This window comes from Bacillus rossius, chromosome 6, assembly GCF_032445375.1.
Source record: "Bacillus rossius redtenbacheri isolate Brsri chromosome 6, Brsri_v3, whole genome shotgun sequence".
Lineage (NCBI taxonomy): Eukaryota > Metazoa > Arthropoda > Insecta > Phasmatodea > Bacillidae > Bacillus > Bacillus rossius.
The window spans coordinates 42,685,967-43,832,656 of record NC_086334.1 but is presented as its reverse complement, the minus strand read 5'-3'; the positions used below and the strand labels follow the sequence as shown (position 1 = coordinate 43,832,656).

At 40.2% G+C, this 1,146,690-nt stretch overlaps 13 protein-coding genes and 1 non-coding gene across 27 annotated transcripts; 5 read left to right on the top strand and 9 right to left on the bottom strand.

Annotated features, from left to right (window-relative positions):
• Positions 1–22,703: 22,703 nt before the first annotated feature.
• Positions 22,704–155,354, top strand: LOC134533107 (trithorax group protein osa-like). Of its 8 annotated transcripts, none has more exons than XM_063370358.1 (15): positions 22,704–22,812; positions 39,657–39,916; positions 109,270–109,334; positions 113,443–113,543; positions 114,567–114,752; positions 117,049–117,273; positions 117,746–117,877; positions 119,199–119,390; positions 121,223–121,590; positions 130,259–130,380; positions 132,806–132,901; positions 136,386–136,499; positions 138,882–138,944; positions 140,832–140,969; positions 154,260–155,354. In XM_063370358.1, exons 2-15 carry the CDS (start codon positions 39,747–39,749, stop codon positions 154,280–154,282), a joined length of 1,995 nt encoding a protein of 664 aa, XP_063226428.1. In that variant the 5' UTR covers positions 22,704–22,812; positions 39,657–39,746; the 3' UTR covers positions 154,283–155,354. The 8 variants fall into 8 exon arrangements, with proteins under 8 accessions (XP_063226428.1, XP_063226432.1, XP_063226435.1 ...); XM_063370362.1 differs by having other exon boundaries at positions 22,705–22,812; positions 39,706–39,916; XM_063370365.1 differs by lacking the exon at positions 136,386–136,499 and adding an exon at positions 133,822–133,914 and having other exon boundaries at positions 22,705–22,812.
• LOC134533109 (uncharacterized) lies at positions 69,099–71,941 on the bottom strand. Its single transcript, XM_063370369.1, has 2 exons — positions 71,582–71,941; positions 69,099–70,091 (listed from the first exon to the last, which is right to left on the bottom strand). Exons 1-2 carry the CDS (start codon positions 71,724–71,726, stop codon positions 69,253–69,255), a joined length of 984 nt encoding a protein of 327 aa, XP_063226439.1. The 5' UTR covers positions 71,727–71,941; the 3' UTR covers positions 69,099–69,252.
• Positions 79,930–80,011, top strand: Trnas-aga (transfer RNA serine (anticodon AGA)). Its single transcript has one exon. It is a non-coding gene; the product is annotated as a tRNA-Ser (tRNA).
• LOC134533108 (tigger transposable element-derived protein 6-like) lies at positions 123,048–130,223 on the top strand. Of its 2 annotated transcripts, XM_063370368.1 has the most exons (3): positions 123,048–125,924; positions 126,476–126,620; positions 126,703–130,223. In XM_063370368.1, exon 3 carries the CDS (start codon positions 126,734–126,736, stop codon positions 128,495–128,497), a length of 1,764 nt encoding a protein of 587 aa, XP_063226438.1. In that variant the 5' UTR covers positions 123,048–125,924; positions 126,476–126,620; positions 126,703–126,733; the 3' UTR covers positions 128,498–130,223. The 2 variants fall into 2 exon arrangements, with proteins under 2 accessions (XP_063226438.1, XP_063226437.1); XM_063370367.1 differs by having other exon boundaries at positions 126,476–130,223.
• Positions 155,355–160,178: 4,824 nt separating the features above from the next.
• LOC134533111 (uncharacterized) lies at positions 160,179–162,880 on the bottom strand. The gene is made up of 2 exons (XM_063370370.1): positions 162,722–162,880; positions 160,179–162,636 (listed from the first exon to the last, which is right to left on the bottom strand). Exon 2 carries the CDS (start codon positions 162,596–162,598, stop codon positions 160,568–160,570), a length of 2,031 nt encoding a protein of 676 aa, XP_063226440.1. The 5' UTR covers positions 162,599–162,636; positions 162,722–162,880; the 3' UTR covers positions 160,179–160,567.
• Positions 162,881–172,307: 9,427 nt separating this feature from the next.
• Positions 172,308–187,290, top strand: LOC134533106 (uncharacterized). Its single transcript, XM_063370357.1, has 3 exons — positions 172,308–172,402; positions 183,284–184,932; positions 186,261–187,290. Exons 2-3 carry the CDS (start codon positions 183,284–183,286, stop codon positions 186,673–186,675), a joined length of 2,064 nt encoding a protein of 687 aa, XP_063226427.1. The 5' UTR covers positions 172,308–172,402; the 3' UTR covers positions 186,676–187,290.
• A 3,923-nt stretch (positions 187,291–191,213) lies between these two features.
• On the bottom strand, positions 191,214–394,912 carry LOC134533103 (protein 4.1 homolog). Of its 3 annotated transcripts, XM_063370350.1 has the most exons (19): positions 394,501–394,864; positions 292,923–293,097; positions 238,226–238,373; positions 236,842–236,917; positions 235,600–235,644; positions 233,075–233,248; positions 232,016–232,168; positions 229,746–229,931; positions 229,112–229,284; positions 227,280–227,434; positions 218,112–218,246; positions 215,134–215,508; positions 208,994–211,300; positions 207,652–207,762; positions 205,133–205,246; positions 202,533–202,652; positions 199,594–199,806; positions 197,681–197,874; positions 191,214–195,068 (listed from the first exon to the last, which is right to left on the bottom strand). In XM_063370350.1, exons 2-18 carry the CDS (start codon positions 293,082–293,084, stop codon positions 197,692–197,694), a joined length of 4,830 nt encoding a protein of 1,609 aa, XP_063226420.1. In that variant the 5' UTR covers positions 293,085–293,097; positions 394,501–394,864; the 3' UTR covers positions 191,214–195,068; positions 197,681–197,691. The 3 variants fall into 3 exon arrangements, with proteins under 3 accessions (XP_063226420.1, XP_063226422.1, XP_063226421.1); XM_063370352.1 differs by lacking the exon at positions 218,112–218,246 and having other exon boundaries at positions 394,501–394,912; XM_063370351.1 differs by lacking the exon at positions 218,112–218,246 and having other exon boundaries at positions 236,842–236,920; positions 394,501–394,897.
• LOC134533104 (uncharacterized) lies at positions 343,538–369,777 on the bottom strand. Of its 4 annotated transcripts, none has more exons than XM_063370354.1 (2): positions 351,864–369,777; positions 343,538–351,628 (listed from the first exon to the last, which is right to left on the bottom strand). In XM_063370354.1, the coding sequence occupies exon 2, from the start codon at positions 350,705–350,707 to the stop codon at positions 348,359–348,361; it is 2,349 nt and encodes a 782-aa protein (XP_063226424.1). In that variant the 5' UTR covers positions 350,708–351,628; positions 351,864–369,777; the 3' UTR covers positions 343,538–348,358. The 4 variants fall into 4 exon arrangements, with proteins under 4 accessions (XP_063226424.1, XP_063226426.1, XP_063226425.1 ...); XM_063370356.1 differs by having other exon boundaries at positions 343,538–350,908; XM_063370355.1 differs by having other exon boundaries at positions 343,538–352,046; positions 352,662–369,777.
• A 23,301-nt stretch (positions 394,913–418,213) lies between the features above and the next one.
• LOC134533433 (mucin-4) lies at positions 418,214–443,086 on the bottom strand. The gene is made up of 3 exons (XM_063370956.1): positions 443,045–443,086; positions 442,054–442,320; positions 418,214–422,639 (listed from the first exon to the last, which is right to left on the bottom strand). The coding sequence occupies exons 1-3, from the start codon at positions 443,084–443,086 to the stop codon at positions 419,337–419,339; spliced, it is 3,612 nt and encodes a 1,203-aa protein (XP_063227026.1). The 3' UTR covers positions 418,214–419,336.
• Positions 443,087–449,084: 5,998 nt separating this feature from the next.
• On the bottom strand, positions 449,085–457,103 carry LOC134533100 (transmembrane protein 218-like). Its single transcript, XM_063370342.1, has 2 exons — positions 456,741–457,103; positions 449,085–452,998 (listed from the first exon to the last, which is right to left on the bottom strand). Exons 1-2 carry the CDS (start codon positions 456,951–456,953, stop codon positions 452,858–452,860), a joined length of 354 nt encoding a protein of 117 aa, XP_063226412.1. The 5' UTR covers positions 456,954–457,103; the 3' UTR covers positions 449,085–452,857.
• On the bottom strand, positions 452,348–452,776 carry LOC134533432 (thioredoxin, mitochondrial). Its single transcript, XM_063370955.1, has one exon. The coding sequence runs from the start codon at positions 452,774–452,776 to the stop codon at positions 452,348–452,350; it is 429 nt and encodes a 142-aa protein (XP_063227025.1).
• A 71-nt stretch (positions 457,104–457,174) lies between the features above and the next one.
• LOC134533098 (mitochondrial import inner membrane translocase subunit TIM44) lies at positions 457,175–469,556 on the top strand. The gene is made up of 6 exons (XM_063370341.1): positions 457,175–457,272; positions 458,312–458,440; positions 459,273–459,436; positions 460,107–460,240; positions 462,092–462,365; positions 465,146–469,556. The coding sequence occupies exons 1-6, from the start codon at positions 457,270–457,272 to the stop codon at positions 465,783–465,785; spliced, it is 1,344 nt and encodes a 447-aa protein (XP_063226411.1). The 5' UTR covers positions 457,175–457,269; the 3' UTR covers positions 465,786–469,556.
• A 4,190-nt stretch (positions 469,557–473,746) lies between these two features.
• On the bottom strand, positions 473,747–1,019,201 carry LOC134533097 (uncharacterized). The gene is made up of 10 exons (XM_063370340.1): positions 1,018,533–1,019,201; positions 774,573–774,710; positions 755,370–756,296; positions 539,731–539,782; positions 489,073–489,203; positions 486,046–486,210; positions 484,854–485,060; positions 482,179–482,328; positions 479,722–480,076; positions 473,747–478,623 (listed from the first exon to the last, which is right to left on the bottom strand). The coding sequence occupies exons 1-10, from the start codon at positions 1,019,058–1,019,060 to the stop codon at positions 478,460–478,462; spliced, it is 2,817 nt and encodes a 938-aa protein (XP_063226410.1). The 5' UTR covers positions 1,019,061–1,019,201; the 3' UTR covers positions 473,747–478,459.
• On the bottom strand, positions 843,361–846,585 carry LOC134533096 (uncharacterized). Its single transcript, XM_063370339.1, has 3 exons — positions 846,348–846,585; positions 845,888–845,979; positions 843,361–844,517 (listed from the first exon to the last, which is right to left on the bottom strand). Exons 1-3 carry the CDS (start codon positions 846,583–846,585, stop codon positions 843,834–843,836), a joined length of 1,014 nt encoding a protein of 337 aa, XP_063226409.1. The 3' UTR covers positions 843,361–843,833.
• Positions 1,019,202–1,146,690: the final 127,489 nt, after the last annotated feature.

The window sequence follows — 1,146,690 nt, the reverse complement described above, 5'->3', positions numbered from 1 at the left end:
TTTTGTTCGGAAACTGCTAAATTGTTCTCTTTTGCAAGCGACTGAACAAAACTTTTCCTTCAAGAGTTTTTTTTTTTGTAGGGGCAAGTATTTTTCGGGAAAAGATTTCGAGACCAGCTTAGAGTTAAAACACTGTAGCGTCGTCCGTGTTTCGGATCGGTAAAGCTCCTTTTAGATGAACATTTACTGTTGGTACACGCATCACAACCATTCAGTGGGGAAGCAAACGCGTCCTGAATGGCCTGGTCAAATAAGGCAATTGTTTCGCTTGCAGACGATCACCAATTCCTACAAGAAAGAAACCTCTTCCACCGGCATACCTTGTTGCAGTCTAATATGCGTTAAGATTTATTTCGTGTTCAGCTTCGTGTTATAAGTAGGGACTGGAAAAATTCGCGTATTCAATGACCTCCAGGATAGACTCCACGATCTTGTGCAAACTCGGGCAAACGTCACCTGTTCATTGGCTACTGACTTGTGAGGCGTCTCAATTGGGAGACTCGTGATTCGATACTGCTTTGACTGAGGGCCTATAATTGGCCCACACTCCTCCAGGTTAACAGTGAACCAATAGCAGAAGTTGCATAAAGGTACAACTATTTGCATTTCAGCATATCGCGAAATGAATCCGCGAATTTTTCCGGTCTCTAGTTATAAGTGTATTTGCAACAAGAGAACACTTGAACTTGCTGATGGTTACCGAGGTTGAAATGTTACACATCACTGGCGAGTACTGGAAGAATCGTTCGGAGGATATTTTTTTTTGTTTTGTTTTGGGAATCGCCAAACGCGAACAGTTATCGGTAGAGACCGGAAAAATTCGCAGATTCGTTTCGCGGTAGGCTGGACCCCAAACTCGTTCACCTTTATTCTGAGTCAGTGATTGGACCACCGTTCACCTGAAGGACTCTTAAGCCAGTGAAAAAAAAAAAACGTCAACAAAAGAAGTATCAAATCACAATCATCTCCAAGTAACGCGTGTCACGAGTACATTATCCAACGAGATGGTGTAATCTTTCCCAGTACACAGAGGATCGTGGAGTCTGTCCTAGAGGTCATTGGAACCGCGAAATTTTTCCGGTCTCTAGTTATCGGGAGCTCGCAGTGTCGTCAGGTGGCAACACCTCGGGAGGAAGGGGGACTCTGGCGGTGAGCTGGCCGACCGGCGTCGAAGGAGGTCAGCGACCCCGCTCGGGAGAGACGAGTCAGCTGACCGGGGGGCTCGCCGTGTCAGCACATTCCCGGCCCGCGAGACCGCCTCGCCGGCGACGAACTCGGGGACACGCGGAGCTTCCTCGAGCTGTCAGTGCCTGACCCACGAGTTCTGGGTTGGATTTTTCAAAAAAACAGGGGTGCCCACAAGGGGGGGGTAACGACGCAGACTGCGTCGTTAAAATTTCAGGGGGGGGGGGTGGTTAAAAGACGAGAAAAATGTATATATTATTTACATAATTATAGCTTCTAATGTGAAAATACGTTTCTGGTGCTTTGATAATTGAAAGGGATCTTGTAAATCAAATTGGCAACCCCGCACTTTCCTCAACAAAAGCAATTTGGCATCTGTCGGTTCAGGATGGAAATATTACCTGATATGACCAAAATTATTATTAGAAAATCAGTTTTAATTAATGCAAAATGTGATAAAATATAATACTAAAAAAAGTATAATATTATAAAATAATTGAGTAAATCATTGAGAAAATTGCATAAAAAATTTCGGGGGGGGGGCCATCATTAGGTTAGGGGGGGGTGAGTCATAGTGTTTGGGGGGGGGGTGGGCACCTCTGAAAAAAAACAACATGTTTAGCCATGTTTAGCCAAAATTAGCGTATTACTATGGGCAGGTATTTTTCGCGAACAAATACAAACACCTGTTAGATTGCAGCAAGGCACACCCGCATCAGCGGTATATTCTCTGTGGTCGGCGGTCGTCTGCGAGAGACGTCGCTCCCTTGTTGTTGACCGAGCCGCTCAGGACGCGTTTGCTTCCTTCTCCGCTGACTTTTTTGTGATTGGTGGCGTTGTAACAATCGACATGCGCCTGAAAGCAATTTCACCCGACCACGAAACACAGACGATGCTACAGTGTTTTAACTTATATTATAACTAGTCTCGGAATCGTTTCTCGAAATATGCATGGCCCTACCTATTACCCACTTGGAAAAAAATCCGGGACAAATGACCTCTCCCCTGACCGTGGAAGGGGGGCAGTCCGACCCCGGGCATATTTGACACCATGGCCTGGCCACATGTAACAAAAATCATGGTTTTTTTTGACATAGCTCGAAAGTTATAGTTTATTGCCCATAGTCATGACATTATTGGTTTGTCATCCGGATTACATACACTTGCAAAGTTTCAAATCGATGCGACAATTAGTAGTAGGTTGAAATCGACTTCCAAAGATTTGATCACATAGTTGCAAGTGAAGCTAATAAAAGCGTGTTAAATCCCCCGGGGTTTGTTGAAAGAAAAACACCAAAAAAAAAAAATAACTGTCTTTGGCCAACCATGCTTAAGGAGAGTGGATGAAAGGTGTGTGTCCGGGGGGGGGGGGGGGTTATATTTGGGGCCGGGCACCAAAAGGGGCCAAAATTGAGTTTTTTTTTTTAAAAAAAGCGTGACTTTACCCTGATATACAACAAAATTGTCATTGACCTTCTCGAACTTTGGAAATAATTCTCAGCTGTAGTTCTTTTGAGAAAAAAAATCATGCGTATTGGAAGTTAAAAATCTTTGTCAAACAATTTTATTTATTTTTATAAATTCAAAAAATAATGCAAAAAACTGCATACCGTAGTCATTTTGTTTATTTTATAGATACTTGGGAAGTCATATTCAAAGCGTTCAGTAATCTCATTCTATACATATCTTATCTCGTTCGAGCCCCTGTTCACCTGTTTATTCAGCACACAGTAACAGGCACCTACACTTCTATATTAACACTGCAATCTTGCCATAAGTTCTGCATGTCATACGTATAGGTAGTGGATGCCCGGTTCTGGAAATCAGACCACGAGGCCCGCAACTGTCACGAAAAATACTTGCCCCTACCAAAAAAAACTCTTGAAGGAAAAGTTTTATTTGTAAAAATTACTTAATCGTTATAAACATAAATTGAGAATTGTTTGTTGTTTGTGTTAGTGTTTTTATTGTTATATTAAGCTATATCGTATATGTAGTAGACGTTGAACAGAGTACCTGAGTGTGGTCCAAAAAAAATTGTTTGAAAACAAAATTAAGCAGCAATGTATCAATAACGTTTCTCACAAAAATATTCGGCCACGACTGCTTGTTTTTTTTCGATTGAGATACAGGTTGGGTTATATGGTAAAATGCCGCCAGCTTTCTATAACGTGAAACCTAAGATTTATTGACCCCTGATCAGTACCCAAACATATAAAGCTTGTCGCTTGCTCGTGAAACTTTGCAATAAAATAAAAAAATTACCAACAATTTTGTGAGATTTTATTCATTTTCGTAATTTTATAGAGTATTTCAAACCTTTAATTTTAGTTAAGATCGTCTAGACGATTAAAAACATTCGTCCTGAGTGACCTTGATAACGGGTCGACATTGAAACCCTGATTCATTCACGAATTTAGGCTACGTTCAATAAAGTGGTTTGTAGGCTAAAACATTATTACGATTTAAGTAAAATGTGAATTATATTGAAAAAAAAAAATATATATATATTGGATACATCTGGTCTACTGACTACCGTCTCCTCCATTTTTACTTGACCACCACTATGTAGCTGTCGTGCGTACGTAAGACGTGACAACAGCAAAGATTTTAAGAACAAGAACCATGCTGAAACCTTCAGACAGCACCGTGACAGGGCATGCTGCAGACTGTACTGTCATCGTGACAGTTGCGGGCCTCGTGGTCCAATTTCCATAACCGGGTATCCACTACCTGTACGTATGATATGCAGAACTTATGGCATGATTGCAGTGTTAATAGAGAAGTGTAGGTGCCTGTTACTGTGTGCTGAATAAACAGGTGAACGGGGCTCGAACGATAGAAGATACGTATAGAATGAGATTACGGAACGTAGGTTCCGATTCCTGTGGAAGCTGTTTCTAGACGCTTTGTTTAAGTTCGCTGTGAAAATAAAACATAAATACATTCTTTGAATGATTCTTGAGATAAGGAATATTTATTTAAAATAAATACATGGACATGCTGCAATGGCGTATATTTGTGCATAAAAATTTTTAATTCAATAAATTATAATACTTTTGTTACAACCGGTCAAGTGGATAGATGCGGTTGCAGTGAACGTGGATAATGATTAAGATGATTTCGGAGCCCGGTGCGCGGGAGAAAAAGGCTCCGTCTATGTGCTGTCATAATTTAAAAACACGTAATTTATAAATACATAACTTATAAACACATACCATAGAAAAAAATAACTTAGAACCACATAACTTCTAAACACAAGATAATATTTTATATTTAATGTCAGTTCTAAGTTGTGTTTTTCTAAGTTGCATTTTAGTTCTAATTTATGGAATTACCTAGGTGTACAGATTATAAGTTACAATGTGGCTTGACGTTGTGTGTTTCTGCGTATTTACATGCCCTTAAGTTTTTTACTATTTCTAAGTAATTCTTATTTGTGATATTTAGCATAAGATGGTGCTAACTTGTTATAATTAGAACCACGATTATTTTGTGGATTAGTTTCACTCCAGGCTAGACTCCAATAGCCTAAGTACAATTAAGCTACTTTAGAGTAATTTTGGAATATAACAAGTTAATATCCTTTGGTGGGTTAAACGTGATTATGTAACCACTTCTTTTCCTGGTTTAGAACTGGTTCAGGGTTACAAAAGGTTTGTCATTATCACTATAGTCCAATCATCTAAGTGAAGCAGATTTATATCTGATTTAAGTCTACTTAGCTATCCAGAGTAAGGACACAATACATCCGATTAGACGTCGTCGAGTTAACAGCGTAGGACCATAATACCAAAAAAAAATTTTAACACGACGAACTCCTGTGGCTGTTGACATATATTCCCACGCCAAATGCGTTTATAAAATGCATTCAAGAGTGCTCTAAAAACCGTTTAGGAAGCTTTAATTTCCTGTTTACAGTTGATGTGCATAAAACATCAACTGTAGTTGATAGTCGTCTCTGGCATGAAATAATATTAAGTTTATTTTAGTTCAAGGGAGCAAGATATAGATATGTTAATAAGGGACAGAAAAATTGATTCTGCCCTTCTTCCCATTACTATTACTATTATTGTTATTATTATTATTATCATCCGTTCCTGCGTTCGGGAAACCAAACACAGCAGACAAGCCTGGAAGCACCTCCCCAAGGATTCGAACCCATGGAAGCTACCTCCTTCCCTCTTTCTCTGTGTCTCTGCGGGAGCTCGGAAGAGGAAAGGGGGGGGGGGGGAGTTTAAAGCGAATAGTTCGGGGGAGGGGAAGGTTGTTCTATCCCCCCTTCACCTCAAATCCCAACAAAATGAAATCCTCCGCTCACTGTAAATTTATATTTTTTGTAAACTCACACGTGTTTGTACATTTACACGAAAACACCTCCTGTATCACTACAGAAATAGTGTTCGCAGTAATACTGCGTTCGGATCCTTTGTGCTGTCCCAGTACCTCCAAAGGTTAAAGTCATTTGGAAATCCGTTCCGTTAATAACTTTCCAGTATTAACTGCACACGTTAATAAGCACAATAAAAACAAAATAAAAGTACACGCCCTTTAAATATTCGATCATCTTTTAAATGGTTTCAAAATAAAATAATGCTCAAATGAAGCATAAATTGAAATATTAAATCATGCATCAATTATCGTAAGAAATACTCAGAGTATTATTATTCCATGTAAATTCATAAACGATAACCGTAGCTATGCGTTGTACAGGTTGACCTTGCAGTATCACAAACGATTTCTTGGCAGCTGGCATCCGAAAGGAATCTCTCGTGGAAGAGTGCAGCACTGAATGGAGGTCGCCGCCTCGTCTGGGACAAAGCCTGACGTCACGACCCGGAGCGCGTGGAGACACCTGGACGACAGTTCGTCGGAACGGGCTCACCAGCTGTTGGGTTTCCCCCCTCCCCCCCCCCCCCTCCACCAAACACTCGCGGCACGCAGGCAGTCAGGCACGCGCGGAACGTGGTGTCTGCCAGGTTTGCGCAAAGCCAGCTCACCGTGAGCTCACCGCTCACATAAAAGCAAGCGGACGAGTTTAGAGCCTTCTGATGTTTACACACAAAAAATTTTTTTTCCTGCGAATTCAACCATTTTTTTTCCCCCTTTCCCCTTCCTTTCAGCTACCGTCAAGCGGATTCCCAGTTGCACGAATAATGAATATCTGTGTGAATGTGTGCTAATAACGCATTAGTGCTTATGTTTGTTTTCCAGCATATGACACGTTTAAACCTCAACTCTATGTTTGTCGTGTCAAATATTTTAAGTAAATATTTCAATTATTTTTTATTTTTTATTTAAAATGTGGTCAAGATTAATAAAAAGGTATATGGTCTCTAATATACCAAATTTAAAGACATTTAAATAAATAAGAAATGGGTGCGTGAACTTTTATGTACGCGTGTTAGAAGTTATATAGGCCTACTTACTTAGCGTAATAAAAAACTAACTTTAATTTTGCATGTAAATAATTAATAGAATTAAAATAATAAAAGGACTGGAAGGATATTATAAATACGATTGGTGAAGTATAAATTCAATCAATTTCACACAGTATTCAATATTAATATAAACACTCTTATAAATAAATAAATTATTATTAATTTTTAATTAATTATTATTTAATTTAGTAAAATAAAAGAGATAAAATTTAATGAATAATGAAAATCAATAAATATGCTGAATGTTTATTCTTATTAAAAAAATTATGTTATAATCTATATATATAAAAATTTAGCTTCCGTATGTATTTGGCCGCAAAACTCGGAAAGTATACGATGGTTTGGATTGAAATTTTTACAGAACATTGCATCTTAACAGAAGAGTGTTTATATGAAATAAAGGTTTGGGAAAATCCACCGGAAAAGTCGGAAAAAAAAGTTTCTATAACTAAATATCATGGTCACCCAACTTAGTTGTGACCACGCTCGACGATGCTGTACCATATTGTCGAAGTTCAAGCACAACAGGCTACTTTTTTTTTATTTTTTTTTTTTTAAAGATGGATGGCACACTGGCAAGGTTGGACAGTCACCAGTGTGCCAACAATCTCCCCCCCTTAATGTTGTAGTTTTAAGTCACCCCGAGTCATTGTGGAAAGGTAGTGTTGGTTGAAGGTTGTTATTAAGACAATACAAATTACACCCATGTCTTACCCGGGATTCGAACCCGGAGCCCCCGTACCGTAGCCCGGTGGGCCGTCGACTGCGCTACGGAGGCCGACTGCTACTCGACCATTGTGCCTTGACGACTATAATTTACACAAATATGTATATATATATATATATATATATATATATATATATATATATATATATATATATATATATATATTTCAAGAAAGAATAAAAAACTTTATTTAATTTGAAAGTATATTCTTTCGACTCTATTGATAAAAATACGTTTAAATTAAAAAATACATTTCGTACAATACATTTGAAAATTAAATAATTCTTATCTTATAGCTTATATCTTATATATTGCTATTATAATTTGTTATAATCACGTACGTTGTTATGATAATTGTTGATATATCAAACCGGTTGTCATATCAACCCTGTTGTCATAGCAAAATGTGTTTGTTGATTTTTCCAACAATAATCTTTTAACACTTTTGTTTTGTTTTCTAATAAGCCAAATATTGATTAAGCACAAAATGTGTCACTGTGACCAGTTTATGTATATGGTATCATTTATAAATGTTTAATTAAAGAATGGAATTGGTTGGATTTCATCTGTAAAGTGAGTAAACTTATGTTTTATAAAAAAATTGCTTCCACGAATGCCACTTATTCCGACAGATATGGCGTTCGAGTTCAAACGACTTCAATTTCCAATACGCCTTGCGTTCGCTATGACCATCAATAAAGCACAAAGACAATCTTTGCAAGTGTGCGGTTTGAATTTAGAAAATGAATGCTTCTCTCATGGACAGTTATATGTCGGGTGCTCCAGAGTCGGTAAACCATCTGATCTATATGTTTATGCAAAAAATGGGAAAACAAGGAATGTAGTCCTTCCATTAGCTTTACAATAAAAATATTTAAGCTAAACACATTTTTATTTCTTCTATTACATTCCACAGCCATGCACAGTAAAATATTAAATTAAACAATGAATTAATATTAAACTGTGCCACAGCAAAGCGTGGCCGGGTTTAGCTAGTTCATAATAAAAATTAATTATACATACGGGAACATAACCTCACTTATATGAATACACTTGAAAAAGTTTATAAACATAATTTGTATCACTAATATTCACAATAAATAAATTATTTCAATTATATGGACCACTAGTCTATATCAATCACCAAATTATATGATTTAAAAGTACACACATTATTTATATTATTTACGCAACCTTTTATTCATCCTGTCAATTTTTGTTGCATGCAGCACGCGCATTGTAAAAAATTATTTCTAATAACCTTTTTTTTTCATATTGCGCCCAAAGATTTATAACTTCAATAATAAATGTATCATAAACTGCAAGTTTTTCTTCGCAACCTTTATTATTTGAAATAAGTAATTACTTGTTGGTATATACCTATGTATAAAACAGTGTATTTTTTCTTTGTCCGTCGAGTTGGCTCAGCTGTTGTAGTTTCTAGCGCGTGAGCAGAAAAGTTCCTGGTTCGACTCCTCGTGGGGATGTTTTTCCACTCTTGGGATCGTTTCCTCCCTGGGTTCAGGAGGGAACACCACATAACTTAGAAAGTCACAACTTAGAACTGTCATAACTTAGAAAACTTGGAAAATCCACGTAACTTAGAAACACACAACTTAGAAACGTCATAACGTAGAAACTCATAATTTAGAACTATCACAACTTAGAAACACACAACTTAGAAACACGTAACTTAGAAACACGCAACGCAGAACCACATAACTTAGAAACGTCATAACGTAGAAAGTCATAACTTATAACTGTCATAACTTAGAAAATTATGTATAAGTTATGTGTTGCTAAGTTGTGTGTTTCTAAGTTATGACAGCACCCCGGTTCAGGACCGGGTGTTGTGTTCCCCACCGCCTCATCGGCGAGGCAGAGCAGAGTTGTCTCTCCCGGTGCGCCCAGGTACCCCGTCGCGGCTGCCGGTGGTCCGATGGCCCGAACCATCCTCTAGGCCTATCTACCTGTTGTCTCAATCATCTGCTGTGTTGCCACTACCAAATTCCGAGGGCACATTTAAAAAAAAAAGGTCCCCTTGTTATAAACAATTAATGTTCGAGACAAAAACATTTTTGAATGGCATTCGTTATGAACTGCTTCGACAACTGCTCGTAAGCCTGGACGCGACCTTGGCATGCAAAAAACAAAACAATAAAAAAACAATAAGAAATAAGCACAGTCTTAAAACAACCATCGAAAGAATGGCAACTTAAGATCTGCTAATCCACCTGCTCATAGAATTAATCACAATATTTAACAAAAAGAATATCAACCATAAAGTAAGCCACGGTTACAAGGTCATTCCGGGAAACAACATTTAAAATTACTATATTTTTAGATACAAATCTTAAAGTCTATATTTACAATCTTGTGACACCGCAGCAAAATAATTATTTAAAAACTAGTCGCGAAGTTGATATTAATACGTCTTTTTTTAAATCTTAAATACCAGTTAATGACTCAGTAATCGGTTGCTTCGGTTCTAAGCTTCAAGCTACAAATTGTCCGAACTCACCCTCCCAGTAAACACAAATTAGCTTCTCGCACTCGGAGCAGCACTCGCTCTGGGAACAACTCGCTTGGCGAGTAGGTGACGGGTCTGGTGGACGTAACCCTCTGGATCACCAAGACACGTCGGCGAAGACCAAGACACAACAGCTACATTCTCGAAAGAAAGGACTCGAACCAGTGATCCCTTGGTAGGGCGCCGCACCGCGATGCCATGTCCGCTAATACGTCTGCTGACGTCATCGTGCAATGACGTGTTCTACGATGACGTACTTCTGACGACGGCGACTGGTGATGGCGCCATTCTTCCGCAACTGATTAGCGAATAGTATTTGTCTCTTTTGTCTCGCGCAACCTCTATATATGTATATACATACCCGCGAGACGAGTAACCATACCGTTCTGGAACAAGCTTCTCCAGCCATGCGGCAAGTTGGACAGCTGGTTTCACATGGCCAGACTCAGTGGTCGTGTCTAATCGGAGGGAAGCCTATGATGTCCATTTTATATTGCACAGACCCGAGTACTCACGTTGGCAAGCCTTCTTTTCACAGACGAGAGAGCCAAACGCCCGATCGTGCATCTTCGGTTTTTTTTTTGTTCATTGTAAATAAATATACAACTCATGATAACTAATGGTCAATTAGGTTAGGTTAGCTTCATTATAAATACCTTAAAACATTGTGGACGGTTGATTTAGTTAGGATAGCTACATTAAAGATACTGTGAAGTCAAGTAAACTGTTTACTAGCCCTGGATAGCTACATATTAAAAAGTTATTTGCTAAGCAACCATAAAATGATTATACAGTATTTTTAATGCAGCTATACTTACCTAATATAACCAACCTTCCACGATGTTTTAAAGTATTTATAATGTAGCTAACCTATCCTAATCGACCGCAAAATTTAATGCTACACCGGTTTATACAATGAGATAGAACGGGGGAAAAAAAGCGAGCATGAACTTCGGGTAACTTCGGGTGTGGCTCTCTCGTCTGTGAAATGAAGGCTTCCCCTAATCGGAGCGCAGCGCGCGCGCTCAGATTCTATTCACTAACTCGAACTACGTTACTCGCTCGGCGAGTCCACGCGAGGTCGAGGGCTCAAATTTTCTCCCGCGTAACGTCTTCATAATATTTATAATCTTCAACATAATCATCAACATATTCTTCATCATCAACATCATCATCATCGTACGTCTAATTGCTTCCTTTTTTTATGGGGAAGTCTCAAATTTGACAGATCACAAAAAAAAAAATGTTCCAACGGTGTACGCATTCTTCTGCCACTGTTGAATTGTCAACGGTGTTTGTAAACAATTTCGTGGCTGGCAGTGATGTATTGCACGAGGCAGTCGTGAAACGGGTGCTGCTGGTTCTACGTCTGACAACTGTCAAATTAGGGAGAAGTTACATGGCACAGACTATAGCCGGTATTTAACGGGAAGGGGGTAAGATGGTGAGGGGGGGATGTTGTTTGGGATATGTCGGGAACTCTGTAACGGTCTAGAGGCGGGACTCGTGGGAGGGCGCCAGTCTAGAAAGCCACAAGTGGCGGCAGAGTAAAAGCTCCTCTGGTATGCGTCCCTCACTTCCCGCTGTTCCTTAACCTCCCCCCTCCCCCTCCACCCACCTTCCTCCTCCACCCAGCCAGCCATCATAACCCTCCACGCTCTGGCTATAACCAATCGGTCAAGAGGTAAGCCTCAGCTTTCCCTCTCCTCCTCCTGCCTTTTTTCATCCAGTGCTGGTTAAGGCCCAGCTCCACCACCATTATTTTTTTATGTAGGGTAATTTTTACAATGTTCCACCTAAGCAATTAATTGTGTGTATATATATATTTTTTTTAGCAAATTTCGTTAACAATTGTTCGGTTTAGAATGAAAACCTCGCATCTCAGAAGTAACAAACTATACGGCAGAAGGAAAAAAAAAGTTTCTAAACATAGTTTGTATGTATATATATATAATATTTATTAGTATTTATTCAAACGAAATAGTTTATGCAATCTCTTTTTTTTTTAATTTTACTTCTCCATTAAAAACCCTTGAATTGTGTTTTGAAAAATTAACATGGCGAGTTATTAAAAACTCTGTGAACCAGGGTGCAGCCTTTTCCTTCGTTAACGCTAACTTCTCTACGAATCATTGACTACTAACGTAAAAGCATACTAACATTTTTAAATTTTTTAGCCAACCAACTTTCAATTTTTTTCTTTGTTTTGACATATGTTTCCGCCTTATACATCCCCAAGAAGTTAAAAATATGTAGTTACATATGTGTATAGAAGGCTACGGTTTTTTTTATCACACGGATCACGTTTTTACTTACTAAACTACCTTGCAGTGAAAGCAAATGACGCTTTTAAATATAATTCTTATAATTTCATAAATTAAAGGCCGGGAGAGAGAGAGAACGAGAGAGAGAGAGAGAGAGAGAGAGAGAGAGAGAAGGGTATCAAGAAAACATTTATCACGAAAATACACGAAACCAAGAAAATATTTTCTACATATTACAGTTCAAGTTGTAAGATGGTGATGTGTTGCGACTTGCGTGTTTTATAAACTACCGTAGATTTCTAGCATTATTTGCGTGTTAAGGCCTCTAGCTCGTGCGTTCCTGACGAAAATTATAAAGCCAGCCTTAAGGGGGCCGCCTCGTCAGGGGTGAATGTGAGTTAGTGAGGCGGGATGATAAGCGCGAAGCTCGCTGGTATTTATAGCGCGGTATCGCCTCTAAGGGCAAGGCTCTCAACTGGCACGCAGACTTCTCGTCGTCACAGGACAACTGTGAAATTTGTGAGGTGACCGTAACATTGTATGGCGGAGGAAGTAAGATAAAGGAGTAATGCAAGCAGTGGCGTGCCCAGGATTTTGCACTGGGGGGGGGGGGGGTGTCAGGCAGAAGGCTACGGCCTTTCCGGGGGGCCTGGGGGGTATGGAATACCCCCCAGCTAGGCGGGGGGTCCGTTTACAGTAGTTTAGTTACGCTAAAAATGGAAAGTGAACTAAGTTTAATTAAACATTTATGCTTGTGTCATTGAATTTATTTCAGTATCATACTAAATATTTATTTATTTTTTTCATTTTATGAATTTAATATTAAAATATTTTTAGCCCTGGGAGGGGGGGGGTCCGATCCCGCTAGTCCCCCCCCCCTCCTAGGCACGCCCCTGAATGCAAGTCCCTTAAGTGCTTTCAAGAATCTGTACCGGTTGTTTTACGCCTAAATATTACTCTAAAAACACGGCTTTTAGCCATTTTAACTCTTCTAAAATTACTGTTTAAAAACTTAATCCGAAATCAAAAGTACTTTTAGGCCCTCAGAGAATTCTTTAAATGCTTTTCGTAAGCAGACCCCACTCGGATATCTTGAGCAGTTTTGAAATCGCGTTGTTTTTTTTCTGAAGCTCTGTGCACAGTGTGTGTGCCCGGGTGGGCCGGGGCCTTAAGAACTCGTAGCGACAAAAGCGCCAGCAAGAAGAAAGAGAGGGAAAGAGAGAAAAAAAAAAGATGGCGGCAGCACCTTGTTGACGTCACCGTGGTATCTCCTCAGGCGGAGCTTGTCCCAGGTCTGAGAGAAGACACTCCAAGAGGAAGGACCAAAGAAAACGTCTACAAGGAAGAAAAAAAAAAAAAGACCGCATACCGTGAAATAACTCCACGTGTTAAACTTTGATTAATGTCGTCGCAATCGATCCGATTCGGTCATTATTCAAACCTGGGTGGTTTTTTTTTTGTCCTTTGGCTCACGCCAAAGCGACGAAAGGACGAGTCACGAGTCTTTCAGGACGTGTCGGAGAGAACCGAGCGTGTCCTGATGGATGCCTGCACACTCGCGCTCCTGTCGGTGAAGGCGACAACTTTATCCGCCCGACACGGAGGGGGGGAAAAAAAAAGTCGTGCCACTCCTTTCATTAGATTCATTTCGTAAGCGATGTGACCGTGGACCATTTGAAAGTCTAGATAGATATAAGTGTAAATATGTGTTAGGGTAATATGTTTTCATTCAAGAACAAAAACCTTCCGACTGTCATTTTATGTGTTGTGTCAAATCTTAACAACAGCTAGCGATTAGTTAGTTTACAATTATAAAAAAAGTAAATTAATATGTAAGTAATATTTTTAAGTTTGAAAGTTACCTTGTACAAAAACTTCAACTATTTTAAATAAACATTATTATTAACCGATATTACCGATACCAAAAGTTGTATAGTTTAAAAAAATCCAAAATTCAAAAAATACATAATTTGGAAAGTATAAATTATGGATGTTTCTCAAGAGGGAGGGGAGGATTTTATCAGTGAAGCGTTCTTTAAATGTACTTGTGCTATGCATTAGATCCTTAGGCCCATTCAGAGTTTGGTCTCACGCACCATTGTAGCATATCATGCAATAATTTTATTTGGATAATTTCTACGGACTTTCCACTATACAGAGTAAGTCTGAATTCGACCGACAAATTTGGGCTGCAGGTTTATAATGGAAAAAAAAAAGTTGAAAACAATTATACGATTTATGGTCTAAAGTGCTTTCCAAAGCTAGTGTACGTATTTTAAGTTGGATCTGATAAACATTTTTATTTTAAGGAATAAGGAAAGTATCTGAGCGTATGGGTTATATTTAAATGAACGAAGTTCTACATCCACCGCGAATTGTGTCGCTATCGTAAAATGATTTCATTGAAATAATTAAAGATAGTAGCAAGTGACAGCTTCTTTTGCGCAATCTCCGGGCATTGCCGATATTTTACCATTGTAAGAAAAGTATGTGTTTAGTTACAAACAATTGGGGACTTATCCTCAGCACATCAGGATAATGTAACATTCGAGAATGTTCCGGAAGATCTGGACTTCCGTTCCGGATTATAAAACAATCTAGAACGTTCTGGAGTGTCCCGAAACAGGAAGTTCCCTCGATGGTCCAGAACCACCTGGAACAGTGTAAAACATTCTCCAACATTCTCGGAAATTCTAGAACATTCAGAAACTTCCTGCCAGCCTCGGCCACTTCAGCGCTCCATGCCCAGCTGCTTCACTGAGACTTCCCGTAAAATGTCCAGTTGTTCGATGCCCTTTTTTGACACCCATATATATTCGAACCCTACCCCTGCAGTTCCAACCCGAAACCTTGATCATGGATGGTTGATGGAGAGATACCACACCATATAACCCCTATGGGGCTGCGGAGTTATAGAGGCACACACGGACAAACCACGATTACATTATTATTATATATAATAACTATTTTCATTAAAAATGTCCAAATACGTATACAAACCTTTCGGAGCACTTTAGACCATAAGTCGTATACATAGATGTTTTCAACAAATTTTGTAGAGATGAACCTTGTAGCTGAAGATTTTCGGTCGAATTCGGACTCATCCCGTATATGCATTGCCTGTTGTACTTAGTAGCAAATGTATTCGCCAGATGAACGCTGTGTACATGTTATCTGTTGATTGTTTCAAGCCAGGAAGATATTTTAATTATTGCCTGACTACGTAATAACATCGATGTAACTCACTATAAGTTCATCCCCTGGGTCCCAACAGCTGGGTGACGCATGCGAAGTTTGTTTCTCCGATGGGGCGTACACAAGGGGGTGGGAAGATATCTACCCCCTCCACGGAATCGTAAGAAATCCTACTAAAAAAATTCTAAAAGTTCAACCAATGAAATTCTCCCTACGCTCCTGGCTTCTCGCAAATGGTACAATCTAGCATTTCAAAACATTTATTCATAAAAATTATGCAACCAGCGGCAGGGGCGTAGGAACCGGGGGGGAGGGGGGAAGGAGGGACGTGTCCCCCTGAACTATTTGGGTGGAGGGGACTGTCCCCCCCAACTTTCTAGACCGTGATATTTTTATTTTATAATATTATTCTACCCAACTTTATTTGTAATTTCTTCACTCATCAAATTTTATCTTAAGGAAACAATAATAATTTTAACATCGATGCATCCAATGGTTAGATACAAAAACTGCTTAAAAAGCGCTATTTGGCACTTTTAAAATCAAAATTTTCCGGTGGAGGACCCCCGGAGCCCTCGTCTTAGTAAGAAGGGAATGGGTTTACATGGCATCAAAATCATTATTTATCTCCCCCCCCCCCCTCAACATTATGAACACAGCTACGCCAATGACCAGCGGGAAACCACTGAAACGGAAGATGAAGAAGTGTTGGGCCCACACATGTCGACGAAGCGTCTCTCCAAGTCTCCGGCGGGGACCAGCACGGTTGTCAACTGGCGGCAACGACGCGAAGAAAAAAAAAACGCGTCGAGGTGGATTCTCGCGAGGCCGTTCGGGACGACATCGCCTCTGCGACGCGACGCGACGCGACGTCTCACGCCGGACCGGGCCGTCGCGTCGGTCCAAGGCGAGCGACGGGGGAACAGGTTCTGCGCGCGCCGAACACCGGCGACAGGGTTGCCAACAGCGCCAGTCAGAAAGTCGCCAAGAGCACACAAAACGAAACAAAATTCGTTAAAAAGTCGTTAGAATTCTACTTCCAACTTCAAGTTTTTTTATAGAAGATCATTTGGGCCAGTGATTTTTCGCGAAAAGCTGTCGAGATACTGTTAAAACACTGTATTCAGTGATTGGTTGAGTTTCCTTCAGGCGCCCACTGTCGGCACACGAGTCACGGTGTTTCTGTGCGTAAACAAACGCGTTTCAAATGGCTTTGTCACACAAGGCAATGGCTTCTCTTGCAAATCGCAGCCAATCACATTGAAAGAAATTACTTAAGCAGAAATCCCATATTTTAGTATATTAAGCGAACAGATTGTTTAGCGAAAAATGACTGCGTCTATGAATTATTAATCTTTAAGGCCCCCGCCAGCACACATATGTATAGTACGCAGAGCTTCAGGAAAAATAACGTGATTTGAAAACAACTAAAAATATCCGATTGGGATCTGTTCACGAAAAGCATTTAAGAATACGCTGAAGGAGTTCGAGCAGTACTGTTTTCAGGATTTGGTTTTTAAACTGTAATTTTAGAAGAGTGGATTGTGTTAAAACGTATGCATTCTAAATAATATTTTGGCATGAAACACCCGGTACAGATGCTCGAAAGCACTCAAAGGGACTTCTATTATAACTGTATCACCTTTTCTCCGCTGTATAGTGATACGGTTTACCATTCAAATCTAATAGTTGCCTTCTGCATGACGAGAAGAAAGCGCGCCAGTACACAGACTTGCTCTTAGAGGCGACACCGTGCCAGAAGCACCAGCGAGCGTCGCACTTATCGTCCCGCCACACCGACACAGGTACAGCCCTGCGCGATGTTGCTGTACCGCGTGCAATTCGAGATCGCCGGTCGAGTTACCGCGCGCCAGAAGCAGGGAGCTCTTCGAGCGCGGTGTCGTACGATCGCGTACCCACACAAGGTCCCTTGTTGCGTGCAGTCGTGTATTGACTTCAGGCTGATGGTGAAGGCATGTGTGATTCAACGTGTACACTGTTAGAACCTGCAGTAAACGTACACTTAATTTTCAACGAAGAATTCACCTCAAAATAAATGAAGAGTTCTTCGCAGTTTCAGATAACTGGGTCTTCTTAGAAACAACGCCGTATATAGATTTCCGCGTCTTTTTTTTCTTTCTTTAAAAACAGGGTAAACACACGTGGGAGCAATAGGAATATTGTTGCAGTAGACGTAACAAGTTTTTGAAGGTTTTGTTTGTATACCAATATTATTCTTGTGGATTCACGCTCCAGTAAATGAAATTAGTACCGTTAAATTTACAAATATCCAGGGCCGGATTTAGAGGTCTGGAGACCTCGGGGCAACAGAGGAGCGGAGGCCCCCTGGCCCTAATTATTATTTTCCAAATAAAATGAACAATTTTTTTCAGTCGAGTTTTCCAATAAATAATTTATTGTGAAATCAAGTAGATTCTCTTAGTATTTAAAAAAAAAACATACGTAAATATAATTGGAGACAAGAATTATATGAAATTAAATTTTAGTGTTAATGAATATTTCTGATAATATTTAACAATAATCTAATCATGTATGTACAAAGTACTGTAGGTAAAGGTACAACAGCGAAAAAATAATATCAAAGGAAAATATGTTTACTAGTGTTTACTTGTCGGAACTTGAAAGATTTTTTTTTCCGAAGTCCTCCGTTTGTGGAGGCCCCGGGGCTTTCGTCCCGGTTGCCCTCCCCTAAATCCGGCCCTGCTAATATCCTTGTATAATTTGTAAACAGCGTTCTTCGTAAATTCAAGGGAAATTTTTTTTAAAAGTGTTTGTTCTGTACTCATCCCCTCTCCACGAAAAACTTTCTTTCCGAGCTACATCGGTTACGTACCCTAACATGTTTTCACTTATCTTGTCTGCATCTCTTCTGGGTTCCATCTTATTTACGGATTGCTAGTCACAATTTTTTTTGGGTGTTTCAATAGGTATCAAAAAATGCTTGAAGCACCCACACACCGGTGTTACTTCAATGCTTGGACTACCGTCTCTTGATACGATCTGGACGACTCTGAGAAGGCTACTAAATGAGACGTGTTTACCTAATCATGTGTAACACGCCAAACGATGCGACTTTTGTATCAGCCAATGAGCACTCTATAAAGGTCTCATTACGACTACATCAATTGAGCCTAGACTAAAGGTATAGGTAAGAGTAAGGTAGAGTAAAATGCCAGATACTTTTTACCGTATCACTTTATCACGATAAATCCCATCATACAGTCTGTAAATTAGTAAATTTACATCCTTTATATGTGCATAGCATACACATAAAATTGTTACAAGCACATAGCTATGAATAAGCAATTACGACGATAATTTAAGTTTGAAATTCTTGGCGGAGGCTTGCACTTGGGTAGAACGTAAAAGGAATATAAAATACTATTATCTTTGAAAGATTTGTGCAATGGGAATGCAAGACTTGATGTAGGCTTTTGGACATACGTCATTGCTTAGCGCATGTATGTCTGCAGAAGAAAACTACAAAAAAACACAAATGACAAAAACACAAAATAAGCAAAAATTGCTGTTGTCAGGATTTAACGCCACACAATATTCCACAACAGGAATATGGTCAACAAACAAAGAAAAAACAAAGAAAAATGGACTAACAGAATGAAAAAAAACCCACAAATGATGACAGCACAAAAATTCCGTACCCGAAAAAATTCAACACAACAGTTGAAACGAGACCAAAAACACAGCAAAACGAAAAGACGAAACAAACACAATAGTTTTCGAAAAAAAAAAAAAAAAAAAGAGAAACGAAAAAAAAAACCACAAATGATGACAGCACAAAAAATATTAAACCCAAAAAATTCAGCACAACAGTCAAAACAAGACAAAAACACGACCAAACGAAAAGACGAAACAAACACAACAGTTTTCTAAAACAGAAACAAGCTTGTCGTGTCAACAAGCGTGTCAAAACAAGACAAAAACACGACCAAACGAAAAGACGAAACAAACACAACAGTTTTCTAAAACAGAAACAAGCTTGTCGTGTTTTTGTCTTGTTTTGACTGTTGTGCTGAATTTTTGGGGTTCAATATTTTTTGTGCTGTCATCATTTGTGGTTTTTTTTTTTTTTTTTTTTGGAAAATTATTGTGTTTGTTTCGTCTTTTCGTATAGCTGTGTTTTTTGTCTCGTTTCAACTGTTGTGTTGAATTTTTTTGGGTTCGGAATTTTTGTGCTGTCATCATATGTGGTTTTTTTTTCATTCTGTTAGTCCATTTTTCTTTGTTTTTTCTTTGTTTGTTGACCATATTCCTGTTGTGGAATATTGTGTGGCGTTAAATCCTGACAACAGCAATTTTTGATTATTTTGTGTTTTTGTCATTTGTGTTTTTTTGTAGTTTTCTTCTGCAGACATACATGTGCTAAGCAATGGCGTATGTACAAAATTCTACATCAAGGTAAAATACATTCTACGAATGAATGAACTTTTTCTGACAGATAACATTTCCACAGTTCGTTAATTTTACAACTCAAATTTTAAATAAAAAATTTGGTATGTAGCCTAAATGGTTGTGTAGCCTTGTTATTGGGAAAACAAAGTTCTTTATTTTATTTAATGACATGACTTGTGTGGAATGATGACAGCTAAATGACTAACTCAGAAAGGTTCACATTCGTTCATGGAATTGTACTAGGTATATAGCTAGCAATCACTTCTTTCGAAAGCTTTCATTGGATCGTGTTTTATCATCGGCTGGAGATGGTGATAAATCGGGGAAAAATTTAACTCTATCATAGGCTTACGTACACTGTGTACATTTTCAACCATTCTCTTCTTATTGGCTCTTGTTAGCAAGATAAGCTCGTTCCGCATTTATCTCAGCCAGTAGCGGAAACAGGAATTTATTTTCGAAGGGAGAAATAAAAAAAAATTGAAAAATAAGTTAAAATTTGAACACGTGTATTAATAAAAATTACATTACTATTGACAATAACACACTAACGTATGGGGCTACAGTAGTAGTCTTCACTGGTATTTTGCAAGTTTTTTTCTTAACTTCGGAGGGTGACATATATTCCTCCTATAAACCTCCCCCCTCCCTTTTCTGCGTCATCCAATGAGGAAACACACCATGCAGTACAGAACGGGAACAATGCGAAGTAAAAAAGAAAATTCATTTCAAAAAAGTAAGAGTGAGAAAATGTTACAGTTAACTACATACTACTTCACGGAGCAAAACATTTCAGCTGTGAATCATCATCTTTAGCAATGGAAGCAAAAAACCACAAATTTGGCCAGCCGGTAGCATAAAGGGCCCGAGGGAAAATAAGTTTGTCGGGCTCGCTCTATATTACCTAATGTACAAATTACCAAACTCCACGATTTAAAAAGTAGTAACTGGATGACCCAGCTTTGCTCGGTATTTTTTTTCGTAAATTTGTGTTTTTTTTTAGAAATTATATTTAAACACGAATTACATACTGATGAAATATGAATAATATTTTTCGATCTTACCGACATAATAATTAGCGGTTTTTTTTCACAATCGTTTAGGCATTTTTAAGTGAACATATGAGTTAAAAATACACATATAATATAAGTAAACAAATGATTTTCTTGGTCTAACCTCAAACCAAACACTCATTGGCTTAGTGTTGCTTAACAACGCCATCTACTGGAGTAGCTTTAGTGTTGTTGTGTCGTTAAAGCAGTTAGTTGCTCCCAATTAAAAAAAAATGGTATTATTACTCGCCAATAAATGTCAGGAAGAGTCATTTGTGTTTAAGTGGATTATCGAAAAAGTTGATTATTGAAAACACGGATAAAACGACATTTTATAAAAATGAATCCTATCTATATCGATTTATCCCCCCCGAAACCTCCTGCATACTAAATTTCATGAAAATCGTTGGAGCCGTTTCCGAGATTCAGATTATATATGTACAAGAATTGCTCGTTTAAAGATATAAGATACATGTGTGTGTGTGTGTGTGTATGAGACCTTAAACGTTACTATGGCCATGATTAAAAACTAGAGATCCGAAAATTTGCTGATTAATTTCCCGATATGCTAGATTCAAAACAAATGCACCTTCATATTGCTTCTCTCTGATTGGCTCGCAGTTTATCTGGATGACTCTGAGCCAAAGGAAAACCTTCAACCAAAAAAAAAACTACTATCGAATCTTAAGAATTCCAGTTGACAGGTCTCACGAGTCCATAGCCAATGAGCAGGTGGCATTTTCCTGAATATGTAGGGGATTGTGTAGTCCATCCTAGAGGTCACTGAAAGCCGAATTTGTTTTTCAATCTCTAGTGACAACTGTATTACGTTTCTTGTAAGGTTTCCAAATAATTATTTTAGTGGCCAACCTCTTTAAGCCTTCGACCCAGAAACTATTTTCTTTTTCGGTACCTACTCAAATTAACTTATTATTATCATTCACAAATCTTCGTAGCCATACACACATCTATACTTCACGATAATATTAGGTAATCAAAACTCATATTCCTGCTTAGATAATTCTTGAAGAAAAACAATTGCGATGCCGCACTCACAACACTAGCCCAAAAAAATTGGTTGTCTGTAAAGTCGGTTTACGGACGATAGTTTAACGTGACAACGTCATAAAAAAACATTGATGAAATGATTGCATACTTTTATGAATAAAATTGAATCATTTTTATTGAATTATCACTATTTTGAATGGATACAAAGAAGGAGTGAAATGAAATCTACAATTTAGTTGATAAATTTACTTTTATTTGCACCCATTAATTCAAATATGTTTATTACTTTAACGAACAGATTATTTTAACTATAACTTTTATACATGTTTGCTATTTAACTTCTTCCAATCTGTGTTATTCTGTTAAGGATGGGACGATGGTAGGAAAAGTAGGAAACGAATGGGAGTGTTTCAAGTTTAATGTTCCTCGAAAAAGTCAAATCGATGGTTGTTCCAATCGAGTGGAAGAGAGATAGATGCGGCGCAAGCGTACAATGAGCGTAACGGGACAATGTGCGTAACGGGACAATGTGTCATCCTTTTTCGTGCGTGCAGCCGGCGTTCATCGTTTTATTAGACGTCACGTCAAAAAAATTAAAACACTCTCTCTCTCTCTCTCTGCCCTGTGGATGGCCGCAGTCGTATCGGTTCGAAGGCGCGTGCCGCGGGCGAGAAACGAACCCGGGAGCCCGACACGGTTCGAACTCGCGGCCGGCCACGCCCCGCCGAGACCCGACCGGCCAATGGGCGCGCGCGGTCCTCCCCCTTCTCCCCGGCCCCTGCCGCGACCTTGGTGGCGGGAGGTGACGTCAGGCGGTAACCGCCGCCGCGCCGAGTGGAAGGAAGTGAAGTGTAAAAAACACGGCGGCGGCGGTGAGGTTAGGTTAGTGTCTGCGCGCGAGCAAGGCCTGTCGCGTCGCAGTGTGTGTGCGGGTGTCAGTGTGCGGTGTTCACCGGGTCTGCCGGCGGCAGTCCTCGAGGTAATTAATTCGCGGGAGAGGGGCAGCGTCTGATTTAGACTCGCCTGTTTCCGGAGCACGTCCGTTATGTTTATGTTTTCAGGTTATTTCAACCGCTTTAAAACAAATATATCCTGTTTAAAATTGTTACTTTTGACTAATATTTTCCCAGTAGAGACCCTGTCATTACGCGGAGTGTTTTGATAAGTGCGATACTTTCTGGTGTGTTTAGCTCGGTATCTCACAACTGGCGCGCAGTCTTCTGGTCGTGCATGGGGCAGCTGTGAGATTTGAGTGGTAACCATAACATTACATGGCGGAGAAATGAAGAGAATCTGCTAAGGGTGTTTTATTTCTGATAATTACTCTGAAAACACGCGTTTTAGACACTTTCGCTCTACCAATAATACAGTTTGCAAACAAAATACGTAAGCAAAACTACCCATCCGCCATCAGCGTATTTTTTAATGCTTTTCGTAAACACACCCTACTCGGATATATTGATCAGTTATCAAACCGTGTGGTTTCTTCTGAAGATGTACACACCGTGCGTTAGAAGATATCGATCCGTAGGTTTTAAATCATGCCAACGGCGTTAAGACAGATATAGCGCGTAACATAAAGTAGCAGACAATGAACAGCTTATATTACCTTGAAGAATGTGTATTATGACTATAACGTTTAGCCTGGTTGTCATTGACAGGTTCGAGTCAGAATTCGAATGAGAAAATTAGGTTCCGGGTTCATAACAAGAAAACAAGTTGAAAACATTTATGGTCTAAAGAGTTTCCCAAGGCCTTTGGAGTTTGGAGCTCATTTTCTTCTTTATTGCAAATAATAGAGAAGGTTTTAAGATGGAACATTGAGCATCTGTATAAAGTTTTATTTAACAGATTTCTACAACCGCTGCAAAACGTATCTCTATCGTAAAAATGATTTCTTTGAAATAACGAGGAGTAAAATCATTTCAGACAAATGTATGGAAAATAATGGCGTTGCCACCAATTATTTCAATTAAATAATTGAAACGACATTGACAAGTTTTGCAGGGATAGTGGTAATTTGTTTAATTAAACATCAGTTTGCTTAGGGTTACATCTGAAATAATTTCTCTGTTATTTGCAACTTAAAAGGCGTAAAGCAGTTTTAGGAAGCACTTCACGCCATAACTCATGAGTTTTTTAACTTACATTTTCGTGATTAATCTGTAGCGAATTTTTTTTCCCCCGGTTAAACTCTTACTAATCTCGTTTACTGTGAAAACAAAAGTGTCTACTTCTTGACTATCCTTAACCTTTTCATGAGCCAGCTGAGTAATTATAACAATTTTTTTTTTAAATTTTAATAATAAACAAAAACATTAATCATTGCATATTTTTTTTGCATTGTGAATATGGAATTAGGGAAAGATTATACAATGGGTAGAGAGACCCGGGAAATTCGCTGGTTCAGTGACCTCCAGGATAGACTCCAATATCCTCTACACACTCGGGCAAATGCCAACTGTTCATTGGCTGCTGACTTGTGAGTCGTCTCGACTGTGTGGCCTGTGATTCGACACTTATATGAGTGGAGGTCTCTAATTGGCCTTCAGTCCTCCAGATTAACAGTGAACCAATGTCAGAAGCAGCACTAAGGTATGATTATTTGAATTTTAGCATTACATGTAATGAACCCGCGAATTTTCCGGATCTCTAACAATGGGGTTGTTCTCGTGCAGTGGACTGAAACGTTGAAGGCCTCCCGTTCGTGTTGACGACGGGTGGCCCAGCGCCGCGCCGCAGGAGAGTTTATCTTGTTCGGAGCGCGAAGGTCGGCGTGTCGCGTCAAAGCGAAGGTCGCGTACACGCATTGTTTTTGTCCTCGCCGCGTAGGTGAGTCACACGACTGAGTACAAACTGCTCAGAGCCAGCGGACCGGTAGCTTCATCCCCCGAGTGTCCAGAGGCGCGTTGATCGTTTCATTTACATTTTCTTGACATTAGCTAGAGACCGGAAAAATTCGCGATTTCAATGACCTGTGGGATAGACTCCGTGATCCTCTATGCACGCGGGAAAATTACTTTTGCTCATTGGCTACTGACTCGCGACACGTGTTAACTGGGACGCTCGTGATTCGATGCTTCTTTTGTTGAAAGTTTTTCATTGGCCGAGTGTCATTCAGATAAACTGTGGCCCAATCACTGATGCAGTAAAAAAGGCAAACGTATTTTGATTCTAGCCTAACACGAAATGAATCCGCGAATTTTTCAGGTCTCTAGTCATTACTGTTTCGGTTGGTCCGACGACTCTTCTGTATTTGTTGTTGCAGGTAGCAAAATTTTCCATTCACAAGGTATTTACTGAACATTATTTTCGAGCCTTAAAAGGCCACGCAAATTATCATAATGAACACTGGCATTACTTTTTTTTTACCGCTATTACGTAATCTTGGTAAATTTCTGTTGGGGAAATTTGAGACGAAACACGTGGGCCTATTGTCAGGTACTTATAACAGTGTCGTATACAGGATTTTATTTTAAGGGTTTGTTTTACAACTACAGCGCTACACCCGCCTCGTCTATTGTAGGATTCCACTGGTAACGACTTGCAAAATTCGCGATAACCTTTGGAGGCAGGCTGTAATGTATACCATAACACAAATTCAAAGGCATTGTAATTGGATCGTGCGTATTTTGACATATTGACAGGCTCTGTAGGTCCATAACTAATTTTTTTTTATAAATGCATAAGTACCAACTCTATGCAACCGGGCAAAAAGGAAAATGTGGTAACAGCCAATGAACAAAAATTACTGACTCGTTTATCATTAAAAAAAACACAACTTTTTCTGGTACATAAGCATTGGTTACATTTTTATTTAGAAATGAAAAACGAAAAGGTTTTGCAAGTTCTTAAAAACATAATTAAATACAAATAAGAGGTGTGCTATTGTATAATTTATACCTACTAAATATCTTCTAAAGCCCTATATTCTTTCCATTTAGGGAGGTATCGACCCACAGGCTATGAACTGGCATTTAATATCTCATTAATTATGTTTGCTACACAAGAAATCGGACCAACTCGTGTCATGTGAAAAATTTCAGCTTACAGTGATATTTAAAAATAAATCTGCTATGTATGGGGGTGGGGGAGGGGGGGGGGGGTAGCAGGGCACCTCTTGCTTTGATTATAAACACGCCCTTTGTTCAGGTAAAGGCTTTGATGGAGAAAATTCAAATACCAATGCCAATAAAACATTCACGTGATATGAAAAACTCATCACTAGTCTATTTTCAGCACGTAAGTGTGTTTCTGATTCCCTGATTTAAGTATTGTCTATTTCTAACGACTTTTGATAATGCGCGCAACTTGCATTGCTTGTTTACATCTGCCAAGCAGACATTGCTTATATTTTCAAACGGATGCAGCGGATTTCAGGGAGGGGATTGGATTGTTCATATACAGGTACATTTTCCCCAGCCTATTATCTGTGCATTACCTGAAGTACGTATAGCCTACACATCACGTAGGTTAAAACGAGAAGTTCTGATTAAGATGGGCCCATGTTCTAATAGGCGCTTTCCCCCAAATTAAAAAAAAAATATTTTTAAGTTAAACATTTAAGAGTTATAAATTCTGCAACAAATATTATTTAGATATTTGAACACCAGTTGGAAGGACCTTATTTTATATCACTTTGAGTACTGTTATATATTTAAGAAGATTTTTAATTTTCTTTGTGTAGAAGGGGCTCCTAGCACTATCTTACCTGGAACTTCTCAATTGTGGGTGATGAGATAATAACTTCTGTCGAAGGTCGTGTCCTTAAGAAAGTGATTATGTAGCCAGGCCGGTGTGAATCGCGACTGATAGCGAGGCATTCAAGGCCCGTGAGTGCAAGTCCGGCCTTCTATTGTTCGGAAACAAGGCCGCGTGGATTCTGGCCTTGTATTGCTACGATGTGCGGAAATAATCGACAATGTTAACCGCAGTCCGAGCGATTACGTGACGCTGGAGTTCAACAAACACGAAATGAGAATATAGACGTTTTATCCCACAGCCAGTGGTAGTAAAACCCTAAAGGGATAGCAACACCAAACTAAGTCATCGTAACACACGGATCAAAAGTATGAACGGAGTAAACAAGTGACCTAATTAAAACATCTGCTATTAACAAAGACTTGAAATCTAGCCATACTGTCATCTGGTCTTGGAAATGACTATGCGCCGATGAATATCTATAATGTGTGATCGACTAAATCGATGAAATAGCATATAGGCATGGGTCATGGGCCACATATTGCGCATCCCCCTACTAATACCACAGATTTATAATCTTAACTCATTAATTATTTATCCAGGTTTATGAATTGTATGAACACTCTTATCTCTTCTTCAGGGAACTTTTTCTTTTGTTTCTATTTATTTTCTTTATGTTTAATCAAATCGACATTTTGATTTGTTCAAACATAATGGCAGTTAAAAATTCAAATCGTTGCAGTAAGACGAAAATTTGGAAACAAAATTGTACACAACATGCGCTGATTACTTTGACGCGCGAGGATTCGTTTAAGGAAGAATAATTTAATGTAGAAAATCACGAATTCATCCACGTAAGTTCGAACGCAAGGTAAAAAATCAACAATTGCTTGAGACCCGAGAGTTTGGAGTGCAATTTAGTCTCTCCTGTAAAATACTGCCACGTTTATACTGGGCTCTCAGATCTGTTGATATAACCTGAGAGACAACGACACTATGAGTATATAAATATAACGAGCTGACCACACTAATTAGCAGCTGTGTGGCAGGGTTTGTGAGATCTAGCAGTAACTTCAAAATAACTCTGAAATATCCAGAGCTATATAGTTAGTGCGGGTTCTGGAACTCAATTTTTAAATAAAACTCAAGATTAGGACAAAATAAAATTACTTTTATAACTTTCACGAAATGTATGTATTTATTGGTTTTTAAAAAAATCTGTTCGTCCATATAACCACTAAAATTAAAAACAATTAAAATGAGGAGGTCAAACTTAATCTAATTCAGGTCGCACCAAATCTTTTAAGTTGTTTATTTTTTTCGTGAAAATAAATTATTTTACTTTATTAATGCTACTGTAATTTTTAAACTTAAGCACTCTAAAAAAAAAGAGGGAAGATATAGTTTTGATAATGACTCTTCAAGACACCAGGAATGAGTTTTAATATTTGCCAATCTTTCTGACTCCCCATTCAACTGAGAGACGTCCATACCACTTAAAACCCACCGGCCTTACCCCCTCTCTCCCTTTCAGAAAATTGTAAGTTGGGTCCGCCACTGACAAAATAAGTTTTCCCTGTCAAACAGACCAGCACAGTCCAGTGAACGCGAGGGCCGTGTCTCAGTGCCTGCCGCGCCGGAGCGAGCACGGCGACGGGAAGTTGCTGTCGAAGCGGTCGCGCTTCGCCGACGGAGCTTCCCAGAAACCCAGTTCCCGCCTGACCCCTTGCCGCGACGCCGCGGGAGGATGCGTGTGGGATATTTTTACTGAGCAGGTCCGGTGGGTTGGCACGCCTGCAGCCGCGCGCGATGGCGTGTCCTCTGACGGGTACCCGGCCGAAGACGGCGATAGAACACGTTGCCTCGCCGTCTTCGCGTCGGGGCGAGCGCGTACACCGCCGGACACAGAAACATGACTGCCTCGCCCGTCTTCGCGTCGGGCGAGCGCGCCGGACACAGAAACATGACTGCCTCGATATCTTCGCGTCGGGCGAGCGCGTACACCGTCGGACACAGAAACATGACTGCCTCACCGTCTTCGCGTCGGGGCGAGCGCGTACACCGCCGGACACAGAAACATGACTGCCTCGATATCTTCGCGTCGGGCGAGCGCGTACACCGCCGGACACAGAAACACGACTGCCTCGATATCTTCGCGTCGGGCGAGCGCGTACACCGCCGGACACAGAAACATGACTGCCTCACCGTCTTCGCGTCGGGGCGAGCGCGTACACCGCCGGACACAGAAACATGACTGCCTCGCCGTCTTTGCGTCGGGGCGAGCGCGTACACCGCCGGACACAGAAACATGACTGCCTCGCTATCTTCGTGTCGGGGCGAGCGCGTACACCACCGGACACAGAAACATGACTGCCTCGCTATCCTCGCGTTGGGCGAGCGCGTACACTGCCGGACACAGAAACATGACTGCCTCGCCGTCTTCGCGTAGGCGTCGGGGCGAGCGCGTACACCGTCGGATACAGAAACTTGACGCGCTGTAGCAGTCGCCGGTGTAGTTTAAACTGTCCTGCCACATTGAACTTGCGACTGTTCGAGTTGCTGTTGTGGAATAAAATCTTTAAATTTCACGGTCCCCTATATCATTTCGTAGAAAACCGGACTCAGGAGAGTACTGAGTGAACACGTAACAATGAAATAAACAATTCATGGCTCCCTCTTTCCCTCTCCTACAGTGTTTCTTCAAAAACAATTTGCATAGGGTTTTACGTCACACAACTTTTCGCAGAAGCTAAAGACAAGAGTAGCTCCAAGCTCTGCCGAGTTTCTAGGATAGAACTCACTACACTCGCCACGTGAACGTGTCGAGTCATTAGCGGGCCGAGCACCCTCTCCGGTCACGAACGAGCGGGCTTATCACTGAAACTGCAGTCTGTGTGTAAGAGGACCTTGAAACGCAGCCTCCAGATAGCTAAGCCCGAGGAACTTGGCTGGTCCGTATTTCCGTTAAACGCTGTCTGCGTGCCGAACGCTGGTCGGCAGGTCGATCAAGTCACGTCGTCGATCCTCGGGGCTTTAAAGTGGCGCAGACACTGTCTGGTGAGAGGTTGAGAAGTGTCACTGAGAACTTTTCCCCGAGAAGATTCTCTACCGTGCTTTCTATTTGGAGTGTGGTGCCAACACCTCGCCAGCACAGACCGAAAGTTATTTGGTCGACAGGCACTAGACCGACACACACTCCGGAAGACAATTGACCAACAGGCACTAGACCGACAATCACTACATAGGTCCAAAGTAATTTTAGGGGGCAGTATTTTTTCGCGGAAAAACCTGTAGGCTCATTATACTGCAATAAGGCATGCCCGCACTAGCGATTTTTCCCTTGTGATTGGCGACCGTCTGCAAGAGAAGCCATTGCCGTATTTGGACGGACCATTCAGGACGCGTTTGCATTCGCACCGGATGGCCAAGATTCGCTATTTAACTTCTTCCAACCTGTGTTATTCTGTTAAGGATAGGACGATGATAGGAAAAGTAGGAAACGAATGGGAGTGTTTCAAGTTTAATGTGCCTCGAAAAAGTCAAATCGACGGTTGTTCCAATCGAGTGGAAGAGAGATAGATGCGGCGCAAGCACACAATGAGCGTAACGGGACACAGCGTAACGGGACAATGTTCGTAACGGGACTCTTTTTTGTGCGTGCAGCCGGCGATCATCGATTTATTAGACGTTGTCACGTCAAAAAAACCATGGCCCTGTGAATAATGCGTGGTTCCAAATGCAGAAATGTTTCACGATCTTGTCACGAGCTTCACGTGAGGGAGTGGTCCAACTAGGCGGCCAGACGAGGCGTCGAATGGGGCGTCAAATGTGAAGTCTGTGTAATGTAACTGTACTCAGATTTGAAAGTGCTCGCGAAAGTATTAAGTACAAGTGGCACTCATTTTCCAACATGGCTCTTGCAAAGCAACACGTGGTGTTGGCTAACAACTACACAACCCCGTGAAGTCGTCGAAGAGCACTGCTGACGGAACGAGAACCTAGATGTAAATGCAAAATCACAGATATTTGTAAATTTGTACACTTGCATGGAAACAACTGTATCACTACAAAATAATGCTCGCAGTAATACTGGGTTCGGATTATTAACCTGGCATTTATGCGTTGTATTGTCCCAGTACCAACATTAGTTATACTTAAATGTAAACCACTCCCTGAATAGCTTTCCAGTATTAACTGCGCACATTAATAAGGATAATTGACTAAATAAAGTCAAAATTTTTAATATTTAATTATCTTTCCTGTGGCTTAAAATATTAAGCTTGAATTAAAAATTTATTAAAATGTAAAATTATGCGTCTATTTTCATAAGAAATACTCATTATTATCTCGTAAAACGTAATTAATCTATGGAAAAATAACCACAGCCAAGTGTTGTACAAAGTTACAATATCTTTCTTGTTGAAATTTTTTTTCTCCTGTGTACTACTGTTGAGGATTTGAGAAGTGCATGGTTTGACAAATTCACAGCGCACACGCGGATTCTTGTTTCCCCTGCATGGCTTATAACTTTCTCATGGGTGGGGGGAAGGGGGTTTGGGAAGTGGTGGTTGACTCAGCGGGGCTCTGCGTGACTCAGCCTCGCGTCCCGGTCAGCCAACATTACGTACTCAGCCGCGCCACCGCAGTTCCCCTCCCCCTCATTTTCGACCCTTTCATTGTATTTGGTCTGCCAAGAGCCTGGCGACTGCCGTTCGGTCGGCGAGGGTGGAGGGAGTGAAACTACTTCTTTGGGCGCGATGAGAGTAAAATTTCAAGGCTGCATTTTCACGCCACGTTTTCGTGAAACATTTGCTGTGAAACGTTTCAGACGCGAAAATGACACAGAATATGTACTTGTCCAAAGGTATATAAAGAGAGCACTATGCTATACAAGTTGCTGGGCTCGTTTTCGTTCTCCTTTTTGTGCGATGATTCGTTCCCGCAAAAAAAAAAAAAAGAACCGGGAAAGATAGATGAACGAAAGAATAAACAGAGAGTGTGCGCATGCGCTTGCTACAGGAAAAATATATAGGTATCCTATACAGTCAGCTGTGAATGCCTTTAATTATATATTTGCTACCAGTGCGCTCGCGTTCATCCTTGTTCGACCAGCAGCGTAGAGAGCGCTGTTGAGACAGTCCCTGCATTTCCCGCATAGATAACGCTACCTGGTTTGAATTCCATAAGTCGTTCAGAGATTTGATGTGTTCCAAATGGCAAAATTGTTTGAAGAAGCAGTAACGCGCACAGTTTTTCGATTAACCGCTCGTGTGTAGCTTTTGTCTTCAAAAACTTTATTCTTGTGTATGAAATCGATAAATAGGATAAAACCAAAACCCTGAAAACCTCAGGTTTCTAAGGTCTATGGCGTCTTTCGGTTCGTAACTCTCCCACTTAATAATATTTTTGAAATAGTAATAATATTTTTGTCTTATTGGATCAGCTGGAGAGCAAGTGACAGCGGCTGTGACGAATGAATTCTGAAAATTAGCGCTATTTTCTTATTGTGTGAGAAGCGTTTAGTGTCTTGTCGATGAAAAGATCTGTCCCGTAGAGTTATCTAACATAGGCCCGTATGACGTTGACACGAAAACCGCCGCGACACGTGTTGCTAACACGAGATAATTAGTTTAGTGTCCATTGGCGAAATCGACCATTGTATTCATAATCCTGCATTCCTGACGTACTTCCCTCTAGCTAACCAAATTTACGTCAGGTTATACGAGTCACACTAGCCCCGTTGCAGTGCTACGTGGACGTTTAGCGGAAGGACACTACAGCCGGATACACAAAGCTCCTGTGACTTTTTAATTTAAACGGGAACCAATTGCGAACTGTTAGAAATTACAGAAAATTTACGCACTTTTCAAGAGATAATGCACTTCAAATAAACAAAGGAATTAATAATTGAGCTTTGTAGAAACCTCGCCGGAATTCAAATTCCGAGTTATTTGTTCACTCCAACATTATTATTGTGATTTCAATTTTTAATTTAGTTGTATCAGTGCCCATAAAATTACGGAACTCTACGTGGATCTACAAATATACCTAAATATTTTATTTTATTTTAAGAGGGAAAAAATAACAGTAGAGGAACTTACACGCATTCTCCGAGCACGTTTAAAAACTAAAAGAAGCTGATATCGTCGGTGAACTACTGTCCTGATGCCTACGAAGCATATGCAATATGCATGCTTTATTTCCGATTATCGGACTGAGATTATTATTTTATAACAAGTTAAATTGAAAAGTTTGGTTATAGGTGTCAATGGACTACATGCTCACGAATACACACTCGACTGTGCTTCTCCGCAACTTGGCGCACCTTAATCACGGAACACTGTTAAAACTGAAGCGAATAAGTGACATTTGAATGCGAAGGTTTTTGAAACTGCTTCGTTGGTTGCCTGTCATAGTGCGACAAGACCAGTAAAAAAAAATTGTTTTAAATTATTAAAAAAAAACACATTTCTGCAGAAAAAAAAACACAGTCACAACGGTATTGTAGATGTACGTTTGTCATTCACAAGGGGATTACAACACCGGCATTCATAAAATACAGTATTTACTTTTACACGTTCATTCCACGAAAATTCACGTACACTTGTGTGTTGCAAATTCACATTTCAGCAACTAGTTAACAAAAAACATTCGTGTCCAATAAAAACTTAACTGTATACTCGACATGCTTGGGTCACTAGACCAATATCATTCCGGTAAACATGTCCCAAGTAAACACTCTCTGTTTTCCTCTGGAACTGGACTTCGACCCCTATAAAAATGTCCGTGTATTTCATTTTTTCTCCGTTTTACCATTGAATATATATAATGTATAGAAGTCGCGAGCCCAGGTTAAATTTTCTGTCCGGTTTCTCAGAAGAATTGTTGTAGTTCCAAGCTCCGCCGCTGCGATCGCTTTCATCGCTGGGTATCGGCCGTATACGCCCCTGGCGGTATTTGGCAGAACTAGGTTAACCAGCCCAGTCGTGACATCATCCTTCACCCCCCCCCCCCCCCCCGCGAAAATCCCAGACCAACGATTCAAATTACCCGGCAGGTCTTATCAGCATCGTTAGGCGACCTTGAAGAGGAGCTTCCCTTACCGTCGTTTGAGAATGATGAAATCCCAAAAGAAGCTAGCCACGGAAATCACTGAATGATGGGATTCTGTACCCGAGTGAAGTGAAAATTAGCTATTAAAACTTTGTATTGGGCCAATCGTCAGTGTTACGTTCAAAATATGGTTTTATTTTAAAAGTAAACTACTTATTTAAACTATATTTCGCGTTTGTACAAATTTACTTTTAGATATTGGCAAGGAAAATCAACATACCTTAAACAACCTTCTCTTATTCAACGTTATCTATTAAGTAGTAAAAGGGGTAGATATTATTTTTAAAAATAAAAATAAAAATGTAATCCACTAAATCAGTATTGGCAAGATATATATATAAATTCAATATTAAAATACGCACATTAAAATTTTTTGTAATTAACTTTTTTCGGTAATAAAAATTCAGGATGATTTTGGTTTAATTGGTTTACGTATATTGCTATATTTTCTAAATCACATAGAAAAGGGAAAACAGTGCATCAGTGAAAATTCAAAAATTTAGTTTAAGTAATACTAGCCATACCAAAAGATCAATATGCGAGATAAGAAATTTGGTAACTGCTCTACATTTCAAATAAAAATGCATTGGTTTCATGAATACTGAAATGTATGCGTAATAAGGCATATTATGTTATTATACTAAGCATGACTCTAACTAAAAAAATTACAGTAATTTAAAACGATGGCAGTCTTAACATACAATAAGTGCGCGAGCCTTAGTTTATTTTTTAATTGGCTTCTTCGTCAGATGGAAAAGAGTTAAGTTTTCATCAAGGAAAAATATATTCTCAAAGTCACTAAACTGGGAGATAGAAAATAAGGTAGGTACTTAATTTTAAATAAAAGTTAAAATAGACTTACGCTAAACCAATTAAAAATAAGTCGTAAAAATATTTTTATTTATTAAATATGTTCTATACTTGACAGTTCTTTGTGTATAATTCTTCAAAAATCTTTTAAATTTAATGCATATTTTCTTAAAATGGTAGAATATCAGCAATACCCGGAAATTACGTGAGCAAAGCCACGGGTTATTAGATACACTTTTATTATAAAATAAAAACAATTATGCATTTGTAAATCACGAATGTGATATTTTGTTTATTGCTTCACAACATTCATTTGCCAGTCTCAAATTTCATCGTACCACTTGTCAGAAATGTCACCAAAAATGAGAGATAGTTTTTTTTGACGAATTTCAATTACGAGGAAACCTTTCGCAAGACTTTTTTCTTCGCAGTAGTCACTGGGACACCATTAATTTAAATCCACTAAGATAATAAAATTGTATGTATAATGATTTGTTTTTGTATATTTATATAACTTCCCAACCAATTTTTAATGATTTTCATGTGAATAAAAACATGTAAAGCAATTTAATTAACTGTGTCATAATACTTCTGATTAGATGGAAATACAAACTTTTCATCAGTAATATACGATGATAAAAATATTTATTATTGCAAAATAATATTCACTGTTCAAATGCAAATTTAAATAGATTATTCATACATGTTTCCTGCTAATTAATGGTTTAAAATAATTTTTTAGTATAAAATCATTTTTCTCTTGTGTTAAAATGGGTTGCTAAAATGAGGAATTATAAATTATGTCACTTACTAAGTCCGTGCACAGATTTACACAAAACAGCAATGTAAATAATCTTTTTTGGTAGTTTCTAATTTTGTGCCCTGGATAACATGAATTTGGTTTAATTCATACCAAAGTGAATTTTTTGAACAACTTAAATTGATGTCATAAATAAATATTTATTTTATATTAAAAATCCACAAACAGTTTTTAAAATATAATATTTATCACGCCAGATGGAATAATAAACAAAAAATAGCTCTTATATGTTGTCTGTGTTTAAAGAATTAATTGTATTATATTTCATGGAAATAATATTTACCTTTCGGTTATTAAAAGAAAATATATTTGTATTCAAAATACTTGCGCATCGTTTTTACGAGCATAAAGGCCGGGATACATTCGCAATAGCACGCAAACAGCACACAGATAGCACACACGCACAGAGATAGCACAGAGCTTGATGCTACATTCACGCACAACACAACACAAAATAATACCGGAAGCAATCAAAAAAGTTTTTTAAATGTAAAACTCCCGTTCACAATTTTGGTCACTGAAGTTGGCATACGTGACGTTTGTTTAGATTCGTGTGTTGTTATTGTGGTACGGTTTTCGTTAAACCCAGAAATATTTTAAATATTTCAAAGTTTACGTACAAAACACAATGAGCATTCAATAATATATATCACTGTTTATTTCAAATCCGGCTTCTTTAACACATTCAGACACAGAGTTCCAAGCATTTAATTTAGCTTCTTCATTTTTGTATCCTGCGGATCCCCTGTCATACAAAATATTTTTACTTTCTATTACAGCTATCAAAAAGCTATCAAATGTGCCTTCCATTTTTATGTTATCGCGTGTTTGAAAACAATAACAAACTACTCAAGTCAAGAGCACCAATACTTTCGTGACAATTGTTCTTTTATAAGCCCACTCGAGTAGTACTTAAACTGTTTGCTGATTGGCTACCACCATGGTCGCGCACAGAAAATAACCTAAAAGTTAAAAGTTAATGAACTTTCTGTGCGCCGATCCTGTGCTATTTTTCTGTGCGCGTGCTATTTGCCAATGTGGCAGCTCATATCTAATAGTGTATGTTGAACTTCTGTGCGTCTGTGCTGTTTGCTTGCTATTGCGAATGTAGCACGGGCTTAACTTGTGTATCTAACCTCAAAGCAAGGAATATAAAGAGTGGGAACTCAATGCTATAACAAACACTCTTATTTTCTTTGGAGATCCGGGAAATGTGCGTTATTTATAAGCAACATAACATAGTAAATCGTTAACTTTTCAGATCTATGTTGGCAAAATTGATTTTTTTTTGTGGTCATTCGCTACTGGGAATATTCACCATATAACGTTTAAGATTATTTATTTTGAATTACGAAACAACCAAAACATTATGTAAAAATGCTTCATCTTATGTTAAAAAAATTATAAACTGCATAGCAACAAAGTATGACATCATACCATTAGTTTCAGTTACTAATAACAACACGTGCACGCGTTTGAACAGTCATCGCAGCCATAGTTGTTTCATAGCTACCAAAATCATTCAACGTTGTCAAGAATTATTCCAAATTATGTTTTGCCATTTTACTCAATGCGCCACTCCGTTAACACAACATTTTATAAATTCTGAACTACGAATGTCAGTGGGAATGTACACTATACTGTACATTCCATTCTGATACGCTTTAAGAAATTTCTGTAGTTTTCTTATTATTAAAACTTAATTTTTGATGTTGGCATCTTTTAACCGCACTTTTTTTTTTTTTCGGTGGCCGTACTCCTCCAATTCAGTTGCGCCCGCCCGTATCTAAGCGCTCGGATTTCAACAAAAGGCACCGCCTCTCGATAGAGTGAAACAGAGAATTACGCGCACGACCTTGAAAAAAGCGACGCTACAGCGCTCTGGCGTGGAAGCTGGTAACTACGAGTACCCTCTTGTGGAAAGAAGAGCTGTCTAGCGGCGGAGCTAACAACTACCTCAGTTTTGGATCCGAAAATTGGAATAATAAATCCTATCCCCTCGCGACTTCTATAAGTTATATATATTCAATGGTTTTACCAAGTATCTGAGGAAATATTTTTCCTCTGTCGGTCGTTCAGTTTGGTCCCGGCCCTGCTGGCGACCCGAACGTCTTTCTACACGTCGACCCGCGCGGAGATAACGTCGTTATCAGCACGCGTCGTTTCGCTTCCTTCTTCCCCCCCCCCTCTTCTTCACGACCACAATCCCCCATCCCTTGTTTCCGTAGTGGCTTCCCGGCCGAGATCTCAGTTGCGCGCGGTTTGTTCCGGAGTTGGGTTGGGCTACGAGGAGTGCGACGTTATCTCAGTCTTTCCACGTCTGAACGAGAGCATTTTATTTGCGAACCACAGCGGGAAAATATAGACGTTAGTTTGTTTCCGCAGTATCAGCATGTTAAAAAAAAATATTTGTGTTTTTAAATATTCGGCTTTAGTCTGCGCCACGTAACTTGTCTTAACTTTGACTGTTCTCTAAAGAATTTACCAGTGGTATCCGTCATATGATGTTTGTTTACGGACAGAGAAAAAACACACTGAACTGCTTACAAACATGTCACTGAAAAAAAAGAACAGTGGCAGAAGGAAGGATTACGTAGACCAGTAGTACTGCTTTTGAGAACTGTCAAATTTGAGACAAGTTACCTAAACAAATATATTTAGAACGCGACGATACTGAGTTTTCTACAGGAGTTTCGAATTCTAGTTTGGATGCTGGGATCAGCCATTGCTAATCTTTCGCATGGAGCTATAATGTTCTTGTTCTTGCGCGTTTTCTTTTCTTTTAGCGTTTCAATGCCAGACAATTTATAATTTTAATTTATTTTTTTTCTAGTATGTTTGTGTCACATATCACATGCAGACCCACTCTTTCTCTTTTTCGTGACTGAAGCGTCCCATTAAGACATTTCCCAAGAATCAGTGCTGTGATGATAAGAATTCCACTTAGAATTCCGTGGAATAGCATATTTCTATCATTTAATTTTCATACAGTTTCTATTAGTTCGCGTTTCGTTCAATGCATTGAAATTTTAGCGCTAGGTAATTTTATTTTTAAAATCCTCTAATAACCTCGATATCTCATACTTTTTTTTTTAAATTACTGCAAAGGAACGAGTATGCATCAACAAACTAGAGGTGTAGTGCGTTCTAAATAAGTCTTACAACATAGAAAAAAACCTATATTGATAGGGGCATCATATCAGAAGGACTGGGGTGGGTTAGATACTTGGGTCTATCTTTTCGAAAGTACAGAATTTTTTTGTTGGCTCTTTTTTTTATTCAGCAAAATAATAAAACATCACACGTAAAAATTCACATATTTATACGTACAAATAACGATACAAATTTGAATTCATAATTTTTTTGAATTAAATATTTATGTTTGGCTCGTACACTCTGAATTCCAAAATTTTTAAAAGGCTTTAAATCCGCGGTTATTTTACTGTATATTTGTTAATACTTTAATCAGTGAATTTCTACAGTTAATTTGAGTAATTTAGCAGTGCTTTTTTATACTAATGTTTCAATAAATGCCACTCTTCATGCAAGGACATATTGTGAGAACTTTTCACCAGGATTTTCAGTCATTATAACTGCACTGAATCATCAGGGACGGAACCAGACTAGTTTCCACCCGGGGCAAGAACTCCTCTTGGCGGCCCCCCCTCCCCCATTTTTTTTCAAACCAACCAAACAAAAACATTTTCCGAAACCACCACATGTTAATTCAAACTAAATTATTCCCAAATATATTTGTGATTTAACTTAGATGGTAAAAAATACTTATATTTATTTACAGTCATTTCGTTTTTTTTAAAATATATATATCGCAAGTTGGATATTCCGCGAAAAAAGTTTTTTTTTTTTTTTAAATATTTCACGATGTACATGTATGTATCTTTCCATACGAATAGTTGTTTTCCATCTGCCCTCCAATATCTATTATTTTTTTGTATTCTAACACTGCGCAGTGGCGTAGCCAGGATTTGTGTATGGGGGGTGTTAAGAAGCATGGAACCCCCCCCCCCCCCCCATTAAAGCGGGTGGTCCGGGGGTCCTCCCCCGGGAAAATTTGGATTTTAAGGTGTAAAATAGTGTTATTTTAGCAGTTTTCGGTACTTAAATTTAAATATTGTAATGGTAAAAAATTATTAATTTTAAAATGAATTTTTTTGTGAGTGATGAATAAGAAATTAATTAAAGGTTTTGGTGCTAAGGTGGGGGGCATTTGAACCCCTAAACCCCCCCTTCCCTGGCTACGCCCCTGACACTGCGATATTCAAGAGTAAATATGTATAGTCTAAATTACTCTGGCAGTTTAGCGGCCGGGGCACGAGCCCCGTTAGTGTAAGGGTGGGTGGACGTGATTCCGGAAACAGGCGGGCTAGAGGGAGGAAGGGTAATCGAGCCGGAGTGACGGCGCTGCAGCAGCAGGGGCGCAGGCGAAAGAGAGAGAGAGAGAGAGAGGCATGGCGGCCAAGGTGGACCCCAGCGACCCGGGAGTGCGCCGGCTCGTGTACAACATGTACCGCGGCATGCTCAGCAACTACAACGACCAGGCCAACAGCATCGTGGGCGCCCTGCCGCGCGACCGGGTGCGCGAGGACCAGGGCGTGGCGCGCCGGCTCGAGGAGATGATGTGAGTACCCGCTCCCTCGCTCTGGGAACACCACATAACTTAGAAACACACAACTTAGAACTGTCATAACTTAGAAACACGCAACGCAGAACCACACAGCTTAGAAACGTCATGACGTAGAAAGTCACAACCTAGAAACACACAACTTTAGAACTGTCATAACTTAGAAACACGTAACTTAGAAACACGCAACGCAGAACCACACAGCTTAGAAACGTCATGACGTAGAAAGTCACAACTTAGAAACACACAACTTTAGAACTGTCATAACTTAGAAACACGTAACTTAGAAACACGCAACGCAGAACCACACAACTTAGAAATGTCATAACGTAGAAAGTCATAACTTAAAACTGTCATAACTTAGAAAATTCTTTGTTATGTGTTTCTAAGTTGTGTGTTTCTAAGTTATGACAGCACCCCTCTCGCTCTCTGCTGTCCAGGGCTCGCCTCACGTGTCATAACCATGATACGTGCATCACCTGTCAATCTAACATCCAAGATAGGTACTAAAAAAACCCTACATAAACTCATAATTACCCACTGGCCTCAAACATTATAAAATATCGTTTTAAATAGAAAAAAATATCGATCGCCCCATTCCTAGCACTGCCAAAAGTTATTGTAGCAACTTTTTTTTATGAATTCATCAAAACAAAATATTTAAAGCAAAAAAATAAATAAAAACCTAAAAATTAAATACTGGTTTGTTTTTTTAACTCAAGTAAAATCATTACTGAAATTGTTGTGTGTAAACGTCGAATTTATAAAATTAGACTATTTCCTAAAATTTCAGTGTGGAAATAAATTTTCTTATGAAATTCAAAAGTAAAGTCAACTTAATCATCAAGAATATATATAATGTTGATACATGCTGGACCCTCTCCACCACAAAACCCTAGCTACGGCCCTGTCTACGGGGGATTTCGGAACAGTTTTAATCGGTTTATATACACTACCGCAGCTTCCTTCTGTTCCAGATACATATATGTACATTTCCGCCCTACTGGTCCATCAGTCTGACTCCTTTCACGGACTTGTGACTTTGTCTTCTGCGCAGTACCCCATCTTGCGATTTGCCAATACAATCGTCAACCGCAGCTCGTGCAAACAATGTCACGTGCTCTTGTTTTCATTTCGTATTTGAACGGGGCCCGACCTTTTGTGTAAATCGAAAATTCAGTTTGACGACGCGGTTCGTATTTTGAAAATTGAACTATTCGCGCACAAAAAAAAAAACACTCGCGTCACCAAAACTCGGGCATGGAAAAGAGCTGTGGTGGATTCAAACGTAAAAGATGCGGCCACTGACGTGCATTATGGGTAATGTGTTTGGCAAGCCTGCAGCTCGGCGTAGAGCGCACAAATAAGATTACTGCGAAGCTTGTGTGTAACTTCTCTACTCCGATGTTCGCCCTGCGAGTTGTGCAGTAAGATCACGTGAGACGTGGTCGGAATTGCACTTCGACATTGCAATATGTATAACCAAGGGAATTAAGGACAGAATCAGCCGTGTCTTTTGGCAAGGACAATGACCGTCATCTGTCTGAAATGATTTCGGCTTAGCACAGCGAACCGGGATAACGCTGGCCGGAACAGAATTATGAACCGAGCCATCCAGAACGCAAGTTCGTTGATCTACGCCCTGTTCTCACTAACGTGTGCTGCCTGAAACCTTACGTGTATATTAACGCTGAACGTTAAGAGTATTGTGAATTTGTTGACAGCAATAATTCAGCTGGATTCACAGTTATGATACATAAACGAATGCATTGCATTGCGAAATTGGTTCACTGTTTATTTCTAATTCCTTTAATTTAGGTGATGATTTTAACATCTAGTTGTAGACTTAGTAGATAAGTATTATAAGTTTAACCCTTTAGAAACAGCGGACCATCAGAGATTCTTTATATATATATATTTTTAAATCATAAATTAAATTTCGATCGGTATTGGAGAATAAAAACGTATCTTAGGAACTTAAAAAAAAACATTTTTAACATATTTTCTGCTTATTAATCGCGTCTTTTATACAGATAAATGACGATATTTATTTTCAAAGCAGGAATTGACTGAGTAATGTAATGTCTCGTCAATTTCTTGCCATACTTTCCCCCAAAAAGCTATCCTACTCTGCTCTCGTCGGCTGTTTCGCCATGCACAAAAAAAAGTTGATAAATTTTGGGCAAAAAAGCACGGCATCTCTCCCATGCCCAAGACCGTATCATGCGAAGTTGTGAATCAGTAGTTTCTAAATCATGGCGGTCAAATCTAGTGCACACTTCCCAAGTTCTGTGTTACTTAGAGTTTGTTCAACTAGGTGGTAGTACCTAGCCTAAATTATTTTTCTTTCATAGTTTCATGTATTTGCTCATTGTTTTAAATAATATCATAAGATAACTATCGTTAACTGTCTATAAAGTGTTTTATGATGTTAAAAGTATTTATTTAATAGTTTTAAAAAATTATAAAAGCCAAATCTATGTCAACCCTAGCATTAACTAAGATCATGTAATCATGTGAAATTCAGTTTTAAATGAATAGTTGTGTGTAACCTTTGACATGAATTACTTAATTTTTTTACATATAATTAATAGATCAAAAAATGTGAGTTGCTGAAACCCTTTAAAAAAAACTCGGATTTGTCAGGTTTTGGGAAAATCATTTTTTAAATGATTTATGAATTATACCTAAACAAATATTAAGTAATATATGTCAAAGGCTACACACAAACGATTAATTTAAAATTGTATGCGTAAACAACTCGATTACATGCGTTAAGATCATGCTAGGGTTGACATAAAAATTGCCCTTTAAGTTTTTATAAACCATTGAATAATTAACTGTATAAACAATTAACGATGGTTGTATTATGAATTTAAAAAATAGAAACTATGGAAGAAAATGTGAGCGAGTTTTTCATTATTTGCTAGTGATGTGTAACACATAACATTGGTAACAAGCAAATTCATGTGTTCTCTCGTTGTAAATAAACTTATAATACGAAACTCGGACACGAAATTTAACGTAGAATTCTTTCAAATAATACCGAGCGTGAAAAATACACGCAAATTGTGTTTTCAACTACAATTCTTGACATGAATGACACGTAGTTTCCGCTCCCACCGCTATAATTCGCTGCCGGAGCAGCTACGTTGACTTTAGAATCACTCCATTTGCAGTCCACAATTTTTAACTATGCAATGAAACGGCTCCGATAAAACCGGAGTAGGCTTGGAAAAAAAATACTAAACCCCGGCTTTGTTCCTGATTTTCGACAGTGAATTTTTATTAGAATACTGCCCATATTGTTAAAATTCATTAAACAGTTCATACTATAAAAATTCCCTTCGGCTTTGTGAACTTTGGTTCGCGCCATCCTCCACAGATGGCAGCACCGTGGTTACGCATTTCCGTTCCACGCGACTTCCGTTCCATTCACGAAATTACACCTACCAAATGCCGTACACCGAGAGCTAAGATGTTTTGCACATAAAAAAAGGTTGGTTGTTTTACGGACGATAGTTTAACGTGACAACGTCATAACAAAACATTGATTAAATGATTGCATACTTTTATGAATAAAATTGAATCATATTTATTGAATTATCACTATTTTGTATGGATACAAAGAAGGAGTGAAATGAAATCTACAATTTAATTGATAAATTTACTTTTATTTGCACTCATTAATTAAAATATGTTTATTACTTTAACGAACAGATTATTTTAACTATAACTTTTATACATGTTTGCTATTTAACTTCTTCCAATCTGTGTTATTCTGTTAAGGATAGGACGATGACAGGAAAAGTAGGAAACGAATGGGAGTGTTTCAAGTTTAATGTGCCTCGAAAAAGTCAAATAATCGATGGTTGTTCCAATCGAGTGGAAGAGAGATAGATGCGGCGCAAGCGTACAATGAGCGTAACGGGACACAGCGTATCGGGACAATGTGCGTTACGGGACACTTTTTCGTGCGTGCAGCCGGCGTTCATCGATTTATTAGACGTCACGTCAAAAATAAATAATTTAGGGTACTTCCCCGGTAAGTGTCGGGAGGCGATATCCCGAAGCGATGCGCTAGAGAGCCGCGCGCGTTTCGGAAAGCAGCCGCGCGCGATGTCGTAACTGTGCTACCGGGTCAGCGGCGGCTGCATGATGAAGGGGTGTAGCGGGGAGGCAGCAGGGGACGCCGGCGGAAACTATACGAGGACTTCCACCTCTTCGCCCCGCCCTCCCCGGTGGAACCACTTCACACGCGCCGCATTCCTTGCGTCCTTTCCCTCCGCGACAAGCTTCTTCAACTCTCCCACTCTCCCCCCCCCCTTCCCCCCTCCTTCCAGTAACCACCACCGCTCTAACACCTTTCCCTCCTCTTCCCGTGCAGCAATAAATCGCCTTTCAAGGCCGCCTCGTTGAATCCTCGATTCATCTTCGGGAGACCAGGCCTCTACATACCACACTATCCCTCTATTTTATGATCTTAGCTCTCGGTGTATCGCATTTGGTACGAGTGATTTCGTGAATGAAACGGAAGTTGCATGCAACGGAAATGTTTAACAACGGTGCTGCCATCCGTGGCGGAATACGCGGACCGAAGTTCACAAAGCCAAAGGAATACTTTATAGTATTAACAGCTTAATGAATTATAGCAAGATGGGTAGTATTTTTTTTAAATATAAAATTCCTCATCAAAAATCAGATCCAAGGCCGGGGTTTATTATTTGTTCAAGTCTTCTTCGCTTTTATCGGAGAAGTTACATTAAATATTTTAAACTTTCGCTCTCCACATCTAATGATTCGATAGTCGACGTAGCTGCTCTGGCAGCGAATTCTAGCGGATGGTGCGGATACTACGTGTAATTCGCGTCCAGAAATTTAGTTTAAAACACAATATGCGTGTATTGATCACGCTTGGCATTATTTAAATGATTCTACGTTAAATTTTGTGTCCAAGGCCTGAATTTCGTATAACACGTGTATTTTTGACATGAGTACACATTAATTTTCTCATTACCGAGGGATTAAGCTGTAATATCACACAAAACTTTCCATTTAATAAAATAAAGAATTTTTCTTCTGAAGAACAAGGCTAGTTTTCCAGTGGTTGTGTTTGTAAGAAATTATGTAAGTATAGGCCTATTCATCTGTCACACTGAAAACTTAGCTGTGAAAAAAATGCACTCGTTCGTGAGATGTACTGTAATTGAAAAATGTATGTTGGCAGGGACTTCTCCTCCTTTAAGCTAAAATAAATGCATCTAAGTCTATTGAAATGCTAGGGATTCTAGTGTGTGGGAAGGGGCGACATTCGCTCAGTAACGCGGCAAAACTTCGCACGTATAGTCTGTGTCACGCAAGTTGTATCAAATTTGACAGTTCTCAAAAGAAGTTGCAACGGTACGCATTTCCAAACCCTTTCAAAGCAGCAAATAATGTTTTTTACGAACACTCAAAATCACTTGAAATTACTTTTCAACGAGCAACAGAGGCAGATTTTTTTACGTAGACGTTTGGTAGACACTGGATAAATTCGTGGGTTCAGTGACCTCCAGGATAGACTCCACGATCCTCTGCATATTTAGGCGAACGTCGCCTGTTCATTGGCTACTGACCTGGGTAACATGTGATTCGATACTTTTATGATAGAGTATCTCTAAATTGATAAGCTTCCTCCAGACTATCAGTGAAACAATAGCGGAAGAAGAACAAAGGTGTAATAATTTGAATTTTATCATATCACGAGATTAATCCGCGAATTATTTCTGTCTCTAATAGTTGGAAGGGACCGGAGAAATTTGCGGAATAATTTTTGTGATAGAATAAAAATTTAAAAAATAAGTTTACCTCTAAGCTGCTCCCGATATTGGCCCACAGTTTATGGGGATCAATGAGAAACCATCAACGGAAGAAATAGAGAATCACGGGCTACCAAGTTGGTACGACTCACCAGTCTGCAGCCAATGAACAGGTGACATTCGCCCGAGTTGCAGAGGACTAGGAGTCTATCCTAGAGGTCACTGAAAAAAAGAGAAAATTTTCTGGTCCCTAGCCATTGGCACTACTTCTGAGAATCGTCAGACAAGTTACACGATACAGACTGTATACCCTTGGTCACAGCGGGGGTAAAGACCTCGCAGACATGGGCATGGAAAGGTCGTGTCGCGCTCGGCTCCGACCCTCTGCCGGCGAGAAGTGAAGGGGGAGGCTTCTCGCGGCCTGGAGGTCACGTGACCCCGGGGATGGGCAGGGAGAATCTGTGCCTTGGAAAGTCTCTCCCCGCGACCGGCGCATGGGAAGTGGTCCAACCCGCGCTTGCTTGCTCCTTTCCACGGAGGTAAGAAGCAGGGGGAGGGGGATGGTGTGTACAGTCTTCGCCAAGTTAGTTCTTGAAGTCAAAATAAGAACGACCCCTTACCACCTCCCCTTTGCTATCTGCATAGCAAGACAATTTTTTGGTTTAAATGAAGTTTAACGCTAGTTATCTTCAGATGTGCTGGTATTGTCACTACATGCTGGTATTTTTACGATACTTCCTAGCGAGTTCTTTTCAATTATTAAACAAATTTATAGCATACTAGCAGTGCGCCCGATGGGATTTCCCAAACTTTCATCCCCTATTTAACCCCCTTATGGGATGAAATTTTCGAAAATCCTTTCTTGCTGCTCAACTACGTTAAATAAGAAAATCCTTTGCAAAATGTCATGCTTCTAGATCCACCGATTTAAGCTGTGCGTTGACTGTCATTCAGTGTTAGAGTTTTTATTAAGTAGATTAGCCTTTATACAGCTACCTTGCGTTTTCTATTCAATCCCTAGCCAGTTCACTTCGACTTCAGAACAGACACCCACTCTACCATAAACCAGTACCTCCGTGCTCGTCTTACCCGAGTCGGGGAGATCCTGTTCCTCTGTTGTTGTGCAGACCTTTACTAAACTGCCTGCTCTATCGCCTGCGGAAACCAACTATCCACCGACCCCGAGTCAGACACCCGGATAATCCGCGTTCGTGCATCTTCGGATATTTCGTTTTTCTGTTGTAAAAGTAAAAGGTTGGTAAGGCTATGTCCGTTACATAAACACAATTCTCTCCAATATTTTCATTTTTTTCCCCCCCAGGACGTTATGTTTTTACTCGTCTAGGTGTTCGGAAATAAAATGAGAAGTTTGGTTGAATTCGGTCAGTTGCATAAATTATGCGTAAAATCGTTTAAGTACAAAATCCTCGAAAAATTTAGTTATTTTTTATGGTTAGGTTTTCGCATTCACGGGTGATCGTCAGTTTCATAAATGTTACGAGAATCGTTTTAAATGTATTTGATTCGAGACGAAAATTTGTACTTTTTCTTTATCCCCAAGAGGGTAGATTTTCGTACTTACAGATTTTCGTAACTAAATTTGAACGTTGATTGGGTTACGTGAGTAGCATTTAAAATACTTTAAAAATCTTTATAAAATGTTTATTTTCGAAAATTTGCGATTATTTTTAACCCAACTGTGGATTTTCCCAAGCGAGCGACGACGAACTTCGATTATGTTCGGGACCGACCGGGTGTCAATGAATCTTAGGCTTTTGTTGTTTTGTTTTTATTCCTTTTCTTATTTTTCTTTGTTTAATTGCTGATGACATTCAATTATTTTCTGAAAATCATTCAGTTTCTTTTCCTGTGGTTGCGCTAAGATGTAGTTCCATTTCGCACTAATGAACATCATCTTCTAAACGGTATAACACCAGAAGGGAGGATGCTACGCCATGCTGATTCACATTCCCTACCCCTACTTCCCCATACCTCATGCTTGTCTCTCCGCTCTTCACCCCCGCACTAATAGCGATAACCCTCAAGACTTCTGACTACTGGCATGAGGCTCTGTTTGAATTAAACATTGATAAAACCGCCCCAAAAATTAAAATAACGGAAACATTTCGACTTTCAAAGTAATCCCAGAAAACGGCTCCAATAAAACCAACAATCGCAAAAGACCTGCATAATTGGTGTTTTATTCCGTTGGCACAAGGAAAACCTCCGAAAGAAAGTATTCGTGGATTCAAATTAAGTTATTCGCTCATTCGCTGTTATAATTGCACATGATTCGGTCATGTGTGTTTAACAGAGTAAATGTATGGGCATTTAGAGTAAGTATTAGTTAATATTCTAGCGTGTCTCTAAAATATTAACGGTAGTATGGCAGGGTCATTTTAATAGTTAATCGAATGTTTGGCGTGATCTTTTTTTGTTTTTTACTGTGTCAAGGTGGACTACACAGCTCCAAAAACTAGTCTTTGAGCGCAGTGTGTCCCATATTCTGTAACGATAGCAGCTTCTCAGGGGCATTATAAATGGGCCTGCTCTCTCTCTATCTCTCTCTATCTCTCTCTCTCTCTCTGAATGAAAATTGAAATATGGTTTCACTGTAGCACGCACTCACACAAACCTCGTCCTCCACTCGTTACCGGTTTATAACCGGGGCACTCGTGCTGTTAGGGGAAAATGAGAGAAGACACACAAAAAAAAAACGAGAAATTATCTCATTAACCCACTTTCTCTGACACGAATATACTAAAACATATTATTTTCAGAGATGCTTGATTATATATATATATATATATATATATATATATATATATATACATATATATATATATATTAGTTCCATAGCCGCAAGCTGCTATTAATTTGCAGGCAAGGTGTTATTTACATATGACAAAACAGACACACCCAGAAATATCGCGGACTAATCTAGTATCAGAATAAAGATTACATATTTTTGTATGACATCAAGGCGACAGCACAGAGGGCTCCATGCCTCACGGACACCAGAGCTACGCTCACGGACGTGTGCGACCCTGAGGAGTTAGACTGGAGCCGTGACGCCGATGATGGTATCCGCCGGCGAACCCGGGGCTCGGGAAAACGTGCGGTACTTAACGAGAGGTCATCCGTCATCTCTGCGACCTGCAGGTCGACGACCCGATACCACTATCTTGACCTGCTTTCTTCGTTGCCGGTTCCTAACTTGTCTTAAAATTTATAAAGTTCTTTAAATACCGAGTGACTAGAGACCTGAAAAATTCGCGGGTTCATTTCGTGTTATGCTAAAATTCAAATAATTATACCTCAGTGCTGCTTCTGTCATTTGTTCACTGTTAATCTGGAGGACTGAGGGCCAATTAGAGACCCTCACTCGTAGAAGTGTCGAATCACAGGCCACCCAGTCGAGACGACTCACAAGTCAACAGCCAATGAACAGTTGGCATTTTCCCGAGTGTGTGGAGGATATTGGAGTCTATCCTGGTGGTCATTGAACACGCGAATTTTTCCGGTCTCCATGAGTGACCTTCGTCGGTTATTACTAGGGACGGGGAAAACTCGCGCGGTTTCAATGACCTCTAGGATAGACTCCACTATTCCTTTCATACTCGGGGCAAATGCCACATGCTCATTGTCTACTGACTCGTGACACCTGTCAACTGGGTTGCTTCCGATTCGACACACCTTTGGTTGGAGGTTTTTCATTGGCTCCAACCTCTTCAGATAAACTGTGAGTCAATCACAGAAACAACATGAAGGTACATATTATTTAAAATTCTAACATAAAGCGAAATGAATCCGCGCATTTTTTCGGTCTCGAGTTATTACTCTCTGGACAGTATTGATGGCATCAATATACACATGCTACAAGTGTATATTACATTTATTCTTTTACAATTTTTTTCAGTTTTCGTAACTACAGCCTACTATTTGAACTATACCTTTATTAAAGTTTGACGATGTATAACTGGACCGTATATGTTTTAATTTTGGCAGAAAGTAAATTTATTTTTCATAAACCGCCATGTGTGCGTTTGTTTCCATACTGAACAATTATTATTGTTTTAGTGCACTTTTTCAAAAACTCGAATATTTTATGCCAGGTGAGAGTATAAACTATACCTGTAATGCTACACAGTAAACAAAAACCCACAAACATCCACTTCTTACCCGTAATTCGAGCCCAGAACTCTTTGCATTGGTTGGCTCTCTGACAAATCGCACCACGGAGTTTGATCTGAATAAGTTTGTGGTCTTATTTTTAGATAAAATTAGATTTATCCAACATTTAAGTTTTATGTAGGTTCCAGTGTTCTTTTTTTTTACGTAAACAATATTGACCACTCACCACTGTAGTTAATAATAAAATACAACGAAACATCTTGAGAATTTATAGGCTAAAAGGTTTTTTTTTATGTGTACAGTAAATGTAATTTAAGCTTACCTTGTGTCTGAAATAAATGGGAGGAAAGATCAGGATTGCACGTGATAGTGACAGTTTATTGTGAGGAGTTTATTATTTGTTTGGATACCTTAAAGCAAACTATCGGTGGTATGATCTAAAAATTAACATCAAATAAATAGAGACCTGTAAAATTCGCGATTTCAATTCCCTAAAGGATAGACTCCATGATCCTCTATGCACTCGTGCACATTACATCTGCTGATTGGTTACCGACTCGTAACACCTGTTGACTGGAATGATCGTGATTCGCTAATTCTTCTGTTAAAGATTTTTCATTGGCCCAGAGTCGTTCAGATAAACTGTGGCCCAATCACTGAAGCAAAATAAAGTCAAAAGTATTTGTACTCTATCATATCGCGAAATGAATCCGCGAATTTTACAGGTCTCTACAAATAAGGTATCTTCATGTAATATAGCCCACCTAAGGTTTGAAAATTAATTAGCTCAGGTGACTAACACATTCATGGATGTATATTTCCACACCTGCTACTAGTCTATGGATGTCTCACGCATATGCAGGTGTTTCTAACAAAATTTTGCCTTGTGGTCCTTATTGGTGTAAATGTTTAAGTAATTTAAACTGCATATGTCAGCAAAGAAAATATAACCATTATTTTTTTTTCCAGTTCCTGAAAATTATTTAACACCTAAATTACTTCGGGGGAAAACGTTACGTTACTTAAATTAACTCAGAAATCATGTACCTAGGTTTTATTCAATTCAATTAAGTTAAATGCCTCATCAGATATCAACTTAATCGTAACTTGACGAAATCGCGAAATTCCTACGTTTCGCCTAGTACTTCTGCGCGCGATCGTTGCCTCATGCTTAGCTTCATGCAAAATTCGCTTTATTATATAGCAGCAAACTGGACTGCAAACTTGTGTGAGTTTTACTCTCCTCCATGAGTGGTTCAAGGATGATTTGTAGGGACCCGAAACAATTCGCGGATTAATTTCGTGATGTGATAACATTCAAATAATGATAACTTTGTGCTTCTTCTTCCATTGGTTGACTGTTAATCTGCAGGAATCTTGGCCAGTTAGAGTCCCTCGATCAAATAAGCATCGAATCGCGAGTTACCCAGTTGAGTCGCCTCACAGGTCAGCAGCCAAATGAACAGGCGACGTTTGCCCGAGTGTGCACAGAATCGCGGAGTCTTATCATAGAGGTCACTGAACCCGCGAATTTTTCTAGTCCTTTACTCATACTGGAGTGTAGCTGACTCAGGGTTGTCAAGGACATGATGAGGAGTCCTATCTTGGTGGTCCAGTCCCTAATTACTGTATTTGACACGCCCTGAAACAACAGGGAATGGCAGTCAGCTCGTGTGCTGTGCAATAGTGTGAAACCCTGCCCTGGAGAGCGAGACAGCTGCAGGTCTCTTCTCGTGTGGGAACGACGCAAGGTCCGCACGTGATCGGCACCGCGCGCACCCTCTCTCGCGCACTTCCGCCGGGACGCCACGCGGCCGCGTGACGTCATCGCCCGACTGGCCCCAGAACCACTTCCGGAGCGGCGGTCGAGGCTGTTATTTGTAACTTTTTTTTTTGACGCACGCGTGAGCCAGTCGCCAGTTGTTGTTCAGTGCGCGAATACTTGGAATCGTGATGCAAAGCATTATTATTATTATTATTATTATTATTATTATTATTATTTGTACGGAAGAAAAGACACCCGAAGGGCGAGACCAGCGAACTCACCAAATGCACAGTCGCATCAACACGCAAGACAGTGGGAAGCCTTCTTTTCACAGACGAGAGAGCCAAAACCCGAAGTTCCCCGAAGTTCATGCTTTTTTTTTTTTCGTATCTTTAATGTAGCTATCCTAACCAAATAAATCGTCCGCAATGTTTTAAAGTATTTATAATGTAGCTAACCTAACCTAATTGACCGTTAGTATCCTTATATCAACACCGCCATATTTATTTACAATGAACAAAAAAAACCGAAGATGCGCGATCGGGCGTTTGGCTCTCTCGTCTGTGAAAAGAAGGCTTCTCCCTAGACAGTAATCGGGAGGTTTTTTTTTGTCGTGCATAATGTAACTGTGGGACGTGAAGCGATGACCCAACAATATGATCGTTAGAATGTTGATGATGGTGTTGATAGGCGCGGAGGTTGGCTGGCGTGAGCCCCCAGAAGGAAGAAGACAGCGGCGCTGGTATAGGCAGAACCAGGCGGGGTAATGCTGCCGAGGTGTGATGGTCAAGGGAGGAGGGGAAGTTTCCTCGCCCGACATAGAATCCTCGGCCTCGCCAGCTAGAATGTATAACCACTGAACCACCAAGTCGGACACAGTCGCTTAAAAATATGTCACGAAATTCAACACAGTTGGTGGTTATTAAGATTTGGCGTATTAAATATGTATGATCATCTTGACTTAGTTCCAGGACTCCAAAGTATCGTTTACGAGCCAAAAAATGTGTTGAAAGTAGGCATCTGTCGTAGCATGAAGCTGTTATTTTGTGTAGAAACTGAACGAAAATAGCTACGTATAGTAATTTCTTGTAATAATGTGGTTCATTCTTCCATCGCGTCTAGACGTTTGTTTGAAGTTTTTTTAATAACTAATAAAATTCAAATAAAAATTTAATCTAATTAGAACAGTTATTTTATTCTTTCATTTCTTGAGTTCAGGGATAGGATCCGAAATACAATATAACTAATGGTTAGAGACCCGGAAATTTCGCAGATTCTTCTGGCCTTAGGGTAGAATTCATAGTCATAAGTATGCTCAATCCATTTTTACTTCTCTCCTAGCTGGGCATCGTTGACTCACCGTCGTATAGGGGCGTGTCCAAATAACTGCGGTCCAATCTTTAACACAGTTGGAAAGTGTGAAAGTTTGCATTTCTAACTTGTCGCTGAATGAATGCGCGTTATTTCTGTCTCTCTGATAATGGTTTTAATAGTTTTAATTCCATGACAATTTTTTTTTTTAACTTTAAATATCGCAGATTTTCTTTCGTTGAAGCAAAGATTTCACATTACGAGATTTCCAAAGACGTCCCGAAAGTGAATCCGCGGATTTTTCCGGTCTCTGCCGATCGACGCTTTAGGAGTGGTGAGGGTGGCGGGTGATTGAGAAGGGTGAGAGAGGGAGATAGAGAGATGGGCGCGAGTCATCTGCCGAACAGAGGTGACGTGACTGGCCGCAGCGGCACGGCCGACGCCAGCCGCGACGTCAGACAGCTGGCCGCTGTGGGCGGGCGGAGTCACGCCCCGAGGACAGCTTTGGCCCGACGAGGTCACAGCCTCCTCGTGCTCGCATGAACACCGACACCATCATCCGCCCACTCGATTCCTTTCGCACGGCGAGTGACGACTGAGAGACCGCACGTCTCTCTCTTTCTCTCTCTTACAAATTGATGGCATTGGAGTGTTTAGAAGTAATTTTTGACTTGACAACGTCTAATGAATCGATGAACGCCGGCTGCACGCACAAAAAAGTGTCCCGTAACGCACATTGTCCCGTTACGCTGTGTCCCGTTACGCTCATTGTACGCTTGCGCCGCATCTATCTCTCTTCCACTCGATTGGAACAACCATCGATTTGACTTTTTCGAGGCACATTAAACTTGAAACACTCCCATTCGTTTCCTACTTTTCCTATCATCGTCCTATCCTTAACAGAATAACACAGATTGGAAGACGTTAAATAGCAAACATGTATAAAAGTTATAGTTAAAATAATCTCTTCTTTAAAGTAATAAACATATTTGAATTAATGAGTGCAACTAAAATTAAATTTATCAATTAAATTGTAGATTTCATGTCACTCCTTCTTTGTATCCATACAAAATAGTGATAATTCAATAAAAATGATTCATTTTTATTCATAAAAGTATGCAATCATTTCATGAATGTTTTGTTATGACGTTGTCGCGTTAAACTATCGTCCGTAAACCGACTTTGCAGACAACCAATTTTTTTATGAGGACTTAATCAATCTAGTAGACATGAAACGCCCGGCAGAGAATCTTGAAAGCACTCAAAGGTCTTGCATTACACCTTAATCTTTATTTCTCCGCTATATAATGTTATTATGACCGCTCAGTAGATGTATATAGTTCATCCTGGGACAGGGGAGGGAGGAGGGGGATCCGGGGATCCGATCCAGCTACCTTAAGGCTTCGCTTCATCACCCATGTTGGATTACGTCACTTCCGCCAGCCATACACGCACGAAAAAGTGTCCCGTTACATTCATCAACCATGTACGCAAGAAAAAATGTCCCGTTACGTTCATCAGCCATGTACGCACGAAAAAATGTCCCGTTACGACGGACAGACCAGCTCGCCAGGACGTCTCGCTATGAAAAGTATTAGGCGGTAATAAACAGCCAGGAGGTAACGAATATAAGCCTACTTCTACACGTGTTATGAACGCCGGATACATACGGCCAGGCAACCGTGTGTTTTGGCGCGCTCTACTTCCACGACGCGCAACGGCACCGGCAAGTTTTTATTACTACCTCCTCTCAAGTTCTGATCTCCTAATACTTCACAGCAGAGAAGCGCTGTTGGTCGGAGCCCGTAGGTACTTCCTTCGCACGCCTAACCTAACCTAACCTAAACTAACCTAACCTAACCTAACCTAATCCATATGCTAATCTATGCTAACCTAACCTAACCTAACCTAACCTAACCTAACCTAAACTAACCTAACCTAACCTAAACTAACCTAACCTAACCTAACCTAATCCATATGCTAATCTTTGCTAACCTAACCTAACCTAACCTAACCTAAACTAAACTAAACTAAACTAAACTAAACTAAACTAAACTAAACTAAACTAAACTTAACCTAACCTAACCTAACCTAACCTAACCTAATCCATATGCTAATCTATGCTAACCTAACCTAACCTAACCTAAACTAAACTAACCTAACCTAATCCATATGCTAATCTAAGCAAAAACCTAACCTAACCTAAACTAAACTAACCTAACCTAACCTAACCTAATCCATATGCTAATCTATGCAAACCTAACATAACCTAAACTAAACTAAACTAAACTAAACTAACCTAACCTAATCCATATGTTAATCTATGCTAACCTAACCTAACCTAAACTAAACTAAACCAAACCTAACCTAACCTAACCTAACCTAACCTAAACTAAACTAAACTATACTAAACTAAACTAAACTAACCTAACCTAATCCATATGCTAATCTATGCTAACCTAACCTAACCTAACCTAACCTAAACTAAACTAAACTAAACTAAACCTAACCTAACCTAACCTAACCTACCCAAACCTAACCTAACCTAACCTAACCTAACCTAATCCATATGCTAATCTATGCTAACCTAACCTAACCTAACCTAATCCATATGCTAATCTATGCTAACCTAACCTAATCCATATGCTAATCTATGCTAACCTAACCTAATCCATGCCAATCTATGCTAATCCATGTCAATCTATGCCAATCCGTATGCCAATCTATGCTAATTCGTATACCAATCTATGCTAACCTGTATGCCAATCTATGCTAATCCGTATGTCAATCTATGCTTATCCATATGTTAATCCATGCTAATCCATTTGCCATTTTGTATTTCTAGTAATTTCCACCAACTTCGAATCATGTCGTCACCATTGCAATTTTCGTTACGGTCGCCATCTTGAAAATCCGCAATTTTTATGTTAGAAAATCGGGAAAAATTTTAAAAATCATTAAAAAAATTAAATAATCGAATTAAATAAAAATCTTAAAAACCACTGTTGCAGTTATTGTTACGGTCGACATCTTGGATTATATAAATGTTGCATATTTCGTTACACCCGCCATCTTGGTTGAGTACCATATCATTCTTACACTTTTCGTTAAGACCGCCATATTGGGTCCTATTAATGTTACAATTATCGTTATGGTCGCCATCTTTAAATTTAGACACCATCTTGAAAATCTTTATTTATTATACGATTTTAATGAAAAAAAAAGTTCAAAATTCATCAAAAAATTAACTTAATAGAATTCTGTTTATATCGATTCCCGTCCTTGATTCGAAACCGGCGAGGGCAAAAAATATAAAATCAACAGATCCTTCCTCCACAGAAGCCACCTTCAGACTGACCTACCTCCACCAATAACAAGGTATTTACCATCAGCTGGTATGACGTCACCACACCTTTGACCTTGACCTTGACCTTGACCTTGACCTTTGACCTTGACCTTGAAATTTAACCTTAACCTTGAAATTTGACCTCGACATTGATCTTTGACTTTGACCTTGATGTCCATCACGGATCCGTCATTTTATGTTCAGTACATGCTAGCGGTCATTGCCACCATCATGTTTTCGTCTGCTGGAGGTCACCATATTGTGTGTACTTGTCTTACCATCATGCAAATTCTATTCTAACATGCTACAGTGCAGTAATAATTTATTATTGCTGAGGTGCCCACCATCTTGAAATTTGACCGCCATGTTGAAATCATGTAATTATTTAGTTAGAAATGCGGGAAAAATTCCAATAGTCTCCGAAAAAATCAATTATTAATTTACAAATTGAATCGATGGATCCATGTCCACGGTTAGATTCTTGACCAGTGACAGTTGTAACTAATTATTAAATAAATTTTAAATTCTTTTTTCCGTTACCTTTCGCGGAGTTTATTAATCATAAGTCAATATACCTAACCAAAGAATTAATACAGTGACGATAAGCCTATCATGAAAGTCTAATTTTTGAATAATCTGAATAACCTATAAGCCGTTCATGTACAAAACCGCACATAAAGAACAATTGTCTTCAGTCCATGAGACCGAGTCATGTCATTATCAGACGTATAGGCTAGTCATTTCAGGACCACATGACCTTCGTCGTTAGCTAATTATATTCAATTAATCCATCGTGACATTTTTATACATTCTAAAGGAGCAAGTAACCTTGAAAAATATTTTAGTAACACCAAGAGGTGATAAACTAGTAAATATTCAATCACTACATTTTGTACTACGCGCAATCAACAAAAAGGAAGCACCATCAACGAAAAGACAGCACCACCAACGAAAAGGCAGCACCGACTACGAAAAGGCAGCACATTTGGAAGCACCGACTACGAAAAGGCAGCACATTTGGCAGCACCGACAACGAAAAGGCAGCACATTTGGAAGCACCGACAACGAAAAGGCAGCACATTTGGAAGCACCATCATCGAAAAGGCAGCACATTTGGAAGCTCCATCAACAAAAAAAGGCAAAAAGGAAGCACAAGTTACGAGATCTAAGTCTTAGTTAGAAATCAGAATACAAGAAATAAAAACATTAAATTCTTATAATTTAAATTATTTATTTTATTGCTTTACATTATACAAATGCAAGTAAAACAAGCCATTATTGTATGTAGCCAGCATTCCTCAGTTCCTTGAGTATGAAGGATATTTCTTTGATGCACGAATAGTTTCCTGCACAAAGCGAACCATGTAAAAGTCTTAGCCGGTCAACCAATATGTTTGGATCTTTCCATGATGTGTAATCAATCTCTTCTACCACCATCTTCCTTGCACCTTTATAAATATTACGATCTCTGGTGTCTTCCGTTTTACCACCAACCTCAGGGTAACTTTCATGTTTGAGACGGTGATCATCACAAGCTTGATCAGATTTATTTAATATATCACGTCGTTTCCACCGTTTCGGTCTCAGGACACCGCCACATTCTTCGATCTTGGCAGCTTTAGGTGTTTCATCATAGTCTATGTCTTTGTCAACAGCCTCAGAGTCACTGTAACATCACACGGAAAAGTTCAGAACTCCAATTCGCTGTGAAACCTTTCTCAAAGACACCTTTCTGCTTGGAGATTCTCACAATGTCACCAACATTAGCTTTATGCTTGCGTGTATCTTTCTTATTCGTGTTGGTGAATACAGTCCCAAGCAGACGATCATCCTTTACATCTGTCGATGGTACATCCTCCATCGAGTACGACGTTAAAGTCGGTAAAGATGCCATCGAAGTCTCAAGAACAGGCAGTTACGCGACTTATGCACCAGAAGAAACAAACTAGGTGATCCGTACACCGTCGACGGCAGTAACAAATTGGGCGTCCTGCTGTCTAGGACTCGTTTTTATACATTAACCGGTTTGAATAATACGCTAGTCAAATCAAGAACAATTTACTAAAATACTAGAGTCAAAACAACATTAAAAAAATAGAAGTACCATCAACAAAAAAGGCAGCAAATTTGGAAGCACCGACTACGAAAAGGCAGCACATTTGGAAGCACCGACAACGAAAAGGCAGCACATTTGGCAGCACCGACAACGAAAAGGCAGCACATTTGGAAGCACCGACTACGAAAAGGCAGCACATTTGGAAGCACAGACTACGAAAAGGCAGCACATTTGGAAGCACCGACTACGAAAAGGCAGCACATTTGGAAGCACAGACTACGAAAAGGCAGCACATTTGGAAGCACCGACTAAGAAAAGGCAGCACATTCGGCAGCACCGACAACGAAAAGGCAGCACATTTGGCAGCACCGACAACGAAAAGGCAGCACATTTGGAAGCACCGACTACGAAAAGGCAGCACATTTGGAAGCACCGAATACGAAAAGGTAGCACATTTGACAGCACCGACAACGAAAAGGCAGCACATTTGGAAGCACCGACTACGAAAAGGCAGCACATTTGTAAACACCATCAACAAAAAGGAAGCACAATCGGAAGCACATTCATAGAAAAGGAAGCACAATCGGAAGCACAATCACAAAAAGGAAGCACATTTGGAAGCACAATCACAAAAAGGAAGCACATTTGGAAGCACAATCCACAAAAAGGAAGCACATTTGGAAGCACATTCAACGAAAAAGGAAGCACAATCATATAAACAACGCACAATCGGAAGCACAATCAACAAAAAGGAAGCACAATCGGAAGCACATTCATAGAAAAGGAAGCACAATCGGAAGCACAATCACAAAAAGGAAGCACATTTGGAAGCACAATCACAAAAAGGAAGCACATTTGGAAGCACAATCCACAAAAAGGAAGCACATTTGGAAGCACATTCAACGAAAAAGGAAGCACAATCATAGAAACAACGCACAATCGGAAGCACAATCAACAAAAAGGAAGCACATTTTGGAAGCACCATCAACAAAAAGGAAGCACATTTTGGAAGCACCATCAAAAAGGCAGCACATTTTGGAAGCACAATCAAAAAAGGCAGCACATTTGGAAGCACCATCAACAAAAGAAGGAAGCACATTTTGGAAGCACAATCAAAAAAGGCAGCACATTTGGTAACACAAGTTACGAGAACTAAGTCTTAGTTAGAAATCAGAATGCAAGAAATAAAAACATTAAATTTTTACTTTTAATATTTAATTTATTTCTTAAGATTATACAAATAGAAGTAAAATAAGCCATTATTGTATGTAGCCAGCTTTCCTCAGTTCTTCGAGTATGAAGGATATTTCTTTTATGCACGAATAGTTTCCTGCACAAAGCGAGCCATGTAGAAGTCTTAGCCGGTCAACCAATATGTTTGGATCTTTCCACGATGTGTAATCAATCTCTTCTACCACCATCTCACTTGCTTGTTTATTATAAATACTTTTAATATCACAATCGTCCCAGTGATCATAATAAGCGTTATCAGATTTATTTATTATAACACATCGTTTCCATCGTTTCGGTCTCAGGACACCGTTACATTCTTCGATCTTGTCAGCTTTAGGTGCTTCATCACAGTCTATGCTTTTGTCAACGGCCTCAGAGTCACTGTTACAATCACTGTAGAAGACATCCTCTTCACCCAGATTACCATATGAATTCGATATCGATGATGTCGAAGTGCCATTATCGTCTTCATGCTTACTTTTTAGGAGTCCATCATTTTTACAAAGTAAGAAAGATCTACTTGAATTCGACTGGAATGTATTCTCACTTTTCACGTTAAGGATTCTTCCATTGTCTCCATTCTTCCATAAATCATCATCGTCCTTCAATTTAAGTTCTTCGTCGAGATCGGAAGAGCCACGAACATAATCTCTCTCAAGACAAGGAAAATTATTGTCGTAATGCAGATCACTATTCCTTAGTCTAGTAGATCCATCGTTGTACTCTGGCTTGTACGCAGGCTTAACGTTACAAGTTCTGTCATGTCTTTTTAAGCTCTCTCTCCGCGTAAACGACTTGTTACATCGAACGCAACTTATCATATTGCGTAGTGGATTTTTAACACAGTCATTCTTCTGGTGTTGTCTTCCATTCTTTCTCAAGATAAATTCTTTGCTGCAAAACTTACACCTGTGTCCTTTCGATACAGCGACAGACACCGAATCAGGATTCATATTAGTTACTGTGACTAATGTTAGATACAAACAGACAGTTTTCCAATTGGAACCATTACTTAAATATAATTTTTTAAATATTTCTTAAGCGAGAGTTATCTCATGCAAAGGTACTTGTTGTAAGTAGTTCTGCTTTTCAACAACAGATGACACCACGTATTGCTTGCAGGTAAATATTATTTCTTTCTTTCATGCGGGATGCAGGATTCTCACTAACGATCGCAATACGGGGATGGCATCGCTAGACTCCAAGGAGAAGGTAGTTTGTTCATCCAGTTAGTGTTTCTCAGATTTCTCAGGGTATATATTATTATTATATGACTGAATAATGATTTTTTTTAAAATTCCACCTAATAAAAATAAAATAGAAGCACTCAGAGAAAACCATCAGGGATGATGTCGTTTATAAACATCATCCCTGATGGTTTTCTCTGAGTGCTTCTATTTTATTTTTTTTAGGTGGAATTTTAAAAAAAATCATTATTCAGTCATATAATAATAATATATACCCTGAGAAATCTGAGAAACACTAACTGGATGAACAAACTACCTTCTCCTTGGAGTCTAGCGATGCCATCCCTGTATTGCGATCGTTAGTGAGAATCCTGCATCCCGCATGAAAGAAAGAAATAATATTTACCTGCAAGCAATACGTGGTGTCATCTGTTGTTGAAAAGCAGAACTACTTACAACAAGTACCTTTGCATGAGATAACTCTCGCTTAAGAAATATTTAAAAAATTATATTTAAGTAATGGTTCCAATTGGAAAACTGTCTGTTTGTATCTAACATTAGTCACAGTAACTAATATGAATCCTGATTCGGTGTCTGTCGCTGTATCGAAAGGACACAGGTGTAAGTTTTGCAGCAAAGAATTTATCTTGAGAAAGAATGGAAGACAACACCAGAAGAATGACTGTGTTAAAAATCCACTACGCAATATGATAAGTTGCGTTCGATGTAACAAGTCGTTTACGCGGAGAGAGAGCTTAAAAAGACATGACAGAACTTGTAACGTTAAGCCTGCGTACAAGCCAGAGTACAACGATGGATCTACTAGACTAAGGAATAGTGATCTGCATTACGACAATAATTTTCCTTGTCTTGAGAGAGATTATGTTCGTGGCTCTTCCGATCTCGACGAAGAACTTAAATTGAAGGACGATGATGATTTATGGAAGAATGGAGACAATGGAAGAATCCTTAACGTGAAAAGTGAGAATACATTCCAGTCGAATTCAAGTAGATCTTTCTTACTTTGTAAAAATGATGGACTCCTAAAAAGGAAGCATGAAGACGATAATGGCACTTCGACATCATCGATATCGAATTCATATGGTAATCTGGGTGAAGAGGATGTCTTCTACAGTGATTGTAACAGTGACTCTGAGGCCGTTGACAAAAGCATAGACTGTGATGAAGCACCTAAAGCTGACAAGATCGAAGAATGTAACGGTGTCCTGAGACCGAAACGATGGAAACGATGTGTTATAATAAATAAATCTGATAACGCTTATTATGATCACTGGGACGATTGTGATATTAAAAGTATTTATAATAAACAAGCAAGTGAGATGGTGGTAGAAGAGATTGATTACACATCGTGGAAAGATCCAAACATATTGGTTGACCGGCTAAGACTTCTACATGGCTCGCTTTGTGCAGGAAACTATTCGTGCATAAAAGAAATATCCTTCATACTCGAAGAACTGAGGAAAGCTGGCTACATACAATAATGGCTTATTTTACTTCTATTTGTATAATCTTAAGAAATAAATTAAATATTAAAAGTAAAAATTTAATGTTTTTATTTCTTGCATTCTGATTTCTAACTAAGACTTAGTTCTCGTAACTTGTGTTACCAAATGTGCTGCCTTTTTTGATTGTGCTTCCAAAATGTGCTTCCTTCTTTTGTTGATGGTGCTTCCAAATGTGCTGCCTTTTTTGATTGTGCTTCCAAAATGTGCTGCCTTTTTGATGGTGCTTCCAAAATGTGCTTCCTTTTTGTTGATGGTGCTTCCAAAATGTGCTTCCTTTTTGTTGATTGTGCTTCCGATTGTGCGTTGTTTCTATGATTGTGCTTCCTTTTTCGTTGAATGTGCTTCCAAATGTGCTTCCTTTTTGTGGATTGTGCTTCCAAATGTGCTTCCTTTTTGTGATTGTGCTTCCAAATGTGCTTCCTTTTTGTGATTGTGCTTCCGATTGTGCTTCCTTTTCTATGAATGTGCTTCCGATTGTGCTTCCTTTTTGTTGATTGTGCTTCCGATTGTGCGTTGTTTATATGATTGTGCTTCCTTTTTCGTTGAATGTGCTTCCAAATGTGCTTCCTTTTTGTGGATTGTGCTTCCAAATGTGCTTCCTTTTTGTGATTGTGCTTCCAAATGTGCTTCCTTTTTGTGATTGTGCTTCCGATTGTGCTTCCTTTTCTATGAATGTGCTTCCGATTGTGCTTCCTTTTTGTTGATGGTGTTTACAAATGTGCTGCCTTTTCGTAGTCGGTGCTTCCAAATGTGCTGCCTTTTCGTTGTCGGTGCTGTCAAATGTGCTACCTTTTCGTATTCGGTGCTTCCAAATGTGCTGCCTTTTCGTAGTCGGTGCTTCCAAATGTGCTGCCTTTTCGTTGTCGGTGCTGCCAAATGTGCTGCCTTTTCGTTGTCGGTGCTGCCGAATGTGCTGCCTTTTCTTAGTCGGTGCTTCCAAATGTGCTGCCTTTTCGTAGTCTGTGCTTCCAAATGTGCTGCCTTTTCGTAGTCGGTGCTTCCAAATGTGCTGCCTTTTCGTAGTCTGTGCTTCCAAATGTGCTGCCTTTTCGTAGTCGGTGCTTCCAAATGTGCTGCCTTTTTGTTGTCGGTGCTGCCAAATGTGCTGCCTTTTCGTTGTCGGTGCTTCCAAATGTGCTGCCTTTTCGTAGTCGGTGCTTCCAAATTTGCTGCCTTTTTTGTTGATGGTACTTCTATTTTTTTAATGTTGTTTTGACTCTAGTATTTTAGTAAATTGTTCTTGATTTGACTAGCGTATTATTCAAACCGGTTAATGTATAAAAACGAGTCCTAGACAGCAGGACGCCCAATTTGTTACTGCCGTCGACGGTGTACGGATCACCTAGTTTGTTTCTTCTGGTGCATAAGTCGCGTAACTGCCTGTTCTTGAGACTTCGATGGCATCTTTACCGACTTTAACGTCGTACTCGATGGAGGATGTACCATCGACAGATGTAAAGGATGATCGTCTGCTTGGGACTGTATTCACCAACACGAATAAGAAAGATACACGCAAGCATAAAGCTAATGTTGGTGACATTGTGAGAATCTCCAAGCAGAAAGGTGTCTTTGAGAAAGGTTTCACAGCGAATTGGAGTTCTGAACTTTTCCGTGTGATGTTACAGTGACTCTGAGGCTGTTGACAAAGACATAGACTATGATGAAACACCTAAAGCTGCCAAGATCGAAGAATGTGGCGGTGTCCTGAGACCGAAACGGTGGAAACGACGTGATATATTAAATAAATCTGATCAAGCTTGTGATGATCACCGTCTCAAACATGAAAGTTACCCTGAGGTTGGTGGTAAAACGGAAGACACCAGAGATCGTAATATTTATAAAGGTGCAAGGAAGATGGTGGTAGAAGAGATTGATTACACATCATGGAAAGATCCAAACATATTGGTTGACCGGCTAAGACTTTTACATGGTTCGCTTTGTGCAGGAAACTATTCGTGCATCAAAGAAATATCCTTCATACTCAAGGAACTGAGGAATGCTGGCTACATACAATAATGGCTTGTTTTACTTGCATTTGTATAATGTAAAGCAATAAAATAAATAATTTAAATTATAAGAATTTAATGTTTTTATTTCTTGTATTCTGATTTCTAACTAAGACTTAGATCTCGTAACTTGTGCTTCCTTTTTGCCTTTTTTTGTTGATGGAGCTTCCAAATGTGCTGCCTTTTCGATGATGGTGCTTCCAAATGTGCTGCCTTTTCGTTGTCGGTGCTTCCAAATGTGCTGCCTTTTCGTTGTCGGTGCTGCCAAATGTGCTGCCTTTTCGTAGTCGGTGCTTCCAAATGTGCTGCCTTTTCGTAGTCGGTGCTGCCTTTTCGTTGGTGGTGCTGTCTTTTCGTTGATGGTGCTTCCTTTTTGTTGATTGCGCGTAGTACAAAATGTAGTGATTGAATATTTACTAGTTTATCACCTCTTGGTGTTACTAAAATATTTTTCAAGGTTACTTGCTCCTTTAGAATGTATAAAAATGTCACGATGGATTAATTGAATATAATTAGCTAACGACGAAGGTCATGTGGTCCTGAAATGACTAGCCTATACGTCTGATAATGACATGACTCGGTCTCATGGACTGAAGACAATTGTTCTTTATGTGCGGTTTTGTACATGAACGGCTTATAGGTTATTCAGATTATTCAAAAATTAGACTTTCATGATAGGCTTATCGTCACTGTATTAATTCTTTGGTTAGGTATATTGACTTATGATTAATAAACTCCGCGAAAGGTAACGGAAAAAAGAATTTAAAATTTATTTAATAATTAGTTACAACTGTCACTGGTCAAGAATCTAACCGTGGACATGGATCCATCGATTCAATTTGTAAATTAATAATTGATTTTTTCGGAGACTATTGGAATTTTTCCCGCATTTCTAACTAAATAATTACATGATTTCAACATGGCGGTCAAATTTCAAGATGGTGGGCACCTCAGCAATAATAAATTATTACTGCACTGTAGCATGTTAGAATAGAATTTGCATGATGGTAAGACAAGTACACACAATATGGTGACCTCCAGCAGACGAAAACATGATGGTGGCAATGACCGCTAGCATGTACTGAACATAAAATGACGGATCCGTGATGGACATCAAGGTCAAAGTCAAAGATCAATGTCGAGGTCAAATTTCAAGGTTAAGGTTAAATTTCAAGGTCAAGGTCAAAGGTCAAGGTCAAGGTCAAGGTCAAGGTCAAAGGTGTGGTGACGTCATACCAGCTGATGGTAAATACCTTGTTATTGGTGGAGGTAGGTCAGTCTGAAGGTGGCTTCTGTGGAGGAAGGATCTGTTGATTTTATATTTTTTGCCCTCGCCGGTTTCGAATCAAGGACGGGAATCGATATAAACAGAATTCTATTAAGTTAATTTTTTGATGAATTTTGAACTTTTTTTTTCATTAAAATCGTATAATAAATAAAGATTTTCAAGATGGTGTCTAAATTTAAAGATGGCGACCATAACGATAATTGTAACATTAATAGGACCCAATATGGCGGTCTTAACGAAAAGTGTAAGAATGATATGGTACTCAACCAAGATGGCGGGTGTAACGAAATATGCAACATTTATATAATCCAAGATGTCGACCGTAACAATAACTGCAACAGTGGTTTTTAAGATTTTTATTTAATTCGATTATTTAATTTTTTTAATGATTTTTAAAATTTTTCCCGATTTTCTAACATAAAAATTGCGGATTTTCAAGATGGCGACCGTAACGAAAATTGCAATGGTGACGACATGATTCGAAGTTGGTGGAAATTACTAGAAATACAAAATGGCAAATGGATTAGCATGGATTAACATATGGATAAGCATAGATTGACATACGGATTAGCATAGATTGGCATACAGGTTAGCATAGATTGGTATACGAATTAGCATAGATTGGCATACGGATTGGCATAGATTGACATGGATTAGCATAGATTGGCATGGATTAGGTTAGGTTAGCATAGATTAGCATATGGATTAGGTTAGGTTAGCATAGATTAGCATATGGATTAGGTTAGGTTAGGTTAGGTTAGCATAGATTAGCATATGGATTAGGTTAGGTTAGGTTAGGTTAGGTTAGGTTTGGGTAGGTTAGGTTAGGTTAGGTTAGGTTTAGTTTAGTTTAGGTTAGGTTAGGTTAGGTTAGCATAGATTAGCATATGGATTAGGTTAGGTTAGTTTAGTTTATTTTAGTATAGTTTAGTTTAGGTTAGGTTAGGTTAGGTTAGGTTAGGTTAGGTTTGGTTTAGTTTAGTTTAGTTTAGGTTAGGTTAGGTTAGCATAGATTAGCATATGGATTAGGTTAGGTTAGTTTAGTTTAGTTTAGTTTAGTTTAGGTTAGGTTAGGTTTGCATAGATTAGCATATGGATTAGGTTAGGTTAGGTTAGGTTAGTTTAGTTTAGGTTAGGTTAGGTTTGCATAGATTAGCATATGGATTAGGTTAGGTTAGTTTAGTTTAGGTTAGGTTAGGTTAGGTTAGCATAGATTAGCATATGGATTAGGTTAGGTTAGGTTAGGTTAGGTTAGGTTAAGTTTAGTTTAGTTTAGTTTAGTTTAGTTTAGTTTAGTTTAGTTTAGTTTAGGTTAGGTTAGGTTAGGTTAGTTTAGGTTAGGTTAGGTTAGCATAGATTAGCATATGGATTAGGTTAGGTTAGTTTAGTTTAGTTTAGTTTAGTTTAGGTTAGGTTAGGTTTGCATAGATTAGCATATGGATTAGGTTAGGTTAGGTTAGGTTAGTTTAGTTTAGGTTAGGTTAGGTTTGCATAGATTAGCATATGGATTAGGTTAGGTTAGTTTAGTTTAGGTTAGGTTAGGTTAGGTTAGCATAGATTAGCATATGGATTAGGTTAGGTTAGGTTAGGTTAGGTTAGGTTAAGTTTAGTTTAGTTTAGTTTAGTTTAGTTTAGTTTAGTTTAGTTTAGTTTAGTTTAGTTTAGGTTAGGTTAGGTTAGGTTAGCAAAGATTAGCATATGGATTAGGTTAGGTTAGGTTAGGTTAGTTTAGGTTAGGTTAGGTTAGTTTAGGTTAGGTTAGGTTAGGTTAGGTTAGGTTAGGTTAGCATAGATTAGCATATGGATTAGGTTAGGTTAGGTTAGGTAAGTTTAGGTTAGGTTAGGTTAGGCGTGCGAAGGAAGTACCTACGGGCTCCGACCAACAGCGCTTCTCTGCTGTGAAGTATTAGGAGATCAGAACTTGAGAGGAGGTAGTAATAAAAACTTGCCGGTGCCGTTGCGCGTCGTGGAAGTAGAGCGCGCCAAAACACACGGTTGCCTGGCCGTATGTATCCGGCGTTCATAACACGTGTAGAAGTAGGCTTATATTCGTTACCTCCTGGCTGTTTATTACCGCCTAATACTTTTCATAGCGAGACGTCCTGGCGAGCTGGTCTGTCCCTCGTAACGGGACATTTTTTCGTGCGTACATGGCTGATGAACGTAACGGGACATTTTTTCTTGCGTACATGGTTGATGAATGTAACGGGACACTTTTTCGTGCGTGTATGGCTGGCGGAAGTGACGTAATCCAACATGGGTGATGAAGCGAAGCCTTAAGGTAGCTGGATCGGATCCCCGGATCCCCCTCCCCCCTCCCCTGTCCCAGGATGAACTATATACATCTACTCCGCTCAAAATCTTAAAGCTCCCCTATGCACGACGAGAAAACTGCTAGCCAGTTCAACAGAGGCGACACCGCGCTAGAAGCACCAGCGATCGCCGCACTTATCACCCCGCCTCGCCGACACCGCCTTCGCTGCGCGTCTACCCTCGCGGCTTGCCAGGATTCCTCCCGCAGTGCAAACATCCCCGTGCTTATCCGTACCTGTGACGTCACCCAGCCCTGGCTTCCCGGCGGAATGCTCGCAGACACCAACCAGCCTTGTTATGTGCGAACAACGAAAACATGCGTGCGAGTCTTCTAGTTCTCTCCAGAGACGTGTTAGGCCCTCCTCACACGGGGATACTGAAGTTGCCTACAAAACGATCGCTGGTAGCCTGGAGACTAGGCAACTGTGTGACTGGGTGACTCTAGTCGCCCGTTATCTTCACATGACGCTACTAAAATATCAGAGACTGGGAGGAAAAAATGCATCGTGAGTACAGCCCGAGTATCTTGTGGAACCGTGAAGTGCCTATATATTGTATGTAATGTCCAGTGATAACAGCAGTGACGATAGTGATATTGTTATCCAATATTATCAACATTATAGAAAACGAAGTAGGAAAAGATTGTGGGTTCATCCATATATAGAAAGGAACATTAATTGTAGATTATTTGTCGCGGCCAAAGAATTGCAAGAGACAGACTCAAAATTCATCGCTTTCTACAGAATGACGAAGGAGACTTACCAAATGTTAACGGAAATTGTTACACCTGCGATGTATTATAGGGATACCACTATGAGGGAATGCGTGAGCCCCGGTGAACGATTGCTGATAACTTTGAGGTAAGTAAGTTAAGAAATACAAATTATTACGAATTTTTGTTAAGGCACTTCTAAATGTTTCCCTTCAACACAAATCTATTTCTTTCCAAGTATTTTAACGTATATACTGATGCTTGGCGAATAAAAACAATGTATGCATTTTAACTTGAGGCCGCAATTACTTATTTTATCTGTGGAAAATGGCTGTTGTATGGATCTTAAGAATGTGCACTTTAACGTTAACAGGTTAAATAATCTAAAGTTATTTATACCCAAGTATTCCAGTCAACTGAAAGGTGAAAGTATAAACATATCTTATGCATAAATTCATTCCAATGTTTAATTCAAATATACCTAAGAAATACACATTCAAATAATGTACTGCAAAAGAAAAAATGTATATATATAAACTATTTAAAGAATACCCATTACACAAACATTCAAATCATGACTGTAAACACAAAAATAAACAACATAATAGAGATAAAAACACGTACACCAAAGTTATATGTTTACACACCCAACAAAACATCACATCACATTATGTTCCTGCTCATATTGTAAAGTCTCTTGGATGACTTCAAAATACTGTTGCGTTTCAGTATCTTGTACTTTCTGTGGAATAGTTTGATTTCCAGGCGACGAACAAATTGAAGCATTATCTGTAGCCAACGATGAATGCGTGGAAACACTGTAGGAGTAAGTTGGGGTCTGTTGGTAAGCTGGTACGTGTTGGTGCATGTCTTTTGGATTCGTGATGTCATCAATAAGCTGCAGAACCCTACGTCGGAATGATTTCATTTGTGCATCTGTCAAAGGTTCGATTTCTGGTAAAAGGCTTAGAAGAAACGACTTTTTTACTTGCCTATCATCGTTTGAATTCGATTCAAGTTTCCTTTTCTTTGCATTCATGTATTCCATAAAGGACTTGTCCACTTCCGTCACTGTTTGCTTTTTACGCTTTGATAAATTATCTTTTGGGTTGGAAAAGGGATCATGAGTCATTTGTTGGGAATGATGAGCATGTTCTTGCGAGAAGTCAGTATTTGGCAGCATAGGTGAAGGAAGGGAAAGTTGTGGTGTTGTAGTTAGTATTGCGTTATCTGAGATATATTCCTCCTCTTCAGCCGCAACGTCTTCCGTATTTTGTGTTGGGTCAGATGAACTGTGTTCCAGGTTTTGTTCATTGATGACTTCTGGCAAATTCCCCGATGGTGTACCAAGCGTTTTTATGAATGGTAGGGTAAATTTCATTGCCTCCGATAGATAATATGGTTTCTTATTTTTGGAACTTGAACCACTTGGAGGTGGCTTTATGTGACGGACAAAAACTGAACGGAGATTTTTCCATTTTTCTTTGCATTCGTTAACTGAAAACAAACAACATTGTTCACATAAATATAAATCGTTGCAATGGATGAATTCCTAACTAATTTACAGTAAACAAAAAACAAATACAAAAGTGAAGTAGTATTAAGTATAATCCAGATATATACAACATATGTTTATTATTTGAAGAAAAAATATATAAATGGTACATGGGGAATGTATTATGAAGTAAAATTTAATTTAACTTTGTTGCAGGTATTTGGCAACAGGAGGTACATTTGTATCGCTGTCGATGTACTTTGCTAGAGGAGAAAGCACAGTTATCAACATCATACGAGAAACTACCAAATTAATTTGGGAATCGTTGAAAGAGTCCTACATGCCTGTCCCAGGAGAAGAAAAGTGGAGAATGATAGCACAGCGTTTCTATTCACTGTGGAATTTACCCAATTGCTTGGGTTCATTGGACGGTAAGCATATTCGAATAGAAAAATTACCTGGAACTGGCTCAAGTAACTTTAATTACAAAATGTATCACTCAATAGTGCTGCTGGCTAGCAGTGATGCAGATGGTTTCTTCACTCTTATTGAAACTGGCTATGCAGGTAGAAACAGCGATGGAGGAGTGTTTCGCGCATCAGCTGTCAAACACTGGATTGCAAATGGAGGACTAGACATACCACCGCCTTCACGATTACCAGATGACGACAATGAGATTGACTTTCCTTTTTACTTTGTTGGAGATGAGGCCTTTCCATTGTCACAATATTTGCTGCGTCCTTACCCTCAGAGAACACTTGATGATGTTAAAAGAATATTCAATTACAGATTGAGCAGAGGACGGAAAACAGTGGAGTGCGCTTTCGGAATGATGGCAGAAAAGTTCCAAGTGTTGAACACTGCTATTCGCTGCCGAACTACGGAAAGAGTGGTTGATGTAATAAAATCTGTCTGCATTCTTCACAACTTCATTCGGAAAAGTGAAGGTATTAAATATTTTGCTGGTGAACCATTTGGCAACTCAGAAACGCCCAACATCAATCCACAGCCACTAGAAGACCTAACGTTACATGATCGGTCTACTGCTCATGAAGTGCGGAATTACTTGGCAAACTATTTTCTAACACCCCGGGCTTCTGTTCCATGGCAGTGGAAGTACTGTTACAATAACTAATTAGGTATTAAAGTATTTCATGTGTTTTTGTAGGTTACTGTGAGTATGACAACAACTTTGAACATGTGGTAAGTTTTATCGAAGTTCGTAAAAACCATGCGTAATTCCCTTGGGAACCAAGAAAAGATATCAATAGAAAGTAATTTTTATACGTTACAAACGTTTTAGAATAAGGTATTTCTTCGAAGGACGAATAACCATTGTATAAAAACTATATTTCTTTTACTAATAATGTATTTGTGAGATACTAAATATAAAACATGCTGTTTACATATACATTTTGGTTTTTCACAAGTTAGTTTATTATGATAGATATTTTATATCTAATTATTGTTGTTTAAGATATTGTCAACTTACCTGTGAGTTGCACTTCTTTTGCGACATCATTCCATGCTTTGTCAGTCACATCCTTTTTTGAATACCCTTTCAACTTGTAGTTATAGAGTTCTGGGTGTTTCTCAACTTCGTTTACAAATTTGATATTAAACGCCTGCTCGCCCATTGTTCGCTACAATACAGTATCGCGCCGCGTAGGCTACTGGAGTAGCGTGGAGACCAGCATGCTGAGTCGCCGGGATTTACGTTGCTTACGACTTCCAGTCTCCGCCACTCCAGTATCGCCGTCTGAGTGACGCCATGCCTATCTACATGACGAGTCGCTCGGTCGCCGAGTCTCGCGGTATCTAAGCAACTTCAGTATCCCCGTGTGAGGAGGGCCTAACATCTAATATCGGTAACGAGCAAATTCACGTGTTTTCACGGGGTCGTTACCACAACGCCGAAATACCATGTCAAAATTGACCACAACGCCGACAGCTAAAAAACTGCTGTGTACCACAATGCCGAAATTAAAACTGAATGAATTTGTGTGTGTTTCTTAAATGTACCTTAACGCCGAAATACCACAATCAAACCTAACCTTACCTATCCTAACCTAACCTAGCGTAATATAACCTAACCTAACTTAACCTAGCCTATCCTAGCCTAGCCTAACCTAACCTAGCCTAACCTAACCTAGCCTAACCTAGTCTAACCTAACCTAGTCTAACCTAACCTAGTCTAACCTAACCTAGTCTAACCTAACCTAACCTTTGTGGCAGTCCTGCAATGACATTTTTCGGCGTTAGTGTATTTCGGCGTTGTGGTAATTCGGCTTTGTGGTACACAGCAGTTTTCTAGCTGTCGGCGTTGGGGTCAATTTGGCATTTCGGCGTTGTGGTATTTCGGCGTTGTGGTGCTTCCCCATTTTCACGTCGCAAATACACTTATAATACGAAACTCGGACCCGGAATTTAACGTAGAATTCTTTAAAATAATGCCGAGCTTGATAAATATACTCTAATTGAGTTTTAAACTAAGTTTATTGGCACGAATTACTTTTAGTTTATACTGAACTTTAGTTTCTTTGTGAACTTTGGTTCACGCCATCCGCCACAGATGGCAGCACCGTTCAATGCAACTTCCGTTCCATTTACGAAATTACTCCTAACAAATGCCGTATACCGAGAGCTAATATATTACACATTAAAAAATAATAAACTAATTTTCCTTCTACTGTTTTACAGTTTTGCACTTCAGAAGCAAATACGTAAGAAATTTCATCCAGTTTATGCAATGTGCTAAGAATACAGTTCATCAATTTCTACTCCATATGAATTAATGCTACAAGGGTCAAAATGCCAAAATCCGAATGTTCAGAAAATTATCCTATGTGCCGTGCCTTTGTTGCTATTTTACTTAACATCAAAATATAATCATTTTCATATCTAGTGTTATTCAAGAGGGAACTTCTTCAGAATCAATTTTTTTTTGGCGCTTAGTCCCTTTTAAATATCAACATTAGAAATCAGATCCCTAAGCACTATGCCTACAAATTGCAGAAAAATATTAAAGAATGTTAACTGAGTTAGACTTTCAAGAAATCGCTGGGCTTTCAGTGATTCCTAAATCCATGTTATTACAAATTTAACATGTCTCAGGCATTTTGGGGTTCCATTACACGGCCGAGAAATATAATGTTAGTTTGAAGTTACAAGGCAACTATCGGATTGGTTGCATTCATCACCACAGCACGAGGAGAAAACATTTTTCAGAGTACCTCGTTATAACAAAACTTTTTCCTAACATTCATTTACCTGTCGTGGATTTAAATTTTGTAACCACATCAAGGGAAAGCTCAAAAAAACATTTGACACTGCTAGTTAATTAGAAATGCAAGTTTCCTTTATCAAAAAATACCATAAATATATGAGTAAAATATACACCATCGCGGTTTTTTTTGTGTAGTTATAATTTTATGTATGATTTAATTTAGGTGTTTTAGTATGTAGTATTTTGAGTAGTTAAATATTTGTAAAACATTAGTTATACAATTATACGACAAAATGGTGCGTGCAAATTGCTAAACAACTATAGGATGTATTTGTTAGTGTGTGGGAAAACACGAACAAACCTTATAAACTACAACGTAAACCACAATCCTTCCTTACTATACTATCCCTTGAAGTGATGAAGGCGGTTTCACGCGGCTGTAAAAAGGTGAGTATACGTCTCAGGCGCAGCTCATGCGCACTTTGTTTTCATCCGATGAGGAATGCAGATATTTTATACGACGTCTCTGGTTTTCCCATGAGAATTATGACTTGTGAACTTGACCAATTTAAACAAATAAAAGTTATTCTACAGAGTCAAATTACTGATACAAAACAAAGGTTGATGAAAAAAAATTGCGTGCAAATATAATGAATGTTTCAAACCAAAAATAACAGAATCAATAATATTTGGACAGGGTAACTGTTCCTTATTGCGTATCCAGTGGTACTATTAACATAAAATATTGAAATAAAGAATGAAATTGGATGTTTTTTTTTGTTGCAAAGCTGTATAATTACGAAAACATAATTGATCTAGAAAATATGTGTAAAATTTTGAGAAACAGTGTTACCGGGAGCATCTGTTCTGTGTAACATATCCAATGTATTATAACGTTTAAAAAAAATGTAAATAAAGCAAGCAGTTAAATGTGTTTGTGATTTTAAACTGAATTGTTACCAACATAATTTTGATCTTTAAGATATGCATTTTAAAGCTTTGATATAAACTCGATACCTACGCGATACGGAACATTGTCCCCGGAGAGAAATCAATCCGTGTAAAGTATCCAAATGCTTTATAGTGTAAAATATTGAAATAAGATAATAAATTGAGGTGTTTGTGATACAAAATTGTAATACAACCAAAATATTTTTGATTTTGAAAATTATAAAATAAAAAAATTATATAAATTGAATACTAAAAATGGAACAGCGACTTTGTACAGCATACATTTTTTTTAACCCTACCATCGTTGATATCGTCCATCCTGTTGACCTTTCATCAACATATGTCGACCATCAACATCAAGTTCCGCTCGCCGCTCACGCTGTTTCGCTCGTGCCTGAAGGGTCACGGGTTATCTTCCAACATCTTCGCTACAACTGTACTTTTTTTTTTGTAAATTAAACACACATACTCATTAAAAATAACAAGTTTTTGAAAGTTTGTACATTTACATGGAAAAAAAAATCGTGTTCGCAGTAATACTGTGTTCGGATTCGTACCCGGATATGTATGCTTTGTATTGCCACAGTACCTCCAATAGTTAAAGTTATTTGAAACCGTTCCCTGAATAGGTTTTCAGTATTAACTGCGCACATTATTAAGCACAATGAAACAAAATAACTTCCAATTATTGAATTTTCTATTTTTATAATGTTTAAAAACCGATTGAAATATAAATTATGCTCCAATTTTCGTAAGAAATACTCATTGTTACCTCGAAAAAACGGATTTAATACATGCAAAAATAACCATAGATATGAGTTGTAAAATGTTATTACAATGTGTTTATTTTGGTATTACAATCTATTCCTTGGCAAATGGTTTCCAAAGGAATCTTTTGTCAAAGTACGGGATTTTTTTTTCTGTGTAGGGATAGAACATGTGAGCGCTGATTGCCAAGTGGTTCGGAGCCCAGTATGACGTCGTCTTCAAGAGTCCGCCTGGCGTGCAGAGTTCTGGGTGTCACTGCTCCATTTGCAACCACTTTTAAATTAGCATTTAAGGGGCCCGCCTTGTGTTAGTGAGACGGAATGATAATAGCGACGCTCGCTGGTGCTTCTATAGCGCGGTGTCTCTACACTGGCGCGCAGTCTTCTCGTCGAGCGTAGGACTACTATGAGATTTTGAGCGGCAACCATAACATTATATGACGGAGAAATGAAGATAAAGATGTAATGCAAAGTGCCTTGAGTAATTTCAGATATAAAACCGATGTTTCATGCCTCAATGAGATTCTGAAGAAACGCGTTTTAGCCATATTCACTCTTCACAGTTTTAAAAATGAGATACGGAAACATAACTATACATCCGCCCTCAGTTTTTTAATAATGATTTTGTAAACAGGCAACACCCGGATATCTTGAGAAGTTTCCAAATCTTGGTTTTTTTTTTTTTTCTGAAGCGCTGTACGCCGTATTTGTGCTCTGGTAGGCGGTGCCCGTAACAAGTATTTCTTGGCTACAAAAAAAGGCTAAAAAAGGCTGATTTCAAGGCAGTTTTGTTTTGGCATGAAAAATTTTAAGCAGGAAAATTCTATGGAGCAATTGCAAGGTCACCGCTTTAAAGTTCCATAGATACGCGTTACCGACAAAGAGACTGCCCGCCAGTTAGGTGCCTTGTACGTAGAGGCGAAGGGGCATGATATTCACTAGCCAGAGTCACCCTTAAGACCTCGAGCGCCCAGCCAAGCGGTCCCCTCAAGTCCCTGTGCGACGTAAAAACCACCACCGAATCAAAATATAACGTTTCCTTTGTTACACTTCCGGTCGTGCGCAGTCTGCAGCAGTGACGCTATCTCGTGAAATAAAAAAAAAATGAAACAAGAAAAAAATCTCGGCGCGTCAATTGGCTACGTACAGACGTTTCCCTTCGTGACGTATGGCTGGCGGCTTCCAGGGAACTTTCGTGACGTCAAGTGGCTATTTTTAGCAACCACTGCGAATGCATTACAACGTCATTGATAACGAACAGGCGTGTCACACGGGCAGTGTGTCACGCACTAATATTAAATCTCAGTTTGTTCGAACCTCAATGACACTCGCTCTAAGGAGGATTTTTTTTTTATCGTCTTCAATTCTTGGCAAGATGAGAAAAAGGTGAAGGTAGAATTTTGTGTCAACGTTTGTGTGGAGGGGCTTAAGGCAGCGTGTGTATTTGAAATACTGGATGATATTTTACAAACGGAATAATGCCCAGTGACCTCTGAGGTCTCATATTTGTGTAGGCCCTGTGCTTGTGAAAATTTCGTAATTAATTTAATTTTGTAAATTTACAAAGATTTGTTTTGAAACTAGTTGATTATTTTCTTGTTGTACAGGAATAACTATGTAAATATGTATGAAAATGTAAGAAAATATGTATAGGTAATCACAAAAATGAAGACTGTCTGTCTGTTGGACAATAAAAAACGTTAACAAAAATATTCTGATGCTATCACGACAGCTATAGGATGATGCGACTTAATGCCTTATAATATTATGGTCAGAGATTAGGAAACCATTCATGCTTTTCCTATAAGTGCTTACTATCGCTTTCCCATTGTTGATGTTGTTTTGGTTGTTGTTGTGTCGTCAGAGCATGGTGCAAAGATGCTGGTAATTTACCAAGAACATACTTTTCACCAAGGTTGTCTGCAATCCACTGTAACTTCTTACTCTTGTGGTTTGAAGAATTATTTTTTATTTTTACTTGACCTAGTTAATTTATGATTAGTATGGACGAAGTGTAGCCAAGCCTATTAAACAAATTAATTTAACCATGATAAGCTGTAACACGTTATTGTAATGCATTCAGAAATCAGTTGTGTCTGAAAAAAAATATATAGGCTATATAAATAACAAAAGAAGAACGTCAAGCTTTTTTCAGTGGAAGCACAATTCCGATTCGCCATAATGTCGTGGACACCTACCTGTGTGCGCGACAGTTGCCTGAATTTATTTTTGTAAATGGAACAGAAATTATCATGTAAAATTACAGATATCTGCAAATTTGTACATTTAAATTTAAAAAAAAAAAATGTAGTGCTACAAAATTAATAGTGTTCGCAGTAATTCGTGTTCGGATACTTACCCGGGCATTTATGCTTTGTGTTTTCCCAGTACCTCCAATAGTTAAAATTATTTGTAAACCGTTCCCTGAATAGCTTTTCAGTATTAACTATTCACTTTAACAAGCACAATAAAACAAAATAAAGTCCAATTATTTATTATTCTATTAGTATTTCCGTGGTTTAAAAAAAAAAAGCCAGAATGAAACATCAACTAAAATACTCAGTATTACCTCGAAAAAAAAAGTTGTTAATGTATAGCAAAAATGACCATAGCCATGTTTTGTACAAAGTTACAATATATTTCTTGTAGTATTACTTACAAACAATATGTTTTGTTAAGAGTACATATTTTGTGTGTGTGTGTGTGTGTGTGTGTGTGTGTGGCCTCATTTGCACTCGAGCAACTCTAATTGTAGCCGGGCCCCTACTATGCTGAAAGTGTTCCTCGCGTGACCTCATTCCTCCTGCAAAACCCTCTTCCCCCCTGTTCCCTCCTCATCCACCATCTAGAGCCTTCCGGGATACCTGCGCCACGCAACAAGAGAAGTGTTTCGGCCTTCTCCGCGTGTCCGTTCGAAAAAAAAACGCGGAAGTCTGTCAACCCTCGACAGTTAACTGTTCGTCGGGAATGTTATAAAAATAGCGCCCTTCCCACCCCTCTTCCCCCTCCCCTTTTCGACGCCTGTCGCCGGCACCTTTTTCCTAGAGGTCCTTGCAGTATCTCTGAAGCCTTTCACAGCGCGCTCACTTGAAATGCCTTTAAATAAAAATTAAAAAAAAAAAAAAACATGGCGTCACCGGCAACATTCTATCCACACGACGTCCTTCCATAGACTGTCAAGAAGCGAGCCACGGGGTCTTCAACAGTTGCTTCGCTGTTTGTTTCACTAGCACGTGGGATTATTTATAACAGTTGAGAACTAAATTTAGACAGTTTTCTCAGCAAGAGAATTACGCGCAGTTCTAAGACGTACTAGGTTGTCTTAAAAACTAACAAAAGTTCATTCCACTCAGATACGTGTTAAATTTTTTTTCCCCACGTAAAAAAAATGTTTGTTTTTAGTTCAACACATTTAATTCGACAGTATGTTAGGTAATCCTTAGAGAGGAAGGGAGAGAGAGAGAAAGACCTGAAAAAACAAACAATTTTGTTGTCAACGCAAACACTTTTTGTAAATAATGACTCATATTTATAGGTTACATAAAATTAATGCTGTATTGTCATTGATGACATAAAAATTTTACCATCAGTAATAAATACCTAGTATTTTTTTTAAATAAAAAATAAACACAATGCATATTAGTTTATTGACTTGGATTTGCCCGCGGCGAGGGCTGAGGTTTCACCGACGCTTTGTTGAAATTGCAGTCAGCCATCATAAGGGCAGCATCTGCATCCTACTGATGATGGCGACTGCAATGTTGAATGAAACGTCGGTGAAACCTTCAAACTCGACGCTGCTAAATAAATTTCACAAGTCTGTAAACTCCAGACAATGGCCGCGAGAGTCTGTGATCTTTATTATATATTATTTTACACCACAAAATATATTTATAGGGTCAGTATTGACAATAGTTTTGCGATAGTCATTAAACTTTTTTTTAGTGCTCTCACAATTTTATACGACTTCTCTCAGGTTCTATTCCTAACTCATAGTTATCAAATAGAGATGGGAAGCGTACGTACGTTTCACTGATCCGCGATCATTTCCGTAACGTAATCTGACGTTCGCAGCTATCGCTCGTGCATGTTCGCGGTGGGAATAAAAAAAACACACATTTTAACTAGAATACATACATTTTCGCAGTTTTAGAGTATTTGAAATGCCGCTGATCCAACTAAACTTTCGTTTTACTTTAGATCAACGAAAGGAATTTATTTGCGTGCCAACTTTCAACACACAGATAAAATGATATTCCCCCTTCCCTTTTTGCTGCTGAGAATTATTTCCTATTTTGAAAAATCAAGTAAATTTCTGTTTTAAATGTACCGAATGTTATATTTATCTGTAAAAAAATTAATGTTTTATAATAATAAAAATCTGAAAATAAATAACGAATTTGGGCGAGAATTTAAATACTTCAACAAAAATATTGCGTTTTATTTATCTTATACGCCTATCCTAACCAAACTTTGCTTTTCCAACAGAAAATAAATAAATATAGAGAAAATATACGAACGCGGATTGTTCTACCGTTTGACTCTGGGTCAGTGAATAATAGATTTCCTTAAAGATAAAAAAAAATGTTCATCGGACTGTTGGTATAGCTGTAAAGCGTATAACACAGCTAACAATTCATTATAAAAATATATATTTTTTTTTGCCTAAAAGCTTTGTACGTACTTATTGACAATCTAAACTTTATAAGATTTTATTATTTTTTTAATTATGTTGCTCTGGTGCATTTTTGTGTTCACATAAACCGTTCGTAATATGACATTACTCTGCATCTTGCACGTGTCATTTGTGTTCATCGTCGTAAGTTTACGTTCGCGTTGTAGAACGTGAGCGGCACTTGGCTGGATAACCAGTTCTGCGTCACGTACAGTACATAAGCAGTCGTGGCCGAGCGGTTAAGGCGTCTGACTAGAAATCAGATTCCCTCAGGGAGCGTAGGTTCGAATCCTACCGACTGCGGTATAATTTTTAATATTCTAAATGGTTTTGTGAGAAAGTCATTTCAGCTTACTGCTCAGATTACGTTTTAGCGATTATTTGAAACATTTGGTTACTTAGAAGTGCATAATACTCCTTGCCGATAATGTATGTATAAATTCTACAAATACCTTTTTGACCTCGCTAATGTGATGTCATCGCTAATGTTGTATGTTCGATATATAGTGTTTATAACATAAAGATAAAATTTAAAACACTATCTCAAAATAACTAACTGTACACGTTTTTGTATATGATGATTAGTAGGTTTTTTTTTGTAAATAAATATCAAAAATGTATTCAACCATTTGGAAAAACTACAACAGTGGAAGAAAATAAAACTCTTTACCTTTTTTTTTATTATGACTCATTGACAATTTTATCCACTCCAACAACAACAAAATTCAGGTTTTGCTTTAAAAATGGTGTTACAAGTTTACTGCAGAGGAATTTAATTGTCTGTCAAATTTTCAGTACACAGATTAGATGAATAATAATTGGTTTCCCTTTCGCTCCTAAGAGTTATTTTCTAATTCGAAAATGCTTGTGGAAATTCCGTTGTCAATGTACTGAATACTATGTTTATCTGTTCAAATAAAGCTGATCCGTGCCTCAGAAGCTACGCAACAATAACATTTAACTACCATGTAAGTTTTTATAACGATGTGGTTGGAAAAGTTTTCCAGTAAATATTATATATACCTATATTTAAATGTTTCTGGGAAACATCTTAATTACTCAGTATTAATACTCTGTAGAGTGTTTGGAGACACAAAATAATAATTATTCTATAATTTTTAATTAAGCACCTGGTTTATATGATGTTATTTCAATGATCTTATAACGTGACTGTCAGACATCATTTGATGTAACTATACATATTGTTCAATAAACAAAATTTTATGAGCAAAAAGCAGACTTTTATACTATTATCAAAATTTATAACTGAAGCGATTGAAGATTAAAGATTTTTTTTGGGCAAGCCAAATTTACGTACAAAAATATTATTTATTTAGTGGTAGTATTGCAAGTAATATATAATTTGGTTGAAAAAAATTATAGACAAATGTTTCCAAACTAAGGTTTTCATGCCTAGATTTCGCCCTACAGGGATTCAAAATTCAAACATCAATCACGTCAACTACAATATTTGTTTTTACATTTTTACTGGATTTCTTTACGGATCGACATTATATTCACAATATATTTATTTACTCGTCCCATATGACTGCAATGGTCAAAGAAACATTTCTGTGTTAAGGGAAAAGGAATCCTCACTTGACACCTCATAAAGAACATATAACTGTTTCAACAAAACGGCGTTTGTCTGATGGGAAAGCCACTATCCAGTCCGACCTTTTTGTGTATCTTGCGACGTTTGAAATATATTTTTCTTTTTTACCACTTGTGGGCCGAATCCACTTGTTTTCAAATCCAAATATTGAATTTGATTCTTCAAAGAGTACCTCGTATCCGAATATAAATGTCAAAAGTCGGGAATAACAAATTCAACCTTTGGAAAAAAAAAGTAAACATATCATTAATTTTTATATTTTCAATATTTAAAAAAAGTATAGTTAGTATAAAGAATACAAACAATGCATGTTTGTCACAAAGGTTCATGAAGTGCCAAACTAACATTATGATATCACTGTAGCTGGTGGCAAAACAAACATTTCTTTGAAAGTGTCTCTAGAGTAAAATAATGTAGTCCTTGACGACTAAACTGGTGCTAGTATTTTAATTTCTGAATATTTCATTTCCTCAAATATATATATATATATATATATATATATATACATATATATGTATATATATGTGTGTGTATATATGTATATATATATATATACACATATATATGTATATATATATGTGTGTGTATATATGTATATATATATATCTATATATCCTTGAATTTTTTTCTTCCCGGATATCAATGCTATCGAAAACTAAATATTTGATGGTATTTGAGGATCTGAGGATTTGCTTGGCACATTCGTAGTTTATTTTAACTCATCTATGCCTGTGGCGAATACTTAAGCTGGTTTGATTGTTCCTGCATTGTCCTGGGGAGGAAAAAAAGCGTTCGGTGCTGAAGAAAGCTTCCTGGCGTATCTCTTAAGCTCCGACGGGAAAATGCTCGCCAGGATGTGTGTGTGTGTGTGTTGACCTCACAAATACGCGGCATTCTCGGACGTCGTACACATTCCCCAGCAGCTGTTAATACCGAGTGGAGAGCAGTAAAAAACCATGAGCGAGCGATAAAAAGCGGGTCCGCTATTACCTGTCGCGTGGGGGAGGGGTTTTTTCACCACTCCTGGGACAACGGGGGAGGAGGGATAAAGCTCTTTGGTTCGAGGAGAGAAAGGGGGGAGGTGACTAGTCACGCGTTCAAAAAGGTGAAAGTTTAACAAGCTGTTGTACCTTTGATCCTGCTCACCCGCGTCCAGCGTCGTCCTTTCTTCCGCCTTCGTCCGTTGCGTGGACGATGTCCGGCTGCGACAGTGTGGCGAGGGGGGGGGGGGGGGGGCGGAGACGCGTCACGGTGAAAGTCGCCGCCGGGTCGATCACCTCCACCCGGTGCTGGCCGTGACTAATCCCGGTTGCAAATACCGCCACGGTAGCGATCCACGGTGTAAAGATCTGCAGGGGAAAAAAAAACCTTGAGTTTTGTTGGGGACGCACCACAACGCCGAAATACCACAACGCCGAACGTACAATAACGCCGAATGCCAAATTGACTACAACGCCGACAGCTAGAAAACTGCTGTGTACCACAACGCTGAATTACCACAACGCCGAAATACACTAACCCCGAGAAAATGTCATTGCAGGACTGCCACAAAGGTTAGGTTAGGTAAGGTTAGCACACAAATTCATTCAGTTGTTTTACATTTTGCTCCTGTGCCCTCCCCGCAGCAACATTTTTCGGCGTTACTGTATTTCGCCGTTGTGGTACACAGCAGTTTTCTAGCTGTCGGCGTTGCGGTCAATTTGGCATTCGGCGTTATTGTACGTTCGGCGTTGTGGTAACGACCCAGTTTTGTTCTAGCTTTGAATATATATACTGTATAGAAGTCGCCAGCCCAGGTTAACATTTCTAATACGGTTTTGAGGTAGTTGGTTAATTCACCGCCGCAATCGCCACCATCTCTAGGGCATCGACTTGTGGTGGTCCCTAGCGGACAAGTCCCGAACTCTTCAAACACCCCTTCCCCCTCCTGTTGAACGACGTTGAGCTGCAGTGAATGATGGATGAGGGGAGCGGGGAATGACAGCGGGCGACAGCGCTGCGCTCTAACGTGTAAATAACAACTAAGACGATACAGGGCGTTACGGCAGCGCACTGCAGCGGTGAAGTTCCCAAGCTGCTCATCATAAGCTTCTGAAAAACGTAGAGTAAATCCTATCCACTCGCGACTTCTATACAGTATATATATTCAAAGGTTCTAGTCTCAGGATAGACGTCACACACACACACGTGTAAGTAAATAATTCGGTGTCAATTGCCACCGTTTTATCTTCTGATTTTATGAGCAATTGCCGCTGGATGTCTTGTCTTTCTTCACGCGCGGAAATTGGCATTGAAGTGGTCCGCGTTTCGAGGTCCTTGGGTCACTTGTTAGGAGTCTCTCTAATGCTCCGCGTTGTTTAGTTGGACAGCAATCACCAGTAGTAATAGTTATTAATGGTTATATAGAGGTATTTGAGAAGCCCTCAATAGAAAGGAATTTTATGTTTATTATTTTACTTCTTACCTCTATGACTTTGTCTTAGCCCTGTTATGAATTATATTTACAAGTATTGTTTCTCTATGGTCAGGTCAATTTTGTTTTACTCCGTAATTTTTTTATGTTTTATCTTGTTTTATCTAAGTACTAATTTTATGAAATGTCTTTGCAAACATTTGTTAAACGGCGACGAATAGGAAATGAGCTTGCACATTTTAATATTGTTTTTGGGTCATGACTGAGTAAAGAGGATATGTGATTGGACACTTGACTGCGCATGTATTTTATTTAAACAATTTAGTAATTGCCAGTGAGATTTCGGAGTGTGTTCAATACAGTAAACTTTAACTGTTTAAAAAAAATTGGAACTTTAGTTTCTATTCTACTATCATGGGAGAATGATTAGAGAGAGAGAGCTCCGTGATTTAGTCATAAATGAATATAAGAATATCACGTAAAACATTGGAACGACGACTGAATAGCTATAATATACGTGAAAATGATGATTTTGTAAGAAATGCCCGGAACTACGCAATGAAGAAGAGATAGTTACCGATGTTCGGAGCTCTACTAAAGAATCGACGACGACGATAGGTTTTTGACTAATAGCCTAAATAGAACTAGATCAACGACTAATTAAGAAGAAAAAGGAAACGACTATCAATCTTCGAGATGGAAGGAGTTCGACGGCTGTAGACGGCATCGTAGACGGTGTACCGGAGGACATCAGCCTTCTAGACGACTCCAGGTGACCGACGCCAGTCCTGCGGGAGTACCAGCAGCACGAGAGGAGGTGCATCGAGACGGAGACCCAACCAGCGACATCGGAGGAGAGACTGAGATCTAACCAGCAACATCGGAGGAGAGACAGGGGTTCGGAGAGGTTTTCCACAGCCTCTTGGTCTTGTAACGACGCGACGAGGTTTGTCTGCCCCATCCCGAATTAACAAGAACAGCGAGAAGTTACCTGTCCTATTCTAATGGCAAGATATCTTAAACCATAATGTTTACGATCAAGACCTAATTTGAAACTCGCAAAACCAACTTAATACGACTTAACTACTTAAAGACTTGTAGCTTGTACATACTGGACCTGGTGAACTTACATTGATCAGTAATATGTACGAGATCGAAGTTAAAGTCTGTTAAAGTCATTAATTGTCTTGAATGTTTAAAGAACAGCCCCAGGTCCAGAAGTCTTGAGATATATTGATCTACCGAAAGAAACTGAGCTAGTAGCAACAAAAAAAGACTAATTTGCCAGGTAAAATGTGTTCAATAAGATTTAAAATATTGACTGATAACCAAACCACTATTCAGTGATTCAATTACGTAAAACGTAATTAATTCTGAAAGACATTTAAGTATAACTGATATTGAAATTTTGTTTAGTGAAAAACCTATTTAAATATGAAGAATTGTCCCAAAGGTGTTTGGATGTTGCTCGCTAATCATTGACTCTGTCACTTTTCATGTTACATTTGAATATGTTGCAAAAGAGTATTGTCACCCATACAACCATACTTTTGACCCTAGTAAAAAGCTAAATTTTCATTATATCTTTTATTTTTCCGATTGATAACCATACTTGCATATCATGTGTATGTTAAACCAGAGAGAAAGAATTATTTAGCTTTGGCTGTCTTGAAAAAAATAATTAATTTTTATTACACTGAGATCAGCAGTCATTGAGAAGTTAATGCTTTTAAACTCACTACAAGTTAAGTAATATTGTTTTAGTCATTATATTTGTTGATTTTAAGGTCAGAATATTTACACCAAAGAGAAGGAGACATACTGCTAAGAAAATATACGACATTTTATTTTCTGATATTCACACAGAGTCAAACTACACCAGTACATACAACCTGAGAATAATTTATTTTCACTACCAACGTAACAAGACATATTTTATTTAATATTCTGTAGAGGTTAGTAGTTATGCTACATACACAATCGCAACACTAGTACTTTATAGAGTTTTATAGGCGCCCAACTATAACACATTTTACATCAGAGATTTTGGCATTTTAGAAAATATACTCCATAGAGTAATTCTGGTCACCCAACTGTGGCGCACCCTTTTAGAAATTTTGGTCACTCATCCTTGGTGCTGTCTGAAAAATAAAAAGAAAAAAAAAGGGAAAATTCTGAGAACACTTCAGTTATTTTGGATTTAAACTTACATCATGTTATGCATTTTTTGTGTGCTTTTTAAGTATCAAACTTTATATTAAAAGAGTACCACTAAGAATGATGTATACAGAAAAACTGGATGTTTTAGAATTTATTGCGACTCTTATTTACTATATACGCTTCAATGTACAATAATGCCTTTTGGGATAACAATTTCTTGATCAACAATTTTCTTTTCAGGCCTGTAATGAAATATATAAGTGACTCTAAATTAAATATGTCACGTTAAAGTCATTCACACATATTTCTTATACGATAGTTCGTCGTAGTAGCTCCATATTGACAATGATCCATTTTTAAATTCTTAATTTCTACACGCCGTGCCCTGATAAGTCCGAAGTGTCATAGCACCGCATAAACTAGTAACGTTATACATGAAATACATACTTCACGTTACCGAACATGAATCCATAGAGTAAGGTTCCAATAGCAAACAATTTAAATAGTCTATGGCCAACACGGGCAATTTTTTTATATGAAAATGTATAATGATTTTTATGCTCTAAGAGAAATAAAATATAAATTATTATTATATAATCATAGAGTCACTATATGGTGGAACTGTCCAATGTTAATCTAACATTAAATTAAAATTAAAATCATATACAATAATGCAAGTACAGTTAATGCTTCTGTGACCATGTTTTGGCATGCTATATTCAGTAAAAGGTTCGTGATCCCATCAAGATGCTGAATATTTGAGCAATTCTCTCGTGGTTGACTTAGCGTTAGAAATTCTAATTTTTAATTTACAAACATTATTTACTTAGCATGTTAGCATATTTACGGATACCATCGTAAATTTGCGAGTACTTAATTTTTCTTAATTTTAACATTTGCTCACAGGAATCACTATGGAGAATTAACAAAATTTTAAAGTAAACAGTAGATACTCTCTTCTTCCTTCCTATTCTAATTTTAAATCCGAGCACAGAGCCACATAAGTTGAAATCTGGCATATTTTAAACAAGAATTCAGTTGTCTGGAACCACGAAGAACTATTCATTTATTTGAGGCACATTATTAGTTGAAAATGCAAAAAATTTTCTGTAATTCCCAACAGTATGGTTACCTAACTTGTCAGCCTTAAAAGCGAAGCAGCTTTCGTGCTTTATGCCGCTAATTATTCGTGGACGTGACCAAATTTTAAACTTTCAGACACCTAACCTTACGATTGGCTTTCACTCCAGTCTTTCTTGTTATGGGAAAAGGCGTCCCTTATGTGGGTTGCTCTCCCGTACTGCGACTGTTTGAATATGTAAGGTATTTTTTTTCTTCTTCTATTTTGGAAGGGTGCCAGGGAATATGTTGTCGATCGGTGGACCGAATCACCGGTGCCGACATTTCGCGGCTTATATTGTCACTGAACAAAGTTGCGGAAATTTCCCGTGACGTCCAGCGAAACTCCTGCGACACTCTCTTAGCTTACGAGTGACGGAGGTTGGCCGCCCAACACAACAGAGAAACCTTGAAACCATATTTAGACGCAGGTAATTTTTTTTACGAAATAAAGATCTAAACTCTTACTACACTGTAAGGTACGCCCGCCAAAGCAGTTTCTTCCACGTGATTGGCGGCCGTCTGCGAGAGAAGACATCGCCTTATTCGGCCGGACCATTCAGGAAAAGTTCGCTTCCGCACAGGATGGCTGTGATTCGTGTGTATCCAGGGTCATCGAGCGAAACTAATACCCCGGGGGCAAACAATTATGCCTCCCTATGATCTAATGTACGACTTTTCAAACCCCATGGTTTAAGAAACAGAAGTTAAAAACTGTAAATGTTCTTGTGGTCATAACTGTAAAGATGATAGGCAGTGGCTTCTCTTACAGACGGCCGCCAATCGCGGAGAATTAATTACTGACGCAAAACTACAATATTGCAGTCTAGTAATCCAAGGATTGTTTCGTGACTGCTTTTCTATTAATAGTGCTAGCGATATACTTGGGTGCTCCATCCTATCAGGGTAGATCCAAGCATTAAAAACGAAATCTATAAAAATCAATCGGGCTTCAGAAATTTTCCTCCCCCCCCCCCTTCCCCCCCCCAACAAATTCAACGACATTCTCGTTTCTCTGCATACCTATATCTGAAAAAAAAAACTCAACCAATCACGAAAACATCGAATATGCTTCAGTTTTTTTCTTACCCGCAGCTAGTCTATGCATTTTTTCCGCGTAAAATACACGCCACTTACATATATTCCTTCCCCTTTAAAAATTATTTGGTGATCGATGGTGTGAATAATTGAAGGCATATGTTTTGTAAAACGCTAACTTAGGTTTGCTTTCATTAGGTCCTACATGACCAAGCGAGGCTGCGCAAGGTCAAACGTTTGTATATATAGCATTCGTGTGTGCCCGGGTTTGAATCATGGTCCACCTGTCCTGAGTTTGGTTTTCCGTGGTTTCTCGAAATCGTTCCAAGCAAAATGAAGGGATTGTTCCAGTGAAGGAAATGAGAGAGAGAGAGGGGGGGGGGGGGGGAGGTTGTAAAAAAATAGAAGAAAAACTAAAATTTAAACTCGTGCATTAAAAAAAGTGCATTTCTTTTGACTCTAACACACTTGACAAATAGAACTACATAAATAACCTTAGATGACGTGACTTTCACACAGTAACATACTATCTTCACTGATAGAAGCTATACAGGCAAGCTGAGTCTAGCGTGGATTGAAATTAAATCGTGAAAATAATCACGGCTAGTTCGAACTGATGAGTACTGTTATGCCAGTAGGACTATTTATATATCAAGTTTCACGCCCCAAACAGAAATAAATAATTAGAGACCTGTAAAATTCGCGATAGCAAATCCCTAAAGGATAGACTCCATGATCCTCTATGCACTCGTGCGCAAATTACACCTGCAGATTAGTTACCGACTCGTAACACCTGTTGACTGGAATGATCGTGATTCGCTAATTCTTCTGTTAAAAGATTTTTCACTGGCCCAGGGTCCTTCAGATAAACTGTGGCCCAATCACTGAAGCAAAATAATGTCAAAAAGTATTTGGACTCTGTCCTATCGCGGAATGAATCCGCGAATTTTACAGGTCTCTATAAATAAGTAGAGTCTGGAAAAATTCGCGGTTTCAATGACCTCTAGGATAGACTCCACGATCCTCTATGTACTGGGATAAATTGCACCTGCTCATTGGATACTGACTCGTGACACGCGTCAACTGGGATGCTTGTGATTTGGTACGTCTTTTGTTGAAGGTTTTTCATTGGTTATAGTCCTTCAGATAAACGGTGGTCCAATCGCTGACTCAGCATAAAGGTGTACGAGTTTGGAGTCTAGCCTATCGCGAAATGAATCCGCGAATTTTACAGGTCTCTCTATAAATAAGTATTTTGATGGTGTTGGCACGCGCGACCCGCGAAGGCTGTTCGGGCACCCCTGGCTAGAGGCCGACACGTATACGGTCAGCTAGCGCGTTGTTCCGTACAAGGCGGCGAATTATTGGGTCATCGGTTACGTGCGCGCGCGCTCGGTTGGGAAAGCGAGACCAGAGAGAGAGAAAAAAAAAATTCGACTCCGGCCGGAGGCAGCGGTCCAGATCTTCCTCGTGTCTCTTCACGTTCACGCACAGTTGTGCCGACATTCATCTTCTTACTGTCACAAATCTCTAACTAATCAATTCATGCGTTGGTTAACACTCGCGCTCTTGTGACAGTTCTTTCGTTTTATGAATTAATAATGAATGAATTATAGTTTGATAATTTGTCGAAATGTACGTCTTCAGCTGAAATTTTTATGAAATATTTTTTTTTAAGAAAAAATATATACTTTTAGTAGAAATGATCTAAGATAATGAATGGCTTGATGATCGATTCACAAAGCACGTGAGTTAGATAAATGCGTTGGGGAAAGAGTCGTACATTTTTTTAAAGGCTACTGCTATAATTTTAACCCTAGCTTTTGGTACCTCCTTGGAAATTGTTTTTCTGCCACATATATTTTCAACAAATATTCACTAAGTATATCATCAAGGGTGTAAAAAAAAGGCGCGCAAGTAATGATAATTACGAAAACTTGCGCGTCTTTTTTTTTCACCCGTGATATTACACACCAATAATTAGAGGCCGGGAATCAATCGCGGATTATTTTTGCGATATGATAAAATTCAAGTACACATAATTTTGAAGCTGATTTTTTTATTGGTTCACCGATAATCTGGACGACTCTGGGCCAATGAGAAACCCTCAACCAAAGAAGTATCAAATAACAGACCAACCAGTTGAGACGACTCACAAATTAGCAGCCAATGAAATGGCGTTATTTTCCCGAGTATACTGTGAAGTCAATTCTGAAGATCATTTAAACCGTGAATATTTTTCAGTCCCTAGTAATTATCTAACTAAAATATTTGTGGAATAACAACTAATACAAGGAAACAATGGAGTTAAAATTTTATAGAAATAGTCCTTAAATAAAGGTAGTCAGGAGAAAAAGAAAACCAAATCAACATGGCGTGTGAGATGTTGTCTTGAAAGAAGTTACGCATTGACTTGGAACGCGGCAGAGCGCTCTGTCGGCGCAGCTGTGAACCAAGGCTCGGGTAAACAAGAGTCGCCGCGGCGGAGAGCCGGGCTTCTGGTTCGACGAACTGTGTTTCCAAACAACGCGCGTCGACCCACGCGCGCTAGCGGCGTCCGCGGCCCTAGTTCTCGTCGACAGCCTCCTGACGGGCGAGTCAGGGGTGGATCTGTGTCAGCGAGGACGCTCCCCGGTGCTTCTAGCGCGCAGACTTCTCGCAGGCCACAACACTATATGGCGGAGAAATGAAGATAAGGGTGTAATACAAGTCTCTTGAGTGCTTCCAAGAATTTGTACAAGGATTTTCATGCTTAAATATCATTCTAAAAAAACACGCGCTTTCAGCAATTTTTACTCTTCTAGAAATATATTGTAAAAATAATTACGGAAACAGAACTACGCATCTCCCCTCGGTGTATTTTTAAATAATGTTTTTTTCGTAAACAGACACCACTTGAGCAGTTTTAAAGTCGTGATTTTTTTTTTCCTTCCCCAAAGCTCTGCACATCGTCTGTGTTCCCGGAGAGGCGGGGCCTTTTCAAGTCACGTCAGTCCTCGTGTTCCGTATTGTCAGAGACAGTACTCTAAATAAGTAGAGCAACTACTATCTCGCAGATTCATTTCACTCCAGGCTAGACTCAAGCTGCTCATACATAATCAAGTATTTATAGTAAAGGGACTGGAAAAATTTGTGAGTTCAATGACCTTCAGGATGGACTCCACGATCCTCTGCATACTCGGGTTGACGTCACCTGTTCATTGGTTGCTGGCCTTTGAGGCGTCTCAACTGTTTAACGTGTTATTCGGTGCTTCTTTGATTGATGGTCTGTAATTGGCCAATATTCCTCCAGATTAACAGTGAAGGACCACAAGATCTTATTATTTAAATTTTATTTTACCATGGAATGAATCCGCGAATTCTTTCCTGTCTCTATTTATAGCGTGTTCGTTTGTTGATAACAAGGTCATACCTTCGGCGAATTACACGTGATTTGTTACCAATGCTGCTCCCTGTTTATAATTGACTCAGGGTCACCAAGAACATGTCAAGGGCACTGCAGTCCAATCATCAACGTGAAGCAGATAAATGTGTCCTTCAAATACTTCTCTGCTACCCGAGGAATTGAGGAAATAATCATGCTTCTATAAATGAGGGATTGGTACGGGCATGCAAAATCAGCATTATTATTCAGCAGCAAACTATCCTGCCAAATTAAAAGCACATTTTGATCACTGCCTTTAGTGGTTCTCGAGCTATGTGACACGCACTGAAAGACTTGGAACCTGCAACAAACTTGCAAACAATAGGCCAAAGGGTATAACTTTGCAGCTGCCAATCAAAAACAGAAACCACCAGGATATTGTAGGTACAGGAACGCGCACCCTACTCTGGTGCAAGAAAATGACGCAAGCTTGCAGGTATCTACGGCTTGAAAATTTTTCACGGGTTCATATACTTGCCGGTTTAGTTTCATAGTTGTAACGAGAGACGATGAATTTAAGCGAATACAAATTTTGCTCATAAATATTTTACAAACCACTGTAATTAATTATCTTTTGGTTTAAACTTGTAAGGAAAGAAAAATTACGGGATTTCAATGACCTTTAGTCTAGACAGCACAGTCCTGTGAATACAAATCTTGATTTTCCTCTGGCGTGCATAGAGTACATTTCTTGAAATACTCTAAAAAGTATTCAACACTTATATTCAGTGTCGGGAATAAATAATATACAATATATATTCTGGAAACAAAAATTGTGTGTGTGGAGTCTTCTTGCTTATTATATTATTAGGTATTGGGAATGTAATTAATTTGGTTGAGGTCTCTGAACAAAAAAATATATATGTAATATGCGAGTGCTAAATTATGCTATCGCGCAAGTATGCAAATGGGAAAGTATGCAAGTATGCAAGTGTGCAAGAATGCTGCTTCATTCTCCCTTTACCCTGCCGGGTCCTCTACCAGTAACCCATCACGTACCTAAGTATTCTCCTCCTCTCCCGGTTACCCCACCACGTACCAAAGTATTTCTCTCATGCGATCGGAAATTTCTTAACGCTGGAAAATTGTAGCCCCCTCACCAAATAAGTTTCACTTAAAAAAATATATGTTTATATAATCTCGCTAAAAATCTAAAACTGTAAGACGTAGTTATCGTGAAAATAGGGCACCTTTTTGAGGGGCACGCAACGCTTAGCATAGCTGCATTTCTATTAAACAGTATCAAAGGCAAACAAACGCATGTTCTTTTGTTTTCATCAAATCATTTATACAGTTCTTTTGGCGTATCGCAAGAAACGATGACCACGTGCGCAGTAGCCGAAAACCAGCCTGCCTCGTCTTCAGTTCATGGTTTGTCCGTGCGAATGTACTGTAATTTCGCAGCGCGGCGCCACCGTCGCGTCGAAACGTGATCCGCGTGACGACCGAAAAGGAGAACAATAAGAAAGAGCGGGCGAATGTTTGATGCGGGAGGGGAGGGGAGCCGCGAGGCAGGATGCAGCGCAGGTGCAACATGCAGCGGCTGCGCGCGCATCCTGCCGGTCTGGAGGCGGCGTTGCCGGTGTTGCCACGTCTGCCACGTCCCCGCATAGCAGTGACTAAAGGTGGCGTTACCGTGTTTCCATGGGACGTTTGAAAATTTTCTGACAAATAACAACGCTCGAACTCACCTGCCATGTTGGGTTATTACTAAGAGGCAGATATTCAGCAATGCTGCAATTGTTAGGGACACCTGTATTTCGCGATTTCATTTCATGTCAAGGTATTTCACAAAACACTGTAGCTTTTTCTAAGAGTCATGGCAAATTGTGAGGGTGCAGTAGTACGGTGACCACATTCTCATTGGCCCCGTCAAGAGCGGGACGACACCTCTCACCGACCTCAGCCAATAACCACAGGAGAAAAGCTACAGTATTTTGTGAAATACCTTGACACGAAATGTATTCGCGAAATACAGGTGTCCCTAGCAATTGTTGTTTATGTTTATGTCCTGTTCCCTGTCATTTATTTATATTTACGTCAACGTTCAAAGATGCCTCAGTACGGTTGGGGCTCCGGCGGCTGGTTCCAGTTTAAGGTGGAGGTGGCAAATTCTGCTGCCTTGGAACCTAAATATCCGATGACGTCACGGTGGCCATCTGGGATAACCTAGACATTCAAAATTACTCAAAAATTACTCAAAATTCCTAAAAAAAATTCCCTATTTCGAGGGAACAATTCCATTTATTCGTGAAAATTACTCGTTTTATTCCTCAAAATTCAAAAATTCGAAATTCGGAATGCCTCAAAAGACTTTTGCCTTTGAAAGAACCAAAATTCATTAAAGTGGCTCAAGACTCCTAAAATCCAGCCGCCCTAAGGCACCGAGGTCACGACCTTGATCTTGACCATAAACACGAAATATTTAATTTTTGACCAAAAAATTCCGAAAAAATTCAAAAATATAAAAAAATGCTTATATCAAATGTTTAGTTACCCAATCCATCCCGATTTTCGGTTCGATTGATTCCCAACGAGAGTACACATGTAATTTATCTATAAAAATTAAAATGCCTTAATTACAATTGAATAAAATTTAATTTAAAATTGTTCACGTCACACCGAACATCTTATATTCTAGAAACTTTGCATTTTTCATTACGCCCACCATCTTGAAAATCCGTAATTTAAACTAACATGTCGGTAGCGCACTCTAGCAGACGAAAACAATATGTCAGATCCAAGATGTCATCCTCCAGCAGGCGAAAACAAGATGGCTGGCATGACGTCATACTGACTGACGTAATATCTGGCTTGACATTAGTGGCGGGAGGTCAGCATGCCGGCGGATTCCCTGGAGGAATGATCCATCGCCATTTTTAATCGATCGCCCTCGTCGGATTCGAACCGAGGACTCCATGATGCAAGTTTTATACTCTTCATTGCTGCTAATGCAAATCGTTGACGTTTAGTTGCATAGCAACAACATTGTCTCTAGTTTTATCAAGCGCGGGATAATCTCTTCCCACTAACCACATACAATCACAAAAGGTACCGTTTAGGTTTCAAGTCATTATTTTATATTTATGTTAAGACTTGTTAAGATTGTAGACTTTTTGAATGCCTAGCTTTATATATATATATGTGTATATTTATGTATATATATGTATATATACATATATACACATACATACATACATAATACTTTTTGATGATTAGCAGTGTTACACTTTAACGATTATTTTACATACTGATAGGATAATTAAATGGAATACAACAAAAGGAAACTTTTTTAAGTTAAAAAGGTAATGTCACTGGCTAATTCTTAATATAGTTATATTTTATTTTATTTCACCTAGCCTTTTTAAATTTTCTCAAAACAGAAGTCCACAAACCTGTCAATTTTTTTTTTCGCGAAATAAAGGCGTATATAGTAACTATAAAAAGAAAAAAAATATATTAACATAGTGAAACCTGCAGCTTTTTGACTTTGTAACCGAAATTTCTTAAGCCGACGATTTTTTGGCTTCCAAATAAAATTTATTGCTACATGGGTTTAAATGCTTGGGCCGATCCCTCGTAATTAATTGCTGAAAACCATTTTTTTTTTTACAAAAGCAAAAAGATAATCCCCATCGCTTTCAAGTTTATTCTCGGAAAGACGGATGACGGGGCCCATCTGGTACGCAAACAAGGCATTAATCGGTCGGGATGCGTCTGACGTCCTTCCCGCTTCCAGCCTTTAGGGGCGACTTCCGCACGCGACGCCCTTGACAGTTCGACCCTAACGGCCGGCGGCGGTGTCCCGGCGGGACGGTTTGAAATACGGGCGAGAGGCCATTACCGCGACGTTTGATTCAGGATTCGCCCGCCGCGAGCAATAAACCCTCGCAGGCGCGATGCCCTCCTTCGACCCCTCGCCCGCCCCAACAGTCCGGAACGCTTTGCCAAAAAGTCTTCCGATAAAATAGGAGCGGCGGGGGAAGAAAAAAAAAAAGACAGCTAAGAGGTCCTGCTGGCAAGTCAGCTCCCGGCCGCACACAAAGAATTATTTAAGCAGCTGAGGGTATAAATAGTCCGTCTCTTGGTGGAGGGGGGAGGGTCGCTCCCTAGGTCCGGGGAGGGGCGGGAGGTAGTGTGTTTACACGAAGTTACCCGCGGGAGAACGATGTTGGAAGGGGGAGAGAGAGAGAAATGATAAGAATGGGGGAGGGGGTGGACACACACTAAATCGTCGCGCGCACCTGTCGCCCTCGCGACGCGACGCGACGCGACTAAATCTCTCCTCTCCGTGCCACGGACAGATCGCCACTCGTAATGCGGGGAGGAGGAGACGGAGAAATCGCGGCTTTCAGCCGCCCAGTAAGATACATTATCTCTAGAGACCGGAAAAATTCGTGTATTCATTTCGCGATAGGCTAGAATACAAATAGTTATACCTAAGTGCTGCCTCTGCTATTGGCTCGCAACTCACCTAGATGACTCTGGGCCAATTAGAAACACCAAACCAAAGCTTTATCGAATCACAGGCTGCTACGTTGGGACGTCTCACAAGACAGCAGCCAATGAGTGGGTGACATTTGACCGAGTGTACGTATAACTATGGAGTTCATCCTACAGGGCAGTGAACCCGCGAAATTTTCCGGTCCCTAATTATCTCTAGAGCCACGACTGTTCCGTGAGTTCATTTGGTAGAGCCTGGGAAAAATTCGCGTATTCAGTTACCTTCAGGATAGACTCTACAGTCCTCTGCATATTCCGGAACATGTGACCTGTTCATTGGCTACCGACTTCTGAGAGACGTCTTCACCGGTTAGTCTCTGATCGGACATTTCTCTGGTCGAGGTGATTCTCACTGGCCCACAGTACTCCGCATGAACTGTGAGCCAATAGCAGACCCAGCACGAAGGTATAATTATTTAAATTTTAGCAAGCACACAGCCTATACATCTCTTTCACCTCGACGATTGGCTTGCAGTTCTCTTGTCATGTCCTTGACAACCCTAAGTCAGCTACACACAAGTATGAGTAGGGACTGGAAAAATTCGCGGGTTCAGTGACCTCCAGGATAGACTCAGCGATTCTGTGCACACTTGGGCAGACGTCGCCTGTTTATGGGCTGCTGACCTGTGAGGCTTATCAACGGGGAAAAATTCTGATTTGGTACTTTTTTGATAGGGGTCTGTAATTGGCCAATATTGGTCCAGATTAACTGTTAACCAGTATCGGAAGAAGCTCAAGGGTAATATTGTTTTTGTTTTAGTATATCACGAAATGAATCCGCGAATTTTTCCGATCTCAAGGTATGAGAAGTGGTGAAAATTTTGAGGAAGTTTATTCAGATACCCTGCTACTGATGTACTTTGTAAAGATGAAAACCACGTAGATACATCTTTCAATATTTATTTTTTCCAAATTATTGCTTAAACTATTTAAAGCATAGAGGGAAAACAGTATTATTTAAAAATATAAATCAGTATAACCTTTCTGTTATCTTGAAAAGAAAATGCGGGCTTACCACAGATAGGTTACATTTGAAGACTTTTTATACAAAACATAATGTTACGTAAATTTTTTAATGATTATTGTTAATGAATTAACCACAGATGTTTAACCTATAAAGATTTATTTGCGACGCAATTCATTTAGTTTGCCTTAAGGATAGACTCCGGAATGTTACAAATAAATAGAGCTGCGATTCATTGGGTAAAAAAGTGGACAAAGAACACATACATCCATTTGACGTTGATGATTGGACCAAAGTTCGTTTGACACGCCTTTGAAGACCGCGGGGGCTAACCAGTTATAACGAGGAGAAGTGCTTATCCAATCACGTGCAACCCGCCATAGTATGTGATCAGTTATCACTAGGGGTAGGCATTTTTCGCGAATAAATCGGAATGCCTATTAGGCTGCAAAAAGGTGTACGCGCACCAGCGGTTTCTTTCTTGTGATTGGCGGCCGTCTGCGAGAGAAGTCGTTGCCTTATTTGGCTGAGCCACTAAGGACGCATTTGCTTCCGCAATGAATTACTGTGATTGGTTTTTTAACAATCGTCATTTACCTGAAAGAAACTAACCCAATCACGAAACACAGACGATGCTATACATTTTTAACTTTCAGCTAGTCTCGCAATATTTTCGCGAAATATGCATGGCCCTAGTTATCACCTAGAGAGCATTCTATAAAGGCTTTAATACACACACACATAGGTGAATTGAGGATATCCTATAGTGAAAACATTCCGCGAAATAATCGTGGCTCTACAAACAGAACCTAGAGGTGGTGGGAATAGCTTCCAACTGTTTGGACGAGTTGGGAAAATTTACAGCTGACTTTGTTGAGACAGGCGGCTTAAGCGAGGCCACTGACCGCTTTGTTGCCGGGAAGAGCTACAAAGGGATTCGGAGGAGGGGAGAAATTTCGGTAGTGGGCCCACTTCTCCTACCCTGGGGACCAACTGCGAGCCAGTTAAAACTGTTCTTCCCCTCCCTTCCTACCGCATTCCTTCAGTCCTAAGTTTGCACTCGTCTCGTTGCAGCATTGCCGCAGCGCCGGTGTGTTGATTCCTTGGAAGAGGCTTCAGGACAAAGAATCTTTGTGTTCTTGGAACACATCGCAGTATCGCAGTATCCACGTGACGGGATGTAAAATCTGAGTCATGTAACTTGTCTCAAATTTGATGGTGGTGCCAATTTTCCAACTGCCACTTGCGGATCATCACATGGTGTTCGTTTAGGAACTCTGTTGACAGAACAACAATGGCAGCAGGAAGCGTAGACCTTTCGTTTTTCTTTTTTTCTTTTTGAACTGTGTTATTCGAGACGAGTTACATGACGTAGACTCATAAGTTTGTGATAGCCTCGAGTTGATTAATCGTTATTCGCTTCTTATTTAGTGCTAGGTTATTTACTGTTGCAGAACTCTCCGTACGAATTGTGTCGCCAATCGGAAATACAGGAACATTTTTTTTTTGTAATTTTACCCTGTCAAGAAATGAATCCGAAAATTCGTCCTCAAATTGCAAAATTCACGCAATTGTTCGTAAATACACTAGCCAGCCAACCTATTCACATTGAATGAGCTCTACGATTGGATGGATCTTTGTTTTTACATAGGTACTGTTACGAACGTGGGAGGCAAGGGCACAATTCGCACCAGTTACCTGAGCAGTCTGGCGGCTCTGCGCGGCCACTGACGTCACACGCATACCGTCGGGGATTATAGAGGCCCGGCCTCGCCACCCCCTCCCTTCCCCCGTGCGTGGAGTGTCGTGAATAAGCTCCGCTTTTCTGGATGTTTCGAGACACGGGTCAGCCCGAGATGACGCGTCACGTCACAACCTCTCCAGTCAGTTCCAGAAAGACGGCAAACGGGTATAAAAGCGGCGAGGCCGGTCTTAGCGGGAGTTCCAGCAGGCGAGTTGAGTGAGTGCGTGTTCGGCGAGTGGCGCAGGCGTGGTGTGACGGGACCGTGAGAGTGCGACTGAGTGGCGCGGGACTGTGTGTGTGCGGGCAGGTGCGTGGTAAGGGGCGAACCACTGTTGAGCCTAACTCCAGTGAGGAGTGTGACCTGTGGACTGGACTGATACTTAGTGATTAGTGTACATGCATTAAGTGTGGTGATTTAATTAGTAACATAATTATTAGTAGTACATAAAACTGTATAAAATTAATTGGGCTTTTCTTACTTACCCTTTTTCCCTACTCGTAACAATACTGTAATTTTCGGAAGCCAAAACTATTTTAAAGTAAGCATATGAAAGGGACACATATATTTCGCGAAAATATTTCGAGACTAGCTGTGCGTTAAAACACTGTAGCATCGCCTGTGGTTCGCGATTAGTTAAGTTTCTTTCAGGTGCATGTCTACTGTCAGCACACCAATCACAGCCATTCAGTGCGGAAGCAAACGCGTCCTGAATGGCCCGGCTATATAAGGCAATGCCTTATTACAGTGACAACCAATGGCAAGTAAGAAACCGCTGGTGCGAACAGACCCTATTGCATTATAATGAGCTTTAAAATATTATTTTTGCAAAAAAAAACCCTACCTATGCCCGAATCATGGGTACTGCCAAACAAAATAGTCCGGTTACAAATACCAAGGTGTTCTTTTATTTAGTATACCTATGGAGAATTTCACTTTTTTCCCCAGTTCTCTGTTTATTTTGTTCAACTCTCCAGTTCCGAAGTCATGGGTTCGATCCCAGCGATTTCTCAGATGGGGACGCGCAAGTGGGAAGGTTTTACGGACATACCGTCTTGATTGCTTGGCTCTGAAATCGTCCCATTCCCATGAGATCTCTAGGAAGTCTGCAACCAATGAACAGGTGGTGTTTGCCCGAGTATGTAGAGGATTGTCAAGTCCGCCGCAGAGGTCACTGAACCCACGAATTTTCCGGTACCTAAATTAGTAGATCGCTTGCTGCGCGGGATTGTGATTCCGTCTGTGCTCGGTCGTTTGCGAGGCGTGTGGGACTGCTAAAGGGACTGCATCGGCCCCTCTGGCGCAAGGGTCGACCTGCCCGCCACCCGTGGCACTGACTGACGAACCGTGTTCGCAATGTCGCTGGCTACTTGGGGCCACACCCGGGCGTGGAGCTGTCCGGCTTGGGTTCGAGATGTGCCACAGAGTAGTTTCCACCTCTGCATGCTTCGGTATTCTGTGCTGCGCGTAGCCATGGCTAGAGTTATTGTAATATTACTCGCACCCAGATGCCAATACCTTGCTTCATTTTACGTTAAAAAAATTATTTTTTTTCGTTTTGTTTTTCCCCGCTAGGAAACTTTGATGATGATTAGTCAACGACTGTGTCACGTGTTTGTAGGCACGGCACATTTTGGCCACGAAAATTCTGTGCTGAGTATTCTCGCTTCCGCTCTACTTTTGTATTCTCTCTACTGGATTTGCAGAAGCGGAGAACATTGTACTCCTATTCCTAACATATCCGGAAATTTCGCTCATTCATTTGGCTTCAGCCTAAAATTCACAGATCTATGTATACTCTACCTACATTGGTTCTCTTATCGGTTGAATTATTACAGTTGAAGCTCCCCTTCTTTCAGTAGCAGGTACAGGAATTAATTTAAGTAAGGTATTCGAAGATAATAAATAAATACCTATTATAAGAAATTTTGTGTTCAAAAATGTATGTAAACACCAAGAGGTTTTAGGTAGTTAATTATCATTCTCAACATGCATCACTGCCTTTGTTGTTTGTTATTCCAGGTGTTGTTACAACTCACCTTGCATCACCCTGAATAACATACTGCCTTCATCGAGATCTTGCATAATTTCATATCTCAGAGAGGAAAGCTAAAGACAGGATAAATTAGCGGATTCATTTCGCGATATGCTACAATCCAAACAAATACATCTTTATATTGCCTCTCAGATTTTCTTACATTTTATCTGAAGGACTTTGAATCAAAGGAGAACATTCAACCAAAAAAAAAAGTATCATATCACAAGCATTCCAGTTGACAGGTCTCACAAGTCAGTAGCCAATGAACAGGTGGTATTTTCCTAAGTATGTGTGGTATTGTGGAGTCTATCCTAGAGGTCACCGAAAGCGCGAAATTTTCCAGCCCCTCTGCTCATAGCTAGACACTTGAAAAATTCGCGGTTTCAATGACCTCTAGGATAGACTCCACGATCCTCTATGAGTCTATGTACTAGGACAAATTGCACCTGCTCATTGGATAATGACTCGTGACATGTGTTACCTAGGATGCTTGTGATGTGATAATTCTTTTGTTGAAGGTTTTTCATTAGCTTAGAGTCCTTCAGGTAAAGGGTGGTCCAATCACTGACTCAGCATGAAGTTGTACAAGTTTGGAGTCTAGCCTATCGCGAAATAAATCCACGAATTTTTCCTGTCATTGCTCATAGCTAGAGACCTGCAAAATTCGCGGAGTCATTCGGTGATAGGTTAGAATTCAAACACATATACATCTTAGATAATTTTGCTATTGGCTTACTGTTCATCTGGACGAATCTCAACCAGTTATAAACCCTCAACCAAATAAGGATCGAATCACAGACAAACCAGCTGAGGCGACTTACAAGTCGGCAGCCAATGAACTTTCGTTATTTGCCCGAGTGTACAGGGGTATGTGCAGTCTATCCTGAAGGCCATCGAAACCGCGAATTTTGCAGGTCTCTACTCATAGCTGGTTGTTGACTGGCCCACACAGTCCGATCAGCAGAGTGGTGCAAAGGCATGCATGTTTGCAGTCTACCTTGCGATATTTGCGGGTCTGTAGCAGAATGGGCTTCCAGCCTCGCCCGGCGGGGAGGTCAAGATCTCCGCGGTCTCCGACGAGACACGGGACGAGGACCCGAGCACCAGGTGTCCGACGGCCTTGGCCCGCTTCCAGAGAGGGGCGCTCTGGTCTGGCGGGGAAGGGGTTTGTCCGCTGTGTGAGCCGGGGGTGGGAGGGGAGGAGGAGGAGGAGGAGGGAGCAGAGACGCGCTCGGCTCCAGCTGCGAGAAGCGAGGCAGTCTCTGGAGAGCGTCGGCCGTCGGCGCGCGCGCAATTGCATTTGTTGTTTTTTTTGTTTTTTGTTTGTTTTTTTTCGACGACGTCGTGGATCTCGCTCGAGCCCCCGGGGGATACCCGCTTCGCAGCATCAGGGGTGAGGATTGCTCTTAGTTTTGGTCTCGCGAGTTCGAATGTGCGTGCCGCGAGGAGAGTGATCCGCGTTGGTCCGTCGGAACAACGGAAATACGTGTGGGGCGGGGGTCGTTTTGAACACGGTGAAAGTAAAAGTAGGGCATATGATTTACAAAATAATTCTTCTTATTGCTCCTGACACCAGAACTAAAATGCCTACTTTTTCATTTTCCAACTAGCTATTGTGGAACATACATAACCTATGACTAGGGCCATGCATTTTTTCCGAGACAAGCTGAGAGTTAAAACACTTGTAGCATCGCAATGTGTTTCGTGACTGCTTGAGTTTCTTTCAGGTACATTTTTTTTGCAGTTGGTACAAAAATCACAGCCATTCAGTGTGAAAGCAAACGCAACCTGAATAGCATGATCAAACAAGGCCATCGCTCCTTGCAGACATTAGCCAATTACAACCATAAACTGCTGGCGCGGGGCGGGCATACCTTATTGCAGTCTTAATGAGCGTTCAGGTTTTTTTCGCGGAAATTGCATTACATGTGACATATCTTCGAGTTTTATCATGCATGCACTTGAAGACGAAGGTACTCAGTAGTTCAGATAAAGCATTGTCTGTATAGGCCTACATCATTACATTACAAAAAAAAACATATTGTAGAATCTGTACAGTTCTTCGTGTAGTGTTAATTTCTTTTGTTAGGTAGGCTACTAGTTTACGAATAGTTTATTTCTAATTGTGGATAAAAAAAATTACTGTGAAACGATTCTCTTAAAATTTGATAAAATAACCATGGACGTATGCTGGCAGTTGAATATATAGACTACGTAAAATACACGGGAAACAAGCTTATGCCAAACGATATAATGAAGTAAACAAATAATAGAGTACAAGCAATCATTAGGACGTGTGCCCGACGACGGCAATAGAACGCAGTTCCCGTAACGTCGCAAATGTTTGGTTGAAAGTACGTTATCCTGTGTTGTCGTTGTGTGGTCCGGAACTGTTTACCTGTACTTTTTCAACGTGGATTGTGATTGTTATTATCACTCATGCGGCTGTTTTTCGTGTTTGTTGCATGTTAATTTACATCCTTATTGCACAAATTATGATTAATAATTAATAAATATATTTTTAATCAGTTTTTACTTTATTTTTGCGTTAAAAATTATAGAATGATGTTTGCCGTGGGATATTGAGATGTCGTATTTTTGTGATACTAATTAAGCCTACGAACTAAAAATTAAAACACACTCGTGTGTGTGTGTGTGTGAGTGTGTGTTTGAAACAAGCCAATGATTGCCAAATTTTGATGAAATATGTGTCAGTAACTTTCCATACAACCTTCGGAAATTGTGTCGAACACCATAACAGCAACCGACTTTCCGTTTAACACGCGGTTTTGCGCGCGAAGCCTGCTCTGTGCGCGCAGGGGCGAAGGGACACTTGGAGCTCGTGCTATAGTCGCCCTTGGTGCTTCCTTACGTGACGATCACGACAGGGTCACGTGACGGCCGAGGCGCGACGGACAAGAGGTTTGCGCAAGCAGGATCGGGTTCGACGAGTGCGTTTCAACAACGCCGATCACGTTCTTCCAGCGCTAAGTAGACGAGACGAAAGTTGCACTGATGACAAAGAATAGCTAAGTTAACAGAAGGAAAACCTGCCACTTCTTTACTGTACACCACACGATTTTCGTTTGATTTTACGTTCCTCGATTCAGCGGTATTGCATCATCAGTCACTTATTTTAGATATTGTCACGGCCCCTTCTTCCTCATATTGTGACAAACTTTAGTTACAGGCTCCGAGATATACAAGGCTTGTCAACTAAGTATGATACTATTTAAAAAAAAGTGAATCATATAAGAGTTTGAAATATACAGGTTTTTACAAAGTGGCACTTTACTATTATTATGCCTACGTCATGTAAATATGGTGATGTATCGCGAAACAATTTTTGCCGTGTTAGTCTGCAGCAATTCCACTTTCATCCCTTTTTCTCTCTCTCTCGCTTACGCTCTCTCTCTCTCTTTCTTATGATTGAAAGTAAAATGACACCGTCTTCTAAAAGCGAATTACGGACGTTATGCATCACAAATGCTCCATTCTCAATTACCCATTAAAGTGCGTAACTAGTTAATTTTGCCGATCAAAGTCAGTGAGAAAAGAAATGCTGTAAACGTAAACAAAATGTACTTAAGAACCACAAAGTCAAATTTCTCCATGTTAAGTCACCATCTTAATAAAGAGAAAATGTACAAACAACAAAAATTGCAAAATATATAGGTACATATATAGCCCTTATTTAATCACACAAGAAGTTACTACGTGGCAGCAACCAATGAACAAAAGATACCATTGTTTGTATCATATGTTTCGAGTGTAGCAGGGTACCAGAAAACAACTCGAAATTCGCAGGTGCAAAAATTCGTGGTTTCAGTTACTTCTAGGATACACCTCACAGTACCTACTCTACATACTCTCTGTTGAGAGATTTATTGACTTGGCAGTCTACGATTCTACTGCTAAGGAGTTGGCTCAGAGTTTTCCATGTAAACCGTGGGCCAAATTGCAGACGCCAAATGTATAATGTTTAATAATTTAGCCTATCGCGAGTTGAAACTGAAAATTTTTGCGGTCTCTCTCAATGTAAAAAGTAGGGATCGAGTACTTCAGAACCATCAAAAAATATTTAGGGACATTTAATTTTGGGGAAAATATTTCGAGATTAGCTAAGTGTTAAAACACTGCAGCATTGTCATTTTTTTCCGTTATTGGTCGAGTTTTCTTTCAGGCATACGTCCACTGTTGAAACACGTCCAGTGAGGAAGCAAATGCGTCTTGATTGTGGCCCGGCCAAATAGAGCAACGGCTAAAGTCATGCATGCATGCATTTTTTGCGAAATAATAAAATCGCGCATTAGACTGCAATAAGGCATGCACGCGCTAGCGATTGTTCCCTTGTAATTGGCGGCCGTCTGCAGGAGAAGCCATTGCCCTATTCGGCCGGGTCATTCAGGACGTGTTTGCTTCCGCACTGGACGGCTGTGATTGGTGTGCTGACAATAGACATGCGCCTGAAATAAAACTGAGCCAACCGAAAACCACAGACAATGCTACAAAGTTTTAAAGACAGCTGGCCTGAATATCTTTTCGGGAAAAATACATGGCTTCTCTTACAGACAGCCGCCAAATGCAAGGAAGATTACACTGGCGTGGGCATAACATATCGCAGTATAATGAGCGTTAATGTGTGCTAAATTTAGTCTACTAAGTGTAGACTACAAGTCATCGACTGCCTTCATCGACGGAGGTTAAGTGGCCTTTCCTAGTCAGGGGTGTTAGTGAGTCGGAGTGATAAGTGCGACGCTCGCTTGTGCTTCTAGCGCGGTATCGCCTCTAAGCGCAAAGGATGTGGACTAACGCACAGAATTCTGGTCGTGCATGGAGCAACTATGAGATTTGAGTGGTAAACATGACATTATACGGCGGAGAAATGAAGATAAAGGTGTAATGCAAGTGCCCAGAGTGCTTTCATGAATCTCTACCGGGTGTTTCATGCCTAAACATTATTATGAAACACGCGTTTTCACACTTTCCATTCTTCTAAAAAAAAATACAGCTTAGAAATGAAATCCGGAAACAGAACTACTCATCCGCCCTCAGAGTAAACTCTGGTGGCGTGAGCAGTTATTAAATGGCGTGGTTTCTCCTGGAGCTCTGCACACAGTGTGCGCGCTATCCAGAACCCTGGAACGCCGCGCCAGGCGATGATGCCCTAATACGGCGGGCGAAACCCCTGCGGCATTGTGTCAGGGCCGGCGCTACCAGCAGGCGGGAGGCCATCTGGCGCCGACACGGCATCGCGCTTCTCTGCTTGTCGGTGGATACCAACGGTTTCTCCAGCTCAAAACGGCAGGGGGGAATTTTTTTTTAATTTCGGATTTCAACCTCTTCCCGTAAGGAAGGGAGGGGGGAGAAAATTTTGTGACGTCTCACAGATGAAGCATTGTTTCTATTTCGTAATACGTTTATTTTTCAAAGTGATTTAATACCAACACCCTACCTGTCAGTGGAGACCGGGATTAATTTCGATATAGGCAACTCTCCATAACACGTTTACCTTTCTTGGTGCTTCAGTCATTGGACCTCAGTTAATGAGCAGACCTGTGTGACGACGGAAAAAAAAAACCTTCAACAGAAAAATAAGTGTTGGATCAGAAACCACCCAGGTGATGACATCACACAAGTCAGTTAGCCAACGAGCTGGTGGCATTTGCCCGGGTATACGTAGAGGATCGTGGGCATATCTTAGAGGTCATTGGAACTGCGAATTTTTCCGGTGCCTTTCTGTCAGTAATCTAAACCTGGAGTCAGGCTAAAATTCGCATTCCTGTGTGTTATCCACTCACACAAACATATGCTATTCTATTGGCCGAATTTCTTACTGATTTATTACCTCTTCTCCTTTCGTGTGAGTCGAAGTGGCTCGTTCTCTATAATGCTAGCTGGTAGTTTTCTGGTTCACAGTTGTAGAGGGTAGTGTTGAAAGAAAATCTGACCAGTTATTAAAACAATGCAAATGTATTAGTTTATTACATCCTACCTTGTACCATAAGAAAAAACCGCGAATTTCCTGGGCGTCAACACATATAATTTCTGTTTGCGGTAAGCTTGAAGAGTGACTTCAATTAGATTTGATTTACAAGCTTCTGTATAGAACGTCATTCAAGCTCATTTCAAGCTTTTCTTTGATAATATGGCTTGGACGAGGCTAGTCAAGTTAAATTTTCACAGAAACTTTAATTCACGTTTAAAGCAAGCTTGTTGTAAGCTTTCATCAAGCTTGCGCCAGATTTATTCAAGATTTACGGAGCAAGATGGACGCGTGGAGACCGTAAAATGTTTGATTCAAGCTTGCAGGTTTAATATTTTATATATAAAAAAATAAAAGTCCTAACGCTCAGCAGGCTGCTATAAGGCCCGCTGCAAAAGAAGACGTTGCCTTATTTGCCAAGAACAAGAATGAAGAAATCGCCCACGCGGACGTTCCTTATTGCCGTCTAATGAGCGATCAATAATATATTATTTTCGCAACAAAAAAAAAACGCTTGCCTTTAGTTATGCGGCAACTCTCACTGGTAGTGAGAAGGCCAATGGAAATGTGGTCGCCGTGCTTACGAACCTCCAAGATTCGCCAGACAACCGTAAACAATGTTTTAAATAATATCTTGACCTGTAACAGATTTTTGCATAAACTGTCTCTAAGTATTGGTAGACAATCGATTTTCGAGGTGAAGATTTGGCACAGTATAGATCAAATTACACGCAAATGTAGCTTTGAAAAATTAAATGCATAGTCTTACGTTTCACAGTTATTCATAATCATCATCAACTGCTTCCAGTCTGTGGCCGGGCCAGCAAAGTAAAATGCCTCCTCCATCTTCCTCCGTCCCTCAAACATTCCTCATCCTTCACTTTATTCCTATCTTCTCCTCTCTCCTGCACTCCTATAAACTACCTACTCTTCACACCACCTCCTTGGTCTTCCTTGGAGTCTTCTTCCTCTGTGTACTTCAACTTCCATCATTTTCCTAGTCTGCCACCTACGATCTCAACCAATGATCTCAGCCACTTGAGTGTGACACATTATCGCTGACGGCCATCGAGTACCCCAAAATTTAGCTTGTATTTTACCACATAATACTAAGTAATTGTGCGTTTTCAATATGGTGGATGTGACGTAAATATTAAAAAAATGGCGGAATCAAAAAAGACTGAATGTTCTAGAGAACAAAACGGCGTTGTGACTTCATAATCCTAGATGGCAGAATACAAAATTGCGGCAGGTGTCAAAGTCATTCAAAGTGGCAGCCTAAGTCAAGGTCAAGTTCACGTTCAAGGTCATTGCCTTAAAATTGCCTTAAAATCCAGCTATTGCGACATCATAAATTACGGGACTGGTTATCAATACAGCAGCGACTTCGCCAGGTACCATAGTTGAATATGGTACGTGATCTTCCAAGGCTTTGGAGTGGTCAGTTCGAGTATGTTGAAAATTTATGTTTTAGAGACCCGGAAATTTCGCGAATTATGCGTTGATCGTGATGTAGAATGGGAAAAAAATTATCCTTTTGCGTAGCTTTGAAGGCTGGCTCGCCATTCTTTCGACTCTTCCCTATACGGCCGCGGGCCAGTTAACTACCAGCTGGCAGTAGAGCGACATAATCACGTCAATTCACTCGAAAGGAGAAGATTCGCAGTCATAAATCATCCGACGGAAAAGTACGTTATTTGTAGAGATCACACAGGATTGTGAATTTTAACCTGTCACCTAATGGATCCGCGAAATTTACTGGTCTGTAGCTATATGTTTGATTTGCATGGCTGCTGATGTGCCGTAAAGTCACATTGAATGTTTATAGGTTTTTAGCGTTAAATTTTGGTAGAATAAAAAAATTAATTTATGCGTACCATTCAAAGTATTTAATGGCTCAACAGCAAAAAAGACAACGTAACTTCATCACTCTCCTAATATGAAACTTTTAGGAGAAAGATAGTTCATAAAAAAAGGTCCCTTATCCATAATGCGAGGTTAATTTAATTTCTCCCCCCCCCCCTTTTTTTCTCTTTTGCCACATACATTTCATATCTGTTATCATTGTTATTGTAAATTTTATAACTTTTGTGTCCCGTTCCATAGTTCGTGCTAGAAAACGTTCGTGTGTTGTGAGATGGAACAACTTCGTCTAGGTGTTTGTAGGCTGTGGAACAAGCACAAGTAGTTACCTTGTATAAATATATACGTTTTTGTTTTGTTTTTACGATTTTCAATACATTATCACTGATTTATTGCTATTATAATTTAATAAATAGTCACATATAATAATTTTAGTAATCTTAAAAGTAATTTTTTTTGTTGAGCTTCTTGCAAGTTGTTATTGGAAATTTTGTGTTACTATCTAAACATAATTCATATCAACACTTGTGATAACCTGGTGTTCATTGGTACACGTCAGACCACAGTGATTGTGTATTTCTTTTCAGTGATAAGCGATACGTCGTAATCACCCTAGCGTGTAAAAGTTTTAGTTTATCAAGTTGAGTTACACTTGCTGGAATCAATTTGAAACAACCGCTGTTTATTTTGTTACAGACGGCAGTCCAGCCAACTGTCCGGAGGTGGAACTCCCAGCCCAGGAGTGCCAACAGGCTCGCCAGGTAAGCATTCAAATGTAACTTTAAAATTAAAACGTTTTGTTTTATATCGTTTCTAGCTTTAAATTTGGAAAACAATTCTTCGTTGAATATGCAATGAAAATATGTATGTAGACACTAGGCAATTGAGTGTGTGTTTCTTCTAAGTTTGAAGCCACTCTGATTAGTGATTGGTGAGCAAATAAAACTGAATCTTTAAAAAGGCAAATGATAAAAGGTTCTTAAATAGCTTCTAAGAAACACTCTGGGAAAATTCGTAAAAATGTCACCACAAAGTGAGTATGGATTTAAAACAAATTCACGGACATATGCCATTGCTAGAAACCAAAAAAATTTGCGGATTCAATTCGTAATTTGCTGAAACTAAAATAATTATACCTTGGTGCTTCTTCGCTAGCTAGGCACGCTGACAGTTCTCGGGAGACAACTGTAGTGTTAGATGCAGCTTGCATTGTGCGGGCACTGCTGGATGAAAACTTGTTTAAATAAATTGTATTTGGCAGGCAGGCTTAATAACATATCTTACCATAGGTGTCAGATTACAGAATATTTACCTACGTTTTATGGCGGCAAGTCTGCTGGCCAGGCCTACGGAACAGACTAACTACTTATGTACTTTCCTCACTTTGAATCCATGTGTTACCAACGTGAGATAATACTTACAGCTGGGCTTTGCCGGTCATGATAGGTTATTAGTAGAGACCTGCAAAATTCGCGGATTCATTGACCTCTAGGATAGACTCCACAGTCCTTTAAATACTCGCGGAAATGACACCTGTTCATTGGCTACTGACGCGTGAGACGTCTCAACTAGGCTGTCCGTAATTCGGCACTTTCTTGGTTTAGTGTTTCCCATTGGCTCACAGTTCCCCGGATAAAATGTGGGCCAATCGCAGAAGCGGTACGAAGGTATAGTTGTTTTGATGCTAGCCTATCGCGAAATGAATCCGCGAATTTTGCATGTCTCTAGTTATTAGTAGGGGCAGGCATTTTTCGCGAAAAAAAACCTGAACGTCTACTAGACTGCAGCAAGGTATACCCACACCAGCGGTTTCTTCCTTGTGATTGGCTGCCGTCTGCGAGAGAAGTCGTCGCCTTGTTTCACCGAGCCACTCAGGACGCATTTGATTCCGCACTGACTTCATGTGATTGGTGTTGTAACAATCGACATGTACCTGAGAGAAACTCGCCCAATCACGGAACACAGACGGTGCTAATTGTTTTCACTTTCAGCTAGTCACGGAATCTTTTCGCGAAATATGCATGCCCCTAGTTATTAGTAGAGACCTGAAAAATTCGCGGATTCAATGACCTCTAGGATAGCCTCTATTATCCTCTACATTTCTCAAGCAAACACGCGTGTTCATTGGGTGCTAACTTTTGAGGCGTCTCCACTGGGTAGATTGTGATTCGAGGCTTCTTTGGTCAATAGTCTGTCATTTTCCCAGAGAGATCCAGTTAAACTTCTAGCCAATAGCAGAACCAGCAGAATTGTTCTCATGTTTGAATTTTAGCCTATCACGAAATGAATCCGCGAATTTTTCCGGTCTCTAGTTATTAGTTATTATAAATCCATGTCACGATTTTTGAAGTGATTTTTTTTTTTACAACCGGTATGGTAATACCAGAATCACAGGGTAACGGAAGTGAGTAGATAACGGAGTTATGGTGTGTAACGTATGCAGCGTATGTAACGAATATCGCTCAATGGCGCGTGGTTTTAAAACAGGTTTTGAATTTAAACAATTTTACAACCAATTACGGATGGAAGCATCAGCGCATGATTTCGTGTACTTTCCAATTTTTTTTTTGTAAACGTTAACATACTTTGTCTTGCAGAAACATGATGCCAACCCGTTAATTTAAAAAGAGTGACACTTAACGTAATTCCATAAGTGTAACGGCAAACGTAAACTGTTTATAGTTGAAACAACTAAAAATAAAAATAAATATTACTACTTTATCATCAAAAACGACTCTAAATTTAAGATTTCTAATCGCTAACTCAGTGGTCTTGAGTGAACGATTTTCGTGTTTGTCACTGAACTGTCTAGTCGGCCCACATTTTAAAACTATTACAGTGTTGTGAAAGCTAAACTAAATTCGTAATACAAACTTTTGTGTAAATAGTTGCCCACCGTATCACAGGCACATTAACAAGATGCAAACTGACACACAGGATTTAATGAGTTGACCTGAAACATTTAATGTTTATTTATTGAGTTTTATTATCTGAGCTAGCCAAATTTTCTATCAGTCACAGCAATCAGTGAAAGTGTGTGTATGACTATTGCATATGTTACAGTACTAATTGTACTATATTTTGTTTTATATTTTTGTTATACATACATAAAGAATTTTTTTTATTTTAACGATGAGTTCAAATGTGCCTGTAAAATTTAAATGAAATTGATAAGTAATATATTAAATATAATTTTGACCTTTGAACTTTCTTGCTTATGTTAATTTTTGAAATAATGTTTAAAATAAATATGAAGTCTTTATTCGTAGTAATTAAATATGTTAAAGATGAACGAGAAATTCAAATCATAAAGATGCCCATCCAATTTGTATTAATCTTTGTGGAATAAGTAGAGAGGGACCTTGGGTCGTTGGTTTATATTGGTTCCGATTTTTTCCAACCAATGAAAAGGAAATAAATAACTTTTATCATAACCAAAAACTAAAGTATTTAATTAAAAATTAGAATATGAACATATTTATTTTAGAACTGTCACATAAAATTATATTTGAAAATATTTATTCATAAAAATAATACATGCGACATTTTTTTGATGGAAAATCAAGTAGAAGTTCACTGTCCTTTAGCGCATTCTTTATTTAGTTGAAAACACGCATTTAAATTATTATCATCACCATCATATTTTACTATTTTTTATTGCTTAAAAATTGGAGGTATTTGTGCGTCTTGTTTTCGTCTTCCAAGTATCAGCTGACACATTTGTGCAGCCATTTTGACGTGTGCTAAACTACTGTTAAGAAGTTAAACAGCCGAAATCGGCCTTTTAAAGTTAAGCGATGGTTGTGTATCTTAAACGAAATTAAATATTTGGTGATAAGCAATTCGTTATTACACGACGAATAGGAGGTGTTAAGCTCCGCTTGAAATCTTTAAAATGATGGTGGTGAAATTGGCCCGTACAGTTGTTTTTTTTTATTGTGTTATCGTTAGATATAGCCTAGTGATAAACTGTGTGAGGGTGTAAAGGCTTAAAGCACAGTGGATTCGGCAAGCATCTCCTCCCCGCACAGAGACTTAGGCCGGCTTGCACAGTCGTGACTTGAGACGAAGTGGAGTATTCTTCCATTTGATTAACCTGCCAAGTTTTTTTTTCTCGGACTTCACTCACCTGACTCTGCAAGCGGCCCTTAAGGGCGCCACACACGATCAGTCCAAACTGACAGTTTAGACTTTACAGTCGGAAATGAACAGCTGGAACTGCCGTGTGTGTGCAAGGACGTTGGACTGAACAGTTTGAACTGATGGACTGACGGACTGATAACTTTCCATCAAATCGGACTGTGTGCTCAAAAGCCCACAGTTAGAACTGCCGTGTGGGGGTATAGACTTTCCGTCAGTCCAAACTGTCAGTCCATTTAATCAACAGCTGAGCTTCGTAGCAGACGTCTTTGTTTATATAATCTTTATTTGCTTTAATTCTAGGTTTGTGTCATAGAAAAGGGAGAGATATAGTTTGTGTTTATTGTGAAATAGATTTATTCCTCTGAAATGGCTTCCTGGTCGAAAGATTTTCTTGCTAATTTTATAGAGTTATGGCAAGAACATGAATGTTTGTGGAACATCAAAAGTAAAGATTACCACAACAACATTAAAAAGAATACCTAACCACAAGACTGATCGTGTGTGGGGAAAGCTTCAGTTTTGTCCAAACTGTCAGTTCGGACTGTTCAGTCCGAACTGAGCGCATGGACTTATCGTGTGTGCAGAGAGCCTCAGTTCATTCCAAACTGTAAGTTCCGACTGAACAGTCAGAACTGATGATTTGGACTGACGTGTGTGGGGGCCTTTAGAGTGAAGTGAGGCGGTAGAGCGCGTGAGGGCGGACTGCTGGAGGCGGCGTGGTTGCAGGTGATGGCGCGGCAGTGAGCGCCGCCCCCGCCTTCCCCCCGCCACCGCCGCCGCCGCCGCCGGGCCCCAGCTGCCTGCCCACGGTCCGGCTCAGCTCTGAGGTGAGTCTTCGTTTCGATACAACGCCTCGGTACTTATTTTTACGTTTATTTAGCATCAAATTTGGATCAACGTCCCGTCGACAACGAGGCCATTACCTAAAAGTACTTACGTAGGATGGAGGAGGGAGGATTTTGGGGGAATATATATCACCCCCCTCCCCAAATCCAAAATATTTCCACCAACCAAAGAAAATATTTTTGTAACAATAGATTATTTTCTTAATATTTTTTTTATATTTTATTTATACAATAACACTTTTTTTTGACGTGATAACGTCTTATAAATCGATGAACGCCGGCTGCACGCACGAAAAATTGTCACGTTCCGCCTGAACAGAGCGTGCAAGAACCGGCCAACCACCGTGCGAGAAAATCTTCTATAATATCAAACAGGTTAAGGCGGGCTTTTTAACTAAAGTATTGCAATTGTTCGTGATTATACTAAAACAAATTATTTAAATTAAATTTACAAAAACGGTATATAATATTTGAAAATTAAAAAGTATGCAATTTTTCATCATGTTTTCTTATGACGTTATCACGCAAAATTATAGTCCGTAAACCGACTTTACAGACATATTTTATTTTAAATATTAGCACTATACTGTCTTGTGTTTATTGTTCCGTCACAAATATTTTCAATATATTAACTAATTGTTATATATATATATATATATATATATATATATATATATATATATATATATATATGTGTGTGTGTGTGTGTGTATGTATGTGTGTGTGTGTGAAATAAGTGTAAATTTAAGCAAGTGTTCGTCTCTATTATCACTTGCACGACTTTGAACAACCATTACGTATATTACACTAAGTGAATAACAACAAATGCAATGGAGGTATGTATTGTTTTCAAATATCATAAAAATACCAAATAATAATAATAATATTAATAACGAGAAAATGAAAAGAAAAAAAAAGAAGTGAGGACGAGCCTTGATGTAAGTGTGTTAAAAGTGGTACCAGTGCACACGTGGTTGACGGTGCTGTGGTAAACGGGCTCCACAGATCCCGGACTCCAGGGGCCAGCCGCGCGAGCCGCCGGCCGCCATCCAGAACGCCATGATGACCAAGGACAAGAAGCCGTTCACGTACACGCCCGGGGGACTCGACCTGTCGCAGATCCGCAGCCCGGGCATGCAGCGCCGCCTCACGCGCAACGCCAACAGCGAGGGAGTCGGCGACCAGCCGCAGGTGAGGGCTCCCCTCTCCCCTCTCCAACCCCCTGCACGTCATGGGCGCGCTCTGCCGCTGTGCCGCCAGGCCTCCTCGAAAACGTGCGAGGAGAATATGCATCATAAGTAGAGACCCGGAAAAATTCGCGAATTCATTTCGCGATAGGCTAAAATACAAATCGTTATACCTCAGTGCTGCCTCTGCTATTGGTTAACAACTCACCTGGATGGATGACTCTGGGCCAATGAGAAACACCCGACCAAAGCTTTATCGAATCACGCTGGAACGTCTCACAAGACAGCAGCCAATGAGTGGGTGGCATTTGACGGAGTGTTCGTAGAACTATGGAGGTCATTTAAACCCCGCGAATTTTTCCGGTCCCTAACTATAAGTAGAGACCGGAAAAATTCGCGGGTTCAATAACCTACAGGATGGACTCCGATATCCTCTACACACTCTGGCGAATGCCATCTGTACATTGGCTGCTGACTTGTGAGTCGTCTCGACTGGGTGGCCTGTGATTCGACACTTCTACGAGTAAGGGTCTCTAATCGGCCCTCAGTCCTCCAGATTAACAGTGAACCAATGGCAGAAGCAGCACTAAGGTATAGGCCTAATTGTTTGAATTTTAGCATAACACGAAACGAACCCGCGAATTTTCCGGGTCTCTAATCATAAGTAGAGACCCGGAAATTTCCCGGATTCTTCTGGCCTCAGGATAGAATTCAAAGTTATAGGTGTGCTCGACCCATGTTTACTTTCCCATTGGTTGATTTCTTAGCGAGAACATTTTTATCATTGTTATTTGGCACTACCTGGTTCGCTTACTTCTCTCCTAGCTGGGCATCATTGGCTCACGGTCGTAGACGGGCGTGCCCAAACAACTGCGTGCCAATCATGAACACAGCGCGAGAGTGTGAAGGTTTGCATTCCAGCTTGCGACTAAATTAATCCGCGAAATTTCCGGGTCTCTAATCATAAGTATAGACCGGAAAAATTCGCGGGTTCAATAACCTACAGGATAGACTCCAATATCCTCTACACACTCGGGCGAATGCCATCTGTACATTGGCTGCTGACTTGTGAGTCGTCTCGACTGGGTGGCCTGTGATTCGACACTTATATCAGTAAGGGTCTCTAATTGGCCCTCAGTCCTCCAGATTAACAGTGAACCAATGGCAGAAGCAGCACTAAGGTATAATTATTATTTGAATTTTAGCATAACACGAAATGAATACGCGAATTTTTCAGGTCTCTAATTATAAGTATTGCAATGCCAGTTTTCTTAGGTATTTTAAAATGTGTGATTACTTTTTACCATGACTATTTTTGTTTACAAAATATTTTCCTGGGTATTTTTACCTATCAAAAAGTTTCATTTGGCACACCGATAAGTTTGGTATGTCCTCTAATGTTTACGAAAGTAACTGCATACTGGTTTATATTGCTACACGATGAATGGGTGTTTTTAAATTGTGTTTTTTTTTTCTTTCTATATCACCACTCACCGATACTTCAAACTTTTTGGCCAGCTCTTCAATAACCAATTTCTTCTTGGTCCGATTATTATATTCGGGACGCAAAGAGAATGTCCGGAGGCCCTGTCTGCCAAAAGGTATACACTACGAAATGTGGCGCAACATTGTCTAAGAATTGTCACATGTTTCCCATTTTAAACGGAAGTCTAAGAATCTGTGATTTTGTTTCAAAAGCGTGTCTGTAGAGATGAATTTGTTTCTCGATTGTCTATACAATCGCTCGATTTTCTATAGACATTGTCTAGATAGGGAAATCTCTCAATTTTGTGTGCAAGTGTTCAAAAGGCTTTACGCTTAGAGATGACACCGCTCTAGCAGCACCAGCGAGCTTTGCCCTTAAAACACTGTGAATGTGATTGGAAAAAAAATGGAGGACGAAACGGTGGGTGGACCCCGATAAAACCATTCGACCTATCGCAACGTCGACCACGTCTCCCACTTGCAAACTTTCAACTTGGACCTCGCACGGAGTTAAGCCCGAATCACCACGGCTGTGTTAAATGTACAAACACGGTAATTTTTACGAAATATAATTAAGAGGTTTTTTTATGCCAGGCTGAAGTGCCTAGGGTGCAGGTCCGGCATCTTAGATTTGTTATGTAACGGCAACCAATTTTTAATGATGACGATCTTTGATCCTGGTCACCACCGTAGACATGTCATATTGAACACCGCTAATTTTAAATCGAATATTTTTGATATCCAGCCCTTATAATCCCGCCATCTCGATCTGTCGTGGCCGGGGTTGCTTGCACGAGGCGTGTGGTCGTGCGCAGGGCGGACCGCGGCCCGCGTCGCTGGCCCCCGGCTCGCTGCCGCCATCTGCGGTGGCGGCCATGCAGCCGCAGCTGCCGGTGGCGGTGTTCCCCACGGGGCCGCCCCCGCCGCCGCCCGCCCCCACCATGGCCGTGCCCAAGAAGAGCGTCTCAAGGACCCCGTCCAGCGCCGGCCCCGCCCCCGTGCAGTCGGCCCCGCAGCCGCCGCCTCCGCCGCCGCCATCGGTACGTCTCCACGGCCCGTGGTCTGTCACAGTTTCAACTAACACAACATTCGCAATGAAACCTTCTTGAAGACTGTTTCCAGAGCATTTTCGATATTTGTTCATCCAAGTTAATCATTTGACGGATGAAAGCGTGTAGGCATAAATTGGCTGGCTAAGCAACAAATAATATTTAAATTTTCTTAGTAAAATGTAGCAGCGCCACAAACTTCTGAAAAGCCACACACGTCATTGCAAAAAAATGCTGCAGCGGCGATTATGTAAGGATGATTGCAATAATTCGGAAGTCGACCAAAATATGGCTGTCGTTTTTTCAAGATGCACTTAATGGAGGTTATTCGGAAACAGCAATTATCATAATAGTTATGTTTTAGAATATGTGTATCCCCCCCCCTCCTTCCCGAAACTAAATCCCGGTGTTGCCCTCCGGGGTTGGTCGACGAGTCGCTGCGACGAGGCCTCGTGACTCGCAGGTGGGCGGCGAGCCTGGCAGCCTGTACGTGCCGCCCGTCGCGAACCGAGCCCAGGTGGGCGCCCTATACATCCCGCCGCTGAGCGACAGCGCCGGTCCGCGGACGCAGCCGCCACAGCCGCCACAGCCGCAGGTACGGCTCCACCAGTAGCGGATCCAGAGAGGGGGGGGGGGGGCTAAGGGGCTCAAGCCCCCTCCAAAAGCATCTGGGTCCACTATTGTTTTAGTGGTTTGCCTTGATAAAGCCTAGCCTCAGCTGGGTCAAGCCCCTCCCAAACCAAAATCATGGATCCGCCACTGGGCTACGCGAAGACATCACGTCAAATAAAGTCAGCGTTGGGCTTAGAATGTTTTCAAGTTCATGGTCTCAAATACTGAACCTTAACAGTTTCCTACAAATTTAGATCAAAGAAAAGTTGTAGAACACGAATTTAAGTACTTACGTTATCATAAACAAAATAAATAAATTAAAATTCCCTCTCGGGAGAGGCTTTTCCCTCAAATCTCCTCCTTCTGGAACCACGCCTGACCCACCAGAGTTGAGACTAGTCAGGAGATGGCATGCCATGCCGTGACGAAGTTCAAGTTGCGCTCTGCCCACACCAACGTCATACTGCAACACCCAAAACACTGAGGAGATGGTGCTTGACCACGTCTGGCTATGACTGAGAATTTCCGTCCTCAAAGACAGTCACTGCCATAAAATACAGTAATTTAAAACTGTTTCCACAATCCAAACACTACACTTATTACTACCCATATTTTGATTGCCCTACAAACATGGCTGGACAGAAGACGGCTTCACGCCCCTGAATCTTCCAATACCATCAACTCTTTCATCTATGCATCGAGATCAAGAAACAAAATATCGAAACATTGTTTCCGATTCTCAATTTACGTACCACAGCCACTCACTTGCCTTTAAAATTACTTGTGATTTTATTTGCCGGTTTCAGTTATCAAATGACCTGATGTTTAACACGAAATTAAATACAGAATAATCTCGAATGTGAGACGATCTCGAATTTAGAAGACCTCGCCTTCTAAGTAAGATGACAACAAAAAAACTTTTTTAAAATTGGTTTTAGTGACAATATTTATACTATTCATACGAACCATTTTAAAATTAGTTTTTTGTTATGGTTAATAAGCTCATAATTTTTTGAGAACAAATAATTATTGGTAAGTAATGTAACTAAGTAAAAATATAATATTTTATTCCAGCTTTTTAGGTTGATAGTTCCAATCTAAATATTACCCTTCTCCTCAAACACTTTTGCATGTGCCACTAACTTCTGAGCACAGTCAACGGTCAATCGTGAATAGGTGCAAATGCTCGTGACCAGAAAAAAAAATTTTCTCGTGGGGGAAGGGGGAGGAGGTAGCTGTCGGCCCCTCAAGTGACCGACTCCTTTCCTCTCGCATAGTTCAGGCAGTGTATTTGCGGTGTCCAGTCGGCCAGTCCCGGGTCGCCGCTGCCCTACGTGAACCTGCAAAAGGCTCCGACACCGTGGCTCGGCCAGAAGCAACAGCAGCAAGCGCCGGTCCCTGCGTGGGTCAACCGGCCCGTAGAACCGCCGCAGCCACCCCAGCCCCAGCAGCCGCAGCAGCCGCAGCAGCAGGGGACCAGGATAATACCAATTCAGGTTGTTAGCCTTGGCGGCCGAAAAGTACACGTTCGCAGTGCATTCATCAGAAATTAACACTTTAGAGATCAGTCTTATACGCAGTGCCGCAGTCGTAGCTGCACAATAATCTTGCATGAAAAATGCCTTGGTACAGTGGTGAGCCAAAACAAGGCACGCAAGCCATTTTTTACCCATCTTGAATTGGGCAGTGGCCCACCAAAATGATAGTATAATAAACTTCTCGACTGCAAAACAGATTCAAATCAATCAAGCTAAATCTTGCAAAAATTTAACTCGTAAATTGTATTTTTCATTTTCTATGGATGAGACCTTTGATTTTACAATAAAAAAAAAGCCTTAAATCAGGAAAAACATGAATTACTAGTGTTTTTTTTATATATAATTTAAAGATCATGATACTTGGGAGTTTTTGACTCTTAGATGCAAGTTTGACTGCCGTCATTACATTGCATTTGTCGACACAGTAAACCTATAACTCAACGAACCGAAAGGTCATGTATGGCGGACCAACATGAATCTATAGTTAAGCTTGAATTACTGCAGTCCATCGCGTCCGTCAGTAGGTCATCTTTCTATCAATCAAGTGACCAGCAGCCAATCAGATAGCTCGAATTATTCAGTTCGTCCACCTGTCAATAGTCTGGCAACCCCATACTTTCGATGGTCAGTTGGATGCAATTATATCAGTTGTTGGTTATACCAGTCAACTTTAATCAGTAATATGTTAGTTCAACTATTTTGCATAATAATATTGCAGTTTTAAAACTCACATCCAAACAATTATATCATGACTGAATTTTTTACGAGGATTTACTATTGCAATACACACAGGAACTCAACGTAAAAAATTGAACAAAGAGAGATAAATCTCTGCGAGGGAGAAAAATGAGTTGTGGTTGACTGAACTCATTTGGGGAGAATGTTTTGACAGACTAATAAAAACCCATTGTAATTCGCTAGAATATCTTCATGGAGATGATGGATGAAGGTGCGCCGTATAGATGGATGTTGGATGGATGCGACAGATGATTGTAATACTGGCTTGAAAAAAATCATACAAGATATAAATTGACCGTTAAATTTTTAGTATTTTGTACTGGTTTTCGTCCTATTTATTTAAACTTAGCAATAATTGTTATTCTTATGTAAGTATTTTTCGGTAAGATTTGGCAATACTGTCACTTTAGGTACATCTACAACAATTTAAAATCTTCATGTGATCAACATTTATATTTAAACTTTTGAAAAAAATTATTATTTTTTGTTATCTAGTATATAATGAGTTAACTGAATTTTTGATTTGTAAGGAAAAATTATGGCTAAAATACTTCTTGCAGCATCTACACACACAAAAAAATATCAATTTAGGACCAAATTAATTAATATGAAGCAGGGCCGGTGCAAGGTAAATTGGCGCCCTAGGCGAAAAACCTTAATGCCCCCCCCCCCCCCCGCAGGCTTGTGTTTTTTTTTACTTTTTTACTTATTACAAATCATAAAAAGGTCACCGTGGACTTTAAATAATTACTTATATCATTATAAACATTCCAAACTGTTACAAAAATCCATTTTCATTTAGTTTCAATAATCTTTAAAACATATTATATCAGCTGTTATGTGTCGTGCTGCGCCGCCCCCAGCTACTTGGCGCCCTAGGCGGTTGCCTAGTTCGCCTATATGGACGCGCTGGCCCTGATATGAAGTCTAATTAAGCAACATTAGCATCGCCGAAAAATACAATAACATAGCTTTTTTATCCTCAGTAAGGTGAGGGAACATGTGATTGCTAACAGCACATATGTTGATGGTTGCTGGGGTGGATGCTGCAGGTGGAGGGTCGTGAGCCACCGAAGCAAACGAGCCAGCAACAACAAAAGCAGCAGCAGCCAGCAAACACAAGGGTGATCCCCATCGCGGTGGAAGGCAGCACACAACAGCAGTACCAGAACCAACAGCAGCAGTACCAGAACCAACAGCAGCAGTACCAGAACCAGCAGCAGTACCAGAATCAGCAGCAGTACCAGAACCAGCAGCAGTACCAGCAGTATCAGCCTCCACACCAATACCAACCCCAGCAGTACCAGCCACCGCAGCAGCAACAACAGCAGCACGCACCCCAACAGCGTAGACCTGTGTACGTCCACAACAAGTTCAACCCCCCGGCTTCACCCCAGTCGCCCACAGGCATTCAGCAGAGGTAAGTGCCAACCCGAAAGCCAACTACGTCAGTATCGATAGTGTTGCACCACATTGTTTTACCACTAGTTCCAGTACTTACATAAGTAGGTAGGTACTATTATGAGTGGTATGATGTGTGACATGGTGAACAGTGTCTCTTAATTCCCCCTGTGAGTAGGAAATATTTGTTTATGGATCATCCTTTAAAACCAACCATGATCCTATATTGGCATATTTGTATACTAAATTTCCCATTGTCTCGTTTGGCCTACTTCAAACACATTGTGCAGCTGCCGAGATAGAAGACTCTGACGCGAACCCCGCTACCTCTATGAAAATTTACGTAACTTAAGTATTGTTCGGAATCTCAGGGTAGGTTCGGCCTTGTGACTAGAGGCAGTGGTTTGACACAGTAGGGCCCCCCGAGCTGTTTAGGCCACTCGGGACGCCTGAAAATAACAAGAAAACACCGGCTGATTTCTGATTAATTTATTCCGGCACAGCTCTATACATAGTGCTGCTCGTCCTGGCCGTAACGGTTGTCCCGAATCGAATCGTCACACGCGCGACCACTCACTCAGTGGCGGCTCACAATTTTACTACCCGGTAAGGTCATTTACTTTGGACACAATGCGGTGATTACAAACAAACCCTAACATAACACACTATAATCCTGAACAAGATTACACTTCACAACCATAATTACGTAGTACACTGGGCTAAGAACACGTAGGCCCGTAACTCCGGCGACGCTAAATGAATCTTAGGACTGTCGCGTTAGTAAGATTGAATGTTACGTGTTGCCTACTGGCTGCCCCGTGCGGGCTGAAACTAATTAGCCGCTTGGCTAGGATATCGCGTGAAGCGCCGACGTACCATCTCGTTGTTCGCACATAATACTTACGTATCACATCGAACACTCGTCTTGGAGCACCGAATAATTAGGTAACATACCACTCGGTAAGTCGAGGCCGACCATGGAACTGAAAGAAAAGGTTTAAGGAATAACATAACTATTGAAAACTACATATCGGTGGAAAATAAGAAATGCTGGCCCAGTGTCACGCGGAGGCTGCATGCCTCTGTGAGCTCCCGAAGGACACTGCCGCTCTCACCACGCGCGACCCCCCTCCTCGCCAGCCCTCCCGCGGAAAACGTGTGATTTTCGCGGGAAACTAAACCGGCCAGGTTTGGGACAAGGCGCACGGTAAAACATAATTTTGAAAAGAAATAAAATATTAAAAAATGAAAATAAAGTCTAATATAATATTTTCCTGTGGAAATACAGTTGTAGTTCGGCGGAGGGATATGCCACACCCGGCTGGATCCTTCCGCCGACGTAGCACTTGTTACCTGGCGTTCGCCCCGTTGCACTTTCTACACTCCGGTGCGCGCACGAGCGTGTTTGGTGCACACGCCTTTGTGAGACGTTGATGAGGCATAGCTGTCTATGCGACATAGAGGAGCATTGGCGGTCGACTTTGACATCGTCCGACCGAAGGCCACTCTAAAGCCCGACCTGCAACCGCCAGTATTAAACCCCGCTAACGGAACGCGCCCCTAGCCATGGCCCACCCGAGTCAGGCGAGCCACCAGAAACCAAGGTAGAATCCGGCCCCCCTAAAAAACAGACCGACATGACAGCCGACCACGGTGTAAAAACAGACACAGAATATTAAACAATATTATGTATACATTCAAAGTTGATTAACGAAAGTGCGACGTAGGAGTGCCCGGGCACTCACGTGTGTAAATACGTCGATACGTGTGTGAGTGTCCCCCTGGCGGCCTTCTGCCTAAATTAGTCAATTAACCCATGTGACATAATTATCAAACCCTTGTGTTGCGTTTTTACCCCCACCAGAGCAGTCCGGCAAGAGACGAACAGTCGCTGGTGTGACGTAAAATTTAAATGAAATAATTCTTAAACATACTAACTTCAATTGGTAGAAGGGACGAGTGACCTTAATCCAGCCTTAATAATTAATGTAAGAATTTAACGCCCTTAAATTCTCTTATTAACACGTCACATTAGAAACTAACGTAATGAGGTCAAACCTGGCGCGAGGGCCACCGAGCCTTGGCCGGCCACCATGACATGACGCCAGTACAGCGCGACTCGTGGACCGGGGCGGACGCACGTCCCACGGAGAGACATCATCCATTGTCTGCATTGAAATCACTTGTGGTAATTATAGTCACTTCTTCGAAACCCCTTTTTAATTATCTCTCCGTGCGTACCCGGTCCAATTTTCGGTCCAGGACTTAATCCGGCCGCATAACTTTTAAAACCCCCTGCACCACACTTGGTCTGCGGGGTAGTTTCAGCATACGGCACGGGCCGCCTCCCGAAGAACAGAACTTTAATTAAAACCAGTCGCTCTGGCGCTGACCCCAACCCGTAAGGGAACTTTGAGCGAATTTAGCTGCGGTCCGCGCTCCACTACAGTGGACGCGAACACCGCCTCGCGATGTTGTTATACGGGATTGGCCGCCTCCAATCGCCTTCACCCCTCTTTTGAGCAACCAGGCTCAGAAACGCCTAGTGCCACGCTAATACGTAATAATTAGTAACTTTGTGCGATGCCTTGATTCTAAAACGTTTTCTTTTGTGAACTTGTGCGACGTGTCTCCGCGTAACATTTTTTATGAACTTGTGCCACGTCTTATTACGTAACTTTCAAACTATCCTTGTGTAATTGTGTAATTTCTGTATTGTGTGACGTCACCTATTGTACGACGTGGCGTGTAACCAACGGCGTTACACCTAAACCACAGTCGCATGAATAAATGACACACGTCATTTGTTGCATCACTTCAGCGTATGATTACTCAACCCGTCGACTCCCAACCACCGCCAAGTAGGGAATTCCTCAGACCCACGCAACATCGCCGACGGTCCCAGTGGGCCACGCAGGGCAATCGACCCCACGACCCACCTATCGACTAGAATCAGAGCTAGTCTGGCGCCCACCCGGACACATTACATTCACAACAGCCACTCCCGCTAGGAGCCGCACCGGGACTCGAGCCCGAGACCCCGGACGACGGCAACTTCAACTCTAACACTCTATGCATCTCCTTTAGCTATTTGTATCATTCCATCTAATAATTGGCACAATTTCGGGATATCTTTGGGAGCCTTAAAGTTAAAGTGGCCCACTGTAGTATCATGTGGTAACATACTGTGAACCTTGTTTCCAATCTGGCAGCCTCCATTCATTCTACACTATAGTTACCACCATGAAGTTAAAAAATACAAAAAAATTGTGTTTAGCCATCTGTTTTCCATGTGCCCAGGTTTTGTGTGCATATAAAAAAAAGTATGGTTCCTGTCATTTTATTTTTGGTGTTTATCCCTGACACTGATTGGTGAAGTCACTATGCCATGTATTTGTAAGTATAATAGACGATAGCCACAAAAATTAACTACTGGGCAGCCCGTCCATGGTTGATATCGTATATTTATTCTAAGGTTAGAACCATAGGTTAAATATGTATGTATACCATATATGCATTGAAAATGTTTAAGCCCAAGATTGAATTGGTTTTTTTGGCTATAAAACTGTAAAGACATGTGTCATGGCGGATACAGCTGGTCTGCTGTTGATGTTCTAAAATCTCGTATCACGTATATAAGATACAAATTTTTATGTACGAGTTCCAATGCTGTAAGTTTTAAGTATTTCATGACAAATGCATATTAATATGTTTGGTGTTAAAATACTTACTTTTTCTATAATTTTAACAAGAAAATGTGTTTGTTGGTTTATCATTTACAAACGATCGAACGTGTCAATGTTTACAACAGCTTTTTTTAAAATTGTTCGACAACCGATTTCAAATCGTAAGCTAATTTGTATCCTCATGGGTAGGAATAGGTCTATATAGTATTGTTAGTCTATGGCACACTCTCACCCACTTCTTTGGATTTGCCATTACATCTTTGATCCAGTTTTTGACAGCCATCTTAGTTTTTTAAAATGTAAACAATTTTCAGGTTATGAGATGAGACTGAGAACGCTTTCTTTGAGGAAAATTAAGCAATCTTCATGTAGTGAGACCCTCAGATTATCCATTCATTAAGTATCACTCTGTAAATTAGACTCTAGGCCACATGGGGTGACAAGAGTTTGAATAGCACATGTTCAGGAAATGACCACGTGTAGGGGAGAGTGGGCCAGAGTGAGACATGGGGTACAGTGAGACATGTCTTTTAACTCCAACTATTATTAAATGGAAATTTCTTTCAATATTTCCCATGTTGGTACCCTTCATGACCTCCATTTTTATTATGTTTTAATGTTGATGACACCTGATATTAACCAGATATTTTAAAGTGTTGGTTTTCAGGTAAGAAAAGAAATATTTTCTTTCCTTAGTTTATTATTTTTCATACTTATATTTGTTGTTATATGTTACTTATTAAGACATTAACTTAATGTGCACATATTGAGGAATAATTAATAGAGTCACAGACATGCTGGTTATTATAGGTTAGGATTTTTAATTCATAGATATGTGTGTAGTAGTGTGGGGCACAATGAGACACAACAGAATGGGGCACAGTGAGACATGTCGCACTGTACCCCATGCTTGTAAATTTAATAGCTAGCTTCCGTTTCGGGAACATCCAGCCCCACATTAGATTTTGCTAATTTTTAGATGACTATATGAAAAAAAGTTCTTGGTTACGTTATGCAATTTTAACTGTTAAATATTTATTGTCACACAAAAATGTTCTTTTTTTTGTTAGATAGGCATATATATTCTATAAAATAACAAAGCAAAATTAACATCCAATATTACTTGATACTTAATTTCAAGTTACATTAATTATCAAACTTACATATCCATTTAACCCATTTTATTTTTAAAAAGGTTAAAAAAAAATTGTTTTTCAGTCATGACACGCAACAGGAAGAGAAAAACAACTATTGGAACATTTAAAGAAGATGACATGAGAGCAGCTGTAAAACTTGTGGAGGAAGGCTTGTCAGTGCGAAAAGCTGCAAAAACTAAAGGTTTAGCTTTTCAGACACTTCACAGGTGAGGCTTAGTGCTATGAGATTCAGGCCTACTTATGGTTTATAAAATATGTCTTTCTCAACAAAATTGTTTCGTGTTTTAGGTATGTGAGAAAAAAGATGAATAATCCCTAAATGGCTAACATGAGAATGTGTCCCAAGTACAACAGTCGCCAAGTGTTTAACACTGAACAAGAAAGCGAGTTGAAAGATTATCTGTTAACTTGTTCAGCTATGTGTTATGGCCTGAGTTTGATGAACTGCAGAGAATTAGCATTTGAAATTGCATCAAGAAATGGTATTGATTGTCCCGAAACATGGAAAATCCAAAAGAAAGCTGGAATAGAGTGGGTCCGGGGTTTTTTGAAGAGGCATCCAGACTTATCCCTAAGGCAGCCAGAAGCTTGCAGTTTGTCACGTGCTACATCATTTAATAAACACAATGTGGGGCTGTTTTTCGATAAACTTGAGACTGTGCTTAAACGATCTGACCACTTCTCCAATGGATTGCGTATTTTCAATTTTGATGAAACTGGTTGCAGCACTGGTCAAAAACCAACCAAAATCATTGCAGGAAAAGGAGTGAAGCAAGTTGCAAAAGTAACAAGTGGCGAGAAAGGCAGCCTCGTCACATCATGTTATATTGTCAACGCAGCAGGGAATACTCTTCCTCCAGTCATCATCTTCCCAAGAATGCATTTTAAGGAACATATGCTTCATGTTGCCCCCACTGGAAGTCTTGGCCTCGCAACACAGTCAGGTTGGATGAATGGTGAACTCTTTGTTGAAGTTTTGCACCATTTTGTGAAGCACTCATTTTCCTCGCTAGAAAATCCCGCTGTTTTGATACTGGACATTCACGAGAGCCACTTGAGTATAGAGGCTATCGAGTTAGCCAAGGAAAATGGGGTAACCATTTTAACAATTCCTCCTCACTGCAGTAATCGCCTTCAACCACTTGATGTATCAGTGTTTGCGGCCTTCAAGTCTTTCTATAATGCTTCGGTTGACTCGTGGATGATGAGAAACCCTGGAAAAACAGTTTCGATATATGATGTGGCAAGTTTAATTTGTGAAGCACACGAAAAAGCAATGACACCCGCAAACATCACACCTGGATTCCGCAAAACAGGAATTTTTCCTTTTAACAGGAATGTGTTTTCAGAGCAAGATTTTTTGGCAAGTGCTGTGACTGACAGGGAAATTAGTCCTACACCAGAAGCTACGAGACCGTGCAGTAGTAAAGACATTCCAATCCACAATTCAATGGTGACGACTGGAGATGGACATTCTGAAGAAAATAGCTTGACACCTAGTTACATAAGCCCAGTAAACATACATAACTATCCCAAAGCAGGAAAGAGATTGGAGTCTGCTAATAAAAGGAAAAAGGGAAGATCTTTCATTCCAACTGACACACCAGAAAAAAACCAACTTGCTCTTCAATACCAACATAAAATGAACAGCAAGAGAGGTCTATTCAAGAAGTGTGACCCTATAAAAATAAAATTCACTGAGATTTCAAATGAAGATGAAGAGTTTTCTGAATCTGATGTTTCTTCAGACAATGAAGTAATACAACTTCAATCATACGACCAACTTGCGAGGAAGCCTAAAGAAGTTGACTTTGTCCTGGTAGAGTTTTCAGGAAAAAACACAAAATTTTACATTGGGGAGGTGCTACGAGAAATAGACATTGAGGATTATGAAGTCAAGTTCCTGAGAAAAAGTGAAAAAATGTGGAGGAAGTTTTTTTACCCATATGTTCCAGATATTGCATCAGTTGCTACAAAAGATATTAGAGCATTATTGCCTGTTCCTTCTGAACATGGAAAAACCAAAAGACAAAAGTCGTACCTCAAATTTTGTGTAGATTTTGGACGGCTGAATGTTCTATAAATTTTTCCTGGCATTTATGTTGAAGTGCAGTGATTGTTGTTAGGTAAATCTGATTGTTGTATAGCGTATTCAGTTTGTCTCACTGTGGACCACTGTCTGTCTCACTGTGGAACATCTGTGGGGTACAGTGAGACGTTTGATATGTAATGAAGAATTGCATTTTCTAAGAAAAGGTCTCATATATTACGGAATTTATAGTTTGCAATAATAAAGAGCATTAATCAGGCTATTTTTTGGCATAAGAGGATGTCTTTAAATGTAGAAAAGTAAACAGTGATTTCAAATAAAAAATTTTGTGTCTCACTCTGGCCCACCCTCCCCTAGTACTCAAAATGTTTACCCAATAACAGACTTTCTTATGTTGCGGTACTGAGAGTGGCAAAGGGGTTGGATAGGATTTGTAAATTTACAGTGTATAAGTTAGTGTGCTACAGGAACAATACATGGCCCGTTTTTGTGAATTGTGAGGATTGAAGTGGACCACAAGAACATAGATAAAGAGGTGTTGCGTAGCATGTGTCAGATTTATGAAGGAAATGTGAGGTGGGGAGACTTAAAAGAGGGAATACAGCAGGACGTGACGGTATTGCTCTTGGTGGGTTGAGGGTAACAGGGCAGGTGGATGTTTGCAGGGCATTGGTTAGGTATCTGAGCAATCATTAGAGAAGCAAGATGAACTGTACGAGGAGGCTGATAAATTAGTAGTAGCGTGGGTTTTGTAGGGCATTATCGTAGAATACACAAGTGGCTGGGTTACTGAGCATTTGGTGGAGGCCGTAAATGTTTGGTAGGTGGATTTGGAGAAGACCTTCGTTAAGTTGTTGAATAATGGGTTCATGAGGAAGGTGGACAGTCTTGTGGAGAATATAAAGGTGGAATGGGGGAGGGGGATAGAGTTTTTGAAGGGAAAGAAGCAAAGAGTTAGAATTTATAATGAAACATCGTAAGAGGACAGGAAGAAGTCTGAGGTGTCCTGTGTGTGCTGTTATATTTTTATAATGACATGGGTGTAGGGTTTGAGTGCAGGTTGTGGCCCTTGCAAATGACTATGTGCTATATAAGATGGTAGGAGAAGGATAATACCACTGGGTCTGCTAGGGAGAGTGCTAAAAAGGGAGCAGACAGGGCACTGAAAGGAAAGGCATATTCGACAGTGATAAATCTGATCCGGGAATATGCGACTGGGACCTCTTACTTGAAACAGAGGTAAAGGAGTTCGAGAAAGTGCAGCAGAGGGTAACAAGATGGGTGACTGTGATCTGGAAGAAGGATTATGAGAGGAAAGGAGAGACACATACACCATCAGTAATGGTTAGTGAATCTGGAATGGAGCACTCTTCAGGGGAGAAGATGAACGGAGAAGCTGTTACGGCTTTTACAAATATTTATAGGGGGATCCCTACAGAGTAGGCTTTAGAAAGAAGGAAGGACGGGAGCATGAGGGAAAAATGTAGAACAGAAAAGTAAAAAAAAAACATTAATTGCTAGTTAGGACAGAGAGGTATTGGAATTATTTGTTTGGGCAGATAGAGGTTATGGATGCGAGGGCATTTAGGAGGACTTTGCGAGAGAAAACAAAGGTAGTTTGGTGTGAGCGAGGGTGTTGGGAAGCTCCTAGCCCCCTGACAGATCGCCCAATTGCAGAATAAATAAAATATAATTAAAATTAAACTGTGCCATGTGTCCATACCGGTGGAAATGCTGTTCTGTTACGCGTCAGTGGGAAAGCACGTAGCTCTAGTAGCTGTTGCCGTGTCGCAGCTCGCCTGACTGCACCAGCCCGCTCCAGGGGCAGCAGCCGGCCTGGGGCCCGGGGGGCGGCGCCCCCATCCAGTCGCGCTCCTTCCGGGTGCTGCAGAAGATCACAGACACTGACAACGAGGGTGAGTCACCATTCCAGACACTCAGTGTGTTCAGGTCCTCTGTCCCTTGTGCACTGCTTGCAATGATCACAGACATCACGCAAGGCGTCTACTGGGTCAAGAAAGTCACCGAATCTGCAAGAAGTCACAAATTGAAGAAAATATCAGGAATTTCACTTCCAAGTTAAGAATTGGTTATAGTTGTGGTATTAAGTCCCTAAAATATGCTGTATGTTATTGAAATTTCTCAATCATCATAAGTTAATGAATGTTTTAAGCATTTATTTGATATTTAATAAGAATGTTTTTAATTTTATTTTTATTGTTTTGTTTTTAATGTGTGTTTATTAATAATATTATATTTTCATGCAAACTAGGCAAAAATTATGTGTATTCTACATTTATGAATTATACCAGTTTATTTTTTATTACAAAAAAACTAGATGGATTGGTCAAGACAAAGTTCAATACCTATTGTTTTTTATCTCTGCAACATAAGTGGACACCCAGTGCCACTGTTCTTCACACCGACGAAAAAGCTATCTGAATAGAATTGACTGTTAGCAGAAGTTGCTATTATTTTTAAATTTGAACCACAGGGTTCTGGGTTGATGATGGATTAACTATGTCTGTATTTGCTTTGTGTAGCAGTGAGTTTATGTTTAGTGTGTAAGCTTACTGGCAAACAATATACCTACATATACCTATCTGTTAAATACATAGTTTGTTTCAAAACCATTTTCTTCATTTCATGTGACTTCCATGTGAAAAATTTTGATGAAAATGGACAGAAGTGTATGCAGAATTTCATTTTTAAAAAAAAAGGGGGAGAGGGGTTTATAGAACCACTTTGCTGACTGTCCGCTTTCAAGTTCTTTCCTTTTGTTGGTAGCAATGATTGATTTTTATATATTTCTAAGGATATATCCCCCCATATCCCCTCCCTTTACAAAATCCCTGCTTATACCTTGAACATGGATTGTAAAGCATCAGTTCTGTGGATTACAAAACCAAAGTTTTCATCTCTAAAAGACATTATGGTACATTTTCTGCAAAGAAGTAAGCTTATCTGGCACAGGCCGCTCTCTCAATTTGAGGTGGATGGAAATTTGTATTTTATTAGTTACTTATAACCGCTAACCGGCTTTGCACTAGTACGTTAAGTAATGTGTAACTGTGTATTGTCATAAACTCATAAGGTACTTTTCATCTGTTATGAAAACATAGTTACTTAGGCAATAGACATTAAATTTCCATTTACAAAGATAACTCACTGCGACATGGGTAAAGTAGCAATAGAATTAGGTAGTAGCCTACTGCCTATGTTTAAAGCTTCAATAAACTTTTCATTTGCATTATTTTGTAGTTTATAATTTATAGCCACTGCACATCTATCCATACAATTTTACTCAGCATAAGCTTGCAAATAGAAGTCTTCAATGTGGTAGTTTTTTTGTGGTTTTAGTTTAAAAATATTGCTTTATTGTATCGAGCCATAATTATTAAAAGTAAATAAAATAAACATAGCTTAGGAATATCTAGAATTATGTAGCTTTATAGGAATATAATAATTTTCGAAATAGGCTCAGTGGTGTTCTATTTTACTTTTTACAAACAAACTCACACTTTCTCTTTAGGTATAATAATAGAATAGAGTCCCTGATTTTTGTGTATGCTTTTTAAGTGCTTAAATTCTTTAACTATAAGTATGACCTTAGACACAATAAATGTTATTTGTAACATATATGTAAGGTATGTAAGTTACATACATAAACAACATGTACATATCTGCCCTTCTCTTTAAAACATGGATGCCATAGTTCTGCAGATTTTGTTATTTTTTAGTCCAGTAAAATTTCGAATTGAATATCAAATTATTTATAAATATTGAATATTTTTCTAATCAAATTTTATTATGCAATGATTTTTTTTTTCAAACTGCTCAGGTGTTCAATAAAAATTGATCCAAAATACAATGAATGAAAAAAGAGAATTACTTGAAAGAAAATAAAAGCCTGGCAATGCAAGTTTTTTATATTAGAAAAAAATTTAAGTTTGAAATTTGTTTTGTTGATCCAAATGATAATATATGTACTTAAAAATTGAGTATTATTAATAGTTTTAAATCATAATCACATATTATTAATTACATATAAAAATTTGAATCTCAATAAATCATCTTAATTTCATATGTGTGTTACATTACTACTACTACTACTACTACTACTACTACTACTACTACTACTACTACTACTACTACTACTATTATTATTATTATTATATTATTATTATTTTCAGTTAAATTTTGTGTGAATGAGAACCACTTTGTGTATCAATTGGTATTGAATAATTTAACAAAATTATTTAATTTAAAATTTCAATTGAATTTCAAATCGTTCATGAATAGTAAGTAGTTAAAGCTGATGAGCTTGGCCTTGTGCTGCAGGAGCAGTGGAGGGGGAGGGTGCCCCCACTCAGCAGATGCGGAAGCTGCAGTTGACGGAGGAGGACCGCGACCTCATGAACAAGTTCAAGGCACAAGGTACGTCTCAAGCGCCCTCACTTGATCTTCCAGGGTGGGATGCTGTCAGGGGAATCTTTATTCACAAAAATCTTGCGTCAAATAAAATAGGAATAATTTATTCAAACTACTTCAACATTTAAAATATAAAGTTGAACATGCATAAAAATTGTTGGAATGAAAATTTTTCTATTGATTTATCCACATTCTATTTTTTTTTTTTTTCAAGGGCATAGCAGCCATTTTAATTTTGCTTATGAACACAAACTTATAGAGTGATGACCTAGTTAGGTGGGGTGCTACATTCAGCGGTGGCAGATCAAGAAGGTAGTGAATAAGGATAGATTATGTTTGGAAACTAATTTTTTTTTACCCTCCCCTCCCTCCTCCAGAAAACTTGAAATTGTCCAATGTAAGTTGTACTCCAAAGGGAGGATTGAAACGTTCAAACCCTCAAACATTAACTACTTATACATATCTGTGTTTTTTGATATTCCGTGTTTCATCACCTGGTTTGGACCCTTCCTTTCAGGCACCAATTTTCTTCCCTCAGTATTTTTGCAGCTTTTTTTTAATGCAGCTTTTTAAACATTTCTTGCCGACAGGATTTTCATTCTTAAAACTTGCCTTATGTGGTCTTAGTGCTGTACATCCCTTTTTAGAAGTTTTCCTGCTTAGTGAGTTCATGTAATTTTGCTATTTAACAATTTAAGAAGTTTCCCTTGGTCGATATGTAAAGTTTAAATTTTTAAATACACTGGGGATCTTTTTAACACAGGAGTTGGATAGCATTCGGTCCGTGGTGGGTGAAAGAAGGTTTGTAAATGACTGGAGAATTGCCGGTGCTCGCCATGCGAGAGGGAGGGGGAGGGGAAAGGCACCTCGGAAGCCGCACGTCGCAGCTGGTCGTGGCGGGGGCAGTGACGACTGTGACCGCTCAGTTTCAGCGGAGGTTCCAGGCAGCGAGGAGGAGAACCCGCGCTACCGGGGCGGCCACATCCCCTCCAGGGTGTTCCGCATGCTGGACGAGAGCGGTCAGTTGGCCCTCTGTCGGGCCCCGCGACCGGGGGCTGCCACCCACGCACGAAGCCCCTCGCAGAGTGTCTCAGCCCTCTGTCGCCTTTATCTGCCGTTGTTTCCTAAAAACTGAAAATAGCACAGCCCTGATATCTAAATAAATTATGATAGTAAAATGTACAACTAAACAAATTTAACTCAAAACCAAAACTCATGCAGGTGCGTACTCTTTTTTCTAGTATATTCCCAGAAAAGTTTTAACAGAATGCAAAAGGTTCTTTATAATTATTTAACTTTCTGCAAAATTATTTTGAAAATTAGATAGTATTACTGAAATAATGATCATGTATTAATATCATTCGTGGGGCTAGATCCAAATTATTTTACTGTTATCCTTGAAATTTAATTCAAATAAATGTGAGTGAAAAATATTTTGAATAACATTTCATATCACCTAAATTATTGTAAAATTGACTGCAAAATACATAAAAATTAAGTATGATACACTAATTTGTTCAGTTCTAGCCCGTCATAAAATACAGGTTGTGGTTTATCTGCAAAGCTGCAAGCATTCATGCCAAAATAAAATTTTGTGAAATATATTATTTTTATTTCCACTAAAAAAAATTTAAAATAAGAATTTCATGCAATTATGATGCAGTAGCCAAAATTTTCAGCTTCTTGCGTGGTGGTAGCTCTCGTAGCAACACATCTTATTGGTTCTTCGGTTGTTCGACATTGCTCTCTTTATTTTTTTTTCTCAAGGTGGTGGAAAGGTGATCATCTGGTGCTACTACTAATCCAGTCTTCATTACTGCTTCTTTTCTTTAACATGGTGCATCTTTGGGGTGCAGACGGACTTGAAGTACCTAGACGGTTTACAAGCTGACAATAAGCATTGATTGGGCTTACTTTCTTTTGCAAATTATACCCTGCAATCAGCAGTCACAGATTTAAAGGTGCCTGAACTGGTTGTGGCAGATTATAGCACACAGAACCGGTGAGATGTTTTTATATTGTGTTACATTTTCATCCCCTTTAAATAATATTGTATTACTCCTTCTGCCATGGTTGATTCAATATGGGAATGTAATGACTGATGAGAACCAGTAAAAAATTCTAATAACAAAGTGAAAACCTGTATGTCCAAAATTTCAAAACATCTTAAAGTCCAGTGGGTGAAAAATTGATTTAGTGACATATTTTTTGCAGCGTAAATTGTGGCTTTGTGATAGATGTAAATGAAATGGAACAAGAAACTGCATGAAAACAGTTTTGGTACTTGAAATCCATTTTTGTCAACAACTGTAGTATTTTCTCAAGCTATGGATGTTCATGAATAACATAGATTTAATTATGAGTGCCTATGTTTATTATAGAAATGTGGCTACACTGTAATAACCACTGTCAATGGGAACTGTAAAAATTCACAAGGTTTTCTACCACATAATTTCCAAAAAATGTATCTAAACTGGAAAGTTATGTTCTGGAAAACTAAATAAAGGAATGAAGATAGGGGCAGGCTTGTATCTGTATTTTCCATTGCACGTCTCTTGGTTTTGTCCTGACCAGTCACCAGGAATCCTTATTCATGCAGCTTGCTTGTTATAAATCATGATAGCTTGCGAGCTCGGTATCAGTTGCAGCAAGATGGGTTGACATATCCACCTGTCTTTCTAAGGCCTTTCCGCGTGTCGCTGGTGGAGTTATTTATTCTGCGTCACCTAATGGCTCCAACCACTACAGGGAAACAAGGATTACCATGGTATTGTGATGGAGAGAGAAATATTGAGATAGATTGGTAGGATAGGCAGAGAGGAATTTGAAGTTTAAGTGAATTGAGCAGTGGACGTTTTAGGTTTGAACTTGGCAGTCTATTCTAAACAGATTTTCGGCTTGAATCGTTACTGATACGTCTTCCTTGCCATGTGAGCATTGTGTATTAGCGCACCCAACAACTGAGGAGCTGGGAAAAGAGTAGTTTGGAGTAGGCAGAAGCAATCAAGACAGAAGACACGTATAGATTCTCATATTGAAATGTAGGTACATTCATATATTTAGTTCAACTATCTAAGAATGAAATAAATTAGGCTTTATTAAAATACCTTCTGGACAACCAAGAATTACAGAAATATTTGAAATAACAAACTGGATGTAGCAAAAAAAATTGAGAAAAAATTTTGTTACATATTATTTTATAGATTAATGATGTATGTGTGTTTCATTTACAAGATTTTCTTATTGCAACATTTAGGGGCAATTCATGTGCATTTAACGTAACTACATACGTATATGCATTTTGGTGAGCATTTTTAGTTGACATCATTGTCCCTTTATAGCAGTTCTCTATATTTGTTCAGTTTCAATGAATGAGTTTGACAGGTTTGACCCGTTTCACACATTCCTCTCTGAACCTTGACGACTGTCAGGAGCGTCTACGTGTGGACCTAAGAGAAAAATAAATGTGGTCTCTGTCCGCTTGCAACAGTGGACGACGAGCATTACCTGCACAACGAGAGTGACCCTCGCTACCGCGGGGCCTCCATCCCGTCGCGGGCTTTTCGCATGCTGCAGACCATGACAGACACCGCCGACGACCATGGTACTCTAGCACTTGGGCGTCGTGGCTGCCGCGTGTTGTCTCGCCGGGACTTGCAGTTTGTTCTGTCTGTGTGTGTGCGTGCCTGCTAGTGGCCAGCGAGACTGAGGTCCGCGACAGGAACGAAACACTAACGAACGTGAACACTCTGTGAGTTGGTGATTTTCAACCTGGTTCTCAGCCCCTGATGCATCCCACGAATGTACGGAAACGTTTGCTTTGGAAAATGAGAAATGCTTTTAATACAAGTGGTTTAGCCGTGAACAATTTTTTTAATACAGAATTTTAACAGGGTCAATAGGAGTAAAAGGTTGGAAAACACTGATTTTTAAAAAAAAAATTGTTTGGTGCTCATTGAAGCATGTAGCTCTACTAAGTCATAACCAGAAAAATTCACACCTGGTGGAGTCCATTAATTATTATTTTGTGTGATGCGACACTAATTAAAAACTTAACAATTTTATTAACTCGAGTGTGTGCGCCTGCAATTTAAGTTTCAGTATTTTCATTTTTCAAGAATTAAACTCATAGAATATAACCATAAATTTTTTTTATCATAATCTCATTTTAGGAATGTGGCATAACTTTATTTTGAGCAGGTATCTTTAGACTCTAAAATACCTATATATTTTTTGGAATGGGATTTTGCACATTTCTATTCTCTGCTTTAGAATAAAGAAGAAACAAGTGCTATTGTAAATGCTATAAAAAAAAATTCTTCCTCCCCCCCCCCCCCCCCCCACCTCAAAAATAAATTGCCTGCTAAAATTTTTTGAGCTCCATAAATCAATTTGATTCAGATTTTTTGTGGTTTCAAACAGAAACTGAAAATCTTAGCTACTCATTTCATATAGTTATTTAGTTAAATCAGTAGAAGTGATCAATCCATACATAAAAAGCTTGCTTGATTTTAAAAATAAAAACAAGGAAAAATATTTCAACCACACTTAACTCATTAGATACAAAATGTTGTTATTTTAGGTGAATTTGGGCATGGATGTTCCTTTTTTTTTTAATGGTTTTTCACACGTGGTTGTTGTTTCTGCTTAGTTATTTTTGTTTACTCGTGGTTTGTTTTGCGTTCTGAAAATAACAGGAGTAACCTAAGATGCACACATTATCAGTGAAGCACCCAAATGTGGCCATATCAGAATGTGTTCCTCCCCACTGCAGTTCTGGGTGATAACAACCAAAGTTAAGGTTAAGTTGAGTTCGGTCAGCCACATTTCTCCTGTAAAATAATTTTTTATCCTCCCCAGGAGTAAGTTCCTGAAGTTGCATATGCCAATTGTTTGGGTGTATAACTGAGTATGTAGCAACTTTGGCTTTCCCAGTAACAGTTACAAATTTGTGGAGTGGATGTGGGTGGGCAGTAACTGGCAGCTCTGAGTGAAGAACTAACCCTGCTTCTATAACATGTTTGTGCATTCACTAATATGTTGTGTGTGCGTTTTTTTTTTTTTTTGTATGTAAAGTGCTTCCAGTTTCACCTGTCTTGTGTCGAGTGTGTGCTGTGTATTTTGTTCAGTGATGCCATGTCATTATTTTCAAAACAAGCACTTTTCCAAAAGAGACTGTATTAACTGAACCCACTTACCATTCTCTCTTTTTGAGTGATGTGTCATTGTAGAGAAATTATTTAGTATATTTCAAATAAGGTGCAAAAAAAGTCCACCAGAAATTAAATATTTATAAGGCTCTCTTAAAACTAGGTTTTTTTTTTTTTTTTTTTTTTAGTACCAGTGTTAACATTGTTTACAAAACTAATTAAGTGATAGGAAACTGGTTCATAGTTCTGTTGGATTTTTATTTAAAAACCAAACTACTTAAACCCATTCATTTTTTAAATTATTCTACATAGTAATTTCACATAACTTAATACTGCAATATTTTATTTTTCATGTTAGCAATTGGGTTTTATTTAATATTAGCCATATATGTCTTGTTTGTATATGTGTGTGTATGTATGTATGTACGTACACACACACACAACATTACACATTTCTTAAAGAGCCCTGTAATCCAGCTCTTCAGTCATATCAGTGTGGAGTTGTGCATGCCTCTTTTTATCTGTGCTTGTTATCAGATTCTAATTAATTGTACCAAGACTTTAATGTACAGATAATAATTTATTTTTCATTATATATATAAAAAAATATTTTGTTGAAATGATATTTCAAATCAAAGGACTTTAATGATTACTTTTACCGAAGTTCCATCCTACCAGGAACAACATGTTCCAAAGCTTTTGTTTGAGTAGATACTTGTAAGTATCAACACACAAACTGCACATTGTGTAGCAACCAGTGGCACAGCTGTGAGGCAGCTGTGTCGTCATTTGGAGTGTGCTACGTGACTGACAGCACTCGCTTGTTGTATTTGCAGTTCCGCGTGCTGCCGGGACCCAGGGCAACCAGCCGCGACCCTTGTCATCCCAGTTCTCGCCAGGTGGGTCGAGCTGCCAGATAGCAGCCACTTAATTATTTTGTTTTAAAGACACATTTTTTTAAAGCTGTCTCCATGGGCTTTGTGGACAAGCTGAGGCTCAGTGTTTACTACGTCTGGAAAGTTATTAAAAATGTTCACTGTATTTTTGTTTAAGTCACTAAAATGTGTTGTCCTTGATTGAAACTTCTTTTAATATCTTAAGTACCTAACAGATAGTTACATAAGAATGTTAAAGAGATATTATTTCAATATGAATGGCTCGATTGCTGCCGGATTACAATATCTGCCAAGCCATAGACTGCTGGATTAAAGATTTTTTGCTGTATTTTGCCAAGGGGCCAAACATAAAACCAATAACTGAAATTGCTGTGTTTGCATCAGTTGATGTTAATGGTAAATTGACATGGAAAGGCACAGAAAGAGTCGATTTTTATTTCTATAACCCAGTACACATCTTGGAAGGTTATCTGTGTCTGTTCCCACTGAATTTGCTAAGTAAAATAAATATTGTGTGAAGAGTTCACTTTTAGAGCAGGACTGTTACCTTCCTAAGTGAAAGGCCTGTGTGGCTTGGAGGAGCCCTTCATCCACAGTCAAGAAATTATGTACCTTAAAGCTTCGGCCACACAGAGCCCTATGTTAGCAATGTTCCGATGTTCACTACGCAAGTAAAATATAGCCAGCTGCATCTCAGGTGTCAATGGTCACACCAAGCTGTGTTCGTTATGTTTGCTATGTTGGTGATCCTGGTGACGTCGCTGGGTGCTTGGTTCTCTGCTGCTTTTCTAAATTTCACTGACTTTATGCATGCGCAGATAATAAAACCATCTGTTTTCACGTGAAATTGGGATTTACTTCTGCGTTCACTTTTTATGAAGTGTTGTTTCGTCACTCAAATCCCATACATGCTTCCCTCCAATACATTGCGAACTAGAACAGATCTGTCTGGCCACCTGGTGCAGCGAACATAGATTAAAGTGAACATCGCGAACATAGCCTAGCTGTCTGTGTGGCTTCACCTTAAGACAGAGCAGAGACAGAATGAAACAGCATGGGAGAAAGCAGAGATATGTCAGAAAACCTATTGATAGAGACAAAATTTTATGGTTTTATTTTTAGTCCAATTTTGTTTTCAAACCTGAACATTTCGGTGTTATTGTTTTAAATTTATGTATTCAGTTTTTCAATTGTATTTGTTCCACCAAAATAGTGTAATCTTGACATGTAGAAGTTTTACAATATGATAATTTTTAATAAGTTTGTCTACAAAATATACATATAGAATAATAAAAATTAATTGGCAAGAATTTGTAGTTTAAAAGTTATTCAATAATAAATGCACAGTCAAACAAATAAAATTATATGTTCTAATCTATGCACTTTGATATGGTACAAACTTTGTATGGAAATCACAACATTTATTGAATTTCAAACTTTAAAGTATTGCTTTTTTTTTGTGATTTGAATTAAATTGTGGTTAAATGCTGCTTAGTTTCATGATTTAACTCCTATTTTGGTGCCAGGTGGTTTGTTAGATTGCATTTTAGTGCTATATGGTGCATTGACATGATTTTCTGTGTTATTTCATCTTGTCCTTACCTATGGGCATGCTAAAACATTTGGGATGTATGCCACTTGCTTGGTATTCAGTGTTCATATCTGCCTGGGATTTGAATCCAGAACAACTCTGAGATGGTTAAGTGGGTCTCCTCTGCCAATTACTTGCTGTGTGCCGATATCAAGTTTGATGGTTGTGGTGCTTTATTTCGCTGATACAGATTTTTTTACCAACAGAGCTACATTGGCTAAGTGGATCGAGCACATATTGAAATCAGTCCACTCATGTAAGTGATAGCGCGGATGAATGATTGAGCTACAACGCCGCAGGTGCAGAGGAGGCGCCACAGCCGTATGTGCCTCCGTCGCAGCAGCAGGTGACGGAGCCCAGGAAGTACACAGGGGGAGCCATCCCGTCTCGCTCCTTCAGGATCCTGCAGGCCATGACGGCCTCCCCGGATGACCCTGGTGAGTGGCGACCACCGCACGCCTCGCGCCCGTGTTCCGTCTGCCTGTTCACACCAACAAGTGTCCAGAATCTGTGTCAGTGGTTTTGTACACCACTCTCCACTTAGCACAACATTTTATTCTCCAAGAAACGCTACATTTTTATATTGCTTCTCTGACTTTTGCAGAAAATTTTTGATGCAAGTTATTATTAGTGTAATTAGCAAAAAATATATTATATAAGTTGGGACTTTAAACAAGCTCATTTTTTTTTTTTAGTTTTTAATTCAATTGTCTTTCAAGATGGAAGTCCAAATACTATTTATAAGCCCCTTATTCACTCAAAGATGAGATATTAATGTCTGGGAAAGTTACTTCAACATAATCTTGATGACTTGTTGGCCACCAGTTTTTTCAGTTTACATGATCATCACAGTGACAGTATGTTTCCAAAACATTTAGGTCTGTGTTATTGGCATAACCCCAGTCCTCAACATCTTGAACAACTCTGCTGGCAGTTCCGTGTCATTTATTTGGTCTCTTATCTAAATGCACCTTAAAAATAACTCTTTGATGTGTTGATGTTATGAACACAAGCATACCACTTCAGTTGCAGCTGGCTTAGTGTTTCTAGAGTTCCCATCCTGTTGTAAGCCTTCAGTGACTGAAAATTTGGTTTCCCCTTGAGTTTTCAGAGGTAGCACGTATTTCCTGCTGCAGAATCTACCACGACAAATTAAGGAATACTCATCATCCGAGCAACAAGTTTAAAGCTTCAATGCCCCCTTCCCAATAAATTAAAAACATATGGTGTTTACCTCTAGGAAGTTAACAGAAAAAAATGAATAAATGTCTGCAAAAGATATTGTTGAGTACCTAATTAAAGTTCCATGAGTTAAGATTTTGTTATTGTATCCAAGTAGGCACTGACAACAAACTCTTAGTCCCTCTTATGTACAGAGTTAAAACAGATGAGACAGAATGCTAACCTGCATTGTTACAAGTGGGGTCTAAAGATTATTCTTGGCTAACTGCACATTGAGATTGGCAATATCTCCATATGAAGATAACTTCTGGTCGACCTTTATCTGAACGAAAGTTTAAAACAGCACAGAAAACTGTTTGTATGGCAGTAGTTCACATTACAATCCAGAATTATAAACTACAAGAATCTGACAAGGTGCATGACATGACAAACACGGCCAAGTTAAAAATTTAGGACATTTTTGTTAAGGGGTTTTTCTTTGTTTTGGATCCGCAGCTGTACTGTATAATTAGGGTACTTGTCTGTGATTGAGTGCATCTTTTACACTTGCTCCTTAAATATACAATGCAACCGTTACAATCCAAAGAAAATAGTTGTGGGATATTAGGAAACACCTGGATAGACTAAACGTTTGGTCAATGTGGTTCTCAGCCATACAAAACTAACCCAAGTAGCAGGCTGGTCATAATGAGCAACGTTCTTCTGGAACAGCACAAGTTTTGTGTATGCAAAGAGGTGCCATTTAATCAAACCACAGTAGACCAACAAAAATGACTGAAAGAGAGAAACAAATGTGATTGCAAGTAACCACAAAAGCTTTTGAAAACTAGTCTTACTCAACAATAAACATCTGACTTGCAATGAATCATCACAGAATGTATGCCAGCAATAATAAAATAAGTGCATTCATTTTTGCTGTCCTAGATGCTCACTACCTCAAGAATTTGCCTGGGTTAAATAATAATTGGATATGGCGAAATTCTGGTTTTTACGCGTTTTGGTATTGTTTTCTAACAATAAAACTTTCCATGCATGTTTGTTGCACTTATATCTGAAATCAAGTTTCTGCAGAATGAAACAGTTAATAAAAAAAAAATTAAAAAAAACTGGTGCCTTCGCAATTGGACCCCATATTTTGTGTCATTTCGGAAGAGTCTGAATAAAAAATAAACCAGTAGTAAACAGAACGAGTCATGAGTAGCCAAGTCAAGAGAAACAATCACTTCACATGAGAATAATAAACCAACGAATATAAGTCTTGAGTATCTAAAGGATTGTACAAATTTACCGATTGTTCATTTAACTTTCATTATTTCCTCTCTCGAATCACCATACACTAGCTAATTTCTCTTGCCTGCAGTAAGCTCCATTATCTTTTCAATATCCATATTTCTCCTGTTTACAATGTATCGATGACAATACGATTTTAAAAAAAGAGTATTTTTGAATAGTTGTAGGTATCGTATAAATTTTTACAGTTCCACTTGTAATAGTGAAAGGTGTTTAATCCGGCATCCAGTGGTTCGACACGTTCAATAATCCGACATCAATCAAGCTTCTTGCGTTCAGCTGGTTTTACCACCAGGTTGCATTACTGCGGTGCCAATGTTTAGAGTGTGCTCCAAGTTTATTGTTACCGTCTTCTTTTCTTTTTATTTGAGTACTGTGTTTCCTGTTTTTTTAACTAGTTACATTTCACATTTCACCATTCAAAGGATTTCCGTAATGATATTTTGAAGAAGATGTCTGAATCGTTTATGCAATGTGGTATCGGAGACTTTTTAAAAAAGTATCAGTCATCTGTATTTCTGTCTTTCTATAGTACAGCGTATTAAAAATTTTTTGAAACACCATTGTACTGTATATTGAGTTTTCTTTGGTATTTCCATTAAAACTTTATTGACATTCAATAATTAGGCATGTCTGTAGTCCTGAACGTGCCTGATCAAATACCATTCACTGTACCTACGGCCAAGTTTCTATTTCTCTAGTTAACTGACTCAATTATTACACCTATCATATAAATTTTTGGTGCGTGTCAATTATATATATTTTTTTTTGTATGTTTCAAGTTTTTAATAGCACACTATGTGTTTGTGATGGTGGTACTGAACATGACTGTGCTAAACATTAAAATAAATTTATTTTATAAAGTTTTTGAACTTTTTAACTGTAATCAGTTATTAGTTATTAATCATCAGAATATGTTAGAAAAAACATAGATGATTTAATGTAATTTTTTTGAGCTAGTTTTGAACAATAAGCGCAAATATCACATTGAACATAGTTAAGGGGGAGGGGGGAGGGGTGGTATGATTAGATATTTGTGATTTTTGGTCTTCTCTTGAAAGGTTAGAACTACGTACAATATTTTTTTCTAAACAAAGTTTTTTTTTTTTTATGTATCATATGATACAGCACTATGCTTCCTTTCTTTGAGCAATGTTGAACAGCAAGTACATTGTGGGCGTGTTGATCTGTTGTAGCGAGCGACGCTGCCCCTAACTCTCACGTGGACTACGACGAGGCTGGGTCTCAGTCTTGGGGACAGTACCCTTCCCAATATCCCCCTCCCCCATACTGGGGTCCCCAAGAGGGCTGGTGGGGCTACTACCCTCCCCCCGACATGGAGGGCCAACCTCCGCCTCCGTACTGGGATCCATACTCCTACTCTGCCATGTGCGCATACATGGCAGAGATGAATGCAGCTTACGGTTACCCTCCCATGCGCTACCCCCCCGTGTACTCCCCGCACCACTTTGTCCCTCCCGCGAGGCGGAAACACCGCCCCAACGGTAGTAGTGACTCGGACGAGTACTCGGGTTACTCATCCACAGACGAGATGGCTTACTATGGAGCAAACTTTGCAAGGAATGCTGCAATGGCAGACAGGTCGGCTGCTACGCCTAGCATTGTTGTGACGCCTTCGATTCCAAATGAAGTAATGGTAGCCAGACAAAATATGGATGAAACGCCTACTCCGGAGAAAAAAGAGGAGGAAGAGACGAGTGGATCGGACACTGAAGTTGAAGAAAGTAACAGTGACAGGCGTCTGAAAGCCATTCGCTCTGTTTCTGATATCTCCATTTACAAATCTGGGTCAGATGTACTTTCCCCCAGTTCTGATGCAAATGATGAGGAAACTGAGCGTGAAGAGGATACAGAAGAAGAAGATGAAGAAGAAGATGAAGAGAACTTTGAAGAAGTACAAAATATATGTGAAGAGCAGTTGCCACACCAACTGAGTGTGATATTTGAAGAGAGCGAGTTTAGTGATGCCTGCACTAAGCATGACGAAGATAGCTCGACAGCCACTCTTGATGAGAGTGACATTGATGCAGATGTTACAGATGCTCCTTCTTCTACTGTTACCGTTCGTCTGCCGCTGAAGCTTAAATTTAGTCGTTCAGAAAATAATGAAGAGGTAACAACTGTCATAGTTGGAGATAGCCAGGTAAAGCACGCTGAGCACGAGGAATCAAACCTCAAGGCCCTCCCTGGTGAAGTTGAGGGTCAGCCCAAGAATCAGCAGGATGTTTCAGTCACTATTGCATTCCCATCAAGGAACAACTCGGATAGTAAAGTGAACAACCCGGAAGCTGAGACTAAAAATGCAGAACCACCCAGTGATGACTCCTTCCACGCAGCACATGACATCAGCGCTAGCGACATGGACTGCTACGAGACAGCAGAGTCCGACTCAGACGTTTCTGTCTGCTTGTCTTTACAGTTGCGTAGACGCAGCCGATCATCGGCATCCCCCGTTTGCGTCCAGGCAAACAACCGGGCCACCCCCACCAGTAGCAGAGGCACACCCACGAGCAATAGAGATACACCTGTTAGTAATAGTGACGCATCTACCCGTAATACAGACACGCCCACTAACACCATCTTGGAGGAGGATGATAAAGTCAAGACGGAGGGAAGTGACTCTCCCATCAGTCACGGAGAGGATGATTCCAGCAGCGCAACAAGCGTGCAGACGGTCAAATTAGTGTCGGGAACTGAGGGCGAGGCTAAGGGTGATGCAAGCACCGTCTCTTCTCCTGACGTGCGGGCAGAAAATGACGAAGACAGTAGTGGCAGTGGCAGCAGCAGCAGTGAGGAGGAAGAAGAGGAAGAGAGCGAAGACGAGAGTTCGAGCAGTTCCAGCACACGCAGCTTCGTGGGTAACGAGCAGGCCATGCAGAAAGAGAGCGAGATGCAACCTGCAGATGCCACAGAGATTTTTGTTCAGAAAATCTATGACATGTGCACCGGGGAGGGCACGGAGATCAAAGCCACGGGTGAGGAAAGCGAAGAGGATGACTCGGGCGTCACATCAGACATGAGTCGTCAGATCTCCGACGCAGATACGGAACCTGACGACGCCTCCAAGCTGACCCGCTACCAGCGGGCGTCTACGCACTCCCGGTTGTTCAAGCTCCTGCAGGACGAGTGCGAGAAGAGCGACGACGAAGAAGAGGAGGATGGAGGTGCAAGGGACAAGCCGGGGCGGAGGGAACAACTGAGCCTGCCCCTGCAGAACCTCAGCGACCCGGACAGCCTGTCATCCTCGTCGGGAGTGACATCACCGGCCTCCCCGACCATAACTGATCGGCTGGTGAAAGAGCTAGTCCACAGCCTACTCCAGCGCAAGAAGGGCAAACGACTCAAGAAGCTACCGTTCGCGAAGCTCCACGCAGCAGCGCTCAGAGTCCTGCAGGAGGATATGGACCCTTACGACACGGGCAGTTCCGTCACCTCGGAGGACTGCTCCCCGGTGCGTCATCCCACGGAGATCAGCCAGGCCAATGCCGCTGCGTACGGAGCGAACTACAATGACTACTGTGATTACTATGACAGCTGGGCGAACGCAGCCTCTTACTATGGCGGGGACCCGGTCTATGAGTACGACATCGTCCCCTCGCGTGCGTTCAAGCTGCTGCAAGGGGGGCTGGTCTCCGGTGGGGTTAGCGGGTCCTGGGCCAAGTGCCCTAGAATCTCAGGCCCTAAGGGCCAGCAGGGGGAGAGGGAATGCCGTGTGACGGCAGAGACTGAGTCCCAAGACCACGCGTGCACCACGTGAGAGTGTGAGCGGGGTGGCCACAACAGCTAGTCTACTACGACTTTTTGGTAGACATTTCCCTATAAGCAAGTTTGGCTGGCTGGGTTTCGCCCAGAAGGTACAAAAACTTAGATACTTTCTCAGCATCATTTGTGAGTTGAGCTAATCCCAATTTTTGTACTGCATTTTATTGGTAGCTTAATTGTTTGTTTATTTTGAATGTAGATGTACTGTACTATGTTTTTTGTTTACTTTATTCTTTTGAGAATGTACTGTGATTGGTTTTTGTACAAATTGTACTTGTAGGCTTTCGAAGCACCTCATATTTGTCTCTATGGAGTAAACTCCACCACCGACTATATCACTGAAAACTTGAACACTACATATTTTTTACATTGAATGAAGCAGTCAATATTTCCTTGGGATGTGGACTTATCTTTGATGCAACCTTTTATGCTATCAGATAACAATAACTCTTATACATGAATTTTCTCACTGTAGATACAATTAATGGAAGGAAACATTTTAAAAGATAAATTAAATAAGAAAGTTTATCCATTTGGAAACTAAATTTAACAAATACATTGATTACATTCCAAACACCTCTGCACTGTGTTTCCTGTTTTATTTTAATATGTTAACTTGTGGTTCTGATGATGTGACTCACATAGGTAGTTGCACGGGGTGCAGTTTGCTTCACGGAGATGTGTTGCTGTGCCTAACACTAGAGACGCAGCCTGGGAACACTTGTTCGCTCTGCGCACACTAGACAATGAGTGTGCTCACGTGTCAACTCTGCCGTGCCCTTGGGCTTCTGCGGAACGTACTGTGCGATCGATGCAATTCACTATTCATGTAAAAGAAAAGTTTTGTAAAATTTTATGTGATTTGTTTTAATGGCCCATGCTATATTTTTAGTGCAATGTTCAGTAGTCACTTCCTTTATGAGAATGTTGTTGAGAGTAAATTATTGCTATAAATAAAGAAACCTCAAATAAAATTAGGACTAATAATGCAAAACAATTCAAAGGAATGTAAATGTATCCATATGTAAGTTTTTTTTTTAATTTTTGCTTACAAATCTCAAAAGAACTTACTGTCTTGTGGTAAATTAATGAAATAAAAAATTGAACTTATCTCCAAACAGACAAAGAAAATGAGATGTATACATCTTTTTTACAGTCCCTCCAAATATAAATTTTCAGATTCAGTATTTCCCAGGCTGCAAATGCTAAGGTTGTGCTAGAACACGTTAAGTTCTCAAATACAGAAACACCAATGACAATGCCATTTGACTCCGATATATTTCTTCAATTCTGTGGTACTGTATTTTGGATTTCATCACTTTCAAGTCAGCACCAAACTCCTGACTTATTTTAAATGGACCTGAAAGTTAATTTTAATTTAACTCTTACTGTAGTTTTACATATTTAAATACCTATATACCTATATCATCTAGGCCTATAGCATAATTCAGTGGAGACATTTTAAAAGCATTTAGGATCTAGGCTAGTCAGCTGAAGTTAATATCATGCATTTCCCTTAAGATAAGTCATCCAAATTTGAGATATGTTCATAGTTATTTAGGCATACGTTATGTTTTTACATGCATATGTATTTCATTGTGGTACTTTTCGAAAACTCTGAAACCACTCATTAAATGTCTTATTACTGTCAGTCGTCTGTCAAGTACCTTTCTATTCCTCTTAAATAAAGTCGCATTTCTTAAAGCAAAAATCCACAAAACACTTCTAAAAAAAAAGCTTTTGAAATAAAATGTTGCCTAACTCATAATAGAAGCTTTCTTTCAAAATTTTTTGTATATTTGCCATCAAAACCAATATGTAAAAACTCTGAGTACCTTAGTAGCAAGAATGCTAGCACAACTTTGTTATCTAACCTTGGCTTTTATGTGTCTGAACTGAAACTAAATAACACCAAACCACATTAATGTAAAAATTAATTGATTCTAGTTAGTGCTAAAATATTTTTAAAACGTCTATATTATTGAGAAAACTTGATAATACGCCGAAATTAATCACATGATATGTGAGATAAGCCCCTAATTTTCTCGATTTTTATGTTATTTTGTTTTTATAGTTCTTGATTTCCAAGGAATCTTCATTGACTTAGATAGCTAAGCATCCATGTGTCATATACCATCAAAGAAGCACTGTTTCATATGTTAAGGCTCAGTCTAACACACCTTGATTATTTTTTTTAATTTTCTGTTCATTACTATTAATTTAGGGCTACTTCTGTTGATTTAAAATGATACCGCTGTTGCATTTTTTGTTTTGTCACAAATATTTTCAACTGATAGTTACTAAGTATAATATGGTGTAAAAAGTCACACGTGATGATAATTACAGACACTTGCGCAACATTTTACATCCATTACACTTAGTAAATAGCTATTTTAACAGAACAACCGATGCAAGGGAAGTATTGTGTTAAAATTTACAGACACAGCAAAGTAATGCTCATAAGTGACAAAAAGATGAAATTATCAATTTTTTGTGTGAGATACAGTGTGGCTCATAGTTTATCATGGTGGCCACTCGCAGTCACCAAAAATATTCCCTGATTTTTCCCTGATTTCCCTGATTAAAAATTCAAAATTTCCCTGATATTTACAATTACAAAAAAAAAAAACATACTTTTGATGAAAAAATATATTATAGAAAGAGATTACTCATATTTTAGTACCCTGCTGTATTTTCTTCATTATATACATACGGAAGTTCGTTAAATAACAAATACATTTTAAATATGTCACTTTACATTATAGCATCTCGTTCAATGACATGCAGTCTGTGTTTTGTTTTATGTAATGGGGTATTTCAGTGGCGAGTGCTCAAACATTTTTTTCACACAACTTTTGATAACTGTTCTTTAATTCATTTTTGAAGTGTAACATTTCTAGTTGTGAAACAACTAATTGATAAATCTTCACTGCATTACAATCAGTACTCCCATCTGTAGCTAAAGCAAATGGTCCACTTACTAAAGATTCAACAGTTTCAATTTAGTTTCACCAGCCATATACTCCACTAAAGCAGATGTTTTTGCTCTCGCACAGCTGTATTTCTGTGCAATTTTTGAGTCCGGAAACATAGCTCTATACAAATTATCCGAATGATCGGCTACTGCTATTGGTAAATTGTGTTCTACCAAAAAACTTGTAAACAATAACTCTGGGTTTGTTACTTTCGTTTCTTCAGATGTAGCGAAAAACGACGATATAGATTTATTGCTCGTCACGGCTTTAAAATGTTCTGCATGTTTCTTTGATTCAATATGCCGTCCTCAGTCATCCCTTCCACCATGCGCAATCGAAAAGTCACACGTGCATACATTACAAAAAGCGTGGCGTTCCAAAACATTTGAAGATGACAAGCATGGCCATTCTTTTATATAGTTTGGTCGAAAGTTCTGAAGAATAACGTTCTTTTTTTTTTTTGACCCAGATACACATTGTTCTGTCACACGCTTCATTTCTACAACCGGCACTGAAGAACACAACACTATCGAACAACATAAAAAGGTTTCATGTCTGTACACACGACAAAAACACTTTGATGGAAAAAATGGCTTTCAAGAAAGTAAACAACACAAGACAGGTTAGCCAAAGTACCGTACAAAAATTATCGTGATATAAGTAGCTAACAGACGAAAAGTCCGAGAATATGTACTAGTTGTATCGTACAACGGACGTAATACCGTACCATTTCTATTACAAAACACAACAATTAATCTACTTATTTCGACAGTACATGCACACATTTATCAGTTCCGTTATCTGCGCAACCATGTGATGTATTCGAACTGCGTTCACGAAACACGCACACCAGAAACGGAATTTTTTTTCCGTTACCCAGCAGCACAAAGCCTCGTTTCCGTAATAAACCAGCGATGTTCCGTAATTCCGTAATATTGTGTTAAATCCGTAATAATAACGGAAAATCCGTAATGGTTGGCAGGGAAATATAAATGACACAAAAAATTCCCGGTTATTAAAAAAATTCCCTGACATTTCCCTGATAATTCCCGATCAACGTGATTTCCCTGATAAATCCCGGTTTTCCCGGTTTTCCCGGTGAGTGGCCACCCTGTTTATGAGCACCAGTTTAATAACAAAGTGGTTTGGAACCCACTGTATTTGGACCATCCAGTTAACTTAAAATCTGGTCCACAAAACGAAGGCTGGCAAAAACCAGTGCAATATAATCATCCTTTCACTTTTGGTCTCCATTCTTCATAGCAGAGTAAACTGCCTATAGTTGATATACCTTTATTGAAAATTTTTACAAGATCTGCTTGTAATTTACTTACTATATTCATCCACCGTATTTAAAGTGGCCAGCCATTTTTAAACGTAGCACTTATAATAACATATTAAGAGAGTTTGTCCCGTACCAGGTTATTAATTTATATTTGCATTCAACTTGAATACTTTTTGAGTAGCTTAAATTTCACAAAACAAAATGTATATTGCCCAATTTTTGCATAAGTTATGTAGTTAGTTGCCAAAGTCACATTTTTAGCATTTTTGTGCATTACCGATAAGGAGATTTAAATAGATCACAGAATTTAAACTTTTTAGGTTTAAAGACAATGGAAATGGCTATTTTATGAAATGGTTTAGTTTCAATTCAGAAAAATGTAAGTTTTACTGAAAGAAATTAAATTTGCATTATAAAATATACAGTATCAATGCCTTTGAACCTAAGATGTTTCAGCTTGGTAATCTATGTATTAATTATTATCAGTACTACACAAAAATGCTAAAAATGTGACTTTGGCAACTAAATACGAAAAAAATTATACAAAATACTTTTTTGAGTGTGTTAAGCCACTCAAGTTTACCAGTTTAACAGTGTTCAACGTAAATATTAAATAATTAGCCGAAATGGAACAAACTCTCTCAAGTTGTTGAGTTACTTCTCTCGAATTTCTATAACTTGACGGAGCGTACCGATGCAAACCTGATTGCGTTGAACCATAAGCAGTTACTTTTTTCAAAGGTAGATTCCAAAAGAGATCAAATAAACATGAATGGACTGTGTTTACATGAGGAATCTATTAGATACATTTATTAACTAACATCACTAATGTCTTAACAAACACACTGAATCATTGAAATAATTTTTTTTTTGTTTGAATGTTCTTTACTCCATTATAAAAGGCCAGGTTTCATTGTCTCTTGTCAACTTCTTTCACCGCAGCTCAGAGATCTGCTATCTTCACGTTTTTCGCCAGTCAGCCAAGATGGGGACAACAGTTCCAGGTTTTCGCTTCCCAAATAAACTTGTGTCAACTTGGAATCAGTTTGTTGTTAAAGTGAAGTTTTGATGTGATGTGATCTTAACACTTTATTTCTGTGTCAGTAGTCCAGATTAGCTTCACAGTAAATGGAGGTATAATGTGCAGAGGAAAGTAAAAGCCCATAGTGCAAGTCTAGGCGGTGTGGATTATACCGGACGAGGGCTATGAAGGTTGAGGAAAGAGGAGCAGTGCACGCAGATGGAAAGAAAGGAAGAGATGGGCGGTAACTGAAGCATTCCGTACTGCGTGACTGCCAGTTAGTGTTCGCTTTCTACATCTTAGAATACTAAACAAGGTTCAACTGGAGACACATCATCATATGGAACATTTAGTGCCTAAATTAATACCAAATTCATAGTTTTTTTTTTCTGCACATATATTGTCAGTACTGAAAATCTTTTGAAATTATTTTTAAAGTTGTTTTTCTGTCTAATTTTTTGTGACTTTGTATATATAATTTTTTATGGTAGATCTAGTATGAGTATCACATCATTGGAGCACAATTCCCTGATGTTTTCAGGATTTACACAGATGACCTCAAATGCTTGCAAGTTCAATTTATACATACTTTACGTAGTGTTCAAGGATGTACTTAGGACATGTAAGATATGTTTGCAAAAATAAATAAATATAAATAAGTTTAGTGCGGGAACTATAGGTGCAAGATCTTCCATGGCTGGAGAAATGGAAAGTAGTTTCATTTCGCGGGCAACGCAGCGCTGTGGAGACATGTGAGGTGTTGAACGATTTGATTGGCTTCCTGCATGTTGTCCGCCACTAACTGAAAAATGGCTGGAACTATCACGCCGTGCAACAGTTTGCTTGTTTTATTTCCTCTCTTGCCTGGCAACAGCGATGTGTTTTACGCTGCTTGAATGCTGGTGTTATTTGTTTTTGTGTTTATCATGTTTTCCTGTACATTAACCATTCAAATTGTTGTGTCTGGAAAGTCAGTGCATTTGTTGTTTGGAACAAATACATATTACATTTTTATTTGCCAGTGGACTTCTTTGACATTATTTGTTTGAATTTATTGGTTTCTGCTAACCCAAAATTCTAAGACAAATTTTATGTTGAAAATCACACATTTTCAACCAAGTTAATATTTTGTATTGTTTGGTATTTTTGAATGCTAAATCTAGAGACCTGACCTTTTTGACAGGTTACCCTAGACTTTAAAAAACAGCATCAAATTTATGTCTTCACTGCCATCAAGGTTTATGAGAATTGAAATTGTTTTCTGTTCTGTAAGTATAAAAAAAACCTTCAGATTTGCTCATAACATTGATAAACATTAATTTTTAATAGTTTCAATTTAATAATACCATGTTGGCACAAACATAAGTCTGCTTGCATGTAAATCAAAGTTTTCTGGAAGAGTGAACTTCAGAAAAAAATGTCCTTTGGACAGTTAAATTCACTTTTCAGCAAAATGTTTTTAATTATATACTGCAACACTAAAAATAATAAAACGCCATCAACTCACTCAGCATATTGATATTTCTTTACAAGAAGAACTGAACATGCTTGTATCAGCCGTATTTAACTACAACACCTTAGCTTTGTTTATGTCTTACGTAAGCACCTCAATTCTGAGGAAAATAATATACAAAATTTGAATTTATTATTCAGTTTTAATTTTATAAAAGTTCAATAACGTGATTATGTTTTCATGAACTCTATTACACATTCTCCAAGTTTTGGGCAGCAGTTATTTTTTCTTCCAAAGTTACATCTATTGGTTGGATGATAGTTTTTGACTCTAAATTTTAGTAATAATTACAGAATTCTATTCAGTCCAATACAGTAAAATTCTTAATCATTATACTGTATTGTGTTATAAACTACATCACAATAGTTTTAGCTACCATAATTGAAGAATAATTTTATAAGAAACAAAGAGAATACAAAAAAAAATGAATAGGAACATTAAAATGTTTGAGTATATATTGATCTTCGTGATGAGTTGAAAGTGTTTTAATTCATTTGGTGGTGTAATGTGTTTTACCCATGCTCCGTTCCTCTTATTGTCAATCTTCGCCGTGTTAGGATTTCAATTTCTTGTGAAACGAACATGCTGCAGTCAGAGGTGCTTGAAGCGTGTCCAGAGCGAGGTAGCAGCGTAGCAGAGCGAGGTAGCGGAGGGCTGACGCTGTTCTCTGTGTGACAGGTGCAGGGCAGTCTGACATGTGAGGCTCCGCGTCCCACGCCCGCTGCCCGAGGCAGGAACTGCTGGCATGAAACTCGGCAGTTTGTAGACGACTCTCAAGCTTTTTCGCCCCCTTAACTGTAAAAAAAAAAAAAATTGCTGTGCTTCTACATAGATATTTATTCTTAAAATATTATTTTCTTTGGGCTTTCCTCACTGATTTATCAGTTTTGTTTATTGTATTGAAAAGCTTCCTTTTCCTCTCTTTCCCAGACTGTAATTCTGTACATAAAGTGTGTTAGTTCAATTTTTTAATAGTGGACACCTCTCTGTTTTCCGCTGTCTGCATTTTTTATTTTGTGTAGTTTCATATAAGTTTATATTATTTTTACTGTCAAGATACATAAAGCTATGAAGAAAGATATTTGATAGCTCAAACATTACGTATTGTACATTAATTATAGGTTGCGCAAACTTTAATTTTGAATATTTTTATAGCAGCCTTATTGTGTAACTTTTACATGAATATTGTAATTCTGTTATCCACCCAAAAATTATACGTATTATGTCAAAATCTGTTCATTTTAGTTTAAATTGAAATTTGCCAGCAATTTGTAAATCGTAATCATCTGGGGGGATAGTAATTTTTTTATTAGTTTTTACTGCAGCTTATTAGGTGTATTTACGAGATTGTGATACAATAACCCAGCCAAATGCCAGAGCAGACATGCTAATTAGGTGAATGAGAATTTTTTTGCACGGAAACTCAGAATGTGGCGAAATGTGTACCTGTACAAATTAATGTTATATAGTTCCTTGTGAAATGGCAAGGCGTTAAAGGTGTGCTGTGGTTGTTATGGGAATTTGACTGAGTGCAGAAAAGCTGGATGAGTTTTTCTTGAACTTGCTACTGTGATAAAGGTTATAAAATAAGGCTGCAAAAAGTATGGTGTCTAAAATAGCTTAGTTGACTTTAGATTTGGGTTTACTGACTTTGTAAGAACTTATGAGCAATGTGTGAAGAGTTGATTGATGACTTTTTTTTCTTTTATGCTTGTGATATGATTAAAACCTTTTGTGTTTTCACAAGAACTCAATAAAATTTCTTTGAAAGAACTGGAGAGACACTATTTATTTTAATCTCGTACTCTACTCATTTGTACATCATCTCATTTGAGCCAGAAACATATCTGTGAAAAAGCAAAATGGTTCTGTGATAATGTTGTTAGTTATTTGTTTCCCTCTCCAAAAGCAAATTTTAACATTTAATTGTAAAATTTTGATAAAAGTTTATCAGCTAACCCAGAGGTGCCCCCCCCCCCCTCCCCCCCGAATTTTTTTGTGCCATTTTCTCAATGATTTTATAATATTATACTTTTTTAGTATTATATTTTGTCACATTTTGCATTAATTAAAACTAATTTTCTAATAGTAATAATTTTGGTCATATGCGTGTGTGCGCTTATTGTCGAAGCGGGGATAGGGACTATCCTGAACCAACAGATGCCAAACTGCTTTTGTTGAGGAAAGTTTGGGGTTGCCAATTTGATATACAAGATCCCTTTCAATTATCAAAGCACTAGAAACGTATTTTCACATTATAAGCTATAAGTATGTAAATGATATATATATTTTCTCGTCTTTTGACAACTCCTCCCCCCTTGACATTTTAATGACGCAGTCTGCGTCGTTACCCCCCCCTTGTGGGCACCCCTGGCTAACCACAAACAGCTTCGCTTGCGCAAATTTCAGGATGCTAATATTGTCACATTGTAAGAACAGTTTGCGATAAATTAAAAACACAAACCTTAAATAATAAAAATAAAATTTCAAAAATATAGTTTATAGCAGATTAACAATGGTGGAAAGTAATTTTGTACTATAGCTTAGAAATTTACTGAGGTTAGGTATATTTTGTAATTGTTTAGAAAAATGCTTTCACATCAAAAGCTTTTACCATTGGCAACAAAAGTGCACAGCAGGCATATTTACACCCAAAACGAAGGAATGACGGAGTCATTTATCTCAAAATTTGTCCCGCAGTATAAGAAACTTTGTCCTTATTAATATTTTTGATGATTAGACATCTTAGCTCTCTGTATACAGCATATGGTAGGAGTAATTTTGTGGAAATGGAACAAAGTCGTTTAACAGAAATTTGTCACAAAGATGGCGGATCCAAGTATAGTAAAATAAACCCCTATATAGTCACTTTCGTAAACATTAGGGGACATACAAAATGTATTTGTGTGCCAAAAACTTTGTGATAGTGAAACTACCCTAGAATATAAATATATTTGATAAACAAAAATAGTTATAGTAAAAAGTAATCACAGTTTTCAAAATACCTAAGAAAATTGACATTTCAATGAATATAATACATATTCTCCTTCTAAATTCCCAAGAGGCTTACTAACACAGCGGTAGAGCATGAACTTGGAAACCTCAAGAGGTGAGGTTCAATCTCATCACTGGAATTTTTTTTAACTTTTTTAATAACATTCTAATATAATAATAACAATAATAAAAGTTGAATGAGCTCAATAAGTTAAGGTTTGTTTGCAGGAAGTATTTACAGACTGATTTCAGTAATTCAAGCTAAAACAAAAATTACTTGAGATTAAAAACTATATGTTCCTTTGAAGCATACATACTTTACATACACACACTTGCACAAGATTTTTCTTGCTCATTAGTAACTAGAAAACTTACCTAGTGTAATTAATCTGTAAGCTACTGTTAACATATGATTGTTAGATTTGCCTAAATCAATGGGAACACAAATCACAAGACACTGTGAAAAGTAAAAAAATTAACAAGGTTTATGTTAAACTCATTTTCATAAAAAATCTTTGGAGGTATGATGTGCTATGATGTGATATGCCAAATAAGTATTGACCCCAACCCTCAGTGATTCCCTTGGGTCCACTGAAGCAGTCACTCGAATGTCAAACTGGGTGACTCTTCAATCCCAACACACAAAAAAAAATAATTCTTTACCAGATGCAATAAACATGCACGAAAATAACCATTTGCTGTACGAGTACTATCTTGAAGCAAAATAAAAACGTTCCTTGCAGAGGTTGGTTTTAGATAAATTTTTATCATCCTCTTGAAAATGTAACAATTTCCCCATACATTTGCATTTTTAATGACGTATTAAATAAAGTAACAATTTTTTGTTGATAAGTGGTATTTTAATTTAGCATGTTTCTATAAATGTATTAAATACATCAAAAATAACACTCCTTAAATTGCAGCAGTATGACTAAACAATTCACATATTTATTTTCATGAATTTTTTCAAAATAAAAGCTGATCTCTCTTGGCTGAGTTCACTAAGGGATCACCAGACGTAATAGCTTTGAGGTATTCAAGGAGAAACCTCATCCTCCAGGGGCTGTGTGTATGCAATCATCATAAAATCACCTACAGTACCACTTCAGATAATTAGAACATGTCTTACTGTCACAACAAATTGACCAAAATTAAAACCTTCTGTCAATTCCTCCAGCATTTCCCTAAGATTTAGCAGTGATGATTCAGTGTGCAAGGTATATTAACTTGGTCAATATTCTTATAGTATTATGACCTCATGTAGGAATATTTATGTGATGGTCTTTACATTTAGTAGTACTGGCTGTTAAAGTCTTGCCTTATAGAAATAATCTCTAGGATGGTAATAAGTTTCATAAGGCAAAAAAAAAATAAAGTTTTTTGTTACAAGCCAAATTTTTTTTGAAACAGCAAATAAGTATCAAATTTTAAGTGCTTGACTCTTGAATAAAATATTTATTCTCTTCAGTTAAGTAAGACCTTAGATTGAACAAAAGTAATGGAAATAAAGTTGTGCTAAAGTGTCAGGCATATTCCATAAAGAAAAAGCCTTCACAACTTAATTGCTAACAACTTAATTCTTGATGAGATGTCTTCAGTTAACAACATAAGCAATTTTTATTTTATTTGGGCTTTATACCTCATTGACAGCGAGATCAAAGACATATGCAATATCAAAGGCCCAAATCTAAAACAAAAGATTACTTCTGATATCACGTCTAATAACAGTACAAAATTATTATTTTGAATGAAAATAGCAGCACTTCACTTAGTGTGTGTGCAGTCCATTATTAATAAAAAGAAAAGGTGATTTACTTTTTACTATCCAGCCCCCCAACTTAAACGAAATCCTCACTCACATTCTTCCTTTGCTTTTGCTACTATGGTAACATACAAAAATTTTATACATTTTGTCCTTTCCTTTCTTCTCCCATACTCTGCTTCTAACCAAAGAAAAAAAAACTATTGTACACATTTACAGATACTAACTCAGTTAAGATCATCTGCTTTAACATGTTTTGATAAGACCAGTTGTTTCATCATTTTTAAAACATTACATAATCAGAGGCGAATATTCCATGACACCATGGAAACTATCGGTTCCCCTACAGTTGGGAGAAATAAAACTGCATTACAGCCTGAACTGAATATTCATATTATTTGAATAACTTTACTAATTTTCAGACAGACACCCTACCTACATTTTTGAGGCAAAAATGGTTATAAAAACATAACTTAACTGCACTCTTAAATGCTGTGATATATCATCTCTTGTCCACTTCTTACATCGAAACATAGGGATTGGCTATCCTTGCACTTTTAGCTTGTGCCCAAAACCAGAGCGCGATCAGATTGGGGAAAAATACCAGTGAACTGCCTCCCTTGTGCCAACAATAAACGAGTGTGTACCACGAATTGATCTGTTGTGCAAATGGAGTGATCTTAACTTATTTCAGAAAACAAATTTAAGATTCTCAAAATGAAAAATGAATTTTTGGAACATAGTGGGAAAATATAAATGCATCTCTTGGTTCATCTAGGCTTCGTGGATTATAATGTGCATGAGAACTGACAGTTTAGTTTGCTTCCTCCAGTCATCCAAGCCAGGGGCCTAGGCAGAGGGGAGGGGATTAGGGAAGGTTCTTTTCCTCACCCCTCAAATCCTAAAAAAATCTATCATTCTCAACCATCAAAAAGCAGCGGGAAAATTAATTTTATTCCCCCCCCCCCCCCCCTTTTTTTATGAAATGAAATTCTGAGTACGTTCCTGAGCCAAGCTGTGGAGGGTAAGTCAGGGAGTAAACATTGAATGGTAGTGGAAGGGAGCGGTGTGTGCAGGCAGGAGGGAGACAGAGAGAAATTTCTAGACGAACACAACTAAGCCAATTAACATTTCAGGCAGTGTAATTGTTTTGGAAACTTTTTGTTTTACATTGCGTGGTAGTGAGACATTTAAAGAAAAAAAAAATAACAATATTTTTAAGTGTAGTAGGTACCAATAATTGTAATTATTACTTACATCCACTGCTAAGTCTAAAGGCATGGAATGCAAAGGACTGTTAAAAGTAAAGTTTTACATCTTTTTCAAATAGTTTACTTGGTGGGGATAACAAAAACTATTTGCTTGGCATGTTTGATATTCAGTTATAAGAAGAAGGGGATGCAAGATATGTAAGAGTTTGGGTTTAGTTTTCTATTATTAGATTTATGTATTGTGGCATTGTATAGTTTTATCATCACAAAATAAAATAAGAAGTTCTATGCTTGATGGTAAAAAGTAGACTTCAGTAAATCTTTGTTTATTTTAATGTTAGATTCATGAGAGGATTTTTGTTCAAGAAACATGAAAGTCAAGTTTTTAACATCAAAAAATGTTTGATATTTAAAATGTTGGTTTCCCTACTTTGATATTCAGCACTGGAACACAAGAATACATCTACTAACTCTATACAACTAAGTTTGCTATCAAGGAATATTACTGTATCTATTATATTTTTGTCATATTAAATTATTACATAAACTAGGTAATTAGCATAACACCCCCAAGTTTAATGGTTTATCAATAGTGTTCCTATGTGAATAAGACAAGACTTAAAGCTTTACTTCTGGAGAAGAAAACCATTCATCAAAAATTTTATTCAAATCTTGAATTTACATGTTTATCAAATGCAACAACTGATTATGAAACAAATTGGGTAGCAATAAGAGAAAATGTGTGCTTAAATTTTGTTACTTGACCTTCTTGATGCATCAGATTTCAAGATCCTCCAGCAAGGAAACTACGAACAGTAACATATTGTCCGTACTGTAACATTACATACATTCTAGCAACAACAACAATAACAACAAAATAATAAATAATACACAATACAGTACCTTGGTACATAAGTACATCATAACACAAAGAACCTAAACAGTTCCTGACAGAGAAATATTTTCTAGCCAATAAACAGTTTCTCCCAGAGCTGAGCAGGAAGATGTCATCAGTGGCACTACTTTGAGTCCTCCGGTGCAGGCTGCAGGTTGAAGTTGTCCAGTTCCTCCGCCCCGAAGCTGCGAGGCGGCTGCGCAGGGCCCAGCTGGCGTAGCTGCTCTTGCAGCAGGCGGGCTGCGTGGTTCTTTTGCATGATCCTTGCTGGGAGTGGCATAATGGGGCGGGGCCCCATCAGCAGCTGGGAGGCAGGGTACACCACGCCCGACCGGGGGCTCTGCAACAGCTGGCAGTACGCGGGGCCCAGCTGCTCCGACGGCACCTTCGTCAAGACCCAGGCCATCGCTGGCTTTACGGCGGTGCCCTCTTTCTTCGGAGTGCCTGAGGTGGGGCTAGGATCGCATCTGCCATGGCCCATCAGGAGCGGGTCCTGTATGCACATCTTGAGAATGCATGCGAGCAGTTCCTTGTGTCGCTGCTGGAGGGCAGAGTTCTGCAGCTGTCGAGCCAAGTGGTCCAGCGTCATTTGGCCATTCTTTAAGCCGCTAAGAGTTGCCATGGCCTCCGTTCGACTCAGCATCTCGCTGGTCGGTTTGGCATTTTTTACCAGCAACTGTATGTCGAATGGCAGCTGCATTAAAAGAGCCCTTGGGTTGGTAATTTTGGGAGTGCTTTTTGTGTTAGCCTCCATTTTCTGTTCTGGCTGCAGCTGCGTTAAGTCCGGAAAGATTTCACGAGGACTCTTCTTCTGTTTGGTCTCTGCTGAAGTCACTGATTCTGGAGAAGATTCAGCATTTGCTTCAGGGATGTGGATGCTGGAGTAGTTAGTGGACAGTTTTGAATCACAATACTCAGGCATGGCTTTTGGTGACGAATGTTGATTAAGGCCTTCACTGGGCTCGGGTCGAGGAAGGTAGCACATGTTATTTTCAACCATGAAACATGTTGAAGGTGAATCTCCTTGGCCGCTGTGTTGCTTGGTCTGGATTTTTAGATTGCTCATGATGTTGGTGATGTCACTGGGTGCATTGCTATTGGATACTACTGATGAATTGTTCACTTTGTATTCGGGCACTAGATAGTCTTTTGTTGGTGAGATTTGCATTTTTGAAGAAGTAATGAAATACTCTTTCTTGGTGGTAACATTTAAATCTGTTGTCATAAACATGTCATTAGAACCTCCTTCGTTTTGATTAACACCATCTCCTTTTCCATTCTTTCCAAAGCTAGGTGAACTGAAAGAAGGAAAAATTTTAGCTGTACTAGCATTCTTAACTTCAGTCTGAAAGTCTTTGCTCGATACTTGAAATAAAGTATCACCAACCAATTGACAATTAGTTTGATTTTTTTCCAAATGATCTTTTACGTTACCATGATCATACTTTGAAAACCATTGTTTTTCCAACATTTTGGGAGCTATATTTTCATTTGAGCTAAATTCAATACTATTTTCAAATTCTTTATCATAGTTGACATTTTCCTTATTTTCATCTACAGGTTTAATATATTCTAGATCTTTTGCTGCAGGCTCAGTGCTTGTACTTTTTTCCTTACCAAAATGATCAACAGAAACTGTTTCATTCATTAGTATTTCATTTTTACTTTTGTTTTTGGTTCCGCTCTTATTCATGGACTCAGCATAGTTACTTTCTAAATGCTTATTTTGGTAGTGTTGATTCGGGAAACGATTTGGCCAAAAACTGTTAGGTTTGTTTCGTTTACTTTTAGGTGGAACTAAGTCTGGAGTTCCACAAATATTTACAAAATTTGGCCTTTGTGGAAAAAAATCACCTTCTTGATGTATCTGACTTCGAGATCCTCCAGCATGGAAAGTACGCATGTTCAATCTATGTTCATTTAATGGTTGTTGATACATTGTTACTATATCATAAGGTGGGTTACTTACGCAATCCTGGGGTTGTGAATATTTATGTTTATCAACAGAACTGGATGAGTGTTCTGCAAGATTCTTACATGATGCTGAAAAGCAATCTGGCATTTTTTTACATATTGGTTTTTCACCAATTTCCAACAATTTTTTCCTTGTGTACCTTATTTTAAATGCATTTCTATTTGCAGTTTCCTCATTCATTATTTGTAAACTCAATCTGACTTTCGTTTAGCTGAAACCTAAGTCAAATGACAAAATTAAATAGTTTTTGTGTCAGAAACAGAGTGCACATACCTCAAATGCCAATGAACTGTGAAGTCTTACGTTTTCTTTTGCATCTCATGTATGATGCAGGTAAAAATAACACTAATCGCTATAAAAACTTTTAGAATAGTTTTCCATTCTTCATTTTAGAACAATATTTCCAGAAAAAAATCGTGTTCTATGCAATTTGAATTCAAACAATGTAACAAAACTAATTGCATGTAGACAACATTATAACAATAATATTTCAAATGGGTAAATTATTTTATTTTTAAATATTTAAATTACGGAAAGATGTTGTTCGCTGTAATAAAAAAAATATAATATGAGTTTTTTTTAAATTAAGGTGTGGTATAAAAACAAATTTACGACCCTACTGCATCCTAACCTTTTCATTTAATTACATGTGTGTATAATTTTTTTAAACATCATAAAACACATTAAATGGCATTGTTCGTGTGGCCTTTTGCAATTTTGTACTCAAAAAGAAACCAAACAGTAACTAGACGATCTTGTTACCGGATGTAGCGCACAAAGCCAGAGGATGGCCACTTGTACTTAGGTGTCAGGGGCCATCTAAATCATTGAATTATGTGCTTGAATTGTGAACAGTTTTAAAGGACTATATTTTATGGAAGTAAATATTTTAGATGTAAGAAATTCCAAGTCGTTCTTACTAACCATCCCCAAATGGATTCAATAACTTATATTTTGGGCGTCACAATATGGCAAAGGTGGTGACGCCGACCGCCAATGCTCCTCTGTCGCATAGACCGCTATGCCTCATCAACGTCTCGCAAAAGCGTGTGCACCGAACGCGCCCGTGCGCGCAGCAAAGTGCAGTTCGTGCGACGAGGCGAACGCCATACAACAAGTGCTACACCGGCGCAAGGATCCGGCCGGGTGTGGCATATCCTTCCGCCGCACTACAACAAATTGTTATAATTATGTTTTTCCACAGGATTTTATTAAACATAATTTTTTATTAATTAATAATTCAGTCTTTGCAAAACCATGTTTCACTGTGCGATTTGTCCCGAACCTGGCCGGTTCAGTTTCCCGCGAAATTCACACGTTTCCGCGGGAGGGCTGGCGGGGGAGGGGGGTCGCGCGCGGCGACACCGTCAGTGTCCTTCGAGAGCTCACCCAGGCCGGCAGCCTGCGCGCAACGCGGAACCTTCAACCTTTGCATTCACCGACATGTAGTATTCAATAGTGTAATTTCTTTTCAACCTTTTACGTACAGTTCCGCGGTCGGCCTAAATTTACCATGAGGTACTTAACTTAATTCAATCAGTGCTCAAGATGAGTGTTCTACGTCATACGTAAGTACTGTGGGGAGATTATGTGGTTTTACGTCGGCGCTTCACGCCCAACCTAGCCTACCGGCTACTTAGTTTTGGCCCGCACGGGGCAGCCAGCAGGCGACACGTGCTATCAGACTTAATAACGATTCAGTCCCTGGGACACACCTAGACACCACGTAGAGTCGCCGGAGACACGGGCCTACGTGCTGCTAGCCCAGTTTATCAAGTGTAATGTATTAGCGAAATAGTCGTTCGCTCAAGTGTTATCTATAGTGTCAGGGTTTATGTATCACCGTCGTACGGCATTGCGCCGCCAAACTTAAGAACGATTCAGTCCCTGGGACACACCTAGACACCACGCAGAGTCGCCGGAGACACGGGCCTACGTGTTGCTAGCCCAGTTTATCCAGAGCTAGGTATTAATGTAGTGTATTGTGCATCAAGAAATCATGTGCCATATCAGAGTGTATTTTGTAATAATCGCATCACGTATACGAGTTCGCCCCTCACGTGCATAAAAGTCGTGAGCCGCCACTGAGGAAGTGAGCTGCGCGTGTGACTAGTCGCGTCGGGCAAACCGTTACGGCCAGAACGGGCAGCACCATGTATTGGGCTGTGCTGTATTAAATTCACCAACTATCTTCAGAAGCTTTGTGTTATTATTCAGGCGTCCCGAGTGGCCATAACAGCTCGGGGGGCCCTACTGCGTTGACCCCTACCTCTAGCCACAAGGCCGAACCTTCCCTGAGAACACGAACCGAACAAAAATCACGTCTAAATACTCAGAGGTAGCGGGGACGGCGTCAAATTGGCGCCCCACGTTGGGCGTAGTTCCTAGCGGGAAGGCTGGTTTATTACGTGAAATGTGTCCGGGAGGGCGCCAGGCTAACTCGGTGGTTAACCACGAGATGGGTCGGTGGGTACGAACAGCCCCTGCGTGGCCCACTAGGAACGGCGGCGGTGGTCATGGTGTTAGGGATCCCTAATTACTGATGCACTACTGGCCCTACACAGCATAGCACGCTGATCCCTAACTGGATTGGGGAGGTTCACAAATAACGTACACGGGTTTGCACTGTCGTCTACACGTCGTGCACGGAGTGTGCGGAGTGGACGTTTAATTAACGTTGGCAATTACAGTTACACTATTTACCTACACAAAGTACACTATGATTACCCTGGGCGCTCTTACGCGCCGTCACTAAAGTTAAGTCCTCATGCCAGTCAAGGTTGAGGGGGGTAGTTCGATTGGAGTCGGCCAATCCCGTAAATTGCGAACGGCGCCGCGCAGGCCCACTTGTGTGGACTGCAGCCCGCTATGAAATTAGTTAAAGCCTTCAATTTGATGTAGCCAGTGCCTGTGCACTTCGGCAGTTAACTGAATGTCTGTTATTGCGGGAGTCGGCCCGTGCCATATATTGCACTGCCCCGCGTAATGCGTTGTGCGGAGAGTGTTACGTTTACGCGGCTGGGATAGGCCCTACACCATAAATGGACTGGGCGCACACGGGGAGTAATTAAAAAAGGTTTTGAAGCGTGACTATATTTACCAGAATGAAATCAGTGTAGACAGTGGTTGAAGTCTCCCCATAGGACGTGCGTCCGTCCGTCCGTCCGTCCTGGTCCGCGAGTCGCTCTGTACTGGCGTCTGACCCTGGTGCGAGGGGAGGAGTGAGCATCCTGTCGCGCCAGAGTTTTTAAAGTTCCGTTATTCGTAAAATTTTATATTAATAACAGAATGTAAGTTGCTCTTAATTCACACATTAATAATTAACAATTAACCGAATACATATATACGTTTTGGAAATTAGATTTAACAAGTTTACATGAAAAAAGTTTGAATAATCTAAGTCACACTGGAGACTGTTCGTTGCTTGATGACTGCTCCAGTGGCGAATGATACATGAAAATTGTGGCGGTTTAAATTACGTTACACACTACTTTATTTAAAATAGGTTGAAGGATGCAAGGGGAGCACTCACAAATGTATTATTAAAAAACCACACGTGAGTGACCCGGGCACTCCTACGTCGCACTTCCTTTGCACGGGGTTGTTAATTAAAAGTGATGTGATCGTTAATGTGTGTTGAATTTACAATGTACTGGAATCGTGTTGTCTGGTCGGGTAGGGCATGGGCTTTGATTCTACCTTTGTTCCGCGGCGCTCACCTGACTCGGGTGGGCCATGGCTAAGGGCGCGTTCCGTTAGCGGGTTCGGATACTGGTGGTTGCAGGTCGGGATTTAGGGTGGCCTTCGGCCGGACGACGTCAAATTTTATTGTTGGGAAAAAAGTATGTACCATCGATGTACTGCCACTACCTTTACTGTGATTCTCTGGCTGTTAATATGTTATAATTTTTTTTTTAAATTATGAAGTTGTAAAAAAATTACTATTTTCCATTGAAGTGTGTAAAAATTATAAAGCTAAATAATAAAAAAACACAAACCTGCTTACATTTGATTGTTAACAAAATCTTAGGCTTACGTGATGTATTTTGAGGCAAGGAAAATTTTTTTTGGGCGGTCGGCGCTGGTGAAAAAAAAAAGGGGGGGGGGCAATTAAGGTTTTTCGCCTAGGGCGCCAATTTACCTTGCACCGGCCCTGTTTTCTAGCCAATACTCATTTGACAAGACTGTGACGTCAGTGCGACACAATTCGCGGGCGAGACAGACTTTCCGATTACAAATATTTTCTAATTTCGTGTCAGAATTGTTTTCGAGTTGGTTGGACTGGTGCACTGGTAATATCATTCGTATATTTATAAAGATTTAGCTTTCTAAATTCGTTCGTAATGGCCAAAACTAATTTACGTATAATTGTTTATTTTTGTTTGTCGTGCACTTAAAAACCACATGTTTACGATAACGTGATACTGTTCTGAAACATCGCGTCCGTTCGCGCTGTTGTGATTCCAACATCGTTGTCTGTGACATTTCCTTGTCAGTCTTCACGCGGTTACTATACTACTTTCCAAGATACGACTGAAAATAGCTACGCCGTGCCTTGTTAAACTTAATTCTTCCAGTTCCAACAATAACTGTTAGAAAATGCAAGTGTGTTGAGAAATATATTGTCATGAAACATGTTCGCAACGCAAAATACAGCTGTCTCATAATTTTCTGTCGGGGAATTTTTCATACAAACATGTATTGATACAAGAAAAAAATTTGCGGATTCACTCCACGATAATTCTAATACGTACCTATACCTTTATGTTGCTTTTTCTGCTATTGGCTCGCAGTTTATCTGGAGGACTCTGGGCCAATGAGAAATCCTCAATATAAGATCCATGCCCTGGCTACTCAGGGGGTACATTAAACATTAATAGCTAATGACAGTATACACACACACACACACGCACACACACACACACACATACACACACATACACTCAGTGGTGCGCGCGCAGCCAGTACACATAACACAGGTCGACAAGTAATGCACACGACGTTTACCAATACATATCTTATTAATACGCGTCTTCAGTCCATGTACATCAGTGCTGCGCATATGTGAATCGAATGTGTGTTTGCAGTAAAAAGTGAGTATAAAATATATTAACATTCTAACATAGATATATAGTTTGAATAACGAAGAAAGTGGAGTCTTTGTAGCAATGTAACAAAAAAATTAAGAACATCATTATTTATTTTTTCGATACCTACAATTACTATGCGATGCGTATTTTATAATATATTAATTTAGGCGTTATTTTACTAACGTGATAAAACAAATTTGTTGTGTGATAATATTTTTTCATAAAAATTGTGAAAAAGTCTCCGATTTTTATCAAAAATTAATTTGGATATCCAAAAATAACAACTGTTTGTTTATAGTTTTAAGTTTTCACTTCTGTCGTCAGTTCTCATGGCTGCTTTAATTTTTTTTTCTTCTTGCCAGAGAAATTATATATTACTCTATGAATTACATAACTGAATACCTACTATCATAATTCATTTGTACTTCAGCAATAAACATCTTTGCACATTTTTGTCATACCTCAAAGAAATAATAAGAAATTATTTTTTGCAAACAACTGCGATGTAAGAACATCAGTAAGTTTGTTCTTTAGAAACTTTTAAAAAAGAATGTATTTTGAGATTTCGATGAGAGCTGTGTGTAATATCAGGCTTATGAAAATGTCATTTAGAGCATTGGCTAGTAACATTTATATGGAAATATTTAATTTATTTTCAGCCAAATGCGACATTTAACTTTTTTTAACGAAGACTTAATAATTTTATTCTGCGAATAGATAGTTGGTGAAGTTTTAGTTGGATCATCGTGTTGTATAACCCTGGATTGTTCAGCTACCAGAATCGACATTTCCAGCAATAGAACCAGACATCGGTGTTAATGAGACTTTGAAGATATATTTCGTCAGTGACCATCAATTTGTGACAGTGTTCACAACACAAAATTTATTCAATACACACTATTATTCAAGAAACGTCAGTGTTAGTTGTATTTCAACTCTGACGTAATGTCAAGAAACAAGAAAATGAAATAACCAAGACGGCGTTTGGCCGCCTGCAGGCCCTTGATTGGGGGGGGGGGGGGGGAGAGACCGTGGGGTCCGTACCCTCCCTCCCAGCATTTAAATGAGGGGGGGGGGTCAAAATAAGACAGAATAACACAATTGTACCAACCTAGCTACATAATGTTAATGACTGAGATATTATTTTGGAAGGATTATTTTAATCCTTAGTGTGATACAATAATGCATATTCCTCTCATTATAGCCCGACATGCCTCACTCACACACACACACACAAACACACACACACACAAAATTGTTTTTCCAAGTAGTCTAAATTTAAATCAGATTCGCACACGTGTTTTTGTAAGCATTTCTTTCATACATACTCGACACGAGTGTTTCATTTATTAAATAACATTATTATGTATATGTATTTATGACTCGCTGTAACGAATGCTTCAAATAATTGACTTAAGAACAAAGTATTGCAACAATGAAATAAAAACCAGAATATAAAATGTCCAGTTTTATTTTCTTAAATTTCTGTGTGCAAACGTTGGAGTTCTAAAAGTCCACTACATTTTAGTCTTATCAATTTTATTTTAAAATTAAATTTTAAAGTAAATGTACTCATAAAAAAACGAAATAATGGTTAAACCGGGCTCCCTCCTTCATAAAATACTGGCTACGACCTTGCCGCCTGGCTGGGGCGCCGGACGGCGTATCAATGACGTGCCATTTACAAACAGCTCAACATTTATTCAAAGTGTCTTATTTCAAATAGCATTTAAGAGCCATTGCGAGTGTCCGTATCAGTTTCGTTTCACGATTTCGTCTATAAAATGTGGTTTTTGGACAGTTAAAAGGTACGTTTTTAGGTATGATAAATTCTACACGCAGCATTGTAAATGGTATAGGGAAGTACGATATTCCAGCATACGACTACACGCCAGTTGGTTGCCTAGCGCGTAGAGGCTGTGAGGCGTGTGACGCGTGAGCGAATGTCGCCCTTAGAGCTTCCGCGCTCTTTTGGAGCTCGTACGTGTAGGTACCGATTCGGGCGGCCCCCTTGCAGAAATTCGCGAAACGCCGTCGTCTGCGAATACCCGCGCCCTGGTTGTTTTGCGCGGACCGGGAATGCGGTTGACGAAGGAAGGGGGGGGGGGTGCTCCCCCCTCTGAGGCAACTTGCCCGTCGCGTGCCCCAGTTGCGTGCGGCGCGCGGCGTCAGCACCCGTGTGCCGCAGTCAGCAAGCCGTCCCTCGTCCAGCGCGCTTGTGGGGCAACACTCTCGGAACTACGGTACACGGCCACGAAACACTGGCGCGTTACTGGTACATATGTAGCTCGCCGCCCGAGGTAGACGAGAAGCCTAAGATGCCCATCAAGTTCTGTCCCTTTCCCGAACACGCCCGATTATTCACCTTCGGCCAACCTCGGGATATGTTTTATTTTTGCGCAGGAAAAAATGAATTCAAATATTAAAAGTGGTCGGTTAGGTTAGCTACATTAAAACACTTTAAAACACCATGGACGGTTAGTTAGGTTAGTATAACTACATTAAAATAAACAGAGAAATATAAATATATACAAATAAACCCGAGGTTGGTCGAAGGTGAATATTCGGGCGTGTTCGGGCAGGGACAGAACTTGATGTACATCTTAGGCTTTCCGAGGTAGACACTCGCGGGAGCCATTACCTGTCGTTCCGGCCAGTCTGAAGAGTGCGTGGGGTGAGATGAGATGGGGCGTGGTGCAGCGGGGGAATGAATTGGCGGGGGGAAAACGGGAGTACCCCGAGAAAACCCACGGGCCACGGCAACGTCCGCCACGTTTCCCACTTGCCACGGGAATCGAACCCGGGTGGCCTTGGTGGGAGGCGAGTGGCCTAAACATTTAACAACCGCGCCTCCTGAACAAATATTAACTTTATGTTACTTAATTTACACACTTTCTCAAAACAATACATAGTCAAAACGTTATGCTGCTTGTATAAAATACAAATAAAATGAAGAAATAACTATTCCATAGTTTATGCACGTGAAAATTTTTTAAAACATTTTTTTGCATGCGCATTACAGTCATGATTTTATTTCGTGGTTGGATGTATTTTTGTCATGTCTGCCAACAGCATTAAGTTTTTTTATTTATTTTTACTTGGCAGTTTAAAAAAATATATGCAGTGTTAAAATCTTGAGTAGTGGTCGCCAACCATTTTTTAAAATCAATATTGGTCGCCAACCATTTTTTTAATCAATATTTTTTTCTTCTTCACATCTAGCTGTTTGGCATTATTTGACAAGAAGATAAAAGCAATTAAAAAAAAGAAGTATTTTTGAAAGAATTATGTTTAATATAAACATTTTCTTTGTATTTGCCAACATTTTTTTTTGAAGTTTATAAATTATGTAAATTATTTACGATACTAACATCGTAGCACAGAAATACATTAAAATTTGATAAAAAAAAGCAGCATTCAATTTTAACTGACATTATAATTCATGTTTAAGAAGGGATACCCATTTTACTAGAAAAATGTGCTTAATTATATATATATATATATATATATATATACACACACACACAAATCAATTTACACCGATCTTTTGACGAAAGAAATGAATTTGGGCGAGGTTTCTGGCGTCAGTTATGAAATCCATCCAATATAAAGTGAGCCGTTACAAGCCAGACGCTGTTCTTATACGTAATTAGCCTCGTAATTGTTAAGGTTGTAAGTATTAAAAATAACTCTCTATTGTCCGCGGGCTGCGATTTCAAGCCTATTGGTCGATAACAAAATAATGCGAATCACGAAATATAATAAGCGTGACTACAAAAGCAAAGACCATCTTAATTTCCAGAATTACTCAGGAGGATCTATCAAGATATCCTTCCCCCAGTGTACGCCCTTGTGCAAACATAGGTTGAACACACTTGAATACTGATGTCATTTAAAATTCTATTTCATTAAAAAAAAAAAATCCCTTTCGACACAGCCTACAGGCGTAGGTAGATTTCAAAGTAGGTACATACCTATTTCTTCTAGAAATGTTTCGGAAACGTCTATAAACTCCTCGAATATTTTAAGAACTCGTTCATCAAACAGTTTCTCATATTTCATGCAGCGAAAATATTATGTTTTTAACATAACGCATCCAGCATTGAAAGTCGTAAAGAATTTCATATTATGCCTATAAAATTGCGGCCTTCGTCGTGTCCATAAAAGTTTTATATATAAACTTTTGAGTTGACGGTTTTGAAACGAAAAACTATATAAAAATTTTCCGGAAGACGTACCATGGATAAGGCTAAAATAAACACACGTAAACGTATATTTTTTACCGTTAACTTCTACTGCAGTCCAACAATGGTCCTTTTGCGTAGTGGCGGTCTTATGGGAGTGGTAATTTTTTTTTTGGTGAGGGAGGAGGGGAATTTATTTTCTCTTCACCCTCTCATAATACCCCGGAATATAAAAATAAATAATAAGTATAATTAATAGGCCTATAATGCGAAAAAAATATTTGCTCCATGTTTACTTTTAGTGCTATTGATTAGTTTAACGTTTGAAGACATGGCATCAGAAATACATTGAAATTTCTATTCAAGAGTCTAGTATTTTTTTAAAAAAAAATTTCGAACTCCCCATTTATTTGCCATGTATTCCACATCACCAAAAAAACCTCCGTTCGTCCGTTACCTCAGCCGCCCCTCCGCTCATCCCATGAAAATAATTGTAAGCTGGGTCCGCCACAGTTATTGCACGAGGCGCGCGAGGCTCGATGCCGGTACGTGTACCGCGACAGCGGCACGGGTACCGGGGTAGTGGCACGCCCGACAACCCCGTGGCCTGCCCGGTGGGCGGCCGGCACTCTTGGCCCACTCGGCACACCACGAGGACCGACGGCCGGCCTCATCCTCCCTCCCGGGCGAGCTGCTGAGGAGCTGTCGAGGTAGGTGGTGCCTGGCGCGCTCTTGCGAGTTACAGTGCGTCTGCGGACGTTGCAACCAGTGGCGTAGCCAGGATTTGTGTATGGGGGGTGTTAAGAAGCATGCCCCCCCCCCCCCGTATTACAGAGGGGGGTCCGGGGGTCCTCCCCCGGGAAAATTTAGATTTTAAGGTGTAAAATAGTGCTATTTTATCAGTTTTCGGTACTTAAATTTAAATATTGTAATGGTAAAAATGTTATTAATTTTAATATGAAATTTGTTTGAGTGATGAATAAGAAATTAATTAATGATTTGGTGCTAAGGGGGGGGGGGGTTGAACCCCTAACCCCCCCCTCCCCCTCCTGGCTACGCCCCTGGTTGCAACCAACATTGCACATCGGATAAACTAAGGGTTCTTCGTAAGTTCAGATAGTTGTACCTTCGTAGTAATTACACCGAATCCAACTTCCGTGTTGGGTGTTTCGTTGTACACAAGTAACATACACATAGAAGTTAATTAAAAAAAAAGTGTTGTTGCTATAGACCTGACCGGTTTAATTTTTTTTAATTATTGTACCGATTATTTAAGTGCGACGCTCGCTGGTATCTCCTCTAAGCGCAAGGCTTGTGTACTAGCGCGCAGTCTTCTCGTCGTGCGTAGGACAACTGTGAGATTTTAGCGGTAACCATTACATTACACGGCGGAGAAATTAAGATAAAGGTGTATGTAATGCAAGTCCCCTGAGTCTTTGATATGAATATTTACCTAAAAATTATCCTGAAAAACGCGATTTAGCCATTTTCAATATTATAAAAGTCATTTTAAAAATGAAATCTGGAAATAGAAATACTCTTCACTCTCAGCGGATTCTTAAATGGTTCTTTTTTTTTTTTTTTTTTTTGCAACCAGACACCACTCTGTTAGCGGGAGTAGTTTTCAAATGGCGTAGTATCTTCTGAAGCTCTGCGCACCGTGTGTGTACGTGGGTAGACGGGGCCTTAACAGTGTACAAATGTCGACTGCGCAATGCCGCCAAGTTCGCCCAGAGGTCACTCTAGGTACGGGCAACAATGAGGTGGTGTCCGACCACACATTTTAACATGAAAATTCAAAATTTGTATAAAACAGTATCTGTAAAGTAACTACTTCTCGGCTTCATTTGTCACGTCTACCAAAAAATTGTAGGGCTTCATTTGTCACGTCTACCAAAAAATTGTAGAGTACTCAAACGTTTCGGCACGCCTTGTCATAGCCATCTTCAGTTGTTGATCCTCCTTGTAGATGGCTGCAACAAGTCATGCTGAAACGTTTCAGCACACCCGTCATTTACATAAGCGTGGCCTCAACACTTAAAAGCTGAGAATTAGTTAGTGCTCTTCTCACGGAAGCTTACGATCTACATAGATTTATTTGCAAAATAAATTTGGAAAGTATCTACTGTCTACATTCATCGCATATCTTCACGTTTCTTTCGATAACAAGACAGATCGCGTTAGTTTATGCATTCAGAACGTGACCCTGTATGACCATGCTTCAAATAAAACCCAAGTAGTTTGTAAAACACTCCAAGTAAATGCATACTTTTTGTTAAAATTTTCAAAAATATAACGTTCACCTCGTGGAGCCCCCAACTGACTGGTGTCTGGGGAAGAGTTTTACTTGAAGAATGGGTAGATTGAGGGGGGGGGGGATACTCGCAGTTCCATTTCGCGATAGGAAGATATGTGTAGTATCGCAAAAAGTGTTATGCGTCAATATAACCAGCAATAATCTGTAATTACTTCTTGCTCTTAAGGTTGGAATAAATAGTACGCGGTGACGTGTGTTGCAGTACGCGTTCCCTTATTGGCTGAGATAAATTCGCGACTATTCTCTTTCACTGGTGAACCCAAATTGTTACAAACACAGGTTCTATCGAGAGCGAGAGGCTAAAATTAAAATAAAAAAAGTTAAACTTTGGCCTGATTTTTAGGGGTAGATTTCGAAGAAATACTGCTTATTTTTACTGTCCCACAAAATCATGAGGAACAATCTATTAATACATCTCTCGAGTGAGCAACCAATATGCAAAGGAAAATTGTCTCTGAGACTGTATGGATGACTGAACCTTGAGATACGTTTGCAAGTCACGATTTACGATCATTCATTTGAGGTTTTATAAGAAAGTTATTTATCGTGGGAAAATCAAACAGCTTGGTAGGCTTCGAAGCACTTATCATATTTGCTACATTAATTTTATTATTACTTGTTCTAATTTATATACTATATATATTTATAAATTAATTCATCTTTTTATTGGTGAAAGAAGTTCGTTTCGCAATTCAGCCAACGAGGAAACATACTAAACGCAATTAGCCTTAAAATAACTATGCCATTTAAACAAATATTTTTTCCTACCTTAAGCGTAACTAGGTGTTACTGTGAATTTGCAGATTACCTTTTTTAGTTTAAAATACTTTTGCGCAAATATTCATTATTGTTTATTATTAGAGGCACGCTCGTGAGAAATATTAACTGTTTGTTAGACTTCGACACATTGTGTTCATGTTTTGCACAATAGTAAATTAAACAATTAACAGTTGAAATCGTTAAAAAAATGATTGTAAAGTCGGTTTACGGACGATAGTTTAACGTGACGTCATAACAAAACATTGATGAAATGATAGTTTTGTTAAATTACTAAATTTAAAAGCTACTTTTGAAAAGCCCGCCTTAACCTATTTAATATAATAGTACATAGATTCATAGGCCAATCGAGTGGAAGAGAGATAGATGCGGCGCAAGCGTACAATGAGCGTAACGGGACACAGCGTAACGGGACAATGTGCGTAACGGAAAACTTTTTCGTGCGTGCAGCCGGCATTCATCAATTTATTAGCCGTTGTCACGTCAAAAACTAAACAATATTTAAAAGATAGATAGAATACAAGGTGATACAAGTATAAAAACTTAATCATGCGGCGACCTCACCACAAGTTGTTTTTGTCGACGATTAGCTGGCAAATCGTCCACTGTAACTGACGCTTTAGTCGTGTTGTGACACGGCCTCGTACATCCTTTTGCAACTATAATTTTGTACTTTTTCCTGTGATTTAAATTGAATGTAAATGTAGTTGGTAGTTTATAAATGGTTTCATAACTTTAATGAGCGATATTTAATGGTTTATAGAAACCTAAAATGTGATTTATATCTCAATTCCTGCATGAATTGGGAGCATTAAACTACGTGTTATACAATTTTGAATTTACCGTTTTTGTGTAGCCCATGTAATAAAAATATTTTTATAATATCATTAATAAATAAATTTAATAATCGTCACACTCAAAAAAACTGGAAACACGCAGATTTCCAGGCTTTTTATAAAACATAATAGGCCTATTTATTTAATTATGAATGGTTTTCCATAACTAAAGCCTTTTATATGACAAATGTCACATATTATGAAAGTTTAATTCAAAATTTTAAACCACACGATTACATGTTCTATGTTTATGTTAGAATGTAAATGTAAATTGCCGTTTACGTTTATCAAAACCATAAAATAAACAGTTATTAAATAATTTATAATCAATTGCCGATAGTTATATTATCAATTTGTATAAAATCATGAGCAAAAATAAAAAAAAATGATAGAAACAAATAATTTAAAACCTTGCCCCCTTAATATCTGGTGGAAGTCCCGCGTGACCTTGCACCAGGGAAGATGAATTTAAGGTCGAACTACACACAATTCGGACTTCATCGTCTCTGTGGCGCAGAAGTTGCGCTCTCGCGTGGCAACAGCGGAGTTTAAAAAGCGCATTTGAAACAGAACTAAGAAGGATCCTGTCGTTTCAGATTTCTTAGCTGGTCCCTACGTTTTCCCGCAAGACACTTCGAAATCTACAAGAAAACACTTTCTCACTAAAGTTTTCATTCAAATTATTCTTTAGGGGGTATAGCACCACGTAATAGGGTTGCCGACACCCTTTCTCCGCCCATTTAACAACACTAGTCAAAATATAAAATTTCAGGGGCCTACCACATTCACGCAGTCGCGTCTGGCTGATGCATCGAAGCTGATGGTGCAGATGCGTTTATGGTATTTGATTGGTTCACGTAACCTAGGACCTAGCTAATGGTACAGTCGCGTGGAGCGGATCCGTCTGATCCAAGGGGTGGCTACTTCTGTTGCGATTACATGATATGTGAAGCAATTTTTTTCATTCAGTTAATTTTTACGCCATATTGGTTGGACGCCCAAAACATTGGTGAAGTTTAGCGTTTAAATTGTTGAAACAGTTTAAAATTACTTTTTTTTTTTTTTTTTTTTTTTAAATTGAGGCTTCAAACCAACGCCACAGGGTGGGCCTCAACTTATATTGAGTGTAGACCAGCTGTAATCTCACAAAAAATCGACCAATCAAACGCGCTGTCTACACCCACGCAAACCAGCAGAGTGAAACAAACATTTGCGGAGAATATTGGAGAATAATTCGCGCAACGTTAGGCCCTACAGGGTGTACAAACAACTTAAAATGACTTCTTGGATTCCGACTGCGATACATTTATTTTCAAACAAAAAGCTTGACTTCATAAAAAGCAGCGGTTTTACACGCCTGATATTACACGTCTGAATACAAAATGATTTACAACAGTAACAAAAAAAAAAGATATTACAGTACGTTCAAGGATAGAGTCCAAATCCGTGGGTTGCACTCGTACCAAGATGATTTACTGAAAAGCAAAGTCTGAAAGGCCTTTGATTGTCTATTGCAAGTTTACTTGTTGGGTGACATAGCGTAGGGATTTCTCCACAGAGTTTCGCAGTTGGAAAGGTGCGCAGGTTACACGTAGTGACGTCACGAAGCGTGCTCAGCAACAGATGTTAAATGGGTTGAGCTCGTTATTAGCGAAAAAAGCTGAAGTGGAGAAATTAAATGATTCAAACAAGACTTCCAGTCTTTAGCATTATGAGTTCTCTTAATTTCGTTGTTCGTGAAAGCTAATCTTGCAGCTAATCAACTCCGCAAACGTGAAAGTCAATGTAGAAATATCACTTAATCATTTAAACGATCAAAGTTCGGGGACCGAATCTTTCAGAGGCGGCGCTCAATCAGCACAGACGAGTATAAAAAAAAAGTATTTAAAAAATCTCGGCGACTCGTGATATTGCACGAGAGTGCGTTAAAGACGAGTCGAGGGGTGGACAAATGGCGACGACCTTACTTGAATGTCTCGTAGTTCGCAGTTGTCGAAAGGCCCCAGCTCAGGCCCCCTTGGGTGCGCCTCGCACACGACTCCTTCCTCTTCGTCCTCAGCGACCACACGCGCTGTCCGGTAACTCGCTGCCGTGCTGCCGGGCATTCACTCCCGTTGCGGATCGCGCCCCAGTCTTACCTGCCGCGCGTCGGCCCACACACTCGTCCCGATGTCAGTCATTGACGTCACAGTCGCCAGCAGCGTACTCGCGCTACGCGTCACACGACCAGGGGCGTAGCCAGGGGGGGGGGGGGGTTAGGGGTTCAACCCCCTTCCAGCACTAAATCTTAAATGAATTTCTTATTCATCACTCAAACAAATTTCATATTAAAATTAATAAAAAAATTTACCATTACAATATTTAAATTTAAGTACCGAAAACTGCTAAAATAGCACCTTAAAATCTAAATTTTCCCGGGGGAGGACCCCCGGACCTCCCCCGCTTTAATTCGGGGGGAGGGGGGGGGGCCGGCGGAATGCTTCTCAACACCCCCCATACACAAATCCTGGCTACGCCACTGCAAACGACACATGCTACCAACTCTTCCAAAATAGTACTGACCATTGCCAACTGTCACTTGTGCTCACTCAGGTACTGCAACCCAGCCAAAAGTCTCTAATGCGTGGTACGAGTGTAATAAATATCTGCCCCCCTCGTCTCTGTGCAAAGTAATTCAAATCATAGGCGTGCGCACGGTAGGTGCCACAGGTGCCTTGGCACCACCATTAGGGTTAACGTTATTTTGTTTTTTACAAGCACAAATAATATATACTTACAAAAATCCGTTTTATTTAAAAAAAAAATGTTTTCCAATCGTGTCGAGTTACAGATATGTGCTCATAACACTATCAGTATAGCAATTATGAATCGAACCAACTATACACACGGAAACAAGCCAGGTTCAATTACTTGTGTTGTGCGCCGACAAAACATTTTTGTTGTATTCCAAAAGTTAAAACTTTTGCCCACTCTTATTTGTGTATTTTTATTATTTTAATATTTTACATATTAAAGGTATGTTACAAAACCCCCCTTTATTTGTGGATTTTAAAACTTAACATTTGAGAATGTTTTTTCTAGCATTTATTTGGCGTCTTCAGAAAACATGTAAGTACGGTTTTCCAAAGCCACCAGCATGAATTCCGTGCAAACAATTTGTGCAATTTACTTTATGGCTCAACAAAGCTTAAAACTGTAAATAGTTTAGTAGTTTTCCTGGCGATTATAACGTACAAAGCCATAATTTGTCATAAAAAATGTTAAAATTTTTACATCTGTGTATTTAATGTTTTTGTTCGGAAACACCTTAAATAGCACCATTTTGCGCTTTCAAAACCAAATTTTTCCGGGGGAGGACCCCCGGACCCCCCGCTTTAGGCTCGGGGTCCGTGAATGATAGGGCTGTTGTGTAATCTGGCACCACCAATACTGTAGTCCTGCGCACGCCTATGATTCAAATGAAATATGAACACAGTATAATAAAAAACAGACTAAACACAAACTACTGCTCAGTAGGCAATACAACTAAAGGGCAACTAGAGCTAAAGAAAGAAATACGTCCTAAATGACAGTAGCAAAACAAAGTTAAACTCACTTGAGGCGGGGCACACGCCTCAACCACCCACCCACCCCAAAAAAAATATATAGCCAAACAAGGATAAAGTGCAGGACTAGAAAAAAAAATGCACATTAGGAGTCCGCTGGAGAGCCCTACCTAAGACTACAAACACGTCAAGGATTATACCAAGCAAAAATCACAAATAACACAAATAATTCTTACAAACTAAGCTTCACTTCTAGAGTGTCCAACATTTTCTTACAAACTGAATTGTCACTAGATCAGTCCAGTGTCTTTACAGTTTACCTCACTTCACATTTGAAGGCGAATGACCCAGTCGACTTACAATAAATAGTATTTCACATCATAGGTGACCCTGAAAATGTGCAAAATTACTAATATTAAGAACTAAACCTACGAATCTTACAATCTAAAGGGTCAACGGCGTATCCCAAGTGTCAATTCGAAGCCAAAATTAAAACAGACAAAAAAACTAAAATAAAAACTAACAAACTAGGTGGGGGTATTTCTGCAAAATTGAGCAATATGCCCTACTTTGTTACACAGATCACATTTAAAATTCTTAGAGTCTTGTCTGACACAATTCCTGGCAAAATGCCCTACTTTGCCACATTTAAAACAAACGACTTATTTTCTGTCGTACTGTCTAGCTTGACTCGACTTGCCTGCTGAGTCACGCACGCTAACTTCGGCGGCAGTGTGGATCCGTTTCTCAAATTGACCACTCACAAAAACTAAATTGTCAATTTCAACGGCCCACTTATTTATTCCCACCTGGGATTGGGGTCTGCCCACAAATGCGCACTGACTACGCACGCTTGGCCTTAAATTTTCCAAAATGAGGGCGATTCAATCACCCTCCTCATAACACATGGCCTAGTGCGGTGGCATGATGTGTCTCACATCGTGCACAAAAGCTAAGACACTTTCATCCTCTCTCTGAAACCTACGGACGTAAACGTCGATCAACTCCTCCTTAACACGCCGCGGGCACAGGTTGTCCCACAAGGTCCCACACGACTCCCAATCCATGAGCTGAACTATGCCATTTATTAACACGTCTTGTGCTAACCCAGTGCACCTAGTGACGAGAGCATTTAACAACTGTAACTCGGTGGGCAAAATTGTTGCATAAATGATTTTTTCTATTGCCAAAATAAACATTAAGACCTGCTGCGGTTCGGTGCCGTTCAAAATAGGCACGCTGTCTAGCATTCTCAAAACCATTTTATTTTGCAAGGGGAATGATGTTCCTGGCGCGAGCTGCTCGCCGCCGCTAGCCTCACCTACACCGTCCCCGTCTAACTGCTGTTCGCTCCCTCTAACGTGCGTCACCGATTTCTTACGCAAGATATCTATATGTTCAGTTTCTTCAAAACTGATTTTAGCAGCTATCAGATTTTGCATGAGTTGTTCCTTATTTAAACTGTAAATCCAAGAAGAAGCCAAGAGACTTCTTAACGACGGAGATTCTAATTCATACTTACTATCATATAATGTTATCAAGCACCAAATTCGCGATGATTTGGGCGAAACAATATTGCGACGGCAAGGTTAAAAAAATAATTTCAGTTAACTCACAGCATATCGCCTCCTGACAGTTCCTAACTCCGTGGTGTGACCAGAGCTGGCGAACTTGAACTTCCGAGGTCAGACAGACCAGTGAGAGTGAGCACCATCTGCATTTGACGTCATAAACGATATTCACCTATGAGAATCATCCTTTTACATCATAATAAGTGAGCGGTGTGAGCAAAATGCTGTGGGAATGACATTACAATAACCTGAAATGTACCAAGTGTTAGAAATTTATCAGAAAATAATTCTCGGACAGTTATGCACAGACTTGTTGAATAAATAGAGTATGAAAATAAATAATACTGATGAATTTTTATCATGTCAGATGAAACAACAACCACCACCATCACCACCACCACCACCACCACCACCACAACACCAACAACAACAACAACCACAGCAACACCAAAAACAACAATAGATTGTACTTTGATACATAATATAATTTTTCCAGATGTATCATTTACAATTTGTTTCCATAGCCCAACTTTAGTTGAGGACATTAAACATTTTTTATAGGACTGATTATTATTGTATCATGTAGGTAGGTACTGCTCACAGATAAAAAAAAAAGTGAATAATCGTATAACTAAATACCATTTCTAGGGGGGGAAAACACACACACACAATTCATGTAAATATCAATAATACAGCTGTAATCCCAATTTGTGCTGTCTGTCTTATTAGTTGCATTAATATCTCTGCATAATTACAATCGACATACTCTGAAAAATTAGGAAACTTTCATTACAATCTAGAAACATTAAATTTGTGACTAATTAGTAACTATGTATTGTAAATTTTCACTTTGAATTTGAATCACTGAATTCAGGGGTGGATCCAGGAGTGGGGAGGGGGGAGCCTTGAGGGGCTGAAGTCCCTCCCTTGTCCCCCATTTAATATCAATAAAATAATGTTTTCTGACAAAAATAAAATGTTCCTGAACACAAGTTGTTTACGTATCTGCCACAAACTGAATTCAGTGAGTAGGTAACATTGGATGCAGTTATGCAATCATGAACCAATTACAATTTCTATAAAAATAATGATCAATACTTGTAAGTTACCTACTTTTGAAATTAATTTCTAATGAAAATAATGATGTCCAATTATGCAGCTGTGATGTACGTGTAAAATGTGCATGGAGGGGGGGGGGGGAGGAAGGAGAAGCCTTCTCATTTTCCTCTATGCCATAGTTCCACTTCTCACTCACCGCATTCCATCTCTCCTAGGTAGAGCTGTCAGTAGAAATTGTTTGCACTCACCTATGATATTTGGTCATTTGCTAAGTTTCATCTTATTATTTTATTTTTCTAACAATCCATTAAGTATGAGCAAAAATTTTGTACTCTCACTGGCACTGTTCTATTAGGGTAGGTATTCAAAAAAATATTTGATATCTCTAAATCAAGTGATATTCAATTTAAATTTTCATATCAAATAATTTTATGATTATTTGTTATCAGTAGATACAAGTCAGACTCATTCACAAAAAATTTAAATGTAAAGAGTGTAAAATGCATGAAACTAAAAAGATTTATTTATAAATTTGTAGTTCGTGGGTATACCTACTGATCAAAGTGACTAAGTCAAAAAGTAGCAAAAATGATTTTAAATTACCATCTGCCTAATAAAGGGCAGAAGTATAACTAATAAAAAAAAATCATTTCAGTATCTTTGTCAGTAGATAAGGAATAAAAATTTTGCTATTCTGACTAAATCTCAATAACTAAAATTATGTTCATAAATAAATGATACCTAAAGTTAACTTATTCATTTTTGCCACTTTTTGACTTGGTCACTTTTGGTTATGTACCAACGATTTGTACAAAATGGTACAAGCATGGTTTTTATACTGAACAAAATACTATCTGTGATAGTGATAAAAACTTATTAAAAAATAATCAATTTTTTAGTAACCACAATATAACCAGTTAGATAAAAAAAAAACATTTTAAAAATTGAAATTTTACCATTTTAAAATTTTACATGTTTTTTTTTATTTTCTTGCATTTTATACCACTCTAATATGGTTTAGTATGTATTACTCTCTTTTTCATTTTATTGTATTCTGCATAAATTCTTCTTGGACTCTTGTAAATGTAAAAAAAAATCTTTACAAATTTAAATTTGATTTGAAAAATATTCTATATTCGTAAATATTTTGATATTCAATTTGAATAAAAAAACAGGATGGTTTTTAATTATGAAATTAATTTGCAAATACATACAACAAATTTGTATTATCAAATTGAGAACCTTTGCTGCCTATCTTGTTATCGCTATGCACATAAATAATTGCGTTTTGAAGCATAGTACTTGGCGTCAGAAGTAGCACAATGCACTTTATCTAAGTAAACTTCTTCCCACTACTCCATCTTCCCATGCAGCAACATGTTTTAGACAAGGAGGTATTTTTTAGGTGACTGCATGCTGAACACAATGACAGCTGTAGTGCTTATAAAAAAGGGTGCTGCTATGTATGACATTATATCTATTACAGATGCTGCTGCTGTTCCTAATCCTCACAAGGCTGGTTTGTGAGACCACGCCCCTAAATGCCACATCAGATGCTCCCAAGGTCGACAGAGAGGTCTCGACGCAACCTGAGAATCCACCCCCCTCAATACTCAGTGCTCGTACAGACCAAGTAGAACCAGGGGCACCAGGAAAACCCAACACCTTAGACGAAGAAGCTATAAACAGCTTTCTAAAAGACTTTTTGAAATATAGTGGTCCACTTAACCCACCACTAACCCAGATTAACAAGGACAATGCTACGGACAATGGTTTACCATGCTACGGCTGTGATCGTAGAGAGAACGTGTTGGATGTACCTTACCATAGTGTCTTCTACCTGCCGTATGCCGACCTCATCTACTACTGGCTCCCGCAACAAGGCCCAGAGCATGCTCTCACGGCAAGGCGAGCATTGATTGGCCACGGCAACATAGTGGCTGGTGGGCTCAACGGCCCGCGTCTCCGCAAGGTGGGCGTGGCTGGCCATGGAGGTGTGGCGGTCCTCAAATCTCAAAAATCGCCTCTTGTCTACACCAGGAACCATGGTCTCCGCTCTGGATTCCTCGGCCATGCCGGCGGCGTTGGCTATATCGGGAGACACCGGACTAGGAATGCCGACGAGAAGGTGCCATCTGGAGAAGCATCTGCAGGGGGCAGTCCAAATATTGCAGCGGAAAGTCCGAATGAAAGGCAAGCCCTCTTCTTGCCTGGAGCCGGTCTAGGGCCGTACTATTTCGGTCTCGGACTTCCGACCGTACTTGGAGGTCTGGCAAGCCCTAACAACAATTGGCCACTGAACCAGGGAGGCTATGTCAGTCAGCAGGGAACTATTTCCACCTACCAACATCCCCTCTTCCGGCAACAAGATGGTGGAAACATCGACAAAATTGATACTGTTGGCTCAAAAGGCAATGGAAACTGTTATGACCAATTTAAAAACATGGCTCCAACTCAAGACTTTAGAAGTGTTGGTGTAGAATCACAGGGTAGCCAAAACAGTTTCGGCAGTGAAAACTACCAACTCACGTCAGATGATGCTCCAGGAAGTGTGCTTAGGTACTCCCCTGATGGTAGTTCTTACTATGAAGGTGCTATCTTGGGGAACGAAGATAATATTGGCTACTTCTCTGGTGCTGACAGTAACTTACATTCTGGAATCAATGGGATGTATGGATCAGCAGGTCCTGGTGTGAACAGTCCTGTGTTCTCTTCAATGACCAGTGGTCTTCAGCCTGGTCTCGCTCAAAGTCCTTTTGCAAGCAGTCTGCACTTCCCTCTGGAAGGCTTACAAGGTGGTTTGTCAGGCCATGAGCTTGGCTCGACCATTGCAGCAAATGGTCTTCATTCTCATCTCGGAAGTAGCCATTCACCCCACTTCTATCCCATGGGTGGGCTTCACTCTGGCTTCCCGAGTCCAAGTCTCGCAACGCACAATGCCGGGAGTCTCCAGAGCTCATGGCCAGGCTATGGTCTCCAGGCACACAGCCTCCACCCGACCCTCGGGAGTCTGTTCGGCAACTCACAGAGACCGGGGGCAGGTTACGCCCAAGCCATCGGAGGGCTGCAAGCTATGCCTTGGGGTCACAATGCAGCAATCGGACAGCCTGGCTTTGGCTTGTCACATCCATACAAGTAAGTTACGTTAGTCTCAACTATTGAATGCACAGTTTAAAATAAATTATTTTAACTACAACTACACATTATTTAACTTGATTAAGAAAAAAAAAATATTTTAAGGCCACTATTATGGAAAAATGCAACAGTTTTAAAGTTTGAAATAAATTACACTGCCACATTGTGTCTTTACTATTAAATGACATACATTGAATTTTTTAAGTTTGAACCAAAAATTGAAAAATAAAAAAGACAAACAACCCATTTCACTAATAACTTTACAATTTATATACTCATGCCACTAAAACTTAAACCTCAAAAGAAGGAAAACCTAACTATCTTCAAAAAATCTATGTTTTGATTAGTGCTCAAATCCTTAAATGAAACATATTTGTTTTCTAATTGTTTACACACAATCACAACACAAATGCTTACGTACCATAATATGTATTTAGTTACTATACCTTGAAAATAATACACACAGAAAAGCAATGTTTTAGTCTGTTCACAGTAGCTGTAATTATAAATAGATCAATAACATTACATCAAGTAATTTCCTTTTGGAAACAATGTTATGAAGGCGTGCATATGGGTCTAAGATGTTGTGCCCATGACACATTTTTTACAGTGCTGGAGAAGTTCAAGACATCAATGTAGATTGATGAGGTCGTTCTGTTTCGGAGTGCAAATAGGTTTTGCCAGTGCTGCTGTATGTTTCAGAATTATCTAGTACTATTACATCGGCAGATGTCTCGTCTAAGTTAAAAACCTTTATAGTCACCATGAACAAGCCATGTCAACCTTTTAGTCAGTGTTATGGTAGGTACTTTATTTAGGTGTGTGAATGATTACAAAATTAGGTGTAAGTACAATCATTAATTAATTTTTTTTTTTTATAAATTTATATTTATAAACATTGCTCCTATTGTTTACAACCTAAATTTGCACCTAATTGCATAGAAATGAAACAATTTAAAATTACACATCCAAGGTTTCAAGACACACATCTGAGTGAACTGAGAAAGAAATGAGTATGATACAATTTAATTACTTCTGAATGGCAAAAAAAAAGAGGCATGAAATATATTCAGATACAGACAAAACTTAAATGTAAACTATTGCCAATAGAGACATTCTCTGACCAACCTTTTTTTTTACAATTTTGACATAATTTATTTACAGCAACATGATTACTTTGGTGGATCATAAATATTTTTGTTAAATAAAATTTAATCTGTAATTGCTATTGCTCTGTTTTTCTTAATTGGCATAAAACCGACTGTGCGCTGGTCTTAGCGTAATGTAAAGTTCACTTTCTTGTTCCATCACATACCTGTCTCTTGCAGCTTACGCGAGGCTGGTGACAACCCGCCGGGCGAGACCGGAGTGCCGCTTCCAGGGCTACCAACTGGCCAGAGCACGTTCCCGGCTGGTCCCGGGGTGGATGCGCCGCTGGACTTGCCGCCTCCCTCCCTCGTCCCGTACAATACCACCGACTGCAACGGCAGCGCGTCGGGCTACAGCTTCCGGAAGTACTCGCACAGCGACGTGGACTACGGCTACGGGGAGCTGCCTGGCCAGAGCGCCTACCTGCGCCTCCTCATGGTGCACTCTGGGAGCAGCGACGGCCTCCCGCCCCAGCGGCAGTCCTACCAACCCTCGCCCCCCGTGGCCCCCTACCAGCGCGTGCACACCAAGCAGGGCTACGACATCCTCAAGTTCTCGCACGACGACTCTGCAGAGCAGCCCTCTCAGAACTGAAGACCACCGTCCCTGTGTCGAGGGTCAGGTACGGGAAGTGCTTGTGAAGCTATACACAACTCCGCGTGGTCCATCCAGCTAATACACACCACAGGACAAGGAACCCCAGTAGTCCCCCCCCCCCCCCCGACACAGCAACAACATTTCATTTGTTTCATCCCATCTCTGCACGTGACCAATGAAACATCATCATACACCAAACGTGGACAATCTAGTATAAATAGGATTTACCGTGCAATGTACCCACCCTCTAAATGCAATGTACCCACCCTCTAAATTACTGGTAGAGACAGTAACAAACAGCAAAGCAAGTTACTGCTCTGGCGTGCGTTCAAGTGCACGCTAAGTGTGCAGTGTGCTTCAAACTGGGGAAATACACGCGAGAGTCTTGGCCATTAAGAGGAAAACCTTACCGGAGACGTTTGCGTTCATTGCTGGCCGTCATGTGACAATGTTCACTGCAAACAGATATGTTGACAAGGCTCAAGTCTCCCTTATCCCCCTAACAAGTTGGCAGGAAGGACAATGTTAGTGTAGAATCTTAGATAAGGGTATTTATTACTGTTGTACATAATGTCTTGTTTTTATACATAAATAAAACACTTTGAAATGGAACCTGATTTTTTCTTTGGTAAGAGGTTTTTTAATGGTTGTTTGATTATAAAAACATAACTTCTTGCGAGTGTTGTCAATGAGAGGATTCTTTGGTACTCTAGTCCAGCATTGAATGAAATCACAAAACAATTTTTTACAATTTAGAGTACCTACAGTGCCATTGTTAGAATCAAGATTATGTGGACAGTAGGGATAAAACAGGAATAAGCCTAAAATGCAAGTCAATATCCCAATTAGTACCAAAATCTATCTTAGGGAAAGAACACTGTAATTATTAGATCATTGGTTTCCTTTGAAATACGTACTTACTATGTAAGGAAGAAAGGGGGTAATTTTTTTTTCAGTTTAATGAAGTCAACATTAAAGTCTGATCTCTGTTCACAAACTAAGTCTCATGCCGATCAATCAAACATCAACACTGCCCACTGGAGCTCGGCTCGACAGTGGCTCGCTCCTATGCCAGACTCTGTTCGCTTACCACAGTCCTCGACAACTACCTCGGACCACTTAGGCACGCCGCACCCCAACACCGTCCTGAACTGTCGCCCATCGCACCAAAGAAACTCCTGAGACTCTCTCTCAAGGGTCACCCTCGCTGGTATCGCTACCAGAGACTCTTCTTTGGTCGCCAGGCCTTTAGTCACAGACAATGTCTGGAAAATCAGTCTCTTAGTCGTAGGACAAACTACATATATACTCTGAGACACAGAACTAGCATATGAAGGATTGCAGGATGTCATATTCAGATAGCCAAGGTGCATCCAGAACTATAGTAGTCGCACAATTCGCAAGATTGAAGGTTTAGAAAGAAGAATGTGTCGAGGGAAATCATAATGAAAGTCAAAGGGAGAGTAAAAAATAATCTCTGTTTAAGCTAGTTTTATTTCAATATCCAGACTACTTTTCAAAAAACTAGGTGTCCTCATGCACTTGTGCTTTTTATACCAATCATTATTGCTAACAGTTTGATTTTCTGAGTAGTTTTTACAGTAAAAGCTCTTCAATGCTTTAATCTGGCACGTTCGGCACTACGGCCAAAGTTTTTAACAGGAATAGGAACCAAAGAAAAATTAAGTTAATGTGCATGAGACAAATGAGCCTAATCAAGCATAAAACAGGCTGTTGAAATATTTATTACGACAGAAAGGTGGGTTGTTATGGAAAAGTTGGTTAATTTGTTACTGAAACATTAAATTATTTCAATACAATTGTACTTCCAAATAAATCAATATTTTAAAAGAGCATATACAATACCTTATTGCCAATGGAAGCAAAAACCTTGAGTCAGGCTGGACTTTTAGCAAGTAGACCATGTAAAATTCATTTTCAGTAACCCATTGCAAGAAAATAAGTGGTTTTTGTTAAAACTATAATTAAGTTAGAAGCCACATAGCTTCAAAACCAAATGATACCATACAAAAGGGAATATTTGATGTATTTTTTGCCATATATAAACTAAGCAAATGTACTGAATTGTGATTAAGTTGCTAAATGTATGACCAAAATCCATTTTCATAAGATTCTAATGAAAATTGAAATCAAAATATTATTTGGATATAAAAATTTTAAGAAAGTAGATATATCTCTAGTAAAAACAATATAACAAGAGGAAATATGACCTTTTTATTTTGACTAAAAGTAAAAATTAGCAAGGAATTGCATTTAACCTTTAGTTTAAGCTATGATCAGCACAGAATCCTGTTTCAGTAGGTGACTGCTAGAAAATTAGAAGTATTACTATTAAAACATAAAAATAATTGTGTTAGTGGCATGTATTCCAAACCAAATTTTATTTTTCATGGCTTTATACAACAATGTTGAAGAAAATTTTATGGAGGTAAAAATTTGTTTCAGCAGATAGAAGTCTTTGGAATTAAATCATATGTAAAAAAAAAAAAAAAAAGATGACCTTATCTGTAAAAAAAAAAAAAAAAATAGGAAAGCATACACTGAGCTGTACCCAACTTAGGGCGCGGTTACACGGGAGTCTGAACTACTTCAGGTGAACATGTTCAGCTGTTGAGTGCGGTTACACACAGTCTGAACATGTTTCGTTCGAGGCCATTTCTCATTTAACTTAAACAGGTTGGCAAAGTAGTTCAAATCGACATATCTTCTACATTAGCCTCTGATTGGCTGGTTAGAATATAAACAGTCTTTTGCAGAAATTCTAGATGGAAAGTGTTTCTGGCACAAGTTCGAGTAATATTTTACCGAATGCAACAAAAAAAACCAACAGATAATTATATATATTTTTTAATTTATCCTGACCTTAATTTTCTTAAAACTGAGATAGGTACTCTCGCTCAAAAAATAATAAAAAATAAGTTTAAAAATTTGACTGTGCATGTTTGAATTCCCGATTTGTAAAAAAATATTGAGCAATATGTAAACACATTTCATTTCTGCTGATAATGCTGTATAAACAAGTGAGAAAATCCCGCGTTTTCTGGATGCAATTAAAAAATAGAGATCAACAACACAGTCATTCGTTGACAGTAGACAATCGGTTTTAGAGCTAAACACACTTTTCAGCAACTACCGTGTAACCGCACACTTTCGCGTTTGTAAACGTGTTTACTTAAACATGTTCACCTGAAGTAGTTCAGGGTCCCGTGTAACCGCACCCTTAGTTTGTGCAGCAATGCATTCTGAACATCCCTCACATGGTTATATATAATTCGAGATAGGCTTTTCCTGTGAAAATAGTGAGGCAAGTTAGCAAGAGACAGTCACAGTCAGGTCATGTTTACTAGCAAGGGGAAGAGGGGCAGGTGTAGAACAAAGAAGCCAGATGTTGCAATGTAGTGTTACTGGAGTTGTTCCAAACCACTGAGATTGCAAGTTTTTGATAAATTTTTTAATCAATTTTTTTACTCTTACTGGGAGAGGGTGAAGAAGGCGGGTTTAAATCAATGCTAGCAACAATATATTCACTCCATTTCCATGTAATTTCCACCATTTTTGATGGGATTTCAAACATGTGATTTTCCCCTAAAACCTGGATGCAAGGGCTATCAGCAACGGATTACAGAAAGTGCTGAATCAGAAGAATGTCGTATTAAAAAATCCCACTGTATTTTCCAAAATAATAATAAAAAGTTTATTTCCATTATAACGCTCTTACAGTAGAGCATAGATTCTCCGAAACAACTCAGGATCGGAGATGTTCAAATAGTTGATTTTTCAGATAACAGATCATTGACGAAATCCACAACTACAGCACAATATGTCACAAGCGAAGGCCCACATGCCAATGACGGCGTGATGTTGCTCACATTGGCCGAGTGGCAAGGAGGGAAAAGGAACGCCACAGAACTAACGCCTGGTAGTGGAATTACATGTCGCGCAAATTTGAATTTGCCAACTGAAATGCTTTCGGTTAACCAGTGTTTCAAGTGATTAGTATTCGGATATCAACGCTCTACTTACTGAGAAAAAAAAGCTGTGTATGTAATTCATTATTTTGTATTTCAATTCCTGAAATTTTATTTTTTATACTGTCTTGAAATCCTTTTGAAATGAAGTGCTTCTCATTTATATGTTTAGTACCTTACAAATGAGTGTATAAATTCATTACAAAATGCTTTTGGTAAATAAACAACAGTATCTGATTCTCTGAACAGAGTAAGATGTTTCTTAGAGATTCCATTATGTAATTTTTCATTCCATTTAAAAAAAAAATTACTAGCATATACCTTAAAAATATGGTATATAAATTATTTCTTACTATGTGTTGTACAATACAGCATAGCAAATTTTTTACATCTTCAAAGCTGTAAAAATTCAAACACAGTCTTTTTATGCATTTCATTAAATTTTACACCAACTGATGCACGTAAAGGAGAATATCATTCACACCATTTTTAAATTTTGAACCTAGAAAGAAAAATTTACCTAATTGCCAAAAAAACAAAAACAATAAAAAAAAAGATTTTATTTTGTTGCTTTAAGCATTTACATGATACTACCATTCTGCTTATAACATGCAATACATTGCTGTACACGCGTGGGGTTTTATAGTAACATTTCTCTTCTAAACGAACATAAAGAAAATAGCTATATCTTTATTTAAATTAATAAAATATGCAGAGAAACATCCAATAAAAATTTTTTTACTTTATACAGTACAGCCTTAAACATCTGCTCTTAAGACTCAAAAATACCAAGATCAGTTGTCAAAAAGCTACCAAGTTTTTTTGTATGTTAGGTGAAAAAAGCATTTCTCTTAAAACAATTTTATAAAATGAACCAAAAATATTCTACTTCTCTCAACCAAAGCATGGATCTGTTTGTTTTCAAAAGAGACTGTAACAGTACGAGATAAGACACGCCTACGTCAGGTGTTAATACAAGTACGTATACACAAAGCAAGAACTTGCAAAATATAACAGTTGTAAATATCTGACATTAAGATCCAACATTTATTATATATATTTATCTTTATGCCTCTTTCACCTGCGCATATGTTTTGCCAATTTGCATAGCAGCCATATTATAATCAAAAAATATTTCTACGTAATTTATTACAGATGATGAACTACCTATGAACTTTACAAACTATGTACTATAATAACACAACTTAAAAAAATCACATGTATTCTTAAATAACACAATAATTGAAAAGAAAAAAAATCTTTGATTTTTTTTACATACAAAAATATTTATCTTCTAATATTAGTGTCTACTATTTTAAAGTTATTTTAACACTAAAAAGACCAACAAATGCTGTGCAGAAAAAAAAATTGCAACACAATGCCACAAATCCTTGACAAAAACGAAGGAAAAAGCTGCCGTTACATGGAAATCAGTGGAAGTACAGAAGAAATATCTGACTCAACACAGCACGTTCATCACAGACACACAATCAAAGGGCAAGTCAAGAAATCGTCCCCCCAGTACTCGCAAAGCATCTGCCATCTTTGTGCTACTAGCAAAACACAAACTGTGGTGAACGACAGGTTTTTTTTAATAAAAAAAAAAAAAAAAAACAGGTGATAAAATGGAAATAAGTGACCAGTGCAGTTCTGTGTAATTACAATCTCTTTGGTCCACAAGTCCAAAATGTTTGATGTTTGGGATGAGTTGAAAACAAGTTTGTTGTTTTTTCTAATGAAAAACATGGTCCCAAACTTTTTATTTTGAAGATATTTTTTTAATGATATGGGTAGTTCTCATGTACACTGTACACATATCTGCATCTGAACGAACATGACTCCTTTTTCCCAGTAACCTGGTCAACCCAAAAGCAGTAAGGGGGGGAGGGGAACTGGCCACAGCAGGAAATGTCTTGAACACTTAAAATTTTTTAAATAAATATACACAAAAAAAATTCATTGTCAAAAACATTTTTCCTTCATCACATTCTAGTTTTCTTAATAATTGTATATTTTTATTAACTGAAGTGTGAGCACCTACAAGCAATGGCAAAGTGTCAACTTGTAGTCAGTAAAATAATAATAAAAAAAATAGTAACAAAAGCACAATTTATAAAAAAGTACTTTTCCAATTGTCATGCCACATAACCAACTATTGTAAGCGAAGTTAATTACAAATGAGCATTTATATTTTAAATAAAATAAGGAAAGGATAAAACGTAAAACTAATTCAGGATGGACAACAGCACCGTTCACATTTGGCTCTCTCTTGTTACATTTTATTTAGAAATCAGACTATGTAACCACTGACACCAAGTGAAGACTGGAATGTTAAAACACACCACAGTTAACTGAAACAGCTGATGAACGGAATAAAATACCACACACAAAGGAAGTAGGCATCGACAACCTTCCAAAGCCATGCTGTACCAATAGCCAGATGAATCATAGTTTCAAAATTGAGCAAAATTAAACTTGGCCGAATTCAGTCATAAGCTTCATAATCAGAGTCATCACTTAACACTTCACATTTTAATTAATACTTCTGTGAGTACAGAAAACATGTCACTGATTACAACTTTAAAAAAAAAAAATTCTTTGAATCCAAAAAAATATTAACTTATGAAACTAAAAAATCAAAGATGGTGTTTGAGTTTCATTGTTTAGGCTACCTTAGGTATAAGTTTACGTAACTGGCAGTTTAATTACCATGCTGGCTGAATACCTGACAGGAATAAAGATAAAAAGAAAATATCTTAAATTATTTAAATATTTAAAAACTTTAATAGTAATATAATTTTTTTAAGCTTCATCCATTGCTACTAGCTGACATAAAATACCAAAACTGCATGATAATAATCTAACATCTTTTTATATTTTACATACTACTCAAATTTTTTTTTAAAAATATTTACTAATGAATAAAAGAGATACTTTTCACAGTAGAAATACTTTGCCGTTCAAGCAGGCAGCATTCACAAATTTATCTTAAAAATTGTAACGAACTTGGCATTCAGCAATTACTTCATAAAAAGTCTCCCTTATCCTATGTAGAAACAAAAAAAGAGAGAAAAGTAATATAGCAAAGATTTGTTAATGGCATGACAAAGTTATACCAACAAAAAAAAAAATCCAGCTCTTCACATATGTGTTTAGATTCATTTTCATTTGTGCACATTAGCTTTGCCAGTCTACAAACACATGCAGAATGCCACACCATAACCTATTTCATTAACCCCAGTTACTTCCCAATGAAAAACTTAAATTCACAACCACTGTCAAAAAATCAATTGCTGTCATTACAGATAGAAAAGAAAAGAAAAAAAAAAACTAACCATTTCTTTGCAGATTGCAGAAAGTATAGTATTCTCACACATGAAGATAGCAACAGAGATTTTGAAACACAGTTTGATGGTAAACAATACCTAATTAATTATAGATAAATGAGTAAATGAAAACTCAAACTGTGAAATCGAGAAGTATTGTGTAAAAAAAAATAAAAAATAAAAAATAAAAAAAAAAAAATTCTAAACACAACATTAATATTGCATTGGAGATTAAAAACCTGTTTCTGCTATTAACTTTAAGAATGGTTGGGAGATTACATCACCAATTTTATAAATCTTTTAACACCAAATATAAATTTTCAATCCAGACAGCTTTTGAAAGAAGCTGAAAAACATGCATTCTCACCCATACATAATATAGAAGTTGTGAACCATTGGATATTATCAAATCCCTCACTACAGAACAACCTCTGCATTAATGCATCCAGTTTGGCAAACTATACGTTATGAAATCCCACCCTCATCTTCATAAATGGCAAAATTAATACAGCGAATATAACATTGTACAGCAATATTGTCATATACTAGCTCTGTGCTCCCCAAGTGAGCCCACCAATCAGAACCTCATCGCTATATCACACAGAGATTGCATTATAGAATCTTTAACATTATCTTTACAGGCACGCCAAGCGTGTGGGAATGAGGCGGTGGTGCCAAAGACAGGAGGACACCGGTGAAGCATCAGCGACACGAGAAAAAGTGTCAAAGAAAAGCGCCCAACTGCAAACAGTGACCCGATTCAGTGGAGGTCTAGCGGCATTTGCTGGCAATCATAAAGAAAGGCATACACACACTTATTGTGAACGGGTGTTTCATAATACATGATATATGGCAATTCATTATGTTTCATTTCTGTTTAAAAACTTTTTTTTAAAAAGGAAGTTTTTTTTATTTTGCTTTACAACTGTTCAGGCGGTAAGTTCTCTGAAACATCACCATCTTAGTAACATGATGGTGTATGAGTATTATACACATGCTACTCGTACTCGCACATTTATTTACGCCAGGAAAAAATTTTAATTCTTGAATTATGCAGAGAAGCATGCGAAGCAGCCTGAAACATAAAACAAAACAACATGAAATATTTTAACCACTTTCACAAACTCTGTCGACAAACATGCAACATATTATTTTATCGAAATTAAAAAACTGTGCATTTAAGGTATTTTTGTAGTCAAAATTAAACAATATAAACACGCTGTATTATGATATATGATATATGTATATATGAAGAACGGAAGAAAGAAAAACAATTGGAAAAAATCTGTCAAGAACACAAAAAAAAGTTTTAAATAAGCACAGTAATGCTACTAACAACACATGGTAAGATAGGTTAAGGTGCAACATACATTGTGCTGCTGTTTCTTTCTCCACACTCTACACCCTCCCTCCCTTTTCCCCCCAATCAGTGGCATTTGTAGTTTATCAAAGTCTGGTCCTTTCCTTTTACGTATGTGTATGAGTAAGTGGTGTGGTGTTACGGACTTCTGAGTGAAATTTTCCAGCCTGAAATTCATTGCACATCTAATGTAATAGTTGTCTGTTGCTGGATGTAAGAACTGCATTGAACTTTCAAGATTGAAGGTGGTTTCAGTAGCGAAGTAAAAGCATTTACAACCCTCTTTTTTAATCAGTGAATTGGAATACTGTTATTATATCATGCAAAGTAACACAAAAATTGCAAGGTGTGAAAAAGAAGGGTTTTTTTTTTTGAATGTATGAATATAGAAAATCTTGCAATTATAACTACGCCTGTTTATTTTTCATATTTGATTCCTATAAAATACCTGACCTGAAACTAAATTTCCAAATCTTTGGTTTTGGTTACAGGTATTTTTTGTACACTTCTCTTTTGCTTTACAATCTGTAATGTTAAACTAAATGTTTATTCTGTGGGAAAGATAAACAAACACATTCTTTCAATGTCACCAATGTTATGAGATGTAATAACGCACAAAAAAATGAATGTCATAAAGTATAGTTTATTTGTCACAATGAATTTGGGGAGAGAGATGCCAAAAGATGCCATCTTAGTTCCAATAATTTTTAGGCCATCATTTTCTTAGGTCAATTTTTGTGTTTGTAAAAAGCAAAATATAATTAAATATATTTTCTGAAGTTTATAGTGACTGGCTGCTATAAAAAAATAATGGGTGCGTGTTCTTATGTATGCGCATTTGAAGTAATACTTGGTGTGATAAAAAACTAACTTTAATTTGCACACAAATATTAATAGCAATAAAATAAAATAATAAAAGGACTGTAATGATGTGATAAATATGGTTGGTGAAGAACAAATTCAATCAAATTAAAAAAAAATTAAATAAACACTCAGTATTGAAAGTAATAGACATATGTATAATATTAATTAATTTAGTAAAATAATCAGGATAAATTGTAATTAATAATGAAAATCAATACAGAAGCTGAATGTTTATTCCAAAAAAATTAATTTTAATTATTTATTAAATAATAATGTAATAATTTATAATGCAAATACATCATACATACATACAAATAAACTTGAAAAAGTTAATAAACACAATTTCTATCACTAATACTCACAATAAATAAATGTTTGTAATGATATGGACCAATATTCAATATCAATCACTAAAGTACAAGATTAAAAAAGCACATATATAATAATTTTATGTATACTTTTTTTTATCCTGTGAAAATTTTGTTGCATGGTGTGCACTATCGAAAATAATTTATTATTTTTTGGGGCATTGTACATTCAGCTTTAGTATTTGAAAATATATATTTAATTTCATTTGTTTGGTGCTATCCTGTTTTAAACTTGTATACATGTGTATACAGATTGTTTTATTTCTATACTTATATACAAACACGCACAAATAGAAAGGCAAGCTGAGAGAAGTGACACTTGTTCAGTAATTGGTCTCTTGTGAAATGCCGGCCACCTTTCTTCCATCTCCTGTGCTATTTTTTCGTGTTATTTACCATCAAATCCATCACCCCTATATGCATTTATGCATAGAAATAATAATTGCAAAATTACATTACATTCTTTTGCACAAATTATGTTTAGCAAATCAGCATGAATACTTCGCAGACACAGGTAGGCAATGAAAGTTACACAGCGTTCATTTGTGCTCTGCCATCCTACAGATTAGCTTGATGAGAGTGCTAATGATAATGAGACGTATCTTGTATGATAACTACGATGGCAAAGTCTTAGCAGCCATCCCAACTCCCTCCCTTCTTGTAGCACGGTGTGAGGGGAAGCAACCGGCAGACCATTACAGAGAGCGCCACGAGACATTTACGTCTACTATTGCCAATGAGAATTTTCAGCAGTGACATGCCTGGTTTTTTTTTTTTAAAAAAAAAAAAGGGGGGGGGGGGTCGAAAAAGGCCATTTTCCTAATATTGGTTAAGTCAGAAAAGTGTGAATGCGGGCACAAGGCAACTTACACCAGACTGATGTCGAATGTATGTACCTTTTTATTAAATATCTCAAGTACTATTAAAATTAAAGTAGTATTAAATTAAATATCTCAAGTACTTTTGAAATTAAAGAGTTATAGAGGTGCTTTTCTTCCAGCGTCCAGACAGCACCCTTTAAACCTCAATTAAAATAAATAAATAAATAATTGTTTGAAAGGATGAGTTGGAGAGCACAGCAGTTGGTCCACGTACCAGGGGAAGCCTCACTGGGGCGCAGTCTGCTGCTGGATCTCTATCTTCTCGACGGTCATGTCAGGGTTCATGGCAGTCGCCTCCTGGATGGCCTCGGCCAGGGCGCGGTCGTGGTCGATGGGGTCCCCGTCCGACTGGATGGTGATCTTCTGCTCCACCCGCGTCTCCACCACCCCGTCCTTTTCCGTCTTGTACTGCAACGACAGTTCCTCCGTCAGCCGAGGCTGCAAGATACCCTGGCCTAGTGGTTCCCAACCTAAAGAGCCCCGTGGCCCACCTGGCTCACATCACACTTCCCCGAGACCCACTAACGTAGGTAAATCAACAAAACACGATTTATTAAAATACTACCTGAACATAAAGAAACTATCATCACTAAGGCCAGAATTTAAATAGCCTGTGGCGTCCAACCATCACCCGATCGTACGTCAGCCGCAGAGCGATTAACAAACTTTGCGCGTCATCTTATTATTTCTCCATTTCAACGCTGCCAACAGTTTGAGAGTAGTTGAGGGTTACAATTTCATCCATTTTTGGGCCATCTTATTGGTTGCAGGTCATGTGATTTAACGAACGGATCACGGATGGACGGAGCAACAGACTACTGTAATTCTGGTTCAAGTCTTCAAGCCCAGAACCAAACCAGCTTTAAAATACAAGTCCAAAAAATTAGATTGTATTTTTATTGCAATATTTTTAAGTCCTAAGTATGGTTCAAGATCTGGTTGAAATGTTCCACCGCCTGGAAGCTAGGGTACATCTGACTCACACTCACCCCAACTGCCAAGAGGATGTTGTAAGACAGACCTCTGAATTAACAGGTGAACCTCTGTTAATATTGCAAGTATTCACTCAGGAAGTCTGAGGTATTACAGATTATTACAACAACTTATTCTGCTGAAGTTGAACAAGGCAACTGTGTACCTCTTTGAGTCCAACTCTAAACATTTTCTTAATGCCAGTTTCCACTACAAAGAAAAATTGGTAATATAATGAGAAAAAAAAAAATACTACATGGAGGAGAGGAGGGTTCATCTACAGGTTTTCAAAATATTTTCAGTTGATCATCTGTGTTCACTTTTTCAGGGCAAAGGAAAAATATTTGCTGGCCAGTGTTAGTTCTACAGTTCTACTGCAGCACAGAGCTATGTGGGCCTTGATAACTATCTCTTTTGCACAGCCAAAACATTGCCTATCAGATGGCATCTAAAAGTAGCTTTCACATTATCAAAAGTTGCATGTTCTAACTTCACACTTTCATACCAAAGATGAAACATCTCTCCAATTATCAATACAGGAACAGTGGGCTTGGCATTTACACATTTTCTGGTTAACATCTACATTTTTCCCCTAATTATTTCAGGCTAGTAACTTTCCCACCCTACCACAACCCTGCATTGCAGGGGTATCTTGAGGGGTTTCCAACTCTGTCCCTCAGATTGTAACTTGTACTGGGGGAAAAAAAAAAGTTTCCGAACACAAGTGCACTGAGTCATTGCACTGCTAACAGCCTCACACATCCGGTGGACAAACAGAAGCTGTTGAACTGACAGAGATGTTGCCAGGGCCGTCGAGAGGGAGGGGCAGAGGGGGCAAAATCCCAGGGGGCCCGCACACCAGAGGGGCCCGCACACCAGAGGGGCCCCCAGTTGAGTTTTAAAATTTTTTTTAATGGATGAGTTTACCCTGACAGCAGGACGAAATTATAAGTACGTACATTGCTAGTATAATTCATCGAAAACTTACACGGTATGCAATAAGGTCACATTTACAGTTATGGCCACTGTAACAATTACAATCTTAAAAATTTTTTCAATTGTGGGGTTTGAAAAATTTTACACTAAGAAATGGGGAGGGGCCAGAGCCCTTAGTTTCTCTTAACGGCCCAGGAACCCCAGCGAGGCGGTAGTTACAGTGATGGTCTCGACGGTGCGCGTCTTGCTGCTGATGGTCTGGGAGCTGACGATCTCGCCGGAGGCAGAGTAGTTCCCGTCGTCCGACTCCAGGGCCACCTTGCGGCTCTCCGTGGCCACGACCGGCACCTGCGTGGTGCTGTGCAAGGACACCGCCGACGGGTCCCCGTACACCATGCTCTCCGTGGCCACGATGGGCTGCGCGCCGCCCCCCTGCGACACACACGCGCCGCTCGCGTCACCCACTCCCCCGGGCCCCACTCGGAACAGGAGCATCAACAGAGACCGGAAAAATTGGCGGATTCCTTTTCGCGACGGGCTGGAATCCAAAAAACAGTTTGCCTTTTTTACCGCACATCAGTGATTGGGCGAAAGTTTATCTGAACGACACTCGACCAACGGACGAACCTTTAACAAAAGAAGCATCGAATCACTAGCGTCCCGGTTAACAGGTGTCACGAGTCAGTAGCCGATGAGCAGGTGTCATTTTCCCCGCATGCATAGAGGATCACGGAGTCTATCCTACAGGTCATTGAAATCGTGAATTTTTCCGGTCTCTACAACCATTAAACCATTAAAGGACCCGCCTATAGCACATATCAGCCTTAGTTTTTGCAGTGTGCAGTTTAACGTGAATTTACTCTCTCTTTCCAATTCACATGTTCTGCTATTAGCACTGTCCTCGTTTCGGTGTGCTCTGCTGTCAGTAATAGAGCACAAAAATTTTTAACACAACTTTGTAATGCGATGAAATTTTTTTTCAACGTATCTGAAACATTGTATTTTGTAAAGTAAAATTTAGAATGAGAATTTTGGAAATACTTTTTTTGATTGTAGTTCATCAAGAGCATCATCTGATAATATTCAATTTTTATTTTTAAGGAGTCATAATTAAAAGATGGCCTTTTTGTTTCAAATTTCAAGTTGTATTTTTTGGACAAAACGTGTTTGAATATTGTGTAGCATCAAAATCTGCACTGGGCGATATATATTTTGCATCCTTAATGGCATTTTAAGGGACTGAAAAAATTTAAAAATGTAACTTTCTCACTGAAAACCATTTGAAGTATTCCAAAATGTATCACATAAAAAAATATATATATAATCAATCTACAGGTGTATTTAATTCAGATTTTCTCATGTTACTAAATTCATGTTTTAGGATGGCACAGAATAAATCTCAAGACAAAAATGCTCCATGGTTCAGTTATATATATATTTTAATCCTAAAATGAATTTCCTCAGAAACTGACACATAAAATAGTTGATCAGCGGCAAAGTTTTTACTATTAAAGTTAGATAAGGATCAAAAGCATAAAAATGTTCACAATTAATGGAATTTGTTTTTAAAAGTAACATCTCAATTACTCCTATAGTTTTTGTGTCCATAGCTGTGAAGACTTGTCTTATCTGCGCAACAGCACACTGTAATAGAGGCTCACGCCAAAACTGCTTCATAGGAGGAAAAATGTTTTTGGAGAAATCAGGTTCTGTCTTGCACCCAAGTTCAAAGATAAAGGCTTCCTTAGTTCAGCTATTTCCCTCAACATGCGTTTCTGAATATCAACCTGACAGTGGTGTGTATTGCGACCAAACGATGCGTTGTTTGGTGACTCGTTACAGTTACAATTTAGATGGATTATTTGTTCACATGTGATTTTATTTTCTGCCTTTATGTGGATTACATAAATGTAAACTATGAAAGTTGGATCACTGAAAAGAAATTACATTGGTAGGCTACGAGGGAGGAAGAGTAAAATTGTGTTATAAGTATTTGATTATTTTTCAAAGTAAACTTATAGCTTAAAAATAAAAAAAAATAAACCTTTTATCATTGAATTAACTAAAAATTAAATTTTAGTTTAAGATTTTTGTCCAACAGCCAAGAAATGCATCACAACTCTGTACAACAAAAAGCATGATGCTCTCTTATTTCATTTTTGTAATGAATATATCCTAAAATATGTGACAGAAAGTTTATGCAAATGATATCCATTACCCCATTACTAATTTTAAGTAAATTATTGTTATAAAGTTCACATATTATCTGCTTCGAAGCATCCGGACTGCAGCTCTGAATGGCAAATGACCGGGTCTGGGCATCGATATCTGGACTGAAGTTCTGCGATGTCAATACACGATGCACGATCACATGAGGACTGAAGACATTTGAATGTTTTTTGTAGTACTAATATTGAACGACTGGTTCAAGTTAATGTCCTCAACACTGATTCACTCAAAGAAACTTATTTCTGTATCAATATTTCTTGTTTCAATAAATAATTTTATCTTTTGTAACTTTACCACGTTGGTCAAATATTATTTCACTATTTCTCTATGACAATTATTCTTAACGATGACTTAACTACAATACATATTACCTACTTATTTAAAACAAAATTTTCATACACTGCTCCTAGCACTCACTGTCACAGAAGTTTATGCAACCCTAGTCATGTGACTGTTGTGCCACTAAATTATTATGATTTAATGATAATTTTATACAAATAAATAAAAATTGTATTCTATAAGTAATTAACGTTATAGTATAATGGATGAATTTGTATCTATATTCTTGTCCATATACCCAATGTTTTGAGGTGTTTACTTTGATGTACATCTGAAATAATTTTCTTTGTGTTGTCCGGTTGTTTTGGCTTAAATTTGGAACCGCAATTAATATGTAATTGCACACTTCAAACACCAGACAACCATAATAGAATTCTTTATGTTATAGTAACAGAATTATTTTATATACTTTTCAAAGTTTCACATGGCTGATACATGGATACAAGGAACAATGACAACGTTAACAGCGAAATGGTGGGAAGTCGATACCGAGCTTCTGTCGAACTACTGAGCAAACTTGTAACAAATGAACTAGAGGCAGAGAGAGAATGAGTACATGCTTCAAGCGCATGCGAAGCCATACACCATACCTTGTATGCAGTGGCTCCATTGGCATAGAAGAGGTTGTCTGCAGCTGGATCTTCAAAGTCGATGGGCGTCCCAGAGTCATTGGAACTGGTGCTAGAGGTACTAGAATGCCGAGAGTGTACCTAGCACGGCCATGCCAGCCAACCGCATTAGCACATTTCTGCATGCCACAGCTCCAAGGCAAGACGTGCCGTGCGCTTTTCATATCAGCGGCAAACTCACGCAAGAGACGGTTCATAAAGATATCTTGTAAACTATACATTTCTGCCATTGTCAGTAATTCGAATTGTCAATCAACAAGGTACTATACACTTCACCTAGTGTTCTGATTATAACATACTTTTATAAGAAGCTGATTTTTATTGTAATGAGTTGAGTTAGCATTAGCGATCACTCTTCTCAAGAACAGTCATTGAGGTCCAGACAACTACAATCCACAACTGCTCCCTCTCAGTGACATGAACTAATCACAAATCAAATTTGAAAATGGTGTAAAGACAATACTTTTAATGACTTGACTTCTGGTCAAATAGCATTAAGAACTTTTGGAACCTTAGTTTCAAAGGAAAAAAACAGTTACGGAAAGGGCTTTCCGCCTTTCCCGAAATGCTGATAAATACCTACATCTTTATAGGTATTTCAACTATTTTTTTTCCCTATCCAATACCTGCATTAAATTCTCAGCTCAAACCACCCCCCTACCTCTGCCACGAAAGTAGTACCACATAAGTAACATCACAGTTGAACAGGCTGCATAAAATGATTGAACACCGTGATTACCTACTAGTCATAGCTGGAGCTGAGCTGACACCCTCACTACTCTAAGCCATTGCTGAACACCTCACGTGCAGAGGAACCAAGGGGCCTGGGGGACCCTTGAAGATCCTGACGAAATCACAAATCCACGCATCATTGGCATGAAACACGAGTATTCCTGATTCCCCACTGTTTGCTGTGTTACGAACAGCATTCACTACGCACTTCAGCTCATACCGTATAGAAAACCTTAATATGTTCATACTTACAACGTTTGAAGGAAACATTTGCACTAAAGACCAACAAATTGTAAAAAAAAAAAATTGCAGGGAGAGAATAAGAGAAAAAGAGGGGACAAAACATGGAAAAGTATTCATGCTGAAAAATGAAAGGGAAGACCTATCTACACGAGAAACATTGTAACTTTGTAACCTATTAGAAATTCTGAACACATGAACACACTTAAGACGAACAGCATGTCTTGCCTTGGAGGCTGCTACAGGCTCTGCCATGCATACAAAAACAAATTTCTACAATCTAGGGGAAAACTCCTAGAGAAATGAGTAGAACATAGATAAATAACGTAAATGCAAGACATTTTTTTGATAATTTTGAACATAACCAATTTTTTGCAAAAAAAAAAAAATTATTTTCAACATACATATTGCATAAATTGTTTTCTGTGTTACATTAACATTAGTCAGCATGCTTAGAAGATAATAATAATAAAAATGAAAAATCATTACATAGATATGGGTCGGTAACATCATTTTACAACATTTGAAGATTGAAAACAACGGCTGAAAATTATATTCTTAAATTATTTTTTTTCCTAATGGAGGAATCTAAATATTTCTTAGTGGCCAAAACAAATGAACACATTTATACCATAAAAAAAAAACATGCAAAAAAATCCAATGCAAAGCACAAAATACAAAATATATAACACTGTCAACTGTTAAATGCATTTGCACTTGTTGAATACAAAAAGTGAAATGGAACTCAACCAGTACCTCGCAGTTACTCTTGCTGTGAATGCCAATAATTATTGTCACACCACATGCTTAGTCATGCTAGGACAACTGAATCAAATAGACAAGCAGTGGCACTATAAAACACAAGTGTGTTTAATTTTATTCGGAATATGATGAAAGATGCCAAAGTTTCCATTCAAAACATTTATACATTCAACCTGCACTCCCATTTCTTTTTTGTAATCTTTGATTAGTGTTATCATCAAACCAAGGTATTTTATGTTAATTTCATTATTTATATAAATTTACTTCCAAAAATAATTTAAAATATAATTAAATTGTTTTAAATATTTATTGAGTCCTGAATCTGTCTTCCAGATGGATTTAACTGAAAACATATTTAGCATGCTTAAAAACTCCATGTCCACTGTCTTATCCATGGAACTTTGCCAAAACATTCCAAACTTCATACTTACGAAAAGGGTAGGCCTCACCTTCTCGCAATTACAAATATTTTGATACTGCTTGCAGTAAAGCTACGTGCTAGTTTTTTTTTTTTTGGGTTTGACATAGCACAACTTAGCTTTGGCTACTTGTTGAAGTCAACACTTGTGAACTCGTGTGGTTATCACGATTGTCGTGACTCACCTGAAATAATAAGTTATTTCCTCGTGGCACTTAGGGACTTAATAAATAGTTTAAAATTAGAATTATAGTAAAAAGATGGAAAAATCCAAGACGGAGAGGCCTAATCCTCCTTAAAAGTGTCCTAGCAAATCAGCGCGGTACATCACATCTTGCTTCATGCTAACCTATAACTTACTACACGAGAGCTGAGCAGTTTCTGTGGGCTGAACCTAGACGTGCAGTACCTGAGCATCGTTGCTGAGAACTGTGGATGTGGCTCGGACCTCCTGAGTCACCACTCGCTTCTCCTGCCGAGTGGCGCTAGTTGTCATCGTGTGCGCCACCGTTTTCTCCTCCACCTACGTATTGGTGTCAACACGACCAATTAACATCCATCCTTCAACACTGGACACAGCACATGGCGTCGCAGTCACAGTGTGGCACTCCTACACCGTTCATATTCACTTTACACATAACTTAACATAATAGAACACAAGGGTTGATAATTAATTTCAAAGTACCAAATACAAATCAATACACATTTATTTTGTAGACAAGTTCCATTAAATGAGGGCTGACATAAATTGTTACTTATGGCAAAAACAGCAAAATAAACATGTTTTTTAATTTGTTTTTGTCCCAATATTAGTATCAGCTAAAAACTTGAAAATAAGAGACAAGTACACTATTAAAAATAACTCTGTTTGTGAAATAATTCAGTTCCTATCAAGGCAGCAATTGTTACAAATACAACCTGCAAAAATAACATATCGAATGTTGCTGACAAAAGTAAAAGCGTGAGCAGTACCATTCCGATGAAGATGACACTAATTGTACAGTATAATGCTAATTGATAGAGGCTCTTTAAGTAAAAAAAAAATTTGTATTTTCAATTGGAATATATTATACATAATAGTGGTGTGCAGTTGTAGAGTGGATGATTAACATAGCAGAGTCTAGATGCAATAAATATTTGTTAAATTGAAGAATTTCTCATAGAAAACCATGTGCAAACATGATTATCATTAAAACAAACTCAAATATGTCACCTACAACAGAAAATTTTAATAATACATACACCACATGACCATTGAAAATAATACATTTACGTAACAGTAAAAATATTAACATATATTAGTGAATATTGCTTCAACACAAAACCAAAGAACATCGTAGTCATGCCATGAGCTTCTATTGGTCCACACAGCATAAAAGAATGAATGAAATGAATCCAGCCCTACGTAACGGACCCATCTGCAGACACCATATGACACTAGTTCTCTAGTTAGTCACCTAAGTTTCTATTTATGCTGGTAACGTTTATCCCACCTACGTTTATTAAAAAAAAGTACGCATGCTGGCACACTACATACATGCAGTGCCTACCACTATAACAATACCCACACTTCTCCGCCAATAAGTTCACTGGCCTAAGTGTTCAGTTCTGGAAGAACAGGGGAAAAGAAGTTACCATTAGTGAGTACATATAGTCCTCTACTCTTGTACCTAATGGAATTTTTAAAAGATGAATGAGAGTAAAATCAGACTTTTGCATGTTCGAAAAAAAAATAGTATGCTTGTAGATGGCTTGAAAAAAAAAATCATGACTCACTATCTTACAGTCTTCAAAAGGCAATTTCTGTACTATAGTCATTTAGTTGTGCCTATATAAAATACATGGAAGTCAAAACTACATAGGATTAATAAATGATACTAGTGGACATACTGCAAAATTTCTATTTCTATGTAACTTTCTACATATGCAGTATCTTGTTACTTATGATTCAGTAATCTTTTATTGATCTTAATGTCCTCACACCTGAGTTATTTGTTTTTGCCAAATAAAAAAAAAAAAAACTACTGCAGAAAAACATATTCATCCCTCACTCTCACACACACATTATTTATTTTCTTCTTAAGTATGCACGACTCACGAGACTCCTCTTTACAGTATATCTTTTTGAAATGAGACAAATCAAAAAATAATAAAATAACCACTCATCATTACATGTACATAACTGAATCTTTTTAAGTGAAATCAAATGACCAACGGATGGTCAGGCGACTGACGTATGCTCTTGATCATTAGGACTCCAGCCTTACGGGTGGACAACCATTTGATAACATTACGCTTTAACTGTTCACATCGAATTTAGACAATGTTTCACAAAAAAATAAACCATGCAAGTAATCAGTCTCATAAAGAAATCAGATCTCACAGCCACTTAAAAGAGGTCAGTTATATTCAGTAATTTGAATGATTCGTGCAATGGGGAAGATTGATTTAAACCATTATTTTTGCCTTATGTCCACAATAATGACTTAAATTATGTACCAATACATAAAGATAGAGCAAGAAATTGTATAATTAACTAATTCACCATACGGGCCATACTGCTTCCTCATTATACAGAATCCTCCAATGAAAATATTTTGGAATAAAATTTTAGTTTACAAGCACTCGATTCAAAACACAGGTATATGAATTTTTACAATGTTCACCTAAATAAAATTTTCAAGGTATGCATACATGCACCAAATTATATTTCATGGAACATATTCCCTAACAGTTAAAAATTCACTTCCATAATATTTATTTCAAGTAATTATTTTCAGATACAACTATTTATTTTAATACTATAAAATAATTACATAATAAACAATTTAGCTCTTTAATGTGGAGTTTTTTGATAGCAAAATAATAAATTATTTTGGGACTAAACAATTAAAGGATGACAAGAAATGGACGGATTGTCGCAAATACCTGACTCGTCTTGGCGTTTTTCTCCTTATCCTCTGTTGTGGTGGCAGTCCTGGTCGTCACTGCAGTTGCTGTGATGAAAGGTGAGCGGCCTCCATCATCCAAGCCTTCCGCCTGCATACACACATCATTTGTCAACAACCACTTCAGAGTAAGTTTATCATAGACCGGACATAATTTCTGCAACAAAAACTCTTTTGAAATTTTTTTTCCATACAAAACAAGTTAAAGCGAGAGATGTTAGATCAGTGTTATATACAAAAAAAAAGCATGCTTGCTTAAAGCACCACACCCAGCTGAGAATGAGTGGTTCTAGTTAATGTCCAGTCACATAATGGTTCACAATGATGCCAAACCTAATCATTTTTTCTTGGGTTAGTGTCTCTTACAAGGTGAGGTTATTAGGGACTAGAGACAGATACGCTCAACATCATAGTTTAAGGGAACTGTAAAAACAGTTGGCCATAGCCTATGGCAAGGAACTACTCCAGCATTTTCCTGAGGTGATTTCAGAGAAACCATGAAAAGCTGAAATAAGAATAGTCAGACCAGGATTCGAACCCGAGTCCTCTGGAATACGAGTCCAGCATCCCACCATTATGCAATTTTACTCACGCAAACCTATTCATGAATTTGTACTATTTCATACAGAAAATATGCTTGATTTATAAGATTTCAAATAATAAATAATATGTGAAATCCTGTAGTCTCTTTATTCAGTAATATAATTCTATAAATTTGTAGGCACAACCTCAATACTATTAAGAATAATTCATTTTCATTCTAATGTGTGACAGTCTCGGTAAAATAATTTTGTACAAATAAAAACAAATTACACCCAGAAACAACTACTTGTCACACCAATAATAATTATTTTTTCAGTCCCAAAAAAACTACATAATTAAAATAATTACTAATCATGTAAATTAGTACATAAAAATACCTACAGTTTCTATTTCTTTGAGAACAAATCTGCAAAAATATTCTAAAGTCTAAAACTCATGCAGGTTCACAGCCCTAGTATACATTAATTATTATTGTATCAATTATTACCTAAACAACGTAAAAGAATGTAACAACAGCTAACACTAGTAATATTTACTTTAACACAAATTATTCAACATGCTAATACATGCAAATGCAACAAAACGAAATGAAAAAATGAAATTTTCTAAAGCATATCCAAATGAGAACCACTAACATTGAGCAATTGAACATACAAGGATAGGAGCAGGAGTTTAGAGGGAATTACGTTGTTAGTTACGATTGGGAATGTCGATTGTTAGAGCACGGGGCAGTAAAACATTAATAAGTCAATAATTAGTTTAGTGGTATTATACTTCACCTTGTTCACTTGAGTGGACAGCGTAAAGGCCCCGGTCCCACCTGGCGTCAGATCTTCCACCTTTTCTTCTATGTTCTGTGTCAACCCCTCCTTGTCCTTGACAACCACTTGCTTCGTCGTCGTCTTTACGATCTTTGGCGTTGAGCCGGCATCCTCCGTACCCTCTTTCTTTGACTTCTTGGAGGACTTGGGGATCTTGAGTTTGGCAGCACCCGCCAGATCCCGCGAGACGTCGCCCTTGCCCTCCCCGTAGTCCGACAGGTCGTCACTACTCGAACCCACTTCCCCGTCGCTCCCTGAGATCGAGCCTTTACCCTTCTTCTTCTTGTCTGCACTGTCCTTCTTGGTCTTGGAGATCATGAACACACCGCCAAGAGTGGACGGGTTCACCGGCTTACCCGTGTGCTTGTCTATGACCATGTACGAATTATCCCCCAACGGAAGCTCTCGCGCATCCTTCGGAGAGGCTGGAAGGAATCGCAAGCCAACCACCGGCGACTTGTTGCTTCCCAACGATGCAGCTTTACCATCGCCGGAAGAAGCACGATTACTTGCTGGTGATTTGCTGCTTTCCGAAGGTAAGCCTTTTCTATCCCCACTTTGTGTTCCAGTGAGTATGTACGTACCTGCAGGTATCTGGCCACTTCCTTGAGGCTGCCCCTTGCCATCTCCTGATGCAGGTACCGTGTATGCAAAAGTACCAGTAGGTGATTGGTTTATTCCTACTGGCTGCCCTTTTTCGTACGCCGATGGTACTGAATATGCTGACGTACCGTAAGGTGGCTGGCCACTTCCTACTATCTGCACTTTACCATCTCCCGCTGCAGGTACTGTGTATGCAAATGTACCTGCAGGCAGCTGGGTACTGCCTTGGACTTCCACTTTACCGTCTGCTGGTAGAGACCCAGCAAAAACGTACGCACCTGTAGGTAGTTGGCCCAGGTTACTTCCCTCCAACTGCCCCCTGCCATCTCCAGGTGACACTGAAGATGTGAAAGTGCCTTCGGGCAACTGGCCACTTCTTGGCATCTGCCCTTTGACATCGCCAGAGGAGACAGTGTACGTAAAGGTACCAGAAGGTGCGCTTCCTTCCAATAACTGCTTTCCTCGCCCATCTGCAGGCACACCAAATGTGCTTGTGCCTGTCGGTAGTTGGCTACCTCGCTGTCCTTTGCCATCTGCTGATGGTACTGTGTATGCAAAAGTACCTGCAGGCAAGTTTTTCATGTCTCCTGTGAGAGTACCATCCCCTGCTGCACCAACCACAAACACTTGTTTGCCATCAGGCCCAATCACGTAACCTCCTGCTCCTTCCACGTGCCTCCCGTACGCATCCACAGGGTAACGAGTCGACTCGTTGGCAATGAGTGCAGCACTAGCGTCTTGCAACACTCTCGACTTCTGGTCGCCAGCTCCGGCGTAGACCGCTCCATAGGGGAATCCCGTTGCTGTGGACGACTGGTCGAGTATCCTACCCACGTCTGGAGATGCCCCGGCAGCTCTCGCCTGCTCTCTCCTCGCTGCACTCTCCACGTAGTCGACTCCTGGAGTGCGAATGGAAATGAGAACTGGCTCGCCATCCTTGCCTTCCAGAGCCGTCTTGCGCTTCTCTGCCGTCTCCGCGACCTTCTTGTCCTCCCCCGGTGCGTAGTTGAAGGCCAGGCCAGTTACTCGCTTGCCCCCCGAAGGGGAACGGTTGTCGTCGGCCGCTGCCTGAAGCTCCTCTTGGCGCTGGCGCTCTTCGTAGGAGAAGCCATGGCCCTGTGGCAAGAATTTTCGTGTCGGGGTCTCGCTGTCTTTCTGTACGTAGTCGTACTCGCGGGTGTATCCGGGCAGCTGCGGCGAGCCCTGGGGAGGTCCACCCCCAGCCACTGGTGACTTCTTGCCTGCTTCGCTCCCTTCCTTCTCCGGGCTTGTCTGTGCCGATGATGGCTCAGACTCTGTCACCACTTCCGTGCTTCCCTTTCCATCTTTCTTCTTACCTTTCTCTTTCTTTTCCTTTTTCTCCTTCTCTTTCTTCTCCTTCTTCTCTTTTTCTTTCCTTTCCTTCTCCTGCTTTTCCTTCTCTTTTTTCTCCTTTTCCAATCTCTCCTTCTCCTTCTTATCTTTCTCTTTTTTCTCTTTCTTCTCTCTCTCTTTTTTTGCTTTCTCATTTTCTGAATCTTTACCTTCAAGAACAACAACGCCATCTTTGCCTTTTGGAGAGTCCTTGTCTTTGCCTTTTGGAGATTTATTTTTATCTTTTTCTTTGGGTGATGTTTTGGACTTATCTTTTGGTGAACCCTTGCCAAAAAGAAATGCAGGTGTCTAAAATTGGAAAGAAAAAAAGAGAATAAAAAGTAACATGCAAAATAAACACACACACATGCTCAACTAAATATACTTTTTGAAACAATTTATTGCAACACAAAACATACACCTATAAACAGCCATGAAAAAAACATACTTTTACTAAAAATCTATTACTTTTGAAAGGATAATCCATTTAAAAAAAATTAAAAACTGAAACCAACAAACAAATAATAATAGTGCTACTACCCATAATTTATTAACAAAATGTTTTACTCCCATTTTTATTAGGAAAGGTGGACAATCAATTTGTTAGCCACAGCTATCAAAAATTTGTAAACACTAAATAAAGGGCAATGATTTTTTTTAGGACAATAAAAGAAAAAAATTATTTCTAGCAAGGCTTCAATTGATACTGTTTACTTGTAAACACCTATTCCAGGAATTACTATTTTTGGTTTATTGCAATGATTATCAATCTGTGTGACACATATCCCTGGGAGTCATGAAACGTGTCTGCAGATCATCAGTAACTTTCCTATCCAAAAGAAACAATATATTCAAAATTAGAAATTCATCACTACAACTGTTCTAATTTTTTTTAAGGCTTTCAAGCTGTGTAATAGAAAGACTATTACAATCTGTACTAGAGCTGGCATCTTTTGGAACTTCAACAGTTTCAATATTCGGGGTTATTCAGTTTAAGTGTTCTGAAAATTTTCTATAACAATAAATTACTTATTTTTTGCAATGCAACATTTCTCTCTCAGATAAATAGAGAGTTAAATTTGTTCCCAAATTGTATCTCTGTTTGGTTAATTAAAATTATTTTTGAGTAAACTGAAACATAAATCTTTTTGCTTTATCTTATTAAGTGAAATTTTAAACAGAACAAGAATTTGAGATTTCAAAGACTTGAATGCAGTCTTTTTTATCATATAATAAATTAGATGGATGTTCTTGTATTATTTACATTTAATATATTATTTCCTGGGTATTTTAAACTAATATAATTATTATAATAAGTATGAACCAGTTACGTTTTATCTGCTAAGATTTAATGAAAGGGACCTCACTATTATACATACAAAACTAGATGACAATTCTTGCTTTAGCATATATATTTAAAGAGCTAATATTACCATCAAAATATGTATATACTAACAATAGCTATATGAATTTAAGCAACACAACCATGTAATTATATTGAGCAAATGTTTGCATCAAGTTTGAACTCATGATCCTGAGAGGTTATTAATTATACTTAGATTATAAAAAGCTGGTAAAAAAAAAAATTCTATCTTTTAAAAAAATCTCCAAAAGTACATATATTGCAACAGAACTGACATTTTATGGCCTTGTGTGTGTTTCAAGTGTTCCAACATAGCAGCCTCGCCACTCCAGACCACTCCAGACTGTCACTAGCCTAGCACGCCGACTTAGCGACTTAGTCGACTCATCACACTAACTGAATACATCAGGAACTTGTACACATGAGTGCACGTGCTTTGTGTGAGAAGGTGTTGGGGCACTTGAAGCCTGCGTTTACTATTACCCAGCATGCATCTCTTGCTACTCTACTAAAAAAATTCTGACCTGTCAACTGAACTTTCAAAATGCTTGCGTATCCTCAACATGAGTTAAATTATATCTCAGCACTAATTAGACACAATGCATCCGATCATTCACAGAGCATCCAACTGACTAATACCGCACACTACATTAATGGTAATTACTGGAAATTAAACTAATCATGCATTCACAAACCTATATATAAAGGCAGATTGATACAGGATAATTGAGAATTCTATCTAGGTCCAGCATGTTTTAATCCTTAACTGTTACTAAAATCATGTGACTTATTACTGAATAATAAATGCACTAAATTAACTAGTATTACATTAAAAAAAACTAACAGTTATTAAGTAAAACATTTTATATCAAACTATTTTAAAAATAAACATAAATAAAGAAAAATACCTTAAATCAACTTGCCTTTGTGTTTTCTGCTAATATAAATACTTAATACTGAATTTACTTGAATCTCAGGGGCCATCAATTCTAAGCTATGTGATGGTCCCTGTTTCTTGTGCCCCATCCTGGATTATTGTCTAACTAAATAACATTTAACTACCAATTTCATGTCATAAATAATAAAAAAACACTCCATTTTCTGAGCTCAAAAATAAGTATCTAAGACTAGAGCATAGTATGCATGAAGAATGTGATAAAGCCTATGGATGTACATGTAGATAATCAATTTGACCAAAAAAGCATCTTGAAAAAGTTACTATACTGTACAGTGGTGATAGGTGTTTTAACAAATAAAAAACTAGGCCTACACTCTAAAACCAAACCCAACTCTTTTAGTAGATATTAAAAAACCATTAATCCCCACCATTTGTCTGAAGGCTTATTGGGAAATGGCTTACAAAAATTAAAAATTAAAAAAAAAAAAAAAAAACCTGTATAAAATTGTATGTGAACCAAAGACCACATGGTTAGAAGTCGTGAGGACTCAAGTCAGTGAAAAGTTTAATCTAACTGATATGCTTTGCTAAAAACTTGTAATTAAGTTTCATTTTTGTTTGAAGCACCATGTAGAAGACTCCAAATCAAGGAGAAAAAAAACTTAGGTATTATATTTTAAACTTTAAATATACAACATTGTAGTTTATTATAAGGTAAAATTTGATGAAACTTAAATGAGATGACTTTGAAGAACTTTAAAAAAATTAAATTTGATACAACAAAGAGAGTGACATGGGAATTATAAGAATTAAAGATTCGCGACCAGACTTTTTACATCACTTACCTCAACATTAACATTATTATCTATATAGTACTTCCATATCCTCTTGTATTTAGACAAAATTTTCAGCTTCATTCAGGGCTATTAGATTCAATGCTAAATCATTATTCTTTTCTATATAAATATGCTTACGATTTATTACGTTATACTTTAAAATTTATCTTCGACATACAGTTACGCCAATGGACGGAAATTCCAATAATCATCTTCCAATTAGCGAGAACCACCCTTCGTAGTTATTTATTTATTTATTTTAGTTTGGGAAATCCATGTAGCTTTATGTGGCTGAAGTTGATTAAAACTGTCGTATGTACTGGTAATTAGAATTTTATCTCATCTAATACCAATCACTTCGATATCCAGTGAAGTATAGAGATATTGGAACTACATTAATTTAAGTTTTTTATTATGATGGTACATAGTAGGAAATCACATAGTGTAGAAATAGAGCATTTTGTACTAAAAACTGTGTAAGTAAGCTTTCTTATTACATATTTATTTTATTTGAAAAATATATTTGACAATAACCTGGCTTCCTTAACTATCACACAAAACATAAAATATTTTGTAACTAATCTTTAACTCACAAATTTTGTGCCAATGATCCAAAACCAAAATTGAGCCGGGAATCTAGATATTAATCATCAACATTGGAATCAATGAAATGTCTGTGTTTTAATTTTGACATCTTCGAATTACAATCATCAAAAGTGTGTTTAGATCGTAAGTAGCTAATATGGTGTGTGATTTACATCAAATATGAGACACGAATTAAAAAAATTTAAATCAAAATTAAGAAAAAAATAACTACGGTCATAGGTTCCAATATGTTTCACATACATTACATGTAGATACATCCTACATCACTTTGTTCAAACTCCCTAAAAACTGAAAATTATTTGAAAAAAAAAATCATGACTGAAAAATGTTTCAAAGCCAAGCAATAAAACATTCCAAACAATCTCTGAAAAAAAAAAAACAATAAGAGGCACGAATAAGCAAGTCATAGTATGTGAGACATGCACCCACACCTACTTACCTTCAGTTTGATCCGTTCCCCATCTTTATCTTTGTCTGTTTCAGTGTCCGAATCACCTTTCTCTTTTTCAAAGTCTTTCTCTTTATCTTCCTTCTCCTTGCCTTTGTCTTTCTTCTCCTTATCTTTCTTCTCCTTGTCCTTCTTTTCCTTCTCCTTATCTTTCTTGTCCTTCTTGCCTGCGGGAGACTTGTCCCCGGCTGACAGGGTTACAGACACAGCATCATTGCCCCGGCGGTTCTCCTTCTCTTCATCTCTGTCTCTGTTGTCTGCCTCGTTCGCAACATTCTCCTTGTCCTTATTGTCCTTGTCCTTCTTCTTTGACTTGCCAAAACTGAGCGCCCCGGTTGGCAGCACTGCCACCCCGCCCACTGGCTTCTGCAAAGCAACGGGAATAGCACTGTGCCAGCAAACCAACGAAAACCAAACGGAACATAAAAAAAGCCCAGAGGTGGTTTTGTGTGTGTGTGTGTGTGTGTGTGTGTGTGTGTGTGTGCATGTGTGCATGTGTATATGTGTGTGTTGTTGTGTGTGAGTGTGTGGGGTTATGTGTGTGACTATGTATGTGTGTCTGTGTGTGTGTGCATGTGTATATGTTAGTGTTTGTGTGTGTGTGTGTCCCACACAGATGCACTTGTACGCACACGTGCTAGTGCGCACACACCTGAGGTGATGAAAATGCAAATACTACAAAAGCTAAAATAAGGGGGAAAAGACACTGTAGCTAGAAATACAGCAAAATAATGAGCAATAAATAAAATACTTAAGACATTCATTTTTTATATCAGTGCAATTTCATTCCAATGATACTGGTACGTAATTGTGAGAAAAACCACATAGCTATCACAAAAATAAAAAAAGCCTGGAATCAAAAGAAACATAGAAGTAAAAGCAAGGTGTTAATGACAAATTAGGTATCATATGTATGACTTATGTATTTTATAAATGTGTAACACTGTTTGGAAATCAACTATTCAAACCAGAGCACTTAAGCTGTGGTTAAACGGAGCATTCGATAACATAAACAGAATGTGTATACCTAAATCTGTGTACACAGTAACACACATTCCAAACATGTTAGATTTAAGATTTTTTCTCATTTATCTACACTAGGTCTAAGACATAATTGACAGAAATTACATCTGTAATGTTTCTTTATAGAATGGATGGTTCTTTGTAACTACTAAATTATCTTTAAATTAAAAAAAAAAAAAAACACTGTTTATAGCAATGTGACAAAAACAACATGAATTGTTAAATTTAAAATGGTGGTATACATAGAGTGTCAATTTCAGCATTAAATAATTAATCAACCACACATAAGTTTGCAAAAGTACATACATACTGCATATTGACTATAATGAACAAGCACACTTACCAAATAGATAAGTAACTAGTACACAAACAGAACAAAAATTTGAAACTACTTACATGGTAATAATAAAATATATTTGTACCTAATTTTGTTTAAGAATACAACATGCCAATATAATTAAATAATATTTATGGCTGGAAAATAATAGAAGCAAATTACAAAACATAACAAACAGAAACATTAACTTTTATTTTTAAACAGAAGCATGCCCAAAAAAAACCTCTCTTTGTTTACACTGCAAATTCCAGTTTAAAAGATCAAGATCATTGTGAACAAAACACATATGAAAAGTACATGTAAAAATAAGGCTGCTTTGAAACAATATATACTACCAGATAAACAATTTCATTTTCTATACATTATAATAAAAAGAAATACATTTTTACAAAAAATATTAAAATTTTTAATTTCCGTGCTCTTGAGATTGTTTCTACTACAGGCATTTAAGTTGAAGACATGCAAATTGACAAAAATAAATTACGAAAACAATAATAAAATATTCACAAAAGCAATTCAAAAATAGTGAAAAAGAATAATACATAATAATGAAGAAAAAAAAAAACATTCCAAAGCTTCCAAATTAACATTGCGTTGGCTGCAGTGAAGACATCCAATGTTTCACAACCCAAACTGGTTCACAGCTAGTACATAGACCCTTATAAAACCAAGAACATTTTGTTAAGTTGGCATTAAAGAAATGCTTAGGGATTTACTAAACCAGAGGTTAACAGGGGTGAAGAAATTTATATCCATACCTTAATCCTGTCTCCATTGAATTTGAAATTCTGCACTTATTTTTATTAAGTATTTCACGTACCTGTCTAAATAAACTTTTTCAGGGTGTGCTTTCATTAATCTAGAAAAAAATAATACTAATTAAATATATATGTTAACAATGCAAAATTTTTTTTTGATTGTAATAATGTTATTTTTCTTTTCCCCTTTAAATTTGCTGAAAGCAGCACGAAGTCAAACTAAATCTTCACGATACCTTTTTATGTCCACTTTCATTAAAAAATTGCTAAAGAAAAGGTTAATGCACTCTGGCACAAACACACATTGGATAAAATTAGATTATCTTGTGTTTTAATTCAACGTTGTATTAGTTATATGTTTCCCTGTTAATATAGTTATACCATTATTTACCACGTACTGCTGCCTATGAATTAAAAGGTCTTTGAGTAATGTGTCCATGTGTCTGCGTGTGCAACATAAAGACCAGCGTATATGGTTTTCATTTATACTAAACATCAGTTTTACTCTGGAATTTTGCACACTTGACCTTCGAAACAAGAGGAAGGTTAGCTGTCCGCGTGAGATTTCGAAAAACCACTCCCATCCCCCTTACCCAATCCTTCAAACTTAAAAAAAAAAAAAAATAACTACCTCCGTTCTCCTTGCATCGCTCCCCTGAATAAAGCATCTTCACTCTGTGTAAAGGTCTGGCAATGCCAGGTACTTCAGCTAGTTACGGAATAAGAGTAAAAAATGTTTGCATGACTGGCAGCAGAACTATAAATACCGAAGGGATGCAGGGGAAACTCGAAGCGACGGAAGTGAACCAGCCTGGGCCGTGGGCCACCGGGGAGGGAAGCGGGGGGGCTACCTTGGGCTTGCTCTCGCCCTCGTCGGTATCGGTGCCGGACTTGCGGCCGTCCTCCTCCCGGCCTGCCTCGTACTCCCCCTCCATGGAGCTGGACGAGCTGGCAGACGTGGTTCCAGTGCTGGACTTCCTTTCCAGCTGCGCCCAGCGGCGGCACGCACACACACCACACCACATTGCACGTCACGCACGCTTCCCCCCCGGGGACTGTCACCACACCCCTGCGTGCGTTCCTCCGCAAGTGTGAGCTCCCGTCAGTGCCCAGGTATCCACCGAGTCCCCCGTGTGCCCACACCTACCCTTGTGCTGCTGCTCGCCCCACCAGACTTGGATCAAGGGTAGACACCTTTGTAAGGATGAGATTTGAGAAAGGTGATAAAATGTAGAGTTGTTCCGATACTTAACCTTTTTTCAATGTACTTGTATCGGGCATGGTATCGGGCAGATACATTAGTATCATGTTACAAAAAATAAAAACGGCTTTTTTTTCAGCAATATTTTTCAACCAGTTGGTCCGATAAGAAATAAAACGGGAGCTATGTTTGCTTACATAATAGACCATTACCGGTAGTGAAGGCAAAGAACTATTCCGTGAACATTTCTGCATGCCAACAAAAACGTGGGGTGCGATTGATATATTTCATTACACTGAAATCTTTGCAATGCTTGAAAAAAAAATACTGTTTTGTTTACGTTATTATGGTTTCACGAGTGTTTAGTGTTTTCGGCTAGTACTGTTTTTAGGATTGCAATCACGTGTCTTGCGTTTTTTTTATTTAGCAGCTATGAGTTATTATTAACTGGTAAAAAAAAAATGTCTAGTGTGTGGAAATACTTCTCTAAAGACTTGACAGACATAAGTAAAGCGAAATGCAACAACTGTGGTAAAATCGTGTCTCGGGGTGGTAAAGATAAAAGTAGTTTCACGAAATCAAATCTTATCAAGCATTTGAAACATTGTGATACACATCAAAATGTGTTGAAACTGAAAGCTGAAAGCTTGGAGTCAACTTGAAAGTGTTTCGTTTGCATCTACCAGTCAGAGTATTTCTGAACAAAGTAGCAATAGTAAACCTACTTATTTTGGAGAAAGTAAACAACTTACCTTAATAGATACTTACAATAAAAATTGCAAGTATGAGAAAAATGACAAATGGGCGAAAGAAATAAGCAGAGCAGAGTATCGGGGTATCGGAATGGTATCAGCAATGGTATCGGAAAATATGGTATCTGAACAACTCTAATAAAATGAGAATCAAGTGCAAGAGTTTGACAAGGAACATGGCTGAAAGGGATGAAGGAGTGGGTAAAGAGGTGATGGTAGGTCTAGAGCAGAGTGAAATTTGAAAGATGGTGGGGGAGACAGGAGAATACAGAAATACTTAGCTTCAAAGCAAATCCAGTCAGAGGCTGGGAGCTTTGCAGGATCACATTGATGATAAATGAACCCTGAAATCTCTGATTTCCAACATTTACAGCATCACAATAATATGTATTACTTATACAATAACAATACATGTATATTTTCTAAAACTCAAACACTAATGGGAATGAAAAACATAAATGAATTTCCAAACTAACCCATTTTTGTTTAACTGAAAGTATGTATAATATGTGAACCTAATTTTCTAAAATGATGAAGCAAGGACTTCCAATATTTTACCACACTGAAGGTTTGCTCTTACACAAAGATAATGCACACAACTATGGCGCGGCTAGATGGAGTGGCATCCCACATAAATTTGGGCGATTCATTTGATCCAGTTGCAAATATCCACTACAACACTGCTAAGTAACCTCTCTGAGTGTCTACACTTGCGCAGACACTGCAAGTTAGAGCACTGCATGCAGATTCCTCAAACAACTGGTGACAGCCGTGCACTACCATGCAGTGATGCCTAGCTACACTCTGATCGATTATAGACACGGGATAACCAATGGATCACGACTTTGAACACACGGTTTTTTTTTAAATTGCAAGGAAGAAAAAAAATATATATATAAAAAATAATTATACAGTTATGTATATTCAGAGTTACTCAGCATTTGTGAGAATATCCACAGAACAGTCTCACATATAACATACACACACCAGCTTTACAACTACTAAGTACACATTATAATATTTTTTGTAAAAAAAATATATCTTAATAGCTGAATATAGGCACATAATAGGAGAAAAAATAATAATGTAAAATGAAACTTACAGTTAGCATAAAAGCATACTTAAAACCAACAAAATGGTAACATTTTGGTCAAAAGATAGCCTGTTACTCAAGAATTGATACAATGAAAAAGTTCAGTAACAACAAACATTTCTTAATCTTGTTTGTTACACATTATTAGAGGAGGAAAAAAAAACTAAATCGTAACTATCAATAAATTTAAAAATCATTTCAACTACTATGTTCACATTTTGTCTATAGCACAACAGTTCTTGTGTTTTTATTGATGTAGTCCATGGTCTAAGCCAATTCTCTTTATTTTTTTGATACTGGTACATGATACAAAACAAAGAAATAACGGTTTATTATGGATTTAATAACTAATAAGTCATAAATTCATATTTTCGATCTTGGACGAGATATGTTCTGCTACTGTTTTACAACAGTAGTGAAATAATTTTGATTATTTGGTATATGCTTCAAATGCTGAATAAAGTGCTTGTTAACTATCATGCCTGTGAATGTATTTTAAGCCACCATTAATAGTTTGAGCTTGAACTGCTAAAATTTGTGTGTTTTCAATGTTTGCATGTATTGAATCAGGTTAAAAATAGATTTTTGAACAAGTTTGGCATGAATAATATCAAAATAAAATGGGAATAACAAATTTCCCACCTGCTGTTTTAGGAAAGATTTTTTTTTTGAAAATCCAAAATCCCATCCAGCTCTAGTAAAAACTGATCTAAAAATTACTGGTCAGCTTGGAACTGAATGAAACTTCTAACAAAAAAAAATTCACTAGTACAGCTTTATAACTTTCAAAATTATTGTTTTTTTTACTACTGTTCACTTTCATTGAAAGCTATTTTAAAAAATTTGACGTATGGACCACAAAAAATACTTTGGAGGGTTTTTAATATGAAAAAAAAAAAGCCAAAGTGATAAAACATTAGTGGAAAAAATTATTATTAATTTTAAGATTCGTTAGTTGAATGTCTTAGAAAATATACAAGCAAAACATACATTGACATGGAATACCTTGAAAGAAAACAGGTGTCATAGCTTACTGTTACTAACCAAAATTAATTACTAACTCTGAGATAACAGACTAAATTCATTGAAATATTTAAAACACTAAAAAAACATTTACTGAGTTGTAAAATAATTACACTGCACCTACTTTTAATTTAGCTGGTGTATCTGGTGTATCTGGTATATGCTGAATTACACAATGTGAATGCTGTTATGTAAAAATTCCCCACTTATGCTCATGCCATGAACTGCTGAAGTACCATTTTAAATTTAGTCCACGGGGCAGTTGCAGTTTACTATAGTACTTACAACCAGTGATAACAAACTAGATGTAGAGATAATTTTTGAAAACAAAACAATCTTAACTGTAGTTGTGTTCAAAAAAAAATTCACAAAACACAGGATTTATGGTATGTAACTAAATAAAATAAATACATATGGAGCCAGCGCCGCAACTAGAGTCTCTGGCACCAGGGGCATGAATGGATTCATGCGCCCCCCCCCCCCCCTCTTTTTTTTGCACATACCACACCAATAAAGCGGGGGGTCCAAGGGCCCTCCCCTCGCAAAAATGGTGCTATTTAAGCATTTTCCATACCTACATGTAACAGTTTCTGTGCTACTGTAACTTCCATGCATGAACCCACTATGTCCATAAAGTAGTCCGTATAATCACTAGACTTGTTCATTAAATTGTCGTCATAAATGTTTTTTAAAGATTCAAATTCAACTTGCGAGACCTTTTTGCAGCAAAGATTTTGATGATATCATCATAGCAAATAGATGATGCTCTTCCTCACTGCCAGTGGTACCATCTTCTCTGACAACATTGTACTGTATTCGTATAGAGAACGCATTAAAACTTTCTAACTTCTCCCTTTACAATTTTTTATGTTAATGATGAACTCAACATTTTTCTCAGAGTATTTTAAAATAAATATGTTGAGACGTTATATTGTAAATCAGATTAGACATTACTGGCATGCAAGTTAAAAAACTTTTTACCAGTTACCAGTTGTTGTAGGAATTACAATGCAAGCGATTTCGGCGCCCCCACAGCTTTGCGCCCGGGGCGTATGCCCCGCTTGCTCCCCCCTAGTTGCGGCCCTGTATGGAGCTAAATGAAATTGTGGCTAAATGAAATTGCAACTAATTCCAAATTATTCAAACAGTGCTTCTTGAAATAAATTTAAATTAATTAGCATTTTTTAATACTACATATCTACATTATTTTTAGTACTACATAATAAACAAGCTAAGATTTTTTGAAGTTTGAACATTTAAAACATCTGCTTGTTTGTAAACATGTGTATCAATAAAAGTAAATGAACAGCAAGTAAAACTTACAAGAAACCACAGTGGACCCAAATAAATGACAGAAAACTAAAAATCTCCACCATTTAGTTGTCGTCATGTCCCACCGAGAACAAAAGTTTCATCACGTTATTTAAACAATTAATGTACCCTAACTATAAACTAATTCTGAGAAAAATTGAGCACAATATTTTTACTGGAAGGTTACATGAACACAAAACTGATTTACTAGAGATGATAGAAAATAAAATTTATAAATGTACTTGTTAGCATTTATTTTAAGTTCTACAGCATTTTTACAGTTTTCAAAAATTTCAAGATGTGTCATTGTTTTGATGTATTTCTCAAACTCTTTTTTCCCAATTAATATGTTGAAACAATTTTACAGTATTTTAAATGTAGCTTACATACTTATAAAAAAATGATGCGTCTTAAATTGAAGTGCTGTGGAAGGGGACCAACTGATTTTATTCAACCCATTATGTAATATGAAGATGTTAAAGCATTAACCTGATACATGTTTATTCTACTAAAGGTAAGGAAGAAAATGAATTTTTACATGGGCAAGCTTGGCATAGGAGTCACTTCAGTCTTTAGATATGAAGGTGAGACATAAAAAATGCTAATTTTACACGAAATATTAACTAAGTATCTATTATTGAATGGAGGTAAATTTTCAGCAATATTTGTTTTTACACATAAGGATTTAGATGTGAAATATATTAACTGCTATGGCCTTCATCCTTAAAAAGCTAAATAACATGCTTAGAATAGCTATTTTAGTGTCTAGACACACCGATCAGTAATAACATTTATTCGGACAATAACACGCAATATAGTTTATGACAAATACTAGACTCTAGAAAAATAATTAAAACACTTATACAGCAATGAGCTAATCCATCCAGAAAATAGTTAAAAAATTAAAATGTTCTAAAAAACTTTATAAAAAACTAACAGGATTAATATTCATTTTAAGTAGTTTATGTCCATCTTGATAAGATGAACTGAATTCAACCAAATGCACAAAATGTAGAGCTCGCATCTATGTATTCCAACCTCATCACTCCGCAGCAATCAATCACATGAATATTGCAATGGCTTCCAAATAAACGAACATCGGCCAGATCGTGAAAAACGGAGTGAAAAAGACAGTGTATGAGAAATTTGCTGGTTAGTGAAATCATAATGTTTTGCTGCCCGTAAATTTACTTATGGCATTCATTCGTGGGGCTATATTAAAAAAACCATTTTCCATCATCTCTATGTATTACATATGTTTACAACTTATAATGTAGTCTAAATAGTGTAGTACAAATGTAAGCTGAACACCATACATACACATACATACTAATGAACTAAGTTTAAATTTAAATGTTGAATCCACAAACAATAAATATTCCTTTTTAAATTTACTAAACACTTCCAAAACTTACACAGTTTTAAAGTTATAATATTAAGGGTATTAAATAAAGACTGTGGTTACCACGGCCAATTAGCATCTACCACTAACACAGTATGACATTTCATCTTTTAGGATGATTAAAAATAAGTTACTCAAATTTTAGATCCAATAAAATTACTTTCTGCCGCATGACCAGGGAAGTTTGCAGTGGATATTATATGATAAATAAAGTATTTATATGGTTTACTTGACCACATATGCTTATGAAAATTAAAAAGTGATCTCTGCATTTACAGAATTAATTTTTAAGATCAACCTGTTCTGGCTGAAACAAATTTTACTCAAGATTAAAGAACATGTATTAATAACATTTAAATAAAATAAATCAGTTGGTATTTATGAAGAGTGGTCTTTTAACTTTCTTGAGGGAAACTGTAGCTCGTAGCAAACTCACTTGGCTTAAACTAGCAAAAGGTATTAGACTTATAAATCATCTTAACTTAATAAAAACTTTTCATTCTAGGATCTCAACAGATAAGTTTCTGCATCCCATACGGGATTTTTGGAGAGAGATTATACCAGGCCTGCCGTTTTTACGGATTTTATCCGTTTTCACGGATATTTGAAGCTTAAAACGGACTAACGGATAAACGGCGACATTCACGGATATTTACGACGCTTCGCCGATATTTTCATATTTTAATTTCGTTCGTGTAAATATTTACATTCAACTACCAATTTGAAGTTGTCAAACCATACATACAAGCATTCCACAGTAAAGCAAACACACACATTACGTGTAGCGCCATGGAACTTCCAATCGTTTAACCACAAACCAAAAACATTTACTCCCAAATAGCATTTCATGAAGTACAATATCTATGGTTTCGGGGGAAATGGTTTTTGTTTGTTGAGTTAAACGCTAAGAAGTGTCATGGCGTCAGTAAACATTGGTCTTTTTTGCCATTACATTGTTTTAGGTGCAGCATTTGTTTACAAACTTCTTACGTGATTTAAGTAGTAGTTTTGGTCTTAGCTGATTGTGATGGAGAAAAAGCGAAAGGCTTCGCCGGACAGGTCACTTTATAAACAGCGTTATCGTAAAGAATGGGAGCTAGAATTGAAATGGCTGAGGCGTGGCAAAACGGAATTTTCCGCCGTTTGTTCGACTTGCAACTCGGAACTGAACGTGACAAAGGGCGGCTTGAAGACGCAAGTTCATGCGAAAAACCAACGAGCTGCTGATCAGAGTTGTTCTTTGACGAGTTTTGTAACCAAACCAAACAAAATAATTGATGCGGAACTGTTATGGGCGAACTTTGTTTGTGAAAACAATTTATCTGTGAAACTCAGTGATAATTTCACGAAACTTGTCCCGCAAATTTTTCCAGATAGTGAAATCGCAAGAAACTTTCCTTGTTCTCGCACTAAAACTAGCCAGATATAATTATTCAATCTTTGGGTACATCAGCTGCAGATTATGTTATCTATGCAATGAAAACACAATTTTTCACACTGGTGATTGATGAATCAACTGATGTTACAGTCACTAGGCAGGTTGTAGTGTTAGCAAGGTTCTTTCCTTCTGAGATTGTTGAAACTCATTTGTACAAAGTAATGGCTTTGAGTGGTGCTGCAACTGGAGAAAATCTGCTGTGGAAAGGATTTTTGCAGCAATCTCAAGATGGTTAAAACTGTTCACAGATCGTCAATGGAATCACCAATATTAAATGCGCTGTTGCACTGCAGAATGAGAACATCTGCAGGTCTGGCTTTCAAGTCCACTGACGAGAAGCGGAAAATAGCACAGAACATGAAAAAGTAGCTAGTTAATGATGTGAAATACATTTGTTTGTTTTTTTAACTTGTAAATAAGAAAAGCACCAAAGCCTATACTGAAGAGAAATTTTTAAATTACTTTTAATTTTATTGTGCTACCAACTATTAGTTTTGTAATGTAAGTGGCAAATCTTAAATTTTTTTTACATTCATTTGATTTTTTTTTAAATTATGTTTTGGAATGCAATGTATATTAAAAATTACCACGAAAAATAAATTATATCAATTACGGTTATAAATTTTACAGGATTTTTAAATGCTGTAAAGAGGATTTAGGAACCTAATTTGGTGACAGGCCTGGCATAAAATGTCACAGTATGAAATTAATGGGAATAATGTTTTCCACTTCTTTGTAAACTTGCAAAGGCAATGCTTATTCTTCCACACAACAATGCAGGGGTGGAAAGGATATTTAGTAAGCTCAACCTTATCAAGTCAGCGCACAGGTCATGTCTTGAATCGCCAATGCTAAATGCTTTGTTGCATATCTCTTCTAGGAAGAATATGGCAGAATTCCAGCCAACAGAAGAAATGAGGAATAGGGCAAAAAATCTGAAATGTGATATTTAAATACTGCCAGTGGTGAAGTGTAGGCTACGTGTGTGTGTAAATACTTGTATAAACAAAGTGTTAAAAATTTAATTGTTTTGATTGAAGTATAGTTACGTACATTATTATCAAGTAATTTTCATAAAAATTGCATATTTTTTTGTATTTTTTAATGTACAGGATTTTTCAGGATATTTTATATTCAAAACAAGGATATTACAGGATATTTCACATTTCAATCAAGGATATTGTTTTCAAAGTGGTGGCAGCCCTGGATTATACCAATGGAGATACTTATCAATGGATGTAAAACCTAGTCATTTTGACCCTAGAATGAAAAGTTTTTCTTTTAGTTAAGTTGAACTATAAGGCTAACACCTCTTGCTAGGTTAAGCCAAGCGTGTTTAGCTAGAGTTACAGTTTCTCCCAACAAAGTTTAAAGACTACTCTTTATAAATTCCAACTTAATTATTTTATTTAAAGTATTAATTTATTATTTTATTATACTTTATTATTATTGACTTTACTACTATATTATTAAATTTTATTATTTAATTTTTTTTTGGATGTCAGATACAGCACTGTAAGTAGACTTAACTAACAAATCACAAAAACACAACCCCTGAAAAAACAACATTTCGGCAAGAAAGACCATGTGTCGTGCTGTTGCCTGGTAGCAACCAAAACTACCGAGGAACAGAGAATTCAGACGGTTAGGCATAACCCTTCCAGATAACTTGAAATTATATAGTTTTAGTAACTCCCAAACTGACCTACTGCCAGTCCATCTCTGCTCACCGCGTGAACAGATTGCCTTGGCCAGCAAGGCCACAGTTTAACAGATCTCCATTTAGAGCAACTACGAACCTTCTCTTTCAGCTTCTCCTCCTTCCTCTTGAGATCCCGGACAGCCTTGGGCTTGTCGTCGATGTGCTCCATGTCCGGGATGTGCTCCGGGGGATGGGACATGGTGTGGCGCTTGTTGAAGTCATCCTCGTACTGCTGCTTCGGCCCGGCCAGGGCTGCCGACCGTCACCACGGGGTTCCTCATTTCTCAGTGCCTCCCCACGCCCACATGTACACTCCACCACCACCACACCACTAGACCCATTCACAAAAATTTTGCCGATATGTAGATGCAACTGTGTTCGCAATCCACAGATTCCGAACCAATATAGGAGAAAACACATTTCGGTTCAAATTTTTTTTAATAAATTTATTAAATTACCCCAAAATAACATGTTCTAAGAAAAGCATGCATGCAAATGCACATGTATTTCAGTTTATAAACCGAAACATAACCTCTCCTTTTTTTTTAACTCATATTTTTTTTAGCTTTTCTTTTTTGTTTGTTGACGACTAGTTAGTTGCTTATTGAAACATGAATTTACTAATGGAGGCTGGGAAATTTAATTATTTAATATATATGTGATTATATAAAAACAGATTATTTGATAATAGGTAACTATGAAATATACTGAGTCACCAAATCCGAAGTTAAAAAAGAAATTAATGTTGCAAAATTGTGACACTTTGTTCATGTTTACAATTCAAGAACAGGAATTCCAATACCATCTTAACACATGAGTGGGGAAACATTTACGGTACCCAACATTTATACGGAAATTCATTTCATGTATGTAGTCGCTTTGCACGGGAAACAATAAAAGTAATTTATGTAATGTGTCCTATATTATTGGTTATTATTTTTTTATTCAATTTTAAAAACTTTACGTAAGTTAATTAAAAAAATATCTTGTTCATGATATTACGAACACTTCTTTGCATTTCAAGCAGTTGGTATTTTCCGTTGTTTGTAGTGGTAGAAAGGCTACTTAGTGGTAGCTAAGAAATGATGCAAGTTCAAAGTATGTAGTAGTACAAAAAGTGAAAAGTGTACTGGTGGATTTTTAGGTTATGACAGGCACTTTCATTTTTCAATAATATTGGCCAAAAATTAACAAGAGTATTGTGAATTGGCAGAAATTCAGATTCAACTAAATATCGGCAAAATCTGCTTCTGCTGATTCGTATCGGCACAGCTCTACTCACCACACACAACATAACACAAAGCGCGCGCACACACACACACACACACATACACCACACATAATAAAACACAAAACATATAACACATACCAAACTCACAATGATCATACAATAATTCACTTGCTGCTTATTCAAAAAGGTTTACAGTTTACACACAAAAAAATAAAATTTATGTGTGCCTAAGCCATCTATTATACAATACTGCAAGACAACACTCTCACTGCCAAATGATACATACATATATACTGAATGCAGAAGCCCTCAAATTCTGTAATCATCCACATGAATGGCCCAGGCTCTCAAACTCTCTCCCTAAATCTTAGAAACAAGTCCTGAGAACTGCACTGAGAACCAAAGTTTGTCCACCCATATGACTAAATCATCTTTAATTTGTTACCGCCTGGACGTTGAACAAGTGTATACTTCCAAAAGATACCAAGATGGAAGAATATCAACACACATACGTGAATAAAATATATGCACCACAAGCTAAATATCTTAGTCCGTGCTCTGAGAACGTATAAAAATGAGCATACAAGGCATTTTAAGCTATAAAAAATATTCAATGAAATAAAAATTCTCAAACCGAGCACTTTGTATTAGTTTGTAAAACCTACAAGTAATGTAAGAGCAAAATAAAATCCACTCACCATCCATGCTGCGTGAGGTAAGACCACGTCCACTTAAACTTCTCTCAAAGCGGGGAGCCGGTCGTTCGATGACGGATTTCTTTGTTTCGTAGTGCGTCCGGCCAGAGTAGCGGAACTTTGAGCCAAAGCGTGGGAACAACCCACCCTTCTGGGCAGGCTCAGGAGTCATCAACCTGCATAGAACATTGTTTTCAACAAATGGAGAAAAAAAAACCACAACCTGCAAAAACAAACTTATTCAATAACTATGTTCACCAATCTGTTTTCATATAGTTTTTTGGTCAAAAAAACTGGATATCTATGGAAAAAAAAATTCTACATGTATAAAAATTTACTGTGGTCTCATGTTTTATCGACAGCATGATCTAAGAAGCAGATACATAAAATGAACATGATGCAGGAAAATTGAGGGAGGAATGGGCCATAGCCTATGGTAAGAAACCATTCCACCTATCTCTGACTGTAAAAAAATGTAGATAGTAAAGGAAGAATAATAGAATAACAGGAAAATGGAGGCAACAGCATGACAAAGCAGGTCCAAACCTCCAACAGCTTAAGAAGATTTATGAAACAGTAACACGTCACAAAGCTTGGTTACACCTCAGGGGTCAGGAGGTAGAGGTGGCGTGCCAACCTGAAGAAAGTGTGGTGCTCGACGGAGACCTTCCACAGTTTCTTGGCCGCCCTGTGGTTGGCCAGCTTGAAGCCGATGGTGGACTCGTACTGTTCGAACTCCCCCGGCCGTATCTTGATGTAGAAGTTGTGTCGCTTGTAGGATATCTTCAGGATCTTGGGCCACGCGAACCTGTTGATGCGCAGCCTGCAAGCACAACACCACACAGTCCTGACTACACGTCACCCGTGTGGTTTAGAAGAGTAGCACGTTGGCCTTTAACTGCCACGATCTGTCAGAACCACAACCACAGGGCCGGCGCGTCCCTACAGGCGAACTAGACAATTGCCTAGGGCGCCAAGTAGCTGGGGGCGGCGCAGCACGACACATAACAGCTCATATAAGTAATATGTTTAACGATTATTGAAAGTAGATGAAAAATGGATTTTTGTAACAGTTTTGAATGTTTATATTGGATATAAGTAATTATTTAAAGTCCACTGTGACCTGTTTATGATTTGTAATAATTAAAAAAGTAAAAAAAAAAAACACAATCCTGCTTACATTTGATTGTTGACAAAATCTTAGACTTGCGTGATGTATTTTGAGGCAAGGAAATTTTTTTTTTGGGTGTCCGGTCGGGGGGGGGGGGGGGGGGGGGGGAGCATTAAGGTTTTTCGCCTAGGGCGCCAATTTACCTTGCACCGGCCCTGCACAACCACACAGGTTCCAGTTATCATTTTTGCAAGGCAATAGCAAGCAAGTTTTCTTCTCGCGTTTTTTTCCAGTATTATACTGGTTTTCTCCTCATAACCATTTGTCATCTGGCATCAACCCTCCGGTTCTTCCCTTCAGGTCCACCACTACTTGAGTAAACAACTCCCCACAGTAAGACATTTACTTTTTTTTTATAATGAAGTTATGACATAGTTACTGCAGCTGTATTTCTGTTGCTTTAGCCAGATATACATACTTTATTGACCATTATATAACATTATAGAGTTTTTGCTTTTAATAGAGACAGTTTCACGCAATACAGTAGAAAGTTTTGTGAAACTGATTTAAAAATAATAATTTTTATTTCATGAACAGAAAACATTGTTTGAATATCTTGAATAACAGCTTTGTCATTCTGTGATTTTGAACTGAAATTAACATTCAACATTCTATAAAATTTGTTTTCAACATTTTGCGCAAGAGATGATATTATTATGACTTGCACACCTTTTTACATCCACGATATTATACTAAGTGAATATCTATTGAAAATATTTGTAGGAGAACAAAAAATGCAAGAGAAGTATAAGTTAAAATTTTATAAATAGCCCTTAAAATAAAAGCAATGATGAAAAAATTGGAAAAATTAATGTGGCGTGTGAGATGGAACCTTAAATTACACATTATCACTCTACACAAGAATATGTTTGTAAAGGAAATATCTACTTCACTGATCATGCTGAGTTGTAAATGACCCAACATGAACCATTTCATCATTGCCTGAGCGGCCAGCACACACAAATTGTCTTTTGCTTCACAATTTGTGAGTTAGTGTTCACATTCCTTCACGTTTGGAGCGGGCTTCTTACTCTTGGCTGTTAAATATACTCCAAACTCTAGCTTTTACAAAATCCTTTGCTGGAGCCAAGAAACTACATATAATTGCTGTACAGCGAATTGGTACAGAGGCAACTGCATCTAATGAGGAGCCAGCCTCCCTTCCAGGCATTTTGCCTCACTGAATTACTCTTTGAAAGAACTTTTAGTATAGTAGTCTTGATTAAGTGAGTCAATGTGGACCGAGGCAACTTCGAGTAAGGAAAAAACTTGGATAACAAGGATATAGTTTGAAAATATTCCGGTTTTCAGTTGGGCCAGAGGTATCTATTTTCAGGGTGATAATTTTTTCCAGTGTTTCTTCAGTGAAAAAAATCTTTCACATTACTCACGAATTTCACAACCAGTAAATAAATAGGATCTTCGAGGTTAATTTTATTTAGGCTTTCGACAACAGTCAGATCATTTTCTAGGTCTTAAAAGCAAGTGTATCAACAGTCTTTGCCAGTAATGTTGCTTTAGTTCATCTCTGAAAATGCAGAACCTCGCTTAATCTAGGCTCTAATGTACTAGTAATCTGCAACTGGATACTCAGATATAGCAAGGGGGTGACGACTGATGGAACGGGAAACGGAAGCGCACTGGCTCGCTGCGACAAGTGTCCCGCCTGCAAAGACTGGCAGGTTAGACCCCGCCAAGAGTGAAACACCCAACGGGAGGGGCAGGCTACACGTCACCTGTCCCTGTAGACGAGCAGCCCTGACGCGCACACCCCCAGCAGGATGTCGACGTTTTCAGAGTCCTTGGCAGGGTGCAGGTCCACCCCGTACATAGCCAGCTTCTTGGCGTTCTCCAGGTAGTGCAGCTCTGCCTCCGCCGGCGTCTGGCCCCTGCGAAACACCAGCCATGCTCACTCCCAGCGCTCCTCTCACCGGCAAGAATAACGCTATCTCCCACAGTTAGAGACCGGAAAAATTCACGGGTTCAATGACCTCCGGGTTAGACTCCAATATCCTCTACACACTCGGGCGAATGCCAACTGTTCAATGGCTGCTGACTTGTGAGTCGTCTCGACTGGGTGGCCTGTGATTCGACACTTCTATGAGTGAGGGTCTCCAATTGGCCCTCAGTCCTCCAGATTAGCAGTGGACCAATGGCAGAAGCAGCACCTAATGTATAATTATTTGAATTTTAGCATAACACGAAATGAACCCGCAAATTTTTCGGGTCTCTACCCATAGCATGTAAATGGGTGAGTTTTTGTATTTAAAAATCCTGATTTGATCACACATTACAAGCACCTAGAGCACCTTTTAAAAATAAAATTGCAAAGTACGCACATACAACAGGTGTATAAGTGTTGTATTAGCAATAGCACACATGCTTTAACTATCACATCCTTATTTGGTTAAGTTTTTTTTTTTAAATTGGAGATTTGATAATATTGGCTAGTTGCAACTGTAATAACGCTATAAAATACACTGTTTTTTTAGTCTCACAAAAACCTCTAAACGTATGCTCTGCCTTCACAAAGCTAATTTTTTTTTTTTTTAAATAATAAGCAATAAAAAATTGTTATAAGAAGGCAAAGCCAATTTTTTTTTGTTTCCACTTTAGTTCCCTTGCATTTTATATTGCTATTAGATAACATTGAGATGAAAATTTTGGACGAAACACAAAACGCAGGACCGCTATTGCAATTAAATCAACAGGGAAATTCCTGAAATAATGGCAATGAGAAGGGAACAAAACGACCGAAAAGCTCGGTGAGTAAGCCGGTCACGAACATCGCTCACTTGTGCTGCTTGTGGAGGTCCATGACCTTCTCCTCCAGCTCCGGCGTCTGGTCGGGCGCGAAGCGGAAGTCCTTGAGGTAGGTGCGGCCGTGCTCCTCCGGGTCGTAGTCGCCTATCTCCGACTGCACCAGGTACGAGCCCAGCAGCGCGTGGGTCACGAAGGAGCAGGGCAGCCTGGCGACCAACCACACAAGCCAGCAATGAGCCTTCTCGCGAGTTCCACCGCACGGGGTCGTACACCCAGCCCTCACCAGTCAAAACGGTGATCAAATTTTCGTGATTATTTTTTAGCACTGTTGGCTGATTTAAATCACAATGGTTTAAACCATGGTTCAAACAATGGTTTAAATCAAGTTTTTTTCCCTTCAAAACCGAATGTTTTTTTATTTAAAGTATTTTTAAATAGAATATCTTAATAAATTTTAATGAAAGGTCTAATTCCACTCTAATAACAATAGTTTGCTCATTAACGTTTCTTGTGATTTACAGGAACGAATAATTCTATACTAATCAAGATCTTATCATTTAAACTATCTGAATAAGTTGTAAATGATACCCAGCTAAATAAACTCTAAAATTAAATTAATCAGTAAATTGCAGTCAAATGTGTAAAAAAAAGAGAGAAAATAAATAAATTTATTATTTTAAAAAAAATTCCTATTTCGTGGGAAATCCTTGACTGTACTGTAAATCCCCATTCTTTGAGGAACAGTAGAATCCTCCTCCTTTGGGGAAATACCCTTTCTGTGGTTAGGTCCCAATCAGATGTGCAGATTTGCTGGACTTCAGTTCATAGATTTTATAGCTTTTCTGGTTCAACATGAGTGGCAGAGAGGGGGATGTTGTATGGCTTTCATTTGAACATGCTGAGAACCGAAGTAACTAATGTAATAAAAAAAAGGCTGGTTTAAACCAAAAAACTAGGTTTAGTTGTTTTTTAAAAAACTTTTTTTTTCCAACCCTGATTACTAGGAACAAGATTATATGGTAAATAAATCATGATAAAACCTAAATAACACAAAAAAGCATGACAATACACCATATATCAACCAAATTCAAGTAAATACACCAAAAAGTACAGAAATGCAATTAAAAACATGAAAATAATCAGCATTTTCAATCAAAATTTAACTAACAACAGATACCTAATCTTTTAAATATTAAAGTCAGTGAAAGTAATGTAGTTACCTAATGTTTGAACCACAATTTAATAAAAAAAAATTGAAAAATTTACTTTTTTTAAATTTTTAAACTGTTACTAATTACTCATTTTTACACTACAACCTTAAAACAAATCATTGTATTGAAAAAGTGCATCATTTATCAGTCAAAATGACACTGTTTTGAAAAAATTAGTATCATAGAACATTTAACTATCATAATTGTTCAGTAATATGATCTCCTTTTTTAATAAAACAAATTACATAAAAAATAAAAACAATAACACCAAAATCTCCTGTTTTAAAAACTAAATTGGCCTGAAAATAAAACCATATAATCTTATCTCTAATCATTATTGAAGTGAAGCTTCTTTACTGCCAATAATTATAAGCATGCAAGAAAAAATGTCTGATCTAAAATTTATGCCCGGGTGAAAGTTAGTTGGTCAGCAGACCTACAGTTTTTATACCGCTCACTTAATTTTCAAAATGCACTGAGTTAACTACACCTACCTTTTTCTCAGAACAGACAGCATCTTGTAACATCAATTAATTCACCGGTACCAAACAAACACTAGCGACTGAAAACTATACACCGCACGCAAGGCAAAAGCACTGGCATGAGGTGGAACTGCACCTAGGTGCGAACATCCCTCACACCACTGCTAGTCCGCAGCGTTTCTCAGCACGACTGCATCTGCTGACTCTTTGAGAGTCCCTCCTTTCCACGACACGCGTGATAACGTTCCACATCCCACGCTCTCGTTCATTGCTCGGAGGTGTGAACACCCTCGGAAGCAGGTGTAGGGCACAGCAGCCACTGTTAGCTATGGGAACTTTCACATGACACTGCTTTCTCCTTCCTTTATCATCTATGTGTATTTCATGGTGTGCCCCATGCCTAATTAAAAACAGTGGGCACATGTAAGCTTTTTAAGTTGAAGAAACCCATTTGCATTCCCTAGTAAATGCATACTTAGCCCAGCATACATATCCCCTGCATCATATATCTCATAAACAAATAAAGAAACTGTTATGTTTACAAACACCATAAATAAAATTATATTCATTGGAACATTCTGACAACAGTTGTCTTTGTCTAAAGCAATTTTCAAAAAGCCTTTCGAATAAAATTACACTTACAGCATAGCTGCATAGTTTGGTATAATTTTTTTACATATTGAATTCTTTTCAAAGTAAACGAAAAGTATTAATCACTAAAATTTTAAGCAAGATTTCAAATTTAAGAAACAGCAGTTTGTTCTTGATTGATTAACTACTATTTCTAATAATTTCAGACCAGTCAACATGCAATAGTTTTGAATGACACATGTAAAGAAACTGATTTCAGAGAGAAATACTCACTTCCCCATGAGAATGTCATTTCTTATCTGCAAGCAGAGATGGTATCTGTAAACAGAAATACACGGGCTTACAATACAGTCTTAAATTGAGCAAAATTACTAATACTGACACAACTAATATATATATATATTTTTTAAATCAATGGCAAAATGGTATTGTACATTTCACCATTACAATAATTGTTTAAAAAGTTGTGGAAATGACAGAATAACATATTTTCAAATGTCATTTATTATTCAGATAAAGTTCAAACACATTATGAGATTAAAATGTAACTATGCTTTGAAGCATTAGACTTTCCATCAACAAAATAATAGGGTCATCACTTGAAGTGAGGTACAATAGCATGTAGTGCAACAAAAATCTTATCATTATGAAAATAATGATGAATACTTAGTTTACTGGATTGAATATATACAAAATCAGAGACTCCTTGACCTTTCTTATTATTGTTTAGAAATCACACATAAATTGATGCAAATGTAGTTCATCTCTGTCACTTATTTTTAATTTGTCACTTAAGTAAAATTAATTTTTTTCCCAAGCTTAATTTTAAATGTACTAACTGCACTCATAATAAAATATTTAATCTAATTGTTATTTTAAGATCAACAGGTTTCGATCAAGAGCATGACATATTTGTGACTGAAACAAAACAATGTTAAAAATTCTTGACTTTAATGTGACTTTCGAGACAATTAAAATTTTTTTTAGGACTTAGGTTTATTTTTATTACTAAGCTGACACCCTGTCCCAAGCAGGTGTGATGATAATGCAGTGTGTCTACAAATACCTGGTGAAACGATTTCTGGAATGTTTGATAACACTTTCTTACAACTTTGTTACATCACCGGGTCAATATATATATATTTTTTATCTTTTTACATATTATAAATTTTTTTTTACATATCTGATATAGAACTACTATTCATAGGAACATGCCAATTTTTATGTTAGAAATCTAAAAACTTTTTGCTGATAACTTCAACATGATTTTAGTCGCCAACTATTTGTATTAAATGTGCAACTATAAACTAAAGCGAGGCATCTAAATACAAAATGCAATAAAGCCAAAGACCGCTGGGGATTTAATGTCGAACTCCCAACACCATCACTTTTATTTCAGGAATAGTTTGAGACTTTCACGAAAAATCCTCCAGTTAGATCACTTACTTTTTTGTGACTTTCATGATTTTCGTGACCTGTGAACAACATGTGCTGTTACGATGGAGCGCCTCTTACCTGGTAATGTCCTCCTGAAGCTGGGCAGGGTCCGGTGGGTAGAACTTCACTTGGAAGTTGAACTTCCATGGCTCATCTGCTAACAAAGTGTCAGGCAATCCAGCAATGTGACAATGTGAACTACAATCTACAACAAACTATATTTGACCAAAAATACCAACCAACATAGGTAGCCTACATCACAAAACAAAATGACAGGCAGGATGTCCCAGACAATCACAGCAATTTGTGTAGTTTTGCAAAATGATGTTTGTTTTTTACAAGTAAAACTTTTTAAAAAAAAAACTTGATTAAAAGAAAATAATCCAAAATTTTAAAGGTATTACAAATACTCATGTTTTATATGAGTGGAAGTTAACTTTAAATTAACATACTACATTCCTACATTAAATTAACTAATATTTAAATATTATCTTCAAGGCAAATAAAGGGGGAAAAATATATAAAAAGTTGATAATAACTTAAAAACTGATAGGATGAGCAGCATTTTAAATTAAATCATAGACATAATCATGAACCAACTTTGATAAACTACTGTAATCCCAATTTATTTACAACAGAATTACACAAATATATGATTCAGTTTTGTCCAAAGATGAGATTCCCTATTCAACAAAACAGTTTGATTACAAAATGAAAATAAGTTTTTCTACATTACACAAAATCTGGTAGAATCATTCAATTTAGTTAGCAAATGTCATAGCAAATTATATAAATACTGAAAAACTTAAGGCTAGTTTCTATTTTATGAGAAAAAAATTATACTTTCCACATTTTTCAATTAAGCTTTAGTTGATGAAAGATTAAAATTGTTCTGTGACTTGCGGGAAAAACTATTTTGGCATTTATATTTTTTAGGAAATATAACTTTCCAGGATAAGATGTACTACTTACCATATACATATTATCTACAAAAAAATGTAATTCAAATTTACTGCTTTAATCTACCTGAGTCAAGTTAAAATTTTTATAAAATACACTTTAATTTTGTTTCTATTCCACCTTTAAACGTTTCTTAGACAAAAATATAAACTTTGCAACATTACTCAACAAAACTATCTCTGGCTTTTAAAATAGTGAGATTCACTCTCATTAAAGCCTCCAGTTTCACTGCTGAAGGTATCCCCATATGAACCGGTTTCCTTAATACCTACCAAGGAAGACAACAATCATGCATTCAAAGAATACCATTTTTTTTTGTTAATTAAATTTAAGGCCACAGCTGTAAACTGTGTAGAGGTGTGCTTTTATATTCCCACAGAATCCAGAAAAGATAACATTTTATCTTTCTTAAGGTTTACTAGTTTGGTTTCCCAGCAGGCAGAAAGCTGGCAGCAAGGAAGGAGCTAGCATGACTGTAATGGTGGTGCGGAGGTCCACTCACTCTTTATGAACTTGCCAATGCGCTTGTCCAACTCGAGCCAGTTCTGTGGGTCATGGCGGTCCTCGTAGGTCAGCGCAAAGTAGTCCTTCTCCAGTAGGTTGAGGTGCTCGCACACTCGATCCAGCAGGTCCTGTCCCCGTGCCTTACGCTGCAACAAGCCATTCACGCCACCATCAGCCTCACATACAAAACCAATTCAGTGATTTTTCGCAAGACAATCTGTATGCTTACTAGACTGCAATACGGTATGGCAGCGCCAGCAATCTGCTTTGTGATTGGCGGCAGTCTCTGAAACCACTTTCTTATTTGGCCAGGCCATTCAGAACGTGTTTGCTTCCACACATAATTGCTGTGATTCGGTTACCGACAGTAGTTGTATACCTCAAAGAAACACAAGACGATGCTACAGTGTTTTAAATACACAACTAATCCGAAAATGTTTTCATAAAAAATCACCGGCCCTACTCCTGGGCCATTCATAAATCTGCAGGGAGTCATTATAGAGTAACATTTTTTCTTCTCGGTTGAGCTACAGTGGACTTCGGCAACTCGGGGTGCCTACGGCCTACGCCAGACGCGGGTCTGCCATCTGGACGAAATCAACGAAAAAGTGAGCTCTGCGCATGCACGTAATTTGAGCAACAGAACGGCAACGGATAATACACCAAAATGCGTTACCTAAAAATAAGGGACTGGCCGTAACCTATCATGCACTAGGAATAGGTACGGTTAGGGTACATGTGTAGCATATTCAACACCTAAACCTAAACCCTTATATTTGTGTCTTGGAATACCGGCCTAAATTAATTATCATTACTTTCCCTCCCACCAGATCATAACATGACCAGCTACATAGGGTCCCGCGACCAGGGCGTTTCTAAGAAGTGGCGTCGACGAAGCTACGCCCAACAGTAATAACACTAATAACAGTGTCGACACTCAATGTTACTGAATCTTCAAATTTTTTCCCTTCTGTGGTCGCTATATAAAATTGCTAACGTGACAAACGGGTTTGCCATGATTTTAATATAGATACGACAAACGCATCGTAGATAATGTCTTAATGCTAGCCTTCTATGTAAGTATGCAACAAATAGTTTTAATGTAAATCAAATCTGTGTAGGATATTTAGTGATTTTTTTCTTTAACATATGGAGTATTAGCCCTGATCTTAGTTTGGCTTTGTAACATTATATTTTGCTAACATGACGATTAGAGATTGGAAAAAAAAAATCACGTCAATGTTGTCTTGTCTTCTGTCCCTAAGGAATTACACGCAGTCATTCGCACCTACAGTCAGAATGCACAAGTGTAACACGTGATAGAATATTTAAAAGAATTTTTTTTTTTTAAAGTAAAAACGGATTCAAAGTTTCGTAAGGTTTAAAATAAATAAAAATACTAGAAGTCAAAATATCAGTAGCATAAGAGTGGCTTGTAAAGTCTTATTGATTTTTTCCGGGGGTTCGATTTAGCGTGAAGTAACGTGGAAAACTGGCTCGCTGTTCCCGTATAGAAGGGACTTGGAAATAATTTAAAATAAAATAAGAATTTTTGTATTCAAAAAACGTAGGACGACAAAAGGGTTTGGAGCGTTACATCATCATTGTCTTTGACTCCAAAGTGTTGTATCAAGCTCAACGGCATCACCCGCTGCCCCAATCTGGCGGCTACTGAGTGCAGTCTGCTGGCGGTCCAACGAGCGGGGGCGAGCCAGCACCGGCGCGAGAGGGCTTGATCGACCCGCGCCGCCCGGGCTGGCACAGTTACACTAGCCTGGTTCCCCACGCGCTGCTGCCCCTTCAAGGACCGCGGCCTTCCCCAGCCACCGCTCAAGTGCGTGTGGTGTGACGGGAAACACGCATGCGCGTTTTTAAAAGTATCGCGTGCAAAATTGATAATATTTGAGAATTTTTTTTCAAACAAAGTTTTATTTTAACATAAGTTATAATTAGAGACCCGGAAAATTCGCGGGTTCAATGACCTCCAGGATAGACTCCAATATCCTCTACACACTCGGGCAAATGCCAACTGTTCATTGGTTGCTGACTTGTGAGTCGTCTCGACTGGGTGGCCTGTGATTCGACACTTCTATGAGTCAGGGTCTCTAATTGGCCCTCAGTCCTCCAGATTAACAGTGAACCAATGACAGAAGCAGCACTAAGGTATAATTATTTGAATTTTAGCATAACACCTAATGAACCCGCGAATTTTCCGGGTCTCTAAACATAGTTATGATTACAATTTTTCCTTACTTGACATTTTACCTACTGTACATGAAAAATATGGAAATTTTTGCAGTGTAGAAATTTGATACGTATTTGTTTTGTTTTATGATAAGCACTATTACATAGTTTCCGTATAACGTAATTCTTTTTTTCACTCTGTATATTGCAAAAAATGTGTCATGTTTTCATCGGATCAGAACTGGAGTGGTGGACTTACATAGGTTATGCATATTTATTCGAAAAAAAAAAGTACATCAATCCCGGGACTAAAATGCACTCGAAATCAAAAAGCTCCTCTCTGAGGGTGTCCGCTTGCGCTTGCAAAATCATAACTGTGAAATGGGAACGATAAACCCCCAGTCCACGTGTAATAACGACGCGTACGAACGCTGCTGGCACAGTTACAAAAAAAAATAATCAGTCCCTGCGGTCGCCGCTACGAACACTGTATTTGCATGAAGCTATTTTTTGCTGGATGTCCTTTTTTTTTGTATAAACACGAGTGTAAAACTAACACTGTCAACCTTTTTCAGTAAACAGTTTACGAAAGACGGACTTTCTAGCGGGGCATACCCTTCCCCTCTCCCAGCCAACGCCTAAAACACTTCCTGCCGGTCGCGTAACCCGCAAGCAGTTCGTAAATAACGACCGCAGGCACGCGCCGGGTTCATCGAGGCGGTTCTGTTAGTTTTTTTTTTCCCCCTTCGAAAGAAAGAAAACATTGCGCTCAGCGCCGTGACTGACGCGTGGATAAACTGTGCTCGACTCGTCGCCTCGTCTGTCGGGGAAGAGGCACTCGGCTGCCGCGACGTCGCACCAGTGACGGGCGATGCCAGTTAGACGGCGTTCCTATTTGTCAGTTCACAATTCTGTGATTTTCGGATCCCGTGGCTTTCGAATAGGATGTCTCAGTCTTCACTTGTTCTGCACTCTTAAAATTGCCTCGATGTGGTTGATACGCAACTAGTAACAGAGAATTTTTTTTAAAAGTTACAAAGGTGAAATCACGTGTTTTTTTTTAATAATTTAGAAACTACACGGAGAAGTTATCTAAACCAAATTTCGCGGTTAGTTTTGATTTACCAAAATTAATTGATCACTACAAGTTTACGAAATTAATTTTGTCCCCCAAGAATTTATTTACGAGTTTGCAGAAGTAATACTTACTTGTTAATAATAAAAAACTTAAATTTTGCACGGAAATAAATAAATTCAATAAAAAAATTAAATAAACACACTATACTCAATATTAATATCAACAAGTGTATAAAATTAATTATTTAATTGAATAATTTTAATTATTTATTAAATAATAAAGCAATCATTTATAATACAAATAAATGATACATACGGGAGCAAAGCCTCACTTATTAGAATACACTGGAAAATATACTTGAAAAAGTTTATTAACACAATTTCTATCACTAATATTCGCCAATAAAATTTTTTTTAATTAAATGGGCCAGTATTCGATATCAGTCACTAAAGTATATGATTTAAAAGCACAGATATATATTTTTATTTGCATGTAGCCTTTTTTCATCCTGTCAATTTTTGTTGCATGTTGCTTGCAGACACCAAAAATTCCTTATAATTTTTTTTTTCATAATGCACCTAAAGAAGTATAACTTCAATAATAATGATAATGATAACAATAAAAATTTCGAAACAATTATTACCTTCGTATGCCAAATCGGGTGTACGAGACCTTTTTGGTCACAAACTTTGCCAATTCGAACACACCCTAGAGTGCTACAGTCACGGGAGTAGCAAAAAAAAAAACAGGTTTACAGCCGCGGGGGATACAGCTGTTGCACCATATTGAAAAGGCCCTTCTTTTATTGTCTATATAAGAAAGCAAGGAGTGGAGCTTATGACCGCAATATACTGGGAAGAGAAAACGTCCGGTCGTTGCCGGACATCAGTCCGGTATGTTTGGCCTTACTTTGGCCAGCACACGCTCATTCTGGACTCTAACAATAGAGTGCTGATCGTCCATGTAGCAAAGACGACTGCCGACAGACTAGCCCCCACCGCGTTCGGTTACGCCAGGTCAAACCACATAATAATTGGTACGCGTCAAGGGAACTTTCCCTTGCGTACGAGTGACCTAAGCAACGAACAACATCGTCCATCACTCACTCATCTTCTATAATTACGTGTCTCGTATCGATATTGTTAGGAACGCGAGAGGCGAGGGCGCGACGCGCGCCAGGTGACTGCGGCCCCGCACGGCCACTGACGTCACGCGATTTTTTTTCCTAACCTAACTAAAACTAAGTGTATTTTTGTTTGGGAGGGTCTGGGTTAGGGAAGACTCTAGGTGCGTCCCAGGCCGAAGCCTTTACGCCTATTCATGCTGGGTTTAAGCCATGCAGACAAGGGAGCATGCATCGTGTGCTTGTTCGGGGATTGGCCAGCCATGGCTGCGATTGGCGCCATGACTAACTCCCCTTCTTAATTCTAGACTATAACTAGATAAGTTGGGCCCAGGTAAAACCTTCATAGACAGAGGGAAAACCCTGGGCACTTTCATGCGGGATGCAAAATTTCATGCATTAATTACGAGCAGGTTGGTTACAGTAGCAGGTTGGTTACAGCGACGTCACGCGTGCATTCCTGTGGGGATTATAGCGGCCCGGCCTCACCCCCCCCCCCCCAATCATCACCACGATCTATTTCCTCGGCGCTGTTATCCATCCCCTGGCGGCCTGGGAATTGGAATGGCGCGAGTAAGCGCCGTCATTCTGGATGCTTCGAGCATTGGGTCAGCCCAGGATGACGCGACACGTCACAACCACTCCAGTCGGTTCCAGAAATACTGCCAAGGATGTGACAGATATTTAGCTATTAATGAACATACTTTTTTTTTAATTCGGGTGCTTTGTGAACAGACATTAAGTGTGGTGATTTAATTAGTAATGTAAATATTAGTAGTAAATACAATTGTAAAAAAATTTAGTTATCCTTACGAACCCGTTTTCCTCACTCGTAACAATATAAACCGTGATCCTTGGCAAGAGTGTGAACGTTTTATCATTTCGCATTGGACCTATACCCTTTTGACAGATAAAGTCTGAATATGCTTGTGATTTAAACTACAGCACTTTGTATTGGACAAGAGCACTGGTTTTCATAAATAACTTACATCAGAGAGAAAGGTATTAAATGTTGTTCTATAAAGCTACGAAGTAAATAAACTTATGAATAAATGCAATTGCTTAGTCCCACAAGAAACTCAATACTTAAAAAAAATTGAAACTCGATTGCAAATTTGTTAAAACAGCTCTATATTTGTATCTGTAAAAAATATACAGTACATTTCAGTGACAGAAGTTATGTGATTGATTTGTGAATTTCGATTATTTTGCACTTACTAGCACAGATGAGTGGATCCTGCTGATTAACAGTCAACAACAGCTCGTTAACATAATTTTAATTTGAAGTAATTTCAATGGTTAAAACCACCGGTTCATCAGATTTAAAGTATAGCAGGCCGGTAATGTACGACTATCCTATGGCTATTAGTTACAACACTTGGATTGCAGTCACACGAAAACACAAAGTAGGTTACATCCCTGTTTCATTTGCCATCCGTGTTTTTAAAATTTTGTATTTTTCAGTATGCGCGAAGGGACGCGTGGGAATCAATACATTTCACTACGGAAGACCGAAGAATAAATCGCGAGTTTCCGCAGCCAACTTAATCCAGTATCCGCCCTGTCAGCTCGCACGACGGACTGATGATCAGTGAGAAGTGCAATCGGCCACGCCAGAGTCGGACACCCCGGCCACGCCAGAGTCGGACACCCTCCCTCCTGAACAAACGCGCTTCGTGCAGAGAAGGGCGGCCTGCCGTCGCACTGTCGGGCGAATCTGTCAGGTTGGTACGCTCGGCGGTGCCGGCCGATGAGGCGTGACGGAGACAATGGCTGAGAATGGCGGGTCTCATTCGCACGAGGCACGGCCCATCTCCGGCGACGCCCGGGCCCGTCAGCATAGAACAAGGAGGGAGATACAGAAATGCGACTCTTACAGTGGGAAATGAGACCTTGTTTTGCACGACATGTGACGCTATCAGTTGGGTGGGCCCATAACCAAGGGCGTCGCCAGCCGAAGGCCTGGGAGGGGGGGGGGGGGGTTGCAAGTTGTGGGAAAAGTACGTATTTGTTTGCATTTAGCTACATTTTTTTTGAATCTCTAGGGCTCTAGGGGGGGGGGGGCAACTGCCCCCCTACCCCCTTGGCGAAGCCCTTGCGGCCATAACTACTAGCAAAAAAAAAAAAAAACTGGGACAGATGTTGGTATCCCAAGTTTTAGGTTTATAATGTTATTTTAACTACTTGACGACTAATGCTTAGTAAAAGAGATTTAAACTGCGCGGGAAAAAAAAAACAATTATTGGTGTTTCGTAATAAAAATAAAAGCATGTTCTATATGAGCAGGGAATGCAAAATTTCTGGTATGCTCCACCACAAAATGTGTGGCAACAACAATAAAGAGAATTAATTTTCACTGGTTTGTGTTCCTGATAAGCCTGCATTAATTCTCACAGTCAATATAGCCATGTTATAAATATATTATGAATGCTACTATCTAGCGGGTGTGCCCAAAACTACTTCAATAAACTAGGTCTCAGTCTCGGCAATTATAATTTCTCCCCCCATGTCCGTCAGCGCGGCACGCACGACAGTCGCGCGCACAGAAGCGTAGCCGGCGAAGCTATTCTCGACAAGGTACTGGGCGACGAGGTCGACGTCGACATGTCGAGGCAGACCCGTCGCAATGAATTACAGTCAATTTACGGACTTTTTCAACGAAGAATCCAACTGAAATAAACGAAGAGTTCTTCGAAATTCCGAATAACTGAATCTTCGTAGAAACCACGACGTATTTCAACTTCCGAGTTGTATGTTTCGTTCTATACAAAAAGTGGCCAATAGAGGTGTGTTCTTTCTGCACACCTAATCAATTTTTTTTTCTAATGTTGTGTTAATACACCAAGAATATTCTTTTGGATTAATGTTCAAAGTAGTGAACTCAGTTTACATAACTTTTCGAGGATCCCTGGATAAAATCTTAACCAGGTTCTTCGTAAATTGAAGGTGAAAATTTAAAAAAATGTCTTGATTAAAAAAATAGAATACTTTCTATTTCCTTTAGGTAGGGTCGGTCATAATACAAGCAACATTAATTTTTTTTCTGTTCATTACCATTAGTTAAGGGATATTTCTATAAATTCAACACTATACCTAGTTTGCATTTGAAGTTCTGTTACAGATATTTTCCATAGATATTTCCTAAGTGTTATAGAATGAGTGTAAAGAAAGCACGTAAGTTTTTTTTTTTTTTGTAATTGCACAACTTGTGCATCCGAATGGTGAGTGCAACAACTTTCACACCCGTTCAGGAGATAGCGTAAAATGTGTGGAATGTGTAGAAATGTGATACCGGGTTTCGCAATGCAGCATTTTGACTAACGTTATTCATAATGCAATACCTAATGTGATTCGCAAATAATTTATGGTTTACAATATCTAGGGGAAAACACACAACAAATTTAAATGAAAAAAAAAAGCGAGGAACCAATACTAATAAATCTAAAATAAAACGTATAAAATGGAAAATGAAGTTTAAATATTATTGTTCTATGACACATTTACACAAAAAAATGATTCGTTTTACTGGCCCTCGTGCGTTTTTACTTTCCACACCCAAGACTTTCTTTCATCTGCACCCAATAAGCCTTTGGTTGCAGGAGTTGCAAAAAAAAAAAAAAAAGATACAATCCATGAGAACAATGCCATCGTCACTCAGCCAGCAGCCAACGAACAAACGTTAACGGTCAACCGAAGATGATAATATCCATTAGAGCCAACGATTTTTGAAGAAACGATGTCGCTGAAGTTGCAAGAGAGGCTCGGAGAGTGTCGTCGCGCTGCTGCAGCAGTTCTGTTCCGACGAGGGTGCGTGCTCCCCTCCGACCCGGGGGTCGCGTTCCCACGAGACGCACCCATTGTGCCGGCTCCCTCGCCCGAGGGTACGGACAGCCCCCTGATTGTCGAGCAGGCAGCCCCCCCCCCCCCCCTAGAGGTCGCCGCACCCTCGTCAGCACCCTCGCGACACGCCGTGTCCTTGAAGCACGCCGCGGAGCGCCGGCAGTCCGAGACTGAACACGGGAGTCCGTCATCGCGGCTTGTTTGCCGATACGACAACTGTCGTGGGGGCGTTGCTGGTAGCGCTTTGTTTGACAATGCAAATGAATGCATTTTTGTTTTCGCGGAAAATTCTGATCGCCCAATAGACTGCAAAAATGTATGCACGCGCTACCGATTGTCCCCTTGTAATGGGTAGGGGCAGGTATTTTTCGCGGATAAAGCTGAACGCCTACTAGACTGCAACAAGGTATTCGCGCACCAGCGGTTTCTTCCTTGTGATTGGCGGCCGTCTGCGAGATAGGTAGTTACTAGAGTCCCGGAAATTTCGCGGATTCCTCTGGCCTCAGGATAGAATTCAAAGTTATAGGTGTGCTCGACCCATGTTTACTTTCCCATTGGTTGATTTCTTAGCGAGAACATTTTTATCCTTGTTATTTGGCACTACCTGATTCGCTTACTTCTCTCCTAGCTGGACATCGTTGGCTCACGGTCGTAGAGGGGCGTGTCCAGATAACTGCGGTACAATCATGAACACAGTGCGACAGTGTGGAGGTTTGCATTCTAGCTTGCGACTAAATGAATCCGCGAAATTTCCGTGGCTCTAGTAGTTACCTTATTTGGCTGAGCCACTCAGGACGCATTTGCTTCCGCAACGAATTACTGTGATTGGTGTTTTAACAATCGTCATGCACCTGAAAGAAACTCGTCCAATCACGAAACATAGACGATGCTACAGTGTCTTAACTTTCAGCTAGTCTCGACATTTTTTCGCGAAATATGCATGGCCCTAGTAATGGGCTGCCGTCCGCAAGAGAAGCCATGGCCCTATTAGGCCGGGCCATTCAGGACGCGTTTGCTGCCGCACTGAATGGTTGTGATTGGTGTGCTGACAGTAGACCTGTACCTGAAATAAACCCAGCCAACAACGAAATTCAATACTAAAAAGTTTTAATCGCAGTTACACGGCTCTAACAATAAGCTCTTAACATGAAATATAAAAAAAATGTTATTGGTTTACCATCAATAGCCGGAGTTGAACAGCTTAGAATTCCACGTCCATAATTCATTGGTTCGGTATATATACCTTAAATATCTAAACTATTTCTATGAATATTAAGTACTCTGTAAAACAAAAAAAACTTTTGTTAAGGACAATTTAGTGTATTTAATTTTAATTAAATTAGTAACTAATTTATTTAGTTAAGGACAATATAAGCCTAATATAAATATGCACTTCAAGAATCAAATTTCCTGCTTTGTCTGCCTTATAACTAAGGAACTAAAGTAGTATTTTCAATATAACTTTATATAATAACTCTAATAAATAGACTATAGCATGCATCACTGCTGTAAAAAAAATACGGAAGCTTTGACGATATTAATTTACAGTGATCACTGCTGGTCCTATCTATTAACTAAATACTTTTTTTTCCTTCTCCGCAGCAGATCAATCAATCAATCACTACTATGCTCACCAAAAATTTAGTTACGCCGCACGTGGTACCACATATTTCTAATGAAGTAATAAATTGTAAATTTTGAAAATTATCACTTTACGCGGCTAGTAACGTTATAATATAAATCTCAGTTGCAATCTAAAGGAAACTTATCATCTAGTACATTAAAATCAGCAAAAGTATGGAAGCTAGGAAAAATGTATAGTTAGTAAAAGAAAAACCTAGTGTATGCTCGTGGACAGAGCTTGGCTTGCGACGGCAACAGTTCCTGCGCTCACGGCTCCTGGGCTCGGTCCAACGACCGACTGGCAGCGCCTAACCAGTCGAGCCTCGTCGCCTTTTGTCCGCTGATAGTCCACTTGCTTACTCGAGCCAGCCTCCCCTTGTGTGTGTGTGTGTGTGTGTGTGTGTCCTTTTGAGCGGACACAAATCCCAGCGTTCATTTCTGGCTCGGAGCCCTTGTATCGGCGGAGTTTGTGTGTCGGATGCCCAAACGTCACATCAAAGTGCAAGAGTGAAAATTCTGTCTTGTGACAACACTTTACTTATATATATATATATATATATATATATATATATATATATATATATATATATATATATATAAAGAGCATCCAGGGGCTCGAATACGCATCTCGAACAAAACCATCCTCGGAACTGGTAAGATACTGCCTCCCTAGTAGCATCAGAAGTTAGCGGAACACTATGTTTTTAAAATAATGATGGGACTTTATTAATCGACACTACGAATCTGAAAATTTTTCACCCACGAGAAGATAATACACGAATTGTCTGTATACTTTTACATTTTTGTTTTTTTCTATCAAAATATGAAATAAAAAATCACCAACTTGTCCAACTTTGGGGCCATTTTATACTGCTTAGGAGAATGACAGAAAGAAAGTACAAGTCTAGAAAAAAATATAATTTTTTTCTGAAGAAATTCATGTATTTAAAACATATAGTCATCGCTTTGAATTCCGAGATATCTTTTCCACAATTTCTGCAAATCCTGAAAGTTTTCCACCGTCTCGTGCTGCCGCTCGGCGAAGCCAGCTCGCCGCCCACGGCTCAGGTAGCGTGGTGGAGGAACCCGTTCCCGGAGGGGAGGCAGGCTACCTGTGTGTGCGTGCGTGCGTGAGAGGGAGACAACCCACAACCGGCACCGGTAAAAGATAATCCGTGACAGAAAGAAATTCTCAGAATTGCTTTTAGTGTGCCTCGCCTCAGTACCATGTGCTCGACTTAATCTGTGACTATATTCGTGTATCTCTAAAACATTGCTTTTGTTTAAACTACAAATATCCTAAAGCTTACCATACTAGATCATGTATTACGAAATAAAGTATTGAAACTAATCAATCAACACATTGAAAGTTGTCCTACAAACTATTTATTGGTGGCTTTACAGTCTCGCTAGCTAATTCGACAAAATTTATATTTAATTTTTAACATGAAAATACACTTCATTGTTTTTCCTTTTATTTTTAATAAAAATTCAAGAAACAATTATTATTCTACCCAATATTTTTTAAAATTTTTTTAGTTTTCCAAAATGATTTTACACATCTTACAACGCCGGGGAAAAATTTTATACTGGTATTAACCAAATGGTTAACTATTTACAAAAGTTTTGATACTTAAAAATGTAGGTTTTATATAAAATGTATCTTAAATTAAAAGAAAAATCGTATTTTGAAAACTAAATGTCATTTTGCTATGCTTTTTGATTAGATAGATATCTGATTGTCTGCACTGTTTTAAAAATGTTCATTGAATGATAAATAAAAAATAAAAACTAGGGAAGTTCTATATTAAATAAGCTAGTCAGAATTATGTAAATGTTCCTCCTGGCGCAGGAATCACGAGGAGGATTGAAGATGAGGTCAGTGACCGATCGCTCACATATGTAGTTATGGATGGTACGTTATTAATTACAAAATTCAAAAACCATTTTGAAGTTAAAAAGTATAATTAGTGGCAATGTTTAATAAAGATGACGTAAATTTTCAGATAAACTTATTTCTACAGCTCAATTAATTAATAAGGGCAGGAAATAAATTTTTTACAGCAATTATACAAAATTATTAAAAAAATTTAAACCACAATTAATTTATCCAAAAACCAAAATTAAGTAAATATTGCCCACACATTACAACATCCACGAAAGAACCTTAAAAAATTATTTTTGATAGATGCATTATTTTGCATTCAAGTTCTTTATTTTTTAATACTTCACCTACTTATAATTGTTACATATTTGGCACATGGTCCGTCACGCCCAATTAAAGGGCCTGAATAAGTATCAACTTAAATATTTATGAGTTAAAACAAAACATAACTACCTATATGTAACGGATGATCAAAGAAATTGTGAAATTTTGAAAGCTTGTTCTGTTTTTATATAGTACACAAAGCAGTTAAACCATAAATTATTTGTTGCTGAAAAAAAATAATCCTTAACCTTTCATGCTTTTTTCATTTATTTTTATTACCACATATTTCCGTTGAAGTAATACTTATATATATATAACAATACAGCAATCTAGAAAAAAAATTAAGGTAGCCTTATTTCAAATATGTTATGATAGACGTTAGTTAACTAAGAATATAAATTCGCTTTACAACCACAGCTTGTACACAAGTCGTAAAAAAAACATGGTTCTACTTACAGGCCGTATTGAACGTAGGGTAGGTTTATGACAAATACAACAGCAATAAACATATGGCTGAGTCTGCTTTCATGTACACTTTTTTTTAAGTTATCACTTTTAAAGCGGGTAAAGGGTACCTATCAAGTAGCTTAGCATTACCCAAAGTGAATGTCGTGCTCCAGAAAATGTTCGAACTATGTAATATTTGTATCACTGTTGCGTTACAGACCTGCAACTTTTTTCAGTGCGCGATGTCACTCTCATGTAAAAATATGTCGTGTTTAGCGCAAACGTGTTCGAATGAATCCACATCGAGCTGCCAAAGAATACCTATCGATGTCGGCAACATACATAAGTATACAAACCAACGTTTACAAGTGTATTCATACGTAAGTATAAAACTGGCGGTGGGCCATGATGCAGTTGGTTCTTCGCGTACAGTCCACTGACGGGATAAGAAGCGTCAAAGATCTTATATGGCTATTCTGTAAACTTGTATGTCATTTCACTGCCTGCTTTAGACAAACAACATCCATTACTTTTAGCTTTGGCTTGAAAAGAATTACTCCGGCCGGCTTTCTTATATGACTTATTTCAGCTCCTCGTGCGACCAGTGTGTATAATTTGTCCGCGGCCTTATCTTTGGGTGAAAGTTATTTGTAAGATAATTTGTATCGGTAATGTTCATCATGTATTACATAACAATTCGACTTAGATACGCACATGTGTTTTTAAAATATATGTTTAATAACTTGCAATACAAAGTATGTGTTGAATTTCATGTATTGAATTTTTTTTACATTATGTACGAACATAATAATCACAATATTTCATGAGAAATTTTTAAAACATTTTACAAAGCAATCTCTAATTTATTCCACACCTCATGGTTAACCTTACTATTTTATTTCATGTTTCAGTTGATTTAAACTGTTTGGAATCATAATATGACGGACATGAAGAATATTAGTTTTAGTAAATTTTATGAGAGGATTTACTTATTACATTAAATATACCTCAATTTTTACCTCAAAGGAAAATAGTTGCATATCATTAAATGATAAGTATTTGTTTCCCATTAATATAGTTTATGAACACAACTTATTGTTATAATACCTACATTAGTTAAATTGTGTTTTTGTAATGCTCTCCTATTTCAGTAAAATTTTTGGGCAAATTGAATAGCATATAGTCGATCTTTAACATAAGCTTTTGGAATACATAAATATAATAAATTATGTTCTCGTGATTTTAACAATTAAATATTTCTTCGCATGAAAAAATTAACTAACTAAAAAATATTTCAGTAATTTATACTTAAGGACTAAAAAATTTTATTTTTATAATATAATAATATTGTATGTATGTATACTTTTCTGAAAAAAGTAGATTCAAGAAAACAAATTTTCTTTTTTTAATTTTGTTCTTGAACTTACTTGACAAGCGATATTGAACTTCAACTTTATACTTTCGGTATAGCACTTTTCGATTTATTTTCTCCAAACGGGAATTAAAAGTAAAGAATAAATAACATTTTCCTCTATAATTATTGCAGCCGTATACTGAAAAGTTTAACTTTCCTTTATTTGCATGATGCGGAGCTCCTAACTACACAAAATTTTTGTTATTTATTTTGAACGTTGTATTTATGTTTCCTTACAAACTTAAATGAACCTCTTAACATTTAATTTCATCAAAAGTTATACAATATAAGTATCAAGTTAAAATATTTTTAAGTGTAGTTGTGGCTATTTTGTTGTTGAAAATGACAATCTTAAGTTTGAATGAAAGTGAGATATGATAAAATTATATTTGTAGTTAAAAACATATAATTCATTTCAAATTCAATCTTTTGTTACATGCATATTTCCAAATAAATTTGACAATATATTAAATTCTATGCATTTGAATCTATTCGTATATTCTGCAGCATTAATTCCTATAAGCAAATACTTATTACGTACAATGTACTTTTAGTCCTGTCGTATAGTTATGCAAAACATTGTATCAAAAGTATTGTTTCTTCTATGCGGTTATGGTTGAAAAAGAAAAAAAAGTAATTTAATTTATTTTTAAATTGGGTTGTCAGTAAGAACACGTATTTAGTGTAATATGACATATATTATTCTGTTCATTGAAACATTACTATCGATAACTCTATTTTAGATTTATCTGTCTATGTTATATTTCAAATTGATTCTTTTTCTTCGGCTTATGACAGCAGCAAATTTTGTTTTATCGCATATGTAATGTTTTTATGTTTTGCATATTATAATTAATGAGTTAGTATTGTTGGCGGGTGAGGCTTTTTCACAAATGGACGCGTTCTTGGCGGCTAGCAGGTAGGACGCGTGTATTACGCAGGCTGGATAGGGAAGTACGACTGCGGGCGAGCTCCATGATAGAAGCAACGGGAGTAGTATCACTCGGCTACTTGTATATGTTGGGATAGCTGTGCGAATGGTAGAACAGACCACGGGACTATGGTGAGGAAAAAGGTCCCAAGCTCGACATCCCGACGATGAGACCGTTTACGAACTGTCGATGGATCATCAGGAAAGTTAACAACTTTTTCAGAAACTTGAGTCCCTCTTTCAAAATTCAGTTTAATACCTGGAGATGACTATATTCGGTGTTCTACCAAGCGAAGCATACTCTTAATTCATTACTAGTTGATGTTTAATATTTTGACGCAAAATAAAATTGTGAATCAGCTTACTTTGCTCATGCCAGCTTTTACAAGTTTTGTCAAAGTTAATTAAATGAATAAAAATTGTGTCCCTTTGTTGCTGGCTACCCGCAAGAAATTATCATGGTGAATAATAATAATTTTAAGTCGACATGTAATATTATGATTTTTATGGGATTGTGTTTTGGAAATGGTATGTGTAACTGTCTTGTGTATTTTATTACATTCATTTCACGTAACGAATTGTCTGAACGTAATATTATTGTTTGTTTGTTTTAATATTTCGTTTTATTGAACAACGATACATAGTTTGCCGCTTCGAGCGACTACAGAAATGACAATACAATTAGTTTACAGTGTTACAAACATTTTAGTTTCCTCTACTGTACATGGGGCGAAATTTTTTTATGTTATGTTTACTGAAACCATTTTACGCGCTAAGTGAGATGTTGCGATTGAGTAGAAGGGAAAATATGTCTTAAAACCCTGCGTAATGTTATGAATTCCATTCATTCGTTTACTCTGTGATCCGGAGGGTCTAATGTTAAGACTGAATACATGTGCACTTCCTCTATGTAGAGTGGCTTCATTGAGATGAAAGCAAAGCTCACGTTGATGAAATACTTATTAATTAAAAAATAAAAATGTTGTTTTATGCTTCAATTTCTGTTAGTGTCGTACACAGATTAAAAATGTAATGCAGAGTTCCTCAGTTTTATGTATATTGAAATTTGCTCATGTGTAGAGTAGTTATTAAAAGCATAAAAAACATATATGACGAATTGTTGTGTATTATTTCCATTAGGCGTGAGGTGACCATGAAAATAGATAAGATTTTATCATTATGTGAAATCTACATTTTAAATGTTGGCGTTTAAATATTTATGAAAGCGTGTGATCTTAAAGCACTATTTATCTATTTAGGAAGTAGGTAGTTTCTTTGATTTTAGAAGGTTTTTTTTAAATAAACAACTAAATTAATTCAAAAATTTGAACTACTGCAAGCAAAAAATACTTTATTCCATTTTTATTTTAAAATTAGCCATTGTATTCTACCTTGCTTACACTCTATTATCGAAAAAGATTTTTTTTTGACAGAGATGAATACCGTAAATTAATACACAAAACATACATGTTTTCGTATGATACAATAACAGCTAGTGACAGTGACGAAACCAAAATTATTTTGATAGTTTGTATAGAAAATCCCCAACAGTAGTGGTGGTATATTTAGGGATTTCTTTGTAGATGGGTACTATTCCACAATAAAAAGGAGTTATCGTCAATTATCAAAGCAGCCATATTTCGTATCTTCTTTGACAGCCTAAATACAGCACCAAATGACGTACTTGGCTAAAAATTAATTCCAGCTGCATGCGTAGATTCCGGGAGGAGGGGAGAATCTCAGGGTGGCCCGAACCTCCCTGAAATAAAAAAGTCCGTCTGAGGGGGCCCGCTTGCATTTGCAAAATCTTCACGTTATCCCGTGGGCCTCATGGGAATCCTACAAATTTTCGCCCGTGATTCCAGCTATACATTTCACTGACACCTTGAGCACAACAGTCAGTGCACACTGAGTTCTTCCATACCACCCGCACTTGTCTTCGATAAAATCTGAACTCAGGTGGATTCAGCGTGACTGACTAAGCCTGCAGTCTGAATCCACCTGTAGGCCGCTGTTGCAACAGCTAAGAAATTTACACTGCTCGTAGTGAACAGTCTGTATGTAACTCGAAACGGGATTCCAGTTCATTCGTATATACTTATTCATCTTATTATGCAACGTTAAAGTCATTAAAAAATATGCAAAAATAAAATAAAATGCTAAACATGTAATAAGAGCCAGAAAATAATAATATGCAGTAATATTTAGTGTAACTAAATACGACGTGAACCCTAGAATACAAAGTTGACGATGTGTCGTTGGTGGGAACACTTGTTTGTTCCTGACATTTTTTTTCTTTACAGAATTTAAAAGTGAGTTTGACATGCACTTTTTCTTCAGGAAGTAAGTTAAAAATTTATTTGTCGTTATTGTGATTTAAAAAGTTGATTTGTGTCTAAGAGTAAAAATAAATAATATTATTTTCATCATTTTATTCCCAGTTTTATTACTCAATTATTAGTAGGACGTGATTTCTCGTCGCGGTGCGGAATACTTTTATGAATGAAAGCACATCTGTTCGTGCAAAACCATTCGTCACACAAATGTCAGTTCGAAAGTATAATGTTGGAAATTTTTTAAATGATATAATTTTTGCATTTTCCCCCCCCTGAAAACACAAGCTAACACATCGATTGTTGGTGACAGCATTTTTTGTAGTGTATGTAAATCTCTTAATTATGTAGAACGTTAATTAAAAAATAAAAATACATGTTTTAAACAGAATTGACGATTGTTTGCATTTCATGGATATGGACTGGATCGCAACACTAATATAATGTTTCGAGTTAATAAACACTGTCAGGAAGCAAGCAAGGCAATGCGAGAACATTATCCTTTTGGTTGAATGTAGCGAAAGGGAAAAGTCACCTTTCTTGCCACGATCTTGTTCGCAGATAACGCAGGTATAAGTAGTAAATGGACTCCACACAATGACAACCCTCCCATTATTCCGCCCCCCTCGCTAAAACGCCCTCTCCCCCCTCCACCACGGCGCAGGCGACAAGCTCAGGTATATCGCCCCGCCCAACCACTGGCAGTAGCACGTGGCCAGTGGCCCACCGCGCTAAACATTTTTACTAGGGAGGCCCCTTAAACCCCGATGAGGGATTGAGGGAGGAGGGTGGTATGTAACTATGGAACGAGAATCATAAACGTGATTCCGCAGGCCTCCCTTTGGAAATTCTACATATCTTCGCCCCTGCTTGTGTAAATACCCTACATTATGAAAATGAGGATAAATCCTGACCTTCTACTCAGATACACAGAAAAAAATTTCTGTACTTTCACAAAAGATTCCTTTTAGAAACCAGTTGTCAAGAAATAGTTTGTAGTTTTGTACAACACATGGCTGTAGTTATTTTTGCGCATATGAACTAAGGTTTTCGAGATAATACTGAATATTTCATACAAAAATTGGCGCATGATTTAAAATTTTAATTGATGTTTCATTCAAACATTTATTTTTAAACCGTGGAAAAGATAATCGAATATTCAATAATTTGAATTATTTTTGTTTCATTACGCTTAGTCATGTACGCAGTTAATACTGGAAAGTTATTTTCGGAATGGTTTTCAAATTACTTAAATTATTGAAGGTACTGGGACAACACACAACACACAGCATAAATTCCCGAGTAAGAATCGTGTTTTCATGTAAACAAGGACGTCGCCAGGGGGGGGGGGTTAGGGGGGGGGGGGCAGTTGCTCCCCCTAGAGCCCTAGAGATTCAAAAAAAATGTAGCCAAATGCAAAATAAAAAATACATACATATCCCACAACTCCCCCCCCCCCCCCACCACCCAGGCCATCGGCTGGCGACACCCTTGCATGTAAATATGCAAATTTACAAATATGTGTAATTTTACACGAATACAGAGTGAATGTAACAGGTTCGCGATGAAGGACGAGTGCACATGCTAACACGATCCTGTAGCCGGCAGGGCCTCGGGTTCCATGGGTGGCGACGGTGCCACACACGGTGGCCAAGTGGTCCACCAAAGTGGCCAAGAGAACGAAGACTCCCGGGAGGTACGCTTTTCAAACAACGTATCACACAAGAGCGTCGTCTTTTACTTAAATTTGGTTTGAGCAGTCACATAACTGATCTCTTAAAAATCTGTAGTATTAGGTAAATTGTTTTTTTCTCGCAAAGTTACAAATAAGTTTTAGTAATACCAAAAATCAATCCTGTTAGGACCGGAATGTTCCAATATTAACATCATGAAGTTGCTGATTATGTAGTGAACACGAAATGTGAATCACGATAAACATGACAAGTTAAACGCGCCTTCAGATGCGGTAGTTCAGTTGCTATCCGCCTATCCCCACACTAGAAGCAAGTGATATTTCCAACGACCCTTTCTTCGCGAGGGATAACGTTGCTAAAAGGATCTACAAAGCGCTCGCGAAACGATAAGAAGGGGGGTGGGGGACAGTAATTAAAAATCGAACAAAGGCCTGCGCGACTGCCGGAGGAGAAAGGAAAAAAAAAGGGGGGGGGCAGCTATTTTTAGGCACTGTGGCGCGGAGAAAGTCTTTGTTATTCATCACTCCCCTCTTTCGACACCCATCTGCCGTTATTCTGCTCTAGTTCATCACTTTCTTTTGTGTGGTCTTCCCCTCTGCAGCGCCCCCACCCCCCGGTGGTCGTGACTGGAAGGAGGGTGGCTCCGGACCAATCAGGCGTGTCACTTCACGCGAGCGAAAGAGAGGGTGGTGATCGTCAATGGCCGGAAGCAACGAACCATGGAAAAATAGAAAAAGCGCAAAATAATTTGGTTTAAGAGAAATTGCTGTTTGGCAGCGAGTAAGACTTCAGAGGCCACAGTTTTAAATATCGGTGGAGGATGAAACGATTAGACAAATTTATTCTCACAGAAATATTAAGTACAAAATTCGGAATCATTTAGGGCTAACAATTTATCCTTGAAAATAATAAAATAAAATAACCGTATAACGCAGGTTGTGAAACGCACACCAACTCGTATAAATCTTTGACTCGTGGTAACGACAAATCATTATAACTCTTTAAATTAATGACTTTGAACTGCATCCATCTTTGACCATCGTAACTATTATGATAAGGATATTAATAGCGCCGTCTTTTCTTGCCATGCTGAGATGCTTTTCTAACTTAGTACCTACGCTCGGAATAATTAGCTTATTTGGCCCAAAAAAAATTGATGAAATATTAAATCATGTTTTTAGAAAACATGCAATGTTCTGAAAACTTTAATAAAACAGTTTAAAATTCATGCTATTTAATACTTTACATATTTAACAAAATTCAGGAACGAAAAGCTTCGGTAATTCTCTGTTGGCTGAAAACTGCGATTATTTACTCCCACTGCCAAGTATAACACGCCTCTCTTGTAACTTAGCGTCACTCTAATAGCATTTTGCACGGACTTGTGTGAGTCACCTCGAATGATCCGCTTGGATTTCTTTGCTCTTAATTTTCTTTCAGCTGTCATATTACTATTCCCGATAAAAAAAAACATCATCGCTGTGTGGTAAAATAAAACAACAGTTTTTGTCTGGTTGTCACTGCCTGAAAGTCCCTGAATTTATTTCCATAATGTCCCATCCGTCCAACACACTGCTCGATCAGACTTTGACTAACAATGACTTCGCCACGTGTGACACGTTACGCAATAATGCCGCAATCTCGTAACATCGCCCTCTGTTTAATGAAATCGTTCGCATTACGGATACTTTCAAATGTATTGCATTGCATTTATATACGGTGTTATTATAAAATGTAAATACTGTTCTGTTTTCCAAAATAAATGTGTATAATATCTGGTACAATTTCCTCTTTAACGACTACTGCACAGGTTCGACTGTTAGTTTGAAGTTTGTTGGAACTTTTTTTTATTTAATAAACTATAAAATTAAAACATTAAAAACCACACCAAATTTGGCTATAATTCAGTGAGAAATATTTCACAGTAATAACTTAGGGCGGAGTCTCACACGCCATGTTGTTTTTTTTCTAGTCATTACTATTAGTTAAGGGATATTTAAGTAAATTTTACACTATACCTCATCGCCACATATCATACATTTGTTGTGTAAAAAATATTTTTTCAGTCACACAAGTGAAAACTATCACAAACACTTTTTATACCCATTATATACAACTTAGTAAATATCTTTAGATATATGAAAGAATAGCTACTGGAAGGGAGGAATCGTGTCATAATTTCAGAAAGAGCCCTCAAATAATAGTATTGTTACGATTTATGTGGGGAGAAAACGGAGTTCGTAGGGGATAGCCCGATTAAGCTTTATTACAGTTTTATTGATTACTAATATTTACATCGCTAATAAATAAATTTCCAACATTTCTTCGACACTGCTGCTAACTGTTGTCGCATATTGTACATGCATGAACCATAGTTCACGCGAACGAAGATCGTGTAATCCCGGTATGTGTTGGCGCAACGTTTAGGTGAATGGTCCTTGTATTATTCTTGGGCTAAGATCATTGGATCGCGGTTCGAAGAGCAGACCAGTGTGCAGCCTCCCTTACGAAGCGTCGTCTGTATCACGTACTGGAGTCGGGTTCGCAGCTGCGAGTCCTGAAGTTGAGAGCTGCCCCTTCCCCCCGATCATACCGGGCATGAAAGTTTAACGAACCACTCCCCAGCCCCTCACAAAGCACCAAGAGCGAAACAAGCTCCCAGAAATTGCTAACTAAAATATGCAACAAGAAACGAGGAACTCCCATTCAACAGCTCCCCGCTGAGCTCAATCAGAACAGCTCTTGCCAGAAACTCTTGCATAGCTGCAGATAGGGAGGGGGAAAATTCAAAACTTCACTAGGGACAAGTTATAATCCGTACAATTGCATTTTCGAGTCACTTAGACAAACAGATCTTAAGTTATTTATTATATACTGATAAATAAATAAATATATATATACATAAAAGAGTTTTTTTTTAATATAAATCTCCAGTTTCACTCAGAGTTTCACTCAGAGTATACACGATATTTTGAAGGAAAAAAATATATATGCCTCCATCCCCCTTTCCTATCCTTAAAAGAAGATATTTGCTACTTCTTGATGAAATTTTGCACACTTTACATTCAAAACAAAATGAAAATTGCTTCCCACATCTCCGGACGCTCCGAAAGGACAAACGAAAAGAAAAAAAAGGTGTACCCTCAAACTTAGCAATAAAAGTGTGTGTGTGTGTGTGTGTGTATGTGTATATATATATATATACATACACACACATACATACATAGTTTGTTGGATTTTTAGTTTTCTAACTAAATAATATCTAAAGTTTTACTCGAAGTTGGTAAAATTTTGCACTTTTGACATAAGACCAATATAAGAGGTCAATCAAAGTTTACCTGAGATTTCTAAAAAAAAATAATAATACACTACCCCCGTCCTCCCAAATGAAGCATAAAGCCCGGGCGACGTAGGGTACTTCAGCTAGTTCATAAACACAAAATATACGAACGAAACAGAGAGAACCCCCGTGAAGAGTAAAATCGTATTTTCACAATACAGCAACCGAATGACGCTACTCAAGGATAGGACTACGAAACAAGGACTAGAGGATAGCAATTATGCATTGTACCTTTTTTTTTTTTTTTCAAACTCTCGTGGTACAAAAATGACATTCAATACAGAATGGACAAGTGTGTATCTGACAACTCTAACATTATCACTAGTATGCCATACGTTAGGCAAGCTTGAATTTTTTTTAATAAACTGAGAAGCTGACTGAAAATTAAAATAACAACAAATTTTACATTACATTTCCAACATTTGGACGTAGATTCATGTAGACTGAGCTTAGGCAAAAAATTGTTCATGCGCCATTGCAACACAAAAAAAAATGGTGGGAAGAAAAACTACAATTTGATATACAATAAAACTAAATAACAGATATTCAGTTCCATGGTTCTAGAATTAGAATCTGGAATTAACAAGCAAATACAGAATCACAACCGGTTGCAATAGGGGCAAAACACTTATTCAAAACGAAGTGTTTTCATAAACTTTCAGCTTGTACGCTTGTTCTCAAGAACAGAAACTACATAGTAACATAAAATATATTGCTGTAATGCTAAAAATCAATATAGATCAGTACGAGTTGCTTGTATTAAAATCAAGACAAAGTCGATTTTGACATTTTTAGAAATAAATTGTAAGCCTGAGTAAAACCTTCCTAACGATATTTTTGTGAAAGTTTATGCTTAAGTTTTGGAACTGTTCTGATTAGTACTGCCAAAGTACTAAAATATACGACTGTAAAGACTCCATACACAAAAATTTATTTCACGTCAGTTAAAATAAAACTGTAATTTGTCTATTGTAGCAGCATATTTTTTTGGAAAAAAAAAATTACATCACACTCCAGCATACTGCGTGGGAATTGTAACATTAGGAGTATGATCTTTAAATGACGCACGAGCAAACGAAACAAAGTGAAGTGACCCCGGGTGATCCCCGGGTGTGTGTTATCGGCGATAAGGAGATTAACATCTCACATCCTCGCGCTTATCGACCACGTCCGTGGGAAAGGTCACTTCCTCGCATCTAGGTCCGCTGCTCCCCGATAAGCAGATATCTCTGGCAAACCCACCAATGCACTCGGTGGCGAGTGAAATCTCCAAATGCGCATGGCATGCGTTACTAAAGTTGGACTCTCAATGGTCCATCGCGTCCGTCCGTCCAACAAACCGTGCTATTCACAATGATCCGCACGTCCGTCAATATATATATTTTTTCCACCTGGATGCTGCCAAGCTTAAATTTTTTAGAAAAAAAAATCCTGTAAAGGTTTATTAGTAGAGACCTGCAAAATTCGCTGTTTCGATGGCCTTCAGGATAGACTGCACATACCCCTGTACACTCGGGCAAGTAAAGCAAGTTCATTGGCTGCCGACTTGTAAGTCGTCTCAGCTGGTTTGTCTGTGATTCGATCCTTCTTTGGTTGAGGGTTTATAACTGGTTGAGATTCGTTTAGATGAACAGTAAGCCAATAGCAAAATTATCTAGTAAGTATATGTGTTTGAATTCTAGCTTATCACCGAATGAATCCGCGAATTTTGCAGGTCTCTATTTATTGGTTTGATGTAGGGGCAGCCATTTATCGCGAATAAATCTGAACGCCTATTAGACTGCAACAAGGTATACGCGCACCAGCAGTTTCTTCCTTGTGATTGGCGGCCGTCTGCGAGAGAAGTAGTTGCCTTATTTGGCTGAGCCACTAAGGACGCATTTGCTTCCGCAATGAATTACTGTGATTGGTGTTTTAACAATCGGCATGTACCTGAAACTCACCCAATCACGAAGCACAGACGATGCTACAGTGTTTTAACTTTCAGCTAATCTCGGAATCTTTTCGCGAAATATGCATGGCCCTAAATAATAGCAATGCACCTTTAAATCATTACTATTCCAGTTTTCTTTAGCTATAGTATTTATTTAAATATACTTTCGAGTTACTGTCATTATTACACTTTTGTGTATTGGTCAATTTTTGTTTCAGATATCCAACTTTAAAACGTGTTCACAATTAATCTGCTAAACAAATAAACAAAATTTTTTGTTGACATTTTTTAAGGTTATTTTTACATCCGACCGTCCCACAGTGGGAGATTTGCCCGAAAACGTGGTCAAAAATACAAAAACCAATGTTATGTCATACAAACTTCATTATAGGGGTTTTCGAGGTCGCTGATTACGAATTTAATGTTAAAATCAATTAGTTAATGGCCGTTCATCTTATAGAGGCTAAAATAACAAAAAAAATACATATAATTTGTAGTCTATAATATGCATATTAAATGTTTGTAATTTTATTGAAAATTGCTTATCATGGTAAATAACATTTTGTATGTAACATATATTTCATTCCCATTTATTGTTACAGTCAGTGGAACAAGTGATTTAATTTGCTGCTTGATATAGTTTTTTTCTCTTACAATGCATTCAGTGTTTTCATGGAGAAACTGCAGTCTGATTGGCCTACAAAACCTGGGAGATGAAGGCCTCGGATTCTTGTAACAATTTCGTCCCGAGATTTCAGTTCCGAAGAAACAAGTTGCAATGGTACAAAAGACGTTAAGAACACATTTGCATCCGAATCAGAATCGTTGTTGAATCTTTGCTTGTACTCACTGTGTCCCGAGCTCCCATCACATTCCCATTTACAAATTAAACTTAATGCACGCACATCGTTGGGATGTAAACTTTGTATCACTTCTTCTTGGACTAGTAAAATACGTTGACAGGTGTGATCTAACAGACTTTGAAACTTCACTTCTGCACTTTTCTCAGTAACTATGATACTCGTACGCGGTGCACAACACCTCGATTTCGCTTCCGTTACTGCTTCATAACTGGGATACAATTTGCAGTTGTGTTTTCGCGCTGTTGATCTAATTACACTGTATTGATGCCTACTCAATTTAGCTTCAACCATTGTAGACAAAGCCTCATCTGCAGATATTGTCTTCTCGACTTGCATACTATATAACGCTTCCGATATTTCGAAACTCTTGTTGGTGTAGTTGTGGTTATGTCTTTTACTATGTTGGCAGCATCTATATTACCAGACGAACGAAGGCTCATCTGAGTGGCATAAGACAACATCGACATGTCTACATTTTTACGTAGTTGCTCTGTTCTCTTTCGTTTCGTTCGTTCACTACTTGAACAAAATTCCACGGAAGGGCATCCACGTTTCTTTGCCGACTCTCCAGAACAGGGATTACCGGAATACAAATGTTCTTGCTGAGCCATGCTTGATTTTTATTCAGAAAATAGTCAATGTTTCTTGAAGATTCTTTCAATTTAGTGTTTAGCTTAGAAAAAAAGTGGACAAAGCAGGCCTTTGCACTCGCAGGTATTGTTATAATGCAACCCGGACAACACTTTCTCGGACAACACTTTCTGTAGGTGTTCCAGACAAGTTCTTATATCTGAAGTTAAGAAGCCCTTCAGCATCAAGAATAGCTCCCTCCTAGTATATGCCAGTTATTCTTCTCCTGATCCTAAAATGAAAATTTTACATGATTGCAATGCAATGGCACTTATTAAAATCATTGGGCGGGTAAAAAAGGTTCAAATCGGGGAAAGAGGGAAATTTGTTTGCAGTAATGGAGTCATTTATTGGACTATTTACTGTATGAATAGAGTAACATAGATTAAAAACAATTTGGAATATTAAAAAACATAATATTCACAAATTATTAATACCATTTTGTTTGTATATAATTACAATAGTGTAATAAAAAGCACTGATATTTTTATGCCATTCTGTTTTAGTGAAAAAAGAAAATACCAAAGAAATAGTCAACAAAATTCTACCATAATTAAGATGTCTAAATTGTTCATTACATTGTGTTGTTTTTGGTTAATTCGTTTACAAGTTCTTTGTTCAGTGCTCATTTGCGTTCGCAACAGTAGACCCTTAGGAATAATGTCTTATTCGCGGGATTCATTCTTGGTTATGGTCGATCCGGAATTTCTTAAGGGGAGAAATGTAACTGACTTGGCCCTAGAAGAGCTAGTTTTCTCTGAGTGCTTCCCATTTCACTGTTGTATTCCATTCATGCTTCGATTCTACCCCAAATCACATTCACTGGCACTGAAGACCTAGGCTGTTTAATTTCGCTCAAATTTCTCAATTGTTGCCATTTATTCCATCCCATCATTCCAAACAGTCTCATGAACTAATTTAGGAAGTTTCTTCATCTCATTAGATAGCAATCATTGAATTGTAAAACAACACAAGACATAAACTTAATAAATTCCTTATGGGTTTGTGTGTACCCACCCATCATTATATGGTTATTTTACAGCTGGAAAATCCAAAACCATTGTCCTTCTTAGTGAACAACTTTGAAGGACTTTAGATTTGTTTCTTACCAGAAGTAAAAAATTCCGTATCAATAAAAAATCGCACTATACCAACACTACATGTGGTTTTCATCAAATATTTCTGAAAGGCTAGACCACCACTAGTAAACTTCTCCAGACTTTAACAGACATCGATGACGATGTCGAGAATAAACTGACAATTAGTGAAGCTTATGAATGAATAAGAAAAAAGGCATCTGGTATTAGACGGGCTATGCACATTGTCGACAATGATGGGTCGGCGTAGACCCGCCATAGCCTCAGGGAGTCGCCACCAGTGCAGCAATGAAGGAAAAAATATCGTACACAAAGGGTAGCACATATTAGCAGCTAGTTATTGTAAATTCGTATTACTAAAACAATAAACTAAACGCTCTATTTCGAATGAAAGGTGCATAATGTGGCATACCCAACTAAAAGCCTCGATGTAATATGATAAAACTAAATTTTCATTATTTTCACAAAGTAGCTTTAGAAAATAAAACAAAAAAACATTACAGCTTTATATATAACAACATAAGGCAGCGATATAGACGCCATAACTCCAGGAATTGCATCCATTTTTCAGAACTCAAAAATATCAATTTTTACGGCCGCGACATTCACTTCAGTACAGCATGGAATTATCTTCAACATAGTTAGGTCCGCCCAACGCACTCGACCCTCACTTGTCAACTGCCGTGAAACCTCAGGATATGGGAATTTCTCATAGCCATATCCGGTTTCCCATGCAGGGATGATCTAACATTACTACCACATCACCAGTTTGGTCGAGATTTTAAGTTCGTTATTTGCATTTTGACCACGTTTTCGGGCAAATCTCCCACTGTGCGTCCGTCGAAAGTTAAGATTTGGTATGGTTTTGACGAACGGACGGATGCAATTTTTCGGACCATCTGATTGGCTACAGGTCACGTGATTGACGGACGGATGTGATGGATCATCGTGAGTCCAGCTTTAGGCGCATATGGACAGAACAATTTTGCGAGTTGCCTCGAAGGACGCGCAAAAACTTAAATAATTTCCTTAATCCCATAATCTACGTGCAATCTAAATACGAAACTGTGAAGGGAAAAAAAAGGCCAAATTCGCCTGAAAAACTTTTGAAACTGTTTCTTTCTGAATCAGAAACAGATTTATAGTGTTAATTTAACTGATAACAGAAGTTTTAATTAAGCGGACATATATTTTTCTGAAATGGGTCTAATATATCCTTAATAACACGTAACATCAACCAACCAATGAACAAATAGTTATGATGGCACGAGTACGCATCAGATGACTGTTAAATTTAGCCCATACGCCTTTGACCCAGATAATGTCCAGTCTCTAACCCATAGTTTGAAAAAAAAATAATAATAACGTGAGGATGACACATAGCACACTCTTATATGAAGAATACGACTTCCCTAGTCACAACCATGTATGCGGGATACAGAATCTCTTCTCCAAACCCGATCAGCATCAGTAAGTTTTCTGACAAATTACAAGTCATATGACTTTCAGTTACCACAATGAAAACGCCACAAAATATGTTATCAAAAAGTAACTACTAAATATTTACGTTGACAAAGCGATAATTTCGTAGTCTCAACAAAGTCATTCATTAGTGGCAAGTAAACAAATAAAAAATATTTATTTGCAGCACTAAAGATACTGAACTGTGGTACAGCAAGATTATTTGCCTACATCGCATACGGATATTCAATTCAATTGAAGTACGTCTTTACTGACTAGCTCACACAGATTGGTGAGCTAAACTATATTAGTTTAGACTAATTAGAGGTAATAAAAGTTATTTAATTTGCCATTCATTTTTTCCTAAGCGTTTATTAAAAAAAATACATCTTCAAGTTTAGCTGTTAAAATTCATACGGCTCATGTTTCGTATTTTAGCGGGTTTTATTTTCTGAGGTATAAACATGGAAATTGTCCCGATGTGCATTTGTAGAGAATTTTGGATTTTAGCAAAAAGTATTTTTTTTTTGCTTTCAGCTATTTCTTAGTATTATCTTCTATTAAAGAACCAATAGGTACGGAACTACCTTCATTACATGAACCTATAATAATATTATGTTTGTCTAACCTTTCTGATCAACAAAAAAAATCGAGTTGATCTCCACCCATTTATTGAATAAACAACATTAGCCGTAACACTATCTCAATAGACCACTTTACTGTACCTACGTTTATTTATTCTTTTGGAAAACACATAGCTAATTCGTAGGGCCATGTAATTTTCGCGAAAAGATTTTCCGATCAGCTGTGTGTTAAAACTATGTAGCATGTTCTGTGTCTCGTGGTTGGCTGGGTTTATTCCAGGTGCATCTCTACTGTCGGCGCACCAATCACAACAATCCAGTGCGGAAGAAAACTCGTCCTGAATGGCCCAGCCGAACAGGGCGATGTCTTCCCTCGCAGACGGCCGCCAATCACAAAGGAACAATGGCATACCTTGTTGCAGTCTAACGAGCGAGCAGATTATTTCGCGAAAAATGCATGGCCCTACTAATTCGCAACTACTGTCAGATGTTTTATTACAAGTTCCTCTATAAATAGACACCGGAAAAATTCGCGGGTTCAATTACCTCCAGGATAGACTCCAACATCCTCTACACACTCTGGCAAATGCCAACTGTTCATTGGCTGATGACTTGTGAGTCGTCTCGACTGGGTGGCCTGTGATTCGACACTTCTATGAGTGAGGGTCTCTAATTGTCCCTCAGTCCTCCAGATTAACAGTGAACCAATGGCAGAAGCAGCACTAAGGTATAATTATTTGAATTTTAGCATAACACGAAATGAACCCGCGAATTTTTCAGGCCTCTATCTATAAAGTCTTAAACCGTAGATAAACAGGAATTATCCCAAACAGTACTGCCCCCTCCCCCTCCTAAAAACTCATTTTCCACTTCTCGGCCACAAGAAGAAAAGAGAAGTATTCGGAGCGGAACGCGTCACACACGAATGAGCGAGGTTCTGTTTCTATCATCATCTCAACTGTGTTCGGCGACAAGAATTTTGAAGCCTCAGCGGAAACCCGCAAGTCGCATAAAGTGCATTCATGTTAATTCGAACAATATTATCAAATCAGCCTTTTAAAATTATCTCTGCCCGTAACCACACACACTTCAACTTAATTTTGCAAACAAAGCTTATCAACGCACTTTTTGTTGTTGTAACAGATTGATTTAACTTCACTATTTCGGAATAAGTACATTTTCTTATCTACAAGAATCATGATGCAAATTAACGCAAAAAAAAAAAAGCTTCAAACATATACTAGTGTGTTGTCAATGGAAACTGAGAATGGCAAAATAACGCCTGATTTTATAACCACAGGATAGGGTTAGTGGATATGATGCTGTGGGTAAGGTCAGTTTTCGGACGTTTATAAGTGTTCAGGAAAGATTAAATGCTATTCTTTGTTGCTTGAGCACTAGACAACCCTGAATTAATACCGCACAGGAAAGTTTCAGGGCAATGGACAAAGTCTAAAATAAAAATTAAAAATCAGAAATACGCATCAGACCGTCTCAGCGGTCAATAAACACACTACTACTGGCGAAAATTGACTATCGGGTGGAAATTAGTAAAAATAGTTCTAGCCGTATTGCAGAGAACATTCGACGCTACCTTCAGTCAATATATTCGTGACAGTCTGCAAACAGCCGAAAAGGTCATAAATATCAACTACCATGATCCTTGCTGCTCGACTTATTTGCTTAGTGGTTAAGATTTCTGTTTGGATGTGTCAAGGGTAGCAGGTTCGATTCCCGGTCGTTTTGGAAGATTTTCACTCGTGGAAAAATTTCCTCCCCGCGTCCAGGACCGGGTGTTGTCCTGTCCTTTCACCATCACACTGCGGAAGGCACTGACAGACCATTGCAGAATCATCTCGCCTAGTCTGCCCCAGTTACACCATGCTTATCTCCCTGTGGGCGATGGCTGGGTATTCACACCAGCGTCCGGGCAGATGTCCTCATCTCCTCTTCCTCCTCTCTATCCTCGACATCAGCATCATCATCATTCGTGCCAATACGAGATCCAATCTGGAGGCAACTTGCGGTGCTAGGTGCTAGTCGCCAAGACGTTCGGCTCGGACAGCACGGTTGTGCGAAAATATTTTACAATAAAGTTGGATAATTCGCGTTGCAATCATAAACGTAGAAGTTCAAGTAAGTACCAGCCAGTATCCAGGGTACATCAACATTCGGAAAAACCACAGGACAAGGGACGTGTATATTTCGCGAAATTATCTGATCGCTAGTTAGACTGCAACAAAAAGAGATATGCTCGTGTTAGAGATTGTTTCCTTGTAATCGGCGGCCGTCTGCAAGAGAAGCCATTACACTACTTGATGGACTGTCCCACTGGATGGCTGTGATTGGTGTGCTGACAATATACATGCACCTGAAACAAACCCAGCCCAACCACGGAAGACAGACAAAGTTTTGACACACAGCGATGGCCCTACACATGACTCTAGGAATGGTCCGAGAACAGATATGTTCATTTTGAAATAGTTTTTGGACGATTGTTACCTGGCAATTGTGAAGGCGTGTCGGATACTTGCCAGGGAGGATCTCGGACGCGAACCTACGTGAACGAGGGTCGGCGTGCCCGCGGCGGGACTCGAGCCGCGCGCCGCGCAGGGGCGGGGATCGATGGCGGCGGCTGGAGAGGTCAGGGGTCAGCGAACCCATCCCACGCCGAGGAGAGACGCACGCACGGCCGTTGCGCGGCTTGGGAATCGATACCCCGGCCCGCCGGCGACACCCCACCCGTTTTCTTTCCGTGGCAAAGTATTTTTTTTTTTTTTTCAAAAATACGTTTGTCGTATGAAAGAGATTACATATGACGGTGAAGCCAAGAAATATACAACAATATATACATATCAAAACCAATTACACACACTTAATGCAATTCCAGACTGTCATTGTCTCATCCTGCAGTCCATGACACGAATAAAAACAAAGGGATAATATAGCATGCATGACAAACAATACACGACAAAAATATACATAGTAGCATGGGGGGAAAATAGTCCAAAAAACCCCACAATTCATCTGCTTTACATTGATCATTCGTAGGGACAGGGGCATATTTCATGAAAACTGACACTAAGCATAGTTCCAGTACTTTCACTAAACCAGGGATTACTTTGGACAAGAACAAGCCCCATTGATGAGTTAGCTGCCGGACTATTAACATTTGAAATTCTCTTGCAGATAATACTAAAATTTAAACCCCGATACATGAACTTAAGGACTGTTGTTATCGATGTGTCCAACATTAATACAGGATATTAACCATATAGTTGATGTAATCTGGATGATTTATGTCTAAATGCAATAGTTTTTTTTTTATTTACACCTAATTATATTCTGTGTAATACATCAAAATTATAATTTATTTCATGTCATATAGAATACGAGTATAAAATTCGTTATAATTGTGTATGAATGTATACATGTATATATATACATGTGTGTGTGTATATATAATAGAATTTTATACAACTTGATGTGCTGTTATCTAGAGAAGAGTGTTGCAGTACAACAGGCTACGCGGTTAAGACGTCTCACAAGTCAGCAACTAATCAACAGGTGACATTTGCCCAAATGTGTAAAGGACTATGAAGTCTATCCCAGAGGTCATTGAAACAGCGAAATTTTCCAGTCCTTAGTCATTGGCAATTAAGGCAAGTAAAATAGGTGTATGTTAAAACACTGCAACGAAGTCTGCGTTTCGTGATCGGGTGAGCTTACTTCATGTATACGTTTACCTTCGGCACACGAATCACAGCAATTCAGTGCGGAAGTCAACGCGTAATGAATGTGTTGGCCAGAGTGTTAGACGGCCGCCAATCACACGGAAGAAATAGCTGCGTTATTTTAACAAAAATTGTGTGACACAAAATGTTTTCGCGAAATACAGGTGTCTCTACCCACTGGCCGCTAACGTGGTGAGTGGCCTTCCATTCTTGCATTAAAAAGGGGTAGGTATTTTTTTAGACTGCAACAAGGCATGCACTGGATGGCTCTGAAACAGTAAAAGTAAAGAAGATAACGTGTTAACGCGCCAAAGGTAGCTTACCAAAGTGCACTCTAAAAACATTTCATTATGAATAGAGACCCGGAAATTTCGCGGATTCATTTAGTCGCAAGCTAGAATGCAAACCTTCACACTCTCGCACTGTGTTCATGATTGGCACGCAGTTGTTTGGACACGCCCGTCTACGACCGTGAGCCAATGATGCCCAGCTAGGAGAGAAGTAAGCGAATCAGGTAGTGCCAAATAACAATGATAAAAATGTTCTCGCTAAGAAATCAACCAATGGGAAAGTAAATATGGGTCGAGAACACCTATAACTTTGAATTCTATCCTGAGGCCAGAAGAATCCGCGAAATTTCTGGGTCTCTAATTATGAATATATATTGAGTCTAGCCTGAAGCGAAACGAATCCGCATAATAGTGGATCTAGTAATAAATTTACTTAGCACAATGGCCCATGGTAATAGTGAGCAAGTACACTGCTAGAATTTCTAAATATTTACGTTCGCACCAGTGTTTATTTAAATTATTGCCTAGGCCCGTCCCCACGGCAGGAGATAAGATAACATCCAGAGCTCCGTACTTGCTCGATAACAGGTTAACTGTTCACCGGCTGTCCCTACTCGGTCACGCGGAAGTCGAACACTTGAGTGTCCAGTGTTTAACATTACTTGAGAGACTTCAAGGGAGACTAGGTAAAGAGGTGGTCCAATAAAAAAGAGAGAAAAGACATTTACCGAACTTTTAACCAACATTATAGGCTTTTTTTTCTTTGACTACCCTGCAATTGTTATGAATGAATATCACGAACATTGTCTTAATAATTTAGTTACATGCATTACGAAACTTTGTAGGACGAGGGAAATCAAATTCAAAAGGTTAATAAAATATGAAATCGAACTTTCCACCGTACGACTATGATTCAATAAGTTAATGATTTATCCAATCATTCCTCGTGCCTCCATACTGCCTCGAGTGAAACATTAGTTAGGAAATGTACTAAAACAAAAAAAAAAACCGAGAATTCTTTATTTTCATTGCCCTTCCTCCAGAGAACTGAGCAGATAAAAAACTTTTAAATAGGAGGAACAAAAAATTACAAAATGTGAAATTTTATAAGAGAATAATCGCCTAGGATTTTTTTTATATATTCCCTACATTTTGTGACTTGACTGATGGAATATGAAGGGTAAGACTTAGCACTGAATACTCGTTGAAGCCAAGGATTCTTGCTTCATACCTTCCTACCGTACGCTATTATGATACTCATTGTAGTTCGCGTAGAAAAAAAAAACCTATCTATTAAAGTATGGAAGTACATCAACGCAAAAAACATTTAGCTTTTATAAATCAGAAAATTCGGGGATCAAGCGCGATGAAAAAAAGTGCTAAGCTAAGTAACTAAGCCTTTGAAAGGATGCGTCATCACTGCGACATAAAATACACTAGACTAATACCGCACAGCTCTATACAAAAACAAAATTGCTAGCGTGTGAAAAATAACACAGCGGAAAGAGGTGTCTACAAAAAGATTTCATAAATTTAGATATATTATATGTGTCAAACATGAATAACATCTTTTTAATAAATTTGGAGCACTGGAGGTTTATTCCCCCCCCCCCCCAATAAAAATTATGATTATGAAAAAAAAAAATTCTTCTAAGAGAAAAGAAAGTTGTGTTCGTTGTCATGAATGTTTTAAACAGATGAATTGTTGATATCGTCCGCCGTCTATCGGACTGACGTGAGTGGAGTCTAGTGTATCTGGCGACATCACTGCCCCCCAGGGGCTAACCGGACGCCAATTACAGCGATCGCAGCTCCGAGCAGCGACTGTAGTGGCCCCCGGGGTGCGTGTCGGCGGAGAAGGAGGGGGGGGGGGGGTGTGTGTGGCGTGACCCGGCGCGCTGAAGCCCCGCTGATTGGCTCTCGCCCCCGCTCGAACACGATTACTGCCGCCCGAGGCCCGCCGGCCAGACTGTCTCCAATCCAGTCAGCGGCCAGCCCACGCGGGCGCCGCCTCGTCCCGAAGCAAAAATCCACACGCAAACTTGCGTTTCTGCTGCTTTTCAGAGTACACACTTTTAAGAACAAATATTTCGAAAGTGGGACTACAAAAACCGACGTTGTTTCCATTACCAATTGTGGAATATGTTTATGGATACTTCAATCAATAACAACCAAAATACGTTTTAAATATTTTTTTTTTTGCGTTTTAAAATAACCTTATTTCAACAAGAGATGTCGTTATTATGTAATATATAAATTGTTAACAAATGATATAATTATTCCTATTAACAGTTTACAGTAAAGTGCAACGAAGGAGGTAAAATGACGCAAGAATCCCATTATTTAGCTACATATTAAATACATTTTAATAAATTTGAATTAAAAATAGTGTAAAATAAAAAAAATATTTTATTGTAAAAAAAGCGTGGGGTGCATGGTGTCAATAGTTATAATTATTTTATTGACAGATATGAGTAGAAGGATTATCATTTTGATAATATCTTAAAAAACACCCCACGCTTTTTTTTAAATAAAATACTTTTTTTTATTTTACACTATTTTTAATTTAAATTTTTTAAAAATAATTTTCTATTTTTAGTTGGATTTTCTATAAAAGCGTGTGTTTTGTTTTTTAAACTATTATTTATTTTCTACTTTTTAGTTTGGTTTATTTATAAAAGCGTTTTTTTAATTTTTTAAACTGTTATTTGTTCTAATCTACTATTAATTCCGTGACAACTATAAGCAACTGTAATTTTTTTCCAAATTATTAATGTGTACAGCTGTAATGATAGTCAATTCTCGACTTTAGAAGCCATTCAAAGATTTTAACGTTATCAATATATACAGTGAGACTTAATGGTATAAGGTTATTGACGAACAAGTGACATCGACCAGTCTTACATACTGTACGAAATTAATGCTGTGAAGCAGGAAAGGATGGGAGTTACGGATTAATTATTACGTGAAGCGTTCCACATTTACGTAACAGGAATTTTGGGAAGGATAAGGAATGAGAAAGGATGAGGAAAGGACCTTCTCAACGAGAGTGTATAGAATATGTGAGAAAAATTCGGATAGCCCGGACTGGTTTTCGAACCCAGAGCCTTCCGATGACATGTCGGCTGCTCTGCCATCGGGCGCTCGATGTACGATAAATATGGAACAAAGCGCCCGACACTTTTTTCACAATAATACTAGTATTTTTCATTCATTATTGTTTTAAGGTTATTTTAAAAATTATTTTTAACTTTTTAGTTCGATGTGCTTCAAAAGCGTGTTTATTAGTTTTTTTTTAACTATATTTATTTTTCACTTATTAGTTTGAATAGAAGGATTGGCGAAAACCCAGACGAATTACAGTTGGATTTACGGCACCAATCCTAAAATTTGTTTAAAAAAATTTTTTTCCAGCCGTGGACAGGATTAGAACCCACGACCGGTGAATTCATGGGTTGACGTCATCCAAGACAATTCAATTCAATTAAATTCAATAGGTTTTTATTGACACACTTTTTTTACACTTTACAGATCTTGTTATTGCAATATGGCATTCCAGCACTCAGGCTCTTTTACCTAATTTAGTTTATATATATATATATATATATATATATATACATTTCTGATATGGTTATAGTAAAACAATATTTAAATTGTAATATTGTTTTACTATAACCATATCAGAAATGTATATATATATATAAACTAAATTAGGTAAAAGAGCACTGAGTGCTGGAATGCCATGTTGCAATAACAAGATCTGTAAAGTGTAAAAAAAGTGTGTCAATAAAAACCTATTGAATTGAATTGTCTTCAATAACGTCAACCCATGAATTCACCGGGCGAAGACCCGCGCCTTAATCCGCTCGGCCAACAAACCAACTGTCGAGGATGTATTGTAATAATACTAATACCCCGAGTGCTCGAGCTGGAAAGTAGGTAGACGGTACGCATGCGCCGACTGCACGGTTGTCTCACTTGCTCTCACACAGAGGCTGGGTGAGGAAATTATTTAATCCTGTCGACCCTAATCAGGATAATGAGATAAACTTATTAAATTAGTGTATTGGCACCGGTACTCGATAAGTGTGCGATATTTAAATTAAATCTGTCCATTTAAAGTGGGTCAAAATCGAGTGCAAAGGAGTCGGTTACAAATATACAAACAAACATACAGGTGAAGCTAATATAAAGCGTGTAAAAATATCAATCGCACAGAGAAACTTAATGTGCCGTTGGAATATGCATAACAAAATTTATTTGGGGTATTTTTGTCTAATGTTAATTATAGACCAGTCAGGGCTAACTGTTTTGCTATACTCAAGAAAACTTTAAAGTTTTTGTATATTTTAATGTAATAACGATGATGCGATATTATTATTCACATGAAATTCATACGCTTGTTTATCTTCTCCATTTGAAACTCATCTGGACTCAGTATGACTACTGACTATATTTCGCGTTACAGCATGAAAGAGTGAAACAGTGTAAATCATCGGTCTTAAACATTTCAAAGGCATAATAACTCAGTTCCCAAACACGAATGCCCGTGTAATTTGATACTGTAACACTAAAATAACAGTGGAAAATTTAGCTTTACGTTTGTTACGGAATTTTTACGGGTTCAATCATTTTACATTCAATTTGGCTAACTTTTCTTATACACGCGGATGATTCATAGCTATTTATCTCGTGTGAAACAAAATATTCAAAATCTATGGCTGAAAAAATTAATAAATTTCGTCAGAGATTTTGGTGCAGCGAAAACAACATAGAAATAAATCCCATCAAATGCTCGTTTATTAAAAGCATTAAAATATCCTATAATTACAATTAATGATGAGAAAGTTCTAGACGTCAATACAGCCAAAAGGTTAGATATTTTTCTATACAAAAAATCTAGGACTGTCGAAGCATGTTTCAGAGTTCTTTAAATGATACGTGCAATCGGAATTTTTTTTTAATATAATTTCTTATGCATACACCATTACATCTTTGTGCGGTTTTTCGTGGGAACAATTCATAAATGCAAAAGAAGAAATGAAAAATTAAAACAAAGAAAACAAGCCCGTGGGTTTATGTTTTCATTTTTATTTCTTATTTTGCATTTATTAATTTTTCCCATTAAAAAAGTGCAAAACTGCAATGGCGTATGTCCAAGAAATTGTATTATATCATATTTCAGGGACTGTGCAAACGGCACACCATTTGTTTTTAAAGCACCTACAAAAATTTCAACATATTTTGCCAACCAATCTTAAACTTAAAATCTGTTACATGCTGGTTCTTTCGCCGTTTAGCTATTGCGCAGGAATATTTATAGGAATTTAAAAATCCCTTCAGCATAGAATTCATAAACTTCAGAACGCATGCCCACGATATGCATAGAACTTGAATAGAAGACAGCATTATCACAGAATATTTGCAACGTTCTAAATGGCTAAACATGGACAATAGGCGATCGCTCCAACTAACTAGGCGGGTAGCAAAAATTTAAATTCATAAGAAAACTAAATAACTATTAAATAAGCTAATGCAACTGACACCTCATCCCTGTCATCTCATCAGTCACAAAAAAAATAAGAGCTCCAGCACACAAAGTACAGTTTATAGAAAAATCATTTGCGCACATAGTAAGCCAATTTTGGAATGTCTCACCAAAAATTAAGTCCAAGCAAAACTTCCATTGAGAGTATTGTTATATAAGTGTAATGTAAATTAAATCTAGGCTAACCATTTTAATTAACAATAGTTATTTTAGACATTTAATTTTTTTTATATACAAATTACTTATAAGATCAATTATTACTATAAAAAAATGTTAAATGTACGTGTATGAAAGTAAAGTATTTTTCTTGAAAACCGGCTCTGGGCTGAACTGTACGTGGGTAAATAAATAAATATAAAGCTCTCATCCTGCTTTGCTTCAAGTTGCATAGGAGTGTAACTGTTTTGCGAAGATTGCATAGAAATCAATACGATTTAGATCCACAGCTAGTCAGTTTTTTTTTTCAGCCATTACCTATTCCCCTGTATCTCATACAAGACTCGCGGATCGTATGTAAAGTTTTGGTAGGTGCTATCAGAGGAGAGAAATGTTTTCGGGCCGGAGCGTAGGACACGCGAGGTGCTTTACGGAACGGTTCGACCCACTTGTCGGAGTGACGTCACCGCCACAACAGGTGTAGCTAGCCAATGACCCTGAGGGATACTGCAGGTAGCCCGCCCTCTGCTATTGTCAGCGATGAGCTGATGACCAGCTGTGAGAAGGCACCACAATAAAGCTGGGTTTACGATTGAAGATTAAGAATTATGAATCAAGAATTAGTCTTGTATTAACCTATGATACTATGTATACTGGTGGAATGGTTTGTGCTGTGTAGCAATTTTGACGGGTCGTGTGCGAACCATATGATGACTTACGACTTAAAAGATGGTTATATTTTATTTTTTTCCTTAAGAATTAATAGAAGTGCCAATCAGAACACAGTAAATGTGTTGGCGCGAAATAATGTTTCGATGGAAAGCAGGTTATGATGTAGTACGAAATGAGTAGGAAATAAAGAATTACTAGCATCATCTTTAGAAATGATAAAATACCAAGAAGAACGTAGCACGTAAATTAAAAAAAAATAAGCTTTGATTGGAATATTTATTTCGTTCTATGATTTCGTAATTAACTATTCTGATTTTTTATGTTTTTTGCTATTATACGAGTATATTAGTATATTAACATGTACTTACAATTCATTAATATATTTTCTTACTCTAAAACCATTTTATGGTGTCTTGGAATGGAAGATATTACCATTACATGACCAAGTATTTATATATTAAAGTTAAATATCCTCGATTATGAATTGTGTATGGATTCTAGGTTACGAACTGAAATGTTGCAATTTTTAGGTTCAATCGTAACCAGGTGTCTGGTTTTTCAAGTACAAAGGTGCATAACCAATTTCCCCATGAATAAAAATGTTACGCTAATCAAGTTATTAATCAACAGCGATTATAAACAGAAAACCATTTCAAAATGCAGACGATACCTACGAATACCAAATATTCAACTTAAATAACATGGCTGCTTTCTCGCCTGTTTATATTGGCTGGAATTTACGACCACTAAGTCAATCATAAACTGGATATAACTTAACCATATGCTCGTCGGTGTATAGGTTAAGTTTATAATTCTTAAGTTTTTCAATTGTTAACCCTTCTTTAAGAGTTAACACAGAACCTTTTTTTTCAACACGCCTTTAAGTTGGGATCCCACGCCATGTTGACTTTTATTTCATTTTCTCTCCATTACAATTAGTTAAGGGTTATTTATGAAAAATTTAACACTATAGCTCTCTTTCATTTGTTGTTCTGTTCACAAATATTTTCAAGATATACTGACCACGTGTCCTTCGCCTGCGCCCCTTCGCAGGTAGCGGTGCTAACAACTGCCATCACCGAGTACGACACCAATCCTGTCCAGGGCTTACATGCAAAAACCTCAGCATGGACCTCTTCCATGGCACTTCCAGATTTCAATGGCAAATCACGCTTTCCCGGACCAACGGGAAGAAATCGGAACGAATCTTGCAGAAAAAACTCATTGGTATGGGGCCACGTAAACTTTTCGCGAAAAAATTTCCAGACCAGCTTTATGTTAAAACTTTGTAACACTGTCTGTTTTTTTTTTTGTTTTTTTTTTTTTTGCTGGGTTTAATTCAAGTACACGTCTACTGACGGCAAACCAATCTTAGCCGTCCAGTGCGGAAGCAATGCGTCCTGAACGGCCTCGCAAACGGCCGCCAATCACAAAAGGAAGAAACCACTTGCGCGCGCACGTCTTGTTGCAGTCCGACGAGAGGTGAGACTATTTCGCGAACAACGCGCGCCATTGGTCACTGGGCTGGTGCTGGCGCGGGGACGCACCACAACGCCGAAATACCACAACGCCGAAATGCCAAATTGACCACAACGCCGACAGCTAGAAAACTGCTGTGTAACACAACGCCGAAATACACTAACGCCGAAAAATGTCATTGCAGGACTGCCACAAAGGTTAGGTTAGGTTAGACTAGGTTAGGTTAGACTAGGTTAGGTTAGGCTAGGTTAGGTTAGGCTAGGCTAGTATAGGCTAAGTTAAGTTAGGTTAGGTTATATTACGCTAGGTTAGGTTAGATTAGGTAAGGTTAGGTTTGATTGTGGTATTTCGGCGTTAAGGTACATTTAAGAAACACACACAAATTCATTCAGTTGTTATTTCCGCGTTGTGGTACACAGCAGTTTTCTAGTTGTCGGCGTTGTGGTCAATTTTGACATTCGGCGTTATGGTATTTCTGCGTTGTGGCAACGACTCGTGCCGCGCTACCTGGAGGAACCGGCCCCTGGCAGGTCGCCTCTCACCTCGCGGCGGGCGTGCGGTCCCGGTGGCGTCACCGCGCCCATCGGCGTTGCCTCACGGGCAAATATAGAACCACGCCAGCACCGGCAAGCGGGGCAGCATTTCAACCCTCCCCCGTCGATACCCGCCCTCACCCGGAGTGGTCCACCACTCCAGACAGCCAACAGCACTCAACAAGTACGACAACTCTTTACACCGCAAACAAAACAGACTGGCGGTGAGTAGACTCACCTGCATTACGCGGGCAAATTTCACTGTTTGCTCAACTTCGACACACGATTGTAATGACAACTAGTTTTACTACTAGCTAAGGTCGGTAAAAAAAAAATGTGCTTCCCGGAACTCGAGTGGGCCAGTGGCAACGAGGTTAACTTTTCACCACAACAAGAAGCGATAATTTTTTGAGAAGAATTTTTACACTAAGGATTTTAGGGAAAATCACGTGTCTTTCGTTATTGCCTAATGTTATAATCTGAAACTTTTCCCCCCGATTCAACTTGGTCGAACCGAATTCTAATACTATTACACTGGGCATTTTGGCTCCCGTGCAAACAACGGCCAAGCAACAATCGTGTCTTAAACTTTAAAAAAAAAAATACATTTTTCATTGGCTTCACATATTAAGACAACAATCTGCACATTATTTTAAGAAACTATGATGGATAAAATTTAAAAACAAAATTGTTCCATCATGTTGGAAAAACAATTCCATACTGATGATAAATGTTTCTCTGCAGCTTAAAATAATAAAAGAGTCCGGCCGACTGACCCTAGGGTCAGTCTTTTTTTTAAACTCTAATCTATCACTGTACACTGATCGATTGAAAGGGTTTTACGTCGTGCGGTTATGCACGGACGGGACCTTAAAGATAAAGGGCTGCACGCTGTCGCCAGCAACACAACAGAAAAAGAGAGAAAGGCTTGATGCATGTCTGAAGGAACGATGGATAAATGAAGGTGATGGATATGGAAGGAAAGATGACGGACCTCTAGGAGAGTACTGGGGAAAGGAGATCATCTGACGAAGAATGATGACGTTCGAGGAAATAAAGCTTAGAAGAAGGAAGTTGAATTCAAAACTTCTAAGTTCGAAGAGAACAGACGTAGAGAAGATAGAAAATGAAGTTAAGAACGACGCGAGTGTAGTGAGAAGCAAATGTAGCCGAGGGAACACAAGCATTACACTGAAAATAGTAATTTAATACGTACATGTAGAATTAGAGGATATTATTGCATAAACCAGAGTTATGAAAGCCATGACGAAAACCAGATAGGAGTTCAAATTGAATCATGAAGAATGCATGGAAAATTTCATAAATGTACACCTACAACCGCTAGCATACCCATTAGGGTTCAGATCTAGGTGGTGATAGAATAACTAAGCCAATATTTGGAATCATGTGTCGCCAATAATACAAGAACGGCAATGCTAAAAAACAATCAGACATCGACAAATCACGTTATGTCGGGGTGCGGTGGCTTATACGTGCGTTTCCAATACATTGCGGCGCATGGAACACGGAGACATCTCCGCCTGGCATTTATGATGGGGGTGTATCTTTGTTGAGAGGGGGAGAGAGAGGAGGACATTTAGCTGGTACGGGGAAGGGGCCATTCTTATTGCCAGGGAAACCAGTGGCGTGCGTGACGCATCGCTGCGAACAAGAAGGTATAGAAGGGTGGGGGGGATCTGTGTGGGGAGAAAGTCGATGAAAGAGCACGACTGCGGAGAGAGACGGGAACAAAATTACCGTTATTATGGCGCCGTCAGTACGAAGGGCTCACAGATTACGGGCCGATATCACTGCCGCCAGTGAGGTCCAACTCGACAGTTAAACAGGACTGTGGTCGAATTGGACGGTTAATCGTGGTTAGAGTACACGAAATTTCGTGGGTATCTTTCACGGTACTGCTGTACAGAGTTCCCGAATCCCTGTACTACACTCAGATCACTGTAATTTTTTGTTTGGATGTTTCTATATCAATGCGAATACATTCCGATTGACCACATAGGTTCATCGCTCTTTTTTTTCAGAGTAAATCACTGACTTGAAATCCCATACTCCGTCTCCATAAAATCTGCAGATCAATCAACAGGCAACAAGAAGTAACAAATGTCTGCCTGGTATCGTGCATACATTGGAATAATGTCGATAGTCACACCTCATCACCTATCTCAACTTGACAAGGTCTTAGAGCAAAAAAAACACCAGTTAGTAGTACAAACAAATCGAAACTGAAAGACTGTGTGGTTTCCTACTTCAGGACATGCATAGAAGACTGAGGGAGGAGAGGGGAAATCAGGATCAATCACATTTAGGTTGAACCCCAAAATACTTTTCTATATCTGAGCAATTATTATCAGTTCATTAGCTGTATGCTTGTGTCATATCTTAACGGGATGTCTGTGATTCGATACATTTTTGACTGAGGGCTTCTCATTGGCTCACAGCCGTCTAGATAAACTGTGGTCCAATCACATAAGCAGCACAATGTAAACGTTTTGAATTTTAGACTACGAATTTTTCCTGTCTCTACACATGCAGCGTTGTTGGTAAGTACAGTTATTGCTAACTAAAGACCGGAAAAATTCGCGTTTTCATTACCTCTCGGATTGACTTCAAAGTCCTCTGCATACTCGGGTAAATGCCATTTGTTAATTGGCTACCAACTGGTGAGACTTTCAACTTGGTAACCTGTGATTCGATACTTCTTTACTTGAGGGTTCCTCGTTGGCCAAGAGTAGGTATTCACTACAAACTGTGTGCCAATGGCAGAAGCAGACTAGAGGTATACATATTTGCATTATATCCTACTAGGAAATGAATCCGCGAATTTTTCCGGTCCGTATTGCTAACGCTGATATGAAAAGACGAGGTAAATTTCGCGGCTTCTTTTCACGAACGGTTAAAATTACAATAATACGTATAACCTTTTGTATTCTTCCGTGGTTGACACAAAGTTTATACGTGGAAGACTTTGAAACAAAGAAAATCCAGTCAAGACACCTCTCAGGCGAGTAGCCCGAGTATGCAGAGAACTATGCCAGGCTAACTAACTATACAATCTTGTTTGTTGATCAAGTTAGTGTCGTTTGTTCACAGGATGTTTACTTTATAGCCTATAGTTGAAAATGATTTAAACATGCGTTTGTTAAGCGCTCGTTAATTAATAGCTTCGAGTCATTCAGGACGTGCCGAAAAACCTTAGATCCAATGATACTATTCATTAAAATACATGAGCTATTTGCAGTCCGGCTTATAATAGCGCGATTTGTGCAAATTTCCAGTCATCTTCCTAGCGAATTTTTCAAGTCCCTCATTGATAGGCGTGTTCGTAACCAATTTACAATTCAACAGCATCAGCACTTCAAACTGTCCATATGGGAATTTAGAGTGTGGAAATTCAGGGGGCGTAAGGTCGAAATATCTACGTTGTGATGTTATATGAATAAAAATAAAAGTTTTTCATTGCCTAGCATGAGTAAACAAAAACCACCAACTATTGGACTAATTGATTTTAAAAAAATACCTACGATAACGAGGTATTCAACCATCACAAAAACATCGGAGAATATTGCAGTGACCAACACAAATCCACAAACATAAGTTAAGTACACGATAAATATAGATTAGTATATCAAATCCTTGACAAATACCGACCCAAACAAACAGTGATCGTTGTAAAGGTTAAAAAAAAAGATTGAACAAACATGTTAGATAATAGTAAAATTCAATCCAACTAAAAAGTAGGGGGGGGGGGTATTTTTTCACGAAAAAATTTCGAGTGTAAAAAAAAATAATTTCGGGTACATGTCTACTGTCGGCGCACGATCGTAGCCATTCAATGTAGAAGCAAAAGCATCCCGAATGACACGGTCAAATAAGGCAATTGTTTCTCTTGCAGACGGCAGTCGATTACAAAGAAGAAACCGTTGGCGCGGGAATATCTTATTGCTAGGGACTGGAAAATGTTGTGGTCAATTGCCTCTAGGATAGACTCCACAGTCCTCTACACACTCGGGCAAATGTCACCTGTGCATTGGCGCTGACTTGTGCGACGTTTGAACCGGGTAGCCTGTGACTCGACACTACTTCTGTTGAGCGTTTCTCATTGGCCCAGAATAAGAATACTCTCACAAATTGTGAGCCAATAGCAGAAGCAGCACAAAGGTAAATGTATTCGAATTGTAGCCCATAGCGAAATTGTCCGGTCCATACTTATTGCAGACTAAAGCGTAGAGACCTGCAAAATTCGCGGATTCATTCGGTGATAGGCTAGAATTCAAACACATATATCTCTTAGATAATTTTGCTTTTGGCTTACTGTTCATCTGGACGAATCTCAACCAGTTATAAACCCTCAACCAAAGAAGGATCGAATCACAGACAAACCAGCTGAGACGACTTACAAGTCGGCAGCCAATGAACTTGCGTTATTTGCCCGAGTGTACAGGGGTATGTGCAGTCTATCCTGAAGGCCATCGTAACCGCGAATTTTGCAGGTCTCTACTAATGAGAGGTCAGATCTTTTCGCGAAAAAAATAATAATTCTGGCCCTACTTAAAATATATTGCCGTTGCCATCACAGTTGAAAGTTGAAATACACGACGTAAACTCGTCAGCCACTGGCTTCCGCGGGCACCGCGCCGGCGGACGGACACGGGACACGAAGCCGCGGCAAAGCGCGTATCCTTCCGCCGCAGCCGACGCGTGTCGCCGCACGCAAGCCGCCCGTCGGAACTAGCTTTGTTCGAGCCGGACGCACAACAAACTACAGCTGCGACGGTCCTCCGGTGTCTAAGCTGCGCGGGAAGCAAAGCTCCTCGGACGCATTCCAGGACAAAGAACTTCGAATGTGTGCACACACGAAAATCTGTTCAACTTCTGCGATTGGCGAAAGACCCTGTACCAGTTATAAATTGAGGTAGACATTCATCGCAAAAAATTCTTAACACCCATTACACTGCAGTAAGGTATGCCCGCGCCGCGTTTTCTTCCTTGTAATGGATACCGTCTGCAACGTTATTCGGACGGGCCATTCAGGATGTTTTTGCTTCCGCACAAAATTTTCTGTTTTTCGTGTGCCGTAAAGTAGACATGTACCTGAAAGAAACTCAACCAATCAAGGAGAACACAGACAATGATACAATGTTTTTTAACAAGCAAATGGTCTCGAATATTTCCGCGAAAAATGCATGCCCCTTGTAAGAAAAAAAAGACAGCGAAAATTCTATGTTTAATTCCACGAAGTGTTAAAATTCAAACGATTCTACTTTTAGACAGCTTCTGCAATTGGCTCACGGTTCATGTGGAGAACTTTCGAGCTAAAGAGAAACCGTCAACTACAGACGTATCCAATCACGGACAGCCAAGTTACGACACGTATCTCAAAGAGCGACTAACAAGCAGGTAATATTTTACCGAGTTATGTAGAGGACTGAGGAGTCTATCCTAGAGGTCAACGAACCTGCAATCTTCTGCAGTCCCAAGAGATACACAGAGAAGCAACTCGGCACAATCATGTGCAACTCGCGTCCAAATGATCATAAAACTCTAACACTGGTCAGGCCCCCCCACATCATTCTGTGGGCCCCGTTCCTAGAAGTCGTGATGCCCCCCCCCCCCACTTAACAAAGATTTTTTAAAAAAAATTGGCTTTTATGTATATTGTTTTAGTTATATTAATTTTTAACCTTATCACAATTATTTTTCAAACACACATTAAAACTAGTTTTAAGTCAGTGTTTGGATTCTCAACGTAAATTTATTTTGAATAATGGCAAATAAGTGTTCTGCACTGTCAAAATGGTGACACGTCAGTTGGTGGTGGTGTTGTTACTCAAAGTTGCAGATTCAGACATGTTCTGTACGCACAGCATATTCCGAATCATATTACTCTGGTGTAAATTTCATCGGTACCTAAAATTAGACCTGTTTAATTGTATTCTATGATTTATTTAAAATTGTCTACTTTTTTGTATTTTTTTTTCCTTTGTGGGCCCCCTATACCCACGGGCCCCGTTGCCGTAGCAACGGTATCACCGGTCATGTGGGGGGCCCTGACACTGGTAGCAGCTGATGAAACGCTACAGTGATTTGAGTTCGCAGGACAGCGGAGTATAAAACGGAGCAAAACGAATACGCGATCGTGTTTATTTAATCACCGCGTTTTTTTTTTACGTCTCGTAAACAGCGAAGTCATCACAAAACGGAAACGCGGAGCAACAAAAAATCAAGGGAACTGAAGGAATCGGCAATAGCATTTGCGTGGAGTGATTTCGAGAAACTATTGAAAACCAAAATCAGAAGGGCAGGAACAAGATTCCGACCCGGGTTACCTGAACTCGGATCCACTGCTTTACCTACGCGCCACCACGCTCGGGGATGACGATGTGGACGGAGTTGTGTTTGTTGGACGGGCGCCAACTCGGAAGGCGTTTGGCATGGCCATCATAATTAGAGCCAGGGAATTTTCGCGCATTCATTTAGTCGCAAGCTAGAATGCAAACCTCCACACTGTCGCACTGTGTTCATGATTGGACCGCAGTTATCTGGACACGCCCCTCTACGACCGTGAGCCAACGATGTTCAGCTAGGAGAGAAGTAGAGATGGGGCAAAGATCCGCGTGGGGCAAAGGTCCTATCTTCGAATATTTCGTATAAATGAAAACTGTTGGCCACATTGACACAGTCAAGAAAAGTGTCGCCATTGTGGTCGTTTATTGCCATGTGTGTCGTGCCAGTGTATAACACCTAGCGAACATAATGAGGTAAGAACTAATTTACTATAATCTGATGTAATTTTGCAGCAATACAAAACAATGTATGTCGCCGGGAACAACGCTCGGGAAGGATTTATGAAACCACAGTAAGAAAGTGTGCTTCTTTGTGGTTACTGTGCATTGGCATTAGTAGAGATTGTCCAATACAGGTAGCAGCAGGAGTCGCGCACAGGCCAGACTGCGCTCTGGGGCAAGCATCCGCAACTAATGACGGGGTAAAGATCCGCACTACATGTTTCATGCGGATCTTTGCTCCTCGCCCGTGTATGCTTAACATAGGCCTACATAAATTAAATTGTTTAAAATAATGTTTTAATTTGAAGTCTCAGTCTCTCTAATGCTCAATATTTTGCTATGGGTTTAGGCTCTTATATGAAAATGTTTTGGCAATGTAAATGGTCATTGCATTCCTTTCTTTTTCATTGCAATATCCACATATTTAACTTTACTAACTATTGCAATGCGTTCTGACTCGGGTTATGTAAATTGTAGCCTTTTTATGCAATGGCTTCGTCACTTTCAGGAAAAGGTGCGATCTGACATTGATCATTCTGTATTGCTTCTGCTGGATAATCATTCGTGACGTCGCTAGAAGCAATTAACTTCTGCCGTGACCATAGCATACATTTGCTGACACTTCCACCCCACAGTAGCCAAAAAATGCAACCAATTTACAGAAGCTTTTTCGGACCACTGAAAGCTTTCTATGCTGATGAATGCAACAAATGGTTAGTGACACATCCTGGAAGAAACATAACTCCCTACCAGTTTTGTGAATTGTTCGGTAAAGCTTATGAAATGTGTGCAACATTAGAGAAAGCAGGAAATGCTTTTAAAGCATGTGGGATCTGGCCTATCAATTCTGATGTATTCACGGACAAAGACTTTCTTCCTTCTAGTGTCACTGATTTCGCACAAAATAGTGAACGTTGTAGTGAAGAACGTGGAGATAACAGAGCAGAATCTTCTCAAGTGGACAAAGAAGTTGACTCAGAACAGTCAACGTGTCAAACTCAAGATATTCGTAGGTCAGTTCCTAATGTGGACGATCCTAGTCCTGTGACTCCTCCCTACACGTGTGAACCATCAATAGTCTTAGACATAAACAAGCCAGGTTACTCAGGCGCTAAAGCTAGAACTCCAGTTTCACCAAAAGAAATCCTTCCAATGCCAAAGAGGTCTGAGCAAACAAAACGGAATAAAAGAAGCAAACATTCTGAAATAATATCCAGTTCATCATACAAGAATAATATGCTTGAACATCTAAAAGAAAATGAGAAAAAAATGGCTGATAAAGACGAGCGAAGGAAAAAAAAACGTTTTGGAGTGAAGAAAGGAGGTGTTAAACAAGTAAAATCAGCCATTCAGTCAGACAAAATACAGTGCCCAGGCTGTGAGGCATTGTATGAAGACACACCTAACGAGGGCTGGATCCAGTGTACTTCATGTGAGGCATGGTGGCACGAAAACTGTAGTGCATATGAGGACACACTAAACTTGGTGTGTGATTTGTGTCAATGAAGCTCCAGAATTGAATCTGTTTGTAAACTACTAGATAAATGTTGTATGTGTCCCTTCACTATGCCAATGCTGTAACTGCATCTGTTCAATTTTTTATTTTATTTTATGCCAAGACATAAATGGGAAAAAATGATATTTTGCATACATTGTGTAAGTTTAAGTTATCTAATTTCTACTATGTCTACTATCGTTAGCTGTATATTGGATTTCTTTAACTTTTCATTGGTTTATTTAATTTCAAATTTGTAGAGCTAGAAAATTTTTAATTATCTATTTAAATATATATTTTAAGAAAGTTAGAATTTAATTTTTAAATTTGACATTGGTTTATATATATTTAAGCAATATTTTCAAATTTATGAATTATTTTGTCTATTTAGATTTTTGGACTCTTTGTGTGATTTTGTAATTTCCTGTTTACAACTTCCAATGTGGTGATATTTTACAATAAGCATATTATAATAAATGTAATGTTTTCCTGTAGATAATAAGTGTTGATCGCTGTGGGTTTAGATGTTGAAAGGTGCGGGTATTTGCCCCAATCAATTCGGATCTTTGCCCCACTAGTGGGGCAAAGATCCGGATTTGCACATCTATCGATACTTGTAACTTATGAAATAATGCACTTGTTTTCCTACAGTTGTGAATATAACTGAATAACATTAATGTGTGTGTATTCCGGAAATGAAGAGAAAAACATCCTCCTGCTATTTGGACAGTCAGAATATCAATTTAAACCTTAAGTGCGGAGCTTTGCCCCATCTTACTCTAAGCGAATCAGGTAGTGCCAAATAACAAGGATAAAAATGTTCTCGCTAATAAATCAACCAATGGGAAAGTAAACATGGGTCAAGCACACCTATAACTTTGAATTATATCCTGAGGCCAGAGGAATCCGCGAAATTTCCGGGACTCTAATCATAATTGTCATTTTTAAATTCTTAAAATTTCTACGAAAAATATGAAAAAAAAATATATATTTAAAATTTGTCAAACCAGCAATTTTCACAAACTTCCCATGCATCGGACATTGATATTCGTTGCAAGGCATAAAATTTAATGTATGGCAAAGAATGCAAAACCAAGCAATTTTATTTAAGGTACCTATGTCCGGAAACACAACCAACCGTACAAAGTTACAGGCGCCAATTATCCTGAATATCCGTGCATTTCCATATCAGAAGACCTCGCTATCGACGAAACGTTTAGACCACATAAGAAAGAACCCTGCCCATAATACGGGCAATCATAAAGCACTCGCATGTCTGTACTACTGTTGCTACTGGAGCGTTGTTTGTTTGAACGGAGCCGGTTGATAGACCTGTTACCAAACAGCTGGGAGACAGAAAATTCGCCGATTCAACGACCTCCCGGATAACACTCCACACACCTCTGCACTCTTGGTCACCTACGAATTTATCCGCTCTCCATTAATTGCACTTGATTTTATTTATTTATTTATTCAATTTTTGTTCTGTAGATTCCATATGGAGGTAAGGACTCCGGGATATAGAACAAGTCAATAATTACAAATATATACATATATACAAACAAACTGTACAACCACAAAAACTAAATATTACAGAGTACTTTTACATTTCAAAAGTAACAAAGAGAGATAAAAAAAAAAAATGGGTACATAAGAAATTGTATAAACTGAAGTCTAAAGCTCAGAGTGAAGAGTTAGTTATTTTTCTCCTCGTTTTGTGATGTATTTAAATAAAATTTACCAGAGTTTAGTTTTCTTATCTGCTATTAGGTCAAAGAATTCTATCAGAGAGTAGGCAGTTGATTCTGTTATCCTTCTGCAACTGATTCGCCAAAGGCTCAAAAACCACCAAGGTGTGTCCGAGCACTACTGATCTAGTGACAGATGTAGCACGAGTCAATCTTGCAGATTTTAGATGTTGAATTTAAGCGTCACAATAAACACGATAAATATTTATAATTTTATGTTCTTTTTTTCACAGCGCCTGGCGTGACGTCGACGGGGCCCGGCGCGCGCCACGAGACACAACCAGTCATGTGACGCCCGGCGGCCCGGCTCTCGAGGTCGACGGGAGGAGCGCGAGCCGCCAGGCAGCAGTGTTGCCAATTGAGCCACGTTTTCGCTAGAAATGACGACTTTTGCTTAAGTCTTAGCGACAAAAAAAAGTTTTCTAAACAAAAATTATTTAGCGACTCATCTGACGACTTTCGGAGTACAAATCAAAGCAGTTTTAGACAATGCCTACTTTTTTTGTCGACTTGAAAAAAAAAATAATTTAACTTGAAATTTTCACGTAAGTATTTAAATACAGAGTAGGTAATACACTGACTCTAGAGTAACAATACACTGACCATAGATAGAGACCCGGACAATTCGCGGGTTCAATGACCTCCAGGCTAGACGCCAATATCCTCTACACACTCGGGCAAATGCCAACTGTTCATTGGCTGCTGACTTGTGAGTCGTCTCGACTGGGTGGCCTGTGATTCGACACTTCTATGAGTGAGGGTCTCTAATTGGCCCTCAGTCCTCCAGATTAACAATGAACCAATGCCAGAAGCAGCACTAAGGTACAATTATTTGAATTTTAGCATAACACGAAATGAACCCGCGAATTTTCCGGGTCTCTAACCATAGAACAACGCACTACCTACTAGTGTTATCGTCGATACGTATTATCGATCTACACATTTGATAATTTAAATTTTTTAATTTAAAATTTCTTCGAGTTGAGAAAAAAAACGTACGTAATATTAACTAATAATACAATATATTTCTGTCCAACAACACCTCGTTTTTCAAAATGTTAACTCATAATCAAATTATTTTTACCAGTGGTAACACAAGAACAATGCGGTCGGGGAATCCCCGGATTTTATTATGTTTTGTATTGGCTGAACAATCGGAATTGATATCGACTTAGTTGATTGTTTTATATTCTCTAGCTCGCTCGCTTTTTAATTCATTTTAAGTAATTATAAAGTGCTTAAACTTGTTGTTTTGGTTTTTGGATCAGGGTCTTAATTTAAGCAGCTGGGTGTACACGCTAACTCCCAATTTGCACCCTGATGTCGCCTGCTGACTGTTACTTATGTTCCATAACGTTAGTGGGGAACAGAAATAATATAAGATTGTAATATTTAACCTGTTGTCAGAGCGAAAAAAAAGTATCGAAATAGGTAAACTTATGATAACACTTAAGCTGGTAGCAGTTTAGTGAAAGTAATAATAACATGATTCCTTTAATTCTTTATCTGAATACTTTATTACCGCACACATACTGTCACACTACCATTTCTCTACCTTGTTCGTTAAAACCAAAAAAAAAAAAACAAAACACACATATCAAAAAACATGAGACAAAAACCAAACATAACAGAACCAAATTATATATACCAACTACAAAACAAAATAGTAGATAAATTGTCATTTCAACAACTTAAATTCCCAACTTAATTACACGTAACGCTGACACTAGAATTGCTGAATCTCACACTCCAGAACATCAGAGTTTTGAGGAGTTCGATTACAAAATTTCAAGGCAGCAGGAATCGATATTATAATCTGAGGTGCGAAAAGCGCTCACGCTTATTTGTGTCTACGAGGCAACGTGCGGCATGTATCTGCCGAGCTTCACTGATCCGGCCAAAGAGCGCGCGGACCGCGCCACGCTCCACCTGGTGGACGGCCAGGAAGACGTCGCGGCGTCGTCGGCGCGCAACTAGACCGCGACCGAACTGCAGGAAGACGCGACTCGGACCCCAATTGCAACTTCTCCGCACGACCGACTCTCGGCTACCGTCTAACGGCTTTCGTCTACGACGGAGACGCAGATATGAACTGTGTGCGACAGCAAACGCTATGGACTAACAAAAAGAACCAATTTAAACAGCATTAATCCGCAATCGTGAAGAACGTACCGTGCCCACTTGAAACGTAAGATTTCGTGGAGTTCCAAGCGACGACGAAGCTCAATGTGACTGAGTACCGGTCGACAGTGTTCTTGTTATTTAAATTTTTAGTCATATGTATACATTTATAAAAAAAAAGTATCGTAGGTTATTAATACACAGTTGAGTTGAGACCCATAAATGGAGTACTTTGGGTTGAATTCTTGACCATAAACTAAGCAAGTGTGTATGTTCAACTGGTCGTAAACGTTGTTTTATAATGTTACGGCCTCCACACACAAGCCTCTCGTTAAAGACAGCAACTGACGATACACCTGAAGGATGACAGAGAAACCCCTCCCCTCTGACCTACCCAGACTTTCCAGTGTTATTCCTGTTGCGTGCCAAAGGAGATTAGGAGATATGGGGTCGAATATATCTAGGCTAACAATTTATAGTCCCTCCATAGTATGATAAACGTTGCGCTATCTCTACTTTACAATGTTAACTAAGTATTGTAAAAAATTTAATTGCGACACAGCGAGGCTTCCATTGCAAAAAAGAAAGGCCAGTAGAAAATGTGAAGCAAGGCTGATATTTTTTTGTCATTCCTAAGACTAACGAATCCTCTGGAAGGTCTTAGGCAAATAAAGACTGTTATGACAAAAATTGACTTTCAGATAACTTTTTTCGACAGGTTACAAGTGATGCACCGCCGACTGTTTCAGATATTTCTGAGGTATTTTTAGTAGTCATGTAAATTTGATTTCAGATATGTTCAGTTATTTATAGAGACCTGCAAAATTCGCGGTTTCGATGGCCTTCAGGATAGACTGCACATACCCCTGTACACTCGGGCAAATATACGCAAGTTCATTGGCTGCCGACTTGTAAGTCGTCTCAGCTGGTTTGTCTGTGATTCGATCCTTCTTTGGTTGAGGGTTTATAACTGGTTGAGATTCGTCCAGATGAACATTAAGCCAATAGCAAAATTATTTAAGAGGTATATGTGTTTGAATTCTAGCCTATCACCGAATGAATCCGCGAATTTGGCAGGTCTCTAGTGATTTATCGTAATTTATTCAGTAATACTGAATTCAGCCATAATGACAGATTAATTTTAATAGCCTTACTAATGAAACCTAACTTCAAAACATTCAAAACAATATTTTTGTAACTGTGTGTTCCGTGACCCTGCCGACGAGAGAAGAGGGGGGGGGAGAGAGAGAGAGAGAGAGAGAGAGAGAAAGAGAGAGAGTGAGAGAGAGAGAGAGAGAGAGAGAGAGAGAGAGAGAGAGAGGTACTCACGTCGATGTTGATGTCGAGCAGCGTGCCGTCGAGCAGGGTGACCCTCGCCAGCACAGTCTTGCCCTTGCTGGCCGCCTCCTTCTTGGACGGCGACGGCGACGCGGGCCCGTTGTGGGCCTCCGCGGCCGCCTCCACCTCGGGGACCTTGCTCTCCTCTGGCATGGCGCCTGCTCACCTGCAACACGCCAACCGGCCTCGCGTTACTGCACTGCACTGCTGGGCTGTACCCTTACAACCACCCCATGTTGCGCTAACCTCGCGACCCCGGCGCGGCGTCAAGATGGGTTTACGATTGATTTCCTTAAGAATTGTAACTTAACATCGAGCACACGATTAAGTCAAAACTACATTTTCCAGTTTATGATTGACATATAAGTCGTTAATTGCAACCAATCACAGCACAAAACACATGGTCGGCCATTGTTCGAAATGGAGAAGCAGGTTTGAAATAGGTTATTGACAAATGGGATATCTATTTTTCGAAATGGATGATGATTACAAATTACATATATACTGCCTCGCTCGGTACAATACCAAGACATAAACTTCCGGCTGAAAGGTTCCGGTTTGTTGTGATTGGTCGCTTCCCTTAAGTCTTAACGAAAAATATAAAATATAACCATTTCTGTTAAGTCTTAAGTCATCATATGGTTAACACGCGACCCGTCAAAAATCACACACGACAATCATAAACCATTCCACTAGTTTACATAGAGTCATATGGTAAGTACACGACTATGTCTTAATGCTTAATTTTCAATCGTAAACCCACCTTTAAGCCAGCCCCACACGATACCCATTTCCTTAACGGTTTTCATGCCTTTTTTTCTGTTCGCGCGTCTGCTCTCGTGTAGGTAACATTTCAAGCCCCCTTCCAAGGGTTCTGGCTCTGGGTAAGTTTTCATACCCGAAGTCTTAGCCAAAATCGTAATATATACGTGTTACAACATAAACCCGTATATAGTCACGTTTGCAAACATTAGGAAACATACCAAGCGTATTGGTGCGCCAAGTGAAACTTTATGATAGTGAAACTATTTGGTAAATTAAAATAGTCATAGAAAGAAGTGATTACATATTTAAAAATACGTAAAAAACTGGCATTACAATATTAATAATATTTAGAGTATCCTTCCACAGTCATAACTGTCTTGGTAGCGCAGTGGTAGAGCGCGTGGTTGAAGAGTTCGGATCAGATCTTTTGACGTGGTTCAAACCTCGTTACTGAAAAATATTTTATTTTTATAACATATTACTGGATTATAAAAATTGTGCTTGAAGAAAATATATATTAACATATTTTATTTACTTAGTTAAATGCAATAATGTTATTATTTCATAATAGGTAAGCCTTTATCCTTTATTTTTACTTAAGCCAAGTGAAAGTCAACACTGCATACGGCAGAGGTAACGAGGAACAACACAACCGTGTCTTTAAGGTGCACTGAAATTATAGTTTGGCGTTCACGCTAATGCCATAGGCCCTACCACTGGTCTATCACTATCACTTCACAAAAAATAAAACAAATGTACACAAACAGATCAGAGTTGGATGGTAGGAAAATGCATTCAGTTTTTTCCCAGCCACCAGAACATTCAACATTTATTATAACACTCCTTGGAAATTTTTGTGGATGTTGCGCCATTAAATGTGCTGTTTTTAGTTTACAATTCTAGAATAACTTAACAATTCTAATCCTAATCCCCATCAACAAGTGTTCCAGGAATGGCCATGGGGGTTTCGTCTAGAACCGAGAATGAGCGGTGCAATACAAGAGAACATGATGGCCAATGATTTATACAGACCTGGAAAATTCGCGGATTCGTTGACCTCTAGGATAGACTCCACAGTCCTTCAAATACTCGCGGAAATGACACCTGTCCATTGGCTACTGACGCGTGAGACGTCTCAACTAGGCTGTCCGTAATTCGGCAATTTCTTGGTTTAGTGTTCCCCATTGGCTCACAGTTCCCCGGATAAAATGTGGGCCAATCGCAGAAGCGGTACGAAGGTATAGTTGTTTTGATGCTAGCCTATCGCGAAATGAATCCGCGAATTTTGCATGTCTCTACGCAATGAATTATGATATAAACACACAGCTCTTCCCTAGTTGGGTGTGCGTGGATTTTCAAGCGAGCGAACATCCATCTCACTGCGATCCAGCCAACACCTGTGCACATCACATGTGGTCCAAACGCGTCCACGTCAGTCACTTGCTCCGATGTGGCTCATGCGACCACACATTCTAAATATGAAACTGTTAAAAACTTCTGTGAACCAGTGTAATTTCACTGAAAAACTGTTTGAAACTGCTTCAGTTTGAATGCGCACGGAGTAGTTTTTTTAGCTTTTCAGCGAGATCCCACTGGCTTTGCAGTCGTCTTAACAGCTTCATATTTAGAAGATGAAGCTCGTGACTATCCGCCGGCCGCCAACGCCTGGCTCGCTGCCAGAGGTGTAAACCACGTACAGTCCTGGGCAGACGGGGACAGTCTGGACGGCGGAGAACAGCGGCTGCGTGCGGCCAGCGGTTGGCAACACTGGCGCACCACAGACCCGCAACTCGCCTCCTTGGCGTGTCGCACCAAGGCCGTGGCTCGTCCCGTCACGACCCGCAAATATCGCTGACGACGCGCTCCGTGTTCCTCCACCAAACAGGAAAACACTAGTTGTACGGGACTTCGGGCTATCTCGGGCCTTGAGGAGTTCAGGGTTTGAAGTGCGTTGGGCAAAATACACGTCATCGCAAGGACCTTTTTGAAATAACTACTTTGCCAACGTTCTAATAGTACCACGTCTAAGATAGAAAACAGAAGAAAAAAATCACCGCCTATGTGATAACTAGAGACCCGGAAATTTCGCGGATTCGTTTAGTCGCAAGCTAGAATGCAAACCTTCACAATCTCGCACTGTGTTCATGATTGGACCGCAGTTATCTGGACACGCCCCTCTACGACGGTGAGCCAATGATGCCCAGCTGGGAGAGAAGTAAGAGAATCAGGTAGTGCCAAATAACAAGAATAAAAATGTTCTCGCTAAGAAATCAACCAATGGAAAGTAAACATGGGTAGAGCACACATATAACTTTGAATTATATCCTGAGGCCAGAAGAATCCGCGAAATTTCCGGATCTCTAGCGATAACCACCACTCCAGCAGCATGGTTCGCCATTCACCGAACAGTGCCGGGATACGAACTTGCCACAGCAACGACTGGAAATTTGTCTTCGTATGTCGCCACCAGAAGTTTTGTGGTTACCAGACAGCCAATAGAGGACTGAATACAACTGCATCAAAAGAAGGGCAGAATCTTGCATGTTAGCCTGCTCGGTCGTTTATTGGCTATGCGGAATTGCAAGGGGTGGCCAATGCGTCTATTGACCAACGCCGCTGTGAAAGACGTCGTACTGATCATCTTATGGTTGCATAAAGTATGTAATCGACTACGAGGTTAGTAGAGACGGACGGACACTATACAAGTCACCCAAAAAGGGGAACGAGTCGGTCATGGCCTACAGTAAAGAACCATTTCAGCGTCTGCCTGGAGTTATTTCGGGGCAAACGTGGAAAGTTGAGATCCTGAAGGATGAACCGAGGATATAACTAGAGACCCGGAAAATTCGCGGGTTCAATGACCTCCAGGATAGACTCCAATATCATCTACACACTCGGGCAAATGCCAACTGTTCATTGGTTGCTGACTTGTGAGTCGTTTCGACTGGGTGGCCTGTGATTCGACACTTCTATGAGTCAGGGTCTCTAATTGGCCCTCAGTCCTCCATATTAACAGTGAACCAATGACAGAAGCAGCACTAAGGTATAATTATTTGAATTTTAGCATAACACCTAATGAACCCGCGAATTTTCCGGGTCTCTAGATATAACCCAGGACCTCTGGAAAGCACGTCCAACGTTTTAACGTTGCAACACCTTGCTCGGTTTTATGGTTGGGTCTGACACTAGCGAGGTCATCTGCGGCCGCTACTTGGCCATATCTTCAGTAATTTGGGCTGCGTGTGCGGGCAACGTATGTGATAGATGACTCAATTTAACTAATACAGCTAGTGTACACCGTGGCCTTAATTAGTCTGGCACTCGCCATTTGCTCTCACTATGCGTGGTAGATAAATCGGCGCTTCATTCTTCGTCAAATTCGAAGTCGTCTTTCGACGGTTATCCACTCACCGAAAGGCTTTTTTAATAGAAACTGCACGGCAGACACTTCTTTCGGCGGCTGATTTGACTGCTGGATGAGGAGAGCCAAGACCACTTGAAAGCGAATGAGGTCAGCGGCTCATTCGAATGCTTGTTCGGTTGAAAGTCGACGAGACGGTTGGTGTTTTTAATACTAAGTTTTCACTAAAACTTTTTCGTATGTGCTTATGAATTCTACAAAACATATTTGCAGCATGGCAGAATCGCAATTTGATTTTCTGAAAAATATATTTTGAAATAAAACTGGTACCCATAAGGATTGCATAGGCAACTTGTGTAACGATTGAAGTAGATTTGCAGTAATTAATAAATCATATGAAAAAGCTTTGTGAATTCTTCGAAAGTCTGAAAATCCATGTATTATATTTTGATACGTGGGCAACCACAGTTCAATAAATGCACTGGCCAGTCAATCACGAGAGAAAAACCTTGAAGATCTAAGAAAAATGTATCAGCTATTTAAATTTAACTCTAGCCAACTGAGCAGAGGCCTAGATGATAATGTATTTAATTGCTGCCCAGACTCTCGGGTTTCGATTCTCGCTGATGGTGAATATCTATAAATATATAATTTTTTTTAATGATCTACTGTTTACAAATAATTATTATTTAAATATAATATAACATAATATTTAATGGTAGGTATAAAAATAATAGTTATTAGTAATATTATAATGACTATTCAGTAAAATGTAACTAAAAATATTCCATCTAAATTGTTACAAAATATTATGTTGAATCCGGTTTTGAACTGACTTTAGCAATTGCATTTCTATAAGTTTATATGGTTTATATTGAAAAGAATGTTTTAGTAGAATGATTTAGTTTACACCACTTTTGTAAAAAAAAATGTTCTACAGTTTGATAATTCTTGTTTCTCTGCAAACTCTGAACAAAAGTGCCAGTTTATTCTTGAATGAATGAAGTTTGTTTTTTAAAAAGATCTACTTCAACAACCTTGTTCGTGCAAACAATCATATTTTATTAATTGTGCAGGATGATAAACAAATTTTTGTTTGCGATGTTTTTTTTATAATAAAACCATGTTATTGTTTACAAACCAAATAATTAATACAATTTATTTAAAAGAATTCGACTTTTTAATTAAATATAAAAACTATTATCATACCCGTGATTATTTTATATTTTAAATATTGAACTTTAACTGTAATTTTAAAATAAAATATTATCTAATACATAAAAATTGATTTATACTTAAATTATTAATATTTGTACACTGACGAATTAATTTAAGAGAATAATAATTACTAAAAATAATTTTCTTTCAGACAAGTATCGAAACCCGAAGATCTGGGTAGCAAACCAGTACGTTACCACCTAGCCACCGCGCCGTTCACAAAAGTTAAAATTAACTTGTTTATAAATTGTTCCTAAATTTTCAAAGGCTTTTTTTCTCGAAATTAACTGGTCAGCTTGCTTTATTACATTTTAAAAGTATACTTTTAATACACAGAGTCTCATCCCAAAATAAATTTCCGAAATAGTTATAAAAAACACACACAAATGGGTACGTGACGACGATCGTTAGAAGTGAAACTTCGCAGTTAGAGAGGTATAATAATGTGTAACAATGTGTACTATAATGCAAACCACTCCACTCCTCTCCCCCATTGAGCGCCCCACTCGTTACGCTGATGACGCCATCGCCTCGACTCACCCCGCCCCCCAGCTGGCGCTGTGCCGAGGACAGCACTCGCCCGGGCGGGGCGGGGCGGCGGGCCACTGATGTCAGCTGGGGCGCGGGACAACGAGGGGCGATTACGTAACCCCGGCCGCGGAAACCGCGAATCACTGGCCGGCCGGCGCAGTTAGTCACGATCCGGCGGTCGGAGAGGCACTGCGCCACGGGCGGCAGTCCAGGCGATGCGGCTGGCGGGACCGCTTCCCGGGGAGATGACGCGAACCCCGCAGACACACTCGTTACTGAGGTGACAAGGAGGGAGGGGCAGGGGCGGACCCAACTTTGAAAGGGGCGGGGTAAGGGGTTTCGAAAAATTTGGAAAAATTATACTCCCTTAACCCCTTAACTTTTTAACGCGATTTTTACGCCTTAAAAAAGTGTTTTTACTATGTATCCAATTATTTTTAGTAATATGGATCATCGGGAAGGGGGGGGGAGGGCGATCGCCCCTATCGCGCCATTAACGACTGAGGTGCTTATAAATTTATTCGGAGACCACTGCAAAAATTACTATTACCGGTAAAGTATTGGCCTGGTGCCTCTCACACATGCAGCACAACTAACAAGACCATACATGAGTTTTACTGTCAAACCGCTCACTCTTCGCCAGTTTACGATTGCAGGTGTTGCAAGCAAATACGTAATGTTTGATCGAAACTTGGTTATTGCTGTTATTGATAATTGAACATTAATGAACATCAGAACTGCAGCAACGTAAACAAATACGGCAACACCACAGTGATGGTATTCACTGCACTAGGCTTTGATCTTCGCGTAAAAAGGTCACAAATACTGAAACATTATACTATCTGAGTATAAAAATTGTCTTGAGTAGAATTCATATAAACAATTCCAACTTTTTTGTTTTAGTTGTCAACGTATTATAGAGGTTAGTCACACTGTAAAAAATGTAGAAACAATCGTTGGCCGCAGACGCACCCTGGTGTGTACGGTAAACATGCACCTGTACTCTCTAGCAGCCAATCCGCCACGTTTTCTCCGAATTTAGCACTAATAAGATACATATTCAAAACTACTCGCTTTGATTTACACCAAAAAATCAACCGTAAAAAATGTAGTTGAGTCATCAGAATGTGTGATTTAACTTGTTTGCGCGCACAGTTTTATAGTATGTGTTGTGCTACTTCTCTTAAATTTAGAGTTTCTCAAAAGTGGTACCGATAGCCCAAATATAATTTGCAAAGCATCACATGATGTTTGTTTTAGAATACTGCCAAATACATGAAGATTTTTTTCCAAACACTTTTTTTTGACAGAACAACGTTGGCAGAAGACACGTAGACCATTGCAACGACTTTGATAACTGTCAAATTTGAGACAAGTGACGTGATACAGAATAGGTACAACTGGTTCAGAGCAGGGTTTCTTGGTTAAAAATTAACGCAGAATTGTCGCCAGCTCGACCCAGCTGTCACCGATGGTGGATTCCAAGAACATTAGCGCGACGCCGACCGCAGCGCATTCTCGCGAGTGACTTCATACCAGACGACCTGCGCCCACTGCAACACGTGTGCCTTCTATACCTAGACGAATGCTCACCATGCATCGCCTCTATTTTCCTTATGTCATGACGATGACGCACTCATGCCGGGCTACAGTTGGGTTGATGAGCTCATGATCGCTTGGGTAGCAGGCCCTTTCCTTTAATCTGAGTCACCGCACTCGATCACGACATCGCGACCGTCGAATACACTATTCACGTCAACAGAACGAAAATGTGTGCATTGATTTAACTTACCAAAATACTGCCGCGGCATCATCATCTTGCTTTTCCAACTCTTTGACTAAGGCTAGGCTGTCTACCAATACACCTATCCCAATCATTAAGAGACCAACAAAATTCGTGTTACTGTTAGACGACAATGTATAATGCAACTGTTTCTATACTTTAATTTTTCTTGTCATTGGATCACGGGTTATTTTACACGTCCCAGCGAATCACTGGCGACCGGGAGAGAAGCTGAAATGTGACAGTAGCCAATGAAGACATTTCTGCAGTAAAATTTGCCACCTTAAATAAACAGCTAATTTCTCAGGGTACCCAATTCGCAGACGTCAAGTAGTATAATTTTATTTTAGAGCATATAAACGTCCCTGCTTTACGCTGGAAGGTTTAGTGAAGGGAAGGAGGAGGATTGCAAATAGAAGTAATTCTAAAAAACACTCATGCCCTCAAGGTGTTACTTAAGCCCACAATCAAAGTGAAATCAGAAACGCCGATCCTTGCAGACACCTACTGCGTCAGGCCGTGACGAAATAAAGATGGCAATGAGTACACAGCATACAACAAAAGGGATTTATAAGTGATCATAAATAACCGCGAGAAAAAGCTGTACAAAGTCTTGGATGACGATGGCAGCGACCAGAAACTGATGAAGCCGTTTGAAAAGGAATTTGGGGGAGGGGGGCAATTTATATATAATATTATCATATATGTATGTATTATACATGTGTGTATAGGTTATATGCAACTGTCACCAAAAGTATCTGAAGCGTGTGTACTGTCCTAATTGTACACGTTACTGAGGAAATTAAATGACCTCAATTATGACGGAACGTTTACAGGAATACTTACTTCATCAGTGCTCCAAAGGAGGAGAAATGATCAAGTTTCCCTCCCCCCTCTACAACCCAGGATCCAACTCTGACACAAGAGCCACATTAGGAAAGCGCGGAGTCAGCTATCTGTGCGCTGGCGACCCGAGTCGCCGGGAACTGTCGTCGTGACATCACCAGCTTCATTCGCGGGCATGACGACATCCCGCTGTTATTTCGCTGTTACGTTGACCGCTGCAGTTTCATCGGGCGGCGACCTCGGTTGTCAACGGCCGGGGCGGCATGTTACCTACGCGCCGCAAGGTTCAACGATAGAAACCCGGGGTGAATCCTGGATGTGGAGGCCACGAACATATTTTATTCGCGCACTCGCTCGGATCTTGTTTCATTTACAACACGACCGCAAATTGGAGATATGATCCCAGGCTTCCTTCCGTGAACGTTGTCATGACCGTCCTGGCTTTCCGGTTGAAGCCACATCACGGTGCTTCAGTCATCTACGTTTTGGTGCACCTTACAGTCAGCATCAACAGCATTATCGTCACCTTGGTGATGATGGATATAAGGTGCAACGAAACGTCGGTAACAACTTCACTAGAACGTGGCTTCAACCCGTAAGCCAAGACTGTCGCTCTTAGTATAGTTATCAGTCAATACTATTCCCGCGACGGGAGGAACATAAATGAAGAAGAGGTCTGTATTTTTTAAAAACAGCATCAGCCAAAAATTAGTAACCCCAGGAAATAAGTTTAAAAAACTGCTATTTTCATATTAATTATATAATATCCCTTAAAAATAAAGAATAAATCAATATGAAAGCAGAGCTTAAGGAATAAAAACTTATTCGTATAACTTCGTATACATCGAAACTGTCACGTCTCACAGACACACAAAGGAACACGCTAACAAAACAGGCGCAAGAAGTTTTGGATTACTATACCACTGGTGTCTCGGATACCAGCAACTGGTCCCCTGGTACACCTGGGAGACTGCCAGTTCAATGCCACGCTGTTCACATTCCCGTCTGCTGGAGGTGAAGTCGTGGGAGTTCAACCTTAGTGTAGGGTGTAGAACCCTCTCAGCTTCCCGTAGCTCAGAACAGAGTTGCGTCCATGTGTGACACCAAGGGACCTTCGCTGTTCGAGGCCCTCCACAGCCTACCTCCAGTAACACCGTTGAAACTACAACGATCGGCGATGGCGAGCCATGAAATTCTTGTCGGTCTCGAGGTTCTTGCGACTAAACCGACCCAAAGATTTTTCACCCTAGATTAACTCTACCGCTCCACCCAGTGTGTCCACACAAATCTGTAATAAAAATGCCCTCACATTTTCCTGACCAAAAATTCTAACTCCCCTGACTATTTTTTGTTTTAATAATTTACCCATTTTGCAAATTTTTGAAAGAAATAAAGAAAATCTGTGCTACCATTCCCAGAGATGGCGTATTTCTCTTGCTCTACTTTCTTAATTATTTTGTATATTTTACAGAACATTGCATTCGCCGTTTAATAGGTTGTATGACCCATTAAAAAAAAATGCTCTTTTGGGTGGTGGCAGACTGGAGCGTGAAATTTCCCCGTAAAATCACTATCACTGTGGAATTTCTATGAATTTACTCGATTTCAAGTTAATTCCCTGAAAAATTTCATCTTTCCTGAAATTTATCTGACTTTCCAGAATGTGGACACCCTGACACCTTACAGACTCAACCTCTTTAGTATTTGACGTCAGATATTTAGCAACCCCAGCAGATGTGTAACCACAGTGCTGCCACCTGCGGCGGATGGCGAGAAATAAAATTAACAAAGTCAAAAGTTGACAGTATAGTATCAACTTTTTAGTTATTTTTTAACTAGGCAGTATTTTAATAAAAATTCATTGTCGAAAATCAGATACAAAGCCGGGGTTGCGTATTTTTTCGGGCTTTTTTTTTTCACTTTTATCGGACATACTTTAAATTTCGGTCCACTAATCAAATGATTCGATAGCTGCTCCAGCAGCAAATTCTAGCGGTGGGTGCGGAAACTACGTCTTACTCGCGTCCAGAAATTAAGTTAAAAACACAAATTTCGTATATTTATTCGTGTCCGAGTTTCGTATTATAAGTGTATTGCAACATGAGTACACATGAATATGCTTGTAACCAGGGGCGCAACAACAGGGGGGGGGGAGGACAAGGGTATCCCCCCCCCCCTCTCTGAAACCTTGAAGTGGGGGCAAACGGGGGCAAAGAAAGTGCTGTGTAATCAATTTTTAGATAATAAAACTGCTTAAATAGCACCATTTTCCACCTTGAAATACAAATTTTCCCGGGGGAGGACCCCTGGACCCCCCGCTTCAATAGGGAGGATTGATGATTCTTTATAAATAGGTATATTGCCCCCCCCCCCCCCTTTTGGAAATTTAGTTGTTGCGCCCCTGCTTGTAACCGAGGTTAAATGTCACACATCTCTGGAGAGTACTGAAAGGTTGGCAGACATATTTGTTTTAATTGTGGATATTGAAAAGTTGAGCCCACATTAAACAATGTGAATGAGACGGCCATAAGTCCGGCGTGTCGTCGGGCGAGAACGAGCGAGTTTCCCGCGCAGGGCAGTGTCAGGAGACGCGGGAGCAAAAACACCGAAAATAGCGGCGCCGCCGGCCGCGCAAATAAACAAGGGCGGGCCACTGCGCATGCGCAGCGCGCTTGAAGAGCGGAGCCGCCTCACGCCACGTGTCGAGTCCACGCCCCGCGTCGCATTCCAGAGATAATTGAGCACAAGGGCGTACGCAGGGAAGGGAGATGAGCCAGAGCCTAAAAAAATATCTAGTAATCCCAAATGAAAATAATTTTTAAAACAAAAAGCTGTAAAAATAGTTTTTTCATTCCCGTACCCTCGATAAAAAAAAACATTTTCTGCGTACGCTTCCGATTTGGCACTTTTTGTTGGCAGTTAATGACGATGCCTTGCCATCCAACTAAATTCGCGATACTTCCTCGACTTTTTTCTATCGACTATCTCTGAAGAAAGCTTTTAAATTTCCGAACAAACATAACTATTTACAGCATTTAAAATTTTAAAACACCAGTATACACTTTAATTTACAGGTAAAATATGAAGAAATCAAGGATCTTCGTGGAACATAGGATTTTCTAACAGATTTCCTGGCATCGTACAAATTGAGTGGCATCGGTTATTCCTCTTTTCTCTTGTGTGAAATAAACAATTTTTTACTATGGTTACAAATGGGGGGGGGGGGGGGACCAACTGAATTAGAGAAAAAAAATTAAGTTAGTCTGTGTTGAGAAACTTATCTCAAATTTGACAGTTTTCAAAAGCAATACTAATAATTGCAGCCGTTTCCCAACTGTCACTTGAAAAGCATCGCGTCATGTTTGTTCACAGGTTCACAGGTTGCTGGCAGAGAAGTAAGGTTGCGACAGTGGGGTCGACGGAAGACTACCATAATGGCAATATTCCGCCTGGCCTCTTCGAAAAAGGCGGAAAAGTACCATAACGGAAATCTGCCATAAGTCCAAAGAACGAGACGGAATTCTGCCATATTTTCTTACACCCTCCATGGAATGAGTACAGCAGCATTGTCCTCGAAGTAGTGTATAGAATACTCGGTAGCTCTAGCTGTTTCTCAGGTTAACTTTAAAGCTTACAGATAGTGCTTCAGACGGTGATAGTTGCAATAACAAATCATATCCATATTTTTATTACGACGATTTAAAAAAATACATGTGGTACCTAGTATTCCATTCTGCCAAAATTTCTTATACATTCTACGGAATGAGGAGAACTGCCTTATTCGTAAAATTGTAATGTAACTAGCTTCACTGAATTTACATATTTGCGCACTGGAATAATTGAAGTAATTGTAGATCATTATTTAATGAGTGCAAATCAAACGCAAATATTCAAGGATTTTCTAATGTAATGTTTTCAATATTAGGGTGAATGAACACAAGTCTACAAAATGTGTTTTTAAGATGCTGAAATGCGAGGGAAATATTTTTGTGTAGTGTAGTATGTTGGCACAGGGCAAGCAGCACAGGCGCTCAAGGGGAGACATAGGCCCGTACATCGAATGTTGATGGGCTTTTGACAGTATTTGAGTCTTTCAAAAATAAACTCTGCTGAAATTTAAGTATTTTTATTTTATTTTATAATTATATAAAAATATTACTATGCGTAGCATATTATCCTGCTTCATTAAAACTGTCAGATCAAATTGAAATTCAGTTTTGTGTGCCTTACAGCACCTATAAACGAATTATGACATAAAATAACAACAAAAACACAAGACATACACTGATAGACATCAATACGCGAAACACGAAACAACACACAAAAGTTCAGTTAACCATTTGGTTACTTTGGTTTTCAGAAAAATCTTAAATCGAAACTAAAATGGTGTATACAAAATAAATATGCAGATTACAAAAGTTTTACCAATGAATATTTGCAGATTATGCAAAAGGAGTTATATTTTTTTCTACACTTTTTATAGTTACTAATGGTTTTAAAAGTGTCACTAATTCTGTAATTGCAAGTTGGAATTCTTAATCCAAACCGAGTCATTATGTCTGAACCAACAAAAATGGTAATAAAATGTTTATAATAAACAGTGCATCACTGATCGAACGTCTAATAAATAGAAAATGCAAATAGGTTATATAGGAATGTATATAAATATTTAAATGCCTGAAATTTTTTAATATTAATTTAAGAACTTTTTCTGCAGAGAAAATTTTAAATTTAATAAGACCTAAAGATCTTCATGTGTTGCTAGTCCTAGTAGTATTATCTACATGTTGGTGAAAAAAACCTTGGCATCCAATATAACTCGAAGGTCTTAAAGTAGGACACCAAGTTTAATGTCATTACTAGAGACCTGCAAAATTCGCGGATTCAATGACCTGATTCAATGACCTCCAGGATAGACTCTACTACACTCTACACACTCGGGCAAATGCCACCTGTAAATTGGCTGCTGACTTGTGAGTCGTCTCGACCGAGTGTCTGTGATTCGACACTTCTTTGAGCGAGGGTCTCTAATTGGCCCTCATTACTCCAGAATAACAGTGAACCAATTGCAGAAGCAGTGCTAAGGTATAATTATTTGAATTGTAGCATATCACGAAATGAATCCGCGAATTTTGCAGGTCTCTAGTCATTACTTACTATGTGATAATTCTGATTAATTAAATTAGTTTTTTGACTAAAGGTTGTACAATAAATGCTATCGTAATTCAGAGACTTTTGTTAACCTAAGAAACAGCTAGGGGGTTAACAGTGCTACCGAACGACGTATTCTATACACTACTTCGAGAGCAAAGCAGCTGTACTCATTCCATGGAGTGTATAAGGAAATATTGTAGAATTCCGTCTCGTCCTTTGAACTTATGGCAGATTTCCGTTATGGTACTAATCCACCTTTTTCGAAGAGGCCAGGAGGAATACGGTCATTATGGTATATTTCCGATGTGGCAGTGTTCCGCGCCCCCACGCCAGTGACGGGGAAGGGTCCCAGGTATACGCGGACCCCGAGTCCGGCAGGTGTCGCCGGAGTGCAGGGTCTGGGGTATCGGGTGGACGAGAACGGCGGGCGAAGGCGTCGCCGTGTTTGCCGAGTCCAAATACGCCCGGGCGAGGCCTTGTTGACGCTTCGCCATCGACCCTGCGACGCGATACCCCGGCCGGCCTCACGCACACCACAAACCACGCACTTTATATAGGGAGGTTGAGCAATTACACGGCTTTTATGTCGTTAAGCGGGTAGAATTCTAAATTAATGTTTCTATAAAATCGTGTTTTTTTTTATTATTTTAAATATATAACGTACCTACGGGTATAATTTGTATAAGTGGTTACACCAATTTCATATGCATTTATTGGTTTTGAGAAACTTAAAGTTCAATTAATATTACAATACTAGCATCAGCATAGAGCATGCAACCGTATGGTATATAGTTTTGAATAAAGCCTAGAAATCTAAGAATTTAATGTTTTAGGAAAAAATAATTCTTTATTTATGAATGTTATCCTAAATAAAATTTTAAAACATATTTGGAACAAAGGCCACATATAAAAATGGTTAGTTCAAAATGTATAACACACGATAGTATTCTCTGAATTCGTGCCAATATTGAAATATAAATTGGCTCTTAAGATTCTCAAAACCGTTAAATAAAACTTATTGAAGTACCCGATTGTGCTACAAACTATGCAAAATATAAAAAATTACAGATGAAAAATTAGTTTAGAAAACTAACCCCTTGGACTAACTTATGACGGCTTATAAAATTATACTTACCATAAATTGAATGAAACCAAAAGTTGGTTCTTTATTAAACTACGGTGGGTTATACTACAACAACAATATAAAATACAAAAGTTAAAATAAAGCTCCAAACCACGGTCCCTGAGTCATAAATAAGTTTGAAATGCTAAAAGACGAAATCGAGAGTTTGTAATTGAACTAGTTCTCGTTGATTCCAGCTAATGAAAAATGCGAAGAAAAAAATGCATGGTCCCTTCGCGACGCCCAGCGACGCGCCGCTTGCAAGAGGGAAAAAAGGGGGGGAGGGGAGAAATGAAAAAAAGTACGAAGTGGAAGTTTATATCACATGGATATATATGTAACTTATATACGTAGGCTATGTCGTCCATGATAATCATGCGATGTCAGTTGTCATAGTTACATTATTTATTAGCTTTTACAGATCAACTGACAAACATTAATAAACTCTCATCAAAGTTTTAAAAAAAATCTGTCTGACGGCACACAAACCCATGCTTGAAAGAGAGAATCGAACCTACGACGACCCACGCTGATCCCAAGACCACCCACGCCGGCAAGAAGATAATAAAATTGGCTTCGTGGCTTCACGTGACACCGGGTAGAGTGTACGAGGCCAATGAAAACTCGAACTGTTTGTAACTCTAACTACGGCGACTCGACCGGCTGAACTCCAGCGCCTGAGAGCGCCGGAAGAACAGAGAGAGCTGTGGTTCGCCCCCAGAACGCACGAACTAGGGCCCGGATGCAGACAGACAATACCGTGTGTTCACGCTTCTCGTCTCGCGACGAGCCGCCCGTTACCTTCACTTCCCCTTCTCGGAGCAGACGGCTCGCTGCAGGGGTCAGAGGTCAAAGCTGCTTCCCCTTCCCTTCCCCCCGGCCCAGACACGACCGCCGAAGTCGGGGTCACGACTCACGATGCGCGCGGGTGACGTCACGTCACTGCCTGCCCTCCCCACCCCGGGCCGCGTGGGTAGGTCCAATACACACCTCACAATGCACTACCAAACATAGCCATGATTCACCCTGAAAATAAATACGCCCGATTTAACACGTTAACAACCAACTCTAGAAGTAAAAAGAAACAGTTTCTGACAGAAAATACAAGTTTATGCATACAAATACACATACGCCCTCAGAATCCTCCAGCTGATATTTTTTTTTGTAGACTACTGCTGTTCTCTGACTTAAACCTACACGTTATTCGCGCCTGCTCTTGAAGGGTACGTTGTCATTGCGTCATTGTACTCCAGAGTTAACCAAACGATTAAATAGTCCGTGGAACGAAAGTAAAAGTGGTGGGGACGTGCAGTGTTGTAAGTTAAGCTTGTAGGCGAAATATCTGACTTCCCATACCAACATCAAATTAATCTGCTGGGTATGTACAAAATAAAATTATGAAAAAAAATCCTAAAATAAAATAATTATAAAAAATCCCTTGCGTGATAGCATCAAATTGGACTTGAATATTGCCACGTGAACTCTCAGTAGAAATTGCATCAAATTGTCCTCAATTGACGCAAGAGTATATAAGCAATTTGAACCACTGCAATATTACTAAGGCAGAATGATAAAAGTCTGTTGAAAGCATATTTTAAGTTAGGGCTTGTCAAAAGTGTTTAACTAACCGCGAACCAGAAATTAATGTTTCCATAACAGGATAGTCTTAGAGACTTAAGTAAATTATATTTTTTAGTATTGGCCAAACTGGGGTAGAGTAAGGTTACAGTGAGTGCATGTTCTGAAAAAAATGAATTGCAAATTTTCTCTAAAGTCCGATATTTAAGTATTTATTAATAAGTATTGAAAAAACCGAATATGGTAACGGAATGTTGACTGCACGAGACGATGAAGGATAGTATAAAATGCTATTTCAAGATCTTGTAAGTCAACCAAGTTTTCTTGCATATACTTGTTTTTCAAATACATGACTAATTATTTTTTCTACATCCATTGTTACGTCCTATTGATAAACTACAACAATCACGTGGACGTTACAACTAAATGGGAAAAAATCAAACTGGTTTGAACGACCAACTAGTTCTGACGTGTTCGTGCGTGTTCTGCAGAGGCGGTTGCAGACAGTGTAACCACTTCCATTTCATTCGCATTGTTAGATTGTTCTGGCGAACAATTACTCATCAGTGTCTCTTTTCGTTAAAACGCGCATCCATTGTAACCGTAGCCTAAAACAGCGCTTGGATAGTATATACTTTTTAATTTATTTGAAATAATCAGCATCGTTCGATAGATAAAACACCTTCCCTGGAAAACTATACGCACAATTTTGTTTTAATCCGTTATGACTGCCCACTAGAGATATGTTTAAAGTAGCTAACGCAAATTCAAAGAAACTGTAAAAAATTGACCATGAACTAAAAGTTTATTTTAATGTTGCCTCAAAAACGTAAGACATTTATTTTATAAGTAGATGCTTTATAACTAGGAAACCTTTGAAAGAAGCAAAAATCCGCGTTACGACTAGTTGCCACCTCCTACCTAGATTGGTGGGTCTTCCTTCGCTCGGACTGCGCAGATGTTAGTGCATTGCACTGGCGATAGAGCTCCTGGTGATCCGTCGCCCGTGGGATTGCTTCCGCACTTGAAACCCCGCAGCATGGCCTCCGGCGACAAGCCCTGACGGTGACGAACTGCGAGGCGAACCAGCCACGCTGTGAGTCATCGCGCGCCACCGCGCGGACACTGGCGGTACCGTTCTGGGCGACTGTGCGGAACTCTGCAGCCGCTGGAGAGTGGCTGGGGTGTCCCTCCTCCCAAGGCCGGTAGCACGCTTACGGCGTCCACACAGTAATAACTTTACGTATCGGTAAACCCACCGAGGTGGCCGGTGGTGATGACACTTGACTCGCATCCCTCAAAAGGACTCGGCTTCGAATCCCGTTCCAGCCGAAAGCTGGGGTACTTTTTTACATAAGACCTCGTCCTGTTCCTTCCACAATATCATTACGTAATGTGTCCGTCTCTACTGCTGTCGATGAGACCAAACAAAATGAATAACGAATCGGTAACATGCAAAAAAATCAAGATATTAACACGAGCCGGTTCGAGCTTGTCTCTTGTGTATCAATCAACGAAAATCACGCAAAGCTGAAAGAATGGGTGTAGATCCCGGGGGAAGAACCCCCCCCCCCTTTCCCCGGAATAAGCAGCCCCTTATTGTGGGGAGCCCTCCTGCGCTTGCAAAAGCGAGACTGAAACGGGATTGATAAACGTAAACATCAAAACTATGTTTAATGGAAAGCATTCTGTATATATTATAGTTTTTTTGCTTATTGCAAACATTTCGACTAAAATATGAAAATTATATAACATACTAGCACCCTATCCAGAGATAACTTGTCAGTTGAGCCCACGAGTAAAACTCTCGGGCCGGCCCGAATTTTCGTGGGCCCCTTACGAGTCATGTAAATTTACGCCCCTGGTGTCAAGTTGCTCCAATTTGACGGTTCTCGAAAGTAGTACCAGTGGCTTACGTATCCTACTGCCACTTTCAATATGTAAACAGTGTTCGTAAACAAAGTGAAAGTTGGAAACTGTGTACCACTGGTACGACATTTAAAAACCGTCGAATTTGAGAATAGTTACATGGCACAGACCATATTATCGAGCGAGTTACCAGCGATCGGACCAAGCTCGACGGACGGCCTCAACAGGTCCGGCTGGTATCCTCTGCATGTTTGATGATGGCGGATAAGGGGAAGGGGAGGCAGGAAGCAGCAGGCCCGCGTGTCGAGAATGACTGCCACGCTATGGAACAGGACAGCGAACATCGTCTCAGCACGAAGCGTACACGCTACTCGAAACTAAACTCTCACCACGTCACTTTCGCTTCATGTTCAACGCGGTGGCGGTGCGTCCGAAATCTCCATTGTCCTAGTGCTTCTACGAAATTGAAACTACACTCTACATAATAATAAATATTTTAAACTGCTTCAAATCAACGACGTTTGATTGAAAATTTGTAAAACTGACTGACTTTAACTAGTGGATTTCTACAGTTTAACTCAGTTGCTGAAGTTTACTGAATTATTCGCGTTTTTTTTTTTGTTACTAATTTTCCAATAAAGTCTACAACCTTAATTAAGTAAAATTTCAAAATTTACAAACCACTATCAACCAGTCAGCATAGAATTCAGTTACTATGATTTCAGTGATTTAAAAACACCAATTCAGTTTTAGAGTGTACCGTAAATTCTGTGTGTTTAATTAAGAGACTAATAATGTACTAAGTCCTCCTCGCCTCATGGCAGGGGGCTTAGTCGCGGAGTGCTTGCCAGCTAGCTAGCCCTGAATAGTACTCCAACCCACGACCCCAGAATCAAAACCAGAAGTCAGGTATACTAACCTTTAACATTTCCAAGCCGGCAATTAACCCCAATGTTCCGCTCCACAACCTCGAAGTTACTGGGAAAGCAATTGTTGTTGAGGACAAGTTTCGGAGAAGCAACGCGACCATATTACATTGTCTTGCGCTCCGGAGAACCTAGCAAACAGGAAACCGGGTTGCGAGAAAGCTACGCGACTCACGACACGAACTGGTAGAACAACCTATGCCGCACACTGGCGTGTACCGAAGTCGATTCCCTGACAAGCGCAGACACTGACAACAAACGGTCAATCAGAACCCACTAACTAAAACTAGTCATCGACAAATGTTTTGTGGCATTATGGGGTTATGAATCTATAAAAAGCTCCAATTTATGAAAATGCACAAATTCGTTTAAAAAAAATCAAACACCAGTTTAAATCAGTTACGCAAATCTGTAGGATTCGCAAGTGGGGTCCAAAGATATCGGTTGACGGTGGGGGGAGGGGATATGTGGTTTTTAACAAACACAAGTCATATGGATAGGGTGTTTGTACGTTATATACTGCCCATTTGTTGGTCTATATGCATGCAATAAGCAGAAAACTTTAAAATATACAGAAAGTTTTCTATAAAAAATATTTTTGACGTTTACGTTTATAAACCCGTTTCTAAGTTTTGATTTTGGAAGCGCGGCCGGGAACCCTACGCAAGGGGCTTCTTAATTCCAGGAGAGGGCAGGTCCCTTGGTTTAAACATTACACAAAAATACCCCAACATAAAAGTTTAAATAAAACATCAACGGGAAAACATACGCATGTTGAAGACACTGCACTAAAGGAATGATCCTAAATATTAGTGTTTACCGCACGTTCACTTGGCTTGCATCACACGGACACGGTGTATCATCACCAACTGATAACGTGTGTTATCTAGAGGTCGTATCACGAAGTGACTGGAGCTGTCCGGGTGGAGAGCCAATCGGGAAACTGGTAACGGTCCATGACGAGTGGCGGAGATGAAACCCACTCGAGGGCGATTAGTCTTCATAATGCGACCGGACGTCGATGCCCCTCCATCAAATCAGCGCGGGGCCGCGCCCTTGGGCTTATGCCCTCCGACAGTCCGCCAGCGGAAGCACTCTGTACAGCCGTCCGAGAAACCACCCTGTCCACACCACCGGACGATTTAGACGACGCGAGCCGACACAGTCCCGTGTGTTGCAGGAACAGTCGCCCCGCACCGACAATCCACCAGATAAATTTCCCTGTATTGACAGTCTACACAGGTAGTGGATACCGAATTTCCTACAATCACGTTTATTTTCGTTAATAATTTTCGCAGGCTTTTTTTTATTACATCTCTCTGTTGACCCTATACATGTATATCATACAATTGGCGTTTAGAGAACGTCAATAATTGCACATATAAATTATAACAGAGATTACAAATATATAAAAACAAATACGACATATTAACAAATCATAATCACGATACAAAGGTATATGTATGTAAAACTAATATGTATGTGTATTTAAAACTGTATGAATATATAACTGTAAATATGTAAATGACATGTTCCATAGCCTTATGGTATTTTACCAAAAGAAGGCTCAATGCAACACAAATAAATAAATAAAAAAAATTTAAAAAACACAATACAAAAAAAATTGGTTGTCTGTAAAGTCGGTTTACGGACGATAGTTTAACGTGACAACGTCATAACAAAACATTGATGAAATGATTGATCCAGAAGAAAAGGAAATATCATATTCGGCCTGAGACTGAGCCGTAATAGATTTTTGCAACCAAACCATTTAGGCATTAAAAATATTATATTCTTTGGGGAAGAATTTTTTTAAATTTTTCTATCTTTTGTGTGATAAAATCTACCTCTGCATACTTTTATGAATAAATTTGAATCATTTTTATTGAATTATCACTATTTTGTATGGATACAAAGGAGTGAAATGAAATGCACAATTTAATTAATAAATTTACTTGTATTTGCATTCATTATTCAAATATATTTATTACTTTTGATACGTGCGCCGTATTTATATTTACAAGTTCAAAAAAATTTTCGCATCTGCCGGGATTCGAACAGACAACCTTACGATTAGAAAATAGCGCCGCTGACCGCTCAGCAACGAGGCAATTATGATAATTAATAGTTTCAGATGTTATATCTATCTTTATAAAAAAAAATTTCACGGTAGGGGAATAATATTATTTCGTTTTAATAACTCTATTTTATAACAAATACGCATCCCAAATACACCAAACTTATTTATAAGGTGTTACAATATTTTTTAAAACATTGTACATAAGATCCCGGTTGTAATTTGAATTATTATGTAACTGTAAAACACCATTGTTGGTTCAAAACGTATTTGAATATTCAACATTACTTTTAAATAACCGTACCGATTGTGCTGAAAATCGGTGGACGATCGTTAAATTACATAATATTAATAATTCAAACGACGAAAATATGATTGAAAAGTCAAATCGATGGTTGTTCCAATCGAGTGGAAGAGAGATGCCACGCATGCGTACAATGAGCAAACAGGAACATCCGTAGTGGGACATCCGTAGTGGGACACTTTTTCGTGCGTGCAGCCGGCGTTCATCGATTTATTAGACGTCACGTCAAAAAAATTACCACACCATATTGAATAACAACTACCTATATAAATTATAAACAAGTTTTAAAATAACTACATGAGTTAAAATATTCATTAATATTATAAAAACAATTATTATGCAATAATTTCTTTACATTAACCTTTCAAGGCCATTGTCTGCAGTAGCTTGGCTTCTGGGTTGTAGCCGCGTCCTTGGCGAATAATTCACCGACGTTTCGGTCGACATTGCAGTCGCCATCATCAGGGAGCAGTTACCTACAGTTACCTACTGTAGGTAGCTGTAGGTAACGGCTCCCTGAGCGAGCTACTTCACATTTATTTTCAGTGTAGCCACAGTGACGGGACCTCGCAAGATTACAGCTTACTTCCACAGCTCGGTGCTCATTCATTTAAGTCATCCTGGTGCTGAAGATGGACATCGAAAACCTTCTCGAAACGGCGTGACTTCTTGTAACTTTATTGCTGCAGCACATCGTTCCTACCTTTATACATAAACAAAAATTTCCGATTTTAGGGAACCCTTTAAGAAATTTAATGAGTTCAGATTTTTTTGCCTCGGAATTCACAATAAGTTATTAGACAATATAAATAATATTAGCATCCGAAAATTAATCACCATTGACGAATGAAACACAGAAAAAAATATTTTTTACATTTACGAAACACTGCTTTTACTGCAACCAGTCCAGAATCCAAACCAAAATAATAAATAATCCACGCGGCACAGAGTGTTATTATTATGCGACTTTTACAGGACCCATGGTAAAATATAAGAATATTTAAGATTCATGACAAATAAAATTAAAATTAAGAACTTTTTAAGTATATTAAGGATGTGTACGAACACTGCAGGATGTATTTCCCCCACTTTGAAAATGATTCATACACAGACCACATATATATTTTTTTTTGGATGTGTAAACATCTTAGCTCTCTGTATACGGTATTTTGTTGTAATTTCGTAAAAATAGAACGGAAGTCAATGAACGGAAATATGACACAAAGATGGCGGACCACGTGTAGCAACATAAACCTGTGTATAGTCACTTTTGAAAACATTAGGGTACAAACCAAATGTATTGGTGTGCCAAATTAAACCTTATGATAGTTTAACTACCCCGGAACATTTTAAGTAAACTAAAATCATCATTGTAATAAGAAAACTTAAGTTTTAAAATACCTTGGAAAATAATATTACACCATTATCATGAAAATTCTCTTCACAATTCTTTAACGGGCGTTGTAGTACAGCGGTAAACCGCGCTCTTAGTTACCTCAACGGAAGTGGTTCGAATCTCGTCACTGGCTTTTTTTTTTTAACTATTTTAATAAAAAAAATTATATAGGTAATAATAATATTGAATCAGCTCAATAAGGTTAAGGTTTGTTTGTAGTAATTATTTGCAGTATGATTTCAGCCGTTTCAGCAAAAACAAATATACAAACATATACTTAGTGTTGAAATAAGTATTATGAAAGATTCTGGTTAATATTATAGTAATGCCATATAAGTATAATGTCTAACGTGAGCGGAAACTTTAAAATATTAAGTTTTTATTGAATTTTAAGATAGCATTTTAATGAAATTCCTTGTCGAAATTCATTTGCGACACGAACAGCATAAGGACACGTGAATTTGCTCGTTACAGGGGTTGGATGTTCACACATCACCGACGAGTACTTTAAGAGATGCTCACATTTTTCTTTTTTCACGCGACAGTCTGGCTCGGTGTGATTTGGCAAGCGGACAAACGGTCGGCGGCCGAGTGTGGAAACGTTTCTGTGAGCTGGCGCCGAAACGGTACCAAGTTGATTTCGTTGGTGCAACGGTCGCCTGGGGAACCGTCGCTGACTAGTGACCGAGCGCCAAGGCGTTCGGCATCCTCTCAGCTCCAAGGCTGTAGGCCTACCTGCCGGGTTCACAGCGACGTGTTACACGCTCATTCACGAGAGGGACGCCAAATTTAACATGCCTACTACTACTACTCATCTCTTACCTTAAAGAAACGTGGCGCACACGCGGTGTGCAGAGCTTCAGAAAAAAAAACCTACACGATTTAAAATCCGCTCAAGATATCAAAGTTATGTATGCTTCACGAAAAGCATTAGGATTAGGGATTCGACCCCATCATCTTGAATTTTTTCATCTTTTCCCTTTAACTGTAATTTTTGAAATATTAATTCCAATTTTTGTCATATAAATGCTTAATACATATCTCCAAGAACTTATTTGCCTTGTTCTAGCCACATATAGTCTGTAAGCGCCACTAGGAAATAACTATTATTTCACGCAGGCAACTACAACTATCATAATAATAACACCAGTACACAGGTGTTGACTTATAAAAAAGTAGCCAAAGCTATGACCTTTTCCGTGTTAAACAAAACAAAATTTAGCAAGAAAACTTTATTGCAAGCGGTATCAACGATATAAAATTGCAAGATGAAAGGTCTAATCCCTCTTAAGAATACGAGCGTGTATTTCGTTTTTAGACAGTGTTTTTAGGAGAAAGAAAATGGCTTCAACGTGTCTTTTCAGAAAAAATTTTTTGGCATCTAGCACCCCGTACAGATTCTTGAAAAAAAAACTCAACGGACTTGCATTACATCTTTATTTTCATTTCTCCGCCATGTAATGTTATGATTACCGCTCAAATATCGCGAGTGTTCTGTTGTTGTACTATGCTACACACGTTCTATGCTCCAACAGATTGGGACCAAAAAGTTCAAGTTGACCAATGTATTCGGACCAACGCCCACGCCACGCATGTTGTCAAGAGGGTCACGTGGACTCGTCGGACACAGTTTGGGACATTGCAATATTGTAGGCGGGCCTTCATCGCCGAGAGCACGGAGCGAGGGGTGGTCGTGAGGGGGGACGCAGCGCTCGCGTGAGGGGGCGTGTCGCGGCCACGGCGTCGCCGCTGGAGGACTGGGGGGGGAGGGGGGGGGCTAGCGAGACGCCGGGACGGCGCGGCGCCCTCCTCCATAACTCATGCGGCGAGCGTCGCCCAAGTGCGGACTGCCTCCAGTCACGCATAGAAACAATCCTGCCCCTTCCTCCCTTCCCTTTTCCAAACTACCGTTTCCCCAATGTACTGTTGCGTTTTCGGAACAAAAAAAAATAACTACCACAGGCGTAGCTAGACGTTTGTGTTACTTCGATTAAAGACAAAATAGAAAAGATAAAAGGGAGAAGTGAGGCAAATTATGCATAATCTACAGCTAATATGAATTCTTTAAAATCAGCATATTTTTTCTGTACAGTCTAGCAAAATTTCACCAAGCATAGCCTAGCATACTCTCATTTCAACTGTATAAATACGTACATGACTGAGGGGAAATTATTTGAAAGGGTCTATAACACCTATAATGCACAAAATTTAGGTGTGTTTTCCTTTGAAACTACTCTCATGCAACATTCACTAAAAATTTGTATTACTTTTTTTTAAATTGTCATTACAATACTAAATGAACAGTAATGTGACTTATTAATTAAAAATAACTTTTTTCTTCTCAAATTCTGAAGTCGGGGAAGAGTAATTTATGTGAGATACTTCGGGAATGAACCGATAAACCCATGCTGTGTCCTAAAAGTACGGATGTGTTCTTTACCAAAGCTGCCTTAACCAAATGACTTTTTAATTTCCAAGTCTGCATTTAACTAGCTGTTAGAGGAAAAGTGAATTCCCTCGACGTTAACGAATTTTTTCGACGTTAACACAACATGGTGTACCTACATAAAAAATATTTTTCGGGGGTCATTTGCATATTTACAAAATTGCCATGCTCTATTTTCAAGCAATGTTCAACTTCTGAACGTTTAATTGAATCTTTCGACGGAAATAAATAAACACAAAAGAGAGTTCAGCAACAGTTGGCAGGCCAAGCAACAGACTATTGCAAAATTAATAGCGCCACAACACCCCCCCCCCCCCCCTCCCCCTTTACTAAAAAATACGGATTGCCGAAAGGCTGTATCAGCGATTTTTTTTTAAAGTGCCTTGCAACTATTCAGAAGGTATTCAAAAATGGTTAGCATCCTAAATTATGCACTTTTCAAGGAACCTGTAAGCTAAAGGATGTGGATGCAGGTTATAAAATGGTTATTTTTGAGTTTGTCCCGAGAGTTTTATAGGTAACCTAACCACTAGTTCAAACATTTAAAAAAAAAAAAATTGAATTTAAACTCACGATTTATGGTTTAAAGTGTTTCCCAAGGCTGGTGCACATCTTTTAAGTTGGAGCTGAGTAACTGATTTATCACAAATGATATAAAATAATTTAATGTGGAATACTAAGGGTCTGTGGTAAAATGATTCCACTGAAGCACGTAATTTGGGGGGGGGGGGGGGGGGGGAAAGGCGCGGTCTTATTGGTCACGACACGCGAGCCCCTGCCTCAGCACGCGCCCCCCCCCCCCCCTCGACACACTCGTGCCCGCAGGCACTTGCACGGCCCACGCCTGCGTGCCAGTCACGTGCCCTGGGACACGCCGACCTCGTGCACTGGCGCCCAGCACTTGCGCTCTGGTCCGCGGACTCGGACATATCGGACATACACTTGCGCTCGACTAAAAACGTTTCCTCAATGCCACCTGGATTTCTGTGCCAGAATGTGATCAACAGTTCATTGCGGGTCGTTACCACAACGCCGAAATACCACAACGCCGAATACCATAACGCCGAATGCCAAATTGACCGCAACGCCGACAGCTAGAAAACTGCTGTGTACCACAACGCCGAAATACAGTAACGCCGAAAAATGTTGCTGCAGGATGGAAAGGGGGGGGGGGGGGTCCACAGGAGCAAAATGAAAAACAACTAAATGAATTTGTGTGCTAACCTTACATAACCTAACCTTTGTGGCAGTCCTGCAATGACATTTTCCGGCGTTAATGTATTTCGGCGTTGTGGTAATTCGGCGTTTTGGTACACAGCAGTTTTCTAGCTGTCGGCGTTGTAGTAAATTTGGCATTCGGCGTTATGGTTTTCGGCGTTATTGTACGTTCGGCGTTGTGGTGCGTCCCCGTTCATTGCGAACAGTGAGTGGAAAAAAAAAAAACACATTTCATGACACACACACAATAACCGAACAAATCTGACCAACAATAAGGCAGAAATATGTAAACCGTACATTTCACGCTTGTAAGATAACTAAGTGGTGAAAAACTTTTTATGAGTAGTATAAATAAAAAGAGATTCACAACAATCTTCTAACACACTAAAAGTGATTTGTTTTACTGAATATGACTAAGCATTTTCTTAAATACAAGTAGGCTAAGTCTCGTTTATGACTGCCGCGGATTGGCCTACGTTCTCAAATTATTTACCAACTTGGTGGCGTTGGTTTTACATAAATCGAATTAATTCAATTCGGCGAATAACTAACGCCTTGATTCGCAAACCTTTTCACATTGCACTAAACGCGTCTAAAATTTAAATATTACACTAAAACAAAATCGCTGATCTGAATAGACAGCGATGGGTGGGCGGTGCGCTGAGTGAAGGAAAAAAACAGTTGTACGAGTAGATACGCCGATTTCAAGAGTTTCACAAAATAATGAGGCTATAAATTGCAGTTGTTTCACTAACTTTAAGAGTTATGAATACAACTACCGGCACACTCTCCCGTTAAGTTTTTTCTCCTGTGCACAATGTTGGGTTTGATAATTTTATAAGCGCACATTGATGCTACTGGCTCAATATATTTACAGAGTAATCAAGAATATAGTTTAATGATCTAATTTTCGTGGCCGCCACAAAATATTTGTGACAGTATAAACCCTATATAATATTTTGTGGTCACATCAAAATAAATGTGTTTCCTTGAAAAAAAAAAACATTTTATTGGTGACTATAAAATCATACTTCACTAATAATAACATTACAGGGATTTTTTTTTTGCTATCACTCCAATATTTGGCGGGGTTTAAATTCATAAAACATATTTTGTGACAAACACACACTAAAGAACAAGAAACCCAAGTCTTTGAAACCCATAGTTAGGGCCAGCGAATTTTCGCGAATTCAAGACAAACTGTGTGTTACAACACTGTATTCAGTGATTGGTTGAGTTTCTTTCAGGCGCATGCCCGCTGTCGGCACACGAGTCACAGCGTTTCTGCGCGGAAGCAAACGAGGTCTAAAATGGCTTAGCCAAACAAGGCAATGTATCCTCTTGCAAACGGCAGCCAATCACGCATCAGAACTTAACTTACGCAAAAACAATGTATTGCAGAATCACCTGCCTCTATCTGTGGTAAATTGTGATGGTTAGAGACCTGCAAAATTCGCGGTTTCGATGGCCTTCAGGATAGACTGCACATACCCCTGAACACTCGGGCAAATAACGCAAGTTCATTGGCTGCCGACTTGTAAGTCGTCTCAGCTGGTTTGTCTGTGATTCGATCCTTCTTTGGTTGAGAGTTTATAACTGGTTGAGATTCGTCCAGATGAACAGTAAGCCAATAGCAAAATTATCTAAGAGGTATATGTGTTTGAATTCTAGCCTATCACCGAATGAATCCGCCAATTTTGCAGGTCTCTGGTGGTGGTTCACGAGACTGTGATTCACGTGAAAACCGGCGCAATTTCCAGCGCACGTGTGCGCACACGGCCGTGCGTTCCGGATCAGACGACATGCTCGCTCTTCCGAGTCGACCTGACTGTAACTGTGAGGCGGCAGTGACGTCACGACCGGACTAATTACCACGCGTGAGCCAACGAGTGTCAACCACGTAGCGGAACAAACAGGTAACTGAACCTCTCACAACACCCGCGCTCTTACTTAAGGGGCCTCCCTAGTAAAAATGTTTAGCGCGGTGGGCCACTGGCCACGTGCTACGGCCAGTGGTTGGGCGTGGCGATATACCTGAGACTGTCGCCTGCGCCGGGGTGGAGGGGGGAGAGGGCGTTTCAGCGAGGGGGGGCGGAATAATGGGAGGGTTGTCATTGTGTGGAGTCCATTTGCTACTTATACCTGCGTTATCTGCGAACAAGATCGTGGCAAGAAAGGTGACTGTTTTTCCCTTTCGCTACATTCAACCAAAAGATAATGTTCTCATATTGCCTTGCTTGCTTCCTGACAGTGTTTATTAACTTGAAACATTAAATTAGTGTTGCGATCCAGTCCATATCCATGAAATGCAAACAATCGTCAATTCTGTTTAAAACATGTATTTTTATTTTAATTAACGTTCTACATAATTAAGAGATTTACATACATTACAAAAAATGCTGTCACCAACAATCGATGTGTTAGCTTGTGTTTTCAGGGGGGGAAAAATGCAAAAATTATATCATTAAAAAAATTTCCAACATTATACTTTCGAACTGACATTTGTGTGATGAATGGTTTTGCACGAACAGTTATGCTTTCATTCATAAAAGTATTCCGCACCGCGACGAGAAATCACGTCCTACTAATAATTGAGTAATAAAACTGGGAATAAAATGATGAAAATAATATTAATTATTTTTAATCTTAGACACAAATCAACTTTTTAAATCGCAATAACGACAAATAAATTTTTAACTTACTTCCTGAATAAAAAGTGCATGTCAAACTTACTTTTAAATTCTGTAAAGAAAAAAAATGTCAGGAACAAACAAGTGTTCCCACCAACGACACATCGTCAACTTTGTATTCTAGGGTTCACGTCGTATTTAGTTACACTAAATATTACTGCATATTATTATTTTCTGGCTCTTATTACACGTTTAGCATTTTATTTTATTTTTGCATATTTTTTTAATGACTTTAACGTTGCATAATATGATGAATAAGTATACACGAATGAACTGGAATCACGTTTCGAGTTACATACAGACTGTTCACTATGAGCAGTGTAAATTTCTTAGCTGTTGTAACAGCGGCCTACAGGTGGATTCAGACTGCAGGCTTAGTCAGTCACGCTGAATCCACCTGAGTTCAGATTTTATCGAAGACAAGTGCGGGTGGTATGGAAGAACTCAGTGTGCACTGACTGTTGTGCTCAAGGTGTCAGTGAAATGTATAGCTGGAATCACGGGCGAAAATTTGTAGGATTCCCATGAGGCCCACGGGATAACGTGAAGATTTTGCAAATGCAAGCGGGGCCCCCTCAGACGGACTTTTTTATTTCAGGGAGGTTCGGGCCACCCTGAGATTCTCCCCTCCTCCCGGAATCTACGCATGCAGCTGGAATTAATTTTTAGCCAAGTACGTCATTTGGTGCTGTATTTAGGCTGTCAAAGAAGATACGAAATATGGCTGCTTTGATAATTGACGATAACTCCTTTTTATTGTGGAATAGTACTTACCCATCTACAAATAAATCCCTAAATATACCACCACTACTGTTGGGGATTTTCTATACAAACTATCAAAATAATTTTGGTTTCGTCACTGTCACTAGCTATTATTGTATCATACGAAAACATGTATGTTTTGTGTATTAATTTACGGTATTCATCTCTGTCAAAAAAATATATTTTTCGATAATAGAGTGTAAGCAAGGTAGAATACAATGGCTAATTTTAAAATAAAAATGGAATAAAGTATTTTTTGCTTGCAGTAGTTCAAATTTTTGAATTAATTTAGTTGTTTGTTTAAAAAACCCTTCTAAAATCAAAGAAACTACCTACTTCCTTAATAGATAAATAGTGCTTTAAGATCACACGCTTTCATAAATATTTAAACGCCAACATTTAAAATGTAGATTTCACATAATGATAAAATCTTATCTATTTTCATGGTCACGCCTAATGGAAATAATACACAACAATTCGTCATATATGTTTTTTATGCTTTTAATAACTACTCTACACATGAGCAAATTTCAATATACATAAAACTGAGGAACTCTGCATTACATTTTTAATCTGTGTACGACACTAACAGAAATTGAAGCATAAAACAACATTTTAATTTTTTAATCAATAAGTATTTCATCAACGTGAGCTTTGCTTTCATCTCAATGAAGCCACTCTACATAGAGAAAGTGCACATGTATTCAGTCTTAACATTAGACCCTCCGGATCACAGAGTAAACGAATGAATGGAATTCATAACATTACGCAGGGTTTTATGACATATTTTCCCTTCTACTCAATCGCAACATCTCACTTAGCGCGTAAAATGGTTTCAGTAAACATAACATAAAAAATATTCCCCCCATGTACAGTAGAGGAAACTAAAATGTTTGGAACACTGTAAACTAATTGTATTGTCATTTCTGTAGTCGCTCGAAGTGGCAAACTATGTATCTTTGTTCAATAAAACGAAATATTAAAACAAACAAACAATAACATTACGTTCAGACAATTCGTTACGTGAAGTGAATGTAATAAAATACACAAGACAGTTACACACACCATTACCAAAACACAATCCCATAAAAATCAAAATATTACATGTCGACTTAAAATTATTATTATTCACCATGATAATTTCTTGCGGGTAGCCAGTAACAAAGGGACACCATTTGTATTCATTTAATTAACTTTGACAAAACTTGTAAAACCTGGCATGAGCAAAGTAAGCTGATTCACAATTTTATTTTGCGTCAAAATATTAAACATCAACTAGTAATGAATTAAGAGTATGCTTCGCTTGGTAGAACACCGAATATAGTCATCTCCAGGTATTAAACTGAATTTTGAAAGAGGGACTCAAGTTTCTGAAGAAGTTGTTAACTTTCCTGATGATCCATCGACAGTTCGTAAACGGTCTCATCGTCGGGATGTCGAGCTTGGGACCTTTTTCCTCACCATAGTCCCGTGATCTGTTCTACCATTCGCACAGCTATCCCAACCTATACAAATAGCCGAGTGATACTACTCCCGTTGCTTCTATCATGGAGCTCGCCCGCAGTCGTACTTCCCTATCCAGACTGCGTAATACACGCGTCCTACCTGCTAGCCGCCAAGAACGCGTCCATTTGTGAAAAAGCCTCACCCGCCAACAATACTAACTCATTAATTATAATATGCAAAACATAAAAACATTACATATGCGATAAAACAAAATTTGCTGCTGTCATAAGCCGAAGAAAAAGAATCAATTTGAAATATAACATAGACAGATAAATCTAAAATGGAGTTATCGATAGTAATGTTTTAATAAACTGAATAATATATGTCGTATTACACTAAATACGTGTTCTTACTGACAACCGAATTTAAAAATAAATTAAATTACTTTTTTTTCTTTTTAAACCATAACCGCATAGAAGAAACAATACTTTTGATACAATTTTTTGCATAACTATACGACAGGACTAAAAGTACATTGTACGTAATAAGTATTTGCTTATAGGAATTAATGCTGCAGAATATACGAATAGATTCAAATGCATAGAATTTAATATATTGTCAAATTTATTTGGAAATATGCATGTAACAAAAGATTGAATTTGAAATGAATTATCTGTTTTTAACTACAAATATAATTTTATCATATCTCACTTTCATTCAAACTTAAGAGTGTCATTTTCAACAACAAAATAGCCACAACTACACTTAAAAATATTTTAACTTGATACTTATATTGTATAACTTTTGATGAAATTAAATGTTAAGGGGTTCATTTAAGTTTGTAAGGAAACATAAATACAACGTTCAAAATAAATAACAAAAATTTTGTGTAGTTAGGAGCTCCGCGTCATGCAAATAAAGGAAAGTTAAACTTTTCAGTATACGGCTGCAATAATTATAGAGGAAAATGTTATGTATTCTTTACTTTTAATTCCCGTTTGGAGAAAATAAATCGAAAAGTACTATACCGAAAGTATAAAGTTGAAGTTCAATATCGCTTGTCAAGTAAGTTCAAGAACAAAATTAAAAAAAAGAAAATTTGTTTTCTTGAATCTACTTTTTTCAGAAAAGTATACATACATACAATATTATTATATTATAAAAATAAAAATTTTTAGTCCTTAAGTATAAATTACTGAAATATTTTTAAGTTAATTAATTTTTTCATGCGAAGAAATATTTAATTGTTAAAATCACGAGAACATAATTTATTATATTTATGTATTCCAAAATCTTATGTTAAAGATCGACTATATGCTATTCAATTTGCCCAAAAATTTTACTGAAATAGGAGAGCATTACAAAAACACAATTTAACTAATGTAGGTATTATAACAATAAGTTATGTTCATAAACTATATTAATGGGAAACAAATATTTATCATTTAATTATATGCAACTATTTTCCTTTGAGGTAAAAATTGAGGTATATTTAATGTAATAAGTAAATCCTCTCATAAAATTTACTGAAACTAATATTCTTCATTGTCCGTCATATTATGATTCCAAACAGTTTAAATCAACTGAAACATGAAATAAAATAGTAAGGTTAACCATGAGGTGTGGAAGAAATTAGAGATTACTTTGTAAAATGTTTTAAAAATTTCTCATGAAATATTGTGATTATTATGTTCGTACATAATGTAAAAAAAAATTCATTACATGAAATTCAACACATACTTTGTATTGCAAGTTATTAAACATATATTTTAAAAACACATGTGCGTATCTAAGTCGAATTGTTATGTAATACATGATGAACATTACCGATACAACTTCCCTTACAAATAACTTTCACCCAAAGATAAGGCCGCGGACAAATTAGGTATACACACTGGTCGCACGAGGAGCTGAAATAAGTAATATAAGAAAGCCGGCCGGAGTAATTCTTTTCAAGCCAAAGCTAAAAGTAATGGATGTTGTTTGTCTAAAGCAGGCAGTGAAATGACATACAAGTTTACAGAATAGCCATATAAGATATTTGACGCTTCTTATCCCGTCAGTGGACTGTACGCGAAGAACCAACTGCATCATGGCCCGCCGCCAGTTTTATACTTACGTATGAATACACTTGTAAACGTTGGTTTGTATACTTATGTATGTTGCCGACATCGATAGGTATTCTTTGGCAGCTCGATGTGGATTCATTCGAACACGTTTGCGCTAAACAAGACATATTTTTACATGAGAGTGACATCACGCACTGAAAAATGTTGCAGGTCTGTAACGCAACAGTGATACAAATATTACATAGTTCGAACATTTTCTGGAGCACGACATTCACTTTGGGTAATGTTAAGCTACTTGATAGGTACCCTTTACCCGCTTTAAAAGTGATAACTTAAAAAAAAAGTGTACATGAAAGCAGACTCAGCCATATGTTTATTGCTGTTGTATTTGTCATAAACCTACCCTACGTTCAATACGGCCTGTAAGTAGAACCATGTTTGTTTTTACTTGTGTACAAGCTGTGGTTATAAAGCGAATTTATATTCTTAGTTAACTAACGTCTATCATAACATATTTGGAATAAGGCTACCTTAATTTTTTTTCTAGATTGCTATATTGTTATATATATAAGTATTACTTAAACGGAAATATCTGGTAATAAAAATGAATGAAAAAAAGCATGAAAGGTTAAGGATTATTTTTTTTCAACAACAAATAATTTATGGTTTAACTGCTTTGTGTACTATATAAAAACAGAACAAGCTTTCAAAATTTCAAAATTTCTTTGATTATCCGTTATAGTTATGTTTGGTTTTAACTCATAAATATTTAAGTTGATTGCCAACGTCACGAATGTACAATAATTTATTTCACACCGCTCCGGGTTGCAGGTAAAGTAACAGGCGTGCAATTTGATCAGAAACGCGTTCTACTTATTCAGGCCCTTTAATTGGGCGTGACGGACCATGTGCCAAATATGTAACAATTATAAGTAGGTGAAGTATAAAAAAATAAAGAACTTGAATGCAAAATAATGCATATAACAAAAATAATTTGCAAGGTTCTTTCGTGGATGTTGTAATGTGTGGGCAATATTTACTTAATTTGGTTTTTGGATAAATTAATTGTGGTTTAAATTTTTTTAATAATTTTGTATAATTGCTATAAAAAATTTATTTCCTGCCCTTATTAATTAATTGAGCTGTAGAAATAAGTTTATCTGAAAATTTACGTTATCTTTATTAAACATTGCCACTAATTATACTTTTTAACTTCAAAATGGTTTTTGAATTTTGTAATTAATAACGTACCATCCATAACTACATATGTGAACGATCGGTCACTGACCTCATCTTCAATCCTCCTCGTGATTCCTGCGCCAGGAGGAACATTTACATAATTCTGACTAGCTTATTTAATATAGAACATCCCTAGTTTTTATTTTTTTATATATCATCCCATGAACATTTTTAAAACAGTGCAGGCAATCAGATATCTATCTAACCATAAAGCATAGCAAAATGACATTTAGTTTTCAAAATACGATTTTTCTTTTAATTTAAAATACATTTTATATAAAACCTACATTTTTAAGTATCAAAACTCTTGTAAATAGTTAACCATTTGGTTAATACCAGTATAAAATTTTTCCCCGGCATTGTAAGATGTGTAAAATTATTTTGGAAAACTAAAATAATTTTAAAAAATATTGGGTGGTATAATAATTGTTTCTTGAATTTTTATTAAAAATAAAAGGAAAAACAATGAAGTGTATTTTCATGTTAAAAATTAAATATAAATTTTGTCGAATTAGCTAGCGAGACTGTAAAGCCACCAATAAATAGTTTGTAGGACAACTTTCAATGTGTTGATTGATAAGTTTCAATACTTTATTTCGTAATACATGATCTAGTATGGTAAGCTTTAGGATATTTGTAGTTTAAACAAAAGCAATGTTTTAGAGATACACGAATATAGTCACATAGTAAGTCGAGCACATGGTACTGTGGCGAGGCACACTAAAAGCAATTCTGAGAATTTCTTTCGGTCACGGGATTATCTTTTACCGGTGCCGGTTGTGGGTTGTCTCCCTCTCACGCACGCACGCACACACAGGTAGCCGGCCTCCCCTCCGGCCACGTGTTCCTCCACCCGGCTACCTGAGCTGTGTGGCCTGCGAGCTGGCTTCGCCGAGCGGCAGCACGAGCCGGTGGAAAACTTTCAGGATTTGCGGAAATTGTGGAAAAGATATCTCGGAATTCAAAGCGATGACTATATGTTTTAAATACATGAATTTCTTCAGAAAAAAATTATCTTTTTTTCTAGACTTGTACTTTTTTTCTGTCATTCTCCTAAGCAGTATAAAATGGCCCCAAAGTTGGACAAGTTGGTGATTTTTTATTTCATATTTTGATAGAAAAAAACAAAAATGTAAAAGTATACAGACAATTCGTGTATTATCTTCTCGTGGGTGAAAAATTTTCAGATTCGTAGTGTCGATTAATAAAGTCCCATCATTATTTTAAAAACATAGTGTTCCGCTAACTTCTGATGCTACTAGGGAGGCCCCTTAACCTGGGGCGCAAGGCGGGGTTACTGACAAGGAAAAGTGTGAAAAAAAAGAGGGAGGGGGGGGGGGAATAAAAAGATGAAAGAAGAGAGAAGCTCTATACGTAGAATATACGGACGGGAAAAGAGCAAGGACATCGTAATGATGACTTGCATATACGGTTATGTAATAATCTGGAACATGACAATCAAGACGTTTTAACGATCGGCAGACTTCGACCACTGCTAGAGACACGAATATTTCGCGTATTTCTTTGGGTAGCAAAATACATTAGAATCAAATGTACATCTGATCACGTTTATGAGTGAACTAAAATGCTCTTGATACGCCCTTTACAACCCTGAACCAGTTACAAACATGGAGAAAATGTGGTTACTGAAAACAGTTGATAGGCCAATGAATCACAGTTCTGAATCAAAAAATCAAAATTCATTAAGTGTCGTAATTTTCGTGTTATAGGTATTTTTTCAAAAGTTTTTAAATACTTACCTTGCACCCAATTATTAGATACTGTGACAAAAAAAATGTGCTAAGCATTCATAAATAACTCTACAATTGATAACAATTAAAAATTAAATCAAACATGCATTGTTTGGGAAGGGAGGGGGGAATTATAAAATCAAACATAATTTGTCGGTGGGAAGCCGGGGGTGGGGATCTTTGCACGACTTAAGAGGCAACAATTTTTAATCGGATAGCTCTGACTATTCATACTTAAAAAAAATAACTTTGCTAACCTAACAAATCATATATTTCAGTTAGCCATCTTTTTAAATAACTTGCTGAGTTAGCAAAGATTATTTTTTTTACATCATCAGTAATACTCAATGAAACTTATGTTTCTAGGCAGCTGGCCAATTAGCGTGATCCCTCTTAAGTTTAGACTTTTTTCTCCTCACAGCGCACACAAGTAAGGATTCTATAGTTCGTCCCATGTATAACTTGTTTTAAACTTGACAGCTCTCAAAAGCAGCATGAATGGCCTACGTCGTCTGCTTCTGTGTTCTCCGTCAATCGAGTTCATGTGGTTGTGAGTGTTCGTAAACAAATATCACGATAAGCTATGGAAGTTACATGTTGGAAATTGGTACCGCAGGTGTTACTTTTGAGAACTGTCTTGTCTAATTTGAGACAAGTTACGTGAGACATGCTTTATCAGGTACTCGACAGCGCACGAGCGGCGACTCCACAGCGAAGTCAACCGTACAGACGCCTGCCACTCCTTGCACCGAAAGCAATGAGCATAAACGAGCGTTCATTCGATACCAAGGGCGTACACAGTAGAGAGGATATGGGGATATACACCCTCCCCCAAGAAATCCTAACATAAATCCAAATAAAAGGCAAGAATTTGAAACCAAACAGCGGGAAAAGTGGTTTATAAACCCCTTCCCCTCTAAACCACCACAAAATGAAATTCTGAATATTCTCATGTTCGATACCCTCTTTGTAGAAAACCAAATTTACTCTCGACTTAGTCTTTCTTTTAAGTTGTTAGGAATTTATTAATCTTGGGTTCACCACGATGAGTCAAAAAGTCGCACAAACGTAAGACTTATTTAATAGCATACACGCAGGCACTAAATGCGATTGCGAAATTGTCCAGTTCTAACGGATCAACACTGTGTGTTAGGTGTTGATGACGTAACACTCGGTGATATAGGTAGAAGCAGGCGGCGAGGGTGTTGTGGCAACACTGGCTCTGCTCGCTACTCGAAGCACGTACTGCCAACCCACGCCGGCTACCGGCCGCGTGCTTCAACTGTCAACCAACGCCGCCGCGGACGTGACCGAACAAAGCTTAATGCGTTGTTTCCACTTGATTCAGGTGCTGATTATGTCGAACGCAGCGCGGCGACTGACGGTGCGTCAAGCTACTGATTCAGAGGTCTCTGAGCCAAGGAGTTATGAATTTCCAGATGGAAAGCTGTGACGTAGTTGAAGTTATTTTTTAAAGTGAAACTTCTATGCTGAGGTGGCCAAAATTGTCGAGCGTTACGAAAATTCCGATCTCATGAGGGCCATAGTTAGGTACATGGTGGGGGAACCGGTAGAGCAGGAGAGTGCGTCAGCGACGTCACTTCAAACCCATGCGCTAGCGGTCGAATGGGAAGAAGACAATGGGGGAGGGAATAGGTACGTAGTGTGGCATGCTATATGCTAGTTTAACGGCCGGCAGGGAAGAGGTATAAATGACGCAGCAGTGATGCTACGGGACTCTTGTAACGCTGCTTGTGTTTGTCTACTCCTTAGATCACGCTGACACCGATGAAGGTTTTTTTTTTTTTTTTGCGAGAGCATGCCGCTGTTTTGCCAGGCAACAGTGATTAATGAATGGACAGGGGTTGAAGTCTCGTCGACTAAGAGGTCATTAAGAGACGGATTAAAGACGAAACAGTGAGAGGGAGAAGTAACAGGCTGGACTTTGTGTACAGGGGAGAGATAGAGAGAACACGCACCGGTTCACGGTAACGTCCACCACGTTTCCCGCCTTGGCCTGGAAGACGAACGATCGGACCATCCAACCAACGGCCGTGGCAACTCTTGGAGCGACAGCGATGAAGACCAGACGTGACACAGGACGGAGTCACAAGCACGCAGCTCAGGGTCAAGTGGGGTCAAAGTCGGTGCGCAGTCTGCCCGCGCGACCCTCGGTCATCTACAGCTCCGTGGTTGCTGATACCGCGACGTGCAGACTCCAATCAGTCGCACCTCGCATGTGTCACCGGTAGTGATAGCTTTATTTGACTACATCGTCAGCCTTACACAGCTAATATTTAACTATCCACTGGATCCCGCGTGTGTAAGCTGTCACCTTCCTCTCATTTTATCGCACCGAATCCGTCTATGCGAGATCGAAACTGTTGTCATCGGCTAGATGCAGTCTAAATCTAGCACGTGTCAGTCTGACGAACGTCTGAACATACAAGAAGAGGAAACGCACTTATATATATATATTTTTTTTTTTTGCGGACTGGTGATAAAACATACCGCTAAATTGTTTAAATCTCTAGTCAAGAGAGACCCTACGATTCGAGGGATATACGAGGTACACTGCCTTACCAGCATCTGTGATTCTCTGCACTAGAATAACTCGAGCCAACAACAAAATAACTTACGTCAGGGCGAGACAGGTAACCATTTTGAAAATATGTAACTTTCGCAATGACGTTTTTTAATCGGTAACTTATGATTTTTATTCCAGCGAAAGCGAGGTCAATAGAGACGTATAAATGGCCATTCCTATGTCACTATCTTAATATCATACGAGGGTGTGTCAAGTTTGTGATCAGTGATAAGCCGATAAGATGATTTATGGCGAAAATGTTAGGGTCAAGATAATTCACAAAAAATTGCATCTACCTTTGATTTATTTTTACATGACGTAGTTATTTCTAGACGAATGACGGACATTCAGTAACACAGCAGCTGCGGCATTCCCATTGACCAGTTCAATATACATGCGAGAATCTGACGCCGGACGGAGTCAGAAAAGTAATTAATTTTACAATCATAAACAAGTCGTACTGAATCCTTAAAAGTGATCAAATTTACCCACGATAAACGTCCCTAGATAGAAGATTATTTTGAGAATTTATTTCTCAAGAGGCTATAAACAACTTGCATGCAGAGCCATTTTATAAAACTAATTGGTCGATATCAAAGTCACATCCTTTGTCGGGTTGAACATAATTGGGTAACCACTTATTAACCTTGTTTATAACTGGCTCAGTGTCGTCAAAGGCGGGTCAATAAAACTGCAGTCCAATCATACACGTGAATTAAAGAAAAATCTAATCGCTCATTAGACTGCAAGATATACCCGCGCAACTGTAATTGGCGGTCGTCTGCAAAAGAAGCTGTAGTAGTATTTGGCCGGGCCATTTATGACGCGTTTGCTTCCGCGCTGGATAGCTAAGATTGGTGTACTGACTCAGTCAGTCACGAAACACAGACAATTCTACAGTGTTTTGAATTTCAGCCAGTCTCGGAATCTCTCCGCGAAATATGCACGCCCCTAGTGACAAAAACATATATTTGATATGAAAACAGTACAAAAGTTTTTAAATAGAAACTGTTGTCGAAATTGCGCTAACATCCCGTGGCCTCGAAGCAAGGACAAGCATTGCTGCGACTTCCACAAATCAGATGAAAACTACAGGACATAAAGTTCCCACAGGATAACCCGAGCCAACTGGGGGAAAACGGAGCATTCAAAGTGGACAAATGCCCTTCGGAGGAAGTGGCAGTCAATGGACAATCGACCGACGCCAGAGCGAACGGAGCTGACTTCCACAAGTCTTGCCCACCGCCATGCCACGACGGCAGAGGCGGTGAACTCTCGAGACCATCATCCTGGGACGTGCTCGATCAAGTTCTCCCTTCTTTTACACGCTGATACTCTTACACTATCGATGCATGCTGCTGCTCGAGTCGCAACCAAGTGCAGAAAACAAATCTAAATAAAACGAATGTAAAGTGTACATACACTGTATTTTTTTTGTAAATGGGACCGAAAAATTCATGTAAAATTACAGATATTGTAAATTTATAAATTTACATGAAAACAACTGTGTCATCAGAAAATAGTGATTAACCGTAATACTGGGTTCAGATTCTTAACCGAGCATGCATGCTTTGTGTTGTCCCAGTACCATCAATAGTTAAATGTTATTTGTAAACCGTTTCCTGAATATATTTTCAGTAGTATTAACAAAATTAAGTCCAATTATTGAATATTCGATTATCTTTTCCGAAAGTTAAATAAATTATGTTTTAATTAAACATCAATTAAAATATAAAATTACGCGCCAATTTTCGTAAGAAATACTCAGTATTATCTCGAAAGACGTATTTCAAATATGCAAAAAAATTAACATAGCCATGTGTTGTGCAAAGTTACAACATCTTTCTTGTAGTATTAGTATTCCAAACTATTTCTTTTCAACTGGTTTCCAAAAGAATCTTTAGTAAAAGTACAAAGCTTTTGTTTTGTGTACACTAAAAAAACTTCAATATATATACCTAGGTTTAATATAAATAGGAAAATATAATTATTACACTTAATCTGTAAAAATAATTATTATGCCCTAAACATGGTTGAAAACAAGATGTCGTCAAGTGGTTGCTATACCACCTCATCGCATTGGTAACCGGGTCGAGTAGCGATCGTATGAGTATGTTTTTACGATCGGCGCGCGTGCTGCTGCGTGCGGACATTGAAGTTTACCGCCTGAACGTGGGAGCGAGCCGGAAATAGGATGGCCGTGGCTAATTAACAATTCCCCGATGAGACCGACGAATAACGGACTTTCCCGGGCAGGGCGCATACGAAATACAATTTCCCGAATTCATGTAATCGCGCATTACACGCGCGAATTACTACTAGCATTAACAATGATTAGCAAAAGCGTTTGTTACGTACAGCGGCGATTTGATTTCGCGGTAATAATTGTCCACATTACTTAAACCAGAATAATTATAACCTTCTGTTTATTGGCCACTGAAATAGCATTACGCTTTTTTGCTTTTGATGCTTTGTTCTGTGTACCTACTTGAATAGGTAGTTACAATGTCGCACGTCTAATGATGAGTACGCTGTTAGAAATTGATTTTTCAACGAAGAATGCACTTCAACTAGACGAAGAGTACTTCGTAATTTCAAATAACTGGATGTTCGTAGAAAACACGTCATATTCTGATTTTCAAGTTTCGTGTACAATTATATTCAGGGTATAAACTGGCACATAGAAGGATAAGTGTGTTAATCGCTGTAAACGTAACAAGTTTTTGAATATTTGGTTAATTTACCAAGATTAATCTTGTTGATTCCTGTTCAAAGTAAGTAAACTTATTACTCGTAAATCTACGAAGCTTCCTGGATAATCTGTAACCAGCATTCTTCGCAAAGATACGATGAAAAATTTTAACAGTGCCATTGTTTGCGAAAACATTTCAAGACCCGCTGCGTGCTGAACTTTGTGGCATCGTATGTGTTTCGTGATTGCACAGATACATAACTACTGACGGCACACAGCCTTTCAGTGCGGAAGCAAACGCGTCCTAAATGACCCGGGTTATTTTGTTCCCTTGCAAACAGCCGCTAATTACAAGGAAGAGACCGCTGGCTTATAACAGTCTAATGAGCGTTTCGATAAAAATGAACAGCCCGGAGATTGGCTTTGATCCCCAGCTATCGTCGCGGTGAGCTGTCCTCGGCATGGCCAGCGAAGACCAAGATGATTCGCCATTACTAGGGGCAGGCATTTTTCGCGAATAAAGTTGAACGCCTATTAGACTGCAACAAGGTATACCGCACCAGCGGTTTCTTCCTTGTGATTGGAGGCCGTCTGCGAGAGAAGTAGTTGCCTTATTTGGCTGGCCACTCAGGACACATTTGCTTCCGCAATGAATCACTGTGATTGGTGTTTTAATAATCGTCATGTACCTGTAAGAAACTCGCTTAATCACTAAACACAGACGATGCTACAGTGTTTAAACTATCAGCTAGTCTCGGAATCATTTCGCGAAATATGCATGGACCTAGCCATTACCTTTCGCAGTATGGACGTGAAGGAACAACACAACACCCAGTCCAGCAACATGGACGGAATGTTTCCACAAGTGAAAAACGCCGACCATAACAAGAATCTAACCCTTGCCCCTCAGCTATGGCCTACCAGCAAGACGCTCTTACTACTGAACCAACAGATCGGACCACATGTTTCTTAACTATCAGGATTTCACATGAAGGCAAGTTAAAATGACATTCTTCCTAAAAACATCGTTTTCGTAATGTATTTTTCAATATCAGTTTTATTTCACATCTAATATTTGTATTTTGGACAAGTCTTTTTCAAAACTCGTCAGTGATGTGTAAACACCTAACCTCGGTAACGAGCAAATTCATGTGTTCCGAAAAAATTTGTATTTTCATTTATCTCTATAGTATGGACTCCATAATCGTGAGCACACTTGGGAAAATGCCATATGTTTATTGGCTGCCGACTTGATAGCCTGCGATTCAACATTTCTTTAGTTGAGGGTTTCATTGTCCAAGAGTATTCCCTACAAACCGCGTGTCAATAGCGTAAGCAGCTTACAGGTATACATGATCTAATTATACTCTATGACGAAATTAATCCGCAAATTGTTTCCTGTCCCTAGGTATTATATTTGTTTATTATTACGTGTAAACTAATGAAGCATTATTTGAAATGGTACTGTGTGAGTAGTTGCGAGAGCTTGCGCAGCGCGGAGTGGCCAATCAGACGCGACCGCCGTTCCCGCCGGTCGCGCGAGAGGCCAATAAGCAACCGAGCCAAGAAAGAGTCCGCCGGACATCAAAGGACCCGCGGCGCCATCCCGCTTCTGCGAGGTTGTTTACTCTGCGGCCGCGCGGGAAGTTGCGTGGCGTGCGAGCAGCGCCGATCCCGAAATAACACCGCAGGCGTCGCCGGCGACGGGGCGGGCGCCGGGAATAGACGCCGCCAGCACCGGGCCAATCGCTGATCGACCACAGCACGCTGCGCCGCCCCCTCCCCCTCACTCTTCCCTCTCGGGGCCCGGGCGGCCGCGAAGAAACACCCGTCGAGTCAGGCGTTTCTTAGCCGCGCGCGCCGGAACTACTCGCTCCAGGCCATGCTCAACCCTTATGTTCACAACTAAGCCTTGATTCGTACATGAATAACTACGTCACGAAAAAAAAACGAAGCAAAAGTTGCAAAGTTTTGTAAAATACCTTGCCCCTAAAACATTTTCGCGATCATCAATCTCTGCTCATCACTGATCATTAAAGACTGAAGAAATCCGCGGGTTCAATGACCTCCAGGATAGACTCACCGATCCTCTGCAGACTTCGGCAAACATCGCCTGTTCATTGGCTGCCGACCTGTGTGGCGTCTTAACTGGGTGACTCGTGATTCGATACGTCTTTTATTGAGGGTCTCTAAAGGGCCAGATTCCTCCACATTAACAGTGGACCAATAGCAAAAGAAGCAAAAAAAAAGTACAATCATTTGAATTTTATCATATCACTAACTGAATCCGCGAATTTTTCCGGCCTCTACTGATCATAAATGTAGACACTGCAAAATTCGCGGTTTCGATGGCCTTCAGGATAGACTGCACATACCCCTGTACACTCGGGCAAATAACGCAAGTTCATTGGCTGCCGACTTCTAAGTCGTCTCAGCTGGTTTGTCTGTGATTTGATCCTTCTTTGGTTGAGGGTTTATAACTGGTTGAGATTCGTCCAGATGAACAGTAAGCCAATAGCAAAATTATCTAAGAGGTATATGTGTTTGAATTCTAGCCTATCACCGAATGAATCCGCGAATTTTGCAGGTCTCTATAAATGACACGCCCTCGTATGATATTGAGATATTGACATAGGATTATTAATGAAATAACTATCTTTAAAAAAAAAGTTATTGCATAAGATGTATATTTTCAAAATTAGGACTTGTCTCTAGCTCGGATGTATGTTTTTTTTGTTTTTTTTCCTCGTCGAATGTGCCTATGCGAAACGAACTTATTTAGACGGTTAGAAAAGAAATGTAAATGGACAAAGCACACCGAAGCCCGCGCCACGCCGGGCCGAAGACGCGAGGCGCGCGCGGCAGGAAGCACGGGGCAGCCCGCGGCGGAGGTGACGAGGCAGCGCGGCGTCATGGGTGCGCGGTCGGGCACAATGCGCGCCCGACGCCTGTTTCCCGGGACGCCGGGGGCCGGTCGTTTCCCCCCCTCCCCCTGCCCGCCTTCCCGAGTCGCAGCCCGGGTTCACCACGAGGACACCACTGCAGCTCTCGCGAAACTATTACTGTTCCCATTATCTGTTTTGTCATTATTAGAGACCGGAAAAATTCGCGGGTTCATTTCGCGATAGGCTAGACTCCAAACTCGTACACCTTTTTGCTGAGTCAGCTATTGGACCACCGTTTATCTGAATGACTCTAAGCCAATGAAAAACCTTCAACAAAAGACGTATCAAATCGCAAGCATCCCAGTTGACGCGTGTCACGAGTCAGTATCAGTATCCAATCAGCAGGTGCAATTTGTCCCAGTACATAGAGTATCATGGAGTCTATCCTAGAGGTCACTGAAACCGCGAATTTTTCCGGTCTCTAGTCATTATTAACAGAACTGGAAAAATTCGAGGTTCCAATGACCTCCAGGATAGACTCTACAGTCTTCTGCATACTCGATAAGTAGAGACTGGAAAAATTCGCGCTTTCGATGACCTCTAGGATATACTCCACAACCCTCTACATACTCAGGCAAATGCCACTTGCTCATTGGCTATCGACTCGGGACACTTGTCAACTGGGACGCTTGCGATTCGATCCTTTTTTTGTTGAAGGTTTCCCATTGGCTAAAAGTCCTTCAGATAAACTGTAAGCCAGTCACAGAAGCAATATAAATGTACATTTGTTTGGATTCTAGCATATCGTGAAATGAATCCGCGAATTTTTCCGGTCTCTATCGATAAGATGTCACCTGTTTATTGGCTACTAACTTCAGAAACATCTTCACGTTTCTCTGATGAAGGGTTTCTTACTCGTCCACAGAACTCAACATGAACTGTGAGCCAATTAGAACCCTTCAATCAAAGAAGTATAAAAATAAAACAAGTTACCTAGTTCAGACGCTTCACAGGTCAACAGCCAATGGACAGGCTACGTTTTCTAGAGTATACAGAGGATCTTGCAGTCTATCCTAGAGATCACTGAAACACAGAATTTTTTACAGTCCCTACCACTAGGTAAACAGTGGGCGTTTTCCCAAGGAATGTAGTTTAACTTAGAGGTCAATGAACCAGCGAATTTTTTTACGTCTCTTTTTGTTGCTAATTGGTAGAGACCTGAAAAATTCGCGGGTTCATTTCGTGTTCTGCTAAAATTCAAATAATTATACCTTGGTGCTGCTTCTGCCATTGGTTCACTGTTAATCTGGAGGACTGAGGGCCAATTAGAGACCCTCACTCATAGAAGTCTCGAATCACAGGCCAACCAGTTGAGACGACTCACAAGTCAGCAGCCAATGAACTTACGTCAATTGCCCGAGCATACAAATTAATTTGTAGTCTATCCTGGAAGTAATCGAAATGGCGAGTTTTCCCTGTCCCAACTATAGGACATCCAATGCACGTCTGTTTGCCCCAACTCAGTGTATAAAAACTATGCGCAATGGAAAAAGAAAACTTTTTTTTTAATTAAAAGGAAAATTTGACCGCTTGTTAAGACTTCGACATACTACATTTTGCTATCCATTTGTAGACACCGTTAAAACTGGCTGGTTCAATGACCTGCAGGATGGACTCCACAATCCTCAGCACACTCGGCCGAATGTAACCTGCTCATTGGATGCTGACCTCTTGCAAGTCTCGACTGGGTTGTCTTTGATTCAGTACTTCTTTTGTTCCTTTTTTGTTACTGCCGCAGAGAAATCCGCATTAACTGAGGGTCAACGGCACACAAGAGCTCAAAAGTAAACGAGTTGGAATTTTAGCTTGTCCCGAGTTGAATCCGATAATTATACTTGTATTTAATAATTTGCTTTTAATTTTAAAAAAATAGGAAACAGTTTCGGTTTCATCGCAGCATATTAGACCAAAAGGCTATAATATACAGTCCTCATGTAGAGGAGTGGTGGTAAGCTGTTTGTTGGATGTAGCTTATGTTTGACATCGTCTTCATCTCACACTGATTCACATGGGATTTGTAGAAGCAGGTTTTTTTTTTTTTACGAAATAAAAAATCTGAACACTCATTAGATTATAAAAAATGTATGCCTGCGCAAGCGGTTTCTTCCTTGTAACTGACGGCCGTCTGCAAGAGAAGCCATTGCTAGATTTGGATTGGCCATTCGGAGACGTGTTTGCTTCCGAACAAAATTGCTGTCATTCGTGTGTCGACATAAGACATGTACCTGGAAGGAATCCAACCAGTCACGAAACAAAAACTATGCTACAAGTGCTTTTGACACACAGCTGATCTTGAAATATTCTCGCGAAAAAACGCACGCCCCTAGGAATTTGCATGACCGACAGAACTAATGTTTACCATTGGCTCGAGGTCTATTCATCCGGTGTCAGAAGACGTAATCGAACAAGACGTAGACGTAGAATCACACGCAGGTGTTTGTATGGCAGCGAGACGGTCAAATACACCTCGAAGTGGTCGGGTTCATAATCACCAGTGAAGATACACGTGCCCGCCCGGGAAACGTTGACAGCAGAGCGACTTGCTGGGACAGGATGGAGATAGATAGCGCAGCTGCTAGCGCGTGTCTGCACCTGCCCCAGCTCGCTCGTGACGTCATCGGGTCACCTGCACAACTTCTAGGCCTGCGTACCATTATCATGGTACTTCTACCTACCATACCATGGAACTCGCGAATATACCACAATCTCTTGACAGCACTGTAACCAAACAGTGAAGCATTTATATAATATATACCACGAACTAATGAACTTTTGTGACAGATAAATTATTTAACAATTATTTCAATAAATTCAACAAAGTGTTTTGTATTCCGAAGAACTAGGCTAGAAAGCCATTAACCCGTTGTTTTTTTCTCTCTCAGATGAAAGAATATTCTTATATACGACTAAATACTTTGATTAAATTACTTGTCAGAAAAAATGGACTCTTTCGTGATATCTATTTATACGTTTATAAATTGTATGGAATATATTACGTTAATGATAAAATTTTAGGTTTTTTTTTTTTGCATGTTCCTACGTACAAAATATAATTCTATTTTTTTTTTATTATTTTAAGCGATTCCGGGCATTCTGCATGTCTTCTGTAAACTGAGTGCTGTTTGACAAAAGTCTTGAGAAAATTTCGTGGTATTTAGGATTCCTTTAGTTTTTTTTTTATTATTCGTTTAAAAACCTCCCATAGTACACTAAAGTACAGCTGCAAACGTCACTGTACCACACAAGATTTCGTACATCCATCACTTAATACTTGTGATTCGTACGAGAACAATTGCATAGTTACGGAAAACAAAAATTAATGGCAACACAATTTTGTGACAAGACACTAACCCTAAAACAAAACTTATAAATACCAACGCTCTGTAATGTTCTGAACCTGACGTCAAACAGTGATGTAAAACTTAGCATTACACCTTTAACCTTCACTTCTTGGCCATATAATGTTGTGATAGCCGTTCATTCTCATAGATTTTCTAGACACAAGGAGAAGACTGCGCGCCAGCTCAGGGGAGATTCCGCGCTAGAAGCACCAGCGAGCGTCTCACTTATCATCCCGCCTCACTAACACACGCTCAACGCCCTAGACTAGGCGGGCCCATTAAACAATGAAATCACTTGTCCAGATATATTGCCAGTTGGCACGTGTGTAAGATCGGCCATGTTCAAACTGAATCTGTGCAGTCGCTGGCAGAAGCCGGTTCCAGATTTTGCTCAGTCCAGATGGAACGCAGAGCTGCGGCGGAGAGGATGTTCCGATGGATGACCTAGATACGACCTCTGCTCTTCCACACGACTGGGAGCCGTCTATAGTCTGTTTCACGCTTATATTGCAGTAAAGCGTAAACGGCGAACACTGTTGCCACATTCATACTACCCGGGTCGTTAATATTAAAAGCCATAATAAGCTTTAATATATTTTTAATCATACTAGTTCCCAATTTTTCTAAGATCACAAAATATTGTCTATTGACAGTATTATTACAGTTGTAGTCATTCTGACAAAAAAATTATTAAATGCTAAACACGAATTATATTTTCACAAGCGAAACTGTTTGTAACAGACAGTCACTATCAATAACAAGGAATTTCATGAAAGTATGTGCAATTCTGAAATGAGCCAAACTTCTTCAAATATATAAACAAATATATAAACAAAATGTTAACAAAAACGGCTGAAACCGTGGCGTGTTTAAATTACGTTTCCTTAAAATTAAAAAAAAATGTATAATATCAAATGATGATGCTCTTGATGAAATACACCAGGAAAGTGTATTTCCACAATTCGCATTCCAAATTTTACCTTACAAAATACAATTTTTCCGAAACATTAAACAAATTTTCTTACATTACGAAGTTGTGTCTGAAACGTTTGCGCTCTATGGAGTGCGTCTGGCAACAGAGCACACAGAAACAAGGACAGCGCAAATGGCAGAAATCGTGCATCGGAAAGAGAAAGTAAATGTCCATTCGACCGCGCACTGCAATCTAAGGACGACATGCGCTGTAACAGGGGGTGCTCGCGCTGTCATAACGGGCCCGAACAGTTCGTGGAATCACATCGATGCAGGCTCTCAGGCGGGTTTGGACATGACGCAACCAGCCGACCTCTGAAATAGCCAGATTGTAACTCAAACAACAGCCGTATCTTCTTTGTTAGGTTTTACGTGTGGTCGACAGACAACTAACCCATCATAAAACGCTACGAAACCAGGGACATTGGGGAAGGAATCACCAATGGCCTAGAGCAGTGACGAACAACAGGTGCCCCCCGAGTCGGATCTGACCCACGACGTAGTTTCGTACGGCCCCTTAAATCATTTAACACATAAATACTACCAGGTAAACTGTCGCGTGTCAGCCGTCTTTGTTTACACACATGTAGAATAAGTTGTAAGCAGACATTGCTGGAAAAAAAATATTCTCACAGAAATACTGAAAAATATTTAATATATTTTTGTAATTTATTTATTGCTTCATGGTAATTATTCTTATTTCAGGGTTTTGTGAATAAAATAATTTTTAAAAGCATTATTTTTCGTTTTCTTTTTCACCAGTGTCACATATTGTACTTATTGGTTGTACTGAATAACACAACGCTAAAAAATTTTGTCATCTTAATATTTATTTATACCTATGTGCCAGCCCCACGGATTAGACTCAAAATTATAATCTGGCCCTCGAAAAAAGTGCAGTCGGCCATCGCTGGCCTGGAAAGTAAGAATCCAATCCTGTATGCTCGAGATATGGTTCCGGAAAATCATGGAAAACCGAAGTCTGGAGGGTCGTATCGAAATTCGCACCCAGGTAATCTGGAATGCAGTCAAATGATTGTGTCAAGATGTTATTTTGGACATGTGCCATTGATGGTTACTCTGTATGTCATAGGAAACCTCAATAACGGCAAAAAAAAATTGAAATTACATTAAAGAGGAACTTGCAAGCATACATAGGAAATCAGCTAAAAATCTGCAGATGTCAAAAAATAAAAAAAAATAAAAACATAAGCAGCACAGAAAATTCTGTCAGTGGAATTATTAAAAAAAAATTATTACAGTGAGTTAAAACGAGGTGACAGTGGCAACACGGACATACAAGAATAACAAAAACAAAAAGACCTTGGACGCGTTGTCGTAGTGTTGCCCACATTATCTGTTTAGTATCATCGCTAGTTCGTCTGTTTGTCTCTGTGTAGTCCAAGAGTCGTCTTTTGTCTTATATAGTATCCTTTTAGCTACTGTATCATCGTTACTAACCCGCTGTGTCCACCTGTGCTGTAATAATGTTTTGACTTGATGTAAGTTTTTGGACATACGCCATTGCTAAGCATAGCAATGGCGTATGTCCAAAAACTTACATCAAGTCATGCACTCCCATTGCACAAATCTTTTAAAGATAACAATAATGTTTTGACTAATTCCTTCCACGGAATTTTCTATGCTACTTGTGTTTTTAATTTTTTGACATAAGCTGATTTTAACCGTTTTCTGTTGTGTTTGCATGTTCATCTTTTTTGTCCCATTATTGTGATTTCTTATGACACACATTATCACTAGCAATGACGTAACCTATGTCCAAAATAACACATTGAATCAATCTCCCCCAATGCTAGAATCATTCAAAGAACTTATCAAATGTTTGTCGCTGCGCCATCTCGGCCTCGCCCCGTAAGGCCTATGCCGGATTCTTGCCGCGTGGCTCTCTCGCTACCAGAAGTTCCCGCTTACAAACTACGGGCTTGCGGTGAGGAGCCATAATTATGTAGGGAGGTCCGCCATGTGGTGCTCAGAGCTGAACCTCAAGAGCGACACGTTACTTAATGAACACCGAGCTGGCGACCAGGCGGTTCGTTGCCCGTCCATGATCTTGGGAACAACCGACGAACCCGCGTCAAGTAACATTCACGTTCCTCCATTCCACATCCTCGACACTAACTAGTTGCCGCAGCTCACACGCAGAGTAGATGTATACAGAATGAGTCACGATTCTGCCGACTAAACCTCGGTTGCAAGATCATAAAGAATAACGGAATTTGAAAACATGCATACGACTTATGGTCTGCAAGTGCTTCCCAAGGCTTGGGATACGCCCTTGAAGTAGGAGTTGTGCAGATGTTTAATAGAAAGTATTGAAGATGTAACACTAAGCGTTTAGTAAATGTTGAATTAAACCATATTCTACAACCATCGAAAAACTTATCACTGTCATAAAAACCAATTACACTTAAATAATTCGGGTTAACAACTTTATTTTGCATGATTTTTTTTCTGAGGTTTTGTTATTCCCAAATTATTTCAATAACTCATCCAACGACAGCGATAAGTTTTGCAGTGAATGTACAAATAAGTTCAATTAAATATTAACCATACTGTAAATGTTCCATCCTAAATACATTCTCAATTATTTGCAATAAACCAATTGTTCAACTCCAGCTTCAAAGGCACTTTAGACCATACGTAGTACTACGATGTTTTCAACCCATACCTGCAGCCAAAATTTGTCGGTCGAATTCTGACTCATTCTTTGCATAGAGAGCGTTTGTGCTGCCAAGATATTGTGTAGGCAAAAAAATTTTTTTTCAGTGGCGAATTCGAGCCAAAGAATAAAGAATTAAGATTTCCTAGGTTTTCGATACTAATTTATTTAATTAATTTTTGGTGTTTTAGATTTGTTTTCTGGTGAATAAATGTGAAAGTAAGAGGTGAAATAATATGGGGGTATTGGTGTCTGTTCTGAAACTGCAGTAACTCTGGTTAGCATAACAAACAGTAGCTACGTAAGGGCTAACACTAGACATTTGTTTGATATCTCCGAAGCAAGTCGCTAAAAGAATAGTAAAAGCGCCACAGTGAAGTGAATCTTGTTATAAATAAAGATGTAAACAACAAATTATTCAGGGATCAACACCGCGCTCAATTATAACCACGAATGTTTTGCTATAAATTTTGACTTAAATAATTAGCATGTGGAAATATTGCGACCCGCCCCGGCTTCGCACGGGTGCAATGCTGATACTAAATATACTATTCATAAATATAAATATAGACTAAAAACAAAAGATAATCAACAAATATCTACAACAAAAGATACCTATTCTATTCAGTTATTTTTTGAACTTAAATACCTACCTTAAACTACGATTTTCAATAATTAAATAAAAAATATTTGACTTACTATTCTTTCGACTAAAAACAAAAAGATAATCAACAATAACAACAACATGATCTATCAGCCAGCGTTTGCAATGTAAGCGCAATAAAATTTGTTTATTTACGACATCACATTAGAAACCTCTAAAATTGTCAGTGTTTCTCTACTATATTATGCATGCATTATACATATAAACCTTCTTCTTGAATCACTCTATCTATTAAAAAAAAACCGCATCAAAATCCGTTGCTTAGTTTTAAAGATCTAAGCATACATAGGGACAGACAGCGGGAAGCGACTTTTGTTTTATACTATGTAGCAGTGGCGGATCCAGGATTTTGGTTTGGGAGAGGCTTGACCCAGCTGAGGCTAGGCCTTATCGAGGCAAACACTAAAACAATAGTGGACCCAGATGCTTTTGGAGGGGGCTTGAGCCCCTTAGCCCCCCCTCTGGATCCGCTACTGCTATGTAGTGATAACCCACTCCTCACTTCTTAACTGTGTGTTAAGTTATATTGCTATGATTGTGATCACATGGAAAAATGAATGTCCGTTTCTTCCAGCTCTGACTCGCTCGGCACGTGTCCTTGACGGAGATGCCTCGCCGCGGGAAGTTGGCGGACGCACAAAGGCGGTGGGTGCGTGGCGTACCGACGCGGCGATGCCAGCTATGGCGCGCGAGGACCCGGGGAGAGGGGGGGGGGAAGGGAGGGTTCACCGACCCCGGCACGGCATGGCGCACGCCGCGCCGGCGGGAGAGGCCTCCTCGTCGACCCACATGGCCGGGGCGCGGCCGCCACACACTCCCGGTAGCCTACTACTCACGTAGTTTCGGCTCCCTACCACGTTCGTGAAACTTCGTATTTCTCTCAAATATTGAAATTAAAAAAATCCAAGGGTTAGGTTAGGTTAGGTCAGTCACAACATGCTTGAACTTCCGATTTAGCGGCTGAAGTGGCGTTAAGAGGCCTATACAGACAGGGCGCAACTCCGCCAGCGGGTTCTTAGCTAACGATATCGTGCAGGGTGGGCGGGACAAAGCTGGGAGGAGGAGACGTGGATTGGTTATCTTGGCGGCGCGTCACTTCGACTGGGAGGCGGAGTGGGGGAAACACTTTCCACCCCGCCGTCATTCCAACTTGCAGTGTCTTTTGGGAAAGATCGCGGTGTTCCGTACCCGCTATCGCTCTGTCCTCGAGTCTCGTGTTGTCGCGGTGTCGCGTTACCTTCGAGGCACAGTTATTTACTATACGTCAGTGGATAAAGGCCACACTTGGCGTTGTGTTGAGCGCATTGCCCACCAACTTCCCAATTCTCTCTCCCGGCCAGGTTATTTACACCAGACAAGACTATTTGCTGGAGTATTTCTTCTCAGAGATCTCTCATTTTCCTTGCTTTCGGAGCTGCGCCGATCTTTCATTGCAAGTTCTATGGAGCTGTCAAAACTACGCAACTCATATCCATATAACGAATCAAATGCATTTTCCGTTATATTTAACCAAAAATGTTACATATGTTAATATCATAGTCGGAAATATGTAGGCCTACATGTTACCTAGTCAAAAATAATGCATACATAGCATAGCAAGTGCGCTTACCTATGCATAAACAACAGAGGTACGCATACGCGGACACATGCACACTTCCTTGCTGGGAAATTTTTCGTTTGTAGTTTTAAACCTTGCTGACTAAGAAATTAAAATTGATTTGTGCCAATTATTGGCAAGCAATGATTTACTTAAATGATTAAGTTGTGACTTATTGAGTTATGTAATAATTCAGTTATACACTTGGGTCTGGTTATCCTTCAAGTTGTGTGCTATTACGTGTCCACCAGCAACAAAGTAATATGATTACCATCAAATAAAGAATAATATTTTCCAAATTTTCAATTTTATACTATGTACGAACGTAGTTATATTATTAATGGGTTTCAGAAATAACTCATCAATAGTTTACATGATTTTTCACTCTTCCAGTATTTTTTTTAATGTATGTACTAAACTACAATTTATCATACGACTACAAACGAATCGAAGCGTGCACTGATGCAACAATCAGTCAACAAACATTCGTACATAAAAATATGTTAGTTTCAACAACAGGTTGAAATGCATCTCTTAGCTCAACGAAGTCATATAACATAGTCACAGGTACTATTTGTTGCTGCAAATTGTATTTAAAGTTTGCAAAATTACGGAACTAGTCGTCTAAGTCATCCGAAACGTGGTGACGTTATGAGGCAAAAATCGTAATTTTGTTCACCCGGACTTTCCCCATTCTATAACATGAAGTGAGTATACAGGAAGATGTGTGGCGTTTACGGTGAGTGACTAGTGTTCACAATTTTTATTCCAAACGTACACAAACCGGTTGTTTGTGAATAGTTTTTTTTTTTGTAATAATGACGCGATAACTCAGCATGTCAAATAATTTATTTGTAACTCCTTATTCCTTTAGAAATAGAATCTTTGCAATATTGTCAATATCAATTATTAGCGATTTTAAAAAAAAGTATGGTAAAGATAATATGTGCCAAAATGCATTTTCAATACGACACAGAATCATGTTATTTTTTCTACATTTTGTACATGTTTAGATTGTTTACAATTTGCTATTTAAAATATTTGTATGCATCTCCACCCAATAACTGTTCAGAAAATAACAATCATCGATTTATCTGTACAAATTATTTTTGGCTTTTATGAAGAAAAACAAAGTTAATGTATGATGTTGTACAAATACATCTTCTTTAATCAAATATAATTGAATTTGAACACAATTACACACCACAAAGATAAAAACATGCGTTTATGGATACAGTTGGGTACATTTAGATGGTCTGCTTTTACAAGCATAATTTAACAGCACACTGACTTTATATTTTCTTATATAATAAAGTTACATCGCAATAAATAATTTGAGAAAAAATACATAGGTATTATATTCCCCCATTTTTTAAGAAGCTAAGCTACAGAAGTAATTAATGAGCAGCTGAACAAGTCTTGACAGCAGCAAATTTTTTTCTTGCTCTTTTTTCAATAGCGTCAATAATGTATGGAGGGTCTCGAATTTCCATGCTCCTCGTATGCCTAGGGTCCACCAGTTCTGGCAAAATGCAGTTATAATAGAATTTTGTAAGATGTGGTTCCATCTCTTGTTTCCAAAAATTGTCATCCCTTTCAATTCGAAATATTGCCATCTCTTTTTCAACTGATGTCCAAACACCAAAAATGCAATATTCCCTCTCTGAAATGTGCAGCTGTCCCTGAACTTGATAAAAATATGAATGTGTTTTTTTCAGTTTCAGTTCATCTCCTTCGAAACTCAGATATCGGATGTTCCCTTGTTTAACTGCTGCAGTAACATCTTTTCCAATTGCAGATGATGGACACTTAACTTCTGCAAGACCCTTTTCTCCAATAACACCATCCGGAGTGGCACCCAAGAAAGGCAATTCCTTGTCAATGAAGAGTCCACTTTTTCCAACCTTAATTCCTTCTTGTTTTTCTAGTTGTTCTATAGCCATTACCTCAAACTTTTTACCATGATAAATTGCAGGCACGTTCAAAATATCGGAGGTATAAACAATACTGCGAACTAAGTTCGCGCAGCTTGTTGATGCACGTCTACGACAGACTTTCCCGAAATTCGAAGCCGTTAGAATTTTTCTACGTGTTTCAAGCCATTTTCCGCTTCCTGCCTGGAGAATTGTGTCTCTCTCTAACTGTTGACGGTCCTCTTGTGTTAGTTGTAACCTACTGAGGAAAGCTTGTTTCTGTTCCTCAAATGTTTCTGGATCCATGTCAGGCTGTTGACATTGAGGACCATAGTCCTTTTCTCCATAGGTTTTGGTGAGAGATTTTTTGGCTGTTTTCGTTGATTTAATTTGTTTGTTTTTTTCTTTTATTTCTAATTCCCGTCTTCGAAGTTCACGCCGTCTGAATTCTAACCTTTTTGAAATTTTATTCGGACTTATACCGTTGAACATGCTTTTGTGCAACACATATTGTGGTGTTTTTGTATTGTGTGCTATTACAGCACCAGCACATCTCCCTTGATAAGATCGTTTCGTTGCAAAGTTCACTCTTTTTCCTCCGGAAAATTTCGCAATTATTGAATTGAATTGTTCGACTTTGTTGCTATCTACATCATGTATGAGGCTTCGAGAATGAGCAGCTAAATACTGACATGCTTTATAAATATGAGACCACAAAGAATTTTTTTCCAACTCTGGGACAAGGTTTGATTCACCGTCTTTTCGACCATCGCAGAAGTAACCTAAAGTACTGCAATTTTTGTGCTCACCAAAAACGTGGCTCGGACCATTTTCAATATCGCATTTCAACTGTGAAACTTTAACTTGAAAATCAGTGTCCTGTGACTTTCTGTAAGCGATTGCTTTTTGCACTCCAATGGATAGTTTACTCATTTTACTATAAACTATTTTCCTCAGAATGGTAGTCCCAAGATTAGTATTTTCACTTGCAGAAATAATTTTTTTCCTGTAATTGCGGAGCAGATGATTCCTGCATTCTATCTTCTCAACAGTAAGATTGTCATATGGCCTAGCTTCCAGAATTTTCTTGTATACACTGCTGTCACCATCGGCTATAATTTTGGCATACTTTATGTTGTACATAGTTACACTCTTTTTGAATCCTTCTACTATTATTTTTGCTTCCATGCTACTTGAGCTACCTTCATGATTTTTATAGCAATCATGTGAAGGGATAGATTCGTTATTTTTCGCTCGAGCGCAAACATAGCAGTATTTGTTTGCAACTGCCATGAACAAAACTTTCTTAGTGCGATACCCCACTATCGCAGCTACCCCAGAAAGTGCATCGTATTTACATTTGTAGGAGCGTTTGCACCAACTGCCATCGACAACAACAGTAATGAGGGGAATGTTATTCTCATCAACTTCATCATTGGCTCTCGCTAATTCAGCTTCTTCGCGTGCAGCCTCTTCCATTTTTTCTGAAGCTGCTTTTTCCCAGCCATTACAGATAACATCGTGATGTTTGGAATAAGTTGCTGGCGCCATGCAAGGCACGCCTACTGCTGCACATAATTCTTGTAATTGAGAATACCCTGCCCCAATGCCCATAACTCCAGCAACAGCCCTTGAATTCATATCCATAACTGAATTATCTTCCATATTATGCGTAGGAACACCGACAGTCATGTTGCACATATTACAAAAAAATACTATAATAGATGAAAATCCTTTTCGAATTTCTTTTTTTACACACATATTTGCAAGAGTACACCCAAACGATTTATTATGCTGACTTGCTTCCGTGAGTTTTCGTAAGAAGTACGACATATCTACAAATCTGACACCGTACAACACTTCTTCAGTTTTCTCTTCGTCATTTGAAAACACTCTTTCACCCTGAGAACAGCTACTTGGTGAGGATGTGGATGTTTGCTGCTTTTGGAGTATCAAACCGTTGTCTTCCTTTACATGTTCAATATATTCATCCAAATGTTGATATTTTCTTGGAGTAATGAATAAACTGTTCGGCTGAAATCATCCATAAATACATTATTTTTGAATAACTTATATCTATTAATGTAACTAAAAATCATGTTATATTTCTATGTGCATAAAATATGTATATATTATTGTTTCCCAAGTTACGAATAAAAAAGGAGTATTGATAGCAGTAAAAGCAGTAAATAGTAGCTGTAGTATTTTTAATAGTTTTTTGTCCAATGTATGATGCATACTTTGAAAAGTCTTGCTACAATATAAACATTTTTAGTGCTTAAGTCAGTGTTCTTAAGAATGCTGTTTGTGTTTTAACTGGGTATGGTGTATCACTATTAAGTAAGGTAAAAAAAATATACTGTCTATTGTCACTAAATGGGGATAAGATTTTTTACTGTCTTCATTTATTAGCCCTGTTTTTAGTGAAATTTCAGATAAAAAAATATTTATGTAGTTTGAGTAGTGTAATTTTTCAATTTAAGTATAGCCTATTTGTAAAGTTAAATTATAACTTAACTGTAAATTTTTTAACAGGTCAATATAATTAAAAGCAATATCATTGTCATTCAGCTAACCTGATTGCTTGTCTCTGAATTGTTGATACATCTACTGTCTACAGTTGGCTCATTCCTGTCTACCAGCTCGTATGGAATGTCAATGGCTCCTTCGGTGGTTGACCAGAAAGAACATCCTGCTTCCATCTCAAATAGTTTCAGAGGCGGTTGCATTTCTGTGTAAGACACGGCTGTAGAGCTGAAAGAGCCACATTACAGTCGCAATAACATTTAACTATTTATATTGATTTATTTAGATAGAAACATAGTTTCGAAAGAATGTCTAGTTTTGTGTAATAGTATAACTACCGGACCGTGTGCAAATGATACGAAGGAAAAAAAGTAAACAATTTTTCAGGAAATAGTTGAAGAAAGAAAAATAGCATGTATTAATTTGTAATTAACTTATTTTTAAAGTGGCCTAAGGGACTTACATACACTGTCCATCTTCATTGTGCAGGACATTGGCTACAGAGTAGTTATTCTCTTCATCTGAAGTGTCATTTTCTCTTGAAGAAATTTCTTGTGCCTTATTTACTCCCTGGCTGCCAAGGTGACTTCGTGAGTCTCTGCCTTCCGGAACTTGATAAATGCAGCTATCAAGTTTAATTTTTTTCCTGCAATACATAAAATTTATCCTTTTTTTAATACCTAGACTTCTTTATTTTTTGTGCCATAAATGACCTTACACTGAACAGACCAAAAATCATATGTATATTTTGGCCAAAGCATATTTGTTAAATTAATAGAACTGGTTGTGTTGCCAATCTTACTTTCTCTAAAACAGTGGTTCCCAAACTTTTCGAGCTGGCGCCCCACCTTTCCTTATAGGAATACCTCCACGGTCTATCGGTCCATGGTGGAGTAAAAAACCTTATTTGTATCGTATCCCTTCCTTATGTATACATAATTTACCAACAAATATTGCAAATATATACATGTATATGTTTTTTTAAAGATACAGATTGATTATTTATAAACAATTTGTGTTCTGATTTTAAAATTGTTGACAAATAATAAGCACTTTGTAGCAAAACAGTTATTTATTTAACAATAGATACGTGTTTGCACACAATTCGATTTGTTTCGATTTTTCTTATTTTTTCTGGTTGTTTATTCGATGGTTTCTGATAGTTATAGGATTGAGTCGCGACCCACCTGTAACCCTTCCGCGACCCACCGTTTGGGAATAACTTAGATTTGTTTTAAATAAAATGTAAACAGTTACTCACTTTGCCGGATAGCTTTCTTCATGCACTCCGGAAGTTATTTCGTTTTCAATCAGTGCTTGATGGCTGCAGTGAATTCTTGATAGGCTCTGGTTTTCCAATTCTTCATTGACATTGTTTTGTTTAGGTATAGTTTTTTTCCTGTGAATAAATTGATAATTCAGTGCCAAATTAAAAAAATGTACACATACACATTTTAAAGGTTAATACTACAATGTTAATACAAACACATATTATATGCTTCGACTGTGAGGAGCCAGATTTTGTTTCCCCCCTCCCCCTTCTCAACAGGGAGCTCAGCCTGTCAAAACTGATAACTTATGGATGCATTACATATCATAAACATACATATTTAACCTATATATTTTAAATAAACTTTTCAATATGCTACTGTTCATCTAAGATAATTCAACATTATGGTGGGGAAGGTGTTGTAGGTGAGAGATCACAAGGTAAGTTTCGACTACGCAGGCTAATGAACGCCATCTGTATTTTGTATGACATATTACAAAACAAACTGACCTTTGACTCCAGTATGCTTTGAGATGAGTAGCTTTATTTTTCTTTCTTGTTGCAGAAATATAAAGATGATTCTTCTTTCCTTTTCTCCAGTTTCTCTTCTCATCCATTCTTGAAAAAGAAATCGTGCATATAATAGTATTTCTCGATGCTGTTACAAAGTCAAATATCGATTCAACAAGGGGTAAAAATAACAGTCGCTCAACTTTTTTCGCTTACAGATAACCTCCACTTGGCTCCGAATATGCCTTACTGAGTCTTCTCGCCGCGCGATGTGGTGGGCGTAGAATGGTTGAGGTTTGCTCTGGGAATAACTTCCTGAATCCTAGAATTTATTACTTCCCGACCAGGCGGCCTCAGCTGTAGACACATATGCTTATCGCGATATCCGATACCCCGACGCGCTGATAAGGCGACCGAGCAGCCGTCAGACGAACTTCCCCTCCGCTGCCTTCACAGCAGCCGCTAGCCCCACTCCTCGGCTCCAGTCGCCGGCTGAAGAATACGCCGCGCGAGGGAGACACTTCCCGGCAGAATAAATGTGCGGAAAACCATTTTGTCGTAGAAGAATTCTGGGAGTTTTTCAGCGGTGACCTATGTATTTTTTTACACCATTTTAATCAACGATTAATACTCTATCGTTGTGTGTATCTACTTTTTTTGTATGCATTACACACGATACATAAAACAGCTGCGTAAAACCACATATTCGGTAATATTTTTACCTATGTTACGAATTTTAAAAAGCATTATAAAAATTATAGATCGACCCATTCATCCTTTCCTTCTACACACAAAAAAACATGACAGTTTAGCTGTAATGGGAAGCTGCAAATTCTTCTTAACAAAAGGCCCTACAATCACGCCCTGAAGACTGTCTGTATAGGCCTCTTAATACCAAAACGCAAAACTTCGGGAAATCTTCGGAAATTCTCGCAGGGAACCGGAACTGAAACTACGTGAGTTGTAGGCTTCCCCACACACTCCACAACCGGCGACCAGGGGCATGTTCGCCGGGAGAAAACCACCTGCTCCACTCGCCGGCCGCGTTTCCAGGTCGCTGCCCATCACGTCAAAACCAAGCTTCCTCGCCACTGCTTGCATTTCAATTGCCCAGCACGAGTCAAAAACAAAGTTAATAAACAACGACGGTGAGATATTCTAAATGAGTAAAAAAAATAATAATAACAATCACAGGACAGAACTAAAAAAAAAATTACATCTAGGTTACTTAACTTGCAAATTTTTCTACTGAATTTCAAATTTTCTTGTCTTTAGATTTTTTTTTTATTAATTTGTGTTGTCCTGTCATGTGTTATTATTAATTTGTTTTGCTGATTCCAGTTAGGAAATGGAAAAAAAAAACATCTATTTATAGTAATATAGCAGTGATACATCACAATATAAACTGAACTTTAAAGATAAAATAGATCTTATGGCTTTTTTTTTACTTTATAATATTTGCTCACTTGCCTGAGCCGACAAGAAAATTTTAATTTTTAAGGGAAAAAAATTAATCAAAGCTACAGTCACTAAAATCATATATTCCAGATAAAATTATGCATTAATATTATGAAACTTAAACATATTCAGAAATTCAACGACTGGTTGATAGTGTGCCCCAAAAGTTATCTTAATCAAATACTAAAAATTTCTTTGCGGGAACTATCATCGTAAAATTGACACGAAAAATCAAGTCACCTCTTGAAGATCTTTACACCGTTTGATAGTTTAGAGAAACGGGTTGTTGCTATTTTGATTCCTGAAAAAGTCCACATTACGTAAAATAAGCGACCCAGTCCACCACTGGGTTTGGAAGGTATTTTTTTTAAGGTACTATCAAAACTAATTCACGAACAGTGAGCGAAATGAACGCTGAAAGTACTAAAGAACAGAAGGTAGCAAAAACGAAGATTCAGTACCAGCTACAGAATTATCTGTTTACAGAACAATCTAAAACATTGTTAACAACACTTAAATGTGTGTGTAAAAAAAATCGTTATGAAGTAACACCAACACCCAGCTAATTAGCTAATTGCTTGTGTCCAGAGGCGCAAGTATGTAGGAAACGCGTTTTTCACAAAAGGGGGGGGGGGGGGGGGACCGACACATGTCATCTCACTAGGCGGTCTAGGCACAAGTGCGTGCAATAAGCTGCAAACTTGAAAAATATTCAAAACTTTTTTTTCCCCTTGAAACATTAGATAGTTTTGGTGTGCATATGTTATTATTACGTAAAACATCCAAGTTTCGCGGTTACGAATTTCGCAAGCAGGGAACAGGCCACCGCAATGCGGGACTATAATTCAAGGGGGGGGGGGGGGCGGTTCCCGCCATACGTTTTGCCAGGTGTGTAGGCCTAGTCAGTGGTGGCCGCTACGCAATCGAGGGCGCCGACACACGAGGGACATTCCCCACAAAGCAACGGAGGCGCCCGCGGGTGGACTGTCTCCTCGTGATTACCGCCCAAACTCGCTCCGCACTCACTGGTCGACGGCCTCGGGGCACGCGGGCTGGGTTGCAGGCTCGGGGGAAGCCTACAACTCAACGTAGTTTCGGTTCCCTGCAAGAATTTCCGAAGATTTCCGAAGTTTTAGCGTTTTGGTACTAACGCCACTTCAGCCGCTAAATCAGAAGTTTCCAATGAAAACAAGCATGTTGTGACTGACCTAACCTAACCTAACCCCCTTCGATTTTATTAATTTCAATTTTTTAGAGAAATCCGAAGTTGCACGAACGTGGTAGGGAACCGAAACCACGTGAGTTGTAGGCTTCCCGCAGGCTCGGACCCCCGAGCAGGGGGTCCCTGCGCCTGCGGTGACGTCGGCGGTCTGGAGAAGTCTCCCCTCCCTCCGGCAGCGCGCCGGTCCCGGTGCGCGGGCACCAGACAGGTGACCAAGTGGTTCCACTCGGAGATCCCGTCCTTTCAGGAGTCGACGGCTAAAAACTTTATAGACGTGCACTTCACGTTTTGGTCAGTCACTTTTTACCCCAATTACGTGTCATATAAGTCAGATTTCGAAGAAATACTACCGAGTACCTACCCGTTACCATGGTGCGACTTCCGAAAAAATTTTATATAGTGTTTTTTGTTTCATGGTCCATAGACCCAAAACCACAGTCAAACTCAAAAGTTTATATATATATCACAATTTTGTGGACACGATAACTGCCGCAATCTCTTCCAAACTGATACATAAACTCGACTTGTGGAAAATCTCGGTCGAGTTCGTCAATGGGCACTATCCGACCAAAGGGGTAAATTTGGCAATTTTGTAACTAACGCTCTTTTTACCTAACAGCCTAGAATTTAGACCCGTATTTCCACCAATTAAAGAAAAAAAATATATATTTTTTTTAATCCAGGTGTATAGTAATAAAGATGTAGCCTGCGACTTTCTCACGTAGATAAGCACTGCTTCTTACAACCAGTAACTTTAACATGAATTATACATATTCTAAATAAAATGAAAAGTTTTCACACAGTACTGCTTTTTTTTTACTGTGCCTCTTCACAATTATCGCTACTATACCAGACAGGATATTATGTTAAGTATTCTAAGGCAACAATGTGATACGCATACTGTCAAATGTGTTTGGTTACATTTATCAATTGTAAATTATATTAAGACTTAAAAAGTTAAAAGGCTCATTTCAATGATAGTTTTATTTAGTGAAATAAATAAAATACTGAGTTAAAAAAAAAACAGTAATTGGAGCGCATGTGTTGCTTTCTAGTCAGTGTTTTATTTGTAGTAAGGAACAATAAGCCAGCTATTGCAAAGAGTGAAAAAATCAAAATTGCCGGAATGGGATACGATACACATATCGCTGTGACACCTTGTTTTACTATTGTCAATGATTTAGGGCTATATTTGGCATTTTACAATTAAAGAAAGTTTTCTTCCAAATTTCCCTAATTTCAAAACTCTCATCTTGCTAATCAAGCCCTAAAGCAAAATATAAGATTTACTTTAAAAATTAACTAATTAATTTTGTAACAGATACAATTTCAATTGAATGACAACATTGCTGGACCAGAAGAAACGAAATATAAGAAAAATGGAATCACAACAGCCAAGAGTGCGACGGCGGCAATGCGAATATTTCTAACAAATCATATTCGACACATATATGACGTCAACGCGACAAAAATTGGCAGACGTAATAGGCACATTTCCATCGCGTCGCTGAAGCGGCGTTACTTAAATGCACATTAGAATTTTGTTTTCGAAAGAGGGTTATAACTGGTGCACTGATAATTCTATTTATTGCTGTTGTAATTTTAAGGTTTAGTTTACTACATTTTTTAGCGAAATCTCTAAAATGTGTTTACGCACATTGATTTCTATAATTTAATGTTACATTTTAATTTTAAAAATACTCTCGAACACAATATCGCGATATTTTGCTGACGCGTCGACATTTCGCATCGCGCCGTCGCGCCGTCGCCGTTGTGATAGCAGCGTCAGAGCGGAGAGTGTGCGAACAGAAACCTGAGAATCTTAGCCTCACATGTTCCATAATTAACCTATGAATGTTTACAGCCTTCACCTGCTACTCAACTTTAACCGTCAGTTTTCAGCACGACAATATAAGAAATTTCAAACCAAACCACGCAAGGGCGTATCCATCTTAAAACGGAAGCAAGGGGGTTAAGAGGGCGTTTTTCATTGAGGAGCATGCCGCAGTGTCTCTATTTTGTAATTATTTTCTTTGAGGAGATTTAAATGCCTGCAACTAAACTGTTAATTTTTTTTCTCGGAAATTTGACGCTTATATTTTATTTGTTCTCTTCCCACCCCACCCCGTGACACCGAAAAGGGTGCCAGCTGCCTCCACTCCCATACCACCCCCTGGATGTACGCCATCGATGGAACCTGATGTTATCTTCAATTCCAGCTAAGGAACCAAGCGGGTCATCGACGGGACCCCCGTATCGGCGAGTCACAGAGGCGCGCCAGCTCCTTCCCTCGTGCTCTCATTGGCCCAAGCAAGTCCCGCCCCCTCCCCCCTCCTCCTACCAGTGCTAGTACTTGCTCGCCACGCAGGGGCGTGCTAGTGCTCGACAGGCGCAGCACACGGCACAAACACTTTCTTCACAGCAAATAAAAACAGTTTATTAATACTTAACATTAAATCAACCATAATAGTTCATACAAATTGATTTATTTCTATTTTTTTTCATATACGTACTTCTTTTTAATCCTTACCATGGTGAGACTTTCCGATAATTTTGACCTTTTTTTCTCGTTTCATGGTCGCTGGTCCCCAAAACCATCGTAAACTTAAAAGGTTTTATATATATTTATAAAAGTTTCACTTTCTATGGACAATTCCAGACAGATGGGGAGTTTCTTTTTTGGTAAACAATAAAAAAATTACGAACACTTTTTTTAGTATAAAAAATATTTCATCCGTTTACAGTTATGAAACCTACTTATAGCAGAAGATACCAAAAACTTTTGTTTGATAATTTTTTTTTTTTTTGGTAAATTCAACCATTAGTTCAAATAGCAGTTGAAGGACAAAAAACATATTAATGACTCCCTTGGTACGCACAGTATTAAATCCGTTCAAATTGTTAGCCTTCTACATATGGCCCAAAACTTTTCTGAAAAAGCCAACCCTGACCGTAATGGATGAAATTTGTTTTAAATGTTCCAACTTGCAAACCGAACCCAGAGTTTTTTTTTATTTAATTTAATTCAACTACGGACGTCTATAGCAGTCCCCAACTGCGACGAGACGAGACCAGTAGCTGCTCAGTCGGCAACGATGGAGCGTGGGGAAGCGACGACCCGCGCGGTGCATTGTGGTTCGTCAGGCGTTTGCAGGTCACTGGGTCACACGTCGCCGGCGGCAACCGCCTAAAAGCCAGGAGGCCACGACTACCGGCCTCCAAACGCTGTCACCCAACCTCGTGCCATCAACAGTCCGACAGTCTCTGATTCAGAACATTCTGCGATCCAGCACACACTGAGCATGTTGCGTTCAGATTTTTTTTTTTTTTCGGGTGGGTTTCGGGGAGTTTACACAGGAGATCCGGATCACGGAACAGAGCAAATGTACACTGATCCGAGTCCGGAGAAACCCATACAAGTGGCACGGTGTTGCTGTGCTGTGGTGCGATACGACAGCTTTAATCCAATAACAAAACAATAAAGCTAGTGTGTCGTGCAATGACGGTGCTTTCTCACGAATTCAGTGAAAATACACACCGATCGAGTCCCGTAGGTACCGACGAGTGGCGTGCTGCTTGCAGGGCAGTGCCGTAATATGGGACTATAGCGATAACCGGGTTATAAAATAACTAATACAAATACGAATGCTTGCATCTTCATTCACCAGAAAATTCCATACGCCGACAGTTCTACTGTACTAAGTATAATTCTAGTAAATTAAGGCACGCCGTACGATAGTAATCTTAAATTATATTAGGTCCTTATTATTTAGTAATAGTACTAATACAACAAAAAACCCAAAAAACTAAAACCAAACTATAAAAATAATTAGCTTATCCTAGATTCAGCCTAAGCAATGTGCGCCCATGCAAAAATAAACTGCAGGGCGCACTGCGCACCATAGAATCTTTTAATCAAATGTCTAGTTTATAAGTTTGTTGTTTTTACTTCCTTTCTGTAGCTTTTTTGTGCTGCTGGAAGCCCGTTGGGTAGGGAGTGTAGCCTACCACCACCAGGGGCGCTTGCGTCTCTGTTTATCCAAATCCAGATGTGACTAAAATATAAAAGTTTGCCTCTTCCGAGTGCCCCCAAACCCGCATGGTAAACTCTGTTATACCCTGTCCAACTCTTCATCCATACCATCTTATGCATCCACACCGCTATTAATGCATACCCTATTGCACCACGCATGTCTGAGCCCAGGTTTTTCTTTTTCTTCCTGTGTATGCAGGTTTTACCTGAGCCCAACGTAGCGTAGTTTTAATCAAGATTTAAGATAAGGGAGTTAGTCATGGCTTCAATCGCTGCCATGTCTGGTTAATCCCTGAACAAAGCACCTTCTCCCTGCATGGCTGGTCCCCAGAATGACTAGACGTATTTGCTTCGGTCCCTCACTAACACGGACCATTCCTACAAAATACATAGTTATAGTTAGGTTAGGGGAAGGTGGAGGGGTAAATAGAATCACGGACGCTACTTGATAGATACCATTTTTTTATACAGTAGTGCCCATGTGTATTATTTTCATTACATAGGGAAACTTTTTTAAAATATCGTAGTACTGTAATTGCATTTATCCTTGGTATTCCCGATGTACTGAAATTCAATAATCCGGCAAATTCGTAAATCCGGCACGGCCGTGGTCCCGAAACTGCCGGATTACAGAGCTTTTACTGTACAATTTTTGGAGTAAAATTTCGGACTGGAGTGACCTCAAATTAGAATCAACACGAATCGATAACGCAGCGAAAGCAGACGTTCTCCGAGCGTTGACACATAATGTCCAGCAATGTGCATACAAACAGAATTACCCGGCTTATACAAATCTTTTTGTTAACTTTTCAATACCAAAAACCTGCAATATGTCCATGAAAAGAACCAAAATTAATTGTTATGCGTTTATTGCTAACACGGTCGTCGTTACAAAATTTTTATGGATTCTTTAATGTGTTTACAATTTTTTTTTCCATAATAACAAAAAGAAGTATGATTATGTATGCACAAGGTGGAGTTTGTTACATCGCACACGGAAAAACCATTACAGATAAAATTCAGCCTCACGTGCAAAAAAAAAAATACACATCTTCTAAAAAAATACTTGCCACGCCAGCATTCCAACAAAGACAAAACCAAAATGAAATATGCATGAAACAGTTAATGATTAGCTGCATACAGAATATGGGCTTTTGTCTAATCATTTATATTTAATTCCCTGACTTAAACGTGAATTTCCTAGACTCTGCCTTGATTTTTCTAGAAGCTTAGAATTTCCTGAAAATTCTGAACAGACTATTAAGAAAATAATGTTCAAGAATAAACAAAGTCGAAATGCAGTGACTAGTGATCCCCGGGTCTCCTGAAAAACGTAATAAAAAATTAATCCACAAGAATTATACTTTCTTATCGGGTAAGTTATTCCTCTGCTGCAATTTTCTTCAACATTACTCAACCACGAGCTAAGCGATTGTGAATAACAAACAAAATGGCGACATTTGTTTTGGTTTTGATCCCAATGCTAGGCAGCGTCTACGTTAAAAAACGATGATTGATGCAATGAGATAGGGAAAAAAAATATACGGCATTACCAAATATCACGTCACTGAAAATAAATGTAAATAAACTGATTAACATAATTCACCCTACCAGGCTCAAAGAAATACTGTAAAAAAAAATGCGTCAAGTTTGGTAAACAACGCGATAATACTAAATTACCATTAATTATTTTTTGTAATTACTTCATTATAATAATGGTTATTATAGCTGTTTCGCAATCAAAACAAACGCTTACAGTAGAACTTCTTTAGATTTCCTTTCTTCTAATTGAGTGTGTTTCCAACGCTTGTCTACAGGAAATCTGGCGTGGGCCCTTATTACTAAAATATTCATATGTAGAAAATACGATTACATATTTTAATTGTTAGGTCACAACTGGAAAAAAAGAATAACGCGCTTGGGTGGCTTTTTCTTCGAAAGGCTTTGCGACAAGGAACGAACTTCTCTTCGCAAGTAATTACCAAATTAACATTCTAGGCCAGCTGTGTATGTAAGCCGGTGGCCCGAGTGGCATTTCATTCCCACCGAGGCTGCGACATTGGCTCGCCGGCTAACAGGATGTCACTTTCTAGAACGCTAAATAAATTTAAACATCAAACAAGATTTCGATCAGATCTATGGATATTAATTACTTAGTTGCTTGAACTTTGTTTCCTTCAAAAATCCAAAATGTTATATCAGGGAAAGGAAGGTAGTTTGTTGATGCAATGAACCACGTGTATCAATGATGTATTTTTGGGGCCTTGACAAACTGCCCCTCTGCCCCGTCCCCCGTGGAGGAGGAATGAGCGGCAAGAGCTCCCGACTAGGAGGTGACGTCATCGCCCGTCGCACGAGAGGCGTTGCGAAAGGCCGCAAGCAGCCGCCGCCGTTAAGGGTCTGCTGACCTGGTTCCCCGAAGTGGCGGGACTGCACCAAGCAAGTCCGCGACGTGGAGGGGAGTGTAATCGTGCTCGCCTCATTACAGCTGCGAGGCGTGCCAGAACTGCGGTGCGCGCACCACCACTATTTGGCTTGAGGCACGAGAATGTTATCATCCTCGAGCGCAAAAAAAAAAAATTCCAAAATTTAGTAACAGCAAAAAAAAAAATCACGTGATACATAACTCAATGTGAAATGGTTAACTGTTTGCATGTAATTCTATTTGAAAACAAATTCATTTAATTTTAAATTACAAGGCACCATCATCGCTTACATTATAGTACCGCTAATTATTACTGATTAATTACCACTGATAATTATATTTATTGCTGTTGTATTTTTAAGGGTTAGTTTACTAAATTTTTGAGCGAAATCTCTGAAATACACAATACCGTGAATTATTCTAAAATGAAAACTATAAATTTATTATCGCAGTTGTCAGGATTGGGGTGCGAAATACCACCAACTGAAAAGCTATATTTGGTTTCGGAATCGTAAGCTATCCGCCTGGGGAGTTTATTCACAGTCACTCGGACAATAGTTCCCGATCGTAAAATAACGATTTTCGGACGATTTCACGCGTTTGGTATTCCAAGTCGAAGTGTGGCGTCTCGAGTATCGCCGGCCGCCGATCAGGACAGACACACCGCCGTTTAGGAACCTGACTTCACGATCGGCCACTAGCTTTCAAACATGGCGGCTAGGAGGCGTGGTGGCAACAGTTACGCATAAGCTGGATATTCACGCATCCACTGTTTTTAGACACTACTTACATTATTCTTAAAGTAAAGTTAAATTCATTTAGATAATTTATTTTTAACTACTTGTTATTTTAATGTATGCGACTCATTATAATAGTGTTAACACGATTCATCCATGCAAGTTGGAAGTGGAGTTGTGTGTTAGGTCAAGCCTTAGAGGGAACAATATTGTGTGTTCAAATTTCTCCCAAAATATATATTTTTGTTTTATAAATTAAGTAGAATTTATTGTTGTCCAACAAATAACAACTTATTTTTTAAGGTGCTTAAATAAACAATTAAGCGTTGAGCTTGTCTTGCCTAACTTTATCAGCATACTCAGATACTGTTTAGTGATATTATTTTTGTATTTACTATTATGATTAATACTTTCTAGTCTATTAGTTTTTAATTTTTTTCTAATTTAAACCATGCTCGATTGCCGGAGATTGAACTGGAAAAGACATAACAAAACAAATTACCGTCTTTCTTTTTGTGAACGAAAATGAATACTAAATAACTTTGAAGAATTTAGAAATTAAATTTAATGTTTTGGAGAACTGGACCCAAAAGTATCTCACGCGTGGTATGCCATAATAGACAGTCACCCTAACCACTAAGCTAAGTAAACATATTGATAAAAATATCTCTCTACTGTTATAACTACATTGAAAAATGCAGAGTAGGCTTGAGAATAAGCCAATATTTATTTTTTTGTTAACTTGTATTCTATTTTAAACTTTTAAAAGATTATACTTTAAATGTTTCAATGTTTTATGTAGGAAAATTCCTAGTAGCCGTAAAAAAAACACTGAGTTGAATTAACTTTAATGCCAATCGGACATATAAAAATAATAATTAACAGTTTGTGTTACATTTAGTTTAGCAAGATTTTACTAGTGTAAACTGCACAGCAATTTTCGTAAAACGAATACCATATTACTCTAACCCAAATACACACGTGTTGATACACAGAACATTTTATCGGCGTAAAGCGGAAAACTTCTCTTGCGGGAAATTTCACTTGTTTCTCTGCGATATCTAGGTTATACGCCAGATTACGAAGCAAACAAATATTACAAAATTTGCGCAAAATATTTCGTGACTATATATATTTTAGAACACAAGTGTATTCTTATTTTTATTCAGTTACAGAGCACTGAAAAAACGTTTTGTCAGTACACAACTTATAAATATTTTGTGTTTACAACATAGTATTATTTTTCTATGTACACTAAGTGGCATATTAGTGACAACATTTTTCTATCATTAATTGATGATATTGTTGGGTCTACAAAAATAGTTTACCGTCACTATATATATAGATTTTTTCAGTGTAACTGGATTGTCATGTGTGTGCACACTTATGACAGAGTTCGGCGATTAGATAACCAGTGCCGAGTTTCCCAACGAAATAAGGAAATGGCGTCACACACAGATAGAAGCCAATTAACAAAACAGAAGCATTAGGAGTTCAGATAAGCTAACGGAACCACGCCCAGTAAGTTCTATTTTTTCCATTCATGAAGTCCATAAATAGTAAGGTTTATCAATGTTAGCATGCAAGCCGCAGCCGCTCTGCAATCCTTACATAAGAAAAAAAACCGAATGCTAGTTCAAAGAACGAGTGAATGAATGGAACTTTGATTACAAAAATTAATGTGTAAAAAATTAAACAAGAAGTAAATGAATAAATCACAATCAATGTAGCACACAAAAAATTGTCGTCGTCGTCGTCGTCGTCCCCGAAAAAATAATTATGTACTACTTGTGAAATTCCTGAAATGTAACTAGCATTATTCGGGTTCCTTCTGGCCGAAACTAAATATATATATATATAAAATTATATATTAAATTATTATTAAAAAAATTTTTGGAACTGTCACTCTTAAACCTTCATTTAACTTAAGAGTATAATGTAAATTATACTTTTTTTGGAAACATATGTTATCTCACGCCCAAATTTTTTTTGTAATTACTTTTATTTAAGGTCTATTTTTTTTTAAATTTCAACTCGATACCTCCCTTGCATTTGTTGTTCTGCAACAAATAGTTTTAACGTATGTTCACTTAGTGTAATAAAGTGGACGTCAGAAGTCATGTAAGTCTTCGTAATAATTATCAATTGAGCAACTTTTTACATCCATTAAATTACACTGAGTGAATATATGTTATATGAATTTATGAAAGAACGACAAATGCAAGGGCAGTATCGAGTTAAAATTTTTATAAAGTAATGTAAAGTAAAACAAAAAAAACTAAACCAAATCAACATGGCGCGTGAGACAGACCCATAAGTAGAGACCAGCAAAATTCGCGGATTCATTCGGTGATAGACTAGAATTCAAACACATATACCTCTTAGATAATTTTACTATTGGCTTACTGTTAATCTTGGCGAATCTCAACCAATTATAAACCCTCAAGCAAAGAAGGATCGAATCACAGGCAAACCAGCTGAGACGACCAATGAACTTGCGTTATTTGCCCAGTGTACAGGAGAATGTGCAGTCTATCCTGAAGGCCATCGAAACCGCGAATTTTGCAGGTCTCTAGCCATGAGTTTGTTTCCCGGCATATTGCCTACTTCATCGTCAACTATATCTTTGTTATGTTGAATTGGTTATTTTGGATAGCTAATGGATTCGTAGCTTATGTTCAAATGCGGTTAAAGGTAAGGGAAGGCGAGGCGGGGATGCGAAGGAATGCGGCAGTAGGAGCGACTTGCACGGTTGTTGCGCCGTGAAGGGTTGGTTGTGGCCAGCGCTCCAACAAAGACCGGAAACGGATCACCGCAACCTTGAGGACCTGCCTTCGAGCGGGCAACAGCTGACAACGCGCTGGTTCCAGGACGTTCAACCGTCCGCATCCAGCGTGACGTGTCCCCGTGGTCGGCTGTAAGGACGACTTTTACACGCGCGGCGAGTGCGGTCTCCCCACTACAGCGCTCCAACAGCGAAATTTCAGCGAATGACGAAAAAAAAATCACGTACTTTTGATAATCTAGATCAGTGGTTCCCAAACTTTTCAGCTGGCGGCCCACCTGTCCTTATAGGAATATCTCCACGGTCTATCGGTCCATGGTGGAGTAAACAAACCTTATTTGTATCGTATCCCTTCCTTATGTATATATAATTTAGCATCAAATATTGCAAATATATACATACATATGCTTTTCTTAAGATACCGTTGATTATTGATAAACAATTTGTGTTCTGATTTGAAAATGGTTGACAAAATATAAGCACTTTGTAGCAAAAACACTTATTAACAATACATATGTGTGCTTGCACACAATTCAATTTGTTTCGCTTTTTCTTATATTTTCTGATGGTTTATTGGATGGTTTCTGATAGTTTTAGGATCGAGTCGCGACCCACCCTTTGGGAACCGCTGAATTCTAGACTGTTTAAGTTATAAAACTTCCGTGGTGTAAAATTTGACAGGCCTTTTTAGACCGATAATACACGCGCCAATCAGAGGAGGGACGGCTGTATTGTTGAATATTTGAATATTTAATTTTGAATGATGCTATCGTCGTTGCCTGAGCCGTGAACACACAGACGGCAGGATCAGCAGTGACGTACGCTGACTCAGTCCGGCCCACGAGTACACGCCTCGAGACAGGGCGAGTGCACTCAAGACAACCACCCTTTAAGTGCGTTAAGTGCGCTTGCCCATGCTTGTCAGCGTCACGCCTCACCGAGTGTCGCTTACCCGAACTAACGCCCAAAACGCGAGGGGACAGATATGTCCCACCAACGAGGGCACTTTTTTCGGACAGGTAACTAACTTTATCAATGGTTTTAGTTTGACAGCTGAATATTATTAGGTTACATCACTTTTTAAGGGGGGGGGGGAACTAGAAAATGGTTGCCTAAACTTTAGTTCTGCAGAAATAAAGTACTTGTTTCAATTTAACGTAATAATTAGTGTGGAATGACGGCTTAAGGCTCGGTCTCCCACGTAATTTAGATTTTTTTTAAACTAGTTTTTAAGGACTGTTTCTAAAATTTGTCACTATTTTTTTTTTAATTTCCAATATAATGGGTGTGAAAAGTCTCACAAGTGATGATAATTACAAATACTTGCGTGCCTTTTTACACCCAAGTGAATATCTGTTGAAAATAGTAGTGGTAGAATCACAAATGCAAGGTAAATGTCGAGTTAAAATTTAAAAATTATCCTTAAAAACATTAATGACGTAAAACTAAAAAAAAAAAAATCGACATGGCGTGTTAGACCAGGCCTTGATGCCTAATATAAATCCGTCAAAAAAGTCCACTAGTATTTTTTTTCCTCCTGACGTCACGCGAACGTGTACGCCTGTACAGAAGGAGAATGAATAGTCCGCACCTCGAGGTGCAAAGCGGAATGCGCATGAGGCGGCTGGCGTCCCTAGCAACGGACGGCGAAGCCCGGACGCGGCGCTAACGCGACGGCACACAGGAATCGACGGCATAACGGTAGCACGAACGGCGCCCGACTCCGAAAGCAACGGTATAGCGTGCGCTCCCGTGAAAGTGGCCACTATCTGTGGAACTGGGCACATCCAGTCGCACATTCTCACCGACTCACGCTTCGAAAGACATGTTCGGGTCGGTTGTTTTTGCTGGGAAAGGCGACTCGGCGAACGATCGCTCAAGGTATTAAGGCCCGGTCACACACGCCATTTTTTTTTTTTTTTTTTTTTTTTTTAGTTTTTCCGTTATTTATTACTTTTATTTAAGGGCTATTTATATATAACATTTTAACTCTATACCTCCCTTGTATTTGTTGTTCTGCCACAAATATTTTCGACAGATATTTACTTAAAATAATATAGTGGGTGTAAACAGTCGCACAAGTGATTATAATTCGAATCAATTTTTATACCCACGGTAATACACTAAACGAATATTGGAAATATTTGCAGCAGAACTCCAAATGAAAGGGAGGCAAAGAGTTAAAATTTTATAAATAGCTCTTAAGCTTCGGCTTCACCCTCCATATTACATTTTTAATTTTTCGATCATTGCATATTTCCATAAAGAAACTGATCGAAAATTATATTACAGAACCAATTTAATATGTGTTACCTAGCTATTAAAATTTATAAAAATAACATCTTGTGAATGACCTCAAAATAACTGCTGAACAAAAATTAGAATTATAAATATTCGTGTGACCTTTTACAAATGACAGATAGCAATAAGCATATACCTGACGATAACATCCAATACAGAAAACAAAATGCAATGTTTATGTAATGGAACATCTGAGAAAAATAAAAATATGGAATGGAAATGAGATAACACAACGTGGGGCTGAAACAGAGCCTTAAATAAAAGTAATGACAAAAAATGGGTGCGTGTACTTCTATAAGCGTTTTAGAAGTTATACTTATCGTAGTCAAAAATTAACTTTAATTTTGAATGCAAATAAATAATAGAAATAAAATAATAAAAGGCCTAAAGTCATGTTATAAATACGATTGGTAAAGTACAAATTCAATCAAATAAAAAAAAATACTCTATCATTATTCAACATTAATATTAACACGTGTATAAAATTTATTATTTAATTTAGTAAAATAATCTAGATAAATTTTAGTCAATAATGAAACTCAATAAATATGCGGTATGTGTATCTAATTTTATTAATTGGAATTATTTATTAAATAATAATGAAATAATTTATCATGCAAATACATTACACAACGGGATCATAAACTCACATAAATACACATGAAAAAGTTTATAAGCACAATTTATATCACTAATATTTATAATAAATAAATGTTTTTAATGATATGGACCAGAAATCAATATCAACCACTAAAGTATAAGATTAGAAATCACATACATAATATTTAATTGTAAGTAATACTTTATTTTTATCCTGTGAAATTTTCGTTGTAGGTGCGCGCGCATCGTAAAAATTCACTCTCATTTTTTTCATAACGCGCCTAAAGACGTATGTATAACTAGGGGCAGGCATTTTTTGCGAAAAGATCTGAACACTTATTAGACTACAACAAGGTATACCCGCACCTGTGGTTTCTTCCTTGTGTTTGGCGGCCGTCTGCTAGAGAAGTCGTTGCCTTATTTGACCGAGCCATTCAGAACATATTTGCTTTGCACTGAATTACTGTGATTGGTGTTGTTACAATCGATATGTATCTGGGAGAAATTCACCCAATCACGAAACACGGACGATGCTACAGCGTTTTAACTTACAGCTAGTCTCAAAATCTTTTCACGAAGTCTGCATGCCCCTACATATAGCTTCAAAAATTCAAAATGGCGTGAGACGGAGCCTTAACTCTTATGGCATTTAAAGACGCCCGGGTGAAATCATTTACACTGTACATTTGTACGACTGCTTCGTCACTGTGCACGGTAGACAGCGCGCGCCAGATTATCTGCGAGCCCGGGTGTCACAAGACAATGGCGTGCTGCTATTTCTGGACGGCACGTGATCGAGGGTGTAACTAAGCCGATCTAGTAACTCTATACCACGTAACGAATAACATGAAAACTGACAACAGTAACAAAGTATCCTATTGTATGCAGGAGAGTACGCAGAATTTCGTTTCGATGAAAAGGGGGGAAAGAAAAGTAAGGGGCAGGAAAATAGAACCACTTTGTCCGCTGCTTTCAAATTCTTTCCATTTGTTGGTGGCAAGCGTAATTTTTTAAAATATAATTTATAGGGAAGAGGCTTATTAAACTACCCCCCCCCCCCCCCCCCAATCGTGAACGTCAATGATATGTATATGTCTCGCTCTCAGTTGCACTTCCGAGTAAATGGCATCCACTGTTGCCAGATTGACACCACTATGTTTGTTAACATTCCAAATCTTATTTTATATACCTACCATCGTTAGTTATAATAAGTATTGATTTTTTTTTTTAATTTCCTATTTGTTGATTATTTTTAAGACCATAAAGTTGCTGCGACAGCGTTATTACAGCCGTAGTCATTCTGACGGGAAAAAAATAATAACAATAATTAAATGCTGAAATACAAATTATTATTTCACAGGAGAAACAAATTGCAGCAGTCAGTTAGTATAAATAGCAGAGCCAAAAATATTTAATATTAAAATATATTAAAATATTGTAGACAAACATGGTTAAAACTAAGATGTTATTTTTCAGTTAGGGCCTACGTTTCCTCAGAAGTAAACATGGCAAATTATATCAAATGGTGCTCTTGATGAAATACAAGAAAATGCATTTCCAAATTTTTCATCCCAAATTTTCGTTTACAAAATAATATGTTTAAAATTATATTTTAATTTTTTTTTCATTATATAAAAAAGTGTGTAAAACGGTTGTGCTCTATGACGAATATTTGGCAACAGAACACATCGAAACAAGGACAGTGTAAATGGCGGAAAGCGTGTCTTGGAAAGAACTTTACTACAGGCACGACAAGCTACATCTAAGTGGCGGTCCCGTTGGAAGGGCAATGGAAGCGAAAGCCCCTCCCCCCCCCCCCTCAATCCATGCATAATACCGAGAACTAAAACGAAATCTCGAGTGACAACAACTAGGGCATTGTACTTTTTGCGAAAATAATTTTCAGACCAGCTGCGTGTTAAAAAACTATGTAGCAGTGTCTGTGTTTCGTTGTTGGCTGGGTTTATTTCAGGCGCATGTCTGCTGACAGCACACTAATCACTGCCACGCAGTGCGGAAGCAAACGCATCCCGAATGGCCAAGCCAAATAATGCGAATGGCTTCTCTTGCAGACGGCCGCCAATCACAAGGAAACAATCGCTATCACGGGCAAACCATATTGCTGTCTAATTAGCACTCAGAATTTTTTTTTCGCGAAAAATACATGCCTCTAATAACAAACAAAAAATCCACTCAAGTCCACAGCTGACCTTTAAAATTCAGTTCATTTTTTTTATGTACTGTTTTACATTTTTCTTTTAGAACTACTGGGTTATTATTTTGAAATGTTAGAGGTACGTTGAAACAACATTTTAAGGAACTATTATTTTTATTTATAATTTCTGACTCGCAATTCCATACCATGAAACCCCCTTCCCAAACACCCAGCCCGGTCAGACTGTCGGCGTAAGCCACGGCACCCTGGGAGCAGGCGTGCCTTGCCCGCTGACATGGCGGCGGCCCGCGTAACCGCCCGGGAATAATACCGCCGAGTCACCCGGCGCCGCATGCGCGGGTTGGCTGCAGTGGGCAGCACCGAGGTCACGGAATGGAGGGTTACGGAAGATAGGAATGCGCCCCGTCAAGGCCCGTCCACAATTGCGAACTGTGTCCTGTCTACGTGAAACAGCCCTTAAAAACCAGTTTAAAAAAATCTAAATCACGTGGGATACCGAGCCTTAAGCCGTAATTCCACGCAAATTATTACGTTAAATTGAAATAAGTACTCTTTTTTATTTTTTTATCGTGTCAGAAGACAAACGTACGATACTTATTTTATTCCATTATTTCCCTGTCTATTACTATTTTATCTCACTACTACTCGCTACAAGGCCATTCCTTACCTTCCACAGCCGATACTAACTGGAATAACAACAAGCAAACATCATTAACCGTATCTTCCTGGTCCGAATACATTGGTCAACTTGGTACTTTTTGCCCGAATATGTGTCATTTAGTAGCACAGAAGAATTAACACTCGTGATTATTTGCTGTTTTCTGTTCCCGTATCAAAAGGCGAACACAAAATAACGGGAATTTATTAGCGCTTTTACCATACAGAATATAAATAAATATTACCTCACACAAATTTCACAAGTCAACTAAATATTCAAAACTTAGCTGTGTACACACTTACAAAAGCATGAAAATAGTAAGGAAAAAACAATCTAAAAGCAATTATTTTGGCGCCCTATATTTACCGCGCTCTGGTGACTACTTTATAAATCAGTAGGTTCGGACATCGGACAGCGCAATGTAGACTGGGCTGTTTTCCGTGCGACAATGTGACGTCATTCACATTAGGATAATGGCACGGACCGCCTACAGGTTCGGTCTGTTGTAAACGGGCCTTAAAAAACGCCAACCCCATCTATCTCTTGGAGTGCGGTTGGAACACCGCCAGAGCAAGCAAATGGCCCACGGAATGTGAGACCGTGAAACATTACCTATGGCTAGGGGCAGCCATTTTTCGCGAATAAATCTGAACGCCTATTAGACTGCAACAAGGTATACCGCACCAGCGTTTTCTTCCTTGTGATTGGCTGCCGTCTGCGAGAGAAGTAGTTGCCTTATTTGCCTGAGCCACTAAGGACGCATTTGCTTCCGCAAAGAATTACTGTGATTGGTGTTTTAACAATCGGCATGTACCTGAAAGAAACTCACCCAATCACGAAACACAGACGATGCTACAGTGTTTTAACTTTCAGCTAGTCTCGGAATCTTTTCGCGAAATATGCATGGCCCTACCTATGGCTATTGCCACGTATTTTTCGCGAAAAGAGTTTACCAGACCAGCTGTGCGTTAAAACTTTGTAGCATTGTCTGATTTTCACGATTGGCTGAGTTTCTTTCAGGTGAATTTCCACTGTCAGTACGCCAATCCCAGCCATCCAGTACGAAAGCAAACGCGTCCTGGTTTGCCCGGCCGCCAATCACAAGGAAACAATCGCTTGCGCGGGCATATCAGTAGGTATATATAGTATGTCCTGGTGCAGGGGGGTTGGGGGTCGGGAGCCGGGGAGCCACGGCCACCATCTCGGATTACGTCACTTCCGGCGGCCATCTTGGATTCGACCTTGACCTTTGACCCCGGCGGCCATCTTGGATTACATCACTTCCGGCGGCCATTTTGTTTTTATCTGCCATTTTGTTTACTAGAACATTCCGCCAATTTGAGTTTCGTCCGCCATTTTGAAAATCTTTATTTATTATACGATTTTAATGAAATCAATTTTAAAATTTATAAAAAAATTAAATAAAATTTAAAAATATATTACTTAATAAAATTTTAATTAAAAACCTGCGCATCGAACACCCCACTCCTCTACATTACGAGTACACAAACTAGCCCCCCCCCTCCTCCTCTGTTACAATGACATCGTCATCGAACACCCCACTAACCCCTGTTACATTTTTTCGTTACACCACATTCTTTAAAATAAATTTATTATCAAAATAAAAATATATATACCATCGTTGTCTGCTGGAGGCAGCCATCTTATTTAGTGGAGACCGCCATCTTGATTTCATCTGATGGATGTCGTCATCGGTTTTAGGTTTCTAAAGTATGTTAGTGTATATAAGGTCGAGTTTCAATTCTCTACCAACATTATTATGAACCTTATAGACCGAAATTTACAAAATCCACAGTCATTTTGTTGTTGTAACCATAATTTTTTCTTAAAGTCTTATCATTTATAGGTTTTAACTAAAATATATATCATCAATACTATCGTTGTGGATGCGTTAGTTAAAGTAATGATAATTAAAAAAAAAATTATCACTCCATCTTAGCGGACCAGAAATTTTTCAGTCTCCTAACTTACAAGTAATATTCTCTTCTCATGTTTGCGTACACATGTTTAAAAGCTGCATGGAAGCAGATATTTTTTAATGTTTGCGTATAATATCATTTCACTTTTCCGAAACCAATTTTAAATAAAATAATAGGAGAATTCATGTTTTATATTAAAATAGTAAAACAATATATGGGTAAAATTGTATTTATTAAAAATAAAATCTCATGAAGAGAAAAACGTACAAGAAAAACAGAACTATACAGCAAAGGGAAACCATGCAACAAATGGAAAATTTACAACAAAATAGATATAACAGCAAAAACAGAAAACTATACTGCTAAACTGTAACTATACACCAAAATGGAAAATATATACAAAAAATAAAACGACAAAACAGAAAATAAATACAGCAGAAAAACTATACAACAGATTATTTTACAGGTCATTGCCAACATATCCGTGGGGGACCGTGCGGATACCATCTTCGCAGATCAGCCGTTTGTCGTCCTCCCACGTGATGGCCAGCTTATTGCTATATTCGCTGTATAGTATGTGCTGCCGGGAGCGAATGGCTCTTACACCCGCCCTCCTTGTGCGGTGTTCTTGCAGGGCAACCAGGTAGTCGCTGAATGTGATGCGGTTTTTGACCACGCACCGCTGGATGCCCTTGGCCTTTTTCTCGCTCTTACCACCACACCTGTAGGCGTAGAGTTTGGCTCGTAAGCTTACAAACTCCTCCATCACTTCTCCCCCACATTCATCTTTGAATTTGCCAACAACTTTCTTGTTGGTGGGGGAGAAGCAAGGGTGGCCGGAAGGGTAGCAGCTGGTGTCGAACTTCTCCATCAGTATAGGGTCGGCTTGGAGGTCATGGTAGAAGTCCTGTGTCTGGATCTCATACACGAAACTGTCTGTATCCATGTACGCCAGATGAATATTTTCAGAGTATTTAGGCTTCATGGTATTGTAGTGGAAGTCATACATTAGAATCTTTGATAGCTCAAGTACGGCCAGTCCGGCATAGATCGGCTTGTCAAATATTATCGTTTCATGGTTCAGGTGGACTAGAGACAAATTCGGCTCGTACATTGTGCGATCCTTGAAGGATGGGCGGCACACCAACTTCTTGAACCTCTTCTCAGAACACACCAACTCCATTTTGAGCCTTCGTCTCTTGTTCTCCATCAATTTTCCGAAGGTGGAGTTCACAGCCAACTTGAAGAACTCCTTCTCGAATTCGTTTGCTGCTGCTTTACGCTTGTTGGTGTTCAGTCGAATATAGGGCTCCAACCATGCCGACTGCTCAAACTGAAGAACTTTATGTATTCTTATGATTTTTAGTCCATGCGATACGGCTTGCTGGAGGTTTTTATAGTGGACGATGTAGTGCTCTTTATTTTCCAGCGTTGTCATCAGCTTTGATTGTTTTGAGCCGGGAGGACATTGATTCACGGGGAGAAATGGCAGGTCTTTGTGACTTTCGTGGAGCTCGGGAGGGTACTCCACGTCACACTCAATTATGTATCCAGTAGGTGAATTTTCCGGAATAGACATAACATCAACGGATGTATCCGACCATTTGAAATGACGAATTGGAAGCGGTAGAGACATCGACCACCCGTACAAATTATTTGCATCAATATACTCTAGGAATATGGATGGCTTGGAAGCATCATATGTCTCAGGCACATATGAATTATTCGCAACACAATGACGTTTGATGCTTTGCGCTACACCACCACGAATACCAGCCTCCACAAACATATACATGTCATAATCTGTGAGTAGCTCTAGCTGTACACCTGTGGTTCGAAGCATCGCGTCGAAAGCGAACCCAGGACAAGAAATGTAGTGAGATGGATCTAAACTATATGTCTCCAAACATATGGAACGGAAATTCTCGAATACATCTGCTAGGATCAGAACATCCGTCTTCAGGTACAAGTCAGCATACTCCCCCAAAGTAGCACACTGAAACTTGTCCCAGACTTTCACTGCATGAGCATACTCCGTCTCTGAAATCCCAGAATCAGTCAGAATATTAAAGAAATCATCGATAGGTGGAAGACTCGTATCGTCTAGTCGAGCAAAAGAATCAACGAAGTCGTAGGGGAAGACTCCCTTGCGAGTAACCAACTCCAAGTCATCAGGAGCGAAAAACTCAGCAGTACTGACAAACTTGTCTGCAGGCAAGAACTCAGCGAGCGAAGCAAGACCCCGACTCATGAAACGGAACGTATCAACAAACTGAATGCTGAACTTATCATGTAACTTTTTGGAAAAAGTTATCAGCTTCTCTTCCGAATTAGGAATGATGAAGATGTCTTTAGTGTCGTACCCCAACTTCCTGATAATGAAGTTCTGATCGTACGCCAGGTTGTGGAAGAACACAATCATCTTTTTCGGTCTGCGCCTGAGAAGGTTGCAGTCATTACATGCAGGTCCAATAAATTCACCGGTGAAGTGATTATGATCACGAACTTTCTTTGCGACCCCTCCGAACTTTCCTTTACAGTAGCAACAACACCTTGCTTGCAGAAAAGCAGTGTTCTGCGAATGTGTGAGCGGAGTCATAGGAACAGACGTAGAAAATATTTTCTGTACGTCATGTCCAACCTCCACAATGCGGGATATGAATTTGTCTTCTGCGTCACAACCACGATACACTTCAGGCTGTGAAGAAGTGAGGTGTGCTGGAATGACGGAGTTATCTGCTTTCACATAAATGCAGTAGCTGTATGCTTTATGCTTTTGGTACTGCAGCGTGTATGGCTCATCAGGATTCGGGTGACATGTATGGATTTTCTCCAGAATAGCTTCAAAGTCGCAATATACCACGATGGGCATCTTATCACTGTGATGGAAGTTTTTGAACTTCAGAACAGGTGGCTGGCCATTTTCATCAAGCTGTGGCATCTCAATCCTAACAGCAGCATGCTGTTTGCAGAGCACACTGTGTTTTTCCAAACACTGAAGACCAGTGAGCCCACTAACCCTATCCTGATCATCATAATGCTTGAAGCATCTTTTGCAAACATGAATAGCCTCAGTGTGTGTAGTGAGTTGGGACCGAACCAGGGCAGAAAATTTTTTAATGTATGTGAAATGGGACGAATCGTCATTGACCAAGAGCAGTAGATCGAAATGATGTTCTTTCTCTTCAGGAGCGACTCGTGCAGGAACAACATTCAGATTTTCGTCGATACTGTAGATGTTGATAGAGACTCCGGGGTTCTGTTTTTCAAACAGCGGTATTTGCTTGATTGGAGTAGGAAACTCGATGTTCGTGAAGTTGAATTTCTCTTCCAAGTCATGGTACCGCTGGTTGACACGTTCAGGATTCCGCCCTTCCACATACTTTACCAGGATCGCCCACTTGAAGCACATGTGATCATCCAGGTTTTGTGGATTGATCACTGCATGTTTTGTTTCGATGGAAGTAGGTAGGTCGATGTAGGAGCTGGCACGGAGTGGATCAAGCTTGTTGATTCTCAACTGTAGTCTCTTAACGGCCGATAAAGTCCATCCGGAACCCTTACCCATGTAATCTTCCTCCTCCTTGCAGATCTTGGAGATGGACTCGGCAACTGCTTCCTCCACCTCGTGAACTGCGTAGAGGGGGGCATTCATGGTTTTGAAGGCCCTCTTGTCTTCGCTGGCATCCACAGGTTTCTCGTAGTCACACTCCAGCATTATGTTAAATTTCAGCGGTCCATTCTCTTCAATCTCCTCCATGAGCTGGCTTATTATTTTTGCCTTGATGGAGTTGAGATATGCGCATATGTCCTTGGCAGTACTTGTTGTGTTTTCTGCCACGTATGTTTTCAAGTTGCCCTTGAAACCTACTTCGGCGGTGATGAAGCCGTGGGTATTGGCCAGACCCATGCCGGTCACCACCTTTGTACGACCTGGCTTGGACATAACTGCAGGCTTAACTACTGCCATCCTCTGCTTTTTGGTCGGAGGTGGAGCAGGCCTCTTGCATACCTTAATGTGGGCTTTCAATTTGTCAGCCCTGGCGAACTCCTTAGCACAGTTCTCGCAGGAATGCACTATGCGGTTTGGGTTTAGTCCACAAGCAGACTTCTCATGTCGTCTGGCATGGCTGGAGTTCTTGAAGGCCTTATAGCAGAAACTGCACCGCATGCTTGATGTCGTGGTGATAGCACCGGTACATGATGCAAGGTGCAGCTGCATCTTGTCACTGCGAGCGACAGTCTTGCCACATAGGTGGCACTGCTGGTAGTCACGATGCAGGTTCTCGGCACACTGTCGCTCGTGTCGGTAGCAATTCTTAGATGCCGTGAAGGAGGCAGAGCAGAAACGACATTTCTGAACGGTAGATGTCATCTCGACAATCGGTAGTCCGGTCTCAACGTACGGAACACGCGAAGGAAGCTCGACGTACGGAGAACTGCAACAAAAGAATTAAGAATACAATGTAGCTAGATGTTACATGAAAACAAACATAACCTCAAAACTCTAGCCCTCAAGCTTACTAACCTAAACTGCTAGCAATGTTACTAAATAAAAAAAGTTGCAAACATATCCTCAAAACTCTAGCCCTCAAGCTTACTAACCTAAACTGCTAGCAATGTTACTAAATAAAAAGGTTGCAAACATAACCTCAAAGCTACTCCTTCATGTACAATCCTAAAAATGGTAGAATATTTAAAGTACTGATAAAAGTTAAAGCTGAAAAAGTATTCAATGTTAACTCAAAATGATTGATTACATAACCTCAAAACTACACTAATGCACAACTCAAAAATGCTAGAATATTTAAAGTACTTACTGTTAAAAGTTTAAGCTAAACAATTACTGGTTACCCACACATAAGTGTACAGAGAAAAAACTAGCTAGCAGATAACCTACGAAAAAGCTGAGAAACATAAAAATATTAACGAAACATGTAGCATACCTCAGAAAACGATGAAGTGGAGCTGCAGAAGATGATGTATCGTTGGCGGTAGGAATCATGGTAGCAGCGAAACTCACACACGAACTAGCTCACTCAAACTCCAATAACACAATGAAGCTCCGACAGCTAATCCTGGCCTTTTATAGCCTCGGACCTGCCTGTTCTTGGAAAACCCATTAGGAACAGAGTATTTCTGTTGTATCCGCCAATAGGAATGTAGTACATGGAAGTACCATTGTCTTCGGAAAAACCCAGCATGACTTATGTGCATGTCGTAGCAGGTCTGTGAGGGGTGGGGGTAGAAATGTAACCTGACAGCCAAACAGAGGAAACCTCTCTCGGGTAAAACCACTAATTACCTAGGTGATTAGAGATTAGGGCGCGAGGCACTGCCTGCATCGTGACTCATCACTCAGGAATGTCGTCTCGCAGTGCCGAGGGGACCCAAACAATAGACTTGACCGTGCATGTCACAACAGGTACATTAGTCCGCGACTTTGTGGCGCCATGAGGCGCTCATGAATGTCTGAGCCTGCCACAAACAGCTCGTCAAAGAATCATCACGAAGCACTCGAGCTGCAGTCATGACGCGCATGCTACAACAGGCCCGTTAGTCACCGACTTCGTGGCGCCAAGCTGACACTCGGGTAGACAGGTAGCTAAATGATAATACTAGTAATGCAAGGAAATAAAAAAAATCGGGTATGTTTAATACATTTTTTAAAAGTAAGAACACATTACAAAACTAAAACATTAAAAATTTATTCTACATTTATTATGACCAACATTCGTTTAAAAATTTTTAGCATTTCATTGCGAACAATCAGTTGAACATCCACAGAATGACACATTTTGCTGATGTTCCAGGAACAAACCCTTTTCACAACCATTTAAGGAGACTTTCCTTAAGCTCTCTTTTCATTGGTCAAATAAAACATCTCCCTCTCTTCCCCTTTTACAATGATGCTGCTTCACCATCACGCTAAAATTCTGTAAGACCAAAAAAATATATACTTCCCTTAAACCTTACGGTAGAAATTTCATCCTAGGATGCTGTTACTGCATCTAGAAATTAAAAATTATATTATCTCATACAGGTTTTATTTACATGTTAGACTTAACCATCCTACCACACACACACACACACACATGCACACACTTACACACACATGCGTGCGCATGCGTGCACTGAGATGAAATACATACTTGCCCACATAATGTACTTTTATTTACAAAGGCAACATATTAAAACACATAATATTTAAATTTTGTGTAGATTGGATGGTACCAGAAACCATACTGCAAAATGAGCGGACAACACTTGAATGTTAAGTATTTTGTTTGTAAATGATTTTTAGTCGTTTTTTTGTTAATATATTTACTTTGTCTCTCCCTAGATCATCTAAGCTTGTCAAGGTGATATTGGTACAGCTTCATCGCTGGAAATGAAATACATACTATTTTATGTGTTAAATCTTTTATCTCTGTCAAGGAGGCGGCACGAGTCTAAGAACGAAGTGTGTGCCTTTTTTGTTTCTCTTCATGTGATGTATCACTTTGTTCCACAATGAAGGAATGAATGATCCTTTCTTTCTAAATCTAGCATTCTGTGATAGCATTCGCAGAATTGTGACTGAAAGGGCTGTCAGTTGCGTGGTGATTTTCGTGAAATATGCAGTGTTTTATATTATTGAAATGTATTGAAATGTATTATTTTAATGTGTTTCGCTGTCCTATGTTTACTGTTTCAGGAGGTCCACCTAGTCAGAGGTGAATCTGCATTAGTGAAGCTAGATAATTGCAATGCTTGCTAACGCTTCTAGTGCAGTTTCGTCTCTAAGCGCATGGGCTTGGACTGGCGTGCAGTCATCTCGTAGTGCATATCTTAAGTATGTGATTTGTGTGGTATCCAGACATCAGACCTATGGTTTGGGAAAAATGAAGATAATTACGTAATAAAATGTTCTCGCATGCAAGGACTTGCACATGATATTTCATCTCTAAAATTAACTTTGAAAATGTTTTAATATTTAGCTCCTTTTCATAAACAGATGTAAGTCTTGAGTGGTTTTTAAAATATCGTACTTCCTTCTGAAGCCATGCAGGGTGTAAGTATGTATGTATGTACGTGTGTGTAAATAACTAAGTGTCTGTATTTCATGTGCAATTTTTTCATAAACAAATTAGCATCTTTAGCAGTTATTTTAATCAATATTTCTAACCTGAAGCTGCGCACTTCGTGTGTGCGGTCTCCTGCCATGTAAATAATGCCTTGTGTAATAACAATTTTTTTAGGGGTGTAGGGTGTATGTTTGCTTAGTTAAACAGTTGTTGTTTTTTGATGGATAAAAGTTTTAATTCTGAGTCGTTGAAGGTAACAAGGGCGTTCCAGAGGCAATCCGTCAGCCCAATCATAGTAAAAGACTCAAGTGTTGTCCGCTCGTTTTGCAGTATGGTTTCTGGTACCATCCAATCTACACAAAATTTAAATATTATGTGTTTTAATATGTTGCCTTTGTAAATAAAAGTACATTATGTGGGCAAGTATGTATTTCATCTCAGTGCACGCATGCGCACGCATGTGTGTGTAAGTGTGTGCATGTGTGTGTGTGTGTGGTAGGATGGTTAAGTCTAACATGTAAATAAAACCTGTATGAGATAATATAATTTTTAATTTCTAGATGCAGTAACAGCATCCTAGGATGAAATTTCTACCGTAAGGTTTAAGGGAAGTATATATTTTTTTGGTCTTACAGAATTTTAGCGTGATGGTGAAGCAGCATCATTGTAAAAGGGGAAGAGAGGGAGATGTTTTATTTGACCAATGAAAAGAGAGCTTAAGGAAAGTCTCCTTAAATGGTTGTGAAAAGGGTTTGTTCCTGGAACATCAGCAAAATGTGTCATTCTGTGGATGTTCAACTGATTGTTCGCAATGAAATGCTAAAAATTTTTAAACGAATGTTGGTCATAATAAATGTAGAATAAATTTTTAATGTTTTAGTTTTGTAATGTGTTCTTACTTTTAAAAAATGTATTAAACATACCCGATTTTTTTTATTTCCTTGCATTACTAGTATTATCATTTAGCTACCTGTCTACCCGAGTGTCAGCTTGGCGCCACGAAGTCGGTGACTAACGGGCCTGTTGTAGCATGCGCGTCATGACTGCAGCTCGAGTGCTTCGTGATGATTCTTTGACGAGCTGTTTGTGGCAGGCTCAGACATTCATGAGCGCCTCATGGCGCCACAAAGTCGCGGACTAATGTACCTGTTGTGACATGCACGGTCAAGTCTATTGTTTGGGTCCCCTCGGCACTGCGAGACGACATTCCTGAGTGATGAGTCACGATGCAGGCAGTGCCTCGCGCCCTAATCTCTAATCACCTAGGTAATTAGTGGTTTTACCCGAGAGAGGTTTCCTCTGTTTGGCTGTCAGGTTACATTTCTACCCCCACCCCTCACAGACCTGCTACGACATGCACATAAGTCTTGCTGGGTTTTTCCGAAGACAATAGTACTTCCATGTACTACATTCCTATTGGCGGATACAACAGAAATACTCTGTTCCTAATGGGTTTTCCAAGAACAGGCAGGTCCGAGGCTATAAAAGGCCAGGATTAGCTGTCGGAGCTTCATTGTGTTATTGGAGTTTGAGTGAGCTAGTTCGTGTGTGAGTTTCGCTGCTACCATGATTCCTACCGCCAACGATACATCATCTTCTGCAGCTCCACTTCATCGTTTTCTGAGGTATGCTACATGTTTCGTTAATATTTTTATGTTTCTCAGCTTTTTCGTAGGTTATCTGCTAGCTAGTTTTTTCTCTGTACACTTATGTGTGGGTAACCAGTAATTGTTTAGCTTAAACTTTTAACAGTAAGTACTTTAAATATTCTAGCATTTTTGAGTTGTGCATTAGTGTAGTTTTGAGGTTATGTAATCAATCATTTTGAGTTAACATTGAATACTTTTTCAGCTTTAACTTTTATCAGTACTTTAAATATTCTACCATTTTTAGGATTGTACATGAAGGAGTAGCTTTGATGTTATGTTTGCAACCTTTTTATTTAGTAACATTGCTAGCAGTTTAGGTTAGTAAGCTTGAGGGCTAGAGTTTTGAGGATATGTTTGCAACTTTTTTTATTTAGTCACATTGCTAGCAGTTTAGGTTAGTAAGCTTGAAGACTAGAGTTTTGAGGGTATGTTTGCAATTTTTTTTATTTAGTAACATTGCTAGCAGTTTAGGTTAGTAAGCTTGAGGGCTAGAGTTTTGAGGTTATGTTTGTTTTCATGTAACATCTAGCTACATTGTATTCTTAATTCTTTTGTTGCAGTTCTCCGTACGTCGAGCTTCCTTCGCGTGTTCCGTACGTTGAGACCGGACTACCGATTGTCGAGATGACATCTACCGTTCAGAAATGTCGTTTCTGCTCTGCCTCCTTCACGGCATCTAAGAATTGCTACCGACACGAGCGACAGTGTGCCGAGAACCTGCATCGTGGCTACCAGCAGTGCCACCTATGTGGCAAGACTGTCGCTCGCAGTGACAAGATGCAGCTGCACCTTGCATCATGTACCGGTGCTATCACCACGACATCAAGCATGCGGTGCAGTTTCTGCTATAAGGCCTTCAAGAACTCCAGCCATGCCAGACGACATGAGAAGTCTGCTTGTGGACTAAACCCAAACCGCATAGTGCATTCCTGCGAGAACTGTGCTAAGGAGTTCGCCAGGGCTGACAAATTGAAAGCCCACATTAAGGTATGCAAGAGGCCTGCTCCACCTCCGACCAAAAAGCAGAGGATGGCAGTAGTTAAGCCTGCAGTTATGTCCAAGCCAGGTCGTACAAAGGTGGTGACCGGCATGGGTCTGGCCAATACCCACGGCTTCATCACCGCCGAAGTAGGTTTCAAGGGCAACTTGAAAACATACGTGGCAGAAAACACAACAAGTACTGCCAAGGACATATGCGCATATCTCAACTCCATCAAGGCAAAAATAATAAGCCAGCTCATGGAGGAGATTGAAGAGAATGGACCGCTGAAATTTAACATAATGCTGGAGTGTGACTACGAGAAACCTGTGGATGCCAGCGAAGACAAGAGGGCCTTCAAAACCATGAATGCCCCCCTCTACGCAGTTCACGAGGTGGAGGAAGCAGTTGCCGAGTCCATCTCCAAGATCTGCAAGGAGGAGGAAGATTATATGGGTAAGGGGTCCGGATGGACTTTATCGGCCGTTAAGAGACTACAGTTGAGAATCAAAAAGCTTGATCCACTCCGTGCCAGCTCCTACATCGACCTACCTACTTCCATCGAAACAAAACATGCAGTGATCAATCCACAAAACCTGGATGATCACATGTGCTTCAAGTGGGCGATCCTGGTAAAGTATGTGGAAGGGCGGAATCCTGAACGTGTCAACCAGCGGTACCATGACTTGGAAGAGAAATTCAACTTCACGAACATCGAGTTTCCTACTCCAATCAAGCAAATACCGCTGTTTGAAAAACAGAACCCCGGAGTCTCTATCAACATCTACAGTATCGACGAAAATCTGAATGTTGTTCCTGCACGAGTCGCTCCTGAAGAGAAAGAACATCATTTCGATCTACTGCTCTTGGTCAATGACGATTCGTCCCATTTCACATACATTAAAAAATTTTCTGCCCTGGTTCGGTCCCAACTCACTACACACACTGAGGCTATTCATGTTTGCAAAAGATGCTTCAAGCATTATGATGATCAGGATAGGGTTAGTGGGCTCACTGGTCTTCAGTGTTTGGAAAAACACAGTGTGCTCTGCAAACAGCATGCTGCTGTTAGGATTGAGATGCCACAGCTTGATGAAAATGGCCAGCCACCTGTTCTGAAGTTCAAAAACTTCCATCACAGTGATAAGATGCCCATCGTGGTATATTGCGACTTTGAAGCTATTCTGGAGAAAATCCATACATGTCACCCGAATCCTGATGAGCCATACACGCTGCAGTACCAAAAGCATAAAGCATACAGCTACTGCATTTATGTGAAAGCAGATAACTCCGTCATTCCAGCACACCTCACTTCTTCACAGCCTGAAGTGTATCGTGGTTGTGACGCAGAAGACAAATTCATATCCCGCATTGTGGAGATTGGACATGACGTACAGAAAATATTTTCTACGTCTGTTCCTATGACTCCGCTCACACATTCGCAGAACACTGCTTTTCTGCAAGCAAGGTGTTGTTGCTACTGTAAAGGAAAGTTCGGAGGGGTCGCAAAGAAAGTTCGTGATCATAATCACTTCACCGGTGAATTTATTGGACCTGCATGTAATGACTGCAACCTTCTCAGGCGCAGACCGAAAAAGATGATTGTGTTCTTCCACAACCTGGCGTACGATCAGAACTTCATTATCAGGAAGTTGGGGTACGACACTAAAGACATCTTCATCATTCCTAATTCGGAAGAGAAGCTGATAACTTTTTCCAAAAAGTTACATGATAAGTTCAGCATTCAGTTTGTTGATACGTTCCGTTTCATGAGTCAGGGTCTTGCTTCGCTCGCTGAGTTCTTGCCTGCAGACAAGTTTGTCAGTACTGCTGAGTTTTTCGCTCCTGATGACTTGGAGTTGGTTACTCGCAAGGGAGTCTTCCCCTACGACTTCGTTGATTCTTTTGCTCGACTAGACGATACGAGTCTTCCACCTATCGATGATTTCTTTAATATTCTGACTGATTCTGGGATTTCAGAGACGGAGTATGCTCATGCAGTGAAAGTCTGGGACAAGTTTCAGTGTGCTACTTTGGGGGAGTATGCTGACTTGTACCTGAAGACGGATGTTCTGATCCTAGCAGATGTATTCGAGAATTTCCGTTCCATATGTTTGGAGACATATAGTTTAGATCCATCTCACTACATTTCTTGTCCTGGGTTCGCTTTCGACGCGATGCTTCGAACCACAGGTGTACAGCTAGAGCTACTCACAGATTATGACATGTATATGTTTGTGGAGGCTGGTATTCGTGGTGGTGTAGCGCAAAGCATCAAACGTCATTGTGTTGCGAATAATTCATATGTGCCTGAGACATATGATGCTTCCAAGCCATCCATATTCCTAGAGTATATTGATGCAAATAATTTGTACGGGTGGGCGATGTCTCTACCGCTTCCAATTCGTCATTTCAAATGGTCGGATACATCCGTTGATGTTATGTCTATTCCGGAAAATTCACCTACTGGATACATAATTGAGTGTGACGTGGAGTACCCTCCCGAGCTCCACGAAAGTCACAAAGACCTGCCATTTCTCCCCGTGAATCAATGTCCTCCCGGCTCAAAACAATCAAAGCTGATGACAACGCTGGAAAATAAAGAGCACTACATCGTCCACTATAAAAACCTCCAGCAAGCCGTATCGCATGGACTAAAAATCATAAGAATACATAAAGTTCTTCAGTTTGAGCAGTCGGCATGGTTGGAGCCCTATATTCGACTGAACACCAACAAGCGTAAAGCAGCAGCAAACGAATTCGAGAAGGAGTTCTTCAAGTTGGCTGTGAACTCCACCTTCGGAAAATTGATGGAGAACAAGAGACGAAGGCTCAAAATGGAGTTGGTGTGTTCTGAGAAGAGGTTCAAGAAGTTGGTGTGCCGCCCATCCTTCAAGGATCGCACAATGTACGAGCCGAATTTGTCTCTAGTCCACCTGAACCATGAAACGATAATATTTGACAAGCCGATCTATGCCGGACTGGCCGTACTTGAGCTATCAAAGATTCTAATGTATGACTTCCACTACAATACCATGAAGCCTAAATACTCTGAAAATATTCATCTGGCGTACATGGATACAGACAGTTTCGTGTATGAGATCCAGACACAGGACTTCTACCATGACCTCCAAGCCGACCCTATACTGATGGAGAAGTTCGACACCAGCTGCTACCCTTCCGGCCACCCTTGCTTCTCCCCCACCAACAAGAAAGTTGTTGGCAAATTCAAAGATGAATGTGGGGGAGAAGTGATGGAGGAGTTTGTAAGCTTACGAGCCAAACTCTACGCCTACAGGTGTGGTGGTAAGAGCGAGAAAAAGGCCAAGGGCATCCAGCGGTGCGTGGTCAAAAACCGCATCACATTCAGCGACTACCTGGTTGCCCTGCAAGAACACCGCACAAGGAGGGCGGGTGTAAGAGCCATTCGCTCCCGGCAGCACATACTATACAGCGAATATAGCAATAAGCTGGCCATCACGTGGGAGGACGACAAACGGCTGATCTGCGAAGATGGTATCCGCACGGTCCCCCACGGATATGTTGGCAATGACCTGTAAAATAATCTGTTGTATAGTTTTTCTGCTGTATTTATTTTCTGTTTTGTCGTTTTATTTTTTTGTATATATTTTCCATTTTGGTGTATAGTTACAGTTTAGCAGTATAGTTTTCTGTTTTTGCTGTTATATCTATTTTGTTGTAAATTTTCCATTTGTTGCATGGTTTCCCTTTGCTGTATAGTTCTGTTTTTCTTGTACGTTTTTCTCTTCATGAGATTTTATTTTTAATAAATACAATTTTACCCATATATTGTTTTACTATTTTAATATAAAACATGAATTCTCCTATTATTTTATTTAAAATTGGTTTCGGAAAAGTGAAATGATATTATACGCAAACATTAAAAAATATCTGCTTCCATGCAGCTTTTAAACATGTGTACGCAAACATGAGAAGAGAATATTACTTTTAAGTTAGGAGACTGAAAAATTTCTGGTCCGCTAAGATGGAGTGATAATTTTTTTTTTAATTATCATTACTTTAACTAACGCATCCACAACGATAGTATTGATGATATATATTTTAGTTAAAACCTATAAATGATAAGACTTTAAGAAAAAATTATGGTTACAACAACATAATGACTGTGGATTTTGTAAATTTCGGTCTATAAGGTTCATAATAATGTTGGTAGAGAATTGAAACTCGACCTTATATACACTAACATACTTTAGAAACCTAAACCCGATGACGACATCCATCAGATGAAATCAAGATGGCGGTCTCCACTAAATAAGATGGCTGCCTCCAGCAGACAACGATGGTATATATATTTTTATTTTGATAATAAATTTATTTTAAAGAATGTGGTGTAACGAAAAAATGTAACAGGGGTTAGTGGGGTGTTCGATGACGATGTCATTGTAACAGAGGAGGAGGGGGGGGGGGCTAGTTGGTGTACTCGTAATGTAGAGGAGTGGGGTGTTCGATGCGCAGGTTTTTAATTAAAATTTTATTAAGTAATATATTTTTAAATTTTATTTAATTTTTTTATAAATTTTAAAATTGATTTCATTAAAATCGTATAATAAATAAAGATTTTCAATAATGGCGGACGAAACTCAAATTGGCGGAATGTTCTAGTAAACAAAATGGCAGATAAAAACAAAATGGCCGCCGGAAGTGATGTAATCCAAGATGGCCGCCGGGGTCAAAGGTCAAGGTCGAATCCAAGATGGCCGCCGGAAGTGACGTAATCCAAGATGGTGGCCGTGGCTCCCCGGCTCCCGACCCCCAACCCCCCTGCACCAGGACATACTATATATACCTACTCATATCTTATTGCAGTCTAATGAGATCGGATTTTTTTTTTTTCGCAAAAAAAATTACATGTGATTGAAAATTTAAAAACACACACACTCGGTCAAACGGTAAGTTTACTCGTTTATAGTGTTTTGCGTCACACCTTGAACGAGTTCACTCGTAGGCGAAACAAACCGCGAGCGTGTGAACACGATTTCAATAGCCGAGCGAGTTCGGTTACGCAAGAGTGAGTGACACACGCTGACTAGCTTACAAGAGGTTATATTTTTAGTCTTGAGTCACGTTGTTTTCTAGCTGTTTTCATTAGTTTATTTTAAACTTACTGTTGCTAGTGCGTGTGGTCTCGGTCGTCGAGTCGCCTGCTTCCGCGGGGAGTCTGAACGCCAATGCGCTGCGATCGCCCGTCCTCTCAGCCAATGGGAGTGTGCTCAGATGCGCGCGAAATACGAACTTGCGCGCCACTGTTTTGCAGGGTTGCGTTTCCGGACATATGTCCCTCAACAAAAACAAAAAAAAAAACTGGAATGCCTGATAAGCGAGACTTCTTGTTGATGCTTCCGAGAGGGCATCAGCAGAGGCGCAACAACCATAGCTGGTTCACTTCACACACTCAGTCCACGATGAATTTATGGCAAACTAAATACACTTGTACCCGAGAGTATACTGTATTTTTTTTTTGTAAAAGGCAAAAGAAATATTCATGTAAAATTACAGAATTTTGTAAATTTGTACATTTACATGAAAACAACTGTATCACTACAAGTCGAGGCGATTACGTCACCAGAGCGTAACGCTAAGATGGCAACGAAAAGTACAATGAATAGTGGAGCCCTCGGTGGCATGTTTGTGATTGCATATTTGTGTTAAAGCTAACTTGCATATTTGCGCACTTGCATGTTTGCTACTCGCATATTTGCACATAGAGGTTAGTTTTCCGGAAAAGTAGTTTTGGGAAAATTTTCCGGTTGCCAACAGGAAAACTATGTGCAAAACCGGCAATTTTTCCAACGAGTTATATTTTTACAGAAAAACTCTTAACATGTTTTGGCTTTATTTTTCTACAAACAGAACAAAAAAAAAACATACATTTTGTCATCTTTTAAAACTCAATGACCCACTTAACATTTGCGTGTTGGGTAGGACCCGTGAAAGGAACAAAAAAAAATTACTCTTTTAAAAAGTACTTAACCAATCTGCAGAAAAATTTATTTTGTCCAGCGTGTATCATCCTTTCATAATTTTGGAAGTCATTGTTGGCAATGGAAAAAAAGGAAAATTTCCCGGAAAAATTGTGGGCGTATATTGATTCCCAGATCAATTCGGGTGTGTATTTTCCCACTTACAAGCTCTGTCTGCGAGGCTTCACTTCCACCGCGCGTGGCAGTCACGCATCCGTCCACTACTGAAGCGAGCCGGGCGCGGAGGAATGCGGGGGAACATGGCGGAGCAGCGGTGCCAACTCCTGTAGAGTGTTCCCCCTGGGACCAACTTCAAATCCCCCTGGATTTCGATTAAAAACCCCTAAAGTTTTCATTGTACATCCTGATTGAGAGCTAATAATAATAATACCCATAATAAATTATATTCTCTTGAACCTTACATTTCCTTATTTTTCTACCCAATATTTCTAAAATAATGTCCTTGCTAAAAAAAAAATCCCCCGAAAGAATCCCCATAAATAAATGTACCCCCTAAAAAAAATCCCATTACGTCTTGGTTCCCCCTAAATTTGGGGGGGGGGAAACCCCCAAGTTGGCATCCCTGGGGCGGAGGTGGTCGGCGAGTCACGTGGCCACGCGGTCGGAGGAGGCGGCCCTCATCATCGGCGGCAAAGGGGCATGAATGACGGCGGATTGAGGGCGACCGGCGCGGGCAGATAGCGCGTGACGTCTGCTAACCATTGTGGCCCCATTCCCAGCCCATCGCAGCCCCGGCTGCATTCTCACTCACTCCCGCGGCGAGGGATCGGACAATGCGCGGGCCGGCGTGAGGCAATAGAGCCGGCATTCACACCACCTCCCCCCTTACAGTCTAAAGATAACAGCGCGCTCGCAAGCAGTGTGGCGACGAGGTTGCGAAGCAGGGAAACAGTACATCCCGCGCAACGAGTGCACTTTTCTGATCTTACTTTTATCAACGTTTTTAAAAGGACAGCTGGATATTCTACATCATTTATAAAAAAAATTCTGGTATATGATTAACTAGTCCATCCCTTTCAAAAAAATTAATATAGTTTATTTAATGAAGTAAATTGTTTCGAATTCCTGGCAGTGAAAATAAACTGATTATGCGACACAAAACATTGCTACTCGAATTTATCTTAAGCTCTAGCTAAATGATAGCCAGTATACAAGCCTTTTTTTTTTTACAAATTTAAGATGGTTGCGCGATCGAAGACTAAATGATGCGCATGATTAGTGAACACCAGGTGAAAACGTTTTGATCACAATTAAAAATAAAATGTGTTTGACGTCTTACTAACCGAAATAAGTACACTAAAAATAGGGTTTCAAAATTTATAATTTAAAACATGAAACCACAACATGTATTCGCGGCAATAACGACGCTACCTCACACCGACATACCGTCCTGTCAACACTCAACGTAGCCAGGAGAAGCAGTATTAGTATAGAATTACGTGCTGGAACACAGTGGTTGGTATGCGATACAGAATGCAGCTGTAGACCACTGCTATCGTTATAAGTCAATAATTACTTTGGAATGGTGAGCAAAAGGCCATTTCCGAAGTCCATTCTTATTATTTAAACACGTCATTAAAATAAACCGTATAAACTTGTTTTACATTTCACCGGAGGCTATTAACTTCAGACAAACCTTAAAAAAAAACACAAATTACATCATTTTATGTTGTAAAAAAATACTGTCAAAACATATTTTTTTCAGAACAAAAACGTTTAAGTAGGCTAAATGATACAATTTAAGAAACACTGTCAAAATCATTATTTTACTGACCAGAAATTATTCCGAAAAGAGAATGAGATCGCTCAGTTGGTTCACTGAAAGTATTACAACCCCGTCATCAGAACTCAATACAGCCGTAAACGTGCGCTGTTTGGAATCAAAAGACACGCCTTGCAAAGCTCGAAGTATAAGTTTTTGTGCACCCACAAAAAAGGACACTTCTTTCGAGAGTTAAACGACGGAAAACGAATTCAGGAATCGGTAATAAAATTTTTTTAAATGAAATAACCGACTTATTGAAAGTAATTGTCAGTTGAAACACAACACAAGATCGAAAGAAAATATGTAGGCTATATAAATCATGCTAGTAAAAAAGTACAATAAAACTTAAGTGGTACAATATTCTACAATAATATACCGTCTCAACTTAAACCAATTAGTAACTACTTAAAATTTCGTCGGGAACATCTTAATTTCCTCGTGCACCATTGCGCAGTTACAGGGTCGAAGAATTATTTTTCTCAGCAGTGACAATGTAAATACATTTTTATAAAGTAATTATTAAGTTAAATATGAAAGACAGAAAAATGATTTTTGCTTGTGGAAGGGCATTTCCCCACAGGTAGAGTATTCTCCAGAGAATGTGTGTTTCCCACATAATAGGGATTTACAGTACAGTCGAAGTTTTCCCACAGAATATAATTTTTTTTACATAATACATTTATTTATTTTCTTATTTTTTACACTCTGTACAATTCACTAGTTAATTTAATTTTACAGATGTTTTAAATTATAAGATCTTGATTAGTATATAATTTTTTGATCATGAAAATCACAAGAAACATTAATGAGCTAACTTTTGTTGCTATTAGAGTGGAATGAGACCTTTCATTAAAAAAATATTATTTATAAAACTATTTGGTTTTTCATAAAACCAGCCAATCCTGTTTAGCATAACATACTTTTTTATAAATTATATTAGCGTACGGAATATATTTCGGAGTTGTGTTCTATACTAGAATATGTAGTAACATACTTTTACAATACCTAGGACATTAAAATCATATCAGGAAATTAATTTAGTTAAAAAAAGTAGTATCGCAAAATATACTAAACCGGGCGGGATTGTAGTACATAATACATACAATGTCGTAGAAAATATATCTTCGGTATCGTGTTTAATAATATAAATAATGTAGTATATAATCTGGTATCCGACAGTTAGTTTAATATAAATAACGTATGTGCAAGATACCCGCCCAAAACCCCCATAATCCCCGCACTTGTTCCATACGAATGTAGAGGTGTTAATGACATCTAAATCTAATAAGAATATTGTTTTTTGGTACAACTTTGTATATTTGTTCGTCTGCATATCTGCAGTACCTAGGCTATATTTTAACTTATCAGTTATCACTAGATAACAGGAAAATTCGCGCTGTAAATATTGTCTACTGACTAAATGCAAACTTAATTAAATTTTATCACCTGTATGATTGGTTTATGAGTTAAATGCCTGCCACTCACTCCCTGCAGGACTAGGCTTCAGTAACAATTTTGCAAGAAATGAGACCGTCACGTACAACCAGGGCAGAAGGTGCAATGTAACAGCAGCCAATAAACCATTGTTACTATCCTGAAAATGTACAAGAATGTGGCGTCTACTCTGGTGTCGGAAAATAACACGGAGTCAACACGTCTCTACTAAAGACTCAATAATGACTAGGGACTAGAAAAATTCGCGTATTCAATGACCTCCAGGATAGACTCCACGATCCTGTGCACACCCGGGCAAACGTCACCTGTTCATTGGCTGCTGACTTGTGAGGCGTCTCAATTGGGAGACTCGTGATTCGATACTGCTTTGACTGAGCGCCTATAATTGGCCCACACTCCTCCAGGTTAACAGTGAACCAATAGCAGAAGTTGCATAAAGGTACAATTATTTGCATTTCAGCATATCGCGAAATGAATCCGCGAATTTTTACGGTCTCGAATAATGACAACTATTCAGACAAAACTGTTTTAATTATTATTTTTATTTCCACTAAATCTAAGTTATGGTTCATGTCATGACTGAAACTCTAACGAAGCATTTGTATTTGCGAACAGTCCAGTTGTATTCAGATAACATATACTTCACATATGTGGTCAAAATACAATTAAGTTTTGAGATTGCACAAATTCATTCTATAAAAAAAAAATATTTGCGTTCGGTAGCCATGACTACTTTTAAATTTTCCTTTTCACTGAAATTTGATGTAAACAAGACTGGGTGTGTCACTTGGCGTACATGGTATATATAGGTATTCGAGCCGCCAGTGAATGAACACAAGTGAAAGATGCACAATAACAAAACACAACAGTAAAAAAAGTAATCAGTACACGGTCCATTCATGATAAGATATCCCAGAATTTCGCGTTATATTTGACCTTAACAGGAGGCTCGACTGAAAACAATTCTACATCTATTTCATTAGTATGATTGGTTAAATGATAATTTGAAACAACCACATGAATCTTAACTAATAGAAAACTCTTAGTGACGCATTCTGTGTGACCATCTGTGAACGAGTAAACCACTTAAAGTAAATACATATAGGAATAGCATAGTGGTAAAAAAAACTCATCAGATGTTATAATGCGGTGTCGATTTCTTCTTTGCAACATATACGACGTGATTTCAAGCTGTAGATATAGTTTTCATTACTTGGTGAACCGCATTAAAAGGCAAATTAGTTACAGAACCATGTAAACAAGGCTTAGAATGTAGCTTAACAGCCAGAGCTAAGCGTTAAAAAAAACTTTGCAAAATGTTAACAGATAAAAAAGGTATTATATTAGGGTGCACCAGCGAAAGCAACACCCTCGTATACTGAAGGCGACATTTCACGACAAAATAAAAGCGGCCACCACCTGTTTAGATCAATACACGGATGTTTCTATAACTCAATAAAAACAATGAACTGTTACTAATGCGTTTTTTTGTCCTCCTTTATACTGATCGATCATATGTTCTAACGCCGGAAAATGATATGTTTTACATGAAACTTACTTTAATAACAAAACATTTTCTCCTGGATTTTCTTTTTCAAAATCAATGCTAAACAGACGGCGGGCTCAAAGTACATAAACTTAGTTTGGTAACTGTTAGGACCACAATATTAAAAAAAAATTAAACTGTATATTACAAAACTTATTTTAATAAAATATTATAAAAATTAATAAACTCTGTAAAATGGTAGAAACTTAAACAAGTCGGATAGACAAATGTAGACTACCCTTTCCTATAAAATGAACTATGCTCGATACCTTAAAAATATTACACTATCATATTTTACAAAATAAAACCCAATATAGATAATATTCGCCCGAATACTTTCCGCGAAAGCCCAAAAACCCGTGGTTTTTTTTTTCTTTCTAAAGTTACGCTAACATAACGGTTATTCAACATCGTGGATAGCTCATTTTCCAAGTTCTTACAAGCTGATTCGTAGAACCTGTACGTTACACAAAATACAAACCATAACCTACCAATACTTACTTTAGAAACGTATCACTATATCCATGTATAGCAGAACACGACACTTTCAACCACCGCACCGACTTTCCCTGCAATGGGTTGGGCACTACCATAAACTCGATATACCTAGCTTGCGGTTCGCACACCAACAGACGCACTGACGCAGTCTGTCAAAAATAGTCCTTTACATCTAAACACTAGCGACTAACTCAAGAAATAGGGTTACTTATGCCAGAACTATATCAATACCTCGTCTTGGTACAAAACGTCAATACAAACGTCTAGAGCGTGATAATGTTTGATGCGACACAAGTATTATCTCAACAAACAACCGACGGCACTATTTCCAGTCATAAAAGATTCATCCGCTATTACTTACAAATTCCGCCTACAGAGGGCAGACAACCAGTCCCGGTTGGAATCTTGAAATGGTAAAATTATTCCGTTACACAGTTTGGTAGAAAACCGCTAGATAGCAAGCCAATCGTGCGCAAAGATCTAAGAAATTATATTCAAAAATTAAAAATAATATAGTTAATAAATGGAATAAATGAACACAGATTAACTGGCGCACGACATCGTGTACACAAAAAAATTTTATCGTTTAATTCTTATAAAAATCAGTCATAGTTTAATAAAAAAAATTCAATTTAGTAAAGTTAAAACTTAAAAAAAAGGGTAGTAACAAACCACTCCTTTTGGGTTTCAAACGATTTTAGCCATAATATTTATTATTCGAATAATTTGTACATTATGTTTCTTTAAAGAACAGTTTATGACAATAGTAATCTATGAAATTAAAAGTGTTACAATTAATATAGTTTATAAAATAACACTTATTTTCCTCCGTGGATTTCATTGGCATTTAGTTTTAAATTAATTTCAAGATTGACTAAACCTCTAATGATAATAATTAAAATAAAAATATGAAATGAGAACATTAATTAATAAGAAAAAATCTTTTTATGTATCATTTATGTCTAAACAAAGGAAAAATTATTTTATTATACAATAAAACTATGTTTAGACGAAATTCTCTTGAAACAAAGATGGCGTTTCATATTCCAATTTCTTACACTTAAACGGACAAAAATTTTTTTAACCAGTATACTGTAACAAACACAAATATTTTATTAGTTTTATAATCTTCCTACCCTACGGACCTGAATGCGAGAGACATTTTATAAACCATGTTTTAATAACATACTAAGCCTTTCTGGTTTATGTTTGTGCGCACATAAAGTATGTCAATTAATAAAAATTATATCTTTCCTTTTAATTATTTTTAATATATGAGTCACATATTACAGCAGACATGTAATACTCATGATATCAAGAAAAAGGGAGGAGTCATGCTAACGTTGGATACGTGAAGCATTTGCCACGACCTCAAAGACACCCAAAACATTAAAAATTTCGCTTATTTGTGTGGTAAATAATATAAATGCAGGTCTGTTTATGTTATTCACATACGTAAATCAGCCAAGTTATGTGGTTTGATTTAACTTAAATTTTTTTAATATTGAATATAATATAATTTAATTCAAAACTCACATAATTGCTAATGTTTGTAACGAATCTAAAGCAAAAAATCGACCTCACACATAACTCTCTACTTTGAAAATTATGGAGTATAGGGACACCTTCGAAATAAAAAATATAAAAATCTGAGAAAAATTTATTTCCTTATATTATTTCTAAATATTCTGAAAATGGCATTGTGATTTTTCCTGTTGTTTGTGTATTAATATCTTTTTAACGAGTCTATAGTTTAAGTTTCAGTTAGCTGGTAAATCGAGTGCAAATTTGTTTGGGTTAGGTTAGCTACATTAATACTGACGCCGACCGCCAATGCTCCTCTATGTCGCATAGACCGCTATGCCTCATCAACGTCTCGCACAGGTGTGTGCACCGAACGCGCTCGTGCGCGCAGCAAAGTGTAGTTCGTGCGACGAGGCGAACGCCAGGCAACAAGTGCTACGCCGGCGGAAGGATCCGGTCGGGTGTGACATATCCCTCCGCCGCACTACAACAAATTAATTTATGTATATTTTTCCACAGGTTTTTACTAAACATTATTTTTCATCAATTAATATTTCAGTCGGTTCAAAATCATGTTTCACTGTGTGTTTTGTCCCGAACCTGGCCGGTTCAGTTTCCCACGAAATTCACACCTTTCCGCAGGAGGGCAGGCGGGGGAGGGGGGTCGCGCGCGGCGACACAGGCAGTGTCCTTCAGGAGCTCCGAGAGACTGGCAGCCTGCGCAAACACGGGACCATCAACCTTTGCTTTCACCGACATGTAGTTTCAATAGTATAATATCTTCTTAATCTTTTACGTACAGTTCCGCGGTCGGCCTCAATCTACCATGAGGTATTTTACTTAATTAAATCAGTGCTCCAAGATGAGTGTTCTACATAATACGTGAGTACTGTGGGGAGTCTACGAGACTTTACGTCGGCGCTTCACGCCCCAATTAGCTTACTGGCTACTTAGTTTTGGCCCGCACGGGGCAGCCAGAAGGCGACACGTGCCACCGAACGTACTAACGAATCAGTCCCTGGGACACATCTAGGTATCACGTAGAGTCGCTGGAGACACGGGCCTACGTGCCACTAGCCCAGTATAAGAAGTGTTATGTAATAGTGAAATATTTGCTCGTCAAAGTATAATTTGTCATGTTAGAGTTTAGGTATCACCGCTGCACGGTATCGTGCCACCAAATGTACTAACGAATCAGTCCCTGGGACACATCTAGGTATCACGTAGAGTCGCTGGAGACACAGGCCTACGTGCCACTAGCCCAGTATATTAAGTGTTAGGTAATAGTGAAGTGTGTTGTTCGTCAAGATTTAATTCGTCATGTTAGAGTGTTTTTTGTAACCGCCGCACCATGTGTAAAAGTCCGCCCCTCTTGTGCATTAAAATCGTGAGCCGCCACTGAGGAAGTGAGCTGCGCGTGTGACTAGTCGCGTCGGAAAAACCGTTACGGCCAGAACGGGCTGTGCCATAATAAATTCATCAAATATCCTCCGGAAACTTTGTGTTATTCTTCAGGTGTCCCGAGTGGCCATAACAGCTCGGGGGGCCCTACTGCATTAACCCCTACCTCTAGCCACAAGGCCGAACTCTCCCTGAGATCTCGAACCCAAGCAAAAATCACGTAAAAATCATAGGAGGTAGCGGGGACGGCGTCAATGCGACATCAAACAATGGCTCCCTCCACTCGCGCAGACCATTATGCCACCTCGGCGCCTCCCTGGGGTGCGTGTGTGACAAAAATGATCATGCGCCGAACAAGCCCCAACACAATGCAGGGCAGGTTGTTGCAGTGCTTCTAACGCCCACCGCTGCCGCAGGCAAAGTTGATTGTCGCCCAAGCAGTAATCATCCAGTGACATCACACAGATTTCCATTAGGATAGCTGTTAATAGGTAATAACGGAGCAATTATTAAACAATGTTTTTTGCGCGACCACTCGGAAACATGACTTGCATTACATTTTTGCGCACGACACGTTTTGCGGGAAGCAGGTCCATAATGGCACACGAATGCCATTTTTTTGTGTTAGTTCTTCTCAGTAGGTTAAGTTGCGTTTGGCTTTGTGGTGCCCACAGCCTTTTTTTCATCGACAATGTAGTTAAAATAGTGTTAAATTAACTACATTTCTTTCTTAAGGCCCCATGACACCTTTTGGGCAGTATGAACTGACAGCCAACACAGAATCTAATAATGGTACCCTCGCCAGGGGTTTTTAATGTAATTTGCAATCATGGAATTTTACTTGTATGCGCATCATGTTCCAAACGTTACGTATAAACTAAGTCCCCTGTGTGGTCTCAGTTTCGCCCGCACCGGAACATTGTGTTAGTTGATAGGTGCACCAGTATCGGCCTATTAATCAAGTCGACCCGAGATCTTTCAGGACCCGCAATTTTCATTCGCCCACGTGACCAACTTTAGTCTAAGGCTTTGTGCTGAGCTGGCTGTGCCTATTGCGTGATTAATTCCCCCCCACATCGTGATCCTTTTATTTTGATAGGGTAAAATGTTAGGGTCTTGTTTTGTATGCATGTGTAGCCACCGGGGGATGGCCTCGGGGCTGTAGGGTAATTTGTATGTGTGTCCAGTGCCGCATTCTTTTATATAGGGTAATTTTATGTACATGTAGAACCGTGTAGTTCATGTAGGGTAATTTGTATGTATGTATAGTAACATATGTTGACGTGTCCCGGCAACAGCGTCTGGTGCTGGAGTGGCTTGAGGTAGGGTGAGCATACTTGGAGTGCTGTTAACTACGCGTGACTGAATATAATTACAATAACACTCATTACGAATAGCATGCTCTGTTCACTATGTTGGACTAAATACAATTACAATTACACAGTAAATAATAGTGGTGCCTGGACTTAAGCTATATATGAGCTTTGTGGGTTGACCAACCGAAAATAACCCATGGGTGTGCATATCGCCTAACCTGTGGCCCTGCGTGGGCGAAACTGAAAAAGTCTCGATGACTAAGCAATGTAAGGTGAGGTCTAGGATACGACCCCAGCCCAGACTAAGATATTAAATAAATTTGAGTGCAAAAGTTTCCAAGTGTGGGCACATATATTTACGTTACGCGGCCAGTGTATTCGAATCGGCCATGCTAACAAACTGCGAGCCCTGAGGCACAATATTCAGTAACTTACACTATTGCAATGAAGGTATCAGTAGATAAAGGTTGATGGGCCCCTGTGGGGCTATACAGCCCTGGTTCGCATTTTGGGTGGTGATGAACTGGCCGAGACAGTGGCTTCCGCGCGCCACTATGGCTTTGGTTTCCCACAAAAACGTGACGTGTGCAAACGAGTACTTTGAGCCATGCCTCCAGCCTAGTTGCGCTAAAAAAATAATTGGTTATTTATTAGTTTAGTGTCCTTTCCTATAAAAATTTTGTCTAACAATTACTTAATAATAACAATATTATGAGGAACAACAGCACTGCTCGATTGCCACTCGGGTGACAATCTACACATCAGTGGCGGCTGGCGTTCGTAATGTTGCACTAGCTTGCCCCTTTGCTGAGCTGCGGGCGCGTTCGGATCGCACATGCTCTGGCGAGGCAGTGATGCACCATATCAGTCTGTGCGGATTAGAGGAACGCCTACCGATGTCATGAAAATCAATATCTACATTCTATTTCATGCATTATGTAGATTTTATTCAAACAAAATTTTGAAAACATAACTGTAATTTCAGTAATGATTTGTTTTCATTATTTAATAAGTCTAGATTAGTATTCAAATTAAGTTGTTAGGCATATACTCGCCAACATAACATTAAGTTGCCAATGCTAATTCTGTACCTTTTGTAAACTGTTAAAATTTATTTTAGAGAGAATGGAGGGTGTATACATACCAATAGTTTCAGTAGTTAATTTGGGTTTTATGTAAACCTTTCTTGTGACATTATTCACCTTTGTTTCCCAAGAGCCGCTACTTTCAATATTTACCGAGTACCCACCTACCTTAAGAAATATCAACTGCAATTAACATCCTTTTCCATTCTTGACTTATTTCATTGAAAATTCAACAGTAAAATGGGAAGTACTGAAAAAACAGCAGTTATTTATTTAAGAATACTAACATTTTATGTTAATTTCCCTCAACTGTAAGTACGAAAAGTAATTTAATGTACTAGTGACGTCGTCCGACCGAAGGCCACCCTAAAGCCCGACCTGCAACCGCCAGTATTCAACCCCGCTAACGGAACGCGCCCCTAGCCATGGCCCACCTGAGTCAGGCAAGCCACCAACAGACAAGGTAGAATCCGGCCCCACAATAAACAGACCGACATTACAGTCGATCACTTTGATAAAACGCACACAGAATATAAACAACATTACGTATAAGTTAGACGTTCGCTTAATGAAAGTGCGACGTAGGAGTGCCCGGGCACTCACGTGTGAAAATGTGTCGACACGTGTGTGAGTGTTCCCCTGGCGGCCTTCTGCATAGATTAGTTAAGTATTTCATGTGACATAATTATTAACCCCTTGTGTTTCGTTATTACCCCCCACCGGAGCAGTCCGGCAAGATACGAACAGTCTCTGGTGTGACGTATAGTTTAAAACATATAATTCGTAAACATACTAACTCTAAATTGTAGAAGGGATGAGTAATGTTAATTTAGCCTTAATAATTAATGTAGGAATTTTGCGCCCTTAAAATCTCTTATTAACGTGTTAAATTAGAAAATAACATAATGAGTTCAAGCCTGGCGCGAGGGACACCGAACCTCGGCCGGACGCCATGACACAACGGCAGTACAGCGCGACTCGTGGACCAGGGCGGACGCACGTCCCACGGAGAGACATCATCCATTGTCTGCATTGAAATCACTTCTGGTAATTATAGTCACTTCCTCGAAACCTCTTTTTATTATCTCTCTGTGCGTACCCGGTCCAAATTTTCGGTCCAGGACTTAATCCGGCCGCGTAAATTTTAAAACCCCCTGCACCACACTTGGTCTGCGGGGTAGTTTTCAGTATACGGCACGGGCCGCCTCCCGAACCACAGAACTTGAATTAAAACCAGTCGCCCCGGCGCTGACAACAACCCGTAAGGGAACTTGGACGAATTTAGCTGCGGTCCGCGCTCCACTACAGTGGACACGAACACCGCCTCGAGACATAGATATACGGGATTGGCCGCCTCCAATCGTCCTCAACCCCCTTTGGTGTAACCAGGCTCAGAACCGCCTAGGGCCACGCTAATACGTAACATTTCAGTAATTTTGTGCAACGCCTTGAACCTGGGACATCCTTGAATATACTTGTGCAACGCGCCACCACGTAACATTTTTGTAAACTTGTGCCACGCCTTCATTACGTAACTTTTCAGAATAACTTTGTGTAATTGTGTAACTTATGTATTGTGTGACGTCACCCTCTGTACGAAGTGGTGTGTAATCCACGGTATTACACCAAGCCCACAGTCGCATGAATAAACGACGCACGTCATTTGCCGCATTAATTCAACGCCTAATCAATTAACCATACAACTCCCAACCACCACCAAGTAGGGAATCCCTCATATCCCACGCAACACCGCCGACAGTCCTAGTGGGCCACGCAGGGACAACCGACCCCACGACCCACCTATCGACTAGAAACAGAGCTAGTCTGGCGCCCACCCGGAAACACTACATCGACAACAGTCATTCCCGCTAGGAGCCGCACCGGGACTCGAGCCCGAGACCCCGGACGACGGCACTGTTGTATTTCGCAGTAATACACAATATAATATTGAACTAATATGACAAATATATTTTCAGTCTGAATTAAATAGCCTGATTGTGCAATCGTAAGCCCAGCATGGCATGGAATATTTACGATTCTCATCCAAATCATTATACGAAAGCTGTAACCAATGTTAGTTTGCATAGGCTGTGTGAGTGTGTCCCAAAACACAAAATGAATTCAGCATGCATGCCATACAACTACTCCCTAACTTCTTAACTCCATGGTAGTAGTATATTTTTATTTTCATAAACTCAAGTATAATAGGAGAGTCCGGTAATAGCATGCAATGGAGAGCATAAACTAGCCCACTGCTAGCTAAGTAAAGCCAAACAAGTTGCCGTCGTCCGGGTTCTCGTGTTCGAGATCCGGCGTGGTTGCTAGCGGGAAGGCTGGTTTTTTACTGAAAATTTCTACGGGAGGGCTACATGCTAGATCCGTGGCTAACCACGAGGTGGGTCGTTAGGTGCGAATGCCCCTGCGTGGCCCGCTAGGAACGGCGCCGGTGGTCGTGGTGGGAGTGATCCCTGGTTATTGATACACTACTGGCCCTACACAGCATAGCACGCTGATCTCTAACTGGATTGGGGAAATTCACAAAACAACATACACGAGTCTGGTTTTGCACTGTCGTATACATGTCGCGGACGGAGTGTGCGGAGTGGACGTTTAATTGAAATCGGCAGTTACACTTGCAGTTACAGTTACACGATGCATACTAATTTGCCCTACACAAATTACACTAGGTTGACACTGGGCACTCTGACGCGCCTTCACTAATATTAAGTCCTCACGCCAGTCGAGGTTGAGGGGGGGAGTTCGATTGGAGTCGACCAATCCCGAAAATTGCGAACGGCGACGCCCGGGTCCACCTGTGTGGACCGCGGCTCGCTATGAAATTCGTTAAAAGTCTTTAGGTCGCTCTGGCCGGTGCCTGTGCACTCGGCGATTACCCAAAAGTCTGTGATTGCGGGAGTCGGCCCGCGCCGTATGCTGCACTGCCCCGTGTAATGCTTTGTGCAGGGAGTTTACGTTTAAGCGGCTGGGATAGGCCTTACACCTTAAAAGGAACAGGCGCACATGGGGAGTTAAATACCAAAAGGTTTTGTAGAGTGACTTTAATTACCAGGAGTGAAATCGGTGAAGACAAAGGTTGAAGGCTCCCCGTGGGACGCACGTCCATCCCGGTCCGCGAGTCGCTTGGTACTGGCGTCTGGCCATTATTCGGAAATTATTAAATTAATAAGAGATTGAACGTGGCTCTAAATTCACTCATTAAATAATAAAAATGAACCTAATACACAGATACATTTTAGGAATTTGATTCAACAAGTTTACATTAATTAAGTTTGATAATGTGAGTCACACTGGAGACTGTTCGTCACTTGTTGACCGCTCCAGTGGCGAATGATACACATTAAGCCACACACTACTTTATTTAATTTAGGCTGAAGGCCGCAAGGGGAGCACTCACAAATGTATTAATAAAAATCCACAAGTGAGTGACCCGGGCACTCCTACGTCCCGCACTTCCCTTGCACGGGGTTTTTAATTAAAAGTGATGTTATCATTAAATTTTTTTAATAAATAATGCACAGGGATCGCAGTAGCTGGTTCATTCGGGCATGGTCTTTAATTCTACCTTTGGTTCCGGTGCTTGCCTGACTGGGGTGGGCTATGGCTAGGGGGGCGTTCCGTTAGCTGGGTCGGATACTGGCGGTTGCAGGTCGGGCTTTAGGGTGTCCTTCAGTCGGACGACGTCAAAGTCAGAATCAAGTCATCATGGTAAACAATGTTTGGTATTCATTAGATCCACTCAAAGTTTTGGAATGGACTAAAAATGTTTTTATAATTAAGAAATTACATTATGCCTCTCTGTTTGTCTTGAACACTACCAAAGTAATCCCGATTATTTATCATTCTATGAACAAATAACAGGGTGAACTCTGAAAAAACGTTTGAAGTTAATATGCCTCTTATCACAATGTCAAATTTTCATTTTAGATTTTATATGGCTACAAAGTATCAGTAGCAGCAGTAGTATTAGACTAAATATGGTTCCCATATCTCCATTAAATAAAAATTGATAGAAAACCTTTAGCATGTTTTCAGTTCTGTCACTCTATCAAAGTTTTCTATTGGACAGATCTAGCTCAAACTTGTCGTCATTCCTTCTTGCAAGACTGAAAGCTCTGTCTCAGTGTCAGCAGTAGCCGGCCTCAATTGCAGAACGTGCCCATTCTTTGATTATTTTAAATCCAGGTTTCAATTTTTATCAACAGAATCTTTGGGAAATTAGTCATACATTACCCATGTATTGTTTTTTTGAAGTAAAGTGTAACATATTTAATTATTTAGTAATAATGTAATTTTAGTGACTAGTTTTTGGGTATGATTTTATCAAGTGGGGGTTCTACACCCACCCCTGCGTCAGCTCCTTCCGGCAGTCTATCACAGGCCATGGTCCAGGGTGCCTGATCTGTTCCATTCAATTTTGAATAATAATTCTGGTAAATATAGTCACAACCGAAAACCTTTTATTTACTTCTTGCCCACATGCATCTGGGCCTATTTACGGCATAGGGCCTAACCTAGCCACATTAATTTAACTTCACCACCCCAAAGTACAAGCATAAAGAACCGGCAGACTGCAGTGAGGAATCTTTTGCATAATAACCTAGCCTACATCAAATTGCCACTTTTAAATAACCAATTATTACTAATGTCGAGTTACTTCGTTGGAGCACCGAGACCGATTCCTTAGTTTACTTTCATTATTGCACTGACCGACACCACTGAAACTAAAAACAAAGACTTTTGATAGGTTACAATTTATTAACGGTCATGTAATGTTAGCCATTAACCTCACATAATATACATTACATTTGCCACCAATATACGAGTGTTATGAGGAAAAAATTTAATGTGTCTTCCAAATACCACAGTTTTATTCTCAATTCTCAGGATCACAGTAACATAGGAATCAGTGCATGTGTTGTGTATGGAGGAGTACAACAGTGTATCAGGTACAGGTCGCGGAATCCTAAAAAATCTAATAAACATCAATAATTCCCACCATGAAAAGAAAATAATCTATACTAATATTATAAAGCTGAAGAGTTTGTTTGTTTGTTTATTTGAACGCGCTAATCTCAGGAACCACTGGTCCGGTTTGAAAAATTCTTTCAGTGTTGGATATTACATTTATCAAGGAAGGCTATAGGCTATATTATATTATCAATAACATTAGGGATCCTTACTGAAAGTCCAATTTAGTTTCAAATGCGTTGGAGGGGGTTAGATACAACATGCAGTACACGTACGAAGTGTGTGTAGACAATGCCGCAGGCGCTAGAAGTTTATTTCCTATTGCCTATTAACATTTGTTGCCACGTACTAGATGCCTTATCATTCATAATGTTCCCATACAAGTAAAAAACACCCGTGTGATATTAACAACGAAGCAATCAGTACCCTCATAAGAGTTCAATTAGTATTTAGATACTTTTTATCACTTTAAATCGCAAACCTAAACTATTGTTTTTTCCCCCCTCTATCTGTGTTTAATTTGTTTGTTTTTTCTTTTACTAGAATTATTTTTATTATTTTTAATTAATATTCATTTTTCGGACCATCAATAATTTTCCTCTCCCGTTACAATTCTGACAAGGACTTGTGTGTGTGTGTGTATATATATATATATATATATATATATATATATACACTAGCTGCCAATCCGGCCTCGCACTGCTATACTAATGGAAAAAAATTAAGCCACATCTCCATTTACAGTAATAATAAATAAAAAAATCCAGTGAAAATTTATTACAATGCTGTATAATGTACCGGAGAGAAAATTAATAGCACCGATGGTTTCCCGACTCGTGCACGCAACATATAACTGATGTACCCGTACTTCGCTACGGCAGTCTACAGGCATATCACTCTTGCGCCGCTCATTATACATGTCCCTCCTTGTGGGTACGCCACTGCCGTGCGATGCCCGTTGCCATGGAGACGCAGAAGGCATGAACAATGCAAAATCGTGTTCTCATGCAGACAAAGTACCCACTGTTGCCTGGTTTTAACCACCCATGGGATCTAATTTTCCGAAAATGTCATCCTGCGTAATATAAGGAACATTACTGTGAAGTTTCAAGTCTGTAAAATATATATACTTGAAAAAAGGGCAATTTTTGATATTTAAAGTACCCGCAAAATTTCAACGGTGATAAGGACTGCACTAACAATGAAATAGTCGTTGCCATAGAGACGAATGAAGCATCAACAAAGCAACAGCTGTTGCCATGGTGATTTCCTACCAAAAACTGGAAATTTTGATATATTACGCCCCCAAAACTCCCCGTGGGATCGGATTTCCGCAGAATCCGTAACATTACTATGTTTCGAATAGATTACATTTCATCTGTCATGTTTCTGGAATATTTCATAAACATTTCATTGGACACATAGTACTCATGTCTATAAATGAAGTTTCAGATACATTTCAGCAAGATTCGTTTGGCAATATTACATTGTGGTTGATTCTGAAATGTATCTGAGACATTATATTGAAACTTCCCATCATGCTTGTTGGCACTGAAGTTTAGAAATCTTTGTCTTTGTGTATTATTTCTTGTTTTGGCGCAGTATTTTGGTACTTGGATTTTTATATGTGGTGAATAAATTGTAAGTTTTAACATTATTTATTTCATGTTAGTTTACTTTTTTTTTGTTTTTACTTTCGCACTTAAGCAAGTACCGGTATAGAAACATTCTTTTATGCGTCTTCGAAATGTGTAAAGCTGTAGGTTAAGGAATGTCTTTTTTTGTCGGTATGCTTAACATTCCCGTGCCATATTTATATGTGCGCTGTTTTCAGTCTGATTTTTTAATTTATGTGATGCATTAACAGGATATTCGCGATTTAATAAAATTGCGAAAGCATCTAATGAGTTTTCTACTTACTGTAGCTATATATGGTCGTTGACTGTAGAACACGAATGCTAATGTATGGGTTATTTATTATCTTTAGTTAAAAATCACACAAATATAGGCTTATAGGTTCCTAAATATTTTGGTTTTAATAGCATTTGATTAAACCAATTTATTTCGGGCTTTTATAATATACTTAAGTAAATATATTTCATAACCTTTAATATGTAGTTAAGGGTAATTAATGTTTATTTACTGTGCACAACACATAAATTAATTATGTTGTGTTTATTTTAATATAAATATTGAAGTGTTTTATTTGAAATAATTTACAATTCTACTGGTTAAGTAATAATTTTTATTATGTTATGTTCTGCACTCTGTAGTACTTACATCGTATGTTGTAGGCCTACGTATTACTATTAACGGAAATTTCATAAAGCCTGCTATTATATCTGGCTTGTCATAAATGTAATTTATTGTAAGTGAATGCACTAGGCCTACACATATAATTAGACAGCGGTTTCATTAATTGCCATTTCGCTTAACAAAGTTATTTCTGCAATCTGGCCTTCCAAGTCTTCGAATTGTGTTGTACTAAGCATAAGCATCATTGGTTTTTCTATTTAAATTAGTTTTTCTTATGCTAAATTATGGTAGTAACCAAGTATATTTGATTTGGAGAGTTTGACAAAACCTAATTCCATCCATTATATGACAATAAAGGAAACACATTAAATGATGATTTATTAGATTACATGTGTATAGTTATGTAGTGGTAGCAATTTAAATAATGAAAATAAACATTAAATGTGCACTACAAAGGATAATATTGAGAATCTGCTCAAAAAATTACTAGAAATTTTAGAGTATTATTGCACAAAAACATGGGCTGAATTGTAATGATGTAACATCACAGGCACTGTTCACACAGACACTTATTAGGCAATCATTAGGATTTAAATTTAAGTTTTCTTTTAAAACTTTGCTTAAAATGTGTTATTATACAATGTCATGGGCCTCTTTGCATTAACCAGACACCATTAAATTGATTATTAGGAATGTAAATAGCATGTTAAGAAATTCCCAGTGAAGAAGTATTCCTGCTTAATAAGTTTGAAAAAAAAAATGCATAGGTTGCAATACCAATTTGTCCATTTTAAGATGCTTTCAGTTTTGAAATTTATCATTGGCATCAGAAACTTTTTTTTTCTGTTTGCATGGTAATTTAAAAATAAATAATGTAACAACTTAGTGTCTACATGTTTAAAAATCTCACATACATGTCATAATTGACCTAAAACAAGTTAAAAATAATTGTTTTTTCTTTTTTTTTTCCAGCAAAAATCTCCAAGAACATCTGCATAGAGAGTCAGTTAAAAGTTTCATGTATTGTATATATTATTTATATATATATATATATATATATATATATATATATATATAGTGTTTTTTTTTATTAAAGTCTACTTCTCAGACTATGTTGTTATTTGTTATTGAAAATACCCCTTTGCATCTTTGCCTCTATTGTTAAGTATTCAAATGGAAAGAACCTGGTTTGACCTGGTGTGGCTTTCTGATTATGGTTATACATATATATATTATAAATTAAGCTCAGTAGGGTGGAGAATATGGTTTCATTAATTTACCTGAATTGTTGGATTTTGTCGGCAGGCCTTTTTAATCTTACATTAGAAATTATAAGTAAATTTTTAATTATTGTACAAGCCAAATTATTAAGTAATATAATCAATTATCATTACATTAAAAACGACAAAAATTTACATTCTATGCCCTACCAGAGCACATCTTTAAAATAATTTCAAACAAAATAATATTACAATATCTATTTTTTTATATAATCAAAAAATGACACATTACTATGGACAAGCAAAACTTGACGAAAACAAGAAGATACGAACAAGATCATATCAATCCACCGATTAACACTTTCTAAGGGTGTGGTCAAGGGGCATTATGCAAAAAGTGATCAAGAGGAAGTGTACGAGGGAATGCTGTGATGAATTGGAACACAGTCACTGCACTTCACTGCAACTAGCTGACCAATGCAGCTGTAACATTATGGCATCTGTTAAAGTGCAATACTCTTTTAAATTATAAATATACCCTCAGTCATCCTAATTTCCAGAGGTATTTTGGGTCACATGATACATTTTATATGTATTTCAGAACATTTGTGGAAATATTTCGGTTAAATGTTTCAGAAATATTGATGGGACATTAGTGGAAACATTTCAGAAACATTACCATTTGATGTTGCAGGGAGGTTTCATTGAAACATTTCAGAAACATTACCAATTGATGTTGCAGGGAGGTTTCATTGAAATATTTCACAGGGCGGACATTTCGACGTTTCTGAAATATATCCGAGATGTTTCAGGTAGGTTGCGAAATGTTTCAAACATGTTACAATGTTTCAAAAGTTATATTTCTGAAACATATCTGTAACATTTTGTGCTGTATGGGTTTCCAACCGACTGGTCGTGCATATCTGACCAACTGACTGATAGGTTTGGTCACCAACTTCACATGAAAAGCTTACATCAAAACGTGGCTGGTCGTAGAATGGATGTACCTGACCACACACTGCACGTGGCTGGTTAATCGACTGTCATTTGGAGATGTCCTGAAAACACGTGTCAATGTATGCGGAGGAATCGCTTTGCCTTGTAAGAAGATTGTAGACATCGAGAAACTGTTGTAATTTCCTTTTTTTGTTAGAATTTCTGTAACATTTTTTATTTGTATTTTTGTTTTTTCCCCTTGAACCTGAATTTTTTTTTATAATTTTAATTTAATTATTATTTTTACATCGATTAAGGATTGAACCAAGGACGGATAACGTTAGAATTGTTCAGTAAATTAACAAGTGATTTTTTGATGAATTTTGGAATTTTACAAGAATTTCTAGCGAAATAATTACACATTTGCAAGATGACGGCCAAGATAGCTGATAGGATGGCGGGCGCCGTGACAATTAATGATTCCAGCATTCTAGCGAGTAAAAATTTTAACTAACATGGTGGTGGTACCAACACACTCTAGTACACGAAAACAATGTGTCGGATACAAGATAGCAGCCTCCAACAGGCGAAAACAAGATGGAAGTCATGACGGCATACTGTTGGGCGTAATATCTACCTTGGCATTAGTAGTAGGAGGTCAGTCGGCGGGTGGCTTCGATGGAGGAAGGATCCGTCGCCATTTTTATTTTGCCCTCGCTGGGTTCGAACCGAGGATGCCATGTCGTTAATGAGTTTTTTTTAAATAAATTAGATTTAAATTTTATTAATTAAATTTGTATGAAATTAATTTTTTTCTTCAGTTTTTATAGCATAAAAATTACGGATTTTCAAGATGTTATGCGTAACGAAAAGTGCATATTTATAGAATCCAAGATGGCGAGTGTAATGCAAACTATTTTTATTAAAATTTTATTCAAATTGTAATTAACACTTTTTAACATTTCTTTATACATAAATTATGTTTACTCCTGCCGGGAATCGAATCGAGGACTGGGATGGATTCGATAACTAAACATTTAATGTAAGCAATTTTCTGTATATTTTTAATTTTTTTATCGAAATTCTCGGGTGAAAATTAAATATTTCATTTTTACATTCAAGGTCAATGTGAAGGTCAAAGATCCCCTCTAGAGGTTTATTAGAGGCTTGCCCATTAAGTAATTTTTTTTAATTTTTCTGGAATAAAAATGAGAAACTTTTCCTCAAAATGGGGATTTCCCCTCGAAATAGGGGAATTTTTAAAAATGTTGAGGAACTTTGAGTTCAAGATGGCCACCGTGTCATCAGAGGTCAGTAGGTCATTGACCGGCAGCACTCACCACGCACCAGCACTAGGCGCAGAACATACTATTATATACTATTGTAATGTAAGCCTAAAAAAAAAAGTATTAAACTACAATATGTCAGCCTCAGCCCGTGCAAGAGCCAGCCTATCGCTGATCGCTGCGGGCCACGCACAGGCGCCCCATGTCCGGGGCCGAGCGAGCGAGACTGTCTCGGGAGCATCGCAAAGCCGCCACGGCTCGCTCAGTGAACAACGCCGACTCCACGAGCATGTCTACTGCTGTTGTACCTGCACCAGTGGACATGTCGAGTGAAGATAGCACCCACAGGGACGACAGAAGACTACCATACTGGAAAACTACCATAATGACAGTATTCCGCCTGGCCTCTTCGAAAAAGGCAGAAAATTACCATAACGGAAAACTGCCATAATTTTATTGGACGAGGCGGAATTCTGCCATATTTTCTTATACACTCCATGAAATAAGTACAGCTGATTTTCTCTGGAAGTAGTGTCAAGAATACATCGCTAGGTATATAGCGCTGTTACCCCCTAGTTGTTTCTTAGGTTAATTTAAAAGGTTACAGATAGCGCTTCTGAAGGTGAATTTCTGTAGTTCCAGTCATAAATAAACTCAACAGATCGCGCACTAATAGAAACAAATGTACCCAAAAATGGGCTATAGGAAGCAGCACTGTATACTTATAACCACGATATGTAAAAAAAAAAAAGAATTGTAGTTTTCCATTATAGCACCTTTCCTCCTGTTTTGACGGGTGTCGACGGAAGACTGCCATACTGGAAGACTACCATACTGAAAGACTGCCATACTATGAGACTACCATAATGGAAGACTGCCATACTGGAATACTATCATACTGGAAGACTATCATAATCGAAGAATTCCGCCGGGGGTGACGGAAAAAGGCTATAAAGTATATCTATCATAAGTTAAAATGCGACCATACAGTCTTAATACTCGAACGACATGATTAAATTATGTCTATTATCTTAGAAATAATTTATATAAATAAGTAGCATACAAAGTCTTGTGATTCTAATTAATGTTTTAACTCCAGGTCACTAGTTGAAATCAAATCCAATCTAGTGACCGAAAATAACAATTACTAGACAACCGACGGTTAAGTAAGTAAAATATTGCATGATTTATATCATATGTTTGAAATGCCACGACAGATTATCACCATTAGGTGTACAGTCATCTATAGTACTGAGGTGGCAATTCAATTGAGTTTATTTTACGTCATGTCTATCAAAGAACGATAAACTAAACTTAAGCATGAAATTTTTCACAAAAATATGTTTACGTTAGTACATTTTTAATAATACCCACATTATATTTCTGATGGGCTGTTGGGGTTCACTTTCCGTGGGCATACTTCATTACGACCTTACTTCTTAATGGCTGTGGTGTTTTTGTCGTGTCATGGCTGTCACATGCTATTGTGATTCCAGCAATATGTTTTTAGCATGTGCTGTGAAAACCATTAGAAAAGTATTTTAACATATAGATGTACAGAAAACAATTGCCATTAAGAATAGATCAAAACAATCACAAATGTGAATACGGAATAGTGAGAGCGATTCATGTTTGCTGTCTAAGTTTTATTGATTAAATAGTTGTGACGTTAGGCCTATATTTTAACTACGTCAATGACAGCGAAATCTTTCAGAATATTAATTTATGAAAGCCTTGAAATCAATTTTATATTTGTTTACCAGGAGAATAGCCTATTTCCGATATTAATTTTTCTTCTTATTCTGAAATGCTTGCTTGTCCGTAAACATATTAATAGCAAGGTCAATACAGACGACAAAACACAACGCCACAGTAGAGTGACAATATGAAAGGAATTAGCTATGACATACGCAGTAAGGAACCATTCTACCAATTTTCTAGAAAAAATCGGTGGGGCTGTATCGAGACTCACGGCCGTTGGCTTCACGTGAAACTTCTATGACAGCGAGTCGCTTTTAGTGTAATGGTTTAAAATAAAAACAATAAAAACGTACTAACTATTTTAATTCAAAACAGACACTAAATGGTAGCTTACTATTCATTTCAATTAATATTCGACGAAAATGTTTTACATTGGTCTGTGATATGATAAATGAGATACCGAAAGCATAATATCAAAATTAATGTTTTCTGGTGAACGTACAATCTGTATTGCCCAGTGTTGTCTGTTTTCTATACACAATCACACGAATCACCACGCTATCACATCTGAGTCGTGAGCTACACTGAACAGAATTTTTTTCCCAACCTAAATTAAAACTAAGTGTACCTATTTGGGAGGTGTAGGTAGGGAAGGCACTTAAATGCGTCTCAAGCCGAAGCCTATATAGTTAGGAAAACGTTAAAGTAAGATTATACAGACCTTTTCGTCCGATCTGTTACTTATATGTTTCTCTGTGATTCTTAAGACGCTTTACGTCAAAACGATATGACAATGGCCAGCCGGGATTTGAACCAGTGATCTCTGGGATACTAAACAAGTGTCTTACGACTCGGTGCATAAACATCGATGATATATATTTTCTCATCTTCAGATTGCCTTGTAGTGATGCCTCATGCTAGAGTGAGTGTACGATAATTTCATAACATTACAAATACATAGTTTCAGACTATAGTACTCCATGTCGGCTTTCAACACATGTCTTGAAAAATTATTGACATCTAATATTATAAGTACAACTATCAAATATTACGGTCTCCTAAATTTTAATTCACGTCTTTTGAGTGTATCGTGTACTAGTGCTTGTAGCTACATGTGATTTTGTTTACATATTTACCATGGGTGTAGACAGTATTTGTGGAAGGGGAGGGCAGAAGCCAGTCCCTCCTCCGGAAACTCTTTTACAAAGATAATGCTTGAAAATACAATTTTAGGTTAGTTGACGATCCCTTAAGTACGTTTTGAAATTCCTGCCATTGTAATTTTTGTAAAATAAAATTCTTTGTCTAAATAAATCTGGCAACCCTACTTTCCCCCCATTTTTACTACGCTCTTGACACTTATTGTTACAGAAACAGGTTCCTCTTTTGAATAAGCTTCTCTGCACTTACACATGTGCCTTGTTAGCAGAAGTGTAAACATATATACACAAATCTGTTTAAAGAAAGTCAGTATCTATGTGAATATCAACCAATTCAGTATAGTTCATTAAATAAAATTTCCACTGACAAATAACATTTTAAATAATAGGTAAATTATTTCAAGATGTAGTTTCGGACAAACGCCATTACTAATTAAATTGTATGTCATGACAAACATAATTCTGTTTGTGCCTTAACATCAATTTTCCGAAACGTCGCAACTGTTCTCTTAGGAATTATATACTGTGTTAGTCTGCGCTATCATCGTTGTAGTTTTCAAAATATCTATTTTTTCTCTCAATTGTTGCTTACGGTGTTTGTCTGTGCTATCATCACTGTTTCTTCACATCGCTGGGTTCACCTGTGCATCTCTGTATAGCCGTTGTTATCTGTTAAGTTTCAGCGATGATTTATCCTGTTTGCTGTTGTGTACCGTAAATTTTCTTTGTAAATGGAGCAGAAATATTCATGTAATATTACATATTTGTTAATCTGTACATTTACATGAAAATAACTGTATCACTACAAAATAGTGTTACCATTTATGCATTGTGTTTCCCCAGTAACTCCAGTATTTAAAGTTATTTGCAAACAGTTGTTCGAATCGCTTTCCAGTTTTAGCTGCGCATATTAAGCACGATAAAACAAAACAAAACAAAAAGTGATATAACAAGGTTAACTTTTCTGTGGCTTTAAAACCTAATGAATAAAATGTTATTGTATAACTTCATGCTTGTAAACAGTCCATAGGCGTACCCTGGGGGGGGGGTGTTTTGGGGGTTCAAACCCCCCCCCCCCCCGAAACAAAGGCAAGAATATTATGAACACTCATGTCATTCGAAACTCATTTTCTGAAGTTTCACACCGAGCGACGAGAGAGAACGTCACCAAGCAGCCCAATTGGTAAGTTAACGTAAACAAATTTGAATTGCAGTGGTTGGTTCATGAATGTCCACTACAACATCCACATCGACCCGGAGAATGTGGTTACTGAATTTGCCAAAACAAATAGAAGAATTCTTCTGTAAAATGTTTGTAAGCTTAAAAAAGTTTATTATAAACAATTATTTTTTGGTGTTTATGGAGTTTTTCTTAAAAATCAGATCCCCCCAACCCCCCCAAAAAATCTGGAAGAACTCCCCCCCCCCCAACCCCCCCGCCAGTCCCCGAAAAAAATCCTGGGTACGCATATGGTAAACACACTCTTTTAATATCTAACATTTATTTCAAAATAACTTTACCATCGACAATGCAAGCTCTTACATATGTTTTTACTTGTCTATATTTCTATATAATTATTGTACAGCGGTATTGTAAGTTTGTTTGCAGGAATGTAACTAAGTAATTGCCAGACTAGTTTTACAAATTATATTTCACTGTTATGAAATGACATAATTCATGCTGAACGAACAACATAAGAACACATAAATTTGTTCGTTACCGAGGTTAGACGTTACTGCACGTGTTAATGAAACACGAAACTACAGTAAACTCGTGGAATAACATCATGTCAGTGTTAATAAGACTGCACGTATCCGCTCTACTACTCTGGTTCTGGGGTAGAGCGCCTGCCTTATGACTTGAAGTACCCGGGTTCGCGCCCCGGCTCCTCCAAGGCGGATTGCCCAGACAAAATGGTGGCATTTTCTCTGGTAGGAATACAATCCCTTGTAACAAGTCAGGCTACCAAAGAAACGGTGGGTGGAACAGAAAAAAACCTTCCATGTGGCTTCCAAACGGGGAGCCCGTTTCTTTTCTTGGGCTCCCCATGCGGTGGCCATTCCGGGGGTTTCACCGGGGGAACAGAGTTTTGCAAAAATAATTTTTGTGGTTTTGTAGCGTTTTAGTTTTTAGTAACTGTAGCATTATCATTCCAATTAGTTATAAATAAAGTTCAAACAATCATTTAAAACATTTTTAAAAATTTTGTTTTTGAACATAAAATATTTGAATTAAGTGTATATCAGTAAGTGAGTTGTTGTGTGTTCAACCATTTATCGGTATATATTTTCTTGAAATATTATTGACAGTTAAGTTTTAGTCGTATATTTGTTTTAACTATTTTACAAATAGAAGCTTTGCAGTCAAATTTACAAATGCAATTTCATGGTATTAGTTGTTTCGCAATGTAGTAGTTTATCTTAACTACTCTTTAATATTTAATAAATGATATTCCAACTGTAATCAGAAATGTTAAAGAAAGATGCTGATAAAAAAAAGGAAATATGTTTGAAACTATTCAGCAAGATTATTTCAGCTGTTCAGATCTGGTTTTCAAGTTAACAAACGTCTCTGAATTACGATAGCATTTATTATGTAACATTTAGTAAAAAACTAATTTAATTAATTGGAACTATCACATAGTAAGAAATGACTTTAAACGTGGTGTCAACTTTTAATAACTTGGAGTTATATTGGATACCAAGTTTTTATTTTTCACCAACATGACGTGAAGATCTTAGGTCTTATTAAATTTATAACTTTCTCTGCATCAATACCTGATTGTTTACTTTGTTCTTCAAATTGATTAGCTATGAAGTAGAATATTGTGTCGTATTTTGGAATTAAATAACTAATTTTAATTGTAATAAAATTGAATTAATATTTTAAAATTTCAGGCTTTTAAATTTATTTTAAATATGCTACATTCCTATATAGATTTAATTTGCTTTTTCTGTTTTCTAGACGTTCAATCAGTGATACGAATTTTATTATATACGTTTTATTACCATTAATACCTCAGTTTAGATTAAGAATTTCAACTTGCAATTATAGTATTAGTGACACTTTTATAACCATTAGTAACTATACAATTTGTAAAAAATTATAACTCTTTCTTAATAATTTAGAAACATTCATTGGTAAAAAACTTAAGCAAAAAGTTGTTTAAAACTTTTATAATCTGCATATTTATTTTGTAAACACCATTTTAGTTTCTGTTTAAGATTTTTGTGAAACCAAAGTAACCAATTATAACCAATTAGTTACTATGAACTTTATCAATCTTTATCTATCTGTTAAGTTTCGTGTTTTTTCGTAAAGTTATTTATATGTATCATTGTATGTTGTTGTGTTAATGTGTTTTTGGTTGTATGTGTCATAAAGCACAAAAAACCGAATTTCAATTTGATCTGACAGTTTTAAAGAAGCAGAATAATATGCTACGCATAGTAATATATATTTTTTTATTTCGTAATAGATAAAATACTTAAATTTTAGCAGAGTTTATTTTTTAAAGACTGCAAAGCTGTGTAAAGCCCGCCAACATTCAATTTACGAGCCTACGTCTCCACTAGGGCGCCTGTGCTGCTTGACCTGTGCCAACAAACTACACTTCACAAAATTATTTCCCTCGAATTTCCGCATCTTAAATATATATTTTGTAGACTTTAATTTAATATGGACATTAAAAACCTTAATATCTGAGATGTTTGTGTTCTATCAACCTAATCTACAATTAAGTACTTCAATTATTCCAGTGTACAAAAATGTAAATTCTATAAAGCTAGTTACATTACGATTTTATGAGTAAGGCTGTTATCCTCATTCTGTGGAATGTATAAGAAATGTTGGCAGAATTCCCCTTCGTCCATTTTTGTTATGGCAGTATTTTATTATGGTACTTTTCCGTCGCCATCGTCAAAACAGGAGGAAAAGTATCACAATGGAAAACTATCATTTGTATTATTTTTTAAAATCGTCGTAATAATACAATACAATAATACAATTTTGGGAACATTTCTTTCTTCTCGTCCGCGATCTGGACATGATTTGTTATTGCAACTATCACCGTCAGAAGCGCTATCTGTAAGCTTATAAAGTTAACCTGAGAAACAGCTAGAGGTTTGACAGCGCTATCTACCGAACATCGAGAGCAATGCCGCTTTACTCTTTCCATGGAGTGTATAAGAAAGTATGGCTTAATTCAGTCCCGCCCTTTGAAATTATGGCAGTTTTCCGTTGTTGTACTTTTCCGCCTTTTTCGAAGAGGCCAGGCGGAATACCGTCATTATGGCAGTCTTGTGCGCCCTCCACCCACACATCTGTCGAAGACGTCTCCGAACTGTGAGGGATATGAACACCAGTCGAAGCGAAGTGATGCAGTATCATTGGCGTGCAGTTCACATAAGACGTTTCACGTTAAACCAACGGCCGTGTGTCCCGACACAGCCTCACCCAATGTTATTATATTTTTTTTTTTTTTTTGTTATCCCGGCTGTTGACCTCGGCCCCCAGGCTTGACTGCGCAGACGCCGTTTTTAGTTTTTTGTTTCCCAACTTGTTACATTTCACACTTCAGTGGTACGATTGCATAATGATGTTTTGAAAACGACTAACACTTTTTGGTACTTTTTTTTTTATTTCCATGAAACAGCTTATTTACAGCTTGTTTTTGATATTATTGAATTGCGCTGTACAAATTAAATGATCAAAATTTATTTCACAAAAACGTTTAGAATTTTTTCTTTACATTTGGTATGGATGTTAGGTGCTTGTGTTTGAAACTAAAATGTTTGGTGATACGATTTCCATTTTCTTAAAATAAAAAAATAAAAAAATCATTAGAGTACACATATTTTTTATTCTCGTCAGTGGCTTTAAATAGTTTGGAAAGTCTTTTTTAGAAACTTCTACCTTACGAGTCAAAGAAAGTACAACACAATCTCAAATTCTAAAGACAGTAACAATTCTGACACAAATGTAAACTCTGATACACAAAACCAGAGGAAAATGTGCCAATGTGTGTTCCTTCAAACCAGTTTGGTACATGACCAAAAATATATAGTCTCAAACATTTTCTACTTGTAACAACATTTGTTTACAAGTATATGAATTTTAGTGTTAAATATTTGAGAAAACCTCCTTAGTTTGCAATAATTTTGATAACATTTTGTGGAAAAAAAAAATACATTTGTAAGGATTTTGAGACGCACGCATACAAATGAGGAAAATCTAGAAAAGTAATTTCTCAAAATTCGTATTCAAGTATACTTTGTTCAAGGGATTTGGAAAAAAACTCCTTAGATAATTAAATAGCCTAATACTAACAACATTTTATGGCCAAAATGGTATGTTTACCTATAATCACATTTATAAGGTGACGTGTCATTACAGCTATGAGATCTGATCCAACATATTTTTTTCCTCCATTTTTCCAGGCGGCTTGAGAAATCTGCTATCTTTTTTTTTTTTTTGCTATCACAAATTAAACTCAAAGGTTATACTCTTGGTATGATTGAAACAAACATGTCTTGAACAGCAAGAAAATATGACGCAATAACTGAATAAATACAATGTTTTATGAGCTTTTTACTTATTGAAATAAATATATTTCATAAATATGATATAATATGATATTCGTGTCCTTGGTCCATAAACATTTAACATATATTTTTCAACCTGGCTACGCTACATACGCTTAGAGAAAGTTATTTATTGCTTAAATTTCCGTGATTGTCATTTATAACTAAACTGTAATTTTTCTTCCATTATTGCCTGCTTTTTGTGCTAACAGATATAGGCAGTTGAAAAAATGTGTGTAAATTATGAACATGTTTCAGGCATTAAAAAATATGTTGGCACAAAAACATTTACCAATACATAACTTAATCTAACGAATAAGTAATTAATCATGACTGACTTAAAGTTAAAGCTTATTTTGTGCAGTGAACTGTTTAATGGTTTTCATGGTACATTCACTGGTAAGAAATTTCTGCTGTTTCCTATTTTAGGTTCAAACCTAAGGTTAACTTTATCTTTTTCCTCTTCGCCAACTTCAAGAAACGAGTGCCAGTCGAGCAGAAAGTACAGTCCATTTGGTTTAGGTGTTGGAAGGTCTTTACTGACGTCAGCGTTGGCCAGGGCTGTCTCGCCCCCACCAAAAGACTCTGCAAGGTCGGCGAGAGAAGGACCCGCGGAGTCTGCGGATGATGATGAAGACGATGACGAAGATGAAGATGATGCGGATGACGAAGGCAATGAAGATGAAGATGATGCGGATGACGAAGAAGATGATGAAGATGATGCGGATGACGAAGAAGATGATGGAGACGTTTCATTTGTATTCGAGGCAGAATCTGGGCCGGTCATGTTTTCTTGTTGACGTTTTACGTCATTTTTTTGCTCACCATTGATTGGAAACCACTCTTCCAAAAGTAACGGATCGGGAGCATCTTTTATTTGATCTAGAGTAAATTTTTTCTCATCATCAATGCCCAATTGTAACATATCCCTTCGTGTGCTAAGTGGACCAGGGACAGTCATGAGCGGTATTGAAAATGTGGTGTTCAGCTCTCGAATCTCTTCCGGACTTAGGGTACCATTTTCTTTCGTCAAATGTTTGATTATTTCCAAGAGTTTGTTAAGTCTCTGCGTTTCTTCTTTTGTGTGATTTAGCATTGCATAATGAGTAGATGGTTTGTAAATATTCTTGTTTAATTTCTTGTTTGTTTTCTTCTTCTCGTCGAGCTTTTTGTTTTGTGATGGCACCAGACCTAAGTTTTCTAAGACATCCATCATTTCATCAGACATTATTTCTGTGTTGATTGTAGGCAATCCAGTGGTTAGGGAAGATTCGTTTACAGTTTTGTTTTGTTTTTCTGCGTTTATTGACGATCCTTCTACATTAGAGTTTAGAGATTTTTGAGATCGAGCTCTGGGAACCCCAATGTTCGTTGGTGCTTCCCTGCCTGTTTCAGACATTGGCACCAGTCCAAAAGATGCAAGAAACTGCTTCATGTCACTGCTCATGATATCGTCTTGTATGCTTTCTCCCGAGTGTCTAGGAATGGGAAGGGGTTTAAAGCTAAGATAAGAGCTAGGGTTTACAGTGGGTTCAACATTTAACTTGGGCAGAGATTGTTCTGTTGTAACCGCCTGAGTCTCCTGGCTATATTTCTCTCCATTCGGTGACGGGAGAAGCCCGATTGACATCAGAATATCTTTCATTTCTTGTGAAAGAGATTCTGCAGCCATTGATGCATTTGGAGTCGTTAGGGATTTCGCTGTTGTCACTGCTATTGTCGGATATGTTGTAGAGGTTGGCGTATCGTTAGCGGGAAATAGTCCTATAGCAGCAAGGACCTCTCTTACTTTCTCGTGCATATTTTTTTCTGTTGTCACATCATTTTGGGGGTTCCTGTTAATAAACGTGTCTTGGAGTCCCGCGTTGAGCGATGGTGAAGGTGTAATGAAAAGAATGTTAGATTGTGGTTTATGATTCTCCTGTTCTGTTATTTTAACATTCATCGAGGCCAAAACATCTCTCATTTCATTTGGTAGAGCAACATCAAAATGTTCTTGAGTGTTTGTTGTGTAGGACGAAGTTTCAGAATTTACTCTATTATTTTGTGCAAGTGGTTGAAAATTGTTTATCAAATGAGCATTACTTTGCCCAGCTTGCTCGTTATTGTAAGTTTTTATTGGAGCTTGAGCTAGTCTTACTGTGCTAGTTTCAATGTTTTGATGCTTGTGAGTATTTTGAGAATTAACTGCATTAGCTGCTGTTGAGTTCGGTAGTATCCTAGTGCTTTTTATTTGTGTTGCTTGAGTATCAGGAGGTATTGCTGGATACTTTGTGGCATATACTATGGGTTGGCGTACTGGATTAGTAGTTACATACGGAGAAGGGGCTATAGACATTTGTGTTGAAAAATAATTTGATCCTGTTGATAAAACTGGTGATGTAATACTAGAGCTCATAATATGATGTACCGAAGTAGTTGGTGTTGTATATGTCAAACCAAAGGGTGGCATCCGTGTTGGTAGGTTGTTTATTCCATTCCTTGAAGGAGCTGAATGATTAGAAATTTGGGGACGACGTCTTCGTTTACTTGGTTGATGTAGCTGTGGTCGCTTTGTTGCAGTCGACAACACATGTTGATTTTGAAAGTTATGATATTGTTGTCCAGGTTTTGCACTGGGTGCATAGTTTTGATTCTGAAGATGACTACTACTTTGCTGACCAATATTTTCTGGTGTGCTGACCACAGCATGATAGTGGCTTTGTTGTTGATGGTGTAGATTCTTGATTGTATCAGGTATAATTTTGTTTGATTCAGTAGATGGTAAGGTATTAGGTTTTTGTGTCGATATAGGTTGGATAAGATCTGTATATTTCTGGGTGGTTGGTCTTTCAGTTTCCTGGTTATAAGAAATGTGCAAGCCATTGCTGGATGTAGTCTGCTGAACGGACTTGAGTGTGATTGACTGTTGTATTTTTTCATCTACAGGATATCGGTGGTTAGGAGCCTGCACTTCTGTGCCAAAGCCGTGCAGTGGTTCCTTTTCTTCTGGTGGCCCATATTTGCTCGAATATAACTTCATCGGCTTGGATTCCGATGTGTATTGCTCTAATTCTGATTGGGTTCTCTTTAGTTTTTGTTCTTCCTGATGAAGGTGTGTGGGCTTCTTGCCCAACTTTGAATCGTAACCAAGTGCAGAGTTTGCAGAAGCAAGAAACCCTTCAGTCTCGTTTGCGATGATCCTAGTGATGGGCCGCTTGGTGTATAGTTCCTGCATGCTGGTGTCACTCAAGTTATTTGCTTTGAAAGGCAGGACGACCATCAACGCTCGCCTGTAGTTCTCCCTCGACTTTCGCACCTCAGTTGAGGTCGTGTCACTGGAGTTTCCCGTGATATTGTACAGTATATCGAGTATCTCCTGCGTGGATAGTCTGGGCAGGGCGGGATTGGCCGCCAGAATGTCTTGTACCTCCTTCACAGTGCCGTTCACATCGACCTCGTTCACCGTGAAGTTGGTCTTCAGCTCGGACTCATCTGCGATGCTGGTGATCGGCGTCGTGAAAGCAGAATCCTGTTCGATTTGCGTCATCGGTGAAATGTAGTAGCCTTCGTTGTCGTAACGAACGGAAGGATCTCCTAGTCCCTCCGCTGCCGTCGTGGGGACGTCAGAGATGTCCGCATGCTGAGCAGAAGCACTCGCCCGTATGACCAGCAGGACTCCTACTACACATAGTGCAGTGACACGCTGTGAACAGAAGCAAAACAGTATTAGAACCTCAGTTGAAAAAAGTTTGATTCGTATATATAACAAACTTGGCTAAATTATGGGGCAGTCAGTTAAGTTGAAAAACAATGAAAGGGTTCATATCAATAACAACACATATCGAAAACTTGATTTTTAAAGAAACCAACAAAATTTGCTTCTCCCTCAAAATAATTTATATTGGATTCAAATTTTGTAAACATCATCTGTGCTTTCTTTACAATACTATCATTCATTCCGCCAAGGTGTCATGCATCCTTGGTTCCACAGTACACCGTGACGAGTTTAGTTTTTTGATGGAAATCAGACTAGGGTTGTTTTTTATGTGAACCCTTCATAGTGGTAAATAAATCAAGACACTCCCTTTTAAAGCCACATAAAAAGAAATATCCTTATGTATCGTTTAATGTATAACAGTAACTACACAAAAACCCTGACAAAGAAGTTCAGGTACACTGTTGAGGCGTACAAACGGAAAGCGTTACAGCCTGAAATTTCAGGCATTCAGTTAGCTTTTTGATACGAATATCTACATAACTGTGGTTTAAATTACTCAGCTACATGTAATGAATGAATCTGTAGCACATATTAGGTATATGCTTTTAAGTGTTCTATAGAGGCGAGTGAGTTTACAATTGGGTGGGAAAACAAAGCTAGAGATGAAATTGGAAAACGTATTTTGCAACCAACTATTGAACTGGTGTATAGAAAAGTACTAATATTGGTGACGCCATTAGACACTGTTCAAGTGACCATCCGGTGTAAGGCCAGGAACACGATGACACATGTAAAAAGTAAAAGTAACAAAAAACCATTTACATTTACGCTAACTTAGAAATTTCGAGTGTCACATTACTATGGTAAACATTATCGCTTAAAAAACTTTGACAAAGAATAAAATTGGTGTGAAAAAAGTTGAAATTGAGTTTGAAAATTATTGTTGTAATGCGTGTGTTACATGGTTATTTAATAAAGTTGTAATATATTGTGTCTGTGGATTATTGGAACACAGACGATGAAAGAAGTTGGCTGTAACAACTAAATTATCGAATTAAGATGAAGATGTTTTATTCATTCCCGTATGAACATATAAAAATATTTACTTCGTTTAGTGTTTAAAACCTTTACTTTTGCGAAAAAGACATTTCAGCAATAGTCAAGTATCAAAGTGGCAAATTTACTATGCTTTGGTAACTAACGATTTACGTTATAAAATGGAACTTTTGAACACGACTACGGTATAAACTCTCATAAAACGCTATACAATAAATTGTTAAGTCAAAATTAAAATTAATTCTATTAACTGTCTTTTGATTATCAATAACACCAACTAGAAACTGGTATAACCTAAAATATTAACACTAACACGAGGCAGTCAAAGTCAAACACAAACACATTCACCACAGCTAGACGTTACTCCTTCCCACCTCAGCTAGGATTGGTCCACAGGTCATTTGGCGTATAAAAAAAACCTACAACGCGAAATCTTGGAATGACAAGCTTTACTTTAAACAAACGTACGTTTTACTTTAGTTAGGATTAAATTATTATTTCTTCTTTTAAGGAGATAATTTCCTAAATCATATATATATATATATATATATATATATATATATATGTGTGTGTGTGTGTGTGTGTGTGTGTGAGTGTGTGTGTGTGTAGGTGTGTGTGTGTGTGTTGGTGATTTAAATTGATCAAATATTTGACTATGTTTGATAGTTTATAACTGGTTTTATCAACTAAATAAGAAAATATTCAATTGTTTCCGGGGTCGTGGGGTATTGTACTGTTTAACATTTCGAATGTATCATTTGTCGTGTAACACTTCATTTTTGAAATAAAATTCATTAATAAATAAATATGAGCTTATACCAATACACAATAAATCTGAATTTTTTTGAGTTTTTGGAAAGCCAGATTTTTATAGCTCTATGAATAGTTTAAAGACAAAAACTGCATACAACCGGTTCATTAAAAACTGTGACTTGTGCGTTGCAGTCGGGCTAACTCGTGCACTCACGGAGGTCGAGATGGAGTGAGCTACTCCAAGAGCACAGAGTTAGTTGGAGTTCACAGCGTGGTAATCATTGCAGTATATGTAAGAAACACGATGCCGTGTGTGAAATTTTGAAACAGTGAGCTGAACGGGAGATGGCGTGTCGGGATCCTCAACTGTTTCAAAGATAAAAAGCTAAAGCCAAAATTTGTTGGTTGGTAATAATAATAACAGCAAACTATTTAACGTGTATTTTGAACATACGCCATTCCTAGCAACATTTTTAAATCAATATTCCGCATTGCAAGAATCATTTTAAGAACGAGGTAATAGCAAATCTAATTTTCGGTATTGCTATCCATACGCTTTTATTTTATTTCATGTGTGTTTTTATTTTTTTTTTATTTTTTGTTTAGTGATGAATATATGACGAACACGCAGTCACCACATCTGAAAAACCACCTGAAAAGACGCACTGCAGGCGCATGCGTGGTCGTTCGTTTCAGAAGAACGTTCTGCACACGGACGTCAGCGAATGCTCAAATGCATTTCGTGCGGTCGAGAGGCTGAAGTGTGAACGTGTAGTATAATAACCAGGAGCGTACGTAAAACTTCATTTTGTTAATTGGAATGATAGATTGGGTTTCTTAGGATTTCGGCGTGTGTGTCGGGGGGGGGGGTGTGGAAGCCGAACCTGGAGACGTCTGTCGCGCAGTAGGCCCGACGACGGATGCAGGCGGATGCAGGTCTTGGACGAGCCACAAAGCCACAAAGGGGGCTGGCCCACTCGACATGCGCCGCGGTAAGCACGGGAAATGACGTAACGGTTCCCGCGCCGCCGCGGCATCAGGCTCTCAACGGTAAAACGCCAGTGGCTGCGGGCCCCCGCGGGGAGAGACCGCCAGTGGCGCGTGCGGAAATCACTTCGCGGGGAGGTGGTGCGCAAACAAGTTTTCTTGGCACCACCACCACTAGGCTGTGTTTAGAAGGTTATGCAATCTACAACAATAATTTTGACACGTTTGCAATTACTACTACACTCAGATTGTTTAACTAGACATTTTTTCATACGAAAGAAAGGTTGGTTGAAGGGAGGGAGAAAGGGGTTGCTGCTCAATATGGCACCTCCACTACTGAATACCTGCACGCGATTATTGTCATAGTTTTACTCGCAGGTTTTTTCGCTAGTTTATTTTGAAAATCAAATTAGGCCAAATTGAAAACCAAATTGCTTTGTTTTAACTAAACATTCTCGTGAAAGGAAACTTCAAAAATGTTTTTTTATAGAGCTTAATTTTTTTTTTTTTTTAGTACTCTGCACTATAATTAGATATTCTAGGTAAGAGAGACCTTCAATCGAGGAAGTATCGAATCACAAGTTACCCAGTTGAGACGCATCACAGCTCAACAGCGAAATTGTTTGCTATCACTACTAAATTATTCGAGTTGCTTGATTGAAAGAGATCGAGAGCAACGGTTTGACAGAGATGATGACGCGTGTGCACGGAGAAATCTTGGCGAGGATCTCTGCGAAACTATGTGTTCTGCCCTCGGATGCTACTACAACTCCGTCACGTAGGATGACACACTTGGCGTCACCGAAGCGCTTCTGACGAAGTGACGAGAGAGAGAGAGAGAGAGAGATGAGCTGACGGAGTGTCCGGGTGAAAGTGGCCGGCCTGCTTGCGACCCTGCCCGCGTCTGGTTGGAGAGGGAGAAGAGGAGAGATGCCGCGGTGATGGTCCAGCACCTACAGCGACGGCAGCAGCCGAGGTGGACTCGAAGCTTTCAGGTTCCTTCACAGCAGGTGCGCCGAGCGCAGCGGTAGGGTCTGATGTGGGGGGGAGGGGGGCCCCTACGTGTCTGAGAACCGAATTCAGAGAAGTCCTTCGAAAGTGCAGTCTGCACTCATTCACCTGGCAGACTACCCACCTCTCGTGACACCTCCAGTGACTTACAGCTGACAGTAACTTCCTGTATGCTTTCAGCTGAGATCTGACAACACTGCACAACTTTTCTCGGATTAACTGTTCATTAGTGCGGTGGGAAAGCGTCTCGTAGGCCTATCTCTTTTCGATTGTCCTCTTTTTTTTTTTTTTTTGGTATCCCGCCGAAAATACCATGCTGGTATGTTTATTTACGGTAGATGTAACTTGTGTGACGATGGATATGGGACCTAAAATTGTAGCATTTAATCCCGATTAAAATGTTGTTTGTTGATTTTATAAGAAAATATAAGAAAATAAACAAAAAATTTACGCGATTATAAAACTTACCCAAATGTTGTACGTACATGACTAGGGACTGAAAAACTGTCGCGGTTCAATGACCTCCAGGATATACTCCACGATCCTCTGCATACTCGAGCAAACATCGCCTGTTCATTGGCTACTGACCCGTTAGGCGTCTCAACTGGATAACTAGTGATTTGATTTTTCTTTGATTTAGGGTCTATAACTAGCCAAGATTCCTCCAGATAAACAGTGAATAAATAGCAGACGAAGCACAATTATGTAATAATTTGAATGATTTCATATCTCAATTAATCCACGAATTTTTCGGTCGCTAAACATGTCTATAAGAATGGATTTTTAAAAATTATGGTTATTTTCAAACTTTTGTTTATGATACAAATGAAACGTATTTGCCAAAATTCGAATGTATCTTCTCGAAACTGTAATTTCAATTTCCAGACCTCAGAGAATCCAAAAACCTAGTCACAATTGTCACTACAGTTACTAAATCAATCGTTGTCATGTTTCAATCGTAATAGGCGAAACGTTTATTTACTATTGATTTAATCTAAAAATAGATTTTTTCACAGAGAATTCAAATTCCGATTCTGCCATATAGCAAACATTTTTTTTATAATTTTCAATCAGTTACTAAAACATTTTATTTGAAAATTTATGTATCATATCAAAAACGTCATCCGTTTCGTCGATTTCAACTGAGCAAGCATTCAAAAAAGGTTTCACACCACATTATCTTTCAATGGTTTGGCTTTTATCATCCAGCAGTCAACCAACCACAAAAAAACACCTCTGCATCTAGATGGCTAAGATTGATGATCTGACAGTAGGCATTTACCAGCCAACCACGATACACAGACAAAGCTACAAAGATTTAACACACAGCTCGTCTAGAAATATTTTCGCGAAAATTATATGGCCATAGTAATGACACTTTATTATAAATTGATATAAACATAAAATTACAAAAAAAACTACAGTTTGTCGAATACAGAAAAGCAGTTGCCGTGGCTGCTATGCAGCTGATAGATAGGGACTGAAAACAAAACAATCGCATTCAAGATAGACTCCTAGATCCCGTGCATACTTGGGCAAACGTCGCCTGTTCATTGGCCGCTGACCTGTGATGTGTCTAACTGGGATTGAGGGTTTCTTATTGGAAATGATTTCTCCAGAGTAACAGTGAACCAATAGCCGAATAAGCACAGAGGTAAAATTATTTGAATTTTATCAAATCACTAAATGTATCCGCGAATTTTTCCGATCTCTATAGGGGCAGGCATTTTTCGTCAATAAATCTGAATGCCTATTAGACTGCAACAAGGTATACGCGCACCAGCGGTTTCCTTCCTTGTGATTGGCGGCCGTCTGCGAGAGAAGTAGTTGCCTTATTTGGCTGAGCCACACAGGACTCATTTGCTTCCGCAATGAATTACTACTGTGATTGGTGTTTTTAACAATCGTCGTGTACCTGAAAGAAACTCACCCAATCACGAAACGCAGACGATGCTACAGTGTTTTAACTTTCAGCTAGTCTCGGAATCTTTTCGCGAAATATGCATGGCCCTACCGATCTCTACTGATGGATAGGGGTAGGCATTTTTCGCGAATAAATCTGAACGCCTATTAGACTGCAACAAGGTATACGCGCACCAGCGTTTTCTTCTTCATGATTGGCGGCCGTCTGCGAGAGAAGTAGTTGTTTTATTTGGCTGAGCCACTAAGGACGCATTTTCTTCCGCAATGAATTACTACTGTGATCGGTGTTTTTAACGATCGTCATGTACCTGAAAGAAACTCGCCCAATCACGAAACGCAGACGATGCTACAGTTTTTTGAACTTTCAGCTAGTCTCGGAATCTTTTCGCGAAATATATGCGTGGCCCTACCGATCTCTACTGATGGACAAAGAATACTTGAAAGAGATGTCGTCGTGCGGGCGCACACGAAGGAAGCGAAGGTCGTCGGCCAGGCGTGGGGTGGGTGTCGGGAAGCTATCGGACAGGACCGGTGCCCGTTGCGCCACCGACGGGGATGTGGCAAGAGCTAGCGGCCCGCTGTCGCGTCTCTCCGCGGCGCGCGCGTTGCCCAACGAGCCTCCCTGGGCCGCCTCAGCCGCCCGCCGAGGTCCCGTTCCGACCCGCGCCAACCCAGCCTTCACTTGCCACTTTTCCGGTACAACTGATTCCTAGAGACCGCAAAAAATTCTAGGATTCATTTCGTGATAGGCTGAAATTCAAACATGTGTACAATCATGCTGGTTCTGCTATTGGCTCGCAGTTTAACTGGAGCTCATCTCTGGGCCAACGAGAGACTATCGACCAAAGAAGCGTCGAATCACAAGGTACCCACAGTGGAGACGCTTCACGATTTAGTATACCCAAATGAACACGCGTGTTTACTTGAGAAATGCAGAGGATTATGGAGGCTATCCTAGAGGTCATTGAATCCGCGAATTTTTCCGGTCCCTACGGTGATTCCTGAGGTCGATTCAGGCGATTCTCTTCAGAACGAAACGAAACGTGCAATGCTTAGGATTACGGTGCTCTATGGCGTAAACAACAGTAAATAACGGTAAACAAAAATAGTGCATGTTTGCGAGGGTAGAGGAACAGTCGCCAAGGTGATGCCCGCATTTTGACTGACTCCAATTAACTTTAAGAGGAATAAATAGTCACCGTGTTGAAACGTTTATTTTTTCACGATACCTATTTTTACCATCAATGATTGATCACAAAAGCTTCCGTTAGGGTATGGTCACACCAATATATTTTCCAAAACTGTTTAAGAGTGACTTTTGTTTATTTTATTACAGCTACAATCGTTAAAAAAAATTAACCCCCATTGATATCACAAGATGCAATACCGGTTACAGTAGATATCTATCAATTTCCAGCATTACATTTTGGGTTGTACTTTAACAAACTAAAATTGATGATAGTAACAGTCAATAAGTTTGCAATGACAAAAAAAACCTTTGAAAATACTGTAGATAGTGCACAGAAAATAATGTTCTCCTGTAATTTTTTCAAAATATTCCTTTGGAAACCAGTAACCACGAAATAGTTTGTAACACTACAAGAAAGATATTGTAAATTGAGACAACACTGGCTATGGTTGTTTTTGCATGAATGAAATACGTTTTTCGAGATAAGTAATTATTACTACAAATTGGCGCACAATTATGTATTCTAATTGATGTTTTATTCAATCATATTTTTTAAACTTTGGAGAAGATAACATAATATTCAATAATTGGACTTTATTTTGTTTTATTATGCTTATTAATGTGCGCAGTTGATACTGGAAAGCTATTCAGGAATCAGTTTACAAATAACTTTGCTATTGGAGGAACTGGGGCAACACAAAACATAAATGCCCGAGTAAGAATCCGAGCCCAGTATTTCGAGTACCTAATCACTATTTTGTGGTGATACAGTTGTTTCATGTAAATGTATAAATTTACAATATCTGTACTTTTGCATGAATATTTCGCTTCCATCTACAAAAAAAATACAGCGTATGTACACTTTACATACAATTTATTTCGATTTGTTTTCTGCACTTGGCTGCAACTCGAGCCGTGAACTGTCAGGCACATACACGCGTCACTGAAGTTCGCGCGTTGAGAGTGAGTGCTATGAGATCTGTATATCCTCAAAAATGTATCAGCTGCATCTGTCATGACACACGTTTCAAACAGTGCAATTGGCAGATAAACCATTAAGGCTCTGTCTCACTCACCACAATGATTTTTTTTCTTTCATGTTTCCATCATACCTTTAATTTATGGTCTGTTTCATTAATTTTTAACTCGATACCTACCTTATATTGGTTGTTAAACAGATATTCGCTTAGTGTAGTACCACGGGTGTAAATTATAATTGTAATTATCATCAGTTTTGTGACTTTTTACACCTATGAAATTACACTAAGTGAATATGTATTGTAAAGATGTGTGGCAGAACAAAAAATGCAAGGGAGGTGTTGCGTTAAAACTTTAGTAACAGTCCTTAAATAAAATAATTAACAAAAAAAAGAAGTTAATCAGCATGGCATGTGAGACCGAGTCTTGAATGTCCGGAGATAATCCACAAAAATGTTCTCAGCTCTTCCTTGAAAATGAGTTTCTGTGTTCGGTTCTGGTTTCTCTCTGGGAGAATGTAGAGCCAGTTCAGTGCGAAAGTCCACGTGACCTCGATTTTCAAGTGAAAGCTCTTATTATAAAAAAACACTGGGTTCGTAAAGGTGCACGGGTCAACATATCTCTTCTCGATTAGATATACCTACCATCAAAAGTGTTTTGAGAGATTCTATCCTTTTATAGATTGAAAAAAAAATACGATTGCGTTCTCATTGCGAGTTATTAAAATAAAAATTATTGTGTTTTTCCCAGTTGTATAACTGAGAGACACTAGAAAAGTTTTTATATTGCAATCATCTTTTTCGTTGTGAGGAGTATCGACACGCAATGTCATTTGTTAAAATTCACTGAATTAGGTTGCGTGTGGTTCGGTAAACTTATGTCATTGTGTACGTATTTTTGACAGTCCAACCAAGGTGAGATAAATTATCTTCATTTTTTGATCAAACTATCCACATAAGAATGAATTATAATTATAAACTCAACTGCACAAATCAATAATTATTTTCCACTCGAATAAATAAATTGTGGATTCTTTGAATGAAATTTAAAAAAATATATATGACAGCGTCAATCGTAAGCCGTTACGAAAACTGTAAAGCAGACAAACACAAGCAGCGTTATGAAAAATTCAGTAGCATCACAGCTGCGTCATTTCTACCTCTCTACCCTGCCGTCTCCCCTTCCGAACGTTACATCTTGCATATAGAGTGCTACGCTACGTACCTATCCCTCCCCCTCCCTTGTCTTTTTCATTCGACCGCTGGCGCATGCGTTGGAGTGGCGTCGCCGCTGACGCACTCTCCTGCTCCACCGGTTCCCCCCCACCCCGTGCCTAACTATTCCCCTCGTGCGATGGGAATTTTCGGGGACGCACCACAACGCCGAAATACCACAACGCCGAACGTACAATAACGCCGAAAACCATAACGCCGAATGCCAAATTGACTACAACGCCGACAGCTAGAAAACTGCTGTGTACCACAACGCCGAATTACCACAACGCCTAAATACATTAACGCCGAAAAATGTCATTGCAGAACTGCCACAAAGGTTAGGTTAGGTAAGGAAAGGTTAGGTTAGGTTAGGTTAGGTTAGGCTAGCCTAGGTTAGGTTAGGTTGTGGTATTTCGGCGTTAAGATACATTCAATAACACACACATTCATTCAGTTGTTTTTCATTTTGCTCCTGTGGCCCCTCCTCCCCGCAGCAACATTTTTCGGCGTTACTGTATTTCGGCTTTGTGGAACACAGCAGTTTTCTAGCTGTCGGCGTTGCGGTCAATTTGGCATTCGGCGTTATGGTATTCGGCGTTATTGTACGTTCGGCGTTGTGGTATTCCGGCGTTGTGGTAACGACCCGGAATTTTCGTAACGTTCGAGAATTGTTGTTGTTCCCTCAGTAGGGAAGTTCCACTTCAGAAGGACTGTCGAATCCTCTGGCGGTAGTCATGAGGTCCTGGCTGCGGTGCTGGTGCCGACATCCTCGAACGCACCGCGGGTGAGAGTGGCGTGTCTCGACGCGCGACGGCCCCCGGGGACCCTAGGCAGCCCTGCGGCGACTCCGGGAAATGAGCGCAGTGCGTGCAGGTGTGTTGCTGGGAAGGGGAATGGTGGGGAGGGGGGTACGAAGAGGCGGGCCTGTCCCGTTGTCTGAAGAGCGTGCGGCGGCCTTTATCGGGCGTGAAACCCCGCTTCGCGCCGCGGGCCCGCCTTCTATCCTAATAGGCGTGCCGCGCGATCGCGCACCCCCGCCGCTAGTTCGCCCAGGCCTAACGGACTGCCCAACACCGGCAACTACCACCGACATCTTCCCTGCCGGCGCCACGCCGCGCAGGAGGAGACGGAACATCAGTCGGAGAACGAACAGGACGGTACGAGAACTGGAAAAAAAAAAAAAAAAAAAAAAAAAAATGAAGAATTTATGCACGGTGTCTGAAAAAAGAAAGGAGCGGTTCAGGAGGAAGAAAGAATAAAAAAAAAATATTTGGAAGAAATAAAGTACATGTATTATAAAATATATCCGAGCCAATATCGCAGAACTGAAACATGAAATACGCCCCTCTCATCCGCCCGAACGGAATCCAGGAATATATAAGATAAATGACAATCAGTAATTACAGAACTGAAGATGAAGAACTGGCGATTTAAAAAAAAAATATTCTAGTAAACCCTCAACAGGGATCATATATAGGAGTTAAAATTTAAAGAAATGCCACTAGATTGGAATAATCATTCTTCTAATCTCAACACTTTTGCATTCTTGCTCAGTGTTCATACTGTCGTGGCCACTGTCTGAGATGCTTGGCTTGTGAGTTTTAGCCGCGTCGAAGACGTCATAGGTTTGCCAACGTTTCGGTCGACATTGCAGTTGCCATATTCAGGGTAAGTACCTGATACCCTAAAAATAAACCCTTAAGCCATTGATTGGCACGGTTAGAACCCACAAGCCAAGCGACCTGTGAACTATTTATAATATTCTGTCAGTTGAGCCGAGTGCAAGACAAGCTATGTTAAAGTAGTGTTTTGCGCATGTTAAAATATCTATATATATTTTAAAGTATCTATGTCATAAAGCCACTCAATTAATATTAATATAAAATAATCTGACAATTTCAGTGGAGCAAAACAATTAAAAATGTAAAAAAGGGAATGCAAAAGGAAAAATTGATTGCATAATAGTTTTTTTTAGGAGATAGTATTGCTAGCTTGTTTCTAGAGTACCGTAAGAACTATTTTGAATTTAATTTCATCCAATATTCAAAGAAAATTGTGTTAATGCCCGTGTCTAAAAAAAACATAAAAAATAAAAATAACTTAGGTTGTATGTGGCCGCTCACTAACCAAAATCCATTAACATATACTCTTACACTAACCAAACATTACCAGAGCGTTGCATATCTAATTAAAAAAGAAGTGTTTTTTATAGATATTGTAGAGAAAAATAATCGAATCAATTTTAAACTAAACAGATGATTGTGACTGAATGTCTAAATTTAACTTCATCACATATTTACCTTCAAATTTATATTTTTCTCGCGTATCAAATCTTTCGAGTACTGAATATTTGTTGGCATTTGAGGATTTGAGGATTTAACTGACCCCTCTTTAGTTAATGTTTTTTTTTCGAACATTCAATCCGTTATTTGTTTCCCTTCAGCCTGCGCTGCTCACTAGATCGTGGCCTTGAGGAATAGTGCCTGTCCTGCCACTGGACTCTGGGCCTTATCGTGTAACGGTCAACTTAATTTAATCATGCCAAAGAAATATAAATTCTAACGCACATTTTTCTAAAATTAAATTATGTTGATTGGGAATCATAAGTTTGAAAGATCTTTCAGAAAATGTTACTCTGTATGTGTGTTTTTCAAATGTACATCAAAATACCTTTAACATTGCTGCTATGTGACACTGGTAAATAAAAAATAAAATAAAACGTATGTTAAACGAGAGCGAAACGCTCTCTCTTTTTCTAATTTACTCGTGTCGTGACAATGAAATTATTAAAGTATGAAGAATATGCGGCGTATTTAGAAAATGACAAATTGAATGGAGGGTAGTGTTAAATTGGCGCATGCATAATACTAACATTAGTCGTCTTTGCAGAAAAAGTGTTCCATGAGAGTAATAATTAATAGAAAATGATTTTAGGGTGTTATTCGTAGGTATTAATTAATAAATGATGTGCTTTAATAAAGCGCCAGTTCATTTCCCTCCGTAAACACTGAGTTGAATCTAAATTCATTAGCGATGTCGTAAGTTGGATAGAGAAAGATGCTTTTAGGGGATCTTTAAAAGTTCATCGCAATGGGAGTAAGAGATTAGTTGAGAAATCATGGACGTATTGCGATGGACGAATGTTATGCAACGTCGTTTGTCCATAATGTCTAACCAACGAATTATTTTGCTGGTATGTTACTACTCAGTCTATACAATGAAGAGAACCTGACGTAACTTGACAGAAAGTAGCATATTGCCTTTTTCACACGTAAGCATCAGTCAAGCTGAAGGACAGAATGGGAATCTTAACACCCAATCGGCACGCTCCTTCCTTTTTTTTTTTTCACTCAAGCCACGCCGTTATTTTGAATTTAGGCCTGAATTACACCTAACGATTTCTCCCAGCCTTAAAATGATTTAGATTTTAAAACACAAGTAACAAATATGAAGCTACAACTATAAACGTTTATAATATGTAGTCCTTGAAGACATTTAAAGATGGAACCGTACTTTAGTAATCCCATTATACAAAACTTCAACTAACGGCAATGACATGTAAATAAACATATTCTTTTTTTTTAATTCAGAGATTTGTTATTTCATTGAAAATAACACCCTTTAGATATGAATCATAAAGCACGATTCATTCGCGTTTCCAAAATACAATATTTTTCATTGTACGCAGTAGTACTAACGACGAGCAAGCCGGCGAACAAATGTATCTTAAGTTAAGATAAATAAATGGTAAGTTATCATAAGGTAACTTTTCATTAAAATTGTTTTTATTAACGTCAAACAAGCTATATAATTCCTAATTTGTCTGATCGGCAATGATCGGCGCCGGTCATCGGCGAAAATGATCGGTATCGGAATGATCGGCAAATTTAGTGATCGGCCCAGCCCTAATCTTAACCCAAACCCAATTACGTGTAACCCGCTACAGGATGTGACCTTGTTACCGACAAAGAGTACCCTTAAAAGGCAGACTGTCCCAGAACTCAATGTCAATCCGAGCACAGTTTATGGACCAATTATTTAGGGTTATGCATTAGAAACCCAAAATTAAAAAGTGTCTTAGTTTTTTTTCCGTTATTAGCATTTTTCAAAAATTTTTAAATCTCCACCCTGCATCAACTTACTGGATACTGTGACTACAATTTTTATCCCGTAATCATAAATTACCATTCTGTTGATAACAATTTGAAATAAAATCAAACATAATTCACTTTTAGGGAAAAAAATTGTGCATGACTTATGGTACGAAAACTTTTAATCGGGTAACTTTGACTATTACTGCTGTAAAAAAATTACTTTGCTAACTTAACAAGATTTTTGCTTAAATGAGCCATAATTTAATATAACTTTTAAGTTAGCATAGAATTTATTTTCACGTTAAGAATATTCAAAGTTAACCGAATAAAAAAATTGCCGCATAAGTCGTTCAATGAATTCCCCCCTCCCCCAAGCCCATCACTTTTCCAACAAAAGTAAAAAGTATAGTATGTTTTATTTATTTAGAAAAGTGGTCAATTGCAAGGTTATTAATGAAGGTGTTACAAAAATGTGTATTCAAAGTATTTTACAATAAGTGTGGTGTAGGATAGGGATTTTAAAACTTTTGAAAAATTGTCTATAACTAGAGATCGGAAAAATTCGTGGATTAATTTCGTAATATGATAAAATTCAAGTAATTATAACTTTGTGCCTCTTCTTATATTGGTTCACAGTTAATCGGAGGAATCATGGCCAATTTGAGACACTAACCAAAGAAATTCCGAATCACGAGTTATCTAGTTGGCTTCACAGATCAGCAGCCAATGAACAGGCAACGTTTGCCCAAGTATGCAGAGGATCGTGGAGTCTACCCTGGTGGTCACCGAACACGCGAATTTTTACGTACTTACTTATAACTCAAAAACTACAGCACTTTTAATTTGGTTATTTTTATTCAGCACCGCGATTGATTGGCAGGTCTCTAATCATTAGTCTATGGCCACCACCACATCTTCCATCAGCAACGTCGCGCGAAGAAACGTAACCACTATCGCTGCGATAAATCGCAGACAACTCTCTCGCGTGCAACACTGTTATTACGGAGAGTATAGCCAAGGTCGAACTACCGTGTTTCACAACACACAATTTCGTCCTATACTTTTTTTTCTTCCAGCCCGCCGCACTTTCTCTTTCATATGAGCTCGTCGGCTCTACGACGCATCACAGACATTTCTCCAACGCATTTGGACTTTAGGACTGCTTTCACAAAACTGGGCCGTCTGTTCTATTGAATAATCCTTTTACCGTGTAACCGCGATATGGATTCACTAAGAAAAACATATTGTGTAGAGAACCAAAATTATGTAACCATTAGGGACTAGAAAAATTCTCGGATTCAGTGGCCTCCAGAACAGACTACACGATTATCTGCGTATTTGAACAAACGTCGCCTGTTCATTGGCTGCTGACTTGTGAGGCGTCTCAACTGGGTAACTTGTGATTCGATACTTCTTTGATTGCGGGTCTCTAACTGGCCAAGGTTCATCCAGATCAGCAGTGAACCAACAGAAGAAGAGGCATACAGGTATAATTATTTGTATTTTAAAATATCACGATATTAATCCGTGAATTATACCGGTCTCTAGTAATCACACACTGAAAAAAAAAGATCTATTGTGAACAGGAGGTGGCAATCCTTCTAGATGGATACTTCTTAAAGCCGCCTTCTGATCAGATGGTGGTTTGCGCCATGTTTGTGGGACACTCAAAATTCGGTTGAGTGCAATGTTTAGTTTTAAAGAACTGCACTTCGTGAAAGTCACTGTGTTCAACGGCGGGAAGTTCTAATTAATTGCTAGAGGCATGTACCTTCTGCGAAAATATTTCGAAACTAGCTGTGTGTTGAAACCTTGAAGCGTCGTCTGTGTTTCGTGATTGGTTAAATTTCTGTCAGGTACATGTCTACTGTAGGCACACAAATAGCAGCCAGTTCGTGCGGAAGCAAACTCGCCGTGATTGTCCTGGTGAAAGGTGACAATGGCCTCTCTTACATTATTCTGTCAACGAATTCGTACTCCCATCTGATGGTAAATAACCTCACAGAAGCGAATTGAACGGATTCTTTTTTATTGGACAGTTGATTGGCCGGTTGGGACTTGGCTTCTGACTGGCCACTGCACGCTGTGTGAGATACCCTACTAACAAAAAAAAACTCTGTCTGTTAGCTGTTCTTAATTACCACTTTTTATTTAATATCAAACGATAACTGTGAGGCATAGGTCAGGCCCCGTGCCATGGCTGAAAAAAAATCACATTTACAATTGCTGTTAATAAATTAAACCAAATTTCAGCTTCTCAACGCAACCAAATTCTAAATGTATTTTGTTCAAGGATGGAGGTAAGGGGCGACATTCCGTAGCCCGGAGCTCTACTAGGTAGATTTATCACCGCCATATATCTGGACCATTATGCTGTTTTTATGGCGTATTCAACTGGAGTTCGTAATAAATAATATGCCTAAGTACATATTTTTTTGGGACTTAACGCTGTTTGGGTTGAAACTGATATTATTCCAATAACTAATAGCAATTAAAGTTCATATTTTTAAGTAATCCTAAAATAAATAAAACCAGGCAGCACCGTTACAACTATACCCTCTAGATTAGAACCAACATCACGTTGATAAGGTGCAAGAGATCTGAGCACTACACAGCGCTATCTTGATTTTGATAGAGGGTTGCTTCTATTTGTGCACGTCCAAACTGGTTATGCGTCAGCAATGAACGTATTAAAATAAAACAATTTAATTAAGTACGAGAGAAAAATCCTTATTTGATACAGAGGTTAAATAATTACAGTGGTTGAAATATTACAGAATTTTTAAGTCTAGCAATATAAAATAAATAGCCAAAATTTTAGGTATTTTATTATCTACCTATATTCTAACATTTTTAGATACCTCATCAATGTCCACGACCGTTATGCCAGCTGGCTTGGTGAAGAAAGCTCTTGGCACGTGATAATAATCTCAAACAGAACATGTGAAGCGTCATCAAACAATTGAGCTTTTATTGAGGAAGTGTAACATAATGGTTGTCGTTATGTTTAACGGCTATTTTTTTTAATAAATTTGGTTTAAACTTGTGTGTGTCATAGTGCACGCAGTAAGCACATCTTAAGGTTATAAAATACCGTCATTAATTTGGTATGGCTTATTTTCAATGCAAAAAGTGTTTGATAGTTTGTATCTAAAACGTCAAAATGTGCAAAGCGTGATAATGATTTATTTCATTTATATAATTACAAGAAAATCGCGGATATGTTAGATTACCAAGTTTAAACAAATTTAATGTACCTTCGATTACATTAGCTAACTACTGACCTTTATATTGACCAATGATAAAACCTTGCGTTAAAGACCGTTGGTTTACGGATCCAACAAATTAACTGCTGCAAAACTTTGGAATAATTTGTTACATGAAAGCTCACTCAAAGAAAAACCTAGAAAGTGTCTCGGAATACAAATCAAATCAAGCACATGGAAAGTTCGTACGAGGTTGGAGTCTCTTCTTGGATTATTACATTGGAATTCTAAATATGCGGTCAGTGGCCTGGCCTAAAGCAAGGTGGGGTAGAACTTTCTCCGGCAGGGACAGAGACAGTTAACTCGGAAACACACAAGGCCTTGGCTAACTCGCAGACGAAACGTTTGAACATTCGAACATTCTGACCTCCACATTTTCTTAAATCCGCTTCGTGAACAGACATCGTTCAGATTTTTTTTAATTTATTCATTTTATTTTCAGAAAATATATTATTATATATTATATATATTATTAACCACACTGTTACTTCTTAACTACACCCAGACTCAATCACGTGTGTTCTTCTGAAGCTCTTCGCACAGTTTACCAGTCTAAAAATGTTAATGTGGAATAAGTGCTTGTGAAAACACGTCGTTTTGAATGGGCGTGAACCAGGCAATGTTGGCCGTTGTGAGAATGATTTTATTTTCTAAAGTGTTGTGGATAGTGCCAAGATTTTTCTTAAAGGATAGATTCAAAACTACTATGGAAAGTGCAAAGCCGCAATACGTTTATGGTTGGGTCACGGTCTACACGTTACTTCTGAAAACAAAATAAAAAGTTATGCCATAAAAGGCATCGTTATATATATTTTTCCTTTGAGAAATATTTATTACGTCCATCCAAGGCAAATGTATTTATAGAATACAACTGTCATTCTGATTTGATATTTGCATATTACATCCAAAATAAACGAAATCGTTGAAAATAAACGTTTAAGGTGTAGTTTTCCGTCGCATTCACTAACTACATAGATGAAAAAAGTTAAAATGTAATTATTACTTATAATTCAATTACACTGTTTAAATTTGAAGGTGAATGTACGCGTCGTTGATTGACAACGTCGAGTGTACGACAGGAAAGGCCTAACTTATCACATCGCCTCACTGACATAAATATAACCCGGTAGCTAGGAGAGTTCCTTTAGGACCGACTTTTGAAAGTGTAATATTTTTATTAATTTCTGCTTAAACACGTACGTTTTTTCTTAATGTTGGTGAAGAGTTATTGTAACACGTCCTACAAGTAATAAAAGAAACTTCGTTACTTTAGAGAGCAATAGGATGAATAATGTTCGCTACTCTACCTTGGTTTCGGAAATTTAACGGAGTGAAGTGACAGATGAAGTTCGAGAATACCTAGAAATCAAGCCACACCACAACAAAAACAACAGAATCCAGAACAGCGCAATGCCACGAGTATTCGCTTAATAAGTTTGATCGGGTAGCAATGTGCATGTGTGTGAGAGAGTAGTTTTCTGATTTTAATGCAGATTAACTGAGAAACATCCATAATTTCCCTATGACACTAAAAATTAAAAAAAAGACAATAAGATATTTTAATTATGGTTACAGATGTGACAGAACTAACACCAGCAAGATATGATTATTTTTTAAAGAAAAGCCTTAGTATAATTATTGTCCTATTGTGGTCAGTTTTCAAACACCAATCCAAAACTTCTAGCATTTCGCTGTGAAGGAATACACGCAACTGTTAAAACTACTACAAATCACTTGAAATTGGTTATTAAAAAAAATGTTACACTGCTCCGAAAATTTTTCAAAAATTCCAAAAGTATTTCAGTGAAATTCCACTGATTCCCAGTACGTAGTTCTTAACAGAATCATATTTAAAGTGTACAACAATCCACAATGTAGGTGGCCTGCCCACCTTACCCGTCGTGTATTCGTGTTACGTGCTTCACTCGCACGCCTCACAGACGGCGGCCACGGACTGCGCTAGGTGTCGCGGCGGTACGAGACGCAAGACTCATAGTCCAAAGGCCAGGATTCGATACCCGCGCGGGGGAAACTTTTTTTTCTTCAAGTAATTGTTTGTATAGGATGGTGAAACAAATACTTACTTGTTGCAACAAATTATATTTTTAACCTTGCCAAATTTTACTTGTGAAAAATAAATTGATTTTTATAGGCTACACATAACAAAATATATACTAGTAGAGTTGAAGAAACCATTGCTGGGCCAACAAAATTTGTCCTATTACAAATATTTTTGTATTTATATTTCTCTCAGTGAGCGCATTCTGATCTCGGATTTCCATGATTTCCCAGAAATCCCCCCGGAAAAATGCTGGGATGATTCCTTACTCTAGCCTTTCCTACCTCAAAGTGCCTGAATGATTTCCGTCCAGCGTTACCAACTCTGACCAGCAGGGGCATGTATTTTCTACGGAAAGATCTCGAGACAAGCTGAGAATAAACAAAAATGGAATCATTTCGTGATATGATAAAATTCAAATAATTACAACTTTTTGCTTCGTCTGCTATTGGTTCACTGTTAATGCGGAGGAATCTTCGCCAGTTAAAAAAAAAAACTCAATCAAAGAAGTATTGAATTACGATTTACCCAGTTGAAACGCCTCACAGATCAGCAACCAATGAACCGGCGACTTTTGTCCAAGTATGCAGAGGATCGTGGAGTTTATCCTGGAGGTCACTGAACTCCCGCAAATTTTTTCCAGTCCCTACTGATTGGTAGGGTTTTTTTTCTTTCAGATACTTGTCTACTGTCAGCGTAAGCAAACGTGTCCTGATTTTTTTTTTGGACTACAGCCCCTTCACGCTGAAGTCAGTCTAACACAACCGAAGTGTTTGTGGGTCCTCCTATCCAAACTGGGAGCGGGTGTCTCGGTCAAACAAGGTGGCGACTTCTCCGGCAGACGGCGGTCTGATGACGAGGAGACTCACCATGGCGAGGCGGGCGCTGCCAGGTGCCCCTGCGGCCGCCGGAGGTAGGGCGCTCGGCTGCTGAGGACGCTGGGCCGCCGGGGAGAGAGACGCGCAGGGCGGGTGCTCGACTGTCGGGTGCCGGCCGTCGACTGCCGGGTTTGAGTCGCTGGCAACCCCCTCTTCCTCCCCGCGCGGGCCCGCCTGCCCCACTTTCCCGCCGCGAGACGCCGCCGGCGCAGCGCCCCGGCCCAGAGCAGCGCCGACCGTCGTCGACCGTCGGGAAGCCTACAACTCACGTAGCTTCGGTTCCCTGCAAGAATTTCCGAAGATTTCCGAAGTTTTGCGTTTTGGTATAAACGCGCCCGCCTCGTCAGGGGTGTATGTGTGTTAGTGAGGCGGGATGATAAGCGCGACGCTCGCTGGTGCTTCCAGCGCGGATATAGCCTCTAAGCGCAAGGCTCTGAACTGGCGCGCATTCGTCTCGTCGTCACAGGATAACTGTGAAATTTGAGCGGTGACCGTAACATTATATGACGGAGAAATGAAGATAAATGTGTTATGCAAGCCCCTTAAGTGCTTTCAAGAATCTGTACTGATTGTTTTATGCCTAAAAATTACTCTGAAAACACGCGTTTTAGGCATTTTAAAGCTTCTAAAAAAACAGTTTAAAAACTGAATCCGAAATTAAAAGTACTTTTCGGCCCTCAGCGAACTCTTAAATGCTATTCGTAAATGGGCCCCACTCGGATATCTGGAGTAGTTTTGAAATCGCGTTGTTTTTCCTGAAGCTCTGCACACCGTATGTGTGCCCAGGTAGGCGGGCCCCTTAACGCCACTTCAGCCGCTAAATCAGAAGTTTCCAATGAAAACAAGCATGTTGTGACTGACCTAACCTAACCTAACCTTTCGATTTTTTTAATTTCAATTTTTGAGATAAATCCGAAGTTGCACGAACGTGGTAGGGAACCGAAACTACGTGAGTTGTAGGCTTCCCCCGACCGTCACCAACCGTCACCACACTCTCCGCCGGCGACACCTGCGCGCTTCCCATCACGGTGTCTCCAGCGAAACACAACTCCTGGGAGATCAGGCCGGTGTCACACGATGCGTTTCTGCGGCTGCGGCTAAAACTTCCCCAGTGTTCTCCGGCAGAATGTTCTTTCGCTCGCTTTTCTTAGCGTGCACAACGCAGGTCTCTCAGTAATGCACTAGGTAAATTTATCAACAGTTGAGTTAGAATAAATCACCGAGTAGAAACTGGCAACCGCTACGGTTGCCGCCGGCCTTAAGACTTGCTATAAGGTTTACCCCGCGCGGTATTTCCCTTCTACTTGGCGACCGTATACTCTGCCTTATTATGGTTGGGCCACTCAGGACGCGTTTGATTCCGCACTTGAGTGTCCCGTGCCTCTACGCGCAAGGAACAGAATTTGACGGACCGCAGACGTTTTATGCGTCTGAGACTTTTTACACCGGAGCTTGGTTGCCGATAATTACGCTAGGGTGATATCCGTTTCTTAAGGCCATGATTCAAAATTTTTTGTGAATCGGCATGTTATTTGATCGAAAACTGACACAGCACGATTTAAGTTATAAAGATATTGAATTATATATCTTTAAGAGGAAAGTCCAATTTATTTTTGGTGATATCGTTGTACGCAATACGATTTTCACCCAATTTAATGAAAATGTTTGAAATCAGACGTTTTTTTTCTACAATTTCTTCAGACTTTCATAGCCAAACTTTGAAACTTATGATTATCCGTATGCCTGATGGAGAACTATTCGATCCTGATTTTTGATGAATTGCCTAAATCGCTGATACAACTATCTTTTATTTATAAACAGAAGTTTGAACACCAATGTCACTTCAAAAATGACAAACATTCATACAAACTTTCATCCCCTATTTAACCCCCTCTTAGAGAATCAATTTAAAAAAAAAAAAAAAATCTTTTCTTAGTGCTCACCTACGTTACATAAGGAACTCCAATGCCAAATTTCATGTCTCTAGACCCACCGGTTTAAGCTGTGGTTTGTCTGTCAGTCAGTCAGTATTAGAGTTTTATTAACTAGATTTTAATTTTAAATGTTTTACATTAATATCAATTAGTAAACATATGTATTTTTATGACATTATATTTATATATTTAGATTGTTTTATGTGTTACTTAATGAATATTGTCATCTCTTGACTGTGGTCTGACAACAATTTGAATCGGAGCAGCAGACGCACTGAGAAGTCCAATGGACGGGAACATTCCCCCAGAACACGAGGTCTCTGAGGGGCAGGGGAAAATTACTACATACAATGGCAAATGGGAAAAGTACCAAGGGAATTACACCATAGCTATTTTTACATATTTTGTTTATAAGAACAAGTGCTGCTTCCTATAACAAATCTGTTGTATGACTGGAACTACAGAAAGCTTTTAAGTAATCCAAGAAATTGCTGGGGTTTACAGCGCTACCTAACGACGTTTCCCATATGCTACTCTGAAAGCGATGTCGTTGTTCTCATTCCATGGGGTGTATAATAAATCATGGAAGAATCCTCCCTCGTCATATTAACTTATGGTAGTTCCCCATCACGGTTACTTTTCCCGCGCCCCCGTCGCTGCTGTCGGGCGCACAGTGAGCGAACTGCGGTACCACAACGACAGTTTCCCGGGCACTTTCCCTGGGGCATTGTCGCGCGCCTAGGCCCGCTCTCGCGCGCGGCTGTCCGCGACAGAGGAGACCTCGTGTGCGTGACGACACGATATTCCTGAGGAGGAATCAACCACACGTGGAAGGAACATTTCAAAATGAATCGTTAATTTACACGGCAAACTGTGTGTTTTTACTCCAATGTTAAAATTCTTTAATACAAACCTATATTTGGTATAAAATTACACGATGTAGTAGTAACTTTGTACAAGTAATTTGTAATAATACACGAACTGTTTGTGTTTTTTTTTTAAATAACACGACAAACAAACACAATATATTTAATTAAAAAATTAGAGTATCCTAAAACAATTTATCTCCCTCTTATCTGTGAAGTTTCGTTTCTAGCGTGCGTGCGTGGCGGCTACGCACCCATGTTTTATTTATAAATATGTATTTTATATCTTTGTTTCTATTTTTTAAGTGAAAACGTAATCGAGGTGTCATATTTAACTTTCAAGTGTCAAATTTCAGTCGAGGTATCGTATTGCGAGGTCCTAGTTCAATGTCAAGGTCAGCTAAATCCAAGATGGCGGCCGATCTTGGACCCGCAACATCGCACCTCACGTGTTTTTGGATAACTATATGCCATATAGTCAGCCCACTGGGTCTGGTGGCTAGCGTGTCTGGCTGGTGGGCCAAGGGGCGCGGGTTCGATTCCCGGTCGGGGAGGGGATCTTTCAAACCACCTCCCGGGGTTCGGGGTTTGTGATGTTCCTTTCACCTTCATCCCGCGGAAGGCAGAGGTAAACCATCGTGGAATCATCCTGCGTTGGAAAGCGTAGGGACGTCACAACTGTAGTCACCGTGCTCACGACACCCAATAAAACTACTTATGAGCTATTATATAACCTTAAACACTGAATAGAATTGTGGCATTATCAAGCTATAGATGCACTAGAAACATTAAACGGCACTCGGGTCTACCTATGGCTGCGCTACGTGACTGTGGGGCGAGGAAGGCCGGCTGTATTTTCAAGGTCACCCACATCCTTAGCTGCTTACGGATGGGCGACTGGTTTAGGTCAACACTTCGCTGAGCTGCGAGTGTTTCCTGCCGAGGATATTAAGGACAGGTCGAGTGGATCCATTTGACCCCTAAGGTAGTTTTGTTTGTTTGTATTACATGCATTGTGTACTATGAATTGTAGTTTCAATAGTAACAAGATGCATATTAAATGTAAAATGTAGAATTGCATATTGATAAAGAATTTATTTTTTTGTGGGGGAAGGGTGGGTTAATTGTCAACTGGGGCAGTCTTATCATCTTCTGAGTTCCATTAATTGAATAATTTTCCATTATTTGCCAAAAATTTCACATCAGTCAAATTATTATAGATCATAAATTCAAAAGAGTAAAGTAGAAACAGTGAGAAAACAACATGTTAGACCTGCAAGGTGAGTTTATTTATTTCGAGGCCTCATCGCCTCATGTGTTATTTTGTAACATTTTCTGGAGTGCATCACGCTTTATTTAATTTAAACCATAGCCCACTTTATTATGCAAAACGAAAACTCTGGCTGAAAAACCAATCATACGGTACCTTAGTGCACTATGTGTCAATATTAAAACATATTTTTCTCGCGAATGGCTTACCTGCCGAATACGATATATAAGAAAAAATAAATATCTTAAGTTTTCGCGTGCAGGTTAATGCTTAGCAGTGAAAAATAAATTATTAATACAATAATTAAGAGAGAATGTAAACAGCATTTTACATAGGGGAACAAGGACCATAGATTCAGAATGTTCTTTTTTTTTTTTGTTTTTACAAAATTAAGAAACTGTCACTTAATCATAAGTCGCTTTTAAAAAATCAAAGTGATTTTAAAATGCAATATTCCAAGTTCGATTTTTTTAACTTTTTCAACTTGTTCCTCGTGATAAATCGCATCATAGAATAAACAAACTACGGCCTCTCTCACCCTGCACAATGAGCACAGCCATGATACGAGTAGGCACCCAGCACATGGTCCCACGTCCTTGTTGGGTCTGGCATGACGTGTTCACAGTTCTAGACTCTCGTGGGAAAGGAAACATGGCACCAGCGAATGCAGAAGTGAAAGCTGTTTTACTTTTCTCTCATTGTCTTCAGTCATAAACTGATTTAAAATATTCCCATTGGCATACGCCATTTCTGTATGTTATAGAGGAGCCACAAGAATAACACAAGAAAGATGGGGGCGATGGAAGACTAACATACTGGAAAACTACCATGATGGCAGTATTCCGCCTGAACTGTTCGAAAAAGGTGGAAAAGTACCATAATGGAAAACTGCCATAGTTTCAAAGGACGAGGCGGAATCCTGCCATATTTTCTTATACACTCCATGGAATGAGTACAGCTGCTTTTCTCTCGAAGTAGTGTGAAGAATACATCGTTAGGTAGTGCTGTTAACTCCCTAGTTGTTTCTTAGGTTAACTTAAAAGGTTACTTTTCTGAGCTGTAGTCACAGTATATTCTATTTCCAGCAATTATTTTATATTTTCTTATCATTTCAACCAACCTAAAAGAAGGAATACATTCGTACCATTCAGTGACAACCAAAACTCCTTCAAAGGTACAAACTTTTACCATGGGGATATTTTGCTCCACTTTTGTTGTGGTGCAATGTATCCCCAAAATCAGAAAAAAAATCTTTCGTGACAGTATTACAATGCACTGAAATGTAAAACTTCTTTAAATGGAGCAATGTTTAACCCTAAGGGGCAAAGTAACCACAAGTTACATATAAAATGAATGCCTTAGTTCTCAATGATCTTTAAGCTATGCACAGGCCAATAAAATTTGTTCATTAACTGCTGTATTGCCCAGAACCTCATAATGGACTCCAAAACCACTTCGTTACCAACTCGGTGCTCATAAATATGGGTGATTCTGGGGTGCTGGGCTCGAACCCGTGATCCTCATCTCATGAGCTCATGACCATCACGCGTTGGGGGCCGTGTGTAAAAGCTGTTGGCAAGTGACAGGTGCTTCGGGTCTTCTTTCATCACAGGGTCCGTCTCAGACCTAGAGACCACCAAGGTATTGACAGAAAACGTGTTTTCCATTTGCAGAGGCAGCTCCAGGGCAACACAAGCTTAGCAACCACCCAGGGCTCCGTAACTAGCGGGGCCCCATGCCGGTTCTTTTACTACTGACGCACCCATATTTTAAATTCTTGTTATAATATAATCCTATGCATTTAAAATGTAAAAATAAATTATTTAGATTTAAATAAATCTTAAATCAAATTTGCTATAATAGTGTGCAATTCATTTTTTAATTTCTCCAAGAGAGGACCCTTTAAACATTTTTTTCTGTTGCCCTCGGTAATGCTCCTCTCAAAAATGTTAGACATCTGCAAAAATAAATGACCCAGAGCCACACAAAGTTTAGGTCTGCCACAGTCCACTTGCACAAGAAGTGTGTCAGTACAAGAATTTGAAGTTGAGCTCGTTGTCAAATAAATCAGCAGATTTGCTTCAATTATATCGCACACCAGCATCTCTGCACTGAAGAGCCTGAAAAACAATGGATCGAGGTAGCACAGTGGGTAAGAGTGACCTCGCATTCAGAGAATGCTGGTTCGAATACCGACCCGAACATACTTCCAGCACTGGGATGGTGCCTTTCAATAGGTCACGGTCTTACCTCGTTGTCAAAGAGACATTGAGCTCAGTAAAAAATATAGCTCATATCATGTTTCAATTGCATGCGAGGTTCCACAAAATTCTTTGAAAGTACAGTGGGGGTGGTGATCACTAATGCATCATACCTGTGGGTTCAAGCTCATGATGACTCAAAATTTATGAGCACTAAGTAGATGTCCAATTGGTTTGGAGCCCACTATAAATTTGGGAGTTCATTTCATCTTAAGGCTCCGAGCATAACCTACAAATTGCTTAAGCAGAGTGCCTCTTTTGGTAAGCGTCTCACGTAGACCAATGGCTAACAATGACTTGCCGGCCAGACATTAAAAAAACTCAGCTGAAAGCCACGGCTTCATACTGTTACTCTCTCAGAAATATCATGATTTCAAAATTCTTCCTGTAATCCAGGATAACGGGAAGCTTTGCTGTTAGTTTACTTACTTCTTAATGACTCTCTGGCACTTTGAGAACAAACATAACAAGAATGAGTGAGCAGTTTTTAAATGAGGTCTCAAGAAGTTTGCGAGCAATGACTTGCATAATTACAAAACCCACAGTAACTTTGCTTGTTTTTTTTTCCCTCAGGAAAGGCCAAAGAGAAAACAGTTAAATTATCCTGGTAATGGCCAATATATGAACTGCGTAAAAATTACTGAATACATTTTTTAATGTTATCAAAACCATTAACAATAAGTTTTACAAATTCCAAGTGCTAAAAATTTATTTTAAAATATGGCATTTTTAAGTACATATGTACAAATGTTATTAGCATTCAAAAACACAAGATTAATTAATATTTAAGTACTTAAATTCACAGCTTGTTAGTACAACATCCAAAACTTTAATGAACATAAAGTGCAATTCCACACATATACACAATCATGAGAAAACTGGCAAGAAAATACATTCAAACCATTTTACTCTAAACAACCTTGTTGAAAAAAAATTAGTAAACAAGGCTATTTTCTCTCAGAAATATCAATGAATCATTTGCCCCTGTAAAAAAAAATATGCTGCATCTATTAAATTTTATCAATTCCACAGAACAGAAATAATTTATATATGCAGGCAAATCCCAAGGCAACATAGTAGTGTTACATACTAATAGCAGTATTCTTCTCAGAAGTTTTAAGCGTAACTTTTGTGCTAGATAGCTAAAGAATTTACATTTTCACCCTGCAATTAAAGCAATTTTAAGCTCACTAACTTGTTTACTACAATTTTTAAGGCAGTGCCTTTCATGCTGTATCACCCTGAACTGTGGGATATAACCCAGTTTTCCAAAAATCTGTTACCAACACTCATGATTATGACAAACTGTATATTAAAACTCCCTTAAAATTTTGTAACATACAAAAATTTATCCTTTGTTACAAAATTACTACCCTTTTTACACATTAGTTAACAAAAAATAATACACTGAGACATCCAAATAAATAGATATATGCGAGCACTAAAGCACTAACGTACACTGTACAGCCAACACAATGGTACCCAAACCCAGGTTTGTGACCCAAACTAAGCAATTCTTGGGAGGCAATAATATAACCACTTGAATACCTATTACCAAACAGTAAGGAGGGGATAAATCCAGGTCAGGCAAGACATTAAGAATGAGTTTCATTTAGGGTCACAATCGAAAAAGTTTGAGAACCATTGGCCTACATATCTTGCTGCTGGGATATTTTTTGACAGACAGAAACTGGTTTTTTTGAATTTTCCGGCAAAAATAAAATTTAATCATCCATAACATTCCTTCGAATGGAGCCCAGTAGTAACAGTGGATTCGCAATCCAGAGAACCTGGGTTCAAACCCAAATCTTAACTTCCTGATTTCAGTTTGCCACAGTTTCTCAAAACCAACCCATGTTAGGATGGTTCCTGATGACAGGCCATGGTTGATTCCCTTCCCAATATCCCTGGCCTGTCATCATGTGTACTTAACTCTCTCAAATAACCTTGCTGTTGAAAAAGTAAAGCTTAAAAAAATCCCTTCCTCATCAATTACTGCACATCTCTAGTAATCACACAAGAGTTAACATTTTTGCTGGAAAACAAGTCAGATACTGCAGCAGATCCTCACTGGCTGTGATTGCTAATGCTTCTCACTTGTGGTGAGGCTTTCAGGTACGATCCCAACATCCGAACCCCTGTATTAATCAAATATTTATGAGCACTGAGCAGTACCTAAGAGTCAGCTATAACTACTATGGTATGGTCACCTTAAGTCTCTATGCATAGCTGTGAGATGTAAATCCTTACTTAAACCTTTGCCACAGTTATCTTAATTAAATTTTTATTAAATTTTTACATAATCTACGATAACCAGACTATTTCAAAAAAACCTGTCACTCAGTGGAATTTCTCCTTCCCCCTCCCTTCCCATTTTTTTTATCAACAATTCTTAAGTACTGGTGAAAAACTATCTGAAGGAAGTGTTCGAGCCATGTAAGATACCACTGCCTTACTTTACAGATGTGAAACTTGTTCCTTAATAAAGCAACACAAGTGGTATGGCACACTTTTTGTCTCAGCTAAATAACAATTTCCACAACACAGTGGCAGTCTTAGAAGTAGAACCATCTCATGCCATGCATTTTTTAAATGGTCAAGATACCACTGCCTTACTTTACAGATGTGAAACTTGTTTCTTAATAAAGCAACACAAGTGGTATGGCACACTTTTTGTCTAAGCTAAATAACAATTTCCACAACAAAGTGGCAGTCTTAGAAGTAGAACCATCTCATGCCATGCAGTTTTTAAATGGTCAATCAACCCTTGTAACCTGTCTCAAGGAAAAAACCTTTCCAATTAACACATAAACAGGCAACTTATGACATTTTTCCGATGAAAAATGAAAAAGATGCTTGCCATTTCAACATAAATGGTGTAAATATAAATCACTTTGGTACTAATACATCAATTACTATACCAAGTTTACATTACACATGTCTGTGACCAACATATTAATTATAACCATAAAACCTTCTCTTTAACTCAACATATCACTATCCATTCAGGTCACTGAGAAGTTACAAATAATTGTCTCTGTACCATGGATGTCAGCTGATACCTCTTTATTACCTAAATCTGCACGTACTTCATTGGACTAAGACCACATTCCGTTATTTACACGAAGGCACGAGCCTGCCCACCCACAATTTGTCGTTCCAGAAGTCAATGCATTTGATTTTGAAAGAGTAATGAAATGGCTACCATCCACTTGTTTGGCCAATTCGTTCTCAAAATTGAGGCCTCATATGCTTCAAAATACTTAATTACCTATATGTTGTGTACACAATTTTCACTCTATGATATTCTTTTGTCACATGAAGAGTCACCTGAATGTATGATAGTATTAGCACATTCATACTAACTAACTACACACTTTCTCTAGTTATATATACATTTCACTACTATTTAACTCATTTCACGAAAAATTTTGTGCTCTTGCTTTATGATGTCAGCGAATGAATCACGTGAGATTCAGACCACATGATGGTGATACACAAGGTTAGTTGGAAGTAAAAATGTGTCACACTTACATTGGTGCTATTGATTAAGTTATGGAATTCCAACCACTGTGAGCAGAATGTTACCAAGAAACATGCTGAAAATTTCCATTTACTAAATTTAAAACCAGCATGGCAGGCTGATACTAAGCAGACCTCACAAATAATATAACAGTCAAGCAATTTAAACGAATTGACTTGAAAAGTGCTATCACATAATATCGCATTCAACTGGGAAGAAAAGAAAAAAAAGAAAAAAAAAACAGTAAATAATTTACTTTTCAAACTTCACAAAATTCAAACCAAAAATAAATACTATAGGGTTGCGTACTGTAATATAATTTTCAAATGGCAAAAACCAACTTTGAACTCCAATATTAGAGAGTATGTAAAATGTGTATAATGTACAATGTATGTATGTATAATGTATATATATGTATAGTGCAGACATAACTAAGTATCTAGTTTGTTGACAAGTTTATGTATGAGCGACTCTATTGTTTCGGCGTCCATGAGGCCAATGAACTTATCGACGACAAAGCCGTTCCTCATCGCGAGCACGGCTGGCACAGCCTTCACCTCAAACGTGTGCACCAGCTCGGGGTTCTTCTCCACGTCCACCACGGCAAGGTCCACGTTGTCTTGCGCCCGGACCAGTTCCTCCAACTTCGACGACAGGATCTTGCACGGGTCGCACCAGTCGGCGTGGAAGTTCACAATCACCGGGGCGGCACTGTTCAGGACCTTCGCCTCGAAGTCCACGGGGCCTTTCACCTGGTACACCTTCCTCCCGGCCGGCGAGCAGGAAAACTTCTCGGCCGCGCAACCCCCGAGGGCCTTGATCGCTGGCCGCAGCATCCGCGCTGAAGAACCCAGCAGCATCGCGCGAACCGCCATCTGCAACCGCACCTAGGCGTCTGGACGGTTGCGGGAAACACGCACACACGTCGACGGACGGTTAAGTTACCGGTTCCAGTGTGCCAGCGCCTTGGCGCTTCTGGGTTCCATGAGATACAAGAACAAGAATGAGAGAAACGCTGCAACTGATGACAGGCCCAACAGAATTACCAGCGTGACTCGCCACACGAACAGAGTATCGTAAATCTGAAATCAAACAAGTCCAAACATTACATTGACACACAGAAATTCTGCCAGTAAAACTGAGATCTGAATGATTATGGTAAGAACTGTATTTGCAAAATTATTATAAGTGTAATTGGCTATTTTTATAAATGCATATAAATCATTATCTCTGCGACTGAACTTAGTGACACATGACCTAGCCTTTATTTATTTAATTTTATATGTAACACTTCTGCGACAGTGAGGTCATTAGAGAAAGTTAAACAAAACACTAATCACACAATGAAATGAACCTATAGTAAATATTTATCTCAGCATTTGCCTGGAATGCTTAAGCCAGACCTGGATTTGGAATGTGACTGCAGTGTCTCATCACAGAGCCACATCGGAAGAAGGCGAAACCCTAGCTATTTGATGTTTATCATCTGTAACAAGTGCAGTGCTGCAGAACCAGTATAAAAATTGATGATTTGTATCTAAAAAATTTGAAACTAACTAATTAGTTTTAAGTTACCAAAATATGGTAGAAAACCTTCTTTAAATGATTCAAGCATTGAGGAAGTTTAATTTAATACAATTTCTTGGACATACGCCATTGCAGCTTTGCATTGTTTGCCATGGGAAAAATTCATAAATGCAAAATAAGAAGAAAAAAATAAAATAATAAACCCACAGAAAACAGATAAACCCAATGGTGTGTTTGTCCTTGCTATCATTGTTGTATGTCCATAATACCTGTTTAGGTTCAGCATTGATATGCCTATCAACTGTTGATAGGCATATAACAGATGTAATAATAAATAATTAACTGCAATAAGTTCTAACTTAACACCAAGTTCTGCATTTTCCCAGATATTAATTTTAAAGTCACAAAGCAGCAGCGGGAAATCTTGTTGCATCTGCAGTTAAATGTAAAAAAAAATGTGGTTCTTTTTCTTCCGCATCTGTTGTACGGAGATGAATAACCCTGGACTTTCAAGGCAAGTGCAAAAATTTATTTTTGTGTAGCATTTGGAGATTCCTACATTTGATACTATTATTGTTTAAAAATATATCGTAACAAACAAAAGAATTATATTTCTAGATAAATATGCTAAACGTTTATTTAACTGTAGGGTCAAATTATTACATACAATTATGGTCGTTGTCATCCCCGCCCCCCTGTTTTCTGCAATACTGCAGATTTCTGTGAATATTTATGTAAAATGTATATTACTGACATGTTATATACCCTGGAGAAGGGGTCAAGAGAACTCAATAAATAGTAAAAAATGAATTAAAACACCCAGATATTTTGGACATGAGCCACCACTGAACTGGACCCTTGTAGGGCCTAGTTATAAAAAGGTCATATGTTATGAGACCCTATCAGCTATAATTTCACAGTATATTGGACTACATCAGGCTAGACTCCACAGTGCAATACTCATACAAATGGAATGGCTACCACCTGTGTAAAACGCCATCTCCATTCACGTGGGACTCGCTCGACTCATAGTTAAATGATTACCATTGGCTCACGGTCTTCTAGCATGTCAGATTAACGACTGTCCAATCAAGTAAGACATAGAAACCTATAGATATTTGTGGAACGAGGCAACATGGTGCTACAATATACAGTTATGAGTCATGAAAAGGGTTGAAGTCATACCACAAACAGTTCGGACCCATTGCTAAATTAAAGTTATAATGCTGCAGTTTATTACTGGACGTAAGGCAAGGAGTGTGGCTCAATTCAGAAGAAGAGTGAGAAAAAAGTAGGGTGAATACTCGCCATCAGGCTTGTGCCCAATTGCAGAAGTCTTTAGAAGTGTCGGCTCAATTATAAATCGCGATACCAGCCAAGTGCAGAAGCTTATTACATGTATAAAAAAAAGTATGGGAAAAGAATGACGTCATGGAAATCATGGAAGTATTGGCAACAGCGAAAGACAAAATAGCACCGTGGAAAGAAAGACACATTTTAGTGTAGTGTGAGTTTTGGAATAGTAGCAGTTGTTTATAAGAGAAAGAGTGAATTAATAAGTAGAACTGATTATCATTTAAACTGAATACATAAGAATGCAATAAGCATTAAGTGAGAAGAAATTTGTTGGATATGTGGGGTAATGAGTGTAGCACTGACAAGAGAAGAGGAAGGTCATGTTTATTTATATTGTATCAATATAACAGTACAATGTAGTGTGTATGTGTGGTTTATGGTTGTGATTGAAGAAGTGACCAGGAAAGTGACGGTTTGTGTATCACAATATCAAGTAAATTAAAAGGAGGAATGACAAATTGCTTTTAGTTTAAATTAAACATATACAAGAGAAATATTGACAGAAAATGATTATTTCCATAATGATACGGAAGGTAAGTATTCTTTTATGGCTTTTAAATGTTTGTGATTAGTAGTTTTATGTGAATTTCGTTTCATGTGTTAGGTGAAAGCTGTGTTGTGTTTTTTTCATTTGCGATGTTAGGTGAAATAGTTGCTTTGGTTAGGTGAATCATAAAAGATATTATGTCAAGTAAAAATGGCTCTTTTCCTGTAGGTTAGTTGAGCAATCGTTGAAGTGATAAAAACAAAGCGAAAGGTTTGGTGACGGTAGGTCGGCTGGTAAAAGACTTTTGCGTATTTCATTTTAATAAATTGGTCAATTATAGTTGGACAGCATCGTAAAGGAGACTAAAATTCTACAAGGTCTAGTTTGTTTTGCGATAGCGGTATTTAATGTGTATAAAATAAGAATTGTCGTGATTAAAAATTTGTGGTATGGTATTGTGAAATAGAAAATTAGCCCACCCTGTCTAGTCTATTTTGCAATACCTAGATTTAAATATTTACCTTAATGAAGATTCTAGAAAGTATTTTTATTGGTATTGTGAAGTAGAATAAAGTCCCACCCGGTATACTCTATTTTACAATACCAATAAAAATATGAAATAGCTCGGTAATATTTTTCTCGGTATAGTGAAGTAGAGTACAGTCCCATCTAGTCTACTCTATTTTGAGATACCTGTATTTAATTTTTTGAAAATAAGACTTTTCGATAAAATATTTTACAGAATCGTAACTAGAATACAGTTTCGCCCAGTCATTTCTATTTTTTTATACCAGTGTTTAATTTTATGAAAGTGAGACTTCAATATATTTTCTCTGTACGTGAACTAGAATACAGTCCCACCAGGTCAACTCTATTTTGCGATACTGGTATTTTATTCCACATTATCACTTTTACTGCAACTTTTGTTTTTCCGTAAAATGAATTTTTATAAAAAATAGGGCACGATGTTAATGTTCTTGATACTGCCGTAAGTTTCAATGTCTACAAATTTTATAGATTATGAAAAACTGGTATCACAAATTGAATAAGCGGGGATGGGGAGTTATTATATTCTGGTTTACAATATCGGAAAAATATAACATTAAAATTGTTAAATTTGTAAAATTTAGTGGTTTATTGTTCCCCATCAAAAAACCCCATATTCTCGCGCTTAATGACGTAAGCGACGCCATATGGGCGACGTCATCAGTATTATGGTATCGTTGATCTAGCATAGTACCGCAGAGTCGTTATCTCCATGATAGGAGTGGCCGCTGAGTGGCAATTCGGGACTTGAAAGCAATATTAACTTTAACATTTATCCTTCCTGCCTGGAACATGCAAAATAATACTTTTTATATTGCAATGTGAATGAATATACCTAAGAGATATGTCCGCATTCAAAACTCCGCCTATTCATATTTGCCAACTCATTCTATATTTACACTTCTCACCTTGACAAGACCTTCTGTTTCAAATATCGCTTCGTTCTCACTCTCGCGTGGTATACAAATTAAAATTAAAGAAACGATAGTGGCCAAAATGATCGCTGCTACGCCTATATACTTTTGCGTCCGAAGAGAGATACAGCACAGAATAGCAGCCGTCACCCACAGCAATATAACGATAAACAACCCAACGCCCACTCCAAGGACTCGAGTGGGCATTACGAAAGAAAATAAATATACACACAAGCAGCTAGCACATTCTGATAAAGCAATAACAGTCAATCATTTTTAAGTTCACAAGACTTAAGAAACGTAAAGAAATGGTTTGCAATAGCAATTCACGACATCCTCATACTTCCAAACGCTGTAGTTACAAATTTTTTTTTTATTATTTTACTTTTGGCAATGTAGCGTTTGTTATGGTTTTACATTTCGTTACACAATTGTTCCTTCTCGTCGACGGTTGTTTGTTTTTACTAGCAGGTTTCGAAAAAAGTGTTCCTGTTTCATCATTCGTTTTACATTTCTCATTGTAATGGTAAGCTATAATTACGAAATGTCAAATTTAAATTTACGTTAGAGCGTGTATGTGTATTTTTTTTTTTTAAGAAATAGTTTATTCTCTTTGAGGGATCGAGTAGAACTACAGATAGAGGTTATGTTAGCTACTTATATGTAAAAATTAAGCATAAGAAACACGTGTGGTTTGATATTCTATAAAATATTAGGGCATAATACTGTTATGTGTAATATAGTTCTCGATTTTATCCTGAGTTGGTACAAAATAAACTACTTGACCCAGGTAGTTTTGTGACTTGAGTATTGATGTGCTTTATCTCGAATATATCAAAAACTTGAGTTGGGAGTTGTTTAGTGATACAAGGTTGATATAAATACTTGTAAGAATATAACAGGTAATTAGAAAGTTGGTTAAGCAATCAGAGAGTTTGCTATACTGGAGTAGGAAGGTTGCTCTGTGGCTGCAAATAATGGCATAGAGAGAGGACTGGTAAGCCCCCATAAAGTTTTTGGTAGCCAGATCACAGATGGCTCAGGATTAACCAAGCTGGAAAAACAGCCACTCGTTACCATCAGTAAAATTCTTACAAGCTATGTTGTTCCCCCTCTAGTGAAGAGCATGGGAAGTCTCATTTCGAGGACTGCCCTCATTTAGTTTTGTAGCTGCTGTTTGTATGTATGTGATGGATAGAGCAGATAAGCACCATGAAGAACACACTACAGATAAAGTGTTCATAGAAATCTGGCACAACTTGGTGGCTCAAAGTGATGGTGAAACCATTAGGAAAATTTAAGCACACCTCTTTTTTTTTACACGTTGCTCTAAAAGTTTAAAAAAACAAAAGTAAAAGTTACTGTGGCCATAACTTTAAATGTGCCTAACTTGTAAGATTTCAAATTAATTCTGTTAGTGATAGACATTTAATTTCGACTTTCTATCATGTGTTAAAAAAACACCTTAAAACTCAATTGGGTCCCTTGGTGCCCGGGCCTTAGGGATTTAATCCTCCCCCACCCTCTTCCTCCCCCATTGTAAGCTGTTTGCTATTTTGTTGCAGTTTCGAAATAAATATATATACAAGCCAGGAGGAATAGGATGGAACCTACTGTGTTCGCTGCACCCTCGCTGCATGACATACCTGAGCCCACTCAGGCCAGCCCTGCATGTCAACCACAACTGGAGAATGGTGAGTTCTGCACCATTGTTACCAACTGCATCACATCACATTTCAAATGTTCTTGTGTCTGACAAGGATCAATGGTGGTAGTAAAACCTTGTTTATCCGGTCCTCGTTAATCCGCCTCACTGGATAATCCTAATCATATTTGTAGACAGTTTATTTTAAGTTGACATAAAAATGTTTAGCTATGTAAGCAAGAACGTAGCTATAAGTATAGCTAATTCTCACTTTTTAGTTTGATTTAATGTACAGTTCCTGCAAAGATTGTAGAATTAAGGTAATAATTCGTTTTTTGTCGAGTTTAATGAAGCATACCAGCTGTCAAAGCTCATGACGTACTTGGAGCGTCAGCATGATACCGATACGGCTTCAGGGTCGGGCCAGCCAGGCAATCACCCAGGGCCCCAAGTCTAGCGAGGCCACACGCCTGTGCTTTTCATTTCTTCTTTTTAAAATGCAGACATTAATGAGGAAAGGAAATTTTTATTTTCATCAGCTTATAAAATAAAGCGGTTAGTACAAATTTCAGTTCACGATTTTGTATTAGAAAAACTCTCAGATATTTTATTTCCACATTTAATTACATAATTCCACTGAAATTTGATTGTAAGCATTTACGAAACTGACCCAGAGATAATTTATCAGGAAAGAATATCAACATTTCTAAAGATAAATTAGTAAAATCATTGACGAAATTTAAGTTCCAGGTTGGCTTAAAATTTTGTTTGAAACAGGAAATTTTTCAAATTGTTCTCGGGCAGGGCCTTCATAAAAGAAAAAAAGCCCTGCTGTCTAGGGTTGCCACTGAGTAATGTTGATTTGCGCCTTGGTGTTGCAGGTGCGGCTGTACTCGAAGCCGGCGCGTCAGCCCAACTTCTTTACCCAGTTTGTGGAGAACATCAAGCAGGAGTTTGCAAAGAACAAAGAGATGAAAGAGAACTTGAGGAAGTTCAGGGACGAAGCCCAGAAGCTCGAGCAGTCGGACGCCTTAAAGAAAGCTAGGTAATGTGCATGTGCCGTATGCCCTTGTAGCGAATGTAGAAATACACTGCCCAGTAGCTACTTTCCGTGGCTAAAAACTGTGATGCCTACACCTATGTGACACTTTCACGTGACCAATCAGCATCATAGGATACGTACCAGAAGTTTAAACTTACCTTGTTTTAAGTATGCATATACACTATGCAACTCAAGTATTATTATGTAAGTAAAACTTAAGTAATGCAATGATCTTTTTTACTACTGGTTTTGTGATGTGTTACTTTGATGTCTTTAGTATGTCATTTTGCTCATGTAACAGCATAAGACATAACCATGTTGGTTATGTATTTGAAATTTGCTATCAGCACATCTTCAAAAGTACAGAATGTTAAAACTGCTTTAAAACATCTTTTCATCTAATATTCATGTTTAATCACTGGAACAGATGTTTGTAAGCACTGAATGTTAAAAATCAAGCAGCATATCGTAATTTCTGCTGCTTGTGCTTGGATTCAACCACTGCAATTTTTTGAGGCAGATACCAAGGATTTTGCTTGCACACTTGTGCAGTAATATAAATTCACTCCCTCACTTTTTTTTTTTTCAGTCCATGCTTATGTCATGGTTGGGCCTTTTGTTTTACTACTGATTTCCTGCAGCAGGCTGTAGTTATTTCTGGATTCTGTTTCAGGCAAAAGTTTGAAACTGTGGAGTCTGAAGCATCTAAAGGTTCCGAGGTGTTGAAGGAAAAACTGGGCTCCATCAAGGAAAAGATGCACGAGGCATTAGAAGATGTAAGCAAATCTGACATTGCTAAGAAAGCAGGTATTTTATTTGTATGTATTTGACTATGTACAGTGCAACTTAATGGGTTCAGGATTCGTTGAAAGGTTTTGGAACCTGTGATGATGGTTTTTTTTTTCTTTCCCAGGTACTCCATTGTGGAGTAGCAAAATATATACAATTAAATATTGACTGTGCTTTTATCTGTTTCTCCATGAGTTTATATTGCCTGTTGAGAAAATGAAATAATATTAATTTATTTGTTTAAATATTACTGATTTACTGTTTACAATTCGCATGCAGTTTGGAACAAGCTATGATTTGTTATAAAGTCATATACTATTGGGCCTTGCACACAAAGGCTGGAATTCATGATCATTTCAGCTACAGATCCATGGGTACAATGGTGCGCGAGAGAAGGTTGCCTCCAAATAGCTTTCCATTATGTAGGTTTATGAACAAGTTCGGGACCCTCCTTGATGTGGCCGTTTGAGAGACTGATGTGTGTGAGGCCATAAACTGGCATGAACAGCCCTGACTAGCGGACATTAGGAACACTACAAAATTATCATTGAGTCGTAGCAGAATTTTTTTTGTTATTAACATTTACAATGATGTTAATTAAAATTGCAAATATAATTATTAAACTTGAAAACATTGCTACCCCATTTTCACTCCTTAGGGCTTGAATTTCACAAAAGATAAAAATTGTTGTTTATATTCTTGTGTTTATTATTATCCCATATCATTTATTAAGCTTAAATAAATTCAGAGAAATTATTATTAAACTTTAAAACTAACTTACCCTTTTTTCACCACTTAGGGGTTGTTTTACACAATTAAAATATTTGGTGGGATGATTTTGTTTGTTTAATATTGGTATCGAATATTATTTCTTTAGCTTGATTATATTCAGAGATATAATAAATCATCTTAAATCCATATTTACCCTTATTTCACTCCGTTAGGGGTAGAATTCTGTAATTATATGTAGCTTTTAAGTTAGCCAAAGACCTTTCTAATAATAAAAAGTTCGTCAAAATCCGCCAAGTAGTTTTCGATTGATGCTGGAACAAACTGACAACAAAAATTTTTAAAACTATATTTTTGATTTCTCAATAATGTAAATAGCTATTTTTTTTAATCATATTTTCATCCAATGTATAGACTTTTTGCCTTGAACAATTTTATTATTAGTAGAATTTGGTGAATAAATTGTTGTTGGGTGATTCCATAGAAAATGGTAACTGTGTTTAATTTTTTTTTGCCATGCATAATATTTATTTTATGTTTCTAAATAGCCTACCTCATTGTTAGCAGTGTGAATTTAAAGATTTATTTTCACTACATACCTATTTGGGAACATTGAATGTTCTAAATATGTATTTCATTGGGTGTACATTATCCCACACACAACAATTTTGTCCCACATTAAATAAAACAAAATCTTTAACTCCTCAAAACGTTTCACTTTGATTCTCTTCTGCAGCTCATTAAATAGCAAAAATTAGGGAAATAATTGTAAAAACTAAAGATATGAAAACTGACAAATTTCTTTTAGTTTTGTTGACTTTTATCTCTAAAGTTGTAGGTGTAAATAAATGGTAGTAAATGCATGTCTTACATTTGATATAATATTAATTTTTTTTTCCTAATTCTAGTAGGAAAATTAATAATTACTATAGCCAAAATAAATAAGATATAGTATGCTGTAAAGGATTATTACATTTATAAAATAGTATTCCAATTGGTAATGGATTTGAACTAAAGAAAAATAACAGGATTTGCAAGCCTAATGGAAACTTTACAATAAATTGTTGAGGTTATTTTTTGTAATTAATAAAAAAAGTGGGGCTGTGCCAACTGAAGTACGCAATGTGGCTGTGGATGCAGGTCAGATAACGGAGGAGCTGGGGAAGTCGGCCCGGGGCGCCGCCGAGTCCCTCTCGGAGAAGGGCCAGCAGCTGGGCAGGTCAGCGGCCTTCCAGACGGTGTCGCAGACCGCGAGGGCCGTCAAGAAGGAGCTGGGTGAGGGCAGCATGCAGGCGTTTGTGTACAAGGCCCCGGACAAGCTGCGCAAGCGCAACGAGACGTGCGCAGTCGCAGACAACAGGGTGATCGAACCCAACCAGGAGGCAACCGGCGTCGAGCTGCACAAAGATTCCAGGTAAGCAGTCCTCTTTGCAATCTTAAGTTATAGTTATTAAATTTTTTTAATTTTATTTTATTGCACTTTTTTTTGTAAATTTACAACTAATTGAAATTTTTTTAAAAAAAATTTGGTTATGAAATCTTGTATTGGTTGTGTTATTTGATTAGCTTTAGAAAATGTAGTTGTCATGGCCCCCACAAGGGTGTGGCTGGGTGGACCCCTGGGTCCAGGGCCCGGGCCCAGCCCCCCCCCCCCCTCCCTTTTTTATCTCAGTGTGTGAAATAAATATATATACTCACTGTGGTTATTTTAAAGTAAAATAATTTTATAAATAAAGCTTAGTTTGGACTTATAAAATAGTAACCATAATTTTACCATGTATTTTCAGGTTAAATAACATTCTAAAAAGAGTGTAGGTAAGAAATAACCATGCAATTATAATGGAGCACGTGACTGTAAAATTGGGGGAGGGGTCATCTCCGATCCTGGGTCCAGGGCACGCACGCACACACACACAAACACACAAGCTCATGGTAGACAACATTTGTAAGGAGTAATTTCATGATTGCGACCGAAGTCACGTGGAATGAAGTGTAACCAGAGTGCTGCCATCTGTGGCAGATGTCACAAACCAAAAGTTTACAAAGCCAAAGGGAAACATTATAGTATTAAATGTTGAATGAATTTTAACAAAATGAGCACTACTTTAATAAAATTCCTGGTTGAAAATCAGGTCTAAAGCCAGGGTTTAATATTTTTTCAAGTCTTTTTTATCAGAGCCGTTTCATTATATGTATAGTTTTAAATTCCAGTTTGCTAATCAAATGATTCAATAGTTGGCTTAGCTGCTCAGCTGTGAATTCTTGCAGAAATGTCGTTGAAAACACAATTGGCGTATATTTATCATGCTTGGCATTATTTTAGAGAAATCTGCATTAAATTTTGTATCACAGTTTTGTATTATATACATATGTGTATTTTCAACATGAGAACACTTGAATTTGGTGGTTACCGAGGTAAGAGGTTGCACTTCTCTGGCAAGTACTAAAAACCTCACTCACCTTTTTTATTTTTTTTTATTTCAAATAGTCAAATGACCTAATAGGGGTATGGAAAATATAGAATGCCACCCGTAGTCAAGTCCAACGGGAATCTCTTTTGTTAGGTCACACATTGTGATATTGTTCAAGGTAGATTAACTGCATACAGTGAAATTCCATTACAACGTACTTCACAATAATGTATCTTTCAGTTCAACGTATGATTTTAAATTCCCGCTCAAAATACCAATGTAAAAAATGTAAAAATATTTCACTTTAACGTTAAAAACGTGTCCTAATTTTCAATACAACGACCATTCTTTTCCAGTTATCAGGAAAATTTTACATAATAGTTATTGATTTTGCGCAGGGGTTCTTTAATATAAATGTACATTACGATTAATTTTTATCACTTTCAAGAATCGTTAAGTATAAAATGTAAACAAACATTGTATCAACGATTCGTAGAATCATTGTACAGTATAACGTGCCATTCATCGTCCTCCACTTTAATGCACGAGACGATCTAAACAATCGATTGCTGTCTCGCCCCTCAAGACAATTGTTTTTAGCTGCGCCATCTTTTGGTTATTTATAGAGCACGTTTTATAAGTTTCAATTACCGCAGACACAAACGTTAAATAAAAATTATATTTTAAATTATATACAAAATAGAAAATCCAATAATGTTAATTTATGCAGGTTAATTTTTGAACTGTTTGGTGTCAAAACATGGCCGACACGCTTTAATTGTTTTGCCATGAAGGTCGGAATGTTGCCTGGCACAGCCATGCTCACAACGCGCGCTACTAGTGCGGAGCTATGGTTATCTATGGATGAGAGGTTTGTTTACGTTTGACGTGGCATGAGGCAAACAATATTGTTGAATGAATATTTTAATCAGGATGGATGACCAAAAAGATAAAAAGAAACGCAAGCAGTTTACTTTGAAGGAAAATGTGGAAATTATAAAAGAAGTTGACAAGGGCAGAAAAAATAGATATGTGGCTCGGTCGTTTGGTTTGGTTCCCACTACACTGTCAACAATAATAAAAGATCGCGAAAAAATTATTAAACTGTATGAACAGTCATCTTTATCTGCTGGTTGCAAGAGACTTCGCCTAGGAGATGACGAGGGAATTCTATTCCAATAAATGTACATATCTGCAAAATAGTTTAACCCATTTGTCATTTTGTGTTTGACAGATACCTATAAATTTTGTATATTTAGGCCTAGAATTTAGGCTACTGTATTAAGTTCAGTAATTTTTTTTAAATTCTTGTTGTTTTACAAATATTTGCTTCCAAGCTAATGTAACATTTGATCCCCTACTACTTTATTTTTAAAAATTCAAAAATACTACATTTTAAAGGTAACTTTCAGAATAAAGTACTTTCATTACTAAGTATAAAAGTTGAGGCTTTATTGGTGTACTTTATAACGAGATTCTACTGTACTTCTGTATATTAATTAAATTCCAGAATACCTGGGATGCCTACATTATTTTTAAATTAATTTTTTTTTTTAACATACACCATTACTAGCATCATACAATTTTAAATCAGTCTTTCCCTTTGCAAGAACTTTAAAAATTACAAATAATTTTTTTTATGTATGTACATTTCTTTCTGTGTATGAGTAATATAGTTTCAATCTATTTTATCCTTGGCAGATATTTTTATGAAATATTTTTACTTCTGTTTCATAATTAATATTGATTTTAAGTATCTAATTTTTTTTTTTTTTACTGCTAGGTTTTATCAGAGCTGGCAGAACTTTAAGGACAATAACCCGTACGTGAACAAAGTGTTGGACTGGAAAATAAAATACGACGAAAGCGACAACCCGATGATCCGAGCGTCGCGCCTGCTGACGGACAAGGTGTCGGACATCATGGGCGGGCTGTTCCAGAAGACCGACCTGTCGCAGACCCTGACGGAGATCTGCAAGGTGGACCCGAGCTTCGACAAAGTACAGTTCATCAAGGATTGCGAGACGGACGTCATCCCCAACATCCTGGAGGCGATGGTGCGCGGGGACCTGGACATCCTGCGGGACTGGTGCCACGAGGGCCCGTTCAACGTCTTCTCCGCGCCCATCCGCCAGGCCCGGGCGGCCGGGTACCGCTTCGACTCCAAGGTCCTCGACATCGACAACGTCGACCTCATGATGGGCAAGATCATGGACCAGGGGCCCGTGCTGGTCATCAATTTCACGTCGCAGCAGATCATGTGCCTGAGGGACGCGAAGGGCAATGTCGTCGAGGGCGACCCGGAGAAAGTGCTGCGGGTCAACTACGTGTGGGTTCTGTGCCGGGACATGACGGAACTGAACCCGAGAGCAGCGTGGAAGCTTTTGGATCTCTCTGCTAGCAGCACCGAACAGTTAGTTTGAAAAAATAAATTATTGTCGATGTACATATTATTACATACATGTATATTTCACTAGAACCTGGTACACATGGGCATCTTTCTTTTTCGCAAAGGTGAATGTTAAAAGTGATAAAGCAGCATTAAATAATGTAAAAAAATGTACAGGTTACAATTTTAAGTGGTAAGTTTGCTTTTGTAGTAAACTTTATTTAATAAATACTACATCTTAAAGTACAAAAATCAACTTTCAAAGGTTTTACTGCTTCAATATTTTTTTCCAATTTTATAAAAAATATCATTTTATTCTTTTGTACTAATTATAATTCATCCCATTTAATGTGTGTTTAATGATTGTGGGGAAAAAAAGAAAGTTGGTTTAGAAATGTATCAATGAAAAAATGAAATTTAAGATTTATTTTGTAGGGCCATTATGAATAGGTATAGTTTTGTTTGTTTATAGTGGCCTTAATAGCTAAAGATATTTACAGAAAGAACTAGCTACATATAGCCCTTGTATGGTAGCTAATAGAATTATTTCTTTAACACTAGTTTGCTAAAAGTTATTTTTTGGATAAGGGTATTTACCATTCTACTCACATAAGATGTCTATGTGTACTAGACTTAAGCATTCTGCAGAAAATAATACAATTGAGTGTGCCGATGATAGAAACGTATGCTTAATTTTCAAAGTATGTCATGAACTGCAGGCACAGGTAATATTAAATTACAAGCCTACAGGTGGTCAGTTTTAAACTGCACATAGATTACAAAATGTTACCAATAGCATAAATTTATAGAAGACCTTTTCCAAAGGCTTGGTCCTGAATGTTTTGACTTTTTTATATATAAAAGATTTTTATTATTTGCTACCTAAGCTTTAAAATCTTCCTGTTAATATCTTTTTTTTTACATCTAAAAGTAAAGAATGTGTATAAATTAAAACTTAATTTTAAAATTATTTTTCCATACTTCAATGATTTGGTTGTGTAACTACCTAATACTCTTATTCACTGCCTCATTTTATTTTTGAGAGACTTACAACATATCTAATTTTACTGAAGTTTTTGAACAGACCACTGCATGAAAAAAATTAATATTGACTTAGGCCAATTTACAATATTCCATGAGTTGGTTACATGAAAATGTAAACTCATTGCAGAGGCAGTCATTTGGGAAGGGTGGTGGGGTTAAATACCAACTTCTCCTTGTTAACTCCACCTAAAAACTTCTGTGGTGATGGCAAAAAAATAATCTGCTTCAGGCTGCACCTAACATGTAGAGTGTTCAATTTTTGATGTGTATACAGCATTTGGTAGGAGTAATTTCGTGAAAAAGGAATGGAAGTTTATGAACGTAAAAGTGTGACAAAGATGGTGGACCCACATGTTCAATCCATATATTAAACACCTATCCCTCACTTACACTACTAATTAGTTCCTAAAAATGCTCATGTTATTCAAAATCGCGTATTCTGAAGGATTAGTTTCCATAAATAGCAAGGCTAATTTATGTAATGTGTTCCAAAATTGCGTAGAATAACACTCAATGATAAATATGTCACACCATTAATCTTGATATGCCTCCTATTGCACTTTGTATGACAAATACGACACCGCGTAACGGAAGATACATGGTTATATACTTTATCGTCAGTCTGCTGGCTGACTTGCCCGCCCGGGCATGACCTTCAACTCACATCGCATATCTTGCCAAACCATCCTTTACTGACAGTGAAACCAATATTACTGTTCGGATAATTACATTTTAATTTTTAAAAAATTAAAGTGCTTATCGTGTCCTATCGCATAATCTCGCACAAATTATAATAAGATCAAGTTACAAAAGTAGGGGTGCGATTTTTATGTGGGGAAAAAATTTTTGTTAGGAAAGGTTATTCATAAAAACATAACCCAATCATGGAAAGTACCTATGTTTTTTTTAAAGTAGAGTATAAAAAAGCACGCCAAACTATTTAAATTAATAAGTCATGCAACAAAAACCTTTCTTCAACTTTAAATAGAAAAACATCATCTGTGACCCAAATGCGAACCTGAAATAACGCATAACTATTGTCGTAGTACACACCACGAAAGAGTGCGGGCTATCAAATGTAGTAAAATCGGCACAAGATAGAGAGCACGCATTGCATGCAATCGGCGAGATATCAATATCGATATTTGACTACGTTTGTGCACTCTATACGGGAAGTAACATAGCCAAACATGAATGATGCCAACTAGCGGTGGCTACATTTTTATAAACGGTACACCACGGCATCACAGACTAACAGATAAAGGTTATAATGTTTAAAAATGTCTTCAAAAGAAAATTGTGTGCACATTTGACTTGCTTAAAACTAAAGTGCGACCAACATAAGCGTGGCCTTCATGTCAATCTGCGCGGCCGTAATAGGTACTTCTAGTTTTGTCTCAAATACTTCAACACGATGCATTATGAGTGATCAAGCACGTAGTTACCGGCAGCTGAATGGTCAGATGTTGCTTTTGTTTGTGTGATTTCCTTGCCACTGGCTAGACTGAGTTCACGGCCCGGTTTGTGGCCAGGCGACAACGGTACGGCACAGTGGCATACGCGTGGACGTAAAAAAATGTCGTCCTTTACACGCCATAGCCGCAATTTAACTTACCATAGTTGATATTTGTACAACAGCCGATAGTGTAGTCAGACCTGCGTGACCATCTCTTCCCCCCTTGCCTGGCTAACTGTATTCCACAGCACATCTGTTGTTTACAGAAGTTGAAACAGGTTTCGTGGCATCGTGCCAGACTTTTTTTTTTGCCTGTGGAGATTTCGTGCTAACTGAAATTTACAGACCTGCTATTCAAGACTGGGGCAGTAAAATTAACATTGCGCTAAATGAATTCACGCATTCTGAAGACGTGCTAAGTGAGGGATAGGTGTATTCTCTTTTTTAGATTGAACATATCACCTTCAGAATAACTTAAGTCAGATACCAATAAATCAGTGATTAATTATAGCATTATAGGGTTTGTATTGTTTGTTTATGGTACCAAAAAAAAAAATACCTATTTAAAAATGTGTATTGAACTCTGCTTGCATTAAAAGTATTAAAACACCATCTCTTTCCTAGCAAGGCAGGCAAGGTATGCATGATGCCTCTGCATAACTTTGTTTGTCCATCCCTCTCCATAAGACATGAAGAAAACCTGTTTTACAATAGGGTACTTTAATTTGGAGTGTTGTGCCTTATCTGTCAGCACACACATGTCTGCACCCTGCCTTCTACATACTGAACAAAATCTTTAAAGTGGAGGTGTCAAACTGGACAGTTTCAAATGCATTGATGTGATTTTTTTTTTAAGTCAGTTATGGCAAGGATAATGGGTATATTCCAACATCCAGGTCCAGCGAAAGAGTCTTTAACCCAGCATTCTACAGTTCTCCTTATTCTGTAATCTGTAGGGAAAAGATTTTACATTGAATTACAATAAAACCTAAATATTATCTTTTGAAATATTAAGTTCAGTGAATGTTTAATATGCAGTTTGCATCAAAATGTATATGAAAAAATTAATTTTATATTACAAATTGCATCTCCTATTAATGTACTCATTTTTATCTTACTGCCAATGGTACATTATTCGAAACACGTAATTGATTTATTTTTAGTCTCGAGTAATTCTGTCCAGGATAATCGTATTACAAAAAAATTTATTGTTATAATTATAATATTTTAGTCAACTATGTATCTAATATCATTTTAGTGTTGTGTGTGTTAACAAAAAACTTACAAGAATAAAAACAATTATAAAATCACTTGTTTTTTAAAAAAAATTAATTGCCTAAAAATAAAACTATAAAATAATTTCTTTAGTAATCTGGCACTAATCCAGCAGCTCATGTTCAGATTTGTTTTCGGGCTGTTGGCCTAGGCCACCAGGTGCTTCCAGCATTTTTAGTTTGCTCAGTTTTTCATCTCAGAACAGTTATTCCTGTTTTCTGACAGGTTATGTTTCACGGGTACCTTTCAGTAAACAAGTTTTCTTTCTATACTTTCATTACAATTTTTTTTAACACGATTGTACTATTTATGCAATTTTCTTGGGTAGTTTATCAATATTATAGTGGTGTTAAATTATTTGGCAAAATTACTAATTCATCAAGGCCTCTGATGTGTTGGATCCAAGACTGTTTGAATTAAAATTACGAGGTCCCAGTCAATGCCTATAAGGGTTTAGAGCCCCTTTAAGGGTCCCGCCTACCCGGGCACACCTACAGTGCGCAGAGCTTCAGGAAAAACAACGCGATTTAAAAACTACAATATATCCTAGCGGGGTCTGCTTACGAAAAGCATTTAAGAGTTCGCTGAGGACCGAAAAGTACTTTTTATTTCGAATGAAGTTTTTAAACTGTATTTTTAGAAGAGTGAAAATGTCTATAACGTGTGTTTTCAGAGTAATTTTTAGACGTAAAACAACCGGTTCAGATTCTTTAAAGCACTTAAGGGACTTGCATTACACATTTATCTTCATTTCTCCGCAATATAATGTTACAGTCACCGCTCAAATTAAACAGTTATCCTGTGACGACGAGAAGACTGCCGCCAGTTTAGGGACTTGCGCTTAGAGGCTATACCGCGCTAGAAATACCAGCGAGCGTCACGTTTAATATCCCACCTCACACACATACACCCCTGATGAGGCGGGCCCCTTAAGCTGCTGTACTTAATCCTGTAATGTTAAACTCTACCAGATAATAAATTTTTTTAGTACAAAATAAAAAGGTTTTGCCATTAAAAATCTGTATAGAAACACTATTTCCTTTACATCTGCATAATTAAGTTACTGAGCATGTGATATGCCATCAAAAGGTAATAAAATCAATTTCCCTCACAAAAACACAAATGCTTACGTATAAGAGATGGCCTATTGTGTCAATGTGACAATAGACTTTTGACTGCTCTCTCTCACCTGACTCTGAATGAACCAGATGCTGGAACCTTGGCATCAGGCAAGTGCATCATGTTCCAACCTGCACACTGTGGTTGCCTCAACCATCCGGCATGCACTGTATCGTGTATCGACGTGTAACTTAACTCACTCTGCCAGTTAAGAGCTGCCACAACATCTTGTTGAGTTGACCGACTATATCAAGGCTCACAAATTTTAATTTTGTTATCCGTCTTCAAATTGGTTTCTTTACTTGATAGTTGCTCTACTGGGTTTACTATTACAATCACTTTGTATTTTGTTGACTCCAAATTATGTTTCATTTTATATTTTGTTAGTTTTGATGACATTTTTATTTAGCTAAAAGTTTACAAAATATTTTTTTGCAGATTATTGATAGAAAGTATAATGGTATGATTTCATTAATAATAAAGAAGATCCAGACACTATCTCTGGTCAACACAATATATGAACGCGTAAGAGCATGTGCATGCACTTGGTACATAGTTGGTTACGCTGGTGTGTTGTGTCAAGACACAGTTTCGAAACAGTAAGCTATGGTGTTTAAAATGAGCTGTAGGAGCTCCCACCTAGTCAAATTTTCGTTTTTACTGCAAAATAATTTGAACCATCTCATATTGAACAATTTTACTGTTAGGGTAATTTTTTTCATAATCAGCTGCTTTGTCGTGTTTCCATTTGAAGCAATGCGTGTCTCGAAATGTCGTGAACATGGCAATGAATACTTCAGACTGGCTTCCACGGAAAATCTTTGCAGGTTGATAAAATGGAATAATACTTTCCCTTGCCTGAGCAATTGCTTTTACAAACAGTTGGTAAAGAATATCAAAATCTTGTGAGAAATATCAAAGTTAGACTTTATACTTGGCTTGAGTTTTAGTATGATGCATTGCCATACACACTTTGGTCTGATTTGCTTTTGTTGAAATGTTACGTGCTAAAAAAAAAAGTTTGGTCGCTTGATGCCCAACTGCAACATAATACACATGGAGACTAAGATTTAAATCAGAGTGCAGTAGCGTACAATACATGTATCACTCTATGCTTGTGTTTGTGCACATTCTGTTTAGCTAGCAGAACAATTTCTTAAACCTGTCCTTCGTACCTTTTCATATCCACTTGAGTGGATGGTCTGAAGTTGATTGTACGGCTTTGTAAAAGTAAAACTAACTTGATTTTAGGAGGTGACTTTTGAAATATACTACTGACATCAAAGTTATTCTTTGGATAAATATTCATGTAAAAACATATCACTTGGGATTCAGTGGGGAGGAAGGCACAATAAGGAAGTAAATTAAAGTTCACTTAAGTGACTTATATTATTTTTTTAATATAATTAAATTACATTTAATATTTCGAGACAAAAAATTCAGTTTTTTGTTTAGCCATTAGTAATTAGTTTTGTCAGAAGAGCACTTGTCATTTGTTTCAAACATGTTTAGACCAGTTCCACTTCGTACACATTAATTTTCATGATTGGTTTTTCTATCCAAGCATACAAGAAATAACTTCAAGTCAGAAATTCTCTTTTAAATTTAAAAATATAGTATTCATGTATTTTTTTTATGTATACATATTTCCAGTTGTTTACCCAGACACCAAATGGGATTTTCTATTCTGATAAAGTTTCAAGTTGTTCAAATGAGTTAGAATTTTTTGTTTTAGCTGTGTGTTGATAAATTTTTTTTCCAATGTTACCAAAAATATCTTTAAACAAAACTGAAACACCAAATTTTGAGCTTTTCTTATTTACATTATAATGATTATAATCAATTATTTATTCATTCATTTATGTAGGTTTTGGAAAATTATCCACAATATAACTATTGGCTGTATTCAGTTTTCTCTAAATGTATTCACTATTTATAGTTGAAACAAAAATATCTGTAATACAAATATATATTTAGCTCAAAAATCTTATTTTAATATTTTAATATTTTTTTTACTTAACATTTACATATTTGCATCAAATTTCAGAACATGAAGTGGCTGAATATTAATATAGAATGCAATTAAAGAATACAGTTTCAGCAATGTTTTTGTAAATTAAATGATGACACTTTAAGAGTGCAGTCAGAGGTGTATATTCAAATACAACAAATGTCCTCTTTGGACTAAACAAACTGTAAAGAATCATAGAGAACAGTTGAGACAACTGAAATTAAAGATCAGTATTACTCTTTATCCATGATAACAGATGCAACTCTTTTAAAACTAAATACATTCCAGTGCAAGTAATGAAATGTGAATTGTTAAAACCTCAGTTGGGCATTGAATTCTATCGTAATTTTGGTAATTGAAAACAAACTAGATTAATGATTTCTCATAATTAACTATTTTATAATACTGGTGAATTTGTTGTAAGTAGTCTGTCTCTACTTTTGCTTTTAATTATGTAGTTCTGAAAATGTACTCAATCATTTTGTTGCACAGAATCAATACTTATACCAGAATTATATAAAAATTAGGTCATACTGAACATCAACTTTTTTTAAGCATCCTAACATCATATATTTAACAACACCCACAAAAAATAACATGAAGGATCTGCACTGACAAAGAAGAAATAATTTTTTTTTGCAACAAAACACATGCAACATCAACGTGAATGATGTGAGCAGAGTATAAGAACATTTTGCATATTTCTTATTTAGAAGTGCTGGTTTCAATACGGTATTCTTTCTGCGATTCGAGAATAAAATTTCCTTACATCTCAAGATGAATGCAATCAAACATCTACTCCATAAACATACATGTAGAAAAAGTGACCAAAATACAATGCTGCGTTCAAAACATCAATTATTTTTTATGATTTTCTCAATCTCTTCATATTAAATTTTGACATAAACTCTAAATATACATTTTACAATCTTGTGGTATTACTAGCATATAATTTTTGTCATTTGAAAAGTTAGGAATGGACAGTTAAAGTGTGGTCCAAATACAAAATTGATTATTATTAATTATAATAATTATTTACAACCTCTTTGGTACGGTCAACGTCACTACAAAAAGAAGTAATAAACACACATTTCAAAGTTCAAAATTTTAAAGAGACAAAAATACAATCTCAAATATGTACATTGTTAAGTTCGCTGCAAATATTCTAGTATATGCATTCAAATATCTTTCTTTGTCACTTCTCATCAGTACACAACTTCAGTTGCCATTTCAGTATTTATCTTCATCAAGTCTTTCTGTGTTGCAGTTTTTGCGATAATTCAGTTCTGCATTTCTTGGACTTCAATTCGTGCGCACTTTAAAATCACATTCAAAAATTGAAGTTTGAAAACTATGTACAGATTTACAATATTTTTTGAAGTCTTAACTATTTTGATACACAATATTTTCAGTAAAATTTCCATGGAAGTACTACATAACAGCAAAAACATACATTACATTTAATTCAAAACACGGCAAGGTGTTTTAAGTGATTCAAGTTGGTGATTAACAAGAAAACTTTTTACACTGCTCTTTTAAAACAGAGAGTTGATCATAATTTGGAATAAATTATCATTTTTAATATCCCCATTTGTCTAAGTTTGTACATTCATTTGCCTGCAAAATTAATAAAAAGTTGTTGGCTATATATTGTAATAAATTTAGAAAAAAAATTAATTTGAAGACAAATTAAATAATCTCAATTTTTTTTTCTTTTTTTCATCACATTTCATTAGCTTAAAAAGCTGTAGATGAAAGATAATAGAAAAAGAGACATGTATTTCACATTATAAGATAGTGATGAGTAGTGTTAAGTTTATTTCTAATAAGTTTTCATTCATTGATAATTCTCTAAAGAGTAAACCCTCGTCTTTGAGTATATTTTGTGTCAATTTTATTTTGTGAATTCTAAGAAACTTAATGATAAACTGTTTGGACCTATGAATGCCAACACTTGCATACAGATTTCATATTTTACTTATACATTATGTTGCACAGATGTAATTTCCTAAGCAAAAATCTTGACTTGAAATAGAGTAACTTTATTTTGACTTAATTTATTGTTTGTTGTAAATTTAATAATCATCACACACGCTGACAGTTAAAAAAATTAGACATTTTGCTTCTGTTAAAAGCAACGTTCTCAATACTATTATGCAAATTATCAGGACCTTTTCACATGAAATTTTTTTGTATAAATTACAGGCAAATAAAATACAGCAATCTCAACTATCTTGACCATGGGAGGCAAATGGTGAGCAATGATGGGATCTAAAACCCCCAATGTGAGTGGTAATTCACCCTTTATTTTTCACACTAAGATAACTTGATTTTCTCCTAAATGAAGTAAAATGCTTAATGTTGAAATGATATGCTGATTTGGTTATTGGTTTATAAATTGTATTTGAAGCTGAGAAAGTATGCAGTTAGCCAATGAAGCTTAAAATGCTAGGAATGATTAACACGTGTTTTAAGACAGAGCCTTAGCATGGGAGGAACAGAGATGGGAGCGTAAGGAGATATTTCATCTTCCCCACTTAGCAAACGATAGTGAGAGACCTTTTGCCGCCTATGATCTTGACTCTTTCATTACACACTAAACCACATCAATAAACAACAAAGAATTAAACATGACATACAATTAAGTTTCTTCTCAATAGCAGATGTAACATAGTTTCGCTGTTTTAAAATCATGCACCATTATGTAGTACTGTACATTATTTATTGAGATCAGAGACTGTAGTTAAAAGTTCTTTTTCATTAACATTTGATCTCAAAAACTACCAAATTGTACATTCCTGTGTTGGAATAGCTAAAAAGTTACATATGGTTTATGAAAAAGTATCTACGTTCGGGTTTTAAATGGTGCAAACAACTGGTGTGGGCATCACAGTGAATGATTGAATATCTGCAACTGATATAAATTTCCATTGATCATTAAACAAAGAGTTCTTCATGAACTTCACTTATCATAGTTATTACTGTGTTTCAAAATTTTAATGTTTAACATGCAACTATTTATAAAACAGTGTAAATTAAGGACTGTTGAGTGTTTAATTTTCGGAAATTCTCTTTAAAAACAAGAGAAAATAACACTATTTCAGAGCATGCATATTGATACCATTTAGAAAATTGTATGCCTTATTTTATCACAATGAACTCAAAAAATTTTTTCAGAGGTAATTAAAAATAAAACTACATAGTAACATATAGAGGTAAACGAACCATAAGAAAGAAACAACTAGACATTGCTGAGGATTAAATCATGTTTTACAATAATCAACAAAATTGTATTTTTACTGCTACGGTGATTTGCCAAGTATCCTGGCTGTTCTAAACTGCTTGATGGTGGTCATGTTTGTACACTAGTGTAGAATGCTAAACTGCTAATGTACAAAAGTTCTGCACAGCTGTTGGCATCAACTGGCTGTTTTTACACACACACATACACACAAATAAATGTACATTCACCCACTGGAGTGTTCGTTTTTCCCCTTCAGCCGTCGAGGAAAACTGGTCGCTCCTGACTCAGCTTCCTGGAGCCACGCCTTCGAAACTAAGTAACTTGCTGCCGGAATATTTGTCATTGGTGAAGTCTTTTTTGAGCAACTCGTAAAAGGGATTAATAAAGAAATGAGACTATCTCACTCTCGATTTGCACACGCCAGCCGTCTTTATGCCAAGGGTTTTGAAAGCAGAAATTAACTGAAAGTCATCTTTTCTTCACTTTGATTCTAAGCATCTGGTAGCAATTGTTAAATTTCAAAATTACTAGTAATTTATCTATCTGTATGTACATAATTCCAGAGTACTGGTTAAATACCGATTGAGGCCTTTAAAAGTAAATAATAGCACTGATACTTGAATATTTTTTTAAAAAATAACATTAGTTGTCAGGTCCTAAAAATGAATAGATTCAGCATTCAACTGAATCTTGGTACAGTTTCTAAGTTTGGCCTCTGACAATTGCACACATCCTAAACTGATTTCATCCAATCCAACTGTTTCAAAGGTAGTTTTGATTTCATGTGTGGCAAAAACAAACGAAAAAAAAAATAAAACAAGTGGGGAAAAAAGGTTTCTTTCCGAACAAATACGATCCTCGCCGGACTGAAGTATTTTAAAATTTTAAAGAACAAAAAATATTTAAGTGTCAGAAATATTTTCTTTTGCTCAATCCCAAGGCCGCTGAAAGGATTACAACTTATATTTAAGGACATGATTATATGGTGATTATCGATAAAATCTAAAAGAATATCAATACACTATATAACACTGAAATGCAACTAAAATCATGAAATCAACCAACAATTTTACAAAAACTTGAATCAAATCATAAATGTGAAATCTTTTGTTTCGTATAAGTCAAAATGTGACTATTTTGTTGGAATAGTTATTGAGAAATATTTATTTTGGTATTTGTTGGATAAAACACTGTTTTTATGAATAAGGAAAATGTATTAAAAAAAACATGAGACAGAAATCTTTTATTTTAAAAATTAAATTGACCAAAAAATAAAACCCTAAAATCTTGTCCTGCTTAAATTGCATATATCATATCCAGTGCTGTATCTAAGGAGACAAACAAACCAACTTCTTAATTATAAAAACTAATTTTTTCTCTTTCCACCAATCATATTCTTAAAGAGACAGTGTGCAAATAGCATGTGTACATACATGAGTTCTGACGGTATACTATTATGAAAAATAGTATCATACTTTAACTTCACCAATACTGAAAGAAAACACTTGGTGAGAATTCAAAAGTGCTAGGACACACTGGAATGCGGGATAGTTAGTCTGAGCTCCAAGGTGGTATCATTGTACGGCGACTCAAAACCACATGGCATAAAGGAGGCGCGTGCGCTATTGGCCTTGGGAAATGTCACAGACTAAGTATGTATATAGAATGTGCAAGCTATGCGAGATTAATTTTTTGGGCCCAACATTTTACTGCTTATTTGCCAATAGAACTGTCAATATAGTTAGTCAAGGCCGTTGCAGTTCCCACGTTGATAAAGGTTATTAAACCCCTCACATCACTCTTTTCATGTTGGAGTGTCCATGCAGTAAGTAGTTGATACTCCATTACAACAACATTGAAGTGTATTTTGCATCTAATTGCTATTGAACGAGGTGATGCAACAGCAAGACACTGGACGCGCTATTTCCAAATCCCATTCCGGCCAATCTGGTTTCCAGGAATCACCCCAGGCAAATGCAGAAAACAGGCCATAGCTAGGGCCAAGCATTTTTCGCAAAACTATTTCCAGACCCGCTGCGAGTTAAAACTTTGTAGCATTGGCTGGGTTTAATTCAGGTACATGTCTACTGTCAGCACACCAATCATAGCCATCAGCGCGGAAGCAAATGCGTCCTGAATGGCCCGGCCGAATAGGGGCAAGCTTGACTTGCAGACGACCACCAATCACGAGGAAACAATCGCTAGCGCGGGCATACCTTATTGCGGTCTAATTAGCAATCTGATTATTTCATGAAAAATACATGCCTCTAGCCATAGCTGATTCGTTTCCAAATGACCCGTGTCACTGTCTCTAAATGACCTCACGTTCGATAATAAGCTAAGCCTAAGTAAAAAAAAAAGTCAAATTGCTATTTGACATTCTATAATTTTTAACAAAAGTATGTTGGGAGTACCGTTTGCGGAAAAATCGCACGTGTCATCGTCTGCATCGGGTGACGTTGACGGTCGTGTCGGCAAATAGCGAGCCAATGATGGGGTCCCCACAGGCAGGGTCTAGGTCAGTCCAAGATGAGAGTGGAAGGGAGTAGGGGGGTCAGCCTACTGCTGCTGCAGGAGCAGCTGCTCCAACTCGTCGGCAGAGCGCAGGAGGAACGCCGCAGACTCCCGGTAGCCCGTGATGAGCTGTCGCACGGCCGCCATCTCCGCCGTGTTCAGCTTGTGGCTCAGCAGGGGCTTGGTCTTCATGCTGAGGTCTGTGGGCCCTGCGAAAACCCCGCACAGGTGGGGTGAGCACAGGGCGATCTCCAAAAAAGAGAGAGAGAGAAAGGCGCTTGTAGGGCTGGAGACCCCTTTCCCAAGAGCATACCCAGAATTTCATTTTGGGAAGGGTAGAGGGATAGAACCACTTTGCCCGCTATTTACCTTCAAATTATTTCCATTTGTTGGTGGGGACTACGGATGTTTTTAGGATTTCAGGGGGGATATACCCACTCATCACCTCCCCCCAGCATACACCCCTACCCTTGCCCCCTGGCACTCTACAATTGCGTCCTACAGTAGAATAAATGACTTTTTTCTGGGGAAACAAGAGGGTATAGGTTTTTCCAGATGCTCCCCCCTTCCCCCAACTCATTCATTCTCTCCACGCTCCATTATCATTTCATCACTACACTTCATCTCGAATAACCCCAATGTCTAAGAAACATTAAGCCCAAATTTATCACCACCACCTAGACATGCAGAGGATAATTTCTGTTTCCACCACTAAACAGCTCTTTGCCTATCAAAACTGTTAAAAAAATGTGTTGGTCACTCATGCTGTGCATATGCAAGTTTTTGTTTATTATTTAAAATACATACAAACTAAATTTTGATGAGTGGTTCTGATGTTTGCTTTAAATTAGTATCATTTTATTGAAGAGGTATGAAAATATCCATGTTTATGGAATGAATGATGGAATAATATAGAAGGCAGGATATGCAGGACAATTCCTGGGATTTTATTTCAAAGGGAATGCTATTATCAAACAGTTGTATTTATCTTGGAATAATCCATAAATATTAGCCTTTGTTCTCAAGCAACTGCTACATTAAATGATGAAATTCTCCAAATTCATATCTTTTTAGATTAACTTCATGAACCCATTTCTTAGGGTAAGAGACCTCCTCGAGAGTGGCGCGACGCGGAGCGACGGGACCGAGAGAGTGTGACTGAGTGGCGCGAGACTGTGTGTGGACAGGTGCGAGGTAAGGGGCGAACCACTGTTTAGCCCAGCTCCAGTGAGGAGTGCGAACTGCGGAACTTGACAGACATTCAGTCTCTTACCCAGAATGGTTACATGCCACAAGAGCCAGCTCACCGTTGGTCATGATGCCCGGCGTGCCGAAGGGCGGCGTGGGGAAGAGCGGGCTGGGGTAGGGCCCGGCCCGCTGGAAGGCCTGCGTGAAGTTGGGCCGGTAGAGGGCGGTGGGCGCGGCAGAGGACGAGGTGATGTTGCCGTTGACGGAGGTCACCGCGGTGCCCACGCTCTTAGCCGCCGTCGCCTCCACGGGGCTTCGCTTGCCGGCGGCCAGGCCCGGCCCGAAGGCGGCGGGCGGGTCGGCGGGCTCCGTCTTGACGAGGCTGTTGATCGACGCCGACACCACCGGCTTGGGCGTCACGTCGAAGCTGAGCGGCGAGGAGTGGTGGTCCATGGGCGAGGGCCGGCTGTCCGTCTGCAAGCAGTCGTTCCGCAGCTTGACGCCTCGTGTCTCACACACGACAGTGCCATGCTTTATCTGAACACTTTGGTAACCAACCATCGAGAAAATACACTGTCAGTAACAGGAGCGGCTCCAAGAAGACTTTTTGGGAAGGACTATTGTTGCAAAACACGAAATTAAATGTCAGAGATTAGCCTTGGAATATTTACAACTTATAGTCTCAAATTTTAAACTTTAATTGTTTAACATAACATCTGAGGGGAAAAAAGAATAACACGTGAATTTAAGTATTAAGTAAACATTAAAAAAAAAATAGAAGAAAAATTTGGAGCCGCACTTGGTCAGTAAAAATGGGACTGGAAAAAAAAAACATGTTCAGTTAGTGTGGCAGCAACCAAAGTAGTTCTTTGACTAAACATCACACAAAAAAATTCTATGTTTGAAATTGATGGTGACTAGGATCGGAGTGATAGGAGAATTTGAGTGATAGTAAAAATATTATATTTCAAAAAAGTAGCAGCTTCGCAATGCAATGTTTAAGGATACTCAAAGTTGATTCGAAAATGTTAATGTTTCAATGTTAACATGAACCAGTTATAGTGGTGAATGGAAATTCTCTATACTCTATAGTTCAATTTTGTTGATGCTATCTCTCTGTGTGAAAACTTATAATGTTTTAGAATGATACAACAACAGCTGTTGGCAATTTTAATAAAGGATGTTTTGCAGAAAAATCTTATTTGTTCATTGCATCCAATGGCGAACCTCCCTCAGATGCAGTCTCACACAGTTAGAAAAACATCCTTTATAATTTTTTTTTTACCTACTTATTTTAGGATTTCTCATTACACAGTTATTTAAATTTGTGTTAAAAGACAATCAGGAAACTCCTCTAAACCAATGTTTTACATATTTCAGAATGAAAGTATTAAAAGATGTCTATAACTGACACTAGTGGTGTAGACTGCAATTTAACTGTTTCACGAAATTGACAGATCTCAAAAGTAGTGTCAGTGGAGTTGTACCCATTCCCCAATCGTCACTGACAAAGCATCCACTGATAACCACATGAAGTTACAAACATTTGACAGAACCGTGGGAGGAGGACACACAGACCATTGGTGCTACTTTTGATAACTGCCAAATTCAAGACAAATCACATGGTTCAGACTATAGTGTATTATGTTTGTAGGTATCAAAACCACACTGCTCATTTGATGCAAGCTCCGTCACCAGCTGCATGTGGTTAAGGCTCCAGCTTAAAACATGCCATAAAGATTTTTTTTTTTCAATTTCTCATCTATACTGTTATTTAGGGACTTTTTCTGAAATTTTAACATGATACTTACCTTGCATTTGTTCTTTGTTCTGTTACTAATATTTTTAACACATTTTCACTAAAAGTCGTAAAAAGCCGTGGAATTGTTTTAACTTATTATAACTTTTACAAATATTTACAACTATTTTATTACAATCAGTGCATGTGTGTTTGAAATTTTTGTGACAGAAAAAGAAATGCAAGGGAGGTATAGTGTTGGAATTTCCAAAACAGCAGTTAAATAATAATGATAAAAACTCGACAGAGATGTGTAACATCTAACCTCAGTAACAAGATAAACCATGTGTTCCCATATTGCTACACTTATAATGTGAAAATCGGACACAATATTTAATGTAGAATTCTTTAAAATTATGCAGAGCATGAAATGTACCCAAATTGTGTTTTCAACTAAATTACTGGACACAATCACAAGTGGTTTCGTTATAATTCGGTTCCGGAGTAGGTACATTGACTATCGAATTATTTGATTTTCAGAGCAAAATGTTTAAACTACATGCTGAAACGGCTCTGATCAAGGCGGGGAAAAAAAAGACTTGGGAACAAAACTAAACCCCGGCTTTGGACCTGATTTCCAAGGAATTTCATTAAAATACAGCCCATCTTGTTAAAATTCACTAAACAGTTAATACTATTAAGTTTCCCTCTGGCTTTGTGAGCTTTGGTTCACGCCATTCGCGAGAAATGACTCGCGCCAAATGCTGTGTACTGTGATGTTACGCGTGTGAGATGGGAGTGAAGCAGTGTGGGGCGCGTGAGGCTTGGTAATACTGACGGTGATGGCCGACGGCAGGAGGGGCATCGGCTGGCTGACGGGCTCCAGCCCCAGCCTCATCCTCTTGGCGTTGTGGCTCTCGTTCTCGCACGCCTGCGCCAGGATCTGCTCGGCCTGCACCGACGTCAGGTGCGCCGGGGTGGGTCGCGTCTGGAAACACACCGCCCGGACGGCCCGGGTTGACAACCTCGCCGTGGGAAACTACGCCACGTTGCAACACCAGAAACATGCTCGACCTCGCCTCAGGGGTGTGTCGCTGGTATCTCTTTACTGGCACGCAGTCTTCTCATCGTGCACAGGGCTACTACGAGATCTCGACAGTAACAATAACATTATCAAGTGTAGGGGCGTAGGAACCGGGGGGGACAGGGGGGACGTGTCCCCCTGAACTTTTTGGGTGGAGGGGACTGTCCCCTCCAACTTTCTAGACCGTGATATTTTTATTTTATAATATTATTCTGCCCAACTTTATTTGTAATTTCTTCACTCTCAAATTTTATCTTAAGGAAACAATAATAATTTTAACATCGATGTATCCAATGGTTAGATACAAAAACTGCTTAAAAAGCGCTACTTTGCACTTTTAAAATCAAAATTTTCCTGTGGAGGACCCCCGAAGCCCCCATCTTAGTAAGAGGGGAATGGGTTTACATGACATCAAAATCATTAATTGTTCCCCCCCCCCCCCCCCCCAACTTTATGAACACAGCTACGCCAATGATCAAGTGAAGAAATGAAGATAAAAGGTGTAATACACGTCCCTTGGGTGCTTTTAAGAATCTCTACCGGTTATTTCACGTCTAAAAAATTACTCCGGTAACACACATTATGCCATTTTCACTTTTCTAAAAACGCACACGGATATCTTGAGCAGTTTTTAAATCGTGTGGTTTCTTCTGGATCTCTGCACACCGTTGTGTTAGGTTCTTAAAATGTTCCAGGTGTTTATAGAAGTTTCTAAAACATTTCCAGAATAAATGGGTACTTCAAAATCTACCTATGCCTGCAGGCTGTGCCGAAAGGGATTTTTTTTCCCTTGTCTTGGCCACAGTGAGGTATTTAGAAACCATAACACGAAACCGAACACTCTTAGAGACTAATACAGGGCATCTCTCTAATAACACAGGGGAGAGAGTGAAAAATAAGATAGTGGAAAAAGGTGTGACTACATCCTTTATACAGCAATGATTTGTTTTGCTACCCAATCGCTAAAAAGTTGACTTTAACTTCAGAACAAATACCCACTCCATATACCAATACCTCCATGGTTCATACTGGGCATATCGCCTGATATCTATCGGACTAATGTGACAAAAACACCAGTTTTTCACACAAACCCTGGAGCTATCCGGTATTATTACCGAAAACAGGGTAGCCAGACAGGAATAAGGTGTAGTTGTTTAGAACTGAATACAAAGGACTTCCCAAAATACTAGAATACTAGAACTTAGTATGTTTATTATTAAATAAAGCTTACGTTTAAAGTTCCATCTGATATGTTGTGCTCTAGTTTACATACACAGCTAACCATCAACATATAAACATTGAATAAATAGAAGTTTACACCCAAATTTTACCCTGAAATTATGTAATAAGGATAGCTAAGAAATTTATATGTTAAAAGAAAATGACAGGCAATGCTTAATGTTTGAGTGTAAAATATTTGTGACATCTATGTTTCATTGGTTTTTCCTTGGCTTTTTGTCACCTGAGAACAGTTATTCCTGAGCTGTGGAAGGGAGAAGAGACCCCCACCTTATTTTAATAGAAGGGCGCCAAGACTGTGCTCTAAGCACTTAATGTCAGTGTGTTTTCCTCTTTCCCCCACCCCAAATTTCGCTCTGGCGGAATTGCCTGAAATCCTAAATATCTGTTTAAGAGCAAGCCACCGAGTAAACAAAAAACTAATTAACTGAAATTTCACTGAAAAACTGTTACAACTGCTTTATACAGATCAAAAATGGGTAAGTTTCACAATTTTCCAGTGAAATTGCACTGATTCACAGGAGTTTTAAACTATTTAGAAGTTCTAAGGAAGATTGGGCATGTAGTGCTCTAATTTTTTAGCGATATTTTTTGTTACTCTAGCTGAAATTACGAAATAATATTTTTGCATGGTTTAGAATACTTTAAATAATTATTTTTAAATGTGATTGGAGGAAAAGGGCCCATATCACTGTAGGTAGAGACCCGAAAATTTCGCGGATACATTTGGTGACTGGCTAAAATTCACAGTTATGTATAGTATACCCAGATGCGATTCGGCCACTACTGCTAGCTGGTAGCTGACTGGTCCAAAGTCGTAGAGGGGAGTGTCCGAACGATAGAGATCCAATAACCTGAGATTATTGTAGTCTACCTTGCGACCAACTGATCCCGTGAAATTTTCCGAGTCTTAAAACTATGAACACCTGAACTCCTCAATGTCTATAGAGGTACTGAAAATTTCGCGGGTTCACTTGGTCGCAAGCCAGAATGCAAATCTTCATGCTCGTGCACTTTGGTTCGTGATTGGACCACATCTATAGGAACATGCCCCTCTAGGACCGTGATCCAACAATGCCCAGATACGAGAGAAGTTTTAAGCCAGTTAAACAGAGCAAAATGGTTCTCGCTAAGACATCAGCCGGCTGGTAGTGCGAAAGTGCAGGGCGGAATGTTCGCAGCCTCCTTACAGCGTCCCAGGCGCCGTTGGTGTCTCTGGACCGCTTGTTGCGGCGGCACGACTTGAGGTAGGTGCGGATCCTCTTGCGCGCCCTCTCGGCGAACTCGGGGAACTGCCGGGCGCACGAGTCGATGATGGCCTGGATCTTCTCCTTGGGCTGCTTCGATATCGGCACGATGCGGTCCAGGTTCTCGTCCACGAACAGCCTCACGAACATCTGACAAGCACAGTTCACAGTTCACAGTTCACAGTTCACTCGCTGCCGACTCCTTGCCTTCTCTTGCACTCTAACCACAACTCTTAGACAGGGCCGGTGCAAGGTAAATTGGCGCCCTAGGCGAAAAACCTTAATGCTCCCCCCCCCTCCACACACACACCACCACGCCGGACACCCCAAAAGCCGGACACCCCAAAAAAAATTTTCCTTGCCTCACAATACATCACGTAAGCCTAAAGATTTTGTCAACAATCAAATGTAAGCAGGCTTGTGTTTTTTTTAATACTTTTTTACTTATTACAAATCATAAACAGGTCACCGTGGACTTTAAATAATCACTTGTATCAATGTAAACATTCCACACTGTTACAAAAATCCGTTTTCATCTAGTTTCAATAATCGTTAAACATATTGTATCAGCTGTTGTGTGTCGTGCTGCGTCGCCCCCAGCTACTTGGCGCCCTAGGCGGTTGCCTAGTTCGCCTATATGGACGCGCCGGCCCTGCTCTTAGAAATTAAGGTGGATTTACGGGCTCTTCCAAACGAAATAATGAAACAAAAGGTCCTCCGTAATTTCAGATAACTGGATCTTCGTAGAAAACTACGCCGTGCTTCGATTTACGGGTTGTATGTTTCGTTCAAAACAAAAAAAAAGTAAACACACACGTAGGCTTACACAGTTTTTTTTAATGTTTTGTTAATATAACAAGAATATTATTTTGGATTCTTGTCCAATGTCAAGGAAGCTCAAGTGTCCGTTAATAATTTCAATGTCATAAGCAAACAATCTGTATCATTATTTAATTTTGTCAACATGCTTTCAATTTAAGATAATTGGATAGTTGGATAACTGGATAAAAAAAATGTTCCTAAAACTTTAAAATTAATTAATATTGGCAAGCCCTCTTGATTAGTTTCTAAAATAATATCTGGTCCTCGAAGAAAGGCTGATCTGGACGGGGAGAAGATGCGGAGCAGCACTCACGTTGAAAGCCTTGAGGCGCTCCGGGTCGTACTGCTGCGGGTCGATCTTGTCCTCGGCGTCGTCGTCGTCGTCGTCCTCGTCCTCCTTGTTGCCGCTGGACGACGTCTCGTCGTGGACGGAGCTCGTCTCGTGCGCCAGGCTGCGGTCGCTCAGCATCAGCGGGCTCTGCGGCGGCGCGACACAGACCACGCTTCACACACGGTCCACGCCTCACACGGGCCACGCTTCACACAGACCACGCCTCACACAGACCACGCCTCACACGGGCCACGCTTCACACACGGACCACGCCTCACACGGGCCACGCCTCACACGGGCCACGCCTCACACGGGCCACGCCTCACACGGGCCACGCCTCACACGGGCCACGCCTCACACGGGCCACGCCTCACACGGGCCACGCCTCACACAGACCACGCTTCACGCACGGGCCACGCTTCACGCTTCACACAGACCACGCTTCACACAGACCACGCTTCACGCACGGGCCACGCTTCACGCACGGGCCACGCTTCACACAGACCACGCTTCACACGGGCCACGCCTCACACGGGCCACGCTTCACGCTTCACGCACGGGCCACGCTTCACACGGGCCACGCCTCGCACGGGCCACGCTTCACACGGGCCACGCTTCACACGGGCCACGCCTCACACAGACCACGCTTCACGCACGGGCCACGCTTCACACAGGCCACGCTTCACGCACGGGCCACGCTTCACACAGACCACGCTTCACGCACGGGCCACGCTTCACACAGACCACGCTTCACACGGGCCACGCCTCACACAGAGCACGCTTCACACGGGCCACGCCTCACACAGAGCACGCTTCACACGGGCCACGCCTCACACAGAGCACGCTTCACGCACGGGCCACGCTTCACGCCTCACACAGAGCACGCTTCACGCACGGGCCACGCTTCACGCTTCACACAGACCACGCTTCACACAGGCCACGCTTCACACAGGCCACGATTCACACAGGCCACGCTTCACACAGGCCACGCTTCACACACAGGTCACGCTTCATACAGACCACGCCTCACACAGACCACGCTTCACACGATCTGTTCCCGGAAGAAAAAAATAACTCCTGTCTTACGCCCATGTACATAAGTTATACTTCTTTAGTTACGTTATGAAAAAAAAAATATGAGAGTGAATTTTTACGATGCGCGCGCACCACGCAGAATGAAAAAAAAAATGCTACATACAAATAAAAATTATATACACGTGCTTTTCAGTTAAGTGATTTATATTTAAGACTGGTCCATAAAATTAAAAAATATTTATTTGTTGTGAATATTAATGATAGAACCTGTGTTTAAAATTTTTTTTCGAGTGTACTTTCAAATGTATTTATATAAGTGATGTTCCCGTATCTATAATTTATTTGCATTATAAATTATTGTTTAATAAATAATTCAAAAAATTAAATTAGATTAAACATTCCGCATATAAATTGATTTTTATTTTAAAATAAAATTATCTCTATTTTACTAAATGAAATAATTAATTTTAAAAGTTCTAAGGAAGATAGGGCATGTAGTGCTCTAATTATTTTTAGTGATATTTTGATTGAATATTTTTACTTTATCAAAAGTATCTGATAATATCACTACAGTTATTTTATTATTTTAATTCTATTAATGATTTGCATGCAAAATTTTAGCTTTTTTCTCCAGTAAGTATAACTTCTAACGCATTTACGTAAGTACGCGCACTCATTTTTTTTAAATTATTTTCTCATCGTTTTTATTATTTAATGACTATTTCTGAAATTTCAACAAAATACCTCCTAACATTTGTTGTTTGGTCGCAAATATTTTCAACAGATACACTCTCCGAAATTACATTAAATTTTCGGGTTTTTCAACGAAGAATCCGCCGCAAACAAACAATATCTTCATTATTTCAGATAACTGGATCGTAAATATTACGCCGTATTTCGACTGCCGAATTGTTTTTTTTAAAGGTAAACACACATACATGTAAACGAAATAACAGGTGTTTTTTCAGGAATCTTAACCAGTTATTGAATGTTTTGCAAATATACCAAGAACATCCTTGTGTAATCATGTTCAACGTAAGTGAACTTAGTACCCGTAAATTTTCGAAGATCCCTGGACAATTGGTAAACAGCGTTCTTTCTTAAATTTAAGGTGTATTTACTAAGTGGGTGTACTAAGTATAAGTAGCTCAAGGGCGCCCATGTGATAGTTTGTAAAGGAGGGGGGGTAAGCCTAAACATGAATGTAACGAGTATTTTTAATATATTGGCAGACGAATGGCAACTTGTAAGTATATATATATATATATATATATATATATATGTAAATAAACGCTATATAAAATATTTTAGTGTTGAACCACTTCTACGTAATAGGCTACCGACTATTAAATCATTTTCTTGAAAGAAAAACACATGAATACACTATATATTTTTTTTTCTTTCCCTGAGAGCTAAGGGGAAGAGAGCTAAGTGGAAGAGCGCCCAACCCCCCCCCCCCCCCCCCTAAAAAAATTGCCATCCCGGCGTGGGCGCCGTTGAAGGTAGCTCAATAATAAATTACTGATTGTTCTAAAGCTAATTGTTTCATTACAACCACTTGGCGTGACTGTGTGCACAAAGTGCGTGTAATGCAGTTGTATTAGCAGGGCCGGATTTAGAGGTCTGGAGGCCTCGGGGCAACAGAGGAGCGAAGGCCCCCTGGCCCCAAATTATTTTCCAAAATAAAATGAACAATTTTTTTCAGTCGAGTTTTCCAATAAATAATTTATTGTGAAATCAAGTAGACTCTCTTAGTATTTAAAAAAAAACATACATAAATATAATCGGAGACAAGAATTATATGAAATTATTTTGGGGGGCCCTCCGTTTGTGGGGGCCCTCCGTTTGTGGAGGCCCCGGGGCTTTCGCCCCGGTTGCCCTCCCCTAAATCCGGCCCTGTGTATTAGCTTTGAATATATATTGTATATATATTCAAAGGTATTACTGTAGAGTGAAGGTCGTGTCGCGACTCACCGACTGCTCGCGGGGGCCCGGCGGCGTGGACTTCTTCAGCCCCAGCGCGCTGTGGTAGCCCGCCCACACGCCCGCCACGTCGTCCCCCGAGATGTCGCGGTCCGCCGACAGCCGCAGCTCGCCGTTCCTGCCTGCCAACACGCCGGCCGCCACTCTGCACTCTCCTGCCCTCCGATCCGCGACCCAACACATGCCCAACAAATGCTTAAATAACTATACACATATCGTCTATTCTCAGCGCTCACAACTCAATGGTGCAACAGAGAATGTGGTTGAACCAGTGGCGTAGCCAGGATTTGTGTATGGGGGGTGGTTAAGAAGCATGCCACCCCCGGGAAAATTTGGATTTTAAGGTGTAAAATAGTGCTATTTTAGCAGTTTTCTGTACTTAAATTTAAATATTGTAATGGTAAAAATTTTTTATTAATTTTAATATGAAATTTGTTTCAGTGATGAATAAGAAATTAATTAAAGATTTGGCGCTAAGGGGGGGGGGTTTGAACCCCCAAACCCCCCCCCCCTGGCTACGCCCCTGGGTTGAACGATGAACAAACCAGCTGATGACTTATTGAGATCCGGCCATTAGGCGGGTGCCCCACTGTGCATTATTCTTTCCGCCGTTTTCCTTAAGAGTGCACAATGCATGTCTCTCAAGAATACACTAAGTAAATTTATTAGAATCGAAAATGTGAACAAATAATCCATAATAAATCACCGAGCACAAAATGCCAAAGTTCGCCGATCATTGCCCCGGGGACGGTGTGGCTAAATGTATGTATGTATGTATGTATGTATGAAGAATAACGGCTTTACTCACAATTATTTCAATGAAATCATTTTACGACAGCCACAAGTTGTTTTTTTTTTTTTGGTTAAACGCTGAGTGTTCCATATTTTAAATATATTTCTCATATTAGTTATAATAAAAATGAATATCAGCTACAATTTTAAAATCTAGGTAAACTCTGCCAAATCTGTATTTAAAAGGGGAAATTAATCTACCAACTACTGTATCTGCTATGTTATACGGAGTTATTCGGAGTGGCAATAATAAAAGTAAAACATATAAATACCCTACGATAAGACACATATAGAATTTGATATATTCTAATTTATAGTCCTGAAAGAGCATTCATTTAAGGTAGACAATATTTTCAGCACCGCCACACTTGTGGTTCATCGTGACATAATTAGAATAATGTTGACTAAATACCATTCGCGTTAAAATGGAGGACTTTTAATAGACTTTTGGAAATGATCTTCGCTCACAAAGGAAAAAAAAATCAACGTATGCCAGGTCTATGCATGTAATAGCTGATAACACATTACGGCGATAATTTTCGTATCTTTAAAAACAAAATTCCTGAAAACAACTGTGAATTACTGTATGAAGTTTTTATACATTGTATGACTTGACAAGATTTCATTTTAATGAAGAATGGATTATTTCAAACTGACCCTATCCCTCTCCTCAAAGTTTCGGATTCACCTACCATTCGCTAATTTAAAAATAAAAAGATACGTACACCTAGAAAAATTAAATAAAACTTCAGAAGCAACGCTGTTTCAGTTTCAGTTCCACTGTTTCGGTTTCAGAAGAAACTGTAAACTAAAAATTACTAAGCAAATATAATACGTCTCTCTAAAAACAAATTCAAATGCTGAATTCAAGCAATAAATTAAGTATGGAAGAAGGTTTACGGGAGTCTTGGACCTAAGTTTTTTTTTTTTCAAACAAAACCCTAACACAATGGACAAAAACCAAAGACGTGGAAATGCAATAACCAGGACGGCGGGCGCAGAGCGGGGGACTTGTCCTGCCGAAAGCGATAAAGATTTAACTCCTGGGGCCATTTCCCAGCCGTCGCGCGTCGCTCAATCGGCCGACTGGGCTGCTCGTGCGCTCTTCAGCACCCTCCTCCTCCCCCCCCCCCCCTCCACAGGCCGCACAGTTCCAGGGTCTGGCTCGTAAAACCCCTTCCCAGCGTCCCAGGGGGGGGAAGGGGGTCTCCGGGGGTGAGATGAGAGAAGCGGGCCGTAAAACTGCGACTCTTGTCACCTGCGCGACGCGACGGCCTCCTCAGGGCGAGGCAACGGCCAACATCCTGGCACGGCGACTGAGGAAGTCTCTCACAAGTGGTCCACGCTGGGTTCTACCCCCCCCCCCCCCATCACACCCCTACCCCACTTTTTATTCTCTCCCCTACTTCTCTTCCGGGACCAACCTTTCTAGCTCACACACGTCGAAAGCTCAAACAAACAAACAAAAAAAAAAAAAGGAGCTAGAAAACTTGTTCACGGGGAAGTAGTAACCGTGCAGTCAGTGATCCTTCCGTCGACCGACAGACAGCCATGACCTACCGCAACAGAATTCTCACCCCAGGTAAAGTCTGCATCGTGTAAACAGTTGGGTATCGCTTCAACCACGTTTGAGAAATGTGAAATTTGAGAAAAGTTACTCGAGAAAAGTTACTCGAGAGACACTTTTATTCTCGTCCACTAGCATGGGCGTAGCCGTAGATCCTTCGGGTCGTAGATCGCTTCACTAAGGGGGCCCGCTTGCGCTTGCAAAATAGTGATTGTGAAATCGGCCAACATATGGTAGTATACAAGAGCCCTATCCAGAGATGACTTGTGTCGGTTAAAACCCACGCGCAAAACTACCCCCCTCCCCCCCCCCTTCCCCTCAGCGGGGCCACCTAGCGAATCCTACATATTTGCGTCTCTCTGTCCACGTGTATTCTCATGCGATCCTTTAAATAACTAACATTTCATCCGTACATGCATAAACATACAAAAGTGCATATACCCACGCAGCAATGCATGCACGCAAATTTAAAATTTACCCATCTCTCCAAATTTTCTCGGCTTATGAAAGCGTACAAGTCCCTCACGCTACCGCGTTAAAGTCAGTTTCAAAGAAACATGGGTAGTACTGGGTAGTATGAAAAAAAAATACGGAGCGAGTATTGCAGTGGTAGCATTCTGGAGGAAAATGGGCTCGATCCCGGGAAGCGTAGTTCCTTTCCCTAGATCGACTCGTTGACACGTGCCTGAACTGCGGCTCTCATTGGCCGCGCCTCTCGAGGGGGATGATGAGATGTTGAGGTATTCTTATTTCAGGTCATAGCCGATTCCTTGATTCGTGTCGTTAAACATAGTCTTCAACGAAAAGTAAAACCCAACTTGGAAAAAAAATGTGTTTTTAGCCACCAAGGGCGTTAAAAGTGAAACTTCACACTGGCCAATATTTGACTTGAATCATACAACTAAATAATTAAGTACACGATTGGGGGTCACAACTTTAACAATTGTAACCTGGCAGAGAGTCTTACAGTTGCTCGACTCTACTTTGTTCGTTATTCCCCCCGGCCCCTCCATCACGCCATCATCGATCTCCCCACTCCTGAAGTTGCAATTTTTTCTCTACGCTCTAACCTATTTACTGTAAAACTTTAAAAAGAAAGATTCGACGGAAAAGGTAAATGAGAGAGGGAATAAGGACCTGAATCTAAAACTGAAAATGCAATTTAAATCAATGACACAAATCCATACGTCCCACTGTGCTCGAACCCGGAAGAATGTTGCTAGTTCAGCTACACAACGAGGGGACGACAGGTGTGGGTTTTCAGATCAGCCAGCCTCTCTGGACAAGGGCAGTACCAACTACCTGCCCGCTGCCGATACTCAACTCCATTCCGAGGAGGTCTGGTCAGCGAACGTCGACGAGTCCGCCCTTTGCTGCTGATGGTGTCTTCTCCCCCACGCGGGGTGCAGCCGCCGGGAAGCCTAAGATGCACATAAAGTTCTGCCATTCCCGATCACACCCGAACAATTCACCTTCGGCCAACCTCGGGTTTATTTATATATATTTATATATCTCTGTTTATTTTAATGTAGCTATAGGTACTAACCTAACTAACCGCCCATAGTGTTTTAAAGTGTTTTCATGTAGCTAACCTAACCGACCACTTTTAATATTTGAATTCATTTTTCCTGCGCAAAAATAAAACAAATCCCGAAGTCGGCCGAAGGTGAATTGTTCGGGTGTAATCGGGAATGGCAGAACTTTATGTGCATCTTAGGCCTCTCGCAGCCGCCAGCGATCCTCCGCGCTAATGAACTGCCCCCTCCCCCCCCCCCCATGGGAGGGGCAGGGCGAGGCTAATTACGCACGGACGGACCAATTATTTCTCCCGAGCGGTCGCAACTTGTTGATCCTTGGCGCGCGCCTGTCAGCCCTAGCCGTCCACAGCCCAAGGCGGGGGCGTGTCCATCCAGGCAGGGTTTTTAAACTACGTAACGCAACAAGCAAAAAAAAAAAAAAAAGAAAGAAAGGTTCAATGACGACGTTTTCAAATACCCACGTTCTTTGAAAGTTTCTTGCAATAGGGAAGAGTGATTTAAAAAGTTTTTTTTTTCTCTCTCTCTCTCTCTCTCTCTCTCTCACACACACACACACACACACACGCCAATGCTGGTTACACTGTTTGGCATAACAAAACCTCAATAAACGGGACAACAAAAGTGAATAAGTAAACACGTACAAAACAAGCCACAATCAGCCGATGTCAAAAGTTGAAAACAAGACAGCACAGATGATTCCGTGGAAAGAATTTGTCAGAAAAATACCACAGCACAGACGGACACGGTGGGCTGACAATGTAACAAGAACAGAATAAAGACAAAAAAAATTACCTTGGACAACAGAGCACTATATAAGCCCAACGGTGAGACTAATGAAATACTCTAGACCACAAAACAACACAGAAACGCACAGGCGAACCCAGAGATGCGACTAAACAGATATTCCGGACACCACAATGAAAGCACAGACGAACACAGTTGCGACAGTTTCGGGAATTGAAAAGGCACAAACAAACTGATGCTGTGATGAATATGTTTTTAATTTTTGACAACAGCTTATTTTTGGCTTGTTTCCTGTATGTTTACATATTCATCTTTTTTTTTGTCCGTTATTGAGGTTTCTTATGACATACAGTAATGACGGAAGGCCCTCGGACTCCGTCAAGATCTGCAAAATGTCACTCAAAATAAAAAATAATAAAACATCTTAAGATTTCAAAAACATTGGGGGCGGGATGGTAGCAGTAGAGCTGGTACAGGGACGTCTAACCTCCTTGGACTGAAAAAAAAAAATATTATTCATCCCACGTCGTTTCAGGTTTATTTCCGGTAAACTATGACCAACACATAAATAAATAAATAATGTCAAACTACTCTTTTCACAATAAATAAAAAAATACTCCTTTGAAATACATAAACAATAATTTATCCTCTTCTTAGCATGAGTATTAACTTTTAAAATGAAATTAGTAATGTTTTACAAACACCTCGACCCATCCTTAGGCTAAATTAACGAAAGAAATTTAACATTACTGGATTCCAAACTGCCTGCACTCTTGGAAAGAATCAAAAAAGTTAAGCCATCCTAACACAATTTGAAATCCGCCTACATACTTTACACGAGGTGAAAGGAGAATTACGACTTCGCCATTACTTACAACACCTTCTCCGAACAGCAGCACGCAGCTATCAGCCAGGGGGGCTCCGACAGTCCTCAAACACCTCACCGAAAAAAAAAAAGTTTTAAATGACCCCTTTTATAAACTACGCAAAGACGCAAAAACGAAACGCAAACATCGGCCCAACTATGTAACCCTGTTTTTTTTTTGCTTGCTATTTCGCTTTTCATATTCGAAGTGAAGTGCACCGAAAACTTGAACAAACCCTGACGATGCTGATGCATATTATGTATACATGTTTACCGCAACATGTCCTGACTCTCCGCACCTCCACATTTCCTGTACCTGCACTTCGTGTGGCATGATTAGCGAACAACTAGCTAGTCTTGTTTTCGTGAGCCCATAAAAACCCATATACAACTGCAATGTTCACTGATCGCCGACTGGCCCAAGCGACCCTCTGACGTCATGGATGGTGTGGGAGATGGTCCGTTTTGAACCTTTTTGTCCCAGCCTGCGTCCTTTAGTAGCATGAAACAACAAAACTCGTGATATTTGCTGTTTCCTGTTCCCGTTTAGAAAAAAAAAAAGTGAACCGAAAATACCGTACGGTGTGGTAGGAAGCCAAGAAGACAGAGACAAAATATTAATCAATGCTGTCCGTTAGCGACCGGCGCTTTTCAAAGGCCGAATACGCGGAATACACATTTATTAGCATTTACTTTTTGCCTTGCAGAATACAAATAAATAATATTGAACTCCTATAAATTTCACAAGACAGCTAAATATTCAAAACCTAGATGAGCCTACACATTTACAAAGCATGAAAATAGTAAACAAAAACAATCGAAAAGCAATTATTTGGCGCTCTATAATTACTGCGCTCTGGTGACTGCTTTAGAAAGTAGATTCGGACATCGGACATGGCAATTTTAGACAGGACAGTTTTCCGTGCGACAATGTGACGAAATTCACATTTGGATAAGGACACAAACCGCCCACAGGTTGGGCCAGGGTCCGGACAACGGCCAAGCTGCCACACACCAAGGACCCCAGCTTGGAACACGTGACCCCCCCCCCCCCCCCCGGGACATTGGGGACACCGAATGGGGATCACATAGGTACGCAGAGCTATCATGTTTGTCACTGCACAATGGCACGCCTCACCGCCTCAGGGGGTAGATGTCATCGCCTCACAGATGTGCGTAACGCACATCTTCAGGGCACAAGTAGATCCAGCATGTATCGCTTGGCTGTACCAGACGTATGCTTACTCGAGGAATTGTACACTACAAGACGAAATTTCTGTCTCCCGCTGATCGCGTATTCATTTCGTCGCAAGCTAGAATGTAAATCTTCATACTCAAATGCACGGTGCTCATGACTGGACCACAGTTATAAAAGGACACGCCCCTCTACGACCGTGAGCCAACGATGCCCAGCTAGAAGAGAAGTAAGCGAATCAGATAGCGCTAATTATATATAGAGCAAAATTGTTCTCGCTAAGAAATCAGCCAATGGGAAAGCAAACGTTGGTAGTGCTTTGAATTTTTGCAGGAAGCCAGACGAATTCGCGAAATTTCCGGGTCTCTAGCAGTAGCCAAATGACAATAATGGTTGAATCCAGGTCTTTTAGCGCGTGTCGGATCAATGATGGTCCAGTCACGCACGATGAAACATAAATAAATTAATTAATAAATACATGGGTCAGGGTGGTTGTAAGCCCAGTCCCTAAAATAACAACCCCCCCCCCCTCCCCCAACTCGCCATAGTGTGCCTCGTGGAACGAACGAGTCGCTCCGTTGGTCACCAACGGCTTTCAATTAAAGCGCGTTAGATTCAATTGTAGTTTGGAAAGTAAGTTGATTTCTAAGGGAAATGGCGACGACGCACGTACAAGATAACGCCACCCCATCTTTTTTTTCCCCTTTAGCCAGGCAGCTCCTCCTCGCGACCTGCAGCTACAAGTCGCCGTGTGGGAAGTCGGGCGGGATGAGGTTAAGTAGATTAAAAATATTTTTAAAAAAAGGGGGGGGGGGATAAAAAGAAGGTCGAGGAAGAAGGAGCTGCTGAAATGGTGAAGCAGGAAAAAAAAGGTAGGAAAGGGGAAAGGGTTTAAAAAAAAAAGAAAAGGGCACGGAGGAAAGGACTCTCGCTACACGCGGGTATGAAGTGGAGGGAGGGGGGAAAGCGGAGGTGGAGGTTTTCACGGAAGGTGGGGGTTGCCATGGCGACGAACCAAACACACGAGGTCACACACAAGCACTCGCTCGCTGCTCGCGCGGATAAAAAAGAAGCGGCTGGGAGGTTCCGGCCACAGAGGACAGAGGGCGCGGCCCGGCGTGATGGGGGGGGGAAGGGGGGGGGGGGCTCCTCGGGGCCGTTTTACCGCGCGTACAGTCCCCTCCGCAAGCATCTGGGACCTCTCTTCGCCCGTCGCTAAGGTACCTTCACGAGCGAGGTCAGTGGTCAAGAGCTCCGGCCCTTCCGCCAAGACGATCCAGGTTCGATCCCCGGCGGAGTTCGCATCCGCAATTCTTCGCAAATGAGAAACGCGGCGGATGTTCCAAGGAGCCAGTTCGGTTTACTCTTGTTTCCTCACCCGTTCATCCGTTTTGTTACAGTACTTACAAACCGATCTTGGGTTTGCAAAAGCAACGACAGAAACTAAATATTTGAAGTGAAGCAAATAATAGAAATTCTGGTACCTGTTTCTATATTTACAAACGTGTAATTTCTTATTAGCGTATTTTGGACAGTTAGAAATAAACTGAAAGGGGTTGGGCCCATCAATTTGCTGTTTACCCAGGTCCCGAGAAATGTGGGCGAAACTAGGACATCACTTAATTGAGAAAGGAAAAAGGTAAAAAAAATATTTGGGGTGGGGGGGATGTTCTTAAAAGAAATGAAGTAAGATATGACTGGTTAACTGTGTTTCGTCACTTTCATACAGTAACTAAACACACACAAGACATGCTAATCAATTTATTTTCAAGTGTAACAACAAATATTCGTTTCTCATTTCCCACAAATATATTGCACTAACATCTAAAAGTTGGTTTCTATAGTAACTCGCTTTGCCCTGATACCTTTAACGTTTCAGTAACGTTTTGAAATTATCTTAAACAACATATTTTGGACCCGTAATCAACACGTTTCACAGTTGTTTTGTGTATTTAATACTTTTTTTTTCGTTTCGTTAAATATTTAAAACGTAATTGTAAAATGACACAATTCCAGGCGACGCAGACGCTACGTGAAGCGAGACGTGGTTCCATTCTCCACCGCCAGATGGCAGCGACGGCGCAGCGCCTGACACACTTCTCCGCATCGATTCGTCGCAGATCTCCGTGAATGAACGTAAATCGGCCGGGGTGGGAGTAGAGCTTCCAGTGCTGCCAACTGAAATTGGCGCGCGGAGAGGAATAAAAAAAAAAGAGTGGGAGTTGGGAGCATCATTTTCACAGATGATTTGAAATCACTTCGCGTACGACAAAACCGCAACAAAAAAAAAACCCTTAGGCAAGTTGCGGACGGGAAAATATACGGATTTACTGACCCCGCTCCATTGTATACTCGAGCTGATGCCATTTTTAACTGTCCACGAGAAGTGTCAATAATTTTTCTAGCAGCCGCAAAATGTTATAATTGATATTCCCTTATTCGCGATTAATCCGCTCCTAAGATATTTCTTTCCAAACAAATAATAAAAATTGCTATACTGCCCCATTTGTGTGAGAAACAAGCAAAATAACAATTTTGGAAATATTCCGAGATTAACCTAACCAAATTCCAAATAGACCTGGTAAAGGTTTAAAAAAAAAAAAAAAAAAAAAAACACGTTTACGCTCAAAAACTTAAAAAAAAGAAGGAACAGCCCAGATTATTGTTGGCTCCGAACCACTAGGTTATCCTACTCGGTTTTCAAATGAGTCATACAAGGCACGGTGGAAAAAAAAAGGGGGAGGGGGGGTTGTCGTAATAGACTCCTTGGCCCTTGTTACGTGAACGTGACGCCTGAGCAATCTGAGCCGCCAGGGTGTAAAGCCTTGTTATAATATGTCCGCTAGAATACTCCGGCGTCTACTGCTTCAAGGGCCCGCCTAGCATTCCAAAAATACATTTTAAAAACGAAATACGGAAACAAAACTGCTCACCCGCCCTCAGCGTATTCTTAAGTGTTTTTCGTAAACACACACCACTCTGACGTCTTGGGCAGTTTTCAAATCACGTGTTTTCTCCTGAAGCTCTGCACAACAATATGGGTACCCTGGTAGTCGGGGGCCTTAAATATTACGCAATGTGCCAGCTTATTAGTTTGTATGTTAACAATTCCTGCATTGTTAGCAACTTGCAACGCCACCGGCATGTTGTACAAAAAACAAAAAAGAGTTATAACCGCCGCGGTGCACCGGAAGTTGTCTGTACCTGGTTCAGCAAAGTGCATCATACCCGAGGGTTATCAGATGCGAGGACTTTGCTGCACCACCTTGTTTGTAAAACAGCTGGCGTAGATAACAAACAGCTGCGCGGTTAAAGTGTGGACAAGCGCTGAGTCAACGCGCGCCAGCAGACTGAAGGAAAACATTACTTGCTGGCAGCAACTGAAGCCACGCATAAACACGGGGACCAAACGCATTACGCTGGAATCACACAACAGCGCGATGGACGCGACGCGAATAATATCCGAGCCAATCACGCTCAACACTTCTGCGGCGTCAGCGCGACAGTTTTTTCTATTGTAAATATTTTTTTTTTTTTATATTTCTAATCACATCTCTCGGGGATGGTAAAATAAAAGAAGAGGGGGAAGGCAAAGTTACTTAACTGTATGTCACAATTTTGTTTTCGAATGATGGTTAGACTGGTACGTTGGTAATGTTATATACTTTTAAAGGTTTTGTTTGAATTCACCTGTGAAATCTTTGTAACGTCACCACGCAGTAATTTTTTTTCTCTCGGGTGAACGTTAAATTTGGTTTAAACACATTTTATTCAAACAGGTCGTTGAGTAAAACTTTTAAACGTTGATTGCTGTCGTGTGTGCGTGTGTGTGTGTGTGTGTGTGTGTGTGTGTGTGTGTGTGTGTGTGTGTGTGTGGTGCATTTATAATGTCCAGAACCACTTTATATGCACACGTTTGTTTTGTTTGTCGCTCGGGTGAGAACCGCATGTTCACAGTAACGCGATACTTTGCTGTCGCATTGCGACCTTCGCCATTATTAGTTTCCTTATATTTTCTTGAAATGATCCATGACAGTCTCGAATGTCACCTCACGACTGACAACCTAAAACACGCTAGCTAAAATAAAAACACTCACCTAGCGCACAACGTAGCGCTGGACGCGTTACCGAGCTCATCAAGTTCAGCACTACGCAAAAAGCCTTCTCCCTTCAAAGGCGAGGCCAGGCCCCCCACATCATTCAGTGGGCCCCGTTGCTAGAAGTCATGATGGCCCCCCCCCCCCTTTTTTTTCTAACAGAGATAAAAAAAAAAAATTTTTTTTCCTTTATGTACATTGTTTTAGTTATATTTCTTTTAACCTTTTCACAATTTTTTTAAAACACATTAAAATTAGTTTTAAGTCAATGTTTCGATTGTCAACGTAAATTTATTTTGAATAATGACAAATAAATGAGTGTAAGTGTTCTGCACTGTCAACATCGTGTCACTTCAATTGGTGGTGGTTTTGTTACTCACAGTTGTATATTCAGACACGTTCTGTACGCACAGCATATTCCGAATAATATTACTTTGGTGTAATATTTCAACGGTAACTAAATTTAGGCCTTACTGTTTAATTGTTTTCTATGCTTTACTTAAAATTGTCTACTTTTTTGTTTTAAGTTTTTTTTCTTTCCTTCGCAGGCCCCCTAGACCCGTGGCCCCCGTTGCCATAGCAACGGTAGCACCGGCCATGTGGGGGCCCTGGACGAGGCCACACAAAGCTAGGCTATGTTCACGATGTTCGCTATGTGTTCGCTACACATGCAATGTTCGCTGCGCCAGGTGATCAGACAGATCATATTAGCTCGCGATGTCGGAGAGTCGCATGCCGTGAGATTCGATTGTGATTTTCTGCTGGCTCCCAGTATGTAAACTTAAAAAGAAATTGTTTCATGAAATTAATACCAAAAAGAATTGGAATAATTTAATCATTTGATGAAGCAGATATATATTTGGATTATTTCAGAATAAATACGACTCGGTTTGATAGCACTCCCTTGAAATCAAATCCCCAGTCATTATACTTCTACGTATTTTCTTCCATCAATCTATCCCATAAACATCGATATTTTCTAACTTATTCGATGAACTTTTCCGTCGGTATGACTATTTAAAGCACAAAATTTTATAAAAAAATTGGTTGTCTGTAAAGTCGGTTTACGGACAATAGTTTAACGTGACGTCATAACAAAACATTGATAAAATGATTGCATACTTTTATGAATAAAATTGAATCATTTTTATTGAATTATCACTATTTTGTATGGATACAAAGAAGGAGTGAAATGAAATCTACAAATTAATTGATAAATTTACTTTTATTTGCACTCTTTAATTCAAATATGTTTATTACTTCAACGAAGAGATTATTTTAAACATAACTTTTATACATGTTTGCTATTTAACTTCTTCCAATCTGTGTTATTCTGTTAAAGGATAGGACGATGATAGGAAAAGTAGGAAACGAATGGGAGTGTTTCAAGTTTAATGTGCCTCGAAAAAGTCAAACCGATGGCTTGTTCCAATCGAGTGGAAGAGAGATAGATGCGGCGCAAGCGTAAAATGAGCGTAACGGGACAATGTGCGTAACGGGACACTTCGTGCGTGCAGCCGGCGTTCATCGATTTATTAGACGTTTTCACGTCAAAAAAAAATAGACGGGACCAGAGGGCCGGGATCGCCAACGTGGCAGAGATACGGCGACACATCTCGGTGTGGCCTGCCCGGCGAGGCTTGCGACAGTCGCCGGAGGAATGCGGCTCGCTCTGGCGGGCGATACTTCTGCGGACACGGCCGGCGGGATTCCTCGGGTCCGCCAGCCCCGATATAAGTATTGGAGGAAGGGGAGAGAACATTAGTTTAGTGTTTGCCAACAAGCACGCACAGGAAATAACATCCGCAAGAAATGTGCCTCGCTCTTCCTGATTTCTCCCAGACAACGATGACCGCCTGGCTTAAATGAACTGACGGCAGAGTGTGTCACATGATAATTACGAAGCTCGTAAATGTAGGAGGTGATTATGAATGTAACAGAGTTTTTCTTTCTTTCAATAAAAATTGTGTTTTTCATTTTGTATAACTAAACTGTCTTTATTTTCTGGATGACCCCCCCCCCCCCCCCCCGTATGTAGGCTTACAGCCTATACATTATATACTGCCCCGAATATTTTAAGAGTTTCAACGGAAAAATAAATAAATCTGCAGCGTCCACAGAAATAACTAAAGGGCGGAAAGTTGAAACAACGCGAAGCTTTCAAGATCGATCGATTAACGTCGGACATAGGGCAGCTCACGAAGGGATGAGGGGGGGAAGGGGGCAAACGGGGCAGATTTCCCCGGACCACAAAATACTCAACTGTAAAAGGGGCCACGTCTAATAAAGAGAAATAAAAAAAGGGAAGACAACATGTTGATTAACTGAAACTAAAACAATTGTGTTATGCTACAATTTAATTTTAAGAACTATCAAACGAAATTTTGAGTATGATTGTAAAGTTTAAAAAAAATTTCGATACTAAAGTTAGTGATATTAATATATTTTTTAAACGTAGTCATCTTTTTTTATTCAACCTGAATCAGTAACCATAATTATTCTAAAACATTTTTTTCTAAACTAACTACATACAGGTCTGGTGGTACAGTCCTATCGAAAGAGGTAGAAAAAAACCAGGCACCAGAACTCTCTTCTTCAGATTCAGATGAATAATGTGTAAATGGCAAATTTGAGCCGATGGAGTACAAACTCTGCCCCGTGCCACTAAATGTCTGTGGGCGGCCCTGCAGCCAACTAGAGCACTTTCGCCACTGATTGTCGCCGTTCCAGACTTACGACAGTCCGCATGTCCGTCCAGCAAAAGGGTACACGTCAGACATCTATACCGTTTACTTTCCAGAGTAATAGATTGCGGTGCTGCAACTGGCATTTCGGTGTTATATCGTGTTTTGGCATCCTTTTCAGTGTTATTTCGGTTTCATTGTAATTCACCATAAAAAAATCTCGTGCGTTAACATGAACTTAAAATATAAATAAGTAATATTCAAAACATCTACAGATCGCGGTCACTCGTTTGTCCCGAAGTGTCTACGTGTCTTCAATTTTTTTTTTCTACGGAAAAAAATTTAAAAAATATAAATTAAAAAAAAAACAACGATAAGTTGCTGATACTACTCGCCCTAGGATGTTTTCTACACAAATTTGACCTTGCAATGCATAACACTTTTTTTTTATGAAATAAGAAAAAAATAAAGGCAGCGCTCTAGTTTTGTGCCAGGTGCCGAAAGGTTTTGCTTCTGTGCGTTCTTCTATTCTGTTCCCCAAGTTGCGCGCGGAGAGTATACGGATCAGGGTGAAAATGAGGAGTGGGGCTGGAAATGGAAGCCTATGATGATGGTGATGATGGTGATGATGGTGATGATGATGGTGGTGGTGGTGATGATGATGGTGATGGCGGTGATGATGGTGGCGATGGTGGTGGCGGCAGGTGGGGGGCAGGTGTGGGGCAGGTGGGGGGGGCAGGTTGCCTCCAATTTCGGCCAAAAACAATTTGTAAACGGAGCCGCCGCCAGGGGCTGCAGGCAGTAATGACGGTTGAGGACCGAGAGGTGGGTGAAGGGGTTGGGAAATTATCACGTGACGTCAGGGAAAGGTGGTGCAAGAAGGGGAGGGGGGGAACTAATAACCAAACAACCCCGTACACAGGCCGCTCCGAAACAGCAGTCCTTTACTACGGCAGCGCCGACACAACGCGCCATGGACTAAACAAAGCCCGAAGAAGGATAATATACCCGCACGCTGCACAAATATTACCCTCGAATTTCATTTACCTGCCAGTTTCAGAGCAGAAGTTAATATGATCATAACGCATACATATAGTAAGAAGATCTAAACCAGCATAACTGCGGGTTTGTGTAGATACTACTCACAGAGTAAGTCAGCCAGTTTTTTTTTTTTGTTTTTGTTTATCAAGGCAAGATGAAATGCGTGAAGCTTCTCTATAAAACGCAATGGCTGCTGCACTTGGTCAGGTACAGAATCTGCTAAGAAACATGTACTATATAGTGAAGAGACGTCAGCAACTAAAGTCTTTTTATTTACGCGCTTTACGCCATTAAGAATGGAAAAAATCAGCACCAACACATGAACTTATCGAGTTCGCGTGATTTTTCGACATACGAAGCTTTTTTTTTTGAGAGGACAAAATTATTTCAAAATCAACTTTTTTTTATATATTAGTTGAGGTACAGAAACTTGCAGGCCTACCAATAATAATAATTTTAAAAAACTACGAGTCAGCAATTTTAAGTAACACGAAAGAAAAAGTTTTTGAAGACCTCCTACGATTTAAAACCTGGATATCTTTATTTAGTCTGCGGGCAAATGCAAAAGTATCGTTAGGTGATACGAACAATAATTTGATTCGTTAGCGCCAAGTCGGCTCAACACCACGGTGCAATTCGCGTGAAATATTATGTACGTAGTGGATATTTGAATAAACTTGAGTTGTGGACTTGGAAGTCATTGTTCATGTATGCAAGTAAATATAGTCAGTTGTTTGGTTTCGTGGTGTAATTTTTCTACACACTGTTTCTTCTTGCAAACGTTTTAGCGTTATTGGCAGAACACTGCGCTCAATTTTAGCCCTGGTCTGCTATTTACTCAACTTGGAAAATATAAACTCGATTGACAGTTTCAATTATTTTTTTGCGATAAATTTATTTTGAAAAAATGTACATTTTTAAAAATGTAAATTTTTTTTAACAAATTCGTTGTGCCTCAAAAGGTTGAGACCATAAGCCCGTTCTGCTCACAGCGGGCGAAGTCGGCCAACCCAACATTGCTGCTTCACTGCGGAGCAGTTCGCGACCCGAAGGCAAGCAGTTATCTATCTTCTCCTTGAATGAAAAATGGGATCACAGCTGAACTGAGGTAACTGGAACAGACTACCATTGGAAGAGAAGTAGAGGAGACAGGGGTAAACTGTAAAAAGAATAACTTCCGATTTGAACTGCTGGGGGTCCCTTTAACCGAACCAGTCATTGGCCGGTAATAAAAAAAAAAATTTTTAGCACATGGCTCGAACACTTCCCGGGTTACGAGGGTGGCTTTTATGACCCCTAAACACAGCCGCCACCCACACATCCCCTGTACGTGGCGTGGGTGACGGGGGCGTTGAGGATTGGGGGGGGGGGGGGGTGCGACAGAGGTGCGCAGTTGCCATCACAACCCTCCACGCGCCACTCTCTCTCTCTCTCATTCTCTCTATCTCTCGCTAATTCTCTCTCTCATTCTCTCTCTTTCATTCTCTCTCTCTCTCACACACACACGAGCGCCTAGGTACCAACAACACACCCTGCAGTTCCTCGCCATCAGCCTAACCTCACCCCTACACCGTCTGCAGGGAAACACTCTTTGAGAATTATTTAGAATGCCTACTCTCTGCACTGGTGACGAATTCGCGCCTTGCACTCCTGACTTCCCTCATGCACCACGTGATTGAGACCTCATGTCCTAGCAATGAAAGCTCAGGGAAAGTTGGAACACTACTGAGGAATAACGCGAACAATAAATAATAATTAGTAAACTTTTGGACTCACTGATAGCAAACTCACGAAGATTTACCTAACAACTATCGTTATATTCAATGCACGTATTTTTCCTAAACATACTCTTACCAGCATACACCAATAAATACTGGGAATCGCAACCGAGGAGGGGGGGGGCGGAAATTTTCAGGGGGGGGGGGGAAGCGCACGGCCCCAGAGTTTTGCTTGCGGGGTTAAGGGCTCCGCCTACCCGGGCACACATACGGTGTGCAGAGCTTCAGGAAAAACAACGCGATTTCAAAACTACTCAAGATATTGGGGTGGGGTCTGTTTACGAAAATCATTTATGTGTTCGCTGAGGCCCGAAAAGTACTTTTGATTTCGGATTAAGTTTTTAAACTGTATTTTTAGAAGAGTTAAAATGGCTAAAACGCATGTTTCAGAGTAATTTTTAGGCGTAAAACAACCAGTACAGATTCTTGAAAGCACTTAAGGGACTTGCATTACACCTTTATCTTCATTTCTAGGCCATATAATGTTACGGTCACCGCCCAAATTTTTCAGTTATCCTGTGATGACGAGAAGACTGCACGTCAGTTCAGAGCCTTGCGCTTAGAGGCTATACCGCGCTAGAAATACCAGCGAGCGTCGCGCTTATCATCCCGCCTCACTAACACACTTACACCCCTGACGAGGCGAGCCCCTTAACCGACATGTCATTTCTGGATATGATGCTTCTATGAAGTATACTATCCATATATTGGAATACGTGCATGCAATAGGCAGAAAACTTTAAAAATATACAGAAAGTTTTCCGTAAGACCTATTTTGACCTCAATCCCGTGATCACTGGTGGTTGCCAGGAGTTAACTGCAAGTGTTAACACAAGGTGCAGGACGCTGTAGATCGCTTCACAACTTGCAAATTGTCTGCGTCTAGGCCAATTCTGTTTTACATCTCCCCCCCCCCCCCCCCTAGTATCACTCTAGTCCCAACTGTTTAAACACTTGCCTATTCGTCCGTTGTTCAAAATCCGAGTGCTACAAAAAAAAAGTAAAGCAATCTTTCAGCGAGTACAGTCAGACCAGTACACCATCTTTCCTCATCTTCCTCAGAATCACACAACCACTCCACCCTCATCCCCTCCCCTACGAATATATTAGGTCCATAGGGTCCCGCGGCCCCACAGCCGCCAAAATACCCGACCAATCCGGAAGGCGCTTGTAAATTCCTGCTTGGCGCTCCCTTCGGGGCGTTACCAATCCTCTCTCTCTCACTCTCTTTCCTATCTCCGTTCCATCTCACAGTTCTCCAGATACACGTCCCTCCAGCATCACCCATCGAGATGGCACTGGCCTCCTTAACCAACATTTTGTTCCCTTTTCCGAGCATCTTCTGCATCTTTCCCATGAAAAACTATTTTCCTTTAGAGTTATGGAAAAGAAAAAGGACATCACCCTGCTTAATTTCTTTTTCCTCGTCCCTCTGTTTACACCCTGTTAGATCGACTTCCTCGCTTGGTAAGAGCGCATAAATCTTCCCCTCCGAGACTGGTGCATGTGTCAATCCCTGCGTTCGAGAACACTTTACGTAAAGCGGCCGGTGAAAAGATTGAAAAGCTATGTATGTCCACTTTTTTTTTTCCCCTTGCTGAAACCATTTTACTCTCAGTGACCCCTTCGGCGGTGGAGGGACGTGGTGATTCATTGTTTCTCTTGAAGCTGCGAGGGCATGGATCCGTCTCTCTTCTTCCTTTCACCACCGAATACCCTTGGTCCAAAGGAAAAGTTTTCTTTGAATCGTTAGTCCATTGCAGAAAGAGAGAAAGTAAAGGCAATAGACGGTTCTTTTCAATGGTGGCAGACATCACAGGTGTAAGATAAACCACCCCCATCACTCTTCTTTTTTTTTTCATTCCGTTTCATATCAGCGCTTTTCGAAATAAAAGAAATCTCTTTTCGAAAGAGGGAAGGTGGCTGCGGATTTAATTTCACGCTTAATTAGAACGCGCGACAGGAAAGAAACTACCAACCCCCGCCCTTTTCACCCCCGCGATCTCGTCCATTCCACTTCCACCCGCCTCACCACAGCAGCCAACCGCCACCCCTTTTATTTCCAATTTAAACGCCGCTGGCGGAGGCGACAGCTACCCCGGGTAATGAAGGCATTTTAGGGTAGCGCGGACGACAAGCCCGACCAAGAATTTTCTCCGTCAGATGTTTCACAGGAATGGCTTTCCGGTCGTAATCACGAGGCGTACTCACAAAAATGAAGCTTCACGATTACACCTTATCCATTTAAGCTTTGCCTATCTTTTTAAGGCTTGGTCGCACTCACCACGTCAGTTACTTAAAGTTTATCATTACCATTAGGCCGCTATTATTTAAAGAATATTCCTCAACATCTTTTAACTATGACACGCTTGCATATTTCATGTTACTGCAAAAAAAATCGTATTGCCTGATATTTATTCAGCGCTATTTGCTACCTGTAAAATATTAAGCAAGTGATCATAATTACAAACATTTGCGTGGCCTTTACAAGATAACAATTAGAAAATAACTGGTGATAAAACTGTAACGAACCATAAAACAAGAGAGCTATCGTTATCAATCGTTGCCCCAATTTCACCATTTCTATTTACATTTATCTATTCATTATAACTGTTAACGTATCGTCTACACCGAGCCAGCGAAATTGGGGTAGGGATCAGTCTTAAGCCAATCGATCAATATCGACTGAATAAAAATGTTTCTCAATAGAGCGCGTGAACCTTGTGTAATTATAATAAATATAATATCACAGCCATATGCTATAGTCTGTGTCATGCAACTCAAGCGCTGCTATCCGAAGGAGAAGTGCAGGGGGGGGATTAGCCCCTCCCGAGTTCGAATTTACTCTTTATTTTATTTTGGAGGGTATGTTTATGCATACTTAAAAAACCTTAAATTCATCTTTTTGAATTTTCTTCCATTAAAAGTTGTATGCAACAATTAAAGTTCAGTATTTCATACCACGAATTTATAAATATTCCAAGGTCAATCTTTGACTTATTTAATGTCATGTTCTGCTACTGCAGCCTTCCTTTGCACGAGCCCCTCCGGAAGAATCTTTCCGAGGTCGCTCCTGATTGCAACTTGTCTCGAATTTGACAGTTCTGAAAAGTAGTGCTGCTAACCGTCAAATTTAGGACAAGTTGCATGCCACAGACTATAGCGAAGTTTGCCTCCAGTGCCAATAATTTTGCATGGACCATAGCTACATATGTATCAAGCATCGTGAACTTTGTTTATACATATATATATATATTTTCAATAAATGAGTCGGTTCTAATACATTTGGTACATGGGTACGGTTTTTTTTTCTGTCAAAAGCAACTTGGCTGTATGACATATCATTTGTTCGTTTAAAGGGCCACTCAAAATACGTTGAATATTATACTTTTGAAATAAATAAACACACATAAAAATAAGGCTTGTTAGAAGAAGCGATAGTAAAAAAAATGTAAGTACAATACAATAAAATCCTACCTATCTACGTTTAAATCAGCGATTTAGATCATATATGAACATACAGTCTACTGAATCCTCTGCATCCAGCGCCATTTCTGCTGTCGACAACAAAAATTTAAAAAATCTATGTTACACATGGCAAGCATACTTTTACTCTTAAAATTAGAAGAGAAAAAAGGGTCTAACTATATACTAAACAGCGTAGTTATAATAAATATGAATGCCCTGGAAAAAGCTGTGCAATTTTGTCCCCCAACCGTAATATATGTAAAACCACGCCATATACTACATGGCCACGTAACCTGCAAAGGAATCAAACCATGGCTTCGCATCAACGGTCTTTATATCTTTAAGTCTTCGTTGAAAATTACTACTTCAGACGGTTAGATTGAATAACAATTACATCGGCATTAATGTTCGATATGTTTTATGTATGTAATATTAGATCATTTATTTCGAGTAGCGAAAAAAAACACCCTTACGGCATGGTTTGCTTGGTGATAAAAATTTAACAACTAAGGTCATTACAGTACATTAACGCCTAGTTTAGAAGCAATACTCATTCATTCACGGGCCTCTACATTTGTTGTCGCGACGACTCATAACACGGGAGATATAAAGCAAATGTGAAAAGTATATAGCCAATAGGAATCGATACACTTTTCTTTCTCATTCTCTCTCTCTCTCTCTCACACACACACTTTTCTTGAAATGAAACTTCTTTACAGCCGGTAGAGTAATTTAAGGCAATGACTCATAGAGCGTAACGAAAAGTGCAACGCTACAGAGTAGATTCACGGAGAGGGGAAGGAGGAACATTTGAGCACCCCACTCTTCACTTTCGGGCAAGCGTTAGTGAAGCAGCGCTACAGTGGTGCATTTTTCGTTATGCTAGAAACGACAAAGCTATTAAATTAATATTCAATTAAATACAATATTTTTTTTTTAGACATGCCCATTAGTGTTAGTGAGTTTTTACTATGTTATCGTGTACTTGAAAGTTCAGTTTCATCGTTCACGTGAACTGTTGGATATTTTTTTTATTTCGTCGTCAAAGTGGTTTCTAACTGCCACGCACCCATTTTTTCCCTACGTGTGCTTCACTCCCCCCTTCCCAGTGTTCTCCTTTCCAGCTGATTTCGAGAGCAAACTCGCCCTCGCTGTGTCTGCGTCGCTTCCAGCCACTGACACTCCAAGCACACTCCACGTCACGATCATTCGTCTTGCCCGTCGACTCCGTTTTTTCCGCGCTTGAACTCAACCCCCCTCCCAAGTCTCATTCCTCCACCAACCGCCCAGCATACCGTCACACCCACACGCACACGCACGCAGATATAGAAGGGAGGGGAGAACAAAAGAACGTGTCTTCGAAGTTTTCCTATACCCATTCTTCCTCGGCGCGACCTCCGCTCTTCCTTTGTTATCAACCGCTCATCCTCCTTCGCTCTCCCTCCCCCCAAGCAAAAAACCCACCATCCCTTACACCGTGCTTCTTTATATACACACATTGTCGCACCCGGCAGCTATCGAGAGGGAAGGTGTGTCGTGTAGGTCCAACTCCCTCAGAGGCTCAAAAAAATCGGTACACGATCTTTCCAAGGCAGACAATGACGTCTGCAGTTTTTTTTTAACCGTCTCCCCCCGCGGAACGAAGAGTGGGGGGAACACGTCGCGCAAATTGCGGCTCCCAGATAATCCCTTCCCCGGAGACGCAGAGACCTCGTGTAGGTTGTTATACGTAACAAAACTGAGACAGACAGACTTTTCCGCGGCAAGCGTTTCTGATACACTTTGCAGTTAATACATACATTCATATCACTGACGGGGGAACTTCGAGGGAATGAGGCCAAACTTTATTTTGAAAAATAATGGCCCCTCTAGGTGGCCGCCCGGTCGGGCGCACGAGCTCCAAACGCGCGATGTCGCTAAGGGTGACACTGACTAGCGCATCACACGGACTCTTCGTCTCTACGTGCCTGGCACCGAACTGGCGTTGGTAACGCGTTTCTATGGAACTTAAAAGCGGTGACCGTATAAGTTTATGGTGGCATATTAAAGATAAAGGATTATTTGCACGTACCTGTACCATTTACAATACCGTTAGTACAATATTTCATACTTAAAACGTGATTTAAAACACCCGTTTTACCTTCATTTTGACGTTACAACGTCTAATAAATCGATGAACGCCGGCTACACGCACGAAAAAGTGTCCCGTTACGCTGTGTCCCGTTACGCTCATTTTACGCTTGCACCGCATCTATCTCTCTTCCACTCGATTGGAACAACCATCGATTTGTCTTTTTCGAGGCACATGAAACTTGAAACACTCCCATTCGTTTCCTAATTCTCCTATCATCGCCCTATCCTTAACAGAATAACACAGATTGGAAGGAGTTAAATAGCAATAATATAATCTCTTTGTTAAAGTAATAAACATATTTGAATTAATGAGTGCAAATAAAAGTAAATTTATCAATTAAATTGTAGATTTCATTTAACTCCTTCTTTGTATCCATACAAAATAGTGATAATTCAATAAAAATTATTCAATTTTATTCATAAAGCTATGCAATCATTTCATCAATGTTTTGTTATGACGTTGTCAAGTTAAACTATCGTCCGTAAACCGACTTTACAGACAGCCAATTTTTTTTTTCCCCACTGTGCTTAAAGTAAACGAAACCATGTAACGAAACTGGTATAGCCACGCGCAATGGCTCTTAAATGCTATTCGTAATCAGACATGTTTAATAAATCTCGAGTGGTTTGTAAATGGTGCGGTAACACCCCGTAGCTCTGTACGCTGATCGACCACCAGCCAGGTGGAGATATTAAAAGGTTGACTGAAGCACTTCTGACATCACGTCAAAAAAAAATAAGTTGACCACTAGCTCTAAAATCGTAAAATAATACATTAAAAAAATTTTGAACCGACTTCAGATATCAAGTGCTGCCTAGATTATTTGTGGTTTGAGTTCTAAAGTGTTAATTACGCCGTCTGCCCGGGAACACATACGGTGCGCAGAGCTTCAGGAAAAACTATGCTATTTCAAAACTACTCAAGATATCAGAGTGGGGTCTGTTTACAAAAAGCATTTAAGAATTTGCGGAGGGTCGAAAAGTACTTTTGAATTCGTAATAAGTTTTAAAACTGTATTTTAAGAAGAGTTAAAATGGCTAAAAGGTGTTTTTTTTCTGAGTAGCTTTTGGGCTAAAACAACTGGTACAGATTCTTGAAAGCGATTCAGGGACTTGCATTACACCTAAATCTTCATTTATCCTTCTATATAACGTTACGGGCGCCGGTAAATTTCACAGTTATCCTATTAGGACGAGAAACCTACGCGCCAGTTCAGAGCCTTGCGCTTAGAGGGTAAACCACGCTAGAAATACCAGCGAGCGTCACGGTTATCATCCCGCCTCATAAACACACACAACACCCCGACCAGACGGCCCCCCGTATGAAAAAAAAAAGGGGGGGGGGGCTTTCGCCCCATCGCTCCTCCCATAGGACCGCCACTGATTCATATTCCTCTGCTTGATGATATAAAACAAAGGTGAAGAAGTGTCACTGAGAAATTCAAGCACTAGCACCTGCGAAGTTAACCATGATTTGTGTTTTGTCACCAGCCACAGTGGTCTCAGAATGTTGTTGTTTAACACTTCAGAAAATTTTACATAATTTACAATGTGTAATGCAAAAAAAAAAACATTGGCGCTGTGCGGTTCTTACTTGGTTTTTAAAACCGTGCCACGTCGCTCTCAGTTGAGCCACAAGATACGTCGCGATCCTCATATGTTGTTTTACACTGGCCCCATTAGAGGCTTCAATCCCCGACCCTTTACACACGCGTGTACGAAAGAGAGAGAGAGAGAGAGAGAGAGAGAGAGAGAGAGAGAGCTTGTTTCGCTTCTGGCGTGTCGACAAATGTCCCCCACGCGTCAAGGACGTAATCCAAGCCGACACGTGTCGCGAGGAGTTCATCACACAAGCGATCCCTGGAGGACCACGCGCCGGCAGATGGACTGTTCAAATATTTAAATCGAATTTGTTGAGGGGGAACAGCTGTCTACGGCCGCGACGGCAAAATGCTGACCTCACACGGAAGAAACTACTGTCCTATACTGGCTCGCGGTTCGGAACTGAGCCCGGGAATGCAGTCTTCTCGACAGGCAGTGTGTGACCCGACTTCGAAAGTAAATGTTTGCAAAATTTTATTTTGCAGATGAGAAGAACAAAACGAGGTTTTGTCTCAAACACAACTCAAACTAATTCATGACGCCACACTCTATGTTGGTTTCTTTATTTTCTCATTACTTTAATATTGTATGCAAATAATTAATAGAAATAAAATAATACAAGGACTGGAGTGATATTATAAATACGTTTGTTAAAGTATAAATTCAAAAAAATAATATATATATATATATTAAATAGATACCCAGTATTCAATATTAATATAAACACGAGAATAAAATTAACTATTTAATTTAGTAAAATTATCGAGATAAATGTTAATTCTAAGTGTTTATTCTAATTTATTAATTAGTATTATTTTATAATAATTTAACCTCGCTTGTATAAATACATTTAAAAATACACTTGAAAACGTTTATAAACACAATTTCTATCAGTAATAGGTATTCAAAATAAATAAATGTTTTTAAGGATATGGACCAGTATTAAATATCAATAAAATATAAGATTTGAAAGCAATATAATTTTTGTTTTTATGGAGCCTGTTTTTGTATGCATCCCTTTTTATCGTGTGAAAATTTCGTTACATAGTACGCGCGCATTGTAAAAATTCACTCTCAAATTTTTTGTCATACTGCGCCTATAGTATAACTTAAAAAACAATCAACATGGCGTGTGAAACCGGGCCTCAAGAAGCCAATTTTACCGTCAGCCTTCAGTTATACCTCCTTGTAATAATTACTAAACGCCAATGACTTCACTAGAGAAACTATCTGTAGCAACTAGTCATTATTTCAAGTCGGTGTAACTGAAGGCGGAACAAATTAATATTAATTGCCTTTTATTGCCTTTTATTGCCTCACTGAAAAAATTTTTAACAGCGGATTTATAATGCCGTCAATTTAAACCGTAGATAGTGCGTTTTAAACAAGAATTATTAATAAGAATTATTCGACAAAATATCCAAAGAGGTATCATATTTTGTTACCGCCGCTATTAAGAAATGGTTTGCACTAATAAATAATAGTTTCAAAAACTAAAAACACGCTTTATATAGAAAACCAAACTAAAAAATAGAAAATAAATTTTAATAAATTTGAATTAAGAAAAGTGTAATTTTTTTTATAAATATAAATTAATAATAGTGTAAATAAGAAAATAATGTATTTTATTTAAAAAAAAAAGCGTGGGGTGCATGGTGTCAATAGTTATAAACATTTTATTGACAGATATGAGTAGAAGGTTTATCATTTCGATAATATCTTAAAAAGCACCCCACGCTTTTCTTTAAAATAAAATACATTATTTTCTTATTTACACTATTATTAATTTATATTTATAAAAACATTTACACTATTCCTAATTCAAATTTATTAAAATTTATTTATATTTTTTAGTTTGGTTTTCTATATAAAGCGTGTTTTTTAGTTTTTGAAACTATTATTTCTTTTCTACTTTTTAGTTTTGTTTATTTATAAAAGTGTTTTTTTTCCCTCAATTTCTTCCAGGTAAAAATCCTTAAACTATAAGTTTTGCTCTCTATCCAAAGATGTTTTTTTTTATATATCATCTGTCAAACTTAGCCATATTTTCTGTGTTTGATGTCTTTTATTTAATGATTTACTGACCTTGGCATAGTTTGGAGTATTTGTAACTGCTTGGTGTAGATTTGCAGGTTGGTGTTCGAGTGGAATTTAAAAAATCTGCCCATCAGGTGTAGCTATTGAGGTTATGCATATGGTGTTTGATTTCCCATCTGCTGTTGGTTTCACAGCCAAATCAAACCTCAGTTTTTCCATGTTTCGTGAAATATTTGCATAAAATGTTGTTTTATAATAATGTTTCACTCTTGGTTAATTGGTAAAAATGAAACAAAGATGTAATTGTGTTTCTCTATTTAACGAAAGAAACAACATTTAAAGCCCTTATTTCAGTTTTTTTCTTCATATTTTTACAAATATAGATAATATTCTCTCCAAGAAAGTATATTGTTCACAATAATCATAACCCACTCTCAATTTTCATTTAATTAAATGTCGCAATATTTAGTAGGCTTTGTTTATATCGCGCCAAAGACAAACTGAAAGAAAAGAGTTCGCACATGAGCGAAATGGTTTTCTGTGCATATGTCTTTGTTTCATTTTACCAATTATATAAACTGACAGAAATCTTATTTTGAAAAGTGATTAATGGAATAATCTTATCAAATTGGTGTATTGTCATCGGTCCTCGATAAATCTGCAAAGTTTCAATGAAATCTGGCCGTTTAAAGTGGGTCAAAATCGCACCCAAAGGAGTCTGTTACAAACAAACATACAGGTGAAGCTAATATAAAGCGTGTAAAAAACTAGATTTAAACTAATGTTGAGTTAGCTAGATAGAAGATTCCTAAGACAATTGTTCGCTATTAGGGAAGACAAACCGATGACAGTAACTGTCGTCGTTATTCCGCTCAGAGGAAATGCGAATAACTCCTCGTCAGTTCTACAGAACCGATGTTCTTTGACATCGTACGCGATTGTCACCCTGACTGTTCACGTTTCCATCTTCACGCACTCGATATCAAAGGGGGAACTTCCCCTCTACAGCACAGACGCCAACTTTTGCGACACGTTTCGGAAGTGTTGGCGAAATCTTCCGTTCGACGCGCCGGAAGAAGTCGTGCAGTCGGGCCACCCCTGCGTCGTCGCACCCTGCACACCCACTCTCCAGTCCCTCCCGCGCACCCACGTACTTTATCACAGCTTACCTCCTCCTCCTCCTTCTCCTTCTCCTCCTCCTCCCCCCCTTCCCCAACCCAAGGAGCCAAAACTCCATCCAAGTTACCGGTGGTAAGGGGGGCGGGATACGATGGTTTGGAGAGGCTTCCCTCCTCAAGTACCATCCCCCCCCCCACCCTCTTTCCACCTTTCCCTTTCCTTCACCCCCCCCCCCCCAACCTAGTCATACGGTACACTCCATGACTTCTGAAACGGGGCCCGGGTCATACACACGTGAAGTCACAGGGTCGGTAAGGAGAGACAGACACGTCATTCCCATGTTGGCTAAAGTCCCTTATTGGACACTCTCTTTTGGAACTGGTGGGGAAAAGAAGGGAGTGAGGAATGGCATCCTTTACAATCCCTTGCAGTATTAGTTTTAATCATAAAGACGAGCTGCGCATACTGACTGCCCCGCTACCTGAATCAGTGATTCAGTGATTCTTGTCCAAAGAATCACAAAGTTGTGTAAGTTACTTTTTGCTACAGTATAATAAAATATTTTGATGGCTAAATGTATAAAATAATTTCTAGTCTAAGTGTATGACGGCCAGAATTTTTTTGAGCCAAACCTCTCAAGAGCGTACCCATAATTTCATTCCGAAGAGGGGGGAAGGGGCATTAGAACCTCTTTGCCCTCTGTTTGCTTTTAAATTCTTTCTTTTTGTTAGTGGAAATTATAAGATTTTTCTTTTAGGATTTGGAGGGAGGGGGGAGAATATATATCCCCTCCCCAAGAAACCTCTTTTACATAATATGAAAATTGCAGTTTTTTTAATATTTATTTTATGTTAATTAATTATTTCAAGCCTTAATCATCTGTTAAATCGCCGCTGTTATAGAGAATAAATAATGATTTTTAACTACCCAAATGTGTATATATTGTTCAGTTTCTGTTCGTTGGTTGTAGTTAAATCATTTGGACTATGTACGGGCGTATCAAAACAACTGTGGCCCAACCAAACAGGTCACAAAAAATTTATTAAATATTTGGAGTTAAAACGAATCCACGAAATATCCCAATATCTGGTCATTAGACACATTATCTTCTAAATTTGCCTTTGGCATCAGGCGCAAGGCCCCTCAACCCATATTCCTACACAGAAACAAGGCATCACGTATATATGATGAGCTGGCTGAGTTTCGAATTGGTATAGGTAGGTTTCAATTCAAATGCATTAAAGTTTCACTTGTTTAGTGCTCCCAACGACATTGTGATACTGTTAATCTTAAACATTTATATATACACATACATTAATAGTTAAAAGGTATAATATCTTGATGTTTTATGGAATACATCACTCAAATTCTCGAAACGCAACTATACCAAAAACCGTTCCACCACAAATTGTTTTACTTTGAAATAAGAATTTAAAAAAAAATATTTGTGTTAATATAGGGGCCATTTGCAATAACGTATTATGCATATTTCGGTCGTCATACTTCAAATATAAAGTTTAAATAAGTCAATAGCAAACACGCGTTTATTTTAAATTGTAAATTTTATTTGTGTTCCGTAAGACACAAAATGCTAAACACAAACAAATAAATATAATAAATTACGAAACACGTCACCATTTTATCTACAATATCCCCTAATTCGAACATGGCCTGAGAAACTGACACACAAAAGATGGTACCACATAACAGAAGAAATTCCCTACAGAGCGAGAGCGGCATAGAAGCAGGTTGCAGAGGTGCGGATACTCTCGAATCCTTATCAGCTGCGACCCCGTCATCGCGTCTGATAAGAGATTCCGCCACTCCACTCCCCTGGGCCCCTGCCGATAACCACAGTGGGAGGTTAATAGCATCGCTCCTCTTCCGTAATCCTTTCACCGGGCGAGGAGCCAACTGCTTCTCTCGACTCTCTCTCTCTCTCTCTCTCTCTGTCTCTCTCTCTGTCTCTCTCTCTCTCTCTGTCTCTCTCTCTCTCCATCCGAGGTGTGTAGAGGATCGAGGATCAAGAAGAGACGAAGAGGAGAGGTAAATGAAGGGCGCGCGCCGGACGCGAACAGAGGTCTTCTTCATTACAATCCGTCGAGTAATTCTGTTCGAACGCCCGACGACCCACAAATCAGCGTCGGTCCGACCGTCTGCACTCTGCAATCTGCAGCCAGCACTCTGCACCCACAGCCTGTAGAGTTACCAGCGGCGGGCACTTTTTTTTTGTATGCGAATAGGTACGGGCCCCGTAACCTGAGCACACACACGGTGTGCAGAGCTTCAGAAAAAAACCACGGGAATGGAAACTGCTCAAAATAGTGGAGTGGTGTGTTTTCTAAAAGCATTTAATAACACGCTGAGGGCTGTTTATGTTTCAGTATTTCATTTTTAAACAGTATTTTTAAAACACGTTTTAATGGCTCAAACGCGTTGTGTTCAGAATAATTTTTATACACTTGAAACATCTAGTACGGGTTCTTGAAAGCACTCAATGGACATGCATTATAACTTTATCTTTGTTTCTCCGCTATACAACTCTCATAGTTGTCCTATGCACGTGGAGAAGACAGCGCGCCAGTATAACACCCTTGTGCTTAGAGACAATACCGCCCTACAAGCACTAGTGAGCGTCGCACTTATCATCCCTTCTCACCCCTAACCATGTGGGCCCCGTAATAGGCATAAGCTTCACACATCGAAATAACTTCTCGAGCGGAGTATGCTGTCGTCGAGTGTCCGGAAACGTATCGCGTGCCCACGTCACTTGATGCATCGTTCCGATACGATGAGCGGACTTGATTTCTCATTCGGAGGTATTTTACCTTTTACGCAGTTCCCAAATTGCCACTTGCAAAGCCTCACATGATGTGTACGCACACTGACAACCACATTAAGTTGTTTGCGGACAGTTTTCACGTAACAAATGTGGCAGAAATGATGCGCAGACCATTGGGAACTGTCTGTCGCATGTGGCAGTCTGCGGCGGCGTCCTTGCCAGGCCAGAGCCTTTCCTTTAGCAATGCATTCGAGTCACACACCCACTCCCTCAACCAAAAAAACAACGGAGGGCGGGGTAAAATCAGGGGCCCCTTGAGTTCTCCCTGAAGCCTCGCAATCACGCGGGTCGCAAGGAGATCTCCCCCCCCCCCCTTTCGGGGCATGTTTCCGATCCCCTTTCCCCAAACAGCATCCCGCGTTCTACCTGGAGTCGCTGTCGGCGCGGTCTTTGATGTCGCCACTCAACTCTTACACAATATTCATTTTCCCTTTTCCCCACGCGTCCTCTCGTGTCTCTCCTTTCGTCGCTATTCCTCCACTCTTCGAGAAAACCCGCAATGCTCTCTCTCTCTCTCTCTCTCTCTCTCTCTCACACATGCACTTGCTTAATTAGAAAACGGCGCTGAAAAGAAGAATGATGAACCGCCACAATTAAGGGTCCCAAACCACCACCCCTTTACCATTTTCTCTCTTCCTTCGATATTCTCGCACTATGTAGTTTTTCGTTCTCTTCTTTCCTTCCCTTTCTCCTTTTCAAAAGAGATGGGAATAGCAAGGTCGCAATTATTCGCTAACCACGAAGTTAAGCGCCGATTCACAGCAAACACGACGCTAGACTCAAAGGCTTTCCTTTTGTTCCTCGCCTCTCACACCCTTGCCCCATCCCCTCGCGTGCGAGATCCTTCTGCGACTCCAGTCAGCGCTCATCAAGAGTCGACATAAAGCAGCCAAGAAAGGGTTGTGTTTGGCAATTGCTCTTCACGTCGCAAGCCGCGAGTTTCAAGCAGCAGCGAACAGGTGTCACGTCCCTCCGCAAGAAAACCCGCACTGCGCAGATGATTTGGAGATTCCGATCAGCGGGAAGATACGGCCTATTCAAGAAAAATTTTAGCTTTGCGTTGTAATAGGTGAAGTTCCTAAACATATTATGGAAGTTATTAAGGAGTGGACAGATAGAAAACGTTTTAAGGGCCTGCCTACCTGGTCACACGTACGGTGTTGCAGAGATTCAGAAGAAACCACGTGATTTGAAAACTTGTCAAGATACCGAGCTAAAATATTTACGAATAAGCTAAGGGCGGTTTAGAATTTATGTTTCCATTTATATGTTATCGTCGGAGACTACTTGTTATACAAAATGAAGTGGGAAAAAGGAGACACTTGAAATAGCCAGAGTAAAAGCCGATTTTACGATTAAACACTACGGGATGACCTGTGTCGAATGGTCGAAGGTTATGACACAAGTCCTTCAATAAAGGATACTGCACATAAAAGAAGGCAACGGAAAATCTATCAGCCAGTAGTTCACTAAACTGGTGATATATAATTTGAAGGGAAACTGGACGAATTTCTTTCAGTGGGTCATAATAACCCCTTGTCAAATAAATCAGGGAGGAAATGGTGATAAGAGGCTGCGTGAATTTTTAGGCGGTTAGTGACGCTGATGTAGACATTGCAAAGGCTGAAGTTAACAGTGCCCAGAAACGTTCATTCACGCTCATTGGGAATGATACTCTCCTGTCAATTATTTTACTATATTGCGCTGAAGCTACTGGCAAACCACTTTATCTTAGATCGGATAATCAGTCAAGAGACACCCCAAATGTGTATCACATTAATAATATGAAGTCTGTTCTTGGCAGTTAGTTATGTATACATTTGTTAGTTATTCGTGCATGTGCGGGATGTGATTCCACCTATCGTATTTATGGGATCGGAAAAATTCAGTATTCGAACGATTTTTAAAAGGTAATCATGTCCTTTATTCCTATGCCATTTCAGTCACTTCACCAGGTAAGAACCCTGCTGAATAGTGAATTCTTGGCAGTGAAGCGATGCCTGTTATTTTCGGTTGCAACAGTGCAAGTTCTTTGGCAGCCTTGCTGTACCAGACACAGAAAGAAAGTGGTCACAGCCAAATTGTTTACTCATGCAGAACGTCTTCCTCCAACTGAGTCTTCCAACAAACTCCATTGTCTAAAGAGTGTACTCCCAGGCCGGGATACGGATGAGTGCGGCTAGCGAGATGAGAACTGTGGATTGACATTGTAAACTCGATGGCGATTAACTTGTATTAGTAACGTGTGATAAAAATGCTGCACCACACACACTACTGAAAATTATACATTGTATTTGTACAACTGGCTGCAGTGGTAACCGTTGTAGCTGCAGAACAAACGGATTTCCATGCAGTTCTTGCTGCATGTGGATCTTGCCAAGTTAGTGTTGTGACAATCAAGAGTCAAATGTACAAGAGGGCAGTGATAAGGACTAATAACAGTGATGTTGTGACTTTTATACAACCACATAGATGCACATTTTCGTTTAAAATGTGCTTTAATTTAAGTATTGTATTTAAAATGACCATGTTTTCATATAGTTAAAATTTGTTATGCGAGTAAAAAGTTACAATGAAATGCTATGTATGTCTTAAAATAATATAAGGTATTTTAGCTACATTATTCACTGTTGGTAATAATTTTATCCCATGGGCAATAATACGCTTAGAAATAATAAAATTATAAGACTTTGTTCGATTTTGAAGGTTCCCGGCTGCCATCTAGAAAATAACATACTTTGAATTGCCAGCTTTTGGTAAAAAAAAATTTCTGGTGATAGGTAAGCCTACTAGAGACAAAAACGGTTCACAGAATTTTTGTTGGAATTTGTTGTAGGTCTAAATGTTATATTCACCCGACTATATTGTTTAATATTGAAAAACGTTTCTTCTTTAAGCAAAGATCACACAGTAATATATTTTCTAAGACAATAAATTCAATACTAAATGACAATGACTTCATATAGGAAACTACTATGTGTATCAGTAATGTAAAAAAAAAGTCTTGATTTCGACATCAGTCAATTTAAAAACTAAATGTGTTTCGATTATGTAGAGAGCAGTTGAATCTAGCATGAAATGAAAATTATCCACGAAATTATCTTAGTTCTACTAACTCTTAATTGCCTTAGTGAGTTATTGTATCGAAGTATTCCCTTGTTGTAATACATTATATATTTTTTTACAAGTTATAATAAACACAATGTGTAAAATTAATTGAAAAGTTGGATATAACCATACGAGCATGAAAAATAACAAAAAACTAAGGAAAACTAGGTAGATACAGAGAATGTAGAAAGACCAACAGAAAAACATGGCATTGTTTTATGTACTTTTTTATTGAATCATATAATAAATAAAAGTGTCCAAAGAAGATGTTACGACATACAATACTAAAATTACAACAGCGTAAAAATTATTTGTCGCAAACATTGTGTAGTGAAAATAGGATCGGCTTTTTTCTCTCGAATATTCGGAATATATGCACATTATCAAGTATTCGCTAAAGCAAATCGCTGTATTTCACATGTGTGGCGCATATACAGACGCAAGAAATGTTTTTGATGTTTATAAGTATTTTTAAAAAAAAGAGGGTTGTCTGTAAAGTCGGTTTACGGACGATAATATTACGTGATAACGTGAGTGGAAGAGAGACAGATTCGTCACAAACCGAACGTGCCTCTCTATCTCTTGTTCCGCGCTCTCACTTGCACGCTCGGCTCAGGCGGAACGTGACAATGAGTCATGCTTTTTAGTGCGTGCAGCCGGCGTTCATCGATTTATAAGACGTTATCACGTCAAAAAAAAATGTTTTATATTACGCGATAATTTGCTGTTTGGTAGAGTCTTTCGTATCGCGCTTTTGTGTTTTAAGCATATAAGAATATAAAAAGAGGTAGGGGGAGAGATATGGATACATATGACGTAGTAGTTAGTGACCAGTTTGATATACGTCGACTACAGAAAAATACAAAACAAACTCCGAATTTGATTCCGAAACGAAACGTCGGCGCAAAGTTATGCTTCCCAGCCATCGATTCTCGCTCAGACAGGAAAGGCAGGTTGCAACATCCCCTTGGAGCTGATCCGGCGGGCAAGTCGAACGAGCGGGAGGGAGGGGGAAGGTGGTAGCGCAAGGGGTTCTTCCCTTCCCCATCACCGTGGAAACTCCCGAGGCGCTCTGTCTTCGGGAAGGGAAGGGCGTCGTGCTACGGACGCCACCCCTCCTCACCCGCCCCCCCAGCCAGGGCGCAAGCCTCGTCCCTAGCAACACCCACCCTCCTCCCCCGCACGGCTGAATCTCCAAGAGACTGGAAGAAAGCGGACCCTGCCCCTCCCCGGCCCCCGCGCCCAGGGTACTTTGTGCCTAGCCTCGCCACTCTAAAGATAGGAAAGCCATGTTCAATCTCCCTTCTCTCTCTATCTCTCTCCTTCCCATTCCCCTTGTCCCCCCACCCGCCATCTTCATTCCCCACCCACGACCTCCCGTTACCTGGCATCCAGGGTGATTCCCCCCCTTCCACCCAGGAGCGCCCTGAACGAAATTCGCGCCCTGCTCTCTCGGAAATTGCCGGAGGGGTCCACAACCCCTACCCCTCGCCCCTCTTCCAGCACCCACTTTTTCCCGAACCCGCAACAACCCACGGACCCCTTCCCAAACGACGCCCCCTTCGCCCCGACAGAACCGACAAACAACGAGCCACGAAGTGGAGGATGAAGAGGAAAGAGAGGATAAAAGTTAGGAGGAAGAGAATAACATTTCATTTGCAGTATGGGTCGCGAATTCGCGCGCAGCGTTAGCTCTTCCCCCCCCCCCCCAACAACCCCCGGGCCCACGCAGGGAATACCAGTCGACGGCAGCGAAAGAAAAACAAAGTGCGAGGGCGATGCTGCGCAGTTCGGGTAAAATGAGGAACCCGTAATGGCATTACGAAATAACACGACCAGCATTACACAGTCTGTTCCGTGACGTAACTGAAGCGCGCGCTCTCAACTGATCGAATACACATAAAGTGGCTGTCCAATGGAACGGGGAGCGAGTGATGTTAACATCCAGCCTATCGTATCACAATCTATGTATTAACACAACACGTATTTTAATACATAAAATTATTCACAATGTATTTATAACGTAATGGAAAAGTCACATGGCAATGCGTCGCGCTGTTCAAGACTACTGTTAGCTGTTAATGGAACTAAAGGTAAACAGCTGTGTCTTCTTTCTCTTTCTCCCCCCCCCCCCCTTTTTTTCACTCGCTCTCCTTTCAAACGCCATGGAAATGTTACCGCTCGCTAGCACGCTATAGCAATGGCGACAACTGTAGGCCGCACCAAAAAATTGAAAGGCGCGCGCTTCTGCCTACTTCCTGTTACACATTTCCGTTCCTTGAATTCCGTCGCATTCACAAAATTACTCCCACCAAATGCTGTACACGGAGAGCTAAGAGGTTACACTTCAAAAAAACTGTAGAGATAACAACACTTAATGATATATGTACTATATATATTATATTAATGAATTTTAAAGATGTGAGACTTGCAATAAAATAGTATTTTAATATTTTTTTTCCAAAAATTTGGATTTATAACTATACTGGGACGTAATATATACCACCTAAATTTATTCGCCCCTCCAAAAATTCTAAGCTGGGTGTGTCCCAGAGATATGATGACAAAGTATTATCAGCGTATAGAAACACACCCATTCTTTCACCGAACACAAGCAATAATGAAATAATGCTGTGGGCGGGTTCATATAGAAAATATACTGACACATACATAACAAGCCTATTTTTTAACCTATAACCTATCACAATCTATGTATTAACATAACACGTATTTTAATACAACACTTATAAAAATATCGAATTTATATCATATACTATACATTGAAACTGACAGTGCTTGAAAAAACAAAACTACAGCCTTGCTAATAATTGTTTGCCAATAAAATAACTATTTATACCTCCTAAATGGGCAGCACTCAACATGCAAATGTGTAGGAAATGTCACGTGGCCCTAATTTGCCGGACGTGAGAATAAAGTGAAATAACGCTAATACTAGTAACCAAATCACGATAGCTTGGGTGACGAATGAGGTTGGAGGCGATTTTACCAGTCAGCAGAGTTAGCGTCCCTGGCAGCAACTGTAAGGAAGGTTTTTTTTAAAGTACTTAAGAACTCAAAACGCAAGAAATAATAAAAAAAAAGTTTCCAAATACGGGTTTATAATACGCAATAGGAAAGGGGAAAAAATAATCGTAAGCGTCGGTAAACTTTCAACTTCTGTACTTAAAGTGAAATGATTCGATAACTTTGAAAGTTGCAGACGTGTGTATAGAAGGAGGCTACGGTTTTCTTTCTATAAGACATCGCGTTTTTTTAAACTTATTAAACTATCGCAAGGTGATAGCAAATGACGCTTTTAAATAAATTTATTGAGAATATCATAAGATTTTATAGAAAAAAAATTGTTTATGAAAAGAAGCCCGATGAAGAAATTTTTTTTCTAAAACTTTACATTTCCAAGTTTTAAAGTTGGTCACGTCTTGCGACACACGTATTTTATAAACTACCATAGTTTTTGCTTTTGTTGTGTGTTGCGTCCCTGCGTTTAGAATTTTATAAAACCAAACAAAAAAAATTCAATACCCTCGATTTTTAAAAGTGTGTTTTTAATGTGAAATTATTCTACGACGTCGAAATTGCAGGCAAGTAAAAAGAACAAAACTTAAATAGATGTGTTAAGAGGCAGAGCCTAGAATTAATTTAACGGTCTAATATACTCAGATACTTGTTAGTTCTGTTTTCTCACTATCGTTATACATTTGTATTTCGCTGGCAAATTCGACTGCTGTATTTTTACCGAAATTATAATCTAAGTTCTAACGCATCAGATCAGAGGTAGAGAGCGACGTTCCGTCACCTGGATTTCTCTGCAGGTCCGCAGTTCGATGCCTGCTTATGACAGTCGGACCACGAGGACAGTGGATCACCAATAAAATTTACAGGTGATAATTTCATGTAAAATTTACAGCAACTGACCGAGACTTTATTGCAGACACATATTTTGTCGCGTCGTTAAATTGGCAGAACCTACCTACAACTATTTTGAAAAATAAAAATAAAATCTTACTTTTGACACAAGGCAGTCTTTGCAACCATTGTCTAACACAATATTTTGGTTGACCGAACCAACGTTTCTCTCTACATTGCAGCATGCATCTTCAGGGTTGGAAAATCAAACGTCCTAGTGAGGTTGGCTGCTTCCTTACGTTGAGGTTTCTTAAAGTAGACTGCAGGCTTTCGCGGCCACTGACTAATGGACTCAGCTTGGCTTTCGAGGTTCATAAACCCTGACGAGGCCTGCTGCTACGCATGAGAGAAATGTCGGTACTTCGACGCAGTTTAACCGAGTGAAGCCCCCCCCCCCCCTTTTTTTTTAATCAGTCCATGGTCTGCGCCATGTTGTACGACACCGGAAAAAAAAAATTGGCTGAAGTGTAGTGTTATAAAAAAAATTTTTAATGACTGTATTTATGGAAGTGACTGTTTAAAGACGTGATCGAGCACCATTACCGCAATGTTCCGGGTGTGACGAAATTGCGACGGCGAGGTAGAGAGAGAGTGACTTACACTACGTCGCAGCACGCTGTCTCCTGACGATTCCTAACTCCCGTGTGTTGAAGACCGCAACGGTCACGCCGGACAGGCGAGGGCCTATCCGCCCGCGACCAATTTGTCAGCGCGCATGTAGCAGGCCGCCTCCAGGAGCGAGGGTGGTGGTGCCTTCCTCCCCCCCCCCCTCCCCCCCCGGCCAAGGCCTTTCCGCACAGAACACAAAGACATTGCCAAGGAGAGAAAAGGAGCCGCCGAAAAACTAACCAGACTGTCATCAGAGTAATCCATTGCCTTCTTCGCGACAGGCCCCGCCCCTCAATGACCGCACGGCCATTTGTTATCTCCTCTCTCTCTCTCTCTCTCTCTCACACACTCTTTCTTTATCCTGAGACTGTCACCCGACCCTCCTCCTACCCGTACAACACACCACCCACTCCCCCCCCCCCCCAAAAAAAAATACCAAGAAGAATTCTGCCCCCTCGGAGTTTCTTATTTCTTTTTACTCCATCCTGTTCCACCCGCTTTCTTTTGTCTCTGGGAACCACCCTTCTTTCGCTTCAGCTAGTGTTCCTCTCGTTTCTTTTTCCTCCACTTCCCGTTCTTCGCGTCTCGACGTCGAGGCAAGAAAACGGTTGGGTGTGTGGAAGCTGGGGAAGGGGGTGGGATGAAGGGTTCATCAGGGACCGACCCACCCCAAACCTCCCCACGCAACACCCTCCTCCAGAGGGTGGAAGCACTACCCTCCGCACCCCATCCCCAACCCCTGTTTCTTCCTTCGCAACTCGCCGGTAATTAATTTTTTCGCAATCTTCTTTCGCTTTCGGACCCCCCCTCCCCAGCAGTTGCCGTACGCCCTCCGCGTCTGCTCCTCAGAAACCACCCTCCGCCCACCCCCTTCCCCGGCGAGCAATCAAGGAGGGCGGAGGGTGGTTTAGCAGCGAGGGGGGACAGGGGTCGGAGTCTGCGAAGTGTAATTTGGGCAGACGAGAAAAACAAGGGAGGGTGCGCGCGCCAAGGGGTGGGAGCTGCCGAAGGCCGGGCAACTGATTAGGGAAGAGAAGTCATTAATTGGAAATAATATTGGAAAGAAAAACAAAATAAATGGAAAGGGGAAGATAACTGAAACGGCTGCACAGCACACATCGGTGAAGAAAGAAAAATCCGCGAAATTAAAACAATCTTTTTTTCTCTCTTCCGCATTCCATTCTCATCGCGTTACTAACGTCTGCATTTGCTGGAAAATCTCCAGGAATATGGTGATGAAGGTTTACTTAAAATAAACTGGCCCTACAACACTTGATACTGAACACGTTGCACTCAAAATGTTCTTATACAACGCAAATAGTAAATAGACTAGCTCATTTAAACCAGTCTGAAAATTCTTTTCATAGTTGCTATGGGTTTTCTTTCCGTTAAGTAGGCGTGGAAACATGAAACTACTAGTCCAAACGTATTTCCAATTGGAAGTGTGATAAATACGATATGTTAAAAATTGAATATTGAACAACTGTTGGCAGAGACTAATGTCAGATGCAGATTCCTAAATTTTCAGTTCAGCTGGAATTCTCCACAGCTGTTGCTGGTACAATAATGTTACATGCTCGAGGTTAGTTTTTGTTGATCGAACACAAGATTTCTATTTGAGTCATATATATTGTTTTCTTTTTCTTTCTTTTTCTTTCCATGTTTCCAAGTTACAAAGATTGAGAGCGTTTCCTATTTAACCCTAACCTTGTTTAACATCGATTTAATTTTAAACTCACGAAACCCCAGGTAATTTCGTGACATTTTTTATGACGTTTGTAACGAAAATACCATCGGTTTTTTGGAGCTGCATTTTGGTCTGGTAGTTTCAGCGTTCTCCGCTAAATAGTGTGGTATGTATCGTTCGTGTCTTGGAATGCGTCAACGTCACAAAACAAAAGTTTTCGTAAAAGTGAGCAAAGTTTCGTTAAATGTGAGTACTCTTTTGCAGGTTTAACTTCGAATATTCATAAAAGGATCCATGTACATGGTATGTTAGCATTTAATACACAGTTTTGTAGAGAATATAAACCTCTTACAGTGTAAATAATTTTATGATTTTGCACGTCTGCATACAGTTGTTATTGCTTATGTTGTTCATGGCGTTTCTTAGCATTTTTGTCCTTGCTAAAGATAAATTTTCAAAACCTTTAATATGAATTGATCTTGTAAGTTTTCTAAGCTTGTTAGAACAAAATTATTATGAGAGTTTGTGTTGTAAATTAAGTTTACAATAACTTAGTTTCACTTAGAAAGCTAATTATAGTGTGTCACGAAATTACCTATATCACGAAATTACCTATATCACGAAATTATCTATAGGCTATCACAAAAATACATTGGCTATTTTTTTTATTTTTCAGTTGAATGATGAATAAAGCAAGAAGTAAATACAGAAAATATGACTCCAGACAGTTAATTGCAGCTGCTGAATTAGTTAAACAACAAAATTGTTCACTTTATAAAGCCTCCAAGGAAATGGGTGTGCCATGGAGTACACTAAGAGACTATCTAAAAAATATCCCCTGTGAAAACAGAAATTAACCTCTGCCAAAACTAGGAAGACCATTCGCTCTCACTTCAAACCTAGAAATTAGTCTGTATAATTACATCATAGAGATGCAAGAGTTAGGATTTGGTTTAACTGTTTCTACAGAAAGGAAAGTAGCACATGAACTCGCAAGAAGTGCCGGCCGTGAAAATTTATTAAATTCCGACATTGAAAGTGCTAGCAAATGGTGGTGGACAAATTTCAAGAGTAGGTACAACCTCTCATTAAGAGCTCCAGAAAACCTTGCAGCATACAGGGCTTCTATGGCAAATGAAGAAATCATTTGGGATTTTTGTATTAAATTAGAGGAATTACTGGACCGATTGGATATCAAAGAAGCACCTGATAGGCTATGGAACTGTGACGAAACAGGTCTTTCGTATGTCGTGAAAGCAAACAAAGTTGTAACAGCAGTGGGAAAGCGATATGTTTATAAGATAGTTTATGCAGACAGGGGAGAATCACATACACTTTTGGGATGTGTGTGCGCAAATGGGACATGGATTCCGCCTATGATTATTTTCGAAGGTGTCAGGTGGAACGATAACCTAAAGAGAGATTGTTTGCCTAATGCAATAGTGAAGTTGTCTCCAAAAGGGTCGATTAACAGTGATCTGTTCTTTGAATGGTTCCAGTTCTTTGTAGCCTCCATTCCTCCTGCTCGACCAGTCATCCTCTTCATGGATTCACACGCATCGCATATTAACCCTGAAGTTATTTCGTTTGCGAAAGAAAATCAAATTTTCTTATTTACTTTCCCAGCCCATACAACTCATTTGTTGCAACCGTTAGATGTAGGAGTTTACAAATCCCTAAAATCACATTGGGGTCAACGTCTTAACTCCTACATGAAGGAAAATCCAACGGAAAAACCAAATAGAACAAATTTTAATACGATTATGAATACTGCCTTTATTGAGAGCTTCTGCACTAAGAAAATTACAAATTCTTTCAAGAAAACGGGAATTTATCCATTCAACAAGTGTGCTATTCCTAAGGAAGCTTTTGAACCCTCCAAACTAACGAACAAGCCTCTACCTCAAGAACAGCGGGAAAAAGATCAGATATTGGTAGCTGACAAGATCTTGGTCCTGCCATCAATGTCAAGAGACACCCTCATTAACAAACGAAGAGAAAGCGAGACTCAAGTGCAAGATGCCTTACTCCAGTAGGAGAAATTACCATCTTGGGGTCAATAAAATACGCATCATTGAGACCTGCCACTTCAACTTTAGATGCTGCCCTACCAACATCGAATCCTGTAATATCATCGAAGGATATCTTATCAACCACAAAGGCTACCCCATCAACTTCCAAGGCTGTCCCATCAACTACTAAGGCTACCCCATCAACTTCCAAGGCTGTCCCATCAACTTCCAAGATTGTCCCATCAACTTCCAAGATTGTCCCATCAACTTCCAAGGCTGTCCCATCAACTTCCAAGGCTGTCCCATCAACTTCCAAGGCTGTTCCATCAACTTCCAAGATTGTCCCATCAACTTCAAAAGCTTCGACACCAACATTAGAACCGTCCATATCTGGTCCAGAACTTCGCGAATGCAAGACAAAATCAAAGGAAGTCCAAATTCTTGATGAAGATTGGATCTGTGGTATGTGCGGGAACAGTTATTTCAGAGACGTTCAAATAAGAAATGGCGCTAAATGTGTACAATGCTGTTATTGCTTGATGCCTTATCATGAAGAGTGCCAACCTGCTGATTCTGGGGAACTATTTTTCATGTGTGATAATTGTGCTAATGCTGAAAGTGAGTTTACCGAGGTAAGCAGCTAAATAAACTAGACTAAACCTAATTTTTCGAAGGTTATTTGATCATTTTTTATGATGAAATGAAGAAAACAGCAATTAGAATGCATGTTACAAGTTAAAATTATATTATTTGTTATTATAGTTGATATTTGTTTGAAAATATTTGTATTGTTATTGTATCACGAAATTACCTAACCCCTATCACGAAATTAGATACCCATATCACGAAATTACCTGTCAAACCATTTAAAATATGAAATTAAATTTTGTGTTGAAAATATGTATATAATGGTAAGTATATTACTTATAATGTTAGTATTACACAAATGTTAAACAATTTTGGCCAAATACGACAATAATTGTTGAATAAAACAATATTTATTAGCGAAAAATTAATTTTATCACGAAATTACCTTACTTTACCCTATCTAATATTGGCTGTCAGTGGTAACTATTTCCCAACTGCAACTTGCAAAGCAACATATTACGACTTTTTACGAACATTTACAACCGTATACAAACAAAGCTGGCAAAAAAACAGTGGCAGAATGATACATACGTTTACCAATGATACTAATAGCACTGAGAATGGTCCTATTTGAGACCAAGTTACATGACACAGACTATAGCAGTGTTGTTTTATCACCGAGTGCAAAGTTCATACCTTCCTACACCTCCCCCCCCCCCCCTATCCGGACAACAGCAACAGGACCGCGCCCGATTTTTGAACGGCATCGATGAATTCGCACGGCGAATGGTCCGTTACCAAAAAGGACATTCCAATTAACATCACGTGACACCTATTTTTTTAAGCAACACACCGAGGGAAATCGAACGCGATGTAATCCGGCCGACGCGGGGCTAATACCCGTGAATTTTTTTTACGAAATTTAATGACACGGATATTTTTCTTCAAAAAAAGGGGACTAATAATGCTGTTCCGGTCGCGATTGAAGGGGATTGTTGTTTGGCGGACAGAAAGGGGGTAGCATGAGGGGAAAAAAAGGGGGGGGGGAGCCCACGTCTCCGTTAGCACGCCCGCCAATTACGTCACGACTAATTACCGGCAATCCCTTTTCGCGCCGCCCGCTAGTCCTTTTATTTTTATTTTCTCGGGCGGGCGAGTTGTTGGTACAGAGGGCGGTGGAGGGGAGAATGAGATGCGGCAATTTGCGAATCCATTCGCATGGCTCAGAGCCTGGCATTCCTGGCGTTAGGCGAGACAATTAGAGGGAGGGAGGTGGACACAGGGGAAAAAAATACAATTGTTAAAGAGCGTCGCTTGTCGCAAAGTTTTTTACCGCGCACGTGCGAGACTGAAAAGGAAGAGAAAAATAGGGGAGGGGGGTTCGTCCGTGAGAATCCAGCCCCGAAAACCCCCCAGTGGGTTTTGACAAACCAAGGATTCGGACAAAGAGTCATTGGATCAAAGTTGTAATGAAAATGTTTAAGATTTAAAGGGTTTAGTTGTCCTGTTAGTTTGTCCAAAAATCAACGAAATTATCGAGAAGTAAAAAATTTACCCGAGGCCTAATTTATACCTAATTAGTGGAGGTCATCCATCTGAATAAATTATGTTGCACTATAAAAAAAGAAATCTTAGTTTTTCGAAATTTTCTTGTCGGTTACACGACAAACGAAAGAAGTGTGTAATATTAAATTCGATGTTTCATCGGTAAGTAAGCTAGAATTTTCAAATAACAAAAATTTTTGAAGGAAAAAAAGATATATGACCGTCGGTTTAGCGGTTACTTGAGCAACCCTGTATTAAAGTCTCACCACAGGAGGCCGGCAAACGTGGAGACCATAAACCTTTTACATGCATACAAATCTGGAGAGTTAAACATTACTCGTATCAATTTGTTTACACGTAGAATAGAACTTGGAGTTCGCGGTTTCATACTCCAAAGCAGTTGTCACAGCAAACATGGTATACAGATAAATTATAGATACCGTGGTTAAAAAGTATGAAACAATTCAAAATCAGATACGGGCTAGCTACATGTTGATATTAACACAAAAAATATATAGCTCAATGGTTATAATAAAATCTAAAATTCTACCTAGCTACCAGTAAGTCTCGTGTGCATTTAAGTGCACAATAAACAATAATACACGGCTTCCTGTAATTTATTTTTATTGCTAAAAGTTATATGATTGTATCCGCAAAGCAAATATACACTAAGGTACATTTTTACAAATCACACCACGTGGTGTCCACACAAATTTGTAAAAAAAAAAAAAAATCCCTTACTTTACCTTGACTTTCCTTAACCAAAATTTCAAATTTCCCTAACTATTTTTCAAACAAGATACCTAATTTGTAAATTTTCTAAAATAATTAAAGTAAATGCCGCCTCTGCCATACCCAAATCTGGCCTAGTTCTCTCTCCACCTTATTTCATTTCAAACAATACCTTGCATACGTCGTTTTATGGTGTGTACAACTGCAATAAAAACCACGGCAAACTAAAACAAAAAAAAAGACATATTCATTTCAAATTAATATCACGAGAGAATTTCCATTCCTTTTCCAAAATTTAAAATTAAAGCCCTGACTTTCCCCATATTTTCCCCAACATTCCAGTATGTTAACACCCTGCACACGAAACGTACACACGAGCATTCTTGACCCACTTCATCTAAAAAAAATTAGTTGTCTGTAAAGTAGGTTTACGGACGATAGTTTAACGTGACAACGTCATAACAAAACATTGATGAAATGATTGCATACTTTTATGAATAAAATTGAATCATTTTTATTGAATTATCACTATTTTGTATGGATACAAAGGAGTGAAATGAAATCTACAATTTAATTGATAAATTTACTTTTATTTGCACTCATTAATTCAAATATGTTTATTACTTTAACGAAGAGATTATTTTGACTATAACTTTTATACATGTTTGCTATTTAACTTCTTCCAATCTGTGTTATTCTGTTAAGGATAGGACGATGATAGGAAAAGTAGGAAACGAATGGTAGTGTTTCAAGTTTAATGTGCCTCGAAAAAGTAAAATCGATGGTTGTTCCAATCGAGTGGAAGAGAGATAGATGCTGCGCAAGCGTACAATGAGCGTAACGAGGACATAGCGTAACGGGACAATGTGTTTAACGGTACACTTTTTTGTGCGTGCAGCCGGCGTTCATCAATTTATTAGACGTTGTCACGTAAAAATGTTCGGACGCTTGCAGAACAAGCACTTAAGCTGAAACCGAATCTTGTTTTTTTTTTGTTTCTATTTTCCCGAGTCGCTCGCGAGAGATCGCGAAGCGATGACGTCATACCTGTGGTGGTCACGCTCCCGCGGTATTACCCGGGATCTGCGCGCAGGGTGAGAGACCACGTGGTTCTCGCCGGTATTCCAAGACGCTCGGGTAAGGAAGCGAACAAGCACTTCCTTGTTGGGATACAACCGCAACCCAACTCGCGGGCAGCATTTCAAGAACGTGTTCGAACAGAATCCCAGTAAGAAAACAAAACGACAACAGTTTTAATTATAAAACGTGCCTGCGCGAGGCTAAAAACCGGTTTCAACGCATTCTAGCGGACGTTACGCAACCATCGATACAATTGTTGCTGCAAAAATACTAAAGTTAGAAGCACCATCGCACAAAAATAGAACCGCCTTTCTAATTTTCTCAAGTATTTTTAAAGTTGTGATTATTTCTCCTTGTGGTCGTTAAAGTGGACAAAATGTAGTCCAGGATAGTTTCGCTATCATAAAATTTCATTTGGCACAACAACACGCTTGGTATGTCCCCCCAGGGATCACAAAAATGACTATAAATGAGTTAATGGATGCGGGACCGCCATCTGGGCGAAATCAAAGAAAAAGTAAGCTCTGCGCATGCGCGGAATATGGGCAACAGATCGGTCACAGATAGGACACCAAAATCCGTTCCCTTGAGGTGTTTGCCACGCCTCCTTTTAATTTGGTAATTAATTATATCATATGTTATGATAGATTGTTTGGCACTTGGTTCTTTTTCGTCCTGAAGATTGATTAAAACATAAGCATTACGGACATTCACGGCGCTGCGCTTGTGTGTGTTTCCGCGAGCCAACACCGCGCGGCGCGCGAAGCCTTATGACGTCATGGTGACGCGTTAACCTGCGACGGTCTGCGGCTGGCGAGCGGAGAAAACGGTGCTGGCGGCTGGTGGAGTCGACTTCGGCTCGTCGGGTGCAGGCGGGTTGCGCCGCTGCTAAAATGGAAAGGCTGTTCCATTCACCTACGCATCGACCAGTGCCCAGCCCGGGTTATCGTCCACCATGCTGCGCAACTACAAGTAAGCCTCGACGCAACCGCTATTAACAACCGGGCACCGGGTTGGTTTTTTAAGGAAAAGCTATGAGCAGAGAGACTTGACTGATCATAAACTCAAATTCATTATCTTGCTAGTTTCTTGAATCGTAATGTGGCGAAATAAACTCTACCTCTCCTTTTTACGCTACGTGAGAATTTACGTAAACTGCAAGCCAGACTTATCACGTTGCTGTGGTGCGGGATGTGAGACTCGCATAATTACGTCGAAACGAGAGTCCGGTTAGACCAGAATATTCGGAATTGTGCCTAAACAACCTTTATAGACAATTACGTCATCCAGGAGTGTAATCAACGGACCTGTTAGGGAAAAACTTATCCTTTCTAAATGTTTGTAAAATTACCCGTAATATAGTGTTTATAATATGTGATTACATTAGATGTCCTTTTCTTTAATGCGAGATCTAGATCTTCTGTAGATTGTGTAAATGGTTCTGTATTTTAATGTACCAAGCCGATGCCAAGCAGGAATATTAAATAGTAAACAGGCAGTGATGTTTTCAATTATTATCCAGGTCTTTCTTTTTTGCCTAGGGACCGTACTTCTCACTGCATTTAGTTGGTACACCCTTCTGCGGCTCCCGACTTTAAACTCGAGCGCCTTAAGTAAGGCCTCACCCTAAAAACAAGGGACTGGCCGTGTCCTACGGTGCACTAGGAATACGGTTATGAAACAGGGGTAGCATATTCAACAACTAAACCCTTATTTTTTGTGTCTTGGAATACCGGCCTGAGACCCTGTGGCACTGTCGCGTACATCACCTTCAAATTGAGGTGGAGAGTTATCGTCAACTATCGTAGCCATGTTCGTTCGTTTGGCGAGTCGGGGGAAGGAAAAATTGCTAGCAATCTGCTTTCGGACCTGCTGGTTTGAGTTTGGTAATACAGTACTTTATTTGGCTTTACGTCCCGTCGACAGTGATGCTATTAGACGGAAACAGCGCAAGGTAGGCCTACCTGTTTTGTGCCATGGCATACTGCCGTTGTTGCACCGAAGCTGTTGCCTGTTTCTACTCAGTATTTTCTATATCAATTGTTTACATGTTCGATTTTGATAAATTTACTGGGTGTATTCTTGGGAGACTTGCATTGCGCACTCTTAAGTAAAGAATTTTCAGCAAAAAAAAAAACTGCGGAAGTGTAAGCCGCAGCGACAGAAACACAGAGTGGCGACACCGGATTCAGGATTGCTGTTAGAGACTTTCATTTGACGTTACATTTAACCACCAGGGTAGCAAAATTTTCATTGACTTCTGCTCCTTCTAGATGCCTAGGGGCAGGTATGGAAGGGAAAAAACTCAACGTTCACTAGACTCGCCAGCTGTTCCTTCCTTGAAGTTGGCGGTCGTCTGCAAGAGACATTGCCGTATTTGGCTGAGCCATTCAAGAGACGTTTGCTTCCGCACCGAATGTTTATGATCCGTGTGCCGTGAGCAGACACGTGTCTGAAGAACACTCAACCAATCCCGAATCGCAAACAAGGTTACACTACAAGTTATTTTGACACACAGCTAGTTTAAAAATCTTTTAAAGCGAAAAATACGTGCATTACAGACACCACTCCAATATCTTGAGCAGTTTTTAAATCGCGCGGTTTCATCTAAAACCCTGCTCACTGTATGTGTGCCCAGATATGTAGTACCTAATAGTTCCCATTTTTAAATATGTATTATAAGTATTGGAGGAAAGGCATTGATTATGTCATTCGAAGCTTCTTTTTTTTTTTTTTTTTCACGTTGTTTCCGTTTGGTATTAATGAACAGGCTCTAGCATTTAATCGTCACGCTGTGAGGTAATCACTAGATCCTGAGATTTGTCAAGTTTTAAAATTGAATAGCACAGATATTATATATATATATATATATATATATATATATATATATATATATGAGTATTGCAAGCTGTATCCAATATAAATATGTTATTTTTAATCCAAGATGGCGTGGCGTGGCGAATATAATCGGTTGCGCCGGCGTCGCCCGCTCGGGACGAGGCTGACGCCCCGGTGTGTGGTCTGAAGAGAGAGACAGAGAGAGAGAGAGAGAGAGAGGTGCCTCTCCCGCTCTTGGCCTTGGTGGGACAGGGAGGCTCCCCTCCCTCCACACGCCCCCCGGTGCTACCTTCCCGGGACAACTAGCGTAAATACCCGGCGCGGCGGCGGGAAACACGGGTTGTTTGGCGGGGGACTCCAAGGCCACTGGGTGGCCCGCGACGTAGCATCGCCGGGGAAAACGAAAAGGTGCCCCCTTTCCTTCCCTTCTTCACCGGGGCCGCCGGCTGGGACCACCCCAGACTAACGACGGTAACAAACCCCGGATGTGCCGCAGATACTTCTACTCGCAACCTAGTTTTTTAAACTTCGTCCTTGAGAACTCGCTTAATTCCGAGAGTGATTACCTACAACTACTACTAGAGACGGGTGCATGTCGCCAGGCGCCCCCCCCCCCCCCCCCACCTCCGCCGATCTCGATTAAATTTTGTCAGTGGTTTGTGCTCAGTTTGTGCTTGTTTGTGCCGCAAATTTTAGAGTTTGTGCTAGTCTGGTTAATGAGCTATTAATTAATTAAAGTGGGGGGCTGGCGACATGCTAGGCCCCCACTTTAATTAAAAGCTCATTAACCAGACTAGCACAAACTCAAAAATTTGCGGCACAAACAAGCACAAACTGAGCACAAACCACTGACAAAATTTAATCGAGATCGGCGGAGGTGGGGGGGCTGGCGACATACACCTACTAGAGACTATGACCACGAAAGCCAACCATCTAGATCAGTTATGGCCAACTTTACCCTCAGATATCAATTTTGAATCAAATTACAGGGCCAGGCACGCTTGAATACACATTAATTTTTCTACAGCAATTTTTTAATGTCGTATTATTTTGTATGATAACCAATAAATACAATCAAAGGCGAAAATCCCCCACCCACCTGAAATTAAGAAGCCCCTCATTAAGGGGGGGGGGGGAGAAGAGGGCCGCCTGCTTGCACTTACAAAAGCGTGACTATGAAACGGGGTTGATGTCAAAACTATTTCTTATAGAAAACTCTCTGTATATTTTAAAGACTACTGCTTATTGCATGCATATTACCTAAAATATGGGCAATACACAATAATATAAAAACACCCTATCCAGAGATTGTGTCAGTAAAAACCCATGCGCAAAACTATCCCCCCACTCCCGGAAATTTCTGCAGGCCCCCCAAGAATAATTACCGGCGTAACAATATATAGATAACAAAAATATAAACAAAGATGTCTAACACACGACAGTTCACCTGGCAGTGTCTCTTTGCTGAGAGACTGTTGAGGTGGGCCTTACGATACGATGCCGCGGGCAGGATGCTGGTCGCCTATGGTCTGTCGCGCGTCGCACGGGCGAGCACGCGCGCTGGTAAGGACAAGGAACCTCCGAGACTGCGGTGGACCCCGGCCTCTCTGGCGCCGATGTTGGGTATCGGGCCCACGCGAGCGATACCTTACAGCCGCCGTGCGCCGTCTGCTGTGGATCCCCCTTGTCGGACCCACGACCGTTTTCTTTTTTTTTTTAACTACAGCCAAAAGTGTTGATTCGAAACGCTCCTCTGACACCGTGAGCGGTCCCAGTCACAAAATAAGTTAATCACGTGTAGCCCGCGACAAGAACATCACTCTAATAGACATAAGCCATGTGTGTGTGTGTATATATATATATATATATAATGCCGTTTCCTGTATTTTTAATCAAACTACGTAAAGATCACAAAATTAACAACTCAAAAGTTCCTGGCAGTTTAATCGTTATATGTTGATTATTGATTATCAATAAATCACGTGTGTACAGTAAATTTCTAACTTTAGCCAGACACCAAAATGAATCTGCAAAATTTCTTGTACTCTAATGATGACAGAAAAAGTGTTCTGAAATCGTAAACATTCGTTTTTTAAATCTTTCGTCCTAAAACTTGAGTGTAAACATTGTTCACCCTTACACGTTCGTTTGTCCTAAAGTAGTTTTAGGACAAATTATTTCAGGACTTTTGCTCCAATCTTCTAGTCTTCTGCTTCATCGTTAGCTAAAGATTTACTAGTAAAACTGTCGAAATCAGCTCGTGTGAATGCGGCTCGATCGGTGCGGAAAGTCCGAGTCTTAGTGTCCACTGAGCCGAATGTGCAGTAGATCCACCAGTTAATCATCGACCCTATAAAGCCCCGCACGAGCTTTAGGTGAACCCGCTGTATTCTCTGCCATAAACACGTAAAATTTGCCAGACACGTAATGAAGAGAAAGAACTTCCATTGTCGTGGACGTGGCGGCAGGACGTCCCCGGAGATGGGGGAAGGACTGGCAGCACGACGGGAAACGGCATAAGCCGCCCCCAAAAGACCAGACCTGACCAAACCAATGCGGACTTAAAGTCCAAGTGCCCCACCCCTTGCATAGTAGAACTTCTACCACGCCCCACTCTTCTTCCAGGACCATCCTTCTATTCCTGTAATCCAACTGCTTGTAATAATGCATGACCTTTGCATCCCGCATGTATGTGCCCAGGGTTTTCCCTCTGTCCATGGAGGTTTTACCTGGGCCCAACTTATCTAGTTTTAGTCTAGAATTAAGAGTGAGGGGAGTTAGTCATGGCGAAAACGTCTGCCATGGCTGGCCAATTTCCTCCTAGCACATGATGCACGTGACCTTCTCAGCATGGTTAAAAACCCGCATGTTTAGAGCGTATAGGGCTTGCCCTGAGACGCACTTAGAGTCTTCCCTACCTAGACCCCTCCCTTACACACTTAGTTTTAACTTAGGTTAGGAAAAAAAGGAGAGAAGAATGATCTCTGGCGTGGAGGCTGCCGGTCCAGCAGCGACACTCACCTGGGAAGTGGTCGTCGTCGTTCAAGTCTGGCTCCGGCGTCGACACGTTCTCCTGCAACAAGAGGAACAAGACGATTGGTCAGGAGGGCGCACAACCCTCCCTCCCTCTCTCTCTCTCTCTCTCTCTCTCTCTCTCTCTCTCTCTCTCTCTCTCTCTCTCTCTCTCTCTCACACACACACACACACCACCGACACGTACAGTCTGTGTCATGTAACACGTCTCAAATATGACAGGTCTCGAAAGTAGCACCAGCGCAACTCATTTACCCAACCTTCACTTGCAAAGCAACTTGTGATGTTTTATTAAAAACACCGACAGCCACATAAAGTTGGTTACAAACACGGTTGACGGAAGGTTACGTATACCATTGGCACTACGTTTAGAAACTACCAAAAATTTCACACGATTCACAACATGTCGCAGACTACAGCTGCAGCTCCCTACCCTCCCAACTAAAACTCTAAACTCCCGCCCAAACTTTTTTACTACCTTCAGTCTGAAACAAACTCTGTCAGCTATTCTCCTAGCACTTCGTATAGTACGGCGTGAAAGGTGTATTTAAGTGCGACTACGAAGAGTAAAATAAGTAGCTCAACCAAGGAATTTCGTAGAAAGGAGTGTGAGACGTATGCCTATATTCCGCCTGGCTACACCCGCGTCTAGAGGGGAAACGACGTCATCTGATGAGGGTGGGGCAAGTACGACCCATTGATGAAGTGACGCTGACTTATTGCTCGGGACTGAGAGGAGGAGGAGGAGGGGGATAGTTAGTGTTCAAGAGACCTGCAGGTTAACTAGACTTCGAGAAGACCTCTCTTCACGCTTGGATCCAACCCTGCAAATATCTCGCGCACAGAGATGCTGGTGGGCTGGTCGAGCCGGATACCAAACCAGTCGCCATTTAGAGACGGCATATGGCGAGATGATACTGTTGTGGTTTATCATTGCCTTCCGCAGCATGGTGAAGGGATAGCACAAAACCCCCAGTCCTGAATACAGGATATAAATTTTCCCCAAGTAAAGAGTCCCCGCCCAAACCGGGAATCGAACCCGGATCCCTTGCCTCCCCATCCAGAAGCTTTAAACTCTGATCCACCAGGCCGACAACGTAAACCGAGATAACATTATAATTTTAAATGATAAAAAACGTTTGCGAAGTCAAATAATTCCGATGTACTTCTTTAATTCATTAAATTTATGTACAACTGAAGAAAAAAAACTACTACCGTATGATATACCGCACTGAGAATTCATAAACTAGTGACAGAATCTAAACTGTTAGGACAAGGTTTTTAATGACGGTTAGAGTTGAATCATCACTCAGTGAGAAACACATTCCTTCGCATGTTTGCGTATCAAGTATTCAAACCAAAGCATTATCTCCAAGTTCCAAGATCATAGCAAGCATCGAAACTATTTTTTTTTTTAATTATATATAATCAAACTGGTCGACTCTATAAAGGCAGTTTCTTAGAACAAGCGAACTGTTTGTTTCACGATCAGTGATATAGGGATCATTATTATTATTAAATCATATTCCAAAACCATTTGTCGCTCGCAAGGATATCGTGAGTTCGAAATTTAACTGATGCGCACTTTGATTGTGCACTGTAAATACAAACTAAACAATATTTGTAAATACTGTTGCTGGGTCACAGTAATACCATTGGTGTTTCCCAGATAAAAGTCGGTAAACCTTAATTTGGTGAGCGCGTTATTACTTAAATAAAAATTAAAAAAAAAAAAAAAACTCTTATCCCCCACAGAAGACAGAAATTGTTCGGTTCCAAAAGTCTCGTACTACAACCATAAAGAAAGGTAGTGCGTAAAGTAGTGAGGTTCGGGACATACGAGCATGGAATGATTTTGAAAAAAATGAGGACGGGGAGGGTTGAAGGTTGAAGGTTGGAGAGAGAGAGAGAGAGAGGGAGAATGAGAAAAAGGAGGGGGGCGACTATTAGTCCTGTTTACAAACTACTCCACTTGTTCTTGATGGCCGAGAGCTCCCCTGCCATTATATTTGTCCCCCTCCCCCCCTTTCAACAGAATGACCCGAGCAACGCTTTCCAAATACCCGCGCGGAGAGAGAATTTCGGTTCGAAGAAGATAAAAGTAAGTGGGGGGAGGGCGGGGCTAACGGCGCGGGAGGGAGATTGTTGTCTGGACAGAGTTGGAACGCTGCGAGGGAAGGGGACGAGCCATTAGCCGAATTGCTCCCGTTCAGACGCTTTCTCGTGACTCAACAACCACCGCTTCTTCCGTCTCGCCAGCTCCCACGTCACGCGACGAGCTCGTCCCTGGAGGCCGGTGGGGCCTGGGGGCCCTCCAAAGTTTGGCAGGGATCCCGCGAGCCCGATAATTCAATAGAGGGGGAAAAAAACTATCATGACTGAGCAGATCGGTGCAATTATGTCTTGTAACTAGGGACCGGAAAAATTCGCGGGTTCAATGATCTATAGGATAGTCTTCCTCATTCCTCTGTACACTCGGGCAAACGTCCCCTGCTCATTGGTTGATCAACGGGGCCGCGGCAGTAGGCCGACAGGCACTAGGCCGACAGGCACTAGGGCGACAGGCACTAGGCCGAAAGGCACTAGGCCGAAAGGCACTAGGCCGAAAGGCACTAGGCCGAAAGGCACTAGGCCGAAAGGCACTAGGCCGACAGGCACTAGGCCGACAGGCACTAGACCGAAAAATTGAAAATTTATCTCGCTGTAAATATGTCTTAACTCTGGCAACAGGCACTAGGCCGACAGGCACAAGGCCGACAGGCACTAGGCCGACAGGCACTAGACCGAAAAATTGAAAATTTATCGCGCTGTAAATATGTCTTAACTCTGGCAACAGGCACTAGGGCGACAGGCACTAGGGCGACAGGCACTAGGGCGACAGGCACTAGGGCGACAGGCACTAGGGCGACAGGCACTAGGCCGACAGGCACTAGGCCGACAGGCACTAGGCCGACAGGCACTAGGCCGACAGGCACTAGGCCGACAGGCACTAGGCCGAAAGGCACTAGGCCGAAATTTCGGCCAAATGACTTTCGGCCTAGTGACTGCTACCCTGATCAACCTGTGAGACCTCTCAAATGGGAAGAATGTGATTCGATACTTCCTTGGCGAGGGTCTCTTACTGGATAAACTGTGAGCCAATAGCACAAGCAGCACAAATACATCAGCATTTAAATTTTTAGCCTACTGCGAAATGAATCCGCGAATTTTTCCGGTCTCCTTATAACGGAAGGGAGAAAATTTGTTCTAAGACAAAATTACTTGATGCAACAAGTACACTCTTAACGAATTCCAAATAAATGGATGCATACGGAATGCGTAATAATAAGTACCTTAAAACACTGTCAAAATTTTTGGAATGCCATGTTATTGTTGCCCGGAAAAACAACTACTTAAACCAGGCAACTTGGATACATTAAATTTTTCGCCAGAAAAACGGTGGGAGATATAATAGTAATTATTATCATAAATGTCAAATTACTTAGATAATAAAGCGTCCCTTCGGAATTTCTAATTAACGACTCAGAATTATTAATTCAATTTTATTTTTTTAGACATTATTATTTGGTAAAATTAAAACACTTTACGTAAGCACTTGATGGATGCCTTATTATAAACAAGTAATAACAAGACAACCAACATAAGCATAATCAAACAAAACCTTACAAACTAATTGTTTGATCACAGCTACTACAGTACTTAAGTGTCTACGTGTTCGTCTAAAACAATAATCCGACTGAAGTATTTTTTTTTTTTTAATTTTCGCAACGTCAAATGTTTATAAAATATCTGACTAACTACCCACTGGCCAAAGTCTTGCCTGATTATGGGGGGAGGGATAAGAACTGAAAGACGCCATCTTGTTTTCAATTTGTTTTTATGCCAAAACAATTTTTCTTCCTTTGATTTTCAAAATGTGGCTTTGTTAAAGCATAATACATAACTTAATCGAGTGACTGAAGTGACTAGCAGCTACATGTACAAGTTCCCCCTGTGAAGAATTGGCGTTTAGTATTGAATTCATTTTCGAGGATGACAACAAACGAAATAACACCCGTTTTAGCTTCTTTTTTTTCCACTGTCCAAAAAATACACGTTATAGACGAAACACGTATAGAAACGTGCAATGGCTCTTAAATGCTATTTCTAATCATACACTTTTAATAACTCTCGAGCGGATTGTAAATGGAGCGTATAGATATGCACGCCTTTCGGCCGGTCAGCTCAAGGGGGATTAGACCTCGCCATCTTGCAATTTCAAATATTTTTATACCACGAAATATTGATTCTATGCCTATTTTTTTGGGTTTGATATTGCACAGTACTTAGCTTTGGCAATTTGAAGTCAACACTTGTGAACTGCTGTGATTATCATGACAGTCGTAGACCAGAGCCTGTTATTAAATATGTGCTTGCGACAAGGTATAGAAAATCTGGGAGATATGGAATAAAATAGTTCAAATTATAATTATATCAAAAAAAAGTGGTAAAAATCCAAGATGGCGAGGACTAATCCTTCATTTTCAGTATTTTAAAGATTAAAAAAAAATTGACATGGCAGAAAAAACTATTGATATCAATAGTCGGGAACGACAAAATAACAAGACGCTTGTTTCGTGCACCCGACTGTACCCAGCCAGCCGACACTCACTAAGCCTAATAGTCGGTCATCAGCCGACAGGTATCGTTACTGCCGGACGGACGGACGGACGGACGGATGAGGCGCGGTGCGCCATTACGCATTTACAGCTGCTGTTCCGTCGGCCGGGGGCGAAGGGCCGGCCTGGCTAATTAGAAAATTATACTTGTTCCGAGCGGCGACCGGCGCGAAGCCCTTCGGGGCGGTGCTCGGCGGGGCAGCACCGTCAAGAAATGAAGGTGCACCTGCGAATCAAAATGGTCGAATTCCAAGAAGTGCCAAAGAAGCGCGTTTCGGACTTATCGACTCACGAGCAATTTCGCGTTGTATGGAATCAAAACTTACAGATTATGTTCTTGGAATGATTCTTGCAATGAGAAAGATTTATTTACAACTTTCTTTTTTTTTATGTGTTATATCTTAGTTCTCGGTATACCGAATTCGGTTGGAGCAATTTCGTGAACCTAACATGTGTAGCAACCACGTTGCTGCTATCTGTGGCGGATGTCGCGAACCAATGTTCACAAAGCCAAAGTGAAACTTAATAGTATTAGCTGTTTAATGGATTTTAACACAATCTACAGAATTTTAATCAAATTCCCTGTAGATAATCAGGTCCAAAGAGTTCTAATTTTTTTTCTCGGTCTTTTACGCTTTCATCGGAGCCGTTTAATTATAGGTACAATGATTCAATAGGCGACGTAGCTGCTCCGGCAGCGAATTCTAGCGGCGGGTACCGGAAACTACGTGTGATTCGCGTCCAGAACTGTACGTTGAAAACACAGTTTCTGTATATTTATCACTCTCGGGATTATTTCAATGAATTCTACGTTAAATTTCGCGTCCAAGTTTCGTATTATAAGTTTATTTCCAACATGACAACACTTGAATTTGGTCGTTACCTAGGTTAGTTGTTACACATCTCTGGCGAGTACGGAAAGACTCGCTCCAATATTTTTGTTTTTGGACATACATACATACATTGATGGTAAAACTGTATGTCGTAGAGAAGCTTCAAGAATGGACAACGAGATGAAGACACAAACACGCAGAACAAGCTAAAATCAGACGTCAAAAGTAAAAAAACAAAATGGATGAACAGCTCACAGAATTACGTGAAAAGAAATTAGTCAGAAAAACATCACATCATAGACGAACACAGTGAGCTGAGGGCTGACAACGACGTGACAGCTGTAACAAGAACCGTAAATATAGATTTAAAAAAAAAACATATGGCAACACAGTGGCAAATAGGCGAACCCAACCATGATACTAAACAGATACATAATTTGAACAACACAACGACGCACATTTGTTCATCTGTGCTGCAATATTTTTTCTAATTCTTTCCACGGAATTCTCTGTGCTGTCTAAGCATTTACCTTTAGACATCAGCTGATTATGGCTTGTTATATGTGGGGTTGTGTATTCATATCTATATCCGTTCTTGAAGTTTCCCTATGATTTCAGTGCAAACCAGCAATGGCGTATCTAAAAAAAAAAGTCTTAAATCACTACAGAATATGTACAATCTGCCAATAGTGCCAAAAAAAATTATGCTCAAAAATACTTGGCACACCAGCATCGCAACAAAGACTAGACCCAAAAAAAAATAAGATGTGCATATATTAGCGATGTATAATTCACATTCGCATGAGCATCTAATTTAATTTTCCTGACCTAACATGGATTTATCTTACTATCCCTGATTTTTTTTTGAAATTCAAAATCCCCTGGCGGTTGTTTTTATTATTATGTTTTCATTCATTCATTCATCCATTCTTGAGGTTTCTCTATGACACCCAGTATGTAAACAGATTTGAGTGGGGAAATTTTCCGAGGAAAAATATAACCAAGTATTTTTCAAGAATATTTATTTTTTCCAAAGTCAACATAGTTTTACATAATTGAAGACAGGTTAATAATACCATATAATATCTATGATGCAGTCTGTACGCACGGATGGATGATACATTTTTATACACTTGTAAAATGACACGTTACAATATGTACATGAAAAAAAATTAGGTTAAAGAGTCTTTTATATTTCTTTACCGCGTAATGGTTCAATTGTTCGTTTGTGTTAGTATAAAACAGTTCATTAAATGTAATACATAATGTATAACTCGTCGAAAATTTTGCCTGTTTTACATAAACTTTTAAGATGAATAACCGCAAACATTTCCCAATAACTCTTTCCCGGAAAGTGCTCGTGCAGGTATATTCACGAAATTATTACTTTCAATCCGTAATGGTGTCCAAGCTGTTTTCCCTCGGCGAGGTTCGAGGGACAGACTACGTTGCGACGGGACGGTCCCGCGTGCAGACCGCCGACCAGGCTGTCCACAAGGAAAAAAATATTTCGTACCAACTTAGGCGAGAAAAAAGTACTAGATTAGAAAAAAAAAGTACTAAATTATAATTTGTAATGGTTTTTAACAATTTAGGAAGTTATTATGACATTGCAATGCTGAAACTTAAATATCACACCACACACACATACATTCCATAGTTTTTTTTAAAAATAATTACGCTCAATAATTAAACATATTGGAGTTACAATAATATTATTATATTAAAGAAAAATGTACTAGATCTGTACTAAACCACTAAAAAAAAGTTATAAAAGTACTAGATCTAGTACGAAAGTACTAACTGTGGACACCCTGCCGCCGACCGCTACGCAAACGAATAACAGAAAGGGCGCGAGGGATGTCGGGGAGGAGGAGGGGGGGATAGCGCAGAGGAGGGAGGAGGAGGAGGAAAAAATAAATGATTCTCGATCAAGTGGAGTGTAAAACACAGTAAGTTAATCCGGATTTAGCGGCTCGGCGCGAACTCGGCAAATCCCCGCAAACACATGTAAAGCGGATTAGCTCGCGAAATGAACCGTGCTGCAGGCGGTCCTGGTGGCACGAGGGAGGTTCGCGAGCCGGCGGTACTTTTGCCTGGACCAGGGGAGGGCTGAGAGAGGGGAAGTTAAAAGGGAACCAGCAGCGAGGCGAAACGCATCAAAACGTAACTTCAGCTTAGCTTTCAACACACTGTGCACCACCACCGTAGCGTGCCAAGTTTATCCCACGATACACGCGCCACGTCCCGTTGGTCCAAGTGACTCGACTAAAGTGTGTGTGTGCATCTGAAACGAACGAAATGCACAGAGTGAGTCACGGGCGAAAAATCTGTAGGATTCCCCGCGGGGGGGGGGGGGGGGGAATAACGTTCATGATAATGTTCAAGCGCAAGCGGAGTCCCTCAGATAGGAGCTCCCCCCCCCCCCCCGGGCCAACGGGGATCTACGCATGGAGTGAGTTATAAGAAACTCATGCTCCAGGTCTCATGCACACTAAACGCCGGATGGCAATGTGATGGATTGGCGACGGTGAAATGCATCAATTTTCAACCGGCTGTCTATAGTTCCGTCTCTATGCACAGTTCCGTCACTATACAGCCATATTTGGACAGAAATAAGTAAAGCGCTAGGGGCGACACTGGTACTCCCATCAGTCTGTGTTGCATAATTGACAGTTCTCAAAAACTCAAAAGTAGTATCTGTTAGTGGTCCAAAATTTCCAACTATCATTTTACAAAGCCTCACATTATGTTTGTTCACGAACAACTGACATTCACGTGGACATGTTAACAATTGTAGAATTTCAGAAAGTGTGTACAGCGTAGGAAAACGTTCAGAAATTTACCGTACAAATGTATGGGCGTATAGTCTTGCTATGCATTCAACTTTGGGCGATGACATTACTTTAAAGTTAAAAAGTGTGCAAGAAAAGGTCAATGCAGATCTCCTGGGTAATATCGGATATTTTTAAAACAAACTAGTGTGAAAATAACCATTCTGGCCGTGAGTGTTGAAGATGGTCAGATAAAATTTAGGTATCAAAATTCTCAAAACCATGAGGATTTTGATACATAAGTAAAAAAAGGTTTCTGAAAGAATTTAAAATTTAAACCCATGACATGAAGTAGCCGGTAGCATTGCCTTTAAACCTAAATAGTTTAAGTTGTGTAACATATTTAAAGCTATTTTACGGTACTGCACAGTAATTATCAAAACGTAACTGTAATAATTAATTATGCAAACATATTAAGTACGCTTATAGCCTGTAAAATTTTGTGAAATTTAGAAACAGGGGTGTATCTGTGTTAAATGAGGCGGGTTGATAAGTGCGACGCTTCGCTGGTGCGTCTAGCGCGGTGTCATCTTCAAGGCTGTGAACTGGCGAGCAATCTTCTCGTCGTGCAAAGGGCAACTATGAAATTTGAGCGGTGACTATAACATTATACCGCGGAGAACTGAAGATAAAGGTGTATTGCACGTACCTTAAGTTCTTTCAAGCATCTCTACCATGAGTTTTATGCCTAAAAAAATATTCTGAAAACACGCGTTTCAGCAATTGTCACTCATAAAAAAATACAGCTAAAAAACGAAATACAGAAACAAAAGGATAACTACCCATCCACCCTCAGCGTATTAATGAATGCTTTTCGTAAACAGACCCCTCTCGGATAGCTTGAGCAGTTTTTAAGGGAGTAGCCTACGTCCCATTCCAGATCATTATTTTATATTGGCATTCCACACAGACTTTCTGAGTGGCTGAACTTTCACAAAATTATATAATATATATTTATTGTGCACACTTTCTGGATATCAGCTGGAAAGTTTGCAATAAAAAAATGAAACTTTTTTTTTTAGGTTTAAAATCAATTTTACTGGCTACTATGTGATATGGTTTGATTTCTTTCAGATTTTTTTTTTTAAATCTTACCTAGCCTTTTTTAAATCCTCAGAATTTTTATGATTTTCAAGTACGAAATAAAATTAAATATTTTTTTTTTCTGAAAGAGTTAAAACCATATTACGCAGTAGCCACGCATTACTTTTAACCCCAAAAAAAATTGTACAGTTAATTATTAAATTTGTTTCTCTTTATCCATGCAGCACCAAAATGTTAAAAAAAATCAACTTTGCCAGCTAATTATGCGAAAAGTATGCACGATTAATTCAATATATTAGTCTACCAGTTAGACCATGTTAAACGTAAATATAAAATAATGACATTGAACTATTTTGTTTTTCTCTGAAGGTGTGCACACCGCGTACAACCCAGGGTGTCCACAAGGAAAAAATATTTCGTACCAACTTAGGCGAGAAAAAAGTACTAGATTAGAAAAAAAGTACTAAATTATAATTTGTTATGGTTTTTAACAATTTAGGAAGTTATTATGACATTGCAATGCTCGAACTTAAATATCATACCACACACACATACATTCCATAGTTTTTAAAAAAATAATTACACTTAATAATAAAACGTATTGGAGTTACAATAATAATATTATTATATTAAATAAAAATGTACTAGATCTGTACTAAACCACTAAAAAAGTTATGAAAGTACTAGATCTAGTACGAAAGTACTAACTGTGGAGACCCTGCTCCAACCGCCACGCCCACCGCACCGGACGGCGACAAATCGCAGACCTCCGCTGCATTCCTCCAGAGTCCAGACTATACCGGCGCGGCGCCACCGCGGGGTCCAGTTTCCAGCTCAGATAAGCGCCGCGCTCCAGCAGGGTTGCGTCACTTCCACACCAGCGGCGCGCGGACCGACGTCAACTGGCGTCACCGCGCAAGCGCCGCATCAAGCCCCGATCGTGCATCTTCGGTTGTTTTTTTTTTTATTCATTGTAACTCATGATAACTAATGATCAATAAAGGTTAGGTTAGCTACATTATGAATACTTTTAAAACATTGTGGACGGTTGATTTGGTTAGGATAGCTACATTAAAGATATGTACTGTGAAATCATGCAAACGGTTTCCTAGCATCAACTTCGGGGAACTTCGGGTGTGGCTCTCTCGTCTGTGAAATGAAGGCTTCCCGTATATGTATATGTGTGTGTATGTATGTGTGTGTATATATATGCCCCGTTCTTTCTGCGGAGAAAACAAAACTTGGAAGTTGATTTTTCTAGTCAAAAAAGAAACCCAGACAAAATTATCAAATCATTGAAAGTATTGTGTGAAGTCATGAAAGAAGTAGTTGGTGAATCTGGCCACGAAAGCCTTCGATCCTCCAGATTGTTGTTCTTGTTTTTTAAAGAATGATACTTCTTCAATATACTAAGCATCGTTTAATATTTCCTACAGGCAAGTGCGACTGTAGCCATATGTTTCTCGCTTTGGGTGTGTTTTTTGACCGTAGGTTTTTTTTAACCATCGGTACCTGTGGTAGCTATAGTAACTGAAACTTTCGGAACCAAAGAAAAGTAACGGTAAAAAAAACCTTACATAAATGAAACTCACGGGAAAAAAAATTAATTAAATTTTAGGTCCAAATGAACTGTAGATTTGGTGATTTTACACTGACACTCTAGCCTACGGAAGTTTATGAAGAGACACGCGTTAATATACATATATTAAGTTCTAGTAAAAATTGGGTACATGACCGCCACAGGCATTTTAAGTGAATCTTAACGTCTAGCGGGTCAGGAAATTTGCAGGATACATAAATATTTAAAATACATGCCGTTACGCGTTGAAAAAAAATCTTTATTCAGCAGTGTCCGTGTCTTCATTTAAAATAGAATATTGGGTTTACAAGAAAACTCCATGTCGTTTCCAGGGTAACTAAAACTGCTACACTACAGTGTGACTTCACTAACGGTTGCGCGTGAGGAGTGGAGCGTTCAATATTCCTCTCCCTTCTCCTCTATCGAACGCCCCACTCCTGAGCGTTGCACTTTTAGTTACGCTATATGAGTCATCCACTCCACTTAGCCTACCGGCTGATAAAAAAAAAAACTTTCACTTCATTATAATTTGTTAACAAAAATAATTGTAGTAACCGTTTTAAATTTATAAACTCCCGCTTAAGAATATTTTGATAGTCTTGCGGTAAAAGGTAACAAGTCAGATTTAAACATTTTAATTTCAATTTGTTCAAATTAATACAAAGAAAGAATTTTGAATTTTGTATCAATGATCTGCGTAAAATGTCAGCATTACACTAATACTACGCTCTATTTTTTTTTTTTTTACATAAATACGTAACTTAATAAAGAACTTTATTTTTTCGTTTAACCTGCAAAAATAAAAAAAAATATTGGCTTGTTACTTTTTAACACCAAACCATATTTATTTAAGTGTATCATGGAAAATACTAAGTTTAAATTTAATCAGATGTTCTGGTACCTTGGCTGGGATGAACGAACCACATTCGGAAATAATAGTCTATTGACTAAAGCTGTTTCCCCGACACAAACAAGCAACTATCTCCATAGTTTACATATGTGTAAAATATCGCGTGAATAAATTATCTTTTTTTTATTTCTGTATTTGTTAACCAGATATTTAAAAAATATATATTATACATGGGTCTGCATTTTAATTGCCACGCGGCTGACTCGCATTAAAAAAAAACACTAATTTTATTTTCCATATTTGCCGCGCGCGGTGCCAAGATCATTCTTGCTCTCAATCCCCTCTGCTGAGTTCCCCTATCTCACTCTCTTGCCTCTCCTCTTCCACTTTGCTGCCTCTTGTTTTTTTTTATTTTCTCCTTCCTCCCGTCCTCCGCGCCCCTTTTTCCTATCATAAATATTCCGCTGCTATCAAGTTTCCCGGCAGTTAAAAGACGCGAGCATTCGAAATTGATAGACGCCACTGAGTGCGTCCAATGGAGCTCAACAAGTGGTTTAATCTCTTCCTTCTCGTCCTCTTCGTCTCTCTCTCCGTCTCTCTCTCCGTCTCTCTCTCGGCCAAGCAGCACACGTTCTCTTTCTCTCTCCCTGCTTAATGCACGTGTGCGTGCGTGTCAGCGAATTGTGAATGGCAGGCAAAGAGCACATGGACTCGACGTGCCGTTAACTTTTTTATTGCATACTTTTTTATTATTCACGACTGCGAAAACGCTCCTCTTTTTTTTTCCCCCCACGGCTAAATAAGTTGCTAATGTTTACGTGTCGAAAAATGGATGAATGATCGCATTGTACAAAAAAAAAGAGAGAATTTGGGAATATTTTTGCCTTCTATTTTCGCCCCACTCTTTCGCTGTTTTTTTTTTACTCCCGTCATTAGGCCACCATTATTTTGTCCCTCGGCGCGTTACGAAATGCCAGGTCCTGGGGAGGAGTAATAATAACCGGAAGGATGAATGACGCCACTGACGATAAAATAATTACCTTAAACGCCACTTTAAAGCTACCAGTACGCTATGAATAACGAAGTCGTTCACTTGGCTTCGTTCGTTACCGTACGCCTTCAAGTGTGACAACGAGGTCTGATACGAGGAACTTGAGATTCACTGACGACCAGTCAAGACGCCCGAAAAACCCGCGTCTGTGCATCTTCTTAATTTTTTTTCCTGTTGTAAAAGTGAAATGTATGTCGGATTTGATCTGTTACATTAAAAAAAATCTTCACGAAAATTCGTTTTCAACTCTTTTCCGAGAGCGTAGATTTCAACAGGTCCAGGTAATTGTACCGAAAATGAAAGGTTTCATGTTTTATCACTACCATAAATAAAACGTAAAATCGTTACCAAGCATAACAATTTTTCAAAAGGTGGGATATGTTTTAAGTTAGCGACATTTAAAATACTCTAAACTCATGAGAATGTATAACCCGTAAAATTGGGCGATTTGCGTGAAACTTATTTACAGCCGGTAAGTCGAGGACATGACGTCATCAGAGTGTAACGAAAAAAATCGTAACTTTGAGGGGAGGGCGAATAAAATAGGAACTACGACGACTGCAAGAGTCCGCCGGTTTCTCGTCGACATGATTGTTTCGATTGTGAACCTCCATTGTGTACTTCACTAGCTATCAAATTGGAGGCCGAAAACACAGATGGCAGCATCACACTTAGACTCATGCATTTGTGTAATTGCACGCTTGCACGCTCGTATACTTTACATCCTCTTGTCTATAAAGATCTACATTTAACGCACCCCAATTTTTTTTGACGTGTAAACTCTCAGCCTCGGTATACGGCATTTGGTAGGAGTAATGTCGTGAATGTAGCGGAAGGTGATTAGAAAGGAAATGTATCTCTAAACCGGTGCTGCCGTCTGTGGAAGGTACGTAAAGCTTGAAAATATGGCGGATCAGCGTGATTTATCAGTTTATAATAACTTTTGCAAACTTCGACGGATGTACTAAGCGTATTTGTGTGCCCAACTAAATTTTGACAACTCTTAGTCAACATTGAAATGTATGAATACGCAGCGTTCGTCATATTGTACATACAAAAGAAATGGTTAACCGTACATAAATATTCGACGCTATTTTGAATAAAGAATTTCGTGATGAAAATTTTACAGTTTAATCTTAAATGTTAAATCAGTTCAATAAGGTTGAGGTATATTTGTAGGATTTCTGTCGTTTAAGGAAAAATAAATATACATTCATATTTACTTAGTGTCATAATATATTTTTAAAAAATTTAAAGTTAATTTTGTGTCAATGTATCTATTGCACTGTAACTTTTATTTTGAAATATACCTCAAATATAGTGTCGCGTCCGTCATGCTTTAGACAACCAAACAATATGTTAAATATCTTTGACGCCATTTTTGTTCTAACACAATGTTCCTAATAAATTATATGTAATTTAAAGTTGTTACGACTACGGAAGTTTTCCAAATGTATTCCACGATAGTTTCACTACTATGAAAAAATACTTCGGTACACTAATACGCCTAGTACATCCCCCGGTGTTCGTGAAACATGCCCGAATGTATGTTACTACACGTGGCTCCGCCATCTTGACTTTGCTCGTGGCTATAGCAGTCTCTGCATTCATGAGAATTGGCCTTACAACCTGTTAAATTTCCGTTGTGCAAGGCGCGCTTAAGGTAGTATATAACCTCAAAAACGCAGACGATGATAATTCAGGTCTAAGCAGAAATGCCACAGGTTCAGCATGAGACATTTACATGCAAAGTGTTCGGCTAGCCCTGGGAACTAAAAAACTTTAAACAGAATTACAGTTAGGTTTTAAAAAAGGGGAAGGTTTTTCCCTAAAATGAATACTATCACGATCGACTTTTTTTTAAAACTTTTTTTAAAAGAAATCTACTTTAAATTTTGTCCGTTAGTTAGATGTTTACACATCACTGTCGAGTGCAGAAAAGCTAGCTCACTGTCAGCAATGAGACAAAAAGAACTCGCCAAATTCGTTTTATTTATCCTAGATAAATAAATAAAAATCCAATATTTGGTCCAAAAAGAAAAATTAAATTCTCTGTATAAGGCGAAACAAATATTTACTTATTTCATCAAAATATTAATATCAATTTCCACGAAGTCAAACAGTTGAGTCGACTTTTGGTCTAGAAATTTGTTCTACTACAAAAAAAAAAATATTTTTAACTGATAAAAAACAGCCAAATACAATCACTTAGCTGGGGGCAAACAAAGCCTTTTCTCCTCTGTGCGGCCGTCGCCAGGCTGTCGACTCCAGCAGGGGGCGGGGGGGGGGAGGCAGCAGCGCGGCGTGAAGGTTTAATTAGCGGCGATGGACCAACACCGGCGATCTCCCCCTCCCCCCTCATCCTTGGCCCAGATGCAGCACGCGCGCGAGGGAGAGAGAGGGGTGTTCCCGCGGGACACGGCGACCTTCTCCCCCCTCCCACCACCCCCCCCGCCAGGCGAGAGCGCAGCATCCCTGGTCCAAGCCAGCGACGCCGCGCGGTGCCGGAATCACAACGTCGCGACGGGCGAGCAGAATATTGTTCTCGGCGTGTAGCACATCATCTCTCCGTATGCGACATTTGGTAGGAGTAATATCGTGCAAATGGAACGGAGGGTCGAATGAACGGGAAATGTTTAACCGCGGTGCCCAAAGTCGTAACATGGAAAACTCAGCGAAGCAACATAAAACCCGTATATAGTCACTTTCGTAAACATCAAGGGGACATAACCAAACGTACTGGCGTACCAAACTAAACTTTATGAAAATGAAACTACCTTAAATATATTTGAAATAATAGTCACAGCAAAAAGTAAACTCAAGTTTTAAAATACGTAAGAAAACTGGCATTACAATGATGATAATACATATTATCCTTCTAAATTCCGAAGCTGAAGGGCGAATTCTGACGAGGTTTAAACCTCATCACTGGAAAAAAAATTCATTTTTTTACTTTTTATAATAACATTATATAATAATTTTGACTCATTATTTTAAAGGATTCTACTTTAAATTTCGTGTCCGAGTTTCGTATTATAAGTTTATTTGCAACACGAACAGCATGAGAACCGAGGTTGGATGTTTACACATCACTGGCGAGTACTGAAAGACTCGCGCATATTTTTTTCCTAAAGAAATCATCACTTTCGATACATACGTGACGTCAGCGCGATTTTAAAAATAAATCTTGAAAGCAACAGACTTTTCTATTAGAAACATTTTGCGTAACATCATCGCGTCGCGGGCGCGACTTTACTGATTATGAGCGCAAGAATTTTGTTTTTTTAAATATAATTACACTGGTGCATTGGTAACACTAATATTATTCGTTGTATTATTTTAAGGATTTTTCAAGTAAATTTATTTGTAAAATTTTTTAAATGTGTTCGCACGCAGTGATTTTTCATATTGATGTTAAAATTTGAACTAAACACATATCTCACAAATATGGCCACTAAAAAAAACCCCTGCAAACAGTGATAACTGTCGTACCAATGTTTGGTTCACATGCAATGGCAAGTAACGTGTCGTAATACGTATAATGGTTTATTTTTGCTTGTCGCGCGGGGTAAAATCCGTTAAAAGTCGCAAAAACGTCACATCACGTCCTTTCCGTCACGCTATTTTGATTCGATAATGTGGCGGGAAAGGGAGGGTAGGGGAGTATCGTCCCAGCAGATGCCGAACAAGGTGCGTTTACCGATACCGAGACCGTCGTAGTCGAATTCGCCATTCACGGCCCTAAATCGCCGATCTCATATTGTTTAAGCGCCAACTTCGGAGCGGAGGACACGGAATGCCGGTAAGGTTCTGTTGAGCTCGGGGGCCCTGAATCAAGCACTTGATCCAAAAAGGGGCCCTAAATATTCAGGTTTTTTTAAGGCCCTTATTTTGATGAACCTGATAAATGCGCTAGATTGCCAAAAAAAAAAATCTCCGAAGAGTCGTCTGCTATCTTCTGTTTTCAAATCAGCTTCGATTCAGTTAAAAAGGTTTCACGTTGATTTCAAAATGAAAATTATAGCATCTTTATGATGATAATGAGGTGGGTAACATCATTTTCATTATTTTTATGTAATTTTATATTCGGTCAGAATAACAGAGAATCAGCGAAATACAGACAGGTGTGAGGTTCTCCGCTTCAAAACATGCAGCGCTGTTTTGTAACAGCAAAATTACACATCATAAATAACCGCAACCATAAATTACCTATTACTGCGATCAGTTTAGTTTTTAATTAGGTACATATTAAGAGTAATTGTACAATATCAGCAATGTAAATATATTTTTATTAATTATAATTGTTCCCTAACATCAGGAGCATTAGCATGACTAACGGATGTGCAATGGGTATAAATTATAACAGAGTACGTGGCGCTATCGTAAGAGCGCTTTGTGTGGTCGGGAGAACAGCAGTTGAGTGGCCACAGAGGTAGCGCGGTGACTGTACACGTAGCCAGAAGCGCTGCGGTGTCGTAACTGAGCGTGGGGTTTGAAAATAAAAAAAAAAAGGTTATAGCATTGCCGTCGACCTTGGCGGAGGATTCGCTAACAGGTGCCGACCCAGCCTTTCATTTCTGTCACGAAATACAACCCCTCCATCAAACCCTAACCCCGTACTAAACATAAAATATTACGTTACGCAAGGTTGTAATTCGGGTGACAGTTACTCCTTCCTTCGAAAAATACGCTATCACAACTAAATCACCCTGTGTTTATTTACACTTAGCGAACATGGTGCATTGCAACGCTTGAGTGTTAATCATATTAATTATTTTGGACATACAATACTAAATACATGTATTTACTTCGCACGGAATTCGCTAGTTTAATTTTTATTGTAACTTTCCGTGCAGTAACCTCTACGCTTATCACTATCATGAATATTAAAACACTCGCTGGTTCAAGTAACGGAATAGTTTTACACATTACACAGCAATGTACTGTAAAATTTATACTTCACTATACTCGTAGTTACAAAGCAATATTGTTAGCATCTAGTTTTATAAACTTATTAATTTGTAATAATACAATAAACATCATCGTAAACGAAACTTTATGGGATTGTTAAATTTTCTTTTCGATTCATCGTTAGTACCTTTCTATATTTTAAAAAATTTAATTTTTAAGGAGCACTTTAATAATTTTAGTTATTTAAGATATAGGTACAGGAATATCAAATACGAATATCAATAATCTATTTAACTCATTGTTCACCATAGGTACAATTTTTACCTTCCTAAAATTTTACGCATGAAAATCCTCTGCGTCACCATTAACAGAAATAAATTAAGCACAAAGAGTATTTTAGGAGCTAAACAGCATTGTGAAACACTAACAAAGTGTATGTGGGAAGCATTGCTTGCAGCCCGAGTTCAAAATAAAAGGAATAAAGATACACGCAACGAAATTTCTTTTCATGAGACTGAAATTAAAACGTTTATTACTGAGTTTGAAGGAGCTCATATTAAAATGTTAGGACAATAAGAGGCTTCTAAGCAATAACAATAAAATTAAGGGCAATTAAAATGACCATTTAAGAATATTAAGGAGGCGTACGGACTCTGGCGATTTGCCTTAAATGGTGCTCATCGTATAAATGCAGGTTGGACAACCTTGAAGTTATGATTATAAAAAAAAAAGTTAAATAAGGACCGTCCTTCGCAGACAGGTCTCCACGAGCCTATTCGAGCTCGTAGTTGTGCTTTTCAAGACCGATTTTTTTTTTATTTAAAAAAAAGGGGGGGAAGTAATCTGGCTACCATTATACAGGAAGCTTCCACGGAGCTGATGCATACATCAAGGGCTAACGACAGATCTGAGGAGCCTCGTCAGTGACTTTCCTACCCCCCCCCCCCCCAACCCAACCCTCCTTCGGCTAAACACTGTGCTCCCGAGCGACTAAATTAACGCGGAAGAGTTCTTCCGGATCGAGGCGACTTCGCCGGCCGTACACCGTAGAAAATAAGTTGAAGTCGTACAACAAAAATATTGTAAAATATTGCCAAAACATTTTCTTGTGAATCTACAAATGCGAGTGTTGTGTATGCAATCCGGTGAAATTTTTTTTTTAAAACTTAAGATATATCTGGAGAAGTAAGTACGGTATTCTCCAAAATTATAACACGCGTGGATATTCATCACACATTTTTTTTAAAGTTCCACATAAATATGTATTTTATGTAGATTTTCAAATAAATACTACCTATTGTAGCCGTTACCATGGTGCGACTTCCGGAAAATATTTTTATACAGTTTTTCGTTTCATCGTCCATAGACCTCAAAACCACCGCCAACTCAAAAGTTATACCTATATATAAAATATTATATATACACACATTTTATATATTTATATATATATATATATACATGCATATATATAACCAATTAACGAACTCGACCGAAATCTTACACTACTAAATATTATTTATCAGTTTGGAAGTGATTTGTGAAAAATTGTACAGTTATCGTGTCCACAAAAATGTGATACTTTTTGAGTTGATGATAGTTTTGGGGTCTATGGACCATGAATCGAAGAACTATATATAAAAAATTTCCGAATGTCGCACCATGGTAACGACTACAATGTGTGTATTACTTCTTTGAAATCTAACAAAAGGATATCTCCTTGCAAAAAGCACAGAGATATTTTCACAATATAGGGGTCGCTCCTGCGCGACGCCCTTGCGACTCGGTCCAGCGTCACTGGCGCTGCTCCTGGCGACGGCAGTCTTCCAGGGTGATGAGCGCGGCATTAGCATAACGGAACGAAGTTACGGCGCGTCCGTGTCCCGTTCTCCTTTCTTCTACTTTTTTTCTTTTATCTCGTCAAAAGGAGCTGTGAGGGAGGCGGAAATGGATCTTGGCGATACGAGGATCTCCCGTCTCCTCCTTCGCTCGGAGTTGCCTCGCACTCACGACGGAAAAAAAAAATTCCTGTATTTTTCTCGTAATGACTTCAAACACCCCCCCCCCCCCCGTCTTACCAATTTCCCTTTATAAAGTCAAAAAGTGTAAAATATATTCGTCAGAAAGAATCAAGTTGACGAACACAAGTAGTTGTAGAAGGAAACCCTGTACCTCAGGCGACTGAAAGCTGGAACGAGGACTGAAATTAATGCTGGAACCAAAAACTACCGTACGCCTGGAGTTACAAAGCCACGACGGACACGACAGCCCGTCACGCCCCGACAGCCAATGAAATACAAGGTCACGGTGTCGTCAACACGACAAAATACGCGCGCCGATGGTCCTCAAAGAAGTAGATTCTATTTCTATTCTAATTTAATCGTGTCGTAAAAATATTTACCTACTTGGTGCATATGCTGAAAAACCACATTTCCTTTTACGTTTGGGTACACTCTCACATTTGTAATGTGCCTTCAACTGTTTATTGCGTTAATTTTTTTTTTTACCTTTTAGCATAGCTAACAGCGGAATTATTTTCTGTCCCTTATCAACATACCTACTACTTGTTTCCTTGTATTTAAAATAAACTTAATCCAACTTAGTGAAATAGACCACTAAATTATATGTTTTTCAATTGTCAGCAGGAAATAAAAGGTACTACAATTTTTAGCGCATAATATATTGCATTTTATGGATGCATTTAGCTTGGGAAGACTTGTCGACAGCCATAATTAAAGTTGTTCGTATTAATGTTGCCGTGGTATTGGGACTTTGCGCTATTAACTATGTTCATGCTGGAACGCTTTACGGCGCCTAATCGGTTTTGTCGTGTCTTGTTCGTCGTGATATTGTGACTCCAGCTTAATGCGAATATTTGTAAATCAGCGCCATTTTGAGCTCCCCGCGTAATTGTTTCTGATGGGCGATAAGAAATGGGGGCATCAACCCCAAGACATTGGAATGTTAAAAGGCAATTAGTGGAATCACAAACACTTGTCCTCCAAATACAACCTCGTCACCAACATCGTTAAAAGGCGAACCGAGAGGAACAGCGTTCTCAAATAGCTTTTAACTGTGACCGGAATTCACAGACGCCACTGCTGAATGACTAAGGGCGGTATTCCAAGACGTTCGGGTAAGGTAGCGAATAATCAATGCCTTGTTGGGATACAACCGTAACCTAACTCGCGAGACGTATTTCAAAACGTGTCCAAACCAAATCCCGTTTTAACAAACTGGTTTCAACGCATTCTGGCGGACGATTCGCAAACATCGATAGAATTATTACAGTAAATAGCTAGAGATAGCAGCACCATCGCACAAAAATAGAACCACCTTTCTAATTTTCTCGCGTACTTTTTAAGTTGAGATTTGTTTCTTGTTGTGACTATTAAAGTGTACAAAATGTATTCCAGGATAGTTTCGCTATCATCAAGTTTCATTTGGCTCAGCAACACGCTTGGAACGTCCCCCGATGATCACAAAAGTGACTATATACGGGTTAATGGCATCAGACGCGGTCCGCCATCTGGACGAAATCAACGAAACAGTGAGCTCTCCGCAAGCGCGAAATTTGGGCAACAGATCGGCAACGGACAGGACACCAAAATCCGTTATCTAAAAACAAGGGACTGGCCGTGTTCTATCGTGCAATATAAATCAGGTTAGGGTACAGGTGTAGCATCTAAACCCATATTATGGTGTTTTAGAATACCGGCTTGAGACCGTGGCTATACGCTACAGGCAACAAACACAGGCAATTTAAATACAAAAATGATTCAAGTACGTGCACGTAAGATGTAAATGCATATTCTGCATTCACGTAACAGAAAACGTTCAAATGCCGTTTGTTACTAAATTTTAACTTTGTTCGTACGGCAGTAGCTTCGGGTAACTTATTTACAATTGAGTAAATAATCTATTAAACTAACACACACGATGCAATGGGTTATTTTTACAATTTATCAGCATAACTGCCAGCCAAAATAAATATGGGTATTTAGTTTATATTTTTAATACGACGCGGACCTTTCTGTCGTAATAAAAATATAGTTTATTACTGACTCAAATTCAGGTAAATCTCACCGAGCGAGGTGGCGCTCTAATACGGGAGGTCAGGGATATACTTCCGTACCAGTTATCCTTACTATTCCGGCTTCCAATGGCTATTCCGAAAACACTCCAGTAGAATGCTGCAGGTTGATTGCCTGCCATAGGCCCTCACATTGCGTCCGTACTACGTGACCGCACGCAACGACCAAGCTGTCTTAAGAGACGTAAAATACCACTAAAATACAATAAAACGCAAGCTTTCAGTAGTTATTAGGTATCACTTTTCATTATTTCTCATTATATATATATATATATATATATATATATATATATATATATATATATATATATAGGTGCCTACAGGAGAAAGGGGTATGAAGAAAACTCTGCATTTTTTTTTACTCACATTACGAACATGGACAGTCTCCAGTTTTTAAAACACACTTTCCGAACAGTCGCGTCTCCAGAACACAAAAAGAAATCGTAAAAAAATTATGAGTGAACTTTTAATTGGGTGGAGAGGTAAATTTTGATTCAAAAATGCACACGTCTTGTGCAGGCATCGCGGTGACCCTGGGAAAGGCTGCTACGCCCCCCCGTGCCACCCCGTCTCTCCTTGGCGGAACAGGTTCGGCTCGGAAACACTAAAGCCGGCTCGTTTACATAAATTGACTTGCTGCATTCTTGCGAGACCTGGATTATGCACTCAAAGAAAAGCCGCCGAAAGAACATTCAGAAAAAAAACTGTGCGGAAGTTTTGGCCGCAGCGGCATAAAAGCATAGTGACACCGGTCTAAAAAATAGTGACACCTGTCAGAAAGCATAGTGACACCTGTCTGAAAGCATAGTGACACCGGTCTAAAAGCATAGTGACAACGGTCTAAAAGCATAGTGACACCGGTCTAAAAGCATAGTGACACCGGTCTAAAAGCATAGTGACAACGGTCTAAAAGCATAGTGACACCGGTCTAAAAGCATAGTGACAACGGTCTAAAAGCATAGTGACACCGGTCTAAAAGCATAGTGACAAAGGTCTAAAAGCATAGTGACACCGGTCTAAACGCATAGTGACACCGGTCTAGAAGCATAGTGACACCGGTCTAAACGCGTAGTGACACCGGTCTAACAGCATAGTGACACCGGTCTAAAAGCACCGGTTGTCACCAGAGAAACTGGTTACATAAGTTTTGGAGCCCATACTCCGGAATTTCAGTCATTCTGTTTGCGACGTTTTCCGGCAATTTGCAGTGAGTGATACGTTTTCAACACACGTAAACAAAGTCTAGCAATAGAAAACCACAATGAAGTTAAAGGTAAAGGAATAAATAAATAATTTATACAACGGACATCTAGACAATCCTCAAAAGAGAGCATAATAACATCTGAACATGTAAATAACAAAGCCCCGAGTGCTGCTCCGTTCAATAAAACTGAAACAATACACGGTATAGTAATCGTCTTTTAGCCGCAATTATAACCCTAAAATAACCTCTTAATTAGAGATTTATGAGCGTGATAGTAGGTACAGGCCCAAACATGTTGAGTTTAGTCAAATATATCTTGTTGTGCACTCTGAATTCCAAATGAGCACATCCCCCCCTGAACGTCTTCGTAACGTGTGTTTGAGATCCGACAACTGCGTGCGCAACAAGGCGGCGGCTGGTTGCCCGGACCACGAGATGACGATACTGCCGTGACGATACCCCGCAGAGGTTGTCGGCTGAGCCTCCGAGCGCAGCGGCGGGCAGCTAGCGGTGGCCTCGCGCGCTTACACAGAAAACACTTTGCTTTGTTAATGAGCGCAGTTAACGCTGAGCACGGTCTACAAATAACTTTAACTATTGGAGGTACTGGGCCAGCACAAAGCATAAATGCACAAATGTTCAAATATCTGTAATTTTACATGAATACTTGTGTTCTAATTACTATATATATATATATATATATATAGTTAGTACGATCGACATGTTCTACTCGGTATTCTTTTTTATTTTGTTGGGTCTCTAAATTCCAGACACAAGAGTCACAAGCTGTGTAGGTAAGGCAACGTGAGTTGTGTCGCGTCAGTGGCTCCGAGGGGAGAAACGAGAATTCGGCCTAGCATGAGTGAGGTTGGGAAGGGGTAAATGAACGGGAGGGGTAGGGGAGGAGGCATGTCAACGCCCTTGGCCTAATGACTCGTCTGGCGCCGAGGTCGCCGACCCGGCAAGTTGGCGTCCACGTCTGCCTCTGTCTCTGTCCCTCGTACTTCCGCTGCCCCCCCCCCCCGACACCCCCGGGTAGTTCTCGTCGACGACAGGCAGCCGCGGTGCACGTCAGCACTCAGCCCCGAGTCGCGCTGGCCTGGGCGGACATTTCAGTGTCCTAGACCGTGTTTGTCAGCACAAGCAACTGATCTGAGCCTGTGCGCCTGTTGAAACCATGCAGGATACGGCAAGTTGTGACGTAGGTGAATTCTCTTTTTTTTTTTTTTTTCCTCACCAACGCCATATTTTTACGCTCAAATACATCGCGCAAATGGTGCTTGACCACGTCTGATGATGTTTAGTGAGTACGCATTAGAATCTTTGTCGTTAAAAACAGTCAACTTCCATAAACAGTTATTAAAAACTGTTGCAAACACTACACTACAGCCTATGTTTTGGGCGTTTAAAAAACAAAGCGCAGACCTGTAATCATGCAGATTATGGCAAACCATCCCCCCCCTCCCCCAGATATAACCAAACCATCAACGAACACCGACGGAAGGTCCGATTATCCAAGGAAGGCAGCAGCATAAGATCAAGTGGGCAAACGGCTGAAGAAACATTACATTTTTCAATTTTCCAATAAAATTATACGTTTTTAATTGTTTGGATATATTTAATTTCCGTTAAAAACGTTTTATTTTAACAGTCTTCTGATAATAAATAAAAAGTAGATAATTACTTGCTAGAATTTTCGTAAATGTTAATTTTATTCAGAATGTCACCTGATTATGTAATTTAACTGTTTAAACATATTTAATTTCTGTAATTAATAGTTTAATCTTGCGAATAAGATTAAAATGAAGATGTAAAAATACAAAAAGATCCTATCGGGTATCGAACCCGAGCCCGCTGATTTTCAACCCGCGCATGTTTTAACACTACACCATGCTGCTGACTTAGCATTTTTGAAGAAGAAATATTAGTTAAATAGTATATTTGTTAGATCAATTCTTTAACCGACAATTGCGGCAAAGTTACAAGTCATTGCTATGTATTCAAACCATACACAGCTTCCAAATAAATTTTAAACACTAAACCTTACCCGACGTTTAAAACGAAAGTTTTTTTTTTAATATACCTACTTCAACGCGCCAGTTCAGAGCCTTGCGCTTAGAGGCTATACCGCGCTAGAAGCACCTGCAGGCGTCGCGCTTATCACCCCGCCTAACACTCACACACACCTGATTATGTCACACGTGCATTACAGCACACTCACAAGCCTATAAACAGCTCAGACAACACGTCACCACGTCACGCCAGTTAGCCGATCGATCTTCTGGAGAGTATTTTTTTTCTCTCTCCCGCCTGTGGATTGATACACAGATAATTCAGCATTACTCAACTAAATACAGCTTAAGGCACACTTCAGTCCGGTGTCCCCAACATACCTCACAAAAAAAAAACACGCACCAACCTGCAAGCAGATCCAAATAATTGGAAGAAATGTGGGAGGGTGCGTCTCTAAATAAATAAAGTGCACTACGCGACCTATGGAAACTTCGGTTTCCGGTCTCGCACTCTTTAAATACGCCGGACGGCAAATGATGGTTCGGCGGCCTGACGCCAGTACAGCCTTGGCGCGGGCAGTAGCACCTCGGAAAGGAGTGGGGGGGGGGGTCATGGGGGTGGAGTGGAGGGGGAAGAGGGCAGGGAAGCGTTCCAAAACAGACGCGGACATCCCCCTCCCCCAACAGGAATTTCTGGCAGCGACGGGAGGGCGAGGTGTGGGAGTTGGACCAAGGAGAAGATGGAGTGGGGGAGGGGAAGTGTACCGCTCTTTTCTTTTTCTCTAGGCTGTTATACGGTACGTCGATGTCGATGTCGATGTCGATTCCGACAACTGCTCGCTCACCAGTCGGAAGGAATCAGTTCGACCGAGAAGCGTTTAAAAATAAGCGCACTTATCGGTACAAGGGCGCGCTCTCTCGGCAATGTTCCAGAGTCTAACGATTCCCCAACCACTGCTCTTCTGGTCTCTATCTCTCTATCTCTCTATCTCTCTATATCTCTCTCTTTCTCTCCTGGACGTTCGAGACAAACAACATGGTGACGCCAATCGGCCATGAACACTTCATCGAACTCACAATTGTAGGTATGCCTATAAACTCCACAACGTGTTATATTTACAATACCATGACGTGCGTGAATGTAACATCGTGTCTTCTTTTAAAACCAAACAAAGGTAATTTAGAGTGAAATTTCCTGCTCTGTGCCGATGGTTATTTTGTCTACACGTTTTCAATTGCGTCAAACAAGAAACCTACAGAAAATTGACTTTCGCCAAACGGAAAATTCCGCAACATGTTGCAAAATTACGTGTACTATAATGCCTTTTGATTCCCCGTCTGGCATAATAGTCCAATACAGTTTAGTGTGATTTAGGCTGTATTGTCAGTACGTAGAGTTTCTAATTTGAACCTTAAACTTTGAAACAAAATAATAAGCTTTTAAAAGTTACAATAAAATACCGCTAGGCCAAAGCAGAAAAAAGTAATTAATTATGATTGTAATACAATTGTAATACGTCATTACGATTGTAATACATGTTAAATTACATACTTAAAATTTTTGTATTTAGGCGAAGGTTAGCATGACGGCATGGAATTATAATTAGCCACATTGAAATTATTTTGAGTCCGATATTATATTTTTATTATATTTTTTGACGTGAATTTGTGTTATAAATCGTTATGTCAGTTTGAAAAGGCAAGTAGGTAAAATAAACTAGGATAGGTTTTTTTTAATGTTTTAAAATATAAACCGAACATAGTATCGTCGAATTGGGCATACATCAGTATACATAGATTAAGGGTTTCCGCATGCACCATTCCTTGAACGTTCGATTCCGGGTATAGTAAACAATTTATACCACGTGCGAAAAAAATTGAAAAAACAAAATTCAATTATCAACTGCGAGACGAAATTAATTAGAACGGTTCGAAAAATTACAATGTCAAGGCACATGGCGAACTTATGCTATCGTAATTGCAAGAAACGAAGATTCGAAGAAAGAACAGCCTGTGACGGATTCCAAAAAGGTGTCCACTACTCGCCGGAGCCGAAGAAAGCCAAGATGGCGGACGTCCACGCCCTAGTACCAGTCCAAGGTATTTATGTCAGGGATATGAGTTAACAGAGATTGACATTGACATCGATGCCTCCGAACGTTTTAGAACTTCGCTATCTACACGGCGCATTTTCGTTAAAAACTTGAGGCCATGTCTCGACACAGCCCATCTCATTTTTTTTTTTTTTAATTCATCACAGTGCTTAAAACTTATTGGTCCGGGATACTTAGTTTTGTTAAGTTTTCCCTGGTAGTTCAAGGAATGCTAGCTCGTGATGGAGACCAGAGTACCAGAGTCCTGCCAGCGGCGTGGAGAGAGCGCGTCAACGGCGTGACATACTGCGCGCGGGGAAGCTGTCCTGTCGCAGGAGGGAACAGGGGATCCCGAAGGAAAGAGTACAAGGGGAGAAAGGGCTGCATTGTCTGGCACCCCAGGGGTGCGGCTCGCCGGAAGTGACGACTCCAGGGAGGGCACAGAGGGGTGGTGAGAGCAAGGGGTGCCAACTGTCGCGGCGGCGCCCGCGGGGTGTGGACCACCATTGTCTAACGGCCACAACTCCCTTTCACTAATTTGACATGGTGGAATCGGGGAAGGGGGGGGGGGGGGGTAGGGACGACAACAATAAGGGTGGCAGGCAGTCGCAATGACTGCGGATTACTCACCTAGCCACTCGCGGCCCGACAGAGAAGGGGAGGCAGGGAATTCTGACGAGCTAGTGACGTCCCTGTTATCAACCACAAGGGGCGAGGAGAGTGCTGCAGAGCTGGCGACTCGGAGGGCACGCACCTCATCCCTGTCTTGTTACTGTGACGCCCCGGGGGGTTGTGTCACCCTACCGACTGCTCACCGCCTGCCTTGACGCCTAGCTCGCCCTCCAACTGCGCCTCGCTCGCTCCGTAAAGCGCTGATACCACGCGCCGTCTTTTCTTCTGCGTGGAGGGCATCCAGTCCTAGGCCAGGAAACGAATGGCAATCACCCGGGCGTACCTTCCGGGGATCCTAGTACTAAGACGCAAAGGCGTCCGCGATCGGGGATCCGGTCGAAAACACGTACAAAACCGGCGTGCAAAGAGGGAGATGGCATTTGCTTGTCGGGAGCGACTATACCACCAAGTGCCGTGCTTTTCCTTTTTTTTTTTTTTTTTTGCAGACACGAAATAAGAAAAGCTGGAAAAAAAATTCCAAACCTGACCTATCCGACTCATCTGTGCAATCACGAAGACAAATGTATTCTAGGTTTTTTTTTTTTTTTTTTTTTTTTTTTTTAAAGTGCTAAATATAATGTAAATTCAATGAGCTAGCCATAACTTAAAATCCTCTAAGGCTGAATGTGGACTCTCAAAGATTCGTCTAGTATGTCCGCCCGTTATCCGTCTGTCCGTCAACAAGCCGAGAGATTCACAATGATCCGCACGTCCGTCACGTCCTGGATGCTGCCGACTGACTGGAAATCTTAAAAGTTTTGTAAACGTTCATTAGTTTGACGATCATGTACGCTAAGCACTTATAAATCATTAAATTTAATTTAATTTCACTCAAAAATGTTTATTTTAGTATCTGTTTGGGTTACCGTACGTTATTAATTACACTTTCGTGTCTCAGCCATTTTTTTTTTTTTTCAAAATTTTAAAACGTGTTAAAATGCAAGTAAAACAAAAAAATGGAAACATATAACAAATAGCCTAAAAAAACTTTTAAAATAAAGGCAATTCTTTTAAACATTTTTGAGGTTATAATTGCATCTGTCCGTCCGTCCGATTGACAGATCACTCACTGTAAGTCCGGCTTAACATGTAAAAATAAAATTTGAAATTAAAAAAAAAAAAACTAGCTAAAAAATCAGTGCGTTTTACAGTCTATAAAACGGTGCGTTTCGAAATACGCCATTTGGAAACAACAAAGAAAGAGAATTGAATTAATTTCAAAAGATATTGAATATAAACAGGTTGTCGGTGTTCGCGCACGGTATAATGATCTCTCCAATCAACTCTAATTACCCATCCACTGCGCACTGGCATTTGTTGACTTAGGTATGGTGAACCTCACAATGACAGTGGGAGGTAATGAGTAGAAGGTGGGGTGGGGTGAGGCGTGTTGAGGAAGCTGACCAACTTGAAGGAAGGAGGAGGAGGAGGAGGAGGAGGAGGAGGAGGGAGACCCAATCTCTCAACCACAAGGAGCGCGCCGCTCTTGGTAACTCCCCTCCCATTCTCTCTCTCTCTCTCTCTCGCGGCACGCCCCAGTCCTCTCAAGGATGACCGCCTGCCTCGCCCGCGGCCAGTCGCCGCCAGATCCTCGTCTCCCGCTCGTCGGGGCGCCACCTGCTCGGGCCCCTGTGCGTCGGAGCGCCTCGGAACACGCCTACAACAACTCCTGTATACCCAGACTCCCAAGAGCACACGTCTCTCCCGAGAACTTTTGTCCCGCAACGTGCCTCCAACTGACCGCCTTCTATACTAAAAGGCTCAAACATCGTCGCCTGTTGACCACGGTTTGCAGTGGGTTATTTCGGGCTCCCACAAAGAACACGGGTTCAAGGGGGGAAGAGAAAAAGGCCCCGAAGACTGTCCTCAAGAGGCCTGAGGCGTCGAGCAGTGTAGGGAGGGGGCGGGATAGGGGGAGGGGAAGCTAGGATGGCGCAATCGGGTCGCTGCGGCGTCCCACATTCCCTAGGAGGGATCCCGGGCCGAGGAGGAGGAGGGGGGGGGGCGGTCTCGGGGTCACGCCGTCGCCCCATGCGTCTGGCCGCCGCGCCGGTCCGGCCAAGGCCGGTCGCCCACGGGTCCGCCGGGGGTGGGGGGGGGGGGGGGGAACTCGCGGGCTCGCGTCGACCAAGTGTTGAAAGTTGGCGCCTCGTTCGCGGCTTTCGTAAACGCGGCTAACGTCCCAACCACGACGACGTAAAATTTCGGGGCTACCATCTCCTCCCTCCTCTCCACCCGGCTGACAACGCAGTTTTCTTTGACGACTGGCGAACGACAGTAAATCAGCCCAGCAATCGTCATTCTGGTCATCACGACGTTCAACTAGGGCGGTCGATGCCTTGGAGAGATTCGCGAGTTCGCTCTTGTGTGCACGGGCGTGACTTTATAGAACTTCATTTGCACACGTGGCGAATCCCAAGTCACGTCACGAGAGAAGAAACACGAATCTGCGCGAAACCCGTCAAACACCGGGTCTTCGGCCCGGTCATGGTTGAAGCGTCGCGGTGCTCAGGACCCGAAGAGCCAGTGAACTGTTTCTCGACCAGAGTAAAACAGCACGTCCGTATAACTGCGCAGGGGGCTTACAGGTCACTGAACCTCGTGAGCATTCCAAGTCCCAAACTTTGGGAGGAAACTGGCCTCCTTATCGGATGATACCACATCCTACAAGATGAACGCATGTGATGCGCGAATAAAAATAAAGAATACTCGGGACAATCGCCGATCCGGCTTCCATGGCGAGACAATCAGGACCGACAGGAGTCTGAACCCACGGCTGTTGTATAAAAGGCTGTTTACACGCAACGATTCACTGTACTTCTTGTATAGGTTACGCAACACGAACGATTAAATGTTCCTTTTGTGGGGTGTCTAAACGTTTCAACTTTTCCTCCGTTGTGCACACATAAGTTTCAACCAGTTTAAGTATAACCGCTATGGAGGAAGCTCTGTTGCGGTGAACTACTTGCCTTCTGTATCAGCCCAGAAGAAGCAAAAAGCAAGCAAGAACACGATGGTCAAGGGAATGGCGTTTCAAATATTCGCACATAAAGTTATTGAAAGAACTGAGGTGGCAAAAAACGACTGGCGTAGTTATCTACCAATGGGTTGCCGTTTGTATAGTCAATTACGCATTAGAGTTTGTAAAGCCACACATAATTAAAAAAAAAAAAAGACACGCTCATGAGAAACGCTATTTCGCTGCATGTCTCCTATATCAGTCCTTTGAAAACAATGCCCCATTTTCGGTCTTTCGACTTGTCTAAGGTTTTCGTTCGGTTACGGCAAGGCGTACGATTTGCCGTTCGCACGCGTCTTACCTGATACGGTTTATCCATTAGGATAAAACGCACAGTAATTCGTTGAGCGTAAAATGTCCCTAAGGGACAGGCGATTATACTTCCTCCCTCCTCCTTTCCCGAACACTCTTTCAAAAACGTGCAGTGGACATCAGCCGACCTAGTCCCGACCACCTTGACATTTCGACGTCGGGCACAGCCGCGGTCCGCTGGAACCCACAGACCTACATCAGGGATGGGGAAACTCGCACCCGTGGCCACTTCAGGCCCGCGAGCCTCAACTTAAGCTCACAAGCTCTAACACTTAGATCTTTAAAACTTTAGCTCTTAAATCATTTACACTTTAAAGGCACACAAGTGATGATAATTGCAAGGACTTATACGCGAATTTTTTACACCTGATATTAAAATATGTTGAAAATATGTGTGGCAGAATAACAAATGCAAGGTAAGTATTGAGTATCGAGTTAAAATTGTATAAATAACCCTTAAAACATTAAAAACAAAAAGAAAAACAACTAAAAAAATTACGCTACTTGTTAATTCAAGCAAACACTACATTATTTCTGCTGACAAGCGGTATCGCAGGATTTCTAGCAGAAGGGAAAAGTAAAGGAATTTCTTAGGTACTCAGGGATATATATTTTTTAATGATGAGGTTAGTAAAAAAAATTTCAATTATTTTGATTTTTATCGGTTTCACGTACACATCCATACGTTCCTCTCTCTAACCCGTTTCTAAGTGTTAGAAGAAAAAAAATTTCATTCATTTTTGCTAGAAACATATCTGAGCTTTGACCTGGCGTACTGACTTCAGTGCTATCGACAGTAGAGCGATAAAATAAGTTATCAGTTGCCTGTTGCAATAATGAAATGTGGTATGCCAACGAGTCGCGATTTTTAATTTGAATTTTTGATAGTTATTTGAGACTTAAACTATCAGAAGGCCTAGTCGGGGAATATATTTTTTCCAAACCTGGAAAATTCAGGAAATTGTGTTCTATCATAGGTTTTCATATATTTGCTAGTTACCATGCATAGTAAAATAGTACCTTTGTATCACGTTTTGTGTGCTGGATTTGAACTTCATGCAGTTTAAATATTCTGTTACCATCAAATAAGTAACGTAGAAGATGATTATGATGATGATGAAGATGATGATGATGATGATGATGAAGATGATAATGATGATGATGATGATAATGATGATGGGGTCAAACAGCCCGGAGGCGAAATTTCATCCCCAGCCTTTGCCGTGGCAGTGGCCAGGGCAGACTGTAAACGAGGTGCTTCTAAGATGGCTCCCCACTGCCTTCCGCAAAACGGAGGCGAGGTGCTGACAACACACCCAGTCCTGAACCCGGGAATCTAATCCAAAACCTTTGGCTTAGCCATTAACTCCTACCAACAGAGCAAACAGGTAGTATAACTAGCGTAGAAGGCAAGTGTCTAAAAATGGTAGAAGGCAAGTGTCTAATACTGTCTGCGGATAGCCACAATTATGGACTGTTAGTATGAATATATATTCCATGGCGATTAGCCATTCAAATAACCAATAAAAATTACGTAACATCAGTGGTCATTGAAATTTTACAGACCAGGATAACGATCGGTGTTTTAAGTACGCATTTGTGTTTATAATCGTCTCAAGTGACCAGCGCTTGGCCCCACAGGGAAAAAAAAATTATTATTTTTTTTTTAAAAAACATTATGTGGAAGCATATGCAACTAGCAGAAGGCTTCCCCAGAAGTGTGCCTCCCAACTCCGGCCGACGGCTCGCGTCACTCCGCGGCGCGCACCCGTGTGAAGCCCGCTCGCCGGACAGGGGAGGGCGACCACGCCTCGTTCACGAGGACGCGGGCGGGCGGGCGGGCGAGCGAGGTCGCCGACGACGCGAGTCGCGAGTCACGACTCTCACTCTCCTGCGTCCGTCACCCCCTCCCCCGCGTACAAGCCACGCGGGCCAAGGCAGATGCCAACTCTGCCCCCCTCTCCTCCCCACAGCACCGCCCCGCGGAACGGTAGCCGCCTCCGGAGAGGAGACTCACCTCAGGCACTCGTCGGCCCCTGGGGCATGTCATCCCGCTACGTTCGTTACCACCAGCGCCGCTCCGCACTCTTCCGACACGGCCTTGTTGACCGATACACCGGAGAAGCGAGAGAAGCGACTACAACACGCAAGGGCCCCGCCTACCTGGGCACACGTGTGGCGTGTGCACAGCGTCAGACAAATCAAAAAGGCTATTTGAAATCTGATCAAAATATCATAACGGTGTCTGTTTACGAAAGGCATTTGGGTACTTTTTTTTTTTTTAACTGTACGTTTATAAGAGTGAAAATTGCTAAAAATATCCGGTACAAATTATTAAAAGCACTCGAGGGACTTGCATTACACCTTCGTCTTCATTTCTTCACCATCTAATTTTACGATTACCACTCAACTCTTAATAGTTGCCCCCCATGCACGACGAGAAGACTTTGCGCCAGTTCAGAGGCGACAAACCGCGCTATAAGCACCGGAGAACGTCACCAACACAAATATTCCGCTTGACTAGGCGGACCCCTTAATTAGTTGCTTGGTTCCGACACTATACAATCACAACAGTTATATAAAAAATGATACAATCAGTTTATAATACCGATGCGAAGTGACGAAATGGTGAAACCTTAGTATCGCATTCGATTTCGAATTCCGGTTAACCGATCCATTCTGACTTCGGCTTCCCCACACGGTTTCCCAAAATCGTTTTGGGCCAATGCCGGGTTGGTTCCTCGCAACAGCCAAGGAGCGAATCCTTCCCGAATGTTCCTAACTGTTACAGCGTCTGTAGTGACTCTCGTTCAAGATTTGGTGCGTTATACGGCATAATATGTTCGCTGTTTTTTTTTCCTCACTCTGATGTGCAGGACCTTGCGAAACGAAGAGAGTTTTCGTTCATTTCCTGTATACCTAGAAGTGACACGTTTTAGGCAAATCCTTAATCGTTACTTAACAGGTTCTCAAGCAACTAATTTTTTTTTTCACAAAAAAAATTTACCGAAAAAAGTCTTCATTTATAAATATTTCAACGAGTATGAAAAAACGTTTTCTTGTATATAAAATTCTACAACAGAAAACATTTCATGACAAGGTCAACCAAAAGAAATGGCAAAATATGCCTCTAATGTCTAAAATTATACTGCAAGGTGAAAGTGATAAAAGAAGAACGGAAGTTCAAATTTCTTAAGCCATTCAAGTCAAGCAGTAACAAATGTGATCACACCATTAATATTTCCATTATAGCATTTAATTTTTTTTTTAAATAAATTGTGGGGGGAGGGTAAATTTTAAAATTATTTTGTACCGACACGCACATATTAATGAAAGCGTATTTATTACAATTCAATACTGGCAATAGATGTATTTATTTAATCGTATTGGCTTACTAAAAAGGGGTGGTAAAATAAAGGTAGCCTGGAGCTCCAACCTCTGAGAAAAAAAATTCCAAGTTGGCAGTCTTTATTAATTTTAGTCCAGGTTCGTTAACCAAAGGAAGCGCGTTTCATCAACGAAAGTCGTTCTTCAGCCGGCGGGACCGAAACGTCCCTCTCTTCAAGACTGGTACATGTCCCACTCTTGTCCGCGCGCCTCGCGCCCGAGTGGCCGGTACTTACATTAATTATCGCTACGCCTGTAATAAGCGACGTCAGCTGCCGTACACTTGAGGGGAGACCCCCAGACCCCCTCTGGGTTGGAGGAGGAAAAGAGAAAAGAGGAGGAGGGAGAATTTATATGGGGAGGCCCTGGAGGGAAAGAGAGACGAAAAAAAGAAAACATAACCGGTTCTTCGTTTAACAACGCTGGGAAGATATACGGAGATTAAAAGTTTTGCAGGAGGCGTGTGGTAGAGAGGATGTACATACAAGGGTACATTGAGAAGGGGGGAGGGGGGTTGGGTGTTGTACAAGCTCTTCCTGCTGCGCCATTTGACAGCCAACCAACACCGGGCGGAAATTATTCGTCTTCGATCGAGCGAGAGCGGCCCCGACAGGTTGAGTCATGGGGGGGGGTGGGTTTGGAGGTTTTGTGGTGTTCGGGAGGGAGAATCCAGCACCTGCCTTCGTCTGCACGGAGCCCGCGCTCTGTCGAGGCTCGGAAGCGAAGCGAAACTCGGGGAAGACGCTCACTCGCTCACTCGCTCGCTCACCGCCTCGGCGCACAAACCACCCGAGTTGGCGGGATCTTCGCTTAGCGCGGGTTCGCAAAACCACACGCAACAACAACGGCGTGAAGTGCAAGACGCTGAAATTTTCCCCGAAATCACGTCTCTTAAGAGCACCTGTTTACAAACCACACAAGGCGCAATAGTGCAAAGCAAGTATTTATTGTTCAACTTCCAACTTCCTTGAGTTTTTTTTTTTCGACGGCCATTATTTGAGAAGTGTTCCGATAACTTGAAAAGACGCAGACTTTATGTGCCTTATAAGCACACGTTGTTCTTATTATTACATACATAATATTTATACTTGTAAAACTCTCACGCAGTGATAAAAAAAATAGATAAAATTTTGACAATTTCTTTTGTTTTCGTCATAAAAATGAAATATCAAAATAAGCTTGGGGTAAAAAACATGATCTATACGTTACACTGTATGTCATACGCAACCTCAATAATAAATTACGAAGATGAAAATACAAAACAGATGAATGTGCAAACACATAATAAAAACAATAATAAAAAAATCATCCAATGACAAAAAATTGAAGAACATAGCACAGAAAATTCCTGGAAATATTTAGTAATAAATAAAATAAAAATTACTGTACTAACGGACACAGTAGGCTGTCTACGACGAGACAGCTGCGACAAGAACATATAATACAAACAAAACAACATTCAGACAACACAGCGACATAGGAACTCGACAATGATTCAAAAAAGATGATATGGACAGCACATCGACAATACCACCTACTCACATGCAAACCCAACGATGAAATTTAAAAAAAATATATATATTATTCTGAAAACACAACGAATACAGCACAGGCGAACAAAGTAGGCTTCTTTAATACACAACAGGTGCGACGTTTCGGGAACCGAGATCCAATCATTACCGTCGTCAGGCACAAAAAGAGGCCGCTCGCTTGCCCAACGCGAGGGGTTTGGGAGGGGCAGACCTGTTGACATGCCATCTCCCGCACCACCAAGCGGGCAGGGAGTGTCGGGCGCAGTGGCGTAGCCAGGATTTGTTTATAGGGGGGGGGGGGGTGTTAAGAAGCATGACCCTCCCCCCAACCCGTATTAAAGGGGGGGGGGGTCCTCCCCGCGGGAAAATTTGGATTTTAACCCTTTGAGGCACACAGAAATATATTAAAAATAAATTAGAATCGATTGTGTAACTTTTAGCAGACGTGGCAAAAGGAAAAATTTTAAGCTTCCAATCTTGCTAGTTCTTGTTAGGATCGCCAGATAGCAGCACAAGGCTTACGCGAGGTATTTCAGCAATACCACTGAAACATTGCGAATAGTAACATTTTTTCATAGTGGTATCATCATAGAAATACCACTATAAAATAAAGGTTTGAGGTGTAAAATAATGCTATTTTAGCAGTTTTCGGTACTTAAATTTAAATATTGTAATGGTAAAAATTTTTATTAATTTTAATATGAAATTTGTTTGAGTGATGAATAAGAAATTAATTAAAGATTTGGTGCTAAGGGTAGGGGGGTTTAACCCCTAACCCCCCCCCCTGGCTAAGCCCCTGGCTCGGGCGAGGAGGAGACTCGCAGCTCCCGACAGCGAGGTCCTTGCTTGCCGCCGCCACCGAGGCAGTGCGGACACAGCACGATCCGCCGGGAACCTTCCCCCCTCCCCCCAGGACTTGGTAATTACTAAAACTATGGGCCGCTTGCAGAGTCAGGTGAGTCAAGTCCGAGAAAAAAAAACTTGGCAGGTTAATCGAATGGAAGAATACTCCACTCCACTTCGTCTCAAGTCACGACTGTGCAAGCCGGCCTATATCGTCAAAACTGCGCGATGCACATCCGCTCATGTACTCCCATCGCACATTACTTGGCCCAAGCTGAACAACAGCGATGATTCAGCCGGCAAGTGCCGTGAATAGCCAACCCGTTTTGGATGTTTACGTCGGGGGTTGAAAAATTTGACACTGAAAACTGAAGAAAGCAAGAAAATAAAATTTTGAGTAGCTTCAACATAGAAGGTAATTTACTGAAATGACATCGTCTACAAAAAAAAAAAAAGTGTCGTTTAAATATAAGTGGCAGATGTGTTATATGTTTTATATAAAATATACTCCATAATATTAAAATATTGAAATATATATATATGTATGCTTCGTTTACAGACATAACTGGAAACATCATTTTATTTGAATGTCGGCGTGTTTTCGTGACCACGTCCAACGGGATATTTCGCAGCACCGCTTGGCAACGCCGCTTCGCTCGGCGCTGCGCCAGGTGGGCGGTTGGGCGGCCCACGCGCGGGCGCGGACAGCAGCTACGGTGACGGGGGGGGGGGGGGGGGGCGGGGAGGGGGGTGGCAGCGGGGCCGAGGACGTTTCGAAAGGCGGCCGGGTCGCGGCGGGTCGCGATAAGCGAGGGTCAGCCGCCGGCGACCCCGCGGGCCGTCTTCCCCCCCCCCCCTCCCCCCTTCCCATTCACACTCCCAGGACAGCGACCGGCGACCGACGACTATACCTCGCCCTGACGCCGCTGGGGCAGAACGCTCCTCGTGTGGGTGAGGGGTGGAGGGGGGGGGGGGAATCCGTGCGTGGCCATTACGGAAGTAATGGACATTTCAATAACATACTGTATTGTAAGTGGCATAGGGACGTGCAGGGATTCTTTAATGTATAATATTCCATCATAATATTATTTACGGTAATAATTAGTTTTTATCAAAAATTGATTCAGCCAGTGCTTTAGATGAAGTTTAGGATTCATACAATAAATTATAACGGATATGATAGTGTATCTATTAAGAAGTGATGATTATATTTTATTTTCAAACGTTATTTCCACCTTTTCCAGTAATGGTTGGGGAAACAAAAATTAATTTTAACAATAGTTTTAGTCAATAATAATTGCACAACGAATTCACCTGTCCAAATGTTCGGCGCCGCCACAAATCCAGTGTGTCTGCAAATACAAAGTGAAACGAAGTCCGGACTTTTATCAGAACCTTTTCAACATTTTCTTACAACCTTTTAGTATCGCAGGAAAATTTTATATGTAACAAGCAAAATAAAACATAATAATAAATAGATCAACTATTCGCAGGAACGTGTCGGTTTATTTTACGTCGGTATGCTAAACACTTTTCAGAGACTATTTGCACATGATTTTAGTGGACAGTGTGGGACTTCAAACTGAAGTGAGACATCAAAATTAAAAAAAAAAAAAATGAAGTTAACAAAAGGTGTTAGAAATGAAAGGAGTGACTTCCAGCACTCATGCTGTTTACTTCGAGGCTTTCATGACACGCAGTTACACTGCAATGCCAATCCAAACATAATCGTACTTAACCTCACCTGTACGATTAACTTTTTTTCAAATTATTATTTTCAGTGCAGCGGGCGGCTATCGTACAAATAAATATAATGCAGTTCCAAAACAAGACAGATTGGTTTTGGAACAATTCCAAATTTATGGTCTCAAAAATAATTAACTTTAATTTTTTTTTCATGCAACTTATAACGAAAGAAAAGTTTCAACAAGTGGATCTGAGAATTCAAGTAAACATAAATATATACCAATATAAAACAAACAAGTTAAATTAAGGCGCTGCTTGTTTCGGAGTGCGATAGTTCTCGTGCGCAGATCCAAGTGCTACGAGGGTAAACTAGGCGGGTGTGGAGGGGGGGGAGGTTGGCCGGCAGGTACGCGAGAGGAGGAGGCTTGACCCGGGCAGACGCCGCGCCGCGGCGCTAATTACTTTCCGGTTGCAAAAGTAATTACGGAATCACAAGGGCGTGTTGCGCCGCGGGGCTCTGCAGGGGCGTCAGGCGATGATTACCCTCCCCGCGGGTCCGCGTCTACCGTCCGGAGCGCCATTAGGCTAATGCATGGAGAGGGGGGGGGGGGGGTTTTCGCGCGAGACCGTCGGCGGCGACAGGCGGGAAAGGCCCCGTTATGACTGTCTCCTCCTTGTGGGGGGGGGGGGGGGGACGTTGGGTGGAAGAGGGCAGAGGGCAGAGGGTCGGTGACGCTAGCGGTCCGGGGTCCAGAGGTCGCCATGCTCGTCTCTCCCCAACAACTCCCCCTCACACCCATCCAAAGTTCCCTCACAACTTGTGATGGGCGAAATCGTACGACGCAATCGCACGAAAACATTTTTTTTGTTACTTCTTGTATACGTGTTTAAATAAAGAATTATGTATTTTTTTTTAAATCTACAGTGACCGTCCGAAATGCCAGTTCATTGTCAACTTATACACGATAACTACTTTTTATTTGCCACCTATATGAAATTGATATAATTTTTTTTAAATGAAAAAAAATAACTAAAATATTTAAACATAATAAGCATTACACTGTAAAAAATTTTACATACTACAAGCTGCTTTCAAGAATATCACTTGTAAAATTACATTGTAGAACTTTGTCAAATGGCATATAATACAAAGCCCTTGCAATTTTACAAGTGCTATCGTTGGCAAAAAAAGGTTTTCCAAGAACCATCCTTGTAAAAGTATAAAACAATTTTTTTTTAGTTTACAGTACTTGTCAATTTGTTTTTTTCATAAACAGATGCATATCAAAAACATTTATATTTTGCTTTGATTCTGCCTATCGCTGCTGACTACGTCGCGAACAACTCCGCGGTCGAAGGTGCCGCCTGTTTCCTGGGGCCATCTGGCATACGGGTAAACTCCCATAATACGGGTATATACGGGTAAACTCCCATAATACGGGTAAACTCCCATAATACGGGTAAACTCCCATAATATGGGTATATACGGGTAAACTCCCATAATACGGGTCTGACCATCGGTCTGCAAGTGCGATACGTCCTCCCGCGCTAGGTTCCGCGTCGCCTCTAAGACCTTTTTCTACATACATGACATTACACTAAATGAATATCTGTTTAAAACATTTGTGGCAGAACAACAAATGAAAGGGCAGTGTCAGTTAAAATTATTGTATAAATAGCTCTTAATATAATGACAAAAAAAAATCAACATGGCGTGTGAATCCGAGCCGTAAGGATCGACTTTAATTTATTGGCTGATTACAAATCAGCATAAATAAATATTTTGAAAATAGTACTTCAGAAGTAACGTTGTACATGCTACACAGGTAATTTGCTTGTGTTTAACTTTTTTTTTTTACAAATATAACAGTTAACGTGTAGGATACATCTGACATAAATATTAACAACAAAGCGCAATTTTAAATGCTGACACAGTTAAACGTATACGTGGGAATTGAAATTGAACAAAAATAATGACGTGAAATTGCAATAAGCCAGTAAAGCCGAGTTGTTGGCAGGGGCGTAGCCAGGGGGGGGGGGGGTTAAAACTCCTAACCCCCCCCCCCCCTAGCACCAAATCTTTAAGTAATTTCTTATTCATCACTCAAAAAAATTTCATATTAAAATTAATAACAATTTTGCCATTACAATCTTTAAATTTAAGAACATAAAACTGCTAAAATAGCACTATTTTACACCTTAAAATCCAAATTTTCCCGGATGAGGACCCCCCTCCCCCCGCTTTAATACCGGGGGGGGGGGGGGGCATACGCCACTGGTTGTTGGTACAGCCGTTGGCGCGGCAAGAAAGGAAGGAACGACCCTCACCTCGTGTTCCTCTTGGGCGCCGACGGAACTCGGAGGAGCGAACCCCGCCGTCCAGGGCACACGGACGCGACTAGCGGTGACCACGGTCGCGTACCCCTCGCGTCGGCCGGAAGCGCGTCCCGTGTCAAAGGGCGCGGGGGGAAGCACCACCTCCGGGAGAGGGGGGAGACGGGGTTTGTTTTTCGGCGCTGCGCGTGGGAAATCACTACGCGTTCTGTCCGCCCCACCCGCGCACAACTTCGCGCGCTACTTTCTGCCCCTTCCTTACCGGCTGCGAAGGGGGAAAAACAAAAACCCATGTTTCTGGGGGGGGGGGAGGGGGTTAACAACATTTGTTCACTTGCTGCGTCTAGAAGGGCCAGGGGTTTAACGTCTTACGTGCATGCACCGAGAAAGATTAAAAGAATATTAAAAAAAAAAAACTAAGTTTTCCTCATACGTGACTAACTCAAGAATGGGTAGTTACTCGTGGAGTAAACAGATGAATTATGCTCGATTATATCATGTTTACAGTGAAATATGCTCAGATATATAAATTAATGTACACAATGTGGAATAGTAAAAATAGGTACGCTAACTATCGCACCCTCGACGCAAGCGCAGCCAAAAATTTGCAAAAAAACTACGTACACATAACAAGCTGACACATTAGTCTTGCACCAATGCCCCGCCAATCCTTCGTAAACGTACCACTCGCCCGATCGGAACAACAAACCATCAGTCCCCAAAGTTGCATCGTTAGAGCGAGGGCAAGGGAAGTAGAAAAAAAAAGTGGTGGGGGGGGGGGGGGAAACGCTCACCGCGATGGTGGAAGAGAAGGGCGAAGGGGGAAGTCGGTATTCATCTGCTGTTTGACGAAATTCCGGTCGCTTGCTTCCCCGACCCTTCCCCGCGATGGTTAGAGCGGGGGGGGGGGGGGGGAGAAAGGAGGGGGGGGGGGCAGATCGATGGAACCAAACAGATTTGGCGGAAACATGAGGCCAGGTTTGGGCCTCACGCGGCGAGGCGAGATCGCGTCTAAAAAGGGCGTAACTGCGCGCACACCTACGCTGCAACCAACATACAGCGATCTTCTCTCTCTCTCTCTCTCTCTCTCTCTCTCTCTCCCCACCCTCATCAATCAAAAGTGTACTTGTTTCCAGCACTCGTGAACCGGTTGCGCGGGAAACATACCTGAACCAAATTTTGCACTACGAGTAGCTTACAATACATTCGTGCTGACAACTTTTTTTTTACTTCCTGGTGAAACCAAAATACACACATATATATGTACAGCATATATGTACACACATATATATGTGGGTACAATAATCCACAAGTCTAAGCAAACCCTGTCCCATGCCATTGACTGACATCCAGTGGCACTTCTTGTCGTTGGTTCATACCCCTTAGAAGGCGTCTCATTAAGGGCACCGCCTACCTGGACACACATACGGTGTGCACAGCTTTAAGAAAAACAACGCGATTTTAAAAAATACTCACGATAACCGAGTGGGGTTCGTTTACGGAAAGCATTTAAACTCGCTGAGGGCCGAAAAAAGGTACTTTTGATTTCGGATTAAGTTTTTAAACTGTGTTATTAGAAGAGTTAAAATGGCTGAAAAGCGTGTTTTTTTTTTTTTTTTTAGAGTAATTCTTAGGAATACAACAACCAGTACAGACTCTTGAAAGAACTTAAGGGCCTTCCATTACACCTTTACCTTCATTTCTATGCCCTAGAATGTTAAGGTCACTGCTCTAATTTCACAGTTGTCCTATGAAGACGAGAAGACTACGCGCGCGCCATTTTCACAGCCTCACGCTTAGAGGCGACACCGCGCTAGTAGCACCAGCGAACGTCACGCTTATCATCCCGCCTCACTAACACACAGAGAAAGAGAGAGAGAGAGAGAGATTAGAAGGGCCCCTTAATCCTGTGGTCCGAAGAAAAAGCAGTGTTCGCGCTGTCTCCAAAAATTCAATCCGCAGAATTCTCCGGGCCCTGAGCGAGCGCAGTCTCTTCTTTACATGTATTTTTAAACCTTTAATTGTGCTCACAGGCGTATATTATGCATGTGTTATAATCCGAACAGGAATAAATAATGAGAGAAATTAAGGGGCAAACGGTATAGGCACCAATTACTGCAATATAAATTCTTTTTTCCCCATCAGTTATCTTAGAACTCTCGCAAAAACGAAACTCGACTCTGCCCACCAAGATCTGCCGGGAGCAGAACTTCAAACGCCCTGTCCTGATGAGATCACGCAGTCCACAGGTACCTAGAGTTTGTCGACTAGCCGGCGAGTTAACAACATTTGTTCGTCCCTGCCAAACCTCTACCCTAAACCCTCTAGAAAGACGATCAGCTGAATGCAGATTTTTTTTTTTTAGTACAGCAACGTGAAACAAGGTCACGACATAAAAAAATAATTTGTCCGTTGTACAGGCAACCTAGGGTGCAGCCGCCCTAAAGTTCGTTTCTATTTGCCTTACGCATCGAACACGTGACGTTAACATTGTCTCCACGCCAATCCGCAGGCACATCTACCGCTCCTCGCAGTCCATTTGGTGGCGCGCGTGCAGTTCCCCCCCCCCCCCCAATCCACCTTTTCCGGCTGCAACACAAACTCGCCTCCCCCACCCCCACCCCCACCCCCTCATAAACTGCGCGCTTGCGGGTTATTTTGATAAATGCATCCACCGTCCCTGTTTCCCCCTCCATCCACATGCCCGCTGGCAACAGGGGCGTAACTGCCGCGTGCGCGCGCAGGCACGAACCCCGACCCTTTACCCCCGCAAGCGCTAACCCTCTTTCTCTACCCCCCCCCCCCAGCCACCCACAGAGGCAGAGCGCACTACCCCCGCGTTACCGGGCGACGCATCGAGCACAGATGGGTTTGAACTGCGAGTTGGGGGTGAGAGACCAAATACTGTATACGGGCGAGTGGCGGGAGTGGCGGGGGCTAATACACCTGCCCTGGGAGGGGAGGGTGAAGGAAGCGGCAGGGGTAGGAGGCATGTTGCCGTGGAAACAGGTGCATGTTGGGAACAAAGCCCGGGCTAAGGCCTCTCTTCCCCCTCCTCCGCCCCACTGTAGTGGGAACACAGGGGGTGGGGGAGGAGGTAGCAGAGAAATGGAGTGGGTGGGGCTGCCCACTCGTAACCTCCCCCTCCCCCCCAGCCAGCCCTCAACGTAACCTCCCCTCCTTTTTCCTCTTTCCTCTTTATGGATTATGGCGCTATGCGGTAACAGGAGCCAGCTACGACGGGGCGAACAACCCCCTCATCCCTGCCAGCGAGGTCCGTGGTTCGCGCGTCGGGTGCTAGTTTCCCCAGAGATGTTAGCGGAATCCTGTTCGCTTCGGAAACAAATAGGTTAACACTGAAAACTATCTTAAAGCTGCACTGATCTCGTCGTTTAATGTTATACCATTAACGCGAACATTTCACCGGAAATCAAAATAGTGACATGCAATGATTACGATAATCAACTCTTACATATTTGTTCCTCCGCCGATGACAGACGAGGGAGAATGCACAACATTGCGTAAAGAAGGCTTGTATATACGAGTATTATATAAGGCCTACTTCAGCCCTTCGTTCTAGGGAAACTCATCATTCACGGGCGTGGGCAGGGAGATATAGTGGCGAGCTAAAAACAATTCGCAAAATAAGAACGTACAGCACTGCTCAAAATAACAGCGCACGGTCTTCGTTTTCCAAGTTATTTTTACTGATACTAATGTAATAAAGCTGAAGAGTTTATTTGAACGCGCTAATATCTGGAACTACCAGTCGGATTTGAAAAATTCTTTTTGCATTTGATAGCCCAATTTTTGAGGAAGGTTATAGGCTATTTAACATCACGCTACGACCCTTAGGAGCAAATAACAATAATAAAAGCCTTAATAAACTCTAAGCAAAAACGACGTAATAGCGCGGCGGTCGATGCGATGCAGGAAATAATACTAGCAGTTCCATAAATATATTAGTATAAATACTATTCTTAACTCGTTCATTTCCATCTTGAACCTGGGAAAGTACAGAACCCAAACCATCTCCGCGTGCATCTGTGTTGAGGACAAAATAATGTCTAAACTACAAGGCAACATCGTATATTAATTACTTTGCCATTGATACCGTCATGGTATGATGCCATTCATTACCCTCAAGAATTGTTAACTTCATTGAATCCGTGTGGGCTACCCCCACATTCGTTAAAATTCAAAATTGGCATTCTAATTATTTTATTACGTAACCTTAGACCATCAAATTTATGTAACAGAACCAGACTTCAGGTGAAATTTCTTAGAAACAATTTCATAGTAGTTATAGTTTTGACTGGGCCAACAGTTGGGCAAACGGTACTAAAACCTCGAATTACGATGATACCCACAGATTTACCATTTGGTTTTAAAAGGTTACAATTTCCTGTGAAGGTATCGTTTGTAGTCACTATAAATAAAGTGCAGGTACAAACTTTTAAGTATGTCGGAACAGATTTTAGAGAATATTGTTTTTCCACGGTCAATTATTTGTTGCCTTAATCTAGATCAGTTTGCGGAGAAAACCAGTATATACTAATAAACACGAAAATATTACTTAAAATATTGTATATGTTGAAGCACACTATATAATTTATAGAAAATCCGATTTCTCTTAACTAATTTAGTTTGTGTAAGATATTTGTGTTTACTTAATATGTATGTACATTTTTATGTAAAAAAAAAATAAAAAAAATAAAAAAGAATTGGATAAAAGAAAATCTTCAACACATGTAATTTATACAAAAAATAGAATTAAAAATAAATAACGACCAAAAAACCCAGCGAAACGGGTACTTGCAGCTAATATTGCATAAATCTAAATTACAATACTATGTAACGTTTTCGAACCCAGTGTTTTATTACTGCACCATTCATTTATTTCAAACTAAAGTAGACAACAAACAGCAAAAGTCGTGCGACAGGCTTACCAACAACAGAAAAAAAACTACACTTCAGCAATGCGTAAAGAAATTATTTTTTGAGGTGTACGATCTTAGCTTATGGTGGGAGTAATTTCTGAATGCGACGGTAGCCAAGGAACGGAAATATGTAACAACCATTGCGCTGCCATCTGTGGCATGTGGCGCGAATATAAGTTCACAAAGACAAAAGTAAACGTAGTATTAACTGATTAATGAATTTTAACAATATGAGCAGAATTTTAATAAAATTACTTGCCGAGAATCAAGTCCAAAGCCGGTGCATGGTATTTATTTCAAGACTTTTGCGCTTTTATCGGAGCCGTTTCATTATAGTAGTTTAAAATTTAGGTTTACTAATCAAATAATTCAATAGTTGACGTAGCTGCTCCAGGAGAGAAATCTAGCGGCGGGTACGGAAACAAAGCGTGATTCGCGTCCAGAAATGTAGCTGAAAAAATTTGCATATCATACTTGGCATTATTTCGTGTCCGAGTTTCGTATTAGAAGTGTATTTGCAACATGAGAACACATGTATTTGCTCGTTACCGAGGTTAGATGTTAGTACACTCACTGGCGAGTATTGAAAGACTAGCTCAAAATTTTTTTAAAACAATTTCTAGCTTTTTAAGGTTAGCTTTCAATGGACCTTCGTGCAGTAATGAATGCACATAGCCAGTTCTCGACACATTTCGCACGTGAAAAACGCGAGCACGAGTGGCCCGTGGAAAAAAAAAATTTACACATCGCTCCATTTCAAAGAGCAGCGAAAAAAAAGCCTAACACATACTGCTGAAGAATGAAGAGTGTGTCGAGTTCGAATGAAAATTTTTCAAACCATACATTTATTAGGCAAGGAATCATATTGCAGTATGTCTGGTATAATAAAATTGACAAGCGTGCCGGGGACATATTTATACAAATCCACTGCCTGCTGCCAGATTACAACGCGAAATAGCGTCTTTAAACGTGCGACCTCGGATAACTTTCCTCCCCTTCCCTATAAGCTTCCGCTTCACTGGGCGCTGTTGATGTGGAACGCCCCACAACTCCCCTCCCCCCCCCCTACCCAAGCGGTCCTTTTACCTGTATAATTTTATATATATGTACACCCTTACCGGATTGGGAGAAAAGGACGGGGCTTTTACCTGTCCATACACTCCCAACCAGGGTACACGAGGGCAGCTACCAAACCCCCTTCTCCAATGTATATACCTATATGAAAAGGTTTCTACTGTCTCATGCTACGGGCAATCATACCCACCTACTTCCTACCCCATCCATTCCCCCTTAGGCACCTTTCGCCATTATTACTTATACGGGGAATTTGAGTTTGAGAGAGAGGGAGAGAGAGAGGGGGAGAGAGAGAGAGAGAGTATCCTGCAGATACAAGAACAGGGGTGAGAAGAGGGGCGTGTGCATCCCTCCATCCCACTTATGTATAACCGGCAGAGGGGGGGGGGGGCGAAGATACAATATATACACGCTTTGTTTCACTTCCGGGAGTGTTCGTGAGGGTTCTGTGTTGTTAGGCTTGTCTGGTACATAAGTAAGTATCGGGGCAAAAAATTAAAACATGGGTTCGTTGCTTCTTCTAATCTAATCTGAGCTATCGTTTTAACACCATTCTTTACTGATTTCTCACCGTCAGCAGAGATGTTAAAATCGGCACCCACACGCCATCGATCCAGCGCAGCACAAATACTCTCGAGGCAAGCGTGTATTGGCTCATTTTAAAACACATAGTCTGTGCCACGTAACATGTCTCACATTTGAAAGTTCTCAAAAGTCGTACCAATGAGTTACATATCCACCAGCCTGTCAGCAGTGTTTGTTGACAACGTCGTTACATGATTTGCAACCGACACATGGGAAATAAGTACATTAATATAATTTAGCGAAAGTGTTAAAATGTGCTACAGAAAATTACCAATTTTCTCATAATGGTAAAAAATCTTTGTGCAAACTATACACCAATACCAGTAAGAAATATACACCAATACCAGTAAGACGTGTTTAGAATTTTAAAAATGAGGATACTCGGATGTCTGTGTTTGTCATAATGTTTTTCTTTTTACATGAATTCCAAGTGTAATTCATATCGGCTGACAGTTTATTATCTTTTATTTTATCCTCTTTCGTGGTACTTGTTTGTAAAATAGATATATGTAATTACTTTCTTCTATTGTTTAAATCATTTATATTGGTTGTATTTTATTTCAATGTTCGAAATGATAAAATTATGTAACAAAATACTGCATTCAAAAAACAAAACAAAAATTCATCAAATCCAATTTGTCTATACTGCCACCAATAACTGTAGCTAAACGCCTGAACTTTGTAAACGGACTTCACGCATATTTTTATTACATTCAACTTCTGCGTCAAAGAATTCCAACACTTTAAGTACTTCAGCACTTCGGAAATATATCTCCAACGACAGAACTCAACTCTCATTTTTATATATCCATTATACTTGTAGCACCTTAAAATGATTTACGATCATTCTTTCCCTCGCGTCGTTTGCGGTTGACGTTAAGTACCTTTGCAAGAAGACAATCCAATGAATAGCGGGAGTCAAATTTAGACAAATTTACATTAAACGCGAACAGAGAAACTGTTAGTCATCACTTTTAGTGTAATAAAAGCCCGTTCTTTTGCTATTTCTCATCAGCGCCTGTCACCGGAACTCCTCAATTTTTTTACGAACTCGAGGTAATTAAAAAAAAAAAAAGCAAAAACAAACCTTTTAGAATGTTCGTTCTCTCGAGCGAAACCAAAACGAGAATTCCGCGTGCAAGATGCAAGTTCGAAACATTCGCAAGAGTTACGTGCCCTTATGGGAAAACGAAACGAAAAATTTAGTAAAAAAAAAGGGGGGGGGGAGAAGAGGTGCCTAGAAAACCACAATCACGACAAACGCAAACAACTAATTTCCTACCGAACCCTCCATGCTCACTTCAAAGAGAAAGAGAGAGAGGAAGTAAAAGAGGAATAAAAACACTAGTTCCCTCTTTTTTTTCGCCTACCCTTCTAGAACCAAATCGACAGTTGCGCCTGGGTGATGAAGGAAGTGACGTGTGGGTGAATTCCCAACTGCCTTCTAGTGTGTGTTTTTTTTAACATTTAATCTGAGTGCTCCTAAACCCCCCATCCCACCCCCTCCCAACCTTTCTACAGGACTAGAGGGTTTACGCAACTCCTGTCCGTTGAACTAAGCAGGAACTCGCAGGGGATCTAGCTGGTTTGCTTACCCCACACCCTTCTTTCCTAGATCCTGCCCATCTCTTCTCTTGTTTTTTTTTTTAATGGAACTGGGGAGGAGAAGACCGCATAAAAAAAATCGCTTGGACACCCCCATCTCCCCCTCCCCGCATCCGGACCCTTTCCCTACCTAGGGTTTGAACCCTATTATTAGCCGCCGCAAGGGAGTGTGTAAAAAAAAGTGGGTTTGCAAGGGGGAGAAAGAGGCCCTTGTTGGAGTGTAGCTGTTTACTCCCCCTCAACCTCCCCCTTTACCCGGCACCAAATTTCTCCGGCCCTCATGCGGGGCTGATGAGTTTCGATGAAACCAAACTAAGTTCTGGTAAACTGTTCTTTTCCTTCTCTCCCCCTCTCTCACTCTCTCTCTCTCTCTCTGCTCCTCTTTGCGCTGCTGCAGCTGCTCTCTCTCTCTCTCTTTCTCACTCCACGTCATGCATCTCTCAAGGTCGCATAGAACACTAAACCGCTTTTACGATCCTCTAAAACGTCAACGCTCTCCTGAAGACCATGGCCTACCACAAACTTTACGAGTTTCCCCCTCTCCCATCTCTTGCTCAAACCACTTTTTTTTCAAACTATTTAATACCTTCCTTTTTAAAAAAAGGTTGACTGCCTTTTAATAATGCAGTATACACCCAAATAAGGATGCAGTAGTGCCATTATTAACAGTCATAACACATGCGGGCTTCGATGTGATGGTAATATTTTCGCTCTCATGTATATATTCGGAAGTACTAATCAAGCCTGGGTGCTAAAAAGAAAACTTGCAGATATAACCTATCGGTTAATTTCCATATAGTTTAGTGCTGTTTTTTTTTTGCAAAGGTTAGCACCCCTGATTTTTTCTGATAAATTTTAACTCTTCAAAATTTTTCTTTTTTATTATCTAACTAATTGTACTGTTATTATTATGTTATATATTAAAATATAAACCAGAATTTATTTTTTAAAGATAAACTCTAAATAAGACAGTTTAGTTTGGACTACAGAGACGAGTGAAGTATCTTCGTCGACCGACCAGCGCGTGGTTCTGGTCGTGTTTCACGCGACTGGCGTGTGGGGCGCTGCTGTCGACGAGGCTTCCGCGGAAGAATCGAGGATGTGTTCATGTTTTTTCAGCACATTAAACTATCACGACAAACGCAAACAACTAATTTCCTACCGAACCCTCCATGCTCACTTCAAAGAGAAAGAGAGAGAGGAAGTTACCAGAGCTATCAATATCAGATAGTCTAAAGATTGACACGTGCGATTACTTACAAATATTAGATTTAATGCCTGCAGTGGTGATTATTAGCTTGGCAACATGTTCAAGTCCAGTATTGTGTGTCCGACGCGCCGAGAGACTGGTCCCGCGACGTGGCTGCTGGGGAACGTTAGGCCGCGCCGCGCCGCGTGAAGACGTAAACGGACTTTGCGACGGCACATCCGACAACAGGCACCGTGCCTGATCCCTACGAGAACCTCGCCAGTTGCAGGAATGTGGCACATCTGATTTTATGCAATTCGTGGTGAAAAATCACCGAAAAAGTTTTATCATCTGAAAATGTTGCGCCAAGTACTATTTTTTTTCTCCCAACCGTTCACGTTCGTTACCCAGACAGTTGGTTAAGTAACTGTTTTTTTCTAAGCTTTACTTTTGTGCATTTAACTTTTGTGACGCCGTTAGCTTACGTACTGGTTGAACCACAAAACTGCTATATATATATATATATATATATAAAATTTTAGGCACAAGGAAGATTCGGACATTTTGGTGATAAAGTGCGGAATATGTTTTGGCAGCTACCCAAAGAGACAAGCGTTTCGTCCTTTTTCGAAAACTTCCAACTTTATTCTCATGTCGTTGGACTTCGATACATTCGCGACCCTACAACACGCATGTGGATGCTTCCGTTCATTGACGAGGTAATATTGCTGTCATATTTTGTTATAGTTGGCGGCGCCATCGCCCGCACAGCTGCACAGTGACGCGCGAGTCAAACAGGAACACCACCCGAGCAGTAAATAAGGAATGCTGGAAGTGTTAAATTTCTTTTCAGAACACTTTTAGCGCATTAGATGAACTCGGTACGATCATAAATAACTTTGGTAAACTGTTAATCAGGCATAAATGTGTTGTAAAATCTTGTAATGAATATAGTTTATGTCGTTACAGTAAGATGCCGCAGCGTCGTATAAAATTAAAGAGTACGATTTTTTTTAATAAAGGAAATTGGTTCAGGTATTGGGTGTTGTCAAATACCATTTTGTATTTATTGTAATAATATTTCTTTGTCTTTTAAAAAAATTTTTTTTGGAAACCCGCAAGTATATACAAACGAGAACAGCTTTTTCCCCCATTGCAAGCTTGTGGTGTTTAAATTATTTTGGGTTTCGAACATAATAAACTGCACTATTTCCAGACCTGTGGTTGCTTAGATTACTTGTCAGTAATACCGGCGTATTAGGAGCAAATTCCTGAACTTTTAATTTTTGTGTATATATATATAAAAATTTTTACGCCCCCAGTTAGTCCACACAGCACTTCAGACGTAACTTATACATAAAAAAGTCAGTACTTTATAATGGTGTCTTGTTATCAGTAACATTTAACTAATTTTTGACGTTTGTAGCGAAGTAATTTCTAGTCACGACTCTAAAATATATATTGTGATTCAAAATGGTTAATACAGAGTTTTCACTAACATTTTTAGGTGTAAACGTTTGTGTACAAAAATTTTAATTACTCCAGTGAAATATCAAAAATATTTACATAATTTCTAGCAGTGTAGAAGGAGGGGGGGGGGGAGGAGGGGGCTTACATTTACCACTGTGTCTCGTGGTCAGTCACTAGATTTTATGTTTTGAATTTCCGCAGCAGGTAAATGCCTAAAATGTACTTCTCCAAACCAATTTTTATTTTTTTTTTCACGAAAATAGCGAATCATGAAAATAAATACAATTTGTTGGATAAAGTCCAACCTTAAATTTGATTTACGGAACTAAATTATAGGGTCCCACGGGAACGAGTTGTCGGTGAAAAGACAGCACTCCAATTTATCCTCGCGCGTAGGGGCGAAGATGCATCTAGAAGGCTTGCAGGTATCGACCTTACAAAAATCTTCGCGTACCTTGGGCAACCCGCATTCTCACTTCTGTTCGCAAAACAGCGCCTCTTGAATCCGCATGTCTCAACCAGTGCTCAATCCGCTCTACAATTTTACGCCGAGTTTTCCTAACTGCTAAAAATATATATTTTACCACTTTACAATCCAACACGGAAATACAAACTGTTTTTAGCACTATCCTTGCACTGCTGTCCCCAATACTTTTCACAGTCAAGTAAACTTCTCCAACTCTCTCTTCCTATTTGGTAACTCCCCTTTTTGTCCATTTTAATTGTTTGAACGTTTTTGCCTGTAGCGACAACTCGTTTGATCGCAAAAGCAATTGGAATAGTGACATGCTAATTCTTTCCTTCGTCACAAAACCTCGTAGTTTTTATTGCAATTCCTATCTTTCTCTTTCACTGAACACGTTTTCCGTGTTCGCTTGAAATATGCCTTACTACGAAAAACTGTAATTGTATGTCTTTCGGTAGTACTGGTTTTTTTTAATACGTTACTAATTAGTAAATAAGTGTTACAAATATTTTATTAAAGTTGATTTGTAATTTAAGGGAACGAGTTAGTAGGAGTTAATAGTTATTCCAAAATATATACCTCCTCCCCCCCCTCTTCCCAAGCTTAATCACGCCTTAATACGGTGTTCTCTAATATTAACAATATTCTGTAGTACTATGCTAGGCTACTAGATTATCAGAATAACCAATGACCATTCGATGTGTGCATTAGTCGGTTAGCCATGCAGTGGGGAAATAATAATAAACACGAAAATGTGTTTATGTAATGCTCAGCCTTATTTAATACAAGGGGAAATTAACTAGTCAATCTACTGCATTAATTTTATGGGGAATGGTAAAAGGATATACTTTGATTTGACACTAAGGCATCAGCTCGTATACCATACTGCACAAACACACACACCTCTAAACGCCAACAAGTGACTTTAGGCATATATAACAGGCCGAGATGCGTTTCTAGTGAGTGCCAGCGTCGTCGGCCAAATGCTAGAAACACAATAGCGCGACAGGCGCGACGCGACGGAAAAGACGCTACAGCAAAATATCGCGCTATTGTGAACATGCGGTTTTCAATCGCCTAACAAATCGAAGCATACAACTAGTTAAAAAAAAAGTTACTTGCCATTACAATCGCACTACAATGTTTACAAGTTGTACCTGTTTGATAAAAAAATTAATCCCAAATTTAATATTTATTTGAATAAATAATTGTACGTGAACGTATTTTATTTCACAGACCTCTCAAGTAAACAAAACATTTTAAAAAATACCTAATATAATTGTATTACCACTGCACATGTTTAAACATGATTTGAAAAATTCTGTTGCTTATTTTTGTAACGTTGCGCCTGCGAAGCTATAGAAATAAAATATATATATATATATATATATCGAAAAGTCTGTTGCATCCATAAATGCTTCGCACCTGTCGCGCTATTATGTTGCCAGCATAGCGCGTTCTCTTTCCTAGCCACGAGGTTACTTTATTAGCCCATTATAACGACCACAAGAATGGCCGAGTGTTACGAAATCCAATGTACGCGAAATTGTGGTAAAATCTATGACAGACGCGGGATTTTTTTAAATATAATAGTCCAGGTCCCTACATAATACTTCTAGTAAAAAATAGTAAAAAGTCTGTCTTTGCGAGAGCATAACCATTTATAAAAGACTATCATAAAACTTAGGGCAAAATAATGTCTTATTTCCGGTTTTGTTTAACAGGATTACTGCTACTAAAGACTAATCCGATACAGAGCGATTCATGTTTTCAGTTTTCATTAGCTAAAGTTTTGCATTCAGAGCTATCAAAATCAGATGCTCTAAAGATTGACACGTGCGATTATTTACAAATACTAAATTTTGTTAAAATATAATAAATATAGTGGTAATTATTAGCTTAACATATATTCAAATTTAGTATTAATGAAATAATAAACATACCTACTGGTCAAACTAATCACGGGATCATACAAAAGTAATAAAGAGGATTAATACCAGATCCTTACTCGGTTGTTTCGTGTTCCACGTTCCCAGCCCCTCCCCACCCAAACGTCAATTATCAGGTCCCACGCTGAATCGCGACTCAACGGAGAAGAGAATATATAGTCTTCATTCGGCGTACTACCATCCACGATGTTCCTCCGCACAGCTTCTACGGGCTCTCTTGTTAATGGGACTCACCATGGGCCTGCGTGCATAGAGGACACCTGCATGACAGTTTGAGATGACACCCCTGCGTCCCGTTGACGTTTGCAAGGCTCGCTGCAGTAGTCAACAGACGCTGCTTGTAGCTCATAATGCTGCTTGAAAAAACACATCTTGACTGATCCCCTTATAATTTTTAACCAATGTATATTTATTCTGTTGCTGGCACTGGTGCAGAGACACTTGGAGGACGTTTGGCCCACCGGAGGCCGAGCGAAGAACACGTGACCGTGCAGGAGCAACGCGGCGCGGTTTCCATTCAGACGACAAGTGTGTTATCACGACGACCTCGCGTCGCGCCGGCGGAGGCCGCTACCAGAGGTCATGGTCGAGCATGGTCCTCACACCCGGGTCTCCTGGGCCCGCGGAAGGCTCTTGGCGTGACGCAGGAGGCGCGTGTTTCTTTCTGCGCGGGGTTGTACTCTCGGCCCCGCCCTGTCGCGATACCAGCCCAGGCAGGTCCAGGGTGGAGTAGGGGGGGGAGGGGTTCCCCTCTCCCCACCTCCACCCACCCGGGCCAAATGACGTCACCGCCGTTACCCCCTCCGCCGCCACGGTCAAACACGCCGTTGGGCCGACGCCCCCACCTCCCCTTCCACGACGCGAGGGTGGATGTTGGAAATGCGGGGGCGTAACAGCACAGGGGGGGATGTTGAATGGAGGGGGGGGGCTTTCTCTGTGTGTTCTGTGCGCAGCCCCCTGTCCCACCCCATCAGCCTAACAAACCCCCCCCCCCCTCACTATAATATCCCCGGCGAGGCACGGGGGCGGGGGTACGCGGGTTCGACTACCTCGACCCACACACACACACACACACACGCGCGCACGCCGCGCATGCATGCAGGCAGTCATCGCTCACATTACCTATAATCAATAAACCAGCCCCTGGACTCGTCATACACCCCCTCGCCGCCGCCACCACTCCCCCCCTCCCCCCTCCAACAGACCTGCGCCCGGGACCGCGCGTCGAGCGCACACGCGAAAATTCTGAATCGCCGCGCTAAGCGCGGGATGGCAGAAATATGAACACCGCGATGGTTAAAAAAACTACTTTCGCTTCGCCCTGCAAGCTTCGAGCCCAGTTGTGATACTTGGGGGAGGGAGGGGCAAAGGGGTAGGGAAATGTCAATTGGATTCGGGAGTTAAAAAAAAAAAGAGAGGTGGTAAAAAACATCTGATACGTATTCATCACGTTTTTATTCCCCGCCACTTTGCACTTTCCAACTCCCTCCTCTTCTAATCGCGTGTAATTGAATCTCCGGTAAGTAAACGTGTTTTTTGGTGACTTAAAAAAAAAAAGTCGGACCAACTGACAACGGATCCTAAAATACCGAAATTTGCTACGTGCCGATTAAACAGTTGCTGGGTCTCCGATTGAGGGGTTCTTTGCTCGTAAAAGGCTGAACCAACTAAACTAATTAGTCGGTTGAGGAAATCTACGAAGAAATCTTCACAGTATTTTTTTTTTTTAATTCGTTGTTATACTAGCTACGTATCCTCCAGATAAGGTACGGTTATAACAAGGAAAACTATGGAATACAACTATAAACCTGCGTTCAAAAAGTAGCAACAAACTCGGGGGTTGTTGAATTGCGTGGATTCAATAATCCGTGGTGCTTAACTACTTTCCTGTGTATATAAATCTATGCAATTTATTCTTTTACTTTTGACTGCTCGAGTAGAGAATTTTTTTTAAAATAAACAACAACTGCAAAATTGATTTAAGGGTTTAAGGTCTAGTTGGTCAATGTCTTACATAGATTCGTGGATATCTCGCGTGCCTTCTAGCCAGTGATGGCCAACTGCAGACCGAAAGGACACATGTTACCCCCGACCTTGTTTAGACGGGCCGTGTGAAACTATCTTTCAACAAAGAAATATCATATGTACCTACTGTCGTGTATTAGTCATCTTTGCATGTGTAGAATAAGTTGTCAGTAGAGACGTTTATGAAACAATTAATTATATTCTCAAAAATATACTGAAATATATTCTATAATTATTATTATCTATTTATTAATTCATTGTAATTCTAGGATTTGAATATTTTTATAAATAATAATTTGTAGAGATATATTTGTTTTTTTTATTGCGTTTTATATATTGGTTATTATACATAAAATTACAATATTATAAAATTTTGAGTATTTCAGTACTCGCCAGAGATTCGTAAAATCTAACCTCGGTAACGAGTTAATTCACGTGTTTCATTTTGCAAATTAAATAGCCCGAAACTCAAGACACAAAATTCGATGTAGAATTCTTTAAAATATTCCGAGCGTGATAAATACACGCAAATTGTATTTTAAACTACATTTCTTGACGCGAATCACACACAGTTTCCGCACCCGCCGCTAGAATTCGCTGCTTTAGCAGCTATTCCGACTATTGTATCATTTGATTAGCAGGCCAAAATTTTAAACTATATAATGAAACGGCTCCGATAAGAGCGAAAACAAACTTTTAGAAAATACTAAACCCCGGGTTTGGCCCTGATTTTCGACCAAGAATTTTGTTAAAATAGTGCCCATTTTGTTAAAATTTATTAAACTGTTAATATTATAAGTTTTCACTTTGTATTTGTGAACTTTGGTTCGCCATCCGACATAAATGGTAGCACCGTAGTTGTTACACATTTCCGTTCCATTAACGAAATTACTCCTACCAAATGCCGTATACCGAGAGCTAAGATTTTACACATAAAATTAATTGTTGCAAGTAATGTAACATTAATTCTCATGTGTCTGCTCCTCAGATAAGTTTTAAAAAAAAAGACATCTGTCCCTTGAGAAGACTGAAGTTGGCCATCACTGTTCTGGCAGAGCTCGGCGCCAGGAGAAAGTATTCCGAATGTCGGATTTGCATAGAAAAACAGAAGCGAGCGCGGTGGCGAAGCTGAAATAACGGGACACGCGTTCGAGCCCCGACTCGGCCAACCTAATCCAGGCACAGGTACAAACACGCTTCTCACAAACTACGTAGGTACTCCGTGCAAATGCCAAGGTCGCGGTGGAGGTCAGGGGGTGTATATCTGTGTTAGTGCCGGCGCTCGCTGGTGTTGCTAGAGCAAGGCTCCGAGCTAGCGCGCGGTCATCTAGTCACGCATAGGACAAACATGGGATTTGAGTGGTGACCATAACATGATATAGCGGTCAAATGAAGATACAGTTGTAATGTAAGTCCCTCGAATGCTTTCAAGTAATTTCAGCAATTCTCCTAAATTTTTGCAAATTTAAAACGGAATACGAAAACAGATCCGCTCTCAAGAGATCATTAATAATTTTTTTTTCTTTCGTATACAGACACTCGCTCGCACACGTTGAACAGTTTTCAAAACGCGTTGTTTTTTTTTTCTGAAGCTCTGCACACCGTATGTGCGGCTCCATAGCAATCAGACCTCCCCGATGATAAACGTCGTATTGCGAAGCAGTGCCGGCTGAGAAGATGCGGCAAGGTTGGCAGCACCTTTAACGGGCCGGGGGGGGGGGGGTCGTCACAGGGACCACGAGGGAAGAACCCGCCTGCCATCGCGTGTCTGAGAGCCCGGATTGCCGGACAACCCTCCCTACCCCCTCCCTCTTCCCCTAGCGACGCGGGTCGCCGCAGTTCCCACGGGCTGGGGAAGGGGTGGGGGTGGGGGCTGCATTATTGAGGCCCGGCGAGGGTCGAACAGAGCCGGGCTGGGCCGAAGACGACGCAGCACCCACGCCCCCCTTCCACGGCCGCTGAAATATTGAGGCGCGCCTCTCCTCCTCCGGACATCGATCCACACACCCCCCCTTTCCCTCCGTTTCCACAGTCCTTGCTACCATAACAACCCTCCTCAGCGACCCTGCCGTCGGCTAGGGCCGTGTGGCCGGACGAAGGTTCTCTCAACGTCACTCGGATCCTCCAGGGTCACATTTTCTTTAGGTAACTCAACTTCAAAGTTACCAGGGTGTCGGGGCGACACCCGAAAACCGTCGAGACCGGTCCCACTTGACCGAGGCACTCGCTGCAAGCTTCAACGCTTATTTACGCTAAATTACAGAGAAGCAGATAAAATGGCAGGAAGTTGTACTTAAATTTTGTAACTTGAATGTTACGAAATGAAAAGAAAAAAAAAAGCAAATAGAAATAACTATGCTTAAGTGATTCTAATTGTTTTAATAAATGAGTTCCTTACAGAACAAGTGGAGTAACTCCATTTTTGTTTGTTATTTTTTTTGTTGGCGATAGGATCTTGTTCAGAAAAAAAAACTCGTTCTCGTAACTGCACAAACGGTGTAAGTTGTAGTTCACCCGCCTACCGCACAGGTAGCAGCACGAGTTTTTGCCGGCAGTGGCTCCATTGTATGACAATTATAATAAAACATTAAATATATCTCAACAAAGACAATGTGAGATGCACCACTTGTGCTTTGAGGGGCTCACATTTAAATAGTTATTTCTCGTGACTGTTTCGTTTTTGCCTTAAAACGTTATTTACGATCCATAAAAGAGGACCATAGCTTGCAAGGGAAACAGTTATGAATATCTTGATCGTAAGAAATAATGGATCTATGAATTTGATTGCTATTGTGAATTTCCCATTTCGTATGACTAACATCACGACTATTTAAGTTCTTCTGACTACAAGAAATTAGAATACTATATTATGGCAATTTATATAAGCAACAAAAACTTAATATTTGTGTACTAATTCGGGCGATCAAAGTATTTTACATTTCTGTAGATGTTCGAATTGTTATATTTATGTAGTTTCACAGTTAAGTTCACAGTTAAGTTTCACAGAGTTCTCATATTTTCGTATTTAAGTAAACTAACAACGAACGTATAGATATATTTTATCAGACTAAAATGATTACATATATTTTAATTACTCTTAATTATAAACTTACTATAGTTAACTAAAAAGTATGATTGTATGGTCTGTGTCAAGTAGCTTGTGTCGAAAGTAGTACCAGCGGTAGCATACTTCCCCAACTGTCACTTGCAAAGCTTCAAATGGTGTTTGCAAACACCGACAACCACGTGAAGTTGTTTACAAACACTGTTGACAGAACAGCAGTGGCACAAGGATACGTGAAGGAACGTTGCCCACGAACAGGTGGGGTTTCTCCTGGTGCTTCCACTTATTCTCACCCTTGCATTCAAACGCAGCTCCATTCGTTCGGACAGTTTCATCCCTTGTTTGGTACCAAATTACCTCGATGCTCTCAATCATTCATCCATCCATTCTACTTATACAGCTCCACTCACTACATCCTCCCGACGTCTCTCCTATATAATGTTCAACACCGCTCATTTTTGTTCGAAATCCCATAAATCAAATTTTTCAAACCCCCCCCCCCCCCCCCAAGTGATGACCCGAAGAGTACAATCTACATTATCCTCATTTTCCACCAGAGGAAAGGCAACAAGTAAAACCATATAGATCTCACGTTCAGCCCTCCTCGCATAGAAATCAGCATCCTGTTGCGGCTCTGGCGCTCTGAAACGATTACACGGGTGCGGTGGTCGAAACAAGGGGAACCCCCCCCCCCCTCCATCAATCCCAAACACCCAACAAAAACTATATATATATTTTTTTTTTCTCCAAGCGCGGCGCGGCGGCAAAGCCCAAAGCCGCGGTGTCCAAACAGAAGCCAGACTAGAAGGCAGTGCGCCGGCGTGGATTGTGGAGAGAGAACTAGTAGTTGGGTGAAACAAGAGGGGGGGGGGTGTAGGGATGGGGGATAAATGGGGCTAGGGTCCAGGCAGGGACTGTTTTTAATCTTCAAGACAACCTGGCGGCATTGAAAGGGGGGGAGGGGGGGGAAGGGAGGGAGAGAGAGAGAGAGAACTGTGTGATACGAAACGAGGAAGGGAGTAGAAGAGGGGCGAGTGATCCGCTGGGTCGTATCTCGGAACAGTGAAAATGGGAAGGGGAAGGAGAAGGGAGACGCGCGCTCACTCACGCGGCCGGCAAGAGGAAGATTATACAAGGGGGGAAGGGGAGAGAAAGAGAGAGAGTAGGGAAGGAGAGGAGGGAGCGCACCCGGTCTGTCTTCCTCCGGCCGCTAAGCCCCTGCACGAGGGGACCGCACGTCCCTGACAAACCACACACGCACGTCGTGCCGCCGTCCCGCCAGGGCTGTCCACGAGACCCGCGGGCCCAGGTAGTCACCGGCCATGTGTAGTCCCCCTACACATAGGCTGTATCCGTCCAGCGTACACAACCCTACATCCCTTAGTAAATCAATTTGAAGTTCCTGGTTGGTTTAAAAACGTTGCTTAAAAGAGTTTACTTTTTACAATTTTTTGCGGGGGAGACTTCCCTAACCATACTATCGTATTTGGGGGGGGGGGGGGGGGGGTATTCCATACACCCAAACCCCCCAATGAGGCCCCTCTCCAAAATATCAAGGTACCGCAGAATTAAGTGGCCCAGGGCCACGCAAAGTGTAGGACCCGCCACTATACGTATTAGGACAAGCAGTTCGCTATCCCAACGCCTTGTAAACGAAATGATTTTCGACGGGTTTTCAAAAAATGTTCACATCAGCTGGAACTGTGTGGCTGGGGCGCATGCGCGGGAACAGCGGCATGCAGACGATATGAGTAAAGAAGGTTGGCTTAGGGTGTACAAAAAACACGCGATGCTCGGACCTCTTCAGCGGTGAGGCGCTATTTTCCTCTTTCCCGACGACTTCAATGAGTATTCCCGCAAAACACAGGGGCTACTTTACAAGGAACAACTTTACGTGACTGAGATGTGTTACTACCTACGACTTCCAACTAATATGTGAAAGTGAAATTGTATCCTTTAATTGAGAGTTTAACTACTCAACAACGAAGTCATCAGAAAAGGAGGGGGGGGAGGGGGAGAATTTAATAGACTATGGTATCATTATGTGCATATATGTACATATATATACATTTACACGCACACATCTGTATCTCAAAGGCATAAGATACTGTGTCACTTAACCATATTTTTCATGAGAGCAGATTGTAGGATTTTAAATAATACCTAACTTATTTACTCAACTATTTTCTACCCAAAGTATGTGAAAATTTAACATGTCGTAGTCCGTAGATCTAAGTGTCATATGCCACTAGAAATAACGTCAAAACGCTGGACAAGTTTATGGTTAAAAGTGTATTTTGCCCAAAAGTGGACACAAGTGCATTATGCATCCGAGGTACAAATATATGTATAGTAAAGAAACAACAGTATTTGCCTGGAGTGATAAATGAAAACATAAATCAGGGTATCCGGTTTGAGAATGGAAACCGAGTCCGATTTCATACGTCTGCACCACCTGGTGCAGACGTGCTTTCAGAAGTAAAAGCTATATAGTAAGCAGGCATGAATATCATACGCCCTATAATTTCGCAGTGTTCTGATATGATATTGGTGCCCATCTATTAGCTTTTTAAGCACCCAACAGAATTTTCGAGGACGATTAAAAATACACCTTTTGGGGAGACCATTCATTACGTAAGGCGATTTTGAATATATTTCGAACCACCCTTGGTGAGATATCGTGAGATTTGGCTCGACCCCCTCCGCCCTAATCAAACGTGAGATTTTTCGAAATGCGTATTTTCAGTGTAAAACGTTAAAAAAAAATCGTAAAAGAATATTCTAATTCAGTCCACGGGAACACATGTGTGGTCTCAAGAGTGACTTTGTGGCGTTCTCATAACCGCGATGAATATTATTGTGTAGGATTTAGCCATATTTTAGTGGAGTAACGTGTTTTATTTAATTTAACCCAGTTTCCCCCCCCCCCCCGTAATTTTACACTGTTTCTTGCGGGAAAAAAAATTTACGTGATATTTGCCGAGACCCTCCTCCCTCTCCCTAACGTGAGATTGGGTGAGATTCGGCTTCCCCCCCCCCCCCTAACGCCTCACGTAATTAATGAACTCCCCCTATTAAAAAATATTCATCCACGCGACGAATTACTGAAACCAATGATTGATAGAACAACTATTAAGAAATGCCATATTGTGCTTAGAGCCAAATTGTGTTGTTTACTGCCCATAGGTACTTTTTTTAAAATTAGTTCGGATGAAAATCCGCAATTCTTTGTCATGAAAGTGTACAATTGGAACACCAGAGTGCGGGTGACCTCGCTCCACGCACAGCGACGATGTTTGGTGCGCTGTCAGAAAAAGGGGGGGGGGGGGCGAAACTGCGCTGATAAGAGAGTCGCCGCTGCACTTCGCGCGCCCAGGTGCATCCGCGTGCCACTGTCGAGTGTCGGACACACGCCCTTTGGACCGGCGCTATCTGGCGCGAGACCCCCGCGGACGCACTGCAACACTGTTGCCACGCAAGGCACTTGCCGTCGAGTGGAGAGATACGAGTGGCGGGTGTCTCAGTCCTTGGTTCCCAGAGCGCATTCCAAGGCTGGGTTCACAATTGAATAATAAAAAAAAAAACACAAGCGAGTGCACGACTTGTGCGAAATCGGTTCACAATTGGAATCTCATCTGTTAAGTTTCAGCCGATGAAATTTCGAGATGTATCCGACATCAGACAACTATATTAACTATCAAATGATTATCCCGCAATTTGTTAGCACAGTTTCTTCAACATAGGTATAAACAAATAAGAGATATACATTTTTTTTAGTTAACCATTCTAACCACGACACTTATTTACAATTTATGCTAGTGACCTATAAGTAATAACATTATTTAATTTATAAAGCAGGAATTACACCTGAGCATTGTAATATCTCTACGATTTCTTGCCACAATATGATTGATAAATATAAAGTTATCTAGCCCCGCCAAAATGGCTTCCTACTTTACTCTCATTGGTTGTTGCGCCATGCGTCCATAGAAGAAATAAAATATATTCATTTCCTGTCACCCATGCACGCGACAGTCCTATGCGCTGCTGTGAATCAGCAGGTTCGAAAAAATTGCGGTCAAATTTTGTGCGCACGACCTACTGTTACTGTTTTTTTTTTTTTCAAATGTGAATCCAGCCTAATGGGCATTTACTCTCTCTCTCTCTCTCTCTTTCTCTTTCCAATGCTACTAGCGCTGTCCTTGTTTCGATTTGCTCTGTTGCCAGACATATACCATAGCGCACAAAAGTTTAATACGCAACTTTATAATTTACATATTTTTTATGTGCAACATTTTAGCTCCCGGTCGCGAATGCGACGGAGGTCAAGGAACGGAAATGTGTAACAGGAAGTAGGGAGAAGCACGCGCCTTTGGATTTTATTTTGAGAAATCAATAGTAAAATTTTGTTAAAAATAACTATAGTTATGTTCTAAAAAGGGGGGGAATTAACGTTTTTCTTTCTTAAAATGAATAAGTACTTAAAAAGTTAAAGCCATTTTAAGATTTAAAAATAACTCTTCTAAAGTGTACCCAGAATAATTCAAGAATTTCAACGAACCTACGAATCACTCCAGTGCAAAAACGATACAAGTACTTATTTTTAACAACCAATGGTGGAATTCTGTTAAACAGAAATATAGTAACGGTGTTAAAACGGAAAAATATATTCAGTTATTTTTCCAAAAACTAATACTTTAGAAGAAGAGCACTTAAAGGTATTGGTGGTGTTTGAGGTGTTCGCTTTATATATAGGTACAGTAATACTGTAATAAAAATATTGATGGTTTTATATAGAAAAACTATGTGTAATAAATACAGTTCACGACTGTTGCCTGATCGTATCTAATCTAAGCTGGGTTGCCAGCTCCCGCAACACAATCAAATTATACATCAACATCAACTGTCAGTGGAAACCCACAGATCTCTTCACTGCAGACCTTTTAAGTTTATTGCCAATTTGTTTCTTCCAAAGGTTAAAATAAAAGTATTTGACTTGTTTTATATGGATATATTCAGGGATATTTATAAATTTTGAAAACGATCAAAAGTGATTTTTTATTTTAACGTTTGTAGGAAAATGAAGCTTCGGAAATATGAATTGCAATGCGCTTAAAAATACTCACAACTTACAGATTGTTTACAAGAGTTACTGCGTCAAATAATGAATAAAATACTCAATTAAAAGCCTACATATTCTCCATTAACTACTAATTGGCGGTAACTTTGCGTGACGAAAAAAAAAAAACAAGCTGGCCAAACAGATTCTTCCACGTGTATCACAGATGGAAGAACAAAAGCCACAAATTCAGGTAGAATACTTTACGAAAGAGTTCACGAAAAAAACAAAAATGGATTTCAGAGATCTCCTCATACAAACTGGAGCTTGGACTAGAAAGTTTTCGTGAAAATGTTTATAGTGCCGGCAATATTTTTTAAGAATTTTAACTAGAAGGATATTACACTCTCGTGTCGAATCATGATGGCTGGAGTAATACCGGAGTGACCGCTGTACGAAAAGACGCCCATGTCTCGCTACTCGCTACTCGCGACTCGCTACTCGCCCGCGCGTGCCGCCAGCCACGCCAACCCTGGCGGACCCGCGCTATTTCCATTTACCATTTCGATAGCGGCGAGTTCCCGCGGAGGAAAATAAAGGGAAAAGGGAGGGAAGGGCTGCGATATCGCGTAATTAATGTGGCGTCCCACTCGACTCCCCCTATGGTCCGACAGTCCTACCCCCCCCCCCCCACCTTTACAACCCTCCACCCCTTTCGGCATGAATCTGCATTGCATTAGTTTAATTTCAATAACTAAAAGTGCAGGGGGTAACGTGTGTGTGTGTGTGTGGGTAGGGGAGGAAGGGAGCAGGAGGTGGGGGTTAGAAAGGGATGAGGGGGTGAAATACCCTTCGCTGCGTGGTATTGATTGCAGAGTACGCTAGGCCAAACTCCCCAAACCACCCTCCCACACGCCATCCCAACCCCCTCCCTCCCTAACAGCCCAGAACTGTTGTTTAAGGGAGGGGGGCAGTTCTCAACGCTGCGTCACTCGATGAGGGTTTTTTGGGGGGGGGGAGGTTGGGCAACTACCCTTCCCCCACTTCCCGCCCGGCGGACTGTCACGACACACCCAGAGGGGGAGGAGGGGGGAGGTTCGGGGACACGACACGTCATACCCGCGTGTAGGCGGTCCCCTCCCCCTCCACTATCATCTCTCTGTACGCGGCCAACCCTGGCCACCGGCACTGCCGTCGGTTACGCCCTCATGAAAACAGGGGCATTCCCCCCCCCCCCCTTTTTTTCCCACCTCCCGCCGGAGTAGGCTGCGATCCCAAAAACCCAGGTCGAATAAAAAAATAGAGTTGTAATAGACATCGAGGGTCATTATAGATGATGAAAGGTGACGAGATGCTATTGGATCATTGACGGTATAGTCACTGTCATACACCTCGTCTAAAATTTGACAGTTGTCAAACAGTGGCACCCATCTCACACACAACTGTCCCTTGCAAAGATGATGCTTTACAAAAACACCGAAAACCACCTGTTGTACACAAACTCTGTTGACAGAACAGCAATGGCAAGGGTACTAGCTATTGGTGTGACATTCTTCAGAAGTGCCAAACTTTAGAAATGTTATGTGACCCTGGATCTGAGTAAACGGGGGGGGGGGGGGGAGGAGGGGGGGACACGGAGTAAACCCTACATGGCCGGCGGTCTCCTGGAGCGTGCGAGGGACTCGAGTGGCGGCCTGTCGCGGGGAGAGCTCCCAGGGGTCGTATTGGGCGGGGCTGTCGCCCTGTGCAGTGTGTCACTTCACTCATCTCCACAATAATTCACATCAGTAGCGGGAAGCATACCTGGAAGCAGGGGCTGGGCCTTTCACTCCCGCGCGCCGAAACCGATCATCAACATCATCACCACATTCTGAGAGCCCAGAAATGAAAGACTCAAAAGTAAAAGAAAAAGAAAAGAGGAAGGAAGGGAGAGGGAAGGGGAAAGGGAGGGGAGGAGGAGGGAAAGAAAAGAAAAAATCTAAAATGACAAAACTACACAATCTTTCAACGCTGACACACATACACGCTCTCTGCATATCCAGGCTGTTAACTCTGGCAACTAGAGCACCGGGCAGGCAGTATGACTGAAACTGCTCACATTGGGACTCGAACCCGTTTCTAAAGCTCATTCCTTTTTTTTTTTTTTTTTTTTTCCCCTCTTCCCACTTTCTTATCCACAAATAGCCCCCAGCAGGGGGAAGGTTTTTAAAGCCCCGACCGCCCCCACCAAAGGATACAAGTTAAACAACACTATAGAAGTAACTCAGCATCATATTTTCACAGACATCCACACATAAACTCTATTTTAAAACAAGAGGTAGTGGGCGGCAATCCGCGGCCTGGAACTCTTCGCGGGCCCTTGGTTCGATGCTTTGTTCTGGCATACGGACCACGAGGCCCGCAACTGCTATGATGACAATACAGTTTGCGGCACACTGTGTCGCAGTGTTGTCTGATAAGCAAACAGTCTGAGCAGAGCAAAGTAAACCCTACAGGCAAAAGGCAACGTCCGCCGCGTTTCCCCGCCGGACCGCCGGGTCCCGCAGGGCTAGCATTCCCGCGCCTAGTGAGGCGGCGACCAGGGCAAGGCTCTGGGACTAGAGTTCGTGACACCCCCTCATTTATGTTAGAACCCTTGATTCAAGTTTCCCACCGCTAAAAATGCTAGAATAGTTGGTTCCTTTTTATAGTCTATGAAAGAGTGAATCTTTTCGAGGTTGTCCATTCAACACGAGTTATTCCATCAAATAAAGTACACACGGTGTTATCCAAATAACCATATATACCAGTATTTCTCTCTTAAACGACGAGACAATATTAAGCTGTCAAAATAAAATGAAAAGTTGTTAATCGTTCATCGAACACGCCCAAAATACTACGTACCATCGTGGCCCAATATATTATCCGCATTGATTATTCTCTTAATTGTTTTGATTGACAATTTTAGAAAATAAATAAATCGACTACTACAAGGTGTTAAAAGAGTTATATGTTTTTTTTTTCCACGCAACCAAGATTGCTTCTTTCTTTGTAATTATTCAACTCCCGTGCCGTTAGTTTAATCTCGCGGCTGCACAGCGCTGTTATTGCTCGAGTGGGTACTACAACAGCAACCAGAACAACAGCTGAATATGCCTTTTTTTTTCTCCTCCCTTGAACCCAACTTGCAGGGAATAACTAATTATTTTCCAGGAAAAACCTGGGCAGGGTGACTACTCAAACCCTAGAATAAAATTCCTGGGTATTTCCAGGTTTTCCAGAAATTTATTTTCATTTTTCCAGAATATTTAACTCATTTTCTATACTAAGTCTATGCGTTCTTTGTAATACTAAATTATACTTAAAATTTAAATTTACGTTCAAGCCTGCCTACATAAACATATCCTAACAAAATGCCGAATTATGTTACTTTCCGCGCAAATGCACATTGCAGATACAATGATATTGGTACATTAGATGAAGTGTTGCCAACTATTGACAAGATAAAAGTTTACACCTAACAAAGTATTAGCTGTTATAAAACCAATAACTATTAGTTAAAAGATATACCGTATGAAAATGTAATAAACTGAATCCACAAATTATCAAATGAATAAAATATTAAACTTACTTTTTTTTTTTTTTTTTTTTTTTTTTTTTTTTTTTTTTTTTTTTAAGAAAATTGGAATTACGCACAGTAAACAATCTTAATTCTGCTGCGCTCTGGCTTCAGGTTCTGAAAACGTTTCTCTGAGCGTAACAGTCACACACGTAAACATGAATGGCGTCAGGATTGCCGATCACGCTTTCGTCTGTGGATGCCGACTCTCCCATTTCGTCTCTTATTCTAAAAATAAATATTTATTACACAATCCATTGCTATTTAATATATATTCAATATCGATATCAATTGCAGATGTAAATAATTAACGACTTTAACGTTAGATGATAATTACATTATGGAAGAATAGCAAATCTCCCGAGGGGTGAATAAATTCCTGGGTATTTCCAGTATTTTTCCAGAGGCAAAATATTCCTGGGTAATTCCAGGTTTTCCCGAATTTTCCGACAAATCGTCACCCTGCTGGGGATAAATTAATGTACGACCTACCCATTCCACCCCCCCCCCCCCCGCCCACACACACACACAGCGGGACCTTCCTTCACCAAATATTAACGAGCCTCTAGACCCGGCACTGACGATCGCCGGCAACAGAAGCGCGAATAGAGAATGAGATTCCGGAGAGCGGGTGGGAATCTCCGGCTGTGCCGCCTGGAATCCTCGGAACACGGCCACCTCGCGGAGACAGCCTGGGGGAGAAGGATACACCAAAGTGGTAGTGAAGAAAAGAAGGTTGTTATGCGAACTTGTTGAGGGAGGGAGGGAAGAGAGGGAGGTTGTCGAGGAGGCATTATCAGCGTGTTTGCTCGGGATGAAGCCAGCCGTGCCGCCGAGGTCTGATAAGCCACTCGTGTCTGGAGGAGCCCCGCCAGGAGATAACAAGGGGCCGCCGCCTTCGCCGGCGAACCTGGGTGCCTGTTCCGGCAAATGTTCTCGTCCCAGACTGGCGAGCTGGCGATCAGCGGGCGCAAAGCGCTCCGGGAGCGTACCACTCCAGCCATTATTCTCCTCAGTCTGCACAAGGGCGTTGGTGAGGCGTCCTTTCTTGCTGCTCGATGACGACGGCGATGAGTACATAGTGTCAAGGAGGAAATATTTTGCGTCCATCTTATCAATAAAGTGAGGCAAACGTAAGGGAAATTTTTGTCGTCCATTCCCTCAACTAAGTTATCCCGACGCATCTTCCAAAAAAATGCGAGCATGGCGGTAAAGATATTAGATTTGATCTTTCAGAGGATTTAAAGGTCGGCTCACAATACGAGTTTCTTTTTCACAACTCTGGATTGCACGGAAAGTTTATTTTGCTGACACCCGCAGGATTCAAATTGTTAGGTTCGTCAGCGTTAACGGACAGCATCGGTCCTCGGTTCGCCCTCCGCCCGTGTGCCCAACCTTCAAACATCCGTTGATTTGAATGATCTTTTTTTTTTTATCAGCTGGAGATAGTTTTTCATTCATTGATATTTAATATTCTGAAAGTGTGCAGATCATTTGTGATCATCCTGTGCGTAAATATTACGAAACAATCATTTTCTTTAAAAAAATTTAAAAAAAAAATGCGACGCTCGAACACACGCTAATTATAAAGACGCGTCTTTGTCATCCCCCCGCTCCACGGTCGTAACAAGTCTACAAAGTCTCTTTTCTCCTCTCCCACGAACGAAGAGTGAAGTCTCCCGTGCGGAGGTCTTTTTAATTTTATTTGTGAAGTGGAAGACGAGATCTGAGGGTGAGGAGGAAGACTAGGGTGGGGGAGCTGCCAAGAGGTCGGCGATAAAAGGCGAAGTGAGAACGTGTCAGTTTTTTACGTTACGGGAAAGTATCAGCGGCCAGTTGGAAAAGACGGGGGAGAATTGGGGGGGGGGGGAAATTCACCGCAGACCCAAGAGGGATACTAACACTAACACGACGACGAGAAAGGGTAATTTTTATGGGTGGCGAGAGAAGAGGGTAGATGTATGGGGTTCGGAGCGAAAGTCTCATAACCAAACGACGTTGCTACATTTGTTTTTAGTATTTATTTTTTGAAAAGAGATAATAATTGAGAATAGTAAGGATGCGGGAATGATCTCAAATGAATAAAAAAAGAAGGAAAAAAACAGAGTAGACAAACCACAAACGCTGCATTGTTTCTACCTCTCCCCTGCAGTCTCCCTTTCCGGCCATCACAACTAGCATATAGGGCGCTACTCTACATACCTATTCACATCCTCCAATCTACGTACCTATTCCCCTTCCCCTCCCCACCCCCGGCCACCGGCAACCCTTTCGACCGCTGGCGCATGCGTTGGAGTGGCGTCGCCGCTGACGCACTCTCCTGCTCCACCGGTTCCCCCTCCCCCCACCCTCACCAAGTACCTAACTATTCCCCTCAACGGGATCGGAATTTTCGCAACGCTCGAAAATTTTATCCCCCTCAGCAAAGACGTTCCACTTCGAAAAAAATTTCCAAAAAACAGATAAATGACATTTTGCAACCTCCTTTTTTTCTTTTTTTTTAAGGATAAAAGTGCTGGCTCGTGACGGTACTGGAGGCAGTCGTCAACACAAGTGGCTGCTGGAGCGAGCTGACCTGGAACAGCAGAGCTGGGTCACGCGCGCGTGTGTTCGCCAGGACCTCGACGACTGAGGGTCTTCCAGACTAAGGGCCGAATTCAGAGAGCTCTTTCGACGGTTATCCACACACCGAAAGGCTTTTCCATTGAAGCTGCTCGGCAGAGACTTTTTCAGTGGTTGGTTGACTGCTGGATAAGGAGAGCCAACCACTTGAAAGTGAATGTGGTCTGAAGCTCATTCGAATGCCTGTTCAGTTGAAAATCGGCGGAGCAGTTGATGGTTTTAATATATAATTCCCACATAAAAACGTGTTAATGTATGTTTGTAATTGTTTAAAACATTTTTGTCAAATGGCAGATATGTAAAATATGTTTTGGAATTAAATATGCGTTTTTAAAGAAATCGTTTCGCCCGCAAAGTGTGCATCAGACACGTGTTTTGTAGCGATGGCAGAAGATTTGGATGAATTTCCAAATCACATTGACGAGGTTTTTGAATTTTTTGATGATCTTAAAAATGAAAATCCAGTTCCGCGAAGGTATATAAGAAATTTAGCAGACCCGTTTGATTTTTGTCGGGATCAAGAGTTCGAAACAATTTTTTTTCTCTGTAAGAAACTGCATCTGTTTTTTTTTTTGTTTTGATTTCGATTACGGTTTTGTGCTTTCTCACGAGATCAAAAATAATCGCTTTTTCATCTCGAGAAAACACTATAATTTTAGGCAACCTATCCATCTTAAGAAATTTGCTCAACCTCGTGTAGGGTTACCAGACGTCCGGCAAAAGGAGGACTTGTCCTCCTTTTTATGTATATTTTTGCGTCCGGCTTTTTTATAAAGTGAGATAATTTCTGCAGTTACACTCTGGGCAAAACGCGCGCTGTCCGCAGAGTCATCCCACTAGTAAGTAGTACTATGACAGCTTGACAGGTAGCAGCACATGCAGAAGCATGTGTTTTTAATATGCTGTATATTCGTAGTTTGTTTGATTCTTTATACTGAAACTGTATTAAATACCAAAACATTGTAAAATATCGTACTCCATTGTAATTAATTCATTGCTTTTTTAAAAATATATATATTGTCCTCCTTTTTAGTGAAATGTCCTCCTTTTGCGAGATGAATGTCGTCCTTTTTTATTATCAGTGTCTGGTAACCCTAACCTCGTGTCCAATCCAAACAAAATATTATTTTCAGCGGGATAGCAAACAAAAGACAATCGAAATGAAATAGGGCGCTTTTCCACACACACTCCAAGTACTTGATCTAAGAAAATGTTTGTGCCATGTTGCCATATCTTCACTGAAAGTGGATGGGAACAAGCTTTCAGCTGGCAGTCATTCGAAAGGCGTTTTTGAAGTACGAGAGGTGGAGAGTCTGCCAGATGAATGAGAGTTGGATGCGCTTTCGAAGGTCAACTCTGAATTCGGGCCTAAACAACCCAGCCGCATGCCCCAAGCCAGGTAGAAGAGGGGAGCGGCTCGGAGGGCTGTGATGAGATGACCTCCCTAAAGACAGGCAACAGATCCGCAGGCGCGCGGCCAGGGGTCCGGGCCCCTTCCCTTCCAGGATTAAAAAATAAATAAATAAACAAGTGAAGAGCGAATAAGAAAATCATAGCAAACTAGCTACTTATAGATTGTTTTATAAGGATTGTTGGAATACTAAGCGGGCTACAATATTGTAGCCCGACATGCCTCACGCACAGAAGCGGCAGCATTTTTTTTGACGTGACAACGTCTAATAAATCGATGAACGCCGGCTGCACGCACGAAAAATTGTCCCGTTACGCAGTGTCCCGTTACACTCATTGTACGCTTGCGCCGCATCGATCTCTCTTCCACTCGATTGGAACAACCATCGATTTGACTTTTTCGAGGCACATTAAACTTGAAACACTCCCATTCGTTTCCTACTTTTCCTATCATCGTCCTATCCTTAACAGAATAACACAGAGTGGAAGAAGTTAAATAGCAAACATGTATAAAAGTTAAAGTTAAAATAATCTCTTCGTTAAAGTAATAAACATATTTAAATTAATGAGTGGAAATAAAAGTAAATTTATCAATTAAATTGTAGATTTTATTTCACTCCTTTGTATCCATACGAGATAGTGATAATTCAATAGAAATTATTTAATTTTATTCATAAAAGTATGCAATCATTTCATCAATGTTTTGTTATGATGATGTCACGTTAAACTATCGTCCGTTAACCGACTTTACAGACAACCAATTTTTTTTTCCAGTAGTGCCGGTATCGACACGCGTTACTGTAAGCATGTCTTTCATAAAAACGTGAACGCGTATTTCATGTATTTTATACCACAAGTATATGTGTATATATGACTTGTTTTATTTTACACAAATCATAAAATAATTGACTTAAGAACAAAGTATTGAAAACAATTAAATAAAAACCAATATATGAAAATCATTACTCAAATTTGCACTTGTAAAGGTTGGAGTTCTAAAAGTTTGCGACATAGGCGGCCATTGCGATGCCAACGGGTATGTCTTTGTTTACAGTTTCAACAAACATCTCATTTGGATTATTATGTAGCTTGAATTTCACAATAAAAGGATCAATCAAACGAATAATTTTTTTCCCCCTATAAAATATTATATGGTGCTTATACTCTTATTTTCACAGCGATATATGTATACGGAGCCGAATGAATCAAAACGATTTACAGCAAAACGTACATCGAGCCTGTCAAGGACAGGTACAACAGTTAATAATTCAATAAATACCGACATTTTTACTGTTTTTTTTTTTCATCCATCCTCGTCTAACCAAAATTTATGGATTGATAAATTCGCTCCATTTAGTTGTAAACAAATCTGCATCCGATGAAATTCAAGAAGACTCAGGAAGGCTCCAGTTTTTATTTTATGGAGTTCTACGCTAATGTGACACAAGCTAATTGTTTAAAAAAGACCAATGAACATCGTACGTGCATAAATGTGTTCCTGTAGTACCAAAGAAAAAACCATCGACCAAAGCTACCACGAATGAAAAATATGCATGCATAATAGCTAAAGGTTTATATGTGATTCTAAGTAATGTGGTACCTATTGGTACTAAGTACATTTTTTTTAACACGTGGTCGATTGTTTAAAGGTCGGCAAAAAAAGCCTTTCGCTTGAGGTTACAGTGTTACCACCTCTGTCAAACACTACACGGAGCAGAACACTCCAGGCACGATAGCAGATAGATACCAGACAGCAGATAGTCCCATTAAACACTCTGAATACGAAACTGTGAAAACCATGCAAATCAGCGACTCTTAACTGAGAAACATTTGAAACTGATCCAACCGTATACATCAAACATGGCTGATTTGCAGTAGTTTTCAGTTTCATGATTAAAAGCGAAGTTACGTGTATTAAAAATGCACATCACCAAAGCGTGTGCGATGTACAAGTTCCAGCTAGCAGACATGTAAAAAAAAAAAAGCAGGGCCTTCAGATTTAAAATACTTTTGGGAACATACGCCATTGCTGGTTTCCACTGGGTGTCATATAAAAACCAAAATAATGGACAAGAAATATCACACAAACACCCAAAAAAGCATAGCCGATATAAGCCAATGTTAATGAATAAATACACAGCACACACAATTCTGTGGAAGGAATTAGACCTTTTTTTTTTCCTGACCAACTCCTTCTACGGAATAATACTCTGTGATGTTTATACATTTAATTTTGGCTGATTTTGGCTGGGTTTTTTTTCCGGCGTGATTATGTAATCATATTTTTTGTCCATTCTTATGGTTTCTTTATGATATATGTACAGTGAAAACCGGCAATGGCGTATGTCCATCAAAATGTTTTAAAGCAATTTTCCCCAATGCAAGAATCACTCAAAGAACATAGGGCTTATAGCTTAAGTCAACATTCACGATACATAAGTGATTTAAAAATGCCCGTGCACAACACATTTTTTTTTAAGCTGGGAGGGACAAAAAATATATTCAATATGACATTTGTCAATGAAATTATCTCCTCTTACCTTAAAAAAAAATAATCGTCGATGTATGCCTTGTATGGTTGTTTTTAAAATACCATATTCTTGGTGATTTGTTAATCACGCGGTTTTGTTGTTTTACACTGTTAGAAATCACATAAATTTACAGACTTTTCAAGGAAAAACGCAGCTCAACTAAACAAAATGGTTGTTTTTAGTTCCATGTAACAAGATCTTCGCAGAAACAACACAGAATATCAAGTTCCTATTTAATTGTTTCATTGTGAACAAGGTAAACAGACACGAGGAAGAAAAGAAAGAGTGTTTGCCAGGGACTTGACAAGTTTTAAATTGTTTTATTAGCATTCCGAAACTATAGTTGTGAGCTCATGTTCACATAACTCGCATATTTATGAAACCAACCGTAAATTCACGGAAGGTCCCTGGATAATTTGTAACCGGCGTTCTTCGTTAACCTAGTGAGAATGATTTTAACAACGTAGGTGCGAGTCGCTTGATGGACACCCCTGGAAGGTAGACCAGTCGAAAGGTTTCATTCTCCCCCCCCCCCCCCTACTCATTTACCAGACGGACCGCGGCGACAGACAGCATTAGTTCCGCCTGGGTCAGCCCCCTCCACCCGTGGGGCTAAGGCCCAGCGACACCTATCCTGTTACCAAAACGGGGGGGGGGGGGGGGGATGGCGATGCGTGTGCGGAGGCGGCGCCTTCATTGAAACACCACAGGGCTGGGCAAAGTACCAAAAATATCACCAACACCCCTCCCCACAAAAACAAACACACCAAAAGCAAATATATTTTGGGCTTAGAAGTCTCGTAACAGACGACAAAGACCAGCGATATAATTAGGAAAAGGGAAGTGGTCACATATCATCATACAGCAAAGAACCATCGCAGCATTTAGCGATTCCGAAGAAAGAAAAAAAACCGTGACATAGAAAACAGCATTTTGGCTGGACCAGGATTCGTAACCGTGTCTTTCGGAACGTAAGTCAAACGTCTTGCGATTATGTAAGTACATACAGTCCACAGACACAGGTATACAGTGAGCCCTACTGGCTCTTGGCTAGTACCTAATATACACTTTTATACGATTTTCAGGACCACGCGATTTAAGAAATCTTATCAAAATGTCCGAGTGGTGTCTGTTTTCGAAAAGCATTTATGCGTTGTTGGTGGATGAGTAGTCATTTTCCGTATTTCGGTTTTATTTATTTTTGTTAAAAGGGATAAAACGCGTGTTTTAAAAATATTTTTAGGCATGAAACACCCAGTACAGATTGTTGAAAGCATACAATGAATTTCCATTACTTTTATCTTAATTTCTACGCAATCAAATGTGATAGTTGTCCTGTGCATTACGAGAAGACTGTGCGCCAACCCACGGCCTTGCGCTTGGAGGCGATACCTCATTGGAAGCACCAATGAGCGTTGCATTTATAGTCTCGCCTCAAAAATACAAAACCTCTGACTAGGCGAGCTGTTGATGGCTGTTTGTCTCAAAGTAATGGGAAAACTGTAAATCCATAAAAAAAAAAGACATTGAAAAAATACGTTGTTAAAACAAATATATTTTACACTAGTGAGCGACCCGCCCTGGCTTCGCACGGATGCGATTACTAACGTAGCGGCAAATACTTAAAAATATCATGATTTCGTAAGTGTCCTGTATTTTCAAAAATTATAAACATACTAACACGTACTGCCCATAACTAAAGAATTTCTTTGTAAACAATTATGACAGCTATTTTTTTTTTCACGCGACAACACTAACATACGTTATTATACTTTTTTGTCCCTTCTTTAATACCTACAATTCTGTAGTACATTAATTTGATGTATCAGTCATGTGCAAGTCAGCGTAAGCTATGCAAGCATCATAAAAGCGTCATTTTACGACTTGATTACAAATCATCTAGATTTCTCTACTATCTTGAATATATGAACGTATTAAACACATAAACCCGCCCGAAAGAAATTTTCTAAATGATGGTGAAAAACCGCATCAAAATCCATAATGTGTGGACCCAGCTCCTTTTATAAAATTACAAGTAGGTTTTGAAACTACTGAAGTTCATTAACAGCATAACAGTGTGTGTTACTGGTGGAGATCTAGCATGGTGGTGAGACACACTAGGTACCCGGCACCAACTCGTTTAGTTCCGCTTTTCTGCTCTTGCGTCTCCAGTAACACCCCCGCCGCGAGCAGAACCACCCTTCGCCGGTACACCATCCGGGCAATACACACCCCTCCCCGATCCGAGCCACCCTCGCCCGGCAAACACCACAGTAACTTCTCGGCCGTGCAGCTGATCCTCCGTGCAAGAGCGGGACATGCGGCTCTTGCCGGCCCGATGTAGCCATCGACAGATAACACGAGTGCCCTCCCAACTAGGCGGACTCAGTGGCGTAGCCAGGATTTGTGTATGGGGGGGTGTTAAGAAGCATGCCGCCCCCCCCCTCGTATTAAAGAGGTCCTCCCCTCGGGAAAATTTGGATTTTAAGGTGTAAAATAGTGCTATTTTAGCAGTTTTCGGTACTTAAATTTAAATATTGTAATGGTAAAATTTTTATTAATTTTAATATGAAATTTGTTTGAGTGATGAATAAGAAATTAATTAAAGATTTGGTGCTAAGGGGGGGGGTTGAACCCCTTACCACCACCCCCCCCCCACCAGGCTACGCCCCTGGGCAGACTCCTGAATCTCTCTCCCACTTTCTTTATTTCTTCAGAATTAAAACATGAACCACGCATACGACATTTTGTAGTGCGTGTACGATTATTGGCTACAACACCATCGGGAGAAGAAAAAAAAAAAAGATGGCAAACCAGATCATGAAATTACTATCATTGTGGAATTTCCATGACTTTTCCAGGATTTCAAGTGATTGATTTCCCTGACTAATTCCCTGATTTCCCTCGAGATTCCAGAACGTGGACACCCTAGTTATACGTATATGCTATTCTTCCGCTTTCTCAATCATCTACTCCTGACGAGAGAAGCGGTGCCAGCGATGGGATCACACTGGCTCTCGCTTTCTGCGGGGCGCGGGTTCGAGCCTGGCTCGATACCTCGCCACAGGCCACCCTCTACGTCTGCCTCGATTGTGTGGTCGAACGCCTCCTCCCTCGCTTGCATACTCGGCGTCTACCTGACGAGCAGTCCAAGTAAATGAACTTGTTCCGTGTCCCAGCGGACTCGAGATACAAAATATTGGCTTAAAACTTATTTTGACATGAATAACAAAATGAGGAGGACATTAAATATGGACCAGTTATACAGGGACGTTAGTTTCCATTGGGTGTCCCGGTTAGCGGGTACTTTTAGGAGCAGAGCCGTCGAAATAGAAGCCAAAAAAAAGGGGGGGGGGGAGGTAAAAAAATCTCCGTGGTCCGGTTGAGTTTCGAAAAAAAAATTTAACACTAGTTTACTCTAATAGTACTAAATTAGAAGACTATTGCTAATAGACAAGTTATGCAACACATGCAGTGCTGCAGTTCACTTTACCAACATGGTCACTGTAAAGTTTACAGTCTTTCAATTATTTTTTTTTAATCAGTGGCATCTGAAAAATTGCTCATAAAGTAATGAGGCCCGCCAAATTGATTTTCCCTCGGGGCCCTTCGTTTCTCTCGACAGCCCTCGGTAGGAGAGAGAGACCATGGGTGATGCAGTACACAAACCACATAAGACAATACACACGAATAGATATAGTAACCAATAGCAAAGATAAGTTGAGGATGGAAACTGCTATCCGCCTATGTTCAGATTGAGAGCAGAATAAGATGGGCTGCAACATGCAGTTATTTGACCCCAGATGTACTTGCGTTGACACGAAAATTGTGAACTTCTCGTAACTAGTGATAAAATTTCCCAGAACGAATAGACCTATACTTATCTGTTCATTATAACTGAATAGACTGGTAAGGGTATTCTGTATTTAAAAATTAATAGATACTGTAGTTCAAAGGTTACAATTATTTCTAGCTGTCGCATCTGTGTGGGAAATACATTAGTGTATTGCTAATTCATATGGAACTACTAGTCAGGGTTGTGTTTGTTTTAGTAAGGCTGATTGTAATGTAAGCGCAAGGTTCTGAGTTTACGCGTAGTCGTCCATCAGGGAGACTTATGTACCGAGGGTTTCATACCTAAATATTACTCTGAAACCACCACCCTGCGACCGTATGTGTGCCTATATGAGGAGAAGGAAGGACCTTAATAAACGCTTCTGCCCAAGAACCAAGAACGCCGAACTCTGGCTGTTCGTGAGTAGATATAGGCCACTGTTAGCCGCGGGAAGTCTGTCCCTCTCCCCCTTTATTTGACCCCCGTCGCCCACACTCCCTCCCTCCTGAAGCCCTTCCTGGTAACAAAGCCCCCAGCTCAGCCCCACCCTCCTCCCCTAACTATAGCTTCTTCCTTGACTCTTCTCCGCTGGTTTTTTTTTTTATCTTGTCCTCACTTTTTGGTAACCTTTTCTTTCCCATGTCCCTCGTTACACCCTCCCACCCGCCCGCGATCGCCCAAAAACATTTCTTTATCATTGCGGAGGGAAAGAAATGGGAAAGGGGATGAAAACTCCGTCCTTTCTTTTTTTTTTCCGGGACACTTTGGTACCGCCAGTTTTTTTATTTATTTCTGATGGGCAGTGGGCGGAGTAGTAGGAATTGGGGGGAGGGGGAGAGAGAATGGTAGAGTTTTTAGCATGGCATGGGGAAGGTATTGAAGAGAGAAGAGCACGGTGGAAGACTTGGATAAGGGATGGAGAGACGTTGAAGCAAAAGGGGGGGGGGGGAGGGTTAGGGTAGAGAACAGATCCTCGTTCCCCCAGCGACAGCAACGAAAGGAAGAAAAAAAAAATAGGTGCGGAAGGGGAGGAGGGAAAAAGAATCTTCCAGGGGGGGGGGGGGGACTGACAGGACTGAAGGGAGTAGAAGGAGGTACGAGGGATGGGGTGGAATGGGGTGTAATGGGGAGGTGGGGGGGGGTTGATTCCGACTTCTTCCTCTACCCGAAGGGAACGGAGCTGCGAACCGACGAACGACGGAGGAGAAGTATAAAGAACGAAAAGAAGAAGGAAAAAAACAGCGAAAAAGCATTCATTTCACAACTACATTTGTTCCGAGTCCTTGCGAACGGGAACGGCGGGAATGATTTATGGGTAAGCTGGCACCCGTCCCCGGGGCTTCCCCCCCTCCCACCCCCCACAAACGCGCAGTTCGCGCCGACGGCCGTTCAGATGATTCACCGTGTTTATTAAATAAGGTCATTCCGGGGAAATCACTTGCGCACCCGCGCACGTAAAAAAAATAATCCTCAAACGCCCTGCAGGTAGGGATTTTTTTTTAAACTGACAAAACAAAATTTCATTTTCTGTTTTTGTCATCACATGCGACCATTTATTACTCCGCCTTGTACAGTATAACGTGCCAGGCTCTTTCACCAGCAGTAATTTCACAGTGTGAACGGGAGTAACGTATAAATACAAATGCAAATGACGACAGTGTAACGAAAGTTGAACTGAACTTAAAAAAAAAAAACAAGTGCCCAGTCGGAGAAAAGATGCACCATAATTTACGTTTCAAATGACGTTTATCGACATTCGGGCATAGCTGAACACGAAATAATCAGTTACAGAAAAGAGTGGGACACCTATGGTCGGAAAAATATACGGATTTTAAGAAAAATTTATATCGTTGGGGAGGAACTCAAATGTAAAAAGCTAATAATTTTGGACGTTGCCGTGTGAGAAACGAGAGAAGTATTTAGCCACAATTTGTAGCTCGCGTTTCGTTTTACGGATATTGGGCAGAACTCTCAACACACAGTGAAGTCAATATTCGAGCCTGAATCAATAGTTCCCTTCTGTAGATTTCTTAAAGCTAAAATTTATTAATTAATATAAAACACTAACAATTCCACAACATGTATGTATGTACGTTGTTAGCGCCCTGTCATACAAAAACAATATATGCACTGGACAATACAAACTATACATTATATATAGGTACAAGAACAATTTAAAGAGCTATGATCACAGCAGTAAATGACATGCAGAGCCTTAGTTAAAAAAAAATATTTTAAAAAAAAAATAATAATTTACTTGGTATTCTGAACGGCCGTATAGTTATTTCATTGTATAGTTTAGTTTTAAAGATATATTTTACTAAAATATAACTGAAACTGGCAAAATAGGAATATTTTACCACTTCTTTTCAAGACAAGCAAATTCCAAAAAAAAAAAAAAAAAAAAAAAAAAATGCATGCAGCGAACATTTAGCTCCATTATTCCAGCACTGTTTTCCTTGGACTGGCAAGCCACACCTCTGGCGACCCTGTAGCACAGCTTAGAAAAAGGAAGGGGGGCATGTATTTTCAATGACGGCCGCGGGGCGTATGAACCCGGCTTCGCCCGGCACGACTTGCTTGAGAGGAGCTCGGCGGAAGAGAGGGGAGGGCATCCTCCGACATGGGTAGGCGACGCCCTTGAGTCGCGGTGCATGTGTGCGCAGGAAGGATGAGAGGGGGGAGGAGAGATGGGAGTGGACTCGTGGGGGGAAGGAAGGGGGGGAGGAGACGCGTTAATAAGCACCGCGACGTGGAGTCTCTCCCCCGGAACAGGTTCCCCCTTCCCCACACCCTCCTCGCGACGAGGCCCCCACGTGGTCGCCGTTGTCAAGGCCAAGTCTACGTCTACCTCGACGCCGATGCTTGGGCTTACATCTCCAAACTTGAAATTTATTCATTTTGCCTACTGTCACCATGTTCACCACCGACTGAAAAACTTTTAGTATTCTCACACACTTACTCCAGCCTATTTCCCTGAGTTTAACCAGTTTTTTTTTCATATCATCACATTACTTTGTTTCCCACCTCTGTATCTACACCATATATACATAACGATACACATACTTATTAAAAACACATTAAAAACAAACACATGTAACATGCGGAATTGACTGCAGTTACCGTAAGAAAAGACTTATTGCCCTAACTTCACGTAAATAAACGTAATAGTGTTTTCCTGCACATCTGCACTCTTTTTATCACTTTTATCCACACTATGTAGCACTTGTCAGTCTAAAAAAAAAGTGGTTTCATTTTATCAAACTTTCGAAAATTCAAATTAGGTATTGACTTCGACCAGATCGTGATTTTTGCAGTTCATAGGGAACTCAGCATCGTACTTGAAAGGAAATAAGTGTAGAGTGCTCAGATTAGCTGGGATGAGCTGTATCTCCTACACTGAAGTACGGGATGCTGGGTTCGTGAAAAAGGAGGAGGGGGGTCTTCGGGCGAAACCTCTACTCTACCCCCTCCCCACCCCCTCCAAGGAGGACTAAGAGCGGCGGGGCAGGCAGCTCCCTGGAACCTCGTCGGCCGATAAACAGTTCTGTTAGTATCTTCTCACTCCTCTTCTCTCCCCTCTCTTTCGTTTTTTTTTTCCTTCACTGAAAAAAAAAACCTCGCGGCGGCGCACATCCGCGGCGAAATCCGGGACCGCGCGTTGAGTTGCTGTGGACGGGGGAGATATTTGGGAGGGCGGAGTGTAGAGGAGGGGGAGGGAGTAAAGACGTCTCGCGACGTAGCACGTCGGCTCCTCTAGCTTCCCCTTAGCGTTCCGCAAGACAACCTCATCATCTTTCCTTTCAAGCTGTTCACTGCCGTCTTGCCGAGAGCATTCAGGCGGACTGGTCCTCGCCTGACTTTGGTTTTCGTAAACAATCCGCAGCATATCTTTCATGGAAACATGTCTCCTCTCTAGTGTTGGACATCTGTTTGGACGTCCAATTCGGAAGATAAGTGTACCAACGAAACTATTACAGCACATGTTGTCACACGCGCGAAATAATCCCCCCACCCTCCTCCTCCTGGCGGTTACGTATCCAAATGTAACAACGTATAAACCTGAGAATGTGTAATTTATGACCCGTTGAACGTAAAACTTGGATTTAAAATATATATTGCAGCAGCAGATGGAAAAATGACCTTGTTTAACGTCGAGGATTTTGGCGGTCTCCGAAGCACTTGGTTAACGACTCGCCGCTCGTAGATCGAGCCACGCCCGAGTGCTACGATCCTACCAACCAACCTACCATAAAAAACCTCTACGATAACCAGATCTTTGAACAAAAATATATTAAAATTTTAAGCTAATTTTAACTTATTTAAGCATTCTATTATGCAATTTTAAAAGAAAATCGTTGAACTATATTTCGATCTAACATTTGTTTAGCATAGAGGTATTTCTTATGTGATTTAAATAATTTCACAGACAAAACTATTTCATATCTGTTTTTTTTTGTTTGACACCTTGTTTTATGAAAAACGGTTAACTTTTATTTTTAATCATTCACTGCACTGACAATTTCTGCACATTCAGGTCAACGTAATGAAACTATGTAGCCGACAAAACCAACCCCGTCGAATTCTGTCAGTCATTCAGATTCTATTGTTGTTTTTGTATTCTCGTCATTCGTGCACGATACGACCTTTCCTATCCTCTTAAGGGAGCCATCATTAAGTTGTGAAGAAAGACCAAATGTACTTTTTAATTGGTTCTGTTTGTATAAAAAAAGGTTTATTCGGACGATAAAAAAGTAAAACCTAATAATTTCCAGTCATTTAAAAGCATATTAAATAGTACTAGCCAAGTGACCGTGTCCGCTAATGCACCACACTCATGAAGCGAGGGTTCGAGAGTTCGATGCCAGCGCCTCGGCACGACTCATATCTATGAGCGCATGTCACGTAAAAAGACAAAGAATAACAAACTGTAGAAACAAAGTATGCACACCGACAAACAAAATATTTAACTTTTTTTCTAAGCCAAAATGATTGCAATATTTACTTGCTCCTTTACAGTACAAATTTTATTTCATTGAATATAATTTATCTCATAATCCTAATTATTTTATTTGTAGCATTACACTTGTATTATTGTTTTTGCAGTTACATAATTTTATACTTCTAAAGTAATTTATAAAGAAAAAAAAGTCCACAAGCCAAGTCAATTTTCGGGAATTAATAAGGGCTTTGCCACACCTTTTTAAGTTTTTTTTTAACGACATTTGAGTCTAAAACGCCATGTTATTTTTTTTATTTTTCTTATCATTACTTTTAGCTAATGGCTATTTCTGTGAATTCCGCACTATGCCTCTCTTGCATTAGTTGTTTTGTCAAATATTTTCAAGTTATATTTACTAAGTGTGTTGTAAATTGCTGTAAAAATTAGCGCAAGTGATAACAATTGCAAAAACTTGCGAGACTTCTAACAACCAATATAATTAGCTATTTTATGAAAACAATTGTGACATAACAGCAAAATGCAAGAGAGGTACAGCGCTAAATTTTCAGAAAAAGCCCATAAATGGATAATAGGAATAACCAAAAAAAATAAAGAAAAAATCGACATGGCGCGTGACACTCCATCTTAAACTCCCCGACTCCTCCATGCTTACCAGACCTGGCACGTCCATCTTAAACTCCCCAACTCCTCCATTCTTATCCATGCTTACCAGACCTGCGGCATTGTCGACGGGCATTACAGCCGCCGAATAAGGGTGATGAGACGAGAACCGCTGACGGAACGAATGGGTGAAGAAGCAAACGGGAGTATCCCGATTTAAAAAAAATATACTCACCGACTCACGGCCACGTTTGCCCCCCCACTCGGCTCGAAAAGGAAAAATGCGTGGTTGGGCCCCAGTGCCGGGGATCGGAATACTGAATACAGTCGACTCTCGCCTGCAGCTGCGGGGCAGCGGGAACCCGTTCGCGCGCGACAGGCTTGTCTGTCGACCTTGACCCAGTTAGTTGGCCGGGAGGTCGCTGTCTCCTCGGCCCGCGGCGGCGTTGTTTGTAAATACTCCCCCCCCCCCCCTTCCTTTCCTACAGACCCTGCCAACCCCCCAAAAAGACAACCTTCCAGGTCCAATGCGTACTGTTTTCAACCCCCTCCAGGAGTATTTCAAAAGTCACACTTCGAGTGACAGAAACACTGTGCGTGTGATCTACTAAACAGAGTTGTAAATATGATGACGAATTTCGTTTTTTTTTTTTTTTCACGCCAAAGTAAAAACTAGTATTCTTTGAACTACTATTTTTTTTTTTTTTTAATTCTAGCGAGTCTACCAAACTTTGCACATGATCCTCAGATAACAGAAAAATATCCACCTGCATTTCATACTTAAAAATAAACCATAGTGAATTTAGGGCATCTTTATCTTTCAAAAAATGAAAATAACGGGTATGTCACAACCATGGGCGTAGACGGGGGCATAACCCCCCCCCCCCAGCCATACTCTGGAATTAAGAAGCGCCTCCCTGAGGGGACCCGCTAGCGCTTGCAAAATCGTGACTGTGAAACGGAGTTGATAAACGTAAACGTCAAAAAAAAAAAGTTTTATGGAACGATTACCGTATATTTTAAGTTTTCTGTTTATTGCACGAATAAAGGCCAAACTACAAGCACCCTATCCAGAGATGACGTGTGTCGGTTAAAACCCTTACGCATAACTCTCATGTAAGCCCCCCCCCCCCCCCCTCAAATTTTCGCGGACCACCGACAGAGTTGATCCCTTGGTCAAAACATTTAATTCTGTTCAGTTAAAAAAAAAAAAAAAGCATTAATATTTAGGTTTAGCACTGAAAACACCTGCAGACCTTTGAAGTTTTAGCAACCGAAACCAATTCTACAGAAGTTGCTTTTTACTTCGGCAAAATAGGAAAAAAAAACACGACACTGGAGTCGTGGGTTTACTTTTTCTCAAATGATTCATAAACTTTAGAATAGTACTCAAAATTGAAATTTTTAACTTAATTTAAGGCGTTCTGACAAAAAAGTACTAAGCATTAACTATGAACTCTGAAACGAAATGACTCTTCGGTACTGTGTTGCAATGAAGATGCGAACCCAAAAGCCCCACGACACACATCGATTTCAAAAGTTAAGAGCGAACTGAATGCGCGCGTCAATCACAGAGGTGAACATGCGCTTGGCAAAAGCGTGCACGTCAACCTTACAGTCAACCCATCAGCTACAAGGTTACACGGGACTCCCAACAATCATGTGTTTGAAATTAAAAGTTCAGCAAATGAATCTTAAGCATGGTGCAATCTGTCCAGAAATTATGAAAATAATTAATTATATGAATTTTTCCCCCCTGACAGCTGATATTTTTAAGTCACCAAGTCCCACGCTCTGACATATCAAGACAATTACGCAGATATTTTCACTAAATAATTGTTAGTGAAATCACACGGGATACAGTAATTCTTCACACGCACACTACAGTTCGCCAAGTTTTCAACAGACGGCATACGCAAACACCACCGGAAACACTCATGTATAATTCAGCTCGCCTCTTTTCACTTCCAAACCAGCTGATCGTTTCAAAACAACAGCACAAAGTCAAACCAGTCGCTCGCGATCAAGTGAGATCGGGAACTGTCAACACAGGTTTTGTGTTTGTCGACGGAAACGGGCTGACGTCCACCGACAGCCTCCTCGCAATTGTTAACGCTCGCCCGATCAATAGGTAACGGAAATAAATCTTTCAGCCGTCTATATGTCCGCGGGGGATGGCTGGTGGCGTAGTTACGTCTTCCCTGACGATAAATATCGGCGCTCTGCGCGACTTCTATGGAGCTGTACGTGGAGGCCAAACCTATCACAGTAATAAACAAGCCAAGACTTCCCAACACTTGTCACGTGATTGGTGACTTTACACAACTGCATTTGCTTAACAATAGCCAACTACAATGGTGTTAAATAAACTACGCGCATAATTCCGATCTCCATTTCAAGGGAACGAGAACAGGTTCTAAAAACTGTAGATACCTTCACAATGAACGTTGTTTACTTCCGTTTCTGAAGTACTAGTGTACTCGAACAAAAAATCACTTGAAGTGAATGTCAATAATTTAAGTGGAACTGAAATGTTGTGCCTAAGCTTGATTGTTTGTAACATTGTAACAACAAAATATGATTTCAGGTTACCATTAGGACCGATCTTTCAAGGCCGACATCAATTAGGAATCAAATTTTATTCTTAGTCTCAATTTGGCAAACTCAAAATTGGCCTACAGTGAAACATTTATTCTTTTTACTTCAGCTTTCTTGCACGAAGTGCAAGAAATTACTGTCAAGGAAGTCCTCATTCTAAAAGCTTAAATTTGTAAGTTTTGAAGATAATACTTTTAAAATGTCCATGTCAACAATGTTACTCGTTTCCACACGCCATAGGTTTACGACCCCTTCTTTCGACTCGTAAACGAGTTCTAGTTACATAAAAAAGAAGGCATCCAATTTAATTTGTTGCTTATCAATTTAATCAGTGTATCCGCTCCTGTTACGAAATGGTGGATTCTGAAGCTCTTAAGGGGCCCGCCTCGTCAGGGCTGTATGTGTGTTAGTGAGGCGGGATGATAAGCGCGACGCTCGATTGTATTTCTAGCGCGGTATCGCCTCTAAGCTCAAGGCTCTGAACTGGCGCGCAGTCTTCTCGTCGTCAATTGATAACTGTGAAATTTGTGCGGTGACCGTATTTTTATATTACGGGGAAATGAAGATAAAGGTGTAATGCAAGCCTCTTAAGTGCTTTCAAGAATCTGTACCACTTGTTTTACACCTAAACATTACTCTGAAAACATGCGTTTCAGCCATTTTAACTCTTCTAGAAATACAGTTTAAAAGCATGATCCAAAATTAAAAGTACTTTTCGGGCCTCAGCGAACTCTTAAATGCTTTTCGTAAACATACCCCACTCGGATATCTTGAGTAGTTTTGAAATCGCGTTGTTTTTCTTGAAGCTCTGCACACCGTGTGTGTGACCAGGTAGGCGGGCCCCTTCCAACGAAAGGAGAGAAGAAAAAACCAACATCCAGAAACATCTATAAAATATTACCAGATTACGCTGTTTTAAGCAACGGCCATACAGAGAGCTATGTTCGCTACGCGAGTAAACGTCGCTGATTTCGCGCATGCGCGGATAAACAAATAAAAATCTGTTGTCGCGCGAAATTGTGCTTTACTTCTGTGTTTGCTTTAAATTAGTATCATGCCGATGGAAAAGTTCAGTGAAGAAGTACGAAAATATCCATGTTTATTGAATAAATCGATAGAAGAATATAGAAAGCAAGATATGCGAGAAAATGCCTGGGATTTGATTTCATGTTAGGCAATTAAGGAAATAAAAATTATTGGTATGAATTTTCCTTTTATTTCGTTGACGATTAATCGTTTAAGAATTATATCGTCATGAAATCATTGTTTACGTCAATCGTTCTGCTAAAATGCTTTCCCTGTAATTTAGATTTTTCTTATCAATTTTATTCTTGATGAGGAATAAAATGCTATCAAACTGAGTTGTATTCATTCTGTAATAATCCATAAATGTGGCTTCGTCCTCACGCACCTGCTTAATCAAATGATGGAATCCTCAAAATTATTTTGACTTCATGAACCCATTTCTTTTTTACTTTTACCTTCTTCGAGAGCCAGCATCATCATATCATTGTCGGAATCATCACTCGAATCCCACGACATCGCGAACTAGACTATCCTGTGGGGCCACCTGGCGCAGCGAACATAGCGAAGATAGCGAAAACAGCTAACATAGCGTAGCTTTCCTGTGTGGCCTCGCCTTTAGACAACGCAAGTTGCGATCGAAAAAGAAAAAAAAAGGCGGGGGTAATCAATCGTTAACCACTCTCTTTTCGGATACGCAACTGCTGTTACAGATATGATAGTAATACCAGTGCAGCCCGACAAATACATCTGCTTAATGCCAATATTGTTTGTTATCTTTATCAGTTCAGTAAACAATTGAAATACGGCACTTCAGTTACGTGTCGATAATTATTACAATTGCATTCAAAAGCGTGCGCACAATTTCTTAAAAGGAGGGGGGAAGGGGGGGGGGGGATAGAACCACTTTGCCCCCGCTATTTGCTTTCAAATTCTTTCCCTTTGGTGAGAATGTGATACGATTTTTTTTTTCGGTGAGGAAGGGAGAGGAGTTACATCCCCCCCCCCCCCCCTCCATGTCCCTCCTCCAGCATACACCACTGATTGATTGTACTCTCTGTCACACATTCCTCCCCTCCCTTTCAAAAATACTTGGAAAATGAATAGAAAATGTATCAGCCGCTCCGACATCGCTCATTAAATTACCAAACCCCGCAGCGTATTTATTTTTCAAGAAAGCTATTCCACACTTATAGTGGAAGGTTTTGGCGGACTTCCAATGTGGTGTTTGAATGAGGCATTGCCAAAGCAACGGTTTCTTTTAGCACGTGGAGGGAAACGTCTCACAGAGATGTGCATAACCAATGCGAGGGCTGCTCTAGGACTAACTTCATTTTGAAATAAATACAACAATATCCCAATTTATTTCATAACGACTTCTCAAATGAAAAATTTTAAATCACAAATATTTCGTTTTCAAATTTTTAAAATAATTGTTCCGTAAATCGTACCTACACAATATAACCAGTGGCGAATTTAGAGAGGGGCACGTACACCCCTCCCCAGAAGGGTAAAATATGCACTGTATAATACTAATTCTAAAGTTTTAAACAGGTATTATACTATGTCCAGACTACCGGAGCCCCCCTCCCCCCCCCAACCCAAATCCTGGGTCCGCCCCGGCATGCAACAACACCTAGACTTGTGACTTCGCTCTTAAATGGCATACAATTATTCGCTCTTAAATGGCATACAACTATTCATTTAGTGAAAGTAGTTAAAGAGGTGTGTTGCTATTCCTAACAATTGATGAGCCGTGAGCGCCTAAATATCATGATCATTTCAGAACTCGCAATACTGTAGAAACAATGATTTCTCATATTTTTTTTTTTTTAATTTATAGGTTAGTTACTTCATGAAGTGCCACAACATAAAATATTCAACCGAAACTATTGTGTTCAATTTGAAGCCTGAAAATTATGCAACAATACATATTACTATGCATGCGTAATTTATATACAAAAAATAATAATTCTCAGACACTGATTACAGCACCTTCGTAAAATAACTACTCTGGAGAAAAATACACATATAATAGACCGTATCTGTGAATGCTATGGAATTCTGCAACGCAGTAAAGTATTAAAAAAAATATTTAACTAGCTTATTTTATATGGCACTAACCTTTAAAAAATTGTTCCGTGCCATAATACCTTAAACCCAAAAGCTGTCCAATTGGCCGTAACCTAACTCTTTTCATTGAGAAAAAGTTCTAGGCAGCGCCATTCTCAATATTGGCAGCACTGCCCCCCCCCCCCCTTTTTTTTTGCCATCGACTGCTTTTCACTTTCCGTAGTGTACGCGCGGGTCAAGACGTAAACATTGGCGGGACCAGTACGTATTTACACTTTCTTACACACACGTGCCATTCTGTAAAATGATGATCTAGGCTCAGTATTTTATACTCGCAGACGGGTCTATTGCAATAATCGCAAACTGTGGCGGTAAAGAGCGAGGATGAATGGAAAGCAACAATGATCGCATGCGAAAACGACCACGAGCGAACACTTGCTAGCCACTAAAAAAACAAAGAAGTAATAAAAACTCAACGTCTTACCTTGTGTAGATTAGGTTTCCTTTTATGGGACATGTTCTCTTCAAGTGTTCCTCGCCAGGGGCTCAACGAAGCAGTGACGACTACTGGGCCCGAGAGTTCGCCGGACAAGACGACGACCGTGTTCTATGGAGCACTTGGGTCCTTGCTGCGTTCATAGGTCTAGCGGACGATCCCGCCTTCCTGGGTGAGGGCAGGACGGAGTCCGCCACGTGTTTGACCCGGGAAGAGGACAGGCGGGGTCCAGTCCGGACACACGAGGGTTCCCTAGCCACACATGACGAGACACCTTGGAAGCTCGAGTCCTCTCCGGAGTCTTCGTCGGCACCTCCCGCGTTACCAGATCTCTTCGCTCCCGCCGGAGGTCACTTCCGTCACACGTGCGGCGAACATCCCAAGAACGGCGGCTCGCCAGCAGTTTCTGGCGCGGGTCAAGCGAAGAGAAAATAAATACAAAAAAAAACCGAAGGTGTTGATCGCAGAGATGTACGCTTTGAAGACAGGGGAGGGAAGGGGAGGGGGGCTGCGTCAGCGCGGTGAAGGGGCGGGCTGGACACTGACGACACCAGCACGGGACCCTCTTCGCTCTTCCGACACCGAGCGTACACTGGCAGCGCGAATGAAGCGCGCGGACCCCGAAAGGAAAGTAGACGGGCATCGAAAAGGGGAGGGGGGGGGAGAGGGAGGGATGGAGGCCGAAGGATGGGAACACGCGGGAAGGTGAGGAGGTGACTAGGCGGGGCCCCCCCCACAGGAGGGGGAGAAGGCAGACAGACGCCCTTCTCGCGTTATCTCTGTCGGCGTGGGGCAAGTGTCGCCCGGGCGAGAGGGGGAGAGACCGATAGGGCGTCCGGGAGAGAGAAAGATGGAGGGGGGGAGAGAGAGACGGAACACAGCAGGAGGGGAGGGGAGAGTGCTGTTTGGTTCACGGGGTGGAAGGGCACGAGCAGGAAGGGTGCACGAGCGAGGTTCCGGTGCGCCGAGACCCGAACGCTGTCTCTCTCTGCGCGCGGGGCCCACGGGTAGGGTGGGGTTGGGAGCCCGCGACACGGCTAGGGGAATGGAAGGGAGTGAAGAAGGGGAACTCTCTCGCGCTCTCTCTCTCTCTCTCTCTCTCTCTCTCTCTCTCGGGCGCTGTACACACTTCTTCCTCTCTCGGCACACCAACTCGCGCGGCACGTTTTTTTACGCACTCGTAGCCATGCGCAGACCTATAGGGGTACGAGGGTGCGACAGAGCGGATTGTGGGGGGGGACGCAAGAGTAGGGCCCATCCTCCACCTACCTTCCTTTTCGTTCGCTACACACACAAAGGTGTGGGAGAAGAGAAAGAGGAAGGTAAGGGAGAGATAGAGAGATAGATGGCCAGCATACGACTTTGGCCGTCCATGGTGAGGAGGACGGAGGGCTGTGTGGTGTTTGAGCGCGGCACAGGAGGGGGGGGGAGGGGTAGGACGTAGCACGTAACCGCAAGGAAAAAAGGAAACTGTGCGTGTGGGCGGGATGTTGGAGCAATGACCCGCCAACTCAGACCACCCCTCCCTTCCCCCCCTTCTTTTAAGGCCAAACTGTTAAAAATTCTCTTGCTAAACATAACATTTCCCAATAAATAGATAAATAGATCACAGCGAGACTTCCGCACACATCTAGAAGCTAGTGTAAAATTGTGACAAATGAATCAATGACTCCCACTTTATTGGTTTTTAAACATATTTACATAATGAATAATCACGTACGCTGGGTGTTTTCCCTACTGCATGATTATCAGCGTTACGGAAGAGAGGTTACCTAGAACAGACCCCTAAAATCATTTTGCTTACACTTAAACGAAATTATGAGGGTCAATGCATCCCTGCCTATCCTATTTGCCGTTTTATTTCGGAATTTAGTCATAATGTCTTGCTTACGATTATAAGTGTCCAAATGTCTTTGCGTATGAATTGCTGACACGAAAATTCAGCCCAAATTACTATTTAAAAATATCTTTTAGGTTTACGCTGTAAGTACGCACAGAGCACGCATACGAAAGTTGAAGATACTATACGAAATTCACGTACGAAATGGGCACTCAAAAACACATGTCCGTTAAATACCAAAATGTTCACGGATAATACTACTATAAGATTTTATTGCTATGATAAACAGTAATATCCAGTCAACGTCCACGTGAATTATCCATTTCAAGTTTACCGACTCCCCCTCCTGTCCCTACTCCCTCGAGAAATGACGGAGTTATACACGGATATCTCGCAAGTACGAAACGTGTAATGGAATTTGCCGAGAATAGGTTGAATTTCTCCCGATTCTACCCTACTCCATTCCTTTCTTTATCCTTTTAGCAAAAAAAAAAAATACATTCCGCCGCTGCTCCAACTCACACATTTATTCATTTATTCATTTAACCATTCGCTCAGTGAACATTGGTGTGTAGCCTAGGACTTGCTGTGGTCACCACAGACTGCGAGACGTCTAATGTAAAATCAGTAGTGGTTTAGTGATTAATTAGTACACACGGGTAGTGGGATGATTTTTGATTAGTCAAACGTGCGCGGGAATATTGCAAATCACTGCTATTCTGGTACGTAGCACTAGTTCCACATCGCAATAAAAGAACGCGCTTATAGGGTTCGATCCCAACACCCCGATGACTCAAATCTATGAGCAATGAGTCGGTATTCGAGTGTTTCTCAGTCCCCTATAATCTTGAGGTTCCCTAGTCTCCACGTGGCATCCCATTCTATCAAATTCAAATCAAATGAATACAGTTTTAAAAATTGTACAAAAATTGCAATAGCATGCTAGGAACTTCTGCAGAATCAAGGTAGTCATGGTTTTCCCCTTCTCACACAAGAACGAATGGAAGTAAGTTTTTTAATAAAATATACATGTTGCAGTCTGGAACGCAATATTGAATATTGTTGGTGCCAACATTGTACAAATATGTAAATTGTGTAGTTTTTCAAAATAATGTATGTGTCACTATAGTCTCCACTGACATTAGTGTATTTTTGCATCTAAAATGTTACTTTTTTTTGTTTAAGTAATATTTCAACAATTAGTGTAAAATTTTATGTTGCTATAATTTAGTCAATTTCCTCTAGCTGTTGGTAAATGTATATTTATTCCGAGGTGCGTAAATTTACATATGCAATGCAAGCTGTAAATTTGCCACTCACGTCAGTTTATTTTGTTGTACGTGGTGTACCTACAACCTCTCAGGTGAAACTCATCAGTAAAGACTTACAGCCGCAAAGACGGGAGTGCCTGCAGAATAGGCGACCAGCGATACCAGCCACAGAAAACAAGTGTTCCACATCAACAAAGAAATATTGTACGTGGCCGGTAGGCCAAATTTGCAAAGAGGCATGTCGGCCAGCGAAGAATATTCTCTGGCCTATTAACCGCCGCGCTGGCGGATATAAAGAACCCCTTTGTCCACAGCGCACGAACACTAAACAGGTGTTATTCGCATTGCCACAGACGCCCCCAGGTACTTCCCAGTAGAGGCATTACAATCGCGAGACGAACACAGAAACCTTGCATTATTTCTTTCTTGGAACCACGAAACAGCAGCCAGTATAGGGGACACAAGTTGGACGGCGGTGAAGCGACTTACTTACAGCGATTCTTGCGTAGCACACTCACGCACACACTCGGTCCTACATCGCAGCACATCCTATCCTGAAATGATACTCTCTATATATGACGAATCACGCCCCTATGCATGTACTTAAGGCAGTTGCTATTTCAATTTTTCTAAAATCGGTAAATTCCGAATTGTAGCCAAACTTTTCTGCGGAGTGTGGCAGGTCACTACTGCGGAGGTACAAGGAACTCTCCAAATAAACGGGAAATTGTGCTTACAAACCGGCGCCTGCGTACCGACGCCTGGCTTGGATTGGTCCAGCGTTTGGCGCCTTGGCTACCAAACGTAACAATAGCGATAAGCAAAAATCAAAACAAAAGTTACGTGCACAGTGGCGCATGCACTAAAACACACGTCGTAATTGCTGACGGATAACAAAAAAAAAAAAAAAAGTTGAACGAAAATGCACTTAATAATTTAGGAGAAAATCTTTCCCGCGGCTTTACTGTATACAGGTGCGTAACCCCACTTCCGGTCAATTCCAGTTGGGTCCAAAGAGTAATGTGCCTGTTGGATGCTCTCAGAATGTGAATACTGGAACAATAGAGCATTGTTCGCGGCAGACACAAGCGACAGTTCATAATGTTTATGTTATAAAATTTTGTATTTATTACGTTTAAACTCCACGTGTGCCTCGTATCAGCACATGACATTATCGAGAGCGGTGAAAGGGCTGCATCGTCTGTACAGTCCGCTCTTTCGCGATTACGCCAGGGTGTGTGCAGGGTGTCCACAAGGAAAAAAATATTTCGTACCAACTTAGGCAAGAAAAAAGTACTAGATTTGAAAAAAAAGTACTAAATTATAATTTATGGTTTTATCAATTTAGGAAGTTATTATGACATTGCAATGCTCGAACTTAAATATCACACCACACACACATACATTCCATAGTTTTTAGAAATAATTACACTTAATAATAAAACATATTGGAGTTACTGTAATAATATTATATTGAAGAAAAACGTACTAGATCTGAGCGTAAATGTACTAGACCACTAAAAAAGTTATAAAACTACTAGATCTAGTACGAAAGTACTAACTGTGGACACCCTACTTGTGACTCGAGGGCCGCGTCGAGCGCCAGCCGTTACTCCCATGATGCCCCCGCGAACCAAGGTCAACCCTTATCTCGGCGCAGCGGGTGGCCTTGCAAAACACGGTCCGGCGTCAGACGCGCATTCGCAATGACGCGGCGTTCAGGGCGCGTATGTCAAGTTGGCCACCGGCGGTTTCCAATTTGCCGGGCACATACGCAGTGTGCAGAGCTTCAGAAAAAAACACACAGTTTGAAAAACTGCTCAAGATAATTTAAGAATATGCTGAGGGCGGAAGAGAAGTCACTGAGAGAAAGGTTTGTTTGCCTCAACAAAATATTTGTTTATATACGGCGAAATAAATATATTTTGTTAATTCAAAGAAATATTTTGTAGTAGGAAAGATTCTGTTGACCCAACAAAATGATGTCAACTCAAATGTATATTTGGTTAGGTGAAACAAATAATTTTTGTTACTTACCGAGTTTGGTTAAACTAACAAAATATTTGTTTCGTTTTTAAACTGTATTTTCAGACGAGTGTAAATGGCTGAAACGTGTGTTTTCTTTTTCTGAGTAATTTTTAGGCTTGAAACAGTACAGAGTCTCGGAAGCACCCAAGGGACTTGCATTACACATTCATCTTAATTTTTCCGTCATATAATGCTGTAGCTACCGCTCGGAGTTCTCTGCTCTGTTATGAACAGGATAAGCATGCACTTGGAGAGAAGAAGAGTGCTTTGCTGAATATTACAAGTTTAGAAAGGTTTTATTGAATATCCGACATAGTAATTTCTGTCAGTTCATGTACAATGCAGTAAACTCAGTACCCGTAAATAATTTGTGAGCTGTCTTCTTAGTCAGCTCAAGGTAGGTTACGCTTTTTAACTGTGTAAAGCACCATATACTATTACAAGAATACTGCTATGTGTTTGTTGTACTGCGTATTGAATTGTGTTGTTAGCAAGGGCGTATTCATAGAGGAGCAGGGAGGGGAAATGCACCCCCCCCCCCCCGGCACCAAGGCCACATTAAAGAGTTAGAAAAAACGAATGCATAGCTCAATTTTAGGACACTGAATGTCACAGCTAGAGAGAAGCCATCCCATTTAATCACGTATTGGAACATAATCATAAGAAGTGGTATTGTAAGAATACCCTAAAAGTGCGTTTCAGAAGCATAATGTTTTAAAAAATTTCCGGGAGCTGTCGATTCCATACCATTTCTACCCCCCCCCCCCCCCCAACCCACCGCAACCAGAAAAAAGCCTTACAAAAATGTATTCTGATTGCTTCCACAAATCCCGACTACGCTGACGATTGTTCGTATAATTATGGTCACTATGTTGTAGCGTCCTAGGACTTGTGGAAAATCCTGTTCCATACGTTCTGGGACTTATGAAACATTCTGTACACGATAATACTCGCAATGTGACCGCCACGAGGCCCGCCCTAGCCAGGGGCGTATCGGCGATAGTGAGCCAAAGTGATAAAAACGAAGTTTCCAGGTCATCACACGCACACTCGGCCTTATGATTCAACTACACATACATACGTCCAGGGAACACGCACTTATTTGGAATTTATTGCGAGACCGCTCTTTATTATTATTAATGGAAATAACCTTCCTAACATTTACTCTTCTTCGCCCCTTGTCCTGATGTAACAGAAAACTATGTTTTTTCAAACACACCTTTTTTTTACGTTTCGTTTCCACTAGCATTAAATTTTCTCCCACGCTTCTCTCTATCTCTCCCCCCCCCCCCTCCCCACGACCACCGCAGTATCCAAGTATCAGTTGAAGCTCTACAAGTAGGCTACATAGATATTTGTTATCGACTATAGCCTGACACACCTTAGCAGCACACTTGCAGAAACATGAAGCAAGCTAGGGAAAGTAAATAAAAAAACAGACCTAGTCTTCCCTAACAAACTTTTCTAATAATAATGTTACGATTTTTATAATCTTTGAGTCGGAAGAACTGGGTTCGTATAGGGATAGCCTAATTATTTATTTATTTTGCACAGTTTTATTGACTGCTAATATATACAATACTAATACACAATCTTACTTAAAATACCTACTAATCAATTACTCGCACTCAGTATCTCAAGTCCTTACACACCGCACACCTCGCTGGGCCGCACCCCTCGCGCAACTCTCGCCGCAGCACTCCTCGTGGACCTCCGTCGCCGAACTCTCGTCGCATTCCGTCGCCGCCACCGCACTTCCCTTCGCCGAGCCACCCCCGCGGAGGCCGGCGTCCAGGCTTATATAGACCCTGGCGCCCCTTCTAGAAGTGACGAGCGCGGCTGGGGCCAGTCGCGTCATCCCGCGCCGACCCGACGCCCGAAGCGTCGAGAAGGGCGTCGGCAGCTCGCGCGATGGACCGTGGAATTTCCACCGGCTGTCCTTCGGCGCCGGGGCAGGCGCCCCGCGTGGAGCGGTAAGGAGGAGGGGGGAGCGACGACCCTTGTAATCCGGGCAGGCACATGTGGCATGTCTTACGTAAATGGATGGCGCAAGACGTCAGAAGCCGTGCAAGGCCGCCAGCCAGTTCCGAACCCGGCATCGCGGTCCGGTCTCTCGCGTTCGTAACAATAAATTAAATAACTTAAATAAAAATAAATAAATTAAATAAATATATAAATATAAATAAATAATATAAATAATAATATAATATATATTATATATAATATATAATATATATAATACAAATAATAATATAAATAAATAATATAAATAAATATAAATAAATAAATATAAAAAATTACAATAAAATAGTAATAACAACTAACTCAGAACATCTCAGGGAGTATCAAATAATAGGTAGCACACTGGAAATAGCAAACAAAAGCAAATGTGCTTATGTTTTGAAATCTGCTGTGGCTATTGTGGACTAATCGGACTCTAACAATGACGTCGTCAATCGATGAAGACCATTCCCCGCAGGAAGAGCCTTAATCTATAAACGCGTAATACAACTGAAAAGTAGTGTTTACTGTCGATGCAGTTTTAAAAGGAAAACGTCACAATTTAATTTTAAATGTTCATGAGCTGTCTAGGCCATCTTAAACATGCCTGGAATGTACGTGTTTACCTGTGGTAGATCACAGGAATAACCAGTTACATTCTGGAAAAAGCTCCAATACATAATCGGACATTCTCTCCCATTTGCTGGTTGTTTGACTGTAAAAAAACAAAAGTGGTTGTATACAACTATGACCGTTGAGAAGGAATCTTTAATCATTAAATGCCAAGCTATGAATCAAAATAATTTTGTAGATACTGTACAATTAAATTACGTAAAAGTATAAATGTTTTCATATTTATAAAAACCGCATTGTTTTGAACCCTCGGCACGAGTGAACACCTCCTTCCCCCTTTTCAGAATTGCAGTTATAATAAAATAATCGTGTCATGTTTCGATGAAATTTTTGCAATACGACACAATGCAAAATACTTACTGACGCGGATTGAAAGGAATATTTTACTTGAGATGCATATTTCCAAGGATATGTTTGTGATTAAATGGGACTGGCTTCGCTAATTATTTTCTTGTTATCATATTCATAGTATAAAAAAAGTATCTGAAAGACACTCCCCCAGATTTTTTTTTTAAATCAGAGCAATGTTCATTTGTGTAAAACTAAATTTTATCAACAACTAATTTTTCTCAAAAAAATATATATATTAGTGTATACGTACAAATTGTTATGCTTGATAGCGAAAACTGAAACTAGGATGTCTATAAATACCTGTTAATTTTAAAGAAAAATCCCAAGTATTTTTCATTATTTATGGTGATGAGTCTGTTAGTGCTTATCACTTTTAGGCAAATCGAGGCAAAAATTATTTAAACCACAAGTGCAATTTAGAATGTGATTTATGACATCTAACTCGTTGAAACTAGTCAGAACATATTTTAATTAAGCTTGGAAAAAATTGTCCTTAAAACTGCAACCAAGTCGTATATTGTTCATTTTCGGGTGACCTATACACAAATATGAAGCTGTGACACTGTTAATTTTGAATATAGCGGAAGGATATAGCCTATAAAGAGTTGAAAGTAATTCCCATTCGGGGTTACAATGTGTTAACACCGAACTCAACATGCATATCATGCAGGAAAAAAAGGCAGAGGGATGGTGCAAGATTACAACTCACCCCTTTGTGTTCAGACCAGAAGAAACATGATCGGTTCCCCCCCCTCTCTTCCCCCACCCCAAAAAGGGCGAGCGACCTTCGGTAACCAGATCTCACACATCCGACAGCTCTGTGATTTGTAAATTAATTATTCATGCAACTACCCTCACCCCCCTTACAGAAGTTTATCGACGTATCTCGCTCCCGGCGGTAGGGCCTACTTTTCCTGCCCTATAAATAAGCCGAAACGCCTCCAACAAACCAAACACGCCTGTCTCCCCCCCCTCCCCTTCCAGCGTACCCTCGAAACATGTCATCGTGAAAACGATCGATGCTTTGTGTGACGGGGTCTCTTCAAGAACGATGGCTTATCGTCGTGGAAAGGTGGCACACACAAAACACGTACGAAACACACACTCGCCGCCGCAACAACTGCTCTCTGAGTTCTTTTCTTTCTTTCACTACCTCTCTCTGTCTCCCCACTTATTTTTTATTTTTTTTATTTTAAAACCCACACAATTCATCGCCGCGCCCGGTCACGCTCCCTCCCCCCACCCCCTTCCTCAACCCCCACACACTCCAATACACGGCGGAAGTGACCGCCTGACAATTTCTCTCCTTGCGCCTGGCGCGCGCTCATCTCGTGGAAATCTGGGGCCAGGATCTCCGTCATTGTCTTCGCCTTGTCGACTTTACTGAGGGGGAAAAGGGGGGGGGGGGGAGAAAGAGAAAAAGAAAAAAAAAGAAATACTGCCGCCTGCTCCGAACAGACCTTTAACTTTTTTTCTTTTCCTTTTCTTTCCCCCTCCCGCTGCCCCTCGGACTTCCCACATCCTGGAAATGGTGGCGGAGGGAATATCTGATCGTGGTCACAAGGGACCCCAGCATATGTGTGTGTGTGTGTGAAAATATCGGGAAGATGAGGTCCATCACAATTTTCTATCTTCGAAATTTTTTTTTTTTTTCCATTGACTAATTTTGAAGTTTTTCCTCAATCCTTCTTTTCAGCCCTTTCTATGCTAAAAACACTAGTCCTGCAGTAAGCACTGTGCAAGTGCTCGTTTGAAGTGTAGAATGGTTTGTAACTTGCGTGGGCTTTGTTGTTTTTTTTTACCGCTATACAAAATTAACAAACTACGAGTAAATATAAAATTGCTAAGATACTAACCATTCTGTAAAGTCTCAGGGGAAATAACACATATAACTAAATTGACGTTTGATTTTTTCATCGTACAAATTCATGTTTTTTAAATTCATTAACTTGCAACAGACTGTTTCGCACTAGAAGATACCACCACCGCGAATAGCTTACGATTTGATTTTAAAGGGGTAAAAACATGTTTAAAAAAATTCTAAAGTGTCAAAATTTTTAGTAGCGTAAGTATTTGATATAACTGACGATTTTATAAAATTTCAGCGCTTTTTGCCAATTTTTTTTGAGTGCTCAATCTCCTAGATTTTATTTGTGAATTTCATAAGCCAGTAGGTACTTACGTCACCCAAATTGATAGTGAAGTATGATTTGCTTGTTTCAAAGCGTATTTTACCGTTTACTTTCGTTGTACTTGTAAGTGACAAATAAACACTTAATACAATCTTGTTTTGTACAATCAATACTTGAGTACAGTAAAACGATTTTTGAAGGCTAATTTTATCGAAAGATTTTTTCAAACAATAATAATATTTTCTCTGTCAGACTGAGTACACCCGGGAGGGAGACTATGTTTATCAAGGATAATGTAGCTATAACAGTGGAAATTTCTGAAAATAGCTCACCAAAGTATTAGTATAGATACTCCACTTTACGTCAAGAAGTTAGATGGGTGACAACTTACAGTCTGATTGCATATACGCCCCGAGCTAGAAGTTGGTCACAGTGATCCTCACACCACCGAAGCCGCAGAATCCCTTAAATCAAACACCCACACTAGAAAATAGTTGGGTTTGACTGAACAAATGGGCACCATCTCAAATGTAGACTCGCACTATCTGACATCAACGTGATCAGGGAGACGAAGTATCCGGAACACGCCATCTTTGGTTGCAACTGTGTTTAGGCCGTAACTATTTTCTATCGTTTTAATTTTGGCGTTAAATGGAATGCCCGAAGTTAAAAGCTGCCACGAAAAAAGAAGTTTCTCTGAGAAGTAATTTGCGTTTGGTATCAAAATTAATTTTTGTGAATACTGTCAAATGACACTATACAATGATTTCAGAAAATCTCTCTAACGTCTAACATATGATCTCTGCATTTAACAAAGACTGAAAAGCAGTTTTTTTTGCATATCAAACGATAAAAAAAAACCTGTTATGGCATAAAAATGGTTGAAACTAATATGGCATATTTCGGTTGTATATCCCACTTCCCCTCCCTTACCCTCATTTCACATTTTAATGCAACAAAATATTTTAAAATAACTTACTATGAGTTATAAATAATTTGTTTGCTCTAGAGCGATACAATATGGTTAGTATAGACCTTACGAAAGGACGCGCGTAATTTGTCTGGTTTCAACAACCTCTCCCTCGGTCCTTCTCCGCAAAGGGGAGAACTCTGGAGGTTGTTGAAGGGGGGGGGGGGGGGGGTGTTTGAGGCGCAAGAGGGGAGAGGAGGCGAGGGTGTCGAGCGGGAGGAAGCGGAAATTGGAAGAACGTGAGGGAGCGAGGAGGAAGGGCGATAAAGTAGATGGGGGGGGGGGGAGAGGGAATGTGTGGAGAGAGGGGGGAACCAACTCTCCACGAGGTGCGAGGGCCGCGAGATGGCCGCCTCCAGTCGTGAGAGTGTCTCGCAGTCTTTCCCCCCTTTCCCCCCTCCTTAAGGTCCTTCTTTCCCCTCCCCCCTAAGACAGTTCTCGACGAGTACCTCACCGTGCAGTCTCCGAGGTACGCTGCTTTTCGGATGTTACCATAGTTACAGCCCCTCCAACAAATAATAATTATTATTTTTATTATTATTAGTGCCTGCCAACCGCCACAGCCTTTAATAAGAAGGCACTTAACAAATAATACATAGAGAAAAGAGACAATCACATAACATAAAGTATGATAAGGACAGACACATGACACACTAAAATACGTAACAAAGACAAACAGAAAAATTAGCATCATAATTTTAAGAATTAATTTTACCTAATTAAATAAAATAGTTACTTTACTGCATTAAAATCAATATATCAGAACGTTTTTTATGATTTTTTTTATTTTGAAAAGATCCATATATTTTAATAAATCATTACATTTGTAAGTGAACTGTTTGGACAAATCATTGTTTCAGTAAGTCGTTCAAAATAACTGGAATGTTCTGTGTTTGAAAACAGGAACTTTTGAGTCATATTTTGTTTAATATTTCTGTGCTAATAATAACAAAATAATTTCAAAGGTGGTTTACTTTTCGGTGATATACAGAATTATTCACTAGGGATTACCCGCACTCACAGGGATTATTCCTTATTATTTTTAACATAATTTGAAACTTAAACAGCAACATAAAATTCTGGCCCTACTACCAGTATAAACCAAGAAATTCAAAACATAAAATATGGTGCATGTTCATATGAACGCGCATTAGAAGTTAAACTTACTTGGCGCAATAAAATACTAACTTTAATTTTGCATGCAATGATCAATAAAAATAAAATAACAAAAGGACTGGAGTCATAACATAAATACTCTTGGTAAAGTATAAATTAAATCAATTTTAATAATTGAAATTAATATTCAGTATTCAATATGAATATAGGCCTAAACAAGTGTATAAAATTAATTATATAATTTCGTAAAGTAATCGATATGAATTTTAATCTATAATGAAAATAAATATGCTAAATGTTTCTTCTAATTTCTTAATTTTAATTATTTATTAAAGATTATATAATAATATATCGTTTAAATAAATTATACATACGGGAACATAACCTCACAAACACTCCCATGAAAACGGCCAGGAGACTACTAAACCTTCCACAGACACTCCCTGCCAGCGACAATGAAAGATTACAAACAACCTGACATCATTAGACATATGGGAACATAACCTCACTTATATAATAAATACATTTGAAAAAGTTTATAACCTCAATTTCTAGCACTAATATTCACAATAAATAAATGTTTTTAATTATGTGGACCAGTATTAAATATCAATCACCAAAGTAAAATATTTAAATGCACATATATAATTTTTATTTGTATGTAGCTTTTTTTTCCATCCTGTGAACATTCCGTTGCATGGTGCGCGTGCATCGTAAAAATTCACTCTCGCAATTCTTTTCATAACGCGCCTAAAGTAGTTAACTTAAAAAAAAAAATTGGTTGGCTGTAAAGTCGGTTTACAGACGATAGTTTAACGTGACAACGTCATTGATGAAATGATTGCATACTTTTATGAATAAAATTGACTCATTTTTATTGAATTAACACTATTTTGTATGGATACAAAGAAGGAGTGAAATGAAATCTACAATTTAATTGATACATTTACTTTTACTTGCACTCATTAATTCAAATATGTTTATTACTTTAACGAACAGATTATTTTAACTATAACTTTTATACATGTTTGCTATTTAACTTCTTCCAATCTGTGTTATTCTGTTAAGGATAGGACGATGATAGGAAAAGTAGGAAACAAATGGGAGTGTTTCAAGTTTAATGTGCCTCGAAAAAGTCAAATCGATGGTTGTTCCTATCAAGTGGAAGAGAGATAGATGCGGCGCATGCGTACAATGAGCGTAACGGGACAGAGCGTAACGGGACAATGTGCGTTACGGGACACTTTTTCGTGCGTGACGTTGTCACGTCAAAAAAAAATGCAAATACACTAATAAACCATAAAGAGAGAAATTCAGTGATGTACTATCATTTTTTATTATTTAGAGTTGAGAATTGCGTCTAACAAACTTACAAAAGATGTTTAAAAAAGGTTTCTGCTTCCAAACACCTGCAATCAGCCACTCGCCCACGCACGTAACGTGTTGCTCACGTGGCTGCACTCGACTGTCTGTGATTACTGCAGCGACAGGCTTATACGTGTTTGTGTAGTCTTTGGTGGAGACGCCCTTCATCCATCTCGACTCGCAATAAGCTGTTTGTTATAAACCACTATATAGAGAATAGGACCACATTTGTACGCACATCATTTGCTGGAAATGATGTGGCGATAACTCCTTGCGAATCAGTCTGTATATAGGTGATGGGTGGGACTTAATGGCATTTTTCTACATTTTTATCTAATAGAATAATAAGATTGTGGGCTCATGTGTATAATAAACACAATAAAAAGATTTTTTTGTTGTTTTTATGGAAGACGAAATTGAGCTTGATTTGTTATAAATATTGTCATCAAACTCAAAACTTCTAAGTTTTAAATAATGGCAAATGAGAACAGTTTTTCATTACTTATTTATTTTGCTAGGCTCTTCACAGGATTCCAGTATAAGGCAACGACAATTGACGGAATAATATTACAAATTTTCATATAATTTATGTTATTACACACATATTGAGTCCCCAGTATCCTTTCATTTACGCATGTACGTCTAGACAAGAAATGTTAGATAATTTTATATCTCCATTTCTCCATTAAAATATGCTTACAAAACATTTTTTCAATAATTTCTAAAAAAAAAAAAATTGTTTAAGCGCTCTTTTAAACATTCTGGTGCTATTTAACTAATTATAGCCTAACTTACCGAATATGTAGTTATCTATCTACTGCAGTAGTCATTTTAGCCATTACTTTTTAATTAATGGTAAACAACTTCAGGTGTTAATGATTGTTCTTACAGTACAAACGAACTCGGTCATTTCGTTGACCCAACAATGGCTGGCTGTGGACGAGCACGTACGAAGTTTTTTTTTTTCATTTGTCTGATAGCAAGTTTTTGAAAACTTCAGTTGCTTACGTCCTAATGCGCATCCACCGACGGCTGCGGACGATTGTGACTAACTGCAATTCAAACGCTCGCTATATGTTGAAGTATTGGTTTCACAGCTGATTCCAGACAGTTGCACGAGTAAAGTTGTCTGCAGTGCTAAACTGTATAAACGACGCTAATAAGTCAGGCAAAATTTTTTTTATTATAATTTTACAAATTGCGTATACCGTGTAACATTTACGTGCCTTCGCAGGGTTTTTTTTTCCTCCGAGGACTTTCGGAACGTGTGTGGGGGCCCTTCGGAAGTAATCGCTAACTTCCTGATTTTGCAGATTGTCGTCCGGTGGCATATGTCTTTCTTTTCGGGCGCAGTTCAAGACGGCGTCGACGCGGCGATATCGAAATATACAGATTCTAAGGAAGAAGCTTTGTCCCACCCAACCAGTGGCACATCGGGTCACTTGTGTCTAGCCGCTGACAACTGTGCCGCATCTTCGGCTTCATTCGGGAATTCACGCCGCTGCTCGTGAGTGTGACAGTGCATGAACGACACAACAGACCACAACAATTTTTTGTGCGCTCACACTTTCAGTTACCGTGTTCAAATAAACTGCCTTTAACTTATAAGATGTCATTCTTAAAATTAGCAAGAAGTAATTTAAAGAATTATTCAGTAGGTTAGCTACATTATAAATACTTTAAAACATTGTGGATGGTTGGTTATATTAGGTAAGTATAGCTACATTAAAAATACTGTAAAATCATTTTATGGTTGCTTAGCAAATAACTCTTTAATATGTAGCTATCCAGCGCTAGGAAACCGTTTACATGATTTCACAGTATCTTTAATGTAGCTATCCTAACCAAATCAACCGTCCACAATGTTTTAAAGTATTTATAATGTAGCTAACCTAACCTAATTGACCATTACCATTGGTTATCATGAGTTGTCCATCCTTCCGCGCCGTCTTTTTTCGTCGATTTTTTTTTTCCTAACCTAACTAAAACTAAGTGTATTTTGGAGGGGTCCGGGTTAGGGAGGGACCTAGGTGCGTCTCAGGCCGAAGCCTATACGCCTAGTCATGCTGGGATTAGCCATGCAAGGAGAGGGTCGCATGCATCATGTGCTAGGAGGGGATTGGCCAGCCATGGCAGCGATTGGCGCCATGACTAACTCCCCTCACTCTTAAATCTAGGCTATAACTAGAGATAGGTTGGGCCCAGGTAAAACCTGCATAGACACAGGGAAAACCCTGGGCACATTCATGCGGGATGCAAATTGGCATGCATTACGTGTAGGAATTTACAGGAGACAGAGGATGGTCTGGATGAAGTGTTGGACAGAGTAGAAAAGAGTCTACCATGCGGGGGTTGGGCACTTGGACTCGTGGTTTTTTTCGTCAGGAGTGTCAGGTGTGCCGAGCATACCCGAGGCTAGCCGAAGATGCGGCACAGTTGTCAGCGGCTAGAAACAAGTCATCGGGTCGGCGGGTGGGTGGGATGGGTTGGGCTGGTAGGAGGGTAGCGGGGTAGCGTGGTAGGGGGTCAGGGGATTGGTAGTGGCGTCGCCGCCGAAGCTATTCGGCGTCCTGCCAGGGCACGAAGACACGCGACGAGGCGGACGACACGACTCTGTCGTTCCCACAGCGAGGCTTGGCGGGTGCGGAGGGCTGGGGAGGGGGAGGCGGTATGGACGACGGAGGTTCAGACACAGTCCATCCCGTGACCGCGCTGATTAATTCACACGAGGGATTACTCTGGCATTCCACACAAATTACCACGTAAATAAAACAAAGTACTTCCCTCCTCCCCCTCCACACACAAAAAAAATAAAGAATTAGGCTAGCAAACCGTTTACCAATATTTTTTAACGATAGGAGTGACTCAACAGCAAAAAAAAAAAAACGAATGTTCAATAATTTTACTTAAATTTGTAGCATCATGCTATTGGAGGTACTGGGACAACGCAAAGCAAAAATGCCTGGGTTTGAATCCGAAGTCAGTATTACTGCTAACACTATTTTGTAGTGATGCAGTTGCATTCATGTAAATGTAAAAGTTTACAAATATCTGTAATTTTACTTGAAAATTTCTGTTCCATTTAAACACACTTATGTATATATATGTATATATATATATATATATATATATATATATATATATATATATAACTTTTAATGGACGGACGGACTGATGGATCATACCTGTGGTTTTGTCCGCGGCAGTCAATTGTTACCAGAACACAGGCCTGTTCTGTTCGTGCAGGTCGTTCAGATGTTTTGTTATAACAACACTGAGGTTCTTTAAACTCGTGCCCCAAACAATTTAATTACGGCTCTGAATTTTTCCGAGGAAATGCTAATACATTAAGTGCATAAAAATGACACAAATAGCAAACAATCTGGGAGAGAGAAAAAAAAATTGGTTGCCTGTAAAGTCGGTTTACGGACGATAGTTTAACGTGACAGCGTCATAACAAAACATTGATGAAATGATTGCATACTTTTATGAATAAAATTGAATCATTTTTATTGAATTATCACTTTTTTGTATGGATACAAAGAATGAGTGAAATGAAATCTACAATTTAGTTGATAAATTTACTTTTATTTGCACTCATTAATTCAAATATATTAATTACTTTAACGAAGAGATTTTTTTAAATATAACTTTCATACATGTTTGCTATTTAACTTCTTCCAATCTGCGTTATTCTGTTAAGGATAGGACGATGATAGGAAAAGTAGGAAACGAATGGGAGTGTTTTAAGTTTAATGTGCCTCGAAAAAGTCAAATCGATGGTTGTTCAATCGAGTGGAAGAGAGATAGATGCGGCGCAAGCGTACAAAGAGCGTAACGGGACACAGCGTAACGGGACAATGTGCGTAACGGGACACTTTTTCGTGCGTGCAGCCGGCGTTCATCGATTTATTAGACCATGTCACGTCAAAAATGGATTGTATGCAACACTTATCTGGGAAAATATTCTGACGGACGGGTGAAGTCAAGTTGTGAATCGCTCGGCTGGATGCGAGGCGTTGACGGACGAAAGAGTGACGGACGGATGACGGACGGACGCTATTTGTAATTTCGCCTCCACTGGTTCAGCCATAGAACCTCACCAAGCTGGAGTCACACCAGCGCGACGGGTGAGGCGCGTAGGACGCGACGCGGCAGCAAAATATTGTGTTATTGTGAACACGCGGTTAGTACCCGCACAGTAAAACAAAAAAAAAATTATTACATGTAATCATTTTCATAGCATAACTTAAGCACCAAACATACGACAGCCATCAATGTTTACAGGGAAATTTTTTTAATCGACAAGTTTGAGAGATACTGATGTTTTGTTCAAATTTAACATCAATTCGAAATTTAAAAAAAAAAACACTGTTTGTAAATACATTTAAAAGAGTTCACAGATAAATTAAGTTACCAAAAAACCTTTAAAAAATACAAGCATGGTGTCAGTGTTGCCAATGGACCGTCTAGCCAAATTTCGAAAACAAAACATTCTGACTTCTAGGTACTTCAGTAACGTCACATTACCGAAATTATTAACAATCGGGAAAGCTTTTCGCTTCCGCCGTTTTTGTACGCGCTGACATCGAAGGTGGAGTTAGTTAGGGGGAAAAGGAAAAAAATAAATATTTTATTCGCATCCCGTCCATCGCGCTATCGTGGTTCCAGCATCTCGCGGGCGAGTTTGTTTGGGAGGGCGCGGCTTGCAAATCACCGCGCAGGAAGTCAGCTGGAGAACCGAGAGAGAGGTGTTCAGTTCTGCAAGACAGCGCCGGGGACCTGGAGTTGAAATGAGAAGAGGGTGGGGGGAAATAAGTGCTGGAGGGGGCGGAGGGACCGTCAACTTTTATCACCGCCCGTGATCACGCTACACTGGCCACGAAGTTCGGGCGGTTTGGGTTCGAGATGGGGTTCGTGGGCGGTTCCTCCTCCCCTCCCCCCCCCCCCTCCGCGGCGCCAACCCTCACCGCACGGCCCCTTTTACAATCCCAGTAATTCGGTTCCTGTTCCGAGGGTGCGCCAAGGAAAAAATATCAGTCCGGGCACCCCCCCCCCCCTTCTCCCTCCGCCAACAGGAACACCAAGGGTAGTGGGTGGGGGAAGTAGGGGTGGAATATTGCATGAGGGGGCTCGGGAGCTGGATGGTTATAGTGCCTGCCCGTGGTAGAGGGAGAGGGGAGGGGTGAAAGCGAATACGGAAGGAGGGTAGGGTGAGAATGCTGGGGTGAGGTTATGGGGAAAAGAGCCTTAGAGACCCTGCCCCCTCCAACTACCCACAGCCGCAACTCCCAAACCCCATCCCAACTCCTGTCCGACACACACAGTCTCACCCTTTTCATAATCCCCCACCCTCCTCCCCCGGCAACAACCCCTAGCCCTTCCAGATGCCGCCCCAGCTTCTATACTATGAGACTGCTCTGGGAGAGAAGATCAGAGGATGTCCGACGAAACATAAATATATATATATATTTTAGAAGTTAGTGTTTAATAGCGTTTTCCAGCGGACTGAAATAAAAGCGCACCCAGTTCACATAAAAGCGTGAGTGTCACGTGACTTGATCGTAACGAGTGCGATTCGATGTTGCACCGGCAACTCGGCCACGACACGGTAAAACAAATCTAAACTTTAGGGTTTATAAATAATAAAAAAAAAATATATTTTTTCAACGTCGATTGAAGATTGGGAAACCAACCTAGTCTTAGAAATCACAACTGACATGCAGCATATTATTTACACATGGTAACTAACTACCTCATCGTTGTAAATACTATTTTGAATTTCTTTTACAGTTCATATTTCTTTTGCAAACACGTTTTATATCCTATTTTCATCGTCTGACCGCATCTAAGATAAATGGGAGAATATTTGTAGTGCTTATATTATTTTTCGGATCGTATTATTCGTGAGCCACATCACACTGAAAACATGCCTTTGACTCTGGAGACGGTGCAGAAATCACTGCACTCAGCGCGCACTCGCTCATTGCAATTCGCTCCTGGAGTGAACTCGGCCATTACGCAATGAGTGCGGATCAGTGCAGTTGTTGAAATCCGTTATTAGTTTCACGTCGCATGCGTATGGCAAGAGAAATGTTTTTCAACCACATAAAAAAAGAATTTTTTTTTTCTACGTTTCTAACTATTAAGAAAGGAAAACAATAGTGATTTTGTGCACGCTTCCTCCGATAAGGTGTGTGTGTGTGTGTGTGTATGTATATATAATTTATATATACAGGTCTCATGTGTGAAGCCAAATTTCTTAATGTGTGCCACTGTTATGTACGCTAAGCTGTACATGTGAAAGGCGTAAACAAATTGCAGGCGACACTACGATAACTGACCACAACAATACGCAGGCAATCAAAAACAACTGTATCCATAGTGGCTGTTGAATAGTAACAGAAAGAAATATTTAAATTTGAGGGAATAGAACAGTGAGCATCAAAACCCGAGCGTCAGGATGGCAAACAAGTACGCTACCGCCTAGGCCGTTGCGCCGTTGGTCACAGTGAAACTTAACTAGTATATAAACTGTGAATTTCCAAAGGCTTTTTCTCGGAATTGGATGGTCAGTGCGCTTTATTATTTTAAGGGGTTACCATCCTAAAGTTGTACTACTAACACCGAGTCTCAACCCGAAGTGAATTTTCCAAGTCGTGCCCTCCCCTTGTTAATGTTACATAGCGGGTGTACAAGGTCGCGTGAGTCTTCGTCTGTGATAATTTATGCTTCCATTTATTACACTAAGTGAATATCCGTTGAAAATATATATGTGATGGAACACAAATGCAAGGGAGGTAACTTATATTAAAAAAAAACCAACATGAGGTGCGACACCAACACTTAAGAAAGAAAACTTTATATCAGTGTCAAAATTCTCCAATATTTTGAATAGCGACTCGATGCTCGTAAATTTAAGTCGTCCTGAAGTAATGAGATAAAACACCGCCACCCTCACCATTCACCGACGTCAGAAAAAAAAGAAAGAAACAAAAAAACGAGGGTCATTCCTGCAGAAATAACTCTGGAATTTCGCCACCTTCCGCGGTAACCCGTGTCGCAGCGTGCTACTGTTGTCTGGGCAGAGGGGGGGAGGTTGGGGGTTGGATGAATAACAAAGCGACGGCGGGACACGGAGGAAGGGATGGGAAAGGGGGCTGGATTGTGGGGGGGGGGGGGGGTGCGCGACGGCGGCGCGAAGCGACGATATATGGGCGTGGCTCCATACCACCAGCCCAGGGTCCCAAGGGCGTTCCTTCATCAGTCTTCGGCCCTCCCCCCCGGGCTCGCCCACCCCCGCAGCGACGCGGACAAATTGGGGCGGTGGTCCCCGAGACAGCGGCCCCGCGGTCAGGGTGTCTGCGGATGAGAGTGCCCCTCAACGCACGTACGCCACTGATGTACCCCCTCCGCCCACATCCACGCCAACTCCCTCTCGAACGAAAAAAAAAGAGGGTTCTCCCGCCAGTTTAAAATTTTTTTCAGACTTTTTTTTCTTCCTTCCACTCTGTAGAATATCGAATACGGTGGGAATGGAACCGCGCGGAACTAAGTAGATCAAAAACCGTTGAAAAATTGAGCAGAAGGCACTCCTTTTTTTAAGACCGTACACGTTCAGCCAACAAGAAGCCTGCTAGTCATTGACCTCCGATAAGTCTCCGAACATACCCGAAGTTCTCTCATCACTTGTACAACTGCGCGATTGGAATGATAATTATAAGTACTTTTATTGTTATTATTATTTTGTGAGACAGCAAACCTTTCATTTTAGTTACAATTATCTAGACGTGCTAAAACCTACCCTCCTGAAAAAAGAACTATTTTTTTTTAGCGATGATGTTATTTATGTAGAAGACCTAACCTAACAATTATTAATTATTAATTATTAATAATTAAGGCTTACGACTCGGGGTAAGTGAATCTCAGGTTTCTCTTCAGGCAACGGAGCTAGGGATAAAACGCAAGCGAACATTAAATGAACTTACCAGAACCTCCCGCCGGAGCTCATATCTTTCGCCATTCGCTTTGCTTCCACGTTACGTTTTCATAGTTCAAACTTGGAACGTATTTGGAGCTCATATAATATGATTCGTGCCCAGTTATCGCGAATATAAGGGAAGAACCTTAAAGATAGCCTGGCAGGAACTTTGGGCTTCTGTGCGAGATGTTTGAAATTTAAAACTAAATCGTTTTTCCACTGCAGAACGGATATAGCGTCTATGTTCTGTTTGTAAGACTGTGAATGACTGATGAGGGTTACGAAAACAGTTTAAAGGGATAGTTCATTAATTATTTTGTTTCCATAATTTCGTGTTTTTGCTCGTTATTTCAAATTAATTCATAATATAACTATTGTTTATGGTTAATAAAATGGTTTATAAATTTCATAAGTATTTTTTATAGTGTTTAGAAATTTATGTGAACCCTAGCATAAACTAAGAGCATGTAATCGTTTTATATACAGTTTTAAATTAATCTTTTGTGTGTAGCTTTGTCATGTAATTTTGGTTGTTGATATTATTCATAAATCAATAAAATGTAGAATTAAAAAATAACTGAATTTTTCAGGATTTTGGTGAATCCATTTTTTTTATTGATTTATGAATTATATACAAAATATTAAGTAATATATTTCAAAGACTACACAAAAGTTTTAATTTAAGACTTTATACAACACGAACACATGCTCTTATTTCATGCAAGTTTTGACATTAAAATTTTACTTGTAGTTTTCAAAAACTATTAATCAAATATGCATTTAATTAAAAAATAACACTTTATAAACAATTTACGATTGTTATATATAATCAATATATTTAAAAAAAAAAAGCAATAACACACAATTATGGAAGAAAAATAATTTAAGATACTACCCCTTAAGGAGATTAATAAAAAATTCTAATATCTAGTATTTCCGATTTATTAATTCAAATTATTGACATAGCAAAGCACGAATAATATTACAAGAGTTTTGTTTACATTGTTACTGATAATTAATCAGCAATCTCCAACATGTAACCACCAGGGCACATTAATGAAACAAACTTGTGTACAGGAAGTGAACGTCAAAAAAAAAGAAGAAAACTTTACGTGGTCACTTTCGTCTTAGGACATACATAAAAAGACTAGATTGGTGGGGGGAAAAAAGATGAAGATTCTTATGTTACAATCTGATTTTTCTCTCTCACCCTTGTCGCGTCCAATCAAGCAACACTCTCGAAGCACAATCACATCTGGGAGTTGCTAGTAGCCTGTGCAGGAGTGAACATATCGACAACACTTTGCCTGCAACACGAGCGACGCAACCCTCAGGGCACAAAGTCCCGAGGGTACACGCTCATGGTGGATGGATTTATTTGCTGCTACGTGGACCTGCGAAAACTTATGTAAACAGACGAACATACAAAATGCCGTACCTTAAATTTGAATGACGCCTACAACGGATTCGTGGTTTATTTGATATTCCGCAAGGAACTAGAAGACAAAAAAAACCGAATATGGGGGAAAAAAATTTGTGACAATCACGTGGAACCAAGACAGAGGATGCAACGTGGCAGCATTAAAATCACACTGTTCTAATTACGTAAAAGAACTTGTATTCTTCTTTAGTACAGGGAAAAATATTATTTTTTTTGACGTGACAACGTCTAATAAATCGATGAACGCCGGCTGCACGCACGAAAAAGTGTCCCGTAACGCACATTGTTCCGTTATGATGAGTCCCGTTACGCTCATTGTACGCTTGCGCCGCATCTATCTCTCTTCCACTCGATTGGAACAACCATCGATTTGACTTTTTCGAGGCACATTAAACTTGAAACACTCCCATTAGTTACCTACTTTTCCTATCATCGTCCTATCCTTAACAGAATAACACAGATTGGAAGAAGTTAAATAGCAAACACGTATAAAAGTTATAGTTAAAATAATCTCTTCGTTAAAGTAATAAACATATTTGAATTAATTAGTGCAAATAAAAGTAATTTTATGAATTGAATTGTAGATTTCATTTCACTCCTTTGTATCCATACAAATCAGTGATAATTCAATAAAAATGATTCAATTTTATTCATAAAAGTATGCAATCATTTCATCAATGTTTTGTTATGACGTTGTCACGTTAAACTATCGTCCGTAAACCGACTTTACAGACAACCAATTTTTTTTTAAGGTCTTGGAGACAGTATCAGAGGACTTGGACCAGGAATGTTGGGGGAGAAGTTGGCCATGGCCTTTATTTCATGGAGTAATCTCGGGAAACCGCGGAAAACAAAAAAAAAATCAAGATGGACGAACCGGTATTCGAAACCGAGTCCACTGAAATGCCACTCAGGTGTCTTACAACTGACCCACCTCGCTCGCGGTCCGCTGTGTGCCTGTGGTGGCAGTTTCTGAAACGTGGGAACTTGTTTCACCGCGTGAATCCTGCTGCGTTCGTTGGTACTGTCCTCGTTTGGGAGCTCGCGGAATTGTTTTCCCCGTTGTGTTGTCCGGAGCTGTTGTGATGGTTGTTCAGTCCATTTCGTTGTACGGCCAGTTTATTCCGTGAGGGTAGTTTTTTTTTGACGTGAAAACGTCTGTTTGCTCGTTACAGTCACATTCGGTCGAACTTTCTTGTGTGACAAAATACCGCCAAATTCGCTAATAGCTACGAGACTAATAATGCGTCAACGATGGTTGAGCCCACAACGAATTCGGGTGTCTTTGTGAAGAGTTTGCGGAGCACTCAAAGTAAGACAATAAAAATATTTGCAGGAATATAAGTGAAAAATCAGTATTAAATTGAAAATTACGGAATAATTAAAGGTGTTTTCTTATATGACTCGCAAATATGCTCAGAATTATGAAAACGCAAGATAGAGGTAAGCTCGCGTTGAAAGGACTCCAAAAACAGCCTAAATAGTCCAATGCCTAGCGAATTGGGAGAGCTACAGCGTCGAAAACAAAATAGGCATACAGCGGCCAGCGACAGTCCAAACGTCTACGGATCATGTAACCACTTTATTACATATTGATACGAAGCACTTGCTATGATTTTATTCCGACGTTAACACAAAAAAAAATCTACGGCGCGAACCTAAACTCTGCCTTTCTACTGTTTTTTTTTTTTACTAACTTAATTTCTTCTTCAAAACCAGGAACATATTTCTTATTATTTACATAATTATTTCTTCGTCATGTAACTCGAGTTCTCAATATTTCTGCCAACAATGTTAACAAAACGATGTGGTTGTCGGTGTTCGTAAACAAACACCGTGCCGCCGTGCAGGTGACGTTTGGGCGATGGGCGCCACTGTTGAAAGACGAAGTACACGACGCAGGTTGTCCGCGCCGGGCGGGGCGTGTCTCCGCGGCCACGTGCGCGCGGGGTCAGGCCGGTCCCGGTGTCTGCAGCGCCCAGCGCCCATCCTCCGGGGGCCCGGGGAAATGCGTTGCGCAAAAGTGGGAGGGGATGGCGGAGGGGGGAGCCATGGCAGGAGCTTTCGATATGAAATGGGTTGGGATGGTGCGGAGAGGGTGTGGTGTTCCCTGGAGCCCCTCCCCCCTATCAGCCACTGGAAGCAGCAAAACGGGGGAGGGTAGGCGGCCACGTCAATCCGGGCCGGGTGAGAGGGGAAAAGGGGGGGGGGGGGAGGTTTTGTGCAGAGCGGAGGGCCGTGGGTGTGTGTGGGGAAGGGGATTTGATAAAGCACGGTGCGCGAGGGCTGAACGACCCCTCCCTCCCACGAGCCCTTGTGCCCTTGCTATTTGGGACGGTGAAGGCCGAAAGGGAGAAGGGGGGGGGGGGGGGGTAGTTTTTGTTGAAACTTGAGATGGAGCGTAGGAAAGCCTGGGAGGAGGAGGGTTGAAGCCCTTGCGCTGGTCCCTTCATTTCTTTTCTCCTCCACCTCCTCTTCTTCCCGCCCCCGCCTCGCCTACCCGCCTGTGCCTAGACAGAAACAGTGGCAGCTCCGGGCGATGCGACCATCCCTACCCTTTCGCCCTTCCCCTCACCATGCAACCGTCCCTTCCGACGGCCCTAGCGCAACCCTTCCCAGATTACGGAGCGGATTACTCCCTGCGAAGGGAAAGGGGGGGTGGGGGGGGGGCCTGTCGCTGGGTGACGCTCAGGTGGCTGATTTCACCGGCGCGCCCGCGAGTTTACGACCCCCACCCCCTTTTACTCCCTTCAACCGGAATTTTTCCCTTCCTCGGCACTGGTTGGCTGTAACTATCTGCCAGCCAAACCCCCTTCAACCCTTCACCGCAACTCCCTCGCTCCAGTCGTCTTCCCCGGGGAAACGAATACTTGCTAGTTTTTAATTTTATTTTCCCCCGTCCCCCTTCTTTCAATCCCTTCTCTTCTCTGAACTGCGGAATTATAAGCCCGGAGGGCGGAGGGAGTTTGTGGATGAGACACGGAGTCAGCATGTCCGCTGGCGGCGGCGTGAGCGAGTGTCCACCACTTCGAACGCCTGCATCTCAAAGTGCAGTAAAAGAAAGGTCTTTAATACGTCACACCATACCGGATTACCGGACTCACCAGATTAACGAACGGGAAAAATTAGTTCGAACGGTAATACCAACTGCGCGAAAATGTGAAGTGTAACCTGCTAGACAAACTGCGCTGAAACGAAAACCGACAGTAACGATTAAACTCTGCGCGAACGCCGCCAGCGCATTAATGCGATGTAGTGGGCAAGAAGGCCAACTGGCGGAATACACCCGGGAAAATAATTTCGAAACGCGAGCGGCTCGATCGGTGCCGGATCACCGAATGTGTCGAACCACAGTATGCCGGTTTCGAAGACCTTCCACCGTAATAAGCAACAGCATGACAACATTTTGATGATGATGGGTCTATCAGCCCGAAAGCACATTCAACACCTAAACACTTATTTTTGTGTCTTGGAATACCGGCAATGATGTACGCTTACGAACGCTGACAAACTACGTGAATTGTTTACAATCACTGTTGACTGAACAACAGTGATATAAGCATAAGTAGACCGTTGGTTATACTTTTGAGAACCATCAATTTCGAGACAAGTTATCCGACACAGACTTAATACCTCTTTCTTAAAAAAATAAAATAAAAAATAAAAAATGTGTGCGCGTGCTTATGTACGCGCGTGAGAAGTTATACTTATTTGGCATCATTAAAAATAGTTTTTAATTGCATGCAAATAATTAATTACAATAAAATAATAAAAGGGCTGGAAAAAGATAGTCAACACAGTCAATAAAGTTCAGTTTGAATTTGAAAAATTAAATAAATAAAAATTAGAGAATAATAAATATATATTACATAATTTGTACTAAATATTATAAGATTCTTAATTTTAAACATTTATTATTGATTATTAAATATTTTAAAAGAAAATAAATTAAAAAAATTAAATTTAAGTTATTCATTTTTTAAATATTTATTATTTTCTTAGTTAAATATTCACTTTTCATTTTTTCCAATATGTTTTAATTAAATTTGTTCATTTACTTTATAAATATTTATTATTTATTCAAATTAATAATAAATATTAAAAATTAATATTTTAATTTGAAGTTCGATTTGAATTTTTATCAAAATTTTTTTATTCAATGTTTTATTAAATTTAGTCCTTTATTTTGTAAATATAAAATAACCAATAATAAATATTTATTATTAATAATTTAATAATATTTAGTATTAATTATATTAAATAATATTTTAATTTATTCCAATAAATAATACATATGGATAGTTAACCTCAATTATATTGGAGCACTTGAAAAAGTATAAAGGCACTTTTTTTTTACTAATATTTACGAATAGTAAATAATATTAATCAAAATATTCAATTTAAATCACTACTGAATATAATTTATTAGCACATATATAATTCGCACTTGTATGAAACTAAAACACGTGTTGTGAATGTAGAAACTAGAAACATGTGGATCAATATTATAAATATGAAAACAGTGATCAGAGGCGACGAGCGTGCCAACATGCGCGACTATTTGAGGTTCTATTTCTATTTTGTTGGTAGCTTTATTTAAAGACTTAATGAGTGGTTTAGCGGGCAGCTTCAACTTGTTAATTTTGTGTTACAGTGATGTGCGCAAATCTTAAAATTTCACTCTCATCATTATTTCATAACGCGCCTAAAGAAGTAAAACTTCAAAAATTCCTACCGCCGAGTTTGAACCACTGCCCTTCAGCATATTGACCACGCAGTATATATAACCACTGCTCTGACAGAAGGTTACGAGGAAAATGTGTATTATATTTGATGTAATACCAAAATAATGTGTTTTTTTAAACCTTGTAATTTACTCTTTACTATGACTATTTTAGTTTACCAAAATAAATACCATGGTAATTTCACTATCGTAAAGTTTCATTTGGCACACCAATACGTTTGGTATGTCCCCTAATGTGGGTTTATGTTCATACACGTGGGTCCGCCATCTTGCTGTGAAAATGTCGTCACATGGTGCGCGCGCAGCTCCAACCTGTTAATTTTGTGTTACAGTGATGCGCGCGCATCTTAAAATTTCACTCTCATCATTTTTTCATAACGCGCCTAAAGAAGTATAACTTCAAAAAAAATCTAACGGGAGGAATAAAAATATTCTTGTGCTTGAAGACTTTACAATGCGCAATATAACCACGGTCATATGAATACTATAGCTACGCCACCAGCATTTCAGTGGTCTGAATTTCTTCTCGAACGAAGAAACCTCAAAAAGGCGTGTGTTAAATAGTTAACATGCGCGCTTGCTTTACGCGCGAAAATCTAGTCCGACCTCGGACGAATACGCGATTTCCACCTGTCCGTGTGTAAATATTCTACTTGAATGTCAGTCGTATTAACAATAAATAATAAAAACAAACAAATAGCAACACACATGCGAGTGCTGGCTGTAGACGCGCAGGCGAGCAAGCTTGTTTGCTCGGAAATACGTGCGCGAGTGCGGTCGACATCAGGTAAAGGTACTTAATTGTAATTAGTTTCATTTGACGTTGCATGACATACCGTATTACTGATAAAATGCGTTCCGGAGCGTATCGCGTTACTAACTCCCCTCACGTCATTGGTTTAGAGGGGTGATGGACCCGGGGGGGGGGGGGATGGGGGCGCACGATTTTTAGATAAGGGCGGAAAAAGAGGGTGAGAGGGGGGTTGGGGGCAGCATATCCAGTGCTTGCAAAACAAACATAGCTGGCCAGGTTTCTATCCAATAATGATTGCAATTACTACACGTGTGGCAAATCTAATTACCCCCAGAGAGGTGGGGAATATTTGAAGGGGGGGGGAGGGATGGGAAGGTTAAAAGTGGAGGGGGGGGGAAGGGGTTGTAGGGTCACGGGGTTAAGCAAAAACATTCCTGTTCCGCGGGAAATGCTGGCATATGCATACAAGGCTCGACGGACTTTTGTTATTTTTCATTCCGAGCCTCATCACCCCCCCTCCCCATTTCACAAAACTCCAAACAACATCATCTCTCCACCCTTCACGGCGTGCTTGGTAATGTTAAACGGAGGTAAAAAAAAAAAAAAAAAACATTTGCGACTGAATAAATAATTTTAAAACATTTGCGTGCGGGATGTTTGGTTGCCGTTGTTTTGTTTTTACGTACATGACTCCATACCCTCTGTTCTCCCCCTCCGTGTATGCGCGGCAGAACCTTCCGGCCGCGCTCCGCTCAGCTGGAACATGAGCCGCGACGCGCGCCCCATGCCCGCTCGCTAATAAGCCCTTCCATGCCAATAATTATAATTCATTAACAATCATTTTTTTGAGTGCCCGATCGAAGCTCGCTTCAGCCCTTAATACGATGGCATTGTAACGTAAAACCAACAGGTAGTATATATCACTGAGATAAAAAAAAAAAAAAAAGTAATTACAGTACCTATACAGATTTCGAAAACATTTTTTTTTTTACATTATAAAGCATAAAACACCTATTGAAATTGTTGGATTCGAAAACTAGAATCCAAATTTAATTAATTCGCTACAAATATTTAAAATATATTTAAATTCATGTAAGTTCATATTTTACATTGGAAAAAAAAAATTCGCCATTGATTAATGCACATGTTCACTTAGTTGGCTGTTGAGTTACAGTTCCGGGTTTAATTCCCGTCCGGGTAGAATTATTTTTTTCTTTCAGATTAAATTCCCGAAAACCACTGTGTTTTGTGTTATTCCTTAATCACATTACTACGAAAGGCAACGTTACCAGTTTTATTATGAACACCTTTGGGCGCAATGCGGTTTCAATCACTCCGCGGCATTGCCAGAAGAAAAAAATAATTACTCAACTTTAAACTTATCTAAATACGTAAAATATTAAAATGCTAAATGCATATACATAATATTTTTTTATTATCATTCATTCATTTAATAAAATGCAGGTAAAATATTAGGCTGAAATTGCTTTCATTCTAAATTTAAATGTTATCTGCATTAAACTGATGGCCGTTAATCGGTAAAGCAATTATAATAAAATCGACCGAATATTTCCTAAATATTAATTTTTCAAACTTTTCAAAAAACTTCTTTTTAGTGTTTAGTTTGAACATTTTAATAAAATTATATATACATATAACTAAACTATGATATAAGCATTCTAATTACATGCAATCAGTGCAGAAAATTTTTATGAACGAATTGGTTGCAACATTACCGGAACTGAGGTTGCACAGCAAAGTAAAAAGTTTTCAGATTCCATTAGTAAGGACACCTGTATTACGCGAGTAGTAGGTATATATAGTAGGTCCTGGGACAGGGGCTGGGGGCTGGGGATCCGGGGATCCGCAGCGGCCATCTTGGATTACGTTACTTCCGGTGGCCATCTTGGATTACGTCACTTCCGGCCGCCATCTTGGATTACGTCACTTCCGGCGGCCATCTTGGATTACGTCACTTCCGGCGGCCATCTCGGATTACATCACTTCCGGCGGCCATCTCGGATTACGTCACTTCCGGCGGCCATCTAGGATTGCGTCACTTCCGGCGGCCATCTTTAATTGCGTCACTTCCGGCGACCATTTTGTTTTCTAGAACATCCCGACATTTCGAATTTCATCCGCCATCTTGAAAATCTTTATTTATTATCCGATTTTAATGAATTTTTTTTTTAAATTTATAAAAAATTAAATAATAAAAATTTTAAAATAAAATTTAAAAATATATTATTTAATAAAATTTTATTTAAAAACCCTATGCATCGAGTACCCCACTCTACAATGCGAATACACCATCTAGCCCCCCCCCCCCCCCCCCACTCCTCTGTTACAATGACATCGTCTTCGAACACCCCACTCATTCCTGTTACAATTTTTCGTTACACTGCTTTCTTTAAAATAATTTATTATCAAAATAAAAAATATATACCATCGTTGTCTGCGGAGGCAGCCATCTTATTTAGTGGAGACCGCCATCATGATTTTATCTGATGGATGTTATCATCGGGTGTAGGTTTCTAAAGTACGTTAGTGTATGTAAGGTCGAGTTTCAATTCTCTACCAACATTATTATGATCCTTATAGACAAAAATCTACAAAAATCCACAAAAAACCACAAAAATCCACAAAATCTACAAAAATCCACAAAATCCACAAAAATCCAGTCATTTCGTTGTTGTAACCACCATTTTTTCTTAAAGTCTTATCATTTATAGGTTTTAACTAAAATATATGTTATCAATACTATCGTTGTGGATGTGATAGTTAAAGTAATGATAATTTAAAAAAAAAACATTTATCCATCTTAGCGGACCAGAAATGTTTCCGAGTCCTAACTCACAAGTAATATTCTCTCCTCATGTTTGCGTACTCGGGTTTTAAAAGTTGACGTCTTTATTAAACAAAAACCCGGGTCACAGTCCTGTCCGCGGCGCAAGACTCCAGCCTAGGCCCTGCTAGTGCCACCACTCGTCACCAGGTGGCAGTTGTAAATATAAAGAGACAATGTATTATAGTTATTTTATATATGTTATTATTGTAAATATTTAGGTAGATTATTAAGTGTATATTGTAAGTATGTTTTGTAGATGTAGAAATAATATTGTAAAATGCAAAAGATCAAAAGAGATAGAAATATGTAAAACTTTAACACAAATGGTTCTAGAAGAAACTTGTATAAATTGTGCGGGCTAACATGCCTAGACAGCTCTCCTCTCCCAGCCAATCTGGGAGAAGAAATAACTTTGTGAGCTCTCCTCTCTCCCAGCCAATCTGGGAGAATAAATATTATCGCAAGCAAAAGTGGTGTTATTGGCTTGCCTTCCTCATTTTCCTTTCCTCAGCTAGCGACTCTTCGTGAGACAGCGGGCTTCCCATCTCTCTCTCTCTGCCCACCCATCCGCTAGCGACTCTTCGTGAGACCGCGGGCATCCCTCTTTCCAACTTCCATCCTTTCCGCTAGCGACTCTTCGTGAGACCGCGGGCAATCCTCTGCTAGCGACTCTTCGTGAGACCGCGGGCATCCCTCTCTCCAACTTCCATCCTTTCCGCTAGCGACTCTTCGTGAGACCGCGGGCAATCCTCTGCTAGCGACTCTTCGTGAGACCGCGGGCATCCCTCTTTCCAACTTCCATCCTTTCCGCTAGCGACTCTTCGTGAGACCGCGGGCAATCCTCTCCTAGCGACTCTTCGTGAGACCGCGGGCATCCTCTCTTCTACACCCAATCTTCCTGCTAGCTACTCCTTGTCAGCACGTCCTCGGTCAGCTGCACTGGGCCGAACGGTCCACTCCCGCCTCAGAGTGTGAGGCTGCTCTACCCAAGAGCTGGCGCCGGGCAAACAACACAACAACTGAACGACCGAGCGACGTCCACCCCGTCTCCACAGCTTCACCAGAGACGAGGCCGCGACATTTGGCGCCCGAACGTGTGGCACTTCATCATCGAGACTACCAGAGTTCATGAACAGTCAGCAGCATTCGGCGACCCGAAGTGTGTATATTCACTAAACGAGTATAGAAGGATGTGTGCAGGACAGAACGTGTAGAAATTTGTGACACAATGCTACCACACAGACTGACAACCACATGCGAAACAGGTCAACCCCCAAGGGACTTTGACCTAATGACAGGAGAGGAACAGTGGCACAACACATCTGAGTGCAAACCAGTGAGAGCAGAGTTAGCAATGGGTACATTCGTTTGGGATACAAGAGCAACACCAAGGCCCACACAGGCACCAACACAGAAGGCAGGGGCAAACCTCATAGACTGGGAGGTACTTGCAAGCCCAGCAGTGCAACCAAACGTGCATATGGGGCGGACAGCTACCGCAACAGGACGCATAGTGCTACCGGAGTTCAGTGGGCTAGCGCATGAGGACCCATGCGAGTTTGTGCAGTGGTGTCAGGGACGGTTGACACAATGCGGGGTGCAGATTGAAGAATGTACACAACGCACGAGTCAGCAATTACGCGGGCAAGCTCGTGAGTGGTGGAACCTGTGGGGGTGCTATTTCACACATAACTGTAGCTTTTTTCTCAGAGGTTTGGCGAATTGCGGGCGTGCAGCAGTAGGCCTACGGTAACTACGTCCTCATTGGCCCCGTCAATAAGTGCGGGAAAACAGCCTTCACCGACCACAGCCAATAATTACAAGAAAAATCTACCGTGTTTTGTAAAATACCTTGACACGAAATGTATTCGCGAAATACAGGTGTCCCTATCCATTAGTAATGGTTCTGTATTTTATTAGTCTCGCTAAGCTATTCTTCTTCCCTACAGTAGTGCGCTGCTAGCACCAGCAAGTCCGCGCGGTGCGCATTCACGCCAGGCTGATCTGGCGCAAACAGCCCGCTCCGCCGCCATCACCAGCGGCCTGATTGCCTACTGAGGGTGGCCACTCGGCGTGTGTGCTCTGCGCCATGTTGGTTGGGCGGCCGAAACATTGGCTCAAAGTCTAGTGTCTAGTACATTGTGGAAACAGTTTTAAATTGCTGCGTTTTATGGGGAATGAATGTGTTCAACGACTGCCTAACAAAAGTTTAAGACCACAGGCTTATTTAAAATAAAATTATACTTTTTTTAAAAAAAATTCATGAATTTTCCAAAAAAAGACATTGCTATAAGAGATATATTTCTCAAGATAAAATAATTTTTTTTTTTTTTTTTTTTAATTTTCGTACTTAAAAAACCTACATTTTTAAGTATCAAAAATGTCGTAAATACTAAATTATTTGGTTAGTTTCACTATCAATTTTCCCCCCCAGAATTTTAAGATTTGTAAAATCATTTTGAAAAAATTAAAACGCACAAAAAATTTGTTTACGATATAAATTTTTTTTACATTTGAAAAAATATACGGTAAAAAATTAAGCGTATTTGCATGTTTAGATGTAAATAGAAATTTTTTCGATAGAGCTATCGAGTCCGTACAGGCACCAATCGATAGCTTGTACGACAATATTTTAAATGGTGCCCATGAAGACTCGCTAGCTTACAACATTTCTACTGTATTTTAAACCTGCAGACACATTTCATTGTTTTCCCCCTACATTTTACAAATGTAAAAAAAAATATTATGTTTTTAGAACCTTTTAGGATATACCTAAAATAATTGTAGCTGGTATATTATTTGTAATATTTACAGCATTGCCTTTAATTTTTTTTTGTGGAACAAATTAAGATTCTTAGATTTTTTTTTGGGGGGGGGGGAGGGATGGATTGGTGGGAAGGGCAAGTGCCACCCCATAAATAACTCCTGGTTCCTCTGTCGACCGCCGGGGAGTGTCGCAGTCGCGATCAGGATCGTTGCAGCGACGCCCGGAAGCACTCCGTGCCGCGAGCGAACTTCCAGGAATCCCCGGCGTTGTTGACTCAGGCCGCCGCCGCCCGGCGATTGTGCAGCGGGATTGTCCGTTAGCGACCCACAAGCCCAGCGCCATTGTTTCCATCTCCTGTCCTCCAGCGTCTCTTTCCCCCTCTACCAGTGGTTGCGACATTTAATTGCGGTAGAAGTCGACTTTTAGATCAACCCGGAAACTGCCCTTGAAATAGCTAGCAGGGATTCGTTCATGTAAAAACTTGCTTTGCGCGAACAGCTATATACTTAAAAACTGTGCCAAATCACCGACAAAATTACCAAGCAGCTTACCGCGCCGCCATCTTGATGTCCACTGCTCTACCAACGGACAGTGTTGCCAGATGTATACTTGCAGGAGTAGTATCCATCCGCCGAATCCCACGATAAGCACAACACGTGTATTATTTTACCGAACAGCTGAAAATACGAGATTCAACTTGAAGTATTTATTTAAATTGAAGTCCAAATTCCCCGGAACGAGACTCGAATGCTTGGGCATCGAGTCGGTACACAGGCGGTTCGGAGGCCACCAAGATCTTAGACGTCTCGTCGCTATGCGTAACATCAGCGCAACACATTGCGACGTTATTGTAACTATTAATTATTGTGATGTGTAAAATCTTAGCTCGGTACTCTGCATTTGATTGGAGTAATTTCGTGACAACGGAACGGAGTTTGATGGATGGAAATGTGACATATAAGATGGCGGGCCCACATGTAACAACATAAAGGCGTTTATAGTCACTTACGTAAACATTAGAGGACATAACAAACGTATTGGTGTGGCAAATGAAACTTTGTGATAGTGAAATTACCTTGGAATATATGTGGTAAATAAAACAGTCCGAATAAAAAGTAATCGTAAGTTAAAATACCTAACAAAGTTGGGGTTACAATAATTATAAAACATATTCTCCTTCTAAATTCGCACTAGGTAACTTCAAGGGGCGTTTCTCAAATTTCGTGACTTTAAATTTTTAAAAAAATTTTAATAACATAACAACACTATTATATTATGTAATAATGATGTTGAATATGCTCAATAAGGTTCATATATGTTTGAAGGAAGTATTTACAGACTGATTTCAGTCGTTTGAGCACAGAAAAATATAAAAACATGGAACTCGTATTATACTATGTATTTAAAATCTTTCAGGTTAATATTTTAGTAATGTCATAGACGTATAACTTCTAACGTGTGCGGAATCTTTAAAGTATTAACTGTTAAATGAATTTTAACAAGATTAACAGCATTGAAATAATATTCCTTGTTGAAAATCAGGTCCAAATTCAGGTTTATTTTTTTCGAAGTCGTTTCTAATAGTTTAAAATTTCCTGTTGTTTATTGCTGCTAATTGCTATCTACGTTTGGCGGTGGCAAGCAATGTTTACTATTCAAGTAGCCAATTCTAGCAGCGGGCGAAAAATGTATGTGATTCGCAACCAGAAATTCTGGTGTTTGAAACGTGTATATTTTATTAATCACTTTATTTATCACGCTTAAAATTATTTTAAAGAATTCTACTTTTAACTTTATGTCCGAGTTTCGTAACACATGAATTTTCTTTCACCGAGGTTAGATGTTCACACATCAATGGCGAGTACTTAAAGCCTCGTTATTTTTTTTTTATTAACTTCGACTGCACAAAATAAAAAATAAACTTTATTCAACCGAGCGTATAGATAACACTCACACTCGCCCAATCAGGCTGCAACCTCAGGAAATGCCACGGGCACAGTTCGTCACCCGTGGCTCCAGTCACGCTGATCAGGTGAGAGAGTTGTGCAGCCCCGAACCCAGGGGCAGTGGCGTAGCCAGGATTTGTGTATGGGGGGTGTTAAGAAGCATGCCGCCCCCCCCCCCCCCCCCCGTATTAGAGCGGGGGGTCCAGGGGTCCTCCCCCGGAAAATTTTGGATTTTAAGGTGTAAAATAGTGCTATTTTAGCAGTTTTCGGTTCTTAAATTTAAATATTGTAATGGTAAAAAATTTACTAATTTTAATATGAAATTTGTTGAGTGATGAATAGGAAATTAATATAATATTTGGTGCTAAGGAGGGGGGGGGTTGTTTGAACCCCTAAAACCCTCCCCCCCCCCTGGCTGCGCCCCTGCCCAGGGGAGGAAATTTTATTGACAGGGGAAACCCTCGACACGGTTGGAAATCGATCCTGTGCACCTCTGGCCAACTGTTGTGGATTATATAATTAAATTAAGAAATGAAAAAAATTATTTTATATGTTGGCGCGTGGCGTTGGACGACGGGCCGCAGTTGGCAACACCTCTTGGACGGCGCCAGGTGGTCTCTGGAGGTTGTCGTTTCGAAACCCTCTGCCGGCTCTTAAGGAGGGAGAAGGAAGGGGGGGGGGAGAGAGCGGGAGGCGAAGCAGGAGGAAGGTGGAAGGAGGACGGAGGAGGGAGGGAGAGAGAGTGGGAGAGAGGGAGAGGGCGGAGCGCCACCTGCGACCACACAAGGCCGTCGTCGCCGCGGCTCGGAGGCCGCCGGTTCGGCCCCGGCGAGGCCAGGCTCGCCAATAGCCCGAGCGCCCAGGCCTGCCAACCTGCTCGGCTTCACCCGGCGAGCAGGCACGTGTGTGTTCCTGTCTCGCGGCGGACTCGCCCAGCAGCACCTTGCCTTGCAATCGTAGTTATATTCACACGAGGGTCATTCAAATATAAACAGAATATTTTTACACAGATGTTATGGTGATATATGAAAATGAAATGCCTTTTTTTTCCTACATTGTTTCCTTCAACAGAAATACATACTCTCCATCGGATAGGACGCTTCTTGATCCCATAATGAAAATTATATGGTCGCCCCAGAAGCCAATTGCGCACGTACTGTTCAATCGCAGCGAGGTCTTCATATATTTCCCCTCCTAATGCTTTCTTTCGACAGTGGACCAAACATATGGTGGTCACGTGGCATGAATATCGTCTCCATTGATGCTGGTCGCCGGACGCCGTTTATTGGCTTCGAGCTTCTACTTCAACACGGGGCCATTTCGAAACTTCTGGGTTCAGACGAACACTTGGGTTTCGCTCAGAGCAGCATCGCCGGATTGTGCTTGGTCTCCCTTCACAATTTCACTCTGTTTCACACAATCGTTGGTGAGAAAACGAATGATAACGAGAATTCTTGCGAGACCTGTATTGTGCATTCCAATAATTTTTTTTTCGAAAAAATAATCAACGAAAAAAACTCTGCGGTAGTTTAAGGTGCGACACAAGTCTAAGGGGTAAGTTTATAATCCGGCGCGCAGTAAGCAGCTTTTGGGCTATGATTCTGACCCTAACACGGCATGGAAATAAATATGTAATTAACGGTGTTATTCGATATCCATCTTCGCAAAAAAAAAAAAAAACGTTTTCACCACTTTAACATTGTTAAAAAAAATTGCATTTCAAGAGACGAAATGCGAGATCATGACTGGTAGTCAACGTAAACGCAGGCTCCGCTTATACATGTTAAGTTTATTTTTACAAAATCTAGCGTGTGCTTATATTTTTCTGAAGTCATGCACGCCATCTGTCGGCCCACGTATACGAGTCTGGTTCGCGAGTCAGGCACGTATTACTCGGCTCACCAGCCTGGCTCAGACCTATTTCACCGCACATTACACGAAAATTCTCCGAACTTTGTCCGTGAATTTCAGCATTCGTGATGATTTTCGAAGCAAGTTACAGTTGAAGTGATCGTCCTGAACGAGGAGGAAAAAAATTTGAAAGTTTGCGATAAGATGTGGTTGCAATAAGTAGAGACATGCAAAATTCGCGGATTCATTCGGTGATATGCTAGAATTCAAACACATATACCTCTTAGATAATTTTGCTATTAGCTTACTGTTCATCTGGACGAATCTCAACCAGTTATAAACCCTCAACCAAAGAAGGATCGAATCACAGACAAACCAGCTGAGACGACTTACAAGTCGGCAGCCAATGAACTTGCGTTATTTTCCCGAGTGTACAGGGGAATGTGCAGTCTATCCTGAAGGCCATCGAAACCGCGAATTTTGCAGGTCTCTAGCAATAAGAAACAAGATTAAACATTTAAATTTCATTAATTTCATCAGAGTTGACAGTTCTGATGTTCTGAAGTATGTTAGAAAAAAAAGAGCAAGTGTTTCAGTACTCGCCAGTGATGTGTAACATCGAACCTCTGTAACGAGCAAATTAATGTGTTTTCATGTTGCAAATAAACTTATAATATGAACTCGGACCCGAAATTTAACGCAGAATATTCTTTAAACTAATTCTGAACGTGGTAAATATGCACAAATTTTATTTTACACTACATATTTTTTTCAAGTGAATCACGCGTAGTTTACGCATTCGCCGCTAGAATTCGTTGCCGGAGAAGCTACGTCGACTATTGAAGCATTCGATTTGCATAGCGAAATTTTAAACTATGTAATGAAACGGCTCCGATAAGACACTATAAAAAAAAGTCTTTGATTTTCGACAAGGAATTTTATTAAAATTGTTAAAATTAATTAAGAAGTTAATAATATAAAGTTTACCTTTGGTTCGCGCCATCCGCCACAAATGGCAGCACCGTAGTTGTTACACATTTCCGTTCCTTGACTTCCGTCGCATTCACGAAATTACTCCCGCCAAATGCCTGTACCGAGAGCTACATGATGTTACACATAAAAAAAGCACACTTCATATTAAAACAAGACACTGGGTTACGAAATGATATATCCCGTGACCTACCATAAAAAAAAAAACAGTAATCGACGAAATTTGTCAAAACTTCAGTCCAAAAGGCAGGACTCGTTAAAGGGCCCGTCTGGTCAGGGGTTGCATATGTGTTAGTGAGGCGGGATTATAAGTGCTACATTCGGCTGGTGCTTCTGGCGCGGTATCGCCTCTAGGCGCAAGGCTATGAACTGGTTGTGCAATCTTTTCGTCGTGAATGGGATAACTATGAAATTTGAACGGTGGACATAATATTATGTGGTGGAAAAATCAAGATAAAGGTGTAATGCAAGGCTCTTAAGTGCTTTCAAAATTCTGTACCGGTTTTTTTTATTTCAAAATTTACTCTGACAACACGCCATTTAGCCATTTTAACCAGTTAAAAAACTTAATCCGAAATCAAAAGTAGCCTACTTTTTTCGGCCCTCGGCGAATTTTTAAATGCTTTTTGTAAGCAGATCCCACTCGGATATCTTGAGTAGTTTTCAAATCGCGTTGTTTTTCCTGAAGCTCTGATGCGCACCGTGTGTGTGCCCGGGTGGGCGGGGCTTAGCGCCGGCGACTGCCGAGTCTGGCCGAGCCCGGCTCGCACATCTCCGCACACGCACGAGCCAGTGACGAGCCAGGAGCGAGCCATACTCGCACGTGTGTGGGCAGTTTCACAGCTGGGATAAACCTTCCCGCGAGCGAATATTATACTGGAACATAGCTTGCGTGGAAATCTTTTTAACTGAAAAAAAAAAAGGGTGCATTGCGACCACATAAAACGTAGACGTCAAAAGCAAACTTAAGGGGTCTGCCTGGTCCCGGGTGTAATTTGTGTTAGTGAGGCTGGATGATAAGGCCGATGCTCGCTGGTGCTTCCAGGGCGATATCGCCTCTAAGTACAAGGCTGTGGACTAGCGCGTAAATTCTCTCGTCTTGCATTGGGAAACTATGAAAATTGAATGGTAAACGTGGGAAACTATGAAAATTGAGTGGTAAACGTGGGAAACTATGAAAATTGAGTGGTAAACGTGGGAAACTATGCAATTTGAGTGGTAAACGTAATTTTATGGCAGAGAAAAGAAGTCAAGGGTGTACTGCAAGTCCCTTAAGTGCTTTCAAGAATCTGTACCGGATGCTTCAGGGCCTAAAATTAATATGAAAACTAGCAATTCAGCTATTTTCATTCATCTAAAAATTCAGTTTTAAAATGAAATATGAAAACAGGACTACTCAGCGTACAATTAAATGCTTTTCGTAAACAGACACCACAATAATTACTTGAACCGTTTTTATATTGCGTTGTTTTTTCTAAGCTCTGAACACCGTATGTGTACCCAGATAGGCAGAGCCTGTAACGCACATTCCATTAAAGATGAAACAAGGTACATATGTAGTTTCCTTTCAGTAGTTGAATGACGTTCTGTTTCGTAACCTACCACTGGGATATACACGTCTGTTAAACCCTACCTGGAAAACACCCCATCCAGCGATACTGAAATAGCGATAAAAAAAAGCCAAACAAAAGAGCTGATAAAGGTTATCAGACAATGGACAATTGACCGCAGTCCAGATGTGAGAATGATTGCAGAAATCGTCCTGCTGGTGACAAATGAAGGACGCTATTTTGTATTGTTATTCTTCACAAAGGAAACACGAAACTACTTCTTTCACAAGGAAATATTTAGAAATATTTGTTCCATAAATATTGATTTAGATATTTTTTTTGGACATACATCTTTCGTTAGGTTTCTTATGACATATAGTGTAACCAGCAATAGTGTACTATTATCAAAAAAAAAAAAGTTTGAAATGTTTCCGATTATAAGAACCATTCAAATAATGTGCAAAAATATTTTTGCAGTGCTACAAGTAAAGTAACACACATTTTCTAATATTTCTAATATAGATAATGGAGCAAAAGTCGTGTATCGGTTTTGAAGAACTATTAAAAAAAAAGGAACAATTTACATAATTGAGGTTTATTGTATTATAATCAGTATTTTTTTCAAGTTCTAAAGATCACATCAGGAAGATGGTAGTCATCAGTAGCGATGCATTGATGAAGGCGATTTCGGGTTATCCTAATCCATACTGCACAGAAATGTAAAAAAATCCAACTGTGCCAGCTAATGAAAAAAGTATGCACTATATATATTTTTTTCATTTTGTTGAAGATCATCTGCACATAAAGTCTGCAAGTTTAACCCTGTTAAACGTGGAAATAAAATAATGACCTGGGGTGGGACATACACCCTTAAGTAATGAACAAGATATGGGAAGAGAACGTAAATCCACGTAATGCGACTCGTCTCAAATTTGAGTTATCGAAGGTAGTACCAGTGGGTGCTCATTTCCCAGTGGTGTCCCTTTGCAAAGCTACCGCACGATGTCTGTTTACAGACACTGCCGACAGAACAGTGGCGGCAGAAGGATACGTACATATTTGAGGCAAGTTACACGAGACAGACTATCTATGTCCCTTCGGCTTATCAGCTCGATGAAGATCCTGAGAGTATTATTTCGTCTCGAAAAGTGATAGTACTGCGAGCTGGATCCACGATGCGCACGCTTCCCCCACTTCTCGTCGCCATCAGTGTTAGAACCCAGTAAGTCTCCGGAACAATTGCGAAAAAAACTCTAGACACAGAACTCATTTTTTTTTTAAATTTTAAATTTCGACTTCCGGGGCCCGTATAGTCGGGCGTGTATGTGTGCTAGCATTGAATATATATAATGTATAGAAGTCGCGAGCCCAGGTTAAATTTTCTGTCCGGTTTCTTAGAAGAATTGTTGTAGTTCCAAGCTCCGCCGCTGCGATCGCTTTCATCGCTGGGTATCGGCCGTATACGCCCCTGGCGGTATTTGGCAGAACTAGGTTAACCAGCCCAGTCGTGACATCATCCTTCACCCCCCCCCCCCTTTTCGAAAATCCCAGACCAACGATTCAAATTACCCGGCAGGTCTTATCAGCATCTTTAGGCGACCTTGAAGAGGAGCTTCCCTTACCGTCGTTGAGAATGATGAAATCCCAAAAGAAGCTAGCCACGGAAATCACTGAATGATGGGATTCTGTACCCGAGTGAAGTGAAAATTAGCTATTAAAACTTTGTATTGGGTCAATAGTCAGTGTTCCGTTCAAAATATGGTTTTATTTTAAAAGTAAAATACTTATTTACACTATATTTCGCGTTTGTACAAATTTACTTTTAGATATTGGCAAGGAAAATCAACATACCTTAAACAACCTTCTCTTATTCAACGTTATCTATTAAGTAGTAAAAGGTAGGTAGATATTATTTAAAAAAAAAAAAAAAAAATGGAACCCACTAAATCAGTATTGGCAAGATATATATATAAATTCAATATTAAAATACGCATATTAAAATTTTTTGTATTTAACTTTTTTCGGTAATAAAAATTCAGGATGATTTTGGTTTAATTGGTTTACGTATATTGCTATATTTTCTAAATCACATAGAAAAGGGAAAATAGTACATCATTGAAAATTCAAAAATTTAGTTTAAGTAATACTAGCCATACCAAAAAATCAATATTCGAGATAAGAAATTTGGTAACTGCTCTACATTTCAAATAAAAATGCATTGGTTTCATGAATACTGAAATGTATGCGTAATAAGGCATATTATGTTATTATCCTAAGCATGACTATAACTAAAAAAATTACAGTAATTTAAAACGATGACAGTCTTAACATACAATAAGTGCGCGAGTCTTGGTTTATTTTTTAATTGGCTTCTTCGTCAGATGGAAAAGAGTTAATATTTCATCAAGGAAAAATATATTCTCAAAGTCACTAAACCGGGAGATAGAAAATAAGGTAGGTACTTAATTTTAAATAAAAGTTGAAATAGACTTACGCTAAACCAATTAAAAATAAATCGTAAAAATATTTTTATTTGTTAAATATGTTCTATACTTGACAGTTCTTTGTGTATAATTCTTCAAAAATCTTTGGAATTTAATACATACTTTTCTTAAAATGGTAGAATATCAGCAATACCCGGAAATTACATGAGCAAAGCCACGGGTTATTAGATAGGTACACTTTTATTATAAAATAAAAACAATTATACATTTGTAGTTCACTAATGTGATATTTTGTTTATTGCTTCACAACATTCATTTGCCAGTCTCAAATTTGATCGTACTACTTGTCAGAAATGTCACCAAAAATGAGAGATAGATTTTTTTTTTGACGAATTTCAATTACGAGGAAACCTTTCGCAAGACTTTTTTCTTCGCAGTAGTCACTGGGACACCATTAATTTAAATCCACTAAGATAATAAAATTGTATGTATAATGATTTGTTTTTGTATATTTATATAACTTCCCAACCAATTTTTAATGATTTTCATGTAAATAAAAACTTGTAAAGCAATTTAATTAACTGTGTCATAATACTTCTGATTAGATGGAAATACAAACTTTTCATCCGTAATATACGATAAAAAATATTTATTATTGCAAAATAATATTCACTGTTCAAATGCAAATTTAAATAGATTATTTATACATGTTTCCTTATAATTAATGGTTTAACATAATAATTTTTAGTATAAAATCCTTTTTCTCTTGTGTTAAAATGGGTTGCTAAAATGAGGAATTATAAATATATCACTTACTAAGTCCGTGCACAGATTTACACAAAACAGCAATGTAGATAATCTTTTTTGGTAGTTTCTAATTTTGTGCCCCGAATAACATGAATTCGGTTGAATTCATACCAAAGTGAATTTTTTGAACAACTTAAATTGATGTCATAAATAAATATTTATTTTATATTAAAAATCCACAAACTGTTTTTAAAATATAATATTTATCACGCCAGATGGAATAATAAACAAAAAATAGCTCTTATATGTTGTCTGTGTTTAAAGAATTGTATTATATTTAATGGAAATAATATTTACCTTTAGGTTATTAAAATAAAATATATTTGTATTCAAAATACTTGCGCATCGTTTTTACGAGCATAACTTGTGTATCTAACCTCAAAGCAAGGAATATAGAGTGGGAACTCAATGCTATAACAAATACTCTTATTTTATTTGGAGATCCGGGAAATGTGCGTTATTTATAAGCAACTTAACATAGTAAATCGTTAACTTTTCAGATCTATGTTGGCAAAATTGATTTTTTTTTTGGTCATTCGTTACTGGGAATATTCACCATATAACGTTTAAGATTATTTATTTTGAATTACGAAACAACCAAAACATTATGTAAAAATGCTTCATCTTATGTTAAAAAAATTATAAACTGCATAGCCACAAAGTATGACATCATACCATTAGTTTCAGTTACTAATAACAACACGTGCACGTGTTTGAACAGTCATCGCAGCCATAGTTGTTTCATAGCTACCAAAATCATTCAACGTTGTCAAGAATTATTCCAAATTATGTTTTGCCATTTTACTCAATGCGCCACTCCGTTAACACAACATTTTATAAATTCTGAACTACGAATGTCAGTAATTTTTTTTTTATGTTATTACGTTTAAGAAATTTCTGTAGTTTTCTTATTATTAAAATTAATTTTTGATGTTGGCATCTTTTAACCTCACTTTTTTTTTCGGTGGTCGTACTCCTCCAATTCAGTTGCGCCCGCCCGTATCTAAGCGCTCGGATTTCAACAAAAGGCACCGCCTCTCGATAGAGTGAGACAGAGAATTACGCGCACGACCTTGAAAAAAGTGACACTACAGCGCTCTGGCGTGGAAGCTGGTAACTACGAGTACCCTCTTGTGGAAAGAAGAGCTGTCTAGCGGCGGAGCTAACAACTACCACAGTTTTGGATCCGAAAATTGGAATAATAAATCCTATCCCCTCGCGACTTCTATAAGTTATATATATTCAATGGTGCTAGTGAGGCGGGATGATACGCTAGACGCTTGCTGGTGCTTCTAGCGGGGTGTCGCCTCAGCGCAAGGCTGTGAACTGAAAACTGCGAAATTTAAGCGGTGACCGTAACACTATATGGTATAGAAATGTAGGTAAGGTGTAATGCAAGTCTCTTAAGTGCTTTCAATAATCTGTAACGTTTGTTTTAAGCCTAAAAATTACTCTAAAACACGCCTTTTGGCCATTTTAACTCTCCTCAAAATGAAGTTTCAAAACTTAATCCGAAATCAAAAGTGCTTTCCAGCACTCAGCGAACTCTTAAATGCTTTACGTAAACAGACCCCACTCGGATATCTTGATCAGTTTTCAAATCGCGTTGTTTTCCCTGAAGCTCTGCGCACCGTATGTGTGCCTGGGCAGACAAGGCCTCTTAACGGCTCTTCGACGAGATCATTTTGGACGACCTGTTTTAAGCAACCATCCCAGCATTTGCCTTGAGTGATTTTAGGAAAAACTGGAAAATTGAAATCAGGATGACTGGACTAACATTCGAAAACAATTCTTCAAGAATACTACTGCAACATCTCGAATCAAATATGTTCAAGATTTAATTCACTCAATTCATTCAATTTTCAAGACCAATTTTCTCTCTATTATACGCTATTAACAATACCATTCGAGTTCTTCTGATATCCATAATCGTTCAAAAGAAGAAAAATATTTCATTTGTACATGAGTAACATAAGAATTCAGAGTTCAGCTAGTCACAAGTTCAATTTGCATAGTTTTCCAACGCCCAAATTAAAATAACTGTTCATATAACCTAAAAGGACATAGAATACCACGCAATTTGAACGAATTAATCTTAAGGGGAGGGAAGGTGATTGTGTGCTATTTTTGTTTTTTTGAACAATTTTTAAGTTTCGGGACATATTGAAGTCAAGATCGTGGTCTGTTGCAATAATTACACATGAAGTTGTTTCAACCATGAAATATAATCAGTTATTATCACCCAGCACTTCCATACTTTTGGCCTGTTTGGTGAATATGCCTTTTCACGTCATATATTCAGATAAATTACTAAAATTGCAACTGTATTTAAAAAAAAAAAAGAAGGCAGAGGCCTGGTTCCTGTTAAAATTCCTACGTACACAAGCACAAGGCTCGCCCGAGTTCCGCCAGGGGCTGGAGGAGGCGGGGAAAGGGGAAGGATATCGAACCATAGGTCGCACAGAACGGCTGAATTTTCGCCGTCACGAGGTTGAAAAAAAAAAAAACCTCCGGAAGTCTTGGACAGTATCGACTTTCCACCGATCCGATCCTCCAACCCTACCCCCCCCCCCCCCCCCACCCCACAGGAGCTGGGTCCGTCCTCGTGAGTCTGTGGACCCCAGGAGCAGCAGAGACTTGTCTCGAGGAGGGTTGCCGTCGAGGGGGTGAGGGTGTGTGGTGGGGGGGTGGGGGGTGAGGGAAGAACCAGGGGATAGACGATATTTCTCTCTCCTCCCCCTCCCCTCGCCCTACACCAGCCCATCTCCCGGTACTTTTCTTTGTCCCGGGTATCCTCGTCGCCGTCGACGTCATCGCGAGGGGGACGACCCCTCCCCCCCGCCCCCGAACCCAGCCGCGCCCCGACGGCAGCTCGGGAAGTGGAGGGCGTCTCTCGCGCGGAAAAGAAGGGGGGGTGGGGGGGTGGACAATGCTCCACCCTCCTCGACGGCTTCGTCCCGAAATATCCTTGCAGCCCCTCCCCCCGATTCCTTATTTTCCGACGGATCCCCCCCTTCCACCCTCTCCCCGGGGGGGACTGAAGCTGTGCGTACCCCCTACCACGGGCACTGGCGTGCACCCAGTGACAGCACAGAGCTGCGAGTAGTCTTCTTTATTCATAAGCTTCAGGAGTTGACTGGCAGCCGGGTGGATGTTGTAAGTTCAGTCTCCCCCCACCAGGGCGCATGCGCCTCTTGTTACACCAGATCCAGACGCGGATGCAAACCTAATGCGGACCTCGTGTCCAAGCACCCAAACAACACACGGTAGAAAACGTTTCACCTGGACCATCCTCTTTTCTCCCGTACACGCATGCCATTTTTCACCCCGCATGACTCAACCTAGGGTCTTAACATTGTTTCTGCAGGTTTCACCTGGGCCCAGCTAAACCAGTTTTAATCTTAAGTTCAGATAAGGGAGTTAGTCACGGCATCAATCGCTGCCGTTGTTAACCAATCCTCACACGATGCATGCTCCACTTCCACCATGGTTAAAACCCCGCACGATGAGGATTATACCTGACCCGACGCTACAATTCGTAGCCGGAGCAGCTACGTCGACTATTGAATCAGTTTATTAGCATACCGAAATTTTAAACTATATAAAAATACCTGAACAAATACTAAACCCAGATTTTCGACAAGTAAGTCTATTGAAATTTGTTAAAAATTCATCAAACTGTTTATACTATAAAGTATTGGCTTTGTGAACTTTGGTTTCGCGCCACACGCAACAGATTGCGGCACCGCGGTTGCACATTTCCTTTCCACGCGACTTCCGTTCCATTCGCGAAATCATTCCTAACGAATGCCGTATACCGAGAGCTCAGATTTTAAATATAAAAAAAACCGTGAATGTTGGGGTAGCGAGTGCAGTGGGAGATGTGGGTGAGTGGGTGGTGGGGGGACGGAGGGACGCCGCCGCGGTGACCTTGAGGACGGCAGTCGAGAGGCGGGCCTCGCCTTGTCGGGGAGAGCAGCCCGTCTGCCTTGGCTGTGCTGACCCCGCGGGAGTAGACACGGGAGCAGGGAGGGGGTAGAGACTGGCCGCGCGCTCAGAAGCTCGACCGCACGCGAGGAACGACTTGAACCCTTGTATTGACACTCATGGGGCGGTATCTCAAGACAATCGTGTTAAGGTAGCGAATAAGCACTGCCTTGGTTGGGATACAACCGTACGTAACCTAACTCGCGAGCCGTATTCCAGAACGTGTCAAAACTGAATCCCGGTTCGGAAACAAAATCGGCAACCGTTTTAATAATCGGTGCCCTGAGCGAGGCTAGAAACTGGTTTCAACGCATTCTAGCGGAAATTTTCGCAACCATCGATACAATTGTTACAGCAAAAATTTACTAGAGGCCGCAGCACCATCGCGCAAACATAGAACGCTGATTCTAATTTTTCAAGTACCTACTTTCCAAAAGCGATTATTTCTTGTAATGACCGTTTTATGTGTACAAAAAAGTATTCCAGGATAGTTTCGGTATCGTAACGTTTCATTTTGCACACCAACATGCTTGCGCACGTCTCGCGATGATCACAAAAAATGATTATTTACGAATTAATGGCGTCAGAAGCGGGTCCACCGTCCCATTGCCCGGTTTGCGCGCCTGGTTTGTGCTGCACAGAGGGACAGACAGCGCGTGTTATCGCGGCACTTGACGCAATCTGAAACGCGCCGTGATTGTTTCAGGGACCGCGCGCCGTTGCCAGTTTCCGGGGTGAGTCACGGTGACCTCAAGCCAGAATTACTGCGAACACTTGTTTCCATGTAAACGTACAGAATTTACAAACTTCTGTAATTAGAATTTCTGTTCCATTTACAACAACATCAAAAAAAATCCACTCAAGGGTACATACTCGGTTAACTACATCGATTATAGAAAAAATAATAATGAGGGTAGCTGGTTCGATCTAAGCGCTTCTGCATAACTACAAATCACATGCACATTGTAATAAATTTATCTTTGTAAATGGAACAGAAATATTCATGTAAACTCACAGATATTTGTAAATTTGTAAATTTATATTAAAATAAAATGTATCACTACTAAATAGTGTTCGCAGTAATGATGGGTTCAGATTCATACCCGGTCATTTATGCTTTATGTTGTCCCAGTACCACCATCAGTTAGAGTTATTTGTAAACCGTTCCCTGACTAGCTTTACAATATTAACTAAGCGCACATTAATAAGCACAATAAAACGAAATAAAATCAAACAGTTGAATATTCGACTATCTTTTCTATGACTTAAAGAAAATATGCTTGAATGAAACATCAATTAAAATATAGAATTATGCGGCAATTTTTGTACGGAATACTCAGTATTAGCCTATCTCTAAAAATCAGTTGCATATATGCAAAAATAACCATAGTCATGTGTTGAACAAAGCTCAATTACTTTCTTATGGTATTACAAAATATTTTATGGCAACTGGTTTCCAAAGGAATCTCGCGTAAAATTACAGAATTTTTTTTTTCTGTGTGGTCACTGCACGCTTGTGGCATCAGGAAGTGTCTAGTGCTCGTGGCGTCAGGAAGTGTCTAGTGCTCGTGGCATCAGGAAGTGTCTAGTGCTCGTGGCATCAGGAAGTGTCTAGTGCTCGTGGCGTCAGGAAGTGTCTAGTGCTCGTGGCGTCAGGAAGTGTCTAGTGCTCGTGGCGTCAAGAAGTGTCTAGTGCTCGTGGCGTCAGGAAGTGTCTAGTGCTCGTGGCGTCAGGAAGTGTCTAGTGCTCGTGGCATCAGGAAGTGTCTAGTGCTCGTGGCATCAGGAAGTGTCTAGTGCTCGTGGCGTCAGGAAGTGTCTAGTGCTCGTGGCATCAGGAAGTGTCTAGTGCTCGTGGCATCAGGAAGTGTCTAGTGCTCGTGGCGTCAGGAAGTGTCTAGTGCTCGTGGCATCAGGAAGTATCTAGTGCTCGTGGCATCAGGAAGTGTCTAGTGCTCGTGGCGTCAAGAAGTGTCTAGTGCTCGTGGCGTCAGGAAGTGTCTAGTGCTCGTGGCGTCAGGAAGTGTCTAATGCTCGTGGCGTCAGGAAGTGTCTAGTGCTCGTGGCGTCAGGAAGTGTCTAGTGCTCGTGGCGTCAGGAAGTGTCTAGTGCTCGTGGCGTCAGGAAGTGTCTAATGCTCGTGGCGTCAGGAAGTGTCTAGTGCTCGTGGCGTCAGGAAGTGTCTAATGCTCGTGGCGTCAGGAAGTGTCTAGTGCTCGTGGCGTCAGGAAGTGTCTAGTGCTCGTGGCGTCAGGAAGTGTCTAGTGCTCGTGGCGTCAGGAAGTGTCTAGTGTTAGTGGCGTCAGGAAGTGTCTAGTGCTCGTGGCGTCAGGAAGTGTCTAGTGCTCGTGGCGTCAGGAAGTGTCTAGTGCTCGTGGCGTCAGGAAGTGTCCAGTGCTCGTGGCGTCAGGAAGTGTCTAATGCTCGTGGCGTCAGGAAGTGTCTAGTGCTCGTGGCGTCAGGAAGTGTCTAATGCTCGTGGCGTCAGGAAGTGTCTAGTGCTCGTGGCGTCAGGAAGTGTCTAGTGCTCGTGGCGTCAGGAAGTGTCTAGTGCTCGTGGCGTCAGGAAGTGTCTAGTGCTCGTGGCGTCAGGAAGTGTCTAGTGCTCGTGGCGTCAGGAAGTGTCTAGTGCCCGTGGCGTCAGGAAGTGTCTAGTGCTCGTGGTGTCAGGAAGTGTCTAATGCTCGTGGCGTCAGGAAGTGTCTAATGCTCGTGGCGTCAGGAAGTGTCTAGTGCTCGTGGCATCAGGAATTGTCTAGTGCTCGTGGCGTCAGGAAGTGTCTAGTGCTCGTGGCGTCAGGAAGTGTCTAATGCTCGTGGCGTCAGGAAGTTTCTAGTGCTCGTGGCGTCAGGAAGTGTCTAGTGCTCGTGGCATCAGGAAGTGTCTAGTGCTCGTGGCGTCAGGAAGTGTCTAGTGCTCGTGGCGTCAGGAAGTGTCTAATGCTCGTGGCGTCAGGAAGTGTCTAATGCTCGTGGTGTCAGGAAGTGTCTAGTGCTCGTGGCATCAGGAAGTTTCTAGTGCCCGTGGCGTCAGGAAGTGTCTAGTGCTGGTGGCGTCAGGAAGTGTCTAATGCTCGTGGCGTCAGGAAGTGTCTAATGCTCGTGGCGTCAGGAAGTGTCTAGTGCTCGTGGCATCAGGAAGTGTCTAGTGCTCATGGCGTCAGGAAGTGTCTAGTGCTCGTGGCGTCAGGAAGTGTCTAGTGCTCGTGGCGTCAGGAAGTGTCTAGTGTTCGTGGCGTCAGGAAGTGTCTAGTGCTCGTGGTGTCAGGAAGTGTCTAATGCTCGTGGCGTCAGGAAGTGTCTAATGCTCGTGGCGTCAGGAAGTGTCTAGTGCTCGTGGCGTCAAGAAGTGTCTAGTGCTCGTGGCGTCAGGAAATGTCTAATGCTCGCAGGCTACTGCAATGCCACGCTCACTCACGGATCGCGCGGTCAAATAGCTCGGGTAAAAACAGGGCACCGCTAAGTTACCTATCCTCTGCAGTCGTTCACCAAACCAATCACGGGCGTTTGATACTGGAGAAGTAAAATTACAAGCAGCCCTCTAAGGCCTGTTCTAAAATGTCACTTAAACGGAAACGGATCACGTGAACGGAGACGGATCCCACAGAACATTTCACTATCGCGTCAATGCTCGGAAACATAACAAATGGCAACCAGTGGGATTTCAATTTAAGGTTACGAAATATTCATTTAATTAAAACAAATGCTACGAGATCATAGCACGGGCAGAATTTACATAAAAAATAAAATAAACAACAAATTAATAATAGAACGCTAGATATGATTGTACTTGTAACTATTTTTGACTTATTTATAACTTAAATACATAAACATACGTAAACGGAAGAGCTCAGCATTGCCGAGCTAATCCGTATGGATCTGTCTTCATCTGCGGGCTATTTTAGAAATTATGTTCCGTAAGATCCGTATCCGTTTGCGTGATATGTCTCCGTTTCCGTGTTCATTGTAGAACCGGCCTAAAGTCGACAAATAACTTATCATGCAAGGGGAAAATATTTTTTGGAGGGGGGAGGGGGGAATTACGTTTATCATTTTTCCGTTCCACAGTTACGATTTTGCAAGCGAAAAGCGAAAGTGGGACTCCAACAGTAAGAAACTTTTTAATTTCAAGGGGACCTGGCCTCCCAAAAATTATAAAAATTAGATTTAAATTGTATGCAAAAATTGATGAAACCTTTTTTACGGTAAGTACTCAAATATACTTACCCCCCCCCCCGGTTGATTCTTATTTAACTCTTAAATTAGTTCAAAATTGAAGAAAATTATTATTTTTTGTTGTATTAAGTCTTAGTGAAGGTAAGGAACAGTTCAGCATTAGAATCATTGCACGATTTAAACACGTATGCCCGTCTTTGAAAAATCAAAGAAAAATATACCGAAATATTGTTTTCCACGTTAGGTTTAAATAACATACATCCTAGAAAAAATCTCAAATTCAAGTATTCAATTTTTTCCTGAAACTGACATATATTTTGTATTTTACTCTAGATAAAATTATCAACGCAAAGGTAAGTAACAATATAAGTGAAGAGCTAGCCATTAGTAATTGAGTTTGCTACAAAAATCTGTGTTCTAGAATTTTGATTTGTTTCAAATATGTATCTAACAACTAACAATGGTAAAATATTTTATAATTTTATAAAAATATTTGTATTTATAAATAGTCAGGTAAGTACCTATTAATGATTAAAACTTTTTGTATGATTGACTGAGTCAAGGTAACTCAATAAAATGTATTGATGTATTTCCACAGCTTTTTAATGCTTATAATTTAACGTATACAATCATGTTATTAAATTTTTCTTCGAAAAAATCTAAAATTAGCAAAATATAGAATTCCAGCGTAGGAAGTAAAATTGGGCGGTAAGGTTCAGAAGAAGGCATACAAAGTCTGACATGAAACTCGGTCCCGAAATACTCTTAGCTTTGCCCAAAACCAAGCTGGGGCTTTCATTTTCACTGTGATTATAAACAACGTCTTACGATCCCTTTTGTCTTGTGACGGCCGGTCGCCATGAAAACGACACAGATCTTAGTGAATAATTGAGGCCCATCCACAGGCCCACTTCCGTGCTAATTTGAGAGGATGTTTTCCTTTGAGGACTTTACGAACCAAAGTGTTTTCGGGCAAAAGGAGAGCAGCAACTCCTTCGAGACGAATTTATGAATTTATTACAGCACAAACAAGGCGTGCAACCCCTAAAAAAATACTGATGGAAAGGATAAAGGGGGAATTGTAGGTAGAGATAGCCATTAATCAGCCAGGCATGTCCACTAGAAAATTTACACCAATTTAATGATTATTGATATACGTGGAAAAGGTTTTTTGTTTGAGTCTAAGTTAGGTACTTGAGAACTTCAGTGTCAAAATAATGTGATAGACAAATATTCTGAAGTCCTTACAAATACGAATTTACTATAGATTTACAGTGAGAACAATGTTCAAATTTAATTATAGTAATACATTGTACTAATAATTGGCAGCGTTTATCATTGCAGTTATTCTGCAGTATGTGTTTTTGCAAGCCTTCAAGACTCATATACATAACATGAGATAAAAGTTAAAAAAAAGTTGACCACATGTCACTTGAACATCGTACTAACCATACAGCCAATAGTGTATTGAAAGCATAAGCGTTGTTTGTGGACTGGGCATCAAAATATGGTGGAATGACGTACATACTGGACGGTATCTAGGAATCATGTACATATCAGAATTTAGCAGCAAGCTATGGCAGAATGAAATAGCATAGCCGAAATGATTTACCTGATTCCTGCGCAAACGAAGAAAATAGCAGGATACTAAGACGTATTAAAATGTAGACAATAGAGTCCATAAATCATGTAAGCAGATGATAAAGCGAAAAGCAAAATATGGCGTGATGGCATATAGCCGTAAAAGTCCGGCATTATGTGAGATGCATGAGATGTGAGAAGGTAAGTAGTGCAGTGATTATGTGTCCAGATGATTAGGTGAGGCACCAACCTAAGGCAGGACGGCATATAGCCAAAATAGTTATAATATGTGCAGTTAATTAAGTGAGCAGTAAACTACGGCGGGATGACATATGACCGAAATAGTACAAGGATTATGTGTGCATGTGATAATGTGAGCAGCCAACTAAAGGTGGGACGGTGTGTAGCCAACAGAGTATAGGGATCATGTGTATAATATGTTAGATACGGCAGCAAAATAAGAAAGGACGGCATATGGCCAACAGTCAATTCATAATTAATACAAATGATAATGTGAGAAGCAAACTAAGATAGAATGCATATAGCTGACATAATCCAGGTATTTTGAATGAAGACAGCAAACTTAGGTGGAACGGCATACCATCGACAGTCTGCTCACGTGAGCAGATGGTGAAGTGAACAGCCAACTAAGGCGGGACGTCATATAGCCGACAGTGTACAGGTATCACGTAAGCAGATTGTGAAGTGTGCAGACAACTAAGGCGGGACGGAATATAGCCGACAGGGTACAGGTATCACGTAATCAGATTGTGAAGTGAAAAGCCAACTAAGGCGGGACGGAATATAGCCGACAGGGTACAGGTATCACGTAATCAGATTGTGAAGTGAGAAGCCAACTAAGGCGGGACGGAATATAGCCGACAGGGTACAGGTATCACGTAATCAGATTGTGAAGTGAGAAGCCAACTAAGGCGGGACGGAATATAGCCGACAGGGTACAGGTATCACGTAATCAGATTGTGAAGTGAGAAGCCAACTAAGGCGGGACGAAATATAGCCGACAGGGTACAGGTATCACGTAATCAGATTGTGAAGTGAGAAGCCAACTAAGGCGGGACGGAATATAGCCGACAGGGTACAGGTATCACGTAATCAGATTGTGAAGTGAGAAGCCAACTAAGGCGGGACGGAATATAGCCGACAGGGTACAGGTATCACGTAATCAGATTGTGAAGTGAGAAGCCAACTAAGGCGGGACGGAATATAGCCGACAGGGTACAGGTATCACGTAATCAGATTGTGAAGTGAGAAGCCAACTAAGGCGGGACGGAATATAGCCGACAGGGTACAGGTATCACGTAAGCAGATTGTGAAGTGTGCAGACAACTAAGGCGGGACGGAATATAGCCGACAGGGTACAGGTATCACGTAATCAGATTGTGAAGTGAAAAGCCAACTAAGGCGGGACGGCATATAGCCGACAGGGTACAGGTATCACGTAATCAGATTGTGAAGTGAGTAGCTAACTAAGGCGGAACGGCATATAGCTGACCTAGTCCAGGCGTGAGCATCAAAATATATATATATATATATAAATATAGCTGTCAGAATACAGGGATGATATGTGAAGGGATAAAGTTAGCAGCCAATTAAGGAGGGACGACATACAGCCGACAGCAGATGGTGAAGTCAGCAGAAACTTTAAAGCGGGACGGCATGTATTATGGACAGTGTCCAGGAATAAGGCGCACAACGGGGAAAACTCGAGCAGCAAGTAGTAGCAGGTGCTTAGCTCGCGTGACCTTTTCTCCTAAACAAAACAAAAACAATATAATCTTGCTACACCCGTCACTCACGTCAAAAAAAAATCCTGCCTTTTAAAAACAGCCGTAAGTGTGTCATGCGGGGAGCGGGAAAGTAATTACCCCCCCCCCCCCTCCCCGACGACGAAAGAGTCACGATCATCTCTGGGACGGATAGGGGCGCTGTATTTTCATGAAAATCGGTGAAGCGTATTGCTGGAATTCCTCCGGTGTGTAACGATGGCGCTTCCCTTTATTTCAGCCACGAACGAACGAGGTAAGGTCCTTTTCACAATGACGCGGAAACGTAAAATAAACGGACATGGATCCGGAAACGTAAAATAAACGGACATGGATCACGGAAGCGCAAGATTCCACAGTGCACGGAGACGTAAAAAATGGCCACCAATGAGAATGTTTGAAAATCTTGCGAACAACACAATCATAATAAAGTTGTGTCTGTGTTGTAAAATTAAGTTTATATTCAAACGTTGTAAAGCAGTACAAAATGCACATACATTAAAAGTTTGAAGGCCTGGGATAGTTACTGAAGCTATAAAAATATATATCGAATATCACAGTAACAAAATATAAATTTAATTGAAAATTTTTTTGAGACTCGAGACAAAGGCACATTCGGGATTTATATATTCAGGTAGTCGCAAAAGTATACGTCCATTGAATGAAAGGGACAATGACTAACATAAATGTTTTAAGTTAGTGACTTTTGATGCACATTATATCTGGTTATATTTATTTATTTTATTTATACACAATACAATTCAGCACTAGGCCTGTTTACAATTTTTTCATGTTTTTTACACATCACAAAAAGCAAAATATCAGTTTAAAACTAAATATTAAACACGGCTATAGAAAAACATTAAAAAAAATTTAATAATAACATATTAAAAAAAGTAATGCAAGTCCTTTTATAAATAAAATAAATCGGTTCACATTCGTAAAAAAACCTACTTAGAAGTTTTTTTCTATACATTATATCGCATCTTCTGAATTTCCTTCGGTAATATTGACCAGTTAGGGCCATACTTCCAGTGAGCTCTGTTAATGTGGCAGGTTCCAGCTGACTGTTTCTTATGAAGCAGTGCGCGAGAACGTGTTTTGAAAACAGCGATGGAAGTGCTGTGCATAAGGGAGTCTGGTCTATCATTCCACAGATGACTTTCCAGGTAACTAAATTATCTTTTAAAGAATATGCTATGGTGCTTTGGTATCTGAATATTTTTCCTATGTCTGGTGTTGTAGCCATGTTTCACCAATTGTTCAGAAAGCTTAGAACACAAGAAACTGAGTGACGTTCTAAAATATTTATTTTTGAGTTTGGTTACAAAGTGTAACTGCCGTCTGTGATCCATGTTGAGCCAGGTTGTTTTAGTTAGTTTCTGACTTACATGGTCACGTTCCTTCAAATTAAAAGCTTAACGTAAAAATGCATTTTGCCGTTTCTGAATTCTATAAATCTGTGTTTTGTCAATGCAAACAAAAAATCCTGCATAGAAATTAAAAGGTGATAACACAAGTGAGTCACAAAGTTTAATTTTAATATCGGGAAAATGGGGGATAGATGTGTTTTAATTTGTACAGGTGCCGAAGTAGGTAATATCCTGTTTGTAGGCAAGTAGAGATGTGTTTGTCCAGGTTAGAGTTTAATCAAATGTTATGTCATCAAATGTCAATGTTGACATTGTAGATAACGTTACTATTAAAAATTATCTTCCAAATAACAGCTCTGAAAATAAACAAAAATAGAAACCCAAAACCCGTGCATAAATGGACGATGCTTACGTATTCGTCCAGCACAACAAAAACAGTTCACAGTTACACACAGTAATTCAGTAATTGGTGGCATTTCCTTTGAGTGATTACTGCTTTAAGTCTTGTGAGCATTTATTCTACAATTTTTTAAGTGACGTTTGAGCCTATTTTGCTACATTCTTAGATAAATACATAAATACTCTTTAATATTTTCTTTACCAGTAATCAGTTTTTTTTCTCAGTATCTGTTTTATTTTATCCCATAAGTGCACAATGCTTTTTTCATTCTGACGGCTGAGGTGGCGTTTGCAGGATGTGAGGTAATTGCACATCTTTAGTTCCACATTCGCTAATCACAAAACCTGAACGAATTTTCTGGAAGATAGAACACTTTCACAAAAAAATTGCCTTCTCCTGGGCGAAAAGTCCAGATGCGCGCCTGCGTACAAGTGCATGAGCGCGTCGAGTCAGCTATCACGAACCTCGAAAACAATTAATTCCAGGAGCCCGCCTGGTCAGGGGTCATCTGTGTCAGTTAGGCGGGGTGATAGTGCGACGCTAGCTGGTGCTTCTAGCGCGGTGTCTCCTCAACTAGCGCGCAGTCCTCTCGTTCGTGCATAGAGTAACTACGAGATCTGGGAAGTCACCATAAACGTATATGGCGGAGAAAATAAGATAAAGGGGTAATGCAAGTCTGTTGGGTGGTTTGCAGAATCTGTACCGGGTGTTTCAGGCCTTAACGTTATTCTACAAATCAAGCGTTTCAGCCCATTTAATATTCCTAAAAATACAGTTTAAAAGCGGAATACGGAAACAGAACTACATACCCGCCCTCAGCGTTTCCTTATACGCTTTTCGTAAACTCGGATATCTTGAGCAGTTTTGAAGTCGCTTGGTTTCTTCTGAAGCTGCATGCACACTGTATGTATTCCCGGGTAGGCGGGGGCCTATTTATAACCTTCACATTCGTGTGAGCACTGAACAGTTGTACTGTCGGTCACGTTAGTTTATATTGATAGTATAATATATTTTATTTGTTCTAAACTATAAATGAAGGGCGGCACAACATTTGTCGTCTGGACCTCAATGTTTCTACGTCTTCAGAAGATAAAATTGATTCTCCATCCGTACCTTTCTTATACTTCCCTACTTTGCCTGATGCTTTTGTCAGTAAACAGTCTCGCCTAATACTGTCTGATCCAGCTCATCTGTCTCTTCCTGATGTTTTTCCTTTCTCCTGTTTTTTTAACATATCCTAATTTCTTCTTCTTACATCTTCCGTTTTTTTATACAAATCCATATTCCCTGTGTGCGAAGCGTCCCAAGCCACCACTTCATACTCTCTAAGTACGAAAACGTCCAAACTACTATAGTTTAACTGTAAAACGGTTAAAAACGTTTGGAAGTGATTCAGCAGGAGCACTGGCAGTGATAGTGGCAGTCCAGGATAGAGCAGCACCGCAGAGCTGGTAGCACGTGACCGCGAGCCGAGACGACGGACGAAGCACGGCCGAGGTTCGAACAGCGCACCCCGGTAGGAGGGTGGCTCCGGGCTCCCCCCCCCCCCCTCGACGGAGGCGGTCCCGGAGAGAGGGCGATGCTGTCGAGGGGGCTGCAGGCACCCTTTTCTCTTCTGTTCCCGAAGAGAAAAGGGGACGCGGGGACGGCATGGAGGGGTTGGTTGAGATGGGTAAAAAGGGACGGCGAGGAACCCCCCCCCCCCCCCCGAAATCCTCGCGAGCAGGGAAAGGGGAGGGGGGAGGTTTTGGGAGCCCCCTCCTGTCTAGAAAGTTCCTCTACTCTCACACAATGGTGGAACAGGGGGTGGGGGACGCACGGCGGTGGTGTGTGTTTGATGCAAGGTACTGCCGGGGGAATGAAGGCTGGGGAAGGAAGCGGAAGGGGTTAGAAGGGCAGAAGGGGTGTTTGAAAGTGGTTAAGCGAATGGCGGAAGGGGGAGTGGAGCGAGGGCGCTGCGCCAGGCAGAGCCTGCGCCCAGGACCTCGGCATGCGCACGAACTGCAGGGTTAAATAAACTAATGAGGAACAGACTTCGCGACGTGTTTGACCCCCAGGTGGTGATCGAACCCGCACCACCTCGGCACCACGCCGCGACTCAGGCCCCGACTGACTAGCTTGTGGAGACGGCTCCCTGCCGACCAAGGGCACGTCAAGGATAGAGTGAAGGCATCTGAGCGTGGCCTACCTGGTGTGCACAGCTTCAGAAGAAACTACACGATTCTATAACTGCTCAACATACCCGAGTGGTGTCTGTTTACGAAAATAATTTAAGGATGCGCCGGGGGCGGACGGGTAGTTCTGTTTCTGTATTTCCCTTTTTTAAACTGTATTTTTAGAAGAGTGAAAATTGCTAAAAACTTGTGTATTCAGAGAAATTTTAGACACGAAACGCCCAGCGATGATTCTTGAAAGCAACCAAGGGCCTTGCATTACACCTTCTTCATCATCATTTCTCCGCCATCCAATTTTATGGTTACCGCTCAGATATCCAAATACATCCCTGACTAGGCGGGAGGGGGAACACCCTTAACCAACCTCCTCTCCCACTTTCTACTGTCACGCACGCAGCAATCTTCACGCAACTGCACTCATATGGTCACTCACACATTTTCCACAGTGACGACGTAATTCATCACCCTTGCACGTGTCCACATCATTCGACACCGGGCTGAATTGGGCGGAGTCGGCGATGGTTGGTATATACGAACTTCTTGAGAAAGGCCTCTGTAAGTTTAAAGAAACTACGACATACTTTAGGGAAACGCATAGGTCCTTCAACACCCGGTAAATTAGAATTATTATTAATTAAATATAATAATTATATCATATCCGTATGAGGCACGACTTAACAGCTACTGCAAAAGTCTGTAAAAAGTTTTCGTCTGTGTGAATAGGCTGTAAAGCCACCATGCACGTTGAAAGGAGACGGGAAGAATGCATGCTGCATTTTTCAACGCTGAGGAGTTCAGAGCATGCCAAGCGGAACTCGGAACTGGTAATGGTTTCACCAACACCCAGTGCTTGAAAATATGTCGTAGTGCTAGTGGTTCGGAACAAGTAACAATGACGTACTCCCCCCCTCTTTCCAACCAACGTTTATGATCTTTTTTTTTTTTTTTGCAATACAGAATGTAAAACGTTGGGCGATTCTATTAAAGGTAATATTTACCGTTTTACTATAAAGTAATTATCTTGGAAAGAAAATTAACACACGTTACCAGCCATTAAATTTAACATTATTCTTTTATTAAAACACTAAGACGTGGTTAAAGCTGCGCGGAATTTATTGGTCTTCATAAAACTATCCCTGTGTACATGTGAAACGCCTACTATATAGGCAGCAAAGACAATGTTATCGAAACTTTGGTTGCCTATGTTACAGGTTGCGCGCTAAATATCCAACGTCAATTCCATAAGCGAGATAAAAAAAATAACGACGATGTGGTTTCAAATTATTTTCAGGAAACAAAGCAAAGGTAAAATGACCCAGTAACAGGAGTTCAATAACTGTTTTAAGGTTGTACCATGCACAGGAACACTTCAGACTACGAGAGCCACAAACCCTTTTATGTTCGTAAGTGACGCGGCGCGGCGCTTTGAAACAAGGGCGCAAATCAGTAGGATTCGCAGAGAAAAAAGGGGGTAAAAAGGGAGGGGGGAGAGAATCTGCAGCCCAAGGGTTAGGCGCGCGGCAGGTAACCGACACAGGTTACCTCACTAGGGGGTTTACGCCTATATGCGTACAATAGGCGGCAAATTTATGATACATATCATGTTTTTCTTCAACCATATTTTTGGCGTTAAGTAATTAGCCCACGTTCATCATCCCAGTTTCACAGTTACGATTGAAAGACTTCACAGTGAGTGGCTTTTTTTAAATCCAGGGAGTAAAAACTCCCCTCCCCCTTTTTTTACCAATTCATGCTGGCAGATCTACGCCCATACTTTGGAATTTAAGTAATGCCATAGGATCCGCGGACCATCCTCGATGCAACATACTCACTCCAGGAGCACGAAGCGCTAGCGTCCACTGCCTCAGAATAACCTACATCCGAGTATACATTTTCAACGTGGCCATTTTTCCACGTGGTCGATTATCTTTAAACAGTTTAAAACAAAAGTCGCTATCCGCGTCTGCCTGTTTGTTCGCTTACTTCTTCTAAACTACACAGTGGATTTGGATGCGGTTTTCACCAGCATTTAGAGAATTTCTTCCGGAAGATTTTTGTGTATAATACATTCATATCAAATTTAAAGATAGTAGAGATTTATATGTTTTGTAATCAAGTCGTAAATGACGCTTTTAGGGCGCTCACATGGCTTACGCTTACTTATACATGAGTGATACTTGAGATTAATGTAGGCCTACTACAGAATTGTAGGTCTTAAAAGGACTGACAAAAAAGTCCGCAAGAGCATATTTATACCATCTAGTCAACCATTTTTATCTTTCAAAATTGTTTAAAGAATAATGAGTTAAATTGCGAAGCTATTTTGACCGACATAGTATAAATCCTTACCCAATTAAATATGATAGGAATCTTAGTCATTTAATTTATATAAAAATTGAGCTACACATATTAAGTATGCTACTTAACAATACTTAATTATTAAATCCAAATGACTCCACATCCGCGTGAAGCAGGGGCAGGTCGCTATTTTACAATATAGACGATATTTCAATGAGCACGTATTTATAGTTAAAGCATAGACGCGCTCATTCTAAGAGGTCCGCAACTTGCCGCTGGCTCCATCGGCCACGAGTCCTCGGCGTGGCAAACGTCAGAGATGGCCATCCATCAGCGACAAGAAACCACATGGCTTTATCGTTTCGCGATACAGTTACGACCACGAGAGTCGACGAATATACTGAAGACACGTGTAAACGATGTTCCACGGTATTTATATAAAAAAAAAAAGGCTGGCTAAAATACACGAATAATTTAGCTTCGTTATGTACTCGTATAAATTTTCTATTGCTGTTTACACATGACACATGGTGTGTAGAGACGATTATATCTGTAGTCCTGTTATTTTCTGTCATTCCGAAAAAAATAGGTGTAATATATCTAAAAAAATAATAATAATAAACAAATTTATAGCAAGAAAATAAAAAAAAACTGGAATAAACGAGTTATCTTTAAAAAAAATTAAGTTATAAGTCTGGTGAACTGTCTAAAGGTGGTTTCATAAAGCTCAAAGATGCTGTGATAACATAGACTGTGATTAGTGCTTGACGTCCTACCCTCTTTGTTGGGGGCCCAGTTGCCTCGCTCACCAGGATTATCGGGATAGCATTGGCGGTTCAACCCTGCTGTTCTGCGGTTGAGGGGCTAATTGCATTGAAGAAGTAGAAGGGAGAGGGGGGAGGGAACACAACAATGCCTCGCAAGTCAGCCGCCGAGGTTCAGACTCCGCAGTGCACGCGGAGCCATCCCTTTCCCAGACGCTGCTGGCCGTTCGACGCTCATCACTTCCTCTACCCCCTCCAGCAACCAACAAGCATGAGCTCGCGCCTAGGGTCACCTCCCACACCGGCCGCCGCTGCGCTGGTCAAAGCCGGCCATTCATCCCTGCGATCCTCGCTTCGTCCTCGCATCGTTCCGTTTCCTGGAGAGGGCTGGAGAGAAGGCAAAATGAGGGGACCCCCTCCCTTTTCTTTCTCGCGCTGGATCTCCACGCCTTCTTCACCCCCCCCCCCCCCTCCTCCACCAAATGAAAACCATTCATCAGCACGGATTAATACCATCCCTGGGCAAGACGCCTTGCTTCCACAAATGTCACGGGGCCCCGAACACGACAGCTTTGGAAATTCCAAACATTTATATAAAATGCCATAGAGTACTGGCAGCTCACCTCAGATAGATAGATGGATAGATACACTAAGATTTTGCACTTGTCCAATTCAGAATGACATCTTGCGCAGCGGCGAGTTAAAACGTATGAATACATGAATGATAGAATAAATTGGCGAATGCATGAAATAGGGTTTATCGTCACGTAGACATCAGCCATCTTAATTTCTGTTTTTTTTTTTTTCGCTCCCTTTTTTTTCTTTACCGAAGAGGCTTCAGGTAAATGCAATTATGGTTTCCTACAATAGGTCATAGTTTTCCTCCGTTGTGTCGTATCAGTTTTAGGCTTATGTGTACATATCTAATGAATGATCTCGTTGTCGAAAAAAACTTAAAGCCTCAATAAAGTTACATTATTTGTGTATTGTTGATACCTACGTAAAGAGTTTATTAACTGGAGGTTTATAATTATGTGTGATTATAGGCAAGTTGTTAAGAAGAGATTTTTTTTCTTTCGCATGAGCACGCTCATTAGTTTGCATGGATATTCGTAAGAACGAATAATTATGCGCAAGTAGTTTTAAAAACATGTAAATTTAAGTAGTAAGCAGTACATATTCAGATGTCTAATGTTTCTTGAATAGTTGGGAAGGCTAGGTTAATGATGGGCAAATGCTTGGTTAAGAAAAAAAGTAGACGAAATATATTTATGACGAAAAATACCAACAGCAAATGATTGATTATATCGAATCTCTCTATAGAGCCCTAGCAGTTACGCCTCTGAGACGCAGGTGGCAGAATTGCCAGCCATCTTTAATGCTAGTGTTCTGGATTAACGTATGGTTAGCGATATTTAGAATATTGTTACGATGATAGAATATGCGAGGCAATCAGACAGGCCAGCTTGCCTGCGGGTGGGGTGCGGTCCATTAGCGCAACACGCCTAATCCGATTAGCAACGGCGCCTCGCTAAAACGCAAAATCCGCTTCCCCTCCCCCACCCCCTTTTTTTTTTTTAACAGCGCTTTCTCGTTGAAACCATGCTCAGGTATAATCTGTCACCTGTAACTTTCTTTCCCCCCTCCCCAACTTGTTTAGTCACTAGTTAACACCTGGTGGTAGACCAACCGTCAAACATCCGAATTTGTAATTTTTGCCTGCAGAGTCTTTTCGCAGGGTTTAAGCACTCCGACTTGTTTTAGGTATTCATGCGTGGCCGGAAGTCGGCAGCGCGTCAGTACATGTGGCCGGAACGTAACAGGCTATCCAGGCTGGGAAAGACTGTTCTGGAAGGTTCTGGTCGGAGAAGTTCGTTGGAGTCGAGCGACTCCTTCAAGGAGAGTTCTGCGCACTGCTACCAGAGTGTGTCGCGCCGCCCGAAGACCACTGCGCCTCCGCTGACTTGGCCACCGCCCGGATAGAAGACGTCTCGCTGCCCGAGACCACCGGAGTCTACACGTGCGGAGATGGACTCGATGTGGGCAAGATACATTCCTGCATTACTTGAGGACAGACTTGGCCCGTGACCAGAGCAAGCAGCCAACGGCGAACTTCGAAGACCTAGCAAGAATGTAACTCGCTCAACGAGTAGTGAAAATCGGCCAGAGAGTAAACTATAAAAAAAAAAAAAAAAAATCGTTCCTCTGAATCCGAGAGTACTCGGCGAGTAGTAAAGTCTCCGGGTATGCCTTTTGGCAACTCGCCGACGAGTAAGTGGTTACTCGTCGAGCGAGTGAGGGGGCGAAGCGAGTCGGAGGACTGAGCGAGCGCGAGACAGGTATGAGTGACACAGTTCGAAGCTTGAAGAAGGGGTGGTTGGTAAATGTTCGTGCAGACCGATGCTAGCCAGGAAGGAATGGGGGCGGTGCTGTACCAGCTGGACGGCCAAGGCCAGAGACGTATCGTCGAGTACGCGAGTGCCAAGTTTGGCCCAGCGGAAAGACGATACCATGTCAATGAACAAGAGTGCCTCGCTGTGGTGTGGGCACTAAAAAGATACCGACACTACCTCGAGGGGCGCCCCTTCATTCTCCGCACGGACAGCCAGTGCCTCAAATGGCTGGATTCCCTGCAGGAGGGCAAGCCCAAGTTTACCCAGTGGGCCCCTTCTCCTCCAGAGCTTCCACTTCACGGTGGAACATGTTCCTGGCCAGGAAAATGAGCTCGCTGACAAGCTTTCCCAGCACCCAGACCCCAGATCTACGATGACCAGGGGTGGGACAACCTCCAGCCCTTGGTTCCGATTACCAAATATTCGGACCCGGCCCCCGACGATGCCCTACTGTACACGCTGCCTGGGCCCAGCACACCGGAGCCGGCCACCCCATTGGTAAATGAGTGACGTGGGGCGGGGTGTGTTTGTGTACAGACGGACATAGAAATCACCTATAAACGAGTACATATATCGTTGGGTCTTCCCGAGGGGAATCGATGAATCAGTGATAGTAACTGTCGTCAGTGTACAAAACGGGAAGTGATACGAGGAATGACGAGTGTGCGTTCAAGGCAGCCACGAGTAGCAGGCACTCAGAGCCTACGAGTGAAGGTTCGAAGAAACTCCTCAGCGTGGGTGAAGTCTGCGCGGAGCTCCGCGGGGAAGGAGGGTCTCACCCGACGGGCGAGCAGGAGACAGCACACGACTCACTGCGCCTCCACGTCGGGACATGCGTCTACCTCAAGGCGAGTGACGTTCAGTCAGCGTCACAGCCCGCCGGCATAAGTGATGACCACACACAATAAACTCTATAAATAAAAAAAACATCGCCAGTTGGGCAAAAACGTATTATCGTGCTTGAGAAAGAGCAGAAGAAAGATAAGAAAATATTTTCTCCTTGCAACGCTTAGGCTACTTACTTTGTTGTATTTTTTTTTTTGCGACTCCCCCAGGCAAAATTAAAGCTGCCGGAGTTAAGGAAACGAAATACGCCATCTTATAGTTTCAGTAATTTTTAGAGCATAATATTTGTCTTCTCGAAAGTAAAGTACCTACAAACGTAACTGGCTTTTGCAAATAGCTCACCACGTGACGTCATTGCCATTGAATATTAAATTTATTATTGGAAATCACCACAACTGTTATAATATATACTGTTTTAGGCACTATGTTACTGTGTTGTTTTAACGAAGGAAAAATTTCCAATATTAAACAAAGAATTTAAGTGGCATGAAAATGGTTGAAACCAATGCGTCCTCTTTTCCTCCTTTTTTTTAAAAAAAAAAAAAAAGCTCGGTGAACACGAGCAATGCACCTGCCGTCTAGTCAAGGTGTTGAAGAGAAGCCCGGGGGGGGGGGGGGGGAGGAGGAAAGTGAAACAAGGACTGGACTCGAACCAGACACGGGACCCACGTCCGTCACCTGAAGGTCGCTCACTGCCCGCACGAGAGGAACTTCCCCCCTTCCCGCCTTCTTCTACTGTCTGCGACGTCGCTTGCGTGTTGTTGCCTTCACCCTTTCGCTCCCTACTCCACAAAGGAAATACTCCGTAGAGGGGAGACGAAGAAGGAGACGTGTTATTTTTTTTGTTACGCAAGATGAGTGGGGGAGAGAAAGGGACAGGTAGACAGATTATCTACACTAAACTAACGCCGACACCGCCGCCGCTGTGCCCCTTGTCGGACTACAACCCTGGACGCCTTTGGATGGCAGCGGACTCCAAGCACACGGTGCCCACATAGAATCCACAAAAGACTAGTGTTTAAACTGTCTTCAAGAAAGCACGTGGTCCACTCTTCAAGCCTGTATTGGTAGCTGTTGTGTCAAATACCAGAGCACGAACTTTTTTTCTTTCTTATGTTACAATCATCCAAAGCGTTTAGACAAGCAGTAGCTTGTTTCTGGCCAGTCCCACGGAGAATCTTTGGAACTCCTAGTAATATTTGCAAAGCATCTTTATGTGCAATGTCAAAAAGATCAGAGATGTCTCCTTTGAATATTTCCTCTTCCCTATGACAGCTATCGAGGAGTGTCTTCTTATATGTATTTTTTTTTAGATTGAGATATTCATTATACAGTTTATTGAGTTTTATTTCAGTCGCATCTATTATTTGAGCTGGAATCTTCGCCATACCCCGATTCCCCAGGACATCTTCAACAGTGGCTCTTATTTCTTTTTTTAAATGTTACTTTGTTTTTAATATGGTGGAAAATGAGTCTTTGCAATATGTGTCCTTTTTAAGGTAGCCTAGCTTTGGAAAGAGATCCAGTAGGCTTTCCAATGATCCACACTTCAGATGAAGATCTAGCAGTAAATGTAGCCATGAATCAGCAATGTATCTGCAACCAAGAGATTAGTTTAAGATTTTTTTATGGCCTGGATTGACAGTTAACATGTTTGTGTAGTTGAGAAAATAAGTACGAAACTCTTAGGTTATGTTTTAAAGGCAAACAAGTTATTACCTACTCTCATTGCCAACTAAACTTAAACCTAATGCTGGTTGAAATGTAGGTAAAAAACTTTCTATGTTTTGCTTAATAAGTACTTACCAAGCTTGAACAATTTGAAATGCAACTAATATCACTTATAAAAGAGTCACAAGAAAATCAACTAACACTAGTTTTTAACTGAAATCTACATTACTACTATTACTACTCTGCTGCAACCTGGCGGATAGCCACAGAACTATTCCTAGTAGAAACTGATCCAAGACTTCTTAATAAAAGCTTCTAAGAGTACATTGTAATAGTTACTTTATTTGTTTCAAAATAACCTTTAAGCAGTGAACTTTAAGAAACAAAAAAAAAGTTCTCAACTTTCAATTTATAGGGATCCCTAACTTTTTCCAAAGATCTTTTCTTTTTTTTTGTTTATTTGGTTTGGTAATTCACTTTGCATAGTGAGACAAGGGTAGCAAAGTGGAGATAAATTATTTAACTTTTATTTTTTAAAGGTAATTATGGATCACCTTAGTATAACGATATATGGATCACCTTAGTATAACGATAAACATGACATACCTACTATCAGTTTATGCAAAGGTGGAAAGGTTGAAAGTCCTTAAAATCATTAACTAAACACTTATTGATTTGATAAAACAATTTATAAACAATAAATAATCCTTACAAATTGAATTAAATTGTAATTATAAAGAAAAAAATACAAAACTTTGAATCATAATAGCTTATTAATTTTTGTGACGTCACACAGCGCGCATTGGTCTCCGCTAAGTAGGGCCGGCTTAGCAGTGAACTTGTCTCGCTCATATAAGTCAATGCGAGCGACAGAATGTTACGTCAAGCTTCTTACCACGCCCAATGGGAGCTTTCTTGATAAGTCCGCAATTATTTGTAACTAACTAACTAACTTAAACGAGCACTTCAATGATCTTGTTCTGCTCAATTCTTTCAGACAGTAAGATGTTTGTTAAAAAAAATGCGATGAGTGTATAACTGGCAATATTGTAGTCAAGTTTTGCTTTGGCTACGGACCATGATGATTTTCACAGTTTTATTGAAATTGTGTCCCTGAACCGCCCAGACGTGGGTAGAGCTCACACGAAGAGTTCTTTATCCTCAATGTCGAGCAGGGCGGCTCCAGATGATGGCGCGGTGGAAGATAACCGCCGCGCTCCAGAGGTTTCCCAGGCAAGGCTGATTGTGCAGTGGCCAGACGCTGCCTTCCGCAATACGGAGCTGAAGGACCAGGCCGGGAATCCAGCCCGCTACCTCTGACCCACTAACCAGGAGTTCTGCCCACCAGACACAACGACAGAACATCCATGTCGTAAATTAAGGACCCCGCCTACCTGTGAACACATACGGTGTACAGAGCTTCAAAGAAACCACGCGATTTAAAAACTGCTCAAAATATCCGAGTGTTGTATGTTTACGAAAAGCTTTTAATAAATCGCTGAGCAATTTTTGGGCACGTAACACCAGGCACAGAGTCTTGAAAGCACTCAAGGGACTTGCATTACACCCTTATCATCATTTCACCGCAATTATATTTATGAATACCACTCAGATCTCATTTTTGCCCTATGCACGACGAGAATACTGCGCGCCAGTAGAGGCGACACCGCGCTAACGAACATCGCACTTGCGTCATTAACTGGGCGGGCCTAACCTATCTGCCGGAAGGGGTGGAGGGTTTAAAAAAAATTCATTTAAAAACGGCTGAAGATATCCGAATAGAGTCTGTTTAAAAACCTTGTAAAAAAAAGTTGAGGTTGGAATGTTAGTTGGTTTGATTGTTTTGTTTTTGAACCGTACTTTCTTGGAGTGCGAAGGTAGCCAAAATCTGTGTTTCTAAAATTTCTTTCAGGTAATGATACTTGAAAGCACCATAATGAATGATTTTTGAATATTTTTCTTAACTCAGGTCACATCTCAAAGTCTTACAGTTGCTCTAAGGCCGACGAACAAACTGCCCGCCAGTTCAGAGCCTTGCGCTTAGGGGCGATGGTCCCTCTAGAATCACCAGCGAGCGTCACACTTGTCATTCGTACACACCTGTGAAATCCGGGGCACAGGCGGCGAGTGGAAGGAAATACATATGTACACTGGCGCAAATCTGTACGATTAGCTAAGGGAGGGCTCGATGAAATATCCGGAAAAGGAGTTGGGAAGGGGATGGGGGGGGGGGAAGGGGTCGCGAGTTTTGCCTGTGGGGTTAACCGACCAAAGACATATCTGGATACTGCGCTTGTATGTAGTATACTGTCAATATGTTGGCCTACATGCATGCAATAAGCAGAAAACTTTAAAATGTACAGACATTTTCCCATAAAGCATAGTTTCGACAGCAGACCCGTTTCACAGTCACGCTTTTGCAATTGCAAGCGGACCCCCTTGGTGAGGCGCTTCTTAATTCCAGAGAAGCCGGCCATGCATATGTAGCTTTGTACGCCCCTGCGACGAGGGCCCCTTCCCCTCCCCCCTCAACCCACAACCATGGGCACTACACGAGGCGGCGCGGAAGGAAAAGAAGTTGGTCGACGCGAGGTCGTACAGGTGGGTAGGATGGGAGGTCGGGTCCCCCCCCCCTCCACCCAGTTAGGATCCTCGGCCCCTCTTCCAGGAGCCGCCGCCGGGTGCTGAGGCTCTGTGGAAACCAATAGACTAACGATATAATATAGACCGATTCTTGTCTCCTGCGCATGAGGCTATATAGTCAGTGTCACCTAATTTGTCGCAAATTAAGCCGTTCTCAAAGTACATAGTACCGGTGGCATCCATTCGCTTGCATGGGATCACATGATTTTTTTTTTTTAATAAATCTTACAACCAAATTAAGTAGTCTACAAACACCGTGGAACGATACTACATCTCAAGTGATATTTTTTCAAGAACTGTCAAATTTGAGGTAAGTTAAATCATTGCCGTCAGAAGCGTCAAAATCAGATGTTGCAAGCATTGGCTCGTGCGTTTCATCACTCACAATTCTTCAACAATTCGTTAAAATATTTTTGAATAGTACATAGTTCTGTGAGGCGGAACATATTAAAGAGTCGCCGGTAATGAAATATCAAACAACTGCTGCAGTGTTAACTTGGACAAACAAAGCGATACGAGATGTCATAACCTCAATAACGTATACTGCGTATACTGAGTCTGCCGTGAAGTGCGATTTTTGAAAGTTCTATTGGTTTAAATAAGTAGAGATCTGAACAATTTGCAGTTTCATTTTGCGATAGGTTAAAATTCAAATACATACACCTTTAAGCTGTTTTACCTATTGACTCAGAGTTTATCTGGACGACTCCGGGCCAATAAGAAACTCTCGACCAAAGAAGCATCGAATCACAGGCAAACCAGTTGATACGACCCACACGTCAGCATCCAATGAACTGGCGTTTTTTTTTTTGCCCGAGTATACATAAAACTGTGTAGTATATATCCTGGAGGTCATCAAAACATCGAATTTTCCCCAGTCCCTACAAATAAGCCGTTCGATGAACAACACAAAACATTTATATTTCATAGCTTGGGCAAGCGGTCTGTGTCATATTTATCTAAACTAGTCTTCCTCCCTCCACACCCACAAGTTGAAACGGTGTGGAGGGGGGGGGGGGGAGGGAAGTAGGAGTTCCGCTCTGCGGTGCTACGTCGTGGGAAATCTCTGCTCTTCATGAACACGGTTCCGTTCTAATTAATTAATGGCACGCACGACGAGCTGTCCACACACAAACACACACGTCCTGCTTGGTGCATGGGGATACTCGTGTCTTAAACTGTGCAATGGTAACAGAGCGACCTCGTATGTATTCTCAGAATAACACAGTAACTTTCAAGAATTCGATACCTGTGACACGACACCTCCTTGAGATATACGTAGGTAGACACGAAAACGCGCCTTTGAACAGTTGTCCTACGCTTTTTTTTTTTTAGCACACTAACATTTTTTCTACATTTTTCTTTTCTTTTTCACAGAGTGATTTTCAACTTGTTTGTTACGCCTTATTGGCATTCCAGGACCACTTCAGGAATTCGGTGTGTTGTTTCTGGCATTCTTCTAACCGTTTATTATTAGTTTTCTTTGTATGTTATTCTGCGAATCAGTAATTAATTATAAGCAATTTTTTTTCTGTCAGTTTTTTTTAATAGTGTTACCAGGACTTTTTATTATTTACCTCAACTCAGATGATTTATTTTTAGCTGTTCGTTAGATGATCATAAGATCTGTGTGCCTACATGATAATAACAGCGAGGGGATTATTTCCACACACGTCATTATTATCAGCTGTAATGGCTGTTCTTTAAATAATTTTATATAAGATAAACGATAATTGATAATCTCAAATGACGACAGTAAATGAAGGCAAAATTGGACAAAAATACACAAATAAGTAAAATCTATGCCGATAAGACAGACAATAGCGGCATACAGCACGCTCGAGGACGGGGGAGGACCTTCCAGGACGTCATAACAACCCTTGCCAGAAGCCTGAAGGCGCCACTGCTATGCGATCGGACGGCCAAGTGCTGACCCCGAACCAACCGCACTCCGAGGCGCGGCCAAGGTTCAGCTAGTTTCCAAATTAAACTAACACCGTCGCCCGCAGACAGTACAACCCCCCCCCCCCCCCCATCCTTCCCTTCCTTTCCACCTACCCCCTTCCCCGCGATCGCGGAGCACAATAACAGATAATCGATGCAGGGACTATGAATTGCTAGTTTAATTAACGCTTTTCCCTTCGCCCCTTTCTCACTCCCCCCCTGTCTCTCGCTACTAGCTGCCATCCAGCCCTACCCAGAAGCCGGGCGGTGATTAATACAGCCTGGGAGGACGATGGCACGGCGTGCTACCTGTTCACCGAAAGGCAGGTTTCAGAAAGGGTTATATTGAAGATGGAAGGGGGGGGGGGGGGGGTGGCAGGTGTGTGTCGGCACACATAAACCAAAATACTCCCCTCCCAACCAACCCCCCCCCCCTCCTTCCCCAATCCCCACCCATGCACCTAAAATTCTCCACTTCTCCATCGTCCCGCGACTAGCTCCGCCGCACCACCTGACGTGTTTTCATTCCCACTCCTTTATTCTGCGTCTCCCAACCCCCCCGCCCCGTTTCTCGACGGTGCATTCGCCCGCCTCCCCCCTTCCCACCAAGCGCGGGCTCTCCCTGGAACTAACATTCAGCCCCAACGGTGCCTTTCGAGGAAAATTCACCTCCTCCTCCCCCCCCCCCCCCCCTTCGGCTCTCTCCTCTTCAACCCGCTTCCCACCTTCCGCAGCACTTCCATCACTCCCAACGAAAACCGCACGGCCCCCCAACCTTCGCCAACTCTTTTATAATTTCTGAAACAGCTCCCGCACCACTCCCCCTTCCTCCTTCCGCCCGGGCACAGCCAACCCTTGCCGCAACGAACGAATACCCCCTCCCCCTTCCTCATACTCCGGTTCACCAGCCACCTCTACCCTTATACGCCATGCTCTGTAATTCTCTTTCGCCGGCGCGCTCTCTAGTTCGCGGGCGCGCCGCGTTCTGGTCTTTGGCGCTGGCGTCGCGCTGCGGGGGTGGCGCGTTGGCGGGTTCTCTCGCCTTCTCCTCCCGCCCCTTTCGGCAAGGAGGGCGACGAACGAAAAAAGAAAAAAAAACAAACGAAAAGACCAAGAAACTCCATTCCCCTGGTTAACGCCCTTTGCGACCCTCAGCAGTTGGCAAGGTGACACGACAATGGTTTGGGCGTACTAATTTCGACACCGCACGATTTCTTCGATTTATCCTGTAAAACAAATCAAAGGCCAAAACCGGACCATTTTTTGAGGACTTGTGGGTTATTGTAGTTAAGGGACTGCATCCCGTTTCAGGTCATTAAATTATATTTACTTACTTTTTGAGTGACTTAACTTTAACAAAATTATTATTATATTATAAATTACACATGTTAGCTGCTAAAGTTAATTATTTCAACGTTTTTAGTACGTACAAATAAGGAGAATCAAATGGATTTCTGAACGGAAACTTTAAAATTCTTATTTAATTTCACCAAGCCATTCAAATATATTTTACAGCTATGTAAAATAAAGTAACATTTTATAGTAGAAATTAAATACATATCATAAAGTAGCAAATGCCATTGCCTTTAAAACAAATATTTCAGTTCAGTATTATATTTAATTTGTGTTATTTGTATAAGTCCCAAAAAGTTAAATGTTAAATTTTGGCAGCTTCAGCAAAACTTATGCATTATATAAAAGTATTAGATTTCGTCATAGCTAAGCCAGTAAAAAATTATACACGTTGAACAACATTTAACGTAAATATAAAAGTAAACCTTGAAAGTTACTGAGAGAAAAATTTGTTTTTATAACTATAAAACAATGAGTAGGCCTATATGAAGTAATTTATTTGTAGTTAAACCACAGACATTCTTTAAAAAAACTAGATAATTAATCTAAACGTCATCACACATTAACGAAAGAAAAACTACAAACATGTAGGCCTACACACGCATATCTTCGACACTGTTGATCTTTCACAAGTGCAATACGAGGTACAAAAATTACGAGAATCGTCCTTATTAAAATATATATAATTAAGGAAATCATATCAGCTAAGATGTTAAAGACCCCGTTTCCACGAATTTACACTGTAATTCCATTAAGCCGCACCATATTTTACATTTTATCTAATGATGGATACAAGAGAATATTAATTCTACCTCTGCAATCAATGAATACGAGTAATTAAGGGGAAAAAAATCGGTACATTTGCTTTACTGTTGGCTAAGGCTCAAAGTTCTGAATCACAAAACTATCTTCCTCAAAACTTAATTTGTAAATTCTACTTAATAACCATAAATTAATGCTCTAGATAAGATACAATTGCATCGTGTTAGTATGTACTTAATCTAATGTTTAATTATGTATTCAAAGAGTTTTTTTTCCAAGTACCAATTGTAAAACAGCCAAGATCTGAAATTGGTCATATGAACGATGTTGCATATATATATATATATATATATATATATATATGCAATAATGTAGGCCTATGTGCGTTTTCTCAGATTTAATTGCTGCACACGCTCTCCCCCGTGTGGTTTCGAATCGTTAACACACATTTTGTTGAAACCTTCAAATAAAACCATTATTCCCATTGCTGATTTGGAGGAACATAGTTTGTCTTAAAATCTTTGTCCTATAATCAGGCCAAAAGGACTCTCAGTTTTAGTACAAACGACGCACCTGAAGGCGGGAAGAAGAGCAGGCAAGTCGTGGCTCTGGGCCTGAGGTAAAATATCTGCGGTGCAAGCTGCTTCTTTCTTCATGTTTGTGTTCGCAGGCAACTCGCGACTCGCTTTAGGTGGGAGGGGGGGGGTTTGTAGTTACGCTGATAAGTTCGCGCCACACCGCCACACCTTCCCCCGTCCCGCCCCCCCCCCCCCCTGGGGGTCACCAGGGGACGTTATCACGTCGCGGTGGTTGGCACGAGTGCGCGATAAGAGACCTGGGGGCCACGCCTACCGCCGCGGCGAGCCGGCAACACCGGCAGACCTTCCGGGTCCCGCCCGAGCCACGCAAGTGTTTCATACGCGCTTCATGCGTGTGCCGCATTATAAGAGTGCACGTTTCGGACAGGCAAACCTCACCAAACGTTTGTACTTCCGCAGCTGCTGAGTATTCTCTCGTCATTTCCGAGGGAAATACTGGTAAATGGTTGGCTTAGCCTGGTCACAAAAAAATATTTAGTTTATGTACTTAATGGAATAATTTGTGTGTTTGATGAATTTAATGCCTCACAAGAATCTGTCACCGTGCGCAGACGGGACCGCCAAGATTACATATAAGCATGCGCCCACCCGGGCACACATACGGTGTGAGAAGCTCCAGAAGAATCCAAGGGATTTGAAAACTGCTCAAGATATCCGAGTGAGGTATGTTAACGAAAAAAAAAAAAAAAATTAAGAATGGGCTGAGGGCGGACGGGTGTTTCTGCTTCCGTATTTCGTTTTTAAACTGTTTTCTTAAGGAGAGTGGAAAGTGCTAAAGAGCGTGGTTTTAAGAATAATTTTAAGCATGGAACACCCGGTGCAGATTCAAGGGACTCGTATTGCAACTTCGTCTTCATTTAATCCGCCATATGAAGTTATGGTTACCGCTGAGATCTCACAGTTGAGCTATGCACGACGAGAAGACTGCTCCCCAGTCCACAGCCTTGCGCTTAGAGGCGATACCGTGCTAGAAGCAGCAGCGAAAGTCGCGCTTATCATCCCGACTCCCTGATACAAGTATGTCCGTGACTCGGCGAGTCTCCTAAAGCCGAGTGACCCCAAGACCCTCGGCACACGAGTGTGATACCTTAGGCCGGTGTCACACTATGCGGTTTAACCGGAACGTTCGCCAGTTACTGCTAGGTGATTTCTCATACATAGATCAATTGTTTGGATGCTCGATTTTTACATGCTTCATATTAGCTTCACCTGTATGTTTGTTTGTCTGTCCGTCTGTAACTCTTTCGACTAAGAGTGAGTGGCGGATCACTATAAAATGTCCCACCATTTTCATTACGTTCGTTAGCCGAGCGGTCTAAGGCGCGCGACTTCTATGACGTCAGCTATCGGATTCAGCAATCGTGGGTTCTACTCCCGGCCACGCCGAAAAAAAGAAATTTTTTCCCCCGGTAAATTCTAAGATTATATCCATACATCTAACTGTAAATGATTCGGAGAGACTTTACCATTTCTTTGTGACGTTGCAACTCCAAATAGTTATCTCAGATGGTAATAGGTAGTGTCGGTAACTCATTTCCCTATGATAATTATACATAAATATAGTTTAAAAAAACTAAAAAAAAACATGCTTTTAAAGAATATCAAACTAAAAAGTTAAAAATAAATATAGTTTAAAAAACTAAAAAAACATGCTTTTAAAGAATATAAAACTAAAAAGCTAAAAATAAATATATTTTAAAAAACTAAAGAAACATGCTTTTAAAGATTATCAAACCAAAAAGTAAAAAATAATTTTAAAATTTAATTTATGACAATAGTATATAAGCAATACTAGTATAAATGAGAAAAAAGCATGGGGCGCTTAATATACAAAAAATATGGCACAAAGCGCCTAAAGCTTTTTTCTCATTTATACTAGTATTGCTTATATACTATTGTCATAAATTAAATTTTAAAATTATTTTTTACATTTTAGTTTGATAATCTTTAAAAGCTTGTTTCTTTAGTTTTTTAAACTATATTTATTTTTAACTTTTTAGTTTGATATTCTTTAAAAGCATGTTTTTTTAGTTTTTTAAACTATATTTATGATTTTGCTATTAAAAAATGCGCGTGCATTTTGCACGTTAAGAAAAGCGGTGAAAAGAATATCCAGCAAAAAAAAAAAAAAACGCTGCGGTAATAGCAGAAATACATACTGACACCTGCCTTACATGACGGGTTCGGCCGCTGAATGCCGAAGAGTTTATTGACAGTGTTGCAGGGTTATTATTATTTAAAAGTTGATACTTGCGTCCTTGCCGTGTGGTTTCTACCCGCATGACGGTGCGTTTTTGTGAGGCGAAGATATAAGCGCTTCGCTCTCTGATATGCATAATGCCGTGTATCGCTGCGAAACGCTAGACTCTGAACTGGCGCGCAGTCTTTCCGTCTGCAGAACAGACTTTACTATTTATGACGTAGAGATAAATATAATTAAGCCCTTAGTGTTTGCATGCAAATACCTGTAGTGCATCAAGGGGGAGAGATAGAATTCGCAATACGTTATCGTGGTTTCATCCATTTTTAGGGCAATATCATATTCTATCGATAAATTTAAAAAAAAATTCGTCTGTTTTAAAGCGCAGTATATAATTTAATAAAATGCTGATGTTATTTATCACTGGTTGCTACAAACAGCTAACTCCGTGACGTCATTATCAAATACATAGTCGTTATTAACATTTTTACCTGACAAATGATGTCTTAAGGGAAGGACATTCTCCACTACCACAGCTAATTTTTTTAAAACTTTATTTATGAAAGCAACAGTATTTTGCAAGAACCTACAAAGGGATATCAACTTTTGTCGGCGGCCACAAGTCAAGTCGATAATCTTACAAAAAACATACTGCAAACAGCCATTCACAGGTGTTTCTGGCTGATTACATCGCAGCACATCGATATCATATACAATAAATAACGCAGACTTCCCGCATCGCATGAAAAAAAAAAAAGATTCTTTAAGCTTAAAACGATAACCGCAAATATTTGCCATCGTGTGCAGCTGTAGTTGCGATAAATACGTAACAAGCTTTAAAACACAACATAAAAACGAACCAAAAAAAAGTCTTCTCGGGGAAACTTTTCGTTGTTCGCGCGCGCGGTTTGACCAAACAGGAAGTTAGTCTTACGCTTCTATCCCCGGTATATGTACCTTCCCCCTTCTTCCCCAACCCATCAGTTATCCGCGAGGTTCCTAACCGCTTTTTTTTTTAAACCTCCTCCCTTCTCACCCTCGAACCAACGGTTGCCGCTCATGTCAAGCAGAGAAACATCCGCCTCCCCCCTGCTCGCTCTCAAGTTTTGTTTTATCATCCACTCTCCACAGCTTCCCTATCGCTCACCCTCCCTGCGATACGTGTTTCCTCGCCGCTTCTCCGGCGATGTATTCGGTACTCGTAACAGATTTGGCGTACCCTCCCCCTCGCCATCTCTCTCTCTTTTTTTTTTTTTTTTTTTTTTTTTTACCGACGGAGGTGCCAGTTTCGTAGCTGGCCGGAAGCTCGTTCGAGGCTGCTCGCGTCCGGTTCCGTGCGCCCCCCCTCCCCCAACAAAACCCTTTTTTTTTCCCGCCAGGCCTCAACCAAAACAACCTCCAGGGAGTGTGTGGGAGGTACGGCCATCGGTCATCAATGCTTGATGCAGGGCCGCCAACCGCGCTCCGCCCGCGCGGGGTCGACCGCAAAACCGCCGTACGCGGACGCTAGTTACGTATTCGCCCCCCGCGGCGCGTTTACCAAGTTTCCGAGCATCCGGCAACCATGCACTTACAATACGATGGCGATCGGTAGCTATTCTTTCTGGACAAAATATAAACTAACAGCTAAAAGTAATTTTCAAACAAAAAAAAATTATAAACTTTTACTGGATGATTTGAACTAATGATAAGATATCTTTAATGTTCTATCTGACAGCATACGTAAATTAATATCATTTTTATTTATTGTGATTATAAATCTCATATATCTTTTAATCAATGAAATACTTTCATACCAAAATATTGTTTGCTCTTTAAAAAAAAAAAAGAATTAGTTTCTTTGTTTATTTATTTTCGTTTTTAGTATATTTGTCATTTTATATCATTCTTCATTTAATTTTTCATTATATGCATAATATACTAAATAATCCGCAAGTAGCTAACAGAGAATAGTAGCACTCGCCCACAACCTTGCTTTTCGAAGGTTGATTTTCCTACATAAAAAAAACTTCTTTGCGAGTGTATGTAAAAAAAATCAAATTGTTATGACTTTGTATTGAACTGAAATACGTGTTGTGTTTACGACTCGCAAGCCTCCACTCTATGCTGCAGATGGCAATGGTAAGCCATTGCAGACTCGCACTACCACGAGAACCCCCGCGGGCCACTTCACTCAGAACTGCAGGCATCAGGATTCAGCAATGTAATTTCACAAACGTACCCCCAGGAGAAATGGGCCACATCCGTGAACAATTAGCCACGACGTTAAGGTGTGTTTACGATTGAAAATTAAGAATTAAGAATTAGTCTTCTGCTTAAGATGTGAGTCTATGTATATAAAAACAGTGGTTTACGATTGTCGTGTAGATGTCGAGAATGATCGTGTGCGAATAAGCTTTGACTTACGTAATAATTAACCAAAATGGTTATATTTTATATTTTTCCTTAAGAAATATAGGAAGCACCAATCAGAGCATAGTAGTTAGTGTTGGTATATAGTACGAAAGGAGTAGAAAATAAATTATCATCATGCCAAGAAACGATGAGTTGTTTAGAAGAAAATTGCAATAAATATAACAAAAACTCCGATCGGTATTTTTATTTTGTTTTATGAATTCGTAAATCGATTATTCTGATGTGTTTCTGGTTAATTTTTATTATTATAGAGTATATAAAAATTCTACATTGAAAAAAATTATCATTTGACAATGATTCCAAACAGAAATACACTTACAATCAAGACGATACCAACAGATACAAAAATTCCTAACATGTCATGGCTGCATTTTCTCTGATTTCATTGGCTGGAGTTAACTGGAAATTCGCAGCATTACATAACCTTGTGCTCATTGGCGTACAGGTTAAGTTTATAATTTTTAAGATTTTCAATTGTAAACCCACCTTTATTATCTGGGCAGTAAATATGGAAGGTGGGATTTCATTCCACCACGGTTAATGAAGAGAAAACTACCGTCTCAGTCCTTATATACGTGAATAACAGCAATCTTCTTCACATGAACTGGTGGCATAATGTACTTCCAAACACTCTGGCCAATTACTTAATTCACACTCCCCCTTCCCCTAATTATCTTCGCCCCCATCATCATTAGGTAGGTGTCTTCTCGAAAATCACAAACCTTTAGGATAAAAGATTTTTTTTAAAGCTCATTCACAAGCAGTAGGTTAATTAACCAAAACAAATATCTGGCGTATATTCGGGTACTCAGATAGGCCCCATTCCCAAAAGTTTTTTTTGTCAAAAAATAATTGCGAATAACTTTTAAAACCAATGGAAAGTAATGGCACGTTTCTTTGTAAATGTATGACAGGCAACAAATTAATAGAAATAAAACGTTATATGATAATTAACGTCCTAGAAATGAAACATTTGACCAAAAATTATCACTCGAGCACAATATTACTGGCCTAAATTAATAAATAATTCAAGGAACTTTTTGGTTAGCATGGATGAAGTTAAAAACTCAAAATCCTTTATTTACTCTTTCATCTAAGATTAACTGGCCTCTTCTTTACCAGTAATCATACTTATTATTTTGAGACATAAGCTGTATTTTACTCATTGTTTAAAAATATTCTTACACGTTTTATGCTGTCTCCGAGTGCTGGAGTACGAAATCCAAACCTGCCACGTAAAGATCTCGTTAAATTTGCCTTTTCCCCTCCACCCTCCGGTAGGGGTCAAAAGAGGTTCGGAGCCTGCGCCAGCCGGAGACAGTGTGAGGGGTTTAGGATAGGGGGGGGGGACACTGCCGTGTTGCCCTTCGACACCGCATAGTGCAGTGACGTCACAAGGCGTCGTGTGACACACTAGCGCCGCGCGCAGCTTTGCTCCTCGGCTCGCAGCCACCTTCAGTAGCGAGCGCCGCCGCAGCACCAGCGCAGCCTTGTTTTGTGGCACTCTCCCCCTCCTCCAGCACAAGAACTACCGCGCCTTTATACCAGCCGCTCTCCTGCACCCTTCCCTCCCCCCCACCCCTCGCACCCTACCACCACACCCTCTTTATACGTACGGTGTAATTCCTCTTTCCTTCTCCCTCCCTCCAGACACCCTCAAACTCTCTCGTGGATCTCTCAGGGTCCTTTTCCTCCACCTACCCCCCCTCTTCTTCATCCTCATCCCCCCTCCCAAGTACACCCTGCCCTTCAGCATCGGAGCCCTCGCCCGCTCATTCCGCCACCGTCTCCCGCCGTACACTGCTTCCCTCGTCTCCTCCTTCACCCGCTTCTTCCCTTACGTCATACGCTTTTTGTTTCTTCTTTCCTCCCCCTCTTTTTTTTTGCATCTCTCGCCGCCTCCGATGCTTCTAGTTCCACCTCCCTAACCCCCTATCCCCTACCCCCCTTTCTTCATTCTCCTCGACGGCTCGAAAAACCCTATTTATCTCGCACCACCTCGTTTCTTGCTCGCGGGCTTACTTCTCCTGCCCCCTCGGTGCCCCCAACCCTCCATAATCCCTTTCCTTTCCAAAGGCAGGGCCCCCTGTCTTCTTTTACAAAATTTCACTCACTTCAATTTTACCAGCACCTCTACCGAGAGGCATTCGCTCTTCACCCCCCCCCCCCTCCCCCTTTCCCTAAAGGTCCAATCCCACTTCTCGAGGCTGGCACGGTTATTCTTACACTTCTGCTATTTTTTTTTTATCTCCTACCCCAAATTTTTCCCCGCCTCCATCCGTCGCTTCCTTTTTGTTCCTTTCTCTTTCCTCGCGAGTAGGAAGAGGTGAAGAGGGAACTTTTTTTTTTCTACTCCCGTGTTCCTCGGATCTTGCCTCCTCTCACTCTCGATTCATCTGACGTCGCAGGGTCCTCTCCCCCCCCCCCCCCACCACCACCCAGGCCTCTTCCTCGGGGTATAGATTACAGACCTCCGCCAACCTTCCCCACCCCTCCTTTTCCCAATTCCACACCCAAACAACCACCCATCGCAGTTTGTCAGTGTCCATGACACAGATCGCTTCGCCTCGTTAGGAGGTCGGGGGTGGGTAGGAGGGTACAGAGAGAGAAAGAGAGAATCACCGATACGCCCTTGGCTTCTTCCCCCCTCCTCACCCCTCCACCCATTTTCCTCTTGCTCGAGTCCACATCCTCCCTGGAAAACTATTTATCTTGACATTAAGAACTCTGAAAGATCGGGATGGTACCCTAGGTGGTTGAGAAGGGAGGGTGGGGAGGGTGAAGTTTCTCTTTGTTCTAGTTGGCTGTCTCGATTAGTGACTATCGTCGCGGAAGGGGTTGACAGAGCTGGGAAAGCTTCAGGGTAAGGGATGGGGGTGGGGGGTGGGTGGTAGATTTCCTGCCGAGCTCCGATTGGCTGAAGAAGTTGGAAGGCCGCGGGGGTGGATGGGAGATAGGAGAGAACGTCCGGAGATGGTTTAAGAGTGAAAGAGGGGGGAGGGGGAAATATTGATGGCGCTGGGATGTTTTCGGAACGCACACGACTTGGCGATGGTCGTGGACGAAGGGGGGTGTGGGGAGAGGAGGGCGAAGGGCCGGCCTCCACGACATGCCGACGCGCCAGCGCCGCTGCGGGACCCCCGAGGAGAGACCTCGACGTGGATCGATCATAAAACTGCGCCGGTCCAGCCCTCGCGCGCGAGCGAACATGCCGTCGTCACGCGCTCGCGTCGGCCGATCCCGGAAGAACGCGGAAGTTGAGGTCGTTGCCGGATCGTTCACCTGCCGAAGCAGTGCACCCGGGTGACGTCACAAGCCACTTGGTTCTCGGCGACGGAACCCCTGGTCCGCCGACGCTTGGACGTGGGGCCCGCCTCACTAACGACTGTTGGACCACCGAGTTAACTGCCTCAATCAAGAAAGCACATGCTTGCGAAATTTCAAAACAAAAAAGTACATACATATTACATTGTGAGTTGTTTTCTTAGTCTCCGCATTACACAGAAATATTTGCGCAAAGGCGGAAACTCAGTCCGAAATGATTGAATGATTTCTTCTTCGATCGATAGCGCCCTGCACTTTTCAACATTTCCAATCAGGTCCGGGTTTATTTCTACCTGCGATTCGCTCGTTCTGCTTCCACTTTCTTTTCGTGTACTGAGACATGTTTTTACTATACCACGTGTCACCGTTTCTCCAAATTTTTGCAGTACATAGCTCTTAATAGCAGTAATAATGTTATTATACATAAAACAGTAATTTATTTGTTCCAAAGCACGCAATGAACAATGACATCGGTTCTCTAAGGCCGTCCGGCGCGCAATACTCGACTTACCGCGGAACACCCCCCCCCTCCCCCCCTTCTGCGTTACGTGATGTGGAAGGGGAAAGTTCATCGCTGTCAGCCTTTCCTCTGTCCGTCGTCCTCCATGCTGTAGTTTTCGAGCAAGAGTCGTTTCAGACTCGACATTTTTGACGACACCCAGTATTCGTACCGAACTTAAGAAGCTAGGAAAGGTCGCACCGTGCATGAACGACGAGAATATAACAACAATAATAGAATCTGGAACGATTTAACAGAATTATATGGGGTTTTTTTTCTGCTAGATATTTTCATTACGGAGACCTAAATGTACAGAAATAGTTAATACATTGTATAGTTAAAATAAATACATCAAACCTCGGTAACGGGCAAATTCGTGTGTTCTCACGTTGTTCCCTGTTGCAAATACACTAATAATACGAAATTCAGACATGAAAATATACGTTTAATTAAAAAAAAAGATTGCCGAGGGTGATAATAAACTGATAAGTAAAATATTCACTTTTCAGATACCAATATTTCTGGATGCGAATCACTCGCATACTTTCTGCGCTCGCCGCTAGAATTCGCTGCCTGAATCGTAAACGCTGCTTGCCACCATTGCACGTAGATAACAGATATGGATGAGCGAAATGGTTATTTTCCAATACCAGTTATGGAAGTTATGGTTCCGATTGAAAAAAAAAAATTTTTTATGGTTAAAGTTTTCAGTTATTGGGAACGATCAATTATTCACTCACTATTCCAATTGCAAAGAGCGACTAAAAAATCATTTTAACCATCAAAATTATGATCTGATTTAAACACTGACATTGTAATTTTTTTTTATTCAAACGAAAGAATATTTTGTTGCGTTTGCAAATGTAATTAGGTCTATACATAATTTGATCCATGCACCTTATTTATTTGCGTAATCACGAAGAAATTTATACTGACTTAATGAATGAACCATTTTATATAATTGATCTCATATTCCACTTAACTTTGACGTCCAGGCACTATAGCCTATTATTAAAATACTGTCCATCTTGTTACAACTCACTATTAATACTATAATGTTTCCGCACACGTTAGACGTTAAAATTCTACGGAATTACTAAAATTTTAACCTGAAACATTTAAAAACACATCTTATAAGTAGGCCTACGAGTATATGAGTAGTGTAGGATAGCCGGTACTGGCCCAGGCTTCAGGCTGAGGATTGAGGATTGTTTACATTGTGTCTTCACGGCGACAATTTTCGGTGACAAAATTCCTCAAAAATGACTCAAAATTCCTAAAAATTCCCCAATTTCGCGAGAAAAATTGCCATTTAGTAGTATGTAATAGTATGTCCGGCGCCAGGCGGTGGAGTGTGGAGCCGACCGTCATCTTGGATTGTGACGTCACAGCGGCCATCTTGGATGCCTGTGACCTTTACCTTGACCCCGGCGGCCATTTTGGATCCGCCATCTTGTATCCACCATTTTGGATGACGTCATTTTGTTTTCCGCCATTTTGAATTATGATGTCACCGTTGCAATTTCCGTTACGGCTACCATTTTGAAAATCTATATTTATTTTTCCGTATTAATGCAAACAATTCTAAATTTCATAAAAAAATAAATTAAAAAATATTTAAAATATATATACTTACGCCATGGAGCTCGGAGTCCTCGGTTCAAACCCAGCAAGGGCAAATAAAAATGACGTTAGGTCCTTCCTCCATGGAAGCCACCGGCAACTGACCTCCCACCACTTATGCCAAGGTATACATATATCGTCAACTAGTAGACGTCATGTCCGCCATCTTGAAAATCAGTAATTAATATCAGATTTTAATTAAAAAAATATATAAATTTATAAAAAATTAAATAAAATATTACTGAAAAATTACTATTGCACATATCGTTATGGTCGCCACCTTGGATTATATAAATGTTGCATGTTTCGTTACGCCCGCCATCTGGGTTGAGTATGTCATCGTTACACTTTTAGTTACGCCCACCATATTGGGTTTTATAAATGTTGCATGTTTCGTTACGGCCGCCATTTTGAAAATCCGTAATTTTAATGCTAGGAATTCCGCTGGAGGTCACCATCTTGTTTTCGTCTGCTAGAGTGCGCTGACGCCATGTTAGTGTAATTTTTTGTTCACCATACCTTTAACCTCGACGGTTGGCATTAAACTTTGACCTTGAACGTTGACCTTGGCCTTTGACCTTGACGACCCTCTTAGATTCGCCATTTTGTGTTTAGTACTCGCTACCAGTACATATATCACCTGCTAGATGACATTGCCACCATCGTTTTCATCTGCTGAGGACGCCATCTTGTGTGTGTACTTGTCTAATAGAGTGCATTACCATCATATTATTTTAAGTTTTACCCGCTAGAGTGCATTAATCATTTATTATTACTGAGGCGCCTGCTATCTTGATATTTGTGTGCCATCTTGAAATTGTGTAATTGCTTAGCTATAAATTCGGGAAAAAGTTCAAAATTCATTAAAAAATAACATTAATATACTGATTGATTCGATCAGTTCCTGTCCTCTAAAACGTTCATGTTCAAAGCCATCCATACATATAGACCAATCGTCTTCGGACCGCAAGACCGGGTCATGAACAATGGCAGACATATAGACCAGTCTTATTCGAACCTCATGACCTTCTTCGATGTCAACTAATTATTTGATTAAACCAACGTAACATGTTTTACGCTTACAAGAAGACCAAGAATCCATGAAAAAATTATTTATCAAGACAAAGAGGTTTTGGACTAGTAAAAATTCTGAGTTACTGCAGATTTGAATACGCACAATCAACAAAAAGGAAGCACATTTGGAAGCACAATCATCGAAAAGGAAGCACATTTGGAAGAACATTCAACGAAAACGGAAGCACAATCAACGAGCATGCAATAAACACACAGGACATGTATTTAAAAAAAAAGAACACATATGGAGTAAATTCGATGTGGTGTGATACGATCTCGCCAATATACGGTAGGCTCCAACAGCTCTTAGTGCTCCAAGCACTACAACTGCTCCAATAGCTACAACTGCTCCAATAGCTCAAACTGGCTACAATAGCTCCATTCCGCAGCGAGAGTTATCTCATTTCTTGCAAAAAAAAACTTGTCAGAAGTAGTTCCGTTTCTTGTCTACAGATGTCATCACGTGTTGTGTTGAGGTAGAAATTATTTTTATTTCTTTTAAGTGGGACGCGGGCTGCTCACTAACGATCGCAAAACAAGGCAGTTTTCGCTAGACAATAAGGATAAGGAAGTTCGTCTTGCATGCTAGTGCTTTCCAGCTGTCTCAAGACATTATTTGACTAAGTAATGCATTTTTTTTACAAATACATAATGTAAAAAATATTTTTAGTGATAATTTGGTATCAGTAATTCACAATTTCAATGCAACTCAAAATAAAATTGCGTGACTCATTAAGTAAAAAATATTTTCGTGCAGAGATCAATTTCTCAGAAATAACCAGAAGCACACTCAGAATATCAGCAGAAGTATCCACACGAATAATGAGCACACTGTAAACCGTCACTATGTTTACAGTTTTTCTTTTTCTTTTTTTCTTTTTCTTAGAAGATTATGAGTGCAAAATTGATGTAATTTATTTAAAATGTTTTATGTTAAAAAAAGTAAGAGGAAGATGTGAATAGAGAGCCTCAAATCTAATTAATGAAGCTATTGCCAAGCTATTTTATCTATGCATTTATAAAACCATTACTATATTTTAGCGCGGTTTAAATTCTCGTTATTCCTACTTGCATAAGTCTGTGATTTTTCAATTCCAGCTTTGGTTAATTCATCTATGGTTGCTATAAACAGGTATTCGTTCGATAGTGGTTTTTAGAATATGGATGTGTAAAAAGCAAATAAAATAAGGAAAAATCATCTGGAGAGGAAGATACGTACTGAGTGAGGGTCGTACTTCTCTTTACATTTCCGTTCAGCTCACAAGAAGAGACTACAGCAGAGTTCCGTTATTTTGATAGACGTCAAGTTGGGTTCATGAAATTCTGCATTAATTTCCGAACTTCAAGAATGTACTTACTCTTCGGTCGATATCTACATTCCTGACCATCCTGGGTTCGAATCTTCGTACTTTCCATCCCTGAAGGACGATGTCGGAGCCGTCAGTCGCTGTCCCAATAATTCTGAGGCCTGAGTTCCCGACACAACCATGACGACCATACATCCAAGGTTCCATGTTGTCTACGTCGGTGAGATCGTTTCACATTAATTATAAAGACTTTTCAGGATCAGAGAAGGATGCTGGACTGCCGTCATCTAATTTTACAATTAGAACAGTAGTATTCGTAGTTTTCAGCTGGTCGAAACGTCCTTGTCTCTGGTTACCGCTATCCAGATGTCCAGTGCTGCAGAGTTTGCAGTGTCTCCGAACAACTGAACTAGACGTAAGGTTACGTGAATCGAGACATTACTAGTATGAAATACCTTTACTTAGATTTTTGGCTCTCTAGGAATATATGTCCGCATACAGATAACTATCACTGATATAGTATATATGTTATTGAGACTATTTGATCACCAAAATAGATGTCATTTATGTTTGCTTGTTCTTTTAAGTCAAGATAATAAAAAAAACTAATATTTTGGAAGGTATAACTAGTTACGTCAAATTCCTAACCTTTGGCATTACTTTTAAAAATATACATTTTACAAATCGAATTCATAAATAATATTTAGTTTATGATTCACTCTACATTTCCTTATTACACATTTTAGACACGTACATGTCTTGTAAGCGGAAACAAATTAGCCAGGAACAAATGAGTGTGATAACTTGGATAAAACAATATTAATAAGAGGAATCATAATCAATTGTTTTTTTTCTGGAGAAACATATATATATAAAATTAGGCGCCCAATTTCAATAAATAAATATACCACGTTCTACAACACGAAGAATACCATCAAAATATTGCCAGGAATAATCAGGAGCACACAGAGAAAACTAACGCGAGCAGCGTTGCTATAAACAATGTCTCTCTCTCTCTCTCTCGCTCAGGTTGGTTATTGTTGGAGTTACGAAACAACTAACTTTTAGAACCTTTCGTTGAAAGTTCGTGAGTCGAGAATCTGTCGTGTTAATACGGAGATATTATACGATATTAGACAGTTCCTGCGATGTACACGGTCGAGATCTGCCCGATGGATCGTGGTGCGAGAGTTGCCGCGGCGGATGGCAGCGTGGAGATGTTCTGAGGTGCTGGCAGAGCCTTCAGCACGGTGCACCTGGTGCTCAAGGTCGGCGGCGAGGACGCCCTGAAGGTGCTGCGGAAGGGGCCGCATCGCCGGACCCAGGAGGCGCCGTCCGTCCTTCCTGAAGGATCGGCGAGTGCTGGAGGCTTCCTCCTGAACCTGCACTAGGCCGGCCGGGCGGAGGAGGCGGCGTTCTTCGTGGTCGACGACGCGGCGGGAGGCGACCTCACCGCCGGAGGACCAGGCCCGTCTGGTGCTGGCCCAGCTGTTCGCGGCCCTGGAGACCCTTCACTCTCTCGGCGTGAGTCTCCGAGACGTAAACACTGACAGATTATTCCGACCTTACAGCCGGCGTTCTCGCATTCCCCTCCCACATATGCGCCCTAATAGGGTAGGGTGGGAGTAACATTCCAGAGCTTTTAAAGTAAACAGAACTGTTAGGGATCGCTCCCTGTTGTTTGATCGGGAAGGTATTAGAGCTTCGGCGCCGACCAGCGGCTGGGGCCACCAACCCAGCATTGTCGCCACGTCAGCCCCTTTACCGCACTCAGCTAAGGGTGCGTTCACAGAGAAAGCTGTTAGCAAGTTACTTGTTCCTAGCGCTTGCTCCCAGCGCTTGCAAGCGCTTGTGGTTAGTGTTGGGTGTTCACAACAAAAGCTTAGCAAGCTTTCAACTCTCATTGCGATAATGTCTTCCTCTAGTGATGAAGAATTGTTTTTACTGGAAAATGTAGATTTAAAAGTGCGAAGACAGAAAGTCGGTATACGTGTAATTAACCGTGGTAGAGGAAGATTAGGTGAATACCACCATCTGTTTCCTCAGCTGAAACTGGACAAGGTGAGGTTTTTTTCTTATGTGAATGGAGTTGAGGACGTTCAATTATATCCTCAAGAAAATTGAAAATAATTTGGACAAATGCTGGGGAAACTGGCATAAGCAACCAATTCATCCCGAAGAACGGTTAGTTATTTGTTTGAGGTAAGTCTTGGTTGATAGTAATTATTTTTAGGAACCATTTACTATATAATAATTTTTATATAGTTTTTACTATGCACTATAAGATAAAACTACTTTTTTCTATGTGGTTTGCTCTATATTACATTACCACAGTTACAATAAATTCTTTCAAATAATAATTTGTAGTTAAATATAAACACGTTATAATTTTTGCATTTTATCTTTGAGCAAATGTCTATTATGGATCTTGTATTGTTAAGATAATCTGCACTTATATCCTGAGATCAATTTAATTAATTATGTAATGGTATCGGAGTGAGTAATGAGGTTTTATTTATGTCTAGTGAATTAATGGAAGTACCACAAAACACAACATAGTTGGAGTTTCAATTATTTATTAATATAAGAACATAACAATGAGTAAATTAAAGGAAAAACAAACAATTGTGAATTTAAATATAATAGGCATTATGTTGGAAATATTTATTGTTTCTTAAACGCATAAAAACTCCTCAACTAGTTATTTTTATTTGAGATTTAATAAATGGTCAAGTCCGTGAAAATCCTCATTTGCAGAAATTGGTGTTGTCTCATATTCATCCATGGATGCGCTCTGGTTAGAAGTGCCACAAGGTGAAAATGGAGTGCTGTTTCTAGGTGTGGATCCAACACTGTAAGACATGGAGTATGCAAATTGCTGAACAACTTCCTGAATCCTTGCACGAAATGGAAAAATCTGTTCCGGACGAATTTTTCTGACATGTGGTAAAAGCGTCTAGAAGAATAATGAATGCTCGTCTTCAGGTTCCTTTTCTTCTTTAGTGTTCCTCTTTTGTGTTAAAATTTCTAGTTTTTTTCTGTCGATTTCCAGCATTGAAGACGTATAGTCATCAGTTCTTCTACGTTTGATTCGATCCGTTGTATGCTTTCTAATGTTTTGTGTTTGTGGAGTATCACCCTCGTATTCTATTCCGCAAAAAGATCAGCTATTGTGGATATATCGTCATTATCCACGGCATTATCTTGCTGGGGCTGAACTACTACCACATCTTCAGACCCAATAACTTCTTCCTTGTCGCCTATATCTGGAGAGTTCCTCTGCTGTTCAACATCTTCAAAAGTATTTGGGCTTTTGAGTGTGGAACAGTTACCTGAACTTTGTCGAGGTCTAACAATGTCTTTTAAAAAAGAAAGTGCTTTTAAATACTGCCACTTACACGTAACTATTTCATCTGCTCCAGCTCCGGATTTATGACGAGTCATTTTTGACAGTTCAGTGGAAAATTGATCTCGTAAATATTTCCACTTCTTCTTCAGCACATGTTATGAAAAAGAGAAAAATAATTAGAAAGCTGATATTAATTTTATGTTTTTTTTGTGTGTATGCTAGCGTTGAATGTGTATGAGCGAGATGTAAATCATTGCTTACAAAAAAACTTTTTCTTTTGCAGGTATTTGGTTACTGGATCATCGTTTCGGGCACTGTCATTTAATTTCCGTGTTGGTGCGAGTACTCTGAGCAACATTGTAAGGGAAATAGTGGCAGCCATTTGGACATTACTGCAGCCTTTGCATATGCCTGTGCCTTCAAAGAATAAATTTTTAGAGATTTCTAATGACTGCTTCTCCCTGTGGAACTTTCCTAATTGCTTAGGATGTATAGATGGTAAGCATGTGAGAATCAAGTGCCCTAAAAAATCAGGATCGATGTTTTACAACTACAAACATTTATTTTCAATGGTACTGCAGGGTTTGGTAGATGGTCATTATCGGTTCATAGTAATTGATGTTGGAGGTTGCGGTAAACAAAATGACGGAAAGACATTTGAAGCATCTGACTTGTTTAGAGTTATGCAAACCAATAAACTAGATATTCCTAATCCAGCATGTCTACCTGGTACAAATGTTAAGGCACCTTATGTGTTTGTGGGTGATGACGCATATCCATTAATGGCTAACCTCCTCAAACCGTACGTAAAAAATGAACTAAGCTTTGACGAAGAAATGTTCAACAAAAGGTTATCACGTATGAGAATGTCGGTTGAATGTGCTTTTGGCATCCTTTTTGCAAAATGGAGACTACTATCAACCATAATTGAATCCGAGATTTTTATCACAGAGGACATAATCAAATGCATTTGCCTGTTACACAACATAATCATTTATTTGGAAGGCATACAACATCATTTAACTGAGGCCGTTGTGATGCCAGTTCCAGAAAGAAGACAGAAAAAAATGGGAAGACCCACGAACGCAGGAACAGCTGCGAGAGACCTTTTTAAGACATACTTTTCCAACAATCCATTAGTTTTCACATACTAAAATTGTCCACGAGTAATCGTAATTAATACAGTATGAGTAATCGTACTTGAATCAATTGTGTGCAGTATGTATTAATAAAGCAAATTTTTAAAAAACAATTTTATATATAATATTATAACTTGATGTAAGTTTTTGGACATACGCCATTGCTAAGAACTTTTTCTGTTGAAGAAAAACTAATAAATAAAATAAATAAAAATACACAAGAAAGACAAAAAACACTCAAAATTAAGCAAACAATTGCTGTTGTCAACAAGAATATAAACACCACAAAATATTCCGAAACGGAAATATGGTCAACAAACAAAGAAAAAACAAAGAAAAAGTACTAAGTGAACAAAAAAACACACAAATGATGACAACACAAAAATATTGAAACCAAAATAATTCAGCACAACAGTTGAAACGAGACAAAAACACGACAAAACGAAAAGACAAAAAAATACAATAGTTTTACCAAAACAGAAACAAGCGACGTTTCGGGAACTGCTATCTGCTCCCGTCCTCAGGCAGAGACGCACATGGTACGGAAACACAGGTGCGTATAGGCCTATGTTTAATGGATTGGTAAATCACGAAGTTTTTGTCGCTTGACAATAGAAGGTTGGATTCGAACCCAGGTCCCTCACCACGCGGTTCCGACATACCCTCCCTTTCTCAGACAGCGTTCTCGATCGACACGCCCTGCGGCCAGGTCTTAGCCGAGGGGAACCTTGCCTTCCTCCCCCCCCCCCCTAAAGGCACACGCCGCCCCAACCCCGACGCCTCCAGCGAAGTCAGCTCCACTCTGCCCCCCCCCCCCCCCAAGCCTTGCTATCAAGGAAAACCCACGCAACGTTAGCGAGCTCGAGGCGACTCCCTTGCCTCCCTCACCCCACCGCCCTTCCCGGCGGCCACCCTCTCTTTTCCTTTAGCCCTTCCACCACCCCTGCCCCTCCCCCCCTAGTGCCGTACGACCCCAAAACTTCACCCTTTCTCCCGTCTAATTTCTTTCCCGCCGCCCCAGCGACTGCTCGGAGCCACGTCACTCCTCCACCCCAACGCTTCACCCTCCCCTCGCCCCACCCCAGTACCCCACCCTCTTCGGGTACTCCACCCTGATGGAGGCCGGGTACGATCATGTACACTCGCGGACATAAAACCGCAGACTTGTCGTACACACGTGGTCACATATTCGGAGCAGATGCATTCCACTCTACATTATAAATACTTCACAATAGTTTACTGCGGAAATTTAAAACCCACCCATCAAATAATTACTGTCTTTAGGTAAATTAGTTCAACTAACATATTGTCGGAAATCATCAACAAAACTCTCCACTTGGCAGAACATGAGACGAAGAAATTACATGACATAACGTATTTTTTTTATAAGAAGCGTAATTTAGAAATTTGTGGCACTTTACGTACATTTAACGGAAGAATATTCGTGTATTCATGGATCCATCAGTTAAATTGTGGTGCGTCTACATCACAAACAAGTGGAAAGTGAAACAAAATTATTTCTGTTAGTCAAATGAAAACTATAAAACCAATAGAAAGCCATCTAACCAATTGACTGCATGAAAGTTTTGTTTAATATGATTTTTTCCACCTATTAAAAAACTAAATATATAAAAAAAACTAAAAATAATATTGCTTTTAATGGAACTTTCTGCATAGACAGCTCTCTTCATAATTTCGACATTATGTCTAAGTTTTAATAATTTTTTTATTGGAATGGTTTTCAACAGTTTATATATATATATATATATATATATATATATATATATATATATATATATATAGCACTAGCAGAAACATCATCTTGTTACTATTTTTTATACAAATATCCCCCCTTCCCAAATATTTCTGCACCACTTGAATTTCTGTGCAAGCTTGTGATCAACAGTTTACTGCGAACAGGAATGAAAGTACACATGTTATGCACCTAAATACAAACTTTATAGTATAAACTTTACCAAATAAAGCTGGAAATCTGTAAATCGTACATAACAAAATAGCAACATAACTTAAGTTGTGCAAAACCGTTTTTTTTTTGTGTTGTGAGCCAGGTTGGAAGTTGAAGAAAGCTATTTTTTTTCCCACTCAAGGAAAAAAAAATTAATTCGGAATATAACAGTACAAGGAATTTTACCATAATTTGCAACTCATTTTCTTCCACCCCCTGTGTTCTCGCCAATGTACGCTATTTTTTTTTAATTTTGCATTTTGTTTTATAAGTTTAAAAAATATTTTGTTTGATTATTTAGAAGAATAGGAAGAAGAACAAAAAAAAAACGAACGTGAAATAATTTAGGACAGGATTGTGCACGGTTCTACACATACACTTTGACACTGCGAGAACTCTTACACCGGAAAAAGCTCTTCACAATGCTGCGGCGGGCATTGGGATTAGGAACGGCCATTGCTTAGACTACATCTATGCATCGCAACGGAGAAAACATGGCCGACTCGTTGCGCTTGGACACAACACTGAAGTATCTTAAGTATCGCCATGTATGTTTTTTTAAAAATCATGTATCGGTATAAAAAAACGTTTTTTATTGTTTTATTTTTGACGGGTGACTTGTCTTCACTCAGACCAGTACTTATATAGGAGTCTATTTTCGTATTTCGTTTTTTTTTTTTTTTTTTTTTTAAGTCGACAACATTTCTGCTGTTTTGCAACTCTGCAGTATCTCGCACACGCGGCACCCCTGGTCTACAGTTTGTGACATCTGCAATTAGAAATTCAAAACAAAATACATTTGCATCATTTAAAACGCATATCTTAACACATCAATTATTGTATTTATAATCTTTATAGCATACTTGCAGATATTACTTCCCCCTCCAAGCTACAGGCCTGCATCAGCCTTCATTTTGTGATAGAATTTTTCACTAGGGCATTCACGCAGATCTGTATATTGTTTTAAAAAAACCTTTTTTTTGCAATTTACTCGTGATTATTCTTTATTATAAACATAAAAAAACAAATCCCTACATACGCCGTGGCAGAATTTTGAAGTGCAGTAGCCTAGAGTGACGTAATGCCAGTAATGCCAAATCCTATGTTTTCAGCAAAATAAGCTTGAAACATCGCACATAGCGTAGAGGTTAAAAAAAAATTTCAATTAATTACCTTCTGCTATCGGAACTCATATTTGTAGCAACATTTTGGATTAACGTTTTAATTATTTATTTAAATATTAAGTAGTTATTAACGTCCTCAACATATGCTGGAGGGCTTAATAGCGGATGGCAAACACCCGTAACAGAATTGGGACTCAAACCCACGACCAACAGGTACACTGATCAGTGATCACTAAATCTCCAAGACCAGCAGGATGAGGGTGTGTTACGCATGTTGTTCACGATGGCACCATGTTACTGTTTGTTTGTTATTTAATAACTAATTAGGGATGGACAACGATGTTCGAGTTGCATGAATTATTTAGAAACAGGCTACAATCAAGAAATTAAATGACGTTATCATTGCATAATTGACTGTTTCACACGTCCTAAAGGACAAAAACGAATACTAATAAAATTTAAAAAAGTCGTATGACTCAATCATTTGCAATCCTGACAGAAGGTAAAATGCGACAGCAGCGAATTTACGAACGATACCTACTTGTTCATGTAAAAAATTTATAGAGTCTAGACTGGTGCCAAAATAAATAATGCTGATTTCTCATGTGTTTAGTAATAATCAAGCTGTCGAAAGGAATTAAGGGCTGGGGCAAATAATTTTTGTGGGCCCCCCTCCCCATTTCCTAATGTGCAATTTTTCAAACCCAACAGTTAAAAATAAAATAATGATCTAAAGACTGTAATCGTTACAATGGCTACAACTGTAAACATGATCTGCGCGTATATTGTAATTGTGAGGATTCCATTAAATTCTAACTGAAATAGTCGTAATTTTCGGGTTAAAATCAGGTATAAAAAATCCCGGAACTCAACCGGAGCCCTCTGATTCCCGGGCCCCATGCATTTTGCCCCCCTGGACCCCCTATCACGGCGTCCCTGCTGATAATTCAAAGACACATAGCCAATCAACGAAAATATATTTCTTTTAAAATCATCAGGCGCAGTCACGCTCACTTCCAGCGTCACGCAAGAGCCTGAACGCTTGTGCGCGCGAATGTTTGCTGTTCCACAGGGCGAGCGTCAAAACCGACTCATTCCGACGCCAGGGGTTACTCTTTAAACCGACGCTTCATTTCCTTCGGCCCAAACAGTACTTTATTGCGTTCGTTCCACCGGGACCAATAAAGGGACACTGCAGCCAACCCTCTTCCTCAGCCAGCAACTCATCCTCGCAGCCGTGTGGCCTTGTTTCATGTCGGAGGGTTGTGGCTCTGTACATTAGGATGACAGCAATGGCCTGCAAAAAAGAAAGAAGCGTAGGTTGTCATTACAGGGACCTGCGAAATTCGCGTCATGACTTGGCGACAGGCTAGACTTCCGAAAGCGCGTACAATTTCAAGGGTTTTACGTTCTTTGAATAATTTTTGCAATGAGGAAGATTGATTTAAAAAAAATTTTATGGACATACGCCATTCCTGATATTTACTGTATGTCTTAGAGAAACCACAATAATGGACAAGAAAAAAACTAGCCAAAATCAGACGATGTCCAATTTTAATGTATATACAGTACAGAGTGCTACGTAAAAGGAATTAGTCAAAATAATATCACAGCACAACCATACACAATGGATTCGTTTATTTGTCGCTGTATTGTCCAAGGTTGTTATTGGTCTGTATTTACTGTTATTTTTTCAAACATTTGAAAACAGTAAACTTAGGAAGTTGAGTTATTCAGAAAATTTATTTAGTTTCATCGCTGGGTCCACCTGTTCATTGCTGTCCAGTTTTTTTTTAGTTTCGCTATGACACACAATGTAACTGAGAAATGACATTTAGCCACAAAAATGTTTGAAATAATATAAGGTTTTTGCCGCCGCCCGCTGCCGGCAGGGGTCAGTGACATGGCGAAGCAGGTGTCAGGCAGGTCGTTCCGAGCCCAGTCCGAGACGTGGCCACGCCCACTCACGCTAAGAGAGAAGGTGGGGGGGATAAGCGCTTAAAGCAGCAAGCTCGAATTTCCGAAGCACACCATCCCCACTCGATGAAACGCCTGCGCGATCGTCAGACCTGATACGTAGTTCTGTGTACATGTACACTGCAAGTTGTTTGGAGTGGCTCACACAGCTTTACGGTTGTTATTTTATAGAGATATATGTCACTTTGTTATGCACATGGACTTACTGCGACTGGGACTATGTGACCATAGTGAACTCCGAAACACTTGTGTAGAGGGGCCATCACTTGAATTGCAGCTCCCTTACAGGCCTTCTAATACCTTAAATAACACCAATACAACATAAAAACCACACCAGTTAAACTAGAGTTTCACTTCCCACCGAGATACACCAATTAGTACTGTGCTGGTTTCAGCAGTAACTATTTAAATTTATTACATTGGTTTGAAGAATATTCAAATTTTCTGCGCCGGCTTAGCTACTTACGTAACGAGCATAAGACCACTTACTTCAGACCACTGAGTGAGTAATAAAGGTCCTTATTGATGTAGTCTGGAACACCAAGTTTATAACAATTTATACCTTTAATAAAATAATCATTACAATTTCAAAAGAACACACACTTTTTATTTTCTTCTGTTTATCCTCCTCTCCATTACATGGAATAACAACCATTTTCTTTTCTTTCTACCAAAGATATATCAGGTGCCATAGAGCAAAATTTGTTTCTACATATCACAGTACTAATTTTATACCATAAACATAATTACAATTTTGATGCTCATTAACCAAAACAATTAACGTAAAATACTCTGTATGAGTGTAACAGTACAGATTGCCGTCCCTGCCAAATATAAAATACTGCTGTATTTCATACAGTCTATAGTGTTTTTATTTTGCATTTTTATTTCAAACCTAACCAAATATATCCACGGGCACATGTTTACCTAAAATTAAGAAACATTATTTCTTCACTGTCTCAGTGATTAGTGACACTAATTATTGTGCATCTTCAAATAGGCTTTCGGGTGTTAAGTAGAGTCAGTTTGCAAAACATACCCCATGGCGTGGTATTGTAGCTGCTGAGATCACTGTGATCGTCGTCGAAATGAAACATTTCACATGTATGTATCTTCTCTGCGTCGTCCGGATGGTTTCTCCTCTGGCAGACATCCTTTCGTTCCTGATGGTGGCTACCCAGTGGTGAATATGGAAGATGGTTCGTACATAGAGACCTTGATGTGATAATAAAATGACCATAGTTATGCCAGAATGTGGTAACACGATTCCGTCCCAGCATGGACGATATTAGATGACAACATGTACGTGGGAGGATAACAATTATTGCTTCGGTCGTTTGTCACGTATAATTTCAGTCACTAGACGAGTTCTTTGCACACTCCTTTATGTGTCCAGATTCTTAAATAGCATAACTCTACTAACAAGTGTTAATTTTTTTTCATTCAACCACCCTTAGGCGTACTCAACAATGTTGATAATATATTTTAACTAAGTAGTCCAGTTCACAATCAATGCAGTTTTTGGTTCGAATTGTCATTCCGATTACTTATGAATTAGGTTAGCTGTTATAAAAGCATATTTTTAAGCTAAATTAATGAATAAACCATGCAGTGTCAAGGCTGGTTATATAAGCGACCAGACAGTTTCGTGTCTTTTGTCATGCCTATGAATCAAACACTCAGCTTGACTTGTAGAATGTCAGTGAAAACACTGCTATTATATCCCAGCGCGGGTGACATGTTACCTCACCTCGTCGCAGGACGATCGACTGGTACTAACTCTTCAGTCGAACACTACAAATAGGCAGACATTATTGACAATGGAAATTGGCATGATGCCAATCTTGTAACTAGCCTTTTGCACTTGAATTAGCGATATCTTGTAATTATACATAATACTTTATATACACAAATAAATCAAATTTCAATCAGCTAACCAGTTATTAGTAATCTTCTTAATACCTTGTTTATCAGTGGGTCTGAATTTACTCTTGCTGGCATTCCGGTGGCTTGTATTCACAAAGCTGGGTGATGTTAAAATTTCCTATTACCTTGTTAGTAGCTATCTCTCTGCTAATGTATAACTGTACAAATAAATTTTCTGTAGCCTATGCAACTGTACACAGGAAAACTCACAGATGATTTAGGTGAGACTAACCTCTGGCCTGGATAGTTGGTCTTGGTTCGGGCGATGCAACCGAGACCCATCTTAGTTTAACATAGTGTTGCGATCGATTCCATCCTGTGACACAGGCGCGATGGCTCCGGCTTTACTCCACATTCATTCATTTGCTCTATTGACTACTGCAGTCTGGAAGTTAGCTGCTGTCGGATTTAGTGGTTCGTTCCTTGCAAAATACCCCAGCTGTTGACTGGTCAGTGGAGTGTTGAATGGCGGTGGAAAGAGAGGTGTAGAATGTTGTCCGACGAAATTGTTGCCAACATAGCTCTTGCCGAATGTCTCAGGAACAGTCGGAGGCTGGTTATAATGCATTTGGTTGTCTCCAGATCGCTCGTCTTGTTGTCGATTGCTGGTCTTCCTGGATTTTATAGGATCTTCGTAATCATCCTCAGAATGGACACGACGACACCTGTCTGTTGACTCCATAGGGTTCTCTTTTTCTGGTGACTCTGACCTTTGTCGGCTATCTCTTCACTGTTCTTCTTTGTTCTGACATCCTTCATCATTATCGCTGTAGTACTTGCGATTGCTTGACCACCATGTTTTACGCTTGTAAGGAACCGATCGTTTCGGTGAGTAGTTAAAGCTCTGTTTACTACCTTTAAAATTGTTGCGGAAGTTTTACTAGGCCGCGGATCTTCTTCGTGAGACTGCCAGCTTAATAGATTGACTGCTGCTTGGCGTTCCTCTCGTTGCTGCTTGCCATCCCTGTTAAGCCAATAATTATTCACCGGTGACTGCTTGTTAAAATGTTGGTTTCGTTCAGTTTCTTCCCTCGGTGTTTGAGAACGGTTAAGTTTCTCGAGTTTGTCAAAAGTCACCAGGTGCTCGCGAAACTCAGTTATGTCTTTGTATGAGCGCCCAGACAGTTGCATCTGGTATTTCAGTGGAAGTTGGGTTAGGACAGTAGCAATAAATTCATCGTCCGTCATACTCAGATCCAAGTACCTTGTTCTCTCATACATGGCTGAGATATGTGCTTCTATGGACGAATTGCGTTTGGGGTCATATCTCTCGGTATGTAATTGAGCTCTCAGGTTGCTCTGAATTCTCAAATTCCAAAACTGATGTTTAAAGGCATCGCGGAACTGGTCGTATGTATGTGTGTTGGCGGTTAACATCTCCCACCAATAGTATGCATGACCCTTAAGTGCCGTGCTTAAACACTTAAGCTTCTCAGAGTCATGAAGTCCGAATATAGCAGCATACTCCTCAAACTGATTCAGGAACCTGATCGGATTTTCAGTTGCCTTTCCCGCGAAGGTGGGCATGGCCTCAGACCAATGCCTGGCGGGATGATGCATTAGGGTAATATGGTTCAGATTAGTGGCTTTGATTGATGTAGCTACAGCAGGTCTATCCTGAACAGAGGTAACAGGCACTGAGTTAGATAGTAGAACCTCCTGAGTGTTTATGTTGTCAGCTACTCCTGTCGATGGTGTTTGCTTGTCTGTGTTGACTGTGTCACGCTCCCTAAATCGATCCTCCAGGTTTCGAATCTGTTCCTCCACATGTTGCTGTCGAGCCAAGTGATTACTCAACTCTTGGTATAAAGCAGATGTCTGAGAGTCAGCTGCTTTCTCTGCCACTTGGATCACATCAGTGCCAAGGGTGTCTACTCGCTGGTGTAGACTAGCTGTTACCTCTTCAACTTGTTCAATCCTAGTTCCTAGATGTTGAGTCTGGTCTCTTAACTCGTCCCTTAGAGTTGTATTACTCACTGAACACTGTTCAAGCATGTCTTTCTTATCCTGAGCAGCTCTTACGAATGATGCTTTTGTCCTGCTCTCCAGGTCATCCAGACGAGAGTGGTTTAGTGTCATCTGCTCCGACAATTTTTCCATTTCCTGACTATGTTTAGAAAACCGACCCTCGAGCCTCTGCTCCAGGTCATCAAGGCCTAACTTTATGCTTGATAACTCCGTCTGTACGTCGGCTCTAACGTCTGTCCTAACCTGGTCAATGGCTGAATGCATATTGCTCATGTCAGTTTTTACTTGGTCAATGGATGAATGCATATTACTCATGTCAGTTTTTACTTGGTCAATGGATGAATGCATATTGCTTATATCAGTTTTTACTTGATCAAAGGATGAATGAAGGTTACTCATATTAATGTTCAACTGGATTAGCATTTGCCATAAAACCTCCTGACTATCAGGTATATTAGGTGATGACATATACACATTGTCTGGTACTATCGCTGATACTACACCATTTGAAGCTGTAGCTTGCGATGCCATAGGTGATTCAGTGTCATTAAGATTTGTCATCTGTGTTGTGATGAATGGCCGTCCCAACACATCACTGCCTTGGTTAGAATCTGACAGTGTTGCATTACACATAACAGATAGTTCAGGTAATACCATATCATTAGAATTATCAAATTCCCTATATGATTGAATCACTGATTCAATAGTCTCATCGATCGTATTCTCCATTACGATTTTCAGGTTATGTTTAGACTTAGTGTGGTGAGACATGTATGCAATAATAAAATTATAGTTAAAAATAAATTTTTAGCATTCAAATAGATAGTCAGATAATATGAAAGGACCTCATTACTTTTCTTAAATGGCCCCACGTACTGGGCTCCACTGTGCTGGTTTCAGCAGTAACTATTTAAATTTATTACATTGGTTTGAAGAATATTCAAATTTTCTGCGCCGGCTTAGCTACTTACGTAACGAGCATAAGACCACTTACTTCAGACCACTGAGTGAGTAATAAAGGTCCTTATTGATGTAGTCTGGAACACCAAGTTTATAACAATTTATACCGTTTATACAATAATCATCACAATTTCAAAAGAACACACACTTTTTATTTTCTTCTGTTTATCCTCCTCTCTATTACATGGAATAACAACCATTTTCTTTTATTTCTACCAAAGATATATCAGGTGCCATAGAGCAAAATTTGTTTCTACATATCACAGTACTAATTTTATACCATAAACATAATTACAATTTTGATGCTCATTAACCAAAACAATTAACGTAAAATACTCTGTATGAGTGTAACAGTACAGTACATAAGCTTAACTTTGCATGCACACAACGCACATTGGCGTACGATTGGCCCGTGTGCCGAAATTTGCCCCACGGAACATGTGCCCCACCCTCAAAACCGATTTTGTTTCTACTGTTGCATTCTCAAGTGTTAATTTAACCAGACATATATAAAGAATGTAAGACCGAATAGCAAAATTTAGAAGAAAATCCTGTAACACTCATGAATGAGAATACTACAAAGTTTATAAATCCAAAAGGTTTAATACAAATAATGATGCAAATGTGTATAGACATTTTAATTATAATTAAAAAAAAAAACATTTCCTATCCTTTTTTAAACATAAATTTTGCTGCTACTTGATACTGTAAATAACATTCAGAATGATGTATTTATGAGGTCAGTGTTATTTCTGACTCGGTGGTGTGGCAACGTACAAACAAACAGCCGCTGATACGCCCATCGAGTGGCATGGACGTTGCGCCAATCACATCTGCGCCGATCCGCGCATGCGCGACCGGTCTCATATGAGGCCGGGGTGGAGGAGCCTCTGGATATCTCCCCCGCACCCAGACAACCCAGAGGGGGAGGGGGTGGGAGGCCTAGGAGGTGGTGTGAGGACAGGGAATGGGGTGGTAGGCTTACACCCATTTTTCTTCCAGCAATCTAGAGAGAGAGAGACACATAGATGGAGGGAGAGAGGGGATCTTTTTCTTTGTGCCTCGCCTCTTGCCAGCAAGGCCCCCCCCTCCTCCGCGCAACCACCATCCCAACTGCCTTATACTCCCTGGGCGGGCGGGCGGGGGGCCCCCACACTGCCTGCAGTAGATGGGAGCGTAATTAGGTTCAGAACCGCCTCGCTCCCCCTACTCCTCGGCGGGAGGACTAGCGGTGGGGTGAGGTGGGGTGGAGTTGGGTGGACGGTCTCAGGCTACGCAGGAGGAGAGGGGACCTACGAATGCAAGAGGAGGGGAAGTGGGGAGGGAGAAGAGACCCAAGAAACCAGCCGTGGATATCCCGAGGCCCTCTTCCTCCGTACTAACCCGCAGACCTTTCCCCCTGTAACATGCCCGTGTGTTTTTATACCGTAGTGGAGGAAAGGGGGAGTTTGTCTTGTGGGAAAGGGGGGGGGGGGGGGGGGTTGGGGTGGAGTAGCGCCGACTAAAAACATCGCACAGAGGAAGAGAAAATTTTTTTCCGGGAATATATCCCGGGCTTGGTACGCGTTCGCAGTCTAGCACATACTTTTTTTTTATACCCGATTCCACTCCTTACACCATCCTTATCAAACGCGCTGTGCGCATACCAGCGCTCGGAGCACATCGTCGCGAGCACCATGTAGGCTTTACTGCGAGGCAGCCTGCTTCGCCGCGGGGCTATAGTGCGTTCTGGATAAAATTATAATTTTGGAATAGACATCTGAAAGTCATTCCCGCCAACAACTGCACAAAATTTAACTTAAAAGAAACCCCTCTTGTTTGTATATATTTTAACTAAAAACAACCAATGAAATTTTCTTTTTTAATATTTAGACGCCTTCTTGACTGAAATAAGCCCCTTTTCAAGGATTCAACAGTGTTTATATTAGCTAGTATACAATATAGAATTCATGCATACATTAGCTTTCCACTGGTTCTTAGTAGGAGAAGTTGTGCTGGATATTAGGCATGTCTTCCCTTCCTAGCACTCAAACAGAAAAAAATATAATATATAACGTATGTTAACAAATACAGACGTAAATAAAGTGTTATTGTTACAAATTCAAGTTAATTTTTTCACCAGTCTCTGTAGTAGAAGATTATCGGTTGCACCATTTCCTATTTTACTATTCGTATTCGTGCTACGTTACGAAAGGGTAGCATGATAGTGTTACAATAAGAAAATGTCACTAACGGCCGGTGTCTACTCGGAGTACGAAAGGTGACAAGGTTCCCTTTGTCACGCGGTGCCAGTTTTCAGATCTGGGACGTATAATCTGGCAACTTACAGGACCTCCGGTTTATATCACTGTTAAGAATGCAAGACTGTGCCACGATAATCAAGGATAGAAGTGAAATTATAATCTACTTAATAATACTCTAACACTGACTGACTGACTGATCTAACTCTAACACAGCCTAAAACCGGTGGACCTAAAAATCTGAAATTTGGAGGAACTATGCCTTGAATACGCTAGGGGGTGCACTAAGATGAGATTTTGTGAAATTCAATCTACAAGGAGGTGAAAAGAGGTGGTAAATTTAAATGAAGCAAAATACCACTTATCGACTCACTCATCACAAACTCTCCGGATCTATAAGACCTGCTGACTTGAAATCTGGCACGTATATTTCTTTTGCTACATAGACATCCCCTAAAAAGGAATTTTACTAAAATCAGCTCCCAAGGTTTGCGGGGGCGATAAAAATAAAAAAAAAATTCCCGTCTTTCAATTATGCTTATGTTCTTCTATAGACTGGAAACTCGGCAGGGATGTTCTTTATGTTTTATACACATTAACTGAGCACGGGTTTTTTCCCCACTAATCAGCTTCCAAGGCGGGTTACAGAGGCGTTAAAGCTCAAAATTTCCCGTCTTTCACGTATACTTATGTCCTACAGACTTGACCTGGTGTGTAATGACGTGTTAAGCCCGGGAGGCGCCGGGTACTTCAGCTAGTAAATAATAAACAGGTAGGCGTGCGCCAAGCTAAGAACTGGCCCTGAACCGCAGTTGCAAGTGTTTCAGAACTGCAATCTCCCAGTGCAGGTCATGTTCCTCAGGGTGGGAACCGACACAAGGGACGCTGCTACCTACCCCTGCAGCACCCCACACCCTTTATAACTCTCTGTCCACCCATCACCGAACTACCCTCCCATGCCCGAACACTACCCTGCAGGGACCAAGGGGGGCTAACCGGCGAAGGTGTAATTAGATTTTCCCCCCGGCAGGACCAAGGCCGACTCTCCCTGCCCCAAAGGAAAAAAAAATACTCTCCCCCCTTCCTTTTGCTTCCCTCCATCGGCAAAGGCGAATCTCGCAGAGCAAGCCAGAATCTCGAGCTGGACGTCCAATTTCCCAGCTTCCGATGTCTACGATATCGATCCGCGGTGCGGCCTATCGGACGGGGGCTGAGGAATACAAACCTGGTCGTTTTGAAATGCAGCCACAAGAGCGCGCTGCAGCACCGAGACACCCATCATCTCGGCAAACATCGGCAATTAACCATCTCCTCCATCGAAGTTCTTCTCCCTTCTTTTACCGCGCGTTCGGACAAGCTGCGAGGAGAAAAGAACTCTCGTGTCTGCACTGAATCAACCCGAAAATGAAACTAAGGCATTTGAAGAAAAATTGAGTTTTTTTTTTCTTTTCAGAATGGTCAAGTCATCTCTCACTTTTGTTGACTATACCAAGCGAGATTCCATTAAACTAAGGGAAAAAATTGTTTGTCTGTAAAGTCGGTTTACGGACGATAGTTTAACGTGACGTCATAACAAAACATTGATGAAATTATTGCATACTTTTATAAATAAAATTGAATCATTTTTATTGAATTATCACTATTTTGAATGGATACAAAGAATGAGTGAAATGAAATCTACAATTTAATTGGGTAATTTATTTTTATTTGCACTCATTAATTCAAATATGTTTATTACTTTAACGAACAGATTATTTTAACTATAACTTATATACATGTTTGCTATTTAACTTCTTCCAATCTGTGTTATTCTGTTAAGGATAGGACGATGATAGGAAAAGTAGGAAACGAACGGGAGTGTTTCAAGTTTAATGTGCCTCGAAAAAGTCAAATCGATGGTTGTTCTAATCGAGTGGAAGAGAGATAGATGCGGCGCAAGCGTACAATGAGAGTAACGGGACAGAGCGTAACGGGACAATGTGCGTAATGGGATACTTTTTCGTGCGTGCAGCCGGCGTTCATCGATTTATTAGACGTTGTCACGTCAAAAAAAACTGTGAGCGAGTCTGTCAGTACTCGTCAGTGATGTGTCAACTTCTAACCTCGGTACCGAGCAAACTCGTGTGTTCTCATGTTCTTCATGTTGCAGATAAATGTACAATACGAAACTCGAACTCAAAATTTAACAAAGAATTCTTTAAAATAGTGTCGAGCGAAAAAAAAAACTACAACTGATAAATAAAACATTCGCTTTACAAATACTAAAATTTCTGGATGCGAATCACACAAATACTTTCTGCACCCGCAGCTAGAATTTGCTGCCTGAATAGTAAACGTTGCTTGCCACTCTCAAACGCAGATAGAAGAGCAGCTCTAAACAACAGGGGAAAAAAAAGCTATTAGAAACGATTCCTTAAAACACCGGATTTGGACCTGAATTTCAACAAGGAATTTTATTAAAATACTATCCAATGGTTGAAATTCACAAAATAGTCAGTTAATACTATAAAGTTTCCGGACAAGTTAGAATTTATAATTTCGAAGTATTACTAAAATATTAACTTAAAACTGTTATATTATTACACTAAGTTTATGTTTGTAAATTATTTTTTTTACTAAAATACTGAAAAACGTCTATAAATAATTCCTATAAACAAACCATAAATGTATTGAGCTGAGTCAACATTATTATAAAATATTATTATAATATAATGTTACTAAAAAAGTTTTAAAAAATCCAGCGAAGAGATTTGAACCATGTTCCTTGAAATGAACAAGAGAGCGCTCAACAGCTGTGCTACTAAACATGTTGATAAATAGGAGAAAATGTATTAACTCATTTTAATGCCAGTTTTATTACTTTTTTAAAAAAAATTAGAATTACCTTTTACCGTGGGCGTAGAACCCCCGGGGGGTGGGGGCAATGGGGGTCCGGGCCCCTCTCTAAGGGGGCTCGCTTGCGTTTTCAAAATCGTGACTGTGAAACGGGGTTGATAAACGTAAACGTCAAAACTTATGGAAAACTTTCTGTATATTTTTTAAGTTTTCTGCTTATTGCATGCATGTAGCCCAAAATATGGGCAGTATATGTATGTATATGAATATGTATATATATATATACACATACACAAAAACACGGGTTTATGTTACTGCACGTGGGTCCACCATTGTTGAGTGCATTTCCGCTCGTCGGCTTCCGTTACATTATCACAAAATTACTCCTACAAAATGCCATATACCAAGAGCTAAGATGTTTACAAATAAAATAAAATTGGTACTCGATTTCACGATTGTAAATGTCATTATGAGAAACCAATTCAGAGTATGTTACATGTATGTTACATGCACATATGAAGTACAATTACTGGAAGGATGAGATTAAAAAAAACTCTGGTCCTTAAAACACCGGAAAATTCTTTGAGATGGATAAAATATATAATAAACAAATGACAAGAGCCCAAATTTATAGGCAATCGAAATTGCCAGTATTTCCATATTCAGCACCATTTTTATTTAGCCCCACATTAAAAAAAAAATGCTGAGCCGTTAGCGTATTAAAAAGTGCATATAAGTAAGTACACTGTCATTTTGTAGGCTATTCTTAATCAGCATCTTTCATCGCCAGATACTTTAAACTTGCCTACACATTCTTTTTCGCTCTTATTATCTCCCCCCCCCCCACTTTTTACGAGCATTTCCTCCCAACCACGACCTTCTTCTCCCTCCCTCTTCCCCTCCATCTAATGACGAGCCGAGACCAACGCGTCTCACGCCATGAACCCACGATTTATCGCCGTCTGTTTTTAAATTAATACGTTAACGTCTGCGCGGAGATATGTTATATGGGGCGGAACAGGCGCGGGAGGCCCCTAACTCGAGACGAGTGCAAACATCCTCGACTGTCGAGGAACGGGGATATATCGACCTGTGTGTGTCGACCTATCGCGAGCTCCACGCCCTCGAGCCGCCGATAGGTGGTATGGGAAAAGTGATGAGGGGGGGGGGGGGGGGTGTTGACGCATGGCCGGGGCGCCGCGCGCTGACGTCGACACAAATTGGCCGCCGCTTCGCATCAGGAACTGATTCCCGATGCAAATGAAGTCGGCTGCGGCAACACTGGCTAGCCGACCCCCCCCCCCCCCCCCCCCAAATCGCTGTGGAGCGAAGAGTCCTGCTACAAAAAACTGTTGTAATGGATAAAGGAACGGGGTTTTTGCGGATTCACTCGGTGGCAAAGCAAAATTGAAACACACATCCACACTGAAAAGGACAGGGGTTGTGGAGGGCGGGAGGGAGTTTATTTTGTCCACCAGAAAACATTTTTTCTGTTCACACCAAATATTCTGTGGTGACAAGATAATAATTATTATTTAGTGTCGCACCGCTTGCTACTGAAAGCCTAAATTTGCTTCCTCACAAACAAATGGAACACTAACGATATTGCTGATTTTTCCAGTCCTTGCTTTGACACCTCAGCGACTAAATCACCCATGATGAATTTAATAGACATTCATATACAGTGTCTACAAATACCTGGTTAACAATATTCAGGACTTTCCCAACATATGTAGGTATGATATCGTCATGCCAATTTTTTATATCACACGATTAATTATTTTATACATAGTACCTACGTCAAATAAAAAATGAAAAAATGTAATGCAAAATATTTATCAATAATTGGCAGGATTATGATGGCATTTGTTTTAGAAACCTAAAATATTTTCAGAGATAATTCCTTAATTATTTGAGTTGACATTTTCCGAATATAGGTATAACATACTTAATTTGTGGCTGTAAAATTAAGTAAAAATCTTTAGTGCGACGTCAGAAACTCAAATGCACGTTGGTAAAAGGCCATTTAAGTTAAAAAATTTCATGACTTACAGCATAATTAGGGTTTATTTAGGGATTTTTTCGTGACCTGTAGATACCCCGTTTTATGACATATGATTATTTTACTAATAAAATTATATTTAAGAAATCTAAAAAAAAAACACCTTTCTATGTTCTATGAACTAAAAAGTAAAAATAAAATTATAATAAAAAATCTAAAAAATATGCTTTCTATGTTTCATGAACTAAAAAGTATAAATTATCTTTAAATTAAAAATAATTTGTTCAAAGCAAAATAATGAACAACTACGCATAACGTAATATTTTTAATAATTCTAAATAATAATCAAATACTAAACAAAAAATAATAGTTTTAATGAAAAAAAGCGTGGGATGCTCTCTTTTTCATTTTCCTAGTGACTCTGTTCTGAAGAATAGCCAACTGTGGTAGAAAATTTAATAAAACTGCTATCAAGCATCCCACACGTTTTTTCATTAAAATAAATGGTTTTGTTTATTACTTGATTCTTATTTTAAGCTTATTAAAAAATTACGTTATACAGAGTTTTTAGTTCATTATTTCCCTTTTGAACAAATTACTTCAATTTAAAGATAATTTATACTTTTTGGTTCATATAAAATAGTAAGCGTGTTTTGAGTTTTTTTAAAAATAATTTTATTTTTTTAATTTTAGTTCATATTTAATTAATTTTTTATAAATTCCTCGAAATGCACCACAGGATTAATTTGTGTCATCAGAAGCATGGATATAACTATAAATCACAAAGAGCATGCTGATACTCATAGACTGATAATTCTTCTATGATAATACTGAAAGTCAATATTATATAAATTTTGTGATATGTTTCTCTAAAAGAGTGACTAAGTTAACAATATTTTTGTGAAAAAGAACCTTTAGTTGAAAATGGCCAGGAATCATCCCCCCATTGACGTCCTACTTCGTAATACTCCTCGAAATGCACTACAAAATCAATTTTCAAAGTCCCGAAAATTTCGGAGGCAACTAACCCTTCCTACAAAGAGGTCCGACGGTGCCCAAAGGCCCCGGAAAACACGTCAAATCAAAGTAGGTACTTTAATTGTCCCGACTTTCAAAAATTCGGGGGCAAATGACCTCCTCACTGAGGGTAGGGGGAGTGGGATGTTGAAGACCCCGAATGGCTCGGAAAATCTTCAAATCTAAAGAGAATCAATTTTTGAAATTTTGTGATTTTAACCCCCCCCCCCTCCCCCCCACAATCCAATTGAGGGGGGCAGTTAACTTCGGGAAAATTTCCTACCATGTCCCTGACTAATGGATAGGGCCATGCATATTTCGTGAAAAGATTCCGAGACTAGCTGATAGTTAAAACACTGTAGCATCGTCTGTGTTTAGTCATTGGGCGAGTTTCTTTCAGGTACATGACGATTGTTAAAACACCAATCACAGTAATTCATTGCGGAAGCAAATGTGTCCTGAATGGCCAGCCAAATAAGGCAACTACTTCTCTCGCAGACGACCGCCAATCACAAAGAAGAAACCGCTGGTGCGCGTATACCTTGTTGCAGTCTAATACGCGTTCCACTTTATTCGCAAAAATTCCTGCCCCTACTAATGGATATACAAAAGTGATGATTATTGCTAGGGACAGGAAAAATTCGCGGTTTCAATAGCCTTCAGGATAGACTGCACATTCCGCTGTACACTTGGCCAAATAACGCCAATTCATTGGCTGCTGACTTTTGAGTCGTCTCAGCTGGTTTGTCTGTGATTTGATCCTTCTTTAGTTGAGGATTTATAATTGGTTGAGATTCGTACAGATGAACAGTAAGCCAATAGCAAAATCATCTGAAAGGTATATGTATTTGACTTCTAGCCTATCGCCGAATGAATCCGCGAATTTTTCCGGTCTCTAATAATCGGTTTACAGCATTTAAATAGTATACGGTCCAAAGGCGTCGCTACTCCTGGCTCGACGGCCAGGGGTATATGTGGAGGGGTGAGTAGCGATCAGGGGTGTGAGGGAGGTTGGGGGGGGGGGGGGAGCGCACGTGAGCGCGCACGCGCAAGCTTTCCTGCACGCCCATTGGCCGCGGCCAGGCCGGCGCAGAGCCGTCACGGCGACGAACCTCCCCCCCCCCCCCCCCCCAACATAGGGCCAACGACGACGCACACGTGGAGTGAATGTGGAGGCAGAGCACAGGTAAGGCTGCGGAGCAGACAGCGTCGTCGAGAGAAACCAAGGTCCTGGGGGGGGGGGGGGGGGGGAGGGGCAACCTACCCCATTTTCAAATATTTTTCAAACCCAATGATTAAAAAGGAATAAAAGACTGTAACCGTTACCATGGCCATAACTGTAAACGTAATCAGCATGTGCTACTGCATAACTTGTAAGGTTGCCATTGAATTCTACGTACTTTTAGCAACAGACTTCTAATTTTCGTCCTCTCAAGGTAAACTCACGCTTTTTTTGACGTGACAACGTCTAATAAATCGATGAACGCCGGCTGCACTCACGAAAAAGTGTCCCACTACGGATGTATCCTTTTTGCTCATTCTACGCATGCGTGACATCTCTCTTCCACTCGATTGGAACAACCATCGATTTTACTTTTCAATCATATTTTCGTCGTTTGAATTATTAATATTATGTAATTTAACGATCGTCCACCGATTTTCAGCACAATCGGTACGGTTATTTAAAAGTAATGTTGAAAATTCAAATACGTTTAGAACCAACAATGGTGTTTTACAGTTACACATAATAATTCAAATTACACCCGGGATCTTTTGCACAATGTTTTAAAAAATATTGTAACACATTATAAATAAGTTTGGTGTATTTGGAATGCGTATACTTACTAATATTAGAAATGCGAAAGTAACTGTCTTTCTGTCTGTCTGTTTGTTTGTTTGTTTGTTACCTTTTCCCGGCTGAACGGCTGAACGGATCGTAATGAAATTTGGCAAGGAGATAGATTATATCCTGGGGATGGAAATAGGTTATCTTTTGTCTAAAAAAATAAATTTTAAACGTGTTAAAAAAATATATCTTAATTTTATGTAATGTGTGTCATAGATATACAAACTGTTAGTGTCATTCCTCTATGTCTGCCGAGCAATAGCTTTCAAGCCATTACGTTACGTTTTGCTATTGTAAGGAACTAAGTAGAGAGTAAGAAAAAAATAAAGATCTTGACAGTTTGTAGTGTCGCCATATTTGTTTCAATTTTCAATACCGTTTTTTAAATTGCAGAAAAAAATCATGTTTCATAGACACATAAATAGTGAGTGTGTGTGTGTCATTTCTCTATGTCCACGAGGTCTCGCCACGTCAATGATCTCCTTGGAGCGAACCCGTCCGCTTAGTTAAATAAACAGCTTTTATCGTTGAATGATTTCATGATTTATTTCATGAAAATCTGCTCTCATAAGAAAGTTAGTTTTATAGACATTCAATAGGTGTATCTCTCTCTCTGAAGATCAATCTATGAATCGTTACAAATTTATTTCCTTTATTTTTTTAGTTTGATTTGATACAATATGATTTCACTAAAACTCAATTTCTACCCCTTCCAATTTTCATTTCCACATTACGAAGTTTCACTTCTTCCGCGCGGAGGGACTCCACCACGGGATGCGCACTCATTAGAGAGATGCTTGAACAACGTTTTGTTTGTGTGCACGGCCGTAAGAGCGCTAGTGTGCTCACTGCTCAATGTTTGTTTACGATTCGTTGCCAAGGCTCATTTGTAATGGCGGCAATTTTTCTTTCGTATTTTTGTTTAGGACTTTAGGTTATTTGCGTGCTACTTGCTTATTGCTACGTAGGTGGAAACTGGAAAATATCTGGCGTTTATTTATTCAATTATTTAGTGGTCATATTTTTATTGAGGTAAGATTGTTAAATTGATTATGAAATTACGTATTAAGTAAAATACAATGCCGCCACGTGTACGAAAATGCTGTGTGCCTGGTTGCGATGATAAATTTGCTGTTAGACACAGCTTCCCAGTTTACGAATAAACAGTATAGGTACAATGAATGGATACAGAGAATAAACGTCGAGAAGCTGAAAACTATCCACCCTCTTAATGCTGTAGATGTGATTGAAAACTTCAATAGTAATGCTAGCTTGTGACATAGGTGGTTTTAGCATAAATAGCTACTTAGGTCATTCTTTCGTCTGTACGGTTAGTACTGTGCACGGCCACAACAGCGCTGCAAATAGCGTTCTAGCTGTTAATTCAGAGAGTGGCCTTTCTATCCCTCCCTCTCTTTTCTATGGACTCCACGCAATATTTTTGCATGCAATTAAAAACTATTTTTTAATGATGCCAAAGAAGTATAACTTCTCATGCGCGTACCTAACTACACGCACCCATTTTTTTTTATTTAACTTCTTCTATATATAATTTTTCTCCCTACCTAGGGCACTCATAATTCTTTTAAATTTCACGTGTATGTTTTCAATGTCATTCGAGTTGTACAAATTTTTTTGTCAAATTGGTCATTATTTATACTTTGTTTCATTTTGGAAACATACGTATTTTAGGTATTATGACAAATAAAAAAAATATTTTCACTAACATTCTTAGGTTTTTATTGTGTTGATAGTTTCAAGTTTAATATTATGTAGGTACATAAATTCTTAAACTTATAAATTTCTTCGAAATTTATTCATAGGTTGGTAGGGCCTACTAATATTTTCTATTTGTCAATATTGTTATTTTTTTACAGTACCTACTTATTTGCAAGGAGTTTGGTTTAGTGTTTATAATTTATCTGCTGAGCGTCAAGAGTCTTAGGGCTGCTGAGACCGAAGACCAGAAATATTTATCAATTATGTAATATATTGTTGAAAAATTTGAATTTCAGGAAAGTTGATTTTTTTATTAATTAGAATAGTTACGTGTAATTGCCATCTTCCTTTATTTCATATTAAACATTATGTTTGGTTGAGTGTGAGATAATTTTATTTATGTGTGTTTTAATTTCATTTAATTTCTTATATATATATATATATATATATATATATATATATATATATATATATATATAGGTATATATATTCTTACCTACCTTCTTCTATTAAATTTCAGGCGGATGTTAACATTGTCATTCCAGTTGTATAAATTTTTTTGTCAAATTAGTTGTTATTTATACTTTTAGTTTCATTTTGGACTATGTTTTTTTTTTTTTTTTTTCACTTAATTCAAAGATTTGTGGTGTGTACAGGGAGTGATATCTCTATTAATTTCTATAATCCTTTGGATAAGCGGAATATTGCCACCACAGTTTTACATATAAACAAATCCTACAAATGTTTTAAACATTATGACAAATAAAAAATAGTTTCACAAACATCCTTAGTTTTTTCTGGTGTGTATAGTTTGAAGTTTAATATTATGTATGTACGTAAATTCTTAAACATACAGTTATTTATTAACTTATTTAGATAATTATTCATAGGTAGGTAATAAGCTTTCTATTTGTCAATATTGTTATTATGGTAGATATGAGTATACAGTCAATGCCTACATTCTTAAATTCCTTTATATCTCTTTCGATTTGGAGTGTTTCCGAGCCATTCGGGGTCCTCAACATCACCCCCTCCCCCCCAGGTGCTTAAAGCCCCAAAATTTCGAAAGTTTAAAAAATTTGAAAAATCTATCTCTTTCGATTTTAAGTGTTTTCGAGCCATTCAGGGTCCTCGAACCCCCCGCCCCCCTCTGGGAACAAAGCCCCAAAATTTCGACAATTTCAGGAATTTCAAATATCTATTCTTTCGAGATGGAGTGTTCCAAACCATTCGAGGTCCTGAACATCCACTTTCCGCAAAAGTGAAAGCCCTAAAATTTCGAAATACGTATTAGAATATATATAATTGTATGTTGGCATGTATGACGTCGATAAACTCTTACACCGTTTGACCGATCGCCATGAAAGTTGGCACATCGAAGTGTTTTTATCATGGAGAAGGTTTTTATGCTAACCATTTTTTTTGTAACTCGCCGCTAGATGGCGCTGTAGCGCATCAACTTCTAAACCTTTCAACCGATCGCCATGGGTAAACAGAAAACCATAGGTCACAGATACACAAACAGTAATTATGTGTCATTTCTTAATGTCCACCACACTGGAAATATCGCTATCCATTGTGCTGTAACTCGCGGACAATATATCACCCGGTGTTCAGCCCGGGCAAAGCCGGGTATTGCAGCTAGTTTGTTATAAAATCGTGTTCATATTATTCCCCTACCGTGAACAAAATTTTTATAAATATGTATGTATGACATCTGAAACCTGAAACTACATTACTTTAGTATGGCCTCGTGGGCGTGAGGTTGTAGGTTTAAAACCCGGCAGCTGCGAAGTTCTTTTTGTACTTGTAAAAATAAATACGGCGCACGCAAAATTTCAAAAGTAATAAATATATTTGAATTAATGAATGCAAATAAAAGTAAATTTATTAATTCAATTGCACATTTCATTTCACTCCTTTGTATCCATACAAAATAGTGATAATTCAATAAAAATGATTCAATTTTATTCATAAAAGTATGCAGAGGTAGATTTTATCATGCAAAAGATAGAAAAATTAAAAAAAAAATTCTTCCTCAAAGAATATAATATTTTTAATGCCTAAATGGTTTGGTTGCAAAAACCTATTACGGCTCAGTCTCAGGCCGAATATGATATTTCGTTTTCTTCTGGATCAATAATTTCATCAATGTTTTGTTATGACGTTGTCACGTTAAACTATCATCCGTAAACCGACATTACAGACAACCAATTTTTTTTTAATAAAACTCTAAACTCAACCGGGTGTCAGGAAAATTCACCCCCTCCCAAACCATGCCCCCTCTTATCACTCACTCTCTCCCTCTCTCTCTGTTTCTCTCTCTCGACGGCCATGTTGATAGAAAATAGTTGTGGCCGACATTTCGATACCTGCGTACACATTACATTTTAAAAAAATCCCCTTTGGCACGGTCTACAGGCGTAGGTAGATTTCGAAGTACCTATTTCTTCTGGAAATATTTTTGGAACGTCTATAAACTCCTGGAACATTTTGAAAACTTAATGTCGCACACATAACATCCTATAGATATGTTCGCCAATATTCAAAAGAGATCGATCTAACATTTAATCACAATCAATGCAGCAAAAATATTTTTAATGTTTCTAACTTAATGCATTCAGCATTTAATGTCTTAGCAAATTCATATTCTGCCTAATAAGGTAGTGATGCAATTATGTTTGACCTTCAAACAATATTTTTCATCCCCTGCACTAATATGTGGTCTTACAAAATTATTTTTGAACAAGTTTAAGGTAATATTAAGAAGGTTATTGATAAATTATTGACAAATTTATTACTGAGAAAGTTTGATTTTTTTTTTTTAAATTTCAACCCCTGTTTTTACGGTTATAGTTCTTTCCATCAAAACTTACCTCAGCCAAAGGTTTTAGCTAAGGTTTAGGAGTTTTACAATAAATTATAATGGATTTATTAGTATATCTATTTAAAAAGTAATGACTCTTGTCTCTCTATTCCAAAAATTATCAGCATTTTTACCCCCGCCGAGTAGCTAATTTACCCCCGCAGGGGTAATTACCACCAGGTTCGGAACTCATGATATAGTGGCTCTTCAAACCCAAACTAAAAAATATATATTCTTTCTAGCAGGTGCATAACGTTATTTTGACGGTTAACAAAAAAAACATATTGACTGCAACGCACGTTACTCGCGTTAACGGAATAATGCAATTGTGGTGAAGCGTGGTTCCTGATGGGGAATGGTGAGGGAGGTGGTAACCCCCGTAAGTGCTATGGGCAAAAATGATTTATTTTGTATAATATATAGGTATCTTTTAACTTGAATACTAAAATTAATGACTTATTTAATGTCATGTTTTGCAACTACACTTTTCTTTGTACGATAGTTCACTCCTGAAAAGTCTTCCTGGGGTCGCTCCTGCGTGTTATGGTAGTAAATTGTTCAGTGGCTAGCAATATGTTTTTTTTAAACTCTGTGTGTGACATAGTCCAGAGGCATAGAAAGTGTTGGTTCATGTTTGGATCCGATTCAGTGTAAGCAATTCAGAAGAACATCAGTGGTAATTCAGAACATTATATATATATATATATATATATATATATATATATATATATATATCGTTCGGAATCACGCACGTCACGGGACAACGTCAGCCACGTTTCTCACTCGCGAGGAATCCGGGTCGGATCCGCCCGGGTCCGTGAACCGGACCGGATCACTGGGTCACCCTGGCGAACGCGCGAAGGACGAGATGGTATCATGTTTTCAGGACTAAGAGTACACAGTAGCTCTGATAAAGGCCGAGTGGGGGTGGGGGGGGTCGTTGCGCCCCTCCACCCCTTCTAGCCCGCCCCCTTCCTGAAGGGGAGACGCTCTCCAAGTGGTCATTAAGCGCCCTGGCGCATTATATAACTGGGAGGTTTTGTGCCGCGCGGCCGAGAAATTGGGGTTATGGAGGGGTTGCTGGGAGCCACCTTGTGGAGTGGGGGAGGGGTGGAGGTGGGATGCAGCTGGAAGACAAATACCACCCTCCTGAATTATCTATCGCTCCTGCCGGGCGCCGGCCGCCGGGCCAGGGGTGGCCAAGGCGCCGACCTCGACCTGAGGGTGTCCCTCCGGCGTTTTGGACTTCCAACAGCAGCTACGTCTACGAAAAACCTTTTACTAATTCCTCAAGATCTCACCCCCTTAACCAATTTACGTTCACGAAAGTAACATACAAAATAAACGTGGTGATAGGGTAAGGCATATCATAAGTTTGTCCACCTGTAAATGTTAATTGTAATAAACTAGGCATTAAAAAAAACTTGGCCACTTTTTAGACTAATTTACAGTAACTTACCACATACAAAATTGTGCGTTGTCCAAAATGAAAGTCAAAAAACCATTACAATCAATTTCATTCCAAAGAACCTCAGATACGAAATTGTTAGCACAAAAAAACACGGCCGGGGAAATTATTTAGAACGGTGAATTAAAGGAATGTGGCAGATGGCTATCGTCGATACGAGAAGAACAGCACATTTTTACTACCCGAAACAAATAACGTGTAACATAAATTACGTCAACTTCGCCTAGCTGCATAAATTGTAACAACACGCTGGAAATTTGAATTCTATTTGGAAGTGATCATTTATATTCTAGCAATGTACGAAATATTGAATGAATATTTTAAAAGTTATTAAAGACATTTAATATTAAGGTAGCAAACATGTGAATTATAATTAACCTTAATTACCGTACTTATAAATTTTCAAAATTTATATACATGTATCATGTTTCTCTGTACGGCTATTCGTGCTCTATTCGTAGTAAAACACTTTAAGTGTTAAATCAAGAGTAGTTTGTATTGTTTTGTGTATTAAAAGGGGGAAGGAACAAGACAACAATAAGGCATTATCTGGCATGAGCAAGAAGGCACAGGTAGAGGGTGGGTTGCGAACCACAATTCATGTTTTTTTTTTCTCCTTTGCACCATGGCTTTTCATAAAACCCTCTGCAAAATAATTAAAGTGTTTCCAGCTTGGTCCCACCCGCTAAGTTATACATATTTAAAAAAATTGATAATTACAGATTTGTATGAAGAGATATTTTGGAAAAGTGACTACATATGTGGCGTTGACGGCACTTTCCTGCTGTGGGAATACAGCAATTTTACTTTTCTAGAGATTACCAAGTGAGGTGGCTACGGTAAAATGTTGGATTTTCAGTTCGGGAGAACGCCTCCGGCACATCCTCATAACTTCGGATAGCCGTGGTTTTCCCGAAATGACTCCCCCTCAAATTTTGAGTGATTCCTTTCAATGGGCCATTGTTAATTGAATTTTCCCGGATTTCTCCGACTTTTGGAGTGTTTGTCCATCTGTAGCAACGACGAGACGAATTCACAAAGAAAACAAATTATTTACATACGTCCGAGCTTCTGACGCCAAATGTAATTGCTGCCGAGATGTTCTTTCATTCGCTTTGACGTGACGAGAGTTCTGGCACCAGCAGTGTTAATAGGACAAAAAAGTGATGATGGAAAAGGGATGCTGAATTGGGTTAGAAGGGGAAATGGGGCTCTCCCCATCTCCCCTTCTAACCCAATGGGTTCGTGAACTTCTCTCTTGTCGCATGCCTATAGGGTTTCTAGGGAGCTAGTCATAGTGTCCTTCAATTATATGCTGGCAGGTGTACCTTAGAACCTCCATGTTTATCTGTCGTCTCTGCACGCTCAGCCCTGCAACTCGAAGTCTAGTGGCTGCAGGCTCTCCTCTGCCCGAGGCTCGAACCTGAGGCGGACTCTACTCCACGCCTGAGTCGCTCGACGCATGTCTAGTGCTCTCGGCAACCTCGCAGCACCTACCCTTGCACCGGACTGACTTCGGCTCTCTCTGCAACAGCCGCCTCGTGTCCTCCCCTCGGCCGCGCCCACAAGGGAAGCCTTCATTTCACAGACGAGAGAGCCACACCCGAAGTTCCCCGAAGTTCATGCTCGCTTTTTTCCCCCGTTCTATCTAATGGTTAGAGACCGGTGTGGCATTATATTTTGCGGTCGATTAGGATAGGTTAGCTACATTATAAATACTTTGAAACATTGTGGAATAGTTGGTTATATTAGGTAAGTATAGCTACATTAAAAATACTGTAAAATCATTTTATGGTTGCTTAGCAAATAACTTTTTAATATGTAGCTATCCAGGGCTAGGAAAACGTTTACATGATTTCACAGTATCTTTAATGTAGCTATCCTAACCAAACCAACCGTCCACAATTTTTTAAAGTATTTATAATGTAGCTAACCTAACCTTTTACAATGAATTAAAAAAAAACAACCGAAGATGCACGATCGGGCGTTTTGCTCTCTCGTCTGTGAAAAGAAGGCTTCCCCGCCCACAAGCGCGATGCCTCGCGGAACGGGCACGCTCGGGCGGTCCACGGGAGGCCGCTGACACGCCGGTGCCTCCACACTGTTGAAAATAAACAATTCATTAAAATTGTTTTCGCTTACACATAACTTTCACTCATCATGACGAAATTATTCAAACAAAAAAATAATCAAGACTCCACGGAAAACAATTTAGAAGTAGCAGAAATTCTGTAACACAACGTGGGGGTTACAGGAAATTTTCGTTATCAACAAAAAAAAAATGTGCAAGTAATTTTTTTATTTCTTTCAATAAGAGCGACAATATTGTATTTGCAAAATATTTTGCGTCTGAAACATTTATAAGGAATTTTGTTTTGCACTTCCTGACGTCTTCTGTACACAGATATAGTTCTCTTCGCCTTGGTCATTATAAAACAACAGATTTCAGAAACTGCAGTCACCAACGTTTTCCAATAACCACAATACCCACACAGTGGAGTCCCGCAAACGGGGAACCTGGTCGTCCGGACATCCGGTTAATCGCGACGAGAATAATAAAAACAAAAAAGCTCGAATTTACTCATTTTTGTATGTTAAACCATAGGTCCACGTATAGAAAAGTATTAAAACTAAAAGTAATATGTAGGAAAAAATTTAATGTTAGAAGAAAAAAAAAGATTGTTATAGTTTCACCCATCTAAAACCCATCATAATGGTTCTTGATCAACGCGACTGTACTGTATGTGCATATAAAAAAACATTTTCAATGCTTGTACAGTGAAATATTTCAAGGCATTGGGGCGGAACCAAAATAACAATATGAAAAAGCATCAGCCCAACATGAAGCGCGTGTTTTGACCGGAGGTCGTTTTGCGGGCCCGAGGGTGACTGCTTGTCAACCCCTGCTTCTGACCGGGACGACCCCCTCCCCCCCTGTTCCAAGACAACCCTTGGTTCCTCCCCTCTTCCAGACGAAATTGTTCCCAAGCCCTCCCCCCATAACGCAGGGAAAATCGCCGTCGTTCCGTGACCTTTCTGTCTCGGTCGGGCAAGCAGTGGAACCGAATCATAAAGGAAGCAAACAAAACACTTGTCTGTCTGCATTCAAATACAATACAAACATGTCCGCCGTTACGAAGAGTTTGTTCATCAATTGCAAGTTTTTTTATATAAATTTTGAAACGATCATTTTTTACGGCCTCGTAACGAAAATTGCAACGCTCAGGAGTGTGGCGCTCGATGACAGAGAGAGGGAAGGAAGAATATAGAGCGCCTCACTCTTCACTCTCGGGCAAGCGTTAGTGAAGAACACCAAAAGTTTTGCATTTTTCATTACGCTGGAAACAACGAAATCTTCTCTCTTTAAAAAAAAAATAACTAAATTCGATTTTAACACCAACATTTTAAGTATAGACATTTCCAATAGTGATAATGTTTTTTTATTTTTTGCGTGTCATTGTATACATTTTTGTTTCAGTAAAGACAGTTGTTTCATCAAATTATGAAGCAAAAAAATAAAATGTATATAATAGTTACTGAGATAGTTCCGGCAAAAATCATGTTTCCACCCTGCTCGCGTGCCTGGTTAAGATCTCCCCGTCCCCTTAACAAACAAAGCACGCTTAGGCCCGTTCTATAATGACAAGGAAACGGAGAGGATCACGTAAAGAGAGACGAATCTCACGGAACATAGTATCTACAATGGCAAGCATGCAGACACGGACCCGTACGGATAAGCTCGGTAGTGTCCAGGTATTCCGTTTACGTTACTGCGTGTGAACAACAGAAGCCGAGTATTTGGCCGCGGTCGTTGCTTACGTTTCAAATACACGAGATATTGTTTCAAGTACAAGCATATCATTACTTAGTGGTAATTATTTCCATCACAAAATGTTTATTAATTAATTTTTTTAATTAAATCTCATTGCTTGCCATTTATTTATTACGTTTCAGTGCGGTGTGGAAGCCTCAAACGGATAATGAAAAATAAAAATATATTGCGGGTTCCGTCCGTTTTCACGTTTGCGCGTCATTTCGGAACGAAAAGCCACGCTACCCTCAGGTAAGGACTCTCTCGCCGCCCGTCCGTCTTCAAACAGGTTAATTGCGCGGTTCGGCCGCCGGCAAATCACCGCGCGCGGCCAAATTGAGCTCCATTCAATTAAGAGGCACCGTGGGAAGCGCGCGCCTTGGAACAATAACAGTCGTCAGACCCGCGCGACATCTCGCAGCCACGCACACTCGGTCCGCCGCGCGCAGTCGCATCCACACCCGGTCCGCCGTGCGTGCTTGCGCTGCTCGGCGAGCTGAATGCCACGCGGTGCTTTTTATATAAAATGAACCATGCAACATATTCGCGAGACGAGCAAACGAGGTTGTAAAGTTACGGTTGTTGTATATAAATATAGCTAGATTGTGGATGATTCAGTGCATTGCAGATGGCAGCACAGGGCACAATGAGTTGCGTTCTCTTTAGGAAAACAAAGTTTATAGGTTTATTATGCACCTGGTGTCGCTTTTTTTCATTTTACATAAAAGCCGATTTTTTTCAAACTTAAAAAAAAAAATACTTCAGGTGTCAAAATGATTTTTTAGGAACCCGATCTTCAGTGTTGGTGAACAAATATCTTAAAAATAATGCAAACGTTTGATCCAAAACTAAATATCTACTACATGATTCAATGATATCGGCAAATGCTAGGATTTTAACACATTTTGGGGTCTTAAAACAATTAAATAAATCTCATTTGAATATAAAACAACATTAATAAAACTTTCAAAAACAGTTACATCACGAAATTAATTTGAAAACTAGGCAAAAAAGCAAAAAATTGAAAGAAAAATAAAAGAGGGAAAGAATTTAGGAACCGCCTTACAAAACAGGGCTGCCGGAGACGTGTGTGTTCCGCCGACGGGAGGCGAGGCAGAGTGGCTGGGGGCGGCCGGACTCTGCAGCTGCAGGTGCGGGACAGGTGTCCGCGTCACCTGTGCCCCGCCGGCGCTCCTGCGGGGGGCGTGGGGTGGGGGGTCCCCGCCGCGCCGGCAGATGCTGGGGGCCCCATTCCCCCGCCTCCCCTCAGCCGCCACGCTGCGCCGTTGCAGTTCCACCACATCATCGAGAGCCAGGCCTTCCCAGCACCGAGCTGGCCCTAGACGACCCCCCCCCCCCCCTTTTTTTTTAACACGAAGCTTGAATAGAGTTTTTTTTCCCCGCATCCAAACAGCAAGTACTGCACAAAAAAAAATTACCTACCCTTCACGTGCCCAAGCTCCAAAGCACCAGCAAGAGGTGTGAAACATAATACACGTAAATGCAAATTGTCTTTTTGAAGTTACTAAACATTGGTTTTTTTTTATAGCTCCCCTCTCCCTTCCCAACAGCGATGAACGTACCATGCATATAAACAGTTTGCATCTGTTTACAATATCATGTAAAGTTTCAAGCTAATTTTTAAATCTTAATAAGTATGATAATTGATAATAAGGATAATGTATAGTTTTTTAATTCACCTTTTATTTCATCCATCATGCGCCTCTCTAACCACCCGTCAGTGACAGGCTACCCCCCTTCCCTTCCCCATTCCACAACTAGTTTGGTCCCCAGGACAAAGATGGCCTACTTCACTCTTTTCTAGGGCCTGGAACATATGAATTAACTATACCTTTCTTACAACTATATTTAATGTCATTTTATTCTGTACATTAAAAATTAATACAAAGTGTGGCATGTGGTAAAAAAGTTTCAATTAATAATCATCATTCAAGTATAACAAAATAGTTAGAAAACTTGTTTAGTGTAATAAAAATAACAATGAAACAATATAGGTAGGCTAAAGATCACATTATATTAATAATATTTTCCTATATTTATGAGAGAATATTATTGTTCCTAAAAGTGTTTTCTGACACCTCGTTGAACATATATGCAATCAAAGATGGGTAACACATGGCAGCATTTCTAATAATATTTCTGTGTTGAAAGATTCTTTAAGCGAGCCGTGCGAAACGATGAAGCGGTGCGTATTTGGCCCGTTGTAAATTTCATAACGAAAAACTGTTTTGAAAACATATTTTTAACCAGATTTTAAATCTTAAAAAAAATAATAATTGTCTGTTCAAAACTAAGAACGGCAACATAACATTTTTTTCATTTAGTCATTTAGCTACTCTAATGCTATTCATAATTTAATAACCGCTTAAAAATCTTGAACAATTTGTAAATGAAAAGTAATGTTACAGGTCTGTATATTCTTTGATGGCCCAGCTAGAGGCTACACTTGATAAAAAAAAAATCATTTTGTGGCTTCAACTGTTTATTCTGCGGAAAGAAAACCTAGAGATTGTTTTATAGTGACAGTAAAATAATAAGTAGCGGACCTTTGAATCCTTTTTGTTTGACTCTATAACATTATATGATCTCTAAGAGACAAATTGTATGAGGATGCATGATTGCTTTATCACCTCAAAATACTGTTGGGGTTAATTTTGACAAAACATATCGTGGCAACCACAAACCTGTAGAAAGCCTTTCTTTTAGGTCACTAACGAAAATACGCCAAGGCTGGTAACAATTAACATTAAAAATTATTTCATGAGTGTTGCATAGTGGATCGCTCCTGAAATTTTTAACAACAGTAGCATGGCTACTGACCTTAACGTCGATACCAGGTCACCTTTTAAAATTAGTGAATAGACTCCTTGGGGGCAGCGACTGCTATGCGCCATTAGTCTGCTGGCCTTCAAGCACAGCGGTCTGGCCCGGGTCTTCGGTGGGTACAGGCGGCGCTCTTTAATCCAATAACTCTTAGGTCCGGCACATTCTGTAGTCCGGCACTAAGCGAGACTCGCGTTCAGATTTTTCGGGGTGGATTCGGGCGTTTGTTGAACTTGACTACCAGGTGCATCAATGTTTTTAGTTTACTCCGTTTATATCTCTGTTGCAGTAGAAAAGTATTTGTTTGAAAAAAAATAATGTACTCTATTAAATTTTTTTCCTGATATTACCGGTAAAACATTGACGATATACAGTTCGGCAAAACTCGCTGATCGGGCATTGCATTTGTCGTGGCGCGCCAGATACAATAACTTTCACATACTTACCAGAGTCGACGGAAGAGAAGTTTGCATCTTTTAATGAAGTAGACTCCTCTGAAGGTGAGAGCGATACACCTGATACCTTCGAACCTCATCAGCGGTGACCCATATGCGAGATCAGGTAGTTCGTCACCAGCAGGATGGGTTTGGTATGGGGAACCAGTAGTGGTGGTCTGGTTACTCACACTGTCGATTCCTGGCGGGCCCGAGTGCAGAAGAGCGCACGTTGCCAGAGCAGGAGTGCTTTTTAGAAGCTTTGTTACAATTCCTCCCGTAAGGGCATCCTGCGGCGACATTTTCATCAGTTTTCGCTCAGAACAACCGGTTACCCTCTCCCTCTGTCTTTTGAAAACAAGTGGTATGAAATTAAGAACACGAACAATTTGGAAGAGCAATGACATTATTTTGCGCAATGACAACCACGAAATCGCACTCATGGCCATCAATTACGACTAAAGTGAAGGAATAAAACATAAATCAAATATTGCTCTAACCAAATAAAAAAAAATTCCAAGAGCTGAAGAAACATTATTTTGAAGAGAGATTTGAATTGGTTGCTTTATTTTCTATAACAAATAGTTTGTTTGAATACGACCCAACTCATATTATGTTGCTGCCAGCAGAAATGTTTGTTTGACATTTAATTTAATTCAAAGCAAGTTTGCATAGTGATTAAGTAGTGGAAGAACATTCAATGGTTTTATTTCTATATAAAAAAGTCTGTGTTGCAAGCCATACTATTGTAAACCTCAAAACAATGTCAGTGTCTAAATTAACTAATTATATCAAATATTTTACTAGGAATGATTATTAAATCGTTGATTTAAATGTAGTTTAAGTTGTGAAAAATTTTGGTGGATATTTTTTCTTTGCCATAGAGAAAAAATTGTTCCAGTGAAGTCATTTGATTGGGTTAACACATCTTCCTCTATGAGCTAGTAAACCACAATGTAAGAACAGACTTTCATAGTCAAAAGTGGAGGGTACTCACGTCGACGTCTATCTTGAGCGCATCCTCGTCGGTGTAGCCGAGGCTGCGCATGTGCTTGAGGTAGGTGGTGGTGATGGGCAGGCTGAAGTCTATGTCGGGCGGGTCCCTGTGGAAGATCCTGCGGCCAGGATCCTCCTCCTTTTGGTCCTCGTCCTCCTCGTCGTCGCCGTCCGCCTCGTCGTCCTCGTCGCGGTCGCCCTTGTTGTTGTTGTTGTTGTTGATGATGTTGTGTTGGGGACGGTGGTTCAGGTGCAAGGGGTGGTGGTGCAGTGGCGAGCGGAACAGCAAGAGCGGGTGCAGGATGCCGCCGGCGTGGGGCTGCAGCAGGAGCGGCGCCGGCGGAACTAGATCCCTCCCCGCGAGGGCAAGGTCCCTGACGACCGGACACATGTCCCTGGCGGGCGCTCCCAGGTCTCTGGCGGGCGCGCCCAGATCCCTCACGGACGCGCCCAGATCCCTGACGGACGCGCCCAGATCCCTGCCCGTCGCGCCCAGATCCCTCACCGGCTGATTCGTGTCCCTGACAGGCGTGCCTAGATCCCTACTGGGCGGGCCCAGATCCCTGCTGGGCGCGCCCAGATCCCTCACGGACGGGCCCAGATCCCTGACGGACACGCCCAGATCCCTGACGGCGGGGCCCAGGTCCCTGGCGGGCGTGCCCAGGTCCCTGACGGGCGGACATGGACCCAGATCCCGGCCGCCGGAGCAGGACGAGCTAGTGCTGCTGCAGTCGCGCAGGGGCGTGCTGTGGTTCAGCGGCGGCGGCGGGGGCGGCGCCGCGGGGCTGGTGGAAGGCGGCGTGGGCGTGGGCGTGGGCGCGGGCGACGGGGACGGCGACGGCGACCGGGGGCGGCGCTGGCAGTCCGTGCAGCCCAGCAGGAAGCGAGTGACCGCCTCTCGCGGTAGGAAGGCGTATGTCTCCGTGATCTGCAACAAGGGGGAAGGCACCCGAACATGCCTTCAGTACGAGCAGTTCGCGATTACACTTGGACTGTGTGGTTCAGCAGTACTGGTAGGATAGCCAAGGTTATAAAGATGTCCATCTATGGTATAATATAAATTATTGGATCATTTTAACAGCAAACCCCAGGAGATCGAAATTACTTTGGATATAAGTTACTTACGGAGCCCCCAACATACTTCACAAGCTTGGTAAACATTCTAAACAGTTATTCCTGAGTACCAATTTTGTGGCACCACCTTATTACTGATGCTAAAAACCAACAGCCATATTGAACTGACAGTAACAGCTGAACAGACAACATCTCCTATTTTGATTGATATTCCTTTTAAAGTAACAGTTGATGTTTCTATGAAATATAGCTACAATCATAGAACATTAGAAGACTTAAGTGTCATGAATTGGGAAATTCACATTAATTTCTCATACTTTAGCTCTATGATTTTCATAATAGTGAAACCAATTATTTTCCTACTGAGTGGCGCAGTGCGCAGAAGTGTGAAGTTGCTATATCTCTATATAAACTCTAAATACTCAGAACAAAGAGTAATTATTGAATCTGGGAGCTGTAACAACATAACAAAACATTTTCTTATAACGTATTTAAAAACAAATCATGATTTGAGAACATTACACACTATAAGTTAAATCAAATGCATAGTTTTGTAACAAATAACACAGAAGAAAAATATCACGACTCGAAACACGTCGGCAATGCTGAATTTCATTTTGGGGAAGGAGTTATATGATCATTTTGCCCGCTGTTTGCTTTCAAATTCTTTTCTTTTGTTGGTGGGAAATACAGAAATATATATATATTTTTTTCATTTCGTGGGGAGGGGGATATACCCCCTCCTATCCTCCCCCCTTGCATACTCCCCTGGTTCGCACAGTTTCTCGGTTGCGTCACGACATGCAGCTGCAAGAGCAAGTACACTTGTTACGGTTTTTTTTGTCACAGAACCGACTGCAGCGAGATACAGCCGTCTGGGAAGGGGGAATGAAACGAGGTTTGGGAAGGAGAAGGAACAAAGGAGGTGTACTGCTTATCTTGAGCAGAGATGTGACTGTCGAGGAAAAATATGTGTGATTTTAAGGGAGAGAGATAGTAATATAAATACGTATTCTTATTTTCAACAGATTTTAACCTATATTAAGTTTCTATAGTTTAATTTTCCTATATTCATTTTTTAATTTAATTTTCCAAATTTGACTCCATTAAAAAATAGTAAATGACAAAAGCAAAAGTTAAGAGTGCCTGGCTGCTACAAATATTTTCCCCTGTGAAGTCACTGGCTGTAAGTTATTCAATTATTTTTTGGAATGTCTACAACTTACATTATGTAATGGTCTTTGAAATTCTATTAATGTGTGCTCTCTGCATTAACAAAGACAACTTTTCAATATTACACATTAAGAAAATGTTTCGAAATCAAAACTGTTGAAAACAGTATGTGTTTCTATCTCTCACCCTTAACGACTTCGTGTAAGGGTTCGATAACTGTCATACTACTTTCATTGCATAAACTATGCGATAGTTACTTTCTTGCTCTCATAACATATATGACGATATGAGGTGAACTCGAAATTTGGTAGTATTCTCGCGAGGGTATTTTGCTCTATCATATTTTGTTTGATTATTTTTTATCTTCAAACTTTAAACAGAAACTAAAAAAATATTATTATTTATAGATTACTTGCTGTGAAGTATATTCAGCCTGTTGGGAAATATGTGGTCGCAACAAGGTATAGAAGGTCTTGAAGGTATGATTTGTGCCTTGACATGTCAAATATTGGGATTAATAATACAAAACTATAATTATAGCAAAAAAAGATGGAAAAATTAAAGATGTTGGGGCTTAATTCGCCTTAACCTGCATGAATGAGCCTAGGATATTTCCTGTGTTTGTATTATGGTTATACCACAATAAAGACGTGTATAGAAATCTAATGCGGACATCGTTTCCAGGAATCCAAACAATGCATGGTAGAAACTCTTCTTGCCATTTCCAATATTTTAAAACCGCTTGCAATAAAGCTTCCGTGCAAAAAATTTTGGTTTGACGTGGCATAGTACTTAGTTTTAGCTACTTGTTGAAGTCAACATATTTGTAAACTGGTGAGATTATCACTTAACTAGTTGTAGTCTAGAGTTAAAGATAGGGGAGTTAGTAACGGCATCAATCGCTGCCATGGCTGGCCAATCCTCGACCTAGCACACGATGCATGATACACACCTTCTTGCACGGTTGAAGCCGCGCATGACAAGGCGTATAAGGCTTAAGCCTGAGACGCACTTGGAGTCTTCCCTAACCCGAACCCCACCCAACCCAGTACACTTAGAATAAGTTAGATTCGTAAATAATACAATAGCCATCTATCGGACTGGTGTGACAGCAATGGAAAGATTTTTCCACACAAAAATCTCTAAGCTGTCTGGCATTAGTCTCGGGTGTATTTGCCCGAACCACTGAGCCGACAACAAGTAAGACAGTTAGCCATTGGGTCAGCTAAATCGCATAAAAAAGGTCCGACGGTGGTAGGAGGGGGGAAATTGATCGTGGAAGCGTTGTGGAGGAGGGGAGGGGTGGTGATGATGAAACACCCCCCTCCAGGCACCAGTCCAGCTCGCCCCCCCCCCCCCCACCCATCACCTGCCTCCCATGCCTCGGCGATCAGATTTAAAGCGTCTTCGACCGTTTTTAATTGGCCGCCATTACCGCCGACGGCGGCCGGGAGGCTCGGGTTGCCCTTGGTCAGGGATGGCGGGGCGAACCGGTTCGACGCCCCAAAGAAAGCCGCGGCTGGCCTGCCATCGATTTTTTTTTATCACCTTGCTAATTATTATTTTTTTTTTCTTCGCCTGTGGCTCTTACTTACCCGGCACATACACATCCCCCCCCCCTCCTTTTCCCAACACGTTTCCACCCCCTGAAACCAGGCACTCGGTTTCTGGCCGTTAGTGCGAGAAGCCTGCGATTCATTGATCCCCGACCGGTCCCCAAAAACAACCGGAAGTTCGCAGCTCGCACGCGCAACTTCGCGCGAGAAATAAACAAAAACCACAATTTTGCGAATATTTCATACACTGTAATAATAATTATTTTTTGTTTGACATCTCAGCTCTCGGTATACGGCATTTGGCAGGAGTAATTTCGTGAATGGAACGGAAGTCGCATGGAGCGGAAATGTGTAACCACGGTGCTGCCATCTGTGACGGATGGCGCGAAACAAAGTTCACATAGCTAAATGTAAACTTTATAGTATTTTGTGTTTAACGAATTTCAATAAGATGGGTAGGATTTCCGAAAAAAAAAATTCCTTTTGTAAATCAGGTCCAAAAGGACTTTTTTTTTTTTTACGTATTTTTCGTTTTTATCGGAGCCGTTTCATTATAGGTATATATTTCGCTCTGCAAATCGAATGATTTTATAGTCGACGTAGCTGCCCCGGCAGCGAATTCTAGCGGCGGGTGCGGAAACTAAGTGTGATTCGCGACCATAAATTTAGTTGAAACCACAATTTGCTTTTATTTATCAAGCTCGGCATTATTTTAAAGAATTCTAAGTTAAATTTTGTGTCTGTGTTTCTTATTATAAGTTTGATGAAATACGAGAACACACGAATTGGTCGTTACCGAGGTTATATATTACACATTTATTTGTGTAAAAGGAACTGAAATTATCATATGAAATTACAAATTTGTACATTTATACGTTTACATGAGCGCAACTGTATCGCTACAAAATAATGTTCGCAGTAGCCTAATACTGGGCTCGGATTATTGCTTAGGCATAAATTTTATGCTTTGTGTTTTCCTAGTACCTACATTAATTAAAGTTATTTGTAAACTGTTTCGTGAATTGCTCTCAGCATTAACTGCGTGCATCAATAAAAACAAGAAAACTAAATAAATTACCACTATGGTTTAAAAAAAATATTATGTTTGCATAAAATATCAATTAAAATTTAAAATTATTTGTCGATTTTCGTAAGGGCGGCAAGAAATATAAAGTATTGTTTCCAAAAACTTCTAATATATATGCAAAAATTATCATACCAATGTGTTGTACAAATGTGCATTAGTTCTCGTGTAGTACCTACTTATTACAAACTATTTCTTGGCAACTAATTTCCAAAGGAATACGGAATATTATATAATAGTACAAATTTTTGAAGTTATACTTCTTTAGGCGCGTTATGAAAAAAATGATGAGAGTGAAATTTTAAGATGCGCGCGCATCACTGTAACACAAAATTAACAGGTTGAAGCTGCCCGCTAAAGCGCTCATTAAGTCTCGAAAAAAAAGCTACCAACAAAATAGAAATAGAACCTCTATTAGTCGCGCATGTTGGCACGCTCGTCGCCTCTGATCACTGTTTTCATATTTATAATATTTATCCAAATGTTTCTAGTTTCTACATCCACAACATGTGTTCTAGTTTCATACAAGTGCGAATTATATTCAGTAGTGATTTAAGTTGAATATTTTTATTAATATTATTTACTATTCATAAATATAAGTAAAAAAATGTGCTATATACTTTTTCAATATAACTTACATTTAATTTTTACCAGGGTGAAACAAAAAAAAATCCGAAAATGTACTAACACAGGTTATTCGCGCTTCTGACTCGGGGTCAATGAATAGTAAGTTAGGTTTCCCCTGCTCGCTCAGTGCAGGAAAATCATTTTCTTCTTCTCGTCCGTCTTTCTTCTCGGTTTCTGTTCTCCTCGGTGCTATCCGCGTCTGGACTCCGGAGGAGTAGCGGAGGACCCCTCGCGTACGTCATCTCCCCCGCTCAATCCCCCTCCCTCCGCGTTCACGAACAGTAGCCGCCACGTCCCTTGTTAGACGCCGGGAAGATTGGGGAGGGGGGGGGGGGAAGAGTCTCACGGCGACTTTTCCTTCTTTTTTTTATTCGCGTACGCTGCACCGCGTTCCGCGGAGGATCTTTTACAGGAGTGGAGTTGGAGCTGGTTAAAAAGACTACGTTACATAGGCCTATGTAAGGCCATGCATTTTTGCGGAAAGATTTCCAGACCAGCTGTGTGTTAAAACGGGGTGCTGACATAACTTAGAAACACACAACTTAGAATCACATAATTTAGAATTTTCTAAGTTATGACAGTTCTAAGTTGTGACTTTCTACGTTATGACGTTTCTAAGTTGTGTGGTTCTGCGTTGCGTGTTTCTAAGTTACGTGTTTCTAAGTTGTGACAGTTCTAAGTTGGGTGTTGCTAAGTTGTGATAGTTCAAAGTTATGCTTTTCTACGTTATGACGTTTCTAAGTTGTGTGGTTCTGCGTTGCATGTTTCTAAGTTACGTGTTTCTAAGTTGTGACAGTTCTAAGATGTTGTTTCTAAGTTGTGATAGTTCTAAGCTATGACTTTCTACGTTATGATGTTTCTAAGTTGTGTGGTTCTGCGGTGCGTGTTTCTAAGTTACGTGTTTCTAAGTTATGACGGTTCTAAGTTGTTGTTTCTAAGTTGTGATAGTTCTAAGTTATGACTTTCTACGTTATGATGTTTCTAAGTTGTGTGGTTCTGCGTTGCGTGTTTCTAAGTTACGTGCTTCTAAGTTATGACCGTTCTAAATTGTGTGTTTCTAAGATGTGATAGTTCTAAGTTGTGAGTTTCTACGTTATGACTTTTCTAAGTTGTGTGGTTCTGCGTTGTGTGTTTCTAAGTTGTGTGTAAGTTATGATCGTTCTAAGTTGTGTGTGTTTCTAAGTTAGGATCGTTAATTAGTTGTGTTTCTAAGTTACGTGGATTTTTCCAAGTTTTCTAAGTTATGACAGTTCTTAGTTGTGACTTTCTAAGTTATGTGATGTTCCCTGTTAAAACTTTTCTTCGTTGGCTGTGTTTCGTGGCTGGCTGGGGTTTATTTAAGACACATGTCCACTGACGGCACACGAATCCCAGCCATCCAGTGCGAAAGCAATTTTTTTTCCTAACCAAAACTAAATGTATGAACGCGTCCTGAATGGCCCGGTAAAAAAAGGAAAGGCTTCTCTTGCAAACAGCTGCCAATAACAAGGGAACAATCGCTAGCAGTCTAGTGAGTGATCTTTTTTCTTGCACGAAAAATACTTGCCCATACACACACACACTCGAGTCGCTCGATGTGGACTTCACCCCCAAAACCCCAACTCCTTGCGAGCTTGGCTACCAAGAGAGTACTCTACGGCGCATCACCTCAAACTCCCTTGTAGGAGCTTCACCTCCAAACTTTCCATCGGACGATCTTCATCTCCAAACTTACCTTAGGAGAGCTACAACTACCATTATGGAGTTCTCCCCAGAACTTCGAAATCGTAGAGGGCTATGGCCCCCGTTGGAGGCTTGCTCCTAAACATTCCCTAAAAAGGACTTCTACCTCAAACGTCCACATGGGGTTTTATATATAAATATAAACATAGATTAATTTTTTTATCCTTACTTAACGGACAGCTACAATAATCATATTTGGCAATCACATTGATACATCCAACCTTTTTAACGTACTAAATTTAATGATTCTAGCTGTCCCATAATTATGGAAAGGCATGGTGCAGTTTTTTAAGTATGTGTAAAAAATATGGTGGTCTATATTTCGAACTAAGAGAGAAAAAAAATATTTATTCAGACTTCACTCGTAAAATGTTTGTACAGGAACTACGTACACAAACACTGAGACATAAAGTGCAATTGAGTAGAATATAATAAGTTTATTTCATGTTAATAACGTTATTATTGGACGTTGCAATCTAATGTAGAGTTTTTGTAATCAATCTTTATTTCCCTCCAAAAAAAATCAGACTTAAAAATGAAATCTCTGAATAATTGAATCATACAAAAAATGTCATACAGGAGAAACATTTTTATTTCAGAGATTTGTCATCAGATTATTATCACGAAACATAATATCGGCGTATCAGTTCAAATATTTGTGGATAATTATTATGTGTTTTGGAGACGAGCCAAATGTCGCTTATTTAGAGGAATTCCCCAATTTCAACCCACTCGCATAAGCCTGTACGCAGAAAATGTAATTTTTTTTATAAACACCTGCTGTTGTCTATAGCATAAATTACTGCGCTCGTTTCCAATCTAGATTTCAGCGGCTTGCGCGTTTGGCTGACGCCGGCCTCCCCCTTAATTGCGTAATTGGTTCAATTAATTACAACAACAATCTCCGTAACCTGACAGATACGCCGCGGCCTTGGCCGACCTTTCCCACACTCGCCTTCGACTTGGTTCCGCCCTCCCATAAAACACCCCCACTGCTGCACTCGCCTTGTCTCCGTGTATTCAGCGGTGAGAGAGCCGCGGCGTTAGTTCACGAGCAGTGTCGCGTAAGGTTGGGTTCGCGATTCAAAACATAAATAAATAAATTGTATCGGTAACGGTAGGTCGTGAGCGCAAAATCCGACCGCTGTGACTTCGATCCTACTTAATCACAACAGCGGACAGATAGGACTGGTGTGTGCATTGGATAGAGGTCGTGCGCATAGGCGGGGAAGGAATAAACTTTTATTTCTGTTACGGACGCATGATGAAACAGCCATTTCTGTATGGTGAATAAATATATACTGATCAATAAAATCGTCTCTTTTCAAAGACCAAAATTTCTGGATGCGAATCACATACATACTTACTAGAATTCGCTGCCTGAATCGTAAACGTTTCTTACCACCATTAAACGCAGATAGCTGTTTGCAGCACAAAACAACAGGGAATCTTAAACTTCTAGAAACGGCTCCGATAAAATACCTGTTTTGGACCCGATATTCGACAAGTAACAAGAAGTTTTATTAAATTACTGCCCAACTTCTTAAAATTCACTAAACAGAAACACACCTCAGAAATTTTACTTTATGATAATATTAAAATATTAACCTGAAACATTTTAAAACGCATTCTATAGAACTAAGTAATGCTAGTATATCAGTTTCTACAAACAAACCTTAACATTATTTTCTGAAACAATATTATTAAATTATATTATTAAAATGTAAAAAAAAAATATGTGACATGATTTGGACCACGTCTCTTGGGGTTAACGACCACGCACTATACCACTGTGCTGCTGTCTCTTTTAATTATATTGATAGATTTCGAAGAAATTGTAGGTACTTATTGTAGCCGTTTCCATGATGCGACTTCTGAAAAAATTTTATGTAGTTTTTCGATTCATGGTTCATAGACCCCAAAATCATCGTCAACTCTTAAGTGAGTGTGTGTGTGTGTGTGTGTCTATATAAATGTATATATATTTTTGGGGGGACACACCATCAACTGATACACACGTGGTAAGTATATAACGTAGCACCGGTGCGATAAATACTGTCCGAAATGTGTGTTCATACTCAAAGATTACGGTACACACCATCACAAAGTCATCAATGGTCGGGTTTCAACCGAAAATACTGTATTTCGTAATCAAGCAGCTTCTTCCTGCGGTAATCCCCGCGACCATCGATGGTTTTTTTTTTACGGTGACTTGCGTCGCAGAATGCGTGTTCACGATCAGCGCGATGGGAGACTTCGCCGACAGAGCTCCGGGACACGACGAAGACAGCCGCGTCCCTGACACAGTCGCCCGCCAGCCCCGCGTCGCTCCCGTCGACCTCGCGCCACGTGGCGACCACGCTGCCGTTAAGTCACGTCCGACCGCTGCCTTTATCAGCGGCCGAGATCGCAGCTGCCGCCGCCGTCGGTGGTCGAGGTAGATCTTTACCTTCTTGGGCTTACAGACTTTCAACATGACGACCGTAACGAAAAGTGCAAAAAGTGATGTCATGATTTTTTTTCAAATGGCGAAACTTCTTTTGAACAATATTTTTTTTTATAAATTTTACAGTTTTCTCCATTTTTTTTTAAAAAATAAAAATAGACGTGATACAAAACTGGGCGTTGCGCTTCAACATTTTCAGCCCGCGCTGGCCCGACCCTCCTGCGAAGCTGATCTCCCGCGGAAAGCGACTCGACAATGCAGCGGGAGGGACATCTTCCCGCAGCTCTCTCTCTCTCTCGATATCCCCCCCCCCCCCCCACGACGCCGCACCGTCGTTATTTCAGCCCGTCCGACGAGCCGACGCGACGCCGGGACTGCAGAAGGACGCGCGGCGGGCCCGGGACAATTACTCTTGATTACCCTCCTTCCCAACCCGCGCAGGTGGGAAAAAGAGCCACGCACGTTTCGAACCCGCGACCCTGCTTACGAGCTTACGCGCGGGTCGAAGAGAGGGGGAGGGTAAAAAAAAAAAAAGACACCCCCCCGGCTATTAGCGGCGAGGAATTGGCGGGTGCGGTGCGCATTCCGGCACTCGCGCGACGATAACTTCCCGCTCGGCTGGTGGCGCTGCGCTGAAATTCCCTCCGCCGCTCCCCTCCGCCCAACGACGACCACACGACGCCAAGGCAATTTCCCCCTTCGCTGTAAAGGGCACAGGATGTTAAAAAAAAAAAAAATAGCGATGTGAATGAATCTCTCCACTGTCAGAAATTTTGCGACGACTGAAATAAAAAGAAACGACTTTTTTTCCCTTTATAACAATATTATTCTTAATATTCAGTCTTCCCTGGCAGGCACACATTCATTACACGCATGTTTCGAAATTCACGCTAGTTCTGAAACTGCGGGAAATTAGTGTCAAGTTTGTTTGTTTCAGCTGAAAGTTTGGAATTAACGGTTCCCACTTCTTGCACGATTGTTGTTCCAGTGGGTAGCAGTCAGCAGACCGAAAGTCATTTAACAGTAATATCGGAGAAATGACTGTCGGTCAAATAAATTTTCAGTTTAATGATTTTAGGTCTATTGCCTATCGGTCAACTGCCTGTTGCTAAAGCAGAGACTTTTTTTTGTTCTTTCAGAAATGTTTATCCGGGTTGTCGGTCAAATGTCTTTTCGGTTAAATGACTGTCGGTCTGCTGCTTGACGGTAAAATGGCTTTCGGTCAGCTGCCGTGGTCCTATGCCACTTTGTGTGCGTGAATGCTTAAGGAATTGTGGATATTTCGCATTAGACCGCACCAGCGGTTTCTTCATTGCAATTGGCGGCCGTCTGCAACAGCGGCCTTGTTTGGCCGGGCCAATCAAGACGGTGTCTGCATCCGCACGCAGTCACTGCAAATCTTTGCTGCCAGTAGGTATGTATGTATCTGACAGAAACTCAAACCAATCACGAAACCCACACGCTGCTACAGTGTTTTCGTGAAAAATTACATGTTACGGGAATTAGAAACATTATTTGTAGAGACCTGCAAAATTCGCGGATTCATTGACCTCTCGGATGGACTCCACAATCCTTTAAATGCTCGCGGAAATGACACCTGTTCATTGGCTACTGACGCGTGTAGACGTCTCAACTAGGTTGTCCGTAATTCGGCACTTTCTTGGTTTAGTGTTTCCCATTGGCTCACAGTTCCCCGGATAAAATGTGGGCCAATCGCAGAAGCGGTACGAAGGTATAGTTGTTTTGATGCTAGCCTATCGCGAAATGAATCCGCTAATTTTGCATGTCTCTAATTATTTGTAACCTTAAGCATGTTTTTTTTTATCCTCAGTAGCTAAACGTCAAAAAACTGGGAAGAAGGAGAAAACGGTTACACTTCCCAACGGGAGAAGACTTGGAACTTACTCAAGTTGTTTATATTCGCGACGGCTCTTCCCAAACCCTCCCCTCCTCCCCGGCGTCTCCGCCCGCCCACGTGACGCCCTCCTGTGTGTGTACATCTCCGTCTCTCTCTCCCCCTCCCCCTCTCTCTCGGGTCGCGGCGTCGCTTCTTTCAAGAAAGTTTCCCCCGCGAAACGCGAGCCGTCACGTTCCTCAGCAGGCGGGAGCGAAGTTCGAGAATCGATGGCTCTTACGTTCCGTCTGCGGCGCACGAGGGAGGGGTATGAGGGGAAGGTAGGGGAAGCGTGTCGTTGGAAGTTGGAAGAGGGGTGGAAGCGCGGCGCGAGGAGGAACGAAGGAGACGGAAGCACAGAGGGCGTCTGTTGTTTTTGAATTGGGGGGGCCCCGCGGCGCGGCGGTGCCGGAGTGGACTGGACCATGGTGCGGGGAGTGGTAAAGAAGGTGGAGGGAGGAAGGAGGGTGGGAAGCGCTCAACAGGTTGTGCGGAGATGCGTCACGTCACGCATGCTAAACACAACCCTTCCCTCCTCTTGCATTCCCCTACAGCCACAAGCGCACGAGGTCCACACAGCATCTGTCGCGATCTCTTCCCTTCTCCGTCCACGGGTTCAGAGGTGGGCGGGCGTTGGTGTGTGGGAAAAAATGATCACTGGGAGAGTGGGAAAGAGGGAAAGTGTAGAGTTCACGTTAGGTGGATCGTTGGCAAAGTCTTCTAGAAGCGTAGGATAAAAAAATACGAGGAAGATAAAATTTAAGGACCCCGCCTACCTGCGGCGTGTACAGCTTCAAAGGAACTCACGTGATTTAGAAACTGCTCAAGATACCAGAATGGTGTCTGTTTACGAAAAACAGGCGGATGAGTAGTTCTGTTTCCGTATTTTTTTATTGTATTTTTGGAAGAGTGAAAATGGTTAACACGGGCGTTTTCAGGTCATTTTTATTCATGAAAAACCAGGTACAGATTCTTGAAAGCACTCGAGGGATTTGCATTAAACCTTTATCTTAATATCTCCATTATATAATGTTACGGCTACCGCTTGAATATCATAGTTGCCCTATGCACTACGAGAAGACTGCGCGCCAGTTCAAAGCCTTGCTCTTAGGGTCGACACCGCGGTAGAAGCACCAGTGAGAGTCGAACTTATCATCCCGCCTCACTACCCCAAATACACCCCTGACGGAGCAAGGTGGCTTAGCAATCAGACACCAGATTCACATTCCGGAGTACCCGAGTTAGAAATCCCAGTACGGATATCCTAATTTCAGGTTTCCAACGTCTAACGGAAGCACTTCAGGCATATGCTGGGCTGTAACCTAATATTCACAATGGCCAAATGCTTCTCCAATCAAACTCAATTTAAAAAAATGCATAATCTCAAAGTAGTATAAAACAATTTTACTATCAGCTTCTGTCGTTCGCTTACTTCTTATAAACTACACAATGGATTTTGATGCGGTTTTCACCAGCATTTAGAGAATTTCTTAAGGAAGGTTTATGTATTAAATACATTCATATTAAAGTGTTGTTCTTGGGTATTTGCAAGAATCGTGCTTAAACCGTTCAAGAGTTGTTTACCAACAAACGAGTTCAAACGCAACCAGTCCAAGAGAATCACTACACCAAGTTGCAACAGCGAAAACATCTCGTCTCCTCAACGGATGTCTTGCAGCCGCGGCATAACCATACCGCCTAACGTAACTGAATGAGCATCGAGGTAATTGGATACGATTAAGGATGGTCCACCACGTTTCTCACATGCGAAAAATCCGGGTTTCAGCGCCACCCGGATCACTTCGCCTTCGGTGGGAAGCGAGTTATCTGACCATTTCGTTACCTATATCTCCCCCCCCCCCCCCCCTTTTTTTTTTCCTTTCCCAATACCGCCCAATAAAACTTGGGAACGTTTTCACCGCGGACAGGAAACCGATGTAGATCCGGCCAAGACAGCACTCAACGGCGACGAGGGATCGCTGACGGGTTCCCCTTGCGTCGAAAGGGACCAAGATGTCACCCAGAGGAGCGCGGCTGCACCTTTCACCGCCCCCCCCCCCCCCCCCGTCCTTCTCTTACAACAGGATCGGCTCGCCAGGCACAACGCGCGGTCGAAGGTCGACGAACCCCTCCCCCCCCAAACGCTCTCACGACTCTCTTGACCTGCCTGCTTGACGAGGGAAGGGGTCATCGCCCCATTGTCCCGCCGGGCACGCCTGCAGCCTGCCCCCCGCCCCCCCCCCCCCCCCGGGCGAGTAAACACACGTGTGTGGACACGTGGACCTCGGCTCTGCCCTTCCCCTCTCCCCGCCTACCTCCTCAAGGTGTAACCCCTTCTGGTCCAGCGGCTCGCGACAGCACTGCAGGTATATTTTTGAACATTTGCTTGGCTTAAGGCCCAGACTCAACCGCCATGTTGGATTTCATCACCCGCACTTCAGACATGTTTGATGAATATTAAAATTAAATTCAAGTTAAATTACGTGCACAAAACTGGACTCGCAATGATCCGTCCGTTTCCCCGCCGTCAGTTAACCACACGGCCTCAAGGCAGTCAGAGTGTCCGTAAAATTCCCATCCGTCTGTCCGTAAAATGTATCCCAAGCTTTTAACTATCGACGGACGGATGGATAAAATCATGACCTCCAAAACGTAAACGTTACAAAGGTATTGCAATGTACAAACACAGAAAATGAACTTCCAGTGAAGTAACTAATCCGCAATGCAGTTATGAATATTTCCGTGGCATTTTACAAACAGCTAATAACAAGCCGTACAGGTGCATCATTCGTTGAAAAATCCGTGTGTATCGACTGCAGTACAAAGTTATATTCTAACAGCCAACCCGCGTGGCCTGGGTTCTAGCGGGCCTCGACGATGGATACGTCTTCTTCGAGTTGACCTTCCTCACCTACTGTATGTTTTAGCGCGCTTTATTTTTCAGTCGTAAACAGTGCGAAAAAGAAAGCGATATGAAATTTTACAAACAAACTTTAACTCAAAAAAATAAATAAAACTGGCCATTTTTTTTATTTAATTTTTAAAAACGTGGGAAAATGGAGGAGGGCTGAATAAATGGGAAATTTGGTTTTATTAAGTATTCACTAATACAGAAGACAAGTGATTTGATAAGAGTAATCTACAATAAAAAATTAGATGTAATAATTGTTTCAGATTTTTTTTTAGGTGAAAGAGGGGAAGGATCGATTTTTTTCTTCAAGTCCATGCTATGTCCAAATACAATGAAACGTGAAACGAGAAAATTGGTAAAATATACACTTAAAAGAAAAAAAGCGCGTGTTTACTTTTTTTTTTAATTCACTCCCTATTGGAATGGAATGGAATGGAAGTAAGTGTGACAGTGTGAGTTTGAGACGTGTCTCCGAATGCACCTCCTGGGCCGAGAGCTGTGCTGCCCTCGAGCGAGTCCGGGTCTCCAACAGCCCGGCGGGCAGTCACGCGCGGGACTCTCTCCGCTCTTTCCCGCGGTTTCCAGCCTCTCCCACGCTCCCAGCACAGAGAGTGACATAAACAAAAAATTATGAGAACGAAAATTATTATTTTATTTTTCTCCTTCCCGATACCGTCGCTTGTTCCGGGCCGCCGTATAGCTATACACTGGCGTTGTTCCGGGGGGGAAGGAGGGGGGGGGGGGTGCAACTCTTAACCTTTTACTGAGGGGGCCCGATTGCGCTTGCAAAGTCGTGATAAACGTAAACGTCAGACCCATGTTTTATGGAAAAATTTCTGTATATTTACAAAGTTTCCTATTTATTGCATATGCGTAAAGGCCAAAATTAATGGGCAGTTTTCAACACGCGATTACCCTATCCAGAGATGAATTGTGTCAGATAAAACCCACGCGCAAATCCCCCCTACCCCCCCCCCCCCCCCTCCAACTCCTTCTCCGCGGCTAGAAATACTAAAAGTTCGCGGATTCATGTGGTCGCAAGCTGAAATGCAAACATTCACACTCTCGCACTGTGTTCGACACGCCCCCTATACGACCGCGAGCCAACGACGCCCATCTAGGAGAGAGGTTAAGCGAATCAGGTGGTGTCGATTAACAAGAACAGAAAGGTCCTCACTGAGAAATCCGCCAGTGGAAAAGCAAACGTGGGTTGAGCACGCCTGTGACCCCGAGGCCAGACGAATCCTCAAAATTTCCGGTTCTCTACTTACGCTGCGATTCCTAGCCTCGGAAGATCTTCATTAGTCGGAGGCACAATTCCGCGGGTTTATTATGAAGAAAAGTATAGACTTGAAGAACATATAAAACCATGTCACTTCAGTGATTGGACTGCAGTGCTCTGAAAGGCTCTGAGCTGGTTATAAACATACGTCACTCAATCACGTGCAACACGCCAAAGGATGCGACCTTTTGTATCGGCCAATGAGCGCTCTAAAATAGGTTCCATTATGAACAGAACATTTAGCCTGGGACCAAACTAAACCACGAAATACGTCTTTACGACTGAAGTGATCACGAACTGTACAAGGGTGCACACTGACCCGGTCATTCGAGTTCATGTTACATCGGCAGAAGCTGTTAGCTATACTTAGTAATTTTCTAAAATAATAGTTTTATTTAATTAATAATATAATTTCGTTGAGGGAAATTTTTAAAGATTTTCCTGTTACCGGTTTTTTTATGAATTTTGAAAACATGTTATTAATATCGAGCATAAATATATAAATTAAATCATATTGTAGCATATTGTAACATATTATGTCACATTTTATATTTCCGTCAATTTAATAATTAATAATATTTTAATGTTATTATTTCCCTCATTTTTTCCAGCATATCTCAATATTTTAGTATACATAGCACATAACTGTTTAATTTTCTAAATAAAATACTTATTAAATTAACGATTTATGAATTAAAGTCCATATTTTAATAGACTAAATTAGTGAATTCAGGTGAATTTTGTTGCATTTGGCACTCTGCTTTGTATTTTGGTCTTATTTAAGTTTTATCACTATTCACCACATAATCTTTCCTCTATTAATGTGCAGCCAATTGAAATGAATTTGGAGCGATTAAAAAGGTCTGGTCATAAACTGAATTAATGACGATATTAGTGGGTTTTTTTACAGGGCAGTAAACTTGGTGTTTGAATTTACGTTCTTGACGACTCTCGTAGCGCGCGTTGAAACAAAAAAATAAAATTAGGCATTAAAAAGGCAAGCCGCTTTTAAGCCCTACAGCTCCAGATCTATAAACCCGGTAACTTGGCTTGGTAACTATTTATATATTATAGAAATAGTTACCGGGTTTCTAACCCCTCACACTCGTCTCAGATAGTAACATTCTTCAAGACACTTTTAAGCTGTTTTCTCCTTTCCAAGTTCCACGCTCGGCAGATCACCTCAATTATCACACACAGACATTAAACTCGAAAGACAAAACAGATTCATTGCGGTTAAGCAAAATAACATTAAAATATATTTACGTGGAAAACATGGCAGTCATGCAGTTGAGATTGTGTAAACATATTAGCTCATTCGTTCTCCTCCAGTGCAAGAAAAGTTCAACAACTGAAGTAATCTTGTTCTGCGACCAAGTATGGCGTTGAACCAATGTATTATTTTGTTTTTACAAAAATGTAATCGAACTTCAGATAAAGTTTTTTCTTTAGTTGTACGTTATTTGGTACAATTTAATAAAAAAAAACATTATTAGGTTCACATCACAATTTTTTTTAGTATAAATGTGAGTACCAAGTTATTCTAGAATATATTTGGGGATTGGGATCAGAGTAGTGAATGTACATGCACCAAACATACGATACCAGTGCGTAGAAATAAACTGTTATTATAGCACTGCAGTGGGAGTGTACGATACAAGTAGGGAATGAAACAAAGTTACGACAAGTACACTATATATACGGTGCGAGAAGTAAATGTACCTATTTATAGCGCTGCAGTTGGAGTGTAGGATAAAAGTAGATGATGTAACGAAGTTTCACTTAGTGTAACATATATACGGTACGAGAAAAAGTAAACTGTAATTTAAGCGCTGCACTGGCAGTGTAGGATAAAACAAATACAGAATGTGGCAAAGTTACGACAGGTCTACCATATACGAGAATAAGTAAACTGTGTTTTTAGCGCTGAAGTTGTAGTGTAGGATAAAAGTAGCGAATGTGTCAAAGCTACGGCTAGTGTACCATATATACGGACACATGTACTCCATCTACGGTACGAGAGAAGAACACTAAAGATTAGCGTTGCAGTTGGAATGTAGGATTAAGAGGCCACTCCAGTGTTTCAGGGGCACTACGCAACCCGCGTTAACCTCATAAGATTCAATGCTATTTTCGTTTTGCTTATAACTTATTAACTAATATAGATTTCGAAATGATGCTTGCTTGATATGTAAGACAACGAAGCTCTTATCAAAGCCCCTTTCTTCAATAACGTGCATAAATTATGGTTCAAACCTAGACAATTCACTTATGCATATTAGTAAAGATTAGAATAAAACCATAATTTATGCACGTTTTTGAAGAAAGGGGCTTTGATAAGAGCATCGTTGTCTTACATATCAAGCAAGCATCATTTCGAAATCTATATTAGTTAATTAGTTATAAGCAAAATGAAAATAGCATTGAATCTTATGAGGTTAACGCGGGTTGCGTAGTGCCCCTGAAACACTGGAGTGGCATCTTAAGGTGTCAGCCTAGTCAGGGACGTATGTGTTAGTGAGGCGGAATGATAAGTGCGACGTTGGCACTGAAATTGCGCTCAGTCTTCTCGACGTGCATAAGATACTATGGAATTTAAGCAGCAGCCATAACAATATATGGTGGAGAAATGAACATAAATGTGTAATGCAAGACCCTTGGGTGCTTTCAAAAATCTTTACCGGATGTTTCATGTCAAGAAATTATTCTAAAAACATGTGTTTTAACCATTTTCACTGTTCTAAAAATACAGTTTAAAAACTAAATACGGAAACAGAACTATTCGTCCGCCCTCACCGCGTTCTTAAATGTTTTTAGTAAACAGACACCACTCTGGTGTCTTGAGCAGTTTTCAAATTGGGTAGTTTCTTCTGAAGCTCTGCATATTGTACGTGTGCCCAGTTTTTTTTGTCATATCTTAGAAACACACAATATAGAATTTTCTAAGTTATGTCTGTTCTAAGTTGCGTGTTTAAAAGCTACGTGTTTCGGCGTTGTTTGTTCTCAGTTATGATTTTCTAAATTACGATGTTTCCAAGTCGTGTATTTCGGCGGTATGTGATTCTAAGTTACGTGTTTAAAATTTATGATCGTCCTAACATACCACAGTAACTGTGGTGTATTTCCAAAACTGGCCATCTCCCTCAGAACAGTTTTGCGAGAAATCGAGGAAAACTGTTTACTCAATTCCATGATGTGGCATTCAAGACGGTTTATTAAATGAATATGGCTGCTTTTGTAATTAACTGCTGCTTATTCACTGTGGGTTACCATGGAATTTGATTTTCTAGAACAAAACCATTTTTTTGTGGAGATGGCCGGTTTTGGAAATACACGACTCGTTATAAGTTATGTTGATTTTTTTTCTTTTTTTCGAGAATCAAGTTACGACGATTCTAAGTTGTGAGTGGAGTTTCTAAGTGATGCGCGACTCACCGTGCGGTAGGTGCGCTTCTGGCCGGCGTGCTTGCCGGCGCGGCCCTCCATCTCCACGTGCACCGTGTAGATGATGTCGAAGAAGTTCTCCACCACCGCCACCTTCTTGTACTGCAGCTTCTCCTTGCAGCCCGAGTCCTGCAACAAGGCGCACGGCGAGCCGAGTCAGACACTGCCGTTCTACAGAGTTCTCCACAGCAGCACGCAGACGAACCCGCGCGGGTCAGCTCGGCTCTACTCAGCTCTTCCGTTTACGGCAACCAATAGAAGCCGAGTATTTGGCTGCCGTGGCAGCCGTGTTAGTCTTATGTTCTAAATACGTTAAAAAATTGTTTCAAGTACAAGAATATATCGTGTCCAATTTTTTTACTTCGTCGTTTATTTATTTTTATTATTATATTAAAAAATTCTGCCCGTGCTATGATCTTCAAGCATAACATATGTTTTAATGACATTAATATTTCGTAACCTTGAAATTCAATCTCACTGGTTACGTTTCCGTGCATTGTGGAAGCAGCAGACGCCATTTTGAAATGTTCCCGGAGATCAGTCTCCTTTTCCGCGCAATTTTGTCGAAAGAACGGGCCTAAGCGTGTGCATCCCAGACAATCTGAACTCCAGCCGAGTGTTTTCTATCCTTTAACAATGCGTAGGGGCATACATATTACGCGAAACAAAATACTTATCGCTCATTAGAATGCAATAAGATTTGCTCGCGCTAGAGATTGTTCCATTGTGATTGGCGGCCACCTGCACGGCCGAACCATTCAGGACGTGTTTGATTCCGCACTGGATGGCTGTGATTGGTGTGCTGACAGTGGACATGCACCTGAAATAAACCCAGCCAACCACGAAACACATAATATGCTACAAAGATTTAACACACAGCTGGTCTGGAAATCTTTTCGCAAAAAAAAAAAATATACATGCCGCTAACAATGTGTTGAAATAAAACATTTCTTATGCCAATGCACTGCAAGCTGGGACATGGATAAGACAAGCCACGCTAATTATTATCACGCTAAATTTTTGTATAAGTTGCACAGCGTACTTTTACGTCGCTGAGGCATTGTTGTGTTGACACGTCCAACATAAAGCGTTTACGTAACCTTTGCCCCAGATTTCACTTCTACTTAAACAGCCAGCCCGACTAATAACAATAAAAAAACTATCGTAATGTGTATCTTAACTGTCGCAATAAATACATTTATACACAAAAGAATCCAACTAAGTAGCCTACTTATTTACATGACTTTAACTATATCAATATATTTTCAGTCTTCGTAAACAGTAAAAAAAAGTATTCTGCACCGTTGCTAAGGAAAAGAATCCAAGCAAATGCTGGGATGGATTTCTCCAGCCGCGAGCCAAGTAGAGTCCTTGCGCTGGGCTCGCCGCGTGTGTCCGTCTGCGAATGACCCCGCCTTCACGCCGAAGGGTGTTTGTTGGAGGGGGAGGGGGGGGGGTAAAGAACACAAAGAACCACTATCACAAACTTGGGTGAAGTGCCGGCCTGGTCGGATTGCTCACGTACGCCGGGCAGTGGGTTACAGAGTTTTAAGGATAAGGGGGTAGGAGGGGGAAGAGCACGGTTCCTGGTGAATCGACGGGGAGAAATCGGCCTCTCCGCGGTGACCGATGCGCTGTCAGATAGTAATCGGCTGGGCTGGCTGGGCCTCTGGGGAAGACCCCCCCTCCCCCTTGGCCCCCCCTATAGACCGTACGTAAGTCGACGGGGCGCTATTCCTGGGCACTGGCCTTGCTGTAGGACCAGTGAAGGTAAATATAAATATATATATTTTTCCTTAACGCGTATTCAGTTTATATCAATATTTTTTTTTTTTACCATCTAAAGTTTCAAAATTGAATTTGTTTTGGTTATATTACAGTTTCGCGTCACAAACAAATTCAACTGTTTACTCTATTTTTTTTTATGTTAGAATGCAATTGCATATAGCCTATTGCAGAGTACAATTATTCCCACGAACAATATTCTTCAAAGTTTTATACATAATTTTTTTAAATAAAATATATTTGGTTTATTACATTGCTTTGCATCACGTACACGTGCAATTCTTTTCTTTATTTTAATATATTTTATGTTAAAATACAACTGGATACCTAACAAACTACAAAATTGAGCTGAAAAAAAATATCTTTGTTGGGTCTACAAATAATTTATCCTTCTTCAGAATTAGTGTTTTGATCAAATATAAACATTTATTTCGATATACACAAATATATATTGCGCGGAAACAAACACCGTGCTAAGGGGCCGCAGTGGTGGCTGATCTCCGTAGCCCAGTTGGATGCCTGTTGCTTTAGATGCGAGTCCAGGTTAAGGCATGGATGAGAGAGTTTAGTCACGAATAGGTCAAAACTATCAAATAAATAATACGCACTGAAACAACACGTACAAAAAAGGGACAGCCAATAAAATTACCATCGAGCAAAATATTTTATTTAAAAAAAAAATTGAGAGGTCAGAACACTCTCCTTCCAACAATGCGAATCGGTTTCGTTTCTCGGTGAGTTCATACCCGGAAGTGGGAAACGCAGCGGACGTTTCCGTGAGCCTGCAGTATTTATTTTATTTTCTTTCTCGATACTGTCTAGACGTTTCAGTCATTAATTCATCAATCTGTGCTGGCTGATGACGTTATAATTTTTTTTTATTCCGTCTTTTGAACTCAGTCGGTAGGTTCGCGCGTCTCGTACCCAGAGGACCAGCTCGCTGAAACGACTCCTTTTAACTTCTGGTATCGAGCCAGAGCGATCTCCCCTCCCCCTCTCCTAAGCTCCGCTACCCCAGGCGACGCGATGATGAAATAAGAGCAGGCCGATGCAGGCCGCAAAAAGTCGACGGAGCCCACGTTTTAAAAAAATAAAAAAAATAAAAACACCGAGGGTTCCGGCAAGGACTAGCCGCGAGGCTGTAAGTCCGAGAAGTAAAGAAGGGATGAAGGAAGAGGGGGAGGAGGGGCTAATGACGGTCCAACCGCTGAGGTTTCCAACCACCAACTTGCGCCCCTTTCGTAAAAAAAAAAAGCTAGACATATGCCATCACAAAAAAAAAAAGTTGAAGGGAGTGAGGTTTCATTCCCTCCTCCTACGTCCACCCTCAAAAAGGATCATGAGCTTCTGGCCTAGTTACATTAAAAAAAGAAAAAAAGAAGGTACCTTTAAACTGAAACAAGCCGTACATTGACGGGTTCTCCTCTCACATTTGACAAAGACGTGAAATAAATTTTTACAATCGTGTCCGCTCCTACGTATGCCACCGTTCAAAACCACACTTATTTGGCGAGGGTCGTGGGTTCGGACCCAGCACTCTGGAACAACCTTTACATTATGAGCATCAAATTGGTGCCCCATTAGTGGTTGAGAGCCTACAATAATCCTAGAGGTCCCTTATAAGGGCCTCTCCCACCCGGAAACACACATGGTCTGCAGAGCTTCGGATAAAACCACACATTTGAAAACTGACTCAGATATCCGAGTGGGGTCTGTTTATGAAAAGCTTTTAAGAATACGCTGAGGTCGGATAGATAGTTCTGTTTCCGAATATTTCGTTTTTAAACTGTAGTTTTATACGAGTGCACTTTGTGCTAAATTCTTCGATGAAAAGTTACTAAATTTACTGTAATTTCTAAAAAGTGTGACAAGGGCGTGTTTTCGTAATAAGTTTTAGGCATGAAACTTCCGGTACAGATTCTTGAAAGCACTCGAGGGTCTTTCATTGCATATTGATCTTCATTTCTCCGCTTTATAATTTTAAGGTTACCACTCAAATTTGATAGTTGCCCTATGCACTACGAGAAGATTGCGCACCAGTCCGCAGCCTTTCGCTTGAAGCAACGGCGAGCGTCGCACTTATTATCCCGCCTCTCGTAGCTCTCGTAGCTCTCGTAGCTACGTGAGAGCGACGCTAAACACGTCCCTAGTATCAGTCAAACCACGTCGTTCGAGACGCGCGATCACGCGAACATCGCGCCAAAATTACGATATTCATTGCTACGTTCATTTCGCGCCGATGGGACAGCGAGTGCTGCCTCGTTCGATTACGTCACGAGGCAACGTTCGCCTCTTTGATAGGTGTTTGATAGCATTTCAGAGCGTCCCGGGGAAAGGCCAACAACGACCTGATGCAAAATACAAAAACAGCGTGAAAACGAACTATTATCGTAAAAAAAAAGTCAAGGAATTTTCAGGTCACCAAATAATCAAACAAATACAGCTCCCTCATAGAATGAAATTTAAAAATTATTAGCGAACAATACTCAAATGAGACAGAAAAAATATCGAAATATATGTAATAAATATATTTCAACTTTTTATATCCATATAAATAAAAATGTAAATGTTCGTTCAAAATCTTAAATCTCCGAAAGTTCTTCACCGCTTACTTTGAAATTTTGACACAGCGTTGCAATCTAGTACGCGCGTATTATTGTATACCTATGTCACACCTGTGACAGGTAATTATATATAAGTAAAATATAGATAGGTAAAAACATAGATTTTTAATATTTTCATTGCTATAGTAATATATAGATGTATAGATATAGTAATACAGAAGAGATATAGAGAAATATATATATATGTCGATATATGTAGTTATACATATAGGAAGAGATAGAGAGATAGGGAATTAGAGAGAGGGATAGAATGAGATGATTTGTGTATGTGATCCTATTTCAAACCAATTACAAAAAAAAAATGATTGAGACATTGCAACGCATGCCGGGCATTAGCTAGTATATTCATATAATTAGAAATTTTTGAGCTGAGATTGATGAAGCAGACTAACAGAAGTGGTTTCTTAATTTAAATCTATAATTGGCTTTATGTTTTTACATAGTACTTTATGATATTTCTCTTTTTTTGACATCGTAGTAATGTTAGCTGTTTCGTTTTAACAGTGGCTACACATCTGTTTTGTGTTACGTTAAAAAGAAAATGATGAAGTGTACGAATGGTCTACGTACCTCAGTTAAGCCATTTGTAAAAACGTACATGAATATTAGGATGGTTAACCTTTAGGGGTGGCTTCAGAGTAAGCGCTGTTGAAGGATGAAGAGGGCTGGCAGAACAGTAGCAGAGGATCAATGAAAGTACATAAAAATGTTCACGCGCCCTTTATTCGGCATAACAAAGCACGCAGCACCGACAAAAATGCGGGTAGAAACTAATTAAGGGTCGAAATGATCACAAGGAAAGAGCTACAAGTTCAGTTGTAATTAAATGTGCGCTCATGGTTTTGGGTTGTAACCCAGATCTCCATTTCCTTTGCAAATAAATTTGATTCAGAATGTTACTCCAACCTTCCCCGCTTATGCGATGCAGCCTTCACATCATTGTAAGTTCTTACTCACAGGTTTTTTTCTGATCTTATGCCAGTATATGTACTTTTCCCAGTGAACAAAGACATTAATTTCAATTAGCTGATCTTCGTAATAAACTTCACAACCACTTAGTCAGTGTAGTCTTCAACCAATCACATCATAAGTTTGGGTTGTTAAGTTTTCTTAACATATGCTCTCGCACAAAGGTGTGTTAGTTTACTTAGCTTCTAACAGGTGTCTAATTACTCGCTAATAAATACACATTAGAGCAACTTACAAGACCTGAGTAGTATAATCAGAATCACTGATGACAAGTGCGGGACACTAGAGCCTATTCTTCAAGAAAAGAGCCTGGCGAGAGGGGGAAAAAAAAGCACATCTATGTTATACCAAAAAGTTTTTATACCGACAGTGTCATTCGCGGATCCACTTTATATGAGCGAGAACCATAGAATAGCATAATTGTATAGACTATTTCTTGTATACTTCGCATGGGTTTACAGGCTTGCTGTTTGCAATCAGAAATGTCGAGATCAGATGCTGTGTTGAGAACATTGATACGTGATTTGCTTAACAAATGGTACTTCAAAAAGTAATTACAATAATTTAATTTAAATATTTTTTTTGTTGAAAAAGAACACATGAAAATGCACTAATGATGCTCTATCGAGAACTAACTACATTGAAACGCGGAGAAACAAAGCGATAAATTTCATAACCTCAGCAAAGTACCATCCGTGTATACGTAATGGCACACGATGACAGTTATATAGGTACATGAGCCGTTCGAACATTTTTGTCCTGCGCAGCTTGCGCATCCGGTCTGTGTCCGTATTCAGGCCACAGCGAGAACACGCGTAATAAAGGCAGCCGGGGAGAGAGGGGGGGGGGTCACAGGGCATTGACGATGCACTTGCCAGTCCAGCTGACGAAACGACAGTTCCGAGGCAGCTGCCGCTTCTCTTCGCGATCAAAACTTGGCCCGCCCGCCGCACGGCAGCGCTCATTACTCCTTCCTCTCCTCGGCTTCTTTTTTTTGGCCTCCTTCTGTTGAAGCTCTAATACCTTCCTCTTTTTTCCTTCCTTATCTGGCCGCCTCTCTCCTTCCTCGTCGCGCGCGGCCCCGGCTCTCATTTTTCGTGCTTCCCTTCCCAACCCCTCCCCCTCTCCCCCCCTACACACCAAGCACCGCGCGAGAGGGTAAAGCCTTGCCACCTCAACCCAGCACTCCCCCCCAAACCTCCCCCAATCCCTGACTAGACTCCTCGCAAAGGGGGCACCGAGGAACGTCAGAGAACCCTCCTTGTGGGAGGGGGGAGGGGGCACTTTCCGACGTCTATTGATTTATACGTCAGTTCCTTTATATATAGCTATATATATATATATACTATATAGGGACTTCCTTCAGGGGGTTGGGGCTGGCGCCGGGTAGGTGTGGGAGTGGGGGGATACCATCACGATGATGATAGGTTATGATGAAGACGACGCGGACGCCGTAAAATGTTTTAGTACCGTGGCCTGAGGAATTGGGGATGAGGCAGCAACGGGGAGGGGGGGGGAGCGATAGGACTTCGGGGTGGGATGACGATGGGTGATGAGGGGGTCGAACTCTAAGGGGGTGGAGGGGGGCAGTAGAGTAAGAATTTTCTTTCCTTCCATTAAAAAAAAAATACCTCCAATGTCCTCTTATTTCTCTCCCATCGAGCAAAAATAAAAATGTCCGTGCTACCGCTCTGTTTTCTTTATCTCGTGTTTCTTCCCCCCCCCCCCCCCTCCTTCACCGACACCCCCACGCAAAGAGAATGATAATTAGGATGTATACGCGATACGATCTTCCTCCTCCTGAGGTGTGCCTAATAATTACTTACGTCTTACGCGGGACTCGTGGAGGATGCACGTGAGACAAGAGGTTCCAGGGCTTAAGTTCTCTACTCGTGGATCTTAAGGTTGGATTTACTGGCGTCTGTGCTAACTGCCAATTTACTCAGCCTAATTTGCGAGCACTGCGCATTCAAATACGTACGCCTGGGAGATAGGCGACACTATATGTTGAACGCAGGACAGGGCGACAAGTAGTCTACGTTCACTTCTACAGGCGACAACGAACTGTAAAGCACGCACTGTGTAAACCATCACTATAGATAGCATGTATTTAGATCAAAGAAAAAAAAATCATTGTTTATCGTGCACCAATAATACGTTTATATGAATGAAACGCCGACATTCAGTTAAGTGCAACCAAGTACATCGCGTGATAATTTTCAGCGCGCATTGGCTATCCGAATTTTATTGCGTCTTTTATTTTAAAACTGATAACGCTTTCGCTCATAAAAATACAGTGAACAACCTCTCCATGACTAAAATATAGGTCCTCTGAGAAGGAATAGTTGATTAGTCAGACTTATTAGCTTTACTTCCGTACATGACCACAAAACGTAAAATAAAAAATGAAAATGAATCTCTTTACTCTATATACGTGTAACGTACACTATAGTGCAGCTACAATTTCTGTTGTAAAATATTTTTTTTGAAAATATTCTGGAAATATTATTAACTGTACTACATTAAATCAATCGGTTATCGATTTCTCCCCAACCCCCTTGAATGTAGTATCATGCATAGGCATAAGCTTGCGTATTTAGATTAAAATACGTTTGTGCGCTTGAGGCGACAAAAAAATCTTAGGAAATTTGTGAGGCTCTACTTCGCTCCCAACGTTGGGTGATTGCATTTTCATGTGATTTTTTTGCTAAAGGCGATTCCTACGAATGTTTCACTGTATGTAGCCCTTGCATACTTAAGTTCTGTAGCAGATTGTTGCCCGATATATCGACATCTAATATTTTTAAAACGTCGGGCAAGTAAGTATTCATGATTAACACTTTTCGTTTTATAACTGCGTCATTGCCACACTCTATAAGTTAATTTTCTTTTCTAATCTGAAATTAGTAAAATAAAACTAAAATCCCAACGTGACGGGCAGAGACGAGCCTTTTGAGTCGGCTATAGGACTCGTAAAATGCAAGCGTACTCGAGACACCGGCATGGCAATGAATGATCCAAAAAAATGTTGTTTGTCCTCTTAAATTAATCTTTTATTCCTTTCCCTTCCCGCTTGCACCAATAGTCATAATTTTAGTGCGACAATCGTCCCACGCTTGCACTGAAACGCCGTAGCGAGCAGATGCATTAACGTACCAAAAGTGATTTGAGTATGTGACATCTGTAACAATCCTGAAAAATACATGTACCTAAATACGTATGTGACGGGGAAAAAAATCATTCCTTTGGACAAAAGGAAATCTGGAGATAATTTTTCAGTAAATTTTCACTGAGTGAAATCTCTGCTCTTTTCGAAGGAGATGAAGTTACGCTCACCTCATTATAGCTCATTGTCTTTTTAACACTGTAATGAGAGTGACACTTAATGTTGCTCACGAAGTTTTTTTAAGTAAAAATTCTTTACAGCAAGTTGGGTATCAAGGCGATGACTCACAGAGCGTAACGGAAAACGTAAGGAGCAACACTCAGGAGTGGGGCACTCGAGGGGAGGAAAATGAGTAATAATGTAGAGTCAGTCAACGGTAAATCTTTTTACTGGTATTTCACAGCTATGTTTTTGTTACGGTTGTGAAACTCCAATGTGAAACTCTACTGTTTATTTTATTGAGGGCAAAATTATGTATCATATTTTTTCATCAAATTGCATAAGGTAATGTGGGGTAAGAGTCCGCACGGGGCAAGAGTCCTCCTTCGTAGCAGTTACGCTCAGTGTCACTAGATAGCACTGGCATCTCCATGTGCTCCATTCGAATGCGTTTCTACACACTGGGCTTGGTTGTCACGGTACTCCCGCCATTTCAGTGTGAGTGGTGGCAGTTTATTGTTTTAAGCAGTGTGTGGTGTTATTTATTATATTTAGAAGAGCGTATAAATTTGCATTAAATCTTCAAACCTTTTCTGCGGAAAGTACATAGACATTAGAAGTAAGTTTTAAATTATCTACTGGTGTGGGTAATTTTTGTTTTTATATTAACGGGTCATTAATGGCCAGTGGATAAAACATTTTGTTACACATGGGGCAAGATTCCAGGGGCAAGAGTCCGTATAACATTCTGTGCGGATTCTTGCCCCACATAGCCATTTTGTCTTGATAAATGTATTAAATGCCTAAAACTATATTTTAAAGTATGCATTTCCTGTTTTGTTTTTATTTTTGTTTGTAAACATTGATTAGTAACTGTGAAATTCAATTGAAAACCCCAAAATTATTATTTTCTTTAGTGAAAACATCCGAATAAGATTTATCCTGGATGTGGAATCAAATGTGTTTAAAGTACGGTTTCCATTTACAGGATAATATAGTGTGCAATACACTTTATGTAATGTAACTCATTTTATTTATTTTAACTTACTGCGGAGCAAACCGTCGTAGTTCAGTCCAAATTAATATAATAATTAAAGTGGTTAATTTTTCACATATGAAATTTAAACAACTAAAGATTGTACTGCAGTGGTTTGAGATACAAGTGCGTTTATTTGTAAGTGTAAATAATATTACAATACATTCATCGCCTAGTTAAAATAATTACACTTTTAATAATTTCTTGTTTATTCTCTGACTGGCCGCTATTTCCTATCAATCAATGAATTTGATCCCACAGAACAGGCAGTGATTTTCCACTAATTTATTATAGAGCGATTTGCACAGATTTTCGACGATGAAATCGGCTGTAGTTCAGTTATTTTTTACTGATTCAGGTATACAATGTTGCAATTGTATTAAACCCAGAACATACTAGGAAATTTTTTTTATCAAAGCAAATTTTATTGCAGGAAAATGAGGAACTATAAAAGAAAGACAAATAGAAAACCACTTGATTCCGAGACATTACAAAAAGCGAAGTTGAGAAGGGTTAATGGTGAATCAATTCGGGCAATTGCTGAGGATTTGAACGTAGAGGAATCCACCTTACAGAAACGACTTAAAATGGTAAGAAATAGTTAATGGTTATACATTTAATCATTTCAGGTAAGCTTTATATTTATTGAACAGTATTTAGGCTAAATAAAATACTCATTTGTTATAGGGTAGCCCAGCTGTTTCATGCGGCCGTTTTTCGTCAACATTTTCACAAGAATTGGAGCTACAGCTAGTGAGTTACTTACAGGACACTGACAGAAGATTTTACGGTTTGACATTTAGGGAAGTTCAATCTTTGGCATATGAATTTGCAGAACAAAATAACATTGTTCATCCCTTTAATAAGGACATCAAACTTGCAGGGCGGGACTGGGTTTATGGATTCCATTCACGCCACCCATCGCTAAGTTTAAGGAAGCCTGAAGGTGTGAGTATAGCACGGTCTGTTGGATTTAACAAAGTTCAGATGGATCCCTATTTCAAAAATCTTCAATAAATAGACGAGAAACATAGTTTTTTAACCAAACCCAACAGAGTGTACAATATGGACGAAATTGGCCTATCCATTGTGCCCAACAGAATTCCTAAAATAGTATCTACCAAAGGTCAAAGGATTGTAAACAAAGTTGTGTCTGGAGAGCGGGGTCAGACCGTGACAGTTGTTTGCTGCATGTCAGCAGTTGGGCATTTCGTCCCTCCTGCGATGATATTTCCAAGAAAGCGAATGAAGGTTGAACTTTCAGATTGAGCTCCTCCATCAAGTTTATTTCTTCTTTCTGATTCTGGATACATGAATTCTGATCTGTTCTCAGCGTGGCTTCAACATTTTGTTTCACATACTAAGCCTTCTAGAGACGACCATGTCCTGTTACTTTTGGATAATCATTCGTCACATATTTACATACCGGCTATCATGATCTGTCGAGATAATCACATCCATCTGCTTTATCTACCTCCTCACAGCTCCCACAAAGCTCAGCCTCTGGAAAAAAACTTTCTTTGGACCTTTGAAAGTTTACTATTCAAGTGAGTGCAGCAGATGGATGTCAGCTCATCCTGGACGTTCCATGACACAGTTTCAAATTGCTTCTCTCTTTCGATTGGCATATGAAAAAGCAGCATCTGTGGGAAATGCAGCCAAGGTTTCAAAACATGTGGCATAATCCCATTCAATCCTGATGTTTTCACAGATGTTGACTACCTTCCATCTGCAGTTACTGACCAGCCTGCCACAAACATCAATGTCGAACCGTCTACATCGTCCTCTTCGGATTGTTTTCTGGAAAGTTGTGGCACTACTGATGCAGGCACCCCATCTAGTCCTAGGTCTTCTCATACAGACACTAACACTGAGTGTGCTTCAGATAGGCCAAGGTTACATGATCTTTCACCTCATGCTGGAGATACTATCATGTATACTCCTACAAAAGCTTGTTCTATTGTTTCCCCAGAAATAATAAGAACTCTTCACAAACGTAGCATTCCTCAAAAACGACATAAAAATTCCAAAAAATCTCAACTGCTCACATAATCTCCTTACGTTAAAACGATTCATTCTTAACAGTCGAACAGCAACACAGAAATGAACTCTCAGAAAAACATGCCAAAGAAATGTAAGCCAAGACAGTTGGCCATTTAAAGGTATTGGAGCAAGTCGTCAATTAACATGGGGGGTTAGGAAAGGCATAAAATGCTCAGGAAAATGTGACTACTGCTGTGGGGGTTGTGGTGCTGTGTACGAAGAGCCTCCGAATGTGGACTGGATTATGTGCCATGCATGTAGATCATGGTGGGAAGAGCCTTGTACAGATTACATGGGAACTGGTATTTTTACATGCGATGTGTGCAAGTAGGAATCTTACCCCACAGTGAGTTTTGTTAGGTTAAAACTTCATAAAACCTCCAGTAATAATTCTAAATATTTATTTTTGTTCCTAAAGGCTGTAGATATATGATAATGTGTGTTTCAGTTCTAAAATTTGCAACAGAGGTGATAAAACTACAGATGTGTCCTTAAGTGCGGACTCTTGCCCCACATTACCCTACTTGCCGAAAATAAAGATGGCAGCATATGGCTCGATGGAGTGTTCGCATTGTAGCACACTCGCATACTCCCTCACTCACATACTTGATCACTCGCATACTTCCGCACTCCTCACATACATGAAGGGCCTACACTCGGTTGTGCGCGTGTATACTTGCGCACTCGTACACGTGTTTCAAATATTTGTGTACCCTATACATTTCCTATACCTCTGCCTTTCACGTCTAAAGTGCGTTGCGGCCATGCGTCAATTTTTTTCCTAACACTTCAATATTTATTATTATAGAATAGGTAACTCAGCCGGGAGCGACCTCGTCAAACTTGCGTCCAGAAAAAAAATGTGTTCTTTAACCACCGAAACTTTTTTTATTTCCCCCCCCCCCCCCCCCCTTCAAGGGAGCTTGGCGACAACTCGGTCGACCGCCGCGTCGCGCCCTCGGGACAAGCCCTTCCTTCCGAAGGACAAGCGGCGGTCCCCGAGGTTCGATCCAAGTCCAGCCGTGGCGCGGCGGGGGGAGGGGGGTGGCTCTCTCTCTGGCCCCCTCGGGGGCCCGCCAGGGGGGAGGGGCAAGAGGCAGGGGGGATTAAAAGCCGGGGTCAAAAGGAACTTCTCCCGCCGCCCTCCAGAGGACTAAGGGGTGTAGGGGGGAACACACGGGGGTTGGGTAAACTCCGGGAGGAAAAAAAAATATAACAGGATGGGCAGTCTTTTCCGAACAAACTGGGGGATGACAAAAAAAGGTTAACGTACCATAGACTCAACTGTAAACGCATTGACGTATGCACTCTCAAAACCCTGGGGTTATATTTAACATATTATGTAACCTCACACTAAGAAAACGTATTTGTATGTTGCGCGTGGGAGCAATTAAGAACACCCCTATGTATGCCGACTGTCCAGTCTTTGTGTTCACCGTCTCATGTTAAAACGTATTTTTCTTATTTTCCTGAAAGTTCGTTTTGCAGGCAGTAAAATAAGTTTGCGACAGAACATGTTTGGTATTGATACTGATAGTCATGCCGATTTCAATATAGTTATTAACAGCAGAATTTTAGTTTTTCAAACAAGATATAATATAATTGTATTACTATGTAAATTCTTGTCACGAATTGTTAACGTCGATGGAGTGAGAAACATCAGAGTTTCAGCACTGCACCGAGCACTCTGTCCAGATCTGGAAGTATGTGTGATCTTGTAACTAGAACTATCAGCATTACATTACATTATATATATATAACTTACAATGTAATGCTGATAGTTCTAGTTACAAGATTACACAATGCTATCAGTGAGATGTGAGAGAGGCGTCATCGGTACAGTGCAGAAACCGATTCAGACATTTTGTATTTGGTAAACAATTATGCCGGCTAGGAGTCCTTAGTACTGACTGATCACTAACCTCAGATCCCTAGCTGATGGGGAGCAAAGTTTAGTTTCAGAAACAGTCGGAGGACTGCGTAGTTGTCGACGCTGCATGGCTCCTGGGGACCTGGAGCGGAAACCCGCACCCAGGGAAGTGACGTCAGCAGTCTGGCTGGACGCCGGGAGAGTGTCCGAAGTGCTTAGTGCACTGCGGTAGGTCATCAAGTGTACTCGATCGTATCACATCGGGACTTTCATGCGTGCTCCCTTGCTGTTTAATTACACTGAGAAAAATAAACGTGAGAAAAGGAAAACTAAAATTTTTGGACCTAAAAATTCTCCAAGCCACATACTATGAGACAAATCGGGTCACCGAAATAACTAAAACTGTGGTTAATCACATTAATGTTTTTGTTTATTTGTTTTTGGATTAGTTTCATTACATTTTAACTTTTTTAGTTTAGTTAATACACATTTTCCATGTGGAAAACAATATGGGCAGGTATAAACATACTAAAATTTAAACATGAAAGAGATTTTAGTTGCAAATCGTTTTAGTCAAAGTTGGTTTCGATGTTCGTACACCTGGAACCAGTGGTAATGTACCATAGCTGGTGGCTAGGAACATAATAGGTCACATGCCACTAGAAATGCCTATCCCCCGAGGCGTGGCGGGGTTTGCGGGGCACCGTATAGGAAAGAAGGCCTACAGATAGCCGAGTAGGTGAAGTCGGGAGGGCGCAGGGACCGAGGGAAAAGAGGTCTGGCGGGAGGAAGGGGTGTTCGGAGGGAGAAAGAGAGGAAGGGCGTGGCGCAAGGACGAGAAAGAGTTCCAGGGAGGAAGAAGAGGGCGCGGAGGGTCGATCGCCTTGATTTGCCGGGCGCGTCTCCAAGGCAACGGCGCCAAACGAAAACTCGGGGCCTTAACAAAACACGGGGCGGACAAAAGGGCGCGCCAGCGCTCGGCCCGGCCGAAGATGGCGTCGCCGTAGGGGCCTCCCCGAATACGTCAGCGCGCGCCCGACAAGACGGCAGGAGACAAGTCCGCGAGCGATGCAGCAGAAAGGAGTTGAACGTCGCTACTTGGGCCGACAACCATCTCTATGCTGCGCGCGTGTAACTCCAGTGCCGTATTCAGAACTGATTCAACTGGGGTACGAGAAGGAACACATCATTTGCTTCATTGCTAACGTTAATTTAGTTATTATTATTATTACGTCAGAAACACCTCGCATAAACATATTTTATTTTACTTGTACTTAACACCTAGCCGACACCGAGGTCATCAGAGACGAATAGACGTAACGACAGTTCAAGGAAACTGGGTCAAAAAAGCCTGGAAAACCCGAAATCAGGATTGCCGGGCCCGGAATCAAGCCCGGGTCTTCTGGGCCTCGAGTCCACTGTCTTGCCGCTGCGCCGCTTCGCTCCATAGTTTAAATTATACTCAGTGTTATTCATCAGCTTTCCACCAAAACTTGGTTGACGTCAATTGCATTCCGTGTTCATTTTCTGTACAGGACCATGGGCACAACGTCACCCAAGTATGGAGTTTCCCCCGCATTCACACTTGATATTGTCATGTCAGCGTCAATATAACCCGTACCGCTGCGGTCACTTTGTATTTTCCCCCATCTGACCTCAACCTGTTAATTGATTTCTTTAAGCTTTGCATTATATTTAGCATGCATGCCTATCTTGATAGAATTAAATTTTTAACCCTTTATGATAGAACATTAACATATTAATACTTAAAAACCCGCAAATATTTAAACGTTCTATCAATTTAGTTTTTTTTTTTTCAACACAGTTTCTGGTTTCGAACACACGAAGCGCGACGTACTCATGCCAGCGTGTTTCACATGTATTTACGCTGGAGTGAATTCTATCACTCGTGACTGCCTCAACACACAAAGCAACAAGCGAAGTGTTTCACTTATCTTTCGGAACCCCCCCCCCCCCCCTCCCATGGATGTGTTTGCTTTATCAGCGCATGCGCGAAGTCAGCGACGTTTAGAAAAATAGCCAAGAACCTAACACTTGGTGACGTCACCAACATAGCGAACACAGCTTTGTGTTGCCAGTGACACCTGAAATGCAGCTGGCTATATTTTCCTCGCGTAGCGAACATGGCGAACATAGCGAGCATAGCGCCCTGTGTGGCTGTAGCTTTAGTTGGACGCCAATATTCCTTCCAGATGTCCGTTGGAGTTCAAGGCGGATTCTGAGCGCAGAAACTTGAACAGCCTGGGGAGTGGGGAGGGTAGCGGAGAGAAGAAAGAGCGCATGCGGAGTAAATCCACGCTAAAGTTGAGGACGGGGATTTTTATATATCCTTTCTCCCACTACCACCCTCCCCCTCCATCGCAAATGTCCTGTCTGCCAGGGAAACTGGTGGCGAAGAGCTTGGCGAATGGTTGAGGGGGAGGGGGAGGCGTTGAGTTATGGCCCACCTGTGCGAGTAGATTAGTGTGTACAGACCCGACGAAGACAGCGCGAAAGAGAGAGGAAGATCGGAAAGGATGACACGCGAGGGAAAGATGAAAAGGGGGAGAGAAACGTGCGTGCAAGCGTTCGAGATAACTAGAAAGAGACAGTCCGAAGTGAGTGGTAGGGAGAGGGGAAGAGGAGGAGGAGGTGGAGGAACACCAGCGCAGACTTCGCACGGTCTTACCGCGAGGGAATTAGTTAATTTAATCAGTTGGCAGCATCGCCCGTCCCTACACGCCGCGAAAGAAATGCTTTTAGAGACTTTTCCTTCTCCGACCCTCGCGACTCTTTGAGCATTTTTCTGGCCCATTTCCTGTTTAAATACGTTTCCCTCCCTCCTTCCCACCCCGTGAAGCCGTGGGGGCGGCCGAACAGCAAACACGGCGTACACTCTCTTTGCGGGCGCGCGGTGTCTCGCAGGCTGCCTTTTCACACACACCCTTCCCAGCACGTGCCTGCGCCCAGGTCAGGCCGCACGGCTGTTGACTTCGACCCCCACACGCGGCGTGAGCAGCCCGAGGCCATCTGCCGCCCGCTCCTGCCCTGGTGACACTGCCCGGTGACAAGATGGCCGCCCGCACCTTCAGCCGAGGTCACGTCGACCGTGTGTCGCGGCACATCACGTCGATGGCTAAAACAAGTGCACCATGTGACGTCCGTCCCACGACTGCAAACAACAAGCTTTCTAGTTAAAGTTCGTGTCATGTAACTTTTCTCAAATTAGACAGTTGTCAAAAGAAGTAACAGTGGTGCCCATTTCCATACTGTCACTTGCAAAGCATCACATGATGTTTGTTTACGAACACTGACTACCACATGCAGTGGCGGATACAAGTATTATTTTTTTCAGGGAGGGATTTTGAAAAAAAAGAAGATATAAACATTTTTAATATGATACGTATATTAACAAAACTTACATTACTATTGGTACACGCTGACATATAGACATATGTACAGCGTGGGCGACGTAGTTTCTCAAACAGTAACATACTGTCTTAAATAATATTTTACACATTTTTTTCATAACTTTGAGGGGGATGTACCCCCTTCAACGCCCCCCCCCCCCCCTTCCCGGGCGTTCAGCACTGAGCACATGAAGATGTTTACAAACACGGTTAACAGAAGAAATGTGTCAGAGGGGTATCTATACCATTGGCATTAATTTTGAGAACTACCAAATTTGAGGCTACATAACTTAGACTATAATGTATCATTATGCATGGAGCGTTCTCAGTGACAGGTAAGACTAGGAATTGTATTAAAAATCGGTGTTAAAACCAAGCTTACGTGAACTATTCTGGCGAGAATAGAGCTTGGCTTTAGTAGAGGAACGTGCTCTGCAGTTTCTGAATTTTTAGACATGGACGTTATAAATTTTGATTTGATAAGGGTTATACGAAGCAAGGGTTAAGCGTTAAGCGTTAAGCGTTAAGCACAGAGGCTTAAGCGTGCTCATTAATTTGAGTCGTGCCGCGATTTGGGAAATTGATCCTACGACCCTCGTAGACCCTCGTAGAACCTCATACACATTAAGGCCCCCCCTTACCCGGGCACACATACGGCGCGCAGAGCTCCAGAAGAAACCACACGATTAGAAAACTGCTCGAGATATCAGAGTGGGGTTCGTTTACGAAAAACCTTTAAGAATGCGCTAAAGGTGGATGGATATTTTTGTTACCGTATTACATTTTTAAACTGTATTTTTAGGAGAGCGATAAGGACTTAAACGCTTGTTTTCAGAACATTTTTAGGCATGAAACGCACAGTAAAGAATTTTCTTGAAAACCACCCAAGGTCCTTGCATTACACCTTTAGCTTCATTTCTCGCAAATATAATAGATGCTCTCTCCACTACGAGAAGACTGCGCGCCAGTTCAGAGCCTTGCGCTTAGAGGCGATACCGCGCTAAAAAAAAAAAAAAAAAAAAAAAAAAAAAAAAAAAAAAAACACCTGCGTTTGTCGCACTAAAACTGACTAGGCGGGCCCCTCAAAGACATAAAACTGGCCAAATTTTCCCAATAATCCGGCGGTCAATGTCGTAGGTTGAGCCGCGTCGCAGTTGTAGCGTTTTCCGACGTTTCGCTCTGACTTGCAACAGGTATCTTCAGGGTTGATCAACCTAGAAAGCCAAGATAACCCCTATTAATCACATAACTATTTTTTATAATATTGTTTTTCTGGGCGGCTGCTACAGTGTTTTGGCGTATAAATAAATGCTTTTAGCGCCGTTCGGACCGCCGAATAAGCGGGTCATTCTCGTCATCTTGGATCCACAGAGACTTGCGCCGTTGTTGCGCGGAAATGAGTCATTACGTGTTCCGGTTGGATGCGCTCGCGACCTGATGCGTGCCGCCCCTGAAGCATGAACCTTTCTTGGAGGAGGGGAGGAGAGGAAGCACAAGAATCATGGAGGAGGGGTGGGGAGGGGAAGAGCGGCTGTAGGTGGAGGAGGGAGTCGCCGACGGGAATAGCTACCGGATGGCCACCACCACGTCTGCACGAATTACGTGCGGGCAGCGCGGCTGTCGACGACCTTGGGAGGTCTCGCCGCCTCCTCCTCGTCACCTCCTTCCCACGAGCACTCTCGCTCGCTTGTTCCTCCCCCTCCGTCCTCCCCCTCCCCATGGTCCGACAATCACCGTCTCGACGCGAGCTCGGACCTCGCCGTAAAGGGGATAAAGGAAGGGAAAAAAACACTGGTAAATTCTGTTTCATGTTTCTCGAAAGTAGCACGAGTACTCAACAGTCGCACCTGTGTTTTCGTACCACGTGCGTCTCTGCCTGAGGACGGGAGCAGATAGCAGTTCCCGAAACGTCGCTTGTTTCTGTTTTAGAAAACTATTGTGTTTGTTTCGTATTTTTGTTTTGTCGTGTTTTTGTCTCGTTTTAACTGTTGTGCTGATTTTTTTTGGGTTCAATATTTTTGTGCTGTCATCATTTGTGGGGGGTTTTTACGTTCTCTTCTGTTTTTGGAAAACTATTGTGTTTGTTTCGTCCTTTCGTTTAGCTGTGTTTTTGTCTCGTTTCAACTGTTGTGCTGAATTTTTTTGGGTTCAATATTTTTGTGCTGTCATCATTTGTGGGGGTCTTTTCGTTCTGTTAGTCCATTTTTCTTTGTTTTTCTTTGTTTGTTGACCATATTCCTGTTATGGAATATTTTGTGGTGTTCATATCCTGTTGACAACAGCAATTTTTTGCTTAATTTGTGTTTTTGTCTTTTGTGTTTTTTGTAGTTTTCTTCTACAGACATACATGTGCTTTGCAATGGCGTATGTCCAAAAGCTTACATCAAGTCATGCACTCCCATTGCACAAATCTTTCAAAGATATACGAGTACTCAACGTCCGCGGGTGGAAACTCAAGTAGCCAGATGTGTGTGTGTTTCAATTCACACGATAGGTAGTGAGTGTAAGGTGCAGCTAGGTAGTTCTTTTTGAAAATTCACAGAGGATTAATACTTAGAATCAAATAATAATGGAAACTTTTATGACGGAATTAAATGTATGAAATAAATAATAAATAGAAGTAAAAATTAATTATTATTTAATATTATTGTTTATAAAATGTGGTTGTTTTTAAGGTGATGTGTTACCACCTGATCGCTCCTATAATAACTTAAGAACATGAATTTGGCAAGTATTTTATATAGTCCATGATGTGAAGAAAAACTGTTTTAATAATTTAAAAAAAAATTACCTTTCAGCATTCTGAAATTATATCAAGCATCCTGGCAATAAACAATGTACTATCACAGTATTACAGAGTACAGGAACTGTGCTGATTAAGTTTGTTTACGTTTTGCATTACCGTCGCCTAGCGAAAACAACGTCATAAGTGCCCTATTCACAGTCTCAGGATGTTTGTTTACAAACTGTGTTTTGTTTTTAAAACCGTATTTAATGACTTTCGAGATACGTGAAACTATAAATTTTATTTAAATTATTATTTTATGAACTTTTTCAGTCGTTAAATTCAGTTTCTTTTTGATTTCTCGGACGGGGCTTCGTGATTGGCTCAGGCTTGCCGGTGCCTGTAACGAAGCGCCTGGCGGCGAGGATTATGGGAAATGGAACGTTTCTACCGCTTGGTCCAGTGAGACTGTCCGTCAGGATGTCCTGGCGGCAGGGATGATTTAAAGAATAATTCGCGTGTGCGGGCGCGATCGCGGTATTATGTTGAACCGCGACACGCCAACGAAAATGTTAGTGATAAAAATCGTAACTAAATTCTACCGCAAACGCCTACAGAGAACTGAACTGTAACTGGTTCAGAGAAAGCACCAGGTAAGCCATGTTGGAAAGGTCCGTTGTTGTCGCAAATCCTAAAGACGCCAACGCATTTTAGTGTGATTATTTGTTGTTCTTTACACGGACAATAGTGCAAGTTATTAAGTGTAAACTTTGTTTTATGCCCCGTGGCTTTATTATTGACATTAACGTATATACACATGCAGACAAACCTGAACATCCAAGGCTTAGTAGTCCAAAAGTGTACTGTTTTGTGTAATACCGATTTTGAACTAGTCTGAAACTTTAAAAGATACTCTAAGATAATTAAACTTTAAAGAAAAGAAGTCTGCTTGAAGTTTAATTAAACATTTTAGGTAGGTATGCATTTTTTTAAAAGAAAATATAAGACGTCGCGATAGTGTAGTGTTTTACACACTCGTCTCATACCAAGCGATCCGCGTTTGAAGCCCGCCGGACCCGACACGACTTTGTCGCGAGACGGTAGGTTCCCCGGGGTACTCCAGTTGACCTGTCCAAACGCATGTCGTCGCTGCCCTACTTGTCCGGGCCCCTCGGGTCGGGCAGTCGGCTGCGTCACGTGTCGACCTCGTCCCATTCATCACGACCCCGCCACACCCGGAGGACAGCAAGCCAACCTCTCGCTTCATTCAGCGACGGAAAATGATTGTAGCCCCCTAATTATAATCAGTTTCCGACGGTCTGCGACCGACACAAACGCACCTAACGTAATTTGGGAGCAAGAGCCAATGGAAACGGCGAAACGGCGGAGACCATTGGGAAAGAATGGGCGGTTGCGAGTGCCATCTGGCGTCCACGCTGGAACTAGGCTGCGCCCTGGCGAGGGACGCGCCATCTGTCGTCGGCGCTCTGGGCCGGGGGGGGGGGATGAGGAGGGGGGAGGGGGGCGACGCCTGAGGTTTCCAAGGGCATCGTGACACGAGGAGAGAGTGTAGGACCACAGGAGGGGACAGGCAGGGGAGACGATCGTAGGCACAGGGAAAGAGCATTTCCCCGAAGTTTTGTTGGAGATAATTTCATTACAATGAAGGTCTTCCACACAATGGCTATCCCAGCTTCAGTTCAGCTGCCTCTGGTGGCGGTGCGACGTGACATGACAGTACCACCTGTTTCAGATCTAACAACACGGGAGAGTTTGCTACGCCATCCGGGGGTTGGAATGAGAATTGGGTGGCCAGTTCATTTCTTTCGGTATAAAAATCAGTTTCAGATTATGTCGAGTATTTGCGCTGCAACATTGATTTATCTACAACAGACCGATAAATAGTCTGTACCTGATTGAAGTGATATCTGGGGGGAGGGAGGGGGGGAATTCGCAGAATCGTGAAGCGATAAACTGCCAAGATACTGGGCCATAAATCACAGTTTTATTGAATCAACGTTCATGTAGTAGGAGTCTACATGAGTCATGACGTCAGTGAACGCGCGCGGCCACCGAGGGTCCAGCGACAGGCTGCAGTCTTGTGTTCACGCATGTCTGTCCGACCAAATACCGAGCACAAAGTCCCAGGGGAACACACAATCATCAATAACAATAACCCGAGAAAACAGATGGGTTTATCTTTGCAGCTCCTCGCTCGCACGAGACACACTAACTACTACATAATGTGCACAGTCATCGAGTGGTGGGGGCAAGGAGGGGTGACTTATTTTTATTGTTGGGTTCATTCTAATATCAGGACAAAAATTACAAGTCTATAGCTAATAGAATTCATAGGAAACCTTGCTGGTTATGGGATACGCGCAGAATACGTTTACAGATATGGCCACGGTAACACTTACAGTCTTAATTTTTTTTTATGTGTAACATCTTAGCTCTCGGCGTACAGCATTTCAGAGGAGTAATTTCGTGAATGGAACAGAACTGTGTAAACACGGTGCTGTCATCTGTGGAAATCTCAAAAATCTCGAAAAGATGGCGGACCTGCATGATTTATGCTTATATATAGCTTCAGTGAACATAGCAGGAATTTATACCACTCATAGGTATTAAAAAAATGGGTGCGTGTACTTATGCACGCGTGTTAGAAGTTATACGTACTTGGCCTAATAAAAAAAAACTAACTTTAATTTGGAATGCAAATAATAAATAGAATTAAAATAATAAAATGACTAGAGTGATATTATAAATATGGTTGGTAAAGTACAAACTTAATCAAATAAAAAATTTAAATAAATACTCAGTATCTATTCAATATTAATATAAACACGTATACAAAATTAATTATTTAATTTAGTAAAATAACAGAGATAAAGTTTAATTAATAATGAAAATCAATAAATATGATGAATGTTTGTTATATTTTATTAATTGTTTTATTAAATAATGATGAAATAATTTATAATGCATATTAAGTATACAGTACATACTGAAATAATTCTCACTTATATAAATTACACTTGAAAGTATACAAACACAATTTCTATCACTAATATTCACAATAATGATATGGACTATTTTTCAATATCAATCACTACTGTATAAGATTTAAAAGCACAAATATAATTTTTACTTGTATGTAGTCTCTTTTTTTGTATGTAGCCTATTTTTCCTCCTGTAAAAATTTCATTGCATAGTACCCGTGCATCGTATAAATTTACTTTCATTATTTTTTCATAACGCACCTAAAGAAGTAATACTTCAAAAATAAAAATTTATAATAGTACAATTAATTATCCTTTAATATTACATATTATATTTTAAAGTAATAAACATAATTAATGAAAACTTATAATATATGTTAGAATTTGGGCATTGTAATTTTGTCAACCACAGTTAACATTGAATGTAGATATAGTATGAAAGAATTTCGTGATGAAATTTTTACTGTTAAATCGTAAATGTTAAATCAGCTCTATAAGGTTAAGGTTTGTTTGTTTGTAAGAAGATTTTTGAGACTGATTTCAGTCATTTAAACAAAAATAAATATATAAACATATACTTAGTGTTATAATATGTGTTTTAAATGTTTCAGGTTAATATTTTAGTAATGCTATAGAAGTATCAAAGTACTCAAACCCTTGTTTTTTTGTATACGAAATAGATTTATTATAACTTATAACACATACTTTCAATATTTATTTTAAAATTGGTAATTTAAAACATGTTTGAATATGTAACATTTGTATAACTCAGGGACATGGCAACTATTCTGATTTGCTCGGGGTAAGGGAGGGTAGAACAAATTATGATACCGTGAATAATGTTTCTAGTGGGATTAGGTTTACTTAACGGTGGAGGGGGGGACCTTCCCCCGTCCTTTCCTGTTGTTTCAGCCCTCTTTAAACTTGACTTGTATAATTTTTGATGTTAAAAATCTTAGCTTACAGTATACGGCATTTCGTGGGAGTACTTTCGTGAATGCGTCGGAAGTCAAGGAACGGAAAAATGTAACAACCACAGTGCTGCCATCTGTGGTGGATTACGAGAACTAAAGTTCACCAAGACAAAGGAATACTTAATAGTATTAACTGTTTAATGAATTTTTAACAAGATGAGCAATATTGTAATAAAGAACCTTGTCGAAAAATCAAGTCCAAATCCGGGGATTTTAGTATTTCTTTTCCAAGTCCTTTTCACTTTTATCGGTGCAGTTTGATTATATTGTCGAGGTTCAAAAATAATGAAAGGGTCTTTGAATTCGAAATTTTGAACGCTACTATTGGAACTGTGGGCCGGCGGCTCTGTTCACACTGCGGCGCAAGTGGCGTGACCGGGTAGTTGGGGCGCGCTGCTGGCTTGCAGACTGCACATTCTTTTGTAGCTTGTCTGTCCCGGCCGCGCGCTGGTGCAGCACGCCGCGTGGAGTGGAGGGGGCGACCTGCTCAGCTGTCCCGGTCAGTTGTCTGTGAATTTGGTTTCGACGACCCAGGATTGTCCTGGTAGGCGCGGTGCGCGGAAGGTTTTTAAGCGGCCGACAGTGGTCGGTCGGGGCTTACTCTGGGGGGAGGCTACGCCCCTCCCCAGGGCACGAGTTGGTAGTGTTCGCGGTCGGAGATGAAAAGGTTTTAAGGATCACTCTCCTCGTCAGTACTGGTTCCAATCGACTTCAATTTTTGCCTCAGTAGTTACTTATAATGATAGATACTCGTAAGAATCACTTTTTATTAATTTTAAATAAGAGATAAGTTTTAAATTTAAGAAACACGACATAGACGACAGGGTAAAATTTCGTGATGCTCTTTATAATTTCTAGTGTAACGGTTTTAATCACTACCTAAATCATTGTCTAAGTTTAACAACTGTGGAACCAATTCTTACTTTAAACTGCAATCTATGTAGACTTGCTATTTGTAACGAAAAGACTGATTTGTATTAAGTTGTTTTTATTCTTTTAAAATAAATGTAAGTTATTTTTTGAATTGGCATTAAGTTATTTTTAAATAAGTTCTACCCTAATTTTAGTATGTATCGAAACTTCCTTCAGTACTTTCCTGGAAAGGACGACGAAAACTAGGATCTGAATAGGTACATTAATCATCTCGCTGGAAGCGGTACTCTACCTTTTTGAGAAGTAAATTTAAGCTACGTTTCTCCCTTTGTTGTGTGAAGATGTAAATAATTGTGCTGAGTTACTCTAAGACAGGACGTCATAGATTGTTAGTGTTAATGAAACACTTCTAACTTTAAGTATGGGGTTTCATTCCTGTATTTGATATTTATTTACATTTTATATTGTCATAATTATTTATTTAAAACCCACGCGTGACAATATAGTTTAAAATTTCGCTCTGCAAAATCAAATGATTGGATTGTCGACGTAACTGCCCCGGCAGCAGATTCTAGTGGCGGATGTGAAAACTACGTGTGATTCGCATCCAGAAATGTACTTGAAAACACAATTTGCGTATATTTATCACTCTCGTCATTATTTTAAAGAATCCTACGTTAAATATCTTGTTCGAGTTTCGTATTATAAGTGTATTTACAACATGAGAGCTTATGAATTTGCTCGTTACCGAGGTTAGATGTAACGAGTACTGAAATACTAGCTTACATTTATTTTTAGTTGTGCGCTTTGAAAAGTTGTACATTTAATAAAAGGGAGTTGCCCTTGGTTTCTCTCGACGGCTCTGATAATGTGGGTTTGCAGAAAGAAGGCACCAACGGGGGACGCGTGTTCCGAGTATTCTAGCAGTGAAAATGTCTATTTTTAACGTCAACTGTTTAGCGAACAGACGGTCCCTCGGAGACTTCAGCAGCAGTTTTCATGCATCACTTGGTTGAAAAAACAACCCCTCTCCCTTTAGCGTCTCCCCCGGCCCATTCCTCCAGATCTCTTTGATGGCAGTTTCAACCCTGCTATACGTCATCATAACTCCTCTCTTCGGATTAATTACACCGTTAGGGGTTTTTACCCCCGTCAACCCCACTTCGATAACTCGTATCCCTCCTCTCTCGACCCCGTCACTCCGCTAGCCACCCTCATCAACCTTCGAAAAATGTACCCAATTCGGGGCCGGGCAGCGGATGGTGGTCGTATAATTGGCAATAAATGAGTGTGGGAAGGAGATGACCCCCGTCGGTCTTTCCCGCATGCTGCCATCTGTCGGCGCGTCGGTGAACTTCGTCCTGTGGCGCTGAAAACCTCTGTGAAACAGTCGCTCAACTCGCACCCAGTAATGGCCTGTTACTAAAGAAGATTCGGAGGATTCAGTATGAATATACAATCAGATATTTCATGAATTAAAAGTCTCTACATAATTAAATATGCTTTATATAATTCATTCTATGAAGATCCATGACAATAATTTTTCATCAAAAAGTTTCAGTTTTTAAAGCCAGACATAAATTATTTTTGTTTCACATTTATAAACATTCATATTGCGACTTTGACAGTTGAAGGTTTTAAAAACTATAAACTTATAGTTTATTTAATGAATTGCTCATCTTTAACATACCTACAGTTTCACACATTATACTCTTTGAAAAATGTACCTATCCATTGTTGCGTTCATGCCATGCTGTTCCGGAAACATTCATATAGCCTACTTTTTGGCATTGACGATAATTCAATTATATTAAAGTATTCTCTAAAAACACTATTTGAGATTGGTGAGGGTGAAAAACGTTGGTATACCATTAAATAGGGACTGAAAATAAATAGCGCTTTCATATTTCTCTAGGATGGACTCCACAAATCCCCTACATACTCAGGAAAATACCACCTGCTCATTGGCTATTGACTCGTGAGACATGTCAACTGGAATTCTTGCGATTCGATACTTATTTTTTGTTGAATGTTTTCCTTTGGCTCAAAGTCTTTCAGATAAACTGTGAGTCAATCAGAGAAGCCATAAGAAGGTATATCTGTTTGGATTCTAGCATATCGCGAAATGAATCGGCGAATTTATCCTGTCTACTCATAAAAAAGTGTTAGTGGCACCATGAAGACCAACATCAGTCGCGGGTCAGGCCATTCAGATGATTCCTATTTTCCGTTGATTCCGAAATCACTACAGTCAAACGCTGGCTCCATGACGTAGCCAGGGGAAAGGGGTGGGGAGGAGGAGGAGGTCTACTACAGGGTCTTACAAATTTTAAAAGAAAAGGAAAACCAGCTAAGACAGAATAATAAAATTACAGCAACTAAGCTGTCTACATAAGGTGACAGAGATATTAGTTTGGAAGTGTTATTGTATTACATACTGGACTAAAACAATGTATTTCCTCCCCATTGTAGCCAGACATGCCTGATGGACGGAAACGGCAAGAATTGTGTTTCAAATTTGTCTATATTTAATGCCGGTTTGCACCAAAACGAGACTGACATAAGTTTTTCATGTATTTAATAATACTTGTTTTAACGAAATAAAAAATATTAAAAACAATTATTTATAAACCAACATTTAAAAAAATGTTCAGTATTTTTCTCGTCAAGCTATATCATTACTTAAATTTCAATGTGTAAACTTTGGAGTACTAAAAGTTAACTATTCCCTTTTAAAGTTCAATCATAAAGAAAACAAGTTTTTGAATTTTTTTGTTATTATAATAAGATTATTATTGTTGATTGATGCTCAAAGTAAGTGGACTAAACAACTTATGAAGATAACACAAAATTTACGATTGTCCCTGGATGATTTGAAACTAATCTTCGTAAATTTAAGGTGAAAAGTTTTAGCAGTGATGCTGCTAAAAAAACCTAACCCAATGAAATAGAAGTTCCTTTTTGTTTTTCTCTTCCGGATTTTATGGAAAAAAACTACACGGCTCTAATGGATATGTCTATACACGCATGTGAGTCATAATGGTGATGATTGGTGTCTGGGCCAACGGCAACGCAGGGGTAGTGGAAACCATTCAACAGGAAACACGATATGGTGGTTTCCAGTTTTTTTATCACACACACAACCACACTTACACACATATATATACACACATACTCACACTAGCTGCAGTACCCGGCGTTGCCCGGCCTGAACACAGGGTGATGATATATTATCCACGAGTTTAAGCAAAATGGATAGCGCTATGTGACAGCGAGGTAGGCGTAGATAAATGACACACAATTGATGTTTGTATGTCTATGACCTATGATTTTCTGTTTACCAATCGGTTGAGCGGTCTAGACGTTGAATCGTTGCAGCGCCATCTAACGGCAAAGTTACAAAATAAATGGATAGCATACAAACCTTCTCCATGAAAAAAACACTTCAATGTGCAAACAATCATGGCGATCGGTCAAACCGTGTCCGAGTTTATCAACGTCATACATACCATCATCCTATATATATATATATATATATATATATATATATATATATATATATATATATATATATAAAAGTGAAATACCACTCTCTGACTCACTGATTTACTCATCACGAATACTTCCAAACTATAATAGCCACAGACTTGAAATTACGCACGTTTATTACTTTTGCTACACAGGCATCCACTACAAAAGAATTTTCCGAAAATATGCACCTAAAAGGGGGGAGGGGTTGTGGGGGCGTATTTGTAACTATTTATTTGTCTAAAATAAGCTTTTTTACTCTGTTAAAAGCCTGGGCAACTCCGGGTACGACAGCTGGTGCCTGTATAAAGCAAGAGGCTACATATGAAACCTCTACAGTAAGCACTTGGAACCAAATAAATTCCATATTATCGTACGGGATGATTATAAAATTAAAGATTGTAGCCATGGATTTTTGTTGGATGAACTAATTTTTATATCTAACAAACACTTGTATAAATACGGTGGCAATCACAATCAAATATAGCAGCAGCGCTTTCAAGATATTTCTACTTTCATAATTGATTGATAAAAAAATTAGCTATTTTTAATTCGTTTTAGAAAAAAAACGTTTAGAGTAATAGCTAAATGTAAAATATATCATAAAAAATAAGAAATAAAGATAAAAGATTATATCAAATGTAACGCAATATGACTGTGTTTAATCGTGCTTATGACCAGAAGAGCTAAAAATACAACATACTACGGAGCCACGTACACACACACACATCGCACAAATTAATATGCGGCAAATAAACGTGTTGTTACAGTCAAGTATAACTTTGTGAAAGAAAAGCAATGCAAGTCTATTCATTGTGACAATTTGCAAGCCTCGCATTTTTTTCCCCCCTTCAGATAATCCACTCTTGCACGCTAGAGTGTGTCGGTGTAATTACATAACTGGCGTTATTCAATCAATTGGTAATTAACCCCGTGTGTGTCTAGGCGTCCAGTCGCTTCATCGCCCAGCCAGGCGTTGTTTGGTTTAAAAATAAAAAAATAAATAAAAACAGCGTCGACAGGCGAGGGAGGAAGGGTCGGTTTGAAAAAAAAAAGTGATAATAATTCACACGTGAGATTTTTATCCCGGTCGCATTGGCGAAGCAGAACAACAGGTTGCTCGCCACGCCTCGACAAATTAACCCGAGCACAGGGTAGTTTTCAATATTCTGTATACAATCACACAAGTCCTTTATAAGCACCCACACAAGTCTTTTCCTCAATTGACAAGTTCAATAATATTGTACAACATGAAAAAAAAATTACAAACTATATTATAAAGCACTGTAAAACCACGGTACCAAGTATTCTTTTCACCCTGTTCGCTAATACATTTGCTGGCCTCATTAGGTCAATTTTACGACTAGATGGTTGATTGCATCTGTATCCTTCATGCTGCGTTACGTGATAGAGATTGTCATTCTGCATTTGTAACTATACGACAATATGCAGGAATCCAGGAAATACTGAATAATGTCTGAAGTCACCAGCATAATATGAACTACCAGTCACTTCAATTAGATCCCTAACCTATTCTTTGAGTTGAACATTAAATCATTCTTTACTCAATTGTGTTTTTTTTTTGCAAAGTCAAAGTGGAAAAAAGCGAGCGAACGCATGATTTTACATAACATTCAGATTATGACAATTACTAAAGAAATAAATTTATCTATTCATATAAAACAAGTTTGAGTGATTATCCGTGGTCGTTGCAAAATTATTATAAATGACCAAATACGTTTTTCGTGTGACTGCGGCGACGTATTTGTTTCCAAGCCAAGTTCACTTTTACTCTACGATCAGCATAGGAGCAGCTTGGTAAGGCGCAGTCACAAACCCAATAACGGTAGGGCGAAATATTATTAATTTAAAGCTCTAATTTAAATGTTTAATTCAAATCCAGGTAATTTGTAAAACAAACTATAAAAAAATTACGACTTTACGGAGCTTATTTAAGTGTTTAACGTGCGCTTCCAAGCTCATCAAGTCTGACTCTAAATAAAGCTTTCGTAGACAACTAAATAACTGTTTAAAATCCCACAATGCCTAGTTTCAAATTTTAAGCGACCTTATGAATTCAAAATTGGTTTCTGTGAATTATCTAAGTACTAATAATTAAAAACCAAAGTAATTTTAATTTAAAACTAAATACGAGTCAAATAAATATGTACTCTAAATGAAAGATTACTTAATTAGATACTACATTTCCCCGAGTGAAGCACCTGCTAACCTACAATAACTTGAACCTGCAGTTGTAATGAAACACGGCCGGCGCCAGACAACACACACGAACTGAGACGACGAAGGGGTAGCCTATTGGATGTTGTTCTGACGTCAAGGCTCTCTCTCAGCCAATTAGGGCCCGTCTAGAGCAGTCCGAACCTGTGGGCGGTACGTGTCCTTACCGTAATGTGAAATACGTCACACTGTCACCCGGAAAGTTGCCGTGTACTACCGAGATGTCCAAATCTACTGATTCAGAAGTAGGCTCCAAAGCGCAGCAAATATGGAGCCTATTATATATATATATAATTATTTTCATGCACTGTAATTGAGTACGCAGCTAAGTTTTGAATATCCATTTAAGTTGTGGGGGTTAAAAAAAAATTTTGAAACGGGAACTGGAAACCGCGAATATCACGAATGTTCTTCCTCTTCTATGCTTCCAAAGGAAACACGTAGAAGGAAAAAAAGAAGTTCAATATAAGGAACACTGTCCACATCACCATGACGTCAGAGGGTCATGTAACTTGATCAAATATGCCATTTTACATTTGCAATGTCCCAAATTGTGCCCGAAGGGACACATTGTAATAATTTTCTGTAAATGGTACAGAAATATTCATGCAAAATTACAGATATTTCTAAATTTGTACATTTACATGGGGAAAAAACAGTATAACTACGATTGTGTTCTCAGTAATACCTACTGGGTTCGGATTATTACACGGGCATTTAGGCTTTGTGTTCCAGTATCTCCAATAGTTAAAAAAAAAAAAGTTATTCGTAAACCGTTTCCTGAACAGCTTTCCAGTTTTAATTGCGCACATTAATAAGCATTATAGAACAAAATAGAATACAATTATTACCTCGCGGTTGTTTACAGACTAGAGACGTTAGCAACTACGTGGTTGCAGCGAAGCATAGGAGGTCTGAATGCTGTGATTTATGCCTTAACATGCGAAAAAAAAACTGGTTGTCTGTAAAGTCGGTTTACGGACGATAGTTTAACGTGACAACGTCATAACAAAACATTGATGAAATGATTGCATTTTTATTGAATTATCACTATTTTGTATGGATACAAAGAAGGAGTGAAATGAAATGTAGGCCTACAATTTAATTCATAAATTTACTGTTATTTGCACTCATTAATTCAAATATATTTTTACTTTAACAAAGATATTATTTTAACTATAACTTTTATACATGTTTGCTATTTAACTTCTTCCAATCTGTGTTATTCTGTTAAGGATAGGACGATGATTGTAAAAGTAGGAAACGAATGGGAGTGTTTAAAGTTTAATGTGCCTCGAAAAAGTCAAATCGATGGTTGTTCCAATCGAGTGGAAGAGAGATAGATGCGGCGCAAGCGTACAATGAGCGTAACGGGACACAGCGTAACGGGACAATGTGCGTTACGGGACACTTTTTCGTGCGTGCAGCCGGGGTTCATCGATCTATTAGACGTTGTCACGTCAAAAAAATATAGGATATAGTTCTAAATTGGTATTGCAGCTAAAAGATGGAAGAATCCAAGATGGCGGATGGCCAGGTAGACGCGCGTGCGGCCACACACGCCATCGACCCTGCATCCGCCGCGGCCATCCATCACGCACGGCACGGCTCGTAATTTAATTACCGGCCGAGTTTTTCTTTTCCGCGATGAAACATTTCCATCCCCGTGTTGCCGGAACGAGACACCTGAGGGGAGGGGGTGGTCCACGGCCCGTGTCAGCGCATACGCGCGCGCGCGACCGGATCCCAACACAATATCCGCCGTCATTTTTTCCGAGCCGGACACCGCTCCGATTATTGCTCTGCGCGTTCCGTGTCGCACGCACTTATGCTTTTATATATATATATTATGTTTCATGCACTTTATTTTTAAGAATGTGAGCCGCTAAACATCTCTGATTTGGTTAATAAAGAAATATCATACGATGAATCAATATCGTTTATAGGTAGTTTTATTCGTTTTATAGTTTATCCTATGACTATTATAATAAACACGAAACTCTGTTTTGCCTAAATAAATTAATTTTGATTGATGGCATGACGTTTTAACTGCGTTCGACGATGTTTTGAATAATACCAGAATTTGCAACTGAGAAACAATTATAACATAGTGATCGCAATATAGGCGTCTTCGCACACTAAATATATTTGCTGAAATAATAAAAAAAAATTGTTATCTGTACTAAATTTTTTATGCAACGAATTTATTTCCTAGTTCAATTAATTCGCAGCAGGTGAATTTATGGAGCTCTATGGAGAGCTTTAGGGTGCTTTTCCCGCTCTATTTTCCAGGTCTCAAAAACGTCAAGGGCCCTTAAGTAGTAATATGACCGATATTGGGCAGAAAATAGCAATTCATAAAATGGCTTCAGACGCGAGTGCAGCGCAGCTGGGACAGCGTGTTGTAACACTCCATAGAGCATCCCACTCGTACAGAGTGCAGTGTGGAAGTAAATTGGCGCTTTCTTTTTCATTCTAACACACGCCGATTGACGTTAGCGATGTCCTTGTTTCTTCGTGCGCTGTTGCCATATATCATTTGAATTTAAAATTGTATTTTTTGGACAAAGCGTTTTTGCATATTGTATAGCATCGAAATTCGCATCTGGCTATATATATATATATACACATACACCTACACACACACACATACATATACACACATATATATAGTGCATACTTAATGGTATTTTAAGGGGCCGAAAAAATTAAAAAAAAAACGCATCTTCCTCATTGGGAACTGTTATGAAGTATTCCAAAATGAATCACATAAAAAAACTAATATACAGGTGTATTCAATCCAGATTTTTTTATGTTAATAAAGGAATGTTAAAGGACGCCACCGAATAAATCTCAAGACAAAAACACTCCATGTTTCAGTTATGCCTTTCCTCAGAAACTGACACATAAAACAGTTTATCAGCGGCAATTTTTTTTTGTTATTAAAGTTAGATTGTAGTCAAAAGCGTGAAAGACGTTCACAATGAATTTTTTAAAAGCAACACCGTCTCAATTGCTTCTACAGTTTTCGTGTCCATAGCGATAAAGATGTGTGTTTTATCAGCGCAAGAACGCGTTGGAATAGTCTTTCTCCCAACACGGCCGTGTGTTCGGAGAAGCGAGTTACTTTTCTGCAAGCAAGTTCAAAGATAAAGGATTCCTTATTAGTTCAGCTATTTCCTTCGACAAGCATGTATGAATACCAGCCTGTCAGTTATTGCCGTGTCTCGCGACCAAGCGACGCATTGTGTCTGGTGAATTGTTACGGTTACAATTTTGACGGGTTATTTATTCACATATGTGATTTTATTTTCTGCCATTATGTGGGTTACATAAATGTAGATTATGGAAGGCGGTACACCAAAAAGAATCTACATTGATAGGCTACGAGGGAAAGAGCGCAAGATTGTGTTAAAGTATCTGAGCAACATGAGTGTGAACAATGGAATTACGGAAGCTTTAGTCAACTTTTGTCAGTAGTAGCGATAGTGATGTAAATGTATGTGTTATTATTGATATATTTATCAAGATCACTTTACAATTACTATCGAATAAATTCGTACAAATTAATGTATGATAATAGTTTCTTGTTCTATGTTAAGAGTAAAAAAAAATAGCGATTTATTACAAATTAAAAAGCGCGATTTTATGAACTATTATGAATTACGATATAAGTTCTTAAAATGCTTCATGTGCAATCAGAATTCTAAAGAAACACATTTCCTGAAATTCGTTATGTGTAAGAGATTTGGCAACAGACGATCTGTGCCACTCTGGCTGTACCAGCTGACCTGGGAATTCTGCCGGTTCGCATGCGAAGCCCGGAGAGTCAGGGGAACTAGCGAATAATAAAGTAACATTAGGCCTGTATCAAAATCAAATCAACACGCTGTGTGAATAAATATTTTAAAATAAAATATAATGTTTATTAATTTATCATACATCTACGCCATTATATTGCTTTATTTCTTGTTTCCACAAATCTATAAGCAGTGTAGTCACGATTGTGACCAATATAAAAATAATAAGTGAGTAACCATTTCGTTAAATTATCTGATTTTTACAGATATATTTATTAGTATGAATATTTGGCAAAAGTTAATGAAAGTTTCTGCGTTCGCACACAATGGATCGACGCTGACGGATAAATATACAAGAAGTTTGTACTTCTACCGCAAGAGCGCAGCACGAACACTGTTTCAAAGCGCTCCACGCGGGGAACGGCAGAACTTGTTGGGAGTCTGACGTTACATATCCGCTGGTTCGTTCGTAAATACAACTTTGAAATCGAAAAATAATGTATTTATTTAATTATTAAAGTATAATATGCAAGAAGCATGCATAGTGATCATGGGTTTTTAATTCCTTTGTTTTCTAAACCCATATCAGTTAAGGGAGAATAAAAGTAGACTTCATATATTTGTAACCACAAATACAAAACATACAGACCTAACAATTTAAAATTGAATGACAGAGAATTATTAAAACTCTATATCACTTCGAAATATTTTCCACAATAATATCCGTACCTACTTATATCAACTAAAATTAATACCAAATTAATCACATGTGTTAAAATAATGATTGATTCGATTGATTTCTGTCCTTGTTTCGATCCTTGCTTAATGGAATAAAAGATAAATTAATTAAAATTGGTACCAAAAAAGTGCCAGGTTCGAAAAAAACAACAAAATTAAAAATAAAAAAATACAGATTTTCTACAAGTACAAAAAAAAAAGTACTAACGCATCTCGATGTCTACAGACTTCTTAGAAAGCGAAGCGAGTCCGTTGCATGCTTTGATGACATGAGTTTACAGCACATCAATTAAACCAGCTACGTCCAGTCGGTGACCATGCACATCAGTCGGTTGGCCAAACACGCACGACCAGTCGGTTCGAAAGGCTATGGTCGTTAGCAAGAGTAACAGGCGATTTGCCTAAAGGCGGTTTGCCTAAACATGAATTCGTTACGGCGATTTGCCTAAAGTCATTTCGCTTAAAGGCAATTTGCCTAACGTCGAATTGCCTAACGGCTATTTGCCTAAAGGCGATTTGCCTAACGGCGTTTTCCCTAACGGAGTTCTGCCTGACGTCGATTTGCCTTACGGCGTTTTGCCTAATGGTGAATTGCCTAACTGCGTTTTGCCTAACTACGATTTGGCCAACGGCGTTTTGCCTAATGGCGATTTGTCTAACGGCGTTTTGCCTAACGGCGATTTGCCTAAAAGAGGAAAAAAGTGTTTTGCCTAACGGCGATTAGCCTAACGACGTTATGCCTAACGGCGTTTTTCCTAACGGCGTTTTTCCTAACGGCGTTTTGCCTAACGGCGTTTTGCCTAACTCCTATTTGGCCAACGGCGTTTTGCCAAACTGTGATTTTCCTAACGGCGTTTTGCCTAACGGCGTTTTACTAAACGGCGTTTTGCCTAAAATTAGGCAAAACGCCTTTAGGCAAAACGAAACATGCCCGTTAGCCAGGCACGTCCATTCAGTGGTCAGGAATGCATGTCCAGTAGGTGGCCAGCCACATGTAATTGGTAGCCAGGCGCATCCAGTAGGTGGTCAAACACATCCAATCAGTAGCCAAGAGGTATTTTTCGTCGATATCCGGCGAACATTTTAAAAAGTTCATGTACATAATCATGCGCATAGGACAAACGTCTTAGGTACCATAAGGTCAGGTCATGTACAATATTAGGTGTATAATATGTAAACCGTAATTTTTTTCTCGTGATTGATAACTATAAAAAATTATTTCATAGCTTATTTGTTTATATTCCATCAATAATATTATACTTTGGTATGCTTTTCAATACACGTGTGTAGAATACCGTTTATGAATTATTTCTGTGCGTTGGCCAAGAGTCTGCGGTAGTAGGTAACTGATTTAAAGATAAGTATTTAAATGGAATAATGTAAGATGATGCCATCTAGGACTTCCCTGCATGTACTCTAAGGTGGTAAACGTTTGGTCGACTACCACTTTGCAAAAAGTTCTCTTGGCAATTTTTTCCTGAGATAATCAGTTAAACGTCGACAACAGTATTAGGTTATGATGATGATGATGATGATGATGATGATGATGATGATGATGATGATGATGATGATGATCAATTATGACCCACGTGTCATCAAAAGCGGATAATTATAATTCAATGGAGTGTTGACGGAATGCATTGGAGTGGAAAAACGGAAAACCCCGAGAAAACCCACAAGCTATGGTCTACGCCCACCACGTTCCCCACTTGTGAAAAAAAAAAACCGAGTCCAACCCCAGCCGGGTGGCAAGTGTTGTGGGAGTTTTATGAATATTTTAAAACGTATTTTACTGACTAACACTTGTTATCAGTAGAGACCTGTAAAATTCGCGATTTCAAATCCCTAAAGGATAGACTCCATGATCCTTTATGCACTCGTGCAAATTACATCTGCTGATTGGTTACCGACTCGTAACACCTGTTGACTGGAATGATCGTTATTCGCTAATTCTTCTGTTAAATATTTTTCATTGGCCCAGAGTCCTTCAGATAAACTGTGGCCCAATCACTGAAGCAAAATAATGTCAAAAGTATTTGGACTCTATCCTATCGTGAAATGAATCCGCGAATTTTACAGGTCTCTAGTTATAAGTATACACACACATATTATTATTTACCAGTGTCGTAGTCTTTCCCACATATTTTTCCCACGTTTACTTCTTTTTATGAGGAAACGTTTTCAGATTTTACTGAAATGCACATGACTATCCGTGATTCGAGCTAGGGCTGAAAAGTGCCGAAATAAGCAGAGCCAAGCCCTACGCGGGTCTCGACGAAAGGGAAGCCTAAGATGTACATCAAGTTCTGTCCCTGCCCGAACACGCCTGAATATTCACCTTCGGCCAACCTCGGGTTTATTTATATATATATATATATATATTTCTCTGTTTATTTTAATGTAGCTATACTAACCTAACTAACCGTCCATAGTGTTTTAAAGTTTTTTAATGTAGCTAACCTAACCGACCACTTTAAAAATTTGAATTCATTTTTCCTGCGCAAAAATGAAACAAATCCTGAGGTTGGCCGAAGGTGAATATTCGGGCGAGTTATGGCAGGGACAGAACTTGATGTACATCTTAGGCTTCTCCTCGACGAAAGCCAGCGCGCGCCCGACCCCCGGCAGGAGACGGCAGCAGAGGACTTGGGTGAGGGGGCGGGACGGGAGGGCGCCGTCCCGGGCCGACGGAGCAATCAACAGGTTGGTCCCGCCCGGACCTCCGCCCGCGAACCACGACGCCACACAGGAGAGGAACCCGTGATTCACCCACCCCGAGTCAGGAACCACGACAGTCCGCCTTCGCGAACCTTCTGTTCTTCAAATTATACTTCTGTAGGTGCGTCATGGGGAAAAAATACGAGGGTAAATTTTTACAAAGTGCGCGCATCAAACAATGAAATTTTCACAGCATGAAAAAAAAGTCTACACTCAAATAAAAAGTATATTTGTGCTTTTAAATTTTAAATTTTAGTGATTGATACTGAATACTGGTCCATATAATTAAAAACATTTTTCCCCCTCAATATTAGTGATAACAAAAATTGTGTTTTATACATTTTTTCAAGTGTATTATCAAGCGTATTTTTATAAGTGTGGTTATGTTCCCATATGTCTAATGATGTCAGGTTGCTTGTAAGCTTTCATTGTCGCTGGCAGGGAGTGTCTGTGGAAGGTTTAGTAGTCTCCTGGCCGTTTTCATTGGAGTGTTTGTGAGGTTATGTTTCCGTATGTATAATTTATTTGCATAATAAATTAAGTAATTAATTTTATACATATGTTTTTATTAATATTGAATACTGAGTATATGTATTTAATTTTTTGATTGAATTTATACTTTACCGACCGTAAATTCCCTATTTGTATGTTTCTAAGTTATAATAGTTCTCAGTTATGTTTTTCTAAGTTATGACATTTGAACATATTGTGGTTCAGCATTATGTGATTCCTAGTTGCTTTCTTCTATCTTATGAAAGTTCTTAGTTGTGTGTTAAGTTATAATATTTCTAACGTATGGTGCTTTTATGTTACGGGGTTCAGCGTTGTGTGTTTTAAATTGCGTGTTTCTAGCTTGTGATGATAGTTTTTAGTAATGATTTACTAAGTCATGGAGTGTCTAAGTCACGTGGTTTAGCGTTGTATGTTTATAATTGTTTTCATTCTAAGTTATGATAGTTTTAAGATGAGATTTTCTAAGTTATTATGGTTCTAACTTGTGTGTTCCTAAGATATGTTCATTCTATCTCATGGCAGTTTTAATTTAAGTGGATTTCTTTAGAAGTCTATGTTATGACAATCCTAAGTGGAGTACTTCAAAGTTACGTGTGAATTCCTTGATCGAACATTTAGATAACACATTTGAAAGGTGTGATCGCTTTTTTCTTCCTAACTGTTTAGTATATTTCCCTTCAAATAGAAAGCTAACATTTTCATGGACCTAGTGAGCTGTAGTCTATCCATGCGTTAATAACGTGAAAATAGAAGCTGATTCCAAATGTAATTAGGTTGCAATAAGACATAATATATCTATAACGCATTTAAAACGGAAGATTATATTATCTAACAATCAACCATTTTATACTGGGACTGGTACATTTATTTTTCATAATACACTGACATGTGAAATCATTTTCATTAATCCGCTGCCTTCTTGATCGCATTTGGACCAGGCGATACCGAAGATGAAAAAAAGCTCACTAAAGGGAAGGAGCATTTTCCACCACGATTTCCGCCCACGATAGTCGTTGGAATTACACGCATCAAAGGGTTCTTATTTTTCCTAGATCGACACGAGAAAGAATAATTTCGAATATAGCATATCTTCTTATAAAAGAAGAGCGGTTTACTTTACAGATACAAGGCAATCTCTATTTTGTATATATCTCTCGAGTGAAACCAAGCAGTCTGCAGCGCTGCCCTCTATAATTCATAATTTGAACCAGATGCACCAGACACGTAAATGTAGCACGCTAGCATGGACGACATCGCGGTCAGGCAAACGGGACTGTGCGAATTTAGCAGGGTCTCGATAGGGCGTACGCAAGGGGGCCGAACCACAACTTCGCACGACTGCCGCCGCTCCAGTGGTCGCCGGCTTCCTCGCCAGCACGGACACTTCTTCCGAGTCCGTCTCTTCTGCGAATTCTATCCCCTGGTCTCCACTGATGTCCACCCCTCTTCCGGCGATTTCTAAGTTATGTGAAACTGCAAATAATGGAGACATCGTACGGGGAAGGGAAGAAGGACCGAGCCACAGTTAGCTGCCTGGAGGGAGCCGGCACGAGGGGCTTATCTGCGGGCGAGGAGCAGAAGCAGGTCCGTAGGGGTGACGGAACGCTAGCAAGTGCGCACCGACGTCGCCCTTAGCGCCCTCGTACGGGGAAGGGAAGTAGACCGAGCCACAGTTAGCGGCCTGGAGGGAGCCGGCACGAGGGGCTTATCTGCGGGCGGGGAGTAGAGGCAGGTCAGTAAGGGTGATGGAACGCTAGCAAGGGCGCACCGACGTCGCCCTTAGCGCCCTCGTGCGGGGAAGGGAGGTAGACCGAGCCACAGTTAGCGGCCTGGAGGGAGCCGGCACGAGGGGCTTATCTGCGGGCGGGGAGTAGAGACAGGTCCGTAGGGGTGACGGAACGCTAGCAAGGGCGCACCGACGTCGCCCTTAGCGCCCTCGTGCGGGGAAGGGAGGAAGGACCGAGCCACAGTTAGCGGCCTGGAGGGAGCCGGCACGAGGGGCTTATCTGCGGGCGGGGAGTAGAGACAGGTCCGTAGGGGTGACGGAACGCTAGCAAGGGCGCACCGACGTCGCCCTTAGCGCCCTCGTGCGGGGAAGGGAGGAAGGACCGAGCCACAGTTAGCGGCCTGGAGGGAGCCGGCACGAGGGGCTTATCTGCGGGCGGGGAGTAGAGGCAGGTCCGTAAGGGTGATGGAACGCTAGCAAGGACGCACCGACGTCGTCCTTAGCGCCTTCGTGCGGGGAAGGGAGGAAGGATCGAGCCACAGTTAGCGGCCTGGAGGGAGCCGGCACGAGGGGCTTATCTGCGGGCGGGAAGTAGAGACAGGTCTGTAGGGGTGACGGAACGCTAGCAAGGGCGCACCGACGTCGCCCTTAGCGCCCTCGTGCGGGGAAGGGAGGAAGGACCGAGCCACAGTTAGCGGCCTGGAGGGAGCCGGCACGAGGGGCTTATCTGCGGGCGGGGAGTAGAGACAGGTCTGTAGGGGTGACGGAACACTAGCAAGGGCGCACCGACGTCGTCCTTAGCGCCCTCGTGCGGGGAAGGGAGGAAGGACCGAGCCACAGTTAGCGGCCTGGAGGGAGCCGGCACGAGGGGCTTATCTGCGGGCGGGGAGTAGAGACAGGTCCGTAGGGGTGACGGAACGCTAGCAAGGGCGCACTGACGTCGCCCTTAGCGCCCTCGTGCGGGGAAGGGAGGAAGGACCGAGCCACAGTTAGCGGCCTGGAGGGAGCCGGCACGAGGGGCTTATCTGCGGGCGGGGAGTAGAGACAGGTCCGTAGGGGTGACGGAACACTAGCAAGGGCGCACCGACGTCGTCCTTAGCGCCCTCGTGCGGGGAAGGGAGGAAGGACCGAGCCACAGTTAGCGGCCTGGAGGGAGCCGGCACGAGGGGCTTATCTGCGGGCGGGGAGTAGAGACAGGTCCGTAGGGGTGACGGAACACTAGCAAGGGCGCACCGACGTCGTCCTTAGCGCCCTCGTGCGGGGAAGGGAGGAAGGACCGAGCCACAGTTAGCGGCCTGGAGGGAGCCGGCACGAGGGGCTTATCTGCGGGCGGGGAGTAGAGGCAGGTCCGTAAGGGTGATGGAACGCTAGCAAGGACGCACCGACGTCGTCCTTAGCGCCTTCGTGCGGGGAAGGGAGGAAGGACCGAGCCACAGTTAGCGGCCTGGAGGGAGCCGGCACGAGGGGCTTATCTGCGGGCGGGGAGTAGAGACAGGTCTGTAGGGGTGACGGAACACTAGCAAGGGCGCACCGACGTCGTCCTTAGCGCCCTCGTGCGGGGAAGGGAGGAAGGACCGAGTCACAGTTAGCGGCCTGGAGGGAGCCGGCACGAGGGGCTTATCTGCGGGCGGGAAGTAGAGACAGGTCTGTAGGGGTGACGGAACGCTAGCAAGGGCGCACCGACGTCGTCCTTAGCGCCTTCGTGCGGGGAAGGGAGGAAGGACCGAGCCACAGTTAGCGGCCTGGAGGGAGCCGGCACGAGGGGCTTATCTGCGGGCGGGGAGTAGAGACAGGTCTGTAGGGGTGACGGAACACTAGCAAGGGCGCACCGACGTCGTCCTTAGCGCCCTCGTGCGGGGAAGGGAGGAAGGACCGAGTCACAGTTAGCGGCCTGGAGGGAGCCGGCACGAGGGGCTTATCTGCGGGCGGGAAGTAGAGACAGGTCTGTAGGGGTGACGGAACGCTAGCAAGGGCGCACCGACGTCGCCCTTAGCGCCCTCGTGCGGGGAAGGGCGGAAGGACCGAGCCACAGTTAGCGGCCTGGAGGGAGCCGGCACGAGGGGCTTATCTGCGGGCGAGGAGCAGAAGCAGGCCCGGGGGTGGAATTAGTTTATAAAAAGAGATTGGGTCGGGGAGGAATACGCAGGGGCCCCGAGGGGTCGTCGTGGAAAATGGCAGGCGGTGGATGGAGCAGGCGGGCACTGGGGGACTAGCTACTGCAGAGAGAGCGGCGCCGGAGGGGAAAACGGTGACAAATGAACAAGGTCTGCGTGGAACGCGGGGAGGGGTAAATATATATATATATATTTAAAAAAAAGTCAGCCGGGGCTACGGTTGAAGGAAGGGTGGAGAGGGTGTGAAGAGCAGAACTAGACGGCGTATTTCGTTTGAAGTCGCGAGGGGCACTTGCATTTTCTTCCTCCGTCAAGTCGGTAATTGGCGCTCCGGCGTGGGGACGGGGAGATAAAATAAAGATAGGCGTCGAAGGAGGGCTGTTTAGGGGAGAAGGAGGGGGGGATGGGGATGAAAAGAGATGGAACGAAGCATGACGAAAGAGTCAAGAGGAGGAAGCAGAATCCACGCGTCGCTCCTATCTCCCTCTCCCTTCTCTATTTCTCTCTCTCTCTCTCTCTCTCTCTCTCTCTCGTGAACCATTCCCCGCTCCCTCCTCTTCACTAACACAAATCTCCAAGGTTCACATCTCTTCATAATGAACCCACTGAGATACTGCGTGCTCTCCCCGGGAAAACCAACCACCCCTTCCCCCTCCCTTTTACCTCGTGCGCTCCTCCAACTCGACACAGTTGTAATTAATTTCTGGACCGCCGAGCCGAGAGATTTTTAACCCTCTTCCCCCCTGCCCTGTACCCCGGACTGCTAGCGACATCCCACCCCTCAACTCCCCCCCCCCCCCCCCCGGCTAGCGCTACCCCCACGCAATCTCGAGCTAGAAGTGCGACATTTGTTGCCACTGGGTGGACGAGGAGAGAGAGGGGGCGGGGGTGGTCTGAGGGGGAGGTCGGTGGAAAGGTGGAAATATTCGTGTGTACGGCGAGGGCAGATACGGAACGGAATAAATTTAAATAAAAGCGTCTTTCGAGGGTTCGGGGAGGGAAGGGAAGTGGCGTAACTCGTAATTCCGGGGAGGGGAAACAAGGAAATGGAGAGGAAACTAAATTACGGCTTGGCGAGCGAGCGTTGTGGGCGCGGTGCGTTAGCCAGCGGAAATTCCCCCCCCCCCCCCCCAACTAGGATGCACAGTTTTTTTTCCTCCCACCATCCTGACTGAAGTTGAAAGGATACTGGGTAGTCGGAAATGCACTGAGAAACTACACAATAAGGTGGTAGAAATATAATTTGTGTACTTAGTATGGGGACATGTAAGTTATATGTTGCGTTACTGGTACCATTCAACATTTATGAATAGACACCTCCGAAATATAGGTTATTTTTTGGTGCCAGGTTAGCACACACAAACGTTTGGCGTAAACGTGTTGATCTCAGGTGTTCGTAGGTTGTTGCCTCCTGGTCGCATTAAATTCGGTCACATGAATTTTAGATGTCTTTAATTGCCTTAAAAAGGGATACTGGCGCTTGGTGTAATCGATAAAATTGCGCCTTCGCAAATTAAGTAGTAAAATTATATTTCCTCTGTCGATGAAGAATTTTTTTCAATTCACCTTTTTATTATACTTGTATGTACATAAATTAACACTGCCATTTGAAAACTCCAATGTGCGCAAAATCTAAGTTAGTCATTATTCTCAATTTAGAAGCAGGATACGTCTATCGTCAGATTTGATTTTTAAGATTTCAAAATTTGCTTTAAAATTTTTGTTACACTTATATTTACGTAACTAGTAACTGCCGTCCGCATGTCATTACATTTTTTTTAAATGTAGGCCAGACTCTTAAAACACTAGGCGATGTCCCGGGCGTATTTGTTTTGTTAAAGTACAAACATTTGGCAATATGTTTGTCCAGTTTCATGTACACCAGCTATCTATTTGATCTTTACAAACTGGGCATGTAGGTTCACAGTTTGTAACCGGTTTATTTAGCTTCCTGCTTCAGTGCCTTCAGAAGCGTGTAGAAAATTGTGTTAAGATGAACTTTGTTCTTAAGCTTATCATTCCACCCTTCGCAGTCATTGCTTGATCGATGCTTTGCATCTCCACAGTGTTAGATATAGATGGGAATGTTTGGATTTTTCAGCCAATGGTGCACAAAGAAGTCAAACAACTTTGTTAGTTTCTTTCCAGAAACCAGTTTCTGGTCTCACGCAGGGCTCCGTTTATTAAAACGGTTGCCGATTTGTTTCCTTACTAGGATCCGGTTATGACACGTTCTGGAATACGGCCCGCTTGTTATGTTATAGTTGTATCCCAAACAGGCAGTGCTTATTAACTAACTTATCCGAACGTCTTGGAATACCGTCCTCAGTGTACGGACATCTACAATCTAGACGGTCGCCAAATAACATAAACTTTGCAGGTGTCTAGTTGTAAACCATGATTTGCATTCAGAATATGACAGAACTGTATGCACTGTTTTTTTTTCCCCTAATTTTGTTGAAGTTCAGCCACTCCAAAAGTCTACAAGTTTAATCGTGTTGAACGGAAAAATACAAAATAATGACCTGGAACGAGACATATCCTCTTATAATCTCTCATTGCGACCGCCTCTCTTCGAGATGGCAAATGCTTCTTTTGACAGCGTGGATGATCGCAACGGAATACGAATCCATAATCACGCTTTAACAATCACGTCATCTATCTATATAAATAAAAATGTAAATGTTCGTTCGTTCAAAATCTTCAAACTCCAAAAGTTCTTCACCGATTGCTTTGAAAAATTTGACATAATGTTACATTCGAATACGCGCGTGTTTTTAAATACCGTGACAGGTAAAAATAAATACACAAAATTAGATAGGTAAAAATTCATATATATATATATATAAATGAATGTCTGTATGTTCGTGTTCTGGTATAAAGGTATAGATAAAAATATATAGTCATAGAGAGATAGAGAGATGTGGAGAAATATATAGGGAGATATATTAAGATATATATAGAAACATAGAGAGATATAGAGATAAATAGATTGATATGGAGAGTTAGGGGAAATATATATATATATATATATATATATATTTAGGTAGAGATATAGAAAAAATGTATATATATAGGTAGAGAGAGATGATTTGTATGTGTACTTACTTCAAACAAATTGCAAAAAAAAAAAATCGAAAGTGGCATACCAACGCATACCGGGTATTAGCTAGTTAACTATAGATTATTAATCGAACGGGTAACGCAAATGACGGTACTCGTGTTCAAGTTCGTAGTCGCATTACGAATGACATAACTTGGCGAGCTTGGTTCAGACAAAATCGTGATGATCCCTCGGGAATAGAACGCGGTGGTGTCCGAACCGAATCGCCCGTTTTACTACAGCGCGGTTGTTTGTCCCAACTGTTTCAGTTCACGTAGATAGTTCCTTTTTTCATGCCGGTCAGCTGACTTAGAGGCGACTTACGAACTAAACTAAATATACAATAATTATAACTGTTACACACAACAAACAAACCACTCACCTGAAATTATAACCCAGAAATTCTCAAGTTTAAGTTATCTGGATATTCTAACCAAATTTACCAAGGTGGTTTACTTCTTATTTTATTTCTGGATACGTTTCTTGTTAATATAGAATAAAAAAATCAGAGTCGTCAAGGAACTATTTAGCGTCTATAAATTTTAAGAAAAAAAATACTAATTAATATGTATGGCACAAAAAAAAATTAGCTTAGCTTGCAGTGCGGTCGTATCTACAGTAATGCATCATTAACAATCTACTCAAGGGGGGGGGGGGGGGAAGTGCTGTTTATCTTATAACTTGTAACCAAATATTTTATCGGAAAGGATCGCTGTGTACAAAGTGGTCGGATAAACCACTTCATATCCAGTTTACACCCGTATTTATTTTTCTCGCGAGTGTGGGAACGCGACGGACGTTGCCGCAAGCCTGCGTATTTTCTGGTGGTGCTCTACCGTTTCCAACCAACAGTTCGTTCCGTGGACGCCTCGCTCTCATCTCGCCGCCTCCCGCCGTATGGGGTCGTCCATTAATCACGTGATGTTTTTTTAGCAAATTTTTAACCACCCCCCTCCCCCCTAGTGATTTGTGGTGAGGTTTTAGACTACATCCCCCCCCCCCCCCACAATAAATCACGTGTATTTTTTTGGTACAAAATATTTTTAAAAATTTTAGAATATTACCTTTAAATATAGGTATAATCTAATTTAATTCTGGAAAATTAAGCACAGCGTGTATATTCGGCGCCAAAAATCACAGTCTTACTGGCGACTGGCAAGCCAAGCCGGGTGGTTCATGTTGCGGCGGGCGGGGATATTGTTGCCTGGCTACGGCGAGTCAAGGTCACGCGTCGCTTTTCGGTTTAGTAGAAATCGCGCGAAAAAAATAAATACACGTGATATCCCTCTACACCCCTCCTCCCCCCTTGCGATATTTCGTGATTTTTCCCGAACAACCCCCCCCCCCCTTTTTTGTCGAGCCTCACGTGATTAATGGACGATCCCTATCTCGCGAACCTCGAGATCTGGAGCGCCCGGGAGGCGGAGTCGGCCCGCTGCGCTGGGGCAATCGTCCCGCGCCCGGACGGCGCCTTGGCGCGGTGTTGCGCGCGCGCCGGGCGCCCGCTGACTGAGATATGCTATCGACCCCGGGGCGAGGGTGTGAGGGCGAGCAATCTGTCACGGCGGGAGGGGGAGTTGCGCTTCCACGGGGGTTGGTGGCGCTGAGGGGGGAGGTGGATGTAGCTGCTGCTCCCTCACACCGCTCCGCAAGGAAAAAAAAAGGAACCCGCCGGTTCTCGTTATGGGGAAGAGAGAGAGAGAGAGAAATAGAACAGGCTGTGGGACGCGGGCCCGCCAGGCCCGTATCGACTGTCATCGATCTATCGATCGAGGTCGAGGTGTGCGAGCGAGTGTGTGACCCGGAGTGCTCCTCCTGTTTGCCGGCCTGCACTATCGAAGGGACCAAGTGGCCCAGTAGTTCCAGGGTGTTCTTGGCCTCGCGGCTACGTCCAGGGATGCACGCCCGTCCGTGAACAAGGTCTGCCGCCGGAAGGTACGGTTGTTGATGGAGGGGAGGGGGGAGAGGGAGGGGGAGTATAGTACTCCCTCAGCCCGTAATTATTTATGCATCGCCGCCTCGCCAAAGAGCACCTTCCGAGGACTCTAAATAAATTAGTTTCAGCGCATTTTGTGTGGACCGAGGGGGGCTGTGCATTTGTCGGGGCTACCAACGTGAAAAAAGCCGCATACGTGACGGATTACCGCTTCTCTCGCCATCTTGCATTTTCGTTCAAATATCAAGCACAGATTGTTACTAGCACGCTGAATTTAAATAATATTATTTACATATTTTTAATTAATAGTTTATTTTGGTCACTTCATTTTCCTTTACGGACGAAGTTTTAAACCTAGTTTTTAAGATTATGGTTTGTTTTTAGAAATGTAAGAGTAACATATTTGGTAATGTCAGAGCCTGAAAGAAAAGTGCTAAATTTGGCAATAGGAAGGACGTTGAAAATCTCTGAGAACGTTTAGGTAAATGATTTCCATTTTTTTAGTACATAGTTATTTTATATTAATATTGTTTGTATATATTATGGCAAATAAATTAATATGGTTATTGGACGTGTGTGCATAGAACTTAATTTTACATGTGTGTAGAACTTGACGTTACGAGTGACTTATGTATTGCCGCTGGATTGGCGTGCGAAGGCGGTCAGCAGTGGATAGGGGAGTGAGCGGTATGGCACCACAGAACAAGGAGGTAGATATAGAAGTGCGACTCTTACAGTGGAAACTGTAATAACAAATTGCGAGACATGCGACGCTATCTGTTGGGTAGGGAAAAAAATCGGGCAGGAGGTACAAATCAAAAGTGTTATCTTTACAATGATAACTGAACTAATTGTCGATTAATTGCTTAGTAGAAAATATTTAAACTGTGCAAAAACACAATGTTTTTGTAATAAAAAAAGCATGTTCTATATAAATAAGTAGGACATGAATAATTTATAGTATTCCGCACCAAAAACACGTGACTACCAAAATAAAGTGAATTAATTTTAACTGGTTTGTTTGCCTGATTATAGCTGATGCATCACTTCTCACAAACAATGTATCTATGCTAGTAATATATTATGAAAGCTTGTCTGTTGGGTGGGACCAAAACTACTTCAAAAACTAGGTCTCAGTCTCGGCAAGTAGTGTTTCTCCACCATGTATGGCAACGTCGAGCAGGGTCTACGCGAGTGACGGGTATTTTTCGCGAACCGGGACACGTGGCGGCGGTTATGCCTTGGTGTTCGTCGAATTGGGTTTGGGGGATGGCAACGTCCGACTTTTGGTGCAATTTGCTCCAGTGGGAGTGCGAGCTTTTCGCCGAGCCAAGTCCTGTGCCAAGCCAGTGTGCATGTTTTGGCACACACGGACGAGGTACCTGCAGCCCATGCATTTTGTCACGTAAGTGTGGCACTGTCCATAGTGTACAATTCCCTGCAGAAGATTTACAGTCTTCTGAATCGTCATGACATATATCGGCGGTGTAAACTTAAAAAAAAATTATAATTTAATATTTAACAGTCGCAGGAAAATGCCTGGGCCAATAGCAACATCAAATTAAGAAGCCAAGTGTAAGTTTGAAGCGATTTATTAAAGACCTTTAAACTGTATGAAAGACCTGCAGCTGTTTCAATACGAGTGAGCGACGTAATTTTGCGGGCGACAGTGAATGCTCACAAGCGTAAAGAGACAGTGAAATTTTTTTTATGTAAAAAGAAAATCCCGGGCTGATAAAAAAGATAAATTTCATGTAACTTGTTAATATACACATTTATTTCTTGCAGCCATAATTATCTTTTTAAATTTATTTTTAAGTATTATAGTTAAGTAAACATATATGCTATTATGGTATTTTATTTTTTAGTTTGGTTTTTAAGTACGTTCATAAAAAAAGGCTTTGGCGATAACTAATTCATGCGCCTGTAACTTTTGTCATGTAAGAAATGCTCTTACTGAGTGTATTAGTATTAAAGCTACAGGGAATATAATTTTTTTTACTACTTCTATCTGTCGCTACTTCTGTAATTTATATGTTCTGCTAAAGTTAAAAAGTTATCTACAATTTGAGCACATCCCTTTTGATGCGAGAGCGGGTCTTGAATCTGACGCGGGTTTCAGAGTTTGTTTGAATTTTCACTAATGGTAGCGCCGCGAGTATTTGACGCTGCTCCCAGCGGGGTGTGAAGATTGTGTTCACTGACTCAGAGTTCGGGGGGGAGGGGGGGGGGGCGGTAGTGACCACAAGATTTTTATGAAGAAATATTTCGAAAGTGGCACTGAAGAAATACAATTTTACGCATTATCTGGGTGTTGAAATGCCAAAAATTAACTCTTAGTACTTAGTAAAACACCATGATAATTAGTCAAACAAAGATTTTAGATTATGAATATTTGCCGATAGTTTCAAATAACAGATAATAGGTAGGTAGCCTATACGTGGTGACAAAATTGGCCATAAAAACTGTAGAGGAACATCAGTAGGTACCTACTGCGTTAGAAACAAACTAATTTCGCAAAATTGCAACAACACAACTTTTACGAATGAATATTCATACACAGCAAAGCGTTCCGTTAATCACACGAAAGCGCGAACATTTTGTACCCGTGAAGTATCGTTGCGACACTTCATGCAATTTTTTTCCCGGAAGATTGGCGAGACGGCTACCGTGCGCTCGTTTGGGAGTTTTGAAACCGAACATGGAAAACTCACACTCATCAAACTACTTCATAATACAAGTATGTTGCATTATCTAATACTTCTTTTGCTCTATCTTTCCATCATTTTGGGAATTACCTGAAAATATTCTTGCTTTTTCGTATCAACTAGCTACACACTTGCACTTATAAAGTCTAAGAAAAATGTTTAATGTGGTCTGCCGATTACATGGGAAAAGCTGCAGGAGTGTTTATTAATTATTTAACTCCTGATGCATTTGCCGTATAGGATATATATATATATATATATATATATATATATATATATATATATATATATATGTGTGTGTGTGTGTGTGTGTGTGTGTGTGTAGACATATGCGTAAGACAATATTATTTCTAGCAGTATTACTTGCATGGTGATGCCATTGGTTAAACGTAGGAGATGCAGAAATCCTAGTTTATGTACTATCGCAGGCGTTTGGTTGGAACATAAGTGAGGAATCGATCGTAGCCGCAAAATTAACCCAGAAGTCAATAAGTGTGAGAATAAAAATTATCAATACCTTGGTTCGGTTAAGCGCCAGCATTTCCTTAGATGGATTGACCAGGTAATTACGTTTGTTGTGCGTGAAGTACACGCATCGATTGTCGGGGGTGCTTAAGGTTGAGATTTGTTTTATTTAAGTTGACCCCTTGGCTTAAAACCTTTTTTCCTTACTAACAACACCACTAATAGACAGTGTTGTTTTTTCAGATTAAAAGCAGAGAAGGGGTCGAAACCCAGTGCTAATTGGAGAAACCGAACTCTTATATTTTTTTCCTGTGGTGTTATTTCGCGTCATTAGGTTCCAACTCGCAAACACATTAATCACACGACGTCACGGGCGTCAGCAGTAAGAACCGTAAACATCTCAGAGGGTGGATAAAGCAGGAACTCAGCAGCAATTTACTAAAGCAGACGAGGACTCGAGACCGCTAGCGAGGCGCTACGGGCGAGACTGACTCGCCAAGCTTAAACAATAGTTAGAAGTGGAGGATAGAATTTTCACGGATTCATTTTGTCGCAAGCTAGACTAAAAAAACCTCAATACTCAAGCACTGTGTTCGTGATTGGACCGCAGTTAATTTGAATACACCCCTCAGTAGTAGGAAAATACCGGTTCTGGGACAGGCGCAGGATCCAGGATCCGGCAGCCATCTTGGATGACGTCATCTAATCCGTATGCTAATCCATGCTAATCCGTATGCTAATCTATGCTAATCCTTGCCAATCTATGCTAATCCATGCCAATCTATGCTAATCCATGCCAATCTATGCCAATCCGTATGCCAATCTATGCTAATCCGTATGCCAATCTATGCAAATTCGTATGCCAATCTATGCTAATTCGTATGCCCATCTATGCTAATCCATATGCCAATCTATGCTAATCCATATGTTAATCCATGCTAATCCATGCTAATCCATCCGCCATTTTGTATTTCTAGAAATTTCCACCAACTTTGAATCGTGACGTCACCGTTGCACTTTTCGTCACGGCCGCCATCTTGGATTCGAATTTTTTTTTTTTCGAACTTCAACTTTTCGAAATTCGATGTAATCATCAGCCGCCATCTTGTTTCGTCTGCTGGTGGCCGCCATCTTGTTTTCGTCTGCTGGTGGCCGCCATCTTGTTTTCGTCTGCTGGAGGCAGCCATCTTGTGACGTCATATAGTTCTGTTGGTCGCCACCAGATAGCAGCAGGGATTATTTTATTTTTTTCTTTAACTAAAATATTTTCAGTGCCGAGGCTGGGATTCGATCCATGGGACGTGAAAACGTCCAGGATGTCGTGGTTACGAGGCGGACGCCTTGACCACTAGACCACGAGACCAATTGGGATATGGTGGAATAAATAATCTATATATGCTACGTACTGACGGCAAGTTTATGATAAATGGGGGGAGGGTGTTTTTGCCTTCCTTAATGCATACCTAAGGCGCCACATTTGAAATTAAAATTATTATACAGCCGCCATCTTTAATTCCAGCACAGACTACCAGATGGCGCTAAATTCAAAAAATTAGTTGCCAGAGGCGCCGCCATCTTGGTTCTCAAGTTGGCTGGTAGAAGTCGCTAGTATCGCGCGCCAAATTCAAAAATTAGTTGCCAGAGGCGCCGCCATCTTGGTTCTCAAGTTGGCTGGTAGATGTCGCTAGTATCGCGCGCCAAATTCAAAAATTAGTTGCCAGAGACGCCGCCATCTTGGTTCTCAAGTTGGCTGGTAGATGTCGCTAGTATCGCGCGCCAAATTCAAAAATTAGTTGCCAGAGACGCCGCCATCTTGGTTCTCAAGTTGACTGGTAGATGGCGCCACCGTCGCCATATTTTAGTTCATACAATCGATACCAGATGACGCCACCATCGCCATCTTTAGTTCCTAGTGTTGCTACCAGAGTGTGCCACCATCGCCATCTTTAATTCTTAAAGTTACCGCCGGAGCGCGCCACCGTCGCCATCTTTAATTCTTAAAGTTACTGCCGGATGGCGCCAAGTGTTATGTAGTCAGTCTAGACAAGTCGGGATAAGTTTGGAACCTGTAGCCATATTATTATTAATTAATAATGTATGTTTATTAAATATGATAGAGTATTTATAAAATATTGGTGTTGTGTAGAGACTCTCTCTTCTTCTCGTAGTGGCGGAAGACATCTCGAAGGTAGTGTTAGAATTTATGTATTAAAGCAATCACTCTAGCTGAGGAGACTAATAACTTATAGTTACAATTCAATAATAGCGGCAATTAAATGTTTTGAAATTAAAGCAAACAACGTAAATGTTAAACACATATTTATTTAAATCTTATTACAAACAGCAAGGGGTAAGAACAATTGATGATTTAAAAGAAGTAAATAACGAGTAATAAAATCACATAATATTCACACACTACACATCATAGTGACAAAGGCAACATTAACTCGAGACCCAATACCTAAATATTAAGCATAACTACAAGTTACATAGAGTATAATAAACTCTGAAATACATATTAAAGAGAAAATTGATATAAATAACATTATACTTTGCTCAATAGTTCCAGAAGTAATGAACGTACAGCTACACGGGCAATCTCAACAGTTCTTTCATCACTAGTGTTTTCTGTGGAACATACTTGAGTGGTCTCTTCACTGATCGGACCTAGATGACTGAGATCTCGGGTTCGACTCTTGCGAGATGTAGGAAGGCGAAGCTGACGCCAGCGTTTAGGCTGGACTGCTACTGATGTAGTAGGTGCTGGCGATGTAGCACCCATCTGGGTACAGGCAGTTGATGTCTGTACTGGCGAAGTCTGGCCACATGCAGATGCTGGTGGTGACCGAATAGCTGGTAGGTTGAATGCATGTGCGAAAACCTCTTCCGGTGTTGCAGGGAGAACTGTATCGTCTCTCATCATATTCACACTACAATGTCCATAGCCCAGGCAGTTGATAACTTCTAGAGGTGTATCTTGAGGTCCTGGGTTTAAAACCTGTTTCACGTGAAACACAGCGTCACATCTCTCCGAAAAATGTTTTAAAACCCCGTCGATAGACTCACTGTAATCAACAGTACCTAGACCGGGCGTTACACTGGAGTATATCCTGTTCGGTTGAAAGTTAGACATCTTGGTTAACTACTTCTGCTGTAGGTCCTTACACCACCACAGTTTCAGCTCGACTGCCATCGCACGAGTCGAGGGTCGTATCTAAAAATATACGGTGATCAACCATCCAAGCCCTAAGCATGCTCGCATTGTGTCTTGAGATCGAACCTGGACATGTATTATTATTGCACGTGTACGATTTTTTTAATTCTTTCAATGATGGACACTCATATTCTGCTTGTACATCTAATATAAGCACATGTTGCTTACAATAGTTAGTTAGCCACCGTTTCTGCTCTATTCCTACAACCAATACAGGTCCGCTCAGATGACTTGCCAATATGTTGGGTATTGAAGCATAAGGAAAGAGTCCGTGTTCCCACTGTAAACCATGAAAATTTCTAGTGAGCCAGACATTTGTTTTTTGATGCTTCCTGGTGAGATATCGCCATTCAAATGTAGGTTGAAAATTACATATTATTACATTTCCTTCTTCATCTGCAATGCTAAGTTCCTTGATAATAAATCCATACTGACTAGAGAAGCCTTGGAGGTTTACACATTTCGTCATGGAGGTCGACACGAGACTAAGCCGGTAATGTACTGCCAGGTCTTAGATAATGGACGACACAATCTACCTTGTTGCAGGATGTCTCGATTATGTCCGGAGCCTCCTCGTCACAATCACTGGTCCAGTGATGACCGAATTTGCAGACCTCTAGTTGAAGTAACCATCCTCGGTGACGTAGTGCACACAGCGGAATCCTGGCGTTACTTCCGCGTACTTTGCAGTTGGATCGAACAGCATTTGCTTGAATTTGTAGCAGCAGCTCTATACCCACACGACTATGTGTTTACTGCTGTGTCTAGTGTGTTGACCTCAATTTATACCTCTAGGACCACCCTCCAGTCCAGTCACATGTACCGTTGCTTCCGTTGTTGTCCCCCCCCGCCTTGCTGGCGACCTCCAACATAAGAACGAGGTGATAAACCATCCAAGCCCTAAGCATGCTCGCATTGTGTCTTGAGATCGGACCTGGACATCCAAGTTACATAGAGTATAATATACTCTGAAATACATAATAAAGAGAAAATTGATATAAATAACATTATACTTTGCTTAATAGTTCCAGAAGTAATAAACGCACTGCTTGACCAGTGACAGGTGTAACTAAATATTAAATATATTTTATATTTAATTTTCCATTACCTTTCGTGGAATTTATTAATCATTCACTCTACGAAAAACAACTCAAGACAATATACCTGACCATCGAATTAAATACAGTACCGCTATGCCTTTCATGAAAGTCTAGTTATTCGATAATCTGAATAACCTATAAATCGTTCATGTACAAAGCCACACATACAGGCCAATTGTCTATGGACCATGAGACCGAGGCATGACAATATCAGACATATAGGCTAGACATTTCAGAACCGCAGGACCTTCATCGTCTTTAGATAATTACAGTCATTTAGACCATCATGAAATTTTAATACATACTAAAGGACCAAGCGACCTTGAAAAATATTTTAGTAACACCAAGAGGTATTGAACTAGTAAATATTCAGTCACTACATATTTTACTACGCGCAATCAACAAAACGGAAGCAGCATCAACGAAAAGGCAGCACATTTGGAAGCACAGACTACGAAAAGGCAGCACATTTGGAAGCACCGACTACGAAAATGCAGCACATTTGGCAGCACCGACAACGAAAAGGCAGCACATTTGTAAACACCATCAACAAAAAGGAAGCACAATCGGAAGCACATTCATAGAAAAGGAAGCACAATCGGAAGCACAATCACAAAAAGGAAGCACATTTGGAAGCACAATCACAAAAAGGAAGCACATTTGGAAGCACAATCCACAAAAAGGAAGCACATTCGGAAGTACAATCACAAAAGGGAAGCACATTTGGAAGCACAATCCACAAAAAGGAAGCACATTTGGAAGCACATTCAACGAAAAAGGAAGCACATTTGGAAGCACATTCAACGAAAAAGGAAGCACAATCATAGAAACAACGCACAATCGGAAGCACAATCAACAAAAAGGAAGCACATTTTGGAAGCACAATCAAAAAAGGAAGCACATTTTGGAAGCACCATAAAAAAGGCAGCACATTTGGGAAGCACAATCAAAAAAGGAAGCACATTTGGAAGCACCATCAACAAAAGAAGGAAGCACATTTTGGAAGCACCATCAAAAAGGCAGCACATTTGGTAACACAAGTTACGAGAACTAAGTCTTAGTTAGAAATCAGAATGCAAGAAATAAAAACATTTAATTTTTACTTTTAATATTTAATTTATTTCTTAAGATTATACAAATAGAAGTAAAATAAGTCATTATTGTATGTAGCCAGCTTTCCTCAGTTCTTCGAGTATGAAGGATATTTCTTTTATGCACGAATAGTTTCCTGCACAAAGCGAGCCATGTAGAAGTCTTAGCCGGTCAACCAATAAGTTTGGATCTTTCCACGATGTGTAATCAATCTCTTCTACTACCATCTCACTTGCTTGTTTATTATAAATACTTTTAATATCACAATCGTCCCAGTGATCATAATAAGCGTTATCAGATTTATTTATTATAACACGTCGTTTCCATCGTTTCGGTCTCAGGACATCGTTACATTCTTCTATCTTGTCAGCTTTAGGTGCTTCATCACAGTCTATGCTTTTGTTAACAGCCTCAGAGTCACTGTAACAATCACTGTAGAAGGCATCCTCTTCACCCAGATTACCATATGAATTCGATATCGATGATGTCGAAGTGCCATTATCGTCTTCATGCTTCCTTTTTAGGAGTCCATCATCATTTTTACAAAGTAAGAAAGATCTACTTGAATTCGGCTGGAATGTATTCTCACTTTTCACGTTAAGGATTCTTCCATTGTCTTCATTCTTCCATAAATCATCATCGACCTTCAATTTAAGTTTTTCGTCGAGATCGGAAGAGCCACGAACATAATCTCTCTCAAGACAAGGAAAATTATTGTCGTAATGCAGATCACTATTCCTTAGTCTAGTAGCAGCGTTGTACTCTGGCTTGTAAGCAGGCTTAACGTTACAAGTTCTGTCATGTCTTTTTAAGCTCTCTCTCCGCGTAAACGACTTGCTACATCGAACGCAACTTATCATATTGCGTAGTGGATTTTTAACACAGTCATTCTTCTGGTGTTGTCTTCCATTCTTACTCAAGATAAATTCTTTGCTGCAAAACTTACACCTGTGTCCTTTCGATACAGCGACAGACACCGAATCAGGATTCATATTAGTTACTGTGACTAATGTTAGATACAAACAGACAGTTTTCCCATTGGAACCATTACTTAAATATAATTTTTTAAATATTTCTTAAGCGAGAGTTATCTCATGCAAAGGTACTTGTTGTAAGTAGTTCTGCTTTTCAACAACAGATGACACCACGTATTGCTTGCAGGTAAATATTATTTATTTCTTTCATGCGGGATGCAGGATTCTCACTAACGATCGCAATACAGGGATGGCATCGCTAGACTCCAAGGAGAAGGTAGTTTGTTCATCCAGTTAGTGTTTCTCAAATTTCTCAGGGTATATATTATTATTTGACTTAATAATGATTTTTTTTAAAATTCCACCTAATAAAAATAAAATAGAAGCACTCAGAGAAAACCATCAGGAATGATGTCGTTTATAAACATCATAAATTACCATTTTTTTTTTTAAATATTCCAAATTTAATCCTGCTTAAGCAAAGAGTTCACAAGCGGGCTTGTGAACTCTTTGCTTAAGCAACATGAGAGTTCTAGCACAAGCGGGCTTGTGAACTCTTTGCTTAAGCAACATGAGAATTCTAGCACAAGCGGGCTTGTGAACTCTTTGCTTAAGCAACATGAGAGTTCTAGCACAAGCGGGCTTGTGAACTCTTTGCTTAAGCAACATGAGAGTTCTAGCACAAGCGGGCTTGTGAACTCTTTGCTTAAGCAACATGAGAGTTCTAGCACAAGCGGGCTTGTGAACTCTTTGCTTAAGCAACATGAGAGTTCTAGCACAAGCGGGCTTGTGAACTCTTTGCTTAAGCAACATGAGAGTTCTAGCACAAGCCCGCTTGTGAACTCTTTGCTTAAGCAGGATTAAATTTGGAATATTTAAAAAAAAAAAAATGGTAATTTATGATGTTTATAAACGACATCATTCCTGATGGTTTTCTCTGAGTGCTTCTATTTTATTTTTATTAGGTGGAATTTTAAAAAAAATCATTATTAAGTCAAATAATAATATATACCCTGAGAAATTTGAGAAACACTAACTGGATGAACAAACTACCTTCTCCTTGGAGTCTAGCGATGCTATCCCTGTATTGCGATCGTTAGTGAGAATCCTGCATCCCGCATGAAAGAAATAAATAATATTTACCTGCAAGCAATACGTGGTGTCATCTGTTGTTGAAAAGCAGAACTACTTACAACAAGTACCTTTGCATGAGATAACTCTCGCTTAAGAAATATTTAAAAAATTATATTTAAGTAATGGTTCCAATGGGAAAACTGTCTGTTTGTATCTAACATTAGTCACAGTAACTAATATGAATCCTGATTCGGTGTCTGTCGCTGTATCGAAAGGACACAGGTGTAAGTTTTGCAGCAAAGAATTTATCTTGAGTAAGAATGGAAGACAACACCAGAAGAATGACTGTGTTAAAAATCCACTACGCAATATGATAAGTTGCGTTCGATGTAGCAAGTCGTTTACGCGGAGAGAGAGCTTAAAAAGACATGACAGAACTTGTAACGTTAAGCCTGCTTACAAGCCAGAGTACAACGATGCTACTAGACTAAGGAATAGTGATCTGCATTACGACAATAATTTTCCTTGTCTTGAGAGAGATTATGTTCGTGGCTCTTCCGATCTCGACGAAAAACTTAAATTGAAGGTCGATGATGATTTATGGAAGAATGAAGACAATGGAAGAATCCTTAACGTGAAAAGTGAGAATACATTCCAGCCGAATTCAAGTAGATCTTTCTTACTTTGTAAAAATGATGATGGACTCCTAAAAAGGAAGCATGAAGACGATAATGGCACTTCGACATCATCGATATCGAATTCATATGGTAATCTGGGTGAAGAGGATGCCTTCTACAGTGATTGTTACAGTGACTCTGAGGCTGTTAACAAAAGCATAGACTGTGATGAAGCACCTAAAGCTGACAAGATAGAAGAATGTAACGATGTCCTGAGACCGAAACGATGGAAACGACGTGTTATAATAAATAAATCTGATAACGCTTATTATGATCACTGGGACGATTGTGATATTAAAAGTATTTATAATAAACAAGCAAGTGAGATGGTAGTAGAAGAGATTGATTACACATCGTGGAAAGATCCAAACTTATTGGTTGACCGGCTAAGACTTCTACATGGCTCGCTTTGTGCAGGAAACTATTCGTGCATAAAAGAAATATCCTTCATACTCGAAGAACTGAGGAAAGCTGGCTACATACAATAATGACTTATTTTACTTCTATTTGTATAATCTTAAGAAATAAATTAAATATTAAAAGTAAAAATTAAATGTTTTTATTTCTTGCATTCTGATTTCTAACTAAGACTTAGTTCTCGTAACTTGTGTTACCAAATGTGCTGCCTTTTTGATGGTGCTTCCAAAATGTGCTTCCTTCTTTTGTTGATGGTGCTTCCAAATGTGCTTCCTTTTTTGATTGTGCTTCCCAAATGTGCTGCCTTTTTTATGGTGCTTCCAAAATGTGCTTCCTTTTTTGATTGTGCTTCCAAAATGTGCTTCCTTTTTGTTGATTGTGCTTCCGATTGTGCGTTGTTTCTATGATTGTGCTTCCTTTTTCGTTGAATGTGCTTCCAAATGTGCTTCCTTTTTCGTTGAATGTGCTTCCAAATGTGCTTCCTTTTTGTGGATTGTGCTTCCAAATGTGCTTCCTTTTTGTGATTGTGCTTCCAAATGTGCTTCCTTTTTGTGATTGTGCTTCCGATTGTGCTTCCTTTTCTATGAATGTGCTTCCGATTGTGCTTCCTTTTTGTTGATGGTGTTTACAAATGTGCTGCCTTTTCGTTGTCGGTGCTGCCAAATGTGCTGCATTTTCGTAGTCGGTGCTTCCAAATGTGCTGCCTTTTCGTAGTCTGTGCTTCCAAATGTGCTGCCTTTTCGTTGATGCTGCTTCCGTTTTGTTGATTGCGCGTAGTAAAATATGTAGTGACTGAATATTTACTAGTTCAATACCTCTTGGTGTTACTAAAATATTTTTCAAGGTCGCTTGGTCCTTTAGTATGTATAAAAATTTCATGATGGTCTAAATGACTGTAATTATCTAAAGACGAAGAAGGTCCTGCGGTTCTGAAATGACTAGCCTATACGTCTGATATTGTCATGACTCGGTCTCATGGTCCATAGACAATTGGCCTGTATGTGTGGCTTTGTACATGAACGATTTATAGGTTATTCAGATTATCGAATAATTAGACTTTCATGTAAGGCATAGCGGTACTGTATTTAATTCGTTGGTCAGGTATATTGTCTTGAGTTGTTTTTCGTAGAGTGAATGATTAATAAATTCCACGAAAGGTAATGGAAAATAAAATATTAAATATATTTAATATTTAGTTACACCTGTCACTGATCAAGCAGTGCGTTCATTACTTCTGGAACTATTAAGCAAAGTATAATGTTATTTATATCAATTTTCTCTTTATTATGTATTTCAGAGTATATTATACTCTATGTAACTTGGATGTCCAGGCCCGATCTCAAGACACAATGCGAGCATGCTTAGGGCTTGTTGGTTGATCACCTCGTTCGAATGTTGGAGGCCGCCAGCAAGGCGGGGGGACAACAACGGAAGCAACGGTACACGTGACTGGACTGGAGGGGGGTCCTAGCGGTATAAATTGAGGTCAACACCCTAGACACAGCAGTAAACACATAGTCGTGTGGGTATAGAGCTGCTGCTACAAATTCAAGCAAATGCTGTTCGATCCAACTGCAAAGTACGCGGAAGTAACGCCAGGATTCCGCTGTGTGCACTACGTCACCGAGGATGGTTACTTCAACTAGAGGTCTGCAAATTCGGTCATCACTGGACCAGTGATTGTGACGAGGAGGCTCCGGACATAATCGAGACATCCTGCAACAAGGTAGATTGTGTCGTCCATTATCTAAGACCTGGCAGTACATTACCGGCTTAGTCTCGTGTCGACCTCCATGACGAAATGTGTAAACCTCCAAGGCTTCTCTAGTCAGTATGGATTTATTATCAAGGAACTTAGCATTGCAGATGAAGAAGGAAATGTAATAATATGTAATTTTCAACCTCCATTTGAATGGCGATATCTCACCAGGAAGCATCAAAAAACAAATGTCTGGCTCACTAGAAATTTTCATGGTTTACAGTGGGAACACGGACTCTTTCCTTATGCTTCAATACCCAACATATTGGCAAGTCATCTGAGCGGACCTGTATTGGTTGTAGGAATAGAGCAGAAACGGTGGCTAACTAACTATTGTAAGCATCATGTGCTAATATTAGATGTACAAGCAGAATATGAGTGTCCATCATTGAAAGAATTAAAAAAATCGTACACGTGCAATAATAATACATGTCCAGGTTCGATCTCAAGACACAATGCGAGCATGCTTAGGGCTTGGATGGTTGATCACCGTGTTGGAATGTTGTATCCAAGTGATACGACCCTCGCCTCGTGCGATGGCAGTCGAGCTGAAACTGTGGTGGTGTAAGGACCTACAGCAGAAGTAGTTAACCAAGATGTCTAACTTTCAACCGAACAGGATATACTCCAGTGTAACGCCTGGGCTAGGCACTGTTGATTATAGTGAGTGGATCGACGGTGTTTTAAAACATTTTTCGGAGAGTTGTGACGCTGTGTTTCACGTGAAACAGGTTTTAAACCCAGGACCTCAAGATACACCTCTAGAAGTTATCAACTGCCTGGGCTATGGACATTGTAGTGTGAATATGATGAGAGACGATACAGTTCTCCCTGCAACACCTGAAGAGGTTTTCGCACATGCATTCAACCTACCAGCTATTCGGTCACCACCAGCATCTGCATGTGGCCAGACTTCGCCAGTACAGACATCAACTGCCTGTACCCAGATGGGTGCTACATCGCCAGCACCTACTACATCAGTAGCAGTCCAGCCTAAACGCCGGCGTCAGCTTCGCCTTCCTACATCTCGCAAGAGTCGAACCCGAGATCTCAGTCATCTAGGTCCGATCAGTGAAGACACCACTCAAGTATGTTCCACAGAAAACACTAGTGATGAAAGAACTGTTGAGATTGCCCGTGTAGCTGTACGTTCATTACTTCTGGAACTATTGAGCAAAGTATAATGTTATTTATATCAATTTTCTCTTTAATATGTATTTCAGAGTTTATTATACTCTATGTAACTTGTAGTTATGCTTAATATTTAGGTATTGGGTCTCGAGTTAATGTTGCCTTTGTCACTATGATGTGTAGTGTGTGAATATTATGTGATTTTATTACTCGTTATTTACTTCTTTCAAATCATCAATTGTTCTTACCCCTTGCTGTTTGTAATAAGATTTAAATAAATATGTGTTTAACATTTACGTCGTTTGCTTTAATTTCAAAACATTTAATTGCCGCTATTATTGAATTGTAACTATAAGTTATTAACCTCCTCAGCTAGAGTGATTGCTTTAATACATAAATTCTAACACTACCTTCGAGATGTCTTCCGCCACTACGAGAAGAAGAGAGAGAGTCTCTACACAACACCAATATTTTATAAATACTCTATCATATTTAATAAACATACATTATTAATTAATAATAATATGGCTACAGGTTCCAAACTTATCCCGACTTGTCTAGACTGACTACATAACACTTGGCGCCATCCGGCAGTAACTTTAAGAATTAAAGATGGCGACGGTGGCGCGCTCCGGCGGTAACTTTAAGAATTAAAGATAGCGATGGTGGCACACTCTGGTCGCAACACTAGGAACTAAATATGGCGATGGTGGCGTCATCTGGTATCGATTGTATGAACTAAAATATGGCGACGGTGGCGCCATCTACCAGTCAACTTGAGAACCAAGATGGCGGTGCCTCTGGCAACTAATTTTTGAATTTGGCGCGCGATACTAGCGACATCTACCAGCCAACTTGAGAACCAAGATGGCGGCGTCTCTGGCAACTAATTTTTGAATTTGGCGCGCGATACTAGCGACATCTACCAGCCAACTTGAGAACCAAGATGGCGGCGCCTCTGGCAACTAATTTTTGAATTTGGCGCGCGATACTAGCGACATCTACCAGCCAACTTGAGAACCAAGATGGCGGCGCCTCTGGCAACTAATTTTTTGAATTTAGCGCCATCTGGTAGTCTGTGCTGGAATTAAAGATGGCGGCTGTATAATAATTTTAATTTCAAATGTGGCGCCTTAGGTATGCATTAAGGAAGGCAAAAACACCCTCCCCCCATTTATCATAAACTTGCCGTCAGTACGTAGCATATATAGATTATTTATTCCACCGTATCCCAATTGGTCTCGTGGTCTAGTGGTCAAGGCGTCCGCCTCGTAACCACGACATCCTGGACGTTTTCACGTCCCATGGATAGAATCCCAGCCTCGGCACTGAAAATATTTTAGTTAAAGAAAAAAATAAAATAATCCCTGCTGCTATCTGGTGGCGACCAACAGAACTATATGACGTCACAAGATGGCTGCCTCCAGCAGACGAAAACAAGATGGCGGCCACCAGCAGACGAAAACAAGATGGCGGCCACCAGCAGACGAAACAAGATGGCGGCTGATGATTAGATCGAATTTCGAAAAGTTGAAGTTCGAAAAAAAAAAATTCGAATCCAAGATGGCGGCCGTGACGAAAAGTGCAACGGTGACGTCACGATTCGAAGTTGGTGGAAATTTCTAGAAATACAAAATGGCGGATGGATTAGCATGGATTAGCATGGATTAACATATGGATTAGCATAGATTGGCATATGGATTAGCATAGATGGGCATACGAATTAGCATAGATTGGCATACGAATTTGCATAGATTGGCATACGGATTAGCATAGATTGGCATACGGATTGGCATAGATTGGCATGGATTAGCATAGATTGGCAAGGATTAGCATAGATTAGCATAGATTAGCATACGGATTAGCATGGATTAGCATACGGATTAGATGACGTCATCCAAGATGGCCGCCGGATCCTGGATCCTGCGCCTGTCCCAGAACCGGTATTTTCCTACTACTCCCCTCTACGACCGTGAACCAATGACGCCCAGCTAGGAGAGAAGTTAAGCGAATCAGGTGGTGCCGATTAACAAGAAAAATAAGGTTCTCACTAAAAAAAATCAGATAATGGAGAAGCAAACATTGGTTGAGCACATTATATGCTTTGAATGATTCGCTAAAGCCAGGCGAATCCGCAAAATTTTCGGACCTCTAGTTAGAGGTTTGGTAATTCGTCTTACCCTCTATAGAGGAAGGGTAGGGTGCAAGCTGAAAGAAAAACACTTAACAATTAAACAACGGGATTACACTTTCATTTTAGATTATAAATAAAATTACAGCTATGTCACTTTCTTACCAACATTCACACCGTCATACTATCTTAAAAAAAAAATAATAAACGTGCTTATTGCACGTCTTTATATTACTTACGTTAACTGTAGCAAAGTTTTCATACCCAACCTAAACCTTTTTCTGTGAAAACTCACGCTTTAGCCTTTTTTTATATTGACAAAAAAGGACTAGTATAAGAGAAAGGAGACATATATGATTAACTTACTAACAAAATGACATTTACAAGTTTATAAGATAAAAGTGTATGTCGAGGTGATGGTTGCAATAAAATTAATAAAAAAGTAGTTAAATTATTTTACAAAGAATTCGCACAATGCGATATAGGCTTCAGTGAGAAGAAATGTAGCCAACTGTAAAAATAAATGCGAGCTAGTCTTTCAGTACTCTTCACTGATGTGTAACATCTAACCTCGGTAACAAACAAATTCATATGTTCTCACGTTGCTAATACACTTTTAATACGAATCTCGTAAACGAAATTAACGTAGAATTCTTAAAAATAATGACGAGCGTGATGAATATACGCAAAATTGTGTTTTCTGGATACGAATCACAGGTAGTTTCCGCACCCACAGCTAGAATTCGCTGCTGGAGCAACTACGTCTACTATCGAATCATTCGATTTGCAGACCGAAATTTTCAACTTTATAATGAAACGGCTACATTGAAAGCGAAAAAGACTTTAAAAAATACTAAAGCCAGGCTTTGGACCTGATTTCGAACAAGGAATTTTATTAAATTACTTCCCATATTGTTGAAATTCATTAAACCGTTAATACCATAAAGTTTCGTTTTGTCTTTGTGAAGTTTGGTGTGTGCCATCCGCCAGAGAAAACTGCACCGTGGTTGTTACACATTTCCGTTCCTTGACTTCCGTCGTATTCACGAAATTACTTCCACCAAATGCCGCATACCAGGACTAAGATTTACACTTAAAAAACCTACATAATAACTTAAATTTTAAGTTCCATTGCAAAAATTATTTACATTTTGCCGTATAGCATTAAAAAATTGCATATATTATTATAAAATAAATTGAATATTTATAATACTTTTAAATTTCATCACGTTACATGTAGTCCGTTAAATGTAGTAGCTAAATCTAACAAAATCATTGTTTATGACATTATGGTCTTTAAATAATAACAGTCTTATGCTCGCTTTTAAATGTTAAGTGCGACGGGCTTAAAACTGTACGGGATTGTGTGGCAGAAAACATAATATTTTGTGAAAAAAAAAACGCACATATTAAGTAGGGCCATGCAATTTCGCGAAAATATCCCGAGACTAGCTGAAAATTAAAACACTGTAGCATCGTCTGCGTTTCGTGACTGGGTGAGTTTCTTTCAGGTAGCTACATGACGATTGTTAAAACACCAATCACAGTAATTCATTGTAAAGTTAAATGCGACCTGAGTGGCTCAGCCAAATAAGGCAACTACTTCTCTCGCAGACGGCAGCCAATCACAAAGAAGAAACCGCTGGTGCGCGTATACCTTGTTGCAGTCTAAATAGGCATTCAGATTTATTCGCGAAAAATGCCTGCCCCTACATACTTTTAAGGTATACTTAAGCATTAATATTGACGGCTCATGCGGATCGGTCCATCTCAGCAAGAGAGTGATAAATTAAGGTGGTAAGTTGCAGCTCCAAGTGTTATGGAGCAGGTGGGTAACGGACTCGAGTGTGTTCGGGCGAGTTCGGTTTCTTCCGCCGAACCAGCCCGACCGCGGCCCGGGCGGCCCGCCGAACTCACCCGCGTCACTTCCCAACCCATTGCCCCCCCCCCCCCGGGGGGGGGGGGGACGACGACGACGACCCTACCTTGCATTATTGACATTTTAATTACTGCCGGCACGAGGAATTTCCTCTCGCCTCTCCGCCCAGCTAATCCGCTTTCTTGATTGGACCCCAACGCAGGGGTCGTTAAAAAAAATTTTGATGAATAAAAAAATAAACTCTATAGTCGAAGGGAAATACTTGTTAAGAGTCGTTATCTCACAACTCTGGAGAGCAAATGTTTACTGCGCACATTATCACGTCGAGTTAAAATAAATTAAGAGGTGGCGAGGGTAAACCTCCAGCGTACAATAACTGGGGGGGGGGGGGGGGGGGATGTTAATTTTTCGCGAAATAATTCCAAGAGTAGCAGTGTCTGTGTTAGTGATAGGTAGAGACCCGTGAATTTCGCGGATTCAATTACCTCCAGGATAGACTCCAATATCCTCTACACACTCGGGCAAATGCCAACTGTTCATTGGCTGTTGACTTGTGAGTCGTCTCGACTGGGTGGCCTGTGATTCGACATTTCTATGAGTGAGGGTCTCTAATTGGCCCTCAGTCCTCCAGATTAACAGAGAACCAATGACAGAAGCAGCACTAAGTTATAATTATTTGAATTTTAGCATAACACGAAATGAATCCGCGAAATTCACGGGTCTCTATTGATAGGTAGAGACCTGCATAATTCGCGGTTTCGATGGCCTTCAGGATAGACTGCACATTCTCCTGTACATTGGGCAAATAACGCAAGTTCATTGGTTGTTGACTTGTAAGTCGTCTCAGCTGGTTTGTCTGTGATTCGATCCTTCTTTGCTTGAGGGTTTATAATTGGTTGAGATTCGCCAAGATGAACAGTAAGTCAATAGCAAAATCATCTAAGAGGTATATGTGTTAGAATTCTAGCCTATCACCGAATAAATCCGCGAATTTTGCAGGTCTCTAGTGATAGGTTGAGTTTCTCTAGGTACACGTCCACAGTCAGGGCAAGAATCGCAGCTACTTTGTGCCGAGGCCAACTCGTCGTGATTGGCCTGGACAAAGGCCGGCAATGGCTTCTCTTGCAGGCGATCGCCAATTACAACAAGGAAACTGTTGTCGCGGGTACACTTTATAGCAGTATAACAAGCGCTCAGATTGTTCCGCGAAATTACATGCCCCTAAAAATATTTATCCTTAAGTTGAATGCATAGTTGAGTTGCCACGTGAAGCCCTTCTTCCCCAACTACATTAACACTCGCTTGTTAGCTGGAAATAAATATTGGCAGTGCCCAGGGATGGCTCGTGTAAAGTTAACAACGTGATTTTAATAAGAAACGATTGAAGAGACACACTAAATAAATTCTATAGCTAAAATTTTATGAATAGCTTTTAGTGTTAAGCTAAGCTCGAGTGGTTAGTCTACAATCTCCTAGATATTATCGCTGGTGTGGGGAGTTACGTATCTTATATTATTCCTTTGTCGGATATTGCCTTTTCGGTCTTAATAATAATAATACTTGTTTTCTACTGGGACTATGAGGTGTTTTTATTAGAGTAAAATTTATCTTCTATATATGAGCTATACATGTATGTAGCTATAAACAAACCAATAATTTTCCGACTCATCTTTAAATTTATAATTCATCTTATGTCCGCAGTGGCTAATGAGCGGTATGGGGATGTTTAGCTCGAGGCATGAGACAGTCCAATGGGTAAATACCCCGAGAAAACGTCGCTGGCACTTACAGTCATTCAGCGGAATGCAAATTGTTTAACGTGCTGGATTTACTGGCATGTACTCCCGTAGGGGCAGAATCCACTAACACGAGCTCCCTAGAGCTACAGGGATATGCCATTTCATAGCAACTTGGAGGTGTTTGAGGAGGAGCTACAATGAGAGGCTGAGGAACCCATCCCAGCATCACTTCCGCCCCTCATTAATCATTCGGCTAACCTGTGGTTCTCACAGGAAACCCAATCCCAACGCCAGGTACACACTAGGCGTTGCGCGTTACGTTAAACGCGCGTTAGCAACGTACACACGTTGCGTTTAGCTCGGCGTTCGACGACCGTTTGTAGGGCGCGCGACTTCCAAAATATCTTCAGGATCACCAAAAAACTTCCACCATTTCTCCACAAAATTTCGTTTCTTCAATATCCTACTTCTGTGATCGGGGCTCTCCATGTCCCAAATCACTGGTCTCCTTTGTATTTCATAAATAAATAAATAGATGAAGTAGTATCGAAATGATCGTTCTCCATTTCGGCCAGACGAAAGTGCGTTCCAGTGCAAAGCACGATGGCGACGCGTGTGTCTCGAAGCGCGCAGCTGACGCCCACACAACGCGTGTTTGGCGCGCGTTTGCGTGTGTACGCCTGCATTGTCCCTCCTGGTTCTTAAAACGCGCATTATCAAGGCGCGCGCTTCGAAACGCCCATTGCGTACCAGGGCTAAGAGTACATATAACGAGGCGCACATCTCTGGGACCTTTTAGAGACTGGCACTAGACAGCGGCACCAAGGTGTGGAATTAGCCAATGCCAGTGGTTGATTCAAGGGGAGATGGGGAGTGATCTCGACACGTCACTGCCCCACGTTCGCCCGGGCTGCAACATTGGCTCGAGCCTAAAGCCGCGTACACACTTGCGCGCCGCGGCTGCAATGCAACACGAAACGCGCGCCACCCGCGCGGCGCGGAGCGACACAGCGCGCCGCGAGCGCGCGCCGCGCACCCGGCGAACCACCTGAGACTGACGAACACCGCAGTTCAGCCGGTCATGTACGACGAGGAAGACGAAATTCTTCTCGTTAGCAGTGCTGTGGTTGTAATAGCTGCTTACCATTGTATGCAACGAAAACATAAGCGTCGATCTCGACGATGGTGGTGCTCAAATCTTTTTAAAGATCGTGTATCTAACCAGATGTTAGGAGTCCTGAAAGCTCAGGAAATAAGTGGCCAATACAAAAATTTCACACGAATGAGCCCGACTACTTTTGAAGATTTATTGATTAAAATTGGACCAAAAATCTGTAAGAAGGAAACACACTTGCGAGAACCGATCACTATTCAAGATCGGTAAGTAGCCTATGAATTGTTTACAATTTGTACTAATGCCTGACAGCAATTTCCCTGTCAGCATTATTAAAAGTGTTAATGTTCAATATGTTTAAGTACACAGGTTTTCAATTTTAATGTTCCAGGTTAGCCGTGACATTGCGGTTTCTAGCGACAGGAGACTCGTACTCAAGTCTGCAATATCTGTTCAGAATTTCAAAGCAGGCTATAGGAGGAATAGTAACAGAAGTCTGCTCAGCGTTAATTGAAGTGTTGAAAGAAAATATCAAGGTAAGTTGAACGTTAGAACAAATAAACGTTCTTATTGCTTAAGTTTTTATTTATAAAACGATATTTTCAAAAATACAGTACTCAAATGATGTAAGAAAGAAAAATTAAATAAATGAACTCATTAAATTCAAATTAAATCAGAGTAGTTCACATAAACAAATAAATAAATTAACACAAAAATTGTGATGCAATTTACACACAGTCATTAAAATCATCAGAACACTGAGATGAATGCGATAAAGGACTTTGCATTGACGCCAGCGGTGAAATGGTGTGACTTGAATTTGTTTGTATACTTGTAGCCGAGGCACTAGGTAGCATAGTAACTTGTGCATGTGGAGTCATTTGTGTCGGGGACCGACCAGCTGGAGAAGACTGCGACAGATTTGGCTCAAAGGGTTGTTGTTGTTGTTGTTGTTGTTGTTGTTGTTGAGCAGGAAGATAAACTGATGAAGTTGATGAGTGGGAAGCTGGCTGTTGCATATACATGCGAGTAGAATAGTTTTCAGGTGCATTGGAATGAAATAGTTGACCTTGACCATAGTTGTATGTAGGTATTTCAAACAAACCTCGATCTGCTTTCATCAAAATGTCATAAACAGCGTGCTGAACCCCCAATCTTGTAGCTGAAGAAAATGTCGCCATTTTGGAAGATAAATATGCGCAAAATGTTTTAATCTCGCTCTGTTCAGGAGACATGTTGAATTTTCCAGCAGTAGCTTGTAGAATGCTAACAGCATCCGCTAGCAGTGCAGTTCCATCACCCTGTTGCCTTCCTTTTGCTCGCTTAGGTGCACTTGGAGAAAGAAATTCTTGGTCTTCATTTTGCACATTCAGTTCTTGATGGACGTGGTTTCCTTCAATGATCACCGGCTCCTTAAACATAATAATTAATAAACATAAATATACTTGCGATAAAAGTATTTATTACATAATCCCTCTACATTAAAAATTCTTAGCTTTGTCAGTACAGAAAGTTTCAATATTTGAAAACAAAGGGCAATACTTGTGAGGGAATGTAAATTTTCATCGAAAACAAATGTGGATATTTTCATATTAAATACTTTCTCTTAACAGTGCACAAAAATACGATTTAAATAGTTCCCAAAAGAATCTGTTTTCCTAGGTAAATTTCAAATGAAAATGAAGTAACCTGATTTTCATGTGAGAGGTCATACAGAAATATTATGTCTGTGACCACTATTGTCTTATCATGTATGTATCTATCCTTTCAGCTCCCCAAAAATCCCGCGGAGTGGATGGAAGTTGTGAAGGTGTTTGAAGATCTTTGGAATCTGCCTCATTGTGTGGGAGCTATCGACGGCAAGCATGTCATTATACAGTCTCCAATGAACTCTGGCAGCGAGTTTTACAACTACAAATCACAATTTAGTATTGTATTGTTTGCTTTGGTAGATGGAAATTACAACTTTTTATTTGCTGATGTGGGATGCCAAGGAAGAATTTCGGATGGGGGAGTTTTTAACAACAGTAAACTGTATGACATGATGACGAAGAGAACTTTGGGGTTGCCATCTCCAACAGAACTTCCTGGACGACAGATGAAAGTGCCGTATTTTTTTGCAGCTGATAATGCTTTCGCCCTTGGAGAAAATATATTGAAACCTTACTCTGGAGATTTAGAGAAGGGTTCTTGTAAAAGAATATTTAATTATCGGCTAAGCAGAGCCCGTAGAGTGGTAGAGAATGCCTTCGGAATAGCAAGTTCAGTATTCAGGGTTTTAAGAAAACCAATCCTCCTGGAACCTGAGAAAGTTCAATTAATCGTTACTGCGATTATACATCTGCACAATCATTTAAGACGGCATTCAACAAACCTATACACACCGCAAGAATTAATGGACTACGAGGAAGGTGGTGTCTTGACGGAAGGTTCCTGGAGAAAGGATGAAAATATGACATCCCTGGTTCCATTAAGAAGTATTCCTAGAAGATCCTCTGCCCATTTTCAAAAAATAAGGGATGAACTAGCAGACTACTGCGTTAAAGAAGGTGCGATATCGTGGCAGAAGTCATATGCTTGAAACTAACGTGTGTGCCTAATTCGAGAGGTTTACAATGGTGTTGGCAGACACATAAGTGTATTTGATGGTATTATATCCACTTTTTTACTATCTTCCATTTTAAGGCTAAATAATTTAAAACATAAGGCCAAGATACATCTCTCGCCATTTAATCATACTTATAAAAACTATCAACATGTACTGTTAAAATGTTGAGCTTACCGTGTTCATTGTTGGCCGTGGCTTATCTCTGCCTTCCAGAAATTTTAACGACTCGTAGGCGAACCATCGGCTGGTATACACTTCGGAAGTACCTGCAAAAACATGCGCCAGGATTACATAATTTTTTGTTAAAAATATGTCAATAATTATTTTATATTCAGGTGTGTCAATTAATTAAAAAGTATTAAAAATTAGGATATAATTTGTCATGTTATATAAACACATTGATTGTTCTATGTTCAGCAGTTTCATTCAATTAAAGGTAGTGTAAACTATTAAACATATACAATATGCAATACATTTAATGTACATTTAATGTACTGATAACAACAATTTCTATTATATATAAGAGCTACGTATTAACTACTAAATGTGGTATTCAACGACGGTACAGCAAAATACTGTGAAACCTAAAATTAACATTAATTTACTTGCAATGAGAAGTATAATAAAATCTTACCTTTACCAGTCCCTATTGTGTTTTTTTCTTTTGACTTCTCCCTTCTGTACGACGACAGCAAACTAATCATTTTTTTCCTGCATTCATCTTCTAACTGCCCGACTGTAACAGCTATGTCTCTCCACGCATCCATTTTTTTAGCTTTTTTGTAGTAGTCTCTATTACTTGGGTCCCAAAGCACAGGATGTGTTCTATACACTTCAATCAAGCCCAACATATCTTCTTCGCTCCACTCCATGTTCGCTGCGTGTGCGCTGCGAGCTGCAAACACGTCCACACTGGCGCGCCGAATCCCTTTGTGTTCGTCGAAAAAACCGACAGCTGGCGGTTCGCGGCGCGCGGTTCGTGGCGTGCGCGGCGCACGCTCGGCGCGTGTTCGAGGGCCCGTACACACCTGGCGAATCCTGTTCGTGGCGTGTTGCATTGCAGCCGCGGCGCGCAAGTGTGTACGCGGCTTAAGGTATTGAGAGAGAAAATTCGAACATTTGTTACACTTCCAAACACTACGTTAATGTTATGCGACAGCAGTAGATAGGCTACTATTGAAAGTTAAAAAAAAAAAATCATCTCGGCTTTCGAGGTTGGGCCGCGTCGAAATGGTCGATTGCACCGACGTTTCGCTCTACATTGTAACATGCATCTTCATGGTTTTAGATACCTGCTGTTAATGCAGAGCGAAACGTCTCTGTACAATATACACTTCGACGCGGCCCAACCTGGGAAGCCGAGATAATTTATTAGTAAAGACTGGAAAAATTTATGGATTAATTTCGTTATATGATAGAATTCAAATAATTATATCTTTGTGTTTCTGCTATTGGTTTACTGTTAAGCTTGACAAATTAGAAACCCTCAATCAAAGAAGTATCGAATCACAAGTTACCCAGTTAGACACATTACACGTCAGCAGCCAATTAACGGGCGATGTTTGCCCAAGTATGCAAAGGATCGTGGAGTCCACCCTGGTCACTGTAACCGCGAATTTTTTCCCATATTATTTGGCAATGGCTGCAAAAGCATGCAATCTAACTTACCGTAAGTTTGTAACTCGCATCGAAATTGAGTGATCCTTGCAAAATAAAAATAATTAGTCTGCCAATTAAATAAGCAAGAAAGAACAACGGTTTTTTTTGAGACCTATATATTGCAAAAAAAAAAAGAAGTTTTTCGCAAAACACAACTACCCCTAATTTATGGAACGGGAGTGACGGGAGAGCTTGTGCAGGCAGGTGTCTCCAGGCCCGTCTCTCCATGACGCAACTCGCCTCAACCCCTTGACCCTTCCCCCCCTCCCTCCAGGTAGAAGTTCCTTTGTTACATGTATGTATATATTAGCCCGGGTCTCCGTCGGCGGGCCCCCGCGGCGCCCACGCACCGCATCCGGCAGCGGTGCTCGTGATAGTGTGCTGGGAGAGGGGGCAGGGGGGAAGCCGGCGGGTGCAGAGAGAGCAGCGATAATTAGCGGCGCGGTGGCGCGCTCGGGCGGCCGCGCCGGGCACTAACACTCCCGCCACGCCGCCCCTCCTGGCCCTCCTGCCCCTCCCCCCCCCCCCCCGCGAAACCGACCGAGCCGCGCGCCGCAAGGGACTCGCCGCTTCCAGCCGCGCGCAACACCGGCGCAACGCGCGTTCCCCGCGCGGGCCGCCGCCCCGCCGGTACAGTCGGCGACGCGCGCAAGTGGAGCACCCTCCCCCGCGCTACCGCCCGACGGCGAACGGGCTTCGCGAGTGAATGTGGTTTAGAGCTGACTGCTTACAACTTTGTGATCTCATTAACATTCAGGCACGTCAAGAAAAAAATATCCACATATTGTATGCATAACACTGGCAATAATTTGTTTAGTCTTTAAACAAGCATGTTGCTTTATAATAGCAGGTAATCCTGTACACAGCTTAATATATATATATATAGGCTATATATATACATATATATATCTCCTGTCAGTTTTCAGTTACATGTTTTACGAATGCGTACTTAGTTCTTCATTTTGCAAACGACTTTTGCTTAAAAAAAAAAAGGGCTACTTGTTTTTACATTTGTGAAGTCAAACCTATGACAAATATTTTTCTATGTTTCAGTCCGATTCCATATGGCATCTGTTAGGGCATTTAAGTTGATGATACAAACGGCCTACATGCGTGACCGGATCACAAAAAACGTACAGGCTTTACCACGGGTTGTATAATATACACAATTGATTGCCTGAAGAGGCGGCCACGTATAATGAGCAGTCGGAACACTTGTCTCCAACAGGCCATCCAAGTTCGATTCCCGGCGGTGTCGAACCGGAATTCTCGCAAGTGTAATCGATGTCATTACAGATTGAGAGAGCTGAAGCGGTGTGGACGGAGCAGTGACGGGATGTTTTGGTGGGGTGGAAAAAAATCACTGGCACACCGCAACGCACCTGTACATACGCACACAGACTCGCGCCACTCAGCCGCACTCTCACGGTCCCGTCGCTCCTCGTCACGCTACTCTCGAGGGGGTCTCTCACACTCTTCGCCAATGTCGCACTTCCCTTCACTCGCGGAACAAACTGAACTCCCGCGGAGGCCGGCGTCGTCGCTTATATACCCGTGGCGTCCTTCTCGAAGGGACGAGAGCGGCTGTGACGTGTCGCTTCATCCCAGGCCGACCCGACGCCCGAAACACCCAGAACAGCGACGCTTATTCACGCCACTCCTCGCGGCAGCATCTGTAAGCCCGGAATTCTCAGGCCGCTAACCCTAGACGGGACGATGCATGGGGAGCGGAGGGGGGTGGGTAGCGAGGACCCTTGTAATCCGGCCAGGTACGCGTGGCATGCCTTACGTCAATGGACGGCGCGTGACGTCAGTGGCCGTGCGGGGCCGCCAGCCAGCTCCGAACCTGGCGCGCGTCGTGGTCCTGTCTGCGTTCGTGACAATATGTTATGTACATTAAGTTCTTAAAATGTACCAGAAGTGAATAGAAGTTTCTAAAATATTTCCAGAAGAAATAGGTACTTCGGAATTCTACTTACACATGTAGGCTGTGCCGAAAGGGATTTTTTTTTTTACCTCGCCTCGTATGTATATATGTGCAGCATCGTTTATCCGAAATAATTCGGGACTTGGGATGTTCGAATAACGGATTTTTCGGATAACCAATCATTTACGGAAAAATTTGTCATTAAAAGTGCTGATTTTTCCAGTCTGTATTAATAGGGTACAACGGTACTCCACGAAAAGTCTAGCTATAGGTAGCGTAGGTGAAGTATACAGATGCGAATACTTTAGAATTATAAATAAGCTAACCAATAATTTCAAGGATACGAAGTAAAACAATTAAATCTATGTATTAAAAGATTAAATCTTCGTTTCACATTACACATACATACAGTACAGTTTGTCAGTAGTTTCACTCTGCATTTCTCTTCTAAACGAAAGGCCAATTAATTTTTAATTAAAAACCCTTCGTTTTGTATTAAAAAAACCTACATTAAAATTATTTAATTTACATTGATGGTGATAGAAACATTAATACTATTAAAAATATATGGTAATGGGGTAATCGGAATCGTGGAATATTTGGAACATTTGACAGTGATACATCTAAAGTACAATCTGTGTCCATGTAACTCGTATCAAATTTGACAGTTCTCAAAAGTAATACCAATGGTCTACGTTGTCTTTCTGCCACCGTGACTGTCAAATTTGAACAACAACCGTGAAAAAATCCGTAGAACTTCTGAAGAATGTCATAGTTCTGGGGGCACCACCGCGGATATTCCATGACTCGTCCTTTCCAATCCGAAGATGCTGCTTGATCAAAGAGGAGTAGGGGGGTTGAAATGGACGGATAGGTTTAGGTGGTGGGAGAGGGAGGGGGCGGAACTGATTGGCTCCCGCGGGCGGCAGGTGTGCGTGCGCGCACGGGCCGCTAACCCGGGGGAAGAGAGGGGGGAAATAGCGCAGATAGGGAGAGAGAGAGAGAGGGAGAGAGAGAGCAGACGCCAATAAAAGCCGCCCTCCCGCGCGCGCACACACAAGCACGCGAGGCCTCACACAGCCGCCGGCAGACCGCAGTCCCGTTCGGCCCGAGGGGAAGATAAATAATGGAAAAAAAAGGAGAGAGAGAGAGAGACTCAGGCGCGGATGTAGGGCAGCCTGACTGTGTGTCTGCCCGCGAAACACGAGGAATCTTCGTGCGCCTGCAGCAGAAGAATGGGGGGGAAATAAAGGGGGGGGGGGGAGGTGGAACTAATGCCGGGTTTTGCAAACTACTAACAAAAAAAAAGTTCTGAAATTTGAAATACGCGTCTTCCAGAATGAGACATTAATTTTTCTCCACATTATGTGAAACTACTTTACACCTGGATCACGTTGCGGGGAAACCTTTACCTGTGTGTACTCGGTTCTTTATGTCGTATTGTTCATCACGCAGGCAGCATAGACAGTAAAATACAATGAAAATAAAAAATGGAGCTGATCATTTTTTGGTCACTTACAAAAGTTGTATAAACTTGAATAGTCTGTATGTATTACATAAAAAAAAGCATACATTGTATTAGTACAAATGAAATGATGAAACGTTACTGATACGAACTACATTAGCAATTAAGTTTAACAACTAACTTAAACAAAAAATTAATTTCAAAGCGTAGTTTACAGTTAAGTTGGCAAACCTACTCCTGAGGATAACTTTAAAACTGCACATGACAAAACTTCCAAGGAAATTTGTTAGAGAAAATCGCCAAATTATAAGTTAGGAGCTACAAAACAATTTTTGGTTGCTATTTAAAAGTGGCCAACAAAAATATATTAAATAAATGGGTTAGCAAACAATCTACTGTAATGTATAGACCTATATGAGTATAAATTATATTTGGTCCTATTAATTTAGAACAATACCTTGCATCGCACTACAAACACGCACATTCACTCGGCATAAATAATTCTAGCAAAACTCACGTTGCATTATTTGAAGAAAAAAATTGTTCCGTGATTATGAAATTGCTGTCTAATTGTTTTTCCACACAAATGTGCAGCATGCGAACTTGAATAAAATTATTTAGAGTTGTTTACCATGTGTTGTCAAATAAACTAATCTGATCAAGCCGTAAAGTCCCAAAGAACGATTTAACATTTCGGTAGGAGGAACGAATCTTCATAGTTGGAAATAATTTTCCGATCTGCATTAGAAAAAATAGTATCACTTGAAAAATAATAGGATAATCGGTTGAAAGTTGGTATAAATTAGCAGTAGAAATCACCAATAAATTTATAGAGACCGGAAAAATTCGCGGATTCATTTCGCTCTAGGCTAGACTCCAAACTCGTTCACCCTCAGTCTGAGTCAGTCAGTGATTGTACCACCATTCACCTGAAGGACTCTTAAGCCAGTGAAAAACCTTCAACAAAAGAATTATCAAATCACAAGCATCCCAGGTAACACGTGTCACGAGTCATTATCCAACGAGCAGGTGCAATTTATCCTAGTTCATAGAGGATCGTGGAGTCTATCCTAGAGGTCATTGAACACGCGAATTTTTCCAGTCTCTACCAATAAAGTTGGCGGAAGCTACCAGAAGGAATTCAGTGATTCTGAGATTTGCGGGAAATTTCTGTGATTACACTTTGGATCACGTCCGTTTTACGTCAAAACAAAAAACTACGTTTCCTTTGGTAATTTTCTCATCTGAGGTTTCACAGACAGGGACAAAACAACCAGTGATGTTTAAGGGTGGTTGTCCTGGGGGGCGGGGGCGGTGGGAGGGGGGGGGGGGTGCAAAATAAAAAGAGCAGAATTTTTATTTCTTGAGAGATTGTTCGCCCAAGTTTCCAGCTGCGATCGGAAGGAAAGTAGAAAACAAAACAAACTAAAAAAAAATTGTAACCGGTTGAGAGCGGGACGAGACAAAAAGGGGAAGAGGACCGCTAGGAGGAAAGGGAAGCGGAGAAGAAAGAGCCCGCAGGCAGCCGCTCAGGACCGAGGCCCCTGCAGAAGGATGTCCCGGGACGACCTTGCCCGCCCGGTCGCGGGGACGCGTCTCCCTCGCTCCCTCCCTCCCTAGCTGCCTCCCTCCCTCGGCGCTCAGACATCACGCCTTCCCGCTTCATCTCGACCGACGACCTCCCCCCCCCCCCCCCCATCGACGCCGGAAGGAGCGGGGAAAGACGTGACTCCCCCTATACTAGACTTCTGCGGCGCGGACCGAGGTCCCGCCCGAGAACAGAGTCATTCGGGAGAGTTAGTTGGCTCTGTGTGCCGAAATCCTCGCAACGAGAAACAGACGACGACGACCCGGGGTACAATGCGTGACTCAATCGCGACGATATCAACGTTTTTAGAAACCCAACATTTGTAAAACTCAATGCGTAGGGACAGTGATTTTTTTTTTTTTTTCGCGAAAAGATTTCTAGACAAACTGTGTGTTAAAACACCGTATTAACCGCCTGTATTCAGTGATTGGTTGAGTTCATTTCAGGCGCATGCCCACTGTCGGCACACGAGTCACAGCGTTTCTGCGCGGAAGCAAACGCAGTCCAAATGGCTTGGCCAAATAAGGCAATGGCTTCTCTTGCAAACTGAAACCAATTTAAAATCAGTGAGTAACACGCAGAAATACCGTATTGCAATCTAGTAAGCGAAAAAGATTGTTTCGCGAAAAATCACTGCCTCTATTCATGCGTAAGCAACATTCTAAGTCCCAAAGCACGATTACAAGGCACAACTGAACTAGTTTAAGTGATATCTAGAGGCCCGGAAATTTTGCAGATTCATTTGGTGACCGGCTAGAATTCGCACTCCTTATGTACACTGTACCCTCATATGTTTTACTATTGGCTGATTTCTTATGTAGAACCTCCCCTTCTTTTTGGAGTGGGTCTATGTGATTCGGTCTCTGCACTGCTAGCTGGTTGGAGCACTTTCATAGAAGGGAGTGGGGGAACAATTGTGATCCAATCACAAAGCAAGGCTAAGGCACAAATGTTTGCAGTCTAACTGGTTACCAAAAGAATCAGTGTAATTTCCGGGTCTCTAGTAGAAATATTTGAAAACTATTCTTAATTGAGAAGAAATTGCTTGTTAGGTTACACGGGAATCGATTGTTTACAGCTAAAATCAATCAAAATGTTTATGTTAATGATTTAGGGTTTGTTACAATGGGTATTTAATTGCATGCTTAAAGCTGTCATTCCACACAATTATCCTGTACTGCCATTAAATTACACACAATAAATCAGTTCATATATTTTTATTTTCCAAATGATTTTCTTTACTGCTGCAGCGCAGGACTCGCGTTCGGCTATATTTCTAGCTATGGTTGCTGAAGTCAAACCAGCCATTCACAAACAAGCATAGGAGATATGTCGTTCTGAAGTACCTACTTGCAAAACCTGTCTAGTATGAATGAGGAATAACTCAGATCGGAACATGCTCAGACTACTTGTAACCATTTTCTGAGTTAAACATATTCCAGTAAAGTAGTTCAAATGGCTGCGTGACCGTGGTATTAAACTGAATGAATGACTTGCATTTGTTATTGAACTGCCTTGGGAATCTGTGTTGAGCAGGAGGAATTACCTGCCAAATTAAGGGAGATTACATACGAATCAGACAAATTTTATTTTAAGTATCGGCTTCGCCCCCCAATGTTTCGTAATTGCATTTGAATGTCATTGAGTTCATTCAAGGACAGTGTTTTTTTAAATAATATTTTTCTGTATAAACATTGCAATGCACGCTAACCTTTCCACATGTTAAAAAGCCCATATGATACGGCATTTAGTCTTAGGCTTGCGGAGTACTTTGACCTTTACCTAACCTCTCCCAAACAAATACACTTAGTTAAGTTGGTTTCGAAATAAATAAATAATTGTGGTTTGTTGCTGATTATGTCACCAAATTTAAGGTTCGCGCTGATAACTATTTGTAAAAAATCAGTCAACTACTCATTATTTACAATTTCGTTTGACTACTTTCCCCTTTTCTGTGTTTATGCAGCTGGGCATACAAATTGAGTTCTTTAAAAGCTACATATTGAAATGTTTACGGGAATTGTGATTAACTGAAGAACCTAACTAATTAGTAGCAAGATACTTCAGACACCTGATGCCTGTTAACCAGGGAGACATAAAAGTGAAAAGTGTTTTATTCATTTCAAGTAGACTGCCTTTGCCCTTAGCGGCCCGCCTCGTAAGGGTTGTTTCTGTGTTAGTGAGGCAGGATGATTAGTTCGACACTCGCTGGTGATTCTAGCGCGGGTACGCCTCTAAGCGCAAGGCTCTGAACTGGCGCACCGTCTTCTCGTTGTGCATATGACAAATGTGAAATTTGAGCGGTAACCATAACATTAGATGCGGAGAAATGAAAATAAAGGTTTAATGCAAGTCCTTTGGTGCTTTCAAGAATCTTTACCGGGCGTTTCATGTCTAAAAATTATTCTCAAAACATGCGTTTTAACCTTTTTCACTCTCCTAAAAATACAGTTTGAAAACGAAATACGGTGACAGAACTACCCATCCACACTCAGCTAATTCTTAAATGCTTTGCGTAAACAGACACCACTCGGATATGCTGAGCAGTTTCAAAATCGCGTGGTGTCTTCTGGAACTCTGCACACCGTGTGTGTGCCCCGGTAGGCGGGGGACTCAATGTGAACTACTTGTTGGAGCGGCCACTTTTAATTGTCGTATTGTCTGGCAGGGTTCCAAGTAAGGAGAGAATCATTACACGTTTTAACCAAGAAAAAAAAAATAAAAAAAATTATGATTCCTATTTACTTATTTTGGTGAAATATACAGATACTCGTAGAAACCACGCCGCATTTATTTTACCGTGCTGTGTGTTCTGTTGTACGCAGGGTAAACACGCGCGTGTAAGTAACAAGACTTAACAGGATTTCGAAGATTTTGTTAATGATTCACGATGATTCTTGCAAGCCCATGTCCACTAATTGTAAAATTATTTTTCATAAACTAAGGTACCTGTAAATTTACTAAGAGCCCTGAATAATATGTAATCACTGTTCTTTGTAAATTAAAGGTGAACATAATTAAAAGTGCGGGTGACTGAACGTTATTTCCGATATGCTAGTCTTAGGCCGGGTTAATAAATTACGCAAGAAACGCAAGACGCAAAATGTTCTGTAATCACATTTTAGAGTATTTTTAACTGCGCAAGACGCACGCGACGCAAGTATTGTTCAACTTCAAACTTTCTAGCATTTTGGCTTTCGTTTTTACGGTCATATTTGAAGAGATGTGTTCTGAAAACAATTTAAAAAAAACGCGCATGTTACGTGCATAGAAGCCAACGATATTCTTTTTATCATGTTTACACAACTTAAACTTTCACACAGTGAAAGAAAATAAGTTTTTAATATCATATTGGTAATAATTTCTTTTGGTTTCGTGATAAACCCAGGGTAGAAATTTGTTCTCTACTGTTTTACATTTTTTTGTTGTAGGGACAGCGACGTCTTGCGACTTGCGCGCTTTATAAACGACTGAGAATTTCTTTCTTTGGTTGGATGTTGCGCTGTTCCGTCGTTGCGTTCCCTGGGTAGATTATAAAAACCCGGCCTTACTCTTGAAACCTAAACGCACTGGAAGACCCTGGGAAATTGGACACAGCACTGAAACAATTTCGCGAGCCAAGCCGTGGAGAGAAACTGGTTCTGACAGAAGCGACGGACAGTGAACAAGATTACACGAGGAACAAGCACGTAAACTATGAAACCAGATTTGGCGACTAAAAAAAAAAAAGAGGAACGCTTAAATGTAGCGTATGCAGCTATCATTAACCTCTGTATAAATTCATCACCTACACACGTGAAATGTGAAGAGAAAAAAAAAGGGCAACTTGCAGCTTGTTTTAATGGCACACATCAAAGCCCACTATCTTTGAAAACCTGCCTCGTCCGACCCAAGCCAGAGGACTCAAAAAAAAAAAAAAGAAAAAAAAAAAAAGAGAAGTGTTTCCTGTCCAACTTGACGCGTCGCGGAACAGTTTCGCCTCGCTTACGGCAGCGACAGCGTGACGCATTCTGTCTGCTTGTTTGTCTGTCTGTGTCTCGGCGAACTCCCCCACTGACGGGCAGGAAAGGCGGACCAGGACGTTGATTCGTTGATTTCGAGAACTGCCTGTTTTAGGCCAAAAACTGCCTCTCGTGGGCAAACGCGGCGAGACGTGGATCGTCTTAACATTTTCGCCCTGAAGGTCTCGATGTCCCGAAACCCGCAATCACGGTATTAGGCGAAAACATTTTTTCGACACTTTTTTCTTTGCCGCATATGTTTTTTCCGCCAAACTATGACGCGTTTGAAATTATTAATTGCATTTAAAATACATGTATAAAGAAATATATAAAAAGAAACAGTGTCATAATATTAATTTTACATGACATTACAGGACATTGTGGCCGGCTTCGCTTCTGACACACAAATAAACGCAGCAAAAAATTGATAGCGAGAAGATATATAACTTACTAGGGGAAATTTTAGGATATAGTCATTATGCAAATGATTATATGAACTAAATAACAATAATGAACTTAAAATTAATAATGGGGTGCTGGATGTCATTTGTCTTAAATTTTCTATAACTAATTTTAGGATATAGTAATTACGAAAATTAAAGAAGAGAGCACTCCACGCTTTTAGTTATACAGAGTTGTAGTGCATTATTTGGTTTTTGGAAAAAAAACATAATTTAAAATTTTATTTTTTAGTTTCTTCAAAGATAAAAGCTGTTTTTTTTTGTTTTTTTGAACTATAAGTTTATATATGGCTATTTTGATGACAATGGTAATGTGATACTATTGTATATTTTATATCACAGTAATAGTCTAGTTAACCAAAGGGGACAACTTTTAAACAGTGAGTGCCACACTGTTGAAATATTATTAGCTCAAACGTACAAATACCACTGGTTAAAAATTATACAGGTATCTCCGTAAATTTTCAGTATAAACATACTAGAATCATCTTGTAGTATTAACAAAACCATCTAATATTTGTGAAGTTTCTAGCAAAGAATCTTTCGTTCTTCCGCGTGTATGATTATACCGTTTACAATTAAACACAGAACTAAGAAAATATAATCTGCGTAGTTTCTACGGACATCAAATTTTTTATTTGTTTTCGAACCAAGAAGAATTATTAGTTTATCGGAAGTGCATTCTTCGGTGGAAAGACTGTAGGCCTAACTTTGTGTAACATTACAAAGCAACCACTAAATCGAGAGGGTCAATAAGAAAAAAAATGAAGGTATTGGGATGATTTGTATACTGTATGACGTTTTTGGTATCAACAACCAACACCATTTTCCTATATATTTGGCAATTTTGGTTTGTGATAAAATATAACTTCAAGAAACTGAACATTAGATCAATAAAATCACATGCCTAATTCTTTTAAAAAAAAATTACATACAAACTAAAATTATGCAAGATTGTTTAATACTTGTATTTTTTTTTTAAATTTCAATTTGTTCGAAATTCGAGAGGTGATCTCGTCATACCGTGGCGGGCCGCTGCCCAAATTGCTCGCAAATAACCTTCAGTAAATATCTGGTGACAAAATACGCGACCATAAAAAAGTCATAAACATGTACTTAATAACCGTCATAACCGTACCATGGAACCACCGGACATGATGCAGGAGGGTTCGAAATTTCACAACACGCGTGGTTGCTCCTTGTTTCTTCAGGTGGGATAGAAATGTGTTTCTACTCGGGTGACATAGATTTGCGATTGGGGGGGAGGGGGGGGGAAAGGATGGTGGTTCATAGTTTAGTTAGTTGTGTTGCGGGAAGAGAGTATATAAAAAAAAGGAGGATGAATTATTGTCTCCAAGGCCCCCCCCCCCCTTTTTTTTTCCACATGACTACGAAGCACCTCCGGATGCGGGCCTGGCCCAGTTCCGGTGATCTGGACGAAGAGAGATTGGAGAGAGAGAGAGAGAGAGAGAGAGAGACTGGCGCTCTCCGCGCGCCGTCAGATGTGCGTCCTGTCGAGTCGGATATCAACTCTTATTCCTTTTTTTTTCTTTCTCTCTCTCTCTCTCTCGCTCGGTGCCACCCGCTAGGTGCCCCCCACCCGGCTCCTTCCCCCACCCCTCTCCCGCTTCCACCGCCGCGACCCGCGACCGACGGCTCGCCTCTTCCACGGTACGTGCGCCGCCAGACCCCCACGAGGCAAAAATAAAAAAAAAAGGAGAGAGAGAGGTGGAAGAAAGAGATAAAAAAAAGCGACGGCACACCTGCTGGCTGCGTGCCAAGCGGAAGCGACTGCGACCTGGGACCTCTGGGGAGACCGCGGCGGCCGCGTGCCAAACAGCCGCTCCTCCCCCTTCGGCGCAGGAAAAGCGACGCTCTGAGCAAACGCCAGGCATTAATTTTTCGCGAAAAATATATCTGATCGCTCATTACTCTGCAATAAGGCATGCCCGCGCTAGCTATCGTTTCCTTGTAATTGGCGGCCGTCTGCAAGAGAAGCCAACCCTATTTGGCCGGACCGTAAAAGACGGATTTGCTTCCGCACTGAATGGCTATAAACCCAAGCCATCCACGAAACACAGACGATGCAACAAAGTTTTAACACACAGCTGGTCTGGAAATATTTTCACGAAAATTGCATGGCCCTAGTTGAACTAGACCAGGTTACAAGGCAATCAAATAAACCTGCCTAATTTCAAACAGGCTGAAAAAACATTGGCCTATTTGGAACACCTACTTATCAAGAACTTCACGGCATATCTATTACTCAAATCTGTGTGTGAATGTGTTAGTGACTAGTTTTAATTCAATACTACTTATTACTATCTTGGTTTGGCAACGTCGGATTTTTTAAGTGTTAATTAATTTACAGCTCGTGTATGCCTAATTTTTATTCACCTGTAAATTCGCTTTTTGGTTAAATTGGGTAATGGTTACCTATGATATATGAACATTTCGTTAAAGCTTAATTCTCCATTCTATCTTATTACCTATTTTATAACCTTTTATGTTGATGTTACACTTACTTTTGTAAAATTTCAATGTATGATGTAATATCAGAAAATGTGATTAAATGTAAGAAATGCGTACCTATCGCGTTAACTTCGGCACCAATAAAGACGATGATGATGATAATAATAATAACAACAATAATAATAATAGTTACGAGCACCCGGTCCGTACCCAAGTGGTTTTGAGCCCAGAATAATATTGAGGGTCCCGTCATCTTAAAGTCTTTTGTGGATAGCAACGTGACGTAAACACATATCAAACAGATCAAACAGAAGTTCTAGTGCCTTCTTTGCTCAGATAATTAAACATGGTGCCATGAGTAAGGACACAGAATTATCGTCAATTCATCTGAAGGTACGTCCAGCCCCCACTATGTTCTATGGACTCATCACACCGTCAATTTTTTTCTAGGTGTAACCTGCTCGAATGACGTTTTTGATGAATATGATGAGTTGATTATGTCCAGAGGCTAGTTTGAGTCTCCAGCCATCACCAGCGAAGATGACCATGGTGTAACTACGGCAGACTACGCTGTTATTATTTTTTGTAAATGGAACAATAATTAATGAAAATTACAGATTTAAATTTGTACATTTACATGAAAACAACTGTATTACTACAAAAAATATATTTTTTCAGAAATGCTGGGCTCGGATTCTTACCCGGGCATTTATGCTTTGTGTTGTTCCAGTACCTCCAATAGTTAAAGTTATATGTAAACAGTTCCCCGAATAGCTTTCAAGTTTTAACTGCGCATATTACCTACTAAGCGTAATCAAACAAAATAAAGTCAAATTATTGAATATTCAATTATTTCTAAGGTTTAAATATATCATCAATTTAAATACAAAATGTTGCGCCAATTTTCTTTTTATATTCAGTATTATATCAAAACACATATTCGACATAATATGCAAAAATATCAATAGCCATGAGTTGCACAAAGTTACGATATCTTTCTTGTAGTATCACAAACTATTTCTTGGCAACTGGTTTCCGAAGGAATTTCTTTAAATTAAATGAAATATTTTTTTTTTTTTCCCTGGTTAGGCGAGATGCTGTTATACGAATTTCTCGCGAAATTTCCCTGAGAAAATTTACTGCATGCCAAATCATATTCCCTGGCAGGATCCAGTATATACTGCCAAGTTAGGGGCAGGTCTGTGATCGGCGCGGCCTCCTGGCGATGGGAAATGGATACGCCATTCGTGAGGAGCTGCAACGATAGGTCAAAGGCAGAACATCACAGCATCATTCAAAACCCGGACCGCCTTAACCCATTCAGCTCACCCGTGGTTGGCTCAGAGGAGAACCCCATCCTTAGAGCACCGCAAGGCGCCTATCCAGTCTACCACATCTCCGGAACCCCCTCAGATGGTTCCACATTGGTTCCAGGGGCGTAGACGGAGGAGGGGGGGGGTTAGGGGTTCAACCACCCCCCCCCCCTTAGCACCAAATCTTTAATTAATTTCTTATTCATCACTCAAACAAATTTCATATTAAAATTAATAAAATTTTTACCATTACAATATTTAAATTTAAGAACCGAAAACTGCTAAAATAGCACTTTACACCTTAAAATCAAAATTTTCCCGGGGGAGGACCCCCGGACCCCCCGCTTTAATACGGGGGGGGGGGCATACTTCTTAACACCCCCCATACTCAAATCCTGGCTACGCCACTGATTGATTTGCCAATACTTCCAGCAGTATGGGAGTGGAGGGACAACGCAAACACTAAGCACTGGACCCAGGATGGAAACGACCACGTGGGAATCGATTCCCAGGCCTGTGGAACACCAGCCGGAAACAAAATTATCTCTGATCATTCAGGTCTACTCCAGTATTAAGCCAAAACATCGTCTTTTTATGTTCTACTTGATTCACTTCCCAAATTTCCATTAAAAATTCAGAATTTTTTCACAGCAGGAGTCCTGCTGCAATTATGCGGCCAAATCACAAACAAACTTATAAAACTTGTCTGCACGGAAATCAACACGAAATAAAAGCGATTAGCCGTTCTTTTATTTGTATTATCCCATAACTTAAGCTTTCGTTAGCCAACTATTGATTCTGACAGGTAATAAATATCATATTACTCAAAGTCAGCTCTTACTTCTGATAACAGTCTGTGATGATGACCGTAGCACACAATTTCTTGTGATTAATTGTCATCCATAACTTTAAGAGCCGCCCTCAGTGGTCTAGCCTTAAGTGTAGCTTACTTTCAGCCTCGAGATCGTGGGATCGAGTATAATTTACTGCCGCGCGGCACAAAACGCGTATGTAAGTATACTTTAAAATTTATTTTTATTCCCTGTAGTTGTCTACTAGAACAATATTTTTGTTCAAAGTACACAATATGCGGCACGGTAATGTCGAGTTACTAACGTTACGATAAAAGATTTGAGAGCCTGTTAGATGCTGTATTTTTGTACATTTCCTTTAAAAAAAAGAAAAAGAAATTATATGCCTTGTGTTTGTACATAAACAAAAAAAAAACATGATTTATTTGTTTATTTTGATCAGGGTTGTAGAAGGTACAGTACAGTTGAAGCGCGAGGCCAGACCCTGCGCTTGTCGGCACACGGCCCCGGCCGGCGGGACGGATGGCGGATCCTCGCGCCCGCGCGGGCCGCGCAGGGGTCGCCGGCGGCGGGAGGGGGTCGTATCGACCCACGGCCTGCCAGCCCACCCGCCGGCTGCCGGGCCGTTGACCGGCCGACGGGGGTCGGGGTGGTCTGCGCGTCCCGCGACCGGCATGGGCGGACCCGCAGTCCCGGTACTCCCCGGCCCTGCCGCAACGCCAACACGGCTGGCCGCTGCTTCTGGCCGGCGCGAGGTTCCACAGCTGCTTCGCTCCAAGCTTTGAATATATATACTGTATAGAAGTCGCGAGTGGATAGGATTTACTCTACGTTTTTCAGAAGCGTATGATGAGCAGCTTGGGAACTTCACCGCTGCAGTGCGCTGCCGTAACGCCCCGTATCGTCTTAGTTGTTATTTACACGTTAGAGCGCAGCGCTGTCGTCTGCTGTCATTCCCCGCACCCCCCACCTATCATTCACTGCAGCTCAAGGTCGTTCAACGGGAGGGGGAAGGGGTGTTTGAAGAGTTGGACACTTTTCCGCTAGGGACCACCACAAGTCGATGCCCTAGAGATGGTGGCGATTGCGGCGGTGAATTAACCAACTATCTCAAAAACCGTATTAGAAATTTTAACCTGGGCTGGCGACTTCTATACAGTATATATATTCAAAGCTCCAAGCATGGTCGTTGAGGGGGAGAGAGGCAGGGAATTAACAAGTCCCTCCCTCACTGAGACGAGCCCGCTTGCGCTTGCATAACGGCGTGAAATGGGGGGTCGACAAACGTAAAAGGTAAAACTACGTTTTATATTTAAAAAAATTGGTTGTCTGAAAAGTCGGTTTACGGACGATAGTTTAACGTGACAACGTCATAACAAAACATTGATGAAATGATTGCATACTTTTATGAATAAAATTGAATCATTTTTATTGAAATATCACTATTTTGTATGGATAGAAAGAAGGAGTGAAATGAAATCTACAATTTAATTGATAAATTTACTTTTATTTGCACTCATTAATTCAAATATGTTTATTACTTTAACGAAGAGATTATTTTAACTATAACGTTTATACATGTTTGCTTTCTTCGTATCTGTGTTATTCTGTTAAGGATAGGGCGATGATAGGAAAAGTTGGAAACGAATGGGAGTGTTTCAAGTTTAATGTGCCTCGAAAAAGTCAAATCGAGTGGAAGAGAGATAGATGCGGCGCAAGCGTAGAATGAGCATAACGGGAAAATGTGCGTTACGGGACACTTTTCCGTGCGTGCAGCCGGTGTTAATCGATTTATTAGACGTTGTCACGTCAAAAAATATATAATATTTGGTGAAAGCAGTAGTATATTATTTTAGGCGATGCAAGGTGAGCTGCTACAACACCTGGAATCATGGGTATAGATCCCGTAGAGGCCACGGGGTCACGCCCCATTAGAATTAAGAAACCCCTCACTGAGGGGAGCCCGCCTGCACTTGCAAAAGCGTGACTGTGAAACGGGTTTCACGTCAAAACTATGTTTTTACGGAAAACTTTCTGTATATTTAAAGTTTCTCTGGTTACTGCATGCATGTAGGCTTAAGTATGGGCAGTTCATGACATACAAGAACAGTATCCAGATATGACGTGTCGGTTAAACCCCGCGCGAAGCACCTCCCCCCCCCCTTCCTCAACCGGAAATTTCCGCGGGACCCCCATGCGAAGCCTACAGATTTGCGCCCCTGCCTGGAATCACAAATAACAAAGGCAGTGATGCATGTTGAGAATGATAACGTAACTATCCACACCCATTGTTTTTGACGTAATATTTTTGGATACAAAAAAAAAACTTTTTTTTCAAATCCGCTTCCGAAATAAATGCCAGTATCCACCACAGGGCTGATAGGCGGTTGAAATTGGACGCTGTGTGCATGTTTGGAGGACCATCCCTATAATAAGTTATGCAAATTTAAAATTCAGTCCGGTAACATAGACTAGTGTGTTAAAAAAAGTTTTGATATCCGATGAAACCTTTGTATCATAATGAGAGCCACGATTGTCTTATAATTCTTGTGCATAAGGCTAGATTCCACGCTTCTATGCACATGAAAGCAGCTATAGTTAGAGATTGGAAAAATTCGCGCGTTCAATTACCTCTAGGATGGACTCCATAATATCTTACATACGAAAGCTCTAGTAATAGAGAAAATACAGTTCGGCTATAGAATAATAATTAAATATCATTTTGTTGGAAAAAAAAAAAGGAAATCCTGACACGAGAAACTGTGAAAAAATAACCCTCGATGTTTCAACCACCAACGCTGATAGTTGAAATACACTCACAAACACACACACACACACACACACACACACACACACACACACACACACACACACACACATATATATATATATATATATATAAAATAATTCAAAATACGGCTCTGAAATCGTGTCCCCTCTCGTTTAAAAATAGTAATTATTATTTTTAAAAATGGGCTTAGACAAAGAAAGCTTCCGGAAACGGTAACAACAAAAAGAAAAGTTCGACAGCGCGTCTCGCAGTTTCTATTCAAATGATCCCGGGAGTTTCCCGACTTGGAAAGCCACAATATGCGGAGATTTCTTCCGCCGTTCGACAGATTTATAGACGCGAAACGCACTCACTTACCGCTGATCCCCGAAGAGTAGCAAGAAATAGTGAGCAAGACCTTTGAAGAGGGGGGAGAGAGAGAGGGGCAACATCTACAAAATTACCATATTGTTTACATCTTCACGTTGATTGAAAATGTGTCCTGGGTTGGGGCAAGGAGTTCGGTGGGAAAAGGAGGGAGGAATACATGCCGATCGCAAGGGAAAGTGTATTGCCGAAGAATTGCAAGTGGATAGAAGAGGGGAAAGGAGGGAAAGGGAGTTGCAAAGTATTTCATTCTTACGGCGCGTTCACATTGATCAACCTCGGAATTCATAAAAAGCAGCGAAGATCAGGACCAGGGGCGAATCTGGCGGGGAAGAAAGGAAGCGAGGGTGGTAGGGAATTGAAAAGGAACTGATGAGTAGGGGTGGGATACGGAAAGATGGTGGTGGGGGTGGGGGGAAAGAACGGGGAGCGTTCCGTTCGCTTAGGCAACAAGACGCTTCTTTGGTCGCAACCGACTGTGACCGCCCAACGGGGCAGGGAGATTCCCCTCTTCAAGGCTGGTAGCCCTGCGCGAGGGCGTGTACCTCCTGCGTCGCAAGAAACTGGGAACCCAACAAGAATGCATGCGCAGCGATCTTTATACTTAAGGAACCAATATTTAAAAAAAAATAAAAATAATTTTTACTGCACTGTAAAACACTTTCTTTACAACAAAGAAAAAAATCAATTAAATTTTCTTGCCAGGCCTCTGGCCGAAATACTGTTTTGCCTTTGAAACATTTTTTATATAAAAAAATAAAAAGAAGAGTTTATCATTGTTTGCTTATAATTTTTTTAAATATCTGTTTTAAATATCCAAATGTTGTTATATTTAATTGTTGGTTTAGTTAAGTTTTTTTAATTAAAAGTTATTTATCCTAGCTTATTTAATAATTATTTCTGGTTGTTTTTATTTGTATTGTATCGCTGGGGAGTTGCGCGGGAGTGCGGAATCAGTTTCCTCGTGTAGAGAGTTTACGTAACAGTTGGCAATAGGAAGTATCAGTTGGCTGTCCTGTAAGGCCCGGTCCACACGAACGGGCAGTGTGCGGGACGGGAGCCGCGCGGCGCCCGCATAGCAGTTGCGTGGTGCAGTCCACACGAGCGGTCAGTGTGCGGCTGATGTCTGCGGGCATTACCATTTTGGAGTTCAGTCATTAGATGCAATGGATGCACGCCATAGTGCAGTACTTGTGTACGTAGGTATTCAGGTGTTAAAAAGAAGAAATTCGAATCCTAAGTTTTGGGTACATTCCATAGTGAGCAGTCGTTTGTTACAAGGAACTTTTTATTGCAAGAAGACGAAATGAAATTTTTTAATTACTTCAGAATGTCGTCTGCAAGCTTTCATGAACTGCATGAGACTGTGAAGTATTCCTTGCAAAAGCAAGATACAAACATGAGGCTGGCTATACCCTACCTACAATGGAAATGATGGCTTTAACGCTTAGGTAACTGTGTTTCCTTTTTCTTGTACTTACTTGTACTAAATAAGTTGACAAGGCCATAAATATGAAACTTGATATTCAAAGTGTTTATTTATGGTATGCACATTAGGAGTCATCCGAGAATGCAGACAGTTCGGTGTCAGATGGTGACACGATGGAACGACATGAAGTGAAAAGCCGATTTTCTGTAAGCTCGCTGTTGTGGCTTCCTTGTATTTGTGACAGAAGCTGGGTATACATAGGTTTTGCACTTTGTACCTGGAGCTGTCCATACATAGGTGTTGGAGGTGGGTGGTACACACTTGTAAGTGGTGTCTGGAAAGCAGAAATGTGGTTTGGGTGTGCGGAAGTACTTTGCAGTGGCTACATAGGAGCTGTATTTAGGGAATCAATTATTTGACCTGGTTGCAATGTTGCCCGTCTAATTTTTGGAGTAAACGCAACACCTCCACTCGGAATTCCAGTATCTGGTCTGTATACACTTCAACATCAACTTTTTCTACGTCAGTATCATTCATGGTGGAAACCAATTCTTACTAACTTGACAGCACACACAAGACGGTTCCCCCGCAAGACTGGCGCGAACGCTCGTGTGGACGACTCTACATCTCACAACAGCCCGTGACAAAGTTGCGGCTGCCGCGCGGTGCCCGACGCGCTATGGGCAGTGCGGGTGGCAGCTACAGCCGCACGGCTGCCGCGCAGTGCCCGCCCTGTGTGGGCTGCTCTACCTATTTTACTGTCCGTAACAAACTGTGCGGGCGCCGCGCGGCTCCCGTCCCGCACACTGCCCGTTCGTGTGGACCGGGCCTAATAAAGACATTGGCAGGTGTGTGTTGTGAAGTAACGAGACATTCAGAGTCCGCCGCAGTCGAGGTGAGACCTCGTTGTAGCACATGTGCGCGCGGGGAGTCAAATGGAACCGCGATTGTTGGAGTGTACAGGCCATGCCCGGGCGCGGTGCAGAACTTTTCACGAGACTTTGAATTTCACACGATGAGCCTTGAGCACGTTTGTTCGGCTTTCGGGGACAAGCAGAATTATTTATTAAAAAGGCACGAAGAAATTTAAATGCCTTGTTTGAGATTAGCTACGAGTTGTTTCTGGGGCAGTGACGAGAGAAATGGTGAGTACAGCTGATCTGATAGTACATGGTGTTGGGCTGGATAAACTAGAAATTTTTTGCTACGCGACTTTGTGGTGGGTCAGAATCTCCGTTACCGTTTTGCGTGCACCTCAGTGGGTGAACATAAACTTGGTTTGGGGTAAATATGTAGAGTAGCGGTATATGCGAAAATAAAATGCTAAAAATCCGAAAACACTTGTATTATATGCTCTTTCACTTCCTCTTTTCAAAACAATCGGCGGAGATAAGAAATTCCAAATACTTTAGGAGATATCGAATTTTTAAATTTTCATCACAATACCTTGCATTCATTCGACCACCATTGTTTCTTGTTTACGAGTATGATTTTTTTTTTTTTCGCGACGTAGGTGAACGACATCATTTTCTACTAATGGCAAAGAAATTGTACCCGCCTCTAACTTAGGTGAGTTTTTAACGTTTCAAATTTTAATGTTTTATTTTTGTTATTTGGATTTGTTGCGCAAGTAATAAGTAAAAAAAAAAAATTACGTGAGTTCCTACTGTTCATTCTTTGTCCCGGTTTGTTTGGTCAGGTCAGTTACATTATAAATACTTTAAAATAAACAACCATTGAAATGAATTCACATTATTTTTAATGTCCGCTTAGTTTGAAAGTATTTTTAATGTAACTGACCTGACCTAATCGACCATTTTAGTTCCTACTGTTCAGTGTTCATCCTTTGTCACCGGTTTGTTTGGTCAGGTCAGTTACATTATAAATATTTTAAAACTAAACAGCCATTAAAATTAATTCACGTTATTTTTAATGTCGGCTTAGTTTGAAAGTATTAATAATGTAACTGACATGACCTAATCGACCATTTTATTAATTACGCATTCACGAACACACAGCAAAATAACAAAAATGGCAACGTTCCAATGGTTGCACAGGTCTTGTATTGCAAAATCAAAAAATTCGATATCTCCTAAAGTATTTGGAATTTCTTATCTCCGCCGGTTGTTTTGAAAAGAGGAAGTGAAAGAGCACATAATAAAAGTATTTTCGGATTTTTAGCATTTTTTTTCGCATATACCGTTACTCTACATATTTACCTGATTTGGAAGATTTTTAAGTTTATATTTCAAGAAGTAAACTAGTGACTTAAACAAGAAATATTCGCACACTCCCCCAGCGCTTTGTATAGAACTTTATTGATGAACATTTTTCAGTAAATTTAAATTGGTGTTTTTTAATAGTAATTTTTGTTAATTATATCTTTCAATGTAAATTCAGTCATATATTTTTATATATTTTAGTAACTGCCGGCAGTTTAGGAATAATCATTTTGTAAGATGTTTATACAAATAGAGCAAGAGATGCCGTCGCCCTATTTGATCGGGTCATTCAGGACGCGTTTGCTTCCGCACTGAGAAGCTGTATTTATTGTACCATAAGTAGACCCGAAAGAAACTCGACCAATCGCGAAACACGGACGATGCTACAGTGTTTTAACATAGAAACGTTTTCAAGAAAAATGGTAGTCTATATATTTCTAACTTGCTAACGTGAAATTTTAAGTCTCTCACTATTGTAATCGGCGAGGTACTTCGATGGATCTGTCAACGAAGAGACCGGAGAAAGAGAGAGAGAGAGAGAGAGGCGTCAACACGTGCGAGGGAGCTGTCGAAGGGAGGAAAGAGCTCTCCTTTACGCATGCGCCGGTTCTCACGCCCACTTTCCTACCACCCTCCCTCTCCAACCCCCAACCCCCGCGAAGCCACTGTTACCTCGGCGGCGCCCTCTGCATTTGCGCGCCTGTGTTTGTTTTCATCCCCCTTCCCCATGCGCGGGCAATATTTTTCCATCCTCCACTACGTTCCCTTCCGCACCCCCTTCCCGTGTTCGCATCGCGCGCACCCGCATCCGGCGAGACTTTCCTCGCCCGTCGGTGCTGATCTACCATTCCTTCCCTTCTTTTTCCTTCACCTCTCTCTCTCTTTCTCTCTTTCATCTTGTCCGCGATGTTCCCGTATACTCGCAGGCACGAGGAAAAGAAGGAGGCTAGTGATGACAAAGGTATTGAAGCCGGAATAAGGAGAGTAATAATAATCGTAGATCTAAACGCGTTCGTTAACGAATGTCGCGTGATGCGTCTTTGAAAGAAAAAAAAAAACACGTCTCTTTCCATCAACCTCGCAGTTTCTTTAACGAGACGTCGTCAAACCAAGTATTTGCCGCTACGAAATGTTGTCATTAATTTTTCATCAAAAAAGCCTAACCTTTCGTGACGCATTGCCAACGAGATAACCCCGGATTTTTAAACGTGCAAAACCGGATAGAAAACCTTGCTCACGGTAAAAAAAAAAACCACTTAAAAAAAACCACTTTTATGTTTATTTACAATTTTTGCAACATTCTGTTCCGAGAATTCCCGATACTTTCGGTACAGATTTTTTTTAATTAATGGTGCAGCAGTCGGTGATTGAAGTAGTAATAGTTAGTTTTGAACGACTAAACAAGTTTAAGTGACCAAAAGTAGAAAAATATATTTTTTTTCATTTTTTGTGTTATAATTGTTTATTGCAAAAAAGTATCTATTAACATCTCAGCCTTACTCTCAATATTTAACTTAGGAGAGAAAAAAACATTGAAACAAATAATTGTTTTCACGGATGCAAAATCAAGAATTATTAACTTAAAATAACATTTATTATTTTCATAGCAAACATAAAAGAAAAAAAATATTGTTATTTAAAGAATATTGGCGCAACAACCACAGGCACTAGCACACACACAGCAGTCCGAAAACGGCAGACACACCCCTCACCCCGCCCGCAAAGATCGCTTCACCAGGGGGAGAGTAACCTTAGACCGCAATTAAAAAATGAAAATTTTATGCTGTCGATGTCGAGTCGTTAAGTATCGAAGGAACCGGGAATCGATTTAAAATTCCAGGTTCTCTTTTCTGTATCAAGAGTACCGGGGATTACCGGGCTCCGAACCCTCCCCTCGGATCCCCGCCGAGTTCTCAGGAGGTCGGCCGCACGTGATTGGCGCAGCGACTCGCCCCGCGGACAGGGCGGCTAGGGACACGCAGGGGGCGGACGCAACCCGCAGCGCCCACGTGTCGCGCGTGATGGATGCGACACTCGTCCGGCTGGGGAGGGGGGGGGGGGGGCGGTCGATGGGCCGCGTCGCTCCCGCGACATTTCCCCGGGGACACGTCGCGTCGCGGCGAGCCACGACGAGTCAACCGGAGCTCTCTTGGCCTGCGGGCTTTCAGCCGCGTCAAGAGCGGCGCTGCAGTCGCCGTCATCTGGGAGCCTGCCAAGACTTCACGAGTGGGACCGATGCTTTAAGGATGTCCGCCTACACAGGGGTGGAATTCATGGGAGTAGATCCCGGAGCCAGGCTTCCACCTCCCTCCCTCCCCCAAAGGAAATTAAAAACACCATCACTGCTTGCACTTACAAAAACGTGACTGTAAAACAAGGATTGATGTCAAAGCTATTGTCTTATGAAAAACTTTCTGTATATTTTGAAGTTTTCTGCATGCAATATGGACTGCGTACGACATATCGTATCCAGGTATGACGTGACGGTTAACCCCAAGTGCAAAACTCTCGTCACTCCCCTCTTCAATCCTGTAAATTTATCCAGGATCACTTGCGAATCCTACAGTTTTTCGCCCGTGGGTGAATTAGTGTTAGTGATGCGGAATAAGTGCGACGTTCGCTGGTGATTCTGGCGCGGTGTCGCCCCTAAGCGCAAGGATGTGGACTGGCGTGCAGTCTTCTCGTCGTGCATAGGACAGCTGTGAGATTTGCTCGATAACCATAAAATTATACGGCGTAGAAGCGAAGATAAAGGTGTAATGTAAGTCCTACGAGTACTTTCAAGAACCTGTACCGGTGTGTTTCATGCCTAAAAATTACTCTGAAAACACGCGCATTGGCCATTTTCACTCTTCCAAAAATACAGTTTAAAAACTATTTCCGGAAAACAGGACGAATAATCCACTCTCCGCATATTCTTAAATGCTTTTAGTAAAAATAAACCACTCTGAGATCATAAGCAGTTTTCAAATAGCTTTGATTTTTCTGAAGCTGCAGACCGCATGTATGCCGGGTAGGAGGGACCCTTGAGGTGTGGTGTTTAATTCCACCCCAATATTCAGCCACAAACAGGTTCTCACCATCTAATATTTTTTTTCACGAGAAATATTTGGTATGTGTATGTGTGCGGTGTTTTTGGCGGCGGCCTATTACACTATTTCGTTGTTTTCCCCAAGGTATAATGTACGTTATGCAGATGTCCGGAATATTATTGTTGTGACCCAGTGAAAGTAATAACTAAATGCAATCCTGATCTAGCTACCTACAATTAAAGTTTGGGTCATGTAAAGTGTCTCAAATTTGACAGTTATCAAAGAAAAATGCATTTTACAAAGCATCACTTGATGTTTCTTTACTAACTTCGATAGTTACATAAAGTTGTTAACAAATATTGTTGATAGAACAGATGTAATTTAGAATACAATCGTCTCGAAATGTATCAAAACACACTCTATTTTGAATTTAAGGACGAATTTTTGGATATATTTTTATTAATAATAAATTATAATAATCGTATTATTTTCGTGTAGAAAAATGTATTAAAAATAACTCCAGAAAACAATTTATTTATAACAGCGATTTTAAATGTAATGCATTGTTGTTTACATTAGTTAAATTTATTTTTGTAAATAATTTTTGTTCATATTTGTCTAGTCCACGAATATTATTTTTAGGTTTACCATATATATTTTTTTAAACTGTGCAGTAAGTGATTGTTTTTTCCTGAGGTTATTTGTAAGACAATGTGCCGCCTAAGCCTAGCCTCATGTGAAAATAAAGATCCAAACTTTGTTTAGAATATTTCGCTTAAATTATAGTTTTGATGATAAGTAAAACGAGGGAAAATGTTCCGGTATCATCGATATCCTCAAGCCTATATTTTATCAGTGTCGATGTAATTGAAACGATACATCGATGATGCCTGGCAGCGCATGCGCGCAACCCGGGGGCTCGCCAGCTGACGTGAGTCACGCCGGGGAGGCTGGGAGCCGTCGTCGAAGCGGCGACCCAGCACTCGGGAGGAGGGGGGGGCGCAGGGGGGCTGCAGTCGGCGCACAAAGGCCCCGGCCCTTGACTCACCCCCGCAGCGAGGGTTGGTGAGGGGGCAGGGAGGGCAATCACACGCCGCGGCGGCCAGGAGAATTTAATGAGCGCGGGGAGCGACGGAGGCGCAGGAGGGGAGAGAGAGAGAGTGTCGGCAGGAGGTGAAGGGTGGGGAGCTAGGTCGGGTGAAGGAGAGAGGGGAGGAGGGAATAAATTACGCAGCCAGCGCCGCCGGGAGGGTTGGCGAGGCGTCCCGGCAAAACAGACGCCGCCCGAGAGGCAGACGCCGGCCGCCCCCCCCCCCTTACCCAGAGCTACCCGGTACAGTCGCTCACCGCTGAAAACTTGAACCCTCCGCGCCCCGCGCCGCGCACGGATACCCACCAAATATTTCTGCAACACGTGGAAAATGTTATAAACTATCATCGTGACTGTCCCGTACACAGATAATTCATTTCATCTTTGGCATTTTTTCCCCTCTTGCCATTGAAACTTTAAAAAAAAAAATTGTCAAGATACCTCGTTTCTGTTTTCTGAAGAAATTAACGATGAAAAAAAAAACATGCCACTAGTGGTCTTTTTAATTTTGTTTCCGAACAGATGTTTAAACTATTTTTTATTAAAAAAATAGTCAACAAAAGTTTTATTTCCAACCTCTATTATTACCACGTCGCGTCGCGAAAAAAGAGTGCGCATTATCTATGAAATCTGAAATGACAAGGAAACCATTTTACAAACTTACAAAGAAACTGCAAATAAACAACCTGTCTCTAGTGATAATGTTTTTGCTCTGGTTAGTTCATTTTTAAATTTCATCACACACACTTTATTTTCCACTTTTTAAGACTTTCAAATGTTGACTGACTATTACACGATATAGCATTTATTTGAAATATTAACTTGGTATTACATATTTAAATTTTGAAAAAAGAGTATTACTCCATAATTTACATGACATGGAGCGCCAATAAAAAGATATATAAATTTACTTTCGTCCGATTTGCCAGCGAAGACTGATTTTATCATTCGTCCTGCAGATTGAAGGAAACTTGAGGTGGAATAAGCAGTAAGAAAAGACAGACGCCATTAAATCCGAGCGTCGTATTTCTCTTTTCTTTCCAGAGGCAGAAGCAGGTACAGAGATACAGATAGAGGAAGAAGGATGTTTTTTTTTTAATTTTTTTTTTAAATTTTCCGCGTTGATTAAACGAGGGTCGATCCCAGGACGATTTCTCGAGTGAGCCTCGAGAGTGAAATCGACCTATCGTCTCGCACTCTGCTCTCCTCGAAACATTTGCCCACAGGTCTCGCCACCATGTCGTATTATAAGTTTATTGGTAGCTTCAGGATTTTACGAAGAGATTAATTAATGTGTGAATATCTTAGCTCTCGGTAATCGGCATTTAATAGGAGTAATTTCATGAAAATGGACCGGAAGTCGATGAACGGAGATGTGATGCAAAGATGGTGGACCCATGTGTAGCAAAAAAAAAAAACACGTATATAGTCACTTTCCTAAGCATTAAGGTACATACCGAACGTATTGGTGTGCCAAATGAAACTTTATGAAGGTGAGACTACCCCGGAATATACTTGGTAAACTAAAATAGTCATAGTAAAAAGTAATTTCCAGTTTTAAAAATACATAAGAACGCTGGTATTTTAATAGTACCTATCATACACATTCTCCTTCTCAATTCCCAAATGTTTTACAAGCACAGCGGTAAAGCGCGCGCCTGTTAACTTCATGGAACGTGGTTCGAATCTCGTTACTGGAGAATAGTTTTTTACTTTTTTAAAATAACATAATATAATACTATTATAAAATAATGATGATTAACCAGCTCAATAAGGTTAGTTTTTTTTTTGTATTTTTATATGTGGCTATATTGGTTACGTTTATGAATTACTGAGTTGCGAAAAAAAAAACCACAGAAAATGACCTTGTAGTGAGTGATATTGAAGCAATAATTAGTCAAACAAACATTTGTTCGTAATTATCAACTTGTGGACGTCGTAACTCGGTACGAGGAGTTCCGGTTTCGAATCCCGGGCGAGACATTGGTGTTGAATTAGTATATTTTTTTAATTGGCCACAACTCTTGCCACGTAAGTCAGTTAATCGTCAAATGAAAATAGTATGTCAATATTGTCACAAATAAGTCACTAGAGGAGGAGGGGGGATAGTGGTTCGATTCCCGGCCGGAGAGGTGACTAAACATTTCTGGATAATTTCCTTACCGGGTCCACGACTGGAATTTCGGTCGACCCTCCCCCTCAATAGAACCATCCTCGCTCGAGCTCCCCAGGTAGCACCGCCGCTTCCACCGCCACTGTGCAAAGCACTATTCCGAATGGGACGGAGAACTCAATGACTATTTTTGAAGAGAAACTTTCTTTGTTGAGGGGGGGGGGGGGGGCTACAATTTTCGAGCGTTACGAAAATTCCGATCGCACGAGGGGAATAGTTAGGTACGTGATGGGGGAACAGGTAGAGGAGAGTGCGTCAGCGGCGACGCCACTCCAACGCATGCACTAACGGTCGAATGGGGAAAAAAAAGGGGGGGGGGGGAAATGGGTACTTATGCGTAGCATACCATGTGCTGGTTGTAACGGCCGGATGAGGAAACGGCAGATGAAATGGTAGAAAAATGAAGCAGCAGTGATGCTAAGGAATTCTAGTAACTCTGCCTGTGTTTCTCTACTCCCCAATTTTTTTTTGACGTGACAACGTCTAATAAATCTATGAACGCCGGCTGCACTCACGAAAAAGTGTCCCGATACGCACATTGTTCCGTTACGCTGTGTCCCGTTACGCTCATTGTTCCGTTACGCTGTGTTCCGTTACGCTGTCGGCGAGTGCAGTAATAATAGGTAATGTTACAATTGACTAAAAAATTATGGTGATTCATATAATTGATGATAGATATTTGACTACAGTTTACTGATATGAAAACTTGTTCACAATTATATTTAAACTTTATATCTAAACGCCAGTTTTTAAAATTAATTACAAGTCATCTACACGTGAACTTTTTCGTCGACTGTTTATATAGTGAAGTGAAAAGTTAATGCGGTTTTCATTGCTTATTACAACAACAATTTCGGCAATAAAGGTTCATTATTCTTGCATTTTAAAAATATGATTACTAGTATAATTTCAAGTATTTATTATTTTATTATTAAAATAAGAATGATTCAATTTTATTCATAACAGTATGCAATCATTTCATCAATGTTTTGTTATGACGTTGTCACGTTAAACTATCGATCGTAAACCGACTTTACAGACAACCGATTTTTTTTTTAAAATTTTCATTTGAGATCATACCCAAGACTCAAACTGACGACATGGCAACGCAGCGATCCTTCGTGACGGTGGGACCGAGCATCGGGCCGGCCGCACACGGAGACGTGTAGGCCTACGTCCCAAAGTCTGGACGGCCCGTGATACGCTGAATCACGGCGTGATTCAGCGTAGTGCAGCGCAGTCTGGTGCGAGCACGGATCCACGTGGTTGTGGCCACTGTACGCAGTTCCCCGCGACCAGGAAAGCTGTTCGTGGGTGTTCCAGACGTTTATTTCCGAGTTCCCAGCACATCGGGAACACTATACACAGAAGGAAAAAAAAAACTTTCTGCACATTGACTAAAGATTCGCTTGTAACCCATTTGTTAAGAAACAGTTTGTAACACTAGAGGAAAGATATTTTAACTATGTACAACATACGGCTATGGTTAATTTTGCTTATATAATAATTTCTCGAGATAATACTGAGTATTTCTTACGAAAATTGAGGCACAATTTTATATTTTAATTGATGTTTCATTCTAGCATTATATTTTTAAGTCATGGAAAAGAGCATCTAATATTGAACAATTATACTTTATTTTGTTTTATTATGATTATTAATGTGCGCAGTTAATACTGGAAAAATATTCAGGGAACGGTTTACAAATAACTTTAACTGGAACGATACAAACATAAATGCCTGGTTATGAATCCGAACCCAGTATTACTGCGAACACTAGTTTGTATTGATGCAGTCGTTTTCATGTAAATGTACAAATTGACAAATATCTTTAATTTTACATGTATATTTCTGTTCAATCTCCAAAAAAAAAAAATCAAAAATATGTACAGTAGATGATGCATCACACGCACATTACTTGAAAAACACGTAGGCCTATTCACTACGCCAAATTATCCTTTGCTTCTTCTGCGTGAAAGTATCCATCTGTAAATCAGAATCTGGTTCAGATCTCAAATATAAGAGCAATAGTGAATTCATCGTTCCTACAGTGCCTACACTGACCTTTGAAACCATGGAGGTATTAGTCTATGGAATGGTTGTGTGTTCTGAAATACCTGATACAGTACCTGTATAAAGGCTAATATGCTATACATTTTTTTTTAATAGCTTGAAAATAACTCGCTAGGAATAGTCGTATGTATGTCATCATGTAGTGAATATTGCTAAAGAAATATAATACCAACATATCTGCAAAAAATTAGGTTAACCAAATAACAGAAATTTTTTTTGCTATGCAGAAGCAAAAAAAAAATTAAAGTTAGAGGTCGTTCTTATTTTGAAATGGCAAAGATTGTAAACACCAACTGCCTTACTTCTTACTATCATGTTTAAAACACGAGGATGATCATTGTTCAGGTGAAATTTAGATATTACTAAACCTTAAAGCAAATATCGGATACTTACCAGTAAGTACTTTATGTCAGATCCTCTTTTTATGGTCAAAATAATAATGGTGGCGTGAAAGTCGAAAGAGAGATAGCGAGATAGAGAGATACAGTAGATATAGAGAAAGCGAGAGAAAGAAAAATAGGCAGAGAGTGACGGAGTGGGATAGAGAAGAATAGAGATAGAGAGTGATAGTGATATACAGAGTTATGGAGAGACATATGGATGTATAGATATTCAGAGAGATCTAGAGCTATATATATATATATATATATATATATATATATATATATATATATATATATATATATATATAAAGAGAAATATAAATGTATATACATAGAGGAGACAGATATATAAAGAGATAAAAATAAAGGGTAAGAGGTATAGATAATTATACAGCTATATTTATATAGTGTTAGATATATATGGAGATACATACCTATAGGGATACAGACATATATGGATATATAGTGAGATTTAGAGGTATACAAATATAGATAAGGAGACTGAGAGATATATAGAGATGAATATAAAGAAATAAAGATATGTTAAGAGATATAGAGTTACAGAGAGATACATATTGAGTGATAGAGATATGTTTTGAATGTGTGTACAAACTTTAAAAAAATTACAAAAAAATACGAAGAGACATTGCAACGTTTGCCGGGCATTAGCTATTTAACAATAAGTCAGAAATCTTTCTTATACGTCCTTTACCCTCAGCCAGCCTTTCTACATTTCATAGCAGCCCTTCTGTCTGTTTCTCGAATGACAGGTGACAGACATGATATAACTTCCTCTCCCCCCCCCCCCCCCTCCACACACACACACTCACTCACATACATTTTTTGCCCTCCTCAACCATTCTCCAAGAACTGTGTTAGATTTGCTAGTGACAGCGTGCGCTGATAAGGAAGACGCGAACGAGAACACAGAAAAGAGGGGAAACCGAAGGCTGAAAGCGTTGAAAAATTCATCTCCCCCTTCCTTCTTAACTTATAAAAAAATTACTCTTTTTTGCTTTCTCCATATCATTTAGATTAGTGCCTTGCACTGATGACTGCCAAAGAAAAATAAGGTTTCTTCTAATTACACGTAGTGTTGTCGTTCAACGCTTGCTTGCCTGGATAAAAAAAAATGATTCAGAGATTGATTATATTTGAAAGGATTTTACAGTAAACTCTTCACTGCGACACAAACATTTAACGGATTTTGAAGTATGATAACCATTAGTAACTAAAAATACCATAATAAACTTTTATTTGTGATATTTCAAGCTAGTGTGAAGGTGTGTATCTATATATCTGTTAAATCGCTGTTCTGCGGGGAAAATCGGGCACCATTGGTCTAAAAGGCCCGGCTGAGAAGTGGGAAAATTTTAACTGGGAATGACTTCATACACGCGCAATTCGGTATGATGTCCGTGACGACTTTCGCCCCTACAACACTCGGCAACACCAGCATCGATATGACTAACTAGACACTTGAATTATATGCAGCGTGAGGTATACGTGTTTGTTTTTAAGCTACCACAGACCCTTGCTACATGCGATAAACTTGTGATTTATCTATTATGTAACCATTTTAATATTCTGCGTAACCATTGTATTAAAGAGAATGATAATTAAGTTACATATTAATTCGAAACATTTGTTAAGATTTTATCTCCACGTTCTCATGAAAAATCTACGGCGCCACCCGAATTGCGCCTTTCTGTTTATATATTTTATATATATATTATATATATTTTACATATATTATATATATATGACCTACCGATAAAGTTCTAATAATATTCAGTTCACACTAAAGTGCTTGTGGAATAGCAGATATGGAAACGCCAGGTAAAAGCATAACAGGTTTGCTTCGGCCAGTACGGCGTAACATAATTCTTTCAAAACATTTAATGCATGATGTCTGAAACAATATGTGACAATGTATAGTTATTGATCAATATTAAATTTATAAATCAAGGCATTTGCATATGATCCTTATGATTATTGATATTCAAACGAAGATTGAAGTAGTATGTACAACGTTTGATTGTCATTTATAAGTGCACGTCACAAATTATTTTTCTTGAAATAGGGCGCAGAAGATTAATTTGCATAAAATAATAATATGTACTAAGAATTCTTCAATATATGTCTAGAATGAGGTTCCCTCAAATTAATTCCTCGTGTCCTGACGTTAAAATAAAATATAATGCATATATTAATGCATTTTAATTTATAATATTTAGTCAAATAAGGCGCGGAAGAATACCTATATTTTTAGAAGCACTTATATAGGGATGTAATTACAGATGATAGTCTGACAATTTTGTGTGTTTGAGCTATGGATATATCAAATTTAAGTTTTCTTTGCAATTTAACGTCATTACCAATGTAACAGTATACCTTTTTTTTATATAATCAATAAGTGTTTTAAGTGGTTCAAATGAACGAAGCAATGTTGCAACATCCTTCACATTGATATTTTTGGTATGGGTCTAGTTTCACGAACTACTCCAACTGCCCGGGGGCAGTATTGCATCACTGTCCTACTGCAGCCGTCGACGGCCGGGCAAATCCACTCGCGAGCCGACGGACGGGGCCCCCGTGCTCACGCAACGCCACGGAAAATTCGTCTCCGATTGTTTCCCACGACCCGTCATCATTCACGCGCCTCGCGCGCCAGTAGCAGTTTCCCCCGGCGGAGTCCCGATAAGGGAGCTGAGGGGGTTGAGCGCTACGTGGCGGGAAAAAGGGGGGGGGGAGGAGGAGGAGCGCATTTTGAAACCGGTCCAGAAAAGCCACCGCAATAAATCGCCGGAATATTCCCCCCCTCTCCACCCACCCCCCTTTTCAACCATCTCCAGCCTCCACGGCGAGGCATTTCCGCGGGCGCACCAGGGAAGGGGCTGGAAGACCGGGGGGAAGGGGAGTTGAGGATGAGGGTTTTCTGGAGCGCGTGCGCACGGCCGATGAAACTTGCATGCAAATCCTGCAGGATCCCCTCGGAAGCCGCGCGGGGAGGAGGAGGAGGAGGTGGAGGAGGAAGGGGGGGGGGGAGAGAGCCTGCCTCGGGAAAAGGGTCCCGGAGTGGGAATCGTGGCTTCCTGCGGCGCGATAATGCCGAACACGTCCCTGCGGGGGTCGAGGGTGAAGGAGGGCGCGGGGAGGGGGGGGTAGCGCGGAGCTGCAGGTCGCCGGCTGTTCAGTCAGGCGTCGGGACGCCGGGGCGGAGTAGCGCCGCCCCGCGGGAGGCAGGAGGAGGGGGGAGTAGTCGTCAGCCGCAGACTGCGGCGGCAGGAGGGAGTAGCGAAGAGGAAGAAGCGAGGGGAAGGGGAGCACGGCAGATACGCTTCCCTCGCCTGTCGCGAGAGTACAGTCGCCGGCCGGTGGAATAGACCTCCTCGGGTTCGTGGCGGGGCGGGTTTGTTTAGCACGGTACCCAATCGATACATAACCCGCGAAAAATTGCCACGGGTGAACTAGATGATTGCAAATCTTTGGTAAATCTCAATATGTTATTTAATTTGTATTAAATTTTAGTTATATATGATTAATATAGTCTGCTTTAAGCTATATGGAAATTACATATTTTTTTTTAGTACACGCAGGCTGAAGAAATTTTTAATACTGAAAATATGAATGAACATACCCATTTTACTTTTTGTCTACATTGTGTTATACTGTACGAGGCTGAATAATGATATAGGTACAAGTTCCATGATACTGTTACAAGTAACACAATTAGGGCGTGTCTAAAAACCCTGATTCGCGGTGTTGGATGAGTTTTGGATGGGCGTGTCAACTACATCGGGATATAAATGACGAAAGGAATGGTTGGGAAAAACGAGAACCCCAAGAAAAAACCCAGTCTGGAAGTAACGTCTATGGCTTTTTTCCCAGTCATGGAAAATTCTGTTATGATAACCGCCGGGAATAGAAAAAACTGCTCCACTATTTGTATTATAGTAAATATATTAATTATAAGTATTTTATTTCAGACGTTAGAGTACGAATATTCTCATCTGAATAATCTTTCGGTTGGAATATTTTTGAGGCAGGCTTGCTAGTGGTAGTCAAAATTTACGCACTCATGGAAACCAACAACTGTCAGAAGTTGAATAACATAAGATATAATTATTGCCAGAAATCTGCTCTCAGCAAACTTATTTGCCCCCCCCCCCCCCCCCCCACGAAGGGTCCGTTAATCTTTAATCTGCTTAGTGAACCATCTTAGAGACTTCGTCTGATTTCAGCAATCTAATTTTTTTTTCTCTGGAGGCTCTGCGTTATTGGCGGTCACCCTTTCAAGGAAGCATCCTCGAACATAGTACCGTTCGTCTATACTCTATACCTAATAGCTATAGTAGCTTCCTACCTGCGGAGTAACATTTAAATATTCTTCCAGTAGCCATATCAAATCCAAAAATAAATAAAAATTTTACAAAGCATCAAGGATCCAATGAACGAGTTTATAGGCATGATCAAAGGTAAAGAGTAAGAGAGTATGGAATGATGACCATCGCTTAGAAAAATACCAATGCCACTGGGAAACCTACGATTGAAACCAACTGCTGGATACGGTGGTTTACTTTAAGTACGTACTTGGTGAAGCGCATTCGTATTAGACAAGAGTATTTCGCGGATTTGTTAGGTAGGTAGACTTGAAGCTCTTATACAACTGTGTTACTACAGTGATTGGACTATAGTCCTCTGTGTACGCCCTGGACGCCTATGAACCAGTAATAAAGGAAGAGGCGTGTTTATTCAATCATGTGTAAGACGCCAAGGGATGCGGCCGTGGTATAAGCCAACGAACACTCTAAAAAGGGTGTACGTATTTGGAATATAACATTTGAGTCTAGCGGATTTAACAAATCTCGTATATATTCGTGGTCGTACATACATCTCTAGGCCTTTTTTTGTTTTGTAGTTTGAATAATAATAAAAAAACAAAGCCCCGTACGTTAAGCCAGCAATTGCGTACGGGAAATTTCTTGATCAGAAAATATAGTTTTTGCTCCAGGAAGTAAAGTGAAATGACACCTGTACCTTTCGGCAGAGTATGAAAGAAAAGCGCAAATTGCTTTGGTATTTGCCGCTTAAAAGAACAGTATATATATATTTTTTTTTTTAAAGGAGCGTAAATCTGTCCGCGGTTCGTAGCCTTTGCCTACGCCGCCAGCCTGACGTAATACCTGATTTACTACGATCGTTAAATATGGCTGTTATTGCGGTTCGCGTCGGCCCGCCGCGCGACAGACGATTCCCAGGGGGGGGGGGGGGGAGAAACAAGCCGACGCTTGCGTCCAGGTGCCGACGGCCCCCCCCCCCCCCCCCTTCATCAGCCCCCCGGGCACACGCGCAGTATGCCGAGCCTCAGGAGAATCCACGCGGTTGGAAAACAGCTCAAGATATCGAAGCGGTGTCTGTTAACGATATAATCGTTTAAGAATACACCAATGACGGTTGAGTAGTCCTTTTCCAGTTTTTAGAAGACAAAAATGGCTAAAAAAAAAAAAACACGTGTTTTAAGGCACGAAACACCTGGTACGGATTCTTGAAAGCTTCTCAAGGGATTTTGCATTACACCAGTTACCTTCAATTCCCTGAATGTAGTGCCACGGTTACCGCTCAGATCTCACAAATATTGCTCTGTGCACGGCGAGAATAACTAGCGCCAGCCCACACAATCTCGGGGCTTAGAGGCGATACTGCGCTATAAGCACCAGCAAGCGTCGCTCTTATCCTCCCGCCCCGCGCAAAACCTACTTTGCCAACTAGAAACAAGGTGGCGATAACTTCCGATCTGCAGCCGATTACTGTCAAGAACCGATCGAAATTGTGTCCAACAAGCTTGTTGCAAGGCTCCCTTCTAGCGGGACTCGGTTGGATAGATTAAAAAATAAATAAAAAAATGAGTAGTTTAGTTTTGGTTGTACCACAAAAACGCGGACTTAGAAGTCATTGCAATTAGACAAATAAAAAAGAAATGCAAGATTGAGCGTTTAGTCTAAAATATAGTCCTAGGCCTAACCTTATTAGATTAATTTTCACTCATGAGGTCCGCATAGCGAACGATGTATTTGTATTAATGATGCAGGATGATAAGTGCAACGCTCGCTGTTTCTTCTAGCACGGTATCGCCTCTAGCCGCAAGTCTCTGAACTGAGGCGCAGTCTTTACGTCGTACATAGGGCAACGAAGAGATATGAGTGGTAACCGTAATATGTTATGGCGGAGAAATAAAGATAAAAGTGGATAGAAAGCTTCTTTAAGGCTTTCAAGAGTATTTTTGGGATTTTTATAACTAAATTTTATCCTGAAAACCACCGTTTTTTCAGCCCATCTTAACTCTTCAAAAATACATATATATTTTAAGATCGAAATACAGAAACAGTGCTACCAATCTGACCTCAAGATATTCTTAAATGCTTTACACAAACCGACACCACTCGGGTGACTTGAGCAGTTTCCAAAATGCGTTGTTCAGTTGTCAACCCTTCCTGCACGATATCTTCCACTCGCAAGCGATGCAGGGCTGTGTAACTCCCTGACCCGTCGTCACCTCTACGTGAGTGTACGGGGAATATAACGATATAGCGTCTCTCGTGCTTAGATGGCAGTACAGAGCATGTGGCGACCACTGTTGCCATTTTGACTTTACTCCACTTGTTACTGTAATTATTGTATATAGGCTATTATTATTACAATAAGTTTTAGTATATTTTTAATTTTACTACTTTGATGACTTTTAAATAGTGTTTTTTTAATAGTTTTGTTACATCTGTATAGGTAGGTACATTATGACGTTCGTCTGATTGTTTTTTTTATATTTACTGTTCTTGTTGCAACTGTCTAGCAGTCGTCAGCCCACAGTGTTCGTATGTGCTGTGATATTTATCTGATTCCTTCCACGGAATTCTCTGTGCTGTCTAAATAAATAATTTCTCTGAGAAGCTCTTCATTGCGACGTACGGCTTCTCGATGCACACATAGCCTCCCCCCTTCTATTTTATTCCTACATAAGCGATAAAAACGGCGCGGAGACTTGCGCGTCGCGCCGGCAGGAAGAGGAACTACTGGGAAGGGGGTGGAAGGAGGGGAAGAAGGGCCGCGCGGCGGGCTGAGGGCTGGCGAGGGCATCGTGCCCCTAATGACGGGTCTCGCCCCGGAGTGGCCGGGCGATGGGGCTGGGGGGAGGGGGTTATCACGAGAGGGGAACTAATGACTAGGAAGGGGGGAAGCGGGGAACGGGGATAGGTCACAATGCGTCGCTAGAGAGAGGGGGGGAAGGGGTGTAGAAGAAATGCCCCTGGTCCGCGCGCTGAAAATAGGGGGTGAATTTGGAGTAAGTGAGGAGGGAGAAGGGGGAGAGGGGACCCTTTGTGCGGCTCCGTCCCGCGCTGCTGGTTAATGGGCTCCGAACCACGGGATAGCGCTCGGGCGGGCCTCGACTTCCCCCTTCCCCTTCCACCTCCCTGACTGCCGTACGCATTCGCCCCTCCTGCCGGCGAGTGCGTCCCTCGACGACGGGAACTTTCGACCCGTGCCCTTCGGCGTGTCCAGGGCAGGGCGGGGCGCCACTGCCTCGCGTATTCTTGATATGGCGATTTATGTATAGAGTGTGAATCTGTAAGCTTTATTTGGCAAACAGAATGGAGCCCCACCAAATTGGAATGTCTTTGCACGAGAGTGGTTGAACGTCCAAGTTCCCTGACCGTTGGATTGGTCGTAAGGGTCGAGAAGACAGAGCTCTTTTTCCCTGGCCAACACGTTCACCTGACATAACGTCAAGCGATTTTTTTTTCCCTTTTGGGGATCATGTCTACGTTCCGCCGCTACCTAATGATTTGCCAGAGGTGAGACACAACATTTAAGAGGCTATTGCTTCCATTACTCCGGACGTGTTCACCAAAGTGTGGGAAGAATTTGACTTTAGGTTGGATGTGTGACGTATAACTAAAGGTGCACATATTGAACATTAAAAAACTGTGTTAGTTTTCCTTCAATTTAATGTATGATTTGTTGTAAATAGTCAAAATTAAACTGTCATACTATACCATTGAAACTGGGAAATTATTTTATGGAAATCATGTATTATGAAAAATATAATCAAATACACTAGAGACTAATACCGGACAGCTCTATACTAATAGCACTGGCGAGAGTTTGAAAAATAACCTAACGGCACGAGATGTGACTACAGAAATATTTTATAGATAAATCGTTAAATTTTATATTATAATTTTTGGTGTCAAACGAGTAACTTCTTTTTGAGAAATTTGAAGCACTGGAGGTTTATTTCCTCCATAAATATGTGTGTTTTTCCAAGATATAAGAAAGTTATTTTCTTTGTCATGATGTTGGTACCAAATGTATTAAACAGCTAAATTGTTCATACCGTCGAGGTAAGAAGTAATAGACTAATTAATACCCCCATGGTCCATACTGGGCATACCGTCTGTCATCTATCGGAATGACGTGAACACGACAGGTTTTCACACAAAAGTCTTGGAGCTGTCCGGTATTAGTCTTTAGTGTATTTTATTTAATCTCCTATCAAAATCCAATGACTTTTCGGACAAAATTAATTAATGTCATATGGTTTTCCTGACGAAACGTTCTATTCTACATTATCAATAACTTTTAATTCAGTTAAAATATATATTTATCAACAAAAAATGGTACAATTACGTGGCTTTGATAAAAATTTTCTCGGAGTGCGGATCGGCGAGATAATGTGTCATATTTTCAGCCCGTTAAAAGTTCTTCAGGCGTGGTAGGTTGGTTCTCTTGGGAAGGTGTATGATACATAGAGAATGGTGTTAAATCGGTTCGGGTACCAATCACTCGTATGAAACAAAAAATGCGTACAAAGTTATACAATTTTTAAAAACTATACCCTTACAATAAATCTGTTAGGCTTTTAACCTGTACCAAATTTAATGTAAACAAATTTTCTTTCTCAGAACTGTATAGGTCTATTTTTTTCATTCCGAAATTTTCTTAGCATATCAATATTAAATAGATTTTTGTAACAAAAATGTATTTTATACGTGTATTTAATTCTTAGTTTATGTAAATTTATTATATACATTTTTAAACTTTTAACTGTATAGTAAAAGTGTGGCTGAGTAAGTGTGCAAACCGCCTATGAGTGTATTCGATGATTAATTAACTTTTAATCAAGTTAGTTCAACATAAAACAAAACACCACTGCTCAATATTTTGTGGTGTTGTTATACATTTGATATATTACTATCTTCTTCTTATATGCTGCTCATGTCATTACAGATAGATTACTTTCAAAACTGTTTAGATGATTATAAAACATTTATTCATATTTTTTAATGTTGATTTCATAGAATACAATTTAATTGTATGTTTGATACAAACAATGAATATTTTATTATTCGTCCTTAATCCTTCACATTTATAAGCTAGTTGCTAAACTATTGGTTTTAAATTATAGAGCATAAAAATATATTTTTGGACGAGATAGCGCACTACCACACTTGTTCAGTCCGCCACATTGTATAAAATTTTCCATATTACGAATTTAGAGTTCTGTGTTCCGTAGCAAGATGTTGCTGTGGATCAACCATACTTTTGGGGTATTTGTTGATGTAAAAATATAATGATTGTGATTTCATGCTTAAATTAAGTAAATTTCGTACCCGTATTTTTTTGCAAAGATAACTGTAATTTTACGAGAATTTATAATTAGAGCCAGCATTATTTGGCGGATTCATTCGGCATCAAAGTGATTTGAAACACATATATTTACATGTGCTTCATGTTGCTGATAGGAATACATATTTTTTGACAAGCTCTTTCTTAATCACGCGTAATCAGTCAAAGGATGTGACCTTATTATCGACCAACTGATCATTACGTAGACAAGTCGAGTCTTGCTCGGATTGAAAGGAATCCGCGAAATAGTTGTGGCTCCATTTATAACCAGTACAGTCTTTAGGTGGCCGTATAGTCAGCCCCACGAGCTCTAACAACGCGGGGGCGCTAAGGGCGACACTGACTCGCGCATCACACGTCTTTTCGCCTCTACGCGCCAAGCACAGAACTGGCGTGCAGTTTTCTAGCCGGTAACGCGCCTGTATGGGACTTTAAGCGGTGACCCTATAATTTTGTGCGGGAATATTAAAAAGATAAAGTCTCCCTGAACTTGTTTATAACTTTTGCAATACTAGGTTTAGAATTTTTATATTTAAATACGTACCTGAAAACATCCGTTTTTAGCCTTTTCCACTGTCCAAAAAAATACATGTCAAAGACGAACCCATGAAAACAAAATTGTATGGACAAGTGTAATGGCTAGAGACATGCAAAATTCGCGGATTCATTTCGCGATAGGCTAGCATCAAAACAACTATACCTTCGTACCTCTTCTGCGATTGGCCCGCATTTTATCCGGGGAACTGTGAGCCAATGGGAAACACTAAACCAAGAAAGTGCCGAATTACGGACAGCCTAGTTGAGACGTCTCACGCGTCAGTAGCCAATGAACAGGTGTCATTTCCGCGAGTATTTAAAGGACTGTGGAGTCTATCCTAGAGGTCAATGAATCCGCGAATTTTGCAGGTCTCTAATAATGGCTCTTAAATGCTGTTCGTAATCGCACACTTTGAAGAAATCTTTAAACGGTTTGTCGATAGTGTGTTAACACCCGGAGCTCTGCACGCCAGGCGGACATTGCTAACTCCGGGCAGCTCCGTGACAGCGCCACTAAATCGTCCAGGAGGTGAGCTCTGACGGGGAGGGGGGGAGGTAGGTCAGCCGCCCGGAAGCTGGCTCCAGGCGCACGAGGCGCGGTTGGAGGAGAGAGAGGGGTCGGTCTCGGTCCGACAAAGCCCTCTCTCTGTACGCACGGGAGCTTACTGGCAATTACGCCCCTGCCCTAGTGGCCCGCAGGGAGTGGCGGTGAGGGAAATAGAGGAATGAGAAGGGTTACGCTGGTTGCTGGGGGTAGGGGTGGGGGGTGGGGGGCGAGTAAGGGCGGCTGATAATGGAGCAGGCGATGCAGTGAAAGGAGGCGGGGGAAGAGGAGAGACGATACGCGTGCGCCTAGAAGAGTTCGCCGTCAACGGTCTGGAGGAAAGTCTTGGGAGTATAGAGTGGGTTTGGAGAGGGGGAAAAATGAACTTCCGCGCCGAGGAAAATGACGTAGACCAAGGCGAAGGAGGAGCGATGGTGAGAACACGCTGCCGGGAAGAAAAGCCAGGGCGATTTCCAAAAGTCCACAGCCTGCAGTGAAGACAGCGAGGAGTGAGGATGAGAATTGTGGGGAGGGGAGAGAGAGATAGACTCCGGTTTTATGTGAAGCGAAGACGCCATCCGCCGTGGGAATAGATATTAAATTTTCCGCGTGTCTTCCCTCCCATTTGACGACCCACCACCATTCCATCCTCCAACAGGGGCAGTAAACATTCCCCCACCCTCTCTACTGTATTTTTGTCTATGCGCCTTAGTGTTTCCTTTCCCCACAGATGGATTTCACGTTCTAAAAATTGTTTTTAAATGTTTCTAAACATGTAAGCTTAATGGAAGTTACTAACCTGTTGTATGAACAATTGATCCTTAAACAATTTTTATTTTGAAGTGAATTTAATTTAGTCTTAAACAAATATAATTCGTATTGTTATGCCTAAAACTGATGATTTTTTTTGTATTAATTGCAGGTTAAGATCTCAACCACAAACTTTGCTGAGGCGTTATTAGTCGACGAAGCCCCGAAAATGCTAGTTCCTTTTGCACTCGAGATGATTGCGCAACTTGCACCCATAACTTTATGCATGGCATCATGGCACGGATAAACAGAGATAGAAGAAAAATCTTGAAAGTCCTCGAAATGACAGAAAGCACATTGTAGGATAATGGCAAGAGTGAAGGACTGAAAATTACTTGAGTTTACTATTTCTCAAATATAAATAAATATTAATATAACAGTAAACAAACGAATGTTTCTTAATTCTCCTTGATGTATTTGTTTCCGAAGTATTTTCGTCATCATTTTTACAGTAATTTAAAGGGAAATTATTCTAACTTTTTACGTAGGCCTACAAAATCTTTACTAACGATTCGGGTAACTGAACGGCCTTAAAGAGGCAACATGGAGTATGGCCGAGTCAATAATAAAATCTGCTTCTAAACTCAGTACAAACTTGAGAAGGAAAATCAAAAATATTTTATATTCCGCGATGGTGGAATGATAAAATCTCAACTTAATATAAATTCATAGATAACTTATATTCACATCCAAACCAATTTTTTAAACTGTCTTCCGCACACAAGAAAAATAAGAAAATTATTGTTTGGGAGGGGGGAGGGAGGTCAAAGTTAGTTAAAAATAATATATTTTTCTAAAATGAACTAAAATGGAAGAATTTGCATATGATTTTATGAGTCAGACGAAGACTTTTTCTTTGCGTATATCTCGCCCAGAAGTCATCTTTTAGTAATACGGAAATGTATGTATGTATTTTTTTTGTAATGGACGCTATCGGCCCACGTATTTCTGTCGACAGTTCTTGGTAAAATGCCTACGACTCAAATAGCACGTACTTCCATCATGGTTGGCTGGGAAACGGAAAGCTCGGTGTTCAAAGCGGCCGCCGACGAACAAGAAGGTCGCCGGACTTGCACATCTCTCGAAACTCTCGACCGGCCGTGAAATGTTTTCGTCTGACGGGTGCCTCTAAAAAAAAGGGCACGGTGGAGGCGAGGTGACGATGAAGCTCCGCCGGGTAAAGTGATTCATTTATAGTCACGCCGCTCTCCCCTTCGCCAGAGGCTCCCGTGAGGAGGGTGGTGGGGGGACTAGAGACAGGACACGCTGCTAGGAACAGGTCGGTGAGAAGGGGGGGGGGGGGGGGAGGATGGGAGCAGGGCCGGAGGTAAAAGAAAACAAGCCGGCAATCCAATCAGCGATATCGTCTCCCCAGCGTGCTCTCTCCATCTCCCATCCCCTGCTTTACCCTAGTCTTTCCACGCCCGCTCCCCTCGCGCGACAGGCCCTATCAAGGGCGGAGCCTAGGGGCTTCGGGCGAGGCGGGTAACAAGGCCTCGCTGCTAGGGAACCCCGCTCCTTGTCCCCGCTAATCGGGACTTCCCCCCCCCCCCCCCGCTGCACTTCCTGGCCCGGGCACGTCACGTCTCTGTTTAACCGGGCTGCTGCTACAACTTAGAAACACACTACATAGAAACACGCAACATAGTAAAACATAACTTAGAAACATACAAGTTCTAAGTTATGTGTTTCTAAGTTATTTCAATTCTAAGTTATGTGGTTCAGCGTTATGTAATTCTGTTACCTATGTGTTTTTAAGTTATGACAATTCTAAAGTTAGTATTTCTATTTTATGACAGATCTAATTTACGACAGTTCTAAGTTTTGTGTTTCTAAGCTATGAGTTTTCTAAGTTATGATATTTCTAAGTTGCATGGTTCAGATTCGTGTGTTTCTAAGTTATGACAGTTCTAAGTAATGTGTGTTTCTACGTTATGACAGTTTATAAGTTATGATCATTCTAACATGTGACAGTTCTAACTTATATTGGATTGTTTCGAGAATTCTAAGTTACGACTGTTCTAAGTTGTGTGTTTCTAAATTATGTGTGTATCATTTTTGACCCTCCTTTTACAAACACCCCTCCCCCTTTCTTTTTCATTCATCCTCACTCACCCTGGACCCTGGGACCGTCCAGTTCCCAAGTATAGTACCCATGGCCAGAATGCCGACAAAGTTTGTTGATTATCGCGCAATCGCACGATAATTATACTCTAGGAGGACCACAATATTATTTATAGTCTTTGCAAAACTTATCACCAGGGCTTTGTGACATATAATTGGCAAATAACAAACATGCGCAGTCCCTGATCGCTCCATTACACAGGGAGTCATAGCATTGTATGATGCATAATTAATAGCCAAGGTAGATATAATATAAAAAAAACTTTATATATTGATATGGAGAAAAGCCTTTGAACGCGTGGCCCCCTGATATTTACTTCAGGTGATGCTGCATATTCAATTTCCCGAAAATATTCTTGCCTGGTTGCGGACAGTTACCACAGATGAGACTCGGAGATAATAGGCTTCGTGTCACCTACCAAAGTTATAAAAAGTTCTGTCCATGGGGGATGGCCCTTTTCGATGGCTTTATTCGCCATAGCGATGGAGCCGCAATGTCGAATGTTAAGCCAGACCTGCATGGATGTACTGTGGCACACAATACGATAAAGCGGTCGAAACGCAGACGCTGTTTGTAGAATGTGTCGCGATGGTATCCGCCCTCTTTTTTTTTTTATGCACTCACTCGTGAAAATAGAGAAGCGTATCGTTTGCCTCGGATGTTTGTGCTGGTTTTAACAATAAGTTTAGAGTATTTTAGTTTGTTTCGCGAGATAGAATGCAAACCCTCACACTCTCACATTGTGCTCATGATTGGACCGCAGTTATTTCGACACCCTTGGACAACACAGCATCAAACAGACGAACCCAACATACTTAACAGAAAATGTGGACACACAACAACTACCCGTCGACGCGAAAAAACAGATATCATGGACACTAACACGACGACAGCAAAGACGAACTTAGTAAGTAGGCTTCCTAAGACAACAGTTGAGACGTTTCGGGAACTGACATCTGTTCCTGTCCTCAGGCACAAAAAGAGGTTCCTTATGACATACAGTGTAACCAGCAACGGCGTATGGCAAAAAAAAAATCTTGAATCATATTGTGGAAATTGCCTCTCCTGTTCACAGGCATTTGGGAACGTTGCCGAAAGAAACAATATACTGATATATATATTGACTGCAAACGGGCAACGATACACCGAAGTACGAAGCCACCATAAAGGACTTCGGCTGGTGGGTCGACGTCGAGAAGGGCATTCCACTCGCGCCTGTGAAGCTCCGAGTGGGCACCCCCCCCCCCCTTATCACATCCTGTAAGGAAGGCCCAGCCCTAAATTTTTTTTATTAAATTCCCGGCATACTACAACGCCGACCCTACGGGACGAGGCCCAGACTCTGAAGTCAGAGAACGTGAGCGGGGAGAGAGAAAATTACGTCGACATCCTCAGACAATGGCTAGACGCACGACTATTTCGTGGATGCATTAGACAAAAAAGTAGACTTTGAAGCACTTATACAACTGCGATACTTCAATGATTGGACTACAGTGCTCTTGACACGCCCTAGACGACGCTGAGTTAGTAAAAAAAATAAAACTAGTAGACGGCATGTTTACGCTATCATGTGCAACACGCTCTTACTTGTTGTACCTTATTGGTAGAGCCAAGTGTTATTCGCGAAAAGATTTTCAGACCAGCTGGGAGTTGAAACTTTGTAGCATTGTCTGTGTTTCGTGGCTTGGCTGAGTTTATTTCAGGTACATGCCTACTGACACATACCAATCATAGCCATCCCGTACGGACTGGCCCGGTCAAACAGGGCAATGGCTTCTTTTGTAGACTTCCACCAATTATAAGGGAACAAAAGTTAATGCTTGATGTGCCCATTGTATTCAGATTTATTTTCATTTTTAGTTCTGTCGAAATTTACTAGTTCAACTTTCAATCATTTAAATTATTACTCCACCACAAATATCTAGACTAAGATCACAATAAATCCAGCCAACCACGAAACGCAACACAATGCTACAAAGTTCTATCACGCAACTAGCCTAGAAATTTTTTTTTCGCGATAAAGCGCATGGCACTAACAATAGGTTATCCCAACGCGAAAAAATTTGCTGCCGTTTTCAAAAGAAGCCATTGCCTTATTTGGCCGGGCAATCCAGGACACGGGATTGCTCCCGCACTGAAATGGCGGTGTTTCGCGTGCCCGTCAGCAGACGTACACCTGGAAGAAACTAAAAGGAGACTATAGTGTTTCTAAAGGCAGCTAGCTAGTCTCCGGACTGCTGTGCGATGCGCCGCGAACGGGACACCCCTGGGGCCTGGCGGAGGCCGCCCCCTACTCCCCCCCCCCCCCCCCCTTGACGATGCGGCACGCCCCTCCCGCGCCGCGCGGCGCTTCACGCCGAGCGGGACGATAATTAGCCGGCGCTGCCAAGGTTCCCGCAGGCAGCGCATGAGGCGGGTGGCAGAGGGGGGAGGCGGAGACAGATAAGGAGTGGAGGGGGAAGGGCGGTGTCTGCGCTGAGGGTAGGAGGGAGAGGGGGTGGCAACGGCCAAGATCACGCGATGAAGCCACCGGCGCGTCAGCACGACCCCGCCCCTTCCCGTCACAGACCGCACCGCCGCCGTGGCGTCCGGCGACACTGTACAGGCCCGAGCCGCACCAGCAGAACAATCTGAAACGGCTACTCAACTGTTCAAAGTCCCCCCTCACCCCCTTTTCCTTTACAGTCAGATGATCCGTACCTGAGTCGTAGAGTGAGCCACGAATTTTTCGCGTTATTTATTTCACTCCATGCTAAACTCAAATTTGTCTACGCTTAATCAATAGGGCCATGCGTGCACTTTTCGCGAAAAAGATTACCAGACCAGCTTTGTTCAAAAAAATTGTAGCATCGTCTGTGTTTCGTGGTTTGGCTGGGTTTATTTCAGATTCATGTTCTACTGTCGGCACAACAATCATAGCCATCTAGTGCGAAATGTCCAGTCCTGAACGACTAAGCCAAATACGGCAATGACTTCTCTTACGGACGACAGCCAATAGCAAGGGAAAAATCGCTAGCGCGATGAGCAATGAGCAATCCGATTATTTCGTGAAAAATTATTAATGCCCCTAATAATCAAGCATTTTTATAATACTCACTCCTCGATGACAAGGTCACATCCCTCGGCGGTGTCACGTGCTTGTGTTATTACTTCTTATCTTCGTTAATGACTGGCTCAGACAGGAGGTTAAGCAGAATTTATTTTTGCGTGTGGGGCGGCGAGGAGGAGACAGAACCTTTTTGTCCACTCGATTGGAACAACCATCGATTTGACTTTTTCGAGCACATTAAACTTGAAACACTCCCATTCGTTTCCTACTTTTCCTATCAGTGTCCTATCCTTAACAGGGTAACACAGATTGGAAGAAGTTAAATAGAAAACATGTATAAAAGTTATAGTTAAAATAATCTGTTCGTTAAAGTAATAAACATATTTGAATTAATGAGTGCAAATAAAAGTAAATTTATCAATTAAATTGTAGATTTAATTTCACTCATTCTTTGTATCCATACAAAATCGTGATAATTCAATAAAAATGATTCAATTTTATTCATAAAAGTATGCAATCATTTCATCAATGTTTTGTTATGACGTCACGTTAAACTATAGTCCGTAAACAGACTTTACAGACCACCCATTTTTTTTTTTAAGGTTTTGATAGTATTTTAGGGAGGGTAGGGGATATATCCCATCGCCTCCCCGTGTGCGCCCTTGGGCTCAGGGTCGTCAAGGGCGTATCAAGCACCAGTCCAGTCATCAACATGAAGCAGACGCATATGTGCTTCAAGAATACTTTGATACTTAATGAATACGCGAAGTAATCGTGGCCGAGAGTTTATCGTTGGCTCAGAGGCCTCCCAAGTAAAATGAGAGTCAATCGTAGAACCGACACCAAAGGTAATAAGTTTTAAATTTAGTCTTTTGCGAAATGAAACAGCATTTTTTCTTGGGTTTTCCGCGGCAGGGTGATTCGACTCTGGACAGTATTCTGCAAAGTATTTGAAAGGCGATAACACACGTGAATCACAATGTTAAATTTTTTATATCGGAGAGAAAGGTGTGTTTTAAATCCTAACAGGTGCCTAAGGTTCGCAGAAGCACTCGACAAATTCGTGGGCACCTTATCCTGAACAGAATGTTATAATTCGAATATGGGCACCTATTATGCAACATTCTCTGAGCAGCATAAATCGTCTTACTGGCCACCGTATGGCTCCCAATTCGTGGCATCAAGCCACCTCTGTATGTGTTATTAGTCTGTGCTTCACCTCACCCCCTCCTCCGCCCACTTCCCGGTTCGGGTGAGTTGGCCGGTCCGTTGGGCTACTTCCGGCTTCAGTTACCCCCCCCCCCCCCTCTTCCTTTCCCAAACAAACTTTCAGCCCCTCGACGAAACAGACGTTTCCCACCAGCTGACACCGCCCCCCCCCCCCCTTTCCGGTTCGGAACTACCTATCTCTATCTCTCTCTCGCTCTCGCTCTCGATACTCCGCCCTTTTTCCCATAGGTAGATGTGTCCTTCCGCACGGAACCTCCTTCCCCAGCGCCTGGTCCTACGTGGCCGAGCGTGGTGAAAGTCGCCATACGCGACGAGATGAGGGCGATGGTTCGCTCCCCGCCACGAACATGACTCATGGATAGCCAGGGGGGGGGGGGGGGCAGACCCCCCACATAATTCTGTGGGCCCCGTTGCTAGAAGTTATTACCCCCCCCCCCCCTTTTTTTCTAAGAGAGATAAAAAATGTTTTTTTCCCTTTATCAATATTGTTTTATATATTTTATATTTTCAAAATTATTTTTAAAACACATTAAAACTAGTTTTAAGTCAGTTTTTCGATTGTCAACGTAAATTTATTTTGAATAATGGCAAATAAATGAGTGTAAGTGTTTTGCACTGTCAACATGGTGTCACGTCAATTGGTGGTGGTATTGTTACTCACAGTTGTAGATTCAGACACGTTCTATACGCACAGCATATTCCAAATAATGTTACTCTGGTGTAATATTCCATCGGTAACTAAATTTAGGCCTCACTGTTTAATTGTTTTCTATGATTTATTTAAAATTGTCTACTTTTTTGTTTTAAGTTTTTTTTTCTTTCCTTCGCAGGCCCCCTAGACCCATGGGCCCCGTTGCCATAGCAACGGTAGCACCGGCCATGTGGGGGCCCTGAGGGGGGGGGGGGAAGCGTACCTTTAATACTTTTGGTGGCGGTAGTGTAGCTGGGTAGAAACTGGAAGGGTACCCTTTCCGATTTCTTAAAATGTTTCGGTTTTAATGCAAATATGCACTGGAAAGGTAACCCCTCGGAAAAGGGTACTTTCAGGATTTTCTGTACAATGACGCAGCAGAAAGTAAACTAGAAAGGTACCCTTTCAAAATTTTGCTCTTTCATAGTCCAATCAAAGTCATAACTTAAGAATTGGGAAAGTATTTTTTTTTACATTTAATTCCAAGTAGTTTTGAATCATGTCGCAAGTAACGATTCATAGGTTAAGATCATAAGCAACATAAAAATAAAATACTTAAAAATATTGCGGACGGTTGGTTGGGTTAGTATAGCTACATTAAAAATACTATGAAATCATGTGATATCTTTCCAGTGCATATTTTCATTAAAACCGAAACATTTTAAGAAATCAGAAAGGGTACCTTTTCAATTTCTACCCAGCTACACTACCGCCACCAAAAGTATTAAAGGTACCCTTTCCAAGGGGATACAATTCTATCGTCCCGATAGCCAAACTGGGATCGTAAATTACCACCGGGAATTTCGGCTTTGTGAAGGCTGCAATGCTCTTTGTTTATGTCTGCAAAATGTATTAACTTGTCTGGCTTTATCCAGTGAAAGAATCTTGAAATGGGCCAAACGAGAACGTTTGTGATCCGTCTGAGAAAACAACGTCATGTAAAACAAAACAAAAAAAAATCTTTATTCTAAAAAAACATTACAGAGAAGTTACGGTAATTTAAGAGCATACTCTTTGCGATAAACACTCATTCCTTCGAACTTCCGCTTCTCCCCCTTTTTTTCTTCGCCACGAATTAGCGGTTTGTTTATTTTCTCCTGTAGCTATACAGTTTAAAATTAAAAATTGTGTAAAGTGACCAGAAAAAAAATCCTTACTTTTAAAAAATGTTCCTTTGAACCAGTTGCCAAGAAATAGTTTGTAATACTGTAAGAAATTGATTGTAAATTTGTAGAACCTGTGACTATGGTTATTTTTGCGTATATGAAATACATTTCTTGAGATAATACTAATCTGAGAAATTCTTACGAAAAAAAGGCGCATAATTTTATATATCAATTTGTGTTTCATCCAAACATAATATTTTTAAACCATGGAATAGATAATCGGAATTTCAATAATTTGATTTTATTTTGTTTTATTATTATGCTTATTAATGCACGCAGTTAATACTGGAAAGCTATTCAGGGAATAGTTTACAAAAAAAACTCTAACTATTGAAGGTACTGGGACATAAATTCCCGGGTGAGAATCTGAACCAATGTATTACTATGAGTAGTAGGAAAATGACAGCTTGGGAACAGGCGGCGATACGAGGATCCCGCGGCCATCTTAGATTGTGACGTCATCGCTAATCCGTTAATCCGTCCGCCAGCTTGGATTAATCCAATAATCCGTCCGCCATCTTGGATTAATAAATTAATCCGCCCACCATCTTGGATTAATAAATTAATCCGCCCACCATCTATGACGATTTTTCACGATTTTTAATTTCACTTAAGACTATACCTAATCAAGCTTTTATAAAATGCTCATTGGTCGATAACAAGGTCACATCCTTTGACTTGTTACACTTGATTGGGTTAAACACTTCTCATTGTTTATAACTGACTCAGGGTCAAGATCGTGTAGTCATCAACTTGAAAAAAAAGATGTACTTGAACGTGCTTCGAGTATATTTTGCTATCCAATGAATCCACGAAATAATAGTGGCTCTACTAACTCCAAGAGCTATCAGAGCACACGTTATCACGACCAAAACCCCGGGTTGCACCGGGTCAGAGCGGTGTGCTGCCTGACACAGCGGGTTGTCGCGGGTAGTAGCCACGGATGGGACCGCCATGTGTTGGTTACGCTCCCAGGCGATTTCATTAGCCGGGACACACGTCCTGCGGGTATCTGTAGGATTGGGGGGGGGGGGGGGGTCACGAGGGGGAGGGGGAAAGCTCTGAGCCTGTGGGCGGAAGGGGAGGGGGAAGGAAGAAAGGAAGGGGAAGGATGGCTGGGGGAATGGCACACCTGCACGTCAAACCCGCCCAGACGCCGGCCGAGTCACGGAGACGCACCGGGGCATGCGCTGCGCCGCGGCGTCGCGCGGTTGTCATGGCGACGTCGTAGGTGGTCCTCCCCCCCCCCACTTTTTTTTTACTCCTTTCCTCGTGGAGGCTACCCGCCGAGGGAATGCATGCGAGGGGTAGAGCTAAGCTTGGAGATAATAATTTACCTCAAATTTTGTTTCTTGGCCAAGCTGGTTTATGAAACACGGTTAACATTATTATTTAAGGCTCAGTCTCACACACCATGTGATTTTATTTTTCATTTTAATTTTCAACATTTCTTTTATTGTTAATGTTCAAGGACTATTTGGAAAATTTAACTCAATACCTTTCGTGCAATTTTTTTTTGCCACAAACATTTTCAACGCATATCATGAATGTAAATATGTGGACAAAATATGTGGCAGAACAACAAACGCAAGGGAAATACCAAGTTAAATTTTTAGAAATAATCTTTAATAAAAGGAATGGCAAAAATATCAAAAGGGGTATGAGACCGAGCCTTAAGTAAAAAAAACAGACTCTCCTTAAACCAACATTTACGTTTCTCTCGAGCGCGTGACGAGCTATTTACGCTTATCAGAGCTGGTGGACCCATCCCAAAAGCGGCGCCACCGAACCAAACGTCAACCCGCCGTACAAACCTAGGTCACCCTCAGTGCAAGCCCCCACTGAGGGGCTAGGGGTACCCAGACGTACCCATACCTAACACATCCCTGGGACCCCTCGGTCACCCAGTTGCTCGTGATCCAGCCGAGGCCATCCGCCTCTACTAGCTGTGCAGGCTAATACCCGAGCGTTAAGTAGCTCACCACTTACTACTAGCTCGCTGTAGGAAAGGTTTTGATGGAGATTAAAAACTGACGAAAACTAGCTTCTACTGCGCATCTTAGGTTCCCCCCCTCCCTTCTTTGCGACAGAGAGGTGAGTGACGGAAATTCTCTGTCGCCAAGAAGGGAGGGGGAACCTAATATGCGCAGTAGAAGCTAGTTTTCGTCAGTTTTTAATCTCCATTAAAACCTTTCCTACAGCGAGCCAGTAGTACACTCGTCGTTAGAGCGGGGACTACTCAGAGTGTGCTCCAAGCATAGGAGCTACCACTGCCACCGCGATTCCTTCACCAATACTGATCCAGGGCTGTGTGAGGAAACCTCAACAGGGAATACCTTTCTTGAAGCATGGATCAATCCCGTGGCACCCCTCATATTCAGGTAAAGACAGCTGCTGGCAACGAATCGCCCCATACAGGGCCAGGGATTTCCTCAGTTTCTCACCTCAGACTCTCCCCCGCCTATGGGTTACAGCCAATTAAGGCCCGGGTTGGCGCGGCCGGAGGCGACCCCAAGCCACACAACCGCCCTTCGCTATTCCATACGCCTCCTGGCTTCTTCACTGTGAGCCCGATGCCTTGAGACACCACCCAGGCTCCTTAGCCAGCATCAGAGCTGTTAGTGAGAGATGTTGACAGACGCGTAAAAACTGCACCAGATGCTCGTGAACAGTCAGTTATTTCCACGGCAAAACGTAATTTACAGCCTTTATGTGTGGACAACTGGTCGGTGTTCCATGTGTCTATACAGTTTAGATTGCAAATGTTTTTAAGCTTGGTATTACATGTATTCATGTATTCTTTACGTAACATTAAAATAGGAGATTACTACATATATAAATAAGTTACTATCTATTGGAATATTTCAAATTCTTTTAGAGATCAATAATGTAACACACACGATGAAGCAGTGTTTTAAAACGCGACTAGTATCGAAATATTTTCCTTCTCACAGTGATCGAGACGTACAAACCAAACAACAACCTACAAAATAACAGAGCTAAAATATGGGAATAAAGATACCTGCATAGCTGCTAACGCGGGAAAACTCCCAGGATAAATTTCTCAGTCGGGTCCGGGCCGAGAAACCGCCAGCTACCAGCGATCGGTAATGCAAACGAGCTAGCGCGCCCTCCGTCAACATCCCCGACCTGCCAGTGGCGTCAATGGGGCTGATGAAGAGGGCGTGGCGGCCCGGATGGGAAATGAGGGAGGTGGTGAAAAGGTGGGCTGGAGGAAGAGGGGTTGATTGCGGCGGCACCGTAATTATGATGGGCACGCGGTGGTGGGTTTGTTTGATTTCCGGCCGTTAATCCTCTTCCGAGACGCCCGCCGCGTCTCCGGCGGCGGGAAAGGGGAAGAGAAAAGGGGCAAGGGTGTCAAAGTTTAAAAAAAAAATAGAGGAGGGAGAAACGGGTAGCAGGCGGAGACGAAGAAGAAACAGGGAAGGAGAGAGAAGAGGTCCGAGCAGTCAGGGCAAGTCCTGCCGAAGAGGAGCAACCAGCCGGAACTGCCAACTTTCCGGGTGCTGAAGCACTCTGGCGCCGCGTCTCAATTCGCACGGATATATATCCCCCCCTGCTCACACACGAGCGCGCGGGCGGTACAGTCGCGTCCGCTCGCCAAGCGGCCTGCCGTCGACCCCGCTCCACCCGGCCCCAGCAACTACATGCCTGGAATTAGAGATCCTGTAAAGTTCCCATGGATGGCAGGCATGGACGTAGATCCTGGGGGGAGGGAAGGAGGGGCCGGCCCCCCTGAAATTAAGAAGCCTCTCACCGAGGGGGCCCCACTTGGCTTGCAAAACAGACTGTGAAAAGGAGTTGATAAACTTCGTTTAAACTATGGTTTCTATATAACTTACAGGCTCGGGGGCTATCGCCCAGAGGCGGGCTTGGATCTCCAGCCATCACCATAGCGTGGCCAGGGCAGACTAGGCTGTATGATACTGCTGTGGATTGTAACTCCCCTCTGCAGCATGGAGTTAACGGGTCAATACAACACCCAGTCCAGAACCAAGGAAGGAACAAAAAAAAATCAAAGACCTGCCGGAAACCTTTGGCTCACCAGCGAAGTGCAATTCCGACAAGCGGACATTATTCAGTTTCAGTTGAAGGACTGCCGGAAATGTCTTCGATTTGCCTTCGGAACTGTGAAAAAACTTCATTCCGCGAAATCCAATGTTCAGTGCTGCCGTATTGCAGTGATTTTACTTCAGTGTCTCTTAAAACCGTTTGAACCGCCGTTTATTTGGCATGTCCTGTGATGATGGTGAGCGTTCAGCACAACCATTGAGTCATGTTAATTTCACTCAGTAAAATCATATTTCCGACGTGAAAACAGTGTGGAGGGAGAGGAAAACGACAATGACTCGAGTGTGAAGTCTTGGCCCGCGATTCATAAAATCCGGTAATTCCCCCCCCCCTTTTTTTAGCTCGCTTTTTAGAAACTTCACGGTCGTGGAAAATGTTATTTTTGTAAGAACCAAACTTCTATATACCCACAAATCTCCCGAGACTGTTGATACAGCGACAATAGGCTGTGTTAGAGGTATCATTTATAGAAATTACTCCTGGAATACTTCGAACTATTATTAACACTATGGTTTATTTTGATATATATTTGTAATCAGGGTTTTGAAATTCTCAGACATTTCCAGGCTTTCCTGACAAGCTACAGATTTTTCCCTAGCGATTGTCAGTGTTTCACTATAATAAAACATATCAGCTTCAGGTTGACCCCCCTCCCCTTTCCGTTCAATTTGTGTCTACAGCGCCCTTCAAAATGTCACTTGCAAGTTCCAGAATACACTAAGTGCCATGTTCGAGAACCAGTAAAACGTAAATAAAATAACTGGTACAGAGTATGCGTGTGTTAATATGCATACTTAGCACTATAAAAAAAATATCAGCTTCGGTTTACCGTTCTACTGTATGCCGGTCTGTTTGACAAACAGTTTCGAAACTCATATTCAAAAAATCCCTGACACCAAATTAAATTTCCGGAAATACGCCTGATTTTTCTGATGTCCACAAAATCCCCTGACATTCCCCGGCTTTCCAGACAAGATTACATACAAGATTGAGATTATATTTTTAAAATTCATTTATTTAAAAACATAAGCAGTGCGTATATTAATTGTTTCCTCGAGTATCCTCAAGTCGTCCACGCAGGATGCTTGGAAGGACATATCCACGCCTCCGGTTTCTGTGCGACTAACGAGTCTTTAGTCCCGTACTGTCCAGTCTTTTAGCTACTGTCAATATTTTTGCTTCAGTAAAATCAAAGTGGGTTGTAATTACCCTAAATAAATTAGTATTTTACTAAATAAAATAAACTAGCGACGTTCTTTACTACCTGGGACCCGGGTCAAAGCGCCACTCACAAACGACAAAACACACCCCTTCACCACTTCTGGACCATGACTTTCCTGGTACTGTAGTTACCTCGTAAGTCCTGGTCGTTCTTCTCGTAGCGGTTTAAGGCTGAAGCCATCGACGCAAGCACCGCTCCGGAAGGCCTATAAAATGAATTTCGAGGACTCGGGGGAGGGTCCTCAGACCGGGAATAAAGGGCAATCGCCACTCGAAGCGGCCGGCGGCAGGAAGAGCAGAAGCATCCCCCCGGAGGGAAGGCGGTGCTGCTTGAAAAGGGGGAGCATTAAGGACTGATAAAGGGTGGGGGAGGTGGAGGGGGAGTGGGGGTAGCGGACCCGTCTGCACCTCGCACGGACGATCCATCATCTTCCCGCGGAACAAATCTGTGCTGCCTCACGGGCGAGGGGGGGAGGGGGATAGACCGAGGAAGGGTGGAGTTGGAAAAGACGCTCCCGGTCGGGAGGTAAGTCCCGCAACAGAGGAGGGAGAGGGCGAGGCGAACAGCGCGGAAAGGAGATCAAGGGGCGGAGCCCCGGAGGGGGGTGGAGGGGGTGTTTGGAACTGATCCCGAGCCCGCGGGATTACATCGCAGCGCGAGGAGGGGTGGTTGGGAAAAGAGGGAGGGGGGGATAGGAGGAGAGAGCGCCGGGACGCCGGCATCGACGAGGATTTCCGCAGGCTCCTCGACTCCCCCTCCCGCCCCAATTCTTCTTTGCACCTTGGGGGAAGGAGGGGGGTAGAGAGATATAAAAAAAGGAGTTCGGGAAGGAAGTTCGCGCCCCCGCGCGCCGCCGCACCCCCTTCCAAGCAAGGCGTGGCGGGACTTCTGCGCAAGATTCGTACAGACTATATATACCATCTCTCGCAGTAGGTACTTATTACCATCACGCTGCCTAGTGATCGTCCAGGTAGGTTAAGTGACAGACGGAGATGGCGTCTGACAAAAGTGACAGCCAAAAGGCAGTTTTATTTTACAATTATTCTTCGAGTAGGACGGTATACGAAAGACTGTGGAGTCCGTTCAAAACATTTTTTTTGTGGACATGCTCTATTGCTGTTTTATACTGTACGTATGTCATAGAGAAACCCCAATAAAAGACAAAAAAAGACGACTTGACGTAGACTTTTGGACATACGCCATTGCTTAGCACATTTATGTCTGCAGAAGAAAACTACAAAAAAACACAAATGACAAAAACACAAATTAAGCAAAATTGCTGTTGTCGGGATTTAACGCCACACAATATTCCACAACAGGAATATGGTCAACAAACAAGGAAAAAACAAAGAAAAATGGACTAACAGAACGAAAAACCCCCCACAAATGATGACAGCACAAAAATTCCGAACCAAAAAAATTCAACACAACAGTTGAAACGAGACAAAAAACACAGCAAAAGGAAAAGACGAAATAAACACAATAGTTAAAAAAAAACGAAAAAAAAAACCCACAAATTATGACAGTACAAAAAATCTACAGTCTACATCAAGTCATGCACTCCCATTGCACAAATCTTTCAAAGATAAAAACAGACGAATTCACAAACATACAGAAAATAGCTGATGTTAAATAATAAGTGCATAGACAGCAAAGAAAATTCCGTGGAGGCAATTGGTCACAAAAGTATCACACAGTGGACTGACAACGACGGGCCAGTTGCAACAATATCAGTAAATACATACAAACAAAAACACAAACAGCCGAACCCAACGATGAAATTAAACAGACAGTCTGCCAACACAATGACGAACACAGCAGGCTTCCTTAGACAAAATAGATGCGACGTTTCCCGAACTGACATTTGCTCCCGTCATCAGGTACTACAGACGATCATTTGACAGCAACTGATTTTGGCTTAATTATCTGTGTTAGTGTAAGCTTTTTAATATTCTTGAGGAGTCTCTATGACATTCAATGTAAACCAGCAATGACAGGTGTCCACAAAAAACGTTTTTAATAAATCTTCCACATTGCAAGAATTATTCAACGAACGTACTGTTGAGTTCAGCCAGGTGGTCAAATACACCGCGAATTGAATTAACGATTTTTAGGGACATCTTTTTACGAAAAATATCTGAACGCTCATTAGACTGCAATAAGGTATGCCTGCGCTAGCGATTGGTTCCTTGAATTTGACGGCCGTCTGCAATAGAAGCCATTGCTTCCTCAATGTGTATCGACAGAAGACGAGTGTACCTGAAATATAATCAGCCAACGACGAAACACTGACACACATCTTTTTTGGAAATCTTTTCGCGAAAAATACATGGCCCCAACAAGATTAATAAGAGGCACGAGAATTTATCAGCATTCATTCGGTATCAAAGTAAATTTTAAGTAAGCGTAAACTTCTTTACTTTAATGAATGGTGGCCCACAGTTATTTTGACACGTCCCAGATGACTCTGATCCAGTAATAAACAGGGGAAACAAGTGTAGCTCAATCATGTGGAAACTAAATTTGTCTCTTAGATAGGACACAGCAAGTCACTTATTTTTAGGTAACGGATTTTGGTGTCCTATCCGTGATCTATATGTTGCCCAAAACTTCCGCGCAAGCGCAGAGCTCACTTTTTCGTTCATTTCGCCAAGTTGGCGGACCCGCGTCTGGTGCCACTAACTCGTATATAGGTAGTCATTTTTGTGATCGTTTGTGGACATATCAAGCGAGTTGATGTGCCAAATTAATCTTATGATAGCGAAACTATCCTGGAATACATTTCGTAGACTTTAATGGTCATATAATCGCAACTTAAAAACTACATGAGAAAATAAGAAAGGCAGTTCCATTTTAGTGCGATGGTGCTGATATCTATAGTATTTTTGCCGTAAAAATTGTATCGATGATTGTGTAACGCCCACTAGTATGCGTTGAAACCCGTTTCTAGCCTCGCGCAGAGCACCATTTATTAAAACTTTGCCGATTTGTTTCTTTACTGGGATTCGTTTTGGACACGTTCTGGAACACGGCCCTAGTGTTAGGTTACGGTTGTATCCCAAAAAGGCAGTGCTTATTCGCTACCTTACCCAAATGTCTTGGAATACCGCCCTAAATCGACCTGAATATGCTTAGGACACTTGAGTCTAGCCTGGAGTGAGAGAAACGCGAAATAATCGTACCAATAGCGAAGCCTCGTTTGATAGATAGAAATTCCTTAGCAGATGACAATAACCAAAGATTAAAATAAATATTAGTAACGTTGGCTGACATCCCAAACAAACCAAGCCGTTATGCTATGTTTTTATAAGGTCTCATAAAAGTAAAAACAATATGTTTTAATATCAATTAATATGTACCTACATAGATAATTTTGTCACTTGAATTCTTCAGAAATATTTTCACATTTTTCTCAAAATACTTTACGGATAATATTTATCATCGAAGCCACGTATGAAAATGTATTTTAGAAAATTCTCTTATCTACATATCAGCCTATAAATACTCAACAATTAGGACTAATGTAATTATCAGATTAAAGTTTATCATCATGTTTGATAATTTTGTAACATCTAAAGCAAGGTAATTGTTATTACATTAAGTCATATGAAACATAAAACTATTTGTTTGAATAAAATGACATTTCCTGTGATTTTAAAAAGAACTGTTTAAAATTATTAAATATGTTCAGTCATTATTTATGATTTATTAGTTGCCCTATGTTATGTCAAATATAACTAACTTAAATGCCTGCCATAAAATTATGGAAAAAGGGTAATAGAAAACATCCAGTGTATGCAAAATTTATTCACAAGAACATTTACAGTATATTTAATTTCAAGAAAAACTTCTCATTTAAAAAGCAGGTGTCAATAATTTCCAAAGCACATAGATAACAAAAAATAACTTACTTCTTGACTGTTTGAATAAAATTAGAAATGAAACCGAAATAACCCATCAACGACGACAGGCAATAGATAACAGATCTCACAGAAATGTTCCTAGCTTTTACAGTGTTCAATGTTTTTGCATTGGCTTAGGATTCTATAGGCTGTGTCACACCATCCACGCAGCCATCACACAAGAGAAAGATAAACTGTACTTCTTAATTTTTCTTTTTCAACGCGTTAAGCCCGTGGGCAAATACATAAAGGAAATCGTGTTTAATTCGCCTGAAATACAAATTACGTTAGCACACATCAACTCCATTGCCACAGCGACAAAAACCACCTTCCTTTACGTGTCACGATTGTATTAACAGGTGAAAGGGAGGGGGAGGCTGCCGCAATCCTTTTTTTATTATTATTCCCCGACGGTAGCGCGATGATGGATCGCCGTGTGGTGACATGACAGCCCAGAAACCCCCTTTCCTTTTTTTGTATATATAGTCCTGTCCCGGCTTCAGGGGAGGGGAATACGACTTTTTTTTCGGCTGGCGAGGTGAAAATTACTGCGTTCGGCCTCTCTACCGAGGCGGGTTCCCCAGACGAGAATTTCCATCCCGGCCAGCGGGGTTCGTTGGCGGTGGTGGGGGTAGGGGGTTAGCTTGACATTCGGGTCGGAGGTAAACTGTGAAAGGGGAGAGCGCGCGAGAGGGGGGGCAAGGGGAGAGGGAGCGAGGAGGAGGTGCGGTAATGAAGGGTCGAATGGGGCCGCCGCGCGCGCTCCAGTAACGAGCTGCCCGCCGCGCCGGTTCCCGCGAAAACCCAAATTGACGGGGCGTCGGCTGTCAATAACTACCTCTTCCTCTCTCTCTCTCTCTCTCCCCCCATTCCTCCTCCGCGAACCACTCTCCCGCACACCCTCTCTTCTTCACTCTCTCTCGCAATCTCTCCGTCCTGCTCTGCCGCTCCATCTCTCTTTCTCTCTCATCCATCCTCTCTCGGGCTCGGGAGCGTCGACCGCGCGGTGGGAAAATCTGGCGGCAGGCCGCTTTCGAAATTACCGGGTCCCTCCCCTGCGCCACCCCCCTTCCCGCTTCCGCGGGGGCCGCAACCCCTCGCGACCCCCTCGCGACACACGCACGTATATAGGTGCGTACCCCGCGTATATATAGCGGGTGCCCGGCGCCGACAGATCGATTGGCGGCGCGAGAAGCGGTAAGTGGGAAGTGTTCGGTTGGCGAGAGGGTAGCGGGTGGTAGAGAGTGGGAGGGAAACTCTGGACAACACCGGACCGACCTGGCGACGTCTCGCCATGACGGCTCGGGCGCGTGCCTTTCGCGAGTGTGAAGTGGAGATTTTATTTCCATGCGTGCATATTTTAGTCACGCTTTTAGACAGTGACGTCATTGAGGAAGGAACACGTACAACGAATCGGGGGAACTAACAGGCCCGTGGCCAAAGTTTAAAGACCGGAATAATTGGCGTTTTCAATGACTTCTATATTGGACTCCTTGATCCTCTGCATACACGGGAAAATGACATCTATTCATTGGCTGCCGACTGTTGAGACGTCTCAGCTTGGTAGCCAATGGCGCGATTTTTTTTTTTTTAGAGTTTCTCATTGGCCAAGAACATTTTCTATAAAATGTGTGCTGCCAATGAAGCAGTTGATTTGAATTTTTGAATCCTATCCCAACATGAAATGAATCCGAGCGCCACGGCTTGGACAGTGCCCCCCCCCCCCCCCCCGGCCATCACTGCGGTAAATTTGAGTGTCAAGTCAACCAATGTTCTGTAAGTGAAATCTGATCCTTACAGGTACGTTGAGACCGGACAAATTCTCGGATTCATTTTGTGATATGCTAAGTTCAAAATAATTACATCGTTGTGCTTCATCTTGTACTGGTTCACTGTTAATCTTGAATAATCTTGGCTAGTTAGGCACCCTCAAAGCAAATAAATATAGAATCACAAGTTACGCAGTTGAGACGCAGCCAATGAACAGGCGACGTTTACCCGAGTAGGTATGCAGAGGATCGTGGAGTATATCCTGGAGGTCATTGAAACTGCGTATTTTTACAGGCCCTACTTACATGACGTCTGCAACAAAAGAGTAACCTGGTGTCATTGTTACTGGGAGTCATTGGCAAAGATCCAGGAGTATGCTACAGAGGCCGCCCGGGCCCCTTGTTGTGGGTGCAACCGTAACTCTGAAACGGGGATAATAAACGTAATAATAACTACACCAAATCTGTGTTTCAGGAAAAACGTTTTTAGGAAATTTTAGTTTTCCGCTTGTTTAATGCATATGCGCCCAACCACCCTAGAGAGATGACATGCGAGAGATCGGAAATATCCCCGGGATCATCTCACGAAGGGCAAAAGCTCGAATACATATGCCTCTGTGGTGCTTTCGCTATTGACTCGAGGTTTATCTGGATGATCCGCAGCCAATGAAATACCCTCCACTAAAAAAGAATCGAATCACCGATGAAGGTGGTGTGAAAAATGCAGATGGTGTGGGTGAACGGAAATAACTAACTTGATGACCGGGTATCGTAATATCTATAGAGTAGATAAAAATATTACCTTAGATTAAAGATTTAAAAAACAATGTGGTTAGAAAATTTATTGAGTTAAAATTATAATGTTTAGTGGGAAAACAACATGTAGGCATATAACTAGGAAATGGAGAAAAAAATTCAAGGTTTATATAACCCTTTAGGATAGACTACACAGTTCTCTGTATACTCTGGCAAAAACCACCAGTACATTGGCTGCTGACGCGTGAGTCGTCTCAACTGGTTAGTCTGAAATTCGAGACTATCTTTGGTTGAGGGTTTATCATTGGTCCATAGTCACCCAGATGAATACCTAATGAGTAGATACCGGAAAAATTTGCGGGTTCAATGACCTTCAGGATAGACTCCAATATCCTCTAGACAATCGGGCAAATGCCAACTGTTCATTGGCTGCTGACTTGTGAGTAGTCTCGAATGGGTGGTCTGTGATTCGACACTTCTATGAGTGAGGGTCTCTAATTGGCCCTCAGTCCTCCAGATTAACAGTAAACCAATTGCAGAAGCAGCACTAAGGTATAATTATTTGAATTTTAGCAAAACACAAAATGAACCCGCGAATTTTTCAGGTCTCTACTAATGAGCCAATAGCAAAACCAGCTCAAATGTATATGTATTTGAATTTTAGAGTAGCTCTAATCGCTAAATTAATCCGTGATTTTTTCCTGTCTATACCTATAACTACGTACATGTATTTTTTTGCGAAGTAATATGATTGCAATAAGGCATGCCCGCGCTAGCGATTGTTTCCTTGTAATTGGCGGCCTTCTGCAAGAGAAGCCATTGCCCTATTCGGCCGGGCCATTCAGGACGCGTTTACTTCAGCACTGGGTGGCTGTGATTGGTGTGCTGACAATAGACATGCGCCTGAAATAAACCCAGCCAACCACGAAACGCACAATGCTACAATGTTTTGACACACAACTGGCCTAGAAACCGTTTTGCGAAAAGTGCATGGCCCTACCTACAACCCATTTAATTGAACAAAAGAAGCTGAAAATGTAGTTGTACATTCAAGATAAGTTTTACTTTATATGTATGGATTAAAAACTGATCTGAAACATATTTTATACTACATAATAATGATCCATTTTTCAAATAAAGGTACAAGGCAGCTAACTAAATTACAGTTATTCTACACATTTAAACCTAAATAATTAAATTTATTAGACCTCATGAGTAGAGGCAGGCATTTTTTGCGAGAAAAATATGACTGCCTATTAGACTGCAACAAGGTATACCCGCAACAGCGGTTTCTTTCTTGTGATTGGTGGCAGTCTGCGAGAGCCATATTCGACCGAGCCACTCCGGACGCTTTTGCTACCGCACTTAATTACTGTAATTGGTTTGGTGCCAATCGACATGTACCTGAGAAAAACTCACCCAATCATAAAACGCACATAATGCTACAGTGTATTAACTTTCAGCTAGTCTCATAATCTTTTCGCGAAATATGCATGCCAATACTCATGAGTTCTGGTTGTAATTTTTACACCTCTAGTATATTATTCACCTAGGACTTCCTCCATCCACACCCACTCCCCGCTTGGGTCCAGGAGTTGCAAAAGGTACGGCCAATGCGAACGAAGCCCAAAAACGAACGAGTTAGGCACATCGAGTGAATACTTAGGCGAGTATATATATTCGCATTTGACCGGCTTGCGCACGATCCTATTTCCCCGTTGCTGCGGGGTATGTCATTTGCCGCCCCAACCCCTCTCCCCTCGGGGGTGTCTTTGGGCGCACCCAGAGCATCGGATGAAAGGTCAAGGCGCGCATCGAATAATCCCAGTTGCCACCGCCCCCCCCCCCCCTTCCACGAGCGGTTGAAACGGCGCGGACGTGCCAAGAGCCGTAGAAATTCCTCCGGTCCGTTTTCATCGGGCGCGCCGACCTCCCAACTCCGTCACGTACTACTGGAGAGGGAGGGCGGGGATTGGCTACATCATTCCGCGCGGGACTCCGACAAAGGTCTCACGCTGACCTAATAATAAATTCCAACACTGTTGCAGAACAAGCCAATTGCACAGTTAAACAATTTTTCAACTTATTCCCCCCAGCTTACCGCATATACCTAATTCCAACGAATTTTTTATTTTATTATATATATTTTTTTATTACGAATTCGAATTTACACACGCATTAAGTAGCCTATCCAACAATGGCAAAACAACAGTAATATTTTTCAAACAAGTCTCCTTAGCCTTCGTGTCCTTTAATAATAAAACCCCCCTTAAAAGTTTAACCATTTTAGCTTCAGAACTGGAGGGTGAGGGCGGATATCAACCACCTAGTACTCTCGCCTCAGGGTCCCACAATGGCTGTGATCAGAGACCGGAAACATTCACGGATTCATATATATATATATATATATATATATATATATGTGTGTGTGTGATAAAATTCAAATAATTATACCTTTGTGCTTCTTCTATTGTTTCACTGTTAATATGGACAATTAGAGACCCTCAGTCAAAGAAGTATCGAATCACAAGTTACCCAGTTGAGACGCCTCACATGTCAGCAGCCAATGAACAGGCGACGTTTGTCCCAGTATGCAGAGGATCGTGGAGTCCATCCTGGAGGACAATGAACCCGCAAAATATTCCGGCCCCCAGCCATGACGATAGCCCGGTTGCAGATCTGCTGCATGTACCTATCATGAGCTCCTATAAAGGACGGACTCCTCGCAAATGGCCGCGAGACCGACACGGAAGGGGCGGCTCTCGAAGACAGCCAGAGATGGTGATCTATAGGTAGAGAGCCGAGATTATTCCGCGGACCCATTAGGCAGCAAAGTAGACTTGAAGCAAAAAATACATCTACTACACGTCGATGATTCGTTCACAGTTCTCTCGACACCCCCGTGATGACCCTAAGCCAGGATATAATCACGTGAAAGAGATCAACGAGCACTCTAAAAAGTAGAGACCTGCAAAATTCGCGGATTCATTCGGTGATAGGCTAGAATTCAAACACATAAACCTCTTAGATAATTTTTCTATTGGCTTACTGTTCATCTGGACGAATCTCAACCAGTTATAAACCCTCAACCAAAGAAGGTTCGAATCACAGGGGTATAGGGGTACAGGGGTATGTACAGTCTATCCTGAAGGCCATCGAAACCACGAATTTTGCAGGTCTCTACTAAAAAGACTTGTTATTACATAGGCATATTGATTATAGCCTGGAGTGAAAAGAACCCGCGAAATAACCGTGGCGGAAATATTTCGAGACTGTGTATCACAACACTGTATCATCGGCTGTGTTTCGTGATTGGTTGAGTTTCTTTCAAGTACTTGTCTCTTGTCGGCACATGGATCATAGCCATTCAGTGCGGAAGCAAACGCGGTTTAAATGACTTGCAAAAGGTAGCCAACCACAAATCAGAAATTACAAACGCCAAAATATCGTATAGCAGTCAAGTAAGCGAAGAGATTGTTTCGCGTGAAATCACTACATTTATAGTTCATTATTGTAAGAAAAAAAAAGAAAATTAGGCCTACATATACGTACGTACAAGTCTAATTTTTATACTGAATAAATACGCGAAATCTTTATGCCTCTGGTGATAGGATAAAGGCAGATTAGAATATATCCCATTATACATTTGAATTATGCGTTGTCATTGGAGACCGAAAATATTCGCGGATATATTTCGCGATAGGCTTAAATTCAAATACTCATACATTTGCGATCATTTTGATATTGGCTCGCGGTTTATACGGAGGACTCTGGGCCAATCAAAGACCCTCAGCCAAAGAAGTACCGAATCACATTAAAAACAGTTGAGACGTCTTTCAAGTCGACAGCCAATGAACAAGATATATTTTTTGCTCAACTATGCAAAGGACAATGGGGTCTATCCTTTGAGGTCATTGAAACTGCGAAATTTTCCGGTCCCTAGTTGTCATGGATGGCTTGACACTCTCCGAAGGACAATAAATAGGGTCGGGAAAAAATTCGCGGTTTCGTTGACCTTCAGGATAGATTACACAGTTTTCTGTATACTCGGTTCATTAGCTGCTTACTTGTGAATTGTCTCAACTGGTTTGCCTGTGTAATAGATGCTTCTTTGGTTGAGAGTTCCTCATAGGCATGAATTCATCCAGATTAACAGTGATCCAATGGCAAAGGCAACTTTAAGATATATGTATTGGAATTCTAGCCTATCGCGAAATAACTCCGCGAATTTTACTGTCTCTACCAATAAACAATAAGTAGGGGGCAGTCATTTTTTTTCGCGAATTAAGCTGAACGCCTATTAGACTGCAACAAGGTATACGCGCAACCAGCGGTTTCTTCCTTGCGATTGGCGGTCGTCTGCGAGAGAAGTAGTTTGCCTTATTTGGCTGAGCCACTCAAGAATCATTTGCTTCCGCGATTAATTACTGTGATTGGTTTTTTTTAACAATCGCGTCATTTACTTGAAAGAAACTCGCCCAAAAACGAAACACAGACGATGCTGCAGTGTTTTAACTTTCAGCTAGTCTCGGGATATTTTCGCGAAATATGCATGACCCTAACAGTAAGGACGGGATCTAAACCTGTACACGTTCAATTCTCACGGCAGGTGAAACGTGGTCGCAGCCAATGAGCAAAAGACTCTCACAAGAGTGTGGTGTGCCGGGAAACCAGCAGCAGCGCGCGGCCCGAAGCGTGCGATCGCGAGAGAGGGCGCAGTTCGCCCGCCAGCCCGGCTCGGGGCGCGTGAGTTTGATTTGCAACGCACGCACGCACGGGCTACGCTCCTTCCCCCGCGGGAATACTGATGCGCCGGGCACGAGGCCCCGACGTGAGAGAGGAATAGGGGTGGAGGGGGGGGGGGGGGTGGATAAAAAAAGGAGGTGGGGCAGGGGTGATGGCGTGAAAGGGGAAGGGTGGAAGACTTTTCCAGGTAAGTGCGTGGGCGTGGTCTGGCCCCACGTGGTCCCTACTCGAGCGCTGCCAACATTCACGCCGTGTCTCGCTGAACGTGATCGGTTGCGAGGTGGTTTACCCTCTTGCTCAGTAGCGGATCCAGAGGGGGGGCTAAGGGGCTCAATCCCCCTCCAAAAGCATCTGGGTCCACTATTGTTTTAGTGTTTGCCTTGATAAAGCCTAGCCTCAGCTGGGTCAAGCCCCTCCCAAACCAAAATTCTGGATCCGTCACTGCGGTCTTGCTCCATATGTTCGTGACGCCAGCATAACGCATTAAGCTTTGTATAGGGACATGGATATTTCGTGGGAAAAAAAAAAAAAAAAAAAATCAGCTGGCTAGTTAGAATGCAATAAGGGCAAGCATTGTTTTCGTAAAAAAAACAAACTGAATGCTCATTAGATACTGATATTGCACGCCCTCACCAGCGGTTTTTTTCTTTTCGTTATTGGCGACCGTCTTCAAGATATGCCAATTGCCCTATTTGGCCGGGTATTCAGGACGCGTTTACTTCCGCACTGGTTGGCTATGACTAGTGTGCTGACAGTAGGCATGCACCTGAAATAAACCCAGCCAACCACGGATCACAAACAATGATACAAAGTTTTAACACACAGCTGGTCTAAAATCTACCTAGGTATTGAGTAGAGGAAGGGAAAATTCGCCGACTCATTTCGTTATTCAAATAATTCAAATAATTATCGTTTGTGCCTCTTCTTCCATTGGTTCACTGTTAATCTGGAGGAATCTTGGCCAGTTAACAGATCCTCAATCAAAGAAGTATCGAATCACGAGTTACCCAGTGTAGACGCCTCACAAGCCTGTAGCCACTGAACACGTGTCGTTTGCCAGAGTATCCAAAAAAATCGTGGAGTCTATCCTGGAGGTCATTGAACCCGTAATTTTTCCAGTGTCTATCTATAATATGACAGATTCGCTCTCGCTGGCCTGGCTTATTTCGCCAATCAGACCCAATAAGGAAATAAACACTACAAACACAAAGGAAGTGCACTGAAGCATAACAAATGGTCAACATTTCCATCGATAAATCACATTCTCTAATTATAATTTGCATATAGGGTAAAGTAAGGTAATTTCGTGACACAGGTAATTTCGTGACATTTTTTACGACGTTTGTAACGAAAATACCAGCGGTTTTTTGGAGCTGCATTTTGGTCTGGTAGTTTCAGCGTTCTCCGCTAAATAGTGTGGTATGTATCGTTCGTGTCTTGGAATGCGTCAACGTCACAAAACAAAAGTTTTCGTAAAAGTGAGCAAAGTTTCGTTAAATGTGAGTACTCTTTTGCAGGTTTAACTTCGAATATTCATAAAAGGGTCCATGTACATGGTATGTTAGCATTTAATACACAGTTTTGTAGAGAATATAAACCTCTTACAGTGTGAATAATTTTGTGATTTTGTACTTCTGCATACAGCTGTTATTGCTTATGTTGTTCATGGCGTTTCTTAGCATTTTTGTCCTTGCTAAAGATAAATTTTCAAAGCCTTTAATATGAATTGATCTTGTAAGTTTTCTAAGCTTGTTAGAACAAAATTATTATGAGAGTTTGTGTTGTAAATTAAGTTTACAATAACTTAGTTTCACTTAGAAAGCTAATTATAGTGTGTCACGAAATTACCTATATCACGAAATTACCTATATCACGAAATTACCTATATGCTATCACAAAAATACATTGGCTCTTTTTTTTATTTTTAAGTTGAATGATGAATAAAGCAAGAAGTAAATACAGCAAATATGACTCCAGACAGTTAATTGCAGCTGCTGAATTAGTTAAACAACAAAAGTGTTCACTTTATAAAGCCTCCAAAGAAATGGGTGTGCCATGGAGTACACTAAGAGACTATTTAAAAAATATCCCCTGTGAAAACAGAAATGAACCTCTGCCAAAACTAGGAAGACCATTCGCTCTCACTTCAAACCTAGAAATTAGTCTGTATAATTACATCATAGAGATGCAAGAGTTAGGATTTGGTTTAACTGTTTCTACAGTAAGGAAAGTAGCACATGAACTCGCAAAAAGTGCCGGCCGTGAAAATTTATTAAATTCCGACAGTGAAAGTGCTAGCAAATGGTGGTGGAAAAATTTCAAGAGTAGGTACAACCTCTCATTAAGAGCTCCAGAAAACCTTGCAGCATACAAGGCTTCTATGGCAAATGAAGAAATCATTTGGGATTTTTATATTAAATTAGAGGAATTACTGGACCGATTGGATATCAAAGAAGCACCTGATAGGCTATGGAACTGTGACGAAACAGGTCTTTCGTATGTCGTGAAAGCAAACAAAGTTGTAACAGCAGTGGGAAAGCGATATGTTTATAAGAGAGTTTATGCAGACAGGGGAGAATCACATACACTTTTGGGATGTGTGTGCGCAAATGGGACATAGAAGTAGTTGGAAAAGGGGGGTTCAAGCACAGGCGGAGGAGCCAGGAGCCGGCCGCCATCTTGGATGACGTCATTTTTGACCCAAAATTCCTCAAAATTCCTCAAAAATGACTCAAAATGACTCAAAATTTCCCGTTTTCGAGGGAAAAATTCCCGTTTCGAGGGAAAAATTCCCGTTTCGAGGGAAAATTTCCCGTTTTATTCCGTAAAAATCCCAGTGGATAGAAAAGTCCTAAAAGTGGCTTAATCATCCCTAACGCAAGCCACTGTTAAGCCGCTATCAGGACTTGACCTTGAAACCGACCGCCATATTGGATCCGCCATCTTGGATCCACAATTTTGGATGACGTCATTGTGTTCTAGAAAATTCCGGCGATGTGTTTTCCGCCATTTTGTATGATGATGTCACCGTTGCACTTTTCGTCACGGCCGCCATCTTGGATTCGAATTTTTTTTTTCGAACTTTGAAATTCGATGTAATCATCAGCCGCCATCTTGTTTCGTCTGCTGGTGGCAGCCATCTTGTTTTCGTCTGCTGGTGGCCGCCATCTTGTTTTCGTCTGCTGGAGGCAGCCATCTTGTGAGAGTGCGCTCACGCCATGTTAGTTTAATTCTTACCCGCTAGAGTGCAGTAATCATTTATTATTACTGTGACACCCACCATCTTGTCATTTGGCCACCATCTTGAAAATCCATAATTATTTAGCTAGGAATTCGGGAAAGATTCCAAAATTCATTAAATAAATCACCCATTAATTTATTTATCGAATCGCCGGATTCCCGTCCTTTGTTCGATACCTGATCGATGCAATAATGTTTAATTTTATGTAAAATAATAATAATTTCAATAAACCATCTTCAACATTCTTAAAGAGACTTTAAAACCTCTACTACCATCATCCTATAAGCCATCAACACCACCATCTTGGAAAATTCGTAATTATATTGCTAGAGATTCGGGAAAAAGTTACAAATTCATTAAATAAATTTGCAAACAATAAAATGATTAATTAGGTCGACTCAAGCCCTTGACACGATTCGGAATGAAGATGGAAAAAAATAAACATAATATAATAGTGGCAGGTTCGAGAAAGAAAACAACACAAGTTCTTTCACAAAATAAACTTTATTACATAATTTCTACTTTACTACACGACCACTTGCGAAAGCCAGCAATCTTATAATCATTTAGGTCCGCAGCGGCGTGAAATGACTAATTCTTAGCTCCAATCGACTTATACTAGAAAGAGTCCAGCCAGAACCTTTACAGACATAGTCTTCCTCTTCTTGACAGAGTTTCTGGATACCGTTTTTAACAGTATGCTTCACATCGTTAGAACTGTAAATTACTGCAGCCGATGTCTTGAATGCACACTTCTTCACTTCGTCTTCGAATGGATACGGCTTTCCATATATACAGACCAACCACAAGTTGTATTTTAATGAACCGTTTGTTGCTACATCATCAGTAAGCTGATTGATTATGTTCTCTTTGATATCATCAAGAAAATTACAAATATCTTTCGACTCACCTAACGTATTTAGATAATAGTAGTCTTTCAATGTCCCACGAAATGCAGACTGCGCCAAGTAGAACCCATTATCATTCACTTGTAATGCGCCGAACACAGTCTTAGGTTTATTTTCATGTTCAGACGTCATACCAATCGGTTGCTGCACATCGGTTTTCTTGCTTGTTCTCTTACAAGTCTCCAATCTAAAGCGAGGAGTCGAAGTTTCTACAGGTAGTTCTTCAGTAGACACACGAACTTTACCGTTGCATTTTTTCACATATCGTCGCAAACTATCAATACGTGTAAACCATTCATGACACCCATCACAGCGAAACTTTATACGAGATGGATTCTTCTTGCATTTACTCCGCTCATGTCTTCGTGCATCATGAGAAAATGCGAACGACATATCACAGTAGCTGCAAGGATACCGTGGTGATGAAGACGATCCTTTCAGACCCAAACCAGATGATGTTGTTGCAGCAGTTACACCATCTCCAGGCATACTCTTATGAACATCAATACATCGTTGCTGCACCGAAACCTTTACTTTCTGCCGCACAGCAGGTCCTTTGCATGTCTTCATGTGCGTTTTCATATTATCTTGTCTTGCAAATTGCTTGTGACATTTCTCACAAACAAACATTTTACGATAAGGGTTCTTAGCGCATTCTCTCCTCTCGTGTCGTCGAGTATTGCTACTGTTTGTGAAAATCTTGTCACAGTAACAGCACCGATGTTCGTTAGTCGGTGTTGAATCACCAGTCATTGAAGTTTCCATCGAGGGCGAAACGAAGTTCGACGAGTTTTCCTGCGTAGTCAGCACCACAGGTATTAAAGTCTCTCCTGCTAAAGGTATCGCGACTGTTGAAATCTCCTCTTTTGATGGCGTCATCTTTGCCGACGGAGTCTGCTCCTTCTCCACCGTAGCTGACGTCAGGGTTCCCGTAGACGATGGTGCGTCGTCCATCAAGTTCAGCGTTTTAGATGGTAAAGATGCCATCGAAGTCTCAAGAACAGGCAATTACACGACGTATGCACCAGTAGAATCAAACTAGGTGATCCTTACACCGACGACGTCAGTAACAAACTGAGCGACCTGCTGTCCAGGACTCGCTTATATACACGCACCGGTTGGAATAATACTCTAGTCAAATCAAGAACCAATTACTATAATACTCGAGTCAAAACACCATTGAAAGAAGAAGCGCACCAAAATAAGGTAACGCATTTGGAAACAAATTCATCAAATGAAATGAACACACAATGCACGCACTTGCAGCTTTCATCTCAAGGTATCATTTAAATTTCATTCAAGCGAAGTATCAAACCAATGTCACATCATATTATCATCCTATTGGTCATACTATCCTCAAAATTTAACAGTCTTATAAATCACACCAGTTATAGAAGGACTTATAGTTTATAACACACATCATTTCAGCCATTGTTCTTTAACAAATTCGAATTTAAAAATGTAAAATGTAAGTACTTGTTAAGTTGAAGAACCAGGTACGTAAATATATTATATACTTTATGGGCACTGTAGGCACAAAAACCCTGAAAGTACATATGTAAGAATGATATTTAATAAAACTAATATTAGCTCTATACCCACACGACTATGTGTTGACTGCTGTGTCTAGGGTGTTGACCTCAATTTATACCGCTAGGACCTCCCTCCAGTCCAGTCACGTGTACCGTTGCTTCAGTTGTTGTCCCCCGCCTTGCTGGCGGCCTCCAACATTCGAACGAGGTGATCAACCATCCAAGCCCTAAGCATGCTCGCATTATGTCTTGAGATCGGACCTGGACACCCAAGTTACATAGAGTATAATATACTCTGAAATACATAATAAAAAGAAAATTGATATAAATAACATTATACTTTGCTTAATAGTTCCAGAAGTAATTAACACACTGCTTGACCAGTGACAGGTGTAACTAAATATAAAATATATTTTATTTTCCATTACCTTTCGTGGAATTTATTAATCATTCACTCTACAAAAAACAACTCAAGACAATATACCTGACCATTGAATTAAATACAGTACCGCTATGCCTTACATGAAAGTCTAATTAGTCGATAACCTATAAATCGTTCATGTACAAAGCCACACATACAGGCCAATTTTCTATGGACCATGAGACCGTGTCATGACAATATCAGACGTATAGGCTAGTCATTTCAGGACCGCAGGACATTCTTCGTCTTTAGATAATTACAGTCATTTAGACCATCATGAAATTTTTATACATACTAAAGGACCAAGCGACCTTTAAAAATATTTTAGTAACACCAAGAGGTTTTGAACTAGTAAATATTCAGTCACTACTTATTTTACTACGCGCAATCAACAAAACGGAAGCACCATCAACAAAAAGGAAGCACATTTTGGAAGCACCATCAACAAAAAGGAAGCACATTTCAAATGGCTCCAAATGCTCCAAACGGCTCCAAATGCTCCAAATGTCTCCAAAAGGCTCCAAATGCTTCAAAAGACTCTAAATGCTCCAAATGGCTCCAACAGCTCCAACAGCTCCAAAAAAAGGCTCCAAATGCTTGACAGCTCCAAATGGCTCCAAATGCTCCAAACGGCCTTCAAATGCTCCAACAGCTCCAAAAAAAGGCTCCAAATGCTTGACAGCTCCAAATGGCTCCAAATGCTCCAAACGGCTCCAAATGCTCCAAATGCCTCCAAATGGCTCCAAATGCTCCAAACGCTCCAAATGTCTCCAAAAGGCTCCAAATGCTTCAAAAGACTCCAAATGCTCCAAAAGCTCCAAAAAAAAGGCTCCAAATGCTTAACACAGCTACAAATGGCTCCAAATGCTCCAAATGGCTCCAACAGCTCCAAAAGGCTCCAAATGCTTCAAAAGGCTCCAATTGTTCAAAGAGCTCCATCTTCAATTGGTTCCAACTGATTCCAATTACTTTTCTTATCGAACTTGGCATGATTACTAACATGTCTTTATTAGTATACATTTTGACTGGCAGTGGTAACGTATTTTGCACCTTTAAGTTATAAGTTTTATTTAGAAATCATATTTCGATAAATGGTAGATACCATTTGGAAAGAAAATATATTAATTTATCTTCAAGTTTATACACATACATTTAATTTAAGCCATTATTGTATGTAGCCAGCTTCCCTCAGTTCTTTGAGTATGAAGGATATTTCTTTAATGTTAGAATAGTTTCCTGCACAAAGCGATCCATGTAGTAGTCGTAGCCTGTCAACAAATATGTTAGGATCTCCCCATGAGGTATAATCAAACTCTTCTGCTGCGTTCATCATCCTTACATGTTTATAATAAATATTATCTCTGGTGTCTATCGTTTTAACACCAACCTCAAGGTCACTTTCGTCATCGTGCCAGAGATTATCACAAGCTTGATCAGGATAATTTATTTTATTACGACGTTTCCATCGTTTTGGTCTCAAACCACCATCACAGTCTTCACTCTTGCATGCTTTTGGTGCTTCAGCACAATACTCAATCATGTCAGCCTTAGATGTGTCAGCACAGTCTTCGTTCACGCCAGCTTCTGATGTGTCACCACAGTCTTCAATCATGTCAGCACCACAAACTTGATCAGGATAATTTATTTTATTACGTCGTTTCCATCGTTTTGGTCTCAGACCGCCATCACAGTCTTCGATCTTACCTGCTTTAGGTGCTTCAGTACAGTACTCAATCATGTCAGCCTCAGATGTGTCACCACATTCTTCAATCATGCACGCTTCAGATGATTCATCAAAGTCTTCGACCTTGTAAGCTTCAGATGGTTCTCCATCTTTCTCATTTTCATGGAGACGACTAGATATTGGAGTAAATATATTTTCATTTCTAATGTGGTTACAACTACCTACGTTTGTTTTAAATTTTAAATTATTATCTTCATCTAGATCAGTAATTTTAGCATTAGCTTTTTCGCCTTCGTTCCTCTTCCACGATGTTGTAGCCCAGTCTTCGTTATCTTTATTCATCTTAATTGTAGAGGTCTTGTAATGTCTATCCAAGTAATATCTTCTACCAAAGGATTTCTGACACTGACTGCAATGAAACGGTTTTTGACAAGGACCCAAATTACACTCGCTTCTCTCATGTCGTTTAGCATTCTTTCTCAAGGTAAACACCTTGCTACAGTATCTACAGTGATGACGTTTCGATACAGCGTCAGATCCTAAATCGGAATTCATATTAGTTACCGAGACTAATGCCAGATGCAAACTAAGAGTTTTAAATTAGATATATTACTTAAATAGAATTTTTTTAATTATTTCATCAGCGAGAATTAATTTATCTCATTCAAAGGTACTTGTTGCAAGTAGTTCTGCTTTTCAACAACAGATGTCGACACGTATTGCTTGCAGGCAAATATTATTTCTTTCTTTCATGCAGGATGCAGGATTCTCACTAACGATCACAATAGAGGGATGGCATCGCTATACTCCAAGGAGAAGGTAGTTTGTTCTTCCAGTTAGTGTTTCTAAGGGTAAATATTATTATTTGACTTAATAATGATTTTTTTTAAATTCCACCTAATAAAAATAAAATAGAAGCACTCAGAGAAAACCATCAGGGATGATGTCGTTTATAAACATCATAAATTACCAATTTTTTTTTTTAAAAAGTCCAAATTTAATCCTACTTAAGCAAAGATTTCACAAGCCCGCTTGTGCTCTCTTTGCTTAAGTAGGATTAAATTTGGACTTTTTAAAAAAAAAATTGGTAATTTATGATGTTTATAAACGACATCATCCCTGATGGTTTTCTCTGAGTGCTTCTATTTTATTTTTATTAGGTGGAATTAAAAAAAAATCATTATTCAGTCAAATAATAATATATACCCTGAGAAACACTAACTGGAAGAACAAACTACCTTCTCCTTGGAGTATAGCGATGCCATCCCTCTATTGTGATCGTTAGTGATAATCCTGCATCCTGCATGAAAGAAAGAAATAATATTTGCCTGCAAGCAATACGTGTCGACATCTGTTGTTGAAAAGCAGAACTACTTGCAACAAGTACCTTTGAATGAGATAAATTAATTCTCGCTGATGAAATAATTAAAAAAATTCTATTTAAGTAATATATCTAATTTAAAACTCTTAGTTTGCATCTGGCATTAGTCTCGGTAACTAATATGAATTCCGATTTAGGATCTGACGCTGTATCGAAACGTCATCACTGTAGATACTGTAGCAAGGTGTTTACCTTGAGAAAGAATGCTAAACGACATGAGAGAAGCGAGTGTAATTTGGGTCCTTGTCAAAAACCGTTTCATTGCAGTCAGTGTCAGAAATCCTTTGGTAGAAGATATTACTTGGATAGACATTACAAGACCTGTACAATTAAGATGAATAAAGATAACGAAGACTGGGCTACAACATCGTGGAAGAGGAACGAAGGCGAAAAAGCTAATGCTAAAATTACTGATCTAGATGAAGATAATAATTTAAAATTTAAAACAAACGTAGGTAGTTGTAACCACATTAGAAATGAAAATATATTTACTCCAATATCTAGTCGTCTCCATGAAAATGAGAAAGATGGAGAACCATCTGAAGCTTACAAGGTCGAAGACTTTGATGAATCATCTGAAGCGTGCATGATTGAAGAATGTGGTGACACATCTGAGGCTGACATGATTGAGTACTGTACTGAAGCACCTAAAGCAGGTAAGATCGAAGACTGTGATGGCGGTCTGAGACCAAAACGATGGAAACGACGTAATAAAATAAATTATCCTGATCAAGTTTGTGGTGCTGACATGATTGAAGACTGTGGTGACACATCAGAAGCTGGCGTGAACGAAGACTGTGCTGACACATCTAAGGCTGACATGATTGAGTATTGTGCTGAAGCACCAAAAGCATGCAAGAGTGAAGACTGTGATGGTGGTTTGAGACCAAAACGATGGAAACGTCGTAATAAAATAAATTATCCTGATCAAGCTTGTGATAATCTCTGGCACGATGACGAAAGTGACCTTGAGGTTGGTGTTAAAACGATAGACACCAGAGATAATATTTATTATAAACATGTAAGGATGATGAACGCAGCAGAAGAGTTTGATTATACCTCATGGGGAGATCCTAACATATTTGTTGACAGGCTACGACTACTACATGGATCGCTTTGTGCAGGAAACTATTCTAACATTAAAGAAATATCCTTCATACTCAAAGAACTGAGGGAAGCTGGCTACATACAATAATGGCTTAAATTAAATGTATGTGTATAAACTTGAAGATAAATTAATATATTTTCTTTCCAAATGGTATCTACCATTTATCGAAATATGATTTCTAAATAAAACTTATAACTTAAAGGTGCAAAATACGTTACCACTGCCAGTCAAAATGTATACTAATAAAGACATGTTAGTAATCATGCCAAGTTCGATAAGAAAAGTAATTGGAATCAGTTGGAACCAATTGAAGATGGAGCTCTTTGAACAATTGGAGCCTTTTGAAGCATTTGGAGCCTTTTGGAGCTGTTGGAGCCATTTGGAGCATTTGGAGCCATTTGTAGCTGTGTTAAGCATTTGGAGCCTTTTTTTTGGAGCTTTTGGAGCATTTGGAGTCTTTTGAAGCATTTGGAGCCTTTTGGAGACATTTGGAGCGTTTGGAGCATTTGGAGCCATTTGGAGGCATTTGGAGCATTTGGAGCCGTTTGGAGCATTTGGAGCCATTTGGAGCTGTCAAGCATTTGGAGCCTTTTTTTGGAGCTGTTGGAGCATTTGAAGGCCGTTTGGAGCATTTGGAGCCATTTGGAGCTGTCAAGCATTTGGAGCCTTTTTTTGGAGCTGTTGGAGCTGTTGGAGCCATTTGGAGCATTTAGAGTCTTTTGAAGCATTTGGAGCCTTTTGGAGACATTTGGAGCATTTGGAGCCGTTTGGAGCATTTGGAGCCATTTGAAATGTGCTTCCTTTTTGTTGATGGTGCTTCCAAAATGTGCTTCCTTTTTGTTGATGGTGCTTCCGTTTTGTTGATTGCGCGTAGTAAAATAAGTAGTGACTGAATATTTACTAGTTCAAAACCTCTTGGTGTTACTAAAATATTTTTAAAGGTCGCTTGGTCCTTTAGTATGTATAAAAATTTCATGATGGTCTAAATGACTGTAATTATCTAAAGACGAAGAATGTCCTGCGGTCCTGAAATGACTAGCCTATACGTCTGATATTGTCATGACACGGTCTCATGGTCCATAGAAAATTGGCCTGTATGTGTGGCTTTGTACATGAACGATTTATAGGTTATCGACTAATTAGACTTTCATGTAAGGCATAGCGGTACTGTATTTAATTCAATGGTCAGGTATATTGTCTTGAGTTGTTTTTTGTAGAGTGAATGATTAATAAATTCCACGAAAGGTAATGGAAAATAAAATATATTTTATATTTAGTTACACCTGTCACTGGTCAAGCAGTGTGTTAATTACTTCTGGAACTATTAAGCAAAGTATAATGTTATTTATATCAATTTTCTTTTTATTATGTATTTCAGAGTATATTATACTCTATGTAACTTGGGTGTCCAGGTCCGATCTCAAGACATAATGCGAGCATGCTTAGGGCTTGGATGGTTGATCACCTCGTTCGAATGTTGGAGGCCGCCAGCAAGGCGGGGGACAACAACTGAAGCAACGGTACACGTGACTGGACTGGAGGGAGGTCCTAGCGGTATAAATTGAGGTCAACACCCTAGACACAGCAGTCAACACATAGTCGTGTGGGTATAGAGCTAATATTAGTTTTATTAAATATCATTCTTACATATGTACTTTCAGGGTTTTTGTGCCTACAGTGCCCATAAAGTATATAATATATTTACGTACCTGGTTCTTCAACTTAACAAGTACTTACATTTTACATTTTTAAATTCGAATTTGTTAAAGAACAATGGCTGAAATGATGTGTGTTATAAACTATAAGTCCTTCTATAACTGGTGTGATTTATAAGACTGTTAAATTTTGAGGATAGTATGACCAATAGGATGATAATATGATGTGACATTGGTTTGATACTTCGCTTGAATGAAATTTAAATGATACCTTGAGATGAAAGCTGCAAGTGCGTGCATTGTGTGTTCATTTCATTTGATGAATTTGTTTCCAAATGCGTTACCTTATTTTGGTGCGCTTCTTCTTTCAATGGTGTTTTGACTCGAGTATTATAGTAATTGGTTCTTGATTTGACTAGAGTATTATTCCAACCGGTGCGTGTATATAAGCGAGTCCTGGACAGCAGGTCGCTCAGTTTGTTACTGACGTCGTCGGTGTAAGGATCACCTAGTTTGATTCTACTGGTGCATACGTCGTGTAATTGCCTGTTCTTGAGACTTCGATGGCATCTTTACCATCTAAAACGCTGAACTTGATGGACGACGCACCATCGTCTACGGGAACCCTGACGTCAGCTACGGTGGAGAAGGAGCAGACTCCGTCGGCAAAGATGACGCCATCAAAAGAGGAGATTTCAACAGTCGCGATACCTTTAGCAGGAGAGACTTTAATACCTGTGGTGCTGACTACGCAGGAAAACTCGTCGAACTTCGTTTCGCCCTCGATGGAAACTTCAATGACTGGTGATTCAACACCGACTAACGAACATCGGTGCTGTTACTGTGACAAGATTTTCACAAACAGTAGCAATACTCGACGACACGAGAGGAGAGAATGCGCTAAGAACCCTTATCGTAAAATGTTTGTTTGTGAGAAATGTCACAAGCAATTTGCAAGACAAGATAATATGAAAACGCACATGAAGACATGCAAAGGACCTGCTGTGCGGCAGAAAGTAAAGGTTTCGGTGCAGCAACGATGTATTGATGTTCATAAGAGTATGCCTGGAGATGGTGTAACTGCTGCAACAACATCATCTGGTTTGGGTCTGAAAGGATCGTCTTCATCACCACGGTATCCTTGCAGCTACTGTGATATGTCGTTCGCATTTTCTCATGATGCACGAAGACATGAGCGGAGTAAATGCAAGAAGAATCCATCTCGTATAAAGTTTCGCTGTGATGGGTGTCATGAATGGTTTACACGTATTGATAGTTTGCGACGATATGTGAAAAAATGCAACGGTAAAGTTCGTGTGTCTACTGAAGAACTACCTGTAGAAACTTCGACTCCTCGCTTTAGATTGGAGACTTGTAAGAGAACAAGCAAGAAAACCGATGTGCAGCAACCGATTGGTATGACGTCTGAACATGAAAATAAACCTAAGACTGTGTTCGGCGCATTACAAGTGAATGATAATGGGTTCTACTTGGCGCAGTCTGCATTTCGTGGGACATTGAAAGACTACTATTATCTAAATACGTTAGGTGAGTCGAAAGATATTTGTAATTTTCTTGATGATATCAAAGAGAACATAATCAATCAGCTTACTGATGATGTAGCAACAAACGGTTCATTAAAATACAACTTGTGGTTGGTCTGTATATATGGAAAGCCGTATCCATTCGAAGACGAAGTGAAGAAGTGTGCATTCAAGACATCGGCTGCAGTAATTTACAGTTCTAACGATGTGAAGCATACTGTTAAAAACGGTATCCAGAAACTCTGTCAAGAAGAGGAAGACTATGTCTGTAAAGGTTCTGGCTGGACTCTTTCTAGTATAAGTCGATTGGAGCTAAGAATTAGTCATTTCACGCCGCTGCGGACCTAAATGATTATAAGATTGCTGGCTTTCGCAAGTGGTCGTGTAGTAAAGTAGAAATTATGTAATAAAGTTTATTTTGTAAAAGAACTTGTGTTGTTTTCTTTCTCGAACCTGCCACTATTATATTATGTTTATTTTTTTCCATCTTCATTCCGAATCGTGTCAAGGGCTTGAGTCGACCTAATTAATCATTTTATTGTTTGCAAATTTATTTAATGAATTTGTAACTTTTTCCCGAATCTCTAGCAATATAATTACGAATTTTCCAAGATGGTGGTGTTGATGGCTTATAGGATGATGGTAGTAGAGGTTTTAAAGTCTCTTTAAGAATGTTGAAGATGGTTTATTGAAATTATTATTATTTTACATAAAATTAAACATTATTGCATCGATCAGGTATCGAACAAAGGACGGGAATCCGGCGATTCGATAAATAAATTAATGGGTGATTTATTTAATGAATTTTGGAATCTTTCCCGAATTCCTAGCTAAATAATTATGGATTTTCAAGATGGTGGCCAAATGACAAGATGGTGGGTGTCACAGTAATAATAAATGATTACTGCACTCTAGCGGGTAAGAATTAAACTAACATGGCGTGAGCGCACTCTCACAAGATGGCTGCCTCCAGCAGACGAAAACAAGATGGCGGCCACCAGCAGACGAAAACAAGATGGCTGCCACCAGCAGACGAAACAAGATGGCGGCTGATGATTACATCGAATTTCAAAGTTCGAAAAAAAAATTCGAATCCAAGATGGCGGCCGTGACGAAAAGTGCAACGGTGACGTCATCATACAAAATGGCGGAAAACACATCGCCGGAATTTTCTAGAACACAATGACGTCATCCAAAATTGTGGATCCAAGATGGCGGATCCAATATGGCGGTCGGTTTCAAGGTCAAGTCCTGATAGCGGCTTAACAGTGGCTTGCGTTAGGGATGATTAAGCCACTTTTAGGACTTTTCTATCCACTGGGATTTTTACGGAATAAAACGGGAAATTTTCCCTCGAAACGGGAATTTTTCCCTCGAAACGGGAATTTTTCCCTCGAAAACGGGAAATTTTGAGTCATTTTGAGTCATTTTTGAGGAATTTTGAGGAATTTTGGGTCAAAAATGACGTCATCCAAGATGGCGGCCGGCTCCTGGCTCCTCCGCCTGTGCTTGAACCCCCCTTTTCCAACTACTCATAGATTCCGCCTATGATTATTTTCAAAGGTGTCAGGTGGAACGATAACCTAAAGAGAGATTGTTTGCCTAATGCAATAGTGAAGTTCTCTCCAAAAGGGTGGATTAACAGTGATCTGTTCTTTGAATGGTTCCAGTTCTTTGTAGCCTCCATTCCTCCTGCTCGACCAGTCATCCTCTTCATGGATTCACACGCATCGCATATTAACCCTGAAGTTATTTAGTTTGCGAAGAAAATCAGATTTTCTTGTTTACTTTCCCAGCCCATACAACTCATTTTTTGCAACCGTTAGATGTAGGAGTTTACAAATCCTTAAAATCACATTGGGTCAACGTCTTAACTCCTACATGAAGGAAAATCCAATGGAAAATCCAAATAGAACAAATTTTCATACGATTATGAATACTGCCTTTATTGAGAGCTTCTGCACTAAGAACATTACAAATTCTTTCAAGAAAACGGGAATTTATCCATTCAACAAGTGTGCTATTCGTAAGGAAGCTTTTGAACCCTCCAAACTAACGAACAAGCCTCTACCTCAAGAACAGCCGGAAAAGGATCAGATATTGGTAGCTGACAAGATCTTGGTCCTGCCATAAATGTGAAGAGACACCCTCATTAACAAAGGAAAGAGAAAGCGAGACTCAAGTGCAAGATGCCTTACTCCAGTAGGATAAATTACCATCTTGGGGTCAATAAAATACGCATCATTGAGACCTGACACTTCAACTTTAGATGCTGCCCTACCAACATCGAATCCTGTAATGTCATCATCGAAGGATATCTTATCAACCACAAAGGCTACCCCATCAACGTCCAAGGCTACCCCATCAACTTCCAAGGCTGTCCCATCAACTACTAAGGCTACACCATCAACTTCCAAGGCTGACCCATCAACTTCCAAGATTGTCCCATCAACTTCCAAGATTGTCCCATCAACTTCCAAGATTGTCCCATCAACTTCCAAGGCTGTCCCATCAACTTCCAAGATTGTCCCATCAACTTCCAAGGCTGTTCCATCAACTTCCAAGAATTTTCCATCAATTTCCAAGAATATCCCATCAACTTCCAAGGCTGTCCCATCAACTTCCAAGATTGTCCCATCAACTTCCAAGACTGTTCCATCATTTTCCAAGATTGTCCCATCAACTTCAAAAGCTTCGACACCAACATTAGAACCGTCCATATCTGGTCCAGAACTTCGCGAATGCAAGACAAAATCAAAGGAAGTCCAAATTCTTGATGAAGATTGGATCTGTGGTATGTGCGGGAACAGTTATTTCAGAGACGTTCAAATAAGAAATGGCGCTAAATGGCTACAATGCTGTTATTGCTTGATGCCTTATCACGAAGAGTGCCAACCTGCTGATTCTGGGGAACTAGTTTTCATGTGTGATAATTGTGCTAATGCTGACATTGAGTTGAGCGATGTAAGCATATAAATAAACTAGACTAAACCTAATCTTTCGAAGGTTATTTGAAAATTTTTTTATGATGAAATGAAGAAAAAAGCAATTAGAATGCATGTTACAAGTTAAAATTATATTATTTGTTATTATAGTTGGTATTTGTTTGAAAATATTTGTATTGTTATTGTATCACGAAATTGCCTAACCCCTATCACGAAATTAGATACCCGTATCACGAAATTACCTGTCAAACCATTTAAAATTTGAAATTAAATTTTGTGTTGAAAATATGTATATAATGGTAAGTATATTACTTATAATGTTAGTATTACACAAATGTTAAACAATATTGTCCAAATACGACAGTAATTGTTGAATAAAACAATATTTATTAGCGAAAAATTAATTTTATCACGAAATTACCTTACTTTACCCTACAAGCCGATAATCGGCAGTGAAAGGGCAGGAGATAGTTTTTTTTTTTTTTTTGCGAATTCCGAAAGCTTTCTTTGGATTAGCGCGAATGTGTCACAGCACGCGACACTGGTTGTGAATCCCGGGGGCGAGGAGGGGGCGGGTCCCCGTAGGTCCACAGCGAGCGCGCCGCGACTGTACCTCGTCTGTATTCCGCGGCGCGGCTTTGTCGGCCGCTCCGTTGTTATCGTGCCAGAGCTGCCGGCTCTCCGGGCGGCGAGCGGTGAGTGGGAGAGAGAGGGAGGAGGAGGAGGAGGAGGAGGAGGAGGAGGAGGAGGAGGAGAGAGAGAGAGAGAGAGAGCTGCACGATGAAAGGGGGAAATAAGAGGAGGGGGGAGAGACGGATCCCGCTAACATCGCGCGCGCGGGTCGGACGGTATGGCCCGGTCGTGGAACCAGAGCGCGCGTACACTCGATCCGCCGTGACGCGCAATTTATCATTCGAAACCGGAATGATCCGCGGATTTATTTCTTGACAAGATGAAAATTCAAACAATTGTAACATTGTACTGCTTTTTACTATTGGTTCACGTTAAATTGGGAGGCCCGTGGGCCAAATGAGACAACCAAATATTTATCGAATCACAAAGTCACCCAGTTGAGACGCCTCACACGTCAGTGGCCAATGCACAGCTGACGTTTTACCGAGTGTGCAGAGGGTCCCTGGAGTCTATCCTTGATTTCACTGAAACCGTGAATTTTTCCAGTTTAAATTTATCATTTGGCTGTTACCACCTCAAACCCTGGGGAAAAAAAGGGGGGAGGGGAATTGTATGTCAATCAATTTATGCCTGTACGATAAAACATGAGAGGAACAACAGCAATCATAATAACAGTAATGATAATACATCTTAGCCTTGCCTCAGTCTCTAGCTTATGCCATACCGTTTTTACGCTTTTTATAAATGATCAGTGCCATTATTTTGGCTCCATAATGGTTTGGTTTCTTCATAAAAATTTATTATACCAGCAGTTTTCAACCAGTCGCACCACGAGTTCTTTGCCAAGTCCGGCTAGGACTTCCCTGAGGGAATAAATCTTGGTCGAGGTCTGTAGGATAAAGGAGAGCTGAACTCCTCCAACATTAGTTTCGTTTCGGCCAAAATAGCAAAATATATGTTTGAATCTAACTTGCCGTGAAAAGCAGAGAAGCATGCAGCAAGATTTTCATGTCAAGTATGTTAGTTTGCAGCAATCCTGCAAAAGCAACCCCAAAGCAGCTCTTCGCAGCATCTAGATGTAGAAAACAAGACAAATTCAAGCTTTATGAAGACTTGCGCGTCTTTTTACACCCACGATATTACACTAAGTACCTAAATATCTGTTGAAAACATTTATGGCAGAACTACAAATGCAAGGGAGGTATGGAATTAACATTTTAATAATAATGATATAATAAGAGTAATGACGTAAAAATAAAAATAAAACACGCGAGATAGTCTTTCAGTACTCGCCAGTCATGTTTCCTCGGTAAAGAACAAATTCATGTTGCAAGTACAAATACACTCGGACACGAAATTAAACGTAGAATTCTTTAAAATAATGCCGAGAGTGATAAATATCCTACTCACATTGTCATTTCAACTAAATTGCTTGACGCGAATCACACGAAGTTTACGCACCCGCCGCTAGAATTCGCTGCCGTAGCAGCTACGTCGACCATGGGATCATTCCATTTGCAGACTGAAATTTCAAACAATGAAACGGCTCGGTCCAAAAAAAACGTAAAAAAAAACTATAAAAAACACGAAATTATTTTTTTGGGCCTGATTTTCAACGGAGGATTTTTATTAAAATACTGCCCATCTTTTTTTTAAAAAAAAAACCGTTTACTTTGTGAACTTTGGTTCACGCCAACCGCCACAGATGGCAGCACCGTGGTTACACATTTTTCGTTCCATGCGAGTTCCGTTCCATTCACGAAATTACTCCTACCGAATGTCGTATAACGAGAACTAAGTTGTTTACCTACACATCAGAAATCAACATGGTGTTGAAATAAAATCTGGACGTGTCAGGCCCGTTGACAAGCTCGAGCGAGCTGACGTGCTACTCGCAGGCCCGTGCGGTCGGAACCTCGCGAGCGGCAGAGCTTGCGGGCTCCCGCGACCCTCCAGGAAGTCGCTCCCCTCCCTCGCGCAGGTGTCGGGACCCCACGGGGGTTAGAGAGGGGGGAGTGGAAGGGGGGGCTCTGGCGGTAATTACACGACGCCGCCAGCCGTGCGCCGGCAGCGGCGCATGCGCGGCAGAGACGGAGGGTGAGGGAGAGAGAGAGGGAGAGCAAGAGGGAGAGAGAGAGAGAGCGAGTACCTCCCGGGACTGCCGCCCGCAATTCGGCTCGCCCCGCCTGGCGACAGCTGCCGCCGCCCGCAGCAACGCCCGGCCGAACCAGCCGCCCATTAGACCGGGTTTACGAACCACGCAGGGAACGCAATGGGGGAAAAAAAAAAACGCACAAAGTTCAACTGCCACGTTTCCGAACACCTGTTTTAAATTCACGCAAAGGTGCAAAAAAATAAAACTGCAATGCGAGCAACCTGCAAAATGTGTTCCTCAAGATTGTTTATTAAATATGATGACTTTATACATGTAGAAGGCTACGATTTTATTTCAATCTCTCGTGTCAAGTTTTCACTTGTCGAAATATTGCACACTCAGATCAATTATCACTTTTAAATTATTGAGTATTACAGACATTTTCTTTAAAAAAATTAATACATTATTTATTCTGTTTTCCAGTTTCTAGTTGTAGTATTGCAATGTATTGCGTGTTTTATTAACTACCGTTTTTTTCCCCTTGCGTTATTTGGGTGTTGCATCTTTGCGCTCTTAGACATGCAATATTACCGCGACACTTGCAGCAGTTATGAGCATTGTGAATATTAAGATATATAGGTTTCTAGTTCAATAGTATATTAGTGAAATAGATGTAGGCCTAAATATGTTGGTTTACACACTGAAAAAAAATTGTTCCTTGGCCACCACAAAATATTTTGTAATTGTTCACAGAGGCAAAAATAAATATGTGGTCTCAACGACAACATTTATTAGCGACAGCAAAATCTACCAGTCACTGGTAAGTCACTTCGCAGAAAACAAACAATATTTTTGCTGTCATAGCTTGTCAGCTAACTTAAACGTTATCGTTCCCGTAAAATTGAGCGTATTCGTGCAAATAATATGGATAAAAATAGAAACGGAATTTTACGAAGTACCGCGATGATACGCCAATACGCTATTATTTTACGTCAACGAAAATTAAGAATGAAAAAAACTTAGTGTTTGGAAGTTATGACTGTGGGAAGCGGTTATAATCATGGAATACATAAATAATGCGAATTTATTGACCTCACGTAAGTAGGTATTGATGCTTGAGTAGACCTTTTCTTTGCAGTGTCTCGTCCTGTCGCCTGCGTGGTTTGCGAAATGCAACATTACACAATGGCTGCAAGTACACTGTTAAAATTTTATCCTTAAATTTACGGAGAAAGCTAGTAATAATTTACCCAGGGATCTTCGTAAATGCACGGGTATCTTCGTTAAAGTAAGAGTGTTATGTATAGGGACCGGAAAAATTCGCGGATTCAATTACCTCTAGGATAGCCACCATTATCCTATGCATTTCTCAAGCAAACACGCGTGTTCATTGGGTACTAAATTGTGAGGCGTCTCCACTGGGTAGCTCGTGATTCGACGCTTCTTTGGTCGATAGTCTCTCATTGGCCCAGAGAGTTCCAATAATTAAACTGCGAGCCAATAGCAGAACCAGCAGAAATGTACACAAGTTTGAATTTCAGCCTATCACGAAATGAATCCGCGAATTTTTCCGGTCTCTAGTTATGTAACTTACCCTGAACCTGAATCCACGAGAATAATCTTAATATAATAGCAAAAAATAAATAAGACTCCTACAAACACACCACGTGTGTTCTTACACCATAAATAAAACTCGGAATTCGAAATGCGGCGTAGTTTCTACGAAGATCCAATTATCTGAAATTACGTTTTGTTTGAGATGAATTCTTCGTTCGAAAAATCCGTTAATCTACTGAAATCTCCAAGAGTGTATACGCGGCCTGGTTGAAGACTGGGCGAAGGAAAAATTCACGCAGCGCTGCCGGAAATAGAAAAAAAAAAAGAACATTCCTATCACTACAGCAACACGTCGTCAGTCAGACCACGAGTCCCGCAATGGCTATGGCTAGATACCTGCAAAATTCGCGGATTCATTGACCTCCAGGATAGACTCTACTACACTCTACACACTCGGGCAAATGCCACCTGTTCATCGGCTGCTGACTTGTGAGTCGTCTCGCCCGAGTGTCTGTGATTCGACACTTCTTTGAGCGAGGGTCTCTAATTGGCCCTCAGTCCTCCAGATTAACAGTGAACCAATTGCAGAAGCAGCGCTAAGGTATACTTATTTGAATTGTAGCATATCACGAAATGAATCCGCGAATTTTGCAGGTCTCTAGCTATGGCAGTGCAGTTGCAGCTTACCCTGCGTCGGTACTCTTGAGCTGGGGCCCCAAGTCGGGGCAAAGCAAAAGATACGATTATAAGCGCCCGTACATGGGAGTTATTTCATTGTAAGACACGAGAATCACTTACCTAACAACAATAAAAAAATGCTTCCAGCTATTTTAAGAGTTTTTTTTGTAAGTCTTACATTCACTCAGAACGAACTTTTTTTTACATAACTGCATTCACCGAAATAAAATAAACATTGCCGTAACAGATATTTGTTTGAATAGCTTGTGACTTGAAGTTTAACACACTATTCTCTCTCAACGCAGATTTTCGCTTTCCAACAAATATTTATCATAAGTTGTTTGGCATAACAAATTATCATATTTCGTTTAATTTATTAATACTCGCTACCTCTATCAGTTATTATACATTAGTATAAAAGATTTTGTTGAGACGAAACATCTTATTTCCCCCAGTGAAAAGATTCTGACCACCTCTTCACTCGGAAAGTTGATTCGTTGATTCCGTTCAGTGGTATGACACTCGCTGAATAATTCAGTCAGAAACTACTTTTGAGTGGGAAATAAGTTTAGGTTAACACTCCCCCCCCCCCCCCCCTCTCTCTCCAGCAGAGTGAGATGGCGCAGTGAAGCGAGACACAGTGGCGTGTACAAGTATTTGGGTTCGGAGCGGGGCTCAAGTTTTGTTTGAAAACATCCATTTTAAAAATAAACAGTTACACAATTTTTGTAACCGCAGGCATACACACCTCACATAAATACATAAATAAATAGATATCGCGGAAAGTTCATCAATTAGCTATTATGTTAGGACGTAGGTTATTCATCTTTATTGCAACAAGTTATCTTTTACAGATATGTCTATATGCAAAAAAAAACATTGCGTAAGATAAAAAGGAACTTAATAAAAAGTATGGCCATGTATTTTTTTGTGAAAAGACTTTCAGACCAGCTGTGTGGTAAAAATTTGTAGTGTAGTCTGTGTTTCGTAGTTGGCTGCGTTTATTTAAATATGGTACATGTCTACAATCACCAATCATAGCCATCAAATGTAGAATAAAATGTCTTGGAATGTCCTGGCCAAAAAAAGTTTTTCTCTCGGAGACAGCCGCCAATTATAAGGAAACAATAGCTAGCGCAGGCATAACTTATTTAAGACTAATGCGCGATCAGATTATTTCGCGAAACATACATGCCCATGTTATACGAAATTTTCTAAAATCTAAATTTGGGGGCCGGGTCGACTTGCAGATGGTAATTCCTCCCCCCCCCCCCCCCCTACTCCCATACCCACCACTGCATACGGCATTGCCGGGTTGTTCGACTCCATGTACGATCTTAATTTATGTTTTCAAAGGTTTCCGAAATCTGTAGAAACCAATGTATGGGTGGTTAGCCTATACTAGTTATAGGCCATGGGCGATTCGCCCAATATCCCTGCTTTTTTTTTATTTTTAGTTGTGTACGTCTCGAGCGCACAGCAGTAGACAGAAAGTTGCTATGTCTAAAAGTAATTTAAGGGCCTCGCCTACCCGATCACACATTCGGTGTGCAGAGCTTCAGAATAAACAACGCAATTTGAAAACTACTCGAGATATCCGAGTGGGGTCTGATTACGAAAAAAAAAAATTTAAGAATACGCTGAGGGCACATCACCTGGCACAGATTCCTGAACGCACTCAAGGGATATGCATTGCAACCTTATCTTCATTTCTCAACCATATAACGTTATTTATGGTTACCCTCAAATATCATAATTGCCATATGGACGACGAGAAGACTGCGCGCCAGTTCGGAGCCTTGCGCTTAGAGGCGACACTGCGCTAGAAGCACCGGCGAGCGTCGCTCTTATCATCCCGCCTAACTTACACAAATACACCCCTTGACTAGGCGAGCCCCTTATCCCAGAAGTCATTTGACCTACTGATGTTGCTCTGATATTTCGCTGCCGACGGGACATAAAGCATACCTAAATAAAATATAAATTAAAGTTTAAAAAATAAAATAAAATTCATCTTACACTCCTTCCTTGGTTGCACCGCCAGAAGGAGCGAACTATGACCTGGGTGCCAGCCGTATCAGTCCCAGATACTCCCGCTCATTTTTTTTTTGTTTTGTTTAGTACGTCTGGCTAGCTACGCCATAAAACACGCTTCGCGCTTGGCGTTTCTAGGCTGCTGGTGGTGGGGGAAAGAGTTAGGAAGACGGCAGCGAGGCGAGGTTGCGGTCGGGGAAAGAACGAAGGGCGGGAAGGCAAAGATGAGAGGCGGAGGAGGAGGAAGGGAATGGAAAGGGGGCGATAATTTATCGACGCGCGCTAAACGTCGGCGGCCGGCCGCCCGAACGACCCGACCACCCGGGCGGCGGCGCTGGGGCGAAGGGCTATTTGGAAGGGGGGGGGGGGGTAGGGGGGATGAAAGTGCGGGTTATTACCAGGCAGCATCCACGTCACCCCTCCCTCCCCCGAAGACACTTCCCGAGCCAAACCTTCCCTCGACATCCCCGGGGACCGGCCGGACCTGCCTCGTGATGACTGCTGATTGGCCCATGCGCCGACGCGAAACACCCTCACTTTCGAAGAGTTCCCGTCTTGTTCCTCAGACACCCTCCCTCCCTACCTCCCTCTTCGCTCAAAGATGCGAGACGTCTCAGTAGACGCTACGGCCGGTCGCGAACAGTAGGGGCAGGGACTTGGTATGTTTCATTCAATTTATTCGCTCTCATCATTCACTTTTTTTTCTTTCAATGAATTATGATGCGGTTTGTATTAAAACCAATTTATTGATGTATTGAAAGATTTGTGTTTTATTTTTGAATACATATCTTAAATGCCCCAAACGCCATATATACATACTAAAATAATACAATTTTACCATTATAGATGCTGAATTTTTTTTAGAGACCTCATTCTTAAGTGCACCAAATGCTATTTTAAAATTACAGGTGTAATTTAATTACTGAGGGTTTTATTTAAAATAAATTTTACTAATCTCATTTTACAATATTTCTTTAAAATCGCCACAATTAGTTTGTGTGTAAGTTTTCTAAATAAGACACAAGGCACACCAAAATAAATTCGTTTATATGAATTGTTGTCATTTTGTGCTTCGTTGGATACGAAATACGAAAAAAGAATTTATGAAATGCGTAATGATCTGCCAATTGTAACACGGCCTCAGCTATGAGTAGGTGCTCCGTGAGCTACGGCTCACGAGGACTAAGTGCGCGGGAGCGCTAAGGGCGACACTGGCTCGCGCAACATAGGCCTCTTCGCCTCTACAGGACTTGAACATCCTGCAAGTTCTTACGCCGCCTACAATGCTGCGTACCAAAGTTTTCAAGCACCAAAACCCTTCCAACTGTAACATATTTATACACACGTATTTTTTAAGATATTATTAGTGCATGTGACAGACTGTTCGTAAACAGACGAATTTCAGATAGGTATACTGAAACTGTGTGCGCAGTTTGGCGTGAACATGTGGTCATATTACAGAATCATTACATTCAGTACACAACACTTTCCTCTAGATTGTAAAGAATGTATATACATACCTGCATAGTTAGCCATTAAAAGTTCCGATTATTGTGTTTTTTTTTTGTATTACAAAAATTAAATTAAAAATATATGAAGAAAAAAAACTGCAGTCTAAACACATAATATTAAATAAATTTATATTGGAAAATGTGTTTAATTTAAACGGATTATTGAATTGTATACTATGTAATAATAAACTGAGCATCAGAATAATACATCTGTGTTACTATATTTATCAGTAGTAAATATTTGTTTATTACATAGTAAATATTAATCGTAATAGGTATTTTTCCTCTGTTGAAGAAACTAGCATCGCTCAATATGTTTAAAAATTTAACAGTACGTGGCTTAAATAGGTATACTTCCAAGATACGAGTCTGGCGTCTTGGCTAATGCACACGGCGGAGAGAGGGTCGTGCGACTGCGCGACCGGGGAACTTGGGACGGATGCCTTGCGGTCTCCTCGCGGCACTGCGGCACTGCGAAGGCTGGCGTTGGCATCTCCTCTCCGAGGGACGAGACGTTAAAAGGAAACAGTAGAAGGGATGAGGGGAAGGAGAGTAAAGTGAAGGAAGGGGGAGGAGGAGGACCACGCAGACAGGCCAGACAAACAAGGGTCGCCCGCCGGGCCCCGAAAGGCCCGTGTTGACAGTCGGCGGTCACAGCCCCGGAAAGCCCCCCCTTCCCCTACCCTGTACGTGGCATGGTGAGAGAGAGGGTAAGATGGTGAAGGGGTCCCAGGTCGGGATCAACACCGCAGGGCGACAACCGCACAACTCGCCAAGCACGGAATTTCACCCCTTACCCCCACCCAACACCGCAAACGCAAGATCCACTTTCATTTCAGCCTCATTGCCCGTCCTTACAACGACAAAGCTGAACACCACTTGCATGGACCCCGTTTGTCTGAATCCAAAACAGAATTTATTGGAGATATCTTTATCCTCGCTTCATGACGAAAATGTGAAAACATTCCACAAGAGATATAGGATGGGATATTATTTTTTTTACAATTAATGTTGAAACAATTTTTTTTTGAAAATCCTTAAAAAAAATCATATTTTTAAAACGTTTTCAAAGCGTCAGGAATGAATGTATCACATGCCATGTTGGGTATTTCATTTTCTTGTCATTGCTATTATTTGTTGGTGATTTCTGTGAATTTATTTCGTTAGCGGTCTTTTATTTTTCCCGACATACGTTAACTAAGATTTCTAATAACAGTAAAAAAGTCTCACATGTGTTTACAATTGTGATCATTTTTGTGGTCTTTTCACAACTCGAAAATAAAGTTACCTACATAAATATCTAGTGAGAAATTTGTGACCCAAAAACAAATAAAAAGAGCGTTATCGGAACAAAAGATTAGGAAAACCCTTTAATTAATAGTAATGACCGTGTATCAAATTAAAATCTGAAACGACCTAGACGCAACAAAAATGCACGCTTAAAGTTTCGTCACAGATAGGTTACAAACGTGTCTGCACTCGCCAATAACAAAGGCGAAGATGCGCTTCGTTCACGAAGGTCAACCTTATTAACATCCTCCTCGGCATTTTGGTTTGCTGTTTTTACGTCTTTATTTATGTGTTAGAACAATTCCTATATTCAGTACATAAGCATTGCATTGTATACTTTGTTGCAAACGTTATATGCAGATTCAGGTAACAAATTATATGGTATTTGTAAAATCTCAGGCAAGTATCCACAACTAAAATTTTTTGTCGAATAACCGCATAATGGTCACAAGTAAAAGTTATTTTTAAAAAGTGATTCTGTCTATTAGAGTGTAATATTTTATGGTACAGTATAGCACATAAACCATTACACTCGTATACAATTAGGGGGCCATGGGTCTCTCTTGAAATTAAGAAGCCCCTCACTGAGACACTGAGAAGGCCCGCTTGCACTTGCAAAACCGTGACTGTGAAACGGGTTTTTATGTCAAAACTACGTCTTTCGTAAAAACTTTCTGTATAAAGATTCCCTCTTATTACATGCATATAGGCCAAATCTGGGCAGTCTACAACATACAAGCACCCTATCCAGAGATGAAGTGTCGGTTAAAACGGACGCACAAAACATTCGCACCTCCCCCCCCCCCCCTCCAGCCAGGAAATTTCCGTAGGCCCTTGCGAATAAATACAGAATTGCGCCTCTGTACACATATATAAGCATGTTTTAAGGATAGGAATAGCTCTTACTGTTAATTTTTAAGTACTCAGTCATAAACTAGCCTTTCAATATACAGTACACTCCCAATTATCAGCGAAATTAAGTGGCAGGGCCACCGCGGATAGTGAAAATCGCGGATAATCCGTAAAAGAGCCGAAAATGGGAAACAAAAAAGGAAACATTAATTTCAACTTAAAAATCTAAAACTTTATGTCAGTAAAAGTTACAATTAACAGTAAAAAAATTTAAAAGATGCTAAAATTTTAGTATTTTACTGAATTATTAACATACAATACATTTCAGTAATGTAAACATAAAAGTGCTCAACCATACGACTAGAAACAAAGCGCGACAGAGACAAAAATAGCAACGCATGCCAGCCTACTGCGAGTTCCGAGAAGGCCTGTGGCGTTTTACTGTATACTGCACACAATACACTCGTCAGGAGAGTTAAAATTTTCTCACTTGTAATAAAATACAGATTTACATATGTGCTGTAATTTTTTCGTAGCATGCGCGGATCATCCGCCCGCAGATAATAGGGAGTTTACTGTAGTTTGATATCGTTTAGCGTGCAAAGAGAAGCTCTTTAATGACTCGTGTGATTTCTTGGTTGCTGCCATTTTGCGATGTTTGCCCTGGCTTCCCAAAGCATACTTGGACCAACCACTCGTTCGGAATGTGTGACTGTCGGCGCGGGCCGGCTGCTCAGGATGTTCGACGCGGTCGCCGCCCGCGTGCCTCGTGCCGCGCGATGGAACCAGCTGTTCCCTCTCCCCCCCTACCATCCTCCTGACCCCCCCGCGGTGCACGCCGGCACCGGCGAGGGACCGCGCGTCACCGGGAGGGGGGTGGAAGGGGAAGGGGAGGAGGGGCGGGGCCCCCTTCCTTCCTGTTCGCTCGCGGGTTGCCGGCGACAGCTGCGCGCCACCCCTCCGCCCCCCGGCAACAGCACTCCGCGCTGTCTGCGGCGACCGGGCCCACCCAGCAGGCTGATTACCGACACACGTTTTGCGATATGAGACACGGGCAACGGTTACCGCGCTCGGCCGAAGCGAACAGCCCCCAAACCTGATGGCACCATGAAAAAAAAAAATTGACTGTATCGCGGGACCGGGGGCTGCCACTATGAGACAAGCCCACCATCCGAGGCTTCTTTGTAGATTCCTGAGCCAGCAAGAGGTACCTTCCGGGGTGGCTAGCCCCGGGTACCATCGCAGAGGTAGCTGTCAGCTTCACCCGTTCGGGATTGCTCCCTACTTAGGTTACTAGTGGCGGGAACCACGCAGAGACCGCTAATTGCTAACTACGACTATGGTGAGTCATAGTTACTCCCTTGGCAGTCGTTCCTCAATCGCTTGGAGCATGCTTCAAGGGCGGTATTCCAAGACGTTCGGGTGAGGTAGCGAATGAGTGACCGCCTTTTTGGGATGCAGCCGTAACCGTATTCCTGAACGTGTCCGAACCGCATCCCAGCAAGGGAAACCAATCAGCAACCATTTTAATAAACGGTTCCCTGCGCGAGGCTAGAAAACTGGTTCAATATCCTATATTCCGCGAATAATATTTTGACAGCTACAATGTAACATTTTAAGCGGTTGCCAGTGTTTAATGTTATTTTTTTCACGTGATATAGAATTCAATACCTTATCAACTTGTGTTCACCCTTCTCTTCGCCAACTCAAACATGTCGTGTAGTCCAGAAATATACAGTAGCGCGGACATTTTCTTGTGACACCCAGGTTCCCAAGTACAGTATCTGGCGCGCAGTACAACGTGATAATTTGACAAATATAACAGTGGCTACATTTGGGAGGCGTACGCATGTTGGTGGAGCGGGTCCATATCACCACCCCACGAAATCATTACAAAACAAATCATAAAAAAATATCTATCATTTCCACCAAAAACGGAAAGAATTTGATAGCAAGCAGCGGGCAAAGAAATTCTATAAACTCCCCCCCCCCCCCCTTTTTTTCCTCACCGGAAGGAAATTCTGCGTACGCTTTTGACCATAGTACGTTCCAATAATGGCAGTCGAGATTCATGCACAACGCTCGTACAAACAGCATGTCTAAATTCATATAAACAATACATATCACGCTTGTACTGCGCGTCAGATACTTGATACTAGCCTGGATGTCACAAGAAAATGGCGGTGCTGCTGTATGTGGTTGAGTTGGCAAAGATTGTACCTAAACAAGTTGATAGAGCAATGAATTTCATATCTCGGGAAAAAATAACACACTAAACACTGGCAACGGTGACGAAGTGTCATATTGTATAGCCATCAGGCTTACTTAACATATATGTTTGTGCGCGGATTAATTAAAGCATTAGGGCTTATAATGTCCCTTCGACATCTTGAAGGCGCGTGTTTCGGGACGCCTCTGTAAGCGCAACTGTTCAGCGGCACCACGAGGGAGGATGGGAGGGTAGAGGGGCCCGAAGAGGGGACGGATGGGGGAGGGGAAGAGAAGTGGCGGTCGCTCCCGTCGCTCGTCTTTGTGGCGCGCGCCGGTCGCCAGCCCCGCGTCATGACGTTTGACTTCGGACGTGATGGTCGTGTGGCGGGGGCGGGGGGGGGGGAGAAACTCGGCAGAGAGGTCTAATTCATCCCACATCCCTCCGCTCCCTAGTCTCGTGCCACAGTAGAAGCTCCTGACGGTTGTATTATCGTTACGCGGCATCGGCAGGGTCATCGAGAGAAACCAAGGGGACCCTGGTGCAAATAATTTTGTTTCCCCCCCCCCCCCATCATTGACATTAATTTAAAAGAGGCTCGTCTAGTCAGGGATGTACGTGTGTCGGTGAGGCGGGATGATAAGCTCGACGGTCGCTGGTGCTTCAAGCGCGGCATCGCCTCTTAAGCGCAAGGCTGTGAACTCGCCGTCCATAGAACAACTGCGAAATTTGAGCGGTGACAGTAACATTATATGGCACAGAAATGAAGGTAAAGGTGTAATGCAAGTCCCTTAAGTGCTTTCAATATCTATACCGGTTGTTTCACGCCTAAAAATTTACTCTGAAAACTCGCCTTTAAGCCATTTTCACTCTTCTCTGCACACCGTGTGTGCACCCGGGTAAGAGGGGACCTTAATTTGCAACTTCACTCACCCCAAAATTTAAAAAAAAAAACTTAAGACTGTAAAAGTCATTGCGGCCATAGTTGTAAACGTGATTTGCGCGTATCTCAATACTTGTAATGTTACATATGAATTCTATTCACAAAGACTTCAAAAATTTCGTCATATCTGTAAACCGAACATTAAAAAAAAAACTAACCCTTCCCTTCCCCTTTGCCGTTCTTTCTCAACGGCCCTGGCGACAGTGGCGCATTGACGAGACAATGGATTCGCATTTCGAATCTCAGTGTGACAATTGTGATTTATATCCCTCCCCTTCCTTCTCACCCCCAGACGAATGTTGGCATGGCTGATTGATTCCTTTCCCAATATTCCTAGTCCGTGTCATTGAGTGTTAACCTGCTCGATCGACTTCGTTGTCGATGAGACGTTACGTCCGATTAAAAATAAAAATAAATTTAAAAAATAAACACCAGGAGCACAGGAATAATCGCTGGTCGTGATTGATAACGCGGCGCGCTTTCGTGGGGCGAGTCGCGGATTTGAACCCCACACCTGGTCCTTACTGCAATCTGTTGGGAGGTCCCACCGAGCGACGTATAGACTGTTCCACGTTTACTTCCCTACATATTTTCAGTTCCGTGGGAAGCAGTGCTACACAACGACGTGTATTTTCACCATATTTGCTGTTTGACGAAACAAAACAATTATTTAGCCGATGCGCAAACGTCAGCATCGCCATCTGTCCAGGAGAACTGTAACTACGCTCAGTAAAACTGTAGCACGCAGTTGAACAAGGCAAAATCAACTACAAAATTACACCTTTAAGGCCGGTTTTCCAAGACACAAAAATAAGGGTTTATATGTTGAATATTGATACGAGTGGGTAAAAAAGGAGTTCATAAGGATAGCCAAATTAATTTAGTACTGTTTTATTTTTTACTAATATTTACATTACTAATTGAATCACCACACTTAATGTCTGTTCAAAAATAACTAAATATCTGCCAAGTTCACAGTTCACAACCCCCACTAGAGCCAGGCTCAACAGTGGTTCGCCGCTTACCTATCACCTGTGTCCACACACACAGTCTCGGGCTACTCGGTCACACACACACACACACACGCGGTCCCGTCGCTCCGCGTTTGTGCCGCTCGTAAGGGGAGGGGGGAGGGGGTCTATCGCTCTCTTCGCTAAACTCGCACTTTCGGAACTCTGGCGGAGGATGGCATCGCCGCTTTTATACTCGTTGGCCATCTTTCTGGAATGAACTGGAATCCCGACACCCGAAGCATCCAGAACAGTGGCGTTAATAACACTAAAACCAAGCGGTGGCCTCTGAAGGCCCGCAGAATTCCCAGACCACTAAGGGATAGATTACAGCGCCGAGGAAGGAGGAGGCGGGGGCAGGTGGTGGCGATGTCGGGCCGCCTTAATCCCCCAAGGTATGCGCTTGTGACGTCAGCGCCCGTGCGGGATCCGCCAGGTCAGACTACCGCTGGAAGGCCCACTCAGGTACCTGGCTTTGCCTCCTAGTGCGCACGTAACAATGCCCACGTTAACCTTTTTCATCACGAACGGGTAACACATCTTTACGGGCATTTTCTCTCAATCGGTCCAGATGTACCACTTCATTCGTCTCCTCTTTCCCCATCTGTACGCAGTAGACCACATCATTAAGTCGTTTCAACACTTCTTATGGTCCTTCTTGCGCCGCTTGAAGCTTAGGTCACCAGCTCTTCCTTCGCGGCGAGTTGTACAGCCACACGTATCCGGTCGAGTTAGCCTTCAGGTCATACCTCGATTCATTCGGTTTGTCGCTATTCGAAGGGTTTTTCCCGGACCGGTATGAAACACGGATTTTTTTCGCAACCGAAAAAAAACGTGACGGACGCTGCCGTGGGTTTCCTCGGAGGACCACCGTTTCTATTAGATACTTCCGCATTTCGTCTCTGCTCTTCCTCGCACGTTCCACCCATCATCCGTCTTCTAATAACTTCTACGTCGAATGGGCGTTAGACACAAATTAATTCATACTTTCTTTCGTTCATTCGGTCATTCATTCCAGCTGAGCGCGTCACCGTTGAAGCGCGGACACGTCGGAAGTGAAGCGGTGATCGAGTGCCTCGCTCGCGCAGCCCGGCGCGTGGTCCCAACGCTGAATGACTTGTTTCGCCAATACATCTGTCAGGAACACGTGTCGTGGCACACACAGTTGGCACATTATTGGTTGTAAATTTTCCCAGTGCTTCGTACGTTCCGAGTTTTAACGCAGTTCGTCACTAGAAGGATTAAAAAAAAAGTGCACTTCATCAAGCCACTCACGAAAAACGGCATATTGGTTGCCACGGAATATTTACGTCGTTAAACTCTTCATCAAATATTTGTGTTGACAACGAAAAACAATTTGTAAATTACACCAAGCTCCTTTATTACTAGGAACTAGAAAAATTCGTAGGTTTAATGACCTCTAGGATGGACTTCGGGATCCTTTGCACACTAGGGTACACGTCAGCTATTCATTGGTTGCTGATTTGTGAGGTGTCTACATTGGGTGACTTGTGATTCGATACTTCTTTGGTTGAGTGTTTCTAATTGGCCCACGGCCCTCCCAACAAACAGTGAACCAAAAGTAAAAGCAATACAAAAGTTATTATTATTTGAATTTGAAAATATCACGAAACGAATCCGCGATATTTTCCAATCTCTATTTAGTAGTAGTCTCGTTATTATATGTATACAACCTAGAATGTATACCATAATTCGTTTAAATGGCATTTCCAGTGAATTATGAGTAACCTGACATTCCACCTAAAGCCTAATAATAAAATCACTTATAAAAATACCAAAATTCGTATGATAAAACCATATGCAATATGGACAGAAATTTAAATGTCGAAGCAGGGAATGAACAAAATAACATGAATGTACATGTTTATGAAGTCTAGCATGACAACAGTAAATAACGCATTTATCAAGTTATTAAGTGCGGTTGGCCTTTTTCAAGACGTTCGGATAAGGTTGCCTTGTTGGGATAAAAATAATTGTAAACACAACTCGCGGGCCGTATCCCACAACCTGTCCAAACCGAATCCCAGTAGGAATGCAGTACTACTGTGTATTGAATTTTTCATGCCTAAAATTTTCAGTGAAAACACCCGTGTTTTTTTCTATTTCACTGTTCAAAAAATACACGTTGTAGACAAAACCATAGAACGAAACTTGTATAGAAACATGCAATGACTAGAGACCGGAAAAATTCGCGGTTTCAATGGCCTTCTGGATATAGACTGCACATTTCCTTGTACACTCGGCCAAATAACGCCAGTTCATTGGCTACTGACTTGAAGTCGTCTCAGCTTGTTTGTCTGTGATTCGATCCTTCTTTGGTTGGAAGTTTATAATTGGTTGAGATTCGTCCAGATTAACAGTAAGCCAATAGCAAAATCATCTAAAAGGTATATGAATTTGACTTCTAGCTTATCGCCGAATGAATCCGCGAATTTTTCCGGTCTCTAGCAATGACTATCTACTTCATCATACACACTGAGGAAATGTTGAGCGGTTTGTAAACGCTTGGCGGCCAGAGGGTTGAAGGGTGGGGGGGGGGGGGGGGGCAGAGAGTCCCACGCCTCCGCTCGGGCCCGCTGGCCAGGAGGCGCGGGGCGGGGTACGCGCGCCAGACGGGGCCGCGAGTCGACGTAAAGGGTCAGGGCCGCGGACGGCGCGGCGGGCGGAAAGAGAAAGAGAGAGAGAGTCAGATAGCGAGAGAGAGAGAGAGAGAAAGAGAGAGACAAAAGGCGCCGCGCCGGGAGCGCTAATTGCCGGCAGGCCACTCGCGGCGACTGCTGCTTCCCCCCTTCCCCCTCAACAACCCACCGCGCTCACAACGTCCGCCAACGTCCAGCCGGGCGCGGCCGGCCCCGCGAGCGGCAGATACGTACACACACACACACACACTCGTACACGCACGGTCTTTTTTTTATTTCGTTCCGCCGGAGCGGACATCCGGTCGAGCCGCCCGCTGGCTCCCTGTAAGTCTCTCCTCCCCCCCCCCCCCCCACACAACAACACTCAAACCCCAACGCCGCGCGCCTTCCCACTTCCCTTTCCCACCAACTCCCCCCGCGGGGCACGCTCAACCGACTCCCCTCGGAAACTATCCACCCCCTCGCTCCGATCTCCCTCCCCCTCACCTCAACCCCTCAACCCAACCAACGTTTCCGCCGGTCGATATCGGCCAAATTGGGGTGCCCTCTCCCTTATCGGACTCCCGGGGAGAAAGAGAGGAAAAATGGAGGGATAGAAGGAGATCGAGTGAGGAGTTTTTTTTTTTAACTTCAAACCGCCAACATGCCCTCGACTCCTTTCCGTCATTTCCTTTTTTCGCCGCGTGGTTCGGCGGCGCCTCCCCTTGACTTCGTACCTTCTCACGTCCCGCGCACCGCGGCCATCCACCGCAGATTCACATTCCCTGGATGCCTGTGTTCTATGTACGCTTCCGTAGACCTATAGGTAGAGACCGGAAAAATTCGCGGATTCATTTCTTAATAGGCTGAAATTCAAACATGTGTATAATTCTGCTGGTTCTGCTATTGGCTCGCGGTTTAACTGGAGCTCTCTGGGCCAATGAGAAACTATCGACCAAAGAAGCGTCGAATCACAAGCTACACAGTGGAGACGAATCACAACTTAGTAACCAATGAACACGCGTGTTTACTTGAGAAGTGCAGAGGATAATTGAGGCTATCCTAGAGGTCATTGAATCCGCGAATTTTTCCGGTCCCTACCTATAGACATCTAGAGATGATACAGCGGCCTAGGCACGAGGATCCGTGTGTATATTCGCTATACAATTATGCATGGTGCACGTGTACATCGTTTTTTACTTCAATGATTGACCCACAGTTCTTCTGACACGCCACGCACTTTTCCCGAGTATGAAAAGAAATGTGGAGCTTACATCATGGACATTGAACACGCGAGTTTTTCAGTACCTGGGTACAGGGAATCAACATATAAACAAAGAATTTTTCCAGGTTGTCCACACAAATCTGTATAAAAAATTACCTGGACTTTCCATGACTTTCCACGGTCAAAATTACAAATTTCCTATTAAAAAAAAAAAAACAAGTTTTGCCATTTTCTGCAAGAAATAAAGACAATTTATTTAGCCTTCAGCATAATTATAGCTGTACTAGTCCAAACAGAACATTGCATACACAGTTTTACAGTGTGTATGACTATACACTAAAATAACTTTTGAAACATTTGTTCAAAGTCTGGGTGATGGAATACCGGAACATGACAGTTTCCCACTCAATTTACTATCACTGATGAAGATCCGTGACATTTACAAGTTTTAAAGTAAATTCCCTGACTTGCCCCGACCGATTAACAACTTACCTGAATTTTTCCTGTCTTTCCAGAATGTGGTCATACTGTATCCAGAAAAAACTTTTCGGTAACTGTTCCTTATTGTGTTTATAAAAACGATTTATAATATATATTTTCAAAATAAAATACATTTTGACTATGGTCCAGTTTCGTATCAAAAAAATATTTAACTTGTTACTTTATTTTAATATTTTACTTTAAAATACAATTTGATACGTTCCGCGGAACAATTGTTCATTAGGACAATGTTCCTTATCGCATGGGTATCCAGTTTACATCAAAGATTTATAAATGCATATTTTAAAAATCCAAATTATTCTGGTAACTGTACAGTTTCAAATCACAAAAACTGTCAACTGCTTACTTTATTATTTAATTTTTTTAACGTTACAATGCAATGGCATACGTAAACACAAAATAATTTCCCCAGGAACAAATATTTCTCAAAGATTTTATATATATTTTAAAAACCAAATATATTTGTTTGATAATACAGCTTTGCATCACAAACACAACCAATATGTTTCTTTATTTTAATATTTTATTTTAAAATAAAACTGGATACGCTATAAGGAACAATTATCATTTTTTCCCCTTTCACTTACAATAGGTGTGACCGACGAGTCCTTGAACACAGATAGAAACCGAAGCCAGCAATCAACCTACGCACCTGGAATGCAGAGCGCAGGGCAGACAGCTCCACAGAAACTGCTTCCACTGGGATCCGAACCCACGAACTCGAATCTCATTAGTCTATTTTCTCCCGCTGTGCTTTTAGAATTTTGCCCTCAGCACAGCGCGGGTTTGAAACCTGACTGCCACCCCGCCTAATTATCCAACTCACACACACACACCTCATGGTCACCAAACATCCCATATTTAGGCTACATCACCATTAAAACCCAATAGCTATTTTCACAACTGGAGGTAGTAGGGTGCAGTCCGCGGTCCGGGACTCTTCGCGGGCCCGCGGTTCGATGCCCGGATCGAAGGGCCGTGACGACGGTACAGTCACAGCCAGTGACGGCCCCAGACTTTGCGAAAGGCACGGGATATTCACGTTTTTTTGAGACCCTCTCACGGAAAATTTGAAAAAAAAAAATAATAATAATGTTTCTCACATTTTTAACCCAACACCGCAACTGAAAAATTTTGACGATGGTTTTGCTAATTTATATTAGGACACGTATTTTGATACTCTTTCCTGATAAATTATCCTCGGGTCGGCTTTATAAATGTTTAAGATCAAATTTCCGGTATAATTACATCATTATACGTGGCAATTAAAATCTCTGAAATTTTTTTTTTCTAATTCGAAATCGTGAATTGAAATAGGTTGTGACCAGTACTAAAAAAAAAATTTAAAAAATATGTAAATATTCCTTTTTCCATTTATGTCCATGTATTTTTTTTAACAGAACACTAGACAAACCAAAAAAAGATATCAAAAACATTATAAGCGACGGCGCCCGGCTGGCTCTAGCTTCTGGTCTCAGCCTACCCTGCGGCGGTGTTGCAACAGGGGCGGAGGCGGCCGCGTGACGTGTCCAGGACGTGACCCGCTGTCCCCGAGACGCCCCGCGGCGCGAGACACTTGCTGGAGGAAGGGGGGGGGGAGGGGGGGGGGGTGACTCGAGGCCGGGGCCTCGCCGGAAGCAGCGGGGTGCAACATCCTGCCCGGACGCCGACACTCCGTAGACTCCGCGCGCGCGCTCCTGCAGTCGCGGAATGCTGAAAGGCCTCAGTGCCGTACTCTGAACTACATTGCGGGAGGAGGGTAACTCACTCACTCTCACGTGTTCTCTCACCTCGGCCTATTTATTGTAAAAACTCCGTTCGTGACTTTGACGCGACTAAGTCATACATACATCGGAATGTCAGTTTTAAGAGTTCAGTATACCTACAGTAAATAGGATGGATTTTGAAACGTTATAAAATATAAACCGGGTTTATGATATGTATATATAAATAAACATATATATATAAACATGTATATATAGGTAGGGTAAGTGTTTCCACTCGCGCCATTGTATATATACAGGTCACTACGAGTAATAGGCAAGTTTCTCGAAAGTTCGAATCCGGGTGACTCATCTACTTCTAGAGAATAAATTGGACACACGCGACAACTAATTAGAATCAAATAAAATTCATTTTGCACAGTAAATAGTAAACTATTTGAACCAAGTTTGGAAAGTTTTATAAAAAAAAAGAGTTTACGAAATACCAACTGTAAGACGAAATTAAGAAGAATGGTGCAAAACAAAATTACAAAGTCGAGACATGTTGAGAATTTAAACAATAGGGATTTCAAGAAACGAACGACTATTAGAAGAAAGAACAGCTACTAACAATTCCAAAAAACAGGTGCCACTCACCGGTGTCGAAGAAAGCCTAGATGGCGGACGTGACCCGGCCTATGTAGTACGACTGCAGGCATCACCGATTGTTGTCAGCCTAGTAATATATTAGTGTACTTCTTTCATTTATTGTTATAAATATATACTGAGATTCTAAAATACATACCATTCATGGTGAAATTATAAACGGTTGATGGGAACTGATGTATTATTTTTTAAATTCTCATTTACGTTATAAACTTGTGGCAGTGTCGCGACACACCCAAAACCAATTTAATTATTTGAAAAAAAAAATACAAATCTGATATATCTCTGCAGAGGATTCAAAACACTCATTGCACTGTTAGAAATTACACTAAATTTATAGACTGTTCAACGAAGAATGCACCACAAAATAATTATATAACGGATGTTCGTAGTTCCAGATAATCGTGATTTTTGTATGAATTACTAAGAATTCCCAAAACCCGGGTTCTTTGTTCTTTTGTAAACAATGTAAACACGTACACGAAAGAAAGGAAAGTGCGTTTCCTGTGGACTTAAAAAGTTTTTTTTAATGTTTTGTTAATAACCCAAAATATTCCCTTTGAGTTCAACTACAAGAAAAGTAAACTCAGTATTAATAAATAAATAAAAATCACTTTTTTTTTATAAATTTCAGGTAGAACAATCAACAGGACCTACAGAGACAAATAAGTATGTAGTCAACTATTTTATGGCCTACATAACATATTTTTTTTAAGAATCTTCGTAAAATATCGGTAAGATACCTATACGATTTAAAACAAACCTCTCCGTTGTCAGAATCATTCAAAGAACGGGCCCCTTACGGGACCCGCCTAGTCAGGAGTGTATGTGTCAGTGAGGCGGGATGATAAAAGCGGCTTTATCTGGTTCTTCTAGCGCAGTATCGCCTCTAAGCGCAAGGCTGTGTGCTGGCGCGCAGTATTCTCGTCGTACATAGGACAAACGTGATAATTTGAGTGGTAACCATAACATTATTTGGTGGATGATGCAAGTCCCTTGAGTGCTTTCAAGAATCTCTACCGGGAGTTTACATGCCTAAAAATAATTCTGAACACACGCATTTAAGCCATTTTCTCTATTCTAAAATAAAAAAATGGGGCGTGGCTGTGTCATGAACCCGGCCGTGTGTTGTACGTGAATATGTGTACGTAACAGGTAATATTTCCTATACACAATATAAAATACACTATTTTATGTATGTTATATTCATTTTTTAACACTAAGAAGTCGCGTATAGGCCGACATATATTGTTGATTACTTTTTATTTATTTTAACACCATACATATTCACTGTAACTATTTTACAATAATGCTTTATACATGCAATCGATATATTTTGACGAGTGCTGACGATTGAAACCCAAACGAACGTCGTAGCTTCTCCGAGTCAAAAGTTATACTGAATGGAAATCTCGAAACGCAGCAAAATGACCTCAAAACGGCGGCGCTTCCCCCTCCACCGCGCGCGATGCGTCAGAGTCCTCACTTAGCGTAACGAATTCTTTTGATCATTTAGCTATCCAGTGGTGTAATTAAATTTTGGACGGAGATGATAGCTATGTAGCTGCAATACCAAACTGCATCCCCCGATTTTGTTAACATTATTATTTTTTTTAATTGCCTCCCACTATGAATGCAATTTTAAAGACGTGTTCGCGTCAAAAAGAAATACGGAAGCGGAAGTACTCATCCGCACGCAGCGTACTCTTGGCAAGCGCGGCTCCAGAAGGGGGGCGGTGGGGGCGATAGCCCCTCCCGAGACCAATTTTATTGATTAGTGTATATTTATGTTTACTTAAATATTTAATTTCATACGTTGAACTTTTATCTCATCAAAAGTTGCATGGAGCTACTAAGGTTCTGTATTTGAAACCTGTAATTTGTAAATAATATTCCAAGGCCAACATCTGACCACTTTCATTTTTTTTTTGCAACTACGACCTTTCTTTGTGCGATAGCCCCTCCCGAAAAGTCATCCTGAAGCCGCCGTTGACACTTGGATGCGTTTCGTAAATAGATAACACTGGGATATCTCTAGCCGTGGTGAGGCACCTGGCGGTTGTTTCTCGTGGAGCTGTGAGACACTGTACGTGCAGGCCGGGCGGGCAGTCGGGCGGGGGAGTGCGCGGGGAGTGTGCGCCGGCTGCAGCGCCTGACAGCGGGAGAGCCCGTGCGAGTCAGGTGCTCGGGGTGTGTGCGCAGCCCCCTCCTCCACTCCCCCACCACCGCGACCACGCGCGGGCGCGGACAAAGGCGACGACTGCCCCGCACGCCGCCGACAGCTGCCTCCGGCCGTGCGCCACGTGCGTGCCTGGGCACGAGCAAGTGAGAGAGAGAGACAAAGAGACGGCGGTTACCCGGAAACCTCCAAAACTGGCCGCCTGTCCAGCTGTCCGGGTCCCGCCGCAGCTCGAAAAGTTCCAAACAGTTGGAAAGCTGCTCTAAATCTGCACAGTTTCCACCGCACCTACGTTATATTTTGTGGCGACGACGAAATGGTGACCATTAGTAACAACCTATTTTTTTTTCTGTCACTTGAGAAATTTTTTTATGCTCTTTTTTTTGTCACTACACAGAAAAAAAAATTTTTCTGCACTTTTACAAAAGATTCCTTTGGAAACCATTTGCCAAGAAATATTATATTTAAATATATGTTCCATTCAAGAACAGTTTTTTGTACCATGGAAAAGATAATAGAAAATTAAATAATTGGATTGATTGTGTTTTATTATGCTTATTAATGTGAGCAGGTAATACTGAAACGCTACTCAAGGAAGGTTTACAAATAATTTGAGGTACTGGGACATTAAAAAACAGTATTATACCTAAGAACAATAATTTGTAGTGATACAGTTGTTTTCATGTAAATGTTAAATTTTACAAATATCTGTAATTTTACATGAATACATATTTCTGTTCCACTGACAAAAGAATTTACAGCGTGAAGACATTAATTTGATACTAAATAACTACTTTGTTGTCACCTCAAAATACAATTTTGGTAAGGTGTACATTGACGATTTATATGTTTGTATGTATGTATGTATGTATGTGTGTGTGTGAGGGGGAGGGGGGCTAATAGAGGGAACTTTTTTAAACCAGATCCATTTTTGTTCAGTTTATTTCACCTGCCAAAGCTCGGTCATTACGGCTCGGTCACATACATCGTGTAGGTTATTCAGGTTTCTTGTCATTAATATTATTAGAGGCTTTTCCAGTAAATCCATCGAAATTGCGCTCTTTCATATGTTTTGTCTCAAATTTTTTCAAAAGATATTTACTAAAGGTTATCTAATAGTTATAAAAAAAGTTGTGCAAACTCGAAAATAACGCTAAGAAATTATGTGAGACAAAAAACAAATGCAAGAGAACCATCGAAATAAATTTCCTAGAAAAACTCTCGAATAAATATAAAGACGATAAAATTAGAATAAGTGAAAACTTAATATAATCCAAAATTGTAAAATAAATAATACCATTGTAGAGGTTCAAGAAAAACCTATTATCAACTGGTTATCACAGAATAATATACTGAGTGGCATTGCCAAGCTCAGAATCAAACAAAACACATCCATTGACGTAATGCGTTCCCCGGGAAATCTGGACGGATCCCGAAAGCAGTAAGTAATATTGGAGTCCCCAGAACGCTAGCTTCATATGGGAATGCATTTCAGCAGGTAGACGTAAACAGAGTAAAGTGCTATGACCCACACGGGTGCGCTACCCCACCTTTTTTTTTCAGCCAACGACAACCACGTGTGCCTAAGGAAAGTCTATTTTTCCTTTGGGACTAGGGGGGGGGGGGGGGAGGAAATTGGGGGTTGGGGCAAAGACCAGACCGCTCCTGTGCCAAATGACGACTCATTTCCCCTCGTCCCATGCCAGCCAGCCTCTCTCATTCGTGGCTTCATGCCTCGGCGACCTTCTGTTGTTTTTTTTTATCCGCGCCGGCTGCTCGTAGCGCGCGGCAAACCCTCCTTCCCTCCCCTGTTTTTTTTATTTTATATTTTATCTCTCCCGTCTTCCAAACGCCGCGGTGCTGTCGCGACGGGAGCTCCCGTCGCTCGCCCCCTCCTCCCCCGCGAGGACCACGCGAACGCGGGCAGAGACCAGGATGTATAAAATTCCCTTCCCCCCTCCACATCAGCTCTCCCTTCCTCCCTCCCCCCCCCCCCCTTTCCATATACGAGAGGCGCGGCTCTCACGTAACACGCCGCGGTCCGCCCGACAAAGAGAGGGATACCCGCTCTCGCGTCTTCCTCATCGCGCCCTTCTGCCACGTCCTCGGTGGGCAGAGTTTCTTCTTCTTTCACTCCTCCGTTCTCTCTCTCTCTCTCACACACACACACACACACAAACGGCGAGAAAGACCTCGCGAGATGAGGGACGCTCCCCCATTCGCCAGAGCGGAACTCCAACCCCCCCGACACATCACACACGCGCCCGTGCACCGCGTACGCAGTTTCCACTGCAAATGACTTACTTCACCGAGCAGTCGGTCCGCGACGTCGTCCGCTCGGGCGCGAAAGGACTCGCGATTTCGATCCAATGTTTCATTTTTGAAATCGGGGGCCACTCAATAGTGTCCCACTCGTTCCACTCGAAGACAGGACTAAAGGTGAAAAGTTGCTTGCGTTGTCATAATTTGACGTCACTTATTTTACTCTCTGTGATCTTGCACGAGAGCAAAGTTAATAAAGGAAATTGTAACAAAATTTTTTAATGATCAGAAAAACTTAAAATGAATTCTGAGTAAATTATTTAAAGTAAAGAAGTTACGAAAGCTGCCGGCACTGTGTCTTTCATCTTTCGGTCATATAATATGTCTAAGCTTAAAAATATGAAGTAGCGTATTGTTATCAATTTTTTTCCGTTAGTGGAAAGAAATTATTGTTTGTAAATAACTGTATCATAAACACACACACACATACACACACACACATACACACACATATATATATATATATATATATATATATATATATATATATACGAAGCGCTATAAATACAATGGCTAACGATATTTGCGCATGGTTGTTAGCCTGCGTGGTATGAAACCCAGGAAACATTAAATTTATCCTTCAGAGAGATGTGTCGTTGCAAATTTTTTTTATTTAATTTTCCGTACCATTCTTGCAACGTGTCTGCGTATTTAGCTATGGTTATTGTAGTTGACTAGTTTCCCAATAAACTGAAAATAGCAGAAGAACAAATCCTTGACCGGCCATTTAAAATAAAAAAATTAAAAATATAATTCACGCAGTAGGCTAAGACTTTGTATCCCAGAGTTCTAAAGTTTAATGGTGCCACGTAAATCTCTTACGAGGATTTTCTATCGCAGCCAAGGTAAACGTGAACGCCGAGCTTGTAATTGTGAACATCTGCAGCAGAGGCGGATATAACATAAGGGGTGGGGGGGTCTGATCGCAACTTCACACGGCATAAAATGACGTTTTCCGGGAATGGAGGGAGGGGGGGACTTAGAAAAAAGTACCTTTGCAGGTATTTTGTATTAAGTATCGTCGACTACGAGGAAATCAAGGACGGACAAATAATTGAATAAATCAATAAAGGCAAATTCAGGAAGTAATCGTCAATGGAATTCGGCAAGAAAAGGACCCATCCTAGCGTTTGCCTGTAGTGAATAAGTACGACCGCGGGAAACAGAAATAATAATGGATAGACCGGCAATCGAACCTACTCTCGAGTACGAGTCTAACTATTTACCGTTGCGTTACCTCACACGGTAAACTTTAAAAAAAAAAAAGAACTAAGTCGTGACATGGCAGCAGGTTAAAAATGTGAATATCTACGTCGTGTAAACGGGACGTTAAAAACACGAGATTAGTGCCAATGAACTGTTTATAATTTCAATATCAATTTTGTTTCTGTTACAGTCTCAGTGATGCCTGTCAGCTTAGCTCCCTTTCTCTCCCAGCTCCACTGATTGGCACTTTTTGGAATCTTCGCAAGCTGGACTCTCTTCTAATACGCAGTCGTTTCTTGCAATTCCGATTGTTTAAATTTACCCTAAACCTCGACATTGTAATTTTTTTCGCATCATTCTTCGTAATTTCGTTTTAAAGTTGTTATATCGTAAACTTTTGTTTTTTTAACTTCTCAAACCTGGTTTAAATAGCTCTCTCTTTTCTACGCAAAATGAATTTTATGTAATTCGGATTGGTTATCGCTTGTTTCCAATATCCACTCACCCGCAATCGAACGATCGTGAAAATCGCCTATTACTCGTAGTGACCTGTATATATACAAAATTGGTTTATAATGGCGCAGGCGTAAACCGTTTGCCCTACCTGTATGTATGGGCAACTTGAATATACTGAGCCCGGTTTATATTTTATAACGTTTAAAAAATCCAACCTATTTTCGTTTTCCTCGCGTTTAAAAACTGGCATCCGATTTACAAGACGTATTCGCGTTAACATTGGTTTCTGAACACACGCACCTCTCTCTCTCTCCCCCCCCCCCCCCACACCCACACACGCACACACTTTTCCAAGCGAGATTTTGCCCGGGATTCCTGTTCGAGTTAGTAACTCTGTGCCTTTGGGGTAAGAAATTGAGTTTCCTGCGGATGATGGTTAGTTACCCTGAAAGCTTATCAGTAATGTAATATTGGAAGGGAGCTATCGCGTGGCGCGGTTTCAGCGTCCTTTACAAAGCCCCCCGGGAATCATGGGCCAGAGACCATACATCCAGTATCCTCTGTTAATAGTAGTAGACGTCTCCCACACTCGGAACGATAATTCACACATATATGATATAGAACAAATTATTGTTATGATTAAATCTACGAATATCTCGTAATATGATTTTGCGTTTCAGGCTAGACTCAACTGTCCTGTAGCTACATATCTTGTGCCGAGAACAAGTTAAAACGCTTTTTTTTTTTTTTTGCTCTTTGGAATGGGTTGTGAACTTTTTAGAAAATTTACCATATTTTAGTGACTGGGAGTTCAACAAACTTACGAACGGTAAGGTAATTTCCAATGAAACAGTAGTATCTCATCTCTATTTACTTAAAAATCAAATGAAATATACGATGACTTTGTGGTAGATTCCCAAACAACGTATCGGTAATTTCATGTTTATTAAAGTTACCAAAAACATTTTAGTTCATATGAATGGGTTATCCTGCTTCTACTAGTTCACGTTTCGGCCCAGGGTCACCCAGGGCATGCCAGAATAACTGAGTCAATATTCAAAGTAAAGCATGTGGAGGATATATGTTTTTCACGTCTACTTTGCGCCGGAATTAATTCGCGATGTATTCACACCTTCATTAAGATGCTTCGAAGTCCAGCCAATCTAGGTACTGGTCATTTAACGAGGTGATTTTTTTTCCCTGTCTAGGCAATTTAAATGTTATTGTCTACTATGTTAAAGTGATTTTGTAATTATATAACTGCGAAAACGCTTATTTAATATGTAGTGTTATGTAACTGGATTTTAATTAGGTCCTTTGCGTGTTTAGTTACGTATATATTTGGTCTACGTTGGTCAGTGTAAAACACACTGATGTAAAAATATACGTTAAAAAATCTACTATATACACTCTTACGGCAGCCTAGAGGGAGAATTGCACTGCAAAAAGTTGGTTCAAAATCGACTTTTTTTTCTTTTTGGAAAAATTACTACAACATGCTTGAAATACGGTTTTATAAAAAATGATAACTGACAAGTTGGGAAGACAATAATATTTTCATGACGTGTCGCGTCTATAGAAACATTTAATCAAAAGTCTTCCATACAATAAAAAAAAAACACTTTTTTCACATACTACACCCTAAAATACAAATATCAACTTGAACGTTAGTTAAGTTTCCCGTGTGGAGTCAGCACCTTCTAAGCTTTAACAGCCATTTGGGTAATATGATTTCAATGCCATTGTCGTTATTTATTATTGGACCATTTCTCTGGATGTTCCATTATATAAGCATTATTATTTTTTTTTGTGTTTTGTAGCAAATGTTGTTTATTTGTGCTGAATGTTATTTGCGCTATTTGTAAAGTGATCTAATTATATATATATATTCTTAATTAATTATTACTTGAAAAGAATTTCAGATACTATCTTCCTACAGCTTGGTTTACACATTTAACATTAATCCTACGATTCTTTTTATCTAATTTCCAATTTGCTGGTGCCGTTCTGTGGATCGCAAACCATCTCTAGCTTTATGTGGGACAGGAGGGTTCATTATCAAAATATTGATTTCATTTTGATCTGAAAGCTGCGCCGTCATTATACGTCAGCAGACGCACATGCGCGCACAGTTCGCTCTCGCGAGACCCAGCAGCGCCCACTGGGACAAACACCCTCCTCGTGCCAGCGCCTGCTGTAAGAGCGCGGCGGCCCTTATCAAGGCCCGCTGTCAGCGAGCCTCCCCCACGCCGCTTCGCCAGAGCCCTTCCAGCCCTTCCAGCCCTTCCAGCCCAGCGGCCCACGGGACACATGGCGGGGACGCCCCGGACCTTTATCACGCAGCGCAGGATGCTTCAGCAGGGAGGGGGGAGAGCCCTGCCTTGAAGGCACCATCAACCATCTCACCCCTTCCCCCAGTCCTCCCTCTCCTGCTGCGAACCCGCTGGCTCCATCACCGCGGGACCCAGCCGGCACAGTCTGCGCCGCAGTAAAATGGGGCACCCTGTGTCTTCGCCTCGTCCAGACAGCTTGCGCTGGTAACAAAGCCGCGATGGGAGTAAAAATTTCAAAAGCCGGGATTTCAATGCGACGTTTTCGCGGAAGCATTGTTGTGAAACCTTTCTGATGCGAAAAGTACAGAGAATAGGTACTATTTGTTTCTAATCATCGTGTAAAATGGCATTTAAATATTTTAAGTAGTTTAAACCAATAATTTTCAGTTTAGTGATTTTGTTAGGTTAGGTAAGTGACGTTAAAAATACTATAGATTTGTGTAAACGCTCTGTTAGGTTAGGTTAGCTACGTTTATACTATTGTGAACAACGTGTGAACGGTTGCTTACGTACGTTTCATATCCATATTCATAGTTACCATAAAGCTATAATAATATCTACATCAGTGTAAGTATTGAAGAAATAAATTCAAAAATTCATTTATATTTTGACTATAACGTTATCATTTTTATCGTTTAAATACTTTCCTTAAATCCTATTAATACCCTAAGTTTTTTATAGTTTTTTTTATCTCTCTCTATCTCTCTCCTTGCTGTTTTACTCCTTACAATACTACACTTACGAGTCGAGGTTAAAGTTGCCAGAGAAGTTTCAACTTCTATCACGTGAACTGAGTTAGTTTTTATTTTAGTTCACTATTTAGTTCTCGTGTGAGAAAAAAAAGAGAAAATTTTAAATTAGTACTCGATTTTTATTATAGCCAATACAAAATTAATTACAAGTAAACATATAACTAATGACGAAAAGTAGTTATGTTATACTTTATCTGAAGCGGCCAGTTTTTCACACATTCTTAAAGGCTATTATTTATTATGTTATTATTTATATATATTCTTATATTATTTAGGAATATGTATTAAAAAAAATAAGGTTAAAACTTTTTTAAGCACCTATAATGATCGCACAGTTTTGTATACTATACATGTTATAAATTTACTGCATCCTCGCGTAGTTATTTCGTACAGTAAAATGGTATTGTCAAAGAACGGGACCGTACAAATTTCGCAGTTAAGTTCAGCAATACGCTGCGATTTTGTCGCGCAGTCTTCTCGTCGTGCATATAGCAACTAGGAGATCTGAGTAGTAACCTTAACATTATATGGTAGAGAAATGAAGATACAGATGTTTTGCAAGTACTTTTAAGAGTTTTAAAGAATCTGTATCTGGTATTTCAAGCCTAAATATTATTCTGAAAACACGTCATTATCACTCTACTAAAAATGCAGCTTAAAAACGAAATTTGGAAACACCACTACTCGTCTGTCTTCAGCGTATTATTAAATGCCTTTCTTAAACAAAAACACCAATCAGATGTTCTGATACCTAGTGGAGTTATCAAATCTCGTTGTTTTTTTCTGAAGCTCTAAACACCGTATTATGCCCAGGTAGGCGGAGCCCTCATAAACGTTTGTAGTAACAGGTCCGTATAGAGGTTACCCGTTAATAAAAAAAACATTAATTAATGATAAATATTCTTATATAGACGATACATGACTAGAATAACGATATATATTTGGATTCATAAGGAAGCAAAGTAGATTTGAAGCACATATACATTTGCTTCATATCGATTATTCAACAAATATGTTCTTGAAACACCTTTGACAACTCTGGATCAGTTATAAATAAGGAGAAACAAAGGTTACCTAATCATGTGGAACTTGTCAAAGTTTGTATGTGTGATACCTTCATATCAAAAGCCTTCTAAAAAGGCAGGATTATATAGGAAGTTGAGTCTAGCCTGGAGTTAAATAAATCTACGAGATAATCGTGGTCCCATGCATGGCTCGAAAAGCTTAAAGGCTACCTTTACAAAGGTTTTACGCCTTAAACATGAGGCATTTAGTGGCTCGTTTGGTTTGTATCCCCTTAGTTAATTACCAAAAAAATGTAGGTTGTACTTAGTTTATCTACTAGTTATACTCTGATTATAGGTGGTTTTGTGTTTATTATATATTATTATTTAAGCTGGGCCCATTACAGTCCAGCCAAAAAAAAAAAGCGCGGTTTTCTCTTCTTTCATTTAATAGTGACTGTCCTAAAAACAGCCATTAGTGATAGAAAAAATATTATTTTGTGCTTTTTAATTCATACAACCTAGAATGTGTGTTTTTTTTAAATATAATTTTTATGATTCTAGGTTATACGAATTATTCAGTAGCCAAATAACTTTTTGATCAATAGTAAAAGTAACAACACTTCCAACAATTATAGGGGCAAAATCATGATATTTTTATTAGACAAATCATAACTATTGTATATTTTCTAATAGATAATATTATGAAGACATAATGAGATGAAATAGTAAATAAACTATTACGTTTTTTTTAGAAACATTTATATTTGACGCAATCAGCTGAACACCGAGAATGGAAATTTGTTGCCATGGTAACGCGGGAATCCACGCCCACGCCGCCCGGAGTTGCGGAGGGAACGGGGTCGCGAGAACAGAAGCACAGACGCTTTCAACACCGCAACCACTCCTGCGTGAGGGGGGGGGGGGTTCCGTCGATTCCCTCCCCTCTCTCTTGTGTCCTTATCGGGGTCGTCCCACCGCCCTTGCGGGGCGACCACCCCTCCCCTCCTCCACCACCTGTGGCCCTGCCCATTAGCCCCCGCGCAGCGCCCCGCGGGTCAGGGGCGAGGGCTTCAGACGGGGCGCCCCGGCGCACACTCTCCCGGGATGAAGGGGGGGGGGGTAGAGAGACCGGCCAATGAGCGCGGCCGATGTCTACAAGCGCACGCGTCGCAGGACACCACCACCAACACCACCCTACCTCCCCCCCCCCCCCCCCTGTGCAGCGGGTTGGGTGCGTGATGCGTGAGTCACCCCTCCCCCCCTCTTTTTTTTTACGTCCGCGGCACTCGCCGGCAGCTGGTACGCAAGCAGGCTCAGGGGTCGGCAGACCGCGGCTCGCGAGACGAATTCGGCTCTCCTTTCACGGGATTTCACGGCTCTACAACCTAACTGCGCTGCAAAAACAAATGGCCTAATATAAGAGCATATCATATTTGATACGTTTAAACTACCTATTCACGTGAACAAACATTCTCTTCAATTAATTCAAATAAAATAATTAATTAAGAAGTAAATTAACCGACGACAGCTTACTATCTTGCCTAAAACTGAAAATAAGTAGTTACTTGCCAGACATACCTAAGCTTTCGAAAGCGATCCGACAAACCAATGACCTTTTTTTATTTTAATAATTAATTCATTTAAATAATTTAGGTTTTCTTGTTATATCAGTAGAGCTCTACAAAGATAACCATTTTGTTTAATGTAATTTTTTTCTTTAGTAGCTGTTATTTTTAAGACTTTATGTTGAATTTGTGAATAAAATATTTTTATGTTGTCTTTATTATCGTCTTAAAATTCCGTGTAGATACAGAAGAAATACATGTTGCAGCTTTCTAAAAATTTTGGAGTATCTGTTTACTTAATATTTGGCTCATCTCATTCGGATTTCTGCCGATCCCATGTCTATAGGAGCGGATTTATGGCGCGGTTTTGTACACATCGACTGGTGTCGGTAAGTAAAGGGCGCAGGCCCGTAGCCAGGAACTTGTGAAGAATTTCCATTGTCCAGTATAAACATTCCATAATTTTCATGAGTAAGTTTTTTTATAATTGAATTTGAAGAGAAAATTGACGGTCACACTTGAATCACGGGGAATTGTTCACTTTTAAAACTCCTCAACGTTCGCACATAGAATTTTAAGAAATGATTTTGGTCGAGAGAAGAAAACTGAACATATTCTGGCTTTTATTTAACAGCTTTCAACACTTTGATCTCATTTCAAATATTTGATTATTTCGTTAAAATAAGTCTATATATATTAATGTGATTAACTACGTGAAACACACATGTCAAGTTTGTATGAAAGACTTGCCTACAGCAACACGTGTGCAAACCGGCATTAAATGTAGACTACTTGATAACACAATTGTGTATGAAGCATGTCGGTCTTTAATGGGGAGGCAATATATTATTGTAGCCCACCAAGTACTACAAACATCCTTCCAATATAAACTCTTGTAATGTTATGTAGCTTATGTAGCTGTGATTCTCTTATTCTACCTTCACTTGTTTTATAAAATTTGAACTTCAATACTAGAATTAAGGGGTTCGGACCCCAAAGAGCTCCCCCTTGGCGCGTCCCTGATGTGTGTAAATTTGTAATCTTCTATACAAGTCCCACCTCTTGTCACCGTGACTGAAATGGTCAAAATACAAATTAACATTGTCAACAATGATGTACATATTAATGGCTTCCGCTTACCCGGGCAAAAACACGGTGTGCAGAGCTTCATAAAAAACTACGTAGTTTGATAACTGCTCAAGATATCAAAGTGGTGTCCGTTTACGAAAAGCATTTAAGGTTTCGATTGAGGGTGGATGAGTAGTTCTGTTATCGTATTTAGTTTTTCAAAAAATATTTTTTTAAACAGTTAAAATGGCTAAAAAAAAGCGTTTTTTTTCCACAATAATATTTAGACACTAAACTTCCAGCACAGATTCTTGAAAGTGCCATTGGTACGTGCATTGCACCTCTATCTTCATTTTTTCGCCATACAATGTTATGATCACCATTCAAATGTAATGGTTTCCCTGTTCACAAAGAGAAGAATGCGCGCGAGTCCACAGCCTTGTGTTTAGAGATGATACCGCGCTAGAAGCACTAGCGCCCCAATAATACAATTTTACCCCTGACTAAGCGGGGCCCTTAAAAAGAAGTGGACGGGGGTTCGTTGGTGGTAAAAAATATTACCAACTAGCCAATCATTAAAAAAAGTGGTCAGATATCTCGCTTCCCATTAAGCCCATTCGGCTTGTAAACCCGGATTCTCCATCAAGCGGAAAACGTAGCGGACGTTGCCGTGAGCCGATGGCTTTTTTTTGCTGAGAATTCTCGCTACCCCAACCATACTCCATCTCATCATGTTATCGTTCATACGTCTGTAGAGACAAAAAAAAGGTTGAACACAATTAATGAATACGTTGATTCGTTCATTCACCGCACAATTGGCATTAAATAAACTCGGCTCCTGACAATCTCTGCAACGCTATGAAAACCGAACGTTTATGACCGACCTTTCTGAACAAGTACAGAACTTACGATAATTGTGCATCCGCACGCAAATTCATCTTGCACACCTTCGTGATACAGAATGACGAACGAACACGCAGTCTTTAGCGTGACATTATTGTAGCTTTTTTCGTGGTGGCTAGCCATCGTCAGATACAATTATGCTGTTTGGACGTATTATTTGCAGATGCTACCTTAACAAAAGAATCCCTTAATATCAAGGCTGTATTTTCTTGACCATACTTATTTAGCGACGCAGTTTCCGCAAAGCTTTCGCGCTTTGTTCTCGCGTACTTTACTTTGCTGTTTTACGGTCCTATAGAGCGATGTTAAATTCGCCTGTCATCAAGGTAAACTCTCCAGTCAGGTTTTCGTAAAGGTTGCTTTACGCATTTTTAACTCCCCCGCGGGTTCGGAGATTGTTAGACAACGCGCGGTACAAGTTTATTTACGAATAATAAAGCGAATCTCGCACGTCCCCGATCGCGACGCCTCGATCCGCCGCCTTATTGGCTCGCCACGGGCCAGCCTCGTGACTCACTTCGGGCACCCTCTCCCGTCCTCCCCTACTCACCAAACCGACGACACATGGGCAGCGATCGCGCGCGTCAGCCGGGGCCCCGTTGTTTGCAGACGTGTCCAGTTACGTGCATACAGTCGTTTGTTTCCCATCCCACGACCAGAACCTGAACACCAATCAACGCTGGTGACGCGCGCCTATTAGTGACATCATCGTAAAATAAAACTAATTTTTTTTTGTTTGACCTTCCGGCTGGCTAGGGGCCACACCCTGCCCCCTCCCCTCATCGTTCCCTGAGGTACATATATGCCCTCTCCAGGGAGGACAGCGATCGCCCTCGACAGACCGAGTGGGGGTAGGTGGAGGAGGGGGACAGGCGGTAACTTGAGAGGGGTCGGCACTGACGCATTTTCACAAACACCGAGCAAGTCCCGGGAGAGTGGGAGGGGGAGGAGGGGCCTACTGTGTGGTGAGGAATGAGCGCCACGAGGGGGCCGAGGGACGGTTGAACGGAACAGACGGGGTCGAAGGAGAGATTGGAAAATTGGTGTTGGTGGGGGGGGGGGGGGGCTACAGCAATAAGCCCCCCCCCCCCCCTTCGCCGGACCGTCGCGACTGCAATTTCACAGGAGGGGACGCTGGTAACAATATTTACCGCGGATAATTTCCCGAGCACCTATGACTTTGGCACGACTGTGTTTCAGGGGGTGGGGCGGAGGGGGAGAAATCCACTGACCCTCCTCCCCCCTGTACCCGGCTGGCAGTCAGACGTCTGAACACGATCTGCGTGCACCATAGAGCGCGGCCGCCAATCAGCACGTCAATCACTCACGCTGAAGTGTCTGGGCGTGACCGAGGATGAATGTAATTTACTAACTTACGAACTGTTCATGGTGGGACCCGCGTGTCCACACAAATCTGCAATTAAATTTCCCTGACTTTCGCCTGACTCGCCTGTTCAAAAATTTTAAATATCAGTGACTACATTTATTTTGTTGTGATAATTTACTTATTTTGCGCTTATCTGAAAGAAAGAAAGAAATAAAGCAAATCCAGTCTCCACCACCCCCACAGCTGGACTAGTTCTCTCTCCACTTTCTTTGTTTCAAACTGAACCTTGCATACGCCATTTTATAGTGTGCATGACTATACACTAAAACACCATCTGAAAAAAAAAAAAACACAATCTTGGTGATGGCAGACTGGAACATGACATTTTCGAAGGATATCAAGTACGTTTCCTGACCAATTCCAACTTAGCTGACTTTTCCTTGATATTCCATGAATTTCCAAAATGTGAACATCCTGGGGCTATTGGGCCTGGTGGCTGGTTTTATAATCCACATCCATATCTACTAGGATATGACCATGGTGTGGCCGGGGCGTAGGTTAAAATAATTCTGCAATGGTTTAACACCACCTTCCGCAATGTGGTGAAGAAAAGATAACACCCGCACTTGTGGAAATTTTCAATGTAAATCTACGAAGAACGCTGGTTACAAATTATCCAGGGATCGTTTTTGATGTACGGTTATCTTCAAACGTCTACGGGTGTTGAGCTCACTTACTTGGAACATTATTCAGCAATAATAATTTTTTTATGGTGACAAAACTTGTTGAGTCTGCACCAAAAACTTCTTTTCCTTCCACGTGTGTGTTTACGTAACGCAGAACTATAAAGTCCGAACCCGGAATTGTTTCAACGAAGATCCAGCCATCTGAGATTACGAAGAAATCTTCGTTTTATTTCAGGCGAATTCTTGGTTGAAGATTGCGTAAATTTACCGAAATTTCTAACCGTTTGTAAATACAGAGCGAGTCTGGCTGAGTTAAGTCGACAAACTTCGGCTGCAAGTTCATCACGAAAAACATATGTTGAAAACATACATACATACGTACAACTTATAGTCTTAAATGCTTCCCCAAGCTGATATATGCCTATGAAATTGGAGCTGAACAACTGATTTATTGAAAATAGCAGGAAAAATATTTAAGATGGAACACTAAGCCTCAGGATAATGTTTAATTGAACAAATTTCCACAACCAACGCAAACATTGTCGCTGTTGTAAAATTATTTCATTGAAAATATTGTAGGTAACGCTCATACTACCAATACATTTATGTGATATTGTAGAACACTGTTGTTTTTAAATTCAGGTTATTAATCTTCATATGTTATTTGAATGGTTTTTTGCAATGAGAAAGATTGATTGAATTTTTTTTGGACATACGCCATTGTCGTTGTGTTGTCCAAGGTGGTTATTTGTCTGTATTTCATATTCTTGTCACAACTGTTGTTAATCCATTGTTTTCGTCTGTGTTATATTTTTATGGCATTTCCTTCCACGATATTCTCTGTGCTGTCTACTATTAATTTAACTTTTAATATGTGCCTGATTTTGACTTGTTCTCTAGGTGTTTGAATATTTATCTTTCTTTTTTTTTATCAGTTATTAAGGTTTCTTATGAAATACAGTGCTACCAGCAATGGCGCATGCAAAAAAAGAAAAGTTTAAATTAACCGGCAATTCAAAACTAACGAAAAATTGTACCTTCTGTTATTACCACAAACCCCACCGTGTACTAAATATGCTAATATAATATTGAGAGAAAAAAAATGCAGCGCCTGGTGGGTGAGCAACGCGCGCAGCACCTAATATGATACAGATGCTGGGAATCAGGGGCACGTTTCTCGCGGTCAAGACTTGCAGTCATGCGTCTCGTTTATGAGCAGCGGAAGGAAATGGACGACGAGCTCAAAGATTGTACAGCTGGCGATATCCTAACAAAACACCAATAGTTTGTTTCTGCGTAGCGACGGTTGTGGAAGAGAGGAAGTTTGAAGGTGGCAAGACGGAATGCTGGCTGCATACGAGCTGTGCGAACACAAGGTACGTTCTTTGGATGTGTTTTGTAATAAGGGAAATTAATTTAATATAATATGTTGGGAAAACGCTTTACTGGTTTACGCTAGGTTGTCATAGAAAAACCCATCAATAATTAACAACAAATATAAATATATAAATACACGGAAAAACAAGCCAGTGTTAACGCATGAAAAAAAATACACGCTTACACAACCACTATTTAACATACAAATATTGTCCAAAATAAAATATTTTTTGGCTTAAATAGATCGATATAAATACGCTATTCACAAACACATGAACCACCGCGCTATCACGTCTGAGTCGTGAGCTAGACTGAATAGAAAAAAGTAAGAGCGCCGGTTTTAACCAATCCGCGTGGTTCCCCTTCCCCACCAACCAGCCCGCCCGCGACGCGACCTCAATGTCGTATCAGCGAGCTGACTGTATACGTTACATAATAACGCCGCACTTACGTCTATAAGACTAATAGTTAGTGAATTGTTATTATACAGACCTTTTCGTTACGGTACAAATTTCTGTTCTGGTAACCCGTATGTTTCGGTGTGATTTCGAAGACAGAGTTTATTTTACCTTTTCAATCCCACGAAATCGTTATCGTACAAAGACGGTATCGTGAACGTGGAAACGAAAGTGAGGAAAGGAGAGAGAGAGAGAAAGAGGGAGAGAGAAGAGTACCAGCTGCCGCTCCGCATTCACGCGGGCTGCGGCCCGACTATAAATCACGACCCCGAAGCGCGCGCGGGCGCGTGTGTATGATGAGTGATTGGGAAGGGGAAGCAGGGTTGGAGTGTGGGAGGGAGGGACGAGGCAGTAGCGGGGGTCGGCGTGCGTGCGTGCGCGCGCGGCGGAGGGGTTCGATCGCGCTACGGGGCGGATGTTTGTCAGTCAGGGGGCGGCTAGGTCCCGGCGTCGCGTACCCCGCCCTCGTGATCGATCACTCCCGCAGCTCCCCCTCCCCTCCATCCCTACCCCCAACCACCCACCCCCTTTCCGGCGGCCTGCCGGCGACCCCGAGCCCTCAAGGGAGAGCGGCCAGCCAATCTGGCCGAGAGAGAGAGAGAGAGAGAGAGAGAGAGAGAGAGATGGACGTCCCCGCCGCAGCACAATGGGGCTGGGGCCCTTTCGCCCCAGGGCGCCTCGCTAGCGTCCCGCGCTCGTGTGTGTGTAATATCTATACCCCGTTGCGCCTTAGCTGGAATAACACATGCACGTCGTAGCTTCACGAGGCTCGATCTCACAAGCCAAGTTGATTTTTTTCCCCGTTTTTTTTTGTCATTAATTTATAAAGGGTATTCCTAAAAATTTAACTCGATAAATCGCTGGCATTTGTTTTTCTGCCACAAATATTTTCAACAAATGTTCACTTAGTGTAACATTATGGGGTAATACGGCGCTCAAATCTTCATAATTATCCTCACTTGCGCGACTTTCTACATTTATGAACTGTGTGAATATTTGTTGAAAATATTTGTGGCATAGTAACAAAGGCAAGGGAAGTATAGTTACAATTTTAGAAATAGGCCTTAAAAATAAATTACTGAAGAACGAAGGAAAAAAACAAGACAAAATTGTCGTGTGAGACCGAGGTGTGAGACAGAACCTCAAAAGTGTTTGGAACCTATTAAATCATTATTTAAATTTCATGTGAAACATTGCCATCCTTGTAGAATTTTCAGGTGACGTTATATTTATGTGACCAAAATTATATATATATATATATTCGTTAGTATATTCTACATAAATTCTGTGTCACTGTCTCAAATTTGACAGTTCTAAAGGTAGTGCCAGTGGTACCCATTTACACAGCTGTTATTTGCAAAGCATCGTATTATATTTGTTTACGAACATAATTAGCTATCAACACCTGTTTGTCAATTCAATTTTAGCTGCTTACTCAAAAAGGAGAATTTAATAGTTAACAACTTACTTATTCATCACAAAATAGTAAAACTTATAAATTTACAAAAATGTCAACAATTTAAATTTCTCTTACATAAATTTTTGTAACTTTACTCTAGTGTCAAAATCCTCAAAATTCTAGGGAATTTAGACACGTACAATTAAATAATTAATTGGTAGGTGCCAAATGTCCTTGTCACATTCATCATTCCAACGTCCGAATCGTATCCAGATTATAAGAAGTGAGCCGATGGTCTGTTAGCGAAGGCCTAAATAATTCGCGAGTCCATTTTATGACAAGAAAGACTTGAAACACGGCGCATGCGTGTACTTGGTTCGCAGGCAGCCTACATGACCACATGCAAGTTAGTAAAGCTTGATTTTTTTTTTTAGTTGTAGCATCCGAAAAAACACAGACGAGTCTGAAGTATTATTATCTGCCAATAAATCTTAAGAAGAAACTCAGGGACATGCATATAACACTGTTTGTTATCTTCATTTCTGCGAAACAACGCGAGAGGGTGGACGTTTTAAGCCCCTTTGAGGTGAGCCGAGGTGTCTGATGCACAGGCCAGAGCCAAACTAAACGCATGTTTTAAAAAAAGGAGCGTTTGTAACTCAGTGCACGTGATAGAAGTGAAACTTATATGGCAATTCAAACATAGACTCGACAGTATATCGTAAGAAGTAAAACGGTAGAGAGAGAAAGATTGAGAGAGAAAGAGAGAAAGGAGAAAATTAAAAGAAAAAAAACTTATAGTGCATATAGGATTGAAGGAAAATATTTAAAGGAACAAAATGAAAACATTATAGCCAAAAGATCAGTTAGTTTCTTGAATTTATTTCCTCGAGATTTATACTAATGTTATAAGCTTTAATAGGAGGTTGTAAGGCACATAAGGCGCCCATTGAAAAATGATGAATATACAAACACTTTAATTTAATATACACGAAATTTTTATTTCAATTTATTTTAAACTTGTGTAAATGGAAATTATTTCTGATATATAAGTAATATTGTAACGATTTACCGCGGGTTCGTAAAGGATAGCCCAATTAAAGATTTTTATCACACACACAGTTTTATTTATTACCACTACTTGTCACTTACAAATAATCTTCTAAATTAGCAAATAATTAATTACACTTAAAGAAATGTCAATTCCCCAGTCACTCTTTCCGCACACCTCGCTGGGCCGCACCTCTGGCGCAACTCTCGCCGCAGCACCCCTCGTGGGTCTCCGCCGCGGGACTCCGTCACCACACTCCGCCGGCCGTCGCCGTCACACCCTTCGCCGAGATCCCACTCGACGCCTCGCTCGGAACTTCACTCGGGACTCCGCCGCGCCCGCGACTCTATCGCCCGGAAACTCCACCGCGGGAAAACTCCCGACTCCACTGAACTCTCTCACTCCCTGCCCTGGAACCTTCGTCCAAGACCTTCGCCACTCTGCCGCAACCGCGGCACTATCGCCCGGAAACTCCGCCGCGGGAGAACTCCCGACTGAACACTCCGAACTCACTCAGACTGACTCTCTCTGGCGTCCTCGGCCATATATATGGGCCCCAGCGAAATTCCAGAACTCACGAGAGCGGCCGGGGCCTGTCGCGTCACTCCGAGCCGTCCCGACGGCAGAAATCTCTCGAAAACACGAGTCGGCGGCTCGCGTAACTCCCAGCTGTCCGGTGTCAGTTACGTGTCAAAGGCATGGGGCCGCGCGGGGAGTGCGGAGGGCTGGAGGGAGATAAAGCGGCGACCCAGGTGCGCACGGCACATCTCATGTTACGGCGTGCACCTGCGCGTGACGCGGCCTTGCTAACGTTCGTAACAATATATAATGATAACAAATTGACAAAAATTATATATAAAGTACATAGTGCTATTTACAGAAAATTTTAGTAGCAAGAGATTAAGTGACCACAGAATAAGAAGAATATATTAATAAATTCAAAACGGCATAACTACAAAAAAGCAAATCCACCAAAAAAACTTTTGGTTTACAAATATATATATATATATATAATATACAAAAAAACCAACGTTTTTTTAAATAAAATTATAAACTCAAAAATAAAACTCAACGATAAAAAAATTAAAACAAAGATTTTCGAAAGAGCATAAAAACAAAATTCAAAATATCATCAAACGATTCCCAGTGACGCAAACTTAGATTTTTTAACGAGGAAAATTTTTTTCGCAGTTTTTCGTTTAGAGTTAAATTTTCTGAGACATAAGCCTTTATATTCATTTTAAGTATAGTTATTCGTAAGGCGCCTAAGGCGCCCATTAATGTAATAAATAAGGTGTGTTCCACTTATGAAGATGTATTTTAAATGTTACTCTATTCTTACACTTCCTTTTTCTGTTTTATACTCATCTCTATGGAGTAAGCTAATATTTGTGCTTCATGATACGCTTGTCTTCAAGGTATACATATCTTTTTGGCGTTACAGAATCAGTGAGTCAGTGATGAGCCTAACCATATATAGGATTAATATAAACACGTGTATAAAATTAATTATTTAATATCAATAGGTATTAAGAATGTTAGTCCTATTTTACTGTTTATGGTAATTCAGTGAGTGACTGCCACGCAACGTTCTGGAATCCAAGATGGTGGCCGTAACGAAACGTGCAACGATGACATCATACACGACCAAGATAGCGGGCTTAACGAAACGTGCAATATTCGGGGAGTGGTGCGTTAGATTTCAAGATGGCGGAATTCAAAATGGCGACTGAGGTCAAAATACAATGTCTAGGCCAAAGTTCAAGTCAAGGTCAAAGATCATCCAAGATGGACGGCGTGACGTCAGAATTCAAAGGTCATTGACCTGCTCCCTGCTCCAGTCCCAGAAAATACATTCCTATACTACTTCATACTTTAAATATTTCTTCATAAATATCCGCTAATAGTAAAAAACTAAAAACCAAACATGGAGGTTGAAGTGGACCTCTAAACGAGACTAATGACAATAAAATATAATCCAGCCGTTCACTATTGCTTCGCAATCGTACAGACAAAAGAGTTCAAAATAAATCACGCAACTGTATTTTCAGAGAAGTATTATTTTACAGGAACCCTTTTTTCGTCACCTGGTCCCGAGTAGTTACTCTTGCCGAACGCTATCCACAATTCAGACAGGTTGTACTCAAAGCCCGGTTAATGCTGCAATTCCTGGGAAATACACATCCCTAGCACTTGTTTCAGTGTCCTCCAACATAGCTATATTTCGCTTTCCTCTGCATACTCGGGCAAAATGTCACATTTTCTTTGGCTGTTGACTTGCGAGACGTCTTGACAGGTTTTTTTTTCCTGATTGGACATTTCACTGGTCAAGGGTCTCTTCTCACTGGCCCACAGCATTCCACATGAACTGAGCGTCATTAGCAGACATAACAATATTAGCCTATCACGAAATTAATCTGTTAATTTTTCCGATATTTAGACAATGAAATACTCACGAAATAAAAACTGCCTTTTTAAAACCATGTTCATATATCTGTTGAGTTCCGTTACCACGTGTTTTCAATTTTACAAGAAGTCAGAACCAAAACTCTTAAGATAAATATTTTTTTCCTTGCCTTTGTATGAAGAAGGATTTATTTGGGAATATAAAAAAATGAATTTTTCACTGTTTCCCTTCCTCCCCCACGAAAGTGATATTTCATACTTAAATTACCCACTACAAATTTCGTGCCTCCGAAACTGAGATCCATGGAGATGCGAAGTGTGCGGTGGATGAATATGCACCACCGAGCGTCTTCTGAAAACACCCTCGGTTTCCCCCCAGAGACGAATATAAAGTCCCTGTGAGAAGCTCCCCTTCCCGGCGCAAACAATGCGTAGCTATCTTGATTTGTGCCATGTCGTTCGCCGTTCGATGTTTTATTATCATATTTCGCCTTTCAGGAACACGAGGAAGGTATATAAGAGAAAGACCGCGGACGAATGGTGCGGGAAAAGGGGAGGGGGAAGCGGGTGCGAGGACGAAAAGAGGAAAATAGCAATGTTTTTAGTACCGCAGGGGGAGCAAGAGAAAGCCGGAGAAAAGAATAAAAAAAAACAAATGGCTGGCATGAGAAACTTCGAAAATGAAAATTGAGTGTGGCGACGCTTGCACTCAGAAGGTATTGTCTGGTAGTGATTAGGAAGAGGATGGTTGGATATGAGAAGGGGACGCTCCTATATTTCGCAGCCTGTGGTTACCTCTCGGTAGATGCCAAAATTTCCGTTCACGCGAATTAAGGGGCCCGCCTAGCACAAATAGGCCTACAACGCGCCGGGCTGCAGGGAAAACAACGCGATTTAAAAACTGCTCACGATATCAGAGTGATTTCTGTTCAAGAAAATAATTTAATAATACCCGGATATCGTATTAGTATTTATTTGTCTTCTCATATTAATTTTATAAACTGTATTTTTAGGAGAGAGAGAAAAAAATGGCTAAAATCCATGTTTTCAGAATAATTTTTACACATAAAACGCCCGGTAAAGATTCTTAAAAAAAACCAAGGGCCTTGGATTACACCTTTATCTTTATTTCTCCATCATCTAATACTATGGTTACAGCTCATACCTCTTAGTTGTCCTATGCACAGTCATTGTAATATCACTTCTGGGGTTAAGTATGAATAAGTTTTATACTTCAGCGAATCCTATAAATGTGCGCCCTTGCCCTAGGTACAACGTAGAGCTACCATAAAATAATTTAAATAAGTAACGTCCTAACTTTTTGTCTAGTGAATAAGCAGTCCGGCCAATTGAGAGCAGCGTTTCCCGTGCTGGAGTCCCGGCCAGTAGTAGTACGATTATGGAGTTCCAAGAGCAGAGCTGTATCCGAATACAAAGGGATGCGTCCTCAGCACACACATTCCTACATCCCTTAGCATACGCAGCCACAAATAAGAGGACGCATTTCTAATGGATGGATGGTATCCGAATACTTTTACTGCCAGCACCACCTGTTGACAGTCGTAAAAATGTGCACGTAGCTATTTTGAGTCGTGATATCTACGAACATTCAGCAAAACATAACAAAAACCAATTTTAAAAATATTATTAATGTAGTGTGGTTGTTATAAATGTTAGCGATCAAAATAAATGTTTTTATGAATATCAAAATATTAAAAATACTTATAATAAGTATTAAATACTTTTGTATGTATGTTCAGATTTGCATTTCGGTAATTTTTCTTAACGTTTTTATTTGTCTCTATTTGAGTTATCACTTATGCTTGTAAACAAACACTACGCAAAAAAAATTAAATTAATATTATACACAAACAAAATAAAACACAATTACGAAGGTAATGGATGTAGGAACGCATCAGTGGATGCGAGTGTCGCATCTCTATAAATCTAGATTTTGGTGGACACGTAAGGATGACAATGCATCCCCAGTGAGAATTCGGAAGCAAAGCAAAGAATGCCGCGTCCACTACGATGCACTTCTAGTGGATCCGTTAATCCATTAGTCAAGGGACCCATTAGGCTATTTTTCGGATGCAGCTCAGGATTACAAATGTGGATCCTGAGCAGACCACCATATTGCATGTCACGGCCACCATATGTGATGACCTGTGACCTTGAAAATATACTCTTTTATAAATAAAATACTAATTTCCTTTTACACTTTAAAATGAACCTTATTAACGCTAATTTATATGTTTAAAAAATTCTGCACAATCATTGGAAAAAAATCGCTTTTAAAAAGACTTTTTTTTTTTCATTTCAATAGTCATAGGTTTCCTTAGATGTGGAAATGCTCCTGAAAGATTTTCTGGTGTACGTGCAACATTACTTATTTTCAGTGCAGTAAAAATACCTGCCAGCAACTCGGGGGGATCGCTGAAAATATTCGTGAGCAGCAGAAAATCTTTCAGGAGCATTTCCACACAAAAAGGAAATCTCTGACCGCTAAAAGGAAAACTCTAGCCGCTAAAAGTAAATCTCTAGCCGCTGTGTACAGAAAAAGGTCCCTTTAAAAATGACTTATTCCTGATTTCACAGATTAAATTTTTTTATATAAAACTTATCATTCAAAAATAAATTGTAAGGAAAAAAAAGAAATGGGTAAATTTTCAAGGTCAACGGTTGTCCAATATGTTGGGTGTGATATTCAATATGGCGGTCGGCTCAAGCTCAACGTTTCTAATCCCGCTCTCGGACCTGTAGCCTACGTGTGTGTGTACGTAACTGCCTCGAAATAAGACGTCGAAATAGAATAAAATATCTCGCGACCTCCCCAACCAACGAACAAACACAGCTAGGGGGAGGAGGTAGCTGCTTCTGACACATTGTCTGCAATCCTGGAGAAAACTGCCCCCCGTCTTTTTCCTTTACCGGAATCACCCCTCGTTTCGCATTCACCCGGCTCCAAGGGAGGGAAAGGAGAAGTCCTGGGCAAGGCAGAGGGTGCGGTCGGCTGATTGATGCACAGTTTATCTCGAATCGATAGACATTTTTTTAAACATAAAGTTGTTAAAGTGAAGTGCGTGGCAGACGAGGAGGAAGGGAGGGGTAAACGGCGTTTTGTACTGTCATGTTCAAGTCTCGCTATCAGACAATCCTCCCTTCAATCGCAGGATTCAGTAATTTTTTTCGCCCTCCTGCCCCTCCCACCCTCATCGTATCAGAACTTAACTAGACGTACGTTCAGACCACAAAAATATCAAACTCTTGAGTATCATTCTCGTTTGTTTCCAAATAAATATTCGCCAAGGAGTGCACTGGATATCACTTAGCCTCCAAGCTGAATATGTATTTTTGAGTGAGGTGAAATATCTCTGCCAGAAAATCATATTATATTAGGAGGTTAATCACTAAATGTACCAAAGTAGAAACACTTGCGGATCGAGAAAAGAACCGGGAAGGGGGGGGGGGGGGGGGGGCGCTCAGCAGCATGACCTCCCTTGAATACCTGAATAATTTTCGTATTGACTAATTATATTTTTCCAAACTTACTAAAGTATTATTTTACTGCAGTGCTATAGATAACATATTTGAACCACAAATAATATGTACCAATATTTCAATTCTAAATGTACTAAAATTGTATCAGAAAATTAAACTTGGCCTTCCCCTGACCATCATTCTGGATCCGCTCTTGAGGAGAAATAAATACAAATATTTCACAACACTTTAAAAAAAAATAGTTATTATGACTATCTTAAATCTTTTGAATGTGATATATCTGTCTCGCCTATATTTAATTTTATAACAAAATTTAATTTGTAAGACACACCAGAAACGAACCTAAATTTAATAATTTTAGTCTGAAAACATTAGATGCCAATTTTCAAAAAAAATATGATTGTTATATTTTTTTACGACATATGTTGAAAAAGTGAATAAGTATTTCTAACGCTTGGTTCTTTATAACTGATTTTAATTATGTCCAAAAAATAAGTGCTTTTTTTTCACCTTCCTTTATTATTGCGTTCTAACATGACACCATGAAAGTACAAATTATATAGGTATAGTAAAAGTGTTGGGCAATGCACGTGTTACGTCGGAGGGGCGAGCATCCGTGCTGTGTGCGACGCGGACTCGCCCTGGCCGACGAAGGGCGCTGGGACGAGGGCTCGAGTGCCCTTTGCCATTTCCCGTCCCCACGGCCCTCCTGCTCCGGTTGTCGGGGGTCGCCCTAACTAGGCGCCGCCTCCGCAGACGACGTCTAATTGGTGCGGGTTAGACGCCATCCCTCTTGGAGGCGGCTGCGAGCAGCTCAGCGGACGGGGGGCAGAAACGTGCTGCGGAATGCGCCGAGGTACTGGCGCGGCGCGCATGGCGCAAAGGTAAATCACCCGTCCTGAAACTTAGGCACGTACTTGCTTCTCGTCGTCTTCGTGGTGTTGTCCAGAGCATCTGTTTCAGTTTCATATCTGGGTTCGTCTGCGCGTCGCGTCGATGTGTTTGTCCAAGGTTCTCACGTTCTTTTAAATGATCCATGCAATGGGGAATTTTTGATTTAACGTTAATATCTCGGACATAGGCCATTGCAGTTTTGCACTTTTTATCACGGAAAAAATTCAAGAACGATAATCAAGAAAAAAAATGGAAAAAAAAAATAAACGCACTGAGAACAAGTCTAAATCAGCTATGTCAAACATATAAACCAAATTATGCACCCAAACAGGTATTATGGACAAGACACAACGAAGACATCACAGGCAAACATTTTTTTTTTTTCGGTTCATGTTAAAATTGTCTGATCGTTGTCCGCCCATCGTTTTCGTCTGTGCCATAATAATTCTTCTCTCTGCTGTCTATGCACTTAACATTTGGTATCTGCTGATTTGGGCTTGATTTTCTGTGTGTGTTTGTGTGTGTCTTTCTCCCCCATTATTGTGGTCTCTCTATGGCACACAGTAAAAAAAACCAGCAATGGCGTAGGTTCATAAAAAAATGTTTTAAATCAATCTTTCACATTGCAAGAATCGTCAAATAACGTTATATACGTAATTCAGAAAATTAACATTAAGTCACGTTAATTTCGATTTGTGAAAGGTAACGCAAGTGATTATAGCATAATTACAAACGATTGTGTTTCTTGATACAGCTAATTACATAATACTTAAGTCAGTAAATTTTTGTTGAGAAAAATTGGGGTGAAACACGAAATGCAAGCCAACTAGTAGTATATAATAGGGGCGCCGGGCGCACGGCTTCTGGCTGTGGTGCCGGTGCCGGTGTCCGCCATCTTGGATTGTGACGTCACGTCGGCCATCTTGGATGGTTGTGACCTTGACCTTTGACCTTGACCTTGAATTTGATCCTCAAAAATCGCCAAAATCCGCCAAAATTGGGCAAAATGTGCCCAAAATTCCTCAAAAATCGCCAAAATTTCCATTTCTGTGGAAAAAAGTTCCGCCAAAAAATCTCAAAAAATTCCACAAATTAAAAATTTCTCATTTCGAGGGAAAAATTTCCCGTTTCGAGGGAAAAATTCCCGTTTTTAGTCCTTAAAAATCCCAGCGGCTGAAAATTCCTAAAACTGGCTTAAGCATCCTTAACTCAAGCCTCAGTTAAGCCATTTCTAGGAATAAGGATACCACGACCGCCATCTTGGATTATGTCGTCACCGTTGCAATTTTCGTTACGGCCGCCATCTTTAACTTTTTTATTTATTATCCGATTTTAATGAAATTTTTTTTAAAAATTATAAAAAAAAATTAAATAATAAAATTTTTAATAAAATATTTAAAAAACTTTTACGACACGGAGTTCGGAGTCCTCGGTTCGAACCCGGTGAGGCCAAAAAAATTAAAAATGGCGACCGATCCTCCTCCCGTGGTGACTTTTGGCAGACTGACTCCCACCACTTTTCTTAAAGCATATATATATCGTCACCTAGTATGACGTCATGTCCGCCATCTTGTCTTCGATGCTGGAAGCCATCATCATCATTGTATCGTCGACGAGAGTGCGCTGACACCATGTTAGTTTAGTTCGTATCCGCTAGAGTGCAGTAATCATTTATTATTACTGTGACACCCGCCATCTTGAAATATGGCCGCCATCTTGAAAATCCGTAATTATTTAGCTAGAAATTCGGGAAAAATTCCAAAATTCATTAAATAAATCACTCATTAACTTACATATTGATTCGATCCGCTCCAGTCCTTGGTTCGATCCCTGAATGATGCAAAACATTTAATTTTATATAAAAAATAATAATTTCAATAAACCATGTTCAAAATTCTTAAAGAGACTTTAAATCCTCTACTACCATCATCCTATCAGACACCAAGACCACCATATTGGAAATTCGTAATTGTAATGCTAGAGATTCGGGAAAAAGTTCAAAATTCATTAAATAAATTTGTAATCTATATACTGATTGATTAGATCGACTAAGGTCCTTGGTTCGATCCCTGGCCGATACAAAACAACTTTAATTTTAAAAAAGTACCAGAAAAGTGTCAGGTTCGAGAAATAAAACACCTCAAAGTCTTTTACAAACATAATATTTATTACACAATTTCTATCCTACTACAGAATCACTTGCGAAAGCCAACAACAATCTTATAAACATTTAGCCCTGCATAGACGTGCAACGACTACTTCTTAGCTCCAAATGGCTCCCAAAGCTCCAACAGCCTCCAAATGCTTAACACAGCTCCAAATGGCTCCAAATGCTCCAAACGGCTCCAAATGCTCCAAATGTCTCCAGCAGCTCCAAATGCTTGGCAGCTCCAAATGCTTCAAAAGGCTCCAAATGCTTCAACAGCTCCAAAAAAAGGCTCCAAATGCTCCAATAGCCTCCAAATGCTTAACACAGCTCCAAATGGCTCCAAATGCTCCAAACGGCCTCCAAATGCTTGACAGCCTCCAAATGCTTAACACAGCTCTAAATGGCTCCAAATGCTCCAAACGGCCTCCAAATGCTTGACAGCTCCAAATGTCTCCAGCAGCTCCAAATGCTCCAACAGCCTCCAAATGCTTAACACAGCTCCAAATGGCTCCAAATGCTTGACAGCTCCAAATGCATAACACAGCTCCAAATGGCTCCAAATGCTCCAAACGGCCTCCAAATGCTTGACAGCTCCAAATGTCTCCAGCAGCTCCAAATGCTCCAACAGCTCCAAAAAAAAGGCTCCAAAAGCTCCAACAGCCTCCAAATGCTTAACACAGTTCCAAATGGCTCCAAATGCTCCAAACGGCCTCCAAATGCTTGACAGCTCCAAATGTTTCCAGCAGCTCCAAATGCTCCAAATGCTTGACAGCTCCAAATGCTTCAAAAGGCTCCAAATGCTCCAAATGCTCCAAACGGCCTCCAAATGGCTCCAACAGCTCCAACAGCCTCCAAATGCTTGACAGCTCCAAATGTTTCCAGCAGCTCCAAATGCTCCAAATGGCTCCAACAGCCTCCAAATGCTTAACACAGCTCTAAATGGCTCCAACAGCTCCAAAAGACTCCAAATGCTTCAAAAGGCTCCAATTGCTCCAAGAGCTCCATTTTCAATTGGTTCCAACTGATTCCTATTACTTTTATCGAACTTGGCATGATTACTAACATGTCTTTATCAGTATACATTTTGACTGGCAGTGGTAACGTTTTTTTACACCTTTAAGTTATAAGTTTTATTTAGAAATCAGATTTCGATAAATGATAGCTTCCATCTGGAAAGAAAATATATTAATTTATCTTCAAGTTTATACACATACATTTAATTTAATCCATTATTGTATGTAGCCAGCTTCCCTCAGTTCTTTGAGTATGAAGGATATTTCTTTAATGTTCGAATAGTTTCCTGCACAAAGCGATCCATGTAGTAGTCGTAGCCTGTTAACCAATATGTTAGGATCTTCCCATGAGGTATAATCAATCTCTTCTGCTGCCTTCATCATCCTTGCATGTTTATAATAAATATTATCTCTGGTGTTTATCGTTTTAACACCAACCACCAGGTCACTTTCGTCATCTTGCCAGTGATTATCACAAGCTTGATCAGGATAATTTATTTTATTACGCCGTTTCCATCGTTTTGGTCTCAAACCACCATCACAGTCTTCGCTCTTGCATGCTTTTGGTGCTGACATGATTGAAGACTGTGGTGACACATCAGAAGCTGGCATGATTGAAGATTGTGGTGACACATCTGAGGCTGACATGATTGAGTACTGTACTGAAGCACCAAAAGCATGCAAGAGCGAAGACTGTGATGGTGGTTTGAGACCAAAACGATGGAAACGGCGTAATAAAATAAATTATCCTGATCAAGCTTGTGATAATCACTGGCAAGATGACGAAAGTGACCTTGTGGTTGGTGTTAAAACGATAAACACCAGAGATAATATTTATTATAAACATGCAAGGATGATGAAGGCAGCAGAAGAGATTGATTATACCTCATGGGAAGATCCTAACATATTGGTTAACAGGCTACGACTACTACATGGATCGCTTTGTGCAGGAAACTATTCGAACATTAAAGAAATATCCTTCATACTCAAAGAACTGAGGGAAGCTGGCTACATACAATAATGGATTAAATTAAATGTATGTGTATAAACTTGAAGATAAATATATATATTTTCTTTCCAGATGGAAGCTATCATTTATCGAAATCTGATTTCTAAATAAAACTTATAACTTAAAGGTGTAAAAAAACGTTACCACTGCCAGTCAAAATGTATACTGATAAAGACATGTTAGTAATCATGCCAAGTTCGATAAAAGTAATAGGAATCAGTTGGAACCAATTGAAGATGGAGCTCTTGGAGCAATTGGAGCCTTTTGAAGCATTTGGAGTCTTTTGGAGCTGTTGGAGCCATTTAGAGCTGTGTTAAGCATTTGGAGGCTGTTGGAGCCATTTGGAGCATTTGGAGCTGCTGGAAACATTTGGAGCTGTCAAGCATTTGGAGGCTGTTGGAGCTGTTGGAGCCATTTGGAGGCCGTTTGGAGCATTTGGAGCATTTGGAGCCTTTTGAAGCATTTGGAGCTGTCAAGCATTTGGAGCATTTGGAGCTGCTGGAAACATTTGGAGCTGTCAAGCATTTGGAGGCCGTTTGGAGCATTTGGAGCCATTTGGAACTGTGTTAAGCATTTGGAGGCTGTTGGAGCTTTTGGAGCCTTTTTTTTGGAGCTGTTGGAGCATTTGGAGCTGCTGGAGACATTTGGAGCTGTCAAGCATTTGGAGGCCGTTTGGAGCATTTGGAGCCATTTGGAGCTGTGTTATGCATTTGGAGCTGTCAAGCATTTGGAGCCATTTGGAGCTGTGTTAAGCATTTGGAGGCTGTTGGAGCATTTGGAGCTGCTGGAGACATTTGGAGCTGTCAAGCATTTGGAGGCCGTTTGGAGCATTTGGAGCCATTTAGAGCTGTGTTAAGCATTTGGAGGCTGTCAAGCATTTGGAGGCCGTTTGGAGCATTTGGAGCCATTTGGAGCTGTGTTAAGCATTTGGAGGCTATTGGAGCATTTGGAGCCTTTTTTTGGAGCTGTTGGAGCATTTGGAGCCTTTTGAAGCATTTGGAGCTGCCAAGCATTTGGAGCTGCTGGAGACATTTGGAGCATTTGGAGCCGTTTGGAGCATTTGGAGCCATTTGGAGCTGTGTTAAGCATTTGGAGGCTGTTGGAGCTTTGGGAGCCATTTGGAGCTAAGAAGTAGTCGTTGCACGTCTATGCAGGGCTAAATGTTTATAAGATTGTTGTTGGCTTTCGCAAGTGATTCTGTAGTAGGATAGAAATTGTGTAATAAATATTATGTTTGTAAAAGACTTTGAGGTGTTTTATTTCTCGAACCTGACACTTTTCTGGTACTTTTTTAAAATTAAAGTTGTTTTGTATCGGCCAGGGATCGAACCAAGGACCTTAGTCGATCTAATCAATCAGTATATAGATTACAAATTTATTTAATGAATTTTGAACTTTTTCCCGAATCTCTAGCATTACAATTACGAATTTCCAATATGGTGGTCTTGGTGTCTGATAGGATGATGGTAGTAGAGGATTTAAAGTCTCTTTAAGAATTTTGAACATGGTTTATTGAAATTATTATTTTTTATATAAAATTAAATGTTTTGCATCATTCAGGGATCGAACCAAGGACTGGAGCGGATCGAATCAATATGTAAGTTAATGAGTGATTTATTTAATGAATTTTGGAATTTTTCCTGAATTTCTAGCTAAATAATTACGGATTTTCAAGATGGCGGCCATATTTCAAGATGGCGGGTGTCACAGTAATAATAAATGATTACTGCACTCTAGCGGATACGAACTAAACTAACATGGTGTCAGCGCACTCTCGTCGACGATACAATGATGATGATGGCTTCCAGCATCGAAGACAAGATGGCGGACATGACGTCATACTAGGTGACGATATATATATGCTTTAAGAAAAGTGGTGGGAGTCAGTCTGCCAAAAGTCACCACGGGAGGAGGATCGGTCGCCATTTTTAATTTTTTTGGCCTCACCGGGTTCGAACCGAGGACTCCGAACTCCGTGTCGTAAAAGTTTTTTAAATATTTTATTAAAAATTTTATTATTTAATTTTTTTTTATAATTTTTAAAAAAAATTTCATTAAAATCGGATAATAAATAAAAAAGTTAAAGATGGCGGCCGTAACGAAAATTGCAACGGTGACGACATAATCCAAGATGGCGGTCGTGGTATCCTTATTCCTAGAAATGGCTTAACTGAGGCTTGAGTTAAGGATGCTTAAGCCTGTTTTAGGAATTTTCAGCCGCTGGGATTTTTAAGGACTAAAAACGGGAATTTTTCCCTCGAAACGGGAAATTTTTCCCTCGAAATGAGAAATTTTTAATTTGTGGAATTTTTTGAGATTTTTTGGCGGAACTTTTTTCCACAGAAATGGAAATTTTGGCGATTTTTGAGGAATTTTGGGCACATTTTGCCCAATTTTGGCGGATTTTGGCGATTTTTGAGGATCAAATTCAAGGTCAAGGTCAAAGGTCAAGGTCACAACCATCCAAGATGGCCGACGTGACGTCACAATCCAAGATGGCGGACACCGGCACCGGCACCACAGCCAGAAGCCGTGCGCCCGGCGCCCCTATTATATACTACTCCAACTGTTGTGTAGAATTCACAGTAAAAGCTCTCAAATAGGTAATTGTGAGACAGAGCCTTAATGGAAACTTAAAGTCGCGTAAGAAAACACAGATGGCTCCGCAGATATTGCGAAGCGATTGTAGCTATAATTATTAAAAAAAAAAATTTACTGCCAAACAAATTTTACTTATTAGATACAACCAAATTAACAAAAATTGATGGAAAATACATTTTTTTATGTAAAAAATTATTTGTTGCGTTCCAACAGAAAGTTTAATTTTAATCTTAATTTTATTGGCCCCATTTAGTGTTATGCCAAACAATACTATCTGTCGATGCTCCACCTGGGACAGAGGTCATTCCAGTGAGGTCATTCCTCAATACTCACGAGATAACGCGTACTTCGAGACAGAAAATTTTCACGGCCTGAAATCGTGAAAAGATAATTTAAAAACAACAATAACTGCCACACTTTGATAAGATTTAATTGACACAATATAGTTCTCAAATTCGAGCTGAAAACTAATGGCGAGAGAATGACCAAATCGCATGCAACCCAGTTGTCAAGCCAACTTAGTGTGCGAATTACGTTCGAAACGAATGAAAATTAGTTAATAAGTAATTTTTAATGTTTTATCACTGGTAGATTTCAGTTGGGATACGTTCATAATTTTACATTTTTCGGACTAACGGCAACGCTTTTATTTGGTTTGTATCAAATGTTAAAAAAAATATTTTAAGTGTTTCAGAGTTAAGTACTGTAAGTACTATTTTAGAAAATACGTGTCTTAAATGCTTTAAATGCAACTAAACCAAAAATTTTAATTTCATAACAAAATATTTTCATTAAGATTAGCATGCAATTATTAAAGCTAAATACCACGTCTAAATGCCATTTATATTAATTTTTAATCGCAAAAAGTAATATTTATGTTCAAAAATGTCAACAACACAGGTATTGTTACTAGTTTTATTATTATTCGGTTTTCAATCCTCTAATTGATTTAAATACAATAAAAACAAATGGGTGCGTGGCCATCACGCACGTTTAAACATATTTCAATAATCAATTTGAATGATAAAACATAGCTTTAGATCCCAGGTAGCAAATGGTAATAGCTGCCCTCCCTCCATCCACAAACCTTGGAATTAAAAAGACCCTGATGTTACATACGTTTGTGGAAAACGAGTTAATGGTTAACCCCATACGCAAAACCTTTGTCTTAACACTTGTCCGTCTCTTATATATTTATTTTCATTCGTTATTGCCCTTCCCTCCCCGTCGTTGACCTACCACTTCTGAGAGTTGCAATTTTCGTTACGCTCTGAGTGTGAGTGATCGCCCTCGACTTACCCTCCCGGCTGTTAAGAAGTTCTCACTTAAAAAAATAAAAAAAACCTGCGCGCGTCCATCCGCAGCTAGAATGTGGACATTCTTCTAGCTCTGTGTTTGAATATTTTCAAAGCAATATCATAATTGTCTCTGTTTTAATATTGTTTGGCCTCTTGGGGTAAGACCTCATCTAAATAATAATCCTAGAAAAAAATAACTCTAGAAGTACAGATTATAATGGTGTAAACAACCTTTATCAAATAAACACACGACAAAAAAAACATGCATTATGTATATCTGAAGAGTAAGGCTTCGTCTATATATATATGCTGGTTCTCACTGAACAGGCGCGCCTGTGGCGGACGCAGGAGTTTACAGAGGGGGGAGGGGGAGAGATGAGCTCGCGGCTCTACAGGGCTCGTCGCCTCCGCACTCCCCTCCACCATTCCCCCCCTCCCCCCCAGGCACGGATCGATTGGCGGCGTGCCCCCGAGGTCGAGCAGGTGAGGGATCGCGAAAAAGAAGAAGGTTGGGAGAGGGAGAAATGCGAAGTTGAGGCTGGAGAAGCAGTAGAAGAGTGGAGGGGAGTTAATCTGCGTGGCGTTGCTGGCGGGGCGGAGGAAACCAGTCTCTCGCAGGGTTATTACCGCCGGCGATAGCATCTTGCCCCGCCACACCCCTCCTCCCCCCTCCCCCCTTAGGGACGCCGCAGACGTCCGCGCCGCTGGAGAAACCGATGCTGACGGGAGATGGGGTGGTGGTGTTGTGTTATAAGTAGAGACCCGAAAAATTCGCAGGTTCATTTCGTGTTATGCTAAAATTCAAATAATTATACATTAGTGCTGCTTCTGTCATTGGTTCACTGTTAATCTGGAGGACTGAGGGCCGATTAGAGACCCTCACTGATATAAGTGTCGAATCACAGGCCACCCAGTCTAGACGACTCACAAGTCAGCAGCCAATGAACAGTTGGCATTTGCCCGAGTGTGTAGAGGATAATGGAGTCTATCCTGGAGGTCATTGAACCCGCGAATTTTCCCGGTCCCTAGTTATAAGAAGAGAAGGATTATTTATTACGGGAAAGAAGAAAAAAATGCTTTGCGCCAAGACAGTCTGCAAACCACGGTAATTCCTGTCGATCTCAGTGGGCGATCGCTGCCTTACCCTCGCCCATAATAATGGACTGGGAATAATTCGCGTTTTGCAGTCATCTCTAGGATGGACTCCACCGTCCTATGCATACTTGGGGAAGTGTCACCTGTGCCATCTGTTCACTGGCTGCCGGCTGGTGAGACTTTTCAACAGGGTTGCCTGTGATTCGATAATTCGTATGTTGAGAATTTCTCACTGACAAAGAGTATAAATTGTGTGCCAATAACATGTTTAGCTTTGAAGTATGCATATATTCATTATATCCTATGACAAAATGAATACGTGAAATTTTCCAGTCCCTAACCAAAATACCTCCTAGAGCTTAAAAAAATAATAAATAAAGTCGAGATAACTAGTTTGCTCCTGATCTCTGAAGTCAGTTCAATTTTTTTTGTGATGTGTTATTTTACGTTTTTTAGTGATACTGACTGTGAGTATTTTTTTTAATTTAGTACTTTAAAAATCTGATAAAACGTTTTAATAATGACTTTTTAAGACGCCATGAATGCGTTAAAATAACGATTTAAGGGATATATAGGTATAGCTATATATTAATTTACGGACTCCCTATTCAACATCAACATTTTGATTGTTTTACTCCTGGAAGCTGCTAATGCAGCAATTAATTGCATTCTCTTATAAAATGAGCCCAGTTTTACACGGACTTAAACCACAAACACTCCTTAAGCACTAAAACAAATGTTAACATTTATACCAGGTATAGCCCAGCGCCCACAACTATATATCTATGATACAAAACTTAAGAAATTAAAATAACTTCAAATATTGACGTATAGTTAATTTAAAATATAATATAAACTGAACTAAATAATATAATTCTTATTCATCATCGTGTTATACATCAGAGCGAAGTTAATATAAACGGAAACCAACAATACAAATCAGAGATACTCGGTAAGAATGCAGCTTTGGCCAGGGGCGGCTCCGGGATTCACTTTTGGGTAGGCCCAGACTGTACCGCTGGGGAGTATGCAAAGTTTTGATAGTCTTGGCTGTACCAGGGGTTTGGCCCCCATATCAGAGGGTGGTCCGAGGAATTTTTAAAATTCAGATGCAAAAAGCTTAGTTTTGTTCCTTTCTGTGGGTAATTTATTTCTCTCTGAAGTTCACTATGCATGAAATATTCTTTATCATAATTATTATTATAAACGTATCTTTGAATGTCAACAGAATACACTTTAATAAATATAGGTAAAGGTCACAAAATTAATTGCTAGGATTAAACTTGTGTTATTATAAGATGAATAATACAACACAACTCGTACGTTAATGTAAAATGTTACAAATCTGCATGCTAATATAGGTATAGTTTAATAAATAGTTTGCAAACTGTCCTCAAAAAGGCAGACGATTACAGTTTTTAATATAAATAAGATTTACTTATCTTATAGTATTCATAATAAACCTAACGTTTTATATGAATTGTATATATTTTTTTAAAGTCTTATTTACAATTTTCAGTTTTGAAAATTTTGGCCTGCCAGCTGGAGCCGCCCCTGACTATGGCCTTTAGTAATGGTTTGCGGGGAGAAGCACAGAAACATGTCATGGAAACAACGGAAAGCCGAAATCAGGACGTCAGCACCGGGATTCAAACACCGGATCCCTCGGAACGATGGTCCAAAGTTTTCAACCCCTGCGCTGTAGATTACAACTCAAACGCCCGCCCGTTTTGAGTCCACGTTAATTTCTTCGCGTGATCGCCAATCACACAGCTCGTGCGCGCGGTTGTTCTTTGTTTCATCTGTCGGCGGCGGGGCAGCTGCGACGCCTGCCCGAAGGAGTGGGGGGAATAAGTGGTGGAAGAGGGGTTGGGAGGAGAAGACTGGCAGGGGGGAGGGAAGCCCCTGGACTGCGTCGATGCACGTCGATCGCCGCCGTCGGCCCGCGATAAAAAGGGTCCCTCCCGCAGCGCGGCACCCGTATCTTATCTGGCGCGGGCCCAGGCCTCTCCGAAGGGGCGTGCCCTACCCCCTCTCATCACCCATGGGAGGGTCGCCCCTCTCGGTGACGTGGCCCCAACACGCCGGGAGTAGGGGGGGGGGGGGGGGCGAGACGGGTGCGAGGAGGGTCGATAACATCCCATCTGGCGGCGAGCTGCGATAACTGCCCCGCGCGTTTCTGCGGCCGGCGCCCCAGCGCGCGCGCGCTCCCGAGGCCGCATGCGCTACACGGGCGGTGCGAGCCCACGGTCATGAGCTATGTCCACACTGGTTCATGTTCACCTTCAACATTCAAATCAACATGCGTTTCAATTGAAGTTCAACCTTCGTCAAAGGCACGCATTTATGGAAAGCATGACTGCCTTTGCTTGTCCACACTCAGTCAACTTGCATCTAAGGAAGAGAGAAAATGTCAGACGAAGATGCGAGTGGTTTTATATGTTTAAGTGCAGCTTATGTAATGTTTAAGAAATTGTAAATGTAAACGCCGCTCAAAATGGATGACAAAGTATCTAAAACTGGCAACTCACCTTCATTCTCCGTCCGCTTGGTGCCTGAGAACTACCAGCGCTAGAAGTAGTTGAGCCCAAAATTAACATTGTGTTAAATGGGAGTCTCGTATAAAACTCGGTTTAGTTTTGAATTTCGGTTACGGTTAAGGATATTTAATTTATTTGGGAGCTTTGTAGGGGTTAAATGTGTAGCAATAACTTGTAACTTTGCCGCAATTTCCAGTTAAAAGTCGGAGGTTTGAGAACGCGGATCCCAAACAAACTGGGATCTCCCATAAGAAAGCATGTTTCAAATGTTAATTGCGTATTTAAATCAAAAATAATTAATTTGCTATACAATTGAATCTTCAAGCAAGTGACATTATTTCAAAAGTGATTGTTTTAGATCCAGTAATTATTTTTAATGTAAGTAATTTTTCAACTATTTTACCTGATATTGCAGTTTTCCATTTTCTTTCTTTTGACTGGGTTCTTAAGCTTGTAGAAAAACGACAGAAAAAAAACCCTTGACGGTTTTGAGCTGTAGCCTTAATTACAGCCAGGCGCAATACAAGAGCAAGGCATTCTCTCTTACCAAATCAACTTAACTGACAAATGCGGGAAAAAAAATTAAGGCATTGGTACAGGTTAGGCATTTCCCAATAACCCAAACGAATTAAAAATATAATATTTTGGGAGAAAAAAATGACAAAAATCTAGATGAAATTAGGATTAATATAATATTGTATACGAAATGTCCATCTAAAACAATGTTAATAGCGGGCTCAACTACTACTAGCGTCATTAGTTCGCAGACCGCCGCGAGCTTCACTAAGCGAACGGGACACGCTGGGGCGAACGACAGGAAGTTGTCAGACCGTGGTCCTAGCACCCGGCGTGGAGTGTCCAAAAAACTACAACCTTGTCGTCGACAGCGAAGGCATTCGGAGACGGTTTTTTAAACTAAGTAACAACGCCACAAGCAACCAACGCAAGCAAACCACTGCCGTTCATAATGCACGCTAGTCTCAAAATGTCACTTGAAATTGCAAAAGAGTAGAAAAAAAATCCTACCCTATGCCTGTTTAGATATTTCATATTTCGAAAAAGAAAGGAAAAAGGGTCAATCATATGATTGTAAAGTGTTATTATCATTCACATGAAAGTTTTAACGAGTGTTTAACATAATGCACATAATAAATAAAATACCGTGAGCTTCTTTGCGTCAGTTTTTTTTTAAGTTTTCGGAATATTTCAATTTTAAAAGTGACCATCGGAAACGCAAGCCAAAACGCAAGAAAGTTGCAAAACACTTGCGGTCCTCTATAATGTGGTTGCTGGACATATCGCGTCTTGAGTAGTTCATAAACCATGCCAGCCACGGATGTCCCACACCAGGGACGCCATGGCCTTGGATAGCACGGGGCCATAACAAGTATTCGCCTAAAGGGATTCCGGAAAATTACTGGGAAAACAGAAATCCAGAAATCAAGATGGTCTGACCAGAATTAGTACCCGGTTACTCAGCAATGCGAGTCTAATGTCTTCCCCATCATGCCACCTCATTGATTGTACGAGTCCTGCTGAAACTCGTTCTGATACATTATCTTAACTTGATCAGTAATGCTGAAACATTTGTGTGTGATAGTTCATGGTTCATGGTTCATACCTTCTTGACAATCAAAAATTAATGAGTTTTAAGGACCCACTTACTTCATCACCTTCACCTTTATCAAAAGGTATAAAACTATTAGTAATATCAGAAAATACCACAGGAAAATAACAATGTTTAAATAGTTAATGTAAAATAAGTTCTTGGATAGGTCAACTCTTGCAGATAAGCCCATATTGTCCAGAATTATCTCTGGAACACATATCTAGCCTAAGCTTACTATCTATCTGAAATATGTACTCCTAACATTTAATTTGTTCACTGATTACATTTACTTTATGAGTTCAAATTAAAACAGCAAAACACACTTTTTTTTTTAGTTTTTAAAGTTTAAATACCAAATAGGTGTTCAAAACGTATTTCGACATAAAATCTAATCACGTGACCCGAGATTCAACAGTTGAACTGCGCATTCGCGAAGCGTTGTTTGCTGCCAAGTTGAAACAAAAAAAAACTTTCAAATACATTCATTTATCCATTACTTACACGATATCAGTATTTATTAAGAAGTTTTTTTAAGATTCTTAGTGAAATGCAATATTTGTTAAGTGCCCACATGTTAAAGGCTTTGACTGTTGGTAGGCACTCAAATAATAATAAAAAAATAAAAGAAATGCAAGTAATTTTAAGGGCTCTTATTCAATCAAAGACAAATTAAGGGCTTTTTAAGAATATTAAAGAGCGTACGAAATCTGCCCTTATAGTGTCCTTTTCCTTTCTGTAACATCGTCCCATCATTTTCTCTTATATCATTAGAAGTCAGTTTATGTTGTGACTTTGAGTTCCAATTTGCTCATTGGTCATTCTAGAAGCACGCAATTTGTCTGTAATTTTTTTTTTACGCTGAAGCAAAATAGTGGGTTTTAAAAACTACTTATTAATCCGCATGTAAAAACTTACTTTCATTATTAATTAAATGTTTCATTAAAATTACGTTCACAGGCGTTGCAATTGTTCGTTGTAGGGTCAAGGATAGTAAGAAAAGGCAATCTTTTATTTTGTTAGTTCAATAACAGACTTTTAGTGTTTCATTCTTTCTTTATTATTTGTAATAAACCAGCTGTTCAGCTCAAAGTTCAAAGGCGTGTACGAGTTTTGTAAAGTGTTTTACCCCATAAGTTGTGTCATATGCTTGCAAATTATTTTTGCAGCCGAAGTTTTCCGGACAAATTCAGACTCCGTCTGTATTTTTTAACGCCAGACTTACTGGAAGATGAAATGCACTATAAAATGAAATTAATTCGCTATAAAACACGGCACTTACCACATACAACCCATGCACACATAAGATTGGCCGATTTTACCAGGTAATATTATTGCTTTTTTTTCCTCTAAAACAAAACAAAAAAGTTTCCTCCCCCCCATACGTCCGTGTCAAAGTCACACATTCTAAAGTACATATGACTTTCTAGACATTTTGTTTGTAACGTAGCTGCATTTAACGAATGCACACTGAAATATCAATAACATGAACGGCTCGTCAAGTAAGCATTTATAACTGTGAAAGTGGCTTCAAAGAAAAAAAAGCCGTTTACTCTTGAAGACGTACACAATACTTTTACTTATACAGATTTATGTTACATGAAAAGAAATGAAGTGAATAAAAACAGATTGTCCACCCCTACGAGCTAGGCAACTACTGCGATCAAAACGTTCGGCGGGCTGCATACCAATGTTTCAGTATAAGCATGAATTGAGTCTGTATAATTATGAAATCGCCCCATCATCATAAGGTCCGAGGCCCAACCAGGGGAAAGTAGGAGTAAAGGGTCATACAACCCCTCACAACTCCGTGTAATGAGGTGAATGGAGTAACTCCTGTAGTTTCACTTCAAATACTGAGTTCTGGAAAGCAAGGCTCATAAAAACATTCACCCTACCCGATATCATATCCTGCCTACCTCAGGGAATCATTTCTTACAAAGCATTTGAACGGATTTATCTGTAGTAAAAAAAAAATGTAATTATTAAGAACCTATGGTTTTTCTTTCAGCTTTTCCTCATGCAATCACGAATATTGAAAATGGAGAAAAATACTGATAAATGGTCGGCTAGACAAGTTCTTTTTGACGTGACAACGTCTAATAAATCGATGAACGCCGGCTGCACGCACGAAAAAGGATGACTCATTGTCCCGTTACGCACATTTTCCCGTTACACTTTGTCCCGTTGTAACCCTTCTTCCTCCTTAATTGGAAGAGGGGTTGCGTCCCCGACTCACTCTGGGCGCGAAGGGAAAAAATAAATATTAAAACCAGGCATAAAAAGCTAAACAATATAAATTCCCCACACCACTGCCCAGGGGTCAGGCCAAAAAAATTCAAAGGATATAATAGTAGAGTAACCATTAAACAAACAAGAGGCAAGACTTTGGACGTATGTTATTAAAAAATAGAAATTTGCAAAAATAATTTTTACTATACATAACCATACAAGCTTAGTTACAAAAGCTGACGTTAATAATGGCAGCATCTTATCCCCATTTGCGATACTAACAATAACCTTTAAAAAATCGTAAAAATATAAATACTGATAACAACAAGTATAAAAATATATAAGGGCGTGAGGCGTGGCCACTATAAAATATCAAAATTTACTGACTGCCCTAATACCAAAAATCAAACAAGACAATCAATACAAATATATAAAAAATCTACAAAAATAATACTGAAGTACAAACAAATTATTTAAATAAAGTTCTTAAACTCTCAATCAACGGTTTAGTCTTTCTTCAGATGTTCGTTGCTAAAGACTTGCCAAAAAAACAAAGTTAATATCCTAGGCGTGCGCTGGCTTCCTGACCTTCCTCACCAACTCCAGAGTCTAATGCCACGCCGGGCCATAGGTACGAATTCACAAAGGCGTGAACGATGACCAAAAAAAAATTATCTTATTTTTTTTTTTTTTTTTTTTTTAGGGAAATGTAGCAAAAACTCTTCACGTAACATAACTATGTTACCACCGAAGTTTTTATCATATACTTCAAACAAAGTCTTACTTCTTTATTAACTTGCCAATGATTTCATAAAAACGTAGAATGGCCGCACCAACCAACATCAGGCTGCGCATGTAGTCCAATACCGATCGCATACTTTTAATAATACTGCACAAGCTGATATATTAGCTAAATGCAACTTTAAGTATGCCAATTCCGAAGACAAAGTCTCAAAAACAAATTGCAAAATGTTCGTTTCTTCCAAACTTATACTTTTATTGCAACTACAGGCAAACGGGCGACCTTATTAAAAAATCCCACACTGGAACAACGTGTGAAACAAATGGGCCTCTTCACCAAACAGGCTAATAAAAGTTCCGTCCAAATAAAATTTAGTATGGGAAAATACACAGTTCACTAGGTTTGCCAAAAACCAGTGCAGCACCACGAGGGTAAAAATCAAAATCGCGGCCTCTCTTTACCTTGATTTCTTCTGTACCACAGGGCAATCCATTTGCCCTGTCACCCATCGTGGAGCCTCCAACCCAATACTCTTCGTCGCCCGTTGCCGTCCGGCATACCAGTCCGCGCCGTCACATGGCTCTGTCCTCGACGGTCGCTCGGCACACTCTCTCGCCGGCCCAGCTGATTTTTTCTTCCCGGCAAGCCGAATGTCTGACGTCATCAGCCAACCGCCGGGCGCTCGCCAAGTGGTATTTACGTGAAACACAATCGATGTTCTTAAACTCATAATCGATAGCTACCAAACGGCGTATAACTAATTAACAGAAACAAATATAATTAAAAGAATTTACAGATAAATTAACATTAATTAAAAAAGGCGTAAAAATACGTGAAATAAAAACCATATAAAACTAGAGACCAGCAACAAAAATAAATTACAAGTAAAAATGTGGCCCTGCCGGCCACAACCTCCGCCTTGAACAAAAAAAAAAATTTAAACAGCAATCTTAAAAAACTAAAACGTCAAAAAAAAAACCTTGGACTTGGAGACAAAGTATTCTCAAAAACTTCTAATCCAACAAACCAGCCCAAACTCAAACAAACAAACCTGCAACAAGGAAAACTTGCCTCCAAAGCCTCAGTCAAAATTTCAACGCTCAAAAAAAAAAAAAACAAGAGAAGGATTTTCCAACAAGTAACGGAAAAGACAAACTAAACTCACAAACCGAACAAACGGGATCTAAGTATGCCAAAACAAACAAACAAGCTCCAAAGTCAAGTCCGAAACGTATTAAACAAAACCTTCTCTCTTAAAACAAAAAAAAAAACAACAAAAACTAAAGACCACTATAATTCCTGGTGCTGTTCTTGCTCCCGCTTCTTTTTAAAGCAAAATTTTTCTGAATGACCATTTTTGCCACAAAAACCACAAACAAATTTATTAACCTTCGAAACCGAGCAATCCTTAGCAAAATGCCCTACCTTATTACACTTAAAACAAGTCTTATCAATTTTTTTATTACCCGGCGTTTTAAAACAAACCGGTTTAAAATTGATTTTGCCTTTACACTTATCGAATTCACATTTAGCGTAAAAAATATTATCTACCTGGATAGCCCAAGTGTTGAGTTCCTCCACACTATTAGGTCTGCCAATAAATGCGCATTCGTGTCTGATGGCAGGATTTAGATTTTCCAAAATAATAGCTACAAAACGGTGATCATCTAACTGCAGACCAAATACATTAACGTGATTTCTAATATCCTGTATAAATTCTAAGGTGCTTTCATTTTCCCGTTGAAAACGGAAAATCAATTCCTTAATTAGATCGTCCTTCACCCTCTTAGGGCACAAATATTCCCACAAATTCTCTTTCACTACCGACCATCCAACAGACTTATTTATACCTGACGTAATCACGTCTCTAGCGATCCCGCTACATTTAGTCGAAATACACCTTAACAATTCTTGCTCATTTTGTAAACAACAATTAGTTTTCAAACTATCTACTCCCAAGCAAAACTTTATTAAATCTCTTGGCCCACCGGAGCATAAAGATGGCAACCTATCCAGTTCCTTAAAAAGCAATTTACTTTGCATAGCAGTATTCAATGAATTTACTTGGCTGATCTCCGAATTCTCCACATTTTCCTCAACAGGTTTTTTCCTCCCTTCTTTAATGTGGGTACTTAATTTCCTGCGTAAGGTATCAATGTCATCCTCCAGACCACTCTCTACTCCCGCTGCTTGCAAATTAGCGTAAACCTGTTCTTTGGGAAGTTTATAAATCCAAGAAACTGCCATTATTAAAAAAATCAAAAAATTCAGCAAAATCGCAAAAGTCCAAAGTCTCTGCCTAGCAGAGTGGCGCAGGTTGTAACCCTTCTTCCTCCTTAATTGGAAGAGGGGTTGCGTCCCCGACTCACTCTGGGCGCGAAGGGAAAAAATAAATATTAAAACCAGGCATAAAAAGCTAAACAATATAAATTCCCCACACCACTGCCCAGGGGTCAGGCCAAAAAAATTCAAAGGATATAATAGTAGAGTAACCATTAAACAAACAAGAGGCAAGACTTTGGACGTATGTTATTAAAAAATAGAAATTTGCAAAAATAATTTTTACTATACATAACCATACAAGCTTAGTTACAAAAGCTGACGTTAATAATGGCAGCATCTTATCCCCATTTGCGATACTAACAATAACCTTTAAAAAATCGTAAAAATATAAATACTGATAACAACAAGTATAAAAATATATAAGGGCGTGAGGCGTGGCCACTATAAAATATCAAAATTTACTGACTGCCCTAATACCAAAAATCAAACAAGACAATCAATACAAATATATAAAAAATCTACAAAAATAATACTGAAGTACAAACAAATTATTTAAATAAAGTTCTTAAACTCTCAATCAACGGTTTAGTCTTTCTTCAGATGTTCGTTGCTAAAGACTTGCCAAAAAAACAAAGTTAATATCCTAGGCGTGCGCTGGCTTCCTGACCTTCCTCACCAACTCCAGAGTCTAATGCCACGCCGGGCCATAGGTACGAATTCACAAAGGCGTGAACGATGACCAAAAAAAAATTATCTTATTTTTTTTTTTTTTTTTTTTTTAGGGAAATGTAGCAAAAACTCTTCACGTAACATAACTATGTTACCACCGAAGTTTTTATCATATACTTCAAACAAAGTCTTACTTCTTTATTAACTTGCCAATGATTTCATAAAAACGTAGAATGGCCGCACCAACCAACATCAGGCTGCGCATGTAGTCCAATACCGATCGCATACTTTTAATAATACTGCACAAGCTGATATATTAGCTAAATGCAACTTTAAGTATGCCAATTCCGAAGACAAAGTCTCAAAAACAAATTGCAAAATGTTCGTTTCTTCCAAACTTATACTTTTATTGCAACTACAGGCAAACGGGCGACCTTATTAAAAAATCCCACACTGGAACAACGTGTGAAACAAATGGGCCTCTTCACCAAACAGGCTAATAAAAGTTCCGTCCAAATAAAATTTAGTATGGGAAAATACACAGTTCACTAGGTTTGCCAAAAACCAGTGCAGCACCACGAGGGTAAAAATCAAAATCGCGGCCTCTCTTTACCTTGATTTCTTCTGTACCACAGGGCAATCCATTTGCCCTGTCACCCATCGTGGAGCCTCCAACCCAATACTCTTCGTCGCCCGTTGCCGTCCGGCATACCAGTCCGCGCCGTCACATGGCTCTGTCCTCGACGGTCGCTCGGCACACTCTCTCGCCGGCCCAGCTGATTTTTTCTTCCCGGCAAGCCGAATGTCTGACGTCATCAGCCAACCGCCGGGCGCTCGCCAAGTGGTATTTACGTGAAACACAATCGATGTTCTTAAACTCATAATCGATAGCTACCAAACGGCGTATAACTAATTAACAGAAACAAATATAATTAAAAGAATTTACAGATAAATTAACATTAATTAAAAAAGGCGTAAAAATACGTGAAATAAAAACCATATAAAACTAGAGACCAGCAACAAAAATAAATTACAAGTAAAAATGTGGCCCTGCCGGCCACACCGTTACGCTCATTGTACGCTTGCGCCGCATCTATCTCTCTTCCACTCGATTGGAACAACCATCGATTTGACTTTTTCGAGGCACATTCAACTTTAAACACTCCCATTCGTTTCCTACTTTTCCTATCATCGTCCTATCCTTAACAGAATAACACAGATTGGAAGAAGTTAAATAGCAAACATGTATAAAAGTTACAGTTAAAATAATCTGTTCGTTAAAGTAATAAACATATTTGAATTAATTAGTGCAAATAAAAGTAAATTTATCAATTAAATTGTAGATTTCATTTCACTCCTTTGTATCCATACAAAATAGTGATAATTGAATACAAATGATTCAATTTTATTCATAAAAGTATGCAATCATTTCATTAATGTTTTGTTATGACGTTGTCACGTTAAACTATCGTCCGTAAACCGACTTCACAGACAACCAATTTTTTTAAAAAACAAAGTACATCTTTCCATTAGACGTAATAATTTGTGCAGAACGGCTGCCTGATGTCTCGCTGCCACGAACTCGTCGACGGGGAAGTTCGGCCCGCGGATCGGGGGCGGGCCATGGCGTCTCTCTCAGCGCCGAGGCGTCGCTGGCGTCCCCTCTCCCCTCCACGAGCGCACGACGCCTCGCACTGAATCACTCCGCGCCCCCACACGCCGCCAGTGCGGTAACCATGGAGCGGAGTCGCGACGGGTGGGTATGGTGAGGCGGAGGGTGCGGGAGCCAGGCGCTTCTAATCCCTCCGACCTCCCCAGGGGGATTATCTCCTCCCCCCTCTCCCCTCACAGGCTACTCCGCCGGGGGTGAGGGGGGGAGGGGGGTGGCGAGCAACCCCCTCGTACATCATCGGGTGTCCGACCCACACGCGCACGCCCGCGTGCACAACAAGCCCTCCCCTGTGTGCGTGTGCGCGCGTGTGTGTGTGTGTTTCTGCTGCGCTCGCCCCTCCGCCGGCCGACCCGCACATTCGTCACGGAGCCCGCCGGGCCGGGGGTGGCTCCAGATATATGTGTGCGTCCCCTCCCCTCCACGCCAACACCTCCCCCCTCCACCCGTGACCCCGCGCGCACCGCTGTCACGGCGGGGCCCGTCCCGGACTCTCTCTCCCCCCTCCCCCCCAAGCTCCCGCCGCGGTGACGTCATCATGCGACTCTGTGACAGCGACAAATGTTCCCTCCTTCCGTTCAATCACGTCACGTCTCTCTTTTTTTTTTTTCTTTTTTTCGCGGTGTACCAACTCGCGTGCGTGCGCTGACGTTGAGCAGCGCAACGAAGTCAAACGAAAGTTACGACTTAACTAATATATTGTTTGATTTGTTTAGCTCTCGGTATACGGCATTCGTGAATGAGACAGAGGCCAGGGAGCGGAAATGCGTAACAACCACGTGTGCTGCCATATGTGGCACATGGCGCGAACCAAAGTTCACATATCCGAAGGCAAAATTTATAGTATTACCTGTTTTTTTTTAGTGAATTTTAATAAGATGGGCAGTATTTTAATAAAATTTCTGGCCGAGAATCAGGTTCAAAGACGGGGTATTAGTTTTTTTTTTTCCTTTTATCGGAACTGTTTCATTCAAAATTTCTGTCTGCTAATCAAATAATTCCATAGTCGACATAGCTGCTCCGGCAGCGAAATCTAGCGACGGGTGCGGAAGCTACGTTTGATTTGCGTCCAGAAATGTAGTTGAAAACATAATTTACATACGTATTTATCACGCTCAGCATTATTTTAAAGATGTATACGCTAAGTTTCGTGTCCGAGTTTCGTATTATACATAGGTGTATTTTCAACATGAGAACACATGAATTTTCTCGTTATCGAAGTAAGATGTTACACATCACTGGCGAGATCTGAAATACTTGCTCACATATTATTAATGTATGTACTATACAAAAAATTTATTCTCTGCATCATATAGGTACCTATATTGTATAAAATTTGACATTTCTCAGATGAAGTACCAATGATATACGTATCCTTCTGCAACTGGTGGTCTTTCAACATTGTTTGTAAACATGGGTTCATGTGGTTATCAGTGCTCCTAAACAAACATGTATTTTTTTCTGTAAGTGGCAGATGGGAAATGAGTAGTAGTAGTAGTAGTAGTAGTAGTAGTAGTAGTAGTAGTAGTAGTAGTAATAATACCATTGGTACTATATTTGAGAAGTACAAATTTCAAACAAGTTACATGGCCGAGATTTTACACGAATAATCACACGTTTGTCACATATTGTTAGCTTAACAGCTAATTTTTTGATAATCCGTAATTATTTTTTTTGTATTGTGAGTCCCAGAACACTTCGACAGAATTTCTGTTTACGGCAGCAGCCTACAGAATTCAACTGATACGTAGCCTGTTTTGAACCTATTCCAACTAAATGCACACGTCTTTTCGAAACAAAGTGGGACCCAGCAAGTAATTTAAAGTGTTTAAACTATCTTGAATACACTCTCGTTTTTTTTTTTTTTCGGTCGCGGTATGAATTATTGATACTGCGTTCAGCCATCCAGAAGAGATTTTTGACGGCGAGCTCGTCATGTTGAAGATGGTTTTTTGGTCCAAACTTTGGTATATTTCATGTTTTGCTATAACTGAACTGATTTTAAGGTGATTTAGAGCAATCATGAATTTAGCTATCCACGATCCCCGCAAATGATGGAGTGATTCATTACTGTATGTATGATGGAATCGTTTCAGCCCATTACCGGGTGTCGTAGACACAGGTAACGCACCTCGGTGAAAGGGACACCACAAACACCCAGTTTTGAACCCAGGTAGAAGGTTTGAAAGATCCCTCCGTGGCGGGAATCGAACCCGCACCCCTTGGCCCACCAGCCAGACACGCCAGCCACCGGACCCAGTGGGCGGCAGACTGATTGCTATAAGCGTTATATGCACATAATTACATTGCGTTTCAGTCTTGTCGAAAGCAAAACCCAGCACTCACGGAACTAACTATGAAACAAGACGAACCAGTGATACTGGGGAAGTAATCGTCTGTGGTCTTTTGTTCCTCACGGAACTATCTGTTAGTAGCCTACCATTGGCAGGCAAATTCCATCGCCAACATTCCTGACTTAAGTTGTACGTATGCAGTTCAGTGTTTTCGACTCTATAATGATCTTGCTGTTGAGATGTTGTGCTCCATAAAAAAAAAATCTCTCCCAGGATGTGGGTGAAGGAACAACAAAGCATCCAGGAAAACAGATTCTCTTAAAGTGGAAAACTACCCGAATTGGCCAGGGACCATTACCACTGATCTAAAAGGTTGCTGATCGAAAAAAAAACTGATGAACATAAATTGGGATTTCTATACACACTGTTAAATTTTTATGTGCGGAGGGTGGGCTTGTTGGTTAAAATTAATCAGAGATCAAGGGAAAACATTTCATTATCTTCTTAAACATTAACGGATACCGAGTTTACTTGCTGTAAGCTTGAGCTCACAATAATTATCTTGCAGTATCAATAAAACCTTCAATAAGATAATAGCAAAACATTCCTAATGCTTCCACGTCTCAGTTTACCCTGACGACGATGGAACACGGGACACGAAGTGTAAACAAGGTGTAGTTTCTACGAAGGTCCAGCTGTCTTGGACTGCATTAAAAAAAACTTCGTCTGCTTGAGCTGCATCCTTAATTTTAAAGTTAGTAAAATATAGTGTATCAAATATTGTAATAAGTACAACATAGTAAACTGGAGATAAATGCGTGAGGCAAATGATTGCAGCGAACCTGGCGGCGTGGAGTATGACTAAGTTTTTTAATGCGTAAAACCAGTTACAGTAGTGCCATCTAGGGGCGTGGAGTAAAATAGCTAGAAAGCAATGCAGGAAAGTGTCTCACGCTTCGCCAATGCCAGAGTTTCCCACATTGTCGTATTACGATATTTGAGTTTATCAATTCCTAACAGTATAAGAACTCAAACAGTCTTAGCGAGCGAATAGCTTAGCGTGTAGTGGCCGCGCATGAAGAATTTCACCATCTACATCTTGTACTGAATATATATCGCAAAAAAATTTACCAAGTATTTAATTTTGCACAGAATTAAAGATCAGATCACAAAACAAAGTGCTTGCCACAACATTGAACGACACTAATAAATAATTATATGGTTTGTAATCAATGACGAGTAGCATCGCACTATCTTGAGCCATCGCCTTGTGCCAATTTGGCCACCTTCATCAATTTCCGATGGTTTTAAGGCCCACCCCCCTTCCCATCGCAAAAGATCGTTGGAGGTCGCTTTATCTCTACACGGCTTCAGACAAAAAACCGCGATATAAAAACTGCTCAACATATCCGAGTGGTATATGTTTACGTAAAGCATTTCAGAACACGCTGAATAGTTCTGTTTAAGGATTTGGTTTTTAAACTTAATTTTTAGAAAAGTGAAAATTACTAAAAGGACTCGTATTACAGCTTAATCTTCATTTCTCCACCATACAATGTTGTGGTCATCACTCAAATATCATAGTTGTCCAATGCACGACGAGAAGACCAGAATCATGCGTTTAGAGGCAACACAGCGCTAGAAGCACCAGCGAGCGTCGCACTTATCATCCCGCCTCACAAACACATGCACTCCTGACGACGCGAGGCAACTCGTTCCGCTGGACCATGGCTGGAAGATGAGAGTCAAGGTCAATGCCCGCCTTAAAAAAAACAAACCGCAAGGTCGACCGCCCGTCAGCAAAACAAAAGGAAAGTGAATCGTCTCCCGACCTACGAACCTGTTCTCCGCTAGTTTTACTCCCGATAAAAAAAAATCAAAGCTCTGCGAACTGGCTTACGAACGTAAACACTGCGATGAAATCCAGCAAAAGAGGACAAAGGACCGATTACAATGAACAGATAAAACAGTGGCTGTACGAATTAATTGGTATCTATTTAACGTGCGAGGATTTGGGGGGGGGGGGGAGGGGTAGAGAAAGAGGAAGAGGAGAGAAAAGAAGAAAAAGAAACGGTATTTATTGCTAGTTGAAGCGGCTAGCTCACGGCTCACGAAGCTAAACAAACCTGGGGATCCATTCATGAAAACAGACTCCCAATACAACATTAAACAAGTCTGATTGTTGATGTTTGTAGCTAGCTCCTCTTCCAGCACCTCCAAGTTGCGATGAAATGGCGTATACATTTCTCTATGGCTCTAGGGAGCTCGTGTTAGTGGATCCTGCCCCTACGGGAGTACATGCCAGTAAATCCAGCATGTTAAACAATTTGCAGCATTCCGCTGAATGACTGTAAAGTGCCAGCGACGTTTTCTCGGGGTATGTACCCATTGGACTGTCTCATACCTCGAGCTTAACATCCCCATACCGCTCATTAGCCACTGCGGACGTAAGATGAACTATAAATTAAAAGATGAGACGGAAAATTATTGGTGTGTTTTTAGCTACATACGTGTATAGCTCATATATAGAAGATAAATTTTACTCTAATAAAATCACCTCATAGTCCCAGTAGAAAACAAGCATTATTATTAAGACCGAAAAGGATATCCGACAAAGGAATAATATAAGATACGTAACTCCCCATACCAGCGATAATATCTAGGAGATTGTAGACGAACCACTCGAGCTTAGTGTTTGTTCCCTCCAAACACTAAAAGCTATTCATAACATTTTTGTTATAGAATTTATTATTGTGTCTCTTCAATCATTTCTTATTAAAATCACGTCGTTAACTTTACACGAGCCATTTCTGGTCACTACCAATATTTATTTCCAGCTGACAAGCGAGTGTTAATGTAGTTGGGGAAGAAGGGCTTCACGTGGCAACTCAACTATGCATTCAACTTAAGGATACATCTGAGAGCTTGTTATACTGCTATAAAGTGTACCCACGACAACAGTTTCCTTGTTGTAATTGGCGATCGCCTGCAAGAGAAGCCATTGCCGGCCTTTGTCCAGGCCAATCACGACGAGTTATTCTCGGCACAAGGTAGCTGCGCTTCGTGTCCTGACTGTGGACGTGTACCTGAGAGAAACTCAACCTATCACTAGAGACCTGCAAAATTCGCGGATTTATTCGGTGATAGGCTAGAATTCAAACACATATACCTCTTAGATAATTTTGCTATTGGCTTACTGTCATGGAAAAATTCATAAATGCAATTAAAAAAATAAAAATGAATACATTAACCCACAGAAAACCAGCCTAAACCAGCTGATGCCAAACAAATAAACCCAACTATCAATGAACATAAACAGGTATTATGGACAACACAACGACAACACAAACAAACACATTCAAACTTAAATATCAGACAGCACAAGAATTCCGTTGAAGGAATTTAGTCATGAAAATATAATAACAGCAGAGATGAACACAGTGGGGTAACAACGACGAGACAGTTCCGACAAGAACAGAAAATGCGATAGGCGAAATCTGGGCAACGCAGCAAATATACGAGCACAACGATGAAGGTAAACAGATATGATGGATAACACAACGGTAAAACGACGAACACAGTATGTTTCCTATAACAAAACAGTTGCGAAGTTTTGGGAACTGGCATCTGTTACCGTCGTCAGGCACAAACAGCTTGATATCGGACATTGGACAAACAATTAAAAATTGCAATGGCGTATGTCCATGAAACTGTATTAAATCAAAATTCCACCTTCGTTTGAATAATTCAAAGAACGTGAAATTTGCATGTTCCAAGGAACCTGATGCAGGGTTATGTACCATTAAAGTGTTTGAAGACAAGTCGGTGCTACTTGGCTGCTTCAGCTAGAGACATAAAATCTGACATCTGGTAGTTGAGCACAAATTCGGCTATATGAATTTTTCAATATCATTTTTACAAGAGCTGAACATTTGTGCATTAGCTTAAACTTTTCAGTCATCTTAACTGGGTACTCTGTGGTCCGATAGTTCTTTATCCGATCGCGAAATGAACCCGTGAATTGTTCAGGATTTTACTTATTTATTTATTTTATTTTAGCCATACAAGATTTCTCAACCAACAAATAACATGCGAATCGATGATGGATGTGATTAAATTGTAGAAGTTTTTTTTAAATCTAACACTTTTTCAAGTAATGACATAAGTTTCAAGGTTTTATTATGGTGATGTGACGACTAGCTAGACTTCAAAGTTCTTAAATTTAAGTTGCTTTTTATCACTCACTGTTTCATGGATTGTTTTCACGCTCTGAAGAACAAGAAGCCTATAAAAAAATCTGACAAAATTCACATTGACCGACCGTATGGAACTCCTAGAGAAGGGGAAAAAATCTGGCAGTGGCCAATTAACAAAAAATTTCAACTTTTTAAAATTTAAAAGCGTGTCTAAATAGTTATAAAATTGCCGAAATGAACAACAAACCTAATGATATAGTCTGAAAATAAACCCGGAACAAATCGTTAAGTATATTTAACTGAAAGGTTAATAATTAACACTGCATATTGCAGCAGATAATTTGTAAAAAAAAATTGTGAAAATAACTTTAAAATTATATAAAGTAGTAAGATAAAGCAAAACATCTGGGTTACCAGCAGATATACAGAAATATTATGGTTTTGATTGACGCCAGGTTGAAATAGTGCAGTCCGAAGCATCGCTAAAACATATAAGTTTAAATATTCTACCATGCGGTCAGGCAAAGCTGCGAAATATCCGACTCTCTGCTAATCAGTGTATTCCTTAAAAGGAAACTTTTGACAATTTCCTGACCGACGCGATATCGAACAATAAGGTCGCGGGATAGACCCTCCCGCGCAAATCGGTCGTGGCGCGCCACTGCGGGCCGACAGGTGGTCGACAGGGAGGAATGGGAAGGGGGAGGGGGGGAGAAGGAAAGGGGTAAAAAAAAAAAAAGGTGCGGGAGGGGGCGTTGGCTGTTTCCGGCCAGCCTGACCCGCATAACGGCCACTTCTCTCCCTCCTCCTTCCCCGCCTCAGCCCTCCTTCGCCCCGCGACAACGGGGAGTCCCGGGTCGCTGACACGACGCCGCCGTCGCGGCTGTCCCGCAGTCTACCCCCTCCTCCTCCTCTCCCCCCCCCCTAATACTTCACCGTCTGAGGATCCCGCCAATACCCTCCCTCTCGCCCGCGACACAGCAGAGCCGACACTGTCTACACGAAACTGCTCTTGTCGCGGGAACTGGCCATGTTCACGAGGTGTGCGACGCGACAGTGTTTTTGTTATTACCGAAGGCGATGCGCGACGCAGCATTTCAAACAACCAACTAAATTTTTTCGTGCAGAATACGGCCAATTTGCAGGCGCGCGCGTGTGCGTGTGTGTTTACAAGTTTCGGACAGTTCATTCAAACACAAGTGGCTATTTTGCTATAAACAATAGATTATTTATTTCGCGCTAGGATTTGATTTGACGGGGGGTTTTTACGTCGCACGTTATGCACTGTGCCACCAAGTCGGGGTGCTGGGATCGAACCCAAGACCCTTGCCACATGTGCGTCCACATTTTTTTTTGTGCGGGGCTCACGCCACGATCAGTAGCCGAGGTGCAAATGTTCAAGCGCAACTCAGCAGACTGTGTCGCAAGGGCAGCCGGCGACAGTCCTCAAACCAGGGCAGCGAGCACGCGTATCGCGCGATGTTTTGCACCCAACACTTGAAGGTATCCCGCCATGTCACGTCGAGGAACTTTACAGGGGTAGAGTTTTACTTCAAGTCTGGACGTGCATTCGAGCCGACGAACCTCGCTCATCGGGGGTTCGCTGCTTCCTCGCATTAGCGCAGTCGTCGTGGCCTGCGGGCTGACCACGAACACTCGCGGAGACTTGCGGTGTTCTCCGCGGTATGCTGAAACACGCACCTCGTTTGGTGATCACGAAAACCGACGTGCGGTGTGTGTCTCGTTGTGATCCGCGAGACCTGTGGGCCACGGTGTAAGTCAGTGACGTCAAAAGACAAGCAACCGCTCAATATTTAATGTGTGCGTTGAATAAATTACTTTTTTTTTTCAATGTCAAATTAAAAAAAAATTGTTTCACTGAGAAATTTAATACTCTCTTTTTATAGATTTTATTTTTATTTCAGGCATTTAAAACTATCGGTGATTAGTTTGATGATTATTCAATTCAAATATGGAGTAAAATAAATGTATGTCGTCAATGTTACAATACCTGCGTATTGCCATAGATAGTAATCATGAAACCATAGATAAAAAATACTGCAGTAACCAATCCTAACCTCAAATATTTTTTTACGTTAAACTTCGTTGTAATTAGGTTTGGCTCCTTAACACGCCTCTACCTATGAAAAAAATAATAAAATCGTGGCATTGAAATTTCACATTATTTAATTAGTATTATAGCTAAATTCCATAGCTAACCTTCTCTTTCTTTTCACATCACCAACTGATACACACGTGGTACCTATATAACGTAGCACCTGTGCGATATATAATCCGAAATGTGTGTTCATACACAAAGATTACGGTATATACCTACCGTCAGAATGTAATCAGTGGTCGGAGGGATTTAAAAAACAAAAATGGTTGTGTTCGTAATCATGCAGCTTCTTCCTGCTGTAATATCCACGACCGCCGATGTTTGCAGAGTCTTGTGTCGCACAATGTGTCCATAATCAGTCCGCTGGACTGAGGAGATTGCATTATAGAAAAGTGCTCTGCACGATGACAAGTAATTGTTGTGGCGTGCAAAATACCACAACATTTTAATAAAATGCGTTGCATCGACGTGTGGGACGCTATAATAGGATTCAATTATGAGGCATGTATGAACGAGATGACATCTTTATTGCCTGCCCCGAGACTGGAAAAAAATCTAAAATTGAAAAGAGGACAGTAAAGCTACGGCCACACAGGGCGCTATGTTCGCGATGTTCGCTACGCGAGTAAAATATAGCCAGCTGCATCTCAGGTGTCATTGGCCTCACCAAGCTGTGTTCGCTGTGTTGGCGACTCTCTTTTTTTTTCTAAAACGTCGCTGACTTCGCGCATGCGCAGATAAACAAAAACATCTGTTTTCGCGCGGAATGTTCTGTACTTCTGCGTTTGCTTTTTACGAAGTTTGATTTCTTTCAGTATTGTGCTTTGAATTATCAAGTTGACGGAAAGGTTAATTAAAATATTAAGAAAATAGCCCTGTATATTGAATATCTATCCATGGAAGAATATAGAACGCAAGATATGCAGGATAAGATTCCAAGGGAATCCAATCAAAGTGAGTTGTATTTTATCCTGAAATAATCCTTAAATTTGGTTTCGTCCTCACAAGCAACTGCTTCATCAAATTATGAAATCCTTTAAATTATTTGTTTTTATATTAAATTCAAGAACCCATTTCTTTTTACGATTACATACTGTGAGAGCCAGCAGAATATTATCTTTGTCGGAATCATCACTCGAATCCCACGGCATGCGTCTCTCCGACGCGACGTCGCGAACTAGACTATCCTGTGTGGCCACCTGGCGCAGCGAACATAGCGTAGCTTTCTGTTTGGCCTCAGCTTAAAAGGTGCGTAATTAAACACACTGTAAATCTTTAATTTCGTCTACATGTCCAAACTTTAAGCACTTGACTGGCGAAAAACGTGGAACGCTCGAGTCTTCGCGGCGGCGAGAGGTTTGGTTCGACAGAAAACTGCGTCACCTGTTTGTTACGCGTATCGTTTCGTGTGATGCGCACTCCTAAAACCTGTTACCCGACGGTATTATGTTGCGATAAGTGTTTACGTTACTTAAGTATTATATATACACACAAATACATATATATATGTGTATCTTCAATGACTTAGGCGATCACGGCAACAATGCAACCTTCTCAAACGGAATATTATTATAAAAAAATGTTATAAAAAGTCGTCGTAGAAATTTGTTTAATGTTACTTAATCAACAATAACGAAAAACAATGATAACAAAACGTTACAGGTCACATGTGCAAATACTACTTCCTAGCAAAGATGTCGTCTCAAGATACACCTCAGAATGTCAGAAATACATTTAAAAAAAATAGAGAATCAATGAGAAAGCGAAATATTTTCTTTTTTTTTAATTTACGAGCGTAACTTTCTTTCCTTAGCTGCGAGATGATTTGAAATCTACATTTCCACGCAGTAAAACGTCCGATATTAATCTAAAACAAATCACGACCCGTCAAAACATTTTTTGTGGACTAAGCGGCAAGAAGTTATCCATCCACTACTGGCAAAAATCGTAAGCAAATGTCGGCATCATTTACGGAACCTAAGAATCGGCCTGGATATAATTTTTAACTCGGCTTCATCCACCCAAATGAATTAATGTAATTTCATGTCACGAATTTTTTATATAGGTCGATTCATACGAATAATTTCACGACTAAGTATCGCTTTACATAAAATGTAAATCATGACCCTAGCTACACAATAACTGACGTTAAGTTGAAAGTCAGGCAAGTATTTATAATTAAAACTTTTTTGGTTGTCTAATTACTTCGTAATTACATACCACAGGTGGGTAATACAAAAATATTATAACGAGAAACACAAGAATTTCACTAAAAAAAACTTCAAGCCTACGCCCTTCCAAAACAAATAAAGTCTTAAGATGCATCATCTACAAAATGTCTGACAGTAATTTAAAAAAAAATGGCAGATGGATTACCCTTTTTTTAAATTATTATTTACAAGTGTAATTGACTGCGCTGAGCTGAGACTATTTTCACACGATAAGATGATCGATACTTTTTTTAAGTTCCATTTCCTTAATATTTGTCAGTGAAAACAGTAAAAAAAAGAGTCGGTTGAACGCGGCGGGAGCGGGGTGACCTCGGCGAGGAAGCCGTGCAGGTGGCGGCGACTCTAGGGGCCGGCGGAGCACCAGAGAGGGGCGGGAGGAAGAGGGGGGGGGGGGGGAGAGGCAGAGGTCCGGTCGGCCTCGACGACTCGTAAATTAATTGGGGCGGGAAGCTGCGCAAATTGGCGCGCCGCGGCATCCAATTACCGCTGGGCGGGCAGGACGCTCCGATATTACCCCGCTCGCCACTCAGAGCCCTCCTACCCCCCACCCCAACAAGCCACGTCTCGCTCCTCCCAGCCCGACGGACGCGAGCCTTTCCGTCAGACTGGCCGTCACACGCCTTCCGGGGGTCTCAGTCCATCGCGAACACCCTGTATTCCTCAGACGGGTCGTTACCACAACGCCGAACGTACAATAACGCCGAATACCATAACGCTGAATGCCAAATTGACCGCAACGCCGACAGCTAGAAAACAGCTGTATACCACAACGCCGAAATACAGTAACGCCGAAAAATGTTGCTGCGGGGAAGGGGGGGGGGGGGCACAGGAGCAAAATGAAAAACAACTGAATGAATTTGTGTGCTAACTTTACCTAACCTAACCTTTGTGGCAGTCCTGCAATGACATTTTTCGGGGTTAATGTATTTCGGCGTTGTGGTAATTCGTCGTTGTGTTACACAGCAGTTTTCTAGCTGTCGGCGTTGTGGTAAATTTGGCATTTAGGCGTTATGGTTTTCGGCGTTATTGTACGTTCGGCGTTGTGGTATTTCGGCGTTGTGTTGCGTCCCCCCTCAGACTCTTCGTCATAGATAATCCCCTTAAGACATTTCCGATCGCACTTTGCAGGAGCGCATCAACATCTGTGTTGCTGAAGGGGGGGGGGGGGGGGGGGGGGGGGGAAGCGGTAGCCAGGATTTTGAGTCGGAAGGAAGATGTCCAGTTTAACCATCATATCACTCTTCATGAGCAAGAATTATTTATAATGGATTTTTTTTTGGAATTAAAAAAAAAACTGTCTGTCTGTAAAGCTAAAATCTCAGGGAATAGTAGACTATATTGACACTCCAACGTTTACACACATATTTTTATTTTTACGTAATGGTATTTCTTGAGAAAAGAAAATAACTGGACATTTAATATTAGATATTAATGTTAATAAATACATTAAACACACATGGCAAGTTTGTGTGGAAGACATACTTACGCACATGTGCAAACTGGCATGAAATATTGACTCTACTTGGAAAGACAATTCCAGCATTTTCTGTGTATGAGAGCTGTAATATAAAGGAAATACACATACTCATGCAGCTAAATAACTCTTCCTTCATCTTTATCTGGTCTCGCTGGAACTGGAGAACCTGCAAAGTTGCAGCCGCTCTGTAATGGGCGTACACTGTATTTTTTTTGTAAATTGAACAGAAATATTTATGTAAAATTACACATATTTGTACATATATACTTTACATTAAAACAGCTGTATAACTACAAAATAGTGTTCTCAGTTATAAAAATAAAGTACAATTATTGAATATTCGATTGTCATTTTCATGGGTTTTGAAAAAAAAATTATGCTTTAATGAAAACATCAGTTATACAATATAAAATTATGCGCCAATTTTCGTAAGAAATACTGACTATTGTCTCGAAAACCGTATTTCATAAATGCAAAAAAAATAACCATAGGCATGTGTTGTAACAATGTTACAATATCTTTCTTGTAGTATTTAAAAAAACAAAACTATTTCTTGGCAACAGGTTTCCAAATGAATCTTTCGTGAAAGTACAAACATTTTATGTTTGTTTCTGTGCAAGGAACAGTATGGTTGGATGGCATCGTGCTGGAGGTAAGTGCGCTGTAGACTCAGTTCCCTTCATGGAACGTTCAAGCGGGGTGGGAGGTGAGGGGCATCACTGGCACTTGGAAGGACGTCTCTCTCCTGTGTCGAATTGGCGATGCCAGGTCCTTCCCCAAGATGAAGTGGATTGTTTCAAGTGGAGGTTTCGTTCCCAGGATCACCCTAGAGGTGCACACACATGGAGGTCCAGTTCTGATACGTTGCGGGTACAGATAACCCCGGTAACACGCGACCAAAATTTTTTTTTATGTTAGATGGAAGAGATGTATAGAAATAAACCTCTCTTGCCACATAAAAACTGAATTACTTTGAGAAAATGTGGCATAACAAAAATACTAACCACAGGAAAAGGGGAACGAAGACATCAAAACTCCCAGTACACCCTTACCAGAACTTGGTTTCCCGAGAAGAGATTGTATTACACGCCTTTGATAGTTGTTGGAAGAATCTGCGAACCGACTGAGAAAGAAACAACAAAATATTGTCTCAAGTGACTCAAAAGAAAGAAGAAAATATGGAATAAAGGCAGTACTAGAAGATAAGACTGAGTAAAAGTATAGATAATAGTGAGGAAATAACAGTAGCGAAAACAAAAGTAACTGAATTGTTGGTATAAATCACGCAAAAGACGTAATTATGTTAATGTTAGTTCCAATGTTTGAAGAAAAAACAAAATAATTAATTTAGAAAAAAAAGTTTTAATTGGTTATTATTATTTTATTAATACGAGTAAATTATTTTTTAGTTTATTATATTAATATATAATAACAGCTGTTGCACTATAACATACAACTAAGAAGTAAAGAGGATAATATAACTGAAGCTCGCAAAAAACAAGACATTTAAAAGGGACTCTTAAATAAAGTAAAAAAAAATCAGGAAAATTATATCGGGGGATTGCATCCAGGAGGTGCAAATTAAAAAAATTATGCCTGCAATTGGTTAGAAACTTCTGCGTGCCGAAGACTTTGAGCAAGACCCCTCCCCCCCCCCCCCCTCTACCCACCCTGACAAGACTGGACATGTGCGTATCATGGCATGGAGTGTCAACATCAGGACCTTCAAGACTCCTGCTCAAGAACAACTAGGAGCTTGTAAGCTAGATACATTATCAAAGATCAGTGATAGATATGCAACAGAGTAAATAGTTCAGTTCATATAAAAAATTTCAGTGGGTTTAAAAAAATTTCTAATAGTCCTAGTTACAAGATTTATACATGTATGGCGTATTTTTTAAATTAAAATGTATTATATGCTTTAAAAGTTAATATAACAAAGGGTTTTTATATTTTCCTAGTAAACTGAATGTTAATAACTAGGTACTGTATATTTTTTTTATGATGCATTAATATATGCCTCTATAGATTTTGTTGTTTGTAAATAAGGAACATTTGTAATGTTGTGTTAAGTAAGCATATTGTAAACAACGTTATTGTAAATAAATAGGTATTGATAATTCCTTTCTGTCTTCATGCCTCTCAAATAAACAAACGAACAAAAAAAACCTGAGGGGTTATTGTAAGCTACTCGGAAAGGAGTTCCTGACTGCTAAATGACAATTCCCGGACGAATGCTTGTGTTTGGTGTATTCTAAGTTACGTGTGGTATATTCTAAGTTACGCTGACTATCGACCCGTGAGAACCAGACTGCTAATGTGCTGTCGGAACTTGACTTCTTGATCGGCAACTCGCTTTCAAACGTGACAGATTGTAAAGCATGTTGCCAAAAATTACACTCAAGAAGAATAGCCACACTAAAATGTTTAAAAGGCGTGTTTTCAGAGTAATCTTTAGGCGTAAAACATCTGAAACAGATTCTTGAAAGAACTTAAGGGACTTGCATTACAACTTTATCTTCATTTCTATGCCATATAATGTTCTGGTCACCGCTCAAATTTCATAGTTTTCCTATGCACGACGAGAAGACTACGCGCCAGTTAGAGCCTTGCACTTAGAGGCGACACCGCGCTAGAAGCACCAGCGAGCGTCGCGCTTATCATCCCGCCTCACTAACAGATACATCCATGACGAGGCGGGCCCCTTAAGACTCAGTACATCTTACAATCGCATTAAATCGCCAGAAAACGAACAAAAAATATATATAAAAAATTCACAAATATAGAAAATACCTTAATTACTCACATTTGGGCTCGGTATTTATCACCACTAGTGTAGGGATATTTCCTACACAATGACCCCTACATTGCACTGTGTGCAGTCTTAAACTCACTATGTCTATATTCACTCTACGACCGCGAGCTGAGTAGTAACTCCCGAACGTTCCGCGCATGCGCCGTCTGTATCCCCACGAGGTCATCGTAAAACCATAGACCAATCATGAGATAGAACGTGCCCGTAGACTGCTCCGAAAAAAAACGGACCTTAAAATTGAACAGCTTACGACCGTGTAGAAACTCCATGATTTTATCGATTCATTCGGAAGCAAAGTAAACAACATACTTAGGACCTTGATATCTGGTTTACTTAAATTATTAGACTGCAGTTTTGTTGATACGCCCTTGAAGACATTGAGCTAGCAGTAAACAATGCGAAGTATTGATCGAAATATTAGCAAAGAGTAAAGCCCCTGACCATGGCATATGCCACATTTTTCACTTAAATGTCATAACTGAGTTTTAAAACAATTTAGTCTAGCCTTAGGGCGTAAGAAATATATGTGAAATAATCTTGACTGTACTTATTTTCTGATATAAGTGTGCCATGATACATATCTGAGGTTACGAAAGCTTGTTATCACTTTGCATCAGTTTCACTGCATTAGGTGTTCATCAGTTTCTTTTATAGTATATTAAAATGTGTAATGCAATGAATAAAAATTAAATTTAAATAATTTTCTTTACACAAGCGCGTGTTTATTGGAGGAACACCTGTAAACTAACGCATCTGGCTTACTTCTATTCCACTAACGTTTATTTTATTTTTTTTAAAAACAACTGACTGAGGCTCCAATATACATAGCTCAGATATCATAAACAAATTCAGGTGTACGATCAAATCTAATTTCCTTATATTAAGTGATCCACAAAATATTTCAAATGTGAACAATTTCTTCGATATGCATAGGCGTTGCTCGTGAGGAAGTAGTTGATAATCCCAGAATAAAAAAATATCTGATCTAAGGGAGTATCAGTAAATACTTATGCCCTTGAAGAATATAGATCCTAATATGTTTTCAAGGTTTGGATGTATAAGCCTTAACTGTATAAAAATATTTCTACTAATTATTCTTTAGTTAGCAGAAAATTTTGCACGACTTAACATGGTTTTAACCTTGAAAACCATTAAATTAAAGTATATTTTAATATACATAACATTTCACAAATTTTTAATAGTAATTTTAATGTATTTTAAGGTAGTTATATACCCTGAAACACCTGTTGAATAATTTCCGGCACATTTTCAAATGCCAAATTACTAAGGCAGAATATTAGTAAATTAATAATATTACACATCCAAACACTTACTCCGATAATTACAAACAAAAAATCTAGTTACAGAGCGTTTTCGAACTCAGCTACTCAGATTGTTCTACAGCTGTAGAAGTATATGCTGAGAAAACAAGACTCCATCTACGAATTCAACAAAGTTTAAACTTATTGTTTACTAGGCCATACTTGTTTTAACTAGGCATATTAGCAATATTTGTTTTAAAAAATATACTAATTACTGTTAAAATATAATATGGTAGTTTTACTTTGTTTACTGATTACTTCATACTTTTAATTATCTGGCTAACTAAGGTTTTTTTATAGGCCCAGTCATATAAATTAATTATTTAGTTTTATTCATACCTTATTTTAGAATAAATTGATTACATGTGTATTATAAATCGAGTATTTAGAATAACTGAAATGTATTGCAAATTAGTTTAGTTGCAGAATTTACAAGGACATTTTACAAATAAAAAAAGAGCTAAATCATAAAAAATGCATTATATCTATAACTAATTGGGCTGATTTGAGTGAAATTTTTACACTCTCGGACAAAGTAAACCGAGGCTATACTAGAAATGGTCAGTTTGTAATTTTGCTGTATAATGTTTCTCTTGTGTTAAGCTCCAGATGACTTACCATGCTGTCAAAATATATATGGCGTAGACTCTCTACAGCTAAAATTTAAAAAAAAAGTTATGGCTTAAAATTTAAAAGAAAAAATATTCAAACCAAAGAGTCATTAATGATTTTTTTTTAAATTAATACTATTCCAGAATGCAAAGATTTAAAGAGAATTTTCTTAAAATTATTATAAATAAATTGGTACTGTTACCTGCGACCTGAAATTTTTATGGGATATAAGTTTTTTTATTAATCACACAATTTAAATAAATAGTGAATCTTGTTATTTATACGATTACTTATAAAATAATTCTGAAAATTTAAAGATATGTTAATGGTGAATGAATTTTTAATCTGTTTGGATGATAGGCCTAAAGAAATATTTAAAAATCTAGTTAGTAAAAACGTTGTTATTTGTTGGCAACAGTAATAAGACGTCCATAGAAAAGTCGTGACAACGGCAATAGATCGCTTACATTCCGTATGCTGTCGTTTGTTATTGTTTACATTCGTGTTACTCAATATATTATCTGGGCAAGCACGAGTCAGTCTAGCCCCCAAGGGTTATAGGTTTGCTCTTAACTTGCAAGTTGAGTAATATTATTTAGCCCTATTAGATATTGATTTCAATATCATGTCATGTCATGTTTTTCAGCTAGAGCCTAACAAAAAAAAGTTTAATATTTCTAACCTGGACGTATTCTCAAGTGATTTTAATTTTATTTCGAATTAATTAAATTAAAAAAGAAAAACATTTTATTCGAAACGCGTTATAAACATTAATTATCCTAACTGTCGGTGTAATATAACTTGCTACATGGAGTCACATACCAAAATATTCAAAATTTTGGGTGCGACATTCTAAACAAGGACAAATTAATAATTGGTGTAAAACAATATGAATAACAATTTTATTTAACTGACGTTAAATTGTACTGGACGATTTTCGTACAGAGCTATCAAATCAAACAATGATCAAAACTGCCAATTTTCGTTTATAGGACTATGGTGTGTGTGTGTGTGTGTGTGTGTGTGTATATATATATACACACACACATATATATATATATATATATATAAAGTTTACTGGAAGCTTTATTAATCTTTGTAAAAAGTGAAAAATGTTTGCCCTGTTATGTGAAATTTTTCAGCTTTACCTACCGCTTTTAATCCTTGTATTTCATATTTTTTTAAACGTGTGTTACATTTTTTATTTTATTTTGAAGTCCGTAGTTATGAACCTCTCTATATTTGCTAAACTTTTGCTGGTTTGTGTTGACCTTTCATGCAGTTGACGTCAAAACAATTAGGTTTTCCATTGGAATCTTAATTTTTAAGTCATTATGAATGTGATAAGTGATAAGTAACATTTCTAGGCCTAAACTAAATTAGGGCGTTAACGGGACTATTATTATGAATAAAAGTTAACAAAATGTATACTTATTTCTAAAACCTTCAAAAGGTCCACAATATTAGCTTACAAGTTAAGAATTAAGAAAAAAACTCGCGACATTATCTGTAACCTTAACAATTTCCCCCCCCCCCCCCCAAATCCTATTCGGAAATAAAATCTGTAGCAAGAAAACTGTTTTAAACGCTTGTAATCCAATATTTTAATTGACACTTTTGAAGCTGTTTATAGTAAAGAACCACCCATTATAACTAAATATTTGTAAAATATTGTTAAACATTGTTAAAACGTAAGCTATCCTAAATTTGCCACACATTTAGTCAACAATAGAAAAAGTATAGCGTTTTCCGTGAATATATGCAGAAACGTATTGAAGTATGTTCCGAAACTGTTAACCGATTATGTGATTGGTTATAAATGTTATTACCACGGAACTCTTAGGAGATAATCACTTGAACCAGAATAGATGATCGGACCTATTCGAGCAAAACAAGGTAAATACTTATTTCGCGAAGACCCCCACAAACTTAATAGCCTACACAAATGTTAAATCTTGTAATCAGAGTGTCGATTATGTCAGCCACGCCATTGTTTCCAAATAACTAATCCTAAAGTGAAGCCTAGAGGTATAATGAACATGAATTTTACACCGCAATACCTGTCACGTAATTATTTTGGCATATAAATGTAGGAACAATAATCAGTCGTGGAAAGACACGGACAACCCAATCACAAAAAAAAAATATTGGTAGGTTATTTGAAGTACATTGCAAAGAGTACATTGTAAATATATAGAACCGAGGAAGACAAGGTTGGACACGTCTTACAGTGATCAGTACGTTGCCCAGCAAGCAGTGAAAGCCGCGAGCAGCGAGCAACTGCTCACTTAGCGGCTTGTCCCGCCGCGCGGTGACCTTGGGGCGCTATCCGCGGACGGGACGCCGCGCCGGACGTCCCGCTGACGGACGTGGGCAGCGGGGAGCGAGGGAGGGGAGCGGGGAGGCACTCACCTTGCCCGGGGCCGTCGGCACGTACAGCGGCGGGTCGTCGCGGCGCCCGTTCAGACTCTGCGTCCCGACGATGCCGTCGGCGGGCTTGGCCACGTAGCCGGGCGGTCGGCCGATGCAGAACCCTTTCGCCTTGACCCAGAACCGGAACTTGGAGTTCTCCACCGAGTTGCTCTCCTCGCCGCGCAGAGTGCGCAGTATGCGCGCGTGCTTGCGCAGCGTGATGGTCTTTGTCTTGGCCTGGTCGCCGTACGTCTGGATCACCCACGGCTGGTAGTGGTCGAACATGTTGGCCTTGGTGCCCTCGGGGGTGGAGCCCGGCGGCGCGACCACGTGGCCGGCGTGCCGCCGCCGCTTCGCCGCCCCCGGGCCGCCGCCGTCGTCCCCGCGGTGCGACGACGACGAACCCGAGGACGAGGAGCGCCGCTTGTTGCCCGCCGAGGGCGTGGGCTTGACGGGCGACGAAGGCAGTCCGAGCATGGCCGGGTCGTAGCGCCGGCGCAACTCGCGGTCCAGCTGCAACTCCGACATCGCGGCTACCCTCCCCTCGGGGACATCCCTGCACCAGCACTGCACGTCACAGTCGTATCACTTCGCACCTCGCCGCACCGGCGTGTCTTCCCCCGCTCGCTCAACAATGCGCGCCCTCTCGCTCCGCCTCAGCCGGCAAAGCGGGCAGTCCACATGCGACTACCGTCCCGTGGAGTAACACCATTACGACCGCCCTCCCCTCCCCTCCTGCGCCGGCCTCCACCCTTCCCCCTTCCTCCGGCGCTCCTCGCGCGCCCGCCAGCCGCCAGGCGACCGACACCACTACCGAAATACCCCCCCTACCTTCTCCCCCTCTCGCAACCCGTGTCCCTTCGCGCGGCGTGTCCCGTTCGGGCGAGCTCGGGTGCTCCCGCCGGCTGCCGCCTCTGTCTCTCTCTGTCGCGCGCCCGTATCTGCCTTCCTGTCTCTCTGCCGGCGGGCGGCATATTCCCCCTCCCCCCGACCCCGGTGCGGCGGGACCCTACCATCCACCCGTCACCCTGGCTCCTCTCTTTTTTTTATTATTTTCCTCCCTCTCCCCTTCTCGTGTTCAGCCCAGACGCCTGATAAACCGCACACATGCACGCACGCACGCGCGGTCGAGGGGAGCTTTATGACGCGGTCCCGACCGATCGCGGCCCGCTCTGCCGCCAAAGGACGGGAGCAAAGGGGAAAAAAAAACATATATCTATATATTTACGTAGTGTCGTCAAACGGAAGAGGTAGAAATGACTTCCCTGTATTTTTTTTTTTTTTTAGTCTCCTTGCCAAATGTATATTCGACGCACGTGGTCCCGCTAAAGGTTTGGAACGTCGGACATTGCGTAATCGCAAGGTAGACGATAAATAAAAAAGCACGCAAATATTCTAAGCGTACTCACAAATACGCAATTCCAAGTCAAATTAAGGCGACAGCCATGACATATTGCATTTTCCAAGGTACATGTTCCGTAATTATCAGTAATGCCGCTCTTTTCATTCGAACATAATAGAAATTGTAACAAGCATTAAACAAAACAGTTTTTGGTATAAAATTATAATTATCCCTTGAACCATACCATTTGCTCCGCCAAGCCGTTATTAAAATTCTTGAGAGGTATTTTTTTCATATTATTATTTTATTATTTTGTACATTCTGTTACGCACGATTTTTGGAAGTTTATTGCCATTGTTGTGAGTAATGGCTTAATACATTCGGAGTATGTATGGCCTAGGTAAACGTTGTGGTATCGATTCCTATCCCTGGCAGTGAATAAGTTTAAAAGAAAAATTACACTGTGCATTTTGGCCTTACATAGTAACCTACAAAATTCTCCGCAGTAATATATATCCACAACTTTTTCATTTATTTATAAGCCCGCATTCCGGCGATCTTTTCTTCTTAATTTTCATAATATATTTTTCATTCCTTTCTTTCATAGAATTTTCAGCTTGCATCCCCAGAAAATAAAGTTGAACAGCAAGGAATCAAACATTAATAATTACGTATTAGACAAAGAAATACCTCAATGGCATTCTTAAAAGTTCAAGCAAGGGTCAGTCACGCTAGGATCATATTTCGAGATTATAATTTAAAAAAAAAGTTTTACGAATGTTTTTAATAAGTAGGCTTTATTTACTATTTGAAATAATTACGTGCAAACGTAAAAATTTCTGAATAACTAGAAAACGTTCTGAGGATGAAGTGTCTATAGCCCGGAAACGCATACAGCATACAGTGCACAAAGCAGCACAGGCTTATTTAAACTTTTTAAAAGCAAACGTCAAAAAAAAAACCTGTCCATGAATATTCTGGTGAGCACGCCGTTAGGTTTGCAACATATCAAGAAAGTAATTCCTCCACTTAAAACTTCGTAAAAGGTTCTGTATTTGAAATTGATGGCTGCCTAAAATAGGTTATTTTCGTTTGTCTGCGTTATAAGATTTACGTGCTAACATTATTGTATTCATAAAAATATAAAAATTTCGTCTTGTTTGACCCATGCCTTATGACAATTTTTATTTGCATGTTGGGTAAGGATACTTAAAAATAGATCTACCGTAGGGTTTTTCAAAAATGTTCCGGTGTTCCATTTTCTTGCCATTACTATTAATTAAAGAAATGTATTTTGATTTATTAGAATGTATCTATTGAATTTTCTGTTGGTCACAAATTTTCTTGCCAGATAGTTACTAAACGTTAGTTTTGTGCTATAAAAGGCCATGCAAGTGATTATAATTATAAACATTTGCGTGACTTTTTACCGCTATAAGATTATATATAGTAAATCATACCAATGCCAAGAAAATGAAGTACCAACATGGCGAGTCTACCCGTCTATCCGAACACACATACGATGAGCAGAGCTTCAGGAGAAACAGCGCGATTTCAAAACTACTCAAGATATCTGAGTGGGGACTGTTTACGAAAAGCAATTAAGAATTCGCTGAGGGCCCAAAAGTACTTTTGATTACGGATAAAGCTTTTATACTGTATTTTTAGAAGAGTTAAAATGACTAAAAGGCGTGTTTTCAGAGTAATTTTTAGGTGTAAAACAACCAGTACATATTCTTGAAAGAACTTAAGGGACTTGCATTACACCTTTACCTTCATTTCTATGCCATATAATGTTACGGTGATCGCTCAAATTTCACAGTTGTTCTATACACGACGAGAAGACTACGCTCCAGTTAGAGTCTTGCGACATCGCGCTAGAAGCACCAGCATCCCGCCTCACTAACACACAAATACCTCTGAATAGACGGGCCCCTTAAGAATGAACTATAGTTATAATTAATGTATTTCCAGCATTTAAGCGCAGCAATAGCTGAATCGGAGCAATTTTATCCGACACGGCGTTCAGTTCCGTGAGCGAAGATTACGAACTTATTGTCAGTAATCCTCCGAGTTTGATCATCAGTGACGGCCCTACGCTTTGCGGTGCCCTGGGCCACTTACTTCTGCGGTACTTAAGTATTGTTACGATATGGGAGTGAAAGCGGGACCGTAAGGATAGCCAAATCAATTTTTATACAATTTTATTAATTACTAATAACTAAAACTTAAATTTAACTAAAAAAACCTCTTTGTCCAATCTCTGTCCGTGAAAACAGTCTCACGCCGATCAATCACACATTAGCCTGAAGACTGGAGTTCGGCTCGACAGTGGCTCGCTCCTCTGCTAATCTGTCCGCTCACTGCTAGCCCAGGCATTTTAGGGGAAAAATCGAGCAAACCTAAAAAAAAAAAAAATAATGTAGTTTTGAAATTTGCCACATACATTCCTTTGGGTGTTAATAAATGATCCTAAAAAGTTCCCATCTCTCAGATGCCGGCTTCATACTTACTTAAGGCAATAAGGGCGTAAGTGCCTATATATATGCATATCACGACTGTCACGCGAAAAATATTGATTCTAATATATCAAAATTTGGTCAAAATTTTAAAGTTAAGGGCCCTTAGTCCTTAATCATTCATTTTTATTACTTTATACACCGCAAAAATTATCTTATAACCTAATGTATACTCAACTAATGGAAGTAAAATGTATCACTGCTCTATACAATCACCAGTTACATCAAATCCACCACTGATAGGCAAAAATATACCTTTATAAAAGTTTTCCATTATTTTATTAGCTTTAAATTGATGGGTCAAACATGTCTATGCGATAATAATTGACTGACATATTAAGGATTACATGTAACTACTGCACAACAATGGGTTTTTGAGCAATTTAGGTTAATATTGACTATAGCATTTTACCAGAAATAAAAATAATGTAGGTTTTAAATTTGGTACAGACGTTCCTTTGGGTGTTAAAAATTTATCCTAAAAAGTCCCCATCTCTCAGATGCCGGCTTCGTACCTACTTAAGGCAATAAATGCGTAAGTGCCGAAATATGCATATCACGACTGTTGCGCGAAAAATATTGATTCTAATATATCAAAATTTGGTCAAAATTTTAAAGTTAAAGGCCCTTAGTCTTTAATCATTCGTTTTTATTACTTTATACAACGCAAAAATTATCTTATAACCTAATTTATACTCAACTAATGGAAGTAAAATGTATCACTGCTCTATACAATTACCAGTTACATCAAATCCACCACTGATAGGCAAAAATATACATTTATAAAAGTTTTCCATTATTTTATTACATTTAAATTGGTGGGTCAAACATGTGTATGCGATATTAATTGACTGACATATTAAGGATTACAAGTAACTACTGCACAACAATGGGTTTTTGAGCAATTTAGGTTAATATTGACTATAGCATTTTACCAGAAATAAAAATAATGTAGGTTTTAAATTTGGTACAGACGTTCCTTTGGGTGTTAAAAATTGATCCTAAAAAGTCCCAATCTCTCAGATGCCGGCTTCGTACCTACTTAAGGCAATAAATGCGTAAGTGCCGAAATATGCATATCACGACTGTTGCGCGAAAAATATTGATTCTAATATATCAAAATTTGGTCAAAATTTTAAAGTTAAAGGCCCTTAGTCTTTAATCATTCGTTTTTATTACTTTATACACCGCAAAAATTATCTTATAACCTAATTTATACTCAACTAATGGAAGTAAAATGTATCACTGCTCTATACAATTACCAGTTACATCAAATCCACCACTGATAGGCAAAAATATACCTTTATAAAAGTTTTCCATTATTTTATTAGCTTTAAATTGATGGGTCAAACATGTCTATGCGATAATAATTGACTGACATATTAAGGATTACATGTAACTACTGCACAACAATGGGTTTTTGAGCAATTTAGGTTAATATTGACTATAGCATTTTACCAGAAATAAAAATAATGTAGGTTTTAAATTTGGTACAGACGTTCCTTTGGGTGTTAAAAATTTATCCTAAAAAGTCCCAATCTCTCAGATGCCGGCTTCGTACCTACTTAAGGCAATAAATGCGTAAGTGCCGAAATATGCATATCACGACTGTTGCGCGAAAAATATTGATTCTAATATATCAAAATTTGGTCAAAATTTTAAAGATAAAGGCCCTTAGTCTTTAATCATTCGTTTTTATTACTTTATACACCGCAAAAATTATCTTATAACCTAATTTATACTCAACTAATGGAAGTAAAATGTATCACTGCTCTATACAATTACCAGTTACATCAAATCCACCACTGATAGGCAAAAATATACATTTATAAAAGTTTTCCATTATTTTATTACATTTAAATTGGTGGGTCAAACATGTGTATGCGATATTAATTGACTGACATATTAAGGATTACAAGTAACTACTGCACAACAATGGGTTTTTGAGCAATTTAGGTTAATATTGACTATAGCATTTTACCAGAAATAAAAATAATGTAGGTTTTAAATTTGGTACAGACGTTCCTTTGGGTGTTAAAAATTTATCCTAAAAAGTCCCAATCTCTCAGATGCCGGCTTGGTACCTACTTAAGGCAATAAGGGCGTAAGTGCCGAAATATGCATATCACGACTGTTGCGCGAAATATATTGATTCTAATATATCAAAATTTGGTCAAAATTTTAAAGTTAAGGGCCCTTAGTCCTTAATCATTAGTTTTTATTACTTTATACACAGCAAAATAAACTTATTTATAATATTATTGAAGTAAATTTGCTGCTCTACACAAGCACAAACTGCATAAAACTGCAATATTCTAAGTTAACTTGTATTTTACATATTTTATCATATTGCAATTGTATAAAATATGTATTGAGCTAAGGCGGCGTTCTGCAGGGAGGTCTTCCACCGATATTTCAATAGCTGCTAACAATGTTGCTACATCGACGCAAATTGACTTTCTGAGGATTGGCCATAACAAAAATGGGCTCGTCAAATTGTTAGTAACTTAATTTCGAGCTTCAGGTCATCACACCATTCAGTGCTCAGGAGATGCTGATACCACTATAGCAGTTGTTGCTCTTCAGTATTCAACAAGCTGTTGTGTAAAAGTAATAGCTACTGATACAGACATCCTTGCGATGTTGACTGCGAGGTCAGAAGAAGATACACACATTGAAATTGTCCATCCACCCTCAAGCAAGACAACAGGAATGATATACAGTATATCAGCTATTCAGCAGGACATTGGTGAAATGAAAAACTATATTTTATTTTGTCATGCTATGACCGGATCAGATACAACCAGTGCTTTCTTCGGTAAGGGAAAGAAGCAAGCATGGAACATAATCAAGAACGATGTTTCCACTCGGAGAACAGTACATGTTTTTACATGTCCACATGCAGAAAAGAAGATCGTTATTGCAGCTGGAGAAAAGTTTGCAATTGTAATCTATCAGGGACATGATAACTATTCCACTTTGGATGAAATGAGAGTATATATGTATACCTGCAAGATAGCAAATATGCCTGTTAGTGCTTCTTTCCAGCTAGCATCTCTTCCACCAACCAGTGCCGTATGTGAACAGCATTCTCTTCGGGTTTACCTACAGGTGCAAGAGTGGCTGGGCCATTCATTAGATCTTGTTGAGTGGGGATGGAAAAGTGTGAGTGGCACACTTGTTCCTATAACAACATCCCTTCCTCCAGCTCCAGAACAGCTCCTGAATTTGATATCATGTAACTGTAAAAGTGAATGCACCTACAAATGCGAGTGTGTGCGGGCTGGACTGCAGTGTGGTATTATAGGTGCTAAATGTCGTGGGGTAACATGCACTAATGTTGTTATCAATGATGGTTCTGATGAAGAGGACCTTTAACGGACTGGTTAATTTTTTTTTGTGTACTTCCATTAATTTATATTAGATCAGGTTTCATTTTTTGCTGTGTATTATGCAACAATAATGGATGTTAAATAACTGAGTGCCTTTTACTTCACATCTTATACAAGTTACGATACAACTGAATGAATATTTTTCGCGGAACAGTCGTGATATTCATATTTCAGCACTTACGCCCTTATTGCCTTAAAAAAGTATGAAGCCGGCATCTGAGAGATGGGGACTTTTTAGGATCAATTTTTAACACCCAAAGGAACGTCTGTGATATATTTAAAACCTACATTATTTTTATTTCTGGTAAAATGCTATAGTCAATATTAACCTAAATTGCTCAAAAACCCATTGTTGTGCAGTAGTTTATTGTAATCCTTAATATGTCAGTCAATTATTATCGCATACACATGTTTGACCCACCAATTTAAAGCTAATGAAATAACATAAAACTTTTATAAAGGTATATTTTTGCCTATCAGTGGTGGATTTGATGTAACTGGTGATTGTATAGAGCAGTGATACATTTTACTTCCATTAGTTGAGTATAAATTAGGTTATAAGATAATTTTTGCGGTGTATAAAGTAATAAAAACGAATGATTAAGGACTAAGGGCCCTTAACTTTAAAATTTTGACCAAATTTTGATATATTAGAATGAATATTTTTCGCGCAACAGTCGTGATATGCATATTTCGGCACATACGCCCTTATTGCCTTAAGTAAGTATGAAGCCGGCATCTGAGAGATGGGGAATTTTTAGGATCAATTTTTAACACCCAAAGGAACGTCTGTGCCAAATTTAAAACCTACATTATTTTTATTTCTGGTAAAATGCTATAGTCAATATTAACCTAAATTTCTCAAAAACCCATTGTTGTGCAGTAGTTAATTGTAATCCTTAATATGTCAGTCAATTATTATCGCATACACATGTTTGACCCACCAATTTTAAGCTAATAATATAACATAATTTTTTATAAAGGTATATTTTTGCCTATCAGTGGTGGATTTGATGTAACTGGTGATTGTATAGAGCAGTGATACATTTTACTTCCATTAGTTGAGTATAAATTAGGTTATAAGATAATTTTTGCGGTGTATAAAGTAATAAAACGAATGATTAAGGACTAAGGGCCCTTAACTTTAAAATTTTGACCAAATTTTGATATATTAGAATGATAATTTTTCGCGCGACAGTCGTGATATGCATATTTTGGCACTTAAGATCTTATTGCCTTAAAAAAAGTATGAAGCCAGCATATGAGAGATGGGGACTTTTTAGGATCAATTTTTAACACCCAAAGTAACGTCTGTGCCAAATTTCAAAACTACATTTTTTTTTTTTCAAGTAAAACACTAAAATTCCTGGGCGCCCACGTCGCGCCGCAGCACCGTCCCGGACTGTCGCTACTGTCGCCCTCGCTGGTGTCGCTACCAGCTTTGAATATATATACTGTATAGAAGTCGCCAGCCCAGGTTAAAATATCTAATACGGTTTTGAGGTAGTTGGTTAATTCACCGCCGCAATCGCCACCATCTCTAGGGCATCGACTTGTGGTGGTCCCTAGCGGACAAGTGTCGAACTCTTCAAACACCCCTTCCCCCTCCCGTTGAACAACCTTCAGCTGCAGTGAATGATAGGTGGGGGGTGCGGGAAATGACAGCGGGCGACAGTTCTGCGCTCTAACGTGTAAATAACAACTAAGACGATATAGGGCGTTACGGCAGCGCACTGCAGCGGTGAAGTTCCCAAGCTGCTCATCATACGCTTTTGAAAAACGTAGAGTAAATCCTATCCACTCGCGACTTCTGTACAGTATATATATTCAAAGCTACCAGAGAGACTCTTCCCCGGTAGCCGTCGATACCCCTGCCCGGGTACCGCCGGTATGTGGAGACTCTCTCCACTCTCTCTTTCCGCACTCTCTATACCCGCGGAGGCCAGGCGTGCAAGCGCCCAGACGTCGCGTGCGAGCGTCCCGTGGTCGGGCGTGGAGACACCGACGTCACGAGTGTCCCTGACCCGATGGCGAAGACCTCGCCCAACCCCCAGAGGCGACGGCCCCGAGGATTCTCCAGACCTTCTCGGCGTCCAGGCTGGCCGGGCTCCGTGACTGACGCGGACGGTGCGTGGAGGGGGAAGGCTGTGGCAGACAGGCCGCTAATGGCCAGTGACACACACACACACACACACACACACACACACCTCCCTCGCTAGAAGGTGGGGAGGGTCCGTGACCTCCTAGACTCCGCTGCAGCCGGCGGCAGTATTTTGGAGGGGCCTTCATTGAGGGGTTCGGGGGCATCAAATAGGCCCCCAGATAGAGGTGGGTTGTTACAGCAATTATCGGTATCTGTTCCAACCAGTTACTGATACAGTAAAGTACTGGTTACAAGTAGCTGATACTTCTGTATCAGCCACAGCAGTAGCGGTTCCAGGAAGCAACAAGGTATCAGTATTCTCGTTACAGGTTACACATCCTCCGTGCCGTCATCACCAACGTAAATTGGTATCAGTTTTCTCTTTCCACGTTCTTCGTAAAAAGGTATCGGTTTTCTCATTCTAAATTCTTCGTAGTCGTAAAAAGGTATCAGTTTTCTCATTCTACATTCTTCGTAGTCGAAAAAAGGTATCGGTGTTCTCTTTCCATGCCTTTCGTAATCGGAGTCTTCAATCTTTGCAAGGAGTACGCACTGCGCACTGAGCGTACTTAGATGAGAAGCCTAAGATGTACATCAAGCTCTGTCCCTGCCCGAACACGCCCGAATGTTCACCTTCGGCTAACCTCGGGATTTGTTTTTATTTTTGCGCAGGAAAAATGAATTTAAATATTAAAAGTGGTCGGTTAGGTTAGCTACATTAAAACACTTTAGAACACTATGGACTGTTAGTTAGGTTAGTATAGCTACATTAAAATAAACAGAGAAATATAAATATATATAAATAAACCCGAGGTTGGCCGAAGGTGAATATTCGGGCGTGTTCTGGCAGGGACAGAACTTGATGTACATCTTAGGCTTCCCCCTCCCCTACATTCTTTCCCTTCTTTATCTCTTATTCGTCGTGCCGCTCCCTCCCCTTTCACAAGCTCCACCCAAGTGACCGTCATCTGCGATCGGGTTTTGCGCACATTGGCCGTGGTGTTGTTCCAGGTGAATTATAAACTGATACTAAAGTACTTGATACTTGAATAGTGTACTCGTTTGCAGTACTTGATACATGCGTGTATCAGTTACAAAGTAGCATATTGTTACTCTGCAACCCACCTCTACCTCCAGATAATAGCGGGGTTAGGCGGGCCTCCCCGGGAAAATTAAAAAAAAAAAAAAAACTTTCAAACAATGTCTTCAAACCAACATGGAATCTCAATTTCGACAATGGTTATAATTAAGAATATTTATATTTTTCGTGATAAATTACTAATGGGTAATTTTTATTCATACTAACTGCAAAAATAGGTGAAATCGGGTAATTATATGAGGCAATAATATATTTGAAAATAATTTTAATACAAAATCAAGGAAACTGAATTGAAATCGAAGTGCATCGACCAGCACTTTGAATTACATTGTAATACAAATTTAATACTTCTTTATTTTTACATTAATGACAATAATTTTTCACATACCTACAGCTAGACAAACAACAAAAACAAATAAATGAAAATGGGTGGCGTCGGGCCGGCCTTGGTCCTCACGTTATCTGCATTTCGTGAAAGAAGACTCAGCCAATACACGTGAGAACTGCCCCCTGAATTCGAAAACTCCGAGACGCACAAGCCACAAATGGCCGAACAGGCGGGCGTTGTGACGGATCTACGTCCTGGATGTACGTGTAGACAGACTGTTGATTCCCCGGCCTTTAAAACCATTCGCTGCTAACGTCGGCGGACCAAGAAACTTCTTGGAACGAGATAGCTATGTCGTTTGACAGTTATGGGGCCAAAACGAAGACGCGTGTTGGACACAATGAAACTTGGTTATTTTTAAATAGATTCTACCCAATTGGACATTACGCCATAGCAGTTTAGCACTGCTTGTCATGAAAAGTTCATAAATGCAAAATAATAAATAAAAATGAAAACTTTAACCCACAGAAAACCAGCCTAAATCAGCTGATGTCAAACAGATAAACCCATCGATGAACCAAATAGGTATTATGTACAAAACAACGACAAAAAAGACGAACAAATTCAAACTTAAATATCACACAGCGCACGAATTCCGTTGAAGGAATTTAGTCATGAAAAATATAATAACAGCAGAGACGAACACAGTGGCTAACAACGACGAGACAGTTCCGACAAGAACAGAAAATGCGACAGATAACATCTGGACAACGAAGCAAATATACGTGCACAACGATGAAGGTAAACAGATATTATGGACAGCACCATGACGACAAAACCAACGAACACAGTTGTTGGTTTCCTATGACACAGCAGTTGCTTCGTTTCGGGGACAGATGCTAGTTCCCTAAACATTTAAGTAGCGATTATTTCTTGTTATGACCATTTGAGTGTACATGATGTATCTAGGATATTTTCGCTATCACAAAGTTTCATTTAGCACACCAACATGATGATAAAAAAAATGACTATATACGAGTTGATGGCGCCAGACGCGGATCCGCCATCTGGACGAAATCAACGAAAAAGTGATATCTGCGCATGCGCGTAATTTGGGCAACAGATCGATAACGGATAGGACACCACAACCTGTTACCTAAAAATAAGGGACTGCAATAGTAATACGGTTAAGGTATACGGTTAGGGTACAGGTATAGTATATTCAACACCTAAACCATTATTTTTGTCTCTTGGAATACTAGAAAGCATTGTACAATGGTATACATTATAGTCTGGCTCCAAATAATTACGAAATTATGCCGGTCTGAGCATCTTATGTGAGATCTTTTAGGCACAGGTACCTTAATCAGTAACAGACGGAATATGGAAAAAAAAATGGGGGGGGGGGGGTATGTATTCCGTCCCCGAGGTTTGGAAAATATTTGTAAAATATCAGTGAAGCCAGTATTACTTTGGATGATGCAAGGTGAGCTATTAAAACACCTACAATTTCAACTGTGAGAAGCTGCTTTACCTACGACTACTACACTGTAGGCCCACATGCAAGTGTGCTAGTGTCAAAGTAATGTGTGTTTTTTTTTTCGAATACACGTGTTCAAATTTAAATTTTTTTTTTGTCAAATCCCTCCTTCCCCGAAAAAAATGCATCCGCCACTGACCTTAATTAATAAAATATTTAAGGGTGGTAGTTAATACGAGTGGGATTCAGGTTGTGGGTTCGAATCCCTGTTGATCAATAACCAAAGCGAGAGATCTCTCAGCAATGCGTGCGCGTGGCCAATCAGATGTAAAGCCATCTCTGCTGTACCTTTTACTACGGCCGATAAACGACATAGTGACATCAAAGGGCCCGTCCCCTGCTGCGCTTCTGTGAGAGTATATTTGTTCTGTGGCTTAATCGCGTATGTATTCGATGCTACGTGAGCTGGTGGGAAGCTCCATCGTTCGTCCTACCCCCTCCCCCCCCCTCTTTCGCTCCCTAGGCTATAAGGGCTCATCCACCCCCACCGCACACAAACACACACACACGGGGTTTTTATGCGGTCGCGAGCAGCGGTGCGAAGTGCGGCGGTGGTGTGAGAGGGAGTATGTGGGCGAGGGAGGGGAGGGGGTTGTAAAAACCCGAATCGTTAAGCCCGCAGCACCCGTGCGTCGGTTTTACTGCCGGCGAAAGGTTTGGGTCAGGAGGATGGAAAGTGTTCAGGGACATGTGGTGGGGAGAGGAGGTGGCAGAGGACACAATTACCACTTAACCACGCTCGAGCTAACACCACCACCACCACCCCTCAACCGCCATTTCCATCCACAACACACCAGTTACCCCGATACCAGCCACCTCCTCCTAGATCATGGATTTTATTTTTTTGCGTCCAGTTCTTTCGAGCCTATGTGCGGCGCAAAGTGTAAAACATACCTACGTCTTCAGAACACCTGAGGCATATGTGGATAATTTCGGTGGCAGTGATAGCTAACGTGACGGATCTGATCCAAACTCCCCAGTATGACTCAAACTTACAAACATCGAGCCAGTATCTAATTCGGTTCCGAGCCTACCATAATCCTGCAAGTTCAGTTAGTTATCTCGAACTTATACTTCAGTAGATTCGATTCCTGCAAAATAAAATTGTAAAAAAAAGCAGTTCTGATCAGTATTTAAATTGATGAGTCTGACTGGCTGTGTTATACTCTGGGAATTTAGCATACTTAAGTCTAATTCACTACAAAAATATCGCCAGGGACTGAAAACAATCAGCAGTGCCAGTGACCACTAGGATAGACTCCGTTATCCTCTACATATTCGGGCAAATGCCACCTGATCATTTTCTACTGATTCGTAAGACTTATCAACGGGGTAGTTTCTGATTCGACAAATTTTTTATTGGCACAGAGCCCTTCTAGTCAAAAGCGGTCCAATCAAGGAAGCACCAAAATGTAAAAGTGTTTGGATAATATTCGGTCTCGAAATCTGAAAACTTTTCTGGTCAATGATCATCGTTTGGTTCTCAATTCCACGTGGGATTCGGGTTGGCATGATCTTCTCCGTGGATTGTGCAGCCTGATGACCATTGTGTGAGGTGTAGAGACACCTGTATTACTCATGAAGTTGTAACCCAAAGACCAAGAAATGTCACCGTGAAGAAATTTTAGGGCAAAGCGTTTGACCTGCATGGTCGTAGCAGAAAGGAGGTTCTCAATTCGAATTCGAAGGCTAGTCGGTCACCGGTGTTGGCGTGCCTGATGCATTTCCTTCGGGGCTGGAGAGAACGAAGATCTGGGTGGAGGCTCAAATCGGAGGTAAAGCGCCCGTGTGACGCTCACATGGCGTGGGTCGTGGGTTCGAACTCCAACCATTGGCTTGTCACACTGATGATGATGATGAATATAAGGCTGCGCCGAAACGTCGGTTTACTCCAACTTCATGACGGGGCTTCAACAATTTTTCCCCTAATCTAATTAACACTAAATGTATTTGTTTGGGAAGGGTCTGGGTTAGGGAAGACTCTATGTGCGTTCCAAGCCGAAGCCTCTACGCATAATCATATTGGGTTTAAGCCATGCAGAACGGGTAGAATGCATCAAGTGCTTCTTTAGGGGATTCGCTAACTATAGCAGCAATTGATGCCATGACTAACTTCCCTGTCTTAGATCTAGATTATAACTAGTTAAGTTGGGCCCCAGTAAAACCTGCATAGACACATGGGAAACCCCTGGGAACATTCATGCGGGGTTAAATTATTGCAAGCATTAAGCAGGCAGTTTCAGAACAGGACAAGAAGGATGGCTCAGGAAAGAAGAGTTGGTCAGGGGCAGAAAATTTCAACCATGCTGGGGTCGGGAGACATTCGGCCCGCATTGGTGCTTGTTTGCATCTAGAGTTGTGCCGGTGACACATTGCGCCCCTGGCGGCGGGCGGCAGTACTCGTCGTGCTCCAGGCTGACAGTCAGCACGTGTGCTTAAAGCTAGGAAAGACGAATGTGTTGAGCGCATTAAAAATAATTGCGTTAATTTAATTAAGTTAATTATTCGCGAGCTGGCGCATCGGATCTCACTTCAGGAGGGATGGAGCGGCATGTCGCCTGTCGCCAATAAAAGGCGGTCGGCACTCAACGAAATGATCCAGTCCGTAATTTCAGCATCTATGCTTCAGGAGCTACGAGTAAATTAATTCAAAATCGCCTAACTGCGAACTGGTGCATCGGACTTCAACACAAAAGCACCGCTTAAATTGTTTGTCGACGTGTTTAAATTCCAGTGTTTTGGAGCTCACCATAATCTTGATTTTTGATGGTGGTACCTCTCTAATTATGCTTTATATGCCACGACTTCCTGCAAAATTGTTCGTTTCCTGTGCAGTGCAGGCCTCTGGGGACAAATCGCTGACTGACTTCCTGCCAGCACCGTCAATAACAACGAGATAAGTGTTCCCCAGCCCGAGCAGTTCGGCGTCGCTGGCGACGAGCCAGGGTCCTGTGCCGCTCGGGAACGCAGGCACATTCGAGACATCGTTCCGAGTGCGGCTGTAATAAAAACGCGGTCTTCGGGTGTCCTTGCCCCACAAACGTCTTCTAGTAGTTAAAGCGAACACACTAGAGACTAATACCGATCAGTAGGGGCCTGCAGATTTCGCGAAAAGATTTCGAGACTAGATGAAAGTTAAAACACTACAGCATCGTCTGTATTTCGTGATTGGGTGAGTTTCTCCCAGGTACATATCGATTGTAACAACACCAAGCACAGAGATTCAGTGCGGTAGCAAACGCGTCCTGAGTGGCTCGGTCAAATAAGGCAACATTTTCTCCCGAAGAAGGCCGCCAATCACAAGGAAGAAACCACAGGTGTGGGTATACCTTGTTGCAGTCTAATAAGTGTTCAGATCTTTTCGCGAAAAATGTCTACCCCTACCAATCAGCTCTCTAATAACACAGGCGATAGTGTGAAAAATGACCTAGCGGCATGAGGCGTGACTACAGAACTACATATTTTATGGATAAATCGTTAAATTATATACTTTATATTCTTGTGTCAAACGATTCACTTCTTTTTTAAGAAATTTTAAGCCTCGGAGGTTAATGTCCTCCCCGTAAATCTGTTTAATTTTTGAATAAGTTTTTCTAAGCGATAATAAAGTTATTTCCGCTGTCATAATGTTGGTACTATACGAGTATGTAATTTTAACAGCTACATTGTTCATAATGGGGCATACCGTCCGCCATATATCGGATTGACGTGAAAACAACGCCAGATTTTCGTACAGAAATCTAGGAGCTGTCCGGTATTAGTCTCTAGCGTATTTGGTTAAAGGTTGTATTCAACGCTGTCGCTGCAGTTACTATGTACTATGTGGGATTAGACGCAAATGAGTGGCCAGAAAAAATTCCGTTTCCCGTCGTTTTCTTTTTGGCGCGAATCCTTGATACTTGTTAAGTCAATGGCTGTGTTACGTGGGTATAGGTACAGTAGACGTTGGCTACGCCAATTCACTCTACGGTATTTTTCAGAAATAATGGGTGATCTTCTACAGCCACCCGGTGGTCACGTCTATGTTAGTCGATGTAAAGTTTCCAGATAGAAGTTATCACAAAATTCTTGTTTGAGTATTCAGTAAAACTGCGAGGGGGAGGGGGGAACATCGTGAAGTGCTAGCAACTAATGTATAGTCTTGACAAACGTGTTTTCTTTTTTCCGCTCGAGTGGCATATAGCTGTGCAAGTAATTGGAAAAGCTACTCTTGAGAATTCAGTGGGAATATGTATAAGATCATCCACTCACGTGTGGCCATGAAACCAGGAGTGATTACAATGACGGCAAATGCAAAGCAATCATTTTCTAAACAAATGGTAGCAGTGAGTATTAATAAATTGGCTGCTTTTTGTATAAAAAAAAAACCAAATCTTATACGTACTTATTTGAAGTGTCATTTATGACTCCCACCACATATTTTGTGGTGACAGCAAAATTACTACTAAAAAAACTAGCTTCAACAAAACCATTTTTTTAGTAACAGAAAAATCTTGCTGTCACTAATAAGTTACTTATTGTAGAGTGAAAATAATATAATTGACAACAAAAGTATTTTTGGGGGTGTACATTATATTTTTTAGTGGCAGCCACAGGGGAGATTTTTTTTTAATGCAGCACACGTGTTGCAAAGTTACAGCAGCCTTGATGCTGGCTTCGTCGAGGTCGGCGGTGGTGACGGGACAGCCCGTGAGTGGACGGACGGGTCAGCAGGTGGGCATTGTCCTGGACAGCTCCGTGGTCGCCGGACGAGTCCTCTGCAAGACCCCATCGGACCAGCTTTCGCTCGGCATCGTGTGATCCCGACCCTGAGTCGCCAAGTAGGACCCTTGCATTTGCGTGGCGTTATTTTTTTTTTTTTTTTCAGAAACCAGTTCCCAACTGTGTTATAATGCGCAAGCATTGCATATGAGGTACTTTTTTGTCGTAAAAAATTTGCTGTCAAAATACGTCCTCCTCGTCCGTTGTCTTTTAAATAAAACTCTGACCGATTATCCAAAAGTGAAGCTTTTAGTTTGAATAATTGGTAAAGATACGGAACTTTCGCGGAATCATTTGGGGGTCAGGCTAAAATTCACAGTGTTATGTATACTCTATCTACGTGTAATCCCTATTGACTGATTTCTTACTACAGAAACTCCCCTTCTTTCGAGTGGGTCCATGTGATTCGGTCACTACTACATGAAAACACGTGTATTTGCTCGCATCCGAGATTATATGTTACACATCGCTGGCGAGTACTGAAACACTCGCTCACTTTTTTTAAAAAAATTATTGTACTTCAAGATAATTTCCGTGAGTTCATGTTAAGGGTTAGTAAACTATGTACTCGTGAATTTTACCAAGATATCCTTAAATTTACGATGATAACGGGATAATTTTTAATCAGTTTTTTTCGTAAATGTAAGGTGAAAACGTTTAACAGTGCAATTATAACTACGAACGAGTTACATAAAATACAAACAGCACTCGGGATTGTACACATAAATTATTTTGTACTTTCACAATTGATGTGTTTGGAAACCAGTTGCCAAGAAATAGTTTACAAGGCTACAAGACAAAATATTGTAGATTTGTACAATACATATCTATGGTTTTTATATTAGAAATACGTTTTTGGAAACAATACTATTTCTTGTCATGTTTACGAAAATGAGAGCACAATTTAAATTTTGTTTGATGTTTTACGCTAGCATAATAATTTTTTTACAACGGAACAAATAATTGTATATTCAACAATTGGACATTAATGTGCGCAGTTAATACTGGAAAGGTATTCGGCTAACGTTTTACAAATAACTTCAACTACTAGAGGTAAGTACTAGGACAACACAAATCATAAATGCCCAGGCAAGAATCTGAACACAGTATTACCGTGAACATTGTTTGGTATCAATTATAATGTTTTCATCTACTGTTAACCTACATTATTTCAGTGCCATTTACAAAAAAAATTACTGTGGATAATGACAGGTGAAAGACGTAAGTCTCCACCAGCGGGTCAAGCGTCACAAACCCTTCACATAATCGCTTTTATTTAAAATAAAACAAAAAAAGTGCTAATATTGAAACCATCACGATGTGTTGCATCTTGTTGTTACTATAGTTATTTTCCACGGTTCAAAAATTGTTACATCATTACTGCTGGCTCAAATCTGTAGCGACTGATATGTGCATTTTTTTTTATTAAATAAACCGTTAGCATTTAATTGAAGTTACTTAATTATCCATTGTATACCTCTACCTACACAATATTTATTATGCATTGGATTGTTTCCTTATCAAATTATGGAGATAAATATCTCTTAGAATTGTTGGGGTTAAATAGTTCCATTTCATGCGTAAGAACGTTACCAGAACTTTTTTTTTTTTTTTTACCGTGATGCATATTTTAGCAGAAGTAACCGACGGCAAAGTATCCTTCCCATCTCCATAACTAAGGCCGGTATTCCAATACACAAAAATAAGTGTTTAGGTGTTGAATATGTTACACGTGCACCCTACCGTATTCCCAATGTACGATAGGACACGGCCTGTCCCTTATTTTTAGGGAACGGATTTTGTTGTTCTATCCTTGGCCGTTCTGTTGCCCAAATTCCACGCATGCGCAGAGGTCTCTTTTTCTTTGATTTCGCCCAGGTGGCGGATCCGCGTCTGGCACCATTAACTCGTATGTAGTCATTTTTGATCATCGGGGGACGTATCAAGCGTGTTGCTGTGCAAAATGTAACTTTATGATAGCGAAACTATCCTGGAATACATCCTGTACACTTTGATGGTCATAACAAGAAATATTAGAAAATTAAAAAGCTCTTGAGAATATTAAAAAGCGGTTCTAGTTTTGTGCGATGGTGCTGCTATCTCTAGTATTGGTGGTTTTGAAACATTGACTAGCATGCGTAGAAACCAGATTCAAGCCTCGCACAGGGTAACGTTTATTAAAGCGGTTGCCGATTTATTAATTTACTGCGATTCGGTTTGGTCACGTTCTGGAATACGGCCCGCGAGTCAGGTTACGGTTGTATCCCAAGGCAGTGCTTATTCGCAACCTTAGCCGAACGTCTTGGAATACCGCCCTAAGTGTGAAACCTGCGCGCTTGCAATCCTATTTCGATTTTTTTCCTAACCTAACTAAAAATAAATGTATTTGTTTGGGAAGGTTCTGGGTTAGGGAAGACTAAGTGCGTCTCAGGCCGAAGCCTAAACGCTTAATCATGCTGGGTTTCAGCCATGCAGAAAGGGTATCATGCATAATGTGCTTAGTTTTGGGATTGACCAGCCATGGCAGCGATTGATGCCATGACTAACTAGCCCTATCTTAAACTCTAGACTACAACTAGTTGGGCACATTCTTGCGGGGTTAAATTATTGCAAGCTTTGGGCAGGCAGGTTCAGTACCAGACGAGAGGGATGGTCCAGGAAGGAGTTTTGGTCAGAGCAGAAAGTTTCAACCATGCTGGGGTCGGGAGCTTGGACCTTGCGGCATACATTTGTGGGGTTGGTACGAGTGACACATGCGCCCCTGGCGGCGGACGACAGGACTCGTCGTCCCTCTGCCACGCTGCCAGCTCGTTTGCTTGAAAACTACTGTACATGGAGACGGCGTTTGAGCGCATGCAAATAATATTCGTCGTAAGTTAAATTACGTCAATTTAATCGCGAACTGGCACATCGGGGTCTCTCACCACCGGGAGGGACAGAGCGGCAGGTCTGGCCGGGGAGATAGATGTGCTACCTGTTCCCGGCGGGGAACGGGAATGAGTCTGGGAGGTCTCGGGCCGCGGTTCGACCCGTTCCCGCGCGCAGTCGTTGGCCGACCCGCGCCAGGCTGACCTCTTCCCGCGCGGCAGCCAGGTCGCTCCCTCCTCCCTCCTCCGTCCCGCCGTCAGGTCCGCAGGGGCGTCACTCTCACCTTTGAATATATATATACTGTATAGAAGTCGCGAGTGGATAGGATTTACTCTACGTTTTTCAGGAGCGCATGATGAGCAGCTTGGGAACTTCATCCGCTGCAGGGCGCTGCCGTAACGCCCTGTATCGTCTTAGATTGTTATTTACACGTTAGAGCGCAGCACTGTCGCCCGCTGTCATTCCCCGCACCCCCCACCCATCATTCAGTGCAGCTCAAGGTCGTTCAACGGGAGGGGGAAGGGGTGTATGAAGAGTTCGACACTTGTCCGCTAAGGACCACCACAAGTCGATGCCCTAGAGATGGTGGCAATTGCGGCGGTGAATTAACCAACTACCTCAAACCGTATTAGAAATTTTAACCTGGGCTGGCGACTTCTATACAGTAGGCCTATATATATTCAAAGCTCTCACGTTGGCAACACTTCCTTATTGTCGGGGGTGTTAGATGCCCTATAATTTTCCTCAAGTTATACTTCTTTAAGCGCATCATGGAAGAAAAATGATGAGAGTGAATTTTTTACGATGCGCACGCACAATGCAACGAAATTTTCACAGTAATATGGCAGACTCAAGTGTATGAACATAAAACCCACACATATATATATATATATATATAATCACTTTAATAAAAATATTAGGGAACATACCAAACGTATTGGCGTGACAAATGAAACTTTACGATAGTAAAACTATCCTGGAATATATTTGGTAAACTCAATAGTCACAGTAAAGAGTAGTTTAAAGTTTTAAAAAAAGTATACTGGTATTACAAAAACTATACCATTATAATAAATATTCTCCTTACAATCTTCGTCAGGTTTCGTAGCGCAGTGATTATAGTGAGCGGTTAAGAAGCTAATGGACGTGATTTAAAACTCGGCGATGGAATATGTTTTATTAGTTTTAAATTACAGTTTACTGGATTTTACAAATCGTGCTTTAAGTAAATATATATGAATACATTTTATTTGTTTATCGTATTGCTATAATATTATTAAATACATAGTCCTTTTTATTTTACTTAAAGTACATGAATTCGCATAGTTAATACTAATAGAACTGTATAATAGTACAACTATAAATTTGTAATAATTTTTAATCATATAACGTTTGTGGAAACTATAAAGTGTTAAGTTTTTAATGAATTTTAACAAGGTGGGCAGTATTTTAATAAAATTCCTTGTCAAAAATCAGGTCCAAGCCGGAGTTTAGTATTTCTTTCAATTATTTTTCGTTTTTTAAGGAGACGTTTCATTATATAGTTCAACCGTTCGCTCTGCAAATAGAATGATTCGATAGTTGACATAGCTGAACCGGTAGCGAATTCTAGCGTTTGCGGAACTATGGATGATTCGCATTAAGATATTTATTGAATACTGAATATTTATTTAATTTTTGTTACAGTAAATTTTGAAATATTTCTGTGTCTTAAATTAAATAAAAAAGTATAACTTCGAACGCGCGTATATAAGTGCACACACCTTTATCCTGTGAATGGAACAGAAATATTCATGTAAAATAACAGAAATTTGTAAGTTTGTACATTTACATAAAAACAACTGTATCACTACAAAATAGTGTTCGCAGTAATAATGGGTTCGGAGTCGTACTCGGACATTTATGCTTTATGTAGTCCCAGTACCTCCAATAGTTAAAGTTATTTGTAAACTAGTACCTAAATAACTTTCCAGTATTAATAGCGTACATTAATAAGTATAATAAAATCAAAATAATGTCGAATTATTTAATATTGGAGTTTTTCCATGGTTTAAAAAATTATGCTTGAATGAAACATCAATTGATATATAAATTTATGTGTTCATTTTCGTAATAAATGCACAGTATTATCTCGAAAAAACTGATGCATATATGCAAAAATAACCATAGCCATGTTTTATAAGTTACAATATATTTCTTGTAGTATTTCAATCTATTTCTTGGCAACTGGTTTCCAAAAAAAAAACTTTTTTAAAAGTACAGACAACGCAAAGACAAACAGACGAATCCACTACTATACTAAACGGATTTTTCTGGGGGAAAAATCATAGCAAGAGATGCACTTGTTTTCCAGTACTCTCTATCAGTCTGTTTGTACCTTATGACGAAAAACATATCTCAGTTACTGAAACATAGCAGCTGTTTTGTTTTAGGAAGCCTTCTGTGTTCATATGAGTTGTCGTCGTTCTGGTGTGCAGAATATGTGTTTAGTCGCATCTTTTTTTTTTTTTAAAAAAAAGTATCATCGTTGGGATCGTCTGTCACTGTTTTGTTCAAGTTCGGTTTTTGTCTTTATTTACTGTTATTGTTCCAACTGTCTCGTGTTCTCAACCCACTGTGTTCGTCTGTGCTGTGAAATTATTTTCTCAGTAATTCCTTTCACGGAATTCTCTGTCTGGAATATGTATTTAACTATTGACATCGATTGATTTTGCCTTGTTTCCTGTGTGCTTCTACATTCATATTTTTGTCCTTTATTGAGGTTTCTCTATGACACACAGTGTAACCAGCAATGGCACATGTCAAAACAAATAAACAATTTAAACAAATCATCCCCACTGCAACAACCGTTCAAAGAAAAATCTATAACCTCGGCCCTTCCCCTCCATAGAGTCTCCGCAAAGGGCCGATGCTAGGAGTAGCAAAACGAAAACACTTCACGCACACGATGATTGTCAATATTCTCGCAAGCGCGTTTTATATTGGAACCGGAATAAATATTTTCTCTCTCGAGGGTACAACCCGCCTACTTACCGGAGATTGAAATTGTTTCGGGGAGTAGGGTGGCATTCCTTTGGTGGACCGGTGGCTTCAGTGAGGAGCTCCCGGCCTCACGGCGTGGCTATACACGAGACCTCGGAGGAGGGTATCGCAGGGAGACGATCTCATATTGAGTGGTTGGCGATCGCACGATGTGAGACCTGTGGAAGAAGTTCTTCAAGAAAACTCAGAACAGTCGCGATAGTTTGATACGTGCACACTGCCTGTTCCTCCGACAGTTTAGGCGTTCATTATTTACGATCTCATGTTCAATCGAAAACCCATCCCCGAAAAGACAAAATTCAGTTGCCGATCACCAATGTATAGTTCACATATTACAGTGTTACTTTTTTGTTGGTTGAAATAAAGAATGACTGATGTTTTTTTTAGTACACATTTGTAATGTTCTGGGAATTGCTTATGGCAAATTGAAGAGAGGAAATGCATGTTAGTTTCAAAGAAGAAAGGCCTGTGCACTTGCATGCCCTTAGAAACACCTCCAAAGCGTCAATGTTATCAAAACCTATCAGCTGGATTCTGGAACTTTTGACATTCGTTTATTGGGTGTTTCCCTTTTAAAAACCATTGTATATATAATTTGATTAGTTTGTATTTGAAGATTAAATTTTTAATGAGTCCTCCATGAGTTTGACAGATGACATGGGTCTAATTTTCAAAGTCTGCAAGGAATACCAAAGTTTTGAATCGTATTCCACTCTTAAATGAGTCTGTGGTTCCTACCTGGTTTGTTAAATTTGGAGGTCTGACTCTTATTTTTATTTCAACAGGATAAACAATCGCATCGTATCAAATTATGTAAAACATACCCTATTTTTTCTCAGTAGATTTACTTTCAATTTTGAATCAGAGTTTGAGCTCGGGTACATAATTTTGCCGTTCGGTATATGGGTATTTATGGTTCACCTAAATTACTCCATAACCGATTACGTGTTCAATATACCTGGTCAGCACAGTTCTATATTTCCATGTCCAACGACATAGCTAGTTACGAAACGTAAAACCTTTGAATATATATACTGTATAGAAGTCGCGAGTGGATAGGATTTACTCTACGTTTTTCAGAAGCTTATGATGAGCAGCTTGGGAACTTCACCGCTGCAGTGCGCTGCCGTAACGCCCTGTATCGTCTTAGTTGTTATTTACACGTTAGAGCGCAGCGCTGTCGCCCGCTGTCATTCCCCGCTCCCCTCATCAATCATTCACTGCAGCTCAACGTCGTTCAACGGGAGGGGGAAGGGGTGTTTGAAGAGTTCGTGACTTGTCCGCTAGGGACCACCACAAGTCGATGCCCTAGAGATGGTGGCGATTGCGGCGGTGAATTAACCAACTACCTCAAAACCGTATTAGAAATTTTAACCTGGGCTGGCGACTTCTATACAGTATATATATTCAAAGGTAAAACTCAACAAAATAATCATTTTCTTCGCAAATATTTTTACTTACTTTGTGCAAGTAAAAAAATCTATAGATACAAAAAAAAGACTCACAAGACTCACGTATTAAAATGTTCTGGTCTATCTATACTTTACATCCTAATAATACGAAATTATTACTATACATACTATAATACGAATTTTGAAAGGACATTTTTCCATTTCCTAACGCAAGTAAACAAAGTAATCACGGGCCAGATGGCAACACAAACGAATCGAAGGACAGAAAAATACTGTATGTGCATATGCATTTAATTAAAATACTTAAAAGAGTACGATTTTACGTACACGAACACTCTGTAGAGAGAATTATACTACTAGTACCTATAGTTGGTCTTAATGAAAAATCTACTTAACCAACCAATTTCAAATCTTGAATCACTACACCTTGTTATTATAATATATATTTTATCAATCATATATATGTTATACACATTGGCTATCGGCAGTGTGAAAAAATTTAAGTTTTGAGATCACAACAGACTTAAATCTGTATTATTGACGCGAAATTTCAAGTAAATTTCTTCTTGTCGAAGTTGAGAAGACTTTTGAGCCCAAAGGAAGCTTTCAGCCGCAGTGGTCGGAAAAATCTACTAAAAATGAAGTGACTAGGAGGTAATCCTCAACAATGTCACCGCTTGCGTTGATCAATTGCTCAGATGTAGACGCAGCCAGTGACCAGAAGAAGGGAGAAAAACCCTCGGGGAAGATTTACGAAGGTGAAAGAAGAGAAACTTCTGAAGTGGGCCATAAAAACATATGCCAGAATCTTCGCCGAGGGACTTCGTCCGCCACCTCCATATCCTCCTCCCCCCAACACTCACCCACTACATGAATGATATGTTCGTAGTCTTTATCCCCTTGATCACTTCCTCTGTCCTACCATCAATTATCCTCCTCCTTTTTGTCACGGCTCTTCCTCGAAGAAGTACTAACGCCACTCGAGCCACAAGATTTCACTCATCTTCGGACGCGACAGAGAACTGAACTCTTTCCTCTCGCACTCTCACCGTTCTGAATTTTTCGTTTGTGCATAGCTTCTTACATAACCATTTTCATGGTAGGCCCATTCGAGAGTGTCCTCAAAGATGGAAGGGGGAAAGAGTTGACTTCCCTACTCTCACCCCCTCGAAATTTCGCACTCTTAAGGCGGGACTTGAAAGAGCCCCAATTCCAGAAAAGAGGACTTGAAATAAACCAATAACTTGGTGTAGCTGTGTATTGCACTGCCAGGAGGAAGGGAAGGAGTTGTATGAATCGTATCGATCATCCAAAACGTTCGTAGCGTTTTGAATTTAAATTTTAATGAAGCTCGGGAATTTTTAATTATTATTATTATTTCATCATATTTTTCTAGGTTGAATATTTTTTACATAAATAGTTGTAAGATATTTTAAACTATTTTTTTTCTGTATTAAATATAAGAAAGACTAAATTAGTATACGTTCCCAAGTGAAACATTGTATTATTATTAATTTATTGTTATTGACTGTTATGCGGCAAACATACATTTTCTTTTTCTTGAATGAATAAAAAAAATCTTATATGGCGTGGAACCTTATGAAAAATTGAACATGATTGAAATAAAAAATGTTGAGTGCTAATTTCAATACTAAATGTATAAATGATATCCTTTAATGGATCTCAGGAATAAAATTTTGTAGATATCGCTCAGTTCAAGTATTTATTTTTGTATCACAATAAAAATTAAAAATTCTTATTGGCAATTAAATAAAAAATGCGAAGCAATCATTTTTTTGCATAGAAGAAAATGATATTGCTTGTAACTTCAACAGATTGAACAGTATTTAGCATAAATGCAAAGTGCTAGAATGTACTGCTGAAAAGTAATGCGTAAATGCTACTCCATCAGTCACAGTCAAAAAGTCAAAAAGGTCACTTTCTTAACCTCGCCCTGACAGTAAGGTGCTTTTTATCTACGAGGAAGTTTATGTTCATACACTGTTTTTTGTTTTTTGTAAATGTACAGAAATATTCATGGAACATTACAGATAGTTGTACGTTTGTACATTCACATAAAAAGAACTACAATCTTTTATCACTACAAAATAGTAATACTGGGTTAGAATTCTTACCCGGGCATTTATCCTTTGTGTTGTCCCAGTAACTCAAGAAGTTAAAGTTATTTGTAAACCTGTGTCTGAATAACTTTCCAGTACTAACTACGTACATTAATAAAACAAATAAATTAAACAAAATAAATTAATTATTTAAAATTCTATAATCTTTTGCATGGTTTTAAAAAAATTATGGTTGAATGAAACATGAACATGAATAAAATTATGCGCCAATTTTCGTAAGAAATACTCAGAATTATCTCGAAAAACTTATTGTATATATGTAACAACAACCATAGCCGCGTTCTGTACAAAGTTACAATATCTTTATTGTAGTATTACTAACTATTTTTTGGTAACTGGTTCCCAACGAAATCTTTTGAAAAGTACAGAAGGTTTTTTTTTTCTGTGTACATACCTGTAGTTTAACCAGTGACGTAGCCATGATCCCCCCCACCCCGTATTAAAGCGGGGGGTCCGGGGGTCCTCCCCCGGGAAAATTAGGATTTTAAGGTGTAAAATAGTGCTATTTTAGCAGTTTTCAGTACTTAAATTTAAATATTGTAATGGTAAAAATTGTATTAATTTTAATATGAAGTTTGTTTGAGTGATGAATAAGAAATTAATTAAAGATTTGGTGCTAAGGGGGGGGGGTCTGAACCCCTAAAACCCTCCCCTGGCTACGCCCCTGAGTTTAATTAGTCAACGAAGTTGATCCAAGCATATTTAGTTGCATAGCAGATTCGGTTGGCCCAACAAAATGGTCTCGCCAAATATGATCACTGACGTATGAAATCACGTTTCATAAAACCCGACGCGTGACTCCAGCGTTAATGTGCTCGCAGTGTCAAGACACTCGTTTGCCACGGAACAGCTGTCCTCACAGAAGAGAGAGGGCCTGACGAATCTTCCACTCAGGCGCACTCGGTCGCTTATTGGTAGACACCGGAAAAATTCGCGCATTCATTCGGCGATAAGCTATAATTCAAATACATATACCTTTTAGATGATTTTGCTATTGGCTTACTGTTCATCTGGACGAATCTCAACCAATTATAAACCTCCAACCAAAGAAGGATAGAATCACAGACAAACCAGCTGAGATGACTTACAAGTCAGTAGCCAATGAAGTGGCGTTATTTGGCCGAAAGTACAGGGAAATGTGCAGTCTATCCTGAAGGCCATTGAAACCGCGAATTTTTCCGGTCTCTAATTATTGGCTGAGCGCGGCACTGCGGAAACGAGTCCGGCGCAGACTCGATGCTCGCTTACAGCGATTCGAAAATTTTTCGGATTCATTCGACGATTGGTTAAACCCTTTTACACTTGTATGTTTTTGATTATGGGTCTTTTTTAATTGTACCACAATTTTTTTTTGACACGCCGTAAAGTAGTATTTACCAAAAAACAAACAAAACAGCACCTGGACGGTGTAATAATATTCAGGTTCCTCAAGTCAAGAACGTATTTTATAGTGAACAGCGAACAATGAACAAATTATTAAGTAGGAACTGGAAAAATTCACGTTTTCAATTAACAACGCTCATTAGACTGCAATAAGATATTCCCGCCCCAGCGGTTTCTTCCTTATGTATTCTACAAGAGAAGCATCTGCCTTAGTTGACCAGGCCATTTAGGACACGTTTGCACTCGCATTGAAAGGCTGTGATTCTTGTGTAGGCCTACCAAAATACAAAAATGTACCTGAAATAAACTCAACCAATCACGAATCGCCGACGATACTGCGGTGTTTTGACTCTCAGTTCGTCTCGAAAACTTTTCGCGAAAAATACATGCCTCTGTATCTCTGGGATAACTTTACACCCCTTTAATTTACGCTGCGAAATGTCCCTTTGCTCGTTGGCTACTGACCTGTGGGACGTCTCAAATGGTAAACCGGTGATTCGATACTTCTTTAGTTGAGAGTTTCCAAGTGGCTGTGGATCCACCAGATAAAGCAGAAGCAGCACATAGGGATAACACGTTTTGCATTTTCGCCCATAATGAAATGAAACAGGGAAATTTTTTTCCCTCCTCTATTAACAAGTCTTAAGAAAACACGGGCGCCATCAAATCCAGACTGCAAGTCGTTGAACTCGCTAAATTCTCGAGTCTAAGTTCATTAAATTTCTCTGAGACATGCCGCGGGTTGGATCGAACCTTCGATCCCCGTCTGATCGCGCGTGGATGAAGCCGTCACATGCGAACCAGAGCTCGTGAGATCACCAACTCCCTAACGATGGGCCGGACCGCCAGCTGTTCGAAACATCCACCCCCCCCCCCCCCCTCCATCCACCAGCCCAAGTCGCGTTGTCTGTGGTCACTGACGGTGCCATTTCGACCTGGCGGCGAACTAGGTCGCTCATTTACACACACACAACCGGTAAGGGGGGATGGGAGGGGTTAATGCATTAATTTTCTGCTCTTCCTTCCCTGGAGCTTGTTATCCTCATTGACTGGCAGGCATGGATTACGTACGTGATCAAGAGCTCGTGACTTACCACTCGCAGAGACACGATGATTGGAGACAGTTTTTGTTTTTGCCCCCGAGGATAAATTGGGCTTTTTCTTAGATTTAGACATACTATATGTTGATCTGTGCTGTGCCTTATTCTTGATTAAAAAAAAAAATGTTCCTGCACTAGACTGGGCCAATACTGTGCTACTGAATACTGGTTCAATTTATATTTCTCATTATTTTCTTGTGTTAGGGTGGACTACACTCTTGTATACATACAATTTTTTTTTATGTCTTTGTTCATTGGCTGCTACCACAGTTTACCTTCTGTACGAAATGCTAATGGTTTGATCATAATTAGAAATCGCGGATTCTTTTGGTCTCAAGGTAGAATACAAAAAAAAACTCATACCTTTGAATTGCTTTGATGATTGGCCAGCAATTCTTTCGACACTCCCCTATACGACTGCGGGCAAGTTAACTACCAGCTGGCAATATAGTGGCCGAATCACGTCGGTTCATACAAATGAAAAAGGTTTCGCAGTAAGAAATCAGCCGAAAGAAATTATAGTAGCATCGTGTGTAGAGAACAAAGGAATGTGAATTTTTTCCTGACACTAGATGAATGTTTAAAATTTCCGTGTATATTGTCCTTCAAGGCCCTGAAATTTCGCGGATTCGCCTGGCCTCAGAGTATTTATTTAAAGTAATAAGTGTACTCAACCCATGTTTGCTTTCCCATTAGTTGATTTCTTAGCGAGAACATTTTTATTGTTGTTAATTGGCTCTACCTGATTAGTTTACTTCTCTTCTAGCTGGGCATCGTTGGTTCACGGTCGTAGAGAGAGAGAGAGAGAGAGAGAGAGAGAGAGAGAGAGAGAGAGAGAGAGAGAGAGAAACGTGTGCAAACAACTGCGGTCCATTCATGAACACAGTGCGAGAGTGTGAAGTTTTGTAGTCTAACTTGTGACTTAACGGGCCCGCCTCGTCAGGGGTGTATGTGTGTTAGTGAGGCGGGATGATAAGCGCGACGCTCGATGGTATTTCTAGCGCGGTATCGCCTCTAAGCTCAAGGCTCTGAACTGGCGCGCAGTCTTCTCGTCGTCACAGGATAACTGTGAAATTTGTGCGGTGACCGTATTTTTATATTACGGGGAAATGAAGATAAAGGTGTAATGCAAGTCCCTTAAGTGCTTTCAAGAATCTGTACCACTTGTTTTACACCTAAAAATTACTCTGAAAACATGCGTTTCAGCCATTTTAACTCTTCTAGAAATACAGTTTAAAAACATAATCCAAAATTAAAAGTACTTTTTGGGCCTCAGCGAACTCTTAAATACTTTTCATAAACATACCCCACTCGGATATCTTGAGTAGTTTTGAAATCGCGTTGTTTTTCCTGAAGCTCTGCACACCGTGTGTGTGACCAGGTAGGCGGGCCCCTTAATGAATGCGCGATATTACCGTATATCTACTATTCATAATAATTATTGTAGTATGCATTATCTTATTGGTTTATAATTTTCCTTTGGGCCGTATCATACGACAAGGGACTGGAAACATCCACGGGTCCAGTTATCTCTAGGATGATCTCAGAAATTTTCAACAAGCTCCGGTAAATACCACTTGTTCTTTGGCTGTACATTCTAGAGACGTTTGAACTTGGTTTACCATGACATCTTTGGCTGAGAGTTTTCCACTCACTGGCTCAGAATCCTCCACAGAAAATGTGTGTCATTTGAAGACATATTCCAAAGGTATTCGAATTTTAGCCTAACGTGAAATGAAACAGCCAATTTTTTTTTTCCCCCATCTTCATCCACGAACCAATCAAAATGGTATTCAAATGCATTATTGTATTCATTCTGTCCTGTCTCCAAATTGTTACGTGAATTTTGCAGGTTCTTGTTGAAAACGTAATAAGATGCTTAAAAGTATTTTAAGAAAGAAATCGCCATGAAAACATTTCAATGTCTCTAACAATGATTTATATTGATGAAAAATTTTTGTGCCATATTATTTGTAATCATTTTTTACAAAGTTAGGATGGAGTCCAAAATGTATATGGTACAATATAATTTTTTAATGCTTAGCTGTACTGCGGTCAGATAAAAAAAACTCAGCAGTGTTATGACAACGAAAACAAATCATGGGCACGACGATATTCTGTTGAAAAAAAAAATTCAAAGGACTGCCAGCAGTGAGGGTTGGTTTTAAATGCGGGGGAAAATTTTTCTTTGCTTTAATATCTGGAAATCGGTCGGTGTTCGCGTCGAAAACATGGCGCGCTGAAGCTTGATGTGTGATTTACGGGTTTGGAATATTAGACTTTATCGGGACGAAGGGGAGTTCTCCAGCCATCTGGACGCCTCCCTTGCGTCGCCATGCGAGAGCTGGGAGGGAAGAGACGCTGTGGTTATAGAAAGAATGCTGTCCCTCGGAAGGAACGCCAAAGTCATCTTTATTTTTTTCATGCCGGAAATGGCCTAATGGAGTGTAAATTTTATTTATATTTTTTTTTTCCCCCACAGGATAAGAGAGCCACTCGCACAAATGACGCGCCTTGTCTTAATGGATGACAAAGAAATTGACTATATTTTTTTTTGCTTTTTTTGAAAAAAGGTTCGCTGCCCACGACAGAAACCACAGGTGCAGTTTTTTTTTTCAAAGACAAACGTAATTTAAAACTGTACCGTTAGCATTAGACGCAGCTAATTAGGCAGCCTCCTGAGTGCTGAGATTCCAATGTATGCTGTTCTGGATCGTCGATGAACCTCCCCAGTTGGAGGGGGAAAAAACAATAGATTCCAGGAAAAATAAGAACTTTTTTCCCCGTGGAGAAAGAACTTTGACTGGGAGTTCACCAGGACAATGTAACCCCCGCAGTGTATGCTGCAAGTCGCATTGTCGACAACTGCACGCGCCCAAGCCCAGACGATGGAGTGTTGCCCGCTGCTTCAAGTGGTAACAGTCGTGATTAAGTTTTGATTGCTGTAAGAACAGTTTGAAAATTATTATTAATTGAACTTTATTTCGCGAGTGTCGAGGGTAGCACCGCAAACCCGCCTCATGACTTAGACCTAGACACAACCATCCCATGCATATTTAAGCCAATTTAACGTGCTTGCTGGATAAAATTAAAGTCAGGGTCTTTTCATCCTTTTGAACTGTATTTAGCATTATTCGGCCAAACTGCTTCTCATTGTTTATTGCTGGCTGAGGATCATTCAGGCCGTTTCACACACCTGTGGATCATCATCAAGTATATAATATGTACATATACAGGCTTCAAGTCTTCTTTGCCACCTAATAAATATGCGAAATCCTCATCCTTCTACTACTGTATAGGCTTAGATACGGTGTACAAGTAGTCCCGTTTGCTCAAATCTAATTATGTATACAGTTCAGTTGTCAATTGATATTCAGCAACATAAGTACCGACGGAAGCACACAATGAAAAAGATCAAAGATGTTGGGAAAGGAATATGGCTTATAGCTAGGGGCATGCACTTTTTCGCGAAAAGATTTCTAGGGCAATCACAGCCATGCAGTGCGAAAGAAAACGCGTCCTGAATGACCTTGCCAAATAGGGCAATGGCTTCTCTTGCAGACGGCCGCCAATTGCAAGGGAACAATCGCTAGCACGGGCATCATAATAATTTTATCGATTTTTATTTTATATTGAGTATTCAACTTTGAAAAATTTTTTACATGTTTTTGTAGAATAAAGTTTCTGTATTATTGGGAAGTCCTTATTGAGAGTCTACGATACAAACTGCGTTTATGTGGATGGCTGTAAGACGCTGTCATAAAGGACTTTACTGCGTGTTTTCGGTGTGACGCACAAGGTTTTTACGGCAGTAAACTTTTGGTATGCTAGTAAGCACAGTCGACTCTTAACACTTTACGAAAATTCAGCTTTGGGGACATTTTTCGGAGGTTTGTGCCTCTTTTGGTCTCTTGTTTCCTGGGCTACTAGCAGGACGGGCGCCACCCTCCTAAAAGCAGCGTCTATCCTTGTCTTGCCCCCTTACTCCTCCTGCGGGCAGCTGGCGGTCGCAGCTGACCTCCTACGCTGACCCTACCGGGAGCAGCGGGGTGGGAGGGGTACAGGAGTGGAGGGGACTACCCACCACACCCACTCCCCCACCCCGCCAGCCCGCCCGTGGTGCAGCGCGCCGGGCCCGCCCGAGGAAAACACATTCACCCCAGGCTGGAAGACCGCGGCGCATCTGGCGGGGGGGTCAAGAGGTCACTCCGCCCGTGTCAGGCCCTGCAGGTCACCGTCTCGCCAGGAAGATTCGCGGGTTCAATCACCTCCACGATCCTCTGCACTTTCGGACATACGTCGCCTGTACGTTTGCTGCTGACCTGTGAGGCGTCTCAACTGGGTGACTCGTGATCCGATACTTCTTTCATTGAGGGTCTCTAATTGGCCAAGATTCCTCTAGATTCACAGTGAATCAATAGCACAAGAAGCTTGCATGTATAATTAGGCCTATTTGAATCGTATCACATCACGAAATGAACCCGCGAAATTTTTCCTGTCTTTATTTTTATAGAGCCACGTTTATTTCGCGGATTCATTTCACCCCCAGGGTAGACTCAACTTGCCTGTACATAATCAAGATTTCTCAGAGTGCTCATTAGTTGATATAAACGCCATGGGTTACACGTGAGTGGTAAGCCACTTCCTCTCCTTGTTTATGTCTGGCTCAGGGTCGTCAAGGGCACGTCAAGAGCTCATGAACGTAAAGCAGATGTTTGTGTGCTTTAAGTCTATTTAGCTACTCAATGAATCCATAAAACAATCGAGTATATTCTTATTAAATAGTATTATATTTCCATTCAGTAACTTCAGTGTGACTCAATTTAGTCTTTATCAAAGTGTAGTGATTTGATTGATAGTGTAGACACCTGTAATAATAAAACTGAATTAAATCCTTTAAGAACCATTTCTATCCCCACACTTTTTGTGACACTACTTTGCGGGCACCGAACCGCGGGCATGCGGAGATTTCCAGGCGACTGCCGCCCATTACCGCTATTAATTATGCATATATGTTAAATTATAATTTTATACTTCTTTGGTTGACAGTTTTTTATTGGTTCAGAGTCGTCCAGATTAACTGTGAACAAATAACAAAAGCAGCTTAAAGTTATGTGCATTTGAATTTTAGCCAATCGCTTAATGAATCCACGAATTTTTCCGGTACATACAAATCACATCGATCCATTCAAAAGAAGGAGCTCTACAGTAAGAATCAGCCAAAATGAAAGCATATGTGGGTAGAGTATACCTAGATCTGCGAATTTTAGACCGATATAAAAATTAATCGGCGATATTTCTGGGTGTCTACTCATAACTTTGAACTAGGGACCGGGCGAATTCGCAGATTCATTTCGTCGTAAGTAGGGGCAGACAGTTTTCGCGAAAAAATTTTTTAACATCATTAGACTGAAAAATGCTATCCCCGCGCCAGATCTATCTTTCTTGTAATTTCCGGCCTTCTGCAAGAGAAGCCATTGACATATTTGACGGAGCCATCAAGGACGCGCTTGCTTTCGCGCTGAATTATTGTGATTCGTTTGCTGACAGTGAACATACACGTGACAGAAGCTCGACCAATCACGAAACAAACACGATGCTACAGTATTTCAACCCTCAGACAGTATCGCGATCTTTTCGCTAAAAATGCATGCCCCTAGTCACAGGATATAATACAAATGTGTAAACCTCTAAGCTGTTTCCGATACTGGCACAAAAAATGTTACCAGGAATACCCTTGGCCAGTTAGAAACCCTCAACTAGAGAAGTACCAAAACACAGTCCACCAAGTTAAAACGTCTCACCAGACGGCAGCCAATGAAAATACATTTGACCGAGTGTTAATAATACTGTGGAGCAGGGGCTTAAATCTATAGTATTCGCAAGGGGGACCCCGCAGAAATTCTCTAATTGGGAAGGAGGGGGGGGGGGGGTGGATCGAGAGTTTTGGGCGTGGGTTTTAACCAACACAAGTCTCGTATGCAGTACACCGCCCATATGTTGGTCTATATGCATGCAATAAGCAAAAAAAAAACTTTAAAATATAGATATAGAAAGTTTTCCATAAAACCGTTTTGAAGTTTACGTTAATCAACCCCGTTTAACAGATCCCCCGGGGTCTACGCCCATGCGCGGCGGAGTCTATCTATCCTAGAGGTCACTGAAAACGTGAATTTTTCCTGTCCGTAATCAGTAAATTGTTCTTGCGCGTTTCTAAATTATGACAGCGCCCCACAAACTACTGCCGGTGAGACGCACGCCGTGCCATCAGTTCTCCCGCGGGGACCTCTTTGTCGAGACGGCTCGGGTGTCTCGCGCGCCGCGGGCTGCCTTCCCTCGGCGGTAGAGCCCCGTAATTTCTCTCCGCCCCCCTCCCCCTCCCGATCCCTCCTCGACACCGGCGAACCCGGCGTCACACGGCGCGGGTTAGAAAGGGGCAGGAGGGGATGGGAAGGAGGAGGGGGAGAAGAGGGACCCGGTCCCGACCCGGGCGCCGCCAGCCAGCGCCTCGCGACGGAATTCACTGTAGCGCCCATCTCTCTCTCTCTCTCTCCCTATCGCCATCTCCGTCTCCCTTCCTCGCTTCTCTCCAATTACGCCACCTCCTCCTTCTCTGCCGCTCGCGCCCGGGACGCCACCCACGTTTACTCCTCCCCACTTCCCCCACAACACTCAACACCCCCCGCCCCCCTACCAACCCCTGCTCAACCCGCGCGCGGAAGATCAAGTCCTCCGGAACGCCTCGCGGGCCTCGCGGGGCGCACCGTCAAGGGGGGGGGGGGAAGTTCGGTTGGAGGTGGCGGCGGGATGATTAAACACACCTTCCTCCCGTTTGCACCCCTTTAGTTGTTTTTTTTTACTTCCTCACGAAACGTTCCTCCACGCGATACCGCGCCGACAGAACTCCGCGTGGTTCGCTTCGGGCGGAAATACATCACGAGGAAAGAAAAAAAAACAACTAGCCTACACACCGAACCAGCTTGTTTTGGATTGTATGTTCCACAAACGAGTGCAATTTTCTGGCAACCAACTCTATCAACTTTTTCTGTTTGACGGATGAATATTCTTCCATCATCTCTCAGAAAAAATAACAATACTAAAGTGTTAACTAGTGTAACAATTGACTGGAAGCCTGCAATTCACCGGGATGAGAGAGAGGTATTTTCCTAACCTTAACTAAGTATATTTGTAGGAAGGGTCTGGGTTAGGGATGGACATAGGTACGTCCCAGGCCGAAGCCTATATGCCTAGTCATGCTGGAATTAGCCATGCATGGAAGGTTCGCATGCATCGTGTGCTTTGTGCGGGGATTGGCCAGCCATGGCAGCGATTGGTGCCATGACTAACTCCCCTATCTTTAAACTAGCTTAAAACTATGTTAAGTCAGCCCAGGTACAACCTGCATAGACACGTAGCAAACCCTGCGCACATACATGCGGGATCCAAGGGCATGCATTAATTGTGCAGGAGTAAGTATACAGGATCAAGAGGATGACATGGACGAAAATTCGGACAGAGTATAAAACAGTCTATCTACAATGCGGGAGGTTGGGAACTTAGACGCATCGTCCGCTTTCATAATTTTATCCATTGCTGGATTTATGACCAGGGGCGCTCGCACCCTCACTCACTCCTCTGCCAGTCAGCACTTAATACTAGAGAAGAAAGAAAAGCAGACAAACTTACAAACTAGACAAGGGATGAGAGCCACATCCGAACAGCTGCGAAGTTCTCCGAAGTTTGCCGACTGCTCGTGAAAAAACACCGGGTTTATATATTGTTACTTGCGCACTAGGAGGACCATCCTTCTTTTCCTGTAGGCCTACTCTACCTGCCTGCTAATAATGTATGATATTTTTGCATCCCGCATGAAAGTGCCCAGGGTTTTCCCTCTGTCTATGGATGTTTTACCTGGGCCCAACTTATCTAGTAATTAGTCTAGAATTAAGATAGGGGAGTTAGTCATGGCGCCAATTGTTGCCATGGCTGGCCAATCCCCGAGCAAAGCACACGATGCATGCTCCCTTGTCTGCTTGGCTTAAACCCAGCATGATTAGGCGTAAGGGCTTCGGCCTGGGACGCACCTAGAGTCTTCCCTAACCCAGACCCCTCCCAAACAAAATACACTTAGTTTTAGTTAGGTTAGGAAAAAAAAAAAATAGGCAAGGCCAGGTACCTGAGTGGGCCTTCCAGCAATAGTCTGACCTGGTGGCCCCGCACGGGCGCTGACGTCACAAGCGCATACCTTGGGGGATTAGGACTGCCCGACTTACTCAGTTGTGGCTTGCCAATCGTGAGGAATCTGCCATGTTCTGACGTGTCCGCCACTCGTTGATTATGGTCAGGAGTTGGAAGTCATTTTATATGACTCCACATTCTCCATATTGGAATATGCTATTATTGAAAATCCGTAATTATTAAGTTAAAAATTCGGAAAAAAATTTCAAAAATTCATCAAAACATTCGCTTATTTAAACATTATTGATTTGATTGATTTCTGTCTTTGGTTCGATGAAAAAATTGTAAATTCAAGTAAAAAAAATATTTTTTTAATAAAATATGATGAAAATAATCCCTAAAAGAGGTATAAACTCCTCATCTACCAGCCTGCAATTGATTCGATCGATTATTGTATTATTAAATGGATACATCCTCTCGGGAACATGGCTATTATTTAGATATAATTATTGCTTGTGCAAAATATAAACACAATAACAACATAAAGTGACTTAGACGTTGAATCTGTTCACAACAGCAATAACAAGTAACTCAAGGACTGATAGACAATAGGCATGAGTTAAAGAATTTCTAGCTACATGTATTTGTTTTAGAGAAAAAGGTTTTTGACTGAATTTTTTAATGTAACTCTATAAGTCACGTGTTTTTTTAAGTGGCTGGCTTTTCATTTCACGCACTTGAAACTGACGGGGTGGAGGATTTGGCTAAGATTTGCATTCTGCATGATTGGACTGCTGTATCAAAGGAGGAGCATCTGGTATTAGGTTATAAGAGTTCTCAACAAACTGAAACCGTGAGCGTGCTTATTTAGGTTGAGGGTTTATAATTACATCGCGTAGCTATATTCCAAGCGTAGCCGTTTCAATTTTTCATATATTGTGATGCGTGACAGCGAAATTTAAGTTAAAGATGTAGGGGTACAGGAATTCTGATACTGATACAGATACATGAAACAATCTTGCTTAATCGATTAACAAAATTTTAATTTCACTCGAATAAGGGAAATTACTATGAAGAACTTTTCTAATCCGTACTGCATTAGAAATTTGTAGCTTTTTCCTTCAATGGTAGCTAGAAATTTTTTTTAATGAAACGGGTTGCATATATTTCCTCCACCGTCGGTTGTATCATAACGAGCGATTGGACTCGGTAAATAACAACAAAAAAAATCTAATTTATCGTTTTTTTTTTCCACCTTCGCCCCTTTTTTTCCACTTGCGTTCGGTATACATTTGTTTACAAACACGGTTCTCTGCCGCTAATACACCCTCCCCCCCATCCGGCCGGCACTGCCTGTCGTCATTTGTTCTCCCGTCGGCTGGCGGGTTCTGGAGGGCTTGTATTTTCGCGAACTTCTCTCTCTCTCTCTGTCTCTCTCTTTCCGCCTCCTTTTCGCCTTTTCTGTCCTCGTCCTGTCGCCGCCCTTCTTTTGTTCCGCGTGCCGTGACGACTTCCTGCGCCCTCGCATAGAGTTCCTTCCTTACCCCTCTCCCTAAAGCCTCGCCAAGCTCCCAACTATCCAGTTTGCCGGCCAGAAAGGGGTCTGGGCGAGGAGGGGGGGGGATCAGAGCCCCGAACACGAGTCCGCCTCGCGCTTTTTTTTGCCTGACCCCAGATCTTTTCCCTCCCTCTTCCCACCCTAGAGGGCGGCCGCGCCCATCAAACTACGCGCGCGCCGGACGGGACTGTCCTCCCGTCACCATCTCTCTCTATCTCTCTTCCTCTCTCCTTCCCCGCATCCGTGATCCCCCCCTCCGCACCACTCCCGCGCGAACCGCACCGCGCGCCCGCTGTTGGGGGCTGCTACTGGCTTGTCGGTGCCCCCCAGGCGACGCGTCTCCGTCCCGTATTTGATCGTTGCCGCGCTCCCCTCCCCCCTTCCCACCACCCCTTCAGCAACTCATGAGCACGACGCCCGGTGCCTCGGCTGACAACCGCCCACGGGGTCTCCCTTCACCGCTCCCTCCCCTTGTTCCGCCCTCTGCCAACCACGGCCGGCTGAGTGCGACTACTCCCGACGTCACCGTGGGTTGGCAGCTCTGCAATTCCCGCACCGCACCCGGTCACGTGTCGAACACACACACGCACTCAGGAGTTGGACGTACCAAATTGTTGGTATACGTAACACCTTTTATGGTCTCGTACCATGTGCCGACCAAACATTGCCTTGGCACGCAAAATTACCAACTCTGGCATCGGTCATGAAATTATATTTTTGTCTATCGTCAAGAATAATTTCAGTAGTATTAATCAACAATTTTAAAAATGGGTCATAGTTGTCATCCACGCTTCAAAATAAGTTATTTGTAAGAATTCAAGACTTATGATTTATTTTTATTTATTATGTGATCGTGCGAGCTAACGCAACCATGTATTGAAAATATATTGATACTATACTAATGAATACGTCTATATTGCACATATTTGAACCATATTGCTTACCGAATGGAATAAATGTGTGATAATGAATTTATTTCTTCAACCCACAAAAAAAAAAAGGTATGTAAGTTTGTTGAGGTGGGTAAATTTTAAAACTAGATATGGTCTTATTTTACTTGTTCATGAAAATGTAGCTGTTTATAGAGCATACATTGGGAACCGTAAAATGATCGATGACATTTTATCGATTCTTGATTTTGTGCTGACGAAAATAGGAAATAAGGACATGCAAATTTGCATCTGGAATTGTGATGACACTGGGCTAACTTCAGTTGCTAAACTTATATATATATATATATATATATATATATATATATATATAACTTCTGTTGGAAAAAGATAGGCCAAATTTATTAAAAGAAAAATTGGTAACAAAGGTGAAACACACTGCTTTTGGATGAGTGTGTGCTGATGGTTCTTGGATTCCTTACATGGTATATTATTCAAGGATGTTCGATAGAATGATGAAACCAGATGCTCTACCCAGTACACTAGTGCGGCTATCTGCTGAAGGTTGGATAACCTCAAAACTATTTTATGACTGGACGAAGCACTCCCGTCAACTGCGGCGTGAGAACCATCATCAACTACCGTGCATTGTGCGGGATGCTGAGGCAGGGAAGGTGCAAGTGGCATGACGCTGCTGCTATTGGTCCAACAGCTCGTAAAGAGTCCCCTTACGAGTTCGTAGGGGCGCGTATTTTTCGTGAAAAAATCCGATGCTCATTAGGGTGGCCCCGCGCTATTGGTTGTTTTCTTTGGTGGTCGACCGCAAGAGAAGCCATCGCCCTATTTGACTGGGAAAATCAATTTTTTTGACGTGACAACGTCTAATAAATCTATGAACGCCGGCTGCACGCACGAAAAAGTGTCCCGTTACGCACTTTGACCCGTTACGCTGTGTCCCGTTACGCTCATTGTACGCTTGCACCGCATCTATCTCTCTTCCACGCGATTGGAACAACCATCGATTTGACTTTTTCGAGGCACATTAAACTTGAAACACTCCCATTCGTTTCCTACGGTTCCTATCATAGTCCTATCCTTAACAGAATAACACAGATTGGAAGAAGTTAAATAGCAAACATGTATTAATGTTATAGTCAAAATAATCTGTTTGTTAAAGTAATTAACATATTTGAATTAATGAGTGCAAATAAAAGTAAATTTATCAATTAAATTGTAGATTTTATTTCACTCCTTCTTTGTATTCATACAAAATAGTGATAATTCAATAAAAATGACTCAATTTTATTCATAAAAGTATGCAATCAATCATTTCATCAATGTTTTGTTATGACGTCACGTTAAACTATCGTCCGTAAACCGACTTTACAGACAACCAATTTTTTCTTCTACACTGGATGACTAAGACTGGTGTGCTGACATTAGACAAAAACTTGGTAGAAACCCCAGCCAACCACGAAGCACAAGCAACGCTACAAAGTTTCAACACACAGCTGACATGGAAATATTTTCGCGAAGATTACATGGCTCTACCAATTAGCCTTGTTTGGTGACAGTCTAGACTGTACATAAGTGTATACTTGAATGACCTTCATCATTAAATCGTGCATAGGAACTGGAAAATTTCGCGGATTCGGTGACCTCTAGGATAGAATCCACAGTCCTGTACATATTCGGCAAATATCACCGGTTCATTGGATGCCGAATTGTGTAACGTCTCAACTGGGTATCCTATTATTCGCAACTTCTTCGGTTGAGCGTTTCTCATTGACCTAGAGATCTCTTTAAATCTGTAAGCTAATTGCAGAAGAAGCACAAATGTAAATGTCCTTGAATTTTTAGTATTTTACGAAAATAATTCGCGAATATTCCTGTCTCTAATAATGCATTATTTGACATGTCTAAAAGACTTAAAAGTAGGGGCCAGAAAAATTCCCAGATACAATAACAACAGTCCTTTGTGTACTCAGGAAAATGTGACTTGCTTATTGGCTGCTGACTTGTTAGACATCTCAATTGAATAGCCTGTGACTCGTTTATTCTTTGGTAAGTGGATTGTCATTGGTCCAGAGTTCTTCAGACCAATTGCCAAACAATAGCTAAAGAAGCACAAAGATATAAAGAAATTTAATTCTAGCCTATTAGAAATTAATCTGGTAATATTTACAATCCATTCTTAAAGGCAATAACAAATATAGCCATAGAAAATAATTTTTAGAAAACTGCTGTCATTAAATTTTACAATTTACTATATTTTCATCACATTATTTTGATTTAAAGACTGTATAATATTTTCAGATGAATGAGAGACCTTAATTAACGTAAGAGCTGCGTTATCGTTGGTCTACCCAAGCATAGTTCACAGGAATGAGCCAATAAGTTGATCCAAGGCGTGTTGGAAGCACAATTGAAGTTCCCCCCCCCCCCCCCCGTGATGGATCAGAAATTCGCCAATTCATGTGCAACATAGCTGAAACAAGTGCGACTCGGACAGAATCAACCAACGAACACATGCCACCGATCAGATTGTGTACAGGTTTGCGGCGACCCGTCCGCCAAAAGCTTCCCTTCCGAAGCGGAAGAGATGTCTGTATTTCGCGGCTGGCATGGGGGCTTCTCGGGGCTCTTTATCCCTCAGCGTTTTTTTTCTTTCGCCCCTTCGAGTTAAAAATAATGTTTCCCATCCCTCAATAAGAAGTTAGGGGTGGCCATGCCCGCGGCAGTAATGGCCACTAAATCGCGCCACACCCTTCCCCTCCAACACTATTCCCCTCTTTTCCCCCTCTACACGTCTCTTCCTCCCCCTCGTCGATAAATTCCCTGCGGTTTAATTAAAACTCCCGGCGCGCGTGGATAACGCGGTGGAGGGAGAAAAGGAAGTTGGGGGGGAGGAAAGCCTGCAAGAGAAGGGAATCGGAGAGAGTGAGGAAGAGGGGTGGGAAGCAGAGGAATATTGATATGGCTCGCTATCGTGTCTACCGAGACGTAAAAACGTGGGGGGCTTAGAAATGGGCCTGCCTCGAATCCGCTATCCCTTTCTTCGCTGTCATCTACTGTTTCTGTCCGTCCCTCATCCCACCGAAACGCCGATAAACCCCCCTCCTCCCCTCTTCCAGACTCGCTACACATCACGGGCAATGCCGCACGGACCCAAAATAACCAGATGCCTCGTTTGCCTGCCGATACTCGTGGGCGTCAAACGTACCATCTTCCCTTCTACCATCGTCGTCGAAAAGAATGACAAATCACCCTGGAAGATTTTTTTTTTTTATCGCTGCCAGAGACGGAGACCAAAACCCTCTCCTCCTCCCCCCCCCCCCCCAAACTCCGCAACATTTTTTTCCCGCTCCCGTCACTTGTTGGAAGATAAAAGATCTCGCCTCGAATACGATGGCTTTACTTCGGTTAGCTCAAGGGTTTTGGAGGCTCAAACAAAGTTCAGTCCAATCCACCATGTCTGCACAGCCGAATATTACTATCGGTCATTCTCGTCGAGAAAAAAACAAGCCAGTAGTACACTCCTGGCAATGGTACCATTGCGTGGTGTTGGTGTCCGGACTCGCGAGTTGGGATCCCCACATAACTTAGAAAGTCACAACTTAGAACAGTCATAACTCAGAATTCAAGGAAAAAACCACATAACTTAGAACTGTCATAAGTTAGAATGATCATAACGTAGAAACACACAACTTAGAAAGAAACACGCCAAAATACACAATTTAGAAACCTCCTAACTTAGAACTATCATGACTTAGAAACACACCACTTAGAACTATTATAACTTAGAAATACACAACTTAGAACTGCAATAATAACACAACGCCGAACCACTCACCGCCGAATCAACATAGTCTACATACCTTAGAAAGTCCTAACTTAGAACCATCACCACTTAGAAACATACACCTTAGAACTGTCATAACATAGAAATACGTAACTTAGAAACACACAACGTCGGACCATTAAACTTTGAAATGTCGTTACTTAAAAAGTTATAACATAGAACTGTCAACTTAGAAAATTCTATCTTGTGTGTTTCTAAGCAATGAATTCTTAAGTTGTGTGTTTCTAAGTTAGGACAGAATTCCTCACGAGTTTGGCTGAAGTCACGGTTGCAATATTGGATTCATTCATTTCGTATTTGTGGCGCTGCGGTTGAAATAGGTGTGGGGCAGGTTAGGTGTATACATTTTTGTTTTGCATTTGTAGACAGAAATGACTGCCAAAAGTTGATACCAAAATGTTTTAATTTACTATCGTTTCGAAATAATATATACACCCGATTGCATGGTAGTTCAACTCCTGCGGAACCTGGTGTATATCGCTACAGATCCGCTCCGTCAAACTTGTGGTCAAAAGATTTAATTTTGAGCGTGGTACAAGAATATTCAACATTTCAGAAATAAAGTGTTAGAATACATGCGTTCTAGCTGTAGGGTTATATAACTTCATCATAATAAACATAAATATACCAGAGGAGAAATAACACGCAATAGTGTTTTCAGAAATACCTTTGCACAAAATAAATTCACAAAATATATACCTACTGGAAACATTATCGCGATCAATTTAGTATAAAATTTACAGTCTTGTACATTTATTCGGACGTATATCCCCTGCCTTTTGAAGGTTAACTTATATTTGCTATCTTAACTGGATTGCCCGTTATTCAGGTTTTCTAATTAGCAGAGGCGAAAATATTTCTCATCGCTCATTCATTAGACTGTACATGTTATGTCCACGCAGTTTTTTCCTTGTTATTGGCGGCCATCTTCAGAAATGTCATTGCCTTAATTGGCCAGATTATTCAGGCGCTTTTCCTTCCGTACTGCATGGCTGTGATTCGTGCGCCGTCAGTATGCATGTACCTGATACAGACAATTATAAATTATTTTGATTTGCAGATGGTCTAAAACATTTTTTCGCGAAAAAATTGTGTCTTAACACGTTGTCACAGAGTCATCTACAGTAAACCGTACGCAAATGTAGCAGAAGACGCCTAAGTTAAGTAATTTGAATTTTATTTAGCATATAACGAAATTATGTAAACAGCGCATTTTATTTGTCTCTATAAATGGAGCCACGATTGATTTCGCGGATAGTATACAATAGTATATCCGGGTACGGGATCCAAGGTCCGGTGCCGGTGCTGGGGTCCGCCATCTTGGATTATGACATCAAGGTGGCCATATTGAATAATGACAGCACCATTGAATTTTAGCTAAGGTCACCATCTTGTATTATGACGTCACGGTAGCCATCTTGGAAGACCTTGACCTTAACCTTTTATCTCAGCCGCCATATTGTATGACGTCACCGTTACATTTTTCGTTAAGGCCGCCATATTGAAAATACGTATTTTTTAAACTAGAAAATCTGTAAAAAAATTCAAAATTCATAAAAAGTTCATTTAATTAAATTTTGATAGTAATAAAAAAAGCACCTGGTTCGAATACGGTGAGGTCATTCGTTTAAAAATGGTGACGGATCCTTCCTTCACGGAAGCCACCAGCAGACTGACCACTAATTCCAATGTAGATATTACATCGGTCAGTATGAAGTCAGTCCAGATATCTTGTTTGCGTCTGCTGGAGGCCGCCATTTGTCATATTGTTTTAGTCTGCTAAAGTTTCTCGAATTCTACAATCTTCTTAGTGTGAAGCGAAACCTTTGCATATCTTGACATAATATTTCAGTTCATCAGGTCGACTATTGTTAATCCACATTTTTCATAGAGAAGAATTTTCGATTTTACTGAAAGGACAGTGGTATATTTAATAATGTTTTGCACCTGGAATATTTGTGAATGCTTTACCACAGAATATACAGTTTGGTTCCGATGAATGTTTAATTAGTTCATTGCAAAACCACATGTGCTTTTTCAATTTTCCGTAGCATATAAACTGACAACACATGTTGCAATAATATTTTATGTATTTCAAATTATTTTTACAATTGTGTATTATGTAGCCTAATCACGAATTTTCAAGTTTATTATGTCACAGTACGTACTGTCGGGTGATGGAACACGTTAGATTCAACTTTACTGTATATAATAAAGCCCTTTTAGAAAGTTCATTGGTCGATAAGGTCACATCGTTTGATGGGTGATAATTGATTGGGTAACCACTTATTCTCGTTGTTTATAACTAAAGACCCGAAAATTTCGTAGATTAATCCAGCCTAAGGGTATAATTCAAATAAATAGGTGTGCTTAACCCATGTTTGCTTTCCCATTGTTGATTTCTTAGCGATAACATTTTTTATCCTTGTTAATTGGCACGTCCTGATTCGGTTACTTCTCTCATAGCTGGGCATCGTTGGCTCACCGTCGTAGAGGGGCGTGTACAAATAACTGCGGTCCAATCATGAACACAGTGCGAATGTACGAAGGTTTGCATTATAACTCTCGACTTAAAAATGCGCGTAATTTCCGTATCTCTATTTATAACTAGCTTAGAGCTGTAAAGTGCTTATAAAAAAACTGTAGTCCAATCGTCAACGTGAACTATAGGTATACGTGTTTCAAGCCTACCTATTCACCTAATGATCCTGCGAAATAATTGAGGTGATACCTATAAATACACCCTAAACGCGCGCGGCATGGGCCGATGTCACCGTCCACGCCCACGGTTACGACACCTCCCCCCCTCCCCCTAGGACCAAACGACTGATGACCCGCACGCCCGCAGTCCCCAATTTGTCGCCGCCAAATGACTTAATCGATAAGTGACTGAACACATCCCTCCCTGACTTCTCTCTCCTACAGAACACCGCTCTCCTTCTAACGAAGGAGTGTGCACCCTACCTGACCATCACACAGTATAATATTGTTACGAGTGGGAAAAAAAAACAGGTTAGGAAGGATAGCCCGATTAATTAAATATAGTTATATATATTAAAATTTTGTTACACTATTCATTAGATTATATCAATCTAAATGCTGTATATAAATTAATCATACTTTCATAAGTACAATATTCACTCTCCCCACTGTAGCTCGGCTCGAGAGTGGATATCCCTACTGTTCAACGCACCTAGGTCCCAACACACTGCCTCGCTCTACTTACTCGTCGACGCCACGACACTGTCCCCGATGCACTGGTCTTCGCATACGAAGCCTATATCTCGTCGCCCGTTATCGCTCGCCAACCGGGTCTCGCACCCACGTCACTTCAGTGACTTCGGATTCGCATACACCAGCAACTTTCACTCTCGCCGGTGGTCGGTGCCGTCCTACATACCTGCGAAGTTCCGCCCTGCAGAGGTCACGTGGGCCTTCGAAGTGTCGCGCCATCGGGATCCCCGGCTGAATGCTCGAAGCTGCGATTACGATAGCGTCCTAGTTGACGCCACTTCACGCGGACGGGATATCTGGGAACGTGATGAACTCTCGAAGGAGGTAGAGAGGGCGCCACTCTTAATCGGGTTACCATGTAGCGGTAATAGAGGGACGGACGTTACCTGCATCGCGACCTTCCCACAGGTTGGTGCACCGGCCGGCTGGCTAGCCTCGTCGCTAGCCGCCTCGTAACGATGTATCCTCGAACGGGTGTACTTTCGTGACAAGTAATTTTTTTAGGATGTTTTAGTGTGACAGAATATTGTAATTTATTTTACTTTGTGGAGTAATTTTTTTTTTTAATGAGACCATAATGGCCCATGCGAATATGTCAAAACAGTGCACTTGTTTTTAGGATGGCCCAACCGCAACTTTGTGGGGAATATTTAGAGCTACGATTATTTCTTGAATTCTTGTTTGCTCAAGGATAGGCTTAAATTTCCTATATATACAGCATGTCCATAAAGTAACGTCCCATTTATACATATTTAATAGTATCAACTGTAAGCGTTGTAGAGTCTTGGTTGAAGGTTACAATTAAAGGGTAACTCAAACAGTTTCAGATAAGCGCATGCGTGATCACTGATTTGTTGTTTTCTCTCTTGCAGCGCGAAAGAATGGTTCCTTCCCCAACTAGTAGAGGGTGAACCTGTAAACCTTATTTGGCAACATGATCTCCCCATTGGAACTTCTTTGTACGAGAGTAGTTGAACGTCGAAGTCCGTGACCGTTGGATTGGTCGTAATGGTCGAAACGACAGAGTTCTTTTTCGCTGGTCTCCACGTTCACCTGAACATAACGCCATATGTTTTTTTTTCTTTGGGGCTTTATAAAAGATCGTATCTAGGTTCCACCGCTACCTAATGATTTGCTAGCGTTGAGACACAGAACCTAAGATGCTATTGCTTTCATTTCTCCGGACGTGTTAACCAAAGTGTGGGAAGAATTAAACTTTAGGTTGGATGTGTACCGTATCATTATAGGAGCACACATTGAACATTTGTAAAAAAAATGTTAGTTTTTACCTTCAACTTGATGTATGATTTGTTGTAAATAGTTTAATTTAAACTATTATAATATAGGTACCATTGTACTTAAGCTAAGTCCGATACCACGGTTCGCCGATTTGACTGGGTCGCACACTTAAGTTATTCGGCCATACGGCTTTTCGCTGTTTATTTCACAACTGTCTGAAGGTTGTCGGTGCATGACACAACTCCCATGGGCAAGTTGTCAATTTAAAGCATATTTATACGAACTTAAAGTCTGCACAGCCATAAAATGAGCACGGAAATGATTGTGCCCGTACTAATAATATAATATGAAGTTTAAAAATTTCGAGAAAATATATCTGGTAGCTGGTTAAACACCTAACACCCATGAGGTTTCACTACGATCTCAATTAGACGAGACGTAGTCTGACACCTCTTTTAAAAAAAAAACAAATTGGTATCTAATTCTAGGAACATATAAAATTGTAGTTACTTATTAATAGCAGTAATTTGGACTGTAAACTTATGTATTTAAAACATTTTGTATGAGTGGACAATGCTTATTTGAAACGCCCTGAAATACGTTTGAACCAGTCGCATAGGCCAGAATGTGCAATTTGCAGCTGCCATTCAACAAACGAAATCGCCCGGTTGCACGAGGAGTCTAACTTAGTGAAGAAAAAAACTCCAATTTTGCAATTCTCTACCTGTCCAGCACTAGTCACCAATACAGCTGCTTAACGGTATGAGCTCGTCTCGAGTGCAACCATGGCTATTAAAGTAGGAATCCTAAAAAAAAAAAATTCTTAGAATCCATTGTAGAAAAATTAAATATATAACTTCCTAGAGTTTCCCTCCTACAGTTATGCATGCTATCGGAAAGTTAAGGAATCAATAAATAAATAAATGGATGTTTGATAGAATTGTTCAGTGCAGAAATATATATCACTAAGCTGAAATTGAACTTAGATCATGCAAGAGTACAGACAGCTTACAATCGTTCCGCTGCACTTTTTACTCACGATTCTGTGTATGATTATGTATTTAAGATGGTAAAAGGAAATAATCAGTTTCTCAGATTTTTCAGCGCGCGGTGAGAATGTTTCATCAGCGAATACATTCGTCAAACCGATTATTCAAATCAGGACAAAATGAGCGCATTCGCCAGGCCAGGGGCGGCTAAAAGTTGCGCGCTGGGCTGCGACGGGGAGTAGGCATGGCGTGCCAGCGCGTTGCGCCTCCCCCTTCTCCCGCGCGCTGGTCACGCACGCACACGCGCACACTAGCGGTGGTACGAGGCATGAGGACGAGGCTGTAGTTGCGGGGGAGCGGAGGGATCCGAACAGCACAGGGCGGGCTCGCCCGAGGCTCCCGCGGTGACGTCACTCCGGCACGCGCCCATCCCTCAGCGGAGCTGTCCGGCAGCAGCCGCCCCCTGTTTTTGAAAGCACTGCCCTCGAAAACTGAAGACGTGAGATTTTCTTCCACAGTACAGTGACTAATTATTTTATTTTTTATTTTTTACAGCGCGCGCACACCGTAGAACGAAATTTTCACAGGATGGAAAAAAAAATGGCTACATATAAAAATTATACATATATGCTTTTAAATCTTATACCGTAGTGATTGGTATTGAGTACTGGTCCATATAATTAAAAACCCATTTATTTAAATATTACTGATAGAAATTGTGTTAATAAAGGTTTTTATAAGTAATTTTTATAACTTAGGTTTTGTTGCCATATGTTTAATTTATTTGTATGATAAATTATTACATTATTATTTAATAAATAATTAAAATGAATAAAATAGAATTAACATTCAACATATATATTGATTTTCATTATTGTAAAATACTCTGACAGAATAACCGTTAGCATCTGTATTAGTGACTAGTGCTGGGCAGGTAGAGAAATGAAAAATTCGGAGTTATTTTCTTCACTAAGTGCAGCTGCAACACTGTACATTCTGGCTTAAGCGACTGGTTCGAACGTAGTCTATTTCAAGGCGTTTCAAATAAGTCTTGACCACTCATACAAATGACTTAAAGCATATATATATATATATATATATATGCAGGCCAAAATGCACAGGCGTGTAGACCTGAGCGTCTGTGAGAGTCACTCCGGCACGCCTGTACAGTTTTTACGTTAATTGACCAATACTATCAAATTTTTAATAATGTTTCTAATATCCTTTATTAATTATTATTATTCCTCAGATAAAATTTTGTCTTTGAACTGGAAAAAGAGGTGTTAAGAATACAATATTTAAAAAAAAATCGTGTGTATTTATTATACATACCTGAAGATACAGAATACTTGAGACATTAGTACGATCGACCCGTTGCAAAAAACCTCAAAGTAGCTGCCAGTCTTTCATGGGGAGAAATAGACGTTCTCATAACTGTATTTTTCTTTTGTATTAGAGGAGTTATGAGTGACAACAGTTTTTGGTAGAGTTATCCATTCATCCGCAAATTACTACGGTAATTTGTACGATCTTAACTCTTTTAGTAATATTGTATGAGTATATTTATTTCTCTTTGTAAGCCCATCTTTGCACAAGGGTTTGCGTTTTCGCTCCTTTTTACACTTCATGGACTAAAGCGATCGCGTCGTATTCATGTTTGCTCGCCATCTCTCGACTGAGTTAAAATCGTTCGGTTTACCGTAGCGTGTGTGTGCTCTAGCCTGCACAGGTATACCTTTCCGGTTTACCTGTGCGGGTTTACCTGACAGGTATATCGTAACATGTTTGCCGGGCCTTATAGACACGCAGTAGAGAGATCCACTGTCGGAACAGCTCCAGTGGGGAGAGTAAATTGTGGACCTAATGAAAAGTGATTAATTTGTTGACAGACATTTAAATTGTTATTTAATTAATAGTTAAGATATTAGCTAATTATTAAAATACGATTTATTAAATTGGGCTATCCTTCTCGCCTGTTTTTCCACTTGTAACATTTGTTTTCAGAAGAAGGGTTAGTCCTAATTTAAAGGATTTAGTATTCAGTTTTTAAATTTAAATTATTTTAAAATAAACAAAATAAAAAAAACTTAATTTAGCTATTCGAGAATAAAGTTACTGTTAGAAACTAATTAGTTTGGAATGTAATAAATTTAGGATTAGGTTTGAGTGTAAAAAAGTTAGTGTAAGTTTTGAGTGTAGTAAAGTTAGTGTTAGTTTTGAGTAAAAGTTTAGGCTATGTCATAGGTGAAATATGAGTGTAGTTAAACGGATATAAGTGACAGTTACGTTATTAGTTCATGTTGATGAGGAAGATGGCAGCCGATTAACTTAGCAAAATAACAGCTTTCTTGGTCAAAATAAAGTGTAAGCAGGAGAAAACAGAGAGTAGCCTGGAGGGAATGAAGAGTGGCCAGGAGGAGACGAAGAATGAAGATTGGTCAATAAGATATGAATGAAATGAAGATGGTCCAAGAAGAGTTTAATGAAATAAAGAGTTGCCAGGAAAAAATGAATGAAATTATGAATGGTCAAGAAGAGATGAGTGGAATGAGAGTGAAATAAGGAACAGTAAAGAAGAGATGAAGAATGAAATAAAGAGTGAAATAAGAACAGCCAAGACGAGGTGGATAATCTTATGAAAAGCGAAAATGAAGAAATGAAAGCAGATATGCTAAACGAGCTGGTGGTGGTACAAGAAGACATGCTGAGTTAGCTAGTAGCTGCTTAAAAAGAAATAAATACGAAGATTGACGAAATAAATATTCAGCTTGAAGGCGAGAAGCAATGTTTTTCGTTTCATGGTCCAAATACCCTAAAACCATCGTCAACTCAAAAGTTTATATAATAATCAAATCCGTTATAAAACTCCTAATTTTTATCTAAAACCTCTGGCTGAAAAGATTTTTGATGAAAAGAACTATCACCGTAAAAACAGGGGTTTAAATTTTTTTTTAAAAAATTAAAACTTCCATAGCATCATAATCCCCCGGAATTTATTTTTAACCGTTGTAATATTATCTTAAACCTTTGTCCAAAATAATTTTTATATGATAACATATTAGTGCAAGGAATGAAAAATCGTGTTTAAAGGTAAAAAAATAATAATTGCATAACTACCTTAGTAGGCCTAATATGAAATTCGTTAAGACATTCAATGCTGGATGCATTGATTTAAAAACATTCAAAATATTTTCGCTGCATGGAATATGAGAAAATGTTTAATTAATAATTTTTTTTAAATATTGGCGAACATATAGGATGTTATGTACATTAGGTTCTTAAAGTGCTCCTGCAGTTTATAGATGTTTCCAATACGTTTCCAGAAGAAATGGGTACTTCTAAATCTGCCTACTCCTGCAGGCTGTACCAAAAGGGATTGGGGATTTTTTTTTATTAATATAACGTTGTGGACGATTTGCTGTGGTTAATTACCCAAGCAGCGCTTTACGTTATTTTCTTCTCTTCAACCTCCCCTTCTTGATTTTTTTTTTTCGCTTGTTTGTCACGTTTCCTCCTTTCCGCGGGGTACCTTCCCACCCACTCCGAACAGCAAACCCCTCCCTCCCACGGTTAAGTCCTCACCACCAACAGTCGCAAAGGGAGTCCTTGGCGAAGAGTCGGCGTGCTCGTGCGGAGAATTAATGTTCGCGTTTGTCGCAGGAAATCGCGCATTCGCTTCTCTCCAGCCCGTCCTCCCCTCCCCTCTGCCCCATAATCCAAACCCCTCAGCGAACAAGGTTTCACACCGAGTCAAGCGATAACTATCTTCTTGCGATTATATTCACTCTTCGCAAGCTGCAGATAGGAACTGGATAAAAAAATTCGTGGGTTAAATGACTTCCAGGATAGACTCTACGATCCTGTGCGTACTTGGGCCTACGTCGTCTGTTCGTTGGCTGCTGAACCGTGTGGTGTCTCAACTGGGTAACTTGTGATTCAATACTTCTTTGATACAGTTATCTAATGGGCCAAAATTTGTCCTGATTAACAGTAACCCAACAGCAGAAGCAGCACAAAGGTATACTTATTTTAATTTTAGAATATCACGTAATGAATCCGTGAATTTTTCCTGCCCCTAGATCTGTAGTGAGATCAGTTTTTTTTAAATTTTATTAATTATTTATGATTATGTGCACAGCACGAATTTGTGATATTTAGCACAGGTCATTTGTTTAAAAGTACAAAAAATAACACAATACAGGAGAATTAGAAAACAAAGTCTGGACAATATCATGCGAACCATGTAACTTATGGGTATATCTTTTGTTTATGTGTATTGGCACGATGATTTAGCAGATTCATTCGATAGACAAGTAGACTTTAAACACATATACACAAGCTTTGCTTTAATGATTGGTATAAAGTTTTCTTTACATTTCTTGGAAAAATCTGAGTCAATAATAAAATCAATTTACCCAAAGCTAACCTAGTCTAAAACATAATAAGTAGAGACCTGAAAAGCTCGTGTTATTATTTAGAGACTGGTTTAGAATGTATAAATTATACATTATATCCATAGGATCAATTGTGTTTGACACGCCCCAAAGAACAAGTAAGCTAACTAATAAGGAAATACCTCAATTGATATCAGCCAACCATATACAATCGGACAGAAGCTAAGCTGTGGCAGCAGCTAATTAAGAAAACAATAATGATTGTATACAAGTGTATGGAGTCTAGTCTGACCCCAGAAAATAATGCGAATCTTAATGATAAGTAGAGAGAGACCCAGAAATTTCACGGAGTCATCTGATCTCACAGAATAATTCCTGTCATCTAGGTATGCTCAACCCATGTTTATTTCCCATTGGTTGATTTTCTTAGCGAGAAAATTTTTCTTGTTAATTGACACTGCCTGATTCGCATACTTCTCTCCTGTTTGGGCGTCGTTGGCTCACGGTCGTATAGGGGCGTGTCAGAATAACTGCGGTCAAATCATAAGTACAAAGCGAGAGTGTGAAGGTTTGAATTCAAACTGGCGACTAAACGAATGCGCGAAATTTCCGAATCTCTTATGATAAGCCTCGGACCGTGGCAAAGGTGAATGTGTAGGGAACGGAATAAATTTATGGATTAATTTACTCAAAGTATTCCTCTAAGTTACTTACGCTATTGGTGGAAGAGAGTTTCCAAACCTCGTAAAAGATTAGTGAAAAAAATCATTAGGAAAGAGCAGGAGAAAATTAAAAAACATTTTTAACAGTCAATGCCACTTCAATTTCTTTACTTAATTTTGTTTTCTGCTAAATATAAAGTGATATTCCTTTAAATTAATTTTTAATTATGTTTTTGAAATTATGAAATTGTCACTAGAAAGGTACCTTCACTAACTGTTTAACTGTTTATTTTTGTTAGATTTTCACCCTCTTATATCCCTGAATGATTTAAGAGAAACTAAAAAACATATAAAAACTAAAAAATTGTTTTATTGATACACTCGTACTTACTCAAATATTCTTACCCCTAACTCTTTCGTAATTTAACAGAAAAAACTGTGAATCAAACAGAATAAAATAGTTCCGGTAATTGACGACATTCCTCCTGAAGGCAGCTTGTGTACTGAGCTTGAACATTCTTATCATTTTTTTTTTTTAAATCTCCCGAGTTACCTGATATTCGTGCATGGACCCTCTGTGAGTATAACGTCACAGAGCGTATTCGTCACCGAGTCTTAATTGTGTTGTTATCAAATCTTGTTCATTCCGGGCACAAGTCGTGGCCGAAGCGATGGCTCTTAGCGGCGCAAGTTTTCACCGACAGCGAGGGCCACCACAGATGAAGGGCTCCTTTAGCACCTTCAGACCTGCTGGATTATTTAATGCAGTTTTTTTGGACATACGCCATTGCAGTTTTGCACTGTTTGTCGTGGAAAAATTACGAAAAACCAAAATTTAATAAAAATATGAAGATAAAAAACTCACAGAAACCAACACTGACTCATCTGATGTCGGACAGACGGAACCAACGATGAAACTAAACAAGTATTATGGACAACACAACGAAAACAGCACGGACAAAAATTGTTCAACATGTAAATATCATACAGCACAAGAATTCCGCTGAAGGAATGGCGGGAACAGATGTCAGTTCCCAAAACGTCGCAACTGTTGTCATTGGAAATCTTCTCTGTTCGTCAGTGCTATCATCGTTGTGTTGTACATAGTAATTTTTATATTCATCGCTGTGTTTATATGTTTTCTGCGTTGTCCAGGTTTGCTGTCTGCCTACGTTTAATCTGTCTCGTCTTTGTTAGCCCACTGTGCTCTTCTGTGATGTTACATTATTTTTTCCATGACTAAGTTCCTTCAACGGAATTCTTTTATGTATAACATTTTTTGTCCATGTTTTCGTCGTTGTGTTGTCTATAATACTTGTTTAGTTTCATCATTGGTTCCGTTTGTCCGACATCAGCTTATTCAGTATTGTTTTCTGTGGATTTTTTATCTTCATATTTTTATTTAGTTTTGATTTTCGGAATTTTTCCACGACAAACATTAAAACCTGGAATGTCTTATGTCCAAAAAACAGCTTTAAATCAAAATTCACTATTGCATTAATCATTTAAAGAACATGCAGAAACAAATTCTTTTTTTCTAACTTAACTAAAACTAAGTGTACAAATACACCAAAACTAAGTGTGTATTTTTTGGGAGGTGTCTTGGTCAGGGAATACTCTAGTTGCGTCCCAGCCCGAGGTCTATACGCCCAATCATGTTGGGTTTTCATTCATGCAGAAAAGGGTAGCATGCATGGGGATTGGCCAGCAATGATTGACTAGGTACCCTTTCTTAGCTCTAGACTATAACTAGTTTAGTTGGGCCCAGGTGAAACCTGCAGAAACAATGTAAGACCCTAGGTTGAGTCATGCGGGGTGAAATGTGGCATGCGTAAACGGGAGAAAAGAGGATGGTCCAGGAGAAAGGTTTCTACAGTGTGTTGTTTGGGTGCTTGGACACGAGGTCCGCATTAGGTTTGTATCCGCGTCTGGATTTGGTGTAACCAGGCAACTGAGCTTACAATATCCACCCGGCTGCCAGTCAGCTCCTGAAGCTTATGAATAAAGAAGACACATATTGCGTACTAACATTTAAATTAACTTTTTTTTTAGATTTCCTTAGATTATTACACGTATAAATAACTTATTAAATCGTGAAAGGACGATGCGACCTGCCGCTCCATCCAGAACGACAGGTCGCCCGTCGCCAGCAAAAGGCATTCGGCATTGAGCGTAATTATCAAATCTGTTATCGATCCCGAATATTCTGGAGAAGAACCTGGCAGGTACAGATAAAACCCTCCTAATGAAGACACCTGAACATTTTTGTTTGTAATATGTTTTTAATCCAAGCAGGGTCTTAAAATTTGAAAATTATTAATTTTTTTTCTAAATTATCTTAAGAAATTACACTTGGGTTAGTTTCTAGTAATGCTAACGATAAAAAAAATTCCTGTAAAATCGCGTCGCTGTATGAGGAATTAATATCTTTGAAGGTTTTTTTCCCCTTTATGAAATCATGAAAACTCAATTGAAATCCAAAGGTATTGGCCAGCACTTTAAATTAGATGCTAATAAAAACTGCTATTTTTTTCCGTATTCCCTTTTTAATGGCCTTATTTTTCACAGAAAAAACTAGACGGACAAGGATCATGGAAAAAAAAAATGGCCGGCGCGGGGCTTACCCGGCCCTGGAGGCGCCCCTGGAGCCGGCGACCACTTCAGCCTTCATCCGTTTAAGCTCTTGTTTCTTCTTTTCCTGCTCCTTCTCCCTCCATCCCGGCGCGGCGGGTGTCGCTCTCTGGCCGGAGCGCGGGGCAACCACGGCGCCAGACCAGCACCCCTCTGTGACGTCATCCTACCCCCCGCCGGCGCTGCCCGTCGCAAGAGCTCGGCCGCTACGCACAACTCAATACATGCTTTTGGTCATTTCTGTATCAAGTTTTCCTTTTTGAAAAGTTAGAAACTTATCAATTAACGTATCTGGTATCTGGTATTATTTGATCGCATTTGCCTTTAATTTTCTTTATTTGGCCCTAGTCATTAATAATAGTGTAATAGTCAAGGTCTATTTCCTTACATTTAACACTATGTATACCTTTCTTGCATTTTTTTATTATCACGAATAGTCGATTTCCAATGGATAATTACAAGTGTGTTATATAATGGGTTGAAAAAAAAATGTCCTATGTTTGTAATTGTTATCACTTGCTAGACATTCTGGAACAATTATTACATCACACTTAGCAAATGTCTCCTGAAAACATTTGTGACAGAAAATTAAATGCAAGAGCGATATAGGGTTAAATTGAGAGAAATAGCCGTAACTAATAGTAATGACGAGGGAATGAAAAAAATCAATATGGAATAAACTCGCTTAAGTCTGTGTCACGTTAAATTTTCTCAAATTCAACTGTTCACAAAAGTAGTACAAATTGTTCTGTCAACAGTGTTTGTAAACATCATCTCTCGATTGACTAGTTTCCGTAGAATGGCGGTTTCTCGTACAAGTACTCGATATTTAAATGGTATCTATTTCCCGAGACAACTGAGTAGTGTAAAATGACCATCTGCATGGAAAATGGACGCTGATATCGGCGAAAATAAATTCAAACGAATTATAACTGAAAACAAACAAACTTACCTATATCTTACATATAAAGTTTTTGAAACTTCTTCATACAAAGATGTGGGTTGACCTCAGTGGCTAGTTGAATGAGTGATGGCTCTTGGTGCGATGAGTTTTGGGTTCGTGTCCCAAGCAAGTCATGAGCGTATATTAGTATCGTATAAATTCAGCACAAAAGTAGGTCACAGTAAATAAAAGTGAAATCATACAAAATAATGCCAGTACAAAAATCATAAAAGGTATCTAGTTCACTCATTGGTGAAGAAAATCACCAATGAGCAGACATAAACAAAAATGTACACTGCTAAACGACGTCTTAGATTCTCACGAAGAATATACGAGTCCAAGTATATTTTTTTTTTTTTTTGCATTTTGCAGTACATTATCTTTTTTGTAACGGAAAAGTAAAATCTGTATGATTTAATTCATCGCGTCTAATTACGTTACCATAATGAAAATATATATCAGGAAAATATAGGTAGGCGTAGGATATCTATTTAGTTTGCTTCTTGCAAACATGGGAAAAATTTATGAATTATTTTTAGGTAACTAAATAACAGTTTTTTTTTTAAATTTTAAATGTAGCCTGTATTTAATTATTTACGTTTTTGGCCAAATTAAATCTTCCGACTACAATTTAAAGTACCCAGGAAACATGCTTGAACAAAAAAAGCAATTATTTTGCAACGTTTTTCTGAAGAATTCAGAACTTTTCTCGCTTGACGTTTTTGTGCATTTCACTGGCTACGTAAAAAATATGCTTGTTCTGACGGCGTAACCTGTACAACAGTGCGAGTGATTAACCATCCACTTCCCTTATATGACTGACTTCCTAAAACGAGAGAGATAGAGAGACACAGAGAGAGAGAGAGTGTGTGAGAGACAATGAAGGGGGATAGCGTTAATGGATAGTGATTTAATTGCCGGCCTACGGCAGTCGCCGGTCAGCGCGCCGTTTTCAGCTCGTCCTAATGAGTCGATAAATTATTTCGCGGATCCGAATGGCATCGGCCTCGACCGCAAGCCCAGGTCGTCCCACGACGCCGCGGGAAGGAATTTAGAGGCTGGAAATCGACGCTGGGCAATTAATATCGCGACGGGTCGGCTTGACAGACGTGGGGAGGTTGCTGGTGGGTGGGGAAGAGGGGGGGGGGACATCAGTCACGGGCCGCGGAGCCGGCAGTCAGCTGTTGCCTCGCCGGGTTTGGCTGGGGGGAAAGGGAGGATGGGGCCCGGGATGTTGGCCGCACTGAAACAGGGTCGGGGAATTACCGCGGCGAGGGAGGGGAAGTGGGTGGCGGGGCGACCCCACTCCCTCCCCTCTCGGCGCGGCGCGGCGCGCTTCACGGGATCGACCGGCGCGCGGTGGAGTGAGTGGCGATAACCTCGGAGGATGCAGCGGCGGAGGGGTTTCCTACCACCGGTAGGTTGAATCTCATCTCAATTTTTTTTTTTCCGGTGATATGTGAGAAGTGTTGGAGCGGGGAAGAAAGAAGAATGTTTTAATAACTGTGAAGTTAAATAACTTAGATATGCTATAATTAGACACGGGAAAAAAATTTCTGATTCATTTCATGTGCTCTGTTCTGCTTCTGTTATTGGCTCACAGTTTACGCGGAGGACTAACAGCCAATGAGAACCCCTTCAACTAAAGATGTATCTAATTACCGGTTTGCCAGTTGAGAGGTTATAAAACTCAGTAGCCAGAGTGTGTGATCCTAAATATCATTGCAATTTCAATTTTTCCAGTCCGTAGCTATGATAAATCTCAGTATTATCATCCATTGGGTGAGACACCTGTGGCTATATTGCGAAATATTTTCACTGTTTGCTAGACTTTGAAAAACTGTGTCATGCGCAGGAAAAAGGGGAGGGGGCAAAACCCCTGGAGCAGCCCGTTTAGGTTTAGTTTCGAGATTTTTTTTAATGCATTAGTTTATCCTAACAGTAAGGCGAAATTATTAATATTGTTTATAATAAAATTCATTTGAAACTTAACGCCTTTTGTAATACAAACAGGTAAAATTTACAGTTATAGCCACTTATAACGTCTGCTAATATAATTAAAATTAACACAAACACAAACTAATACTTGGCACAAAAAAATACTTGCTCAACAAACAGCCAACTAAGCCAAAACAAAACAAGTCACAAAACCAAATAGCTGCCATATCGGCAATGCTGTCTGCGTATCCTATAAGCTAGAAGTGTTGCCAGTTTCCATTGTTAATTACAAAATAAATTACTGAAAAATGACTTCTACTTTACTTTACATATATTGTTTATTAGTTATTAAATTTCATCTTTATTTTAGAAAAAATACAATAATTTTAATAGTATTTATATAATAACTAGCTGTACCCTGCCACGCTTCGCTGTGGCACATTGTGATTGAATAGTTGAGAAATGAGAAACAAAACAAAGAATACATTTCATATAAGTTTAATTTTGCAATACTTGTGGATATACAATATTTTTTTTGTTTTTCCACTGTATGCGTAGATATAAAGACTATCTGGTTTTCCGACTCGGGAACACGCAACATACAGTTGTCCATGTGAAAAGCAATCCGCATCTAAATCTAAACCACACAATTCTAAAGATTGACCTTGAGCTTTATTGATTGTGATTGCAAATGTCAATCGAATTGGGAATTGTAATCTTTTAAATTGAAATGGTGTATCGGTCGGGATCATGGGTATTCGAGGAATGAAGACATCTTCACCTTTGAAAGGCCCCGTTAAAATCGTTGCTTCCACTACGTTATTCGTTAATTTCTTAACTGAAAGTCACGTGCCGTTGCAGAGTTTTGGCTGATTAATATTCCGCAAGAGGATAATTGGCACACCTATTTTCAATTTTAGTATGTGTGGTGGTATCCCTAGCAGATCAAGTGAGTTTAAAAATTACGTAGAACATATTAATTTAATTAAAATTTAAAAAAAAAGGTATAGGGTCTAAGGAGTTCAAAAAATAAATAGCCTAGAACCATCTACATGCAATCCCACATCAAGTGGTGATAGACCCATAAAAAACATAACCTCTACTTACGATTTGGATAACGGCGCAGCACAATCGTGACACGATCACACTAAAGTACCTCATTCATATTGTATAATTAGTCCCATACCGGTACGCTTAGTCATTTTTTAATTATTGCACCTTACAATAAAAGCATTCTCATTGTATACATATAGCCATTTCCCGCTCGCTTTACTTGACGTAGTTTTTTCCATTGCTAAGAGAAATCCTTTGGCATGGAGAAACGTTTCCATAACAGAAAATGCGTGTTTTTTTGTTTTTATTGGTGAGAAAACACATTAATAAAATGGCGCAGTTACTTTTTCGCGGTCGCGGGTATGTTACTGACGTGAAAAGTAGATAAAAACCATCCTTGATGCGGGTTGTATATAATGGTAACATTTCAGCTGGATCGGTGTAGAACTTTTTGAGTTTTTGAAGCGTACACAAACCAACATAACATTTATATATATATAGATGTTCATCATTGCTTCTAGAAAAGTAGTTACAGATGTGTGTCTTCTCGTCAGACATGTTATACACACAAAAAAACCATGGAACTTTACCTAATGCCCTACATAAAACCACCGTATTTTTGGAAGATTTACCTAATACCTGTACTGTAAAACTCCCCTAATTTTGTGGACCCAAAACTACCCTAAGACAAATATATTATTAAATTTAATTATATTTTCGCTATTTACGTGTGTCAAAAAAACGTGATGGTGCTGCCATCTCTTGTCGGTCATAGCGTAACTCCGTCCCTTAGTGACGCACGGGCCAATCGGAGCTGTCCCTGATGTACATATTTCATCATGTTTTACCTCTTGATTTTTTAGTCAAAAATAATTTTAGACGTTGTAACTCAATTTAATTTAAGTAAACACAAACTTTAATATGAATATAAAATGCCAACATAAGTTATATACACAGAGTCAAAATTATATATTTTTTTAAATTTTAATAATGACCAGTTTTGGGGAGCTTGAAATTGTTTTGGGCAAATTCTCAGTCAATTGCACATTTCATAAATGTCCAGCCCACTGAACATTTGCCCGGCCCACATCATTAGTCCAGAGTCGTCAAGATTACCAGTAATTTGCTATCGAACTAATTGGAGAAATCCTAGTGCCTCTACCAATGATTAGAGATTTTTTCGCGAAAATGTATTGTGCTCTGACAGCTGACAAAATCTCTAACTTTTTTTCATGCTCACAGTCATAACGAATATTTTTAACCTCTCGACGTTAATTTCAGGCGAATCACGAACTCTCTAGGTATAATGCAACAGCTGTACTGTTATTAGAGGCAGTGATTTTTCGGGAAACAAATCTGTTCGCTTACTAGACTGACAATGCGGTATTTCTGCGTAAGTTCTGATTTGTGATTGGCTGCCGTTTGCAAGAGAAACCATTGCCTTGTTTGGCCAAGTCATTTAGACCTCGTTTGCTTCCGCACAGAAACGCAGAAACGCTGTGACTCGTGTGCCGACAGCGGGCATGCGCCTGAAAGAAACTCAACCAATCACTGAATACAGGGGGTGATACAGTGTTTTAACACACAGATAATCTCGAAATCCTTTCGGGGAAATTCACTGGCCATAACTATTATTAGTAGAAACCGAATTAAAAATGCCCTGTTTATTTAATGGATCTTATGATCTTATGATCATATTGGGCTTCGAACTACTTTGGTACCGATTCAGTGCTCATAAACTTAAGTCAAACTGGGAAGTTGCGATCAAACCCACGACCCTCTTTACAATTATTGAAATCAAGGAACCGAATTCGTAGTCTCATTTCGCGACTAACTAGAATTTGTAATTTTAATGCCTTTGTGACCTGCTGCTGAGACTGACTGACCCACAGTTTACATATATGAAGGCTTTGAGCCAATGCGAAGGGAACATTTTCCCGGGTATGTAGAGGGCTGTGGAGTCTGTCCTAGTCCGCAATTTTCACCGTCCCTACTTATTGGTCCATGAATAAAGGAACGAGCTTCATTTGACGGTCAGACCCAGTGTATCGAAGTCCAGCAACAGTCAAAATTTTCCGTGGTAAATCGTTACCTCTGAGAAATTGTGTTGCAGTACCGGCAACAGCTTAACCCACCGGGAAGTCCACAATTCATTGACCCGTGATCAGTGCCTATCCAAAAATATCCAGAGTTGGCCGTTAGCTCGTGCAAGTTCGTGATCGGAATTAAAAAAGAAAACACGATTTTGAAGCGTATCTTAGTAGATTATAGAGCGTTGTAAATGTTTTTTATGTATTGTAAAAATAAATTATTTTAGTAACAATTACCCAAAGAAGCGAAAATCAAAAATCAAACCTCCCGAAAAATAATAAAGAACAAATTTTTTAATATTTAAACAACGATTTTTCATGTAATTAATGTGAGTGCTAAACAACAAACCCTTAATTATAGTTTCGATGACCCTGACTTCCTAAAATTCTTACCTGCCGAAGAAAAAATAAAGAACAAATTTTTGCGAGAATTGTAATTATTTAAACCTAAGTTAACATATTTTCTACTTTTACAGGAACAGAAATAATCCGTAGGTTCACGAACATGTATTGTTCTCGGCGTCTGACTCGGGTTTCGCGAACAGCAGGCCTGAGTGCCTGACGTGACTGACGCTGCAGCAAGGGACACGACGGACGCAGCGCCGGCGGCGAGCGAAGCGCAACTCGGCGCCGACTACTTCTATTTCCTCTCCCCCTCCCACCCCATCACCCTCCCCTCCCCACGCCCGGCGCTAGGGCGGCGGGCGGGCGGGACGCAGCGCATGCGAGAACAACCTTCACGCGCGGCCCGCCGGCGGCGCGGATAACGTCTCGGAGGATGAAAAACGCAGGAGAGGCCGGCGTCGCGCTGCGACTGCAGCCGCGCTTCGCCCGCGCTTCCTCAACTCTCGGGGTAAAAGCTCGATCCACCGTCCGTTTCGCGTCTGTCCATCAATCACGTGACCTCAAGGCCCGAAAAAAAATTCCATCCGTCCGTCCGTCCATCCGTCCGTCAAAAGCTTATCAAGCTTTAACTTTCAAATTACAGACGGATTTAAATATAACGTCCAAAATTTCAGCAAGTTATTGCCGACAACCTTTACTATCTTAAAAGGTTTGTTCATTCAATGATTTTAACCCACGTTTGAATACATTTCAAACACAAATTGACAAAGACATAGAAGTGTACACAAATTAATTACTCATTGTAAAACTGAAAATATATTAATAAATACCAGAGTGGAAAAAAAATCAGTATCATTATTTACAGGTGCTTAAATTTTATTATCGTCAATCTCATCCACCTATTAAAAAAATGAGATATTTTCACCACTATTGAAGTATTCTAGTCATTTGGCAGCATCAAAATAGAAAGGTGTTTGACTGACGTTGCGGATCATTATGAACCGCTCAGCTTGTTGACAGATGGACGACGGCGGACGGACAAGTGACGGACGGACGCGTCGCATCGTTGAGAGTCCACCCTTTACACCGGGCCACTCTGAACGCGCTGCAGAGCGGATGAGTGGCGCGTCAGGAAAACGCTTAAAAATCCTCTCGAACCACTGCGAACGCCACTCCGCCACATTCCCAGTAGTCGTTGGTGTGAAAATTAATTTTTTAATTGGATTCATCCGATCCTCAGCGACTACTCTACAACAGGGATATTTTACACACATTATAGTAATGATTTTTAAAAAATTTTTAAAAGTTTTATACTTCTTAGGCGCGTTATGAAAAAAAAAAATAAAAGTGAAATTTTACGATGCGGGCGCACCATGCAATGAAATTTTCACAGAATGAAAAAAAAAAGCTACATACAAATAAAAAATATGTGTGAAATTTTATACTTTAGTGATGTATTTTGAATACTGGTCCAAATCATTCAAAATATTCCTTAATTGTGAATATTGGTTATTTGAATCTTGTCTATAAAAGTTTTTAAAGTGTATATATGTATAAGTGAGATTAAATTATACTTCTTCAGGCGCATTATGAAAAAAATGTTGTGAATAAATTTTTACAACACGCGCGCAGCATACCTCAAATATTAACAGGTTGAAAAAAGGCTACATACAAATAAAAATTAAATATGTGCTTTAAATCTTGTTCTTTAGTGATTCATATTGAGTACTGATCCACATAATTTAAAAACATTTATGTTTTGTGAATATTAGCAATATAAATTGTGTTTATAAACTTTTACAAGTGTATTAATTTAAGAGAGGTTATGATCCCGTTTGTATAATTTATTTGCGTTATTAAATAACTATTATTACATTATTATTTAATAAATAATTTAAATTAATAAATTATAATAAACATTCAGCTTAATTATGGATTATCAATACTAATTAAAATTAATCTAGATTATTTTACTATATTAAATAATTAATTTTATACGCGCGTTTATATTAGTAATTGAGAACATCGAGTATTTAACACATATTTTTTTAAAAATTGATTGAATTTATACTTTACCAACCGTATTCATAATATACCTGCAGTCCTTTTTATTATTTTATTTCTTTTAATTATTTGCAAGCTTAATTATTAAAGTTAGCCTTTTATTACGCCAAGTGAAGTATAACTTCTAGTGCGCGCACATAAGTACACGCACCCTTTTTTTTTTTTCCTGAATATCCTTTTGCATTCATGTCCCAGATTGCAAATCTGACGTGTACTTCCGAAACAAAGCTGTAGGTGTGGAGACTCGACTCCGCCATCGACCGAAGAAGCGGGAAGTGGCTGTAACAAAAAAGACGTTAGTGTGCGCTCGGCCTTGCACCGCAACCCCCCCCCCCCCTTTCTTTCCCCACCGACCACGTGACCGGGCGGAAAGCCTTCAGTCGCGCCCACTGACGGTGTGAACGCGCCGCTCAAGTGTGAACAGCTCCCCAGAGCCCTTTTCACGCACGTGGCAAAACCGAGTCGCCGGCGACCGGGCGCTCGCGAGTTGCCGACACACCTGGCAACTGCAGTTGCCTCGACAGTTGCCCGGTCGCTGAGGGAGATCCCGGTTCTGTATTCAGCCAGCGTTCACGTGTTCGCTGAAGTGAGCGCCGCGCTCCTGTGTTACAGTAGTTGAGGCCATTTCAATTGCATTGATAAGGATTTAATTTGTCCGTGGGAAGTAATTTATGAACGCATCCTATCAATGCTGCCAGACTTTTCTTCAAAATTTAATTTTTAACTGACGGATAAAATTTTTTTCACAACTACTTTATAATGTCTTCAGCATCGTTCAAAGAACTGTGTCAGATTTTTGAAGAGTGATGCTGAAGTTGAAGATACCAATACGAGTCGATGTATACCGGTTGAGGAACGAGTTGGAGCCTCACTCAGGTATTTATTGAATGAATGTTATGGCACTAGAAAATGACTAGACAAATGTGCAAAATTTAATGAACAAAACTTCTAAATATATCAAGAATAATTTCTGATTAACATAGCTATATGAATACCAGGTACATAATTTCACTGACAATTTATCACAATGTAGTAGTATAAAGATGAAAAATAAGTAAGAAAATAGTTCTCTATTAGAAACATTTTTTTTACATTTGTACATTTGTAAAAATTCAATTAACTTTTATTTATAAACAAATTCAAACGCGAAGAAAATAAAATGTAAAACAGGTTTGGTAAGAAGAAAAGTAACTGAGTTTTTTTATTAACTCATAAGAAAAATTCTAACTCAAAGCATTATGAAATTAAACGAGGTATTTTTAAGGAATTATTGACTAAAAAATGGTAAATTGCCCGAGTCTTCAGAATATACAGTTAATTAGCGGCTTGTAGGGCTGATATAACTGTACAGTTTGATTCTGGTAATGTTTAGTCTGTGTCGTTGCTGTTTCAAATTGGTTGAATGGTGCTGTGTAAAAAAAGTGACTGGACTGTGAATCATTGTACAGATATTTATAATGACATGGGCAGTTAAGATGGTGTATTTTTGTCCGAAAGAGAGTTATGTGTGTTGTACAAAGCAATTCAAAGGTTTGTGTTCTTGTATTCTACCTTGTAACCAAAATAATCCGCGAAATATCCGGACCCCCACCAGTGAGTAAGCACAGAGATCTGTGAAATTGACCCGTGAAATTTTCCAGACTTGCAGTTGTAGCGCGTCTTCAACGAAATCGGACCACGCGGACACTCCCGCACCGCAACCTCCTTGGGCGGGTGCGAGAGAGGGGAGTGGGGGCTCGTGTGTCTCGGGACTCTGCTCCCCCTCTCTACCATAATCTCCCTCCTCCCCTCACCATTCCCACGACCCAGCCAGCCCGCACGGCACGGGGCCCAGGCGGGCTTACGGCAAGCAGCGCCGCGGCGCGGGAAGGTCTAGGGAGGCGGGGCCGCGGAGGACTCGAGGGAGGGATGAGGCCGGGGAACTGGGGGGGGGGAGGTGAGTAGCGTCGAGGGGGGGAGAAGGAGCAGCCCGACGTGCAAGCAACGGCTAACGAGCTGGCTGCCTCCGACGCCGCCGCCTCCGACGCCGCCGCATGTGCCTCCACCTCCGAAACCACCCCGGACCCTTCATCGCGAACCCCTCACAGCTCCTCTCTCACTTCCCCATTCCCCCCCGGCGCCAATCAGAGCTTTAAAAACCCGCGGAGGGAAGCAGGGAAAGAGGAAGATAAAAGATGGTTCTGCGAGCCCTCCCCCAACCACCGGGGTGGATATGTATATATATAGGAGCGGATAGACGGACGGGCCAAGCCTGGGGGTCTCGCACCACTTTGCATAATTAGAAAAAAAAATTTTTTTTCCTGCCCGAACCTTTTGCCCGGCCCGGGCAGGAAGGGTGAAGAGGTGGAAAGGCCGCGAGATTCACCAGAGGGCGCTCGTGGGTCACCGTCAAGACGTCTGTGGGCCTCGTGGTTCGGAGGCCTTGCAGGGCCCGGCGTTCAGTCCCAAGCGGCGGAGATTCCATCCCAGTAGACTGCCTCCGGAGACGAAAACCGCAGTTGTTGAGAAGCGACTGACTCTCAGCCCCACAATCACCTGTTAGTTTCTACCTTTTTTTTGATAGCGAGGAGAGATGACAAGCTCGACGCTCGCTGGTATTTCTAGCGCGGTATCGCCTCTAAGCGCAAGGCCCTGAACTGGCGCAAGGTCTTCTCGTCGTACATAGGACAACTATTATATGGCGGAGAAATGAAGATAAAGTTTTATTGCGAGTCGCTTGAGTGCTTTCAAGAATCATTGCCGGGCATTTCATGTCTAAAAATTATCTTAAAACCCGCGTTCTAGCCATATTCACCCTTCTAAAATTACAGTTCGTAAACTAAATCCGGAACAGAACTACTCATCCGACCTCAGCGTATTCTTAAATTATTTTAATAAACATGCACCACTAGGATATCTTGAGCAGTTTTTCAAAAGGCGTGGTTCTATCATCGCGGTCATTACCTAGAGACAACTAAAACTTGACAATACAGACCTGTGGCATGGAACCATCCCAAAATTTGCTTGGAGTGATTTTGGGAAACTACGGAAGAACAGAAATCAGGATGGTTTGACGGGAAGCCTGCATTTCACAGGGATGATAGCCACACCCGAACATATCCGAAGTTCTCCGATTTTCACCGATCGCACGTGAGGTACCGGGGGGGGGGGGGGGGACATATTGCAAGTATTCTCATATTGTTCAGTCACAGAGTATTTTAATTAATGCTAACCTAACCTAACCAACTTTCATTTTAGTTACGATAACCTATCCTAACATACCCTTCCAGGGGGGGGGGGGAAATCTATTATTTATTACACTGTCCGAACCTTACCTAATCTAAACTTTAACTAAGGTAACGGTTTGGGTTGATTTGTGGCTTTCATACCTATGAACTGTAGGCTATCCATGTTTGGACTGGGATTCGAACCTGGGCCCTCAAGAATAGGAGTCCATTGTGTTAGCGCTGCGCTATGCATAGCGCGATGCGTCTTTTACTTATTATTATAATACCCGGAAAGTTTTCCACACTATAGTGGTTCGAAACAAAAATCACAATTATTTCGAAACACACCTTTTAGACATTTGCCAGAGTTGTATGTAGAGGATTAGAGGTCAATGAAACCGCGAATTTTTTTCTTTAGTTTCTACTAATGATCACGCTACCGACGAGAAGAAAAGCTCAGCGTAAAAAAAAAATATGTATAAGTGATGAGTTGCGCACGTTTCATGCAAAGGTTTATAAAGAGAATGGGATGTAGGATTGGGAAGATGAAGAAGGAACCAGAAAGAAGGAGGGGAGAGAGAGAGATTTGAAAATTACGCGGGGTCTCTCGTACGGCCAGCGAGTCAAACCCAATCCTCGCCCCTCGTCTATCGCAAGCGTACAGGAGAGGGAGAGAATATGAAACACGGTTCACCCCTCTCCCCCCCCCCCCCTCGACCAGTGCCAAGTCGTGAAGCCCTTCAAAAGGAGACACCGAGAGGGTTACCGTGGAAGAAGGGGAGGGAGCTGGAAAGAGTCAGATGTGGTGGGGGGGAGGTAAGTGACATGCGACGTTTTATCCGTCGTGCATGATTCACGCTCGCGCGCCGTACGGATGAAGGATGACGGAGGGGAGTGGGGCGTTATGAAGGAAGAAGGGGGGGAGCCTGCAAAATTGAAAACCTTGGGCGGAGGGGGAGGGTGGGTAAGGGGGGAGGGTGTACGGAAACGGGGGCACGAGGCGTACTGCCGCCTGGGCCGGCGAGGACTCGCAGCTACAAGCTCTGGGGGCGATCAAACTTCCCTAACCTCCACTTCTCTCCAGCCACTCATCTCACCCTCGAGCTACGTGACAACCACTCCAGCTCCGAAGGTTTAATTTGGCCCCGGGATTAAATCAACGCATCCATACCCCCCGCCACCCCTCCAACCAACAAGCGCTCACAGTCGTGGATACTCTTCAAGTGCGCGTCGATTCACGGATACGCAAAAAGGGTGGGGGGGGGGGGGGGGGGGAAATGTTAGACGAGAAAGGACAAGACAGTTCTTTGACATTCCAACCCGTAGTTAACAACAGTTCCATGCGTTGTGTAATATTGATAACCCATCTGATGTGTGAAGGACCCTGTCTACCTGGGCAAAAATAAAGTACATGTGCAGAGCATGAACAAGAACGTGATTTGAAAACTGCTCGAGTTATCAGTGGTGACGGTTTACGAAAATCATTTAAGAATACCTTGTCCTGTTTCCGTATTTAGTTTTTAAATTGTATTTTTTAGAAGAGTGATAGTAAAAAAAAAAGTATGTTTTCAAAGTATTTTTTTAGGCATGAAACTCTCGGTACAGATTCGTGAAAGTACTCACAGGACTTGGATTAAACCTTTCTCTTCATTTATCCTGCTACCTTATGCACGACGAGAGGACTACGCGCCAGTTCAGAGCCTTGCGCCCTAGAGGCGATACCGTGCTACAAGCACCGGCGAGCGTCGCACTTATCATCTCGCCTCACTAACAGAAATACACGTGGGTGGGCTCACGAAGCACGTGCAGACATTCCTGAATGTGAATATGTCTACATGTGCGATCGATGCAGGATGTTTTCAAAATGTCCGGCGCTTGGGTTTCGAAGTTCAGTCCGTCGCGTACTTGCAATGATTTCATTTATTTTTTCTAGCCATGTTTAATTTAAGCTTGTAAACATTTTTATGCAGAAGTTGCATTTTTGGTTCGTTTATTTTGATTTAAAACCTTGTTGACTTAACTGTAATTCATAAATAAAGTTATATGTCACAAAGTAGTTTTTCTTTTCTGAAAACCCTTAGGTGACCGCCACTACTGATACATTAATTTTTATGGACATAATAACTAACACTTATATATTTATATTTATATAAATATATATATATATATATATATATATATATATTTCAAACATATATTTAAACTAAAGAGATGGAAAATCTCGGTCGAGTTCATTCTTGGGCAAAATCGCAAAAAATGGGTAAGGTTTTTTGAAATTAAAAGAAAAACATAAAATTCGTTGTAATTATCTTCAAATGACAAATATAGCATTCATTTAAAATTTTTGTATTTCCTTAGATAAATACCAAAACTTTTTACCTTAATCTATTTTTCACACAACCAACTGAGGCGTGCTTCGCCTGGAGACAGTTTTTGGCTTACTTAATTAATTATTTTTTGGTGCGCTTCTATCTGGTCGCTTACTCTGTGCGCTAGCAAGAGCGGGTTTCATTTATAATTTAAGTTATTTCTATACGTCTGTACTTAATAGTTTTTATTCAGCATATATTTTTTAATTTATTATATTTAGCGCTGGTCCAGTTTGTGTGTGTAGAATGTGTAAACATTTTAAGTATCTGTATAGCTTTAGTTTTCATTTAATGTCCACGCAACTACCAGACCGTAATTACGTAGTTTGATGGCTAGGCGGAGCCTACCATAATTTTGGCGACAGTTATGCTGCGACCTTGGGACTGATGCGACAATTGCTGTGGGTTATTATTTTTTTTTCCGGCGCGCGCGGCGCACTCGCACATGCGCCTAGAGCCGAGGTGGCGCATAGGCTGGGCGACACCTCGCGGCAGTTGCAGCTGCCACCAGCTAGAGACTGCACCTGCGGGCTGAGCGAGCTGCCGGGAGCCTGCGCGTGTACTGCCAGGGGCCGCCGGTTCGAGTCGCCCTGCCAGACCCGCACACACTACCAAGTAAGGCCGACGCCAATGTAGTTCTTAGATCTGTGAACTTCCAAGTGTTTCCCCGCAGGGGACCTTCAGTTCACCACCGACCAGTTACGTAAACGTAACTTTTGGCCACCGAGTTTTACCAGAGTGGTTTCTTCAAACTGATTGCACGAATGTCGGTGGCGACTATATCGAAAAATTTTGCAAGTTTTTGAGTGTATAAGCCATGGTATATTTATTTATTTTTGCAATAAAGTTTCCGCGTGAAAATAAAAAACGAAACTTACTTTCGGAACGATCTTCGTATATAAACTTTTGAGTTGACGACAGTTTTTGAGTATATGGACCATGAAACAAAAGAAAACTATTTTAAAAATTCTCTAAAGTCGCACCATGGTAACGGATTCAATTGGTAGTCTTTCCTCTAAATTTACTTTGCTTACAACTTATTCGCTCCATCGTTCGGTGGTGAACAAACTTGTTTTTGACTCACGTGTTTTCTGAGTCAGAATGCCTGCTGACTGCTGGCGAGACGGACTTTCGTTTCATGTATTCCGTTGCGTCTCGTGTGGATTTTGACCCAGTACCTACACTCGCGCAAGGTAAGCGCGCCTCTTCCACGCCTGCGCGCACAGCTGTCCGCTCGCGCGAGCATTTGACGGCAGTTAAAAGCATCGCTAGTGTAACTGGGACTTTGGCCGACACACTGAGCTGTGGACGTGACCTTGGAGGCGCGTGACGTCAGAAAATCACCGTCAAAACTTGCAGCAATCATTCCACGGACTCGTTACTCTCGTCCGAGCGCTAGTGCACTGCGCTCGAGTAGTTTAACTGTTGAACTATATTTTCGCGAAGGACCAGCGGAAAATTTTCTACTGCACATAACGCATTTACCTATAAGTTCCGTCAACTGCGAGGGAACTTTGCCCTTTTCTACCAGTGCCCAGAAAATCGCCGTCAGGGGATAGAAGGCCCGGACATGTTTTGCCATGCTGCACTTGCTCCGCAACGCTAAACTTCAGATTTTTTTTTTTGCGACGAGTTCTCGAGGCCTAATAATTATTTCATGAAGACTATATGGTACTCCCCACAGCCCAAACAAAGAGAAAATTATTTTACAGACTCTAAACATTTAGTTTAGAGCCATTAGTATTATCGCTTCGCGCATTAATTTGAGAATTTCGTTTTTATTATTGCTTCGCTTTGTCAATTATAATTTTGTGTGATAGAATTTGGATGTGGAAACAGAACAAAGCCGTGGTACTAATTTATGAAAGCCCCAAGTAATATCGCTCCCTGATACCTGCCAACTTTAACCCGAGTAGTGTTTGCAGAATATTTTGTAATTTCTTGCTATTTTGCATTATTCACTTGTTTCTACCCATAGTAGGGGTTACACAACCATTACAGCAAGGGGTGGGAAAAACAGGGGTTAAAGGATATATATATTCTTACCTCTCTTAGTAGCACTACTATCAGATTCTTTGAAATTCACTATAAACTTTCTAAATAGTATTCTTTTTTTTTGTCCGGAACATGGTTTGATTAAACCAGCCACTACTGACTGCAAAGTACGGGAAGAGGTTGAAAGACGAAGAAAAAAGTATATCTTCACAATGCAAACCCTACACTTGAGCGATTGTTTTGGGCGTCCAACCAACGTCGCGTATACCTTTATCTGGGGGGAGGGGGGGGTGGCTTCACCAGGTTAATATGTAAACATGCTGACCTGGCCACCCCCTGTTTGCCAGTGTGTCGAATGTCGGGGTACCCACCGATCTGCCAGTCGTAGGTGAGGTTGAAGTAGAACCGGCTGGAGCGCAGGTCCATGGAGGCGAGCGTGAGCAGGTAGACGGTAGACGCCAGGTGGCGCATGAGGAAGCGCGGCACGGTGACGTCACGCAGGTTGCCCAGCACGGCCAGGTGGCCCAGCATGGTTGGGTTGCCCATCACGGCTGTCACCACCACGAACCACACGCATACGCGCAGCCACGTGTTGCCCACAATGTCCTCGCAGCGGCTGAGCTATAGGCATGCTTCTTTTTTATTTAAGACACTGAACTATTTTGAAATTTATTGAAATAAAAATTAACTAAATACTCTTATTCACTGTTTATACAAACGTGTGAAGACAATTAATTTTATTAATTTAGTAAAATAATCGATATAAATTTTAATTAAGAATGGTAATCAATAGGTAAATATGCTTAAAGTTTATTATAAATTAGTAATTTAGCAATCATATATTTAATAATAATTTAATATTTAATAATAATTCAAATAAATTATACATACAAGGACATGACATTACTTATATAAACACACTTGAAAAAAGTTTATAACCACAATTTCTATCACTAATATTCCCAATAAATGTTTTTAATTATATGTACGTGTGTTCGATATGTATCAGTCACTAAATTTCTGAACGCAACTCACACGTAGTTCTGCACCCGCCGCGCCGCTAGAATTCACTACCGGAGCAGCTACGTTGAGTATCGAATCATTTGATTTTCAGAGCGAAAGGTTAAACTATAAAACGAAAAAGACTTTAAAAAAATCCTTAACCCCGGCTTGAACATGATTTTTGTATAGGAATTTTACTAAAATACTGCCCATCTTGTTAAAATTCATTAAAAGTTTCCCACACTTTAGATGACTATAAATTATTAAGTATCCAAGGACAGTTGAACTATTATAAAGTTTTATTTTTATTACGTATGCGAATTCATGAAAATTTAATACTACTTTAAGTAAAAATAGAGGATTTAGGCCTACCTAGAATGAAATAATAAATCCAGTGGACTGGTGTTTGTATTTTATAATATTATAGCAATACAATATATTGTCGCGGGTTGAAATTTTGCAGGGTTGTTGAAATCAAATTTAGGGACTTTACTGACGGGACTCTGGGCTGGCTGCTCTGTTCACTCGTCAGCGCAAGTGGCGTGACCATGTAATTGGGGCACGGGGCCGGCGCGGCGCGCTGCGGGCTTGCAGAATTTTGTTTGTTTGTTTGGCCGCGCGCTGGCGCAGCCACGGGCCGCAGTTACTGGGGCGCGCTGTCGTAACAAGCCGCGCGGTGTGGCCTGCACATTGGGGTAGAGGGGGGGTAGTCTTCCCAGATGTTCTAGTTAGTTGTTTAGTAAATTTGACTTCAATAACGAGCTTTTGTTATGGTAGGCGCGGCAGGGCGCGCGAATTTAAGCGCAAGTGAGTGGTGACTCGGGGCTCACTCAGGCGGAGGCTATGCGTCTCACCTGTGGTCACGAGTTGTTAGTTCGTTCGTGATGTAGGAATTCAAGCTTTCGGGCGGAAGCTATGGTCGACGCCAGAGGCCACGAGTCGTTTAATTTAAGTTAGGTCATAATGTAGTCGTCAAGCTTTCGGGCGGAGGCTATGGCCCTCGTCAGGGGTCACGCGTCATAGTTTTTAAAATGTAATGTTCGTTCGGGATTTCAAGGGCAGGAGAGGCCCCTACGTTATTTTTTTAAAGTAATCGATCAAGAAAGGCTTTTCGGAAAATGTGAGTATGGACTTATCTTTGTTTTAATTTTAAGTATTAATTATGATTTGAGGTATTCGGAAGGACTAGGGAAGTGTTTAGTGAAGTTCTCTCATTCTCTCTCTTGTAAGGTCGTTCAATCGTTAAGGAAGTAAAGAGATTATTGTTTTAAATTGTAATCCCGCTATTTAAATGTTCTTTAAAATGATGTTGAGTATTTGACTTTAAGAATAAAATAATTTTAATTAAGTATTATGTTATTTTGCAAAATCTCCTTAGTTCAGCTCTCACCAGACATCCTGTACGGGATGACGAACCTATGATCCTAGGTACAGTAAAGTATTTTATGAAGTTAAGACTAGTTGATGCCAAGCGAGTTGTTTCTATGTAAAGAGCTACGATTCTCTCCCCCCTCTGAAGGTGGATCGTGACAGAAATGGTGGAGGCGCCGGGTAGGTTCTATTTCTGGAGAGAGAGAGAGGTAGATTTTTATGTTTATTATTAAGTTAGTTTCAGCTTCTGATAGCAGGTTATTAAGAGTTTACTTGAGGAGAGGATTACGGAATTTTAGTCTATAGTGGAGGAAGTCTTTGAGATTTTTTTTTTGACGTAACAGATGTTTATTTGAGGATACTTGTAAGGATAAAGTTTATAGTGATAAGTTGTTTTAAGTCGTTGAATTTATTGTAGATTTATATCGGGGATTATTACGTGAGGAGAATACGTTATAAGTTAAATGCTTATTAGAGATAATGCAAGTGGTTTAATTTAATTGAAGTTCATTTTAAGATTGTAGGTTAAGAGAGTTAAAATTTAAAATAAAGTTTTTTTCGTAAATAGGAATTATTTTCAAGAGAAGTTTGTTTTGTTTTCGTGCGCGTAGGAGACGAGACGTACGAATTAAATCAGTCGAGGGAAGGATAAACGTTAGAAAGGAATTAAAGAGAAAATGAGAGTTTATGTAAAAGAGAGTTATAGAATTTATAGTGATGTTTTGTTTTAATTAGAAAAATGTTGAGAGTTGTTTCAGAACGACACGTCAGTGGACGTGGCAGAATGAACACGTGACGGGGAGGTGCTGAGACCTAGCGGAGAACGGAGGAACCGCAAGCGAGGGTTGGCGCACCTGATGGAATTCGGTGACGTCACGAGCACGTACAGAGACGTGGACGGCCGTGACCTTGTTTTGATCAGCTGTACGGTAACTTAGCGATAAGAAAATAGACTATTGGTTAAATAAATTTAAATTTAAGTGTGTTTTAGAAGAAGAGGAACTTTCAGTATGTAAGTAATTTATTTTAAGAAGTGTATGATGTATAGGCTAGAAGTGTTTCGTTGTAAGTTGTTTATGTTTTTGTTAGTTAAATTCTACCTCGGTTTTAAAAATATTTTTTTGGGATTTGTAAACATTATTAAGGAGGTACACTATAAAATCGATAAGCATTGAGAAAACTGGGAAGGCTAGATTTTGTGTGTAGAGGGAATTTACTCCAAAAGAACAGAGAGACAAAATTAATGTTTTCATTAGGGCGAGGGACCCTAAGGTGAGGCGTTGTGTCCCTGGGAAGAAAGGGAATTGTAGCGCAGACCATAGGAGATGGGCTGACTACGGAATTAAGGGTCAGGAGAATCCTGAGAGTTGTGAGTAGTTTGGGGCAGGAGTTCCCCATGGTAGTACCGAAGTGGCTATCCTGTATGGGATAGGGTACCATTTCAATGAAGTTTGTTGGTGGGGTTAGAATCCCTTGTTGTGTAGTGGGCCTATAGCAGATAGGCACTACAGTGAATTTGGTTATTTTGTGAGGTAAATTCCCTGGAGGTTAAGTAAGATTGGATTCAGTTAGGAAGGAGGGAAATGAGAAACATTGCTGTAGAGAGTTAGTGTACTTGCCTAATGTGAAATTGAATTTTAATAAATTAATTAATGAGAAAGTTTTTTCTGGTCAAATAATAATGGAAGGGAATTAATTAATTTTTTTGAGTAAGGTGTTTTAAGTAATGAAATAAAATAAGGTGAAGTAATTTGAATAATTGGGGAGGAGTTTCTTTAAGAGTTTAGATAATTGTTTTTGAATTTATTGAGATATTCAGCCAGTGAAGTTTGAGTGTGAGAGATACAGTGAGATTTTAAGGAAATCGGTTGTTTATTAATTAGGACAAATGAGATTTTATGATTAAGAGTCAGTAAGCATAGTTAAATTTACGACATAATATTTGTTGACAGTTTACAGTTATTAAGGAGAAAACAGAGTAATCTATTTATTTTTATTTTAAGGGTTTGAAGATAAGATTATGAATTTTTTTTTTGAAAGTTTCTTGGGCATGTTTGAATAATTTTTATTTGGATTTTTAGAATTTACAGAGAAAATTTAATTGATTTACATTAGTTTGGAAGTATGGAGGTTTAGTGTTCGATTAGCCCTAACTTGATGGTCGGATCCCAAAAGAATGCCGTAAAACCGATAGCCAATTGAGAGGAATGCGGTAGGCGCTTGTGTAGAGAGGGGTTGTGGGAAAACTCCTTGGGACTGATGGCAGATCAGGGGCCCTAAATAGTGTGTGATGCTGTAAAACCAGTGCAGGGAAAGCCTGGTATGCTTAAATTTTTGGGCACAGGTTATGTAAACCTGGGGTTCCATGGGATTTAGTCATGTTAGCTGCTGTGAGACATTAAGAGTTCCAGGCTCCATAGTAAAGTCAATGTAAATTTTTGTTTTCTTAAAATAATAAATTTGTTTTTAATTTTTTTGAGATATTTGATTTGGAACAGTGAATACAGACCCCGAGGAATAAGAGTTGTCATGCTGTGAGAGGAGAAGGTGGTAGGCCTAAAAGGGTACAGGCACCACAGAGGTTATGTGCATTGCATAATTTAAATATAAGGAAACTTGAGAATTTGAAATTTTGTTGTTGGTTTGTACACCCATAAGAAGAGTATAGGCAGAATTTTTATTGTTATGAGATGTCTAATTTAATTGAAAAGAAGAAAGTTTAAAGATGCAAGGTAACATTATTATTGTAATAATTGAAAGAGATTAAGAGGTAGAGAGAAATAGGCAGTTTTTGTTTGTAAGTACTAAAGTTTACATATAGAAATTTAGTAACTAGGAATGAATAATAAGTTAAGTCTAGTGTAAAAGTTTTTTTTAAGTTTGTTAAGTTAAGAGTCACAAGTAAATTTTTTTTTAGAGAGAATGTCTTTGATAGGAAGTATTAGAAACTTATGGGAATTTTAGGGTAACATAAATAATGTAGGTAATGAATAATAAATAGATGGTAGGTCTTAAGTTAGGATTAACATTTGAAGCAGAATTTAATTAAGAAGAAGGAAAATAAATAGGCCTAATGAAAAGAACAAAAAAGGATTTTATGGTAAAGCATTTTTTTTTAAGTAATAAACAATGAATAATAATGTTGTTTCAGGGTAATGTGTACTAATAATACAATTTTTTTTTTTAGGACCAAAGAACAGGAATTATGTAATTTAAATTAACATGTATTTTTGAAACTGTTACAGATTCCTTAAGATGAGCTGAGCAGCAGTCCAGTTTACAAGATGACAAGAGTTCGAGAGACAAGATACAAGATCACTGAAACAAGAGCCAAGACTGAAGATTCAAGAGAAGAGAAAGCTGGCAGCCATGGACTTACAAGTGGAGATTAATAAGGTCATGTAAAGTTTTATTTTTTTTTATGGAAGACAGTAACTGGAGTTTTTTTTTGTTATAAACATTATTTACAGAACTTTTTAGGTTATAGTAATGTAATGGAACTAGTGAGTTGTGGTAGCTGTCAAAAAGAACTAATACCTTAAGTTTAATTTTTAAAGTTAATTTTCTTAATTTACAGAGGGATTAGTAGTTTTTTTAAAACCTTATTTAGGTTGGAATTTAAATACAATAGCTTATTATAAATGTGTACGAACAGTTCAAGTTCACAGTACTGATAGGTAGGTCAGATGATCTTATTGATTTTGATGATTTGTTGTTTTGAGTTGATTTTTAAGTGTTGTGAATTAGACAATGAAATAGTTCTGAAAACTTAAATTATTTCAAGCTAAGAAATAGTAAAGTTAATTGTAACTCGAAGGACACCAGAATTTACTTTTTTTGAATTAGTAATGTTTGAAAATTTTATACTTTACAAGAAAGGTTATAAACAAACAGATCGGATGGAACAAGGATGCAGTAAATCACAATTTCATTTAGAATTATTGATTAGCTTTTGAGGTTATGAAGTAAAAGTAATTATAGTTTAAAAGTTTGAATAAAAAAAAATGTTTTTTTTTATTTGTTTGAAATAGAAAGTTTAAAAGTTAATTAGTCATGATCTAGGTGGGTGATGGGGTGGGAATTGGCCACTCTTTTTCCCTATAACCTCCCTAACATGGCCTTCTATTACAACTAACAGAAATAAAGAAGAAGAAAAATGAAGAATTATTAGTTAGAATGTTTCTTTCATGAAGATACCTGATGAACTTTTATTGTTTGGAAGAATAGAAGCAAGGTTAATCAGATATTTTTACTCAGAAGAAGAAGAAGATAAAGCAGTTTTATGACTCGACAAGCCAGAGATTGGTGTTTCCCCTCTGCGCTTCTATTGACTACGTTGTTTACTCTCATGGGATAGCTGGTTCGGCACCATGGAGAGAGATTGGTGGGCATTGTGGTTGCCCCCAGAAGAAAAGAAGAGTAGAAGAGGTTATGGGTGGGTCATGTGAACTGACCTTCAACCCAGTTACTTCGTGGGGACTATTTGCTGTATAGAGAAGATCAAGACTCAAGAGTTAGGGAAAATCATTGGAGGTCATGTTTCCCTTCCTTAAGTTTTTCCTATCAAATTATTTGCCTGATTAGATTATGCTAAGGGTGGGATACTTTATGTTAGCAGTTGAATTAATTAATTTTATTTTTTTGTGTGTTTGCATCCTTGCCCATCGATTGCAGTTTAGTAGTTAGTTTTGTATTTGTCAGGCGTGATGGTAATGCCTGTTGATGATGTTTCAGAATTGTAATCTGTTCGTGATGAGGATGGCACAACTCCGAAGCAGATGTGGGGAGAAGTTGTGAGCTGCCCTGGAAGCCAGTCCAGTAGCTGTTGGAGTTGAGTGGTGTTTGCTGATGGCCAGCCCAGGGAGCTACTCTTCTCGACAACACTGACTTCGAGGAGTTGCACCAACCTTCACGAGATAAGAGTTTAATTAATTGAAACACTGTAAGGACACTTAATTTTTTTTGAAGAACGAAAGAAGTATGGTAATAAACGGAAACTGAAAAAAAAAATAATAATTATCAAGAATTTGCACATTGTTTAACGAATACTGAGAAACTAAGAACAGTAATTTAATTTGTAAAGAGAGCTTCACTAACAGAACAATTTTTTTTAGAATTGAGAACTCGAGCCTCTGAAGGTTCCTGTGAGAACAAACCCGATAAAAGTTTTACATTTAATTTTATGAATACTTGTTGTTTTAAAATAAATCTTATGCAGAATCTAGATGTATGTTCAGACAGCAAGGAACTAAGAAAATTATTATTTTTGTGAAATGAGGAATTTATAGTTATGGTTTAATGGAAAAAGACAATTTGTAATTTTGAGGTAGCTCGATGGGGCTCGAGCTCTGTGAGGGGAGGGTTATGTCGCGGGTTGAAATTTTGCAGGGTTGTTGAAATCAAATTTAGGGACTTTACTGACGGGACTCTGGGCTGGCTGCTCTGTTCACTCGTCAGCGCAAGTGGCGTGACCATGTAATTGGGGCACGGGGCCGGCGCGGCGCGCTGCGGGCTTGCAGAATTTTGTTTGTTTGTTTGGCCGCGCGCTGGCGCAGCCACGGGCCGCAGTTACTGGGGCGCGCTGTCGTAACAAGCCGCGCGGTGTGGCCTGCACATTGGGGTAGAGGGGGGGTAGTCTTCCCAGATGTTCTAGTTAGTTGTTTAGTAAATTTGACTTCAATAACGAGCTTTTGTTATGGTAGGCGCGGCAGGGCGCGCGAATTTAAGCGCAAGTGAGTGGTGACTCGGGGCTCACTCAGGCGGAGGCTATGCGTCTCACCTGTGGTCACGAGTTGTTAGTTCGTTCGTGATGTAGGAATTCAAGCTTTCGGGCGGAAGCTATGGTCGACGCCAGAGGCCACGAGTCGTTTAATTTAAGTTAGGTCATAATGTAGTCGTCAAGCTTTCGGGCGGAGGCTATGGCCCTCGTCAGGGGTCACGCGTCATAGTTTTTAAAATGTAATGTTCGTTCGGGATTTCAAGGGCAGGAGAGGCCCCTACGTTATTTTTTTAAAGTAATCGATCAAGAAAGGCTTTTCGGAAAATGTGAGTATGGACTTATCTTTGTTTTAATTTTAAGTATTAATTATGATTTGAGGTATTCGGAAGGACTAGGGAAGTGTTTAGTGAAGTTCTCTCATTCTCTCTCTTGTAAGGTCGTTCAATCGTTAAGGAAGTAAAGAGATTATTGTTTTAAATTGTAATCCCGCTATTTAAATGTTCTTTAAAATGATGTTGAGTATTTGACTTTAAGAATAAAATAATTTTAATTAAGTATTATGTTATTTTGCAAAATCTCCTTAGTTCAGCTCTCACCAGACATCCTGTACGGGATGACGAACCTATGATCCTAGGTACAGTAAAGTATTTTATGAAGTTAAGACTAGTTGATGCCAAGCGAGTTGTTTCTATGTAAAGAGCTACGATTCTCTCCCCCCTCTGAAGGTGGATCGTGACAGAAATGGTGGTGGCACCGGCTAGGTGCCACGTGACAATATGAATTAAATTATTCATATACATGCTTAAAGCACAATTTGTATAATCCAGTAATTTGTAATTTAAAAAAATAAAAAAGAATCCCTTTCCTTTAGCTTATTAATTGTGCACTATAAACACAATGCTACGAAGCCTAACAGGAAATTGAAAGACGAATATGCATTATATTTGTTGTAATACCAGTATCCTTAGCTTTTTAAAACTGAGACTATTTTAGTTTACCAAATACTATATTGCAGGGTAGTTTGACAATCATTAAGTTTCATTTGGTACACAAACACGTCTGGTATTACCCCTAATTTTTATGAAATTGACTTTATATTGGTTTATGTTCATACCTACACTTTCTGGAATCGGGAGCTTGGAGCTTGCGGTCCTCATTAGTGCTTGTGCGCGTGTGGGTTGGTAGCAGTGGCCAGTGGCGTAGCTAGGATTTGTGTATGGGGGGTGTTAAGAAGCATGCCGCCCCCCCCCCCTGTATTAAAGCGGGGGGGTCGGGGGGTCCTCCCCCGGGAAAATTTGGATTTTAAGGTGTAAAATAGTGCTATTTTAGCAGTTTTCGGTTCTTAAATTTAAATATTGTTATGGTAAAATTTTTATTAATTTTAATATGAAATTTGTTTGAGTGATGAATAAGAAATTAATTAAAGATTTGGTGCTAAGGGGGGGGGGTTTGAACCCCTAACCCCCCCCCCCCGGCTACGCCCCTGGCAGTGGCGCATGCGCCCCTGGCGGCGGGCGACAGTACTCGTCACCCTCCGGGCTGCCAGTCAGCACGTGTGCTTAAAGCTATGGGAAAGAAGGTGGTGTTTGGGCGCACGTGAGGAAAACAATCGTGTTGATTTAATTACGTAAATTAATCGTGAGCGCTGGCGCGTTCGGATATCGCTCCCGGAAGGGATGGAGCGGCGTGTGCCTTTGCAGAAAGGCAGCGCGGCCTTTCGAAGTCGGCGGTGGTAATACGAAGGGCGACTCGTAGACAATCTTATCACGGAATCCTCCAGAGAGAGAGAGAGAGAGAGAGAGAGACGTGACGGGATGGTTCTCCTCTACTCTGAGCAGCGTGCCGCGACGACAAACAGACCCCTGCTGCAGACCAGTGAGTTCCGGGACCTTCTAGTGCTCGTAAAGTCCCGCGCCTCCCTCCCCCCTCCCCCCAACCTAACAACTCCACCCTTGGAGACATTTAGCTGCCAAATTACTCTCATTCACGGGAGTTTTTTTTACCACCCCTCTCCCCCCTTGCACTCCGCACCCGTCTATTCAACCACCCTCTATCTATCTATCTCTCTCTCTCTCCCATTCTCCTCGTTTATTATTTGCATTCACCCTCTCTTCCTCCTCTGCCGCCCGCACCGCCGTCGCCGGCAGAGCAGTAATGTTCGTGGGGGGAGATGTCTATCCCCGCGCCCCTCCTCATAGAAACACATCTCACCCCCCCCCCCCCTCCTCTGCTCCTCGACCGTAGACCGTAGACCGTAGACGCGGCGCGAACCGCTCGCTCATTCCCCGGAGAGAAGGTTCAGCACCCGCGCAGACAAACTGCCCCTCCGGTAGAATCGGGGAATATATAATCCAGGGGTCGGCGGATTCCGCACTGGACAGTTATAAATTTAAAAAAAAAAAATTGTGATTTCAAAATAGTACTTGTCTTGTAAATATACACTTTACTTTGAAATAATGCCAAGCCTCGCTGTTTTGCCTTTCTAATATTAAAAGGTTTACATAGGGAAGGCGGGGTAACTGCACGCACTTAACTTTGACACATTATATTTCTGTAAATAAAGTTTAAAAAACAATTTAATTAATTTGTAGCAATGCCACATTATGTCAGTTTAAATATAGCCGAGTATTAGTACTTTTTTTGAAAGGGAAGTGTGTTTTTTTACTTAAATTATTAAAATATGTATTGCGTACGATTACCCGTCTTGAGTGGGTAATCATACGCACTAAATATGTGTTATGCCAATTCTGGTACATAAACATTTTCTCGAATATTCCCTGAAAGGAAATATAATTTTTTTCAATATGACAATGTACCTAAATAACAAAATACACTTTTTGTACTATACTGGGGACATACATATTTATTTTATTTTCAAAATTAAATACATACATGACTTGATTTTTATCTTTTTTTTTAAATTTTTCATAGCCTCTAAATCAAGCTTGCAGTATAGTATTTTTAAAATATTTATGTAGCAATTTGATGAAAAAATATATTGTTTAGAAAGTAGCTTACTTATTATTTCAATTGTTAATGTACAACTAGGGAAAGCTAACACAAAACAACACACACACTGATAAACCATAGTTGTAAATATATGGAAAAATTAAATTTTCGTCAAAATAACTAATCGCAGTTGTTATATATGCCAAAGAAGTTGACTATTTCATCATCAAAGCTATTGAAATAATTGTACTTTCGCTTGACAAAAATCGCATTACAAAATTATAGTGATTTTTTGGAGCACTACAGTCTGAACGGACCCAGCCCGAACACCTGCCATGGCGGTACGATACCACAGTTCTCTGTACTTACCAAGCTCTCCACAAAACATACAGATCTCATTAGTGCCATTTTTTTGTTGGAAAGATGGAGCCACCATATCCAAATCTTCAATGTCATCATCTTAACAAAGATATTTTGTATTTCCTTTGTCTTCGCTAGAAGAAACGGACGAATAGCTGAAAATATTTTTCTTCGTTTTCTTCATTTTAATTTTTTTTTGGCTTCCCTATATTATGTTCAGCTTGTGTTTCCGTTTTATTTTTCCTCTTTTTTTCCACTTCTTCCAGCATCGTTTTTCTTGGAGTGGCTGTTAGGATTTCCGAATGCCTTTTTCGTCTCGGCGACTTCCTGGTCCCTGTAGTCCTTGATGTCGACGGTTTTGGAACTGGAGAAATTAATATACATATTTGATTCTGTTGTTTTTACAATATACAAAACCACTGGTATGATATATTTAAAAATAAAAATTACCAAATTTCGCACGGGTGAATGAAACGCAGATGGGGAACTGGTACGCATCCCTGCGTACGAATACCCCAAACGACGCCATGTCAGTTTACTGTCAGTCACAGTTGAAACGATCACAAAGTACAAGCCCTCGCCGCGTTAAGTTATAGCAAAAACCCCACTAATTATTTATAAACATCTAAAATTCTACAAAAGTACACAGTTTTTTCCTTACCTCGAATGCAATGAATGCAGGATCTTATTGGAAAAATCTCAGATTTAAAAAAACACGAATATCCTACACAACTTCAGCCACACGCCATCGCCATTCGACTAGAACGATGTTACTTCTTTCGCCGCATAGTAGTGCCAGTGCTCCCGCGTGCGTCTCCTCTTCTTTAGCCAGATACTGACCTGCGTACCATTACCCACTGCGTCCAGTTACCCCGCCTTCCCCTATATTATTTAAAAATTTTGGTTAGCTGTAATACCTTAACTTCATACATTATCTACACTGTATTTAGCTGTAAATGCACACGTGTTTTAATGCACCTCTATTTCTTAGCGTGTATGTATGTTACCACCAGCTACTTTAAAAAAAGTTTTATTGAAGCCTTTTTTATTTTATAATTGTTAACTGTTTGGGATTCCGATTTTGGTCGTCTAATTTTAAACGTTAGCACACCTTTAAAGTGATGTTACGTCTTGACGGGTCTGTGTTTTGCATATTCTCCCGCAGGCGACGCCCGCATCTGCCGAGCGCCAAGCCGAAAAGGAAAGCAAAAAATTCACTGAAACCCGATCAGTCCCGAACATTTCCGAAGCTCGATGCTCACTCGTGCAACTTCCCGGTTTGAACAAAATAAATAACAATATTTTGCGAGAATTCATACGTTATTACATATTTAGAACATTTTAAATATCACTGATCTAACTCTATCAATATTTCATTAACTAGACGTATGAAATACTAAATTTCTGGAAAGAATAAAGATTTTTGCGAGATTCTTTATACTTTAATCAAGATTTTTAGTGTATTTTTTTGTGTAACTTGCTGAACTTAACCAACTTAAAATTTTACTGAAGGTCACCTAGTTGTTCTAAAACATACCCTGCGGATAAAATACAGGTGATTGTACTTATGTATGTAAGCGCGATAGAGGTTAGGCTTCTTTTTTGATTTAACACTAAACTATTTTGAAATTAATAGTTTCAGAAATTACAATAATTTGAGTACATTACAGTACAACGGATAGAGTTAAATGTTATGCATACATATAAGCTGAATTATCCTGTATCGCCCAAGCTTTACCCAGTGCAGAGGCTTTTTGAAGTGAAACTTCTTTGCTGAAGAGGTTACAATTTTAGAGCTTTACGAAAATTTCGATCGCATGAGGGGAATAGTAAGGTACGTGGTGGGGAAACCGAGAGAGGAGAAGACTGCAAGGGAAAAGTAGACATGACTCAGCATACACGCACACTTGCATACTCGCACACTTGCATACTCGCACACTTGCATACTCGCACACTTGCATACTCGCACACTTGCATACTCGCACACTTGCATACTCGCACACAAGCGATAGTGGGCGACGAGAGATGGGCTTCGTGTGCGAAGATCAGAGCACGGAAGACTGTGCCACGGCGCGGTGGACGAGCGAGAAGTGTGTTGGGACCTAGGTGCGTGGTAATAGACGAGCAGTAGCGATAGCCACACTCGAGCCGAGCGCCAGTGGGGAGAGTGGACTTACGAAAATCGTGATTATTTGCGAACAGTCATCAAGATGGTTGACTTTAGAGAAATAAAGTGTCAAATTAATTAACTTAGGCTATCCTTACTGGACCTGTATGTATTCCCACACTTGTAACAATAACTTTTGACTTTTACAACAGGGGAAAAATAAAACACAGAAGACGCAGGAAGGACTATGCGGGCGGCTGACTCGGGGTCTGTGAGTATTATTGAGTCTCGAGCGGACTCGCCCGAGTGCAAGGGACGTGGCACTTCGTGTCAGGCGGTGGAATGGGGCGGCAGGTGGCCGGCTTTTAGCTGGGCTGTCATGCAAGCAGCCTGCTGGAACAGCCTAGCAAACCGAGATTTCTTCCTGCTCAGCTTTGTTTCTGACGAAGGATTGATGGGGTGGTGGTGGGGGGGGGGGGGGGGGGGGGTGTTTGGGGAAACGCATAGAAAGGCGCAGTTCAGGACCGTGGCCGTAGATTTTTTGATGAAAACGTCTGGATAAAATATCAAGACTTGTGTTTCGTATCAATATGTAATTTTATTATTAATAAAATTTTAAATTTCCTTTTCAACGCTGCCCTAGCTCTCGCATTCACTCGGCTCTGGACTTTTTTTAGACTTTTCTGTATTCCTTTCGACGCGAACATTCCTCTCTGACTTGCGTTTTCTATAAATTCCGAGCTAATTTACAAGTCATGTGGTGTAGCGTTTCTATGCTACACCAATTTATAATTTCACACAAAGTTAATTCGTAACAATCACGCGCATGCTCATACACTGGTACGATGACGTCACAGGCGAAACAAATACTGCGCGACAAACCCGTGCAGACTTGATCTATCCTTTGTAGGCTCAACCACCCATTGTAGACGTATTGTATTAGTCTTACAGTTGTTAGCGAGTCGGACGGTATATTGTCACACAAGTAAGTTCGACGACTATCACTGAAAAGAGCGAATGTATTTTGCCACGTCAAAAAAAAATTGTGGAAATTCCATTGTTTGGTGTGCTGAAGAACGCAGGTCCGTTTATTGCCAACGGAAACAAGAGTTAATGTTTGTAAACATTTGCTGGATGTATTTAAATAGAAGTGTCAAATGACAACTTTGAAAGAAGTTGTTTTAGTGCCGCAGAGAAAATTTTTTGTTTCCTTTTCACAATATTTTCTTTCCACGCAAATGTTTCCTCGACTACATACCTGTGGCCCCTGTGGGGCGAGATAAGAGAGCTCAGGTTTTACGGAGGTGCTGGCGAGACTGTCGGTTCAAATTAATGTTGACTATTTGAAAAGAAAACTGGGCGTGTCTGTTTTTGCGGTGAAACAGTGGTTGCATGTTTCGATTTCCTTTTTGGTGACGCACAAGTTACGCATGCGCAAAGGTCGAGCGAAACAGTGTAAAACTCTAGTTTGTCGATATTGAACTGTGCGGTTTTGATTGTTTTTAGCATGCAATAAATGTATTTTGATAACTACAAGTTAGCCTTCTTTAATATAATTTTTTTTTTGGCTAAGAATTTACGTCGCGCTTTTGTGTTGATTAGGGAACTTGCACACAGGGCGACTTTCTGTCGCAGCGACTGAGCGACAGAAAGTTGCGGCTTCAGGCGACACTCGCTTGACCTTGCACACGAACATCACTTCCTTCGCAGTATCAAGATGGATTTCGTAGTTATCATGCCTTCCTTTTTTGAAACGCACGTGCTAAAAAAAAAATGAATACAGCAATGTGTGCATCCGCTATTAAGTCTGAGATTTACTAATTATTTTTTTTGATAAATAAAATTTTTTGCCTTTCTCTTTCTTCTATTCTATACTCATTCCAGTTTGAAATAACTTTCTTTACGTACATTGGCCACACAACTTCGTTTTCAAAATTCTAGAATTAAAAATTTTACAACTGTATAGTTCGGGTCGTTATTCCACCTCCGAAGCTAACAGTTCCGACTCTATAGTCAGTGTTGAGTGCCGTGTCGATGCGCTACGAGGCACGAGCGCCCTGCTCTGGCGTGCCGGCTCGCGGCAGTCGCTGCTACAAGTCGCTGCTACAGTTGTCGCCCTTGGCGAGCTCTCGGCGACTGTCTGGACGCGGCGACTCGCGACAGAAATGAAACCACTTGCGTCTTTTTAGTCGCGGCGATAGAAAAAAAACAAAGGCGCTCGTGTGCATGGATCAGTTAGGTACAAAGCGTTGGTGACATTAAGAGCGACTTTTAAGTGGCTGTGACAGAGCGACATAAAGTCGCTCGTGTGGAAGGGCCCTTAGAAGCACGAGTGATTTTTGTAAATGTAGCGGAAATGGATATCAATAAAAATTGGTAAAACTTTCACTGGGCAACTAGGATAAAGTTGTCCGCGTTTTTCAACACTTCGTTTAGCAGAATGTTTATTTCGTTTTAATTTCGAGAGAAGACCGCCTAATTTAAAATATATGTATAATTTTTTATTATTAAATACATATTTATTAATAAAATTTAATCGAAAAAAATTAACTTATAGTCAGTCATTTATGTAATTTTGAATGTACGTGTTTGAGCAAGATCACTGCATTTATTAAATAAACTTTCCCCTATTTTTAATGTACTTTTTTGAGTCACTTTGTAAAAAACGAAACCTACGATTAAAATTTACGGGAGTGAGTGTGGATAGAAAAGATGTTTCTAGAATAATTTCTCTATATGAACATTAAGGCAGATAATTTGAAAAAAACCGAAGATACTTTTTTTTTTGCCGTTAAATGTTTAGTGTCACAACCTTATTAATTTCATAGTTCACGAAAGGCAAAAGGGTGTGGCCGTGCAGAGCTCTGCACGTAAAAAACAGTACCAAATTTTAGGAACGTGTACCGAGCATCGGACCTATAATTTCACCGATTTCGATAGTGCTCGTATCACAGTTAGTATCGGCAGGATCGTCTCTCAAAAGTGAGACCAAGCGAGACGCTAACTTATCCCCAAATCTCCTCCACAAACGGGCGCGCGTCCCGCTCGCGACTGGCGGCGGCGCCGTAGGGGTTGTTGAGGAGGAGAGAGGGTGTCCGCGCATGCGCGCCGGGGCGCAGATGCGCGATAGACCAGGTCTACTCCTCCTCCCCCGCCCTGACCCGAGCGGGTCGATGAGTCGCGGGGATGTCAAGGGGCTCTCCCTCACCCCCCACCATCACCACCACCCCCCACTCCTCAGTCCTCTCCGCGTCAGGCGACACTTGTGGGACCCCCGTCGTCCCGTCACGCCAAGTCCCGCCCCTCCCCGCGCTCCCCTGCCGGGCCCACGCTACCCCCCTGCTGGTTTGGGTCGTGAATCATCCTGCCGCCACGGCGCTGCCCGACGAGGCAACAGTCGCGCTACAAACGCAACGCACCTACATGTTCTGTTGCACTTTATCTAACACATTAGAGACTAATACCGGACAGTTCTGAGATTGTTGTGTTGTGAAAACCTGGCGTTGTTTTCACGCCAGTCACATGGTACGAACATTATAATAACGGAAATATTTGTATCTCGGAGAAAAACGTATTAAAAAGAAATAAACATTTTAATGGGGAGGAAATAAAACTCCAGTGCTTCAAAATACTTCCTTAAAAAGACGTTAATCGATTGACGCCATATAATGCAATACATAATTTAACGATTTAGCTATAAAATATGTGGTCACACCTGCTGACGCTAGGTTATTTTTTCACAATATCTCCTGTTTGTTAATATAGAGCTGACCGGTAACTGTCTCTACTGTATTTGGTGTTATATTTGGTACCTTAACAGTTGCTTTGGCTGGCCTCGTAGCACAGCTGTTAACACGCCAATTCTACTTCGGGAATCTCTAGAGGAATAAAATTCCTAGAAAGGTTCAACATTAACTTTAATGACGGGTTTTTAGCAAATGTTTACAGTTGTTACACTTGACAATTGTGGTCGGCAACCGGTCAAGCTCATAACCTTATCAACGTGTATTAAGTGAAGAAAATAACCGGCTCCCTATCACACCTGTTAATAAGCGTCTCTCCCACCCTCGCTGTGCTTCTTTTCTCGGCCGCTGCAGGCCTCTCTCTCTCGGAGAGAGGTCCGTTGTCATGACCACCCTCGAGATAGCCTCTCCTTCGGGAGTGGCTGACGTATTTGAAACATCGGGCCCGCGGCCATGATGACAATATACTTGTTTCCTCCCCCCCCCCCCCAATTACTTTGGGCGCACACAGAATCAGACCAGTTTTACAGTAAACCGCGACACCACCCATACTAACTGTTGGGAAATTTGTGGGTACCTGCTGTTGGTTCATGCAACTATATATTTCGCTCATTGCAGTCCTGCGCAACCAATACAGTTTCATCAAAGGCTGCATCTCACCATTTTGCTTCTGTGTGATAAGCCGGCCACCGTCCAGCTTTGAGGCACTTGGAAGCCACACAAATCGCTACTTCGTTCTGAGGCGAGTCCCCCCCACACATGGCGCAGACGCGTGTTATGGACTAACAACTAGTCAATTGTTGTTCGGCGAGAAGGGCGATCCTATCCCAAGCTGCTCGTTGTGAGGGATCACAATCAACCCCTTCGCGAACAGTGCTCGTATTGTGACAAGGTCAGTCACCAGCTATTACTAACTCGGTTAAGCATTACCCTTTAAGGACATTGGAAACATGAAACGCAGGGCATTTTATAGGTAATGTTTTTTTGTAAAGTCTGATCATCCACTACATGCAATAAGGTATGCCTGAGCTAGTGATTGTTCCCTCTGCAAGAGAATCCATTGCCCTATTCGGCCGGGCCATTCATGACGCGTTTGCTTCCGCACTGGTTGGCTATGATTGGTGAGCTGATAGTACACGTGTACGTGAAATAAACCCAGCCAAGCACAGACAATGTTATAAAGTTTTAACACACAGCTGGTCAGGAAATATTTTCGCGAAAAGTACATAGCCCTATTTAAAGAAATTATAAAATTAGTAAAGATCGCAAGCTTTCACGGCCATTGTCTGGGTGATATCTTTGCTTTCGCCTCTAGAAATATCGTTTTCTCTAGATGATAATTACATATGCAACAGGGTAACACATGAGCGCTGTAGCCAGGGCAGTCGGCCTACATTAAGTCTGAGGTACGGTACCGTTTGTTTGCTCATTAAGGGGGCTGCTCGCAAAATATTTTTTCGTTTTTCTTTGTAACATTTATTCATCCTGCGAAGAGCATCGATTGTACCAAATTTAATATTATTTAGGCAAATAGTTTTTAAATAAATCGCTTTCAAAGTTTGGTTTTTTTCAATTTTGCATTATACAAATCTTGAAAACAAGATAAGATATGTCAATGAAATTTGGTGTAATTGAAGTATGTTAAGTAATCTATTGAAGGGATTAAATGAAATTACTCATAAATTGTTACGAAAAAAGTGTGCAGGCATGTAAATAAGTCATTTTTCATTAGACTATATAAATGTCATGGTAATACTTATAAGAAAATGAGAACATGCGCGAAATGCGTTTGGATTTCATTTTATTATTCATGTTTCACAATGCTGGATTGTAATAAAATTGCAGCAGATTTGTAGGATGCAAGCAGTGCATGTATTTTTTGCGCCTGGCATTCTGAGAATATATCGGATGCAGCCCGCAGCACTGGAGGCGCCGCGGTGTCTGGTGTTATCGCGTCTGGAGCCAGCGCAGCTCGGCACGGCCTGGCCTCGTGGCGCGCGCTGTTGCCGCGCTGCCAGCCGGGCAGCAGCCCGTAGCTCCACTCGTGCGGCTAGCATCGCTCAGTGTGCAACACAAACTAGTGGGTTTTTTCCGCGTTTGAGTAGATTTTATTTTATTTTGTTTCCAAATGGCCCTACAAACATTTGTGGTTGGGCGGCCTTATAAGAAAACAAAAAACAACAAGAAAGCGAGGATTAAAAAGAAATTTCACGCAGAGCGAAAATTAAAAAATTATATTTCACAACAATGTGAAGGTTCCGATTCAAAATTGTGCGCACCTACCGCATCTACTTCCGAATGCGTGCAATTAACTGTTTCTACAGCATCTAATTCCGGTGAATGTTAAATGTACCAAGAATGTGCCGATGAGCGGTAAGTTATTACACAAAATAATGTAAAACGGTTTGTCAGTTACTTTCTTTAAATTTTATCTTAGGGTGAATTAAAAAATATATGCTTCATTTAAAATAGAGTTGGTTGTAATTACTAATTTTACATGGTCTACGGTGTTTCTAAGGCCCGTTCCACAATATTTTCTGAAATAACTCCAGGCAAACGCCGGGATGGTTCCTTACTATAGACCAGGGGCGGAACCAGGAATTCCTTCTTTTTTTTTTGGGGGGGGGGGACGGGCATAGGAATGACCTTTGGGGGGGCCCAAGCGGAATGACCTTTGGGTGACGGGAAGGGGGGGGGGTGCACGGGTAGTCTGTATCTAGTATAATACCTGTGTATTACTGCATAAGTCATATTATCCAGTGCATATTTTACCCTTCTAGGGTACACCCCATAAATCCGCCTATGATATAGACCATAAAAAACTGTGCCTCCATAGTAGTGGGCACCAGCGTCGTTAGGAAAAATTAATTAGGGGGACGAACCTAATCTGGGGAGTGGGAGAATATGGAATACTGCGCACAGGAGGGTCCGGGGGCACAAATTTTAAAATATTAGAGGAGGGGGGGGGGGCAATTCCTGCCCCTCGCTAACGGCTCCCATGGTAGTGGGTCATATTAAAAATAACTAGGTTTATTCATGAGCCCAGAAGCATTTTTACATTAGAAGTACGTGTTAAGTTGTTTTAACTAATTAAATTAATGTAATTTGTTTTCATTTTTATGTGGACAGGCATTTTCATAGATTTTAAAATTTCATAAATACAATATTACAGGACAATCTGTGTGGAGTTAGGAATCTGGATGGGGTTATAAATCTGTATGAGACTAGGATAAATTATTTTATACTTTTTAGTCCGTTTTAAAAACGTTGTATATTGATATTTTTATTTAAATAATATTCTCTCTTATGTCTTAAGTTATCATATATGTGTGTATATTTCCCACTCGTTTTTAATTTTGTATGACTGTTGAGAACACAAGTTTATTTTAGGTGCCAGCCATCCATTTTTTAATGTAAGATAAAAATATTGATGCGTTTTTCCATGTTTTGTTTTATGTATGTGTATTATAAAAAATTGTGGCAGCAGTAAATACACACACACACACACACACACCATATATATATATACATACACGTTTGTTAGTAACGAATGTATCCATTTAAATAATATAGTCTATTTTGTATATGCTATAATTGATATATTTACGCCAAATAAATTATTACATTTATTTTGTGAATAGTGTAGTGAAATGTTTTTCTAAGCATCTGCCATGTAATTCTGTATGTTGTCATGTTTTTTTGCAATAACAAGTTTTATTGGTAGGCAATACAAGATATGTATGTCATCAAAAATTATTAGGAAGCTTAAATAATCACTATACCTACATTGTAAATGCTAAATAACGTGATATTATTTTTAAAGTATTTTTACTATCGGCATTTGTTTTCTCTGTTAGGTATTTGACATTTTTTGTGAGTTAATATGTTTTTGTTATTATTAGTTTTATTAGTAGCCAATATAAAATGTATATAAATGTTACCGGGATTAATTCTGATACCTTGATTAGTCACTTCTTTGTGTAAACATTTTCCCTTCTTATTATTTGACTTGATATTCGGGTTGTTTTATGTAAATTGTATTGAATATTAACTTCAGAGTTTTGTGTACATTGTATTAAACTAACTTATCATCCACCGATTCGGTCTGTGGGTTAATGCTTTTGTAATTTGGTGTTTTGTTGGTAGACAATATAGGCCAGTAAAATAAAGGTTTTGGTGACGAATAATTAGAGGAAAGCTGGAATCTGTTTAAATCGACGGAGTTCATTCGTAGTAAGAGTATCCTACGTTTGCCCCGATTTACGAGTGGAGCGTTGGCCGCCATTTTTAAAAAACTGTATATTTTTTCATTTTTTTCCTGATTTTTCTCAATATTCGAAAACGAATTTTCCAATCAAAGAAATTGTTCCGAAGATAAATGTAGCTTATTAAATTACGATTCGTAAGAGTACAAAATACATTGAAATGGGTTATTTTTTAACTTAATTAACACTTTTTGAAAACCACCTTTTAAAAAGTATTTTCTAAATATTTAATTTTTTAGTTTAATTACTAGCAATATATCCGAAATAGCCCATCCTAACCGAAAAATTAATGTAATAAAAGTTGAAGAACATTTTATTATGCTTTTTACGAACACTGAGTTTTATTTAGTACACATACATTTGTATATATAAATTAATAATTTGAGCCACTATTGTAAAACGGTTATGTTGTGAGAAATCTTTCTTTTCGATTAATTTTTTTTGATAAGCAGATATTTATTTGGTCAAACATAATATTTACCATCTAATTTGATTTGGTAGGAAACGCAAACTTTATACAACATAGGATTAAAAACACTTTAAAAAGGATCACACATGCTAAACCACTTAAGTGATATAAACTTTTCTTTTACTTCATCTGTTGTATTGAGAATAAGAAATGGTTTTGTGACTTAATAAATATATTGAAAATAAGGTAATCAAAATCAATGGAAGGCTGGGTGCCGACAAAGGTAAAAAATAAAATAAATGTTTCCTAATCCGAAATAATTTTGACAATCGAAAAAGTTCTATTGTTACTGAAAATGAAGGAATAATATACATACTTATTCGTTTACACACTATACATACAATCCATTGAAAGTTTTAGCACTTAAGAATTATCATATATGATGGATTTATTGGATACTCGTAACATACATACTACCGAAAATATAGAAACACAGTGATTAAAAACAGCATTAAAATGTTTTACCAGTATCTTTATAGATAAATACAAAATAGTGATTATCAAATATAACATTATAATAAAACAAAAAAACTAGAAACTTGTTCTATCAAATATATTCAATATAATGTACTATGGCTTTATCAGTCTCATGACAACATTATCAGAAACTTGTTAATATCAATTAGCACTGTGCATTCGTGGAGAATTAAACAGTTTCTCTTTAAATAATAACGATTCAAAATAAAATATTTATAACACAGAGAATACAATAAACACATATGATAATGATTTAAAGACTGGCCAGTTAACTCGACACTGAGAATATGACATATTATTGCTTACATAACCACACATGTGATTAAAACAAAACACAAATGATATGTTAACATATTTTCAAAATAATATCACATCAGACAGTTATTCGTAATACATGGTGCCTCTAACTCTGTAGATTTACCAATCTCCCTTCTCATCTTAAACCAAATCATTCAGCAGTGCATCTATGATAATCAAGAGACATTTCATTATCATTTATATTGTACAGTTATAACAAACAATTTTTACAAACAAAACAGTACATAACATGTGAGCTAATAAATCACTTTTTAAGTACATAATACACACACTTATGTTTTCTTTCTTTTAGAACAAAGTAATTCAGGTGGCTGCTCTAAGATCTCATTCTCATAGTCTGATAAACACTTGTCTTCTTGGAGGTCTATATGCTCTTCGTTGCAGACGAAGTTTGGTTGAACAATGTCGTCTACTGGGGAATTGGCACACGATAGGCCTTTGCAATTCTTGCAGATCGTTGTACATTTCAAATTACTTTTTCGGCAAGAGCAGACTCCATGACAGCCTTTGGCACACCTGCAAGACACAGTTTTGAGGAGCTCTTCGGGTGCTGCAACTCTTTGTTGTAGCAGGGACTAGACCATGTTTGGAAATCTTCCAGCCCCATAGCAGTGGATCGGTGTGGTTGTTGCTCCACAGTTGCACTTGCAAATATGTTCTCAAGGAATGCTGGCGAGCAGCTGCTGGAGTTGGAGGCAAAGAAGCGAGGTTAAATTCATTTCTTTGTAGCGATTTCTGAAAAATCTTGTAGCGTATTTCATCTAGTGGTATATCACTACGTCCAGAGTAGATTGCCGCAATGAATTTCAGTCCTGCCACATCAACCTCATCTGCAGTAGTTTCGGCTTTGTTAAACACCCTTACAGCTTCTTGCAACTGACTCTATTTCTCCAGCATCTTAACGAATTTCAGTTTTCCTTTTCTGAAAAAAGCTGATATAATGTCGCAACCACTGAATGCATGAATGAATAGGATATTATCCTTAGCAGGTTTGGATGAATTGAAATTGCGTGGACTGTAAAGTGCATTGCTATGTTGACCCTTTCCTGGCTTCAATAAATATATGTTGGGGGAGTCTGGAGCTAATGCAGTCAAAATCACCAACAGGTCAGTGTCTTCCCCCACAATAACCACACAATCAGCATGCTGGGCGATGATAATTGCACTGGTCACAATTAGTGTCAGCATCCTCCTTCGCCTGCTTTACAACAAACTGCTCAGCTTTAAATTTCTCATTCAACATGGAGATAAGACGGTTCTTGTTATGTTCATTTGATAGAAATAATTATTGTGGCATTGTCACCGACATTGTCTCATCAAACATAACATTTGCTGCTGTCAGCTTATTGCCTCTTCGAAGTCGTTCCGCAGATTTTATACCGTTAGCACTTGTTTCATCTGGATATCCATCGAAAACAATGGTTGCACCTTGTTCAAAGTAATGTTTAACATACTCGACATATTTATTTAATATTGACGAAAATGGTTCTCGGGCCTGCCACAACACACGGTGTAAGAGGTAGCCTCCATCTATGACAGAAGCAGAGTTACTCATATCCATTGAATCCTTTTCAGGAGTAAACAGTTCGTAGAATGCTGATTTGCGTGTTTTACGCACACCAACTTCGTCAAATAAGGACAACGGATACGGAGCCAGCTCAAATTGAAAGTATTGTTTCAGTTGTTCATTTGATTTTTTATGTAATGAAATTCTGCGGAAAATCGTAACAGGGTTGACTGTAACTTCTTCCTTGTGAATTTTCACAGTAGAATTAACACATCGTAGGGGCATCACTCTTTGTTTTCGCTGAAACTTGACAATACCAAAATTACTGCCAATCATCCTCGAAATGCTGAAATTTCCGGCTTCATAAACTAGGTGGCAGTTAATCTTCTCTTCTTCAGTCCAGTACTTATGGACATTACTTCTTCCTTAACTGGGAATGGATAATGAGAGGTAAACCAGTCCAGCAATTTCTGTACATCAATGTCGTCTCTTAATATACGTGATGCCCTGGCATCAACATGCTGCTCAGTTGTCGCAAATGACACTCCACAGAATGTTTCAATTTGGTCTAAAATCGCAATAGCAGCAGGCATTGAAGAGATCCACTTTGCCAGAGTACTGTCTGTAATACATCTTACTTGTACATGTAAATGGTTTCCATATTCATAACTTAATGAATATCTAATAAAATCAAATGTTTAATATACTTGATTTTAACCTACATATTTACGATGAATAAATGTAAGCATTCTACTGAATTATCTATAAGTGGGAAAAAAACCAAAATCATTCACACCTCAACATGTAAAATCGCATATACCTGTTAATGTAAAAAATTAGTAAAATAATTAGGTTTTTCTAAATATTGAAATAAATTTCCTATAAATGATGTACCCCTTTTTTTTTGTTTAATGATGAGCCGCTTCAGAGATGTTGAACGTGCAAAACCGATAGATTTGGAATTTCCCACAAATCTAAATAAATGAGTAATTTTCAAATTGTCTTCTAAAGAAAACGCAATACCCCTTTTCGTATATATGGTATTCATTTGAAGCGAAATTCAACTATCTAAATTTAACTTCTTTACATACTTTTTGATTGGTCGCTTCGTTTTGGAGAAATTTGAGAAAAACCTCAAAAACAAACAAAAATATTCAGTTTTTTCAAAATGGCGGATGAAGCTTTACTCGGAAATTGGGGAAAACCTAATGTGATCATACTAGGGGTATGCTGAATACATTAAAACAGTTTCCAGCTTTCCTCTAATTATTCTTCAGCACTGTCTTTTTTTAGTCTAATTTATTGGCTTATAGAACTTGTGTTTAAATTTGTATTCAGATGACTGTTAATGTGTTTCTACTTTTTGTGTTGTAAATATGTTAATAGTATCAAAACAAAAATTACAGTAAAAATATTCTAATAGTATTTGGCTGAATAGTTAGCTAATGAGACATTACATCTTATTACATTGCCTGTTTGCTTTTGTACAAAAAGGTTTGCCAAAAAATAAATCAAACAATTGACCATATTTGGTCAATCACTTTGTGCGTGTTAATATATTAGCTGTTTGAATTTAATATTTAAATAAAAATAATTCCCTCCAGTTGCTTTCTCTGAGGCAGTGGACAAACATTTTTACAAATTTCTTGTTACATTAATATTTAATTGAGGAAGGGCCTTGCTGTTGGTGATTGCCAGTTATAAATGTTTCATTAAATTAATGTTAGTGATTCCTGAACAAAAGCATCTCGCTAAATATCGTGCCGTAACGTTTTTATACGTAAATATGTATACAGTATATAAAAATATAAAACGCTGTTTGGAGACTTCCATAGACTGTAATACTCAATAATGACACAATCCCAAAATGGTAATTGATGTATGTATATAAAAGAATATATTATGGTCTACTATAAATAAATCAAGTTTGCATTTAGATATGTTTGGCGATATCGAAACAATATGTATCTGTAATACAACTACAAAGATTTGTAGGGCAATAAACACGGTAGGTAGTTAATCACTAAAAAATGTCTTCATTAAAAAAAACACAGAAAAACTGGGATCCCAAACAATTTGTTAGTAAGCAGAATATTTCTTGATGAAAGTTTTTGGTTTGTAATAAAGTATATTCCTTTTCTTTTGTCGGTTTTTAAAAGTTTAAACTGTGTGTTCCCGTCTATAGAGAGTTTTAATGCTAGGGCTGTTTATCATTAAAAATGAGTACGCATGTCTTACTTAAGTTATCAAGATTCAACGATCAAGCCACGCGCCATTTCTTATGTACTAATAAAACTGTTACGTATGAAGTTTAGATCACTTAGAATTTTAAATAGAACTGTTTGAGATATAACTTAAAAATCCCGTTTTTTTATTTCCTTTTAAATAACCTTTTTATGTGTAGTAAAACATCAATAATTTAGTAACATCTTATAATAAACGATGTAATAATGTGCAAATTAGACTGCAAAAATTACACATGCAATCACTGTGGTAACAACTCAGTTTTGATAAACTAAGACAAAAAGTGTTGGGATAAAACCCACGACCCATGGCACATTAGTGATACGTAAGCGACACCATTCCTTTAGAATATAATTTTTATTACACGCTATGTTTGTATATGTGTTTATTTAAAAGATAATAATTACATAAATCGTAATTCTCGGCGTTGTAGTTTTTAGATTTCCAATTTCACATATAGCTAATGTATACAAAACAACGGAACACAAAATACATTATCAATTATATGCAAGTATAAAAGTTTAGGAATGTACATTATAGAATATTTTATCATACAAATTTGTCTATATTTAACTCGGGTAGGTCATATGCTAAGATACGGTGGCAACCACTCGCTTCAGAAAGCCGAGTAGGCCCTACTCATCGGCAAGAGCCATGTGTTCCTTCAAGGACAGGACTCGCTGATAAAAGCTCTCGGGTGTGATGCCACCCGAGGCTAGCCCGTGGAGTTGACAACGCTGGTAAGCTGATCCCTGCCTGTCGCCCAGCGCGGCTCGGCACGGCCCGGGTGCGAGAGAGAGGGCAACCGCAGATTGTAACTGAGATAAGGCGCGCTTCCAGCCGCCACCGCGGATAGAGTAGCCTCTGCTACCTAGCGGAATTCGGGCGACTGCAATAGCCTTCCAGCGCCCTTAACCTTGAAACTGTACCAATAATGTTTTAATCAGCGAGACGCTTCTTATTGGACGTTGAGCTGCAACTGACTGGTCAATAAGGGGAAATTAATGAAGATCAGCGTCTTGCAAATATAAAGTTAAATACTGGTAGGCGAATTAAATTGTTACAAATAAGTGAAACCGATGAAATTACGAATATGATTCTACTGATTGCAGTGATGCATTTTAAAATAATTTGCGGATCATGTTTTTGGATCAGTTGTATGGTACCTCTAGCCCAGCTTTTTTTTCCTTTAACTAAAAATCTGAAAGGGCAGTTGATCAGCTTTTCGTTCTTTTAACCATAAACGTATTAGCTGAAGTATGAAAAAACCTATAGATAGTCGATATTCTTAGCTGGTCAATTAAAAAATATATGTTAGAAAAACGGAGTGCTCTAAAAGGAATAACTGCAGCTCGCTGGTCACCTGGTGACGAGCAAATCCCTCATTTCAGAGGAGTAACGCTCGCAGATTGGCCACCGCAAATTGCCGGCAGGTTTACAGAAATGTTTAGCAGTCTGCCGACGCGGTCGCGCAATGTTTTTGGAAGCAGTTACCACGTCTGAAAAGAGCAGGTGGGGGAGGGGGAGCGAGGTGGTAGAAAGGGGACGGAGGAGGGGTTTTTGAGGTTGGGACCACACCTTGCCCGAGGTAGCTGTTTTCAATTCCGCGAAGTTGGCAGCGCAGTGTTTCTAATCCGGATGCTGGATCCTGCTAGGCGCTTTAATAAAACTTGCCCCCCCTCCCTTACCAGGTCGTCACGTTTCCCCCTCCCCAAGCGAACAGAACATCTCCTCTCCCGCTCCCCTCTCTCCAGTAAAAACTGTGCCGTGTGGGAACGACCGCGGCACACCCTTCTCCTGCGTCAGACTTGTTGAGGTCAACACACAAATATTTGTTAACGTGAAGAAGGGAGTATGCGAGTATTTACACCACTACTAAACGTTTATGTGAACATTAACCACTCATGAGTTCTTCTGATTCATCATCTAACATGAATGAGGGCTGTGGTCGTGAGAAAGTTGGAAAGATTTCAATAATTATGAAAATTATTGTGAATGGAATATGCAAGTATTTACACCCACTAGATACTAAACATTTTTGTGTACTTTAACAGTCGATGAGTTGTTTCATGTATCATCTAACAGAAATGAGAGCTGTGGAGAAAATAAATAAAAAGCTAAATTTCAACAATTGTATTAAAAAAAATACTATTTATACTATTACTGTTGACACTATCACACTGGCATTCGGGCCTACAGTAATAGCCGTAGGCGACGCGGTTTCTCATACAATAATTGAAATAGCAGGGTGTTGTATAACAAACAGCTCACCTCGCATCACCCAAAATAAACTCCCATCACTGATATTTTGCAACTCTTTTAGCCAATTTATGGGTGAGGGGGGATCTATCAACCAATCTCCCGCCTGCGTCCGCTTCTGAACAGCAATACATCTGCTTATGCTTTCTTGTTTAGAATTCACCCTAATTGAAAAAAATACCACTTAAGTTTACTCAAGAAGTTCTTAAATATAAATAGATTTTATAGGTGGCTAATTAAAAGAAAATTATACAATTCAGTTTATTACATGTTACACTTCTAATGATCAAACTACAGTGAAATAAATATTACTAAAGGTTTTATAATATCTATAAACAGTTTAGTAGATCCACACCATTCTTAACGACAATTGTTTTAAGGCATGCTTGAAGAGTAACATCCTTATTTGAGCTCTATGTTCATTTTGGAAGATTTTTGCGTTGAGAACGAATCGAGTCATCAGGTAAGTGAAGTTCTTGGACAGTGAAAGCTTCAAGAAAAAACTATGAATTTCGATTATGAATGACTATTGAATTTCAATTAACATTTCATAATTTCTTAATCTAAGTATTTTTTTTATTTTTTACATTTTCTAAGTTTTCGAAAAATAGCAATATGATGTTTGTGTTAATATGTTAAGAAATGTTTTTGGTCCTGGTTGGATTATTTTTGCAAACATATTATCAGTTAATCAACCAATAACCGTTTATCGTAATCAATGAAAAATAATTTTTAGTTACTGCATGAAAGCATGATTATGAAACTTTTTTCTGTAAAAATATTTTCAAGAACTGAAAATTGCGTTTGATGTTTACGTTGACATATTTACATAGTGCAGGAATGTGTGTAAAACACGCAGGGGCGCAAAAACAGGGGGGGCAAGGGTATTTTGCCCCCCTCTGAAACCTTGAAGTGGGGGCAAACGGGGGCAAAGCAAGTGCTGTGTAATCAATTTTTAGATAATAAAACTGCTTAAATACCACCATTTTCCACTTTGAAACACAAATTTTCCCGGCCCCGCTTCAATAGGGGGGATAGATGATAGATTTCCCTTTGGAAAGTTAGTTGTTGCGCCCCTGGAAACACGGGAGTTAGGGACTGTCAGGAGACAAGTTGACGTACATAGTTCATCACTTTCTACCTTTCAAATTTTTTTATATCTTTTAGAATTTTTTTGAAATTTTTTGGTCAATGTTAAATATTTCGTGTTTACGCTCAAGGTCAATGTTAAGGTTGTGACCTGGTCGATTAAGGCAGCTTGCTTTTAGTAGTCTTAAGCAGTTTTTATGTATTGTGTTCTTTCAAAGGCAAACGTCTTTTGGGGCATACCGAATTTCGAATTTATGATTTTTTGAGGAATAAAACTGAAAATTTTCCCTTCAAAACGGGAATTTTCTCCTCGAAATAGGGAATTTTTTTTGAGGGATTTTGAGTCATTATGGTGAAATGTTAAGGAATTTTAAGACCAAGATGGCCGCCGTGAGAAAAAATCCAAAATGGTGGCCTTTAGCAGACGAAACAAGTTAACGATCATGAAATTAGAATCTAAAGTGGTTGAGACATCAGATCCAAGTTGACTGATATGTTATTAGAATTCAAGATGGCGGCCGAAACGAAAATTTGCAACATTCGGGGACTGGGGTGCTCGATGTCCAAATGGCAGATACAAAATTGCCTCCCGGGTAAAGGAAAAAGGTCAAGGTCAAAGGACAAGGTCATACAATATGGCCGACGTGACGTCATAATTCAAAATGATGGCCTTAACGAAAAGTGCAACGGTGACGTCATAACTCAAGATGGCCACCGAGACTCAGAATCCAAGATGGCTGCGACAATCATCAATCCTCCTCCAGACTCGTGGCCCTGGACTGGCTGTTATATACTACTGTACTTGTAAATAGTACTTAGACATCATGTAGCGTACGTATGTAATAAAATTTACTAAAAACACAAAATGCAATGCTCATAGTATGGAAGAACAGAACTAATTATTCTAGATAATAAGTAATGTCAAATGCAATAGCCCAACATGGTGAGGATGAATACAAGGTCAACCTGCGGGATTTCGCTAAGGGCATCGTCGCGCAGGCCCTTAAGGCTCGGTCTCTCCCACCATATTGATTTCTTTAATTTTACCTCCTTTACTATGTATTAGTTAAGGGCAATCATTACATCTATCACATTTGCTGCATTGTCACAAAGACTTTTCAACAGATATTCACTAAGTGCAATATAATGGATGATGAAAGTCGCGCAAGTGATAACAATTAAGAACACTTCACGATATTTCATATCCATTATAATACACTTAGTGAATATCTGTTAAAATATTTGTGACAGAAAAACAAATACGAGTCGTGAAATCGATCAAGGACAACAGGGTTGAGGCAGTGTTAGTGTATCATTTTAGATTTTGTTTCCTACGCTACGCTTTGAAAAATGGTTGCAAACACAATTTTAAAATTTTACAATATAATTTTTTATATTTTTAAAACCCACTTAGAATGTTTTCCTTTGTTTTCTTGAAAAAAATCCCGTGACTGGAGACATTAATAAACGTGTTAGATGAATGATAAATTCCAAGGTCTGTATTGTTTTTGTCCTGTAGGATTTTATTCAGTTGTGTTGACCATCCATTGTGATTTTAGCTTCCGTTCAAATAGCAATATCTAAAAAAAAACATGGTTTCAATTTATAAATATTCGATACTCCTGCAGAAAGTGGATCGACGTTCTTTTTACTAACTCGCACTAAGCCATCATATGATAACACTTTCGGCGCAATGGCCGGAGCGGTTTATAAGCCATGCCACGTAATTAAAAGCGTGTATTTAGAAGCGGGTCTCCGCGGCTGGCGAGACGCGGAGGTCAGCCGGGCTTGGACCAGGGAGGCGCAGGCGGCCGCAGCTGTGTCCTCGGGAGCCGGTCAGCATCCTGTTCCTCCCCGGGGACCGCGCGGGAGATGAAACCCGTCCAGCATCCCTCCCTCCCTCCCTCCCTCCCTCCTCTAGCCCCGAGAGCCGGGGGTTGTCTGGTCCCGGGTCATCTCCGCCGCCAGATTTCCCACGGATCCACGCACCCGCCGCGCCCCTCTGCCGCCGAAATCATCTGGACCAGGAGCGGAGGGGCGGGGTTGATATCAAAGATGTCCCACGAGGGCGGGAGGCCGCCGCGTCTCGTCTCGTCTCGTCTCGTCTCGTCTCGTCTCGTCTCGTCGCCGGCGGAGGTCCCGACCTCGCCGGGACCGTTGGCGAGGTCTCCCGGTCTCTCCCCGAGGTCGCCGACGCAACGTCCGTCGACGACCCTTCTGGTGCTCATACGCCGGCGAGGCTTTTCCCGCGACCTTCGCACCGGGGATCGCGTCGCGGCGAGCCGCCCGTTGTTGACCTCGCGAGCTGTAAGGTCGACTCTCGCGCGGTGAGCGGACGGACTCTCGTCTCCATCGACGAACGCGTTGGTTCAACTGCGTGCACCGTCGCGGAGCTGGTTGGGACAGGAGTGTGGGAATATTTGTGCAGCGCCGCTTTCTCCTTTGTCTGGCGCAAAGAGAAAAAAAAACGACCTCCAAGCGCAGTCAGTGGTATTTTGCATAACAGTTATACTTAAAATTTACTTACTGTTTCAAAACTGTAATGTAAAAAATATGTCTGTAAAATTAGTTTATTTTCCCTAGTTTTTAAGGAATATACAATTGAATAGTTAATTAAGGCAAAACAATTATCCACAGTTCAGTTTAAAGTCAAATTGATTCTTACAAAGGCAGCAGCCAGTGAACAAATGAGGTCGACTCGAGAATGGAAGAGCAAAATCTAGGCCACATACATTTGAATCTATATACCCAATGAGTACATAGGAAAAGACTCGGCTCCACCTGAAATGTTATTTATTTTACTTTAATTTTTTATTGCAATTCCTACAATTTTTCACTATACGAGCGTTGAATATACTTTTTTTTCTACGTCAGATACATTTCAGACGTTAATCTGCTGTTTATAAGAGTCATCAAAATAATCAACACTTTCTTTTTCCTGACTAATTGTGTCACGATCACTCACAGTTCGTTTACAGTGTTTCAACCGATAGGTAATGGATACAGCTGAACTGGTTTTTGCACGTAAGGGAGCTCTAAGTGCACACCCTATGTTTGACTTAAAGCCTCAAATCTACCGAATTTTCCCAGTTTACTTCTTCCGAAAAGTTTACAGTTCCTATTTCCAACGTCAATAACTTAGACTACCCACAGTATACTTCTGTTGTGCAGGTTTGCGTAGCTCGAAGGTGAATCGTTAGATGTCTGCCGAGTCTGACCAGCATAATGTATAAAATAAAATTAATTTTTATTTATTACATTTTAATTGAGATCTGCTTTCAATGTGTAATTATTTTCAAAAATAATTGCACGTTGAAAGCGGGTACCTGCACTAATATTATTAGTAATGTTTTTTCTACACATTATGAAAATTAATTAATATTTTTATTCGACTCCATAAATATTTATTTATGTAATTACTTTTTTTAGCCACTATAATTTATTTTTCCAATACTGATAATGACAGTTGATTTTTTTACAAATCTTATTTCACATGATTTTGTTACACATATGGTCTTCAACTTTCTCTGTATTATCAAGGTATGACAGCTAAAGTTGTAACAAAATGAGGCTGGTCGTTAACGGAAAAACCTCCCGCACATAGTTTGTGTCTCTGGGCTAATAATAAACCCAATGCAACATAAGGTGACAACCGTGCACCAAAGAGTCCATAGTTAAACCGTCAAACTGGTTCCTCGTAAATAATAATTTATGTAGATGGCCTACGAGCCACTGGTTATATTTTGCACGAGCATGTTAAGTACATCCTATGAACTGACGGTTATTTGTACATTTCCTGTAATTTAAAAAATATGAAGGATCATAATGGTGTGTCTGACGATGCCATTAATTTTGATATCTGGTGTTTAGCTATAAAAACATCTACGAAGATTGTCACGGCACAAATCATAACCACGGAAACCTATTCGTTTCATAGAAAACGCATGATTAAGTTTTATCGCGTACACTGGAAAAAATAAACATTAGTTACTAGTTATTTCTAGAATCGTTTACCCTTGGACCTCCTAGAAGAACTGTAATGAGAAACTCAAGATATCGATACTCTGACACAAATTACCCCAGTATTTAAATTCTTCGAAGTGCTCATGTTATTCTAGAATTATGCGAAAACGCGAAATGACTGCACCATTTGGCTAATTTTAAATATTTTTACGAGAGAGGTCTAAATCGCGATGAATGATGTGGACTCAAGGGAACTTGCAAAAAAGGGTTTTAAATGCAGGAGTATACAGCTTTTATTTACAAATTCTTAATAAGTCACTACAGATTGTTACAGAAAGAACAAGTTAAGACATAAAAGGTTGCAAGTTGGACTGGAAGACCTAAATAAGTCCTTAAGGGGCCCGCCTAGTCAGGGGTAAATCTGTGTTGGTAAGGCGGGATGATAAGCGCGACGCTCGCTGGTGCTTCTAGCGCGGTGTCGCCTCTAAGCGCAAGGCTCTGAACTGACGCGCAGTATTATCGTCGTGCATATGGCAATTATGAAATTTGAGCGGTGACCGTAAGATTATATGCCGGAGAAATTAAAGATAAAGGTGTAATGCAAGGCCCTTAAGTGCTGTCAAGAATCTGTACCGGTTATTTTATGCCTAAAAATTACTCTGAAAACATGCCTTTTAGCTATTTTAACTCTTCTAGAAATACAGTTTAGAAACTTAATCCGGAAACAAAACTACTTTTCGGTCCTCAGTGAATTATTAAATGCTTTTCGTAAACAGACCCCACTGGTATATCTTGAGTAGTTTTCCCTGAAGCTCTGCACAGCGTGTGTTTGTCCGGGTGGCCGGGGTCTTAATGGCATGCAGTCCGTGACGACCACTGCGCCTCGGCCTCGTCAGGGAAGGGCCGTCGTCATTCACTTCGTATTTTGTTCCAAGAAAGTGCACTCAAGTGGAGTACACTTATTCCTGCTCGCGACGCTTCCCCTCCCCCTTTTTAAGCGTGGTTGAAGAGAGCTCTCTCATTTGCTTTCGAGTAAATGCGAAGGCCTGAGACACGTAAGTTGCAGGATGCATATATATGCACTGAAGAAAAACTGTTTGTGGCTGTCAAAAATAAATGCCGTCAATATAAAACCATACCAAATATTTTTTTGTGACACCAAAATAATTTTTTAGCGTCAAAGAACCAAATTTTGCTTTCACTTATAAATGGTTTCTGCAAGACTAAATAGTTGGTAGGATGTAGGATGCATTTTTAGGGCATATCACATTTTCTTGTAGCACTTCGCATTCATATAGCTACATATATATTTCTATGGGAACATCATGACTTTATAATAGCGTCTGCTAACAGCTTTATTATGTGTATGCAAACAAAAATACGTGGAATACACGACAGCTCAACTGATAATATATGTTTACTGTAAGATCGTTTAGGCGGGTCGTGTTTAACAATGTCGGGGACATCGCTGCTAAAGAGCACGTTGAATTATTCTTTGGTCCAGTCGAAACAGTGAAAGTTTTTGAAGTGTAACTTGTTCCCTAATTAATCCACGAATTAGTCTGAGGAAGAATAAACCAGTGTTGTTCTCTGACGTAAATCCGTGACCAGAAGGCGTTTATCGTTCCTCAAACGACCCGGTGAACTTTCTCGATCAGGAGCAGCCCCAGACAGCGGAGACCTATAGTGGTTTACGATTCGCTAATTCCGAGGGGAAAGAGAAATTTCCTCCCGAGAGATTTACAGCTCCGCCCAACACCTCCCTCCCCCCCCCCCTAAATTGCTTGTTCCCCTCCCGTGGACCTAGCGGCCAGACTAGAATGAGAACTCGTCAGGTTTCAGGCCTTGGCGTCGATACAATCCCCCCTCGGCGGCAGCTCAACCCGGCACTCAAAACGACCCTCTTAGCTTGCCCTTCTGTCCGCACCGGACCAACTAACACTCCCCTCTTCTCCCTCACACCAACTTTCCATAACTCCTTTTCAACCCCTGCTGAAAACTTCTCCCTCCCTCCCTACCTCCCTCCCTCGGGAGCTTCGTTGTACCGATAATCAGTTTACGTTGTCCCCTCCAGCTTCCAGGGTCGCGCTGCATATTGTCGGGCCCGGCCCGACTTCTTGCACCGTCGGGCGAAGAACAAGAAGCAAGAAGGGCGGAGAAAAAACATCACCAGAAAAAAAATATATAAATCTAGACGTGAATGCGACGAAATTTGTTTGACTATGGAAATAGCGTTTTCTCCCTCCTCGACTACACTTCATGGAAATGCAGCTCAATTGGTCGGAAAAAACTTTTCCTTGCGTAATTGTGCTGCTTGGAATAACTAAATTACCTCCACTCTTTTTTTTCTCCCTCCCCTTCACTTTCGTCGTGCAATCAAAATACACTTGATAAGGATTTCCAAAGAAAAAAAAACGGAGGTTGCTTAAGACTGAATTATTAAATATTTTCTTCGGATGGCGCGTTTTTACACGAACACACTTGTCATCAAGTCTCAATGATATTTAAACAAATAAAAACAACAGGAGCCCTCATCATTACACAAATGATCTTGTAGATGAACAAGCCAAAATTTCAATTTGCTTTTACTTCTGCAACGTACTGTTGTTAACTTGACTGTACTTTCGCGAAGACAATGTGATGATTATTTTTAGTTATCATTCAGCAATTTCAAAACATGTGAAATAATGGAACGATGGAGCAGAGCAAAACAATCGCTGAAGAGACATTAGTGTAGAAACTACCGAGTGACGTATTTGCAATCGCTGTGTCTTTATTCCACTTGACTGAGTCGTTTTACAGCGATTGCTTATTTACCTGAACTCGTTCCAAACGAATTATACCGATGCACTTCTTTTCGGACGCAAAAACCTTTGAAGTTACAAGTTGCTCGACTTTATTATTTTTCAGACTATAACTCATGTAATGAGTATATGCACATACGGGAGGAAAGTACGTGCTTTGAATTGCTAGTAATTTGACTGCTACATGGATGTATTTTTTCCTGTGTACCCTAACCCTTTACGAACAAGTAGTTAAAAATGTTTATCTTCATCTCAAAACTACCGTATTAAAATATTCTCAGGGGAAAATAATGCAAATACACATCGTGTTGGTTATTTAAGCATAGTGAAAAATATTTTACCATAAAATATAAGTGCATTGTATTAAAACATTAAAATAAGACATAACTATCATTAAACTAAAAAAAATTCAGGCAAAACTTGCACGTTTAAATTCTAATATGCTGCTACCAAAATTAATTATTTTAAAATTTTTTGTATTATTTTAACAAAAATGAGTACAAAAATTAAATATCTGATATCAATTAGTTTTAGAATTTTTTTTTTCAGAAGAACAGTAGATAAAATAAGCTACTATGATATATTCAATATTTTTTTTCAATTTTGTTTTCTAAATAAGGTCATAAGAGGACAAAAAACAAGGCACCGGAATGGCGCTTAAAATGAGATTGTGTGTTGCTTCTAGCGGCTACGGTATTGTCTCATAGCACCGCATCTCTTTCACACGTATCACTCAACTTATTGTCAGTCATTTTTTTATTCCTAAAAAACTCTTTTAGCGAAAAATAATACCATACTTGTATTAAAGCGCGAAAATGCTCTTAAATAATGCATTTCATAATTATAATCCTTGTTGCATTTCCGTACATTTTTTTGTTTAAGTGATATTGCTACGGATATTTTCATCACATACATAAACACAGCACATTGTGTTTTGTTGCAAATTTTGTTGCCAAATACATAAAAGTCATACGTTATCGGCCAAATTATTTGTAAAATTATCAAGCACAATTGAAAAGGTTCATCATATGTATTCCAGCGGCTGGGTAGTGAATATAATTTAACTTTATTAAGGCTATTAAAAACATAATTTTTCGTAAGTAACATCAAAGAAGAAAAAAAATAGAGGAACCAAACAAGTAAACACTTTAGCAACCGTGGAACGAATCGTGAGCTCAAATAATAACAAAAAAAAGAAGGAAGGAAGAATAAAGGGAAGGGGGGGGGGGAAACACACGTCGCAATAAATGACTCGTGCAAAGGAAGTAAGAATAGAAAAAGCCCGCTGGTTCCGGGTCGTGTAGGGAAGTGTGACGTGGAAGGGTGAAGGGGAGGGGGGATAGAGTCGCCGGCCGGTCAGACATCACGGCGGGCCTCGCCAACGACATTTTGACGGAGAGGTTGACAGCGGAGACAAAGACCAGGGCTCAAGCGGGGTCAAGCGGAGGTCAGTGACCTCTCCTGGCACCAGCTGCTTGCGCCGAGGCATCGCTCACCTCTGGAGGAGGAGGTCGGGAGTCAAAAAAAAAAATCAACCAAATATCGTAATACGACTCTGACCAAAAGCATTGCGAAGCGCGAGACAGTTTACTGCGTTGCTCTCTAGCTATTTTTACACACCACGCCGCTAGATGCCATTACTGTAATTATTCTCAAATACGTACAAAAACGTAGGTACACTCCACGCCGCCAGGTTCGCTGACATCACTACTTGTCTCGCGTATTTCTTAACAAGTTTCCCATATTGTCCCTATTACAACTCTGCGGGCATTTAGAATTTTTTCACAACTAAAGCCACGTTTAAAGACATGTGTATTTCCTTTTTCCTCAGGGGAAGAGGGCAAACTTTGCCATTAGGCCTACATGGGACTATTTTGAGAAGACCCATTGTCAGTAAGAAAGTTGTTTATTGTAAAACTTTTTCAAAACTTTTTTTATTAACTATGACGTGTGAAACGACACAAAAAAGAGGGGGGGGGGGGGGTAGGTAGGTTGTAATCGGGTCTACTAACGTGAATTTTTCGTGAAAACGTCCCCCTTTGGCCAATCAAACCAACAATTTTTAATTTTATCTCTCAGCTTTCTTCGTTAGTCGACAGCTCTGATACTTTTATGCATTTCCGATCGGGTCTGGTTTATTTATGCCTGCGTCTCGCTGATTCTGCTTCCACTTCTTTTCCATGTACTGCGACATGATTTTTACTTTACCACGTCACAGTTTCTGCATTTAAATTTTTTCTTAGAAGGGGATTTAAATAAATTACAATAATATCTTATTTATTGTAGTTCTACAATGCAAGCTATATGTACCTACTATTTATATATAGTCTTGATTTTATACTGAAGTTAAAGTTCACTCTATGATCATTAAAAAAAATTGCATACTAGATATATTAAGATTAATAAAACTGAAAATTATTTCTATGAGTATATGTTTATAGACAAGTACAAAATGTATTATGCCCAAAATTAGATTTTTTAAGATTAAATTATTCAGTATATTATTTCAAAATTAATAATGCATTAATTTCAACTTGTAGTTGTGAACCACATGACATTCGGTGAAATAATTAAATGCTAGAAATTATATTTAAAACCTATTAGACGCAAGGGATTACATGATCTGTGCATGCAAAAAGCGCGCTTGCAGACGGTGTATCTTATACTAGTATCTCAGTAATAGAATACGCAATTTGTATTTACTTCAAAGTAAATTCAATACTTTCATTCACATTTATTAGTTATATCCTATAGCCTTCCTCGATAAATGTACTATCCAACACTGAAAGAATTTTTCAAATCGGACCAGTGGTTCCTGAGATTAGCGCGTTCAAACAAACAAACAAACTCTTCAGCTTTATAATATTAGTATAGATTCACGCCGGCTTGGAGCGCTGCAAACAGTTTTTTGTTCGTAAATACGGTAGATTCCGTTCTACACACACGCTATTCTATGGCCCGGCGCGTTCCTCCCCGCGTCACGTGGTGTGGGTGGGGGAAGTTTCAGCTGGTTCCCTCTTCGCCGTCAGCCTTCCTCTGTCCGTCGTCATCCGTGCTGTGGTTTTCGAGCAAGAGTCGTTTCAAACTAGACAGTTTTGATGTCTCTTCATAATCTCGGAATGACACCCAGTATTCGACGCAAAAATTTATGGGAAAGAAGGGCGTTTCCGCCAATTATTTCAATAAAATATTTTACGATAGCGATCCAGTTTTACGGTGCTTGTAGAACGTTTGTTTGGTTAGAACATTATCCAGACGCTTAAGTGTGCCACATCAAATACTTTATCTACAAAGAACCAAGTTGCTCACCTCCAAATTCAAAGGCGAATACCAGTCTTGGGAAGTACTTTAGATCATAAGCTGTTCAATTTTTTTTTTCAAATTTATTTATTTTTAATTGTGAGATGAACCTGCAGCCCAAGTTACTCGGTCGAATCCAGACTCGGGGTGAAGTGCAGCCCGGTTACAAAACTGATTAGCCGCAGTCCAGGCTGAAAGCGTTAGTAACTCTACAGGGAAGATACTGTAACGTTGTGCAACACATGGCTATGCATGTATGTAATAGGGTTTTATCTTCGAGATAATCCTTGGTATTTATTACGAAAATTGGCGCATAATTTTATATTTTAATGGATGTTTCATTCAAGCATATAATTTTTAAAAACCATGGATAATCAAATATTCAGTAATTGAACCATTATTTTGTTTTATTGTGCTTATTAATGTGCGTGGTTAGTACTGGAAATATATACGGTGAACGGTTTACAAATAACTTTAACTATTGGAGGTACTGGTGCAAGCAACACAAAGCATAAAAACCCGGTTAAGAATCTAAATCCAATATTACTAGAAACACTATGTTGTAATGACTTAGTTTTTCATGAAAAAATTTCAAATATACGATCATCTGTAATCTTACATGAATATTTATGTTCCATTTACAAAACAAATTTACAGTGTAACGATAGGGATTTACATTGCACGGCTATGCACAGTAGCTTTCGTCAACGGGATGTCCAACGTCATGTATGCAAAAAATAACCACGTGTTGTTCAAAGTTAAAATATCTTTGTTGTAGTATCACAAACTATTTCTTGACGACTGGTTTCTAAAGAAATCTTTTTTTTTAAATTACAGATTTATATATTTTTTGAGTGAACTCGGTGCCCATCCGATTCGAGCGATGTTGGAGGGTTTAGTCGTGGAGTCGAACCCAAGACCTCGCCACACGGGCGTGTCTCGTCGGCGATCACGACCATTGAGGATCCTGTCTGCACCGGGGATGACATACCCTTCTTGGTCATTCGGACTGCCCGAGCAGCTGGCTTATTCTGGAGCCGTGCACCGCGCTCGGCGCGTCGGAGCTGCACCGAGGCGTCTGGCTCGGCCGTGGATGGAGGCGACACACGCTCCTCCCTGGCTGGCGGGGGTCCGAGCGCCGCTGGAGGGGTGAAGGGGGTGGTTCTCAACCCCGGGCGTAACCCCCCGACGTGGCCCGCTGGGTAGTCGCGCCCCGGGCGGCAGGGGAGGGCACAAGTCGGCCGTAATCCTCGTCGCTACGAGGGGCGTTGCTGCCTGTCCCCCGCCCCTGCGTCTACCACAGCTCTGGGTCCCGGAGGAGTCCTGCCGTTCCAAGCAACAATACGGCTCAGGATTCCCGAAAGCCTTTTCACAGTTTGAATTATTCTTGAGCAAAGAAAAAAAAAATCGCTAGTTCTGGTTAGTATTGTTACATGCTATTTATTTGGGGAGAACTACCGGGTTCGTAAGGGATGGCCCGATTAATTTTTATTACAGTTTTATTCATTACTAATAAACGATTTTACTTAAAATATGTTATCACCAATCACTCGCAGTTAAAAACGTTTATTTGCAAGTCACTCGATGTCTGACAAGTTCCACAGTTCGAACTTCTCACTGGAGCTAGGCTCGACTGTGATTTGCCCCTTACCTCGCGCCTGTCCAAACACACACAGCCTCGCGCCACTCAGTCGCACTCTCACGGTCCCGTCGCTCCTCGTCGCGCCACTCTCGAGGGGGGTCTCTCACCCTCTTCGCCGATGTCGCACTTCCCTTCACTCGCGGAACTCTCCATACTCCCGCGGAGGCCGGCGTCGTCGCTTATATACCCGTGGCGTCCTTCTCGGGGGGACGAGAGCGGCTGTGACATGTCGCGTCATTCCGGGCCGACCCGACGCCCGAAACACCCAGAACAGCGACGCTTATTCACGCCACTCCTCGCGGCGGCCTCTGTAAGCCCGGAACTCCCAGGCCGCTAAAGGTGACAATAGCCCGAGGCGGGCCGGTGCGTTGGGAGCGGAGGGGGGGGGGGGGGGGTGGGTGGGTGGGTAGCGAGGACCCTTGTAATCCGGCCAGGCACGCGTGGCATGCCTTACTTCAATGGACGGCGCGTGACGTCAGTAGCCGTGCGGGGCCGCCAGCCAGCTCCGAACCTGGCGCGCGTCGCGGTCCTGTCTGCGTTAGTAGCAGTATTTTCTGCTTAACGCCTATGAAAGTAAATCATAAGGGGTAAAACGGCAGAGAGAAAGAGAGAAAGAGAGAAAGAATAAAGAAAACAATATTCTAAATCTATATATATAAAAATGTTATGTTGGTTTGTGTACGCTTCAAAAACTCAAAAAGTTCTGCACCGATCAAGCTGAAATTTTACCATTATATACAACCCGCATCAAGGATTGTTTTTATCTACTTTTCACGTCAGCAACATACCCGCGACCGCGAAAAAGTAACTGCGCCATTTTATTAATGTGTTTTCTCACCAATAAAAACAAAAAAAAAAAACACGCATTTTCTGTTATGGAAACGTTTCTCCATGCCAAAGGATTTCTCTTAGCAATGGAAAAACTACGTCAAGTGAAACGAGCGGGAAATGGCTATATACAATGAGAATGCTTTTATTGTGAGGTGCAATAATTAAAAAATGACTAAGCGTACCGGTAGGGGACTAATTATACAATATGAATGAGGTACTTTAGTGTGATCGTGTCTCGATTGAGCTGCGCCGTTATCCAAATCGTAAGTAGAGGTTATGTTTTGTATGGGTCTATCACCACTTGATGTGGGATTGCATGTAGATGGTTCTAGGCTATACATTTTTTGAACTCCTTAGACCCTATACCTTTTTTTAAATTTTAATTTAATTAATATGTTCTATCGCCAATAACAACAATTGCATCAATCGTAAGTAGAGGTTATGTTTTGTACATTATGTATAATATACATTATATGTATTATATGTTTACATAATATATATGAATTATGGCTCTCACAGCTTTAGGTTGAAATCCATGTGAAATAGGAGAAAATATTATATATAATATAATTATACATATGTACCTATGAATAATTTTACTATGCGGAAGATAACGGTACAAAATCATGCTTATTGCTGAATACTATTTGAATGTAATTATATGAGATATATATATGTTATATATACATATATATAATACAATATATATAATTAATAATGTAATAATGTATTAATGCAATCAATCAATATATATATATATATAAAACAATGAATTTGACGTCATTTGGTGCGGAAATCGTGACTGCTCAATAAAATTAAATATATATATTTATTAGGTATATATAAAATAATAAATACATGTAATAATACAATAATGTATTATATATCAGTATCATCAAATTGTTCCTTTCGTGAAGAAGCTCCTGCAGTTGCGAAATAATGGATCGTCTTAGCGAGGTATGTATTCCACAACGTGCATCTACTTCATCTCTATCATCACCAATGAAGTAAATTTGTAGGAATTTATGGTCACTATCTGAGAACGGGAGCAGGGAACAACAAATACTTAAATTGAATATATGTGTGCCAATTATCCTCTTGCGGAAAATAATCAGTCAAAACTCTGCAACGGCACGAGACTTTCAGTTAAGAAATTAATGAATAACGTAGTGGAAGATACGATTTTAACGGGGCCTTTCAAAGGTGAAGATGTCCTCATTCCTCGAATACCCATGATCCCGACCGATACACCATTTCAATTTAAAAGATTGCAATTTCCAATTCGATTGGCATTTGCAATCACAATCAATAAAGCTCAAGGTCAATCATTAGAATTATGTGGTTTAGATTTAGATGCGGATTGCTTTTCACATGGACAACTGTATGTTGCGTGTTCCCGAGTTGGAAAACCAGATAGTCTTTATATCTACGCATATAGTGGAAAAACAAAAAATATTGTATATCCACAAGTATTGCAAAATTAAACTTATATGAAATGTATTCTTTGTTTTGTTTCTCACTTCTCAACTATTCAATCACAATGTGCCACAGCGAAACGTGGCAGGGTACAGCTAGTAAACAATAATAAAATAAAATTATTATTCACTTCACAATATTAAGGTACAAATCTAAAACAATGCTGATTTACATAAGTAATTAAAATAATACGTACTTGAAAGAACACAATTTTCTTGCAAATATGACCCGTGGCGCGGTGCACAACAATAAGCTCAAACCCTGTTGTGTTGCCCTCTGCCCAAATACTCCCTTACTAGATGCCAGCAAGTCGGGCTGGCGTCAGGCGCAGGCGAGTCCCTACCGCCGCGACCCGCCTATCCCTGCAGCATGGCGGGGTTCAACCTGAGCCGCACGCCGCCACGTGGAGCCCGCTCAAGGGAACGAGGCCCGACATGTTCTCTGAGCCGTCAGCAACCTATTTCTCCCCCCCCCCCCCCCTTTTTAGCGTCTCCAACGTTTCACAACTCCACGTAAAAGTTGCTTTAAATTTCGGCCTATAAATGTTACTCCCATCGCGCCCAAAGAAGTTTCACTTGGATAAATATTTGTAAATTAAAAGGCTATACATTGGCCTAATTTGAGGCTGATTTCATGCTTAGACATGTATTCAAATATACTGTGCCTGCTGTACAGTACACTAAAAGCCTCGGCTCCAGGAGACTGGTTAAATATAGATGTCAAATAAGGAAATTAACCAGAATTGCGTTGCGGTGGAAGCCAATTACACCTTTTAGAACTACTGCTCACGAAAGTTGCATGGGTGATCCTAAAAATTTAGACTCAGAAGTAACGGGGAATTTGTTGTTAGCTTCGAGAACGGATGGATGATGTAATGATTATGCTAAACGTCTCTTTGAAATTTAAGATCGTTGGAGTTGACGAGGGGGGGATTGGACGAGAATGGAGCATCGATGGTTGGATGGACTGAGGGGGCCGGAGAGGGGGCGGGGGCTGCTGAGCGACGTCGCGCCGTGCTGACACGGCCACACGCGCGAGCGCTACGCACGCCTACGCACGCCTACGCACGCTACGCACGCATGGACCACGTGTCGACGCGTGCAGTCGTTCCACCGCACCGCCGTCCGGGGCATCTTGTGCGTGCGAGCCCAGGGACCCGAGTTTATCTCACTCGGTGCTCGCTAACACCGCTTGCTGACTTGATGTAAGCTTTGGGACATACGCCATTGTTTAGTATTTTCCAACTTCCTCAGAGAAATATGCATACGGGTCCATACCAGGCATTGATATTATCTTTGAAAGATTTGTGCAATGGGAGTTCATGTCTTGATGTAAGCTTTTGGACATACGCCATTGCATTACGCCATTGTATGTCCAAAAGCTTACATCAAGTCATGCACTCCCATTGCACAAATCTTTCAAAGATAATATCGCTTGGTGTGTTGAAATGTAAGAGCACTACTTATTGGCAGAAACCGGAAAAAAGAATCGCGAATTAATTTCGCGATATGGTACATTTCAAATAATTATACCTTTTGTGTTGTGCTTCTTCTGCTATTGGTTCACTGGTAATCTGGAGGAATCTGGGCCAATTGGGGAGATTCTTAATCAAAGAAGTATCAAATCACAAGTTACCCAGTTGAGACTCTTCTCAGGTCAGCAGCCAATGAAAAGGCGACGGTTGCCCAGATATGCAGAGGATCGTGGAGTCTATCCTGGAAAGTCATTGTACCCGCGAATTTTTCCGGTACGTACATATTGGTAAAGTTACGATTATTTCGCGGAATAATTAGGCAGATAAGTAGACTTGATGCACACACACATCAGGTTCACGTTGATGACTGGACTACAGTTCTTTTGACCCGCTCTTGACCACCCTAAAATAGTATTAAACAAGGTGAAGAAGTCTTTATCCAAGCACTTGTAACACGCCGAAGGATGTGGACTTACTATCGACCTGTGAGCACGCAAAAAAGGCTTGATTATGTGTAGGCATGTTGAGTATATCATCGAGTGAAATGAATCCGAAATAATCGTGACTCTACTTATTTTGAGGGACTGCTAAACATTCGCGGGTTCTATCACCTCTGATGGCCAGTTTCACCACACTGTTCTTCGATCCGCGATCCAATGATCTTAGCCCAATAATGACCTAAGGATCGTTATCTCGATCGTTGCGCCAACATCTACGTACACTTCATATTGTATCACACGTATCTTTCATACACTTTCAACCTGCGGCAACAGACGGCCACAGCATCGAAGAAATGCGATGTGCGTTTCAATTGGTGGGTTTACAACGACATTTAAGTCTCTACAATCGACTGTGACAACGTGAGCAAATGGTTAATTCGGTTGTCACATATCAGCCGCTGCCTCGTACTACTCATTCTGATTTCTAATCACGACTGAAAACACAAAGTTGTATTTAATAATTATAACTAAACGAACTAGTCTAAAATAGGAATAGATTTTTTTCTTTTAAATATGGAAAGTAATTTCGGTGAAATAATATAACGAGCATTTCAAACACTTAAAATATGAGTATTTGGTGGAGTGTGTCTAATTGGTCCAGAGACCGCCGTATCAACAGTGAGTCAATAGCAGACGCTATTTTTAATATTGGTATTAAGAAATGAATCCGCGAATGGTTCCGGTCTCTCGTTATTGGTGTTCGGCGGGGGATGACGGTCTCCCCAGCAGTTGGACCGGCTAACTCGCGTGCGGCGAGCTCGGGGAGTTGGCGAGTGTGCTAGTGTGCTAGTTACTTCCTGCGAGTGCGCGAGCTCTCCTGCATGACGTCACACAGCAGGGATCCCGCCTTCGCCGGCCCCACCAGCCCCCAAGGCCGGCGGCGGTGGAGAGGTCGGATCGCTCGTTAAGTTAACGGAATGTTTTCCGCCAGTGGGAAGAGCGGCGGTTGTGCCGTGAACCGATTGGGGGAGGGGGGGGGGGGTGTTTCCTTGGGTCGCTGCCTCCTCCCTTACACCCACCGCAAATTCATTCCATTCTCTCCTCGGCGCCCTTCATTGTCTTGTGATCAACCCTATGTCGAAAACGCGCGATGCCCTGATTTCATTTCATTCTCTAACCGACTCGGCATCCGACAGCTACTCGGGCGCAGGATATTCGCTATTGTTTGCTACAATACAACGAGTGTCCCCCAGATTCCCATGCATCACTATCACCTGCAAATGTATCATACTCATTATTCAAGGACAAACTTTTCGCTTGTAATTCGACCTTGTCGCAGGGAGATGGAAGGAGGCGACGGTCTCCCCCCGCCCCCCCAATTCGAAAGTGTCCATGAAATAGATTGTGTTAAAGCTCTGTGGAAGCCCCCCTACAATTAAGGATAAAAAGGAAGGGGGGGCACCCCAAAGGTGATAATTGGACTTGGAATAATTTTCGCTGCCGTTGTGGATAGTGTGCTCTGTTGTGGTGTGTGTTATCTATGGCAAACGAACATAGTATCGCGGGCCCGTCGCCTGGTTTAGAGTAGCACAATGATAATAAAAAGAAAAGAAACCTTTATACGTACACTTTTAATTATGTATTCATAGTCTGTCGATAAACTTCTGAAAAGAGGTAGGTGTGAAATGGACTGAGGCCTACCGTTTATTTCGTACAACGTACAAACGTTTTCAAATGGAATATTCAAATTGTTGGTTTAAAATCAATATTCTCCATCGCAAGAATCATTCAAAAAAAGTTTAATATTGGTTGTTGAGATATAGATAATAACATTTATTTAATACACATGTGATGTACTTATAATTATCACAAGTTTGCGGGTAGAACCACAACCAAAAAGAATTAAATTGTTTACTTAAAGTGATCTCTCACTTATTTAGAATAAATAAATAAATACTGATATGCCCTAATTAACCATCGAAAAACAACGATGCCACACGTGCTTGACTAAGAGATAAGTAGTTTAAACGGTATTTGTAGACAAGTTAAAACGGCGAAAAGGCGTGTTTTCAGAGAAATTTTTAGGCATGAAATAACCTGTGCATATTCTTGAAAGCACTTAAGGACCTGCAATACAAATTTATCTTAAATTCTCCACCATGTAAGGTTATGGTTACCGCTTCAAATATCACAGTTGTCCTATGCACGACGAGAAGACTGCGCGCCAGTCCACAAGCCTTGCGCTTAGAGGCGACACCACGCTAGAAGCACCAGCGAGGGTCGCCCTTATCATCCTTTCTTACTAACACATACACACACACACACACCCCCCTGATTAGACGGGCCCCTTAGGCTTCGGCCACGCAGATCGCGGTGTTCGCGATGTTCGCTACGCGAGTAAAATATAGCCAGTTGCATCTCAGGTGTCACTGACCACACAAATCGTTTACTTTCATGAAGTATTGTGCTTTAAGAAGTCATGTCGACGGAAAAAAAAATTATTGAAGATGTACGAAAATATCCCTGTTTATGTAATAAATCGATGGAAAAATATGGAATACAAGATATGCAGGAGAATGCCCGGGATTTTATTTCAAGGGAATGCTACCAAACTGAGCTGTATTTATTCTGAATAGTCCATAAATTAGACTTCGTCCTCACACGCAACTCCTCCATCAAATGATGAGAGATTCTTAGAATTCTTTTATTTTGATATTCCAACTTCATGAGCACCATTAATTTTTTTTCTTTTTTATGTTTACATGCTGTGAGAGCCAATCGTCGGAATCATCACTCGAATCCCACGGCATGCGTCTCTCTGACATAGCGAACAAGACTGGTCCGACTGGCCACCTGGCGCAGCGAACACAGCACACATAGCGCATGTCGCGAACATAGCACACATAGCGCATGTCGCGAACATAGCACACATAGCGCATGTCGCGAACATAGCACACATAGCGCATGTCGCGAACATAGCACACATAGCGCATGTCGTGAACATAGCAGACATAGCGCATGTCGCGAACATAGCACACATAGCGCATGTCGCGAACATAGCACACATAGCGCATGTCGCGAACATAGCAACCATAGCGCATGTCGCGAACATAGCAACCATAGCGCATGTCGCGAACACAGCAACCATAGCGCATGTCGCGAACACAGCAACCATAGCGCATGTCGCGAACACAGCAACCATAGCGCATGTCGCGAACACAGCAACCATAGCGCATGTCGCGAACATAGCACACATAACGCATGTCGCGAACATAGCACACATAGCGCATGTCGCGAACATAGCACACATAGCGCATGTCGCGAACACAGCACACATAGCGCATGTCGCGAACACAGCAACCATAGCGCATGTCGCGAACACATCAAACATAGCGCATGTCGCGAACATAGCACACCTAACGCATGTCGCGAACATAGCAAACATAGCTCAAGTCGCGATCATAGCGCATGTCGCGAACATAGCGAACATAGCGCATGTCGCGAACATAGCGCACATAGCGCATGTCGCGAACATAGCGCACATAGCGCATGTCGCGAACATAGCCCAGCCATGTGTGGCCTCCTCCCCTTTAGGAAGGCGCCCGTCGGCGTGGCCGTCGCGCCCGACCCCCCCTGCCCCCCCTGCTCGTTCCGTCGAGCCCCGTTTTACGAGTGCGTCCTAACGACCGTCTGGCACGTCACTAGCGCTGTTCCCCGCGGCGGTAGCGCCCCTGCCCGGGACCTGCACTAACTGATAAGCACTAAAATAACCCCTCCCGCCACTCCTCTTCCCCTCCCTCCCCCCTCCCCCCTCGGGCGGCAATCTCCCCTTCGCCGCTCTACCTCCTCCCCTCCAGATATACCAATGTTCCGATGGTGACAACGCGCACACATTTAAGTCCTGCAGTCAATTTTCTGTATTTCTCCTCTTATTTTTTTGCACCTAAATAATCACATACGCTCATCATCTAGAAAACCGAAAAATCCTCGATTTTAATTTGACAATAGTTCCGTTGCTTATGTGGTCGTTATCAAATTCATACGATACGCAGACTCTGGTGAAAATTGAAAACATTGATAAATTAAAGGAAGTCATTATAGGAATGTACCTTAAATAACAAGAATCTTGATAACGTAATGGTCACACGCAGAACAATTAAAAATACGAAAACCGTGCAAATAAGTACAATAATGGCAAGGTAATCGTCATGACTACTTTGTGAGACAGCGTATATTATTTGCCGCGTTAATAAAATTTTCGACTAACGTTTTGAATAGCGTATCACAGTAAAAAAATAATTACAACTTAGAATATTGTCACATAATTACACTGAAGCACGCGCTAAAATAAGTTCGAATAGTTTTTAATTTAACAACGAATTAAAATTTCGGTTATTTAAAATCCTTTACTTTTGTAAACATTTATGGATAATTTTCCAGTTGTGGTGGCGGTCGGTTGGTGGAACATGAGCTGGAATATGAGCTGCCAGAACTGTCTTGCTGGCCGCGCCAAAACAGTCCACTAGTGGCTAACTACACGTTTCGGGATTTCGTGTGCATAGACGTGCTGTTCTGGCACAGCATTTATATGGGGCCATTCACAGCCCTGCTGTTTGGAGGAGGGTCTGGCCAATCAGGATGAGTATATGCTTGACAGGTGCAGAAGTCTCGACTGTGGCTGTGACTGGGGTGGTGACCGCTGACGAAGTGTGATGATGCAAAGAATGCCGTACATTACTGTCATCTTCTATGTAATAGTTATTGGGGTGTTGTTATTTTTGTCTTTACGGCTTCTCTGATAAATATGTGACAATTGTTATAAATGTTAATCTGTTGTATGGAATAGTAAATGTGGATTGCATCTTCTGCTTTATTGTTGCGCTGTGCTATGACTGAGCGGAGCAGCCGCTAGCGACTGTTGTGTGAACTGCCTGCGCTGTTTTACCCCTGCGCGACAAGCCACCCGGTGGCCACTTGTTTTACGCGGGTTGCCAGTACGCCAGGCGCGAATCATTGCGCGTGTCTTCCAACACTTTGTAAGGCCTGATGACTCGAATTAATAAAATAGCATAAAAATACGTAATTATTACAAATAAGGGTAGGTTACTACTGCATAAATCATAATACGAATATATACAAACAGATTTAAATTGCATATACAGTAAAAAAAACAACCATTTATTAAACCGCAGTGAAATGAAATATGTTTTCATAATCTGCTGATGACATGACAAAATCCACCTATAAAATATAATTAGAAAGTTAAGTTATTTGTTGAAATGGAAAGTGCTAATAATTGAAAAGGATTATTCTATCAGATCGAAAGCACTGTTCACTAAGACGACGATACATACCAACTTTGGACTATGTACTATGGTGAAACTATTAAGTTCGTAATATTTGAAGAGGCAAGATTTGGTCTAAACAGTTCAAAGATTTTGGCTACTTGGTTTTTACTCTAAAGGTTTTTTTTTTTTTTTTGCAGACGTGGGTTGGGCTGAAGTCAGGTATTTCCGCTGACCCGAGCACCGCGGACATTTAGGCTCGGCCTCATCCACCATTTTATGCTGGTGCATTTTTGTGTCTTAATTTATGTTTAGTGCAGTTCTTACAGGATGTTTTACTATACAAACCTAGCATATTAGTTTTGTTACAATCTTTGAGGCCAAATAAATGCTATATCTGCAGTTTGTTTTAAGTTAGGCATTAATTAAAACTTATTTATTTGAATAATTAAACGTGGAAAAAGCATTTGAAAAATTATCGAGATGAAAACTATCCTATATGACTAATGTCATATGTTGGATTAAAATCCACTGGAATGTTTTATCGTAATGCTGTAACAAATGAACAGACAAACATACAACATTTTTATAAAAAAATAATTGTTCTGGCATTTGTATAACTTATTACCACCAAATATTAAATATATATTTATATTCCATGTAAAGACAAGTCTCAATTACAGTTTTATTGAACAAGGTGATTTGCGACGAAGTAGAAATAATGAAAGAGCTGATGAGTTACGTTATCCTTACAATAAATGTTCGAAGCCACCCCTTTCGGCGGCAATGCGTTCCGCCACATGCATGTGAACTACGCGTGTTGTGTTGGAACACCTTGCGTTACGCTCTGCGGCGACCACACCGGTCAACGCTGCGAGCGCGCGCGCGCTTCACATCGGTGCGTTCTTGCGCATCACTGCAACTACATTCGTATTGCCATTACACCCAATAAAAACACCAAATAACGTACCTAAGTCGTCGGATCCTTTGTTTTTTGCACTTTGTTACGAACCACATTGTATGTACAGGCTAGTAAAAACGCATTAAGAGGCCACTCCAGTGTTTCAGGGGCACTACGCAACCCGCGTTAACCTCATAAGATTCAATGCTATTTTCATTTTGCTTATAAATAATTAACTAATATACATTTAGAAATAATGCTTGCTTGATATGTAAGACAACGATGCTCTCATCAAAGCCCCTTTCTTCAAAAACGTGCATAAATTATGGTTCAAACCTAGACAATACACTTATTCATATTAGTAAAGATTAGTATAAAACCATAATTTAAGCAAATTTTTGAAGAAAGGGGCTTTGATAAGTGCATCGTTGTCTTACATATCAAGCAAGCATCATTTCGAAATCTATATTAGTTAATTATTTATAAGCAAAATGAAAATAGCATTGCATCTTATGAGGTTAACGCAGGTTGCGTAGTGCCCCTGAAACACTGGCGTGGCCTCTTAAATCCGATATGGTGGGCGATGGAACATGTCGCCTCTGAGATAGGACGTCTCGAACAGCCCGCCGTTGGTCGGTGGCAAGGAGGGGGGGGGGAAGCTAGCCAGAGGCTCGGTGGAGGGCGAACTCACGCGAGACAGAAGCTAACCCTATGGCCTCCCCACGGTCCAGATCGCTGCTGCAGCCGCGGGATGCCTTCTCCTTCCTTCCCTCTGCCTGAGGACCCCCTACCCCGTCCACAGGCCTCTACCCCCCTACCCTCCCCCCCTCCCCGACGGCTCGTCGCTAAATCTAATGCACCCCGCTGGAAGCCTCTCTTTTATTTAGCGCCGTCGACAACGGCTGGAGAGGCTGGGCGGAATTAGCGCTCCAGACAGGCTGGGCGCGGAGCGTCTATCCCTGCCTGCCAACAGCTTCGCTTGTTTCAACGGCTGTTGCATTTTTCATTCGTCGTGATTTTGTTGTATTTCGCTCCGACTCCAAAAAAAAAAAACTTTTATCTTTTTTAAAAGTTTGGGCTTAAGGGGATCGCCTGGCTGGGCTCCGGGTGTTACCGCGCCACTTACGAACCGCTCAAGATATATTGAAAGTGTATGATTACGAATATCATTTAAGATCCATTGCACGTGTCTGCATCAGTTTAGTTCCACGATTTCATCTGTAACGTGTAATTTTAGGTCAGTGAAACAGGCTAAAACGGATGTTTTCATGGATGTTTTAAGAACGAAAAATTCTACTAACGGTATTGTAAATGGCATAGGGATTTGCAAGGAATCCTTTATCTTTAATGTTCCATCATAAAATTATACGGTCATCGCTTAAAGTCCCATAGAGGCTAGTTACCGACGAGAAGACTGCGCGCCAGTTCTGTGCTTGGCGTGTAGAGGCGCTAAGGCGTGTGATGCAGGAGTCAGTGTCATCCTTAGCGACCAGCTAGGTGGCCACCTTAACGACCCGTTAACAACGCGGTCACTGGAGTTGTTAACACGCAGTGAAACAGACTAAAGATGTTAAGAAAGGTAAACCAAAGGACGGCCAGACCAGGATTCGAACCTAGGTCCTCTATCTTACCAATACGCCGCCTCGCTTTATTGGTTTTGTTGAAAACAAACTCCGTTAATGTTGTTTGCATGGGAATGAAACTAGAATACACATTAAGGGTGGTATTCCAAGACATTCGGATAAGGTAGCGAATAAGCACTTCCTTGTTGGGATACAACTGTTACCTAACTCGCGAGCCGTTTAACAGAACGTGTCCAAACAAATTTCCAGTAAGGTAAAAAGAATGGGCAACAGTTTTAATAAACGGCTTCCCGTGCGAGGCTAGAAACTGGTTTCAACGTATTCTAGAGGAAGTTTCACAACCATCAATACAATTGTTACGGCAAAAAAACTAGAGACAGCAGCACCATCACTCAAAAAAAGAACGGCCTTACTTATATTCTCAAATGTTTTTAAAGTTACTATTATTTCTTGAAATGATCGATCATTAAAGTTTACAAAATTTATTCCAGGATAGTTTCTTTATCATTAAGTTTCATCTGGCACAGCAACACGCTTGGTTCGTTCCCCGATGATCACAAAATCACACTGCATACGAGTTAATGGCGCCAGACGCGGGTCCGCCATCTGGACGAAATCAGAGAAAAAGAGACCTCTGCGCATGCGCGGAATATGGGCAACAGATCGGCAAAGGATAGAACACCAAAATTCGTTACCTAAAAATAAGGGACAGGCCGTGTCCTATGGTGCTCTAGGAATACGGTTTGGGTACAGGTGTAGCATTTTCAACACCTAAACTCTTATTTTTGTGTCGTGGAATACCGGCCTAAGAGCTATTTGTTTTTAATCGCCCTAACGCTACAAATTCCGTACTGCTACAATTATTGTAATATATTGTTAGGTGCATGTATTTCTCGAGAAAATATTTCGATAGCATCAGTTGTGTGTTGAATCATTGTAGCATCGTCTGTGATTCGTGACTGGTTGAATTTCTTTCAGGAACAAGTCTACTGTTGGCACACGAATCGCAGCAATTTTGCTCGCAGGTCGAAGGTGGCAAAGGCTTCTTTTGGAGACGACCGCCAATTACAACGAAAAAAAAAAAACTGTTTGCGCGGGTAACAAGTTTGCAGTCTAACAAGTGCTTAGAATGTTCTGCGAAAAATTACACGACCCTACTCTATTTATTTCTGTAAATGTAACTGATATCATAACAAAATACAGATATGTGTGAATTTTTACATTTATATGAAAATAGTACCGCTACAAAAAATTTCATTACTACTGGTTTTGGATTATTGCCCTGGAATTAATGCTTTGTGATGACCCAGTACCTTCAATAGTTATTTGTATCCAAACCGTTCCCTGAATACCTGCCCAGTATTAAAAGCGTTCACAATACGCATAATGAAATTAAAGTCTAATTCATTAATATTCGATTACAATATCCGCGGTTAAAAACAAAAAATTACGCTCGTATAACACATTTTTAAAATTTTTCACCAATTTTTGTAAACGCGACAAGAAAGATTCAGTATTGTTTCCAAAAACATTAGTATCATATAAAAATTATTTCTTTGCAACTGGTTTCCAAAGGAAACTGTTTTAAAAGTACCAAAATTTTTTTTTTCTGTGTATGTTTTGTTCCTTGTTGATAATGTGAAATAGGAAACGAGAACATGTAGGTATACACTTCAAAAGAGAAAGTGAAATAATTATTTTGATGTATGTGGCGTGGTGTCGGCCGCAGAGCCGTGTGCTGCTATAGTTAGCCCTCGCCCCTGTCTGGCCACGGAACGGAAGCGGGGTTTGAAAAGGTGAAGGAGGGGGGAGGGGGGCTGGCCGCGGGAATCAGGCGCGGGCGACGAGGCACAGACCGGCTCGCGCGCGG

Coding starts and splice junctions, on each gene's coding strand:
- LOC134533107 (XM_063370358.1), top strand. CDS start 39,747: ATGGCGGCCAAGGTGGACCCCAGCGACCCGGGAGTGCGCCGGCTCGTG. Junction 114,753..117,048: donor GAGTCGGCGACCAGCCGCAG/GTGAGGGCTCCC, acceptor GGTCGTGCGCAG/GGCGGACCGCGGCCCGCGTC. Junction 121,591..130,258: donor CCCACAGGCATTCAGCAGAG/GTAAGTGCCAAC, acceptor GCCGTGTCGCAG/CTCGCCTGACTGCACCAGCC.
- LOC134533109 (XM_063370369.1), bottom strand. CDS start 71,726: ATGGGCGAGCAGGCGTTTAATATCAAATTTGTAAACGAAGTTGAGAAA. Junction 70,092..71,581: donor AAAAGAAGTGCAACTCACAG/GTAAGTTGACAA, acceptor GTTTGTTTTCAG/TTAACGAATGCAAAGAAAAA.
- LOC134533108 (XM_063370368.1), top strand. CDS start 126,734: ATGGCTAACATGAGAATGTGTCCCAAGTACAACAGTCGCCAAGTGTTT.
- LOC134533111 (XM_063370370.1), bottom strand. CDS start 162,598: ATGAATGAGGAAACTGCAAATAGAAATGCATTTAAAATAAGGTACACA.
- LOC134533106 (XM_063370357.1), top strand. CDS start 183,284: ATGCTGCTGCTGTTCCTAATCCTCACAAGGCTGGTTTGTGAGACCACG. Junction 184,933..186,260: donor GGCTTGTCACATCCATACAA/GTAAGTTACGTT, acceptor TGTCTCTTGCAG/CTTACGCGAGGCTGGTGACA.
- LOC134533103 (XM_063370350.1), bottom strand. CDS start 293,084: ATGCCAGAGGAGAGCAAGGTCCCCGAGGTGGAGGCGGCCGCGGAGGCC. Junction 235,645..236,841: donor CTTCAGGAGGACATTACCAG/GTAAGAGGCGCT, acceptor TTCTGTTTACAG/ATACCATCTCTGCTTGCAGA. Junction 199,807..202,532: donor ATGGAGCCACTGCATACAAG/GTATGGTGTATG, acceptor TGTGTGTCGCAG/GGGGGCGGCGCGCAGCCCAT.
- LOC134533104 (XM_063370354.1), bottom strand. CDS start 350,707: ATGTCGTACTTCTTACGAAAACTCACGGAAGCAAGTCAGCATAATAAA.
- LOC134533433 (XM_063370956.1), bottom strand. CDS start 443,086: ATGGGAAGCGCGCAGGTGTCGCCGGCGGAGAGTGTGGTGACG. Junction 442,321..443,044: donor CGGCGGAGAGTGTGGTGACG/GTTGGTGACGGT, acceptor CGTGAGTTGTAG/GCTTCCCGACGGTCGACGAC. Junction 422,640..442,053: donor GCAGCGCCCGCCTCGCCATG/GTGAGTCTCCTC, acceptor TTCTGTTCACAG/CGTGTCACTGCACTATGTGT.
- LOC134533432 (XM_063370955.1), bottom strand. CDS start 452,776: ATGCTGCTGGGTTCTTCAGCGCGGATGCTGCGGCCAGCGATCAAGGCC.
- LOC134533100 (XM_063370342.1), bottom strand. CDS start 456,953: ATGCCCACTCGAGTCCTTGGAGTGGGCGTTGGGTTGTTTATCGTTATA. Junction 452,999..456,740: donor AAACAGAAGGTCTTGTCAAG/GTGAGAAGTGTA, acceptor GTTTGATTTCAG/ATTTACGATACTCTGTTCGT.
- LOC134533098 (XM_063370341.1), top strand. Junction 459,437..460,106: donor GACGCCTTAAAGAAAGCTAG/GTAATGTGCATG, acceptor ATTCTGTTTCAG/GCAAAAGTTTGAAACTGTGG. Junction 462,366..465,145: donor GAGCTGCACAAAGATTCCAG/GTAAGCAGTCCT, acceptor TTTTACTGCTAG/GTTTTATCAGAGCTGGCAGA.
- LOC134533096 (XM_063370339.1), bottom strand. CDS start 846,585: ATGGAGTGGAGCGAAGAAGATATGTTGGGCTTGATTGAAGTGTATAGA. Junction 845,980..846,347: donor CACAATAGGGACTGGTAAAG/GTAAGATTTTAT, acceptor ATGTTTTTGCAG/GTACTTCCGAAGTGTATACC. Junction 844,518..845,887: donor CACGGCCAACAATGAACACG/GTAAGCTCAACA, acceptor ATTATGTTTAAG/GAGCCGGTGATCATTGAAGG.
- LOC134533097 (XM_063370340.1), bottom strand. CDS start 1,019,060: ATGTCGGAGTTGCAGCTGGACCGCGAGTTGCGCCGGCGCTACGACCCG. Junction 489,204..539,730: donor CGACGACGACCACTTCCCAG/GTGAGTGTCGCT, acceptor GCGTGTTGGCAG/GCAGGAACGGCGAGCTGCGG. Junction 478,624..479,721: donor GCCGGGCATCATGACCAACG/GTGAGCTGGCTC, acceptor GGGTTTTCGCAG/GGCCCACAGACCTCAGCATG.